The sequence below is a fragment of the Prinia subflava genome, chromosome Z, assembly GCF_021018805.1.
Source record: "Prinia subflava isolate CZ2003 ecotype Zambia chromosome Z, Cam_Psub_1.2, whole genome shotgun sequence".
Classification (NCBI taxonomy): Eukaryota; Metazoa; Chordata; class Aves; order Passeriformes; family Cisticolidae; genus Prinia; species Prinia subflava.
Window position 1 is genome coordinate 11,040,791 of NC_086283.1, and position 1,119,693 is coordinate 12,160,483.

The window sequence follows — 1,119,693 nt, forward strand, 5'->3', positions numbered from 1 at the left end:
TACCTTCTCTTCTGACGATTCATGGATCTATTTTGCTATTCCAAAATTTTCTCTCTCCATCTAAACTAAAATCACAGTCAGTCTCTTTGACATCTCTGGCAGTGGTGCAGCTGTTAACTTAGGCTCAGTATGGTTAAACCAGAAGTCCTGTTTTGCCTTTCAAAATTTATATTTATCCCTTCGATCAGAGTAAAAAACAGTGCAATGCCTTTTACTGTCACACTTGTATGAAATGTCATTTTGGGTTTAGATTTTTTCCTAAATCTGAAAATACAAAGTTTGCACATTCTTGCAGACAATACTGCTATGGTGTGCCTTTCTTACACATGCACACAGAGAAAACTATTTCCTGAGAACTTTTGGGGTTGTGTCTTAGCTATTGCACTATTACTCTTCTCAGCAGAGAAGCCGTCCTCCCTGTCCAATATCTATCTTTGTTGTTACTTTAATCTACTATAATCTAGATAATCCCACTATCTCTCATTCTACATATTTTGCTAGGCTCCAAGACCTTCACTTGCCTATTAACTCGGGGATTATCTCAGCAGCTCACTTACTCAAACTGGTGCCTCTGTGCATTCTTGGTGATACCTCTGCAGTTTGAGAAGCTGCTTGTGAAGGCATTTACTCCCTGAAATACCTAAATAATACTCCTGAATAAAATTCATGACAGTAATCAAGAAGCATGACACAGTATTGAAGCAGTAAGAATATTCACCTTGGGGAGGGACAAACTGTTAGTCTGCTGAGGCTGAGTGCATTTCACAACTCTGTTTGCACAACAGAAAATGCATAAGGTGTTGAGGTGGAATCCAGGGTCATCATCCCATCCACTGGCCCTACTGAAAAGTGCAATGAGTGGGGATGCTGGGATTTTCTCTGGGACTTCTTGCTGTGGAATAGGTTTGCTCTGGACACACATAGCAGATAACAGCACATGTAGCCAGACTTTTCAGGTGTCTTTGCCTTTTGGTGCTGTTTCTTCTCACTCCTGACATGATGCAAAGGAGTATCTAAGAGCTTTAGTTGTTTTGACATGTGTGGAAAGCTCTCTTTAGGCTTCAACATGCTCTGACACTTGCTAGTGAAATCCACATCCCTTTTTGTTTTTGTATCTAGAACTAGCCATTTTTAGGTTATTTTTGACACTCCATCTTCAGAAGAGGTATATACACTTCTGAAAAAAAATAATTACCATGTCCTAGTATCAAAATTTGGGGCCAAGACAGGGTTCTCAGCCCTTGAAATATAAAGCTACATCAGCAGCCAGCAGTTGTTAAACAGTGTCATTTTTCCAGGTACTCGAACACTTTCTTCTGCAAAACATCAGGTATTATCTGTTCAATTGCATGGCCTTTTATTGTGTAATTCCATCACACCTCTCATAAACTCTTGGTACTGATTTCGGTTACACAATGGCTTAAATGAGCATCCTACTATTTTCCTCTGGCTGCTACTCAAAGCTGGGAGGCCTCTACAGATACATTTCTCACAAATCCATGCACTACAGCAGGAAAATATTTGAAATACTTATGAACCCAAGAACGTCCCATGATATTTTTTATTCAGGCCACATGGTCACAACTACTAATGTCATTTAATCTTTCAGATTCAAAACTAAAATTAATTTCCTCCTGAATATGCTTCATGAGTTTAGCAAGATAAATCTTATTTCTACAATTCATTTCAAAGTACAAGAAAAATGGTTGAGATGTAAAAGGGGTTGTAAAAGTAACTAGAAACATTATCCTGACTGAAAGGCAGACTGGAAAAGATTGAACAATTTGACTAACAGCTGTCATGCAGAATATGATGGGCACAGTGTCAGAAATAATTAGGCAACAACATACAGAGAAATGACAACAAATGGATAAGATAGAGAAGCTGACTGCCAGGCAAAACGGTATGAAACTTCCTTCCAACCCCAATTTCTTACTACACTCTGTAAAGTCCCAGGTTTCCTTATCAAACCTACTGCAATAATTTATTATTGTTATACTGACAGATTAAATTCCACCACATGCCAGTCATGCCTGTAAGTTCAATTAAAATGACAAGACTGACATGCATGGGTAACTTTTGTGCAAAAGGGAAAAGAAAGGCAGCTCTTCAATGAAATTAAATTCCAATAGCACTTATGGCAAGGTGTTTCTGCAAAGCACAGAAGAAAAATTGTAGCACTGAGTTTCCATCCCTGGAGACGGTTAGCCAATAAAAACTATATCTGGGTTTGATTAACTCTGCATGTTTTTCTTGACCTCATTAACAGAGTCAGCTGATGGATTTCTAGATCAATTTGCATGCAAATGCAAAAGAAAAGGAGTTGTGCTGTAATACTAAGCTTTCTAAACTCTTCCTTAGCTCATTTCTTCTTTCTGTAGGCAAAACTAAACAATGAATGGGCAGGGGAAGCAATGTGCCCTCGTTTAGCTGTCAATTTGTCAAATTCCCAGAATAGGATTTTGTTCGGGATTTCTTGGTCTCAGACCAGGAACTTTTAGCAAGGTTTTAAAGCCACACTTGTTCAAGACTTTTCACAAATAGCCTTGACTTAGCAGTGTGTAGGCTGTACCCCTTTCCAGAAAACTGACGTACAGGCAAAAGGAAAACTAAAGTAATACAGATAGTGGAATGAGTAAGCAAGTTCTTTTTGATCATACTTTTCGCTTATATAGACAAAAAAAGTTTTAAGGGAATCAACTTGCATGTGCTTCTTTACACTGTAGAGCTTTGGTAGTAGTAAAAATACAGGGTCAAACCTCACTTTACTAATTCACTGACCAGTTGCAACCAATTCTGACATTGAAGAAGAAGCCACTGTCTGCATAATTAATAAAGATTTAAAATTTCATAGCCTGTTACATTTTATAAGGACAACAAAAAATTGTCTCTTTTCTAATATTCTTTTCAGCATTGTTTTTAATAGTATGTAAATAAATAAAATGAATGTACACAGATGTCAGTAAGATCATTGTCATGATTTAACTTCTGCCAGCAACTAAGACCCACACAGGTTTTCACTCAGTCCCCTCACAATGGAATGGGGGAGAGGATCAGAAAAGTAATACTGAAAAAACTTATGGCTTCAGACAGAGAGTTTTACAGGGAAAGCACCATCTGCATGTGCAAGAAAAGCAAAACAGGGAATTCATTCAACACTTTCCATGGGCAGGCAGGTGTTCAGCCACCCTCAAGAAAGCAGCATTCCATCACCCCTAAGGGTGATTTGGGAAGACAAATAACATAACCCTGAACTTTCCTCCCTTCCTTCTTCTTCCCTCATTTTTTATATGCCAAACATGATGGCATATGGTCTGGGATTTCCCTTTGGTCAGCTTGCGCCAGCTGTCCTTGCTGTGTCCCCTCCCAAGTTCTTGTGTACCCCCAGCCTGCTCAGTGGTGGGGTGAGGTGGGCAGAGGAACAAAAAAGGCTTTACTCAGCCTTAACAAAAACACCTCTGTACCCAGCACTGTTTACAGCACAAATCCAAAACATAGCCCATATTAGCTATTATGCAGAAAAGTGAATGTACCCTAGCCAAACCTGCACAATCATTCCGGGTTTAATTCTTGATCAAACATTCACATAATTCTGTGATTCATATGGTTTTTTAAAAACAAAGGACATCAGGATTCATAACTCACTTTTGCTCCTGAGACCTTATATTAATATAGAGATAACAGAAGCAGGCAAGGTAAAGAGATGAGGCAGGTAAAAACTAAGGGGGAAAAATAGGTCTGTAATGTCATATTGATTTGTTTCTAGAAAGTAGGCACTTAGCTACATTAGCAAAGCTTTTACCCACTGAATCAGTCACAAATATCCACTGACTTACAGTAGGCAGTAATACAGTATCTGACTAACACTGGTTAGACATTATTTATCTTCATATACAGCTCCAAACCTCAAGCCAGTTTAGAAGTAATAGGACTACAGAAAACCTTACTGCTAGTAGCTTGTTATCAGCAGATTATATTATATATACTATATATTATAAACTACAATATGTACATATTCAAATTGTTTCAATTAGGCAAAAGAGATGTTGGGGAAGTACTGCCCAAGGCTTATCAAAGGCAGGCAGTTTGGCACAAGGACAAATGAAACTCACCAGTGAGAAAATGAAGGGCAGCACACAATAAGTGATAAAATGCAGACAATATAGGCACATTGATAAGGTAGGGATGATCTACCCTAAATTCATTAATAACAAATGATATGGCAGGGTTCCTCTACCTTTAATATTATGTTTGATAACATTCTCTCTTCAAATAGATGCAATATGCATGGCTAAGAGGACGTGGAATGATCAGATATATAGATTTTATGCAGAGGAAGAAACTCTGGAAATACCTTCTGAAACTTTTTGCAATGATTTGATCATTAGGAATATCTTCTGTCAATAATCCATCAAGAAGAAAGCACAAGAAAAAGAAGTCTTAAAAGTCTCATTTTGAACCCTATCAATATAAAAAGTAATCAGATAAATTAGCAAAAATATTAACCATCTTTCTGGAATGTCAGTAATATTTGAGAGTGGGGTTCCATTTTTATTTTTTATTGTATTTTTCTTATTCCTAACTAAACACACAACTTTTGCCTCTGAAGAGAATGGAATGACCTTTTTTTGACTAGCTAGAATATGCTAGAAGCAATAGTAAGTCTATGGATTCAAATTTCTCACTGGGAAAAGAGTTTGCAGAACTGCTTTTGTCAGATGTACCAAGGCCCGAAAAGTCACCTCGTAAATTGAAAGAAGATGAACATAAACATTCAAACAAGACACCATCAAATGATGGCACTAGAAAAACCTTAATGGAGTAAGATCATTAGCCTGGCCTCTGCGAGTCAACATCACAAGAGAAAGAGGAGGTTTGTCATCCCCAGAGCTGAACCTTGTCAGAATTGATGTGGATTTATGAGCCAGTAAGATAATCCTTCATGATTATCTGTCCTGTTGTTCACCATTATGGTATCCTCAAGGAGGCTGTTTCATTGTATGCTCTTTGTGTCATGCTCAGCTGAAGTATAATTGTCTCAAGGACCACCTACACTTACAGGTTATTCATATACAAATTAATGGATGCTGGTGAAGTTGTGCATCCATTAAGCAGAGCATTAGCTTTCATGGCATTCATTTATCTATCAGATACTTTATTTATCACAGCTTTTCTGAAGGCTTGTTTACTAAGGGATCATGCTGGCAGAATATTGCTGCTCTCAATGAATTTTGTGCCTTATACATAAAATTTGAAAAATGAAAACTCATATCATTTGCCTCTTAGCTGGTAAACAGTGGTCATAAGATAATGACTTTTCTAATCTCTGTTCATGAGAATAACATAGCTCAAAAACTTTGGGTTTATTCCCCTTTCTTTAAAAAAACCCCAGCCAACAAATCTTTGATTAACTAATTATTAACGGTGATCTTGAAACTTTTATCAAATTAAAATACTATGTATTCATTGATCCAGAAAGAAGGAAAGTGTGAACAATTTTATAACTGGATTGTCAAGAAAGACCACTGAGGGGTCCATTTTTCAGCCTTGCTCTGGATGCTTATTTTGTATTCAGACTCACACCTACAGCCAGCTTTCAAATTTGGGTAGAAAGTTTTGAATTGCAGACCATCACACTCTGATATCATTCTAAGCAGTACATTACTTGCTGGCTCATTATCATTATCTTCCCAGGGATTTCACTCGCTCAGAACATCTGACTTCCTCAGGTTTCCCAGAAAAGATTCGCAAAGCAATCTCAGCATTGGAGATCCTGCTAGGGTTATGTCATCAGGTCCAGCACTTAGCAGGCTGGCATTTGCCAGTGCTTATACAGGATGTTTGCCACCTCAGGGACAAGTAATCTTCCTGATGGCTATATAATTTTAGAAATGTAAGTAGTCATTTGGGCTGAAGTCCCTGGGCCAGATCCTTTAAGACAGTTAAGTATGACAAAATGAGTGAGATTCTCTTACTGCGGTATTTCATTTGCACTTAGAATTTTGACACATTTCAATTCACTGACCTGACCTATCATTTGCAGGACACTTCCTTGGCTTTTACAGTTTCAGGACACTTCCTTGGCTTTTACAGTTTCAGCAGTTCTCAGGAATGGGAGCAAATGCTTTGTCCTTTTTAAAAAATATCCCTACGCCTTTTTGCACTGAGGAATCCTAGGTAGTTAACAACTTGATGGAATGATTTTGAAGTACGTGCTTGCAAACTTAATGGTGGCATTTTCTGACGGTGGACAGCTTGGCTTTCTGATTCAAAGATGCTCTTATTCCATCTTTTTGGATGAAAATATTCTTTTTTCCAAGAGGGTATTATGGCTTCTACACAGAACAAAATACTATGATTCCTACTTAGCCATACTAATCTCAGCTCCTAGTTCCTTCCTCTAGCTGGCCAGGAAAAGACAGAAAATGTAATGCATTTCCCTTGTAATATTCTTGCATTCATGTGAAACATTTGAGGAGAAAGTCATTATTATAATATTTAAGAAACATCAACCTGTGTTTCCATTTGTTTGACTGCTGTTACCATTACACCTTCTCCTGCCCTAGGCAAAGATATGGTTACATTGTAAAGTATTTATTTATAAATATATCTAGATGCTAAAAAATTGTAGATCCCCTCAATCACCAATTTATCTTACTTGATTTACTTGCTTCTAAACTAAAATTCTAAACTAAGCAAATCCTGTAAACAAAATAAATTCTACTTCTTTATGAATTGTCTTTTGCTCACAAATCAACATGCATATTTCACTTGCGAAATCCCTGCACTATACAGAGATTCTGTCTAGAAATTAAATTGCTAGAAAGATCAATCTTTAGAAACATCTTCATCCACACTGTCAAATTCTGATCTCTCATACTGACTTGAAATATGTCACAAGCACGAGTTATTTTACTAAATACTTAACATCTTTATTGATAAGTACAAGCTCAATTAATTTAGTCAGGAAAAGTGTGTTTTAGCCAAGCTTATATGGCACTGAGAGTTTACAGCAGATGATTTCAATGGCTCTCATATATTTTATGTCTTACAGTCCCTGTCTCTTATATTCAATAGTATCTTCCTGCCAGTATCTAGAATCAAGAGAGTGGGAGACAGATAAGCCTGATACTGTGGCATGATTAATTAACAAAGCATATCCACATACAACTCAGTACACTTTTAGGTCTTCAGACATGGACAATTCTGCAATACTACGAAACATATATGATGTTTGGACTCATGTTTGTTTCTTAACTGGAGCCATTATAGATTTCCCAGAGACAACTGTAAGATTGTTCCATGTAGATGGTGGCAAAATGTGCTCAACTATATTACATGTTGGTCACCTGCAGAGAAAATACTGAACAGTGAGTGTGTGTTTGGTTTTTATCTAAAGGACAAAGGCAGAGACTCGACAGGCTTTAACTTTTGAACTGTTTTACAAAGAGCGACCACCTCGTGATATTTCCTTGAGTGAATGGTACCTATTTACATCTGCTCTTACTCAGGTCAATGGGAGTTCTACCACTTATTGCAGCATTAGCCCACTGCTGTTGTCTTTTGAAAATGTCATGTGCAATAAATATGCAAATGATGGCAGTAATTTTTAAAGTCCGTATTAAAAACTAAATTCTAAAGGGTATCTGCTCATCCTGTTTATTTTTTCCTTTTAGTTCCTAGAGTTGTGACATGTTTAAACACATGCATTGGCTGTTTTTCCAGGTAGCTCCTCATAAACATTGCAAAATATTAATGAAGTTGTTAAGAAAGCAAAAGGCAAAAAACATCAACAGTCATTGCATATTTAATTCACTGCTTTGTTCATTCTTTCCCCATTGCAAATGTACTAAATGACAATATAATTATAACCTAAAGCTGTTGGTAATTATATGCAAAGTGCTCTAAATAACAATGAAACCCTAATGCTGAGAGAGAGCAAGAAAGAGTCTGAGGGAAGACAGACTCAAAATAACCATTACTCATTGTACTCCTGGGTACCCCCTAAAATTGTTTGATTCTGATGGGTTACCCAACCTGCAAATTACCTGAAAGAAATTCAGGTCGGGTATAGAGAAAACAAATTAATTACCAGGAAATTACTTCCTGGTGTTGAGCCAAGTACTAGCTCAAAGAGTGAAGGAGAACAACACAGACTCGCATCAGGAGCTGGCAGTGGAGAACAGCGAAAGGAAAAGTCTATTAGAAACTTTGTTTCTAATCCTGTCATCTTTTCTCCAACCAAACCTGAACTCCACGTCCAATGCCAGAGTGTAAGCTACCAGCAGATCACTGTTCTCCCCACCCCATTGCCCTGGACAATGCCTGCACCACCTGCAGGAGCCACTCTCTGGCTCTTCATAGGGCCTGGGATGAGCTGTTCTGTTAGGTGCCATCCTTCCTGGTATTTTATGGCTTCTAGAAGAGCTCCTCTATTCCTTTGAAATTTGTAATAATTCCACTAGCAAAGTAGCCAAGACCAACAGTCTCAGAGCTGAGATGTGTAGTAATTTAGATATTCTCTCCTCTTAGCTAAACAGATTTTTTCCTAGATAGAAATGACAGCCATGCTCACACAATTTGTCAAGGGAATGTTTGACTTCTGCTTATTCTGTGTTTGCTGGAATCAGAAGGAAATGCCATATAGCTATGGCTTCATTAGCAGAGCAGTAATATGCAACAGAGCAATGTGCTCTAGAGATGGAACTTAATTGAGATAAAGCACATAAAAACTGTGAATTACATGACAAGCAGAACTGGCAGCTTGTGATGGTGTATAACGTCCCTGCTTATCTTACTGATATGTACAGTATGCTAGAGCTGGAATAGTTAAACTTATACAAATACCATCAGAAGTTACGGCCTCCACTACACTACTTACTCTTGCAGACTTTCTGCCATGTTTGAATTTCTCCTGCTAAAATATGTTTACAAGAAGAAATGAAAAAGCATCCACAGAACAGAGCAAAAAGCAGTACAACTCAAAGATTTTGTTCTGAACTGCCCTTACTGTATTCCTTACTGTATCCATTCTTTTCCAATACTTCTCCCTAGCAGTGAGGGGAAAGTGAGCAAGTAGATGCTGGGTGGCACTCAGTTGCCAGCTGGAGTTAAACACAACAATGACTTAGGAAACAAGTATAATCCTACAATTTAAAACTGTTTCCATTGCAGAGTGCTCCTTTTGTGTTCACCCTTTTCCCAGCAGGCAGCTGACCAATGAGCTACAAACTTCTTGGGCTCTCAGACCTCTGACTGATCTCCAGCAGCCTCCTCTCTCCGTGCTCAGGAGATGTGCCTTGCAGTGAGACCATTCTCTGCCTGTCTTGAGAGCTCACAAAACCCTTCCAGTCTCACCTGCTGAAGGTGTGAATGTAAAAATGCATCAAACCACCTCCTGCCCTGCACCTCATGCTACAGCTGACACAGGTGTAATGGAGCACCATGTGTAAGGCATGTGCAAGGACTTTCACAGGTGGGAACTGGGCTTCTGCAGCAGCAAACAGTGATCAAGAAAAGCTCATTACTCCTTTACTGTACACGAGTTCCCCACTACACAAGGTATTTGAGCAAGGTTGCTTTAAAAAAAACCAAACCAAACAACATAGGCCTGAAATATACAAACAATTTTCAAGTAAAATCACTTCTGCATTTTAATATCCAAATATTGATTTATTTGCCTATATGCTCATTTGGTACAGTGTATGGAGCAGACAAGCACTGACATATGTGACCATGAGTGCAAAGCAGCTGTAAAAAATTACTGAATCTGAAAGGTTGTGACAGATATCTGCACTGTACTGATTATGTCCTGGATAAATTATTATCTGTGATTCACAAACGCTTAAACCAGAAAATAAAATTATAGTTACCAAGTACGACTTCCTGCAGTTTAGGTTCAGATTTTTATCCTGTGTTTTTATCTGAATGAAAAATATATTTTGATAAACAATAAATTGCATAAAGATGCAAATAAATGATGAAATTATTTTAAGTAGTCTGGACACCTACCCAAAAATGAACACACCTCTCCCAAATGAAAGGACTGCTCTTGAATATGTGCTTGAAGAAGAATGACTCTTCTGATACAAGACAAGATTTTATACTGTTTATACCTTTTCGAGGTTTCTGGGAAGTGAGGACATTCATTCCTTCAGTTTGTCTGACAACTGACAGCTTACATGTTAACACGACAGAAAAAGGACAACTCCTACCCTAGCTGTCCTCACAGCACAGGTATAACATGGGAGCACTGCCCTTGGGGTGACACCAGCAACAGAGGCAGGAGACCCACCACAGTTCTCATCTGCTGCTGATTTTGCCAATGAAACCAGCCACAGTTAGTTCTAATTGCAGTAGTGCTGCGTTTGATACCTGTCCAGGAACAGTCCCGTCTCTGAGTTGCTCTAAGCCCATTTTCTGCCTTATGTGGTACTCAGGGATATCAGGCAGTATGTGGCAAAATGTCTAACTCAGCACACTGCTGTCCAACATCTGGCGTAGCTATACTGCCAGAAAAAATTAAACAAGAAATTTGAAGCTACAAAACAAGATTGCCCTTTTATTCCGTGTTTAAACAACAACTTGGAAACACACTGGTACTTGATAGCTCATGATAGCCAGAGCCTTTTTCTCCAGATCTGATTCTAATGCAACAGGAATGATAAGCAAGAATCATTACAGTCTTCTTGTGTCCATGGATGCTCTGTGTCACACAACACCCTTGGCTTATTTCTCTCTAGAGGGCCACCTCTCTTTTGAGAGCTGCTATCAGGAGATGTTCATTGGCAGGATTTGTCACTGATGAGCAACCACCAGCTTGCTGTGGTGAGACAGCCTGATTTGCCTGCTCCATGGAAAACTTCTGCCAGCCTCAGACATGCCAGTGAACTAACAGCAATAAATATGTGTTATGAACAACCACACGCCAGACACTCTACTTAATACCATCACCATGAGTACAGACAGGCCAGATCAGGGCTGGAAGTGATTGAAGGTATCTTGAAGAAAGCATCATCAGGAATCAAAAACATGATAAAAGATTCAGGAGATGAGCTGACGTGATGAGAGGGCAGACTGAATTGGGACAGGAAAGAGAGCAAGCTAAGTCACTGCGGGTGAAAGCAAGTTTAGCAGTGTAGCCTGGTTCTCTGAGGAACTGAGTAGAAATTTCATTGGATAATCAGAGCTGACAACTCCACCAGCATTCACATGGGCAAATAAAGTCATATCTTGTGACAAGGCATCAGATTTCTATGTCTCAATAAGGTAAATGGAGCCATATTCCCTCCATCTTTAGTTTACCTTTTGTTGCTTGGTTTTGGCTGGCTTTTTTTTTAAATCTGCCGGTAAAATTCATGAAGTTTTTGTACAAGCAAAAGAATTTGATGGATATTGTGCAAGTTGGTTTTGCTTAATTCTGTGATTTATGTACATTCAAAAAAGTACAGATATGCTTTGAATGGATGAAAGCTTTTTGGTGTAGTACCAGAAGTATTACCTTTTAAGGTGTTAGAGTGTCAAAGAAAAGAAGTGAAATAAACATGAGCTAAAAAGGCATCAGTAAAACTGATTGAACAGCTTGTATTTCTCTAACTGGAGTTCAGGGTCACTGCCAGTTTTTACAGACTGGTCTGCCACAGGAACACATAATACCTATAACTCCAAAACAAGGTTGATGCACCTTTGTCCTTAAAGTACTTTACCAAAGATTCTCAGTACACCACGTGGAGTGATGTACTGAGCTCTGGGGCTCAGGAGCATAAAAAGGACATGGACTTGTTAGAGTGGGTTCAGAAGAGGATTATGATAATGATCAGAGATGATCAGAGATGATCAGAGACAATGATCAGCAGAACACCTCTCCTATGAAGAGAGCCCATGGCAAGGGGGATGGAACTAGAAGATCTGTAAAAGTCTCTTCCAAGCCAAACAATTCTGTGATTTTACAAAGCTAAATATATCACAGTAAATGTAATTCTAGATCATCAGAATGTAGATGTAGACCCTATTGTGAAAAGTATGCTTAGATATGGGGGTAAAATCGGCAGTTTTTTTTCAAAAGAAAAGGAAAAGAAAAAAAACAGTCCAGGGAACTTCTCTGCCTCAGCTATCTAAAAACTAATTAAAAAGCAAAGGAGAGCTCTTTTGCTTTCTATCCATGCTGCAGACAACACAGTCCAGGAGCAGAAAGTGGAGGAGGTTTCTGAAAACAAACTGTGCACTTCTTTCCCCACTTTGGTCTCGGAACTTAATATCCACCATAAACAGAACAGACAACTGGGGATACAAGTATCATAAAGTCACCCCAGGATAAAGTTTTACTTATGTTCAATCTAAAACATTTTGTTCAACCCAAAATAAAATATCATGTAATATTTTGCAGGTCATTTAACTTCTTTATGTTTGACTTTAAAGCTCCTTCAAATGAAAATAGAAGCATTTTCCCTCCTGGTAATTTAAACAGAGCAGCGACCACCAGGGTCAGTGGATGCAGAAGACCTTCCAGGTTATTTTATGAGCTGGGATAATAGCCAAATTCCCATCCTCTGAAAAATGCATACATTTCTCTGAACACAACCCACCTGGTTATTCAGGGGTTTATGCTTTTCCTGTTGGGGTCACAATATATATGCAAACACAATGAGACCTTAATTACAGAGCCACTTTAATCTGCAGTAAGCCTCCAAATCCAAAACCTGCCCTTCCCCACCACAGTAAAAATCACTTCAGATTCTCTCCCTCCTTCTTAACCTTCCTGTCTTTCTCATTCCATACATTTGTGTGTGAAGAGATGATTGTAAATCATGAGTTTAAGCAGCAGAAGCAGGATTTATACATAAGCTTCCGTGAGAGGTTACCTCTCACTGAGGTTAGCCTGAAACAAATTTTGCAGCAAATCTCCAAACTTATGTTAATGGAAAAGCTAGAAAAATGAAGACAAATTGTTCCAGGCATAGTGGCCCCCTTCACTACTGCCCCAGCCACCTTCAGGCAGTTCTTACAGGAGGTTCTGTACATAGATGGAATAGATTCCCATACCCCTCAGAAGGTTTCTTTCACTTAGAGCTAATGAAAACATTCCCTACGCAGCTCACTGTCCTGAACTGGAAAAAAACAAACAAACAAACAAAACAAACCTGAATTTTTACAGCCTTTCAGATCGGAGCTGCCAATCAGCCAGCCTTGCACTGGATGATCTCATCACTAGGCAACCATCCGTGAAGGCCACTTCTCCTTGAGGATGTTCACTTATTGTTTAAATGTATTTCATTTCCATGGAAGAGTGTTCCACCTGACAACTGTCTTTTGTTAACCTTGTGCTGGTGGCCTTTAGAATTATTTTCTGTTGTGGAAGTAAGGGAAAGACAGAAACTCCACAGAAGAATGAAATTTTCCATTTAAATAAACGTCCTATAATCTGGACAGTGTCCATAGCTGATAATCCTATTGATAACAGTTACTATGTCACATCAAAAGGCATAGTGTGGCCACATTTTCACTGTAAGTGTAGACTAACAACAGAGAAAATATTTCTGTACTATTCTAAGCATTGTAGAAGGTGTCCTCAGAACTGACCTACCTTCCACTATGGAGAATAATTGTATCCCATAGGCAAAAGGCTTCATTTATTGTGTCAATAGAATGAAAAACTCCCACAATGATAGTGAAGTTTATTGAAAAACTGCCTTTCTGCAGGAAGCTACTATCAGGAAGAGGAGATGTGCAGTGTTTGACTCTCCACTTCTATCAAAAGCCAAATAATGCAAGAGCCCTGACTCATCCAGTGGCCCAACCACCTCAACACCCTGTTGCAGCTGTGCCTTGGGCACTCTGCTCTGTGTGCTCTGACCTCAGGGCAAAGCCAGCAGGGTCCCGTGGGAGAGGGGGACAAGAAAGCTGCGCAATTAGTTGATTAACTGCAGCATGGATTGCCCAATTCTGCTTGCTGAGTCTGAGTTTGTAAAGTGATGAGATTTCGCTCTGGCCGCTTATTTGTTGTAACTGTACGTTGTTACTTGTCCTGAAATAACTTGCCTGACAATACTGCTTTGTCTTCAGTTTGCTTCTGGGACAGCAAATGAGTGCATGTCAAATCTAAAAAAATAATAAATGAAGAAAATAAAAGAAAGATGAGGCAATAGCTCTGAAACTCCTTTTCTGACATGAATAGTGCCATAACTTCAAAATGCAGTGCTATTCTACAAACCTGGTCTGTTATAAATAAATCAACAGTACTTTGCAAACAGAAAATAAGCATGTATATACATGGCCGATTCTCTCCTTTTGCAGAGTCATTTCCAACTCCCTAATCAAATTATAATGTGTCCTTTCTTCGGAGGTAGAATAATTAAGACTCAATTACATTTTAAACTGTAACATTGACTACTCTGTAACTATTATGTAATTGAGAAGCGGCTATATTGTCCTCTTATGTAGTTACACTGAATTACACAATCACTTAAATGGAGTTATATTGAAAAATTGCACGTAAAGTTATTCATATTAAGTTCTGAAACTTAGGGACCCAATGTGGAACAATTGCCCACTTGCACAGGCTTTGAATCGAATATGTGCAGCCCTGTGACTTTGAAGGGAAAGAAAAGGTTCCTTAATAAGTCTGAAGTGTTATCATTAGTATCTTTTAATGCAAAGTGGTTACATGCTAGTGAATTATTTCAATTACTCTATTATATGGCTGAGCTAAAGAATAGGAGCAATTGATAAAAATGTGGTGAAAACTTCGTAATATGCAGAAATTAAGAACAGGGCTCAAAAAGCTATTAGAGTGCATTCAGCTGGTACCTTCAAAATTCTAAAGATACTTAACATTAAATGGGAGAACTTCAAATCACTAATTTAGTTCACAGTGTGCTTTGGGGCTTTGAGTAATTCATTTATGTAGAATGTCTGTAATGCAGTGAAGTTAAAGCTGAGCTAGGGTTTTAAATTTTTCTCGTGGCACAGTGAGATATAAAACATTCCTACAGTGAAGCGATAATGTAAAGGTTTCACTTTGGAGTGATCCAATATACGAACCATAGGGCCTGAAAGATCTGAAAATGTGGTACAAAAATAAATGCTTCAAATGAGAACCCCACCTGAACACAGCAGAAAGGTGTGAGAGGAGAAGGGTCAGGCTGGATTCATGAAAAAAGCTGACAGGAACAATTTCTTGCCCTTCAGGGGACTGATAACTGATAAAGTTTAAAAATCTGGGACTGATAAATAGGAACCTAACCTGAGTGAGGTTAGGGTCTAAATTAATTATTTAAAGATTCTAAAATATTCTCCAATCCTCCATTAGTCTAGCTGACAGAGAAGTACAGAAAGAAAGCACAACCATTTTGAGAAGCTCTGTTTTTTCCTCAATGGAAAACTCTCCTTTTCAAGCACAAAGTTTTAAAGAGAGACACAGAACTTAAATATTTTATCAACTTCACTGCATGCACCTATGGCTGAAAGTGGGGTGCTGCCCTCTAAAACAGTGAATGTCACAGGATTTCTCCCATACCAGAGCTGCCAACAAATGGACTATGGCTGCCCTTGGATCCCCAGTGCCACCTCCGACCTGACCCCCAGACACTGTGGGAATGAGTACTGCTTCCTGTGGAAAAGGGCCACTGTTCAGGTCCAGGTGCCTGTGGCCAAAAGGGGCACGCTGGCTCCTAAAATGGTGAACGTTGCAGAATGTGGCCATTTTCCACAGGACACAACTCTCATTTCCCCCACAGAGTCTCGAGATCAGGTCAGAGGTGACGTTTGGGGCTCCAAGGGCAGCCAGAGTCCTAGTTCTGACTAGCATCTGTTCTCAAGTTGGTCCCTTCCAAGGTATTTGTTTGTTTGTTTTGGAGAGGAACCACTACCTTTTGCTCAACTGAGATCATCACTTTGTACCAGAATGTGATAATGCCAGTGCAAGACTTTGGCTTCTTTCTCATCTAGGAGCCGTGCCTTCTGGCCTGCAGGCTACAGTAAACCTGCATTCAGTTTGGCCAAAATAAGAGCAGGCTTTATTGAAAAATTCCTTAATTAGCAAGGAAAGTTGGAAAATAAGGCTTACAAAGAGACTCATTTAGTGGGACATCATGAAAAATTCTGATGGGGAGAACAAAGATTTAATTAGAGTTTGGGAATATTACCTGCAATGCTCAGAACTGATTTTTTCCTCTTCTTTTTAAGTTTGTCTCTAACTACATGTCTCAAGTCCTGCATAATTTGACAAAATTGCCCTGCAACATGCCTCATAAATACAACTCATTTTCCGCTTTGTCTACTGCCTATCCATCTCATGAAAAAGGTGACAGCTGATTCATAATGTTACCTTATCAAAATATTTTGTTTTTATTCATGTGACTGGCCTGTTTCACCCTTGCACAATCTAGATAAACACAAAGTTACTTCCCAAGTAATACTTTACAAAACTGCACCAAAAAATTGTTACTGTCTTCTACTAATTTAACTTCATTATCACCTCACAGGAGGTCTGTCTGAATATACTATTCCAAAGAAAACCTTGGAAGCTGACTGTCTGAGGCCAGTGATATAGGACCTTAATATAAAAGGACATCACAAGTTGTGTGATGAAGGATGTGTTAGCCACATCTGATGAGATACCCATCATAAGTGTCAAGATTTCTGAGAGATTTTTTATTGGGCTCCACCCTTATTTTTAGAAATGATTTTGAAATTCATTAATTATAAGATGGCACCAGTAAACAAGTAGATAAACTCAGGACTAAGTAGCATGATCGGAGCTGGTTTGTGGTTGACTTTGAAAAAGATCCATTTTCTTTCAGGCCTCCTAAGGCAATGCTGGTAACTGCTAATAGAGTCCTTGCAAAGCACCACAACTGGCAGTACTTCTGCAATAATGGAAATCCTTGCCACTTTCAATCCACCAAACTTTACACACGATTATATAAACACTCTAAATCTTCACAATCTTGTATTTTTACCATCCCCCATTATTTCCATTTTATAGGTAGATAAATTGAAGGACAGAAAAGCCATGACTCCTCTAAAAGTGAGTCATATTGGCTTTCATCCCGTGGCTTCACCTGACAAAATGTGCTCGATCCCTTATGTCCCAGAGCAAATCAAAGCAGTTTTTCATTAAGTTTCAGACATGTCTCATCCACACTGTCGTCTGCTGGTCATGGAAAACATAATGAAGTAAGCTAAGTTTGTACATGCACGAAAGTGACCTCAAAATTTCTCTCTTCTTTTTGTACTCATGGAAAGTATATTGTCAAAAAAATTATATCAAATTTTATAAATTACCCAAGAGAGCTTCTTTTACATAAGAGGGCCCTGGAAATTTGCAGTAAAAAAAATTCTAACAAGCTCTTAGCTAAAGGCACTAGCAAAATTCTTTGGTCTGCGCATTCTGACTAATTCATTGGTACATGTTACATTCACTTATGCTGTGTACCCTCAGCTGATCTCATTTGCACTTCAAATTTTGGCTAAAAAGGACAAAAGAGAGCAGTTAGGCATTTCACCCCTGTCCAAACCATATGACGGTGTCAGCTTCCACATTTATCATTGGATTTCTGTTAGACATCTAATGCAGAGTCCAGCTTAAAATTATGTCTAAAATGGAGGAAAAGTAATTAAGATTGACATAAGGGGTGCAAAATCTTCTGCCTTCTTCTGAGGCATTAATTAAATAGAAATTGTTTAGTTTTTGATCTCATTTATTCAAACACTCCAATCCCCATGTCAACAGTATTTTGACTAAATATGCCTGTGCCTGGTAAAATGTGGTTTATACCCTCCATTGTGCTTTGGCTAACTGTTAAGAATTTATTATGCTGGCAATCTGGACCTAAGTCCGTTGAAAATCTATCCACACTTTCTGCTCCACGAAAATATGTTTAAAATTATTCCAGTGATGTTTCCCTTTTGTGATATTAGTTTGGCAAAGCCTCTGTATTAGCTTCCCTGAGTGATGAAAAACGAGGTCTAACCCCTTGGTAACTCACAAATCGCTTCACGTCATTTGTGGCTAAATGAATGCATTAACCAGTGAAGTTATCCCCAGCTGACACGTGGAGATGTCACACAGCAGCAGTGTCAGTGAAAATTTTAGCAGCCTTGTTGTGTCAGTGGGGCATCAGTATTCAAGGTCACCAGCAGCATTACTTAAGTAGTTATGAATTTATCCATCATTGTGAGCAACTTTTGCAAGATTGCAGCTAATTTAAATGGGGCTTATGTATATTTTACCTGAGCTGCAGTGATGACAGCAGTTGCAGCATAGACTGACTCATCATTAATCCTGAAGCTCTAATGTGCAGAGCAGCTTTGACTGCAGTTTTGTACTCTGTACTGCTAATACAGATGTATGAATTTGGATGGCACCTTGGGCCTGCTCCCCTACCTCTTTATTTGTGTTCCTATTCAGTGCCAATAAATCTCAAAAATACAAGCTCCCTAGCCTTAGGCTATGTGAGAAACAGCCCATCTGCAGCAGTAGCAAGGAGTAGAGGTCCAACAGGAGATGTGGAACCTGTAAATCACCCTGCTCTGGCTCCACCCAGGCCCCATCACAGGGGAACACCAGCCCATACAATGAGGTACCTGGCAGGGGGAGAAATCTCAGCAGAGCCAGAGGAATGAGCCCCTGCCCACGAACCCCCAGGGCTGTCCCAGGACAGCCAGCAGTCCCAGCAGTCCAGCTGGGCAGCCCAGCATCACAGGTCTATGGGAGAGGCTGTCTGGAGCACCTCAGGATCTGAGAGGTATGGGGCACATCATGGGATGCAGGCAAGACCGTTTGGGCTTGGCACTTGTTACAGAACAAGTGCAGGAAATGAGGATAAGGGGATAAAAGGGAGCAGTTACTTACAAGCATGTCAGCACGTTTGTTTGGCTCTGCCCTGCACCTGATCTGCACAGTCAGTTCTATCTTCTTAAACTCTATTTTCCTAGACGAGGGAAATACCTAACCTATGTTCATGCATATATGAGGAAGTCTAAGTGCCAGCAGCTGGACTGAGGGGTGCCAGCAACTAAAGGGACAGCTCTTAGTCCTGATCAGCAGAATGGGGATCAGGAGGAGACTGTTGGGACAGCTCATTTCTGTGTAAATACTGCATACTTAGTTCATCTGTGTGGCTTGCTGTGTATATGTGTATTTCACACCTGTCTGCATGTGTACCTGTTGGGATTACATGCTCAGTTTCACTGCCACTGGGACTTGGAGCACTAACCTGTGGCTGCCTTCCATCTATCAATTGCTGGATTTGGTGACTCCCTAAAACTGTATCCTCTTCTGAAATTATACACAATCTATGGCAGCTCTGGAATGTAGTATCTACAAGCAGTGTGCAGGAAGTGACACCCTAGGCCTCCTTTCCCCATGCAGACAGCAGTGCACTGGCATGGAGCTCCCACTAAACTCCTTTTTCCATGACTCTGCAGACACTGCCCAGCAGATCACTGGTACAAGAGCTATTTCCCTCCCTGCTGTTTCTGCAACTATTCCTCCTGTGAAGTACAGTAAACAAAACAAACACAAACCAAAAAAAAGAAAGGGAGAGGCATAGCCCTAAACAAAATTCTTTTGAAGCTGATGGGACCCCAACTCATTACATTTTAAACAAAAGCTTAAGCCTCTCATACAGATGAGCTATTGTTTTTTGGTCTCCTTTTTGATGTTATTTTGAAGTGCCTTGAGGATACTTGATAATAAGGCACTCTGTGAGCTGTATTACCTTGTTCTGTATTGCAATGTTTTATTAACAACAAATGCCAAAGGAATAATGAAAACACAAGCTGGAAAATTACATTTTCTTCTTCCATTGCCTGTTTTAGTCTGATCTAAGCAACTTATTAATTGCCTTCTTTTTGATGGCATGGATTTATGTTTGCTTAATGCAAAAGAATGGAAATAGCATCTATCAATACCAATTACAATACCATCTTTCTTTAAAAGAAGGGTCTGAGGTAGACAGAGTTGCTTGATGGATTTCATAGAAGCTTAAGGATTTTGCACAAAATGTTAAAAACATTTTTCTAAAATAAATAAATAATGAAGAAGAAAAAGCAGCAACCCTCAAACTGTAAATTAGAGTTTTCCATCCTAGTTTTGACTAGGAAAAAAGCACAATTTTCCTACAGATGCAATTTTCTAAAGACACAAGCTTACAAAAGCCATCCATAACATCATTTTATTCTGGAAATACTGTGCCAAGCAGTTACTAAAAAACATACCATTAGAACAGAATTTTGGATGCTTCTTTGGATGTTCCCCAAAGAATATTAAAGTTGGTCTCCAATTTGAAGCTCAAATTCTTTCATGTTTTTCCTTCTCCATCACACAGTGTTATTTAAGACTAATTTATAGCTCCAGGCTTTCACATTTCATAGAAATCGGCTGGGTTATTATTTTGTTATCAAGAACATCAATTCTTTCATTGTAATCAGGATTTCATCCATGATATTTAATCTGTAATATAATTAAAGAGGTAGTTTAGAAAAGCTACAATTATACAGGGAATATATGCAAAAATATTCTTACAAATGCTACCAGTAAAGCTGAAGATGGTGTTGCCACAAACTCACTTGGGAGCTCCAAGTTATGGTATTTTTATTATCCAACTGTGTAACAAGGATAAGTAACACCAGTCCCTGAAAAACAACTATTGCTAACCCAGCATTCTCATGGCCAAACACTACAAAAAGCACTTCAGCAACAAAAAACATCTTGAGCCTGTGTTTGAGTATGGGAAGACAAGATCAAATACTTCCATGTATCCCAGACTTGAAGAGAACCTGTCTGGGATGGATCAGCTATAGGGCAGTTCCTCTTCAAACTAGGCAAATGTAAATAACTATTTATGTACATTAAATAGCAAGACCACTACTTCTATGCTTGGAAAGACATTTACAGAGATGAAAAGGAAAATTCCACTTACATATAACTAAATATTAATTCATCTTCATGGGATTTTTCTATGTCCTCCAAATACACAGCTATCAGACATTATAGATAGGATTCAATCTTCAGGTAAGACACACTGACTGGTGGTGGTTTTTTTACCAGGGTATAAGCATGTGCCAATTTCTGTCTGAGATTCAAGTCAGAACCTTATTTAGCCCATCCTTCCAAGATTTTCTCTGGCTTAAGCACAAGTATCATACAAATACAAGTATCAAACTTAATCAAAATATCAGGTTGTAAGACAATAATTTTCTTTTCATTTTTCATTGTCATTTCCCCCAATATTTGAGACACTCATAACTGTGGAATTAAAGAATTATCTGCTATTCAAACATAAAGCAAATTCACCTCTGAATTTGCTTGAGCCCAAGGGAGCAACTATAAATGACTATTTATTTTTGTCCCCATTAAGAGGGAAATGAGCAGACAACCCAGCTAACTGGCTGAAACATCAAAATGCAATTTTCTTGTGTGATAAAAACACGTTGCCTCCAACCATACAAAGTATAGTTCATAGGAAGAAGAAAAGTATGCCTTCAGATCATTGAAAATTCTCAACAGAGACTGGACACAATCAAAAACATGTGAGCAGCAATACTGGACAGGGAGGCAGGTTCAACTTTCAGAGGGCTTGACAAACATGAAATTGTGACTAATGTTTATACAAAGGGACTTTTGTTCTTCCCCTCTCTCCTGCACGCCTTGTGCATAAACAGCATTTTGATCCTTGAAGCCCTCAACTCAGCTATGGAAAGGAAAACTCCATGGGTGCCCAAATACTAAAGAGTCCTTTCTTTTCCTGCATAGTTCCAAAATACAACTGCTGAATAGAGAAAACAGAGCTTTAAGCTTCAGAGAGCGATCAGGCAACCAAACCAGACCTTCAGATGTCTCCCTAGCTGGGAAAGCTGGCTGTAGTCACACTTGTGTGCCATTTGTCATGGCAGGTCTACTTAGCCAGTGCACAACCTTTGTGAGATCCTGCCCATTTAACCATTTCAATTTAGTTATGGTCACACCTGCAATAGCAAACCAGAGGAATCACCGCCTATTTCGACTGGAACACATTAGGAGGTAAAGTGAAGAAGAAAGGGTAAATCGTCAACTCATTTTCACCACACACCAGTAACACCTCATGAGACCATATTTTGAAAATAGCTGCACTGCTGTAACATGTAATTAGTTAATCTGTGAATTTACAAATACGTTAATGAAATCAGAGGGCTTTTAAAAATTTTAACCCAATACTGTGGCTCAAAACACTGCCAAAAGGATCATATAAACTGTAGAGTAAATACTTCTATTGATTTGCTTAGAACAGTAATGGTGTTTGGAAACTTCTCAATTCATACGCTTCTGATGGAAATAGATGCCATTTTCTGTTGACCAGACATTTAAAAAATATTGTACAGTACTTTAAAACTACTACACAGACATCAATAAAAAATAATAGAGCAGAGAGACAGACATCTAAAGAATATATCTGAAGGATGTTTCACAGCATTCTGTAATTGCAAGAATTTCTCAAAGTCAGAAAGTGGAGTTAGTCGTCCAGTTCCTAGTAAAGGCTCATAGGTGTCAGGCAACTTTTTCTCTTTAAAAGGTTCTCTTTTAAATAATATTGACATCATTATCTCAGTAATGACAGTTTTAAGTGTAGACTGTGTATGAAATCTAGTTCTACACTCTTTCCTCTTTTGCTCAAACTGCTACATATTTTTCTTATAGGATTTTGCTTGAATTCCTTTTAGAGTACAATTAACACATTTTCTCTTAAGTCATTAGTGCTTCTAAAGAAAATGGGTGAAGACAATATGAAACTGGTTTCTTTCATCATGTATCACACTAACTGTTCTAAAATCTTTGGTCTTATGGACTGGGGAAGCATAGAAACAAGTTTTCTTTCTTCTTCCAGAGGTTCCTGGTCCAGGCTGAGACACTTCATAAAATGAAGATGCAAGCATATGTGATAAGATAAAAATCTTATATATGGTTCAAAAAGAAAGCAACTGCCTTCCATATATTCATGAATACATATTCATATGTTCAATGGCATTATTCACGTTTCCAAAGTTCATTATTTGCAGAAGCACCACATTAACTTAGAATCTGTATTTCCATACTACTAAAGGGGGAATGCACATCTTCAGGGCACAATATATAATTGAATGGCCCCAGCAAAAAGTTTAGGAAAAGGACCTTGTACAATCTTCGGATTTTATATTTTACAATAATTGAAGTTTTATTTCCTCCCATTCCATGACAGAATCCATATTCTATGTTCTGTTAAAAAAATCTAGCTGAAATATAAACCTGTTACTTGAAACAGTAAAAAAAAGAAAGTATACTTGACAAATTCATTTGTTGTCTAACTTGGAGATTAAGACAAATTCGCATTAAATTCTGGTTCTAAGGAGGCAGCATGTTTATCTAGAGTCAATAGTACTTTCTTTTATCATTGTTTTACCTTTCATCTCAAAATTCAATGGCATTCTATGCCATTTTCAGAATTAGGTAAGTGTTTTATAACAGATCAAGCCACTATCTTTCACAATATGATGGGGTTTTAGTTTCATGGACTTCTCAAAAGATACTTTTCTCACTTTAAAAGTGGAAATTGACATAAATATCTTTCCAGTTTGGAATTTGATGATGCTGGGTTTTTTTATATATAAAAAACCCAATATCTCAATATAACAAAGACTGATGAAAAAAGATGGGAAAAGTTCTTTGAATTCATCCCTTTCTAATTTATTTATTAAAATTTTAATTAAAAACAACAAAAGAATCAGAAAACTCTACTGCTTTGAAGATCCATTATGCATTTAAATGTCAGCAGTACTAAATAATTCAAATGGGAACTTTGGCAACTAGATATGATGGAAGTTATTTTAATTCCTGCTTTGTCATGGGTTGGATATCACTACCCTTCTCCCAAGCCTCAGTCATGTTAGCAATGCTTTCAGTATGTTCCAAAAGGAATAGCCATTGAACCTGCCTGTGGATTCCTATGCTCTACCTCGTCCAAGAGCCGCAGGGATTCAGTCCAAGATCCATGACACGTCAGGTTTTGCAAACCCACAAGCATGTATGTGCATTTACTTATGTGAGAAAAGACTATGTGTGTGCTCCAGTGCTTGTCACATGAAATATGAGTTTGCATAATTCCCATTATGCAATGCAGCACCTTTACTGATTAAATACATTAGGTGATTACCTCAAAAGGATGATCATTTTAATAATGCAGTGTGATACTACTTAGCTTTTTGAAAATAAGTTCATCACTGGGACATGACCTAAGAGTATGTAGAAAATGAGGAATTCACAACCAAAAGGAAAGAGAATATGAACAGAGAAAAACAGGAGAATGAGTAGTACTGCGCAGACAGATTAATTTCTACATTTACTGAGCAATCCTTTTATAAAAGATTATTACCAACATTATTTTAGTTCTCACAAGGTCAAACTGATTTATGAAATGAGTTCTTGTTAGGCATTCACAAAAGTACCTAGGGTAGTTTTAAATCACACAACCATTTTTTCCCGAATTTTAAAAGTTTTTTAGAATGGGAATTTAATTCATCAATTAATATTCACAAGTTATTTTTAATCCTCTTTCAACATACATTTATCAAGATATATACCAAACCCTAGGAAATTAAAAGCTGATTATTAATTCCTTGAGAAAGAAATGCTAACTTTTTTCAGTTCCTTTTCATATTAAAAAAAGGGTCATCTGTGAATTCATTTGCTTTAATGCACAATGCTGGCACTGAGATGATTTTTGGTTTTAAAAGCTGGCAGCTAAACAGAGGGGGTGAAAATTAGGACGTTGTATGTTGAAAGTCCCAAGGAAATAAATATTTTCAATATCTTTCAAATAGAGCTGTCAGTTTCAGCCTTTTTTTTCTGTTTGTTGGTTTGTTTTTTTTTTTTCATGAGGAACATATATCTTTCCAGACAGTTGTTCTCTATTTCTTATTCTCTCTTTTGAAAACATTTTTGTTTGCTTTCTTTCTCTGCCTTGTTTGTAGCTTTTTTTATTAGGCAAAATGTCAGAAAAGATTGATCCTTATTTATCTTTGTAAGGGAAGATGTCACAGTTTGCTATGTCTTTGACTACTTGTTTATATAAGAGATGAAAGAATATCAAGCAGTAAACCAGAAACCTATTATTATGTTGAGAATCTTAACAGAGATGGACCAAAGTATTTTTATTGACACAGTTGCTTTGTTGATCAGATGAAAAAAATCCTGTACACCTATGCTATGCAGTTACATTCTCATTGAACATTGGAAATTATTCTAGATTTCTGTTACTTCAGCAGTGATTCAAAGTTCAGTTTTGGCTCCTCCCAGCACTAGGCCATTTTATAGTAAATCTATATCCCTAAAAATAAGCAGGTAAATTAATAAATTAGCTCATGCTCTTCCTCTGTTTCCAGGCTTTGCCTTCCTAACTCCCCTTGGTTGCTCCATTAAAGTTCTCTTTACACCTGGAGATATTACATACATCCTTTCTGTATGCACAAGTTGAGGTTAGAGTGTCTTTCCATAACCAGCTTGGTGCACACACAAGGCTGAAATCAGCATTTTTCCCATTTATACTTGAAGTTTACCATGTTAGGGATGCTCTCTTGCATGTTTGTGCAGGGAAAAAGCTCAAGGGAAGGCTACCAAGGAACAATGGATATATAACAATTCTTGCCTGTCTCACATGGACATTATATTGACAGATTTTTATTTCACGTTGTATGGAAATTTTTTGAAGAGCATGTTGGAAACACATATATGATAAGAAAAGATTTATTTTTTGCTATTTCAGTAAATCTTAGCAGTTACCAAATGTGCTTGGGGAGCAAGCATTTGAAACGTGTTTGGTTTTAATTATTTTCAGAAATTGCTTGTACAATCATAAGTTGGTACATAGCACTTTTTAGGTGTAGTTTTAGAATATGTGAACTTAGTGCATTTGAACTGATTTAGTGGAATATGTCAAAGAAAAATAAAGGAATGTGTAACTTGTACAGCCACCGAAGACTAGCCTCAGAGGTGGTTTACTGGTCCATACTGGGTTTGAAACAGACAAGGAGAAGATGCACTATAGGAGGAGACGTTCCTACGGTTAGGAGCTAAGGAAGAGCAATATTCCCTCCCACTACTGATTTTATGACAGATAATTCTTTGTTCAATGACAAGCTGTGAAAAAGAGGCTTCATCTGGTATTCAGGATTAAAACAGAGCATAACCCAAGCTCTTCAGCCCTTCTCAACATCTGTCTACATACATCAGCAACTGTGAATGCAGGTAAGATAAACATTAGACCCCAGAGTTAAGAATCACCGAGAGGAATCTGGGCAGGACACATCTGTCATTCTTTGGCTGAGTCAAAGCTAGCTAAGGGATAAATTTGGACTGGGTGCTTCAATCATGAAAATTGTCTTCAGCCACAAAGAGGATCTTTTCTCATTTTGTTGTAATAAGTGTTTACCACACCAAGGAGTAATTCTGAGGAGTAAACACATAGCTCTTATCAAATCAACAATCCAAAGCACTTACAATTCTCCAAAGTGCTGTTAAGGCACCAAAATCTAGTGTATGAGTGTAGAATGCTAATTTGACAAAGAGGAAAATGATTCCTTAAATACTAGAAGCATTTATTAAACACTCAAATTTCCAAGCCCTGCTGTGACTGAGTTACAGAAGATGCATGATTGAACTCTATATTCAGTCAGTGTCTTGCTAGAATGCTCTTCAGGATTCAAAATTACTCCCCATTCCCTTGTGAGGCTCTGAATTGTAGCTCCAAAATAAAGTCACCCTGTCATGTGGTCAGACTACCCATTCTAAATGGTCCCCCATACAACAAAATGTCTCCTTATCACATTGCTCTCTCACCTGCAAATAACAGAGCAAAGCCAATTGCCATCTTGCCCAAAGGTGAGAAAAGAAAGGAAACACTAGTGATTTTATGAAGTCTGTTAATGTTCTCCAGTAACCTTGGTTAATAACACAGAGCATGCCTTGGTGCTGCAGTGTGAGCCCCAAGTCAGTCAGAGTTTGATCGGAGCTCTGGGAGCTCTGACAGCTAAATACCTTGCATTACAATTAATTCTGGAAATGTTTGGGTTACCATTGCAATATTCAGCTATCCTCAGCAAATTATTTGCCCATCACAAAAGTGTGAAATAGCCGAAGTAGAAACAGAAGAATTAAAAATGACACAGCACAGCACTGTCCATATTCCATTGAACCCAGAGCACTTTTAACACAACAGAGTTGAAAGCAAAGGAACAAAACGCTACAGGCTCTTGATTCTTTGAAAAAAAACAAAACATCAACAACAGCAACCCTAACAGAACTTTACAGTACCGTAATGAGCCAGAAAAATTTTACTAAAAACAAAAGTCATCTGTGGTTGCCTGTGTTACTGACTTCTTCCCAGAAGAAGTGGGAAGTCTGATAATTTCTCTTCAAGACAGAAATAATGCTTAAAATCAATTGTTGACAGAAACACAAGACTCCTCTTAGAAGGAATTATAAACATTGCAGGGGATAAATTGTCTAGCTGCCCAAGTACTTTGATTCACTTGTCTACCTATATTGAATAAAACTCAGAAGAAACATTTTGGGACACCAAGAGCGCTTGTGTATTCAGCTACATGATCCTGCAAGGCCTCAGTTTCCAGAAGCTGTTTTTTCAATGGTAACAAAGATGATGGGTGGATCCCTGGTTTGGGGAGCCAGTCAGCCTGAGGAATTTGCAGAAAGCAAGCCCAGCATAGGAGTTGAAGGAACAGAAGCTCTGCAATGGATTGATCCAGAGTAGAACCCTACAGCTGGTCTCCCCCTGCTCTGGGTACCCCTGTTTAAGTCTGTTGTACCAGCCCACAATAGTAGCACTGACCTAGGAGTGGGAATGCTTGCACAGTGCTCCTCATGGCAGTTGAAAAAGCATCATGTGGCAGTTAAGTTTTGGAAGAGTGACGTTTTACTGGATATATATACCTGCCTCTCACAGACTTCTCACATTTTGCAGCTTCCCAGCATTCTCATGCATCAGCAGTAAAATGCTTACTGAACATTATCAACCTTACATCTTATCTGGTGAATAAATCATTACTTTTACAGTTGCTGAGTGTACCTTGGAATATTAAGACAGTGAGATGTTTAAGTGCAGATCATATGACCTGTAAACACCAACCATTCATGCTATACATATGTGTAAGGTGATTTTCTTTATCTCTGTGGACCATGTGTCCATAGCTAGCCAAATTTTGCTGTAATTATCTTAAAACATTAGGCAAATTATTTTATTATGAAAATCAATAAGCTAATTGGGGTCCAATACTGTACTGGTTGTTTTCTCTTAATGTAGCAAATGAGGGCTTAGTCCTTGTAATTAATATAGTACACTGGCACGGAGTAAACACTGTAAGCAGAAGAAATAGCTATTAATAAGACTACATGAATGGTCTGTTCTTTCATGGCATCACAGTGTAATACAGGACTCTGCTTTGCAAGATCCTGTGCATGTAAATGTGTCTGTATCTGTATTTGCAGTGTGTGTGTATAAATATATAGAAGGATGATTCTTCCTAGAAAACATTAAAGACTTCAGTCCTTCTCCTACTTTTCAAACACCAGTAAAACACTAACACCGTATATATAAATGCCAAATTAATTTCTTTGGCATTAAGATCGATTTCTTTTTGGCTTTCTGAACTATGAGTAAGAAATCCAACAGAAACTGAATCATAAATTCAGCATTTTCCTTTTCAGTCAAGTTACAGGAACAGTAGTGACAGAGACAGTGATACAGCTGTGCTAAGAGCCTGACATCCGTAGCATATGCACTTCCCAGGATTTTACCTCCTAGCAGCTCTAGCCTGGTTCTGTCAACTGAGAAGCCATCAGCAGATGCAGCACCAAATGCAGATCCAGATTTCACCTTCCAGCTCAGCTTCAGCTGAAAGGAAACATTGCAGAGTGAGACTGCTCTGAGACAAAGCACAGCCACAGGGATGCTGCAGAGGCCACTTCAAAAAAAGTGCATTTCTGGTTCCAACTAAAATGTTACAATAGATACACCCACAATTTCCATCTAGGCCAAGCACCTGCTGCTGATTCCAACCCATTTACAAACTATTAGAGCTTCACCTTAACAATATTAATTGTTCTTTATCTTTAGATAGGGAGATAATCTGCAACCCAAATTTTATGATTTTTAGACTTCATATTTTTATTCAATGACAGTAATTTATACACATTTTTCTTATGACATCTTTTTTTCTAACTTTAAACATGTTTTAGTACTTGTTTCTCTAGTACTAATTTACATGAAAAGATTACATTCTTTTTGTTCGCTATTCTGATCTCCTTCTTTAATTAAGATTAAATTTATTTTTTTTTTTCAATATGCAGATGCACAGAACACCAAACAGTGTTCCAGGTGAACCAGTGAGATATTCACTAGCATTGCTAGCTCTCATGGAAACGGCTTGTCTAAAGCATTTTAGAATTGTTTTTGCCTTTTTAATGGTGTAATTTGTGAGCAACTACTAGATGTACATCCTTGTTGTCCTTAATAATTTCTGACCAAGGAGAGCCAATGGTAAAGGATAAATTACTGGCTTTTTAACCTTCACTTTTATGATTATCACTGAGGTCACCTGGTTATTCCTGAAAAACACTCTGTTTCTTCCCTGTACTGAAATCTTTTGGACTGTGCCACCAGCAAACTTCTCACACTACCAGACATTGCAAAGCCCTAACAAATGTACCAAACACCAGCATTAAACAAAACAACTCCATGATACGTCCTTGAGAAATCAGATTAGGTCTCCTGGCAAACTTTGCCTGCCCCTGTTTAGGGCATTTTAACCATTGTCCTTGTGAATGTATTCCATTTAGATTATTAGTACTAATTCATATCTCCTCTGTTTAAAGTAATGTTTTCCAGGTGTTCTGAAATTCAGAAATCAAAATTACTTCTGTTATGAAAATAATGACTGCACACCTGCATTTGTTGAATATGAATTTTCTCAACCTCTTATTTCTCCTTTTTCCAGTAAAATATTTAGCTATTCTATGCCATTAATTCAAATATTTTTGAAACTAAAGAACTAATCTCTTGGTTTTTTATTGACAAAACTTAATCTTCATATTCTTATGCAGTGATGATAAATTTTCCACCTCTCAAACTATTGCAACTTATTCTTCAACAGAAGAATCTTGACTTACTGCCACTAAAAGAATAACTGAAATTATTATAGGAAACAAAGAATTTGTTATGCTTTTACTGAAACCAATGAAATTTGCATTGCATTGTTATGTCAGTGTGACTTCTTAGATTTATTCCTTTATTACTGCCCACTATACATTTCTGCAACACAGCAAGAAATGCCTTTGTTTTCCCTGCCACAGCTGACTAAAGCTATCAAGAGACATAACAATTTTCAGCAGAGCTTTATCTTGTACTCCCATGCTCCTGTGTTGTGACACTTCTGGGAACAACCATGACATTTTGCTCAGATTGAAATCATTTTGCTTCTTTAAAGCACTGTTGAACTGTACAATGATTTTTTCCCTTCTTCATCTCAGTACAGCTATGCCAGACAACATCTTGTACAGAGTAGCATTTCCCTTCTAGGCAACTTCCTGGAGTGATATCAGAACACTTCTTCAAGTTGGCCATGAAAACACTGCATGATATTGAGAACAATTCAGATAATTGCTCAAGGACTTAGGATTTGGAATTGCATTTCAGCTTCTCCTGAGGCTGTGTAAAGAAATGAAGGCCCTTTCACTCCAGGGATGTGAATGAAACTGCTTGTACCTCAACAGACATCACTATTGTCATCAACAGCAGTAACAAAGGACAGAGAGAGTCACACACAGACAAATATTAGGACATGCTCTGTTTTCATCATCTTTGTCTGTGTTTGGCTTTGAGCTCCCCATTTCACTCTGCAGAATTTTATCGCAAACAACCAAGGACAAAACTCCTGCAGACAGAGACACAGCACTTCAGAAGAATCCCTTGCATTTGAGCTTTTCAATGATCCCCATGTTTCTTTTCTGGCAAAACAAATTTCTGGCAGAGATCTGCTGCTGTTCTTTTACTTTACAAACTTAAAATGAAATGAATTTAAATATATTTTTGGTAGATACAAATTATGACTCAGAGCTCTATTTGTGTTCTCAGTCTTTCAAGGTGTCTTTAACAATAATAACAGGATTTTAAAATGCTCTACAGTCCTACTGCTGTAGTCACAATGGTCTAGAGGATATAAACAATAAAAGACATGAGTAGCGTATTTTCTCTCAAGAGCTGCTGAAAGTTCAAAAATTACTGGAGAAGATTTTGGGGCCTTCATAAAGTCTGAAAAATACAGACATAATATAGTGACTAAAAAAAACCCAAACCCTGTAATAAGAGCTGAAGGATAACAGTGGGAAGTAGAAATGCCAGTATGACAAAAAATAAGAGCCCATTAAAATTACTGAAGATATAAACAAAGAAAGAGCAGATATTTTAAAGGCCAGAAGGAAACAAAGATGAGGAAATAGAAGTAACTTTGATGGGTCAGAACGTGACTTAGCATAACACCAATTTGACACCGTAGTACACTATTACAGGATGTGATGAATCATTTCAAATACTATTGCCTAAAGGATTAGATTTTTTCTTTCTTCTCGATGGAAAGCAGCATGTGGACATAACTGGAAGATGTAGAGTGGTGCAGTGAAAAAAGATCAGTGGTTAGAGCAAGTCTGTTTCAGTTAAGGCTGTTAATTCTAATTCTATTCTTTTCACGCTTCAGGGTTTTGTGTTTTGTTTTGGCACTTTTTTTTAAGCCTCTTTTATGTTCATTTGTTTTCATACTTCTTAACTTGCCAGCTATGTAAGAATTTTCTCCTGGGTTTCTAGAGGGATAAATGCAAGTTATTTGCAATATTTGCAAGTACTCAGGTATCCAACAGGTAATTTAGCACACTGCAAGCAGCACCTGCATGTGAATTAGCTCTTTCTCAATTTCCACTCTTCACCTTCCCCCACAACTAAATGTGGCACATAGGATACATGGTGTTAATATTTCCAACAGAATCCAAATTATATGACTCAGATCAGTGCAATAATTTCTTCATAGGCTGCACAACTTGCTTTCTTTTATAAGCAAATAACACAGAGATAAAGGCAGTTTATACAAGCATAAGGAATTCCTTCTTTCTTACTGACATCCCATTTACTTCCACGTGCCCCAGATTCAGGGCTGGATAGTACCAAAGCCGATAAGAGATACCCAAGCTGGGTTCAGAGCTTCTTCTGAAGTTAAACTCATGCAGTGTTATCTGAAATCACACTGGCTTGTTACATGAGATAACATGAAATGGTGTAACACATCAGAGGGAGAAGGGAGAACTTTGAGACTGACTAACTGCTGGCAACGCCAAAGACAACAATCCCATCACAAAACAACATTGCAGATAAAAGTGGAAAGGGCTGCTGTGCACTATACATTGGGTACCGGGTGACCTGTGGGTGATCTATCTGCTCAAAAGTTCTGCAAACCTTCTATGAAAGGCTGAGAAATGGCTCTCCATTTTCTACATTCATAAGCATTTGTTTAATCATTATTGACACAAAATGTATAAAGCTGTAAGTTCAGATAAGGAGTGAAATATCTAATGAGGCTATCTGCCAGGGTGACATAGAGATTCCTGGCACATGAAAGAAATATTGAATATTAATTTAAAGAACTCTCTTCTCTCTGAGAGCTGCTTAAAAGCCATTTTTTTACGGCAGCTCTATTCTCCAACATATTTATTTTTAAAAATATATTTTTATTGCTAGGCTTTACTTTGGTGATAAATAAGACAGCTTAACAGGATCAATAATGAATTGGAAAACAGCTGTCTCACTCTACTTAAACTGAGCTGCTTTATGGCTGTGCTCTTTCTCATTTCTACTTTGGCTCTACAAGGCACTCAGTCTCAATTTAAGCAGTGGCTTGTGCCATTGGCTTAAGGACTCTGATGGTCAGGCATTTGTCCTGCTGCCCAGGTGCTCAGTTAGACCCAACCTTGCACAGTCTAGTGAAAGGAAGCATCCGTGCAGAAGGGAATGCCATGGTGTATCATATCTGGAAGACACAGAGTGCTCTGGATCCAACTTAATTATTTTGATAGTTTTTAAAAGGGTTTATACAGTGTTTAGCTAACAAGCATTTAATCCAGAGGTTAAAAAAGGCAGTAACCCTAGAGACTGGTGTTGTAAAGGACTATAAAGATTTCTGAGGTAGAAAGTCATCTTTAGCCCTAGGGAGTGGACTGTAAAGGCTGAAGGGGATTCTATTAGCATCTTTAATTAAGCATTTATTTGACTCTTTTATTTGGCATTGAATCAATTTGTCATTAGTTGTTTTGTTATTTAATTAGTGGTTTTAATTACTGTAAATACTATTAGGGCTAAATCCTACAAGTTACCAAGAATTCTCACAACTCCTAGAGATGTTAATTAAAACTCACACCATTTCCCAGGTCTAGAAAAGTACAGAGGGTTGCTTTTGAGGTACTGCTCATGACAACCATAATATTACTGTAAAATTTCTTTTGTCCCTGAAGTGACTTGAGAGCAAAGTCCCAGAGGTTGTTGGATGTACCAGGAGCCATTGTGACTACATGAAGTTAATGGAAATTTTCATTTGACTTCATTGGGGTAATTGTTGTCTCCTTGGAAGTGGAATACTTGGAAAAAGAGAACAGAATTTGGCTTTCTTGTTATGGGAGAATATCACAGAAAATTTAGTGAAATTCATTGCTGACATGGGATGCTCCACAGAATGTCACAAGGTGGTGGTCCTGAGTGCAATGGGGTGCAGGCAGCATTATTTGGAGAAGGTAATTACAATTATTTCAGTCTTGCACTGGATTGAAATATCAATGAAATAATAATAAAACAACAACAACAACAGCAACAAAAAAAAATCAATGGTACAACAACTTTTTTTTTTTTTTTCTTTTTTTTTCTTATTCATTTTCACATCTACAAAAGAAATGCACGATTGGGAAGGATCTCAGCAAGAAAGGGGGTAGCTGGTGTTTCTGGAATACAGAGAAAAAACATGCGAAGAAACAGCATCAAATAACTGAATAATTAATTCACGACAAAAAAAAATATTTTGGGGTTATTAACATAATCCCCATGATCTAGGGGAAAAAATGACTTATAGAAAACTGCCTACATTATTTCCTGAAAGGCAAAATATTTCACTATCGTATTTCCAAAAGAGTGAGGCTTAACTTCTGTTTTGACATGATTTTTCATTTCAATTAAAAACTAAAACCCAAGTGAAACAAAACATTTAACTTTCATTCCCATAATATTTAATTCAAAATTATGTTCCTGTCTTATTTGCTGGCTAAGTGAGGGGAAAAAAAACTAGAGAAAATTTTGTTTCAGAGTAATCCAAACCAAGAATTTTTCACAGGTTTTCTTTTGAGCTACTTACCCAAGCAGTATCCATTCCACACAGCTTTCCCCCATCCCTGCTCTGCTAAGGCTCTTGGCAAAGCACAGGAATGAGAGGAGAGATGATGCACAGACAGGATCTGAACTGTTGAGAGGTCAGAGCTGGAATTTGAGTCCAGGCATAGCTGAAGGGAGGGGAGATGGCAGGGAGCATGAGGCAAAGCCAAATAAAGTCAGTGGGAGATTCTCCATTGACTTCAGAGGGTGTTGAATCCAAACCAAACCGACAGAGAAGTGTGAAAAATGAACAATGGGGCATGAGGAAGGAAAGGACAGAGAGTGATGTGAAATGGGGGAAAACACCATCTGCTCTACTTGCTGCAGCCCTAGGAAAGCAGGTATATTTTTTTCTTGGCTGTCAGCACAAGCTCAACATCCCCGTCTAACTTTGTGAATTGTAACACTAAGCACATAGGGGAGATGTAGGATTTTGCAGCGGATGCTACCAGCATGCTTGCTCAAGCTGAGGAAGTTGTTCTTAGATAATACAGTACTAGTTTCCCATGCATCTACTATAAAAATGCAATTTAAAAGCTTTCACTGAGTTAAATAGATGAAGCAGATGGACAGGGAAATTAAAAGAAATTGGCAAGGTAGAAAAGATATATGGTCAACTGAGATTTGAAATGAAGAAGAGAGTCAATGAGGCAGAGAGCCACAGTGAAGCTATTCCAGATGGTAGAGGCTGCAGAGAAAGCAGCTTTCAAAACACTTGAGAAATTTGGACCCAGAGAGGTCCAGTGGCAAGGAGGACATGGAGATGCAGAATTCACCTAAACCTGCGATGATGTTTGGGCCAGAAAAGAGGTCACAGCCCAAGAGGAGGACTTCAGCAACTCAGCAGAGGCCAAGCCGCTTCTCTCAGACTTTAAAATCTCAGCCTGTACATTACCCTGTGCCTACTGTTAAGCTGCTTGCTACAGCACCTTTTCCTCATGGATCAATGGACAGTATGCTCCTATGTGGGAGAATCAGAAAAGGTCAGAAACAGCTGTCCAAATACAAATAACTCTGAAAAATGTGAATGTTTGAAACCCAGACTCTCATCCTGATCCGGCTGTGCAAGTTCTCCTTGCCCAGTCCTGAATTCTTTTTCTTCAGAGTGACTTTTTCTTCTATCCAAACAGTAGAATTTGCTGGACTTGCTGTTTCTTGTGTCCAGTGTGTTATCTAGATTGCTACAAAGAGAAAACTATACCTGGGGATAACAATTGCTAAGTTACAAAAGGTTTATTGAATGTCTATCGGCTTTAACAACTGCAGATTAGTTGTCTAAGCGTGGTCCACAGAACCCATTGGTATGAACATTTCAGGACATTATCCCTGCCCTCTCCTGAGCAAAGGTGGCTGCTAATAGCCTTTGAGTGCCTCAAAGCAGGAATTGTCACCTTAAAACTTCTTCAGTGGCCTGATATATTTTGCAATAAAGTGCAGCACTCTGCTCCCAAGACTTCTTTTCTCAATCCATACTGAAGTAATGTTGCAGAAATGAGAGACTGAGGTCTACTTCTAATTTTTAGTACTATTTTTGGGAGCAACCTTAATAAGGTGAGGGGCTATATTATCAAAGTCTGTCACATCAACTGTACAATTTTACAGCTCCATTTTATGGTAAGATCCACGTAATTGAACCTTCAACATCAATTTACTTGATTATAAGTCTGTGCCATTGAGCAAGTGGCCATCAAAAGCCTCTCCTGGTACTTCTGATTTCCTGAACTTCAAAATGGAATATTAAGTGCCATTTAGCCACTGACAGTTGCAGTACCCCATTTATCAGCCTATTAGGTACAGCAAGTAACACTAATGGGGGTGAATGTAAAATAACAAAAGGCAAGCATCCATGTTGCTTTTCCCCTGCTGAAAGGGATAATTCAGTAATTACTGAGCATGCCTCATTTAGTACCCTGTCCAGAGGATAGAAAATGGGTTATTCTCAAAATTTCAGATAGCTAAATTAAACAGCTGCTATTGTACTTTTAAATTAATTGTATCTTTTTGCATACTCTAATAGCCGAATTTCACTGAAGAAATATTTTTTCATGAACTTCACATGGGAATCACAAGATTTCTCATACACTAAAGTCAGAAGAACACATCTAAGATACAACCTGTCATTCTCCACACTTTAGAGTGGTGTGAAACTTGTTGTTTCCAGTGAGTCTGATGAATTACTACTTTGTTGAAGTGAACAGTGCAATCCATACCAAAATATAACTCTGAATAAGGGATTTCCTTTTATGATTGCTTCCAAAGCAAGAAACCACAATAAACACTATGCACATCACAATATTTTAAAATTAACAAGCAGACTGTCAGTTAATGTAAATAATTCTGCCTATTTGAGTAGGTCTTTGCTAATTGGTACCATAAATATATTTAAATATTTACATATTTATGTGTAATATGGCCTTATGGAAAACTAAATATACTGAGGAGATGGTGCTGAAACACCTTTACATCTGCTGTCCTACCAAAAAGCTTTACACCCCATAACTCCTGTTACCAAACTGTCCCTGCCTCAGTTCATACCACAGGGTGGCCCCAGCACAAACTGGATTTATTCTGCTTCAAACTAAACTGGAATAACTGCCCCAGGGCTTCACATGATATGCTGCAGTCTCTAAAGGGCACTGTGGGTCTGGGGCCTGAAGCAGGGCAAGGTAAATCCCTTGAAGTATGTACACTGTGGACCTTTCTGCTACACGTCTGCTCGTACAGGCTGCAGTATTTGCCAAAATAGAGATGGTCTGTGTGTGCTAAACCCAAATATCAAACAAAGTGATGGCAGTAGTACAGCAACAGAAAGCCAGGACAGCAAGGAGATGTAGCATTTTCCAGAAAAATCTGACTGAAACAAATATGAAGGCTATACGACTGACCGAAAATCTGGGCTTGAGTTAAAGAAAATAAATAAAAATATTTAAGAAGTAAAGGAATTTGCTAGTGTAATCAGTATTATCACAAGACAGAAGATATTGGTCACCAGACTTTGATGCTGCATAATAGGGCATCAGAGCCTGAAGTTTTGAACTACAGCATAGCTGTCATTTCCAGTTCCCCAGATTAATTGTACAGATTTCTAGAATATCAATTTCCTGTAGAGAGAGTTTGCAGATTCAAATCAACAAGGCAATATTTATTTACAAAAATAATTAAATTCCCACTTTTTGGCTGAAAAAGGTAGAAATAAATTACAATTAAAAAAAGAGGCCTGACTGAGCCTTATCTGGCCAGTACTATGGCCAATAAGAAAACTCAGCTGAGCTATGGATAAGGCCTGAATTTTAGACTTTTGACCTCAACATTGCTGGATTTTTTTGAGCAAAAGAAATGTATGTCAGACTAATTTAATTCCCTTCTGTACAAACACACAGATATCAATGTTTTTGTGAGATTTAACAATATTCTTGTACAAAATTACACATTTTCCCCTTTTTTTGTTTGTAGTTCCCCTTTTAACAAATCAAAGAAAATATATAATGTTTTTTCTCTCTTCTCTTTGAAATCTTTTTTTCAGAGTAAGCACACATAGAACATCATGCGTCCCATTTTAAAAAATAAAAGGTAATTGAAGGGTTATCAATGCAACAAAGCAAAACTGTGGCTGTAATATATAACAGTGTTCTGCTAATAAACTTTTAACAAGTATGACTGTTAATTACAGAGATCAGGCAGAGACAAGTAACAAGGAAAAATTCTCAAGAACTGCAAAAGAAATAGTCAGAAGAAAAGAATCAATGGGATTCTGGTTGTCCATCATAAAAATTCACCTTTGAAAGCAGTAAAGCTACAGGAACAATATTTATAGTAAAGAACATTTTCAACAAATAATTGCCATGAGGGTACAATTAGAAAGACAAACCTCAACACTACACTGAAATGCATAAAAGACAAGGAATATTAGACAGACTGACAGACATTAGGAACCCATATATAGCAGCTAATCTGAAGGGATTTTTGTAGCTTTGCTTTGGAATCACACAGCCCTCCATAAGAAACATTAAGTTCTTCTAAGCTTTGCTCTTTCTCATCCTAATTTTGTAATTTTTCAATGCTTTCTCAGTTTTGAAGAGTCTATAATTTTACTTAAGTCCCCTAGAGGAAATTCCTGACGTGTAACCATCAAGGCAGTATTGGGATGTCATCTGGAGGAGTTTACAAAATACAAGAACTCTAGTTTCCCTAATTCCTGGCTTTACTCCTCCCACCCTTAACTCCTCTTTCTAGAAAATGCTGAGAACTCCTGAAAATTTTAATTTGCCCTGAAAGCAACGATGATCCAACTGATTGAAGTACTGATTGAAACACTGACATGGGAATTGTTCATGGTGTTTGCTGTTCCCAGGAGCTGTGTTCGTCAAAAGTCAGCCTGGCTGTGAGGGCTGGATGGCACAGGTGCTGGGATACTAGCACTAAAGGGTGGTAGGGAAAGAGGGGAGCTCCTTGAAATGAATACTTTTCTTTCCCTAGCTCTCCCATCATCATTCTTCTCTCCTTTTTTTTTTCTAGGCCAAGAGGAGAGATAAAATAATTTTTAGAGAGATCGCTCAAGGAAAAGGTGTCTGATGTAGGTTGTACAAGTAGGTTGTAATGTATCAAACTAACCTTCTACAAAATATAAATACATGTGTAAATTGGGGGTTCAGAGAGCAACTCCGTACTTTTCCTCCCAGGCTGGAGAAAAGTCCACATTTATGATAAAAGTAAAATTTGACACAGGATGTCTCAAGTCTTAGTTATCTGCAGAATTGTGGTTGGACTATGTGACCTTGAGGCTTCACAGTCCAGCTAGAAAGAAGACTATCCTTTTCCGAGTCACTCTGTTTGCAAACGTGTTCAGAGACTTTCACTTGTCCTTCATGAAGAAGTGTCCCACAGTTCCATACACTATATAAACACATACACAATGTAGCTATCGTGTATTTATCCCACGTACACACTTTTTATTTTCCCATATTTTCCAGAAGAAATTAGGCAAGAGTCTCTCACTTTTATCTTGCAGGCGCATATTTTAGCTACTGCAGGCACATTCTTGGCTCCAAGGAATAGAATCTAACTAAGCAGAAGACTGCTTCTCTCATAAGGAATCATAAAGGAAATGACAAATTAAACAGAGGTTTGTACATCGAAGTCTCATTTTTAGAAAGAAAAACATGATTTATGAAATGTTTTGTCTTCAGTCAGAAAAGGGGTTGATAATTTTCTCTAGATTCAGTTCTGATGTGTTTACATTTAATGATTACCATTTACAGAAATTCAAAGACCACAGCAATCAATCATTCCATATTTTTGCAGGAGGAGCTATTGTAGCTGATGCTACAGTTCAGATTAAGGTAAATCACATTTTTTCCCCCCTTTCATTTCTTGCTTCTTTATAGCAAGTTACTACTATGTTACATCACAGTCAAGCTTTTATGTTGTTTCTTAACTCAGTGGAACCAAAATTTCAGTCCAGATATCAAGAAGGTCAAGTGAATACAGAGTTAATTTTCACCTCTTTTTCTACAGAAATTAGACTTTTATTTTTTCCACTGCTAATTCAAAAGTAGATATTTAAGGAATATGGCAGTTCACACTTGAACAGCAGTAAGTTGAGTAGCTGTTGACATTTTAATTAGAATTAAATTAGTTCCACTTTTAGTGGAAGAAGTTCCAAGAACAAACTGAAATGAAAAAAATTCCACTTTTAATTAAATAAACCCAAACAAATGAAGCCATATTTCTAATCTGAGAACTGTCATTAGTTTGTTTAGTTGGGGCCTTTATCTCCAGTTCTGAAAAAAAAGGCCAATATAGTTTATTAAATTTGATATTATCATACAATTATAAAAAGGTTCTCATAACATTTAATGAAAATGACTACACAAATACTAATTTATTTGCTCTTCCAGAGCAACTCCCAAGTCCCAGTTTCAAAACAGTTAGCAAATATTACACTATAAACCTCACACCAATACTGTTATCACACTGCATCCTATTAGCTCCTGCCACTGCCAGCAAAAGTGCCTGAGGCAGAGAGATGCAACAACTTAGCGGGGACAGGGCTCATCAGTACTTCTAAAGACTCAGCAGTATCGAATCTTCATTTGAAAAAGTGCACAAAACCAGTTAATAAGTGGACTAAATTTATTTGGTCTCAGATGTCATAAACAGTATTCACAGTAAGGACCTTTGCTGTGAGAGTGCAAGAAGGGGAAGCCTTGCATATCGACACATGAATACATCTCATTCCAGTTCATTCACAACATTATGCCTTATTCTAGGAATTCAAATCCCGTTCCTCTTCCAGCAGCAGGTACAACAACTGAAATGAATGGGATCATTCATCCACATCAGAAAGAGAGCAGAATTTGCCTCCCAATAATGAAAGGAATTCTTTTCTTCCAGCCTATCACCGCATGCTTCACTTGCGGCAAAGGGACAATTTAACGGTACCAGCTCTTCCCACATTCACGGGCAGAAACCCACTCATCTCAGGGGGACTGCGACTTGAAGGACTGACCTCTATTATCTGAAATGTCAAACTGTCATAAATTTGCCTGCTTGATTCCCTCCCTCCATAGCTGTGGCAGCTCCTGACCCAGCAGAGCTCTCGGGCATTTCCACATCATTTCTACAAAACACAGTTCTGAAAAAAGATCAGTCAGAGCTGGGGATAAATGTGTGGAAATGCACACAGTCTGTAAGGTCCGAAAGGAGACTTATTTTCAGATTAAAAAAATGAAAATAACATTTTGTATTTGCCTTTTATCTGTTGAAAAAAAAAATCTGCCTTTTTTTTTTTTTCCCCCTGGTCTACATTTCTTGGGGATAAAACATTGGATTTTAGCCAAAATATGAAGGAAGTATCTTTATCTTTCTCCCTCTCATACCCAGGCATGTGAGCACAGGCTTTTGTACTATTATCTGAGAAGAGGCAGCAGAAGAGCCTGACAGTGTTTTAGCCAAACATACCTCTGTATTTTTTTTAGGTACCACACACCTGGTCATCTCCAGTTACGTGACTTAGTGACAGCTAATGAACTATTATGCAGCTCTCTATGAAAATGACACCCTAAATTGTAAAAACTGCTCTGTAACTTCAAATTCTTCAACCACAAAATGAAAAGGTTTTGACAAACATTTACAAGAATTCACCTGAACACAAGGAAGCTGATAGAGTGCAAATAATGTTTTCTTAAGTAAAAGCGGGAACACATATGGGTTATACACATACAGGAACACATACCCACCTAGCTTACTCCATGACCTCTGCCACCTTATCAGCATGGATAAAGTCAGTACCTCTGTTTTGTAGACCCATATCTTTACAGTCTCAGAGGTAATTTTTGTGTCATATACTCTTTCTTCCACCAGAAATGTCAAATGTTGTCCCATCCCCAGCAACTGAGAAGACTCCCTAAACATAAAGTGCTGCAATATTGTGCTGTGATTTAGGAATGGCAGTCCCCAGTTTAGTGTTCCTGCCAAAAAATTCCAAATCTCATGCCATCCCCTGACTCCCCCACTCCCCTCCTCTGCACAAAAGGTAAAGATCATGGGTTGAGATAAGAACGATTTACTGGAAACAGTAACGGGAACAATAAAATGAACAGTAGCAGCTGCAGGTACCAATAACAAAGAGTGCAAGAGGCAAAAAATTCACACTCGTCCTGGAACTGGCACTACCCTGCTATGTGACTGGAAGGGACTCCTTCCCTTCACTCCCCTTGGCAATGAGAGAGATGGTACAGAATAACCTCTGTGCTAGCCATGCCTCTTCTTGCTACTGAAAAATTAACCCTGTCCTGCCTGGAACCAAGACATTATGACATTTTATATTCCAGTAACAGTAACCAGTACCAGGAAATGCGTGCGAGACATACAGTGCATATGCAGAAAAAATGTATAGTCACTGCTTGAGAGATAGAGAGGGAAGTATTCCAGAGGGTCAGCCCAAACCCAACACACTGCAAATAGGATACACAAGCCCAGAGGCTTGAGCTTGCCTTTTAGAAAAGAATAAATTTCAATCCAAATGAGTGACTCTCATAAAATAGCACTTCTGCCACTGCTGGCCTGCGGGTGGCCATGTTAACTCTGAGAAAGGGAATTCTTTTGGCTAGGAAATGTTTTGCCATGGGTATGACTGTAGCTGTTATGATACACCACAGTGTATCATAACAGCGCTCAAAGAAAGGAAAGAAAAAAAATTTAAGTAAGTTAGGCTTGCGTAGATTGATCAAGTCTGAGAATGAGAAGGGATATATAAAAGCTGCCTAACTCTGAATCTAGGCTGAAATTATAGCTCTGAAGACAAAATGATATTGAAACAAGCATTGTGTTTAAAAGCTTAAAGTCTACGAACTCTACTGTTAGATGATGCTTTGAAATCAGATATTCGTTTCAAGGAAGATTTCAAGAGGTTGGTTATTTCTCATATTGAAAGTTCTGTTGAAGTATAACCCAGGAGATGTTAAACAAAAGGCATTTTACATAACCCACACACTTTGCTCATTTTCAGTTAAAGGTTAGCTGGTGAGAAAACTCCAATGACAGCCCATGTAGCAAAGTACTACATAAACCAAATCCAAAGAGGAAGGATGGAAGAAAGGGAATGGGGGTTTTTTTGTGATTTTTCCTTCTGTTATGGTTCTAGAATGAAGAATGTGTAGGTTTCCCATGAACTGGATGGTGTCAACTTTTACAGTTTTGCTTTTGATTTAGAAGTGCTAATTTCCTAATACATCCCTGCATTCATGTGCTACATTTTCACTAATCATGCTCATGGATTTCGTAGGCAACTGGTTCTCTTCATTTTAGAGTCATATCAAACTTTTACCTCTAGTCATTACCTCCTCTTTTCCACACAGGTGTTTTTCACTGCCTGTTTTCATTTCCTCCACAAGTTAGACCTTGAGCAGATCTCATAAGATGTGTTCTCTTCAAAAAACCATAGATTTATTTTCCATTATATGCTTTTTGTAAGCTTTCTGTTCTCATTTAATATCTCTCTAGGTTGTCACGAAGACTAGAGCCTCTTTGTTTGCGACAGAGTTTACAGGCTCCAGGAAATATCAACTCTTCCTGAAGTCGTGCTAAATTTAGTTGATTTGTCTTTGTCACCTACATCATTTATGTCTCTATAATTGTTAGAGACAAACTTCTGTAATGCTCTCATCTCCTTCTCACTGCAAGTGATTTTGACCCAGATGGGTGGTATTGCTGACAGTCTATTCCTGTATTAACACACACCAGTATCTCTACCTTTATTTTCCTCTTTCCTTTATATAATGCACCCCACAGTACGTGTACTGTGAATTCATATTTCTGCTATCCTGTGACACTTGATTTCACATTTTCCACCAGCAAATTTCTATCTTCCACCTTTTTGCCCATTTGTCTTGCATCATTACAAAAGCATTTCAGTTGGTTTTGAAGCACAGTAAAGAAACAGCTCTTAATTTTCCTTCCCTGTATCTATCACGACACAGAAGAAGTACTGCTTTTTCCCTGATCATCCTTCTACTTTCCAGTATCCTTCATACTTTATGTTTTTTATTTGGCCACCTCTGCTTATTTAAGTATGTTTACCAGCCATGCCTAGGACATCCCCAGAAAGGTACTGGCCCAGCTACTTCAGTGGAGTCCACCAGTCCAGAGGAACTCCTGTTCCATGAATGGTCAGACATCCTCAGACTTTCCTCGCAGCATTTATCCTTGAGCCATCTGTTCATCTTTGCTGCCTTGCCATGCCTTTGCCTTCGCCTTCCTTTTCTGAGGACTGGAAAGCTTCCACTGAATGTTATGCACATGGAAATATCATTGCCACCTGGCAGGAAGAAAATGTCTTCCATGTTGTGGATATTGCACCATTTTAAAACAAAACCATGTTTACAATGAAGACTGTAGGCTTCCTACATCCAAATCTTCATTCCTCCAGTGGCTACTGGAACAGATATGTGGGGCCACTTTCCCAGCTGTTTTTTGCAATCCTATTAGACAGCAAGTCAGAGAAACAAAAATGAAGATGCTGGCAGCAACACTATCAGTGGAGGAAAAGGGCAGATATCCTAGAACAAGATGCAAGTTTTGTGTAATTATTTATGGGCAACATATATTTGTGGTTGGAAAAAGATACTTCTTGCAGCTACTGTGATCCTGTTGGGCATCATAGTGCTGTTCTTTTATAGCAGATATTATAAATGGAAATATGGAAAAAGGTAATGAATATCCTCAGGTAAATCCCAGCCAAAGTCAAGTCAGTAAATACTTTTTCTTTTATTTAAACTTGTGTGAGATTTCACATCCATTATTTAGATGTACTGAATTTACAACAGTAAAGAAAGAAACAGAGGGAGACAAAATCAAGTTCTTCTAATACTTTCCTATCAGACTCAACAGTCATGATTCAGAGGCCCTAATAGTTTTCTGAGTTTAAGGACTTTTCTCTCATTGCATTGAAACCACTTTCACATAGGAAAATGCCCCAGCATTGTGTTGGCACAGCTTTGCTGATGGCAGGTAACATCAGCCTACAGCAACAAAGGGTGCAGGCAGCTGCCAGGGGAGAGCAGCTCTGCCCACATCCCAGTCAGCCAGTACAAGGCAGCCCAAACTCAAGAGCTGTGTGACAATGTTAAGCAGGGTGCTAAGGCTCAACTGATTTATCCTCAGCTAAGCTCAGCTCAGCACTCTGGCTGCTTGGATTCTGCTTACCTTGGACACCAGGCAGAGTACAGACAGTTTAGACCAGAGGTTGCTGCTCTAAACCAATATGGCAGCTTCTTGAACTCTACCATGTCACATACGCTTTTTTATACTTCTATACACAAATGATACCAGTTTAGACTTCTTACACACTACTGTTTTGGACATATTTAAATCTTCAAAATATTTACCACTGTTTTTACAAGGACAGAAATTAATTCTTCATTTTCTCCATGGCTTTTCCCACCCAGCAGCACCATGCAGATGATAGGTTTCTATTTAGCTGAGCCATTTGTTCCTGAAAATGGGGTGCACATAAAAACAGCCCGGTAATTTTCTTATCCCTCTCTATTTCACTACTCAATAAACAGTAACCATTTAACATTAAGTCAGCACTGTGCTTAAGAGCCACACAGCACAACTCAAGTGCAAGAGCCACGTTTGTGATGCACCTGAAGTGCAGCTCCATTACAGCCCTAACGCAAGCTGAGCAGCTCGACAACAGAGAGCCATCACTGAGACGTGGGACAGGGGTTTAAGAGCACACAGCTATTCTCTGACTTAATAAATGAACTGCAGTTTGATGTGCTGCATGGCCAAACTTTTTTCAGTTCTAGGAGATGCAGACAATGTTTAGATCTATGGAATTATATCAGCTTCACTGCATGGATGAATGAGAACCTAAAGAGTTTTGTACTTTCATAAGTTCTTGAAAAGTAGACAGGAAGAAAATATGAGCTACCTCAAACAGTAAAAAATGAAAGACTTTGCTCTAGCTAGTATTTCAAAAGGCAAGCAGCTCTCTTTGTATTTACTTCTATCCCTGCAGCTATAATGAATTATTTAAGCAATATCTGTAGAGTACAGGATTTGTGCTTTTATTTTATTTGTCTGTTTTATCACAGGCTACTTACAAGGGCAAGTGTGCTGAGCCAACACAGGTGTAAACCAGTTCACTTTTCTTTTAATCAGTGGAACTAGGCAAATTGACACCCATCACAAAGCTGACTCAATATATTTAGCGCAAAACAGTTTTATATTGGGTTATTAATAATGGAATTATTACTATTTCTCAAAAAAACAGGCAAGGTATACTTCTTTCCTATCCGCTTCTTTTTTTTACCTTCTCATTTCTTTTTAATACCATAAAAAAAAACCCTGGAAATGGCCAGTGCATCTAACCAATCCCTAGTTTAACTCACAGTACACACCTTCAGAAAGGACTCTCCAAAGAGTAAACCCAGCACTGTGAAATGTGCTGCAACACAGAAATCTTCAATCTACTTCTGAATGACCTGGTAGAGCCTCTTGGCAGAGCACTTCACTACAGATAAGTGTCAGGTTGGTTTCTAAAAGCAGCGAAATTACATCAGTGCTGCCTTCTGCCAGGACTAACTGGGTCAGAAAAGCATCCCCTGAAGGTGGCCATGTGGTTTGTGGTTGTAGAGGTCATCGTTTCAGAGCTAGGTTATACCTCTGCATAGTGCTCACCCTCCCACCTTAAGGTCTAGATCCTCAGAAGATTACTCCGTGCACAGTTGAGAATTAAGTCTCACTCACAAGTTAACTCAATTTACATAAAAAGACCTCCTCACTCTGTAATTTTTATAGGATAATTAGAAGGTTGGATAAGTTAAATGATGTTGAACCCCATGATAAGATTGTGATAACTTTAATTAGCTCCACCAGAGAACAAAAAATACAAGTTGTCTTGGTTTGAAAGACAGATATCTGCTAGGAAGGGGCAGGATCTCCCTAGAGATGGAGAATTCAAATCCCCTCCCTCCAAATTATTCCAATTAAAAGGAAAATTAAAGGAGCTTTCAGGCAGAGGTATGGGGGTAGGAATAACAGTTCTTTACTAGTATATATGACAAAACGACAAACAAACAACAACTACAGCATCAATAATAAACAGAATCAAGAACCTTGAGGGCTTTCTTTCACAAAAGCCCAGAGCAGTTTGATCTTGGCGCCCCTGCAGGACTCCGAGAGGCCGAACTGGAAGGGAGGAAAGTCCCGGGCTGGTGGATGAGATGAGGAGCTCTGCGCTGGCAGCTGGAGCAGCAGGGGTGTCCCGGCAGGGCTGGGCAGTGCAGGGCTACAGAGTAGCAGGAGAGCCTCAAAGGTCCGAAGAAGCAGCGGCGGTGGGGGGAGAGGCTGGAGAAAGCGAGCTCAGGATTCCCGGGTACAGGAGCAGATGACGATAGATTTTCCCAGGACGAGGCAGAGGCAGAGGGCAGCCTGACCGTCCTCCTCGGCGCTGAGAGCAAGAGTGCCTCCCCCTTCCCCAGATCTGTCTTTTTGCCTTTCCCAAAGCTCATCATCTCTCCCGTCTGAGGGACACTCCCAGGGACTCAAAAATAATAGGTGTAGCTTCGTGCTGCCATATCCCTCAAGCACTCTTTTTGTTCTGACTAAGTAGTCATCAAGGCTTTTGGAAACTTATGGGAAAAAATTCTGTGAGAAGAGAAAAAAAAAAAAAAAACAAATCTAACCCCCAACACAAGTCCACACTTCCCACTGGCAAATCTGCCCTGCACAGGAAACGCACCAGGGGAAAGGGTAACAAAATTGTTTAAGTGGCTTGTTCCCAAGGCCTAAGGTAATCTGTGAAAGGCAATTCTGGCTCCTGTCAATACTTTCTTGGCACTAGGAGGCAAAAACTGTAGACAGGAGAGAGGGCATAAGTCCAAAGAGCCACTCTGTTCCAGGTAATGTTGGCATGAAAACCCCTTGAAACCGTAACCAGCTATTATTTTTATAGCAGCACTAAGAATAGAGAAGCCACAGACATACAAATCACAGCTGATAGTCTGGGCCCTTAAATTGTTCTGTGTTGTTTATAGAAATGTATTAAAGACAATTTATACAAGCTACACAGTTATACCAGTGTTTTAAAATTTAAACTGCAATAGCAGTGCTCTGTTAAAACCCATTACCTGAATTAGTAATTGAAGGATCTGACCCTAGATCAGTGTAATATAAAATGCACAGACCTCCAGGTATTGTCACTGAATGAGAGCAGGTTGTGTGACATTGGTTTATTAAATTGCCATAGCCACCCTTCACTCCCTTGCTGTAACACACACAGGGGGTCAATAGCCTTATTTTGGTCATTGCACATGAAATGAATTGTAACTATCTTGCTGATATTTCCAGGTATGTTGAGACATATCTCCTTATGAGTTTCTGGAGGTGGGAACCACACTGTCACTACTGTTGTCTGAGGTCCAAAAAGACCGTGATTGTTGCGTAGGTCCTGCAGAGCGTATCCTAAAATAAATCAGTTCCAGGATCCTTTGAGATATGAACTGTAAGGTATCTGCCTGTCTGTGCACACCTCGCATAACAATGTGACACCCAAAATGATTAATGCAGGACTGCTAACAGATCCAGGATTGGTGGTCAGTAGTATCAGCAACAAGCTTGCAGGAGGTTTTAACTTTGAGACAATGGAGCACGAATTTGGAGGCAGTCAGGGAATCCTGCTCTCATCCAGGTAAATAATTCTGATCTGAACTGGCCTGGCTTAGGTTTTCTGCTAATGTGAAGCGGTAGGATCCATTACATTGCTGCTAATCAAAACAAACAAACAAACAAGCAAGCAAACCCCCAAACAAAAACATGCCCCAAAACCCTACACCAACAAATCCTCAGATTTCAATTTTACATAATCCATGTTTTAAGGAAAGTTCAGGCCAGCTGCCTAGTCATTTAACTGTAACAAGCAAGAGAAAATACAAGTGAAAGGGCAGAAAAGCCAGAGTGCCGATTAATTCCACGCTTTCAATTTCATGACATTTTGTAAAGTGTAGAAAAATGTTTTAATTCTAGTCATTCAGGACTCTGAGATCAGAAGCAGCTTTTGGCACCTGAAGAGCAAGTTCAGGTCATGTGCACTGTAAGGCTCAAAGACAGAAAATCAGAAAGACCAAAACCTTGTTCCAGTCAACATCTTTCCAAACATTTTGAACTCAAATGAAAGTAGAAGGGTTTTAGGCTACTGGTATTAAGCCTATATCATATAGACTCAGAATTTACACATAGGTACACAGGCATCTACCTAGTTGTTTCACAATATTGTTTTGACTGAGTAGTTGAGTGCTTCAAACTAAAATGCAAATTAATTCAAATTCAGTTATTCTGCAGCTCACGCAGCATTCGATTAAAACTAGATTTAGAACAAGATCCCAAAGGCTACAAGAAAAGGAGACTCGTATGCTGCTGCTAAGACTAATACAGTCATAGTTTATTAATGTAGATGGTAATGCATAATGAAATGTCATTAATTCTTGCATGTAATATTGGTTTCTAATTTGAGGAATTGTGTCCATTTATCTGTAGTTTAGTTATTTAGATTTATAATTTGGCAACTCAGAACAGGAAAGTGCTGAATTCTCTGTTACCTGGAAAGTCTGAACCATAAAATATCTCTTCCTTATAAAGACAACCTGTATATTTCTCAAGTCTTTTTGTTCTGGATTTATGATTCAGTTCTTCAAGGAAGTCAATGAAAAGCCCTTTGGTAACATTCACAGCATGCCTCATCCCAGATCTTTTCTCTCTCTATTAAGGCTTTTATCTGTAAAAGGGCATTTTATTTCAGTGCCACTCTTAAGGCTGACTTGTTTTGGTGCTCAAAGGCATCTTCATGAAATATTTGTCAGGCTTTCTATCAGTTATGAAGGTCACCAAGCTGATGTTTAGCATCTCAGGCCATGCCTTTCTATCAGGCAACTAAGGATGTACTAATATCAGCCAAGATAATACTTGTAACAGCAAAGAGTAATTTTTTTTTTAAAGGCCCATTGGCACTTCATTTATTCTGCTCCCTACCAGAATCCAGGGACACTCTGAAGTTCTTTGCTGAAATAGTTCAAGAACTGTATCCTTTAAACAAAAAAAATCTCAGTCATTCTCCATAGAAAGCACTGTGGATCTCAGCTGCAAGGCTTCCTCAGCCTGCCCAGCAGGGAAGCATGAAGATGTCAGGTAAACATAATCATGCTATTTGTGGAAAGTGTGAGACGAGAAGGAGGGAGGGTAATGAAGCATAGACAGAGCAATTCAGTTTCCCAGCCTATTTAGGTAGATTGTCTTTCTCTAATTGTTTTTCTCCCTGGAGGTACAAACACAGCAAATTTCAATACCATAAAGTTAAGCTTTATTATTGCAGCTTTCATTTCTTTCACAAAGAAATATGTACTGTATTATTGCAGCGCCTAGTAGCATACTATAGTTAAGGATGTCAGCACTTGTGCTACAAACCTCTATTTTTCCATGAGAAGTAAAAACTAGTGTTAGGCTAAAACGAGGCATATAAAGTGGGTGTCTAGTTTCATATCAGTTCACAGAAAAAAACAAAAAATCCTAGGCATATTCTCTGGTAATTGTGGATGATAACGGTCTTTCAAAAAAACCCAAACAAATAATTCCCCACCAAAACCCCCCTAAAAACCAACAAACTCTGATCCAATGTAATCTATGTTACAAAAGGTCTGATAGATATAAGATAATGCATCATTTTGCAAATGTTTACGTAATGCCCCCAGTGACTTTAGTCATTATCTTCAAGATGAAAGGAATTTCATCTCAGTGTAGCAAAAGACCTAAACTTTAATGGGTTTTGTCCAGCAGAAACCAATCTAACAAAGCACATATTTATCTCATTAACAGTTAAATACATGACCAGTTCATTTGAAACCATCAGGACAAGATTGTTCATCAGTAACCTTGCAGGGCAAGTTCAGAAGAAAACAAAATGAAGACAATACTTTAAAATTCATGCAGACACTCAATATGATATTTCTGTGCTCAGTTTTATATTGAAAATTAGCAACTTTAGGAACTAAAAGTTTATATAAGTCATTAGACAGACAACAAATACTCGAAGAAAGATTATTCTAAAAAGTAAGGGCAGTAGGCATGTGTTTACAGGTAGACACGGGGCATGTGCTAAGATCCAAAGATTCAGCTACACAAATGCAAGACACCAGAAAAGTAATTAACTTCAGAGTAACAAAGAAGAAAGTGAACCCCAAAGACACGTGCAGTTACTGACAGGAAAGCAAATTTATGATGAATTACAAAAACCTAACTCTTATATTGTCTACTTCTGACTAGATCTTAAGGGAGCTTTCCAAGCAATTTGATAGCATTACGCAGATTTCACAGAGAGGGAAAGCAACATATATGCAGATTTAGAGATTTAGCCAAGATCACCTATCAGGCCCATGACAGGAACAGAGAGCAGAGGCCCATCAGGCCAGTTCAGTTGCAGATCCTGTGATGGTTTTTCCTGCAGCAGAGGAGCAGTGCAGTTCAGATGCCAACTATCCACAGCAGGAGTGGCTGCTTGAGCCACTGCCTGGGGAGGCAGTGCCCTGCCCAGGGCAGTGCTGCCCTGCAGAGCTGCCCTGCCACACCTCAGCTGGCCCCTGTGAGCCCTGATCACTGCCTCTCACCTGTATTTAAAAAGAAACAAATTGGCAATCGCTGGTGCTTAGCACTTACTGCAAAGTGCAGCAACCTGTGGCAAGGGCATGCAGAGCATCTTGCTGCCGCCCAGCATAAACTGTCCTCAGCTGTGTGCTTCCCTCATATGTGCCCAGACTGTGACAGCCCCAATCCAACCAGGACTTGTTGGACACCTGAGTTAGAGGCAGGGCTTGCACACCTGCCTGCAGACACAGGGCAGAAGTGGAGGGGAGGGGAGCCAGGAACCAGCAGTAGGAAGGAAGTGGACATTTGACAGGCAGTTTCCTGGGGTGACAAATGTGAAAAAAAAAAAAAAAAACAAACATAAAAGATTAAAGCACAAGTCTAGGGGCAGCAAAACGAAAGGACAAAAGGTACCATGAGTTGCTGAAGACCTGAGTATGGGCTGTGCTGGTTGACACACAGAGACGGGAGGTGTGATGGCACACAGTTTCATAGTATCTGGAGACGTACAAGGAAACAGCAGTAGGGAGCCTGCAGAGTCAGACCAAATGTTAATAGATACTGTTATTTAGAGGACTGTACTAGAGGATGTAGAAACCTCGGCTCGTTCATATGCAGCAGATGGAGTTCCCTGAGTGAGCTGACCCCTGGATCTCACGGTGAGAGAGTAACAAGACTGTTTCATTAGCAGCAGGTCTTTAATGGTCTACGTATTTGAATTTCATAATTCGGAGAATAATTTTGACTATTCCATCCAAAGCCTTTACCTTAGGAGAGAAAAGTTCTATTTATTTTCTAAAATGTAGTCCAACAGAAAGCTTTGAGTAACAGAAATAAAGGCTACAGTAGAAGAACACAGAAAGGAGAGCAGATCTAAAGAAATCATATCACTTTCTCAGAGACCCTGTCACCAGGATTACACTGTTGCCCAGTTCTGAGGTCCTCACTAGAGCAAAGAGAGCCTGGCATTTTATCCCACTGGTTGAGGGTATGATACATTGGCTTAGCACATTGCCTACAGCACTTTGCCATTGCTGTATTGCTTTTGCAAATTCACCATGTGACATTTTAACACAAGGACCTTTCAGCTCTTTTAGGTGTAAAGCACCTGAAAACATTTGCACAGTCCACAAACAGACTGTAACATAAAAAAAATCCAACTGCCTTTTTTGACCAAGTTTTCTCATTAATTTTCCTGTGACCTGTGAACTACAGCAAAATGTATTTTTTAATAGAATAATTGAATTCAACAGAATTGTTTTCAGGCTGCCAACAACAGAGTCAAAATTTCTGCAGGTCCTGATTTTTTTGCCTTTCACATTCCCTTTTTCTTCCAGAATCTCGTTTGCAATCACAAACAGAAAAGTAATTTAGAACACTCTAAGAAGCACTCACATTGGCAAAAATGCCAGGTTGAAAAGAAACAAAACCATTCAAACTGGAGGTTGGTGGACTAAAATCTGCAGGATGATCTGCTGCAAATAGTATCATCCAAAACCATAAAATGATAAAGTTCTCTGATTCATGTGTGTTTTTTTAAACAGGAAACATTGGACCCTTGCAGTAATGATAGGTATTTCACTTGGTATGCACATGCATATATGTGTAAATATCTGTACACACATCCTATAATAGATCTGAGAAGAATGGAATTGAGTTAAAGAGCTCTAACCCCCTTCACCCCTCCCAGCCATCCAGGAAAAGCAAAAGAGTAGTTCAGCAGGTAGTAGCACATGTATGAGGTAAAAAAAATTCCTGACAGGACACAGTATGTGATTTACTCATAGTGCACAGATGGAACACTCAGTTTATGCAGCCAGTTGTCAATGCTCGTTGGAATATTTTGATGACTTTGTCCCCTACAAGGCAGTGGCACCTTAGTGCAAAGCATTTTGTATGACACTAGAGCACTTCTGTAGTTGCTGTAAACCAACACCATTCTTTAAAGCAACAGAGCCACACCTGTGTAGAGTAACTGAAGACCTCCCATCATGTTACTTTTTTATACTTTACATTATACTATACATTATACTTTCCATAAAAATGTGGCAGGAATTATGTCACAGATAAGAATTGCTTGATAATTTTATAGGAAACCTTACCAGGATACAAATTTTTGAAACAGAGTATTCACAGAACTTTAGTAGAATAATAAATAGTTACCTCAATTTTTTTATTAGTTCTATAAATTTTTGGGGAAAAATATAAGCATCAAACCAGTATATTTTAATTAGTTAAGAGATAAAACCTCAACAAAATGTATTCCCCAGTGATGTCATGAGATACATACACTAAAGAATTAATGAGAATGTCATGAGTTAAAGGCAGTATTTTGAGTTTATCATACTTGTGTGTACACTAACATGCATTTCAGAAAAAGCATATACCTTATTGATAAGACCAAAAAAGTCAGATTAAAGTGGCACTTTGCTTTGACTCCACTGAACCCTAAATCCACGTCAATATAATGGCAAGAAATGAATAGTTTTTGAAAATAACATGCCCGCACATAGAAACAAGATCCTCTTCTTTACCTGACAGACAGTGCTTTTGTAATTATGAAGAACAATTGCAACTTTTCTCTTAAGTGCACAGTCATTTGCAGATGTTAAAATGCAACTCCTGTCAAGCTGCAAAGTGCCCATCACTTGCATACTTTTGGCAGTGAGGCATTTAAACGTGTGATTAACAATGTACAGTTCACTACAGTTGAATCCAGCAGCAATAAGTATTGATTTTGAACTGATGTGATTTCTTTCTGTATTAGAAAAAAACCCCCAAACTATGGCTTTTGTAGCATATGTTTTATTGCTATGTTTGCTAGTTAGCATTCATTTTCCATTCCTATTGACATATACCTCCCCTCACACTGGCTGGAAGTTTTAAATATGTATGCATGTCTTCTCCTACATTTTAGTGATTGTTTCAGTTCAAATTACAGTACTGCTTGTGCTGAGAAGTCAGTTTTATATCATACTGGAAACAACTTTCCTGAACAAAAATTTAAAGTAGGAGCAGGTAGAAACTCCACAGGGATCCTATTTCTTGTGGAGCTTTTTTCAAGCTATTCCTGCTATTTAATTATTGAAGGGGAGGACTTGCATTTGCACAGATTTTCTCTACCACCAGCTTTGCTCCTCTGATAATACAACAGTGTTTCCTTCCAACTTCTATACTTGCTGTTATTAGAAAACACAGACTCCATAAAAAGCCAAGGGTAAGATAGCTACATTTATAAATCTAGAGATGTCAGCAGGGGTCACCTTCAATAATTCAGGACTTTTCATCCTAAATCCATATGTTTAAAAAATGCTGATTTATCCTATTTTCAGGATTTTAAACAAACAACAGAAAAAAGCACAAACTTTTCTCTACACCTTAATTTATTAGAAGAAAACTGTATTTCCTACTTAATATTCACTGATCTTCTTGGAAGAAAAGTACAGTTTCACACAGGATGTGATACAGAGTATTGGAGACAGATTAATTAAAACATTGCAAAGTTGAAAATCAGAAAACATTTAGAAAACTCAGAAGCAAGAAGAAATAATAACAGCTGACCTGACCTCTTATGCAGTATTAATTACTGCGTAGTGTTACTGTTATTGCTGAGGTGCTTACACAATTACTACTCCAGGAAATTACCGAAGGAGGTCTTGATGGAAAATAAAGAATTAATGTATTAAATGCTTTTAAAAATGCATCATTGACTAATAGATACAACAGTAATGCTATAAACGCTATGTGCTGTATCTGAATGCCAGTACACAAAGGCTGATATGTAGCCTAAGACTTATATTTCATTTCACATATGAACAATAAACATTTTAAAAATTAATGTAGTGAAACTGGGTTTATAGTAATTTGTCCTGCAGAGAAGTTCATATTACTATGAACACAGTAGACAGTGCAAAGGGGGAAAAAAGCAGCTTTTTTCCCCCCAAGAGTGGCTCAGAAATAGCACATTCTGTCAGCACCATTATTCAGTACATCACAGGCCTGACTGCATGGATTTTATTCCTACAACTTGAAATTGCTGTTTTGTACTGTGCCATGCTGTCTATTTAATACCCATTAGGAGAAGTCAACCTGTGGACACTGAGAATTTGTTAGAAAGCTGTCAACATTGACAGCAAACAATGTCCAGAGAAATTATGCATGTTTAGCTACTAAAACAAATGAATCAATTTCTGTTTTGCTTTAAACAACAGCTTGTTTTCATATATGATGTAGCATGAAATAGAAACAGGTATTTTGGCTGCAGTTTAACTCACTATTATTCTGCAAGTATTTGCAGAAATCATAAAAGAACATAAATTATGCTGGAACAGCTTAGAAATTCTATATAGGAGAGAAGCATTTCCAGAAGAGAGAAAGTTGTTATAACACTGGACAGTGGTGAATAGCTTTTTATTGACTCAGTAGGGTTTAAGATGTCAAAATGCGTGGTAATTTTACTGAAGAACAAAGTACGTACTATGAAAGACATGAGATACTTCAGCATCCATCTCTGGGTACTTTAGCTGGGCATCTAAAATCACAAACTGAGATTTTGAAGTTTGAAGCAAAGCTATTTAAATTTACTCCACCTGCCCTAGAAGCAGGGCATTTTCCCTCATGCCAGCTTTGATCAAATCGTGGTTCATAATAAACTATATTTTCATATCTTTATCCTCTCTGTGAACAGCAGAGAGGATAGCTTCCAAAGTATTTTAAAAAGTGACAAGCAGAATAAGTGATTCTACCTGACACAGGAGAATGACAAGGCACATTTCTGAGTTGCCAGGTGAGATACTAGGTTTCCTTGTAAGGGTGCCAACTTTTTCCTTTTATCGATTTTCAAAAGTATATGCCAGTAGCTCATTATATGAAAACATCTTTCAAATAGTGCTGAGTGGGTAAAATCTCCTCCATAAAACAACTTTATTAATAATTTTCCCTTAGTTTTAATCTTTAAACCCTCAGGTCAATTTTTATTTATTCACATCCAGTAAACCTTTGTAAAAATATTCCCAGTGACTTCTAGGCAAAAAATACACATGGACCAAAAATCAGACAGCCTCAGAAGAGTGGCACCACTTGAAATTTTATATGAGGCTTAGATCATTTTTCCATCACAGTTGTAGGGCTGTTCTACAATTGCCCATCAGATGTTGAAAGGGAATGAAAACACTACAGTGCAGATGACTGTAGGTCGAGTATAGTGGGGGTCTTACACTAAGGTCAGTGCCAAAATAAAGCAATAGAGTGTTAGCAGTGTTTCTTATTTCGCTTGTGGGTTGTATTTCAAAAGGAGAGTAGCAATCTATACCTGAAATACAGATAAAAATCAGCAATATGCTACCTTTCTTTTTTCTTTTTCTTCCTATGGTGTGCTGCAAATGCATGACCAACAGACGAGATAGTTTAGGATTTCACACCACAACCAAATAAAACACTATTGTGATTTTGTGGTTTCAAGGAAAAAAAAAAAAGAAAAAAACAACCAACACCCAACATGAAATTCAATAACTTTAAAGTTTGGCTTAACCAAGGTATGGAAAACCCCATTAGTTACATAGGTAGAACAGTTCAGCAATAATCAAACTCTGTAATGTGGGTGCTACCTGAACCTGAAAGTCACTATGAACTAGGATCTCAACAGATCCAAGTCCTTTCAGACCAAAGGGCCTTGCAAAAATATTGGTAAAAACTGTTTGTGTGGTAGATGTGTCCAGTTTGGTTGTTCTGTTAATTCACCAAACAATATTTTTCTCTGAGAAGGGCACACTTTTCAACAACATTTTTTTAAAATCAAGAATTTTCATGCCAGCTTATTTTTAAAGTTTTATTACTGAGGACAGTCTTGTGTATTTTTGCTGTTTCATAGCAGCAACTGCAGCACAGCAATAAGGCAACCCACAGACAGAACTATCCTGACCACATCAAGTGACTGACTTGCAGAACTGCATTTGCAAGCCTACAGTTCTATGTCAAACAGAAAAATCTGTTACAAGCAGGTTTTTCCTACTGGTGCAATTTATTGTCCATCCTTATGTAAAGGTAACAAGCAGTTCTTCTGAAGTTACACTCACCTCTAGCAAATCTAGAGTTTCGACTATAGATTTTAGAAGATTATGACTTTTTCTGCAACTGCAAGAACACCTACAGCACAGTGAATACATTTGAGGTTGGTCTCCCTTCCCTTTCAGTGTATTGCATTGCTTCCACTCCCTTCTCTAAGCATGAAGATTCATGACTGTACCAGTATCTCAGTCAACAGCACTCCTACTGTTTCAAATACCACGCTTCCTTTTTTCCTTTCTCTTTACAGCTGAATAGATGGAAGGTGAATATCCATTTATGCTTTAAAGGGATTCAAAACTACAAAGGAATCTTCTAGTCTCTGAAGAGCTGAGAGTCGGTAATGGTGAACTATATGCCTCATAAGTGCTGTTCTTGTTTTCTAGTGGAAACTATGGTAAAAGTTTTTATTGTTTAATTTGTTGTATATATAAATTTGTTACCTTTATAGATGCTGTGAATAAACGTAGCACTGTATTGTAACATAACCAGCTATCAAGCTATCAGCTTTTTGATTTATGTTCTTTGCACCTTTGTTTCAAACTCTGCAAAAAATTGACACTCTTCTGTGTTGTAGTACGAAGGAATAGCCCAAAGTCTGAAGAACTGAAGTCCATGACTTTTATTTTCACTGAGACCAAAGAACTTTATCCACTTTTTGAGTGAAACTATGATTTAACTTTGCTGCACATGATACAAATTGCTGTTTGTCCATATTTTCACTTTTGTATTTACTTGATTGTCTGGTAAAGCACTTTGGTACGCCATGGGTAGGAAAATATATCATACAAGAGTGAAATTAAATTGTCTGTTCTGCTGAAGATGAAACATTCGCTTAAATGTTTATCCTACTACAGACTTAGAGCTGTGTAGAGATAAGGGAGTGTTTTATAATTACTAAGCTTGAAATCTACTGCCAGTTTTATACGTTTAATAATATATCAAAATGCTTAGATCCATGGGGTGCCGTATAAAGACAGATATAAACGCAGACCTCATTAAGTAGCATTTTGTTCTTTACAGGATCTTACTACTACCAAATACTGAAACGTGCCTGAAGAGTTCAAATGGCACTTTGTCAGAGAAATCAGTATCTGAAAAAGTGTCCATTCTGCCTCAAGCTCTGTTTTTGAAAATCCTTATCTGCCTCTATAAACATTATTGGAGATTCAAAAGTGTAGAATAAGTAATGTAATTTCAGCTGCGTACAGAATTTGAGGAAAGCCATTTTTAAGTTAGTGGCTCTTGCAAATGACCTTTTTGTGTCAGCAGCAGGAAAATAATGTACTCTGTTTACCTTAATGGACAGTGGTAGGAATAGCAATTAGAACTTCAGCAACCTCCTTTGCTGTTATTGCCATCTACTAATTTAGGGGCATGGAGGCCATATAAAACTTTCTTCAGACTTGCACAGCCATAATTTAATTCACAGCCTTTCTTTGTTTCTGGCCTGTATCACTAAAAAAGATGGTGAGTACCTGCAGAGGGAAGGCTCATGGCCTGCATTCTCTGCTCTAATAACAGACCAACAGGAATTAACTACAGGAATTGAACTATATGAGTTAGGAATTCAAGAGCAAAAGGACCTCATCTCTCTGGATTTAAGTTTACAGGATCACTCAAAAGATTCACTCAGCATGCCTGAAGCATGCAGACTAATTAAGAGGCAAAGAGAAAAGATAAAAATGGAGAATGCATTATAAGAAGATGACAAGCTAGTTTCTTTCTATAGAAAAAAACCAGCTACAAGTTAAGTAGCTAATGCATTAATGAAAACCGGTGTATTCCAGCTGATGCAGGGCAATACAGCTTGTATGTTTTCTGTGGGCTTTCTCATCACCAAGAGTCCCTACAAATCAGTGAAGAGAATTGACTCCTGCAGATCTGCCACATGAAGTTCCTTACTGGCTCCAGTTTTCCCCACATGCTTTCAGGATACAAAACTGTCCAGTCCAAACCTTTATTTTTCTCAAGGATTCAACCACATTTGAGTTCCATTCTAATAGTTATTCTTCTGTCAGAAAATTGAACAGTCATGCCCTTGAATTGTTCTCACTATGAAGAGCAGAAAATGCCGTGACAAAACCCCAGCATGGGAAAAAAAAAAAGAAAAAAAAAAAAAAAAAGAGAGAGAGAATGCTTCACTGGAGTCAGAATACTGAATAAAAACATGGATAGCTGCAGGACAGTCATTAATTCAAACAATGAGAAGAGGAGAGATGCAATATTTGTCTCCCACTTACTTTCATCCAAAAATCAGATTCTGTGAAACGATTCTAAAACTCAGTGAACATTCAAAATAAAAAGTAATGCACTACAGAAATGCATAACCATGGTGGGGTGCAAGAGGCAGTAAAAGATCCTGGATAAGAAATACTACTAAACAACCTCACATTTTGATTTTGTTATGAGAAAAAAGAGGAATACAACATAAACTAAATAACATTTTCAAAAGTTACAAAGCTATCAGCCATGCAACTCTGATTCTGAATGAAGGTTAGCTCAGAAAACATGGTTATTGACTGAGCTAAGAAAAAGGGAGGCTGTAACTGGCACAGGAAATAAGTATAATACTTCTGCAAAAAAACCACATCAAAAACCCCAACAAAACAACAAACAAAGAAACAAATAAAAAACCCCACAACAACAAGAAATCAAACCAAACAACCTTAAGCAGCAAAGACAATACTCTCTAAAGGCAAGAGTGAAGTGCTGTAAATAATGTCTTTTACAAGCATTGAGTTTGCTGGTAGAAAGGTGCAAGTCACAAGAGAGATTGATTATATTTTTCCCAAATCACAGGTGTTAGAAAAAGCATCCTGGGATCTCACAGCCAAATGAACAAGCTGAATATCTCCGAGCAAAGATGGAGAGCCAACTTCCCAAGCTCTTTATCCAGAAACATTTTCTTAAGTAGCCTTGACATTCATAATACATCTATCAAAAAATAAGTTTCAGGCAGATGAAAACAGAATTTCTGAAGAGCCCAGAATTTCTGATAGCAGTACTAGTGCCAAGTGAGGCAGACCTGAGGTGGCATTTATTGACCCAGGGGAATGAAAACATTGTCTGTTTCACTTCCACAACACCTATGCCAGTAAGAACAAGATTTTTGGTTGATAAGGCAAATCACAGGTAGTAGGAATGTGACCATAAAATAGCCTATTGAGAAAAGCCACAAAAATTAATAAAGCATTTCCTTTTTCTTTTGACTTGTAGACAGTGCACCAGGGAAATCTGGACAGTGTTTTGTAGTTTCAAACCACAAATTGTTCAAGAACAAACATTCAGATATTTTATGGTAGAGAAGTATAGTACAACCAGCTTAGAAGCATTTTTATTTAGTGGCCAAAAAGTGTTACTACTTATTTATTGTTCTCGGAGGAAAAGAGTGCAGTATGGTTTTATCCCTAAGAAACTATTGTAAAAACTGTTCTGCTGTCTGGAAGACTTGAGCTAAAACTTCCACCTTATCCTGCAATTCTATGGCTTCCTTTAAAAAAACCAAACAACTTGTGATCAAGACTTCCATAAGATTGTAAGCACCTATGTTGCTCTGAAATCCTATGCATACAAAAGCTTTGGATTTTGTTTCACAAGAAAATTTCAGTGACCTAGAAAATTGGGCACTGTGCAGATGACAGGGAGATCCTTTTAAAAGCCAAACCAAGACAATTTACCAATATATCAGAGGTGCTCTAAATGGAGCATGACAGAGATTAGTGGAAGATAATTTAAATTAATTAGGAAGAGAAAAAAATCACTATAATCAAGACTGAGAGTACTGTATAAAATGTTACGTCTAAAACCTCTATGAAAGAAAAACTTCCTAAATTTTCAATGGAATGCCTTGCACAGGTAAGCCCTGACTCCCTTCACCATAGTGAAAAAAGCTTCCATTTCCAGAAGACACAAATTTTTCACCTACACAGAGCTGCGCAGCAGAGTTTCATTTAGCTACGTGACTACAAATTCATGTGAATTACATTCAGTTGATGGGATAATATAAGTAAGCCAACTAAAAACCCAGACAGTCTGAGCCTATCTATCCCTCATTAAAGCTGACTTGCTGTCAGCTGGCTGGCAAAACTCTCAAAATCTGTGCCCCAGTTTACCTACCTATAAATTGGGTTTTAATAACACTGTTCTTCTGCACACACTGAGACCTCACAAATTAGCATGTACAATGTGGAAGAAAATAAATGATAAATCATTGCATAAGACTAAGTGCTACTATTCTGAATGTGTACAATGATAATAACTTGCTTTTATAGGCCAGTAAAATCATGAGATCAGAGGAATAAATTTAAATTAACACATGTCAGAGGGTCATAGAAGACTAGATAAGGTGACATTCTGGCTTAATCTCCTAAAAAGCATTTTGCATAGCAAAATCTGTTTTAGGAGGGTTATAAAAAATACAATGTATTTCACTTCTGATTGTAGAAATTCCTAGTATAAACAACTTTTCGTGAGAAATAGTAATAATTTCAAATATCAATTATTCATATTTTTCAATATATCTCAAAAAATTCAATAAACTTTGAAATATAGAACTAAGCATTCACACCAAGTCTATGAAAGGGGAAATGTTATGTTACTTTAAATTATGTAAGGAATTGGTTGAGCTATCTGCCTTTAACTTACTACCAGTTCTTCAGAACATAAACTCAAATATCTTTCCTCATTCATTACTGCACAGAATAGGGGACCACGGCTACATGATCACAAGCAGGATTTTGGTGTGAATTCCTCCAGGCATGATTTGGATAGAAAAGGAATAACCTCATAAGGAGGGAAGACACCTTTCAGCAAGGCAGCATTTTGCCCAGACATTCTTATGCAAAACAGCAGCAGATGTGATGCTAAGCACACATATTGGACTAAGGAAATTACTGGGATTTCTGCAAAGGAACACAGTCCTGTTGATGCCTTAGGGCTGGGTTTTCTGTTTTGTTTGATAGCACTGAGTGGTGCTGGGATCTCTTCACGGGGTGATGGGGGTAGGGCAGTCTTGCCCTGGCGGGGAACTCAAGGACACTGTCCCCAAAGTCCAGGCCCCAGCATAAACAACGTGGAAGGGAAGGGCAAGCAGGGAGGATGGTGTTCTGTGATTTGGGGTTATTGATTGGACAGTGGATTGTTATATGTAAATGAATGGAAACTTGTAAAAGAGGTAAGATCTGGGGACAAGCCCCTTTTGTCTCCATCTTGGAAATGTCTGGGCCGGGCCACTTCTGTTGTTCTGGAGACGCCAGGGCATGGGCTTAAATAAACACTCACTTTGTTCCTTTCACTCTGTCTGGCCTCTGTTTCAGCCTCAAGGCATCACTGCGAAGGTGGCTGTAAGAGTGGTATAACTCTCAGAGAAAATGTTGGTGAAGATGCTCTGCCTCTCAGTTAGAGGGGAAGATGAAGATGCCCTTCCTCCTGCTGACTGGGGAAGTGGACATGGACCAGTGACCAGCTCACTTCATCAAAAGCAAAGTGTGTTTTGCTAAGAAGGGGCCTAGACAGCCCTGTTTGATTCTGAATCTGTCATAGCAATGAAGCACTGCTCCAATAAACTATTTATATGTATTTTTGACATACATAATGTTGTACATATTTATATCCTCACTTACATGCCTGTAAGCCTGTCCACATTTGCAATTGCATTCAAGGCAGATGTTAAAGGGAGTTAAACAATAAACTGAGAACTCTGAATGAAATTTTGGGTTGTTCTAAGATATGGGAAAGTAGCTGTCACTGCCCTCTGTTCTCCCCAGCTCCACACATTTAAGAGACTTGCACATGCAAATATTTTATTTTTGACCAAGTCTATCATGGGAGGTACTGCATTGGCAAAGTAGGATTTTTAGTCATGATCCAGGTGAGCTAAGAAAGTTTCAAACATGAACAAAACCTCTTTTCCCCCAAAGACTAGCAATTTATTTAAATGTAGATTTCTCATTAGATTTGTGCTTGATATTTTGAATTCATTTCCCAATTAAGTAACAAACTTATGCTTGCACCTGTTTAATTAATAATCTTCTTTTAAAACTACTACTTTTATGGAATCAGGTACTGCATACTTTCTCTGATTTCCCCTCATATATCAGGTTTATAAAATACCCAATCAACAAATAAGAAGGAAACTAAGAATGTATTGATGATAGCATTTGCTTTTCTTTTTGCCTTCCCCCTGCAAAAAAACCCCCAACAAACAACAAAAACCAAAAAAACCAAACCAACCAACCAACCAACCAAACAAAAACTACCAGTAAGCATCTAGTAACATTCTCCAAAAGGGAGGAAACAGTATTTTTTTCAGGTCTACAAGATATAGTGAAACATATCTTTATCTACTTTAAACCTTATGATGGATAAGTGATGTTGTGAAGTTTATTTCCATTTTGGCAAGAAGTCTTGCTCTGACTTGAGCCTAGAAGTTCTGTTGCAGCTGGCTTTTTGTGTATATTAGAGAGATTTATTGGGCTAGGGAGAGTAGATTTAATTATAGTTCTTGCCATGGAGTGACTTTGGCCATATCACAGAAGTTACACCATGCTGGAACAATGCAATATAGGTCTTCTTTCTTTCTTTTTATTTTTTTAATACGATAAAAGGTGCCTAGAATGAAGAGGGAATATGCAAGATGAAAAAAATACATTCTGCAGTACAGAATAAATGGAGGCAATATCTCACCGAACAGATAAGAGAGCAAAAGACACACAATTCCAAGCAAATACAAACATACCACATAAAAGCGTTATAAAAGCAAAAAAGTACAAGTAACCAAACAGTGAAAACAACCACACTCTGTTGGAAAAGTCATTGACAAAAAGAAAGCTGGCATGAATTACAGTTCAAACTAATTTTAATAGTTTTTTTCTGCTTTGAAATGAGTGGGTTTGTATTAACAGAAATACAAAATGACAGAAGAAATGTATAAGAACCAAAAATACATTAATTGTGTATTGGTTTGATACAAAAAAAGGTTTTCAGCAAATAAATGGCTTGTCTAAACAGTAGCTTGTTGACAAGTGTATAAATAATGCTTGCCAGATTCTCTAGGGGGCCTTGGGGAAGGTTATCTGAAAATTTTGATATCAATTTTGATAATTTGCCAGCAAGACGAAGAATGATTCAAGCTACAATTGAAACATGCTGATCAGAAACTACTAAAAGAATGAGTCATTATCCTGCATAAAAATCATCAGGGAGAAAACTTCCAACTTTCAGCTTCTTCTCCACATCAGTTCTGGAGAAAGGATAAAGCAAAAGATATGTAAATCTAAATTTATGGACTTTTGATCACTGATATAAGAAATAATTTTGTTTTACCAATCAAATCAAGGAATTCAAAGAACAAAAGCAAAACAAAAAAAAAGGCAAAACAAAAAATCCCACAACCCCTCCCAAATATAAAAAAAACCCCAAAATATAAAAAACCACCAAAAATTCCCCAAACAAACAATAAGAAAAAACCAACAAAAAAAACCCCAAACCCCACAAAAAAATGCAAAAAAATCCCACCAAAACAAAAATCCCATAATATCACACAAAAAAACCAAAACAAAAGAAAACAAATAAAACCCCACAAAAATGCCAGCAAACAAAAAACCCAGAAAAAACCACAAGAAGGAAACCCACAAAAAAAACCCTACAAAAACAACACCAAAACAAACAAAAAACCCACAAAAACACACAAAATACCAAAACAAAAAAAACCAAGAATCCACAAAACCCCACAAAAACAAAGAAAAAACCCCACAAAAACGACAAAAAAACCCAAACAAAATAAATTTTAAAAAAAGGAAACAAATGCAAAAAACCCAAAAGACAACAAAAAAAACCAGAGAAAAACAAAACAAAAACTCTGCAAGAAGCATAAAAACCCCAAACAACCCTTGCAAAAGCACAAAAAACCCCAAACCCCCACAAAATAATCATAAAGCCCCTTCAAAACCAAAAATGCTGAAGGAAAAAAAAAAAACCCTATTAAAAAAAACCAGAAAAAAACCCAAACAAACACAAAAACACAAAAAACCCAAACACGTCAAACAAACAAACAAACAACCCCAAAAGAAGCAAACAAAATATATAAAATCCACCAAACCCCCCCCCCAAAAAAAAAAAAACCAAACAAAAGCACAAAAAACCCCCACAAACCCACAAAAAAAACCCCACACAAACACACCCTAAAACAAAACAAGAAAAAGCACATACAAACCTCCCCAAATACACCCACCAAAAATCCAAGTCAGAAGCCCCAGATATATCCACCAAAAAAGGTGTTTCTCTAGGAGGGGCTCATATGCAGCTAACATTTATAGTTAATAAAACTGTTTTCTATTGCAACCATATTGTAGTTCATAATAAGCACACAACAGCAGTTGTAAAAGAGATTAAAGAGTAGAATCACATCAAAATATGTTCTTGAAAATCATTCTGGACGAACCCCTGATACAGTTACAAATGGACACAGTGGATGTCTCTTGCCATGTCAAAGGCCCCCAAAAGTCCAGATATACAATGTACAACACATGGCCATTAACTTTCATAAATATATTTACCAAGGAATTACTACCCTCCACTTCAACAGATGTGTTCAGAGATAAGAAAACCACTTTTTACATATGTTTAGACAAAATCACATTACAGTATATTTGCTAAAAAAAGAGATGTAATTAAAAAAATAATATTTTTATTTCACTGCCCAAATCACATATTTATAAATTTGCCAGAAGTGCACTGAACATTCCCAGAAACAATAAACAAGAACCCGTATGTACTGGGGTTTTTTGTTAAGGCTTTAAAACACACATCATTACCTACAGGAAGTTGTCTTAGAGTTCCCCATTATCATTCTCATTTGTCTCTCTCTAAATTCTCTCCCACAGATGCTTTGTTTCATAGCTGTTTCTATCCTTCTAGAACTAGCTAGTCTTAAAAAAATAAATTTACATATATATATATATATATATATATATATATATATATATACACACACACTTGCATTTCAAGTGGTGTGCAACACACCATTCCCAGTGCCCTAATGTCACAAGAGCTGCAGGTTTCCAGGTCAACTGAAAGCAGGATGTACCCGTGCAACTAACTAAAGGAGAACAGGTGTCCACAGGCACACCTCAAGGAGTCAGGGACCCCCAAAGAAACAATCACAATAGAGATCCCTGTGAGTCTGAACCAGCAGGAGCCTGCTGAAATGCTTTCAAAAGCACAAATTCTTTGTTCTTTACAAATACAGCTAAAATGAAAGGTTTTCAGTAACAGCCAGCAATGACTAAAATTTAAGGGGAGGACACTCAGTACATAAACTACCTGTTCCACCAAAGTAAATTCGTATTTCTGGTCTACAGAAAAGCTCACAAAAAAATTACAAGGACAAATGTGGGATGTCCATGTACCCATTCATGGAAAGCCAGCAATCAGTGGAAGGAATTCCTGATCCATATATTAACACCTACTGACTATTTTGATCATGAGAAACTGCCATGAACTCCAGAAATGGAGAAGCACTGTACTGAAATTCTTTGCATGCGTGAAACAGATTTGTAGCAATTAAAAGAAAAAACATCTCAGTATGACAACAATGAAAAAAAGGAAGGAGAGAGATCAATATCCTCACCAAAAGGAAAGCTCAATCATTTAAGGATTCAGAGGCTAAATCAAGATTTATTCATCATAAAATGTCAGTACATTAGATGGAACTCATCTCACCAATTCTTTTGTTAAAAGGAGCTGAAAACTGTCACCTATGACCAATGCTTCCAGAACTTGCCAGGAGGGTAGAGGTGAAGAAAAGAAAAGCATAAGCATGCATTTAATCTCCGTCTCCTGCAAGAGAGGGAGATTTACAAATTCCAGCCATCACAGAGATGCAGTGGGAAATATTAGCGTTTTAAAAAGATGCTAAAGGTCAATCCATTCAAGAAATTTATGGAAAATTTGATAATACTGAGCTACCCCAACCAATCCCTCACATTCAGGTCAAATTTCAATTATTGAGAGACCTTTATGTCAGAGGAAAATAATTCCCATCATTGGTAGCATATGCCCTGCCAACATAAATCACAAAAACTGGATATATAAGCATCCATGTGTAGTTCTCAAGTCCTCAGTTAGAAATCTTTGCAAGTACCATATTTTGCTTCCAGATCTTAAGAAATGTCCTTGATTTTCTTGCTTGACTGCATTAGCTTTACTTGCTCTCTGAACATTTGACAAAAGGTTGTATGATTTTGTTACTCTGCAAAATGTCTTTCATCTCTCTAACTGAATTTCTTCAGGTCCACAAGTAAACTACTTTTCAAACCACAGATTTTTAGCCCCCCCTTATAATATAATATGCAAAAAGCTTAACAACAACAAACTTTCTTGCTTTCTCTTCCCATTTGTCCCTAGGTCCTGCGCAGTTTTACTTCATGGAGGAACAGGAGAAGATGGAAATTAATGCAGAGGTTTGATATGTATAGCATTTAAATAACATGTAATAAAATGATAATAAAGTTCTTGAAGTATTTATAGATACAAGCTTTTTCTGATTTATGTTTATTGTTTAATGTGCTTTAAATGAAAGTATTAGAAACACACCCTGGGAAACACAAAGTGTCAGCATGTGACAATACCTTGATTATTATACCTAGCTAAAGAATACATACTGCACCTTGCAGAGATTTTAGAGAGAGGCAGATATATTTTCTGCATGAAGGAAAGCATCCTGGGCGTTTCCTCATATGTCAAAAAAGGCCATTTAAGTCCCATCCTGTCTCTCTTAAAGGGCTTTTTAGCACTAAAGTGGAAGTCTCCTGGCTGCAGCACTGCCTTCTCTGTAATGTCACCTGGTGATGGAGTGTGCAGCAGCCAGGGAGAACAGGAGCTATGGCCTAAATAAGTGACCTTTTGGGGAAGTGTTTGACAAGAGCCCTAGTGTTACTTAAGGGAAATACTGGTGGTGTTCTGTTATGAAAATGTGCAAAGAGCTTCTTCCACAAATGTCAATTTAGAAAGTCACATATGTCACATTTGCATCCATTTTCACTCCTATTTACAGTTAAATTTAACAATTACCATCAAAGAAAGGAAACACACTCATCACAAATTTTCCAGCAGAGAGAGGCTGCATTGAAGAAAAAAAGCACATTCGCACTAGGACAGTAATTACAACAAAGGAAACACTGACGACGTTACCTATCAAAATCTGCACATCTTTGATGCATAGCAAAGAGCACTTGTGCTTCACAACACACTGCTTCTCAGAAATGCTTGGAATTTTTGCCCAATACCCATAAAAACTCCAATAGTGATGCCCTGAAACACGTGATACTCTAAGTTTTCTCTCTAAAACTATTACTTGAAATAACAGATGCAGAAATCCAGCGAAACTTTTCAGAGTGGTACAGTCCAAACTTTAATGCAAAATAAGAGAGACAGTAGAAACATACACAATTACTGCAGATATTGCTTAGCATCCCTTACAAGCCAAGGTGCAAAATTAACACTTAATATTGACTCTTGGGACAGTTCAAAGCTAAAATCCAGTGCAGCTACATTCTACAGCCCAGCTTTAGCTGCATACAACAAAAAGATACTGAACAACGAGTAAGTCAGGCTTAAACACCACAGCGCAGAAACAGTTCCCTAAATGTGTAAAAATGAAGATGCAGCAAACTTTCTTATGTGCCAAGAAACTCAAACATCAGTGTTTGTCAATGAAAGCTTATCTTTGATGGGATTTTCCTACTTCATTAAATAGTCTTAGTTATGTATGTTTTATGAAAACAAGTAAATTCCTTCAAACAAATCTGTCCCTCAGGAACAGAGCTGCAGGTGTCATTCCTGTTCAGCAGTGAGTGTTACAATCTGCAGGAGAGCAGAGCTCCAGGCTAGCTCATGTTTGCCTGCATTTTCTCTCTCAGACTGAAGGCTTCTGAAGTTTATTCTGAAAATCCTAGTTGATAACCAAAGGTGAATGCCAATGTCTGAAACATTACGTTTCCTTACTGTAATAAGAAATAACGTTCTTGATTTTCATTTGTCAAATATATCTTCTAATTGGGAAACACTGGATAATCCAGGCAGTGTTGGTTAAAAGTCTGGTCTTTGGGCTATGAGCCCTGTACTTTTGATATGCATACTGGTTATTCTTTTGTTACTACTCTATGACAAAATACAGAACATGCATAAAAAATTCTTCATCCAGGTGAGCAAAAATAAAATCTATTTCAGCTTGACATGGATAGAGAACTGCAGAGAAACTATTTTTTCCACTGGAATGATCTGCCGTAGGAGTTGGCCACATGCTTTAAATGTGACTGACATGTCTCTGAATTTAATGTGTCATCTGCTAAGTTCAGGATCTGCTATCTCTCAATGTGTAAAAAATTACTTGCTTCAAAATGATTTATTGCCAGCAAAATAGAATGTGAAAACAACAATAGAAACAGTGTAAGGTATCCTACATTTAATAGCACTGTTTGATGAGTAAATTATTTCAGACATATAATCAAACATTCTTATTTTGAAGCTCTCAGACTTGATAAAGCTATTGCACAGTCTGGTATCTGCTTTCTGACTCCTAAAGAGCTAATGACATTAAGAACATGGAGAAATGCAGCATTAAATCCCAGGTTTCCACTGTTGTTTGCAAATCTGTACAGAAAATACAGGGTAGTATTTTCAGTACCAATCTGCTGAATTAATCTCTCTACTTTTCTCTTTTGTCCCTTTTTTCCCTCTCCTGTGAAGTATCTACAGAGGCATCTTTAATAAAGGATTTTCATTTCTATTTTTTTTCTCCAAATGGGTGGCCAGCTTTATAAATCTCATCTGTGTACAAGCTAGCAAAAGCTTCATATATAGAACTGTATCCAAAATATCATGAGTGATCCTTCAAAAATAATGGGTTACTTTTCAAAAATGTTAAAAATTCAATAGATCCATATTAATGTTTAATACTTTTACCTTAGAAAGATTAACATAAATGTTAAAAATCAGTGATGACCAGAGGTAAAAGCTCCAATTATCTGAGAAGTTAAAGCAGAAATATAATTGAACATGAGGACTCTTATGCTTACAAGCAGCTTAAAATGAAATACATCACATAGCATATTGAATCACACTCAGCTTCCAAAAGCACCAATTCAGTAAAGTTCCATAAGGAATATTTTATGTCCTTTAAAAGCACAGTGTAAATGCTTACCTCCTTTTCCAGAATGCATCCATGCCATCCACACCACTGTCACTCACCAGAGCCATTCCTAGGGCACAAACAGAAGATACCCAAAACTACTGGCCTTTTTACTTGTCACGTATGTCACCAAAACTACTATCAGTAAGAAAAAAAAAAAAAGGGCTACACATTATTAGATTATTAGATGTCCTTGGACGTTAACATAATCCAGTTTGGTTTTCTTCTAGTCTGGAGTAAAATAACCCTTGCTCACTAGCGGTTAAATGAGTCAAGCTTGTAGCCAGCATTGCTACTGGACCCTCCACTTTCCCCTTCAGGTGCCTTCTGCCCAATATTTGGGAGTATAAATTCTAAGATTAGTGAAATGTGGTTGCACCAATTAAAAAACCTATGAGATGGACCCAAGCAAGCAAAGAGAAATGAGAATAAAATGTTGCTTGCTTGGGTTTTTCTCTTCTAGTAGTTTTCAGTGCTTACTTTCCATTTCCTCCTACTAAATACGAGTGATGAGGAACACAGGCAGTTCCTGTGTTTAAGGCTCATTTTGCCTGAAATGGTTTGTTGCTGTTTCCTTTTACAAGAAGCTGAAGTAGTGAATACAAATGGCAGTGGTAGCTTGCCAAGTCATGGCAGGTTATTTTAAATATTGACAGCACCCAGCTTCTTGACAGGACTTGAATTTATCCCCTGCCTTTCAAAATATGTTTTTCCCTGTTTTGTGAACATTATCACACTATTCTACCTGCAGAGGAAATCTGACATTTTAATGACTATTAGTCACAAGACTAGAAATGGGGAGGGAGGATCATCTTTCTGAAATATTTCTCTCTTTTTTTAAATGTGTGCAGAAGTACAGAGGGAGCTACCTATTTGTTTCTGATACTCGTGAAACTAAAAATGCCTGGAGATAAATAGATATTTTCTAGGTCCCTGTTATAAGTTAAGGCTTCAAAGGGCAATTGGGGTCACCTGTGATGCATGGCACATAATTATTGTCAAACTTTACTCTAGAAGACCCCAAAGACAGACAGTCTTGGAAAGGAAAATGCAGCAAACACAGAAAAACAGACCAATGGAGGGATTTGCCAAGAGTTATGTATAAATAATTACAGACTTGATCATTCAATGTTGAACTGAAAGTTGGAATGGTTTTACTGGACTACAGGTATATCTGGAGTATTTTGCCCAGTCACAGATTATTTGTAACCAGCAGATGTACTTTCCATAACAAAGTTAATCGAAGGTACAGATGACTTACAACCACATTTCTACATGTGACAGAAAGGAAGTACTCAGCAAAGAAAAGGCCAAATATTGGACTACATGCTTCCAACTTGTATGCGATTCCAAAGTTAATTTTAAGAATAAGCTGCTCGAAACTGTACTGGTGGTGACTTTCCTTTCACTTTTATACCTTGAAGGACAATGACTGTTCCCAGCCTCTCCCTGTTTGAGATTGTGGAGGAATTCCTTATCAGAATGAGAATATAGATTTTGTGATGTTGAATGCATTCTCTTAAGGCACAAAGAAGCTTATTGAAATGTTTAATAAAACATGAAACAAACTCATTTGACTTAAGAATATAAATCTTTTCTTTTTATTATGTACAGGTCACCATGTTGCTCTGAGACTGCAGTGCACAGATCACTGAAATCTGGTTTGAATTTGTGACCTGTTATTGCTCACTCCTTTTCCCCCACCTGTCTCAGAACTACAAGGAACAAAGGCCACAGTTTGGAATCAGAGCTTTCTGTTTCCTGCACACAGTTTCAGCTGCTGGCAGTGTAACCACAATTCTCAGTCTAGCAGCCTAAGCTTAATATTCAGAGATAAATTTTACACATAAAACCCAGGAAAAGTGAAGCTTGGGAGTGAATTTCACCTTCATTCATTAAAAAGGAGACTGGATAAAGCACAGAGGATTTATTTCCAAACACTAATTTATAATAGTATTACACTTCTGTTAAAATGAAACAAAACCCCAAACTGGTTGGATCTCCAGTGAGCACTCCAGCATCGGAGTGCATTGCATGCACACAGCAGGAGTAGTGATCCCATGGATACCACAAGCTCCATCACTGCAGAAGTACAGGAAAATTATTGGCAGTAAGATCTGGGCCACGTGGGCTAGTGGCAGTGTCTGCACACGTCATTGCTAAGCGACATGAAGTGTGCATAGACAGCTGTCTGCAGCACTGCTGTGCAAGAACAACACTTTTATAGCTCAGCTGTTTCCTCAAATACAGGAATCAGATTGAATACAGAATTTGGAAACAAGTATTTACCTTGAAAAGTAATTTTTTCTTTTCTAGCTCCCTTTTTCTTACTCTCCTCTGAGTAAAACTCCAGAGCCCAAGATGATAATTAAGTTCATCACAGTAATTGCAGTTTTGCCATTTCCCTTCTTTGCTGCTTGTATGTGGCTCTGAAGTCAAAACCTTTCATTTTGCTCTATTGTTTTTTAACTACTTCAACAAAAAGCAAATTTAAAAAATTAAAATTATATTCATTGTCCTTGGGGGAGGCTTTGATGGTCTGGACAGATAAGTCTTTTGCTCACCAGCAAGACTGGACAGCGTGCTATATCATGAGTATAAATACACTGAAGTTTGAAGGGTCTGAAATAAATTCAGTGTTCGTATTTAACTTCTGTCACTAACCAGGTTGTATTTTTGCAGCATTTTTAGCTCATGAAAAGCTTGAAAACCAATTGACTGTCACAATAAATTGCCAATAATAGATTTTATGAGTTTCAGTTATTAGCAGTAAAGAGAAGTCCCAAATAAATGTAGTATCGTATGTGTGTTCATCAGCATTAAAGTTATAAAAAATCTTATAATTTCCAAGTCAGATGCAATTTCCTTTCAAGGTCTCTAACATAAAACCGCATTAAACAATAAAGAAGTTGATTCTGTGCAGTTACTTAAGAAGAAGCTCTGTTACATGTAAAATTGCAAAGATACACAGAAATAGGAGGACAGGTAGAAATGCATCTACCTACCCATCTATGAAGATGGATAGGTAAATGTACTCCCAAGTAAAATAATAGACTTTAGAACAGAACAGACAAATTCTGTGATTCCAATTGGATACATGGTAAGGAGCAGAAAATTTTGTCTCATAATACATTAAAAAAAGCTAGAATAATTAGTGTTATGTATTTTCAAGACACAAAAGTAAATAGTGTATTTTCCAGCTTTGCTTTGTGAAAACACTGCCAGCTTAATTATTAATACGTTTTTGACAACAGGAAGATTAGAAGAACGTAAAATTACCTCTTGCATGTCCCTGCCAGCATGTTTAAGCCCAGTGCCTGTCCCCGTTTCCATGTCAGGTGAGGTCACTGCAGTTCAGTGTGTCAGGGAGCAGCCAGGGCAGCAGCACTCCCTGAGCAGGGGGGAGCCTGGAGCAGAGGGAATAACATGCCAGCTTCAGCCAGGGGGAATGTCCTGGGGATGGTGGCCAGGTCCAACCAGGAGTCCAGCTCATAAAGTGGTGAGGTGGGTCTGCAATCAAACAGAAATCCACCCCTCAGCATGAGCCCTGGTTCAAAGCAGCACCAGCAGAGCACAGCCCAGGACAGGGGCACCCACCTCAGGCTGAGCTCCTAGAGCCTCCTAGGAGGTGAACGTGGGGAGGCACAGGTGTGGCTGAGGTCAACTGAGGCTCATTAGCGCACTCGGGGTTTCACTTGGTAGAAAGTTTGTTTGCCTTTAGAGCCCTGCTTTTGCCAAAGTTCCTGTGAGACCAAGTAGGAGACAGTGTGATTTGATATGTTATTTTACTGTGCAGGAGGCCATACATAAATGACAGAATATATTCACTCCTTTTCTAAAAGGGACTTATTTTTCTGCAGAAGGGGGATGAGAAAAACTGCACAGACTTGATTTTTGTCATGGTGGCTGCAGATAACTTGTAGGTAGTGTTTTGGCAAAGGAAAACATGTTTTGTTAGAAACACAAAATATGGCACGCTATCACATCTACTCACCCAACAATGAGGGCTAGAGATGGAAAAATAGATTAACAATATTATTTCACATTTGGATATAAAATCCTGGCAATAGTAAGCTGTAAGTTACCTTGCTAATACATTTCATACAGATCCACAGGGTGATTTTATATACTGTTATATGATATTATTGGAGAAGCCCTAAAATTTGAATAAAAAATATCTTTTTCTTTCACCTTTAGCAATGTTAACCATTCACACTTACCCAGTTATTTTCAACTATTTTTTCAAGAAGGACCAATAAATGCCTGTGTTTCTTTAGAGAAATCTGTTGTCTAAATGTATCTCTTAAATGCTCTCACAAATTAATACGAGATTAAACACATTAAGCCAACAAATGAAAACATTTGTGAGACACTGATCAGTAAATGTGAATAACAGTAATACTTCAAGATGATATGGTTTTATATATAATTTAATACGCATAAGATTTCTAATAAAGGTTACGAAGTTTAATCATTATAACCATGCTAGATGCTGGATTGTACGGGCAAAGGCTGGTTTGAATGTGCGGCCATGTTAGACATACTTGCCAACATTAAACAGACTGTGACTATTATCTGTACATTTGTCTCTCTCTAGGGCATTTTTAAGATTTTTTTAATTAGCTTTTGTTTCCAAGCAGTGCTTTCACTTTTCTTGATAAAGCTTTTGTGTTTCCAGGGTTCTATTGAACTCAGATTAGGTTCTACAGTTTCTACAGTCATTACAATAAAAATAGGAAGCTTTTAATAATATATGAAAACTAGTAATGACAAGTATTTTACTGTGCTTTCAAATCTGGTTAAGAATAAAATAGTTTAATGGTTACTTTCTTTTATTGTTTTAATTTTGGCACTATCTAGTAGAAACAGTGTTTCCCATTAGAAAATGCAAATAATAGGAGTCTATGAAAAATTAATGAGAGGTTGAGCCACCATGACAGAAGTTGTATTCTGTAACATAGGTGCTAATCTTAGCCCAGTTACTCTTCTTTTCATGGTCGAGGAGGAAGATCCTTGTGTTCATTTAACCTTTGCTGTGTTTGTCTCTGTTTGGCAGTAAATATAAATATGCTAACTTAAGAGGAGCCATACTCCATGTGCTAACAAGAAGACACAAATCAAGGTGTGGCCAGAATACAGTTTAGGATGATTTCTATCTTCTCTGCACCTTGAGAGCTTGTTGCGATGCTCTGAGCCTTCTGTGCAAGCTTTGACAGTCTGGACACCTTTGAGACTCAATTTGCCAGTCTGCACCTCTTTCCTTTGTTCTTTATAGTCAATTCCTCCAGCTGACTCCAAATAGGGCCACTAATTTGGTGACAAAATTTTTAACCTGTTGTTTTGTACCAGCAGTCAGGTTTAAGTCAGTGGTTACGAACCAACACGATTCACAACCAATTAAAGTAACCAAGCAAGAGTCATTTACACTTACAGATATTAACAGAGGGTTTACCAAGCCACAATATTCACTATTATCTTATAAAAAATTATGATTTCATCACCTCTCACAGCAGGGTTCCTCATCCTAATTTGCTATAATTATTAGGTCAGGATCATATTTTAAGAAAAATTATTATTATTCACCATAGTACAGCAAAGCTTCACTAGGAAGCAATAAGGAACAAAATATGTTATTTTTTACGTGTTCTTTATATTTCAAAGATCCTTATTTTCCCCCTAAATACTGAATTAAGTTGCAGACTGTGGTATTGTGAGAACTGAGTTATGTCCTAAAGCAATGCTTCTGAAGAAGTGCATCCTGCCTGGAAATTTGGTTCTGATTTGCCTGTGAGTTTTTTAATACAGGCTTCCGATATTCTGCAGCTGTAGCTGCTGGATTTTGCTTTCTGGCATAGGGATTCTTTCTGTTGCCAGAGAGAATGATGAATAGTTGTCTGAGTAGCTCCGAGCACATACTTATTTCCTCTTCAATAAGAACAACAGTCAATATCATTTAGGCACAGGAAAACATCATTACAACACAACAAATCCAAGGAATGCTTTCTTTTTTACTACTGATTCTACCTACTAAATTGTAGCTTTTTCAGAACTTATTCTGTATTGTTGCTGTGCTCCACTGAACAGGTGTGGCTAGAAAAAGTATGGGCCTTCAAATACCCTGACATAATAACCTGCAACAGTTCTAAAGACATAGGATTGTTTCACTGCAATTTGAATCTAATTTTAGTGACAACAACACAGAATTCACACCAACAGAATATGGAGCATGCAAAGAACGTTATGTGTCTGGGTTAAAAACTGTTTAAAAGATTTTTACTCTGAAAAATAGTCAATTTTTTGGAACTGAGAAGTTTTCAGATCTTTTGATAAATTTCTTTACTTTAAATTTCTTTTTGTCTGGGAGAAGAGTTGTAAACAGGTAAATCAGCCTGTTTTTACATTTTCAAGATGAAAACCTGGAAGGATAATTAATTAGACATGAACCTTCATGACAGAGACTGAAATGAGAAGGAAAAAGCTTGAGTTTAAAATTAAATAATTTGCAGTGGCCTAAATGAGACATTTATATTTTCAGCTTACAGAAATCTGTGACACATTTAATGTTTTCTTTTGTTGATATCCCCCAGTGAGCTACAGGAAAAAAAAAAAAAAAACAAACCTTAATATTTCTTGAAATGTCTGTATCACTAAATGGGTATTACTTAGAAATACGTTTACAGACTTACAAAATTCACTATATTTTTAACCACAGTACACTAAATAGAGGTTTCTTGCTAATCACTCATCCCACAGTCCGTGGTTTCTAGGAAAGATCCCATGGCTGAAGGGATTAATGAAGCCCAGAACACATTTTGGAATTTTCTGGAGGCTGAGGTTACTGTGTAGCTTTGTATAATACATTGGTAAGCATGTGTCTGCTCTTAAATTGTCTATTGTGCTAACCAAAAATTCAAAATATTGTCTCAATTATACTCAAGTAAATTTAATTCTGTGAATATAAAGCAATAATAAAGCTCAGCAACCAGCTTCAGGCTCTGTATTTTCCTGCCATTCTGTGGTGAAAGTCACTAGTCAATAGGCCAGAAGATATAAGAGTTCATGATCAGGCATATTTTTGATAAATTGTTAAGAAAAAATACTTTTCATCACTACAACCAGCAAATTGTAGGGTATGACATGTAGTGCAATTGTTTAAGGCTGTTCAGTATCTTCTTACATGGTACGCAAACATTTCATCGCCACTAAAGAGTGGAGATGAGAATCTATTGCTCTCATTCAGTGCAATATTTATATTTCAAAAAACAAAGAATAAGTTTAAACATGATGCTACATCCAGATTCAGGTCAGAGAATGGAATGGTGAGCAGAATGAAATCAGACACAAAACCTCCTGTGTACTGGAGCACCCCTCAGCCTTCACAAGAGTCATACCCACCCTGGTCTCTGCAATCCATGTTCCAGATAGCCTTAGATTTGGTGTTCTCTGCTTACAACCCCCCACCTAGTTTTAGAGCATGGCAGCTCTGCCAGGGCTGGGCTGTGCCTGTGTGGCACGGCAGCATCCTTTCGTGCACTCAGTAAACAGATAAACACGAGAAAATCCAAGATTTACGACGCTGGCAAAACCTGCTCTCAGGGCTCTGCCTCCTGTGCAGAACTGGGTAATAACTAGGGCCAAGTGAATAATGTATACATTTTCTGTTAATTTGAATTTTTAAATGAACCCACTCTGTCTGTTGTTGCACCTGTGCAGCTGCCACTGGAGCCAGTGCACTCTCAAACAAAGGGAAATGAAAAAAGATTAGCTCTCTCTAGACCCTCCTTTTATTCAGATGAGACAGCCTGAAAACTAAGATGTTTTTCACAGCAACACCGTGTGCCTTGTACCCTAAAACTTTCTTATATTGTTTCTGGTCACTGATACTCCATTTTCAGATTGTTGTTACACCACTGCCATTTCCATCTGGCATTTAGCAGTTTCTAACGATATCAGACACGGAGTATCTAATTAGCAGCTAAACGTGCATTCTCACACAGATGCTTTTTAAAACAATAACAAAGGAAAAAAATAAATGGGAAAAAGGACCACATGCCTGCAATACATTTACATTTTTAAAAACTTTTATTGATAAGTTAATTAGCATGAGCTCAAATTTGAGAGTCGGCATTCCTACAATTTGGGATCTAAGGGAAGACGGCACTCCATAGCCATAAGTCATTACAGAGCAGCTGAGAAACAGAGCCCTTCAGCAGGGGTGCGGGAAGTGACTTCTGAGCATCTGGGAGTCTACAGGCTGCACACTGCCAAAACAACACTCCTTTGTCAGGACACATTCATCTTCTCCTTTCCCATTCCCCCGCACAGCCAAGCAGTCTCCTGGATGCTGTACCAAGAGATGCGAGCAGCACAGTTGAAGCACTGTGTCACACATACTCCTGGTTTTCCCTCTCAGAAGGCCACCAGAGCCCTGTGGACACTTGGGAGGCTGATGAAGCCCATCCCCTGCTCTTCAGGCAACAGGCACCACTGCCACTCCCCATGCAAGCCATAGCTGGAAAGTGAGGAAGACCCCCTTTCTTCACAAGTGTGCTGCACTGCTGGCTGAAGGCCAGGCAGATCTCAGCAGGGCAGGTGTTTCTTTTTTAGGTCAAATCTTCTTAGGCTTTTTTTGTTTTCTGTTGGAAAGCTCCCCTGAATGCTTATCTAGTGCAGCATTTCAAAAGGAGTCTGTTAGAAGAAAACATGCTCTTGACATGAAGCAAATTTTACAGTACCCTTTGATATGTCAAAATATATCAGTGAATATCAACAATATTCTCCAAAACAGCATGGTTTTAATACTTGGCAGAAGTGTGCCAAAGTTGCTATGAAAAAAAAAATAAAAAAAATAAAATAATTAAAAGAAGGAGTTCTGCAGATATTTTTCCAGGTCTGTCAAGTTTTCTGGCAAATTATCTGTGTTTATGAATTGTTAGGTTACTGAAAATAAAATGTACTCAGAAAACCTAAATCAGTAACTCATATAAAATACAAAAGATTTATGCCCTTTTAGGACAGAGGGGGAAAAAAAGTCTTATTTAATTTCTTCTTCCAGTGAGACCTGGATTCATTGGGAAGATGAGTTAGTACAGAGATGCTGAATTATCTCACCATTGAGTTCAGGCAGATTGCCATGATTTGATGAGTCTCTCTTAGAGAGCCTGTCTCTAAAAACTGATGTCATGTTATCCACTCTTCAGTGCCAGGATTTGTATTAACATTGATTTATCCTTGATGCTGTACAAAGTCCTCATAGATAGTGAGTTCCTCATGATGACTTTCCTTAGGGTTTATTACTTGTTGCTTGGCTGGTTGCCACCAAAGGATTCCTCATTTGACAATTTTAGTTTTTTATGAAATGGTTGACAAGGCTAACAGCAGAAAAATGTCACCCTTTTAACTTCTTCCACCACAATGGTCAATATGCTGTGTCAAAAGTCAGTGGTAGAACTGACAAGTCAGTTAAACTATTTTAGAAATTTTAGACAACACCTACTTAGTTGAAGATGAAAAAGAGTCTGTGGTCTTCAGATTTCTGATGCTTTTTCCCCCCTACTAATGAATACATTTGCACTGCAAAGATTAATGGGTTATGTGTTGACACATAGTAAAAAGAACTTTCATGGTACCAATCTATAGAGCTCATAAAGAAACAGTACAATTTAATTAGTACCTGAGCTGTCTAAAATGTAAAATTTTAATTTGTATTAAAAAAAAAAAAATCCATAACTCCTCAGCACCTAACAAGCCCTTTTAAAAGTGTATATGATTTAGCTGATTTTCAGTGTAGTGAATTAGAGGGCTGTTTCAAACTCACGTGTTGAACTCGTTCCCACACAATTTCAATAAATATAGACCACCATAAGTTGGAGAAAACAACTCTGCAACAGCGTGTATGGATAGCTGGAATGGGAAACAGCACTGTGAGGATAAACAAAGTCAAAATAGAGTGATACACTGCTACAGCTCCACTGAGAACATAAGGATTGTACTTGTTTACTCCACTTGAGAAATTGATCAACACAATATACTAACTAGGACTCTTTCAAACCTCTGTTGAAAAATTCAAGCACAACTTACTCTTTTTCTCCTGCTCTCTACATGGGAAGTCTTGCCATCCTTTTGTGAACTCAGGGTTGATGGTTTCTTTCTTATTGCTGCTTGTATTTGTTATCTTACTTTCTGATTTATTTCATCAGGAAATGGGAATTCAAAAAGACCTCAAGATAGGCTATTGTATCAATAGTTCTGGCCTAAATAGAATTAGGAAGTGGCAGGATTTTGCCACAAACTCAATTGCAGCTCTCTCCAGTTGCTACCTGAGTACTGGAGACTTCCCAATTTCCTTGTTTTTCTGCCTGCCACAGAGGAAAGAACAGAGGCCCAAGAGAGAATAAATTTCATAAGGGAACACAGTAAATCACATCTGCACACTATGGTGGCTTTCACCAATGGACATCCAAGATCAATGCAGAGGAATCCAAGCCTGAATCTAGCGAGCCAAAGGTTTTCTGGGCTCTCTATATGATTTGTAACTTCAGATTTTGCCTCTGTTTTGCTCCTTTCTTGACCTCTATGCCTGGCAGTTAAAAATATCACTCCCTGTGAAATGGGTTTGGAATTATAATCTTAAAAAGGTACAATATAATAGGGGGAAAAAATGTGAGCTAGAACTAATAATAGCATTTCCACCACTGTAAGTCCTGTTACTCACCCTTACTTATGAGATATGTGTCCAAGGAAAACATTTAAATTTTAAATTTTTATCTTTAAATTTTATAATCAATGCTGAAATCATGCATTATCCTTTCTCACAGCTTTCATGTTTTTATGCTTGGATGTTTCTAATAACTGCACTTCTACAAGTTGCTAATAATGGCACCATATCCCAATTAACAGTCACAGAACAGTGCTTTAGAAAACAGCATACGAAATGTATTTGTGTGTCTGCTGCAGGGACTCACTTGAGCTGGAATACCTCTCTAACAGTGCCTGTTGGAAAGAACATGTTTTGAAGCCATTTCAGCAAGTGTTGTGCTAATGGTTCGACAGGTAGTTAAATTAATGCTTTTGTTCCATCTCTAGCTACATTTGTAAAATGAATGAATTACTATCAGCCTTTCTCTTCTAGGCAGCAGCACCCTTACTCACAGCTCACACACAGGACAAAAGTGAAGACTGATGCTTTCTGTTACTTTTCTGTAATTAGCTTTCTGTACTAATGGTACAGAATAAATACAACAAAGTAATTTCAGATCTTACTGATCTGAAGGAACCTGACATATCTGACTGATATGTCAGGAACACATGCAGAAGCACCGCTCTGGTGTCCTGAGACTTGTTAAACATCTGCATGGCACACAACTTCAATTAAAGAAGTACCTTGCTTAAAGCAACACCTAAAATCTGCCTCTGAACCACTGAGCAGGCTTAGGGCTGCTTTTCATAGGAGGGTTGATTTTTTTATATATATCATGTATACACACAGGGGAGCAACTGCTTATAGAAGTGTTAGCAGGGAACTACGTTGTTTGAATTGACATGCATTAATAGTTCAATTTAACTACAATAAAATACTTTGTGGTCACTATTTAATGCATGGAAAGGTCAGAAATCCTTTCCATGTGAAACCTGTAGTAGCCTACATCATAACTCAGCAAGAAAGATCAAGGGTCTGATAAAAGCCCGAAAAGCTGTTAGCTGAGGCTTTAATACAGAGCTGCCTCCTGATCTTATTGTCCTGTAAATAGTGTTCATCACAGTGTGGCCTTTTACTTGGCAGGATAAGCAATGAGCTTCCACATTACTTGCAAGGGCTTTTTATTTATAGACATCTCTGACTATTAACATCTAAAACCATCATGCGCTTTGTCATAGTCCTCCACATAATGAGTGTATAAAGCAAATAGGCCTCCTGGTTCAGAGAAAAGCCAGTGTGTGGTATCTACACAAGGGTTTCCAAAGATAAGTGGCATTACTAAAATGAATTAAAAATGCAATTAGAGTCTCTAGAGATATATTTGGCAATGTCTGTACACAGGAGAAAAATTGTAACTAGTCACAGAAGTCTTAAGTTAAATACAGAGGAGACAAAATGGGAGACTGGATGCTGTATAATGGACAAAATAACAGCCCAAGGGAGGATTTATTTTAACAGCTGTGTTTTGTAAGTGCTGTGGAGCAAGTTGTACATACTGCAAATAGTCCTGAAGGACCCTAGGCCTTGAGGTCTGTCATTTCTTGTCTGTGTCCTCTCTTCCATTGGAAAGGCTGGGTTTCATTTTAAAAGTCAGACTCAAATAGGTCACTTCTCCCAAATATCAGGTAGAAACTGCACCACTGCATAAAAACAGCAACAAGAGCAGTAACAAACACAGTCAAGAAGCCAGCTGACAACATTACAATGCAAAACCCCCGAACTTCAAATATAAATCTAGTTGGCAAAAAGGTCCGTAGATGTACTGTTTGAATTCTGACTACTTGCTATGAATGAAGTGTGTGTGTCCCAAATTTAAGAATCAGTTTTGTTTATTCAGGTTCATGTATGACAGCCAGGGTAAGAAACATGTGAGTGTTCCACAGACACAGACCAATAGAGCAAACTCAGCAGGTAGTCAGTCAGTTGGTCCAGATGCTTCTCAGCTTCCCCTCTGTACATCCTGAACTGCACTGGCCTATCACCCTCTGCCAGAGAAGTGTAGATGATATTGCCCAAAACAAATTTAGCCAGTTTTAATTAGCAATTTTGGAGAGGTTCTGAGCCCTGACTTGCAGAAGTCTTCTTGGTCCAGGGAGGAAGTTTGCAGAAAGTCATTCTGTATTGCAGGCTAAGATACTTTACTTGGCATGAACTGCTCCCCCTACCCAGTTTCCTTCAATACCTAAAAACATTCTGAAGAATGTTAAGTTTATATTAATGTGCAGCCCCAGGACTTGTTTTGAGGAACTATGAAATCTCCATACAGGCAAACAAGCAGAAAAAAAATGAACCATGAGAAAACCAGACTAATATTTATTTGACTGTAAATGAAGATCACCATGGTGACACCGCAGTAGGATGATGCAGTACATCTGTCATTGTGTCTTCTAAATTCTGGGTACTTTGTATGAACTATACCTTTGCTTCACAGTGAAGCAACAAGGGGAGGGAATACAAGGAGCTTTTTGTGACCCACTGCAAGGTCACAGGGCTGAACAGGGATTCAGTAACCCTCTGAGAAATTAAAAGAGCTCTGGGCTTCCCATCCCTGCTTCAGCACAGGTGTGTAATGCTCCACAGAACATTCCTATTACAACTCACCAGCAGTCATAACATGATGAGATCTGCCAATTGTTTTGATATAAAAGTTTTGTTTCAACATTCTCAAATTTCTTGCATGAAATTTCTGGCCTATATGGGAAACTTCTTGTAGACCAAATATCAGCCATGAAAATCGGGCAGGAACGTAAAAATGAAATCATTACCTATGTAAATCAATAGGTCCATTTGGTAACCCTATTTGTCATCATCCTGTGCCCTTACCTGAAGTGCAGTCCCTTAGAAATCTAACACTTTACACATTATGCATCTTCTCTGTTCTGCACGACAGCCAGGGCATTAAAAGCCTACTGAGGCAATGCTTGACTTCAGCCCAGAACAGGCAAAACATACAGAGCACATGAAGGATGTTCTCATTACTCAAGGGCTATAGGTCATGCCATTGTCCTCACCCCATTTTAGTGCTGCTCATTTAAGCAGAAATTTGCTCACTCGCCTTGCTTCCTTTCATCTCTACTTTCTTTCATAGGACACTGCCTGATGTTGGGTTTTTTTCCCTTTCTGTTAGGATGACTTCAAAATTCCTGCCAAGCAGGTTCCTACACCTCAATTAATTCAAGTTCAGTTGGTAACTGCATTGGAGCTTAACTAGTCTAAAAATACTGCGTAGTCATGCCTACGCCTTGTTTCCGATCTCTGATTGGGATTTAAGTCTTGCTCTTCAGAGCAGTCCATAGACTTAGACCAGTGATTTGAGAAGGTTTGGGTTGGTGCCCAGGCGAATGCAAAGAGTAGTGAACTCCCTAATTAAAGAGAGGCAGTGGAGATTAATTGTAAATAAGTGAATATACTACTCAAGATGGCATATGTGTGTTATTTCTATCACTTTTCCGTGTTTTCCACTCCTTGGATCCCATAGCTCCGCTCACAATTGCTTGCACAGTACTTCCATGCACAGAGTGGGCCGCCAGTTGGATGTCTGCTGCCATGACGATGACACAAAATATAATGCAGTGTGGAAGGCTATAATAAATGCAATAATGAAGAAAAAAGAAAAAGACATTAAATTGTCCCCAAATAAGAAGAGAACTTGTCCCTCCAACTTGTTTTTACCAGGTTGGGAAAAAATTCTGGACAAAAGATTAATCTTAATCTCTGCATGTGTTCTTTCATAGGAATGGAAGCAGCAATGTGTGTTGGTTTAGGTATAAATTAAGTAGAAAGAAACAGTTAAAAGCAGATGAAAAATCACAGAACCACTGATAAATTGTAATGTAACTTCCATCTGTTTACTTACTGAATCTTAGAATTTTGAGTAGAGAGCCACAAGCAGATTTGAAGAAACTTGTAGGAAAAAGCTGTTCACGCTATAACACAGCATTTATTAATCTCTCATCTATGAAATCAATTCCTTTCCCAACAGATAAAGGTTTTGGATAATCTTATTTTGAAGAAAACTGACCTCTATGTGAATGAATCCTTCATTCTTCTTTTATTGATTTCAGTCCCAGCTGTTACCACATCTGACCCTTGGAACTCTTTCTATACCTACAGCAGAACTCCATCTTAAATTGGATAGCAAGCAAATATGGAATTGTAGCTTTTGTGTATCAAATTTGAATTGTTTTATTTTTTCCAGAGCTAAACAGATCTAAGGTAAAAAAAAAAAAAAGCCAAAACCCAAGAATTCACAACATTCAGAAACAACAACCCTGAAAAGAGCAGGAGATATTTGGTTTAAAGAGTGCTACAGCCTCTGTTTCCAGTAACTTTAGCTTTGAGATGACAGCAAGAAATTTTGCATATAGTCAACAGTGATATTATATTACTAAATTCAAAAGAATTTGGCAAGTTTGAGGAAGACCATTCAGGGTAATGCTAACAACTTCTGCCAAAGCTCACAGGCAGCCCAGGAAGAGTCCCTAAGGCTAAAGAAGGTGGAAAAGGCTTTTGATGATTCCCTGTGTCTTTGATGTTAAGCCACACAGAACTAGATGTGTGTGTTCTCTTTAATGTTACCCAGGAGGAGTGGTTTTCCTACTAACTTTCAGGGCAGTTCCTGAGACCGTCTTGTGTGGCACTTTCCCAAATAAAAAATGAAAATTAAAGCAATGTTGTCAGTAATAAGAGAGCACTGAAGACAAAATTCAGAAATCTGTACCCATGCTGGGGAATATGCTGTTCAGAGAGCAATTTCATTGGAAAAAGAAAAGCCTCTGCCAGGTGACGCACAATCACAGTGGGGATCACAGGGGAGATACCACTGTCATAGGTGGTCAGGCCTGCCCAGGAGAGAGAGAGTGAGTAAAAACACAGTAACTTTGTAGTGAGCCAGACTGAAACACATTTAGACTCTCTACTGTCCGACAGCTAAAAAAGATAAGGATTGCAGTTAGCCCAGAACTTTTCAACTCTAATCTTTTCTCTCCCATCTTCCATTAGTTGTTTCCAGCTTCAGCAGGCATGGTCATGTGTGTTGTGTGTCTGTGCATGTCCATGCCTGTCTGCATTCACCTGTATGTGATTGTAACTCACAGGCCAATTTCAGCTTAACCTTTCCAAACACCAAAGAAAAAATGAAGCTGGACAAGTTTTAATATCATAGGCAGCTTTGAGGACATGGATGGTCAATGCCCTGCCAGGGGGAAGAACAACAGTGTGACCTTGAGGTCACTGGCTCTTAAGGATCCCAGAACAGGAGAAAAATTTGGTACATGCTTAAGCACATACACTAAGTTTACTTTTTTATAAACCATACCCACAAAATAAAACCAGGTGGTTTTGTTCCAGTCTCCTCAAAGCACTTTGTTCATGCTGTGTTCTTTTACTCCATGTAGTAATCCCAAAAAAGGCCTATGTGTACAGCTAGTTAGCATGAGGGACAGCATCTGAGGCTCTAAAGTGCAAACCATTAACACAAGTACAAGGTTTTGAGCTCTAGGGAACCATTAAAGTTTGATAAATCTCAGCCAAGGTAAGGAAGGAGCTGAATAATTTAGTCATAATTTAATTTCTTTTGTACCTAGTTGTTGCCTTCAAGTACTTGCTTAGAACAAAACCAATTTGGCTTTCATTAAGGATTGACAAGTCTTAACCCCACTGAAAATTTCTTGTGATTGCAATTTCATCCAATGAATCCTAAGGATAGTAACTATGGGCAAAATTCATGTCCGTTTTCTTAGAGACACAACTGTTCTTGTTTTAAAATTAAATGACAAGGTTATGGGGAAACAAACAAACAAACAAACTCCACTCAAAATAACCAACCAACCAAAAAAGACCCACTATAAAACCTCCCCTCAAAAATCCCCAAACAAACAAACAAAAAAACCACACCCCAAAACCCTACCAAAAAAAAAAAAAAAACCCAACAAAACAAAAAAAAAAAACCCCAACAAAACAAAACAAAAAACAAAAACAAAACAAAACAAAACAAAAAAAAACCCAAAAAACAATAAACAACAAACAACAAAAACCCACCTGATTAAGGTCTTTAATTCTGAACTGTGGATTATTTGCTGCCAAAGACAAATTATGGTTCTTCCGGTTTAGATGTCAACTATAATGCTGCCAGATAATAGTGAATGCCTTTCTGTTTGAACCACATTCAATGTGAAATAAAAGCTAGGTTCAAAACAGTCAATGCAGTAAGGAGATGATCTAGTAAAAAAAACCCCTACCTTGTTTTTCAGATCAGGTTGCTTTCTCTGCTGATGAAAGGTTATTACTTAAAAAGTAAAATCTTGTTTTCAGGGAGATGGAATATTTTCTAGACCTACTTACAGCACCAGGGGTTATGGCTTATGCTTGTCACTTCTCAAAACCCAGCTTTGACAAAAGGAAAAATACAGGCAAGGGGGGAATAAGACTCTGTGCAATCCATGCTTTCAGAGGGGAGAAGGCAAGATTAAATATAGTAGACCATTTCTAGTGCCAGAATCTGTGATGCTACGTCCCTTATTGCACTGTGACAGCTTTCCTTGCTCACCAGTTGCCTAAGTGTTCATGTTCATGGCAGCCAGGGAACTTTCTCCTGGCACCATGCATGATGATGTAACAACTGTCATGTTTAGCTGCATATTAATTTAGGATTAATTAACCTCTTTTCTAGATTACATACAGGTCTGTTGGCCACATTTCAAGGTGATATGCAAAGGTGGTGGTGGGTTTTGGTTAAGCTGTTTTGAATTCTGTATCTCAATTGTTCTTCCCTGTTTCCCCCCGGCTCGATGCATTGGGTGCTGTCCAGGCATGTCCCTCTTTTTGTACCTCTCCTGCCCCTACCCTGTCCCTAGAAGCTTTGGTCAGCTGTCCATCTTTCCTCTGACCCTGCCCTATGTTATGGAAAAACCCCTGTCCATCTGTCCTAGGACCAATCACCTGCTTGTTCCACACCCCCACCCCTTGGGTTTAAAAGCGGGCGCGGGGTTTGTTCTTGGCTCCTTTTCATACCCCCCTCAAGGGGAATAAAGGTCTCTGAGAAATCGTACGAAAAGGAGTCTTCTCTAGTCCTTGCTCCAAAGCGTAGACACCACAACACCTAGAAGAACATAAAAGAACAGTCTTGTTCTGCACCGTTACCAGAACCTGCTGGCAGATCTGGGAACGGCCCTTTGGCACAGCCGGGAGTCAGAGCTAGCTGGGGTTCTACCAGCTTGTGTCAGGTGCAAATGATATGGGAAAAGCAGTTACAGGACTAAATATCCAAATGTGTAAGACTGTGCATCCCCATGACAGATGGAAAAAATAAGAGATCATGTGATAGCTCTCTCGAACTGCACCCTTCTAAAGAACAGTGTTATCCTAAATAAATATATCTAAATTCCAAGACAAGTAGATCAGCAGGGAAAATGTCTAGGATTTTTCAGACCTAACAATAAGTTTGATCACCAAGTATACTCTTACTCCCTCCCTCAGCCCATTGTAGCTATTTCAGTGAACAACACAGGCAGGGTACAATGCTTTTCACTGAATCGCAGCTCTGCTAAAGAAAAGATATTTGATTTCCAAACCCACACATTGTTCTTAATATCAAGCGGATGGAATGACTAGGCCAGGTGCCAGACTGGATCTCTGGAAATTTATGTCACTCTCCCACTCACAGGCAGCAAGAGTTTATGCAGCTGTCCCCTCAAAATGACCCACTCATTTGTCTCCTCTGTTGTGGCCAAGAGGAGGAAGGAACTATTTTCTTCCAAGAGGAAGAAAATAGTTCATACTCAGCTGACAATTGTCAGTGGCCCTCTCAGATGCTCTGATGAACAAGAGCACTTGTAATCACGGCCCTTGATTAAAAGCATTTCAGCCATAAGGACAAAGCTAACAGCACTAATTTGTTTCATACAAGCCAGCCCAAAGCTTATCTTGAGTTCCTGCCACACTGGGCCAGATCTAGACTTGCAAAACTAAATAAACGTCTACACTTTAAAATGCCTTAGCCACCCAACTTTATACTGAGGAACATATTTTCATTTGTCTGTAATTATTTAATTTTTAAAAAGGGAAGCTAGAGTTTCTGAAATGCTTTTCTTCTTCTCCTTGATCTTTTATCTACTTTGTGACAGCACAATATCTCTAAAGCAGCTTAGATAGGAAAATAATAAAGTAGATCGTTTAGGCTGTATTTTTTTTTTTTAATTTTAAGCTTGTCAACATATTAGGATTTCTAATAATCATATACCAGATACAAAATAGTTAGGCCTATTAGGTCTCTACCTGTTTGTAAGCAGGACAATAACTGAGGTAATGACAACCTAACCTGTTCTATTATAAGAAAAAATGGAAATATAAACTCCTGGACAGCTGGATCTATTGCTAGACTCGATGTTATTCTCACATATTCGTATAACCTAAAAAATTCACCTTCAGCCATCAGCACAGGATCTAGATGTTTAGAAGAGCCTTAGTCAGGGAGACTAAAAATTCATGCATGTGTGCTGTGTAAAAGATGCCATAAAGGAACTTGAGAACCTGAGTAAAGCAATTATCAGGCGAAAGGAAAAAAAAGAATCTTTTTTCTACTGTAAAAACCAAAATAACACTTACAAAATCAATTGGTACTAGTGAAATCAGTCAAGATCTCCCATAACATTTGTCTTTATTCTCCAAGTTGCACATGTAGTATCTAAAAACCAGCCTGAAGTTTCAAGAAAATTAACACGTTTTGATCCATTCAAGAAAGCTGTTTTCCCTAAGGCTCTACTGAATCCTTCTCTCTCCCTTCCCTTTGCTGCCTTGTCTAGAGAGTTATCAGTTCCCTGGCTTATCCTCTGCTGTGCACATGAGACCCCCTACTCTTATCCAAAACTAATCACCAGCAGTTCCTTGTAACGATCTCCCTGTCCATTAATGTCACTCCTGATATCATTAAGATAGCGCTTCTTTATTACTGCGCTCAAAGCATCAGTGCTGATAAAGACAGAGACAAGGAAGGCAGAAAGTGATTCCTCCCGTTCATGTCAGCACGGATTGGCAGGGGAACAGAATTAGACAAAGGGCAAAGCTGCCTGGCCTGGAATGGTGCAAATAGGAAAAGAGGCTGTTTCTCCCTCCTAGCTGCAGCATTGCATGAACATCAATGGTGTAACTGATATATATATATATATATATATATATATTAAAAAAAACCTCAGCTCAAAACACAGAAAGAAATCCACCAGCTAGGAATCCTCCTCTTCAAACCAAAGAAAATCAACATGAAGCATTAGTAACTTTATCTGTGCAAAGAAATTAAGTCTGACTACTCAATCAAAAAATAAATCAGATAACACATTCCAGACTGATTCCAGCGAATTAGTACTCAGGATTTTCAGACTAGTTGCTGCCAGCCAGCCAGAAAACATGTCTTCTGTAGTGCTAATTTTTGTTCAAAAGGAAAATTACACTTCCAAGGGAAGCATTTCTGTGTCTTTAGCTCTGTTATGGGAAGTGTCTTATTACACAAGGTTAAATCAACTGGCATTTTGCACTGCAGACACATCAGATGGGTGAGAGGAGTTGTGGGAGAAGAAGGAAGTGAAAAAGCTGTCTCCTATGTCTTGGCATTAAACCATAAAACCCAATAAATCTTTAATTGTCATCTTTCAAAAAAATTAGGTGGGGAGATGGATCTTTAGGAAGTGCAAATGACTTTTTCTCATAATAGAGCATAGATGATCTACAGGGATGGACACAAGAACAATGCAGAACTTTGCCAGATTTTGAAACACATCTATATTTCAGAAACACCGTTATATTTGTCTCTGGCATCATTTTCTCAAGGCAGTAATATTGACACTACTCCCTTGCAGAAGAAATGTAACACAGCCATAGAGGAGATAAATGGTCTGTGGTGTTTGAAAGTATATCCAGAGCTGGAATTAGCCCACAACACAGTTAAGTTGTCAGTGTACAGCCAATTCTGGTGCCTCATAGCTGAGGTTCACTCAACAAATAGTCTGTAAGAACCCTTCCTACGCAGAAGAAAAGGCCTAAACAAAAGCAGAGGTACAAACCAGGGAGGAACAATCTTAATCATTCTGTGATAGCCATGAAAACAGCTACTGAAAACAACAGCCTGACTTTATGGCAACACAGTTTGGAATACTCAGCTACACCTTGTATTGACTGTCCAACTCAGAAAATAATTCCTCTGGAAGAGATAAGCAAAATAATTTCTACTCTTTATTTAATGACAACAATACATTACCATGTTTTGCTGCTTTATACTGTCCATAAAATGACTTGCAGTTATAGCTAATTCAAAAGCTTTTTCGCTGTGGTACAGGAAACTCCTACAACATGACTAGATAATGTTAAAAGAGATCATCTCTTAGCAGTGTTAGCACTTCTATCTCCAAGTAAATAATTGCTGTATAATTAAAATATGCATTCAATCATAATATAAAATATTTATATACCTAGACACAGTATAGAATTCATATATTATATAATAGCTAGCTTTTTGTAATCACTGTGCTTCATCCCAGCCCAGCTTTTTACATAGAATTCCAGGATATTCTGAGCTGGATCATCAAGTCCAGCTCTTAAGTGAATGGTTCATACAGAGATCAAACTCACAAGCCTGGCATTTTTTGCACCATGCTCTGAACAGCTGAGCCAAACATCCCATTGTTCTTAATCCACAAATTAAGAATAGGCAAGTTGCTTCTACCAGACCTGTTCCTAAACTGGCAATCATATTTATTTCATACAAAGAGACATTGATATTTGTGATAAACTCTGTGAACATCAGCAAACCATCCTGCAATGTACATGTGTGCAAACAACATTTTCATCAAATATCTCTTTGTACAAAGGAACCCTGTGGAAAGGTGCATACACAGTGCATTTTCATTTAAGCTCAGATTGTACCTCAGGCTTCAAATACAGACAAATATCTCCAGAGCCAACAAAAGAGTAACACAGTAACTGCAAAATTATTCTGAGACTTGATGGAAAGATTCTATACTTCCCTCTCTAAATTTCCATTTCCATTATTGTCACCCAGAGGAGCCAGCCACAGGTTCAACAAGTGGCCAGGGGTATTAGAATGATCCTGTAGAATTGCCATGGCTGGTTTTCAAGTTAGGAGATAGGTTCTCAAGAAAATGAGAGAGAAAGGGAAAAAAACCCCCACATTATCTGTGGAAGTTTTATTTATAATTCTGAATCACAGTGTCAAACACTGTCAGAAAAAATAATATTTGCTAAAAAGAATCCAGAAACAGGCCATTCCCTCTCTTTTTTTCCCCTCTTCCTCTCTATTTCCCTTAATTATACTTTTTAGGAAGGAGAAAAGCAATTTTAGATTAAAACTGGCATTGGTCTTCCTGATCAAAATGAAGGAAGAAGGATGTAGGGCTCCTGCCTTAGTAATGGATGCTGAACTCCTGACTTCAGTTCTTCCACTCTGGTCAACAACATTTATTTTGGTGTAGTTGCTGTACATTAACTTTGGAGCAAGAAACAAGAAGTATGTGCAAAGGATAAACACAGAGAAAAAGAGCAAGTCTGTTACTCTTTCAGCTTTGTACCTTTACTGCTACTCCAAAGTGAAGTCCCAATCACGTGTGCTACATCCCAGTCTCTGCAGACATCCAACACCACCAGTCCAGATGCAAAATATCTTAATTATTTCTCTTTCTCCTCAAAGAGTCAGTCTTCAACTGAAGTCACTCAATTCTATTCAAAGTAGAGTTACTCCATATTGAACAATAGTGTTTAGATACATCCAGGATCTGTGCACGCCTACACTCATCAGCAAGCAACAAAAGCAGAGAAAAAAAATCCATTGCCAAGGAGTAATTCTTGGAAATAAATTACAATAACTTTAAATTTGGAAAATATAAGCATTTACAAAAAAGTCTGGAAATATTTAAAAATACATTGCCCTGGAAGAATATTTCTTAAGTATTTCAGTGTCTTGCTTTATTCAGGTGGAATATTTGACCCAATTAAAGAAAGGCCTAAAAAATCTCACCTATGTCATACACAATCACTGAATATAAAAAGCTTCAAAGAAAATCTCTTATTATTTATGCATCATTCTCACATGCAGGTCCAGCTGCAGTCACTGCAATACAATACTACAGCTTTTTTTTTGCCATTTTCTGGGGGGATTAATGTTAATGTTGGGAAAGAATACTTGTATTTTAGTTAAGACATTTTAGATTTTAAATAAAGCATTTGATAGGCAGCTTTGAACATAAAATCATTGTAAACTTGCAAGTTGTTACTGGAGAATTAAACACGTGAGAGGTTTCCTTATGCAATTGGACAAGTTTTTCTTAAAAGTTTTGAATGCATTTTCTCCGTTCTCATGTTGCAATCAAGCACACCAGGTTTTACTTTTGTTATCTCTAGGCCTACAGCACTCAAGGCATCATATAACATCCAGTGAATAATTTTAGCTCTGGCCAGACTATTTTGTCTATACCCATTTACAAGACTCTAAAGTGGACCTTATCAGTTAGCAAAGCAAGAGCCCCAGAGGCCTAAAATCATCAGGAATGGCTTTACAAATGTTTAAGGATGCAGGGCTCAAAGAGTGATCCTAATGAATCAAAGACAGATGTTGTCCTGCCTAAAAGCCATCGAGAGACCAAATTGCTGACAGATGATACCCTTGAAAGTCATTGTAAATAAGTGACAACTATTTGCCAGGAGTGCAGCAACCAGAGGAAATGGGTTAACCAGTTTACACATCAGTTGGCCTTGAAAGTACTATCTATTAGTCCTTGTGATTCAATTCAGATACTTCTCAGCGAATATGACACTACCGGACACTTACATTCTGCACTAAAAAAGAACAGTAAAAATCTACTTCAGTGCTTCTGTAAATCTTTGTATTTTGTTTGCAAAGGCCAGTCTGTAACGCAGAGCAGTGAGGCAAATGTGCTGAGGTGTGGGAAAAGCATCTGAACAAGAAGTGCTTCTTCACAAATACAGGTGCTTTGCATAATGCAGTTTCTGAAGAAGAAAATTCAAATGGGACTGCAGTTGAATTTTGCACAAACATAGCACTTCTAGTGTTTTGTTTTGTATAAGAAGTGTCTTCCAGAGAGAAAAAGACAAAAAGGGGTTCTCACTTAGCTACTTATTAGTTGTGAGGAAATCTGAAAATGTCAGAACCTCAGCCACAGTTATTGGCTGTCTGGCTGGGTGTGTTGATGCTGCAGGCTGCATTGTGGTCCCAGTTAAAGATAAAGCCAGTTACTGAGCTAGTTCAGACATCAAAAACAATCCAGCCAGAGCAACAAAGGCCTCAGCATGATCTCATTTACTCAGTCTGCCTTTGTTTCTAAATATGTGTTTGATGTTTTTTACAATATTCAAAGGAACACCACAATAATGAGAAAAAAATAGCCTATAGCCTTTTTTCTCCTCATGTTGACATTTTTAAAGAACATAGTGATAATATGACATTGTAATTACAGAACCATTAGGCCCAGTTCTGAAGTTCTTACTTGGTTTCTGGTTCAGGAAAACAGAGCAATTTCTGAGGTCTGACGAGTAATGAGCTCAATTCAGCACTTTTTCTTTCCTAATAAAATGTGCTGAACAGAAAAACAAGAACAACAAAAGATTGTGTTGTAAAACCCTGGCACAAAACTTGATTCCTCTCCCCAGCAATATACATTAAGACATATGCAAAAGCACGTATCTTTTCTGTTTATTTGACTCATCTGGAAACAATAACATGAGGGGGAAGTAAGTAGAAAACAATGCTTTCTTTCTGTTCATTCTCTCCATATATCCCTTTTGCCAAAAGAACAGGTGCTGCTGCTCTCAGGGGCGCCACTGAAAACCTGGGCTCTGCAGAGATAATGCTTCCCAGAAAGGACCTTCTGAGCAGTTCTTTTACTCGAGTAAAGAAATGGCTGACAGGAAGCCCTGCAAAACCAGGGATAAGAATGTGGACATTTTTAAAGGATAAAAAAGGTAAAAATACATATGCTGGTGTACACCAGATTTACGCACCATAACTTAGTTTAACAATAATGCAGGTAGGTGTGCCTACTAACTAACTGTGCCTACACACACACAAACACACTCTCTCTCTCCTTGGTAGGGCACTAACAATTACTCCTCAGCCTGTTTCGGCCCAGGTAAGATTTGTTATGAATAGAAAAAGGATACCAGCTTGGCTGTCCTGGCCCTACACAGACATCAGCCTCAACTGACTGACAAAAACTCCCTGATGGAGAACTCTATTTGCAGTTCTATGTTATGCTCAGATGCAGTTTTATAGATGCTTGTTATATTTTCACACCATAATGTGTTTCCATAAGGTAAGTCTTGTACATGGCTTGAGGCAGCCAATAGGTCACAAGGAGGCCATGCTGACTGTAGTTAGTTGAATTACAATAATTCTTGGGCCAGCATTTCAGGGAGTCTCAGATGACACAGATGAAGAAGGTGTCACAAAGTATCAGTTATAGAAATCCCCATGACCATCTAGACAGTTAATGGCCAACCTGTTAATGGCATTCCCTATGTGAGAATTAACCTTTGCAGATGATCCCAATAAATCAGTTTCCTTAGCTAACAGTCTGTGCACAAGTATGTGAGCAACATGCCAGGAGAGAAAAGAAACAAGCTTAGCTGGGATATGACCCAGATTGTGTGATATGGAGTAGTAGGAGTTTTCCAGGGAGAAAGAGGAAGGCTGTTCAGCAGGTTCAGCTTTAGCTCAAAGGCTTAGGAGACAGGTTTTATTCCCTGCTCCAGTGATTTCTTTCCTATATTGTTCTTGGAAAATTTCAAAATAATAAAGGTATCTAAGTACCTTTAATACTGCACTCTCAGTTTTCTTGTAATTCAATTCTTCAATTTTACAGTGAGTATTGTAGTAATTCTTCACCTCATGGGGCTGTTTTGAAGTGCAAGTTCACTGAAGGTGGTCAGGCGCTCACATATTGCATTGTTGAAGGCCATGGGAACATGTGGCTCGTAATCTCTTGATGTGATGCCTGGCTGTGTGACTAGAACAAATCCTTCCACCTCTTAGTACCTCATTTCATCTTCAGAACTAGGAGAATATTTTTCTACTCCTTTTCCAAAGTATATTAAAGCAGCACTCGTTAATGCCAAAATGCGATGAGAAAAATAACGATGAGCAGCTTTTGAAAGCTTATAAATAAACAAAACATACTCTTGTAATCAGGATCCGTGATAGCTTTACTATGAAAGGAGACTGTAAACAACCAGAGGAAATGCAGCCTGAACTAAAACCCAAGGGAATGAATGGATTTTTGATTTAGGTTCCTTGATGTGCAGATAAAGAAATAAGACTGCCTAGGAAAAAGGCAAGACTTAACTGCTCAGTATAAGATTGAGATCATCTGTGCATTTGGAACATTAGGAACTTGGGGAAATCCTGGCCCTAACATTTTTGGGGTTTCAGATATCTGAAATATTTTAATCATAAATTTTGGTACCTCTATTCCACTTGGATCAAACTCTATACTCTTCAATACTGTAGATCTTTATGTTTCTTTACACTTTGACTTCTACAGCCCAAGACTTATGAAAATATTTAGATGTTTACAAACTGCAGAGAAAGGATCACAGAATTTTCACATGTTTGTGTCATGAGCCAAAGGATGGTTGTGATGGCTCGTTTTGATTTCAAAATGCAAAAAGAGGCAATGAGAACTTAATTCAAGTAAAATCAATTGTATCTTTATTGATACACACAATTATGCGACAGAAGAGAAGGGAAAGAAAGAGAGAGAGAGAAAAGAGGAAAAGGGGAGTCATAGCTACCGACAAAACAGATGCGAGTCCTCGTGACGCTGGAACCAAGACCACATTTGCAGTCCTCGTGGTGTGCGCCAATAGATCCGTCGTCCGCCGGGGAGATCTCAGAGTCTCTCCTTCTTGGGGTGATTATTATAGTTCTTTTTCGAGGCGAAGGGCAACCTGCCAGGAAGGAGGAGAGATTTCGTGGGCACTGCAGGTGTTCTCTCACGATGGGGGAGTGGTGCAGCCCAAGCCTTACAGCAGGTACGGTCGGTACGAGACAGCAAACACGGCCCAGGAACCGTAACAGCCCCCATTGTTCATGCACGGGTCCCTGAGGGGGCATCTCAGTCCGACAGAGGCAGCTGCAGGGAGAATCTTGGATCCCGCCTCGGTCAGGCCAGAACTCCTGTGCTGCGGCCCAGGGTCCGTGGGGGTCTTGGCTTCTGACAGTAGTGAGGCAGATGAGAAATCTTCAGACCGACTGTTACAGCTTGTAAGAATATAAAGTTCTAAATCCTTCTGGAATCTGAATTTACATTCTAGTCAATGTCTGACTGCATAGCTGTATAGCTCCAACCTCCCAAAATTAGATCCTCTACCATTTAGCTGCATCAGAAAATTTTTCCCAAATCATATTGCTGTGATTTATTTTGTGCCTCTCTTATCAGTAACAGATGAACAACTGCTGAGACAATTTCATACAATATGAGTCATCTGGAAATACTTTGGTAAGGGTTTTACAAAAGCTTAAATAATTGAAGCTTAATACTTGTGACTTACCTTTTATTTGTGTAACAGTGGTAATGCAAGGCTATACATTATCCAAAATGAAATACTTATTTGAAAAGGAAAATGAAAGCTTACAGCTTTTTTATATAAATTTATGTTTATAGAGAAAAAATGTATATTATAGATGCTACATCAAGTAGAACTTCCACCAATCAATCACACCCTTTCTTGAAAATTATCTGACTCATGTGCCAAAATATAAAAGTGCTTTAAAGAAAAAGATGTGAAGTAGTAGCTATTAGTCTTGTTATTTCTGATGCATCACTGTGCCAGCCACTTTCCATTAGTAGATGATCCTAAAGAGACTACATAAAATGTTACGTAGATGAGAAAAGCTTGGTAATGCTGTTCAAAAGAAATTGCTGATTTGGGAACTTAATTCCCTCAACACTGTAAGGACAGTAGAAAGATTATTGATGACACTGAATGAAATTCTATGTTAATGAGCTACATGAGACCAAGGTGAGGGTCAAGCCTACCATTTCTGCAAATTCTAGTTTCCTTCTCACTGATCTGTCTTTACAGAAAGTGAGGCTTCCATTCCATTATTAAGCTGCCCTAAGATGCTTATGATTGGCGTGTTTGGCCAGCAAAATGATTTGTAACAAGAAGAAAGGGACATGAAACTAAAGAGAAAATGCAGAACTGAGAGATTCAATCACTGATTGTTTTTGTGACAACTTTTTTACATTTATTTTACTTAATCAGTATAAATATGAATTACTCAGAATCAACTCTGTTCTGCATGGCTGGGAGAATGACCTATCAAGTCTTTTGTTGAATGACACTCTAGGTCAAAATAAGGAAACCATGAGGTGTCATCATTATAATTGAAATGTTACAGTTCAGAAGTACTTATTGTCAAACTGAGATAAGGAAGCAAAAGTAAAAATTCTTGTTATTTAAATGTGCAAATCTTTCATTTAAGTGCACAGATCATGGCATGGTAAGACACTATTTTTCTGTTTTACAGATAAATATGCAAATGAGTCCCTTTCTTGTGGACAAATCTCTTTACCTTGGAGATAGAGATCATTATCTGTTTTCTCAGTAGTGAGATATAAAAGCCAGTAGCTGAGAAGTATCACATTTTCTATTAGCATGATATAGTTTTCTTCTTCATATAATCCATGAATGGTTTCAAAATTATGTTTTTAACATTATCTCAGAACTGAGAATATGCTTAAACCAATATATTTTTCAGAGTGTTCCCAAATGTGTAGTTATTAATTCCCTTTATATGCAAGTTTGACTTTGTGAAGTGCAAAAACATTTTCCCTAGAATCTATCCAGGATGTTTGCCAAGGACTACATGTACACTGAGGATAGCACATTCACTTTAGAAGATGTGAATTTTTTGGTAGTTAAGAAGACTCAGAAACAATGTTTAGATTCAAAGTGAATTAAAGTTTGTCGTAAGACAAAAATCTGCCACAGATGTACCTGATCAATTACTGACACACAAGTTAAAAAGAGGAAAATGCTGGGTTGTTTTTAATTTATATTTATTTTGATGCAATGTATAGTATTTTCTACTATACAGCAGAGCAACACAAATGTCATAAATCAAGAGAAATAATCAACGATCTCCAAAATGGCTTTGAACTCACCAGAAGGGATAGAGGGCTATTTTCTTGTCTTGGACATTGCTACACATCAGGATTTTCAATTTGGTTAAAAATTGTCATGTAATATTCATGTCCTATTTTATTCTTTCTTTTTTCTTTTTGAAAGAGAAGACAAGTAGAGAAATCCAAGAACATTAAGACAGAAAATTCCTACCAGTTCATACATTCATGCCCATCTCAATCATGTTAGAAGATTGAGTGTTCCTTCATGTACTCATGAAGTGTGGTTTTAAAACTCAAACATGTTTCACAGCTGAAATTGTAAGGTCTGCTCAGATATATCCACTCACTACGTGAAACCTGGGACATTTTCTATACTAATGCAAAATAATCAGTAAGAATAGTACTTTAAACCTTCAAGCTTACAATTGTTGTTTCTAACATAATTTCCAGTAGATAAAAATATTTTGACTCTGTATTGTTCTAATGTTGTAGCCCCATGAATCTTCACCAGTTTTTAATAAAAACCAATTGACTTTGAGCAAAAATCTAGCATAAAATATCTTAAAAGAGCAAGAAAAATTCTCACTGAAAGGGTTCTCACTTAAAGTATTTAATTGTAGAAAGTCCACAGTTTTCCACTCCTTTAGAATTTGCATCACTTCAGCAATTCATTAAATAATTTCAATGGCAAGTTTTATTTTCATTCCTCAGAGCCTCTTAAGGCTGTCCTTCATGTCTCAGGCTGTCATTTGTAAAGGCCAATTTGATAATCAAGAGCCAAATCCTTCAGTGGTTTTCAGCCAACTCTCTATTTGTGCATTGATAACTTCACTGTAAAGACAGCTATTGTGAACAGTTTTTATAAAGTAACTGAACACACTAGCTTGAATGTTTGATTCATGTGTTAGATGTCCATTGATAATAACAAGGTACTGCAGAAATGTTAATACATTTTATTCTGGGGGAAAAAAAAAAAAGAAAAGCTGTGTTTCTGTTATATGAGGACTTTACTTTCCCTCAGTTTTCCTGTTATTTCCCAACAACAAAACCCCAGGGTCAATTTTCAGAAGGTATAAATGCTTGCAAATCCCACCAGTTGTAAATAAAATTCTGTTTTGAGGACTTCTAAAAAACAGGCCTGCAGCACAATGGTTCTTGCTGCTTGTGGAATACACACAGGGTTTTATAATGGTCATACAAAATCTCTGATTTTGTCACCCTAAAGATTCACAGATGAAATGTTTATGATAATATTTCCTGTCTGTGAAAGATGAGAGCATGCTGCCCACATTTGAGTCTATCTTTCCAAGGAGCTTTTGAGTTTCGTGTTGGAGATAGAGTTAATTATGCTAGGTTTAGAGACACATCAGTAAACAGAAAAAATAAATCATAAGCATCTAATAGTGCTGATGCAATTACACACCCAAACACAGACCACCCGGCCCCCCACTCCACCCCCATTCAGCTGAAATAATATAAGCAATCGCACTCAGATTCTGGGATTTGAAAAATGCTATTTTCCTCTTTTGTTCTTTGAAATATGCTCACTCACCCTATAAATTTTCTGCCCAATTTCCAGAAAACAGTTAAATATCAGATTTTACTTTCAATTGCCTCATTGCAATGCATGGTAGCATCTGTAGATGAAGAGGTATCTGAGCTAGAAAGTGATGACACAGATGTCAGGAGGAAAATACAAGAGAAGACAGAGGTGTTCTTTGTAAGTAGTAACTGTAGGTGTCTTACAGAAACAATTAAAACTAAAGAATATAAAGAAAAATATCTCTAGGGAAATACTTGCAAATTATAATATAAATACATTATAATATAAAATATAATATAAAATACTATAAAATACTGGAAAGCGAGCATAAAAGACTGTTTTTACTTCCCCAGCTCATTCCTTCCCCAACCTCAACCTGCCTATTAAACTAATAGAGCAGTAAAATGAAAGGATTGCCTTTGAGAAGGTTGTGAGATTCTAAGGCTGTGGACTGCACCCTACACGCTGCCATCGTGCTGCACCAAAACTGTCACCACATGGAAAAGCTTAGCAGGCTCTCCCTCTTCATGTATCTCCAACATAATGCATCACTCTAGAGAGAGGCTGTGGGAAAGACATAATTATACAAAGAAGAAATTTGATTGGGAAGATTATCACAAAATTATAGCTTTGAAAGGCAAGACAATGAAAAGTGAAGGGAAAAATTATTTGAATCAATATAATGATTCTTTAAAGTTTAACAATCTGGCACCAGTTTGAACAGTTAAGCCATATTTTTTCATTTCTTTTTTTCATTGCATGCACATCCAGCTTACCCAGCAGCCCACACTGTCTTTATTTTTGGCAGCAGTACTAAACCAATCAGGTATTTGTTACTTTAAGAGGCTTACATTTTGTCTCAGCTATGATTACACTCTATCATACTGTATCACATGCGTGTGGTGTTGCTTCCCTCTTGGCAAGCTAAAGATGCTGCCATTTAACTAGTTATAAATAAGTTGTAAATGTCCTAAACCTTTTTATTCCCTGTTTGACAATCTACATGACATTATCATGTAGTAGTTCTGTAATGCAGTTTAAAAACCTATTTTAATGCAAATTAAAGCTATTACCTAATACCCAGACATATACAACTTGACTAGTATTATTCAGACTAGAGATTTGATTGTATTTGCCATCTACCTCTTATTGTTAGGCTTGCACATATTTTCCTTTGACCTTCCCCCCCCGCCCCCCGTAATTAAAAGGAAAATAACACATATAATTTTAGGAAAGGGTTTTATTATTGTCAATAATATCTTTGTGGTGAGTTATTATAAAATATTCACTCAAGAAAATCTTATTCTGGAAGTGGTTCTGCTTTTCTTTAGCACACTAGCAAATTTCATCTTTACTTACTAAAACAAATAGGACATAAAAAGCTAATAACTGCAGCACACTTTTTCTTTTGGACATTTCACTCTGTCAAGTCAGTTACCCATTTTTATGTGTAACTGCATTTTTTTCTTCCCACTCAGAATCACAACACTGCTCTCACTGAAATTTTCAATGACATTTAACAAAAATTACAAGCATAGTTTTCAGTGGAATAACAAACATTCTTGAAAATTTTCCTTCTAATGAAACTGGCATGTAGGTCCTCAGCCTCTTGATAGTGTCTCTTTAACAACTAATATCTTTGATAGAGGGTCTCAAAACTGTGTAATTACTCCAGTTAATGATGGATTGTTCTTATTAGGAATCAGAATTTCTAGAATGAAAGCCAGCTAAACAGTCAGAAAGAACTAAGAAGTTTAAGCTTATTGGCTTTGACACAGAACAATCATTACAATCTCAGTGTATATTCATCAAAACTGCTCTCCCTGCAACTGTCTTGCAGTTGTGATTTCTGGAGACTTGAACCACATATCTCCAGAGCAACAAAAGGGTTGAAACAGTACTGCAGCTATTAGTTGCACATTCAAAAATATTTTTAGGGTCCTATTGCAATTAATCTGAGATGCTGTTACATGAGAAAAAAAGTTCTGTGCAAGGATGATTAATATGTAAAGCCATGTATCAGCACAGGTTTGTTTTATGTGACTTTTATAGTGCAATGTAAGTTGAAATTCAGCCTATGATTTTCATCCACAAACCTCTGCTGTTACAGAATCCTGGTTAACTCCTTGTAAGACCAAGTGGTAAACAATCCCTTTACAATCCCTTTACAATCTCTTCTGGAACACTTCTGTAAAGGACATCTCATTACATTAAGCCAAGTTGGCAGAGTCGTAGATATTGTGGAGCATTTATTAAAGAACCTCCTACATTACTATAGCTGTGCAAAATCTAATTAGAATGGAAGCCAATGTATATAGCCTTATAAATAAAATAAAGCCTACAGTAGAGACCTGCTGTCTTTGCACATAATCAGAGCGATCATCTATACAGCAGATGGCTACTTAGTCAGTTGGCTAAGGGTTACAGCACATTTACATTTGTAAAAATGGATGAGAGTTTGTTAAAATCCTTTCAAATAACTGATTTTCCATGATGTACTTGCCCAATAACATGACTTAAAAGACAGTTTATTGGCTAATTGAAAAGATCAAAAGGGAAATCAAATTGGCTAATTAAGGGGCTGTTGTAATAACACCTTTTTATCTGTTTCCATTTAATATTCCTTGATTTTTACTATCCTGAAAAATAATGTCACTTCATTGAACATAAAGCTTAATCGCACTGCTGTTCTGGATAATCTTCCAGACATTTAACAGCATTTTAGCCATATGGACAATGCATATACAGCTACAAAACAGTTTTCAACTAGATACAAATAAATTTACAGGGGAATAGAAGGGCTATATGTGTCTTTGGAAGTTAGGGGCAAGCATCTGGCAATCCCAGAAAATATGAAAAATGCTTGCTTGTTTACCAGGTATATTTGAAAGTTATTTTCAAAAAACTTCCAGTAAAAAATAACATTATATTATAACAGATTCATGAATCTATAATCTCTTTCTCCTTAAACAGAGTACAGGAAGGTTGTGGATAGCTCTATAACTAACTTGTTTCAGAGCTGCAGTTAAAAGTGTCTCTATATTTTGATATACCTGAAAATTACAATGTATCCTTTCCCAAATTACCATACTGACTCATTAGAAAATGAATATATACAGAAGGAATCCAGAATCTGCTAATTCTTTTAGGAATTACAATTACTTAAAATTTTCTAACTGAAGATACTTAACACTCAATTCCAGACTAATCTTAGTAACATTGAAGCTTCAGGCCTTTGAAAAATAAAAAAAGAGAAAAGTTGTAGGTATGCTGTGTTACAATTTTTCAGTTAAGGTAATTTTTCCTTCCATTCTTTTTATTCATTGTAATGAAAAGTTATTTATTCAGTACATTCTAAATTATAAAGACTCGACTCCAAATCATACTCTGTAGAACAGTCTCTTCTAAAGCAATTATCATCTCTTATTTTTCCCAGTGGGTCTGAAACCAAAGCTGAGCTCCATTTCTGGCAAAGACTGAGTGGCAGCCTCCACACCCTCACAGATCAGGACATCACTGTGCTACCTATGTCTGTCTCAGGTAGGACTGAATTCCCACTGTGCTTGCAGCTCAGCATCACACCGAAGTTAAAACCCAACACTGCACAGAAATAAAATACTTAAAAGGCATAGATCATGTATATCCTGGTTACCCCCACTTGGTGGGCATGCCTACAGGTGCAATACAATACAGGAGGAAGAGAAAATCTAGCCAGGCAAAATACTGGATCATTTGATCCAGTCAAAAGGAGTTAGAACCCTGCTGAAGTAAAAGATGGGATAAATATACATGTCTACAATATGGAGTAAAATACACTAAAGGGGTGTTGCAAGAATTCTTAAAAATGCATTACTACCCCACAAATTAATAACTAAGATTAAGCTTTGCAGCATTCTAAACAGATCAAGTTAGAAATGTACTGAAAAAATTTTGAAGGACTCAGTATTATAATAAATAAATAAATGAGGAAATTAGAGTAATTTGTAAATTCCAAATAAGCACTGAAGAATTCGTGATACCTCACAAATGAATGATGAAATTTTTCAACAATGGAACCATACAGAAGCAGCACTTGCATATTACTTTTTAACTACATCGTCTGTTTATGCAATTTTTTGGCGTTTATACTCTTTTTATTCCAATAGACCTATTTACCTCTCAGTGATCCTACTCTTTCTGGCACTTGAGATAAATTAGAATGGAGAAGAACATCCCACTTGTCTGCAATGAAACAGGGATTTTCATCTCTTCTAAGGCAAATAAAGTTTAAATTAAGTTGAAGTCTTTTTTCTTCACATCCCAGATAATGTTTTTTTAATTGAACTTGATTTGTTCTCCTTTTAGGTTTTAAAACTCTCGAATAACTTCCTCCTTCTGCCCACCAGCCTAAAACAAGCATTTGTTTTAGACTTGAAACTAGGTCAAGAACTGACAAAACACAGTGATAGGCTTACTTTTTTTAACTGTGTCAGCCCAAATACCTTTTAGCTGCTGGGGATCCTTTGCTGAGAGCTACTGCACAGACACCTATATTTTCATCTCCTGTGCAGTGTGGTGCTGGGCATGATGCTGGTGCATGAAACCCTGAAATCCTTGCTCCGTGGAAAAGGAAAACAGAGAAGTTACAGAGAGGATGTTTGATCAGGGTCTGGAGGACATGGAAGAGCTTCCCTGTGGAAGAAAAGCCCCTTCCTTGTAGTATTCCCGGTAGGCAGCAAATGAGGAAAATACTGGTTGTTCCAATAGAATACCTATCAAGCATGTCCACTCCCTTAAATGAATCTTTCTATGAATGTTTACCTCCCCTGCTTCTAAATCACCTATTCCCATTTCCTTCTTCAACTATTTCTAAAAGGATTCCTTGCCTTTGCAAATATTAGTAGAGATCAAACTACAAATCATTGCGACTTCAGCCTTCATTCACCTCAACTCTCTTCAACACTGGGCTACTTCTTAAAGTGAGCCCTTTTAGACATTGCTGGATATTGTTAAAATCTCATTATATACAGTACTGTGTCCATCAAAGTGGACTGTCTGTAATATCTTTCTTTTTTTTTTTTCTTTTTTTTTTTCCTTTTTTTTTTCTTTTTTAAACAGGATTGTTCATTTTAAAGGCTTTTAATATATCAAGTTGCATTTACTCAAAATATTTTTAAATCTAAAAACCTGTCATAATTCTTGAGTGCAGTCAGTGAATTACAGTAATTAATGAGCTGGTCACTTCTCATGTTTCACAGATTAGCAATGAAATGCTTGTAGTGTTCCAGATTTTTTTTAGAGTTATGTCTTCATGAGCAAACACCTGAGGCATTAGTGGCTCCTAATATCTTAAGAAAAATAACTTGCTGTGTGAGAATGACATTTTATCAGCAGTTCATCCATTGAACCAGCTTTCTATCTTGTTAATATCCCAGCCTTTTTTTAAGATCTTGACATCATTATAGTATGCCACTGCAAAAGGAAATCTTTGATGTTTTTAAATACCAAAGGAATAAATAGATCTGTCTGCAGTGATAACTTATGATTCAAAATTTTCTTCTTCTTATAGGACCTTTAGCTCCCCATTAGACATATGCAAAATAAACAGAACTTCACTGAGTGTAACCCAAAAATCCAATAATTAGAATGTTTAATCTCTGGTAAAAATTACTTATTCAATATTTTGAGATATTCTTGTTGTCTAAGACAATACTGTGGTATATGTGATGTACACATACTAATTATTTACCCAAAAAATATGCTGCTTTTGAAGTTCAGCATTTCCCTGAACTTAGTAATTATGTCCAAAAGCACAACCTTCAAGGTTGCCGTAATTTGTAGCATTTAAAATTTAATTTAAACATGTATGTGCATGTATGGTATTTTTTGTTTTTCTTGCTGTTTCTGGCAGAAAGTATGATAATTTTCATAATTTTATTCTAGCATGCAATCACATATATGCCACTTTGAATGTAGTGTCAAATATCTGACAATCTGATCCAATGTATGTTGGAACTAATATGAAGACTCTTACTCATTTCACTGAAGATTAAACATTACCTCATATGTAAAACAGGAGTTAAACCCATTTTTACATCTGCAGAATATGAAAGTTTGAAAGAAATAGTGAATTGTGACTGAAATTATTTGATCTCTTCCTGTTTTTTCAGCATCTCTGCATTATCAACATATAAAAGTCTTAACAGAACAAGGAAGAGGTAGAGGACTACTCTGATGCATCTTAGAAATAAGATGTGCCTTTTCTAGGCTGTTTCATGTGGATGTGTGCAACTCAGATTTTTAATGTGAAGTTCTGCCTGTCTGTCTTGGTATTGTATGCCTGTGACCTCGAGCAATCAAGAGATATCATATAGCTACTGTGCATCAGAAAGATATGAGAAACCATTAGATGGAAACAAAATACAAACTCTTGTGATTGACTGAAATGTAATGCTCTTACTGCATTAAAAATGGAGCAAAAAAATCAAAACCAGATACAGAAATAATCAAAATGCTGTGAGGAAGGGGAAAAATTTACCAGTTACCAATACTGTAGTCTTACAGTATTTTAAAGTCTGTTCCAAGCAATTCACACAAAAACCCACCCATATTTTTGTTAAATAATTGCAAAACTTCAAATTCAGCTTTACTTTTCTGCAGGAACATTGACCCATTATTTTCTGTAGGTTCCTTCTGCAACTACCACTTTGTTTTGTGCACTGGATATTCCAGCTGAGTGACTTGACAACAACTCAAATCCGCAAGAGTGAAATCTTAGTGTACACCCTTGTTTCTGAATAGCTATCCAAGTTAGATTGACTAAGCTAGCACAGGAAAGTTCAAATCAACACATTTTCACACAGCTTTCGCATTTTACAAAGTATAGTTCAAGGAGTGGTAGGGAAGAAGAGAGACAAATCAGGATAATTACCGGGACTTCTATTGGTTTGCAGGGCTATCACTAAAGAATATTAAAGCCAGTACTAACATCTATATTGAATGATTGTATTGCTTATCCACCAAGTCTGGGGAAATTTTTTGACTAAAGGCTGCAAAATTGAAAGTAAAAGACAGGGCAGAGACTTCAAAGAGAGGAGAAACACGGTTAAAGGATTTTAAGCAAACTTAGAACAAAGTTGCATGAGTATCACCAGTCCTGAGATTTTCTTTGAGCCTCTATCAACAGGGCAAAACATCCTCAACCCCGCAGTAAAGAGATTACTGACTTGTTCCCTAAAGATTTTTTTATTCTATCTGGGAATCAAACTGTATTCCCTCTTGCATCATATGTAGAAAATGCTTATTGAGATGAAAAATAGTCTCTTCCAGACAACTGTGGTTTCACTTACTTCAATTAATTTATAACAAAACTGATAACAGATAAATTTGTTCTCAGTTTAGGTAATTAGAATGTGTAATATCATCTTTATCATTTCGTATTTATATGTAAACATACACAGTTTGTGCTTCTTTATCTATTTTTTTCCTTCCTATATAAATAGGTCTGAGTATGAATTGAAACAAGCCATTGAAAAGTGAAACTACAATGGCTTCCTCTGGGTAGATGCCAGTACTGACAGCAATTTCTAGTCCTTGTAGATGTTTTTCAGCTTTTGGTTTCAGATATTCTTCATTCTGCATTTGAGGAAATGGAGATATGGTGATAATATGACATTTAAGAGTTGAACTTCCAGAACTGTAAAGGAATACCTTTTTTGGTGAATTAATCTCCACATAAATGCTTCAATGTTTACACTCCAATTGAGAAATGCACATCTTTGTTGCAAACATAAACATTACTGGTCATCCCAACTGTCTGACCATTTTTCATCAGCACCCTCAGCACACTCCACATGGCTTCTTTATATCCAGGTTTACTACAAAAAATAAGAAGCAACTCTTGGAAGAGAAGACACATAGGAAATTTTATAAATCCTAATCACAGCCTGCATCCTGATCAGCTACCTGAAAGAAGGATCTCTTTAGTCTTGAGTGGATTAAGGAGATGAAAGCTAAACTGTTACTATTCAGAAATGCCAATGCTTTCCACACACCTACTGCAGCAACTATTTTATTGATATTATTGGCTATTCATATCCATATCCATATCCATATCCATATCCATATCCATATCCATATCCATATCCATATCCATATCCATATCCATATCCATATCCATATCCATATCCATATCCATATCCATATCCATATTCCCATCCAGTAGGAAGGAAGCTGGTGGTTTATGTGCTACACAAAGCAAGGTTTATAACTATTTCCACTCCTCAACCATATTTATATTTTGGATAATAAACAATAAAACTTGAAGCTAGTCAGTGTGAACAAAACAGCAAATCAAAACTTATTTTGGAGATCTATGGTTGGACTTCTACTGTAAGAAATTCTTGAAGACTGAAGTTGATCAGAAATTCAAAAATAAACAAAATAAATTAGCAAGCTAACAAATTTAAATCTTCCTCACAGATGTCACCTAGGTAATAAACCTTTTATACCACCTTAAAGAATATTTTTAACATCTTGCCTTAATTTTGTTTTCTGCTTTTCTTTTTTTTCCTGTCTAGGATAGTGTGATTAAATAATGGATCACTTTTAAAGCTTCTTACTAAGTCAGTCACAGTCTTTCCACGCATCTAAATGGATTGCAAGTTGGGCAGCAGCAAGTTAGATCTGAGCTTTTAGCTTTTTCACTTTACTAGGGCTAGTTTTTACTATATATCTAGTACTTCTGGCATTTGCAAAGGAAGCAGAAATACTTCTGAAATCTTTGATTTCAAGTACAGGTGTTTGCTTTTTCTACCTTATTCCATGACTTTCTAGGCTGCTCAGGAGATGAAGACTGATGTAAAGGACTCCTTCTATTTGAAATACAGATTTTCCACTTTTTCCAGGCATAAGAGGATGTGCAGGAACAAAATGTACCTTTTTGAGAGGGCAGAGCAGAGATGGCTTACAGAATATGATTGGTAAGAAAATCAAAGCTACAGTTTTGTGAGGATCTTAGGGTCATCCTTGTAATAAAAGAGAGAATCCCTTGCAGAAGTTTTGGTAAAGAGTTCAATTGAAAGCCATTACCTTTAAAGATCAGATGGTGTGAGGAGACATGAAATTAATCTACAGTGTGCCTCAGAAAACAAGCCTTTAAAAACAAAGACATTAACCCTGACAGACCTAAGTAATCCCACTAACAGATGAACATTTTGTCCAACTGCAGTGCTAAAAGAAATACTGACCCATGCTAAGACAAAGTGGCAAAGATTTTAGAACTGTGACTCAGTTTCACATGCCCTCTAGATCCACAGACTGCATTACATGGTTCAGTGCCAAATGGACAGATCTAGCTGGAAGCTATTGCTTACAGATGATTGCAACAATACATTTCTCAGAGACCTGCTTATCTGCAACAGATAACATAAGAATTGCTCTATTTATCTGAACTGCAGAATGTGAGGTGTTTAATATTGCTTATCTTAACTTCAGACTCATAAATCCACTGTTTTATATGTCAATACTCATATTGCAACTTCCCCATTTAAATGTCTTAATTCACACACTGCAAAACAATCCTCAGGCTTCCAAAGCAGGTATAATGTGAGCAAAGTTAAGCCTTATCTCAACATTTAACATCAGTATTTCCAACTTGATATATCATTGTAAAAGTATTCCAATAATGATATTGCTGTAACATTGTAATTACTGGTTCAATTACAATGGAGTAAGGTAAGCTACATAAATTCATAATTTTTCTTCATTCCAAACTTTCAAGCCACTGTTTATAATTTCATCTTTCATGATGATGTACAAGTCTTTAAGGATGTTTTCACAAAGATACAAATTTGTAGCTAGTAAGGGTGTTTATGACTGTAAGGGTTAATTTTGTCTTATTAACCAAGTGATCTCCAGACATTGCCAGTTTGGCCCAGCTGAAGTGATTGATTACTTTAGAGAAGAGGTTAGTAATTATCCCCCAGGACTTTGTGTACAGTCTCCTTACTTACACCCTTTCAAACATTGCCAGAGAGGGGCTGATTTATCGCACAGCTTCAAAAGGGACATAGCAAACTCTTGATCAAGGGATCTTGTATTAGTACAATAACAATAACACCAGTCTCAGTGTCACCTTTCTCCACCATACTCTTTCTATCCTGCAGTTTTAAATTTTTTAGGAATTTTTATTCATAACTGAATATGGGTATGAAGAAACAAGCCTGAAGAAAAATATTGCCTGTCTGCACCAAAAAAATAAATTACTTTGACTCAGTATTTTTGGATCAACTATTATTTCCCTCTTTAGTTCATTCTTAAAAAATTATTGGATAGAGGTAAACTATGTATTCTTCAAAAAATTCCCCCCCCTACAAAAACCCCTCCCCTCACATACACAAAAAAATGGAAGTAAGATTTTGAAAGTAACAGAAAATATGTCCAGGAAATTCATGGGAGTTCAATAAGATTAGGAGAAGTGGCTTGTCTAGGATTCCTCATCCAACATTAAAGCACAACAAGTTTTTGTTTTATGTACTGTGGATCTGTGTTTCCCCAACACTGTAAGCAGTATTGCAAATGCAAGAGAGAGTTCTTCCTCAGAACAACCTCAAGCTCAGAATAATATGGTCTCTGTTCAGAAATTGCTCCCAAAATGTTCCTAGAATTTTTAATCCCTAATCTAAATATTCACTATCATCCAGAAAATTCTGTGTACCTTACAAAATCTCCACAGTGCAAAAGTAAATTATAAATCTCACCAGAGGTGAGAATCAACATGTTTTGCATGAAATCAGCAGAGCTTTACCTGATTACAGCCTTCAAGGAATGCTTGTTGACATGAGGCAACATACTACTACCTTCAGAACAAGACCCTGGCACTAAATAAAGAGAAGAAAAGGACAACATGATCTAGTATAATCATATTTGGATCTACTAATGAACATTTGTGATCTGATATCACGTACAGAGGACCTACATATTTTCAATCCATATAATATTATTATTTCACATATGTTCATATATTCATAAGCACATATGGATTCAAATTGAGTCACTGTGGTTATTTTCTGCATTGGGTTATGAAAACTTGCTTCTGTTGAATGTCGTGTGATGGAAAGAGAGAGAATCAGTTCAGTTACAAACTGCATTTTAGAAAGCCCTGGATAATTTCAAAACCTAGGACCAGTGCTTCAAGGACATATCACTAACTACTGAAGCAGAATGAAGCATTCTCACCGTGAGAAAGATTTCATGGTAAAAATAGCCTTTGAGTAAGTCACACAACATTAGCAGAATAATTAGTCTTTGACAATTGTCAAGGACAATTAAAAAAAAAAATTTAGAGGCTGGCTTTTTTTCTTAAATCCAGTATGCAGAGGTATAGAATGACCTGTGAGGTACAGCTTTTATTTTCCTTATATTGTAACTGAAATCACTTGTACTCTCAGCTATTAGAAAGCTCAGACAAACAGAGTATGTTACATTTACAATGAGAATCCTGGAGCTCACACACAATCCAAAAGGTTTAACTATGCACTTCTAATCCTGACATATTCTTACATCTCCCCCTTTTCATAGTAACACCTTAGGTATATTGAAAGAAGTTGTAGACTTGCTTACCAAAACTCTCTCAGTATGCTATGTATATTAAATATTTATTGAAGGAGAGTGACACAGAGTGCATAAAATCTGAAGGTTAAACTACAGCTCACTGCTCAACTTCCAGACATTTTAAGCAGAAACATTACTTTGAGTATTAGGTATTATTCCATCTGGGAATACAAAGAAGTAACAGATGCTCTTCAGTACTTTAGAGCAGTATTCTTGTTGAAGTGATTCACTGCAAAATCAGGCATCCTCTTGTGCTGAAAGTCATGGGAAGGTTTTCCCTACCTTCCTGAATCAGGACCTTAATAGTGATGAAAATACACAAACCCCCACAACACAAAGGACTTCAATCTCTCCTGCCAAGGACATACCAGAGTCTAGTCTTGCCTCTCAGGGTTTCTCATGTTTTTCCTTGAAGGAAAACATAATGCACAGGTACAGTACTTCTGTTGGCACCATCAAGAGGGCTGAGTCTGCCAGCCCTTGTGCTTTACTTTGGGACAACTTAAAAACCAATTGATGAGAAATTAGATGGAAAAATGTCCTTGTCTCAAAAAATTACTGGCTTATGAGAAAGAATGTAGCCACTTTTCTCCAACACATTCCTTGTATCCTGGCATTCCACTGGAAAAGGTCAATGCCACATGCTCTTTTTCCTCCCACATTTTCCTAGAGTTTAGAAATTGTACCTTAGAATGTGTCCCCCCCACAGTCTAAAGCCAATGCAGTTACTCTCAGAGGTCACCATTTCACACAGGTAAACTGTTGGGAAAGGGGCCTTGGTCCCTTGCAAAAAGACGTGGCCAGGAATTTCCAATGGTCTGCTGATTGCTAGTTTCTGTACCCCAGTACAAAATACCCTGGTATTTTCCCTGAGGATCTGTCTTAAGCAGACCAGATTCCAGCAGCATAAATCTGTCTTTTCACCCCTATGGCTCTGAAATGTGCTATGTGCAGAGCTAGGAATATCTGGGTCACAGATTTTATACCACAGCATGCCAGGGGGACTTGTTATTTCACTTGTTTGCTCTCCATGGCAGCCTGATGCAACTTGGCATGCAAAAATATGAGCAATGTCACACTGGCCAGGAATGAAACACACATCACCCTTGGGTGAATCTGAAAGCCAAGGTTTTTCTGATTAAGTGCATCAGGCAATGTTTGCCCCTCATTTGCACAAGCTAAACTCCATGCTGTTCACCAGAGCTGAGTTTGGATATTGTGTATGAGAGTGCAAGTAAGAAGACAAACTGAGACTTAGGATAAAATTTATCTGTTTATCAGGATCAAGATTTCCTCAGGAAACTGGGAATTCTTCTCACACATTTAAATTATGATAATCTCCAGGGCTCGTACTTAAAATATTCTTATGCAGTGCAAATTAGCTACAGATTTGGGATATAATGAATCAGTGTTTTGAGCTGTTGCATCTGTGTTTTTCCTGTTGAGTTGATGGGTACTGGTTTTTGCAGCATTATGAACTATTTTTTTGTTACATTAGGCACTATTATGAGTCTGGACAGCAGCTAATTTTTTTTTTTTTTTACAATGCATAAAGCTTTCAAAGCTCTATGGCTACAACTAATGAGCAGTTTCTTAGAATAAAAGACAGTGAAGTTAACATCATGTCCTCTCAGAAATTACGAAGCGTTATACATCTTATTCATCCTAATTCCCTCTAACAAGTAGGGAATTAGGATTAGGGAATCCCTCTCCCCCAAGTTTAACAAATTAGGGGGAACCATTTATACTTGTACAACTCTTTAACTCTTTAATATATCTTTATATCAAATCTTTTAAACTGTTTTGTGATAAAAGTGTATGTTAAAACATAAGAGAAAGAACACTTCTGACAATAAGAAATGGTCATGTTTTGAAGGTGTACTTAATTTAGGTGTATCTTATTGTGGCCAGCATTAAACTGGACTAATCTTTTACTTTCTAATATTATACATTTTATTTTACATTTATACATGTACATCTATATACAATTTTCAGATTCTAAAAAGGTACGCTGGGATATTTATTTTGGCTTTGGAAAGAGCTCCATAAATAAGAATGCAATAAAAGCCTTAACATTAAATTGGATATTTTTCAAGAAAAGCGTTGAGTTTCTTCCTGAGCTCTGTAAAAGCTTCTGCACTAAAACTCAGCTAGGAAAGCTTTCCATTTTTTTTTTGTACACACCACTGTCTTCTGGCTTCTCCAGTCACCAGCAGATATTTGCAACCCAGCATAATGTGCAGCTTTATGCACTGTAGAGAAAAATGCCTCTGCATTTCCACTCTTGCTTCATTTTCTTTTGTGAGCAAAGGGGTTTATTTCAGAATCATGAGCAGAAGAAGTTGCAACATAAGACAGATAAAATAGGCCAGATTATCATCATTCCCAAGCACAGAGCCTCCATCCCATCTGTGGCATTACAGGTAAGATGAGATTCCCAGGTTTAAACCCAAACAGCTGTGACACTGCCTTCTTTCCCAGGTTGTGATGAAAAATTAATAGAAAGACTAAATATTGTCTTCTCACTGCTTTAGCCTTCAAAGTAACTTTCATTTCGTTTCTTTGTATTTGCTTTCTTTTCATGGTTTCCCCTGGTACATAATGCCACTCTGATTAGACTCTCTTCATGTTCTAGCTGCTATCGATTTCATCTCTCCTAAAAAAGCTACAAGGCAATCTATCTTCATAGCTGTGTTCCTGCTTTGTTCAGGAAGCACACAACAGTGAGCTGCTCGTATCACACAGAATGTAGCACAACCTCCACACCACCAGGCGTTCACTGACCAGGCTTCCCCTTGTCCACTGTACATCCAGATGGGACAGCTCAATAGAGAGAGTTGGACTGATGACATTCAATATCAGCAGTTCCTCTATGCAGAGTTGAGCATAAATGCAGCAGTTCACCTGTCTTCTCAAGAAAAAGAGCTTCTGAAAAAAAAAATTGAGTGCATCATCTACTCCACTTAAGGTTCTTGCAGTTTGGAAAGATAACCTGAAGGAAGGACATGTTTCGTGTTCAGTGCCAAAAGTCCAGACTAAGGCTCATGAAGGAAATTTGGGGGTTCTTAATCCTGTACTTCACAGGAAGCACAAACAAATATTTTCCATTCTTTCAGTCAAGAGTTCTTTTTATGATACATGCATATAGTTGTTTCCATTCAGGTATACAAGTATAGCAAGAAATGCATTTTTATATTCATGATTATCAAAAGTAATATGAAGACATAACACAAAAGAGATAAAAAATTTGGACCTACAAAACTCTAAACTTTTTCAAAGAAAACATTTTCCTTGAGAAAAATACAGAGCAGGAATTTAATTTTCCCTAAACCACAAAAACAGGAAGACGACGTTCTCTTCAGGCTTTTGCAATACCAGAAGCACTACAAACAGAACAGTATGACCTGACTTCTGATTCTCTCAATAGCTGGTTAACCTTTCTCTAATATCTAATGCACCTTTCTTATTTTCCTTTTCAAATAAGGAAAGACTTGAGCCGAAACAGTGGCCAGGCATTGGAACAGGCTGCCTGGTAAAACAGATGAGTCACCATCCCTGGAGGTATTTAAAATCCATGCAGATGTGGCACTCAGGGACATGGCTTAGTGGTGGACAAGAATCTTAGAAGACTTTTCCAACTGAAATGATTCTGTGATTCCATGATACTGTCTTATTCAAAAGACAGCTGAATCATCTGCAAATGTTGTTAAATATTTCCCTTCCAGTAACTAGCCGAAATGTTGTGTTACTTACTGCTTTGAGGATTTGGAGGAAGAGAGGACAGAAGAATATTTTTTTCTTGTTTTTAAATGGTATGCTGCCGATGCCAGAGGTAAGAACAGATCACAAGATGTGGGAGATGATAAAATTAGTACTGCTGTCAAACGCTATGCACTACCAACTCTGGGCCCTCAGCACATTGCCCTGAGCGTGAGGCCCCAAATTTCAAGCAAGCCATTAAACATGTGCATGTGGGAAGGCAAAAGTGAAGAATCTAGAGTTAGTCTTTTTCTTTAGTGAGACTTTTAGGAGTCTCTTTCTTCTCCTTTCTTTAGGAGACTAATAAGTAATTAATAAGACTTTATTAAGTACAGAAATGAAAATAACATTTCGGCTGTTTTTCATTTCATATGGTTGTATTTTATTTTAGGTTTCTACTTCCTGTAGTTGTAGATATAAAAACCTCACAAACAACCAAATTACTCAAAGTATAGAACATTTAAAAGAATCCCTTAAAATTGTTTAGACTCAGGTTCTGCTCAGAGATTAAGAAAGCAAATTAAAATCAATACAAAAATATATAGAACAAAACCAAAAATAAAACAAGCTGAATGGCCAAAATGAATGATGCCCTAGAAGTTAGAAGCTTGAAAATGGAATACACAATATTTCTAAATTACTCTAATCTCCTAGATGTGAAAAATTCTCCTGGTATTTTCATTAATGAAGCACTTCAGAGGGTAAGTGTTCAGGTTGCTATGGTTAAAATGCAATTTCAGGTTGATGATTAGGTGTCTTGTTTGTGTATGTGGCAGGGGCACTGGGAGTCATGTTTACATTTGAAGTTACAGCTTTTCTAGAGCACTTTGTTATAAAGTAAACAGCCTTACTGTGATTTGAACAATAAAAATCTGTTTGGTTTGGGCTTTTTTTTAAAGATTATTTTCATACTTTAGCAGCACAAAGAGAAAAAAGGTTCAGTGTATTCAGCTGCAACACACAAGTTATCACACAAATTACTACCTGCCTGAAAGCTCTTCGTAAAATACCTGTGGAATAACTACCAAATTTATTCTCATAAATATAGAGAAGGGTCTTCTCAAAAGAAAGATGGGAACCTGGGGAAAATTTGCAATATCTCAAAAGACAACATGGTAGCACTAACAGTAATGCCACAGTTTTTGGATACTTCACTTGCAAATTTTTTAGGTTTATTTACTTCAAGTTGGAGGATGAACCAGTATTTAGAAACTGTTTATTTATTTCACCACTAAATTGAATCAATGCAACTGGTCAAAAAATTTAAACTGTTAACATAAAAAATGTTTGAAGGAATATGAGGGTCTCAATGAATTTGTTGAGATGACTATGCTACATACAACTTGCAGGACAATGAACACATAATTTTGAGAATGGCATTGTTATCACTAATGTGGCAACAGTCACCTCCAGGTATTGATTACAACATGATGTTTGCTATTTCATATTCCAGCATATTGCCTCCTATCCTTAAAAGCAATCATTTTCCTTACTATATTGAAACACATGACATTAAAATGACATAACTTACTGTTTAAAAACTGAACTTTTTCAAACAAGCAAAATGTTCAGATTTCTTTTTACTTCAATCCAGCGTAGTGCACGGGAACTAGAAATTTCTTTTTTAGATTTTATTAGTTAGCAGCTGATTAAATAAACATTCTTGGTTTTTAAATAAAACATGGACATATAATGCAGCTGGGCATTGAAGTTTTACCTGGACTAGGCTGTTTTAAGCAGCAGCATATTCTTCAAGATGTGTTGAATAAAAAAATTATAGAAGGAGGAAAAGAAATCTAGCTTTCTGGCTTGCATGGTCATTGGATCCAAACTGTGACCAATCCTCATTCTTGGTATTTTAATGTGAAGCCTGGTATAATGTTAGACCTTCATAATACAGAAAAAAGTATGTAAAAAAGCAGAGATTACTTAGAGTACAGTGAAATGCATTTATGTTAGACACTAGACACATATCAAAACTTCTCCCTCTGTTTCCAAGTCCTGTACTTCCTTTACTTGAAACTATCCATTATTTCCCTGTCTGCAGGATTCGTATGTAAATGTTTATAGAGATTAAATTATTTTTCCCATAGTGATAAATCCTCCAGTTTACCTCAAGATGTTGGTTATATATTTGCTACTTACAAACCCTGGCATTTATAAAACATAACATCAGAATATAAATATTTGTTTCAGGGATCATGGCTCATAGTCTGTTCTTTAACATTTTTAAACTTAATGGCTTGGACAAACACAAGAATTACCTTGATCAGGACAGCATACGATGACTTTGCAATACAGTTTATGGGTCTCAACCTGGAGATGTTTATCAACATTAATACCTTCTCTTTTTTAACATTCTAGCAACAGCTTTACAGAATTAGACAAGGTAACAAAGAGTGTCTACCCATATGCTAGCAAAAAAGCCCACTTAAGAAAAACACTTCCCTGTCATTCCACTAAATGGCTCTGTCGTGGTTGGGGGGAGGAGGTGAATTTTTCTAGGGAGATGTAGGCAGGACAATTAGTGATCAAGTTTTGTGCTGAGACTTAGATTGGCCACTCAGAAGTTTGGACACGCCTCTGAGGACACAAAGAGTTAAAAGCAGGACTCCAGGTGGGTTCGGCCTCTTTTCAGTTCCGGTTTCAGCAGTGGAAACATCTCCTCTTCCCTGCTCAGCTTTGGGCTGAGTGGGGGAGGGGAGCCACGTAGCCAAGCTGAGAGAAACCACGCAGCAGAACTAAAGTAAGCTGGGGCCCCGGGGGGAGAAAAGAGTAGAGAGGACTGGAACTGAGCTGCCCCGTCCAGGATGGAAGGGTGGAAAACTGTGGAAGTGCCTTCTGTGTGTGCTCACCCCCCCTCCCCTCTGGGAGAAGGTGCCCAGCCACGTGGGAGTTGCCGAGCCTGGGAGTGCCTGAGCCTGCAGCCCTGCCGAGAGATAGAAACTGTTAACCCTTGCTTGGCAGAAAGAAACTTTTCTTAGACATTGATTCTCATGACTGGTGGTTTCGGAAGAGAGAGGGAAGCGGCCTGAGACCAAGATGATAAAGCACGATTGGAAAGAACCCGATGGGCAGAGAATTGAAGAAAAGTGGCTTCTGAGCTGGACTTTTCTTGCATAATGTCAGCCATAGACTGAACTCAAGCCTCTTTTGAACATAAACTACATTTAAGTAGATACAGCTGCCCCTGCTTTTGCTACAGTGACTGGCACTTGAAGAGTGGAGCAAGCAGAGAAGAGAGGGGGAGGGTGAGGTGGTGCCCTCTGCCCTCAGGGCAGACCTGCTCTCAGAACCTCGGCCCCTGGGTAAAAAGGGGGAGAGCTCGGCATGCAAGTATCCTTAAAAGAGCCCTGTATTCAGATTCAGACTATGGACAGCAGTGAGAGCGCTGGACATAAGAAAAAGAGAGTGTCACCCTGGCAGACTTCTCTGGGCGGTGCCACGGGTGACATGGAAACACATAAGGAGTAGACCTGTGTGTTCTGAGAAACAGTCTGTGGTGCGAGAGAGACTCCTCTCTCCCTTGCTGAATTGAAGATTAGGGGGGTTTTTGAGTAGTGATTGTTTGATTTAAAACCCAAAGGTTTAGTCTATGGAGAGTAATGTGTAAGAGGTAAAAACTAGGAAAAGAGAAAAAATGTTCTGAAAAGTTTTTTCTCTGTGTGTGTTTAAGAATTTTCTGTCTCTGTTCTTATGTAATGTAATAAAGTTTTATTTTTTTTGTTTTCAAGATTTAAGCCTGCTCTGCTCTGTTCCTGATCACATCCCACAGCAGTTGTTAAAGAAAAAACATATATTCATGGGTGCAGTAACATCTAGCCAGTGCTAACCCATGACAGGCTCAAAGACATCATCTATTTTTTACTACAAGCAGAATCCTAACTGATACCTGATGTCAAAAAAATAAGAAAAAAAAAGAGTGATTTTTTTCTTTTTTATAAAAAACATATATGTATGTACATGTGCATGTATAATATAAACTTAATGCATAAAATTGAAAGGCCATGAATAGTTTCTTGCAATAAAACCAGAAGAAATCACCATCTCCCCCTTTATCCAATTGAGAAATATTGACTTTTCTGACAGGATTCCCTCCAGAAAGAAAAATCATGTTTGATTTTTCATGCTCAGGATTTCCAAACTGCAGTTCCTTGCTGAGACAGGTAGACATCCACTACAGTTTGTGGGGAAACTATCAGGAGTGACCATGGAAACAAACTCCAGTGCAATCCCCAAAACCTCTACCACTGTCTGGTCCAGATACAAACAAATCAACTAGCCCAGATAAGAGAGTTTTGCCTAATTCACTGGCAATAACATAACTGTACATTCAACTCCATCACTCAAATATCTTCACCCTTTATCAAGAGCTGTGAGTTACATCTGCACTGTGTGTTTCATGCATCTCAAATGCCACGAGTCTCAGATCAAGCAGGAAGATGAATGGAATGCAGTTTCCATCCAAGCATTAGTTACACACATGCGGTAGTTACTGAACGCAGACATTTCTTTCTCTTTAGTTATGGGTCACCTCAATTCAGTATAGATACAGTTCACAGTTTATTACCTTTATGTAAAGTGCTGCAGATTGAGTTGTCTTAACTTAAAAAAATCCCAGACAGTGCAAACAGAGGAGGGCGATAAATTGAAAGTTAGTGGTTAAATCAATATATTATATTAAAAAGTTAAGAGGTGAATTGCAAATCTTTTTATGTATTCCCCAAACTTCAGCAGCAGATGTTGAGCTGGAAGATAAAGCTGGGCATTCAGCACAAATGAAATGCAAGCCCTACTGGTTTTTAGGTCCCACCACATCCATTCTATTAAACTTTCTGCCACCAGTTCTTCAGTGATGCCCCTCTATACATTAAAGTGTTATTATTAACTCAGTAGCGACACCAATTTGAAGCACAAAAGTGACCTTTAGAAGTAGGGAGGTCATATAAGTGTCACTTTTTAATATTTAATGAAGGCTTAGAATATATTTTTATACACTCATAATACTGAACACATAAAAAGTGATTTTTAAACCGGTCAACTGAAGATAGAAAAAGAAAAGTTTAAATTTGTCCAAAAACTTTACTTACAAGTAGAGATACAGAAGGTTTTCAAAATATATATTTTTACAGTTGACATAATAGAATGTCATTAGAAAAGAAACTGACTATAAACAATTTATTTCACTACTTGAAAGAGTCATGGATATCCTCAAAATACTATAGTAATATTCTTATTATCTATTGCACCTAAAGTAATTATACATGTATACTTACTCTTTATTAAGTTTGTAGCAAAACATAAAATCTTAGATGCATATGTACATTCTCTGATTAAGTTTGAAACATTCATCATGAAAGTTAAAAACTATCCTTAGAATATCATGCACCCCATAATAAGCAGACAGTATAATTACTTGTCTAAGCAGAGTCTGACTAAGTGAGAGGTCCCCAATCATACCCTTCATTTTCCCATTTTGAGTTCATATTCCACCTTTATTCCATGATCTCCTCTAAGAATAAATTTCTTTTAAACTAGGAACTTGGTTGTCCAACCCTCCCCAGAAATCATCTTAGAATTAATCACAGCCAAGAGACACTTCAAAGGAGCTGTAGCTGTGAAATAACAATATTTGGTATTTAATTGACCCATGACAGTAAGACTTTGTTAAAGCTGACTCCATAACAAGCTGGTTTCAAAGAACCATGGAAAGCAGATGGATTCTGGGAAGGAATTAAGTGTCTGCTGGTAGGGGGGTGATGGTTTGCTTCATTAATAAAATGTGAACAGCAGGAGGACACTAATGAATAGGGACCCTAGAACTGGCATACCAAATTTATTTCATCAGGCGTGCACATTCACACACTCTCAAAATGAAAAAGCCCCTCACCTACCCACCAGAGTTTCACTACATTGAAAAGCTGAAGGAGTCTACAAAGGGATTCTTCTAACAGCAATGTAAATGTTGACTGCATGATAACTGTGAAAACACTGGAAAGACCTCTGAATGCTAGGCAGCTTTCCCCAACAGGTGGTCCAGCTTTTATGTTGTGTTTCTTCTCAGGCTTTAGCTTTCCCAAAATTATCTCTCAATACACTGATAGCAGTATAAAAGACTTTTTGCTATTTTCCTATGAGCATTCATGATTTTTGATGGAATGTGACAACAGCACACAAGGAAACTGCAGCAAATTTAGATCCCTATTCCATACAGCAGTTATTTAGGTATCCAGCCTCAAAGACTGTGCTGCTCTCCACCCCTCTTAAGTAGAAAAATTTCTGGTCATGCTTGAAGATCTCTGACTTGATGAAGTACTCAGCCATAATGATGGTTGTATATGGCAGATCTTTACTGTGGATTGTAAAGACCCAGAAAAGTTTTATTTAATAAGCCTGTACAAGGATTAGATGTACCGACCACATCATACACTTCCATAAGGGAGTACAGAAATACCAAATTAGTGTTCAGACATGACAAAATGCCTGAGGAGCCCTTAAAGAGAAAGACAAATTTACATAGGAGGGATTCACTGACCACCAGTGGTGAGGACTGCAGCAAAATGAGTGATACAGTTTGTTTTTAGCAGACATTAAGGAACATATTTAGTATTGGATATTTGTGTAAAAAGTGTCACTTAGATTAACCATTTCTTTTGGTATACAGTTGTTTCTTGAGGGCTTAGCATCTCCTACAGTGATCAAACCCCATCTTCACCCTGAGATCTCAGGAGTTAATAATATAAGTTGGGACATTGTGGTCCAACCTTGTAAATAAATAGTAGGTTTTCTTAGCTACAACAATACACTCCTCTAGAGTCAATTTGGCCCCTCAACAGTTAGCACAATGTTTCTCCCCTAAAAGCTGAACACAGCAGGAAAAGATTGCCCAGTCTCTTGGTGGAATGAAAAGACACTGGAAAAGAAAACCATCTGGGTTCTGCTTCTATACCAGAAGGTTGTAGCCTATTCTTAGAACCTCCTTGCTCTTGGAATTGGCTTTGCCAGACAGATGCTGAATGCATAAACTGGTAATTGGTGCTTTTTGTGCCACTTGTGTTCATAGCTTCCTCACTGCTTCCTCATAAAACTCCCATGGGACAAATTTTAGGGGCATCTGAGTGCTGTGAGAATCACTGAGTAGTTTTGTTCTATGAATGAATGAATGTATTCATAAGAGAGATGCGAAATTAGTCAACAAATCTCTGGGTTTGCTATGAAAAGGAAACAACCTAAAAGAAACTACCTATCTAAACATAGTAACAAAAGATCGTTAATGTTGTGTGAATTGGTTTGTGTTTTCTAATTTTTGGGGTTGGTTTGGTTTGTGGTTTTTTCTGAGCACCTATATGCTTTACTGGTGGCTTTGTTTTTGTTTTTGTTTTTTTTTAATAGACTACTTTGATATTAGTTATATTATATTTTGCTTTCTCTCAGCATTGTTTATGCACTTACAGTATCACAGATGTCATAGTCCAAGGTGCAAAGAAAGCAGAAAGATGTTTATTGTAAGTTTTTTTCAAGCGGTTTCCTTTCAGAAATCTTCCATGTATTTTAAGGAACCAAACAATTCCTCCCTTTCAAAATGCTTGTGGTATAAGGACTCAAATCTGTGAATTTAAAATATTCTGATTTCAGTTTTGAGTTTAGAGCATATATTTTGATAGAGTACTAAGCATATTCCTTCTTCTGCAGAACTCATGGTAATGGTCAGCTACTCCCTGCTAAAAGCCAAAAGAAGGGTGAAGGAGCAGCTAAACCCCTCATTTTACATTTATCAACAGTTTATTGATATATTTTGCAGTTTTCACTGAGCTCTGTTAATAAGACTCTAAAAAATCATTGCTTCGTCCTACAGGAAAAGAGATCTGCTCCTTTCCTTGGAGTTTGGAAGTTGGAACAGTAATAAAATGTGTTTTCTCTAGAAGTAATGCCATTTCTGAAAGAAGGCCTAAGATAGAGAAAAAGCCTGAAAAAAGACTGCTGTAATTTAAAACAAAAAGCCAAAAGGTGCTAGGAGTTAAAGCATCAAAAGGAAATTATTCCTTGAAGTACAAAGAAATGGCATTTTTTTCCCTGTAAATTATTTGAAGCAAAATACCACATCAATCTTCTTATGTGAAATTCAGTGTAAGATTTTAACACCACTTTATTAACTTGGGCACCCTTTGCTCTCCTGCTCATCGGGGAAGATGAATAGTTAGGATGTAGAAAATGAACACGCCCTGTGTATCCCAAGCTTGCTTTCTCCAGTCCTTTTCCTTACTCAGGAAGGATGGATTGTCACCTTTGAGGCCATGGAGAAAGGAGCTAGCCTTGCACACACTCTCTGTTCCCTGTAGTGGTACTTAAGAGTTAGAGGACATCAGGTGCAGTAACTGGCTTGTCGCTCTACTGCTAATACAACCATGGCTATTAATGTCCTTAAAAGTATTTAGTTCAACTAAAAAAAATTACTTGGATCTGTAAATACTTTTTTCCCAACATTAAAAAGGCAGCAGTCTGGAAAGAGCTTTAAAAATTGCTGATCATTACATAACAGCTGTAATCTCAGGTTTTTCTCCTCTCTTCCTCTATCTTTAAAATTCTTGTGCTTGATTTTATACCAAAGATTTCCATTTGCATAAGAAAGGAAAAAATCTGAGTTTTCTTTAGAAACATAATTTTGTATTTTCTTCTTCCCTCATTTGTCACATGAACAAATGCAGATAGATGAGCTTAGAATTGTGTTTGCTAAAAAATTCATCTCTTACATTCTAGAAAAAAAAATTAGAAATGACTTCTTGACAGTGAAAAGGTTTCTCAAGGTTTAGATTAGCAAGCTCTAAATTGAAATATAAGAACACTCAATATACAAAAAGAACACAGTAATTTCTAAGTGCAGAATAATTGTACTTCAGGTATTTAAATAAAATTATACAGTTTAGATGTACATATGTAAAATAATTTTAAAAATCTTTCATTTGGCATATATATTAATGTATGTGATACTAATGCAGTTTCAGCTCTACTTGATAAGAAAGTAGTTTCCTTGGATACATACAGTCCCAAAACCTGTCAAAATAGAACTTTTGGAAGATATTTATAGATGTGAAGTGAATGTGTACATGACTGTTTTAGAGAACTCATAGTAATGATCTGAAATATTGCCCCATGCCTCTAATCCTTCCACTGATTTCCTCTGAGAAAACCCAGGCTCCAGCTCCTCTACATGGCCCCATTAGGCAGCTGTACACAGAAATAAAATTCCTTTTCCTCTTCTCCAAGCTGAAGGACCCCAGCTCACAGCTTCTCCCCCATACACCACATGCTGCAGCCTCCCATTATCCCAGTGGCTCCACACCAGCCTCACTCTGGTATATCTCTATTTTTCTTGTACTGATGAGCCCACACTCCATCCAGTGTTGAACAGAGAAGAAGGATTCTCTCCCTCAGCCCTCCTAATACATCCCAGAATGCCTTTGACCTTCTCTGCTGCAAGGGCATGCTGATGATTCCCCTTCACCTTGCTTTTCACAAGGACAGCCCTGGTGTTTTTTTTCTGCCAAGCTGCTTTCCAGCTGTTTGGCCCTCCACCTGTCTGAAAATGGGGTTCCTCATCCCATCTACAGGACTTGGCACTTGGACCTGTCATACTCCTGTCAGCCCACTTTGTCATCACTGTTCAGCTGCTTTGAGTAGCAGCCCTGCCTTCTATTGTGCAACCATCCCACAATCTGGCATCACCTGAAAATCTTCTGGGATACTTCATCCTGTTTTTCAGGTTGTTAGTAAAGACATGACATACTCCTGGCCCCAGTATGAGATCCTGAGGCATGACACTGATAACTGCCTAACAGTTGAACTTAGCACCACTGACCACTGCCCTTTCAGCCTCATGGTCCAGTCAATTTTTCAGCTATCTTGTTACCCACCTTGATTGCTTCATGTTACCAAAAATATGTTTAAGTTTGTCAATTAGAAAAGATTTTTCCTTTTAAAGTGGTGAAGATTTTTAAATTGATCATTCCTCAAATCCCCCAAAACTCCTTATCCCTGTTCCTGTGATAAAATCCAAACATGATGCACTGAAATCCCTAGGGATTCCTCATGACTGACAGAGAGTCTGAACGTTGATAAGGTTCTTCAGGATCATTTGAAATAGATGCTACTATCTAAATATAAATGTACTATCATTATTTCAATGGGCAATCACTGAAGTAAACAGCAACATTTCTATCAATGTGAAGAGCTCCACTGCAGACAGGTGCACATATATTTGCATGTATCTGGAGCACCAGGCACTGGCACACTGTTTGGATTCAAGGGAAAGGCAGAAATGGAGGATTTTCGGTATGTAGTTTTCAAACACTTCAAACTATGCTATGCCTTGAAGAAACGAAAGGGTACTTTTGTTCTTGCTGCAGGATGAAGAAAGGAGAATAAACTACTTCAGAGTTACTAATTCCACTCATTCAAAGAAACAGTCTAAAATGGTCTTATAACCATAAACATCTTTCTATCTAGATATGGCTATTTTCAAAGCAGAATTAGGTTTATTAACAGCCTTCAGTATATCTGACAGTTAAATGTACCAGTAAACAGGAAGGTTTTCAGCTTTAGGTGTCTACAAGCATGTACTTTGTCTTAAAAGAAATAGACAAGATAAAAGAAACAAATGATATGGGTTGGAAAACCAAGAAAACAGCAGCTTGTTTCAGGTTGACTTCTTCCAGATTATAACTTCCTGGTATAATATTCCAAAAGCCAAACAGATGGGCATGAAGAAAAATGTTCATGGAAATAAAGAAACAGATCAGTAATCTTGTACAGTAGAATTTTAGTGAAGATAGAAAATCATCAAAGATGTCTCCAAAACCTTTCAGCTGTAAGTTCAATAAAACACTCCAAATTCCAAGCACCCACAAGCAATTCTCAGCAGAAGTTGCTGCTGTTTTAAGTTCCTTCACATACACTCTGTTCTCCCCCTTCTCAGAGGGAGAAGGAAGAAGTTTGGAATGGTTCTCAGACTTGACATTCATAAACAGTAAAAATTTCAAATTTCTGGAGCAAACAGGAATTCTGTTTTGCCTGGGTAATTTTTTCCCCTACAACCCCAAAGCAAGCATCAGGGATCTAGTAGAGAATTACTTTTCTTATGGTATTTCTGCTGGTAGGTGAAACTGCACTCTGTCATAAATTGCAAATATGCGACGAAGCTTCTAATTTATTTGCATTTATATTCAGCCCTTAAGGGACCTACTGATACCAAATGCTATAAAACACACCATCATTGTCTGTGAAAAAAATTTCTGCCTTGCCTGCAGTGATAAAAGACAAGACTACCAACCCCTAATTACATAAATTATTTCCCAGGTGGATCGTAGCAGATTCTACCTTCAGAACATAGATCATATTACTTTCATATTAAAGAGCATATAATTTTTAATAAATAAATCCATATGTGCATATTGATCTTTCATTATGAACAGCCATGGGAAAAAGTCATAGAGATGTAGATTCTGAATTTCTACAATGGATTAATACAAAACTTCAACAATATACATTGATTTGTTCTAAAACTTGGATAAAATTAATCGGCACAATGATAAGTAAGAAGCAAGATGCCAATTTGTTCCAAGGAGTAAATATAAACAGTTCCTCTAAAATCAAAAGCTGTCAAAAATTTAGAGGTTAGCTTTCACAGTCTTCCATTAAGGAAGAAATATTTCAATACAAATTATTTTTACATCAAAATCTAATTTAATACAGTTAATATACCTTCTGGTAAGTTTTGGATATGACATATATGTTTTATGCCTCAATGTGATAAAACATTATGGACAAACAAAAATAATTACACTAAAATAATTTGACCATTAAATTAAGAAAAAAAAACCCACCAAACAATATCAGAACTTTTTGCTTTATGAAAAATGGCAACTATCAACTTTCTCTTCCAATTTAGAACATATAAATTAGATGTTAGAATTCCTAATAAAATTCTGTTCTCAATTTATGGTACTGTTACACCCCAGTCACTCAAACCTCAGGCTAAACCAAGGTACTTTTGCTCTGGTTTATCCCAACCAAATATTCTCAAGTGGGAAAATGCACTAAAGTTTACTGTCAAACTACTTAGCCCACTGAACATAGAAAACCCTCAAGCTATTCAATGTTATGTTCTGTGAGAAGGGATTTGAAAGTAGAAAGTAGAGAGAAAAACAGAAAGACAGGAGAGAGATAGAAAGACAAACATAGCTATCTGCTCCTGGGTTGTAGTGATGTAAAGGTCTAAGATGAGGGTAGGGTTAAAGAAGAACAGGCCTGCCTCAAGGTGACCCGTCACTGTTAGCCACACTCAAATGACCACACGCAGACTTGGAAGTTGTGAGAGAAAAAAAAGGCAGAGCCAGTCTGACCTTTGTTTATTACAAATACTATTTAAAAGGTGACCATGGATTGGAGAGTGAAATCCCCACCTCACAACCACATTGGTCAAAAGGACTGTCACACAACCTCGCCTCTCCTTGGAGAAGAATGTGAAAACAATGCTAATATTTATAAAACACGATCCCCTGTTTACATAAGAGCATGAGAAGGTGAAAGACTTCTACTTTAATATGAACACTCAGAAACTAGGAAAATCTCATGGTGACAGTGACTCTTCTTAAACTCTTTAAGTGACTCTTCTTAAAGTCATTCTGAGTCTGAGCCTTCCTTCCATGTGGGACTTTAGTCTCTGGGCCACTCAGGAGTGGGTTAGGTGATACTGGGGGCTGCCTCCAGTGTGCCATGACTGACAGACACCGTGGGGCTGGGGGGGTTGGGGCAGGGCATCACCTCACCAGAGCAAAGCCTTACCCACACCCCGCCACACATGCCAAGCCTCCAAAATGTCTCAAAGCAGATCACCTTTTCCAGTCTCTGACAGGCACTTTAAAAAAAGAGCCAGTACAGCTTACTCAGCACAAACATGTAAACACGTGGCATGGCAGAAATTTTGTTCTTTCTTGTCGCTGATTTCATTGCAAAGCTACGAAATTTTACCTCATCTTGAAAAGATGGCAAGATTGAACCAAAAGGATGCTTTCCTGACAAAACTGCCATAAAATTCTATACAGTTACCAAAGAAATGACTTGCCCACTTGAAACCATCATCAGGAAAAAAAGAAAAAAGGAGGAAAAAAAAAGAAAAAAAAAAGAAAAAAAAAAAAAAAAAGAAAAAAAAAAGAAAAAAAAAGTGTGTTTGAAAAGATGAATTGCATCAAATCTGTGGAAAATGGCCATGTTACACTCTGATCAGAGATTTGCATATATTCTATGCTGTGGTATCTGGCCTGGACGCTTGAGAGGGGAAATCTGTGTGGGGCTGTTATTATGTGCAGTGTGTGTTTTGTTCCGGGACAGCTGCAGGTCCTTTATGTCAGATCTGCTGCACCTCTTGATGAGATTGATGGCTGCCTAAATAGCACACTGAAGAGAAGGACTCATATTTTTTTGTCTTTCATATTCCAGTAAATAAATAAAACCCACCAATCACCACACAAACCCTGAACCTAGCTGAAAGAACATGAATGGAAAAACATTAATTGATTGACTCAATCAAGGAAGGATCAGGTTTGAACTGATCATGAGAGCCAACTGGTGCAGTCCCAGAGAGGATACTAAATAAAACACCTGCATAGAGCTTATTTCAGCATATCTCTGATAGTGAAGATTTAACCTCAGTTTTCATGGTCATTTGGGCTTCAAAAGAAGTCATAAAATTGGATGTCTAGATGCAATCAGGAAAAAATAACAAAACCCACCATACTTAATACTCCTGTTACTCTTTTGATTAGATGTGCCCTAATATTCCTTTTAACACAATTAAATGCTTCACCTCACTATATGTTATAAACACTCCATAGTAGATTAAAATTATTATAGCTATTAAGACTTTTAAAAGCATTATGCAAATTCTCCTTCAACTATAAAACTATTTCATAGAACTAGAAGCCAGAAAAGATGAGATTAGTTTAATGAAAGTATACCATTTTAAAATTATTTTTACATGTGGCATGCAGTACAATATATGTTCTATTCTCAGTTCAGATGTCAATGTTTTAATCAAGGCCAAGACGACTGCAGTAAACAAGCATCAAGCAGTATTTTTTTGAGACAGCCTGAGAAAAACTCACTTCAAAATCCTGACTACTCCTAACTAATCAAGTAAACAATAAATGCAGCTACATGTTGTAAACCATAAAATTTTGCTACTAATTCTCAGTGCACAGCCAGATAAAGTTATTTACTTGTTTCAAACGGCCAGCAAATACAATATTCCTCTTTTTGCAGTGCCGATTATTTTATGCATATGTATCCCACTTATTTAAGGTGCTCAGAACTCTGTTTCAGGAAAGAGTAAGGAAAAAACTGTTTCCAAGGCTCACTAAAAGCTATCCAGTATCTTTTAGGAGTCATGGAGCCCTTAGCAATGGGAGAATCTACGTCAAAACCTGTCCTATGGCCAGAAAATAAACAATCTAACTGTAAGGGGGCTTACACACAGATAAAGGGCACCACTGTTGTCTCATTAACCAGAAATGAGTCACCTGCATTGACCTAATGATTATTTGTCTACATTGGGTGGTTGACTGCAACTTTTTAATGTGAGTTATTGCGCCAGCACAGGAAAAATCCTGAAAATAATACTTGTATTGCCTTAACCATGAAAAAAACATTTTCCTTTCTCACTAGTTTGTTGTTTGGTCAGGTACAGATGTTAGTCTTGCTGTAATAAATGGGCATTGCCACTTCCAAGAGATAGTCACATCCCTTGTGCTGGCTGCTGTCACTTCTGGATTCCACTCTGCAATTTAGCAGGCCAGTTGTCCTCAGTAAATGTGCAAAAAACTAGCCTCACAAAGGAAAGTTTATAATGAGTTTAACTATAATTACATTCAGTTTGATTTTCTTCCCTTTAGTCACTCTTGTCTTTGTGAATCTCATTTTCCAGAAACTTAAACAGTATATTTTGGTTTCGTAATTAATTTTTTTTTCCACTTTGCCACAGTGTTTGGGTTTTTTTTAAGTTCCTGCCTAATGTCTGTATACTTACTCTGTGGAGGCATGACCGTCCTTAAATGAAGACAGTGGAAAATTCCTGCCATGTCCTGGAGATTCACAAGCTCTACTTGGAGCCAGGCAACTGCGTGCCTGCTCAAGGACAGCACTAGTATTAGTCAGGCAAGTAGCCTAGCAACAGGAAAGCAGTAAGATGAGTATCTGCATCTTTAGGGAACCTACCCTCTACCTACAACATGCTTTTTACATTTTGAAACACTTCACAAAGCCAATTTGCCCTGCTGCTGGAGATCATAAAGGGCATTGTAAGTAATTCTGACTGAACAAATGAGGAGAGTTTGGTTCATTTCTAGTACCAAGAGGAATTTTCCTAAACTCAGAGAGAAAATTAGAATTTTCAAATTGTACCTTGATGGACAAGAAAAGTTGGGGTTTTCTTCTGAGAAAAACCCAAAAATCCCAATCTTCTAACTCTTCCCAGTATCAGAAAGGAAATGTCAAATCAAAGCACAGAGAGTATGTATTTTTCACTCAAATGCCAACTGTCTCCATGTCATAAAAGAGAACATAGTGAATGAGAATCCCTTTGACCCACATCCTTGGCTTCTTCCTGACAGGAGGGATGTCACACCAGATGAATTTCTTAAGAAGTCAACTGCTCTCCTATGAAGACAGGATGAAAAATTTGGGGTTGCTCAGCCTGGGGAAGATAAGGCTTCTTAGAGCAGCCTTCCAGTATCTAAGGAGAGTCTACAGGAAAGCTTTGTAGTAAAGGCATGTAATGACAGAATGTGGAGTAAATCGCTTTAAACTGAAAGAGGGTAGGCTTAGATCAAAAATTAGGAAGAAATTCTTTGCTTTGAGGATGGTGAGACACAGGAACAGGTTGCCCAGAGAAGTTGTGGATGCTTCATCTCTGGAAATGTTAACGGCCAGGTTGAATGAATTTCTGAGCAACTTGGAAGTGGAAGATGTACCTCTTCATAGCAGAGGAGTTGGAAAAAGATGATCTTTAAGGTTCATTGCAGTCCAAACCTAGGAATCCATGGTAGGTGAAAGCTGCTTCTCAGTCCTGAGGATCAGTATGTGAACCTCTTGGAGGCAAGGGGCCTCCCTCAGAGGCCCCACCCTCGCTGAGGGGAAAGTCCAGATGTATCACAAGCAGTAAACAAGATTGATGGGTGAGCGGCAGCTAATGCAAGTCTGGCTAACCCCCTCCTTTCAATGCAGAAGGATGGGAATCAGTAGAAACTAGATTCTGCTCTAGAAAAAGCTATTATCTCTTGCACTTTGCAGCAGTAATGCCAGCCACATCTTAGATCACAGCCCAAGATGACAAACCTCAATCCCGTCCAAAAGGGAAAGTAAATTATTGCTTCTATCTTGACAGCATCAATGATATTTTTACCTGATGCTGCCTTTAAGTAGAGGTGCTGTCTTGAACTTGTACAGATAATGGGTTCAGCTTCAGGGCAACAGAATTATTTCTGTTTTGATAAAAGCCTGGTACTTCTACATCTGATGTTTATGAATGCCTGCATGTTTACCTCTGGATGCTTCAGGGATTGTGAAGACAGCAGATTGCATGATTTGCATGAGGGATGTCTCAGTAATGTCATGCTGTTACTACCTGAGGGACACCTTCGTTCTTTGTTTAGCAAAGAGTCTATTCTATAACTCCATTAAAATGCAGGAGGATAAAACTCAGTTTGCCAAGGATTTACTGAAGCTTTGCTGCTTCTCAAACAGACACCTGTAAAGAGCAATGTACTGCTGCTACCACCAGTGCTGCATTTAAGTCTTCTGCTCTTGATCCAGCTCTCACAACTTGCTCATCATTGGTTATCTGGTCCTTGGCTGTCACTCAGGAGCTCTTGCATGCCAGCTTGATGTGCCTGCAGCTCCTCACAAGCAGAAGACTGCCTACTGCATTTCAGTGAAAGAGGTACTACAGCAGGTCTGCTGAGTAGATGCTAAGTCATGTGAAGTTGAGTAGGGAGAAGCTATATAGAACGTAAAGTCTTCCACATAGAAATGCCTCATGTCAACATGTACTGCTTCATACATCAAATAAGTACATGTACAGTTGTGGGCTTTTATGACTCCTTCTTTTGCTTGATCTGAAAAAAGTGAAAAATCTGCAAAGTAGCTGCCTGCTTGCTTCTCTCATGAGTTAACATTGTACAGCGTGTGTTCTCCATGATTGTTTTATAGGGCCCTATGGCACAAAAACTCTGGGATGGTTTTCTGTACTTACACAGATCACAAAATTGTTGCAATGCTTCTAGCTCTGCAGTGGAAAGGATCCAAAATCCAGGAGACTGACTACCTGTCACTACCAAGGAGTGGCCTGGCATGGTGAGAGTTGCTGATGAACTGCATAACGGGTTGGGGCACTGCCTAATCTCTTCCCAGTTTACGTGGTCAAATGAAGTCCAGTAGAGGTGAAGGGACCAAGATTTTTATCTTTGCTTGGCAATAGGGATGAATAATTACACCCCCTCTAGATCTAAAAATAGTCCCTCAGTCCCTTTGTAACTTGTGGATCTGGACAGTAACCTGCAGCTGTAGGGACTCAAGAAAAGCAATTGTACTGTTGTACTGTTGGGTTAAAGGAAGATGCCCTAAACTCTTTTTCCTCCACTAGTATCATTACTTTCTGCACCTGAAATAGGCAACTGAGCCTCATGGTCTTTTTCAGATCAATTATTTGCCTATAGAGAAGCAACATTTTTCTGTTACTAGGGTTCATTTTGCAGAATTCCCACAACAGTTCCTTTATTGAATAATCTTCTGGAAGAAGGCAACCTGCTTCTTTTTCTCTTTCTAGAACAGCCTATACAAAGAACATACTTGTGAGCAACCCTACTGTAATATCCCAGTAGAACTAATTCAATGCTTGCATCTTTTTAAAGTCAAAAATAAAAATAAATGGAGTTTATCAGGCCTGCTCTCTCACAAACTTTGTTCACTGGAAACTACTTCAATACCACTCCTTGTTATTTCAGGTAATCAGTCGGAGCTTTACAGCTTGATCTGTGACCACTGAATTGACCACAAGATGACTTTTCTAGACATGGAATGACCCTTGTATGAGCCTCTGACTTTTTTGTACGTAGCCATGCAAGTGGGAGACTTACAGTCCAGCACATCCCAATGACTTTATATCAGTCTTTTAAAATAATTTTCCCAGTTCACCCTTGTCTGAACTAACTACTGCTATTGATTAACAAAAGTGTTCAATATTCTTTTGAAACTAAAATAAATAAGGCAGTTCAATAAATAAAGCAATTTCATGCCACAGTGACATTGCAAATAAGAAAAAAAATCTAGTTATGTGTGTGATTGTGAGAGAAGGTACGTCAACAGCCTTGACATGCTCGAATATATCATGAAGCAGTCTTAGTCTTAGCTCTAGTCTTAGCTCATCACACAAATGCAGACATGAAGTATGAGACTGTAAATTACTGACTGAAGAACTTCATGACTTGAACTAGGTCTGATCAGGGCTACTAATTCACAAGTTTTCCAGGTTAAACTCTTTTATACTGATCACTGCTTGTCATGTTTATAACAGGGTAATACTGACAATTTGTATTTAATCTATTATCAGGTATAACTACAAGAACATTACTGCAACATTTGTATCTTCTCCATCTCACTCTTGTTCAGCTGGTTATTTCTACCTAAATCCAGTATCATGCACTTACTGAAACAGGATTATTGTGTTTTCAGATCACGTCTTCTATTTGTAAAGGGACTTTTGGAAGTAAACCCTTTAGAAAATTTTGACAGGTTTTCCTAGGATGGTGTCAGCAGCACCTGTTTCACATGCTCTATTTCTTCATATGTGCCATTAAGAAAAGTATTGAATAGCACTAGAATCTGAAGAGTTCCAACTGGGCTTCCACCCATTTTGATGGCAAAATGATAACTCCTCTCTGGGAACAGTTTTCTGGCCAGTTCTACACAGGAACTTTAGAGCAGATTGAAAAAGACTAGGATTATCGAACAATTTATAGTAGAGAGAAATCCCCTAGGGAGTTTTACAGGGTTTTATCTGATGTTTTTGCAAGCCCTGTCAGCATCCCATAACATGACAGAATAATTTGGGTGCTTTTCATTCTTGCAAATATTGGATGTTAATCTTCTCCCTCTTAAATTGCAGGCAACTACAAAGAGCTGTGGAATTTGTCTTTTTCAAAATTCACAAATGCAGGACATACTACAGGATGGAGAAACATTGTTCCTTTTACAGCTGCAGTTATTCTCCCACGCAGATATGACACAGATAAGGGCACAAAAGTATATGTTGGTATTTCATGTTAGTTGTGCAATTTGCATATTCTTCTGATAATGAAGAAACTGTGGCTTGCCTAATTAATGTAAGGGAGACAAATCATTACCGATTCCAAAACAATATCCCCCTCCATGATGAATTTAAGGGATTTTTGTCAATTTGAGTAATTTATTGACTTTGAAAATTGTTAAAAATATTTTATACACTTCAAACATGCAATGTTTATTTTGCACTGAACTCCAGTTTAATTATTGCCCTTTCATTTAATGTTAGGTATTCAGTAGGATTTTAAGTTATATATCTTCTCAGTGTGGAAAATTTTTCTTTTTTTCATAAGGACATTTGAAACACTTGTTTTAAATAAACATGTATTAAAATTTCACCATAAAAACAAAAATGCAAAACATATGTGCTTACTGAGATGCAAGGTCTTCTTAGAACTGTTCTTTCATGCAGGTTATAAGGTGACAGCAGTGTAATAGATTAGTGAAGAAAAAGTCCATTAATAAATTACATAAATATTTGGCTTTAAGCATTCTGATATAATGATATCATCTTGATTATCCATGTCTGATCACCTGAAGGCAACAAGATTACTAATTAATGCAGTCCTCTTCTAAGCTTCTACACTAAGTTTCCAGCCCTGAATATCTGAGTAGGAAGCATACTAGCAGGTCTTCACTCAGTCTTTATTCAATGTTTTTATTCATAATGTCATCCACATTTGGCACAGAAAGCAGATGGATAGATAACAGGAAATTTAGAAACCTGCTATGACTTTCTTTCTTTCACAATGCCAGCTGGGTTTTTTCAAAACAAGCTTTTCTAGAAGCAGGTTAATTTCTTCTTTTTAAAGGTCTGTCATTTCCATCCATTTGTTAAAAAGGCAGAGGGTCCTAAACTAGATCTTTACTATATATAGAACATCAGCTTCCCAAGTTCTCTTGGAAAAGGATAATAAAATATGTTGGAAAGATGATATTTTTTGTCAAGAAGATTGAATAAGTGAATAAGTATCATAAAATTTTGCCAGTTTATTAAAGTGAGGCTCTGAGGCGGGGAAAACAAGACAGGTTTAGAAAGAGTTTCTTTATGTTACAACATCAGGTAGCTGTATTTCTGAGGAAACAAAAGGCAATAAAAAATCAATAATAGAACATATATTGCCTTTCCCTCCCTGTATGGATTCACACCCACATTTTTCTCTATGCATCCATATAATTTTATTTGCATGAAATTTTATTGGTAAAGAGGTGTAAATTTATAATTATAAATTATAATTTACATATAATATAATTAATATAATTAGTTGCTTCCCAAATAATATTATGCTTGTATTTCTTAACAAAATAAGTACAAGGTTAGCAATTTAAAACAATAATAAAGTCAGCAAAGAGAAAAACCAGCACACAAAAGCTTATCAGTTTGATTGGCAAAGAAACCATGAGAGTTATGTAGTGGTGAAAATTCTTCAGGAGAGTCAAACAAGTACAGAAAATGGTGATGCAATGAACCACACTGCTATTTAATGAAATGCATTGACAGCAACCTCCAATGGTGAGAATTTGAACTGAGAAAGTTAATGGTTGTTGGGTTTAATTTTTTTTTTTTTTTTTTTTTTTTTTAGATACAATTACTTCTGTTTCCTTGTCATAGGTAGACCTTTAATATGACCAGGTCATACCTTCTCAAAATAATTTGAAAGTTGTAGGGTTATACTTTCTGTTGTGGGGAACATGTGCAGTCATTGAAACTGTTCCTCTAACAATCCCACAGTACCAGTGGCACCACTCCACACTGCTCCTTCACAGGACATAGAGTTCTTGCAAGTCTTGTGACTGAAGAGGTGAGATCAGCACTGCTTTCTCAAGATTTTATTCCCATCTTCACAGCAGATTTTCTACAACTCTTCAGAAAATTCAGTAATCTTTCTCTACTCCTGCTTTTTCCACAATGAAAAGCAGTGGGTGGGAAGGGAAAACAGTAGCTACTTTTCCTGATAAAATACTTAGAATGTTACACATGAGAAGTATCATATGCAGAGTAACTAACTGCAATAAAAAAAGAATTACTATGAAGTTTTAAGCACTAGAAGTGCTGTGGGAAAATTTTGCACCTGATTTTTAGATGCTATTCATATTTGGATGGTTAGTCTTTGGTTCATCATAAAGAGTTTTCTCGTGTACAAATTTAAAGGACTGTTTTATAGATCATAAAAATATGTACTCAATTACTTCAAATAACACTTGGGGAACTGCATGTAAATGGTGCATAAATTGCCCAATGAATCAAGACAAAGTCTCTTTCAAAATCAGGAGTCGGGGTAACTCGCATCAACACATACACATTGTTGAGAAGGGGAAGCTTATTACTGCAGAGTAGTTTTCATCTTTGCTGTAAATAAAACAGGGGCTTTAAACAAATCCACTTCAAACATGCATCTGCAGCAATTCTATTATTAAAGTTGGTAGTGGCTCAGGGACAATCAATGCACTTTGCTTCAATACTGTTTTGATTTGCAATACAGTACATAGATTGTACAGTGCAGAGATTTATGAAACAGGTTATTCTCCACTATAGTTGTTCCCAACAAGCTTACTTAAGCCCTATATATCATGAGCTCTAAATCAAAGGTTTGATGTCGCAGAGCTCTGGTAAACTGACTCCATGAAGCTGTAATTCTCGTCTTGCCCTCTGCCAAGATGTGTATTATCATCATCAAGGCCTCTGAAATGCTTCTAAAATGCATTTGTAGAATGTGTTATATTTATTACAATGCTTTTAAAAATCCCCTGTCCATCGATTGGGAGCTTATTGGATTTTGTCTTTTTCATTTTTACTTTTTGATCAAAAAAATGTTAGATACACTCCCTGTTGATGCAGAGAGATAGAAGTTAGTGGAGGGGCTGCTGAGAATCCCTGTGATTTGGCCCTCACTTCCTTCACCCACACTTGCTATGGGCACGAGGACATACTATGGGCAAAGGGAGAGTCCCCATCTCAGGCACCATATTACTTCTCTGAAGCTGTGAACTCCACATGATGGGGCCCTGATTGTACATAATATTCTTCCTAGTTTACCTTCATCAAGCACCTGTGGAGAACAAAATACTTTTCAAATACTCAGTAGTATTCCCAGCTCCCCTGAGTGAGATTAGAGCCAGAGGCACAGAAGACTTAAATGGTTGTCCTTAGTCACTAAGATATTTGATGGCTGTGCAAGGGGCACAGATTTTATGACATGCTAATGTACATTAATTTGTTGGTACTTCGGTCTGGAAACCGAAGTACAGGAGGGAAGATCTACACTGTTTTGAGACAGGGGCTATTGATTTTATGTTCACTATTGCATTATGAGACTGCATCAGGAGCAAGGAAATGAGCATCTCAATATGAAGAAGAAATACAGTTCAGTCAGAACTGAAATAAATATCAGTTCTGTCATTCAACATCATTATAAACCATGCCAATCACTCTACATAGAGCAGAGGTTCATAAATACAGTTTTGACTTCTTGATTCTTTAAGATGGATAATTGCTTCTGATGGCAAATGAGTCCACAAATGTGTATTTCATTGTGTACTTTAAATTATCAGTCTCCAGTTTACAAAGGGTATCTGACTGGACCTACGGCTTCTAATAATGCAGTTCAAAATAATTCATATCAAGTTTGGGAAGGAAAAGCATTTTTTTCCCTAAGTAATGCCTCAACCTTTACTTCAATAATACCTTAATACCTTGCACTGGAAAATAAATGGATATGCACTATGTCAATTATGCCAGCAAATAGTGCTTTATATCACATTTTCTTGCCTGCCTCCTCATGCGTGTTTTATACATGGAAGAAGTTCCTTATAAACAAAAGCAAAGACAATTTATTTTCCTCCCTTAAACTGCTACTTTTATCTCTACAAGTGCTTTCCATGAAGTCTATTTAAAACAAGAGTTAGTAAGCAACTTGGATACTGTTCACATCACACTGCCTAGGACTTCCTGAAGATAACTAGTTCTGTCTTTCTCTCAACACCACTTTGTGTTCAGCTGCTGTCCAGCTGTTACACAGATAGAGTTCATTGCTTAGGACAAATACTTATGTAGGTTGTGATGCAAAAAGTTTGATTGTGTTAATAGCATCATAAATACTGATAACAGAGCAGCTATAGAAGTAGCAGAAATAAGAATCATACCAGTTTTATCTGATGTGAACATATTATAATTATAATCCCCCCTTTAAAATAGGACCAGTAAACAATGGGTTTTCTTGGCTGCTTCACATATAACATAGTACAGAGGATTCAAACACACTGGCAACTCTATTACCAGTTAAACAAGGCTGAATTTTGTTCTTGCATTTCTTTCAGTGACATTTTCATTGATTCAAATACACCATGTGTGAAATCTTGCTAATGCAAATCTCATCCACAAAACTTTAGACTTCATAAGGTCTCAGACATGGCTTTTAGGGTCAGGTTTAAGTAGGTGACCTCTGCTGGGGTAATCTTAACCTTGAAAGTAGTCTTTTGTAACAGCTTCAAGGAAGATGGTAATTTTTTAATCATTTGATTCCTATTTATGACACATTAATTTAACCAGTAATGTTTATATAAAACAAAAATTTTTGACTTCCAGGAAAAATATTTTCTGTTACTCCTAATGCCATTGCCTGACTACTGGCCCTATTGGCTTTACAGTCCAGAAACTGCTCTCATTTTCAAGCCTCATATGCATTTTCAAGCCTCAGTAACACTGTGGTGTTACTGTATACCTTCCATGAAGAAAGTCATGCTTTCCTGAGGTTTGGAAGCTTAAATTGCTCCTCTGGTTAAAGCAGACAGCAGTGCTATCTTTATCTAGCTGTTGGATGCTTCATTTGATTGCCTGAGCCATTGGCAAAATAGCTTGAGGCTAGACAGGTATATTACTCTTTAGAAACAGATGGTGTTGCACACAGGAGATTTGAGAAACACATTCTTAACACAGTAACAGATCTCTCTAAAATGTGCTGTCCAATTTATTATGGTTTATATAAAAATTCTGCCATTACCCTCTATTACCACCTCCCATTCCCCATTAAAAGTAGTATTTGGAAAGAGGCATCAAAAGAAAGGAGTTTTATTTTCTGGGAAGTAACACCAACAGAAAAGAACAATATTTTTTGTGTGTGTGTTTGCAGCAAGTATTTTGGTAGAATAAAATTTGGAAAATTATTGTTGAAGAGAAATATTAGATAAAGGATGTTTTTGCCACTAGTGCCCAAACCACATTGTTTTCTGAAGAAAATGCAGTAGTTTGATATTATTTTTTTTATTAACAGCTTGGCGGTGGGGGCCAGAGGGAAGAAGTACAGAAAATCAGTAGTGTTGCAAACATTTCCTGATTATTATCTTGCTGTTTCTTCATCCAGCTATCTATCTGCATTTTTCTCATAGAATAAACGAACAGCCAGATATCTATCTGCACTTTTCTTATGGTTTATTAAAGATGTATAACTATTTCTTTCCAACCCTATCTATTTATAAATAAATAAATGGGCATATGTCATTATTCCCTAGCACAGCATTCAGTATTTCAATCACAACCTTTCTAATGCCAGTTCTGAAGTGTGAAATAAGCATCACATGGTCAAAACTACTCTTTAGTTTTCTAAGAATAATGAACCTTCATCTTTGAAAGAACTTCAGCATCTGGGAAGCACAAGAGAGAGCAAAGAAAATTACTATTTTTATTCACTTGAATTTCAGTTTTCACTTTGGATTTGGACATTCACAATTTACTGGATTTGGAAATTTATATTTGGAAAGAACTTTGGAGAGGAAAAAACATTCTCCTGCTTAGAACAGTTTATGATTTTTCCAGCATTAATTCCAGTTAGGGACTAAGTATTTGTTAGCATTTTTTCTGATGATGTTTATATTTTCCAAGGACTTGTAGTTTATAGCATTGACCATCTTTATAAAGGATGAAAGAGGGAAAGACCAAGTACATAATGGCACACAATGGTTTATTCCTCATTGTAGGTCAAACAGAATTCAAACAAGTAATGGCAATGTATACAATTGCTATGAAAACAGAAAGGATGACAGCATTTAATTACCTAGATAGCCACAGTGGGCGACATACTGCAGTAACTTTTTAGAGATCTAGGGAGAAGAAAACCACAAATGCTGTAAGAGTTTTTATTTTCAACTACGTAAGGATATAGTTTCCTGCTTTTGGCTTTACCAGAACCTAGTGGGTACTATCTGTTCTTCAGGGAAGAAAATATAAACAGCATTAAGAACTGCAGTAAGAAGTCACTGACTCAACTTTTCCTTTACAAAGTGGGGTGACATCACTCCCCCAGCTGCTCAGCCTGGGGGAGGTCAGTTGGTGATAATCCTTGCCAAATGTGTCCAACAAGCACAGATGAGGAGTGGAGCTTTCACATCATAATAATCTTCTTCCCTCTGAGCTTGTGGATTCTCTTTTGGATGAACACAGCATGGTCCAGGGCTCTGCATAATTTCAGGGGATATGTTTAGCCAGGAGGAAGTGGAGCCAGGCAGAAGCCACTCTTGGAGGCATTGTTCCATGGTAAGCTAGTCAATAATCCACCAGAAAATCCGTTGATGTAAATGCTGATTTGAGATGCATTACCTTTAGATTCTTGGCTTTGCTCATATCAATATGTGTGGTCATTGCAGGCAAGCACACTGAGGGAGTAAAAAATTTAAAATGGGCTGCTAAAGCTCACAACTGATTTTTTTCAGCAGGGAAAGATGCCAGATCACAGCATGAACTGTCCAGAACTCTCTGATGTTGTCCTGAAATTTGCAAGGAGGTGATGAAGACTTCTTGCAGATTCTTGAGTCACAAGGCATAAGGACATGTTTTGTGTCTCCTGGCCACATTTAAGAATTTGCAGCAAATTTCTTTCTCCCATGCTGTCAACATGAAAGTGGTTTGACGTGCCTTGATGCACAAAAGGGAGTGGGTATCAATCACGGTACTGTTAGATAATACATACTTGTAATGCTAGCATTTAGAAAACTGAAGACTAATTTTATCAGGAGGTTGCAAGAATGAACAATAACTGCATGGACATAATTTTGGTTTTTTAAGTGCTTGACTAAGTTTCTGGCATGGAAGCACCCTAGATAGGAAAATCATTACAGATACTTGTTCAAATTCCATTTATTTTCAGGAAAGTACTTTCCATTTATTTATTGGTCTTCACATCTACATCTTAAAATTGATTTTTTTTAATGTAGTGGGCCTCATCCACAAGCCACTCATGGCCACTCTCAATAGCCAGATAAGCCTAAGTGATGTTTATTGGGAAATGTCTGTGTTCAAACTAAGGACACAGCTAAGAGTGAAAAAATAGGAAGAAGCAGTCAGAACAAAAAAGGAATAAGCTGTAAGAACACTGTATTTAAAATGTACAGTGTCTGAGGGACACTTGACTGCATTGTTCCCATTCAGCTAGGGGACAATCAAATAGGTACATATTGTCTGCACAGGAAAAATAATTTATAATGAACTAATATTCTGAAGAATTTTAGACTACCTTCATTGTTCAACAATAGTCTGAAAAATAAGCAGAAAATAAAATCCTCTGTGGAAGGCACTAGTCAACTAAGGCAGTCTAGAGAGTGGCAAAATCTATAATAATGTTCTCCAAGGAGTTTTGATTAGTCAAGTGGTATTTCATGCCTTACAGAGGATTTAAAAACCTTTCAGTATAGGAAGTGAACAGTAAACACATACCTATAAATATGTGGGGGGATTTTTTTCTATTTTTTTTTAGAATAGCAAAACCCCACAACGTTTTATCATAGGAAGCTGACATTTTAATGGAGCATCCATAAAAAACAGTGGTACCAATTTACCCAGTCCATCTGAAAATACTGAGGCAGAATAATGCTACTCAGTAAAGCTGTTCTGTTTGCACTGAGCAGCACCTCACTCCACAATTTTTTTCTACTAAAATTAATCTTGTGTCCTGCATATAAGGAACAGATGCTGAAGTGAATCAGTCATCAAATCTTGTAGTCTGCAATGACAAAGGTCTGGGCAATAAATGTTTCATTCAGGAAGAACCACTGCTTTTTATCCTGCTCTATAGAAACTTGTACTTGACACTCCACAGAAAAATTACAGATAAAACACAAATCAAGGCCATAGGCCTCACAAACACTTATGGTTCTTAAATAGCAGAGAATTTGTTATATTAAACTTGAAAATGATCCTAGGACAAGACTGGTACTCATATTACAATCAAAAACTAACAATGACACTAGCTAAATCCCTGCCAAATTCTCTTGACAGAGAAAAATTCAGCTTGACTTCAAATCTAAAGATAAACTTAATCAAAACAAGTAGACAAGACTATGGTATATTTCCATGGGAAAAGCATGGAGAAGAGTCTGATTCCATGTAATGAAAAGAGTTTTAATCTATACAAGCCAAAACCAACGGCACAGGTACACACAAAACAGAACTACAGTCATGCAAATGGATCAATCATTTCAACTAAAACAAGCTGTGCTCACAGTCATGCAAGAAAATGTTGTTCTAATTTAATTGTACCATAAACTGCATAGGGGAAAATCCTCCCATGAGGAGAAACAGGGAAATAAACAGGTGGTGACCACGTAGGCAACATTATAAATAACTTCTTTAACTCCATGCTACGGGACTTCTCTCTCTCCCAGTTTTCTATTTTAATACCTGCTTTTAACTAAATAACTTGCACTAGGTCCATAAATGGGCAGACCCTCTCTGCAGCAGCAATAAAGTAAAAACTTCCCTCTCCCTAGTTTCACAGCAGACATTTTGTAAATATATTCTCTCCTGACTTTCCTCCCACCCTTCTTCAGCTTTGCTCCTGCAGACTGTCAGCTCCACTCAAGGCCGTTCTGGATTTAGGTGTCCCTTTGTTCCTTTGAATGAACTATTTGGAGCAACCTTATGAGTTGACTGACTTAAGAAGACCAAGAGGAAATGGATTTTATTTTTCATGGAGCCAAGTCAAGGTAAGATCACCAAAAGTGAATGGAAGGAAATTGATAATTCTGGAAGAGCCAGAATTCAGGCTCAACTGTTTTCCACATAATAACTATAGCTTGGATTTCAGAACATTTCTAGCATTTTCCTTCTTGTTCTAGAAGGATTAAAATCAATAGTATTAGCTTCTTCCTATCAACCTACAAGCTTCTGAACTGAGTTCAGGAGGCTTATAAGTCTATCGATATGTTAGCGAAACATGAAGAGTGCCAGATTTCTTTCCAGTGTACTTCTTGTTCTACTACTCCCAAGTCCTTCTCCCTGTTGAGTCATACCTCTGATCCAAAGATTTTGTGCAAAAAATATCAGTGTGAGATATGAGTCTTATGCTGTAGAAAGCAAAGATTTTTGTCTAATTCTCACACAGAGATGTGCACTCCATGAATACTTCTCTGCATACAGTCTCCTCTATTATATCCAGAATCATATTGAATTCATCCCTACTTGAGAGAGGGTTACTACTAACAGTGTTTCATAAGAGACACTTTCTCCTGGAAATGTCACAGAACGTTTTTTGTTTATTTTAATCAGCCTTGTACTGGCAAAAAACTGAATGCAGCTTCACTGAAACACCGATACTAAATTTTGCGTATTTAATAAACACATGTTTAAAAACAGCATCCAGTGATACTACTGAAATTCTTATCTATTTCACCGGTCAAAAGTTCTCACCCAGTGTTTGGTGGAATACTTTTTGCTTTGTTCCATCAGGTGGAAGTTATCTCATTAAAAAGAAATTTTCAATTCGAAGAGTCATCCATTTGACTCCTTTCCAAAATTTCTCAGGCTATGTGATAAAACTTCCCCATGCCATACATTGGATCTCTGTGACAGAATGAATTTCTTTGCTTAGGCTGATGCAATCACAGATTTTAAAAACTTTAAGACACTGTTAAATCTTCTTGGAAAACTCTGCCTTATCTCTTTCTTCAAAACTCTGCAGTGTCATTCTTCAAACACTGATAAAAAGGCCTATTCTTTTGTGAAACCATGATATAAAAGTTCAGTATATTCATTGTTCAATAAGGTAAGAGGGAGCGGAGTTCCATTCAATTGCTGTGACCCTTCCTGCAGGTTATATTCTCCCTCTACTGTGACAATCAAATACACAGTTTCATAAATACAAAGTTTCTTTAAGTCCCACTATCTCCAATATTGAAAATATCTTTTCCAGAGTGGACAGATGTTCAGCCTTACCTCTACTTCTTCCGGGAATGTTGTCAATTCTCTCCACGACAGTAATGAAAGATAACCTTCAACAGATTTTCCATTGCTCTCTAGGAATACCCAGGTGGTGACAACATTTCATAGGGCAAGCCATTACATTTCAAGTAATATGCTTCCACAGCTTTAAAGAGGTAAATGCCTTCCTGTCTCCCTCCAGTCTCACATGCCGACAGTTTACAACTTGCTGCACTTAATCTTAACCATCCACTAGGGGTAAGATTAATCATAGGTACCATAGATATTTTTGTCTGATTTAACTAAAGGCAATAAAAGCAAAGCTTATTCAGAAAATTGCATTGGTGATGCAATACCCCCAACCCTTGATTTTTATTTAGGAAGCTGTCGTGGTTGGGGGGAGGTGAATTTTTCCAGGGAGTTGTGGGCAGTCCAATCAGTAATCAGCTTTTCTGCTGGCACCTGGGTTGGTCACTCAGAAGTTTGGACACGCCTCTGAGGACACAAAGAGTTAAAAGCAGGAGCCTGAGGGGGGTCGGCCTCTTTTTGGATCCCGGCTTCAGCAGAGAGAGGTCTCCGGTCTCTTCCCCTGCCTGGCCACGAGGCTAGGTGGGGGAGGGGAAACACGTGGTCGGCTCAGGTAAGCCGGAGCCCCGGCGGGGGGAGAAGAGAAGGGACAGGACTGGAACTGAGCTGCCCCGTCCAGGATGGAGGGGTGGAAAACTGTGGAAGTGCCTTCTGTGTGTGCTCACCCCCCTCCTCCCCCCCAAACTCCGGGAGATGGTGTTCAGCCACGTGGGGTTTGCCGAGCCTGGGACTGCCCCCGCCTGCAGCACCCTGCCGAGAAGAAACTGTTAACCCTTGCTTGGCAGAAAGAAACTTTTCTTAGACATTGATTCTCACGACTGGTGGTTTTCGGAGAGAGGGAAGCAGCCTGGGACCGAGATGATAAAGCATGATTAGAAAGAATTCGATGGAAGAATGAGAGGAGTAGCCTTGGAGCTGGACTTTTCTTGCATAATGTCAGCCATGGACTGAACTTGAGTCTCTTTTGAACATAAACTGCATTTTTGGGTGGATGCAGCTGCCCTTGCTTTTGCTACAGTGACTGGCACTTGGAAGAGTGGAGCGAGCAGAGAAAAGAGGGGGAGGGTGAGGTGGCACCCTCTGCCCTCAGGGCAGACCTGCTCTTGGAACCCCGGCCCCTGGGTGAAAAGGGGAGAGCTCGGCATGCAGCATCCTTAAAAAGCCCTGTATGTAGTTTTGGCCTATGAGACAGCGGTGAGAGCGCTGGACATAGGAAAAAGAGAGTGTCACCTTAGCAGACTTCTCCGGGCGGTGCTATAGGTGACATAGAAACACATAAGGGGTGGACCCCTGTTTTCTGAAGAACAGTTTGTGGTGCGAGAGAGACTCCTCTCTCCCTTGCTGAATTGAAGATTAGTTTGTTTTTGAGTGGTGATTGTTTGATCTAAAACCCAGGGGTTGGTATGTAAAGAGTGATGGGTGGGGAGGTAGAAACTGGGAGAAGAAATGTTCTAAGAAGTTTTTATTTCTGTCTCTGTGTGTGTTTAAGAGTATTTCTGTCCCTGTTCTTATGTAATTAATAAAGTTTTGGTGGGTTTTTTTTGTTTTCAAGATTTAAGCCTGCTCTGCTCTGTTCCTGATCTCATCCCACAGGAGTTGTTAGGGAAAAAACATATATTCATGGGTGCACTAACATCTGGCCAGTGCTAACCCATGACATTCTTGGTTCCCTGACCGGGAAATCGAAATTTTTAAGTGAGTAATAAGAATGATAGAATGAAAACTGTGAGATATGATCAAAGAGGAACAAGAGCAAAGCATGAATTAAGTGATGATGTAAATTTATAGATGTAATGTTAGTTGTTACTTTAAGACAGTGTGTCCTCAGAGGCGAGGGGTGGAGACTGTCGTGGTTGGGGGGAGGTGAATTTTTCCAGGGAGTTGTGGGCAGTCCAATCAGTAATCAGCTTTTCTGCTGGCACCTGGGTTGGTCACTCAGAAGTTTGGACACGCCTCTGAGGACACAAAGAGTTAAAAGCAGGAGCCTGAGGGGGGTCGGCCTCTTTTTGGATCCCGGCTTCAGCAGAGAGAGGTCTCCGGTCTCTTCCCCTGCCTGGCCACGAGGCTAGGTGGGGGAGGGGAAACACGTGGTCGGCTCAGGTAAGCCGGAGCCCCGGCGGGGGGAGAAGAGAAGGGACAGGACTGGAACTGAGCTGCCCCGTCCAGGATGGAGGGGTGGAAAACTGTGGAAGTGCCTTCTGTGTGTGCTCACCCCCCTCCTCCCCCCCAAACTCCGGGAGATGGTGTTCAGCCACGTGGGGTTTGCCGAGCCTGGGACTGCCCCCGCCTGCAGCACCCTGCCGAGAAGAAACTGTTAACCCTTGCTTGGCAGAAAGAAACTTTTCTTAGACATTGATTCTCACGACTGGTGGTTTTCGGAGAGAGGGAAGCAGCCTGGGACCGAGATGATAAAGCATGATTAGAAAGAATTCGATGGAAGAATGAGAGGAGTAGCCTTGGAGCTGGACTTTTCTTGCATAATGTCAGCCATGGACTGAACTTGAGTCTCTTTTGAACATAAACTGCATTTTTGGGTGGATGCAGCTGCCCTTGCTTTTGCTACAGTGACTGGCACTTGGAAGAGTGGAGCGAGCAGAGAAAAGAGGGGGAGGGTGAGGTGGCACCCTCTGCCCTCAGGGCAGACCTGCTCTTGGAACCCCGGCCCCTGGGTGAAAAGGGGAGAGCTCGGCATGCAGCATCCTTAAAAAGCCCTGTATGTAGTTTTGGCCTATGAGACAGCGGTGAGAGCGCTGGACATAGGAAAAAGAGAGTGTCACCTTAGCAGACTTCTCCGGGCGGTGCTATAGGTGACATAGAAACACATAAGGGGTGGACCCCTGTTTTCTGAAGAACAGTTTGTGGTGCGAGAGAGACTCCTCTCTCCCTTGCTGAATTGAAGATTAGTTTGTTTTTGAGTGGTGATTGTTTGATCTAAAACCCAGGGGTTGGTATGTAAAGAGTGATGGGTGGGGAGGTAGAAACTGGGAGAAGAAATGTTCTAAGAAGTTTTTATTTCTGTCTCTGTGTGTGTTTAAGAGTATTTCTGTCCCTGTTCTTATGTAATTAATAAAGTTTTGGTGGGTTTTTTTTGTTTTCAAGATTTAAGCCTGCTCTGCTCTGTTCCTGATCTCATCCCACAGGAGTTGTTAGGGAAAAAACATATATTCATGGGTGCACTAACATCTGGCCAGTGCTAACCCATGACAGAAGCACAGAGAACTACTTCTGCTCTCAGGAGTTTGATTAGACCTCATTCTGGACACAGCAAGTTTACTCAGCTGCCCTTGACTCAGGCTACCTGCAACTTCTCTTGAAGTTTCTTAGTAATTAGAGAGGCTCAAGTATAAGAACCATGTCTAGAGCACAGCAGCTTGTGCAGAATAATAGGAAATATTTATTTCATATATATATGTGTGTATGTGTGTGTGTGTGGACATATACATTGTTTATAAAAGATCTGCTTTATTTTCTCATGGGTTTTTTTTTTTGGTTTTCTAGTGTTTTGGGGACTCACATCCTGGATTTGAGGTGGAATTTGGTAAATGCCCTTGTTTATTCAGGCTGCAGTTATAATTCTGGACAATTTTAAGTTTACAAACAAGCACAAAGTTCCTTTGTTTCAGAAGTACCTTTCCTGAGCTTGATTGCTTTCAGATGGCTTTGTGTTCCCTGTATTGATTCTACATGCAAGTCTTGTAAGTTATTCACTGTTGCTTCCACTTGAGTTGCTAATCCTGTTGCTTTGGGGAAGATTAAGTCCTTTTCTTTCAGCAATAATCTCTAAATATTCTTATCACAACACCAAAAGCAAATCAACCTCCACTTTCAAACATCCAAGCAGGCAAGAAAGTTTTATGCCATTAGTTTGACTGGTCATATCCTCTGTAGCAAAAGAAGCCTGTAATAATCCTGCATTCTATTGTCACCAAACCTCATCGCCTGCATCAGATATTCCTGTGTTTCCATCTTCTCAGTCTTTTTTGTACTTACAGTTTTCCAGTCACCACTATTTTATAAAACATAACATGAAGGAATGGTTCAGTTAGTGTTTTCCTTCCCTTTGACAGCTTTAGGTGGAAATTCCTTTATGTTTGACCCATTTAAGCTGATGTACAGTGAAGAAATGTACTATACAGTTATGACTGTAATGTTTCTGTACCTCACCTTCTACAAAATGCTTTAAAAATTCTTGCATTTAGAACAGTAAGGGTGGCATGCTGTACAAATACATAGAGTGCTTCTTTTTGCAGGCTGCACCTTCTCCCCTCACCTCCTTTTTCAGCTTTAGGTTAAAATAAAACCCTCTAACATTTAAAATACATAGCTCTTTGTGCTCAGCCATCCATTACAGTAATTGCATTCTACTTCCCAAAATTCCCCTTTCAGATGCAAAAAGAATTTCTACCTTTTTCTTTTGTTTGTTGTTCTGAACTTCAGCTCTTTGTAAATCTTATCCCACAACCAGCTGTGTTTAATTCCTAAAATAACTCATAAGCTGGCTAGTAGTTCTTAGGTCTCTGGGGAGGACACTAATAATGCTGCATAAACTATTATCAGATTAGCATTTTCCAGTGACATGACTGCTTTTCCTTCACCCTCCGTGGATGTGCAATTTATGCAGCAGATGACATAATGATCTTTGACATCTCACACAGCGCATGCCGTATGCATATGACAATGGGATGGCACTGGATGGAAGGCTAACACCTCTTACTTCCTTAGCACTGCATCTGCTCACTCTAATCATTATGGACATTTGCATGCTGCTTTATTTTCTTTTAATAAGGGATATAAAGAGAGGGAAATAACTTACTATATGTAGTTTACTTTTTAGCTGAGTGACACCTGTCACTGAATGAGACTTCTATTCAGATATTTACAGATTCAATTTTTCCATTCCTTTTATCTTCACAACTCACATCTTTCATTCTCTGTTGACACTTAGTCATCAATGGTTTTTCAACACTGAAAAAAATAGTACTAAACTATATATGCTTCAAAAATACCTCTCTGTCCTCATAAAAGTGTGCTTCCAAGCTACAAGCAGTGCACAGAACCAGGAGCTGTGCTTCTGATCTGCACAGACAATACCTGACTTCCAAAGCCAAGCCTCAGAAAGACTGTGCAGGGAAGCACAAGGCTATTCTAAAACCCCACCAGAAGAAGCAGGCTGCCTGGAGCAATTTTTCTCCCTTCCAGTTCAAGGGATCCAAAAATATTTGCTAAAGACCTGCACGTGTACCAGTGCTTTAGGGAATGATTGTCTTTGTAATAAAGTCCCTATACATAGAAGGATACTGTTAAATGCCTTCCATGTCAGTTGTCATTGGTGTGCTATTCAGAAACACGCACACAGAGATTTATTCAATAAGCTTCAGTCACCACACAGCTTCAGATATCTCACTTTCATTCTGCTCAGTAATTCATCAATCCTAATATGACTGTAATACCCACAATATTCCAAACTGTAGAGTGCTGCCAATGAATACAGTTTTAAAAATAAAACTTGCCAAAATGTTTCCTCTCCTTATCATAAATGAGGACTTCTCCTATAAAATCACCCTGTCCTGGGACCAAAACTGGGCAGTAATCAGCACTGGAATAGTGACAAGTTTGAATCCCATTATTTCACAAGACAGCCAAGCTAGAAATGAACGGTATCTGCAAGACATAACAATGAATCTCATCTTCCAGCAACACACTGAACTGGTCTTCTTGATCTAAAACAGAAACTGAAAAATCACAAACTAGTTGCTTTCTTGCATATAATAATACATTTTAAAATACTAAGTCCTCTGTACCTTTCTATCTCTCCGCACTGCTTTGAAAGCTCGGCTTTTTGTAATAAGGGCAATATATTTTAACAATAGGTAAGGAAAAGGTGCTTTCGTAAACATCTAGAAAGATTTAACCTACAACCTCTCTTCCACACCTAAAGCAGAATACTTCATTAAAATATCCTCTTGTAGGATACATGGAATTGCATTCTGCGTTTCTCCTAAAGCACTCAAAAGCAAATAATGAAAGCCCAAGTCATACTCATAGATCTTTGACATTACACAAAAAGTCTGTAAGAGCTTGGGGGGCAAAATTACAGTTCTATGAATGGTAGCCTTCAAAAGAAAATATTGGTTTGGTCCTCTATTTTTCAAGCTGGCCTTTGATGGAGAAACAAAGAATTCTTTTGCCTCTCAAAGGTATTATTTCAAACAGATATATATTTCATTCTATGAAGCTGGATGAGATTAAGTATGTTTCAAATACAGAATAAATGAGAGCCTAAATGAGTCAATGGTATTATTGTTTTTGTTACTATCAATTTTTAACAGACACCGGTTTCAATGTAGCAGTGTAAGAATACATTGCTATGAAAAACTCTTCAATATTTCAGAAAGATCCACAAATTAAGCAATCATCTTGAGCAAACAAATAAATGCTGCTCAGAGGTAGAAGATGCAAATCAGATATTTAAGCTTTTAGGCATTCTGTTTACCTGCAAACCAAATCTGAAATTTACCGCAGAAATCTGTAAAAGTAGAAAGCTGTGTTTGCCTTAGGTATTGGGATGTGGCAAGTCCTGCTATTTCTGCAAAAGATGTTATTTTAAAGGACTGTAGGTCATTGTTGCTACAAGAGTAACAGAGAAAATGGAATGAGAACCTTTACACTGCAATCGCTGATGACTAAAAGAATGCTGCACATTGTATGGAATAAACAGGAACAACTTTCTTCTGTATGTTTACTTATTTTTCATTACGTTTGACATTTCTGAGACTTGTTGTAACTTCTGATCTGCCTTCTGCAGTGAGCAGTAGAAAATCAGACTTCACTGTGTTACACTATGGAGCTGCAGAAAAAAAGAAAACATGAGAAACTGGAATAACCTGGCAGAGGTTTGAAGGTTGAGATGCTGTCCTAGATCTTGCTGTCAAACAAAACACAAGCTATGTGTAGCTATGTGTACATACTACAGAAGTCCCACACATAGTGAAAGAAATGCTCTACATCCCTTGTTCTTTCGCTGTGCTGCAACCTATAATATTGAAGTGGAAATAGGGCATGACCTGTATTTGTTGTTCCCAGAAGGTTTAATGGTACAGCCACTCCCGAGAGTCCACATTTGCCTGGGCCTCCAAAGTAGTACACTGCCAAAATAGACAGTTTAGGGTCAGTCCCTCTCCTATTATAGCTTGCTCAGGATGAAAGTAGAAGAAAAAATTGGCTTTTGGTTGACAAGTCACATATTTAGAAGCACCATAGGTGCTACAGGTAAACTAGGCACTGTTTAATCCTCTCGTTTTTAGAGATAGACCTAGCTATAGAGCTTCCTTAATGCCAACACAACAGAGGAAGGTAGGCTGGGTTACTTTTTCATCCATCAACAAAACTGTGGTCATTACAATGCTTAATTCTTATACCCTTCCTGAGTATACATGAAATTTATTCTGAACCTAAGTCCCCCTTGATGTAACTGCTCCATGTTACGGATGCAACGCTTGGTCAGAACACAAGAAAGAGGAGCTTGTTTCAGAATCACAACTGCTCGAAGATTAATTTGTCAGAGACAAATAAACAGTAAGTGTTACAGGTGCAAGTGTAAGCTGTCAATCAGAGCTCTTATCCAGTCTGTTAAACCATATTTAGTGATGCATGGACCTTGCATTTCATTTCAAGCATGCAAGACCACATTTCTAGCAACCTCCGGCTTGAGCTCAGCTTTTCTAAAGAAAGCAAAATTACAAGATTTACCACCTATCTACCCATTATGCTTGGATGAAGATCACATTGAAGCAGATGTGCTTCGAGGGACTGTTCTAAACTGGCCATTTGGGCCAGTTTTCTACTTGCCTGGTGTCACTAGAGCAACTAAAAGGAGTCAGATGCATGACTGGGATTTAAGTCCCCGAATAACAAATCCTCCTAGGTCTGTGACAGCCAATTTTCTTAGACAATTTCCTCAGTATTATTTCTTTCTTGTTTTTCAGTTTGTTTTAAGAGTTCCAAAGCAGTCATCTCAATATATTATAAGCCCTTCAGATAACAGTTTCAGGATTATGAAGAACAGTTAAATTACTTGCAGTAGAGCTAAGTTTGTCTTGTCTGGTTCTACAAGTATTTCAGGAATACCTTTTCTCCCCCTGGTCTTAAATGTTGAAACAATTGAAGGATTTCACATATGGCAGTATTGCCTTAAATCCTCCCTTCTGTTTAGTCAGCTTTCATGTCTGCCTCTGGACTACTGTTTATACACTATTAATCAGAAAGGGAAGAATCTCTTAAAACTTGCTGCTTCCTGGTTCCCTTCATGCTGATTCTAAAGCTTCCTTCTTTCATTGTGGTTGTCATTCTGATAAAAGGGGATCTGGTCTTTACAGCAACATAAATCAGGAATAGGGTCATTGCTTTGAGTGAAGTGATTCCTCACACTTCTCTGTGTGTGTGTGAAAAAAAATAATCTCATGTTCCAGCAGTCATTAAACCATAATTCAATGTCTTTGCAGAGATCAGGAGACACTGGCATTCAGTAAAAAGTTAAACAGGAGAAAAAAAATATCTGAGTGTTCCTCCCTGGTTCTGGAGCATTTTGTTCTGCACTAACTCACTGGTGAAAGGGATGTTGGAAGGGCAAGAATCACAGAATAAAAGACAAATTCTTGAAAGGGTCCATTGTGTACCACAGTATCAAGTAAATTTACTAGAAGAACTATATACAGCAGGAAAAAAAATAGTATTAACCAAGTATGATGGGAAAAAAGAGAAGATGGAACTACCATGCAAACTACATACTGCATACTACATTGCAGCACAGTTGTTCCACATAGGTATAAATGAAGAAATCATGTTCTTGCTACGAAGGGGCAGGTGTACTGATATGAGAACCTGGATGGCTGCATGTAGCAATGTAGCATTGAAAAACCAATGGCTTTCAGCTGGGTTTAAGCTAAGAAAAGAGAGTAGGAATTATTATGATCTTGACATATGTTGAAAAGCAATCTGCCATTTTAATCTTTCCCTTTCTCCTCAGCCCCAGTACCTTTCTTCATGTATTCAACATTTCTTACATACTCGGGGGATTGATGCTGTCCTTTGGTGAGACCTATGTTCAGTTTTGGTCCTGACAGTCTACGTAACTTCTATATGTAACTCTTATTGTGATAAGACTGAGCACCCCTGACACTGCCACATGAATAGGGAAATAAACAGGATGGGAGAGGACATCACATGCTCTCTGCAATTTCTGCAGCTGCATACAAAACTGAGTGCCTCACTTCAAAGGAATCCACAGCTCCAGCTTTGCTTCAGAAGGGTGGATGTACTGATAACAAATTCAAGTAGATTTCCTGTCTCCCTATGTGATGACAGATTTCAAAGGTGATGTGCATTTGACTGAATTCTCAGGTCTCTCAGGTTCTTGCTAAAAATGTCCAAAAATCTGGAAATCCTAGTCTGTGCATTAATGTCTGAATCTGCAAGGCAACTTCATCTTATGGACTCATTAAATCAAGGCTTTTAAGCTTGTGGGACAGCTGTCTATTGGACTGCCTCCATTCTGCAGTCTGGTGAAAGCAGCTAGCAAGTCAGGGAGTTCACAGGTCAGCTGATTCTGGAAGCTGGACATAGGGAAATGTCTCTGTTCTGGATTAAGACATATGGTCGCCATAATCTTTGCGCATCTCTCCCTTCCATTCAGTAGTGAATAACCACAAACTTAACAAAAGTTAGATTGATTTCACTTGATAGCTGCTGGAGTCCCACATAGTACATGCTGTCCATCTGCTGTTCTTTACATCAATCTTTCTTTCCCCCCAGTATGTCTGCTCTGAATGTTTAAAAAGAGATGCTTTATCCTTAGAATCTGGCACCTATTACATGTTGCCACATGTGTTTGTTTGTGTCTTATTTTATTTTTGTTTTCTTAACACTTCATCCAAAGCAAAATGTTGTGCTGTCTTACTAAACAGTTTTCCTCTTACAACAGTGTTCTGGTAATCCATAGAACAGTGAAAGTAACTCCCAAGACACTTTACGGATCAGATCTTCAGCAGACACAATGCAGTGTAGCCCTGTGGGCCTCACTGAAGCCATAACAATTTATATCAGTGGTGGTCTGGCCCTGCTGCAGCTATTCAATCTTTGAGCTATTGCAGCAAAGATCTTAATGCTCACAGCAGAACCAGCAACATGAGGAGGTGGTGAAGGAAAATCCACACAATCAGTCTATGGGAGGTCACAATTGCACTGAAGAATGTCTGAAGGGATCCCCTTATTTCAGGTTTTTCATGCTATATTTAGCAAGAAGGGCTGCAAAAATGAAATTTTCCAGTTATGGTTTTTATGGTTCTTAGTTTTAGAACAAACCCAGCAAGGCTGAGATCAACCACTGATTCTAAAGGTGTTGTTAGTTCAAGATTTAGATGCTGGGTAATGATGATATGTCTTTTACATTGCAAACGTTTACACTGCCACAAGCCTTGCTGACCAGAACAGTGGGAGAGCTGCACAATTTGGATATAAGTGGAAATAATAAAGAATAAGAATTTGTGGCTTTTTAGATTTTCCCTTAAATTCCTGATTTATAACTTTGCTATCTCATGAACTGATGTACGGCCCAGGTGAGCTACTCAGTGAGTGCAAAAGGTGATGATTTTCCATTCAGTATTATAGTTAAAAGACCTATCAGCTCATTGATTCATTAACTTGAAATGAACACATTCTCTCATTTTACTTTTTTTTTTTTCTTTTTAGATGCACATGGTTCATTTCAGACCATATTCCCCCCCACTTTCAGCAACGTAAGCAAATTAACACATTAACACCAGTGAGAGTCAGATTCTATGAAAATTCATTCTCTGAGCATCTGTTAAGTAGATTTTTGTTATGCCTTATAAATGAGGATCAGACCTAGGTCAGGTCAAGTGCTGTGAAGGACATGCTAAACATAATAATTTTTAGCCATCACTATTCTCTGGTTTCTGCATTTTTAAGACACAAAATAATAGCTTATTCATTGAACCAACACGCAGAATTATTGATAGAATTAACATATATAATGGCAAAAGGAGGAAGTCTCCAGATATTTTTTTTAACATTTATATTTCTTTCTCTCAACTGAAAATCTATAGAGATTTTGTTGTTTGCAGGTTCGATGGAAGAGAACAGTGTTAGCAGCACTGGGAGGATACAGCTGGAATAGTCTATGCACAACCATATTAGTCTTTGCACTCCTGCCTCAGCAGGGATGAAGGGGATCAGAATAGATTAGGATGGGTAGATAGGCACAGCCAACTATCTCTGCTCCCCTTCTGTGGCTGTTGCCAGGGGTCTACTTAATGTGCAGTAGTGAAACAACACGCACACTGCATTACTGAGACAACACACAAAACATCAATGGAAAAGGTAAAAATCTTCCCTTCACCAGCACTGTCCCTCTCATATCTTATCCAGACAATGCCTTTTATGAAGCGTTACGTGTACTAGAGAGGCCTTGCATAGGATTTAATGAGTACACCAGTACACCAGATTTCCCCACTTTAAAACGTCTTTCAGTGTAAGAAACTGCATGGTGAAACAGGAAACAAAAGTATGTTGCATTTAAATGAAATCAATGAAGCTGTGGAAAGATATTCTCATTGACATCTTTACTCATGTATAATCCTTAATAACTCAAACTTTGGACCAAACTCAAACCCAAAGATCACAACTGCAACTGAATTTTGTATTGAAATACTGCCTCAAATGCAACTGTTTGCTAAGGGCCTCATCAATGAAAGTATGATTGTTGTAATTAATGATTTATTTTAATTTTGAAAAGAAATTTTATAGATGATATTCAGGCAACAATAATTATTAATACATTTCAATTACATTTTACTTGAATTATAAAACCACAAGGGTCAATTTTTCATTGCAGAGGTGAAGTAAGTTTCTTCTGAATCACCCAATTCAGCATTTTGCAAGGCATTATCCCTGTCAAATAACATACCTAAAATGTTATTTGACAGAGTATTTTTGTAAGGAAACATACATTCAGGTGAAAACTTGACTGGAAAACTAAGATTCCAGTCAAATCAGCAGCACCTTTACAAAAAGATATTACCTATGGTACAGAAAAGAACACATAGATCTGATAGCAATTTCCATAACTAGAAAAAGAAGCTGTCTGAAGGTGCTGTGACTAATAAGTCACCAAATCAGCGCTTCTTTTACGGGAGCTTTGGAGAGAGACTCAAATAAATCAGATTTGTCATAACTCTAAATACCATTTGAAATGTCAGCTGGGAATTCAAACTTGGTGTACCACGACAGTGTGTTTGTAAGCCTTGACTGCACTTCACTAGGAGCCTGTTGTTTTCACAGATCAAGAAGCCATTTTCTGTGGGAGAAATTCTTCCTTTTTTTGACAATCATCTTTTTTCTACCTGTTCACATCAGATAAAGATGCTCATTCTGTTCAATCTGAACGCAGTTTTTCCTAACAAACACAGCTCTGAGTATGTAAAAGCTGTCATCTCAGAAAGTGTTTTAAACAATGCTGGCTTTCTACCCATTTGGTTTCCACAAAACCTGTGACAGCACAGAGCAGTCATATTGCTTGCACTAGCAGGCAATCCAGTTAATTTCTATGTTTTAAAAATGCTTCTTTGCCTTAGAAAAGGTCTCTACTCTTCACAAATCCTCTTCTGAAATGTAAAGAGGTTATTCATTTCAAAGAAAGTAATAAGGGATAGGATGAAATCAATGGAATCTCACAGCAGTTTCTTCATGCATTTTGGTTTTCAGTGATGAAAAATGAGTATGAATCTGAAATACATTAAAGTCTAATAAAGGAGCCATCAACTGAAAGCAAGAGTATAAAATACACTGGACTGGATTGGTTTAGAGCAGGCTGTCTGCACTTTACCTGATTCACCTGTAGCATTACTCTTCTGAACTCATTGGTGACCACCAATACCAAGATGTAAAACACAGAAGGCAGGGAATAATCTAAATTAATAAGCTGTCAGTAGCTAGCAGGGTGAAAACAACATTGGTTTTACATTATTTTCCATCTATTATATGAAGACAGCACAGAGGAATGGTGGAGAAAGATCTGACTTGGTTTCATGGCACGAAGATTTTCCTTAGTGTTAATCTGCCTTTATGCAGCTATGCCAGATCTAGAATTATACCATTCTCTTGGCACAAAGTAACTGCTCAAAGTTTGACCAAGGATCTAAACATGAAGTAATATCTGAGGTGGCACTTTTTGTCTTCTCAGATTGTTGGGATGATTTAGGACATTAGTTATCCTGAACTAAGATTTCTGCCAGTGTAGAAACATGACAAACTCATATTCAGGTACCAGTTTCAGTTAGACTCACTAAAACACAGATTTTTTTTTTCTCTCTCTCTTCTTCCAATTCTCTGTATATGTATTTTGACAGTAAATTCTCCTCTATGCCATTGATAGATTTGTACTGTCTTTGTAAAACTGTATGTTTACAAAACCTTAGGAACAATTTTGTTCATACAAGAGAAGACTATTACATAAAGTATTAAATTCCACCTTTGCAAACCTCCCAAACAGCTCTTGGAGAAACAAAGGCCACCATCACTGAAATGAAAAATTTTCAGTGTCCTTCTCAAACACCAAAAATATTATTTTCCTGAAAAATCTCATAACAGCACAAGGATAAATGGAGCATCCCAATAATTGCCAACTCATGTAATCTTTTCAAGATAATGTCTTCAGATACATTTTTATAATAATATAGGCCTATGAATTAATTTATTCTGACATTCATTTATACTGAAATAAAGTGAGGAAACACTTCTTATCTCATTTTTTCAATCTTGTAATTCTTTTTTATAAAAAGACAATATTAAAAAGGTTTGTTCTCTAATATTCTTTGGAGAAAGGTGTTATTCATTTACCAGTGATATACAGTGACAGAGAAAATGATTCCCTATTCTGGATTAAAAATCCAAAGTGCATGGTGCAAATACTGAGCAAAGAGAATATTCAATCTCTGTCATGGCAGATACAGAGAAGGAAGACAGCTGGGCAGAAATATACTGTCAAAACATTCTGCACTGGCAAGCCAGACCCTATGTAATTACAGGAAGCATCTTCAGGGTAATTCAGGAACATTTAAACCCCTCTGCTTCTCCAGGCATTTAATTGAAAGGGATAAAAACTCCTGCAGAAAGTCAGCATTAGACAATAACAGGAATGGAAAATACTAATATACACAGAAAAGATCTTGCCATAGTGTCCTGTTCCACTTTCCTCTTGTAAATGAATAATTATTTTACTTTTTTTATTAATTCTATCAATTACAGAAATGTACCCATTGCTTTTGGAATGTTGGTACAATGATTCTGTCTATAGTCATGGACCAAAAAGTGCCTCAGCTGTGTTAAGGAGTACAACACATTGCCCATGTACAGGTATATGCCAAGCATAAGGTACACGTGTCCTTGATACCAGCACTACAGCCACTGTGAAAAAGTGGCCAGACCAAACATTACATGGGGAAGCCAGTTCCAAAAATGAAGAATTTATTCAGAAGTTCTGCTTAAATTTCCGGAGGAGAGTTTCCAGGTACATGATAACGGTAGCTAGGGGCAACTGGTCTCACAACTTCCCTACTCATATGGTTGTGAAATGTTTTTTGAAGCCACTGGGAATCCAGGCATCATTTTCAAAACGTGTAATAATCTAAACTAGTGTACTTTTCTCATGTAAGGGTTAGCCCACCAGCTACACTGTCTGCATAGAAAAAGGAGAGTTAGAAAAATTCGGGCAGCAAGGTCCAGCTTCCATTGTAACTAAGCTGATTGTTTGCTTCACACTAGCATAACACCAATGACTTTAGGAAGGTATTTCTGAATCACATTTGAGTAAATACCTGAGTTAAAATCCAGAAAATTACATGGAATCCTAAGAAAATATTTAAAGCACATTATAATACATTGTAAGTGATATCAGAAGAGCAGTCTTTGTTTACAAAAATATATTGATTATTTAACAGTGACTTAGTAGGACAGGAAAAACCCATATTTTTCAGTAAAATTAATACCTTTGTATTAACAATTTAATAGTGTGATATTTTCTTAGAGTATTTCTGTTGAGGTTATAAATTATTTTGCTTCATGAGCATTATGTCAAAGGGTGCTTCTCAACCTTGAATATTAGATTACCCTGTATTTCCATTACGAAGCATTCTTAGTCTATAGAGATTGCATTTCCCTTTTTCTGTAATTTCAGAAAGGATTTCTCAAGAAAGAACAGGACAGAAGTATTTTACACTTCAAACCTTACCCATTTATGCAAACACTCTAAAAGCCCATGTAGGAATTCACTTTTTCAGATGCATTTTGCTTCCTGAAAAAACAATGAAAACCTTTTCTGTAGCCACTAAGCCAGCATTACATAACAATATGATAAAATGGTCTCACTTCCACCTGTTAAAACATAGCAAACTATATTTTTAAGAGTAGACTGCTTTAAAAGCTTACTCAGTGCCCTTTGCTGATGTGTACCATTTTCTTAAAGTATAATTAAGAGTCTAGAAGTGAACTTAGGAAGACGCAACCAGGAGAGAACTTTTGGATGATCAGATTCTATTCCCTGCTAATGCAAGGGCACCATGTCAAACATTATCACTGTAACAAACTTTTATGGTGCTAAAATTCCACTTTTACCCCCATCTTCTGCTGCAGAGCTGATAGAAGCTTGGTCACCCTTCTCTCAATTCAGGGGGCACCCTGTTCATGTCTGGCAGAAGCTGATGGATTTATGAAGTGCCACAATAACTTTTTGTTACATCTCAGCCTCTCTTCCAGGTCCTCTAAAAGGTGCTTCAGTTTCTGAATTTCCTCACCCAGGAGTCAAGTACTCCCATGCAATTTTTCCAGTAATTTCTTTCTGAGGAAACAGAGTGCTCTGACTAAGTCCAGTACATGCAGACTCATTGATTTGAAAGCCTGATTCTTTCTTCTCCTATATGGTATCAATTATTTGTTCCCATCAATCCATCTTCTCACTGACATACCATTCTTTGCAATATTCCTATTTTTTCCAATTTTCCTTCTATAAACTGAAAATACTTCTCTCAACTATCTCTCCCTGCTTCTATATTTCTCACGGTAACAGAGCCATGCATCTTGGTCTACCTCTTACTACAGCTGAAACATATCTGTATATCTGTTCCTTGTCCTTAGATGTTCCTCTAGCTTTGGTTACTTAAAATTTAAGTAAAATTTTTACTTAAATTGTTACACCAAATCCTTGTCGGGGTGCTCACTAAGAGCCGACGGCTCTGTCACAGCTAGCCCAGACACAGCGACAGGCGTCGGCAAGGGTCAGACCGCGAGCAGCGCAGGCAGGGCTGACTCCCGTGGGTTCTTGTCCTAAAGGGGCTCGTGTGAGCGATGGAAATTCGACAGGCAGTGGAACGAAAGGAGGAAACAATTCCAGATGAACAGAGGGTTTATTACAAACACCTCCTCAGCCCGGGACTGTCCGGGGGGAGGAGGGTGCAGTGGGTTTTTGTCAGGGGAGAGTCGGGGGGAGGGGGGCAAAGGGAGTGGTCAGTCACTGCTGGCCAACCAGGGCAAGTTGCTGGGGGACCAAGGGTAGGAGAACATAACTTAGACTAATCAGGAGAGGGTAGGAGGGATTTCACCAAGGCGGGAAAGAATAACAGACAGCTAACCGTGTGCCGCATAACAGGTGCAGGTGCAGACAGAAATCATGTGAGTTAAACAAAGGAACCATCAGGGGGAAGGGTACAGAGAACCAGACGAGTACAAAAATATATAAAGCATAACCGATTAAATTAACACACTGCCACAAATCCCTGCCCAAGGTTGTCATCCTTTTAACTGATTTTGATTTTCTTTAAACTCTTGGTATTAAAAGAGGAAGTAGCTGGTACATACATAACCAAAAGGAGTACAAAGAAGAATGGTGGGACAGAGATGCATACACAGACTTGTTTTCCCAAAAGAGGAAGACAGCCTAGTGAGGCAAGGACAGCGTGCGGGGAGAAGGGAGCCAGACATTAGGCTGGACCATGGAAATGAGGACCTGGTTGAGTCAGGTAGCAGAAATTCTTAAAGTTGCAGCAGCATACACCTTCAGAGCTTCAATTCGATCTTCAGAGTCCTGCTGCTCCAATCTCAGCAGAATGCTATTATGTTCCCTAGAAAGTCTATGGATCCATGAGAGACTAGATTCAAATGGTACTGAACAGATCTTGTCCCATACCTCATCCCTTGACCCTTTGTAGCTGAAGGATACATGAATGGAGCTGCCCTGTACAGCCATACCAAAAGCTGAAAGGGATACAAGCATGGAACTGAAGCAAAGGGAGCAGAAATAGGATTACAGTCAGAGCAGTGACGGAGCTGGAGACTGTGCTGCACATTATTGGATTTGAATCTATATATAACACCAGATTCTAAAAAAAAAAAAAGCAAACAGGAAAACTCCTAGCTATGAGCCTATAATTTAACCTCATCAGGGTTCCAGTGGCATATAAAATACTGTGGTAGTTTTAAGTCAGCTGACCCTGCTGTGAAATCTGTTCCCCAGCCTACTAATCTTACAGTTAGACTGACATTTCAAAGACCCCTAGTACAAGTGTGAGCCAAAACAAGCACAAAACCAAACTCCACAAGGTATTTTAGTAGTTCTCCACTCAGAAAGATGACAGAGGATTTTTTGGGCTGGATTTTGCCTGTAATCCCTTATGGTGAAGGCCAGTGTTTATTCTCTATCTATGAGGATTTGCTCTTCAGGGAGACAGATGTTTGTGGGAAGTCATGTCTTATCTCTCAAGACAAAGCTGCAGCTTCCAATGTTGTGCAGAAACAAACAGCTTATGCATTTTTCAGTATTTTTTAGGGAAAGCTTTTTTTGGTGGAAAGAAGATTAAGTGACAAGAGCCCCCTAAAGGCCAAGGGCAGCTCCAAGAATCTCCTTGCCTAGTGAGGCTCTAATAGTGTTAGAACACGTGTATTTTGTTCTTCTCCTGTACAAGCATTTATTTATGCAAAGCTCAGACTCGTTTATTGTGTATTTTTCCAGCAGTTTTCCCAGAAAACCTTCTTTTGTGAGGAAAGAGAGCCTGAAGTTATGGTTCCATCTACCTCTAGTTTAAAAAAGCTTAGTAAATATGCAAAGTTAGCATGCCTTAATGTGAGTTTTCTGTTATGTAAAAATTGCTTATAAAATAAGGGGCATGACATTGATTCTATTTATGTATTTATTTATCTGTGCAAGAAAATTTCTCTTGTTGTAATTATTTAAATTATCTCTGATCTTTATTTGGGGTAACTTCTACTTTAATCCTCATGTAGTCAAAACTATTGATTTCCCTGGATTCATTGAAGCCCTTTGTGATCTTAATTCTGCAGTAGGACAGATAAGACAATAATCAAAATAATGGCAGTATCTGTTGGACCTCAGAGAAAAAAACACATAAGAAACAAGTTTCTACAGTGAGAAAGCGTGTAGTATATTAGCCAATAAAAATTTTATGCACCTTGTGGGAAAGTATCATTAATAATACACTCAATATATATTTCACACTGCATATATGTTATAAAGTCCTTGATAATTAATTTTTTAATGAGATATGTGAGGTTTTTATCACTATACTGGCTTCCAATCCTTCTGTATGACTACTCTTTTTCTGGGCATAATTAGTTACTATATAATGTAATTAACAGTTTACATCTTTTCCATCAACTAATTCACAAGCTAATTTTTTTTTGCCTTAATGGTTTCTTTTGTGTAATTTATATTCTACAGGTTGTTCCCTTCATGCTTTGTTTTCAGTATTATTATTTTCATATTGTTTCATAATTTTTCAAGTTCATTTCTCTACCCAGCTTGTTCCAGGAGGATCCTGATTCACTGAAATGCACTTAAATATGCATTAAAATTAAGTGTATAGCAGAATACTCTTGAAATCATCTCAGCCTTCTAAATGAAGCAGAAGCTTAAGAACCTTGTTGAATTAGGGTGTATGTGCTTTACAAGATGCTGAGATATCTAGAGTTTCACAAGCAGAAACTTAGTGGTTTGCTTTTTTCTTTTACCATACCTTTTTTAAAGGCTTTTATCTGATTGAGATAAATTTTCTGGAATTAGCAGAAATTGTGACACCCATGGTATTACTTCTGCTCATTTCTCACCTTCATTATGCTCAATTTAAATAAATTTTGCAGCTAATATTGCGTTTCCTTTTATTTGCATGACCTGACTTCTACAGTATTCAGGCTTCTTTTTACCTCTTACCTGCTATCTGCACAGTGGGAACAAAAATGAGGGGAAAAAAGGACTCCAAAGGGAAAATACAGATATTAAACAGTAAAGAAATCAAACTGCCTTCACTTGAAACCAGGGAGGGTCCCAGTGAAAAGTGAGCAATAAGGAGACTGCTGTAGGTATAAGAGCACATGATTTGGGAAGACATTTGGAAGAAAGAATATGCTAAAACCCTTCATCTCTAGACTGCAAGTTGAAAATAAAGAGGAAGTAAAATGCAAATGGAGTGACACTTAAGGAGAACCAGGCAAAGAATCAACACAGAGATAAACACATCTACACAAATGTTAGAAGGCTAAAAATAAACTGGGAATGTCTATCTCTAAATAAATACACTGATTTACTAAACATATCAAAAACCTGGTGACAGGAAAACAATCACTAGCGTACTGTAATGCCATGACAAAATATTCAGTGAAGAATTAGTAAACACTGCTGCTGTCAGAATAGATCAGCACATTTACTACAGTATAGAGGTAAACTTCATCAGTAAGCCATCTCAGGAAAGACCCAAGCATCTGCATGTTTTTAAATTCCAGGCCTAAACAATATGATAATAGCTTTGGGTGACTGACTATCCCTAGGGAAAGGCCAAATGTGCTGACAGAAAATGCAATTGTTTGGGGTTACTTCAGTGATCTTCATGTACTCAAGGGAAATGTCACATAAATACTTTGCATGGGAGTCTAAGAAGAGGTAAATAATTTATATGTCAATGACTGTCCTCCAGTGAAGCATCCATCTCTTCTAGAACCTCCTGAGTAAACCTCAAATGGAGAATCTTTCTCAGAGAACTTACAGGGCCAACTTTTTTGGTACATGAAGGCTGAAAGATGTCAAAGGTATCTCCAGTCTTAAAATAGGGTTTTGGAGTAGTGTGGAGGAGGAACATCATGAGCTACTGTACTCTGTGCCTGGCAAGTGTCTACAGCCAACAAGAGGCTGCTTATAGTATAGAGATTCAGCTACTATATAGCTTTGTTTGAGGGTTTCGTTTCTGTTACAGATCTGACGACATTTGGATAAATACCATAAACTTGGGAAGACCTAATATGGATTTCCTAAACAGAAATCCCACCTTAAAAACCTCGTGAGGGTGCTTTGAACAGATTTATGACCATGTGGACAAGACTGATCCAGGTGATACGCTTTACTCAAGTTTTACAGCCATTGTCAAAATGTAATGAACAGCTTCCATACAAGGCATGAATGATGAACATCCTGTCAGGAAAGGAGATGATGGTTTGGGGATATATAAATCTATAAAATTTTGGATAAAATACAGGCCGTCCAATAAGGCAGGAGGAACAGACTCAAAACAAACAGGAGGAGGTGGTTCCATGCATCAGGCAGTAGATCTCTACAACAGGATAATGCAGGTGCAATTCACAGGGGCCAGGGGAACACAGCAGAAGTAAAAAGAAGATCCAGAGCAGACTACTAATTGAGCAATGAAAAGGCCAGGAAATTCTCAGCTGAACCCAGCTAGAGATTTGGAAAGAATCAGAAAAGTGTACATGACTGTCCTATACTTCTTTATCATGCCTGCTTATGCCTGCTGGAGATAATTTACTGGATTGAACAGACCACAATTCTGAAACAGTGCCCCCTGTTCTTACAAGGGAAAAAGATCAGCACAGCCTGGGCTGCATGGACATGCTAGTGTGTCAGGCAGCCAGCACTGCTGTGGGGAAAGGATGGAAAGGAGAAAGAGTTCTGGGAAAGAGCAGGAGGAAAACGGGTCAGGTTGGCCAAAACAACTGAGTGATGCCACTCACTGAGGGCAGATGGCAAAACCCCTTAGAAAATTTCATGTATGCTTCATGAGGTAAGCAAAAAAAAAATCTTTTTCATTCTAATGAGTGCAAATAGCTTTTCAAAATTACTATTTATTCCACAATAAACTATTAATAATGTTTGTTGATTTGTATATTAGTCACCACTTCTTCAGTGGTCTTCTGGAAGAGATTTTCATTGTTTGACAAGTTTCAGTATTTATGCTCCCTAAAATGAACACAGAAAATGTCAGAAGATTCCTTTACTAATAAAAATGTAGAAAAATACATCAGAAACTAGAAAAAATACACATTTTAAACTGTGAAAAGATAAAATTTTCTCAAAGGTGTTTTAATTAACAAGTGAACTGCAGTAATAACTGAGACCATTGCCTGAAAAAATGAATACCCCAGTAATTTCTTTTCAGTAAGTAAAATTTACTTCAGTTGTAATTTATGGCATATCCTTACAGTTCAGAATCTCTCTACAAATCCTCTTCCACTGCATACTTTTCAGGGGGTTAATTAATTTCATGTCCAAATGAGTGCAAAATATTATCTATTTTCATTATTATCACCCTAATAGGATTAAATTGGTAATCACTTTGATTCTAATGAAAAGTCATAAATATCTCCTTGCCTTCTCTTGTACATTTTATTTTCTATACCATCAGACAAAAGCCGCAACAGCAGACTGAGCTTGCACACTTGGCTGCTTCCCTTCTCCCCAAGCTCAGCAGCAGCTGATTTACTCTGTTGTTAAAATAGACTGGCAGTCTGAGCTACTGCTGGTGTTCAACAGTCAGTCTCACCTGTTCAGCCTATCACTGCCAAATTCAGAAGGTTGTTTTTCCCCCCTCATTTTCTTTTTAAATAACACAATAGTGAAATACTGAATTTGCACATAGTGGCACATTAAGCAACAACACACATACTGGAGGACAGAATTTGCATTGCTGAGAAACTAGATAAATGATTACAGAAAAATCAGAATTCAGTTCAAATAGGACCATTTAATGATACAATACAAAAATTATTAGCTGAGGGTGACAAAGAATGAGGCAGAAGCATAGTTGGGTACAAGGTGAACCTAAATCAACAGTTTCAGACCATGGTATGAGACAAACATCATCACTGGCAGCTGCAAGAAACTTGAAATGCCTTCTTGCATCCTATAGCACAAGCAGAGTGAAATGTAATGCCTAGCTTTGGGCACACACTACAAGAGGGATGCATGTGCACAGGGGGTGGCAAACAAAGTATTGAGAGGAGAATATGAACCCACAAGGAAGAGCTGAAAGAGCTGGCTTTTAGTCCAGAAAAGCAAAGCATGAAAGGAAGACTATTACTAGACTACAAAGGTGTAATGTAAAAAAGAAAAGGGAATGGATCATTCTAGATACTTACGAAGGACAGAACGTTGTGCAAAATAGGCTTGAACTTCAGAAAAGAAGATATAAGGCTATTTCCAGGAAAGCTCTCTATAGGCAAGGACAGTGAACCAATAGAAGAGCTGATGGGAGAAAGATACAGAGCCTCCATTATCATCCATTTCAAATAAAATACAGGACAAGCGTTTGTCAGCGTCTGACGCACTAGTGACCTTATTCTGAGGCAGAAGCAATAAACCAGATGACTTCTCAAGAATCAAGTTCTCTTTCATGTATATAAATGGTTTAACTCACAAGTCACTGCATAACAATCTCTTTATTAACACAGATTGTCTAGTTCAAAAAGAACAGAGAATATTGACTGATCTTGTAAGTTCTTGACCTTGTTACCAGGTGGGAGTCGTGAAACAATCTAAAGTAACACCTGAATTTTTTCTAAGTGTGCTTGCAGCACCCCTCTGAAAGTGTTTCAGCCCCAAGAAATTACATAAGTTCAGCAAATGAAGTTTTAACTTCATGAGCAATAGTCAAATTTCAGCTACACCTACCATGCCACAGGGGTCGTTGCTTGCTTTAACCAGAATGAGTCCTTCAGCCCACTCCAGATAATGGGCCAATTGCTTAGTGATTCCCCTACTAGTTTGTATCTCAACAGCATCTTATCTCCCAAAGTGCTTCATGGTGCTATGAGGACATCTCATTGAAATGGAATTAGCCCTGAGCAGAAAAGGCAAATGCCAAGGAAAATTCTGCGTGCTGCACACCTTATGAAAAGAGCAGAGAAGTAATTCTGGCAATGACAGGAAGAAAAAGCAAAGCTAGATCTTTGTCATACATAGTGCAAGCACCCTCATTTGAAGGATGCCATTCAGAAGAATTACTTTTAAATTGATTCCCCGAATATATTGCTCCCCAAACCATGATTATGCACAGCGCAAATACATCCCATTTGAGTTCTCCTAAAATTCTAATGCATAAGAGTAGGAAAGCAAACTGTGCTTTCTAAATGTCAGAAAAATTTAATAAAGCCTCAAGAAGGATATGAATGTGTCTATCTTTTATTTGGAACTGTAATTTGTAGTTATCAGTGATGATGTTCATTACTGAAACACAGTGCAATGGCTGAAGTACCTAATTCAAACTGTGTGCATTAACTAAAAAATAAATGCAATCATAATTCCATAGTCAGACTCACTATGCCAGACCCTTAATAAATGTAAATTATCAGCTGAGGATCTGGACTGGCTTTGCTATGTCTTCCTCCCAATTTAAAAGAAAATGCCATTAGTTGTACATAAGAGATACTGATGCTTCTGTTTTAATTAAACACAGCAGGACTTTTACATTTTTATGGCACTGCCTAAAAGGAGCTCACAGATCAACCTAGTCAAAGATTCCAGACTGCTCATAGCAGACCCGAAGATGGAAAGAGTCATTATGAGTCCAAGATTAGTATTAACCATGACACCAATGATTGCTGACACAAAAAGAAATGGAACCTATCTGTAGTACACATGAAAAGCAAAAAGAGATGCTTGGCAAATAGAAATGCTAATGAAAAAACTTACATCTAAATAATGCCTGATGAGTTCATGAATTCAAATTATTTCTCAATCTTGTATTAACTATCTTTTAATAGCTTGGTTAACACAAGCTCATTTCAAAGCAATCAGCAACGCTTCTCTCTATTCCAATGTGCAAGGTTAAGTGATGTCCAGCTCCAACAAGTGCCAATCTGATATATTCTGGGCAATCTTGAGGTGAAACAATAGTCTGCTTGCACAAAGTATACTACAAAGTCACATACTTCTCACTTGACTGCCCTGTTTATTTACCCAGACTAAGCTCCTGCGAGCACAACTTGTCAGAAGAGTAACTGGGTTCCCAGAGCCATCAATCAATCAATCCAAATGGACAGTAAAGCTTATTCTGAAGTTCAGCACAGATTTTTGTGAAGAACCTGTAGGCCTCTGAAATACTTAGAGATGTAAATAAATTCACTGTGATGTCTCCTTGTGTTGCTATGAATACATTAAGGGGACACTGTCAAGGTTGTTTGGCTAAGAAATTGTGAGGCACGAAATTTAAAACAAATAAAGCGTACAGAAGACTTACTGTGTAACCCAGAAAAACAAACCTGAACCAGCTATTGTTTGGTTCTTAGTGGTTTTGTTGTGGATATTTTTTGCTGTTGGGGGCTTTTATTTGGTGGGTTGTTTCTAAATTCATGACCTTGAGAGAAGTTGGCTTACCAAATGAATAAACAGGAGTGAGAAAGCTAAGATATATGTGAGGCGTTTTTTTTGGTTAGGACATTTTATTTTTGTGTATCAAACTTAAATAATAGATGTAGGAACCAGATCTAATTTAAGTACATCACTAAAAAAAAAAAATCAGACTTCCCTCAGAAGATGTAAACCCATGTGAGTTGTAATATCTGCTAACCATTCTATCAAAGCTGTTTTATTTCTGTATTAAGTCAAAGAATTAAAATTAATTATGTCCTATTTCAGTGCCTAAAGGCTTTAGAAATTGGAGGACATATTTAATCTCTTTCAGATACCTAAAAGGATATAGAAAACAATATCTCACCAGTTGCTTATTTTTTTTTCTTACAAAAGCCAAATATGTGGCCACTGTGTTTCTAATTGCATATCCAGCAAAAGAAAATACCTTTTAAAGAAAGCATTAGAGTAACATTAAGTAGCAGGAAATAAAATGATATCTCTATATTTACTCTGAAAACCTAAACCAGAACCATTCTCTTTTCTGTCAGAAAAAAATATAATCCATTAAGTACATTCAGATGCCTTCTTTTCCTAGTTTCTTTTAAAGGTATTTTTTCATCTCAAGCAAAACCCAACTTTATGTAAAATCAATTGTTAACATTTTGTAACATATACTCTTCTGGTTTCTGTTTTATTTTGTTTCTCCCAGTGAAGCTTTCAATATGACCTTTATCTTCTATGTTAATCATTTCCAAAATCACTATGAACATTTTTTCCCTTTTTTGTGTATCTAAAAATGTTGCTGTTTTTATTATCCAAAACCTTGCAAAATATTCCAAACAACATAGAGTAAAATAAAAAATGCATATAGACTATGCTTAAAATGCTGTCAATTAAAGAAGGACACTGAGGTGCTGGAGTGTGTCTAGAGATCAGAAGATAGAAGGTGTAGGTTGAACGTCAGGAGGAATTTCTTCACAGAAAGGGTGGTTAGACATTGGAATGGGCTGCCCAGGGTGGTGGAGCCACCATCTCTGGAGGTGTTTAAGAAAGACTGGGTAAGGCACTGAGTGCCATGGTCTAGATGGCACAATGGTGGTTGGTCAAAGGATGGACTCAATGATCTCAGAGGTCCTTTCCAACCTAACTCATTCTGTGATTGTTCTATGATTAATGCACACTTTCTGTTTGTTGTTGTCTGGCCTGGTATTTTTAAATAGCTGGAAAAATACAGTTTAGTGGAAATTCTTCACAGTAGGAGTAGGTTACCTTGTTCAATTAACTGAAATATGCACTACAGAAATCTTTATCTAGGTTGCACATTGACTATTTATAAATGTGTATTGAAAATTAAGAAACTGTAAGAGATGTCCCAGTGAGAGTAGTCAGAGAGAGATGCGGGACTCCAGATAGGTCTGTTCCAAAATGCTGTTTATTGCAGAGATGGTGTTACAGCAGTCCAGGCTGCTGGGTGATACAGAGCCCAGCCTAAAATCTGCCAGCTACAGCTTATAGGCATGCCTGAGAGACCCTTCAGTTCTGGTTACAATACATTATATCTTTTTCCATACTGAATATGCTAATTTACAACATCCAACCAGTACAAGACGCAAATCCTATAGAAACCACATACAGCCTATAAGAAGTACTACATTACTATATCATGTTACATTTTAAACCCTAAAAGCTACTTTCTAGACCCCTTTTCCCTGCTGCGTCGGCGGGGGCTCCCCAGCCTTTGGATTGGCATCCTTTTATATGCTACGGGTATTGTTCAATTAAGAGGGATTCTCCTTCAGCTGGCTAAACTATTGTTTTCTGGTTGTTCAGTAACTAACAGCTTGGCACCTTACATCTCGAAGCTCACCTTCATTTCTATTTCACTTATAGGTTTCATATTCTCAAAATCTTTTGCCAAGCAATCATATTTATAAGGTTCTCTTGTTTCATCTTTCCCAACACGAAACATCCAGATAACTTTGTAGTGCTGTTTTACAACAGGAAGGTCACTGAATTTCTACTCCTCTAGAGGTTAAGAATGGGACAGTTTTTGTTTTGACTAAAATAAATATCGTGCATCATTTAAAACCTGATTCTACAAAAGTTAATGATATATAAGACATGCCTTTCTCAGAGACACCTTAGAAAACTACTTCTGTAAATATTAAAGCAGGTTTTAAGTGAATGCTGATGAAGAGATATTAAGATCAAAGGTCAGAAGAAAAGAGAGAAGGATGGAACATGGCATAAAATCTAATTTCCAAAACTAGTTATGAAAAATTACAGACCAGGTATAGCATTCCAAACAAAATAAATGTATTGCAAGACAAAACAGAGAACATTCAAAGTCTTCCAAAAGAACTATTAAATGAAAACATATAATTATGTGTAATCAGGAGATTCAGATCATGGAAGTCTTGGCTGAAATGTCAGGACGTGTGGAAAGCAAGTGACTTTTAAACCTTACTCACTCTATCCAAAAAGGTTTGTGGAGGCCTCAGAATAATTTTGTCCCTCTTACGAGCACTGGAAGCAGAGTGTATGATGAAGGTGGCTATAGAGCTGCTCTCATGCCTCTCTACTGAGCCTGTGCCTGCAGTCTCAGACAACGAAAGTTCAGACAGAAGCTGCACGTGGTTTATGCATCTTCCTGCAGCAGTCTCAGCACACAGTGTGAGTACCTGTGGGTGGTATGGCAGGAGCTTGGAACACACAGATGGGTCTCATTCCACCTTCCCAGAAGCCCTGTATTGCACCCGTGCAGAGCTCCATCACCCAGCTTGGGGGTGTGGATCCAAGTCACAATGAAACTGGAGAAACTAGACTTCCCATGGATTACATCAAAAATCATTACAGAATGAAAAAGCACAAAGACAGGAAAACAACAAAGCAGGTGCACAACTGCTTATTTCAGCAGCTCAGAACTGCAAGGAGAGAATCTGTTTCTTTCTCGCAGAAGCTGGCAGCTTTGTGGTCATTATCCAGTTTGGCTGTAAACTTCCACATTTGCATGATTCATTATTTGCCGCCTTGCAGAACTGCCATTGTGGAAGGGATACATTTCAAACTGAGATGAAGCACACATCTAACCATATTGCAAGAGAGGAACTAGAAGCCACACAAAGACATTGCTTTAAATTTGTCAGATATGACTTAAGCATTACTTTATTCCAATAGAAAATGGAACAGACTCAACTGAGAACTACTTACAGCCTCCTTGATTTCAGAGGTAGAAGTAACCCCTAGCTATACTCCTTAATCATTTCTTGGTACTGTTATGGTCAGTCAAATCATATGTTAAAGTGTGCAAACTAATTCTTCCATACTTATATCAAATCTGTAGCCTTTATTATCTAGAAAATTCACTGTAAAGCACTCATAGCTAATTGTTTTGACATTTGTAGGAGGGCTGACTCATTCTCCCAGAAATAAAAGGTTTGGGAGACTATAAACTCCTACTCCCTTACTCTATTTGTGGAGCCAAGGGAGCGCTGATTTTCATTTACTGAGAGCTAGTAACTTTACACGAACTCTAGTCCAGAAATTCAGCATATATGCACCCCTTGCTTCCCGACCCCCAAGAACGGGAAAAATCTATGTACATCTGAAAAATTCTAGCTGAATATTTTCCAAAGTACTGTCTGAGTTTTATTTTCCCCCCCAAAAAATCTTTTTTTTTTTTTCAGCAAATCATTTCAAGACAACATTGACTTCTAATTTTCACTTTCCCTATTGAAAATAAGAAAATCTTTTTTAAAAATATGGCAAAGATCTATCTCTGGTCCTTTACCTCAAAAACCTTAGGTAATATGCCCTGATTCACAGCATAAACAATTAATGAGGTTATTTAAGTGTTCAAGTTTATAGCTCTCTGTTCTATTTTCAGTTCCTCTCCTTCACACCAACATGAAACAAGGACAGAACCTTAGACATTTCTTCAACATTTGGCCCTCCTCATACACAACTTTCTGTATTGAAGAAAAGGCAAACGAGCCACCTTTTTAAATTGTATGGTTAGGCAACCTAGATCAAGGTGAACAAGTTTAAGTCTCTATTTATGAACCTGTAGAAACTGATACTTGTTTGATCATATTTAATAGGACTCTTGTCGCTTTGTGTTATAAAATGTTGTGCATCTATAAAGTCTCAGCTAGTTTTTTCTTCTGTCTTCAGAGTCACTCTGGACAGGAACGCACCCCATCCACAATTCACGTGAGTTCAAACCCGGTCTTCCTTCTGGCAAATGGAGTTAGTACAGAGTAAGATATGATTCATGACTTGGATATCATATACTGCTTTCAAAACTGTTAAACACCCACTCAGAGTTTACCCAACCAACCAGGCTTAAGGATTTAGAAGGACATGAGCTCTTTGCTATAATTCAATGACATTGGCTCTGAGCTTGAATATTGCAGAGCATGTAGGACACAACACTAGATACCATGAAAATCAAGAAAATTAAGTGATGCAAGTTAGTAATGTAGGAAGTCAAAACACAGATTTCAGAAGAGGAAGGAATAAGCCATCTCTTCCTGACACCATCAAGTCTGTTCAAAAGCGGGATCATGCTCTATTATCTTTATAGAATCATGAGGGTGGTCCTGTAAAAAGGAATGATCCTGAACTACACTCCCAAACCAGAAAAGTGGGACTGAAATGAAATACACCAAGTTAGACAGCCTGAAAGTTTTTAAATTTTAAGCCTAATTTTAAAAATATAGAAGTAATTTTAAAAAGTTGGTTTTTGTTCTTGTTTGGTGAGATTTTACTTCTCTGTTCTTTAATTGGTGCTAGTATAAAACCTTAACACCAAAATACCTTTTATGCAGTAATTTGCAGATACATCAGTAACCTTGCAACACAGTCTTGTTGAGGTTGAGAGGTAAGGGCTGCTTGCCAAGGGATGTTTGTTTAATTAGCTGTTGTTTTTTTTTTTTTCCAGACAGCTTGGACTATTTCAAATGAGCATTTAAAGTTCTTACTCAGAGTGAACCTGATCATTAAACTGTGTCTCCCACTGTGCTCACATTTAAGCTTGTATATTACTTTACTCACATGTGTAACCCTCTTGACCTCTCTCTGGGATCAGGCATCAGAAGTGTGTTAGGGTCTGCCTATCCCCAGAATAGGGAATAAACACAAATAGTCTAGTTACGAGCCAAAAATATACTCCAGAACTTTTAATAAAGAAACCCCAACTTTTCTATTGAAAATTAATAGAATTCAGTTTTGTCAAGATTTTTTCTGGGTTAACATCAGATCTGAGAGAAGCCTGAAATCCTTCCAAGTGAGAATACTTTTTTGACAGCCCATTAATTTAGCCATGCTCTCTATGTCATTTTGGTTCCCTTTCTGATCACTTCTGAATCACTGTGAAAATGACATTTCAGAATTGTGTGTGAAGGTTTTCAGGGCCACCATACTAAAAGAAAGATTAGAAAAAGGATAAGAGTGGGAGTTGCCATCTGACGTTGCAGGGTTTACAGTCAAGGTAAATTCACTTATCAATTCCCATCCTATCATCTTTCATTAGTTAGTTCAGTGCAGGGTCTGAACACCTCACGGACTACTTGTCACAGGGACCAAAAGAGAGATAAGAAATGATGTAAAACTATTTCCCTTGACAGCAGCAACACAGATGGAGACTTCATTCTGACCATATTGTCTGCTTTACTGCCATCCCTAAAGCCATTAACTATCATAATGATGGTTCTCCAGTTATTTACTTCTTCACAATTTCGTGATGTTTTCTGCAGTATTACATCAGCGTGCTGAGACCTATGACAAGCCTTTGTGTTTGTCCTTGAAGGCAGCTGTCACAGGCAAAATGCTCAATCTAAGGTATTCACTTATCAGCGGAAGTAGAATTGCGAGTTAAAACACCAGTTCTGTATAGTAACTGATCTAACACAAAATGGGAACACTTTATGCTCATTTGCTACATATCTTGTACCATTGCTTGTATTAGGGCTGGAGGGTTTTTTCAAACCTTGTTTGCATTATAATAATGATTAAAACCATCAGATAATAGCTGCTATTACTGATTTTTTATAATCTGTTTCATTTCAAATGCCCTTGTGAAAATTCATACTTCCTAACTTAATAACAATAAAAACTACTGTTCTCAAAATTACACCTTAATAAGAAGTATATAAATATAGTCACATAGATTGATAAAATTAAGAAATATCCCTTCCATATTTTCCCCCTGCATTCTTATTCAGACAATAGAGACCTAATTGTAGACTTGCCATAAGCAGCTCCCTAATTCAAGGTCCAGTAAAGAAATGTATTTAAAAATTGGAGATTACAGCTAATTAAGAAACAAGGTGGTGAGTTGTACAGGAATAGGGCATGAGTAACACTAAGGGCATACAGTCATAGAATGTCACCTGGGAAGGCTGCTCACGAATCATTCGGTCCAACCTTTCTCAGCAAATGCATCTTCTAGACAAGACAGCCCAGTGCCCTGTCCACCTGAATCTTAAAATTGTCCAACATCACAGAAACCATCCCTTCCCATGGAAGATTGTTGTAATAGTTGATTGTTCTCATAGTGATAAGTTTTCTTCTTATCCAATTGGAATGTCTCTGGGAGTAACCTGTACCCATCATCCCTTGCCTTTTCACATGACTCATTGTAAAAAGGGAGCCTCCATTTTCTTTATGGGCACCCTTTAAGTACTTGAACATTGTTAAGACTTCCCCTAAACCTTATTTTCTCAAGGCTGTGCAAACCTGGTTCTCTCAGCCTTTCCTCATACAACTGATTTCCTTACTCTTTAACTGGGTTTGGGTGGAAGATCAGGTGAAGTAGCTAACAATTTTTGTAATCAGCCTGTTCATTTAAAGTAGACATTTGCAGGGGGAAAACAAAGAGAAAAAAAAAAAAAAAAAAAGAAAAAAAAAAAAAAAAGAGGAAAGAGCTACAAAAGGTCAGGCAGAGATTTCTGACTCTCTGGACAACAGCAAACACTGCTACCACTAGACATGCCCTCCTGCTAAGGTAGCACAAACTCAACTTTTTCTCATTTTCTCTTTTTCTCATTTCTCTATTTTACTTCAAAGACATGAACCAGATTTAGCTAACAATTGCCACATACACCTTTACCAAACTTATCTGAAAGTCACTGCACTAATTTACAATATGGGAAAGCGATGTTCAGAATAGCCAAATTAAAAAAAGCTAATGAAACCAAACCACAGTGTAACAAGGCACTCTAAATAGCTCATTTATGAGAACAACATTATTTATCTGCTCTGTGTCAAGGAGACTCCCACTCCAGCAGGTACCCTGACAGTAGGGAAGCAGAAAAAGAAAGATGGAATTATTAGAGAGATGTATTTTGTATTCCTAACACTTTTATCCCAGGTGTAGTTATGTCACTTTTTACATGTCAGGCCAAATTTAGCCCTTGGATGCCACTCTCGCAACCACTGTCATTTCCATTGGAGCTGAGGTGTTTACACACATACAGCAAATTATGAAATAGACGCAGCCTAAAGAGTTGTGAAATCCATCTCACCATTTGTCTGATTTCATTTACTTTGGAAGTAGCTTAAATTACCAGTCCCTTCAGTTAGCCCATGTGTGATCCATGGAGACTCCCTTTCTGCTGTGTTTGGCTTTCCCCAGGAGAGCAGGTATTCACACCTGTGCTATTCATAGTGCTGCTTGTCAATACAGTGCAGTAACCCAATTTCCTCGTAATTGCAATGGTAGCTTTGATGCTCAGAGCTACTGTTCTGCAGAAATTAACAGGGAGATGTTTGGTCCCTCTAATCATGGTGATGTTTATAATTTGCTACAAAGTAATTCAGCTAATAGGATCTTAACTAGAACAAGCTCTGTGGTGAATGCATGCGTGAATATGAGCATGTGTTGGACTCACAGACATTTGCAGGTGATAAATCTACTTGCCAGGTTCAGAGTCATGGAATTTAACATGATAATTTGCCAAAGTGCTGTTAGTAAAAAAAAAAAAAACAAACTGAAACATTTAAATATATCTCTCATTGAAAAGGCCTCATTCAGCTTATTCTTTTAAACCTCAAGCTGTAGAGTAATTGTATGTCTGGACAAATGTGTGTTAGGCCAGCTGTGTCCATACACATATTTATGGACATGTAATCAACACACTGAACCTCTCTAAATCCCCTGTTCAAATAACCCCTTTGGTAGGGACAATGCAGAAATTCAAAATAACTTGAAATGACTGTGTCACTCGCTAGAACTTATTTTGTGGTCCTATATCCCCTAAAAAAGAGATTTTTTTCTTTTTATACTGTTTTAAAAGTATTACAACATGTGAAATTTTATCAATAATCATATCTCATGTACTTCTCAAGAGAAGACTGTGACCCTTTATGTCTATCTTATGCACAATTCTATAATTTTTAAGTCTGACATGCACTAACATTTAAGGGCTAGAAATACTACTGAAAGAAAGACTTCCAGTGAGAAGCTGAGAGAACTTCACTTGCCCTCCAAGGACCACATATGACAATATTAATCACGTGAAAATGCAATGCATGACGTACTTCAAGTCTGCTTCATGCAAATAATAATACAAGGACTACCAAACACCATGGTAACTACATTTTTAAATACGTATTTCTTTAAGAAGAAGGTTCAGCAGATTTAAATTCTGGTGATTTACGGAGTGAAGGTGCATTTCTTACGCCCTGTGGAACATCTGTGTCAATCACAGATTTGTGATTGTCTGTCACATTCTGTGTTCCTCTGTGATCTTCTTCATATGCTTTCATCTAATTCTGGAAGAGTACAAGCCAGTCCCTTCAGAAAGCAACAAACTACAAGGACCATATGTTTCCAGTGTATATAATGTACATAAACAAACATGCTAAGTGTTGGCTGGCCCTGGCTTTGGTGCCTACATTGAATCCCAGCCAAAAGCCTACTGCCAATGAGAGGCATCATTTGCACACTTGCAGAAGTTGCCCCTTTTTACATTCTTTTCTCTTTTATTGAAGCAGAATGAACGACAAGCAGGACTGCCAGAGAACAATAGCTTGTGATTTCTTGTCACACAAAAGTCCTCCAGTGCAGAAGTCTGGCACTGACAGGAACACTGAATGTATTTGAACTCTTTTTTTCTCTGTTCTTAGAATATAAAACAAAATGGAATTTCTTCCCTGATAAGAGGAAAAGTGAGTTGTAGCACACAGGCTCTGGAAGGCTCATATGTTTTCTGTCACTAGTTTCACCTCCCAGCAGTGAAGTATGGAATAGTTTTTTATGAAGATTAGAATGTAAGTGGGCGTACACCTGTATGGCCAGCCTTGTTATTGACAGCTTTCATTTCTGCTCCAGTGGTGCATAAAAATGTGTGGCATCAAAACACTAGTCCAATTTAGTTGACAGGCAACAGCTATATGCCTTTTCAAAGTAGATGTTTAGAAAATAATCTCACCTTAAATGAAAAGCTCCTACCTGCTCAACTTCTGTTCAATTAAATGACTGCTTTAACTGCAAATTTTCCTCCAAAATTCCTATAATTCAGGATTTCTATGCATTTTTCCAGCTCTGTAAGCGTATACATCTTGGTGCTATGTGAAGGATCAAATTCCACTTCACGGCCAGAAAAAAGTCCAGACAGCAAATTCTGAGCCACGTTTCCTTTCCGTTGTTCAGACCACATCTATGATTGCTTCTACCTTTGCCTTCATGGATGTTTCCACTACTGCAGAAGCTAAACCTTTGGCAGGATGCAGTAGGCATCAGTGAGGCCTCATTATATTTTCCTCACTTGGTAGTTTTTTTGCCACTGCCTTCACCACACCAACTGCACACCTTCTGCATAAAAATCAGTATCAAGGTCCTTGACTGACTTTGGAATATTGTCAGCACTTCAGGATAGGGTGTAACTGTTGCTTGCATGTAAATACGTCTGATTTACGTCCTCTACTACATCATTTGCACATCATAATCACCAGTCTCTGTTGAAACATGCCAAGTTTGCATCATGCCAACCATGCCAACACACAAGATCTTCATAGGAACTTGTGCACTGTGTCATAGTCCAGATATCCATGAGCATTTTCCAAAATCAGGCAATCTGGCTTCAGTAACTTTCTAAAAGTGTACAGTTCAAGAATCTGTATGCATACAAGGCAATTTTCATAGTAAGAATTATGTAATAAAAAAGGGGTAAATTTCCAGTCATACTCTGACAACATTGAAAAAAAAATCCAAACATAAACAAATCAAATCTATCAACTTGTAAAATGTTTTTTGGAAGAATTCCTAGTAGTCTTACTTAGGCCTTTAAGTCATAGCAACACTTTTTTTTTTTTGCCAGTCATCTAATGATAAAATTCATTGACAGTTAAAAATTTGAAGATGTATAGGAGTTTTTTTAACTTTAGAACTTTTATGGTCCTTATTTCTCTGTTTTTTAACCGCCAATGTTAAATTAGTTAACTGTACTGATAATGCAAAATGTAGTTCAACAGCAACAACTATTTTAATTATTGCTACTTGAGAGAAGGTAACATGAGGAATGGGAGCCCACCCCTCATGGGAGACAGTCTTGAGAGACAGAGCTCTCCTTTCACCAGAGATAGTCACAAATTCCAGTTGCATCCAGGGATGGGATTTCAGTGTCACTATTTAAAATCCCATTCCAAACCATGACCACCAAAACCATTCCTACCCTTTAGCTACAACTTGTCCAAAGTACAAGAAAACTGAGCTTGATAACTTTGTTTCCTTGTGGTGGGTTGTGCACTTTTTAAAAAGTAGGGAATCCTTCAAACAATTTCAATAATGTCACTCTAAGCTCATAAGGAAAAAAAGCAGAGTTAGCATGAAATGATTCAGGCAGATATGTTCTGAAGGTGATGTCTCCTCCTGGTAGAAGATGTACCACGCACCTGTTTTGGGAATTCATTCAGGAGCACCGTTCCCATGGCAGGATGGCAGATGTCTACATGTAAACACAAAACAAGACATCTGTCCTGACCCATTCACCTCATAAAAGGTGAAAAAGAACATAATTTTATATTGTCTTATTCCACAAATGACAGAGAAAGAATGCTTGTTAATGTTTTGGAAGAAAAGATTATACAAAGAGTGATTCTGGATCCAACAGAAGAAAAAGACTGGCAAAGCTTTCCATTTTCATACAGAGCCTTGGGAGATTTGACCTTCAGTTTCCAAACGGAAGCCTAAATGGTGTTTTTATACTTTTCTTCCATTACTGTCCTTACCTCACTGAAGTAAATAGTGCCAATGAATTAAGTGGCCTCAGTGTGACACAAGGGAATTTCAAAATATGACTGCTGGAATATGTTGGTATTCACTTGTGTTTACATTTTTTTTTTTGAAGAAAGATTTGTGTCTGTGTCTAAAAAAAAAAAAAAGAGAGAGAGAGAGAGAAGGATGATTCCCAGTGGAGTTTTGAAGCGTGCCTATTAAGCTGATTTAGTAGCTAACAACTTTGAAAAAGACTGTCATTTAAATGCTCTAAAATAGTTTCTACTCTCACAGACTATCAGTATCAGGGGAATCCTTGTTATATTTCTGCCTCCAGATGTAGCCCATCCCAGCTGCTGAAAATGAGAATGATTAGATGTGAATAAACCAGTATTTAGACTTACACAAATGATACATGAAATTACTGGGCTGACCCCAATAGCACACACAAGCATGCTTATTTTATTTGTGGGGGTTTTTGTTTGTTTGGGGATTTTTATGACCTATGGGGCTTCAGATCCTCTGCAAATAAAAATGGAAAATGTTAAATGCTGCCAGGTTTCACACAGCATATGTGACCAACAAACTCTCCCTGTTGTTTGATGCCTGACTTCATGCTAACTCTGCTTGCCTTGTACACACACAGACACCACCTGCATGGCTGCACATATGCACCCACACAATCACGGACTGGGAGAGTGGACAATCCCATTTGCTTTGGGGACAGCTTTCCATCAAGTTAGCATATGGTGATAGCATGCTGAGTGACAACGACATGATTGCTTTCTGGGGCAAACTGAAGCCTGCAGCCTTGAGAACAGCAAAGTAAGAGGATTTTAGGAAGGTGATGCCACTGTCTTTGGGAAGACAGCTGCCCAATGCAAGAAGCATCTCGCAGAAGACTGGAATTGGCAGTAGCTGATCGGTCATTCCTGACTGAAGAGAATAGCACACTTCAGAACAGATGACTGAACGGGAAATAAGGAGGGGGGGAATTGAGAGGGGAGGGAAGGAAAAAAAAATCCTTGTATCTTATTTCTATTGGATATGCAAGCAAATCATATAATTGTCATAGAAGCAAATTAGCACCCTTTCCTGCCTCACATTGTTGTCTGGAGTGTTACGCTCTATCACATCTTTCTCTCCTCTTCTAAATAGCATACGCACCAGTTTCCTTTATCTCAGCTTGCTGGAGTGCTGCACAGGTGTGACTTGGAATTGCCTTAGGTCTCTCAGTTTGGGTCACTAAACCTGGGGTAATGATTGAACAGGACAAAATGTGCTAGCTTTTCTCTAAGCAGCTTTTTGGTGCTTGTCCCTCTGTGTCTGACCCTACCGGATTTTGCAGTCAGTTCCACTTACTAACCACATGACAATTTTGATTTAAAAAAGCAGAGATGTGGAAGCACCTTTCCTGTCTCACAAACTTTGCTTCTTTTATGTTCTCTTCCTATCACTTCCCTTACATTTTCTCTGCCACATTTTTCTTGTCTACTGGAACTCCTTTTCTCTTCTTCCACTTTGTGATTCTCCATGAGCCTTTCCAACCCTCAGTCCTCCTGAGGTTTTCCTCCTTCATATAGCAGTTCACTACTTAAACAAAAAAAAAGGTGAAAAGGTGTTAGTGTACATTAAATCTGTCTTCACATTCTGAGGACAAATTGCTTTCTGTTAATGCTTCCAAACTGCATTTTCCTTCTTGCTACAATGCCGTATTTCAATAGTTCTGTTTTGAAAACAATATATCAAAGTGGGCCAGTGACCCAAATCTCTCCAAAAAAAAGCATCTGTGTTGAAAAATAAGAAATAGATGCTTGAATGCAGACTGAACCAACTAATCCCACTTGGTACAACAAATGCCCATAAACATATCTTAAGTGAATTACATAAATGTCCAAGACAGATGGGACATTATATATAAGCAATTGTCTTACATATATTAGAAGACATATATGTAGAAGACATACATATATGTCTTCTACATATAATCCTATTTTAAATAGCTGCATTTTTAAAAGAATGCTAAATACATTATAATAACTAGAGGAAAGAGACAGATGGGAGGACAAGATCTAGATCTGGCCTTCAGACAGATTAAGAGTGTTGATTTCATTTCATAGAGTTAAAAATGTTAATTTATTTTGATTTCTAAAATGTTCCTTCAGTAAGTCTGGAATCATAAAAATCTGATGTCAGTTGCTTATTGAAAGCTCTCTTTCCTCTCAATCACAAAGAACCCCTCCAGCATCCTACTGACATTTCTTCCACCTCCATAAATCCCCTGAATATTTGTATTTAAGGCTATTAGTTTGTCAGTGCAACTTCATACATCAGTAGCAAGTATACACAAGCTCCAGAAAGGCTTCAATGCTCAGTATGAGTCTTCATCATTTTGGTAGCTGACCTTTGTTTGTGATGGAGGAAAAGAAACAGTTCTAAGCACTGCAGACCTGCTTTTGTTTCAGTAATATTTTGAAGAGCACAATGACAAAAATATATATCTATGAAGAGTTTGTCAGTACAAGATTTTTTCTTAGATGCTTTACTTTCTGCCTAAGGTGAAAGAGCTACAGTTACATTATCATTAGTTTAGCTGATGGAGCTAGTATCAGATATATACAGAGCAAATGGTTTAATCATTAGAACAGATGCTTCTGAGCTTACAGCCATGGATTTAAACCCCAACTGGGAATTCACTATTAGCCCTATCATTAGCATAAATTGATTGCTGTGATTGGCTAATCACTTAATTAGGAAAGAGAGCCTTAATACAGAACCACTTTGGAACCGTTTCTATAAATACAGGATTTCCTAGGTACATTCTGTTTAGACTTTATACTCTATATTTTACTTGCTACTTATGCTGTTTCCAAAAATCTTATAATATCCTGAATATACTACAGATCATATTGACTATTTTCCAATTTTAGATGCTTGTAAAATGAGGAAAATAGATAAGCTTTTTCCTCAGCTTTATACAATGACTTCCTCAAACTCTCCAATGTGCTTTCTCAGCACAATGAGGAGCTCATTGCAATGTAAAGTTTCACTGTCAGCTCATTCGCTGCCCTTAAAGTCACCAGCTAACCCTGACCTTGGATCACACAAGAGGAGTTTCTGGGTGCAAAGCAAAAGACCATGTGTTGCATCCTAGAGCAACGAAGCTGTCATCTACATTCTTTACAAGGATTGCTCTAACAGTGATATGAAAGGAGGAGCTCAATTTTTTGGTTAAAGATAATAGATGATACAATATGTTATGCTGAAAAGATATGAATAAGATATAAGGGAATTGTTTTAAAGGCCAGACAAACAATTGTCCCAAAGAATCCCAAGGGTTCTGCTGCTTTCCTTCTCTGATGAGTCAGATTAACCTGACTCAGATTAGCCTCACTCAGTGGCATCACAAAGTAACTAGTTTAAAACAGCACTTCAAGAGCTTTTTAAAAGTAAGAATTAAGTGAGTCTGTCTGGTTTAATTTCATTTAATGTAAGCAAGCCTCTGAACTGCATTCCTTTGCTCTAACACTGAGCTTGAAGCCTTGCTGGCTGATTAATGCCAAGCTTTTTGAAGTATACTCTTTTCTTATCTAGCACTGTGCAGGCCTCACTACAGCCTGGGGAGACCCGCTGCTAAGTCAGAGCTCGGGGAGACTTTTGTCTGCTCTTCACAGAGGGGGATGGAGGCTGGATAAGCCTTACACTATAAAAAAGAAAACAAAATGAAAACCTGTTGCCAATCCTGAAAAACTTGTTCATATGGAAACAAGGGAGAACACACTGCACTGTAACACTGACTCACTCTATCTGCCTGCTCGTGTATGATTTTCACTATGTTCATACACTAATGTCCTCTCAATTAAAAACAATCGGATACTGACACCAAAAACCGTATATTTCTCTGCAGATGTCCTTTCAAATTCTGTTTGGAATTCCGAGAACGTAAATATGTGTAAGTAATAATCATTACAGAAAGACCAGAAAGTATTTGATTAGCCCCCAAAAATGTGGTTAGGAACACCTGCTTCTCATGAACTGTGGGTTAAAACTTTATGCTGTGTTAACAGTGAACTTCACCCTGTCTCTCCAACCTTTTGAAATCTGCAGGTGTTACAGATTCCAAAGAAATAACATTTAAAATATCTTCAGTAATACACACGCGTTTGAACTTTGATGATTATTTCTGTTGCCACCCACTGCTCACTGGAAGCACACCCTGGAGATGTCCCGCATCTTCTTTACTGATAAAAAGTTGCACAAATCTCTGGCTTTGATAGCATTAAATGATACTTCATTCTAATAAGATAGTCAAAGTTATTTAGTGTTGGGGCCAAAGAAATGAAAAAAATTTATCAGCAGATCTTGTCTTAACTTACTATGATGCTTTCAGCAGTCACCAACTGAGAACAACTCCCTCATCAATATCGTCTACAGAGATCAAGATATGAAAACACTAACATTGAAGGCATTTCCCTGTGGCTTTCAGATGCATTTAAAAGAAGGCTGAGAACAGGTAAAAGTAGTTAGAAGCAACACATTCTAACAAGAGTTTGCTGAAGCATATTTGTCTGTAAGTGCTGTGAGGTTCTTTGTAAATATTCTGAAACGTTAAGGTGCATAGAACACACCAGAAAAAAAAAAAAAAAAAGAAAGAAAGAAAAAACCAACAACAAACTATCTGAGCTAGAAACGAAAAAAGGAAAAAAGAAGAGTGATCTCTTTGGAAGAATGCACCATTAAAAACGTTTCAATCTCAGAAATACTTATGACAAGCAAAAGAAAATAACTTCTGCACTTCCTGGCTAGCAAACCTCAATAAAACAGTATGCTGTTTTTCCGAGCAGATGAACATTAGGTGAACTTAATTGTATGAGGGCCAAAATAAACTCTGAGTTCACACGAGAGTTTGTATGGAAAGAGACTCTTTTCTTAGATGGGCTGATAGGGTTAGAAAAGAAGATGGAGTGGGAAGGGGAGAAGTTGCAGACCCAGAAAACAGACAAGATCCAATACACTGAAAAATTTCTGGCAACATATTCTCTAAGCTGCATCCTTTTCCCTCCTCCTTTCTTGCTATCCACTCCAAATATTTTTCCTAGGTTTATACAAAATTGTGTCCCTCATTACAAATTATCTTTAGAAAGTCTTTAATGCAGAGCACAACCTGATCACCACAGGTTAGAGAATTAACTACTTCAAATAAAAAATGTGCTTTAAAGCTCATGTGTATTAAGAGGGTTAAGTCCCTCATGTGAGTATTTTTGTATTTTAAAAAAATGATAGAAAAAGATATAAGATTATCACAATTAATAAGAAAACCATTTTTAGGATCAGTAAAATTCGTCACTCAGCGTAAATTTGAAAGTATATTGAATGAAGACTTATGAAAATTCCTCTTCAAAATCTTTATATGCTTTGCATTTATTTTTGCCTTTTCCCACTGCTTTAGTGTCCATTAAGTAATTTCAAATTTCATTGTAAGACCACCCTCCTGTTCTCCTACTATTCTTTCTTCTTCTCTGTCACCATGAGATTTTACCAGTTGCTGAGCGTTCATACTAAAGTAGATGGTTTGCACCTTCTCACGCTCCTTTCATGTAAACACCAGCTGTGTTCTATAAACATAGCCATTGTTTTTACATTCCATGCTGGGACAAACAAGACTGTGTGACAGTCACCTTGACCAATGTGGTGAGAGGTGGGAATGCCCACTCTCCAGTCCATGGTCACCTTGCTAGAAGTATAAAATAGGAAGTAATAAACAAGGCAGGAATTTTCTCCCCTGCTGCTCTGAGATACCCACACTCTGGCTCCAGTGTATCTTTCTGGTGAGACTCACAGCAACACCTCTCCCTCCCTCCTCAGTCTCAAATTTTTGCTTCATTGCTTACTGTACTTTCAGGGGAATATAAATAAGTGGACTGTCCTCTATTTCTTCTCACTACCAGCCTTCAAAAATGAAATGTCAGCATAAACAGGATTATAATGATAAAAAATACTGAAAAGTGCTTGCAAGGAGAATGGAATAGCATGGATGACATAGAATAGTCTGAGCTGGAAGGAACACACAAGACATCAAAGTTCTATTCTTGGCCTGGTACAGGACAGGCACAAGAAGCTGGGAGGGGATACAGTCAGACCCAACTGACCAGAGGAATGTTCTATAGTGCATGGAATGGCATCATGCTCAGCCTATAAGAGCTGGGTGAAGAAAAGGAAAGAGGAGTGATGACATTTGCCTTCCCAAGTAGCCATTAGCTACTTGATGGAGCCCTGGTTTCCAGGAGATGGCTGAGAACCTGCCTGCTAATGGGTGAATGAATTCTTTGTTTTGCTATGCCTGTTTTCACAGCTTTTGCTTTGCCTATTGAATGATCTTTCAGATATAATTTCAACAGTATAAATCACAATGGCAATCTGCACATGAAAACTAATAGAAATGTTCACTGTCTTTGACTGACCTTTGTCAAAAACTGTAACCTAAATATAAGTTTTCTTTTGGAGTCTCAAAAGAAAATAAATGTCTTTCTACTAATTTTGAGCTCATTAATATTAAATTAACTGTTAAACATCTGTATATTAAAAGCAGTGTCATTAATTTTCAATATTAATTATGCAATGAACATAGTAAATCACACTGTGTGTTTGAAGAACTGCCTTTCAACCTGAGATGCAAACTGTTATTTTTTTAAAGCAGGGCAAAGTTTGAAGAGATTTAGTAGACTGATAGAGCTGGGACCAACTTTTTCTAAATCTTTAATAGCACTGGAAACTAGCAATTAGATTTGTTTTATGCAAAGTCTGTAGCAGATGCTTTTAACACAAGCATCTCTTCCTCACACTGTAGTTTGAATGCTGCATTTGTACTAAAAACTGGCATGCTTTCATGTTCCTACAGATTGTGTCCTGCTTGCTTTTACAGGATGGTGATTAGAGCATTAGGTGCTACCTTTCATATCATACGATTCTAGTAAGAGACACGTCTCTGCTGTAGAACTGGCTTGTTAAAGCAAGAGGCAGTATTGTTCAGATTTTCAAGTTAACAACTGCCAGCTACATGGCTTTGTATAAGTAACAATCTCTGCTTTTCCAGAACCCTAATCTGTACAGGACAAAAAACACCTCCGTAAAGTAAATATAGATTCCTACAAAGATATCCCTTTCCAATTAAAAAATAAAAAAAAAAAAGAAAAAGAAAAATGAAACCAAACTAAAAACAAAAAAACACAAGGACATTTCTAAATTATATAATTGTTAGTGGAGACAATTATTATATAAAACAAATCATACTTTGTAAGCAGAGAGGAAGTGAACACAGAAGCAAAACACAGATTTGAGACTGAGATAGACCTCATGTTGAGATCAAAGTGACAGAAGCAAAGTTCAAAAGCAATGCTTTATCTTTCTGTAACTAAGGAGTTACAGAAAGGAGTTCAGTGGTGCACACTTTCAGAGAAGGTTGCACTTGGTTACCTATACTGAGCATGAAAAACTTCTGAAATTTCTCTGGAAATAAAGGTGGATTGCATTAGGTTGATTTGTCCACTTACTTATGATATCAGAATTCACAGCACAACTTCTGATACTGGTAACAGGGGAAAACAAAAAAACAAATAAACAAATACAAATAGGTTTGAGGCTGTATTCAAAAGAAAATAGGTACTGGCTGCTGGTTACTACATCTTCTGCTCTCAGGCTAGTCCATGTGGTGAAACCTCCATTCCCAGCAAGACACCTGGATTTCATGTATCTGGCCTACACACGCTGAGCAAACATTTGCCTGACCAATAACAAACACTAGGGACTGAGGATTGTGTACTATTTCCTGTCCTTATAATGTTTAAGAATCTTTAAGAATGCTTAAATATCCAGGCTGCAAGGAAACATCTCCTCATCTTCTCCTGTGCCTCCCCAAATGCTTGTACTCCCACATCTCTTGAAAAATCTAAGGCAAGAAAACAACAACATAGAAAGCTTTGGGAACAATCCATCAGCAGCAATGCTGATGCTACTCTGCCTTTTATCTTTTTCCCATCCCACTAGTCCTTAATAATGTTCACATTGAAGTTGCTCCACTCTACAAAAGAACCCCTCTTTTTTGAAGAAATCTCACAGTGTTGAGATTCACTGTGCCAGAAACCAAAGGAAACTTAGCAGGACTGTGAAACACTCTGATCACTCAGTAAGCATGAGGCTGTCTCAATGACCTGCTTCTGTATTTCATCAAATTAACACATATTGAGACTTGCAAGAGATCAGAGATCTGTTCCAGATGAGAGGTTTCAAGTGGTGCTTTCCTGGATGATCCAGGCAGAAGTGGTATGGATGAGTACTGGAATTACAGAGATCCCTGATATCCACTGTCAGAATTCTAAACACAGATCTAATATATTTCTGAGTTCTCAGCAATTTTTTCTAGGAAGGGTATTTCTCAGCTATTTGTACTAAACCTAGGACAGTTTCCACTTCAAAACTGGAACTTGCCCTCATTGGTGATCTGCAGCCCTTTCATGATTTGTTTAGAAAAAAGACACTCCATGATTAAAAACATTGTTATCCATCCAAACTCTGTGATACAAATGGTATACATGAAAATCTCCTGTCCACCAGCTGCACCCTCAGTTTTTTTCTCATTCTCTACAAGACTCCCTGAGTCAGATTAAGGAAAACAAATCAACAGACAGACAAACAAATGGTATGAAAATACCCCAGGTATTTTTCCAAGACAGGACCACTTTGCACTTGTTTATGAAGCCTGTTCAAGTAATTTTCCACTCTTTTCTCTAGATTTGAAGGATAGCTGCTGCGATTGTCTGATCCACACACATAATCTGTTGCCTCTTGCTGTGCATTGGCTGTTAGGAAAAAAGCAAACCTCGAGAACTGAAGAGTCTTAAGTTTATATGAATAGCACCTATCAAAAATGAAAGACTTGCTATTCTAATTTGTAACATACATTGTAACATAAATTTAAAAATATCTATTACTGCTTGCTATTGGCTTGTTGAAAATTTCGAAGGACAGCAAGGTGTGATGCACTTCTTCCACTACAGTCGTGTATTCTTCTTCCATAGGCCAGACATTAGTTCCATTTCACTTCTAGACAGGATGGGGCAATGCAAGATAACCTATGTCATCATGTGATGAGCTTCAAAACGATAGCTCTCATCGATGAGGAGTTGAATAAAATAGCAACCACAGAGAAGATGACCAAAAGTGTAACCACAAATACAGGAGTGAAAGGGAAGGCACCTAATGCCAGTGGATTTCTCAGAATTTTGGCATGGTGCCCACTGATAGCAAAACAGGCACCAACAGGCAAAAGAAACCGTTGACAATGACAGTTAAACCCATCTTAGGCTCCACAGGAATCAGCCACTGAAAGCCATGGTGATTTACAAGAGCCTCTAGTGGGAATTTTTAGACAAAAGACCCAAGCAGATAATGTTTTCATTATCTGCAAAACAAAGTGTGTTAATAAGTATGCCAAAATGCTCCCTGTATCTGAACTGTGTCTACTGCAGACCTTTCTTCTTTTCATCATTGAAAGTTGGGAAAATATTATCTTAAACAGGCAAGAAAGCTGGGCTGGGCACAAGAGGAAGCTTAATATATAGAACACTTCAGCCACATTAATTTTAATTCTCTCTTGTTTTTTTTAAAAAATCCTGTATGTATATTGCCCACAAAAACCAAACCAACAAACAACAAAAAAACACCCAAACAAACAAAAACACAACAACAACAACAAAGCGCTTAAAGGAAGAGATTACTCATTATGAAGAAAACTATGAGTAAGCACAGTATACACCTCAACTACTTTTAGGCTTGATCCAAAGAATATTCATGTCAATGGTAAATCTGGCTAATTTTGAGGAGCCTGAAATGAATAGGTTACATTCAGGGTTATCATTTTAACCTCTCTACTTCTCTTCAAAGCAAGTTGTCCAAACTTAATATATAAAGTTTACTTGTATCTATTATAAGCATTAAAAGTATCATCATTGAAAAGATGTACACTTCCATTATTCCATAATCTCAGTATAAAATGCAGGTTACAAATCTATTTAGTAGTTACCTCAATGTTCTTTAACTAGCTCATATGATGTGATAGATAAACCAGATAAAAACAATGCACTTTTATTTCCAAACATGTGAAAATGACTGGCTGGATATCAGCTCCCCATAAAAACAATGAAAGTTGAAAGGTGTGCCATTTGTCAGTGGAAAGGTCATTTCACTAACATTTGGAACCATGTCTCATGATCTGACATATGACTTAACATCAAAATGACTTGGGCATGTTAGTGTAGCAATTCTTTTCATCTAGACTAGTATAAAGATTAATGAAGCAGGTTCAGCTGTTGCTACCTACTTGTACCCATCAGACAAAGAGACTGGAAAAATAAAAAGGCAAAAGATTTTCTATAAAACCTTCCCTAGTTAGGAAATTTCTAAATTCTAGAAAAGTTTCCTTTTCTTCTATCCCACTTTGTCTCTCCCTCTAAGGAGATAAAAGGCTCAAAGACTGCTGTGGAGCTGAGAATCAAAGGGAATATGACTGTATAATGCCACACAGCTTGCTTTCCATCCTCATAGATCACCAATGACAGCTTCCTGGATTAAAGAGGTAGAGGTTTTACCTGATCTGCAGTGTATCTTACACAGCTCAGAATCAGAGACTTGTTTAGGTTTGAAAAGACATTTAAGATCATCAAGTTCAACTTGATCCAGCACTGCTAAATCCACCACCGTGAACTGTGTCCCCAAGTTCCATATCTACACGTCTTTTAAATATTCAAAGTATGGTAACTCTACCGCTTCCCCTGAGCAGCCTATTTAAATGTTTGACAACTCTTCAAGTGAAGAAATTTCTTCTAATATCCAATCTAAATCCTTTGTGACCCAACTTGTGGCCATTTCCTCCTGTCCCGTTGCTTGTTTCTTGGAAGAAGATGCTGACCTCCACCTCACCAGAGCCTCCTTTCAGGTGGTTTTAGACAATGATAATGTCTCCGCTGAGCCTGCTTTACTCCAGGCTGAACAACCCCAGCTCTCTCAGCCTCCTTACAGGACTTGTGCTCCAGATACTCCACCAGCTCCATTGCCCTTCTTTGGATATTCTCCAGCATCTCAATGTCGTTTTCGTCTTTCCTTTTGTATTAATTTTCCATGATGGCAACTATACCACTGATATCCTGGTGCACTATGGCTTCCACCTCATCTTGTTTGTTGCCCATGCTGCACGTACTGGTGCAGATGTACTTCATCTGGGCTGTGGATTCCACCACCTTTTCTGTGGGAAAAACCCTTAATCCCAATGTGACCATTCTCAGGTGCTTCTGTCATTTCTAACACACCTGGTGTCTTTCCTGCTGCATGCATGTCCATTTCCTATCTTCAGCAACACAGCAGACTGAAGGATCTTGCTGCAACACCATCCCTCAAACTCTTGCATGCAGCCCCCTGTTGCTCTCTAGTGAGCCTGGTTTTATCCCTTTCCCTCTTCAAATCTAGTTTAAAGCTCTCTTGGTAAGTCCTTCTTGTAGAAAGATCCTGCTCCTCACTTTGAGACAGGTATATCCCATCTAAAACCAAAAATTCTGCCAGAGGCTCTGGTCTTGGAGCCAGGCATTCATCTGCTGGCAGCTACCATTTGCTACCAAGGTAGTAACCTTGCAAACATTTAAACCTGTCCCAAAGCACTCTGAACAGAGAGTTTTATGAAAATGCCAATGGATATGTCCCCAGGAAGACATAGTCTTAAAAGCAGAACAGTAAAAATTGAAATAGAAGAGATTAAGAAAGTGCTAAGGCAGAAGGGATATCATGTAGGCTGTATGAAAACAACGAACCTGGTAAAAAAATATATTGAAGGGCCATTAACACAGAATTGGAGTACCTGCACACCAGTCTGACTCCAGGAATGTTATCCTTTATGAAGTCACAGCTACGTTAGTGTACAGCTCAGTCAGCACAACCACAGGGTCTGTTCAGTCCTTTGTGCTGACATTGTTGCCTAGCAAATTCAATGGCTTGGGATTCCCAGAGATTCTATGGATTCATTTTATGTTGGCCATTCCATTTTTTATAAAAATTCCTGATAGCAGAATAGAAAGCCAGTGATACTTGACTCCTGCCTACTTGGGTTAATGACTTTTGGAAGTCTCCTAATGGGATTTAATTGCTGCTACATTTTGACAATAGCTATTCCATATGCATTTACTGATAATTGCCCAAGAGCCAATGAAAGTTAATGAGCAATAATAATGCCAGTTGTTTGCTTTAGTTTTCTTCTGAAACCCTTTCTCTAACGATTAATACTGTTGATTTCTTCTAGACATCATTTATTCAAAGCCAGAAATAACCTGGATATAAGCTAACAGCTTGTCCTTCAGGTAGTGTGGAGGATTTATTCTATGGGCAATGCTTTCTAGAACATTACTTCATTCACCCACCTACATATCTGTTCTGGGCAAGGCAGAAGCACTGTCTCAGGAAAGTGAACTGTGATTATGCCAGTTTGTAAAGACTGTTGGTTTGTGGGTGTTACTTGCATGAAGCGCCTCCCCTGCATGTTGGTAGAAAGTCATTTGGCCAACTTTGCTTAGGTTTTGATTCACTGTAATAAAGATGCATTTTATATTTGACAAGAAGCCACCTTCCATAAACACTTCACCACACTAACACACAGGATAAAACCAAAATAGTTACACTGCAAAAAAGAATAGTCTTACTTGACAGAAGTGAAGGGAAATTCATTCTCAATGAGCTGTTGAACTAAAATTTGGTGTATAAGTCCCATTCCTTACTCCATAATAATCATCAAAACTGCCCTGGGGGCAGCATAAGATCTCTGTGACTTTCAGAGAAGCTTATTCTCTCAAGTCACATGGACAGGCACATTTTATTTAGACAACCGAACATACCTAAGAGCTGGTCTCTGCACTCATAAAGTAACAAAAAATGAATTAAATAAATATGTATGTAAGGAGGAATTTGAACAAGACATCACAGGCTGGCTGATAGTAGCCTCAGTTGAAAGTAAAATGGTTAAAAATTCAAGTTTACAAGGAAATGTGTGCACAATGTATGTACACAAATTATACACATATATTCTTTTATTTTTTAAATTCCTTTTAAATGAATTGTACATATTGAAAATTCATGGAATCCTTCTTATTCATGGCCAAAACCCCTAAAAATTCCAGAAATATAACCAGAGAGGCTGAAAACACCAATGAACTTCTATGAGCTCTACAGTTCCTAGGCATTTCTACTTAAGAAGACAAAATAACCTAGGCTTAGAAGCGTATTCCACAATAGTCAAATTTTCTAGCTGAACAGAGAGATGCAGGCTGATGTCATTGCAAGATCACTCTCAGTAGTCTTTGAAAGATCTTGGCAACAGGGAGAGTTGCTTGAAGACTACAGGATGCCCAGTGATGAAGCCATAGGCAATGGGCACAAGATGAAACACAGAATGTTCCCTATGAACACCAGGGAACACATTTTCACTGTGAGGGTGACCAAGCAGTGGCATAGGTTGCCAGAAAGGTGGTGGGGGTCTCCCTCCATGGAGGTATTACAGAGCAATCTGGTCCTGTGTAACTGGCTCTAAGTAGCCCTGCTTGAGCAGGGTGTTGGACCAGATGACTTTCAGAGGTCCCTTCCAACTTTAACCATGCCCTGCTTCTGTAGCAGGATAACCTCTAATCTCACTTTTTCCCAAATTGGTGAAAATTAGCCAGCTGTACACACGACAAGCACAAACAGTACTGCTTTCTTAACCAGATGAATCCTCTTAGCAGACCATAGCATCCATCATTTCTTTCCTTATTTTTTCTGCTTTTTCTCCTTCCTGTTATTTTTATTCTCCCTTAAAATCATAAGGAAAACATGATTCATGCAACAACAGATGGTGACAGAAACACTCTACCTACACTGAAATGTAGGTGATGTCAGTATTCATTCATCTCAGCATAACAGGCTACATTCAGTGCTTTGGTGGAGTAAGAATAAGGATCCATTACATATAAAATTATTGATTTTATATAAGTCACAGCTGTACACCAAATATATAAACCAAAGATAACTATAGCCCAGGGACAAGATTTTCCAAAATGAGCAGTGATTTTTCATGTTCATCTTGATAAAATTTAAATATGACTGGATATTCACAACATTGGTAAGGGGAGGAGAGGGATGTTTAGTATGTCTTTAAAATGCTCCACATTGGAGAAAAATAAAACATTAGGCATCAAATTTACAATAAGGATTCAAAACACTTAGCCAAATAGGACACAGTGATGTCATTTTACGAATGCACAAAATCCAATTTTTCACATACCAGACACCATTTTACCTTGGATAATCCACTTTCTGCTTTCAGTAGATTTTGTTCCACAGAACATTCTGATTATTTCCACACTTAGTTCTTAATAGTATTTGAATTCAATAGCACCACTGTGACTTAATCAGGGAGTGGGACTTTTCCCAAGAGGGCATTTTGGAAACGCTCATTAATGTGTGTTCCTTGCTCAAAACTCTTCAGTGCAGCTACAGCGTTAGCCACAGCAAGGATCTGATTTCTGTGCAGCATGACTACAAACCATTGGAACTCAGAGTGAGCAACCGAAAGTTGTGGGTCTTTGTTGTAAAGAGCTAGTGTCAAAAATTGATTCACCATTATACAGAGACCCGTGTTTGCTTTGTCCTATTAATGCTGAGCAACATTCTTCCAGAAGCACAGTTAGTGGCAACTTCCTAGCAATCAACTGTGTTTTCTCTTTTAAAGAACTTTCTGTTTGACTTTGAAAGAACCCAGGAAAGTCTAAAACCATCTTTAGTTCTGTACATTCTTATAACATTTTTATTTATTTATTTATTTATTCTTTTAACATTCTTATCTTAGTTTTAATTCTGTACATTCTTATAACATTTAATCTTAGTTTTAACTGTGTCCATAAATACATTAAACAGTATGCAGAGCTAGTACTTGCAAAGTTGTGAATCTGAGATATTACCTTAAAGATATCATGGGAGATTGGTCATTATATGTGACCTGATTGCATTTGCACATATGCTTAATTTTACATACTTTTAAATGTCCTTGTATAGTGCTATCTACCTCAAATACTCACAGAAACATTTCTAAATGTGCTTTGGATTTGAGGTGTGGCCTCCCCGATGCTGAGTACAGGGGACAGTCCCTTCCCTAGTGCTGCTGGCCACATTATTTCGGATTCAGGTCAGGATGTCACTGGCCCTCTTGGCCACCTGGGCACATGCTGCTCGTGTGCTGTCACAGCACCTCCAGGTCCATTTCCAAGCTTTCCAGCCCCTCTGTCCCCAGCCTGTAGTGATGCCTGGCGTTGTTGTGACCTGAGGGCTGAATGCAGCACTGGAAGCTGTTGAACCTCATACCACTGGCCTCAGTCCCTCTTAGAGCCTTCCTGCCCTTCAGAGATCAACACTGTGCCTGCAAACTGACCAAGGGTGCACTTGATCCCTTTGTCCAGAGTATTGATAAAAGTATTAAATAGGACTGGATCCCACCTGGACCCTGTAGACTTCTGCAAGCCTAAGTGGTATAGTCACTTATATTTTCTCCCTGCATGACTTCATGACATTCTTGTAATCCTCTCATGTTGCCTGTCTTTTTCTTTTTTTCCTGCCCAGACAAACCTCCCAGTTCAGCCAGGATGGTCTTTCCAGCCAGCTCATTTTTTGGCTCATGTGGACACCCTGCTCCACAAGATTTTCAGGATTTTCTTCTTAAAGCACATAATGTCTTCCTAGACTCCTTTGTCCCTCAGGACTGCCTCCCAAGGAACTCTTTTAACCAGTCTCCTAAACAGACCAAAGTCTGCCCTCTGGAAGTCCAAGGCAGCAGTTTTGCTGGCTTCCCTCCTTACTTCTCCGAGAACCAAAACCTCAGTAATTTCATGGTCACTGTGCCCAAGATGCCCTCTCACTGCCACATTTCTCACCCATCCTCCCCTGTTCACAAACAGCAGGTCCAGTGGACACCTTCCTAGTGGGCTCCCTCACCAGGTCTGTCAGGAAGCTACTTTCCACAAACACGTATTAAAAAACTCTGCTTGTTCTGAAGATATTACAATCTTATCAGGGAAGGTAAAGAATATGAATGAAACAGAAAGAGAGGTGAATTTGTTTGCTTTCTGTCACATAACTTCCTCTCTGTACAGTGCCCCATTTCCAATAATTGTGCCATAGAAATGGAAAGCCCAGTATTAGGTATTGTAAGATACTTCATAATATATTTTGTCATCTACACTATATTTGACTGCTGATCAGATTCCAAAAAATCAATCCATGAAAGTGCATGGATGAGAGGCCTAGAGCAACCATAATATGATATTTCTGCAATTACACTAAAATGGTAACTAACAGTAGATAATTCATTTTATTGCTAGAATAAGAACTGGTTTTCCCTCTGTGTATATAGAGAGAAAAAAATGGGTTTCTGTATGTTTCATTAATATGTACTATATAAAGTAGCATGGAAATAACCTGTTTGGAGGTTTCAACTAAAATGATTTGTACAAAGAGATATGTAAAGCAAAGTATTTTAAAAATCGTGGCAAATATTTAACTACTTTGTCTTCATCAAAAAATCACAACAGAAGTCAGAAAACCCGACTCAGAGAGTTTCAATAGGAATTGTTAACTAAGCCAAACACTTTCTGCCTGAACATTATATCATGTACAGAAATAGTTCCAGTTCACAGTAACAAATGTTGGAGAAAAATACTGATATTTATTCACTTTTTAAAAGTTTGAATGGAGGTTAACACAGTTGCCGTTGTCCATGCAGTTTATCAAAGGAGCTTTAATTATTCTGCTCAGCAATGGAGTATGAGGGACAGACTTGGGGCAACACTTTTAACCCCTGTCAGAAATTACTACCTACTCTGGAGATTAACCCAGGTGATGAAAGGATAATCTTCTGTCTTCACACATCTGCATATCCATCTGCACAGCCTCTCAAGATTAGACACATTACTGACAAATGCCTTAATAATTCTTTTTCCGCCTTACCCTTTATTGTACTTTCACAGCTGATGAAGTGTCTGTGATTAGCAGGTTATTTCTACTGCAGCAACTAGGCAGAGCTGATGTACTTCATGGGCATTTGTAATTATTCATCAGAACCATCAGAATGACCATAGGTCTTAGCAGCATAAAATCAGCAATTTTTGATTTTACACCACTGGGCCATATAGATTATTAATGTAGTGAACAACTATACGCTATTTTCATCATTAATAAAATCCAAATTAATATGATGCACCAGTGAATTTCTAGCATTATTGTTTGTTCAGCCACCCCAGTAAGCCAGAATTAACATTAAACTGGATAGGAAAAGTGCTACTAAAAAGTGTATTACTAAAATTTTCCAAATATTTTTATGTCTCTTAAAAAATTAAAAATTCAGTCAAAAATTCAAACTTATTATTCTTTAATTTCAGCCACATAGTAAACATTACTAAATATTTTTGGCCTGTTAAAGACCTTTATAGATATTAAACCAATTTGGCATTACTGAATGATTTCTCTAGAGGCTCAATAGTTAGTTGCATATTTTGACCACATGGAAACATTTCTCCTCTCACATATCTTTTACTATTGCTGATATTTTCAGTGCAGCTTGACATGTTGTCATGGGTTAGCACTGGCCAGATGTTAGTGCACCCATGAATATATGTTTTTTCTCTAACAACTCCTGTGGGATGTGATCAGGAACAGAGCAGAGCAGGCTTAAACCTTGAAAACAAAAAAAACCCACCAAAACTTTATTAATTACATAAGAACAGGGACAGAGATACTCTTAAACACACAGAGACAGAAATAAAAACTTCTTAGAAAATTTCTTCTCCCAGTTTCTACCTCCCCACCCATCACTCTTCACAGACCAACCCCTGGGTTTTAGATCAAACAATCACCACTCAAAAACAAACTAATCTTCAATTCAGCAAGGGAGAGAGGAGTCTCTCTCGCACCACAGACTGTTCCTCAGAAAACACGGGTCCACCCCTTATGTGTTTCTATGTCACCCATAGCACCGCCCGGAGAAGTCTGCTAAGGTGACACTCTCTTTTTCCTATGTCCAGCGCTCTCACCGCTGTCTCATAGGCCACAACTACATACAGGGCTTTTTAAGGATACTTGCATGCCGAGCTCTCCCCCTTTTCACCCAGGGGCCAGGGTTCCAGGAGCAGGTCTGCCCTGAGGGCAGAGGGCACCACTTCACCCTCCCCCTCTTTTCTCTGCTCGCTCCAACTCTTCAGGTGCCAGTCACTGTAGCAAAAGCAAGGGCAGCTGCATCCACCCAAAAATGCAGTTTATGTTCAAAAGAGACTCAAGTTCAGTCCATGGCTGACATTATGCAAGAAAAGTCCAGCTCCAAGGCTACTCCTCTCATTCTTCCATCGAGTTCCTTCCAATCATGCTTTATCATCTCGGTCCCAGGCCGCTTCCTTCTCTCCGAAAACCACCAGTCATGAGAATCAATGTCTAAGAAAAGTTTCTTTCTGCCAAGCAAGGGTTAACAGTTTCTTCTTGGCAGGGTGCTGCAGGCGGAGGCATTCCTAGGCTCGGCAACCCCCCACATGGCTGAGCACTTTCTCTCGGAGTTTGGGGGGAGGAGGGGGGTGAGCACACACAGAAGGCACTTCCACAGTTTTCCACCCCTCCATCCTGGACGGGGCAGCTCAGTTCCAGTCCTGTCCCTTCTCTTCTCCCCCCCCCCCCCCGGGGGGGCTCCGGCTTACCTGAGCCGACCACGTGTTTCCCCTCCCCCACCCAGCCTCGTGGCCAGGCGGGGGGGAAGGAGACTGGAGACGTCTCTCTGCTGAAACCGGGATCTGAAAAAGAGGCCGAGCTCCTCAGACTCCTGCTTTTAACTCTTTGTGTCCTCAGAGGCGTGTCCAAACCTCTAAGTGACCAACCCAGGTGCCAGCAGAAAAGCTGATCACTGATTGGACTGCCCACATCCCCCTGGAGGAATTCACCTCCCCCCCCAACCACGACACATGTCTATTGAAATGCAATGGAATCAGGGATTTGAGCTCTGAATCTCATTTGGTAAACCTCTAAAGCACCTGATTTCAGGAAACAAAGTTTGAAGACTCTCATTATACTCTATAAAAAAATTCCACCTGTAGACCTGACTTGTTTGTTTGTTTTGTTTTATCACCAGGAAACAACAGGAGATGTTTTCCAACAGACAGCACAATAAAGGTTTGTAGAAGTTACATAATCGTATGCCACATTTCAATAACTTGTGGGAACACTATCCCTTAAAGAAAGCACGAAGTCTGTTTCCTTTCAGGCTAAGCTAAAGCATTAGGGACAGTACAGTCTATTTTTGCCCTGGACCAAACAGATTTGGTGGTTTCACTGGAAAAAAAGTTCCCAAGCAATGGAAAATCAAAATTTCTACTTGATGATATCAAACTACACTAAATAGATTACTATTTCTTTCCTTAATTCTGTGACGATGAAAAAAGAGTAGATACCAGAAGTCATGCAAATTCAGTAACTGAGTATAACAAAAGGAAAAATGAGAAATTGTGGACAGAATGGCCTATAAGATGTTCAGTGGCAAAGAACGCATTTAAAAATTTTCAGGGTAGTGTTTACCAAAAATAGCTTTACACTCTCTTCCTAATAAAGGCATGAAACTAGTTGAGATACTCAGACAGATACACTTGCAATCTTCCATCTCATGTTTAATTTTTCCTAAATAAAAGATAAACTTCTAATTCTGATTGTCATAAACAAACAAATCAAGCAAAAATAACATGACTGTCTTATTTGCTGCTGGAATGCGATCGCAAAAATTCACTAGGATCCTTTCAGATCCCCCATTTCAAGGGATGCTAGATCAGATGACAGGTATTTTCATCAGAAATAAGAGGAGTGCAAATATCTTCTTTTAAATTCCCAACAGCAGAATTTCTTGAAGTGTAGAGGACTGAGGAGGAAGTAAAATTATGGAATATGCATTTATGGCAGCCTCAAAGTAGCACCTTGTATGAAGTAAAGAGACAGAGTCCCCAGGCAGCACAAAGGAGAGCCCTCTACTGCAAAAAGCAGACCTCTTTCAGCAGTTAGCTGGTGATCAGTTTACACAGTTTTACTGCACGAGAGGCCCAAGTCAACCAACCAGCACACACCGTGATGTGGACATGACGTGGACATGTGGCAGCCACGCAGCTCATCTCTCCCATCTCTCCACCACTATCCCAGCTGAGTCACTCTCCCATAGCTCTTCTGCTTAGCCAAAGCAGCAGGCCTGAGCCATGATTTTACAAGGGTAACAAGGCCCTTATTTTATAAGGCTTTACCTGTATGTAACGGCACCTGAATACCATATGAACTATAACAATCTACTTTTAGAAAACCCCTGTGAGAAAGAAAATTGTAATTTTTCTGATTTTATCATGAATTGAATTTAAATCATCTGAAAGTAAATACAATGCCCATCGCCACCTGCTTATCCTTTGCTTGCTAGATTTAACCTATGTGGCAGAGGAGCAGTGGGAAGTTGCAGTAATACCATTCACATCAAAGAAAGCACAATCTGAAACTACTACTATAAATGCTCTTTTCAATCTCTAGCTTTTTTATCCTTTTAAATGCTGATATTTGTTATCCTGCACTCCTATTCGAATGCACAAGGTGTGCTGGGATCAGTCATAAAAAACTATGAAGAAAAGTCCTGAAATACTGCACAATCTGACTTTGAATCTAGAACTTGCCAGTTTTCCTATTAAAAATATAAAGGAATAGTGCTTTGGTTCTTAGAATAATATGGAACAGAACTCAAATCCCGAGGCAGAATAAATAAAGAGATTCGAAGTATCTAGGGAAGTAAGACTTCCCTAAATGCACCAAAACACCTCATTACACCACTGACAGATTATTCCAAAGCCATTTTGGAATACATAAAATGTATTTTATTTGGATATATATTTTTATACATGCATCCATATGTTGTGCTCTTTTTTTGTTGTTGAATGATGAACATTTTTCAAAGCATTAAGAGTGGATCATCTCACACAATCAAATTAAATCCAAAAAACACCGTTTTAGAGAGGAATGCTTCCTACAATGGGTTAAATCTGTACTATAGCTCTTCTGTCCTGATGCCACCCATTGACCAAGTTCTCCTAACAATCCTATCCAAACTCCATGTGTATAGTGTCAGCAATTACTGAAAATGAGAACAAGCCTTCACAAAGAGCCCTCAGAAGGAGCCCAGATCACATGTGTGTAAATTGCAAGACACACACAAGTTGAGAGAGTCTAGCTTTAATAAGTAACTTTTCATACTGGTATGTCTGGTATAATGACAGCAGCTGAGCTCCAGAATACATTTTTAAGTAACACTGAAAGAAAATGGCTCTTTAGTAACTGTCAAAGCTACTTCCACTATGAATCTATATTATAGCCCTTCAGTTAGACAGTATCCTTCCAAACACAAAAAGTATTAAGTCTGGAATTTCAAAGCTTTTTTTGTTTAGTTGAAGGTCATGAACTTTAGTCTTGGTTTTTGTGAATGCTCAGAACTAGAAAGGGAGCTACAATTTCAATTTCAGTTTTAAATTTATCACAGAGTTCTCTAGAGGTAATATTCGCTCTAAGTATCAAAAATACATATCCCTGCATTCATTGGTTGAAAAAAGTTTGAATAATTCAATATATGGAACAGTTTTCCTAGTTTATCTATTAAGACCTGCATTAAACCGATGATAATGTTATGGCTCAGTTAATACTTAATTTATGTTCATTAATAAAGAAATTTAAAAACTGGTACATGCAGCGCAGAAGACTGATATTCTGCAGCTTATTAGCACCAAAGCTGCAGAGCAAAATATGTTTTTTTTTCTTGTTATCATTCAGACTTAAAAACATTAACAAAACATGGTACTTGGAGTCCTAATTAAGTACAATAAAACATAAGCTGGAGATGTGACATTTAACAAAACTTCATAGCTCTAGGGATCTAGTCTTGAAAAGGAGTTTGAAATATGAATGAATTTGCAATTCCAACAACACTTAAGCTGAGCTCAAGGTTGGAAATATGAGACTGAAAAAATATGAGAAGGTTAAACAAAGCACTAAGAGGCAGAAGCACAACATAAACTTACTTGAAAAGCTGAGTGGCATTTTTATCTATATAGGTCTTATTTATTGTAAAAAGAATGTGCTAACAGAAAAGAATGATAGAATATCAAATACCAGGATAAAAAATAAGCCCAAGATGTATAACGTGACTGATTAAATTAGTGGGGAACAGAAGTAGGAAGAAAGCAGCAAAATTATTCAGAAGTATTCTGAATAATTTAAGACTACAATGACACTAAAAAGAAAACTAAAACTATGGAAACTGGATTTTCAATACCAAGAGGACTTTTTTTCATCTCAGAGGAAACTGAAAAAGGTAGACAAGAAATCCTTACTGCACTCTCAGATAAGCCATATCAAACTTCAAGAATTTTGAGGGAAGGTAGGGGAGGGTGGGGTGTTCCCCCTTCCGATTCTGAAACAGGGAAGAATAACTTTTTTTTGGAAGTATATTTCAGTAATGCCTTAAATTGTTCTAAGAGCATACAGTAAGCTGATTACCTTAAAACTGTCTTTGAATAGAGCAAAAATACTTAAAGACCTGCCACCTCTCACAACATTTTGAAAGCATTCAAACACTTCACCTTTCCTCTATTTTTTTTTTATTTCTACAAAAATGGAGGGGGTTTTGTTCTAATATCTGTTTGATTTTATGAACACCTTTTGCTTTCTAAGTGTCTCAAGGAATCATTGTGGAGGCTAAAATAATCACACCTTCTCTTCAGAAATCTTCAATACATAACTACAGCAGCCTCTACACTTTTATCTTTTCCACAGTTTCCCCTGAATTCCTGTCTCTTCACTTTCAGCAGAGGCTTCATTGCCTGCTGTTATTTTGCTGCCTTTAGTGGGGAAAAATCAAGTCCTTCTCATGATGAAGAAACTTCCTTTACTTTCAGGCCTTCCTTTACCTGTTTTCTCCTCTCTAAGATTTGGTTATTTCCGCCATGTCAGAGCATACAGTCAGGAAAGATTATATTGGTATTTACCCAGATCTGACTGTGGAGAATGAATGTATCTTCTAGATGATAACATATCTGAGGCCTTCAGTTTTTAAATGTATCATATGAAAAAAGGTGTGTATGTGCTTAACGCTGTTGTAGCAGCAGACTAATTCAAGAACTTTTTACATTTGTAATCTCAGAGGTAAATCTGTGTATTTTTCTCATAGAAAAGGTCAAAATCTGTATAAGTCCAAACATTTACAGACACTCATTTGGGTTTTCTTCTGCAAATCACAACATTTGCAAGGCACATGAAATTTTGCAATAAAACAATATTGAAACAGTGTTCAGAATTGTTCACCCTCATTCCCCTCTTGAAGAACCTGTAGAAAAGTTTGTTTATATCTTGAGAACATTAGTCCCTTTTCCCTCTGTGGCATAGAGGCAGCTTCCAACAAACAGATCATGAAGTGTGGTTGGTAAGAGTCAACTAAACCTCATTTTGTTTAACAAAACCTTCAAATCTCATTTCTAGCCATGTGTGAAAAGATCTCCTATGTTAAACAATGGAGAGAATATAAAAAATTAAAATAATGTAAGAATATGATGTCTTGTAATAGAGAGAGGACAACTATCTATGACATAAGCCACCCATTTTTTAATCTTTTCAAGATCAGTGCAAATAACATTAACTAGAAAACTAAAGGCAAGTCACAACGTACAAAAATTTCTCATCTGATTAGAACTCCTCAGAAAACTGTTAGTATTGATTTTCAAAGAAAACCCACAGAAAATAACTGTTATGCTTTTGGGATAGAGATCAATACAGGTATCACAAATCACTTCAATAATCAGAAGTGAGAGATTTTTCTTGGAATGTTGTTTATTCCCATAATGTAACACTTTCTCACAATGCATTTATCGCCCTATAATGCTCAAAGACCAGAGAGATGGTTAAGAGCACTTAATTCTAGCAAAACTTTGCTCATTTTATATTCCATCAGCCCACTATGATTACACTGTTAGACTGTTCCAGTTAGTGACAGCTTAAAAAGCACAGCAGTATTCTGACTAGTAAACACATAAAAAGCAAATTACTTAGCTACTAATGGAGCTGTTCCAAATGGGATACAGAAATAAATGCATTCCATCTGCAATGCGGAGGGCAAAAATTAAAGACATCCAGTGGTTATTATTTGTGTATTTAGAGTTTTCTTGCAACAAAAGGACTTATGCATGTCGTGCAATAAAGCCTCACACAGGGCTGAGCTCGGAAAACCTGAAGAGCTCAGCACCACTCACACCTACTTACTCAAGTCTGAGAACATTACCAGTTGTATTCCCCACAAATCTCCTGCTAGTCCTCAGGTGCCAAGCTCTCCTTCAGAGCCAGTTATGGCTTTCCATGCCATGCAACCCAGCACTTGTAGATTAGCACACCTAATGCAAAAGTTTCTGCTTAGTCAATGAGCTAATGTCTACATTTGAGAAGGCAGGATTAATGTGCCCACTGTCATATACGGAACCTGATTTATGCAAGTCTCAATATTAAACCAAACCTATGCTTTCTTTATAATTCTGTCCAGAACTGAACTGTTTAAAACTATGGTGAAAGCCAAATATGCTATAACATGTGTCTATAAATAAGAACTTAAATCCTTCCTAAAATGAAAGACGGTGGGGGGGAATAAAAATTGTGTCCACTGGCTTGGAACTTTTCTACTTAGGACCAATAGCAAAGTCATCACTTTTCAGCAAAAATATAACCAAATCTCACAGAGCAGTTTCTTTCTTTATCAAGTGGACAGGAGTTTTTATTCTGTGGACAAATGCATCCAGAGAAGCTGAAACAAGCTCTCCCACATTGATTCTACACCGGTGCACAGAAGATTAGCTCATTAGATTTAGACTTTCACTGGCCACCAGAAGAGGGGCATAACACGACAGACTACTCTTCCAATGGACTGAAAATCTAAGATAAACACTTATCTTTAAGAAATAAGAAAATAGTTGAGTTAGGTTTTAGAATGCTTCCATTTGCATTACTTAGTATTTACTTAAAAGATCAATACCACAAACTACTGGGAGCTAATAAAACAGAGTAGTTCAGACATAAACCTCTTAAGACATCAAATTAAATTCTTCAAAATTACAGGCACAATACCTAAACTTTTATGAAGAAAGTAGTGCATGTATTACTGCTACTTCTTTCTATCTGCTTATGTCCCAAAATATCTGACATCAGGACGAGGAATTCTCCATGTTCTTCACCATCAAAGATAATACTGAAATGCCTTCTAAGAGTAAAAATTTCATGAGCTAGTCTTACTAGTAATTTTCAGAAAAAATTAGTTCTAGAGCTTTTAGTCTATGGGAAAATGTTGGCTTGCAGGAACTGTCATAGCACAGTTTATCTAAGCATAGCAAACATTTATTCCCAGGCAAAATGGATTCATGTTCACTCGGACTCTTTTCTGATTCTGAAATTTGGAAATCCAGCATACTTGTCAGACCTTCACACCAAACACACAATTGGAGCATAACCTGGTGGATTTGTATGGCTTTTTATAAATCAGCAAGGGAAATGTATAGCGAAAAATGATTCAAACAAAATGAGATTAGTATTGGTGCAATTTTTTAGTTAGGTAGTGAGACAGTCTATGTCACTTCAGCAAAGCAGAAAGTTCTTAATTTGGATCCTTCTTTTATGTTAGTGCTATGATACAGAATATTTTTCTTTATTTTTATTATGTGTTTCCAGCATGACTACCCCTTTGGTATTTGGTATATTATTGATATTTTTAATTATAAGTTTCTGAGTAGAAGTATTTTCCTTACAGCTGCCTGAACACCCAGGGTAAATCTATCACTAATTATTTCATTATTATTCTCACTACTTGCTAGGAGCTTTATGTAAATCCTGTCTACCTGTTCTTAAAAATAAGAACAAAGGGAACCTATGCTTGTCTCCCTTTCATTTTCCCTTGTAGTTGAAAAAGAACGCTGCTCACTTGGAAGCTTCTCAGTGCCCAATACAATATAAGATTGATTCCCTTAACTCCAAAGTAATTATGATTTAATTCTCTATTTAATTGAGCCAAGCATCTTTCATGAACCATTGAAACCAAACCCTATGAAAAATTACATGTGATTTAGCTCTTAATTTTGAAGGTCAAAACACTGAGGCAGACCTGAAAAATTCTGACATTTCTGAGGTGTGTTCAAGAAACAGTTTATAGGCTGGAAGAAACAACTTGCTAAGATTTGCCATCTTCCCCACATAAGTAACCTTCTGTACAGGGTCTGAGCTCTATGGTAGTCTTTAATTTGAAAAATAGCAGAGTCTATGGTGCCATGATTTGCCCTGGCACCAAAAGGAATGAGAACACATGGATGGGTGGATGGATGGATGGACGGATGGATGGATGGATGAACGACAGACAGGAAGGAATATAAAACAACTTCTTTTTCCACAGACAGGCACTGGAAAAAAGAAAGTTAATTCCTTGGGAGCATTGTTTTTCTCTGCCACACAAAACCAGAGAAGACCTGGTAGCTCTTCTTCACAGAATTCGGAGAACTACTAAACCTTTACTTAGAGGGTATTAATAACCTGTTCTGTCTACCAGATGCAACACCATGTCTTAGTCTCAAAGACACATCAGGTTGTTCAGTGTATCTCTCAACCTTTAAAAAGTAAGACCTCTCTTGGGAATCATTTGGCAGCTAAAAAGAGGGAGACAACACACTTCTCCTTTACTTAAAAAAAAGGACTAAAAATGGAAAGTTTATTGCATTTAAGGAATTCTAGATGTTAAAACAATTCCAGGTCCTTCTGCCAGTCTGCTCAGATTTCAGCCCAGTGAACACAAAGACTGGAAACTGACAGCCAAGTCACCCATTATCTTTCCTCACATGTTCACTAATTAACTGTGACAACAATTGCTGAAACCCCTGTAAAAGGTGTTGGAGGAAAGAAAGGTGCATGGGTTGTATTTCTTACCCATCTTCACTCTCCTCAGGCAAAAACATACCCACAACCACTCACTGAATTTTAGTAATGACAGTTCTCCTTTTGTTTTCCAAGTACAGAGTCCTGCCCCAATTTATTGAAAGGCTGAGACAAACCTATTTCTAAATTGTCAATTGTGTAGACCAAGTGATGCAGAAACTAATTTCCCTCATTCTTTTAGAGCCTATGAGGATCCACAGAACCCAGATAACATTCGGATTTTGTAATATAAAATATAAATCCCAAAGTTTATTATACTCTTCTAGCAGTTACAGTCCTAAGCACAAATAATGTATGAACAAAATATAGGAAGCTAACTCTGAGCCTCACAGAATTACTGTTCTAATTCTCTCTCACTCTCTCTCTTAAGTTCTCCCTCTTACAAACACAGGGGTAGGATAGAAGATTTGCAGGATAAAAAGCTACTGCTGTTAAAACTATTATTAAAACACCACATGGGATGCTCAGCCAATTGTGGCATCTGACAGGAATCTCTCTTTGTTTACACACATGCTAAATTGTTACAAAAAGCATAACATCAGCAAAACCAAGATAGAGATGTCTTAGTTCTTTGTACATTGGAAGATATTAGTCTTATTATTTCAGGAAAAACAAACAAACAAACAAAAAAAGCAGAAAAATCCTTTTAATTCCAAGTCCAGTAACCTTCCGATCTGGAAAAATACAACACACAATTTATCTGTCTTAAGTGATTTTTGTGACATCAGTTGATGTTTAATTAAAAAGCACTACAAGTTATCAGATTATATCTGAAGACATAAAATCAGAAGTATATAAATAGGAAAAATAAGCTATGGTAATTCACAGGTTTCACAGTGGGGTAGGGTGCTGCCTCAATATGAATGTCATTTCTTAATAAAATGGTAACAACACCACACTAAAAAGCACGTATGAGTTAAACAGAACAAATGGAGATCACCCCTGTTATTTTGTTAGGCTCAGGGAAAAAAATTGCTTTTTGCAGGTTCCATGACTGTGTGGGAGCAGATAAGATAGGGCCTGGCGCCGCGGAAGATCTCGGGATTGTAACGGAAAGACAGAAACCTCCCCCTCACCCTCGGAGATGTGTAACTAACCTTGAGAACAATGTAGCCCCTCCAAACCCAGTAGTTTTCCACTAACCTCTAACCTCCCTTCCCCTCTGACGTAGTGAAGACCCCTTAGACTATATAACCCCATGTAAGAACCTAATAAATCGCCATTTGCCGTCCACCATATTGGCGTCAGCGTGTCTGTGGCCCGAGTGGCTTGAGGAGTCAAGCTGCCGTGCTGGCTTTCTGAAACCAGGTCGCCTGCCTTTCCATCGAAAGGCAACACATGACTTCTTCCTATTTTTACTCCCTTAACTTCCTTCTCTACTCCTCTCTTTCTTTTGTTCTTTCCACACAGACTAACACAAGAAAGATGCTGAAAAGAGACTCCAGCACCAGAGAAGAGGTAACACCTAAGCCTTGGAACAGGAGTATCATAGAAAGATCACCAAGCCACTAATTTTTAAGTGGGGGAAGGGAAGGGGAAAACTTTCAGAATATAAAGAACCAGAAGAAAAAAATGTATTTCTGTATTTTATTGTACTAAAGAGTATCCACTGATTGGTTTAATCTTCATTCTTCTGGAACTATTCCACATTGTTAAAAGGATAAATCGCAAAACATTCTTTACCTTCAGCTCCTCCCCTTCCACCAAAAAGACACAGCATTCAAATATGTCTATGAAAGTCTATGAAACCAACCCATCAGCACACATAGATAGAATGAGCCTTCAGGGCTGGGATTTCAACAGCCAGACCAAAGAGAAGGACAAAGCAGCCTGGCAGAGTAGATGGCTGGTGTGACACAACCTTGTAAGACTCAATCTCATACATATTTGTAAAGAAATACAATGTACTTGTCTGTCAGCCTACCTACCATAGAGGTTGTCATCCTACAGGTGCGACAGACATCACTTTGGAAGCCAATAAAGCCTTTTTGACAAGTGTAAAGAAAAGACTGTATTTTCCTGATGCTTTGGTTTTAAATTCCCTAAATTCTAAGAAAATCAGAAGCACAAAACATGTTTTTCAAGAAAGAAAAAATCACCAATCTTATTCACTCTTCAAGTATAGTCTCAAAACCTATATTTAGGATTAACTCCTTTATGATGCATCTTTTTTCCTAAAAATAATTTATCTATTCAACATAAAACAGAAGTGGACAAAACACAATGCAAATACAGATTCTACACTGACTTGATCCCAGTTCTTTCCTAAAAAGGGCACAACTCAGTGTAAGTTTCCAACACCTGCTAATTCTAGGTCTTGTGCCCTATGAGACAAACAAAAGCTCACCTATTTAATTTCATTTATAAAAGGCTGCTACATTATAAATTAGGATGTTAAAAAAAAGACAACAGGAACTTAATTCATTTGAACTAATGCTGCTTAATATTGTCAACAAGGCAGGCATTAGAAAACAATCAAACAAGGCAGGCATTAGAAAACAATCAAACAACATTTTGAAAAGTACCAGGGCCTGCCAGTTAATGACAACATCAAAAATGGAGGGTGGTACTGAAAGAAAAGAATTCTGCTCAAAAGAGAGTGATGGCTGAATAATATGAACTCAATGAAGGCTAAATGACAATTTAAGGGAAGAACCTTGCTAGGCTTAATTTAAACAGATTCTAGAAATACTCATTGCTATCGTGAAATCATTAATAACAAACCCAATGCATCTGTTCTGTCTTTGTGCAGTTACCTAGACTACAATTCTTGACACCACTGTTCTGTAATAACCTCCATCTGCTCTGCTGTCTCTGTCATTTCTTTTGCTGTAACATATTGTGACAGAGGCTTCATTTACCTAAACTTATCTTGGCAACTTGTACTTCATTAAAGACAATCCTGCAAGCATCAGTTAAAGCTTTCTTATCTGGCCATGCATAGCTAAGCTTCATAAATCATTCTTTCACTTTCCATTTTGCAGTTTCTGGAAAGGTAACATTATTGAATTCAGATCACTGGAATAGAGCAGTACTAAAATGTTTATTGACCAGCTTTTAGGCACTGAGCTCTGCTTTGAATGCAAGCAGTAATATTAGCTAAAGCTTTTGAATTTAAAAGAGATGTCACTAATATGTTTTATACACTGCTATAAATACTGTTTGATGGCAGGCCACTTTAGCAAGCTGCTACTAATACAGCAGAAACAAAGTATTATTAACATATATTCCCTCCCTTCTTGTCCTTTTAAGCCTAACATCTGCAAGTATAGTATTATATATTCATAGATCTAAGACCTCAATCACAACTCAGTAGTGCAGAATGTATCTGACAAAGGCAGCAGTAATGTGCAAAGGGACCTTAAACCAACTTTTATATTCCCATCAGATCAGTCTGGCATGGCACCAGGACAGCACTTGGTGCAAGTCACAGCAGCTGGGACAGTGCCAGTGGTTACTCATTTCTAACACAAGAGAATTACTGGATTTCCACCTCCATCCAGACTTCCTCGTAGGAATCATGTGATAACCAGCAGTATGTATACTGCACACAGCATTACTTCATAAGAAGAATCATTCGTTAGTAGAATAAAAATAATGACAAGCCCTTCACAGACAGATAGAGCTATTCACTTTTGCATCAGATTCAGAAGAGAGCCATGCTGTGCTGGCTGATGAGTCAAATCACAAATGCTGAGCAAATAGGGTAGGAGGGAAGAATTAGGGAAGACTGTATTTGCTGGGCAAAACTTAATCAAGAGAGAATGTCATCATTTCAGATAAAATTCAGAAAATATTTTTGAATTAATATTTCCTATATTAAACCGTTAACACATCTGCTCATTTTGGTAACAGTAAAATAAAGTGGTTTAACAGTTAAGATTGAACAGACTTAACAATGAACAGTCTAGAAGCCTCAGAGATAAGTAGGATTCTGGTCACTTGGTTTGAAACCATCCTTTGATCCACAACAACAACCTGAACTGACATGCCATACCTTCTGTGTGAGCACTAGTGGGCTGGAGGGAATTTGGGAATATGATTCTTCTGTTAACACGGTCTACTTTATCTCAAATAAGTATTATGTAACCCAGAGAGACAAGAAAGTACATAAGGGTCAACAAAAGATATCCTTTTAGCAACCTAAATTTAATTATCTTTCATAGTTTATAAAAATGAATTTGTTTAAGAAAGACAAATTATCAGTTCCTTGGAAGTTAGACAACCACTAATGACAAGGAAAGGATCTGTGGGGGCAATGAATTACATTTCAGCGGGGCAATGTTTATAAATCCTGAGCTATTCAAAGACAGTACTGAGAAGCTGCCTTTTGCCCTTAAAATGCCCCAATAATTGAATCAGCTTCTGAATGGATTGAGCTTGAAATGAATAGTTCTAGTTCACCACATTTAAAAATAATTAGTTTTAAATTAATCTGAAGCAACATTGCCATATCTTTTCAGTCACTCATTCTACTTCACCTGCTGAGTAAAAGAAACCTTGATTATTCACAGGGCAATGTTAAATAAGGTTTTATCAGCCCTCAGGACCTGTATGCCAAAAACATGTACCTGCCTCAGACACCATTTCTCCGACTTTTTATTAGGATCAGTATCTAATAGGAACTCTCCTGAAATCTTAAACTATCAAGTTCAGCCTATTTCATCCCCATCCCAGTGTCTACAGTTTTGACAATGGCTCTTTTTGGTGGAGTCACAATGAGAGGGAAGAAGGGAATGCTGCAAGGACAAGATCGCCAGTTTGAAAAAAAACCCTTGGCTTCCATGCAGATGGTCACAAATGCCCTATAGATGATGGATACAGTCAGATCCAGGTGGCTGCTATTCTCTCACTGGATTTTGCATTTAAAATACAAAATATTTCTCTAGCCTGAAAAGAAAGCACCAGCTGTATTGCATCAGTTTATGCATGAAGTTGTTAGCATGTTTTCCTAATCTTGGAAGTCATCTAACAAGTAACGTAAACTTACTTATAGCTGAGAAATCTGTTGCTAGACCAGAGAGCAATTTTGTTAATATGTGATGCTTCATTTTAATAATTTATAGCACAGATAATTTCATTTTAACTAGAGGTTTGTTGGGGTTTTTTTTTTGCTTTTAAAAGGTTTACTCTACATCAGCTACAATTAAGTCAAATCTTCAAGGGAAGGTAAAATGAAACTATTATTTTATGATAGAGAAAAAAAATTTCTGTTGGGAATTTAAAACAATTCTTTGTGGCTGCCTAACTAAGACACAGTGGTAAGGGGTAAAAAACCTCCAAACACAATAACAATTTGTGTCTCATTCAATCCTTCCATGTCATCACAGTGATAGTAGTACTTTATTTGATGTTTCATTAGCAGATCCTAAGTTTTTCAGTAGTAATCTGAAGCAGCATAAAATCCATAAAAATAACTGGGTCTTATCTATAGCTGGTGTCAACAGTCAGACATACTCATAAACCTTTGCCCATGAATAAAAGCATCCTAAGAGTCTCTGAGGAGCTGAAGGGCTGCTAAATTCACAGGCCTTCATTTTCACAGTCTGAGAGCAATGGCCCATCAAAACACATCTTCTCTTACACCTTATGTGCAGAGCTATGGCATAAAACATTTGAAAATGGGAAAAGAAGTGGGAAGTTAAAGAGTAAAGTTAAATGTATTTTGAAGATTTCCTCTTATAGCTCAATATACAATGAATTAGATCTCTAGATGAACCTCGGGGAAACTAGTTAATTTGTATCTGCTGAAAACCAAATAATAAGTCAGTGTATGAGTCTTTGGATATAATGATAACTTGTAAGCTTATGTACCGTTTTTTAAAAACTTTTTGATCCTTAGGTGAAAAAAGCACATAAGGGCAAAAAATGTTATCTCTAATTATGGAAGCGTTCATACTGTATTATTTTTTTAAAAATGTAACCTAGAGCCCTACGCTTTTCTATAATTATGTTAGCCTAAGGATGTATTGTACAAAACTCTTTTCCTAATAAAAAACATTTATACATGCTGAAATTAATACAGATCTCAATTGTTAAGAAATTCAGTGAGCCACATAATCTTTTTTTTTTTTTTTTTTTTTTTTTTTTTCTGTAAAGCAGAGAGTTAAGATTATAACTCCAAAGACAAAGACAGGGCTAGTTATCTTATAATCTTCATATTTATATATTATAAGCAAACTGATGGTTCTTCCTATTATTGAAAGCTATTATTTACTTTTCAGTGCCAATACTTTTAGCAAATTGTGCAAACTACAGTTGTACATGCAAAAATCTCTTTCGAAGTGTATTTTTGTCTCATTTATTTTAAAATTTTCAGACAGAAAAAGGAAAATGTTATGGAAAACCAGTTTCTTTCCCATATTCAACATTTTATTGACCATTCTTCAAAAAAAAAGTTAATACTTTTCTTGATTTTAAAATAGGAATTACAAAACTGACAATCTATTGAATTCTCCCAGGAGTGTACTGCTATGCATCCCTGAGAAATTCTGCTAAATCACATCATGTACTAAGATTTCGGGTTAAAAATCATCATTTGCACATGTCTAGTATACATTTGCTGAATCTTCACTGCAGAAGTCTGAAGAGTCCAGGTGAAGGAAGACTTACCTTTTTGAGTGAAATGTGGGAGGCAGTGAACATTTTTCCTGCCTTGTTCTCAGTTCCCAGCTGGCTGAATTCAGTGAATAATGTGAAAGTTAACTGAGAAAAGGGAAAGTCTACAAAGGAAGAACGAGCATTCGAGTGTGGAGGCAGCTGCTGAGCAAGGATGCCACACTTGGGACTTGGAAAGGTAGAACATTATCCAAAACAAAACCACAAACCACAAAACCTGTTCATAGCATTTTTCTACTGCACTTGTTTTCATTGCACCTCTGAGTGATGAATAACTTCATTTCAGCAACATATAGGCCTGGATGCCCTTACCTGGAGCATGTTGCACAAGCATACAAGTTTTCTTAGGAATTTCTTTATGAGCAAAATAATGGAAAGAGATTCCTCAAAAGGAGTCAAGCACAGAACAGAGTATCTGATAAACTCTCTGACAGCATAGTAAGGATTGTGTTTCAGCAGATATGCCGATACATCTCTCTGATTCCACTGAAGGAAGACCATATTTTAAAAGCCCTGAAAAATTCTTTAGTCAACAATCATCTGCGGGGCTTTTGGATGCACCTTGTTTAAAATGAAGCATACACACATTTATAAATCAGTGGCAGTAGTGCTCTGATTTTGAATCTGAAAACAAAACTCTTTCAAACATATCTATAAATTATCAACTGATGTTGAACAGCATTTAAAATTTTCACCAGCAAGTTAAAAAGTAGCATTCTAGTCATGAGTCACACTGTCTTCATGTAAATGGGCCAAACCTACAAGTAAGTTTATGAGAAGCTAACAAAACATTAAAAATTATGACAACCCCAGAAAGACAACCCCAGAAAAAATATTTTGCTAGTTATATAAAAACGACTAAAAGCATCAAGCTCCTTTACACCAACCGTACAAAATACAGTGAAAAATGGAAAGACAGTACCCTACACAAATAATTGCCTTTAACAGGAATTTTTCCTAGTATTATTAAACATCTACATATCTTAGAATGTTGATTTCATTTTGCATGATAAAAAACCTGTGTCGTTATCTAATCCTTTTTTAGGCCATTATTAAGTTTTCATAAAGAAGCAGATTATCTGTAATGTGGCTTTTCATTCACTTAAGCAGTTATAATCATATTGTTGCTACCTCAAAGAATTTAATCAATTTATCTGATGGTCATGCAGAGTGTGATTACTCTGAAGGAAAAGAAATATAAAAAAAGAGAAGTCTGCTACTTTCCTGTCACATTCACTCCCTGAAAACAAGGTAGGAAAAGGTGCTACCTGCTGAAATTCTGATCAAGAAGCTCCAAATTCTGAGCTACAATTACGTGGGTCACATGTAATTACCCATTACATAGCTAATCACCTGGGTGGAGATAGGTTTGGTTAAAAGAAATACAACTGAGTGGAGTGATAGGCAGTAATATCTTTGAATAAGAATAGTTTTTACAGAATGTGTAACAAGCATCAACTGACTGATGGAGTATGACCCATTCCACATCAGATGCAGGTATTGACGGTTGGTAAAACCACAGCACAAAACTTGCGCTGAATTCTGCTTTCTTTGTTGCTCTTTGACAACAGCAAGTGACTAAACTTGTTCTCCTTGGAAAAAAAACTTTCCCTGCTTTTGAAAAATACCTTCCCCAAAAATGTTCCACAGAAGTAATAAGACCCTAAGCAATCAGGATGAATGGATTCTCTACAAAACCTCATAATACACACATACTTTGAGGAACAAGTATCTCACAGGCCCTCTTCACATATGGAGAACTCAGTGCCTTTTCCACAGCAGTGCCCATTCCCAAGGACTCAAGAAACAAACCTCATGGTTAATCTTGTCTGTAATTAACCACTCCACAGTCATTACTACACTAGAGTTAGTTATACTCCTTGTATATTTAATTTAAACATGGTTGGAGAAGCAGGAGTTAAATTATGTCTAGTAAGTTCTGAAACAGCCCTCACTTCTGGTCATAGAATATATGGATAAATGTCAGTGCTGTATATTAGGACAAACACCATTTGTATACAAGTTCCAAAAGGGATGTTCTTCCACTGCTATTTATTTTTATTGCATGGCCCTGACCCCTTGATGTCTTCTTAACCTTCCTCAAATGCATGCACCTTTCATACCAGCTTCTGTTATTACAGTTTCTACTGACATCTCCAACAGAGAATGCTTCATATCTTAACAAAATTACTCAGTGCAACAAAACAAATTACAAGAAAACTTCTTTTGCTTTTTCAATTTTCTTTATAAAGTATATCACTAAAGCAGTGCAATACTGTAGGGCAAATGGCAACTGCATGAAATTAATACATTCATTGAAGTTGCTCATTTTTGAGAGGTCTCTTCTTTCTATGTAAAATGGTTAAAAGCATTTAATGGTCTGGGTTAATAATAGTCAGGTTACTGAGTCAACTGAGTGATGAATTGGGAAAAATCATTAACTCTGGGTAGAGTGCTTGACCTGCTCTTTCAAAGGCAAAAGCTAAAAATGCAGTCCCTTTAAAAGAGCAAGCAACTGTGAGTGATCTGTGCTTATGCAAATGTTTGATTGACACCTGTCTGGTGGATCAGCATGATGAGTAAGACATTGATTATTCTTAAACTTGTAAAAAATTATGGAAAAGACACAGAATTTTCAGGAAACATCTTTAATTTATTCTCAGGGGAATTTAATAACCTGCCTTCCTATAGGGTTGGGTTTTTTTATATCCCAGATCTACAAGGGTAACTTTTTCATCCATATTTATGTTTCAATACACATCTTTAGCAGCGACAACCACATTACCAAAACTGAAATCACAAAAAGAGTATCAAGGGAACACTTTACTTGCAAACAATTGCAGACAACAATATTTTCTAACTGAAACAGAGGCCCTGCTGTGAGCATGGGGAAAGGGATGAGCAGAGATGAGAAAATGTAAGTGTGACCTATGGCCTGCCACGCAGGAGGTGTACTCTGGTATGCAGAGAGGTTCATCTGGTAGCCATCTCTAGGAAGAGCAGCAGATGTAGAAAAATGCTGCTGCTAGAAATTCAGCATCACTTGTGTTCTTGAAATGGAAGCAATGTTATCTCTTGGATTCACTTACTAAGTACATATAGTTTTTGCCCTTGAGTATTGCTGTTAAAAAAAAAACAACAATGAAACAAATATAAGTGTATCACTCCAAAAATACAATTTTGGCTTCTTATATCTTTATCTACAAAGTTTATACTAAGGAAAGAAAAAAAAAAAAAAAAGGCATCTCATTTAGGTGTTCAAAGCTTCTTCCTATAGTGAAAAGCTGAGATTCTAATGAAGCTTGTGGATTCACAAAGACTGTCACTCCATGCTGAAATATGAAACACACTAAATGATGTCTCTCTGGCTTTAATCTAGGAAAACACTTGAGCACAAGCACAGTGCTAAAGCCAACATCATGAATAGTGACAAAGTCAAAGAGATTGTTCATACATTTAGACATATTTCAGTTTCTTCACAAACTTGGACTCTTGAGTTATATTAAGTACAACTACGTGAAGCTGGACTTTCAGTTCTTACCCTGGATCTGAAACATCCTCACTTAGAGGCTTTGGGCTGCTCATTTCTATGGGCACTTTCATTTCCACTTCAAGGTAAAAAATATTTGGCTGCACATCCAGAAGTGTATATTACCTGAAATTTTTTACATGCTTTGAAGATGAAAGACATATACATTTAGTTAACATTATATGTTATCATTAAAGCTATATCTGACCCATAAAGTTTAATATTCTCAATTTATAAACTACATATATTTAGTCATGACTATCATTTAACTTGCTCTTCTGACTAGGTTTTATATCGTCTATCAGTGGAGTACTGGGCAGTAATAAATACAAACATGTTGCTGCTTCATTCATAACCTCCACTGATGATATAATCTGAGTTTCAACAAAAATGATAAAAAAAGATCCACATGCTTCAAAAAAATCAAATGCTAAAGCATATGTTCTATAATATCATCATTCAAAACTTTAGGGAACATGTGTGTCATCTATTTCCTTTGGGTCCAGAGAAAGATAATTTTTATATTTCTTTTTTCTTAAAATACACTGGTTTTCCTCCATAGATGACAGCTTTTTGATCTTATATTTTTCGCGCATGTGCTGAGCTTTGTGCTATCAAACTGATGAGAACACCTAGTACAGAGCACCAACAAACATCAAGAGTGAGACAGCTATTGGCAGACAGCGTTTCGACATGTAAATAACTATTACAGTCTATCTTTCCCTCGGTCTGTAATTGCAGAGTAGACTGGGGGACAGGCGCATATTTCAAGCTCTGTTGAGCACTGAAGTTTTAAAGTGTCTTCCTGGGTATGGATTTGAATTGATGGCTGATATATCATCAGTTACTTAGAAAACTTGAAAACTTCTGTAAACAGCACAGTCAACATCCCACAAACCTTCTCCCCTGTACGTTTTTCTGTCAGAAGCTAACATGGAGAGTTGTTCCTAATTAAACTGCAGTACAGGGGGAAAAAAGGAAACAGATGCAGCAATGAGCTGTACTATTGGATAAACCAAAATCTTGCAGAAAAAAGGAGCATAGCAGCAACAATGAACAGAAAGGACCAAGAAACACACTGTTGCTAAAGAAAAAAATTATGATATCTCAGACAGTTTTATTTTGCATAAAGTCATCTGTAATTCTAACACTGGCTCAGCAAAAAGGATTTCTTTCACTAAAATACCCTAATTTGGCCAAACAATATGGGATTATTTTAGCTTGAACTTGACAATTTTTGCAGAGAATTCAGGAATAGCTCAGACCACAATTTTAGTATTTTGCAGACTGAAGGGACTTCCTGGCCTGACAGTGTAACATGTTATTCACATGTTGATCTTGAAATCTAGGGCATGAGCTTGCTCATGGACAACTACAGGAAAAAATTATGTTAATACAGAATTTTCACCCTGAATTACTCCAGCAGATTCCACATTAAAAAAAGTGAGAAATTTTTTTCATATGAAGTCATTCTTGGAATAATCCACATCATAAAGGAGGTAAAAGATCACTATATGCTTAATGGAGCATATGGTAAAATAATTAACTTTTTGCTCAAGAAACTTAGTAACCTCAGAACAACAAATGAGCAAGATTTTTCCAGAAACTTCAACAGGATTTCTCAGCTGCTATCAATACCACTCCTCAGCTTCCTGTTCATCACAGTAATACACAAATCACCTGTTTTACAGCTATTATTAACCGCAGTGTATGTGTACAAGGAACATCTAATAAGGGGCACATGAAAGAATGGTAGCAAAAATGTGGATCTGTTTTCAGGCCACAGTGTGCAATGGCTCCTGCTGTCACCCAACTGCAGGCAATTTCACAAATGTGCTTGGAAAAAGAAATGAAAAGAATCTATGAATTCTCTCCTCTATTACCTAATCAAGCTAAGTACCAAGGCAAAGGCAACTTTCAGCTCCAGTAGTCTCCCTGAAACCACCAAAGGCTAAGCTGCAACAGCTTTGCTGAGTCAGACAATGAGGCCTTGGGCAGACACTGAGTATCCCTAATTTCTCCATTTACCAACTGGAGTGGGTTTTGCCCCTACTGGCAGAAATACTTAAGTGATAGCTCTTTAGTTATTTCAGGCCATTCAAACAAACCCATCTGGTCCAGTCTGAAAGAGGTTAAGAAAAGCTAAAATACAGAGAAGAATAAACACAAAAGTGGGGAGCATTTTCCAGCTACCATGGTTACTTGGATCTCAAATAACTATAGAGATTAAATCTGCAGATTGCTGCTTGTCTGCTCTTGTCCACATGAAATTCTATCTATGTTTCAGCAATTAATTACACTTATGCCATGAAGCAAACCTCAAAGTCCCACATTCAATTCATCCAGCTATGGGATAAAGTGACACATGCAGCAAAACAAAAAACTGCTGACTCCACAGAAAAATGCTGCACTTCTGCAAACAGTGACAGCCTCTCAGGCTGTATCCAGAGTGGGACCTGGCAGTTTCTCAAGTGATATTCAAGTGATCAGCATCACTTCCACACCTTCATACTCCCTCAGCAGGAGTCAACAGCAGCCCAAATTATCTGAAAAGCATAATCTCTAGGAAAGGAGAACTGCTGACAAAAAAGATACAAATAATAATACAAATTATGCTCTCAAATACTCAAAGAACTATGGGATTGCACAACAAGCTCACAGAAGGTCAGTGGAACCATATGGTCTGGCTTTTCTGGGAAATGCTTCATCTCTACTGTCCTCAGAAACACCAGGAGTAATTACATGAGTTCTCAAAATACTCACCATGGTTCAGGGAGACATTCTTTCATAGCAACAAGGAACAAATTAGGTGTCCACTTGAATTTTAACCCAAAGCTCAACTGTATGAATTATTCCATGGTTGTAAGGCATTCAGATCAGAACACAAAATCTTGCTTTCTTTTGAATGCCAGTGGAGCACACTACTGAATTTCACTGATGAAAATTATGGGGAAGAAAGCAGAGCAACCTCTGAGTTACAACTTACTCTCAGTCTAGTTCATGACTAAGCTAGAAGTGTTAAGGGAAGATACTTGTATTTGGAAATGAAAGATTTATAATCTGGATGAAGTGTTTGAAGATTTAGACCTTGTAACTGAGAAATGAGAGAAGTATGAACAGAACCTGTGGAGATATAGAAAATAACAATTAAAAATGGTATTATTATAAAATACATATTAGTACTATTTACCACAAAACAAGTGGACAGCTGAACAAAAACAATTTGAAAAGAAGAGGGGAAAATATTTCTACATGGCACATAGTGAAACAGTGGTATTTTTCTGAAGGTATTATAACAAGACCAAGAGATTAGCAAGATTCAAAAAGGACTTAGACATTTATATGCATAATGAGAACAGCGACAGCTATCCCAGATGAGATTTAAAAAGCCAACATGTGAGATATAAACCTTGATGCTTCAGTGAATAAGGCAACTTTTTGCTGGTGGATATTGGGAAGAAAAAAATCTTTCTCAATTGGCAAACTGTTCCAGAACTACTTTTCCTGTATCTTAGCCACCTGCTATGGCACTTGTTTCACTTAGCCTTGAAGCCCTTGGTGCTGAGCACTCAGACAGAATGCAAAATCAGACAGACTTCCTTTTTCCATTTCTACATTTCAAGTGGAAAAAAAAAAAAAAAAAAGGTATTATTATACAATCCAATAAAGTTTGAAAAGTAGAATAGAGCTTCTTATCCCAAAATTTCCTTTAACTGTCATTACAGCTGTAAGATTTAAGAAACTGTTAGAGGAAAGCTTTGGCTTATGGAGAAAGACACAATTTTCTGTAAGACCTATTTGGCATTTTATACTACCTCTTAGCCTCTGGCCCAAACTCCCTGACAACAGCCAGCCCTACTGGAAAACAGAAAGACAATCTCTTCCTGTGCTGTAGCATTCCTGTCAATCAAATAGCAGTATGTCCCTAAATTCTGCTTGCCTGCAGTTTACCACTTCCTGAAATCTGACACCAGTCCTCATGATGCTTCAGGGGACAGACTTGGTAGCCCCTCTCAAATGAATCACACTTTTCCAGAAGGTCGTGTTTTACCAGGTTTCCTAGAAGTCAGCCCTCCTCCTTTCCTTGCAATACACCAATGCCAGTTCCACAACAACATCTTCACAATCCTTGATAAATACAAATATCCAATCTAAACCTCCCCTGATGCAACTTGGGGCCACTTCCTCTTGTCCTATCACACAACAGCTTCCAGTCAGCTGTAGACAGCAATAAGGTCTCTCCTGAGCCACTTTTTCTCTGGGCAAAACACCCCCAGTTCAGCCACTCCTCCTGAGACTTGGTATTTGTTACTCATTTAATGTGATGATGATTAAGCAAGTCTAAAAGAATCACACTGAGAACTTCTAGCCATTCAGGGAGCTTTACAAAAACTACCCTACCTGTTGTGCTAGACGGAGATCTGAGAAACATTTCTGACTTACATGACTAGCTCCCAAATGCATCTTCCAGCCGTAAATAAACTGACATTTAGCTATCAATAACAGAGCAAGGATTGCATGTCTAGAGGTCATGACATACCCCAAGTGAAGAGAAACCATCCTTTGTCTGTTACCTTTGCAGAAAAGTCAATGTTTAAATGTAACTTAATTTGAATGCTGATATAAAACCATATAATATCCACTTGGATCCCGTCTGAACACAGTGTATTTATATTTTCACCATATGTCAAAAACATCTAATTTGAATCAGAAGAGAAAAAAAATAGCTATTTATTTCTTTTATAACAATCTGGCATACATACAAAATTTGAATTGCTTTATTTTTATAGATTATGTTGTAAATTAATGTAAATAATTTAACATGCACATAATTCACTGTGCTGAAAATGACTGGCATTTTTCAAGAATATAAAGACAACTACTTGACTAAGGATATCAGCAAATGGTGAAAAGTCAAAGTCTTAACAACTCCCTGCAAAATGTTTCAGACTCCACAGATTGTTTCACATTAGAAATTGTACAGTATGTCAGAGGCTAACAAACAGTGTGCAGCACATATTTTGAAGATCTGTTGTTTGCACTTCAAGCAAAAAAAGATTGCTTTAATTTTTTTAAGAACCTAAGTGACTGAATGAGTACATGACCATATTGCCATCCACGCCATATTGGATTTCACTTGCACTTGGCTCAAACTATTGTACCATCAAGCATCAGAGGGGATTTTTTCCCTGTAGAAAATCACCAATATAAGAACAAAGAAAATGTCTTCACTGACTGCTCAAAGTCATTCCTAGAGATTGCTCTTGCTAAGTAAGTCAGTGGACATAGCTGGGTGGAAAAACAGTAATCATAAGTGTCAGCTAGATGCAACCAATCACTCAAAGGTGCAAGCCACTAACTCAAAGGATGCCACAGGTTTTAAAGTCCAAAATAAGCTCTCATGTTACTTCTCTGTTTATTAAAGAATCTAATACTTCTTGTATCCTCTTTTATGTCACACATAATGTACCTCAAAAATTCAAATGAAACACAAAAATCCCATTAGATTAACAGCTGATCAGGCAAGAATTATTTTTCTGTTTGGTCAGACTTAGACAACCACACATGCTATGGATTTGTCTATATTTCACTGTAAGCATAAAAGACATTTTCCTATATCAGCAGTCAGGAGGTTCCATTAACCCAAGACAGTAAAATATACATAACGTTTACGGGTACAGGATACAGTCAGATGGGCTACGCTGATGGGCTTCGGTAGCAGATGTCTTTTTTATTTCTCTGGAATAACATAGCTGCTGTTAGAGCTAAAATTTATAATTAAAATGTAGCACACTTCTCAGAAATCTTAACTACCAACCACTCCAGTCCACACAGTCTGGGATGCAGGATGCTCCATGTCCCTTGCTGAATCCAGATTCCACATTTACAGCAAGCTGCTATATTTATAATTGATGACAATTACCAACACACAGACATACATACTATCACTGTCTGCCTTTGAGGTGTTAAATGTGACTATATAGCCACAAGTTGCTGCCTGAGTGTATCCTTAACATATTCCTTTTAATGCAGAGGGCATAAAATTCTCATTAACAGTAATTGGAGTTAGAAGCAGGAATTCCAGGAAGGATGTGTTGTCTCATTAGATATTAACTGGAAATAGTGTAAAATATTCTGTTTATGCATTGTTAGAATTCTGAAGCCCTTTTTTTTTTCTCTTCAAATTAAGACCTCTATGAATAAGTCATTTGAAGCTAAATTAAAGCTCATGCAAAGCTCATGCAATTCTGGAAAACTGCACTTGTGAGCTCCCCCAAGGATACAGACGTTCTACAGAACTGCAGAGGTATATGAAAACAGCTCTACAGCTGCTTGCACAGGTAATAAATCCCCACCACTGTTAATGGATCTAGTAATTTTCTCTGTGTCATGTCCTCTCAAAATTCCTACCATATTTGGACTTATGAAATGTGTGAAGCTCTACTTCATGGTATGCAGGGGTCTGAGTGTCTCAATACTTCCTGATGACACGCGGGACCACATCATTGCCTCTGCATGCAAGAGAACATGGACAAACAGGGGTAGTTTATGTCAGGATTTGTGACAGAGAAATCAAAACCCCTCAAATTTTCTCTCAGGCATCAATCCCTTCCAGGAGTCACCCATAAGTGATTTACAGCTCCATCAGAAAACTGCTTCTGCTCAGAGACTAATCTTTCTAAGTCCCACAAAACACGTTTCATTATACTGGATATATCAGGATAAAATCTTCATTAGCGCATTATGCCTGTCTCCAAAAGTTAATAAAAGAATTTCCAAGGATTCCAAGGAAATAAGGCTATGCTCCTGCCAAGTATGTTTAGAAATTTCAATCCTCACGGTTGCCCAAATACAAATTGTAAGAGGAGGAAGGAGAAGCCATAGAAATTTGATCATGGGTAGTAAGATTCACAACAGGCATCTTAAACTCTTCTACTTTAAAAGTGATTGTCCAATGGTCACAAATAGAAAAGGTGATTCTTCCATCTGTCCCTCCAATCTGTAGAATGTGACATGACCATTTGTTTTAAAAAAAGACAAACAGAACTGCCTTCTTCAATTGTTTGTTGAGAATTAGTTGTTTGACAGAAAATAAAACCCCAAGGGGTGCTTCACAAATTGATTTCCCGGGCAAATCTATACAAGGACACAAAGTTAGTTCAAAATAAACATCATTAAGTGTTAATTCAAAGCACTTGTATCAATTCGCATTGATTGCTAAAACTATAGACATTTCACACAGTAGTTGTTACCTGAGATAAGGAATACCTTGTACAAATTCCAAAGAAACTTTCTTCTGAAGGATGGAAAACATTCTAAAGAAAACATGGTAACTGGAGGAAATGAAATGAACAGTCACTTGCAAAATTTTGTCACAAAGAACTTTAAAAAACCTTAAAATCAAAACCAAACATACTAGAAAGCAGTATCCTCTTATTGCCCTTTCATTGCATGATTGGTCAAAACTGACAGTGCAATTTATCATCCTCACTTCATCTCTTAGGGTTAAACCTTTCCAAAGTGCTGCAGGACTGGAAAGGACACTGATGCCATCCTCCTTCTCCTCCTTCCATTAATTCACTGATAGTTCAATAAAACTGGCCAGGATTTTTCCAAAGCTGCAACTCTACACCACAGCATTACACCCAATATTTGAAAATGTGGCAGAACCAAACATCTATAAAAACACTAAGTTCTTAAAGTAAAATACTGAAGAAAATTAGATAAAAAGAAACTGTATTTATGTGTATGCTAAAAAAATAGAAAATCAAGCAAACAGAACAAAGCCACAAAAGTCAAAGACAGACACAAATACACACAAAAACCCAATGGATGTTATTGCTCTTTGTATGAAAAATAAATACCTCACTAGACCTGACATTACATTTTGGTACCTAGGTTTTATTCCAGCTGAACCATCTTGCTGTATTTAGCATGATATATGTTTGTAGGACACAACTCTTGTCACATCTCCAGAAGTTCAGTTCAACCCTATCAACCACCTATTGATTTAGCAATGCCTATGTGCTCAACAGCAATGCCTCTACATACTTTCAGCCCCTCGTGACTCCAGTGTACATGGCAAGTTCATGGGGCCTACAGCAGCTCAGTTTGCAAGGTAGATCCTTGATCCTTTATGTTCCATAAAAAGAGGTCTTGGCTCTCTTTGCAAAGTTGGCTGCTGTGTTTATTTTGACATGTCCTCTATAGAGAGGACCAACAGCTCACATTCATTGCCATCAAGTCATCAAATGGGGTTACGTGTCTTTCTAGAGTCAATGTGCAATGAATGTTGTGAAACAGAACATTGCATATTTCTGAGCTCAAACGCAACAATAGTTCATGTCAGATGCAGCAAAGGGGAGCTGGACAGCACCTGCAGCGTGCTTACTTTCTCTGTTTCTAAGGGACTTCCTTCTGTCCAGAACTCAAAACAGCATCTCCTCACATGTCCCATCCAATGCTTAGGACTATATCAGATTTTTCCATGGAGAGGAAAAGGAAAATGACACACATTAGCTTTCATCCACCGTGAAAAATACATGTAGAGAATGGTCTTTCGTATACATCTCTGCCACAGTTCTAACAAAAACAGCTTCTCATCCCTATAAGCACTGCAGAGACAACACCTTTGTAATCTCTTCCACAGTTTTATAGCTGACTGCACTTGCACGAAGACAAAAGATCATTTATTTTAGGAGGTCCTAGATTTACCACTCAAATTGGCAGTGCTCTACACTAATATAAAAGTTATATGGTGCCTTTGAAAGAACATTCACATTGTCATCAATAATAATTATAGACACGGGGGTGTAAACAGAATATACAGAAAACAAATGTAGCATATATATTGTAATGTTGCACCCTAGCATCTCCCACAGACAACTGCCTCAGCTGATGAGAGCTCTTTGTAACACTCCATAATCCAAACTGGTAAATCACTCACAGAAGCAAATTACATTCACAAACAGAAATGAACCTGCATATCTATAAATAAATTAATTATATCACTGAAATTGCAGGAAATTATGTAAAAGGTTATGTCATTAATCTCTGTTATTTACATACTGACAGTCCAAAGGTAGCATTTTTTACAGTCTATGTACTTAAATTCACACTCTTAATAATGATATTGTTTTTTGCTATGGCACAATACACAAACTAAAAGAAATTTTACAATGATACACTGAGAGTCTCCAAGAACTATGAGCAACTCTATTTTTTCCTGCATAAAATAGCTACAATAAAATGTGCAGTGATGCACACATACAGTGTCACATTGATGTTCTCAGCACCATTAAGTAGTCAACAAACAGAAGTAGCGTAATTCTGAATCTTAAATTTTGCTAGAAAAGTAATATTAATTTATTTTTAGCAGAGTCCTATGATGGTCTGTACACAGCACCTAATGCCACAGACCTACAATCTGCTGGTAGATTCTAGAAAATAGCCCAGCTATGGCTGGTCTCTGGTACATACCTGCTTATCAAAACTTATACACACATACAAGTAAAAAATTTAAATTTTACTCTTTGTTATCTAGAGTAAACAGTAGATTAACCAAGGCTGACTTACTCTGTGCTATTAGCCTGAGGAAACTCAGAAAAACCTCACATAATCATTATTTAGTATAAATAAGTGATAATATTCAACTTTTTACCATCTCAAACACTCACTTCTATTTATTCACATTTACCATAACTACTTCTAAATTCTCCTGCATCTCTAATGCAGTTATTATCATAATAACTCTCGGGAGTTAGTCCTAAGTATTCTCTCTATGAAGCAACATCAGATACTTAATAGTTTTTCAGGTCTGTATATTTTGCCCTCCTCAGGAGATTTTGCACTTCATTGTCTGTGGTTCTTAATAATATCCATTTACTGGTTGACATTCCTGTGTGTTTCTGATCAAAAGCACAGACTTCCACCCCATGACTGCATGTGGGGTTTTGTACACTCTGCTGATTTAATCCTCAGATTCATAACCTCAATTTTATCAACTAACCTGAAGAACAGTCTATTCCAGATCTAAACTAAGTTTTAGCATTCCCAAGTCTCAGTGACACCAGAAAGCCATAGTATTCCAAGCTGCAAGTGAGGTTAAGAAGTGGGTGGGTGGTCTGGGGACACAGAGGGACACAACAACATATGACACAAACAACCCTCAAACCAACAAACAGTAAAAAAGCATGACATTCTTGTTTAGACCTGACTATTTTTCCCCAAAGCAGCAAGTATTTATTCATCAGAGAGTCTGACTCCACCAGAGTCAAATGGGATTGCTTCTCCACCCTCTTCCCCCCGCAAAAAGGGATTGTTCTGATTCAAAACAAACAGGCTCAAATTTATATTTTCTTAAATACGTTTTTGCAATTGCAGAAATGTGCTAGTATTTTTAAACATTTTTAAACATTCCCTATTAAAACCTACTAAAAATCCTAGTTTTGTATATTCAGTTCTAGAAGGAGGAAACACATGAAAAAGTAATAAAAACAGATACAGGAAGCATTTTAAAATTATAAAACTGAGAGGCTATTTCGTAAAGGCAATTTTTTAAATCTGCAATTGTAGAATTTTAATTCCAATCCCTGAAAAAGTTATGAACGTTACATTTATTTCAGAAGGAAATACTTCCCATTGAGCACCCTGATCTGCTCTTTGGGCAGAGAGGAAGAAACCAAGATTTTCAGAGTGCCAGTTGTTTGCCATCTTTAAACTGTAGATCAGTAAGTCATCTTAAAAGAAGTCATCTCATTGCATGACTCATCCCAGATTCAGCTGAGATTAATCAGCTCCTGTTAGCCAGTGTCTTCTGCCGTCCTAAATAAATGTTGAAAACCCACAATCTTAGAAGAAATCTTTTGGTATTGAAAAGAACCAGGCATATGCCTTTATTAATATTCAGCTCTTTATTAAAGTGCTCAGCTCTTTATTAAAGTCATCAGCAGGATTGAAGGGTCCGACTGGAGTTTTTCACGCTGCTGTGGTAATCTGAAGGAGCAGGTACAGTTGCAGTTCTTCACTCAGCTGCCTGCAGTAGGTGCCGAGTTCTTGTCTCCACAGGAACAGCTAGAAGCTCTCTCTGGTCAGCCATCAGCAGGCAGAGCGGTGGGAGTCTGTCACTGGAGTACAGAGTCAGCTCTTTACCCTCAGGGAAAAGCTTCGAGAATTTCCTGTTGTCTGTCTCAGTCACTTCAGCTGGCCGGCTCCCATTCCATTCAGACTCCTCATAGGTTATGGTGAGTCTTCAAACCGGGCCAGGGGGTGCGTCCACTCCTTCCTCGGCCAGGGCACTATCTAATGTATCTAGCTCTGATGTATCTAGCTTCCCATCTTGGGGTGCAGTTCCTCTCAAAAAGGCCCTCTCAGGATTCACAGGGTCAGTTTTATTAGCATATAAAAATGCATACGCATTTGTCCTGGTCGAAGCAGAGGGTATCCCTGCTGAAAAAGGTAGTTACAGCGAACAATGACAGGGCCATTTAGACAGGAGCCACTCCTTTCCACATTTTAATGAGGTAGGAGAATGCCACAGGGCAGCTTCCCTTCATCCTCAAACTTGCTGGGGTGTGGGACTACATCTAGCCTAGCCGGCTCACCCCAGCTGTCTCATCACCCCAGCTATGGGGTTCTCTGAAAAAAGGAAAACCCCCCATTTTTCTAAAAGGCTGGGTGATGGCACAAACTGGGAGGAGGGGGTTGCATTCTGAGTACACAGAAACTCTTTTAATATGCTAATGGATGCTCCGCATTTTCATCTGCGGGGATGGTGCGGCTGTGTCGCTAGGACAGGGATAGCACACCCCCTCCCTACCGGGAAACTCTGGGGGTTCCAGTGCTCCCCCCCATCCACTCTGCCCAGAGCCCGGCCGTGGCTCCCGCCAGCAGCGGCTGTGCCCGTCAGGGCCGCACGGCGCGGCCGTGGCTGCCCAGCAGCTGGTGCTCCAGAGACACAGCCCTGCCCCCCTCCCAGGGCCACAGCAGCGAACACGGGCAGCTTTTTGAGCCCTCATACCCACTGCAAATCCGTTCATAACAGTATCAACATCATACTTCCACTTAAGAGGAACTAGTTAGTTTACAAAGTTATGCAAAAATCCATTTGCAACAGCCCCTTGGTTTGGGTGTATCTAGAACACTGAATTGAATGTTTGTACAATGCTATGAAAATCTGTTTCCTTCTGAATCCTTCTTCTTATTCAGATGCCACAATGTATTGAGAAGTTTGTTGTTACCATAGGCTTCCTACAGAGCCTAAGTCTTCTTACACCCCTAAGACTTGACAAGAGTTTGCATGTTTTACTGAGGGCTAGGCAATGTCACCAAGACAGAGCCTGGAGCAGCATATTTCTGCACTGGAGCATTCCAAAGGAATGACTGCAAATTAGACAGAAGCTATTCCATCCTGATTCCCTGTTGTTGAAGACATCAAGTAATTAGCTGCTGGCCTATACCAGCAGCAAATCATTAACCCCTCCTGCCCCCAAACATTAGCTCAGCTGTGCTGGCCATTGAATTGCAAAGGATGGAAATACCTCTCTGTCCATCTGCTTCATCTGCTCCAGAGAATCAGCATACATGCTCTGTTCTTGACTCCTAGAAATCCAGTGTGGAAAATCTTGAGAGAGCTGGGCATCATTTGGATTTTCTCAGGCCTGATATTCAAATCAGAATCCGGCATTCAGTGACTGCAATAAAAAAGGGCAAAGCTGCCTGCATGCATGCTGCAGTTCTGGAATGAGTCAGTAGATCCTAAGAAGGGTGCAAAGCCAGCGCAGGATCTAGAGCTGGGTTTTCTAACCATCTTGGCTTATCTTATTGGTTCAGCTAGATCAGCTTTAGTTAAATACTGTTTTGGATTCAATACAATAAAGGCAATGTTTACTGTTTAACCTTGACTCCATGAATCTGTTCCAAAAGCATAACTTTGAGTAGTATTTCATCAAAGTAAGTATTTCTTCAAATGCTCTTATTACATGTACTGGAAACACACATTGTAGGAACAATTTTTCTTCACAGATACCAGCCTAGCAGCAAAGTAGGCCAAACACATCCATCTAATTCAGTGGGCCAGACATAAAAATGTAGGCTTGAAAGAAATTATGTCTTATCATTTGAAAGATGGAGCCATTGCATTGGCATTAAACAGCCCGTGCATTAGATCAGACAGCAAATGAGATATTGATAGAACTATTTTGAACAGTCAATAAGCTTTCTAATGATTGATAGCCTTGAGCTAACTCTGGCAATATCAACGTCTGCACTTGGAAACTGGGGATTGAAACTGTAATGCAATATTCTCTTTGTGGAATTCATAAGCATAAGTCAAGTGTGGGCACTGGCTCCAGCTGAGGGATTAACATGGGTCTTTTTCTTCATAGCATAAGGAAAGAATGACAGGAAATTTTCCTGGTTTTAATATTTCCATCTAAATCCCACCAAAGCAGTATCTCAGAAGATAAAACCAGGGAGAAGAAAGCCATGGGAGAAGCCAAGCTAAATCACTGAGCTTGCTAGTCCCATGGATTTCATGGGAAGTACACACAAAGTTACTGCTCCTACTGTAACAATTTTACAAATAAAGAACACAAGTTTTGGCTTTTTACCTAATATATTCGAAGAGAAACAAAAACAGCCATTGAGGGAAAAAGGAGCAGAGGAGAAAACATACAGCCAAAACCTTTACAAGTGATGTCAAAAAATTATTAATGCACACCTAAAGTAGCTAGAATTTTAAAAATCATGTGCTTTGTGCTCTTACTGTAAAAACTTCTTTCATCTCACAAAGAATCCACTAAAAAGCTACTATTAAAAATATTCCTTGTGAAAAAAAAATCTTTTTGTAAAAGAATGTAAAAGGAATTTTAATTCCCTCATCTCCGCCTATTAATGATTGAAATTAATGATAGCATATTTATTTTAATTTAAATATCCAAGCTCTCAAACTGATGGCAATGCTCTGAGAAGTCTATAATCCTGTTTGAATTACATGTATTCATGTATAGTACTTCCTATTTGATTAGCAACCAAGTTTCCTTTCAATTTCATCTGAAATTGGAGAAGGAAAAAAGGTGGAAGAAGCAGTCTGGTAGTCTTTCCTCATTATTTATAAACAAGTACTTCCTCTTGCAATCTAACTGCTACTCTTCCTGGTGTATTTGCTCACATTTGCAAGAGGTTTGCAATCCTCTATCAGTGAAGTAAAATGCAAATGACATTAAGATTCTCCACAGCAGAGAGAAGGCCCTTAAGGATTACTTGATCAAATTAACAGTTAGCAATTTAAAACCTGAACTGCATCAGATCACAAGTACTCCATTGCTCCAACTGCCCCTAAGAGCAGAGATGATTCAGTACGCTCAGGCACACTCCCCTTCCTCCCTTTCTGCACCTGACGTGGATGCATCCTTGCTCCCCTCTACACAACACAGAGCATAAAGCACCATGCCTAAATAGTTAGGGATTCTCTCAGGAAAACTGACTGTCAGCAGAGGTAGCTCTTCTTTCACTTACTTGGTGTTATGCCAGCATGAGCCTGCAATCCTCTATAATGCTGCTCTTGATTTATGCTGACGTGCCAGACCAGGATCCACACCTAAAAAAAATTTCCCTGTCATAATCCACTTAACCAATGCAAAACACTTCCTTCACCACTAGTATTGTTCCCCAGGGAGGCAGTAACCTTGTCTACTTCAGCACCTGCATGAGGTTTTTACATCGCTCTCACTGCTACCAATGTCTCTCATCTCTTTGCCTTTTCATAAACACTATGCGCGAACTGTGGTGTTTGGGTAATCATCTCTAGTGCAAACTTCATGATATAAAACAAAAAAAAGAGTGCTCATTTTTAATTTATACTCTTTACACACATGCAGAAAGCTGTTTGCATTTTAGTTTGCTAAAACAACACAGTGGCGAGGTGTTCCAAATGCAGAGAGGTGATATGGCAGGGTATACATAGCAGCAAGATTACACATAGATAAAGTAATTGAAGAGAAACAGTGAGGACAACAAAGGTTTTGAAAACTAATGTCTGCTATGCTCTTTGTTTATTTTTATTTTACTGACTCACTCATCTAATATCAACTTACTAAATAAGAAGGCACTGCAGTTTACAAAGGTATAATATCCTAAGCAAGGAAATAAAAATAAATATACTCTTCAAATTTTCTTCAAGCACTTTCTAACACCACAGTAGAAACAACTGGGGACTGTGATGCATTCATGAATAAAGAAGAAGACTGGCACAGTGAAAAGAAAACAGACAGAACATTTCTCAACTGGATGTGTATTGTTTTTTAGATTGAGAGTTGGAATTAATTTTGGTCAAATCTTTGGTTGTTACAACTAATTTAAGTGTTTACAGCCTGTGAGTTTTGCTGACTGATAGTAAAAAGGCTTGTTTAGTTACGTCCATTGACAAGCAGTGTCAGGAGTCTTGAATTGTAACTAAAATAGGTAGCATGGATTAGGAAAGCACAGGTTAAAAAAAAATTTAAAAAAAATAAAATCCATGATTGCTTAAGTTTATAATGGGTTTTTCTCCCCCAAAGGTTACTGGTGTGCATTTACAGTGTATGCCACCTAGTGGGAGCAAAAATTTAATTAAAATTTTAAAATATTTTAAAATGGTAAAATATTTTAAAATGTTAAAATGTTTTAAAATGTTAAAAACTTAGCCTGGCATTGTGCAGTCTTGAGGAAAATTAAAACTTGGATTAGTTATTGAAGTACAGTGTTTACACACCAAGATCTTCAAAGGAAAGGGTTTCTGATTGTCGATTATCTCCTCCTTATTGCAAAACATGAGTAAAAGTTAGTTAACTTATGTATGAAAAGCTGCTGTTTGATATTGATAGTGCATCACTTGCACTATATCTTTACTGGAAACACAGCTGGCTGCACACAGCAAAGCACTTCTATTTCACAGCACCAATATTAGAAAACAGACCTACGAAAATCACTGTGAAAAGGTGTAAGTCAAAGACCAGACGAATCCAAGGATGACAGACAAGAAAGTCAGACTGTTACTAAATACTCAGAGCTACTTCTAGGCTAGCAAGTCTCTTGAAAATATCAACAAGGCTAAGAGCATGTGAAATATCCTTGCACTCATCTTGCTCTTACTGCAAACCAATATTTGGGAAGTAGATATAGTTTTGATATGATTTAGCTTAAAAATTCTTGGTTTATATAGCTTATGCCTTAGTTATTCAAGAGTAATATAGAAATATTAAACTATTGCTCAGTAGAGTTCAAAGGCACAGTGATCTAAAGCACAGAGTAAACACAGGGGAGTAAGATCTAAAATTCATGATACAAGGGAATGCACTGTAATCTAATTACCTATTAATTAATCTATTAATTATCTATTAATTATCTATTAATTTTGAAGATTATCTATTAATCTTCAAAAAACCGAAATTCTGGAAATGGAGGAAGTGTCACTCCATAATCTTAGCTTCAAATCTAATCAACTTGTATCATTAGCTGAGGCACGGCAAGTAGCATTAGACGGGAGGATGAGCACAAGGGCCTGGAGGTCTCGGCCCTCCGCGCTCCCCAGCGCGGCCACACGGAGAGCCGCCACCCGCCTGCCCGCAGCCCCCGCAGGCCGCGCCGCCCAGCGCCGCCCCGGGCCAGGCAACGAGCGGTTTTCAGCTTGGTGCTATTTCCCCAGGGGCCAGCTCACTCGGAGGTACGGCCCGTGGAGAATTCCCCTGTCTATGGGCTTGTCTATGCCCTCTCGGCTAAAGGAGCCGCAGAGCTCTCTGGTGCCGCGGCAGAGGCTGCCGAAGGGGGAAGGGGCGCAGAGAACGCCCGTCCAGCCCACAGGCCCTGCTGCGGCCTGGGCGCAGCACAAGGCAAAGCACAAAGCGCGGGCGCTCGCCCGGCCTCGCCTGCCCCGCTCTGCCCCTGCGCAGCCTCTCGCACCCCTCTGCCTCCAGCCCTGCTCAGCCCCGAATGACTCACAGGCTGGGCTCCGCCGGGAAACTCCAACACAGGAGAACGTGCTCAAACACACCTGGAGCACAGGTAGCAAGGAGACAGGTGAAGATTGTATTTCTTCCTGTCTCTCCTCCCAGGACCACGGGGCCCTTGGTCCACCCAGGGAGCACCGGTTCGCTCTCAGCCCAGGCAATCCAGAAATCTTTTTCCCCGGGCCGTTCCAAGGCGGCTGAGGGCCCTGGAGCGGCCATCCCCAGGCCACAGCCTGGCTGAGGCACAGCCCGCTCTCTCCCATGGAGGAGAGGGAGCATCGCCATCGCCACCGGCAGCGCTCCGAGCCTCGGCAGGTCCCTACCACCAGATACCGCTGGGTTTGTTGTTCCCTTTTGTGCTCTTGTCCGCACCGAGAGCCTTGTTTTTCACATTTCCTCACGGGCATTGTGAGCCCCACTGGTGTTTCTCTGCTTTTTATGTCCTTCGTTTCTCAAGTAGGAGGGTGCTTTACAAGAAATTCTCTCCCTCTTTATTAAATCAGGGCTATTGGTGCTGTGATTTGTCTCGCTCTTGTCTCAAGAGAAAACTTAAAAATTACTTCTGCCAGGGATTTGAGTGCTGAAGAAGAGGGCAAAGTGGAGAGAGAAGGCCTCATGCTACTCAAGAATAACTCTACTTTAATAAAAACTTTCTTCATTCAATCATATCAGAAAAGTCTTTGTCGCTGACATCACACATTTCCCTTCTGTAGCAACTTGAAATATTCTTCATATAAGATCTGAAGTGTTGGCAACAGTAAATGCATTTTTTCAATTTATTCTGATGGGGTTTTTTACATGAACTATCACACAAATACGAAATGCCACAATGCATTTCAGTCCTATCAATTCATTACACTTTCTAAGATTTAGTCACAGTTTTTTCTTCACTTGTATTCTTCTGCCTCAGGGATAAGAGTCAGTGAACCAAAGCAAGACACTGTTTTCATTATTTTGGGGCAGCTAAAGAAAAGTAAATTAACACATTTATTCAGGATCTCTGCATGTAGTAGAAGACATCGTCACCTTTTGCCAACTCCTTTTGGGATGAAAACAGACTTTCACAAGCAAAGCTCAAAGGCAGATAATTACTCTGTGTGTTTAGGGGGTGTAATTCTCAGTACTATTGAAAGTTTGTCAGATTATTTCTTGATAATCAAACTGCTGATCCAAGTAGTAAAATGTGAATTTTGACATCACATTTTATTTAGACCACCACATTCCAAAATATGATGTATAGACTTGGAGAAAAAAAAAAAGGAGCCAAGGAAATAAGAAAAGCAGCTGTAACAGTAGAAGGAAGCATCAAGGCTTTTTATATCAATGTGTTGAATTTACGAAGGTGTTTTAGAGGCACTAACAGTTTCTGCAAATACTGTTACAGAACACATTTCCAAATCATTCTATATTTTACAAAGGAACATTTCTGAAAAGAAATAGGCTTTCTTCAAGTGTGCCTTCAGCTAGTAAGCCAGTCCAGTGAAGAGCTGGGGCCAAATGGGGCTTCTGGTGCCGCTTTCACGTGCATGGGCCCATCTCAATCCTCTGGCCTAGCTTCAGGATTTGGCTGAGCCCCACAATGAGCTGGTTTGAAGAACTCCTGTTCCGTGAGTTTCCAGTGTGATTCCCTGAACTTGTTACTCTTCAGTCAGAGAAGTGTTGAAAGAAAGAAGGATGGAGGTAGCAGAGCTACCCCTTGGTACAACAGGTGACTTGGCTGACACGTTAAAATTGAAACCATCAAACCACAATAGAAACAGTTGTTCAAAGAGATAGAGACTTATCTGGTACAGATTGGTTAAAAAAAGTGGAAAATCTTTTTTTTCCATCTCTCATTTCAATCCATGTGGTTTGAAACCTACCATATTTCAATTCTAGTTTCTCTACTTCCAAAGCAGTACATGGAAAAAAAAACAGGGAAAAGCATCACTAAAAATAATGTACTGAAGAACATGAAGTTGGTTTAGGTCAGCACATCTAAACAAAAAAATGGGTGTGTATGGGTGTGTATGCCAGTGGGCTGGCAACTAACCAAAAATTATGCTGTTGTCTTACATTTTTGGCTGACCTAGCCTCTAAAGCAGAATTAAATTTTCAAAGTGAAACCCTATTACTGTTTGGTAGCTCCTCCAGTTCTTTTCCAGCCTTCAAGGTAACTTGATGTAACTCAGTGTAACTTCAGGCTGACTAAATTTTCAGAACTTGATAACTCTGCTTTACCATATCTTCTTTTTAAGTTTTTGAAATGTATTTGAAATGTATTTGTTTTGTCTAGCCTTCTATGCCCTGTTGCTCATCCACGTCCTTTTGCTCAACACTATTTTCTGCAGAAAAGTAGTACTAATACACCTAGTCATAGTATGCTATAAAGAGTAAACTTCTCTGCAGTGTCTGTTTTGGATTACGGGCGTTTTATGCCAACAAATAAAATGTGTATGAGGGAAGATTGATCTGAGGTCCACTTAAATTTTAATAAAAATAATGACCCATAAAATTTGTAGAAATGAGCAACAAATCTGCTTTCAGACTTCTGATGTCTTAACAATATATTTTTTTCTCTTCATGGGTAAGTGGTTTTCAGATCTAAACTGAAAATGTGAAATTGACACAAAATTTGTGTCTATTAAATTGTCAAAATGTTATTTCAGACACTTAATGCATTACCCTTTTCCTACTGAATACTACAGTAGTGCCACAAAGAGGACAATAGGGTCAAAATGAAATTTAAGAGTAAAAAACCAAGTGGGTTTACAAGAGATAAAGCACTAGAGGTTTTGGGGTGATCTACTTAGTTATTGAAGAGAAAGATGTATTGTGTTATTACCAACAAATTGATTTTACTTTAAGTTTCTGCTCACTTAGCTTTATCCATAAGAAAGACTGATTGTTCTCTTATTTACTTGCCAGTGGCTGCATCAAAAAAAAAAGTGTGATACCTATTTAGAATATTTAATGTTGTTAATGAAATTTCATGAGCAAACTTCTCTCTGTTTTACTGTACCAGATATTTTCAAAGCTTCATGGAGGGAAAATTGTATCAATGATACCAAAAAGGCACTAAATATCCTCAGTTTGATAAACTCAATAAAAACAGTAAGAGCTCCCCAGAGCAGGCAGCAACTTAAAGGCTTGAAGACATAGGCACTTGTTGTCATTTACACCTGGAGAATAATACAGACATACAAGCAACATTGATGTCCTTTTCATCTATTTTAGAGCAGTTCCTGTTCAAATATACATTACTTCTCTCATGCTGTCTCTTTACCAGCAATCGTGAGTGCATAATGATGCCATTCATACAGGCTTGCTCACAGCTAGATCAATGATACTTGTCACATGAGTAGTTTCCTGGGCTGCTTCTCAGAGTTAATTTTGATGGTATTACTTGAAAACACACATTTAGCTTTTGGTTACCTTGTATTGATTTTTGTTTTTCTAAATGTAGTGCTTGTTTCACCCTAATATGTGTTTCTTTAAAGTGGATCTATAATGAAAGAGTTTGGACTGTGTGTCTTACCTCTCTCTGCACTGGACTCCCAAGGGTGCTTTGTGCAGTGAACTAGAATAATGAGGTTGATGGTTCATAAAAGGACTGATGGGAAAAATTACTGACCTGTTTTGGAGATTAAGTAACAGTACCTTCACCAAGGTCTGCATATCAGCTTTTTTTCAGCATAATTCTTGTAAATATGGTGGTTGTGCTGTTGAGTGTTCCATGTGCCAAGTTGACCGAGAAAATATTTGCAAAATAGAACTACTGATGTGATCAACTGCGCTTCTCCCAAGACAAAATGCATCATTCTGTGATTCGAAATGTGCAGTAAGTTAAATTTATACAGCTTCTTGCAAGATCCGAGGTCTTCCTGGGTCTTCCTACAACTGCTTGCTTTACTTGGGAGAGTATTGGAAGGTGCAGGTAATTCACTTCCCCATAATACAAATGCTGCCATTTTGCCCTATAAAAATGCCTGTGATATTTGATTAAGCTTCAGCAGTGTCCACTGCTTCTCTACCTATAATCAGGCCTTCTCACAACCATTCTGATTTATGAGGTACTGTACTTTCTCTCACTAAGTGGGACATTTATTATTTTCTCTGATCTTGCTTTTGGTAGTAATGCAACACACCTATTGATTCAAATTTAAAATCTCAAGCTTTACAGATCACTCATAAAAATGAATTGTTTGTCATCTGTAGGATATATGTTTTTTATATTTGTCCATCAATTGGTTTGTGAAGGTAGCCAATAGAAATTACATCCACAGTGTATTTTATTTCCTCACTATTTTTAATAGCTGGTAATTTTTAAGCCTTCTCATTTATGCCTGCCAGACTTTGGCTGGGTGCATTTTTATGGGTGAAGAATGGCTCTGTGATACACAATGTGTATTTACATGTGTTCCACAATAATATATGGTTTTCTACAGGAAGCATAAAAGCTGTTTTCATACTCTTAGAAGTGTTAGATGATGCTTAATTTGTCATTTTATTTTTGGAACATTCAGCAGATTGAGCTTCATTGTCCTACTGATGTGGCCAACAGAGAGTTTGCGTTGATAGTCTTTCCTCATTAGCATTGACACTGCTGGTTGTGCTAGCTTTCATCTCTCCCCACAGCCATTGCTTTGGGGTTTTTGCTACAAGGACTCTCAAGCATTGAAATGAGCACAACTCACTGTTCTCCCCTCGCTGCAGTGGGATTGTCATTTCTGTCCCTCATGCTGTCTCACATGCGAACAATTCCCGAGGAAAAAATGAATTCTGTGAAGTATCTTGTATAATTATCTGTTCCTCTGTGATGTGTATAATGATGTGTAACATTATTTTGGAAAGTCATGATCAAAAGTTGAATCCTCGCTGTATTCCTGCTTTGTGTTTTATCAACACAGTTGGCAGGCAATAGTCACAGTTCCTTCTACAATGGCATACTCCCCTCTCTGAACAACGGGATGGCTTTTGCTCAGCTTATCTCTGACCAAGTGCCACAAAATAATTGAGGCTTTCTGCAGAGATAGTGATGTTGTGTAGTACAAGAATATCAGCACCACTGAGAAAGTATGACTGCAGAATGCTAGGTAGATACTGGCAGTGGTAGAGCAATGAGAGAGCTTGTACTGAAAATGTCGTATATGATGAAGCCCTTTAATTTCTTCAGTACTTTTCATGTTCTCTGTATGTTTCAAACTTATCCCTACTTAGTGTGGGTTTAAAAAAAATTAAATGGAATGTTAATTATTTTGGGAATATGGGACTCTGCATTTAGTACTCAACAGGCCTTTGTGATGATGAGGGTAAGCTTACTTGTAGTGGAAATCAAGGTAGGTTTCCCAAAGTTGAGCTTCAACATTATGTATTTGTATGAGAATAAATGATTTGTATGTACTCAGGAAAAAAAATTCGTGCTATAAAGAATCAATCTTGAATGCCAGTATTTTAAAGCTTCTGGCTTCTGATTTAGCAGTTGATTCCAATATTGATAGCCATCCTCGAAGTTTGAATAACATTCTTTTTTATTTTTTACTTATATAAGCTCACTACTCATGTTAAGAACAACAAAACTCTTGAAAGTGCATTTTGCCTTCAGATGAATATGATCCACTTGTGAGAAATGCTTATGAGTATAAATCTGTTTATTATTATTTGTTTTTAATAACCAAATAATCAGTATTGATTTTCTAGTTTGAAATTATATTTTAAAATATATTAAAAATGATTAAATGATTAAAAACTCCTTTCAAAATGAGTATTCAAGATTTGAAAGCAGCTGTTACGACAGCCCAAGCCTCCAGATCATTCTGTATTCTTCTTATATCTGTGTCTCTATCGAGACAAACTAGCCCAGCTTGGAGCAGAGCCTTCCCAAAGCTTGTATTAATGAATATTGCAGCATCTGTTGAAGAGATGCGGAGATGAACTTTTTTTTGCAGGGAGGGTCTACATGTCTGGAACACAACAGCATAATCTGTTACAGATGGAGTTAATGGATCTGCATTACAAACAATATACTTACCCTCTTGTGTGGGTAAATCATGGTTAGATCAGCCTAGAAATTTACTGATATGTTGATCAGGAGTGTGTGCACTAATAATGACATAGCTGAGTTAAGGGAGCAGAAAGAAGAGCCTGTCAATCAAAAACTCAAAAATAGAATTATTTTGATTAAACCTTAAATGCTATGTACGTGTTGAGTTCACAAGTGTGGCTCCAATTTCAATAGGGGTAATTATGCCAAGATTGATGAATAGCATTTTGTGAAAATCTGCCAACACCAGAAACACTGGATATCTGTCATTCAGGGACTCTGCTAGTGCCATTAAAAACAGGTATGATATAAGTTAAGTAAAACTTATTTTAGCTTAAGCTTATTTTAGTTAAATAAAATGTCTTCTTATGATGCAAGTGCTAGCAAATGAGGGAACTCTTGTATGGCTTAGGCTTCTATGACTTGTTTGGGCTCTAGTGTGCTAAGAGATTGCTCAATTACTTTATTTTTCAAACAGACTTTGTTTTTAGAGACTCTGAAAGGTCACTCAGAAGCATCACTGTGGGAAGAGCCCTGTCTTGACTTCCTATCCTAATGAATTATGACAAACTTCAAACACAGTATTTCATAAAGTTGAACCATAAAAAACAATTTGGATTGGAAGAGACCTTTAAAGATGCTTTGGTCCGCTCCCTGAAATGAGCAGGGACATCTTCAATAGATTAGACTGATCAGAGCCCAATCCAATCTGACCCCGAGTATTTCCAGCTTGTTTCTTGCAGCTATTAGTAACAACACTATCATCTGATTATCTTGATCATATTCAAGAGCTCTATCAGAACATATTATTGCTGTCATCATGGTAGGAAGATGGGATGCTTTTCCAGTCCTTCAAAATCCTTAATTTCTTCAAGTGGTGTGGTTCCATTTATATAGTGTCTTTTTCCATAACAGTATTCCACATAACACCCTCAAAGAAAAAAAATGAAGAGGGCTCAGGATAATGTATTTAGATACATTTTTATCCTTACAGGATTCAAAAGTTCTCAAAAAATTACCACATTCTCATGCTTATAGTCTACTGATTACTTGAAAAGATGTATAAAGGATAAATTAGAGATCGCACCATTTGAACTAGTTCAGAAAATTGTTTCAAGTTTAGATGACAGGAAAAACTATAGTATGTGCAGCCTGGTCTTGTTTGTCCTGGTTTCAGATGGGAGACAGTTAATTTTCTTCTTAGCAGCTGGTACATAGCTGCGTTTTGGATTCGGTATGCGAATAGGGTTGAGAACACACTAATGTTTTAGTTGTTTCCAGAAGTGTTTACTCTAAATCAATAACATCTCTGTGTCCCGTGCTCTGGCAGTGAACAGGTGCACAGGAAGGGAGCATGGGCAGGACAGAATCACACAAAATCTATTAGCTTGGAAAGGTGAGATTGAGTCCAACCTATGACCACACTGAGTACCACAACCAGTCTTATCTTGAACACCCCCAGGGGTGGTGACTCCACCACCTTGCTGGGGAGCCCATTCCAGTACTTAACAACCCTTTCAGTGAAGAAATTCCTCCTGATGTCCAAACTACACCTCCCCTGGCACAGCTTGAGGCCATTTCCTCACAAGCTGTCACAGCTGCCTGGGAGAAGAGGCTGACCGCCATCTTGCTACAACCTCCTTTTGGGGAGCTGTAGTCTGCAAGTACATTTCTGATCCATATTCTTATAAGTCCTGTACAGTAAGTACAGCAAGTATAGTAACAAAACTATCCAGAGTTACAGAAGGAACTCTTATTTCACTATAATACTGCAGATAAATGATTGTGTATTTTGGAAAATAATTGATTACAGACAGTAGGTGTGTATCTACAAGTTCATAAAGGATTCTTCATCTTATTGCCTGGAAACCAAGTCCTAACTAGGCAAAGATATTCCAAGATTTTTTTCAGAATGCAAGTAATAATGCAGTTCAAATAGGAATTTTATTGAACCGTGTATCACTAATTATTACTGACTTTATTTGTATGGCTGTTTCATATTAACTGTCAGCTACAAGGTGCTTACTATACAACAGAGGAAAAAAGTAGTTGTTTTAGTCCAGTAAGAAGCTAGGAAAAAATCTTGCAATGTTAATGAGTATTTTGGTGAGATTTCTGACATTATTATCAGAAAGAGGGAGACCTTCATGTGTACTTAATAATTTCAGTTCTCTGCAACTTTTCATAGAATTTATGACTTCTAAATGACACCCAAACAATTCTTGGATATTAACACAGAAGGGACTCTCAGACTCAAAGGCTTAAAGCTTCTGCTCACTTTGCCCTCCCTTCACTATTACACCTTCCAAGAAAATGAAATGTCAAAGTGAGAGTTTTCCTTAAGTTGAACTGATGTTCGTGGTATGTGGAGTCCATACCATCCCACAGATAGCTTTTTCACTGACTGTTTCAGGCACTAAACCTAACAATTTTAAGTACAACAAATTAGGACTAGTGCTTTACGCTCACCGATAGTACCGGGAAGCAGCGTTAAGTGATGATGGTACTCCTGGACCTGCTGCAGCTCCGCCAAAGTGGGCGTCAGAGCAGTTGAAAGCCAACTGATGCCTGCTGCACCAAGGTATGGGAGGGCTCGTAAGTGCTGGCAGTGCAGAAAATTTTGTGTTTATCTCCTACAGAAAACAGGCCCTTGTGTCCCTTTGATTTTTAAACCAGCCTGCTCCATCTGGCAGTCTACGCTTCCAAATAAGGTTCATCTCTCTGTTGCCTGCTTGAGAAACAATGGAAAAAGGACCCTTAGAAGGAACTTCAAATTAAGATTCCTGCACAAATGACTAATTTTTCCCTGTTACAATTTTACCTTAAATGTCGTGCCTGCTTTTAGGGGAAAGATGAAAATTCCATCATCCAACCATATCCAGAGTAGTGCAAATATTTGCCAGAACACTTCAGATTGTTCTAGAAAAATGATAATGGTGTCATGGAGAGGAAAAAAAGAAAGATTCTCAACAAGCTGATAACTTAATTGATTTTTATTGGAATGGAATTACCATAACAGATCAAACTCACAGATCTAGATAAGTTAGGAAATTAAACATTGCAGTGGGAGAATGACCTGCATGCAGCAGAAAATCATGTCTTCTAGAAATAAATTTAAATTTGGATTATACTAAAACTCAAATAATTATGTTCTTTGTTTTCCCACTTTAGCGTCCTCATTGTCCCCAGAAACTGAACATTCTTGTTAGTCTTGAAAGATCATCATATTCGTATGAGGTTGTAAAATCTTGCTACCCAAATTTTTTTAATCTGTAAGGTGTTTAAGTGGATTTTGTAATTGCAGAATGATCATGAATAAGAATATGTATGATGGTTCTTATTAGGCATGATATTCATTATTTGTATACTTCTGTCATGTTTTTGCTTAGTTTGTTCCTTGGAGTGATTAGTTCTGTTCAGTACATTCATTTTCTCTTGTTGTTGTCCATTCCCTTACAGACTTCTCTTAACTGTCTAGATTTTTTGTATGCCTGCATTTCCACCTCAAAAGTGATGGGGAGGGAAAATGTTATTTTTGATGAATGCCTATAATTGATTTAATTACGTATTTTCAATTATTTGCTGCCTCAGTCTTTCTGTTTACCTTGTACTTCACTACTGACAAAAATGTAGTAGGTATTGTTAGTGATGTCTCAAATTAATTCAAAATCTTTCTTCCCTCACTTACAGGAGATTTACAATCACTAATTATCTATTCAATATACACAATGCTTTTGTCGTAGAATGACAGCAGTCACTGCGTTTTATCTCTCCTTTTGACATTCTCTCCTTCTTTCTTTTAAGCTTGAGCAACCTAAATATTCTGCTGTCTGCAAATGCTGCCACTTGCATTCTGTTATTAAATGGTGAATGTACAGATTCTGCTGTGACATCTTCAATTGAGGCATCTAGTTTTCAAACCAGACTTTTCTTCCAGTTTATTGTGTTACTATACTTATTTACCCAGGCAAGAAATGGCCCCAACAAATGACAAATGATGTAATTGTAAGTATCTGCTGTCAGTGCTTGAAAACAGTACATGAGTTTTGACAAGCAGAGGGCAAATTAATATTTTTGGAAGTCCTAGTTATACAGCAGTTCTCAGGGGGAAAAAAGGTGGGGCAGGGAAGGGGAGGGAACACTGTCAGTCTTTGGCAGTGAAATAATGTGCCAGAAGTCTTAACAAGAACCTGTTTAGTGACTTTCTGAAACAAGGCACTGTAGGTTGAATAAATTATTTAATAAATGCATGGAAATGATGAAACTGACTTTCAAAAAATTTACAAACCCTATCTTACAACTGATTAAAATACAGCCTTCCTAAACACCTCCTCATTCTGTATCAGCCTTACAAGAATGATCTGGCCTTGTGCCTCAGGATTACAGCTCATAGGAACGGCTTGGAGAGGATACAGAGTAGGGCCACAACAAAGATGATCAAAGGACTGGAAAGCTGCCCTGTGAGGCAAGGCTGGGTTTGGGCAGCTTTGAGAAAAGAAGGTTTAGGGGAGACCTTATCACCATGTCCTAGTAATCAGGGGTGGCTACAGATGAAAACTGCCTTTTTACCAATAGTCATGTGGAAAAAATGGAGGGTAATGGGTTACAAGTTACAAGTTATTCCGTGGGAGATTCTGATTGAGCAGGGGAAAAAATTTGCTCACAATGAGAACAATCAGCCATTGGAATCTTTAACACTGAATATTTTTAATATTCAGATGGACAGGATACTGTCACATCCTGTCTAGACCACGCTTTTACCAAGAAAGGTTGGACCAAATGATCCTTGAGGTCCCTTTCAACCTAGTGTTCTGTCTTAGTCTAATCTGGTCTGGTCTTGTGCTCACTAAACCTTACAAGTTAGGTGTCTTGATTATATTTGTCTTCCAGACTGATATTTCCATTTGAAAAGCAGAAAGTATATGTCTTAGGGAACTTGCCCCCAAAAGTGAGTCTGTGACAATGCAGAAGGCATTTAGCAAATGAAACATACTTGTTTCTGGATGGTTTTGGTTTTGTGACTTTTGGTGATGCTGATATATTTGAGGCACACCCGTCTTGTATGCACAGTCAGCTCTATCTGGAATGTCATATGCTGGATAGATCAGATCCATTATATGCCGTCTTCAGCATTTTCCTATGTGTTTCATATATGTGCTGGTTTTGCCTGGGGTAGAGTTAATTTTCGTCACAGTGGCTGGTATGGAGTTGTGTTTTAAATTTGTGCTGAACACAGGGCTGATAATATAGAGATGTTCATAGAGAGAAGGGCTTACATAGAGCCAAGGCCATTCCTGCTTTTTATATGGCCATGCTGGTAAGGAAATCAGGGGTGTCTGGAAAGCTGGGAGGAGACACAGCCCAGACAGGTGACCCAAACTGACCAAAGGGACGTTCCAGACCATGTGACATCATGCTCAGTATGTAAAGTTGCAGGAAGAAGGAAGAAGCAGGGCATTTGCAGTGATGGTGTTTGTCTTCCAAAGTTGCTGTTATGTGTGACAGGGCTCTGCTGTTCTGGAAAGGGTTGAACATTTGCCTGCCCATGGGAAGCACTGAATTAATTTCTTGTTTTGTTTGGCTTGTACATGCAGTTTTTGCTTTTCCTATTAAACTGTGTGAAGCTCGACCCACAAGTTTTCTAGCTTTTGCCCTGTCAGTTCTCTGCCCAGTCCTACAGGTGGGGAAGTGAGGGAGTGGCTGTGTGAGGCTTGGTTTATGGCTGGGGAAAATCACAGCAGTGCACCAGGGTGCCGAATTGCCCTAATCTATTAGATAATGAAAAAGCTACTAAATATCAAAACTGGAATGCCTATGCCCAGCCTCAGATACTGCATGGAATTTAGGTTCAGATTCAAATCTAAATTGATTCTGAAATCTTTATTATAATTTTAGCAAATGTAAAATGTGTAAAAAACACATGATAAACTCAATCAGCACAGTTATACCTCAGTGAATTTTTTTTTAAGATTGCTCTTTGACTAACATATGTCAACTAGTTAGGGTGGTTTGATAAATACTCCAGCTACACATCCCCCTAGCCAGTAGCAAACAACCTTTTTCCTCCCCCAGTACATTTTCAAAGCAAAGTCATCAGCAAGGTGCTAATAAGCCTCTGATTTAGTCATGCAGCTTGCAGTGAAAGCCTCAAGCTGAAGGCTGTGTGTATATATAATTTCCTGCCTGCTTCTCTGAGCTACAAGCTCTTTCTATCAAGGTAAAATGCACTAAACTAGCTTGTAATTCTTCTGTCTGCTTTGTGTTGCTTGAGAGGCTTTAAGGAGCTATAATCAATTTGCCAAACGAATGAAGAGCAGCCATGACCCTACATCATGCACAATGAAGAATTCACTAGTGGAAATTCTCTGCATATATGTAACTCCTAACCAGTTACACAGCTGCAAAAGCATCAGGGTCCTTGAGATGGTATTGTATGATGAATAAAGGAGAAAGACATAAGATAACAATCAATATTGTACTTTTCTGAAGTGAGATCACGTATCTAATCTTGAATTGGGTATGATAGGAAATGAAACTTGCTGAGAAAATCCATTCTGATTCACAGGTTCTATGTGTTTCTCCCTGCTACTAATTTAAGTTTTAAATTGCAAGGTCATATACTGTGGGGTTCTTTCACATGAAAAAATGCTTTATGCAGAGTGTTTGCAACTGGGGACTAAGGTTGGAAGTGTGTTTAGGTGAGAACAGAGAACTACCAGTCCATGTGTTTGGCCACAATTTCTAAAAATGCATATGTTGAAAAGTCATTGCTGGTAAAAGTAACTTATTGAAATAAGGGCTTATATGGATGTATTTGTTTATAAGATTATGATCAGCCTAACAAAAGTACTGGCAGGGAAGAGTAAGTAATTTTGAGGTTGTGGCTTCTCTGCATGACACACAAAACAAAGGAAAGCCCAAACCAGCTACACAGACCTGTCCTACCTGTATACACATTTGCCCCATTTTAATGATCAGTCTTTGTAATGGTCATTGGAGACTGATTCTGCAGCCAGAAGCTCTTTCTCTACACTTACATAATTTCTAATACTCCATAGTATCATGACCATCAATTAAGTGACAAAACCACCTGTGTCATGATGAAATTCTACTTTAGGGAAACACCATTGTATTGTGCTGTCAGAGAAATAGCTGATAAAGCTATTAATTGTGTAACACAAGATTAATCACCTTTTCTTAGAGTTCTAAGTGTAATAGTATTTTTTGTTTGTTACTACTTTCCCTCTCCTTTGCTTGTCATATTAATCTGATAAAGTGCAGGGAGTTTTACCTGTAAGAGAAATTCCCTAGACACATGATCACTGTATGACCCAAATAGACCTGAATTTTTGCATGGATAAAAGCTCAGAAACTTCAAAAAGGAGATAAAAAGAAAGTAAATTATTGAGATTCCTGCTGCTCTGACACTGATCTTGAAGTTCAGTATCACCTTTTCCTTGCACCCTTTTTCACCTTTCAAATTGCTTATGAAGTAACCACCTGTGTACTTTTACAAATCTCTTCTCTATTTCCTTTCAGATATACTAGTTTAAAAAAACTATTATTTGAGAACATGTCTAATTAACAATTAGATTCATTGGTGGTACTGTCCCCAGGAAAGTGAGTATTTCCCATCCGCATCACAAATCAAAACAGCTGGAGCTGGGCCATTGATCAAATGAATAACTTTTTTTGCAAAGCTCCATGGTCTACATATTAGTTCACAATTAGTTCACAAATTCCTCCAGCCAGAATCTTTCCTTTAAAAGCACTCAGTTCAACTTTATTTACTATATAATTAGCTGTGATTGACAGTTTAAAAAAAGTGTTGAGGGAAACTGCAGTTTTGTGACCTTGCTTTTCAATGGGTAGTAAAGTTTTAAAGCTGTAAGCCCATGACCTGCTAGGGCTCTTCCTTGGGTTTATTCTTTCAAGGCAATTGCATCTGTGAACAGTGTACTTGAGTACCTTTGCTTGCTAACATCATAGTGGCAAGTCAGGGTGTTAGCCCAGAGACTCAGCAAATTTTCAGATCACTGCTTATTTCAGAACCTTTGGAGAACTAATCCTGAAAATTGAGATATTAATGTGAGGGGCTGCAAAGAGACAAAGGATGGTATTCTTGTGATCATTCATAGACCATTAAATAAACTTTTCAATGAATGGTAAGATTTGGTCTCAAAACTTGAAAACTGATTAACCCAGTGGAACTGTAGGCCCTTCCGTTTGTGAGCTTATTTCTCCTATAAAAGCACAAAAGGCCTGTGTGACTGATCCCCTGCATGCTGCTTGCATGCACCCAGGCTCATAAATATGACCCAAAAAACTGCCTTGTTTTCAGAGTTCAAGATGAAACCAAATGTAATCCTTTGAAGGTGGAATCAACTGGCAAGCCAAGAGCCAGCTGTGTGAACTGGAGTAGATGGGAAGAGTGCTGCCCATTCGAAAAAGAGCAACACCAGACTCTGAGTAAGCAGGAAAGGAAGCTTGCCCAGTTTCCAGCATGGGGCACAGTTCAGGTCATGAGAGTGAGGTTTGGGATTAAAAGCTTTCTTCTGACACTGAACAAGATTTTTTCTGTTTTGTGGCAGAAAACAGAAGAACTACCTATTCAGTAGCCCAAATGGAAGGATGAGGAAAAAAACCAACATTCTTGCTTCCATGGCCTGTTTCAAGTCTGGCCAGACACTGATGCTGTATGACTGCTATGTATTTGGTATTTTGAATGTCTGAAAGACAGGTTAGCAACATGCAATGCTTTCTAAAACCTTCAAAATCTACTGAAGTGTTTATCAATAAACAGTGTTAGCTCTGGAATACAGGCAGTTCATAAAAAGCAGAGCTTAGACTAATCAGAAATGTGTTCATTGTAATCTAGAAATTAAAGGGTACACTTGGAACTGAAAAAGTTGTGAAGGATTATTACTGCAAGTTTCTCATTGGTGATCAAGTAGGTAGGATTTCTTTTGTTTTGCTATGTTTGTTTGATTTTTTCCTGCTAAACATTTGTCGCTAAACATTCTTCAGATCTGCTCTCACAATTGGGAACTGTGGGGAAAACAGCTGTGACCTGGCCACAGCAGCTGGCTATTCAGCTTTATAATGAAGTTGTGGGATGAAGCAGAGGTAGGAATTACAGCGGGTGAGTTCTGTGAATCCTGGCTGCCGGCTGCTCTGTGCCTAGGGGAACTTCAGGTGTGAAAAGGGATGTTCATAGCAGTAGTTTTCATGGTGCGTGAAACCGGCTTTGTTATGTGCTCTGCCCAGCAGTTCAGTGCTTGGTCTTGGTTGGTAACAGACTGATGGTGTGGGACACAGGACTAGTCACTGCCCTGTTCTTCACAAATGTGATGTTTTTTCCCTTGGAACTTGTACTTAAACATATGCAAACCTATGAGTGTATATACATGTGTGTGTATATATATGCTTCCATAGCTCTTTCTTCTCCATTGCTGGTAAAGTACAGTCCTAACCCCGTTCTTTCAAAGGATGGCATAAGAGCAGCATTTTATATTGCAATTCATCTTTTCAACACACTTGATTTGAATCCTTCCCCTTCTGACAGTCCTTTGCTAGCCGAGTAATTGAATGACTACCTCAGTGGACTTCCAAGGCATCAGCAGAGCATCTTTAGTGCCATTTCTTAATGATTCTGCAGTGAACTCTACTCATATTCTCTGTATTTTGGAAGACTTTCATAACAGAACAGTGATGGCTACAGTAAATTCAACACACTAAGTCCCTGACCCAAGGACCACAAAAAAAGTAATACGCAGGATAAGTTTGTGTGTAAAGATACTGTGATTTTTGAGGCCACTCAAAGAGTGGTGCTATGAGTTTGCTGATATTTCATTCTGGAGTCTTAACCAACAAACTCCTTTCCCTGCAATTTATTTTAATAAGGTGACATTAATGTTCCCTCTGTATTTTCAGCTAATGAATGTAATCACCTAGAAAGAGTCACAATTATCTGTTTTTCACTAGTACACTCAGTACTTCCCATGCAGAGAGCCAAAATTGCTTCTGGAAGAGCCTGGTTGATGAGCGTGAATTGTTGCTCCTGTGGCAGATGGAATTTCCCAGGAGTCTTTTGAGGAGAACAGTCTGATTGCTGGTGAAATTAAAACTTGTCTAACTGTGAAAGGCTGAGAGGTATAATGGGGATGGTAAAGATTTAAATATTAACATTTGAGAAGAGTGAGAAATAATCTCCAGGTGGATCAGATGGCTCAGATCTGCAGGAAGCTCTCCTCAATTAATACGAGTACAGTAGGTGAGACCTTCAGCCTTTAAACTGTCTAGGTAAAACTACAGGAGGAGAAGTCTCCAGAAAAGATCCGAGTCAGTCCTAATCCCAGGAATGCTACTCTCCCTGTTTTGGTAAAGCCTCATTGCCTATCTAATAAGTTCTTATTGTTTCCTGTATTCAGACTGTGTGGCAGAACAAGGGCATTAAAGCTGTGTTTATTTGCCACTCAGTATTTACTGATATTTCATTAATACAATTTCAAGCAGTAGAAATTTTAGCTGTAACTTTCTGGGATCATGAATAAATAGTAATGTGTTTTCAAAATCAGTTGTTCCCCAAAAAAAGAATAATGCAGCATCTTGAATGAATTCTTATGGAAAAATTAGTTTTAGACCTGCTGTTAACTAACTTGTTAGTCAGTGACACAGTAATAGAAGATTGAGCACTTAATTTCAAATGGTTGTTTGTGATCAGTGTTGTACTAATTTGGTTCCCTGCAGATTATCTCAAACTTCCTGTATTATATCTGTTTAACCATGTTTCATTTTACATGTTTGGATTTAACTGTGATACATCCTGAATTGATCAGTATTTTTTAGGGAGAATTCATTTTCATACAAACTATTTTAGCATCCATTTATTCAATATGAGTCTGTAGCTCAGGTGGAAGAACATTCTCTAGTAATCAACATGTGCAGGAAATTTCAGCGCAGAATTGTCATTTACCCCAGATGCTTAGCAGAAGTATCCAGCAGAGCTCTCCTCACATATTTACTAAAAAGACCATGTTAATCCACTGTTTTAGTATTTGTTTGCATCATTTGTTACAAGTGAGCATCAGTTTCTGCAGCAGAGATTAACTATCTCTTCTGGATTTTCTGCCATTTCATGAATAGTATTTCTTTCAGGGGAGCACGCTTGTTGCAGTCAGGCCTCTTTAATGAAACAGTCATTAATTCTGGGGTTCTGTAGGATCCAATTTTAGATCCCATACTGTTTTGTCATTATATATTTCCCTTGGGCAGTATCAGATTGCTCTCATTGTTTCCAGTATCTCATGCAGATGATCTTCAGATTTGCCTTTTTCTATTCCATCCAAAACTGAATGTTGCAGATACAGAGTAGTTACTAATTGGTCCATCTCTAGGTCTTTGCACTTCTCACTCATTGGCTCTAAAAATAGATGTTCTGTTTTCCCTGTTGCCAAGGCTTGTAGCCTTGGTGATAAAAGAAGAAAAAGGGAAAAATTCAGTCCCTGAAAAACAGGAGAGAACTCTCTCTCCTAGGTGAGGGCAAGCAGTTCTAAAGAACATAAGCTGTTTCACTGGAGTCCTTATAAAGGAACAGATAAAATAACATTAATGCAAAGAGTAGATAACAATGACTAAAAGGAGTAAAAATTGCCGCAAAAAGATGAGCTAACTGCAAATAATAGATATCATCCCAGGAACCTTTGTGGACAACTTTTGCAGATAGAGATGATACTTTTGCAGATAGAGAGTACCAGTGTAAAGAAGCATTTCTTAGGCCATCATGAAGAATCCATGATCTCAAAAGCCTCTATGCAACAAGTGAAAATATAAATGTGCCAGGGGAGGTGGCAGTGCGATCCCACATTGTGCAAGTTGACAGCAGCTTGACCGCAACATGGAGCTTTTGCCAGTGGAACATAAAGAGCTTTGGAATTGATAGTCATTTTTTAGGAAAGATGCAGACCCACTGGAGAGAGTTCAGTGCAGAGGATCAAGATCATAGAAACACAAAGTTAGCAATAGTGCCTGAACAGTCCATTTGATTCAGTATCTTGTCCCCAACACTAAGAGGCAGTGAGCGTTTACAGAAAGAGTGCAAAAACTAGGCATAGAGAAATATACTTCTTGATGTATTCCACAAAAATTTAGTTACCTAAATTTAGGGAATTCATGTGTTCAAAGATCACGCTCTTGTGTCAGTATCATGCTCTTCAGCTGTCATTTTGGTTTAAATGTTGAATGTACTTTAATTACTTTTTAGGCCATTTAGAATATTTTTATCTTTCAGTGAAGAATCCCACCAAAAAGCTTTCTGTCAGAAAGAAGGCAATGGAGCTCTGTAGTGGACTGGAGCTTATGCTGATCTATTAGTGTACGTCCTCAAAGACAGGTTAGAGAAAAACTGTCTGTCTGGCAAAATACAGTGGTAATGTGACGTGGGCAAGTGGGCTGACTGATTTATTTTTTCATGTTGTTTTTGTCCATACTTTCCTACAACTCTGTGAAAGTGATATCATCCCACATGCTCCCTAAATCCTCTCTCACATAACAGCCTTTGAAGTCAATTTATTTGCTGTGTCTTTCCCTGCTCTATCTTTCACTGATGCCACAGCAGATGAGATGACAAGGCACATCCTAAACTTTGTCTAATAGATGTAACACTATGCAGATACAAGACTCTTAAGAGGACATCTTTATTTGATCAGACACTGCCAGAATTGTGTAATTTTGACATTTTGTTCACTACCAGTTAACTGAGATTGTGAAACAGAGAGCAACAGGCCAACAGATTTAACTGCTGTTTTGGGAAACATTTTTAGAATTATTCATGAAGGATGGACTTGTAAGCCTGTTAGATTAAAGTCTCTTATTAAGTAGCCAAGAGCCATGGGTTTAGAGAAGTAGATCTTACCAGAAGCATGTGATAGAATTAATCAAGGAGCAGGTGGGACAAAGAAATTAGAGACTGGGCATGCTATAGATTTATTTGACTTATATCTGAGTACAGCTTTAATAAAGTTTCACACAAGAAGTTGATTTGCAAATTCAAGGATCTTAGGGTCAATGACAGGATGATGAAATGAATGAAAAACTGACTGACTGAAGAATCCTGAATAAATTGGCACAAACTGAGTTAGAGAACAGAAGCCACTAGGAGTGCCAGGATTTGTTCATTTGTCATTTTAGAAGTCCCCCATACTTTATTCAGATGCTTAGTTGCATTTAAAATAGGGCGAGTGTTTAGCTGGTCATATTTTAAAATAGCTGGGAAGATGCAGTAATGGAATATATTTCTATATCTGAGGCAATTTGCTACTTCCCCCTAAGGGAGAGAAAGAAAAGGAACTTACAGAATGCAATTTCTCTTATTCCAAATATTAAACAGACCAATTCATTTTTTAGATGTGGTTTTTTGTGTGTTTCTTTTTCTCTATGATGAATTGTGGGTTACTGGTTCATAGACACAAACATTGTGAGCATCCCAAGTCCATGCAAGATGAAATTACTCTGGTGCTTTCCCCCTCATTTATGCCCATTGTACATTAGCATAATTGTGTTGATTGGCACTCCTACCTCAAGTAGTACCTCCTCCCTTTAGTAAGATTTCTCCCTTACACCACCCCAAAATGCCCACTTTCTCATTCACATGTTCAGTCTTGTCTTGCATTCTTCCTCCAGCTTTTAAAGACTAAAGTTTAAGGACAGTATATGACCTTACAAAGATCCATTTCTCTTACAGAATCTTTTTCTTAGGAAAAAAACTCCTCTCCCTTTATATGACCTAGACCTCAGAATCAAACTATAGAAGCATCATCTGGTACATAAAGATTTGAGTTGGGATTCAGTCCTGGGTCAGCTATAATTTGGCCTCTGAGCAATCCATTTATGTTTTGCCTCAGTGCTTCATTTGTAAAAATGAGAATGATACAGAGTTATTTTGTAGGCATAATCGGGTAATGGGGCATTTAGCTTTCTGCCATGGAGCAGGGATGTGTGTTAACAAACATAATGTTTATCAACTTAGATGTTGTGAGAATCATGCTGTACACTGTCCTGTTGGTTCAGAAAAGGGGTGTATGTGTGTGCTTGTACATATACATATATATGTGCCTAAATGCTTTCAGATTTATATTGCTGAATGCATTCACAATGGTGCACACCTTAACAGAGCCAGTGTATATAAAACCAATTCACATTCATTCATACTGGTGGATTCATGATAGCACGTATTCAGAAACTTTTTATCCAACCTTGTTTTTGTTCACTGGACCCTCTGAACTGGTTAACTGAAAGGTTTTTCTTATGGTGAAGCAGCATTACTCCGCAGTCTGAGAGCAGCAAAACATCATGCTCTCTCAGAAAAGCATGCTAGGGACACTGCATGAGACGTACAGTGATTCCTGTGGACAAGGGACGTAGAGTATCTCCAGCAATGACAGAGAAACATATGTTAAGATGCGTTTGGGGTAATATTTTGCTTAAAGTACCTGTTCTTCAGTATTACTCTGTTACCAACATCAGCTATACAGCACATACTCAGACAGAACATAAACAAGAGTATTGTAAAAGCAGATCTTCCCTGAGGAGATGTGGATTCCTCATTCATGTGAAATTGGAACTGGGGATAATACTAGAGCAACTTTTTGGGAAAACAAGTGCAGGCAGGAGGAAAGGAAGCAGTGTGGCTCTCTCACATCTTGTATTCCCTTAATTCTACGCAAAAAAAAGCCTACAGTTCCCATTCTTAAAGTACCTAAAAATACTCTGTTCCACTGCAATATGCTAATGCAATTATCTTTCTCCTGGTACAGTCACACATATATTTTTTCATTCAGCATAACTATTTTTTTTGCTCCCCCCCCCCCTCCCCTCCCTCCAATATAAGAGAAACACAGTGTCTTTAAACACCTTGGAAGCTTGTAGCAAGCATTCTGAATTCTCTCTCTCAGCTGGGTTAACAGGAGTGTTACAAATAGAGCAGTCCCACATGGCTTATGTCCTGCTGTCTTGAATTGGATAGCTGAGTGACTGAAAATACACTTTTTATGCTCTGAGAGTGTCCTGACACCTGAACTATCTCCTGATCGTTTTCAGTTTAATTTAAGTAAATAGCATGAAAAATAAAAGGTGCAAAAAAAATTACTACATCTTTAATTTTTTGAATGCAAATGGAATGATTTCTTCTAGATGAGTTGATAGTTTGGTTTCGTTAGATGTTGAATTGTTTTTTGTATTTATTGAGCTGCCTGGCTAATATAACAAATGAAATATAGAACTTAGTTCAGGAAACGGTTAATGAGGCGAGAGAAATGGGTTCTTACTCTGCTAGATACTTGTACTTAGGAGACTCCTCCATGCTGAGTCTGTGATAGTTAGGTCAACAGTCTGTTCCGGCAATATGCTAATCAATGCCTTTCCAAACAACAAACTCACAGCTATTTTTCTCCTGTGGGGAAAGTGGAAAATCCTATAAAGCTTTTATTGACTTTAGGCTCTGGATTTGGAAGTAACTTGGTTGGTCCTGAGCAATGTATTGGCTGAGTTCAATAGCAAGGGGCTGGTGAGGGAAGAGTTCTGTCTTTTCTGGTAAATGTCACCACAAGTCAATAAGAGCTACCTCATGGGACTTTGAAGGACACAAAATAGATTTGACAGTCCAAAAAAAAGTTTTTAGGCTGCCTGTTAATAACCTGAGTGATTCCTTATTAAAAACATTACATGCTGTAGCTCTACCTACATATTTCGTACATTCTTCCAAATTGTAATTCATCAGAAATAAAATAAATATCATCTATTTCGAGAAAAAGATGTTCATCTGTCCATTTGAAAACTGTCATGAAGTTTTTTCTCTTACTTTTCTTTACCTTGTGGTTCAAAAAGGAGAAGACAAGGTGTCCAGCATAGGCCAGGATGCCTTCACTCTTAGAGCTTTATTCGATGTACAGCCTCTTTTATTCACATTTATGAGAGTTCAAAACCTTATGGTTTCTAACTCACACTGTGTATGGTCAAAGCACAAAGGAAACAATTCGAGGGCCTAAAGTTGAGCTTTTAGTACTGTTTTTATGTCAGTTGCTGGCTGCTGTTCAAAAAATTTTGATCTTTCAACATACCTACCTGATCATATACCATTTTAAATTGTCTGCATTTATCCCTGGATCAAGCTTCCTAAGTAGGCTACTGGCCTTAATTTAATCATTAAATTAAATGTGTTTATTTTCATTTCATTTTCAAGGGGCTATTTTTATTTAAAATCTTGAAGCTGCCTTGTAAATTAATTGTGCAGTTACCTTGTGAATTTTGCTGTTGGTTCTACAAGGGTCTGAAAAACTCTTTCATCATTTCCATTTTTCTCATGGTTATTTTAAGTTGTTTTGCTCCTGAGGAGTTACCTGGGTTTCTTATGGAAATGTCTGAGGAGTCTGTAATTGTTGTTAAACTGAAATAAACTGAAATAAAAGAACATTTCAAATATCCATGAAGAATAAAAGTTACCTTGCAGAGAAAGAGGTGGAGGGAAAGGATCAAGAGACGTTTCTGTTCCTGGTACATTGTTTCACAAAGTACTATCACAAGCTGTGTCATAGGCAGTTGTCCCCTAATCAATCTGTCATATCACATCGAGCTTTTCATAACAAAGTTCATATGTAAAGGAACTTCTTCAAACAGGATTTTAAAGCTACTGTACCTTGTGAATGAAGGATCTTGATCATTGCTTTCTTATGAATCATTATTATATGGTTAAATCCTAATCACCTGCCTGTAGGGAAATGGGTGTCTTCCTTCTTCTTTGTGAGGCAAAGGAAGTTGTGGAAGATGGTTTAGTTGTTCCATACAGGAGGTGTTTCTACAGGCTAGGAGGCTTTGCAGAGATCCCAAAATTGAGAAAGGATCAATTGATTTGAGTTGATTTTTTAAGACAGCATGTTGTCTTGAAAATAATGACTCTGCAGTTTGTTTCTGTTAGCATTTCCCCAAGACAGTGGTTTGAATGGAAGTCCTTGGTTCTAACACTTTTTCCCTTGACTTTTGCCTATACCAGCATTCCATTTCAGTTCCACATTTTTGCATTACAGGAGTCAAAATAATTGCCAGTGCTCTAAGCTGCTACCTGAAGCATTAGTATTCCTAAAGGATCAGGAAGGAGTGAGGGACTCTAATGAGCAGGGATTTTCTTCTGAGTAAACTACAGAACTGAACAGATGTGGTCAGTGGAGTCTCATGCAGAAATGAAAAACATGCATCGGATTTCAAGTATTTTTACATATTACTTGGGCAAGCTTTTAGCAAATCAAAATCTGTCCTACAAGAGCACGAAAAGGATGTTATCTTGCCTGCGCCACAACCCATGTAGCTAAGTCATTCGGTTGGACAAGATTTAATTAATAACCATCACAACCTGATAAAGGCAAAGATACTGAAGAGCTTTAAAAGCCACTTGATCTATCCCAAGGCAGAAGTACACTTGTAATTTAATATTAGTCATGTATCTAATAGTAATTAATGATTTCACCTTCAAAATGTTGGTATTGTTGTCACTTTGCACATGAGAAAACAGCAGCAAGTTTCAGGGAAGGGAAGTTTCAAAGCAGGGAAAGCTTTTCAAAGTCAGCTAACCCTTTGTGTAACTATCAAAACATTGTCAAAAGTTTTTCTCCCTCAAGCTTACCTGGTTTTGATAACTTCAAATTAAGTTAGCAGTACTAAAGTGTGACTCAAAAGTTGGTAATACTTCATCTTCCCAAAATTCAGAAATTCAGTTCTGAAATCTGTTGTTATCTGAGCTAAAGGCTGTATGTTACATTATTATAGAAAGAGATACGTTTTAATAATGTTGAAAACCTATGCATACCATGGATTTTCTTAATTTCATTGGTCATTTTTTATGACAACATTCTATATGGACTGAAATGACAATGCAACTTTGCATTTTGTTTGCTCTCTCAAGGACCTTCTTGGAAATGGGATGAGCTATCCCAGAATTTCTAGTGGTAACTGAAATGCTAATAAACAGACAAATCTCTAAACCTCCTAAGTTATACATTTGTATTTAGAAAAATTTGGAGACAAACTGGATAGCTTTAGTGAGTTGGCAGTCAATGTCCTCAGCTTTGAGCTGTAGGTCACTTGTATAAAAACTAGTCTGCTCAACAGATGATACATTATACCTGCTTGATGGCTGATAATCATCTCATCTGATATAAACTGGTCACCTTGATCCACCTGATAGACAGGTGTCTACTGCTGTCAGAACAGTTTTAAAAATTTTAAAAATTTTAATAGAAAAGTGATAATTTATGAGTAAGGCTCATATCCCCAGTATGGAAGATTAAAAAAGCATAAAATACAGGATGCTCATATGCTATTTAGCTTGATGGAGCAAAAGGTAGTCCATTTCCATAAGAGCAATATGATTACACTCACACGGCAGATGCTACAGGCTTGAATTATAAGGTTTGGTTTAAGCTGCAGACTTTCATAAGAGATATCACAGAAAAAAGTGTATGTCTGGTACCAGCTTGCTTATATTAACCAGGAAGTCAAGGCATGAAGTGACCCAGAGATTAAAAATGTCTGAATGATTTGTCAGAAAGGGCAGATGAGAAAGCATATAAAAGTTGCTGTTGCATGGAATGTGACACAGTCATACACTTTTTCCTCCAAAGGCATCAAGTTTATATTCCTTCACAATGTTAAACTTCTACAGAAAATCTGTGCTTCTACAGAGTTTTGGCCTTAAGGTCACTCTTTTGGGAGCCATCTTAAATGCTACCTGCTGAAAAACATTCTGCTACATGAGTTATGGATACTGCTTCTGGTGGGTGCACTTAAGAGTCTAAATAATTTTTTGCAAGATTGGAACCTTGGACAAAATTTTCTACTCAAAGGAGTCCTGTGTGGCTCTTTTCTCATTTTATGTCCACATAGTATGATTGTCTGTAATTTAAATGTCATATAAGCTACATCTGAAAAGAAAAAAATCTCAATTTATAATTAAGTAACAGGTCTTATTAATAACTGCTGTGTATTTAATGGAGGCCTATGACTACAGGCTTTTTACATTTAATAATGTAAAAGCAATTGCATATCCTGAAGTTTTATTCCAAAATGTCATAAAAATCTCTTCTGATGTTTGACATTTTTAACTACCCACATATTGAAATGGAAGCAGGAACACAGAAAGCTATGCCAGGGAAGATTTAAGAATTTGACCTACACCAAGGCATGGGGTATAATAACTTTGTGTTGGTGTTGGTGTTTAAAAAATTAAACCTTTTTCAAATTCTCTTGCGATATTATGAGACATTCAAGTGCAGACAATGATTTATAGAATTATTTCTTTATCATTTCAAATAGGATTGTTAATGATAGGAGTGTCTCTTTCCTGTTGCATGAGTTCTTTGGAAACAAGTAGATGTCCTGAACAGCCTCTTCTGAACTCACTGTTCATTAGGTTTTGACACCCAATTACACGTGGCTGGTTTTTTTTTTTTTTTTTTCATTTGGAACTAATACTATAATAAGTGCTACTGGGAAATTGGTTAATGTAAGTGGATGTTGTTTGAGTTTGGGTACTTTAAAAACCGTAAGAATTGTACAGTAGAATTTGGTCTTTAACATAGCAAGAGGCCTCTTTATGGCATCTGATCATTTTTTATCATTTTCCAGAGACTGCAGATTTTTTCTGTGTCTTTCTGGAAGAATCTTTAATGCAGCAGACCATGTACAGCCATCAGCAGTAATTAGGAAAGCAAAGATTGGTTACTACTGATACTAGTTAGTCAAGCTAACTAATGATTAAAGTACACCTGTCACAGTTTAAACTGGCAATTTTATCAGAGATTAGCACCTCAGCTATGTTATCTCTGAAGTTACAACTGTGTGTGACAAGAATTTGTTTAGAAAAAAAAAATTTTGTGGCTATGGAATAACCTGAAACAAATTGTCTTTATGGAGAATATGTTTTTTCCTAGGCATAAAGTATATCTTATTAGAAAAGCAATCCAGGGACATTCTAACTTGAGTGAAAAAGCAGCATTTATGAACTAGTATTCTTGTTATTTCTAGTTATTTACTTACAGTAGATTTTACTTCTTTGTTGGAGCTTGCAAAGTTAGGTTGTTGCAAATAAATCCATTTATAGGCTTGTTTATTGAAAATGCTTGTATTTGAATTCTCATGTTTGACTGGTAAGAAGAGCAGCTCTCTTTCTGAAGTGCCAAATATTTGTGGTTACATTTCCTTGGATCCAAATTGTACCTTATGCCAATCGACATTGATATCTAAGTGTCTCCTGTTTACTTAAAATTGGAGTACAGTGTTTCATCTGCTATCTCCTCTCTCTTTGAACATACTGGGCCAGTATTCAAGATCAGGGTCTATGTAGTGCCATCTGGCCATAAAAACTAGCCAAGCATACTTCGTTTTGTTGAAAGTTGATATCACAAATAACCACAACTTTGTTTCTCAAAGGCAATAGATTTGCAAATGTTTGGAAGTAACACATCTTCTCTCCTTCCCATTTCCCATTCTGGGAGTAGTACTGATCAAACAACACCATTTGAAAAAATAAGCTCTCAATAAAGGGACTGTTATTTTATTAGATATGTACAGATTCTGAGTCCCTCACCTTGAAAGTAAGCATTTTTAGTAAAGGAAATCGAAAAGAAATCAGTTTAACCTTAGTCCATCCATGTTTAGTGCCAAATATCTTGGACACAAATTCAGGATGTTCTGAGGACTGGAGCTCCACTCCTTACAAGCAAGTCCTTATAGCTGGAACTTCTCAACATGGAATTGGAGTTCATACTGCAAGTTACAGGAGTTTACTTTTAACTGGGGAATACAGCTTAAGACTTCAAATAGTTTGAGAATTTGGACTCCACTGTTTTAAGCCACAGATGACCTTTTTTCCCCTCTATTTTTATGCCTTCTTTAACAGGCTACTATATCATGGAATCAAAGAATGATAGCATGGATTGGTTTAAAGGGACCTTAAAGGTTATCTATTTCCAGTTCTCCTGCCATGGGCAGGGAACCTTCCACAAGACCAGGTTGCTCAGGGCCCCATCCAACCTGGACACTTCCAGGGATGAGGAATCCACAGATCCTCCTAGAAACCTGTTCCAGAGCCTCACCATTCTCACAATAAACAATTTCTTCCTAACATCCAATCTAAACCTATTCACAGTTTAAAGGCATTCCCCCTTGTCCTGCCACTATACGGGACTGTAAAAAGTCCCTCTCTAGCTTCCCTGTAGGCGCCCTTTAGTTACTGGAAGGTGCTGTACAGTCCCTGTGAAACCTTCTCTTCTCCAGGCTGAAAAGTCCCGGCTCTCAAAGTCACCCTTTGAGTGTTTTTGCGACTTCCTCTGGACTCACTCAAACAGGTCCATGTGGTTATGTTGGGGGCCTCAGAGCTAGATGCATCTCCTTAGATCTCCCATGACAGATTCTCAGATTCTTGGAAGTTATTTAAAATCTTCTTGTGGTTTGATAGGACTTATTTTATCACATCCTCAACAAATGGACAGTGGTAAAGAAAAAGTGTCCAAACTGAAGCTCGAGGAAAGATTTATTCTATGAGATAACAGAAATAGGAATGCCTTGGAAAATGATGACTGTGTATAGATAGAATGTTACAAGTTATTAAAGTGCATATGGAAGTGAAGGGTAGCTAAGATTACAAAACTAGAATATATATTTATAATCGTAAAAAACCTATCAAGAATAAGCAATGCTGGAAATGTAGAAAGACAAGTATATTATAGGAGCATCAGCTGTTGTCTTAGCTGTGCAGATGGGATATGGATTCACAGAGCTTTTCAAAGAATGACTGGTATTTTTGTAATTAATAAGATTTTAGAGGTATAAATTCAGATTTTTTACATTAAATAAAGAGTTTAATGCAACAACAGAAATATGCTTTTTCTGTCTTATCAAACTCCTAGCAAGCACTCCTGTCTGAGGGGTCTTTCAAGCATAAAAGCCTGCTTGGTTCTCTACCAAATCCTGGGGGGGGGCTGGCTGGAGAGAAGGGGACATTGGGACACTGCTTCGGTTCACTTCCACTGAGAAGCAGATCCTTGGAGAGTGCTGGAACCAAAATAGATTTTGACAGCATCTAAAGACTAGGCCCACATTACTTCCAGTACATAGTGTTTTAAAGCTGCTTTTTCCTCCCACTCTCCAATTCCTGTGATAAGTACAGCTCAGCTGAACAAAGGATTCCACTCAGTGAGCTGGCCAGAAGGAAGGAAAATATGAGGAAGTGTAAATATGCATTTGGAACCCTGGGGTGGTAAAGAGCTGGACTTGATGATGTCCTTTAAGAATCAACTGAATATTTGCATACAATAATAATAGAAATAATAGCAGCTGAATTGTTTTGCAGAGTAAAACTTGGATACAATTTAAACAATTTTTTTCAAAAAAAAACTCTGCAAGTTTTACTGCAGAAATTAAGTAAAATATACTGTGTGCTACATTTTCACACAGTATACTAAAGTATACTGTGTGAAAATATACTTGAGTGCTATTCACATAAAGAAAAAAAGGTAAACAGAAAATTGCACTTTCCAGAGAATAATTCTCAAGAGGCCTTAGAACTGCTACTGGATATTTTAGAAATAGAGAGAGCTAACCCCAAATTTAAATTGCCTAGAGTGGAACCTCAGTGAAGTTTAGGTGCCAAGGTTCAAAGCTATGACATGAAAATTTCAGTTTAAGGGCCCTTTAAACCCAGAGGCACTCAAGTTTCAGGAGCACGCTAGTTCTTGGACAACTTTCCTGCAACTTTGTTCATATGTTCCTAGAAATACAAAAGAATGTCCAGCTGTTTTAAGGCAGGTGTCCAGCTGCTATTATCTCAGTCCTGAGCAGGAGCCAGAAACAGCTTCTTTCCAAACACCCTGAGAAGGTCAATCCAGGGAGCAACCTCAGAATATTTATAATCTGCACCCAGAACGATGTTCCCAAATCCAGTGATGACTGCTCCTACTCTTGGTGTGAGACCCATTTGTTTGATTACCAAGTATTTAGAGAATTTATCTAAGTGAGGGACTTAAAGTTCAGTTCTGTTGTGTGTCTGATCATGTATAAGATTACTTTTTTCCTTCCAAGGTAAAAGACGGATGTTTAGACAGTGTTACCAGACATAGGTAACACTGAACAGGGACATCTCTATTCTTGTTGAAATTCTATCACAGAATAAAAGCATCTCCTATATCAGGGAGAAAGAGTAAACTTGAGGAAGAATCTATAGTCTGGAACACTTGCCTGGAAAGGAGAATGCTAGATATGAGTTGAAAGACTGTTGGCTCAGTTTTGACTTTTAGGGTCTTCCAAGTAAAATAGCCTTGTGGTTAAAGCACTCTTCACTTACAAGTTGCTTGTTTGAATCAACTCCAATAGCAAATTCGAAAACTCTGACCTCCAGTTGATTTTTCGACAAGATGTAGCCCTCTGTCCTCAGCAAACCACAGTCAGCTGTGGAGCCACATACATCTGAGTGAACACAGGCCCAGATTTCTGCATTGTAAACCCAGGGTCGATATTTAAGACACAGATTGCTCCCAGGCAGCATTTCCTGTTGCTGGTCCTCTCAAATGAGCTGTAGGGTACATTTGGCTCTGTGCTTAGCATATTACTTGTCTTGGATCCTGTTCTGAGAGCTCCCGGCTACTGTTCCTTGGCACGTAACCTAGTCCTGGGTTTCGCTACAATTTTTCATGTTGGTTTCATTTTACATGTGATTTATTGTATGTGGGTCTTCAGAACTATTGTTGAAAGCATTTTCAAGTCAGTGATTTCCTTAATCCGATAGAGAGAGACAAGACAGTGAGCCAGCTCAATGATAGGTGAGATAAATCATCTACATCATCATGTAATAAGAGATTGCAGTAACTTTCAAAAGGGGAAGAAGAAAAAAGTCAGTTTAGGCATTTACCAAATCTTACTGATTTCATATGTGAAAATTACTCTCTTCATGACTCATGACCCAATCCTTGAATATGCTGCTGTTTGGAGAGGAAAGTCTATTTGTCAGGCTTGTGTCTTGAGAGTTGAATTAATGCTTCACAAGGAAAGCACTTCAATAATCTGGTTTTGCTGTGGTGTTTGCAATTGCTTCTGCTTTTCTGCCTGCTTCAAGCCTCAAATTACACACTTAAATGCATCTTTCCCACTGTGGTTCTCAAATACTCACTCTCTGTGCTATATAAAATGATATTGAAGAAAAATTAATGTTTCTCTTTAGCAAATAGTGAAGGATGGGTTGCTCTTAAGATAGGAAGAAGAAATAAAAATTTGGCTGAATTAAGGGAAATCTCAGATGTTAAACTTTAATGGAAGAACGTTTCTGCCAAATTTTCTGTTGATGTACATCAACTCTCTTCTGTTGATGTTAATTGACTTTGGCCACTCTTGATCTGATGAATGATAATACTGTCTCAGAAAGAAAGAACTGCAGCAGCAGGAACTGTTAGCAAGATATTGAGAAGCTTGACCCTATCCAGGGTCAAGTGATTGGTCTAGAAATTACAGGAATTTGGACTGGAGGTTCTACAGTGCAACCAGCAGATGAAATTTCAGCAATACTTAACACCTTTATTTTTCATTTTATCAGGAAATTAACTTGATAGGAACAACAGGATTTTTTTTTTTTTTTTTTCACCAAACAGAAAATCCAACCTGTTTGGTTTTTTTTCTTTCTTCATTTTGGTACTCCAAATATTCCTCTCTGCTGTCTAATAAAGAATATCCTTTTGAGACACTGTCTCCAAAGATCAAATAACCCTCTGAGCTGGTAAGACAATTGTTCTAATTCATTTTGCCTCAACTGTCTAGCTTGATCCTCTTGTTTGTTTTGGATTGGGTTAACTTCTTTTTTATACTTTATGCTGCTCATCACTATGGGTTTTTAATTAAATTGATATATTAACTCTTTGGTAATTACAGTTGAAGAAGCTGTTGTAAATGTCATGCTGCTGTACTCTCACCCCAGGTCAGCAGTGAAAATCAGATGTTGTGCTTCAATATATTTAACCAAGGAAATTAAAACATAAGATAATTTATGACTAATCATTATCATTACAAGAATTTATTAAAATTATTTATTATCATACATCATGCAATGTTTCATAAGTGCATAATGTTTTATGCCTAAGTAGAGAATAAAAGAAAATTTAATAGGGAGGTTCGACTTCAGTATCAGTGGCAGCTTTTCTGGGTGGCAACCTACTTAATCTTGCCTTGCTGCTGGAAGTTAGGAGAAAGGACAGCTAACACTAAAAGACAGTAGGAAGTTTTAACTTTAGGCCATGCCTTAGACTATCACTCTTCTAAAGTGGAATTGTTTACATATGTTTGCTTTACAGAGTTATTAAAATGAGTCAAGACAAGCTTTGGATAATTTAACAGTAGCATCATAGAAAAGACTGTTAAGAATCTTGTTCTGTATTCAGCAGAGGACGAAAGTTAGTGTGTTGTTCAAGGTGTACATTAAGTAGTGAAGAGGAAATTCATAACCTGTTAAGCAAGTACTTTCAACTGAATGTTGGAAGGATTCTCTAGAAAATCAGTCAATATATTATTAAAGAAAATATTGCAGTGCAAAATGTACAAGCAGTTCTTATCCCAGTACTTCCTATCTGTTGAAAGCTTTGCTTTGTGGGTTTAACATTTCAGTGTAAAATATATGCACATATTTGACTTACACATTTCACTTAGAAATTACTTCCAAATAGGATTTCTATCTCTATTTCAGAGATTACTAGACATGTCACTACTCTGTGTGATGTGGTTGTGTACAATGTTCTAGTTACTGTCATTTCTGAGCAAGATCCCAGCTGAGAGTGAAACCACATTATGCAAGACACCATTCATACTTATAATTCTGAAGAATTTAAGATATAAAAAATATAAAGTGGTGAAGGGTGAAAAAGCTGACTACTCTAACTGCCCTTTTAAACCTAAGGAATTTAGAGGATGTTATATACAGAATTAATAAACTTGTTCTGCAAATCATGTAGGAAGATACAAACTAACTGAACCCAGCTGCTGAACAAGCTGCTTGACTGTCTCTATGGAATACCCTATGGAGCAGGAAAGGTCCTCATTTCTGGTGAACAGCTTGTCTGTGTCCTGATTTCACACCACAGTTGGGGGGCCGTCAGTGCAGCATTGCCCACATGCCCTGCTGTCCCACAGAGGGCCCTCAGTACACCCGAGGGGTAGCCCCTGTCGAAACAATTCAGGGATAAAGGCAGCAAGATGCAACATAAGCACACCTGCCACAAAAGAGATATACAGCTAGTAGCATCCTCCGTCCTATCTTTTTCTCTTAAATTCTTATTCAGGGTTTAAAGTCTGAGTTCCAAGGTGGTTAGTTCCATTGCTGTATATTGATACAGTTATTTTGATGTTACATTCACTGAGAATGAACTTACATGGGTCAAATAATCAATATAAATAAAAGAGGGGAGCTCTGAAAACAGTAACTAGCACTGCATCAAAATAATTCACTCCATAAATTCCTAAAGGTAGGGACTTGTTTTACAGATCATTGTAGTTTCTTGACACTGCTCTAATGCCAATATAAATAACTCTTATGTTACTGTGTTATAGACAGACCAGTATGTTCAAGTTACTTAAATTTATTAAGCAGGGAAAATGTTTCAAAATATCAATTTTTGGCCAAAACACTGACATTTTATGAAAGCTGCTTTACTTAATAAATATGTGCATATTCTGAATAGACCGTTCTGCCTAGAGTGCACAATAACTGAAGAGGGGACTCTTCATGTAGGAGTCAAAACAATTGAAGGATATATGTGCATCGTTGTGTTTGAAATGAACATCTTAAATTCCCTATTTATGTCATTTATGATCCTATGTTTTTAAGGTTTCGGAAACCCACGAAATGTGTGAGGAACATGCAGATTAAAACCTCACTCTCAATACTGAACAGTTGAAGGTCTTACTGTGATCCTGGCCTCATTCCACCAATTTAATGGCAGATGGATTTCTTGCTTTGTCCGTGAACTGACCTTTGATTCTGATACCTTATGTGTCTTTGGACAAGCCATTTAATTTCACAGTATCTTGATTTCTTCTTCTATCAAAATTAAAGATTTGTACTTAGCTAATTTTCACAAGCATAATGATGCTTTATATTTATATAAATTTATGAGAGCCTGGGAAAACAGATTCTTCAGGAAGATATTAATTTTCTATTTTTAGTAATCAATGGAGCAGTGCACATGACATAACACTGCTAGACAAAGGCAAGACACAAAAACCTGGTTAAGAGAATTTTGGACTCATAAATCATAGAATATTTTGATTTGAAAGGGACCCACAAGGATCATCAAGTCCAACTTTTAAGTGAATGAGCTGTGCAGGGATCAAACCCATCCACGACTTTGGTGTTATTATCACCATGTTCCTATCAACTGAGCTAATGCCTTGACTGCTTTTTCTCACAGTCGAATTTTATCAAAACTGCAAAGAAAATTTATGTTAATTTTCAGCACTGATACATAATCAAAATCAATAAAAGTACTAGGTGCCCAGAAAATTTAGATTGAAGTTTTACTGGGGAGCTATCGTCATGAACACCTTGGTCAAATAATAGTCACAATCTGGAAATGTGTAGCAGAGTTTTACAACTGCAGCCCTATGAAATTAATTAAAGCTTCACAGTGCTGTCATTTTGATTTTAAGAGTTTAAGACAATTGCTTTTGAATTCTGAAGAGTGCATTCATATAATCCCCAAACCTAATATATTACTTTAATCTTTTGTGGATAATAAAATAGAGTGAAATCACAAATGGTGAAATCTGTATTCACTGCTCAGCACTTTTAGGAGTCAAAAACATGAACAGCAAAACCAGTTGTGTGTGAAGATCCACCAAACTGGTAGAGGTAAGTAACACAAGAATCTATTTTCTTCATAACGTTCTGTATTTCTCTCAACATGAAATTTAGCAACAGTTACTCACTAGAGCACATTGGACACTGTATGCAGACACTCTAAAGAGAAGCAAAGTCCTTCCTGGAAACAAGCCACTTTCTCCAGATTTGACATTAATAGCTATTGAAACTGTTAAGTTCTCTGTGATTTTTCTCCTTATAAGTCCTTGTATCAGAACGAGAGATTTCTTAGAAGCAGGTCAGTGCCCTTAATTGTTATATCACTCATCTTGAATAAGGAGTCTTTTTTTTTAAAGTTTGGCCTTCTGAAAAGCAGCAAACTTGAGTATTTTCAGGGTAGCAGAGTTTCTGAGTAGCAGACTCTTCTATCTATATTCCCATGACTGAACAACTTGAACTTTTCATGTGCTTCTCCGCATCAGTAGTTAGAATTGTTCACTCTTCCTTTCTTCAAGCTGGTTGACTTGCACTGGACAGATATGTCAGAGGTCTGTAGCTCATTGTAGTTCAAGCAGATGAGTTCTTCATAGCTGCCTCTCCAGCAGAGCAGGAATGCCATACTTATGGAACAGAATAACACAGATGTTTACTAAAATCTTTTCTTGTTCAAAGTGAATTTGAGTTTTATTATTCTGAGTGCAGTGCTGCTGCATTTTTTCTGGTTTGGAGTGAGTTTTCTTTTTCAACATACATTTTTATTATTTAAATTGAACACCACTGCTTATTTCCTTCACAATGCGATTGCACATTTATGAGCAGTTTAACGAGGAGACTGCTCTAACGAAGTGTTTGGTGAAGGATAGAAATCAATAGGTTGAAGTTTTGAGGCATTAAACAATAAAGCAGGAAAACAGTGCAAATAATATTCATTCCCTTGGTGACATAGCATCCTTTATTAAAAAACAGAGGTACTATTCATTTGAGAGTTACTCTTTATTTCTGTGGCCCCAATGGCATTGCAGAGGCAAGGGAAAGGTTTCTTCATAGATTTTACGTGCACTTGCAGAAAGCTTCTTGTAAGACCAATAAAGAATATAAACTTTGTTAAGCTGAAGAACATAAACAAACCTGATTTAACTCAACTTTTAAAAAGATCTTTTTACGTTAGTCTCATCATGTGATAACTATCACATCAGTTATGCACACACTGATCTCCTGGCAATACTCAGGTGGAGAAGATATTGCTGGACTCAAAGTAAGCAGTAGAAGCCCATTTGTTCTGTCCAGAAAGAAAGAAAGAAGATTTCTGAGAGAAGATTCTCAGAAAGATGTAAAAATGAATAAAATTATGTAGCTCGGAGTCTTTCATGGATAAATGGAAGAAAAGAAAGAAATATAAGTTTTAATTGACGTGGCAAAGTAGCTATAGCACAGTAGAACATTTCTGGTCTCTTTCAAGTACTTCCTTGAGTAAAATCTAAATATTATCCCAGAGCAATCACTGAAAACAGGCACCAAGCCACCACAGGAAAATAGGCTCCTAACTTGTTTCATTAATTCTGTCATTGAGCTCATTGTTTTTAATTCACTGTGAAACTGGGAGAGGAAACTCAGACATGCCTTATGTTAGAAATTTCTAAAGGTTTTCTCCTGTGTGAAACAGAAGTAGAAGACTTGAGGTCCTCATAGAAACTGAAACAGTTTTAAACAGAAAAGTTTATTAAAGGAAGCAGAAATTTTCCAGAAGCACCTGTAAATTGCTGTGCTCATTTGTGCAGATTCCTATGTACTTTGCAGACACTAAATTTTCAGCTGTTATGAATAAATATGTCAGTTGTTTTGATGGACTTATATGTCAAATGAACCTCTTATTTTGTGAAAACTTTTCATGCTTCAGATACAGTTGATTAGTTTTGAGAGTTAAGAATTAAGTCAATTATGCATCATCACGTATGAAAGAAAAAGTTCACACAAGGGAAGATTCATTCACCAGTTGATAACAGTCAACTCCCTGTGAGGTGTTCCCTTAAACATGAAGATATGATCAGCACAATTCTCCTCTTGAAAAGTAAATTAATCATTTCCATCTTGAAGAGTAAGCTCATCCCTGGTTATTTCAGCCAATGTTTTATTTGAAGCCTTTTAGGTTGTGTGGTTATGCCATAAGTGTCCCTGTGGCCATCTAAAACCCTTGGCACATGGTTGTTGCTGCCTCTGAGTCTAGGGAACACCTCTTTCTCATCTCAGTCCTCTGACATAATGAAGTTCTGTGTAGGCGCATCACAGTGTGTATTGTGAGCTGTGCCACTCTCATTTCTCCTTCTGCCAAATGGTCTTTTATTTTGGATGATCCTATATTATTCACTACACATTCTGCTTTCATTCAGGATTCTGTCACTGGTTTCCTTGCAAGTATCACCATATCTTTGGTGCTTGAAAGACAGAAACTAAATACAGTATAATGCTGGCAGAATTCAGTTGAGTATTTTACAATACCAATCAGTCAGAGGAACAGATTTTAACAATGTGTTACATGGTATCTGGAAAATAATTTTCCGCTTTGTAAGGCCGTATGACTGTGGAGAATCAAAATAAGTTTACTTCCTCTACAAACCTTGATAGTTACAAAGAGTATGTTTTGTAAATTAACTCATTCTTGTTTGTTTTGAGGAATGAAATGATGGAGGTCTAAATGACTGGAAAACAGCTGTTAGACTTTCCTTTATGGTTAGCTGCAGTTGCTGTAAATAGTAAAGAAATGGTTAGAAACAGAGGCACATTCTCAGCGGAGAGAGGTTGTACTTCCGGCTGTTGAACCTCACCTGACACTTTCTGTGGCAACACAAGCCCATTTACAGCTGTGAAGGGGCTCAGCCTGACATAGAAAAGCAAAACTGGGGTTCTGCTGGACACAGCCAACCTGCAGGTTGACATCTGTGAATTATGCAAACAGGGGAGCAAAACACAAGCTTCTCCCTAAAAATGGGTTGTATTTTCAGTGGAAGAGGGAACAGACAAACACTCTTGCCTAATAATTATTGAAGTTGGGAGGGTACTTATTCCCATGGTGCTTCTCAGAGAGGAGCAGTTTGTTTTGGCTTGTCTCTTCAAGTGGAAACATAACTGTGAATTAAAAAATGGCATGCTGGGTTTTAGAAGTGGCTTTTTTGCTGCTTGCCATAGAAAAGCGGTGGGTAGAGGGCAAGTTGTCATTGATTTTTGAAGCCTGAGTGCGCTTTTCATACCCTGGTGCTGAATAGTGAGTGGTGCAATGCTCCTCATGATAGAAAGTTTATGAATAATGCTAATAAATGGAGTGTTCACACTGCTGTTTTCCTTCCCCAGTATAACATAGCCACCTGCTCCCTACTTTTGGAAAATGGTGGTAGAAGATAAATTCTGCCTTATTTAGAAATATGAGAAGCTAATTTATTCACAGTAAGAATTCAGTGAGCATTAGGTTTCCTTTCTTTGTTTAAGTTTCTTTCTACTTCTGTTGGATAATTTATAAAATTAATATATTAAGTCATTTATTAAGTTTAATTGTTTCAGTAATATTCTTCTATATGTTATCTTCTGGAGTAATAATAGTATTTTAGCACCAGTGTGAATGTAGATCTGCATGGTGCAATATGGAGTCAAACTACCAATTATTATAGGGTTTTTTTTACTATTGTTTTCTTGGTGAAGAAAAAAATGCTATTAACATCATAAAATATAAAGCAATTTCTATAGACCTTAACCACTATGTTTTTTAATAAATTTCCAGACTAGATAAAAAAGAATATGATTTTAGTAATGTGCAGAACATTTGAGAACCTATAAAGAGTGTAAGAAGCAATATATATATAACAATATTACAGAATTTGAATAGCTTTTACATGCTGCTGCCTGTCAAAGAACAGGGCTCACACCATCCAGCATGATTCCATAAGCATTGCCAAAATTAAATTAAATCACATGCACAATGTAGACATGCACAAGTAGCTCTTTTGGGCAGTATTGTTGTCGTTCTGGAGCCAATACAAACTCATGGTCTAACTGGTCTCACTTTTAATAATAAAAGCAGCTCACTTCTAATCTTGGTCTTTTCTCATCAATAAGAACTTACAAATAAAGAGAATGAAAAAGCAAAGAAGAGTAGAATTCACATCTCCTTATTCCATGGAGATGTTTACTTATATGCTTAGCTATTTCAGCCATAGCTGAATGGTAACTTACAGTAAGAGACATAATTTATTAACTGCATTACTATAATGTAATTTTGCAACAAACCATGAAGGACCCACTGTTATTCCACAGAGAAAGGGTTTGCTTTGTATTCTTTCTTTTGAAACAAACATGGCATTAGGCTTTGTCTGCTGACAACAGAGGGAGTTACTCTGCAGCTGAATTAAATTTTCTAGAGAAATGTCTGAGTAACTGTCATGAATAGAAATTACATATTGTGCACAGAAAAGAGTTTAAATAGGGAACTTTTAGGCAGTACAACACTTCTTACCTTTCTTCTCCAAAAAAAGGTAAAACAGATGACAGGGACCATAATCTGCAAAAAGTCTCCATAAAAATGAAATTCAACATTGTGCAGAGGGTATTCAAGTCCTAAATATTATGTGTATTCTATTTTGAGAGCTAATGAGAACTTAGATATTTCATAGGGGTTTTTTGGATGTGAAATTTTACCTTTATCCTGCCAGAGATCTGCAGAAGTCCATAAATGGATTTAATAAATGTTGCTCAGACTAGGCTGAATCTTAGGCTGTTGTGTTTTCTCATGTTCTTTATTTTAGTTCCATTTTGAACACTGCTTAATAGCTTCTGTCAGATATGAGTTATTGTTCTTGGACTCATAAACATAATATTGAACAATATTTTTTTTTCTGTAAACAGATTTTATTAAATGGCAGCTTTTGTCAAAGGCTGAAAATATTCCTATAGGAAGATATCCTCAGGATCCCATGGAAGTCATCTTTCTCTCATCTTTCATGTCGAAAGTAATATGTTGCTTTCAATGCTGTATAAGATTTGCTCCCCCTCTTTACTGTTTTCAGGAAGGTAAAAAGGAATACAAGAAGTGGTCTATTAATATATACAATTGCTTAATGCCATTGCTTTGGAAAGCAAGTGTCTGCGTGTTGCAAACTGTAGCCCACACAGCAGTTACAGACACCAGGACAAATATGATCCTTTAGCTTCTTTTTTTTTTTTTTTTTCCATTGCACACTTACAACTGCCAATACCCACAGAGAGCAGAAAAATAAAAGTGAGAGTGTACAGTAAGTGAACTGTCTTTGATATCTTTTATGAGGTACAAATGCTCTTGTGAGAGAAAGCAAAAAGAAGATCATATTTCTTACTCATAAAACAACATTGTGCATAATATGAGAGATTAATGATCCTCAAAATCTTAGAACCAAGGAGCTGTTTGGAAAAAGGTATATAGAAGTACACCTAAGTGTAACAGCACAGCAATATATGACTAAAAATCTTGATAAGAAGTTTTCCTATGGAAGAATTTGTAATATTTTTTTTCAAGATTGCAGTTTCTTCAATAAGAACCATAGTATTAACTGATGTTTTAATTAAGAGGAAAATTACATTTCAGAATAGTCATGCTCTGTGTGGTTCTGAGGGGGTGCATTGTTTGTGTATCTGGTTGTCTTCAATTGTCTGTGGAGAAAATTTTGGGAACAAGTGCAATTTTTTGAGGTTATGCTAAAAAATCATAATTAAACTTTTCTTTAAGAAATGTAATTTGGACTTTCACCAGAAAAACTCATTCCTTGAAAGAAGTTAGAGGCTGTTTATTTTGCACCTTCAGTGAAGCACAGGCACAGGTAAGGTCAGTTTTCTGCATCATTGCCAATTAACTTACGGGTAAAATGAGTATTTCTGAGAATAGTCTGGAAGGTCTTTCATTATTCCATGCTCAGTCCTCCATGACTCTCTGTCTTCCATCAGCTCACCACAGTATTTGCTTTTGTGGGAAGTCTTAGTCTCTCCTTGAAAGGTGACACTTTTCTTGTATAAGAATCCTGAAGCAAAGTATGCTTGAAGAGACACAAGAGTAAAGCTACCTACATCTAGAATAATGATTGAAAAGACCCTTCCTCTAGAAAATATACTGCCAGGCCATTTAGATCACGTGATATTCTCTCTCAATTCTTCACACACAGTGATACTGTAGATGAGTAGGATTTAAATGGAAATACAGTGCTGTGGTAAATACTGTCACTCACAAGCATAAATATTGCATACATTTATCAGATATACTGACAAGGACCTCAGAAATATGCCATCTAAGATAGTTTAATTACATGCTAATTATAAAAAACTTTTCTTCACATAGGCTCCCAAATGTTACAGTGCTCAAAGAAAGAGGCAGAATTCCATTCAGCAGGGTTTTGGTGTTGGTTTGCTACCAGTACTGGTATTATAACTTCAGTGGAAATTATTGTGGGCTCTGTTGGAGTTGGCAGCCTGCAAGTCTCTAACAGAAGCAAATGACAGACTTCCTAAAGCGACAGTATCATTTCACTAATGTGCACTAAAAGTATTCAAGTGAAATCTAATAGCTTTTACTCTGCAGAAACATTGTTAAAATAATTGCTCCCTCTTTTTGCAAAGTAATGTTTCATGTAGCAGATTTTCTGGAAAGAAGGTAACCTAAACCATAACAGGAGAATATGTATTGCCCAGACAATATTATAATAATTCTTGAGTGCTGTAACCAGCAGGCTTCAAGATACCAAGACACTATGAACAAAACCAAACCTGCCTGGCAAAAAAATTATCCATTTCTGTCTGTCCAAAAGACCATGGGACTTAGCCCATATTGCTTATTTTATTAAATTATTTGAAATTATTTGATCTGGGTTTTTTTTTACCATTAAGGCATCAATGTGACAGCTTTGTTGTACTCTGATATTGTCTAATTTTATTTCCATTTTAAAATCCTTAACTTTATGTGTGTATGTATTTATACGTGTGAATACTTGGGTAGTGCAGGTATAAATATGTGTGTAGATGTGTTTATGAAGAAAGAGAGGGAGATGGGTAAGATATTAGTGCAGTACAACTAATATATGAATAAAAGCTAAAGTAACATTTAGAAAAAGCTATATATCTGAGCACATTGTCTTTCATGGTGTGAGCTGTGTCTCACAGTGTTGTTTACCACATGAGGTTTTTTTCACTTGAGGAGTGAAGAAGAATCGGAAATATATATGAAACAACACCGTAACATGAACATTTGGTGTTGTACATTCCAGTGTACACTGCTGGCAACTGGTAGTTTTGTGGTTTATTTTTTGAATTTTCCTGACTCAAACTTCCTCTGTTTGGTTTTTTTTTATTATTATTATTAGGAGTAAGATGACAATTCATTACCTTTATGAATTAAGCATAATCTCAAACTGTGTTTTTGATACCTCATTGCCCTCAAGCATGGTAACTGGCACTCTTGATCTCTGGCATTTCTCTTTGCTGCTGCCTCAGGAAAGCGATACAGTCACAGCTCGAGTTTTGCTGCTAGACCTAAATCTATCCCCATTCCCAGTTGAAAAATATTGCTGGGGAGTTCAGGGAAAAATGGAGTAAGTTGCGAGATGTGGGAGGGCAGTTCTCTGCTCACCCCATTGTGCTGTAGCACCACAGTGCTTTCAGCAGCTGTTGCCAACTCCCTGCAGCTGCAGTGCACCAGGCTCTCTTGTGATCTCTCTGCACTGTGCTTTGGGCAGCAGCTGCCAGCTGGAATATGTAGCTCAGTCTGGTTGTACCTCAAAAAGATGTAGACTCTCTGCTGCAGCTGAGCCACTGTTTTTCCCCAGAAGGCAAAAAGCTACCTTTGCAGACTGAACCCTCTGTTGGTTTCCATGTTCTTTGCATTGTCTCCTAGTGACCACTGTGTGGAGAAAAGAAACGCACAAGTGCATCTCACCCCTTAAAGTGAGGGTCAGGGAGGGGGAATAACCTTCAGCCTTTTCAAAGTGAGGGGATCACACACTCCTTTCTGGTCATGTAGTCATGGACCTTAACCATTGCTGTGTGATTACAGCCTTGCATTAAGCTGATGGTGCAGTTCACTGCCTGAACCTTGAAATTTAACACTCTGCAAGTATCTAACCTCCTTGAAATGCTGACAGAAACATTTGGTTTTAAGGTATATAAGGCCAGATTCTTCCCCTCTCAAAATTTCATGGGTTATAGTGAAATTATACCATAGAGAAAATTGTCATGGAAAATCCTAAAATAGTACTTTAATCACTCGTAACCTCTAGACACATAGTGCTGCATGAAATAAATAAATCCCCTTTTCAACCTTCAAAGTGTGTGTCTAATAAGAAAAGTGAGAGCCTATAATATGGTGCCATTATACTCAACTGATCTGCTTCCTTTCTGAAACCAGAATAGCATTAACTGCCTTCAGTGCCTGGACAGGATCCTTCCTGCTTAACAGTGTTAGTAGCCCTGCAAAGCCAGTACCCAAAGAAACAGAGAGTTGCATTCTATCCTAATTAATTTTGCTCAGAAATGGCAGCTCAAATACATATTAGCATAATGCATTTGTGTCTATTTTTTTTTTAATTCTGTAGTTGATTATTATGAAATTCTATAATTAGAATTGCTCTATGATGAAATCTCTATAACATCTGTCTGAATCTCAGCTACTTCTACTCAATCTCATTAAGGGCACTAGAACAACCCAGATGATTCTGATCATATAATTAGAAAGCAGTGGTGCTCATTGTCTGGTCTGTCCAGCAGAGCAATTGCTGGGGAGTGTGCACCAGAAATAATCCCATTTAAAGCGAGGCTCATTACTCCCCTGTGACACCATGGTAGAGAGGGCTTAAACCACTCTGAAGACAACTTGAGTTTAAAGTTACTGCAATGCAAACATTCAGCCCAAGGGTACACATTTACCCCAGGTCACATTTCAGAGCAGAGATGATGTTTAGCACTAATTGGCCCCCATGTGGACATGCTGTAAAGTCCATATACTAAAATTAATGTTTCTCTGGACTTGGTAAGGCATAAACATGCACTTCATTGAGGCATGTGCCTAAAGGGTGAGCTGGGCTTGAGAAACAGATCCAAATTTAAGTGCTGGGCAAACCTAGATACTGAAAAACAATAATAGTCATGTTTTGTGTACTGGCCACACAGAAAATAATTTTTCCAATATTTTTCATTCTACAAACTGGGCTTTTGATCTTTTCTTTCTGAGATCATATACCTACTTGTCAACCAGAAATAATTTAATTGTACACCTTAGATAAGAGAGTTCATCTGTCTTTTAAGTCTGTATGAGCAGAAAAAGTGGAGTCGAGAGTTCGTCCTTTGTACTTCTCATTGGGTTTTTCTTTTAGTTGTTTTCAAAACATGGAGGGCAGAATTCTATTACATCATTTTTTGTCCATTAGTGAACATGACCTATGGGTTGAAACATAGGGTCTGCAATGTCCTGAGTCTGAGTCCCCTGCAGCAGTATCAACAATGAGTTATTTTCTTTAAAAATAACTATTTTTATGTTTGTGTTTGTATTAATTTCTTTCACTCGTTTCTGTGACTTTTTTATATGGGCGGTCATGGGTGTAATGTTTTGAGAAGATAGAAAATGAGAAGTCTGAATCTTTAGAAATAAAACCTTGTTACTGGATTGTTTTCCACATAACCAACACAATTGGGACTTTTGTTTTCACCTCACAGCTGTAATTGTGTCTGAATTTATCCTTTCCATTAAGTTTCAATCTGGTTTGATTTGTTTCTTTTTCTCCTTTTTTGCCTACATGCATACATGCATGCACACACATGCACCTTCTTCGACCTGTACTCGTATGTTTACGTACACACACCTACATACTATTATAGATAATACACAATTTATTTTGCCAGTGCACACAGCATGGCCTAAATCATATACCTGCAACGAATCCCTGGCATGTTGAGGAATGTGCCTGAGGTCTACAGGCAGGGTGATGTTGACTAGCTTCTCCTGCAGTGAATTCACCTGTGGATTTTTTCCCCAGTGGGTAAAACCCACAAAAGCCTGAATCAATATTACCTTTATGTTAAACAGCGCACTGCAGTATGTTCAATTTATTTTATGTACAGGCAGTAACAGGACCCTGGGTAAAAAGAAGAAAAGCAATGGCTTTTTGTTGTATGATTTTCCTTACTCTCCCAATGGTTCCCCTTTACTTTTGAAAAGCAGAAGCAGGTGTTTGTTTTATTTGACACCTCACTGGAAGGGTCCACAGCATGAATTGAGCAAAACATGTTGCTTCAGTACCAAAGGCTTTTTGCATGTGTGTGTGTGTGTATGACATTGGAGGAGACAGCTACAGCTTGTTAGTGATGATACCCTATTTACAAGTGGCTCATCAGGGCAGCAAAAAGGACTTCAGCTCTAGTTTGGGAAGCTAGCACAAGATGCTCCCAGGCTATGCTGTGCTGCCCTGTTGGACAGTGCTGCTGTCATGGCTGTCCTTCCCTCATTCCTGGAGGTACTGGGGATCTCCAGGGAGCACCATCTTTGTGAGAACGAGGACTATGACACTGCAGGATGCAACCTGAGCGTTAATGGGTCAGTGAGTGACAGCTGAGCCTTCTCTCTGAGGTACTGAGCTGGCTATCACTGCCAGGAGCACAAGGTCTAGACAGTGAAGTGTGCCAATTTAATTTTGTCACATGTGGCTGGGTTGTACAGACATGGCTGTTTCTAGGATTCTTTGGCTATACTAAAACTGATTCAGACCACAATGCAACATTTAAGGATGCTAATTAGAAAATAATTGTGCTGGGTTGTACAGATTTTACCATCGTAATCTATCTTAAAGGCCCCTATAGAATGGGAAAGAAGGTATTTTAATGCACTTTGCATGCAAAATGAGGCACTAGATTTTGTGATTTGTTACAAAGCAGAGTACAACCGCCATCATCCAGTAAATCAGGAAGCAAAAATAGTTCTTAAGGAGTTAGTATTCTGCTTTATTTGCTAATTAAAATGGGGTTTGAAACTGCTCTTCAAAATGATTGCTCTAATTAATTCGTTGCTCTTTTGCAGTTCTACCATCTATGCCATCTGAATACAAGGCAATCCCTTGTGCTTCTCAAAAGCATGATGGCCAACAGGGTATCCTTCCCTTTCTCTGAACTGCAGGCTTTATTGCTTGTCAGTGTTTAATAAAATGTCTATTCTATACCAGAGCTAAAAAGTCATTCATATACACACTATCACAAATTTATTTCCAATAAAATGCAAGTATAAATCCACATTTTAATTAACATCAAATATTTGTTTAACTTAGGCAGAATTAAAAGGAAAAAAATGATCACTTTTATAAGGCCAGTGACAGATTTTAGCTTTAATTAGCTTTAAAGCTTAATAAAAGATAGTGAGTATTGTAATTGCTATTCCTGTCACTGTGATATAATCTTTCATTTTGTGGTTAATGGATGACATTTAAGGTAGTTCCTACCGTTTCCTTTAAAATAGTGCCTGCTGTGTTGGCATGACTGTGCAGAGTACCAGATATCATGCATGAAAAGGAGACTAAGGGATGAAGTGTGGAAGAAGATGCGTTCATTTTACATTCCTCAGAGTGCCCAGAAGTTTGAAAATTATTCAGATCAGTTGGGACACAGATCTAAGAAGGTGTAATTGAAATATTGATTATGAATATATTATCTGATAGAGGTAGCCTTGTGTTTTCTCAAACATATCCTGCTATCTGTGCATACATTTATATTATTCACAGGTTTCAGTGAAGAATTTAATACCACAAGGACTGCTTGCAAACTGTTGAAGTTAGTGGCTTGTTCAATACAAGATGTGCTTTTTATTGTTTGTTCTATGTATTGGAAAATCTGAATGAAAGAAAAAATAAAGAATGGATCTATAAATGAAGTTCACTGAAAGCAATCACTAGAAAAATAATTGGAAAAAATCAGTACAGAAAGAGATTCTAGATGATTTCAAATCCTTTTTGATCAAATCTGCAATATTTGCAAGTAGTAGCATGATCCCACAAGTATGACTGGAGTGACCTCAACTATATTTGGAAAAGAGGTGTGAATCCCTCACATCTTATGCTATTTGACTAGTTACAAGTGCTGTAGCCAAAATATTTAGAACTAACCTCTGTTTACTTAAAATGTATCTAAATGGCCATGATTACAGCCTGTTGTATTTTAAATAACTCAGGATATTAAAGATGAATGGTCCTAAATTTAGTTTTGTGAGGTTTTTTGTGTCTTCAAGCTTGAGTTGTGTCAGGGTAGTGGCTTTTGGATTATGTTTTGTGCAATACCTGGATCCAGGGTGTTATGAGCACTATAATAAATATTGGATAACTGTAGCAAAAATCCATTTTTCAGGAAAACATCTCTGCCAACCCAAACCTCCAAGCTGTTTCAAGTTTGTCTCTCCATATCTATTTGACTGGTCATTAAAAAAAAGTAAATATGGAAATGGCCTGGAAATACCAGGGTACTCTATGGTTAATAGATTTCCATCAGAACACTATTTCTTAGTAAACAATAAATCATGGGAAGGAACTGGCACTTTCTTTTCTTGCCCATCTGTCTTTTCAACAGCAATCCAATATCAAACAAATGCTTTTAAAGTTTTCTTCCTTAAAAATGAGCAAGCAGACTTAATGGCACTTCCAGGTCCCATAAAACAAATCTCTGGAAACAGAGGCAGTGCTCAGCCTGTCTCCACTGTAGGACTTGTCTCTAGCAGAGGGCCTCCTCTCTGCCGGCACATCCTGTGAAGGACCTGAAGGTCCTTCTTACTCTTGGGAAATACACTCCATCCATTTTTGTGTGTCATTCACCCTCATCTCCCTCACCTCCACCAGATTGTCTTTTCAGCTCAGTACTAAACTCTCTCTTTCCTGTTCCATTTTTTCCTTCTAATGATTTATTAAAATAATGACCCACATTTTCATAGCTGAGTGTTTGCAGCTTGCAAATGGTTGCAAGTACTTAGCCTTCATTTTCATGCCTTATAACATTGTGATTTACTGCTGTAATAGTTATTTTCCCCACATCTGGAATATAGGCTTGCATACTCAAATCTTCATGATCCTATACATTAACATTTGCAGTTCCTTTGCATTTCACTCCACTACCCAGCAGTTTTGTAGCTATGAATTTGCAAAATATTACTCTGACAACAATAAAATCTTTTTCAGTTAATTCTGTATTTTAAAATAGAAAAAGAAAAATTTCACTTGGTAGCAGTAAGAGGGAAAAAAAAATCCATGTGTGACTTGCTTCCTAATTTCACTGCATTATTGTCATTCCTAACTACCTGTCATCTGTCTGTGCCTGTCAAAATCTGATGATTTTCTCTGTTCTCCATCCTTATTTATTGGAGGTGCTTATTTTAATGGAGCTCTTTGGAGGTGCTTCCTGACACAGAAAGGAACTTATTCAAGTGTTTTTCTCCTGTATAAGCAGCATCTGCTGATACTTCCACCTGGTCAAACAAATATGTTTGTGGAAAAAGGCAAGAGTGTCTAGAAGGTAAAACACAAAGTCTTACCAGTCTGAGTACTGATGAGATATCTTCTGGCAAATGTGTGAGATGGAGAGGAGTGCAGTGGGAGAGCCTGGTGGTATGGAGAGATAGCTGAAACAAGCAGATGGCTTAAAGGAAGCTGAGAAAGGCTGTTAGCACATAAAGCAGCAGACACGAAGATGAATTGCCATTTTGAGTTGCTAGTTTTGTCTTCCTTATTTAGCTAACTGCTGTTCCAATAATGTCTTATATAATAGCTTTTCTGGGAAGACTTTTACATCTCCTTTCATTGGAGGCATCTTTATTATAGAATGAAAGCACAGACTTAAAACATCAGTAAGGTCTAATAAAAGGAAAAGGAAAAACTGGGATGAGAGAAAGGTCATTATGCAACTTCCTTCCTTTTCCTAGTCAAAGAAGTCACTCATTGCCCTATCAATGGAAAAAAAAAAGACCTATGAGTGCAAAGAAGGAAGTCCAATGGCTAGACTGCTCAGGCTATATTATCTGCACCTGTGCCAGAGGCAACATCCCAGTCCAGCTTTTATGTCTTAGACATAAGCTCTATATCACCCCCAAGCTCTTCATATCTTGCTGCTTAAGGTGTATCTTTACAGTAGTAGACCTGTCCTTTACTTCTCATCTGACTTTGGGCAGACCCCTTAATTTACTCTTAGCTTTAGTTTCCCTGCCTGTGAATTCTATCTTACAGCTCTCAACTGACCTCAGAGCAGCAGGCAGAGCTCTCCAGCAGGTCAGACCTGCATGGTCAGCCCATGGCAGGAGGGATGCTCTTTTCAAGTAGTTGTCCCCATCAGACAGTCTGAGCAATATACGGCAGGTGTATGCATGGCAGCCACTGCTTACTTGGACAAGGAAGCACCAAGGCATATTTCAGAAAGTTCTAAAACTTGTGAATTCATGTGAGTTCAAGTTCACGGGCCTGTGCTGAGTCTTTACATAAGTCATGTAAGTTGTTTGGTGTCTCCAACAAAGAGTAAAGTTACTGGTGAAGAGTCTGGAGCACAAGTCCTGTGAGGAGCAGCTGAAGGAGCTGGGGGTGTTTAACCAGGAAAAAAGGAGGCTCAGTGGCACCTTATTATTCTCTACAATTCTGTGTAAGAGCAAGGTGAGGCTCAGTCTCTCCTCCCAGATAAAAATAGGGCAACAGGAAACAAGTTGCACCAGGACAGGTGTAGATTGGATATTAGGAAGAGTTTCTTCACTGAAAGCATAATTAAGCATTGCAACAGACTGCCTAGGAAAGTGGTGGAATCATCATCCCTGGAAGTATTCGAAAAATCATGTGGATGTGGTGCTTAGAGACAGGATTTAGTGACAAACTTGGCAGCGCTGGGTTAATGGTTGGGCTCAATGATCTCAGGGCTCTTTTCCAACTGTAATGATTCTGTTATTCAGTGAAATACATCCTGGATCAGACATGATGAGTGTCCTTCACCACTTAGCAAACAATGGAGTGGTTTTGGTTTCTAAGAGAACAATAAGATACTGGTGTGCTTCAAGGCAAAAACACATGCAGCCCTTGGGAACCTGGCAGTGTATTCTTTGGTTTCCTTTTTGCTAAGTACATTGGTTTAATGTTATTCCATAACATCTATTCATTACTGCTAATGAACATAGAAATGATAATGAAGATGTAGCTCCAATTTCCTACTGTACCTGTAAAATAGTAGTAATTTAAATGAGGCCATGCAAACCATAAAATTACAGCATCACACGCTCTCATTGCAATATGATTGGATTGCTTCTCTAAGTGGTTCATCATCAATCCCAATAAAGGTAAAGTGTGGGTCTAACTGTTGTCTTGAATCCAATAGTTTAATTTTATTGCCTCAGTAGCAGCTGTTTAAGTGCCCCTTACTCTACCGCTCACTGCTGTGATACGCCTTTCCCTTAACAGATTTTCATCAAACCTGCCAGGATTCTGCTGCAGCCCAGTGCAAGGGATACTCTCAGGTTTAGAACTACACAGATTATTCAAAAGGAACATGAATGAGTAAAGGAGATGTGAATATCCCTGTTTTCGCTGACCTTAATAAAAATTCAACAGAAAACAAATTAGAATCATAGAATAACTTGAGTTAGAAGGCACCCACAATGATTATCAATTCCAGCTACTGGGAATATTCACCAATAGTTCTCAAGTTATCCAACTGTCCACAGGCCATTACATTCATGAAGGAAAGACATGCCAGGGTCCGAAAAATCTGGAAACTCAAGACCACTTTGGAAGTCTTCTAAAAATATTTAGGTACTAGTGAACGCTAAGTGAAGAATTTTCTGTTCTAGATAATTGTTAGCTGTGAGGAAATTCCTGGAGTGGACATCATTACAGATAAATCAAGAAAATATTTAAGGAAAAAAAGTCAATGGGACATTTAATTTAGTCAAATTTCAAACTGAGAGAATAAAATGGAATTGTAAATATGTTATGAGGACCCAGAGTTCTATTCAGTTAATATTTTTATCAGGTGAGTTTTACCAGTAGGCAGGAACTGATTCTATCTGATACTCTGGGAATATAAGTGTCATAACTTCTAATTATTGTAATTCTTGTTCCAATTTCAGTACATTATTTGAAGTAAGAAACACTGCCAATGTCTTAAATGGGGAAAAACCCACATAGGGAAATTGAAGCTGATCAAAATGGAGGTAAAAAGTGCAAATTACTTAGCAGTGTTCTAATGCAGTTTTTGAAAGTGCTTATATAACCTATACTCAAGAAAAACTCCTCTTTTCTCACTTTAATTTTTTTTAGTGGAAAATTTACATTTATTTTGATTCAAAATCCACTTCACTGTGGTAGCTGGGGATTTGTAATTGTGCATGCTTACTTATAATAGGGAAATTTTTCTTTGTAATTTCTGGGCCTGAGTGATGCAGAATGAAAAATTGTTTCCTTTCTCTGTCATATCAGTTACAATGAAAAAGGTGCTGCTCACTATGGACACATGACAGGCGCTCTGGAAAGAAGGAAAGTGCAAGGAATATTTCATTGGATGCCTAGGCCTTTTCTGGCCACCTACCTTGGAATGCAACTGTGACCCTATAGTGCAGAATTTCAACTTTTAAATATCTTACTGTTCTACCTAAGAGGAATTTCAGAGGTATTTTGGTGCATGTCAGGAATACTTTGAAGAAGGAAAACCTCATTTAAATGGAAATGGATGGCAGTCCTTTATCCCACTTGACAGAGCAGTTTTAACTGTACACCTTTTGATTGTGTGCAATAATGAAAGATCTTTATAGTTTTATTCTTGTGTATTATTTCCCAGCTCAGCTAATTTATGAGAACATTGATCATTTATTGTTCAAATGCATATGAAATGCCAGTAATACACGGCCAGAATGTTTCCCAGAAAATGTATTTTTGCTTTATTTTCTAAAATTAAAATTATTAATATTCCATGAGACTAAAATATAATGTTATCATTTTGTTTTCAGGAGATTTTCACAAACACTTTATGCCACAAGGAAAATAAATAGAAATATTCCCACTACTGCTACTATGCATATTTTATTATAATCTTCTATTGGTTTTCATTTTTCAGTCTGGTGTTTTGTGACCTGGATGACAGTGGTTATGCTGATGAAGTTGTTCACCTAATTAATATATAATGAAGTAATAGCTAGGTTTATCTCTGTACTTCCATACTAATGCCCTGTAACAAGGGCTGTGTATAAATAAGCATTCATGCTGAAAAAAATAGTTCCATGAACACAAATCATTTCAGGGAGAAAATAAACTAATGCATCAAGGTTGGTGAAAAATAAACCCAGCAAAGATTTTGGTGTGAATATAAACTTTCATCCTGACAGGTTTTGTCATTATCCTTAAGACAAGTGTAAAACAGCACCTCTGGAAAATCCACAAAAACAACTTTATAGAAAATACTATTAACCACTTCCCTCTGTGGCTTCTTCCAGGGGCCAATGAATTTATATCTGTACTTGAGACAAAGTCTCGTAAATTGAATTTTAAGGTCTCTGGTGGTTACCACAGCATTTCACACATCCATCCTGTTTAGTAGGCTTTAAGTGTGTGCTTTAGGACAATGAATAGGAAATATCAATATTGCTGGCATGAAAATAATTGACACTTAAAATAATTTGCTAAATAAGCATGCCACTGAATTGGGTAATTTAGCATATGCTAATATAAATATTTGAGACTTTTCTATGCAAATGTCAAAGCAGAGGACTTTCTCCTTGTAATTAAGTAATTATTTTGCTCTAGTAACTTGTAATTTTCATGGGGGAGGAGCTATTACTTTTTTCATAACCATGGCATGATTTTTGTGAAGTGTGTCCAATACTAATATGCTCTCTAAATAATTCTGAAAATTTAGCAAAATTTAGCAAAGCTATCAGAAGATATTTCACTATAAATGTCAGTATTATTACATTCATGGCTTCTTATTTTCTGGTCTTACTGGGGTCTTTGGTGACATATCACGTTTTTTCCTTTGCCTTATTTATTTGACTCACAAAAAATGCATTTTCTTAGTCTAAGCATTTGGATTTTTAAATTCTTACCCTTCAATTCGGGTTTTTTTTTTTTAATATATATTTTCTGTGCCTGTACTTTCCAGAAATCTAACTTGCAGGGGAAAAAAATCCAATAACAACAACAACAAAAACCACTGTAGAGAGCAAGCAATGCTGTTTGGGGGTTGTTTTATCAAATCTGTAACATATTAATGAATTTATTAAGAAAATATTTTCCCAGATTCTTAATGTACTCACTAAATGGAACTAAAACAATTTCAGGCTTGATTTTCAATGGGGTTTTATTTTGTTCACTCTAATCTTCTCTGATTTTTATTTTACAGTCCAGAAAATCTCTAGTCTCATTTCTATTATTGTACCACACAGGGATAACAACTTCTCTATTTCTACAAATGTACTAATTATTAAGAGCCTCATCTGGTTTCAAAAATGGATTTTAGTTTAAGCTATTGTATGAGAAGATATATGGGTAAATCTATATCATATATATACATCTGTAGTTAAAAAGGGGAATTTTAAACCTGCTGTTTCTATGAATCTTAACATCTACTAAATATGTAAATTTTCCAATTTATGCCTTCTGCCCATGCTTATTTTTTCATGGTTTATTTGGAATAACTTATTCACAGACATATCCTAGATCACAGCAAAAGTAAATCTTTAAGGGACTGTATGAAAATCATTGAAAACCTATCTATATCTGTTTTCCACATTTTTGTCCACTTGGTACAGGAAGTACCTGAAAGCTTTAGCAAGAGAAGAGGCACCTACACATAGTGATCAGAATCACAAGAACTACAGAAATTCCTTGAGTCAGCAGGCTATTTTATTAGAATAATGCAATAAATTCTAGCACTTGTCTTTAATAGAGTTTCTAAATAAGCTTTAATATCATCTTTTATGAAATATAGCTGTACTTGATAGTCAGCGTTGCGACATCACTGAATTAACAACTATCCATTTCCCTGAATTAGGAGCAGTTAGGAAATAAATTATTAACAGACGGTGTAGAGCAGGAAAAATATTTTTGTGTACTTTTAAAAATTTTTATTTATTTCACAATCAATTGTAAATTGTCCCACAAAGCAACTATGTCCTACACACTGTGATTCTTCTTTCTGAATAAAATTTGTAAGTGTGCCAGTAAGGCTCATCCTGGTTTTGTATGAGAAGTAGATGTAAACTATGTTTGGATAGTTTTAAAAACTTCTACGGTATCTAAACAAAACTATTTCATCTTTCTAACAGATTTACCTCTTGTACCATTCTTGTTACATTACAAATAATAGTGAAACCATCTCCATCACCAAATTAATTTTGTCTTTTTCTGAAGGCAGAATTCAGTGCCTCCATGAGATTTTTCAGTTTTATTCGAATGGAAGTGCTTATCATAAAGGTTATGCTGAAAGTTTTCACTCCAAATGCCATTTCACTTTCTTTTCATCTCTTTTGAGTATTCTTTTCGCACCCATAATTTTGTGTTTTCCCACTGGGTCCATTGTTTCCCTCTAGTGTCCATTATTTACGCATTTTTTCAGAGCCCTTGAAACCAGGAATGCACAGGCTGCTGCCGCCTATTTTATTTTTAGGTTTGTTGCCACTTCCATTCCATTGTAGTAAATTTTATCAGAAGAAAAATAAGGGTGATCTTATTAATTAAAATGGAATTTTGAATAATCTTAGGATGATGACAAAGGGATAAGAGCCAGGACATGGAGAGTAAAGACTGGCATTTACTTGGACTTGTCATATTGGACTCAAGCTTGATGATACAATGAGCACATGTAGTAAGATACTGTCTCTCAGTTGTAAGGTCAGAATGTCTTATTTTTATCAGAAAAACTATTGTGTCCTATAATTAAGATTTTTGTAGCCACAGGATTTCCCTGGAAAGGTTATACTTCTTTTCTATATATTGCACCTTTAAATGTAACAGCTCTGTCATCTCTGCTGTTAAGACAGCAGTTGTTCACTCTCTTAATTCCTTTTAAAAAGCCCTTCAAAAACATTAATATGTATAATAGTGCCTTTGCTCAGTGCACAGGGGAACTACTGAAATGTATTCAGTGAGCTGCTGCAGTGAGTAACAGTTCATAGGGAAGAACCTATGTACTTTATGACCAATGTAAAATGTCTGGCTCCAGGAGACTTTCAAAAGAACAAGGAGCAAGTTAATTGCTGATAGGATGCAGAGTGCCACCCGATCACAGTCTTAATTCAGTGCTGCTGGATGCCTTAGTTCTCTCTGCTGTGGTGGAATTGCTCTCCTTTTGCTTTAGAACACCAGAACAACCTTGGGCTGAGGTTTTGGTCAGGAGCTGGTTCACTGATTGCACAGCCCCTAAATGGCGAGTGATGCCTTTCAGCTGGCGCTAGAGCCCTCCATAAACTCCCAGCTCTGGACATCGATGATGCCTGTGCCCAGAGGCTGCAGTGAGAGGGGTATAGCTAGAGGGTATAAATATTTGTATTCTTTATCTGTGTTCTCAATTGGTTTTGGATTTCAAAGCTAAAATTGGAAAAAAATAATATTAACTTCCTCTGAGCTAAAAATCTTAGCTTTCACTGTTATTATATTTAGTCTGTAGAAAGAAGAGCAATGCTGGGCTATGAAAATCTTGATTATTGTTTTTGTGCTTCCTTTTTCTTCAGAATTTTCTGTCTTGGGAGAAGTTAAGAAGTTGCTGTGCCTGTCACCTGAAGTCTCTAAGTAGTCTCAGCTAGGTCCAGATAGCTGATTTTTCACCAAACCCTGAGAAATAGCCAGGCACCTTCTTGGTAAAGCCAAAACCAGGCTACAGTCCCTTGCTGGCCAGTTCCAGTGCTGTGGAGACTGCTAGAGGTCTTTCCACAGAGTGTGTTGAAACTAAAACATCCTGGTCATGATGGCTATCCAGGGCAATTGTGGAAGCCCTCAGAAGTGAGTTTTCAGAATCTGTATCTTCTGTGTGAGGTTTCTAGGGGTTTTCAGCTTTTTATCACCTCTTGAAATGAGAAAAAAAAAGTAAAAGAGGAATTTTTTCTCTAATGTTTTAAAGATTATATTTTACCCTGTGAGAATGATTATGGATAATGGGTATAGCAATACTTACAGCTCATTTGCTTTTTTTTTGGTGAATACCTAAATATAATATTGTAAGAGGTAGAGTGGTTTGTGTCAACAGTAGCCAATAGCACTGTTTTGCATGTACAGTATTACATTTCAGCAAAAAGAAGTGGTAACATGGACAGCACAACGGCATGCATTCCTGACACTGAAATTCCTGACATTCAGCTGCTCATAACTGCCTGGAGGCTCAAATTATTCTTGCAAACTTTGACATGGTAAGGGAATATTTTTATCTTCGTTTCCATCTTTTGATTTCTCTGGAGTGGATTTGTTTGCTGTTTCCTGGTCCTTCATGGACTTTTACATTCTACAACAGTAATAATTTTATTCTTTAGTTACATTATAAAAGTTAGAAAATAATTGGGAGTCTTATTTTATATTAGGAAATTGAATCCATATGTATATTTTTTCCAGCTTTAGACACTGTCATGGGTTTGGACTGGCCAGATGTTAATGCACCCATGAGTATATGTTTTTCTTAGCAACTACTGTGGGATGTGATCAGGAACAGAGCAGAGCAGGCTCGAAACTTGAAAACAGAAGACAAAAACTTTATTACATTACATAGGAACAGAAATAGAAAGGAAAACTCTAAACGCACACACACAAAAAAATCCAGAAATTAAATGAAAACTTCCCAGAACATTTCTTCTCCTCTCCCAATTTCCACACATTACCCTCTATAGACCAAAACTTTGGGTTTTAAATCAAACAATCACCACTCAAAAAACTAATCTTCAATTCAGCAAAAGAGAGAGGAGTCTTTCTCACACCACAGACTGCTCTTCAGAAAAACACAGTTTTACCCTTTATGTGTGTTTGAGTCACTCGTGGCACCACCTGGCTGCTGTGGTGACACTCTCTTCTCCATATCCAGTGCTCTCACCACTGTCCATGGGCCAAAGCTGCATACAGGGCTCTTTTTAAGGATGCTTGTGTGCCGGGCTCTCCCCATTTTTCCCCTGGGGCCGAGGGTTTCTTCTCTGAGGGCAGAGGGCACCACCACACCCTCCTCTTCTCTGTTCACTTCACTGCAGCAAGTCGAGCCAGGCTACATCCACCCCAAAATGCAGTTTATGTTTAAAAGAGTCTCAAGTTCAGTCTATGGCTAACATTATGCAAGAAAAGTTCAGCCCAAAAAGCCACTCTTTTCATTCTTTGCCCATCCAAGATTCTTTTCATCTTCTGACTTTTATCTTCTCGGTCCCAAGCTGTTTCTCTCTCTCTTCTGAAGCTACTAGCCATGAGAGTTAATGTCTAGGAAAAGTTTCTTTCTGCCTCAGAAAGGGTTAAGAGTTTCTAGTTCCCGGCAAGGGCTGCAGGCTCGGGCACTCGCAGGCTCAGCAGCTCCCCCACGCAGTCGGGCCCCTTATCCCGGGGGGGAGGGCGGGGGGGGAGGGGGAAGGCACCTCCACAGTTTTCCACCCCTCCATCCCAGATAGAGCCAGCTCAGTTCCAGTCCTGTCTATTCTCTTCCCCCGCCCCGGGGGCCCAGCTTACTTCAGTCTGGCCGCGCGGTTTCTCTCAGCCCGGCCACGTGGCTCTCCTCCCCCACTCAGCCTAGTAACTGGGCAGGGGAGCACAGACGTTTCCCTGCTGAAACCAGAACCCAAAAAGGGCAGACCATCTGGGAGTCCCTGCTTTTAACTCCTTGCATCCTCGGAGGCGTGTCCAACACCTCAGTGGTCACTGAAAATGCCAATATTCAAACCTGACCATTGATTGGTTTGCCCACAACTCCCTGAAAAATTCACCTCCCCCTCAAACCGAGACAGACATTCAACATTCAAGAATTTAGTGTGATCATTGTTTTTAAAAGAAGATTTTTTTAAAAACTCCATGAATAATAGATTCTTGGAGTGATCATTCATATATCCATCACGTTTCATTACCTTGCAGCAGCTTTTCATAGTTGACAATAGACATAACTGACAATGGAAGAGCTTTCATTTCAGTGATAGTAGTATACAGTTTCAGTATTCCAAGAAATTACATATTAGAAAAATCTACATTTGCAGACTGCACTACAAAAAATTCATAATACCAATAAAAATTAGGAAATTCAAAGCTAAGACCAATCATGGGGATTTCTAAAACAAGCATGACTTCAGGGAAACCACTGCATTTTTTTGTGGTACTTCCAGCTGTTCAAACTCTTTCTTATCATAGACTCTATTTCTAATCTTGTCTGTTTATCTTTACCAGTTGCCCTTTCTCAGAAATAAGTATATCCAAAATTACTCCTGAAAAATATTTTTCACTTCAATCAATGAGCAAATGAGGCCAAATTCACTTTTCCACTCTTCTCATTTAAAGTTTTCCAGGGAAAGTATTGGAAAATTATTCCTTTATAACACAGGATTATCTCTCACTTGAGGAACCCTATGTAGATGTCTAAAATAAGACTTTTTAATAAAATGAAAGTAAAACAAAATAAACAATGCCTTAGAAGTGGTCAACCTAAAATGTCTTCTAAAGATTCTTACCTTAAAAATAAACTTAAAATAGTGGGGTTTTGTTTCTGTTCAGTAACTGGCACTTCTCTAACTGTATAAAACACAGGTATTTTCAGTTACACTGTGAACCTGACTCTGATTCTGTTCTATATTTGAAGCTCACTTTGGAATGAATTGTATATACAAAACACAGAGCACATACAGATCTGAGTCAACAAAAAATTAAAAAAAAAAATAAATCTGGCATTCAATAGTAACAGATAGAAACTTGTTTCACTACCTTTACTATTTTGTGTTCCCTACCTCATTAACTCCATTAACCACTTGTCAGTTACCAATTACACTTCTTATTTCACCAGCAATACTTATTATTTTTGGAAGATTATACTGCAGATATATTTTGCAAAAGTATTGCTTTTGGGGAAGTATTCTTCAACTATTAACCTGAATTTGTGACACTGACTTTAGAAGAAATCTGACGTGAATGAAAGAAAATACTTTCTTATCATAACTGTCACTATTATCCTGTTGTGATACCTCAGCCTCATGAATTTAAATCAGTGAGAAAACAAAACAAAGTAAAATGTAGCTTCATCTCCCTTCCAACTTCAATTTTGCCTTATGAATTGACTGTGTGCCAGCTAAAACACCTTGCATTTATTTAAATGCATTTCAAGTTTTCTCAGCCATAGATTTTACTTTTTTAATACTAGGAGTTGCAAGAAGAGTCACATATCTAACATTTGACCTCTGTTAGCTGCAATAATATATACCACACACTTATCAAAACTGGATTACTGAAGTTCCCTCTTTAACTTGTACAAAGAAGGTCATTCCTATTTTTTAGTGGTAGTTTTGTGTTTGCTTGACTTTTTGTCAGCAACTAAGGGAAGTTTGCTGTTATAGTAATTTGAGAAAAGGAGAAATATCCTGCTTCTTTATCCATATATTCCATTTATATATATATAAACACCGTGCAAAACTTGCAGTTGTTTTTCATATAGTCCAAAAGTAAATACATTTTAATGGGCAAAAGAACAGTAGAGCCTTAGGCAGTGAGGTAAAGTAAACATCAGGTGAAAGACAAAAGCCTGGAAGAATTGATTATGCCACTTGGCTGCTCTCCTGAGGAAGATAAAAGAGGCAAGGACATGCTCTGCTACTCCCTGCATGTAGAAGTCAGGCTTGGAAACAATACTCTGACATCTCTGCCATGCAGATAACTTCAGCAGGCAAGGCTGTTGATTTAACTATTCATATTTTGTATTTTTTTGGCCACTGATTGACAGCTACAGAACATATTCTACCAGCTTGATCTTTGCATACTGGCTTTAATGAAAAATAAAGAATCAAGATAGGAAAGGGATGAAACTGAAAAGATAAAGTGATTAAATAAAAGATTAGGATTCATGAAGGCTCTGTATTCTGCCAAGAAAATGCAAGAAGAACTTGAGCCAAAGTGTTGAGTGGTATGCACACAGCCAAGGACACTGTAGACTGTACAAACTTCTGCTGCTCAAAGCCTGCCGGGAAATGCAATTCCAAAAGAACAGCACTTAACTGATCCTCAGCCTTTGAGCAGCTGAGTTACAAACAGGGTGTAATGTATTGTGTTGTAATGCCTCCAAGCCAGAATATCAGAGGACAGCAGGATATTTGTTTTCCATTCCCTATAAATGTAATGTCAGTTAAAACTCACATCACTGGGTTTTATTCTAGATCAAACTGCAGGTGACATGTCTTGTTTTGCTGATACAAAAAATCTAAATCATAGTCAGTATCTGGGGAACGAAGAACCTGAACACTATGATATGTGAGTTCACCTTCCAATATGTGTAAAAGAAGGAGCTGCATTGTATAAGGACTTCCTGGTCCATAATAATCCAAGAGAGTTGCTAAGTCCCTGAAAGTTATCATTTAAAAATCTAGTTATTAGAACTAAGACTATAAGAAGAGAATAGCATAGGTAGTTTAGCTATTCTTTTATATGTTGGGAAACACAGTTGCTATTGCATCATAATAACCCACAATCCATGCACCAGGCAGATTCTGTCTATGGAAGAGGTCCTCTTACTTTGATCATTTGGGATTCTGTAGAATTTTCTTACAAGAAAACAACTCTGTCCATGCTTTCTACTGCTGAACAGGAGGGAGGTTCACATGAGATCTTATTGCTGCAATTCTAGGTAAAGGCAAGGCCACACTGTGGTGTGATCAATGGTACCAAGTAGGAGCTCCCTGTGGGTTGCTTTGTCACGAGGAGCTGCCTGAGTTTGTCCTGCAGCTGAGGGGTGTGGGCAACACAACACAGGCTGCAGGCCCCACAGGCACAGTCCTGCACCTGCCAGGTAATTGCACCTGGCTGTGAGATGCACACTGGCTCTGACATGAACACTGACTCTGAGGGGTGCAGTGATTGCTGGGTCAGAACCACTGCGGGAGCTGCTTTGGGTTTCTTCTGCTCTGAGCTTCGACACTTCCATAGTTCAGAAAGTAGAGGTTCCTGAAATTAATATGAAGCACCAAGTTGCACTGAGCAAGAAAATACTGGAATATCTGTATATACCAGGGAGACAAAATAAAGTAGAAGGGCAAAGACATTTTAGATACAAAATCTGCCTCAAGTTATGTCCCTGTAGCCTCTCCCTTCCCTGACTGGGAGCCAGGCTCTCCAATGGCAGCATTAGGATTTGTATATGAAGAATCTGGCTGTGATGGCTTCAAAGATAAAAGCCAGAAACAAAATGGAAGAGCTTTGAGATAGATCTCCAGGCCTTGATAGCCCTGTTCTCAGGGAATGATGATCCATCCATTGCTCTTATCCTAGCCTTTTCCAGATAAGTGAGATACAAGCATCCCAACTCGGTACAGATGATACTGTGATTATTTGTAGGCTCTGAAAGCAGATCTGTGGAGTTACATTTACAGAGATCATTCTGCCTATGGTCCTTGGCAATGCTGTTCCTCATGAATTGCGTCACCTACTCTTCCTTACACTAGGTGAGCTCTCCAGATCCTTCTGACTGGAGCAGAAGTCTGTGCATCAATCTGAAGGAAACTTGAAGGACACCCACTTAGTTCTCAGAGAATGAGTTCAAGATTAAGCTGTTCCAAAGTCCTCCAGTTCTTTGCTCTGCCACTTGAGAAAAGGAAAATAACAATATCATTGTATTTCAGTGTATCTCATGTCACCGGTTTGCCAGAAAGAAAGGAGTTTTACAGTTTTGTCACTCTTCTGAATACACTCAAGAGGTATACCCTAAATCTGTAAAAATATCATGTCACATCTACAAAGTATTCAGCCACATGCAGCAAAACAAAAATGTGCATAAACTCCATTTCTTGAATTCAAATTGGAGAGACAAAAAAATCTTATAAAATAGAAGTTATGATCTGTGCACAGGTAAGGAAATTACAAAACATAATGAGTTTAAAACAAACTCATGAAAAATTGCTTTGAGGGAGAAAGACTGTAACAGCTAAGCCACATGTTAAAAATGTAACTGAAAGTAAAAAATGAAAAATATGAAATGGCCATTATATGGAATAATTGCTGGGAGCCAAATGATAGGAAGGAAATAGGAAACTAAGATGAGACTCAAAAAGTAATAGAGAAAGGGGAACAAAAACAAGATTACTGTAATTGTGGGATTAGAAGAAAGAGTACTTTAGTAATAAAAATAGTATCTTTTAATCCAGAGATAATTTACATAGCATGAATTGGAATCTGCAGTTCTGAACTCAACATTGGCAGAAGTAGCTTTGACAGAAGTAGCTTTGCTGTTGCCTTGCACACACTTGTAATGTGAAATCTAACCACCAAAAGACAAAGCACAGTGCCTAGCTGGGAACAGTGACCATGGGCATAGGAGCACACATCTCTGCTTAAGGTCTTTGATATGTATTCCTCCTACAGGGGAGGACTTGAATGTTAAACTTGTCCTCCAAAGAGTTACTACATGTTAGGAAAATATTAAAGATAAAGAATGTTGTAGAAAGGTGACTGGTGACCTTGCATTGAATTTAATCTGTTAGAACAGAATTATTTTAGCTGGCATTCATCTTACTGAGAAAATTATTTCTTGGCGCTCATTACTGTAGCAAAGGAACACATAATGAACATTAATAGAATGTTTTCATCATCATAAGCCTTATGTGAGCTAAGAATGAGCCCCTTTTGCAGGTGGTGAACTAAGCCAAAGCCTTCAACATGATGAATCTGTCCTACATAGTGTTGCATGCCCCTAAATCCCATTGGAATTGCAGAGCAATAAATACCTTAGAGAAAGCTTTCAGACATCCAAGCACTTTGTTTAAGTGATTTGCTAAAAGTTCTACATACATAGCATTCCTTATTCTCAATTACACTAAAACCATGTTACATTAACTGGGCAGGAGGCCAGCAAACATAATCTGAACCCTATAATACCAACCCAGTGTCTTAACCACAGGATCATTCTTTCCCCTTAAAACAGGGGCAAAATAATGCAGAGCTTTTGGAAAAAAAAATGGCACAAGTGGCAATCTGTCAATGAGGGCAAATGGATAAAAGCAGGGAAGTGGTGAGTGGGGTTTGTGTGTGCATAAGGAAGCAATGAAAGAAAAGAGTGGCAAGCTGGAGAGGCTGTGGAGAAGGTCAGTAATAGCAGAAGGTGAGGAGAGACAATATGAGGAGTAGTACTGGTAGTACAAGCAAAGGAGGTCATTACACCAGTGAGAACCAACATAGCAAATAGTAAGACATGAATAAATGTATTGCACATATTTTAAATGAACAAATCTGTAGTACTCAGTATGTCATTTGTATCCAGACACAGCTAAAGCTCTTAAAAAAGAAGTCATACGTATCTTAGAATGCCACCATAGCTATAAATATAATGTGATTTCTACCAAATGGTGGTTTGGGGGTTATATTTACTGTTAATTGTCCTTTATGACTCATGTATTTTCTCCTTATCATGTTACAGTGTTTATCTCGATCACCTAATTATTACTAGTGAAGTTATATTCTATTACATTGATCTACCACTTCAGTAACCATCGTGCCTTTATTTTATTTATGTTATCGCAGAATTATCCTTCAGGTTCTCCTAAGTCCTATGAAAAACTTCTTGAGGGAATACTTGTCAAAAGGATTTCAAAGACTTGAGAATTGACACAGTAAAATCCAAGGTCCTTAGACAGAGGCTTTGATCTTGCAGTTTTGTGTCCTACCATCTTTACCACACTTTTTGATCCCTCCCACTTCTGCTGAAGCTAACCACTGCCCAAAAAACAAAGCACAATTTGTCTAAGAGGGAACACATTTATCCTGCAGTGTCACTTATTATACTAGATGCTGTTTCAGAGAATTCCTTTACCTGCCCTGTCCCACTCTTCAGTGTTGGATATACCTCTGCAGGAAGGGCAGATGAGCTATATACACAAAGGCATAGCCACATACCTAATGATAAAAGAAAGGCAAATTTTCTTCATAAAGGTAATGTCCTTTACCAGAACACCTCATACTGCTACTCTCAGGCCCACAAATTCATCAAGTACATAAAGTTCCTCTGAAGAATTTTTGAAAATTTACTACAATATTGAAAAAACTACTACAGTATTACTAGAAGAGTAGGAGACAGCACAAGAACACATTGACACAATTGCTCCTGCAAAATTTCCCAAGTTAGGTTATCTACTGTGTCTCTGGCTGAAGATAACACTAATGCCTAATACTTTCACCTTGTGTTTCATACACAATGATGAGGGGCTTCTGTGATACAGCAGACTCTTCAAGGACAGCTTCCAAAATGATCCTCAAAGATTTGCTGCATCAGGTTTTATGGCAAAAGGGATTTGTGGTCTGATCAAGGAAATGTCAAAAGCTGTTCCTAACCTTATGCTCATATTTCTCTTTCTAAAGGAAGAAATGGCTAAACCTAAACTCCTCTGGGTCGACCACAAGAGAAGTGATAAAGAGCCAACAGTCTATTATTTGGGGAGAAGGGTGAGCTGATAGACATAGATCACTCAGTGGAAATAGCAGTCAACCTGTCATCCAGTCTGTTAGCACCACAGTCACTTACCATAACTTTTATTCTACATTGACCACAGGCTATGTATTTTCAATGAGAGAAATATACTTATCAAAATACCAGCTTTCGCTGTTAAAAATACCATTCTGGTATCTTGGGTGTCACCTCTGGAGGAACTGGTCACTTGCTGAAAGTGAGTTACAAATGCTTTCCCAAAAAGTGATATGTCTTGTGAAATAGCCAGAACCTGTCTATTATTTTTGTACAGCAGGAAAGCAGTAAAACATCTGCTAAATGAGCCCACTTTAGGTTTAAACTCAGTGTTGCAGAAAGCTGTCATGATTGTGATTTTGGTTTCAGAGTCTGAGGGAAAGGGAAAACTACCTTTATTCCTGTTAAAATAGAAGTGGATCCTTTCTGTGGTTACTGTACAGAGAGCTTTGATGTTTCAGGGTAGAACTGTAGGATGTTACTCACTGTTCACTCTTGAGAAACCATTCACACACAGCATAAATGTAATTTGAGTTTAAAGAAAAACAAACACACACATGCCTACACAAAGATTAACTCATATCCTGTAGAGAATATTGATGTGCAGTAAATTGGTAGAATTTGATCTCTTACGTGTTCATCCTCCCCTGTGCATTTGGTTTTATTTCCCATGTCCTTTGAGCTCTCTGTTTAACATAGTGCTACGTATCAGAATACTATAAAAACATTATCATGCCTCCCACCAAGTAGAGCACAAGAGCACACAAATGATTTATATAAATCTGGACACATTCAAGACTAAGTGCTGAAAGAAGAATAAGGCTTCTGCCAAATGAGTTTGGCTCTCAGAAAATAATTTTTACTGGAAAATATAAGTAGAATGCTTTTTAAGGACTGCATTAGCCAAGATTGCAGTGCAATGACCTGAAGACAAAGCTGTGAAGCAGGCTGTGTGTGACCAGCCATAGGAATTCAAAGTGGGATTGGCAAAGCAATCAGATCATGTCTATGAAAATCTATGAGCATGTTACTGAATACTAGAATGTAAGGAACAAAAAAAATTCAGTTTCTCTAGGAAATTATATCCATTATTTTTAAAATCTGTGCAATGGATCAGCTGCAAAAGCAAGGAATTAAACAATATGAATAGGGCCACCTACAGCCTACAGGCCTGCTTACATCCATATGGAAAAATTTCAGACATAGAATTTATTTGTTATTAAAAGCACGTTGTACTGCTGATCTCATCAGATTATTAAGCTCTTCCCAGCTGAAATTGGTTGAATGAGAAGAAATCCTTAGAAAACTTAATAAAATCCCTAGTTCCTATACATTTCAATTGGATTTGTTTATTAGCGGGCATAAGGTCAAATATTCAAGCCACTCCTCTTACTGTTTTTATCTTTAAAAGCTTATGGACATTAGTAGTCATTACTTAACTGGAATTTGCCTTCAAGTACATTTAAGAAAACATCAAGTATGAAAAACTAACAGCTTTCAAGAAATTTGTGGTATGCTTTGTATTTATCTGTGTATGTTTCCTTAATAATGATTTCTTTTGTTATCATTGGGTCACACTCCCAAGGACAAGAATCTTAATGTTAAAAAGTTCTATTATGTTCCCTCAGTTATTTTAGGAACATGAATCATGAGAAAACCCCAAAATTCCTAAAACATACAATAAGAATAAGCAAAAATTACTAAGTACATTCCATATGTAATATTCCCAGCAGTTCACATAAAAATAGGCTGATTCTCTTGCCATGCTATCAAGGTTGGATCATCTACTCCCATGTGAAACAAGAAGCAGGTAGAACAAATCAAAAGGACACACATTGACAAAAACCACAGGAAAGAACATGAAGTATATTTCTCATCTTCTCCATGTCATAATCCTGACAATGTTGCCTAACAAGTTTATGAACAGATATTGAAATTTTAAATTTCCAATGTCTTTTTCTCAGTGATCAGAGAGAGGTAGCGTTTTTCACTAAAACCACATTATTCTTTCAGTGGCTGAATTAACATTTCTAAATACAAAATGCTGCATATAAGTTGACGTAATATTATTCAGCAGACTAATTATGGAGAAGATAACCAACCAAATAAACTAAATTAATGCCAAGTCTTAAAACTAAAGAGAAATGTTTTGCCTGCATATTTAATTCTATAGTGGGTTTGGCTTTGGATAGTAGAAGAAGCATACCTTCTAGCTGATCAGCTTTACAAGAAAACATCCCATCCTGAGGGGAACACATGGGAAAAATGAAATTACTTGCAAGCTTTGTTGTTGTTATTGATGGACTTTATAAGTTCAGTTAATGAAACAAATTAATTAAGGAAATTACAACACCTGATGAAGAGGTTTGAAGAGTTAAAATAAACATCTTGTGAAAAACTGCTTTACCATACACTACTTTTCCTAACCATAATGTAAGGAAAATATCTCCAAGTGTAGGTTTATTATGAAATCATGTGGTAAAAGAAGTCCTAGAAAGTCAAATATTTATTTCTCTGCCAAGGATAACACCTTCACAGCTGCTGAAGCAGGCTCTGTACTTGTACAAACTCACATTCTTTACCTCTTGATAAATGTGCTACAATGTATTTTTAAAATATGGTGTTTGGAACAGAAGTAATGCGTGAATTCATCCTTTTGTCTCTCTCCAGCAATACTCTTTGTACTAATACAAAGGAGGAGTGTAAATCATGTTTAGTCAGAAACCCTGGCTACAGATATAATTACTCAAGTATAGGCCTTCATGGTTCACAACTATTTTTTGCAGAGATTGATCCCTAGAATGTTTGGGGTTTTTTGTTGTGTAGACTAAATTATCTATGGATAGGTCTCATATTATTATATAAGAAGTATTAGTACCTAAAAATGTATTCCTGAAATAAAAAGAGCCAAATTGTTGCCATCACCAGCCTGCTTAACCATGTATCTTGGCTATTCCATTAGTGCACCCAGCCTGGCTTGGTTTCTTGCATTTGTTCCTCCCTTTTCCCTTCCTTGAAGGTCCTCAGTTCTTTCACTTATGCTGGCAGAACAGCTGCTCCATCACAGATTTTACTTTGTTGTTATTTTTAATGATTTCTTTCATGTGTCTTAAGGGTGGACACAAGAACAGATGAATCATTGAATCAGTAGGACTGAGGGAATGGCAAGAGCAAAAATAAAGAGCACAGAGCATTGCAGGGGCAGAGTTCTCTTAAACTGGTTCCCAGCTGACCACCTCTGGTCCTCAGTTGTCATTTTCTCTTTGGAGAAGCAAGCGTAATTTATGGCAGTAATGCAACTGTTCCTCACCCAAACTCTGTTGCAGGGAGGAATGAACAATAGAATGATGGCTAAGGGTTTAAGGTTCCTGAGGTTACAAATCTCTTGAAAATTAATTAAAAACTGGTATTAAGTAACCATCACTCATCACTTAGACTTGTATCTACGTTAAAGAATACTCTTCAATATTTAGTTATTAACTCATAAGTTTAAAACACATCAGAACTGCAGAATCGATATGGGCAAATGGCAAGGAAGGTAGGGGCACAGCTGAACTGCCAAAAATTTCACCTTTCCCTTCTTGAGGGATGACACAGTCTAGGAATGAAGAGATTTTACTGTCCAACTATGTGCCTGGAAATAATTTTTTCTAATAATATACTTAAGAAGTTGCTGCATTAAATGTGTCCCAAAACCCCATAGTCTGGCTGAAATCTCTCTCCATGTAATGCTGTGGAAGAATATGGGAGAGAAAAGCTCTGGGTTTGCTCTCTTTATTCTGCATTTGTATGGGAATGAAGTAGGCTGCACTGCAGAACAGTAGTTTTGTTGCTGAAGATATCTCAGCTGATAAAAAGAAATAACCTTGTCACCTTCTGTATTCTTTGCTGAAGTTAACATTATATCATTATGCTTCTGGTATTTTACGGTGAGACACTGAATCAAACTAACATTTCTTTTGTCTTTTTATTTTTTGTCCTCATTGTCAGAACCTTGACCTCTAGGCATAATGTGGGCATTGAATTAGACATCTATTCTGTCTGGATTTTAGATATTTGCTCCTTAACTAGAGACTTCAGCTCAGGAGAGTAACCCTGTTCTTGCTAACACTGGTGTAAAGTAGGGATCATCACAATACAGTCAGTGGAATTTTTCTGGTAGAAGATGGGGGTAAATGGGGCTCTGGATTGTCCACAGACTTGCAGAAAATTGGAAAAGATGTTGCAGTATGTCCTCCAATTACTATTAACAAAAGTGCTCTTCCTCACATAGCCATTTTTCTCAAAGTGCCAATTTCTTTCAAGCTCCGCTTCCCATTAAGACTTCCCCTGAAAGAGGGCAAATGAGAGTGACGCTCACTTTCATCAGCCAAGCAGTATTCGAAGACTGGCCTTGCTATTACTATGCACTTACAAGCAGCTCAGAAGCAATTGCAACGCACTTGGTTGTCTAATTTGAAACTCTGAAAAATAAAGAAAAGGGTTTTTAAGGTTCAGTTCAGGAGGAGAATAGCCTGTGCAGCAGCATTTAAAACTTTCAAGTGCTTTTTAGAACAATCTTGGTATGAATTTTTCCCTCTCTTCTCTTTTCCAGAATCTAGGATCTGATGTGCTTCTCCTGTGAGAATTCATGACAAGACATATGTTCTTACCTTAGAGGTAAGGTAAGAACTGTGAGAAAAGGGTTTACCTTTATTGTTAATAACATGCCCAGATTTTACAGCAAAAAGCAGACCTGGTCTTGGTAGGTGGATGAACAGGAGTGTTCAGTTATGTAGAAACTAAATCTCACTGCAAAACAAGCTGTGAGCTTTGAACAGTGACCCCAGATTGGCTGAAAAATTGCATAACAAAATTCTGCACTGTGGTCTCTTGGTGAAATAATGAGTGAAATCCATTGGCTCTTTTCCTTCCTGTCCTTCATGGGCTTGGAAGAAGTCTTGCTCACAGCCCATGAGCCCAGATTTGACTCAGATCTAACACAGTGGTCAGAGTCCTGGTAGTCTGTTTAAACAAAAAGACTTATCTTCTCTGTAATATCAAATTTATATCCATTTACACTCCCTTATATATGCCTAGATTAAGAGTGACAGAATCTAATTTAGGAAATTTTATTAATTACTTCTGAATCAATCTCTGTATCTGTTTTTAAGGGAAATTAAATAAAGAGATGTCCTGTTCATATTCATAAGGTATTTTCCCCTATCTCAGAAGCATAGCTTCTGGTTTATTGTTCCTAAACAGCTTCTCAAAAGAATGCGCCAGAGGAGCTGTTTACACTGAGATATACACTGCTCTCTTTGCTTACATTTATTTTTTGCATCAGTACGTAAGCAGCTGCCAGCTGAGGAATACCCAGTACCAGCATCCTTGGACTGGAGGGTTTGTACTTCACCCAGTAAAGTCATATCCAGTGGGGAGAGAGTATGTATGTAAAAAAAAAAAAAGCCTTAACAGTTTATAGCAAAGTCTGTGCTTTGTCAAATGGAATGCATTTATGGGTACGGTTATGCCTGTACTTTTTCTGCTTATAGGCCAGTTATTGCCCATCCGGTCTTATCAGAATTCATGAACAGTAGAGTTTGGAAAAAACTATGATGGAAAAATACAATTCCAATGCTAATATGAAGATGTGGTACTAAAACAAAACAGTTACAAAAATTTATAGGAAATTTTCAAATCAGAAAAGTCAAAAAAATTGTTACTGAAGCAATCTGGTTTCTAAGTGGCTTTCACTTACTTCAGCAATTGTGCTGAAAACACTGTTATGGGTTAGGTAAATAAATTTTTTCTGTGGAAGAAAATATTTACTATTTGGCATCCTGGTGGTTTAAATCCTTTTTGATAAAAATCTAATGGAAATCTGCAGTAACCTTCAGTGCCTACAGAGATTAAAGCTTTCTCATCAGGAAATCCCAAAATGCTACACAAAACACATAAGTAGTGGTTTTGTTTTTAAAGGAAAAAGTGAGAGAGTTTGCTCAAGCCATACTGCTGCAGAGGCATAGAAGTGAAATCTTCATCAGAAGTTCTTTGTATTTGATGGTCTTTTTTTTTCTGTTATGTAAGTTCAGTATAGATATTGTACATATATATGACATATATTGTGTACATTTAATCAGTATGAGTAGAGTATCTGTATGAATACAAACATGGCCTAGGCTTCATGAAAAAAAACACACTTTAAATCAATCCAAGCCTGGATGGGAAGTCTGTGCATGCTCAGGATGCTGCTGAGAGCCTTTGAGCCCTTGCCCTTCAGAGGTGGCATGTGGATGTAGGACTTTTTTCAAATTAATAGGATCCAAATGGCTGGGCAAAGTAGGGTGAAATTGAAAGTTTCAAAGCTACTTCATGTGAATTCTCTTTTAAATAGATGTAATTTGTGGGAGGAGAGTTTTTCAGGTGTTAATTTTTTAAGTTTGAAGTTAGCAAAAATGCTGAATTACATTGCCTGGTATTTCTGTCTATACAGAAATGGTACTGGTAAACAAACATACCTGACATCTTCAAATTACCACATTGCTAAGTCATTTTATTTAAAGTATTTCTAAATATTATTTTTTGTTGTAATCATGTCTAGTGGCTCAGATGTAGGCTTGCAACAGAACCCTCCATCAGGGAAATTAGCATTTTAGTCTTAAATGTCAAAGGTTTCTCATGTTACAGTTTTAGAGATGGGTTTATCAAACCTGTTCAAAGCAATGTTCCCTGTTTGAAAGACTTCAAGCTAATTCTGTTTACTACTGTTCAAAGTGCAGAAATGCAAAGATACCCTGGGATAAGATAGACACACACAACACTGCTGGAGTGGTTTTGCAGCATTGAGTGGATTTGTCTGTTCTTGGAGACCTTTCTTCATGTCTCCTTAATGTGAATACTGGCAAAAATTTCAGTGTGAGCTGTTCAAGTATGACAAGACTGACTGCAAACAACCTCAGTAGAGCTGAAGAGCACATTTTTGATTCTCTAGTTTATCTACTTGACTCTGTTCCCTCTGTCTCCTTACAACACCTTGCCTAGATAACCTTGAGGAATGTAATTATACACTCACTATTGATTAGAAAGGATCCATATTTAATTATACGCAACGTGTTCCACTTTTAAACTTCTAGTTCTTTGTTCATCAACACTTCATGTCAGACTGCAGCTCACTTTCAGCCACTGCAGTAATGATCTTCATAAGAAAACGAGGTTTCCCCCTTACTGAAATTACTTAAAGAACAGATTTGCTTCTGGCTTCTCTATCTGCATACAAGCTGTCATCCTTCCTTTGGTACAGAAGTGTGACCAGTCATTCCTCCTTGAAGGATCTTATTTGTCATTTTTGCAAGGAAAACAGTTTTGCTGAGGCAAGTACATTGAGATCTTTGCATTGAATCTATACTACAGTCTCAAGGGACCATGTCAGTTAAATTTGGACCTATGGCTATAGCAGTTTTTTCATTTTTACTTTACAAAAACTGTTAAATAATAGTGGTATGAGATCATGTATTCAAGCAAACCTAAAGTCTTCTCTAATCTGTTCCTATTTACTGAAAAAAAACAAAACAAAACAAACAAACAAAAAAAAAAAAAAAAAAAAACAAAAAAAAACTCACACACACACCTACTTTTCCAGTAGAATGAGAACGTATAACTAAAAGCTTCTGAACTTCAGCACACTAAACACTATCTGACTTTGCAAGCAGTCTCCTTAGAAGTAATATGTAGTGATTTGCTGTTAAACTCCTGTTTAATAAGGAGTCCTGCACAAAATAAAGCTTACATTATAGTATTTTTCTCAAGTAGAAGCCTAATTGAATATTTCTTCCAGAGAAAATCTAATCTGAACCTTAGAGATGCAGACTGCAGTTCTTGTTTCTGAATCTGCATCTCCCTGTGGGCAGGGTTTAGGTTTTTGTGGTTAGTTCAGTGAAGAATAAAAACAGAGGACTTTAGTCTTTATATCTGGTTCATATATGCTCTGAATTGGAAGAAATGCCCTGACAGCAATTCATATCATTGTAGTACTGCCAAAAATCCAGACCTACCTGACTACAGCTCTGCACTGGGAATTTCTGCCTAGACCTTCTTCAGTCTCAAACATGGGCTGATTGTTACAGATAATTCAGGGTCAAATTCAGAAGCTTCAAACTTGGTGCTAAGGGAATGAACTTGGGATGAAAGAATATTAAAAATTCTCTCCCCAGTGATCACCTCCATCTTCTTGATGAAATAGCTTATACAGACTTTATATAGGGTGGTGGTATTCATAGGGACATGCTTGAATCCAGCCTGCCTTAGTATGACAACCTCACAGGAATCAGGGCTTTGCATTGCAAAGAAGCTGTGCAGCCATGCCATGCTCCTCATTGTCTCTTGGGAGATTTGGTTGCTACCAAGGCAGTGCATGGGTGAGTAGAAGGAGAATGAATGTGTCCTCAGAAGACACCATTATAAAATACTTCCCTATGCAGAAATTGTGACATGAAAATGCATCAATGAGCTCATTGCCTAGTGGGGCTATTTCTGGAATGTTTACCCTCACCTCTTGCTCAGAGCTGTGCCTACTGTAAGCAACCAGTTTTGAAGGTTTGCCTAAGATAGCAGTGCAATATTAAGCAGCGGAAGCATTTTCCTTTGAATATGGCTATACTCCAAGAGAAAGTAGCTATGAGTAGTTCATTTGTACAATAAAGCCTGTTGTTAATATGCTCTGGGAGCTATTTGGATCCAAAATGTTATAAGTCGAGCAACCTTATAACTGGAAAGTGCTTTTAATAGCAAATAATCTGTATGAAGTAACAAAAAAGAGAGGTTGCAAGGGAAGTATAAAGATCAGATTCAAAAGCATATCAGAATAACTCATAGTGTTACAGCAGAGATTTTTATGGACTAGTTTCATGGGGCTCTGTTTGAGATCATCCCTGGTAAGATATAGGACTACAAGGCATTATTGTGCCATAACTGAACTGAGAATGAGATATATACATCCTGTAGTTGATAAAGAAGGTACAATAGTACCTCATTATAAAAACAACAATTTATAGAAACCATAATAATTTATGACTTTCCTTCAGATTTGACAAGAAGAGAATAACAGGAGAAGTACTAACGCTTGTTAATTCTCTGAGCAAGAATTAGGTCTCCAAATCTTCCAGGCTGTCTTGATCAATGGGGAAAATAAAACAACCCAAAAACAAAGTGCCACTGTGAAAACGTGTTTGAAAAAATCACTTACAAATACAGTAACTGCTACTGGGTTTTGAAAAGATCTGCAAGAATAAGGCAAAATAGATGTCTGACATTTATCTATCAGAATCTGGTTTTTATTTGTTAAATTAAATCTTTTTTATGCTGGGAAGCAGGTACTAGAAAGACATAGTTTTATAGTCAGGATATGTTTTGCTGGTACTGTGTAAGTATATCTCCTGCTAGTCAAAACTTCTGACTGAAATCCACCATTTTTTAGTACTCCTGTTTAGCTCTAGAGCATCCTGCAGAGTGTTACTGCTCTTATTTCAAATCTGATAATGCCACCATGATCAATATGTGTTGTGTACTTCTAAAAATGATAATATCCCTCAAACAAACATGATCATTTGTGGAACTGTAAAAAGGTATACAAGGTAACAGTGGTAAGACTTACAGGAGAGCAATTTTATTCTCAGAAGTTCACTTCTAAAATTTAAAAAACAGCCTGTGTGACCTGAGATAGAAAATAAGGTAAGAATTTACCTGAAAAAGATACCTGTTCTAGACTTCTTGGTTTTTTTCCATCAAAGCTTATTGGCACATCCTTTTAATATATTGCATTTTTGAAGGAGGAAAAAGTGAGCAGGAAATTACCTAACTAATGTACTAACTAATGTACTTCTAGACACCTTATATTCCTTCCAAATGATCCGTCGATATCCCAGTGACCAATGTTTACATCAGATAAAAACTACTACGGTAGTTGATTCAAAAATTGGTTATGGAAACTATGATTTCCAATCTAATTCTTGGACCTGTGAGATTAGAAATTAGATCCCTTCCTTAGGAGCAATGAACAGTAGATACATTTGACATCCTGATCTCAAAGCACAAGTCACACTACACAGAAAATACAGCATCTATCCGTCCATCCACCCATCCATCCATCCATCCACCCATCCATCCATCCATCCATCCATCCATCCATCCATCCATCCATCCATCCATCCATCCATCCATCCATCCATCCATCCATCCATCCATCCATCCATCCATCCCTGCCTTCTCTTTGCTCCTGCAGGACCAGTGTTACAAGGCAGGCAGGCACCCACCCAGGCCTATATAAGTAGGTGGATCTGCTGGACACAAATTGACTGCTGTCATGTGAGTAAGCAAACAGCATGTAAAAGTAATGCCACAGTGCGTTCCACAACTCTTGAGGACAGTGTCACTACTAATGAGCTGCTTGCAGTAAAATTTCTTCAGAGTCACAGAAATACTGAATATGCCAAGTTAGAAGTGACCCATCAGGATCATCGAGTCCAACTCCTGGCCTGGCACACCACGTGCCTGAGAGCACTGTCCAGATATTTCTTGAGCTCTGCCAGTCTTTGTACTGTGACCACTTCTCAGGGGAGCCCATTCCAGAACCCAGACGCTGTCTGGGTGAAGTAAGTTTTTCTAATACTTGACCTAAAACTCCCCTGACACAGCTTCATGCCAAGGCAGGTTTAAGGAAGCTTTACTCTCAACACGTGCAACTGTGTAAGCTAAATTGAATAGCTCTGTATTGCAAACACCAGATTAGATATCAGTCTTTTTCACTTCACCATGAGCTGGGAAGAAGAGAGTCATACACTTAAATTTCTTTTGTTATATATATTATTAATATGTCTCAAAATATCTTGCATCCAAGTTTTAAAGAAAGTCTAACAAACATGGATCTTGCAAGGACCTATTTTAGATTCTTAAATTTCATATGTCCTGCCCCCCAGTAAACAGGGAAAAAACCAAAGACAACAAAAACCTTACAACTGAGACCTGATCTTTTTATTCAAGATATATACATGCATATACAAACAAGTAGTGAGTTAAATTAATATTCCATCTGACTCTATCATCATGTGCGTGTAGTTGCAATTGCCCGTTTACAGGCCATTGTAGCTATTTTGCAGATGATGCTTAGCCACTGCTTTCATGTAAGTGTAGCACATAAAATGACTGTAGAAATCTTACATACTCATCCACGGTGTTGTTTGTATTTTCAACTAGAAAGTAGTAACTGCTGCCTAAATGATAATGTCAACCATTCAGCTGGTGCTTAACTAACTAAATAACTATGCAGTGCTGCTGTTACAATAGGGTTATAGCAGTGTAGTTTAGCAGAAGTAGGTACACTGTAAAGTTATACCTCAGGAGGTATTTGCATTTGGCAAGAAAGCATAGAAAACCACCACCTTCTAAAAAAATTAATTGTTCTTGAATCAACTAATATGCCAAATCTAACAGATGCTTGAAATAAGGAATTTTAAATGACAGTTAGAGGGGTTAAAAAATAGAAAGCAGTGCAGCTGGATTTGGACTCCTGCATAATAACTGGGCTGACAGTCACAAATGTGAGACTGTGGCTGTGCTTTTATAAAACTTGTCTTCCTTGGCCAGTCTGTCAAAACTCTTTGACATAGTTATTCTGAAACAGGGAAAGTAACTTCTGCCAGCAACACATGTGAAAACAAGAATGTCAGATTTCATGGTATTTTAAAATATTCCTGTGACTTTTAAGATACCCACAAAAACTTTAGGTACTAGAGGAAATCATAGTGTGTCTCCTCACTGATGTTTTCTTTGGCTGCTCTGCTCCAGCCTCTGCTCAAATTAATGCACACAAAAGCATTTCTGACAAGGCCCAGCTAAGAGCCCTATTTTTTCACATTAATACAAGGAGGATTTTCAGAATGTGACCATCATCTGCTATGAAATTGCTTGGATAAATATGTTTACTAGATAAGGAAAAGTAGTCAAATTGTTCTATTTTCTAACTGGCTCTGCCATTTAACCAAGGTACAGTTATGCCCTCCCACAACAATTCATGTTGTGTATTATATTCTGTCATTATCAAGGCCTAAGGAAGTCTTTGGACAACTCATGCCTGATACAGTAGAGAATCTGAAAAGATTAAGTTGAGGCACCAGCTCTTCTGCACTCAGACCATTATGGGAAACCTCAGAGCTGAAGAAAACACCTCAAATAGATTGCTGCTGGTTACAGGGAGTAGCAGCTACTCTGAAGGGATCATCACTTGGTCCCTCTTTTCAGCAGCTGTGATGCTTTGGAACCTTGATGGTACTTGACTTGGGAGAGAACTTCTGTGTTTGAAATAGGATTGCCTCATCAAAAATGTCACGAGGAAATAGGGCAGGGATATGGGGAAATAGAAGAGAAAAAACATCAAATGGCACAAAGACAAGAATTTTTTTCAGATGGGTTTAGTCTTGGAAAATGTTGAGAAGAGAATGAGAATGGAATAGGAGAAGGATGTGTAGGACAAGCATGTGTTATTCCATGCACTTGAAGAAAGAAGTGAAGGAATGCTGGTTCCTTTAATAGCTCAGCAAAAGTTGAAGTCCTGGTCTGCATCCCTGAATCATGAATGTTGCTTTTATGAAGGTTGCTGTTTACTTTGATAGGAAATACTTGTATAAAAAATTTGTTTGGACTTGGACTGTGGGAAGAAAATACTGTGCATACCTAGTCAACACATTATGTGAGTATCAGAAGCCCTCACATAAATATAAAGGCAGTAAGAAGACAAAAGGAGGTTCTTGGAATTAAAAGTAGAAAAGACTAATATGATACTGAATTTTTTTAATCTGCTATGCTGAAATAACTGAAGAATATAAGTCTGAAAATTTTGTGGCACAATTGAGTAGAAAAGAATTAGTTTTGCCAAGTATAATATGCCTGTGAACTTAATATTATTCAGATGATGTCAAATGCAGAGCAAACAACATAAATGCTGAGCTGTGAGAAACTCTGTGTGAATAAATATGTGCCTATCACACTTTAGACATAAAATATTCATATATTTCAATGCTAATTCTTCCCTGACTGGACTGACTCCTGAAAAAAAAAATGTTTTCACAGAAAATCACTGGATAGAGTTTATACTTAATATTATTGGTAAAAACAGTGTCTAGAAACACCAAACAGCCATTTTTAAAACTCCATTCTCTTTTAATTGTGAACCTTCACATGACAGGGTGATAATTAGAAGAGCAGACTTAGCATGGAGGTAAACAGCATTTTTTCTGCATCATTGCCTGGTTGTGAGTGGAGCTGGTTGGGATTCAAGTCCAGACCCTGAATTGCTGGTGTCTCAGAAGCAGCTACGGATTAACATTTAATAAAGAGTAGGTCAGCTATGACCAGCTTTAATTGAAAAGGGACAGCCAGGGATAATTTCAAAAGCAGCACCATGGGTTTTTTCCTATTTGAGGGAAAGAGGAGCTCTCACTTCCTAAGTGCCCTTACTGCTGATAGAAAAAGCCCAGCATTTTCAATCCTTCTGATCAGGCCAAGGGGTAATACTAACTAAAAATTATGTGCAAATACTCTTTTTATTGGACATTTTGGTCATTCACAACACTGTAGACTGAGAGAGACAGCTCACCTGTTTGAATGGCAAGTCTGAAGAAAAGCAGCAATTTTAATCAATACACAAGCATTGCTTCTTCCATCACGCTGCAAGTAAGCACATAAGCAATGCAAGGATCTGATTCTGTGCTTCTGTTCCTACATCTGTCCCTTTGGAACACAATATTTAGGGACAAATAACCCTCTTTAAACTTGCAATACTCTGCTGTGATAACAGAGTGATGCTACAAAGATATCTGTAAAAAAGATAGGTGCTCCAAAGCAATCCCTTCCTGGGGAAAACATCATGCACCCTATTGACGCTGCAATTATGGGGCACTGCCCAAGCCTCCCTGCACTTGGTTTTATGTCTGCTGGATTTCTCTGTCATGTTATTCATACAGATCTACCTTGGTTAGTGCACTTCTCTCTTCCATGGCATTCCTAAACTTCAAGCTCCTGGGGATTTACCCACCTTCTCAAAACAACAGCCTTCCCCCTCTTGTGAGCTTCCTATTTTATTTCTCACTTCGAATTAGTATTACTTGAGTGCTACACAAAACTTGCCCTGCAATATTTTATTGGGTGTTTCTTTCTCAGTCATCATCCTTATTTTTTTTCATACTCATCTTACAGCTGAATTTTCTTTCTGTCTCTGTACAACTCACTACTTGTGGTTACTGGTGTTCTTTCTTGGTGCAGCTCCTGACATCTGAAACTGATTCTGTATAGCTCTTTGATTCATAAACTCTCAATTTTTTTCCAAGTCTCAGCTGAAGATGTACCTTTTAGCACTTGCCTGTATCTCCTAATTTTCTGATTGTAGGGTTTTTTTTGTTATAAACCCACCCATTTTGTTTCTAAACTGCATATATCATGTAGGAATACATAGTATATTTTTAAAAAATTTATAGAAAATAAGGCCTAATTGTGTTGGCCAAATTTTTCTTATTAGCATTAGCTGGAAAAATATTCCATAACTTTCCACAGAATGACACAAATACACTCTGGCAACAGTGAAAGGGAATAGAGCACAGGATATTTTACAAGAAGACTTGATAGCAATCCTAGATGCCATGCAATGCACCAGAGGCTGCTCATCTGTGTGGTGGCTGCTTTAGATTGAGCACCAATCGTGGTAGTTCAGGACCAGGAAATTCACATGACAGGGTGAAAAACAAAAAGAGTTACAATAAGAAAAACACCAAGTGAGAGTTTCTGTAGCACAAACCTGAGGCATAAATTCAGCATTTTGATTATTGTCCTCAGTGAACGATCCTCTTTTAGCCCTTGACATTTCATTCTCTGCAGCTTATTGATACAAACACTACAAATCTCATGTGCACAGAAGGATCTGTAGCCTGTGCTTATCTTGCAGCCTTGATCACTTCAAGTACGTACAGAACCTACAAAGCCACAAGCCCAGCAGGCCTGCAGTAAGACTTTAAGACAACTTTAAGTTACCTACGTCAAATGAGTTTTCCATACTCCTGCTCTGAGACTAAGTCAGAAAACAGAGTGTACATGTGCTGCCCCCAGAGGCTGTGTCACTGGCGAAGAAGTCAGGCATTGCTAATTACAGAAGTGCCTTACTGTGTCCTTTGGCTTAAGTAACTCAGGGGCTGATCCAAAGAGACCACAGGAATCAGTGGGAACATTCTTCCATTTACTTCAGTAGGCCTTGGGTCAGGCAGTTTTTATAGGGTAGCAAAACCTGCTTAAATATACCTCAAGTTTCTGCTGGTCTCATAAACTCTATCAATTGTTCCCAGATGCCCTCTGCAAAAAATAATTTTCCTTTTCTGTGAGATTTTAAATACAAACAGCAAGCAGTACTAGAAGGCTGTGGGCAGCTGGCTTGACTTTTGTCCTAGAATTTGCAGACTAGTCATGCATAACCTTTCTTGAATAAAAAAAAAGAGCAAGAATTCAAGTTGACTTGGATATGAGTACAATCAAAAGGACTAAATTGGCTGAAAATGCCCTGGCTTGGAAGGACCTTCAAACACTACTGAGGAGAGAAATAAGAAAAACAGAGAGTAGAACTGTGAGCAGGAAATTACAAAATGAAATTCAAACTTGGAAAGAAGTTAACAAATCTTCATCTGAATTCAATCCTCATTGGCAGTTTATGTATTTCCTTTGTTCCTGATGTCCTCCTCTCTTGAAGGTTTTAAACAGGCCTGATAGGGCCATTGGTTTCAGGAACGGTGTTGCTGTTTTGTCTCAATGCTGTGCAAAGTGCATCAGTATATCAAAGACTGTGAGATGACTGCATGAAGTCTGGAAGGACATGACTGAGTTCCTTACAGTCTTCAGGAAAAATAAATGTGAATGATATTTACATGTCTGCTTCTATATTAGCCTTTTCCTTACGAGACAATTGCTATTATACAATCGAGTGGGGACCTGACGTTTCCTAGCTCAGTGAGAGATGTGTCCTAAAGAACTTCCAAACAGCATCGAAATTCTGATCCTGAGCACTGACAAGAGAGTAGACAAGTTTGTTAGTGTGACACTGGATGGAAAAGAATTTAAATTTAATATTCAGAGAATTCAAACTAAATATCACTTCCTATAAGAAGGGAAGAGTTTCCCTTGAAATGTGCTAGAAGACCTATTTCTTGAGATGCCTGAGAAGGAGTGGAAGTGAAGTGTAAGAGGCAAACTTGCCTTGGTAGAAGGAAGAACCAGCTAACCTTAAATTTGTATGTGTCTAAAATGAATCCTGCAATGAATTTAATGGAACAGGTCTCATAAAATGTTATCAACTGAATTCATCTCTTCACTAGGAGATCAGTGCTTACTTGAAAGTGTTAACACAGTGATATATATTTGGAAATTAACAACAGCCTAGTTTCAGTTGCTTGTCACACATGTAGGATGAGTGCTAGATAAAAGTGGCATGGATTAAAAAGAAAAACGAAAAAAAAAAAGAAGAGGAGAGGAGAGAGGAGAGTTTAAGTATGAACCACAGAGGCACTGTGTTCCACTCTCCCAAGGAAAGGTCCAGGAGCCAGAAGAATTAGTTGAGACTTTGTAAAAGGTACTTTTCCAGGGGTTTAATGAAGCCTGACTACCAAACTGACTTTGAGAAAAGAATGGCAGAAGAAAGAATGGAAGGACAAAAGGAAGGAAAGAAGGAAGGAAAGAAGGAAGGAAAGGAAGGGAGGAAGGAAAGGAAGGGAGGAAGGAGGGAGGAAAGGAAGGAAGGAAAGTCGCCTTCAGTTTGCAGTTATAAGTTTGTGACTGCTGTATCTAGGAATTTGGTTAATCAATTAATGATACAAAATATATCTGCCTCTGTATCTGTAACATTTTAGATAAAACAATGTATAGCCTAAATTGATTTGTAGAACTAAATGAAGTAATTATGATCAGGCCAGAAAATAACTATATGCATGAAAATCCAGCGCATACAAAAGCAATTGACTAAGTCACCAATCCAATAGAGCTAGTCATGCTGTACAGATAAGAGACCTTATTGTTCTGCTGTGCTGGTGCAAAGCAATATGAAAGAGGCTAAATTCTGATCCAGTGGCTTGCTATATGTTTTTTATTCAGGCCAGATTTGCTCTGACTTCGTGCACAGTGATGTACATGTTGTGTCCTGGGGAGCACCAACAATTTACAAATATTTGTTTGCTAGTTTAAACATCTGTTGGTTTGTTAGGGTGGATAGAAAGATAGAGAGAAAGAGGAAGGAAGGTCTGAGAGACTATTTATTTGGGGAAGAAAGTGCAGCCATACAAACTAAAGGAAAAATATGTAAACACTTCATGCAAACTGATTTTCTCATTCATATACCTACCACAATTGTGCCTGGTAAAAATACAATTCTTTTTTTTTTTTTTTTCCCTAGGAATAACCACCTATTTATTCTTGAGGTGCCACTCTGAAATGGCTTTCTTTTCTATTTTTGTTCTTTTTTCCCCTCTGGTGGGTATTTGGGGTTGATAATCTTAGGAGCAGAGTAGCTGTGATGCTGTTCACCATTTCAAAGGCCTGTGTGTCCCATTTTTCCCCTGAAAACAAAAACTCTAGGGGTTTTTTAATGTTTTGAAGGTTAGGAAAATTGTGAAGTAAAGGAAGCAATTACATGGGCCATTTAAAGCATTTGATAGACTCTCACTTGCAAGCCTACCTTGATTGTAGGAAGGATGGAAGAGGCAAGAAGTCTCATCAGACCAATCCCACAGTGGAAATGTACACTAAAGAAAGTGCAGGAGAACAAAAGGGACAGATTGTGCCCAGATAAAATCAGATGCCTCGGTAAAATACAATGGGAAATGTGGGGTTGGTTCAGATATGAATAGCAAATGTTGTTGCTTTTGTTATTTCAGATACTGCTGTTGCATGCTGGGGTTTACATATTCTTCACTCTTTATGCATTTTTTAATGCTTATTTATTTTTCCTGAGAAGAACAGATATATATCACATCCACATCTTGAAATATGCTGTATTCACAAGCCTCTGAATGGCAAAATACATGAAGAAATCTAACACAAAAGATGAATTGTAAAAAAATTGAATGATGCATAAAAGCAGAAAACAGTAGAGTGTGGATTAAAATCCAAGAGGTGTTTATAGAACTGAGTAAACAAATCAGCTTGAGCACACTCATACATTTACTTTAGGCCTATCTATAATTCAGTTTCTAGATTGTTTGCCTGAGTTTGTAGGGACTGATTGCCCTCTTGCTTGTTTGTTTAAATCAGGAACATCTTCTGTGCATTTACTAATATAACAGTGACATCATGGACAGATGAGTCAGTCACAGAAAAAAGTTACATAATGGTATTTTAAAAAGATGCTCCCTAGTTTACTGTGACAAAAAAAAAAAAAAAAAAAAAAAAAAAAAAAAAAAAAAAAAATATATATATATATATATATATATATATATATATATATATATATATATATATATATAATGTGTATATATATATATATATATCCCTAAACAAACAAACAAAACCCCAAAACAAAACAAAACAAAAAATGTGTAAGTTTCAGCAAGAAGAGGAACAACTTGGACTAAGTGGCTCAGCCTTGATCTATGCTGATGAAAGTTCTGCTTAGGCATGTCAGTCACTGAAATGAGCACAAGGCAGCAATCTTTCCTAGTGATGCCATTGACAGGAATTCACAGTGATCCTGTGTATGCCAGCCTGTGGTCATTTACACAGGATATCAGAGCTGAAGCCATTCATTCTCATGTCTGCACTAAGATGCAAGACATCTTATGAACTGCCTTTATGCAGCTTTTACATCCAACACTGCTTTCATATAGTCAAGAAACAGAAGTGAGGCCATGTGATAGATTTGATCTCCCACAATTATTTGCCAATCCTCCTGGAGCCAGGGAGATCAAATAGAGAAAACGGTTCATATTCAGTCCCCATGTTTAAACAAAATTAACTTTGGACAATGAATAAATTTGAGGAAATCGTGACTTGCATGTGGACAGTCCCACAAACAGGAAATGAGACTAAATCAATTTGATAAATTACTTCTTGCAAATTAGTCATTCAGACATACTTTTGCAAGCATTTCATTGGGAGCTATCCAGAGCAGTCAGGGAGGAGAACAGGACTGTTTCCTGGCAGAAGGGTAAACAGAGTGTCCACCCTACCCTGCCTGGAATCCAGCTAATGCCAGTTCCCAGGCAGCTCCCACTTTCTCCCAGCTGCTGAGGCACTGATACCCTGTAGCTGGAAAAAAGGTTTCCACAGTGACCAGGGGATATCACTGTGAGAACTGTAGTTAACACCAGTGCTCAGGACAACTTGCAGAGAGCTGTCAGAAAACAAGGCCCCACTTCTTTCTCTGTGAGCTGTTAGGTCTGTGAATTTTGGACACTGTCAGTGTGGATGTCCTTAGGACTGTGAATGTTGGACACGGTTAGTGTGGCTGTCCTCAGCCTTTAACATACACAGCTCAAAGGACAGAACCATAAACATCAGTGGGAAATTTCAGTCTCATTAGCAGGTATGTTGCAATAAATAAAACTCCTTGTAAACTTGCTAGATCTAATTCTACTCCTAGTGTGGTCCTAGTCTTGTTTTACATTGTGTTTATCTTGCTTTGTGTATTCTATTTGTCAAGATACACCTATGCTGGGTAAAACACAGATTCTGGATATGTGAAAGAAAATTGGCTCTTGTTTTGTAGAATACAACTATTAAATAAGGTGCAGAGGAACAAACTAGATCCCTTAGTGGTGATGTTAGACTTATCCATGTCTCTTCTACCTGCAAAAGAGTCTGATATTTTACAAGAGAGGTGAAGATCATGGAAGCTGATGTAGGTTGTTAAGCTGGCATGCACAACTGTGTGTGCAGTAGTGACTTTCTTGTGGGCAGGTGCTATGAACTCAGCTGTTCTTTTAGGAGTTAGGAGTACATTGACTCAAAGAGAATATGATGCAAAATTATTTTACACCATTTCTTAGCTTCCCACTGAATGAACATGCTAAGGCTGGGGAATGAAACTATTGAGTCATTGGTGCTACTTGATGGAGCAATTCTGGTTTCATTTTTCTATCTCTCTGGGAACCTGATCATCCCTCTTTTCTGTTAGATAAGACTAAAAAGACAAACTCTGTATCCCTGGTTATAAAATTTGTGAGATACTCTGTCTGGAAAATAAAATTTTAAAAACCTCAACTTTTACTGATAAAGGAGGAATAGGAGAAACTTGTGGAGAGGACTTTTACTGGAGTACACTAAGTGTAAGCGCTTTTAGCTCAGTGGAGGCAGGTATTGTGTGTGCATATTTGTGGGTAAGAGACAAATGCTTTCAAAAACACACACTTTTTTCAGTGCAGGTAGAATAACAGTTTTTGGTCCTGAGAATACTCAGGTGACAGACAAAGTACTGCTTAAAGAAACTTTGAGCTGAAGTGTTATTTCTACAGCCATTATCAGCTGCATTCCCATGACTATAATGCGTTCCTCCAGAGAGAGAGGAAAGCTAACACAGCTTCTAGCAATTCACTGGAAATACACTTTCATCTCTTCAGAAAGGAGCAGAGGGAGTAGTAGGTGAAAAAATTAACTTTGTTGAGACCAGAATTTCCGCACAGAAGCAGACATGCAGTGGACAATTATATGAGAAGTTAAAACCCCAGTCACACCATGGGGAATCCTAAGGCCTCTTGTTTCTAATGGTGTGGTGGCATTTGGGACCATATGAGCATTTGCTCTTTCAAACTACAGCACATGCAGAGAGGCAATAAAAGTTCTCAATTTTCAGAGCTGTAAATCACTTTAAAGAATTCTAGATTTTTAATCTTCCGTGCTTAAAATGATACTGCTTCATGTATTATTAATCAAAGACCATGGTCTGTATGAGGACAGCATAGATTTGTGCTAGATGGAGCACACTACATTTACAGCATTTGATAGGTTGACTCACTGAGATAAGAAGTTTCTGCAATCGTTACATGAAACAGCACACAAGGAGGTAGCCCAGAGCTGAAAATCTCTTCAAGAGACCCATTGTGCAGTCTTTCTGGTTTCATTCCTCTCTCCAAAGAGCTGTATCATTTTAAAAATACATTTTACACTTATTTCTGTTTCCTTTTCAGTACTGCATTATAATGTATTATGGAACTCTGTCAGCGCAGATATTTTCCAGTGACATGCCACAGAGAGACTTTTGAAATGTAGGATAAGTAAGGGTTACAAACTGATCAGTGAAATGAGCTAATGCCTCCATATTGCACTTGATAATTCTATGTTGTCCCAAAATATCCAGTGAGAGATGCTTCATGAAACGTTATTTAAAAAATAATGTTTGTCTGGATTAGAAGATTTTTTTTTAATGTATATGTTATGTACAGAAAAATGCTGGCAGCAAAGAAGAGTGAGAGGAAAAAGCCTGCTTGTCAAAGTACAATATTTATTAGGCAGTGTCCTGTGTGATGGGTAACTGAATTCACTGCAATGCTTGTACACTTGGGCTGTAGCCATTAGCCTGGTGTTCTGGAGTGTCAGGACAGAGGGAAACATCAAGTAACTCCTCTGCACTTTGGGAAGCAGGAAGAAAGCCATTAATATCTTTTCAGAAATACAGATGGCTGTGTGAAATATTTCTAGTCACGTCAGTGTTTTAAATACAGAAGTTCCATTTGGGAATGTGGTCTGAGCCCTGTACATGTCTACATCTGCACTGAATACACCATCAGCTGATACGAAACTGAAAATACCAGGGACCATGAGAGACACCGAGAGCCAAAGGAGATGATGGGAAGAAGTAAGATTTTGAAGCTGACTTCAGTGATTTTTCTTGGTATTGAAGGAAAGAGTTAATGTCTGGAATACTTATGTATAGCATATCTAATTCACTGAGATGAGCAAATTATCCAGGGTTGAGCTAAAAAGAACCCTAGTTTTAGACTACAAGAGAAGGACCAATGCTTTGAACTACAAGAAGTCAAAAAAACCTGCTTTGAACTACAAAAAGAGGTACCAGCAAGAAAAACCTTGCTTTAGTTGAGCAGCAAAAAAATTCTTCTTTGAAATACAAGTAGAGGCGGAAATCCTATCATATTCTGAGATGAACTGAAATAAGAAATGCACTTGCGAAACAAAGACAAAACCTGGGTTTGGGCATTTGAGAGGGAACAAGGAGAAACAGAAAATACAGCAGCAGAGTTGTCTTGCCAAATGGTCAACACCTAAGACTGGAAAGAACTTCTGAGTCATGGTCGCTGCTAAAATTTGGCCTGTCCTGAGTGGCATTACTTTCCCAGCTCCTTCACTTGCCTTCTCAGTAAAGCATCCCTAACCCTGCTTACCTACCTCACAGAAGTGGAGATACTTTTCACAGTGCTTTAAACATGTTAAGCCCTATGGACATGATAAGTATTGTTATTATACTTTGCTATAGATGATTGCAACTCAAAGGGGAGAAGAAAAGTCTGCTTTAATATAGAAAAGAACATTCTAGCTGTAAATATGAATAGGTAAGGAAGAAAAAAAATATTTAAAAGATTGAATAAAAGAAATAAAAGAGATGGTGAGGAAAGAAGTAGGCAAAAAACACCCTTCCAAGCACATCCATCTTCCAAGAGATGGAAATGGCTTCAGAAATTACTTGCAACAGAGTGAATTTCCACACAGAAATTACTCGCAGCAAGGAAAGTCCTGTTTTCTCCCCCTCTACCTGATGAAGAAGGCCTCTTGCTGTCGCATTGCCATCTTGTGGGGAAAGGTGACAGGCTTTCACAGCCTGTGCTCTCCCAGGAAGGTTACCCAGGTAGACCTGAGGCAGGAACTACCAGGTAATGACACCAGAAGTGCTGCTGCCTGGCAAGACCATGGATTGATCCCCATGGGTGCTCCACTGTACCAAGAAGACTGACTGTGCTAAGCTGAGAGCAAATGCAATATATGATGGGTAGACAGCAGAAAGCCAATCACACTCAGTGTAAATGCTGAGTAGTTCACAAAATAATATATGATTACAGAGACATATGGAAAAACAAATTCCAAAGACCGGGTCCTTCATTCACTCATCTGTATCCTGTAGCTTATTCTTCTCTTTAATATTTTCAGTAAAAAAAAACCAGAGACGTAATGAAAGCATATGCACTAGTGCCTCAGGATGCGTTAAACAAAGAGCTTGCTGTGGCCTAATAATTATGTCCAGCATGATGAAAATGTGTGAGAAAAACCCAAAATTAACTTTCTCTTGAAAAAAAAAAAAAAAAAAAAAAAAAAAACCAACAAAGAAGGTGAATTCTGGTGTGGGTTTTGTGTTTCTTTTTTTTACTCAAGCACCCATATAGAAGAGGAAAATGACAATGAACCTGGCAGAAACAGAAAAAGTCCATGTTCTGCAGAATGTTTGCCATTTCAGAAGTGGCTACTAATTGTGATAAGTTTTTTTGCATCTCCAAACAAAGTCAGCTAGTTAAGTGAAAATTTTCCAAAGAAAATGTTGATATTTGTGGGCTAAAGGATATTTCCAATATATGGTGAGTTAATTGAAACAGGAGTGCCTTAGGTAAAACTAGATTCCCTGTAGTCACTTTATCTTCATGAATGTAATGATTAAAGTCAGTCTTGTTCAGGAAGGCCAGATTCTGAGTTAGTTTTCACCCGTTTGTCAGATCACCTCTGCCGAGTCCATTCATCACCCCTGCAGCAGGAAGGTTTCTGTGGCATCATTCAAAGGCATCAAAACAGAAAGTCCTTCAAATATTGATTCTGCCACTAAGTATTATGCACACTGCTCTATTTGATTTTTATGGATTGTTACCTTCCTCATGGACCCTTCTATTGCAGGTTCTCCTGAGATCAATGAATGTGCATGCTAAACAGAACCTATCAAATATTATTCCTCACTCATTTTAAACCATACATTTCAACAAGCAGGATGGAATTCAGCATTCCATAAAGAGCTCCTGGGGCACTGAAATACAGCTTCTTGTCAGACCAAAGGAAGGATTTCTGTACTGCCAAAGGACATCCAGCATGAGGAGCAACAGTGCTCTTCAAAGCTGGATGGTTGAATTAAAAGACATTTGTGTATACTTTCTCCAGTTTCATAAACATTTTGGAAAAAAGGAATATGAAATAATTTTCCTGTCACCCTTTGTGATGACTCTTTTCTCAGCATCATGATGCAACCTGGACAGCAATAGCCTAAGCAATCTTTTGGCCAGTGATGAGATGATGTGACATCAAAAACCCCCAACACTGCTGTATGAGCACTAGCTGGTACCATGTTTTATCAGCACCAGATAGAACCCTTGGACTTTCCTCAGTTTACATGAGTAATTTTAGGGTTTTGTCCTCTGGCTTAAGGGAGATTAGCAAAATTGTGCTTTTTTTGCCATACATTTAAACTCTGGGGCACAAAATATGTTGGCTTCCTGAAGCAAAAAACCTGGCAGCATTCTGAAAGACTGTGAAGGCTGGACCCTTATAACCTTAACTAAGGATGGGGAAAATTAGTGGCATGAGGAACTGAGCACAAGAGAAATGGAGATACCATGGTGTGGGAAGCAGCTGAGAGTTTGTACTAGCAAAAGTCCTTCTGCAGGACCTCTAAGGAGAACCTTCCTCTGAGCTGTATAGCTAGGCTGAGCACCAATTGTCTTTAAAGTAGGAAGGACCAGGATCCAGTAAGAAAAGACTTTGTTTAGGTTTTATCAGTGGTGTAATGGTCTCATGGAAAGTGAAGCACAGTTCAGAGCAGTCTTTCTGCCTCTTCTGTTTGGATCAATGTGTACAGGCTGCCCAGGACTATCAGTGTGCAATTTTTCCCTTTTTTGTATCCTGAAGGATCCCTTCACTTCTTGAATTCTGTTGTGGCACAGGTTTAGTGGGATAGTTTAGATGAATATGACTTCTAAAGTTTCTTTAACTCAAAATAACTATATTTTAGCTTAGAAATCTAAAAATTACTTTAGCTAAAATTGTACGTTGAAACATGAAGTGTTGCCAAAATTAGGTGGTTACTGGAACAGAACATAATCTGCTCTAGACCATTATCCTGGAGGTTACTTAAGTATCTGCACATAATAAAAACTTAAATTCCACATTATAAAGCTTTGATAATCCCTTCAGTATGATAAGATACTTCTTTCTTCCTGTCTTCATGACTTTTATTACATAATACTGAATTCTGCTTAAATATGTCTCTCAGTTCTTGTAGGCTGTGTGGAATTTAAATAGTCTTAGAAACAGGTGCCATTCAGCATGGTGTTTTTACAAATATAGGGCTTGATACTCTCTTACAGTATCCACAGGTTGACTAGTTCCACCAGTTCAAGATGAGAGCAAGGTGGGTGGGAAGCCTTATAAAATCTGAATATTAAATACCCACTGAGGCATATGACAGCAGTATAAGAAAAAAACTAATGAAGAACAAACTCTACAGAGTGCATCATAGCCACTCCTTCCCAGGATTGTTATGCAAGATGCAAAGTCATAGATGCAGAGAGAGAAAAATGCAAAATACTTTTCTCAGATCTTCAGCATTTCTGGAACATGGTTGGCTAGGGGGAATAGTGTTATACTCTTTTTCTTGATTTTTATTTGTTAAGTGTCATCCATGTGGGAACTCAAGGTACCGCACAGAAACCATACTGGTATTTGTCTGTGGGCATATTCCACCCCAGCAGGAGTATGACAAGTCAAGGGATGAGCAAACACCCCAAGCCCATGACTTGGCACTACAAGCACTACTGCAGCGTAGCAATGGGAGAGGCTCAAACATAAAATCAGTCAGGCACAGTTTATTTGGGTTTACAGGTTGTGTAGGAAAAAAGCTTTTGTTGATCACGCCAAAATAAATACCACTGTAACAAAACTGGTTAAAGTTATAGCAAGATATATACAGCATTTAATAGCTGAAGTACAAGGCAGAAGGAAAATGATAATGCACTTGTCATTTTCACACTCTTTAGCAATTCCAACTTTTACTTGGAAACTCTATATTTCACTCAATATCTTGCAGGACAGAACTCTTTATATGACTATTTAATTAAAACCAATTTTCACAAAGTGATCCCGTTTTCTGCGTTGCTTTATTCTGAATTTACATCAGCTTGACAATTAAAGCTTCAAACCAGTTGTGAAAGCCTTTTATATCTGGTTTTCATTAGTTCATATTAAACAATTCATGGGCTTGATTTTCACTTCACTAGGCCTTGTCATAAAACGTGCTTAGACATAATGGTGATATCACATAAGAAGTGAAATGAATTAATAGATCAGCAGAAACACTAACTAGCTGACATTTTTTCTCACACAATTTATTATTTTGCAGATATACTTGTCAGTCATGTGCAAGATATACTGAGACCATGAGGGTGGGAAAGCAGCACTAAGTCAAGAGGATGCTTTGACATTGTATTCTGTGTTCATTTGCTAAAGCAGGTGTGTAGTCAGCAAATCTCTGCTGAAGGGAATTATCCTTTAGAGGGTCTCTTTTTAGTATTATAATGGTGCCACTAAAGCTGCAATAATTAAGAATCTCTTAGCATTTCATTACAAAACCATATTTTCAAGTGGATATATAAATCGCATATAGAGAAAATTCGCTTCTCGTTCAAATATCTTCCTAAAATTAGCATTCTGAGTGGGTTCTTAAAAAAATACACATATTAATTTGTTGATAAGAATGACTTAATGAATATTCAGCTCAGAGACCATGGAGGAACAGCTGTAACCCAGTAAGACAAAATGGCTTAGTGCCTTCCAGATCTGTGCAGATATTGTATAAAATGTAATATACAAAATGTACAAAATGCCCCTGTGCACACAAGCAGACGCTGTTCATCAGAAATGTATCCGTTCAGCAGGCAGGGAGCATCTTTGCATTTAGAGTGTTTTGATGTTTGGTGGAAGGCCTGTACAGGTTAACTGAAAACACAAATCTGCAAGATCTCATGTATTATTAACCTTATTAAAAGGTTAGAATAAGAGTTTTACGGTATAGCTTTCCTAAGACGGCAACGAGGAGAAAAGCGCTTCTCTCATTCAGCTCATGTCCATCCCAATAAACTGTTCTGCCTAAATTTTCCTCCATATTCTCTTTATACATTTCAATGGAAGGTATTGAAATCAGCTATAGGAGTGACAGACTGGAAATCTGCAGAGCTTGTGGATGGCGAGTGTGGCTAGTTAAACTGGCATAAGTGAAGGGGAATTTCTCTGCTAGCTGGGATGCTTTAGCCCAGAATTCAGCATGTGGACACCTTGGCAGCATGGCCAGGCAAATGTCAATTGTCCTTGTGGATGCAGTGAAAATCGAGGCTTTTTGCTCTCTTCCCATTCAGGAGCCTCACAGTGCCAAGGTCAGATTTGAATCCTCCTTATAGGATGTGAAATGGTTTATGAAGGGCTCTCCATGGGTAAACACGGCAGTGACAATAATGTTATTCCTTGTCAGGCTCTCTTCTGTTATTTTGGTCTTTCTCTTTTTCCGCAAAGAACGTGTTTGCCATGTAGGAGTTAGGCAGACACGGATCAAATCTGTACTTCTGGCTTGGGACACGAAATGCTTTCCATAGCACCATCACAGAGATTTTTGGAGTCTGAACTCTGTCTTATGCGTGTAGAAGAGCAACAAGTGGAAAGCAAGGACTTAACCAGGAAAATACTTTTCTTTTAAAAGAAGAAAAATTTATGTCTTTGCTGCACTATAAAAGTGTGTGTTTACTTTAAGAATACCTAAAAATTTCTTTTTCAGATTCATTCAGTATTTACCCAAAAGATTGAAACAGCTCTTTTTGGAACATACAGTGATATAGTATTCTAAAAATAACAAAAATTATTAATTAGCTATTTATCCAACAGATGGTCAGTGACTTAAATACTAGAAGTTTTAGAAAACTTCATAATTATGTGGTTTTGCCAGAGAGCTCAGTTAAATCTGTACAGAAACATGGAAAAATATGTAAATCCAAAGGATTCCATTAAAATTCAAATGTAAGTAACCAAAGAACTGAAGTTCTGTTTTAAGTACTTGCACAGTCCAACAGCAAATATCTGGTCCTCCAATCTTATTTTTTGGAAGCTACTTCTCATTCATGGCAGTATAACTATGAGCAGAACCAAAGGTGAACTTTTGTTCTCCATAAATCATGCTATTCTGCTTATTATTATTATTAACGACTTAAATAATTCTAATTTAGTTGTCAGTGTGTCAGATCCTTGACACTAAACTGTACTAACCATAGCTCCTGTTGGAGTTTGCATATCTAATACTTGCATAACTAATCCCTCAAATTACATAAAACAAGGCCTGTATGTGGTGAAATACATCAACCTTTCACATATTTACCAGGAAAAAATACAAAATTGAGTGCACTTTCTACATAAGGATACAAAAAAAATATATGTACTAAATGTTTCAAATCCTTATGCTCTGGTTTATGTTAGTATTAAGCTTAGGTTCTGACAGCCTGATTCATTACAGTTATTTCAACGTAATTTGAATGTTATCTTCTGCATGTCCTCTCCATTATTCTTTCATATTGCAATGCCCCATTTTTAGGCAAGAAATGAATTTGCACTACAATTACAGCCCCTTTAGCTGCCCATCCATGTAATCTGACATCTTGAATAGGTGACATCTGAGCCAGGTGCTGTGGAAAAGCCACTATGTCCCACCTACAGAATGATGGTCATTTCTTGAACAAAATGTTGATTTTTTTTTCATGATAAACAGCCCATAAATATTAAATTAATAGTTCTAATACTGACATTACAATTCCATGAAGTGGGAAAAATACATTTTTTTCATACCTTTTTAATTCACTTTGTAAGCATTCTCATTTCAGCTATGTAGAGCACAAGTACCAGTTCACTGCCTCTAAATCTTCATATTCCTGTCAGGTTGAGTGTTAACAATACCCCTTTTTAAAATTTAATTTTAACAATACTCTTTTTTAAAATTTTATTGTATATTTTACTTAGTGCTTCATGTTCTACATTCATATGAGATCAGAAACCATTTTTTCATCACAAAAGAAAAAAAAAAGGTCTTTATTTCTCATAGCTGCAGAAAAAAAAAAAAAAAAAAAAAAAAGAAAAAGAAAGATTTGAATCTGTTATCTGGACATCTGATAAGACCCTGAAAAGAACAAAATGAACACCAGTTGTGTCACGATTTTAAAATCTCTCTGCTTTTAAATGAAGCACATAATCTGATTTGATTGAAAGCTGGTTTCAGTGTTGGCAGAAGGCTTTTCTGGGTGGGTGTCAGGAAGATCTCCTTTCTGCCACCCGTCCCAAGGCTCAGGACACAAAGGCTGAGCTGCCAGTAGGAAGCGCGACGATCCAGTCTGTCTGCAGTGCCCTCCCACCACCACGACCACTTGCCTCTGAGTAGATGAGAGGAGAGATGGCTGCTAAAAATACACGGCTCTCAATAGCTGAAAAGCCAGCAGGAACAATAGTGTAATGCCCTCTAGAAACTAAGGATGGAAAAAGGGCACAAGGGGGAGGAAGCACAGAGAAAACTGAGAAGAGCTGTACAGAAGAGTCAAAGGGGAAGCAAAGCAGGTGACCTACAAACCAGCCACTACTTTTTAGGAAAGTGCATTTCTCTTGGAAGTCAGAAGACAGAGAATGACCAGTTGTAGATATGGAGTAAATGTGATTCAACCCTGTTGAGCAGAATCTATAAAGCAAGCCATTTTTATTTTAAAAATTGGATTAAAATTCTATTTGTTTGAACTCTTTTTTTTAAAGAACCAGAGTTACGCAGTCATCAAAATTTCTTTTAAATTAATTTCCATTTCTTAAGATTTTAGTATATTTCTGCCTTCTATCAACATTTTTCCCCTTTCAGAAGGAATTAGAAAAAAAAACAAAACAAACCAATAAAACAGGCCACAGGGATGAGAATTAGTAAGATTTGAATCCACCTCTTTTAAGCTTTGAGGAAATTTTGCAAGGCTTTTGAATAAATATATTTTCCCAAGTATAGTTGTAGGTTTTTTCAAAGTCCTGTTGTAATTAGAACAAATTAAGAAACTAAAATGGCCAGTTGTGCCCTGCCTGACTTTCTACCACAACATCTAAAGCAAGGATGCCACAGTAAATACTGGAAAATGGAAAGAAGGATGGACACAGTAGCACTTGGCAACCTTCATTTGATCTTTTGATTTGTCTGCAGAACTATGATAGCTTTCTAATTTAACTGGGGGTTTGAGCCTACAGAAACATAGTTGTGATCTGAAGGGAGGGAATGTGAGCAGCAGCAGGCAGGCAAGAACTGCCTGCAAGTGCCAAATGCAAGGTGAGCTGGGACCACTGCCTCTCTTCACACATGTCAGTGTGCAGATGCCTTCTGATAACAATTTACTTAGCTCTGGAGAAAGAGGAGCTTTCTCATCTTAATTACACAAGCTCCAAAATAGCATGACAGATTTTATTGCAATTATTTCATTATAAAAGGGGCAACTAATGTAAAGGAGAGCATAATCAAGATTCACATTTTATTACTTATCCAGACCCTAAACTGTGGCCTGGGATTCTGGTTTCTGGAAGGGGAGAAGGAAAATTTGGGCTTACAACTGGGACTCCAGGGTAGAAAGAGAGTACAGGACAAAGGGAAGGGAACAGGGACCATTGGGAGCATTAGTGTTCTGCTTTGGGAGGTGGGACAAATTGTGATACACTGCATTAAATCTGAATGATGGTATGGAAGATGGATTAGTATGTGGATCCGTAAATAATTACACTTCTATGCATTACATTTCTCCGTAGAAACCACTGTTTTGTGGCGTAGGAACAGCACTTCACAGCTGGCCAGCAGTGAACGTGAGAGGAAGAGACAAAAGAAATGGGAGTGGCTTCCCATCTCTGCCCCATTTAGGGGAAATGATAGCAGAGATGTAAACTTCTGAAGGGTAAAGGTGAAATCAGCCCAAAGAGCACGAAAACTGACAACACAATGACCCACAATTTACGAAAGTGAAACACAAAGGGCTGGTAAAACAGCCTGAGTTAAATGAAAGCCATCTCCTGTCTTTCAGCTCACACCTTGTAAAACAGCCAAGTCACCCCTATCTGCCATCAGAAGTGGTACATAAAGAAAAAAAAGAGAAACATGGAATATTTGGGAGAATTATTGGATGAGTGATTAGGGATTTTTTTTGATTGCATATAATCATAGGAGATGATGTGGCAGGGAGCTAACGAGATCATCTAATCCTTTTCCACATCCATAGAAACATCTCGGTACCAGAAAACATCCATTGTATTTGATTTCCGGCTTTCTCAGAACCAGTTATATTAAATAACTTCAGGGAATCTTTTCTTTATGAATTTCAAGCTGGGGCACAGAGAGACAGAAAATCAAGCAATTGTATTATCTTTTGGAATAGATATAATTTCTTTCAAATAGGACAGAAATCTGCTCTGGCAGAGCAAGGAATAGTGAGGCACCGGATCCTGTACTGTCTCTTCAGTTTGCCCATTTAATGGATTAATGGCACACAAATGTTCCTGCCTGCCATGTGATTTCTTTCATTACTAGGAACTTCCCTTATCACAAAAATGCTAACATTTCCTTAGCACCATTGATACAATTAGAAAACATTCTCTGTTTACAGCCCAGCGAGGCTGGTTCCATGGCTGTTGTCTCACACAGCCAGAGGAATGACAGCTTCCAGGATAGGGATGAGTGTGCTGTGGGGTAGAAACAGAGGAGAGGTCTTCTATGCCCTGCAGAGAAGCCTAAAGGAAAATGGGATTTGCTTCTTGAAGGCCAAAAAAGGAAAAGAAAAACAAAATCCCAACATGCAAACAAACCTGATTATATGTAGATTCATCATTGTCCAAATAGCTAATAATTTGATAATATGCCTGCATAATTTTTGGCTAAATTAAATACTACTTGGTGTAGTTCCTAGGGGAATTTTATCAGTAAAAACATTCTTTCCTGTGTGAGAATTGAGACATCTCTATGACAGTGAGTGCTGAAGAGAAGAAAAACAATAGAAGCCCACTGATAGCCAAATATAGTTAGTTAATTCATGCCTCCAGAGGGATAACAAAACATATGTTTTGGTAGCATCAAGTGGTGAGCGATGAAAGGAAACCTTTAGATCTCTCTGGATTATCTGAGATATTTTTCCTCTGTTAAAACATAACCTTTATTTTGCCCACTGAGAAATCCTTTTGGCATTTCACAACACCTCTGAGTACCTTGCCTCAAGGCTTTGTAAAGCTCCTCCTCCCAGCTAGCTTTGAAATTGTACAAATTCTGCACAGTGTCTTGGGGAATGGAAATAATTTGTTTGTCCATTTGCAGTTGCTGTAGATCAGAGGAGGCACCCCAACCAGAGGGAGGGGAGAGTTTTCCCCTGCAAATTCCAGTAAAACTGGGCAGAGTTTTCCTCTGCAAATTCCAGTAAAGTGAACATCTTTTGTGCTAAATATTCTGCACAGTACACATATTATTCCCTTGTCAAAAATAGTTTGTGCTGAAGTGCCTGGTTGTTGTAAACAGGGAACAAGGAAAATTACTTCAGGGGAAGGCTCACACAGACACACACACAGGCATGTAGCTTTGCTCAAAGCCGTAGGCAAACCAGAAGTTTAAATCTGTCTCTGGAGACTGTAGGCCAAAGAGTGCTAAACAACATGGAAACTTTAAACATTATCCAGCAGATGTGCTGGTTTCTGCTACATCTGTTGGCAGATATATGGAATATGAGAATAGAGGATGGCTGATAAGAGCCCGGGAGGGGCAAAGCCACCGTCAGTGGAAGCTGAATGTCAGGGACGTGATGCCTGAGGCAGGTGTGTCTGGGTCTAAAGTGAACTCTCTCCATTCAGTTTGCCAGCTCGATAGTATTTGTTTCTGTAGATGGAAAGGTATTTCCTCTAGAGATGCTGCAGTCATCTAGCAGGGTACATTCTGCAGGTACAGTGAGCTGGGGAAAAAATTACTTTAGCAAATTAGCAGAGATTTAAAAAGTAAAACTCAGCATTTTCAGGATTGCACACATATTTAGGAGGGCTCAGCTTCTGCATGCTCAGCCTGAAACAAAATGGCTCAGATGCTAAAGAACTACCTCTGCCCCTTAGAAGTTCCACCTTTTCAGAATTTTCAGATCTCATAAGAACCAGACATTTGCTCTTTTGTGTGTAGTTAATGCCAGACAGATTAAGTGCCACTGTCACTAGCAGTTTCTGGAAAATGTCCCTTCCTGTTTCCACCTTGATTCTTTACATTTAACACCTCCATCCAGCTCTAGCCAGATGGAGTAGTGCAAATAAAAACTGGGCTCTCAAGCACTCTGCTATTCTCATTCAGGTGATGGTTGGGTTTGGCTTTTTTTCAAGTTAATAATAAGCACTTAGATTTATGACTGTATTCAAACAGGATTTTCAGAAAGTGATAGAAGTGGATATTTCATTGTTGAAGTGCCATATGCATGGACATTTTAAATAAGGTCTGAGCATCTCCTGGTTAGTTTGTTGCTAAATTGTTCCTAATTTATTCATAGTTTGTGTGCATAGCCATTTTAAAAAGGAGTTATACAAAGATTTTCCACCTTGCTCTGGCAGTGAGAAGGCAGCTGTGCCTCTCCAGTTTTTTTTCACCATACCTCTTCACAGTGCCTGGCATCTCCTCAGTGAGGTATTTCTTCAAAAGGAGAACGGACCTTTGATATTTCCTGTTGCTTCTGCCATTTACAAATAAGAGGAAAGACTGCAGCTCGTGCTTATTTTGTGCCAGCACCCACCTCATTAAGGCTGTTTAGAAGACACAAGCATGGGCTGGTGGATTTCCAATGGCCCAACCAATACAGCCCCAGAGAGATGTGGCTGTGATGGCACAGGTAACTCAGAAGACTAATATTTGCCATCTCAGCCAGCAAAGGCTCATATTTTTCATATCTTTTACCATGAACTCAACTTTCTTCTTTCCCCACTAAACAACATTTAAGTTAAAACTATGCACAAGTTCATTGTATTAACATGACTATTTTTTATTATTTTTTCCTGGTATTTTATTTAGATACAGCTTGATTATTTTCTACATTATATTGACAAGTATCTACCAGATTTAGTCCTGTCTTTGTACACAAACATGTGACCATCCTTTTACAGAATCACACAATCAATTGGGTTGAAAAAGACCTCTGAGATCATCAAGTCCGACCAATGACCAAACTTCCCCCTGTCAATTAGACCATGGCACTGAGTACAGTCTTCCCCTAAACTCCTCCAAAGATGACGAATCCACCACCTTGCTGGATGGTCCATTCCAATGTCTAATCACCCTTTCTATGAAGAAATGCCTTCTAATGTCCAACCTGAACATCCTGTGGAATCTTTGAAGGCTGTATCTTCTCATTCTATTGCCAGTTACCTTGGACCCCACCTGGCTACACCCTCCTTTCAGGCAATTGTAGAGAGTGATAAGGTCACGCCTGAGCCTCCTCTCCTCAAGAAACAGTGAAATCTTTGTTGTGCAGTTCTCCTTGTTCATGCTGTTCTTTCACAGCTTCCTGTATCTTTAAAATACAAATACTGTTGTGCATAGGCTTTCCCAGTGCCAAAGAACGATGGGGAGTGGAAGAAGATTAATTAACTGGAACGCAGTCAAAAATTAAGACTAAAATTACATTGTCTGAATATTCAGTTTATTTCAGAGGCAGAGCATAGCAACTATCATTGTTGTAAGTCTAGATACATGGAGGGAAACACAGAAAGTATTTGGTCTTTCCCACATAAATGGCTCTTGCTTGTAAGCTATAAAAGTATACACCATATAATCACAGAATTAATTACAAGTTTACTGTCTAAGGGCCACTAAAATGAATCAGAGCATTTTCTTCAATTCCTGACTCTTGAAGTTGACACTGAAACTCTTGTGTTGCAATGTTCATTCAGTCAAATTTCCCAATGAAGTCAGGGTGGGTTTAAAGCTTGAAGAAATACACCACCAGTTCTCCAGGTCACATCCTTTCTGATGTGAACTGAGGAAAAGGCTCATGCTGCAAATGTAAGCATTAACCTTATGCTGTGATACTGACAGGCAGCTGGAGCATTTGGCCACCAGGCAGGGAATGGAGCAGCCACAGCTCTGGGAAGCTGGGGAAGGTAATGAGAGTTGGGGGACGAGTCAACACACTGTGCTCAGGTACTGCTGAGCTCCAGACCATCCTTCACTATGGCCCCTGTGCCAGCCTGACCCCTGCTTGCACCTCACAGGGCATCAGGCAGGTCCTGGTATTTGTGGTCCCAAAGGATACTTATGTGAGAGCTTAAAATGGGACCAGAAAGCAAGTAGTTACCAAAATGAGAAAAATGTGTTCAGGAAACCAAAGCTCTGGTTTTCTGATAGCCAGAAACGTTGGGATTCAGTCCTGTAACCTAAACCAAACCCTTCTGGACAAAATTCAGCTAAGGGCTTTGCAGGGAGCTGGGGTGGAAAGCTCAGGGCTGGTATATGGATATGAGGTGCTTGTGTTCCCCATGGCTCAGAAAATATATATTGTACTCTGCTACAAGCACCAAGGGGTTCCAATGAAATTATGTAAGGAATGAAAGTAAATTTGGAAGGGTCCAGGAATCAGAAATGACACAAAGGAGCAGAAGGATTTGAAAATAGAAATGAAACACAATTGTGTTTGTAGTGGTTGCATTAGAAATATATTCCTTTACACTGGGCTGGTATGAGCTGCTCTCATGTACCCTAAGGCAATTTGAGAGGCCCACTGATGAAGCCAATATATTTACAAAAGTGTAAATCCAGTGAAAGTGAAAAATTAGGAACTATTATTGTGGCATACGTCAGGAAAATACATTTACAGTGAATATAAACAGAGATAACTGTTGAATACAGTTGTTCTTGAAAAGGTTTTGCCTGTGCACTGTTTGCCCCACCAATGTCCTGCTTATCATAGGTGGAGTCCTTATTTAATGAAATCAGTTCCTATTTATTTTCAGCTTCTGATCTATCTGACTTTCTATCTGTATTGCAGTGGTCTGTTTTGGGATTTTTCAGGCTAGTTTGTCCTCTAAGTCTGCTCCTTTATGCCATTTCCACACCTATTCAGTGCTCCCTCCCAGCTCCAACCTGCCAAGGCCTCTTTGTAGGACTCCTTGTACAGCAGGAAAGGTCGTCAGTATTTCTTACTGGAATAATCTTTTCTCCTAAGGTTTTGTCAAGCTAGACACTTTAAAAGCTATGTTAAACTGACAGAGTTCTTTGGCTTTTGCACTTCTTTTAATTTTAATGATTGACTGATTCATTTATCCTGTCTGGTCTGTCAGCTTATTGTTTATTCTTCCCTTACTTGCTCTAGACGTAATGTTTGTTCCCTTGGCATTTGTCAGCTCTCTAACTTGTTGGGGTCTTTTTGTTTTGTTTTTTTGTTTTCTTTTGGTTTTTGTGTTTGGTTGTTTTTTTTTTTTTTTTTGTGAACAGCCATATCATTTACAGCTGGGATGACAGCATCCACCTCTCCTCTCCTCTCCTCTCCTCTCCTCTCCTCTCCTCTCCTCTCCTCTCCTCTCCTCTCCTCTCCTCTCCTCTCCTCTCCTCTCCTCTCCTCTCCTCTCCTCTCCTCTCCTCTCCTCTCCTCTCCTCTCCTCTCCTCTCCTCTCCTCTCCTCTCCTCTCCTCTCCTCTCCTCTCCTCTCCTCGAATCTCCTCTCCTCTCCTCGAATCTCCTCTCCTCTCCTCTCCTCTCCTCTCCTCTCCTCTCCTCTCCTCGAATCTCCTCTCCTCGAATCTCCTCTCCTCTCCTCTCCTCTCCTCTCCTCTCCTCTCCTCTCCTCTCCTCGAATCTCCTCTCCTCTCCTCTCCTCTCCTCTCCTCTCCTCGAATCTCCTCTCCTCTCCTCGAATCTCCTCTCCTCTCCTCTCCTCTCCTCTCCTCTCCTCTCCTCTCCTCTCCTCTCCTCTCCTCTCCTCTCCTCTCCTCTCCTCTCCTCTCCTCTCCTCGAATCTCCTCTCCTCTCCTCTCCTCGAATCTCCTCTCCTCTCCTCTCCTCTCCTCTCCTCTCCTCTCCTCTCCTCTCCTCGAATCTCCTCTCCTCTCCTCGAATCTCCTCTCCTCTCCTCTCCTCTCCTGGAATCTGGGTGAGTTTTCCCCTTTCCAAAGTTTCCAACTAATGTTGCAGTGTCTGTCTTGCAATATGGTGCCTGTCCTTAGTCCCTTTTCTCTCTCCTCTTCACAAACTAGTTTGCTACTGATTTTAACACAGCTCAAGGCAGAACTGGAAGTCCTTTACTATCCCTGTAAAGTGCTGAATAAAACCAAAAAGAAAATCACAATAATGACACAATATGGAAACTGAAAGAGGCTTGCTGTTGGGATTCAAATGGGTGATCTCCAGATACAACTCAGGTCTCATCAGAAATGATGTTGTTGAATAAAAAGTTTTTATTTTTCTCAACTCATCACCTAGCCAATGTTTCACCAGGCTTAGAAGAGATGCTGTACTACAGGCCTTCTTTCACTTTAATAGAAAATCAAATTTATGACTTCTTATGGTCACTAATGTGTCCTGGCATACTTCCAAGTATTGGATCATTAACCTTTCTATCAGAGCTAAAATCCACCTATATAATTATGTTATCTTTATCTCAAATTGCCACTTGCAGTTTCACTTGGGAAAAGAATGCACAAACAAACTCCTTCCTTACTTTCCCTTCAAAAAAGAAAACAGTTGAGTGGAGTTGCTGTCGAACAAAGGTAACTTGGTTCTTCCTCTGTCTTTTCCAGTTGCTTTTTAAACACAATTCTCAAAATTTATCTCCTTGCTTTACTCTCTTTGGTTCTGTATCTAATTGCAGAATTCTTTTTAATACTTTTTTACGTTCTTGTTCTTCACCATGACTATTCCAAAGATGTGTTAAGCCAGAGTGGCAGCTTTCATGATTTTTTGCTCTCCAGACAAAAAAAAAATTCCTGAGAGGGAAACACAGTGGTTTGCTACGAGATGCTCTGGGGTTTACCTTTGAAGACAAGGTTAAAGCACTTTTTAGTCTTTGGAAAGAATAACTGCAGGGTTTGAGGCAGTTCTTATTGTTGGAGAAATTTTGTGTGATATTTTCAGTGACATTTTTCTTCACATTTTTCCTCCTTCTACATAGCACATTCCTCAGTAATTTAGTACTTTCTGTCATCCATATAATCTTCTACTAGGATTTAATGTGATACTCATACCTGGAGAGTGCACCCCACTGGGCAAACGAAAAGCTCTGAAGTGCAGACAGCCAGCAAAAGGCACCTCACCTGCAATCAGCAGTGTGCATGCTTCCAGCTTTAAATTGCAATTACAGTTTGAAACTTGTACCTGTGAAGGCAACATTGTGAGAATTCAGAGTATCTGTTCACAAAGGTCAGAGGCAAAATGTGCTAGCACAGAAATGAGCTAGGGATTTCCCAATGGCCAGTGCTTTCAACTACTGCCAGTGTTAGCACTTAAAAATCCATCTTTATTCTGTCTGGCACAAATAACTTCATGTGGAACAAACATTCAGGCATGGCAAAATCTTTTCTACCTTACTATTTCTTCAACTTCATTGCCATTAAATGCCTCAGATCCCATCAGTTTTCTTTTTCCCCTGGATATCTCTGGAGGGAAGTAAACAGTGGAACTGCACAGAGGCTCTGGAGTCACATCTGGGCTGGCAGCTACAGCTGTATTAACAGGTTTATTGTGAACGAGCACAGAGCCCAGCTTAGACACAACCTGCCAGATCAGCATGACCAGCCAAACTAAGATAGAAGGTAAGACATATTCTTGTCACTAATTCACATCACCTCGTCTCAAAATGCATCCACTCCATTAAAACTTGATGGAGAAATACATTTTGGGTACCTGGTCTGCTACTGGGTAATCAAAGCTGTTTTGAGTGAGGGACTGCTCTCTGGTTAATTTTTTGCCAGAGCAGGCAAAATGCTTTAAACCACTCCTGAAAGTGTTGCTGCCACTCTTTCAGTGTGTTGTGCTTTAAGTACACAGAAGACGTGATGGCCACATGAGTTTGCATGTATTTATGACTCCCTGCTATAAAAGCCCATCCATTTCAGCAGTGCTGAGCACTAAGAACTTATTCTTGGCGAAGACTGTGAGCAAAAAGAATGCAAAGAGAACAAAATTGGTTTTCCCATGAACCTTATCTGAGACTGCTAGGTTTATACACTGTATAGGAAGCAAAAGTCAAAATATGGAGGAGGTACAGTAACCAAAACTTTCATAGATAAAACAAAGGATATTTTAAGTAATACACTGTTGATAAGAAAGTTTTGTTAGTGATAGCATTACCTTGCATTTCTCCTTACAAGCTATTATGGAAACCAGCCTGTATTTAGGACTACAATCTATGTCAATTATATGTAAGAGAGAATACTACATAAAGTAATTCCAGTAATTGGAATATAAATATTTTTTTTAGACATATAGGGAACCAACAGGAAAATATAGATTGCTTCCATGAATTGCTGTATTCTTTTAGCAAGGAGTAACTGGTACCTTGGTGTTAAGCAAAAACATGAAAGATTAGCCATTGTGTGTTATGCTTCACAAACTACCTCAACAGAAATGCAGAGTTCACTTTTTTCTTAGCTCAAGACCTGTTTTGTGTAGAGATCACTATTGATTTGAAATGTAAATCAAGATTTCCGCATGAATCAGAGCATTTCATTAGTCATTCACGGCATTGTTCTTTCCAGTCTGACCTCTGTTTGCAAGATGATGTCTCTCTCCCATTCTCAGACTGAGAGTGGGCAATGAAGGAGAAAGGTTTTGCAGCTTTGAAAAGGGTAACTATTTGTCTGGAGTGCTTATTTCAATATTTTCTGATGCGAAAGGAAAGCCACATCAGAACTAATTTCCTAGCTTTCTGTCAGTCTGCCTCACTTTTCCCACAAGGTGCAAGTTGTGGGAATTCACTGAACAGAAATTATACTGCTCATCCTGTCCTAAATGGAGCTCTTACTTTCATTTTGATGTGCAAGTGTTGCATGGAGTGGAACTTCATTTAACATACACTATATGTATATGCTTAGAATATTCTAGCCCCTGATGCCAGTGGTGCACGGCTGAATACTAAAACCCACAACTCAATGTACTGTAACAGGTTTTTCACAGCACTTCTTCCACAGAGTGAAGTTGATTGATGTCTTTGATTAGCCCAATTTTAGCATAGAGGACGGGGCAGTTTCCTCTCCATCTTGCCTGGAAATAATAAAAAAATGCAAAGTCTGATATTTCTAGTTGACATTTGTTGTCTGTGGGCACTGCTCATTTCCTCAGCACCACTGTGCACTTAAGGATTTCTGTAGTGCAAGGTGAATGTATTCCATAATGTGAGTAAAATCCATTTTCTCTTCTAATGAATATGCACGAGCATATATGTAGATAAGCAAATATTCCCATTTCCATTCTAAGAAATGTATAAATCTAGCAGCAGGTTATAACACTCTAATGACATTTTGGTAAATTTTTACTCTATATATGTATTAAAGAGGCTTTAGTTAAATATTTTTCCTAAATGGACCTTTTAAAGGTTCAAAATTCATATTGTTGAAGTAAAAATAGCAATGAGCAATTTTACACTGAAAATAAAGGCTCAAAAATTTCTTCTTATGAGACAAAACAGTAAAAATTCTTAAAAAATTATCTGCTCAGATAATTTAATTATCTATAGTAACAGAAAGTCTCAGTGGAGATTTCAAGTATCTCTCTAATAAAAAAACCCTAAATATAATAACCTTTCTTTTCTTTTTTCCTTTTCCTTTTTTTTTATCTATGTCGTATAAATAAAAATACAATTTTAAAAATTTTTGAAAAGTGGTTATGGAATCACATTTTATGGCTTATATTTCACTTGCTTTGAAAACAGACACATCAATGAAGCTAGGTTTCTATGAAGTTTTATCATTAACTTTTATGTTCCCATAAAAGTGAATGAGAAGTTACAGTTTTTTGGTCATCCCAGTAGTTAAACTAATAAAAATTCACACTTTTTCAACCATGCATACAATAGTATTCTCAGATGACTACAACAATTCTTGATTTTTTTCCCCGGGCTTTTTTGTTGTTGTTGTTATTTATTATCAAAATATTTCCATTTTAACTATCCCAAATTCACCTGGGCAAATGATAAGACTCAGAAAGGCTTCTCTTTTCAGGGAAGCAAATAAATCATAGTAAGGGCAAAGTAGAATGTATTCAATTTCTTTTGTTCAGAGCCATGTCAGTTTTTAGCTGAAGCAATTCTTTTGGTGAAAAATGTAAATTGCAGGGATGTGTATTCCATTAAGCTTTACTGAATTGTTCCATAAAAAGAACTAAGACAAAAGAAAAAGTGTGAATCTCTTACTTGGAACTTTTAGAAATTTTTTTTAAAGGAAAATGCTTTAAGTCTTCATTCAAAAATATCTATGTTTTTAATTTCTCCACATACATTTTTTAAAGTGGCAGAATCAAAATGGTGTTTTTCCACTGTCCTGTCTAGTTCTTATTGAACTATTTTGTTTGATATTCCATTCTACATGTCACTCTGTAAAAGACCTCAAATCACCAGCAATACATAAAGAAACAAGACTACTTCAGTTTCAATTTGAAAATTTAAAAGAAACTAACCAGAACTGTGCACCTTGCATGCTTTTCCATAAATATCCTGGCAGTGCTTTGTAACAAGAGTGAGAAACAGAAATGATTATGTTAACATAAACACAACCACACATGGTCTTTATTGAGGTGAGGGGGAAAGAAGAAAATTTGGAAACTAGGTCATTCAGTAAATGTTAGCATGGCCTTTTACTGGAGAGAGTAACATTAAATTTTTCACAACAGTTACCCCTTACAGAAGAATAAAAATGACATGTTGGAAGCAAAATATTTCCAATGTTACTGTTTAATTCCACAGAAGATATTTTTTGCACATGGCTATTAAGTCATGATTTTTATTAATATTATGTGTGTGTGAGTACCATGTATATTAATGACCAATATGTTCTATGAAGAAAAATAGCGTCTAATCTACACAGTGTCCATCTTTTTTACAAAAACTAGAAACTCACATAGCAATGCACTGAGCTTGACCGGATGGACAATTTCTAAAATTTGCCTTTTAATAGATGAACATGCAAAAAAATAAAAATGTATTTTAATGTGTGCCAAACACATGAAAAACTTATGCATTCACAGCCTGTGAAATATAACAGTAATTTCACTTTGGAAATTTCAGTGCTTCATGGTTTGGTGTTCTATTAATAAGAAATGAAAAAAAATAACTCCTTGCTAATCTCCTTCTCTGAGTTTCTCTTAGTTACAGGTCTGTTCAATCCCAGTGGAAACAATGTCATAACTTTATTTTAGTTATTAAGTAAAATTTTACAGCTGACTTACCAAAGGAAATATAGTACATTTGAAAAGAGACACAAGAAAAGAAGACTCTGACCTCGGCAGTTCACTGTGGAATTTGCACAGCAGAATTTCCAAATCTTCCATTAGCATTCATGATAAACATTTTTAAATGTGCTGTTTCACACTTTGTAGGGCAGAAAGCAAAATTTTAACAATTTTAGCAATTACAGGGAAGAATATTAAGCTCATGCACTGTGCCATCCAATAAAGTAAAGGATCTATTAGTAGGAAAGGACTATGTCTGGTCCAAATTGCAAACTCTTGTCCCTCCAACTGGACATTCCTGTAAAAATCATGAAGAAGGTGTGATCCTAAGCAGTTACATTAAGGTCATGTTTGAAAGTGGGACTTAAAACCCCAAGTAACTTAAGTCTGTGTAGAGTCAGACCAAAATATCTTCCAGACATCCGTATCTTAATCTTGTTTCTTCCAGATCCTGAAAGCTATTCAGGGTCTTAATTCCTATTGAACGAAACACCTTTGAATCTCTGTGCATTCTGACTCCAGCCAGGTCTGGAAGAAATTGCTGTCACACACCAGTGCTGCCTCATACTCTTCCTTCTGCAAGTTTTCATGAAACTCCATCTGTACCACAGAGATAGTACCACTTCCTGAGCTTTTATAATGCTGTGAATAGAAATGAAAACCTGAGAGAAACTATTAGTATTTTAACAGCAGTTTTGTCACTGCAGTAAGTGGTAGCTGACACTTTTACTGAGGATGGGCTACTGCAGGTGCTCTCTTTGGCTTTTGTGCAGCTTAGGATGATACCAGGTACTATCATCAATCAGTGTTGGAAATGGATGTGCGACCTTAAGTGAAGAGTAATGGGTAAGTACAAGAGATTCTCCAAAGCAGGTCTCTGTTGAAGGACAATTGTAGTTTCTGCCAAAGGAGAAAAGAAAGAAAGAACAAAGGGACAGGGAACTACACAAAATATGAAAAAATAAGAAAATTAAAGATAATTATGCTCCTTGCAATTAAGCAAAAAAAAAAAAAGTTGGATAAACAAGAAAATTAAATAGGGCTTCTTTTCTCTATCAAGATCTGCCCTTCCTTCTGTAAATATATTGTGATAAGTTTATGTACATGCTTGTCATGGCCAATGTCAGTGAAACATTGCCATGGAGTAGCTGTCCCTTTCTTCAGTGATTTTCCTTCAAGGTCTATGAGATCTGTTCCTGCTTGCTTTTGGCTCACACTGCTGCTTGGCTCACAGAAATCATTCATCCCTGATTTAAGGGGACAAAATAAGTGAGATTTGTTCTTTGTGATGATGACAAGAACCTTTAATGATGGGATGCCTTTAGCTACTTTGGGCTCTAGAGTTTCTGGGCCAGAAAGGGTAAATATGATGGCAATGAGCAAGCAGTACTTCAGTCTTGACTTGACCACCTCTTCTAGCAAATACAGCACAGAAAAAATATGTTCTTTACCCTTCTAAACAAAGAGTTATTTATTATTTGCATGAGATTCTGTTTAAAATCACTGTATCTGAAGCAGACAGAGATTTCTTGCTTGTATTTTATTTCATTTTACTTTATTTTATTTTATTTGTGCCTTGGTGGTTTTTTCCCCTCCTTTTCCCAAGGCATTAGGTGGATTTTTTTCATCTTGTGGACCAGCTCATTTGTCTCTGTAGCTCTTCTATTGCAATGCATGCTCCCGCTGCCTGGCACATAGCCCTTCAGCTAGCAGAACCAATTAACCTCCCTTTTACTTTAAAAGTTAAAAAAAAAAACCCTCCTCCCCTCCCTTCTCGGTGCTTACAATAGGGTTAGCCAAAGTACATATTCCCAGCTATAAATATATCTCTTGGAAAAGTGTAAGCATGTGCTGTGAATCAGGTTTATTTTGTCTTGGGAAATCACACTTAATATAAAACAAGTTTCTGACCTTTCCTTTGTTTTTCAACGTCTTACTTATTAGCATAAACTAACATTTATAGTTGTGCTAATATCCAAGGAGGTGTTGACATGCCTGTGGAAACATAAGCTTGCCAGACAAACGGCAAGCCAAAGGGACATGTCTTATCCATGCAGCAGCTGCGGTGCATTGCAGAAAAATGAAATATCCTGCAGGTCAAAGAGGTACTGCAGAATGAACACCACCACCTTGACTGAATACAATTGATCTGCTCGAATGCACCAATAGCAGCTTAGGAAAAGGATTGATAAACATTGTTTGAGCCACCTGGGCTCTTTCCAGTTGCAAAACGTATGGCAGGGGTAGGTGGATATCCTTTAGTAACCACTTCAAAAAAATTATCCCTTGTTTCTGCCTAAACACGAGATGAAGGAATGTGGTTTGTTTTGATCTTTATAAAAGGGAAGGATTGATTAATTTATTCCTCTTTCTCTGGAATGTTTGTCAGCTGTAGATTGGAATCCTTGTTAATAAAATGAGACACTTAGAATCCATTCTAAGGAGTTTTATGAGAAATATTTGTATGTTTTGTCTCCATTATATTATATATCACAATAGTTCAAGTGTTTTCATTTTATTAATTTATGAAATACCTTGAAAGAGGGTGTGATATGTATAAACTAGCATCTGCTACAAACACGGTCAAGGCTCCTGCTATTAGTGCCATTCTTCAATTCACTGAGCTCCTTTTACTGATAACCTGAAAAGAACTGAAGCTTTGTAAGCCGAGCTAGCACCTGAAGCACAGCCGTGATGGAAAAAATCCATTGTGAATGACAGTCAGAGTGGAAATAGGGCTATGGTATTTGCCCAGGTATCTAGTCCTCTATTCTTGAAATACCTATGATCTTTCTTAGCAAGGGAAATGCAGAAATCAGATGAAATAGGAAAATGTGACTAATTTTGGCAGGTACAATCCTTGCTAAACACCTCTTTGTCACTCATAAAGTGAATTTTGTGACTTAACCCCAGCAACGTTCACTTTGTTCTCTGTACAGCAGTCACAAATGTTTGCAGCATCTCTATAAATGTCCCCATTCTGAAAGCCACAAGATAACAGTGCATAACTCCATTGACCCTGTTTGTATAAATGGTTTCACACAAACTCAGTGATCTGTTCAATCTGTGCCTCTGGCTTTGGGAACACTAGGAGCAAGCAGTTTGGATCAGTGAAGAACAAGAGGATTTTTTGACTACGTATGTTATACATGAGTGCACTGTCTAACCCCACATCAGCCCCACCCCATTATGCCCACTCTAGCAGTGTGCTAATGGTCTCCCTCTTCTACAAGGCAGGGCTCCTGCTAGCTGGCAGTTTCCCCAGTGACCACTCTTCCAGGACTTTGCTGAAGAGCACAGGCTGAAGCATTGCAGTTTCCAAGGTAAACATTCCTGAACAGTGTTTTAAGAAGCAGCCAGGCACATTCCAGTTAGAGGTATGGCCCTGCTTACCCTGGTAGTATCATGGGACTGTGGCTGCTGCTTATTTGTAAGGGACTTCTACCCTTCAGCTTTAGCTCCCTGTACTGTTGGAGGGAGAACCAAAGCAGGTGTAGCCCACAAGGCTGTGAGAAGCTGTGCTGTGTTTCCACCCTTGTCTGCACCAAGAAATGCAAGCCAAGAGGGATCATCAGATTTTTTGATCCCAGATCTCACCTCTGCTTACTCTACCTATTCTTTCTCTGACTATGAGAACATTTTTATTCAAAACTTTATCTTCCCTGGAGTATGTTACTTCTCATAGAGCTTCATTTCCAGAGCTCTTGTACAACACGCAGGCTGGCAATTATGGGCCCAACTAACTAACTAACATCTTTAGTAACCAACAGAGCTGTAAGTTAGGTGAGTAGAGTAAGCCACAGTAATCGTATCCTGTGTGTGTTTTGGTACCTGTGGTGAATTTATTGTGAAGGTGGATAATTAAGTACACCCCACTTGTTCATGGGGAAGAGGGGATAGTTCTGCAGGGAGGCATTTCACTCAGCTGTGCCAGTGTACTGGGCAGTCTGCATGTGAGCATGGTGTGGGCAGAACTGAAATACCTTCAGTGTATTTTGTGTTGCCTGAAGAAACAGAGCAGGGACACACTTTTTCAGACCCCAAACGCACGGAATTTAGGAAAAGTGATTAGCATGGCTGCAAAGTTGACTGACTGCTCTTGCTATTCTGAGACCTGTTTTAAAGGTTATTTTCTCTCTGTGAATCTAGTAGAGCTTTTGGAATAGCTGTAAACTAGTAAATTGTGTGGTGAAGAGGCTTTGTTACAGACCCTTTCAAAATGGGTCATTACCCTCTCATAGTGAGGGAAAAGGGTAGAAGAGGAGAGAAATTATTAAACAGCTTCAGGGTTAAAAATGGAATTAGTTACTTTTGATCTGGCATGAAACCAAAGGTAGGTAACAGATTCCTCAAGAAGAGAGGTGGAGAAATCAAGGAGCACTGATTATTTGTAATGCCTACTGAGTCAGAAGCAATTGCAACATAGGAATCAAGCCCTGCTGCGCAGGTGTGAAATTGAGAAGTCACACACATCCAAAAATACATTGAATGCATCAGATGCTGCTGTGATTGACCTTATTTTGTGTACATTAGGCTTGTAACCTTGAACAGTAGGCAACATGTTACAGGCAGTACGTAGTCCTGATATCCACTGTGCAGTCCTTTTATTATTTGCCTCAACAGATTGTTTCAATGGTTTGCCAGCACCTCTGATCCAAAAGTGACTGATCTTTCTGTCCAAGTACCAAAGATCCATGCCTGCTTCTGCTTCTGTGTGCTCCTTGCAATGTTGTTCCAAATCAAAACCTTCCCTCTTCCCAGATAAAGCACAGAGTGACAATTAATTCTGTTATGAAGTCACACAGAGACAAAGGAAGATGCACAGGAAATGTGTTTCCCTTTTCTCCTAGCTTATTTTAAAATAGAAACATCAGACTTTTCCGAACAACTTTGTAAGTAATCAGAAAGGAAAAAACCCAACTATTTGAAATATGGATATTTCCCTCTTATGTTTCTTACCTACCATTTCTTAAATATTGTTATCAACTTTTGCAGTTCAAGAGATGGTCTAGGTGGCCACACAGAGGAATGAATTTTCACCTCTTCATGCTGGTTTGCTTCTGATATCCAGAGGATTATAGCCAGCCTTTCCACCAAGTGACCTTCAAGTAATGTTTCCAGGCATGTTTTGTAGGATCAAGAAATTTTTTAGATTGACTAGAGCTCAGTCCCACTGCTGCCAAGTCTAGAATTCCCACAGTCTTTGATAAAGCCTAAATTTCTTGGTTTGCATAGTGGCAGGTAACCATCACCTCACTGGAGCACATGAACTTCCCTTTATATAGGCTGTTAAAATGATCATGACTTCTGCCACCTACCCTGGGGAAACACACACAAACAATTGAAAATTAATATTAATTGCCTAGATGTTCAGAAAAGAGCAGGAGCATTCCTGTGAGAAGTTCAGGAACAGCAGCAGCAGAATCTCTGCCTTCATGTGGTGTGTTCTACTCTGAATCTCTTCCATTAATTATCCTACTTAATTATCCTACAAGAATTTGTCAGCAAAGAAGTGGAGGTAGAAGCTGTGTTGGCATGAAAATTTAGAATTTATCATAGCTTTTTCTACAGTACACTTACCTACTGCTTGCTCAGTGACTAAAACCTTGTACAAAGGAAACCAAACTAGGTTAGGATTTGCACTTCCTGTTGATATTGTCAGCGAAAGGTGTCCTATTAATTAGCAGGTATGTGTGGAAGCTCTCCTCCTTTTAGAGTAGAAAAAAATCTATTCCAATTTGCTGGTTTGTGTCTACCCACAGCAAAATTTCCATTTTTTCCCTCTGCTGCTATCACCAGTGTCTGCATATTGCAATCCTTTTTCCTCTCATCAAGCTTTCCTCTACCATTAAAGCAAAATTACACGGAAGTGTTTCTTTATAACAACAGAATGCTTCAATCTTTTTTTCTTTCTCTCAGTCCCTTGCACTGGCAGTGCTCCTCCAGATGGGTCAAACACCTTGGTGAACACAGCAGAGCGTGGTGAGGCTCCATCTCCTTTGCAGTGTCTTTCCAGTACACTTCCAGGAAGCAGGAGCAGCATTCTGCCTCTTTCAGGTGCTCTTCTGCAGTTGCTTAGGATAGGTATGAATGGCCACACTGAGCTCAGAGTAGAGGTGGGCCCTGTGTATGTAATTGCTAACTCCTATTGTTACTTTTGAATCAAAAATGTAGAAAGCTTATGAAAAGATCTGAAAAAAAAGATGCCTTTCTAGGCTTACCTCTGCCTGCTTCTCCATACAATTGGCAGGATATTGCTGTGTTTGAATAGAATCTGCTTCATATAAAACATTGAATAAATTATTTTACCATGCATACTTCACAGTTTCTTGTAGTTGAGCATATGTCATCACAGTGCATCACCTGCTTATGAAAGAGCCATTTATCTCAGTTTGGTGACTGAAAGAGGTGGGAAGATGTGTTCCTCAGGTTCATCCTGGGCGAAGAGAAACAAAATAAATTCTCTTCATTTCTACATCTGTGGGAGCAGAAAAGAGAAGTGAGAATCAAATGCAGATAAAGGGTAAAGAATGAAGAACGACTAAAAATCTAGAAGTGGGAATAGATTAAAATAAATAGATTAAGATACCTAAGACCCTATAGGCATGCAAGGAGATGTATAGATTCTTGTAACAAGACAAGCTTCATGGTGTGATTCAGGCTGTTGAAGTAATGCAGTACCACTGAAATGAAGACAAATAGGAAACTTGTTACAAATTCACTCCCAAAACATCACCACAGTACTACTTAACATTGGATTCAAATGTCTAGCAGTTGCCTTCCAACCCAGCAGCTCACAGCAGGCAAGGTTTCATTTGCAAATGTCATCATCACTACTGGCAGCCGTGGTGACCGCAGAGAAGCCAAGGACTTGTTGATGTTGTGTTAATTTAAATGGAATAAATTGGCCTAAAGAGTCAAAGAAATAGCATGACCCTTTGACTTTATGCTTAAATAAGGCTCAGTGGTTTGAGCAAAGGCTTCATCTGTGTATCATGGCAAAAAAACACCATTAAAAGTCTTTTAACTTTCATCAGAAAAATCCAGGCAACTCTTGCATGCTGTCAGCTGCAGGTAGAGATCAATATGGTACCAAAATAAAGTAATCTGTAGCACTGTTTGAACAGGAAGATCATGCTCTGGAGCAAAGGAAGCAAGGCAAAAGACAGAAATAGAAAACAAAACCGTCTTGCACTGGTAAGGGCAGACAGCAAATGTCATAGATCTGTCACCTATCTTTGTAAGCATCCATTTTTCCTAAACCACCTCCAACTGCGCCATTCTTGGCTGCTATGGGGGGAAAGGAAGCAGCTTCTCCAGATCTGTAACAGTTAAAGCCTTTAAAACTCAAGGCTCCTGCTATTCTGAGTTTGTGGGGACAAGACCTATTTTAAATGTAAAGTTTATTCCACATAACTAAATAAGTTAGAGAAGTTTACTGGAACTTAGAAATCGGAAATCTAACCTGACTCTATCTCCACATGCAATCAGTGCTCATTCCGACACAAAGGCAGCAGGAGCTCTCCCGAGTGCATTGATAAGTGTTTCCCTGCAAAGCATTGTTCTGGAAGTGGGGAAGGGAAGGCTGTTCTCCAGGCAGGAATGGTAGAAATGCAGCAATGCAAACAAGCACTGGTAAGCAAACAACATACCTACTTGAGTTCTGTAGTGGATCTAAACGATGAAACTGCAAAGACAACAGTCCGCACGCTCGCTGGGCTTTCACTCACCATCTGGCAATCTGGGGAGAGAGCAGTGAAGCAGCTCCTGGAGCTCTGGGACAGTGCCAGATTTCAGAATGCTGGAGGTAGATCTCTATATCTGCTGTCCTTGTGTCCTTTCAGAGATGGCACTAGGTCGGAAGAGCAGAGCCAGGGTTCAGTTGCTCAGCAGAGCATTGAGAGGAGCCCACATGCCGCAGACACAATGGCAGCAGTTGCTGAATGCTCCCTGAATCCAACTTACATCTGAATCGGAGCAGGCAAACAGAATGAGAGCAGGCACTGCACATCTGAGACAGAAAAATGAGGCCTAATTGTTTGAAGGCCTTTATGACCCAGATGCACTGTTTATTACACAGAGGCATTCTGCCTGTGTAGCTTTTCCTTGATAGATAGTACTTGATAACATTTTAATATTATTATTATTATTCATTCTCTGCTGCTATGTAATACTAGACTGAGCTGTAGTAGACAGGAGACACTTAATTGCCCCTGAGTTGTTACTTTTTCATAGTGGATGAGCTGACTCCCATGTTAGAAAACACCTTTCATCTTCCCAAACTGTTTAGTGTAAACAAGACTTTTCTTGCACGTATGTGATGTTTAATGGAGGTAAATTGCTGTCTAATTGCACAGATCATGCACAAGAAATAAAAGTAGTTATACTATGGGATGGATTTTTTTAAGGGTTGCGTATTGTAGGGTTTTTTTTTTTTTTTTTGCTGTGACAAAACATTTTTGCACTGATGAGTTTTTAATTAGACAGAGTTCCCATTAGCTCAGATTAGGAGCTGGATTACATCTCCTGGATTTTTGAAATGCTATATGATGACTAAATGGATAAGTGAGAAGGAAGAATTAGCACAAAAAAGTTTCATTGCATTTAGAGATATGCTAAACAACATCTGAATGCAGATAACTGCCTTCCCTCCACCCCTGCAGATGTGTCTGGGTTTATCAGCAGGAAATGAGTGTGTTTATGTATTGGGAGATATTTGCTTTAAATATTTATAGAGTGTGAAGTCCTTAGGCATTTACAGGAGGCTTTGCAAATTCATCACAGTTTTTTTTACGCAGACCTATTTTGGTGATTTTTTTGGCATAGTGCTGTGCTCAGCCTTTGCATTAACCTAATGGCATTGCCTGGAATAAGTTGAGTATGGGAGGCAATGACACAGTTAGAAAGAAATAGTCAGTATCTGGAACTCAGGAAAATCTGAATGCGAGGCAACGAGAGTAGAATTACAACACTGGTGTTACTGACATTTCATACTTTGCTTTACCTCACTGATGCTTGCACAAACAAGTATATAGACAAATACGATTGCTCTGACCCTGGGTGTAGCAAAGTAGCTAGTGACTATAAAACTGATGATAGGGCACTGAGAAGAATCCATCTCCTGCAAATAATCATAAAAATATAGGTATTTCTTTGCCTTGCTTCTCCCCTTCTTCTGCCTCAGATATATTTCCCTTATTTATCCTAATAGAGCTGCACAGGGCAAGGAGTTACAGATGCTTAAAGATAAACACAAATCAGCACTTTAGATACAAGGTAGGTGTTCTGGATCATGTCCTTTGTATAAAGGGCAGTCCATTTCTTCATCCTTTGGTAAATTTTTTGAAATGTATGGATGGGAGTCCATGTGGTTTTCTTTTCCATCAATCTAAGCAACTGTATGTGATGAAGAACAACTCATAAATTTTATTTCCCTTTGTGTCTCTAGGGAGAAACAAGCGGGAAAGATAGTGTGTATTCTTTGTTGCCATATGTCATAGTGAGGTATGTGCTCCCACCTCCTCTGCTCACTCTTTACCTCTAAAACAACAGAAGAGCCAAAAAAATGTTTCTCCTTTTGTGGAACACTGTTCTGCAGAAGTATGTGCTGAGGAGCACTTTATTGAGGCACTAATACTCTCTACCGTTTGGCATTTTGACATCCATGATATTTGGATTCAGAGCTCTAAAATGCTCACAGATCTCCTTGTACAACACCTTTGCCATAGGCATTCTAACTCAAGGTGCAAAAATCTGTCTGGACAGGCTATGCTCTGTGCCCACAGTCGATGAACAGACTGGGTGTTTCAGCTGCCAGGCCTGCAGTCCCATCTGTTCAGAAGCTGCTTATGTGGGTTAGATGCTGGTCAGACCCTTGCCCCTACTCCAGAAACACCGCGTACGAAATGCCTGACAGATCAGCTTGATACCAGACTTGCAGTAAACAGCAAGATGTGTACAAGTTGGGATGACTTATAACCAACACAGATTGTAAGACTTCATTAATTAGAAGCTCTATTAATTAGAGAACTTTTTCTAAAGTCACAGTGCACTGTATGCACATTATTTTTAACTTCAATTGTTAAAGGGATAAAAATTTAAGTGAAAAGAAGATCATAATTAGTCATGTTTCTGTACAGCATGCCTTCATACACTCTGTCACACCTGTTGACATTTAAGTTCCAAAACCCCTTTTTTAAACAAGACAATAGCCAAATAGCAGATGACGGGAGGGCATGCAGATCATAAGGCTTGTAGGTGCCAAGAAGACAGATTGTATGCAGCAGGCATCCTGGAAAAAAAATGTTTGGCAAGCCACTTGATCTCTCTAAGTTTGTCACAGTGAAGAACTGCTTACAAGCAGCCCCACTGCATTCACTGATACCTGCAAATAAACTATAAAAGGAGTTAATCATATGAGGCGTAATTCGGACCCTGCCAGTCAAAAAGTAATAATCCTAACTGGCCAGCCTCAGAGTGCCTAATGTCCTTGTAAAAAGACAAAGGATAACAAAATAATCTGACTTCCCTGCTAAGTTTGTTGCAATATCACCTACAGATTCCACCTGAGATCTGGCCTTTGTTCTATTATAGGGTTTACAAACAGCCTCTGCAATCCAAAAAGCAGAGTATCCACAGAAATGAGGTTGGTGGTGTGCAGCCACAGAAGACTGACCTGGGTACGTAATATGTAACCTCTTTCTGTAGAAGAGGGCAGGGAGTAAAGGACTATACCGAGCGCAGGGCTGGCTCCTTGAACCATTGCATCCACCCTCCTCTCTGTCTGCATGGCAGCTTGTCTTTGTGCTGTATGCACTCCTAAGTAAAAGTTTGGGGGTGACCATGCAAATGCCAATGGTGGCTGCAGATCATCTGTCTCACAAGCAGAAGACAGCAGCAGCATGTGTTAAGCAAAGGAGAGAGATATTTTAATGGCTCTGAAAGGAGCTCAGTAATGGTTTATTTTGAGATCTGACTCATTGTGTTTATCTTTGCTATAGCAGTACAATGAGGAAGTGTCATTTATCATAATTACATGTTCAGCCTTGGGAGAGAGACCTGGTGGTAATCCTGAAATCCAGTGTTATCTGCTGGGTTCACAGAAGGTTTGGGATTAAATAGGACAAATTAGGTTTCCTCCTCTTGCTACCAGGCCTTGCTGTTAAAATGTCAATTTCAGCAAAGTTTCCCCATACAAAAATTGCTGAGAGTCACTATGAACTCTCTAATGATAATAGGGTTACAGGTGCCTTTTATTTGACAAAGTAACTGTGTTCCTTTCTGCAACCAGATAATAAAAACATTTTTGGGAAATAAGAACTCTCATCTGTGAGAAAACCCATCTGTCTGAAAAGACATCTGTTGAGAAATTGTTCCAAAACAAACCTCAAAGCAGCATCGAAGCAAAAAAAAGAGAAGAATGTTTGAGGGCTTATGTCACTACTTATTGTTTTTATTTTCTCTCCCCTTCTTCCAGTCTTTTTTTTCTGTAACCAAATATCCTCCACTGTAAAATATGGCCTGTTTTAGTCATGGATGTAAACAGTTTTCCCCTTGAAAAGGAACCCCTTGAGTACAAACAGCATAGAGCATGGAAGCAAACACAGCAACTGGTGGTCTCAGTTCCATGGGGGAACAAAAAAGTAGGTTTTGTCATTTCTGACTTATTAGGCAATTATAAAATTACTTCCAGACATCAGCTGAGATCATCCTCTTCAGCCCACTGTAACTTTGATTCACTTAGGTTGTGAAATAAATAAATAAATAAAAATAAGCAAACAGAAACAGAGTGCACAACCCCATAATCTGTTGCTTCATTAATGCAAAATGTAAATGCTTCTCTTAATCTTTCTGAGCCCTAGAAGTACAGGGTGGTGTATCATGATGACAAGGCAGGGTTACTGAAGGGACACTCTATACACCCTTTTAAACTCAAATGCATTCAGTGCCATTGAACAAAAAGCTTTAATTTATCTCATATGCAAAGCTCTGAATGTATTGCTTGCTTAATCATGTTGATGCAGACAATGCGATTACTCAGAGACGAAAATTCTTTCACCTATGGCTCAACTTCAGGTCACATTAGAAGCAAAAGTCAGAGGCTGGTTCCAAAATGTCGCGTGGTATGAGACTTCTGTTGACAGCTGGGCTGGGCACAGAACCAGGAGACTCAAAGTGCTTTGAGTTCCCATTGATGCTGTTGGGAATACAAGCAGCAAGGAAGTCCTGGCTGTCCCCAAGGCCACCAACTTGAGATCTTTGTTGATGCCATTTGAGAGTGCAGAGAGCAGGCATTCAGCCGCTTCTGCAGTGTGGATCTGCTGACAACATAGGTGCTTCCCAGGTATCTGCTGGCAGAGAGGAGTCAGCTCAGTGTCTTTGGACATTTGGCATTTTAGCTGGGTGGTTGGGAAGGTCGTTACATGTGTGGTTAACAAGTGAAACTGCACCGAATGTTTTGCCTCCGGATTCACGTGTACATTGTCCGGGACTTAATGCAGCTCCATATGCATGCAGCTGAGCAGGATATTTATAATGCCTGTCCCTGTGATCTATAAGCACTTATCTAACTTACTCTAAGTGCTGAGCAAGCCAGCAGAGCCTCCAGGGAAGCAGGATTAGCTGGCATCTTGTTGCTGCACCTTCATACTATGAATTCTTTCTACCAAAGGGAAGGGATGGTTAATGTCTGTGCAGAAGTCATGTCCATATCTGACAGAAGGATATGTATGACAGGATACATTCAGCTAAAATTGTAAATGTTTTGGAACTTGGTTTTATTTTCATTCAGCTCATGGTAGTCTTGTACTTCAGCTGTTGCACTGCCTTGATGATTAAAAAAAAATGTAATTATGCAATACCTAATACACATTGTGACTACATGACCTGTTGCATTCCATATAAAATAACTGTACTAGAATAGTGTTTTGTCCTGCCTCTTCCCCCAGGCAAATTCAGTATATTTCCCAATTGAATAAGTCAATCATTACAACAATAATTTCTAGATCATTGGAGACACTGTTATGTCCATGTCACAGGAAAAAGGAAAATCTTACACGATATTTTTGCAATTGCTACAGAGCTTTTCCCCAGTTTTCTGCATTCTAGGCCCATGAAGAAGTATGTATGTGAGAGGTCCTGAAGCTGAGTTCAGCCCCACTAATCTTAATGTTGCTCTGCATGGATATAGGGCCTACTCACAAATTTCCCCATGTCCATATGTCCTTACAAACTCTGTCTTCACAAGCAGCACAACTACACTGCAAATCTCTGTAGCTCTTCTCATGACACAATTGCCATAAGAGATCTGAGTTGCCAGGCAATAAAGCAAGGGATCCATTTTTGCTTAAAGAAATTCAAGTCCAATTCTTATGCCAATGAATTTCAAACAATTTTACTCTCCTTGTGTTAACCTAGAAAGATCTTAGCCTTACTGAATGTTTTTACAGAGTCAGCACTGTTCTGAAGTTGCTCCAATGTCTGAGACCAAAACTTTAATTTGTATTTTTAAGTTAGACATTTGTACAGACACCTTTCATTAACTGTAGGAGGGAGAGATAAAGTCCTTTCCTTTGAACTATTTAATTTTACATTTTAATTTTATATATGTCACTGCCTTCAAATTAAATTAAGGAATAAAAGCTCAGATGATTATTATTGGCAAAATGTTAATCTTTGAGGCAGGGATGTGAGGCAAGACACTGCAGCCAGTATCTTGGAACTCCTTGCAGAAGTTCTGGAAACAAAGGTAACTTCTCCATGTACTTCCCAAGAGGGCAGCTTGCCTGCATCCTGATTAAACTGCTAGGCTAACTCAGCATGACTTGCAGAGGTGTAGCAGTGACAACAAATGTTTGAATTAACAAGAATTGTCCAATAATGGTGTATCATTTCTAGGCCTCGTGTGTTGAACAGCTGCATTTACAGGAGTGATTTAAAAAAAACTACATTGCAAACAAGTTGAAATGCAGTTCAAATTCCAATTCAAGTCTACCGTGTCTGCAATTCAGCATGCATCACCCTAGTGTATGCTGACCTCATTCTACAGCTTTGGTCCAGTTGTGGCTGAGTTGAATTATATTGTAATAAGCTCCAAAATACTAATTGTAGTGTTTTGGAAGAGAAAGCACATCTTTTTAATGCTATAAGTTCAGTGTATGCAAATTTACTCTTACCATTTTGGAGAAGCAGAATTTAAGTTAGTGCAAACATAAAGATCTCTGCTGAAGCTCTAGACTCAGCCTTTCAATTCTAGTTAGAACTATTCCAGGTGGGACAGAGGAGAGGCCATGAATATGAACAAGGGCTCTAGAATTCAACATATGCAATAAAGAGGAGAGTTTTTTCCCTTTCTTTTTTTACTACTGTGTAGAAGTACAAGGAAGAAGGTATCCAAACATCTTTGGGATAAATTGTCTCCTTTTCCTTCATAATACAGTAAATTGCAGTCAGAAAGTCCTGACATATATTTGTGTGAAAGCCCAGGTCTCTATTATGAGACTTGCATGTAAATAGTAATCAAGCAGAGTTTTAAAGGGCTATTTATAAATGTGTATAGAAGGGGATCAATGAAACTCTCTGGAATTGTATTTAGTCCAGTTTTCAGATTTCTGGTTTTGAAAATGAAGAGAAAAACTTTGTTTTATGCTTAACTAATGAAAGGTAGTGCTTCACATGTTTTACAGTGGTCAAAAGATTCCTTATGGAGCAATGGATTACATGGCCTTTATTTCTAAAATGGGCTTATTGTTACTATTTCCACTAAATTGTTTCCAGGAAAGGATTATACAGGTTTTTCCTCTTTTGTCCATTCTTTCTTCATCTTTGGTTTTTTTTCATTCCTTTGGTTTTGGACTTTGACTTCAGATTCTTTTTATAGAGCAAGTAAAGCTGTGAAGGTCTGGCATTCTATTTCGAGTACCATTAAAATGTGTATAAATGCAGTACTCAACAAAATGTGACAGTAATGGCAGTCTAAATTCACAAGTGTTTCTGTTTTGCACTGCAGTCCCAGCTTCCTTGCAATTAAAACGCACAATATATAACGTTGGGTGACATACTCCAAATATTTCCATGTGTTTCTGTTTCTTAGAATTCTAACATGGTTCCCCTCCCTTATAACAGCTGGGTTAGGGATTATTACAATTATTTATGTAGTTTCTGGTAGCATTATGCTAAAATGTATCACCAATTCAATTCTGTAGGCCTTGATCTCAAAAGGTATTTGAACTTTCAGGATCTTGGACCTAGGCACATTGCAGGATGTACACACATGAACAGCAATAGCATTAGTCACGTTTCTGAAGTGCCTGGTAGAGTTGATACAGGATCAGGAGCTAGTTCTTCTCCAATTAATGAAAGCATTTGTTAGGACTATGGTAGTAAATTAAGAGGACTGAATGAAGACCCCTGTAATTGCCTTATGTGAGACGCAGTTGGCAATAAGAACGGTTAGATAAAAGATAAAATTTACCTTTAATGCTTAGAGTTTCTGGATCCTCACTTTTGGCTCTCAAGATGACCTGTCCCACAGTAACAAGTCTGAGTTGACACCTGGGGGCTTTCAGCCTCTCTGTAATTTTTATTGGATAATTATTAGAGATAGAAAACTGTCAGCCTGAGATTTCTCCTAATTTAACTCCTCAGAGCAGGTAAAGTATAACAGAGCTGCAAACTTTTCTCCTTCTCAGCCCTAATTAACCAGAAATCAGACCAGGCCTAAAGAGGCTGCCCTGGCCTCAGCATCAGCCCTAATGTTTGGTCTGACAATAATTCATTGGGCAGAAGAAATCTTGAGTATGTTTTTGACATATTTACAGTCTAGTCTATTTGCTGCTGCAAAAGTGATTAACTTGCACATTATCTACTAAGTGTCTACTTCTGGAGCTAAAAATCTGCACAACAAATTTGCTTGTTGCTTATTTGGCTTAGCATCCACTGCTGCTAATTAAAATTAGGTTTTAATTGCTATTCCTAACATGTGCTTGAGACATGGGCTAACTTATCACTCCTTCAGGCAGTGAGAGCAACTTCCAACCTTTCTAGGGATAAATGAGTTCAATTTAAATGGCTAGCTAAGACATATCCAGACTAAGCATGACCTGAAGAACCCAGAAGCACAAAACGTTGTGGCTTTAGACCAAAAATGTTAATCCTCGAGTTCCCAAACTATTGACACTGTTATCCTCTTTATGTCATGCCCACTGACGCTTTACAGCAGCCAACAGGTAATTCTGTCCCCTGGCTTTCTCTAGAGGCAACTCACAAAGTTTTGGTTGAAACTGTGGCAAACATTTCTGTGTGAGCTTCTCTCTGATAGGAATTGGACTTTCCCCAGAGATATTTCACATGGGTTCATCAGATCTTACTCTGTAATCAATATGAAAATAAATTTCCACAGTTCTTGGTGTGCACATCTTGTGGGATTTGCACAACTGGGTGGTTTCCTTTGCCATCAGTTGGCACTGGTTTCTGCAGTGAGATTAGGCTACCTGCAATCAGCAATCTGCAATCCTCTAAATCAGTGTTTCTCAGTCTGTGGCAGCTGCCATCTACAAATGGTTACGTACTCACAGTAAACCTGTCTGTCACTAGACTGGATTGCAAACATTCAAGGAAGGTTTCTAGATATTCCACCATCCAGGCTGAACCACACTTTACAAATATTCTTGTATTAGGTTTTGGAGGGCTGTTTTGCTTTGTTTTAGTTTTTTTCCTAATGTCTATATATGGGTAATGGCTCATTTTTCAGTTCCCTGGAGAATTCCTCTTGAATGTATTCTCCATTTACAGAATCCATTAGCCAAGCCAGTCTATGCTCCACAAGGAGCTTCAGAGTGCCCAACTATCAAAATTACCATCAATAAAATTAATACGGAATTCTTTAAGCCTGTGAACACTTGCTTTCCTGCCAGAGTTATATGGTAGTTCATAAAAGGACTTGCAGGAGATTCTGGATATAAAGAACATTTGTGTCAGTAGCAGATGTAATTAAAGGAATCATTTTCTGGTTTAATGTTCACCTTTAGCACTGATTCTACTGGGGTTAAATGTGAAAGGACATAAATATTGTCCGTGATGAAAGCAGCATCGCTATTTACAGACCCACTGAATTGAAAACCACAGGGAGTTAGGTGGTCCAGATGAAACGTGTTATAGTGAGAGGTGAAAACCATACTGAGTATTGTGGCCCTGAGTTTGAAGAAACACACCCACCCACAGTGATTTGCAGCAATGGCTGTGTAGCTGCTTGGCCAATCTGCTAATGAACACACAGTCTTTAGTAGCTATCAAAGGTACTTCAGTAGCTGTGAAAGGAGTCAGCTCACAGAGTGGTGTTTGCTGAAGTTCTCTGGAAAGCAGTAGCAGACAAAGCTAAGAGAAGACTTTTCATTGGTTTTTTTGTGGATTTTAGGTGACTCTAGACAAATATTAGTTCTATTCTTTGTTATTTCCCCTTCCAGTTGCTTTCAGTTTGTTTTTTAATACTAATCAACTTCACCTGATATTAACACTTCATAGGAGACAGGAAATATAGGACAGCTCGGCAGCTAGTTCTGCTGCCAGCTGTGTCTATTTATCAGTGCTTCCAAATGAATCCACCTGATTCAATGATCTAAAAATGTCTTTTTCTTTCTATCATAATCTCCAGACTGACGCGGGTTTCTTAAATATGCCACTCATCAGCAGAGAATAATTGTGACACCAATCCAGTACCCAAGGAAATGCCATTAGCTTTGGCCTTGCAGCTTTCTACAGCACTGCAAAATTTTAGGGATCTTCATGGTTTATAATTTTTTTCCTATAATTTTGGCAAAAAGTGCCACATAAATTATCTCCTGTTCCCAAAAATTTGTATTTGGTTACATATGTAACATATGTATTAAAAAAGCTAGTCTCCAAAATTACTTGTTGAGAGCAGGGCACAGCTGAATGGAAAACTGAAGGAATTCCTATTTCTGGGAGCAGAGAGCTGAAATGCAATGTAATGACCATGTGCAAAACTGGATTGTTAAATCTGGACTTGGTCTGAGCCTGATCCTGATCCAAGGCACTACACATTGTTTAGTACTATTCCACAGCACAGAGTTTTACTGGTTTGGAGAAGAACAGATGATTAAGGCTGCAGCTGTGGTAAGGAATAAACAGATCTTACTCATGCATTATGGAATTGTTGATGTGTGTACTTATTCTGGGAAAACCAGCTGGGAGTATAAACATGGTACTGAGTGTAGACTTGCCTCTTGATCCTAAGACCACTATCACTGGTAATCTTAATTCTCTTGTAAACACTACGGACACATGGCACTCCTAGGGCAGAGGAACGTCCTTAAAAGGGTAACAAAAGGTCTGGATACAAGCCGGAATGGGGTAAGGCTACACAGTGTCTCCTTTGCATGCCCTGAACTCCTTTTTTTTTTTACAGTTCCATCATGCACAGAGATCTGGCTAGCTAGAAAATGTCACAGAATTACCTTCCACCACATATTCAAAGGTAGCCCAGCTTACAGGATGTACTGCTGTGCAAACTAGTGATGTCCTGGCATCACTGTGAAAATTCTTTTCCTTGCAGAGAAAGATCAAAGGCATGTGTGGAATAAAAGTAAATTTATGTGAAAAATAAATTCCTTTTTGGGAGGAAAAAAAACCAAACCAAAACCAAAACCAAGCAAACAAACAAACCAATCTCCTCAAACAAAACAAAAATACAACAAAAACACAAAAAGAGGAGGAAAAATGGCTAAAGTGACTATTTTGTTCTGTGCTCCTGGAGGCATTTTGGGACTTGACAATCTCTGAAATGTTAGAAGTGTGGAGAGAAACAAGAATCACAAAATATTTTCTTGACTTGTAACTGTGAATCTTGTCCTAGTTATGATGATATTGTTTATCTGAGTCTTCTAAGAAACAGGATCTTGCTGCTTATGTATTATGTCCTGTTACTTTTACAGTGTTCCATCCCCTGCAGTCCTCCCACATGCTCATCCTTGTAAACTGTGATCGGTTCTTCATTTTTCTTCTAAAGTAACCCAATCTTCCTTATCTGCTAAAAATTAAAAGGATAAAAAGTCAGCCAGCAGCCTCCATAATGCTACTCTTTTGTAGTTCCAGTTTAGGCCTTCCTCTTCCAGGACACCTTTGAAAACATGTAGAGCACTCAGAAACGCCAGTCATTAATGAACTTGCTGGCACTCACTCTCTACCCACTCTGTCTGGTAATATACTGTCTTGTCTCACTCCTGTATCTCCTCTCTTCCAGCCTATGCCTTCTATCTTGGTCACTTTATCATTAAAACTTGCTTTTCAAAGGGATTGTTAAGTGAGCGGGTATTGTTACTTGGAACAATTTAACTCCAGAGAAATCAATGAGTCCCCAGGCATGTCTGTTGTGGTCTAACATTGTAAAAATCGAGTTCTTCCCTTTTTTGTGGTCTGGAGAGGGAGGAGCTTTTAGGGATGTTAATCTTGCAGATAACATGGTTGCTGGTACTGATTTATTAGGACCAAGAAAACAGATAAGCTGGTTTTCAGTGGTAAATTCTTGTTCCACATTTTAGAACTGGTTTTAATAATCTCAAGACCAAAAAATGGCTAATATGTTAGTTATGAAGGTAAAGTATCACTTCTCATTGTAGAGTTTATGTTACTCAGAGAGGAAGGAAAAGTCTTGGCCATTATCAAGCCAGGATGAAAAAGAGAGAGAGAGAGAGAAAACCCTGCAACATTCTATAAAGAGTAATGCAGAATATTAAGTTTTTTATTAATAGATTACCATCAACTAATTTGTGAATGCACACAGAATAAAATGAACTATGATCTATGTAACTATGAAACTCTGTTCAAGATACTTTAATCATCCTCGAACACAGAACAACTGAGACATCTAATAAAAAAAGCATTGTGTGGGGCCACAGCCACAGGTCCATTTATTTGATATTACTTTTCAAAATGTTACTCATACGAGAAACAATGAATAAAAATGTAGGTCTCGAATTGAAGTGGTAATAAAGCAGACAGCTGCAGATAACCTGCAATGCTCCCTGACCAAAATAAACTCTTGTTATTATCTTTACAGTAGAGTCCTATTGGTGAAAGATCACAAAGTTTTTCACATAGAGGATTAATTCCCAAAGGGCCTGAGCTGGTTTCTGTAAATCTCTGCAGAACTTTATTTGAAATACAAGCAGACCCAGAATAGCTGCTTCTACCTGGGACAAAACTAAAACTTGTCTTTCACTGCATTACAAAAAACCCCACATATTATCCTGGTTAGATTTCAAAAGCAAGGAAGAAGAATTCTCTTTATTTTTCCTGTTTTGCATGGTGCTATCTGTGTTGTCCATGAGCAAATGCACAGCTGAATTCCTAGTAATGTCTTCAAACAAAGAAATCTAAAGGCTGTCAATTTAAACTACTGTAATAATGCAAATCTGAGTTACTTTCTAGCATCAAATTATACATGTTTTAAGGAGCTTAAGGTCATATGTAAAACGGGATCACATGTTGTCATTGTGGGTGATTTTTTTTTTTTGTAAATTTTTCATCCTTACCTGTGAGACTGAATATTTTTGCTATTCCACCATTTTTCAATCTCTGTACAGAGACATGAAGCAGAGTATTTCTATGAAAATAAACTAATTATTGCTAAACGGTCAAAAATGTTGTTAATTATGTGACTTAAACAAATCACGCCATTTGTGAAACATTAAGGTCTTTTATAGGATGATAATGATAATTACAAGTATTAAAATAGCCTTTGGAAAAGAATATTAAAATAAATATTCTGGGAATGATACTGTTTCTCTTCTACAGCTTGACACAGAACTTTTTGAGTCCTTCATCTCTGAATTCATAAGCATTAAATGCATACGCAGCTTAGAGCACTTCAAAAAACAGAATAGATACATCTCCTCATTTGAATCAATAAAGCTACTTCAGTTAACAAAGACTTCATTCTTGTTGAAGCAATCAAAATCTATATAATGTTTGCTCTGATTACTGGACTGGGATAAGTTTTCCCTGTACATTTGAGCTCTAATTGCCCTGCCACTAAAAGGCCGGGTGAAAAAAGACTGAAAACACACAACTGGGCTTCCATTACAGGCAGCTACAACAGATTTCCTTTTACTGTCACACACTGCTCAGAAAATTTAAGGTTTTCCTATGAAAGCTTCTTTCTGTTGGTTAAAAAGAAGATTATTGGGTTACACATTGGCAGGAGTAAATGCATTCATGCATTCTGGGAAGATACAGCAGGGGAGCTTAAGGAGAGATGCATTTCAAACCCACTGTACAACAGAGTAGTTTGTCAACATTCAAAATGAAAAAGGAAAAAAGAAAAAAAAAACAAACACACAAAGTGACGCTCTTTGGGGTTTTTTGTAGCTGATTTTCCTCACTAAGTAGACAGAAATGGGAAGGCTGGGGACACTGCCATGTATTCAAACTCCCATAGTTTGCTGAATGTGATCAGTTTTCACAAAATAGTTCCTGCAAGAAACTGACAACATATTGAACTATACAGAAAAACTGTAACAATTACAATTGTGCCATTTTTTAAAATCTAGAAGACGAATGTTACACAGGTCTGTATGTAAGCTGATATTATTGTAGAGCATCAAAACACTATGTTAACAGCAATTTTCATGGAATTTGGATTTCTTTCTAGAACTTGCATCTTCTTAAACATGATTTGCCAGTGTGTTTCATTACTGTTCTTAAATATTTCTTTCTGCATGCTATCAGTTTCCTCCCCTAAGAAGTGGTTTAATAAATACTGTAATTATAATTCTTTCTAATGTTGCCTTCTGCAAAGTGCATTAGGAAAGAAAATCCATAAAATAACAAATGTGGTAAGAGCAACCCAGAATATACACCTACAGAGAGAATTTGAAACAAAGATCCTAAAAGCAATTATGTTGTTTTTTTTCATGGTACCTAAGGCAGGGAGGGAAAAACCACAAAGGCAGAGGTGGGCAGTGAGATGGTATTGAGACATCAGAGGGAGGGTTCTTGTGACACTTGTAAAAAAAATTTGAGGTATTATACTCTGAATGGGACAATCAGAAATTAGTACTTAGTAAATAAAAGAGAAACTCACATCAGTTGGAATCAGATGATCCTGGGGCATGAGACTGACACCCCTCAGTCACATTAATATTCAACTCAGGGGCAGATATGTAGCTACAATGCTACAAAAATAAATACCAAGTGGAGAGGGAGAGAAGAATATAGCACTGTTGTGCAACAGAGTGAAATATTTCAAGTTATTCATGTCCTTCACCTCAGCCGAAGGGAGAAACCGAGGAAACCTGGGGTGGAATGCTGCACTGAGACGGGCCTAAAAAAGGTTTGTTCTCAGATAAAATGCTTAGATAATGAGAAGCCATGGGACTCTGACATGTTCCTAAAACATTCATGACTCATCGATCTGGCGCAGAGAGCAGCGAGCCGGGCCGGAGCCGGTGTGTCACGTCTCCCTCTGCTGGGAGGCGCCGCACTCGCTCGGCCACCGGAGCCGCCGCGGAGGAGCAGCCGCGCCGGGTCCCGGCAAACACCAACCGGCAGCAGGTCTCACCCTCGCTGTGTTTGCAGCGATTTCTCAGGCATACAGGGACTGCAATGATTAGGCTTTGCTGTTGTTGTTGTTTGTTGTTATTGTTATAGAATATTTCTAGCTGGGAAGCATTTTGATACTGTTATCATGCAATTGGGATGAGGAACATAGTTTGAGCTTCAAATGCTCGTGATGAATTGTTCGTGAGTGAGCTACAGCTCAGGAACTGCGCAGAGAAGATATCCACCAAAAAAAAAAAAAGTGAAGAGAGAATAAATAAATAAGAAAACTGTGATCTGTTTACAGAAAACTCAAATGAAAGAAAAATCCCTTTGACTACATTATTTGGCAGTAGCTGGAGGGCACACATTTCAAAAATGGGCAAGGAGCCTAAGTCCCATTGCCATTTCAAAAATATGATGTCCCTGAACGTGAGACTTGAACACCTTTGAATTTTTTTTTCCTTCATTCCCTGGGCATACAAGTCCCCAGCTCCAGCAGTATCCTCTTGCACAAATGACAACAGGATGTTATGCACAGTAGGATGCCACAGGATGTAGTGCACAGTATCCTGCATTCTGCATAGGGACAGAATTTGGCCCTCCCTTTAGTATAATTAGTTCAAGAAGATCCTCTTCAAATATGAAAAGCCAAGCTGTTCAAAAGAATGGTGAATACAACAAAGTTGTAATTAATTGCCATAAATTTATTAAACAAATGAGAGCTGTGTACCTCAAAATGTATCAGGAGCAGGATATCATATGGTCTCCCAAGTGATTCAGCACAGTTCTGTAGTGATGGTTTGTTATGAAGTGAAACACTGTTTAAACAGTTTAAGTGGGTATTATTGACATATATACTGATCTGTAGACTTTCTAGTAAAATGCCAAGACTGAAAATTCAGCACACTGCTATAGTGCATAAGTAAGTATGAACTTTGGAAAATCTGGTTCCATAAATAAGCAAACAAAGTACTGATTTTGGAAGATGAAACACAATCAGTCGTTTTATTGAATTTCAGTAGGTATGAAAGAAATTTTCCTTGGACCACAATTCCACCGCAAATAGTCATTCCCAGCGTGAAAAAAACCACTCAGAAGTTTTTACTGGAAATGAGGCTGTGCTGCTCTTGAAATGTAAGATATCAGAAGAGTAGTTTCATTTGCTGATCCCCAGTATCACAACAGCAACCACAGAGGAGGTAATTGCCTATCTAAACTGTGAGAGCAAACTGCAGTACTTGATAGCTTGGGGCAGGCACGTCAGTGAAGAGAGAGGCTTGTCACACACCTGCCTTTTGGATTGCGTTGTGCTGGGCTGCGTCATAAAATAAGAGCAGCATGGCAGAGCCTGGGGGAATGGCACAACCAAAAGCAGGTGTGTGTGCCACATGCTCCCCCGATCTACAAACAGCTCATGCAGGAACATGCAAAATACAGCCTTCTATCAAACACGCCGTGCTGTGCTAGGGGTGCCACAGCAGCTGAGAGCATCCTGGCTATCATAATCACCTGGTGGGTAGCCTGAGTCCACATCCCTTACTGACATTTGTGTGAAAAATGAGTTCTCAGGTCAGTTGGCCAGAGTAGATAGTATTTGCCAAGGAACACAATGCTCAGTGAGAGGATTGGTTAGCGAATTCTTATGGGTAATTATCAATGCACAGAAGAGATTCTTATCCTTCTTCAAACCAGCATTGCTGACATCCCACATAATGCAGGGGACCCGAGTATCTCTGCTCCAAAGTCATCAATCAAATTTTGAAACTTTTTACAGTGAGGATTGGGGCACTTCAACCATTGGAAACTGGTTTGAATCAGGTAGAACCAATTTGATCTGGTTTGAACCAGCTGGAACTGGTTTGATCCAGTTAAATCAGGTTTGAAATTATTTGAATCAGTTTAATCTTGTTTGAATTGTTTAAAATCAGTTTGAAGTAGTTGCAACTGGTTTGATCCAGTTGAACCAGCTGGGTCCAGTTTGAACTGGTTTGTACAACTTGGAACCAGGTTTGAGTAGATTGAACATTAGTAGAAATTTCTTAATGGACAAGGTTGTTAAACATTGGAATGGGCTGCCCAGGGAGATGATGAAATCATCATCATCGTCGTTGGAGGTGCTCAAGAAATGACTGAACGTGGTACTTAGTGCCATGGTCTAGGTGACAAGCTGGTGGAAAGTAAAGGTTTAGACTTGATGGCCTGAGGGGTTTTTTACAACCTCATTGGTTGTGTGTTTTTTTTAATGCAACTCCAGATGCTTGGGCAACAAAATACACTAAGGTAAAATTCACCAGTACACAAGTTACACAACAACTTTTTAAATGTTACCCTAGATTTTACAATCACCTATTGGGGTATCTAATTTAGAGTTGAGGTTTCTTGAATTTACCTTAAAAACTAAGACAACTCCAGTTAGACTGCTAAAGCCACCTTCCTGTGCACACTCTTTGGCACTTGATATTTCTGTCCAAGTATGCAAATTGGAGATTGATACTTGCTTCAAATGAGCTTATGAAGTATATGGTTTTAAGGATATTAAAGGTGACAAAGTGATAGACTTACATTACAGGTACTTTTAAGTCACAAACTTTTCAGACAGATGGAAAATGCCTTCCCAGGCAGGTTCTATCAGGGAAACAAAACCCCCCACTTTTAGAATAAACCCAGGCAATTGGCACTTTCTAATCCCAAAGCTCTGAATTGCATCAATCCTTTATCTCCATGTCACATATGAAATATATTAAAATGGGATAATAATTCTGTTTATCTCATAGGGAGAAAAATAAAGAGCCTTTGGACAGACTTACTCCCAGACAGGGAAAATCCAGTGCAGTGGCATTAGGGATGGCCCAGACACAAGTGTCATTTGTCAGAGTATATTGGATTTCTGAGAAAGCTCAATGATGCAGACACATGGGGAATCCATGGATGCCCTTTCTTACTCATAAAGGAGAATGGAAAGATTTGAAAGTATGTTTTCCAGATAAGACCCCTATTAAACTATTAGCTGCTGTTGCTTGAGCCATCTTCTCCAGGCCGAGGTATATCCACTTCCAGTAAAAAAGTGGTTACTGAACACTTCAGGCTGCAGTACCTTTGTTCCTCCATTGTCCACCACACTTTGGGAACTGGCAAGGTGCTGAGAGCTTGTAGTCCTTGCACCATCACTTCTGTCACAGCTGTAAACCAGCAATGCTCCCCCTTGCACCTACTCCAGGGCAGAGAGGCTGACAGGTTGGCAGCCACCAGGGATCCCCAGGCAGGGCTGCAGGGACATCATCTTGAAATTGGGTTGGACTTATTTAATGAGGTCACTGAGCTACTAACTAGAAACTAAGCCTGGAACTATAGGTATTACTCCTGGGAGGCCCCAAAACATCAAAAATAAATTAACTCTGATTAATGGAGAAGCAAGCCCTCCCTCTCCCTTCCCTTGTGGCAAGAGATGTGCTCATCAGCTGGTGCTGTAACAAATGCATCCTCTGCATCTGACATCTTTCAGGGATCTCTCTTCCTGCCTCTGAAGAGTTTTTCCTGGAAGAGGGGAAACAGTAAGTACCCAAAAAGAGAGAGATGCTCCCAATTCACAGATAATGAGCAAAACTGGAGAATAGAGATCATACATGGGGACCCATTCTGTTGACTATCTGAGCTAGGGAGCATGAAGTCAGGGACTGCTGTGGGGAACATTTGCAATCCAAAAAGCTCCTGCTCAGGACTCACAGTCTCCTTTGAATGTTGTTAAAAGTTGAGGTTTTCCTTTTCACCACTTACATAGCCTCAGAAACTTAAATCACAGATTTTGGCAGAGCCTTAATATTTCCTAGCCTGTGCTGTATTGTTTGAAGCAGATGGGACTCTCTCCCCTTAAAAGATGTAGAACAGCTAGGAGGTGGAGAGGTGGAGTGCTCCAGTTGGAGAGAATCACTGAGAGTTATTGGGTAAAAACTGGCTTGTTGGGCTTGAAACACAGTCTACTTCAGGCATCTTCCAGGTGTGTCCAGACAAAATCTGCCCCTTTTCCAGGCTCTTAACCTGTACACAAAACAACCCCCCCCAATCTAGAACAAAACAAACAAACAAAACCCACAAAAACAAACCAACAACAAAAAGACAAAAAAAGCAAGCAAGCAAACAAACAAACAACAACCAAAAAAAAAACCACAAAACCCCCCAGGACTTTGCTTTCCTGTCACACTGCACCTTTGTGTCAGCTGATGTAGAGGAGAAAAAACTGCTGCCTCGCCAGACCTTAGGATGGGAACTGTCTGGGTTATTCCCTGGGAAGGACATTAAAACCAGGGGACAGGTGGGACAGAGCCTCCCTGGAGGCAGACAGATCCAGCGGCCCCAGGGAAACCCTCCTGCAGCGTTAGCCAGGCTGGTAACTTTTCCTGTATGGAAGGGACAGGGCGGGGAAGGCAAAGTCAGAGTGACTGGGAAGATCCCAGCCCCACGTCCCAGGAAAAGACTGCTCCTTGCCTCGCACGCAGCCCGGCTTGGGGGAACTTCTGGGCTGGAGAAGGCAATGCTCTCTAGAGTACCGTGGTGTGGGGAGGGTTCGGGGGCTACAGCCGCTGACATTGGCACATGTGGTGTGTGAGGAGCTGGGTCTGCTCATGACAGCTCGCCTCGGCTGTGCAAAGGGAAGGACAACTTAGAGAAGAAAACCCAAAACCAAACATAACCCTCCCCCAAAACCAAAGACCAACCAACCAACCAAAGGAAAAAAAACCCCAAAAAACCCAAACCAAACCAAACAAACAAAAAACCCCCACCAAACAACAACAACAAGCCACAGAAAGCAGCAGTAAAACCCGACAAAGCCCTGGTTGAGCAGTGAACCTGAGGTGTGGGCACTGCTGTCCTTCTCAGTGAGATTTGGTGGGCTCGTGGTGAGAGAGGGCAGCTTTTCAGGGGTGCAGGAAGGGTGGAAGGGTAAGGACTAAAAGGGAGTGACCCCAGCCTTAGGAGAGAGGCCCTGGTGAGCAAACGAGGAGATGCTCCCCAGGGGTGGTGGGTTCTCCAACAGCTCTCCTGGTGCGATCTTTCCCCCTGCCCTGCTGCTTGTGGGAGCAGACCAGTACCCTCCCGTCCGGCATGGGGCTTCTCGGCCCTACATTTGATGTCTCCCTAAAGATGGTCCTGATGGCCCGGAGTCCTGGAGGAGTGTGTGGGGTGCCAGGCCCACGGGGACAGTCTGGGGACGCGAGAGCCACGGGTGTAGCGGGGTCCGGCCCTCGCAGCCCTGGCTCCCGCGCCTGCTCCCGGCTGTCCTGCCCAGGTGGGCCGGCGGGGGTGTGAGCGTGTGTTGGAGCTTGTGTTGAGCGTGTGCTGGAGCCTGTGCGGGCGCGCACGTGTGCGCACCAACATCTGCGTGCGCCCGTGCCCGCGGGTGTGCGCGCAGGGGGCGCGGGCGGAGGAGGCGAAAGGGGGCCGGTTCTGCGGCGGGTGGCTCCTAGCCTCCCCCGCCCCCTTCCCTCTGGGTCTGCTCCTCGCTCCGGCTCGCATTCTATCGCAGGCGGCCGGCGCAGCCCCCTCTCCCCAGCCCCGGCCCCCGCCCACCCCCGGGGTGGAGGCATCCGCGCCGAGCAGCCCGCGGGAAGAAAGCAGCGCTCCGCCGGCTCCGCGCCCCTCCGCGGGGCCATGCAGCGCCTCTGCCCGCCCGGCCCGAGCGCAGCCCCTCGCCCCGCCGCCCTCCGCGCAGCCTGAGCGCCCGGCGGGGGCTCCGCGCCGCTCCGCGCCCGGAGGTGGGACGGGGCCGGCACAGGCGGCACAGGAAAGCTCCGCGGCTCCGCCAGACTCCCCCGCTGCCCCGGCCATGGGGAAGGGGCTGGAAGGGACAGCGGCCCGCTGCGGGCTGGGACTGGGATACCTGCTGCAGACGGTGGTGCTCCCCGCCCTGGCCGTCCTGGGGGCCAGCCGCCCCGGCTCCGCGGCGCAAGGTAAGGGGATGGATGGATGGATAGATGGATGGATGGATGGAGAGGGATTGGGGCGTCCTCCGTGTGCGAGTTAGAAATGCGAATTTATGTCGTGATTATCTTTTTTACTGTGTTTGTACGTGCAAACAGTGCACTCACCCGCATGCTCGACCCCCGCCGGGGTCCGGGGTCTCTGATCGTACCGGCCGGGTCGGGTCTGTAGGTGTTGAGCCTGGCCGGGACGGGCATTTGCCTACACTCTGTCCTCAAATGGGGCACGGGTAGCGGAGGGGAAGTTCGGGCTGAAGGAGCCCAGCCGGCAGCCCTTTGGGGCGGGAGAGCGGCGCCGGTGCGCCCAGGAGGGCTGGCTAGGTGCGTGGGAAAGGCAGGTGCGGGCGGGTGTCCCTCCGCAGCGACGAAGCCGTCCCTTGGAGCTCTGCAATCGACGGTCAGTCTTGAAACCCCCAAGGCCCCCCACGCCCTCCTTCTTCCTGCCTAAAACATGATACACCCAAAGGGAGTCACCGTTCTTTCTGTGTTTATATTTTGAGATTTTTGTTTCCTCTCCCGTGTCGGGGATTCTGGAGTACATCTGCATCTGCATTCCCTGTAGCCCTTGTATAAATTCCCCTTTCTAAGTGTCAGTGTATTGCTTCTCAGTGCCTGTTTACGGGTGTTTGAGAGCATCACAAAGAGCCCTGGCTCAGTGTAGCACCCACCTGGCTGACAGCCACAGCAGGAAGCTTTTTCTCCTGCGAGCTGATGCTGGACAAACTTTCTCGGTGCTTCTTTCTTTCCAGGAGTTAGACCTAATGTGGAAATGTGTTGCTTTTGTGGAACACAGGAGAGAGAAAGAGAGAGGCATGTGGGCAGAGCTGCATACAGCAAAGATGTGCGGTTAAAGCAGTTGGAAATCCCAGTTATACAATTAAAAAGAGAAAAGGAGTTTTAGAATCTGCTTTGTTTATTTTCCATATGTATGCAACCAAGAAGTGTAACATGCACCAGACTTTTGATCTGAGTTGCTAGTGTTATGCAAGTGTAAGAATGCTTGATTTTTCCCACATCATGTCAGTGGAGAGGCAGTTGTGAGAACTCCACAGATCTGACCCTATGTTCTCGGCCAGCCATTACAAAGTGCACTCCTCTGTGGCCTTTTTGACAGGAGAGTAGTGCTGGTTGTTCTGATTCCCTGTGCCCTGGCAGGCTTTCTGTGGGTTCTCCCCGGCACAGAGCTGTAGGTTTGCTGCTGGTGGGCTGGCTGCACTGAACACTATGTCTATACATGTAACAGTGCTAATCCATTTCCTGCTGATACTTACTCCATCCCCTCAGAGTCACGTTCCCTTGCTCATTTATTTCACGGGAAGATCAGAAATCTGGCCATGAAAAGGGGGTAGCAGAGAACGAGAGTACAAAAATCCCTTATGCGTTGTGGCACATTTAATCTGTGTCTTCCACATCATTTCCTTTCACTGCTTGGTTTCAAGATAAGATAGTTTTGATATTTTGTATTTAGAAGTTTTAATAGTACCATCTGCATGTAGACCTACATGTCGGGGGGTATATATCAGTCTGTGTCGATATAGATATATCCTGTCAGGGGGTGTTGGAGAAGAAAGCTCCCCTCAGACAGTTGAACCTGGAGTGGAAAAGGAGCCTGTCTGCTCTGCTGGCAGGACAGGGGAGTTTTGCATGACAGATGGCCTGAGCAGGGAAGTGAGGACCCCCTGCATTTGGCTGTTCCAGAGCGCTCATCTTGGTGCCACAGGGCTCATACCTCACACTCCCGGATGGTTTCTCTTTTCCACACTTACCCTCTGTGACACAACGCTGTGTGACAGAAGCGCCATGAGGACAGAGGAGCCAGGCCCCCTGTTCATACCCTGCAAAGGGCAATGCAGGTGTGGGACCTGCCACAGAACACAGATGTGCTCACCTACCCAGAAAGGGATGGAGAGCTCTTCAGCAACACTTCCCAATGTGTGATGTGTGATAAAGTTCCACAACAGAGTGAAAAATCCAGGGAATCTGGTTAGGATATAGCTCTTTTTCTTGGACTTTTCTTCCCACATATATACTTTTATTTTTATTGCTAGGACCAGGCAGAGAATTTGGGTGCAGACCTGGTTTTCTTATTTTTCCCAGAGCTGAGGGATTTTCTGATTGGTGTGTGCAGTGGGGATTTTCATGTATGTGTGTTTGTGTACACGGTGCTTCAGTGAGGCAATGAATCAACAGTTTAACTATGCCCTCTTCAGGAAGTTTCCTCATCATATAGCACCGGGCAAAGCTTTGCCTCTATTCTATATATACATTTCAAAAACATGTATGTTTCATCTCAATTCCCCAACTATCTTTAGCTTTTGAAGCAGACTGAGAAAGCCACGAGCATTGCTGGGACTTGTGCTTTCATACCTATTTTTTCCATTGCCTCGTAGAAGATGAATTTATTAACTGATGGGCTGGCGGACCAACCCCCCCTCACTCCCTGGCAGATTCATTATCACTACATCTCGGCATCCTCCTGTGAGCTTCTCAGCAGACTTAAATACACTTTTTGTTTTATGAGTATTTCTTATCTTCTTATCTGAAGCTGTCTAAGTATTTTTCCGCTATTATCAGGAGAGAACAGGAAATGGCTGCAGTGGTAGAGACAGCCCTTAATTCTCAAAGCGGTGTGAATGGGGCCAGAGGGATTATCGAGCCAGAATCAACTGTGATCTGGCATTCACTGCATTCACTATATCTCTATGATAAGCCACATCAGAATGAGAATTTAAATGTCCCAAACTGTGCCTCTGCTGGACATGTCAGTGTCACCTCCGTAAGAGCAACTTTTACTTTGTCTCTTCAGTCAGCAGAGACTGGGCTTCAGCTGCTCTCCTCCCCTAAAGCTCCCACACTTACTGCCTCCCAAACTGTTATCCACTAATCCTGTGGCTCCCACCTTTTTGTTGTGTAGGTGGGACGAAAACGAGGGTCAGGCTGTCTGTCTGTAGTGACAAGCATGGTTCAGACAGGTTTTGGGTTTAATAATGATGGTGTAAAAGATGGTAGAAAAGCTAAATGGACTAAGTATTAATGAGGTTGTGTTTCATTTGTTCCTTTACAATAAAAGAGTGCATTTTTCATGCTTAACCCCTCAAACCTAATTAAATCAAAGTGATAATTTAAAAAGAAAACTGTAAAAGAGCCATATGTGCAGATATTTGTCTTGCCCCAGCGTAGTCTGTATTCGCAGCAGCAGCAGTTTGAAAATGCTTAGTGCGGAAAAAGTGAAATATAACATGTGAATGTACTAACCTTTTGGGGATGCATTTCCTAATTAAATACCTAAACACATCTTGTTGAAAAAAGGAGGGGAAAGGACTTAATTATCTTGATGCATCAGTGGACCTCTTGTACTCGATCATGTGGGTGTAGTATTTGTATTAATAAAGCAAGAGCCAAGTAGTATTTTGTTGTGAATGGATAAGGCCCTTTGGAACATTAATCCGTTTTAAAGCAATGCAGTAGGGTAGATTTCAATGATGCTGACAAGTTTGAGCTGGATGTGGTAGCCTGTGCTAGTTCTGAGTAGCATTTTAGTACTGCAGTACTCTTTGGTGAGAGCAAAGCAGCCACTGTGTTTCCTTTGCTGACAGAGTTAAACTGCTGTGCAGTTTAAGCAGGATTAAAATTAAGTGGATGAATCTGTGCATAGAGGAGAGACTCCTCCCTGGGAACCTGGGAGTCAGAATCTGAGCTCTTCTTCCTCTGGCTCCAGGCTCTAGCAGCTGGTAGCAAGAGTTATGGAAAAAAATATATAGATCACATACAGGTATATAGATCACATACAGGTTTCTCTTGATGGCTCTTCAGCATTACTGTCAGTGTCATTTAGTCCTCTGTACAGCAAGAATACCAGAGTGCATCTAAACAGTTCCACAGTTGTTGTGCATGTTTGCACTTAATCACTTTACATGGATCATTCATCCCACAACTTCATTTGTCTTTGGTAATGGTCTTAAACCTCAGTTAGTCACTATATTTTGGGACTAGCTTTGTGTGTGACATCCAAATCCAGAAACAGGAAACAGCCTTAACCAAATTAAAAAGATTTTCCTAATTTAATTTTTCAAATACAGTATATCTGAAAACAGGAATACGACTCTGTGCCAAGGCCAGGCAAATCAGTTCCATAGCTGGTCTGTGCAGTAGGAAAGGAGAAAATGTGTGTGGAGACAGATTGTAGGGAGACAGACAGAGATAGTGCTGAAGGCAATCTTGCCCCTGATCTATTGCAGCTGTGTTAACTACCAAAGAGTGGGAGCAGCCTTGCCCTCCCAGCTATGGGTGTGATAAAGAGTGAGTTAGGTGGTTGGAGTCAACTGCCTGTGCTGTGAGGAGGAAGGGACAGGAAGGGGTGCAAGGGACAGAAAAGGTAAGATGTCATATGTGGGACAGACAGGGTTAGAGGGCCATGCTGGGGACAGGAAGGAGAGAGCTGGAACTGGAGAAGGAAAGATAGGAAGGAGAAAAATAGCCAGAGCTGTGTGAAGCTGCCCTTGGGAGACTACAGAGAAAAGGCATGAAAGACTTCTAGATAACAAGGTGCTGATGCTTGAAGACTTCTGATGTTTTACTGAAGCACTCTGAGTGTCGTGGCCATTTCAACAATCACAAAAATGTGGGTTATACTTATTAGACATTTCCAGGTAAATATCTTGATTTTTATGCAAATAGAAGAGGGATGTTTTGAGGCATAGTCTACCCCGGTCAGTTGAATAGGATACAAAGGAAATCAGTTCCTATGGAAAGTAAGAGAAGCTCAGGCTAAGAAGAACAACAAGGGACTAGTTTTGTACAGTATATGACTAGAATTTTGTGTTTAAGTAGAATACAAAGGAGAGTTATACTTCGAAAAGCAAAGCTACATTTATGTCATGGTACTAGCAAAACCATCTTGGTTTTAGTAACCTGTTTTATAGTGTATGGCTGTATTTCTTGATTTCTGGTTCTTCCTGGATTTTTCATTATTAGGCTTTCAAGGAATCTGTTCTGGATACTTTTTCTACAAAAAGGCAGGAAAATTACTTTTGCAGCTCATCAGAAAGATATGTTTGAATTGCTGGTGCAAAGGGGAGTTCTTGGGTAAATCTGAATCGCTCTGACTACTGAACAGTTTGCTGTGATTTAGTCAAAGAGGATTTGGCTCAATGTGAGTCTCAGACTGTTGGTTTGTCATCGAAAACATGTTACTGGAGCCTATCTTTGAAATAAAATGTAATCATGGATGTTCTGCCTATGCAATACATTTCACATAACTGTGTATGTGCTCCTTTAGGACAAAAATGGCATTGTTTTTCTTCCCTTTTGGGTGGGGAGAGGGCAGCGCTGGTTTGTGAAGCGCACATCTTGTTAGCCACCCAGTGGAGGTATTCAAGTCTAGCAGGCAGCAATCTTGGCACCGGTGCCAGCGAAGCGGTAATTACAGCGTTTGTCATTTGCATTAGCTCTGCTGCGTGTTCGGCTCGGAGGTACAAAACAGCTTCTCAAGTACAAGTCAACAATCAAAGGAAAGGAGTAAGAGACGAGCTGTGGTTTTCCAGCTGGCCGTAACATCCATCAGCACAGCGTCAGGATAATGTAGTGCAGAGGCACAGTTCAGTGCTGGCTGCTTCCAGGGACTGAAGGAATGGTGGTGTTTTAAGTGAATTATTGTGTGTGCTCAGTAGAATCCAGTCTCAGGAGCAGGCACGCCTGGATCTTTCCATCATAACATTATCCAAGAACGAATCTGAAGGAATTGTTGTTAAGTCTTCTGGGACTAAGCAAACTGTATTCAAAGAAACACTTAATTTGCATCATTTGTAAGCAAGCATTTGAAATTATGCTAAAAAGGGAAATGGTTATAAAGAACTTTACACAGAATAAATAGGAACAACAAAATTCCCCTTGATTCTGAGCATACTTTATTCCCCTGTGTTTGATTTAATGGGGTCATCTGTAGGTACTCCAGCCCCCATCTCTACTGCTGTGGTGGAGAGATGATTTATTGAGTATTGTTGTTGGGTTCGTGATAGGTTTGGTTAAATATTTTGCAGAAGATCCATTGTGGGTATTGTATTTAGATATATTTTTCTGATGCAACATAAAACTGTGTGCACACTAGCTGGAGGAGCTAAAGGAAAGCCCCAAACCGTAGCTGTGTTCCGGTTGTTTTCCTCAAGGCTGGCTCTGCTTGTACAAACAACACGCACAAGTAAGGTGCAGTGGATGGGAGCAGCGGGTGCTGGAGGTTTTCCCAGCTTTCAGTAACCTCAGAGATGCTTGTATATAGCTTTCTCCCTAGGTAGTCATCACTAGAACAACTTCCTGTTTGCTTTTATGACTCCATCCCAAATCACATGGATGTTAAGCAGGAAACATGGGATTTCCTCTCAAGTCATCAAATGCCAGGATTTGGGGAGTCCCTTTATAGCCTGGGACATTACCTCAAAGTTTGGGCTGAGCAGAAAGAACTTCATGCAAAAACAGTCTCACTTAGACATACCTTTTTTATCAAAATGGAAAATCTAGGGGGGAAACAAAAGAGAAAAAAAGATTCCTCCTTGTTTGTTTGCTATGGAGAGGTTGGGGAAAAAAAAATTCTTAATCAAAACCAGAAAAGATTCAGTTATTTTAGAGAAAAGCCCTGAGTATTTACCCTACTGTCCAAACTATTTGTATTTATGCTCTCTGAAAATGTGTTAGGTTTTCAGTGAAAATGAATAAGTTAAAAAGTTGTGAAGTCTTCTGACAACAATGGTTTTCATTTCCATTATACATTTTTCCACGTATTTCAACCAGCCTAGTGAAAAACCTCACTGTTAGATTTCATTTACAGTCCTGGTTAGCACTGGTTAAGGCATATATTTACAGTGCTCTCTAGATCTTGCTGTTTTGCTGTTTTGTGTTTGGTGGTGGGTTTTTTTTGGTTTGTGGGGGTTTTTTGGTTTTTTTGTTTGTTTGTTTGTTTGTTGTTTTTTGGGTTTTTTTTTGGCGGGGGTTGTTGTTTTGGTTTGGTTTTGGGGTTTTTTTTGGTAAATCACACCAATTTTACTGTGATGCAGACTGAGACGGAGACCCAGATTCTCAGTGGTGCCAGACATGCTCTTATTTCTACCAGGGAGTGTCAGGCAATGCTGCATTTAGGTGAGTGCCTTTGCTGCTCCCTAACTACAAGCAGTGCTGCTCCAGCTTGCAGGACAGCCCAACAGTCCGATCAAGGCAGGGATATCTCCCTTGTCCGTATGTGATACTGCAGTACCTCAGCACCTCCTCAGAATTCTCACTTTCCTTTGTTGTGAGTCCTACACAGGCAGGACAGGAGAGACACCCAAAAAGCTGTGCATGCTTGTCTCAGTTGGTGATACCTTCTGTGGAGAATATCCGCAGCTGTGTCTTTAGAAATGTTTTGCTATGTGCTTGCATTGCTGGACACAATGGGAAGTTCTTATTTGTAATATTGCTTTAGTTATTCAATCTCTATTTTGCTGCATTTGGAAGCTTGCTGTATTTATCACCGTTTGGTGGAGAGGTCTAGGGGGCATTGCCTAAGTGTGCAGAGAAATGTGTAAGGGAAACCAAAACTTGAGCTCAAGTTCTCTGAGTAGCCAAGATTCTGGTGCTCCAGTCCATTCTTGTCTGAAGAAAGAGAGGATGCTACAAAGAGAATGCTGTGTTGAGAAGGCTCTCAAATACCTTCTCAATGTTGAATTTCTTGAGTCTCACCTATGGTTTCCTTATATCTGCTGTAATCTAGACATATGTATAAAAGGATGCCATGGGTTAGGAATGGTACTCCTCAGTTTAGTTTCTCCCACTGGGATCCTCCAAAGAGAGTGCGGCTCACTCTCTCCCTCCTCTGTTCTCCCCTACCCTGAGATGGGATGGTGAATTGGAAGCACACAATGCAAAGATCATGGCTTGAGCTAAGAACAATTTACTGGGAACAGCAGTTAGATGAGAAAAGGTGCTGATATACAATACTGATGGCAGAAGGTCGGAGAAAGAGGTGAATGATTCACACGGAAACTCCCTGACCACAACAATACCTGACTGCTCCCTCTGCCACACTACCCAGATGTGGAAAAGAGCCCTTCACCTCATTCCTGGAAAATCAAGTGAGCTGGTATATTCTCTGGGGCCTAGCCATGCTTCCTCTTGGCTACTGCAAAAATTAACCATCTGCTGGCCAGAACCTGAACAAAGAAACAGGCAAAAGGATATGCTGTTGCTCAGGAACAGGGATGCTTCCTAGAAACTCTGATTTTCTGGTGGCAGGCAGTTTGGAAGGATTTGCTTTGTCCAATACAATCCACACTGTTATCTCAAATTTGGAAGGAGGAAGAGCAGATCAAACGCATGACTGAAGCACTGTTGTAAATGGAATAAGGATCACTATCCTGGGCTGTTTTGTTTCATTTGGGTTTAATCTGCGATTCAGAACTATGTTACTCTGTACTTCATTCATCTGATTGAATGACTTATGCTCCAGAGGACCCCGTTGCCTTAAGAGTTATAAAAGCTATGAGGTTGCCTAGGCAATTAAATCAGTATCTTTTTTCTCTTGTTGCAGGAACATTTTCAACAATTATGCTAAGGAGCTCAGATAGATTTCACTGGCCTGGCAAGAGCTGAGCATTTTCTTGTTAGCTCCTGCCAATCTCTTTTTAGTTATTTTCAAGAAGTAAAGTAGCTTTATTTCTGAGTCTTATATTGAGTGAGAGGTTGAAATGTTAATCTCAGTGGATTAGCAGTGTATCCTTTGAGAAAAAGGAAAGCTGGCATTTTTCTTGGTCCCCTGAGTATGGGATGCAATTGTTTGAGAAATCTTGAATTTCATCAGCTAGATACAAAGAAATGTGCAAGTAAGCCTTGAATGATCTGTCAGAAGATGTTGATTTTATTGCAGCCATTTCGGAAATTTGTTTGAACTGATAGTTGTTCTCCAGGTGTTTCTTTGCTTGATTTTAGTGCATTTCACATGAGACAGTGAAAAGGGATCACCACAGGATTATTAGTAATTCAAAACTTTTAGGAGAGCTATTTCCATCCATCAATTTGCTAAAATAATGGCTGGAATATGCACTTTTATGATATGATGTATCCATAGTTTAAATACATTGCTTGTCTTATGCACTCCCAACATATGTGTTTATACTGGAAAGTTTACAAAGTGAGTGAAAATAAAGTACAGTCTTGCTGAATGAGGTTAATTGCAGTTCAGTCATACTGAAATCAAGGAGTAAGAAGTGTGACAGAATAGCAAGCGAGATTAACTCTGTTCTCATGGGCACTGCATTTACCTACTCTGACTGAAGTGTGGGCACTCATCAGGAGTAATTCCAAGTACAGATGTGCACACTGCCTTAGTCTGAATGAATTTTCTCTTTCATTAGTGTATCTCTGTGTTTTGCCAGTTGCTCATGGAGTCAGCACAGATGTGTCCTTCTTACCTTTCCCTTTTCCCACAACTTTGTGTGTCTGTCTGGTTGCTCTGCACATACAAAAGATGTGAGTGGCTGTGACTAACAGTGAATGGCTGAGGCTAACAGGCAAACAGTGAGGTGTTCAGACTGAAATTTCATGTCTGCTGCATGAACCTCTGTTAATAGGATAAAACTCTCTGGTGTTTCACCTAGGAAGAGATAAAGTTTCCTCTGTTAAACTTGGCCACTTGATCTCAAAATCAGGGTTCATTGTGAAAACTAGAATTCAGTCTGGTTAAGGAATGGATCTGTAATTAAATGGGGAAGACTCTGCCCTTCTACAAGTGCTGTTCACAGAAAATCTTGCTGAATTGTCTCATGAAATACTTGTATTCCTTGCTCAGAAGTTTTTGGCCCCAAAGCTGCACTATTTTTTGACAAATCATAGTCCCCATTACAAATTCTTTTCATGTAGACATTTCAAACCTAGCTTGAGGGACTTCCTTTCTATTTTTGAACAGCTTCATCACAAGTTTTTGGAGGTGAGGGTTACTTTTTTGGTGTCTTGCTCAAACAAAATAAAGGAAACTTCTTACGCAGCAAAACACGGCTGGCAAAAATAGGAGTGCAGATTTTTCTTCTCTTTGTCATGCAAAATAGCTGTACTGGAGCAAATAGGAAGTTCCTAATTTTTTACTTAAGTAACTAGAAAGTTTGTAGCTAGAAAATTCAGTACTGGGACCTGCAGTTTCAATATCAGTTCCCTTTTGTTTTGTTACTTTTTAAAATGCCTAATGTTTATATCAAGGATAGACTTATGTGGTACAAGGCCAGGTTATGACCACCACCAAATGCAGCTCCATTAATTTCAGAGCCAGCACATGCCAGAAGCTGATCTGCTTCTGTGTTAAAAAATATGTTGACACAGTAGAGTGAGACTCTAAGATGAACAGACCTTGATCTCATTTTACTTGGTAGCAAGTTTTTTCATGAGGTTGTTTCTTTTTTGCTTTGGTATTTATTTTTGAAGTGGGATAATTTGAATAACTTGCTTTCAATTTCCCTTCCATGTGGCAATGTGACTCTTTTCTGTAGAGAGATTGATATGGTGCCTCACTTGAAAACAAGGTGGCAAGATTCTTTCAGGTAGATTTTTTTTTTTTGCTTGGCTTTTTGTTATGATATTTTAGACACTGACAGCTAAATGTCACCAACTGTAGGCAGATATCCACTTAAATATCTATTACACACAAATGTATGGCAATTTCCTGCCTTAGCAATTGTTTTTGAACTAAAGACCTCTGCCACTAAAAGCATGGGCTTCGAAGTTTTAAGTTAGGAGTTCAGCCTGGTAGCTGGTAACAAAAGCAGTTGTTATCCTCATGCAGGCAGTAGAATGAGAAGTGCCATATGCCTTTAAGGAGCACTGGAAAAGGCAAAACTGCTCAGCTGCTGACTTTTGTCCTTTGCTTGTCCTGAAATATTTCTGTATGAATCTTCTTCTTCCCCCCACCTCCCTCAAAGTTATATATTAATTCCTTGTAGCAAACATGGCTATTAGAGAAAACCTTCCAAATCTTAAAAAAAAATTAAAATGCCTAATTTAATTACTTACTTTATAAATATTTCTATCATTTTGTGGTCTCAAGAATAAAGTTTTGAATTTGTATTTATGAGAAATATTTGCAAAGAAAATTAATTTAATTGGCAAAGTGACTTTGTGTGGACTACTAATCTGCTTTGTTTTACTGATTAGCTATTTTACCAGTAGTTGGTTTCGTTGCCTTTTTGTTTGTTTGTTTGGGTTTTTTTTTGTTTGGGTTTTTTTTGTGTTTTTTTTTTTTTTTTTTTGGTTTTTTTTTTTTTGGTTTTTTTGGTTTTTTTTGTTTTTTTGTTTTTTAGGGAAATCAATAGATAACAGTACTGTGATCAAATTTACTTTGTCTAATTATTTTCACTGGATTACTTGGAATTTACTCACTGCAGCAAGGCAAGGAAAATTTGGACTTTTGTCTTTGAAGTTTTGTATTCACTAGTACCACTGCAGAACATATTTCATTTGTGGAGGCCAGGCTGAGGTTAAGCTGGTTTTAAAGATAACAGTAGATTCCAGTGTCCTTGCATTTGTTTTGTATTTGGTGACAGTCACTAAATCAGGGGAAGGAATGTTCAAACAACACACTTGAGGAAAAGTGATTTTTATAGAAAGGGCCCATTCCTGCTAATAGCCAGTAACTGCACACAACCCCACTGACATTAAAAGTCCATTAGCTAAGCCAAGTTTAAACACCAGCTGATGCTATGTCAGCTAAATGTATATTGGATTTTTTCATGTAACACAGCAATAGCACTTCTGTACTTTTCCTAAAACTATGTACATTAAGAAAAGCAAATGTCATCTGATAGTAGTAAGATGAAGAGTTCACATTAAAGTAGGCAGAATTGTAATCAAACTGAAGTCACCATCTGGTTGCATTAATGAGAAACAAAAAAATGGATACAAGAAAAGCAGGGAGTGTCAGGTTTCTGAATTAAAGTTAGATTAACAAATCTAGTGTACAGGCTTCTGTAATACAGGATAAGCACAGAGCTGCTTATCTGCTTGGTTTTTTATCACTAAATATAATACGACCTTGTTTGAGAGAAGTTTATACTGAAGTCTGTAAGATGCTTTCTCATATGGAGCACTGGGTTGCAATGCAAGGAGGTTGTTTCCTGGCTGTTTAGGAAATGTGTCTCATTGCAGCAGTATGAAAACCTTTAAATGTGTCAAGATAGTGTTGGTATCCTATGGTCTGAAATTCTAGTCAACCAGTGGCACTGCAAATAGCATTCACTCATCTCTATGTATCAAAAAAAAGGGTTGAAAAATGTGGTGATGTTAAAAATGAGACGCTTGACACGGCCAATATATCAAGCAGCAATTTAATAATTAATTAATTAACATGGTAAAGTGTGAGCAAAGAGGCAGCGCTGGGTACAGTGGCAGGGGTTTTCCCTTCCAACTGCACACCCATTGCTGGATTTGATGGCATTTTATACATATTCATAAGCTTTCTCAGCAGTTTCCATTTCTAGTTTTAACGTCACAATTCAATACCTAACAGCCATAAATCTATAGATTGTCCTGTATAATTCTATAGACCATTGTGATCTATTCTGATATTTCAATACTCCAGGATGTACTTCCAGGATATGTTTTTCCAGGTGGTGGGATCTGGCTTCCAGATGTGGGGGTCCCATCTCTATTTTCAAGTCTATCAATCTCTAAATGCTGATGTCCAGTTTCCTTCTCCAGGAGTCATAAATCAGTGATCTGAAGTCATATCTTCATGTCCAGGATGTTTTCCCACCTTGTGTGAGGCCTGAGCACCCTCCTTTTTCCTTCTTTTGTCTAAAAGAAAACCTTTTTGCACTCTAAAACTACAGTTTAAAATTCTTTAATACAAAGCAAGCTTCTAAAGTTATAATTAAAGGACACTAATTGCAGAATAGCTTGAGACTTATAATAGATAATTGCAAGCAAAAGATTTATTCAAAAACTGCCTTCCATGCTTTCCTCAGCTGTTTATTAGAACTCATCTTTATAACTGTCCCATGGCTGTGTTCCATCACTATGATTACACAGATTTTCTTTATTTCCCTGACACGAAACATAACTTTGTATTTCACAGTCCCCACTCTGCTTGTATAAATTTTTATTTATCTTACTTATTCGTGTCTGGGTTTCGAATCTGGCCAAAACTTCAGAAACTTTTCCTTCTTTGTCCTTTTTCTTCAATTTCATTATTTTGGATATTTTAGATGTTTTCTCAAAATGGATAAATTCTCCTGTAGCTAGTTCAGGGTCTACAGGCATCACAGCGACCTGTATACCTTGTATTACAGAGTGGATAAGCTGAACAAAGCATGGAATTAAGCAAGGTAAAAACAACAGTCCAGTCAATGAACACAATATTATAAATACTATTTTCTTCCACCAAGCCCCTCTTCTAAACAACTGCTCTCACCATGGAGCTTGAAGGATAGAATTCTATTGTTGAACAGGCATTTGTTTGTTACTTAAATATCCTTTTGGGTTTTGTGGCTACCACCGATTTTAGAGAAATTTGTGGTATACATTTTCCTGCAAGGGGTTTCCCCTACCTTTGTCCCAAAAGCTTTGCCTTTCTTGGCTATGCATTCCTGGCCTATTACTACATTTGTCAATACTTATCTTTCTGTCTGTTCTTCAGGTTTTGTAATTCTTGTTCGCTTCTACTTTAAAATTTGTGCTACTTCTAACCCTTCTCCTCTCTAAGGCTATTGCCCTGTCATTTGGGTCCCACCACAAATCCAGCACTTGGAAATATTTAATTCTATTACAATTCATTGCATTAAATCCATAAACAAATTCTCCAAAAGTGGAAAGGTCTAACTCTGGCAGCTGTTTCTTTAATTTCTCATACAAATTTGGGGAAGCAACTTTAGATTCAGAGTGGGTTTTCAACCCTTCTACTGCTTTCTGCACTAAATTCTCCCCATATTGAACTCCTCTCCCATCAGTGTATCCCCACATACCTGCTTTGGTAAAGCATATATATTCTTCTCCTCTTGGACATGTCTGGTAATTACAGCCAGCTCCTCCTCTTGCTCTTAAATTCCTTTACATCTAAAACTCCCTTGCTCTTCACAAACACTTAACTGACTTTCATCATAACCACCTTTGTTTATATGGGTGTGACCAGCAAAGGATACCGTTGTGACTCCTCTCCATTTTACTGACTTGTGACATGGGTGACAATTGTCAATTGCCATGGCAATGCTTACACACATGATCAGGTATATAATGAGAGGTCCAGTATGACATGCCTTTCCACCCCTCCAACCTATTGGGTTGCTGCCAACAGTTGGGATTTTCATCTTCTTGGTGGCAAAGGTAGAGGTCAATCTGGTCTTGCCCTCTATTTATTCTTACCTGAGAATTGTTGGCAGGCCCACTGGAGCTCTGTGCCACTCCTTTACTTTACTTCAGTATCTGTCTGGTATCTAATTGTTGTAATCACACTCAATTCTTTCGAATTTTGCTTTTGCTTCTTCCTGTAGATCAATCCCAGCCCGTGTCCTGTGCAACCAGGTCCCCCACCAATCCTTATCACCTACTTTAATGTATCCTTTTTCTACTGCAGCCCTTAGTGTTCTATCTGTCTCTTTCTCTATCTCATCCCTACAACTCTAGCAAAGGGTACTAGGGATCCTTGCCCCCACCAAGTTTGTATACCACAATTTCTGACACTCCGTGCACTTGAAACAACCCCAGGGAAAACATTTACAGTTTAGGTTAGGACATTTCACTTTCCTTGGAAGGTTTTGATTCTGAAACCTCAGGTACAAGAGTTTCTGAAACATGCATCAATCCTTTTTAAGTCTTATTTTCAGTTCTCTAGGAGCAGATGAGATTTTCCACTGAAGCTCGGCCGGTGCCTCTGTTGGTGGTCCCACTGGTCCTTTAATCGTGATGTGTGGGTCCAGCCTTTCTCTGCAGTCCAGATGGTTGTATCAGTGGTTAAGGGGTTAAATATGGGCCTTCCCATTTAGAAGATAAGGTCTCCTCTTTGCAGCTTTTAACTAGCACTCAATCACTTGGTTTTATTTTATGTATGCTAAATCCTAGAGAGGTAGATTGAGCCAATATTCCTTTTTCTCTCAACTCTAATACATGTTGTCTAATTGTTTGGATATATTTTTTAAATAGTCATATCTTTAACTATTACTGATGTTTGGGGTATCTCCTGGGAATATGGCATTCCATAAAGCATTTCGTATGCTGATAGCCCAGTATCTGCATTAGGAAGTGTTCTTATATTAAGCAATGCTAAAGGTAAACATTTTATCCAGGACATTCTGGTTTCAATCATTAATTTGGTTAAATGCTGTTTTATAGTTTGGTCTTTCTTTTCTACTTTCACAGAGCTCTGAGGGTGCCAAGGGGGTATGGTGTTCTCAGGAAATACCCATGGCTTGTGTTACCCCTTTGATGACACTAGAGGTAAAATGGGAGCCTTGATCAGAATCAATGGCTCGAATAACCCCAAATCGGGGAATAATTTGTTCTAGTAGTATTTTAATTACAAATTTGGCCGTGGCCCTTACAGCTGGGTAAGCTTCTACCCAGCGAATTAGTTGATCTACTACTACTAACAGATACTTCCACTTACTGACTTTTGGAAGCTCAGCATAATCCACCTGAACTCTTTCAAGAGGTTCATAGGCTATTTTCTTACCGGCCCCCCCCCCCGCTGAAGTTTGCCTCATTACCTTTTTGTTGACTCTCTGACAAGTAACACGCCTCTGTGTTACTTGCTTTGCTATTTCAAAAAAATCCCAATACACCCATCATATTTTTTTAAAAAATGATCACACAAGGCTCTGGTTCTTCAATGAGTATGCTGATGTAATTGGCTCAAAATCTTTTGTGCATAGGCTTTGGACAAAATTTCCCACCTATCTAAGAGTACTCCTTTTCTTTGTTCTTTCTTAGTGTCTAATTTCTTTATAGCTTCTTGGGAGCTATAAAATTTTTTTGGACTTCTCTTTGAACTTTTGTTATAATATTCAACTGAATTGTTTCTTTCAATTCAAAAGCTGCCTCTTTTTGCAGCTTGGTCAGCTATGTTATTTCCTCTTGCTAAATAGCTTGTGTTTCTTTGGTGACCTTTTACACGTGTAACAGCTATTTTTTCTGGTCTTTTTAATGATACAAGCACTTTAAGTATTAATTCTTGATAGATCAACCATTTTCTTTGGGTATTGATCAAACTTCTCTCTTTCCAAATCTTCCTAAAAGTATGTACAATTCTAAAAGTATACTTTGTATAAACAGTCTCCACTTTGTCTTTTAACAGTTCTAAAGCCTGGTATAACGCATATAACTCCCGGGCTTGTGCGGGCCAGCTGGAACTTAACCTTTTCTTTTCTACTATCAACATGTTTCCTCCCTTTACAATTGCATATCCTGACCTCTGCTTCCTTTCTAATACTTTGCAGGAGCTATTGATGAAATATTTCTCCCCTTCAGATAATTTTATTTTTTTTTTTTTTCAGTTAAATCTGGTCTTACTTTAGTTTGTAATTCAATTAACTCTACAAAATCATGAATCTGTTCTCCAGTTAACTTCTGATATAAAAATTTTGCTTTTTGACTATACTTTTTTATCTACTGCCTACAACACTTTAATAGCCTTACCAGCTGTCTTATCTCTCCCTTTGTTCTGGGAGAAGGTAAGGCAAGTATGCCCGATACTCATTCAGGGTCCAGTTTCTTTGTTCTTTTACTTAACTAATGACCCAAATACTTCATTTCTGCTTCTACAAATTGCAACTTGGACATTGAAGCTTTCAAACCCTTTTTCTCTAAGAAGTTTAATAGCTTAATTGTGGCTTCTTGTGCCCCAGGAACTGATCTAGTTTATCAGACATCCCCATTTCCTTTTTAAGGGCTCTCACATCCCCAGTGTTCAGTGGTACTGATACATATCTAATAGCTGTCCTCCCCTTCCCCCCTTGGTATCTTACTATCAGTACCTTCCTTAATGGATCTAACTGGCCCCTTTTGCTCTCATCATCACTGTCCTTGCGCCTTTCTGCCCGAACTGTCTCCCTGCTTCTATGTGCAGGTGGTGAATCTGGAGGACGAGGCAGAGCCACAGGGGCTTGAGGTGCAAGCGGTGCCATAGGGGCTTGAGGTGCTGGGGGTGCTGGATTAGGCACCTCTGGTGGGGCAGCTGGTTGTGGTAGATAAGGGGGGAGGTTGTGTAAGTGGCCTCATGGATTCTTCTCCTTTTTTGGTTTTTAAAGCATACAGGGGAGAAGGCCAGGACTTCTGCTATAAAGCAGCATAATCGCTCTCTTGGTTAATTGGATCCTTTTTATTTACACAGGCATTCAGGGCCTGACAGATCCACTCCTCAGATGACCTGTACATTGGCCAGTACAAATTATCAGGTCGTGTCATTTCTTTAGTCCATTCCATCATACAGTATTTTATCATTTTCTCTTTACTTTTTCCTTTCCTGGATTTACATTCATCCTAAAATTTTAACATTAACCCCAGGGGACTGTCCTGTGGTAAAAAGCTCCCTCCTTTCCCAGTACCTTTAGTACTGCTATTTTCCTGTTGGTTTATACCAACCCCTGGGTCCTTGCCTTGGCATTGACCCACCCTAAGAAACGGGTATTCCCTCACTTGCCTCGACCACACTCTTTCTGACTTCAGTAATGAAAGGCCTTCCTATTTTCTCACTTGTCTAGGATTTCTTTAATAAAAAGTCCCTTCAACCAATACCGCTTCCCGCCTCTGATTTACTGTAAAGAAATCCCCCCCAGCTATTGCCGCATCCCGCCCCCGACCTTTTTATATGAAAGAATTCCCTTTACCAACACTCGCTTTGTTCCTTCACCTGCCGCTCCCCTCGCGGAGACACGGAACCGAGGTTAGAAGAACTCCACAATCACTTCGTGGTCAGACCACGTCTCACACACACACCACTCACACTCTCACACGTGTGTACCCGTTCTTAGCCCACCTAACCAAGCGATACTTACAGCCTCCTTTTCTCGCCTGGGTCTCTGTGCACGAGTTATTACAGGTGAATTTCACTGCAGCTTTATCCGGGAGCTCAAAATCCTTTGCTCACAATTTACCTCGAGGATCTCCTTCTCCCTGAAAGATTCCCCAGTCACTCAGGGCCACCTGAGGCAAAAGCCTGCAAGGTGGGGCGCCTCCCCGAGATCAGGGGCCTCCCTCAATGGATTGGAGATGCCCGCATTCTCCACCAAATTGTTAAAAATGAGACGCTTGACACGGCCAATATATCAAGCAGCAATTTAATAATTAATTAATTAACATGGTAAAGTGTGAGCAAAGAGGCAGCGCTGGGTACAGTGGCAGGGGTTTTCCCTTCCAACTGCACACCCATTGCTGGATTTGATGGCATTTTATACATATTCATAAGCTTTCTCAGCAGTTTCCATTTCTAGTTTTAACGTCACAATTCAATACCTAACAGCCATAAATCTATAGATTGTCCTGTATAATTCTATAGACCATTGTGATCTATTCTGATATTTCAATACTCCAGGATGTACTTCCAGGATATGTTTTTCCAGGTGGTGGGATCTGGCTTCCAGATGTGGGGGTCCCATCTCTATTTTCAAGTCTATCAATCTCTAAATGCTGATGTCCAGTTTCCTTCTCCAGGAGTCATAAATCAGTGATCTGAAGTCATATCTTCATGTCCAGGATGTTTTCCCACCTTGTGTGAGGCCTGAGCACCCTCCTTTTTCCTTCTTTTGTCTAAAAGAAAACCTTTTTGCACTCTAAAACTACAGTTTAAAATTCTTTAATACAAAGCAAGCTTCTAAAGTTATAATTAAAGGACACTAATTGCAGAATAGCTTGAGACTTATAATAGATAATTGCAAGCAAAAGATTTATTCAAAAACTGCCTTCCATGCTTTCCTCAGCTGTTTATTAGAACTCATCTTTATAACTGTCCCATGGCTGTGTTCCATCACTATGATTACACAGATTTTCTTTATTTCCCTGACACGAAACATAACTTTGTATTTCACAGTGATAAAACAGTGTGTGTGCTTGGTATTGAGAAGTGTTACAGGTGAGGAGCTTACTGTTCATCTTCAGAAGCAACCAGCAGGCTGAGGTCCCGGTACCGTGGTCTTGGCACTCACAGAAGCACAGTTCAGTGCCTGGTTTGGCAGGGGTCTACTTCAGAGGAGTCACTTTGAATTTTGCAGTGAAAATAGACCTTATGCTATAAAGCCATTGTGGAGATAGGCAAGGAGTGGCTTAGTAAGTTAATGTGAGAGCTGGAGCAGAGGGGTAATTAGTCGCTCACTGACACAATCCCAAGTCTGGTGAAGTACTGCTGTAACCTCCTCTACCTCTGCTGTGTCATTATCTGTCCATTAGAAAAGCCTTGTGCAAGTACTGAAGGAGCACAGCTAAAATGCCTGATGTGGGCAGACAAGCCCACTGCAAACATCCCGTGAATGTATCTCGAGGGCTGCCTTTGCACTCTCACCACGCTGTGTTAGGAGTGCAAAACTCTCAAACGTGTCATGGGCCAAGCATGATTGTGTCTTCCTTGCTGAAGGAGCTGACATCAGTAGCGTGCCCAGAGCAGATTGTGTGTTTGCGAACCACAGGGTTTAAGGAGAGTAATTTAATTGCATTTTTCCCCCTTCTGGAACATAACATGTAAACATAGTACTGAACTAAAGCCTGGTTTTAATTACAAGCAGCAACTTTTTCATGTTGACAGATTTTCACATGGAAAGCTTTATTGAAAATGAGAGGAGACCTCTTTGCCATCGTTAGTTCTTGCTGCTTAGTGCTTTTATCAAGTACAGTAAAATACAGTTTATAATTAATTCAAAGCTTATATGGACATGTTTAATATAATTACCAAACAAAATCCTGTTTACTGACATATTGCTTGTGAAACCAGCCTGAATAATCTGGTCTCTGGCACACATAAATCAGGCAGTAATAACAGCTGTAAATATTTCATAATATACTTAGAGTGCTTTGATTTTAATACTGAATCCACTTTTGGGTTTTGAGGATAAAACATAGGTCAAAAATGATTTCTACCATATGTTCCTTCCTAATCTCTTGTACTACTTTGCCTGAAAGTTATTTTAAAAAATAATGTCTGTATTTTATTATAAAATAGTAAATATATACACATTCATGAGCTGGGAAAATTGTGTAATTAAATTATGCTGGAGCTAACAAAATGACGCCACTCACATTGGCAAGGGACAATTGCTTCAATACAACCATGAATATTTTTCATTGGAAAAGGCATTGCAGTGCCAATACTCTTTGTCTTTCTCAAAGTTTTACTATTTTTATCTGTCTGAATGTCTGTGTATTGTAAACTAAGCCCGAAAGACATGCATAAGGCACTAAAAGGCAGCTGGTTATGCTGTTAATTCAGGTGGCCAGAGGGCTAGGAAACCAAAAGTGACCAGGAGCCAGGTTTGTAGTGGACTGCTGGGGGATATGATACTATTATGTACTGGGCCCCCTCTTTCTGGGAAGACTTTGAACCAGTATTTAAATAGAAGGAAGAAAAAGTAACCAATTGTCTGGCTACTGCAGAATATTTGGGGTTTCATGAGGCTACTAAATCATCTTTGAGAACTCAGACTGTGTGCATGGTATGTCCCGTTCAGAAAAGTGTCTTGAAGGTTCAGGAAAAGGCTTATGATTATCCCTCAAGTCATTCTACCCTGCACAAAGCTAAGACCTTAAAAAGTAGTTGTACAGAAGACAACATTTTGCAATTTTTGTTTACTTGGAAATTTTCTTTAACCTCTAAAATAAAATAAGAAATAAAGTAACTAACATTTAGAAAGGCAAATTTGAAAAATATCCACTTTGGGAATTTGTTCTGCAGTTGGATTCCCCTGCTATAGTTGATGTAAATTTTCAAATGTTTTGGCCCTTACAGTCTCTGGAAAAATCATTAGTCTCCAAAACTGTGCCAGGCTCTTCAGAGGTGCTGCCCCCTCTGAGCTATGACCCTCTCAAGTTTAGGATCCCACTCCCCAAAATCCACAGCTAACAATTGTTATGAGTTAGGAAATAACATTGGGATATGTCACAGCAGTTCTTATTTTTTCTCCCTCCGTCCTTGAGAGATACACAAAGCCTGTCTGTGTAAGGGGAGCTCCTTGGCCTTGCTTTTAGATGGTCAGTATTTTAAGATACATCAGCATATTTTGATCTGTGTAAAACTACATGGTGGTGCTTGCAATCAGTATAAGGTGTCCCTGTCATCCTACAGGCACCTAGGGATCCATGGATATGATTTGCAAAGGTGTTGCTGCAAAGTATTTAGCAAGTCACTCTCTTTAGAGAGATGACAGGGGTTCCTCAACGGAGTACTTTAATTTTGGAAAGCTAAGTCCCAATTCATAACTTTCTATGAGAAAAGTTATCTATTATTATTTTTCAAGCATAAGAACTTGCACTGAAGTGTCAGTCATTGCTTGAGAACATTGTAGTGGGTGAACAATATTAAATTGCTTTGCTGTGTGTATGTGCAGGCTGCATCCAGACACTGTCATTGGGAAGTTATTAGTATATATAATTAACTAACCACAAGGAACTTCTGGACTGAAATAGCTTATGTAAGGCTACGTGTTTACTTTCCACAAAAGCAGCTTAAAGCTTCATGCAAGTACCTTGCCATGGAAGTGTCTTCCTGCCCATGAAATATGCAAGGAAGATGCACTTACCTGCAAGAATTCCGCATTTTACCTGGCAGTAGTCCGACCTTCAAAAGTTAGTTCTTCTTACTTGTGCTGTTTATCAAGTGCTGTGTTGTTTCATATTAGATGTGACCTTTAGATTTCAGCTGCTGCCATAATTTAATTGACAGCATGAGCCTTGCTGTAGAAGCCTGTTGTGGTTTAACACAGCAGGTAGCGAGCACCACACAGCCACTGGCTCACTCCATCCCCGTACTGTGGGATGGGGGAAGAGAATGGGGGAGGGGGGGAAGTAAAATTCATAGATCGTGATAAAGAGGGTTTAATAGGACAGAAAAGGAAGAAAAAATAACAGTAATATTAATAACAGCAACAAAATAATTAGAATATACAAAACAAGTGATGCACAGTGCAATTGTTCACCTGCCCAGTGATGCCCAGCCAGCCCCTGTCTTGTTTTCCCCCTCACTTGTATACGGATCATAAGAGGTATGGTATGGAATAAACCTTTTGGGGTCAGCTGGCCTGGTTGTGTCCCCTCCCAACTTCTTATGCACCCCCAGCCTCCTTGCTGGCAGGGTGGAATGAGAAGCTGAAAAGTCCCTGACTCAGTATAAACACTGCTTTGCAACACCTGAAACATCAGTGTGTTGCCACCATTAGTCTCATCCTAAACTCAAAATAAAGTGCCATGCTTGCTGCTAGGAAGAAAACGAATTCTCTCCCACGTGAAACCAGGACAGAGCCAAAATTGTTAATGAAAATTTGTGCAACACCAGGTTTTCACGACTCAGGCCAACAGATATGACTTGTGTGTTTGAAGACCAAGTTGTTGTGGCAGTGTAGGTCTGGAGTCGAGGAAGGCCAAGGGTGTTTTCATTAGTGAGGAAATGGAGACCAGCTGTTTTATTTATGCTTATAAATATATATTATGTTATTTAGGTACATAGGTAAATTGTGTGTGCTGTTTAGCCCCATCTGTTACCAATAAATTTCAGCCTACAGGCTCTAGGTTTTGAAACTTTTGATTATGCTCAGAATCGTGAACTAAGTAGAAGAGCTGGCCTTCACAAAATATGCTTTCAGCTGAACCTCTCATTTTGTGTAAACCAGCACAGCTTCCCTGAGTTGAGTGCTTCAGTTCTGCTCCAGCTGAGGGCTGTTAACAGTCAGGGTTTCTGTAAGACTCTTTCCTGGAGGAGAGATTTCTATCTGGTCTGTTTGGACAGAAAAAATTTCCATGACTCTAAGAATGCTTTTAAAAGAACTGGGGAGAAAAGGGAGCAGATGCTGCAAAGTACATCAGAGAGCAGTCCCAATGTTAACAAAGGGAGAGATTATTTACCACTAAAATGAGGAGGAAAATGTTTGTATCTTTACAAGATCTTGTCCCACTTAAGAGAGCCTAAAGAAAAGATAGGCATCTAGAAGGGCAATTATTGGTTACAGTGCTGGTTTATGACTAAGTTGTTTGAAGCTTTGTATTTAAAACAAAAAAAATCTTCTTTGGAAATTTTTGCAATCACCCACTATCCCACTGATGCAAAGCCTCTTCAAAGACTTAGTCATTAAAATGAAGAGGTGGTATGTTCACATTGCCCCAACTCTGCAGTTTTTTGTTTTCAGAACACCACCTTACTTCTGAACAAAACCTGAGATGGATTTACTGTGTACCATCAAGATCATCTTCCTTGCTATGGCAATGACTGGTCACTTTTGATTATCTTAGAGGGTATTTATAGAAACAGAAACAAAACTTGATTGTCCTTATTGTCTTCTCTCAAAGTAGGCAATAGAAAATTGACATGAAAAAATGAACCTGTTAGAATTAATGATTTTATATATTAGTAACAGTGGAAAAGATACATTTCTGTGTAGAGTTAAGAGTTTTGAATACACTATAGGCTTTATTATTTTCCCGGGTGGTAGGACAAATATTGCATTGTGTAAAGAAGTTCAAGCATCTTCTTCCCTCAAAATACAAGGAATAGACTAAACATGCTTTTCTCTTGCATGAAAACTTGGGATGGGAACAACCTGTAGGATTTGAGGCTGGAGGAAGGCAGAAGCAGAGCAGTATGTATTTACCAGCCACTTCAAAGCCATGAGACAGATAAAACGCATGCAGGCAGCCTGTTTAAAGGTCGGGTATGTTGTGCATAGATGCTTGAGAAGGAGAAGGCAATGATAGAGGAGTTGCTGCTCCATCTTGTTAGGACACCAGCACACACAAAGAGGGCTGGCCTGGTCTAGTGACTGTGAGTGGCTCCACAATCATCCCACATCACTAGCTGTTCACTATCAAGTGGACTGAATGTGACCCTGATATAAGAGTCTTTGGGCTTCCCTGCTTCAGGAAAGACCTCAGGATCCTCAGTTCATTCTGGAAGACTATTCAGGATGACCCAAGGCATGCAGGGAGGAAAAACTTGTTGAAAACCAAAAGAAAAGTCACATAAACTTAAGATTTTGTGGTTTGTTTTTTTTAATAAATGTATCATCATCTATATGAACTATCTATTATATTGTGGCTGGGAGGTACATTAAGCAACAGAGATACTTGAAAAGAAGAAAATTATTTACTATTGCCACCAGGTTATCTCTTGATGTTGTTGTTTGGTTTGGATTGTTTGTTTGTTTTCAATGTGAGACTGTTCCTTATCCACCTGAGAAAACTTGCAGTAATGGGAGGGGGAACTTGGAACAATTTTATGAATTGGTCCGTCTAGCCATTAAAAAGATATCAGTGGGTCATTAATGTATTTGAATGCAAGAGGACACTGTAAAACTTAAAGACAATGTAAAGTGGGATACCACAGCCTGTCTGAGTAAGGAATTTGGAGCAAAATAGATTGAAAGTATCAGTGAAAAGACCATGGATGAGGTCTTTGTTTTTGAATGCTGACACTGGTGCCAGGACAGAGCTATTTTTTACCAACTCTCCTGCTGGGATGTTTCAGGAAAATGTCATTTTGGTGTGGTTGCTGGGTATGCTAAGCTGTAAATTACATGAAAGGAACTGAAAAAGTCAGTTTAAGCATTGTGGACTTTCATGCGCAAGGAAACATGTCAAAGGAAAATTTGAAGCAAGAGTGGGATTAAAGGCATTGTTCTGTATAAATCCTTTCCCTTGTGAGCAGTCCTATTAATCTTTGAATTGTGATGACACTTATACAAGAATCTGTGCTTCAGTGTGTGAGTAATCCCACACTTCTAATATGTAGCCTTGCAAGGTTGTGTGTAGTCTAAAATGAGTAGTCCCAACAAAGTTTCCCAATAGGATCAAAACCAGGTCTTTAGGAAGGAGTTCAGACCAGAAACAAAACTTTTCTGAAGAGCTCTTAATCTAAACTCCCTGTTGCAGGAGCTCTTATCAGAGAAGTTTTGACAACGTATATTGATTAAGATTCTCTCTTTTTTGTATCTTAAAGAGTAAATCGAAAGGTCATTTTTTATATTGACGTGAGAGGAGTTTTATTGATTCTCTTTTATGAGGCATTAATGAAATCTATAGAAGCCTAAGAAGATTGTATAGTTAACCTTGGCAAGACTGCCTGTTCTTTTTACATGTGCAGAAAAGGGAAAGTAGAATGTTCCATTTTGGTGGTTTAAATTATCTGGGAGGGAGCGAATTTTGTGGAATTAAATACCTCTTAGCACGGAAAAGAGAGCATTTTGTATCTGTACTAACCCGTTCTCTCTGAAATGTGCTTAGCAGAGATTTTGGGGGGGGAACACTTTGTTTTCCTGCCTAATGGTACCACATATTTATCACTATGAAAACATGCAGAGAAGTCAATCAGTCACTACGTGTGCCAAAAATGCCTTCCACAGTCAAAATGGTGGTATGTCAAAAGTCTGTCTCACTTTAAGAGAACAGGCAGGATTTATTCTGGAAATGTACCAAAATGGACCAATCTGTCTCAAAAATATGAAGCTGGGATCAATTTTGTACAGCTAAAATAAACAGTAGTCACACTTGACCCAGTGTATTAAGCTAGCAGAGGAAGAAATATAAAGAACTGGGGGTATCTACAGATTTGGCTTGGTAGAACATTAAATATGACACATTGGATTAAAAAATTATCCACTAACTTTAAAACTATGCATAATAAAATTTGGGATGACTTTTCAGTGCCTTGTTCCATTATTTTCTTAAACATATTTTCTTTTTGTGCCACTGAAATTAATGAAGGTCATCTTGGCTATGAAATACAAAGCTCTTGCCCCCTGAGAAAAGGGTGCCTTTGCATAGTGAAAGCTCAGATGCCTTTGAGTGAATGTTGTGCATTTTTATTTGCAGTAGGAAAAACACATTGGAGAGAGGCAAGTATAATTATCTCTATTTTAAATGGAAACCAGAGGAGTGGGAAGCAGGACTGGGGAGTGAGCAGACACAGGAATTCCCCTCTGGTGGGTTCACAGAAAACATGGAAGCAATTTGTGGTATGAAAATGGCTGATGGTGGTGTTTGTTTCCATGAAAAGGCTATGGAGAATGTAGGAACTGGGTGCTAGATTTTTGCACTGATTTGTGTCCAGCTCAAATGCTGCTGGCCCTGCTCAGCTTTGCCACTCATCCTCACCGGCAGTCAGCAAGATACAGATGAAATTAGGAGTGGGGCTCCTAATGCCAATTTGGAGAAGCCTTGTTATGCTGAGCCATTGGTCCAGCTCTGCCAGTGCCTCTGAGGACCAGTCCTGCCTGATTTGCTCCGTGCCATGTGGTTGACTTCAGCCTGCTTGCCCACATCCGTGAGGTTCAGTGACTCTAATGGGGCTCCTACATAACTTTTCTGTTACTCACTCCCTTCATAAAAGCCTCCTTTTCTCCTCACCAGATGCATAAGTCTTCCCACATCATTTCCAACACTCTTTTAGCTGTGAAGGTAAGGAGATTCATTTGTGCCACTGCCCCAGTGCCCCATGGGGGCTGTGCTCAGGGGAAGGCTGTGATAGGCTTCATATGAAGCAGCTGTGGTGCAATACGACAGAGTTAAATCTCCACAGCCAAGAGTTCTTCATGGTCTTGGTGCAGTTGCTCAATAGAAGTGTCATCTCTTCACCCCTGTGTCAGGCAGCAGTTGTATTTGAGAAGGGCAGAATTAGCTGGAGACGATGGGTGCTGTGGAGCTGCTGGAGGGGCGTGAGATAGTACATCAAGGCTTTGCCTGTGCCCAGAGTGTGCATGGCTTTCCTTCCCCATTTGTAACTCCCATCTGCTTCAGAGCACTACGAAATCAGTCCACAAAGAGACACATCCCAAAATACAGAACTGGTCTTTGGCTCAGCCCTTGCACTTTTATTAGATGCCATGAAACTGAGGGCTGGATGTTGCTGCCTTTCTCAGTGCAGGAAACAGGTACAAGGCAGTTCTCCTTTATGTATTTTTTAAGCCATAGTATACGTTCTATTTTCTGATTTATGTTTTGAGAACCATTCAGGCTCTGGTGGTTATGAAACTGTGTCTGCACTGGAGGACCGTGGATACCTGCAGTACATTACAGTCTCTTCATTTTCTCCTTTGGAAGATATACCTACAAATTCCATTGACTGAGCCTCCCTGTATGAAGCACCTCCAGGAAAGAACTGGAGTAACATTTCTGAGATAATAGTAGAAAAACTGCAGGGTTACCTGAAATGTCTAAAATGTATTGCAGGATGTAAGTGAATCCAAAAGAGACATATGAAAATGTTACCTTTTGTTTTCATGGGTAAATAACACAAAGGATAAGGGTTTGGTTATTTTCCTTTTGATGGAACATTTTGGTTAAACTTTGCATTGACATATGTCAATATAGATTTATGTATCTGAAAGTTAAAAACATTTTGTTGTATGATAATACTTCGTTTCTATCCACTTCATATAAACTGCAGAATTATTTTATTTATTGATCAAAAGAAGATTAGGGATAAAGGATGCCAAAAAGTTTTTGGATTGCAGCACTCCAGTCATAATATAAGGAGGAAGCACAATTGTATGCACTATCTTCAACTGGATTTCCAGGCAGTATATACTCAGGAAAACAAACACTCTCAGTTTTGTAACAGAAAACAGTGGAAAAAGAGACAGAGAGACAAAAAAAGACAAATAGATGGATAGAAACATGAAGGGAAAGAGTTGGGATTAAGCAACCCTTTGCAAACGTAGTATGTGCTCCAGAAATGCCTACTTTTTCTTCCTGTGAGTGTGTGATGGCTTTGGTGGCCAGGCTGGGCAGCAGGAGAGGCAGTGCTGAGGTGTCTATAAATGCTGCACAGTCCAGCTGACAAAAAGAATGAGTGCAAACAAAGATTTCAGTGCCTCAGAGCACCAGTCAAAGGCAGGAACTGGCAGTGGTATGATGAGGAGTCCCTTGGCTGCCTGGGCACAGCTAGGATTGCTGTCCTGGTGACTGACTCAGCTTCCTTTGCCCCTGAGCTGCACACGCCAAGATCTGCATGTCTGCAGGTGAGCACATCTGTGCCAAACATCTGTGCCCAGTGCTGCTGATGTGTCTGTCAGAAAAGAAGAGCTGTCATGAGGCCTTTGCCATGTGCTGCTGCCTAGCCCCTCTGTCTGGCCTTTGCAGTTTGCCCAGAAGAGTGAATTATGACATGGGAAAAAGAATAATGTATATCAAAGGGGAAAAATAAGTATTGACGTGAGGGTGCTCCGGTTGAAGAAGTTTGTGTGGGTTCCCTAACATGCATTGTGCTTTAATCCAATGGTAGAGTTGGGCAAAATCATGAACTGTTTCTGAAAGCCTTGGCCCTGCTCTCTGGATGGGTTGCACCTACCCCCTGACTCCACTGACTCCTGCTACTCAGCACTTCCCATCAGTTTGTAAATCCATTAACATTCATAACCTCTCACCTGCAGGAAGTTAAGAAGTGATGACCTTTTTTACAAGCCTGGTGGTTTTTATTGTTCCTTTGGTGCAGGGGGCTTCTCTGGACCCCGGGGTAGAACTGGTGACTTCTCCAGACTGAGATTTCTGCCTGCTATTGAATTTGAGGATATCTTTGTTACTACCTTGTAATATACCTTTGGGTCCACATGACAATGTCCTCCACAAAAACACCACTAGGGTTCAGCAGTTCTGGCACCAAACATGCTTGACGAGGCAAGTCAGATTCCTCCCAAGTTCAGAAGCAAGGGATTAGAGCCTAGATAAGATATGTCCTAAGCACTCACACTCATTTGACTAGTCTGGGAAGAAAAATTAACTCCACACAACTTCAGCCAAGACTGCAACATATTTTAGGCAAATGGACAAAAAAAACCCACTTGCTTTTTAGAAGCGCAGAACAAGAGTTCAATCATGGTTCAGATCACTGTATAGCTACAAATGTCACTTTGTTGCAGTGGCTTTTAAAGTATCCTTGGCTTTTTTTCTGGCTGTGCTCCAGGCTCTGGGCATTTTGGTAGAAAGCATCCCTGCCCATGCATGAATCATTCCCCCTTTTTCCTTTCCCCTACGTGGCAATTTGTAGGCTTCATGTAACAATGTGAGTTATGTACAATACACAAGACACCCTGATGATCAAATCCTGTAGGAACTGCCTCAGGTATTAATTCTGTCAAAACTGTAGAAGGCCTTCTCTCTAATAACCTGCATGATGCTCCTGGGGGAGGCCAGCTGAGCCCTGCACCTTCTACAGAAGGTCACACAAACCAAAAATCCCTGCTTTGCAGAACATGTCCGTTTTCTCTTGGTATGGTTCACGGTTCCCAACTTTGTTTTGCTGTTCAGACATGGAGGGTTGATTCTCAGTGTCACAGTAAAGAGAATTATGTTGCAGTTTTCAATGAAGGGATATCCTGTTCTAGACACTTCTGAAACTGCAGGGTGGAGAAATGGGGCTTGCTTTGGGCCAAGACACAGTTGGGGTTTCAGGTTTTGGTATGTTTATGCTGTCTGTGTGCAAACAACTGGCAGGGGTCTCCAACTGAAGCTCATCCGCTGGTATTCACCGAACACTGAATTCAAAAATTAGTGATGTGAAGTATAAAACAACCGTCGTGTCTTTTCTTTGTGGTTACTTTTTCTGGTATTGGTTTTGCCTGGCACAGGATGATTTTCTTCCAAATCAGAAAGCTATATTACCCTTGGATATTAGATTGTTTCTTCCAAATGCTGTACTAAGTACTGGATAAATGAAAGGAGAAGAATGATAGAGTTGCACCCACCTTAGGCTGTCCACCCTCTGACTGCCCTTCCAGTACCCTTATATGGTACTTCTATATGGAGACACAGTTGATCTGAGTTGATCTGAGTTGATCAGAGGGATGGAGCACCTATCCCATGGGGAAAGGCTGAGAGAATTGGGTTTGTTCAGCCTGGAAAAGGTAAGGCTCAGGGCTGACCTAACTGTGGCCTTTCAGTACCTGAAGAAAACCTACAAGAAAGATGGAGAGGGTATTTTTGCAAGGGCATGTGAAAGGCTTGGACAAGGAATAATGACTTTAAACTGATTTATTTTAGGAAGAAATCTCTTACTGTGAGGGTGTTGAGCCACTGGACCAGGTTGCCCAGAGCAGTTGTAGGTGTTCCATGCCTGGAACTGTTTAAGGCAGGCTGGAGGGGGCTTTGAGAAATCTGGGCTTGTAAAATATATCCCTGCCTATGGCAGGAGGGTTGGAACTAGATGATCTGTAAGGTCCCTTCCAACTAGAGTCATCTTGATATTCTGTGGAAAAAGTTTAAAAATGTCCTTAACAAATGCAGCTTTGTTTCAAGGAAAGGTATGAAAGACACAGCAGAACAGCCAGGATGTTTGATGTGGTGAGCAATGGACCATACTTGGTACTGGTTTGTAACCTGGAATATTAAATGAAAAGTCTTCAGACAACCTGAGTATCCAAAACATACTCCAGAACATATAGAGAGGGTATACCAGGATATACTAGCATGTTTTTCTGCCTAAATCTCTCGCAGCCATTTTGTTAGTTATATTTGCATATGTAGTTTAATTAATATTTGCCAGTTTTCTTGGCATCAGCCCCAATGCAAGATAAAAACCCTGCTGCTTTTTATGAGTTCTGGAAATTCTTTATTAATGTGTGCTGATAGTCAAGGCTTCATTGGCAAGTAAAGAGTGGCATGGAAACCAGATCTGGGAGGCAAAGCTCTCCAGTCATTTTGAGTCTCCCAGCAAAAATAATTTGGCTGTTGGCTTGTTCTCTGACTACAAAAATACATGCAGGCAACTTTAGGGTGTTGTGTAAACTATTTTGTATGTGGGCTTGACCAATGAAAGCATGTAATTGAGAACTGGCATCTTTTCTTCCTTTTTTTAAACACATGCTGCTAGGTTTTGCTCTCTGTTTTGTATTTAGACAGTGTCCCTTAAAGCTGTCTGTTCTCACTCTTTCCCGAGCATAATACAAATGAAAGCAGAAATATGTTAAAGCATGTTAAACTTTCTCTGGCATAATCTCAGGATTTCCTTCTAAATTTTTCTTCCTCCTATGACTATGTGAAATAATTTTCAGCAGTTTTATTTCTGCCTTTTTCTCTATGTCCTTCTGCCCTTCACTTCTTCCCAATATTCTGGGTTTGAATGTGATTGCATTTGGAGTTTCTCAAACCTTCAAATTCCATGCTTTCAAATGCCATATTTTGTTTCTGCATATATCATTTTGAAGGGTTGTCACAGCAGCAGGTTTACCTCTGGCAGTGGCTCTGCATGTGAGGAGACCATCTTAAAAAAACCCATCCCAGAAACCTGTTTTAAAGAGCTTCTCGCTGAATTCTGCAGACTATTTTCAGAAGCTGTCCCAGCAGCTATCCAAATATTTTGTTGCTTCTCTGGATGCTGTTGATAAGGTTGATTCTGTCATTAGTTGTAATGGCTTTTATCTCCCAGAGCAAACAGAGGCATTAATGCGGATTAGCATATTTGTCAGTGTGTCACTAGATTTAATTTCAGTGATTCTTTCAGTCATCCTCATCACTGCTTTTCAGCATCTGCAAAAGGTAGCACTGAAATTATTTGTGACTCTTTAAAGTCCACTGGGTTGTGGTGTGATTGATCATTTGTCTGAAAATTTGTGTTTAAGAGATACTGCAATCTAGGGGTGTCACTAGCATAGTTATGATTTACTATTTTCTAGGGCTAGGAAGCAGGAATGCTCTTAATATTTTGTATGCCTTGCCAGGTGAAATGGTATATTGCCAACACAAAGACTTTGGGAGGAGAGCGTACATAAAAATTTTCCATGAAAATAGTTCCATGAATACTGGCCAAACCAGCAAACATAGATGGATAACACTCAGATTGGGTTGTAAATAAAACTAAGAAAGAAATAAGGCCATATATAACTTGTAAAGAAGAACATGATAATTCATGTATTGTCACTACTTTATCTTCTTGCTGCTGTTTTTTAGCACCAATCAGGATTGCTGTGGTTATTTTGAGGTTCACCTTTGAGTTATTCGGTTTCAGGAAACATAAATCTCAACAGCTTTGTTATCACCTTTGACTTACACTGCCCATAAAAGTCAGGTTTGTCTTGGGAACAAGTCAAAAGGAACATCTGTAGTAGCCTGGGGTGGGTAAAATTGAGAAGTTTTGTGAAGCAGGTCTGGTACCTGAAGCAGGGGGGGATGGTGTGAAGTGGAGGAAGGACACGGTGGGTGTCAAACCCTGTCTGCACAACAGCCTGTGGAAAGACCTCCATTAGCATTGTCAGGGATGGGGCTTCACCTTGGCACTGCCTTTTCAGAGAACACCAAAGGAAAGTGACAAGCGAGCCAGCCCGTACAGGACTTTTCCACAACACACTCCTATTATGAATAGAACCCACAACAAAAACATCTGTTTCAGTGGCAGAGTACTGTTTGCTTTTCGGAACAGGATGGGAAGGGCAGATTTTCAGCTTGTTTGAATCTGTACTGCTGAGTGCCCAGGAGAGTATCACAGGAGAGTAGGGACAAAAGCAACTGAAACGTGTTAGTGTAGTCTCCCAATCTAGTTGTAACACTTTCTGCCACTTCATTCTGCCTCTATCATCTCATTAGGCATTTTACCTGAGTGTAAAGTATTCTTTTATAATTGCAAATATTTGTTTAGACAAAAATATCTGAACATTTAAAATCTCTCTTAGGGAGAAAAAAATGGAAAACAGTAAAATCTGTTAAAAAAAAAAAATCAGACTTAAACAAAGTTTTTCTTTCTGCAAGTGGGGAAGGGTGGGGGTGAAGGAAGAGGATAAGTCAGAAGGAGGGAGTGGTTGCTTCCTGCTCAGAGTATCTGCAGTGGTGATAAGTGATGGAGGCTGTGGAGTGCTTCAGCTCTTGGGCCATGTTTCTGGAATGACTGTCAGTGGTGATGCCCAGACCAGTCAGAGAGGAGCTCAGGCTGGCTGTCTTGCCCTTGGAGAGCCAGCACAGTCACAGCCTACCTCTGGTGTTTTATCAGTGCCTGCATGAAGAGTGCCAGCTTACTCTGAGGTACAACTCATCTGCTATCTTGCTTGGGGTTGTCTTTCCCCTTTAAGTCAAGGAGAATCAGCTCTCAGAGGATAGATAGCATGCTCTCTGATTTTAGCCCATGGAGTCACTAACATCTTCCAGATGTTTTATAGTCCCTTGCATGAGTTTTACAATGGAATTCCTGTCTTTGTTGCCCATAATTTCTCTTATTTTCAGTTAAATCTATGTTCTAATGGATACCTTCTTTATAAAGTGGTGAACCACTTTGTTTTAGCTGTCTGGGACAAACATTTACTGTCTGACAGCTCTGTGTGAAATCTGTGAGATTTTCATGAACTGGCTTCAGTAAAAACAAGATTGGCTGTGTAGGAAACATTTACCTATGGAAGCTTACTGTCAAACAAGAAGTCAGGGAATTAGGTAATTTTTACATGAGATTACACAAACCAGGATATACTACTACATAAAGAATAAGGATAGAATTCTTACAATCCTGCCTGCCTACTGAAGTCTGAGAATGAAAAGGGGCTGGAGATTCAGCTGTGAGTGTATAGTAAATGCCAGAGTCAGTCATTTTCAAGCTCTTCACTAAGCATTAAGTCTCAAAGCTTGGAAGCAGATCTGCATGACTCAGTTGAATAAATGTGTTTGACACGGAAGACAAATATTGTACTCAGTAGAGCAATTTTGAAGTCTAATGCTCTTCTCTCCCAACTAATTCTAAGGCTTAATTACTGAATACCAATATCATATAATTCACAAATAATTCCCTGGCTGCCTTTTGTTCACTTGTGCCTTTAGTACTGTATTATCAAATACCAAAAGATTATCAGATAGCATGACGGGTTTATAGATGCTCTGCAGTGCCAAAAAATATCAAAATGCAATGATCTACCAATTCAAAGTGGTGTTTCACTGGCTCCACAGGAGTATTATTCCACTCTTTGGTTTTCCAAGTCTGGTTTACATGTGGTAGTGAAACCTTCCCTTCATAATACTATTAATCTCCCAAATCTGAGAGGCAGACAGACTGAGTTTCCTTTGTCTTGATTCAAGAAAATATATGTTTTGCCTTTATATCTTACAGCTTAGTAATCTGCTAGCAGATTACTGTAGTGCTGGGAAATGGAAGGAGAGCGAGTCTTTCTGCATGTAAAGGCTTCTGCCCACATATCAACAACTGCAGCTCCTACTGACTTTATACTGCTTGGGTTTTTTTCCAGGAGAGCTCTATTTGGTCCCCTTTAACAGCTTAAGATATATATTTTTTTACATTAGTTTCTTGAAAAGCTGAGCTTTCATATGAGAGCTTTTGAGTGTCAGCTTTCACTTAGTTGAAGTACCGTACACAAAAGGACATAAAAGCAATATATCTAGCACTGGAAATTGCTGGAATTGATTTTTGTACCATGAATTGATCTTATTTTTAGCAATAATCATATTACATTACTGCATCTAGAGATTTGATAGATGTGTGCAGTTTTTTCTCTCTTTAATGAAAAGGTGTCAGTCAGAAACTTTTAGCATTCCTGTGCTCAATATCAAAAACAACACTGTGAGAAGGACTGGGATTTTCATTATGAATAGACACCCATCATTAGATAGAGCAATTCAAATATTTCATCTGACAAAGCAAAAGGCGTGAAAACTGAATTGCTCCAAAGCCCCTGGGAAGCAGCAGAATGGTTCAGGTTTTGATGGGCACTTACAGTCTCACCTGATAATTGCCCACTCTCAGGAAACAAGCTTTCCACCTCTACAGTCCTTGGATCCTGGAGAAGTGCATGAAGGCTTCGTGGAAGGTCCTTGCTCTTGTTAGGTTTTTAACGTATAAATGTGAATTTGGAGTGGAAGCCCAGTTTAGTTATGGCTCTTAAGTTTCTTGGGCCAAGCGGGTGTGTTCAGAATAGCCCTCGTTGTTTTCCAAGTTCCTGGCCTAGATCTGTTCCTAAAGTGGAGTGACTTGAATCCACCTGAAATATCACATATGGCAGCCACAAGAGGACTAATCCAGTAATAAGTGTTGCCAGCCTGCCCAGCAAAAGTGGAACTTTCCCTGTCTAGACTTTTCTCTACTGTTTGTCTTTTGGTGCTGGAGGTGGCAGCAGCTCCAAGTGTCACCCCAAGCATCAGCAAAGAGTGAGAGCAGCAGCTTGAGGCTTTCGGCACGTGAGGTGCCGCCGCAGTCAGTGCTAGCAGGGCTGCGAGTTCTCTGTCACCCAGTGTGCAGCCACACGCCCTTTGGAGCTGGCTCAAGGCTCTTGGGTGCTAGGCATGGCTGTGACTGCAGCACCGTGCCTGGCACAAGGGTGCCGGGGTGATGGGGTTGCAGGGTGGTAGGGCTGCAGATAAAGCTGTCTGAGACAGTTAACAAAATAAATCGCACTGTTTATACTGTGATACTGGGTTGGCTGCCATGGCTTTGCACAAGGGCTCAGCTTCATTTCCCCTAGGACGGGTCTGTAGAGGACACAGGCTGTCACATGAGGATGAGAAGTCTTCCAGTGCCTTCTGCCGTGGGCCCAGGCAGATGGCCATGTTCTTCCACAGCTTTCTGGAAAACTTTGTCAGAAGAGCAGAGCTGATTGCAGCATGAAGAGCAGTGGAACAGGGCTTCAGAAACCCCAGACATGCCCCTGCCCACGTAGAGCAAGGTGAGGAGACACAGGCTCAAGAAGAGCATGTAGGCTCTGGGGCTGTGCTGGGCTAAGCCCAGAGCTCAAACAGGAGAGCAAGAGCTGAGTTAACCCTCTAGAAAGTTAACACTTTAAATGGTGCTGCCACAGTGTAAAGTGCATCATCAGAGAAGCCTTGTATTGCTCCTGACCATGTATGATCTGTCTGGATGAACAAAGGCTGTTGGTTTCTAGGGCTATCTCTCCATTACTTCAGACACACATGCAAGGCTTGGAGGAGAAGGATGTTAGAGCAGCAATTATGTAAGGTATTAAAGAGCCACAGCTGGCCACTTAGCCTGTCATTAACGACCATTGCTATGCTCAAGTCAGGAAACACTAGAAATCTGCTGAGGAGGCCCAAATTAGCAAAATGTGAGGACAGTTTTGAGATCAGATGTTCAAAGTATTAATGAACTTTTGGGAAAAGCACCTGCTGATAGATCCCTACTGAGTCTTTGAGACTTCAGCCTCAGGACTGCCACAGAGCAGGATATGATCCTGGGGCTGTCGTGTGGCAAGAGCCACAGCCATGTAACCTTCCCTCTGCTCCAACAGAGCCTGCTGCAGATGCCAGGCTGCAAAGCCATTGCAGGAAATGCTTGAGGAACACATAGGGCCTGAGCTGGAGTTTGCAGAAATAATGTATACTTTTCAGAAGCCAAGGAGTTTGTATTAATAGAAAAGCTGGAATGGTATTTGAATCATGCTTTTATTTGTGGCTTTGTACTTGTACCTTCTCATGTCTTCATGCCCCCACTTTAATATGAAGATCCTTTTTACCTTGCTATACCTCCAGAAGCTATCATGAAGCTGAGTTCATTAAGCTTTGAAGTTTTCAGTCTCAGCAGAGGCTGAAGAACCACCTGCATATAAAGCACAGTTGAAGGAGCACAGTAGTGTTCTACTAAAGCAACACATCATGCAGGTTGAACTCCTGTAGCACCAGTCCCTCAAAAGAAATAACCAGAGTTAATGATTTTTTTCTTTTCTTTTTTTTCTTTTTTTTTTTCCTTTTGGTGGCTTGGGTGAGCGAGGATGGGGGTTTTGCCCCTTATTTGAGAAAAAGAGAAGCATTTAAGAATGGATACTAAAGAGAGTATTTTGTTACCAGAAAACTTGAAGACTTCAGCCATTTCCCCTCTGATTCAGCATTATTGCAATGTGTGGGACTCTTGTGGCTGTCACTGCCATATAATACAATGAGTGACAAACACTACTTAGCATACTGAATGGGGGCACTGTCCCTAGCTTAATCTACCTAATGCCCCCACTGCAAGATATAAATAGATTAAGAGAGAAAATTCAATAATTTCCCCATTCTCCCACCAGAGCAATACACATTACATGTTCCTTGCCATCTAATTGCATTACATGGCAGGGATGCAATAAACATTTAATGGCAGTCACAGTCATCTGTCACTTCCCCTTAGGTTGGTAATGTTCAGTATGATTTACATGCTTAATGCTGAACATTTTTGGGGGGAGGGAGGAAGGTATGAGTAACCCACATCAAAGAAGTTGTGGTTTTAGCTAAAGTATTTTCTTTCATTAGTTAAGAAAAAAGAAGCAATTGAGTACCAGTGCTCATGAGGTACCTTAATTAATGCCTCATGAAACCAGGATGGGACATTAAAAGTCTTGCTACTGATTTATCCTCAGTGGTACAATAGTTTTGCACAGGTATAATGCCACAGAAATTAAATAGGGGTCACACCAATGAGTTAAATGCAAATAATTGGAAGTTTTTAGGGAAAAATGTTTGACTCTCACTCTAGTTTGTTATTTAGACATCCTCATATACCAGTGCATTTCAGAGGGAGGGGCAGTGGGTATATATGGGTCTGAAAAATGTATGTATTTCAGGACATAGTGAACTGATCTATACAGTGAATTTTCTGTCAACTTCAAGAGGAACAGAGTGGTTTCATCATAATAGTCTGCAAAAACATGGATGCCATGAAATATATTGTTCATGTTGAACACTGTAATGGAAAAGCTACAAATCCCTGTGGACACACTTATATTAAATTATATTCCTCCCTCCCCAGACAAGTTGGGGGCAAGATGCTCAGCGACATTTCTCATAAAACTGCTCTGCTTTGCCTGTGTAGAGTTTTAGCATGTGATGGGTAACATGTTCCACATCAGTGGCAAACCGCAGCTGTTTCTAAACAGGAAGAACAGAAGTGTTCAAATACTTTTTCTTGTAGCAGCATTGAGACTTGTGCCTTTGAATGTGCAGGCCATTGGCTTTTTGAGCAAAGTTAAATGACTGCTTCAAAAGGTGTCCTCTTCACACTGGTGGTTTTTGAATTTACTAGAGAGGCATGAAATGTTAAAAAAAAAATCCTATGCAGGTTAGTAGAAAGCAGAAATCAGACACAAAAGTAAAATTAGTGTGAGTTAGAAGAACAACTAAGAAAGTAGGAAGGCACTGGTTTGTTCTAGGCAGACCGCCAGAAAGTCATCATCTGGTGAAAACTTTCAGCCAGTGTGAATTTGAGCCAAACAGTAGCCTGCAGGTGACAGCCTCTGTAGCCCATTAAGAGTCTCTTGAGGCCTCTAATCTGGCAGCTGAGCCCATTTCTTGCTCTTTCTGAGAGCTTGCTTCACATTTAGATTGGCTTTGCTGTGCTGTGCTTGTGGCTTGCTAGCAAACTAGGGAGCAACTGTGCTCTGCTATGGCACTGTGGCTCCCCAATAGTTAGGCAGTTTCCCTTTTGCTGTGGATCTCTAGAAGGATTGGTCTAATGTTTTGTCACTTAATTTTGCTTTTGTACTGTGTAGAGGAAAAGAAGCGGAGTGGGGTTTAGTTTTCTTGTGTGTTAGAAAAGTAAGAGTTGGGGTTCTTGGGATTTTTCACCACAGGATGGGATTAGCTGAACAGAAATCCAGCTCTGAACTATTCTGTACTAGAAAGAGCTCCCAAAATTGTGCTCAATCAGGATGAAACACTGAGTGTGTGTGCATGTGCAGAGATTCACATATTGATAACCTCAGGTCTGTAGTTTGCCAGTGAGTTACCTGCTGTACAGTGCTCCGGGCTTTTGCTAATTTGACAAGGTCGCTTCACGAGGCAAACAATTACCAAAGGTGGCAAGGCAGCTTTTCTTCTATGAATCACTAAATCATCAACTCCTGTGTCACTGAAAAAGTATCCTAGCTACTGTATGTGTCTTTCTCAATCAATATCCCCAGACAGAGTATCCATGTCCTTTTATCCCCCACAGGAATGACTAAACCTCTCCAGCAGCTCCGAATCTCTCAGCTAATGGGCGGGGGAGCACAGACCTTAATTGTCCCTGACACCAACACAGCCGCTCCTGTGCTTTGCATGTCAGTCCTGTGCATCTCTGCCACCGCAGAGGCCAGCGGAGTGACGGGAGTGCCCGGGCTGCTCTCCGGGCTCACCGAGTCGGTTTCGCGGCGCACGGGCTCGCTTGTGCTGACACAGCCGGGGTGCCCGCCCTGCCGAGAGCAGCCCTCGCCGTCCGGGCGCCGGGCGGGCCGTGCCAAAGGAGGCTCCCGCGGGAATGCTGCCCGCGCCCTCTGGCGGCCGCCCGGGGCTAGCAGCGCGGGCGGGGCTTGCTTCGGGAGCTCCGCGGCGCTGCCGCCAACCTTCCCGGGCAGCTGCACTACTGAGAAACGCCCCAAACCTCTACAGCGTTTTAGTGCTTCCGCTAAATCCCCGTGAAACTGCCCCCGCCGCAGTTAGGAATGAAGGTTACGGCTATTGCTGCCAGCCCCTTGCATTCTGTGCATCAGAGGTTTTCAAAACCTGGAAAAGACAGTGATGACTGAAGTTTTGGTTGTGTTATTTTTACACGTACACTTTTGACATGGGCTAAGAGCACCTGTGAGTGTGGATGTGACTGCTTGACTGATGTACTGAATTTAGGGATGGCAGAGCTACAATGAATTCTACACAATCCCTTGCTGTCCACTTAAACATAAGTACATGCTTTGATTTAATTTTCTGCTAATGAGATGAAATTTTACTTAACTGAAAAGGTTGCAAGAATTACTGTCCATCTGTGCCATTGAGATTTTGTGGTCTGGGATGCTGGAAGATTTGTTTTTACAAGTAGCAGGTCTTTGAGAAATCTTCCCATACAACTAATGTCAGAAAAATATTTTGATGGTGTATCTCTACAGAAAATGTAAAAATTAGTTGTTTTCATCCTGTCTGATAGTTGCCCCAGTGCCAACTTAGTTGCACTCCTACCCCCACTGCAGCCAGTGCTGGACCACAGGAAAACTTCTGCAGTGGGAAGATTCTCCCAAAATACACAGTAGTCTGTGTGGTACCCTGCCCAAATCTGCCCTTTCTCTCTGCCCCTCTGGCTTTGCTTTCCCTGGAGACAACCATGTTCATGAGTGAGTATGGGGGGATTTCTGCTTTTGACATGCTGGCTTGAATATTCAGGCTGGTTTGTTATTGTGCTTCAGGCCTCATTAGAAGTTTGGAGAGAAGTGTGTGCATATAGATATAGTCATGAGAACATTTATTATTTGCAAATTTACACTTAACTTCAGATATTAAATATACAAATGGGAACAGCCTGTACCAGTACTACTAAACTGTCTGAAATATTCATTTCAGTCAGGTCTTGCGGTGATATAAATTGCTGTAACCACATTGAAATCAACGTTGCCATGCAATTTAGAGCAATTTGAAAATCTGTCTGCTGTAGATATTATTTGCTAATAATTTGGAGAGCGAGTTTTATTTAATCTTTTGAGGAAGAACTCTGAGAAGCCTAGATTTAAAAACAAAGTGAAACTATATACCATTAATTTTATGTATAATACTTAGCTTGGGAGCATATACCACAAATCAGTCTAAAAACCCTACACCCTGGAAATATTATTTGAAAAAAAAAACTAACAAACCCAAGCACATTTCCATAGCATACGAAGTGTGACTTCAACAAAGATAATGTTTTCATAGGCTGTTTTCATAGGCATAAAGGACTGCGTTAGGAAAAGTGTTGAGGAGCTTTGGGTAGAGGTCACTCAGCATCCCTGTTAACTGGTTAGCCCAGAAGGAGAGACTCAAAAGCAAAAGAGTTCTTAGCAGAAGAACTGCTGGCTCCTGCTGGAGTTGTTGTAGGAGTGATGTGTCCCTTGTCAGAGAAAGACACTCATTTCTTCTGCCTATTCCAGTGCTCCCGGATATATTATATGTAAGTACATACATATGTTCACAAAGGTTTATATTCATAGACAGTATACAATAAGGAGAAATGCACAAATTTAAAAGTAATTTACGTCCTACTCCAGTGAAAATGGAATTCCTTATTGGCACCAGGTTGATACTATGGTTTGGATGCAATACTGCCAAGTGCTCAGGGCTTTGCACCCTTAAAGGAAGAAGCAGTTGATTCATTCCTGCCCACAAGGCAGAGGAAATGTCACTGCCTGTCCCTCTTTTATGGCAGGGGGCCCCAGCTTGGACTCAGGTGAAATGTCACATGGAGCATTCACAACAGAGCAAGACTCGCTGTTCAGGAGCTTTAGGGACACGTGCAGGAAGGAAACCATAAGCCCATGGTTCAGCAAGGCAAGGATGAAGTGCCTCAGCTTCCAAGGAAGCTGATGCCCAAAATCCAAAAGTTCTTTGTGTGTTTTCTGGCCATGTCATGCAGGGGCAGGATCCTGGGTTTATGAGTTTTACTGTAGTGATTTGGCTGTGGGGAGACTGTTGGCTTTTTGGACCCACTTGGCCTGCACCAAGTGTGCTTTTGCTATGCTGCACTGTCTGTCACTGCCTGTTCAGCAGTAGCCATGGGAGCAGGCTGCTTGGTCCTCTGAGTGTTCTGCTTTCCTTTAATGTATTCCTAAATTGCTTAAAAGTTTATTTGTGGCTGTAATATCCTGGCCTATCCTAATTTCTCTCTGCATGCTTGTAACATCATATGTCAGTAGCCATCAACATTTGAAATCATTGCATCAATTACATCCCTTTGATGCTGTAAAGGCTGTTTAAGAATAAAATAACCACCCTGCACTTACTGCAATAAAAGTTTCTCCAAAACTGGTTTATACCATCATCGCTCATTCAGTGCTCTTGCAAACATTTTGTATAATGCTATTAGAGTGACTTGCCAGTGAACAATACAAGTTAATATTGATTTCACAGATATAAATGATTCCTTAAATCCCTGAATGCTTAATGAATATTTTAGTGTAGTCTTATGAAAGAATTCATGGATGTGAGTTGGATAGCATGCAAAGAATAGTAAAATTTTCCACTCCAAAATACAACCTGATGCGTGGCTTACTTGTTTCTCTTACCTACCCTCCAGGTAAAAAGATTCATGGTTCCATAAATATTTGATATAGTTTCCTTTTTTCCCCCCTTATTTTCTATCTTTCTGCTCTCCCCCTCCCCAAGATTACTGAAGTGTGTTTTTAAGTCTCTCTGTTCACTGGAAACAGTCATAAACAAATTTCCAAGTTGAGCAGTGATAGAAGTCTCAGTACTGACAGTGCTTGTACTCAGACCCATTTTTAACACCACTTCTTAGTAACGAAGTCTATCATCCTTGAATAGCCATGGGGATTTGTCCGTCTATGCTCATCCTCTAATCTTGTTTCAACTGAGCTGTGTTCCCAATGAGCTGAGAGGTGAGGTGTGGAGAAGGGAGAGCTGTGCTTCGCGATGGGAAGTGCTAACAGAGTTGGTTGATTTGTTGGATCTTTTTAAGACTGGAGATCTGAAAGTGTGCTTCCCTTGTAAAAGCAGAAAGCCAAAGAGGTTTGAGTAAATGAAAAAATAAGGGAAGAGTGCTCAGAGGGAGATTGGAAGAAGAAGTATGTGAGGGTCATGCCAGGTGGATGGGGATCCAACCTTCCAGTCCATATGTACACAGATCAGCTGGACCAGCTGGGAAAGGAGACCTTCTTCACTACAGTGACCCTTGCCCTCTTGTCTGCAGATGGAGGTTTTACAGCACCTGTACAAATTAGAGACTTGTACACACAAAGAACTCATATGAGTATGAAAAACTGTTTTATTTGTAAGACACCAAGCAGTAGCAGCACACACTAATACAACGGAGTCCCTGGTAAAGTAGGTGACCTTTGAATTAGTGACCTATGGAGCAAAATTCTGTCCGCAGCTGCTGCTCCCTGGAGGAATGTATTGCCCCTCTCTCTGGGTGGTCATTAAGCAGAAGTTACGTGTTTATCTCGCCAGATTATGCATTAAGTGCTAAGGGAAGGAAGAGTCAGAAAGTCTGCAGGAGAAATACCTTACCCTAACACTGCACAAACTTGTTAGTATTTGTGCAGCTTTATATTTTCTCAGTTTTTGTCTACTTTTTTTTTTTTTTTTTTTTTTTTTTTTTTTTTTTTTTTTTTTTTTTTAAGTAAGAGTTTTCTGTGCAAGAAAGGCTTGGCACTCAGGTTGCACTGGGAAATCATGACCAAAGAGTAGTTCTTGTTTTTCTTTTTCGGTCTGAGAGATTCAAAAGTCTTTCTTCAGACAAGGGCACACTGATGTTTTAACAACTAGTGTCCAGCAAGCATTGCATCTTAGCTTTGGGCAGCAAAGAAAGCATGAGTGAAGGAACCCCTGGTCTCTCTCTGATCTTCTTTTCCAGTACCTTCCATTCTGAAAACTCCATTACTTGGTCCATCACCTCTTCATTTTTGCACTGATTCATGCAGGGAGGGTTGTTTCCTCTGCCCAGAGAAAGGGTGATCGTGGCCCCCGTGGCTTCATCCCATTGAATGCAGTAGTGTAGATGGTTTTGCACCCCCTGCCATGTTTAATTCACCCATTGCCACTGTTTCCTGTCCCCATGATGCCAAGGAGGGTGTCGGCTGAGTCTGTGGCATGGCACACTTCCTCTGTGCGTGACTGGCACAGGCACAGCCAGGGACACGGCAGTGTCACTCCTGCATGTGCCTTAAAGCACAGACTATTCCACTCTGAAAATTGCTTGGAGATTTTAAATTGCTTTTTTCATCCTTTGGGATGAAAAGTTCTATATCAGTGTATTATTATTAATGACAATAAATTATTCTTGAGGCAGTGAGGCTGCTTCACTTCCTATGGAGTGAAATGAACAAGCACTTTCCCAAGAGTACACCCAAAATATGAAATACTGGCAGAAGAGGCTTGCAGCTGGACAGCTTGATGTTTCACTGCCATGCACGTGGTCTGCTTGCTGAAATGGCCACAGAAGAAGGTGCCCTGAGGAGGAGGTGTGCTGTATGCTAGGGGCACGCTCCCAGGTGGCAGGGCTAGTGCCAGCCCTGCGGCTCGCTGATCATCCTTGCTGGGAGCTGGCTGTACCAACTCCCTCTTTGAGAAGCTTGGTGAAGTCCCGGCTTGGTGGTGGAAACATTTCCATCGTTTGTTTTTCTGGGATGCCTTCCAGCTCTGAATTGTCTCTTGTTTGCCCAGCCCCTGGCCTGCGCGTGGTCCTGCAGTGCTCCCCTGGTCTCTGCCGATCACTCACACCGCGTGGTTGGGGGTGGCTTGGGGCCAGCAAATGGTTACGAGTCAAATTTCACTAACTTCATCACTGACTTCTGGCAACAGCTTTGTCTAATGTTACTTCTAAAACACTCAAGTTCATTACTGTAAGTTCGAACAAAAACAAATTAAACCCTGGTGCTTATCACTGGCTATGGAGAAGCTTGTTTTTTCTTACCCTGCCGCTGATAAAGTATACAGGATTTATTGTTTTGAAAGATGCCCTGTGCAAAGGCATTTCAAAAGGCAAAGGGGCTGACAGTGTTTAGTATGTGCTCTGGCATTTTGGGAGCACTGCTAACAAAGTGAGCTTTGCAAAGATGCATTTCAACTAGGAGCAATAGGAATGTGGCCAGGCACAAGTGGGAACTGTTCAGTGCGGGCTTGAGAATGAAGAAGTGGAGGAATGACAAGTTGTGTGATGGCATATTTGTGCAGCAGTTCTTTTCCTTCTGTTTTTACAGTAAGTGAGAGGCTATGGCAAACATTTAGTGCCAGGGAGCCTATTTTCTGAAAGTAATGCAGGCACTGTGGAGAAAAAGACAGTTCTGAACTACCCCCCAGCCACTTCTTACAAAGTTTTCAAGGCTGAACTAAAGCTGGTATTGATGCCAAGGCCACTGTGTTCTGTTTGGCTGAATGGAACCCATTGTTGCTTACTCATGGTTTTTGTGGGTAGTGAAGCACTTCTTGGCCCTGTATGTTTCCCATTTTCACACCTGTGTGCAAGCCTTTCCCAGGAGTGTGGAGAGTGCTATGTTTTATAATGGTAAGCTCACAAGATTGTCCTTCTGGGTATACTGTTCTACCACCCTGAAAAGAAATAAATGCACTCAGTCATCTGAGGAAAATTTTTTTTCTCCTATCTTTCTTTTAAAAAAGGAGAAAAATAACAAAGAGAAATACAGCAACTGTGTGCTTTGATTGTTGAGGGTCTGCTAAGGAAGTCTTGGTAGGAAATTCCTTTGGAGAGTTTGGTGGAGAGTGTCAGAGCTGAAAAGTGTCATTTGTATGAAGAAAGGTAAAAGAATAATAAAAGGAAAATCCCTTTTACTCAAACCATTGAGAAGCAGCACTGATGAGAAGAATGTATAGGCCTTACATGCTTTTATTTTTCTTTTGCATATATGTTTGTATGAATTTTCAGATACATAAACACAGGTTTTTGATCCAGAAAAATGCTGGACTAGTTACTATTCACTCTAGACTTATGTGTTGGGAGGAATTTTTCTTTTCCTTAAAGCATTTTATTTTCCTTAAAGCTGTAAGCCCTTGTCTCAAGAGAGTTCTGTGAGTTCAGCATCTGATGAGTTTTCCCATCTCCTAGGAGTAGGAGCATAGGTGTGAAAACCACAGGAGCAACTATGGGCTCTCCTGGATCTGTTCTGAATTGCACAGATGTCAGACTGTGATCCTGGGCTCACATGTAGCACTGGGGGTGTGTGTTTGGCTAATTTGGAAAGGTGGCATAATTAGTTTTCAGAGATGTTCTTGTTGACATTCTTGTAAATTATGGGGTTAAAGGGTTCACTGTAGCTGTGGTTGTTTGGGTCTACCACTGCAATCAGTACAAATTTTGGTCTTACAGGCCAAATTCTTCATAGAGTTGATCTGTTTTAACCACGGCTTTCATGAAAAAGAGGTAAATGCAAAAGGAATGCCATTTTCTGCAAGATGCAGTATCAGCATGAAAAAGATGGATATAAAAAGAGAGACTAAACCACACTAACTAGACCACATCTTGACTGTGGTGTTCTTCATTCAGAATGAGCCAGAAATTAATGTTTATTGCATCAAAATAGCCTAAAAATCTTAGGCTAGCATACAGGTATTTACTGGCTTCATCATTAAGTTAAAATAATATAGATCCAAGGAACTGCTGGTATTATTGGAGGCTCTAAAGTAGACCTCAGGGACAATAAAAGGGTCATAATTACATGATTTTTTTTTTTTTTTGAGAATGGGCTGCAGTTTTCCTCCACTCAAACATGTAGATTGCCAGAAACCTATTCTCTTTTTTTTTTCCTCTGCTTTTCTCTAACAAGAACATTAACAGAAGGGAGGCTGAAAATGATAATAAAGTAGACCATTAGTAATCTATTCTCTTGGTGTTTTGTGTGTGTGTTGTATTGCTTGTTGGTTTAAGTTTCAGGGTTTTTTTAAAGAGTGAGCTCTGCAGTCAATCTAATTATTAGGAAATTAAGACTCAAAGGAAATTCAGGCAGAACCATTACTCAGAAGGAAGAAAACATATGGAATAAGTTGTCAAGCAAAGCTATTAAAAACAATATGTGAGTTGCAGAGAGACAAAGAGGGTAACTTAGTTATTGTGAACAGAGATTAGGTCCTGAAAACACAGAAACAGATGCAAGTAAGAGGAGAGTGAAATAAATTCAAAGAAGAGAGGGACTGGATGTAGTAGCCTTTTCTTGGGTGATGAGTTTGTACACATCTATAAGGCAGTGGAGAAGACTGTTTTTACATTCAAGTTCCAAGTTAAACTGTGTTTAAAAAATAAAGGAGCAGGGAAGTGGAATTCCTAATTTTTCTTGCAGCTGCTGTTTCAAGGAGTTCCATTTCTCATCCAGTGGACCACTGGACTCTGGTGACACTGGTGTCAGGGTCAGCTGTATTTTATAACAGCAAGCAGGTCTTGTGCAGGTCTGTCCTTCCCTCTGAAGTCAATGAGTGTCCTCCCTGCCCCCAAGAGACTGGCTCTGCCAGCCTCAGTGGCACTGCCCAGGTGGGGAGTGGACAGCCTGCACCTGAAATTAAGCATCCTTGTGACATGGGGAATTCACTGGGAATGGACCCTGCCTTTCCAAGAGCTGGTCAGGATGCTTGATTTTTTTCTTCCCAGTTTTGGGAAAAGTGTGAGGTTTCTTTAAATGGGAACTATAATGATCTAAGCACTGCCAAGGAGTCCAGCTTCCAGTCCTTCCTCTCCCTGCAAACCCGACCTCTTGCAGGAGACTGCTCTGATGGCAAAGATAAGGCTGCTTTGTAAGAAACCATCCCCTGCCCCCTGAGGTCTCCTTTGTGAAGTGTGCAGAAATGAAGAGCAGAAGGAGGATCCTTTGGTCCAAAGTGATGGTGAGAAAGAAAGGAAGCATGACCTGAGTTTCCCTAATTATGGCTCTAAGCACAGAGATCCAAGGCCCAGGGCCTGGTCTTTGCCCCCCAGGCCTTTTCCTTGATGTGAAACAATCGCCTGAGTAGCTGGTCTGTGGGTATCCTAACAATGATGTGTGCAGCCGTCTGCTGCTCTGCATCAGAGCTCTCCTTATTTTGTGATTAAATTTCACACATGATCTTTCCATCCTGTCTTAGGTCTCAGAAATTTCAGGCTTCTTAACCAAAAAATCAAGCTAATGTTTAAGGCCTCTGATCACTTGTTTACTAATATAATTAAAAAGTGAATAATGGATAACATAGTATAGGAAACTATTACTTTTTACCATTTTCTTTTTTAGAGATTGATAGCAAATACCACATTTGAAAAGTTGTAGCAAGCTTTAAGCTGGGAAAAGCCAGCCCTGGCTTTGAGCTGTGCCCAGACACGATAGAATTTAGTATCTCATCTCCTTTAAAAGAATTTGCCTGTTTCCTAGGGAAGAAAGATCATCAATTCTCTGTTTATTCCTGCATCCACTCTAACTAAGATGATGTGCAAGTGATGATTAATTATTTGCATTTGATTCAGTTTTAAGGTTTCTGCAAGTGGCAGTGAGAAGGAGGGAGTATGTGATCTGGTCTTCTGCCATGGGTTGTCATTCATATGGTTGACAACTCCATCTCTCTAGAAGGCCATATAATAATGTATTTCTGAATAAAAAGTCAGTTAAGGGGACATGCATCACTTTGAGAGCTTGTTCAAAGTCAGTGTCAGGCGTGTAATTCAAAAGTGCTTTAAAGTAGGGCTTGTGAGAGAAGAATTAACAGGATTGAAGCACAGAGTACTCCCTGGGTCCTTCCCAACCAACTCTTCCTAATCAGAGGACATGGCTTTTTTCCCTCCATCTGAGGCTCCGGAGTCAGCATTTCTGGGCATGCCTGAGCACCTGTGCCTGTTGGCATTGATGCGGGTTCAGCGGGTTCGTGATGCCCTTCCTTCTGCACCACCATTTGTTGGATAGAAAGGGACAGCACTGATACCACTGATGGTATTTTGAGACTTGAAGTGGCTCTGTTAGCATGACATAAGTGTGAGGAAAGCTGAGTCCAGAGTGTGCCTGCCAACTGGTATCCCACGCCTGTGGAAAGAAAAGGCAGCAGATGTGGTGATGTGGCTCTGTGGTGTGGTAGTGTTGATTTGACAGCAGCAGATCTTGCATCCCTGCATCACTGGTGCACCTCTACTTTAGGGCCTGGTATCATTCTTGATAGTTGCCTCACCCTCTCACTGCCACCTCAACAGCTGCCATTCAAAGATGAAGTTTTAGAACCCTGGTACAAACTGGTGTTTTCCTATAGCTGCAGGACCCCACTCACTAGCCTAGCACCTAGCCATAGTCATGTAAGTGTAGGGATTCTCAAGTCCTTTGGTGAGCTGAGGGCTTTTGATAAAGTCCTGAATAATAAAACTGGCTAAGAGTAGCACAGGTTAGTTAATTGCTCCTAAGGCTGATAGAGGATGGGTTTATCAGTTCTTGTTTCAGTCTTCAAATTAGTCTTGCCTTTTTTCCCATGGCATTGTTTTGGACCAATGTAAAGACATTATTTATCTTACCTTTCTGTTTCTGTGCAACATTCCTGCTATCCTGGGTTTCAATCTGGGTAGACCCTTCCATTGTTCTGTGATTAATCTGTATTCTTCTCTTACCATGATCATATCTAACATCTCCTTTGATGCATAGGAGCCAGTGGGAGTTTTAAACCCAACTTCTCTTGATCACATTTAGAACAGGAATATATCTTAGAGCCATTTGTGCCTTATGTGAATGCTGTTTTCTGAAATTCTTGTCACTTTGGGTCCAGGCTCATACTGTGTGTCAGCTTTTCTAGGGAGAAGACTTTACAGTTGCTGTGTGCTATCCCCAAACCAAAAATGTCTGACAACTGCAGACAAGAGGATCAAAGTGCTGTCAGTGAAACTACAGGTTGTTCACACCTTTAGATAGCTGGTAAATGAAAATTGCTTTCCAATATCTCAGAGAGAAGTGTTAGAAACTATTAGCTAAAAGCCTTCTGCCTGGTAGCATTAATTTCCTATTCATTTCATTAAAGGAAGATTTTTGGAGAAACTTGCAAATTACAACATGCTCCTAGCTGAATAATAGCTTCAGGAAAAACATGTAATAGCTCTCCTTAATCAAAATAAGGGCAAGTTGTTGCTTATCCAGCTGAAGAGTTGGGGATTGCTAAAGCTTAATTTCACATTTCTCATTAAGCAGTCATACATTTTTTTAACTTTAAGACAAACATGGATCTATTTCAGTAAAATATGTGCCTATTTGGTTATCTATTTTTGTCTGAATATGTTTATCCTACTGTTTCTCTTTTTATTCCTAACCAGTCTCCCTGTGTCCATGTTCTTCCTTGACTGTGACATGTCAGCCTAAAAGAAGCAATCCCAAACTGTTGGATAAAACAGAATTCTGTCCCTGTGAGATAATGTAACAGGTATTATCATTAGATAAAAGCTGTTGATTAGATTTCCTGCTGGAGCTGAATTATTCTTCTCTCGTTCACATAATAGATCAGGTGGGGTTCTGCAGGCACTTGCACTGTGATGCTCAAGATCAGCACACAGTGACTCTGAACATGTAAATAATTAACACAAGACGGAAGGAGAACCACAATTAAACCAGTGATTCTAGTGGGGCTTTTCAGAGAGAGGTGGATGCAAGCTGGCTGGAGATAGCCAGGATTGCAATCTTCAAAGATGTTTAGATACCAAGACTAGATCCTCATGGGTGTTTAGAAAACAGAGTCCCTTTAAATCAATATGCTAAAATTGGCTGGTTTTTCATTTTCCTGCTTGTTTGCCCTATGTCTGCTTTTAATTGGATGTTAGACAGTTTGTACTGTGGAGTTGTGAATCCTTTTGCATTATCCTCTTTAACAATTTTATTCTGTGTTCCTCCAGGCTGTAGTCTTAATTAAGCCTCAGAACCTGTTTACCACAGAAAAGGAAAGAGAATTTAAATAATATAGATTTTTTTTTTTAATAGCACAAAAATTTAGTAGCTCGAATCCCTTGCTTTAATGCTTGTGTACTTGTGAGGAATGGCAGCATACTATGGCACACCTTAGTACTTCTCAAAATCCAGGTCCTTGTGCTCTTTCTTAGAAGACCAAGACAGTGAAGCTGGGGACTGATTTGAAAGTTAATGGAGTTCATTTTTCAGGACATGTACTGCTTTGGATTTTCAGAAATGCAGGTGATTGGTAGGTCAGTGGTGTGCTAGTTGGGTGGAGGCAGCTAGAATTCTGTGGCATGGGGCAGGATGCAGTGCTGTGGCTTGTGGACTGTCGTGACTGCTGGCTTTTCCCTTAAAGAATCCTTCATCATTTCCAGCCTGTCTGCATAGACTTCCCTGGAAAAGGACAGACTAACAGACCCCTCTGTTTGGACAAAATGAAAGCGGAGAAGCCTTTTCAGACTGATGTGTACCTTTCAGTTGGCTTCCTTGCCCTGTGCAGGAAAGGTATTTACAGAGTAGAGTGTGGCAGGGAGTTAGAACAGAGAGCTGAGGCTTCTCTGTGCCATGGAGAGGGCACGAAATGTGTGATTAGTGCAGCAAAAAAATTGTACTTTTCAGTGCAAATGGCTGACTCTACTAATAATGGTCATGCACATGGGGAGAAGCAAAACGAAGAAATAATTGAGGGAACCATGAGGAGCAATACTGTTCCCCAGAAATAGCTTGTTTTTTTATTTTTTTCTTAGATAAATGAAATGTGGCATGCAGTGCTCTTGCCTATATTGCATTCTCCATCTGGCTGGTTACTGAAAGCTCAGATTCTCCTGGGTTTTTCTGAGTTATTTACTTTAATATTCTGCCTTTTATAGGAAAGATTATCTTACAAACTTGATTCTCCATACTGGACAGATTTTTATGGTTTAATCCTGTTTTTGATATCTAATTCTATTTTTTCCTTTGTATTTAATATCATTTCCCCTGACACACATACATAAACACACTCAGGATTTCATGTCATATTTTTTTCTGTAGTAGTGTCTCATGCAGAGATTCTTTTCTTACCACACTTGATTGAGAAACAGCTCTTATGGGATTCAGAGAATTGTTCTATACCTCCAGCTTAGGAACCAAGGTAATCCTTGTGTGCCCTGTTCCCTTTAAATGGAGACTACAGCCAAATCCCAATTAATACAGAGGGAATCCTTCCACTGACTTCAGTTCTCTTGGTCAGGCTGTCTGTCTTTTATGCTTCATTATCCTTATCACCGAGCATATCATAATACATACATTTATCCTGTTACATGCCCACAAGAGTTAGTCCTTCCACTTTATTGATGGGGATTTGAAGTACAGGGAGATGAAGTGCTTGATCCAGTAAAAGACTGAATTCAGCTACTGAAGCCCTGGTTTAGATAAATTTCAGTGTATTGTCACTAAAAGACCCTTTCAAGTGGCTGTAGGTGCTGGTGGCACGCACGTATCCTTAATACAGATGATGTGGATCATGTGAAGTATTGTGGAAAGAGTTCTGGGAGCACAGCTTGGGATCCAGGACTAGCCATCCTTCTGCCTCTATGGTGTTAAGGGAGAACAGCAAATCTGCTTTCTCTCTCTCCTGGGTACAAACTCACTCTGTGCTCTGAGGCATCTATGCAGTGAGAATTAAATCTACCCTGCACAGAATATTGTTTGATGGCTGTAGGATTCTACTGACAGGGTATGGACCAGAGTTATCTGGAACTGAGCCTGGACAGTGATTTGTCAGCTACGTAATGCTCTGCATTGTTCCTGTGAGATTTATTGCAAGATGTTGGCTCTTCACAAGAGAGTTCAGGGTTGGAATGCTCTTATCTGGCAATTGTGACATAGGATTGTTTTGGGTTTTTTTTTCTTTTAGCTGGAAGGTAATTAATTGGTCTCCATAAAGGCTGGTGACAGTGTGCCTTGGGTTGCACTGGAGGCTATGCTTAGCATGGGAGGAAGAATATCTTTCTAACCAAAGCCAAAGCAAAACAGCTGGAGTTTTGTTGGCCCTGGGACCATGCCAGGGGGCTCTCCCTGTTATTTCTGTATCCCACCCATTACAGTTACTGGAGCAGCATTATTCAGTGAAATATGGATCTCTTCTGGTTTACTAGTTTGTTTTGGTTTTTTTGTTTTGTTTTGGTGGGGTTTTTTTTTCTTTTTTCTGTGGGTTTTTTGTGGGGTTTTTTTGTTGTTGTTGGGGTTTTCTTTAAATTTTTTTTATTTATTTATTTTTATTTTAATTTTTTTTTCTTCTTACTTCATGACATAACCGTGTAAAGGTCCTGTAGTGCCTTAAGCAAATGGCTGTGAGATTTAAAGCAGAAAGCTTAGGACTGTGTTTAGGCTTCCCATTACACTGAAAGGGGCTTAGATTTCCACTGATTGACCACTGAACTCTCCCTTCCCCCCTCCTCCCTGCACCAACTCCACTTCTCTGGCCCAGATCAATGTCAGTAGTTAAATGGATCGGTTATTTGAAAGCTGTCTGTTGACCTTTCCTTCATGATTGATTGCATGAAAAGTGCAGGAGTGTGGCTTCCAGCTAGGCAAGTAGTCGCTGCTGACGGCTCTCTTTCACCACTCCCCATAGCCCACTAGGATTTCCCACAGAGGAATAAGCTGTCTGTGAAGATGCCAGACCAGAGAGTGCTCTCAAGTAACCATAATGAAGCTGAAAGCAAGCCCTAGTCTTCCTCAATGGCCATGAGGAATTATTTATGAAGAGGAGACCAGGGCTGAGTGGTTTACTGGTCTTCAAAACACTTCCTGACCGGAGGTCTGGAATTGGAGAACCACAAGAGCCCTGGGTGACAGATAGCTGTGGATGTTGGCAGGTGCCCTACCCCAGCTGGGGGAAGAGGACAAAAACAAGGCCATCTGACTTTCTCTGGTGCACACACCAGTGCGTGCTTGTCATCTCACTTGCTCATCATCTCAAACACGTTCTGTCCTAGCCCAGAGAAATAATTCACTTTTCTATCTTTCAATATGTATTTGAAACACAAAAACAGCCTGCAGGAGCAGATGCATTGGATTAGTCTTTGTGCATCTCTTCTTTCTTATGCTTTCCCATTCTAAAACTAATGTTGTCAGAGCTTTAATTTAGTTTAAATCTCCTGTAACCATTTCCATGCTAACAGATTTTGATATCTGGCATATGGAACATTTTAGTTACTCCCAGTTGTTAACATTATGAATAATGAACCCACCTTTTAACTCTTAAAATAAAGTTTGGCAGTGCAGTAAGTGACATTCTGTTTGCACAGAAGCAGAGAATACAAATTACCCTAAATCAGGTAATGGGAAGCTGATGTATGATGATTATGTTGTTTCATCACCTACTTTCTAGTAGGTTGTGCAGGATTGGTAATTCACTGCATGATCTCCCTTTTAAATCACTTCCCTAATAAACTTGTACCAACACTAGCCCGGTGTAGGGCGCAGCGTGACTCTGTGCTAAATCCATATTTTACAAACCAGCAATACACTGCCAGTAATGAGAAGGTTCGCGATGTCAGCGCTTGATTCCGATTACCAGGGAGTCTCTGTCTGTAGAGTGCAGGGCGATGGACAGCTGAGGAGGAGGATGGAGCAGGATGGTAATTGGTGTTTCTGCTGATAAATATCCTGCACTGTTGCCCAGGCGATGTGAAGGCTATTGTAACTTAGGTCAGTGGTGGATGCTGGCCAATTTGGCAACTGGAACCATGGGTGGGGGCTTTCAATGGCAACAATTTGCCATCAGCTACCTTCCCTCTTGCCTGCTCTTTAGTTCTGACACTTCATGGTGGTACTCCTAAAGGGTCAGCCTTAACCCTTCTCAAACACTGAGAAAAGGGTTTGTGGAGAAGCTCTGAAAGGCATGAACTGAGAGTGAGGACTGAGTGAGTCCATTGGAGGCTGAAGGGGGATTGGGAGCCTTTGAGGTTTCTGGGTTTTTTTTGGTGCAAGACAACTTAAAATTATTCCTTGTACCGGAGGGAAGAAGGCCAGAATGAGAAAAGAGACAGAAGAAAAACAAAATAATTAAAAAAAAAAAAAAAAAGGTTGGCAGTCACCTTGCTTCCAAACCCAGTTTGAATCTAGTGCATGCTCAGTCTGCACAGCTGCATGTTTCCTTGCCCTGCTGACTCACCTGTAGTAACTTCATGCACAACATTCATTTTACTTTAGGGTGACTTGGTGGTCTGATAGGGGTATTAGACAAAGCAAATCCATGATATTTAGGAAATACTTTATTTTAAAATTAGCAGAGGAGCTGGTGTGTGTTACAAAGGAGAATGGCATTTACTAGACCATCTTATTCTGATGAAGATGGAGTGATCCAGCAGAAAGCTGTTAGAAAAAGGCCTTGAGGAAGTGGACAACACACTGGATGCCATGAACACTGAGAGGGTGTAACACATGTTGCAGAAAAGGCTCTGGGAGTGAACCTCCCTCTTCACAACATAACCTGCTCTCTTCCTTATATTGTTTTTGAAGGACTTTTCTGGAATTAAAAACGAAACCAACCAGGATGTTCTTTTGTTTTAAAGATGAGATGAGAACTTTTAATAGGGCTAGAAACTACAGACCTATTAAAGATGACATTTACAATTACAAAGCTGTGATTCACGGAAAAAATGAATTGTTCAGGAGTAGCTAACATCCATTGATTTGGGTGCTTGGCCGTAACAGAGCTGAGTCTCCAGTCTGTCAGATTGGTGCTCACTCTTCTTTTCCTCCCTTCTCTGAGGATCTTTTCATTGCAAAAGCTGAGAACAATGATGACTCTTTGCAACAAAGCCTGGTGTCCTTGCATGGTCCTTCAGAGGCAGGACTAAAAGCAGTCCTTGTATCTCCCACTGATCTTGCCAAGGACAGTTTCTGAGTACACATTTCTGGCTCTGGGAAGCAGTTACCAGGGGTCACTGCCATGCTTTGTTGGTCAGGAGTTACCCCTGAGCAGAGAACTCAATGCCTGGGTCTCGCCATGTGTCTGATGTCAGCACCTTTCAATAAAAGCAGGTGTGATGAAGAATTTCATTGATAGCTGAGCAGAAATGAAGGGGATGCAAAATTTTCCGTTCTCATTCCTTCTTTCCATGGAACACAGCTTTTTTTTAGCTCTCCTTCACCCTGGCCCTGGGTGTCTGACTGTTCCCACTGTCATGATTCTTTGCAACCACATTTCCACGAGGGAGTCCATCCATCCTTTTGCTGGCATCCCCACAGAGCTACATGACTTTTGATAGACTGGGAAGTGAAATGCTTTCCCTGACAGTGCAAGGATGACAGCAGATTTTGCAAACAGCCCTTTCATTGCTCATGGAAATCTGGGCTTCAGATTTCAGCGTTTTTATTTCCCAAAAGGGCCTTTCCCTGTAGGTAGGCAGAAAACAGTAAACTGATGGAAGACACACAAGAGATATTTAACTCCCTGCCAGCTTACTATAATGGCCTACACCAATGTGCTATCTTGAGGGGAAAAAAAGGGGGAAATATCAGGCAATCCGGTTTGTTTTCATTTAGTGGGAGAAATGGAGACATTTTGAGAGATTAAGTGATATGCCTAAGGCTGGGCAGGGGGTCTGACTGGAGCTCAGACCTGAATTTACTGTTGCCAGGTCATATAACCTGAGCTTGAGACTTTTTCTAACATTTGAATAAAGGTCTTTAAAGCCAAACAGTAACAGTTTTTTCTGGCATGGCTTCTTTCACATCATTCTAGTAAACCAAAGGATATTAGAAAGTGTAAGAATAAACCTAGGTGCCTTTTCCTTAAGTTACGTAGTGATTTTTGGGAACATAAATTCTATTTTATCATGGTTCAAAAGCAGCACCTGAAGAGGGTTTATTTCTTTGCAAATGCCAAATCTAATGTTTCAAAGAAAGCTGAAGATTAAATGAAAAGGAGAGCAGAAGGGTAGGTAGCTGTCATTAGCCTTAAGATTGTTTATGAAAACCCGAGATGACCTACAGCTTTAAATGACATTGATTGGCGTAGTTTAACTTGGTACTAATGGACTAATGACTTACAAAGCTCTGAATGAGCATTCAAAGGGAAAGAAAAATATCCTGGTATCTGTGAAATATGTTGATTACAATCTGTGGTATTCAGCTGACTTTAATTGTAGTTGCTATTTAAAAGAAAAAAAATAATTCCTCAAATAAGAAAATCTTTTATTTTTAGTGCAAAGAATGCCACACTGAAAGTGAATAGTTTCAACTGCAGCCTCTTAACTAGAGGCAAACCTTGCTGTAATTTAGCAGCAAGCCATGTCTGAGCAATTCCTCAAAATCTTGAGTCTTAAGGGAAGAATACTGAAGCAATTAATCAAAAATAAAAAAATTATATTAAAAAAAATACTAGAAAACCCTTCCTGCTTCTGCTGCAGAAGGCAAGTCAACTAACTTTGATCCTTGTTTTCCCCTCTTAACTCAGTTGGATGCTTGAGATAAAAGGGAGGATAGTATTTGCCTTGAATTTCCAGTGTAGTGGTTATTGTTTCTTCTTCTGCTCCTTTTATTATCCTGAGTAAAATGTGCCACAACAATCCTTTTGAGACATGAAATACTGCTGAAAGGTCACTGTTTAGAGCACAGCCAGTATAGCAGGAGACACTGCTAATCTATCAGTTCTAGGATGAATATGTTGACAAGGAGCTGTATTTTAATAATTAATCATTATAAAACTAAGGCAAGTTAATAATTTAGAGTCTGATAATGGAGAGTGGTGTGACTCCTTGAGTAGGCAGTTTCTGTTAAGTTTCACCTCTGTTAATTTTAACCAAAAGGAGCACTGTCACCTTTAATTATGAACAAGAAGCTCTTGGAGCTGTACAGATATCACAGAGGAGAGGAGGTCAGCTCCAAGAGAAAATTTGGGGAGCACATACAAAGTCAGTCTAAAGCTACTCAATGTAGTTAGATCCTCAAGCCGTATGTTTGCTTTACCATAACAGTGTGTTAATGGAAAGCAAGTAAGCAAAATGTTAAAAAGTGAATAGAGAGAAAGTAGATGTTTGTCATCCCAAATATGCCAATCATGAATGATCAGTGCAAAGCCCTGAGCTTAACTAGTAGTGGTGGCAGAATTGCCATCATCTGTGATGGAAGCCTCTATACCCATCTTTTCACCAAAATAGTCTTGTGACCTCTTCATCATTGCAATTTGCTCCTCTGAAAACGTTTTGTGTTCCCAAAGATGTGAGATTTAGGTACTTATGCTTTTGTTTGCTTCTCCAAAACTTTATAATTTTTTTTATTTAAATAGCCCATGTCAACAGAAAGAGGGTAGGGAACAGCATGAGTTATTTCTCCAAGCTCTGCAAAAATCAGTAGAAGGATTTGAGAGGGCGTAATGATATTCTGGTGGAGGGAAGGATTCATGTGGGATTCATGTGCAAGGTTCATGCACACTGACCTTGCACCCCTACTCTGTGCTGCCCCAACAGCCACAATGGGAAGACTGTGGTGCTGGTAGTGGTGAAAGCCCACTGGAGCCAGGGAAAGAGGGAGATCTAGGGTACATAAGGCAGGAATTCAGGCCAACAGCAGACTTCAGGAATTCTTCCGTTGAGGGAATATCCCAACTCATAAGTACATCTTGCTTTCTTAAGGCTGAATATGTTGGTTTGGGACACTATAGCATGTGCTCCTTGTAAGATTGCCAGCGTGGCATTAGATACTGCAATGCCTGAGCTTTAACTTGTGCTTCCTGCTGCTTATGGTAGGAAATTCTTGGAATAGTGGGGCTACTGAGGTACCTATTCAGTTATCAGAAGCATTTGGCAAGTTTCTAAGGGCAGCCACTGTAGCATAAATGTTATTTTAATAAATTTACAAAGCTCTTTGATAAACAGAGGCTGCTATTTCTAAGGAACCCTGTTCTCTTCACCCTTGTGGCAGTCAGAGTTGACTAGTGGGGAGGAAACACCTCACATAGCATGGCTCAGGTTACACAAATCAGATAATTTAACAGACTTTGCAATGTTCACTGTTTACATAGCTGCTTTTGTTCTAGACTTGGCTGAGTTTTCAGAGGGCTGCCGTTCTCTTAACTGTCTTGTTTACAAAAGTTGGCAGTTCATGTTAAAGACACATTGATATGGTTTTGAAAATGGGAAATACTAAAGCAGGGCACTAAGTAGTTAAAGTATATGGTGTGTAATATTCAGAGTTACTTTACTTGGCCTCAGTGCTGTATCAATGGCAAAAAAATTAACACCAAAAAAATGCATGCAAAGAACGTTTGCCTCTGAGAAGAGCTCCGTGAAGTACCCACTTGCCACTCTTACATCTCTGAGTGTGTGATCTTATCTCTGCTAGTTGTTTGTTTTGGCCTGACTCCAAGGCATTCGTATTACAGGCTGTTTTGTCACTACAGTTGACATAACTCACAGTTTTTCTCTTTGGTTTTTCACCAGAGAGAATCGTATTTGTTGTACTGCACAGAATAACTTCATCTCACTGTGGTTTCGTGGCATGTTGTGTTGATGTGTGATGAAGGCACGTCCTGTCATGATTTTATGTCATTATATGACAAGACACCTTCCCCATAAATTAACACATTTTGGATAAGTTGCAGCATTAGGTCAAGTTAGTCCATTGCAAAGTTTCAGGAGTCCAAGAGACACAAACTAGTTAGGAATGGTTACAGAGCTTTACACTAAGTTTGTGGGATGTGATATATTCCTCATAAAAATCAGGACTGTCTCATGAACTTCCTTGCAGACAATCTTTACATCGTATCTCAGCCTAAAACTGTAATTAAAAATGTTCCTGAATTGTCTAGCAAACACAGGTCATGAAGTGATTTGGGCCTCCATTCCTCTAAAAACAAATTTGGCATATATCTGCACATATATCTGTCTCTTTTCCAGTTGACTTGAATGAAAGGTGTCCCCAAGTGTCTGTACTTCTTACTCCCTAAATCCATTACGTGGCAGTGTGGTGTACCTTAGCAGATGTATGGTTATTTGAAAGAACGGCAGCATCCAGTGCACCATGGGAAACCCTGATCCATAAACTGTTACATTTGTGTGTAGCAACCTTCTGCATAAAGCATGGCACTTAAGGTATGGACAGAGAATGTTACCTGGTAGGAAGAGCAGAGATATGCCTGTTGTATAGTAAATCAGAATTAATCGCCTATGTCCTCAGTAAAATGTGCCAACATCTCTGAACTCGGATGTGAAGTGTTTGCAATTATAGACAAATGTCTACATGAAAGGGCCAGGCCTGCTTCAGAGGCCCTGAGAAGCCCAATTCTTTAAAACCAGACATGAGAGCTATGTCTATATCTCAGGGGTCAGCAAATTTGTCCCCTTATGTTAATGCTATCACTTATTGCCTTGAGGTAATTGCATATGTCATTACTTGATTACTGTAGATTTTTTATTATAATTCACTCATCTCTAAATTCCAGATCAAATTAGACTGCATATCAGATAACCTTTGTATTTGTTATACCTATGGAAAGAAATAGTGGCGTCACATTTTTGTGTGTGGTGATTTGTGTCAGCAGCCATCAGCTTTCCTGCCGTAGGCTGGAGAAAGGATAATATTGCTTTCTCTCTTAAAAACTCATGCTTTTGAGTTAGATTTTAAGTAGGAAGTTTTTGAGACTCTTACTTTTGTAAAATGTTCAGTATTTTTTGTGGATGACAGAAACAAGCTGAAAGTGTAAAATTACCATTTCTCCCTCTCCTCCCCCCACTAAGTTCTCCTTCTTGCCAGTCATTTATCACTTGGCAGCATATAAAACTCTGGGGCTTTATTTTATTTATTTATTTATTTTTAATCTGGCTTTGTTCTTACTATATAACATCAATAGCTACTTATGTCTTCAATGCAGTCTATGGATAAGAAGACACATCCAGTCTATCTGGTTCATGATTTATTGTAAAAGGATTAGCTATTAGGTGTTGTTTTCAGGCAAGCAGAAAGTCCTTTCACCTTAACTCTTTGTATCTAGTAAATATTTTTTCTCAGGTAATTCAGCTAGTAGATGTAAAATGTGAGCACTCTCCTACAAGCTCATGTAATTGTTGAAGGTTAAAATTTCTGCTTGCATTTTGGCTTCCATTATATTTGAAACAATGGGCGTCACATTTATTCCTTCCCTTAACAAATAGTGCAATGAAGTAACCTGTTCCACTTGACTTAAACAAAAGTAATGACAAGGGAGCTTAGCGTTTTGGAGCTGACAAACTTGCGATGGGATTGAGACGAATCACAGCCACTGGGTTTATATGATAATGTTACTTCTCTGCCTGCTGCACTGATCTGCAGCTCAGAGGTGATGCTTGAGGCGACCTCATACCTTTAGGTGTCCTGTGACTTGTTCACATCTTCCTCTATCCAAGGTGGAAACCTTCTGTTATGTGCCTGTGAAGTGAATGCTGAGAGAAAACCAGAAAGGGCCTGATCTCACAAAGTGCTAAGCAGACCCCAAAGCCCTACATTCCCTCAGCTCCCCAGTGATTAAGATGATCAAGTTTGTTCATTCTGCATTAGGCATGACAGAATTGGAGAATGTCAAGTGCTCGTTTCCAGCTTACATTTTTATGTCCACTAGTTCATTCCTCATTTTTCTTTAGTTGCAGCTGCAAGGCTGATGCACTGTATCAGTAAAAAGTAAAACCTGTTATATAAAATCACCTAAAGAAAATATCATTGAATTCCTTATGCGATTTTATCTGTTTTAAATTACTTTCATATGACTAATATTACATGCTGAGCTAAGAAGAAAAGAAAGCAAGTTGACAGAACTTCTGACCATTTAAAGATATCTTACAATCATTGTGAGTCTTCTCCTTGTGCTGATCATAAGACAACCGTGAAATAAGGACCCTGTAACCATCAGTGCAAAGAAGTCAGGGTGTTCTTGTGAGCTCAGAACTGTCATGGTATAAATGCCTTTATCTCACTGTTGGTAACAGGTTACTCCTGAAATAAACCACACTTTGTGTAGGCTAAAGATGTGCTCCCAGCATTTGGGTTTTAAGAGAGATAAATATTCTTGCGCCTTTGTTTGCTTGTATTTTACAAAGATTTTTTAGTTTTAATTTTTAAAGAAAGTGGTGGGGCAAAAACTGTTTCCACGTGCTGCAGCATGGAGTTGAAAAGTAAAACTTGTTACTGGTAAATTATTAGTACTTGCTGTTTATACTAGAGTATTCAACATGCTGTGGGGTCTACTCCAAGATGACAGAAAGGTGTGATTCCTTCACTGCAGAGCCCTCCAGATCAGTATAGGCACAGAGAAGAAGACAGGCTAGAGCAGATAAAGAGTGTGAAAAGGAAAGTCAACTCTACTTGCTGTAATGTGGCGCAATTGTTTCTTAAGGGTATTTCATGGGTAATGAAGCTAAACAGCTTACTTTCATTATCCAAGCTGAGATAAATGCATGGGGAATACATTTCAATACATCATCTAAGTCTCCATGTGATTTAAGTCTCCAGTCAAGTCACGGTCTGTTCAACACACCACCACATTTGTAGGAGTTGGACTTTTAGACACAATTAAAACTTCAGTTCCCTAAGGTATGTGAAATCTAAATTTTTCTAAAGGATTTAGTGATTGCACAAATAAAGATGTTTCCTGACTAATTAGTTTGGGATCACTGTGTGTCCCATCCCACATACTGTACAGGTCTTGGGCAGTCTCAGTATGCTCAGAGCTCTGGAGTTTCCTCTCTTCTGGAGAGGAATAAGCAAACTGGAGTGTTGCTGTAGCTGCTGGCATAGCAGCACTGGGCAGCTGGCTTCTGGGTCTTGATCTTAGTGAAAGGGTAAAACCAAGAATATTTTCTGTCCTCTGAAATGGAGAAAGGCCCTGCCCCTCTGAGAGTGTCCTGAATATGTGTCTTAGGGCATTTTGACTTAACTGTGTATCTTATCCAGCATAAACCAGATTGCTTTAAAATTTCTTTTTAAAGTTACAGTCATCCTAGAACAGTTTTAAAAACAGGTAAGAAGTCTAGGATGACATGAATATGGCAGAGTCCTTGGCTGGAATCTGCCTGCCTCTTCCCAGCAGAGTTCCTGTCAAGGGTTTACGTGTGGTGCTTGTCTTGGTGACTTCCCTTTACATGTCTTATTCTCTTCAACTCAATTACTCACTCCAAAGCATCATTTTTGTCTCCTGTGCAGAGCATGTACTGAGGGAACAGGAAGGGTTCAGTAAATCAAACCAGAAATCACTGAGGAAACACTCACAGATGTACATGACAGCAAGATTCAACTTCACTTGCTTGATAAATTAAGTGATCCAGAAGGTAAAACTTTCTGGTTTGAGTTCTTTGATAACCCCATACTAATTGCTGCTCCTTGCTAAGCACTGTGCTGTTCTTCAAGCAGTGGGTGGAACGCAGACGTGTGTAAGAGGTACAGGAGCCACCAGAAGGCTGGCTCATCTGCCTGGCTCATTTGTTCATGTGCCCTCCTATGATCTCAAAAATCTGCTGCAACTCTGCACTCTGAGGAAAAGCCCTAATATGCAGAACAAACATGATGCTGGAATGGAACATTAAGCAACTGATGATGTTAAGAAATGTACTAATACTTGTATTTGAGGCGGTCTGGTCTGGTTAAACCCTCCTGAGCCTCTTTAATAGATGAATACTGTGCATTACACAATGAAGTGCTTTAGGATAAAAGTCTTCCTCTTATTGTCTCGACATTCATTGAAATTAATATTTTCTGATTTACATTCCCCCTGCCTCTCTTGTCTTCATATGTATGCATTTATGTGCTCCATGTATATAGATTTGAAAGATAATTTTTTATATCTTCTGTCTTGGGAAAATTCTTTTCCCTGAAGATATCTAGCCTTCCCTAATGTGGGCTAGTGGCAGTGACTTAATGAATTTGAGCTTCTTTCCATGAGAACTTCCCCCAGAAATACTTCAGTAATGAGATAGTACTGAATATAAGTGGAATATAAATGTTGCACAGTTGAAATGCCTGCTTTGATGGAAGGGGGCAGAATTACAAATGTCAGATATTCCAAACTGTTTTGAGATTACTGGATTCATTTGAAACAGAACTCCACTGCAGAGAAACAGCCTGGGGGTAGATTGATCTTGTTTACCTACTGCTATGTTTCTTCCATGGTTGTTTGTGCAGAAATTTGCCCATGCAGGACTGTATGCATTGGAAAGGTTGGTTTCTTTTAAACCATTTGACTGATTTTCTTTAGAGTATCTGGTTTGTCAAAAAGCAGAAAGGGGAGGGGAGGGGCAAGGAAATGTTGCACTCTTCCTTAAGCTTTAGAGGGGAAATTCAGGATTCTTTTAAGCCTTAAAATGTTTCAATGCTTCATTCTTCCCGCAGTGTCCCAGTGCAATTTTGTATCACCCAAAAGAAATACTTGGTATTTTTCATTCACAAAAAATTGTAGAGGTATCCAAAGAACCTAGTGTAAGAGGTAACATCCATACTGGCAGGCTGTTGTGCTGTTTCTCTGTCGGGTTTGTTATTTCACACATTCTGCTGAAAGAATGTCAAAATGGTGCTGCCACAGAGGTTCCAGCATCAAAGAGCACTTCCCTTACCCACACACCCTGCTGGGGGCCCTGGGGTAAATGGGAAGAGAATATGAGTTTCCCTCTGACAGCATTATTCATAATGATTTATTCTTTCCATTACTGTGGTTCTTAGAGGCCACATGTAAAGATCAGTGCTTAATTGCACTTGCAGTCATGTGGTAGAAAAAAGTGAGCGCCACCCTGAAGACACTTATAAATAAAACACCCTTGCTGGTCACAAGTCAGACGGGGGTTTGAGGAGGAAACGGGAGAGAAGGTACAAGAAAGGAGAAGCAAGCTTGCTGCATAGTAAAATGCGTACAGAAACTAAAGAAAAGTGTACTTTGCTTGAGTGTCAGGCACTGAAATAAATCTCACCAGCCTCTGAAGAAGTGTCAAGATTGAGGCAGAGTGACTGGACCTAGTGCTTGCTGAGAGAATTAACAAGCCTGGCAATAAACCTCTGGGTAATAATGGGTCTGAAGAGTTACATTTGCTCTGGAATTTACTTTTATAAAAGCACGAAATTTTATGTGTAAACAAGATCTATAACCACCTATAAGAAGCAAAGATTTTCAGTACCTCTGAGAATGAAGGACTGTGTTCTGTATGCCCCAGCAGGACAGAACTTGCATTAGAGCTGTAGGATGAGAGCTCAGTGAGTAATTCAATATTAGTTATTTCATAAGCTTTGTCTTTGGTGAGCATAAAATATGATTTTCTTGAATCAATTTATTATATGACCTTTTTTTTCTTTTTTTTCTTCCTTCTAATATGCTTCTGCCAGACTTACTCTTAGCATTTCCTGGGTCACCTAGATGCCAAACTAGAGGATGTAGCTGGGATGTGGGAGCATTCCTAGCCTGGGTCAGGGAGAGACCCAAGTATTGTCTCAGGAGAGCTTGCCCTCACCAGCTTGCTATGCCCTTCTCCTGTGTGAGGACCCACAGAGTGGAGTCCCTCCTCTTCAGCTGGCAACATTGCAGCAGCCTACAGAGTCTCTGCAGCTGGCCACTGGGCTCCAATTGCAGCAGGAGCTGGCAGATACAGGGACACAAAAGGAAGGGTGAATTAGGAAAGGGCAAAAGATTTTTTTTTTTCTGAAGTCCTTCCTCTGTTTTTCTTCTGGGAACACTGGGGTCTGAGATATGTTCAAGAATAGCACAGATAAAGCTGTTGCCTTCAGCAAGAACACACTGAAAAGCAAACTTGCTGGAATTACACTTTTGGTTATTGCTCCCATGAAGCAAGAGCCTTGTGAACCAGGTGATAAATCAGGGCCCAAAGCCCACAGCGATTATGAGGTGAAGTACAGAAAAAAAACTGCAAAGGAAAAAGGCAAGACAATGAAGGAGGCATTGATTTGATTTTGATAGCTGCTAAGCCAAGTGAGCTGACAAAAAACATTAATGCCCCTTTCAGACGCCTCTGTGGGAGGTCAGCTGCCAAACAAGAGAGGAAATGGTGTGGGTGAGTTATGTGTTTGCTATAGAGTGATGACTTCTTACGCTTGATGGAGCCAGATTTGCTTGATCGGGGATCTCTCTGGCATATCAGAGAGAAAGCTGGACTCTTGCTTTCTGATGAGGAATCTTGAAGGAGAGACAATAGAAGCATGTTGTTTGAACTGGGCTGGCAGCAGTTGGCTGTGGGGTGTGCTGGGGTCACCTCCAGTTGGGTTGTTCTTGTACAAGGCACAGGAATCCTTCTCAGGGCGTAGTGCTTGCAGCAGGTTTACTTCTTAATTGTCTTCATATTGGTTTTACTTCACTCCTCCAGGATCAAAATATTCCTTTGGGGAACATTTTCAAACTTGTTTAAGACCATAACTAAGCTCATTCCTTCTCAAAATAGTTTCCACCTTGTCCATGATTTGAGATGCCATTTGTGTCACGGTTAGTCTGTCCAAATTTTTGCCAAATAAATAAGATACTGTTTGGAGACAGTGGGACCTTGCTGCACAAACTCAAGTTGTTTCATAAGAGAGAAGGAAGGAGGAGCTGAAAATCAAACATTTTATTATTGATAATGGCTAGTGAAGATGGCTAAAACAGGATGCTGGCTACAGCACTGATTCTTTCTTCCGTTTTAACATCTCTCTGACTGGCAACTTGAAAAACTCAACTAAATTCTGCTGTAATCAACAGACACAAAGTTTAATTACAATTCAATAAAGATAGCTGTTTTTCAAGTGGTGCTTAGCTGATTGGATAAAGGAAGCCCGAAAGAATATTTTTCCCATTCATTTTCTTCACATTCTTTCACTTTATGTTTTCACATTATGCACCATAGAAAATTGTTTGCATTCTGTCTTGTGTGAGTGACATAGTATTTTAAAACACTGGATTTTGATAGCAAGTCATTGGGTTGTTTACTCAAGTGTTGCCTTGTGGGCCAGAGACCCACATTGCACAGATCCAGTACCCCTAATGGGAACTTTGTCTCTAAAACACCCATTTTGCTTCTATTTCATATAAAAAAGATAACCTACAAAAGGTTACTTGAAAAATTTTTTCTTTGGCTGCAGATACCTGATATAGAAATCTAAAAATTACTAATAGAGGCAACTTAAGTGAGATTGCTGAGTGTTTTTCTGGATATGTTACCAAATTAAGTAACAAATTACTTCCATCTGACCAGTGAGCCCTTCCTTGGCAGAAAAGTTGACTTACAGGATTTCTCTGTGATCCCCATCTTCCCTTTGCTCCCTATTACCCATTTCACCAGATTTTTCCATCTTGCCTGTGCCCACATTAGTGTTTCAGGGTAGTGCTGTAACGTTCCTGACATGATCTGAGTTAAAAAGCTTTAGAAGACATAGAGTTGATTTTTTTTACCCATAGCACTTTCCCAATGCAGTTTGTAATAAAACATCAAAAATTATCAGTGTAACCAGGCAAACAGTGATTTGTTTACACCATCCCCAGGTAATGGAGGAATGGACTCTTAAACTCTGAGTGCCACTGGTGCCTACTGTAATATCCCTCCTTTTGACAGCTATTTTTATCCTTAACCCAGCTATCACTTGCTGAGTTATTCTGTTTTCAGTTTTCATTGCCTTCCTTAAGCATCTGATAAGCAAGCAGCTTCTGCAAGTGTACACAGTCCTGGCTTCCAGGACTTTTATTCCATTGCTTGGATCAGGACAATGCTAATGAAGTATAAAATCATGCTGACCAGGAGATGATTCCTAAGCAAATCCTGCTCCAAAATAAGCAGGCATCTGTGCCTGATGGAGCAGTGGAAGTTGCATGGCACAAGGAAAGCCTCAGAGAGCCATATGTTTGAAGGCTGGTGGTGACATTTTTGCTTTTCTTCCTTATATGGTTCATTACTACAGTTTGTTTGCTTTCTTAATTGCTCTCTCTGTTGCTGAGTCTCTGTGGACTGTAATGTATGTAAAACAATGTGCATGATTCCAGGAAAATCAAGGGTTTGACTGTCTTGTTGTAGATACCAGTATGTGAAATACCATGAACTACAAATTAAAGGAACTCACTGTATGTTGAGCTAAATCCTAAGCCAGTAGTAACTTAAATCCTTTGTTCATACTATAATTTAATATTTAATAGCAGCAGATTTGCTCTATAGCAGTGTAGTGCCTAAGGCACTCACACAAGAGTGCATGCACCATAGCGGTTCCAGCAGAAAGGAACTTGCTTTGTCTGAGCAGGCAAAAAGTCTGGGGAAAAGAGAGTATTTTTAATTCTTTTTCCACAGAAGAAGCAGACTGGAAAATTAAGACTTGCCTATAATCTCCCAGGGTCTTCACAAATGTGGTGATGATTTAATCCCGCAATTCTGATTTTCATCACAAATTCTGAACTAATCGATAAGATGTTTATTTGGCATCCCATAATTGCAGCAGTATTTTGTTGTTAAATACCCTGCAGTGCTATTAAAAACTAGGTTATTTAAGAATTGTAACTAACGTGGGCACTTGAGGCAGTTCTAAAGGAAATAGTGTGTGAGCTGTTTGATATAAGTAACACTAAATAAAAGTACTTAATTATCCAGCAATACAAACCTGAAATCCTGCCTGAAGTATTTAGGAGAAAGCCTGACAGTGTCATACCACCATGGCACGTCCTGTTCACTTCTCTACAGAACACTGTCAAGTGGATGCAAAATGAAACAAAAGATTAAAAAGGAAAAATAGACCAGGGCTACCTTAATCTGAAGCCAAGAGCGAGAACATGCCCCTGTGTCCTCTGACGCCCTGAAATGGAGGCACAGCACAGAAGGGGAAACTCACAATGGCAGATTGCAGCTTTGAAACTCCAAATTCAGCATTAAAGAAAATTGAAACGTGGCTGACTAGGCTGGTGGCCCACTGGAGTAATCACCTGCAGCCGTGTTTTCAAACAAAAGCTCATATGAAAGCTCAGGGTGACCAACAAAGGGACAGAAATATAATTTTCCACCTGCCTTTTGTTACAAATAGTGATAAACTGTGACTCCTGGTCCTAGAGGCAGAACACTATGAAGAAGTGGATTCTATGGCTAGAAATGATGAGTTATGACACTTCAGGCAAAACGAAAATCATTGTTGTGCCCCCCAAGCTCTTCCTCTCACCAGTCAGATTAAACCACTGTTGCTGCATCAAGATGCAAAGAACTGGAGTTAACCAGCTAGGCAAAGTTTAGCCAACACAGAAAATGTTTATAGATAGTTTTCCAAATCCCAGCTGTCAAAAAAAATTACAAACTAAGCTGACATATGGATATTGTAGCATTATTTCTGCTTTCTGCATAGGAATGGGGCTTTTAATTGGGTTTTCAGTACGTGTGCTTGTTGTTAGAATTGTGTTTGGATGAACCTGCTGGGAAGTTTGTTTTTAATGTATTGTTTTAGCAATGTTCTTGTTTTCTAACATTCTGGTAAGATCGATATTTAATGGCTTTGAAAGCACTCAAGTAATTTTATTTACAACTGTGAATGAACATTTTGGGGAACTGTTCTTTTTTAGCTGCCCTTTTTCCCATTTGGTTATCAATATGATGGAGATAAGAAGACAAAACCTGTTCATTTCCTATTGATTTCGGACTAAGTGAGCAATCAGCCCCTGTAACTCTACTCCTCCACATGATCAAATAACATCTGTAAAAGCAGAGATGTAGTAACAGATGTGAAGGCCAGATACGAATACATCACTTTTGCAAGGGAAGCATTTAATAGAAAAGGGGGAAATGAAGTGAGTAGAGAGAGTAGTTTGGGAAGGCTAACTGAACTATTTGTACCCTTGAAAATGATAGTAACTGAAAACATAATTCTTTTCTTAACCAGTTTGGGAATTCCTCTCTGTTGAAAACTTAACTGGGGTATATGAAGCAATTAGTGCAAATATTCTACAACATTAGGGAGCACAAGCTTTTTTTTTTTTTTCTTTTTCATTTTACAACAATGAAGAAGCCAAATACCCTTATATATTACATTAATGAGATAGATTGCTAGTTTTAATGGAGCCTCTGTGCTCTGCACTGCACTGTATGCAGATTTGCTAGTTAATAAGCCCAAACAGTGCTTCTGTTCATGGAAAATGAATCCGAAACATTTGTCAGATTATCTGTTTGGCATGCCTGACTGGTGTCTGGAGTGGCACTTTGCTAATGTGCTATTACTCAGTGTCATTAACCCGCAGAAGTGATTGAAAGGTGAATTTATATTTGCATCATGCTGCTCAAAACAGGCGGCTCTATGGATTAATCTGGTGTCCTGTGAAATGGTGCTGCACAGGATAAAACGAACCAAGCATCTCACTAAGTACATATTTCTAACTCTTGGTGGCTTTTTTCACTAAAGGAGTGTCCTGTTGTGATTATGGTAAAATGTAGGCACAAAGTTGCCTCTGGGAACATTTGTTAGCTGTCTGTTCAACATCGTTAGAAATCTGAAGTTTTTATAATTCCTTTGAAAAGCTTGTGATTACTTTATCCATCAGCATTAAAACCACATAAAATATTTTGGCAGCTGCATTATATATAAATAGCTTTGAAATATTGCATTAAAAAAGAGACGATTGGTCTGTGAAATGCAGAGCTGATTGTTTTATTGATTAGGAAAGTGGATCTGTTTGCATGCAAGTAGAGAATTTTCATCCTACAAATTATTTCTTTCTCCACCAAAGAAAAGGAATTTCATCTTTTCCTATTTTCTTTCTGTAAGCAAAACCATCATTGTTAGTTTGTTTTGGGTTAAATAACTGTCTTTTTTTTTTTTTTTTTTTTTTTTTTTTTTTTTTTTTCTTTTTTTTTTTTTGCATGCTGTGATGTTTTTACAAACAATATTCATTGCAAACAATTTTTAATGAAGTATGCAAGTAAAGCCACAGTCTTCATTTGTGTGGATTTTGGAGCTGAAATGGTGTTTGCTATGACCTGTTCAGGAGTGCAAGGAGATCTAGACCTATAAAACAGAATGAGTTCTTGCTTACTGAAAATATGGAAATATGAAGGAAGAGAAGGCAACTGTGATTGTTCTGTATCGCTCTCATTTTGACTTCTTTTTGTTTGGTTTTGCATCAAAGTTTGAGACTTGAAATAATTTGTTTTCTGATTTTTTTCTTTTAATTTTATTTTTTATGTCCTAAAACATTGATATATTTTTGTATGTAAAACGGCAAAAAAAATCTTAGCATCTTTGCACCATGCTCCACAAAAGACATTGGAGTGTGACACACTGTGCTAATCAGCTTTTGACACATCACAGAGTTGGAAATGGTTTCAAAACCCCACTGAATGGGGGTTTTATTTCCTGTTTTGACATCTCAGGTCTCCCACTCAGTCCGCAGACGAAAAAGTCCACTGCTCCAGCAAGTTTTAGCCGTGTAACTGTGTGCTGAGAGCCTGCACCCAAACAGAACTGGGAAAGAAAATAGAGAGAGGTGTAAGTGAAGACTGTGACATTAATGACTCGCTGTGACAGTGAGCACAGAGCTGATACTACATGAGGGGTGTCAGGGTAATAAATGACTTTGGAAAGCCGTGGTGACAGGCACGTGTCCCGGATCGGGATGTGGAGGCACACAGCAGTGCAATGCCGTGCACGTGCTGGGACGCGGCTTGTCCCACATCTCTTTAGGAAGATGCACACTTACTCATTCCTCTTGTAGTAAGGATTAGTGCTGTCTCCATTTGTGAAGTTTAGCCCTTTTCCATGGACTTGAAACATAATAGACTCGCTGTTCTTTGCAATTAGTCCTTTGTTTTCTTTAATCAGATAGAGACCCATTTTCTGTCATCGTTCCTTAATAATAAAAATGCACTGATGAGCCTAATTGTTACAGCAATTTGACCTCAAACCCAGGAGCAGTCACCCCTGAATTTTATTGTTCAAAAAATGATAAATGCAGTGCAACCTTGAATGTCTTTCCAGTCGTTGATTAGCTATGTAGCCTAAGTACTGGGATTCTTCTGTGTGTTATTTTTGCTGTTATTGGATAGTAAAACAAAGAAAAGAAATCCCGAGGAGTTCATCTACATTGACACGTTAGATTACAAGAGCTTCTCCAGGGCATTTGTTCATCATGTATAGATAAATTCAATCTCTCTCCCCTTTTCCTGTAATGGAACGATTGCTGCAATGTGGGAGTTAATTAGCAGAGCTGTTTATGAAAAGGAAGCGGGGGGGGGGGAGTTAGGCATGGGTAGATGGAGGGATGGGATGATGGATGAATAGATAGATGCTGAAATGATTTTAATTTGTTAAAAAACCCAAGTGTACAGGAAAATGCAAAATTTGGAGTTTGACCATATTTATAAAAACAAAATATTATTTGCTGCCAGCCCTGGAGAAGCACTGTACAATGGATATTTTAAATGTTTCTCTGTGTGCACGTGTTTTTGTTAGCCGAAAACACTCTCTGGACATTGTGTAATTCTATTCACTAATGAGCAATTCCCTTCATGTCACCCAATCGAAGCAGGATGGGCAGCACAGAAAAATGAAGGAAAAATATAAAGCTATGAAGTTAGAGTAACAGCTAAGTAGAACCTGAACTGCTGGTGCAGTCTGTTAGTTGAATTGTTATTTGGATGAAGAAAATACGTGCTGTAATGTTTCATAAAGAGATGGCAATGCTACTAATTTTGCTTTTTTTTAAAGGCAAACCTGGGTCATATTTCAGCCCTATTTATTATTTTGTATATTACTCAATTTGGAAAAAGTTACAAACTTCAACAAATACATTTAGTTTTCTGCATTTCACTCAAATGGCTATAAGGCAGGGACTTACTCCTATTTCTACTTTAATTACTAATTCTGATATAAATGATTCAGACTTTTCTGTTTCTGATGGGTCTCCATTCCTGGTTTGTATCCACAAAGGAAACATCTATGTGGACCAGCACAGTACTTTGCTATTTAGGTTTCCAGTCCTCTGCTCTGATGGTTATTTTGTTTTATCTGCTTTTTATAGAACACAATTGCTACAAATATAAGCATAAAAATATTCAGTAGCTCCTGAGGTTAAGCAGTGATCTCATGAAATAATTTATTCCATTGTAACTTCATTTATGTAAATGTATATTTTTAAGAGTTGGTTGAAGTCTTTTCGTTAGACAACATACATATATACAGGCTTACCTTAATCATGACTCAATCACTTTTCATTACAAAGGTAAATGTTTAAAAAATACACAGAAGGCTTAGGAGCAGTACAATTATTTGTAAAACTCATTAGCAGGATCCATACAGGTAACATTCCTGCGAGCTTTAAGAGGGAAAGTGCAAGATTCACAATCTAAATGCAGCAAAATCTGTTGCCGACGAGGCTGTGTGGAGTGATACATGTAAACATGTCAGAATACATTTTGAGGTTGCATAGAAATACTTTGAAACTTGCTGTGAGATGAAATATATTTCATAGTTGCCTTATTTTGTGTACATCTGGAAGAGCTGCTAAATATGAAACCAGCATGTCCCCAGCCCCACAATTATTTCATTCAGTGGTATAATGGAGAAAAGAATATGGCTGTGCTCACGAGAAAGTTGAAGTACAGCTTAGGGAGGGTGTTCAACAGGAAAGAAGATATTTTGCCAGAATCTGAATCCACTTGTGCTGTTTTCTCTTCCGTTGCCCTAACTGAGGTCTTGGACTTTTACAGTTCCTCATGCCTTAGGCTGAGCCACACCTCACCTAGATGCACCATCTCCCCCCACAAGCAGGTCTTCTTTCGAAACAAACATCTCCCTGTGGCTTGTCAACACATTCCCTGGTCTTGCTGCTCACAGCAAAACCTTTCTTTAGGAAGGCTGTAAGATGTCCAGCTGCCCACAGCCTTCTCACAAAAATGTCTCTCCCATCCATTTCCTAAAGCTGCCTGCAAGATCACTATTTGCTCACAAACATACAGCATGGCTATACATTGACCATCATCAACAAATTGTGTCAAGTTCTCCCCATGCTTTCTATCTAGAAATAGTAGCCAGGAAAGTGAGAGTCCTTCTACTGGGATCTTGCCTCTGATAGATTATAGTCAGGTTCACAGTGACCATTTATACGTAGGCCACATTTTCAAACATTATCTGTTGATGTCCTTGTCACTAACAAAGGGAAGATCTTGAACCCGTTTTCAAGGAAATAAGCTGGTGAAACCCACTTAGGGCAAGCATCTCAGTATTGCTTCGAAAACTGAAACCAAGGTGGTGACTCATTTCTTTGTCCACATGAGAAACCACCCATTGCTCCTTCTTGAGTGCTTGTTAGATTTTAAATTTTTAATTGTTTTGTTAGCTTAACCTGCAGCTGACCCATACAGATTTCATTCAGAGTGGTGCCACTTAGTAGTAATGCGTTTTCTGACACCCTGCAGAAATTATGCTGCCGGCGTCGCAGTCTGGCCCATCAGCCCAGGCAGAGCTTCTGGCGGGCTCATCCCCTGCCAGGGAGCCTTGTACAAGGCTGCTCTTTTATTATTTAGCACCTTGTTTATGGCATCGCACTTGAACCCTGGAACTTTTCAAGTCCACATCCCAGGGGTTCAAGGGCAATTATTAACCCCTGCAATGCCAGTAGTCTCCAAGAAGCCAAAACTCTGTGGCTGCATGTGTGCACCTGGCTGATGTGCACGAGGCATTTGCTTACTGTTTGACAACTTTAAATTAATTTAGCCCCCATTTTCTGCAACTCCCTCAGACCCATCTGTGGGACCCTCACTGGGGGCCAGACAAATCCCTTTGAATGCTCTTAGGTGTGGGCATAGCCTCCTGAAGGCAATGCTTCCTTTAGCCTTGGCTCTGTCAGGATTTCGCTCTTGATGTTCTAATGCAATCATGTCTTTAGATTCATTGCCAGCAGAAAGAGGTATTTAGTCCCATTATTTCCAGCACTTGCCAACATTTGGTACAGGTTTCTTCACATGGAGCTTTTAAAAACATGTAATTAAAATACACTTCTTGTAATGTACAGAAGGGGAACCAAACAGAGGCATTACCACACTGGTTGCTGCTGATATTCACTGCTCTATGCCGTTATGCAAACATGATCCTTTGGGAAATCAATTTTAATTAAAGAACCCCAAAAAATGACGAGTTACAATTAAAGGCCTCGGCCTTTTGAACAACCAAAAGAAGGCAGAATTCAGGTTTTCTTTTAGAATGTCTGAGAAATTAGAATATTTTACATCGTGAAGTAGAAAAACTGAGATAGGGTAATTAAAGTTTTATTTTGAATCTGAAGTTGCAGCTCAGGAAAGCATCAGGCAAGAAAATAACAATACCAAGAGAGGCTTGTTGATGAACAAGCAGAGTTCTTGTCGTGGCACATCCTTCCCTGTGACTGTCTGCAGGGGTGTGGGGAAGGGCAAGCCAGTGCACGAGCACTTGTATTACTTGGGTTTCAGAAGGATGTCACCTTCATGAGGGCCCCGCTCAGGCCCAAAGGCTCTCCTTATAGGTTACTCCTGAAAGAAAAAGGCTTTAAAATGAAGCTGAGTGACTCAAAAACAAATTTGTGTGAAAATGCTTGAATAAATAGCCAGTTGCACCTGTTTCCCTTGTATCTTTTGGCCCCATCTGTGCAACAGAGAAGAGTTTCTTTGTACTCAAATGAGCTGGATGCAGATGGCAGCTACCTATAGTCCTGATGCAGCTGTACTTTGAGATCTTTGCATTTTGCTCATTTTTCACACAATGGCTTAAACTTCCTCCTAGGGCAGAAGGGCTAAAACTCTCTCCTAAGTGCTACCTGCCAGGTGACTGCAGCAAAACACTTTTCCAAGCACATGGGGCTGATCCAGACTTCATCTCTGCAGCTGCTCAGTCTGCCCTTCCCAGCTCAATGGGAAGCTAAAAATGTAAATGCTATGGCACTGGCATGAATTTTGTCCTAAACAAAGCTGTACGTCCCTTAGCTTTGAAACCGTGGACTGTGCGTCAAAATAAAATGTGGCAAATGGTTATGCAAATAGGGAAGGGAAAATGTGTTATTTCTTAAGTGCGAGATCTTGCAAATGGATGTCTGCAGGCTGACAGAGCCCTGCCCTCACACTGAGCTCTGAAAAGCTCTGCAAAAAAAGGACAGGGCATCTCCGTTTACCGGCTTGCAAGATTAGGACTGGTTTAATAAGGGGAGGAAAAAAATGTGGAGCAGTAATTTGTTTTACAGAAAGTTCGTTTGGGAAAGTTCTTCTGTAGACAGATTATCATAGCTTCAGAACTAAGTACCCACAGGAAGACACAAAATGATTGCAGTTCCATTTTTAAAGGGATATTAGATGTGAATTTAATCTAACCAATCTCTTTGCATTAGACAAATCATGAATTATCACTGATGATTACTGGAATTCTGCATAAGCATTTGAAGTACAGATGGGATACTATGACAGTAAAATTGAGTAGGAAATGACCACAGACAAGTGGAAAGCTGCCTATCCTGCCTTCATCAAGAAGGAAAACAAAGCCCAACACGTTTTAAGCCTTTAAAACAAGTTAGATGGTCAGAAAATCCTTCTGGTGTTGATAATCTTCATATGCTTTGCTGTTTATATGAACTCTTATATCAAGCGTTTTTAACGTCATGACTGTATTCCTCATTAATTTGATAGCCAGTTTATGTCTCAGCTATGTAGTATATATCATAAAATTCATTAAGTAATTGATGGGGAATCAGCTGAGAAAATATAAATGAATGAATCTCCCATCAGGCAGCTGTTCTCCCCATCATGACAGAACAACAAGAGGGGAGAGAGAATCAGGAGTTACCCTCCTCTGAGTAATTTGTTGGTGGTGGTTTACAAGGTAGCATTTGTTCTTAGGTGGCTAAAATCTCTTCTGATCAGATTTGCTGTGGCATTTCACAGGGTCAGCTGGCACAAAAGCTGTGCATTTGTGATTCATGCTATATGTGACTTGCACGGCAGTTTTGTTAATACTGGAGACCCAGGTAAGGCCAAGTTTCAAATAAAGAGGGATCTCGTAGGAGAGAAACACTTTTGGGATTGATTGTTAGATCTTTATTGTGTTTTGGGATTGATCATTAGATCCTTTTTGCTTGTGTGTTTTACCCTGCAAAAAAGGGTTATTTTCACTTTTCAAAATGTGAGAATAAGGCTGCACTGTCTGTTTCAGTGCCCTAACATTGGATGGAGAGATGCATGTCTTCAGTTCTATCTCACTCATGGTTTGCCATGAAAAGCGAGCCCCTCCTAATCAACTAGAATTTTAGTGTTTATTCTTTGCATGGAATATTTAAATTTTAATTTTTTAGCTCACAGGACTATTTTAGGAATATAATTATTAATATTTATTAATTTAATTTTCTTTCATTAAAACTAACAGCCAATGTTTTAATTTTTAATACTACTTCTGGTATACCTAATACTAGAGGGAACATAAGGGAGCTCCTGGGAATCTTGTTAAATTTATAGCTGACCTATCCACTATGACTCATCTGTCTTCAGAGAAATTAGAGGGCCATTTTGGCACTCCTTTGTCTGGGATTTTTATCTGCAGGAGGGAGGAAGAAAGGGAGGGAGGTATTTAAACACATAACAGCTCAGTAACTTCTACAGACCATAAGTGAAAAGCTAATTTCTAAGTGATTGTCAGGAAGTGGTGAATTTCCCATATGCTGAAGGAAAGAAAGGGATAGAGTATAGTCAGGTCTGTTGAGTTGCTTGTAAGTCACTGCTGAAAAAACAACATATGGGTGAAAAGCATCAGCACGTGTTTTTTGCTTCAGACTGCCTTTTTGAGGATGAGCTCACTAAAAACAAAACAAAACCATCAAAATGACTGAATTTATATTAAAAACCAAAGTCTTCTTCAGGCACCCAAGTTCCTTAGGCACTTATTTGTCTGAACCCCTTTTGCTGAGGTTTCTTGTGACTTGTTGACATCTCCAGAAGTTCCCCAGAATTCTTAATGATCAGAGAAGTTTGTGCCATTGGGAATAATGTGGGACCCAGAGACCAGATGCAGCAATGACTCCATCCTCCTGCAGCTAGGCACTGTGGCTTGAGGTATCTCACAATGGCCAATCTGCAAGGACAGGTGTTCAAAAAGGGCCATGCCTTTTCAAAAAGCATTTACAACTTTCACAAGCTGTTCATCCCTTTGAAACTATGAGTCTTGCACACAACTGAAGGTAGGATGGCATTTTTCTGTGGAGTATTTCCTGGCTGAAGGCAAGGAGGCACTTTAACCCACATAGTCCATAAGAGAAGCTATATGGCCAGTGAATCTTTGGCATGTCTGTGCCAGTTTGGATGGGGGGAGTTAATTTTCTTCATAGTAGCTAGTAACCGATGGGAAGTGGTGAATTATTTCCTTGTTCTGCTTTGCTTGCACATGTGACTTTCACCTTGTCTCTTAAACTGTCTTTATCTCAGCTAAGGAGTTTTCTCACCTTTACCCTTCCAGTTCCCTCTCTCATCCAGGGGAAGGGAGAGGGAAGAGCTGATTGAGCATCTCTGTGAAGGTTTATTGCCATCTGGGGTTAAACCACAACACTGAAAATCATGTTGCTGGGCTTGGTTTTCTTTATTGATTGTGTCTTCACAATGTGTCCAAGGTGTTGGGAATCTGAGAGGCTGCTTTTAGGGTTTTTTTTTCTTAACTTCCAGTTTTTAAGAGAAAAAAAAAAAGGTGGTGCTTTTTGTTTGTGGGGAGTTTTTTCTCCACCTAGATAAACAGCATTAACATTAACAAAAAAGGATAAAGTTTCACAGGTGAATGACTTCTATGTGAAATCTCTAAGGAAGTCTGAGGATTTAAAACTTCTCTCTCTAAAAGAAAGGGAATGTGAATCTACAGTTTGTGTATATATGTATAATGACCAGTTTCTACATAGGGCATATATGCCCTAGTTGTATGAATGAGCATGTGTGGATACAACTCACGTGTTTGTGACAGCTTTCTGCAGAGTGTCTGCTGGCATTCAGCAAAGGTGAACAGAAACAGGCACTGAGTTGTTTTTTCACCTTGGAATTTCTTGCATGAATAAGGGCTCCAGTCCTGCACTGGTCAGGGATAGCTTGCAGGGTACAGTGACATGTGATGTGTTATCTGAATGAAAGTTGATCTTTATCCAGGTTTCAGGATCAGGCCCATATTCCAACTGTTCCTACAACGTTCTCCATACAGCATTTTCATGTTTTCAGATATTCCCAGAGATGGTCTACAGATGCTCTTCTGGTTTAGATTCTGCTCTTTGTGTTGTTCCTATATTACACGGTCCCTGCACCTCAGGAAATGTCCAGAATCTCCCATCTCCAGTGCTTCTCAGGATCAGTACCACACCAAAAGTGTGGCCTTGCTGGTGTCCAGCCTACAGCAAGACTGCAGAGGATGGGGAGGTTCCTCCTAAGCAATGGGTTTATGCACAGGGTACAGAGCAGTTTGTGTGCTCCCTCCCTGTGCTGCCGTGGATTTTGCTGGGGGAGAGAATCCAGTGTTGCTGGTGGACCCTTCGTATTCCGTGTTACCTTAAGTCTTAGACAGCAAGGCCAAGTTCTGTGCAAAGCTGTATTTAAATTACAGGTTGTGGAAATGTGAATCCTGACCTTTTTGTAAACCTTTTTGCTACTTGCTTTTATTGTTTTTATTCTTCATTCGCCAGTGTTCAAAAGGAAAAAAAAAGCCATCAGAAGCTCTGAGACTGACATTTCCGAGTGAAACAGAGAGTGCAAAATTTCAGTTTGACCCTGGCACTGCAGCTGCTGAAATATTAATGGCATTAAATGCAGGTGAATCGGAAATGTGTGCGCAGGCCAAAGATTCCTCCAGGCGGTTTTCCTGGAGCTCTCCCGGTGCCCGAGTCGCCGCTGCCGGCGGGGCGTCTCCTCTGCTCAGCCGAATGAGGAGTGACAGGGGCGATGAGGACCGCACTTACCGCAGCAGCCTTCCCTTGATAGGGAAAGCTCTCCGGCTGATCAGATTTAACAGGCAGCGCGGGCTGTTCACTACTGCTGGAAAACACATGAGCCAGCTGGGGAAACAACTCGCATTCTTGCACAGCGCCAGCTGCCACTGCCCAGGCTGACCACGGAGGCGTGGGGACACAGGTGACTTTGTTGAGGTGAATCAGGACCTCGGGCTGCGCTGAATTATCTCCCCAAGGTACCAAGCTTCACCTGCAGTGTTCCTACATTCATTTTGTACACGTATGTTGTAGTGTGGGTCACCCCTGCACACACTGCAGCAACGAGGTAGGGGATCTACCCACTCTTCCTGGGAATTGCTTGCTTTCCTAAACAATTGCAGCTTGAAGTCTGGAAAATGAAATAGTTGATGAATATTAAAAAAAACCTCTCTGAGCTGTCTGTCCCAAACAGTTTAGAGGGTGGCAGTGCTACATAGCTGTCAGGCACTAGGCTCCTGTAAGATTTTGGTGATGTTAGGAGGTGAAATATTTGGAAGCGGGCACTCTCGTGGCTGCCAGAACCATTTGAATTGTTAATTTCCATCAGTGTCATGCCAGCTTTTTCACAGAACTGGTTAATGAGGTAAAGCAGCTATTTTGATATTGTCACATTAAGGTTAGTGGAAAATCTGCTGTGACACAAATGGACTTTTAAAAAAGCCAAAATAATATGAAATGTTTAATGACTCCCCACTCTCCTTTTTATTCAAACAAAGTAAAATACTAAGAAGGAGATTTAAATGTTTGCATATGTGCCCAAAGCACAGGTTTCACTCCTTTCTCCTTTTAGGACCAGAATAAACCCCATGGATTTTTTTTCAAAGTTAGTTCCCTGTCAAGTTTGTTGCCTCATTTTTCTTTAACTTTCTTTCTGCTCTTTTCATCATTCTTTCCTCCCCCAACCGCCACCACACACCATCCTTGCTCACTTTCTTGCAAAGCTGCCAAGAAACTGTGTGCAAATTTAATGTATGAATAACTGCTCGGTCTCTCAGTGACCTTGAAAAAATTGCTTTGCATCATTAAAAATTCATAGAAATGAAATTTTTGTGAGGAGACTGGCACATGCAAAATTAGTACTTGTTGAAATGCAGCTGGAGTAATCCAACCTCATGAACTTTCAAAATTGTAATTCTTATGAGAGCTAATTGTGGCCAGCTTACAACTTGGATCAAATGTTGCTGTTTGACTTCCTAAAATAATATAATGCTATGCTTGATATACCTATTAGCACGTGCAGTACAAGCGCAGTGTCGATACACAGCTTAGCAGACACAAAAAAGTTTAGATATTTTTAAGTGCTGATATGCTGATAAGTGTGTAGAAGGATGCAATGCCTGAGTCAGATAGTTTAGAAGCAAATAATATATAATTCTTTGCTGCTGTTAATGGGCTGTGTAGAGCTCTGGTTTGGGCTGCATATCCACTAAGTGACATTAGCGAGCTGTGGTGCTGTGTCATTCAAGTCCATATAATGGACTTCAGCTTCTTGAACTCTTAGAATTTAGCAGTCCACGTTTTTTTCCGCTTGCGTTGGTCATCTTAACTGTAGAGCTTGGTTTTGCATCTGAGGGAGTGGGGAACCAAATAACATGTTTGTGTGCAAGCTGTGTTCCAGGTGTCCTTGTTTCCCTGTTATACATGAACAATGCTTTGCTGGGGGAAAAACATAATTAAATACTAACTACTGAAGTACAGTATGTAGTAGCAAAGTGCACTTTGCCTTCTTCAGCTGTGTGGCAGGATGGAAGCTTTAACAGATGTCACAGTTCAGGGAAATAAAATGTGATGCTCGTGGCACCTGAGAAGGACGGATGCTGTCCCCACGACCTGAGTGGGGTCAGGTTGTTCAGCCCTGAGGGAGGTAACCACTCAGGGTTTCCCAGTACTGACCAACATCCTTGCAGTCTGGCTTGCAATGTTTGCCCTTTATTCCTTGAAGGCTGCTTGTTAAAACCAGAGAGCCCTGCAGTGTTTTGGGTGTGATCCCAATTTTGTTAATACCAACTGGACACTTTCCATCTGTTTGCTGGATTTCAGATTTGGGTTAGTTCCATCCATGGAAAAGAAACTGATACCTTTTATGCTTATGATCCATGGAGGCTCTTTTACACTGTCATTATTTTAAAAAATCACATTTTTGGGTGATTTCCCATGCAATTTAGTATGTGTCACCAGAAGTGTGATGTCCCAGGATCTGAAGCAGAGCTGGGAGCATACAAAGGCTGCAGCTGGCAGCAGCAGTATTTTGTTGTAAGTTGCTTTTGTTTGCCTGGCTCTGAGACATGCCTGTGAGCTCAGTGGATGTGCTGAATACCAGTTGCAACTCTGTCATCAGCCATGCCACGGTCCATATTGCTGTCACAATGTAATTAAAAAATCATTGCTCTCAGTACTCTTTGGCACTGTGGCTGAACCACAGCAGCGAGCAGCTCAGACAGGATGTGTCTGAATGAAAAGAAGTTTGACTGCCAGTGTATTTGCAGTCAAAATCTGTGAGGATAGCAATAAAAGCATAACTTTGGGGATCAAGCTCTCTCCTTTTTGATTTTCCTTTGTTCCTGGGCATCTGTTTTCCTGCCTTTGTTATAGAGTACCTTGTTTTGCTGAACACATCCTGTTGTCTTCCCCAGTGCCTTGCTGCTAGATGCCATTAGCATATATCTGGGCCACCCCTTGTGCAGACTTGTCCCCAGGTGAAAGCCCTTGTGGTCTGGGATGGAAAGAGGCTGCAATTTACTGAGTCCATTATCACCTCTGGACGTGTAGAATGATAATGGAAGTGACAGAGGTGCAGCTGAAAATTGGTTCTTAATATTTTATGTGTTAAAGCTGAGGATTGGAAATCTCACACTGCTCTTCAGGGAAAATGAAGTGTGTGTGTGTCTCCCCTTCCCATCTCCCCCTGCCTTCCCATCCCATTCAGCCATTGGGCAAATCAGCTTTCTTTTTACACCTCCTCATGATAGAAACACTGCTCCAGCAGCGATGTTTTAAAAGACAATGGCATAAAATAGTCTGGAGAAAGATGAGCTGTCCTGATTGGTAGTATGGCCCCACCAGGACCACTGCTGCAATGAAACTTGGTCCATGCAAGGCTATTTGTTCCTTCCCCTCTTCGAGTATAGGGATGAAACAAAATGACTGCCGTGAAGCAGCATCTTCAAATTGCTTTCCTTCACATCTTGTAAGTCTGTAACCTGGGCAGTTTCATCCCCCTGCTCTAATGCTTGCAAATTACGCTCTTCTATCAAGGCAGCGTCTTTCCCTTGTCTCTGCACATACACACTGAACTATTATTCATTACTCTTCATCTATTCATGTGTAACATGTCATAGATACATAATTTTAAGTAGTTTCTTCTTCTAAACGACTTATGCAAATGACAAATTAACCTCCTGGCTTTTCACCAAACTCTGGCTGCCGACTTTCTGCATCTTCTTGGTACTGATTAAAAGCAATATTAGATGAAATTGGTTCTTGCGGTTTGGCTTTATTAATTTCTCATGTTCTTACATCAGTTAAAACACTTAGAACTGGGTGCTGCTGTGATTCTCATTGACCCAGGAATTTCTTGAGTGGTTTGGAGGACTCCTTTCTTTGTCCTTAGCCTCTTCCGTGCAAATGCTAAGGCTGGGAGTAAGAGTGCACTGCTGAAAGATATTTCCACGCATGCAAAAAGGATTCTGGCTTTCCTTGTGCGCTCTGCATGTTTGAGTGAAATAATCAGCAAGGTATTGCATCTCTTCCTGCACAGGTGAGTCTTGCAGCAAGCAGACTCAAAGATCCTGTGTAGTAAGGCACTGGTGCAGTTTTAATGCCTCCAGTTGGCCTGAATTGTAGCAGCCCCTAAGTGCAGTCACAGTCAACTTCATATCATGGATGCCTTACTCTGTACTGTGTGCATTGTTTCTGCTGTCCTACTCACAACCAGAAATGCTGAAATATTAATACAAACCACCATTTTGTCATTGTTGTTACTGTAATGGTTTGTGAGTTTTGTGGATAATAGGTTGACCTTGGACTTAGGGCACCTAGGTGCTAGCCATGGATCTATTTCTGTTGGTGCAGTTTTGCGATTTATCCATGTCTTGGTTCTTCATTTTTTAATGAAAAGTAAACACACTTTCTCAGTAGAGTAGTTATGACATAACTGTTACTAATTTGGAGACTACTCAGCTATGATGCAATTATGAAAATGGAAATGCTTAGGAAAATTCAATATTACTCACCACTTTATAAATGGGTAAAATAAAGCCTTGAAAGAACTTGTTTGTAAACAAGGCTGAGGCATCCTAGCTTATTATGTCTATAGTGTGCTGAACTAATTTAACACAATGGAAAAGTGCTGCCCATCCCCACGCTGGTCCTGTTCCTCTTCTCCACAGAGATGCGCTGGGATGCACGGAACACCATTAGGAGTAGCTGACTGAAAATGGGATGCAGGAAATAGTTGTGCCACTTTGAGGAGTGGGGAAATTTCTATAATAATAAACAACTTTCCTTCAGTAGCTCCCATTTGACTGTTGTCAAAGTTATTGAGGTTTTTTAATTAAAAATCTGTATTATTGAAATCAGCAGCCCTGCATGCCATATGGTTGCACATAAAGTCCAGCCTCTTCACACTATGTGTATTCCAACTTTTTGCTTGCTTGGTTTTAAATAAAGAACAAGGGAATCACCCTATTAAGATTTAATTGACTTAATACACAGAAGAAGTCCTAACTGAGAACTAAGGAGAAAATGTTTCCTCTAATCGCAACAACATTTTATCTGAAAGAGAAGAAAAATGGATATAGTCAGATTTTTTATTTAATCGTCATGTTTGCTCCCAGTTTCATGCCAAGCCTATTGCAAATAGGCCATGGGGAAGGAGGTAACTTTCTTTTTAAGCTTACTTATGTTTTTCAACCCCAATGTTATGGGATTTTGAAAATTTAAAGAGTAATTTCTTGACTACCATGTTAAACATTTTTCACTTCGGGGTAAAAAAATTTGAATTACAAAGTTTGCTCATGAACAACTGTGAAAAGTTAAGTTTGGATGCAATCTAGTGCACATGGATTCAACTAGCTCAAGGTACAAATGGTTGAAATAGTGAGGAGCAATATTCAACCATTTCAGCACCGATTTTTTGGGGATGCTGTGAGGTTGCTCATATGTGAGGAGCTTGGCATACAGTCACATTCAGTTCTGGCATCCCTTTCAATACTGGGTCGTGTCTGGAAGCTGAAGCCCAATGCTGTATGAACAGGCAGGCTGTTATGGCGTGGCCAGGTCTCCCTCTTGCTTCAGAAAGGTGGAAATGAGTTAGACACAGCTCTTAGTATTTAAGATGTCCTGCTGGCTGATGTTGTTCTTGATGAACATGTGCCTGTACCATGGCTTTCCTTGTCACCCACGTGCAGTGACCAAGGCAGGGAGAACAGAAGCAGTCAGTTTAATGGCAACCAGGACGCTGCAGCAGGAGGAAATAAACTCCAGGTCTTTGATTCAATAAAACTCTGCCTCCTCTTGCAAACCACAGGGCCGCTGAGACATCTTATTTCAATTCCTTGTACTTACTACTCACATGAAGTATAAATCGGGCTATTCATGCTTCGCTATCTGATTGGTATTCCCCCCTTTTTCCAGTTGCTTTCAGAACAACAAATTAAAAGGCCTTATTTTAGTTAGGTCTTCATAACAGCTGCACAAAGTCTGGAAGGACCGACCTGGGCAACCACAAGTTAGAAGGATCTGATTGATCATAAAGACATTTAATTTATTTATTTCCTTTTTAATTTTGCTATTTGATGTTGGGTTAATTGCCTAATGTTTGAGAGAGAGGGAGAGAGAGAGGAGCAAAACAAAGGCATTGATCAAGGTGGTGAGTGGCACTGCGAGACCCAACATCAAAATCCCAAAGTTATTAAGGAATGACCTCAGGGGACCCATGGGTTTCCAAAGTACCTACAGCTTATGAATTTTAACACTAATGGTGTGTTGTTTCCTACCTGCTACATGTTATTCCTTAATTTCTATTGTTCATTTTTTTATAAAAGTACCTCAGTCAGTGAATTTGAAAGGAAAAACTCAATCCTTTATGATTTAAATAACTGGTTCTTCCAAGTTATTTTGCAAAAAAATTTCAAGTAGCATACATCCCCAAAATTCAAGGTCAAGATGCAGACTCTTTTCATTTGATAAAGGCAAGAAAGCATTGTTACATATGAAATCCATTTACATAACAAATTGTTTTGATGTGATTTTGCACAAACTAGTTATGTGTTTTTAAAAGTGAATACTCCTTTAATAAATATTAGTCTGTTTTTATAATTTGAAGGAAGATATACCATTGCCTAGTGAGAGGAGAACTCCTGTTCTCCTTCCTGTCCACTGAGGGAAGAGATCCTTAGGATTTACAAGTGCAGAAAAAGTAAAATACTCAACATAAATACTTTGTGTAAAGAGACCTATTGATTTAAGGAGAAAATGAGAGAGAGAGATGTAATTCCATTGTAGCAGTTGGCTTTTCATACACTTGTAGAGCAGATGGTCTAATGGTCTAAGCATCTGGTTTGAAATATCTGCCTTCCCTAGGGCCATCAACTCAAATTTAGACAAGCTGCATTTATACCTTTATTTGCAAGACAGATCAATTGGGCTGACTCTCTGGTTGGTTCCAGGAGGGCTTTTCTCAGGTAATGCCTCTGATACTGGCATGAAGGGTTTCATGCCATTCATAGGGTTGATTTTTCAGGCTTGACCTTAAAAGCAGAAGTTCAGTTGGCCATGTGTCATTCTTTAAGAGGATCCTTGTGCCACAGAGCAGTTTGTCCCTTTGGATGTCACTGTTCAGAATTTCCCTTGTGTCCATACTGCTGTGTAACATTTCTGGGATTTATGATGCATCATTCTTGTGTCTTTTCTGTGCTTTGAGTATTAAGGCAAAAATCTTAGAATTTACATCTGAATTGGGACAGGAAGCTTTTGAATAAGAGCAGGTAACTGTGTTTAGAGTGAATAAAAAAATTCACTCTTATATAGTGAATAAGGCAAGAGTAAGGCATCCTCAGTACTCATTGCATGGGATTTTACAAGATAAGACCGTGCTTTGAGTCACCCTTATGCCTTGCTTTGCTCTCTGCTGTCTGTCACAGCAGTCTCTCAGATGCTGTCTAATAAAACCAGGAGGCATATTTTCTTGTAATAAAGAGGCAAGTCTGAAACAACAGAAGAAGAATAGGAGGGCAATGGAAGGGCAAGTTCATTTTGTGATCATTGTGTGGAATTGTTTATACTATCGTGTATTCCTCATTGCTGAAATTGTCTAACAGCGTGTCTGCAGATTCTGTATTATGCTGCACTACAGCTGGTGACCTATATGCTGTCATCTGCATGGGTCTTGTATTCTAAGAATTTGAGTATGATTTAGGGTTTTTTCTCTATTATTTATTGATAGCATGTTTTTAGAAAAGTAAGGGGGGGAAAAAAAGGAGGACAGGGAGATTTATAAGTAGAATGATGAGAACAGAATTTAGCCTGCTGTATAGTAATTGAGTGGCAAAACCAATTCTCCCTGTTGAAAAGAGATTAATCAAAAGATTAACCAAACCCACTTGCTAACGGCAGTTCTTAGGACAGTCCAGAATATGTAGTAGGCGGAATTAATCCTTCCAAATTGCTAAGAAACTCAGGGACTTTGAGATTTAAGCCAGAGAATGCTGCAGTTAGTGTGCAGTTAGTAAACCCTTTCCAACCAGTGTGTCAGGTTTTGGTTGTTGTTGTTGTTGTGGTGGTTTTTTGTTTGGTTTTTTTTTTTTTTGGGGGGGGGGGGGGGGGGGGGGGTTTTTTTTTTTTTTTTTTAGTTTGGGTTTTTTTGCATTGGAAATATAAAATCTCACCCAGGTTCATGCTGGGGGTCAAACCTGGACTGTGGCCTCTTTTATCCCTCAGTTCCTGTGTAGGTCTGTCCCTGCCAGGGCTCTGGAGACTGCTCCACATTGTATTAGCACTCTGTTCACAAGGAAATTAGGTGGTCACTGTTGATTCAAGGAGAAATCCTGTACCTTCTGTCCCACTGGCATCTTTGCTCATCTCTAGAAGGGATCCCAGAGCAGCTGATGTAAGCCCTAGGCTGATGGCTTTTAGCAACTTCAGGGTCTGGCTACATAAGCAAAGGGATCCTTCATTAGTCAGCTGTATTGATTTTATGTTGGCTTTGTACAATTGCAGTCCTACTGCAAAAAAAAAGGTCTTACTCCACACTATTGGATGTCACAGGGCTTTGATGGTGCATTCTGTATCTCTAGGGATGATAATGAAGAGCATGCCTTATTAAGGAATGTCTGTGTGGGTTAACTTAATAGGTGACCGTTCTACAGAAATATTTAGTACAAATAATTTCTGCTGTGATTAGAATTTAAAATAATCTCCTTCTGAGATCTGGTTCCCAATGGGTTCATTGTGATTAAGGGAAAATTAAGAAAGAAATGAGAATTAAACAATATTGAAAAGATAAATGGGAATCATGCACAATTCATTTAGTAAACACTTTTTTCCCCCTTTAAATTCCTTTCATGAGGCAAGGGAGAAAGCTGCAGTAGGACAAAAGACTTCTGGAAATTTCACTACAATGCTCTGTTTTCTACAGGCTCTTTCTTCTGCCAAAGCATGAAAAAATCCCAGCAAATTGGGAATGAGACAGAAACTTTGTCTTTTTTTGTTTGGATTCTTTGTCTTCATGAAGTGACAGACTTGGTGCTTCACTTTCCAAACTGTCACCTTCCCTCCACAAACTGCTTTCAAATTCCATGGAACTCCTGCAAGGGAGAAAACTGTCAGAAGTGCCCATCAGCTTCTGACACCTCAGTGTACTCGGGTACCTGAAGGAGAAGTTAATCCCTTCCTGCTCTGACCCCACTTTTCTTTCTCTCAAATTTTCTCAGTCCAAATTTTACAGGAAATTGTGGTTTTTTAAGTAGGCAGGCACGTTAATGGAGAGAGTGCTCTGCTCAACATTGGCTGGAGACCACAGCAGCCAGAGGGGCCAAAGAGAGTCTTGGGAACGTGTCCTGATCCAGAGCAAGCAAGGCTAAGAGATAATGTGACACAGGGGACTACAAATAAGATTTCCTTTGCTATGGGAACTGGTACATTCCTTATGCATCTAGTGCTATGGTCCAGAAAGGTGTGGTTTTCTCTAGAGCTGTGAAATGCAATATAACATTTTTTTTCTTGCCTTTATGAAGTTCTCTGGAGGGTTAGGCAAGCTGGCAGGTATCCTCAGTTTACCGTTCTCTTCCCTCTAGCTGAATTTTTTTGTTCCACACTATCAAATTTCTCTAAGCACATAGAAAATCAGTGTAAAAGGATGAGGCAATTAAAACCAGGTAGCAGAACAGTAGGCTCCTGTAGATATTCTGAAGAATTTGATGATAAGCATTTTGCTGTTGGTCACCCTTTTTGCCATTTTAGAGACCTTTAAAATGTACTTCTTTCCTGTAAAAATAGATATATTCTTGTTGATTAGCTACTTTTCTTTTTAGGTGATAGCCAAATGTAAAATACTTAAACAAAGCTCTGGTGGGTGATCACAGCTACCACTGTTGATTCTTCATCAGATAATCTATGGCTTGTTATCATACAATCTGTGTGGGGTTAACATGTTATTATGTTATGTACTTTTGCTACAGAAAATGATCAACCCTTTTTTCAGTGCTGGTCCCTTCAGCTGGTCCCTCTGAAGGAGACAGAAGAAGGAAAACCAAACCAGTATCTCTTCAGTAGTTAAAGACTGGTTCCACTGCACTGCCTGGCAGGGCACTGGAATGCTGCTGGAGTTTTGAGGTTGGTACTGTTGTAATTTCTGTGTGGTTTGCTTTCCACATATTGCAGTTTTGAGCTCCTGAGGTCCCCTGAGGCTTTATGTGGATTGAGAGAGCCTTAGTTAAGCTTGATTTGATGCAGCACTCCTGGTGCTGCTTCAAGACTAAGACAAAGCAATGCTTTTGTATTTCTTAAAGAGTACATTATCCTCAGAGCACTTAATTTGTACCCTCTGCTTCTGCTAGTAAAAGGGCATTGCTGCTCTGCCCTCCATGGTGTAGTAGCAGGGGTTTATTCCCTTCTGCCTCGCATGCACATCTGCTTTAACCATAATTATTTACCTGTATTTACCTGCAGATCATAACAAGGAATCATGTATAAATAAGGTGATGAAAAGGAGACAAGAGGATATTTTGCTCTGACCCTGATGCACATCTATCTGGAAGCTTTTTTTGTCCTCTTTGTGCCTGTTCAAAAAGCTGTCTCAGAAAGCAAGGGAAGAAAATCTGTGTGAGTGAATAATAACATTTCACAAATAAAACAAGTGGGAGAAGAGCAAGAAAAACATCACTTACCAATACAGGATACAGGTAGAAACTCTTGCAGCTGAGCTGCCAATATACAGAAAACATAATCCCCCGGATATTCTCCCAGGACTAATCTGATGACTTCTTTTCACTGCTGAGTGTTGTAGCATTTATCCTCACCCTTGGCCACAACTCATGCAGCAGATACAAGTATAGGATGGCATAATATTCCTGTGGTTCCTGCATTGTCCCTTGCTACATCTCTGTGCAATTCCCCGAGTGAGGGGAGCTCCATTATGACTGTCTTATCTAGGCTCTGAGTAATGCAAGATACCAGTATGAAAAATTGAAAACTGTTCTGGGGTCTTTTTATGTAATCTATGTCAGTGTATCTATGTACGCATACTTGCTATGCTTGTTACTCTCTCATACTTTCTGTGCAGCATTTCTGTAACTTTACATATCCAAGATACTCCTTTTTTAAAAAACGAGAGGGAAAAGTCGCATTGAATAGCAAGATAAATCTGATTTACATGCAGTGCTAACAAAAATGTTGAAGAGATGTTCTCTGGGAAGAAGAGGGCAAATATATTAAATGCATTTTCCATAAAGAAGAGTTCCTTTATTGTTTTGTTGGTTTTTTTTTTGTAATTTGGTTTGTTTTGGTTTCAGGGAATGAAAAAGATCTGCACACATTATTAATAGTCAGGAGCAGGAGTGAGCTGGATTTACCCACAGCCTTGCTGTTATCTCTAATGCACAAATAAACTACAGCTAAATTGAAGAATTAATCACATTAAATTTTTGGTCCCTGATAAGGAAAATGCCAGTCTGTTTTCATTTATTATGAGCCTGGAAAACAATTTAGCTGAGTTCCTCTGGATGTGCAGTTTGCCTCTGATTCAGCGTCCTACGGCATTACATTAGATCTCATCACTGCTACTGCATTAGTGTGTCTAAGGAGTGTTCCAGTGATTATATCCACCTTCTTTAACTCCACTGCTAAATGAACTGGGACAGAAAAGCTAATTACACCTTTGCTGTGGGGGAAGGCTGCCTATTATCAAGTCTTTATCCATTGAAAAAAAATGCACTCTGAGACCTACAAGCCTTGTAGGTTTGTTTTTCCCTGTTGAGTTTGGGAGATCTGTGAAATGTAGGTTTTGGCAGGGTTTGGCATTCAGACATCTCTGGGATCTGGACCTGTGGACAGAGACAGCAGCAGCTGTTTTCTAAAAATGCTGATTCCTTTTATTATATAACATGCCAATAACTGGGGAGAGCCTAGGCTCCAGATCTGCTTTCTACGATGGTTTAGTCTGCAGACTGCCTTACACAGGCCTGCAAGGATTGTAAAACCATGGGGCATCAATACCTGCACTTCAGAAAAGACTGGAGGTGGTGGGGACAGAGGAAACTCACTGCTTTTAGTGGACGGAGGTAAAGGAAACTGTGCTGGATCTGGAACAAGAAAATTTTGGAGCCAGAAAGGAATGCAGCCTGACAAATCATGAAAGTAGGGCAGGCTCCAAACTTGAACCCATACCCTTTATGGGGCATTAGTAGGTTTGTTGTATGTGCAGCTCCACTTGGCACTATAAACTTTATAAAACAGTCATAAAAAATAACAAGTATGTCTGAGAAATCCATGACCTGATTATAAAAAAAAGCATTCTAGTTTCACTGAACGAACTATTTCCTGAAAGTGATTAACTCAGATGGGGTAATAAATGAAGTAATAAATCTCTGCATTTGATCCTCTGGGCTTAATCCATGAGACAAGATTTATGACTGGAGCCATTAACTCTTGTATTGGGGAAAATGCTCTTCCTATCTCCATCTGCATGATATTAATTTGGAAGGTTTCTATTCAGACAGGTGCATCTTAGCTCTCAGTTGAAATACTGAAAACTTTGAGAATATTTCACAGTAAAATTATGCAAGATAAAGTCCCAAAGCAATGCTCTTCTGATGTATGCAGCACTTTGCTGGTTATTTTGAAGTTAAGCTATGGTCTGACTGAAACCTAAAGAGCTGAGGAAATCAATTTAAAGCTTCAGTCAGATCTGAATTCATGCTGCTATTGCCAAATATAATCATAGAATTATAAACTATCCTGAGTTGAAAAGGACCCACAAGGTTCATCGAGTCCAACTCCTGGGCCTGCTCAAGACAATCTTAAGAATGCCACCATGTGCCTGTCAGTGTTGTCCAAATGCTTCTTGAACTCTGTCAGGCTGTTGCTGTGCCTACCCTGGGGAGCCTGTGATAGTGCCCAAACACCCTATGGCAAAGAACTCTTTCATAATATCTAACCTTATATGTAACCAAATCCTTTCCTGGCACAGCTTTGTACTGTGAGCTTCATTTCTTGAGTTTATTACAGAGAAGAGATGAGTGTCTGCCCCTCTACTTCCTCTCATGAGGGAGATGCAGACCATGGTGAGGTCCCTTCAGCTGCCTCTGCTCCAAGCTGAACAAGTCAAGTGACCTCAACAGGTCCTCATAAGGCTCCCCCTCAAGGCCCTTCACCATCTTCATAGACCTTCTTTGGATGCTGTCTGTGTATCATATAATTCAGGGGTCAAAGGAAAGGGCAGGGTTCTCTGTGTGTATGTATGCACACACACACACACATGTATACGCAGTAAAAGAAAAACATTAAAAGCCCCCTCTGCTTCACGTGAGTGTAAATGCCTGTATTCAGATGGCTACTTCTGACACTAATGGGAAATAAGTTCCTTTACAATGTGCTTTCAGGCACTAATATAATGTGTTTCTATCCCAGGTCTCCTAACATCAGTGAGAGCTTAATTATAAAATATGACCACTTAACAGGGACATGCAATGTTTTTTTGGTGTAAACACTAAGGCTGCTCCAGTTACAGGCTTCCCTGTAGCTGCTTTGGAAAGCACATACATCTCTTCTTTCAACAAGGAGGCACAGGAGTAATCCAAGTTATGGTCTGATCCTGCACATGCTCTGCTTTACTGGCTGAATAGTCCATTGACGTTAAAGAAAATCTTTGGAAGATAAGATCTTGGCTTCTTATGGCCAGCTAGGACTTCTCCTAGGCTGCATAAATTAAAGCAGGTATGCAATTTTTTTGCAGATTTTGGACCTTAAGACTGAACATTGCCCAGAGGTATGGCCCTTTTAAATTCATTGAGACAGCAAAACTGAGCTGTGCCACTAAACATCTCAAGAAAGAATACTTCTTTTCTTTAAAGTTGGTGAGGTGGCAAACTGTGAAGAATTAGTTTAGGATGAGTATCTGTAAGGTGATTTTAATTAGTAAAGCTGCACAGAAATTTCCACATTTCTTCCTTGATAATTTCTGTTGTTCAGTTTTAAGCTGAAATGCTCAAAGGGAGTGTGCAGCCAGGCACTCTCTAGGTTAGCACCCACATCCTTGTGGCTGGTGTGCAGTAGTGCTGCCTGCAACATGGGAGCTCCTAAATTGCAGCCATCTGTAGATGGTGGAAGTAACTGGGAGGAGTGGCCTACTGTTCTAAGGAATGCTTTTGGTAATGAAACTTCTGCTGTGGTGCTTGGAATATACTTGTTTCTGATGCACTTTTAATGCTGCTCTGTTTTGCAATGCTGTCCTCTGCCTCCGTGTGTGGGTGAGCTGCCCTTGCACTTTGCATGTAGAGCCCTCTCTGATGTGAGGGATGTGTCACCCAGGAGGCCTGGAGGGACCATGGTTCCTGTTTTGTGCCCAGATGATCTCATGGGTGCCTTGGCATGCTCTGCCTTTGCTCTGGGTCAGCTGTCAATTTTATACAGTAGTAAAACCATCCAAGCGCTCCTTCATATCTAGTAGATCTGGAAGCAGTAAATTATCTGAGTACCACCAAATCCAAAGAGAAAGATACATCCCTCTCCTCTTTGGAGGTACTTCTGGAGAGCCAGATGTCTGTCATCTGCTGCAGTACTCAAATGTCTGTCTTCAAAACCTGGAGTACTGGACAAACTTGGAGTGGGTGGTGGCCGTGCAGACACAGGCCAAGTGAGATGTCTGAGCTCTGCCAAAAGTCACAGAGGCAGAAAATGCAGAATGCCTTGTTCTTTTTTGCAGAACTGAAGCCCTGGCCCTGCTTGTGGGAGCTCCTCTGATCCTCCTGCTCCCTTCCCTGTCCAGGAGCGGAGCAATGTGACCACACACACTTATGGACTGGGAAAGACACACAGAAGTCTCTAGCTTTAAGGTCCCTTGGCTGTGCACTTAAGCAACCCCTTCCTTCCCCTTTAGTTTGTTTTTCCAAGTCCCTGCACAGGAGAATATTCTGTTTCCATTTTATCTTTCCAGCTCAAGTCATGACTGTCCATATCAGCTGTGTTTACAAGATCAAGCTCCCTGGTTTGTAAAGCAATAGGTAGCTCATCTCTGTTGGGAAACTTCTTTTCTTACTTGCGAATCTGCCCAAAAGAAAATTTTCAGAAAATGTAGTACGGGCTGGGAGACTCACTGATCTACCATTTAATGATGACTGAAAGGTTTCTTTATTTTTATGTAGAGTGCAGACAGATAAATCTTTAATAAAGATCCATTTTTTTAGACCATGCATGTTTTGAGCAAAGGATTGCTGAATTACCTATGAAGATGAGTTTCAGTACAGAAAAATAAAAAGCTCACGTATAAAATTTTAGCCCTAGGAATTTTATGTTTTCATCAGTTTGCTTAGTAAAATACAAAGCATTCAGCCAAAGTTGTGTTAACTCCCAGGATGACTTTCTTGTTCTGGTGCTTCACTAGTTTAAGTTTATAATGACAGCAACTGCAGATCTGATGTCTTTGTACTGAATTTTTAAATAATCCTTAGAAGAAAGCAAAATCCAATTAAGACTAGGGATTTGGATTCAGAGTTACAGACACTTCAAAGGAAGCTAAGTTTGCCCAAAAAGACATTTTCCCATGTCACTTCTGGTTCAGATGTGAACTGTGAGACATATTTGGGGGGAAAAGTGTCTCTTTTTTTCATATTTAAGAGACATCTAAACGAGCCTGTGGCTGTAACAATGACCGTCATGTTTAAAAAGCAATTGTATATATTATAACATAAGATGATAAATAATACATGTCTGTCTGTATCTATCTAGCCACCCATCCATCCATCTAGCCATCCATCCATGTAAATCCATTCCTCTTAACTGTGAAACTATGAACAGCAAAAATTTCTCCCTGATATGGTCTCTTTTTTTTTCCTTAAAAAGATTCTGAACCTAAGCCTCAGATATAAGGAACTCCTATTTCAATCATGCTTGCTTACAAATCTGAATTTTTTGTGTGACACAGTACATCCAAAATGTCCCCTTGCATTCAGCAGTGACATATTTTGTCATGGCCTTTATTTTCAGGAGGAAAGGCCTGGTGGTGAACCATTATTGGCATTTACAATTCGTTACATTTTGCTTGCCTGCACACTGCATCCCATGATGATGGAGCACATCAGGCTTCTCTAGTGGTCAGCCAGTATTTGGGGTTATTTAGCAGGGGTCAGGACTGGCCTCTTGAGCAGAAACCTCATACAGAGACACAGCCCTGCTCAAGTGCTTGATCTCTGTGAATCCAAGGACTGGGACCTCTTCAATCCAAATCTCCTCAGTGTCTCCTTGGGCTACAGTCAGCTAAATGGTATTTTCTGTTATCTGCCAGTGGCAGATGAAGTCCCTGCTGCTGGGGGAGGGTCAGTGAGCAGTTTGGGGTTGGAGGGGAGGCCAGGGAGCACGCCACCCTCACAGGGAGCATTGATGCTTTGCACTGAGGTTGCTGCTACCTGCCACAGGCTCCAGGTATGCCAGGTTTGATAGCTGAAAACTTTGCTTCCTTACACAATTCACAGCTTTATATCCTTCCTTCTGTGAAAACGCATGGATTCGTTTAGCTGCTGGTAAAACGCCTGTGTCTGTGGGCAGGTACCAGGGACAGCCTGGTGCTGGCAGCCCCCAGGCCCTGGGAATGGGCACCTCAACAAAGCCCCAGTGCCAGGATTTTATGCTGCAGGCTTTTCTCATCCATGCAGGATGCAGATGAGTAAATACAGCTTCAAAGTTTCATTTTCACTATGGGACACCCCTGAGGGACAGCTGTGAGGATGCAGGGGAGCCACTCTCAGTATGTCTGCATTCCCCCACATGGGGCTGGAAACTGTGGTATCTGGCAGGAGTGCTTCCCGTGGAGAAAGGCATGGACAAGGCAGGGGCATTGTGGAGACAATGAGAGGAATACTGGATGTGGTAGGATGCCAGTGAGACCAGGTCTGCAGAGCAGTGGTGTTCACACAAAGAACCATAACTCTTTTTGGCTGCCTTTTCATCCTCATTCTGAATTATATTAATCTCTTCTGTGCATTTATTAAGTGCATCTTATCCTGGTGGTTTAGTGCTTATTTACCAAGTTAAATCAAGCAGTAAATTACCTATGCTTGCCTGGCTGCAATGGACAAAATGACAGAACTGCTGTTGCTGTGTTATGAAATTAAAGTCAGGACAAAGAATAAAGAAAATAGAAAGAGTTTTACTGTATTTCCTCCCTTTGCCTTCTGCTACATTTCTCTGGAGAGAGAAAGCCTTATGGGAAGTCCTTCTGGAGATGACCTCTGCTTATCCCCAGGGATAAGCACTGATTTTCTTCCTGGTGGAGCCTATGCACACAGTCACTTTTTACCACATCTCCCATTATTTCCATCAAAATGCACCTTCTCTCCAGCAAAGGCTGATCCAGCCTGAGGACTTGCACCATCCATTTATTCTGACTCAAATTTTCCTTCTGAGGCAGTTACATTTTCCCAGTGATTTGCAGATAGGTCAGGTATTAACTGGGCATGCTGGAGTTTGGTGTCTGGTTCCACAGTTGGCCCTTCTCCATGAACCCCATTAAAGCTTTTACACTACAATTTAGGCTAAGAAATTCTATTTTATCAATTTTATAGTCCTCAAGGTATCACAGTGAATGGCAGATTGGATTATACAAAATGAAGACAGTTTTACTGAGAGCCTGTTAAAGGCTCAATGCTAATTTTATAACTGAGTTTATAAAGTGCTTCTGCTAACATCAGATTGATTGTGAGCAGAGCCAGAGGCTGTTTGGTCTTTTGAAGCATTACTTCTCAGTAGAACCAACACAGTTGTGGTGTTCAGTTGAGAATAGCAGGTAATTGTAGTGGGTTCCCAGCATTTGGTCACTTACAATCCTCATACATTTTCTGTGCAAACATTTTCACTTTTCTGATGTTTGTTTTTCCTCACCCTCTCTATTCAGGAGACAGGGTTTCCTTATTAATCTGTAAATCAGAGACATTTAGTTGGCTTCTGCAATTTCAGTATGGGCTTGGTCATGTTCCAGTGGAAAAAAATGTTGCTTTGACCAACTACTGTGGTGTTTGTTTTTCCAAGCAGGAGACAGAAGAGAGAGTAGAGATAAGATACAGTCAAACAGAGAATGCCTTTTCTAATTACAAACGGCCCGTTCTGTTCCCCTGCGGGCAAAATGCCAAATGTAATATATTACATACTGAAACAACATAACTGTATATACGTGTGCTTAATATGGCAGGGAAAAAAACATGTGAACTGAGAGTTCTGCAACAGAAGAAATGTGCATGTTTCTTTGGGATAAAACAGCAGTTTGTAAAAGGGAGAATTTTCTTTTATCTTTCTGACTAGCTGTGGACTGGGGATGCAGTTACAATGCTGTTTACACTCACAGTCATACTCCGATCAATTCATAAGGGAGGCAGATGAAGGCAGGCTCCTCTAATGACTGGAAAGAGTCCAGATTATGTTAGGAATTTCTGAAACTCTTTTTAGGGTGCACTGCAGCTAATTAAATCCAAGACCCGGGTGGGGGGGAATAAAAAATAGTAGAGGAAGTGCAAGTACAGATTGTAAAACTAACCTCAAGGGTCTTTGTCATTTCTAAGATGTCTTCATTTGAATCTAATTTTGGGGGAATAACTGCATTTATTTACATTCCCTAAGGATCCCTCATGATACCAGTAGGATGGACACTGCCTTCCTCCATTCTCTCCCTCTCTCTCTCTCTCAGCTTTGTGTACCCCATTGGTATCTGAAAACATTTCTTTTCCCTTCCACACACAGGTGCATCTCTGTTTGTGTCTTATTTGCTCCCCTTCATTTGAAGATGTCTGGGTGTCTGGTAACAAAGGACAACTGGAGATGTGCTTTTAGGCTAAGCTTAAGACATGGAAAGATCTAATCTCTTCCTGAGGTTGGCAGCCTATGCTGGAAATCATCAGGCTCTTGGCAGACTCAAATAAAATGCAAAGAACAGCTCAGGGGGAGTCGAGCATCAGTGTTCAGGAATGCAGGGCAAGATAAGGCTGGGGTACTCCACGGGGAGAGTGCTGTCCCTGGGGCACCTTGGAAGCAAGGCTGGGGGAGCAGACAGGGTGCACCTCTCCATGAATCAGAGAATCCAGGCAGTTACTCAGACTGCAGTGAGAGTCTCCATCACCTGGAAGCTTGCTCATCCCCACAGCCACTTCAGTTGTGCTGCTTTAAATAAACAGAGCAAAGGAGATCAGAGTTTTTAGCTGTTTTTTTCAGAAGCTGTTATGAGGAACTGATAGGGTGGCTGGTGAAAGAGAGAGCTGGTTTGGAGCTAAAGATCTCTGTGCAGCCTGAATCCTGGCTACCTAGGAGATGGCTTTGTGGGAGAGGAATACTGTAGTAGATTTGTCATAGGGGGAAGAATTGCTGGGCTTTCCCACTTGATCTCTGGTGGGAATATATGAGCTTCAGGGGCTCTCAAAGAGCTTTGCAGAGAAGCTGTCTGCTCTCCTGGTGCTCACAGGTCTATGCTGAGGCTCAGAGGCCAGTGGCTGCTCTCTCCTCTGGGCCTCTCTGTTTATTTGCCTTCAGAGAGTCTTTGAAATCCTGCTAAATGAAGTCTTGTGTAAATGTATTTTTTTAAACCCCTACAGTTTAATGTGAACAGAAAGAAAGCTCTGTGTTCCTGCAATTGCCGAGCTTGTTTCCCACTGAGGAATATGAAGTTGTTTCAAGTAATTGATAAAGTGGCTTTAGGAATACAGATGTAGACCTGGAATCTGTAAATCTTTAGATGTGATCCTCTGGGCTGGCTACAGGAATCTGTTTTGGAGTATTTGGGTTAACATACAGGCTACGGGCAGGCACAGGCTCTATTGTGCTTGATAATGCCAAAGATTTCCTATATGAACAGATAAATGCAGATAACAAATACAGTGGCAGTAACAAAACTCCAGGAACCCCAGTGCAAAGCTGCAGATTCACATGTATGCTGATGAGAGGCTGTGTTCTGAGATCAGGCTTTGGTTCTGCATCTGCCACTCTGTGTAGCTGAAAACCTAAGAGCAATTAGAGCCATGGGGTGACATGACAGAGTGGTTGACTTCATTTCGTGTTCTCAGTGGTCTTTTTCTCAAGCTACTAATATTTTGGTTTTTTCTTTTCTGCAAGTCGGTTACTATTAAGTTTCCAAATATTGTCTGCCCTTGCATGTGTCTATATGTCTGTATGTTTATGTAGGCTAGCAATTAAGTAAACTTAATAAATTATGTTTCTCTTTGAAGAAAGTTTGGGTTTATCTAGGAGGGGAGCATTTTGAGTTTATTTCTTGGTGAAAACATAGATGCTGGGAAGATGCCAGGTTGTCATGTCTCACTAATAACTAGAGCAGCTGCCCTCTAAAACTTTGCTTTCATGCTGACAAGTAAGTTTCTGTTTTTCCTTTGCTGGGGAAAATGTTGAAAAGCTCACAGATGTAGGGCACATTTGAATGATAACAATTATGTTATCACTATGCTTTTATGCCCCTATTTCCTAAATGTCTTGTAAATGGAGGGACTTTTCATGCTTCTGCCACTGGGACAAGAGCATCCCTGAGCTATCTGAGGTAGTCAGGCAGCCCTTGCCTGCAATTAATTTGCTCTTGATAGCCATGGGTGGGGAGGACAGTTTCCATGGGAAAGGAATGGGATTTGTGGGGTAAAGGGGAGCCTGGAACATGGCTGCCTTTCCCAGGGAGCTTGCAGTTGTGGCAGCAATTTGGGGTCCTCTTAGACCCACAGCTGCTGGACTGTAGTTGGTATTTGTGATTTCTAACCTGCAGTGCTCTAGGCAGCATCCTGAAACTGTGACTTAGGCATGTCAGGACCATCTCATAAAAATACAGAGGACCTTGAACAGAATTCCTTTTTTGATTTCCCACTTCTTTTTCCATCTTTCACTCTCCTAAGTGACCAAAGTGAGAAATTCAGCTGGCTTGTTTCTCTTGGCAGCGCTGTGTCTGGTAAAGGCGGAATGAAAAGGTAGTTAAGCAGTAAGTCAGGAGAGGGGGAGTGTACTCTATATCCCCCAGGGCTGTCATCCTCCCTTGGGATGCTTGCCAGGAAGGAGGTAAGATGACCATTTAAAGCAAAAGCACTTCAGAGCATCCTTCAGGGAGACTGAGCTTTTTGGAGCTTCTTTTTGACATTTTCCTGTCCCATCCTGCTCCCACACATGTGCTTGTTGACTTCATGAGCCTCTCACACAGCAAGAGTGATGTACCTTTAGCTGTTGAATCCTGCTAATACGTGAGGGATTTTCCATAAGTGCCTTCACTGGAAGGTGTCAAGCAAACCATATTTCTTCCAGTGCTCCCTGTCTTTTAATGAAAACAAGGCCATTCCTCTAACATTATGTGATGCTTTGTTTTATGCAGATTACACTGAAGTTCTTGGTTACAAGGTTATTACAGTTTATAATCCCCTGGAATTCCATTAAGAATCCTCTTGTAGTAACAAGTACCTGGCTGTCACGTATGCAAATGCCTTATCTGGTGAGAGCAGCCAGGCACAGAGGGTGCCCTTTGCTGAACACTTCAAGGTATGTGCTGAGACTGCTTGTTTTGGGTTTTTTTTGTGTGTGTGAGTTTATCCCAAAAGGAACCTGCCTTCCAAGAAATCAATAATGCTTCCATATTTAGATATAGATATAGACATAGTATTTCTTATTGGATTTCTTGGCTGTGCCAACACAAATTCCAACCAGAGAAGTTATTGAAGCAGGAAGATAAATTTTGACTAAGTGCTACCAGAAATATCTAGTTACTTGAAATCTGTAGGACACCATGCTGTACATGTGATCTGCCTCATATGTGATGCTCAGCAGCAGCTGCTTTTGCCTCTTAAAAACAAAAAAATCACAGTTCTTTGTAGTTTCCTGCAGTACTTTTAGGTCTTGGAAACGTGCAGTGAGCAGATAGGGCTTTACTTTGCTACCTTCCCAGCTGAGGGGATCAGCTCCTTTTGCCAGCAGTAACTTAAAGAGCTGAATTTCTTAAAAACTGTCCAGCCTAATCATGGGACTTTAGTCACCTGGATCATCATTCTGCCTACACCTGTCTTCATGATAGGGGTTTTTCCTCTTTCTGCAGCACTGGGGAAAAACTGCAAACTCGGAAAACTGCCACTTGTCCTTGCTAAATAAGTAATTAAAGAACTTGCTGTATTAACATGCAGAAAGGGAAGCAGACTTCATTCTCTGCTGAGACCCTGGGGGACAGAGAGATATTCAGGCTTTATCATAGGAACACGGGGCCTTCATGTGGGCTAATTGAAATGTCATAAGCTGTGCATCAGCTAACACGTTCAGATACATCTCCATTGTGAAATCCACAACTGATGAGGTGGCTTTCTTCGGACAAAATCCTGGCCTTGCTGCAAGGCCTTTCATTTTGGAAGTGAGGGTGAGTGGGAGAGAATGTTAAAAAAGGGAGAAAGCAGGGGGAGAAAAAAGAAAGGTGAGGGTCTAACCGAAGTTAGAAGTGATTTTATTTTACAGAATGTTTTTTTAACTGTATGCTACATCCCTTCCCTTCAGTATTTTGGATTGAATTACTCTTGGTAGAGATAAGCTCCATTAGAGCTGTCATTTCCAAAGGAGGCTTTTTCCTGTCTTATGTTATGCTCCGTTCCTCCCCCAAACCTTAGGAACAGTGATACAAACATCTACAGGGCCAGAGCAGACCATGAGGATGAATTTTTATTACCCTGCTAGTGAGGGCAATGTAGAAAATTAGTATTTCATGTGTGCCTCTCTTCACAAGGCATGTTTCGATTACAGGCTCATGATGCCTCAGCTCGGCGCCTGGCTGCGAGCACTGTTGTCTTAATCAGGGTCATGAACTTATTTTTGTTTCTTGCTGGCTTTATCTGGGGCCTTGGCCATGTTGTGTTGGGCAGGCTGCCCCAGGGCCTGTCTTGGCACTGCCATGAGAGGAGCTGAGCATGTGGCTGTGCACAGCACTGACTGTGGCTTCCCAAGCCCATAAAGCTGTGTTACACATCCTTACCAGGAAGTCGGCTTGTGAAGCAACAAATACAGAAGTGGTTGAAATAGTTTTCTCTGTGCTTCCCTAGCAGGTAGGTAGGCAGTGCTCAAACAGATGTACAGCCAAGATGTGAGTAGGACAAGCTGTTGTTTGTGATAACCCTATTGTGTGTTTGCACAGCACTGCCTGACACCGGCAGGGACGTGGTGCTGGGATGCTCCTGGGAGTGGTTTGAGCAAAGAGCATATCTGCTTAGCACAGGTGAAGATAAAGATTTCCTCAGACTGCCCCAAGGGCATTGGAAATCTTTGGATGTGCCTTTGAGAGAAACAGCACGTGGTTCCCAGCACCTGCCAATGGGCAAAACTGCATCTGCAGCACGGTGTGCTGTGGTCCCTTAGGCTGAGCCTGGCCTAGTGCCGTGCATGCTGCCCAAAAAGCCTCATGTGCTTGGAAATACCAGTTCCTGTCTGGCTCTTGTGCCTCTTCTCTCTTCCTCAGCCACTTTGCCAGGAGCAGCTGCAGTTTCACCTTCCCTCAGCCTCGCAGCATGCCTGCAAGGTGGATAAGTGCTGCTGTACTGCGTTGCTCAGCAGGCAGTTCGGGAGTGGCTCAGCCTAAGTGACAGAGGACTTGTGATGAACCTTAAGATAGGTCTCAGGAGCAAGTGCTCACTTGTTCTTTTTCTTATTGTGATTTTAATGACTGCTTATCACAATATATATGCAAAACAAAAAGTGTGAGTCAATATACCGCAACCTGAGACCATGCAGGCAGCTTTCTGCCTCAGATGCACTCATCCAGGAATAAAAGCCTCTTAATGTCGTCAGAGTATTAATATGCTTAAAGTGGATTTAAAGGAAAGGTAAGAGAGTTGTGAATTAAATATTGATCCAGTATTTAATTGTCGAATTGCAGGCATTCAATTGCCTGTGGATTATTCTGCCATCAAATCATAGCAGCTAGAGATGGAAAAGCTGTACAGTTATCCCATTCATGTCCTTGGCAATGGAAGAGTGTTCTCCACAGTACATTTTTGTAGTGGCTGAAGTTGAGTACTTAATTCCAATTACTGACAGTCTACTAATTACTTAGGCTGTATTCCAATTTTTGTCACCCCTCCCATTATGTTAACTTTTTGTAAAGATGTCTGCCCTGCCTTCTGGATGGGGATCATATGAGTAGCTTCGAATAGGAACTCGTAAAATATTTTTTTTTCTTTTCGGTTTCATTTCTGACTACATGTGGTTTTGATCCACCTGCACTTTATAAAATAAACAAGCAAACTAAAATGCCTCCAAGTGAGTAATTTAGGGAGAGCAGAAATGTCAGTATTCCTCAGCCATAATTGTTTTCCTTTCAATGTGTCCACGTCATTAATCTCCAGTGAATGGCTTTCTGATTTCTTTATACTTCTAAATAAATTAAGGCAAAATATCTCTGCCAAAGTCTCTAGCATTCACATAATTTCTATCCCTGAGAATTATTTTTCAGCAACCCTTAGTTACAGAAATTAGTCCTAATGAAAAGGAATAATTAACTTTCCATGCTATTGGTAAACTCTAACCTTGGCCTTTCGGAATCTTCTCTGTTTTTAAAACTGCCTTGTTTTACCCCAGGCCATTTTACTGTACTGAAAAGTTAAGTCCTTGCTGGCAAACATCAAAGGGCAAGGCACAGTTTTCTGACTACCCAAATTTCTTGAAATCATTTATTTATTCACTCCTTCATTTTTTGGCCAGTGAATGTGTATAAACAAGGGTTTCTTGATGGGACTGGACAGCCAGAAAAGTACCAGATGGAAAGGTTGGCTGAAACAGGGGTCATGGGAGAGCAAGGATGAGTCTGTGAAGTTTATTTTATAAAGAAAGTGCTGGTGATTGAGCTGAGGGGTAAAGGCTGGCATAGGTCCGGGGAGAAAATGAAATGCTTGAAGGTGGATAAAAGGACTTTTCTTCTTTGTGTATGTGCACTGCAGAAGCAAGTAGCAGCAGACTGGAATATGCTCAGCATCCCTGAGTGCTGCTAGGCTGTGTCCAGCACCATTAGGGGACAGCAGGTACCAAGGGGCAGGTAGCCTGCCACAGATCTCAGCAGTCCCTGGAGGTGATGAGAGTGAAAGTACAGCCTTGTGGCTCAGAGCAGCATCAGAAAGTTTCCAAAGGGACCACAGTACAGAGGCTTCGTTTTGACAGGTGGAGGCACAGAACTCCCAGATGAAGTGACATCAGGTAAATGATTGTCATTTTTCAACATCTCCAACAAACAGTTTTGTGTGGGAAGATTTCCAGGCAAAAAAAGAGGACTTTGACTGTTGATGGGGATTGAAGACAGAAAGAAGTCAGTAAAAGAAAGTCCAGTTTTAGAAGAATTTTGCAGAAGACAGACAACCACGTGACATCAAGTCTATTAGACCTTCAGGCACATGAAATTAGGGAATTCTGCTCAGTCACGAGATGACATAGACATATGTTAAGCTTTTGGCCTGAGAGCTTATAAAATGGCTTAGAGTCCTGGCTTTGCTTTTACTTTGAACATCCCAATTGAGAGCTGAGTGAAAGAATAGCTAGAGAACAAGCAGGCTGAAAATGAGCCTGTGCAACAGAACTGCTTCTTTGAAGGTGTATGGCCTTTCACTGCCACACAGCTTCAGCATCTGAGGCTCATCAAGTTTTTAACCTGACAAAATGAACTAGGAAAAGGAAAATGCACAAAGGGAAATTGTTACATCTGTCTGCAGTTTAAGCTGTGTCTCGAGTTCAGGTTACAGAGTAAAGTAAGGTTCACAGAAGGTATTTTAATATTTCAGGAACTGCTGCCAAGACCATGGTTGTGCTTATGACTGGCTGTGTAAAATAATCTGCAGGAAATATTATTTTCACTGGAGAATACACAGGCTGAGACAGGGATGCTGTATGTAAGCTCGGAGTATAATATTAAAAGGAGCTACTATCTCCCATGATAGTTGTTCATGAAACAAATGTATTGCCAGTTATTGTAACTATGCTATGTAACCTCCAAAACAATTGCCACCATCACCTCCAAACAATAGTTTGTGGATTTTTAATCTTCTATTTGATGGTTCACATGGCCATTGTCTCAAAATGTGAATTGTGTCTGTATTACAGATAGCTGTCTAAAGCAAGAAATCATCCTGCTTTTTTCTGCTTGCCTCACATTGGTGTATTGCTTATGGCACTTGCACTTGACTGTTCTTAAACCTCAGCATATCCTGTACATTCCTGTCCCTTGCAATGTGAGTCTGAAATGAAAAGATGATAAAATAGTGGGGGTGGTAGGGGTCTCATGGGTCTCATTCCTTAGGCAGTTGCCTTTGGACATAAAGTTTTTGCTTGAATAGCATATAATTTTATACTTACAACGATGTCATTTTATCGTTAGGAACTGCTTATATGTAGCAGATTTTAAAAATTCAACTACTTTCATTAATTTGCATTCCAATGATGATGTAAGATACTTGTTTTTGAACAGATGAAAAAAATTAATACAAAGAAGGTATCAAAGATCTTTCTGTGTTCTCACAAGACAAGGCTGAGTGGGCTGAGATTAAAGGAAAGGAGATTCAGGTAGATCTCCTTAAAATCTTTCAAATGAGATAAATAATTAAGCACAGGGTAAGTTGGTTATAGAAGTGGTCAGATCTGCACTAATAAGCTTTAAAAACTCATTGGGTACATATTATAAGAGTGATTTATGTTGAGTGGAACCTGCCTGCAGACTGAAGGACTATGACTGTCTTCAGTGATTCCCAAGATTCAGCCAAGAAGGAGTACAGGTCTTGCGATGGTTCCTAGTGTTCTGCCTGGATTTATCTCTCCTTGTGCAGGGTGGGTTGTAGCATCAAAGGTCTGTAAGCACCCCAAAGTTTGCTGTATTTATGGCACTGCAGTATTTTGAAAATGCAACAGAATCGCAAAGAAAGGTCAATGACCTTATTGTGAGTTCAGTGGGAAGATCTATGGTCTAAAAGGAGGTAAAAGGGGGTATTTGGCAAACAAAAGTAGTCAGCTTTAGCAAAGCAGAAGAGAGTAAATCAGTGGGCAAATGCCCTCCTGTTATTGTTTAAATTGTGATGCTCTTCCCTTTCAAGGTTGCTCTCCAGTTGAACCTTAAGCAGTTGCAAACAGAAACTCTAGGACTTCCTTCCCAAATAAATAACAGCTCTGGAAAGCACCTGCAGATTTACAGGGTGGTGATGAGTGACTGCAGGGATGTTGGCACTCCATTTTCACTGGGGGCAGGGAGGTTGCTACAAGATCACAAAGTGTGGTTCACAACTCTTCCATCCACTTGGCATGAAGTTTCTTTAGAAAGCAATAAACTTCCGTCGTGGATGGCATGTTTGGATGACAGGTGGAGCGGATTACAGAAGTTCTGTAAGCACTTCTCCCAGTAGATGTTGCCATCAAGGCAGAAAGAGACAGAGGTAATCTCTAGTTCCTTTGACTTGCTGAGATTATCTGTTTCACTGAGAAATACTGAAGATGTGGTTCTGGTGCCTTTTCCTTGGGACAAATGCTGATAATCACTGATGTACCATCTGGTTGGTATGTTAGCAGTACCATCCTGCAAGCCTAGACACTGAACTGCTTTGAGCAATTACTTGCTTCCAGTTGGGCTATGGAACTGCTTGCTAATCCACATTGCATAGATAATGAATATGCATGGCAAAGAATGGGGAACCAACCAAGAAAAAATATGCTTTCAAATGCTTTATGGTTTTTCCATCTATCTTTTCATTCAAAGGAAAGCTTTCTGGAGAGTCAGTGTTATACTATCAGTTGAGGAAACTGAGGCAGCATGCCCATATGTGTCCTTATTTTAAAAACAGCCATCCTCTTTCCCAGGCGAAAGAAGAGATGTGTTCCCTTCCCTGCTGCTCTGGCTCTCTGACACAGCTCTGACTGATTGATGATGCATGCTCAGGAAGAAAATAAATGCTTGTCCAAAAATTATTTCCCATATCTTTGAGAGGAACAAGCTGTGTTATTTTGTCTCTTGATTCCTAGAGTTGAAAGCTCTGCTTTTAGCCTTTAATGGCAAGAGATGGCTGTGTTTGAGGAAGGTTTTTTGAACTGCCTAAATGGTCAGGTGTCAGAGATCTATAGGCAACTGGTGTTTGTTTAGTAAATGATGTCCCTGTTATTGAGGTAAAAGACAGGCCTCAGTGGGCTGTAAGTACACTCTGTTCCCTTGCATGATGCCTTTGTCCAAATGTACATCTCAGACCTTTGGTTGTTTGCTCTCAAATTTCTTTGTTCTTCATTATGTTTCTCCATCCTTCTCTCCCACCAGGTTATCACAGTGAAATAAGGCCAATCCAAGTAATTCACATATTACCCTTTCAGAAGGAAGCAGAATTTTCTCTATACAACAGTTGTAATTACAGTCTTATTTGTTGTTGTTTGCCAACTATCGATGCTCCCCTGTAGCATGAATAACATGACAAAGACAACAATTAACATGCCTTTAGTGTATACCACTGCAAAATACTGCAAAATGCTCCTATCTACCCCTATTTTGAAATCATGAATTGGAATGAATAATCTACTTTTTGAAGTTGATGGCGTTGTCTGCACTGTGGAGGGTTAGAAAGGGAACTCTCTTGGTTGGAGAGTACTTGGGATTTTGTTATCAGATGAGTGGCCAGATGAGAACTTTAACAGCTGACTCTTTCTTGTCTATCTCTCCTCATTTTACTCCTGTGATGTTGTTCTTGTAGATGTAGAGAGATTTTAGGTAATTTACAGGTTCAGTAGAATGTCACTAAGATCCCAAAGCTCACCAGACATTCATTTGAATAGGAAAAAATGGCTTTGGGGAACCAACTTTAGTTTAACTGTATCTCTTATATAAGAGTTCACCTTGTTCCATGTTTACATACACTGATGTAATTATAAAAATAGCTTGTCCTGTGGTGTTTTGACCATTTTGTTTCTGGTTCTGTTTCAGACTCTAGTAGGTAGAGGTAGGGATTTGGTGCAAGGCCTGGAAGATACACCAGTTCTGCAGGACCTAACCTTTTCTTGTTTGGGATATTGCATGGTCATTATTATCTCATGTCAGCTGGGTTGTTTCCTCTCTTTTCCTTCACCCATAACCCAAAGCTGCCAGTCTGCTCATCTGGAAGTGCTAGTGTGGTGTGGCCAATAATAGAGTGCTTTGTACACACCTGACATACAGGTGCCACTGGGTTGTACCTTGGAGTCAAGTCCATCCTGAGTCTGAAAACATCTGAATCCAGGAGGACTGTGTATTTGAAAGGGGAAAGGAAATTGTGAGTTCTTTGAACCTTGGAGAGATCAATCGGTTCATCAAACTCTGAGTCCAAGCTTTCCAAATAATAGCACTCTGCCCTTAACTCTTTATGCAGTAAATCTGAACATCTGATATTTCGCTTCTGATGAACCATTGGCAGAAAGCCCAGGAATGCAGAGCTTCAAACTGTCCTACAATTAACATTTCAAAGTCTCCAGATCTGTGAGCGGGAATTAAGTGTCCCATAGGATCTGGGCACACCCTGTGGCCAGGTTTGCATCTGACTGTGATTTAACAGATGCACTTAAGATTTTAAAAAATTAAGGATTAAAAGTTGGATCGAGTTGCTGGAGGAAATCCTTCCCTTGTAGACAGATAGTTAAATTTATATTCCTTACCAAAAGATCACAAGGACAAAGAAGGGTGACATTGCAGGTTTTCTCATATTCTTCCGAAAAAAACACAGTCATTTGTTCAGTGTGGAGGAGAAGCACGACCTCCTTTCAATATTATTTTTTCTTTTCAAGCATATCTGGCAGAATTAGAACTGCAATAAATCTGTCCTGATAATCATGCTAATGTGTGAAATTGCAGATCTCTTTCAACAACCTTTTGCTCTTAGCTTGTTTCTTTTTGGTTGTCAATCTGCTGATTTCAGGTAACACCTTTACCTGAAACAACACTTTATTGGGGAAAAAACTCCCCAGTAAAGTGAAATAGTTTCTTTCTTCCTGGCTTCACTTTTCATTCCCCTCATTGGTACTCCAAAGATGAATCTCTGAGTGAGCCGAATAATTGGAATCTTCAGGGTACGAATTGTTCATTTTCCGCTAAATATGAAACCCATCATGCTGAACTGTGAATAAAGCAGGATACACTTAGCAGGTGTATGAAAATGAAAATAAAAGGATACTGATTGAAAGGAGAGGGAAAAAAGAATCATGAAAGTGACATTTCTTTAACTCATCCAAAATATACAGAACTATTTTAACTGCTTTCATAACAGATACCGTGCAAAGAGACCCAATTAATTTTATCTTCATGCTGCTATACAATCTGTATAATTCTTTTGGTCACCCAAATGTCTGAGGTGCATTATATTATTCATTCAGACTTTACTCCTTGGTAAAAGAAATCACATTTAATCTCTTTTCTTTTTATCTATGGATTGATCTGTCTGTGAACAGTTCCAAATCTTAGCAGGGAAAAAAGTATAAGTAATATCAACCCAGTAAGTTCTGGAAGAAACCTTAAAGAGAGAGCATATTTGCATCAAACAGAGATTTGTATCTAAATAGAGGAGTACATACTGTGTGAATGTAATATGTGATTGTATGTAAATGTATTATGTCTTCTAACTAGGTATATTGAAGCAAAGAAGTGCAAGAAATCCATGTCCTTACAGTCTTCATGAGGCAAATGGAAGGACTGCTGACTATATCAAATGAAACCCTAATTCCAAGCATGGTTACAGGAAACCAAATCAGTTTCTGCAATTCCTTAAGTCAGACTCTTGGTTCCTGCTACTGGAAACAGCAACACGGGGTTTGTCCAAGACCCTTAAATGAAAGTGCTGGTTTAGTTGAGCAATGGGCAATGGCAGAAGTTTTCTGAAACTTCTCTGCAGAAATCCAGGATGAGAAGGTCAAGTGGCCTTCCAGTTTTAGGAACAGGTACTTTGGTTCCTTTGCATAATTAGAGACAGTAAGTCTTTGCATTTTCATCACAGCCTTCACTTAAGCCTGTAGTACATGTACAGGCTGCTCAGTATACTTGAGCTGAATGGTTTGATCTTCAAAGATGGTGGAGAGGGAAAAAAACCACCATTGACTGGATTTTGCTTATGGCAGCAGAGTATAATTGACAAGATAGCAAGTGGATGCTCTGAGATTTGTTCTTCAGAAACTATGAAGAGGGAGGATGAAACTATGAAGAGGGTAAATTGATTTCATAAGTAAATGTGAAACTGCCTCTTTTTATGTTTTATTGTCAACTCAGAAGCAAGCACTAGTTTGAGGAATAGTTTTCTCTGAATTACAAGGCTTTCAGAAAGCTTTGGTACAGTTTTTGCTAATCTTGTGCCGATTCAGCTCTATACAGGGCTGGGTAAATCTGGATTAGTGTATTTCATGCATATAATACAGAGAAGTCAGGAAATTGCTTACAGTTCTTTTCTGCCTGTAGGCTGATGCAGAGAGGAGCCACAGCCATATACAGCCAAATTTTCAGGGAACTCCAAATGCTGATTTTGGTATATGGGCCTGCATTATTTTTTCAATCCCCAAAGAACCCAGCATTATTATTTCATCTGGATATAAGTCACAGTGTAAAACTTGTTTATCTCCTGCAAAGTAAAAGCATGAAAATTGGTCTTGCAATATTCACTGAACTGAGTTTCTGAATCCAGGGACCATGCTGGATCACCTCTGGGAAAAAGTCCATAGTGTGACCATTTGACTGACATTCAGTAAGTGGGAGAACCATCTGCATTTGAATGTGGAAAAAGTAAATGGCCATAGGAAAGGGGGAAATGCCCCAACTTTCATTGACTGCAGATTTCAATAGCACCTTTACACTCAGATGAGAACCAAGAAGAAGCTGAGACCTCATCTGGAGGATCATTTGTTCTCCAGCTTGCAGCCCACATAGCCCCACTTCTCCTTGCCCCTTTCTCCCAGCAGATCACTGAAGTACAGGCAAGTCTGCCTCAAGGGCTTGTTTTTGAAGATTGCAGTATCTCCAGTCTGGCCTGATAATGACACAGTGAGTGTGTATTTGTTACAACGTGGGTGGGAAGCCTCTTGGAATATAGGACAGAGAGCCTGCCCTGTGTTACGGGTTTTTTTTTTCATTTAACAAATGCTCATTTATCAAGCTGCTGAGGGGAGAGAAACCCAGCTATTTCTGCCTGTGTGCCAGCAAGGATATAAAAAACCACCCTTAAATGTATAAACAGACTTGAAACCCCATAGGATTTAAAGGTACATGTGAGGCATGTGCAAGCTTTTAGAAAGATAAGTAGTTTGCTTCATCTTATTGTGTTTTTACTGATTCTATAAAACATCGTAAAGTAGGGATTTAAAAACACTTCCTTCTATAAAATTATTCCTCTCCCTGCATTCATCTTTGCATGGTCTGCACATTTCAGGGGAGTTTATTATGGAATACTGAATTTGGATAGTGCTTTTCCTTTTCATTATTTTAAGTAATTTCTTTGGCAGCGATTATACTTAACATTAAGTATAAACTTAACTGCCCAAACTAATAGGCAGAGTGAATGTCATTGACCCTTATTCCCTTCTCTTTACTAGTCCAAGGGTAACTATGAAGTTAAAGTAGTTATGCTGGTCTGAAGTTGGCATCAGAGGCTTATTCCTGTTGAAAATAATCCTTTGTGTGTTTCTGTTAATACAGACAGTGATTTTCGGCTTTTGCCTACAATACACATACACACAACTACTTGAAGCTTCATACCTACTTGTTGTGTCCTCTAGTGACTTTATTTATCATATGACTATAAAAAAACCCCTAGGCTAGTTCCTCTTTGAGGCTGTGACTTTGATCTTAGGATATTGCATTGAACTTTACTTTACTTTAGAAGCTCTAACAGGAACAAAAGTCAAGAAAATTTAGAACAGCAGGGAAGGCCTTTCTGTTCAGAAGCAGATTATCTTTAATCCTCTTCCCTTCCTTTTGCCTGATGTGATATGCATATACAGGGATCCATGTGTACACAACTACTTGTACAGTTTAAGTTTTTCTTGCCCTTCCTCAGAGCCAGAAGCATAAATCTTGTTTCTCTAATAAAGGCATTTAAAGCACAAAGTTATAAAAATATTCTCTATGCTTCTGTGTGGGGTATGCCACTGGCAGTAGGAAGCATTTATCTTCCCTGTCACTTAGTTTCCTTGCTGAAGTCTCTAGGGACAGCAACATTTGGTTTTCTTGAAATTTTCAATAAAGGACAGGCAAATAATGTCTTTCACTAGTAGGCTTTCCCCAGCTTAGCTCTGCTGAGGGTGTCTTGCAGGGACAATTACCCTGCACCACTGCTGGAGTTTCAGTGGTCATTGTTATTGTAGCGTTTGTCCCTTTCCTGACAAATCACATTATTCCCCTGGCTGAGGACCATTAGTGGACCCAGGGGAGCCAGGAGGGGATGGCAGCTGGCAGCTCGCCCCTGGGCAGAGACAGTGTGAGAGGGAGTGAGCAGAAGAAGGTCAGAAGGAGCTCTTTTGGGTGCTCTCCTGTCCCTCTGAGCTGCCAGCTATGCAGTGCTCCCTGTGCTTGATACCACTGCCCTGCCTGGGGCTTGCTTCTGTCTTAGCTCTGCAGTGTTGCACCCACTGCCCTCCCTATGCTTTCTCCCATAAGGAAGGGGGCCTTTCCATGAGCTTCTCTCTCTGCTGAAGCATTTGTCAGCGTGCAGTCACCTAAACATGAGCAATGCCTGGAAATCACACCATTTTAATAAAATACCATCTCTTTGTTGTTGGTTTTTTTGGGGTTTTTTTCTACTTGCTACTGGATTCAGTTTAAGGTTTTGGCTTCCCTGGCGACACAGCCAGGAAGGATAGCTGATGTCATGGTGTAGCTGGAATTTTGAGGTCTGCACAGTGAAAGACAACCAGAGCTTTTCTACCTCGTTTCAGGCACTGCAAAAGCAGCAGCTGGGCATTGTCAGTGTGGGACATCCATGAGGCTGAGAGAGCAAATCCATCCTTGCTGCTGCTCATTACATTAAATGGCTCTATGCTCAGTGGTAGTTCTCACTTTGAGAAACTAACAGGAGGGAGACAGGAAACGATCAAGACATCAATAACTAAAGACTTATCTTGACTTGAAATTCTTCCCCTCTTCTGTTCCTGATCCCAAACATTGAGCAGCAAAATCCCCAAAGAAGCTGGTTTGTAATTCTCACCCATCTTTATGCAACAAGCTGTGTTTCCTGCATCCCAGGGGTAATGTGGGTCTCCAGGTGTCCTGCTAAAGCCTTATTAATTCATGTATTTCTTTTCTAATATGGATGTTCTCAATTCACTTTTTGACATATAATGCATCTTCATTTCTCTCTTTTTATTTCCTACTATATGGATATTTCTGTTAACCTTAATAGCCTGCTTGGGAGAGATGGAAGGAGATGGCGGTGTTTTGAGAGGTAAACACAAAGGAAAAAACACAAAGACCAGACAGTCTTTGTTCAGATTACAAATACTGGAGAAAGCTGGTATTTTATCACTTGTCAAGTCCTTCCTGTTTGCTTTCTTTCCCCAGAAACCTTCACCCCAGAAAAAGCACGTACATGGTACTCTTTTCTAGTATGTCACCTTCATATGGCACTTCACTTTGGTGACAGGCTGATTTAACTTGCTCCCCAATTCAGTTTAGCATCTCAACTTCTAGGCACAGCTCTATTGGTAATTGTTACTGTTTAAAAATGATTTGCTCTCCCAGTAAGGCAGGCAGTTCACTTGATGCTCTTGCATTCTAGGAATTTCTAGATTTTGTTGGCGTTTGTTTGTAGTATTTCTGTTTGTTGTGGACAAAAATGGATATGTTAGTGCACCATCTTGTGCAAATTTCCTCTATTAGAATTTATGTAGAGTCTAGGTGGAAGCCAATGAATCAAAGTGGTTGAAGGGTTTATGTGTAGCAAGATTCTTTCAATTCTCCTTCTGCATTTGCTGCAGATAATATGCTGCTTTATAGAGGTGCTTTGCTGGCAATCTCAGTACCTTGCAAACTGATCACTGCAGATAATCAGCCTCTGTCTACACCAGAAGAATTACTGCAGCTGGATACCGTGGTTTATCTCCACTGAGAGCCCAGATGAGGCATGTTAGCAGAACTGCACAGTCAACACGGCGGTGTAAGCACCATCCTGAACTGTGGCATCAGGGATGCTGGCAACCAGGGCAGTGGTTGCCAGCCATCTGCAGAGTCCCCACTGCTGTTGGCAGCGCAGGAAATGAATTCCCAAAATATTCCTTCCAGGGACCATAGCCATGGCTAGCACTGCTGCATTCTGGTTGTATTTACCTGTGGAGATCTCCTGCTCACAGGAGGAATGCTGCCTTTGGTGGCAGTACCCAGATCGCCTGTATTGATTTACTGAACAGAGCAGGCACCTTTGTTTTAGCATGCTTAAAAATAAATACTGTCTTCTTAACACTGGGGTTTAAAGCTAAATTGTTGAGGAAGTGCACAATTTAAAGTTACTGCTCTTACAAAGAAGCCACATTACACTCTAAACGATGCAAGCTTTGAATCTGCTTTGCTGGTTTCTGGATAGATGCAGCATTTGTCACTTTCCTTTTAATCAGATGCAGCTAAGCTTTAGAATTACTGATCAGTTCTGAGATTTGGGAGGACACCTTGACGGCATCCTCAAACTTCCTTAGCATAAAACCAGAGTTCATGGGTCACAGCAAGAGCTGTAAGTCAGCAGCGAATACTAGGTCCTCATGGAAGCTCCTGTACAGGCAAAGATAAAGCAACTCTGAGCTGCCAGTTCACCAGAGCCCCATGACAGGAGAGGATAAAAGGGACTTTTTGAGTAAACACTAAGACTTACACTTCTGAGAGCTGGTTTAACAGTGCTTTAATCTTACATAGATGTTCATACAGCACCTAATGGAAATTATAGATTGAATATAGTGTTACTTACTGGTTACTGGTTTTGGGGAATAAAACAAAATGATAGAAATAGCAACTATGATGGAGAGTGAACTTTTAAATTTTTTTTTCATATATAATGTTGGTTAATTTGTGTATCCAGTTGGTCTCATGAACCTCAATGGGACAATTTGTGGGAATAAATAAGCTATTTTTTAATCAGGTTTTTCAGGTTTTCCTAATAGCATCATTATGTCATTTAAAGCATGAGCAGCATTTATCTTTATGACCTCTTGTTACTTGAGATCAAAGTCAGATAAGAGTTGAAAATTAATTCAGCCCAGCAATCTCATTTAAAAACTGTCTACAATATGACTTTCAGATCAGAGTCATTCTGAAGGTTTAACTTTGGTGCTTTGCTGCAGTCTTTCCTTCCATAAATCCTTTTCTTGGCTTGGGGCACTAATTATGACTTTTATCAAGAATCCTGTCCTCAACATGTCTGTGCACATGTCTGTGTTTTGTGGCATCATCAGAGTCACCAAATGGGAAATGAATCAAATGACAAAGACCTAAAGATCTAGAGAACTCTAGCCTTGAGTAAGATAAAATACCTACCTACATCAAGGTGAGTTGTGAGGGTTTGATAGCTACATGAAAAATCCCTATTAGTGCTAAACTATTACTGGAATTAGGTCATGCTCCAGTGTCATTTTCCTAAAGATAGGAATGTGATATTTATATCAGAAAGATGTGTGAATCTGTGTGTGATGAAAGTGTACTGATTTCAGAGTTGCTTTAAAAATATTTTTCTTACCTCCTGCTTTTTTGAAGGGTCTCATGAGTCTGTCTAGAGCTGGTACCTCAGAGAAGGTCTCATTTCACTGTCTAGTTCAGATATACGAAAACATGTGGCAGTGATGGTGGTGAGAATCACATTTTGTGGAATCAATTCCAGAGACAGAAAAAAAATCAACTTTTTTTGAGGTTAAAGGTTTCGTCCAATGGGTACCTTTTATTGCATGGATTGGTAACAGAGGAAAGAAAACCAGAAAAAACTAAGATGCTGCTTTGGTCTGTTGAATACATCCAGAAAATTTCTGTACTAAATGTCTCCCTCTAAATGGCTAAATCTTACTGCTTAAAAAAAGGTATTCAAAATATTATGTAGAACAAACCCATAGTATTTTCTCCTTAAGTTGTTAACTGTTGCCAACCCAGTGCAGGCATGAGTTGCAAGAGAGAGCATCTCAAATTACATGAGATATCTACATTTAGCCAAGTGATTTAAGCCCTTTGTATGGTGATGGCACTATAATTAATTCATACTGTGTAATAAAATATGCATAAGTAATTAATACTGTAATGAAAGTGACTTTCTTGTGTAGTCTTAGTAGAAAGACGTGGTACTGAAAAAGACTGCAAGATTTCCTACTATATGTTCACACACATGCAGGATATCTAAAAATATTTTAAACTTCTTTTTGCATTGGGCATATCATCTAAAGCAAAAGAAGAAAAGTTGCATTACATATATAATTGACCTCAGCCCTGAAAGCTGTGTTAAAGATGGAAATTCATCTTAAGATCAATTTGTAAGCTTGTGGTATGCTCATCAGCACCCATTTAATGAGAATTGGGAAGGTCCATGTAGGCAAAGGGAAATAACTGGAACCTGAACGGCATCAGAAATATGGACAGAATTCTGCAGGTTCCTCAAGATGTTAGGCACCTAATCATAAAAAAGAATGTTGCGTATTCTTTTCAAAATTTTCTCTTCCTTGGTCTTTGCTACTGTGTATAATGGATAAATTTGGAACAGAGGAATTCCACAGAGTAAAGGTGCAGTGCTCCGTTTGACAGAAAAAAAAATATCTATATATATCCATATATATGTATTCATGTGTGTGAAATGGAAAAACTCAGGAAATTAAATGTCAATAAATCTTTGGGACCAGATGGCATTCATCTGAGGTTTAAAAAAAACATAGAGCAGAATTACTATAAAAATATATATAGATTGTCACTGAAAACAACCTCATCTATCAAATGAGAATAGTTGCCAATTGAAAAGATTTTTTAAAAGACAAGAGTAGCAGCAAGAATTGTATTGTGACCAGCAAATTTAATCTTCCATAGTAATGAAATAAATGTATTCTGTTCTAATAAATTAACATACTATTTCATTTTATATCCTGCCATCTTTGACAGGTTTAACAAAAATATTTAAAACAATACTGAAAAAAACCATATGGGGTTAGGACATAGATATAATATTTTTTTTAAAATGTCTTGTTGTTGATCTTTCTACACAATCTGATAATGAAATTTGTTAACAAGAGGGTGAGAGTGAAGTTAGATCTGTTCAGAGATTAGGAGAAGAAATTAGATTACCTAGATTACAGATAGGAAAAAAGAGACCTCAGCACAGGAGGAGGTTGTTATTATGATGTAGCCACAGGATTCAGACCTGGAGGGAGTGTCGTTGAACATATTGAGACTGTGAGGAGAGAGGTGACTGCCAGCACAACAGGAACTTGTTTGTGCTGCCATGCAACACATTAAAAATTCCTAAGAAAGCTAGAAACCTCAGCAATGTATTTCAGGATAGGCAGGCGCAATGGAATTCATGCAAAGATCAACTTGATAAGCTCTAATTTTGGACTAAATTGAGACACTCCTAGAGGAGACAGAGATGGGAGGTGACCTGTCCCTTCTACACGAGAGCACATCAAAGGTCTTCTAGAATAAACTCAGATCCATGACTGAAAGGGAGGTGAACATCAAGTGTCCTGTGGATGTCTGAGGTGAGAGCTGCTCACAGCAGCATCAGACAAGCACTGTCTGACTTTTCACTGCCTGTGCAGTAATGGTAGCTGTGATTGTGTCTCCTGGTGTTTTTATGGAGTACGTCACTTACCGTAGTTCAGACATCCAGGTAGCTGCCTTTTCCCATCCCAGACAAAATATATAGTGAGCACAATTAACGCTACAGAGCCAAGCAGTATTTAAGATAGGAATGGCTAAAGATGTCTGTGTGACAGAGAAAGGTGGTGAGTGGATTAACAAAATGTTGCGCTTTGTTAGGGAGGAGATAATGTCTATTATGCCTCTTCACCTTCATTAAAGGATTTACTTCTGTTCATTTTATTCTGAAACAAAAAGGGAAAAGATAGCAAAGATGAGAGGAATAGTAGAAGTGTGGAAAGAGCCTCAGCAATGAAGACTTGAAGCAATGCTAGGAAATTGATTTGTCTCCCTTCCTATGCACAGGCTGCATCTAATGACTTGGAGAATGTTTCTGAAGGAGGTGCTTCCCATAAACCCCAAACTAATTGATCCATTTCACTTCAAAGTATGTGACAAGGGAAAAGTCTACTTTATCTTCTTTACTCAGGTTAGCAAGAAAGTCCTACCCGTACTCCTTTCAGTTCCAGCAATGAGTGTGTGTCACTGACATTCTCAAGCCCACCTTTGCAAAGAAAACGTCTAGAGACTGTGTCTTAAAAACAGGCTGAGATCTTGTTTTCGCCACAGGAATCAAAAAGAAAGGTTGGATTTTTTGTGAAAAGACTTATGGGTATCTCTTCCAAATTCCCAGCATTCAGCTGAATAGAGAGTCTGCCTGTTTTAAAAGTTGGATTGATAATTCAGTGCAGTGGGGATAAAGCTTCTAATGTTTGCCAAGAATTTCATATCAAGCCATCCTGGAGGAGCAGGAAGGAGGGCTTTGTGCCTGACATGGCAGAGCTCATCTTTAAATACAAATATCTCACAGTCTGGAGTTTCAAAAGAGGATGTGTTTTAATACACAGTGTTTGGAGAATTTGAGAGGTCAGCAGAACAGGACTTTGTTCCACTGTGATTTTTCTTCTAATGAGACAAAAGTCAACTTTTCCTCAGAAGGAAAGCCTCCTTCCCCAGCTCCCTCATTTCCTCATGGAATGTGCTGCTGGCAGGACAAGGACTTACTTCTGAAATCATTGCTACCAATTATAAAGATAATTCCACTGAGAAAGTGTAGACTAAACATTTTCTCATTAAGACAAGTCCAGATGCTCCATTTCTGGGTGTTTTAAAATCAGTGCAGTGAAGTCTTTGAGATACATGTAACTGGCAAGAGAAAGCAGAGGACAAAAGGGTAATGGTTTCACTCTTTTATTTTAAATTAACAACTGTGGTATGTTGTCTTGTTTCCCAGTAGAGATCTGAACAAGGAGGACATGGATTGTATGGCATACCAAAATGAGTTTGTGGGTTTAAGTTGCAGGAACAAAAGGAAAGAACTCTCTGATAAGAGATGCTACAAAAACTCTTTAGGAGAATAATGTAGGAAAGAAGTCAACATACCAGAAGGGAGGGAAATGATGTTGAATTTTCATATTCATCGTTATTTTCAGGGTTGGAAGGGAGATAAATGTTCCTTTGGGCCTTTGGAAGGGGAGTGTTTCTGTCCATGGGAAGAGATGGGAAAGACTCTTCCCATATTTGCTAGGTTGTCTGAGAGCCTGTATGGGAGAGGTTGATGGTGGGCCTGGGCAACTTTGCCTCAATTTACAGATACTCTGCATTACAAATTCCTCTTCTGCCTCCTGGGAGCTTGATCACAGGTATTAGAGAGCAGCATTTTACACAGAAAAAAGAAAAAAACCCCTGCATTTGGACAATTCTTGTTGGAAAATTGTAGCCCAAGGCTGTAATAAAGATGCCAGTTTTATGAAACTGAAACAGGCTTGGACATCCTGAATTATAGACTAAGGGCAGCACAGACAATTAATAGTAAAATTGCTCTTAAATATAAATGAGAGTTTAGGATAATGTTTTTGATGATAATCTTTTTGTAATAGCAGAATAAAGGGATCCGCATTCCCTGCCTTTCACAGATGAACTCATTTAAATACGTCCTCTATTCCCTCAAGATCAGGCTTGGATATTCAACGTACACCGTAATGTCAGTCATTATTTTCCAAGCACATGGGCAAAGTTTGACTCCATTTTTCCTAAGAGCTGGATTTCGCTGGGGGCTCTGCAGGCTCTGTGTAGCACCGTAATGACTGCAGCTGTAACACACAAGGATGTGCGAGATGGAAACTGTGTGGCCGCTGTGGTCCAGCCTCCCCTGGCAGGAGAGCACAGAGGAGTGCCGTGCTTTGCACAGTGGGCCTTGGCTCACCCTCTTGGCAGGAACAGGAGGGGAAAGCTGGTTGTGAGGAGTCTGTTCCTAAGGCAAACACTGGCAGACTTCTTTCAGCCTTGTGTTTTGAGCAGTGCAGTAAGGTTTTCAAATGGCTCTCTTGGAAGCTGTGCCCTGGAAGATTGCACGGAGCCACAACACAGGAGATGGCGTGGAATTGCTCCCTTATCTGTTGATGTTGGCTTCACAAAAGAGTACGACAGAAACGATGGCCCCAGTGTGTCTCCTAGTGGAGGACAGCTAGCAACCCAATCTCATGTCTGCGCTGCTTTATAGGGCATTGATTTTCTCTCAGGAGCAGGTAATGCTCTGACTAAAACCAAGGACAAAATCCTTATTGATACCAGTGGAAGTAGAATCCAGCTTTTGTGATTTAAGTGGGCTGTGTAAGGAGGGATCTCTGTCCCAAAGAGGAAAGTGTCCAACTTTTTTGGGCTTGGTTGCATTTATCTTACAGGTGACCTGAAACAGGTATTATAAGCATCCCAGTTCCCTTAAGTGCTTTCTGGGGCAAGTGCCAAGTGCACCAAAGCTTTGTGTTATTTCTCCTGCCTCTTGACTAAAAGGATTGACTGATATTTGCAGAGATAGCAGAGCAGGAGCTCACTTTCATTCCTGGGGGGAGCCTGGTGGTTGCCCAAACTGCTTCAATTCCTTTCTGCCTGGGGCTGTGCCCTCCTCAGGCTGGGAATCCAGGCACAGCTCCTGATCTGCCTGTGCCATCACTAGCAGTAAAGGAAAAGTGATGTAACTTCGTTATACCATCAGGAATCTATGCTATCTGCTGTCTTCTAGGGATAGGGTTAATTGGCTTTTTAGGACGGTGGGAGGGAAAAGAGGAAAAGTGTGACAGCTGTTTCATTAGATGGGATGTTGAATAAAACAGTTGAGAGGCTGCACCCCCCCAGAGTTAACCTTTCTCGCCTACATTTCAAAGCTCAGTCATGAGGTTAGGTTTGAAAAGGCTGAGGGGGTGGAGAAGGGGAGGTTAATATATTTTATTAACATCAACTAAGGAGAAAAAAAAGCTTTTCTTTCATCATGACCTGAATCATTCTTTCCTACTGTAAATGAAATGACAGCTCACCTGGGAGAAGAGAGAGGGGATTTAAAGCCAAATAATGATTCATAAAAATCCATTGCTGCAAGATAAGTAAGTTCTGAGGAACATGTAGTGCCAGACCAGCTTTTCTGTATGCAAAACCCCTATAGCTGAAAGCCATTAAGTCAATTAATACTGTACAATATATCAGAGCTTGTTTGTGCTGACAGAAGGTCGGCTCAAGAGAACAATGCCCTGACCCAGCTGATGTGCTCTCCTAAGACACCACAGCACAGGGCAATGTCCTGGCAGCACAGGGCAGGATGTGCATCCTGGATGGACAGCCCAAGTTTTTGTGTTTTGCAGTTGGCTAATGCATAGACTTCTTCATCTGACTCCTGTCTCCAGGGTGTTTACTTTCTGCACATTTTTCTGGCTTCTTGGCCAGTATGAATGTCTCTTTGGCAAAAATTTCCATAGGGAAGGTATCTTAGGACAGGTCTTCTGAGCTGGGGAGCCACGCTTCTGTATTTTATGTTCCTACATAACACCAGGCTCTGCTGTGTTCTGTTTCACACTGGTGTAAGAGTGGAGGAAATCTGTGGCCTATCAGTTTGCACTGAGGAGAGAAAGAGACCCGCTGCAGCGAGTGCATTGTATGAAATGAAGTAATAAGTCAGTTTGGGTCTCCACTTGGCCTTGTCAAAGGGCGGGCAGAAAGACATGCTGCAGGGAGGTGGGGTGAGGTGGGGGGGTGGCAGGCTCAGTTTGAATGTTTGCCCTTTGAATTAATTCTGGTTGACCTACTTCAGCAATGATTGAAGAATTTTTTATTCCGTTTGCCCTGATCTATCCCCTGGTGAGCTTGTGCTTGTTATTTTTTAATGAAACCATTTTCACAGCCTGTTGTTTTAGGTGTTGCGAATGGAGGAGAGTGAGGTTATTCTTTGGTTCGTATTCTATTTTTTGTTTCTTCAGGGTTCCCAGCGCCATGCGGTTGCTTTTAACTGCATGCGCACAGTGCACTCCTGGTTCCTCACTCTCAGCTCAGCAGGTTTATTTTCACAGCAGATAAAAATAGTGTGAAGATACAATCATTGATTGAAAAAAAGATCTCTCTTACAGGAGCCATAAACTGAGTATTTTTGTCTTTCCTTGTGAATCATGTGCAAGTAGACTTGAGGAGGGTCTTGCTCTGTCTTTAAACTTCTCTGGAGCATTGATATTTGAGCCTTTAGATACAGAATGTAGGTAGGATGGGATACACTGAAGTAACTGTGAAAAATAGCTATTAATTTACACTCTTTGCTTAGGTCAGACACAAAGGAATTGCCATCCTGGATGAGATCACTGTTCCGTCTTGTTCTCTGTCTGAGGAAAGTGCAGCATCTCTCCCATCACACCATTTGACACTCTCTCACCAAGACTGTTTCACTGCAGATGCAGTTCCAAATGGTGAGATCCTGAGGTCTCTGCATATTTGGGAGCTTAACTTCACAAGCGTTGCACTTATTCTCCACCACTCTGAAGCTTTTGTTGTATAATGAAAGAGGCTCCAGGGATGACTAATGACTGTCCACAGATCCAGGGTAGATTGCCTTTTGAAGGTGTTGCTTTGTCTCTGAAGTGGCAGGTAAACTGTGAGTTTGGAGATTATTTAGCAATTAATAGCCACCACATTTTTTTCAAATTAAAAGACACCGGGTTTGGTTTTGCTATACAAAGTGATACGAAGGAGGTATTCTTGTGGCAATCTGACAGACACTTTTGTGTTGTGCCATTCCCTACTGCTGACAATGTCAGCTTTTGTTTTGTGGGGCACAGATAAAGGGCAGAATGCATGGAGGTTAAAAGAAATATTTTTTTGAAATGGTTGTTTTTGAGATTTTTATTTTTTTCCCTGTCTTTAAGAAAGTCATTTTCTGGCTATGAAAGAAACATGAAAAATGCTTGTTCTAAACAACTGAATGTTAAATAAAAAGGCATTTGGTTTGTTAAGCGAATGCTTCTTGGGCAACTCACATTGATCACAGTTTCAAATATCGATTTCTGACTTAAGAAAAAAAAAATTAACCAAATGCCAGTAACTATTTTTCAACAAAGAAATAAATAATGCTTCTAGAAAGGAATAACATATTGTTATTTATTTTATCATATCACTGTGATTAGCTAAGTGACATAAGTTGAAAGGGAAAAAAACCCCAAAGATACCTTTATCTTGAACAAAGACATACAGCTTTAGTCCTTCTTCTAAGTATAACTTGCCAGGAACAGGTTTCATAATGGGACGCTATTATCTTAGCTTTAGTCTTGTTTAAATTCAAAAGTCTTCCTGCAAGCCTCAAGGCCTAGAGGAAAGACCTTTACCAAATTATCTTAAGAAAGCAGATTGCCTGTGAATCACTTCTTATAGTCCATAAAATCCTTTGTAATTTACAGAACAGCTGTCCATAATAAAACATCAGAAAAGCGCTATTTTGAGTCCTGAAACTGAAATAAATATGACATAGAAAAATACAATTATGTGTAACACATTTAGAAAGGGACATGTGCCAGCTATAAGATTTTCACCTATTTATTGCTAAAATGTCTTAAGGTAATGGGTTAGAAAAGGTTGTCAGATGAAATAATAACCAATAAACATATATGGAGAAGCCTCAAAATATTAAAAGATCATCCACCGGAGCTTCTAGGAAAAAAGTGACCTCTGATGAATTTGAGAGGAGAAAAATGTTTCTAAATACAGGTTTTGTTCAAACATTGACCTTCAAATTTTTAAGCTATTCTTCTTTTTGCAGTTCTTATAAACCAGTTCTAGGATCTTTTCAAGGTTAAGAGAGGAGCTACTGTAACATTTCAGTGTAATAGGTGTTCACTTAGCATATGTTGGCCATGAAGAGGACAAATGGAGCCTTTTCATTCCATAGCTGTTTAGAAAAATAGCATTTATGATACTGATCCCACGTAAATGTCTTCATAAGTTACAGATATGCTTTTTTGAAATGAAATTTCCCATAAAGTCATGTGCCAGTTAAAACAATATTGATGTCTGTTACTCTAGCACCTTTGTTCCTTCAAGACCTTAAACTTTCTTTGATATCACAGACCCATCCATAATTTACTGACAGAGTCTAGGACATGGCAGGATGGGAAATAAAATAATAATGGATCTGAAGACAGATTTTTTTTTTTTTAGAGAAAGACGTTTACCTCCACTGGGAACAAAGTTATTCCTTCTTATGCTCTTTCTGTGGTTCTCCAGAGTGGACTTCTGTTTTCAAGAATTTTCCTAAGTTCTCTAATGAAACCAGCTCATATTTATTGTGGCTTAAAAAAAAAAGATTAGAAATCACTTCAACTGGAATAGTAACTGTGGCAAAAAAATCCCTTTTTGAAAAGCCAATGGGCAGTTAGCATTTAAACACAACAATGTGGACTCAGCAGAAGCCCTTCCCCATAGTACTAGGAGAGGAAAAATTAGTCAACTAGATTTTGATGGCAGATCATTTCCAGCCCGCTTCATTTTTATACCTCCTGAAGGCTTGTACTTTTTTTCTGACATTAGTGACTGACTGCTGACTTCACAGCAAGTATAACACACATTGCAATAGGTTTGGACACCTGATGATGTGACATATATAATTTCCAACATGTGATGGCCTATATGTAAAACACTGGGTTACCTAAACTATCTTGTCCTGCTTCTGTCTCATCAAATGACAGTGATGAGAGGAAATAGCTTTGTCCTTATATAAGGGACAGAGACATAGGACTATTTCTTCCTTCTAGTATCAGTAAACAGATGAGACAGGAAAACAGTAGAATTTTTAGGGAGCTCTTAGTTTCCTCAGCACTTGTTGAGGATTGTTGCCATAAAAATCATGACTTTCTGCAAGGCAGGAAGTCTGTGTGCTTAACTAGTTGAAAAAATCTGTTTAATTAATCTGCAAACTACAATGAGTGTCTAATTTGTAAAGCAATGAGATGATTTATTGAGGACAGTTTTCAAACTGATTTTTACAGATTTTCTGTTCACAATCCTGTAGCACTGTTATCAAACAACGGTACTGAGAATGCATTTGTGTTCTGACCAGAGGAGCTATAGTAAGAGCAAAGACTGAATTCAGCAAATGGACTGTAGAGCAGAAGCTTTTCATTCTAATTTAAGGAGAAAAAAAAAAAAAGATTTTTTTTTTTTAAAGGGAAAAAAGAAGCTCAACACATAATTTACACCAGCTTTCTTCAATGACTTTCTTAATCCAAGGCTCTGGTATGTGTCCCACACCAGTGAGTGAAATGGAAGTACAAGAGACAGGATTGAAAAGGAACAAGTGAAAAATGGGAGTGCAAAAGGAATGAATGTCACAAGCCACAACAGTAAAGATAAAACAAAGAGAGAGGATGTGATCAAAACATATTTCATGCAACAAACACTTCATGTGTTTACCCTCTAGCAACTAAATAACTTCAACAAGTAATATTTCCAATTGCTTTCCCTTTCTTTTAGTATTTCCCATTATTGTTTTCTCAGTATTATCTGACCTTAAATTCTCACCTTTGTAATAATGACAACTTAAGTTCTTATGTCCTTAAAAGAGTAATAAATTCTTGGCTGGGGGAAGGAAACTAACAGGAAAAAATAATGTTTGATGGGGGGAAAAAGCAGAGGTTGGGAAAGGGTACATAGAGTCTGTCCAGCACTACGGACACATTTTGTATCCTTATATGTGAAAAGATATCCCTAAATATGGTTCTGACAGGAAAGATTAAGTCATGCTTGGGAAGAGGGGCTCAGCAGTGGGTTGGCTATTGAATAAGTGCAGCAATTCTCCTTGAATTTCAGGACATTTTCAGCTGTCCACTCCTGTTAAGCAGAGGCAGAAAGAGAAGGTTGAAAAGGATACAGCTTCCAGTTGCAACTAGTCCGTCATACTGATAAAGGGATTCAGAACTGCCCGTCTGAGGTTTTAAGGATTTCATTGCTGTTTTATAAATAGCATCGTAATTGCTGAATTTCTGCTCTTTCAAACGGGGCAGATTTCGGAGAATGCTACCTCTGTGCCGGCTCTCCAGCATTATCCTGATGCTGAGTTGATGCTGTGCTCATGGTTACAACTCTCCCTGTGGAATGTAAGGGGTGGTGCTAAGTGGCTGCTTTTTCTAGACCAGTAATATTCACAGTATCTTGTTTTTATTTTGTGGAATTCAAGCAATCAGTATATCCATCTGCCATTTTTGTGTCCTTCGAATTAGATATTTGAGATCTGTACCTTTTTGTCCTTTTAGCAGCTGTACCAAGTAAGCTGAGACTCACAAAAGCTCCACTTAGTTAATAATATCAGTGACAGAAGTCACTGTAAGCCTCAATACAGAGGCCTTCAGAGCAAAGTGTCTTTCAGGGAAAATGGCTTGTGCAAAGTCTGTGCAGTTCAAGGTTGGTCAGGGCCTGTTGTCTTGGTGGCATGCTGGAGTGACACAAGGTGGAGAACTTGAGATGGCCTCAGCAGACCAGCCATGAACACCTATGGCTAGGTAAGGCCAAAGTGAAGGAGATGAGAGATGGGAATGTTGATTCTCGCCCACACTGCTCTGGTTCCTATGTTGTGCAACACAGGAGATGGCCCAACTTGTTGGGGTGGGATTTACACTCCCCCGGCCCAGTGAGAGCTGACAGTGTCAAAATATCACATCGTTTTTGCTCTTACACACCCTAAAACTCAGCTGCCGGTTTGTCTTCGCTCAAGGGAAAAACAGCAACCTTCCTCCCTTATCAGGCTATGCAACATCTGTTTCAGTTTATTTCCTGCAATATTGGAAGACTTTGGTCTGCTGGAAATGAAGTTTCTGTTATCAACAGCTGCCAGTGGAATGTACTTTTGTGGAGCATCCTGTGCCTTTGCACAGGACTTGCTCAGCTTTGTAATTAAACCTCTCTGGTATGGAGAGTGCATAGAAAGGGTGGAATGGGAACAGAGCTCATGCCAAAATGTCATTTGCAATTGTTTCATATCTAAACTCTGATTTTTGCTTTGTAGGAGTGGTGACATATTGTTTTTCTTCTTTTGCTGACTCCTGACACCAACTCAAACACATAGTGTGGTTTTGTTCATCTTGGAATCCTGCTTTTCCAGTGCCACTGTTTTAGCAGGCCAAGCATTTGCTAGTAGGGTTTTACTAGTAGCTGATCCAGCACCTGTGGGGGAGAAATGCTTTCTTGGAGTGTTTTTTTTTTTTCATGTGTCTTGGTGGGATTCGTCATGTACAACTAAAAAGAATTGAAGCCACTGTGTTGCCCACAAAATGAGTTGGAACTACCAGCTCTGGCAAAAACAAAATCTCTTAGGGTAGTACCATATCTGCTTTGTATTTCTATTTGTATATATTTCAGTGTGAAAAAGTGTCCTCCAACTCAGCAGCTTGAACAGCACAGCATTAAATTTCTCTGTTGCTGTTATTTTAAAATTCATCAACTCCTGCGTTGATGTATCCTAAAAGGGCCTGTTCTCGTGTCCTCTTTCCCCAGATGCAAATATCACTCTCTTTTTTGAACTCCATTAAGTACATGTACTGAGTAAAATACTGTGCTCTCCTCACCCTCCCATCTGCAGATTGCTCCCCATATGTTGCATTGTAAGATGTAATTTAATAACCAAAGGGAATTAATACATTAAAAAAATTTGGCATGAATTTTAAGTGCTTGCAGAAGCTTCCAGATGGACAAGCAGAGGAGAGGGAAGACCCTTCTTTGTCACCAGGGTCCTAAACCAGAGTAACCAGCAGCACAAAGCTCCTTACATAGCCCGTTACTGTTCTTTACCCTTCTTCTTTACCAATCACTGAGCTTTTTCTTGGGATTCACTCCAGTCCTAGGCCAGATTGAGTTTTTTTGTCCATTCTGCTGTCTGTCTGTCCAACACCATGCCCCAGTCGAAAAGATCAGCTCAACACTGGGAGGAGAGGAAAACAGTACATCTGAGCAGGTGACGTATGCACTACTCTTAGGCTGGGACATGTTTACCTACATGCTGGAAAGGATGGAGCTGGAAGCCAGGAATTGCCAAAGCCCATCTTGAGTGGCTGGTGCTTCTAGTGAGAACACAAAGGCAGCTGCAGGTAAACAGAGCTACCACTTTACACGCATCCAGGCTGCACTGATACAGTCTGTGGTTTGCTGAGATTGCCAAAATATTACACAGCAGAAGTCTGTTTGAAACCTGGGTTTATATAACTAATCCACTAAAATACTATAATGAATACTGCATTGAGCTTTTAATCAAGAAGTGGGTTTTATAGCTACCAAATCAGTGCACAATAGTATTATGTAACACAATTGCACATTTAAAAAAACCCAAACCCAAGGGTTCAGAACTGATGGCTTTTGCTATCTTATTATTTTACTCCTTTTAAATCTGCTGTTTACTCCTGTAAATCTGCTTGCTTCTCAGAGCATGCTTTTAGGTAACATCATGGGTAAGGCTGCCACGTTTATTTTAAAATAGGTTGCCCAACAGTTTGTAGGCTTCTTTGAAAAGTATTCACATCTGCTTACTGAGTATTGAGTATTGGCACTGTTTTTCACTGTAGAGTGAAGCTGTGCTCTTGTGAGTTTTGTTCACCTGTTGAAATACCTCACAATTTTTGGCAGGCTTTATATTTATTTGATAGAAGTCAACCATTGATCTTAGAAAGTCTGAAGATTTTAGCTAATCTGTTAAAATACTGAAAACACAAATGAACAAAATGCAGTAGAAAAAAAGGTGGTTTGAGGGCATACTAGAAAAGCCAACCTCTTTATCACCCTGGTGCCACTGTCACTCACTCTGAGCCACCGCCAGACAGGGGCTGTGGCTTCATGAACAGGGTAAGGATTGGAGCTAGGTCAGCTAGAGATGAAGCCATTATGTCACTGGCACACACAGAGTTCTTATTTTTAAGTCTTCTTTGATGGGGCTTTTTACACATACATGACATGCTGAAAATTTTTGTAGTTGTCCGCCCAAGCTGTGCAAAGGTAACTGAGCAAAAAGAGGCAAAACAGTTTGCAATTGGAAAGAGATTTTTTTTCCTGTTTCAATTTAATATTCATTGTGATTAAAAGTAATCAAAATTCAAGTTGGTAACAAAGAGCTTATCATAGCATTTTATGTAAATACTTTAAGCTAATAAATAAACAGAATAGTTAATGGAAGTTAATGGAATAATTTCAAATGGATGTAACAAACCTAGCGGTATAGCTAATAACTTACCACATTTTTTCTATATAGGAAAAGATGTCTTCTGCCTATCAACTTCCTATTGGCTCTCAGGATCTTCTACAAGTACCCAGAATGAGGGGTAGAGAGGTGGGGGTCGGTCTTTTCTCCAAGATGACAAGCAATAGGGCAAGAGGACACAGCCTTGAGTTACACCAGGTGAGGTTTAAACTGGATATGAGGAAAAAATTCTCCTCTGAAAGGGTGGTCAAGCATTGTAACATGATGCCGAGAGAAAAGCGGAGTCGTCCTCCTTGGAAGATGTGTAGATGTGGTGCCTGGGGATGTAGTTTAGTGGTGGCTTTGACAGTGTCAGGTTAACAGTTGGATTTGATGATCTTAGGTGTCTTTTCCAACCTAAAACATTCTGATTTTCTGATTCTAAGGCAGTCACTGAACGTTGGCCAAGACTGGAGGTGCCTTGTATACCCCCTTGTATTGCCCCTACACATGGAGTCTGTGGCCTGCAACCCAGCACACATTTTTGGCCAATCTGTACCCTGCTTTCATTGCTGCTTGTGATAAGTATGTCTGGCAATTGAAAGGTGCTTCTTTTCTAAATCATGGTGTTGCATCTGTACCTTTTATCTCCAAAGGAAGAACCAGACAAGGTAGAAGGTTTTTACATTAGGTTTCTTTTGTTGTCTAATTATCAAACTAACTGCAGCTGAGGTTGGATACTGTCCTCTGTTCTTTCATGCACATTACACTCAGTGTTTATATCCCATTATCATACCCTGCTGGCAAGAGAGTGAACAGAAATTTTGGAGAATATTTGACAAGCAATTCAAGGCAACATTTGGACAGGTCTAGTATGACACAGTGGGACACGAAAGAACAACACGACTCACAGATGTCCCAGCAGGAAAGAAGGGGCAGAACTTTCTTTCATGTTTATACATTTTTGGCACCAGTTGTGGATTGGAGGATAGGATCACGACCCTTCGAACCACACTGGTAAAACAGACAGTCAATCAGTTATTTTCCTCCTCCAAAAAGGAATGTAAACAAAAATCTACCGTTAAGTAAACAGAGCAATTTTTACATTAAGAGACTCTTAGAAGTGTGAGAATCTTGACTCCAATAAAGTAAACAATCAGAAGGCTAAAAAATTTCCAAAAGAATTGGGGCGACACTAGTAAGTTAATAGCTTTTGATATATGCAAACTAACTGTATTTGAGTCTGGAAGACACCACGTGACATGACACTAAATGGTTTCCTCTTTGTGGAAAGTGTGTGGTGGCAGCATCATTTGGACAAGGGAGCATTTGACAGCTCACCTGTCACATGCAGCACACCCTGCAGGAGTTGCTCACCCTTGGTTTGGCACCAGCCAAGCGCTGCTGAAGCAGGGGCTAAGCAGGAGAATCATTTCCCAATCAAACAGCAGCCTGGCTGCTCACCCCATTGCTGAAAGGATCTGTCAAACACGGCTGCCAGCAGGACAGTCACTTGGCATGTTTATTCAAGTAAACCTGTGCTTGGCTGGTTTTTCTTTATGCATCCAGTGTTGTAGGTTTTTTTAAACAAATGAGGAGAAGCTGAGGAGATAAGGAAGCAAGTAAAATACTTTGCTGATTTGTGGTCTCAACATATTCATTAATGCAAAGTGTCAGGATGACAGATATTGGGAGAACTCTGCCGAGTCTGTGCAGCCATGCAAAGGGGAGCTTGCCAAGATTTAGTAAAAGAAAGAGTGATGAGACAGAATGTATGTACATGGCCTGACCTGGTTAATCGGTGTTTGGCTTGTCCAGATGTTGGAATATTCGAGTAGCTTAAAGAGTGACCTGTAAGCAGAGTAAACAGTGTTATGCATGTGCTGTTGAGGCATTAATCTGAACTTCCGGAGGGATTTAAATACAAAGTAGAACTATGATTTTACAAGGGATAGGGATTGGGATTATCCAGGTCTTAATATAGCTATTTCTTTTTTATAAAGCACATGATCTCTACTCAGTACAGAAGCACTTATCTCCTAAAACTACTGGGAAAATCCTACAAGCAAAGACAAACTCAAACATTAGTATCTGAAATGGGGGGAGGTGAGGGGGAAAATGCAGTTTTCATACAATAACATTCCCTGAATTATTTCAGATGTCTTTGTATGGATTACATAGCCTTTCCCCATACTTTAAATTTAGTGCTCTACCACTGCAATTGTGTTTGTTTTAGCTGCTGAGGTTTTTTTAAAAGATATTTCTTCAAGTTTAAAGATAATAAGCTATTTGAAAAGTGGCAGTTTAGGAGCTTACAGAGGTTGGAAATGAATTCATCTTTCCATACTTTTCATCAGCAACTTTTTCAGACATTTGAAGTTTTTCTCTAAGTCCCAAAGTTCTAAAGACATACTTTCTTGCCTATTCCTGTATTTTCTTTACCAAGCACAAATCTTTTGTGATTCTGATTAATTGTGTTAAAAAACCCCCAAAACTTTACTTTGCATTGATAATTATCTTTTCTACAGAAGTCAATAGGTCTGGTTTAGATTTATACCTGGGCAAATTGAAACCAGAATTTGTCTTGTTATGCCTGTATATATGCACACACTAATTTTAAAAGTCTCTCATTATGAAGTTATGTGTTGCTAGATATTACATTTCTGAGACAGTGAGCTCAGACATCCTGACCACTCTAGTCTGCTGATCCAGTGTCTTTTGGGAATATTCTAACTCCTTTGGTCATCTAACTTTTCTCCTGGATGTTGACTTTGTATGGTTTAATGCAGCTTCTGTTCACTCATGTCCATTTTGGATCACTGCAGCCAGGGCTGTAACTTCTAGGAAGGTGTCCAGGTTTAAGTATGCAAAGTACTTTTAATTTAATTCTTAACCCAAATGTGGGGGTTATTGTCCATGTGGAGAATCAGTGCATATCTTAAAATTCCATCTTACTTTCTGCCCATTTCCCCTTGGATGTGTATATCAGTGTATCAGAAGTTCAAAAAAAGTTTACAAGAGGTCTTTCCATGTAAAATTTGGAAATCTATGTCAATTTCATTGAGTAATTTCTTGAATCAACGTATGCATCTCAGATGCTGGATATTTTGACATCAGCATGCTTAATTCAATATTACAGGGAGCTCATATTTTACTAAAATAACTATAGATTATCAAAGATCATATGTAATCACATTATGTACAGCATATGTCTGTCAGACCTCAAGGCATTCTGTAAGATCCTGAATTTGATGCTTAAAATTTCAGTTCAGAGTATGTAAAGACACTGAAAATAACCCTTCCCTCTAAACTTAGGTTGAAAAATGTAAACCGTAAGTCCTGTCTTCCCACACAGCCCCAAAAATATTCCTATATGTTAACAGGCACCTGCTTCCTTTGCAGAGATGACCCATTTCTGAGGTTATAAATAAGTGTATGTTCCACTCAGTTTGGTTCTGTGTTCTCTACAAGTGAGACCTAAAGATTTTGTTTGGTTTATGTTACAGACCTGACACCATGGATCAGGTGTGGGCTCTAAAGGGCTAAATAAAAACCTAGCTTTTCCTAGTCCGGTGTGGGTTTCATCTCTTGGGTTTGAATGCCTGTTTGCAAGTCAGTAAATCTGGGCAATGGATGGCTCATAGGATCTGGATGTGAAGGTTGCTCCTCGATGGCTTTGCACTGTTAAGTGTCTGTCCCCTCAATACCACTTTGTTTCAAGGCCAGAAGCAAGGAACACACAGGGACAGGAGTAAAAAGCTGGGAGAGACAGATGTCCAGGTCCCAACCACCATGGGTGGAAGAGAAGAGGGAAGAAAGGTCGGGGGAAATGTCAAACAGGAATACGCAAACTGGTTGTGATTTTAGTAGCAGGTTTGCCAAAAAAAGACCAGGCCATGTTCTGTCTGCTGTCCAATTGTCCTCTCACTTAGCACCCCCCTGCACAGGTGACACAGAATACATTCAAAACTCACAACCAAAACATTTGATCCTAAGATCTTCCTAATGCTTCCCGACATTGCTTAAATTTACATCCCAGTTTTCTTCAATTTGCTTTGTACCAGCGGATAGGAGACTGTCTAGTAATTAAACAGCATCCACCTTCCTCAGCAGGGCTGGGTAAACCATGGTTGTGTAACATAGCAGAGATTCATACTACCTGGGCCTTTCAGGAACTGCCTGTGTTAGTGACAAGCACTAGGGAGCCAAATAAAAAGGGCCAGGGAGAATTCCATTCTAGTAATACTTCTCTGCTGGAGAGAGGTTATGTAGCATAATGGTATGTTACCCTATTACACATAGTTCCTTACAGAATGGAAAAAAACCACCCTAAACTACATCAAAATACATTGTTGTGCACTTTTCTAGCACATTTACAGGGCAAAAGTTTATGGACCAGCAGTTCTAAGTGGACGTGGTAGGAGTTACATCTCACTGTATTTGACTCTGCACCTCAAATCAAAACAGGGCTTGTTTAAACTGGAGTTTTCTGTCAGATACCTTTGGAAGTTTTCAGAATGAGTTCCAAGTTTGCAGCTGGAAATCTTTAGGGAAGCATCTTCCCTGTTCTACTCCCTTATTACAGTGCCTATGGCAATTCTTGGTTATGCTGAAGGAGCTCACAGAGACCAGAATAAAGGAATTGAGTAGGAATGAGCAACATGTCCACTTCCCATGTTTACCATTTTCACCAAGGGCTCTTCAGGACTTTTTTGGGAGGTAATTATGGAAAATGAAATGAAATTGAGGTCTCTTTGAGCTGCTTTGAGTTCATTATTCCATTGTTTGAGAAACTACGTATTATTTTCCATAATAGCAAAAGCCTAAATGATATAAACATGTTACTTTAAAACTAATAGTGCACTGATGACTCATAGAATTGCTGAGCGGGGAACATAACAGGATTGTCTTGAATTAGGCAGCACAAAACTTTTGTTTTGTACAAAACAATATGGTGATTTTAAAGTGTGGAGATTCATGGTGATTTTTACAAACAATTGAAATACGTATTTTCTGACAACAGTGACTCATGCAGGTTGTTTAGCAACCTCTAAATGAAATACCAATGTTTGGCAGAGTCTACACCTGCTTCTAGAATAATTTAATTTTTCAGATAAAGTGGCACATGGGGGGATATTTTTGAGAGAGAGGGTGTAATTTTTTTAAAGACACAAAGTTTTATCTAAACCAAGGCTGCATGCTGTGTGTCATAACCTTATCTTAGCAGATTTTCCAATGCTGCACGGTGTGCATCTGTGACTGAGACAAAATCAATGCTTATAGATTTAGCTGTGTAATCCTATCACTTGTCCTCCTAGATATGATTTGAAAAGTTCGTTAATGCTTAAATGAACTTGAAGGCCCAGGGTCTCTAGAGGAGTTTTTGGTTTCTTGGAGAGTAATCCATTTCTTACCTTTTTTTCCTGCTTGTCACTGTCTGTCTTTTTGTCTCCCTAATCATTTAAGACTCTGGAACACTTAATAATGTCTAAAGTATGTATGGCTAGAAAAAAGCAGGAATGTTGCTAATCATGTTACCAAAAGCTGCTTAAGCATGGTGAATGCTTGAATTCCTCTATAGGAATCAGGGTTTGGAAAAGTGAAACAGAAAGTGAGTAATTGGCTGTAGCCACTTTTATCATTAGAACAGTTAAAATTCATTTTCCCTGCACTATAGACAACTGCTCTTAGCTTTCAAATGAAACTGGTGTACTTTCCTAGAATATTCTATTTTATCTGTTTTGGCAATCAATATTTTTATGAAGATGTAGAAAAAACGGTTGATTCTATTTTTCTTGTTCTGAGCTTTAATGGATCATACATACAAATGTCAGGGGAAAAAACCAGAACAAAACAAAAAAATATTAGAGGCTACTTTGAGAGAAAAATTCCTGTACGGATTTGTAGAAGTGTGAGGCAAAATAAATTTGTAATTTGTTGTCAATTTTGCTGATCTTGCATTTAGCCATCTGTTACTTATTTGGATTGCACTGACGAGGAGCCAGGCATGTTCACGTAGGTACAGAAGTAGTTTTTAGTAAGCTCACTTGGCATGAGTGCTTGAATGCTTAAAGCAGCGATTAACTACTTTCAGTCTCTTAAAGCCCAGTCTGAGTGAGACAAAATGATGTTTCATTGGGCTAATGTTCTGCATTTAATCGATTAAACTGCTGTACTGAGCCCCACTTCCTAAGGTTTTTCCTTCCGTTCAGTGTCTTTGTATACTTTCTGCATCTGAGCCCGATTTTTATGAGAGTTGGTCAGAAGTTTGGAAATGGGGTTCACGTAGGAGAGCTGCATTCAGTGTAGACTGCCAAGCCAAGCTGCCTCAAACACATGAAACCCAGCACAGGGTTTGTGTTCTTCATGTTTATGGCCTTCAGCAGCTCCACAGGAGAACTTGGCTCTGGATTTACCTTATTCCCAACCCAGCTCTCCTTCCTTCATTTCCCACCAATGAATTTCCCTCTGTTGCAGCACCTCTGAAAGTGCCTGGGGCATGTTTGGAGGAATGCCTGCCTTTCTGCTTGCCTGCTCACACACATCCCACGTGGGACCAAAACTGCAGTGAGGTTACAAAAAATTGGGGTTTGTCTTTCAGAAAGCTTACACTGATAACAGAAGGATCTTGCTTTGAAAATCATTATCTATGTGGGCTGATGCCTGCTTACATCTTCACAGCCTGTGGGCTCACCTTTGATGTGAGGTTTTACACTTGGGCACAAATACTGCCCCAGGCTGGACCTTTAAGCCCTGCTTAGGCAGCTGGAGCTCAGGGCCAGTGGGCTCTCTGCTCCCAAAGAGCAGGGGCTTGTCCTCCCCCAGGACAGACAGAGGGGCTGCCGCTGTGGGAGGGAAATGCAGGAAGATGTGCTGGTGGCTGCAGCATAATTAATGAGTGTAAAATCAAATTGATGGTGACCACTGGTGAAGCTCAGGGGCGTGCCGTTCTCATCTGTCAGGCAGGTTCTCTGTGGTTTGCAGTGTGCACCCACTGAGAGGCCCTGGGTTTGGAGTTGAAGTGCGTGGTTCCTTGGTGACAAAGTCCAAGGAGCTGAAACAGTACAAGAGAGGTGCATTAGTGGAAACCAGGGTCTATTGCTTGAGAGAGTATAAATTGGACCAGAGACTCTCTTATATTAAGCAAGTGTCTGTATGGGGTGCTGTTATGACTGTGAAACTAATCTACGTTAATAATTGATTGTTCAATTAGTAGAACAAATGTGACAAAGCTAGGCAGCTTTGTGTGCCAGTGATGACAGGAATATATTTGACTGCAGCCCATTATCAGTCTAAGGCTGAGAAACATTATTCCAAGAAAATCCTGTTTGTTATTCCTCTTGCTTACTCCTTTCTTCCACGACCACTTATAATGGCATAATACAGGCAGACACAAAGTACATGCAGTGAATAACATTAGATGAAGATGTAGCTGTGCTTATTGTACTGCTGATAATAATACCAGACAGCATTGAAAAGCCCAGAGCTGTTCAGGCAAGGTGACATCAGAGCCCCAACTTTTTCTGCGGATTTTGAGGAGGAAAAGCAAGCTGGCAGGAATTCTTGCAGAGGGGCACAGAAACAACATCTGCTGCTGTTCTGTCTTGTTTGCCCTTGTGGTGTCGTTATGTCCAGAGTGACGGTGCGTTTTGCAGAAAATGCAAAAACTTTGGTGTAAGCAAATGTAACTTTTTGACAAGCCTTGGAAATGCATAAATTTAGTGTGTGAGGCTTTTTAAAAACATGCCTGAAAAAGTGAAAACAAATCCATTTTCTTGGTTTCTTATCTTACAAAGCAGTGAATGTGGAGTACACTGTGAAGGTTTTCTCAATCAGTTTCCAAGAGCTTGCAAATCCCTTATCAGAAGTTACACAAGAACTGGACCTCTTCTGCTTTAGGCAGTTTAAATCTATATGGGTTTTTACAAATCAGTATTGCAAGTCACATGCCAGTAATCATTCTTTTGATTGCCACCAGTAGCTTTCCTAGAACGGTCTCAAACAAACACATAACCATTAACTGCTTAATCCTCACTGCTCTCCTGCCAGCACAATCTGGTGAGTGTAAAAATGTATTATGGCCATTTTTCAAGGAAAGGTTGTAAGGAGAAGGAGGCAGATTAATAAATGGATGGAACCAGCTTAATAAATGGCCGTGCCCTGTATTCATCTCTCTTCTTTCAGAAAGCTTGAGCCAGTCCCACAGCCCCTCTAGCTCAGTCAGCACTTTTCAGGCTGCTGCCTGGCCATTTGGTAATTTGAACTTCACATGGTTTTGTCTCTTCGAGTTTTCGGAAAGCAATTAGTAAGTTATTGCTTACTTCTGCATTGCCCAAGCCATGTAGAGCTGAGGGATTCACACCTCCACTTGACCTGTAGTGTGAGCGGGGTGTTGGCACGGCAGGCTCTAGCTGGGGATGTCTGGGGGCAGGTCCAAATTTGCTGCCCTGGGAGTGAGGAGGCAGAGCTACAGGCCTTTATATAATGAATATTGGGAAGAGAGGTGTGATTAATAAAGATTGTAATGCGGGTAAACTGGTACAGAGATCACCAACACTCATTTTCACTGCCCCAGAAGGCTTTGTGCTGTTTAATAACAGTAGTGATGAGAAAGAGTCAAGAATAATTATGCCATAGTGAATGACAGTGGTTTATTTTATTGTAAGAAATGTTGTATTTAAACTTTCAAAGATTTCATGCCAAAGGAAATGGCAGAACATTTTGGAAAGGAGAAGCGACAGCAATCACTGTTGTTTTGTTCTGTCATTCTCCCATCTTCCTTTGTGTTTTTCTAGACCCTGTGCTTGCCAGTGCAGGGAGATTTAATAGGTGCTTGTACAGCATGTTTGGACTTTGTTCTAATTGTAGTATTTGAACACTATCAGAACAGTACTAATAAACAATAATTATATCAATAATAAAACCACAGACACATGTATAGAAGTTTGAAATACTGAAATAAATCTCAATGAGATTAATCTGTGGATAAGGTATATAACCAGACTTCTGGTAAATATCTCTGATTTTCTGATATGAGCTTCTGGTGATCATCAAAATTTCTGTTGTACATAATTTTTTGGCACATAAAATAGCTTTGCTGTATATATTTTTCTATATCAATGCCTATATCAGTGCAGTGTGAAAATGGACTGGTTTGTGCTACAGATTGCTGTAACTTCGAGAAAAGAACTTCACGATTCCAAGTGAATTAATAAAAACCTGACTTGATTATTTGTAGCTCTTGGGATGTTTGTAATATTAGAATTCTTAAGGGGATGGATGTAGTAGGAGACAGATTGGAAAGAAGTTTGTGAAAGGTATGATAAATTCTCCTACACCTCTCAGGTTTTATGGCATGGCTTTCTACTCCACACATAGTGTTCTACTGCTCTTCATTTCTACATTTGTTTACAAAAGGGATAAATTAACTTATCAGAGCTGATGGAAGTGGCTCAGCATCTTAGGTTGCCCTTAGTGGGCATTCTTGGGTTGCGCCCCGGCTTGTGTTCAGGGAGATAGAGCAGTGAGCAGAAAGCAGCTAAATGGTCAAAATTATGATAAATAAATCTTTGACACAGTTCTGGAAGTTAAATTTGGGTTTGGTTGTGAAGATTTAGCAGATGTCATGTGCCATTGGCATTTCTTAGTGAATTTGATGTTGTAGCCCTTCATTACTGGCTTGAGGGCCTCCCTTGGCTTGAAGGGATTTTACAGAGGTTATCGATGGTAGGGATGCAAATGAACCTGGTGGTTTCTATGATAATATTGCTGTGTCCTGAAGTTGTACTCTGTATTTGCCAAAATTAAGCCTGAAATATCATATACAGTCCAGAATTGTTACTTTCCATTGGTGCCCTTCAGGCGTTGGAGTTGTCTCCCAGCCACATTTTTGTCCCATAAAATAAAAGGCCTGGGCAGGACTTTTCCTTATGTGCTTTCCACATAGAACATGTTCCTAGTTACTCTGTGCACAAGTAGGACAATGTTGTGCACAGAGGAAGCTGGCTGGATTGCCTTACTGTGGCCAAATGGTTCTGAAATGGCAAAATCTATTTGTCTTGGAAGCAAGAGTACGTGAACTGATGTTGGCTCCAGCTTCCAAATCTTTAAGGTGCACTGGATCTCCGTACTCTGGTGGTTTTCTATATTATTGCTGGCAAATGGCAAATGTGAGTGTAGCTAAGTCATTACACTTTTCTTTGCTGTGGAGTTCATAAGTATGTAAAATATATATTGTTAATGCTATTACTAAAACAAAATTAAACTCAAAAGACTGTTTTGTGCTGCTTTAAAGGAATGCATTGAAAATCACTGCTTTGCTGAATATAAATTCTGCCTCTTAAGTGTAGGTATAACACAGTTCATCTCCTGGAAGTCTACAGTGTTCTATTGTTTAGCTTAATTTAGGCTTTGAAAACATGGCAGCCAAATACTTAGAAAGCAGCTGTTCAACTTAATGTATTAAGCAATTTACTTTAGGTAATGTAGCCTATAAAATTTTAATTTTGGATTAAATAAACCGTATCCTTCAGCATGACTCTCCTACCTTGGTGTTCAGGGAATGAAATATGGGCACATTTAGTGAATTTCTTCTCCAGGATGTGTCAGTGGATAAGGGTCAATAGTTTCCTAATGAAAGCAGTCAATAGCAATTTCTCTTAGTAAGCACAAAGAAATTAGCACTAAACAACAGGCACGAAGTGACGAAAGTTTTATGTGATTATTTGGTTGGACTACTGCAGGATTTAAGATATAGCTGTAGCAGGTAACATTCAATAGATAGCAGAGGTTGGCAGAAAATAGATCAATTAAAAAAGCATCTAAGCAAGTTGGCAACAAAAGTACAAAATTTATGTCTGTGTGTGCAAAGGTAGGCATGTTTTCTACAGCATTTGTTTTATGCATTTTATATCTTAACATGTGGAACTAAGCAGATGTTTTGCCACAGAACAAAGGTGGAAATGATTTCTTGTCATAGTTCCTTCACAAAGGTTCTCACCCTAAAAACGTGATTTCTTGCCTCATTACTGTGGCAAGATTGCATGGGTTTTACCCTTATTCCTCTTGGGACAAGATCTTCAGCTGGTATTGAAAAGTTCTGCTCCTCTGATTGTGACTGAAGTGTCCCTTGAAACAACTGAAGACTTGTCCCTTTCCTTAGTCTTGGACTAGCATGGAAATGATGGAACTTACAGCATTAACTGAGGCTGTTTTCCTGTATGAAATCAATAGTGTTCTGCAAGTTTCAGACCAAAATCCTGCAGATGTGTCTCTCTGTCGATTGGAGTTCCTGGGATCCAACCATGAGAGGATTCAGGGAGGGGTGTTTGTGCAGGTACAAGTGATGACAGAGGCTCTGATGGGAAATTGATGATTATCTCAAACACATCCTATTTTTAATCTGAAAAAATCTCAGCCAAAGAGTGTCTAGCAATTTTCTGAGTAGAAAAAGGCTGACTTACATCTAACACGTTTCGTAAAAATGTGTAAAAATAACTAGACCTGAGAATCAGTGAACACCTCTAGCCTGTGCTTACTCCTGCTTATTCTTGATATTGAATTATCTTTTGACTTACGACTCAGTCACATGTAGGTTCTGAGATGTAAGAGATGGGAACTCATCAGATTTTATTAAAATATGTAGGGAATGTTTGTAGCCTGAGAGGCCTGGTTCATTGTGTGTTTGTTTTTAACTCGTCTTTTTTTTATGTGTTCTTAAAGCTCTTTCTTAAGCTCTGCACAATTTTTCACAGTACAATAGAAGTCTCACATGGTCGATAGCTAAGTTTGTACAATCTGTATCGTAGTATTGATTTGGGACAGGTGAGGAACTCAACTATTGGCAGACTGAGGAATGAAGGAGCATTTTTAATATGGCTCAGACAAGGTTCTGACAAGGGCCCTTTATTCATCCTGATTCCAAAGCAATATCTCATTGCATCTAAATAACCGCATGAGAGACAGAGAGACTGAGTAAAACAGGGAAGAATAGCAGAATCTTAGAAACAAGTCTCTCCTAAATGTTGTCCAATGCTGTAGACTATGAAGGACTGTGAGGGTAAAGACTATTTAATGTGTTGCATTGAAAAACTAGTGTTTCATCTCTTAACATTTTGATAAAATCTAACTCTTAGAATAAAACTAATATAATGAGTTAAAATACTTTTTGAGTGGCAGGAGAAAAATTCAAGTATTTTTGTGTGGAGGCACAGCAGGTAGTCACTTTTTCTTAGTTTCAAAGACTCATGCTTTCATGTACTTGTTTCTTTGATGAGAAAAGTAGCTTAATGCTCCTATTATATACTTTCGGAAGTATTGTTTGATTGAGAAACTTCAGGCATGGATAGTTTACTGAAGTTTTGATGTTATTCTTGATGGACTACCAGTTTGTCCAGCAAAGAAAATGGCTAGGATAATTTTTTCTTCTGCCAGCTTCATTCTGCAGTTCCCTTTCCAAAAACCCTAACTTTATTGCATATTCAATCTCATTCTCTGCTATTACTCAAAGACTATGCTGTAGTCTTTGAGTATACACTGCCCATCAGAAAGAGCTTTGATCAGCCATGACTTCATGGATAACCAGGCGGAGACTGGCTCTTCTTGTTTATCCAGACTGAATTGCAATGGCAGAACTAAAATGGTGCTTGTGCTGCAGGAGTAGGACGAAAAGTGGTGTTTTAACTTTCCAGGCTTTCGTGCTTCCATGCAACCCATGGTCAACATCTATCACTAGCAGTCTCCAGCTGCTCTTTAGTCTAGAGCACAGAGACACCAGGAGCAAGGAGAAAACTGACGTTTGTGTACTCTTGAGCCCAGAGTGCTTCAACAACAGGATTTGCAAACCCACTATTTTTTATTATTATTGAAATGTCTGTTTTACTGGAAATCCTAACTTGTTGTTCTAGGTCTGCATAATACTGCACAGGCAACGGGCATGAAAGTTTGCCTTCTGCTGGGAAGATTAATTGTGTGCCTGGGTACATAAGCACAGAACACTCTCATGTGCGTATATGGTCAGGGCGTTGGCCCAAATCCCTCAGCCCCGGCAGACTGAAGGACAGAATATTCTGGAATAATACACTGGAATAGCTCATCAGTTTGTACAAGGCAGCGGTTTCAGGAGCCAAGAGTTGGGTTGTTGGCCTTTTTCTGCTGGAGCAGTAGGAGATAAGCCCTTTGAGAACACCAGAGCAAGTCAGTAAGGGTGCTCCATATTGTGTAACAATATTTTGGAAGAGGACTTGTATTGTTTTTCATGAAATACCACTTCCAGGAGGAAAGGGCTGTTTTAAAATTGCACAATGGCAATGGCACATGTAGATGTCTCTCATTTGGAGTGAAAATCAGTACAATTATCCCTAATCAAGGTTTATAAATGCAGAGTATGTAGATTTCAGTTCAGACATCCATGCTTGTCAAGGCAGGGAAGTGCTCACTATCCAAATAAGCTTAACACTCACCAATTCTGGTTAACAACACTATCATTACAAGTGAAACATTTAACCTTCCTGGTTCTGGATTAAATTAAGCTGATCTTGAAGGGCAGTTCTAGGTTTTTCTCTTCTGTGGCTGTGTGATTTTGATGCATTCCCATGCCTCTAGACTTACCCTGGAAACACACAGGTTCCAAGGTGCACATTCACTCCCTCTCTCTGTGGTATCCCTTTCTTCTGCCAGGTCTCCCTCCTTACAACTGTAAATGCCTGCTATTTTTTCCAGACTTCTGACATCCTCCCTTGGTATAAAGAGAGCAGTGACAGAGCTATTCTTCTTCCTCTACGTGACCATTTCCTTCATTTTTTTTCCAAAAAATGAATTTGTCTTTTTCAGAAACTAGCTGTAGTCTTATTTCTGTTGTAAATAATGGGAGACAAATACTCTGAAAATCACCACCTAACAGTGAGTAATTACTAGTTTTGTTCATTTCAGGGCAATTATGGGCATTTGGTAATATAGCAGTTCTACATTGAATTCTCTATGGTACGATCATGGGCTTATACTGAAAAAAAAAAAATAGAAGCTCAAAGTTGAAAGGAATCACTGTAAAAATGCTAAAAGGTTTCCTCCTTTCCCTTGTGCCCAGATTCTGTGTGCTATTTCAGTGAGTCTCTGGCTATTTCTGGCTAGTATCTAGACACACTACAGCTTGTATTTATCTTGGGTACCACTGGTAAAAATATTTTTGAAGATCCAGTAATGCAGATTGCAATGGAAGCTAAATATTCAGGATCCCAGGTGGACTGGCACCAAATTTAGTGAAGGGAAACCTATCACTTTTTTATCACTTTTATTATCAAAGCCATGAAGATTAAAGTGGCTCAGTGCCTGCAAATACAATTCAAGTTATGTCGTAGGCTCAAATTAAACTCAAAGGGAGGCATAATGCATCCATTATATTCAATAATGACAAAAAAATGGTCTGACACCCAGAGGCCAAGTTTCTTGAAGGGTTCATTTTAAAATAAACCCATATATTTATCAGTTTATTTGCATTGTCTCAGAGAAAAATGGTTCTTTGATCAAAGGCGTAATCAGTGGAAAGTCAGAAGTGTAAATGCTTCATTGCATCTGTGTCTAAATATGGTTTTGGGAAGACTCTTGTAGATGTGTAGCCATGGCTTTAAGGATAAGGTGGATCTGTTCTAGATGCAGCATCAATCCAGTGAAAAGTCATCTCTGTCTTTTCAGGACTTGAAAATATTAAAGGGTAAAATAAGGGTGGAAAGAATAAAGATTATTCCTGTGATCATGTGAACTGAATGGTTTGCCCATGCTTATTCAAGTTGTTTGTAGAACAGCTGGGATTGACCTTTTAAGTCCTGTGTACACATCTGTCACACACCCTTTCCCTCAGGACTTTGCCACTGGGATTATGTCATACTGGGCTGGGCTTATTTCCCATGTGAGATGTAAATCTTCCTTTCCACACCTGGGAGGAGCACGTCTTGTGTTGTCCTAGCCTAGGATGTTCAGAGCACAGGGAAAGCCAATAGAGTGCAAAGTCTTGCTCCCACATGACTATCTCGTCTTGCACAAAGAATTGAGTTCTCACCGCAGCATGGGACACATCTGTTGGTAGCTGTAATACAGCATGCCTGCAAATTTCCTGACAAAATTGGTACAGTCAGCACACAGTGTGCTTCACAGCAATGATAATCAAATGTTCCATAGTGATGTATGATTGAAAAAATAGTGCTGGCACTCCTGGCCCCACTCTCACAAGGTTCTTCATATTAATAGACAGCTTCACCAATTTTTCCTGTTCACCGGGGGGAAATCTATCCAGGCAACTGGGCTGCATTTAGTTCTGCAAACCTCAGGGCATACTCAGCTTGCTCTGGAGCAACAGGACCAGCAGTGCCATACATTTGTGAGAATTTGCCTGAATCATTTCTGAAGCACACCATGTACTGGCCAGGCTTTAACGGGGCGTGCTGAGAGCTCAGCACCACTCACAGTGGGCACCTGCCTGTGAGGGAGTGTGAAATAGCAGCATCTATGGCTGGCACGTGATTCAGGGAGCTCATGAAGACCACCCTCACTGTTTGCTGCTTCTGTCAAAATTCTGCAGGAACTGTTCTCAACACAGCCACTGGAAAGAAAAATAATAGGCAGCTCGCGGGCTGTGTTGTTATTATTCAGCTGGTATTGACTGGCAGTACCAGGACACTGCAGAACTGCCTTTCTCTAGTTGTCAGCCGATCAGCTGTGACAGCCCTAATAATGGTTATGTCAGGAGGCAAGTAAAGAGATGCCACAAATGGATTGCACGTGTATAATTGCTTCAAAAACAAATCTGTTAATAAAAGAAGATGAGAAAATTGACAGAAAGAAATGGCTTATTGCATGCTAATTTTCTCCAGCTTTCATATTCCCTCTCTCTCTTTTTTTTTTTTAATTCAATTGGGTCAGTTCTTCTGTGGAGAATCGTGGTCAGAAAATTGAATGTGGGGAGGAATTCTATACAGTAATAATTACAATGATGTGTTATTCCAAACAAGGATCAAGTTCAGGCAGATGGATTTGGCAGGAGAGCTGTTAGCTATCTGATGGCTTCTTCAGTTTATATTTACCCTGTTGTGGTACTTAGAGTTTTTATACAAAGGATTATGTGAATGGAGCGGCCTAAAAAGTATAAAATCGCTTGGTCTCTGCCTTCAAAGGTCCCAAGATACAGTTGTATCTACATCATCCCCCTAGAGGAAACAGAAGATGCTGCAAATGCTGTTCATAGAAATGGCAAAACCCACAACAGATGACAAGGGTTTTATTTACTCTGTCCACAACATAGCAAGATCCGTATGGGTGTTCCTGAATTAAAATGCTTTGCCTTCTGCACTGCTTCAGTAAGATTGCTAGTCTGCCTAAACCGGGGTATTTGCATAGCGTAGAAGAGTTACTGTTACATATATCTGAGCAGTTGAAACCTGAGTTGTCCCAGAAATAAGATAAGGGAGCCCTGTAGCAGAGAAATGAGTGAATGTAGCTGATGAGACAATAAGGCTAGAAGTAAGTAATTTGAGAAAATTGGACCAAATAATGGGATCAATGCTGAGCTTGATGAAGGCAATAGTTTTCACATGACATTAGTGGAAGCAGCTGCAAGACTTATAAATACAAGCTCAAGAATGCCCATTTTAGTGCAAGTTTTTATTTTTTTTGAAGGAAACCTTTAGTAACTTTTCTTAAGAAAAGTGTCTCTTTATCTATATGTGGGTGAATATATCTATACTGCCCATATACCTGTAGACCTCCCCCCAAAATCTCTTAAGCTCTCAGCTGTAATGTGAGTTGTTCTGGCTACAGGAACAGCTGGAAGCCCAACTGAGCTGGGTACTGCAATGATGTGCAAATCAAAATTTTGTGTATCCTGCAGTACTTCATAGGTAAAGGAAGTCACTGTATATGCACTGGGATCTAGATGTTCAGATAGTTTATGAACTTAGTTGCCAGACGTTTATTAAGTTTAGAGTTACAGTCTGAGGTGTATTCTGACTTGAAGAATGTAGGTGAAAGCAATCAACTGGAAAAGACCTGTTTGGAAGAGGAACAGACAGTCATTTTCTCAGGGTTGCTGTTTCTTTGAGATTCTCCTTGGGGTTGGTGTTCCCCAAGGTAATAAGGTTTTCCCCCAGGGTTGCTGTTCCCTGAGGGTTTCCTCTGGGTTGCTGTTCCCAGGGGTAATAAGGTTTTCAGTCTTCTCTTTGCCCTAAGTGTTTCACACCAGAGGTAGAGACGACAAGCTGAGTCCGCCGGTGCACATTTCCAAGGTTGTTTATTCTTCATTATCTCAGTCCTTTCTCAGCTCTGCCAGGCCTCCCTGGCAGGGTACCTTATCTTAGTTCTTTCTCAGCTCTGTGAGGCATCCCCAGCAGAGCAGGACACGCGGCAGACTGGGCGGATCAGAGAGCCCCGCACCTTATGTACAGTACCCTTGACCCAACCACTGTCCAAGATGTATTTTTTATTTATAAAATTGTACCAATACCTACTACCTATACTAACATGTCAGTTCTACTCTAAGCCAATCTCTAAAACCCAACTCAGCACAAGATGGGGGACAAGAGCAAGAACAAGGAGGACAGGGGCCACTCCCCAATTCCTCCATCTTGTCTCTTCAGCCTCATATACTAAAAATCCTAATTTCTATATTTATATTCTATAATAAACCATCCACTACTTATTTTAAATTCTTAGGATTTGTGATTCTTCCTGCATGTGAGTGTTCACTCCCATGGACAGGAATCAGAGTCAGTGTCCTCCTGGGATCTGTGTGGGTCTAACTGATCCCCTTGTACAGATCCCCAAGCCCCCTGTCTGGTCTCCAAACCCTCCAGGGTGGCCAGAGGGATGTTCTAGACTCCAACACTATTTGGCTTATTTTTTTGGTTTATTTCTTGTCTGACATTGCTTATTGTCAAATTGAATGATACCTGAGAGTTTTGACCTTAATTTGTGCTCATGCTGGCTTTCTAATGAACTGTTTTCTGTTGCATGAGTCTCAGCATCTAGATTGGTCTCCATTTGTGGTCTCAGCCAAGAGCTCAGGAGTTAGCTTGCTTCAGACATAAAGTTTGGTCTTTCAAAGCAGTCTAGTAATGCTAAACAAACTGCTTTCAAGGAATAATTGACTCTGAATTTCCTAGGCTCTGAGAAAAATCTCAGCTCAACATGACAACCCTATTCCCAAAAAAGTTTGTCTAAGTGATGACTAGGGCTAATTTAGAAGAGTCAAGACTAGACTGAGATTTCTGAAAGGTGGTCTTGACTCCTGATTTAATCAGTTTCTCAGTCTGACAGGGTCTCCATGCTGTTAAAAAAAAAAAAAAAGTCTTCAAGATGCATGAGACCACTGCTGACAAAGAAGTAGATAAGTTTTCTGCCAGGTGAGCAGGTTTACTGTGCACTGCAGAGCTCCTCAACTGTGTTCATTTTGGGGTGTTGAAGCAACCAGTCTAGCAATTTCTCTAGCATTTACTTCAGGCTACAAATAAAAAAATTTTTAAAAAGTACCTGGGAAACAGTTATTTTCAGGCTTGCAGGAGATATTAAAAATGGCAAATGATAAGAGCAGTAATACAGCCAGGGAAAGTGGGACAAATATGAAGAAAGATTTGAACAATATTCTTTGATATTGTTCATTTAAGAAAGAGAAGACCTATTTCACAGGTGACTCCTGTGATCCGTGCTATGATTGTTCATGGCATCATCAGTTTTCACACTTTTCCTCCAATTGCTCAAGAATGAAGCATTTACAGTACATTAAATACAATGCATGCTTCTTATTTATGCTTCCCTTAATTAAACATTCTCTGCTGTGGTTTGGGGTTCAGGAGAGCAGTCACTGCATGAACTCTCTCTGCTTGAGCAGTGAAGAGCGAGTTGCTGTACATGACAGCATTTCATCTCTGTATGGCTGGGGACAGTAATGCACGAGCAGCAGGAGAAGCCATTAATCTCCCCAGCTATCCAGAATTGAACTGTCATGTACAGCAACTTGTTCCCTGCTCTTGCTGCTACCCAGTCCCCTCTCCTTCTGAACCCTTTGCATACATTAAGCAAGTTCTTGGGGTACTGGCAGTTTTCCTCCCGGGAGTAGCAGGCTTGGGCAGTATGAAGCCAGGAGGTGCTGCAGTCCACAGGGCCTGGCAGTGGAGATAGTTGTAGCAAGTAGAGGTGTTTGGGATAGCACAGGGAATCTACTTTCCAAGCCAGCAGGTCATAGATTTGAGGGATGCTGTGCTGGAGATCCTCAGAACTTGAAAGAAGCTGATGTGTATGGGGTGATGGAAAAACAGGCTGGGAATCTGCTGTCTCTGAAGCATTAGAGTGTATCCCCAGTACCCTGGCCCATATGCTCCCTGGCTTTTGTGTAAAAGAGTAATTTCCTAGTTAACTTCCAATCTGCTTGAGTTTCTGCTCACCTGGACAGGACATAAGCTGTCCTGTATCAGAAGGAGGATCCTGGAAGAGAACGAGTAACTTAAAAAGCAGGGCCTGCTGTGAGTAAATTGTACAGAGTGCTACGGTTTCAGCATATTGGCATAGATTAATGTAACAGTTTGGCATTTTTTAAAGGGAGGAGGCAAATTCAGATTAATTTACAGTGGTGGGAAGTGCTGTGCTCTATTTAGTGTCAGTAGAGTGACAGTTTACCACGTTTCCCAGGAGTGGTTACAGCAGAAGTAGGCTTGGGAGAGAAGCAACTCAGCGTATAGATATTTCTATCATTAACAGAAAGCTACAGTCCAGCTTCCTGAGGCAAAATGCTGACAGTCTTGCTGAGACAATACCTGTTTCCAGCTCTGTGTGTGTGAGCATGTGAGTGTGAGCAAAATGCTGACAGTCTTGCTCACACAATACATGTTTTCAGCTGTACTATAATGTGTTTTGGCATCACTACTGAGTACAGTGGGAAGCCAACCAAAACACACCCCTCGCTTTAAGTATTACTAACGAGCTTCTGAGGTTTCTTCCATGCAATTGCTACCCAAATGCACAGCTGCTGTTTTATTTTAGATATTAATTTGCTTATGTGCTGTGATTTTGCCACTTAAAAGGAAATGTGGCTTGGAGAATAAAATGGAACCACTGCAAATTACCTTTTTGGTAAATACCTCCACTTACTATGGCTAATAATTAATTTTATGTGTTTTCTATCCCTTCTGCCTCAAGCCTAGTGCAATCACAGAATATGACCTTCTTCTATATATTTAAATATGTTTGATTTAATACTACTTCAGTTTCCTGGTGACAAATTAGTAACCTGCTGGATGAGGCTACCTCACTACAAAATGAACTTGTGCTGTTCAAGACAGTTTTGCCAAATGAAGAGCAGGAAAAGCTGTTCAAACTAACTGGAGAACCACTTTAAACTGTTGTCTCTGGTTAGACACCAAAATAAAGCAGGATCACCTCTTCCTTTATGGTAGAATGTTATTACTGTTGCACAGATGACAAGATTTTTCTTGAATATGGATAAATTATATCTATTGTTAATTACTCTGAGAGCTTAAAAGTAGGAACAGCTATTTAGTTTTGATGTTGGTTTTTGTGAGGCCTCTGTCCCCAGTCATTCTGTCTTACACTTACACTCCCATTAATCTTTATCCATTTGTAACAACATAAGGAGATTCCTGACCAGTCACATTTGCTGTACTTGAAAAAAACCAAAAAGGAATGGGAAGGATGTGAATTTAAAAACAAACAAACAAACAAACAAAAAAACCCCATAAAAAACCTAGAGGCAAGAAAGAAGATAAAAAGGGGGGAGGTGGAGAAGAGACATGACAGAAACCCTAAGAAAAGAGATGAAGAAAGAAATGAGAAAGCTAAAGTGGAATTGAAATACGTATGTCTTGTTCTCAGATCAGTCAGATAGCTTAGGTCTGTGTTTCTGTAGTGATGGTGTTTATGATTAGAACTCGACAGATTCAGCTGGGGTTGGATATCAGTTTCCTCACAAAGGCTGGGGATGATGGGAAGGAGATTAGAGCACTGATTCATTGCTCCCTAGCTTTGAGCTGACTTGCTCAGGAGTGCTGAATAAATAAATATGATATGGCAACAAAAAACATGCCCAGCAAAGCCTCCAACTTAATTGCATTTCTGTTATTCCTCTCCAGTGTTTCTCTATGTTTTAGATTCATTCATTAACACTGCCACTCTATCTTTTTGAGTGCAGATCTGTATTTTAAAAATCAAAGCCAAAAGAATGTATTGGCTTCTTGTTAGGGCCAAGGCTCTAGTACCAATAGCACACTTGTGCTGAGGGAGTTGAGACCTGAGATTTACAGTCTTTGGACTAGACTGAGATACAGAAAAATGCAATTTCTTGGAATAATCTGCACCATTACTGAATGATACCGCTCTCCTTAGACACAAGGGAGTCAACAACAGGTATAAATAGCCCTATGTCCCAATCCAAGCAATGCAGATCTGAGGGCCAGTTTGGCTCAATGCTCTTGTCCTGCATGCTGTGCAGTGTTATCTCCTGTGGCATCTGCAGGACAGAGGCAGATATCTCTGTGTTTCTTATCCCTGCTGCTAGAGGCCATCGAGCCAGAAACATTCCAAGCCAACTGTTCCCTGTTTCTGCTGTGTACTTTCAACTGCTAAAACACAACACTGTTGTAATCTGACCAGTGGTGTGAGTTGCAGAGTGCTTCTGATTTTGCCCAAACCAATTCGCAGCACTGTTGAGAAATGCAATATAACTTGGTAGCAAGGCTTTTGTGTTACAGGATCTGAAACCCTACTTCCAGTGGCATTTTCTGTTGACATCATGTTATCAGAAAATAACAGTTCCTGTAGGAATCTTGCATTAAAAATTGATTTAGCAGACAAGGAACTAAACAGATAAGGGAGGGAAGCAAGTCAGTGTATGATCCATAGATTCAGGGGTTAAACTTCAGCTGCTGGTCTCTGAACATTCACTCTGTCTTTCCATAAAACTTCAGTGCTGGATCTGTTCTCAGAACTTTCTCTACTTCAGCTATTATTTCTAGTAGTAACTTTGGTTACTGAATATTCAGAAGACTTCCTTTCCTTCTTTTCCCCCTCATTTTTCTTGTTAATATCCATGGAGTGAGCTTGAAAAGATTTGGCGGCAAAGGGTAGAATGGTGGCTGGGAAGGGTGACCATGCACTTTGCAGGTACTGGAGTTCTACCTGCTGGGATTCAAAAGTCTGATGGCACATGTCAGGGCTTCTCACTGCACATTTGCTCTCTGGTCACTACTTCTGTTTGAGCTGTTCTGGGTGCTCCTGATGTTGGAAAGGGTGATAGTTCACAGACACTTGAGCGAAAGGTTGAGTTGGAGGCAAACCAAAGTCAGACTGCTGTCTCAGGCTTTGCTTTGGATGTTAAGATTTTTATTTTTTTTTTTATTGTTAGAGAGCTTGTGAGTAAGAAATCAGCAGGACTTAAGAATGAGTGTGAATTAAATTAGTCACTGTAGGGCATGATTTCCTGTCTGTAACCAATTTCTGAAAGATCTGTGTGGATGCAGACTGCCTCTGTAACGCATATGAGAGGGACTGTGGTACAGTTTCCCTCCGTGGGCCTTGTCCATCATAGTCTTTAGCTGCAGAAAAGGATAGGGTGGGTCCTATAAACTTGCAGCATTCACCTTCCATCTTCCATCATCCTTCCTCTGGTCTGTCTACTGATGGTGAGGGTAGAGTGGAAAGTGGAAATTTATGTTCACCTGCAAATAAACATGTGCTCAATGAGATACACTGTCCATGTGTCTCCCCAAATAAGCAGGCTCTGAATGCAGGATGATAGTTGATTAAATCATCCTGTATGTTTCCAAAGCAAATAAACCTTTTTTGCTTTCATTTTCTCTCAGAGGAAGGAATGCCTTTGATTATTTTGTGTTAAGATTTAGCTGAACAACTCATTATTAGCTTTATTAGTATATATAGTACACACAATCTGTCAGTATTTTCATGATGAGAACTATAATATTCAAGTGGAACAGAGTTTTTTGCATGCTTACAAAATCTCATGTATTTACAAAACCAATTGCTAGTCTAAATAAATAAATAAATGTCCAAGCCATATTTCTGATCCTAGGAAATAATCTGTGTTTTTTCATCTGACTCTATAACTATCTGGGCATTTAATTCAGTAAGAAGATATCTATATTTTCTATTATTTTTCTACATCTTTTAAGGATTTTTCTCCTTTTCCATATCAGATCCCAAGTTCCCCCCACTTCCTTTCCCCTTCTCCCCAGAAGCTCCTGCTTAGAATTCAGCTAATGGATTTCTAATTCAATTTGGACTTCTGCTGGGATAAATCAGACTCATACAAAATAATTTATGGTTCTTGAAAAATTTGCTGTGGATGAAATTAGGTAACCAGCGCCCGGCAAATAACAATTTCAGTAAGAACTATGAAAAGAGGTAGTGAGTATGTAGATATTCATGAGAATTAATGTTAGTCTCAGAACAGCAGGATTCCCCTAGCCCATGGAGAGAGCCCTTCAGAGCACCCAAAGCCAGGCTGCTCCATTGATGAAAAGGGAGACCAGTAGCAAACTTCACATCAGCTCCAGCACAGACAGACTTTGTTCCCTGGTCCTTTTGTAAACACACATGTGTTTGTGATCCTTTCTGCAACTGATACTGACATGCATTTGGGAGAAGTTTTGAAGGAAGCATCTGAGTACAGAGCTATTTGCTCAGTTTAAAGGTAGTGAACAAAGAGTGCTACCTATTAAGCTCCTACATCCACTTTGTAGATGGGACCCTGAACCTGCCAGACTAGATTTCCCCAAAGTTATGGAAGAATACCTGTCCCCTGGCTCTCAGCTCAATGCCTTAACCAGGTGGCCATGTGACTGAGCTATTATTTTAGGTATAGTTAAGTGTCTTGTGTTTTTCTGAGATAAAGTCACACTGCTATCTAGAGTAACTGTACACCTCAGATATCTCATGAAATTAGGATCCATTAAATCCCACTAGATTTCAGTTTTATTAATCACTGGATGTTTGATCATCACCTTTTGATGAGACAAAAATGCTTTTGTTGAAAATGTTACAAAACTGGGAGCAAGGCTCTGGGAGCAAGCAGTTTCAGTAATTATAAAAGTAAGGGTAAAAATTATCATTCTTGCTAGGAACAAAAGGTTGACGTTTTAACCCTGACATACTTATGCAAGAAGCAAGCTTAATTATTAATATAAACAACATGAAAAACAAAGAAAGTATTTATAAAATGCCACGTTCAGTTAGAGAACCTCACTCAAGGTAGCAGTATGGAGCTCCTTTCGTTGTGCCACAACCATAAACAATGCATTGCACACAGATTTCTCTCTCTTAAACAAACTTGTGCCATGTAATATGAATTACCACTGGCCCTAAAAATCCATTGCCTGCTGTTGATGACTCTGGCCTGAGCTCTCTTTGTTTCCAGTACATAATAGAGCCTTAAGAGTGTGAGAAAAGGTGGGATCAATTTTTCATTTGGTTATCATGTTTGGGACACCATGTTTAGATAGTTGACATAGCAGTTAGATAAAGGACCTGAGCCTGAACTTCTAGTTCTAAAAATGTGTGCAGAGTTAATTATCCTTGGATCTTTCCTGAATTGAATGCTTTGGACTATACCCAGGAAACTTACTGTTTCCAGTATGTATTGAGAATATATTTTATGTGCTGTAAAATGCATTCTACCATCTAACCACAAAGGTTGTCAGGTCTGGTAAAAGGAGACTTTTTTGTGTTATTGTAACAGGCACCTTCTTTCATGTTCATGTAAATATGACAGGCTCTGTCTGTGTGACAAAGAGTGCCTGAAGGGGACTTGAGAATGAATAGCTTTAACAAAAAGTATTTTAGCCTAAGCCTTGTCCATCTTTAATTAGTTATCAGGGTTAAAGAAGGGGTCAAGAGCCTGGAGCTGCTTCAGGACTAATGTGTCAAAGGGAAGTGAAGCCTAACATTGAAGAGGAAATGATGCTCCTCAGAGGTTTTGTAATTTTTGACCTTGTGTCAACCATTATGACCACTAATGGCAGCTGGGGCAGAAATGTTTCAAATTAGACTTTGCTTTTCAGGTGGTTAGGAGAGGATCCCATGCCATCACACAGACCCATCACAATCTAGAATCCAAAATGAAAAATACTTAAGAGGGAGGACACAAAACTTTGTGGGCTGACATTGAAGTTTCTCAGCTATTCATATGTTGCATCTGTATCAGAGAAGACACAACTAGCACTAATAGGCTTGAACTCTACCAGCACAGCCATATCTAGCAGGAGCTGTGTTAACTTTCCAACTGTGAGCCTGTAGCTCACAATTACAGTACGGTGTGAGTGCTTGGCAAAGTAGCACTTGCATGTTAGTCTGTGAATTTGTTATATGACAGAGTAAGGAGATAAAGTTTTGGAGATAGTCTGTGATTATCTGTGTGTGTGTGTGTGTCCAAGCATGAATATTTTATTAGTTTTAAACAAATCATATATTCACGGAATAGTTTAGATCAGAAAGACCTCTAAAATCAGACAGTCCAGCTGTTAGCCCAGCTCTGCCAAATCCACCACTAAGCCATGTCACTGAGTGCCACATCTATACGTCTTTTAAATATCTCCAGGGATGGTTACTCAACCACTTCCCTGAGCAACCTGTTCCAATGCTTGACAACCCTGGAAGTGGAAAGAGGGTGGAAACTTCAACAGGGTAATCACCACAAAATGTCACTGATGTCATCTGCTGTTTGTCAAGCATTTTATTTTCAAGTGCTGTACTTTTGAGAGCCATGGCACAGTAACTGAGCCAACCTTATCCTGTAGCTCTGTACAAGCAAAACAGGTTTCCATCAGAAATAATTAATATTTTACAAAGAGAGATGTGACTGCTGGTACTCAGGGCAAGGCAGCAAAGAAACAGGGGCTTTGCCTCTTCTCTTTACATTTCATGCTCTCAATGCTCATAAGTCAGCCTCACCCCCTGATGATTTGCCTCCAGTCTTTTTATCTATTTACATGGTTAGGCAGACTCATAGAAAGTAGTGCTTGCAGATTACTTCATTAAGTTTCCTATAGAGACAAGTCTCATAAACCTTGTTGCTCAAAGAACAGCCTGGTGCTCTTCATATGCCACAGAAAGTATTGCTTTGCATGAAATCATACCATCTTCCGGCATTTTCCTACACTGAGTCCAATGCTAATGAGTACTGCCACTATCTCTTGCATGTTTAGGCAGCAGCTGGTTGTCTGACAGAGTTTGTCTCAGGGCAATGGTAATGTTCTGGATACAGAACCTAAAATGTCATGTCTACATATATACCTGTAGGTTTTCTCTTGAGTTAGCAGTGGGATGTATAAAAAAATTCCCTCTGTTACAGAGCACTGAGAGCTTTGTTTTCAATTTTACTCTCATCTGGTTGATGTCAAAATTTCAAGAGAAGCAGAAACTTTAATTATTATTATTAATTAAAGAAACCCATCCTCATCTAAATGAGAGTCTCCTTTTCCTTGCTGTGTTGCAAATCACATTTGACTCCACTGGAATTAGCTGTTGATTAACAGCAGTGCAGTTTACCAGGGTAAGCCAGGCAAGATGTACTCTAAGCACTGGCCTCAGAGAAGGAGATGGCACTCCCAGAGCAGGGGAGAAGGAGAACACACTAATTGCTGTTGGCAACGTGGTTGCACAGTGGCTGTGGGTGAGTGATAACCATTTGTTCTTTCATCTTCCTCTGCCCTTGGCTTTATATCTGGGCATGCAGCATTCATACAGAGAAAGAAGTGCACAAGAGGAGAGGGCTCCACTCCACATAGGGCTGCTGGGGGGAGCACCAGCAGCCACTCAGTTGGCTGATTTCTCCGACTGTGAAGCCTCCCTTCTTTTGAGCTGTAGCTCCCACTCTTGACAGTCCCCCAAGTGTAATGGCAGACTGTGCACTGCTGTTAAAAGAGAAATCATGGTGTTTCCTTCTCCCCTTCAGCTAATCACAGCTTTCTGAGAAAGGCTTGTCAGAGTGTGGTGGGTAAAACAAGCATGATTACTGTATTAGGTATGGCTTATTTATTTAGGATGGTCTGTATAGTATAGACTACATATACAGACCATCCTAAATAAATAAGCCATGCCTAATACAACAATCATGCTTGTTAAACACAAACAATAGAAACCTTCTTCCTGGACTCTTTAGCTGAGCCGATAATCCAGTATTTCAGGTGTCTGAGATGTCCATTGTCTGGGTTCTTGAAAGGGCTTCAGGTTGATGCCTGTGGCTGACCATGGATCAAGTATTGATTCCTGTGCTGCTGTGAAAGTTCCTTTTTTTTTTCTAGGGGTACAGAAGGACAGGAAAAGATGTCTTTGGCTTTTCATTGATGTTCCTGTGTTTGAGAGGGAGACTTTTGCCCAGCAGCCTTCTGACGCATGTGTAGCCACTTGATGCATATGTTCTCTGTTAAGTGCAAGCAATTCTTGGGTTTGACCTCCTGTGGATTTCTTCAGCTGAAATGTGCTGGGAGAGTCCTCACTGAGCTGATACAGGTGCAGGAAAAGTTCATTCCTCTTTGTGGTATTTATTTATTCTGTTTCTGGACTGAAGTCACCCAAAAAAGATGAATATCGCATACCCTATCGATTTCTCTGTCACTTTTCCCAGACTGTGTCTGCACTCTGCCTTCCCTGATGAAAAGAGCATTTAATTTTGTGGGTGCTCAGTAAATCTGAGTCAGAAATTCCCTTGACCTTGCTCCCAGGAGGGTCCAGCAAAGTTCAGCAAGGATTTGGCTTGTGGGTTGCCACGAAACCAAGCCTCATCTTTAGGCACATAAAGGCCTGCCAGTGAATTCAGCTACAAGCAGATGCCAGCCTTCAAGGTTGGCCAAATATATTTTGTTATTGCAAAATTGCATTCTTCCTTGGCTGTTTGGGGATACCTTCCCCTTTTGAGGTGCTGAAGAATAAGGAGTGATTGCCCTATGGCATGCTCACCTTGCAGTCAGCAGAAGGAAGGGCTGACAGAGGGTAAAGGGCTGAGAAAGCCACTCTCCTTCTCCCCAGGCCAAGGCAGGAAAATGTGCTTTCTCTTTCAGGGCACAGGCTGCACTTTGCTGTGCTCATTCCCTGCCCCTGTGTGGTCTCCAAAGCTGAGGCACGGTTGAGAGGGCCTTTTGGTATGGAAACTGTTCAAAAATGATTTTTAGAAAAAGTCTTATTTTCTCCCATTTTTTATTCAACTTGTACTAATGTTGGATTTGTAGCTCCCTGGTGTTATGGGCCTCTAAGGTGGAGGCAGGCTCCATGGCTTACAGCATTTTTTGCTTCCCATTTGGTGGCACTGCATGCCCTTCCTAGGAGGATGGAAAACCCTGTGACTAAAGGACTTCCAGCCGAGCAATTTTCTGTTCCTGAAAGAGTGTGCACTGTAATCCAAACTCTTGCCTCCATCCTGATAAGCTGTCTGGCTGAGCTAGCACCTGCTGTTAATTTCACAGTAAACAGTACTTGTTGCTCTAGAAAGCTTTTTAATCATAACATTAAAACCTGAACAGAAATCCCATCCATACAGTGAACCCCAGCTGCCTTTCTTGCAACACTCAGGGAATGATCATGGCGAGTGATGGGCATCCAAATGCAAATAGAATTAACTTCGCAGCCATTCATTTTAAATTGCTCTTGAATCATTCTGAAGTAAATTCCATTTGAGAAGAATTTGCTTCAGGTCTCACATGAAGAGATAATGGTCCAATATATTATCATCTAAGCAATAATAGTTCAAGTCTTGCAGTTCAGATATATACTGAGTTATATGCTGGGCTGATGAGAATTAAAGCTTGGTATATAGTAATAAAACTAGTGATCTAGAGATGAATAGATTGGTGTACGGAGCACAATATTTTCCTGCCACAGATTGGAGCAGGGCTAGTAATCCATAAAAGGGGAAATATACCATTTAATCTCTCTTTTCACGTGGTATGCATGGAGAGCCATAATATGTACAGTTTTACAGGCAAATGCATGAAAAGAATAAAGAGCTTTCCTAATATCAAAAGGTTCCTGACTTAGGCAAAGATTTATTTTGCCTTAAAAGAAAACTGAAATAAAATTAAGTTAAAATTCCTATGTGTGACAGCCCATGCCAATGTGGATTTCAGTGGCATTTCTCCTGTTCTTATAGATTTGCATTTGACTTTGCTTTTGAAAAACATAGTTGTCAGATACTACAGAAGGCAAATAAAAAAGTGTATCTGTATTTGGGCCAGCAACTAAAAATAAAAATTCCAAATGAAGTTCATAGATTAAAGGGGCTTTTAAAAATTTATTTTCTTAATATGAATGAATTGCATGACCGGAACCAGTTTAGCAGTACCATTAATCAGGTCTTTTGTCTTGCTAATATAAATCAGTCAATAACAACAGATGGGCTGTACACTTTATTATGTGAAAATAAAGATGAATGTGACATACTGCAGAAGTAAACTTGCAGCTCAAAGTTACTGAGCACAGAAGGGGATTTGTTACAACAGGAGAGAGCAATGTGTGACTTGTGTTTGTGTTTGATCACGGTTGTGAGGGAAACTTGCTGCACATGACATTGGCATAATGATTGGAAATCAAGTATGTGAATTTTTAGTGTTTGTTTGTATCTATGCCTCCAGATCACTCACTCCCAAATGGTTTAGTTAGCTTTTTTCCTCCAGACAAAAGAAAAAAAAGAGCCTAACTACTTAAGAGAGTTAAATAAGACAGTTATAAAGTTTGTTGCTTTGTTGCACCACTGGGAGATGAGCATTTTAAATGACTGGCAATAACTGTCTGGAAGATGCAGATCTAAGTCTCAGGCAAGATTTATCCCCTCATACAGTAATGGAACACACCATGAGAGGCAACCCCCATCCAAATTGCAGAAACTGGCTCAACAGGCAGCACGGTGATAGCAAAATCATCCCTGAAAAGTCTAAGTCAGGGTTTGATTTTTGTATGGAGAGAGGAATGACCTATGTCTAAGTAGATCTGGTCAAGAGAAACTGATGGAAGTGTTGATTTTGTTGTTGGGAATTGCGTCCTCATGAAAACATCGATTCATTAAATTGCTTAGGTGTTACCAGGTCTTGTTCTCTAGAGACGTGCAAAAAATCCCAGCACAATCAAATGTCCTATATTGATGTTTTCTGTGTCGGATTTTTAGGAATATTTTGCTATATAATTGCATTAAGTTTATAATTTATGCTTGCATGTTGCTGCGAGTGTTACAATGAAAGCATGACAGCATGTTGCTGTAATTCAGAAAATGAAATGTGAGACTGTGAGGCTCCAAGATGTGTGTTAAGGCTGATGGTTCCAAACCCTGTCCCAGATCAGCAGCTGGATTGGCTGACTATCCTAAGCCGTGATGCAGCTGTGCCTCATGTGAGCCATCATGAGGGGATTTAAGGTTTTTCCTCCTCAAAAGGTTCTCATCCTGAGAAGCAAGTGTCAGCATGGCACAGGGGAACCAGGGCTGCACAGCTTCTCTACCTGTAAACCACCCTCCTACCATTTCAGCTGGTGTGCCTGGGTGAGAGGGGAGGGGTGCTTTGCCTCTCTGCAGTACCAGACCCCCATCTCTTTGGGGGATGCAGGAAACACCAAGCAACTTCCCACTGTGGCTGGCACAGGTTGATTAAGCCACCTGTTACCTTTCAGCAGTGAAAAGCAGGAGCAAGGGTCCCTCAGTGCTAATGGAGGTAGACTAGCTTTGCAGTGGGATTGCTTTTTTCTGCCAAACCCAGTCAGGGTGATATTCTATATGTTCCTCTTGAGAAACTGCTCTATAAAAAACCACCATTGTTGCTATTAACAGCAGCAATATGAGGGCAGGGATTGAATGAGCATTCTCAGGTTTAAAAAGCAAAAAAAAAAACTTTCTCTGCTACTATCTTAAATTTTTTCTAAAAGTGACAGTTTTAAATGCCAGTTTCCAGCCTTTGAGCACTATTTGTGTGACAGTTTGTGAATGGTTTCCATCTATATCCCTAACATTTAAGAGTGGTTCAGATGCCTCTCGATAGAAACGAGAAAGAGTGTGGGAAAATAAAGCTGAGCTTTATTATTGCTCAAGAAGCTTTAGGAGGCATCACAGCAAGAAGGCAGTAAGAAAACAGGTTTGTACCTGACTGTGGGATGCCAGGTTGGTGGAGAGAAGTAGCTATCACCAGAATCAAAATGTGAGACTGGATCGTAATGTACTGGGCACTACTTTGAATACATACAAATAATATCGAAACTTCGTAAGCAGTTACCTCCAGGAGGAAAAGCCAAAACCCACACCGGATTTCAAGGCTGATTAAAGAAATAATTTTGAAAACCTTTTTTCTTTTTTGCTGCTTGCTGATCTCTCCTTTTAGACTTTCTAGTTATCTTTGATAAGGTGCAGTTAATTGGTAGGGCATTGTAATTATTGCCTTTGATAATGTGCAGAAATTTAGTGGTGAAAATAAATACATTTGTTCTTCCAGTCATCAGAAATTAGTGAAGCAATACTTGTTTAATTATAAAACATATGTGTGCTTTGTTAGTTTCCATCTGTCTGCTTGCTGATTTGCAATTAAATGACCAGAAGAAAAAGATACGTCCTGTGGCAATTCAGGGGAAATGATTCATCTCTAATGTTTCTGTGGCATGGATGTCTATGCAGCAGCATGTGGGAGAGGGGAGGAGGAGAGGTGCATGGAAGAGGATGAGGAATGCCAAAAATCCTCTTGATTCGGTTCAGATATGTTTCATTGTCATGAAACCAAATGAGGACTCCCATTAACTTACTGTAACTCGTCATTCTTTTTGGAAAAAAATGGGGAGTAACATGGAGCAAGGAAGAAATACCTAACGAGGAGAGGAAATAGGATTGCAGAGGAAGGAGGCTGTGTGGTCAGAGTGAAAAGGAAACTGCAGAAGTAAATGGAAGCATGGGAAAGTGATAAAAAATTAAATTTAATTTGAGTATCTGGAAATGATTAATTGGAGATGGAAATGAAAGTGTTATAGTGTGTCACAGATTTTTCCTTTTCTAGAAGAATGTCAGGCCTTATTTATTGGCTTTTTTTTCTATCTTTGAACCAGTTCACTTCTATTAAATCTCAGGGAGTGATGCAGTAGTGAGTCAGGGCTAATACTCCTTATAAAATGAGACATCAAGAAGGACAGGAGTATTTTTAAATTAATATGAAGGGGGGGGGAAGAAAAAAGGAAAAAAATTGTGAACATTATGTTCTTTTCATAAACAGTTTAGGAGGTTCACACAATGGTTTGCTCTTTAAGGTACTTGCATCACTGATAAAGACATACAACTTACCTTCATGCAGCTGCATGGATGGGTACTATATTACCTTTTTCCCCTCTCTCCTTCATCTGTCCCTGTTCCTTCTTGTCTTTCTGAAAAGCAGTATCTGGAAGGAGAGTCATACCCCTTGTAATTCTGGACACGGCCTGCACAGGGAAGTCTCAGATTCGGGGAGGCAGCTGTCTGACATTTCATCTTCATGTAGACTGGCAGAGAGGAGATAGACAGCCACTATTTGTAGTTGGATGTTCCGTGGCATTGTATTGATCAGCATCAGCATCTGTCAGTAGGTGTAATGATAACTGTGTCAGAGGCAGAAAGGGGAGATTGAATGAGGCCTTCAGAATTGCCAGCTCACCACTGCTGGGTCTGTCAGGAGTTGGTGCCCCCCACCACTTTGCTGCTCAGAGCCTCTTGGATGTTCCTGTGCTCTGATGGCAGGTGGGGAAGGAGATGGGGAGAAGGTGAATTTGGTGCTTTGTGATGTGGAAGACTTCCTCTGCACAAAGGAGCAGAGGGATTGTAAAAGAGGATTTGTGAAGAGGGAAAGAGAAAGGAAAATATGCACATTTGGTGTATTCAGTCTTGCCTCCCACATAATGGATTCTTTTCCTCCTTCTCCAGACTTCTCTCATTGGCTTAATTCTTTACCAGCAGCACCAGAGAGGCACTGAGGCTCCATGTGTCAATAGCATGTGTCCATGTTTGCCCAAAATGTCACCGTTTCACAGCTGCCCTGCCCCATGTCCCCTCCCATGTCCTCTCCCTAGCAAGGACTGCACAGACCAGTGTACTACTGACAGAGTAAATAAAGCATAGTTTGGCACCTTCATTAGCAATCTTAGCAGGAGAGTCAGAGTACGAACAAAGAGGTGCAGACTGGACCTGCATTTAGTCTTTTGCCCTCAGCAGATTTCAAACTGCTTATCTGAAACAAAAGGTACTGTTTCCTGTTTGGACCAGCCTCAGCTGGCAGTAGCTATTGCACGCACCTGATTACGCACTGTGATAAGTCACTATTGAAAATGTGACCTTGAAGCCTCTGAAAGTTTCTATTATTTCTCTTTATGGCTTTGCAGGCGACTCTACCAAGCACTAACACAGAGTTTTATTGCTGGTATTGCCAATGATGGTAACAAAGGCTGATCCCAGACTGTGAATGTGCACATCCCTGTCACATCACAGAGAGGAAAGAATGCTCAGCATGTAAAGTTTCTTCCAGTCTGGAAACGGCAATGCATCTAAACCTCAGTTTAGGAATGTTCCTAATACTTTATTCCAAAAGTATGCACGTTTTTTAATTTTCATGAAGTTTTTGCAAGTGTCTGCCAGCTGAATTTTGGTTCTTTCATTTTTCCTTTACAGATGATGACTTTTTTCATGAACTTCCAGAAACTTTTCCATCTGATCCTCCAGAGCCATTGCCCCACTTCCTCATTGAACCCGAAGAGGCTTACATAGTGAAGAACAAGCCCGTGAATCTGTACTGCAAAGCAAGCCCAGCCACACAGATCTATTTCAAGTGCAACAGCGAGTGGGTTCATCAGAAGGACCATGTGGTGGATGAGAGAGTAGATGAAACCTCTGGTGAGTTTGTGTTATGTTGTGAAGGGATGAGAATGAACACCAATAATATCAAGCCCAGTGTTATAATCTAGCAGCTGTTTCATATGGCAGCTGCTTTTCTTTACTCCTCTTTACTTCAGCTGTGAATTCTATACCTGGTATTACAAACATTACTGTCACAGCACAGGAGTGATGCCTGCATCCAGTTCAGCTAGTGAAACAGGAGTGTAAAGCACCCTGACCAAATCTGAAACCAGAAAACCAGGAGAACCACGCACAAACGAAATGAAATTGCCTTCTTCAGACTCTACTCCCAGTGTCACAAATTCACAGAGGTTGCACTGTGTTGTTGTCACAGACCGAGAAACACATTCTCCCTGAAGTGTCAAGGAGCAATTGGGTTGTTACTAGAATGATGTTTTCTTGGGGAGATATGAGAAAAAAATGAGACATTTAATCAGTTTTCAGCAAGAAAGAAGGAGAAAGCACACCTGGGCACACGTTAGAGCACTATTGATCCAGAGCAGGCACCTGGCTGTTATTCATTGCACTTCTCTGCCTGCAGGGAGGAGAGCCTGTAAGGAGAACTACAGTGTCTTAGCATCCTTCCTCAGTCAACACCAGAAATCCCACTGACATTCATGGAAGTAAAACAGATCCTCATAGCACAAAAGAAAGAAAAAAAAAAAAAAAAGGGAAGCAGGGGTGGTGGTTTTAAAAACTTGAGTAATACAGCAGCGTTTGGGAAGACTGGTAATCTATAGAGTCTGAGACACATGCAAGGAGAGAAGCAGGACTTACGGCTGGTTTTTGATGGTTCTGAGAAATAACTGGATACCAAGCGAGAAGGTACTTTCCATTTGGGAATTACACCACCACTTGATCTAATTACTTAGAAAAATAACTTTACCAGATGTCTTGGAAGTCTCTTGTGAACCAGGTTTTATTTGTTTCAGCTCATTTATTTGCTCAGAGATCAAAAGCATAAGCTTTTCTTGGTACTCTCACTTGAAAAAGAGAAGGTTTGTCTAGGAGGAAAGGCTGTAGAAACAAAGTCTCTGTTAGACTTGGGCCCTGTGTATTCACTTGTAAAAATCGGCTTTTCCACATGTTGACTTCAGGAGAAACATTTTTTTAAAAATCCATATTGCTTAATATATCTTCAGGGGTTTTTGTTCCATGGGAGCCCAAGGGTATGAAGATGAGCAAAGAGAAGGACAGTTATGACTGGTTAATTTTTTAAGTTTTCATGAATATCACCATTTATTGAAAGTTTTTCACTACAGGTGAAATATTCATTCTTTTTTTACAAAAATCTCATAGTGGGAAAACTTGGTGATGCTATAAAGGAAACTCAATTCTACAAGTGTGAAAGGCAAATCTTTAAAAGAGAAGCATCAAAATATTTCAGAGGAAAAACATTTTGCATAATAAACAACAGCAATTATATGCAAATGAGAACCATTATCAATTAAAGATTAATATCATCTACTGGATTTCACTGGGGGAAAGAAGGTGTCAAAAGCTGTGCATGTCAGATTATTAGCACAAGAGCCACAAAATTAGTTGCACTAATAGCTTGTTAAAATGAAACTGTCATCAAAATCCTAATTTGTTAGTCAGCCTGATTGTTGCCAGAATATCGGTTAATGCATGTCACAGCTGCAGTGTTTGTGCACCTTCCTCTAGGCAGATTTGGAATCTAGGGCTCATAGCACATAAGTGGTATAGAAATGGGTAAAGAATTTAATTATGGTTGTGATAAAATAGTATTTTCTTTAAAGCAATGGAAGCGCTGGAAAATATATTCACTGGAGATTAAGCTGCAGAAAAAAATTGCAGGAGACAGTGACTGTGAGAGTTCATTCTGGCACCTGAATAAGGAGATATCTTGGCAGCTTGCACCAGTCAGGCTGGCAAAGCCCTTGGACACTATCAGTTTTGAGATTATTTTGGTTTCTTTTGCTATTTTTGCCTAGCCAGTGCAGTTGTAGCCTAGGGCACAGAAGTAATGACTGAACTGCTCAGAGGATGATGTAAGGATCCCTCTAGGTCCAAACCTACGGTGCTGCTGCTGCTTCCTGACTTGTGGTTAGGGAGGAAAGAGAAACTGCCCACAAACCAGATTAAGTCTAGACTTCCCATGGGTGACCTGGGGCTCAAAGGGATCTCACACAGTGTTTCTGCAGGGGCTGTCCTGTAATCTCAGCAACTGAAAACTGTGTGCTTTCTTCTTTCCTGGTATTTCACTCTTCCTGAGGTCTGTTCTGCCTGTTTATGAAAAGAAGACCGTGCTGAGGAAATATTCTGCTGCTGGATTTGAACCAGGCTTTCAATTCTTTACAGAGACGAGCAAAGCAAGGAGAAACAAGGCAAACAGACAATAAAATATGAGAGGAAAAGAGTAAAGGTCACTTGTGCTTTCCTTTCTAAAGGATGAGTAATCAGGTAGAAAGTGAACTAAAATACAGGTGTGATGCTAGCAGTACATCATCTTGGGATTGTAAATGATCCATGAAAGTGAGAAATAGGTTTTGATTTGCAAAAGATTATGTGTTCATGGACTTTGAGCCTGTGCCCAGGAATGAAATCTATGTAGAGATGATTAACTCTTCTTGTAAGGCAAATTTGTTTCTGTCATTGAGAAGACCAAAGAAAACAGCACAGCAATAGCAATGGCATGCACACAAGATGGAATGAGAGTGCAGCCAATCTCTCATTGAAGAGAGCTGTTAGATTGAAATGTTGAATGCATTAAGAAGGCTAATTTTTAAAAGAGAAAAACAAACAATCACGTATTTTTTCTCTGTACGTTTTTCTTTGTGAAAGAGAGAAGGTACAGAATTAAAGTAATAGTTATATATACTTTGCACTGCGGGGTATTTTTAAACAGTGGGTAAAGCATTGCTGTGAAGAACATGCACAGGGACTCTGTAGGAGTTGTTGCCTTCTGGTTGGAGAGGATGAGAACTGTAATAGTGACAGGGTGTTCTAGTACCACTTTGTTTAATTAAATTAGCCTGAAGAGAGAGCCTTTTGAAATATTTTACACTGATCAAGTCTGAGAAACCTGCGGCTTTACACAGAAGATCATTACATTCTGTTATTAAATCCTCAGACTCACTGGAATTTTTCTTCTTTATGCAAAAAGCTAAGCATTTTCATAAAGAAGTCAAATGGATGCTTTGGAAATGTCTAGTGCACATCTTTGACTCTTTCATTTCCTATGTATGTGAAATACAAGCAGGGCATTGTCTTTTTTATGCCTTTATGTCTCTGGAATATTTTCCCATTAATGTAAAAAAGAATAAGAACACTGGTTTTAAAAAACAAAGATGAGAGTTCTTTTGAGGGAACACATTTGATTTTATGGCTGACTGTCATAAAAGATAACAGCAACAAAAATAAAAGGAGCCCTGCAGAACTGATGCTTTTGGGGGCAAGAAAATTCCATTGTTACAGGGCAGGAAGTTCAATAGCATCAATAATTGTTAGAGCAATTCGTGCACATTTTCCAAATTACTGTACCTCTGAAACTGACAGTGTCAAAAGATATTGTTTTTTTCTTTTTTACAATGAGAATGGCAAAACACTGAACCAGGTTGTTCAGAGAGGTGACGGATGGAAGTTTCCATCCCTGGAAACTTTCATGGGTGGGCTGCATGGGGCTCCGAGGAACCTGATCTGGTTGAAGATGTCCCTGCTTATTGCAGGGCATTTGGACTAGATGACCTTAAAGTTCCCTTCATACTCACCCTATTCTGTGAATCTGTGATTTTATTTTGCGTGTGTGCTTTTACGGAGAACTAATTTCCAAGACCCACACACCATTTCTGCAGGGGTGGGAGAATTGTGAATGTATGGAAAATCACTGTCTTGCACCCCATTCATTTGCCCAGAGGGATTAAATGCTGCTGTATCAAACCTCACATCCCAGTGATGTACAAGAGAAAAGCAGAAAAAAAAATCTGGAGTTTTTTTTTGTCTTTCCAGTTTGGATATGCATCGTAATATTTTCTCCTTGACTACTGAGGTGAAACAGTCCATAAACTCCCTCATGCCCTCTATAATGCCAGGGCCATGTTCTTCTCTCTCCTTCAAGCAAAGAGAAAACATTTGTGATTCTTTAAGTGCTAATTAAATAGACATATTGGGCAATTCACCCAGCATTATTGTTTGTCTACACTGTCCGTTTTCTTTTGTTGGGATGCATAGGGAAAGGAGATCTTGGGGAGTTACTTGGTGACCCCCTCCTTTTGTCTGATTAAGAGAGTGTATCAAACTGCACTTGAAGTGGACAAATATGCACTTCTTTTCAGAGAGAATCCTGACTTCTTTTTTTTCAGTTTCTTTACATAGCCACCACTGAGATTCCAATGCTTACCTCCCACCATTACCTTTCCCAATTAAAGTATTTTTGGGGTGACTTGCAGATTCAACGAAAAGAAACTGAGCTTTTGACGTAGGGTCAACATTGATCTGGCAAATAGGAGTTTGTTACCTTAAGCAATGGGTTTGGCAGCCTGTTGAGGGAGTAGATACCCAGCTAGCTAAGTCTTTAATAGATGACCCTCTCAACGGAAAGATCAAGGATTGACATCTGCCCTTTTGCCTTTAAAACAGCTCTTACAAGATGCTGCAGCCAAGACAGCAGTGGGGAAACCTTCACAGTCACTGTGCTCTTCTGGCACCCTGTAGAGAGGCAGGAAAATCACTTCCAGCACAAAATGCTCTGTTGCTTCATCTTCCTCTCTGTATGCACATCTCATGAAAGCCATTTGTTTTGGTGTTTGTCACACCACATATTAGAAGGCTGCATTGCACTAATGGCAAAAGTCATTGTTTAGGTTGGGACTTCTGACTATACAGCAAAGGTCATCACACAGCCTCTCGTTTTGGGAAGTTGCATTCATTTGTCATAGAATTTTTTATTTTTAAAAAGCCATTATTTCTTAGTATTGCATGTCTTTGAATAACAGTGTTGAAGAATTTAATTTGGCACCCCAAATACAAAATTCTGGTGCCCCCAATCCCCAAGTAAGCAGAGCTCAGGGAGAGATGTGGAGGGATAATGTTTCACTCATTTCTTTTACCCCTAGATCTTCCTTTCCTTACAGCTATATTCTTTCTCTGCACATCTTTTTTACTTAATCTCTTTTTGTATCTTGACATGCTGTAGCATCCTAATTCTCTGTATTATTTTTGAAGAATCCAAAGGATAAGGAAAAAGCTATTTTTCTGAGCAAATGTGGCCAGTGTCCCCATTGACTTTACTAAGCATATAGCAAGTGAATGTGAATGCTGCATTTGGACACTTAGCCTGCAATATTTTGATGCTCTGGGGTAGAATACCTTGGGATTATGTTAGCAAGGGTAGGCACACATCATAAATAAGGATTGCTTTCATTCCGCCATTGTCAGAAGTCATTTTATTTTCCGTTTATCATTTGATCAAATCCATTATAAACATCAAACACCCATATGAAAAATAATTATTTCTCAGCAACACATTGCCAATTTTCAGCTCTGCTCCTTCAGTACTCTGCCCTAATCCAGCTCATTTCAAGGAAATTTGAAAATGTGTCTTGAGTATCTCTTCCCAAATGCTCCTATTAATAGTTTTGAGATGTGGGTCAGAACTGATTCTACCATCTTCTGTATTCTTCCATAATTTGAAGTCTATTCTCTCTCTGGAAGGTTGCTGCAAGTGAAACATGTATGGTCTGAAAGGCTGCAGATGGTGCAGAAGGAAGCACATAACTCTGTTTCTCCAAAGAACTGTAACTCTCTGGGGAGATACAGGTTACTTACATAAAACATATGAAGAAACTCATGGGCTTTTTTCCTACTTGAAATTTAGGTTGCAGACATTTTTTGCTGTCACTTGGGCCATCTTCTTTCTGCCTGTCACTCCCTGTGGCCTGACAGAAAGCTCTCCTGGGGAAGATGAGCCCAGTGCCCATCACTGCTGCCAGAGAAGTTCTCTCTTCTTGCAGGTTGCATCTTCAAAATCAGCTGCTGGAAATGTGGTTTCCCCTCAGCCACATCAAGGGAATACCCAACAATGAAGCTGCTGCAGACAGTGTTTTCAAGCAAAGTTTGCACTTTCATCTTGAGTAATGAATATGTTTGGGTAGAAAACATAGCCATTTTGGAAGCTTCAGAAGAAACATACAGACAGAGAATTACCATTTTCTAGGACATGCATTTAAAATAGTGGGGGTTTTTGCTGAAGTCAGTGGAGAAATTGTTAAGGTCAGGACATACCTGAAGAAGGGAAATAAACTTTTGTTAACAGATTAAGACCACTGGACCAGGTATTTGCTTCTGGAAGCAAATTTTATAGGCAATACTAAGACTCCCGCTAAACCCAGGGAGATTCTCTTTTTGTTTAGAAGCCTGCAAAGGCTTGTGAATTTTTGAGTTAACTGAGTGCAGGATTCATTTACAATATGTGCATTAACAAATCAATAATTTCTTATTTAATCAAACTGTTATATGTGGGGGTTTTGTCCCTCTAAGCCTTTGTGGAAGGCTGCTCCAGCTCTTAGACCAAGACATCTTTCTTGTGTTCATAGCCATTGAGACCTGCCTGTCATTCTCCTACTGCTGTCCTTTCCAGCAGCTTTTTCCCTGTAGGAGTCTGTGCCCAGCCACCTTTGCAGGCAGCAGCAGTGGACATCATGAACTTTCTGCCCTCCTGTTGCTAAGCTGACTCTGGAGGAGGTTCTCCCAGACTTGCTCAGTCCTTCAGGGTACTCAGGCATGCTAACAGGGGGCCCAGAGGGAGTTACTCTTCCTGCAGGTTAATCCCTCTCATGCTCCTCCGTTGAGTAATGATGGGCCCATGGGAAGGGTCATTTGCCCATTCCAGATTTTCTGTATATTCACCATGTATCTATGCAAATCACTCAGTGTCTCTGTGATCTACCTCTGCAAAGTGCCTTGGGACCAAAAGATAAAAGCTTTAGGATATTTATTCATTTCTTATTGCAGTATTAACTTCCTATCTGCAGCTGTTTGCCTAATTGTCTTGGAGGTTTCCTGTGGGCTTCTGGAAAAATAAATCTGAGATAGGAAATAAAGTTATGTGAAATAATTAGAAGAGGAATATGGATGCCTAATACATTCATCTGAAGCATTTGAGGACACCCCCCTCTGAATATTTCCGGCCTTCATCTTTTCTCCTCCAAGTTTTTCCTTCATTAAACCCTTTGTTACACACTCGTAATCCCATTAATTCCCCAAAAGACGTCTTCTGACATCAGTCCACCCACCACAGCTTCAGACTAGCCACAGCTTTGCACAGCAATGCTTCCTATTGCATTCCTATTGCTCCACCCATGTCCCCCAGATCCTTTTGAGCCATTTGTGTGGGATCTGGAGCCCCTGTGGTGAGGGTGGTCTTATGCATGAAAGGCTCATAAATGTGGTCTTGCTTTGGCAGTGAGTCCCAAAGCTCAGTCTCCATCCTGCACCCACGGGCCTAAATGGAAAACAGCTGTTTCTTGAGTACAGTAAATGCAGACAAGAAGAGCATGGTGGAAAAGAGGAGCAGAGCCAAAGTCTTATGTGCTGTCAAACAAAGTGCTGCAGTCAGTAGCACCGTGACAGGAACACTTGAATCCTCTAAGTGAAGCTTTTTCAGTTAATTAAACATGAGAATGACTAGGACTAGTAGAGCTGCAGTTTCTTTACAAAAATACCTGGAAATACTCAGGGAAATGGAAGGTCAAAATTATACCCTACTTTTTCTTCTATGCAAACAAGTTATAGTCTGATGCAGCCAGATGATCTGGCTGTAGTCTAACACTCTTTAGAGATATTGAGGTCTTAATGACTCTGCTAAACATTTAAGTGTTTCCCAGACTCCCTTGGTGTCTATCTAAGTTTGTGTCTCAGTTACCTGAGTGGTATTAGCTCATTAAGGCAGAGAAATCATTGCCTGAAGAATTCCTATTTCTTGAAACTACATTGGAGAAATCCTTTCCTTTGTAATATTTTTTTAATTCCTTTTTTTTTTTTTTAAACAAAAGAAAAGCATTTGTATGGAGCAAAGTTTTGCACATTGATAAGTTTTAGCAAGGCTTTTTTTGCTGTGCAGGTAGGGTGCCAAATCATTGCTAATGTTGAAGGGAAAGAGAGGTGCCTGTCACGCAGCTCTGACCCATACAGGATCTAATTTTGTGCTGCCTTTACAGGTTCACAGCCTGTATTCATTTTGTCATTCCCAAGCATTCCCAATTTGTACAGGAATGAGCAGCATGGTGTGGTAAGTACCAGCAGAGCTGCCATTCACCTGCAAGGTTACGTACAGCTCTTTTTCTCCGCAGGTTTTGTTGGAACACCTTTCACAATTCCTCATAACTTCTCAACCTTGTCATACTTTGATTGTAAGAGTAGAAAGTGAGTCTTTTGTCAGACTCTTCTGTGTCTTCTATTCCCTGAATACAAATCTTTAGGCCCTTGCAGCCTCTTCTATTATTTGCTCCCAGGTTTTGATTTAGAGAAGATCTTGGTTGGTTGATTGCAGTTTTTGGGTTCCCAGTGACTTTTATGCCTATGTTTTTTAATGAGGGCTGCTGCTGTACCTGGTTGGTTGCTGCACCCTCCTCTGAAGAGGAGTAAGGACTGCTAGCCCTGAGAAACAGCAATGCCTAGAAGTAGATTTGATTTGGGGGTTTTGTTTAGTGCTTTTTTTTGCAACTAAGGTGGAAACCAGTACTGGAATTCAGTGGTGGGTACCTAGAAGAAAAGGAATAAAAGGAGACATCTGGACTTACAGGGATATTTTGATGGCATTCATTTGCATAATTTAAAAGATCTTTTTTGTGTGTTGAAGTCACACAGATCTGCAGAGGAACTTGCTTGCTCTGGTGCCTGGGGCTCCCTGATGCCCCCCTCTAGCTGACTATCATGAACTATATGTTCTATCATGAACTGCACAGTACCCAGAAACATGTACACACCAAAGGACTTCTGTGACCACCAGGCTGCCTTTTTGCACGCCTTCCTGCCATGATTCCTTTGTTCACTACAAACTAAGAAAAACCTCCTGGTGTTCAGGAGCTGGTGTTTTGACTGCTGCCCTGGCACAACCCTGAAAACGTGCTGGGTGGGGGAGCAGACAGTAAATTCCCAGAGCTTCATCTCTTTCTGAAGAAAGTCACTTCACTTGACAGCACAGTGGACAAAGCTGCTTTGAAAGCAGCTGCTAGCCTTTTTCTTCTTTTACTTTTAGTGTTCTTTTCTTTTTTTCAAGATACCTGGGTCAGCTGTGAAATGCCATCCCCAGCATGCAGAACAATGGCAAAAAATGATGGGGGTCTTAAACTTCTCCCCCAGCCTGCTGTTCCTGCACATTGCAGACTAAAAAATAGAAAAACAACTGCTGAGGAGGCTCCCGAGTGACCCCTTGTGTCACATTAAGACTGTCCTTGTTCGCACAATAGCTGCACCAGCCACTGAACTGTGTCATCGCATCAAGTTCACAGAAATAAGGCATTTTCTTGTTGTCTCTGCTTTTTAAAACCATGCAGAGTGGATGTGGTACACATGTACATGTGCATCTGCATACCTATTTTGTATCTGTAATGTGTATGAATTGGTAAGTCAGTAAAATAAACAACTTGATGTATATTTTTTACATGTAAATTTACACACAAATGCATTTATTGTTCATTTCTCTGCCCACCCTCCACCATGCAAAGGGAATGTAAACATGCTGTTCAAAATTCAGATGCTCTTGGTTGGCTTCCCAGATGTTTGATGTTGAATAGATTTCTTTTTTGTTGTTTGTTTTTTCATCATTTCCTCCTCTTCTTCTTGTGAAGTGCTAAACAACTATTATTTCTTTTTGCCTGCACATTGAGATTCATCTGTAGGCTCTAAACTGCCTCAAAAGTGCTTCAATTTTGCATGAACACTAAGCTGGGGACTGCGAAGCATTACCCACTGCTGAAGGCCCAGATCATTAAAAAGAGCATGTAAATCCTCTGAACCAGAAATAAAAAGTGCACAGATCTTCTTTGTGAAGTCTCAACTGCTGCTTTAAGTAAAACATGAATCGTTGGCATGTTTTCTTCCTGGCCCTTGAAAAAAACTAAACCAACATCTTTTCTCAGCTGCATGTTGCTCAATTAAAAGGGAAGACTGGGCTATGACCCAAGAGCTGGAGCTGCTAAGAGCTCATACTCCTGCTTTTCTCTGTGGAGAACCTGTCTTCTTTCCACTCCCTGTAAGTAGCACCAGCCAGGCGAGGAATTGTTTGGGGATTGCCACCCAGGGTTTCTTAGTGTCAGGACAGCCCTTGGGTTAAGATGCTTCAAGTCACCTTTGTTTCTGCTCTTAAACTTCATCCTCTGTGAGTTCAGAAATTATGATGCCCATTGTTAAATGTAAATGTATTTATAGGGAGGTTTTCTTTGGAGTCCTGCTATACTGGACCTTATTGCTCTTGTTCCAGGAAAAAGGAAAAAAGAATGTTGCAACTGTAGGCACATATTGTTGTATATGGAAGAGAGCAATGCATTTTGGAGCAATTTGTACATATTTGCAAAAACTGCTGTCAACCAGAAAATAGCCTTCATTAAGAAACAAAGGGGGAGGTGTTTTTCTTTTATCTCTGACTGGTTTATAGCCTGAGAACAAGCAATCCGATGCTGTTCTAAGGTATTAAACGGCAGTAGTTCAAGGGTGATGTAAAGCAATCAGCTGCTGAGACTGGCCAGGGGAGGCAATAGCAGAGGGGCTATTTTACCTTCTTCAAGAGGACAAACCCACCAGGGACCAGGGCACACGGTTTGTTTTCCACCAGCATCCAAGAATTCTGCCTTGAAATCTCCCCTGCATCTTATGCAACTTGGTCCTTCTGTTGTTAATGGGAAAAGAATAAAACTGCCTTGTTTTCACTGAAAGAAAACAAAACCCAGACATAATGGATGTTCTAATTCCAGTTCAAAGTAAAATCCCTCTGAAGACAGTCCTTTGTAATTTTTGTGTAAGTCAGTCAGTTAAAAAATACTAGAGGAGCTGAGATTTTAGCTTAACTTAATACCATTACATGGTAATTAGATAACGTAGGTAGGTGATGCAAATCAGTGCAGACTTGACATGGGTTTTAAAGCAATCTTGACTTTATTAAGCTGTTGCCTTTACCTGTGTTAATTTGAGTTCAGAATGTATCTGTTTCCTAAAGAGGAAGTTATAAAGAGACCAAAAATAGCTGGAAGCCTTTAATTTAAATATTTAAGCTAATATTTGTGGAAGATAGTTTGTGATCTTCACACAGTTATTTCATATTGCCAGCCAGCCTCAATTTACATAAAAGCAGTATATTGAGACAAAACCTGGTGTAGGCAGTCACAGTGTGAAAGATTACTGGGTGTAAAAGCTGTTTACTCTTTTAAACTATCTCTGGATATCTATCTGTCTATCTGTCTTTTGTTCAGATTACAGGTACTCTATATAGAGAATAAGCTATAGGCAAGGTGTGCCATTCAGCAATCATCTCAGTCCCATTATGGTGCACAGAATACATTTTTCTCAGCAAGAACTTTAATATTTGAAGCCGTTCTTCTTGTGCATAGCCTATTTATTCATTTTAAACATCAAATTCTATAGCTTAAGTACTCTGATATATTCGAGTGGAATAACTCTCTGACTGTGAGGAATCCATCTCTGCAAGAGGGTAAATAAATTTAAATTCCTGCATAGCACTGATGGGTTTTTTTTACCTTTGTAAAAAATTTACTTCACCAATGAAGCAAACAGACACAGGTTGTTTATAGCACCTGTGATGAGCAATTAAATAAATTGGATGGGTCATTACAGGCTATCCATAAGTAAAAGGATCATAATTCTTGGCTTTGGTAGCTTATATTTTGCCATTGAAGGTAAAAGGACAAAGGACTGCATAAAAAGAAACAAATCTGTTTCCCTTTTATAAAATGTGTTTACAATCATGCCACTTTGACTTATGGTCTTGGCCACTTTCATGAGGCAAAAACTATGCTACTGTTTTAAGTGGTTTTTTGGTGAGGCTTTTTTTGAAATCTTAATCCTCTTAAATGAGGAATATGAGGAATATAACTTCATCCTATAGCAGCATATGCTCCATGGGTGTGCAGAGAAAACCCTCTACCCCAGAGCTGTTTTGCTGCTGGCTCCCCAAAGCCTCTTCTACATCAATCAGAAACACTGTCCCTGCCCTCTGTGTCCCCACCAAGCAGTGGGAAGGGAGATTTGAGGTCTCATTCACTCGAGGGAACCTGTGTAAGCAGGGAGAGAACCAACAGCAGAAAATATCAGGTTTGTGAGAATGGTCTGAGAACTGACTTTCTGAAATTGAATGTGTGTAAAGGGTTGCAAGTCACCTTTGTGAAAATGGGCTGTATTTCCATACTTATTGGCAGTGATATACCTGCCATCTATATGCAGGTATTACTGCAATGTCTTTTTCCAGACCAGTAGGTCATAAAGTTCCATCTCCTTGAGAAATGTGTTCTTTGGCGTATGTGATTACTAATTAATGAAATACCTCGGGCAAATGAAAGCACAAAAGCACAGAAACTGTTTGAACTACTTACAGAGAAAATAAACAAAGTATCCATGCAGTTTCTTAGAGGTTGTAAGTGCAGTTTAGTCTTGTGACTAAACAGTTTCTGTTTACTGTTCTGCCAGAGGGTTCAAACACATACCAATGTAGCACTTTCATGAAAATTGCTCTATCAAAGTACTGAGGGGTATTTTCACAGGTCTTGGATATTAATATCAAATGCCAAACAGTTATGATAGCCAAAGTATATCAAAACAATTTCTTGGCAGGGTGATGCCCAGTGAGACGTAGGTATTAACTCTGTGACCTAGACTGACTCCAGGTTGAATAATTGCATTTGATTAATTGATAAAATTTTCTGTTTTGTGATGTTTGTGCTGATCATTTACTGTCTTGTGCTATCTTACATGGTCATAGAACATTGGGACATTTTTTTTTCCCTAGAAAGAAATGAGTCTGATCAGCAAATCTGTTTCTTTTAAAATCATTGAGAAATTTGCCAATTACTTCAGTGGATGCAATATGGAACCCAAGAGTTATAATTGCAGTTATCAGTAATCTGCCATAATATCTACAATTGCATCACATTTGCATGAATTTAAAACCCTAACATTTGTGCCTCTGAAGACCAGATAATCTACCTCAGAGTTTGTATAGCCAGCTCAGTTAAGCACTTGGGAACCATGTGTATGAAGTGTGTTTGATTGTGTTTCTAGAATACAGTTACAGTAAAAGACTATGCATATAAGGCATAAATCCCTCTTCATATTTTCTTTTCGCTATGGGGGGTAGTAACTTGCATTTTGATATACACCATGAGCTAGTGCTTCTACCTATGCTTTTTAGCAGTAGGCAGACTGAGAAAGGTTCCTTCCACCCTCTGCCTTTCTCTGCCCATTAATCCCTCATAATGTGCGAATAAAGAAATAAGTAAAGTTCTGGTTCCCCCCTACCCCTTTTCAGAGCCCAAGTTGTTGTATAAGTCCCAGAAATATATTTATTTTATTGAAATTAGTGATTGAAGCTGTGATAGTAAGTAGACAAAAATTGTGACTTACGGACAGCTTCTTAATTTACTGGACTGGGACATAACTGCAGACTAGCTATGAGAAGTGTCATGAGTGTTCTTTGTTGCTATCCTCCATCCTGAACTGGACAGAAAACTACTAGGGCAAAAGAATGTCTTAGACTGGTTGTCATGCTTTAGGTCCAGCTGCTGACTCAGCCGTACACAGCCACTCACTCATGCCCCTGGTGGGATGGGGCTGAGAATCCAGCAGGTAAAAGTGAGGGAACTCATGGGTTGAGATAAAGGCAGTTTAATAGGAAAACCAGAAACTGCACAAGCAAAGCAAAAAAAGAATTTATTCAATGCTTGGTAGGCAGACGGGTGTTCCCAGGAAAGCATGGCTCCATCACAGGTGATTGGCAGGAGAAATACCACCACTCTGAACATCTTCCTTATTCTTCTCTCAGCTTTATATGCTGAGCATGTCATTGTATGGTCAGGAGTATCCGTGTGGTCAGCTCTTTGTGGATTTATAGAAGGAACCTGTCAAGCATTCTAGTTGCCAATATTGTAGTTATTTCCCTTCGGCTCTGTTTGTTATTGCATTGCTTGAAATAGGAGGATCTTGACTTCTTGTGGGTTGTTCTACGATCTAAGTGATTATTATGTAATTCTGGAAATGTGCAGCTTACTCAAGTGTTCAAAAAAACCCACATTAATGCTGTGTATCTTCACCTATATGGCTTAGCTGTGTAAAGAACTAGACTGGAAAATTCAATATATTTCTAAAGCAGAAGGTAAGGTAGAGGATTTACTCTCAGTGAGATGACATTTTGTTACTTAGCACAGTGACAAAGTAGAATTGGCCAGTACCAGGTAGGTTATATGATGCATAAAGTATTACTAATCTTTAGTTTGTCTTGTCCTAAGTATATCTGGGCAAAATACAGGGACTCATTTTATAAACTTCTAGTTTTGCTCTCAGAGATTGTGCACTCACCCATAATCTAGCAATTTGATAAACAGTTGCCTGAATAAGAGGTACAGCACATCACATGGTCTGGAAATTTTGATGTGCTGAGACATGGGTTTTTCAGCTTTTTTTTCTCCTGTTTTTTTTGTTTGTTTGTGGGGTTTTTTTGTGGTTTTTGTTGTTGTTGTTGTTGTTGTTGTTGTTTTTGTTTGTTTGTTTTTGTTTTTTGTTTTTGTTTTTTTGTTTGTTTGTGGGTTTTTTGTGGGTTTTTTTGTGTGTGTGTTTTGTTTTGTTTTTTGGGGTTTTTTTGTTTGTTTGTTTGTTTTTTGTTTTGTTTTGTTTTTTCTTTCCAATTCTAGCTAATGTTCTTTGGTGTAGAGGCAGAAGCAGGTCCAACAGAGATAAGATGATATTCTCCGTTTGAAGTCATCATGCAAGGGTTTTGGTGCCCACATGAGACAGATAAGCAATACACTCTTGAGTGAAAGCAGACAGAGCGTGCCAGCTCCTCTATGAAATCTGATTTACAGCAGTGTGTCAGCTGGTAACAAGGCAGTTGCTATCTGAGATATCTCAGCAAAATGCAGTTTTTGCAATATAGCCTCTGTTTGGGGTGATGTTGGAGTGTGCTAGCAGAAGGAATAAGATTGCAAGTTGGTACAATAAGGGAAATGTGTCTCCTTGTGCTTGTCCCAGGGCCAGAGGGTGAGTGCATTTCAGCTGGTGAGGGTTTTCTCCTGAATCAGTGTGGCTGTTTGTGCAATATGGTACCACAGTGGGTTGTGCTGGGAAGCAGTGGTGGAATCAAATCTCCAAGTTCTGGCCATGGATCCTTATATCGCATATGATCTTGTGGCACTACCAACTAGTTTGATATGTTTTGAACTCTAGGAAAAGTAGTTTACCTTAGAGATCAAGACACAGTGGTGTTTTTTGCTTGTAAACAGAATGAGCTAGTATTTATTTGCTATGGAAGGAAGAAGTACGTCTCGTTGGTCATGGCACAGCTGTTGTTATTACTTAAAGACCAAATTACTTTGAATAACCTGAAACCTGTCAGTACTTCACAGCTGTCCCAGAAGGGACTTAACCAGGAGTAGCTTGTTATTTTGAATTAGAAAACATCTCAGGAGGTCAGAGATGAAAAGCTCTGCTGGTGCATTTAAAGGGAGCAGCTACTTGTCATATAGTTTTGTATCATCCACAGACAATCAGAAAACAGCATTTGTGTCCTGAATGTTAAGGCTATTTCATAATCATTATTAACCAGTATGATCATTATGAGTATGCTTGTTTTGGCCCTTGGGTAACAAAGTTCACTGCTCCATCAAACTCTGTCACGATCAGCCTTATTAAAAAAACATAATATTGTAACCTTCAAAAGCTCCCTGGGCTAGTGCAATAAAAACTGTGGGAATGAACTGAAGTAATCTTTAGGCTAACAGCAGTTGCACTGGGAAAATATAACAATTTTTATGGATGTAATGTACATGCTCCCTCCCCACCTTCTTCATGCTCTTCTCACCAGGACGAAAGCTATCCCTCAGACCCCTTTTGGAGCCAAATTAGCTCATCAAAGCAGAATAAGTTTATAACACAGTCTTCACTGCATATCAAATGCCCATGCACTGCTTTGATTTCCATTCTTTAGAGTGCTGTTGCTATATTTTATTTCAAGGAGAAAGCTATTAAGTATTTCCCCACAAAGAAGCTGATTATTCAATGGCTAAAGATGTCAAGGATAATGAAATGGAAAGGGAGCTGGGCTGTGATAGTCTCTAGCAGGAACATGCATCTCATTAGAAGGCATTCCCACCAGAGAAGTCTGTGGTGTTACATGCCTTGATTCCTTTCTGCTGCTAGGTTGTTGCCCAAGTTTGGAATACGGACAGCAGGCAGCCGCAGTGACAGTGCACAACTGTGTGCAAACAGTAATTAATCGTTGGCTTCCTGAATGGAGCCTCTGTGAGGCTGGAGGCAAATCAAAGGGCTGGCCTGGTTTCCAGCGCTTGAGGAACATGCCATGCTGTACAATTGGGAACATTCACGTTATGAATATCCCCTTGTAAGCCGTGTGGCAGGAGGCTGAGGGTTAGCTGGCCTTCACAGGCTCAAGTCTGTGCTCAGCAGAGGGACCTGCCCTTTGGTGTTTGGTGATGGGGACAAACTGTGCAAGGTCTGATCCAAGGATAATTCAGTTGGGTTTCTTAGCAATTTTGGAAAGAAAAAGAAAACCAATCTTACTACACAAAAGATTTGTACGTGAATTTATATATTCAAGGCTGTTTGCAAGCGTGAATTTTTGAAATGGCAGTGGTGTTCTCTACAGGCAGACATGCATTAGAAATTTGTTGATATTTGGGCATCATCAGCAAAGATTAAATATACTGAGAAAAGATGTAAACACTTTCACCCACCCTCCACCCAGTAATTACGAACCTTTTGACTAGGGAGTGCATTTGAAGCAGCGAAGGGGGTTGTGTCAGTGTGAAGCACAGTGGTTGTCATTGGAGGCTCAACACATTTTGCCAGCAATCCTCACGGTAGTGTCTGAGACACCGCAAAATTTCCCTGCACTTAAAAGAAGCAAAACAGCTTCCCCAGAGAGAGCAGTGTGTGGGAAGTGTGGGCCAATCTCAGTCTGCTTGGACGGATGGCAAGTGGGTCACTGTCCTCGTGGGTGCAACTGTGGGTTTGGGGGAGGGTTGTGCTGAGATAGGTTATAGGGGGCAGGGCCAGAGAGACTGTCAGGCACTGAATTGTGCTTCATTGTGTTATGAAATCCCTTAAAAAATATCCCAATATCTGCAGCATATATGACAGTAGAGGTGCCCATCTTGCCTCTTGTAATAACCATACTGCAGCACATGTGCTCTTCATTACAAAGTATCAGGACATTTTCTGCCATCCTAAAATCCATTTTCCTGGGCAGCTCAGTGTCACAGTGAACAGGACTTCTCCCTGTGCTGTGTCTATCTAGCAAAAAGAGATTAAGTACAAAAGGGCTCAGGAAGTCGTATAAATTGAATGATTATGTGGTTTTATGATATGTCAAAATAAAACTGGTCTGCAGTGTTCCTTGATGGAAATTTTCCTGGAGATGTGGCACAATCTATACTAGCTGAGGTACTGTTCCTCCAATTTGCCTAAGATACATGATGTATGTAATAAAAGTCAAAATCTCAGCAATTAGTTTTTCAGTCACCCACATCTCTCATTATGCAGATAAAGTGGGAGTTTCTTTCCCTTCCCACCCTTATGACAGTCTGTGATGTGGAGCAGATATTTGTAGAGAGCTGTAAGGTCTCCCAGCAAACTGGCAAGCAGATTTCTGCAACTGTGCTCACCTTGTGTCCATCAGCACGCCCAGCGCTGACCAGTGTTCCTTGCACCCCGCAGGTCTGATTGTCCGGGAGGTCAGCATCGAGATCTCCCGCCAGCAGGTGGAGGAGCTCTTCGGGCCGGAGGATTACTGGTGCCAGTGCGTGGCCTGGAGCTCCGCGGGCACCACCAAGAGCCGGAAAGCCTACGTCCGCATCGCATGTGAGTGCTTGGGTCTGCAGCTCGGGGGGATGGTGTTTAGGTGGGGGAACTGCCATCTCTGCCCCTTCAGGGAGAGGTGCAGTTTCCAACCACTTACGCTCTATATTTTGTTGCAGTTACCGATGCATATAGAAACTGAGGCCTTCAGTTTCTGTTTATTCTCTTCTTAAGAGTTCACTCACCTGTGTGTCACATCAAAACCAGCAGTTATTGAGTACACCAGTTTTATGTCCCAATGAAAGTGCCTGAAGCTAACAAGTAGGAACCTTAACAAAGCAAGCTATGGAAAGAAGCGATAGCTGTTCTTTTCACAGAGTGGCTGAGTGTGGGAAGCAACTTGAGAGGTCATCTGATCCAACTCTTGGCTCAAGCTGGGCCACATAGAGACAATTACCCATGACCATCTCCAAATTCCTTTTGAGTATCTCCAAGAAAGGAGACCCCACCACCTCTCTAGGCAACCTATGCCACTACTCTCACAAAGAGAAAGTGTTGCCTGACGTTCAGGGTGTACTTTGTGTTTCAGCTTCTTTCCGTTGCCACTCAAAAGAGCCTGGCTATGTCTTTGTAGCACTCTCCCATCTGGTGTTTATATACATGGATGGGATCCCTCTGAGCCTTCTCCCTTCCAGGATGAACAGTCCCGGCTCTCTTGGCCTTTCTTGGTAGAAGAGATGTTGCTGCCATCTTTGTGGCTCTTTGCTGGACTGCCTCCAGTATGTTCATGTGTCTCTTGTACTGAGCCCAGAACTGGTCCCAACATTCCAGGTGTGACCTCACAAGGGCTGAATTGAGGGACAGGATCAGCTCCTTCATCTGTTGTCAATAATTTTTTTTTCTCTTACACAGCCCAGGACATCTTAGCCTTATTTGCTAACACTTGCTAAATGTCTGACTTACTGTCAGCTTGATGTCCACCAGAACACCCAGGCTCTTTTCTGTAAAGCTGAAAATATATATCACCACAGTCAGATAATAGAGCTGCTGTTCCTTAGCAAAGAAAAAAGTGTGTTTTTAGCATATCATATGATCAGACTGGTAATATGATATGAGTTTGAAAATGGTCATGTTAACCCTAGTATTTCATCATTGTTATTCATGGCTACTAGCCTCAGTATTTATTTGGAACCATTCCCAGCTTAGACCCCAAGAACACAGGGCAACCAGTTCCCTGAAAACAGATCTTCATTTGACTGTACAAATATTTAATGTTCATTAATTTTCAAAGAGGTGCTTTTCTTTGTAATAGAGTAGTCACACTAGGGACTCCTATTTCTCTTTCACATGATGAAATACTGTTCTGTATAATAGGAACAAAATATATCATCTAGAATTGCCTTTCTTCCACTGCTTTCACCTCAGCAAAAACACATTTTGTGAGAAAAGGTCATTGGAAGCTGGATTTGCAGCATACTTATATTTCCTGCACTGTGCCTAAGAATTTATAATGGGATAAGAGAATTCTTCCAGCAAAATAAACCTTTTCATAGACACATTAGAGGAAGGACTCTCTGTCATTATAACTCTTCATTAAGGGCTTAATTCTCCTTCTGTTCCTGAGGAACTACTACTTGGTTAAATCCTCAAAGTGGAGGATTTCTTCTGTATAAACATCCAGATACAAATCTCAGAGGTGCTATCCAAACACCCATTTTTGAATGCTTTTATTCCAAGTAAAAAAGGAAATAGGGACCTGTACTTCTAAGTATAGGCCTGTCCCCAGAGAGTAATTTCCTCAGGGCTAAGGGGAATTCAAATTATTGTACAAGAGAGTCTTCCTGCAAAAGCAGAAGTGTGCATATTGCTTTCCCGTGGCAGGAAGCTTTTCAAAACTTTGAGGATTTTCCTATTTTGTACTGAAACAAAAGAGAATGATTTCGATTCTTTTCTTCAAAGCAGTCAGCACTTCAGAGAGGCTTAGCAATGTTTGAACAGGTTTCTTAGATTATGACTCTGCAGTTAACTCATTCCATAGGTTCTCATGTCCTGCCAGGTAGTCCTTGACAGATGACCATTAAATTAACACAACTTGGAAGTATTTTATATATACTTAATAATTGTATTTCACTTGATATGTAAGTAACTTTTGTGTCCTGGCATAACTGTGCATCTAATTTCTAAATAACACAATCATTATGTGTCAATACAAGTTATTTTATATCAAGTGACATTTCTTCCAGGTGTCCACATTTCTACTGAAGGTGCTCATAATACAGAGTTTGCTTATTTTTTCTTACTATATTTTGAAAAGAGGGGAACAATCAGTTCAGTGATTTTTCCAGAGTCTCAGTGGCTTTTTTTTTTCCAGAAAAGTCTAATTAAATAAACACCAGGGAGATTTGGATGCCTGTAACTCAAATGTGGCTTTGTATTTTACTGAAGTTTTTTTAACCTCTTGTCCCTGAATTTGGAGTTCCTGGACAACTGTGACACAGGCAAGTCATTCAGACTCCTTGGGATTAAGAGTTGAAGTATGAGTCCAATCTTCAGATTTTAAACCAGCAGCAAAAACACATTCTCTGCGAAATTGTCCATGCACAGATTTCTATAAATTTGTCAGGTAACTCCGACCTACTTTTTTGGAAACTCAGGAAGATGATATGGGGAATATGCCTTACTTTCTAATGTCATTTGGTCTGTGACACCACTGTTTTAAAGTCAGCGTTTTAAACTCAGTTACACCAACGCTCATCTGTATTCACAACTTTGACCTCTTTAAAACTGGTGAATCTGCACTGGCAATATAATAGTTGTGTCATAATAAACTTTCAACACACCTGGTTAAGTATTCTGATGGTTACACAATGTGCCATGAGGCTGGGATACAATGTAGGTTCTATGCAGTATTTATTAATCCAAGAAATCAAGGATGTCCAAATTTATGGGACAGAAGAGTCCATCTTTCCACATCAGTCTGTAGTTATATTTGTCACCACTGCAGGCTTCACTTTTAATTGGCACAAGAGTGAGCACTGACACCTTTAGGAAAGGTGAGGGGCAATGGAGCATGTAAACTGCCTAAGTGGAATTATTTATCTTAATACCCGAACCTGGTGATTTTATCTTGACAGATACAACTGTAGCATAGTTAGCCATATCTAGCACATTAGGAAAAGCTTTTCTTCTCTCTCTCTCTCCCTCCATCTCTCTCTCCTCCTCTCTTTCTCCCTCTTTCTCCCTCTCCCTGTTCATTTCCTTCTCCTTTTCTCCTTATCTGCTTTCTGTCTTTTCTCCCTTATGCCCTTACGTCTTATTCTGGAATTATTGTGTCCTCTCAAGGGCTGGAGCTGCACTCCATTAAAACAAACAAACAGAAAAATAGCACCCAGCATCACTGTTCACTGAGCGTGTAATAGAATTAACTGAAAAGTAATTTGAAAGTGTGAAAAATGTGCATCCTGGAAAAGCAGCTTATGTTTGTTTAATACAGGGTCAGGCATGTGTCAGAAAGTACATAACAACCTGGTCAATGAAAGTTCTCTGTGAAAATCAATTGCAACATTGCTTTGACCAAGAGCTTAACTTATTCAGGAAAGGATTGATCTATAAATATGGACTAAAGATGCTGCTGGTTTTCAAAGGATGCCCATGCTGGCAATATAGACAGGAAAAGAGTCTGAGTTTAAAGACAACATTCCAGCTTCCCGAAGTGTTCAGGGCATTTAACAACAAATCACTGTTGCACTCCTGGATCATGAGTATGCTGGGAAATGACTCCCTTCTGTGCTAGCTGTTTCTGCAAAGACATGTTTTTCCTGTTTCATGGAATTCATCGTCTTGAGGCATTGGTCTCCCCATGAGAGTGGAGCTGAGCATTTCATCCTCTTAAACCAGATTTGTTGAGATTAATTTTCATGTTGCCATTTTAGATATATCAGAAACCAACAAAGTAGTAACACCTAATGTATGTATCTTGGTGGAGCTAGAAAGATAGAATAAATTTTCTAAGATATTTGCCTAGGAAAGTGCTAAAGCACATTTCCTATTTATTTGCACATTTCTCATGTATTCTAGGCAAATCCTATGAGGAGCCTTAGAAGTCACTAGTATGTTTTGATACAGCTTTCCTGCCCAATTAAAAAATTTTGCTGTTGTGGAGGAAGGGAGAAAAAAGGAGGATTGGGCAGAATTACCTCTGGCTGTGAAAAAGGCAACCGAATATAAAGTTTTAAATTTAATTTTCTGTAACAGAGCTGATATCATTGAGCAGATAAAACCTAACAGGGCAAAATTCCTGTTAAAACAATGAATGAGATCAGAGCCTTTGTAACCAAAAGTAGAGTTAAACCCACTGGAACATACATCTGATAAAGACTAAACAATAGCTGCAGGATTTGACCTAATTTTCAGATCAGATAATAAAGGGGTGGCTAAGACAAATTGCTTTGAGCCCCTGTGCATAGAGCAACCTCACTTTTCATTTGCACCACTTCAGTGTTGCTGCAGCTTCACTGACTTCATGATGTTAACCCATGCTCTCCTTGAGAAAATATAATAAAAAATCAAGCCCTAAATCTGCTCCCAGGCTTTGGATTTGTTGAACATCTATGAGAAAATAGAAGCTATTTCTCTAATTTCTATTACCTGATTTTTTGGTGTAATGGATGTGAATAGTTGTTTCTTTTCCTTTATTCATTATCTTAAAATCAGAGTTTAATAAAACAAGAAACAGGATTTTTAAAAACCCTGATGTAGTAAGAAACTGTGCTTGTTAATCTTTTTTATAATTTTGTACTAGTTTCCCACTTACTTATCTGAAAGCCTTTATTCTCCCAGACATTTTCTTCAAAGGCATACAGTTAATATATGCATGTCAGATTCTGTACACTGATAAGGTAAATGCAGCACAGAAAAATAGATTGGTTCATCTGGTGGTTTATCTCCGCTTACAAGCGGTTTGCAGTTCTGCAAAGAAGCAGATATGAAGAACAATCACATACTCTTTACTGATACTTGTTTATCTCATATTTTAGTGCTGGGGCCCATGCTGCATGGCACATGGCTGCAGTACCTTTCTGCCCTCTCCTCACATACCTGATCCAAGCAGAGCTCTGAGGACATGCTCTGCAGCCACTAAAGCATTAGAGCCCTTTGCAATAGGAACAAAGTTGGGTGGATGTTAAGATAAGCACAGGGAGCTAGGAAGGACAACAACTGAAAATTTTAATGGGAAGGTGCATCCAAGATATCCAGTATTAAAAATTACAATAAAAATGTGGTTTGTGTACTTTGGCAAGTGCATATCAGAGTTAGCAGAGATAGGATCTTAATTCCTTCCTTCCTTGTGTAGCATTTAAATTGCTACTAATCAATATCTGCTGCTTGGAGTTAAAGGGATGATGGGGGCACGTGGTCTTGAGCTGAGATTACTGAAGAACAGCAGATTACAGAAAGGGCAGCAGAGAGGTTAACTGTGCATTTAGCATATTCGGCCCTACCTGCCTCTCTGTGCTCCTGAAAAGCACGCTTCTGTAGCACTTCCCAAGTTAACAGGTGAGACCTCTCCCAAATTTAAGAATGCAGTTGCAACAGTAATAAATAGAAATTACATTGCATTGTATTGAGGAGCCAAGACTCTATAAATTGGAGTGGACTTAATGTTAGCACTGCTTAAGAAACAAAAGGAAATGCCTTTACTGAATTTACATTAATTTAATCCCTCTGTAGGAGCTTTGAAAACATCCTATCTACACTGCCATGCCTAATAAATTATCATCTTTCATTGTAGTCTGATTAGGGCCTTAGTGCTGATAGATCCAGCCAGGAAGTTAACAAACTTTTGCTTTTATTTTAGTAATGACCAGACTGCTATGTAAGTTAGGTTAGTGTATCAGAAGAACAGCAACAAAACACCACTTTATATAAAGAGTTTTCAGTTTTAGTGTTTCAGTATCTTGTAAATTGAATTCTACATATGAATTGTAATATACACCTGATATTTCTAATGTCTTTCTTTAGTACCTTTAGCATATCTGTAATGTAAAAAGTCACCTGCTGAGGTTAGGTCATTTGAACATTACATTTAGATTTATTTGAAAAACAAGAACTTAGGAGTCCATCTTTAATCACCAAATAAAATAATGAATAGAATTAAGTTTATAAATTGATTTTCAGGTTAAACTTGAACAAAATATTGAGCTATCAAGCAAAAATAAAACAGGAGAACAGTGTGATCAATGTACACCTGGGAACCCATCTGCTCAGTGTATTCTTGACTAAGTTTGTTTACTTGTATTTTTTACAGTTGTTTCAATATCAAATGTGTTGAGTGGGTCATTCTCCATTATAAGCACAGCCCACAAAGAAGCTGTGTTGCAAAAGACTGCTTAATCTTACAAGCATCTGGCTGAATTAGTTTGGAGCTAAAGAGAGGAGGGGAAAAATGTTTTTTCTTGCAGATGTGTAAGCAGTGAGTCTTTAGAGTCATCAGGGTATAATGTTATCCCCAGCTGGTAGAAGATGCCATTGACAGAATGAGGGCTGGCCAGTCTACACCTCCCCTTTGTTCAGGATGAAAATACAAAGGAAATAAAAGAAGAGAGAAGGTCCTGAGCTCATGCAGAGTGTCTTGCAGATCATAACCTCGAAATGAAGGGTGTTCCTCATCTCATTCTGTAGCTCAGGTCAGTGAATAGGGGCCTGCATCCCCTAAACAAGGCGTGCACTCCCAAGAAGCTGCTGCAGTCCCCCTCCACCGTTTAGTCATGGAAACTCATGCTGTTTCCTAAATATGTGGGGTGTCAGCCTTACTGCCTGAGTTACCAGAGGGCTACAGACAAGCTCAGCTCTAGCCATGAGCTGCCAAGCATCATAGGAAAGGTGGAAGTTCCACAACCCATCATGTTCCTCTCCAGACAGAGAAGGTGGCTGTGTCAACCTTGTGGTACTGCAAGATTTGTCTGCAGGACTGGCCAGAAGTGAAACAGCCTCCCCAGTAAAGAACAGAGTAGCACGGATTTGTGTATTGAGCACTGATACCGAGTTTTGAGGTGTTGACTTAGTTCCTCAGTCTTCAGCTCCAGCTGCAGAAGCGTGGGCCAGCTGAGAGCACGGCCCTGTCCAGCTGCAATCCCATTCCATGAGCAGCAGTGATCAGGAGGCTTTGATCAACGCCCAGTGTGCAGCTGATACAGCAGGGGACTCTGCAGGGCAAGACACCACACTTAAAAAAACCATTGACAGAGGTTGCAGAGGGATCCCCTGGGTGACAGATGATGACACTCCTGTGGCCATCTCACTGGAAATCGTGTTTGATCTAATTAATAACACAGAACAGGAACTACACAAGAACAAAATGGGGAAAAAAGAGGTTTTTGTACCTAACCTTTCCATTGCTTGCCCACCAGCACGATTGATCCCTGTGCAAAGGTCATAGACTCAGCTGTGAACAGAAAAGCAAGGCCAAAGTATGCCTGACAGGGCAGGGTTTCTTACATTTAGATTTGCAATTCAGTCTTTGAAGCCTTTTTTTGAAGCAAAAAGGTGTCTCAACTCTATCCACTCTGTGGAAATTGATGAAGGAGGAAGAGATCAGTTTTACAATATTAGTCATGTTTCTCAAACTAAGAATCAGTCATCCAAGTATGGGAGTAAATTCACTGAGATGTGTTTTCACAAGCATATGGCTTCTCTTTTGCTTTGTAGAACATCAGTGGTGTTTTACCAGTCTTTTCCTGCAATTAATTTTCTGTTTGGGTGTTATTATTAGACCAGGTAGAGTTAAAACAGAATTGAACCTTGCCTCTTGAGAACACTGTCAAGGGAAGGAGGCAAACTTGAAATCTTCTAATCCTCTAATAATAGCTAAAATTATACCAAGCCATATTCACTTTTTCTCTAGTGTTTTAATTGTGGGGTTTTTGTTCTTATGACATGCTTGGTTTTAGAGAGATGGCTATATGTACTTACCTGTGTAAAGCATCCTGTACTTACCTGTGTAAAGCAAAATACATGCTTTTTTGTGGAGATCTTATCACATTCTTAAACACTTATTTCTCTGAAAGCACACACTGAACATATTTCTCTCAATGGCCATAGTTAATGTGACAGTTGTATAGAAAAAAAAGTGTTGGGGTTTTTTTGTGCTCTTAAAGCTTTCTCATATTTTAGGTTGTTTGTTATAGGAGGAAAGTTGATGCTGGAGTTACTAGAAGGAGAAGAGAGTCTTAAAGGTCTACCAAGGGCAGAAATCCATCTTTCCCTGACAGTAATGCTGCCTTGTTCTGTTCATCTGGTTTGCATCTAATTCCTGGCTGACAAGTGTCCGTTTTTCATGCTCATTCATTAGTCACCCTTGCATTAGCACCACATTGAAGCGCCTGGTCTGCCTCTTATCACATTTCTCAGAAATGATAAAAGATATCCTTATAGTTTTACCCACCCACACATCACAGTGAAACCCTGAACAACAAAGAGATAAAATATATTTGATTAAAAAGAAATAATAGGGTAGTTCTTCGCTCTTTCTTAGAAGCTGACAGGTATAAAAGGAAGTGGGGAATTGACTTCCTGTATAATCTATTACCTTTGGCAGGCAAAAATTCAACTTCTGAGTGTTTTGTAAGATAAAAATGCATTGAACATATAAGGAAGTAATTTAGCAGTGCATTAAAAATTAGACCTAATGCACCTTTGTCCAAAAAGCATAGCAATTCAAAAGTAAAATTAACAACATTGTGCACACTGGGAGACTGATTTCCCATTACTTTATTTCAGTTTTATGCTTATGAAAATTCTCCTATTTCCATGCAGCTCTTATGTAGCCATATGTCCTTACCAGAGACGGTTGTGCAGGAGTATTTCAGGAGTCTGGGAGGGAAGCCTCACCATAAGTATGCTGTAAACATGCTGCGATATTTGCCACAAGAGCCCCCTCTTAATTTACTAGGACTATGCTTTAGTGAGGAAAATGGTCTGGCTCAAGGTGGTGGGCCAGAAATGCTGCCTTTGGTTTCTTTCATGAAGACAGCCTTGAAGGGGAGGTAGAAGTGGGATAAAGCTCCTTGTGGGGATACAGGCTGTTACCTGAGCCTGGCAGAGACATCCCTACCTGCAGCTGGATGACCTCTTTCAGAGAGATGGTGAAAGATAAGGTATGCCCTTCAGCACCACTGTTCACCCTAGCTCTCCACTTGGGAGTATTACCTGCATAAGGGGAGGAACAGTACTGCTAACACTGGCAATATAGGATTATTCTACATTACCAAACAAATAATGGAAAGAAAGTACAGCTGCCTTTCTCTCTTGTCCCCGCTATGGAAGGTGAGGGTTGGGAAGATGCTCTCTCAGCATCTCAGTAACAGGGCTGCTGCCCACCCGAGGCTTTAATAATGCATACTGCCTCTTCACAGACACAGAGGTCCTGATCCAGAATGGATCAAATAATTTATTGATTTGCTTTTCCAGGAATATTTCCTGAAGATTGTTAAAGCTTCTTCTCTTTCTCTTTTTTTTTAACTGGGATGTATTTTATTAGTCTCCTATGATTCTCTGGGAAAGTGAATCCCTTCTGTCCTCACTCACAAGCAATTGTAACTCAAATGACACTTTCAGAAATTGAAGAGTGCTATTGAAAATACTTTCCTTGGGAAAGATCCAAAGTGCCTCAGTATATTAGCAAGCTCACCTACTCCCAGCTGACAGTGTGAGGTTTCCATGATGATAATAATTGTTAAATGGTAAAGGAAGCTGAAGATTGAAGAATTAGAAGGATGTCATTGTTATCCACAAAAATCACAGCAAGGGCCATGGAGAACAAGCAGTCATTTCAAAACCTACTGCTGTCCAAGCAGGGTGTTTCATGATAGTTACAGCAAGTGATGAAGGTGTTTGTCTAGTCCCTCTGCTTCTTCATCGCTTAAAAATCTGCCTTGTGGATTTAAACAGCCAACCTTATGCTTGGTTAGGTCAACTAACCATAAGTGCCTTGCACTCTTGTTCTCTGGAGCCATTTGTAGGTGACATGGCTGCTGTGGAAGGTGGTGGGATAAAGCTGTGAACACGTGGGAGGGAGCCAACAGGATATAAGAGCTCCCAGTCTTGTAAATACACAATTATATACCTTCACCCCTGCCAGATTAGTATAATTTACTCAATAGTATCTAATGGCTCCTTTGAGAACATTACTGCCTATTATGTCAAAGGACCTACTTAGTATATTTTTAGTTTGTGGATCATTGAAATGCTTGAACCCATTGGTGCCATTAGAGCATCCTCCCACAGCAAGGCCCTGTGTGTGGGGGCAGCCAGGAGAGCCAGGGTCTCACAGAGTTCATCTCACCTGCAGCAGCACCACTGCAACTGTTCCCAGGGAAAAGGGGCTGTTTGTACCCAGCAATTTCAGCTTTTGGTGACAAAGGGGCTAAAGGGGGACTTTTTTACTATTATTACACATTTCTAGATTAACGTATTTACTTTTGTATGCACTAAAACGTGGAGATTTTTCTAAAGGCAATTGCTCTCTGGGAGAGGTGATTATTGTGCATGTGAGGCAATGTAGAATCGGAGCTCTGTTTAAATATTTCAGGAAGGTAGGCAGGACAGTAAATCAACATGTCAAAAAAAAATTCAGATTATTATCTAATCTTCCTTTACTGTCTTCAGCCTGAACACCTGAAAGCTATTATTAATATGCTATTTAATACTGTGCTTATATGCTTCTATTACTGTTACAGTATCTTTCTCATGTTCCCTCAACTGTGATATTAGAGCACAATAATTGTCTGCATTGTGCACGTGTGTGTACCTAAATGCATGAAGGTGTATCTGAGGTAGAGGTAATCCTTTTCTTCTGAAGATACTTGTGAAACTAGTAATAGTATGATCTTATGGGTACTGCTAGCAATGTAACCCCAGCTGTTTGCTAATTTAAAGCAAACTGCATTATCCTCACATTATGTGTGCCCAGGATACCTATCAAGCCCACAGGATGGGTGAGGAGCCTGGGCCCAAAGAGGAATGTAACTTCCCAAGAAACGTACCAGGTCTTGAAAGAGCTGCTCATTTCCGTGTTTAATGTGCAGAACTGCAGCAAGCCAAAACTCAGCGTTCTGCCCTTGGAATGACTCCCACCCATGGGCACCTGGAGGGTTTAAGGTTTACTCAAAGGGAGCCGCAGAACCCAAATGTCTGCTGGGTGGCCTGTCAGAGAGGGTGGGAGGAAGCTGCTGGTGCTGGCAATGTGTTGGGTGCTCTATACAGACATCAGAGACTTGCTGTGGTTGCTGTCTTGTGAACGAGCCTCACTGTCTTAGAATAACTCCAGTGTGACAGGGATGCTGACAGGCACAGCCTGGCAAAACTTGGCATGTCATCCTAAGAAACATTCATGTCCAGATTTTTGCTCCTCCTCTTTGCCCTAAGTTATTTGGTGTTGTAGGGTAAAGCCCCCTTCAGCAACAGCTGAGATTGGAACAGTGAGGTTTGTACTGAGGTAGTTGTGACACTGGCATGCACTTCCTTTTGACAGGAGGTAATTCCAACCAAGCAGAGAGCTGGGGATAGCAATTTCTTACATTGCTGCTGTGGGAGGTACCAAAGCTTAACTTCAGTACCTTAAACGGTGGCCATAAATCTCATCCCATCAGAGAGGCTTTCAGTATCCTTGCCCTGTATGCTAGAGGGAGCAAGAATGCTGCTGGTGGGAAAGCAGTGAGGTGGAGCTGCTTCTCTCATGCATATGGTGCAGAGGAAGTATTGAGATGCCTCAGTTTCACTGGGGAGATGCTTGGATGTCAGAAGTTTGCCACTATTTTAAGTTAAAATGAGCATTCCAGCTATGGCAGAGCTTTTCCATTGTGTCATTGAACTGATACTTAATTCCAGGTGGTTGAACAATCATATTTTCCCAATATAGGGTAAGAAATAGAGGTCTTATGCTATTCAAAGTTTCAGGGTATCAGAGGAGCTGATTTTGATGGCGGCCACCCCATCTCCTTTTCCATCTCTGCATTTGCCTGCCCTGGATTTTGCCTTTTGCTACCAGCACTGATGCAGTTCCTTGTGGGTCAGCTCTTCATCAGGTCTTTGAGGTAATCTGAAAGAGAAATACCTCATTGTGTGGTTTATTTGTAAACCAGTTCAATTCAGTGATGTGTTTTCCAGCCAAGTCATAGGTTATGGGTTCAAAATACGAAATATCTGGCCTTTAAATTGTTCCCATATGACTGTGTCTTGTTGCCAATATGACACAAGTATTTGTGCAACCTCATCGTAAGCTGATGTACGGAAACGTTTGACTTCAGAACAGGAAGTAAAACAAAAATTACTGGGTTGTAAAGTTTTTGAAGTCAGGCCAGCTCTTTGATGTAACTTTGAGAATGGTTTCACATCCATTTGCAGGAAGGAACCAGCAGTAGGGAGAAATATCCCCAGTAACTACAGGGGCTGAATGCTTAGTTCTCCAATCCACATCCTCCCTGGCACAGTGGAAAGGGTGCCAGTCCACGGCAGAAACACGGACATAGTGATTACAAAGGAACTTCTCAAGTCCATTTTCCATCAGTGCAAACACGTTACAGAAGAGTACAAAAAAGCCAGACTTTTCAGCTGTCCAGTACAATGAACAGGTCTGATCTTTGCAGGTGCATTTGATGCCCTGTCAGTCTGCCACATTTCTGTGGTGCTGTGAAGGGATCCAAAGATAATTCAACTCCTTAAAGTGACTTTTTAATATTATCATTATTATTACTACAATAATAATAATAATAATAATAATAATAATAATAATGATAATGATAATAATAACAATAACTTAGTCCTATAGGGATAATGATACAGTATAGACAAATTAGCTAAAGCTGTAAAGTTAATGCTTATCAGCTAAAAGTACATTAAATCACAGCATGAGCACTTTCACTTATGAGTTTAAGGCAACTCAGTTTATGTGCTGTAGTTTTACAGATTTATTTAATTTTCCTTGATTTTCCTTAGTACTTCACTGGTACAGTTTACCAAACATAAATTATCTGAAGAAGGGACTTATTTCACTTTTTGTCCAGTTCTGAAGGTCTGGACATGACCTTCTACAGGAAGCCTTGGTTGCTTACTGGATTCACAGGCTGTACCACAATGTGAGTAATAAATCCACTATGAAATCTTTGTTTAATTTTGAATGTTTGAATGAAGGGAAAGTACGACGCAGACTTTTTTAATGCTTTATTTTACAGGGAGCAGAACTGCTGTTTTCTTTGTTTCTTGCATTTATCCAGTGTGGCAATCAAATGTAATTTAAACGACCAGCTGATGATAATGTTAATGATTTTATTTTCTTCTTCCTTCTCAGATCTCCGGAAAACTTTCGAGCAGGAGCCCTTAGGGAAAGAAGTGTCCCTGGAGCAAGAGGTCCTGCTACAATGCCGTCCCCCTGAAGGCATCCCAGTAGCTGAGGTGAGCAACAGCAGCAGTGTCTGGCGCTGGGACATCCTGAATAAGGCCTGATGGGTGGCTAATGGTGCAGTGACTTACAGCAGGGCATGATGAACGGGTGCTCATGGAGAGCAGAATGACTGCTGCTCATAGACAAGATTGTTTGGGACCTGATTAATGGCTTTGGGTTGTGGTGCCTTGCTGGGCAGAACTGCAGGCAGTATGGTTTCAGTTTTTTTCTTCCCTTTGAAAAATCACAACTATATCTGGCATCCAGAGGATATGTAGCTGGGGAAACATATTAATACCAGCCTGCCATCTTTCCTTTTGTTTTTAAAGAAAAAAAAAATCACTTATTCTGAGGGGCACCTTTGAAACATGTTTTAATTTTAAGTTTGCCAGACTAAATTTCACTCACATGTGTATGTACTATCCTGCCAACTTGGCATGAGAGGATGTACCCTGGTAGAATACAGGCTCCCAGGTAAAGCAGCATGAGGTTTGGGGAAGAAGAGGATGTATCTGCCTAATAAGCCATCTTCAGGGCCTTAGCTGTTTTTCCTACCTGCTTTTAAGCAAACCCAGAGTGGGTAGCCTGTCGTCCCCCTGCAGGAGCCAGCCTGCCCTTCAACAGAATCTGTGCCTGACAACAGCAGTGAGCAGCAGCTTCCCTAAGTGCAGCAGTGCCTCCAGCTTCAGACTCCAGCTCAGGGAAGGGGGTTCCCTGAGTCACAGGGGGCCTCTGAAATCCTAAATCCATTGCGGCTGTTAAGAGAAAAATTGATTGCTAATGACGGTAATTCCCCTATCTGAATTCTCCTCGGTTTTCCTCTGCCACGCACAGAAGAAACTGTTGCCAATTTGCATTAGGATAAGTCAGACTGTCATGGCTAAGTAGCAAAGTGGTTGTCACTCAGCGCTGATGGCTGATTTCTCAGGAGATGAAGCTTAAAGTGCTATCTCCCCATCTAACCAAAGTTTAGCTTTAATCAGAATTGCAGAAACGTGTCCACAAACATCAGAAAGAATAATTAGCACAGAAGATTTTTCCCATTTTCTTTTTCTGCAGGCTGTTTTCTTTCCCCATTAAGATCTCCGAAACTGCAAAGAGTGTTTATGTCTGCCAAGCCAGCTTGCTGACAACTGTAATAGTAATCAGTTGGGTTTCTTCAGGAACTTAGCAGCGGTTTTTATTTTCCTTTCTGATGTTTCTTTGCATCAAATCAACTTCTTATTGTACCATGACAGGAGTTTTTGCGCAGGGATATGTTGTTCAGGCAGTGCAGGGTAGTACTGGGGAGCTTCAATACCTTTGCTAGAAACAAAGATTAACGCTGACGGGTAGTTCGTTTTTATGCAGTGTTACAAGCACCACTGGAATTTCAGCAGCCAGGCCGATTGTTCCCTCAGAAAGGTCTGTTGTACCCCATCGCGTGGCTGAGACATAAACTGCCTAATTTAATGTGATTTGTGGAAAGTGATCTCTGAAAAAATCCTCTGTGAGCTGCTGCCATAACAGTTGTGCTTTTTCCTGCCTTCCAGTATCCTGCTCACTCTGTCAATAGCTCTTCATGATGGTGCATTGACTGACTCTGAATCTTATTTGTACCGTGGTCAGGGCAGACACCAATTAACACTTGGCAGGCTCAGAAATCTTATACTCCCTATCTGACATTCAAAAGAACCATTCTCAATGTGGGTTTTTTCCTCTTCTGACTTTTGAAGTCAGAAAGAGATCAAACACCCAGATTGGACAGCCGCCTAATACAGCCTCTTTGTAGATTCTTTCCAACACTATTAAAAGAACAAAGACCTGAACACTAATGAATATGAATACCTTAATATGACACTTTATTACAGCCACTTGCTGAAGCTAGTAAGATAAATATAAGAAAAAAAAAGGAAAGATGAAAGATAACTTGGTGGGTTTAAGGATTACATGATTATTTTAATCCAAAGATGAATGAGTCCTTTGTTTAAGACTTCATTTATTTGTTTGGGGAAGTTTCTGATATGATGGTTATAGGTAACTATAAGAAGGGCTTGGGAGAAGGCAGGCAGCAGACTGAGGCTCTTTTCCATCTTGTTGAAACACTGCTTTGATTCCAAGTAGAGTAGGGTAATGCATACACTGCAGCTGTGCGCAGCATTCCAGATGCTTTGGTAAGAATGTACTTTAGATTCTTCCTACTCTGGAAACTGTGTTTTGTTTAGTTTTTGTTTGGTTGGTTGGTTGGTTGGTTGGTTGGTTTTTGTTTTTTTTTACTTACTGGCTTCTGAAGGAGCCCTTGGATTTAACACAAAAACAGATGAAGTAAAGCTTACACTGTGAGACTGCACAAAATGCACTTTCAGTGTAATGTGGTGCAGTGCTGGAGTCCAGAGTCCCAACGTCTTTCACTTGCTTTTTGTCTTTGATTCCATTCTCTCCTTCATTCTCTGTTTAGTTTGTTTTTCTTTTTTTCCTGGTATTTCAAAGTGGTGGGAACAAGCATGCTCAGGGATAAATTCTGTCTTCTTTTCAGTAGCTGGGGAATTCAGTCTTATCAGTCCCAGCATATTTAATTGCAATTAACTGTGTCAAGCTCTTATGGATCAATGCTAGAGCAGATCTTAGGGCTACTGAAAAGCTGAACCGCCTAGCAACATACGGTTTCTCCAGAGGGCAAAAGGACAAAGACAGAGATGGGCAGGCAAAGCTTTTAAAGCAACACTTACCAGTCTCTCATATCCACTAGTACATGACAAGCATTAAAGCAGGCTCAGGTCATGGGAACTACAAAAAAAGAAATAAAAAAGCCAAAATCCAAATAAAAACAGATGTGTTAAAATACACCAGCCTTAGAGCCTGAGGTCAAATCAAAGGATATCTCCTTGTTCACTTGGGACAACATAAGGAACCAAGGGTTTCCATGTTCTCTGTAAAAACCAGATCAGCTTCTCTGCCATCATACAGCCCTGCTCACCAGCCCTGACCAGCACGGGTGTCAGCCGCACCATGGCATCCCTCCCCACTCCCAGGTTTATAGCCAGTATCAAGCTGAACAAACCTACAGGTCCTGAACCAACCAGGTAAACGTTTGGGCTGATTCCAATACATCGCCCAGGCAAGCAGCAGAAGAACCAGCACAGGTGCTGTTACACTGTGGTTTTCCACATGTAGCTGAGCAGGGAAGGGGAAAACTCACTTATTCCTGCTGTGACAAAAAGAGAAGAAAATGAGTGGACATAGACAAACCTGGGCACCCTCCCCTAGCTCTATGCTTCTCTGCCTTCTGCTTTTCTGCAATGGGGAGAAGTAGGATAAGGTGGTGAGATCGGCAGTCTGACCTGCCAGCCTCACGCTCAGTGGAAATCAGACAGTTGCAGCTCCCCAGCACAAAGAGAAACATCCATTCCAATTCCACTCTGCTCTCTGTGTGTGATTTTCTAAACCTAACCTGAGAAGGCAGGAAGGATCCCATTCTGTGATGCTCCAACAGTAATGGCTGAGCTGTTAGCAATTAACCCCTTAGCTCATTTAACTTGTTCATTGCAAGACACTGGCATTGCATTGCACATGATAAAATATAGTTAGAGACACTGAGTCACATCAAATTAGCTCATTTGGGTAGGTTATAGATCAAAACACAAATGAGATGTAAGATTGGTTAATATGCCATAAGCTGCCAGATGAACTTTTGAGTTGATATGTGTGATTGGTGGTGCCTTTAACAGGGGCGTAATTGCTTCTTTAATTTCAATTGAGGTGTTTCACAGAGTAATTTAATTGCAGAACAGGGTGTAGTGTACCGATTGGTGACCCAGTTGGGTTTAAAACTGGATGTGATATTTATCCACATTCATGGATTTAATTAGGAACTAGAGCAAGGGGAAAAGGATCACTGAGTCAAGAGGCAGAAGAGGATGTTTTGCCGAGTTAAGATGACTGTTCCAAAAATTTTATTCAGCTGTTCTTGCCCAGGCAAAGGCTGGCGGAAGCTAGGGACTTCTCCAAATAGAAAGCTCCATCTAATTGATTATTAATATGACTGATGTTTGTGTTGTTTCCCGAGAGCCTCTTACGTTTTGCAGTCGTTATCCCTTAATTGGGAGTTCATGTGTGTGCATTTCCATGCAGGTATGTGTCACTGAGACAGTGTTTCATATTCACAGCAGGAAAACTAGCTCCAAGAGAGACAAGTCTGTGGCCACAAATGCTAATTGCTGAAAAGTGGCACTGTCCTTTGTAGTGCCTTGTGACCTACAGCAGAACTCCTTCTGGGTGTCAGTGAGAGGAAGAGTGGGGAGGGGGGAAGCAGGTTTGTTTAAAGGAGCACAGCCCAAAATGAATGAGGGCTGCTCATCCTTTGCTTTGGAGAGCCATTGGGTAAGGTCTGGCCATGCAGGCCTGTCCTCCAAAAGTACAGGATAAAGCACCCTGCAGTTGTCAGCACCTGGTCCCCTACATTTCTGTCCCTTTTAACACACATTTTACCCCCCAGCCTACTGGTGGGTGGTCAAGTCCCTCTTGTAAAGCAGGAGACAAAGGCTACAACCTCCAGATCTTCTTGTAGAACTGGGGTTTTTTGTGACCTGACTTTTCTATGGGACCTATCCCTGTACTTTTCCTTTCTAGTCCAGTTCCACTGATGTGGTATGTAGGTGAGGGCAGAGCATGCTCCAAAGTGAATCCAGCTGCTGTATGATTCAGTTCACGCAAGGATGATCTTTGGGACTGGGGAACAGTCAGACTTCTAGTTCCTTTATGAAATATTACAATGGGAGATTTTCTACAAAAGCACTGACATGAACCCTGACAGCTTATTCTCTTCTCTACAGCTGGCTTTCTGTGGCAGACATCTCTGGGATCCTGGTGTAGCTAACACAGCCTGGCTGTCCACATGCCCACATGGTGCCCAAAAGTGTCAGTCAATATGTGAGCTGTGGGCCTCCAGTTCAGGTTCCTCTTTTTGGTGGGAAAAGAAGCCCAGTAGCTTCTGATGGCCACATAGCAGATGCTGTGCCTTTCATTTAACAATGCCACGGTCTGTGTTTGAATTTGAGACTCTGTGAAATAAAGTTCTCCATCTGCTGCTACCAGTACACCTCAGAAGTTTATTCTGAGGCTTAACTTCCCCATTCTGAATAAAGAAAAGCTATAATGGGGCTGGAGGCATCCAGCATCTGTACATACACCCTGCAAGCACAAAGCTGCAAATATGTGTAATTAAGGAAGTGCTTCCACAGCAGGAACAACAATTCTCCTTCCTGGCAGCAGAAGCACAATAAGAACAACTGAACATGGTGGTTTGTGTTTGCTGTCTCATTCTCATTATGTTTTGTAGTCTCTCATAGCTGTACTTTCAGCCGCTTTGGAGATCACTTATTTTTCCTTTTATTTTCCATCTTAAATGTGTATGAAATATCTTTCCAGTAAATAGTACATAGAGGACAACATCCTCTTCAGCAGACAGTTGCTTGGAGGAAACCAGATCCAAAATCAAGTGATATTCTTCAAAGAGGCATTCAAGTCCCAAGGTACCTTAAATTGTTGCTGACCCATATGAAAAGAGCTAAGAGTTTTCTCAGTCTCACTTGGGCATCTCGTACTGTGTTCAAATCAGTAGTTAGTTAGTTTCACAAATGCTTTATTACTGGAATGTGTGTGTGTATGTGTTATAATCCAGGTGAAGCCCGGGAGCTGAGATTTCCCTGTGGCTGCTGGAGGTGGTGCCAGCTCAGCAGGGACTGCTGCAAGGCGAGCCGTGCCACTGGGAGCAGTTGGCACAGCTGCAGAGAACACCAGACACAATCCAGCGTGGATGGGGAACCAGATGGAAAGCAACCAGGCTTGGGGAAGGCACGGGTGCAATGTTCTTACCTTCAAAAATTACAAACTGCCTTTCATCAAGGCAAGTCTCTCGCTGCTCCCAGATGTTTGCATCTTGTTTCTTGTGGATAATTGCACTGGTGGGCTTTTCCTGTGTCTAGAGGGTAGAAGACTTACTGTTTTCAGCAGGTGCTCCTGGCTCTGAAGATGACTCTAGGGCAGGTTGGTGCAGACAAGGCAATGAGCATCTGGGATCCAGAGCTCAGACCTTGTCGACTTAGCTCTTGAGATTGCCAGACGTGTAGGGAACAACTCTTATGATCAAGAGGGCATCATCTAGATGAGATCATATTCTTTTTCCATCCTTGTGTTTCTTTCAGAGCAGATCTGTTTCTGCTCTACCAGTTTCTAAAACAGTCACGCATATGCAAGTGTGCCAAGAGATTTAAGTGCCCAGGAATGCTGGTAACTTGGTATGGCTAAATTTGTATCAGCAATTAGCTTCCGTAATAGGTTTTCCTGTGTGTGTAATCGCTTGTGTGATTTATGTTCCCTATGTTCATTTAGTCTGCACAGAAGTCTGGCCTGGCTTTGCAAATCTCAGTGTCTGTGTGTACTGCTGCTGCTGGAAACACTCTGTGGCAGCACAGGTCTGGCTGCAGCTCCCAGGTGGAGCTGAGGTGGTTATTGCAGTTCTCTGTTCTTGCTGATGGTCTTGTTTTTTTTTTTTTTTTTTTTTTTTTTTTTTTTTTTTTTTGGTTGGTTGGCATGTGGCAGGTTCCTTTTGTTAATTAGAACAAATGTGCCAATTATGTTAATGTATCTCCCGATACCAATCAGTGAATGATTAGAGACAACACATCTGTCTCTCACCAGGGAGCAGGATGACAGAAAAGACACTACAAGGTATGTTGTTCTAAATTACAGACACCTTGGATCATGCCTTCCCCCGCTGGCTGCAGGGACAGCTCAGTCTCCTGCTCAGGCTCGCTTGCCAGCCCATTAGCAGCCCTGGACGTGCAGCTCCAGTGCAGCTGGCAGGATCCATGTGCCTCATGGAACTGCAAGTTGCATCCAGGGTGCTAAGGAGCTCTGACCAAAAGGCAGCTGGCTCCAGGTGTGCTCCAGCTTCTCAGCATCTGCAGATTCTGTGGGTCAGGTTTTCATTCACCACTCTCACACCTCAACTGAGTGGCCTTCTCTTGCTAGTCAGCAAGAGAACAAACAAAACAAAAATACCTTCTTGTGTAGAAAACTAGCAAGAAGAAAAGGGATTTTGTGTATGCTTTGTTCCAGGGGCTTTGTATATAAGAAAAAACATGTATATGGTGTTGTAATTTTAATTTTCCATAGCTGTCATCCCCTAGAGGATACATTTACCCCATCCTTCATGGCATAATTTTTGCCAATTAAATGATTGCTGTCATGATAAGGAAAAAACTGATCCCATGCTTTTTCTATATGTAGGTATGACCATCAGTACATTTATCAATAACAGCTGGAGGGATGTGCCTGATTTAATTGAACACATAGAGCTACGTACATATTCAAGAATTGTTTTGATTTTAACCAGTAAATATACATTTTTAATATTTGGGCAAAAGTAAACATCCACTCTAGAACATCTCCAGAGAGATGGAAAATGGAGGCATGAGGATGTGATTTGGTATGACCTTGAAGTCAGGCTTTTTTGCACTTAGAAGTGCCTATTTATATCCTGCTGCTCCTCTGTCCACTTGTCTGCAGGTGTACAAACCTCTGGCACAGAAGTGTCCAGTGCCTTAGCTGCCAGTAACCACTATTCAGGCTGCAGAATTAAATTCAGTTAAATTCAGAATTAAATAAATTTCTGCACTGACGGGATTAACAGCCTACTTAGGCAAGGGGGCTGCACCTTGGGGAATGACGTGGCATCAAAAGAGATTGTGGCTTTTAACTTCTGTGATAACAGTTTGCATAGTTGTCACTCATAAATCACACTGGCTCATTCTGCTTGCTTCTCTTCTGTATTTGACACCTGATCTCTTCATACTTATGTGACAGAACAACCCTACTCCCACCTACTCTGGTTACCTCAAAAAAACCCACCAAAACCTGAAATTTGGAGGCGCTGAGCACTGCAGTCCTCAGTCGCCTGCACCATAAAAAATGGGCCCAACAGTAAAGGACAATAAGTACCAACAACAGTCTCACATATTGTAGTGTGTTTAATTAGCCCCCTTTTCTACAAGGACTGAGGGAGAAAACACAGCCACTAGAGGGATGTTCTCTTTTCTGTGTTACTCTACTGATGGCTAAAATACGTGTGAAAGGAGACTCCCACTGCTTGTCAAATCATCCATCAGTTCCTTCCTTCAGATTTGACATTAGAGTTTGCAACATTAACAGACACCATAAAAACCTGTATGCCAGAAGACTGAATTAGATATATTAAAGAGATACCTTGTAAAAGAGATGGCATTGAGACATGCACACACAGTACTGATGTACTGGCAGAAAAAAAAAAAAGATTATCCTGTTGTTCTTCAAACTTTTACTGTTAGCAAATTCTGTGAGACATTAGGTAAAAAGGATCTTTTTCCTAAGAGATTTGGTGTAGAGCCAAAGGCAATATACTGAACTATAGAGAACTGTTTTGTTTGGGGATATTTTTTTTTGTATTGGCAGCTTCTCTTCTCATATTATCTTTGGTGGTTTTGCAGGGATGATAGGGAATTCAATGCTTACAGTTTTAATTTTGTCTACTCATTTGAGACCCAGATTGAATATGTATGTGCATTTTTGCAGAGAGAGAAAATGTTGCAGAGTAGTAGAAAAAAGAATCATGTGCTTGGGCATGGAGCCTTGGGTGTGCCAAAGGCTGCTAGACTATATTGTTGGGTGGACATACCAGAAATATTTTAAAGTGCGCCTTAGACCATGTAGACTGCAGTCCTGTCCTTACTGATGTCCCGGTGTCCTCAATGTGCAAAGCAGAGGAGGAGTACAGACAGATCCAAAAGAGGGAGGTACTCAGCTCTGGCAGTGTGTGTAGCATCCTTTACAGCCCTGGCATAACCATCCCAGAAAAAAACTGACATTAAAACCAAAGAAATACATTGTTTTTGTGTGAGAGGCAGCAGTTAAATGGCAGCATACCACTGATGGAGATAAGCTTATGGCTTGTTTTTCAGTCTAGAATTCATGCAGACTCGGCCTGCAGATGAGGAAGGATATAAATATTGCCATTTACTGAACAGGAATCTGTCAGTCTTGATTATACCTATATTAGGATTCAAGAAAGGGGGAAAAACAAGTTTAGTCATTCTGTCAAGGAATAACAGATTATTGACTAAGAGCTTGTATCTTTCATGCTGAAACATGATTGTGATGGTGACAGAAAAAACCTCTACAGTTTTTGGTTTTTTTCTTCCTCCAGTGTTCCTTGCAGACACACGAATCCATTTCCAGAGCCCTTCTTACACCACTGTCTTTAAGCTCAGCAGTATCGACAGCTGTGGGGCTGCCACATCCCACAGTGATCAGCAGGAGAAATCATTGTTTTTTCTCACCATGGTTTGGGGCAGTCTGTACAGCTGTCTCAGGTGGCATTTGGGGTATGTCAATGCTTGGGGAGTTCCCCAAATGTCTTTAGAAAAGTGGGGTCTGTGAGAGAAGGACTTGGCGTCTAGCACCTCACAAGTCTGGTGGGTTGATTGCAGTTATGTTTTTCTTCCTTTAATTAAATCCTAGGCACAAGCTGAAGTGATCCAGTGACGTGAAGGCCCAGCTTTGATCCATCCAGGGCCTCATTCCTGTCCTTCAGCGTACTCAGTTCAAATGAAAATGAGCTACTAGATTTGCAGCCAAATTATATTAGAGTGGCTCACAGCAGTCAGCTGGGATATAACAGGGTGTTTTCTTAGGAAGGCAATAAAGAGAATATTGTCTAGATTAAAAATCTCATATGAAAATATTTTTCTGTGCAACCAAGGAAATCATGCTTTATTAAAGTAAAATATAGCTTACACAAATAAGGAGGAAAAATAAGCACTGATGTCCTTGTGATTTCCTTTTTCCTTGGTAACTGACTCTATTTTGTTTCATTCTCATTCACTGAAGCCAGAAAATGTGCATGTGAGTGCAAGTGTACTTAAAAATATTGGGGTTTGTGATTTGTTAGTGCCACCCACTCTGGTATAAAGCCTCATGGTTTTAGACCCAGACCGGTACCTACAAGGTTACGGCATTATTAACTGCCTAGTTAGGCAAGATATGGAAAACAGTGGGTGAGATCTGTGCTGATTTAGGCTTTCTGATGTTGTAGGAGAATTTTCTGTTTGCAGATATGGTCCTAAGGTATCACCCTTTCCTTTTGCCTTGCTTCCGACTCTGAAAGCACAGATCGCCTTTTCCTTGTACAGTACCTGGCAGCCTTTGAAAATGCATTGATGTTTTCAAGGCAAGGCAAGACAGCTGTTGTCTGGATGGGTGGGACAAAAGGGGACTTGAAGGAAAGGGTAGGCATGAGGAGTGTTCTCCTGTTTTTCTGCCCTGGTGTTTTGTTTCAGTCGGAGATTCATCAGGTGAGTCCTTCGTCACATGCCTTGGCTAGTAGTGTTTTCGGGGATGAGCAACATAATCACAGATACTGTGTCTGTCCATATTGGTATGACTTGGTGCTGACTCACTACCTCCCCTTTGAAACCCCAAGGTGGAGTGGCTGAAGAATGAAGAGGTGATTGATCCCGTGGAGGACCGGAACTTTTACATCACCATTGATCACAACCTGATCATCAAGCAAGCCCGGCTTTCTGACACCGCCAATTACACCTGTGTTGCGAAAAACATTGTGGCCAAAAGGAAAAGCACCACAGCGACTGTGATAGTCTATGGTAGGTGGTGCCTTGTACTTTTGCACATGGATGGACACTCACTCAGAGCAGGAGGTGGGGCAGAAAGGAGATGCACAATACTGCTGGGCAACTCTGGCTGCAGTCAGTGCCCAGACTGGGCTCCCTGTGCTGCCTGATGACTGCAGCCACACACAGGGACTGCAGTCAGGGGCACTGCTGAAATCCCTCAGAAGTCTGATGGCTTGTCTTATTGGTGACAGGCAATGGTGTTAAAGGAGGAACAGCCCCCTACACAAACTGCTTTATTGGAGAGAAGGCAGCTGTTCCCCTTGCTGTAACACACACTGGCTGCATACAGCAAGGAGCCACCAGGGCACATCCTGCAGCAGGAGTGTCCAAGGCATGGCTTACAACCAACACAGTTCATGTTCTTAGTGACTCTTTTCAGAAATAAGAGTGAAACTGATGGAGAGTTTGTGCTTCCAGTGACTGGTAAGAGTGTCAGAGCTTAACAGGATCCACCATCTTGTTATGTCTCTTTAAGTAAGCTTACTTTTGGTGCCTACTTCCAAAGCGTACCCTGACATTAAGAGCAAAGAAGCAAAACATTCTGGGACTGCAATTCGTAGGCATACAGCCTAGCTTGAAACTAAACATCAGGGGAATATAAAGCATGGGATAGCATTATTCTGTGTCAGTATCCACAGTCCTGATATGACTGAGGCTGGCTTTCTTTGGTTGGAAAAGGATGGGATTCCCTCCTAGGGTCTCTTCCAGCCTGTGTTGTGCTACAGCTCTGCCTCACCAGCCCAAGCCTTTGCCCCTGCAGAGTTACTTCCCCAAATGCTTTCCAGGTGGGGGTATCCAGCAGAACAAAACCTGCTCTGATTATGTGCCAGCTGACTGAACTGGTGTTTCTTACAATCAGCTTAATTATAGGATAGACAAGTAGGAAAAAATCCCTATGATTATCCCTAATATTCATTTCATATTCAGGGTAGCAGTTAGATTTAATTGTGAGCAGTTGCTTCTCCAAAGTTACAATGAGGGCTTTTTACTTCAGTTTTTATAGAAAACTGACTGAATTGAGTTGATTAGCAGTGCTTTTGATATTGAGGGATGGACCATGTAAGAGCACCATGTTTTGTAACTGAGATGAATGCAGAAACATAAAGATGTAGGCGTACTACAACCCTTCCCCATATAGATACAGAATTTTCTTCAAAAGTGTATTCAAGAGACATGTGTAGGGAGCAGACATTTTTATAGGTTTTGCTGCCAGAGCTGCTTAAGGGTTTAATCATATCACAAACATTTGGGTTTAGGGTTTAGGGAATCTGAGCAGTTAATATGTCATTACCCATACCTGACAATGATATTATTATGTAGAGCAGCACAACTCCTTTTTCATCCCTCCATCTATCCCACAAACTGTGGTGGGTGAAAAGGAGAGTCAGTATAAATACCTTCCCAGAGATAAATATCTTCCCAAAGTCCAAGAAATGCATTTAGTGTTAGCTCATTCTGAACAGCTTAAGGAAGTCCTGGGACATTTGTATATGCACCAGCTATGTCCACAGAGAGGTGAGGGAAGTTGTCCTGAAATCCTGAAGTCACCCTCTTGAAAGAAAGCAAAAGAGTCTCAATATCTAATGAAAGCATGGGACTCTCTCAGCATGCATAGGTGGTGGGTCCATCTGAGCATGAGTGGGAGTGCAGGTGATCTCCCTCTGCAAAACGGTGCAGCTTTCAGTGCACAGGCTTCTGGCTGCCAGAGCATTCTGAACCTGCAGGGGTTTTGGTCATACACACTTCAGGTGCTTAAGGCTGGGACAGGTGGGTTTTCAGGACAAGGCAGGTCACCTGCCAACCCTAACAGTCATCACGTGGTGTTTTTCATTCAGCATCAGCATTTCTTCAGCTTGTACAAAGACTTCTGGCATACACTTGGTGCGTTGGAGATGGGGGTTTGTCCCTGTTCAATGTTGTTTCTTGTGCCATCTCTTGTGGCCGCTGTTGGAGGCCACACGACGCAGAGCCAGGAGCGCCTTGGGGCTGCCCAGGCGGGGCTGCGTGTGTGACCATGCGCTTTTCCTCTCGCTCTGCAGTGAACGGAGGCTGGTCCACCTGGACAGAGTGGTCCGTGTGTAACAGCCGCTGCGGGAGGGGCTTCCAGAAGCGCACGAGGACCTGCACCAACCCTGCCCCGCTCAACGGCGGCGCCTTCTGCGAGGGCCAGAGCGTCCAGAAAATAGCTTGCACCACTCTGTGTCCAGGTTCAGTATGCACAGCACACATAAATACTCTGTCTGTCATCAGTCGTTTCGGGAGAACACTGTTAGCTGCAAAAGCTTTCGTCTCATTATTAATAAATCCAACATTTTGGGGAATTAATACTCAATTGTAGTGCATAAGTAGATAAAATAGTGAGCACATCATATCAAGCAGTGCGGGTTCTAGCCCTTCTTTCTCACTCTGCTTGCACTGTGGTCTCAGGTCTTACAATTCAGGGGATTTGGGGAACAGTAGGAGCCTCAAAATGTAGAAGATAAAGGTTGAAAACTCTGGAAAAGAATTAGGATTTGAAGATCGAAAGCAACTGTGGTGTAAATATATTTGCAATGTCTGTTCAGTCCAGCTGTCTCAGCAAGTAAAGCATCTGGGCTGTGGATATTAAATTTGAGGCAGATGTTTACCTGACATATACAACTGTCAAATACAAAGGCATTTTTTATTGGAAAGAGATGTGTATCCATACTTATGGAAGCTATTTAAATGTAAACTTCTGAAAAGTACAAAATTGTTTCAGGATGTGCAATGTAGTTGGTGACTTCCCTGTGATAAAATTCTGCCATTTGGCCCACTGTCCAGTGCTCTCCTACCACTGACCTACTCAAATCGATGGCAGCAAGGCCATCTTCAGAATGTGAAGTTTGGTAATCCAGCTCTGTCCCTGGAACAATTTCATGTATTGTTCTTCAGCTATTCATTTTAGTGCTTTTGAAAATAATTTGCAGGATTTTGAAAGGTGCTAAACACATTCCGTGTTCTGTTCATCTGAAATAAATTGATGGCTCTAAAGATTTCTTTTAATAGAGAACATTTAACATTAAATATCTCCTTATTAAAGAAGAATTTGTGGACAGGTCTAATGTCTGTGTTAAAAAATGCCACTCCCCCCGCCACAAAATTAAATCACAGATCCTGACTTGTTGCTTGTACACTTTGAGCACAGATAAACTGGTTAGAAGTTTATAGAAAGGGGAGGAAAGACCAGAAATGGAGCAAGGGCAGGGAGAAAGGAGATGTGGGGTTGAATGTGCATTTGCAGGCCAGAAGTAGAAGAGCAGGCTGATGATCCATCAGCCTTGCCAGGAAGGGCTGGGAGTTGCAGGCTGGCTTGTGCTGATGCATTGCCTTGGTCTCGCTTTTGTGTGCCCCTAACAAGTTGTGTCCTCTCCTTGTCTCAGTGGATGGCAAGTGGACATCCTGGAGCAAGTGGTCCACCTGTGGCACGGAGTGCACCCACTGGCGCCGGAGAGAGTGCACAGCCCCAGCTCCCAAGAACGGGGGGAAGGACTGCGAGGGGCTGGTGCTGCAGTCCAAGAACTGCACGGATGGGCTCTGCATGCAGGGTAAGTGCTTTCTCCAGGACCTGGGATCTGTGTGGCAAACCCTGAAATAACTGCAGATCAGCATCAATGGCCTAAATTCACAGAAACATTTGTAGGAGAAATGAGTTAGGGACCGGTTCTCAACCAGTCTGGACACTCCACTCCTCTTGCCTGAGGAATATGAAACAGTGAAGAATTAGAAAGAGTCATAACAGAGCCTTCTACTGCCTGCCCTCCCCACCAAACAGCCCTCCTCTCTGCATTGGTTCAGCATCTGTCCAGTGAACCTTGGCAGTGGCTCTTACAGCACTGCAAATGGAAAAATAGAACATTTAGAGCAAAGCCAGCATTTTCAAGAGCAAATTTGGCCAAGAAGATCGGCTTCTGGCTTCTCACTGTCAGGAATGGTGAGTGCACGTGTTTCTATTTATAATAGTTATTCTCCTTTCTGAATTTCGGGTGACTTGTGGTAGAAAGAGGTACACTGCATTGATGCAGTGCTGATGCAAACTTCCTATCTGGCTGCCAGCATGCTGCAGCCTCATGGAGATAAGCTGTAGCTCTGAAGTCTCTTCCCCCTGTGCCTATTCACGCAGTGCTCCTGCCTTTCTGACTAATAGAGAGATAACCAAAGAAAAGCAGGTTTTAAGTGTAATTCTGATATACACTGATGAACTCAGCTCTACACTCCATCCCTTCTCAGAAATGAGGTCTTCTCTGGTCTTCTGGTGCATCAAAACTCCCTTTCACATTTCATTAGTACAATAATCCGAGCCAGAATCCTTGCATACAGTTCTTTCCTATTCCTTCATCCTGTCTCTCTGCAGTAGTTCTTTGTCAAGCATCAGCTCTCTGTTGTCCAAGAGTTGTGGCCCTCCAGTACCTCTGTGTCTAGATCATAAAATGCTTTGAGTTCTATCATAAAAAAAGGAGTAAAGAATTGTTATTCTCTGAGGCAGGTTGGTTTTGACTGAAATATTCATGACGACAGAAAATGACACTACCAGCATATATATTTGTCTGGTCTTTGATTAAGTGCTATATAGGATAGCTACTGTGTTTATAGCGATCTCTGACCTACCCTATGGCACAGCATGACCATTTACTTTGAGGTTTCACAGATTTACAAATATCTTCCTTGATATGGCTCACACAAGCATTTCCATCATGTTAAGAGCTATTAGTCCATGTCAACGGTCTAGAAAGCTGTAATCCCTCAAAATACTTGTTTTTAAGGTGAAATTGGAAAAGTAACATTCAGAACTCCTCTCTTTTTCATTTCTAAGAATAGGGAAAAAATCAGCTATGTCTTACTATGTAACACCTTGGTGACTTTTATTGTAGGGAAGCTAATGCACTCCTAGTTCCAGCAGTGTTAATAAGTCATTATGGCAAATTAGGAGGAAAAGATGCATTTCCCCACGCAGAAGAGCTCTTCACCATCAGATTATATTTAGACAGCTGTATGTCATCTTTGTGTATGTGCATAAAGAGAGCCATTTAAGCAGAAATCTTGTGGAAAAGTAGATATAATAGCACAGCAGAATAAAAGCCCTGTAGGGATCTCATTTATCTGTTGATGGTATATTGCATTTTATTTGTGAAAGTGGATGCCGAGTATAAAGCAGAGGTCTTCAGCAGGAGAAAAGGTGAAACTGTTGTGAATCCTATTCTACTTCATATACATGTATATAAAAAATGGTAATGAAAAATATGGAGTCACATAATGACCTGCTTAGCTCCAGGGGCCATGATAATCCTTCAGTGTTGGAATTTAATGGCAGTGTTTTAATGGTGTCTTTATACTCTCAGGGTTTCATATACCTGTAAAACTTCCAGTCCTGCTCCCTGATCCGTCACTGCTGAGAAGATTGATTTGCTGTACTTTGTGGCAGTGTGCCTGCTGCGCTCTCTCTCTCTCCTTCCCTCTCTTTTTCTTTATTTATCTTTCTCAGTTTATGCAAAATCAATCTGAACACTTACATTTTTGCCCATGTGGATTTAGATTCATAGAAAATCTGCCTGCTGAGCCAGGAAGACACACAGCACTCCTTTCATTCCTAAAACAGTGTGCTTCTTTCCATATTATTTGAGGCTCTGAGGGTCTGGCCTGGAACTCATGATTCTCCTAGCCTGGGCACCTGTAGATTCCCAACAGTCTTCTCCTGTGGCTTCATGCCACTGGGTCTGGCATGGCACATGTGGCATGGAGGAAGCTTCACCCACATTTTCTCTGTGGCCACAGCCCTCTGGGAGATCTGTTGGCCAGCTTCTTACCTGCACCATAGTCAAATCCTGTTCCTAGGTGCCCTGGTGCTTCCTCCTTGCTGTCAGTCTTTAGTGAGAGCTTGAAGTTTGACACCATGGTGTAGTTGAAGTCAAAGAATTAGTAGGCAGACCCACTTCTCAGGAGTCACTAGCCTATTGCTCTGAAAAAAACTCACTTAATAAATATAAATAAAGTATAAATATAAGTAAATATATAACTCTGTATAGCTGCATGTAAAAGACATCTTGGAAAATGCTGGATTGGATGAGTCTAATTTATAAGCCCTTTCTCTTCCAGTCTATTATTCACTTCAGTAGCATCAGCTGGATAAATCAATAAGCTCTTTCATCAGGCGGCCCCTGCTCCAGCAAAGAGCACAAGTCTGCACCACTATCGATTTCTGTGGGGATAAAAACAGTGGAGCTTTCTCCATCCCTTGTAATTACAGTATTTTACACCCAAAGCTGTAGTTTGTGCTTACCACTAACTGTGGCATTTCTCATGCAACTCTGCTGTTGCATTTATTCAGACTAATCATCTTGCTGGTACACACATACTCTCCCGTATCCAGTAGTTAGTGTTTTTCTGTTAACATGAAGGGATGAACAGTCATTAAACTAGAGAGCCCACAGAGAGCCAGCAGGCTGAATTGAAGAGGAAAAACAGATGTAGTGAAAATTTAGGGCAGTCATTGCTATTTTAAGTTTGCAAGTACACAATATTGTTTAGCAGTTCCCATTATAACAATTTCATAATTCCCATAATAGCATTAATACAATCTTCTGGAACAAAATCTGCTGTAGGTGTAAGAAGAATTGTCTGGTTACCACCCACGCTAGTTGCATTATTGCCTCCATAGATGCATTATTTCCCATTTAATGTATGAGTACTGTGGTAAATACTTCAGTGCAAGGAACAACACTTTTAAAGGCACGCACTGCATCTCACAGGGGATTGCTCTAAACTGAAGCTCTGCAATTAGCCCTTCACTCGTATCACCTAATGACTTTGGTGGGTGTTCTATGCAGGGAATTAGAAAGCAAAGCACTCTCCTGCTGCCTCAAACTTCAGTACAAGTAGTTCCCTTCACTAGGTCGCAAACATTTTTAAAGCAACCTACCAGGGGAAGTATTTTGCTGGACTCAGTCTGGAATGAGTGCGAGATCGCTTGTGTGGTACAAAATAAATGCTTCTGCATTGCATTATGCGTAAAATCCTGCTGATAGTCAAGAAGAGGTGGACAACCAATGAGGAGAGTTAGCTGTGCTGCTTGGTTATGTTGATGGCTTATTACCTGAGTTGTGACACGCAGCTGTCATGCTCACAGCATGTCACGTACATCCTTTCTGTGGAAGGATCTGAAGTGACAGTGCTCAGATCTGTATTGTCTCACATCATAAAACACACTGCAACAGTCCCTGTCCTGAATGAATAAGTACAGCAAGTCCATGGGTATGAGCTTGGTGCCTGCTGGTCTTTTAGGCTTTTCTGAAATCGTGCCTGGGATGTGCAGGGTTGGCACTAGCTCAGTCAGAGGAAGACAACCAGTGCCCCTTTTTTCTGTTCACTTTTGGCTTTAAGTCAACCATTGTGGCTTTTCATAAAAGGCTGGCTAAGATGTGCTTTAATTTTTCTTTTTCAAAACACAAAGCTAACAAGCAAGATAATACAGAAGCACAAGTTGTTGCTTGAGAACTATCGGCTATATAGTTACACAAATAGTACTGTTGCTCTGTGAAGTAAAATTGCTTACTTTATACAGTCGCACAATATGGAATAAAAATCTGTCATTGAATAGGAACAAAAAGAAAACTGCCACCTGTGAATCATTGCCAAGGGTCATCAGATCCAGTATGAACTTTACCGTTGTTTCTTGAGCATGAAAAGACTGAGATGTACTACTGTTATTTAAAAAAATGGAAAAAAAGATTCAAAATACCTTCACCTGTTGCTACAGACAATACTCTGGACTAACTCTCAGGTCACTCTGGTCTTCTCCCTGCATGCAGCTTAACTACTTGGAAATGCAAATAGCAGATGCACTGCTGGAAGAAAAGGAACCATACTGCGGTGAAGATGTTATTACCAGACCAGTAATACCATTCCTTCTTAGAAAAGACTGCCTTCTAGTCAAGAGTGGATTGATGTGATATGGGGACAGCAAACCTGTATTTGCTGAGTACTCTGAAATCCTAGTCTGAAAGGCAGTATGAAGTTCATAAGGTTCCCTCCTGCAATGATAATGCCTAAGCAAGTGAAAAAGATGCAGTTTATCCTGCATGAAATGGCAAAATGGTGCCCTTTTTCAATCTTGTCTCTGTTTATACACAGGTCCTGAGTAGAAAGCAAGGTCACCACGATACTAGCATCTCTTTCTTCCCAAAACATACACATTCTGCACATTTCCTGGCTGGTTAATGTAACATGTCAGAAACTCTGATGGAATAAGTATTTGTTTCCCTTTTTGGCTTGATTTGAAAGCAGGCATTCAGGGAAGAATTACAGGGCAGAGCAGGTTGATGAGGACCACAGGTCCACCAGAGCAGATCAGTGTGCAAAGAGCAGGGGAATGTTTTCCAGGCTCCAGAAGGTAAGCAGAACTCTCTCAAGGGAGACTGCAACAGAAGCCCGTGTGTGCAGAGGAATGAAATAAAATCTTTCATTAAGAGCATGTGGGTCGAGAACTTCTAATACATTCAGTCTGTCAGCATGATGATACAGCCACCTGGCCTGTTTTGGCCTAGCAGGGGGAGTTCATTCATTTGAAGAAAGCATCTCATCTATTCCTAGAGGAAGTTTTCCATAATATTGTTTTGATATGAGTAAAGGGATGTGTTATTCCATTTTCTACCCAGCTACTATGCAATGGTATGGCAGCCAAGGGAGTTTATGCACACATCTCAGAGTTATGACTCATCTCTATTTTATTGTAGGGACATGAAAAATCCCCAGCTGAGAAGCATCCACGCTCTGATGGGCCCTGAGTAACTGAGAGCTCTTGCCTAGAAAACCAACTGCTTGAAGCAGATAAAAGTGTCAGGGGAAAGCAGAAGTGCAGAGCCACACCCTGGGCACTGAAATCCCTGTCTTAACCCCAGTCAGTTCAGAAAGAGCCACCTCCACATTATTTTTAAAGAAAGCAAGTGCTGTAAGATCTCCAGGCTGTTTTCAAAAATCTGCACTAATTAAAAAAATATTATAGCCATGCAGAGAGGAGAAAAAAGACAACCCTGTCCATCTATACTTTTCATTCTTCTTTTAGGTTTTCTTTTATTCTTTCCTCTTCCTCTAGACATTAAAAAAACTCAAAAGTTACTAAGATAGATGAAAGAAGAATTCAAATCTTAAGAAGTCCAACTGATATATCGATTTAATTGTAGAAGAAAACCACCCCATACAGAGACAATAATGTACATTTATATTATCCTTATCATATACAAAGGCAGATATATTTCATGATTTTTGCTTTCCTGTCAGGGTGTCAGGCAGGGCAAAGTTACATGAGCACCTGAAGGCTCAGCGAGGAGTAAGTGAAACAATCAGAAGTAAAACTCAGTGCTCTCTTTCTCTAAATCTGGACTAACAAAATTATTTGCAGTATGCTTAGATGAAAACTCATGTTGGGGAAGGAAGTTTCTAGAATTTGGGAAACAGACATTCAGCCGATCAGCTGATTCTGTAGTCTCTTGGATTTTTGAGGTTATAAACTGGGCAATACAAGTTAGCATTTGGCTCCCTGGCAAGGCTCCTTCCTCAGGCTGCAGGAGGTGGAGGTTGGATCGATAGATCGGATTGATCAATCAATCCCTCCAATCCCTCCAATCCGCTGATCAACTGACACAGAGGCTTTTTATCCCAAATTGCAAAATGCATATTCATATTTTTTATCTACACACTAACCAATCTAAGTACAATTTTAAAGTTCGTAAAAACTACGAAAAACATTATCAAAACCTACGCACATAACATATCTATTAACGTAAAACTCTATCTTACTAGCATAAGGTTCTACCTTGTTGTACATAAAATTCATACTAAAAATTATAAACAGTACCCTACTCTATTTTTGTTATGTCTATACTCTATCACTAAGCCTGAAGCTGTGTCCTTCTACACTGAACTAGGACTTAGGGCATGTAAAGCTTAAGGCTCAGGGTTAGATTTCTACTTTTATGTATCTAAAGCTTTTATATATTCTAATTTTTCTAAATGTTTTAATTCTATCTCTGTACTTTTCACTCTCTGTGGAGGATCCATGGAAACATGGACTCCGACACCTCTCCTAGATTCTCTTCTAATTGTCCCTTCCTTCATCTAGCTGTCTGCCATGTATCCTCTCTCCAGTGGTGTCCTTTGTCCTAATTTCAGCACTCTTGTCCCACTTGTCCCACAGCAAAGTGAACCCCAGGAAGTCTATCTAGCTTTCAGTCATTGCAAGAGTAGAATTTGCAAATACACATCTAGCAAATTGCAATGCAAGGCATGTGTTTACATTTGCTGTCAAACAAGCATAATGAACACAGTGCTGAGGTCCTACTAAAGACATGAGATTTAACCAAAAGGTCAAAGTCCTTAACTGTAGAAGTCTGCATAAAGTCAAACCTGGGTGTTCTAATCCACATCAAATTTTAAGTTATCCTTCTCTTCCATCTTCCCTTATTCCCATATAGATGTCATGCATGTTTAAACTCAGGCAAGACCTTTCTATCAATGTTAACAAAATGTCAGGATCTAATTTAAAATGAAAACATAATTGCAGTCTTAATTATAGAATATCATGAATTCCTGTTCAAGGAGAGAACAAGAGAGTGTCCCCATTTAACTCACCCACTCAGGAAAGATCTGAGATAATACCCATGTAAATAATCAGTCACAAAACCTCAAGCTCCCTGTTTATTAGCCCACCCTGAATATGCCAATAATTAGTCCTTCAGAAGGAAAATAAATTGCTGTGCATTATCTCTGGGATGCCTGATATCATATCTGACCTTCAGCATCATTACTACAGACATGAAGGTCTTTCTTTAGAATAGAAAATGTAGGAAGAGCTGCGCACATTCTGTCTGAAAGATTTGTGCTTTGCCAGGGACATTGTTGCTGGTTGGTTGGTTGGTTTGCCTGTTTGTTTGTTTAAATTTTTAACCATGTCTTCTTGGTTTTGTGATACATTTCCTGCCAATTAACAAGGGAGAGAAACAATTAACAGCAAGTAGAGTTCAAATTTTACTGTTAATACTCTTCCAATCTCATTAGCAACATGTTAACTGGGCATGAAGCCTTGACACTAAACAGTCAGAATATGGGGTTTACTCTAAGATTACTCTTGTACCATTAACTCTGCCCCTTGTAGAAAAGAAAATACTGGAAACATGCAGCCTCTGTACAGTAGAACTTGCACAAAGCAGTTTAAAACTCCTGAATGTCAAATTAAATATGCAAAAATCTTTACTGTAAACTGGGAGTACATGACTGTTGAGCCATCATAGATGGAAACCTAGATGGATGTAGATGAAAGCCAAAAGCTTTGCAATGTACCTGAATTAATATCAGGTACATTGCAAATATTAATTAAAGCCCTTGAAAGTCTTTTTTGAAAGCTTTGAGCCTTTGTACACTGTACTGATCATCTAGAATTTCCTTTAAAATAGTGAAGAAACTCAAGCAAGCTGGTGATAGCTGTAGGAATGATGGTGAATGAGGTAAGATAAAAGGAAACAGGACTGGTAATGCAAGGTCACAGCCACAGCACTGCAAACACTGCAGGGACATATAACTTTTTTTCCTTCTTTGTCTCAAAACCCTCTCTGTATAATGGAATTCAGAATATTGATTAATATCTCTTCCCATGAGTGCAAAAAAACCTGAAATTGGGCTGACATGGAATTGAGAATGGCATTTTACAGGGAAAGGGAGATAGGCTGAATTTCTAGAACTTGGAATTTGGAAACAATCATATATAGTTGGGGGGTTGAGGATTTTTTTACTCATTGAGACCCTTTGAACTAGAAATTAACAACAAGAAAAAAGTTACTACGGTTCTTAAACCAATTTTATTCAAACTTTCCAGGATATTTTCTGAGACTGAGACTCATTATAGAAAATTCTAGCAAAACCCAAAGATTTTAAATTAAATTCCAAGCTACTGGAGCTGGCCCAATGAGGAGGGTAATATGACTTAATACTGAAAGAAGACCTCATCTTGGGAATTAAGAACAGAAGCAATTGGGTGCATATTGTTTGAGTCTGGTATGAAAAATAATTACCAGCTTGCTGGCTTTGAGTTACCAGACACTGGAATTCATCTGATGTGTATATATCACAGCAAAAAAAAAAAAAGTTTACCGAGTTTTTTTCAGTAAACCCATGCCACATTTTATATACCACACACCTACTTTAAATCATCCATGAACTGCTTCCTTCAAATGTTAAGCATCTGCATGTAGGAATCAGTCTCTGTTTATCTGTTTCCTGAGAAAGGAAGGCAGCAGTTGAAAGCATGCAGTCTTGTTTTCTCAGAGGTGATTTGAGGTCACTGATTTTGGAGCCAAAGGGGGCAAAAGTGCTATTATAATATGTTATGCTCAACCTGTTGAGTTCTTTGCAACAGGATGTTCTTGAGGCATGTCATGTGGCTAGGCTTTCAGAAAGGCCATGGAATTACTTGACCTCAGCTCTTTTTGCTGCTACAGAGCGAGTAAAGACAGCTTATAGATTAGAAGTAAGTGGTGCCAGATTAAAGTATGATTCATTGAAGAAACTAGCAGTTATGGTGTGTTTTATGCAATCCTCACTTTATTAAATGAAAGTGCAGCTCTCCAGTTCTCACTGATCTTGATAGAGTCTCAAATTATATATCATTAACTGTGACCTCAGCTGCTAATGTGATAAATCTATTTCTTTGCAGTTTAATTGTAAATATTTTTGTAAATGCGAACCAAACTGTATAAGCCCTAGTAAATAAGTGGCCAGAAAGATCATCTTCAGCTACTTCATCTGTCTCAGCTATGTAGTTGCTAGAAAGAGGGAAAATAGGCAAGAAAAACACAAACTGGAACCTGGGTATTTTTCTTTCTCTCTTATGTAGATATTTTCATTTCTACAAGCAGCAGAGTAAAATATTTTCATAATCTGATCAATTCACTCTAAAATTGATATTCATTAATACAAATCCAGCATGACTAGAATGCTAGCAAAACCAATTATGGACCAAAAAGTGGGGAGCCAGTTACAAAGCTCCCTCTGCATGAAACTGTGACCTAGAGTTTTATAACACAGGGATAAAAATTCTCTTTAAAATATGCCAGTTCATAGGCCAAGGCAGTATATTGCCATGGCTTTATAGGTAAAATCAAACACAGGATTTCAGAATGCCCATGGTCATGACCCTGAGTTCCCAGGCTGAGCACCGTGTGTGTTTAAATGCCCATGATTATGCTGAGGAGTAAATTCTTTCCCGGTGGAAGAAGAGGAGCTTAGAACAGTCATTTTGGTGACTCTTTGGTGACAGTCACTTGGAGATATGCTGAGGGCCCTTCAGCGATGCAGAGCAGCTGCTCTGTCTCCTGGGGCCTCTGGCACAAACGTGTTCCCAGAAGGCCAAAACAAGGCATGTGGGACCAGAATGCTCAGGCTAGACTTCCAATGTTTGAGGATCATCTGCCTTCACAAACTGCACCAAACTAGTTAAATGAGCTTCACAATCTATTCAGTTAAATGGTCGCGGTTTCCCAAATCAGTGCCAAGCGTGACTGATGCTTAAATTGAGTTAAAGTAAATTGATAAAAAGCCTGCTGTAGTCTTTTCTATATGTTAACATTGGATTGGTTAATTTTTCAAGTACAATTGACATATTCACCCTTCTTCACTTTTCTCAGTGTGTTGCATCATTATAAAGGTGATTAAATAGCTCTTCTCATGCTTTCTAGAAACAAAATAGGCAATGTCAACTTAAAGCACCTTTTAAATGATACATCTGCATTTGTACAAAGGATTTGTGCCAGTGTAATTAATTTCGTTAAAAAACCCCCCACTTTTGACACTTGATAGAAACGCTTCCATAGGGACAAAAAACATATTTACAAAGCTAGATTGGACTCTAAAGTAGAATACATGGAGAAACATTAACTTAACTAAAGGCTTTTTATTGAATGCCTTTACCATGCAATTACAGTGGTTCAATTTCTGTGCATTAACCTGAGCCTCCCACTGATTTTCCAGGTTTGACATAGGGTGAGGTACTTGTACAATGAGGGAAACAAACACCCATTTTGATAAGCCTTTGGGAACCTCAAACAGCAGGCACTATGCAAGCATAAAGTGTGATTATTCTACTTTATTCATTCAACAGTAAGTTATACAACAAAATAGCAGAAGCGATCTTGAAAATATGTATTTCCCAACTGTAGGAAGAAGCTTAAATTACTTTTCTCAAAGTAGCTCACTGTGAAACCAGCTGTTCTGAGTCAGCAGCCTTCCTAGAGTCAAACCCTCCAGCACCTTTCTAAATTCACACTCATTAAAAATGTTCATCACCCTGGTAGAAGTCCCTTAGGTATTTGCCAAGCAGTGCTGTTCATACAAGGAAGAAGAAGAAAAAAGACACACAAAAGATCTCTCTTCACTGCAGTTACTTTGAAGAGAAGAAGGAAGACATTCTTCATTATTTCAGTTACTAATCCCGGCAGGTTTGTGTCATTATCTGATGAAAATGTCCTTTTTTCATTGTTTGAAGGCATAGTCAGAAGGACCAGTGTGACAGCCAGCTTCCTACAGAAAACCCCATTCTCTTGTGCTGGGATTGTGGCAGTAAGCATGCCTCTTACCCATCACCAGTGCATGGCTGCAGGCCTTCTCCTTGCCCCTTCAATGCCCACTCCCCTTTGGAGGAGTGACAAAGGCATGGTCAAAACTAATTTTGCTGTAAAATGTCCTGCCCAAATGGCAGAAGCATCCTGTAGTATCCTTGCCTCTTCCTCCTGTTTCAATAGATGTATCTTTGAATGGGTGCCCAAAACATTTCTGTGGAGGAAATTGGCATCACTCTTATGTGGCTCCAGGAGTGCTGTCCATAGTTAGCAGTAAGAGAACCTGTAGAAACTGGTAAGCCACAGATATGTATTTGTGACTAACGGTCTGTGGAGAGGCTGCAGTGAGGTATGTTTCTTTTAGAATATTTGAGGATCATACTTGTTTACTTTGCTGAAAAAGCTTGAATCTGGATTTCCATTTTCCTGTGAGGAAAGAATGCTTTCAGTAACATGACAGCTAATCCAGGTGGTGCCATCTTTTGTGCCTGTTGAGTTCCTGGATCCCTTCAGACATGGCAGGAGTGATGCACAACCTTGAACACAAAACTGACCACCTCAGATGCAATGTGAGGAGAGAGGAATAGCCTCTTCAGCTCTGCACAGGTGAGCTCAAGCTCCATGGGTGATGCAGAGCCAGGGGACGTGGGCTGCTCCATCCCACCTCCCTTGAGAACCTGGTGGGGCACATGAAGTGCAAGGAGACATCCTCAGCTTTCCCAGTGGATTTTAGTACAAGGCAAAAAAATCATTCAGAGATGCATCCAGCCTAAACTCCACTTTATCCCTGGGCCTTTAAGTTCCTTCTGCCTGCCTCTTGGTCTCTCCAGAGACATCTTGCCAAAGGAAATACTGGGCTTAAGGCTTTAGCTGAAATTTACGTTTACCAAATTATGAGCCTCAGCACTTATCTGGGGAGTAATTGGGTACTGGAAAATTTACAGTACAAAGGTACTGTAAATTCATGCCCAGACTTGCTGAGCATTCACTCAAGCCCTCAGAAGTTTCTCACCAGACTTTTCATGGCCAATACCTCAGGTACACCAGCAGAAAGAGAAGGCAGTTATTAACAAAAGATTGAGTAGGCATGTTGAGAGTACATAGAGTTGAACTTGCCTCAAAGAGCCAGGGAAATTAATATGAGAACATAATACTTCTTGAAACACTGGTATGGCTGGAATCCTTGCTGTGAAGTAAAGCTTTGAACAAAGATTAGAGGCAGTATAGTTTGTGCCATGATGTCCCAGAAGAAAAAAAATCATCAAAAACCAGCTGATTTTGCTCTGGTATTTCAGGTAAGGTAGAATTTATGCAATGGTTAATGTCTGGAAATTTTGGAAGGAGGTATGTCTATGCCTGTGATTGGGATAGACTGTGTCTTCATTAACAAAAAATCCAGCCAAGCAGCAAGATATTTGTAGAGCACAACAGATGCTGAGCACCCAAGCTCAGTGATTCTGGGAGCTGGGGATTATTACTCTGGTCTGCCTGTAATGTGGTCCTGTGCATTACACACACACCAGGAGGGCATTTTCCAGTTCTGTCTCACCTGCAGGGAGTCCCCACCTGTGTGAGCTCCTTGCAGTGTGATCAAAGGGGAGGGGGTGAAATTCCCTTCAAGAGGACTTAAGGGAAGGTGGTGGAGGAGAGATACCTTCTTTCTTACACTGACTCTATTCCCACCCCAGACAGCGACACCCCTGCTTAGCCGGGATTTGTCATTTACCTTTCCAGCAGGACGGGACTACTTGGAGCACTTCACTCATTTGCCACATGGGAGATGCTTAGGGAGTTCACAGGATTCATGTGTGAACTAAGCAGCTCCAGTGTGCTGTTCTGTGGGGACTGCAGCAGGAAAAGACAAAAGAGATGGCATCTCTTCTTTCTCCATCCCAAAATAAAGCTATAATTTATGTTATGATTTTGTCGATATATGGTGCTTGCAAAGATTTCAAATAAATAATGTTCTGACCCCAGGGGCCTTATTGATTTTGTAATGATTTCAAAGAGAAACCACTCAGTTTACTGTTTGCTGACAAATTCTTTACTCCCTAAGGAATTCCTATTGAACATGTATTAAGGACAGGATAAAATAATTCCAAGGAAATACAGAGAGAGGGCTTTGTGCATAGATGGCTCCACGAATCAGTATTTAACCTCTGACCAGTGACAACAAGTCTCCTTTAACTCTATTAGATCAACAGCAAGCTATTATAATTAAATATAAAAACTGTTTAGAGCCTCACCAAACATGTCCTGGGAATTAAAGCATATGGCAGGGATAAGGATAAAAAGACTTTCCATATGCTAATGACCCTAGATGTCTGAAATAAATTAGATCCATTACAGTTTATGCTCAATAAAAGAAAGACTTTAAGCACTCCAAAGTTAGTGACTCGAGACCGATTTTGGCTTAGAAATTCAATCTGCCTGCTTATTAATTCTTAGTAAGGCTCTGGAGGAGACAAGGGATGCAAAATCATAATTCTGTGCTGTATCAGAATTTTAAAGTGCCATCAGTTTCTTTTCCTTCTTTTCCTTTTTTTTAATTAAACTATTTTTCATGCTTCATTTTTTTTTTATTCTCCTCATTTGATTTTGTTCCCATTTTTGTTTAATTTCTTTCTTTTTAAGGTTTCATTTATCCTATTTCAACTGAACAGAGAACCCAGAATGAATATGGATTTTCTTGTAAGTTTAATGTTTGATTTTATGTTCCTGGATGCTAATTTGATGCTGTTCCTTGGGTCAGGCTTTCCTGTTAGGCAAGCTCAGTGTGACTAGGCAAAATAGGGACCTATTCAGCAGGGTAAGTGACATTCTGCTTGCTTGACAACAGATACAGTGCTTTGCAGCAGACACAGGATTTGAAGAGCCCTTCTGCAGGAGGGAAATGGGAGAAGATGCTGCCTTGGAGACAGAAACTGGATAGAATGAGCCATCTTCTCATTAAAATTCCCTTAGCAACTGGACAGAGAGTGGTGGAAGGGTAACTTATCTTTGAGCCAGAACTCAACTCTTCTGCTTCCTGAACTGCTGGGTTAAAAATGGGATGTTTGGTAAATTGGAGGTCTGGTAGCCTGGAGCTGTCAGAGATTGATCAGTCCCTTTCTGCATCTGCCAGCTCTCACCTCTGCAGCTGCAGGGCAGCTCAGCCCAAATGGCTAAAACAGATAAAATAAAAGTGATTTCACATGTTTCAAACCAACAAAAATAGGGTACTAAAAGAGTCTGATTTGTTTTTGCACTTCCTTTTTTCATTAGGCTATTTCTAAAAATGGGATTCTTCACTGTACAGAAATACATCAATTTTTGAGCACATATTCAGACCTTTTGGGAAAAAAATGTCTGGTGGATAATGATGCTAGAGATTAGCTTGGAGTTGGTGCTGAAGATATGGTATAAACAGCTAGTAGAAATATCATAGCCATTTCCTCACAAGACAGCTCTAATAAATTTTGGTTTCTTTTGGTAAATTACCACATTTTTTCTTGTGCTCACTTCAGCTTTTATCTTAATATGTATGTGTTAAGTCCACTGATGAGAATTCAATGCTTGATTCTCTGCTGTACTAATTTAGTAGTTTATATTTTGGAAGGCAAACAGACAGTAGGGAGTAATGACAGATTACATTTCAAAAAACCCCAAACCAACCAAAGGTATGTCCTGATATTCCAGGTATTCCATAGAAAATGGAATTTGGGGGCTCTTTTACTTCTTTAAAGTAAAGATAAGGCTTCTGAAGTTTAAAACCCCACATGTTTTTTGTATCAGCTGAACTTCTAAATACCAATATCATGACATTATGTCACTAAGACATACCATCTCATTTCATAGGGTGAATTTGGTTCATAAGACTAAGTCTGTAACAAGTTTTGCTTAGTAGTTCACAGCCTGAGTATTAGATAAATGAACAAGTGGATAGAGGAAGAGTTAGAAGACAAGTTAGAGAGAAATCAAGGATTGTTTTCCATCAAAAGGGCATAGATAGACCTGCTGTATGGTGTTGGAAATGGACTTTAAATTAGCCTATAAAAAAGGCAGTAAATATCTGCAGGAAACGAGAACAATAAGAAAGTATTTTCTTGAAAGTCCCTGTAAGGAGGACATTTCTTGAAGGTTCCTGGCCTCTCTCCCTGCAGCTGCTCCTGACTCGGACGACGTTGCTCTCTACGTGGGGATTGTCATCGCCGTGATCGTGTGCCTGGCCATTTCCGTGGTTGTGGCCCTGTTTGTCTATCGCAAGAACCACCGCGACTTTGAGTCAGATATTATTGACTCCTCGGCACTAAATGGGGGATTTCAGCCTGTCAACATCAAGGCTGCAAGGCAAGGTTAGTTGGCATTTCACTCCATTTTGACCAACTAAGGGAGATTCTATCAGGTTATGGTCTCTTGGGCTGCATCAATGATATCACTGGATGCCCGTTGACACTTGATAAAGAGCAGAAAGATCATGTTCATTTGTTTCTGACTGTCAAGTGCTCAAAACCCATGGTGGCCTTTGTCAGCTGTGCTCAAGAGTACAAAGCAGGCGAATTTAACTTCTGAAGAGAGAGCACAAATGTGAGAGTGAAACTCAGACACTTTTGTGGAAGTACAGGTCCAGCTCAAGTTGAAGTCAAAGGCAAAGCTCTGACAGCAACAATGGAGGCAGGATGCATCACAGGAGTGATACTACAGCAACTCTATCACATCTCCCTCCAGCTCATTTCCCTAATAGCTTTTTGTCCTATGCCCTGTCTCCACTGGTATAAATAGTAGTTTGAGAAGTACTGTGCCTTTAACAGAAAATGCAGAAGTCGTAGTAGAACATCATTTAATAATGTATATTTTTATTACAGATGCATAACAGCTTGAACTTCTTCCTCACTTCATTGGCCAGGAAAAAACACTCTAAAGGCAGTGCTGCCCTTATCAAGACACTTAGTTAGGCTGAACAGTTCCTCTTTTTCCCAATATCTACACCAGAAGAATATCTACACTATAAGAGTTAAGATGACAAGAGAGTTGTCACATGTAAGATTAGCAGAAGTGTTTTCTTTGCTGAAGAAACTTTTAAAAAAAATGTTAGAAAAGTGTGATGCAAATACTAATGCCCCACTGCAAGGAGTCATGGGCACGATGACTTCATAGGCTTGTTGTGTCTTTTATTTCAGGAATTGCTGTCATTAGGCTAGTTAGATAAATTGGTAAATGATTGTCACATAGCATTTAGGGAGGGGTTCTTAGTTAAAACTAGATCTACTGAGTGATGAAAAAATCTTGTCCTGAAGCTAAGCATATCATATTTGAAATCTGAGTGCAGGCTGGAAAAATACTCCCAGTATTTCTCTGAAGAGAAATTTCTTCAGAGCAGAAATGTGCTGTAATTTTGTACAGCAATCAGATTCCAAAGCAGCTGGGAGATTCCCAGCCCTGGGAGTTTGCTGGAGAGATTCGTGGAAATCGAGATAAAGGTTCAGGGACTTAGCATATCTGAACATTTGGAATGAAAGACAAAACACAAATACAAACCCAAATTGTTGCTCAGAATAAACTCATCAGAACAGAGAAATAATACAGTTCTTCCTTCTCATCTCCACTGCAGACCTCCTAGCAGTGCCACCAGACCTCACTTCTGCTGCAGCCATGTACAGGGGTCCTGTGTATGCCTTGCATGATGTCTCGGATAAAATCCCAATGACCAACTCTCCAATCCTGGACCCACTCCCCAACTTGAAGATCAAGGTTTATAACACCTCTGGTGCAGTCACTCCCCAGGATGACCTCTCTGACTTCTCCTCCAAGCTGTCCCCACAGATTACACAGTCTCTGCTGGAGAATGAGACCCTGAACGCGAAGAACCAGAGCCTTGCTCGGCAAACTGACCCGTCATGCACCGTATTTGGAACCTTCAACTCCTTAGGAGGCCACCTAGTAATTCCCAATTCAGGTAAGTGCTAGCTTAAAGGTACAATTGTTTTGTGGGTTTAAGGGGTGTTAGTTTGTTTTCATATGGCAAAAGAAAGTCTCTATTCATGGGACTCTTCCTTTTCTTTGATCAAATCAAATAGGTGGGTTTTTACCTCTACTTCATTTGCGTCCACCAAAGTACTTAGAATATTTTCTAGCCAATGTCCTGGCCACCTTTTAAACACCACAGGCTTGAGGAAGACTTGGGCCCCTCTACAAGAGCACTGGTCTTAGGAGTAGCAGCTGAGGGAGATGGGGTTGTGTAGCCTGGAAAAAAGGAGGCTTAGAGGGGACCTTACCCCTTTCTACAACTGCCTGAAGGAGGCTGCAACAAGGAGTTGGTCTCTTCTCCCAAGTAATACATAGGAATGTGATCTAGTGGTGAACACTGTGATCCGTTAATGATTGGATTCAATGATCTTAGAGGTCTCTTCCAATCTAAATGATTCTCTGATTCTAAACAGAATATTGCAGGGCTCTTAGCCAGCTTCTGAGACATGCAAGGCTTCAGAGCTCTCCTGTGTGAAGTGCAATTCAGCATCACCTTTTTCTTTAATTCAGTTCTAGAAAAGGGACTTCAGTACAGTAAGGCTCTATTTTGTCATTATGCTAAAAATGAACAAATTAATTTAAAAACAAATTGGTTGCTCCATTTCCAATTCGTTGCATACTATGTGCAATTTGAGTAGGACTACAGAACACTATTTTTAGAGGAGGCTTTTTACCTGTATTTATTGTTGACTTGCTTTACAACTAGGAAAGGGAGGCACTGAGCATTGAGGGCCTGTTGATATAATGCAACATGCTGCTCAATCTTTCTCATACAGCACAAAGTCAAGTTTTCAGGCCCCTTCGGGCCACCCTTACACCAGCAGACAATTTCAGAGCATCCAAGGAGTTCTTGGGCAGCCCTGGGAGAGCTCAGGTCTTTTAGACAGATTTTTTAGCATAGCCATGCCGCTGCTGGGTTCCTACAGGAAGTGTTGATGTTCTTTCCATGGAAATTCAGCGCTTAGATGTTCCTATGGGTTTAGCACAGTACTGCAGAGCAGCATTAATAGCTAAAGTGAGGATGGGTCAAATACGTAATGCATTTGATGTGAGGAATATGGGGGATATACAGTGGTCAGGAACACACCTGCCCAGTTTCACTGGGACTCTGAATTCAGGTAGGACCACAGTACCTATGAGACCGAAATTCACAGCTTGGCCATTTTACAGCAAATGCCCTCACCAAGGAGACAGTGCCTACCCTTGCCCCCTGCACCTTTGCTGGATCATTTATTTTTTGTTGATGTTATGGAGGAAGCAAAATGCCCAGGTGGCCTGGGACCTGAATGGTTTGGTCCTTCCAGGATGCAGACCCACACTGCCCATGAAGCAGCCAAAAGTGCTTGGACCCATAGCCCTGCTCTCTGAGCTCCTGTCCAATGGGAAGCAAAAATATCTATTAAATTTATGTGAAAGCTGAACTACTTCAATAAATCTGGTGCTGACTAATGAGCAATGTTGAAAATTTGTGCTATACAGTCTTGGATTTCACATTTTTCTAAGTAGCAGCTGAAAATAGATGTTTATACTCAGTTTTCATATGCCACAGTGGTGCACATTATCAGCAAAGTCTATTAGTCACTGTTAATTCACGTGTATTAATATCAATTTGTAAAGAAAAAACATTTGATGCTGTAATCCCTTCAAAATGATTGAAGTAATGATTCTGTAAAACAAAATAATCTGTCTGCTGCTACCTCTGTATGCCTCTGTGCTGCTTCTAGAGGTATGTCCTCCTCAAGATATGATCAAAGCCCTTCATTTGTAGTACACCTGCTGTGTTACATCTGCAGACATGCACAGGTTGGGTTGTGACAGCCTGTAAAGACACAAGTGCCAGAAGGCAGTAGTGGAAAATGCTTTCCTAGCTAACCCTCTCCTTCAAAGGTAAGTGTGGGACTGAGGCCCTGCACACCAACACACAGGAGGTGTCCAGGGTAACCAAAACCTGTGTGCTAAAGAAAAGAGGCAGAGCCAAGCAAGGTGTCTACAGAATGTCTCTAGTGTAAACACATATATGTTACAGTGGACACATATACATAAATAATCTTCCTCTAGTTTTGTTTTCAGCTATGTGGTAACAAATGTATGCAAATCCTTGCCACTGATTTCCAGCTAATCTGCATCTACAAAGAGAGGTGGCTGAGATGTATCCAGCAGAGTGAAATAGCCAGTTTGTGGGCCGTGTTTGTTGTACAGAGACAAGGCATCTCTTAAATGGAAGTAATGTAAAACCAGTGTTTTTTAATCAAGTGTGCTGCAAATCATTACTGAAAAGAACACCGAGCATGTTTGCCCACTTGTTTCAAGGTTGGATAGCCCAGTTTTCAGCCACTATGCAGGACTAGGTACATTCAAAAACCAAGACCTGTTTTCTCTCCCTAGCAATCTAGCAACTAAGTGCATGAAAAGACAGGATGCCAGATACAGAAGCCATCTTTCAGGGAACAACTAGTTCTTGCTGCTTCCTGGGACAGTGCTTCCCTGCTTTTCTTTCCTGATCTTAATTAAGTAAGAATTGCCTAGGGAGAAATGTCCCATTACAGCTGTTGGAAATTTTAGTCAGAGTTGTTTGTTTTTCCATCATTTTACAAGGTACGCAACAACATAACCATCTGTCTGCTCTTTAAATAAAATGAAAGGGAAGAAAATCCTTTTCTGCACTCCAGTTTTCCAGTGCAGAGGAAAAAGAACAGGCAACTGGACACTGAAGACACCAAGGTTACAGTAAATGCTTTTTCTCCCATCTTGCTGAGGTCATTTACAGTCTGCTGGTGAAAGTGGCTGAAAATCTGACATTGCAGGCTTCTGCCTCTCCTGTCACTCCTCTTCACAGGCCCACTTTATTCTTTTTTCTCCATCTTATCTTTTGTGTCTCTTCTGTTCTGCAGGAGTAAGTTTGTTGATCCCAGCGGGAGCTGTTCCACAAGGGAGAGTCTATGAGATGTATCTGACAGTTCACAGGAAGGAGAACATGAGGTAAAGAACTGTCTTTATTTCCTTGTGCATTAATAGAGGGGGCAAATGTAGTAACTGAAGACCTGTAACTGTAGTAACTGAAGAATAACACTTATGCAAAGCCTACTGCACTGAAGCTATTTGCTGACATGGAGGTAAACACAAGCAAAGCCAAGGATAAACTTTGCCCCAAAACCAGCACAGACACTGGGTTTCCTAACCAAGTGTTGCACTCTGCAGCAAGTCCTCAGGCCAAGGGGATGCTGAATTGTAGAGGAACAAGGAAAATATGCCATCATGAGTTTGTGAAGCAGAGAAGGTGTGAAGTAACCTCTTGATAAAGACCTGTGCTGCAAAGGAGAAGGGAGCAGAGGAGAAGGGTGATAAATCACTTCAGTGAAGGGACAGGTGCCTGAGCACCTGACCTGGAAAATCTCCTCTCCTGCTAGAGTGAAGGTGAATTTTTATTTTACCCTTCATGAGCTTGGCTAGTTCATGCAGAGGATGGAGCCAAAGCTCTTGGTGTCCTCTACCTCCTTTCTGCTTAGCCCCAGACACCGTGTGCCGAGGGCACCCAGAGCTGATACTGGGATCCAGACCACTGCTGTCTCCTGTTACCTGTGTGGGAAATTCATATTCTAGATCTTAATGTCTACTGGCATGTGATCTGGCAGCCTTGAAATTAAAATAAAATTGTATACAAAAAGGCCAAGATACCATTTGGAACCATTTAGAAAACCCTAATGAAGCGAAAGGTGAGATCTTGGGCTGCAGAATGGACTTGTGCACAAAGGCAGAATGGCAAATGTGAAGCTGAAGCAGTCATTACACGGTACTTTGCCTCTTTCTCCTCTTCATAGCTGGATATGTTTTTTGGCTCAGCCTCTTAATAGCTTTTATTATGTGCTAAGCCACAGCTGTTTATACACTGTGTGATATTGAACACTATTCTTTAGCTTGGTAGTCTTTCACCCAAGCTAAAATAATCTGCTTAAAGAAAAATTAAATAATCCTTCCACCCACCCTTTTGCATACCCACCCACCCTTTTGCATACATTATTCATCAGCCACTCTTTGAAAATAGCTAATTGCAGTACAGAAAAAATGTCTCTGTTCATAGCTAGTATTGATTGTGTTCCTATTACTTTTGGCTGTGAAAGAGGTTTACAAACAGTATTGAACAAAGACTCTTTCCTGAAGAAGGAAAAAAAATCAGATGGCATCCCCTGTTATTCAACGTGCTTCTAAATCTCCCTTTCCAAAATACCTAATTCTTAAAAAAATATTTAATTCCTAGAAGGTGCTGTATCTGCAATTATTTTCTTTCCAGTCAGTTATGGAGGGAATCCCTGTTAGTTTATTCATGCAGCTGTGGACAACTAATGTCACATACTTGTTTAATTTATTTTCTTCAAGAATCATAAAGCCGCCTCTGCATGCTTTGTGATAGCTGTAACTCAGCAAGTCACACAGAGGATAGAAGGATAGGTTAACCTGTGCTGGGAAATGTGCTGCTTGCCAAACTCAGCAAGCATGCTAAAGGACACCTGCAGAAGTAAACAGAGTGGTGTGAATCCTCTCTTACACTGAAGATTTTAGAAGTGATTTCTTTCCCTGGGAGAGCAGAGCAGTCTGCCTTGGGGCAGCAGGGCTCACTGTATTGTGGTGGCCCAGTGACTTTCTGGGTGGACAGACTCTAGTTGCTTATTTGGTTTGTGGCAGTTTTTCAGAAAGCACACCAGGCTCTTCATGCTCCTGGAAAGCAGCTTCTGGGACATTCAAGATGGACATCATTGGGCATTGTCTAGATCACTCAGAACTGAACATTCACCTGCCTCCTTTCCCCAGGTGCCAAGGAGCAGAAGGGGGTGGGTGGCACCCAGCTGTAATGTTCTCCTGTTGCAGGACTGGGTACCAGACCCTTCACTTCTGCAGCAGAGCTACATCTATGTCAAAGCTTCTTTTTCTGACTGCATGGGCCACAGATGTTGCTTCATATAATTGGAGTCGTATGGGTACCACAAGTTGCTGTGTGGCGTAATTATTTTTTAAATCAGCTGCCGCATTCTTGCAGCACACTAGCAGTAAGGACTAGCTGCAGATATTTGCTTTCATGGCCAGGCAGTAACTAACTCCAGTGTGTTCAACAAACCCTGTGAGACCCTATATTTATTTTCATGAGCACTGTGCAAATGTGTATGTGTTGAAAAGTCCTGTTATGTGTTGATGTTGTTTGGCAGGAGACACACCGGAAATTATAAAGTCAGAAATGAAGGCAGAGTCTTGTGCTTGATATTACAACTAGCACCGAGGCAAGAATGTGGTCTCCACAGTGCTACCCTAGTAATACCAGAGCAGCAACAAAGACAGTCAGCACCCTTAGCTCACCTATCTCCAGCAACTTAAGATCTAGCTTACATTTTGTTAGTAGAACTGTGAAACTACTTCTGAATAGTCAAGCTGAAACAGAAAATGTTCTCTCTCAAACACCTGCAAATTCCCCTTTTCCTTCCTTTGTTTTCATAGTAAGCCTCCCCAGTTAATATCTGAAAGCTGTAGTACAGCAATTTGAGAGACTTCACAACCCAGTAATATCACTCTTTGTGTCGCCTCAGATTGGTTAGAAGAGCTTTCTGAGACAATCTGTTTATTCCATTTCATATCCATCAAAGTACGTGAGAGCAGTAAGGTCACCCTAAACGCATTATCCTTTAGCAGTCAGTTGGGGTTCTGATAGCTTGCAGTAAACACCACTTGGAGGCAGTTGTTTCCTCCAACAACAGTCTTAGTGTACTCGTGTCACTCTGGTGTTTCTCTTTTCCTGGACCAATGCTCCAGGAGAGTGTTATCCCTGCTCCTTTCCAGCAAACTCACCCTCATTCTTCCTGTCACTTGAGGCAGGATGGATGGCAGGCAGCTCCCACGCTCTGATCCCTGGCTGGTAGGACCTCATGAAAAGATCCATGTCCTTTATGAAGCAGCTACACTGGGGAAAATTATATATGCATATATACATATATATGTGTAACTGATAAAATGACAACCCTCTGAGAATATTTCACAGCTATCAGACAAGTTTCTGTCTCAAAGCTCAACGTGTTTGTCAGTGTTTCAGAGCGGATGTTCTCTCCCTTAATCTGAGGAAGCATCACCAACTTAGAGATTTGCAAGGAGTCCCTTCTTGAGTAGTGGTTTCATCTGTAAAATCAGCATATTATGTTGGCCAGTACCTGGCAAGAGCCTTTTTCCATGAGCATCTATGAGAGTCTGGCTCTTACAGATTTAGTACTTTATTTAATTAATCTGTAATTTAATCCTAAGGATTAAATATCATGAGTATAAACCTCCAGCCTCCAGGATTTGTTTGACTGCCTCAGGTTAAAAAACAGATCCTGCTGTGAGTTAAATTAGCAGAGCTGTGTTTCCTTCAGAAACATCTGGCAGTGGTCAGTGCTAGATGGGGTCTGGGTCTTGATGGACCACTGGTTTTATCTTGTGTGGCAGTTCCTGTGTTCCTGTGTGAACCCCTGCTGAGCTTGCACAGCATTAGGTGGAGCTACTCTTGCATGCTCTAATCAGAGGCAGGAACTGCACAAAACAGATACAGCTCTGTGAAGGACACTCCTGTCTGTATAATCCATCACACAGGAGGTGTTCCAAATAAGAGCGGAGGTCGCTGAGCCCACAAAATCTGACAACCCTGAAGAACAGAGCAAGCAACACTACTGAAGGTCTTGATGGAAGACACACATAAATGTGCAAATTTCAAATTAGCTACCTTAAAAGAGAAAAGGGTAAGGTGAGCCTTGCCATGATTTGTATCAATGGCTTCATAATATATGCACAGAGTTTAATATAAAGTCAAGCATCTGATTAATGATTGTGATCCAAGGAGCAATGTGAGCAATGTTGCTTTCTCACCAGTAAACTTTAAGCTTAGTGATGTGAAATAAAAGGAATTGAAGTCTTCCACATTTCATTTCTCCACCTTCCTTATCTCAGTTGCATAAACAAAATTACTTTTCAAGTCCAAAAGACAATTTCTTGAAGTGTCAGTCACTATAATTGAAAAATTCAACATGAAAAAGACCAGAGCATGAGCAAAAGGGGAGGGCAAACTTCTCAGAGTATTTTTCTTCTGAAGATAGACTGTCAGAAGAACCAGAGTCTCTCGAGAATATTAAGTTTGAAACTTAAGAAAGAACACATACTAAAAAATAAAGCCCCAGCAATGAAAGAAGAAATAAAATATCTTCCCTCTAACTTTTGACTAAGCTGTTTAGAAGGGTTGCCCTCTGTTGCTATGTGATAGCCATTCCTCTCTCCCTGCTCCATCCTGTGCTTCCTGAGCTGCCTGGAGCACCGTGGCAGGAAGCACAATGTAGTCCCACTGAAGAGCAGAGATTTATCTAGTTGTGCTCACATCTGCTGTCTGACAGCTACCTTAATGAATATGGTCTGGCTTATTACAGGGAGATGGTTTCAAATGAGTAATCCCATTAAAAACACAAATTTGATTGTGAAGGGACCAGATATGGTGAATAAAAGTTTGTTTGCTTTTAAATATAAGTTGACTGGTCTTGATAACCTCTGAGGGAAAACACCTAAAAATATCTGAAGACCTTTTATTTACTGTTAGTGCCTTTTAATAGAAATGCTAAGCAAAGAGTTGAATTTTAGTCTCAGATCTTTGTAAAACAAAAGCATCTCTTTGTTTTTGGAGTTATAGAGCTGAGTGCCCAGTCTCCTCTAATGAGTTGTCCAGAGACTGCTGCAAGCCTAAAGTGAAAGGGGGCTGGGTTTGGGGCTCTTTTTTGGAAAACAGCCTAAAATGGCCCACAGTTTTGATCATTTCTGCTCATAGGTTTAACTCCCTTGCTGTATAAGCTCCCTGTGTCTCTGTGCTGGGTCTCACAATCTATAACACATAAATCTCAGTGCTGGTCACAACACGTTCATCTCTAGGCCGGGATCCTGGCTTTGCTGCTGCTGCATCACCCGTTTCAGGAGAAAGAATAAAATTGCCTGTAATGAGTGACTACACAATAACTTTTCTTCAGGGGAATTTGTTGTTTACTAATTCCATGAATTACTGTTGGTTTATGCTTTGAAGAAGAACGATTAATATCCCTTGTATAATGTATCTTGTCTACGGCATCTGTTTCTGTTCTCATTAGCTGTAGTCAGGCATAATCCCTTTGTTTTAAAATGGAAATTGAAAACAGTGAGAAGCAAGAAAAGATTTTTCAGGAGATTTTTATTCCTTTTGCCTGTCACTTGTCATAGGGCATCTCTCTTTTGTCTGTGCCATTGTGTTCTTTAGCCTCATTCCTGTGAGTTTCAGGTGTTTATTTCTGAGATCTCATGGTGGTCCCTAAACACACTGCTGCTACCTGCAGTCATGTTAGAGCCGGAGAGGAAAGGGAATATCACTGTGATGTGCTCTGACATGCCTTGTCCCACATTACATGTTGATGCCTGCTGTGTTGCAGCAAGCTCACCTGAAGTGTTGTTCACTTTTATTGCTTTCTTTGTTACTAAGTAAGTTTTTGGAACTTGTTTTGCTCCAGCCTCAGCCACAGTACAATAATATTAATAAGATTTTATTTCCTACTCATATTTTTACCCTCTCTAGAATTTTGTGATTGTCTTCTGGCTTTCACTGTTACTTGCAGTGATTCCTTATTAATTGTTACCTGTAAATGTAATTACTCATTACTCAAATGTGTTTTCCACATTGTGAGTAGAAATCCTGGCCTCACAGTAGTCAGAGAGAGGTTAAACATAGACTTTAACAGAGTTGGGATTTCACCTCAACAGTGACAGTGACCCACTTCACACCACTAGAGAACTTCTCTCCAAATCATTATATCTCCACTTTTAAAGGTATATCTGCATGAAGTGGATGTTGGAAAGTCACTAGGACCAGCAGGTGTTCAGTAATTTTGTCGTGCCAGTCTCTGATGTGTGCCTGGTTGGGAATTTGGGACTGTAAAGTCAAGCAGCCCCACAACTGGCCCAGTTTTCTGCTGTTCACTAATCAGACTGTCACCTATAATAAATACCCAGGTCAGGACCATCCATATCTTATCTGCTTGGCAATAAATCTTCTAAGTCTGGTGACAAAGATGCTGTTTATGAACATGGGGAAAATATTATGCCTTGATATTTTTAACATGTCCTTTGTATGCTTGCATCCACCACCCATCTCAGTTCCTCACTCTGCAGTCTGCAACACATCCTGACTTCGTGTTCTGCATGATTTTTTTTTTTACTTGTTCTAATCAGCTATAAAATGTTGCAGCACAGAATCATGCCCTTCATCAGAGTCCTAAAATCTGACAGCTAAAAAATTTTGGCACAAAGCAGTGACTAAACTTAACTTGGAGACAACTTCAGACTGTATGATTTATAAGTACCATATTATTTTAATGACCTTTTGGGTTTTTTTGACTGCAGGCATCAGTGCTTGTCGATTTTAACTCATTTTTCACCTAAAAGGCACTGTATTAATTTTTTTTTAAGGCAATCATGATATATTCACTCCTGCATTCTTTTTGACTGCTTGTTTTGTAACTCAGTCCAAGAAGCAATGATAGTTTATATTTTCTTTCTTTTCTTTTTCAGTACTTTTAGATGAAGTTAGGTTAACTAGATGATTAGATCCATAACTGGTCATATCTGCTTTTCATATAGATATTATAATTTTGAGAGATCTTTCTCATAAGATACTGTATTTCTTGAAATTTCTTGAATTAGACCACAGGAGAGTGTTCAAATATCCACAGACCATTAAAAACCACTGACACACTCTGAGTGGTTTTAAGCTTCTTATAGCTTCTTATGAAAAAATAACAATTTAAATCAGTGAGAAAAAGAAGGAATGTTTTAGCGAAAAACTGTCCAATGATTTATTCAGTCTGGCCTTGCAAAACAGTGATACCTCATTTTCTTAATCTGAATCCAATGATTCTCTGAAGTATGCAAGAGGAGCTGGACTAGCTACTCTATCTGCTACTGTTTCATTTATTTTGTGCATTGTTTGTTAGGCTAAAATAGTTGGCAAATACATGATAGCTGTCCAGATTGTTATACTTTACATCTTTTTTGAAAGACATCTATATCGCAGCTGTTTGTTTCCAGTCCATGGATTTTCAGAAACAATTGTTAAGTCATTTAGTAAACTCATCAGTTAATTTCCACAGATGCGTATCATCTGGATTTACTGATTTGCATAGATTTAAATTTTTCAATGCCAGACCCTTTTTTTTTTCAAATGTTACAAAACCTCCACAACATTTGTGACTACCAAGGGTAATTTTCAAAAATGCCTTCATTCCATTTTGAAAAAGGATTTCTCCTTCTCAGGAGTGAAAGAATGAAGTCTTTCATTCTGTGAGATTAATGGGATAGGCAGGGAGAATTAGGGTGGACTAAATTAGATTAGTCCTATGGACAATATATTTGCAATAGCCAGAAGAGGTGTGATAAATTTGATATCAAAATAGCTTCTGTCCTGATTGGGCCTCCTTGAAAATGTTATCTAAGATTACCTGCTCTGCTCTGCATTGGTGTGGCCTGACCTGGAATATTATGAGCAGTTTTGGCTACCACAATATAAGAAACACATTAAACTATTAGAGAGCATCCAAAGGCGAGCAATGAAGATGGTGAATGATCTTGAAGGGAAGCCATTAGGATTGGCTGAGGTCACTGCATCTGTTCAGCCTGGAGAAGAGGAGACTGAGGGGAGACCTCACTGCAGTTACAGCTTCCTCTTGAGAGGAAGAGCAGGGGCAGACACTGATCTGTTCTCTGTGGTGACCAGTGACACAACCCGAGGGAATGGCCTGAAGTTGTGTCAGGGGAGGTTTAGATTGGATATCAGGAAAAGGTTCATCACCCACAGGGTAGTTGGGTGCTGAAATGGGATCCCGGGGCAGTGGTCACAGCACCAGCCTGGCAGAGCTCAAGAAGTGTTTGGACAATACTCTCATACACACGGTGTGACTCTTAGGGATAATCCTGCACAGGGCCAGGAGCTGGACTCGATGATCCTTGTGGGTCCTTTTCAGGACATTCTAGGATTTGTGATTACAGCTACTGGGGTTTTTTTTCTCTTGGTAAAGATAAAGACTGGCAGGAAAAAAAAAAAAACAGCAATGTTGTCTCAACTAATTTTTCTAAGACTGATGCAGATGAACTTGTATTTGTAAATGCAGTATGGGACTGAAGCCTCAGACAGAGCAGAGCACATGTAGTCCCGTGGGCAGATCAGGATTTTAAGTGCAGATCACATTGAACACTTAATCTCCCACTTGCTGGTTTCTGGATCATGAATTTGTCCTCTATTATTTAGGGAGGCAGTTGATGAGGTACATTCAGCTGCATTTGTCATACACCAGATGTCGGGATAGTTAAAGTCACTCATGCTTCCTCTTGTTTTAAGCTCCTCAGCAGTTGGTCTGGGATGGTTTGCACTTGCACACATGTGCAAACACACACATGAATACACACTATCACTTTCAAACAAGAATGTATGTTGTGTATCCTAAATATTCATATGATTTCCCATAAAACCAATTCCTAGTGAGTGGCAGCAAGCACACTGGGTAATACCTGTGTTTTTAGCTGAACAGCTTGAGGTAATCACTAGAAATCTTGCGCTTTGCAAGTGTGTTTTACCCTCGCACTATTCCTTACCATCCCTTCATCCTTTCTTCCTCACCAGCAGTGACACTTGCCCCCTGCAGGCGTATTTCCAATAGCCATTCTAGTAGATCTGAATGCCTTTTAAGTAAAATGGAGTATCAGTGGTTTGGTGATGACTCAGAACTCAAATTGCACATCTCTGATGTGCTGTGTACCATTTCCAGTCATGCTTGCATGCTCATTAATTCAATGTCTTCCTCTCATCTTCAGTTTTCTCTGTCCTGACAGTAAATAATTCTCACTAGTGGTGCCTACAAGAGCCACCATTCATTTTTGTGTGTTACTGAACAACTGCCAAATGCAGCAGTGACCACATTTTGGCAGAGGGGGAAATGAAGCCTCTGCACACCATCTGCAAGGATCCTTCAGAGTGGAGTGTACTCAGCAAATAGGGCCTATAATTTGCTGACACCTAAACCTGCATTTTGACACATGAGTGATATTTGGCACAAAAACAAACAAAAAATAGGAAATAAATATGAATTTGGGAAAAAAAAACCCCAGCTATTTTGCTTGCACAGTCATTTTAAGAGAAGGATTTTTTATTATTACACATCCATATGAACCTTTTTGTCTTTTTCAACTCACTTAATATCCATCTTTCTGTCTCCTTGGCAGACCACCTGTAGAAGACAGCCAAACCCTGCTGACACCAGTGGTGAGCTGTGGCCCACCTGGAGCCCTGCTAACCCGGCCCATCATTTTAACCATGCACCACTGCGCAGAGCCAAACACCGAGGACTGGCAGATCCAGCTGAAGCACCAGGCTGCCCAGGGACCATGGGAGGTGAGGTCCAGAGCTCCAGCCTGTGTGCTGGCTGCAGGCAGGGCTCTCTGCTGGGCCTTTACTTGCCTTCCTGAACTCGGATACCTGTAGTTTGGAGTGAGAAACATGTAGTTTCCATGTGAGACACATGGCTGCTACAGGCAGGGAGGAGTGCCCTTTCCTGTGAGATGTCTAAGATGCCATAATCTCTGCCCAGGCAGAGATCTGTCTTGGGGCACTTTGGCACCTCCTAGTACTAGCAGTTTTCCATGGTGGGAGCCTGAAGTGGTTCATTGCCAGCAGTATAGCAGGAGAATGTCCCAAGGCAGTGTGGCAAAAGGATCTTCCCACTATAACTGGAGTATAAAGTGATGCTTTCAGCAGGGCTGGGCCATCCTAACAGAGCCCTCCTCTCCAGCTCTGTGCCCCTATGCCCCTGCTGCCACCAGTTGGTCTCATAATTAATTTGGCAAGGGCACTTTATCCTACTGATAACCTTAATAAGGTCAGAGTGGCTTCTGAAGGCAGTTGGGCTGACAGCAGCAGAAGTGCCATGTCCAGCATTGTCTTCAAAAGCCTCTTGTGTTTGTCTTCCTGCCTGCGGCACCAGCTCCTCCTCCTGCTGGGAGGGAGCGTACAGCAAACTCAGCTCAGTCTCGCTAGCTAATCTGCACCCCACAGCCCAACTCATGGCACCACACATGTGTTCCTGATTTGTGTCTGTGTGGTTCTGGCACCCCATCGTGTCCCCCCATCCTCCTCCTGCCCTAGGCAGGGGTTGCTCTGCCAGCCCTGCACACACCCTGGTGTGTGTGTGGTGTCTGTGGGGCCCCTGGCCATCACACAGCGACCTTCTTCCTCCTGTCATTTCTGGAGCAGCTCCTCCAGGCTGAGCCTCACACACACGTGTGCACACACATTCATGCCCACCCCTGCAAGCATCACTCGGGGCAGTGCCTCCTTGCCAGAGCCAGGTGCTGACGTGGCCACGGAGCAGCACCCTGCCCTCCAAAAAGATTGTGCCACTGCTGCAAACGTGGCAGGTTTGCCTCTCCAGAGACTAAGGGAGCCAAGCTTAATGCCTAATGCCAGCTGAGCCCACCCCTCTCAGCTGGCAGGTGTGCACGTTGTGCTGCAGAGCTGCAGGCAGCAGGGGTGAAGCGGACGAGTTGTGCTGAGCATCATGAGGCACGCAGTGGCTTTGCAAGAGGCGGCTGTCACCCGCTGCTGGCGTTTCGCTTCTGCTGCCTCTCAAAGCCATTCAAAGCGCCTTGTGTTGTGTGCAGGATACTACACGCAGGGTTGAACGGAGAAATTAGCAGGGGAGCTGTTTTCCTGTATGCCCAGGGTGGGGAGGTCATCTGCATTCAGGCAGTATTTTTTTTCCTCATCCTGCAGTCTCGTCACAGAGGATTATTCTGAGGAAGCAGCAGGTGATATTTCACATAGAGGTGATATTTGGCCATTGCAGAGATTACTTCCCTTCCTTGAAATTTTAAAACTCCTTATTGTTGTGCTTAGGAGGTGAAGGGCAGTTATTTATTCAGCATGCCTGAGACTATTGATGCTAAATCATGGTCACCAAATGATTATTTCTGCAATAATTTCAATGAAGCCTTGGTGATATTTTCATGATTTGCCTAACTCCACCCAGAGTTTTAAAAGCAGGAGTGAGGACAAGGGTAGTTTTCAACCTCCAACATCATCACCAGCACCCAAGAGAAATCTGCTCCCTGTCCCTACACAGGAGAAAAGCTAGAAGCAGGGCTTTTAGCTTGATTAATCCAAGGGGCAAACAGCAAGGACTTTTTGCATCATCTAGGCTTGAAAGGGGCATTGCTGCCTGAAAGGAGAGCAGCTCTGAGGGGTCACATGCTGTAACTTGGCCTCTTTCTCTCTTAGGATGTGGTGGTAGTCGGAGAGGAAAACTTCACCACCCCGTGCTATATCCAGCTGGACCCAGAGGCCTGCCATATCCTGACAGAAACCCTCAGCACCTATGCCTTGGTGGGACAGTCAATCACCAAGGCAGCAGCCAAACGTCTCAAACTGGCCATCTTTGGACCACTGTCCTGCTCTTCCCTGGAGTACAGCATCCGGGTCTACTGCCTCGATGACACGCAGGATGCTCTTAAGGTGGTTCTTGATCTCTTGCTTGCTCTCCTTCTCCCTCCCCAGTTGTCACAGGACTGCAGTCATAGCAGAGACTGGACCCTCTGCTCCATGTATTCATGGTCCCTGGGTTATTTTTCTGCTTAGAAGAGCTTGCCAGCAAGCTGCTGGTTTACAGTTTAACCCTCACACGCTATAAATTGTCCTTTGCGTAGGGATCTCACACTATTTCTGCCCACCAGTCTTTTTTCCTTTGTTTACCTGTATCATATCCTGAATCCTAAGGTTTTTGCATTATTAAAAGGCCATAAGGTACACAGGCTTCGTTCGTTATTCATGTATTTTTAATGCTAAGTGCCAGATCCCCAGGGATGGGGAAACATATAAATGCTTCTTTGTACATAGTTGATAATGATGAAAGAAGATTCTGGCCTGTTAATCACTGCCTGCTTTCATACTGCTTTATTACACCTCTTTGCGTGCAGCTTTCTGTGTTGGGAATTTGCGACTGGAATAAACCAAAGCTGCTGCTATCCCTAACTGCATAACCTTACCCTCCCAGTGTAATTCTGGCATTCACACTAACACACACTCACTACTTGCAGATAAGCAGAGAGGTAACCATACTTGCTATTTCTCTTTATAAATACCTGTACTTATACAAAAGGTATCTATAATAGATGCACTCATGAAATATGTAGCTCCAACTGCACAAGTGAATTTATGAAAAGGTGGGGATTTTCCTTTAGTTGTACGTAGTGCGACTTCACTTCTTTGCAGCAAAGTGATTTCAAAGCCTGACTAAGCAGAGTCATCCTGCTGCTGTACCTGCTTTTGCTTCTCCAGGTCTAGGTGGGAATTATTGAGTTTAAACCCAAATACACGGGCTGGGAGATGTTTGTGTTTTTCAGAACAGCGGCTTCCATCACTGAGAGCATCATGCTTGGTTGTCCTCTCTGATATTCTCTGATATTGCCTGCCTAGGCTTTGCTGAGCAGGTGCTCTTACATATGTAAGAAAGGCAACAAAGTATAAGGGTTGAAGCAGGCACATGGTGACTACAGCACGGTTTTGTCCCCTGGGAGCTTGGTCTCTGTCACTGCATTGGTGTTACCAGCCTTTTAGAAACAACTATTTTCCCTGGTCTGATTCCCCTTTTGCTTTTCCTATTAAAAACAAAACTGTTGGAGTCCCTGTTTCCATGGATCCTCCGCAGAGAGTGAAAAGTACAGAGATAGAAATAAAACCCTTAGAAAAATTAGAATATATAAAAGCTTTAAATGCATAAAGTAGAAATCTAACCCTTGGCTTTAAGTTTTACATGCCCTAAGTCCTAGTTGTTAGCGTAGAAGGACACAGCTTCAGGCCTAGTGATAGAGTATAGACACAACAAAAATAGAGTACTGTTTATAATTTTTAGTATGAATTTTATGTACAACAAGGTAGAACCTTATGCTAGTAAGATAGAGTTTTACGTTAATAGATATGTGCGTAGGTTTTGATAATGTTTTTCGTAGTTTTTACGAACTTTAAAATTGTACTTAGATTGGTTAGTGTGTAGATAAAAAATATGAATATGCATTTTGCAATTTGGGATAAAAAACCTCTGGGTTGGAGGTGGAGGTATCGGTTGATTGATCAATCCGATCTATCGATCCAACCTCCACCTCCTGCAGCCTGAGGAAGGAGTCCTGGCAGGGAGCCGAAAGGGATTCTAAAGGTACCATCTATTGTAGCCTGGCATCTGGGCCCTGGGGTCCTGTCCCTTCCTCCTGCGAGGGTTCGGGACCCCGGGACCCCTACTTGCCCCTGCGATCCCGTCCCTTCCCTTTCCCCCTGCGGCGTTTGCCCCGGAACTCTGTTCGGGGCTGCTGGGGAGTCTGTGAGGGTTCCTGTCTCTGCAACCGGGAACTGCAAGGGTTTGGGACCCCCGGGACCCCTCCTTGTCCCTGCGGCCCTGCTTTCGGGAACCCTGCCGAGTTCGGGACCCCTATTGCCACTGTGATCCCCGTGGCCGGGACCCCTGTCTGGGATCTGTGATCTTGTGCTCCCTTTCTGTTATTGTGACCCCACGGCTGGAAAATCCTGCTTGGGGTCAGATGGGAGGCTGATTTACCTAGAGGCTGTAATGTCAGATTTATGCTCGCTTATAGTCTTACTAGAGTCTTGCTTGTTAGGAATTCTATGCTTTGTTTGCTGTTTCATTAGAGCTTTGTGTGTTAAGATTTCTATGCTTTGGATATTGTTTTATTTAGACTTTGTTTGTTTATGTTTATAATTAGTTGTATTGTAAAGCCGCTCTTAGGACTCTTGCACCTTCAGATACATGCTTTGTAAATAAACCACTCTGCTTAGATACTAAAATGATATAAGACCTTATAGAGACTCTATACCCATAAAACGACCTCGGCACAAAACAAAACAAAAGATCAAACAAACAAACACAAAAAAACCACCCAAAACAACTGAACAGTGAAAAGGATCTTTCACAGCAATCAAGCTTCAAAGGTCCTGATGGTTTTATGCCTGTGCTGCATAATACAATTTTCCATGGGTTTGACAAGGCCTGAGGTAATAATAACTGAGTTGGAGGGGCCTTGGCCAGCCAGCTAATGCAGTCAGAGCTGAGGAATCTAATTAGAAATTACTGAGGAGCTGTTGGTCTGTTTCTAATAGACTGTAGAGAGAGTTGTGTGGTAAAGTTAATCCAATTCAGTGCAACAGCAGAAGGCATCAGGAAAAGCACACAGGGGGAACCATCCTTCACCTGAGAAGCTGCAGCCAAAATCTGGGACGGCAACAGGTCAGTCCTTGGGATCCTGATGCAGTTAGTCTCGCCAAAGCGAGACTACAGTTTAGTGAGGAAAGGTGAGCAAAGTCAGGAGGCCATCATCCCACTCAGTACCTAGTGCTTTTTAACGTCAAGTTTGTGCATTTTAATTTCGTTTTCTCTTTGGCATGTCCACTCCAAGACTGAGGGGACACCCATGGGTTTCAAGACTCAGCCAGCTAGTGGTTCGCAGGAGGACAAGTACATCTGCTTGCTGGCCACAGACTCTTATGAATGCATGAGTTGCACTTCTTTGGAAGTGTAAGGTCTGGGGAAGGAGAAAATTGAGGAAAAAGGAGTCTAATAGACCAGCTGTAGATGAGTAAAATGGGTGTAGATGGAAGGACTGGCTATGGACTAGTGTGTATAAGCAGTAATGTACAAACTAGTACATACAAACCAGTGTGTGCTAAACATCCCTGTGTGAAAGTGTTGGGCAGACTCAATCTATGACTATTTAGATGGGAAAAAAAAAAGTTTGGGGTATTTGGCACGTGCTTTCACAGCAGCTGGTACTGCAACAGCCCCTGCCGTGCTGGGAGGACATCCTTGGCACTGCTGTATTGCCAAAGGAAAGGCATTCACAGGGCAATTACCACTGAGTGTGGGGACAAGGCAAGCAGACAGGGCTGGGCCAGCAGATCCTGAGGTTAGAAGTATTTTGGAGAGGAAAGAAAAGTTGTGAGCAGCAGGTGAAGCACCAGCTGCAGCATCTCCGAGTCTTGAGGCTGGCTGCTCTAGGCAAAGCACAGCAAGGGTAGGGAAGAGAAATATTCCCATATTGCATTGCCTGAGCTCTGGAGGAGCCTTTGTAGGAGATTGTGTGTGTGTTTTTAATAGACAACCAAGTGCATTCTGTTCTTATTTACAACTAGGAATGAGTGTGCCATATGCTGAATATGTTTTAACAGCCACCAAAGGAAGACAAGTAGTTGCAGTGTAAAGCACAGTGCAGTATTTATCCAGCAGACTTTTCCCTCTCATCATGCAGAGTAAGCACTCACAGCTGAGCAGCCAGCACCCGCAGTACAGCAGGGCAGTGTAATGATTTGCCATCAATAAGGGCTCAGTTATTGTGGGAACAGCTTAGTGAGGTTCCTGGCAGCCATGGGGTAGTGTGGGCTCGGTGCTGATCACACATGCAGCATCCTCTGCCCCACAGGGTCCTGAGCCACCTGGATGGGATGCTCACAAAAATGCTTTTTGGGCAAGGATGAAGGGAGTTGTGACCGTGAGTGCTAGCCTCTTTTTTTAAGGCTAATTTTTGCACTTTGAAGTGCAAAAAGTGATGCCCAAGGTTAAAAAAAAAGAAAGAAAAAGAAAAAAAGTTTGATATGACACTTTATATGTATATGATAACTATAAAGAAATACATCTGCTTTGCCCTCTTTATTGATATGGGCTTTGAGATTGAGGTATGTGACCTGTGTGTGGCAGCGTGGCAGGGGCTGAGCAGTCAGTTACATGGAAACAGCTGCCTCCCTCACTGGCGGCATGAGAAGGACTTCTGGCTGTAGCAGGGTGACATTCCCCAGCCTGTCTTCTGCTGCACAGTAGCTGTCTTCAAAAAAACAAGCACCCAAAGGCCTGTGATCTTCTCGCTGTTATTTAATGTGTATTTTTCTTTTCACTGAAGAAAGGAACAGCTTGGACTGAACACTGTTGTTTCCTTGTGCCCCTCTAATGAGTCCCAGGTTGTGGCTGTTCTGGTGTCACAGGTGATGGAGTGATGCCTTACACAGCTCCCTCTCCTAAGAAATAACTCCTGCCTTGCAGAGCAGCGAGAGATGGTGGGCAGGGTGACCACAGCCACCTCAGCATGGTGCAAACAATATGCAGCCCAGGTTTCGGCTCAGGAGGATGCAGAGGTGCCAGCCAGTGGAATAAGCAATGCTCTAAAAAAAGGCCGTATGGCAGGAACCCACCTGCGTGTTTGAAGGGCTGTGCAAGACATGGCTCCAAATTAATTCTGAATGAATTGGCTAAATGGCATGGGAGAAGCACGGGCTGCTTGGCATCCTCCTTTTAGAAAATGTGGAAGGGCTACAGTCGTCCAGGGTGGTTACCAGAAGTGGGATGTTGAAACTAGACACACAGATCTGTTGGGTGGGATGATGCAGCATCATGTTGCAGTTTCCCCCACAGCAGTGCATCTCCCAGAGCTGGTGCAGCACAGGCAGGAGCAGTTTCTCAGCACCTCTGCCCCACTTGCCTGAGAGGTGCCATCTGCAATTAGCTCACACAGTTCCACAAGTCATCTTCTGGACCTTCCAGGTAATTGGAACATAATGAAGATCTATAGTAATCAGATAATTACTATCGATTGCTCTTTAGACATCTTGATGAAATAATTAGGTGGCACTGGAGGGAAGCTGGAACTGATTCATTGGCATAACCTTAATCTGAAAGGTTTCCTGATTTTGTTTATTTTCCTCTAATGGCCAACAAAAGAACATCATTTTAGCTTCAGGATCTGCCATATGTTTTTCTTATATGCTTATTACCTCCCTTAATGTGGTCAGGAGCAGCTTAGCTAAACCGGGGGCTCCTTTATCTGCCCTGGGGCAGAATTTCGGTTTTGTGTGCCCCTGTATTCCTTGAGCATCTCCACTGCATGTGATTGTCTTTGGCCACATGAGACTGGTTGGCTGGTTGACTCTTAATTAAATGTGACTGAGATTGGCTCTGCTGGTTTCTAATGGGGCTTATGAAGGTGCCTTTATACTTGCTTCTTCCACGTGGTCCACAATTAGGCTGTTTGTAGGCAACATTCCACTATGGTCTTATTAATTACAAGCTTGTATTTAGCTTCATAAAATGACCAGACTCTTGGCATGCTAGCTTTTAATCACATGACCAGTATTTCAGTCACCCTGAACCTGTGTATTCGTATGAACAAAATGTTCCACCACAGTGTCTTGTGCTGTTTCCAAGCCATCCTGCTGGACAGTGTCAGGGTAGGAATCTGTTATCTCTGTCACAGCGCACTTCGTCAGGAGGCCGTGAGCTGACAGACCAGTGGTATGCACAGGTCTCACATCAGCAGGACCTACACAAACAAGAGTTTCCAAAAACAAGATAGCAAAGCTACCATAGATGTCCAGTTTGATGAGCAACAGAGATTGATCTATTTCTGTACTGAAACAGTGACTGCATGCAAAGTCTTTGCATTCCATTTAATAGCATAGAATTGAGCTTCTGCTTATAGGACATGTGAGAGTACACTGTATCTCCCAGGGGAGAGGTGCCTGCATCCCTGCTGGGCTGCTGCTGGATGAAATAGGTGAGAGGGTTATAATCAGATTGACTAATGCAGTTCCAATTCACAGGGACACACAGTTCAGTGTGATGCCTCTGTATTTTTTTAAGCTGTATTACACAAGTTACAGACCTACTGTAACTGGATGCTGAGGACTTGACAATCTTGAGGACAATCTTGAGGACTCAGAAGACCAATGTGCTGTCTTGGTGAAACCTGACCACTTTCTTCTTTTTATACTGATACTGCAGGAGGTTCTCCAACTTGAGCAGCAGATGGGCGGGCAGCTTTTGGAAGAGCCTAAAGCTCTGCATTTCAAGGGAAGCACCCACAACCTCCGTCTGTCCATTCACGACATTGCCCATTCTCTCTGGAAGAGCAAGCTGCTGGCTAAATACCAGGTGAGTATTACAAAACATTCCCATTGGATGCTAGCAGTGAGGCTTAAAGAAATACTGTCACACAGAGGTCTGTTTAAAAAGCACCAGGAGTCAGGCTGTGGTTCCATGGACACTTTTTTTTCCCCTGGACCATTTGCAGTCACATTAGCATGCAGCCTGCAGTCTCTGGTCACATAGCATCCATGCCTTGGTCCCACATCCCTCCCTGACTATATTTTTTTGCTTTCCTCCTGCAGGAAATTCCCTTTTATCATATCTGGAGTGGATGTCAGAGGAACCTGCACTGCACCTTCACGCTGGAAAGGTTCAGTCTGAATACCCAGGAGCTGGTGTGCAAACTGTGTGTGCGGCAGGTCGAAGGAGAAGGACAGATCTTCCAGCTCAACTGCTCTGTGTCAGAGGTAAATGATGTTTGTGTACCTTTCTATCGAACCACAGGAACACGGGGATGGCTAAGAAGGTAAACCCTTTCCCATTGGTACCTCTTTAGTACTTCCCATTTTGCTCCTGTCTGCTGGTATGGACATCAAGAGTAGATTAAGTCGTTGCTTTGTCTCTCCTGTTGCATTTTTCCTTTGTTTCTCTCATCTGGAAGGAAGCATCCCTCCTTCAAGGGTGGGAGGATAGCAGCTTTGGTCTCTCTACTAGTGCTGCCTTTCTATGTCTATGTGGAGGAGCTCTTTGCCTACAACTCCCTAAAACATCTCATGAAGCTCTTATGGTCCTGTTTCCTTGGCAGTCCATGAGACCCATCGTGCCTGGCAGTTCCCTGGAGAGAGAGAAAGAGAATAGGAAAATGTCAGCGCTGTATGTTCCTTGAGCCACTCCCCTCTGATCCCACTTAATAGCTGCTGTGCAATAGGAAATATCAGATAGTCTGGTTGCAGTAAATGTTTCTCCTCATATTTTTCTACTACTACAATCCTGACTTTTGCCTTTGGCAATTTTTCTTTTGATGGCTGGCATTTTCCAGAAGAAATACTATCATGAGTTTGGAGACATCTTTGCCAATGCTGTGTAGCACCTGGAGAATTTTTGCTCCATGGGGCAGTCAAGCCTGGGGCTGAGATGGAGCAACAAATTCAGGTGTGAAGTGGCATTGATTTCAGTGAATGTGCTGGTGGGTTTTATCCCTGGTACCCTTGGCAGCTGCAAGGAGCAAACTCTCAGGCAGCAATTACTGCTGGCTGGCTTGGGGAAGGGCTGCGAGAGCAGAGACAAAAATTACTTGTGCTGTAGGGCTCTGACAGTGAGCAGCATTACCCGTAACATCTGCTTGGTTAGTGGGTGTAAAGTTACAGATTCATCTGGGGACTACACAGCATTAAGGACAGATGGTAAAACAAGCATCATAAACAATTATTGTAATAAGTGCCGCATTGAGGTAATCACTAATTTAACCTCACAGAGAAAAGAAAGAACTGAAAGTAACTTTAATGAAATGCAAGTGTAAGCTATAATCATCTTCAGCTGGTTGTGTGTAATAGGGCCTGGTAATAGATTCAGAGGGAACAGGATAATATTCTTGTCTTGTGCTGTGATCCTATCCATCAAGGATGAATAGAGTGAATAATACCACTGCGATCAAGGCTGCCTCCTGCAAAATTGCCCCTTGTTGTTGACACTTTGTGATATTCCCAAACTCCAGCAAGGAACAGGAGGACTTTGGTCTGCTAAGAGCTGGAATATAGGGTCAACTAGGGAAAAATCCTATAACTCAGAGATTTGACTAAACGGTAATCTCCTGAAAGGGTAATAACTGCAACTTGGAAACCAATGTATGCCTCTAGAAATGTGACAAAGGCATCAGACTAGGCATCATGAAACCATAGATCTGGTTTCTCACATCTTCTGAGGTTAGGCTAGTGGTATCCAGCTAGTGGTTAGGCATTGCAGAACTGTGCTGGCGTCTTTCTTTATTGCTTAGTCTGTCTCTCTGCCCCTGTCACCGTGCAATAAAAATTTAGTAACATAGTTTCCTGCATCCTCCCTTGATAGGCTTTCATTTTAGTCCCCTGCAAAGGCTGTAAAACTTCTGCAGATTAAACTGTCTTATACTGGCTTTATACAGTGTCTACCACTGGGACTTCAAAAATACAAATGCAGTGAGTGCCAAAACACGCACATTTCCAAAGCAGGAGGAAAATTGTGATAAAGGTCTCCCATGATTCATTTTTGAAGCCCTGTTTTTATCTTGTGCTGTTGATACTCACACAAAAGAGCCACAGAGCAATGCTACAGCTACCTGGGCCCCTTCTGCAGCAATCCTGAACCCCCTGGGGCAGCAGGCCATATTGAAAGCCAGGGCAGCACTTGTGTCCTTTGGCCCAGAATATAAAGAAAAGGTTATCTGTCTTGAATGCCACTGCCACCACCCTACTGCCACTTCCAACCTCCCAGTCCAGGTGAGCCTGCAAGCAGCACCAGCGTCAGGCATGTCATTTTTCTGGCTCCTAGGCAGTGCCTGCTGCCAGGTTGTTGGACACTGAGGTTTGGACACAGTCTGTGATCCAGGGCCTTGGCACCCAAGTACAAGATGCCACATTCAACATGTTAGGACATTACAGGGTAGTGTAAACCTTCCCTGGTTAGAAATTTCACTGATTGCCTAAAATGCCATGTCTTCAACAAAAACAAAACCCAAAAAAAACCCCCCACCACAAACCCTCCCCCCAAACCCAAAAACAAATAAACAAAAGCCCCCTTCATATTTATACAGTGGAAGATAATTAATTGATGTAGATAAAGGAGTGGAGCCAAAAGGTCTAATTCTGTCCATTTCTTATGGACACTGGCTCTCTCCTTTCTGTCTCTGAATACTTTATTGGGTGGTATATCAGAGATTGCACAGGACTGTGAGCATCTCCAGCAAAATCCTTGGGAGGTTTGTGATTGCAGCTTCAGCCAGGGGCTGTCTGGCTTTAAGACTGTTTCAGCTCCTTCCAAACAGCCAGTTTGACATGAGGCAACAAGACAGTTCACAGAGGAGAAAACAAATTGACATTTAATGACGAGTCTTTAGCACAAGTGTTTCTGGCTGCCTGGGTTGTGATCTGGAAGAGGGAGTGGAGAAGTCTCAGGGTTGCTCTTCCCTGAGATTCTCCTTGGGGTTGCTGTTCCCTGAGGTATGTAGGGTTTTCCAGCTTTTCTTGCTCAAAAGGTCCAGAGCCAGAGAAGATCAACAGAGTCTGCCAGTCTGTGCCTCCAAGGTTGTTTATTCTTTCATTATCTCTCTGTTCTTTCTCAGCTCTGCAAGGCATCCCCATCAGAGCAGGACACACGGCAGACTGGGGCAGATCAGAGGCAGATCAGACTTTATGAACCATCTCCCTGACCCAACCACCGTCCACAATGTACTTTTTATTTACAAAATCTTACCATTACTTACTACGTATGTTAACATGTCATTTCTACTCTAAACCAATCCTTGTGATACAGCTCAGCAGAAAATGGGGGGTGAGAACAAGGACAAGGAGGACAGGACCACTCTCCAATTCCTCCATCTTGCCTCTTCAAACCCATATACTAAAAATCCTAGATTCTACATTCACACTCTGTGATTAACTAACTACTGCTTCTTTTGAATTCTCTCAGCTTGTGATTCTTCATACAATGTGGACATTCTCTTCCGTGGACAGGGATCAGAGGCAGTGTCCTCCTGGGCTCTGTGTGAGGCTGGTTGACCCCCTTGTACAGATCCCAGACTCCCTTGTCTGGTCTCCAAACCCTCCAGGGTGGCCAGGGGGATGTCCTGGACTCTGACAGAGAAGCAGCTCCCTCATTTCTGCTAGAAAAGAATACTAGATTGTGAAATAGACTGAGCACCATTAGGGCAGAACCAGCCATGTTTGCTGCTTTTTCCATCGAGGTCCCTGCAGGACCTCGCTGTTCCTAAACAAAGCCAACCATCCAAATTGACTGGCTATCATTGTCCCACCAGCTACCAAGTCTGTGGGCACTAAATCTATGCAGGCCAAGGAGAAGGCAAAGTCCTTGTGCAGAAGAGCCAACTGTGTTATTCTCAGTGGTGTTAGCAGATGAGTCATAGGGAACCCTATAGCTGGGAGGACCACCTCAAAGAGCATCAAGCACCACATCTGCAGGGGACAAGCTGGCCTTGGAGATGACTTTTCACTTGAAACACTTGCTGCCACACTGCCCTGGAGCACAGCATGTGTCCTGGGGAGAGAGAGGCCCGCCACCCACCTACCCCACCCCCTGTCTGAGCACATGCTCTCCATCTATTTCCAGAGTCAAAGCTGCATGAAGATTTGGGCTCAGCTTGTGCCTGGGGTGGTATTTACTGTCTCTCTGTGGTCTGCACAGCATCAGAAGTTTCAGAGAGCTTGGGTACTGCCAGAGGGATGTCAGGGGTGTGAGCCTGGTGCTGGCGCAATAGGACACTGGGGGCTTGGGAAGGGGGCTTTGTCAGCCATGCCAGGAAATCCCAGTTCTGCTCTAATAGTAGCAACTTGCTCTGAAATGTTTCTAAGTGATTGATACTTTATTATTTCCAGTAAGTGATTAATTAAGGTAGCAAATTTATCCAGCTAGAGTACAATTCACCCTCAAAAAAGAGGAGCAAAAAAACCTTTTGTCTACCCAAAGCTGATTATAAATATTTCTGTTTTCCAGTGGACTAACATGTTTATGTTAGTGTTTAGTAGATTAGCAGAGGGCTGCAAGCAAAAAGCCCTGAGTCTCAGAGGATGTAGTTCTACAATTGTCTCTTCACTCAGTAACAAAACTGATGGGTTGTTTGGTTGCGGTTTTTTTCTGTCTTTCCAATCTCAGGAGCCTACCAGCATTGATTATCCTCCCATGGACTCGGCAGGCACCATCACCACCATCGTGGGGCCCAGCGCTTTCAGCATCCCCCACCCAATAAGGCAGAAGCTGTGCAGCAGCCTGGATGCTCCCCAGACCAGAGGCCACGACTGGCGCATGCTGGCCCACAAGCTGAAACTGGACAGGTGAGCAGGGCTGCCCATATGTGGTCAGGCAGGGAAGCTCCTAGGGATGGGCATATGTGCAAAAATGTCCTGGTGAAAGTACCTCTGAAAGCACATGTACAGGCTGGTCAGGCTGGCTGAACAGGGGATGAGCACAGCACCAACAACAGGGACGTGTTGAAATCGTATTAACTCAGGTATGTCCCATGCAGCTCAAAAAAACTGAGTGTCCTTTTGGCTCATTGCAGGTACTTAAATTATTTTGCTACAAAATCAAGTCCCACTGGGGTGATCCTGGATCTCTGGGAAGCCCAGAATTTCCCTGATGGCAACCTGAGCATGCTGGCAGCAGTTCTTGAAGAAATGGGAAGACACGAAACAGTTGTTTCTTTGGCAGCAGAAGGAAATTACTAATGCAGCCTCGGTATGACCAGGAAGGACAGACGCAGGGAGTGGTAATGCCCTGCTATGGCAAAAGAGAATTGAAATGAAAACTCAGACCAATAAGTTACTCAAGAGACGTTTCAGAGAAGAAAGCAAGCAAACAAACAAAAAAAAAGCCCTGACCTTCACACATGCTCTCCTTGTACATTATCACAGGATCAGAAAGAGATCATGCAAAGTTGTACCTTGAAAATATAAATCAACATAATGTTCCTCTCAGCTTGGCTGTACACTGCTTGGTACAGGTTTTTACAGTTTCCTAGGAAACGCTTTTTATTGCTATCCAGATATATGGATAAACTTTCTTAACAATCCCAGTTTCTATGGATGATGTTTACATCAAATTCTGGACAGGGGTAAGGAAACTGTCCATGGCTCTTTATATTTTTTGTTTAAAGCCATTGTAGACAAGGCTATGGACAGTTGGTTATGGCTATTTCAGCTTATTGGTTTCTGGTGAATTCAGATTTTGGCTACAATTCTGCACATTGGTTGTCTCACAATGATCCTCCTGTCATTGTTCTGTTTCCTAGACCTACTTGTAAAAAAAAAAAAAAAAAACGAACCAAGAATATCAGGGTGTGCATCTGGAAAGCAGGTACTCCAGCTGATAAACAGGAACACACAAAATGTTCCCTTTCTTCCCCAAGGCAGTCCCACTGAGCCTGTGTGGAGAACAGCTCTTAAGACAGTGGGGAATGAAGGATCTGAGTTAATTTTCAATTCAATTCACAGCCTTTCTACCCCTTTGCTATATGAGGGGCCAGATATGCAATTCAGAGTGGTTCAAGGGGATAGAAAAAAAAATAGAAGTTGCTATGATAGTTATTTACTGATTAGTATCTAGTGCAAGGATTGTAATGACTATTATTATTACCATTATTACTTTATTTCTCATATTGTAAGCAGCAGAATGAATAATTTCTGGTTTTATAGAACCTGTTATCCTCTCCCTGAAGGTCTTTTAAGACGTGATCCTCTCTATGCTGTCTGTCCTTCCCTTTATCATTGTACTCCTCCTCCAAAGTCCTCTGCCAGCCCACAGAGGCTGCTCACCTCATGCTAGCATTGCTGAGCTCCATGCCCAGTGCCAAGGCAGCATGAACTGGTGACACTCCACTGATCTTCACCCACTCAGTGTCTGACCCTTGCATGTTTTGCACCATCCTGGTGCCTCCAAGTTGCTCCAGAAAGCAGTCCTCTCCTGAGGTGGCTATGAACCAGAGATGGCCTCCCAGTCCACACAGACCATTGGTTCCTGACCACAAGTGCAAACATGTGGAGGCACTGACATTCACCACCTGATTTGTGCATCAAGTGGGCATCCATAGTTTTTGCATTGTTTTGTAGCATTCTAAGAGCCAGCAGCTCCTGTTAGCTCTCCACAGAGCTGCAGGTCTCACTGAAACCCACCACCTCCAGTAATGCTTACTGCACCAGGGCTGCTGACAGCCCAGCCCTCTGTTGGGTCATTTCTGCGTGAGAGGCACTTGGTGGATCTCCATGGATATTCCCAGGCATTGCTGCAGCCAGGGAAGCCTGTGTTCCAGGGGCCAGTGCAGGAGAGTGGAGTGGGAAAGCTGAAATCCCGTGTGCTGCAGTTTGCTGCCTTTTCCGGTCCTGCCACCACCACTGCCTGGGCAGAGTGGTGTAGTCCTCGATGGCTGGTCAGGGAACACTTGTCCCTCTACAGCCCTCACAAAAACAGGTGAGGTGGGAACTTTGCAAAAGGAGCAAACCAAAAATGGTTGTCACTGCAAAAGTATTTTGTTCTGTTCAGTGAAAATTCTGACTTTGTTACATGATAGCACATTAGATTGTAGCAGTTTTACTGCCTGACTGGCTGTCGTTTATGTCTGGCACAGAAAGGCTTTCTGCCCTAACACATCCACTCCAGATTTCCAGCCAGGCCCTGGTTATTGCTGTTGTGCACACATGCATGCCCCTGCCTACATATGCATTACTCTTCCATACACTTCCCAAGACTTCTTAGCTTGTTCTCTTTTGTGATTTTTGGGTTTGCTTTCCCCAAGGCTTTCCAGATTGCACCTTTGAAGGTAACTGAAAATGCCATTGGTCAAAATGAAAAGAAAATTTTATCTGACCTCTTTTTCCATTTGACATTTCCATAGCCTTGTCACTTTTTGCTTACAATTGCTCAGCTCCCTGACCAGAGAGTTAGAATTTGATTGACTACCAGGCAGTGAACACAAAAAGTTCACCTCCTTGTAAGAGGTAACCAGGCAGTTTGCAACCAGCATTTCAGTCAAAACTGGAGACCAGAGGACATGCATTGTAACTTTCAACACCTGTGTGCATTTTGCTAGTGTAAGCCCCACCTTCTCTTAATGTGGAGATGCCATGGGCATCCTCCTAATGAACAACCATCTTTTTTCACCTTGGGCATCTGGTGAAATGCATTAGCCCACTGCAATGCTGATGGAAATTTTGCTTTCTACTTCTGGAGGGTTGGACTAGAGCTTCCAGCTCTGCCCTTTCTCCACACCTTTTACTTACCTTAGAGAGCTAAAATGGCTCTTAAAGGTAGGTCTCAGCTTTTCTCCCTCCCACGCCATTTTTAAGGGTAACCAGTTGTGTTTAGTTTGTGCTTCTTCATCTTTCCTTCCTTGACTCCTCTTCCAAGGCAGGTGCAGGAGTTGAACTGTCCTTCGACCTTTTGGCCTTTTCAGCTCAGCCTGTGTTGGTTGAGCCGCAGGCTCGCTGGTGCTCGTCAGCTCTCAACTTTTTCTAGGTGGGGAGCATGTGCACCCTTCTCACAAGGATCAGGGGCACAAAGTGTCTCATATTGATGTGTACTGCTGTGATTTAATGCTCCTTTGGCCAGCCCTCTGACCTGTGTTCTGATGCCTTCTGCAAGAGAAACATCTTGCAGATGAACAACTTTCTCACAGAGTTCTGGGGCACTTTCCTTTCACAGCATCACAGAAAAGGGGATTTATTGCAGGGAAAAGTGCACACTCTGATTAAGAGGAGCATCCACAGAGGTGGCTGGAGGTCAAGAACATAACCCTTCGTCACTGAACATGACTTGGGCAGCACCATGACTGTCACTGGGTGGTGAAGCTGCTGTTCTTCTACCCCAGCTGCTCAGAAACCACCTGCAAGCCAAATTACAGGCTCTCTTCTCTGTAGGCCTCTGTAAGCTCCCAGCACAGCCCCTTGGGCTGATTTTACCCTGATACGGCAGGGAGAAGCAGGGGAAGGTTTCTCCACAGAGCCACAGCTCATCCCAGCAGCTCTGCACCCATTCTTTGCCACTGCTGCTAACAGCAGCTTCCACCTCACCTCACACTTCCCTGCATTAATTTTGCTCAGTTTTTTCTTTTTTTCTGGAGGGAGTGTCAGTGGCAAGGCGTGCACTGTGGGAGAGGGCTCTGGCTTGGTAGTATTCACAGCAGCATCCCCATCCTGCTGCCCCAATGAGGGCGGGCGGGAAGCAAGGGCAGCTAGATCGGCTCAGGATATTATTTTTGGTGGGAGGAAAACCAGCAGCAGTGGCTCTGCCTGGGTTGCATGGATACAGTGCCATCTCGTGGGGTTGAGCCCCAGCTCCACCATGTCGCTGCCGCCACAACAACGTTGAACAGGGAAAAGGCTTCCTGTGGGGTGGCTCTGACAAAGGCGTTTAGCAGGCAAAGCCAACTCTTGGAAGTTGTTGTAAGATTTTATGTCAGGTAAGCACATCTGCTTTAAGAGAAAACAAACAACAACAACAAAAAAGGCTGCAGGCTTCTTATCCTCCATTTACTACTATTTTTTAAAACACTTTTCCTTTTAGTTGTTCACATTTGGTTCTGTACTGGAGCAGTTTTGCTGTTCTTCACACCATCTCTTCATTACATGTTGATTACTAGTGCTATAAATAGTATATATATATTATATAAATATATATAAAATATCTACTGACTTCAAGGAAAACCTTTACTTTCCGAGTAAGAAACATTTATTGGAGGCAGTCCTTTTCACCTTATTTTTTTCTTCAGTTCTTCTTGTGTTGTGTTCTTGTAAAGGTGACTGTCAGTGTATAGGGTAAGTTTGGGGTTTGGTTGGGTTGGGGTTTTTTTTTCAAAATTTATGATCACAACTGATCCACTGTGTCTTGCTAAACAGTGCAAGACCTAAGTGCTGTTTCAGTGGATCTGGAAAATTTTGCAGCAGTGAAGGTGTCTCCAGGCAAGATTTGCTTTATTGGGAGACCAAAACTTTTTTTCTGTCTCGCTGGCAGAAATGCAGACACTCATGAGGTATGTTGGAGTCTGCAATACCCACAGTGCAAAACACGTTGGTTCCTTGGGTTTCCTGCTATTTTGGTTGCTTACATATGGAATAAATGTATTTACATGCTGTAAGCCTGTCATTGTGGACAGTGTCCTAATGTCTTGTATTGCTACCTACAATAGTTTCTTCTTGGTTCTCAGTTCTTCTTTTGGGGGCAGGGGGCATGGGGAAGGGAGGGGTGGGTGGGCCCTTAGACCCTTGTATGCTCTACCAAGTAGTTACCACAGCTCTGAGGTTAATTTTAAACACAATAATTTTCTTGAGGTTGGCTTGGTTTTTTTGTTTAAATCTTGTTTCCAGGGCACTTTCTAAACAATCTTACTGAGTGTTCAGAAGTCTTTTCAGGTATTACTCTGACTCTCACCTGGCCATGAAGTAACTCACTGTTTTGCAGGCTGGCTTGGTCAGTATCAGGTGGTACAGAGACACGAGTGGTTTGTGAGTGGAAACCAAACCTTTGGCCCTGTCCCGCAAGGACTCCAATGAGTTACTGGCTTTGGGGTCACTACTGCAATCCATTCTTTGAGTCTGTAAAACAAGCTGCAATGCAGACTTTTAAATGCTGAAGTCTGTATCTCAGACATCCTTTAAAGTGGGAGAAAAAGGCAAAGTAGGTGTGTGTGTACATACAAACAAAGAAGTGAAAACAAAGGACACTCCCTGCTGGAGGCTTTTAGCTCTCATGTTAGGTATGGGCATCCTCTTACTGTACCAACTTTTGCATGGGAAGGTAAGGTAAAAATTCAGTGCTGTATCATCACTGCAAGATCAAATAGGCAGTATGTCAAAAGCCAACAGAGTAAAAACTGGCAAGTAACTGGAACTGGACTTAAACTAAAATGAAATGAAGCCTCAAGTTTGGTAGGTCAGGCTCCTTGCTTGAATCGGAGCATTTAGTTTATTTACTTATTTGTCCTTTAAACTTAATCCCTGCTCCCTGAAATCTGAAAATCCCTTATCTGAAAGTCGTTTGATAAACTGTCTGTACAAAAAAAAGAAACGATAATCCAGAGTTCCCACAAACCTCTATCCCAAATAGGTATTTCGCGTTTTCTGTGGTGCTGGTTAAATGTATTTATTAGTGGTTCAGTCTCCTCAACTGCTGACAAAGATTAATTGCTACGTGTGCTGCACCCTGGGCCTGTCCTCTGCTCCCAAAGCATCCCACGTCATGGCTTCAGGATGCCTGTGAGAAAGCAGGATGAAACTGGGATGATCTTCCCACAGCAGTGATGCGACCAGAGCCCTGAGATGAGAAAAGCTTGCATGGGCCCCAGAACTTCTTGGGCTGCTGCCCAAGAATGGCTCTGGCTACTGTTTGCAAGTAAATGCTACTGGGAGCTGTAGCATTTGTAAATACAAATAAAAGGCAAAATCGGTATGGAAAGTATACAAAATTAGGAAGGAGAAGCAAAACACTCTTCTCCATGCATATTTTTCAAGGTACCTTGCAAAAACACCCAAGCCGAGAGCCAATAACCCAGGGTGTGTGACACAGCTGAGACAGAGAAGTTGTGGCATTACTGTTTCCACACATCTCTGTGGTAGACTCTTTTTGCTAACATATGTTCTGTTACTGTTGAAGACAAAAAAAAAAAAAAAAAAAAAAAAAAAAAAAAAAAAAAAAAAAAAAAAAAAAAAAAAGGAAAAAATGGGGATATCTTCAGTACCTTTCCAAAGCAAAGGAGGGCCCGTAGGAAAAGAAACATCTGTGTGACCCAGGTGTATCACATTTCCCCTCCTCCTCCCATGCCACAGCACTGCTGGGGTTTGTGGGATTTGTTTTCTTTGCTATTCAGATCTGGAGAACTCTTTTGGTTTTGATTTCCCTATTGTTGTATCTTCTATGCAATTCCTTTTCTAAAGACTGACTTACTACAGGAGAAGTGCTAGCCATTGCATTATTTGTATTGCTGTATACAGTGGAGGTGTGGTTTACTAGTTCTGAGTGTGCCTCTTACCCCCCTCCCTTTTTCTCCCTCCCTCTGTTTGTAAATGCCTGCATTTATTGTCAGCCTGACATGTACAAAGTGTAAGAAAGAATTTTTAAACAGGTAATAAATTATATTTATAAGCAACTGGAAAAAAAAATACACCACTATCTTGTGTTCAATTGTTCAGTTCCTGGAAGCTAAGAAGTGGAGTGTTTTATTTGGCTTATTAAAAAAAAAAAAAAAGAAAAAAAGAAAAAAAAATCTCCTCAAAAGAGATGTTTCTGCACATAAGAACTGTGGGATTCAGTGGCATGCCAGGGGTAATGTGCAGCAAGCACAGGGTTTTGTCATGTCGATGTGGCCAGGTCGAGGGGCTGTAGAAATGCTGCTGGAGAATAACTGCAATGCCACTGAACACAGACGGCCTGGGGCAACGCAGGAGAGCTGCAGGGGCTGCGGAGCTCAAGGGAAAATCGCTATTATTGACACACTTTCCTGAAAATAACCAGCAAGGCAATTAAAAATTAGGAAAGACCGAGCTGCATCTGCAACACAGCACTGCAGAATGAGAATAATGAGCTTTAAGTAGAAATTCACAGAGATACCTCAGTAAATACAGAGGTACATCCCCCATGTCTCAGCGTTAAGCAATGACATTTTCAGCTGATGCTGGGTATGTAGGCTGAAACTTTTTCACCTAATGCATGGGGCTGGGAATTCTAGGTTTAGACTTTGCAGAGATCACTCCTGTTCCTCTTGTGCTATTCAAAATAGTAGTCAAAAATATTCATAAAGATGTGGCAGAATGAAGGGGGGGTTCTAAAAAATACTATGCTAATGCGAAGTTCCTACAGATTTACATAATCAGCCACAAAACATGAGCAACTGCTCTATTAGTGATAACACTATTTTAATTACTATTTTTCTCTTCACTGACTTGTGAAAAGAATGATGCTTTTTTATGCCAGTGGAAACATATGCAACATTTTGCTGTTTACTTGTTTGCTCAGAGGAAAAAATCTTGTAAAAACAAAATAAACAAAATGAGGCACAGTCAAAATAATCTAACCAGGGAAATTAAACAAAAAGATGGTGCTTTTCAAGCACATGAAAAGGAAATAGCAGTCTCTGTCATGGGGAGATGGAAACAATTTTTATTGGGGGGGTGGGGTGGTGAATGTTAGAACAACCATATATAATTTGAACAAATACAACATAATGCAGTTTGTTCCCCAGGTTTTCTAATTACAGTATTTACGGATTTAATAAGGCACTGGTTCTCAAAAAAGAACACAAATTTGTTTCTTAGTATCGTAGTAAGTTAGCCAAGACCCACTGTTTTTATACAGGAAAAGCCAATTCTTTTTCTCACAACTCATTTTATACACTTTTTACAGACCTTGTGTGTAACTTTAATTGCTTAATAGCATTCTTGCCAATTACTCTATTGCTCAGTAAAAAGTGTTCTACTTGTCTATCCAATCTCTGTGCTCTTGGATTGTTTACATATTTTTTTTACTGATTCTCATGAAACAAATCCTTTGTTATTGCAAGTGCATTTGTTTTTCAACCCAGGAATAGGCTGTTATGCTAACGAGTTCTCATACCTACATAGTTTTTGCATAGGAACTTGCAAATTACTTAGAAGTCACAGGCTAACTTTTGCAATTTAGCAGAGTAGGCCTGATTTTATGAGGCTTTATTTTATAATTCTTTTACCTGTCATGACATCTTAGTCTCTACATTGACAACCTTTTCTTTAATAGAGATAACTTTGTGCTAGGAAAAGGATAGCAAACGGCTTTTTGTTTGTTTGTTTGTTTGTTTGTTTTTTGTTTTTGTTTTTAGTAACTTGTTTCTGGTGAACAGCTCAGTAGCTTATCGCGATTGTATTTTGTGCAATTTCATCTGGCAAATTTGTTATCATTCTTGTTAAAGATATCAGACTGTGTTGAAATCTTTGATAAGTAATGAGACACCGAATTTACGGCTCTGTATCTCTCCAGCAACCATAAAACTGTAAATAATTAGAATTCAGTCAGAAAACAAAATAAACTTTAAAAACCCCTATATCAACAGGTTTTCAAGGCACACAAACACAACGCGTAAAGTTTCATTAAACAGCGGCAGTCAGAACCCGCTCCGCGCTGCAGCGGGGGCTGTGCTGCCCGCAGGAAAAAGGAGATGAGGGAGGGGAAAGAGAAGGAGAACTCCGGCGCTGCCACCTCGCAGCTGCTGCGGGGCAAGGAAGCAGCAAAGGCCGCCGTGCTGAGCTCCAGCCGCAGAGACTGATCTGAGCTCGGCACTGCCCGGGCAGCGGGGGCGGCGGGAGCGCAGAGCCCTCACAGCCCCGGGGCTGCCGCATCCCCCGGCCCAGACACCGCGGGAGGAAAGCGACACAAAAACCTCTAAAGGCCGCGTGTAGCAACGGGGGAAACACCGAAACAAATACAGAAAAGGTTCAAAAGGCACACAGCGCTTGTGGCTCCCGGCTCCCGGCCCGGCAGAGCCGCGGGGCTTTGGAAATCCCGCGCAGAGCCCGGGAGGGAATGAGGGAACGGCATTGGAGCCCTCAGCTCTGGGGAGGAGCTGTGAGCAGGAAATGTGCTCCGGTTCCTGCCTTCTGCAGAGCTGGCGCGTTCCCTGTGGGGCTGCGAACCGAGCGGTGCCTCGGGGGCTCCTGGAGGATAAAACCTCCCCGAGCGGAGCCGCCGCGGCCCCGGGGAGCGGGAGCGGCCCCCCCGCGCCGGCGGGGCAGAGCCGCGTCCCGCCGGAACCGCGGGGCGAGGGGCGCGCACGGTTCCGCTTCCGGGCGCCTGCACACGGCCGGGCTGGGGAGCGCCTTCCAAGTGGCTGTAGCACTTTTTAATAGTCTTTTCAACATAAAAACAGAATTAAAAGGTAGCTTTTCCATCGTTCGTGGGTAGAGGGAACAGAAACGGACCTGGAGACACAGGCGGCACTGACCGAGAGGTCTGTGGAGCCCGCGGGGGGCGAATGCCGCAGCAGCTGCGGTCCCTTCAGCAGATTGTAGTTTTTTAAAAGAATTTCTAATAAAATGCCACGTAGGTAACGATTTTGTGGCTACTACGGCTTCCCTATGGCCGCTGTCCACAAAAGCTGCCCCAACTCGTCCCAGCTTTCGATAGAAAAGGCATTTTGTCCATCTGCTCTCACGTTGTTTCCTACGCCGTAGAAATAAAGTTCACATTTGCTTTTATCCTGTTTTATCCCGTTTTGGCCCAATTTTGCAATATAAGTGCCCACACACGTATGATCGCTTTTTCGTCAGCTGAAATTCGTGATCTACAATCCCCCGTATTTTACGCCGTTTTCTAAACTCGCAGTCTGGACATCACCCCACGGCCTACGTGCGCACTTTTCGGCGCGGATCTCCCACAGCGCATTTTCCACGGCTCTTTCTGGCCGCTGTCTCCCCCGTCTCAGTGGCCGCAATGCATTTTCCGGTCCATGTTCAACCCCCCTCCCGGGCGGCGCTTTCCCGGGAGCTGTGTCTGTTTCTGTGCTTGTTTCTCTGTTTGTGTCTCGTTTTGTTTGTCTTTGTTTCTGTGCTCGTGTCTCTGTGTCTGTGCGTTCCGCGGCGCCGTGCGCTCCCGCCCGGTCCCGCTCCCCCGCCCGCCTCTTGTCTCTGTGCACTTTGGGCCGTCCCGCAGCCGCCTGCAGCCGCGGCCTTTCGCTGCTTTGTGCTTTCGCCTCTCGAACTTCGTTTCCCCGCGGGCTGCTCGTTCGCGGCTCTGTGTATTCCTGCTCTCGAGTCCCGGCCCGGCTCAGCCGGCGCATCCCGCGATCGCATCGGGTCATCAGATACTGTAGTAAGTTAGTCCACACTCCATTATTTTTATGCAGGAAAAGCCAATTCTTTATTCTCATAACTCATTTTACACAGTTTTCACAGACCTCAGTGTGAAAGTGTGCAGCTTTAATTGGTTAATAGCTTTCTTGCCAATTACACTATTGCTTAGTAAAAAAACTGCTCTCCTTGTCTATCCAGTATTCTTGGATTGTTACAGATTTCCTTTACTGATTTTCATGGGACAAACCCTTTTTTGTTGCAGTTGCATTTGTTTTTCAATCCAGGAACAGGCTGTTACGCTAACGAGTTCTCATACATAGTTTTCACATGGGAACTTTTAAATTAGAAGTCACAGGCTAACTATGGCAGTTTATCAAAGCAGGCCTGATTTTATGAGGGCTTTTTTTTTACATTTCTTTTACCTTTATGACATCTTAATCTCTACACTGACAACCTTTTCTTTAATAGAAATAACTTCGTGCTAGAGAAAGGATAGCAGTTGCTAGATGATATCTTTTTTTTTCTCCCACTTACCTATGCCAGTAAGAAACTAAACTACACTTCCTTGAACGATTTCTGCTTGAGAAGTGGATTTCTAGATCCATGGGCACCAAAGCCACAATAATCTTTACCACTGACTTCCAAGCCCTCGTCAATGTGCCCTCTGAAACTACCAAAAATATGGAAGTGACATTAAAAGGCCAGACCTGGCAAAATAAACATACTAACCTGTCATCACTGCAGGTGCTGAAACCTTAATAATGACATGCTGAGTGTTACAGAAATTCACCCATACAGGCACTAACTGAAATGTCACAGTGCTGGAACAACAGCTCTCCACACCCGCCTTAGGCTCTTGTTTGGCCTTAGGAATAGCCCTTCATGATAGATTACAGTGGATGGGAGATTTGAGGGCAAAATCTGGTCTTGAGAGAAAACAGGCACTAGTTACACATTCACAGACTGTTTGCTTTCTCAGTGCGTGTCTCCTCATATATATACAGGCAGATAGATATCTATTTTCCTATACAGCACCATTGTAGTGATTTGTCATTTATGCATTTTTACAAATAAATATTATGTTTTATTTGGTGCTTTTTCATCCACAATACCTTACTCTTAATCCACATACTGGAGCTATTCCAGACTCACAACTGAATATATATATATATACACACACACACATATATATATACACACACATATATATATGTATATATAACCACATAAACTTGAACATTTAACATACACACTTCATGTGATCTATCAACCAGTATCTCAGACTCTTTTCTTCTGGACTGAAAAAAAGGTAAGATGGAAGGAATCCAGTGACTGGCCCTTTCTCTTCCAACACGCTGATGGCAGGTGCCAGGGGCATTCATTGCCAGCCAGCAAAGCACTCTCCAAAACACTCCTGGGGAGAGAGCCCTAATTAAAAAAACCCAAGAAACCAAAAAACCCAGCTATTTGAAGAGGGTAGAGGTGAAACTCACCTAAACAGACAGGAAAGAAGCATTCCTGCTGTGCAACTTGGGACATGGAAGTCTCAGCTGCTTCTTTGGAGCCAAGAAATCTCAGTTCCACAGGGTGTGCTGGTTTTTATGGGAAGAAATGAGACTAGAAACCCATGGCTCCATTCACTAAGACAAAAAAAGTGAAGACACTGAGCTGTCCCCATTTTGGTCCCAAATCTCAAAGCCAGGGTGGCCAAGGAGAGGAGCAAACTCCGCTCTCAGCCTCACAAACATTTAAGGATGGGGAAACCATTGTCACCCCTCCTGGGGTCAGGATCTGGTGTATTAATAACTCTTGGAGATTTTCTTTTTGTATTGCTTGATGAATTTGGGTACAGGCAGGGCAACTGCACTGTAGAAAAAGCACTCGTACAAAAAACTTCTGATTAAGCTTTTTAACACCTGTCATCATGAAGTTCTTGCTGGTTCTCGTGAAATGCACATTTTTCTCTGTTAGCTTGAAAGTATAGCATGGTAATTTTTCCAGCTAGAAATACCTTCTGGGAGCTGTTTAAGCTAAACCCCAATTATACACCTACCTACCACAAATCTGTTTTGTCCAAAAAGAGGAAAAAAAATTACAGAAGTGCTGAGGCTAAATCCTGCATGGCAATTATTTCAGTTCTGAAATAGGCTTAGCATAATCAAAGCAGCATTTGTAAGGACTTATTTCAAAATTAAGCTGAACACCAGCTAGTAAAATATAGGCAGGCAGAAAAAATTTAAAAAACGAGTAAAAAAGCGTAAACTAGTAACTCCCATGCAGCTCAGCTTTGGTAATCTGACGAAGAACAGAACCTGTCCAAAGAAAACACTTCCCAAAGTATATTTCACCTCTCATTTCCCCTTCTGTAGCATTAGCATTGCTACAACTGCTGCAGCCTCAGGAAGGAAGAACTGAGAAAGACACAAAATACATTTCTCATTGCTTTCCTCACCTGACAGCTCCTCTTGCTGGGAACCACAATGCTACACAGCCCCAGCCCGGCAGCTGAGCCTGGCACTGCTGTGCAGTGGCTGCCAGAGGTGTGGAGGCTGCGGGAAGGCCACCCAAAATAGTAATGCAGATAAAGCTTGAGCCAGTTGTTTGGTTTGTGGTGTCTCTCACTACAGCAGAAGTGCTGGAGGCAGGTACCCACTGCTGCCCATGGCTCCCAGCTCTCATCACCTACCTCATGTGTCCCACTCTCCCTCCCTGTCACTTCTTACTACGGCCTCAAGGCACCCGGTCTTCTCACACTCAAGGAAATATGATTGCCACCCTAGAAATGGGCACTTTTGAGGTTTTTCACTTTCCCTTAAAAAAAGTGAACTTTTTTTTTTTTTTCTTTTTTCCTCAGCTGTGGTTGTAGATGGACCCCTCACCTTTACACAAAGGAAGAAGTGAGTTAGTAATTCCCACGCACAAGGAATTTCCTCTTAAACAGTGGTTGTTTATGGGTGCTAGCAGTTCCAAATTACCCAACAGATTCAAACATGTACTTCATTTCCACTTGCACACAAAATACTTTATTTTGCAGTGGGGGAAAAGGAAGGGAAAAAAAGCCAAGAACAAGGGCACTTGTTTATGATTGCGGTAATATCCCCATCAGGTTTCCTGGAAACATGAAAATGTTTTTTAAACAAGTCACACCAAACCATATTCATACAGCTCCCAACTACATTAAACAAAGCATGACCTTCCCTGGGATGGGCTACCCACAGGAATCAGGCCACCCACACCAACAGGGATGGCAGGGATGTAATCGGCTCCATCTCTGTACTGTGAGAATCACTTGCACATGCAGTGTTTGGAACATTATCCCCACAAATAGGTGGCTTTTAAGACAGGCTGCATTACAGCTCCTCTGAGCTACACAGACCCACTCACCTTTTTGTTTTTAAATGCTGGAGTGCAATAGTCTTTTTGGAAACAAAAAAGTTGGTTTGCTTTCATTTTCAGCAGTTTCCTCCATTTTTTAAATGTAACAAATGTAACAATATACGTATTTTTTACTTCTAACCCAAAAGTCTTATTTTCATAAAATTTAAAGCAGTGTCTTTTTAAACAATCAAAATAATAATAATAACAATAATAATAATAAAATAATAAGTGGCTTTCATGGAAAGCAACATGCATAATCTTAAACCAGTTACTAAAACTGTATTTCCCCATGTAAACAAGGGCAGAAAAGCCTCTTCAATCTTGCATGTCAAAGTTTGGGTGATTTTTGCAATGGATTAGTCTCCTCAAAAACTCACAGCTGCTCTTAAGCATGAGTCCTCCATTCAAGGTACTAAGCAAAGACTTGTGATACATCTTCAGGACTTCTGCTTGCACAACAAAGTCCACTTTCAGGGGCCTTCGCTCTGGCAGAGTCAGAGTTTAATGTCCTGGGACTCTGACATTTTGGCAAGTGTTTTCTTGACACGCAGAGCTGTGAGCCGGGAGCTAGGGCTGTGAGCCCAGCACTCCATCATCAGCTTCCCCATCTGCCGTAGGCACTGCGGAGAGAAGGGGAAGAGAAGTCACACCGGGGTCAGTGGAAGAGGAGACTGCAGTTGTTGGCAATGCGGAAAAACTGATGGGAAGAGGTCTTTTCTAAGGGCAGTGCAGACCCTGAAAGGCATTACACATAAACACCACCAGCACTGCCCAGACCAGCCAAACATGTTTCATGTAGATTAACGTAGGTTTTTATAAATGCATTTTGGTAATACACAAGCACTATGTAGTAGCAAATTGACCTTTTATTGCTGGAATGCCTGGGGTGGGATTACCAAGGATGCTAACCAATTAATCAAGAGCAGCTATTGCAATAAGCCTCCCCAGTCCTTGACACGTGTGGTAGCAGACCAAACACTGAGTGCCACCACACAAAAGCCCTTTTGGGAACTGATACTCCTTCCTCCAGTGTTTCCAGCCCAAGTCTGAAGGCTCAGAGGGATTTGGCTAGGGAGAGCATGAGGCAGGTGAGTTTTGATTAGATCTTCTCACACTGGCTGTTGCACAGAACCTCGAACAGCCCAGAGAGGTTGTTTTTTCCCCTCACATTCACAAAGCTCCTGCCACCTAAACCTTTCATCTCCCCGCAGAATATTTATCTGCATGCTGCTATTCTCAAGCAGCAGCATCAATGGTAAATATCCTCCTCCCTCGAAATGATGCAGAATTGGGTCAATCTCACTAACTCCGATTAAAAACACAGACTGCATGTTAAGAGGGATGATAGGTACCTCATCACTGCTCCATCTGTTGGGAAATGAGGGGCGTAGTCTCTTGATGCACACGATCTCCCTCATGTCCTCATAGGAGGGGTCGCTGGGCACGAGGTCATGGTATGGAAGCTGGTATTCCTCAACTATTCCTGAAAGAAGCAATTAGTCAGTTAGTTGCCTGTCACTTGCAGAAAAAAACTTCCACTCCCCTCTTCCCCTCTCATTTTATAACAGATTTGCCATACTGTCTAAGGGTTGGGTATACTTCCCCTAAAAAGGACTTGCCTGCACAAATTTATTACACAGTCAAGTTTCAGTGTAACCGTTGCTGTGTAAACACTGGCCAGGTTTCTTAATCCAGAAGTATAGTAACTTGCCAGGCCAGACAGTTTCTACCACTGCTGTCCAGTCCAGCAATCTCCAGTAAGTTGTCACAGAAAGAGCTATTAGCATAGGGTTTGTATCAAGAGTAATTTGAGAGAGAATTAACGTTGAGTTAGGTCTCCTTCTTATCGGTGGACCTGGAAAATACTAGAGGGTATTTCTGTGCCTTTTCAGAACATGGCAAGGTACCATTCTTTGTGCATAGCAACAATGACAAAAAATATTACAGATTTCACCTCACAACATTGCAATACATGTCACCAGCTTTTAAACACGGGGATCTTGGTGCTCATTGGCAACATTCAGCTCCTCCAGGGTTAGCATTCAGCACAATACTGCAGGATTTAAAGACCCATAAGGCATGCTGAAGGTAGCAGAGCCCCAAGAGAGACATGCTCTACTCTTACCACCAAACTGGCACAGAACTGCTCCCAAGTCATTTCTGTGCCTTTAACCTTCTTAGTGGCAAAAGAGACATAACAACACCCATCACTTCTGCACTACACTGAGCTCTACATGCAGAAAGAGGGAAATGAAGCACATCACTGGTATGACAGTGCCACTTCCCTCTGTTGTTCTGCTACTTGTCTTGTAAACAGATTATTTATTTCAAAGAGTAGCACAGCAAATCCCAAATTGTTTGTCCTACTCTTTTCATTTAATTCTTAACTGAACTAAGAAGTCACTATTTTCTTTCAGCTAAACTAGCTTAACACCCCCAGTTCAGCAGAAACGTGATGCATTTAGAAAAGGTCCCCAAATTAATTCCACACTTCCTCAGTGCAGGCATCCACTGCCTTCAAATGTGCCATTAAAATACAGTCAAAAATCTCTCCTGTTGAAACAGCACTGACTGATGCTTTAAAATAAATTTCAACAAGAGAACACATATTAAGAGAGTTACCTGTATGGTTTACCCACACTTGTTTATTACTCTAAAAACAGTTACTCAGAGAAAAACGTGTAATGGAAGGTTCGAGGTTCACTGACACAATTAGAAGTGATCTCCCAACTCTTTACCTCCTGAAACACATCTCCTTGCTATCTCCCAAAGGATGAGTCCGAAACTGTACATATCAGCCATGATGTAGGACTGAAAGTGCTTTCTATTCAAGCTTTCATCCAGCACCTCAGGAGGCATATAACGTTTTGTTCCTACACGGGTATTTGGAGGGATGTCTACCTCATTTGTATCACTAAAGAAAAAGAAGGAGAAAAGAAGGGCATCAAACATGCAGTAAAGTGGCTTGAAAACAAAGCAATTTAGATGGAGGAAGCAGTAAATCCACACCACATCCACTCTCAAACAAGGTCAAAAGTAATGAATAATCTTAATGGAACAATTCTTGCAAGAAAAGCCTCTTAGTGTGAAGGCAACCCTCCTTAAAAGGATGACCCGCCTGAGGCTATGTTAAGCATTCAAATGCAGAACCACAATGGAGATAAGACTCAACAGGGATGCTGCAACATTTGTGAGATTTCATTAGCATTAGCCCGAGCTCTAATGTTAGTGATAACAATCAAATCTTCATTAAACGACGTTTTCTTAACATACTCCACCGCCTAATGCTTCAGTCTCAGCAATTAATGGGGGATACTAAGTAGCTGAGGCAGTATCTCTTAGCTGTAGCAAATCAGATCTGCAAGGAAGATGAATCTAACTATTATTTTTTGCGTGCATTATGTTTGATCCCTCCCAACCTTTACACATAAGATATGCAGACACAGAGACATAAATGCATAAAAACGTCTAAGCAAATGTATCACACCTCACAGATTGACCAGAAGTGACAACATACGGGGAAAAAATTCCCATTAATTATGTAAATGGATTCTTGTTTTTCTAACTAACTCAAATTCAGCTACATGAGTTTCAGTATATTTAAAAGTATAATATATGGCATATATTCTGGTTTGCTTAAAAAGGTCTGTTTTCCCTTCCTCACCTTCAAAATGTATGTATTTTAAATATGATGGATACAACAGGAGCTCACAGAATAATTATATTTCTGTAGTTTTCTTCCTGTACAGCAGTATTTTTTTTCACCAACTGATATGAACAAAAGCTGAGTCTGTGGTACAACCAGTCACCTACACAGTCATTAAATCATACGTACACTGGTGGCACTAGTGTACACCTCCAAAAACGTAACATAAATCCAGTGACCTGCACTATCTTGTAATATTTCAAATGAAATGGAAACACAAAGAATTTTACTAGAATCATTAGTTAGCTTCAGCAGAGCACACCCCTTCCAACTATCTTCCATTTCCTGTTGTTGCATGAGAATGCTGTCTGAGAAAGGATTCAGTATGAAAATCCACCAAGTGCATAACGTAAATTCCATCTGGAGTGTGAAAAATCCGTATTTCACCTTCTTTTGTAACAGCACTTGGTAATTTCTAGCTCTTCTTCATTCCCAGCTAAGCAGTGTGCTGCTCTGTATCTGCCAGGCAAAGTACACCTGCAAAGGGTGAATTTCTTCCCCAAAACTTTTTAATAGTGTATTTTCAAGTTGTTGTTTTCTAGGTCTCTGTTACTCAAGTAAAAATATTCCTTTCTTGTCTCCTAAAGAAAGGTCAGGCTCATAAACGAAATGCCTCACCAAGGAAACTGGTAGGTAAGTGAACAGTAAGAGCACATAAAAACTGCCTTTCCTTTCACTCTGAATAATTTCAGTTCAAGATCTGTACAGAACTCCTAATTTTTTTTTAATACTCCAGGGAGTGCACAGTTTCAAAGCTGACCTCTGAAATGGAAACTTTCAGTCTATGTATTCTGGACACATTTCTGTGTACAGAAAAATGAGAAACTTTGGAACACGTGTCTCCGCCACCAGGACCACTGCTGAGAGCTCAAGCTCCTTTTGAACAGAGCTGTCAGAGAGCAGTGTCTCCTTGTGAATCCCAGGAGTGAGTAAGTTCTACTCGTCTGCTCTTTCTAAGTTTTTTAAACGCACAGCAATTTTTAAAAATCAAATTTAAAAGCCATTTCAAAAATCAAATCTGTACTTCGGCAATTTGATTTGTAGGAAATGAAACAAAAGGCAGCCCAAATGGGGTCCTTTCCAATAAATCCTAGTTAGTAACTCGTGCAAATTATTAGGATTTTTCTCTCTTAAAGCAGAGAGTGAATTTTCATGGGATCAGACAAGCTGAATGCTTCAGTGACAAGCTCAGTGATGTGACTTCCACCTGTCAGCGTTATGTCCTTTCATTGTGTGCCAGCAATACCGGGGTAGCTATGGAGGACAGAGCGATGAAAACTGAACCTTTATGCAAATGCAGCTAACGTGCTCAAATAATCAAAAAGTGACTATTTACACACTTGCACGAGGTGTTGACATGACATTCTCTCCCACACAGGTAACCGCACACACAGATGAGCAGAGCCCTGAAGGTGTGCACACACACTGCAGGTGCACATTCAGTCAACAACGAAGGAAACTTTTGCACCTGATTTATTGACTTCTTCTCAGTCCCTTCACTTCCACTCACCTGATAAATTTAACAGCCAAGCCCAAATCTGCTATACAGCAGGTGCCGTTCTTTTTCACCAGGATATTCTTACTCTTTAGGTCACGGTGGGCAATAGCAGGTTTGCCCTGAGTACTGAAGATTTCAGTGTGCAGGTGGCACAAGCCACTGACAGAGGAGTAAGCCAGTTTCAGCATGGCTTTTGTGTCCAAGGTAGTAGATTTTAGATAATCATAAAGTGAGCCATTCTCATGGTAGTCAGTGATAAGATACAGCTGGGTCCAAGATCCTGTACCTTTAATATCTGCAGCAATGAATCCTTCAAAAAGAAAAAAAAAAGTGTAATTTCAAATTAATACTTCTCATGGGGTTTTTTTGACTGCTCAGAACTCTGGACTGTCATCCATTTCAGTAGTTTTGTTTTAGTAACGTATTTAATTCCTTTCATCTTACTTCCATGCAACTGTGCCTCACCTCTAGCCTTTAATATACTTTCAGCTGCCCAGATATGGATATACCAGTGGCTGAAACAGACATGTTTCATGTTTGGAATAACAACCCTCAAACCCCATTATTTTTCAACTTTTATTTATGTTTCAGTAATCCTTCAAACAACTTTCATTTGAAAAGCACTAGGTGGCTAATTGCAGAGCACAGAAGGAAACAAAGCACATCAGAAAGGACATCAGATAACAGCAAATACAAAATTGCTAATCATAAAAACCTGTTCATTATCAAATAATTCCCTTTCACTTCACTCACCAAGAATATTTTCATGTCTCATCAGGACAGTCTGGTAGATTTCTGTTTCTCTGAACCAGCTGGCCTCCTCTGTAGTAAAAAACACTTTCACTGCTACCTTTTCGCCACGCCACTTTCCCATCCAGACTTCTCCATAGCGACCTTTTCCAATCTGCTTCACCATTTGAATCTGTTTTGCGATGGTCCTCTGAACCTGTGAAATGCCAAGGCAGATCTTACACCCCGCTCAGTGGATGCATTCACCTCCCTCCTCCTGTGTCTGCTTCCCACACAGCCAGCCCAGAAGAGAGTGAAACAGCTTTCCAGTGTCTTTGTCGGTGGCTGTACCATGAGCTAAGGCTTTAAACATGGGTATCGCAAGTTCAATGTCCATGGCAGCATTGCAGATACCCTTCACAAGGATGACAGACTACCTCTAGACTTAACAGGCTTTTACAGCCACAAAAGATCTTGGACAAACGGAGACTAATAATCTCATCAGATTCGAGCATGTCTGCAGATTACGTCTTTCTAGAAGCTCACAAATAAAAATGCGAGTGGATGCTGCAACACAACATCACTGGTGTTGGTGGTTGACTCTGCCTCACATTAAAATGTCACCCTCTTGTGCTGCAGTGTTGCCAGTTTAATCCACAGCTAATGAGTATCTGTCTGGTAGGATCTGGTAAGGTTTTGAAAGAATATTGCCACCAATGGGAGGAGATTTTCATCTCCTAAGCAATTGGCAAAATCTGGACAAGCATGGCCTCGTGCTCCATTCTGCCACCATCCAGATACAAACCTCCAAATAAACCTGCTGTTTATTGCAGCAAGTGAATCTAACTGCTCTAACCGAACCCCCATGAAATCATATTCATTTCATGAAATCCAAAATATTTTTGCAATCTTGGCTGACAGAAATGAGCAAAAATTGATTTTTTAAATCATTTGCTTCCTCTGTTATGCTTGGGAGGTCCAGTGGAAACCATCAGTTTGGTAATGCCAGGCAGGAGTGGCACAACCCCACTGCACTATGAATGTGCATGCAAAGACAGAACCTACCAGGTCAGGTCTATCATCATTCATTTTTTAAGTAAACCACTGGTTTTCACATTGGACAATTTTAAGGAGCAAAACATACAGTGGTATTTATGCAAAGCTATTTCAAATATCCGAGTTTGCTTCTTCTGTCCTTTAAACAGAATTCCATTTATCCAGCCCTGCACTGTGTTATTAGACATTCAAGATGGTAGCTTCAGTGCCATTCTTTTTGATTAACATCAATGAAACCCAACAATAGAGATTAGCCTTAATTTTTAAAATTGATTTATCTTTTATATGCTCATATAGTGATTGAACAATAGTTATATTACATTGGAATTTTGCTGTAACATTTTGTAATGTCATTTTAGCATTGTTGCTTTCTATTTTGCCCATTTTAAAAATGCATCCTGAGCAATAATGCAGTTATATCAAATAACTTAATTTGTGTAAATATATATAATGGCATCATAAAGTACATGCAATTACAATACTTAATGATGAAAAGTTCCTTATTAAATTACATTAAGAAGATGAAAAACACATTTCTGGTATGGGTTTTCAGGCGGCAGAATACTATGTGAAAGGCTTTAACCTGGTTTTGTCTTGCTAGAACTGGTCAAATGATTTCCTATGAACAATGTATTTTATTTTAAGGAATTCAGCTCCTTCTTAATTATAAACTAATTATGATTTCTAAAACAAATAGGTTAATCAAAATTGTTGGCTGAACTGATTTCGTACGCATGCTGAATGATGTGCTCCTGTGAGTTATTTACACTCAGTGGGGCTGTGGATTTCTTATTTATTTTTAAATCTGTGTGTTTTGCTGCTCGAGTTCTGTAAGCAGCCAGGTAAGGTTACATGACCTTTTCTTTCATCTCCCGGAGTGGAAACAATCCAATTACCAACTATTTCTACTTTCCTGGCATTCAGCTAAACGTGTTCAGCTACTGCAAATGAAAATTTAGACAGACTAACCTTTTGTAAATTTAGTGTTTTGAACAGAGAATTCATACCTATGGTTTGGATGCAGTCCCTTGAAAAGCAAAGTTCATTGGAAGGCAAATTATGAAAAAAATGTGTGAGAAGGTAGAGACCAAATTATAGTTCAGCAATCTCTTCAGACAGAACATTTGGCAGCATTTGACCTGCAGCAAACTCTTCTGTCAGAGGTACAGACAGGTCAGGAGAAAGAACGCTTGCTGAATGCCATCATACTGATAAATTATTGGCTAATACTTGTTTGGGGTATAATATTTGTAGCCATTAGAATAAATGTCCTATACAGAAGAAAAACATTACTGGTTAGTGTAAGGTGACATTTTGCATTAATCTGCATCTCACTTTCCTGAAATTGTAACCCTGGATGTTTCAGTCTTTGTGTAAGAAGCAAGGTTAAAAATAAGCCCTTGCACAATGATGACCAGAGCATTATTTCCAAGCACCTTCTATACACTTGTTTCAGGCATGGGCCCAGAGGTATCACTCTGTGCATTTATGATGAACTCACAGTGGTTATAGCTGTCTGGGAAATGTGGCAAACATTTATTGCCAAGTGTAAGATCCGTTTTCTTCTCCTCCACCCAACAGCACTACTTATGAAAAAAATTGGATGCATTTTTTGTAAGCAAGGGAAGATGGGGGGGAAGAGTTCCTGGAGAAAAAACACTTGGTCCTGTTGCTGCAAAGTCTCCAAGCTTGAAAGAAGTGGACTGACAGAAGACTGGATGGTTTCTGCCTCTTGGAGCAGTGGCATAGCTCTGAGAGCAGCTGAGCAATGCCCCAGCTGGGATGTCACCTTTGCCCTTACAGCAGCTAAGCAGCAGGAGTTGGTTTTCCCATCCACTACAAGAGCAGACCTGGGGACACCACTGAGACCACAGATCTCTCCGTCAAACTGCTCACTGGGACAGAGGAAGGCATAAGGAACATGCAGTCATGACCAGCATTCCTCCAGCTTTTTTGGGATCCTGGGATGAAGGACTGAGCCATGCACTGGTGTGAGGTGCCCCAGGGCACCTGCTACCCACATGGGCTGGAAACACATCCTCTCAGAAAAGTATGACCAAGTTCCTTGTATTTGCTCTAAATGATTACATTTTTTCTGTCATTGGAACAAGTGAAGACCTTGATGTGGCAGGTGTTATGCAAAAAAAAACCAAACCAAACCAAACCAAACCAAAACAAAACCAAAAAACAAACAACAACAACAAACCAGAAAACCCCCCAAAACCGCCCCCCCAAAAAAACCCCAAAAAAACCCAAAACAAAACAAAACCCCAAAAAAAACCCCACACCAAACTCAATGCAAAAAAAATGGAAGAATGCCTCACAATTAAATCAACTGGAAACTCATTAGGAACAGTCCTAAACGGCACACAAGACCTCTCCCTTTCCATGAGTGCTAGAAGGACATTGGTATGGGAAAGGACAGAGCTTTCTTAAAGCCAAGAACAAACTCAGCCTGTTGCTTCATTTTTAATGAAATATAAAACTTCCCATTTAATGTCTTCTTTACAGTGTTTAAAAAAATATGTGTGGGCAAAAACCAGACAGATAATACATGGTACTTGGAAACTGGATAACACCTATAGTAGTAGCATCACTACAAACTAATGCGTTTAAAATCAGGAGGGACATTTCCGCTCCAAAAAAAGAAAATGAAATCTATTCCAATTTTTCAGAGCCACATATTTTAAATAAGTAACCTAGTTTTTGACCAATTCCTTTCTACCAGTGATTATTACTCAGAACAAAACCCCCTGGTGAACAGAACTGTATTGCCACAGAATGTGCTGCCTTTTCAGCAGGCTTAGTATTCTTGGAGTCTGTTCAGAAATAATCACAAACTCCATCCCTGTGCCTTTAACCTTTGAGATTGCCATACTACAAGAATAAAAATATCCCCCTTGAGTTCTGAATGCAAAGTGAAGTCTACAAATAAAAAGGTTCCAAGTTTGACAAGTTAGAGTTCCCTTTCGAAAAAGGTGATGTGTCAGTGTTTGAAACTCTACTGTGTCTTGCACATATAAAGGAAGAAAACAAGATCAGTGGGCCAGGTGCTGTACTGTACGCTGGAGTAAATCCTGATGTACTTCCATGAGCTCTCTTAGCCTGTACTTACCCTATGGTATTTCAAATAAGAAATTAACTGAGGCAGAAAAATAACCCTAACCTTTTTTGGCTTAGCTCACATGAAAAAGTCCCCTGCTTCTAAAGCAGCTGTTCTCTAATTTAAATCCTTGTCATTTCTGGTAGATAGAAAAAACAAGAAAAAAAAAAGCCCAACAAACCTAAAACAACAACTGAGGACATGTAAATGTATTTTCTGTGCCTCTGAAATGAGCATAAAAATAGTATTCCTTCCTTACCAGGAGAGGGAGCCCAGAACCGCTCCCTGAGCTCTGGGACTGCTCGATCAAATCCTTCAGGGTCTCTCCAGCGGGAATGTAGGTCTCATCCTGCTCCAGCCCGATGCTGTAGTGGGGCCTCGTGTCTTGGCGTTTGTATCTGATGTTTTACATGAAAATGAAATGCGTCTTGAATACAATGAACACATGTGCAATGAATAATGCACAAGTCTTTCACATTTCCTTCATTTGTAGACTAACAGCTTTCTCTGCTTCCCTGAGGAATACAGTCGACTTGCTGGCCAAAATATTTTATTTTTAGCAACTGTTTTCAGCATCAAAATTCTGCACATAACACTCAAAGGCCATGCAGTCTGGGGTAAATTTGCAAAGCAACCAAATGTTTTCCTTTTAGAAACTTAAATATGTCTAAAACTCCAAACAGGTAAGTAACTTTATTTTACTGTCTGCAGTGCATTTCTAGGAGCCAGAGGAGGTAAGGTCATGGAATGGGGATGTTTAAATTATTCAAATATAATGTATGTAGATTATGATAACATTCTAGACACATTTGTTGGCATTCCTGTACTGTCTTCTTTTTTTATGATCAGCACTTCATCACATAAACAAACTTAGAAGTCTTAGATATAGTTCCCTTATAAAGATTTCCCTATAAAATTTGTCCTTTGGCCTTCTCAATAAAGAACAATCCATGCTTCAACCTGAATGGCTTTTTAGGATGTTGAGTGGAAGATTCTGTATGAAATGCATCACACAGGTATACCTGTAAATAGCGTGAATAAAATACACATTTTTTTCTTATGATAAAATTACAGTTTCTTACTTCTTTCCTTTAAGGTCCACTTCCATTTTTTCAAATTCCTAAATTTATTAGAAGATAAATGTTGGGAGGAACATTAAGAAGCTGGTAAAATATTCCTTATTTACCTGAAGTAGCAGAATATGATGATAAGCACCAGAAGGATGCTGCAAACAGTCACTGAGATCAGCAGGGCCTTGTGGTGAATGTTTCCTTCAGCAAAGTCTGCAGTTAAAAAATGAGAAAGGAAAATTTAGGAAGGGAGATGGTATGAAGTCAATGTCAGAAGTGCATTGAGCACAAGGTAATTTCCATTCTTTTTTTGTAATTGCTGTACAGGATACCCCCGTATTCCCCAGGCATTTTGTGGGCTTCCTCTTTGACCCTCACTGATCAGGACAGAACTGACACTTCCAAAGGCCTATTTGTTTTCTCAGTCCTTACTCAGGCAAAACATCACCTTGATTTGCAATTCCCTGTTTGTCTCTGAATGAAAAATCAATCAAGACCTGTAGCTCTGGGTCTTAACCTGAGTGATCAGCCAGGACATGCAAAAATTACTGCCTCTTTTAAACACTCACATTAAGTAGCATCCTATTAAGTAGTTAATATTAAAAAAAAACAAACAACAAAATCACCAAACTGCATTTATCCTAGAAGGGAAGACACAAAAGACACAAGAGGGCAGGCCACAAGAGGCCTTGAAAGCATCTTTCTGTCATTACAGAACAATTTGTCTCTTAGATCCTGTATTAAACACCTGAGCAGGAATTTTCTTCTCCATTTGCTCTATAGCAGCCCAGTGTGCCAGCAAGGGCTTCCTATGCTGGTGGGCAAAACTATCCTTCCAGCAGTTTTTCTGCAAAACACTTTGAAAATAAAACGTGTCAAGTAGAAAAGTTTCTGCTGTTGCAGAAAAACTATTAAAATGTTTCAGACAACCTTTGTATGGGAGACTCATATTCTACCTTATGTGTAACATTAATTTCCAGATTTTTATTCTCAGCTCAGGCAAACACATCTAACCTTCATGCACACTTCTTTGCTGAAAAACAAAGACATCCAGCTTTATTCTTTTTTAACCTCCCCTTGCCACCCAAATTCTCAAAATTATAGTATTTTGGCATATACATACACAAACCACCCTTACAGTAACGGGATAATGCAAATGAGAGCCATGTTTTCTGAAACTCTTCCAGCCTTGCTGTCTTGCATCCTTCACTCCAATGCCTGATACATCGGAGAACAAAAGAAATCTATCCTCATTGACTGGTCCTGGAACGACGTTATTATGTTTCAGATTTACAAGGGTAATGAGACCAGGAGATTCCTAAGGGACTCTTAGTTTACCCTCAGACTCTTTTATTTTAAAGATCCAGTTTCTCTCTTTCTTTTTTTTTCTCCCAAACAGTTTCTTTCCTTCCCCTTTCCACTACAAGCAGAGATTACCTACCAACACACCTCCTGATCACACTGGTCACGTTTTAACCTGCCCTGGGAGCACTAATAATGTAAACACTCAGGACATGGCTGATGCCTTTGAAAGGGGACACTGACACTGATGTCTATCAGGAAAACACTCAAGCCCATCCTTTTACCTGCCACAGCAGATTTATCCCTGGCTTGCCACTCCAAGTGGGCTGTGGGTTGAAACCAAGAGCCCACCGGGGAATCCAGAGCTCTCGTGGAGGCAGGTCGGCAGGGCTGAGGGCCCTGGTTTGTGCTTTGTAAGCAGCCTGTGTCAGCCACCACCTCCCTCTAAATTGTGTGGGTTGTAACAGTTTCAGATGTCACAGCCCATCAGATGAATAAGCAGAGCACAGAGACCATAAAGCGGCGTTCTGCACCTGAGAGAAACCCGGATGACCATTCACAGCAAGGGTTCTCCCACTTCACAGAGCTGACATGATGGAAGCTGGGCTTCTGTGCTTAGCAGTAATGAAAGCCGTTGTCAGATGCAGAGCGAACAATTCACATCTTCCACTTGTGTCTGCTAGATGTTAAAAGCCATGGAAATCTGTGCATCTTTGCAGACACAGTATTGCCCATGAAGTTGTTCACGCTGTCTGCGCGTGAACAAGTATGTGCATTTGGATAGGGATGATAAACATGCTGAAATCTTGGATCAAATTCTCATAATTTTTAGGGTTTAAGTGATCCAAACGTTATGCTCAACGTTCCTAATGGGCTTCTGCCATTCAGAAAAGTAAATAAATGCAGTTTGATTTTCCCAGAGGCCAAAAGGCGTTTTAGAAGTGGTGTGTAGCTCTCAGATGAACTTTTGCCTCCAACACTGCAAAATTCTTTGGGTACCCAAATGATGTGAAGCAAGCTTAAGGAAAGCATGAAAGACATAAAGGAATGCGTCCTGATCTTCTTACTGGGAGCAGCTGACAAGACTTAGACTAGATGCAGAGCTGACCCTCTTGTGGTTGGTGGTGAACCCCATGCCAACAGTGGGACAGCTTCAGAAGTGGTTCACTGTGCACAGCACAGGTGGGCAACTGGCTCTCACAGGAGGGGAGAGTAACTTCCGTATGCCTTTCTATTTATTTGGCTATTTGAGAGGCAATACTGATGGTAAATGAGCTACTGTCCCACCTTTCAAACACTTCCTGTGTTTTTAAAGGATTTTGGCAGGATTTCACTTGCTTGCTGATTTGAGGACTTCATAAACCTCCTGGTGTGTGTGTGGACAACAGAAGATCAAATGCAAGCCCCCATCCTTAGACCAGCAATGTCTGTTTGTTCTCCTGCACTTAGCCATGCTGAATTTCTTCTCCTGCTCCTCCAGCCCAAGCTGTTCCACACACAGCCACAGGACAAACCTCCCTTCCCTGCACTATTTGTCCAGGAGGAGGGACGGGGCAGCTCAGCTGTGAGTCTGCCTAGGGACTTGTGGTGAACACTGTGGTGGGTCCCGGTCAGTGCCAGTGTACGTGATGGAAGTACTCTGTCCTCTAAGAAGTCCAGTGCTGTGCTTTTTACTGCTGTGTTACTTGGACCTACAAGGTGCCAAGCAGCAGGGTTATGAGAATAAGCAGCAGTTTCCACAGAGGCAGCGGTGAGCGATTACCAGGAGCACGGCTTGGGAAGTGCAAAACAAACACACGGTAGGTTTGGGAAGCTTCTTCACATACCTTGGCTGGCTGGTAACAGTGAAGCCCAGCAAACAGCACATTAACAATTCCATGTTGTAGGAAAACAGTGGCGCAGGCTGGTGACAGCAGGGAGCTCGGTGAAACCAAGCTGCCTCTCTGTTATTCTCCTGCAATTTCCCCCTCCTCCACCACTCCTTTCACTCACTGTCATCAGTGGGACCACGCTGAGGAGTGCATTGAAAATGCCACCCAGAAGGTTCAGAAGTCAGCATATCAAAGGGAGAGGAGGTTCTCCTCCCACCCCAGGTCCCTCCAGCTCAGAATGTTACAGTTATCCAAGTAAAAACGGCAGTGAAATCTGAGGCGTGGAGACTGTGCGCACACATCAAACCCCATCATTCCTCCAATCATTCCCTTGCCCATTCATCACTAGCCATACAGGCAGGGAGCCAGACACGGTGGCACCACCACTTCTGCTTATATGGGCTCTAAATCAGTAAAGACATATTTCTCCTTTTGACTGGTCTCAGCCTGTGCTTTTGCTGGGATTTCCAGGAATATCTTTATTGTTTAAAGCAGAGGTGTTATATCAGACCCAATTATGATTTTCATTTCCTTAATAAGACAGATGTCTAGCTGGCGCAAGGATTTAATGGTTTCCCTGGGATATTTTATCCTGGTAGTTCTGTACCAAGACGAGCTCAAAACTTAGGCTTAGCTGTTGTTTCTTTCATCTTACTTAACAAGTCTTGCTTTGACCAGTGTTAATTTTTCTAGCTCTCACTTTCATGTACGTGGTCCTCCTATCCAGGGGGAGAGAGGAGAAGGTTAGGGTGTGGAATAAATCTTGCCTTGCAGCTCATGCCAGGCCTGGAAAAGCACTTAAGAGAAGACAAGTCACTTGCCTTTGTAGCTATTACCTTGGTGCATAGGTCAACTTTTAGCTCAACAGCCTCTGACCTGTAGCTGCATGCTCTCCCTAGACTTTGTTTCCCATGAGGTATCACCTCAGGTGTGAGTTCATCAGAAGCCAAATATCTGTTTGTTTTTTAGATGCTGAGGAGCATACATATTTTTCATGGAACCCTGAAGGCTGGAAGGTTATTACAAGAAGTTCACCTCTCTTTTTCGTACTTACAGGTTCTGTTAAATTTCATATACAATTCAACAACTCAGACAATAACAGTCGAATCTAAATGCTTCCAGTAGAAACAATGATCACAGCCACAGTACTGGGCACTGGCAGTAGCGTGTATTTGTACACAGTATTTGTACCTGTTTGCAGTGAGGGTCTGTGGTTCAAGCTATGGCTTTTTTTTCAAAGGTTTCATACTAGGAAATATCAGCGACAAATTAAAACAGGCCCAGCACCAAGAATGACATATTAACTTAAGGCTTTAGTAAAGGTGATGACTTCAGTTCTGTTCAGCCACATTTATTGAAGCAATTCCTGAAACGCACTTCTACAAAACACTGTCAGGATGCTGGCAGTGTGAGAGCTTATTTAAAAAAAAAATCTTCTGAGTATGTTGAGTGACATCACCTGTTGTCTGTCATGCTAAAATAGTCAACTTTGCAACACAGAGCAGCTAGAACCCTCCTCCAACTCTCTGAAATTTTTCTTTTAAAAAATATTCTCTCTGGTGTTCCAAGGGTCTGCCACCATGGTTCCCAAGCAATACTATATTTACACACAGAACAAACCCAACATCGATCCAAAAGCTTGTTTCATTGCTTTCTGTATAAGTAGCACATAGCACTGCCAAGTTACTAAAATCTTAGTAAGATGGATTAGACGTCTAGTGTTAGGCACTGATTCAGTATTTTTAAGTACTCCTAATGTAGAACAAACTCAGCCAGTAGCAAGAAGAAATCATGGCAGCGTTTTCCAAACTGATATTTAATGAAAGACTAAGTAAGTGTGAACAAATATTGACTGCTTTTTGGAGCTTCTCTCTCAGTCCAAAGAACTTTTTAAAATTAAATAAACCAACAAAGTAGTACATAACTCTTCTGTTGGAAGTCAGAATTTTATGAGTTTTCACTGCCTTAATGCCTTGCTAGTAAACAGTGAAGTATTTACACATTACTCTCCAAAGGCCTGACTCTGCAGACCATCTGTGCAGAATTTCACAGACCTGAAGGGAACAGCTTACATGAGTGAAGGCTTTCTCTGAGCATGCATAAGTATCTGCTGTTGGTGAAATTAAAAGTGCATCTGTGCACTGATCTGCATCTTCAACACAGAATGCCACGATTATAAATTCTTCTGCAACTCTGAACTGACTTGATGCTGACCACCACAATTCCTGCCAATGCCAAGAGTTTATTATGGATGAATTTACACTTACTAGGAATACATGTCTAGAAAATGTATTCTGAACACCCAGACAAAAACAGTTTTACTAGCTCTCAGAAAGTGATGTTTAAACAAACAAATACCGAGGCTGAAACCTTGCCTCAGCATCTACTAAGTTACTACATGTCCATTTGCTCTCAAATATTTTTTTTGAAGTGTGTGAATTCTTACCCTAGATTCTATTTTCAGCTACATTTTTCACATAAAAAATACACTTTAGGGAGTCATTATTGTTCTAGTGCTGGATGATCATGTCTTGCAAATACAAACTTACAGACTTATGACAACGTGAACTGACCAATTTGTGTATGGAGTTATGAATGACAGTAATGCAGTTAGAGGGACTGGAGAGAGAATTCCACTTTATTATCAGGCTAAAAAATATACAGCAAGAGTCATCCTCTGCCATGACCAGCCTAGGTCTTTGAGATGATCTCTGATAGCTCAGCAGATCTGCACTAGGACAGCATCATGCAGTTCTAATGCATCTTGTGTTCGCTGCATGTATGCAACAAATAACAGCAAGCATCTGCACCGCTCCACACACAACCTACAGGAATGGAGAAACACTGTTTAATGCCATTTATCTCTCTGATCACACACTTTTGCATAAGAGGTGCTTCAGTCTGTGCTCCATTTTCCCCTAAGGCACAAGGACTAACAGCAGGAAAAGATCAGCTTAGGACCGTATTTTCTTCCTCCTACCTCGATTCTTCACTGGTGGCAGCGTAGGGTGAAGGTGTCTGTTGCAGTAATCTTGGCCTGTGCAACATTCAATAGATCTTCTTTGGTGTGGAATAGGAGTGTCCTGCAACGAGCAATTTAGATAGAAAACAAGTTATTACCCCTGTTGTAAATATACATGGTCATTCTGGCACTCAAAAGACGTACTTGATAGCTGGATTGCAATCCCCTATGGATTTCTAGGATGTGTGGAGTAAGTATTTCTGCCAACCTGCTTATCCAGAAATATTTCATCCAGGTAATTAAGACATTAATTCATTCCTAACTTACTCCTGTTGTTGCCTTAATGCTGCAGAAGGGACTGACTTTCTCTAACGGTGCAATACAGAAGTGTGAAAGTCACATACATCCAGCAGTTAGACCGAAAATTAGTTAATATGAGTATCCAAAATAGGTTAGCCAGGATAATACAGGAATTGCTGCATGGACTAACTCAGCTGCAGCTTCTGGTCTCCTGGGAAGCTGAATAAAATACCTTCCATTAATCACGATTAGACCATTTCTGTACTCATCTAAAACCATTTAAGGTTAACATGAGAAAGGCAACCACCTTAGAACCACCTTGCTGCAATTTCCACACCCCTTCCATTCCTGCACTGATGCTTGTTTTCCAGCAGGTGATCACTGCACTTGAAGGGAGTATCTGATACCAAAAATCCCAAACCAAAATGCAACTGCATGTAAGATATAGATGTTGCTGCAATCCATTAAATAGTATCCTAACTAACTTTAGCTAGCATAGATATTTGAGGAGTTAAGACTGCAGTTCTCTAAATCCAAACTTCCTCTGAGTGGGCATGTTACTAGTAGCAGCAGTGCCAAAACCGAAAACATGAGTTGTTACTATTAGGAAGAACTATAGTATCATCTTTTGGGGATGCAAATGCACTTCCCTCAGTAATCAATGCAGATCAAGTATCTGCCAAGTGAACAGAAGTGACAAACATGGACACAGCAATGTCTGCTGGCTGCACTTTAATTGAAAACTGCACTTAAATTGAAAATTGAAATTGAATCAAAAATGCAAGTGGCAGAAAATGCTTCCTTACCCGACACTGGAAGTCTGAGCCCTCTAATCCAAGACATCCTTTGGTGACTAAATGTCCACCGGACTCATCTTCTTCAATTATGGTGAAGCAGTAGCCATCGGTGCTGCGGATTGGAAAGAATGAATCAGGAAAAGGCACCAAAGTGAAAAATGTGCTGTTGAATATTGTCTTAAACTTTGCTCCCTACCAGGCAAATCTGCCCTTCACAAATGGACACACTGGGGCTGCTGCAGACCAGCTCCTACACACACAAAGGAGGCTCTGCCTCAGACCTGTGCACGTACCTTTGCAACATTTCACAGCCTAAACCCCACTGGCAAACACCCCAGTTCTCTGCCCGTGGTCATTAGTGTGATAAGACTTTGGAAACCCATACAGTGCAAGCTTCAGTGCTACACAAGGTCTGCCTTGAGTGCGGGAACAAGGCACTGATATTTGCACCACCGTAGAGACCTGAAGGAAGAAACACTTTTGAGATACCAAACATAAAGTATTATCAAGAGTGATTTGTGATTCCTGTTTTAACGGTATTATAAACTGCAACACTTCTGTGTATGAGTCCTTGAATTATCTCCAACACCCTTCATAGATGTTTACTTGGGTTATAAGCCTGAAGTGATCCATAATGCTTCCGTTTACAGGAACGTGCACCAGGGAGGGCAAGTATACTAACAGATGGCTAGATGGTGCTGGTGATAAATGTCCTTCTTTGATGAAGGTCAAATGCCTGAATGCTATGGAAGGAAGGATTGGAGGGCATGGAAAGGGTGGCTGCATTTTATTGAGACTGCTGTGCATTAAGTTCTCAGCACTCTGAGGGGGGTTTGTAATGTGTAAGGAACAGAATCAGTCTTCCTGACTGATTTGCAGGAAGAAGATCCAAAAATAAAGAAAAACGTTTTTAATATAAGGCATTTAAGTCACAGAAAAATAAAATATTCTGTTATTTGCTCAGGAAAACAACACTGGCTATTATGTGCAATGAGTATTTTTCAGAAGAGAAGAAGTAAACTCAGTTAAAACAAGGAAATAAAAAGAAAAAAAGATTAGAAAATTTAAATACAGCAAAATTTCAGGTGATTTGCTCCTTACTTGAATGAAACAAGAATCTAAAGAGCACCAGCAGCAAAGGCAATGAAGATGTAGGAAACAAGAGCCACAGTTACACATTTAAGAGAGAAACACAATTTGTAAGTATTAGCTACACGACCGAGAGATGCTGCATAGGATCATGTCAAACATTGTCTGTGGCATATTTTTATATTACTGGGGCAGGGTCTAGCCACAGTAAGCTTATTACTTCAAATAATAATCTATCATGGGTTACGGACTTCTGGATCTGAAAAGTAACCAAATGCACGTTACAAATTACTTTCTCCGAGAAGCCAGCGATGACTTCTACCCTTCTCTGACATTGCACATAGGAGTGAGGCAAAGGAGACAAACCCTCCTGGGCATCAGCCACCTTGATGTCATTGCCTGAGCTGAAAAGATGGGAACAATAGGATTGCCAAGAGAGACAGTAAGAAATCCATTAGAGTAGAATATTAGATTAGATTAGATTTTGTTTGCATGGTGCCTTTGAGTCAAAGTAATGAGTAAGTTTAACCCAGCAGACAGAGCAATAAAACAATAAATTGCTATCAAGTGGAACACAAAAATGGACTCCAAGCTAACAAGCCCCTACAAAAAACCCAGAACTCTTGGTTCATCAAAGAAAGTCAGTGGAAGGAAAAGTCAAATTGTTTGCAAAAGGGAATAAAAGAAACTCAGCAGTTTTAAGTCTATTTCTCTGACTTGGGGGAATCATGTGGCACTCTGATTCTTAGCTCACTTCTGAAAATTAAATTCAGGCTCCTCATGCACTTTAGTCCCTCTAAAACTTTTACACTAAATTTAAAAAGAAAAAGTGAGTTTCAGTAGAGCAAAATAAGTTACAGAGCTCCAAAAATAAGAATAAATTGTGCTTTTTACAGATTTTAGAATAATGAAGGAAAAGTGAGAGGAAAAAAATAGCATTGCTGAGCAGAATAAACACTGGTACTGCTTGTCTCTAGCTCTAAGAAAAATCCTAACACAAAAAATTTTCATACAATGTAAGAACTCATTATCTTTTTGAGAATTTCTGAGGTGCTTGAGTGAGAGGCAGAAGGGACTCTTCTGAAAAGAAAGAAGGATCTCCTACCTGCCTCCCCCTCTCGCCCCTGACCTGTTCTCCTGATTTCACAGGATGTCAGATGGACCACACACTGCAAGAAAAGGGCAAGGCATACCCCTGCTGTTTTATTGATTACTCCACCTCACACCTGACTAAGATAGAAATAAAACTGTTCTTATTAATATAGCCACTAAGAAACACGTCAAAGATGTGTTCACAGTCTCAAATTTTATGTTTATTTGATGTACAGAAACATCTGTACATCACTGATACTTGCAAAGCAATATGAAAAACCTATCCTCCATTTCCTATAAAAAAAATGTAGTATAGAACTGCCCTTTTCTTAAAATCTGCAATATGAATTCTAATTGTGTGTAACTTGATTCTGCGAACTGTGTAAAAAAGGAATTCAATGTGCTGTTACTGGATACATCTAGGTACACATCCAGTAACCTCCTCTACTGAAGCACCATCTTATTAGAGTATGGTGCAAGGGAGTGATTAAATTCACTTTGGATGCGATCACTAATAAGCACAGATTTCTTATGTCACATATTTGCCAACAGTGAATTCTTACAGCCAAGTCAAATGCCAGGAAAACAAAGGGAGTTAACAGTGAAACACTGACAGACACTGATATAGAAGGTGCTGCTACAATTACAGATTACCACAACGAAAGCAGGAATCTTAAATCAGACCTTTCCAAAATGTCACAAGAGGAACCAAGGCCAACAGCTTTGCATCTGCTCACACAGATGTCCTCACTGGCCAGCAGCCATTTCTCACAGAAGATGTGATTCCTCAGCTACCAAAACCTGCCTGCTAGAGATTTCCCATCCGGCTCTGTGTGTGACACAGCCAGGGGTGGCAATACATAATTTTGAAAAGCAACATCTTTCCCTCATTCAACACCTATTACCAAGAGACAGATAACTTTCACAACTTGATGAAAAGACTCCTTATCTTTAATTTGATTTCAAATGAGTCCACACAAATATTATAACTTTTTTCCACTTCTCCTCTTTATGTTCCTCATTTTGACATGAGAAAGAGCAAGAGCATCTTTTCACTTCCATCCAAAGCAACATGGCAAGTCTCTGCACTCTTTTCTAAATGATCAAAAAATTTCTTGTATAGAGGAAGAAATTTTAAAATAAACATGAAAAAAATTGAAAGGCTAACATTTAAGATCTCACTGTAGCTTCTTTATCAGAAAACATTCTGCTTTTCCCTAAAACTTAAAATTGTTTAAAACAAAAGTTGTCTGAACTCAGTTCTTTGGCACTGTCAAAATCTTTTTTCTTCCACATACCAAATTACAATGAAAATTCAAGCATATCATCTGGAGATCAGCAGAATGAAAACATCACTCAAGTGAGTTATCACCTTTGGTAACACTGAAAAAGGATCTTAATTATTTTATTGCTCCTGATAACCAAAGACACAGTTGGGCAGAAATACAATCTAGTAGGCAACACATAGGAACTTAAACTTTATCAGCCCAATCTTTAAAACTGTCAGCATTTATTTGTGCATGAAAATAGAGTGCGACAAGGCACCTAATTAGCCTCTGCCTTTACTGCAATCCCATTATAGTCAAAGCCAATTAGACGTAATGCTGTGCTTAAAAATATGCAATTAATTATGATTAGACACAACTGTCCGTGCATTCACTTTGAACAGAGAAAACTTGAAATGGAACAGTAAAACAAGGTCCTGGTTGTGTTCAAAGCAGCTTTGACCTTCTTTACTGAAAGCCTTTTATGAATGGCACAGATGTTCAGGAAGAAGAATAAAGTTTCAAGATGCAGCAGTTTAACACACCCTTTACAAGCAGAGGATTGTGAGCCTTCTCCAAAGGTTTTAACTTTTGAGTGCACAAGTATTTTTCAACTGCCCAGAGTGGCCCCACTTGTGACCCTTCTTTCCCCCTATACAGATCCCCTGAGCAGTGGTACAGGAATGCCTGTCCCCCGGCCATGGGAAGAGCTATTGAAGCAGCTGTCTCTTCCCATTGTGCTCACATATCCGTGGGGAAATGAGGTCCTGGTGAGTGAGGATATCAGCCTCAGCTCCTGGCTTGGCCCCCTTTTGCTACACCTTGGCATTAACCCTCCCTTGATGAGCTCACCCTGTATGGGTCTTCCAAAACTTCACGCTGCTCACGAACTGCCCCATTTTTCAAAGCACACTCTAACTAGAGCTATGGCTTTTCTGCTTAGATAGAAAAGCCTTCTGCCTTTTAAGCTGCGGTGTTATCCTTAGCTCTCTAAAGTATTGTTGGACTTAATCTGTAGAAGTATAAAGAAAGGGAAATTCTGTATAGGAACACAGCAGGCTGTTGGAGGATTTGATATAGATGTGGTTAAAGTATACTGGCTTTTAAATTTCTACAAATACAGTTATGGAGAAGATTTTAAATGGCCACCAGATGTCCTCCTATTTATATTTTCATACTCAGACCCCAGGTACTATGGGCTGGATATATACTTTGAAGCTGAATACCTGTGGTAGCAGATAAAAATCCTCATGTGAGATGACAGACTGATTTTTATGAGGAAATTTTAATGGTGATTGCAGTAGGACTAGCTGTTCTATTCTGAGGGAATAGAATAAACAGCTGGAAATGCTTTTGCATTAAACTTTCTGAGGTTCCTGCTCCTGGGCTGATAAAATGCTTCACTGCTTCAGTAAGAACCTGGTAAGGAGAGTGGCTGATGCTTTCCAGAGCCCAAGACCTGGCTGTGGATGTACTCAGTGAATTTCCTAGTGTCAGAGCTTTGCTAGGCCCTTGGGTGCGCCAGAACACACTGGTTCATTCCTGTTGGGCTGGCAGGTCCAAACTCTGAAGGTACAAGCACAGCTCAAAGCTTAACAGATTGATAGAGCTGACAAGAGGTTTGATTTTTAATTTTTTCTTAAAAATATAAAATGCAAAAGGCTTTTAGAGGCAAACAGATAATTAATGCAGTAACTTTTACTCTGAAGCAGTCCATTTGTTCTTCAGACAAACACTGCAATCAATACTTATTGAACTTCAAAATGTGGAAACTTCCTTTATAGTGGTGCTTAGTGATTCCCCAAGTACTTTAAAATTGTGCCAACAGTCATTCACACAGAATAAAATACAAAAGTTACTGCCTTGTTACTAGTAGGATGATCCCAAAACTCAGGGGAAACTAATAATCCCTGCTAACCTGGTTGGTTGTGCTCAAGTCTTTTGAAACTTGGTCTCTATCCAGTCAACTAACCAGATACATAATAACTAGCTAACCAGACACCTAAAAAACATGATTTCCCAACCTCAGGCTCAGGATCTTCTTTCCTCTGTAATCCATAATTCCAGCTATGTAGTAGGGAATTTAAAAAAGGAATTACTACACTAACAGTTAAAGAGATGCAGGGAAAACAAGGGATGTTGAATCCTTCACACCAAGGCAGTGGAAGCCATAGCAATGAACATGAACAGAATTACTGCTGACAAGCCATGAAGGCAGTCCATTTAAATTAATTTAATTTGTTATATATTACTCCAAACTCCTCAGCCATTTTTCACTTATGCTGTTGTTCACTAGGTATGCAACAAGGTAGGTACTGCTCAGATGACAGCACAGGGCAGAAGAGAGTTGATCTAATGTAAATCTGTTCCAGGAAACTCCTGACTGGACAGAAGAGTGATTAATATTTGATAGATTCCAGCTTCCATTATTATTTTGATGTCTAAATTGGAAAAAATAATTCTGGCAGCACAGCAGAACATTCAAGCCTGCAGTCTTCAAGGATTATGGAGACAGAAGGGGTTACAATTTTGTGTTTTATTACCACTTAACTGCCTATCCTTGGGCATTAACGCCTAAAAAAAAAGTTTGACATTTGACACCGTAAAGGAGACACTGAAGAGAGTTTCTTTAATGGACTGCAGTGAGAGAAAATGCACAAATCCCTTCTAACAGAGCATTTGCTCATAGTTCCATGAAGAATACTTCATGTCAATGATGCCTACAAAGCAAAGTGCAACAGCAGGCTTACCCAGCTGGGGATAAACCTTGTTCAGTCGTTTCGTTAACACTGATCCCTTTGTGCTTCCTAATTCATGGATTTAAAAGTCATCTGCAAATGCCCCGTTGCTGAGCGTGTGAGACAGCACATATGAAGGCTGTGGCTTGCTGGGCAGGAACAGGAAACAGCTGATTCACGCTGCAGGGGATCTGCAAAATGGTATCAGAATGGGGTTTTATAGCTTATTAAAATGACTGTCATGTGAGAGCAGCTAGGTCTAACTCCTGGCTGGAGCGTGGGCTTGTAGGAAGAGGTTAGAAAGACGAAATAGTATTTACAGCTGTCACCAAAACTTTGATACATTTTAGTAGGAAACTGCAGGCTGAGAAAGATTACGTCAGGCTGCAGAACCACACTCAAAAATCCAACAAAGCAACCGGTATCTTTAGCAGCCTTAGGCTTTCCCCGTTTATCTTTTAAATACGCTGCCTTGAAGAGCTGACACAGTATTAAATAATCTCACCTCAAACAGCACTGCATCTCCAGCTGGGCTCACATCTGTGCCCTGCTTCGATGCTTCTCTGACCCCCACAGCTCCACCAGGCCATTGGCTGATAGTGGTATCTCCAGTATCACACCTGCTCCAGCCAAGCACACTTTAAATTCCTCACATGGAACATGAAGAGCTCAGCCCAACTTTGCTGCAACTAAAGCAAAATGCACCTGCACCTCAAGCCGAGACAAAGGTTCACTCAACCTCCATTCAACAGCAATTGTATGTGTCCAGCAAGAGCTACTTTTGTGTAGGGGAACAGCCGCGTGGTCCGCCCTCAGTCACCTCTTCTTGCTTCAGCCAGTGCCTGTGCAACACAGACCAATGCTGAGCCTTCAAGGAGCTTGTGCACATCTGGACCTGCCCCTTCCCCAGGGAGCCAGAGGGTCATGAGGAAGCAAACCCAAATGAGAAATCTCTAGTACTCTAAGCCCGAAGTTAAACAGAAGGCTACAGCTACTAGACCAAAATACTCAACACTTCACCTCAAGATAGTTTTCCTTTTGTCATGGAAACAAAACAAAACAAAACAAACAAACAAACAAACAAGCAAAAAACCCCAAACAAACAAACAAAAAAAAAAAAAAACAAAAAACCAGAAAAACCACACACACAAAAAAAACCAAAACCAAACCAAACCAAAAAAAAAAAAAAAAAAAAAAAAAAAAAAAAACAAAAAAACAAACCACCACAAAAAAACAACCAACAACAACAACCAAAAACCAAACCCTAAGCCCTGACCTACAGATACACCTGCTGCAGACTCAAAGACCAGGGTTCTACTAAATAGTACTCCATTGAGAGTGATTATAAATTTATAAGCACTTATTGACATTTCAATATAACTCCATAAGGTCTCCTCGCATTAACTGCATGCGCCTTTAAAAACAAAGTTCAACCTTCAGAATATTTCATATGCAATGCATTAAAACAAGTATTATCTAAAATGATAAATATGTGTATGCCTTAGCAAAAGAAAACACAACACAACAAAACACAACCATGCAGCTGATCCAGATAAAAATTACTTATTTTTAGACACGGTGAAAAACAACTCATTTACATATGACTGCTTAAACAAAAACTGCGACACCCAAATTGGGATTGCTGAGCTACCACAAGTATGTTTTCCCATGCATCTTCACCAGATATCTATCCCACAAACCTGCAGGTGCTGTTGACCGAGTCCTCAGGGCAGTGGTGGTGGCACTGGCAGAACAGCTTCTTCTGGGGAGGAGCAGAGGCTGTACTCTCACCATCTTTTCTGGTCTCCATGCTCAGCTTGGCAGAACTTCGCAAGGGCATGTTGTCTAGAAAACTGGCTGCAGGACAAGAAGAAAAGACAAGTTCTAGGCTGTATATGAGGACTTGAAATGAAAGCTTTAAACTACCTCTACCAACCAAAATTTAAGAAAGTTATTTGAGATGAGCATTCACCACAGAGTGTGCTTCTGTAGCTTGAAATGGTCACCATGGCTGAGGCTCACTGACCTCGGTGATGTTAGATCAAAGGTACTGATGTTCAAGTTCTGCCACTGCCATGAGATATATTGTGCTTTTACTGTTATATATTGCACAGCACAGCTTTTCTTCTATTGCATTACACAGGTCAAATCCTTGGTTATACCTTTGAGCTTTCTTCACCTCTACAGCACTCAGCACATATCTGCATTCACTGAACCCCATAAAAATCAGTGGGATTTATGGTACTCCAGGCAGAACAGAAAATGGGCATACAATTTAACAAAGACTTAACAGAAATTGATATTCTTTCAAATTCAACAGCATGTTCTGTCACTGAATTGCAAAAGCACTGCTCGGAAAACAAGGGCAAGAGCTCATTTCTGTAAAAGAAAAGTCTATAAACAAAGAGAAGAATGTGGTTTCAGATGAACAATGCTAAAATATATGGAGGTGATTATTTCTAAAAATATCAGAGTACGGAATCTCCACGGAACTGGTGGAGTACAGCTGGAGATGTCGGTGATAGGCTAGGAGCTGTATAAGCAACCTCCTTTCCCCAGCTCTACTCATAAATATCAGCTTTCAGTCCTTATGAAAGTTTTAAGCCTTAAAGACAAAAATGAGATTAGCAGGAAAAGCTTCAACAGGCAGTTCCTCACTCTCCTTTTGGTTCCCTGTAAGAAATTTTACCAAAGTGTCATTTACAAGCAGCTGTCTCCAACAGAGTAGCTGAAGAGCAGGTTTGAAGTTCTTTATTTACTGTTAAGTCTTTATAAATAATTGGTATTAGAATTATTTTGATTGCCCTTTACTCTAAAATTTTCCCAGATCTCCATCATGATAACTGATATATTGTGAAGCTGACAAAAAAAATTTCTTTTTTAGCTCCCTATGGAGAGATAGGGTGGGCAAACAGGCAGAAGGGATAGGGACAAGCAGCTACACTTCAAGGCTTGGATTGCAATCAACAACTGAGATGAGAGTGAGGCTGAACGACTCTGAAGCAGTGAAAGGCTGGAGGAAGCACTGGGCTCTTCTACCAGTCCCTGCCCTTAGGAGAACTGAAAAAGTCCAGTCTGGGGTCCTGGAAGCATGGGACCAGCTAGGGCACATCATGCCTCCAGGCTGCATATCCCTCCTCTCCTGTGCCAGCTCTGGTAGCACAGGACAGGCACGGATAGGCACTGGGAACAACAACTGGCAGACAGGCTTTGATTTTCTGCAGAGTAACATGAGACGATGCAATCTTATCCCCAGTAAAGTCAGAAAAAGCTGTAACTTGTTAGCTCTGGGACAAGTGGAGCTTTGCATGTAAGAACATTGCATTTAGACAAGTGCTAGCCTTTTTAACATCATAGCCCTTCCACTCCTTGCACATTCCTTGCACAAGAGGTTTATTAATAATATTAGGGTGATACACATGAAAGAGAATCATTCACCGTGCCAGAAGATGACTCCTATGAAACAAAAAACTCACACAGCTTGGCCTTTGCTTAGTACCTCTGTATCCCACTGAAACCAAGTGGCTTCTTGATTAGCTCACCTCTTTCTAAAGCCAAACCAGACAACCAGTTACAAAACATATACAAACCATGGGCTTGTAACCCTTGTGCCCAGCATTAAGATACAAACTGGATTCATGACACAACTGGCTGTCAGTCCCATACTGTTTTCACCAACATTTGGCAAAATCAGAACTAAATGCATGAGTTCACTGAAGATGCATTGTGTGTATGTACTGTTATGTACTTGCAGCTGTACCTTAAGATGAAGTAGATGCTTAAAATAAGGGAAAAACAATGCACTGTTGTTTGCTTTTCTTAATAAGATTTGGCAGCCTGTGTATAACAAATTAATATCAACAGACGTTTGCTCCGTGGGTCACAGGATTAGGGATTACCTAAATTCTCTTTCAATCACCAATTTTTGTCAGTATTACTTTGTTACCATTGAATGAGGAATGTTCAACTACTCATATTCCTGTCAAGGATTTTCAGACTTCAAGCTCATGAGGCAACCAAGTGAACTTCTAGCTCACGAGTGTAATAATTTGCTCTGTACATCAGTTCCCCAGCTCTTTCTACAAGCTACCTGCAGTTTTAGCAGGGACCCTTCCCCAACAAGGAGTGTAAAGACAAAAGCTTCTTACACCTAGCACAAAAAAAGGCTTAATTACACATTTGATGGTGCCTGAATATGTTAAGTTTAGGCAGCTAACTACCATCCTCATAATATATACAACCACAGATCATATGTTTTTCCAACAAGCACATAAGGCAGTGGTACACCAACACAATCTGTGGCCATCACTCATCAGCGATGGGATCATGAACAGCTTCTGTAAAACCTGCCATAAACAACAGCTTACACCCCTAGACCTGGTTGTACTCTCAGATATAATAAGACAGGCAGAAGTTGCTGAAGCGGAATCAAAAATCTGAAGTACCGTTGAAGCATTGCAGGTGGCTAATTATACATGTAGTTGGTTTTGGGAAAATTCAGGACAGACAGGCTGGCGTTCAAATTTACACATTCCAAGAGCTGGAATTAGGATTGCAGCCTAGTATTTTGCTTCTCATGCCCAGGGTCAAAACTAGTGCAAAATCATTGCAGTTCAGTGTCAAATATATTAAATCACATAAAAGTAAAATAGGAAGGAATAAGACACTTTCAATCAAGATCTTTTCCCTCTTCTAAAATGTAAAACTCTTCTCACTCTACTCTCTTGCTCCTTTCATGCCTTCATTTCCTGGCTGCTAGCTAAACTGATGGGCAGATCTTTTGCCTCTGAAGTTCAGGTGTCTCACCCAGCAGGTAACTGTGGAGCATGTAAGAACTCTTCTCCTCCCACTCAGAGCTGAGTTTCAACAACGTCTCTTAACTTCTATGTCTGCTTGACTTCAGTGCAGAAAGGTGTTCCAGCAGTCCCTTCCACAAAAGGAAATATGTAGGAAGGAACTCACAAGAGCAGTGGGGAGAACTTTCAAGCTTGGCAACAAGTTCCTCCTGATTCCAGGTGTGAAAAGCACACTTTTGAATGGTGAACAGCTTGTTCATCTTGCATTTGCTGCTGTTCTGTAACAAGCACATATTGGTCATGCAGACCTGGCTCTGTCTAGGATTTAGAAGCCCTTCAGGTTTTGAAAGCTCTCCTAGAGCCCTGAAAGCAGGAGATTTGGAGCTATTTAAGCTTGGCTGCTTCTTTGCTGTAGCCTATTCTGTTGCAGTCTGCTCATGGTCAGCCTCCTATCCCTGATGCACTGAGCACAGCTTGGGAGAACTGCAGAAAAACACTGGTATCAAAAATAAGGTTATTTTAGTCTGCTGAGAAACCTGACTGTATCAGGGAATTCATCAAAGCAGCTCAGCACCTGAAGTCCTTCATCAGACTGGTACAGACTCATCAAGTTCATCTGAGTTTCTCAGCTTCACTCTCTTTTTCCACTAAAATTCACCAGCATCTACAAAGCATCATCCACCACAAAGACTGGCAGTCAGCCACCAGGGCTTTGATGTCTCTTTGGAGTGTTACTCCTGGGAAATACCTTCCTCTCTTGGACTGGGACCACTGAAAACGGTGATGTGATGGCCTCTGTTAGGAATCTCTACCTGAGAATGGGGACTGTGTGCAGCATGCTACTGCTTTATTTTTCCCACGTGTTAGCGCGCATCTCCCCCCATGCTTTGTGGTCCTTTACAGAAAGGAAGATCTACAAAGATCCTGAATCCAGGAGAAGGAAAACAATGAAAATAAAGTGCTGTAAAATGAAAGTCATTCTCATGATAATACAGGATAATGCTAATGTCTAATTTAAACTCCTACCAACCTCCACTGTCAGCAAATATTCCTTCTTGGATACAGTCTTCCATCTAGCATCACTAAGATTTGCAACAAAATACTTTGTCATGTGGCAAACCCTTTCATGGCATTTCAGGGAGTTCTGCTGTAATTTTTTAGATGTGTGAGAAGCAATCATAGATCCCCACTCCACAGTGACAATGAAGTAACTATGAGGATGAATTCTAACTTGGTTTCAAGCAATGTTGTTGTTAGTTGGTTGGACAGGTCTGCAGGCAGTGGTACCTGACACACAAAAGTAAAATCACCTATTTAAGCTTTACATTGGCTCATGTAGGTGCAGAAAAAAAAAAAATCTGATCTAGAGAGCCAGTCTCTCAGTGAACATTCAGTCCTCAAACTCTCTGCCATAGCTGCCAATAAGTACTTCAGCCCCTGCCAACTGTAGCCATAGTTATGTGATTTGGACAGAAATTTCTCCACTAGAATCTGGATAAAGCCCAGTAACTCATTTCACACTGGCCCATAGCCATTGAATGGTAATGACTTTTGGGCATTGCTCCGATTCAACAAGTCTGGTAATGTAGGAGGTGAAAAGCTCTTTATTCTGTTTCTCTGTATTCTGTGGTTTGAATTTTAAGCCATCCTGTTCTCAGAGGATGAAGAATTAGCAATAGTTATCTTAACAGATTGATTTCTGTGCCACAGCTGTGAGATTTATGTGCTGTCTATGCAGTGAAAAAGGCAAATCTCTCATAACCTTGCAGGGGTTTGTGAGGAGTAGAAGTCAGACTCCCCAAATGGATGCTAAGGACAAAAAAAAAGTATCAGAGTTTTGTGCCTCTTTCTACAGGGTATTTAAAGCCTCATAATGGTTCAATACCATCCATTCACATTTTACCAGTCTAATAACAACATCTGGCCACAGTACCCTCTGACAGGGAGCAAAGCTTACTGCTTCAGAGAAGGCACACACCTAAGAAGCTCTACACGTCATGGAATAACTGTTTCAACTGCTCCTTTGGACTGGAAATTAAGGATATTCATTACAAAAATGTCTGAGCAGTAATTGAAAACAAACTAAAACCATGCAAACCTGAAAAGAAAGTCAGTCAACTTGATAAAATAGTTAAGATGGAAATTTTAAATCACAAGATGACTTTATCTATGCCCTGCACTAATCTACATAGTGTGCTTCTCCTCAACTCAGACTTTTATTAAAATACAAAACTATCTTGCAACACCCTACTAGTTTCCTATGCCATATCATAAACCACAGCCTGATGACTTCCCACCAAGCCAGGGTTATAGCATCATACAACATGATTGTTCTAGGAGAAAGGGAAGTAAGTAACTGCTAACTTGCTGCACTTTACAGTTACCAGATAAAAGAATTTCCATGGGATATTTTTTGGCAAATAGTCAGCAATGAAAACACAGTACAGTTAAAAGACTTGAAATAAATTACACCTCTTAACTCAACCTGGTCTACTGTGTAAAATAGTCAAGAGGTAACAGTAAAACACTTTTTTATTGGTGATAATTATGTAAGAGAAAAGGAAAACTGGATCATGACAGTTTCCCTTTGCTGGATATTCAAGGCTACCATAAAACTCAAGGAAACCTCAGATGCTGAGACCCTCATATTTTTGATCCAAAACCACAGTAAACAACATTGGGCATTAATACACCAGAAAAAATGAAAACCAGCGTGCTTTGCTTTTCAGTGCGTGACTATATAGCACTAGTGAGCCCAAACTGAGATTGGTATCAACCTGTGTTTGAAAATAGTTGCACCTTGATATACATCCAGTGTAATAAACTGACAGTACAAAAAAATGGAACTCTGTAGGGCTTAGGTATGATTTGCCCTACATTTCCCACCCATGCTGGATTTCCTGTACAACAAAACACAGAGAACCTACAAGCTGCTCCTTCTCATCTGTCTGTTTCAAAATCTGGGGTGGTTTTGTTTCTATTCATAATGCAAATAAGGTTTAAAATAAAATGTATTTCTAAACCACCTGTCAAGGCAGTTTTCTTAAAAATTGTTCCTGTCCATATCCATAGACTTGCCACTGAGTGCCAATATAGCTACAAGTATCAAGCACCACTTTAAACAATGTCCTTCTTCTTCAGAATTATTAGCTAAAAAGTTTAGCATGTAGTGTAACAAACTGTGACAAAGCCACTGAGAACAGACCCTCCACACTAATACCAATTCCATATTGCTCACAACTTACAAACACAATGGCTTCTTTGGTAACACAGCCCATGGAAAATGCACATGAAATTTGCCATTTTCCTCTCATTTCCGATGCCCACAGTTAATGTTTGACATATTTTTCATATGGAAGAAAACGGGAACTGGTTGGCAAAGAAAGACAACTTCAAAATTTCCAAAGGTAAGTGCACACAAAGTGTTTTATCCCGTCAGCTTGGACTCAGTAAAGTCTATTCCGATCTGCTGTAATTCCCCATTAATAAATACTCCCAAGCTGCGTCAAACACCTTGCCTAATTCTACAGTCCTTTAGTTCAATGTGTAAATGCTCCATGACAAAATTAAAGCTTTTAAAATGTAAGCTAGTCTTTAATATTTGCAAAGACGAACAAGCAGGTGGTTCACATAATTCTCATTAAGATACCACCACAATTTTTAATCCCTTTTCAAGAGCTCTATTTTATACAGCAAAGGTAAATGTGTTGGAGCTATCAATCTCGAACAATTAAATGCAAATACTTCATAATTACTAAGGTGAGATCCAAAGTCCAATGTGAGAATGACTGATTCTTCTGGACACAGAGAAAACAGAGATATTGAAGGCCGCCTTTGCATCTGTCTTCAATGTCAACACCATCCCCCAGGAATCTCTGACCCAGAAAGAATGCTTTAAGGAGGACATTCCCCTTGTCAAGGAGGGTTGGATTAGAGAACACTTAGACAAATTTGATATCCCCAAGTCCACAGGCCCCAACCAGATGCACCTATGAGTGGTGAGAGAACTGGCACACACCAGAATGGGTTTATCCATGATCATCTTTGAAAGGTTGTGGCAATCCACAGAGGTGCATGAGAACTGGAAGAAAGCAGACATCACCCCAGTTCTCAAAGAGGGTGGGTGGGAGCCAGGGACCTACTGGCTGATCAGCCTGACTTTAACGCCTGAGATCACCTCACTTGAGCTTGGCCCTGTGTGGGCCATTCACTCAAGAGTTGGGCTTGTTGATCCTTGAGGATCCCTTCCAAGTCACAATATTCTGTGAAAGGAGAATGATGGAGCACCTCATTCTGGAGGCCACCTCTGTCAAAATGAATGGCAAAAAAGTGATCAGGAGTAGTCGACACAGAATCACGAAGGTTAAATTATGCTCAAAACAGAGGATAGAAATTAGGGCACAAATATGTTAGAAAAGGCAATTTGGATACTAACAAACAGCAGTCTGTGTCACACTCTACATTTAAAAAAAATTTTAAAAATATAGGAAGATCATTGTTAACATCCTACAGTAGCTATTTCTGTTTCTAAGCTGAAAATCACCACATATACTTGCAGTTCCAAGCAGCAAACACCAAATGTGATCATTAGATTATGCAAATATCACAAGTGATCTTGAAAACTCTACTGAACAGCAGCAACAGGGGAAAGAATACCCAGATGGGAAGCAATGCAATGTGATACCATTGCTACTAATCCGTGCTTTGCTATCTGATCTTCAGGAAAGCAGCAAAGATTGCACAGGGCAAGCTTCAGATTTTTACCTATCATCATTTCAGATGAGATTGAGATTGAGGCATTCAGACAATGGAATTTAAAAGAAACAGCAAAAGGCAGGTTTGACCTCATGGCTCTCTTAGATACGTTTAATAAATCACTGTCACTTCTGTCGCCTTTCCAAAAGAGAAGAAACACAAGAGCACCATGTGACAAAAATAGTGCCTGGAAGATAAAAATACCAGATAGCCATTCTCACCTCAGGATCAAAGACTGCACCTGGATACTAAAATATAATTAGCATGTGCACATGCCATGCTTGCAGAAACCAGTGCCAATACTATTCAGAGGTGCCAGTGCCCTTCTGACTGACTGGGCTTGCCTGTTTAGGAGTAAATGTGACATAACCCCAGCTCAGCCTAAAGAGCAACCTTCATAAGTTAGCAACTCAGTTTTCTAATTTCTGCTGCATTGGTGTCATTCTCTTTTTACCTTCCTGTAAGAATGAATTAGACACTGTAGATATTAATAAAGCCAAAACTGTAATATAGCTGTTATGGTATAAGCATGGTATATTTTTAATGGTTTTTGTTGGGGTTTTTTTGTTTTGTTTTTTTTTTTCCAAATTCTGTGGCCATATATATATGGCTTCCTTTAAACTCGGTTTATTGATTAACTTATCATGCTTCCCAAATCATGGGGATGATGATGCTTCCTACCAATTCCCCTTCCAACTTTTCCTCAAGTGCCTGTTTATCTTCCAGAAGGACAGATTCTTTGGTGTCTAAAAAAATAACCAGTATTTTGATAATTTTTCATGGATTAATGCCATTTGCTTCCCAAAATCCTACTTGTTTATGACACTCTCAGCAACTAACTGTTGCTGAATGAAGTGCTCAAGAACCTCCAAGAACTTTTCTGCCTGGAGGCCAATGCCACCCTGACAGGTCACCAGGCCAAGCAGAGTTTTAAGCAACTGAACAAGTGACAATACAAATTTCTGCCCTGCCAAGCTGCCAAGGCAGGGACTGCATTGAACTGACAGTGCTGCTACTGTTGGCCTTGCCCCACACACTGCGCAGGCATTTGAACTGCATGTGTGGAAACCACAGTGATGAAGAAGATCTTTGTGTTCATGAATGAGGGCTGAGGCACAAACCTTATCTTCTGCAAACACCTTCGAATGCAACAGAAAGTGTCATTGACTTACTCCCTTTGACAGAAAACAAACAAATCCATTTAGAGGGGGAGGAAAGCACCTCTGCTGCAAACCAAAATTAATTGCATGTGTGGAACAACAATAATGAATTTTGACCGTAGACATAAGCGCTGCGGTTTTCCAGAAGTGTTTGAGCAGCCTATAAGCATTTCCCTCTCTGAATGCTCCAGAGCTCATGTCTGGGCAGGAAGGGGGGTGTGTGCCACCCATGCCAGTAACACTGCCACCAACCCATCAACCAGTGCCCACCAACAGGCTTCCATGCTCATCCACCCACTCGGGCCTCTGCAAGAGGAGGAACCAGCCCTCAGCCCCACTGTGTTTGCTTGGTTTGTTTTTCTCACAATGTCATACAGATGTATCTTCACAACTACACTTCATACACAAACTCAGAACCAAAGAAATGTGCACCCTTGGAGAGCTTTTCCCATGTGCTTTTCTCCTTGATCAGAAGTTTTCAAGAGGTGCATGACCACCTTTTGTTTCATCCTCTACAATCCTCATCAAATGTAGAGTTTTTTTCAGTATTCAGCCAGATATGAACAGCAATGAGCACGAGAAAAAGCATATTTGCTTTTATTGTTTGGCTGTTTTTCCAATTAACTAGTATTTCAAATGTATAGAACAGATGCATCATTTTAATAAGCATTACTGACATACACAAGCACTATGCATCAGAAAAGTTAGATAGAAGCGTAACTATCATTAAGGTTAAAACCAGTCCTAACACTGAAATTCATGCCCACAATGCAAACCTGGGACCAAAATTACCCTATTACTGCCAAAATATCTATTTTTACATTAATTTTAAATCCAAAGGTTAATATAAAGGAGAAAAAGTGAAATATCATTTTAAGATCAGGCTGATTTCCAAGTACTAGTTCTCCTGAAAATCTCTTCCTCAATCCTCACCAAAAAGTAAAACCGGAAATCTTTTGTTTTATCTGCAGTATTTTCTCTGTAAATCTACACCTTTCTCCTTAAATCTAAACCCAAATGCACCTCAAAGCTTGCATTGGCCTCCCAACACTGTACAAACTGAGCCCCAGTCCAAGTGAATGAATAGGAAATCTGCAGAGTGAGAGTGTGTGTGTCCCTGCAGGACCCAAAGCTGCAAACACAAGACCCTGTGCACCACAAGCAGCTGGCTCCCCGCTGCCTCACATCTTGCCAGCACATCAGCAACACCACTTTTTCTTCAGCCTCTCTAAGAACCCACTGAACTTCACCTGTTTACTTTTTTTTGCCCCCAGTCTCTTAAGTGTTCTGCTCAAACCAGGCTTAAGGAAAAAAAAAAAATTAAAAGAAAATAAAAGAAAGAAAAAATAAGAAAAAGGGAAAGATGGGGGTGGGGGGGAGCACAAATGCTTTGTGAGCTGAAAAGCCAAAGCCTTCCACTTACACGGAGTTTCCGTGCTCACTACATGGCTGCCAGATTCCCCGAGGATGAGAGTCATGTGAGGAAGCAGAGGGTGGCTCTGCTAAGCAAACACAGCACCGTAGGCCAGGCTAATCCTGCACCTGTGGCATGTTATTCAGCAGTAAAGAAATGTAGTCCAGACTGCCTCTGCTTAATACGGCTCAGCTGTTTCCCTCTGTGCTCGCTTTGATTGTAAGCTGGCAAACAATTATTATTTCAGCCAGGCGCAAAGGAGCATGCAGGCTACACGGGATGTGACAGTAAAAAGGTGAAAGAAAAAGAAAATCCTGGAATTACAAATAAAACAAAGATCCTGAGCAATGCAGAATTTCTAACTCTTTCCAGATGGTTGGCAACGCCTTCCAAGGTCAGTATATAAAATGCACACTGAAGTTGGAGCCTTCTGCTCCTCACCTCTCTTTAAAGTGTGACTACTTGTGATACAGGATACAATACAATGGCCTGGCCCTCATTTACCCAATTCAATAAGTGTTTGCCGATGAGAGCAATCACAAGAAGGTTTCAATGGGGTTTTAGGCTTCTTATGGTACAGAAAAATGCCATCTGAGAATAGACTATTAAAAGAAATGGCATGCAACCAGCAATTTGGGATTTTTTTTTTTCTGAGAAAGAGCCAGCAAAGAGGTTGTGAAGTTGCTACTAGGATACATAGGCTTTATCACAGCACACCACAAAGAAACACAGGAAACCCCACAAAAGCAAAACCACAAAAAAAAAAACTAAACCAAAAAACCCCCAAAACTACACCCAAACAAACAAAAATAAACAGAAAAAAAACCAAACCCAAAACCAACCAACCAAACAAAAAAGGACAGGAAACTTGATAAACTGCATCAAACAGCATCAAAATTTGCTCCCATAATGGAAAAGCAGCAAGAATTTCATTTCAAGATAGAGTACATAACCATTGAGAGCATTTTATGAACCTGATATTTACTCTGCAAGTTGACTGACCACTGTTAAAAATTCCCTGTAATTGTGATCCACATGTATTTATATAAAACAAACCAATATAATTTCCAAACAAAACCACGCAGATTAGATTATTATTTCAGATATTTGAAATAATTTAGTTACCTTAATCTGGTAATCAGGATTTATTCCAGATAATATGGTTGTAATATACCACACCTCCTTCATATAACATCTATCATTTCTGTGGTAGGATGTGGTAGGATGTAACTGTGTAACAGAGGATATATGTATGTAACATGTATATATGTAAGAGAGCATTACTGGTGACCAACAGGTGCTGTTACTAATGTTTCTCTCTGATTTTAAGCTATAAGCATCAGACATTGCAGTCACAACACACAGCATTTACACTGAAATGCTCTTCTCTACAGAATGATACTTCAGTTTCTGCTCCATCATTCCCTAATCAAACTGCACGTTTGGAAACTGGTGATGAAACAAAGAGATATCTGCATACTCAGAACTACATATCAGATTTCTTGGTGGAAGGTTTATTGCAGCTGCTGTTTATCAATGGGATTATTTCCAAAGAAATAGGAGCTTTATTCCTATGAGAAAATGCTCATAACTGATCTGGAAACTATATGAACTTTCAACTGGTTTCTTACAGAAGAGCTAACTCTTCAAGATGCTGACTGAAACAAGTAGGATATCTAGATATTTGATTAGATCACAGACCAAAAAGTAAGAAACAAGACTTTATACAACATAACATCAAAATAAAAAAGCTGCCTCCAATTTCCTTTTTCAAAAAATCTGCTTTTTTTTTTTTTTTTTAAATATTTAATTCCTTTATCAGAGCCTTACATTCTTTTTCAAAGTTACTTGATACTAGCAGAGGCAATGGCTAAATTTTTCCTTCTCCATACTCTGGTCTGTTCCTGATTCATCTCTAGTTTAGAGAACTTCCTGTAACTCTATCAAGACCACATGTACCAAGTGAAAGATGGATGGTGCCTAAATTTCTGCCAACACAATGCTGAATCATGGTCCTGCTAGAAACTGCCTGGTCCTCCTGGCAGCAATCATATTCTTCTCTTTAACCCTCTGAGGGCATCCTACTCATTCTGCCTTGTGTCTCCTGGAGCTCATTCATGGCAATGTCCAACAAAATCATCTTCAGATGTGTAAGCAGTGTTTTGAATTTGCTTTCTTTGTACATTGTGGCCTTTGCAGTGCATGTGGTGTTACCCAGACTGTGCTCTGTACCAGCCTGCTGTTCTGCCAACCCAAAGCTCAAAACTTACTTCTAAGGTAATGTGAAAACTCAGAGAAACAATGAAAAGCATGGAACCTGGAGCATAAACAAGACTGATATAAGTGTCTTTAAGTACGAACAGCTTTCATATACAGTTCTTTTTACAACCAGTCACACACCTAAATGTTTACATTTAATTAACTCTCCAAACAGTGGCCTAGATGGCTGTGGAGACATAGGAATTAGGGACATAGACTGTTTTGTATATCGCTGGCTGAACTTCACCTAAACCCAGCAAAAGCTTCCTGCTAGATTGCCTGTTTGAAATGATAACACTGTGGTGGCTGAAATACTTCAAGGGTGATATCCACCTCACAACACTTATATCTGCCATTTCCAACAAGTACTCTTCTTCCAAGTTAAAAAACTCAGAAAAGAGCCATATTGAGAAGCTGACGGAAGGAAGAGGAATACTAACCCTAAGCACTGTGAGACATTGCTACTCCCCATATTATTTAAATGTGATGGATCAGCAAGGAACTTTTGTTCCAAAGGTAATATTAACAGAACATTACTGATGAGTGGTAAATCTCCTTCGTATTTCTTTCTTTTCTCTCTTCCCAGAGCATGCACTTACCCCTACTGCAGAGGAATGCCTACCACTCTCCATTCACAACTAAGCCAAAGGTCAGGAAAATAGAAAAAAATCATCTTTCTTTCATTAACTAATTTAAATGTCATATTAAAAGGCCTAGAACAAAATACAGTAATTGCCAGCTGCCTAATTATTTTCTCATCCTCTTCCAGGCCCCAACACAATGCCTTTGTTAGGCTGCCTGCCAGTGACGTTTGGAACATCAAAATGTACCAAATTATTGCAAAGACTTGGTGTTGTAAAATGTGCTCTGATGGGCAAAACTGAAGCAAATATAAGTGCAATCTCATATTATTCACCTTAAATGACAAGAGAGGTGAGAATACTGTTTGCTGTCAACACCCCCTCAGGTTTGTATCCATATTCCTAGAACAGTTCAGTAATAGGACGTTGGAGGTTAGAGGTGGCCAAGGACAAATTTTGGTCCCAATTAACACTACTGAGGCATGAAAGCCTTGTCTAGCAGGCGCCATCACATACAAACTATCCTCCCACTGCACAGGGCCCTTGCTCTCTGCAGGGTTCAGTGTCTCCTGGCTTGCTCAACAGTGTAAGCATAGAGATCATTAGTTATGACTAGTAGAGTCTAGGAGATAATGTTGACTCTCATTTCAGGAACTATTAAGCTATAAACACTGCGCTGAAAGCCATTTATCTGCATTTTAAGATAAACAGAGAAGCTATTCAATTAAGTAGACTTCAAGAAATAAGCTACAGATGCCAAATCGAACAACTTTTAAACTCCCAAAGACAAAATCCGTGCATTTAATAAGCACAACTTTACACCACAAAATTACTCACACGGAAGTTCATAAGCAGCATAGCTTAACCACCCCACCATGTCTGATAAAAAAAATACAAATCAAAGTGTAACTACAAAACAGTTTAACCCAAGCAATGTAAATTACACACTTACAATTTGCAAGTTGCTACCGCAGCTACCAGTCATGATGTACAAGGTTATGAAGTGGCAATTTTCATACAGCAGTATTTATATTTTATCTCCACATCGCTACAATTTGAAAATGAAATGCTATTCCAGACCTCCACAAATGAGATAAATGCCTAAGCTGTCATGTTCGAATCTGCACTTGCTAAAGGAGAACATTCTTCCTGAGATAAGCAAAAGAGTATGAAATTAATTTCTCAAGTCTTGCCAACTAACCAGATTTTTAAACTGAATATTATTCATCTATTTGGACATATCACTATGAGATCTTTAAGACACTAGCTTAAGAAAAACCCAACAAAACCAACCTCAAACCACTAAAAAGCATCCCTACAAAATAGTTTACAGGATCCTTTAAAAAGATGTAAAATAAAAGGCATTCTAAGATTTAAAAAAAAAAAAAAAAAAAGGATTTTTTTTATTTCCCCCACACACAAAAATTAAAAACCTGATCTTTCCTTGCAATTCCAGATGCCAGAGATTTTCGAGCCAGCTCTGAGGTCAGACAGGGGAACATGCAGGTGCACCAAGCATCGGCAGCTGAAAGCTTGCAAGGTTGTGCCGGAATCTGATCCACCACCCCCCTTCCCACATTCCTGCTGGCATTATAAACGCTCCCTGAAGGAATAATACCCTAATACGGACTAATTTTCCGCATACAGCCCCAGCCTCATTAAGCCTCTTCTTTATCAGCATTGTTCAAGGCAGTTTTTCTGGTAATATTGGGCTCTCCTACACCCACGTAAAGAGAAAAGAAACTCCCTTTATGTTCTCTCCAGTATCATTTCTCCTACTCAGGTCCACTGGCACTACACAATACATTCAATAAAAATATTCAGTTTCATCATATGGTAGTAATGTACTAAAGACTGTGACATGGATTAAGAGAGAGAGAGGAAGAGAGAGTGTGTCTGTTCCAATAAAAGAGGAGATCACTGTCCCAACAGGATTTGATAGATTTCTATGAGTGACTCCTCCTAGCAATCAGGCAAGCCCAAGTGAATGAAGAGGACTATTCCTAAAGCAGGTGTTTTCCAGAACCTGCAATTCTTCATACTTCTTAAATGGCCTTTTACCTTTCCCTACAAAAATCCTTTCGCTTTCAGTGACATCACACAGATGCTGTTAACATGAACAGCCTTTGCAACTACAATAACTAAAAAATTTGAATGTGTCACAAATCACCTAGCTTTATTGAGGAACCAAAAATAGCTAGTCTGCATTCAAGCACCCTAAGAGTGAAGTTATGACATGCTGAAACCAAAAGTGAGTCCTCTTCCCAAAGTGATGACCTGCAGCACCTTATCCCAGATACTCCACAATGCACCTTGCCCATCTGCAAGTCACTGATGTGAATAACTATGGTCTTTTAAAACCATTTCTGTTTTGCAGATGAGCACTTTTATTACCAGACTGACAGAAGGATGCCATCTGCATACATTCCTTCTTCCCTAGCTCCATCCAAATCATCCTGAATGGCCTGAGACTTGAAATACAGCAGAGGATAACACAATACAGAACAAAAATGCAGCCAGAGGATTTCTGCCTATCCTAACCACACAATCTAATAACAATCCCAAAATGATAAAAGCAGTTGTACTGTAAATTGCTAGTTCAGAGGAAAACAGCAGACCAAACAGTGCTGTATTTTCCAGTGATTCTTTTGCCTGCTGTTGAAAGCACAAACAGAAATATGGACAACCAGGAAAAGAAAACGCAGGTAAAAGCACTGGGGGAAGGCAAGCCATGCATCCATGGTCTTTCTACCAGTTTAATTCCATCTAGCTCGGATATTTCAAAAGAAATATAAACAAGCAAACATATTGTTTATATGTTACATATATAAGATACATATTTTCTCTAAATGCAACATGTCTCAATAAATAATTGACCTGTTAGGGCTCTAAACAGAGGAAACAAAGACTTAGTTCCACTGAACAAATCGCTGTGGAAATGAAATAATCAGAAAATTGAAAATAGTGCTACTATTCAGTATGATAATGTCAATACGAGCAATGTAAGTATGAAAGCTGTAAGATTATGAAGCCTCATATCATTTTTCTCACGTGCATAATAAACACAAGGCCATGGTGTAACGTTTTGTTCACACATATTTGATTATAAAATAAGGCACATAATAATTAATTATTATTATTATTAATAAATTATAACAACTAATTATTAATAAAACAGTATTTCCCATATTCTGTTCTTCAAATCACTCTTCTGTCTCATTTTTCCTCAACTTAATTCCTCCACAGTGTTTTAAAGATTTTTTTTTTCTCCTTTTTAATAAATACATTATTTCTTTTTTCAGTTAGCTCATTAAAATTCAGTTAGAACCCCTGACTTTAAAACAATCAAAAAGAAGTTTTGGCCAATGCCAACAAAATACAACAGTGTGTGTCTTGTAGAGACTTCACTTAAAAGAAGGTGGCTGTGCTCACCAATATGAATTTAAAATACTGAAATTAATTTTTTCTTTCCCTTTGCTTCTTTTAATCTATTTTAAAGATATGAAAATTATCATCCAGCTAAGTTTCATTTCTTTCAGTTCATTTCAATCTCTAAAAATACTCCAAGGCATAAGAACAAGGGGCCTACAGCAAGTATGTGTTTCAAGCTGAGATGCTGTGTAGTTTCAGAGAGAAAGAAAAATATTTTCCCAAGCTTTCAACTTTTCATTTGCACAAAATAGTATATTTTACAGTTAGGTAAAGATGTAAAATGAAACTTCTTCATTAGCGTAATGCAGTGTAACTCACTACAAATACTGTTAACATACCTAAATGCATGAATTGTGCTACATTTTCCATCAGAATATGAAAGGAAATGGATGCCAAATATAGAGTAAAAGAATCTAAAAAGTCAGCTTTCTTCCATAAAATAGCAGAATTCTTAAAGAATGTGTTGGTGGTCAAGTCTGACAAGTAAGAGGTTGTTTCCATGCTACACATCCTGAATATTGGTTTGATCAACCTTTAACTAAGAAATAAGGAAAAGTATTTGAACATTCTGTAAATAAGCACAGGGATTATTATTTACCCATAAAGTCATCTGAAATTATTGCTTCTCATCCTGTATTTCTTATTGCTGTTCTTTTAATGCACCACTGCTAAATCAATTCCCTACACAACTTTTCAATAGAGGAATGATTTGCTGAAGTCCTTTCCTGGGTGGGGACCATGCCAGATAAAACAACGATCATCGCTGAGTTCCCATCAGATGAAGAAGGAAAAGGGTAAAAACCATTTTTAAAGATGGACGTGATTATTACAGACATTCACACTTTCCTACATGTAATATTTTGTATTTCTACACTGCTTTCCTTTTCAATGTAACTTCCCCTTGGACTGAAGCTGGTGGACAGAAGTTCAGTCTCTGCGAGTTAAAGAACCAGATTTATGTGTATCTCCAGACAGCAGAAAAAACTCTTCCAAAAAGGGCAATATATTTACTCCAACACAGAATTCACATTTTTCTCCCTAAGTTACCACCATGCTCAAGAAAACTCATTTCAAAAGTTTAGTAATACATTCAGCAGAAAATCAATGTAAACACTTAAATATGTGTGACATCAGAAAATATATCAGATTTAGTAATTTTCTTCAATAAAACACACCATAGTTAACTAAACTTATCCAGAAAACATTTCTTGAGAACACTGCAGGCTCCCACACTGGCAACGCCTACTTTGTCCAGCAACAGAAGTGACATGGAACACACATGGCACAAACCCAGGAACACCAATGGGAAATTCAGCTGCAACTATGACTAATGTTTGCCAAATTGATAGCGAGACACGGCTGCAGGAGCCTCTTCAGGAGCAGAGCCACAAGGCACGCATTCCAGCAGCTGGGCTGTACCAAGAGAAGTCAGAGGGAGTATTACTGGGGAGAAAATGTCATGGGTACTCACTGTTATCTTTGTCTTGGAATTCAGCTTAGGACTGGAGTTTAAAACCTTGACTGCATACATGAGAAAAGCATGAAGCTCACATCAAGCCTAAAAATGGAGGAAGTGTTGGTAGGCTAAACACAACTTCTTCACTAAATGTTAGTCACCTAACCTGAAAACAAGCAAGAACGAACCTTTTAATAGCTACATGAAAGAAAAAAGTTCATAAATTTACGTTCAGAAAAGTCTAAAATACTCTGAAAGAAAAAAAAACCCACATTTTCTTGTACTACGTATTTTTCTTACTCAGCTATACAATTCCTTATATGAAAATCATTGTAATAAATCAACAAACCTAAAGCTACATTTAAGGAAAGGAGAAAAAGAGGAAGAGTTAAATACAAAACAAACAGAATTAGAACTTTGTAATTTATTCTAGATCCTGCTGATTGCACTTTCAGCAGGTGATACACTCCGGATAGAAACAATCCCACTATTCCATCTTATTCTCAATAGCACCATCGATGAGAGTCATCAAATTGAGCAGACTCAAATCCAAATCCAAAGCTGTATGTGTTTCAGGAAGGAATCAGTGGTTTCTGCAAACTCTTTGTACAGCTTTAGTACGGGGCACAATCTAAAATTTTCACTCCTTTAAAAATCCTGAAATTATAGAATGAAATCCCATGCTTTACTGCAAGCATTTTTAGTTTTGCCATCACCTGCAATGGGTTTAGCATTTCAAGGCAAGATGTCACCTGCAGAGCATTCCTCTTCCTTTCTCTGTCAGTTAGAGAAATTCAATTAAAAAATTTATGTAGTGAAGTAATTCCCCTGTTTCTTGCCTAGATCTTATTTCCCACTGAAAATAAATAGAATTGTGATGCTAAAAATTAAGGTGAGATAAAGACCAGCATGCACTGTAATAGATTTACAGTGTCCCTTTTGGATTTCACATTCATTGTTCTGTAACCCATGAAATACTAGGGAACCTTGGGAAGGAGTCGAAACCTTGACTTAAAAACCTCACATCCATGCAGAAAGAGATGATTAGGAACAACAGTATTCTAGCATCATATTTCTGGTTCCCTTCACTAGTCTATAAATGGTTTCAGATTCAGAAATAATATTAATCGAGTGTTTTAAGACCACTTCTTCCCGTCCCTGCAAAGTTTCTCCTTAAGGCACTCTCAGGAGTATTTGCTTTTGCCAAAGGTAAATTCAGTTTCTGCCCATAACAATCATGGCAAAATGAGGTTCAGTATACCTCTAGCGAGGAACAGATGTACTTTATATAGATCATTGTATTAGAATAGTTTCAAATACTGCCAAATTAAAGGTGAAAAAAACCCATGCTTTTCAAACATGCTTACAAGAAACCAGCACAAACATGTTACTCCATCTGTATGTTGTCTTACTTACAGAAGTTCAAAAAAGTTCAGTAAAACAGACTAATTTTTTGTGCACTTCTTTTAGAGAGCTTTCAAACTAAAATATGTGAACAAGGGAGGGGGGAAAAGCACCCTATTGAAAAATAGTCAAAACGCACACAACTTAGAGATGGGGGGGAATAGGGAAGAAGAATCTGCTAAAGAATAGAGGGACTATGAAATTTCCCTTAGAAATATCTTCTCCCCATCCCTGAAGAATTTCGAAGTTTTCCTGTAAGTCAATATTTGTTGTTTTACTTGCCCTACAGCAGGCACAGATCATCCCACCAGTGTCCCCTTTCTGTCGCTTCCACCCTTCTCTAGGAGGAGGCCAGCTCAATACTCCTTCCCACTTTCCTCAGCAGAGGATCACCAAAATCCTCCAGATGATATCACAGGGCTGTCTGACAGGTGGGACCCAACCTTTCCTCAATAAAGCCAGTCATAAGATTTTAACAGGCTGACACTCAGCTTCATCTCAACAAAAGCTGTCCGGGGGTTCATCCAAGGAGAAGAGATGGAGAACAATGTGCTCAAGCTATTAGCCCTGCTTATGAACTTCTCAACCCACCCTGCAGCAATTAGGGGATCAGCAAAGGACTCCACTTCCACAGGAACACCAGTTAGGGAGCAGTTCTTGCCAAAAGAAACACCCTTGTCAAAACTCCTCTGCCAGCAGGGACATGCAGGTGTTTCCCGACTCCTAGTTTTGTAGCCCATTGGTTGAGGGACTTCTTCATCTTCTAGTCCCAAACCACATGTCCTGAGAGTTCCCTAAGGTGTAGAGATTATTGTTAAGGAAAAACAAGTGATGGAACTTGAAACCTAAATAATCAGATTTATATCCCATTTAGGCTGTAAAGAAAGAAAAACTGGCAGCTGGTGGAATTTGGGCAGGTGACCTCTCCTCCCATTTAAGCCATCAAAGCCCAGTCACTAGCGTTCCCTCCCACATAACACAGACACAATGATAAAGAATCATGTTCTGGACCAATCCTTCCAAAATACCTACACATTTCTAAAGCATCTTTCTCTCCTCTTTGCCTATGGGCAGACAGCTTACATTTAGGCAGTAAAGGAGAGGTTACACACCGTACTCCCATGGTTTGTGTACATTTCATTTTTTGCACTTTGTGTTCATTAAAGATAAGAATTAGAGGCAAATATTTTCCTTCATGTGCCTTGCAAAGAAAAAATAGGACACAATGTCTGAAACACTTCAACTCTGTGTACTGTTTTGATGCCTCTTGCCAAAACCAGACACAGTGAGGCTCTTTTGCCGGCTGTGGTCCGCAGGACGCCAGTTCAAATCTTTTTTCTCCACAAAAAGCTATCTAAAGCACAACTTCTCTATCCTCCCATTCCAAAGACCTGTGTTTCAGGCTGCAGCAGATTTTCTCCTTTCAGCCAGCAGCTCTGTGACACAACCCAGAGGCTGAATGAGATGTAAACTATTTACCCTGCCTCGGCGTACGTTATTTTTGCAAGCCGGCAGGCCAGCCTCCTTGGGCCATGTTTGTTTATAAGGCAAGTGCTCCCGTTCCTGCAGGGCGCTCCTGGAAGGAGACGCCTGGGAGTTTCTGTCTGAGGAAAGCCACTGGGTGATCTGCGTTTATGGCAGGGGAGATGCTTTGTTTAACTTGAAAGCAGCTTCGAAAAGCAGCACAGCAAGGCCAGTATCCCTGCAGAACCCAGTGCCACCAATAACGCTGTGCTGCAAGTGAGAGGAGAAGACACTCCTATGGAGAAGTTCCAATGGAAGTATCAGGCAACCTCGAAATCATCTCCCAGTCAAAATGTGGGTGATCTGCGTTCACATGGCAGCTGTCTACTTTCTCTCCCTCTCTTTTTCACTCTGACCTCTGTAATAATTTCCCCGGATGGTCTCTCTGTCAGCCATTGTGTATTTTTGGCAGGTTTTTTCCGTTTATTTGTGGTTTTTTTCCAAGAAAACAGGGGTGCCAAACTTTCAGAATTATTGTGCAAGGAATCTTCACGTTTGGAGACTACTAAAAATAAAAATTGGAAATAAGCCTAAGTAAGTTATTGAAGCTTCCTCCACTTCCAGCCAACCTGTAAATGTAATTTTGAATGCATATTATTCAGACCACATGATTTAGTTTATTTTTTAGATTATTTACTCCTTCTTGAAATCATTGTATTTTGGGGTTTGTTCCTTGGAGCTAGGTCAGTGTTTACATGGAAATGTTATTTTGAAAGAAAAGTATTTACATTTTACTGAGAACAAGTTGTACTCATACAATTTCAAAACCCCTTCACTTAGTTGAAACTATTAGTCAAGCATAACTCAAATTTGTGAGTACCTTGGGCCCAAACCCAAACATTTTTCTGCCAGACTTTATTTTCTTATGCTTTTTAATTTTCTTAACTTTTCAATTAGCTCTATCCATCATATCACTTCACAGTTTTCTAGGAGAGAAATTAAGAATAATGATGAAAAAGAATATTGGGAATTTCCTATTTTATCTATACACACTAATAGGATGCTAAGGCCACACATTAGACTAAAAAGAAACACAAAACAAAGCCAAGAAAAGTGTATTTTCTCCCAAAAGTGGAAATGCCGAAGAGTTAGTGCTTAGAAAATTTACAGGAAGTCATGTGACATAAAGAGACAGTCAGCTATCTACAATTACGATAAAAATTCACAGAAGCCCCATGTAGATGCGAAAATAAAGTGATCTGCTGGGTCCTAGCTAAAACAAGTCAGCATTCCACCATCCTTTTGGAATTCAAGACTTTGTTGCAGTAGGCAGCAGAAATTCACGAGATACCCGTTCCACAAATTTACCTCAGAGGTTTGGTCTCACAAAGATATCAATGATTCATTTAGAAGTAATTCTGGGTTTTAATAAGGCTTAATGCAAACCACACTCTTCTATTTTTTTTTATGTTAGTTTTTTTTAAATGCAAGGAGGCTGCAGTTTCACACTGATGATTAAATCCCAGAGGTGAAATAAGGGTTTCAGCCACAGCTGGGGCCAGCCCTGCCGGATAAAAAGTATCATGTAGGACAGACCACATATTTCCCACAGAATCCCAGGAAAGTGGCATTTTGAGAGGAAGGGAATTGTCTAGTAGCTCTCCTTCAGTAGCAAACCTCAGAGCAAACAATTCAAGTCTTTTAAAAAATTCTGCTGTGTGCAGGCTTGATTGTGCTTCGTTCTATTTATTTATTAAGCGATAGCAAGGAAGAGAGAAGGAAATAACTAACATAACATATAAGTAGGATGTAGAAACAAGGCTGGCTAAGGATCACGTCTCCTCTCCCACTGCTGTGTTGCAGTATGCACTGTTTCACACACCTTCTTAGGGCAGCTTATTTTCATTTCCACCAGAGCTTCACTTCTATTAGCACAGGGCTGCTTGAGTTTAGCATTGAAGGAGAAGGTTTAAAGATGGCTTTCAAACCCTGCATGGCTCTCTGTACAACACGGCTACAAGCTAACACAATCTCCATTTGCTAGTAAAACAATTGTAAGCTTCAGCATCAAATATTAGACAAATTTAGCACTGATTAAGTGGCAGTCCTGATGTGTAAGTCTCTACTAAGCTACAGGGCAGCCTTAAGAAAAGCTTTCCAGTTCTGGAAAGTCCCCAGTTTGGACTTTTAAGGGTAACTTCAGCATGCTTCACATAGCACACTACTGTTAACAACCACTCGTCACTCCTTTTCTGTCTCCTCTGCTTTCAGCCCACCTGCCAAGGTCATTACTTAAACCAACAGAAATACATTTTTCACAACCACTTTCAGGGTATTAAACACCTTTTCAAGATCAGAGTGTATCAGATGCCCAGCTTTTTTTTTTTCCCAGTCTTTCAACAGTTAGTGTTCAGAATGTCAATCATGAGCAATATTCTGCAGGATATTTTGCTGTTAGTACAGTACAAATATTTTGGTAGAGAACATGTAAAATCTATGGGGCAAATCTTAAGTAATTGCTACCAACTGCAGTGAGTAGTGCTGCAAAGGGAATCTACAGGTTCACTTTGAATGGTGTAATATATTATTTTTCATAAATATTTGTCCCTGAAAATGGGACCAACTCATGCAGCAGTTTTCATTCTCCACAGATATCTGTACTTGTCATTAGTATATCCTGCTAGGGTAAGACTGCATGAATGTTGTTCCCCACAGAATAATACAAGAAGGCTAAAGAAAATCTCACTAGAATGAGAGTTAAGCTTTGCCAAAAACCACCTACAAAGAAAAATCCCTCTTTATTCACCAGCTCAGGTATTAAACTTCATTTATTTAACTTTAAATGGAAGTTACAGCCTGAAAACTGGTGTTTGTTAGTAAAATGCCCATTGTAATAGCATTAAACAGCATTATAGCATTATAAATGCACTATAAATGAAACTTGCTCACACTGGATGTGTGTCTATACTTCAACCATCTTGTTGCCACCTGTGTGAAAAACAGCAGTGAAGGTGCAGAAAAAAAAAGATTCAATATTTTTTTTATGTTGGGGGTTAGTTTTAAGTGTTTGGCAGCAGGGTTTACTTCCATGCTCTACAGATCAGAGGCAAAACAGCTTTTTGAATTCTTTCTCCATTATCACCTTTCTGTCTCCCAGAAATTCACCTTTATTCAAGAGAACAAAGAGAGAGGTGAAATCCTCTCAGTCAAAACACTGCCTGTTGCTTCTCACAACACACTGGGATTACTTTTGTATGATGACAGAATGATGCCCTTTTCTGGGATTTTGTACAATAAATACCATCTATTATTCCATGATTTTAAAAATGTTTGAACCAATGACAATTTGGGGTGAGAAATTTCTGAGTCTAACCACTTGGGCATTAAACTACCATGCATATCTCCACTGTATCTTCTCAAGTGAGACTCCAGTTCTCATCTCAGTGTTTTAAGTGCTGACAGAAGATCAGCCTTCAAGTCCAGTGCTGGTTCTCATACATTGAATAGATGCTGATGGACCTATGTGGAGGCAGACACATTCAGTGTATGGCAAACAGTGACAAACACTGTGTGCGGTGCTGAAAATGAAACTCCAAGCTTTGGCCTTTGCTCCATAAGGTATAAAACAACACAGTGATCTAAGGAAGCATTACTGTGATGAAAGAACCCAATAGTGCAGCTGTGTGAAAATAAATAATGCTTGTTCAGTTAAAATGAGACACATTCCTCAGGCCCTTTTACATTGTTTTGTAGAGAACACCATTCTCCTGCTCCTGAATAGAATGAAGAAATGTTAATATTTAATTTTATAAGAGTCTTCAGATTATTTAATATATCATCAATATATCAGAATGTTTTTTCCAACCATCCAATGCAATTAATGTGCATCTATTGAGACCCAGATACTCCAGAGGAGCATGAATGTCGTTGCATGGGCAAAGATGCGAGATTACAGCTCATCTCTTCTGCATGCTGCCTAAATGTGCACACTGCAGACTGGAATAAAAGACAAGTTTCTGCATTGCTGGAAAAGCAGATGGATTTAATTGTGTGTAAATTTACCCTGCAGTGTTTTGTCCTATCTATCAAACAGTAAACTGTCACCTCAGTCATCCTCTTAGGCAAAATAACAAAGGAGCTAATCCTGATTAGGTCCAACATTGTCTGAATCACATTTATGTTCACACTGAAAAAACAGGTCACACAAGCTAATCCAGCCTGCAAAAACATCTAGAACCAGAAAACCCATCAAGCATAGACCAAGTCATATGCCCAGTCATCTGACGAGCCGTACACCTCATCTCAGCAAGAATTAACCCATCGCAAAAATTTAACCATTGGCAACCTCTTTAACTTTCCCTTGATCTCCTCCTTCCTTTCCTTTCTTCTCTTTCCAACATCTCCCAGCAACAAAAATAGAGCTAGCAATACATAAAAGGAAGGTGAATTGCATCTTTGTATACAAATTCTTTAAAAATTTGGGATTTGCTGAAGATTCTTAATCGAAAGGCCTGAGAGAGGTAAGGCTCTGTGGGGAGAAGCTTGTGTTAACATAACCTTTCTGAGGAAGGTGAACAGCAAAAATGAATCAGAAAAACTCCTCCAGGAGAGCTGTTAATAGAAGACGTTCTCTGTAACAGCAATCAGGGACAGCCTAAAGTTTACCCAAGGGAGGCTATGTTTTATTCCCCCTCAGGCCTGACCAGACACTGTACTCTGCTGCTCACAGAGAAAACATGTGCTGACAGGTTGGATATCACCAAAATGAAGGTGTCAGCCTCACTCTGAAATCACTGAACTGAACAACTGTCTCAGCTCATCCAGAAGCATTTCACTGCTAATGACCAGAAAGCCAAGTTGCTGGTTTGCTCATTTCCTTCTATGAATATGTGCCAGCACACCTGAATCTTACAGCAGAATAAAGGAAAATCCAGAAAGCTTCTTCTAAACTTACTGCTCATAATGAAATCACGGCAAGATCTTTCTATGCAGACCTTTTTTGGGCCATTTTCCAGGATGAAGCAACAGCTGTCTTTGCCAATCTCCTCGCAGGCAATGAAAATTTTCAAGATTAATTGCCCTGATAGAAAACAGGACGAGTTTTTTCCCTATGCTTTGTTAGCATTGCTGCTCTTACAGTCAAGTTTCTCTCCTGGAGGCTCTTCCAACTGTGAATTAATTACAGGTTTGATAAGCTGCATACCTGTTATTCACAGAGATCAGGAGTGGTAAACTTAAAATCTCCTTTTATTTCCTAGAAGACTTTATTTCCTGGAAGACTGTAAAATTAATTTCCCACTTCTCCAAGGAGGCTAACGGGAGGCAATTCCTGATGTTCTCCTACGGTTTGAAGTGTAGCAAAAGAAAACCTCTGCTGAAAATCAGGCTTTAGCAGAAGACAAGGAATGGCCTTGCCCTTCCCCTGAAGAGCTTCCAACTAACCCATCAATGAAAGCAGCAGAGCCCATAATCATTGGTGCGTGCCCTTGATGAAACCCATGCTACACAGGATGTCGTCCTTTTTAATTAGGACATTTAACAGATGGATATGGCCAAGACCCAGAATTGCCTGTTCTTGTTTAAGAATAAGCTCTCCACCCAAACAAAGTATTAATGTGTCACTCTGTATAATAAATACATGACTTGCTATACAAAGAATAGAGTTGAATGGCTTTGGCCTTGTCTCGAAGTAATTTATCTTAAGTCTATATATAACAAGTTCCTCTGACAATGAATTGTGTAACGTCTACAAGACAAAAACCGGCACACTTGGTTAGCTGCAGAAAGACAGGTGGACTGACAGAAACTTCCACTTAGTGCTTTACTGGCTGCCTGCCATAGTTTGAATGGGGGCAATTATGAAAAAATTGAACACATGACTTTAATAAGCTTCAATATAGATCGCTGTCTGGTGGAAACAGAACTTTGCAGTAAGTTACTCTGGGTCTAGTCTTTGCAGCTAAGAGCAAATGTGTTGTTTCAGATGTCAATCATATACTCTTGGTATTATTTGAAAGGGTTAGCGAGAAAACTGACATGTGGTATTGTGGATGACAAGAAGCAGCCACGGCACCCATCTCCCTCCGCATCCTGTGAGACAGCCAGGCTCCCTCCCTGCCAGTGGGGCAGCACCTCCCTGAGCACAACAGGGATGTGGGCAGCAGCACCTGACTCCAGGAATGCACAAAGAGCAGCTGCCGCTGTTGCAGGGGTTCGACGGCAGCCTCTCCAAGTGCAGTTGTTCTCTGCCCTCAGCTCAGCACTGGGTACTCCACAGATAAATGAGAAATAATCTTATCAAATATTTAGAATGGACATGTCTTGATGCAAAGGTGTCCCTCAGGTATTTTACAGTTCAAGCTCCCACCTTCAGCAATTGAACTAGTTGAGAATAAGACAGCAAATAATGCACCACTTCCCACTCACCATGAGGTCGAGGAGGCATTTGAGCATCTTAAATGAAAGCTGAGGTTTGGATGAACCACCAAGTCTACTTGGCCAACCAATGCTCTTCCTTCCTCGGACAAGCACAACCTGCCTTTTTCAAAAAAACCTCTGGTTACTGCTCTTTCAGCAATAAATGTCTGCAGGGAACTTCTTCAGGACTGAAGCAGTCCATTGATGGGGGAAGCAGCCACTGGCCCTCTTGCATGAAAGCCTGTCTATATGAGCCATAGAAACTCAGGCTTGCTGGAACTGCTTACATGGGAATGGGGGCAGCGACACCAACCAGAGCAAGAGCAGCAGTGGTCCCAGCCTCCCACACAATTTTCTCCTAATTCCCTAGCAGAAAAGGCAGCAAGACAGTTCCTCCTCATCACTACTACCACCTGCCAACTCCAGCTCCCTCCCCTGGCAGCACTGAGGATGTATTTTCATGTGCTGCTGCTGGTATTATTATTATATTTTGTCATTTCGACCTGCTCACAAACCATCTGTAAAAAATAGCAGCAATTATTAACAACAGGAACAATACGCGCTGATGACAAATCCATATGAGGCATTTCTGATACGCCACTAATTCAGTAAGGACAAGAGCAAATAATGAATTGTCATAATCTGGCGCACAAACGCAACACGGAGAACGACCGGCTAGTCAATAATCTGCAGCACTAGACAGGAGGTCACTGACTTAATGTGAGTCATCAGTGTAATAATTTATGAGAAAGCAGTTACAACATCAGGAGATATCAACAGACTGTTCTGTGTAAGAAAGGATAAACAAGCCTCCTGCCCAGGGCAGGAAATTCACTTTAAGAGGAGTGTTGTGCTTTGGGCAGCATCGCTCCCAAAAGTGATGAGAAAAACTTGAGAAAAACTTGTGAAAAACAAATCCAGAACATCACAAAAAGTACCTTCACCAGTTTGAACACAATTAATTATGAGGACAGATTACAATCGTGAGATTTGTTCAGTCTAGATACAAGGGCCACGTGGTAACAGCTCTGAAATAAGTAAAAAGCCTCTGCAAGGACAGATGAAATGCACTTGCACAAGCTAGGAAACAAAGGCTGAAATTTGAACACTGAGATCTCAGACATCCAGAAGATCAAGTTTTCTTTGAAACCCTGACATAGAATGGAAACGGATTGTTTACAGAAGTGCAAGAATAAACATTTCGTCCCAAAGGTTTAAAAAAACCATTAGACAAATGAGTGTCAGAAATGGTCTAGTGCCTTCAGGTGGAGGGACAGCCAAGACAATTCAAAGTTCTTTGCAGACTTACTGTCTGTCACTCTTCACAAATTTACCCCAAAATGCAAATTCAACTCATTCAAAACCTAAATCTATGTATATTAAATTTTAGCATATAAAAATTCTTCTAAAGTAATTCCACTTTTTAATTCTAGCTTGGCCTAATGAGCAATAAAGAAAATAACCTAAACCCAAAATGTTTCAATGTTCATAAATGTTCATAAAACACGTATTACGGTATTACTGAGACTCCGTATTACTGTTAATTGCTCACCAAGCCAAAAGACCTGTCCTCCACAGAGTTCTTATCAAGATAATACCATCACTGGAATTCCAAGATTCCAACAATACTGTTCCCATTATCATATTCACATTAGAATATGAATAGAGGTTAGATCAGTTGTAGCATCAGTCTTGGTGACAGTCTGAAATCCTAGAACTGTAAAATGGTTTGAATTGTAGGGGACCTTAAAGATCTGAAAGTTCCAATCCCCCTGTCCCAGACTGTTCTCTCCAAAGAGAAGTTAAAAAAAAAAAAAAAAAAAAAAAAGGAAAACAACAATTGCTAATTGAAGGGACACTGAATCTTTGGAAACAAGGAAACGACAGTATTTTGTTTTTTCTTCACTCTGGAGACTCAGAAGTTGCAGCAAACCTTAAGTTAAATTAAAACATATTTTTATAACACTTTAAACATTGCAGCACATTTCTTTGATAATAATAGCTTAATCTAGGAAGAACAAAGAAGTATTAAAATTCACTCTCTGACTTTACCCATGTTTCCTAATCTCCTCTGAGATTATTTTTAATGCAGACAAAGAAAACATCTCTTTCGAATAAGAAAATCCATACCACATTTGTCTCCAGGCCTTTAATTGTTTAATGCTATTTCCCTAGGAAGATGTTCAGTTTCATTTACACAAGCCTCTTTTTTTCTTTCTTTTTCAAAAAGGCTAATCAATATTTTGAAATATAAAGCTACTTTATAAATTGCCTTGATTTTTCAAATGAGTCAAACTGAAGCTGTAACAACACAATTTACCATGTCTTCCCCTATTCAGTGTGTGAGATCTCTTGCAAATAGCAGCCTCTGCAAGTTGGGGTTTTGGTTGTCAGAGCCGTAAAATTTTCCTTTCCAAAGCTTTATGTTCTTTGTGCACAGCTGGAGAACTTTGTATTTGGCAAAGAATTACCATATATATGCAACTGAATTGTTTATTTTTAGGGAAAGGTGAAAAATAGTATTTGCACTGCAGTGTAAAAGAAGGTTAATACATAGTCAAGACAACAAGGGCCATGCACAAGAGAGGAAATGAAGAGCCACCAGTCAACTCAGCTGGATTCAAGGTCCCAGGCTTTTATAATACCAGTTCTTTATTAACATGAATAACATTTTCCTTACAGCCTAGATCCCTAACAGGCAAAATAATGTTTAAAAACAGGGAGGAAAAATGCTATTGCAGAGTTCCTTCATACGTCTTCTCAAGGAAACAGATACCAAGTGCTAACAGTGTTGCAGAAATGTCTTGTATTTCCTTATGGTCTGTGCCCAGTGAATTTCAGGGGAAATTTCCAAAGAGGATGCACTGTCAGAGCACAATACACTTCAAGGATACCGTGTTCAGCTCCATCCAGCAGGTGTTTCGAAGGAATGCTCTGCCTGAAACCTGCCTTTTGATTACTATGGCTTTGGAGACCTTCTGAAAAGAGAGACCTGACAAGGGCACTGAGCTTTGTTTAGAGAACTTAATCCTTATTCTCCCAGCTGCCAACAGGGAAAGGCTATGTTTTGCCTAAGTAAAAAATTCCTTTCTTAGAGTCGAGAGATGAAAGTGGCAGAGAACAGCAAACACCCTCCCTGAACAGCCAAGTTAACATCCCCAACAGTTGATGATTAACAGCAGCAGAAACATCCTTTTTCACTTTGACAAAATACATCAAAGTAAAAAATCTCTGCCAGGCAGCATTAGACATTACAGGAATACAAAAATCATCCAAAGAACAACCTGATCCTGTGAGACTCCGAGTTCCTCCCTCCTGTGGAAATGAATGTTGCAGAGGGTGCTACCTATGTAACCCGAGCGATGAATCACACGCCAAAGGCTACAAAGCATAAGCCATTCCAGTGCTATACTGAGTACTATTGGAAATATTTCCAAAAAATGAGAAAGAACTTTGATTTAAACTGAAATTCCAGTCTTGGATGCACACACTGCCATATGATTCCATTACTCCTAAAATACTGATAATGTGAGTCTAAAGAAAGATTTGTTCAAAGTGTTCACAGACTGATTTTATTTTTTCTCCTAAGACGTTTACTTTTATCAGTGGCACACAAACCTAGAGACTTTCAAAAGTATTGGGAAGCAACATGGGTGGTGAGGCACTGGAAACAGATTGTCAGAGCAGCTGTGGATGTCCTGTGCCTGGAAGTGTTCAAGGCCAGGTTGGATGAGGTTTGAACCACCTGGTCAAACAAAAGGTGTCCCTGCCCACAGTAGAGGCAGCAGTTGGAACTAGATGATCTTTAAGGTCCCTTCCAAACCATTCCGTGATGTTTAAATACGGCAGGCTTGTAGTAAATCTAATTTGAAGCATTACAGTACATTCCATGAAGCTTTCCTTAAACAAAATCGTTACTCATGAGCAGAAGAGTTTGAATAAAGAGGGCATTTGTTGCAGTTCCTTCAAAGATCTGATCTAGCCTGGTCCAATAAATCAGTAAGACCCCCAGCCATACTAATTCAGATCCCAGGGATCTGAGGAGTTCCTGACAATGTCACCTCCAAAGGAATATGCCAGCTCAGCAGGACTTTTCCAGCAGCCTTGCTTCCTGCCTGTGAGAGGCTATGGCAGGCTGTGCAACAGCACAGTGGATGGTGTTGCTCACCCCAGTACCTGGCAACTATGAGGAAACCAAATGGGTTGAGAGACAGACCAAGCTGGACTGAAAAGCTGAGAAAAAGCATCAGAAACGAAAGTGTTAAGCAGCAGAAGTGAGTTGAGAAATCTGGGAACTACATACACTCACATAAGGAGGAAAATGTGCTGCGGAAAATTGAGCCAGGTGAAAACAAGATGTGCTGGATGTTTCTCTACAGCATAGAACTGCACTTTGATTTGCTGAATCCTCTGTGGAAAAACCTTTCTGCAAGGCCCTAGCAAAACATCCAGTCCCTTCCAAGTGTTGGACACATGGAGATTTGCAACCTATTATTTGTGCCACTTTGTTCACTCAAGGGAAAAGTTTTGTGACATGGATATGCATGGTCACTGCTGCATCATGCTTTGGCACAATGGGGGGTGTGCTACATGAGAGGACTTTTGTTTTCCACTTGATTTTTTCAAAGTCTAAACAATAACCACTAAAACCACAATAGGTTAGAAGCACACTAAAAAAATTCAACTCACCTACCCACCTGCCTTCGAAGGAGATGGCTGAACTAGTGTTACTTCTGCAAGTTTAATAAAGGATATTTATCACTGTGTGTAGAATTCTTTTTAAATTATTGCCAGAAACTTAAAAAGGTGAGGTAATAACCACGAGTAGAAAAAAAAACTACTAAAAAAGGAGAAAGAGAAGGAATGATCTGCAAGCAATGCCACTCGATGCTTTCCTGTGACCTGTTCCCCCAGCAGCACCTGGGGGTGAAGCCAGAACAAACATCTAAGCCACTCTTTTCTCAAGTGGTCCCCAGTTCTTTGCTTGACTCCTCTGTGTGTTCAACCTGAAAACCTCAGCTCTGATCACCCAGATCACAGTCAGCACTCACAGGTACCACCACTGATGCCAGAAAGGTGCTTCACAGCTCAAGAAAGTGCATGCCAAAGGATGCAGCCCAGAGTGCCTCAAAACCAAGCATGTATCAAAACAATGATGTCACAAGCAGATTCAGCCATGTCAGAACACATTTCCTTTGAAAGAGACAGTCCAACCAAAATTTCCTTCTGTTTTGGTGGCGTTATTTTGCAGTCACATCAGTGATCTGCTCCACTGTGCAGCTGCCTAAGTTCCAGGGACAAGCAGAGAGAGGAATCAACAGCAAGGAGTTGTACACTGCTGCTCACACACTAAATTAGGCTGGTTTTACCCAAATTTGAAACCACAGCCTGGGTGTCTTCTTCTAGCCTGAACCGTCCTCTGCCTCGATGCTCCACCTGCTAAATGGAGGGACAGACAGCTCTTTGTCTAACCCTCGTGATTTGTAAAACTAAACTGAAGTTACAGTAATGATACTATAATGATGGGTGTCTCAGGGAAAAAAAAACGTGAGGAAATGAATAATCACAGCCTCAGCAGGTTTTGAATAGCATGTGTGACCATCAGGTGAGGGTCACACAAAACAAAATAATGGATAGGGACTCATTAGGTGAGCATTGCTCATCCTTTATATTGAAGAAAGCAGGGGTCCTGTGGAAAAGCTAGTCTGTTAACCTGCAACCGAAGACTGCACAGCAATGTGCACGCACAGGAGTCAGAGGCTGCATGTACAACACAAACACAGACACTCTGACTGCAGCTCTGGTAAGGGTGTTTTCATCTGTTTTGGGTGTTTTGGGCTTGTGTAGCACGACTTACTTGGTATATGAAACTCAACAGCTGACATCATTTAAGATCTATACATTTTCTTTCTAAATGCCACTTTTCTCTCCTTAAAATGTATTACTCTGAGTGCATTAGAGACTTGGTTGAATTATTTGGTCAAGCAGCAGCCCAGATTAACAGATTCACTTTTGGAGTGCTGAGGTGGGAACACACAATCTTCCTCTGCCACATCCCTCCTGCTATGTTTCCTGCAAGGAGGCCAAAACACAGATGCCTTCACAACTGAAGAGCCTGTCTGAGAGTCAGGCAAATGGTGACAAACTCTCTGCCACTCTGCAAGGGAATTTTATTCTCCATTATTTTAGATTAAGCTGCCCCGAAAAAACTATGAGAATGTAACATGGCAGCACCTCACACCCAAAGTCGGCTGCCACTCAGATTTTGAAAGCCGTTTGGTCCAGCACATGAAACAGCAGCAGTCTGTTACTGTTTATAATGTATCTACAAATATTTCTATGGCCTTTGTCACCAGCGGAGACAGCTACTCCCAATAAATGTCTCTCATAAACCGCTCTGTGGAGTCAGACTGCATTATTATTTCCATTTTGCAGGAGAGAAGGTAAAACAAAAGCACAGACCAGATGCACAATGGTATCTTTGTGACTCACTCACACTAAAATGAGCCCAACTTGGTTCAACTGCTTGGCTCAGACTTGGAACTTCTGTGGATCTGAATCCACAAATCAAACGAGCATCTAGGTGGGATTATTCTACAAAGCTTTGTATCTTTGAAAGGTCATTAGTGAACTAAACACAATTTTTTCAAAAAATTGAGCTGTATTGTTTTCTTCACTAAAGGGCTGGTTACTACCACTAAAACATTAAACAGATAAGAAAAACTGGAGCAGGAGGAGTGATAGGATTATACCAAATGCTTACAGTGATGAGTTTAATAGCTCTTTTTCACACCACTCATAACTGAATTTTCCCCTAATACTGTCTATTTATTGTATAAATAGAAAAAATAGTATGCCAATAAACATTGAAAATATAAAAATCATTAATGCTGTCACACAGTAAGAAAAATCTTGTCATTCTAGCCAACAGTTTAAGAAGCACAGATTTCTATACATCTTTTAGATTTATATAAAAATGTAACAAAGATTTACCTCACCTTTACATAGCTCTGAAAAATCCTTCTGGTGCAGACATAAGTGTTAAACCCAACCTAGTATAAGCGTAAACCTTACCACAGGACCACAGCACTCCTCTAGCTCTTCAATCAAAGTGAAGAAGGTGTTTGACCACTAGTACAAACAATTTGTTTGGAGAGAAGCAGGAGCAGTGCACCATTTGTGACAATTTTTTTAGCAATTCTCATCTTTGCTCTTTGTCCTCCCCTTCCCAGCATGTCCATAGCAGGGCTGCAGCCTTTCTCCAGTGTAACACTCATCTAAGAACTGCGCTATGAGAACAGGAAGGTGCTTCTCAGAACCAACAATGTCATCTTAGTGCCAGGACATGAAAGCAGACAGGTGACAGAGTTTGTTGTCAGTAGGTGCTGTCACCCAAGGCTGTATAGCTCCAGACTGAATTCCCTCCTCACTCTCCAAACCACAGAGGACTCTGCCAACACATCACTTACAAAAGTGGCAGAAAAACAAGAGCTTTTTCACCTATTAAAACCATTGTATTTTAGAGACAGAATTTAATTGCCCTTATTTTTACATCAGCTAGGCCTTATTTCTCTCTCCAAAGTAACCTTCAGATATTTGTTACAAAAGGAAGGCTGCACAAATATTTTCCAAGGGAAAGAAGCTTGGTTAAAAAGGTTAGATTTTCAGACAGTTGTTAGGAGATTTAGTCTGCCTTTCTTTGATGTTATTATTTTCTTATTGCACGAAACATGTACATGACTGAAGCATATGACCACAGATGTGTAAAGTGTCTCAGACATTTTTTCGGTCCAAAAAAGAAGATTTCCTAAGGGATTTATGTCAAATCTATAATAGAGTGCTTAACACAAAAAATTAACAAAGTACAATGACAGTAGATAATCCAGACTGAATCCTTCTCATGTTGTAGAAAGCACAGCATCTCCCTCTGCCACAGGGAACAGTCAGCCTAAGACAAGCATTAAAACCCTTCAAAAAACAAAGCACTGCAGAGTGCTGTTAATAACCATCTGCAGTGCTAGTGTCAGCTATCACTGGCTGCTACTAAAGATACTGGATCAATCACAAACATTTTGGAGAGCCCTGTTTTAAAGAGAACTGACCAGGAAACATGCCATAACATCACTACACTGCAGTATCTGGGTTTGCATGGGAACTGTAATATAAGAAAATAGTGAATTTCTGTACATATAATACAGCCACTACCAAGGAGAAACCACTACACATACCAGCATCCCTATTTCATACAGTGTAGCCATTCCATGCCCAAATTTTCCCACACGAACAAGACCCTCCCTAGATAGTTTAATCCTCACTGTCCAGCTAAAATGCCTACTGCAGCTGGGCTATCCCTATTTGCAGCTAAGAACTTCTCAAATTTTCTTCTTTACAGCTACAGCTGGAATTTTTATCTTCCCTTCTTTTTTAAACATGTTAATAACAAATGATCTGGACAGAATCAGATACAAAATTTTACAAATGCTACAATAACTTCAGACACTCTTCTACCTTCCCTCTTGTTACTGATGACCTCTGATATATATTTACTTATTTGCCAATTTATAGGGCAATAAAAATAATAAATGAAGTACATCTTAAGGCAGCTACTAACAACTGAACTGCTAAGAGAACATACAGAAAACTACATTTAAAAATAATTTAAGTTTATGAGATGTTCTAGCTCTTTGAAAACTGATCTGAAAAAATGCTCCCAAAGTCTAAATTGATTTGCAAAACTGAAGTCCGTAATGACAGATTCAGAAAGTGAAAATCTTTCTTCATCTGTAGCTGTATTTTCAGCTGGTGACTTCCCACAGGCAGCCGTCATTCATTCAACAAAATCTATTTGGTGGCCTTTAATCAAACAGAATACATCTACCAATTCAAACAAAAGACTGAGTTTTCATTTGTTACTTAGTCACAATAGAAGAGAGGTTAGTGTAATGTCACATTGGCCTAATTAACATGCATTCAGATTTTAGAAGAGGTATTCAATTAATAATTAATTTATTTAATATATATGTTGCCTAATCTAAACATATGTCAATATAGATTGTCAGTTTCACATATTTCAGACTAGAATTTCTATGCTTTTTATTACTAAAGGAAAATGTAGCTGTCTGTTGTAAAGGTTCACTCTGTATACAAGGTGCCACGGTTAGAAAAAAAAAGCTCTTTTATTGCTTAGGCTGACCAGATAGAAAACAAAGCCTCCCATGAAGAGCCTTAGATTGTACCTAACCCAGGTAAAGGAAGAAACTAAGCCTATCTGTTTCTGAAGCTATGTCACTCATGTTGATTTTCCCAGTACTCTGCACAGTCACCAAAATATTCAGTGTCTGGGAAGAAACAGAAATTTGCTGGAAACGTCCTGCAAATGAAACCCAGCTGCTTAAGCACAATCCCAGATGTCTCCTGCACCGTGTGGCTTTGATAGATTAAACTGAGCATAAGAAAGAGATGAAATATTTATGAAAATTAAATTTGCAGTATGCATGTCTGTAAGCCTGAAAAACATTTCTTCTCAAGCAAAGACAGGAAACCACATTTTTCACCCAATCAGCTTAGGTTAGGTTACAGTCGTGGTATTCACGGAGCTCCTTGAGTTGCTTATGTTTCATGCAGACTGCTTAGCTTTTATTCACACCACTTATTTGAGAAACAGGGATGACAGATACTGCCTCTGACACCAGCGGATCAAACATTTATAAACAAGACGCTCAAACGAATTATTCCGTTTTACTCCTTTATCCCCCAAAGTTCAGCATTTCGAAGGCTGGGAAAAAGCTCAAATCCCTCTGAGCACTCTGGGCAACAATACTGTGTGTACTGGACACCAGATACTGCTGGGACAAACAAACATGCCCCCTTTCAGACTCAAGGGAATGCTGTCAGACACTTAAGCAAATTCCTACATCCTGACACATCACCAGGCTATTTGTTCCCCCAAAAGTCACACTTGTATTGGCTTCCTCGAAAGAGAAGTGGAGGGAAAAAATGACTGTGGTAAAAGAGAATAGAAAGAACAAATTAAGGTAACATTTACAATTAAGTGAAGCCACGGAAACATTAAATAACTCCATTTTTACAATGTCAAATGTTTTGCATAAAATCTCCGAAGACACCTAACATCTCTGGCTCCCCACAGTCCTTGTCTTGCCCATCTCACTATAATACCATTTATTACAGCACATGACCAGGTTTTCCCCTTCCTAGCCATTCCTAAAGTTCATCCATAGGCAAAAATATGTCTTGGAAAGGGTAGCATTCCCTTTCAAGATGCTCTTTTCTCCCCCTCGGGGAATTGAGAAACACAGAAAAAAAATTTTAAAAGTTAATCTTTGTGATCATTTGGCACTCTGTCACCTCAAAATCCTGGTTTATACAAATATACTTTTGAATACAGAACTATGACTTAATACACACAGATGTGATCTTCTTAACAAAGCAAAATTAGTACAAAAGGCTAATATTTATACTGTGGATTAGTAATAAAGGGGCTGCACCTCTCTGTGCAGTTCACTGAATGTTTTTAAAACAGAAACCAGAAGGTCATTAACTTCAGCAAAGCAGGAACAGAGACAAATCTAACACTTCCCATCACCTCTGTGCTCCTTAAACACCTCCTGAGCACATTACAGGGCCACCGGATGAGCTGGGACAGCAGAGCTGTCCCAAAGGAGATCAGGAGTTTATTTGCAGAAGCCCAGCAAGCAGCATTTCCCAAACTCTCTTTCAAAAGAGGAGCAATGAATATCCTATTTCCTTTTCAAGGAATGTTTATGTGCTATGGATCCTTATGTACCTTTTGCACTGCCAAGCCAATGCAAAGCCGTATTTCAACCCAGGAAGAACAATACAATTGCTTAGTGTGCATGTTTTGACTTCTTACAAGAATACACTGTGCCTGAAGCAACAGCCCAAAACCTGCTGATAGATGACCAGTACCATTGCAACATCAGAGTAACTCCACAGACAAACATCACAAACATTAGCATTAGAAAATATGTTCTGTTATTAGCATCTGAAAATATGTTTCCAGTGTCAAGTGCTAAAAAATAGAAGAGCTGCAAACAGAGGTTAGTAAAAGCACTGTCCTTAGTCTGGATAACTAAACTAATACACTAGCTCTGTTCATTTTTTAAAGGTATTAGGTCCCCACTTCTGCAAATTACTCAAGGAAGAGAGCAGTCCTGTGAGTCCCAAAAAGTCCATCTAGGCTTATAATCACACAGGTCTTTTAAACACTTCACAGTTATTTGGGTGAACACATGGCACATCCAGTTTCAGTCCACTTAATTATTCTGCTTTCTAGTGATGAATCTGAACAACAGGCATTGAAAAATCACACAAGTGAAGTGTTTGTCACACTGCAGAACACGTCCGGCCTTCAAACCCCGTATCTCTGTCAAGGCCAGGCAGGTGAGGATCGGTGATAAACTCCAGTTCAGAACAAGTAGTGCAAAGGATGTTTCTTATGTCCTGAGTTGAACCGTATCTCCTGGCAAAACAAGGAGGGGGGGAATGAAAGAAGGAAAGACCAGGTATTTGTATCCTGCCTCCAGGTATGATACTGAAGAGATGATATTCAGACACCTGTAATGCTCACCATAAGCTTCTTTTGCTGCTGATTAATAGTGAGAGATTAATATCCAGGGATCCCATGTAACAGCTGCAGTCTGAACCACATGAACACAGACATGGTTATACATTTAACAGCTGGGTTCAAACTTTAAGTGGCTTTTCCCATATGGCAACTACGATCAGTTTAGAGTTGAAAAATTATCACTTTTAATGCATGCTGTACTACTACTATACCGGACCAGCTACCTCTGAAGTAACACAGCCCAAAGGTTACCTATCCTCATGCTTCCCGAATCATCCTTCAACTTCCAACAAGCCAAAATATGTCAGGCCCTATCTCCTAATTCCCGCAGTTTTTTCCTTTAAGCCTCCAAGCGTTAAAATGCATTAAGCAGCAACAGAGGCCAGAGGTGAATGTGGAGGCCTGGTGCGTCTCCAGACAACAACCAGACCAGCAGGTGGACATGAATTCTTTTGCACTACACCAAAGTACAGAACTGCCTGTTAAATCCCTTCAGCAGTGAACTGTCTGACAAATAATTATACCAAAAATTTCGATGCATCAGCTTTATATATTTACCAGATTTCAAAAACAATTGAAAATTACCTCTGCTCAGAGTCTCTGTGGCTTTGGATCCATTAATCATAAAGGCTGATATGTCACTCCACAATGTGAGGCTGGGGTACACCAAGAGGCACAGACTTCTCCTCTAAGATATAACTGGGTCCTGCTCCGTTTTCCCATACTTCTCCCCTCCATTTTTCGCAAGTGCTACAGTCTTTGATTCACAAAGACTTCTCTATAATTTCCATACATCATTTTAGGACAAGGCTGAAACACAGTCAACTTCCTGACTATTCAAAAGATGCTCATTTGTACCACCACTCGTGATGCCACCAGTGGCAGAATGGGAAGATGGAAAAATCTGCCAAACCCATGTCCTGCCTCCACCTCAGATGGGTAAGACGGGTAGAAAAATCTCAGCATTTTTGTAAAGCTCCATTTTTACAGCAACTTATAGCTTACACTTCATTCCATGTACAGGACTGATACAGTTATGCAGTGACAGACGAAAAGGATTTAGGCCAAAACTTTAATTTTGCCCCAAAGCTCAGCCTCTTATGAATTTTTTTTTTTTTTTTTTTTTTTTTTTTTTTTTTTTTTTTTTTAAGATGACCTTTGCTCAGGTTATGGGATAAAAGAGAGTTTTTAAAACAAAGAGGCAGGTTTGGTAAGAAGAGATTTTGTCACCAGTTTCCTTGACAATACAACCCTCTAGGTGGCATGATCAAGCTCAAATAAGCTTTTTTTTCTAACCATTCAGTTAAATTAGCTTTTAGCCTACATTATTCATGATTCAATTTTCAAAGCAACATTACTTTTTCTGATCTAATTTTTGAACATTTCCTTCAAAAAGGACCTCCTTAAGCCTGAATTCCAGTCTGAAAAAGTACCCTCAGTAAGTCTGCAGTGCAGGATAGAAGCACAAAACAGTCCTCAGCCCAAAAGCCTGAACACAAGAGCTGCAGTTCAGTCTGAGTAAACTGCTCTGCTTTTCTTCCTCACATTTTGATCTCAAGTTTAGAGAAGATTAAATTCAGCCAAAAATACTCCAACAGACAGACACGTGCAACAGCCAGTGCTGGTCACAAACAAACCATGTCAAAAACATTTCAATTCCCTCTATGATAAAATATAGGCCTGTAGACATATGACAAGTAAGATCACACTGGATCTGGTGAACTGGAGGATGAGGCTAGCATTCAGAAATGTTCTTAAGAAGTTGGAGAAATGTTCAGGAGAAGCTGGGGTGCTATTAAGACAGTATAACACAATATTCAGCCACTGTAAAAATGCACATACAAAAGCAGTTGCATAAATGAAGAGATACTCAGGTCTGAGTTCTGCATTTTGAGGAACATAGAGAGAGACTGAAAAATGCACGGCAAAGTTCAGCAAAAGTAACTCAACAAATACTCAACACCAGACAAATAGAATTGGGCTTGAATTAGCACAAAGACAACCAGGGTACCCTTAGGAGTTTTTTTTCTAGAAGTGAAAATAAGGAGACACTGGAAATGATTTCCTGGAATCCTGTGATCTCACCACTGAAAGGAAGCAAAATGTTGGTAAAAGTGTATGTGTATCAGAGGGATTAACTAAACTCTTGGCATCTAGTGCAAGTCAGGATTTACAGTAATTATCTAACTATATATCTGATTTTAGTAACCATGTGGAACCATCAGGATCTCCCCTGGTATATGTACAGGCAAAGCGCAAACTCCACAGGTGAGTAATTCATGTCCTCACTAGGATCATCCTGCAAAAAAGTAGAAGCTTCTAGGGGGATAAAGAATAGATGTATCTATTAAGCAAATTAAGGCTAGAATTAATAAAGCTTTAGAAAATTTTGTTCTCAGCCTGAGGCATGGCCTGAATTACTTAAAATACCTCTTAACTTCATTTTCAACTTTCTTTTCATAATAGTTTCTGGCCTTGAAACTGATCCAAACCCATAACCAAAATGTTAAGAGGTAGCAAAGTATTACTGTGAATTTTTTCTTTTTTTTTAATTAAAAATAAATAAATAAAATTATACAATGCATAGCTTACCAAGAGTTTGTTGTTGTTGTGGGGGTTTTTTCCCCCTCCCACAGATTTGGCTTCTAAAATTATCCTCAAGAACTCAGCTTCAACTGCTATCAGTTTGTCTTTCTTTATTTGCTCTAAGATTTTGGGTTGGAGCTGCTGAAAACACCTGTAGAAACCACTGGGCACTCCCTGACAAAGATTCCCCAGCACAAACCTCTTACCCTCTGAGCAGCACTGGCAAACAAGAAATACACAGTCCTTGGGAGGGAAAAAACCCTGTGCTGAACAAGACACTAGCTGCATTTCCTAAAGAAGTTCGCGCAAGTGCTCAAAAACCAAGAAAAGATTTGACTCCCAATAGCCAGGAACTTGGGAATGTATTTCAAATGCAAACAGGGAACTCATAAGCAGCTAGGTTTCAAATTACTGGGAATTTTCTACTGACACTTGTAATTACACTGTTGATAAGACACTGTATCTGAGGATCTTCTCTTTTGACATAATTTTTGCATGCTCATATTTATGCCTGAAATTCTCTAGAGAGGGAAAAATTTTGGTCTTCTCTGGACAACCTAAGTTTTCTGTGCACATCTTTTTGCAGCCTACTGCATTTCTTTCACAGATCTGCCTAATCCCCTTGCAGATGTCTAAAGTCAAAATACATACTACTTCCTTGAATGCACTGCACCGAGACTCTCAATACCTTTAGGAGAACATTATTTTGGTATGGATAACTTTGAGGATACACTAGGACACCCCCCCTTGATTTGAAGGGATCATGCACAAAGAAAAGTGTCAAAGCATCCACCCATAAAAATTTTCAAAGGGAAGAGAGAGCGTAGTAAGTCTCAGGTGCATTTCTGACTCCTGGTTTCAAGGAAGTTTATGCAGCCCCAGCTGCACTCTCCGCTTCGGCAGCAGAGGGTGCTGCCAGAATACTGAGGGCTCCTGCAAAGATATCCAGGACTGGTCAGTCAGGTGTGACTGCAGTGTGTCCAGAGCCTCCATGTCACACAAGGATCACTGAGGAAGAACAGGACCAGTTAATGGTTTCAAGCTCGTTTTTCAGTATCACCCAAAGTCCACAAAATTTGTTCATCCCATACCAAACTGTGTGGCATTCCCACTCCTAAGCCTCATACACAGCTTCTGCAGTGATGCCTGAAAACGAAGTCAAACATTAGATAAAAAACAACAGTTCAGGAGTTTTGTGATTCAAAGAGAAAATGACTGACCGAGGACTGCAAGCTTGAATCTGAACTGCTCACACTGTCACACTTGGTTAGGACTCCTGCAGACCAGCTGCTGCTCGGAATCCCGCTCTGCCATCTACCACGCTCTCCCCAAGCCCAGCTGTTCCCATGGACACTGCACCCACTTCCCACCACATGAAAGCTTCCAGGACATTCCACCGCATGCACGAGTGTCACTGCTGTTTCTTTGGCTCCTTAGCTTTAGTGTATCTTACTAAGGAAGCCAGAGAAAAACGTTCCCAGGCATCAGGAAAACTCATGGTTGATGCTGAAGGGCTGTAGGTGAAATCAGAGGGTTCACCTGGTTAACAGAACTGACTAGTTTATGGGGGAAAAGAAAAAATTTCCTTGCTATGTATATATTTTTTTTCCTTTCAGATGTGATTATCAGCTTGTTAGCTAACTGCTTCATAATGAAGACATCCAAGCCAAAACATCCAGGACTGTTTCATTAAATTATTTACCACTTTTCAAGAGATATAAAGCTTAACAGAAAAATGAGCCTTCAATGACAGTAATTTCATAGTTCTTCCAAAGAACATCAGTACGTGAATGAAGCGTTACTGTGAACACATTTATGAACTCCCAAAAAACCCTCCAAAAACCATGTCAGCTCCTTTACTGCACCCAGAACTTGTTTCCAAATGCAGGTTTGTAAGTATGTTTCAAATCCTCTAATACACACCTTATTTTCATCTTTATAATGAATAAAGCTGCTATGATTCTGTTGTCAATCAAAGTTCTGTCTTACTGCAATCTCTGTTTGCTGCTAATTAGTGCCTCCTTTTCTTATTAGCCATGTCAAATTTTTGCGTCTTGGTGGGTAAATACGGCATTTTCACTTACAATTAGCATGATGCTTTCCTGCTAAGACTTCAACCCGAACAAATTCAGTCTTCCTACGAAACCAGCACGACGTTTCTTAAGTCTACAGCTACTAACAAGAAAAGCCCTCGCTGTTAAAAGAGGTAACCAGAAAAAAGTTACAAAAAGCATAAGCCTGAAACGCTCAAGATTTCTAAGGGGGCAGATTTAATACAACACAGCTTCTTTAAAACTTCTTCATTTGAGCGGTGCAAGCAGCCCCAAGCTGCGCTCTCGGAAGGGGAACAGCAGCAGCGAGAGCAGCACCTCCCGCCGCCCCATCGCGCCGGCTGTCCACGCACGCCGTGCGCCTCCGGAGCATCACCCCAGGGCCCGGACGGCGCCCCGGAGCTAAAATCCTTCCCCCCTCGCCCCGTCCGCCGCACCTTCCCGCCGCCCGCTGCCCCTCGGCCCGCGCTCCCTCCCCGCTCACCTCGGGCGTGCAGCCAGCGCCGGCTTCCAGCGAGAGCCGCGGCTCCCGGCCCGCTCCGCCCGCCGGCCCGGCCGCCTCCGGCCGCGCCCCCGCCCCCGCCGGCTCCTGCCCCCGCCGGCTCCTGCAGGCAGGGCAGGGCTGGGCTGGGCTGGGCTGGGCTGGGCTGCGGGCGGGCCCGGGGGAGCGCGGCAGCCCCACCGGGCGGGCTGCAGCCCCGCGGCCGGACACAGAGGGGCGGCCGGGGCGGCGGTGAGAGGCACCCCTTGGCTCGTCCTGCCCCGGCACAGCTCCAGCCCCGCAAGGAAGCCGGAGCCGTCCCGCCAAACGCCTTCGGGCTTTCGCACGGCAAACGCCTCCTGTGCCCGGGGAGAGGCGGCGGCCGCCGAGCGCCCCGGACCGCGGCCCTGCCCCGCGCAGAACGCGCCCGCCGGCAGCAGCCGATGGCAGCCGGAGAGAGCAGGGACCGCGACCTCCGCTCCTGCCCGGAGCGCTCTCAGAGCGGGCACCCACCTGCAGCTTGTCGCGGGACAGCTGCTACGGACACCTTTGGGCTGGCGTCGCTATTCAAGGACTAGATGAGCCTCTTCAGTATTTGCGAAGTGCAGGATTTCCCTGTTAAACCTGTTAGTGAATAAACTAACAGAGGGATTTAACCTCACGCCTCATGGTCACACATTCACAGCAGTTGAGTCGCTCTTCTGCCGGGAGCACTAAAACAAAGCCACCTTACCTATGGCTAGGGCTTATAGACCTCTGCATCGGCAGGTCATCAATGAATGCAAACCACAGAATCAATTTAAGTTTGCAGAGATCTCTGAGATAATCAAGTGCAACAGTTAACCTAGCACCACCACGTTCACCACTAAATCACATTCCGTAGTGTCACATCCACACAGCTTTTGAACCATCTACACATCTGCCCCTTATGACAGGAACAAGTGTCCCAAGCAACTCTGATGCCATCGAGCAGCAGTAGTATTTGGTCTATGTTCTTGAGCAAAACACAGGTGAGATCCTTAAAACACAGCAATATAATGGGAAAAATTATAAACTGATGTGCCAGAACAAGAAAAGGCTAAAAAAAAAAGGGAAAAAAAGGTAAGCTAGGTATACACAATTAAACTCTATATTGATCTATAGTAATAATTAATGACAGCGGTATTATTTTTATCTATAAGAATGGGAAAAGTAGCGTTTGTGATTTGATCAGCTCACTTGTGACAATGCTTGTTCGGTTTGGTAGCGATACTGGACTGCTGTAGCTTATAGAAGCCTGGCATCTCAGAGGGTAAATTCCACTACTGCGCTTCAAATGGTAGCTTGCTTCAAACAAGTAATCCCCCTGAAACTTTCTGGGAAAGATCAACATTTCTGATGATGCTTAGCAAAATGGAAATATTTGAAGTGGCCACCTAGCAGCTGTCAAACAACAATTAGTAATAACAGAATAAAATTCACTTTTATGTTACTGAGAGTAATTTGGCCACGGCATTCATAAAATAGACCCTGACAAGGTATCACAAATGTGACAAGCATTGCTCTTATCTTTCTAGTGATTAGTGGAATTTATTTTTTTCCTCATCCTTTTGTTTAAGACTCTTATAACCTGTATGCTTACTACACCAACTAACAATAGTTAGCAACTATGCTATATAATAGCTAATAGTTATGCAACTATTTTGCAACTGCAACACATACATTAGTTTCTATACACATGAATGGAATGCATAGTTCGTGTGAATATAATCGTTCTGTCAATATAAATTTTCAGTCTTTCTCACATTCTCATGGTAATTTCTGCTCCACGCAGATCAGTTTTCACAGGAAAAATTACCTTAGTTTTAAAATTCGTATTTAATCTACACGTGGTCTTCAAAAAGCATGCTAGGCATTTCCATCCCAAAGTCCCATACAAAAACGTGTTAATGTTTTGTCATCTGTTGTCACCACTTAAAATATTTGTTAGTAAAATTAAAAATCCCAAATTGCAACATATCACACATTGAACACTACAGAGCAGACCATTCTTCCTATGTCAAACACAGGATGTCACTCCTATGACCTTTTGGACTGCAAGATGGAAGATTATCCCTGTTTTGGACACGGGACAGGCACCACAAGCCTCAGTTTTGTGACCTTGAAGGACTTAGATGAATTCAGAGCTGCAAGTGTCTGAATCTGAAAGACTGCCACTGAAAGTATGGGGAATCCAACCGAGATGCTTTTAGGATGTCAGCAGAATCAGTGCATCAAGGAAATCAATGAACTAGGAAAAACTTGTGCAGACTAAAGCAAGTGTTTAAGATCAGTGCCCAACAGGTTAGGGTGTGGGTGGCAGCAGGAGACTTTTAGACTAAAAGCCAATAATGTATTTCTATAAATTAGGTGGTTCTTTGCACATCTATACTGGCTATATGGATATCAATGGGACAGTGGCCAAAAAGAAAGCATAAATTACTTTAAGACACACCTTGATCACTTTTTCAAGGGAAGTGAAAGGTGAGGAAACATAATATGGTAGCTCAGGACACCATTGTCATAAAGTTGATGAGGTTTCATCTCCTGTCTTGTATTCCAGAGCTTCACACCTTACCATTAAAAACACTGTCCCATTCAGCAGAGAAAAGAGGTGACAGCACAGTGAAGGAAAGAGAGAGGCCTTCCTGCTCAGAGTTCAAGGTGTGAACTTTTTTTAAGGGATCTTTTTTAATGTCTTTTCAAAGAGGAGCTGGCCACTCCTATTATTGTTAAAGCACAAAGCAAAATAAATAAATGAAGCAAGCAATTATGTGCTGTAATTACAAGGTAGGCAGGCTGTCAGCATTCATGGATCTTCCACTCACTCCCAGGGAATACACCGGTATTACACATTTCTATATAAAGATTGCATAAGCAAGCAAAAGTATTGCAAATTATTGTCCTGATAGGGACATTATATTTCTAAAAATGAAAATTTTCAAGTCATTGTAAGTGTGGGAGTAAAATTTCCCATCTTAGAGGATGACATCATTGTTTCCATAGTTGTTAATGTTGTCATTGATGTAACGGTATCTTTTATTTCTTCCTGCTAATTATGCTATTTCCCTATATATTTTGTGTTCTGTAAAAGCTCTTCACCCATTAGAATCCTTCTCTAAGCAGAAGCACAAATCAAAAAAGTCTAAATTAACAACACTGCATTGCTGCTGTCGTTGTTTTCCTAGATAAAAAGCAATCCAGTACTTAAACTACAGTAATATTCACAAACGGGAGGCTCTTTCTTCAGATGAAACCCACTTACATCTGCTTTCTCCAGGGAAGCTGTCAGAAAAGAATTCTTGAAGGCATTATTCTCTAACATTTTTTTCACTTTGTGGTGAAGCACAGCATCCCCCTCCATGGAGCACAAACTCAAAAAGAATAAAAAAGATGCTTTCAGTCCACTTTGAAAAATTGAGGCATTCAAACCCAGGACAGGCAGACAACAAAAGCTGTGACGTGCTTAGAAATCTCTGAAAAGACTCTTAAAAGGTACTGGAGATGTGAATTGGACCTTTTTTGCCCAATTTTCTTCCCTCTTGCCCGCTCTACCAGTGGGGATGCTCCCCCAGAAGCATCAGAGGAGCTGCACACCCCAGCCCGTCTGCAGGGACAGCCACCGCCTTGCACAGCCCCCTTGCCCCTGTGGCCCAGCTGAGGGGACCATCTAGTATTCCAGGCACATAGTCCTCTGAGTTTTCTCTCTCTCTTTTTTTTTTTTTTTTTTTTTTCCCCTCAGAGATCTGCCAAAGTTTCCCCTCCCCTCTGACATACACACACCTCATTTGGAAAGGGCAAAATGGGAGCAAGGGAGAAAATCCCGTAACTTGTCCAAAGCACACAAGGATGATTTGTGTTCTCACTTATGGGGTATGACTGTCACTGTTGATCTGCTTTCAGGCCTAGATTACATCTGATAAGGGCTGACCTTATTTGAGTATTCACACATTATGCACTCATGGAGAGCATGTGGACACAAAAGTCCCTCAGATGTTCTGCACATCAATCATGCTCCCAGCGTGGAGGCTGCCAAACTTTTCTTCTCTTAACTCAGGAGAAGAGAGGCTAGTTCAAGACAGACTTAATAAAGTTTAAAGCTGTGCCACAGTATATTTGGGGCCCATTGTCTTCTAAAAGTGTTCTTTTCAACAAATTCTCTGCAGTTACCATGGGCAACAATTCGTCTTTAACAAATTGGGGCGGACTGTGAGTAGACTGTCGGGAGGAGGGGAAGTAAACAAAAGGCTTGCCAGGCCCATTAAATAAAAGCCAAACAACTAAAACTCTTAGTCTCTCAGTTGCCCCATATTTACAGAACCAAAGTGGGTTCGTAAAATCATTCCCAAAACCAGAGTATGTTTAAAACATACCTTAAATCAAATCACTTCTGTAAGAACTCATGCATCTATTGTTCACCACACACAAATACTCATTACCACAAATTAACATGCTTTTGTACATAATATACTATAACCATCACTGATGACTAAAACATTTCATCTGTTGTAATGACTGACACTTCTGTAATGACTGTCACATCTTCCCAATTTTCCAAGAACTACAACTGGTTTTATAAACCTTCTGCTTTTATCTGCATGTTCATTTGAAATTGTGAGAGTTGGGAGGAAGCACACAGCAGGTGATGCATATGCTTCTCTAGAATGTATTTACTAGTGGGGCCTTTCTTAATTTGTAAAGTCTAAATTCTCATGCAGTATCATCCTTACAGATAAAACTGACTCCACAGTCTGCAGACTTCCGTGGAAACAAACAGCCCAAATAAGCTATCAAACCTAGCTCTCAAACACTTTTTATTCCCCATATATGTAGATTACATGAAATTACTACTCAAATCAAATTAATACTCAAAACAAAGTATGATTTGCTTTGCTCAATAATGCTTTTTAACTCCAAAACTTATTTAGGCCATGTAAACTTTCTTCTACAGCTGGCTAGTCCGGCAGAAACGGCAAGCTAAGGCATTCTTCTCATGTGACTCAAAGCAGGTAAAAAATGCACATACTCATGAACCCAAGCCTTAGACAAGATGCCCTGAAGAGTTCAGTGTGTTTTTCTTTTCAGTTTTAGATGCATTTAATGATGGAGAATTTGTTGCTGCAGTTTAGATCAGTTCACAATATGATGCATCTTATCATGGGGAGATTCTGCTGCTTTTCCAGAGATGGTTGGTTGAGGTTTTTTCCTCCCAATTTAGGGCCATTTATTTCTTAGTTATATATCAAAAGTGGCTGACCCTTTAGCAAAAGGAGCACCTCTCTTGCCAAAAGAGGTGAAAATACCTTTGGATGACACCACAGGAAAAGTAAATTAAGAAGGATGTGGTTTTCAGGCACGATACCCAAGATGACAGCACAGAGAAATCCACTACCTGGATTTATTTCACTGGAATTATATTGAAGCCTTTCACAGCAGGAGCATAGACACTCACTCACCTTTGGGAGGTACATTTCCTAGTGAGGACCTTCTGTGGCTGTGCATCATGGGTTGCACCAGATTTTTTTTAAAGCACAAGCAGTAAACCATCCATCTCATCACATGTGGGGATCAGGAAACAGCTGAGGCTTAGGTCCCAGTGTCCAGTCTATACAGCTGTGTTCAGTCTTAACTGAAGTGTTCCTTTGAACGATTTTGGCTGTGTAGCATTCGGATCACGTAATCTCAAAAAAAATTTCATCCTAGTAAGAAGGCCTTCCCAGACTATTATGATTGAGTCCATGGCCTTTTTCCCCCCACCTTGGTTAAAAACTAGCCTTTAAAACTTGTAATGTTTTGATGAAAATAGATCTTTTTCTAGTAGTACAAGCATAAACACATACACATAGATGTTCATTTGTTGGGTTCAAATGTCATTACCTATAGTATAGGTTACTCTATGACATGAATAAAAGCCCATTTCTCTGACAAGCTGGATCAAAATCTAAATGTGTGAGGGAAGATTGTACCTTTAGCTTTACTAAAGTTCCTTGCTAGCGTGACGATATTTGGGTAAGGAACCAACACCTTAAAAGTAAAATTAGTGGAGCTTGGATGTGTTTGACTTAATAAACCAGAAACCAATATTTAAAGGGTTTTGTCATATGCTGCCTGATCTTGCAATGAGAACCTGCACACGATTCTCCAACTGGAAGTTGTCCTCACAAAGTGGGAGCCACACAGCCACCTCACAGCAATGTATTCATCACAGCTACCACTGCCACAGCATCTGCACCCACTGAACTGCTGAGCCAGGGCTGGCTTCTGGCCAGATGTCTCAGACTGTGGCAAAACAGAACTGTACCTGGCTACAGAAGATAAAGACTTCCTCAAAAGGTCACATAATTTAGCTATCTCTGCTCTGACACATCAGATCAGAGCAATAGCTCAGTTTGACCATATTCCTGTCTTCAGTAAAAGGTATTTGCTTTTTATTAATTTTTAAACGCATTGCAGTTTAATTTCATTGGGATGTCTCCTGTCTTTTATTATGTAAAAGGTTAAATGGAAGAATTCAATTTGCTTCTTCTTTTTATATGTATTATTTTATTTTCCATTCTCTGTCTCCTCTTGTTGAAGTCCTCTCTAACCATCCCCCAAATTTTAAGTTGCTTGTTCTTCAAGAAGGTGGTTCGTCTCATATTTTATCACCCACCTATTCATGCGGCACCTTTTTATCAGCTGATGCAGTGTTCTTGGAGGGATGTGACACTCAATGACAGTCACTTTCAGAAATCAGCTCTATGTCTTGCTTGGAGTCAAATGACTTATACACTTTTCTCACTGCAGAAAGAGGATTACTTTGACTTGTTCAAGACAAAAAGAAGGATACCTTTTGGACTCAGATTTATTTAAACATTCTGGAAATATACCAAGATTTTGTATTTGACAATGTGCACTTGCCAAAAATACTTAATTTAACCTGCACACTTGTACCAAGTTTAGTAAATCTTTCACAGTTTAGCTCAATTCTCTCTGCTTTAAACTAATTTAAACAATTACTTTTACTTTCCCTAGGTCACTCTTTCCTCTAAAGGCTGACATACCCGAAATCACTTTCAGAAGTTACTGCCTTCCTGGAGGCTGGAGCAGTGTGCCTGTCAAATCTCCATTTCTTTTTTCCCTCAATATGCCAAAGAATGATGCTGCAAGAGGACAGAAGAGGAAGCCCAACAGAGATGGCATGGTTTGGTAGGATGATTAGGTACAGAGAGCAAGAGTGCATAAAGACAGCTGTAATTACCTCAAGAAATTATTTTAATCATTTCACACTATTTTTTATGGACTTTTATAATTGAGAAAAGTTAATGAGTGCATAAAAAATAATAATACTTTTATACCATGAAGTGTTCTCAGCAATTAAGTTATGCTAGAGTCTCTTGGTACAGTATTTTATCAGTACACAGTTTCATATTTCAGAAGTTCCTTTCAGCACAGTTTGGATTTCAACCTCCAAGCTATTCTCCCAAGCAATAAATGGACAAAGACATAGATTTGTCTATGTCTACTCTCAGCCCAAAAGCACATCTGATGGATTTGGACAGTATCCTATACATTCCAGACAGGCATCTGCCAAAATAAATCCTACCCTAATGCTTGTTTAAGGTATTTTTTCCCCCATACCTCTTTATTCGTTACCGATGTCCGATTGAAATAACTTTTCTTTCTGAGCAAAACTTGTTCCCGTGTTTACAATCGCATTGCTCTGTAAGTTTGACTGCAAAGCAGGTCACCCTGAGGAACCACAGTGGCACGCTGGTTTTAGGTACCCAGCTCTCCAGGGAGGTGACCTCCATAATACACAGCCACTACTCATAATTTTCCTATCATTACAGGTACACAAAGACCACAGAAGCTAACCAAACACATGGAAAGTAAATGCATTTTGTAACTCCAATGTCATCAAGAGCCCAGCAAGCAGCACTTGGCAGCAACACAAGTCTTAGCTGTATTTACAGATTCATCACAAGTGCTTGATAAGAAAAGAAATCACCCAAAACAAAATAAAACAAATAAAAAATACCCCAAACCAACCAAATTTCACTCCATTGCTACTAAATTCTATGTATTACAACACAAGTCAAACCTCAAAGCAGTCCCTAATGTGATGGGGATACAACATGCCCTGAGGCACTTCTGACTGGTATGATGAGCTTGAAGGCAAGTAGGAGCTTGTATAGTCCACTGGGCAACTGAATTTTCAAGTAGTAATTTCAATATCACTTACTTCTGCAATATTATCAAAGAATAAATGTAAATTTAAAGAAACTAGACTTCTACAATTTATCTTCTTTTGGAGGAGCATACTGTTTCCATTTTTGTTCTTTTTTTTTTTTTTTTCCTCACTAAAATATATATTAAAACATTATAAAACCCTTTGGCTCTGCCTCTTTAAATAAGTAGACAGCTTCTTTAGCCCTTCCCATTCCTTCACCTGTCCCCAGTTACAGAACACAGTTGCTTGCAGGTTTAAGATTTTTTTTTGTGAAGTAACAGTTCATGATAATCTCATTAAATCCTTTTTAACACTTTGCAGTTCATACAGGATTTCCATCACCAGGGCAAGTGGAACAAGGCTGGTTAAGTAATCTCTGTGCAAAAAAAAAAAAAAGAGTCACCCAAAGCGCTCCTCACAGGGGAGGGTGCAGGGGAACCAAAGCTTGGCCCCAACCAAGGGGCTGGAACAAATCCAGAGATGCAGCAGCTCTTTGCTGTTTCTCTCTGCAGCCGAGAAACCACATTAGAAGTGTAATCCCCACTATCTTCTGCACGTAAAACAAATAACGTGCCAAGCAAGCTCCTCTACCTGTAAATCATTCTGTTTAAGTGTCCAAAGTTCCTCTCTCTGCTAGCCTAGGAAGTACTCATTGGAAAGGAGGCTGTGTTCTCAGGGAGAGGCTCCATGACCACGTTGGCTGCTCAGGTATCAGTGCCATTCCCAAGAATGGGAGACAAATCTCCCCAGGGAGAATGGAGAGTGTGAAACAAAGGTGAGACAAAAAGTGGCCTATTTTATAGATATGCCTTCTATCAGATCCTACAAAGCTGTGCTGTGGGTGTTCTGAAGGCATTTCCAAGGAAAGAAGAGAAGCCTTGGGTGTAAGCAGATGTAAGTGAAGCACTGGAGCAAGAAAAGCTGGGACTTCCTAAACTACTAAGAGGAGATAGGAACAATTTTTAGGCTGCATTAGAGAAACCTCTGTTGCATCAACTACTTGTATCATAATGGTAGGTTTTCATTTCATTGCACAAAGTCTCAGCAACAGCAGTTTAATAGGATTTTTTCCCTATTTACATGCACTTAAATGGCAAATGCAAATTTCCTGCTCCAGCTGCCAAAAACCACTTTTTCGACCTACCTGACTAAAACCACCCAAAACGAGCAACGCAAAAAGTGCAAGACAGTTTATGTTCTGCAGAAAGGGCTGGCCAGCTCAGGTATCTGGGTAACAAATATTTTTATAGGCCTTTCAGTGGCTCAAATCCAGGACAGCTCTGCAGTGATTTATTTCTCCAACAGCTTCTAGGGTGGCCTATGTAAAATTAGCTGGTAATCACAAACCAGGCCTCTAGTGGGCACATTCCACACCCAAAGCAGCAGCGACTGGTGCTCCCTTGCTGAGGGTCACAGGAGAAAGAGCAAGGACTGAGTGGGGAATGCTGGATATCTCGTGCTGTCAGGAAGAATGAAGCTGAGCATCAGAGCATTATGCTAGAACTTTTCAGGATCAAAGCACAGTTCATCTTATTTAAGCCATAAATGTGTCACTTTTTATGATTGCCCTGCTAGTACTCTGAATAAGCATTAAGTACCGTTTTTAAGGGTTATAAAGATTTTGTCTTGCAAAAACCTATTCCCTTAAGAGTGCACAGCATAAGCTGTGTGCAGTCCGACTTGTGACTGCAATTCACAGCTTTTTAGCTGAAAATTGTCTCAACATCTCAGTGCCTAAGGGAGCAATTATTAACAGCACAACCTGTGTATTGACCCTTGAGGAAACTTCTGATGTCTGAGACTTCACTGATTAAGTCACCTTATTTATGATAGAGTTGGTTGCAAATCCTCATGCACTGAAAGTCGGCAAATCTTGCCACCACCTTCTCTGCTGCAGGGCCCCATCCGGGCACTGCCCTGGCCTGCAGCCTCCAGCTCCATCCATAGAACAAACACTCAAACACATTGCATATTCTTTTTTCCTGCCTCCAGTGCAACTCCAACCACCTCCACCAAAACATCCAAACAAGACAGAGGCTGAAGTGTAGTGCTGGTAATTTTTCCTTGGCTGAGATGATTCATCAACATGGTCAGCTCATGTGCTGATGCAACTCTGGTATCATCACTGTCTGTCAATGACCTAAAACCATCACCAGACTGTGGGAATTCTCATACTCTGATGAAAGCTAGAAATTGATGGGAGACTCCTAAATTCTTACACAACAGCAGCTGTTTTTCTTCAACAATTCCCCACTATCTTTAAGAGAAGTGATTCAGACAGATGTTACAGCCTTATGCTCTCAATTCCTATTATATTCACTCTGGTCTAACAGTTCTCATTTTGGCTAATCTACTTTTGGTATATTCTCTGGATGCACCTCCTTAAAATTTGCTACTTTAGTTCCCTGGCTGTATATAACACGTTCATCGTAGCACTTGCAAATATTCAGATGGAAAATAAAAACTAGACACTAGAAGTCACATGCTTATTTCAAACATGTAGCTGGACAGTATCAATATGACACAAGGATAGCAGATGAAAATAAACCTGCAATTCCATAATAACATCAAATAAATCAACCTACTAATGCAAGGAAACACATTTCTATAAGAATTCAAGTGGTATCCAAGTAACAATTCCATGATACATTTTCAATTAAAGAATTACAATAGACTATACTTGTTTTTTCTCCCTAATCTTAGGTTGTAATTCATTATTGTACAGGCAGCTGAATATTAACCTACAGCTTCTGTCTTGTAGTTACTGGGAAATGTTTTCAAGGTCAAATACTTTAATTGAAAAAGATACCTAGACACCAAATTTTAGAAGTTCTCTTCCTTCTTGTTATCTGGTTGCTTGTTCTTACTTATTTTAGCAAGTTAGAGAAATATTAACTAAATCTATGAGAAACTCTGCCAGACTGATGAGTGCAGAGGAGTGTACCCACTCATAACAACAGCAAAAGTAAGTCTATTTATTGCTATTCTGTACCCAAAAAAGGCCACAAGATATGAAAAAAACAAACTCATATAAGAACACAGAGCCTTTTAGTAAGTCAGTGTTTGCAGGGGGCAGTCAATTTATTAACCGCCCATTTACGGTGACAAGCTCCTAAGTGCAAGAGCATGAAAATTAAATTCAACATGATCTTTAATTATCTGATGTGGTCACTTCATATTATATTCTGTCACAACATATCACTTGCTGATGTTGCTATACGGCACTACAAAATGTTCACATTTAATCAAATTGCGAGCAAAATGCATGAAATTCTAAAGATTATTTTCCATATGCAGCTACATATCTGTCAGTAACTACATTCCTGAGTTTTGGTCAGATGGCACTGATTCCTCAGGGGACAGGAACAGTACACTGTATGGTTAAATTCCCCACTAAGGCTTAGCTTCAGTAATTCAGCTTTCATCACAAATGCTAAAATTCAGTAGTAATTGAATTTAAAACTTAAAAAAAACACCTCTACCCTTAGAATATGTAAAAAAATGTTTTTCCTTGAGCTTGACAGGAAAATTTAAATAAGAGAGGCACGGAGGAGAAAAAAAAGATATTGTTCCTGTTACACAGTATCTGTGGAAGGATTATTTCAAGTTAAAAAGCTACCAAGAAATGGGCAAAAAAAATTTTTTTACATGTTGAACAGTGGTTCATGCTTCCCATGAAAGCCATCTGTTCTGTGTACGTACATGGTTTGAAAGACATTCCCAGGATTGTGTCAAGCCAAAGGAATCCCCACTAGAGTTACAGAAATATAAACTCCCTTCACACTGGCAGGAGAGCTAAAATGCAGCTCTGAGGACATGTATAGCTCCACCCGTCTCAGGACCATAACAGTCCTGCTGACATTCCAGGCGTTATGCGGGATTTTCCCATCTCATATTGGGTTATGAGAACTGAAACTTTAGCAGGGATAACATTGCCATACTTTGAGTTAGAAATTCTTCAGATGAGCCTAAGGCGAGAGCTCCACTCTTCTCTATTGCAAAATGGCATCATCACCCTTTCTCCCATTTGCAGCTGACATGAAAAATGCCTGGAAAATATTTTTGGAATAGGATTAATTCCATAACGCAATTTTTGCCATTACTGATTTTAATGGGAGTGGGACATGGCACAGGTTGAATAATATACTCGTTCCACATTCATTTCCAAACTCTGGAAATGGGAGTTGAAAACAGAAGTCTAATAATGAATGATTGTATAAGAAGGACAGTCCTTCCTGTGGGCCTGGCATTTTTGCAATCCCTTGTCTACCACACAACTGAGTTCAAATTGCAATTATTTTTCCTAGGGAGCAATTAAATACTGCTACCAATGTTAAGCATAAACACAACTCTAACTACAAGCCACGCTCAGATGACTTGCTCAGGTTCAAGGGTTCACTGCACATGAATATCCATAAATACCACTGACAGCCTTAGCAGTATAATGAACTTTGCAGCAACTCATGCAGGCAGTCTACACAATACCAGAACATAACGCCCCTAACCTTAAAGCAAGAGACCTGCAGAAGCAATTCTGAGCTGCTTTCAGAGCTGAAACAGTGTGTTCAAGGACTATTTAAGAAATAGTCCAATCTTCTTGTAAAATGTTCATGTATTTATTGTTTTTTAAGTCATTGGGTAGAATCAAACAGTAGAACTGAAGGAAACATGAACTTTATGTAAAGATGGTCAGTTCCACTGATTTATCACTCCAGTTAGCAACGTTTTCTTATCTCCATTAACTTAAACATGCAACATTAGAAGTTAAACACCCTGGGCTTTTTAAGACATCACATAATATTTTATCTTTAAAGTGCTTACATTTTTTTCTCACAAACACTGGCCACAGTATCACACAGCATCCTATAAGCAGATATTTCTGGCATCTCTTGAGATACATGCCCTGCTCCCAAGTCAGAGATCAGATCTGTGTTAAAGAAACACTCTCTGTTTGAAATCTAGGGAATACATTTAAATAGCTTGTTTTGTTTAATTTCACTATTTTCTTAGTTGCCAAGATGCTGCTTCTCTACTTCTATGGAGCTGAAGCACAAATAATGGAGGAAGCTGCCATACAGATCTGCATACTTGGTAAATGCTGCTAGCAAAAGCGAGCGCATTGAAAATACAGCATATTTTCAACCAGCTCCAGGCTTTAGGAACTCCAAGAATTGATAAAAATTATTTTAAAAAAAGAGTTATGAACTGGGAAGACATACTGGGTTTAAGTCAATGGTGGTTTTCCATGTACAAACATTAAGAGCTATGTCCCTTCCTATCTTCTTGATCTCAGCCTGGTGGGAAACTTGTTCAAGGTGCATTTTGCTACTTTTCAAGTCACACAGAAAGCTATCACATCCATTCCTCTCTTCTGAAATTTTATCACTCCTTACAAAACTCCTTACAAAACTAAAGTGAACTGCCTGAGACCCCCATCTATTTCACAGACAAGTCAGCTGGGCTTAGTTTAAACAGCCTTCAACAGCAGCTTAAGCAAGATATCTGAGCTTACACCAAAGCAGATGAGGAGCACTCAGCAGTCTTCCCACCTCTCTTCAGCCAGTAATCATCAGCAGATAAGCAGTAATGGATTAAGACCAGCACATCTGTTCCAGCAACAAGCATCTGTCTGCATGCTACTTTATCCATCTATGGATCTGCAGTTCATCACTGTAAGGGAACTCAGTGTTATTATCTATAACGTCTGTCAGGCAAACTAATAATTTGCAGTGCTGCAAACCCCAAATACAAGCTAGAATACCAATAATAACAATTTTGTTACTAATTTTCTTTCTATACTTAACATTAGATGAGCAGCCTGCTAAAGTTAACAGACTCTTCTGATCTTGACTCAGTTTACATATTGATTGGTGATCATACATCAAATCTCCACAAGCATTTGCTATGGTCTGACCAGCTTTACTAACCTCTACTCCAGGAGCTCACACATAAATACCATGGCATGTAATAAAAAACTTACTTATTTCCCGTTTGTAATCCTGGCATGGGGAAGTGTTTGCCAGACTGATCATGAGGAAAGACAGCTTTTTTCAATGTCAGGGTTTTTTTGTTTGTTTGTTTTGTTTTGTTTGTTTGTTTGGTTGGTTGGTTTTTTTGTTTTGTTTTGTTTTGTTTTGTTTTGTTTTGTTTTGTTTTGTTTTGTTTTGTTTTGTTTTGTTTTGTTTTGTTTTCTCTCTGTTGATCAGTTAGGAGGTGCTTCTGTGCAGATTTGGAAAGCTGCTTCAGCCGCCAACCAACCTGAACCAGAGATGCTAATGCTTGTTTTTGGCCACAACAATCCTCACCTTCCTGCATAAACACCCAAAAGGCATGTTATTTTTGCAACTGATTCCTCTCTGCCATGATGGGGAGAAATTCTGTTTTTAGCAAGCAGATGAATGCACACCTCTCTGAGAGCCCACCAGAAGAGAATGTGGCAGGGAACTGCCCACAGTTCACCAGCACATCAGGCCTACCCATGAGCACACAAACTTTTAGGAAAGAGAAAACTGGCGTCTAGATAATGAACTGAGTGACTCAGCCCCTGCTGATCACTAATTTTAAGTGAATAAGGAGTTTGTAATTCCAGGAAAAACAAATCAATACCATGGCTGTGCCATCTGCATTTTCTGTCTTTGGTGATTGCCTCTTTAGTGCTTCAAGTTTCTATGGGTGGTTTTGGTAGTCCTTTTAACATATCACCTTACAGCTGATCATGGTCTCTTTAAATCCTCTGTGAGGGGTTTTCCTCAGATAGATGGAACAGTTACCACCAGCCTCTTCAGCGACTGAAGTAACATGAACAGCTCAGTCTCATCTTTTCCTTCTCATTCTCCAGAGATATTCAGCCGTACTCACAAATTCCTTTGTAAAGGAGGATCTGAGCGAGGTGTTTATCATTGGTGTAGGGTTGCAAAGCCCTCTCACCCTGCTAGGACACTAGTTATCATAGAAAAAGTGGTGCTACCTGCTCCCTTCACACCTCTGTGTTTGGACAAGTTTATAACATAAGGCTGAAAACTGATGAAATGAAATGTACCTATTTGAATATCCCATGTCCTCCTCCAGTAACTACAAGGTCCTGAAACGAGTGATAGTATGTTGCTTCAGGGCTGATATGTGACAATTAATTAAACAATAGATTGAGATGGTGCTTTATGCATGGACGCAAGGAATTTATTGACCAGGATGCAAATATGGTCTCAAAACTAGGGGCAAACAGAGAGCTATCTCAAAGAAACAGAAAGAGCTGGCTAGAGAAAGGTGAAATAAGAGGCCCTGCAGTGGTGTCCCAGTATGAAAGACAAGCCATCCACTGGCCAAATGTGGTCACTCTCAGTGGCCAGAATGCTTGTGACCTCAAATCCCAGCCAAATATCAGAGGATAATCCTACCATAACACAAATACATAATAGAGATCCCAGAAGTAACTAATCCTGCTTTTAAACAACTAACTAAATGAATGAATAAAAAACATAAATATTCAACTTGTTAAAGTCAGGCATAATGAAAAAGTGCTGTTTCTCAGAACTGTTACCAAATCAAGATGCTATTTCCATGTTTCCTTAGAGATTGTTGTTTACTTTTTAAAAAGCAGTATTTAAAAACTGGAGTCAAAGTATTAAAGCATAGTCACCATAATGTTTAAAAAATTTACTGCAACAAAGGATATTTAATTTCCAGGTTACATCCTGGTGCTGACATTCTGCCTATAGCAGAAAAGGAAAAAAAAAATATAACTCCTAGGATGAAAACTATATGCACTGAGAATTTGGATTCAAAACCTTGGCAGTTTCAAATACTCATTCCTCTGTGAGCCAAACAACTCCAAAATGTGTAGCTCTTGTTCAAAATCTCCTGTGTTGTGTACTTGAGCACCTTGATTTATTAGCTTGGTAGTCTTGATCTTAATTCTTGATAAATGATCCCATAAAGGCCTTGACAACTCTGAGGGGTTTTTTTGGTATTTCTTCTCCAAAAACATTACTGTAGCAGGTAATGATAAATTTAAGGAAACCACCTAACAATACCTTTTACAGTTTAAATCTCCTGTAAGATTTTAGGACAGTCAGACCTTAAAAAAGGTCCTAAACCTTAACAAAGGCAACAGATAAATAAAAGTCAATAGCTAGCAGTATTAGAGATTCAACTCAGTATCTTCACAGATATTCACAAAGGCATGAGCTTTCACATCTAAGACCTATCAACTCCAAGCAAAAGTCAACATGAAATATTTGCCTTGCCTGAAAATATAAGTCACAGAAGTTGGCACTGGACACCATGTAGGAATGTTAACATTCAAATGGGCAGAGACAATCTTGCAAGAAAGAGTGAAGTTTCTACAGTAGAAGTCTCTGCAACAATTGCCGAAACTGTTCACCCCAGTATCACTTCAGATTGTTTCTTGTCAATAGTACAGTATCTACAGTGCCACTGCATTTGCCAGCTCCAATAACCATTATTTGGCTGGGGAGTGGAAAAGCAATCATCTAAATTAATAATGTACAATGTGATTTGTCACATCTACTGGCTACCTAATGTCCATCAGTTGGGGTCAGTATCTGTGACAAATAACTTTGTCAGTAAATGGAGAATTTATCAGTTTTTATTGTTCTAAAGTGATTTGTAGAATTTTTCATGCAACTTCTTAATTCCCTATACAATTGTATGACTCTTTCCTACTGCTCAGTTTTTTTCACCCTACCACTTAGTTGTTCAACTACCAATCTCCGACATGATATCCAGCTGATACATTTTTTCTTCTGAACTGCTGAATGTATGAGGCAGGAGAACACAGAATTTCTTTAATACCCACATTCTAGATGGCAAGAGGAAAAATTCCTTCCTGAAAAAGTTCTGGATGATTCACAGCATCCCTCTGTACATTACAAACCTCAATTTAAAATTTATTAATGACAATCTACATGTGAGACATAAGTAGTGCAATAAAATGGGACCATTTGACAGCATTAGTTCCTTGCTTTCACAGCAAAGGTGGACTCTCTGCAGCAAACACCTATTAACCAAAGAAATGGACTTACCATTTCAAGGCATCTGAGCAAGAACAGAACTATGTTTCAGATGTGGAATTCCACATTCTCAGAAGGCATTTAATCCTCTGTGGCATGAGTGATTTTTGTTCAGTTTCTAGCATGGATGCAATACTTTCAAAGATTCCAAAACAGTCTTTGCAAGTGAATTGCTATTCTGCTATTGCTGACACTCAGCAGAGGGAGAAGGATCACTTAGGGAGACACTCAGGTCTTGCCACAATAAAAGGTGGACAGAAATTCCTATATAAAATGATTCACATTCCGAGTTGGATTTTCACAGATTAAATGCTGCATTTCAGGAGTTTTAACCTCTAGTCTATGGAGTAATATGGAGCAAATGTGTTCATACTTTCCTGTGGCAATTCAGCAGTAACTAGATCGGGAACCAAAAGGACCCAAACTAAATCCTGCGACTCAGAGGAACAGAGGTACTGCCAGAGCCACATCAGTTATTATATTTTGTGTATATTACAGACATCTCTCTAAAACTTCGTACCATAGCTTGAATTGTGAGTCTGTTAGCTACCACCACATATCCATTATAGTCACAATCAGGAGACATTTGTACAGAAGCCATGGAATTGCCTGGGAATCTTTCACCTAAAGCCAGGCAGGAGAGAAATCCAATTAACTCCCCTAATAAGAAAGTTCTTCACACCTCTCAGAAGTTGTTTCAACTCTCCCATTGTTTTCATTTGGACTCACAAACAAACAGAGCTCAGCAAAACCTTGAAGCTATCACTATTCCAGGAAATGTGCTAATAAGCCAGATGAGTGGGGGGCCCAGACACAACTTTGAAGTCACTCCTTTACACAACAGTATCTTAATTACCAGGAAAAGGAAATGCACTGCAGTCACAACTTGCAATAGACACCGTCTGTAAGGGCTAGATGCTGCTGAGCTGATCCCTAGTTGTTATGTTAAGGAACAAGTTAGAGGAAAGATTCCTTTGGACCTCTTGAGCTTTTCAGGATTTCAGCTTTTTTTTCCCCCTGCTTCTGTACATGGAGATATTTTTCTGCTTTAAACATCTGCAGTCTTGTACCTTAAAGTTACAATTTATAACAGAAAATTCTAAGAATGTTTGTGATGCAGGCAAATCCTTGGATGCATTTCCAGTTTCTGAAAAGTTTAGGGATTGCTTTCCACTGTGTTACAGAAGTTCTTTCTAGTGTGATGCTCATCCCATGCCTGGAAAGAGAACTGAAATTTCCTCTCCCTTGGCACACAGGCACTGCAGAGCACCCATATGGCAAAGGTGCAAACAGCAGCAAGACAGCTTATGACAATGTTCATTTTATGTTTTCATTTCATTTCATGTTTTAATAATAAAAGCCATAGCTTTAGATAATCTCTTAAAAACACAGATGATTTGAACAGAAGAATTTCTTGATTTCTTTTTTTCCTGCCAGTCTTTGAGTTTTCAAACTTCTCCCTAATTTGATGAGAATTAGAAACTTCATTTTGTTTTACTGTATTAAAGTAGTTTCCTGTGACCATTTGAGTGTGGATAGTAGGAATATTTGACAAAGAGCAATGACTGGGAGGCTAATGATGAGGTTACAAATGCTGGCAGCTCTGGGCATCCATTCAGAGCACTGCAGGGGAATGCTGACAAGTTTGCCAGCTTATCCTTCAGCCTCCCATCAAAAATACTAATTCACTGACATCTATTTAAAAAAAAAAAAAATCTTTCAAATGGAACTTTCTAAAACATTCTTCACTGTAATTTCAGGACCTCATCTCCTGCATGTGAGCTGACTTCTTGGCTGGGAGGATCCCAAATGGATGACTTGAGTGTTGTGTGACATTAACTACCCACACTGAACCACCAGCAGCTTTATCAGTAGGGGGAAAGGGAGGACCTCAGGGACACTAGGAGTGAGTAGGAAAGGATGAAGTACATCCTACATTGCTGGCATCTCACAGTTTCCAAGTTCTCTGGATGTACAGCAGGAATACTCACACCTATCTGTGGCACTAGTAAACACACCACAGGAAAACGAGCTGGATGTGTGGCTTCAGCACACAGTGCAAGTAAACACATCAATACAGCAGGGAAAAAATATCTGCAACAGGAGTCTCGGGGATCTGTGGAAATGCTGAGACAGATGCCACTGAAGAAGTGATCTTCTGTGCCAGCCTTCTCAAATAAACATAAAGGAGTGCCAGTGTCAGTTCCTGAGAAACCTCATCTGAGCACAGGGGAGATAATAATATAATTAAACTACTATAAACCATTTTTTTCTCTTTTAGGGAATTGTGTGCATTCATATTACTACAGAAGCTTGACAGACTCCTTCAGTGACCTATGAGCAGTTAAATTTCTGTCAGAATTTGGATTCTGATTTCTGCTAGTCTCTAGCATGCCTCCTGTATAGGCACAAGAAAGGAAAAACAAAAAAAAAGACAAGATGAGCACTTGATGTGAAATGTCCTCCATGGCACAAGAAGCCTTTGTCACCTATCCTTCACCTTCTTATCCCTTTAAAATGTTTGTAAAACAAAACCTGTGTTTTGTTCTGGCTCCTGCGACTTTCTGTCTTCTGCTCTGGAATGTGAAGACAAGCTAGACAAAACATCAGGGAGACATTTGTAGAAGCAGGGGACCTTCAATGCCATGCAACTCCCTCAAGGATGAGGCTTGCAATCCACTTCTTTATTCGTAGTTTGCATGAAAAAATTCCAATAATCCTAATAAAGCACACATTGAAACACACATTGAAACACACATTTTCTGTGTCTTAGCAGAAATTTAAACTTCCAGCTCTCCATTCTGAAATCTGTCCTGGGTCAGAGAGCATTAAAAAGTTGACCTTTGCTGAACTGACTTATGATAAACAATGCTTTTGGCACTGGATTTTGTTTGCTTGTTTGAAATTTTTGTCAGGGCCATGGAGATAAACAAGCAATGAACTGATAAAGCATTACAGTAATGGATTTCAATGGTTAAATATTTTGGTTTTAACTAAAATTATTTTAAATCTCAGGGCACCATCTGAACTGTTTTTAACTCAAAGTAGGAAAAAGTTTTGAAATCTCTTTACAGATATGTTCTTTGTTTTAAAGGGAAAACGAAAGAAGACATTTCAAAATAAATGGCTTATGTCTTGGGGAGTGTTAATGAGGTAAGACATCTCCAAAGAGACTGCAGAGTGACAATAGCACATGGACTGTGGTGGTTCCACCAGTGCAGAACTGCCCCCCCAGCAGTGAACGCCCACTGAAGTGAAGCAAACCACAGCCAGGAGGGAGGGAGGCAGGGATGGGGGAGAAAGAGGGAGGGGAGAGAGAGAGAAAGGAAGAGAAGGGGAAAAAAACCCAAACTGTTGCAAGTTCATGCACCCCTATTACAAATTCGTTTTAATTAAACAAAGAGATTATACAGACATTGCTGACAGGGATTATCAAAATAGAATGGCGCCACCTGCCCCTTGCAGCCCAATTAATTAGCAGAGAATCTGAGGTGCCAATTATCACAAAGGAATAAGAAAGGATCAGTAAACACAGCTCATGATGAACTTGAAAATTAACTCTTTCAGCTCACAGCTGAAGTACCATAGCCTCACAGACAGCCCTGATGCTGCTACAGGCCTCCAAAAGCCCTGAAAAGACACAAGAGGCTTCTCCAGATCCCTCTTTCCCACGGTTTTGTGAAGTATGACCACTCCTGTCTTCATTAAGTTCCTAGGGCACTTTCAAAAATTATGTCACTAAATTTAAATAGCACAAAAAGTAATTTAAGATTGAAAACATTCCTCAAAACAAAAGACAGACTTCTTACTGTGTTTTGAGGTATGTCAAGAAAATGTAGATTGCTTCTCATGCCATACCAGAGAAGTCTTAGGGAACAAACCCCTGAGTAGAATTCCAATTACACCAATGCCACCTTTAACTCTCCTTCCTCAGAAGAGTGATGTGATCTGTGGCCTTTCAGGGCATGCAGTACTGGCATGTCTTATGCAAACTTGTAATCACAGCTTCACCTTACTACATGGTTTCCTGCAGGACATAAAAACAAATGAACAATGAGATGCAAAGCTATGGAAGCAAAAAAGGGCAACTTATCCCTTTTTAATTTTTTTTTTTCTAAGAAATGTAATTTCTTTTAGGGAATGTTTACCCTTCCACAATGCATATGTTCCTTTTACAGTTATATTGACAGATACTACAAGTATTATACAGAATGACAAACTTAGCTTGTAGAGCTAAGTAACTCAGTACAAAAAAGACTGGATGAGTCCTCAGTTATCCCAGCGTAAATTCTGTGGTTTTCTGGTTTTTTTGCTGGATTTGAGTGTCACAGCTGCAATTAAACCCCACTCCTGTCTCTGTGCTATTTCTTCTCTATTGCAATTTGAAATAGGGAAAAAAAAAAAGATGGTTTACATGACAGCATGTCATTAAATATCCATTAGACAAAAACTGTATTGACACAAATGGGGAAAAAATGAATCCCAGAAGTTTGGGGTTTACAGTCAACATTTTTCAATATTCCTGTAAATAAATATGAGAGAACAGGGTGCTACAAGCATAGCGTGAAGCACCTGTAGTGCAACTGGATTTAAATTAATCACACTACTGATGTTGCATGATATATAATTGCACTCCCATATCTATCTTGAGAACTGCAAAACAAAGTCCAAATACTTCAACAATGCAAACTGTGAAATACAAGTTTTATAAGCAAATCTGCTTGCAGCGCCAAGCTCCCTTTCTAAATGCCTGCTGGATCGTTACTCAATGCCTTTATTGTTTTGGGATCAGAAAGCGAGGACTTCAGCTCTACAATGCACAGTTTGTCACCCTTTGGATAAAGGAGCTGTGAACCAAAGCAGCAGGACATTCTTGCATTTAACAGTGTGCTCTGAAGAGTGGAGCACATGCTGGCAAGACTTGAAAGCCCTGAAATGCCAGCCAGTTCCTCCAGTTAAATTGGTGAGACCTCCACATACCTGTGGGGTGTGAAAAGGCCCCGGTGCTCATCACTCTGCATTAGGATTGAGTTCATCTTATCAAATGGGCCTTTGAGCATATTGTGGAGCAATTTACCAACCGAAAAAATCATAACGATTTTCCACTTCATTTACCTCAACAGTAGCTACGTAATGTCAATAGTTTTAAACATTTAATTAGACATACCACGTGTTTTATGCTCTACTAATTACACAAAATTGTGCTCAGTAATTCTCTTCCCATTGAAACGAACCTTAAGCAGCTGTTAAAACACTAATTAGGTGAATGCTTCCACGCTGTGCATTTGACTCGGTGCCAAGCGCATTCCTCCCAGCGGTGAGCGGGGTTTTTCCAGTGTCCGTGATGCCACCACCAACGCACGCCAATCTCTGCTGCACCACTGAACCAGCTGAGAGTGAACTCCAAACATTTATGTTGGCCCTCACCTGAGAAAACTAACATTGTATGTATATATATATATATATATGTAAAATGCAATGGTTCGGAAAGCTGTTCAGTTATATGCAGGGCTCTCAGTTTTCTGTGATTCCATTTTTATTTCCAAAGAGCAGCTAAATTTGGCACGGAGCTTGTCCTTTGCAATCTCCTATGAAATCAGCACTTTTTATTACACTGGAGCTGCCTTACAGACGTTATCTCACAATGCAGTCAAATGAAAATGCATTGCTGAGCCTGGTACAAACGAAGACTTTAGTACTTAGATATTTTAGGGTTATTTTGTTCCTAAAATGTTTTTAAAAAGTTATGTGAACCACAGTTATCCATGCTTATGGTGGCAGGCGATGGGAAAACCTTTTTGTATTTTTCAGTTTTACACAAGAAGATAATTCGGAGAGGGTTTATTTACTTTAAATATTCTTAGGAAAGGGCATTCATGTCTTACCATTGACAAGTTTGGTGATCCTAATGGCATGCAGAACTCAGTACCTCTGAATGTCTCAACTGGCTTCACTCAGAGCTTTAACCCTGGATGAAACTCCAGTAAAATCAGTTTCTCTTAATTAGTGACTAAGTCTGTACAGCTGCAGGGCTAATCCTGGCATTTCTACAAGGACAGAGGCCTGGCAGAGGGAACCAGATTGCCAGTGACAGGAACTGTCTTACAGTTCCTACCTCAGCAGTCCCCCAAACCTGCCCAAGCCTCTGTGAACTGGGACTTTGCTCTTGACCACATCCTGATGATTCCAGACTCAGGATCTGTATGAATGCCTATAAGAAGAAATTGCCCATAGTAGCCACCCTCAGAAACACACATGTATACTTTTCTCTACATAATTTTTTTTAATTGGACCCTAGTAAATATACATAAATCAAAAATTCAAAAGAAAACAGGGTTTTTGTCTTTGACAAATTTTAAATTTGAGGCTTGCTGCCTCTACAGCCACAGACGTATGCAATAATTGTTATATTACAAAAAAAATAGATGGTTTATATTCTTAGGTAATATCAGGTCTTCCCAAATTATGTTAACGATAGTTCTTTTTTAATTTTTTCCAGTGATTGGTGATCTAGATGACAAGGGGTCTTCTAAAATACATTGTGCCTGTAGACTTCCTTCTTTTATGGAAAATTAAAAGAGGGACATATTCTGGCTTCCTTTTCTAGTGTCATTAAGAGCTGCATCAGGTGTACTGTTACATTTTTTTATTTTAAACTGGAATGTTCTGAAGTCAGGAACATCACTGAAAAAGGACACAATTCTAATCTACATACCGCATCACTGAAAACTGTAAGAACAGATCTGCTTAACAGACCCAAAACATAAAAGATGTTGTATTCCCATAGTTCACATTGACCTCATGTACTTGTACAAATAGAAGACATATTTTCTTAAAAAAAAAAAAAGTGAGGAGAAGGAAAAAGAATTTGACATACTTAGTGTCTGTAAGAAAGATTTTTTTTTCCTGTCCTGTTATATTTTATTGATAAACCCTGTGCAACAAGACCACACACAACCAAGAAGCATTTCCTGGGTAAAAAAGAGCATTTTTCTGTTTTCTGGAGGTTCCCAGCTCAGCTTGTTTCTTAATCCTTTTTCAGGTAGTAATACACCTGTACAAAGTGGGTAAAGGAAGGTATAGCTGAGGCAAAGTTAATATGAGCCAAATGATTTTCCTTTTTTCAAACAGTCCTTTCACATAAGAGACAGTGTAAATCTTCATCAATTAATTATACTGAGATATAAGACAGGAATAAAGGGAAGCTGTAACGTATCTGTGGATATAATTTCAAGTGTTTTTTCCACACAAGACCAATAAACTTCTTCTGGTAACTAAGATGTCATTGATCCTCACCCTCCAATAAACTCTTGAGTCCCAGTACAGAGTTCCCTTCCTGAACTATTCCTTTTACAGATCAAAACAGCAAATCTAGTGTTTGTTTTCCCTCTTTGCAAGATGAAACATCTCCTCCACCAACTAATCCCAGCAGGCTGATCTAGGAACATATCATCTGAACAAGCTGATTGGTGTCCGAGCATTAATACTTCAGGACAAACAAATAAACAAACCAACCATAGACTTTTCTTGTGCTGTTAGAGATGAAAATTTAAGTCCTTTTCTAAAATAAGTTGGGTGGTCTTGTATCTGTGAAAGGGAGGAAATAATCTAAGATGTGTTTCTGATAAATACTTAAATATGATAAGCATGGGCACTCACCACATATTTGGAAAATTGATTTAGTACATGATAGCCACATACTGTAAGGACAAGGATATTTTGTATTTTTGCATGCATAAAAAAACTGTGAAGATTCACTCACTTTAGTCTTCTTCCAGAAAATGACAGTGGAAATTACACTAGAGAGGAAGAATTACACTGTACACGTGTTGCTCTCTTCTGTAACCAGTCATTAAGTTTGGAAAGGATCATTGTGTCCAGCCATTAATCCAGCACTGCCAAGATCACTACTGAACTATGTCCCTAAGCAACACACCTACACACTGTTGAACACTTACAGGGATGTACAGTCCACATTCCCTGGGCAGCCCCTTCCAGTGCTTGACCACCTTTTCAGTGAGAATTTTTTCTCCATATCCAGTCTATACCTCTCCTGGCACAGCTTGAAGCCGTGTCCTCTTGTCCTATCACTTGTTACCTGGGAGAAGAGCCCGACCCCCACCTGGCTACAGCCTCCTTTCAGGCAGTTGTGGACAGCAATAAGGGTCTCCCCTTCTCCTTCTCCAAGCCAAACACCTGCAGCTCCCTCATCTGCTCCATATAAGACTTGTGCCCCAGACCCTTCACCAGCTCTGCTGCCCTTCTCTAGACATGCTCCAGCCCCTCAATGTCTTTCTTGTCGTGAGGGGCCCAAACTGAACACAGGATTTGAGGTGCAGCCTCAGCAGTGGCAAGTCCTTTCTCAAGATGAAGAACTGTTCATGCATAGCAAGACCCTAGGACATCTTTCCAACATTCTCATCTCATACCCTTTGAAGAAGGGATTGGAATCAGATGACTTTTTATGGTCCCTTCCAACCTGGACATTCTACAATGCCCAAAGAGCACTGACTATCACATCAGGTGACCATAATCTCAGTGTCTTTAACAGAAAGCTCATTTCCTATTTCTTTCTCTTTACTGCAGGAGTCTGCTGCACTCACCTGCCTCAGCCCCCGTAATTCAGTTATTTTCTTTCTACACATAATGTGCAGCACAGTACAGGGGCTACAGGGCAATTTTCCCCTTCCAGCTTTACTTCACGGAAACTTCCTTTATCAACCACATTTGTGTTCTTAGAAATGTGTTCATTTCAATAAAAATGACTTACTGTTTTATGGAAGTTGAAGGCCAATGACTCAAATCCTATAAATCATTAAAAATACTTTTTTTTCTCACAGAACCCTAAGTTGCTTTTTTCTCAGTAGCAGAGAAAGCATTTTACTATAAAAAGTTACATTTTCGCCCACACTAAAAATTCTGCATTAAAAATACACTAAATGAGGGACAGATGTTTAAAACAGCAGACCTACAATGAAGTATTAAATATTGCTGGCACAGTGTGCCCTTTGGTACAGTTCAGTCTCTTTTTGCAATAGGCATGTTTTCACAGCTGTAAAAGCACCAGAAATTACTGTCTTTGCTCCAATATTAATATAGAAATCTATTAAAAAATACACCAGACTGCTGAACAGATTTAACTATTGTTCATACATTCTACCATTAAAATAATTTGCTTTTACAAATTAATATAAAAGTCAAATGTTTTAAAGTTGTTTAAGAGGAATATTGTCACCTTGAAGAATGTATGGATTATCTATACAAAACCAAACAATTCCACTTTTGTCAAAAGAAAAATGCAAGAAATGCAAGAAATCTCCTTAAGAAATCAAACCTGGTAGTTGATGTTTTGCTCAGTGACAAACAGCAGTACAGAGGAGGTGGACAAGCTTGCGTGATATCACTCCAAACCTGCGCTGAGAGTGCAGTGTAGGGTTAAAGCCCTTTTCCACAGGTGCAGGCGCTGTCTTAGAGCTATGGGAGAAAGTGAGACAAGTCATGGAAGGGCAGATTCTGTGCTCTAAGGGATTTTTGTGTTAAAATATGATGAACATAAACAAAATGGACAAAGACATAACACATAGAACAGAATGATAATACCAAAATCTTCAGACCCAGTAACTGTGAGGATGAATTTGGTAAATCAATAAACCACAGTAGGACATGCTCACCACTATACATAGGTTCTGCTATATTCTGTATCCCAGGCTGGTGGCTCAGAGCTCTGAATCAAACATCACAAGTTCACACTCTTTGCTGAATGTTGTCTCAGTCTGTGCTTCATTTACTTGAGCACTTAGCAACCTGAGATCATCGCAGTCCTGATGAAGTGATGCCTAAGTAAGTTTGCAACCTGTCTGGAATAAGAATAATTCTGAGATGTCCATAACTCAATTCATTTTAGTCACTGCTGCTTCAAGTATCAATTAGGAACATTAGTCCTTATGACATGAAACTCTTTTACTACTCAAAGCAATGAGATGAAATGTTACACTAATCTGCATATAATGTTAAATGGAAGGTGGAGGATTTGGCTTGGGTCCTTGAGGGAACCAGGAAAAAATAATTCTATTGAATGTGCATGCATCTAATAGTCCTTGTCTGAACTCCTGACAAAGAAGGAATGGGTTGCTGAGGAGAGACAAAGCTTGACTAAAAGCTAAAAACTCCAGAAACCCTGTTGAAAAAGCTAGGAAAAAAACTAGAAGAAAGGGCAGAACAAGACAGGATAAGGACACAGCATGTTCGCCAGCCTAATCAACCAGCAGGATGCAAGCACATACAGTAACAGAAACAAAACCACACAAGGCTTTGGGAGCACAACTCCTGCTCAATAAACAAATTCCTTGGACTAGAGACATTTTCTTGGAAGGAATTTTTACAGTACAAACATTTCTACTCTCTTCTGGAAGCCCTGGAAAACCAAACCCAAAGCTCCCCCGCACTGCACAGACACAGACACAGACACAGACACACACACACACAAAAAAAATGAAGATGTCAACAGCTCAAATGAAACGTGATTGTCACCCTCTAGAAAGCCCCCTGTTATCCATCTTGAGTAGGTCTTTGCTGAGGAGGTTCTACCCATCTGTGAAGTGCAAAGCCCACAACATAACTAATTCCTGCCCTGAAGGAAAGCCCACATCTCTGGAAGCCTTGTTGTCCTGATGGGCATGTCCCACACAGAGCCGCACCAGACTTCCCCCGAGTATGGAGTTCCAGCCCTGCACATCCGGGGATGCAGAGGTGTGAAACGGCAGCACTGCCACAGTGGCCAGCACAGCCCAGCACATAAGGAAACAGAGAGAGCCCTCACCCCTCTGGTTAAAAAAAAAAACTCCAGGGGCTATAAAAATGTAAGGAGGGAAGGGAGAGGGGGAGTAAAAGCAATCTCTGAGCAGGAAAACAGGATAAATTCATTGAATAAATTATTTACTGGAATTATTCACTTAGCTTCAATTACAATGTATCCATTCTATCCACCATCTACATCAAATTATAATAAATTATTCTATTATAACTTGGCTTCATGCCTGCTGATTTGCAATAGCTTATTTTTTCAGAAAATAATGGTCTGATGCTGTTCAAACTTCCACAGCATTTACAGGCGCACACCTGGACACACCCAAAAGACAATTTCTTTTTGAGAATCTCACTCCTTCTGTAAATTAAAGAAAGGGGACTGAACATATTATATTTAGATTGCCAGCAGATATTTTGACAACATTAAAAAGACCCAAAATATTAAAACAATATAAAACAAAAATATCCTGTGCTTTCTTGACGAGTTTGGCATATGTCCTGTACTGGATACTTTAATGCAATTCTGAGAATATATAAGCACTCTCCATCCTTCTGCCATCAGGTCTCTTTACACAGCAGATGTTTTAGGACTCTTCTGAATCTAAAATATCTTGTTCTGCCTTATCAGGCCACCTCTGAAATTCAAAAGGAGTTGTACTTTAAAATTACAATAGGATGCAGAAAAGGGGAAAAAAACAGATGAAGGTTGCTTTTTTTTTGTGTAACATATTAAAATAAGTTTGGTTTCCACAGGCACAGAGAATAACTATTTTTTTGGGATCCAAACCTGTACTGGGATAAAATAAGCACAGGTCAAGCTAAAAAGTCTAGTCATACTGAAAGAACAGCAGGAGAAATGTGCAGTTAAATCAAGGGTTTGCAAACATGAGAATACTGCTCACCCTCCCATACTATAGAGTCTCTGTGCATATAAGCTGATCAGACAGACACTGACATTTTAATTCTATATACACTGTAATTTTTACAACATCCTTGATTGCATCACAGGCTATTTCATCATATTATTGATGAAAGCAGAAATAAATAAAGAAAAAGATGAGCAAACCCCTGAACTTTTACAAATTTTTCCAGTAGTTCATGAAACAATACTACAAAGCAAGAGATAACCAAGGCCTTATAGGTCTCTCGTACCAGGGGCAGCTGCTGGAGTAGCAAGATGAAGCTAGATTCTACCCATCTGAGCAATCTGAAGGCAAAGTTAAACCAGGGGGGTGAAAGGGTGGTCATGCTCTGAATGGGATAGATTGGTTCTGTCCCTAGCAAAAAACATGAAGGAAAATGTAAAAGATAGCAGCACAGAGGAATTCCACCACAAATTCATATGCACATCTCAAGAACCTGAAATTACCTGGGATGTAGCTGCCTCAGGTTTCACCTTTTCAAATATGCATCTCAGAAAAAACGCCTGACATCACACCAGTAAGATGAAAGCAACAATTACTTTCTCTGTCACTCCTTATAGGAAAAGTGTGGTGTTTTATTTTGCTAGTATCAACTTGTTCTACTATGCTAGTTCTTTTGTAATACTAAAAACACACTAAGCTCTTCACTACAATGAAAACTACCGTTTCATTGCTGTGTCTACTACCATTAAAGGGTAAGTATATGCTTCAAGACAATAATTCATTTAGCTAGTTGCCAGAGCAGGCATTATGTGAATAAGCTTGATAGATCTCTGTTCCTAACCTATCAGAAAACAGTTTATGGAATCTAATAAATTAAAAATGAATTGTCTCCAGCAACCATATATTTCACAATAAATGTAGGCTCTTTGATCTCAACTGACTGTGCTATGTTCTAATTAATTTTTATACAGAAGTTTGCTATTGCGCCTTAAATGGATTTTATACACAAGACTAATCAGCTAGCATTTTCAGCTGTGCCTTTGTCTTTTTACCTTCCAACCAAGTTAAAAATTCACAGAATTCTAGAATTTATGGCATAGCTTTCTACATTGAAAAGCTTATGCCTTTTCAATTTAAGGAAGGAAAGACCTATATTTTTTCTCTGCTTTCTTGACCCCAACAGGCACATAATAGAAAGAAATACATGCCAACAGCTTAAGGACTTGCCTCTAGACAGTGTGACTGTAGAAATGAACCCCTTTCTAGCTCTAAGCTGCTTTCTTACCCAGCAGCGAGTACTGGAGTTACTCAGTCACTGTGTATCCCCTCCACAATCTTCTGAGATAGGTATAGTGCCATTTGGTATTGCTGTATGGAATAGCAGAACAGCTGGCATGGAGTAGGGTTTTAGTTCTGTTCCTGCTGGGGTGCTGTAAGTGCCCATTCATGAGAGGATTTTCCTGCATCAATGACAAAGAACCTGGAAAAGGCATCCACAACTGCAATACAAAATCCCCAATTTGGGCTGGATGGTCTGTGCACAGATTATTTAATGCATCTGATGTGTAGGTTCTGGCATCAGGGAAAGAAAACAGCAGAGAGGCTGGGGCAGAAGGCAATAGCCTGAGGAGTAAAGTAAAGGAGAAACAAGGAGCTTGGCCACTCATACCATTCTGTTCACCTGCAGGACTAAAATGCAACAAAAAAATTCTAATTCCTCAGAAAAGACCTTTACTCCCTCGCCAAAAGTCTCTTCTGTCTTTATGAATTCATGTAGAAAGGTCCAAGGCTTTTTATGTGTTTTTGCACAGCACCATCATTGTCCTTGCTTACAAGTGTGCCTGTCTACCTGCCATTAATCTCTGAAGGGCAGTATGATGCAAACATTTAAGCTATGAAAGATGTTCTAATACATTTTATATCCATATATATACATGCATAAACATATATGTGTGCTTTGAAAATTAAAATAAAAGCTTAAGGAAATGAAAAAAGCATCCCATAAGTTCCAAAGAATTCCCAGTGAGAAGGAGAATAGCAAATTCAGCCTCAGCATGAGGCATCACTACACAACAAAAACTTCTTGTTGCATAGCATGTGATCGAGAGACACCAGTAAAGTTGACAGAATATCCCCTTAAAAAAAGGCCAGAAAACTGTCTCTCTAGAGTGGCTTAAATCTGTAAGGATCCTGCCTTGGGATACAGCCAGATGACCCTGAGAGACCTCTTCCAGCATTTTTCTATGACTTCGTAAAAATAGTTATGGGGATTTTAGGAATTGGCATTTTTAAAACATTCTTTACCCTGTGGAGAAACTCTGTCAAAGGGCATTCTTACACTTTGATACTGTCTTCCTACAGACTGATATTACAATGAGTAAGTAAGAATATGCAGAAATTAAATTATACTTTTAGACCATGAGGTTTTTTTCTTCATGTACAGACCGTACAAGACCATTTATAGAGACTGTTCAGAAATTAAAATAAATTCCATAATACAAACAAGAAGTCAATGCAATGGTAACCAAATGGGAGTAATGCGTCCCAGGTGGTTGGAATGGGTACAAAAACCCACATAGATGGCCATGTATGGCACAAATTGGAACCTGGAGAGGATTATAACTGGACCCTTCCAAAAGAAGGAATGGCTGTAAACTGTAAATTGTATCAATGCAAGCATCTTGGTGACTTACCATGGAGGAACGAATGATGAGGGAGAAGTGTATCATTTACGGCTTTAATTGTAGCTGATACAATTAAATAGTGAAGATACTGAAACTCTGCCATACAAAGGAATATACCAGTATAGGGCATTGTGTGCAGAGAATTTTAACTCTTGATTAGGATGAGACCTGAGCATAATAGAAGTGGCAAGGTGGGATTTACTTTCAACTTGAGTCAAGAAACAAACAGCCACACAACTTCAAAAGTCATAGGGCAATTAAAGATAATAAAGAGAATAGGAGAAGCCTGTTATCCAGTATGAAAGCTGGTAGAGCATATACATTTCAGATTTAGTTGTATAGTTTGGGCCACTGAAATACCTTCATTTACTTATCCATCTCTCTCCTTATTCCAAGACAGAAGACTAACATCCTGCGCAAAAAAAAAAAAAAAAAAAAAAAAAAAAAAAAAAATCCGTAGAAAGCACATCTAACTCACAAACAAAGCTCTCCTGGATGAAAAACAAACACCTTCAAGAGGTTTTTCATTAAGAGAAAGAATATCTACAATATGACATAAAATGGTAACAACTAGCCTAGGTGAAAGAGGCAAGAAGCATTTCTGGCATTGGGTAGTAAGGTTAATGTTTTGAAAGTATGTAGAGAGCCTTTGTCAATCCTGTTGACAGCAGAAGATACAGGGAATTTATAAGAGCCCACATCCAGGACTTTTTAGATTTGCCTTTTATAAAGGTGTCCAGCAAATTCTGTGACTGAAGGGCAGTGCACTGATTTTAGTACTCTTTCTTCGCTGCAGAAAGACCGAGAAAATGCACACCATTTTATTTGCTGCACTTCATAAAGCCATGTGGCTTGCTTGGCCCCTCGGGGATTCTGTGATAGCTGAAATCTGCTTGTTAGCACTTTTTTTAGGAGGGTGTAATTTTTTGTCAAAGGAGGAAAAGAGAGGGAAGACATTACTGCTGTATACCACAGTCCAGCTTGAAACCTTTAGAAACACTTTGAATGTATATGTCCATGTTGTACACTGATGAAATATCAATTTGTTAACAACACACCCATGTAGCTACTCTACCAAGAACAATGAACCAAAAAGTTCAACTCATAAAGTCCTATGTAAAGTGAATTTTTAAAATTATCTAGATCTATTGTCTCAAAAGAATCTGATATTATTTGCTCCTAATTAGATGACACATCACCCCGAGAAAGATTTAAAGTACCTATTATTATCAATGTTTATTTACGGGGCGGTGGGGTGTGGTTACTGTTTTTCATTGTACTACCATTCATCTGGGTATATTTCATTTTTTGTTAATTTTTTTTGGTTGTGTTTTGCTTTTCAATGGGAACCAAAGCCTTTGTAGCATATAGTATAAATTAAATTTTAGAAGAACAACCCTGAAAGGAACAGTGAGGAAGCAATCAGAAATTTGTAAAATTATACAGACTGTAAGAAAATAATAGGTAGTAAATCTAGGTAGTAAAAGCTAGTGGAAGCAAAAGTGACTATTTCAAGATGGTAATAGAGTGAGACCAAAACCAGCCAATATCCTCAGATTTACCAACAATCTAAAGGCAGACAATGTAGAGGAGTTTTTTGATTAAATTAGAAAATATGAAATGTGAAACTTCTGAAAAACAGAAGAAGAGGGGAGAAGAAGTGAATACATAAACCACAAAATATGTCAACATTGCAGCTAAGTAAAATCCATATAAGTTTGGTGCCAGTAACCCAGTCAATACCAGTTTCTGATTGTAAACAGCCCGAAAGAGGTGGCTGGCCTTTACTGGAGGAAGAGAATATATCTAAGTAAATCCCATGTGAAAAAAAAATTAAAAACATCTGCTTAAGACACAAATGGTTTGTTGGCTGACGTCAACAACAGGAAAGCTTCCAGTATATCAGGTCTGAGCTTGCCAGCAGGTGTTGCTGAAATTATTCAGAACAATTAGAGGTGATATTTCCAAAAGCACAGAGATGACAGGACCAATAAATAAGGTAAGCATGATACTGTCAACAACTGAAATGTAAGTATTTCTCATAAATCCTTTGAGGACCTGTGCAACGCAGTATTTTAAAGCTAGCCACCAGGGCCTCAAATTTTATCAGTCATGCTAAACAGGAGTAATATCCTCCTCCATGACCAATGCCAATGCCACCGAAATCCCCAGACAACCTGGTTTCTATAATACCTCCTTTCCTGTGGAGTAGACTCTCCCCTTGACAAAGAGAAATATAAATGTGAGTGAATACACCATACAATATTTTCACATAGAATGTATTTATTCATTTTTATTAAGCATCAACTTTCACTGATGTTGACATTCATTATTATTTAGATAAACTAACTTGATTAGTCTCATTACAATTTTTTTCTTTTCCTTTGTGGAAGATCTCCAGTATTTGTGGTTTATTTCACTGTGGCTATACTTCAGCTAGGAAGAAGGCGTAAAACAGCTCCATGTTTAGATGTTGAGCTTTTTCAATATACTATGACTATGCATACAGTATTCTCTAGCTGGGCATACAGGTTAACAGTAATTTGTAGATAAACACCAAACACGGTTTAACAAATTCAACTAATGCTAAAATCTCCCCTTTTTTGCCATTAATGAACTGCATTATGGATACCCATGATAACCAGGATTATTTAAAGAAGGTTCTCAAAATTATGTCCACATCATGATTTGCTGTCAAGCCTGATTTAAACTAAATTCTCAATTCTTCATCATTTTAAAAGAAAACAGAAATACAGCTTTTTTTTTTTTATTTTTTTTTTTTTAAATTTTTTTTATTTTAGCCATTTACCTAACTGCTTTGGATAAGAAAAAGTCTGTTAAACAAACCAAAGACATGATATGTCTTGCATCATTTTGGACCATTAAATTACTCCTCGTGGAAATCAACCAAGGGTTTCAGTGGCTTCTTCACACTGAGCTGCATCATGACCACTCACCCCTGATTTGCTGTCGTGCTGTTAGTTTTACAGCTGGCTTCACTGGACTCTCTGCTAAAGGCAAACCTCTCTGTCATTTACATCATGCCCCACATTTCATGGGAAACCTGCACTGAAAAGAGATATTTTTACTTCACTCAAGGAAGAGAGCCAGGCAGATGGTTCACGGTGAATACTTATTTCAATGCTTATTTCAGTGTTATATTGTTGAGACATCTCCTAGATGTGTAGCCCAGCCTCAAGACCAAGAATCAGTCCCTCCTCCCCACCATGTTTCATAAAGTACTGACTCAGTGCAGGTGGAGTAATGACACTACAGTTCATGTTTCTTTTTTATAATTAATTACCAATCATTCATATCCTTCTAGCTGAAAGTTAATTACATGCTCACGTCACTTACTCTGAGATTAAATGGTACCAATTCCTTGCATGCTTAGAATAAGTTACTTAGCACACTCTCAGCTTTCATCTTAAAAACATGCACGTTGCTGTTTGCCTCGGGAAAGATGCATTAATAGAGACTTTCAAAATCTTCTCAAGATGCAAATTGCTATTTAAGTTTCAGATATGACTTTACTCTAAAGGGCTCTGAAAGTAGAAAAAGTAAGGATTCTGATAATTGCGAGAAATATTAAAAAATCTCCATGAGAGAAATAAGACCTGGTAGTGCAACTGTAGGATGAGAAGTGGTTTGACTGAAGGGATGCAATGAAAAATTACTATTTGTCTTACAAAGTACATTTTCTTAATCTACAAGTTTAAACCAAACAAAACAACAAAAAGTTGTTCTTCCAACACCCTGCTTTACAAACCACATCTGAAGTCATACTGCATGCTCTCTGGCTCATGTTAGAAAGCAATTACCAATTTTGTTGACAATCAACAAACCAGAGTAAAATCCAGCTCATTTTCTCATACCACTGTAGAGCCTTTAAAAAGCCATTACCGTTTATTTTTGCTCTATGGAAAGCAGAAGTATTTTGGAAGACAGATTTTGGTTCTCTGAAGGATGACAGATTTGAACAGAGTCATTTTCTAACCATATATTCACTTTACAGACAACTCCCCTATTGCCCACCATCCTAGATAGACTTGTTGAAAATTGGGGAAATGACTATTTGAAACAGAATCATTTTCCATTCACATCAAACAGGTATGAGATTTTTTCCCTTAAAATGTTGAAGAGGGCTGCAGAAAACCTCTTTGCCTTGTGAAAGATGCACAGCTGCTCCCAGTGGCTTCAGAAATGGAATCAGCACCTGCCATTTAATACCTGTGCTACTGTAAGGAAATAAGAAACATCTTTTTTTTCTAATTGGTTTAAAATAAAGCAAAATCCCTATACCATACATGCAAGAATAACCCTTTCAAATTCCTTCTGTTATGCTGTGAAAACATGATGTAAAAGCCACTCTCAAACCCACGGTGACCTTGTGCACATTGTGTGGAGGAGACAAGCAGCGTGAAGGAATAGAGACCAACTTCAGCTGGAATTTAAGCTGGCCTCACTCTTACTGGCACAAGAGTAACAAGATCACAAGATAGCTGAAGGCCACGGGTCTTCTAAAGCAACCAGAACTACAACACTACACATGCATCAGACTTACAAGACCTGCACTTTTCAGCACAAGGAGGAAGGAGTTATTCTAAGTGAAAAATCATCCCAAGTGAAGGGCACAGGTTAGAATTTCACCTCGCACACTCACCACTGCAGGCACCAGGATCCTGAGACAGCTGAGAGGGTTGAAACCAGCTGCCCACCAACTGCACCCACCATGGACCACTCCCACGATTGCTGGCCACAAGCAGGTGCTGGCAGAATTGGCTTCCTCCAAGCCCAGGCGGTAGCACGGCTCCAGGCACAAGCTGGGCAACCCAGCTCTGGGACAACCCAGAGCAGGCTCAGTGGCTTCCCCCAGCTACAGGCTCTCACAGCACCAAGAGAAAGAGTATTTTAGCACACACAAAAAATTAATTAGCAAGAGAAAGGGTTACAAGCTCCATAATTCACGGGTCCCACATTAATGATTAGCTAAGTGAAGGAGCTGCCCAGTTGGTAATTTGATTCGTTGGAAAGGGAAAGGCACTCTACGGACCTTGAAAGGTTTTAGCAGAACTGCGTGTCCCAGGTCACCCTGCTTCCCCCTGCCTTCACCAGCTCACTGTCAAGCTCAATTTGCCAGCAAGATCCTGACAATAAACACAAAGATACATTTCAAGGTTAGTAGGCAAAACTCTTAGTGGATGTCATCATGAGCCATTGTAGTGATGAAATGAAGGAGATGCGGGGTTGGAAAGGGTTGGGGGTTTTGTTTTGGTTTGCAAATAGCACAGTTTTATTCAATTATCACTCTTCATTTATTTTACCTTCATCATTAATACTTCATATGTGTCTATGCCATTAAAAATAAGCAGAAAAACATTCCTGGGAAGTTGAGGGATATTATTTATTACTTGGAGGGAGAAATGAATGGTCTGCTAATCTCTCTAGATACTGATATGTAATTTTCCAAGTCAAAACACTGGGACAATGGGCTTGTTAATTAAAAATCACACCTTATAGTTATGCTTTCTGAGGTGGGATGGAATAGAGTAAATAACTACGACTCACTGGCTTACTTTAATTTGTATAGAAACCATGGTTCTACTTCAGTGCCCTGGCACATAGTGCAAAGTGTAAGTAAGGGGTATTCTGACCTGAAGTGAGAGATTTCAAACATATAGCCTGTGGGCCAAGTAACAATGTAAGCCACAAGAAAAATTAGAGTATTTTGTTCTCTGCTGCAAGAAATGCATTCTTGAGTACCAGTATGACACAGGAACTACAGGCTGAAGATTTTCAGTCTGCACTTTAGAACACAGTAGTCACCTGGTCCTTTCTCTTCATGATCACTGTCTGAAGCACTGCTATTTTGTTGAGGTCATCCATGTTAAAAGTCTGCCTTCTGTTTTCTATTTAAGATGAAAGACATCATTTTAACAAAAAAAGCACATTAAAAGCTCCTGCTCTTTTCCCAAATCCTTCTTTCTGTATAGTCAAGGAGGTTCTGTGCATTTGTAACTCCTAAAATAAGAGAATTCCAACATAGATCGGATTTCAAAACCAGTGTGGGACCACTACTATTCAGCAGTTTTAATTATGAATCACAGAGAAGTGTTAGCAATGCCGTTATATTATTTTCACACAAATATTAAAAACTTCAAAGAAATTGGAAGCAGCAGCAGTACACACACACAAAAAAAATTAATGGCATGAAAGCTTGAGTTTTCTTATGCTCTAAGTACTCTTATGTCAAAGACTAAGATAAACTTGAAAGGACCGTTCACACTGCAAAGGCTATTTCTAAACCAGTATTAGCAAGCAACCACACATAATTCTTTGCATTCCTGGTTCGCCTAAATGAGCACCGGTTAAGCAACTAAGTCTTGCTCAAATAAAAGTGGACTTCCTCTGTGCAGGGAAAAAGATAAAGGTCAGCGATCAAGGGACCTGGTGCCCACAAATACAGTGTTCTGGAAATGTACGTGCTATTGAATGTGCACCTGCCCTCAGGCTTAGTAGTGTTCCCCTCGGTTGTTAAATATTCTCATGGTATCCATACATAACTTTGTCAATGTAACCACTTGAACCAAGGTTCTTCTCAGTGATGGGTGAAATCCAATACAAAGCAGCACTTGGTGGTGATTTGCAAACACAGATCAAACTGAAAAATCCAATACTTATTAGCTATCCAAGGACTAAGTTCTGATGCCAGTTCAGTTTTTAAAAATTCATGGCAGCATGCCGGTAACATTACTGTACAGGGCACCTGCAGGCAGGGTTCAAAAGTCCTGATTAGGAAGGTTTTTCAGCTTAGGAAAATAATATGGCTACTCATAAATTTAAAGGTGGTAAGGAGTAGAGAATGCAATATCACTTGTGTGAGACATGGGAGCCAAAGAAGAGCTCTCTTAAAGAGGGAAAGAGCACTGACTCCCAAAACATAAATGGTTTCCATGGTTGCATAAACACAGTTTTGCTTTTTTTTAATTTGCTCTCAAGTTTATTAAAAAACATGAAGAGCTCCCAAAGTCATCATCAGCAAGCTACGGTACTGAAAAAATGGAAGTTGCCACTCTTGTGACACTAAAAAATATTGCAACTGAGGAAACATTGGCATAAAAAGTCAATTTATGCCGATTTTTGCATTTCTGCATGGGAACACAGATAATATCAAAAAGGACGAAACAGTGCAGAGGTTACCTAACTTGAAGATGGAAACAAATACTTTCATGTGTATTTCTAGGAAAGAGTTTTCTCCACATGATGTCTGAATTGAAAGGAATATTAAAAAACAAAGAAAAACCACCAACCAAGCAAACCAAAGGGAAACAAACAAACAAACAAACAAACAAACAAAACCACCCAAACCCAAAAATAGGTTTTACTCTTCAGTCTCTTGAAACCAAAATATTTCAAAAGGATTTTCTCAAAAATCACAGAGGGAAAAAAAGAATACCCAATACTGAACAGTAGTTCAGTATATAAATACCCAACTCTCTGAACTGTAGAATTTTCACATGGAAATTAGTATTTCTTAAGACAGATCACAAAACACAGAATGAGTTAATAGTCCAGACATTAGAAGTGCCACTTCCAATATGGGAGATCCAGGTTGGAGTCCCCAGTTCAATAAACATCTCAGCATACATACAAAGAGACATAGACACAGGTGGAGAGGCTTGAAGTGCTCAGGGAACACAGCATGGAAATGAAGCCCCACATCCCTGACCCGAATCAGACAAACTCATGAGATTTGACCTGAACACTTGATAACCCACACATGTGCTCTCTGTATCAGGTATTGATTGGCTTGTTGATGTAATGGCCTTTGTGATTCTGATCCAGACTGTAACAGCATTCCCAGATCCAAGACAGCTTTCCAAAATACATTTTCTTCGAAACAGATATGTTACAAGCTAAGTTCCTATACTGGCACACAATCATTAGGAATAATGTCAGAAATCATGCTCAGCCCTCTTCTCCACACTGATAAATCACCAAGGACTACCTATGTCATGTATAAGGACTCCAAAGGACTACCTTCAACCAAGGCATGCACCTATTTTTATGAAGTTACCTATACATGTACATATGCATGCCTTTTTTTTTTTTTTTTTTTTTACTATGTCATAATCTCATTCTCCCTATTAAGGCAGAGCTTTTGTGTCAACCTGGTTACTGACTTCTGATGGGACTCCCCAAACAGAACAGGAGAGACAGGAGAGCAAGATAAATAACAAGGCAGCACAACATGAAAGAAAGCATCCTGCCTTATACCATCCCTGGAAATGCATTTCCTAAAGCTGAAATTGTGCAATGAGTTTCAAGATCCAGAACGACTTAGAAAGGGGCAGGCTGACTTTTGACATTCAAAAAACCAAAGATAAGCCGCATCCAACCCCAAACACAACATGGCTGTGAAGAAACAAAGCCATGGCCACAAACATATTTTTATGTCTATGCTCCTGCTCCAATTACTGATGGGGGAAGGGGCACAGAAAAAAGTGTTCAGCCTACTGCCCTTTGCCATGAATCCTTCCTAGACACCTGTCTTTTAAAATCTCTGGAAGACGACTGCAGTGTCACTCACCCTGGGAGTTCCTCTCATCCTGGCAGGTAACCACTGACAGCCCTCCCAGACATGTCCACAACAGTCAAAAAGCCCCAACATCACCCCTGCAACACCCAACGCTGTTACAACTCCTGCAGACACAATGCTGAAGAGGCAGCGTGTGATTTTTCTCACCCCGGTCCCAGCAGTTAATTGGACTTTCCATGGATAATCCCAGCAATCAGAGAGAAAATCTCTGCCTCCAGCGTGACCCATTAGCACAGAGTTCACTGATCAGTAGGTTAACATGCCATTAAAGCATCTCTCTGTGGGGCTTAGGAAGGGTCAAGAAAACTCCATCACAAAGAACAAAAAATACCTACAGAGCTCATACGCGATTATATTAAGATCCTCGTGAATTTAGCTCAGAGGCTATTCCCTTCCCTGGAGCAGCAATATCTATGGTCCTGACATTTTTTCCACATCTTCCCTTGATTATCCCTTAGATTTGCAAAACACAAAATGATATGGGCAAGCAAACAACCTGTCTCACTGTAAGGTCAGATGTACACCATGCTGCATTTGCCACTCTGCAGTACTGTTCACGCTTGCAGTTTATGGTCCCTGGTTTTAAATGAGAGACTTTTTTTACCTGTTGCCAACAGGTAAGACACATTTACCCAGGATGTGCACACACAGTACCTCAGCTACTTGGGAACAGTTTGTGCCCTGTAAGGACCATGCAGGTTTAGCAATGGGGCATCGATTCTATGCCTATAGTGGCAAAAGTCATAGCAGTAGCAAAATGCAGTGACAGTAAAACCTGTCCAGGCTGTGATCATCTAGGGATGTACAGTCACAACACTGAAACTCTGAAGATGTGGACTGAGGCCTTATAATCTGCTGTGTCCAAATACACTATTCTAAGTCACTTTTCAATAACTCTACTTTCTCTTATTCCTCATTAGTTGCGTTTTTGCCAAGGTACTAGACAAAGAACATCAAGGGACAACCTTATATGACCTTCAAACACAAGCACAGATAAATTTGGGTAAGGAAGAGGAAAAAAATAGGAGGTTTCATCTTGCATTTATCATTTACTTATAAACCTCGAAGAGATGTGACAGTGCTGTCCTCTATGAAATTCACTATATATAAGTTATAAGGCAGTTGATTCTTTGTATTTTTTACTTTTTTCAATGTCCATGTCTAGGAATAGCTCTGTAATGAGAGGATTTCTTAGCAGATTAGTTTTATTAGTGTTAATTGTCCATTTAATGTACATTTCTGTCTCCCCTGTTGCATTTCCCAATGTATTTTTTTAATGTCTCTAGTGATAACAGTGTCTAACCAAAATGTGAACTAAGTGATAAGCACAGGAAATAAAAGTCATCATGATCTTTAAATACAGACATGGTTTTCTAGAAGTTCTTGTATAGACTGCTTTACTTATCTGGAAAACACCACTGTTCTTGTCATTTACTTGCTAAATCTTATATGGGTGGATAGCTGCTTATGTTATTCACCCCATGCGTGCAAAACACTGGTATTAACAAGTACAGCTAAGGATCTAACGTGAGCTCTTTTTTGCATTTCCTTTTATTTGTTAGTCTGAGCCTCAAGCTTAAAAGTTATTTCAACAGACTTTTGTTTTCAACACGTATTCAGTATGTGTCTAACACCCTCTGAAGTTGCAAGCCACCCTCCCACTCACCCCCAAAAATCTTCAACCACTGCCAAAGTCTATATTTTCTTAACTTAAAGAAGTAATTCCAGGGCTGTCAACTGATAAATTTCATTCAGGGAAATGCTGTGTTCTTTAAGCAACACATTAATCTTCTCTGAACTAACCACAGTAAACATCAATGTTGAATTGTACAGATTTCACATGCTGCTGCCAGGAGAGAGTTTTAGAAGAATTATCCCCTTTTTAGGTAACCTGGCTTTTAAAATTACACCCTAGAATTGCAAACAAAGAAGACTAATGAACTCAGCAGCCTGTATGTATCAAGGAGGCTGTTGAAAAAGATACTGTGAGTAATGGAAAAAGGTTCATTTTTCAAAAGTTGCAGGGAGCTGCCTGTGTGAAGGTAGGAGAGGAGGAACCTCTTTCGCTTTGGTTATACCAGTTTGCTGTAAACAATCATTTCCCCTCTGTTATCAGGGAATATCCTGCAGGGGTGTGTTCTATGTCACCTTGACCAATTCACCAAGGAAGGGGAATTCTTCTCTCCTAATAACCCACTCAGCTCCCCACCTTTTAAAAAATTATCCATTTTTTAAACTGAAGCATGTAAGAACATCCATTAAGTACCGTCCTGCTCCACAGAGAAAGACTGTGTATTGACTCTGATTGCTAATACAACAGAAGACAGAAGATTGAGCCAAACTTTTTTGTTTTCTGCTGCTAAGAGCAGTGCACATAGGGCAGGAGTCTTGGCATGCAAGTACAACCAGCTATAAACCAATAAATAGAAGCTTTAAGCCACAACCTAGACATTACTATGGGACAGTAGTAATGACCCACACTATTCTCAGTAGTGGAAGAAGAGTGTGTGTATTTCTTTTCTGATGCTGACTGGCCTTTTCAAGCATGTTGCTAAATGAAGAAACTACACATCACTTCTCTGTAACTGTATACAAACTCCCCACATGCAGAACATCTTTACATAAAGGCAGCACCACGCTTCAGTCACAACACCAAGCTCCTCGAGCTGGCTGGGACGCTGGAGGTAAAAGTGACACTAAATCCATTACTTACCCTCAAATGTCTTGTTTTAAATCTGTAGCATCCACCTGGTCATAATGGGAAGCGGGACTGCTACGATTCAGTGAGGAGATGGAGGCACGGGGGTTTAATTTAATGTTGCTTAAATAACAGAAACCTGAAATAAAAGTGCCCTCCGTTCAGCCAAGATTTTTCTCGCACTCCCTCTCTGTCTCTCTGCCCCGGAGTGCTGCGTAGCTGTCTATAAATACCGGCCCCAACACTTGCTCAGGGCTTTCCTTGCCGATGGCACAGGTCGGCGTTAATGTACACCGCGGCACGGCTCAGATGAAGTTCCCAGCTGCCCAGACAAAGCCATGCACGGGCTCCCCACCCCTCCTGCCTGGAAATACCATCCTGCTGCCAGCTTTACAGATGCTGTGGGCTTTTCCTGCAGACTCAGATCAGGCACAGAAGGGTAACTATGAGGCTCATATAAAAAAAAAAAAAAAAAAGAAAAAGAAAAAGAAAAAGAAAAAGAAAAAGAAAAAGAAAAAGAAAAAGAAAAAGAAAAAGAAAAAGAAAAAGAAAAAGAAAAAGAAAAAGAAAAAGAAAAAGAAAAAGAAAAAGAAAAAGAAAAAGAAAAAGAAAAAGAAAAAGAAAAAGAAAAAGAAAAAGAAAAAAAAAAGGAAAGAATGACAGCTTTTTGCAAACAGGTGGAAAAATGGGGGAGCAAAGAAGGAGGAGGGAAGGAGGAAGCACTTTTGTTTCAGTTCCCTTTACAGTGCACATCCAGCTACGATTACAGAATTTCATTCCCAGGAAATGTGGATGTCAAAAAATTCTGCAAAAATGTTTTCTATAGAACAAGTTCTTCAGATTGAATAAAGTGTGAGTCTGTCACAGAATTCACACAAGAGCATTAAGATTGTATAGGTGCTCACAGAGGGATGAAGAGCAAGTATTAACACTGTGTCTCAAAATTTCTGTCAGTGGTCAGAATTAGGTACCCCAATTCACTTTTAATAATTATGCACAGCATGACAATAAGCATGAGACATCACTTGTGGCAGGAACCCACAATCCTGCCCTACAATAAATAAAAGTTTCAAAGTTTTAAAATCAAAATAACATAAAACAGAATTTCACCTCTGTAAACCCACTGAGAAACTGGACTGGTATGATGTGGGTAGCTTGAAACAGAAAAATTAGGGAGATTGAAAAGAAGATAGTAAGATCAGCACAAATGAATATGTATTTGCTGCATGCCCTCAGTGTATACTGTGAGCAGGCACCACAAAGGCAGATAAATGTCCTGCCTTTCATCAATACATTGGATGGCATAACAGGGAGGTTTGCCCAAGGAACATGTAAACCATATCATAACTGCATTAACCCTAAGAGCTACAGGAGTTTATCTTAAAAATAGACTCTTTTTAGGAAAACTTCAGACCATGAAATACTCCTTGTCAGGAAAATATTTATACATAAATCCCAGTCTGTCCTAGGCTTACAGGACCATCAAGCCTGTGTGATTAGAAAATGCGCAGCCTGGCATAATCCCGTGGCCAGCATCCCTGCACACCTTTGGGGTTACCACTGAGGTTGTGGCCGGGCTTATTGATCCTTTTGCAGCTCTGCCAAGTTGAAGAAGTTTAAACAGTAACTTTGGAACAAAAGAGAAACTTCATCTCCTGCATCTATATTGAAAAGTATGTTAAGTTTTACTGCTTTCCTTCCACTATTTTCATCAACAACAGCTCCCGGAAGTGCTTTTAGTACCTTGTGCCCATCGCTGAGGCTCTCCTTTCATACGATTTATTTGTCTTTACTGTGCAGCTTGAAAAACTAAGATGATCATTAGTAACACACCACTACTGAAGCCGACTTTCTTTAAAAGGACACTGTTTATAAAACCTTGGTTTAGAAGCCTGTCACTGATGCCACAGAAAACCTTTTGTATTTAAACGAAAATACATTTGGATGACATGGGAAATTGCTAAGCCTTGGTGAAGTGCCAGATGCAAAGTGTAACTAATTTGCTCATTACAAGTTTCTCAGTCATAAAGCTCCTACACACAGCTCTCATCCTCAATCATGTACATGACAGTTTCATAATATCATTCCATCAAACTTTTAAGCTGCCACAAATAAATCCCTGCAGAAAACAGAAACCAGAGTGGTTTCATAAAACTGAGCAAGAAATTGAAGTATTTATCATGGCTTTATGTGTAGTATAATGTCAAAAACTTATTTCTTGGACATCTACATCTTTAAAACAGGGAATTATCTTTGACTTTTAAATTTTTTTAGGAGAAGCCCATAATTTTAATGAAACATGCGCATTCCTTTGTACTTCTGTAAATAAATCTACAGCATCACTTTACCATACCCCATTATTACCATGCCACACAAAAAGAAGCAAAAGAAGACAGGTAAACAAGAGCGAGAGGAGGATACCACGACCACGGCTGTTAGTGAAGGCTGGGTTTGTAACCTTGGCTTTGTTTGGCTTTGCACATGCAGAGGCCTTGCTGCACAGGTGACAGCACAGAAGACCAGCATCACGACATGAAATGATACAAGGACAGTGTGTTGACAAAAACCATGAACTTAGTGTGCTGGGTAAGTCTGACAGCACTCAGAGGATGACTTCTGGAGGAGGGCAAAGGAGAAAGAGCAGTGCTAGTCAAGAAAAATTCAAGAAAAAGAGCCTAGTTTTTTAACAAAATGTCAATAGAACCTCTTAAAATTCACAGGCAGCATCCCAGTGTTACAAGCAGTAATTTACATTAAAACCTCACAGCTGATGTGTGCATAATATAGAAGAATTAGACACTAATTTAGGTCACCTTAACGTTTTCTAAGTTTCTGAAATCCTCCAACAAAATTTTCAGGAACAGGAGAGTTTTGAAGTAAATGCCAACTGTGCATTTTTAGGTCCTTTCGTACTAGGAAACTAGTAGGGCCTTTCCTTCTTTGATCACTACAGTCAATGGCACCAACCATGACATCCAAAATTAAACATGAGCAAGGTTTAGCTAAATCAGAGTCTGCAGTTTGTAAAAGAATAGCACAAGAAAAATGTGAATTTACTACTGCATTATTACTGCTGCTTTTTTTGCTTGCATTTTGCATAGCCAGCAATTGCAATTTGGTAATGAGACACTTGTTACTACATCACTTAAGGTCAGACTCTTAAAATGCAGTCTGGCTAGCCTTAAATCTAGAACTAACACTAATATTAATCAGAGGTAACAGGCTTTCTTAAAATATGCCAACACTATCATCAATTTTTTTGAGGCTGTTGTAGCTATATAAGATAATCCCCATGGGACATGGAATGGTAATTGAACAGTATGGACCAATACAATTCCAAAAAGACCTTTCAGCAAGATGAATAGTAGCGAAGTTTCATAATCACCTAGTCTAACTTAAAGAAATTAAAAACCTGCTGGATTAGTAACTTGAAAAAAGAAAGCCAGTAGTGTGAAAGATTCAAGTTATTTGGAAAGAAAGAAAGGAATGCATCCAGCAGTAAGGAAAAATTATTTCCAGTAATGCTATAAAACTGAAAGATTGTAGCAGACACTAAAATCCAAATTGTGCCCAGAAGCCTGGATTTCTGCAACTATAAACCGGTTTAAATACTGAAAAATATTCCACATATTCTGTCTATTTTTAAAAGCATCTTATTCTGTTTTCTTTCATTACATCAGTTATGATACAGTGAATCAAGCCAAAAGTTTTAAAACCACAAAATAGCTTTAGTGGTCCGCAAGATTATTTTTAAATCTTTTGAAAACTACCTTAACATATTGTGCCTCAACAAACACTCAAACACCTTATATAAAATTTCATTACTTTATGAAAATCTCCATCTGTGTCTTCATGCACACTGTGTTTTTATTCCATATAATGAATAAGTGAATTTTATCGTCAATTAAATGAAGACTTCTTCCCTGGCTATTCCTGCCAAATAGGGAAAAAAGTCGATGCTAAAAGCCAAATGGAGATTATGAGTTCAACCCACAGGACCAAGAAACCTGTGGGGCTTGGAGACCCAAAGCTGTCCAAAGTCCTACTAAGAGCAGACTTGTTTTTCTACCTCTCTACTGACCATTTTCACATAAGATACCTCCAGTATTAGTCACAAGGAGCTTAAATCATTTGACTTCAATGTTGTTTAAGAAAGATTTGTTTCAGAATTTAGTCTCTCTGACAAGGAAGTGTAAAGTACAAGACTAATATGGTACACCATGACCATAATTTTCTTCCAATTTTTCAGTGGTCAATACCCATCTGAAGGCTCCTGTTGCATTACAGAAACATACTGACAGCATCCAACACCCCAGTACTGTATGTAAATTAATCATTAAAAGATAGATAATTTGAATTATTTTGAGTCTATTTCTACTTCCTGACTCTGATTTATTTTTTCTCGTAAACTCTGAAGTTCACCCAAAATTAGAAGTATAAGGCATCCTATAAAAACATCACAGAGCTAAGTTTTATCTGTATAGGCAGTAATTACATTTCCTAGTTTAAAGAAGGAAGTTAACTGAAGATGTATATATTGGAATCTGTTCAGATAATATATTCCAATCTGTTCACACTGTTGTGTGTCACACTCTGTAAAAGATGGCTTACACTCCCCTTTAAGGTGAGACAGAAATCCTTCAGAAATTTTTCTTGTCTTCTCTTCTTAATAAATGAAACTTTGAGTGAGCTGAGCAGATGACCGGAGCTGCAAATTCTATAACATTCTGTAGTATTACCTTTCCTCCAGCCAAGAAAAATAAGAAAATAAGCGCCCCTGAGGGTTTCCATAATGTAGCTAAAGCTTAGACAAACCTATGTTAACCACACAAGAACAGCAACATCTGTCATCTAGGCCGGCACATTTTAAAATGCAATCTATGTGAAATTGTGGTCATTCTGAACTTGAATCTTCAGTCTTCATCACAGCCTACTCTGCACAGCAGGGAAGTTTGTCAGCTGTGCAGACACTGATGAAGATGGCTTCAGTGTGCTTTTAGGAAATCCAAAGAATTTAACGATATTGAGCTATTCTTACAATTTAAAGACACAGAATTATTCTTACAGGCATGTAAATGCTGTGATGGCTTGGGTGCATGTTGGTCTTCACTAATGAATAAGGAAAGCAGGGTTAAGACAACACTTGAGTCACCAATAACAACTTGCAAAATCTTGGAAAGCTGAAGTCAGACGAGGAGGATTCTCAGTAAAGGAGATAGGAGGTCTGTAGGTCTAGTCAAAAACCTTTTTAGTGAACTGTGGGAAAAGATGCCAGTGCACACCTGAGTTTTTATGGCCTGAAGTCAAGCATAAGGAATAGTTTTTAGCACACTTTACAGCACGGTAACTCATTACACTTTACAAAAACTCCTTCCTCATCTCTTAAAAGTGATGAACTGTAGGCCAATGCCCTAGTGATTGTTTAGTATAATAATGTTTCTCATTTCCTCACTCAGCTGACACTTATTTAAGATACCAATCTTTGAAAACAAAGTTAGTCAAAATATGCAGTACTCATTTTTAAAATCTAACTAATTTAGTTGTTTAATCAGAGAGTAAATCAAGAGTAATCTTTCAGCTATATCACTGTGCTTCCCTATTCAGAAATGCCATAAGCAATAGAAGACACAGCTATAGCACAAGGCAGCTAACACAAAGGAGACACACCTATAAATGACTTGCTCAGAATGCCTTTGTGTTGACTATAAAAGGTCAGTACACAACTTGAACCACATAATCTAAGCATCAGTGTGACATTTATTATAGAGTCAAAAAAACCTGTTACTGGTACCTTGCCCCTTTGATACCTTTCTGTATCACATCATCTTTGATTGTCTGATAAAATTAGGAGATACGTTATCACAAAGAACTGGTTTCACAATAAGGCAGAGAATACTGAGTTCTTTCAGTGAAAATAAACTGAGTGGCATTTCTTTTTCACTGAAAAAATCTAGTCCATAATGCCACTATTTATAGGATTAAATGATGGACCAGTAAAAGCAAACTGATCCTGTTAATGATTTCAGTTTTATTTTTCATAGATGTCACTGTTTCCTAATGTTTCATGCAGGTTTAAAAACTGTCCATATGAACAAACACCTGGAAAAATGCTGAAAGTGGAGGAGAAAAGGCTGAAGGGCAGAATGAGTTGCAGACCTTCAATGGGAGAGCAAATGTGTGAAGTCATTAATTAGCAGAGACACTTTTCAACACTCTAAATTTAGATGACATGTTCCTTCATGTGTTCCTCTAGGAATACATGTATTCCTTTGTATGTATTCCTTTAGGAATGTATGCTAACAGAAGAAAAGGAGTTTGCTGCCATGGAAGGGCGCTCTGGAGCAGTTCCTTAGTTTTTTGCACATCTTCCCCTAAAACAGCAAAAGAAAGCAGACAAACGCCCTTGTAAGTGTTTAGATACACACATGTGGAAACATCCATGGACCTAATACAATCCTTGTAAGAAATTTGGTTAGAATATGGATAGAAATCTATAAAGGCAAATTACTTTCTAGAAATTCAGTGTAGCCTATATTCAAAAGTTCTAATTCTACCTGCATTACAAACTGTAATGAAAGTGTTATCTTTCTTTAAAAAATGTTTCCTTAAATTTTCCTCCCAAGCTCAAGATTATAAGTTTAGTCATAACTACAATATCACCAGTTACTTTCAAAGTTTAAAGCATTATAACAAGGACTGATTAAACACAGAACGAACAGAATGACTATCACTGAAGAAAACTGGCTTGTGAAGAGGAAGTGAAGAGGAAATACTGAAACTACAAAAGGTCCCTTCATTTATAAAGACCACAGGATTCTCCACATTCCTTCAAGAAAGTTTTATGATTTCAGCAAAATAACTTTGAGGAAAACAGACTACAGACAGTGAATCACACACGGCTGCACACATTGTTCTGTTTCTGGAAAATGAAAACCTAAGTCAAGTTTTGTGAAATCTGAACTTCAGGTTCCTGTGGCTCTTTCTGGGTTTCCTGGGTTCTGGCTTCTCCTCCCCCATAACCTAAGTGATTAGTCTGTTCTTGATTATACACTCTGATCTCCTTAGGTAACATGCTATCACCTCCTTGTCAGCTTTGACAAGTACAAGCTACATTTTTAACAGCAGCATCGATTTCACTTTTATTTAGGTGTGCAAGGCAGATAATTTCCCAGTGCTGTCAATGGTGACTGTCAAATTGTTTTAATCAACATACCTGAAAAAAATTAGTATTTCAAATGCCAGAAGGAATACATTTTAAAAAACCACAAAACAAGAATTTTTCTTTCCCCTCCTTCACAATTCCTATTTGAAACTCTGCACAAGTGCCAAAAATCACTATGAAATTCTATCATATTTCAGTCATCCTTGCATTATGAGACATTCTAATACTCTTCACTCATCAAAGTGAATACTGTTCAGCTTTAAAGAATTTATCTGTAGGCAAGTCAAAGTAAAACAAAATTTGAATTTTTCAAGTTGGCTGGAGTTTCGTGAATCCTGCACTGTAACAATTCTTAGCTTTTGCCCTGTCCCAGTTTTGGCCAGGACAGGGTTAAATTTTTCCAGTAGCCAGGAGGGGAGCATGGCTAAGGCTGGGATGTTATTTGATACCACCTCACTTCATTGTCGGGGGCAAGAGTAAGGGACTCTCACTTCCCGGGAGAAGGGTGTTCTCTCCATGAAGAAAAAGCATGATGGGGAAAATGGTCCATTTTTGGTTTATTTTACATGTAAATCAGTTCCTTTTATCATACCTTTGTTATTAATATTGTTACTCTTCATTTTCATATCTCATTGCTGTTTCCAGTAAACGGTTCTTACCTCAAACCATGATATTTGCCTTTTGTGCTTTCAGTTGGAGGAGGAGGAGGAGGAGCAGGGAGCAGCAGCATAATTTCAGCAGGACTACCAAATTTGAGAACACTACTCCTGAACTATGACATGCTCATGAAGTTGATGGAAAGCAGACCAATTTTGTCTTATATATGACCATCCCAGATGTCTCTCACATCTGAAGAATTACAGCATGAAAAAGGCCACTCTCTCAACGCCTACTGCTCTACTACATGGATGGGCCACGCTGTCATACGGGCTTTACATGTTCAAGAACAGCGTTCACCCAGGCACCATTTAAGGGTCCAACTTCACAGAACATTGACTCTACCCAGAGCAATTAACAATAACTTGAACTGCAGAACCAAATGCTATTTATGTGGTGGGGGAAAAAACTATGTAAGAACATTGCACTCCCTGCTCATTAATGAATGCATGTAAAATGTATGATTATGCATGAACTCACTGTTTATGAACATAGCCAGAGGGAACTGCCTCTTAGCTTAAAAGAAGGGATGGGGTGGGAAGAGAAGACTGAATGTACAGTGGGCCCTTCCAGAGGCCCATTATTAACTCTCCACCATATTCATGTTTACAGGCATGCTCTTACTCTTTCAGCATGCCATTGCTTACCTTTGACTCTAAGGGTCTTTGTTTCCAAGCAATAAATATTTTGGACTCCAGGGAGCAGACAGGAAGATCATACATGACTCCAAAAAATCCTTTACTGTTGATAGATTATTGTAAGCACTTATTCATTATTAGCTGAAATGCTGCTGACTGCACACTTAATAAATAGCCTATTTGTTCTTTCCAACTGAAGCAATACTGTAAAAGGAGACTTTTGAAGGGAAGACCAATAAAAACATAAAGACATCACACAGCAGGTAATTTGCAGAATGTGGTTTCAGTTTTCTGTTCATTGCAACACAATCAACAAATACGGCATCAAAATTTCTGCTGCTTCCATAAAATCTTTGTGTAGGACCAAGTATTCATACCCCTTAAAAATGAAGTTTTCATGGAATAGGGCATTGAAGTGAACTATAAGTACACATGTGTAGCTTTATAAAAACTGAGTCCAATACTTCTTGTCTTCTTTGGGCAAAAACAGCAGCCTTGGCTCTCCCAGGGAATAAATGCTGCCCTGAAGCTCAAGACAACAAACAAGGTGAAGAGCCTACTTTGCTGCAAAACATCAGCAAGTTGTAAGCACAAAAGGCATACAACTAAGCATTCCCCCCCTTTCCCCCTTTTTGTTCTTAAAATGAGCTTAATCTCATTTAGAACAAGAAAATATTCACATCAAAAGTTCTTCTGACTTAAGTCAGTCTGTATAAATATTTTCAGTTACACCCTCAATCAGTCTTAATTAATCACTCCTTTTAGGACCACACTTAATAAACTATGTGCAAGATAACTGTCTCTTAATGGCTACAAGAAGGAAAACAATCAGAATTTAAATTGCTTAAAAGGATTCCACACAATTAAGAAGTGGATTAGAAACATATTGTACAGGAGGAAGAGATTAACAGGGAAGGAAGAGACAGAAATATTCAAAACATATGATTGGAGAGTTAAATTTAAAAAAGCATCAGCCATACTCATGAGTTAACAATAGTTAATTTGCAAACCTGACATATATCAGAGCTAATAATATTATCAGAGCTAATAGTTAAGTGACACATTCCTGTAATAAAAGCAACTATGCCACATATATGTAATCTTCTATTTCAGTATTTAAAAGTCCTGAAACAACAGGATATCCAAGAGTTTCTAAAATGCTTCTGAAAAGAATCATGTCCAGAGCTTGTACTCAAGCACAGTAAAATAGTACCTGAGGAATAATGAAGGGAAAACATCTCTAATAGTGCCAGTTTCTTTATGGCATTGCATGGCAGTGTCACTGTAGCACAAGTGACAAATGAGCACAAATGAAACTGAACATTAGCAACACCAAGTTTACTTAGGTTCCGCAGTCCATCATGCCTTCACTTTATCACTTTGGCTAAAAAACAAACAACAAACAGCCAACAGGTCAAGAAGCTGCATCCACTTCAGCCTGCATTACTTAACATGTGCAGCTATTTCTGAACTTCACCACTGGGCAGCTCACTAACTCAAAGGTGCTGATGGTTTCTTTTCATTTACTGTGAGAATAAATTATGCCACTTACCTACAAAAGCATCTCTCATAGGTGCCTCATTTTATGTCTGACATTGGACTTTGCTGAACAGCTGCATGCCTCCCCTCACAGCTGGATGCAAGCTGCTGGACAGCTACACTACTCATAGCAGAAGGAAAACAGAGGTAATGATATGCAGTGAATTGGGCTTGTTTGAATCAGACTAAATATTTGGACTAGAGTCAAATTCTTTCTATAATACATATTGCAGGCATATGTGTGACAGAAAATGAGTTCATTGGAGGAGAAATGTAACATAAAAGAGTAAGAATTACTCCAAATGCATGGGAAAGGCAAACTAACTACCTAAGTGTTTCTCAGACAAATCCAATTGATTCTTTTCTTGCAGTCCTAATAGAATTAATTTTCTAGTAGAGTTAGTAACTGCAGTCTGGCATGGCTCAAGTATTGTGAAGGCTTTGATTTGATCATCGTGACTTGATGTCCTCATTTCCCCAGCTATGTTCATGCACCTTCCTTCACACAATGAATGTAGTAACATAAACATCACTGCAAGGCATTCAAATGTATCAGAGTCCCCTGACTTAGGATTTAGTGCTGCTGGGACAGATGTTATTCTTGTTTATGTTATCCAGAAAAAAAATCCCACACTGATTCTGCTGTTGATGACAGCTATAGAACCACACAGAGTTTACACTCATCTAACAGCAACTTTTTCTATAACCTTGTGATAAATCATGTCAACAGCACCAAGACCTCAAGTTTTGATCCTTCCATGCTGTCAAGATTCCTTCTAAAAAGCCAAGATTCCACACACTGGCACACTGGATCCATCCTCAACAGGACCTCTGAATGAGGTCCGAGATGTGCAGTCCCACCTGAGACTGTTTGACCCACTCCAAGTTAGTTACTGATCCACATACAGAGATCACATGGAAACCAGAGATTAAGTAACACCACCATTTTGAAATATGTTTGAATCAGCTTGATATTACACTACTGCTCTTTGTTTTACATTCTCAGACCCTCCCATGAGAAGAATGACTTCTAACTTCTAAAAGGTGACTGCCATTTATATAAACGCAAAGTAATCCAAAACACTACACAACATGAGAAATCAACTGATGAAACATTCCAAAAGTTACATTGGCAATGACAGAAACAATTTTAGTGTCATCCCCATTACTCAATTACTAAGTAGTCACATTATCTAGGAATGCACAGAGTGTTAATTAATGAAAGGCTGCTCTTACCTTTTTTAAACTAAGTTTCCATGCTGTCATCATTGTGATTCAAGTCTGAAAATGGTAATACATTTTTTATTGTGGAAAAGGATAAGTACTTATAGTGTTTTCAGATCAGCCAATAAATCAATAAATCAGCTAATCAATAAATTGGTCACTTATAATGAGAAATAAGATACCTGTCTTAAAGACAAAACTCCAAATTGTGTTTATTATTTCATATAACCACACAACAGTTGAGGTTTTAAGGCATCTTGGAGAGAATCTAATGCAGCCATCCTGCAGGGCCAACTGGAACAGGCTTCTGAGGGGTTTGGGCAGAGCTTTAACATTTATAGAGATGGAAACTCCACACCCTCTCTGGGCAACTTTTACCAGAGTTTAAGCACCCTCACAGGAAAAACTTCCCCCTCTCCCTCATGTTTAAACAGCATTTAGTCAATTTCAGCTTGAGCCCATTGTCTCTCCTCCCAGCACTGCACAGCACTGAAAAGAGCCTGGGTACTTCCTCCTTGCACCCTCGTTTCAGATATTTGTACACATCAGTTCCCCCTGAGCCTCCTCTTCTCCAAGCTGAACAGTCCCAGGTCTCACTCCTTCCCATAGGACAGATGCTCCAGTCCCCTAAACACCTTCATGGTGCCTTCCCTGGACTGGTTTCACTATGTCCATGAGTTTCTTGTGTGAGGGAGCCCAGCACTGGCCCAAGAGCTCCAGATGTGGCTCAGCAGTGCTGAACAGAATCCTCTCCTCAGCCTGCTGGCAGCACAGTGCCCAGTACAGCCCAGGAAGCTGTTGGCTCTCCTTGCCACCAGGGCTCATGGATGGCTCACATTTATGTTGCTTCCTCAAACTTTTCTATTCTCTGAGTTCCTGTTTGGTGAATGTTGCTTATTCTTCAGTGCTGATTATATGAATTTTGTTGTTTTGAGACTTATCTCATACCAGTGAAAATTCCTCTCATTAGTCAAACATTACCAGAATAATTTAGTTCACCAATCCAAAGAATCTCTTAATCCTAAATTTAGTGTTTCTTAAAAAAAGAAAAAAGCTATGGCAAAGGGCAGGTGGATTGACAACAAAAGAATCGTCCAAAATACACTATATAAAGAATATATATTGAAAATATATCTGATCTAAATGATAGCTTTGACAAACAGGCAGAAAAAAAAACCATCTTAGGAAATGAATGGAAAAATTTTCACTGTGTAGCACAATTTTTTGGTTGACCACGGATCATAATTTATTCAGTCAGGTATGGATATTTCCACAGTTATTCACAGTCTTGGCTCATTCTCCATCACTCTTCCCAACGTGTTTTTTGCAAAGGCATAAAATGTAATGAACACAAATCCATGTATTCTGTTAAATTATTAAAAATGAGACACCAAGAAGTCATTGACTATTTCCTTTAAAAACAAATTTTTGTTTACAAAAATAGTGTGCCGTCTTTTAAGAGAAAAAAAAAATGGAGGAATAAAAATAAAATATTTCAAGAGTATGAAATATTTTGTCTTTTTACTCTTTATTCTAAGAATAAACACTTTGCTTAGCAGTCATGAGTGTTTGAAAAGCATTAAGACAGTTAAGCAAGCCTGACACTCAGCTGGTATTTTAGCCACCACAAAACACAAGAATAGAGAATGAAAAAGCCAGCATCTGGCTGGCTTTTTAACTTCTGAGTGACCATGACAAATTGTTAGTTTATTTGCTGACTATAAACTTTCATCATTAAACTGAAAATAAAGCAATTGAAAGATTAGCTACAAACAAGCAAAATTCTGAATGAAAACATACTGGTAACGATCTGTAGTTTAACTACTTTGTCTGGCAACGTTTTGGGGTTTTTTTCCTAAGGAATAAATGCAGCATGCAAGGACTTGTGTGTTTTTAAAATAAGATAGCATTTCTTAAGTTTATAATTACAGTTTTCTGCAACCAGAAGTTGAAATAGAGGAAAATAATTTTAGTCATAATATCTTGTGATAGAAAGGTGTTTGGGGTTATTATGTTCCCTTCCAATGAAGAAAAGATATGGAGCCCAAAGGAAAAATGTCAGACACTTCACATAGCTGGAGCCAGGAGGTTTCAAATCTCCCAAAAATGGCACTGATTAGATAACATGTGCCTAACTGGACTGACATTGGACAAAAGCACTTCTGTCTCCTCTAAAATAAACAAAGAGATGATGAGGAGGCAGCTCCTGGATTATCACTGGAAAAAGAGAAAGATTTGGTCATCCTGATGGAGGAGAAGCAAACTGCCCAGAAGAAGAAGCTCTAAGATTCTTCAGAGGCAGCTGAAGAATTTGGTATTAATGGATTTATTAAGAGAAAAAGATTAACACCAATCAACCTAGCCAGAATTAACATGGGAGAAGAGAGATTTAAAGCATTTATTTCACAGCCAAAAGAAGACAAGCATACATAAAGAATGGGTCAGTTTTTCAAAGCACAAGGTGTGTACGGCTGTGGGAAAGAGTGAGGCTTCTCTGAATATAGTACAAAGTAATGTGAGGATACATGATGAAGAATCCTCAAGAAGAAGAAGAAGAAAAATTTCAAGTTGCCTGGAGAAAAAAAAATCATTGAAGAGTTTGCAAAAGGCAAATACTACAAAATAGGATTACTGTACATATGCAAAAATTCATGTTATACAGCAGCTAAAAGCAAGTCTTATCTACTAACTTACAGAAGGAAAAAGAAAGGAATTTTGCTGAAGTAAAGAAATGACGCTAATAGCTAAACCTAGAAATGAAACATTTGTCAAGAGGCTAGAGATAAGGGCAAGAAATAAATGTTGCAAGACTCTTCTTGGAAAAAGTTGAAATAATATCAATTATATTTACCTTTCATTTATCAAAGAGAAAAAATCCAGTGGATTTTATTTCAATCTTCAGAATCTTCAAGTAGTTCCATGAAAACTCATGTGTACTTACAAACCAAGCAGATTCCATGTCAATCTCACCGGTCCCTTAATTTTTGATACTGCTGTTTTACCATCAAAAAGCTATTCAGATTCAACAGATTGGATTCCAAGCCAGTTAAATCACCAAAAATATTAAATATTGTTTATTATTATTAGCCCAGATTTGGCAAAAGTCAACAAGACTACACTACAAGTTACATATATTAGAATTTATATCTTTGAATTGTTACCACATGTGCCTCAAATTATGTCAGGGAGGCACCAGCTCCAGCATTCAGAGTCCCTGTACGAGATACACTGCAGTGTAATTTACAGCAGACCTTGCACATTAAGCTTTCATGGTGGTAGCTGTGTGTTTCATTACTTTTTAAAGAGAGATTTGGACAACACTGATTTGTCCCACATACACAGAGCTTACACACAACTGCCTGTGTTAGTGTCTCTCTGATGATTCAGGTCAAGTTTTCTGTTTCTCTCCTTGACTTTCCTGGCCAAAGGTGCCGTTCATTTGCTTATATCAGACTTTCACCTGGTAATTTGGCATGGTCAGTATTTCAGCTCCTCAGCAATACTTCATACTATAATCAAATTGGTTTGCTTCTCCACCCTTGTGCACCAACACATTGTGCTTTAATCAGGGACTGAAAACAACCTATCCGCCCACTCAGCTAGCCAAATGCCAAAGTGTCTCCAGATTTTTTAGCTTTCTTTTGGCTGTAAAATGACCTTTAAAAATGGGCAATAAACATCATAGCTGGCTTCTCATGTTTGCAAGCAAGTAAACAATTTTTTTGGACACCTCTTCAGCTGCACAGATGTGTGCCAAGCTGCAGCAGCTCATGGCTGTTCATAAGAACCACGCAAGAGACATCGAGAGCATCAAGAAACAGCTGCCTGCAAGGATGAAGCAGCAATGAAAAGACCGCTGAATTCAAAGCAGAAGGATGTCTGCCTCCTCTTTGCTGCAGAACACTAGGGTTTAGCCTCTTTTCAGGCCAACTTGTCACATCCCACCAGAATGCTGACACCAGGATCATCCCACCCTGGCACTCACTGTAGTCCTGTGGCAGCACAACCAGAAAAACCCTAGTGCTTGCTGGTGGGAAGGGAGAAATCCAGCACACAAACTTGAGGACTCTGAAAAATCAGTCTCTTGAAGGGACAGAAGGTGAAAGGTGTTGATGTTAAAGGCTTGAAGTTACTTAGTGATCTACAAGAAGTGGACTAGCTCATACCAAGCGAGACCACAGAAGACTTTCTTCTGGAGGCAGAAGAGTAAGGGACACAACGCATGGCATGAAGGCAGCATGTGAGAAAACACACTTCTCCCTCACACCTTTCTCTCCTCACTCATTTCTGGTCTATATGTAGATTTAACACAGAGGTATCTCTTCTTTTCATGTCCAAATCCAAACCCTCATCACTGCCTCCAAACACAACAGGAAGAATGCCAGCCCAACTATTTTTCATTCTGGCGCTTAGGCACAGGCTACATTTTTCAAGCCCTGGCTTCAGCCTCACTCTCTGGTCCAGTTCCTTGAGACACAACAGCTCACTCACACCTCATTCTGCAATGTGCAGAGAGAACTATTTGTTCTCTTGCTGCAGGGGTGTAAAAGCCAAACTGTCTTGGGACTCCAGGGCAGCCCGAGGCTCACCCTGCAGCTACAGCCTTCAGCAACAGCTGGCATTGCTACAGCACAATTAAAGCAGCAAAGACGCCTAAGACAATTAAACTAATTGATGGTCTTGCTAGTGAACTTTGGTTCTTCAATAATATTTATTGATTGAGAAGAGATAAATCCTTCCAGGGTGGGTAAAAGGCACTACAGTTATCACACATGGTTCAGTGCAGAGACAAGAGACTGCTCTGCACATGTTACTGCCCACCACACCGAGGAGACACTGAGCAAAACACAACTAAGAGAATGTCAGCTAAAAACCAGCCCAAGTAAACAAGTTTTATATGCGGCATCTTGGGAGTGGAGGAGTGGAAAGGCAACAGCTCCACTGTTTTCACAGTGTCCCTGGGGAAGGACTTGGGAGCACTTTGAGCCTGATAATCTGCGTGCCCAAGGGCACCCACACACAGCCTCCTGGCATTGCAACCCAACGCCCCTCAAAACATGTAGGACCCTCAGTGAGTCTGAAAGCAGTATTTGCCCTTGTATGTTGCAGAAGAAAGCTGAGTACTCCTTACAGATTCCCTGCTCTCACCCCACAGCCGAGAGGGGTTTTCTTTGACCACCATTCAACAGTCCATTGGTACTGAATCTAGGCCACAATATCATTCAAAAAGGTGCTTTCCTTCAATCTGTGCTAATAAAACTATACGACACTATAAACATTTTCCACAGTGGACTCCAAGATGTTTGGTGCTCTAGCTGGAAACACTGCTCCTTTTGTTTTTACAGCAAATCCTTTTAGACACACTTCCTGTTAAGCCACTGAATATTTTTGTCTTCTATTTTCTGCAAGGAGAGCCCCAGAGCCCTTTTGAAATCCAAGCAAGAGACTTATGACCAGCTATCGGGCAAGCATTATCACTACAGATCTAAGCACATTACAAAATCAGACTCATCAGAAAAGCAGAGCAATGGCCAGGGAACAATTTCCCCTTCTGTAACTGTTCTAATACACAGGCGGATCACACCAGGAAATCAGCATTAACAGGATCTACAGGACCCACACCTCTCAAGTGGGGAGAAAGAAACAGACTCCCTAGAGGGCAAAATTTCCTTTCCATTAAAAATTTAATCTAAAGCTTTGAGGAAAGGAATAAACCAACTACTTTGATAAACTTTGTCAGTCCGCGTCTATTAATCTTATTAATTCAACATATTCTCCCTTTCTGACCTAGTGTAGGGCAGTCTGAGAAGTGCAGGGCAGGTAAAGCAGGAGTAGAAGTATGACATGAAATCCAGCAAAGCACCATGCCCATGCTGCTACAGGCTTTTCTGTTAAAGGGCTGACAAAAATGCTCATGTTTCAGTTGAGCAAAGTTTACAGGGAGAGGCAATATCTTTTATTAGACCAACTGATACAGTTGGAAAAAACAGACAAGCTTCTGGGCATAGAAAGCCTTTCCTGCACCATCCTGAAGGAGGATTTTCTTGTCTGAAGCATCTGTTTTTTCCAACTATACTGGTTCATCTAATAAAAGATATTACCTCTCTGTGCAAAACCTGCCCCCCTTACCAGTCTTTGAATATCGTGGCTGTAGCAGCAATAATATTGCAGTTACTCTAGTACTGATCATTTGCAGTACAGACTTCTGCATTTGTTCTAACAGGCATCAACTCATGTCACAGAGAAAAGGCTACCATTTTTAAAGGCAATAGCTTATCATAGATTATACTCATAGCCAACATGGGCCAGTGTAAAGCTGATGATGAAGAAGGCCAAAATATATCCCCAACCCAAAAATCATTCCAAGTCCTGTTATTACCAATAGTCTTGGGAACTGACACTTTCACATGTGAGCTACACCCTACAGGGTTTATCATGAGGATACACATTTACATATGAGAGAAAAACACAGAAAACAGTAAAAGCTTCCGAGCACTGTGGGCCTTAAGGAGGGTCTTTGTGTCATCTCAAACTTTGATGTTTTGAGTACTTCTGGTGGAAGAGATGAAGCATCTGCCTGACCTGCTGCATGGCCAGGCACTGCTGCTAGGAGATGCACAGATACCTGAAAGATCATGTTCAGCTTGTGAAGATATACTTTTTGTTCCACTGTCTGCCACTGAGTTGAGCACAAATCTAATGGAAAAGCATTCGTACTGCAAATGAGAATAACCAGTTCTTGCTCTCAATTTAAAATACCCTGTTATTTATTATAAAACAGGCCATATTCAACTACTCTTCACTGCTCTCTCTGCTCTCTGACAGGTGAGCAGATTCACTGTAAGAAGGGTGTCAGTAAGAAAGCCGTGGTTAAATAATTTTTCAGTGAATTACATTTTGTGGGCATATACTATTACTAAGACATATTCTGAGCTTTATTTCAGATGACTATGAAGCAAAATGCAAAACATTTTCCATGACACGTCTGAAGAATGGTAGAAATTTGTATTACAGATTTATCTGCATTCAAATTACAAATGAATGATCCCTGGTACTGTCTGACTCAGTGGTGTAACTATAGATTAAACACATTAATTTCAGTGGAATTTCTACACAGTTTTGCTTTGTCACACAATTCAGAATGGATGTGGTAATTATCATAAAATTACTTGATATTTTATATATTGTAGTTCATATGTATCCATGACTGCAGAATTGGATTTCACCAAGAAGTGTTTCATCTCTACAGGATGGTTGATGTTTTGCATTTTTAAAATAAATACAACAGCCACAAAATAAATTTATTTTGTAAGCAGAATTTTTATAAGCTGATCTGGCAAATATTTATCTCTGACATATATTTAAAACTTGTTAATACATATTTATGCAAATATCAGTTACACTCTTGAACCCTCTTTTGGGGCTAGGAAGTGGAAAAATTATTTTTTAAAAAGTTTATTTACACAAATTAACTAATAAAACAATCCACAGCCTGATTGCACACCTGAAATAAGCCAGATTGACCAGAAATGCAATAACAGAGGACTGTAATTTTGAAAACTATATCACGGCTGAGAGAAGGGGAAGGAATAAATTAATTTCTGAATGCTTCAAAAAAGAAAAAACAGTACGCTAAAATCAGTAGGATTAAGTCCCTACAGTTTTCCCCATACTGGGAAATTTTAGGATAATGAGAAAGACTTTTTCCTCAAAGCAGAAGTGGTATGATAAGAACTAGAGTCTCAAAATACTTATACATAACATGCTGTTTCTTCACTTTGCTTTATAATTACCTGCAAAAACTAAGTGAAAAAGAGGCATAATTTTTTTCCACTGACTATCAGACTTTTTCACTCATGTCAATGTAATCAAGAAGGAGATGACCAAAAATATAAGCTTCAGAAATTGTCTAACATTGGAATAAAACTGCATTTTTGTTAACCATCATTTTTGTCACCCACCTGGTGTGAGGTGACCTTCAAAAGGGCTTGTGTGGTTTGAAGCTTTCTTCCTATCCAGGGTGTGGTGCAGCCCAGAAGCCACAGATATCAACCATTAGTTCCTCGGTACTTTGGTGCATCAAATATTCGAAGGAATGACCTCAGATTTTTTCTCTGGGCATCACTCACTATACACTCAGTTTATTGATCTTCTGTGGTTATGGAACAGAAGGTAATTTTCATGTGTTCTCACATCTGGGCTAACAATAATTTGCATTAATATTATTTATGTATCATGTGCTTTCAAGACTGCTTTAGGACAGTAATGGAGAACAGGTCAAGCAGTCTCTCATGGAGTCCTTAACAGATGAAGAAGGGCTTGTAACTGATTAATTGCCAAAAGGTATTAGTTATTTTGTTCATGAAATTATTTCTCTATGTGCTCCGCAGAACAGGCACCATTTGATGAACACCACAGACAGGAGAAATGCAGCCATTCCTCATCTAACTTCTCATTGCAAGGTTAGTATTGATTTTCTTTGAGCACTTTTCAATCAGCTCACAGCCACACACCTGGTGCACAGACCATCTCCCTGCTTCATCAAGAACAGTACTTAGTTGCTATTTTTTCCCCCTAGACACAGGAGAAAATACACAGGTGACTTGTTTGAAAATGGAGGAAGAAGGAACTCTAAAAGACACAGGACTGAGATAACAGCATTAATGGATGATGAGTTGTCTCATGGCCACATTACACTCCAAGACTTGTCTGGTCTCTAAGTCAGCCAGACAGTGTTGTGTGTTTCTATTCAGAGCCACGGAAAGGACAGGTTTTCTTTATACCTGCTGCTTTTGTTGTGTCAAATGCAGATATTGAGTCATGAAACATACCAGACTTTATGGTTGGTTTGCACAAGTTGTCTGAACGATACTAAAACTCCAACCGAGGTATTTCAGATGGCATAGAATATAATGATCCAAAGGTCCACATCCCTCTTTGACACTATTCAGCAATTCACAGTACTTACAGATGGAACAAGATAGAAAATTACATATAACAATGAGATTGATGAATTCCTAGCTCTATTTAATACTCCAGGCTCCATGTTAAGTGGCCTCTAAGCCACCCTTGAATGCAAAAATGCACAGAGAAACAAGACAGAAATCTGCTTGACCTGAACTGGAAAGAACTTCAAAACATCTATGCAAAGTCTGCATAAGAATATTAGGAAAAAAAAAATAGAGTAAAATTCTTCATGCAAATTGCCATCTGGGCCAGGAAGCTGAGCACAATACTGTTTTCATCATCTTTAATGATGCACAGTTTAGTTCAGGAGGAGATGGGAAGGAAATGGGACCAACCTTTGACCAGTATGACAGCAGCATAAGCAACCCCTTATTGCATTATGAAATGATTCATACATGGGGACCTGTTACATTACTGGCCCGTTAACAGTATCTCAGCTCCTTACTTGGACTTTTCTTCATTTTGTTTTACATCAGACAAGCCTATTGCTGTCATTTGTAAAGAGCAGAATAGCTACTACAGTTTTAATATCAAACACAGGGAAAAAATACACAGCAGCTGTTCATATTTTCTAGGAAGTCTGTTATAATAATGATGTCATGGAAAAAGGCTGGAATCTATTAAAATGGATCAGACAGGCCAGCCATTCAAAGCCTTCAAACAATATGCATATACAAGCTCCACTATGTACCTTACTTTAAATTAAAAATATGCAAATAGTGGAGTTCCTTAAAAATATTATTGAGATCAGGCAATTAAGGTAATTTCATGGATTTACTTCAATAAATTCAGTTTACTACTAGAACTACCCAATAAAGCAAAATACAAAAGCTACAACCAACTTACTGTCAGTTAAGCTCACTTTCACCTATAAAAGCATTTATATCTATTTTTAAATCACTGGCTCAATCCACATAGGAACAAAGAAGCTCTCCCAGCAAAAGAGCAGCAGTGAATAGTTTGGAAACTAATAAACCAATTTACCTTGTGTTTTTCCAGACTCTACCAAGCCAACTATGTATGACATCAAATTTTGAAGATTTTGGGTTACACTGATGAGTTCACATGTAAAGGGCACATCTGAGATCAAATTAAAAAGACATTCTTAAATTTCTTCCTTTTCAGACCATCAAATAGGTTTTGTACCTGCTAATTATAAAATACCAGGTACAAAAACCCTGAATCAATGAAAATACACCAAGACTCAAAAAATTAATGAAACTACGAACTGATTTAAAGTGGTAATTCCATCAGGTCATCTGAAGAGACCGATGACAGCCCTGGTCAGTTTTGCCTAAGTAAGCTCTACTACACTGACTATATTCCATACTTAGCTACATTCAACATTACAACTACAGCTATGTATTAAAAAAACAAACAAACAAACAAACAAAAAAACAAACCCCACACTTGCTCTCCAAACTCCATTCAAAGTTCAAACTGCTAAGCAGAATTAAAACCCAGAAAACAATGATCTGAACTTCATAGACACTTCCATGCTGACGCCTTCTCATTAAACACCTTCTCCTGCAAATGAGTATGTATGAACAAATTTGAGTTTACACAAATCTGGCTGCCAAATCTTATCCCCACTATCCTGCTCACATTTCCAGTCCCAGTAAAAGGAGGTGGTTACGCATGCACTAAAAGCAACAGGCTAGGCATGCAAGGGGCTCTGTGCACTTCTCTAAAGACTCAAAAGATTTGAGCCAGGGTACAATTAAATGAGTCTGACTGCCTTATCTTAGGCACCTCACAGTGTTCATAAATTTTTACTTGAAGCTGTTATTGCATATAATAAAATAGCGTTAACATTTCAGATGAACATTCAGGGCAGCTTATAAAATATTCAGTGATTAATGTCCTTGTCTCATATTTTCAGTTTTCATTGCTAGTGGAGGTCATATGTTATGATGTCAGCTTGAATCTAGATTTCCATTTTGAGCAAATTTAATTTAAATTATGATCCTAAGGCATATGGTAAAAATCACTTAAAAGTTCCATACTGGGAAAATTTGTTCACTCTGCAAATAGGATAGATTTCACATTCTGGTGTCACTCATCAAACAAACACAGTTTGGGTGGATGGTCCCGGATAGTAAAGATGCCATAGTGAATGTGCAGGAGCAGAACTCATCTATATCAAGATTTAACAGAACACTTGCCAACCTTGAGTGCAGGGATTTGCAAGACTCGGCCAATAATAGGAAATTAATCAAATCCCCAGAGCATGACGTAAATTCAATCTGCCAAAAGGATTCAGAAGGAGGAAGAACAGAAGTCTTAAAAGAGATCTGAGCTGGAGGAAGGCTCAGGGCATATTTTCCTTAGGAGCTAGTAGGATGGATGTGTTTCCTGGGGTCTCGCACTAGTAAGACACTCGTCCCTTTATTCTGCCATGCTCATCAGACTGGAGAATTCCTCCCCAAATTGCAAAGAGACACGTTATGAGACAGCTGAGATCACAGGACAGTAGGTTGCCAGTGAAAGGACCACTCCTCTTCTCTGTCCACCCCACCTGTGTCCTCATTCTAGTTCCCTTGGACTATCACTGCCTTTTTCATGACCCTGTTTGTGACACCAGCTTACACAACTAAACCATTTGAGAGCTACCTCTGTCTTCTTTCTCCCTGGTCCCTGCTCCCCAAAAGAAATAGTTCTCACGTGGTTGTGCTCCCTAAAACAACTCACTGTGGGCCCAAGTAACAGTCAGCTCGATAATCTGATTCGTTTCAAGTCCAGGGTATATAGCCACAATTTTCTGTATATTGCCATGACCTTTTCTCAGGTGAATTGGTTCCATGTGAAACATTACCAAAAAATTATTTCAGATTAAATTATTAGGTTTGATGTTGTGGATTATTATTATTGTTGTTATTGTTATTGTTATTTCTTCTTTCCACAGACGAAATATTCATGGAATAACAATAACTAACTTAAAGTCCTTCTCAAAATAAAACCAAGCTCAAATGGGTTTTTCAGCTATGCAATGCATGAAGCACTAAAATTATTACTGCTTTTTTCTATCATTTATTATTGATTTTTTTCCCCAGTAATAAATGGTAGCACAGGTATACAAATTAAATATTTCTATACAGCCTTTGAATTACAATTATTTCTTACATTGGTAAAGCAGTTGCAGAAAAAAACCAGTACAACCCACTGGAACTACTTCAACCATCAGATAAGGAAGGGCATTCAGAATTTACATAATCACTAAAATTTCAAAGCTTGTTGTGAATTGGTCAAGCGTTAAAAAATTACTTTTAAAAGAGTGGAAAATCTTCTGTAGCATTTTACAGCCAGATGCCTATAATGCAGCGTATGCCAGCTCAAATGTTTTGTATCACATAAGTATAATTTGCAAACAAGGACTAGTACAGGGAGAAAGTTACATGGAGAAAGGATGGACCTACTCATGGGGTTTTTCAGTGTTTCTTTTTTTTTTCCTTCAAAAATGATTGAACTGACTAGGAACATCTTAGAAGATGTCCAAGGTATTGCCTGCCTCCAGGGAGGCATTTTAAGCACAAAGTAATAAAAACCCTTCAAAAGGTCTTTAGTGTGAAACTATAAAGCAATTTACATTTATGCAGTTGTACAGCCAAAAGCCATGTGTACATCCACACAATTACATTGGTTCTATTATTATCTTTGTACTCATTTCAGATTCAGGCAGATAAACAAATACCTAGGATATTGCAGAAGCAGTAGCAGCATTTGCTATCATGTAGTTAAATATGGTAAATAATTACTTAAATAGATTACCTTAAAATAGATAGATTATTTAATAGATCACTTTAAAATGTCTCAAAAGTATTTAAAAAAAGGTCTTTGTTACAGGAAATATTTCAAAACTCATCTTAAAACATGCTTGAACAGCTAATAATAAAAAAAATTCCTTTTCTGCAAGAATGGAAAGACAAAGATTTGGGACAGAACACAGAAAATTAAGAGCATTTTAACAGTGTTAAAAATTCTTATATACCATGTTCCTATATAAATAAAGATTAAGATAGAAAAGTTTATACTTAATTCATTTGTTTAGTTTATAATGTTTGGAAGACAACATAGCTTTTTAATTTTTTTAATACCTCTATGCAACTTACTGGGATTTCAAGGTTAGCCCATCCATTTTTATAAGAAAAGGCTACAACTTTATTTTAAACTTATCAGGCATTCATTCTTTTTCCTTTCAAAATCTAGGTATAAGTAACAAAGCACCAGAGTCTTAAAAATTTTCTAACACCAAATGCAAATTAAGTCGTGAAATTGTTCTAGGAAAAGTTCCAAGAATGTAAACCCAAAGGAACTTCAACACAATTTCTCAGCTTCAGGCTCTTTATGATACTGAGGCAAGGTAACAGAATCTGGTGCAGTCAGGAAGCGCTGTTTGCGTATGGAAAAATGTTTAGTTCTCCAATTTCAACAACTTCCTTTATTGTGTTTATAAGCTGTAAGATGAAATAGATGTATACAAAAAGGAAGAAACTGAAAGGATGGCAAGGGCTCTGTAGATTAAAGAGCTCACGAAGTTTTCAGTGGCCTGGTAAAGTGGAGTTTGAGTTCATAACATAAAGGACATCATAGGTTTTGTAAGTATCTATCAAATTTCTGTGTTACTCCGTCCTTTACTTGAAGTCCAGTCAACTGCTTACCTGCATTGTCTCAGGCTGCATTAGAAGTAAAAAAACACAACTGCCCCATTATGTGATAAGGTATAACTGCTCATATTTTGTTTTCATGTCAGCTCTGACTATAAGGTTTTACAACACCATCTACAGCAAAGTGGGATTTTTCCCATTATGAACAGAGTAATTATTTAATCTTTCAACAATACTCCTGAAAAGACTCAAATCCTTTTTTCTTAAGCACTAGGCAGGAGTTTTAGCAGATTGTTTAAACAAAGAGCTGATGACTTTTTGCTCTGCGGATCACCTCTTGTTTACCCCAGGGGAGACATCAGTCAAAGAACAACAACTTAACTTGCTAGGTATGCTATTATTTAGCAACAACCCCAAGGGGACTAGGGGCATTTCTTGAACATGAAGTTTAGGTCTCCCTATGGGGATCTGAAAATGTAAGACGGACAGTGACAAGTAGCCAGCACAGGAGTCATGCTACCAACACCTGGTGTCTGTGTGACCATTACCTCCAGCCACTTTTTCAACTGGCTCCCACTTTTCTGTCAGATGACAATCCTTTACAAATCCCTTCTTGACATCTGTCTTTCTCAAATATCCTGCTTGTATCACTGTGAGCATCTCACGTGATTTTTCTTCAGCTTTTTATGGTGTAATATGTGAAGAGTGAACACTTCTGTGTTTACTTTATGATTAACAGCAATGGTCTTTATAAAAAGAAAATTAGTTAACTCAACTCTTACCTGTAGAATTCTTAACTTTCAAGAAGTATTCGTGTCTCACAGTTTAAGTAAGATGATATAATCTACAACAAAGCAGAAAAATATATCAATTACATATGATATTTAACACTAGTATTAGAGCTCAGTCACACTTGAGCAAACTGACAGATAAAATTATAACTATTTTCATGGTGTGGCACATATTTGATGCATCACATATCAAGCAGCAATTGTACAATATTGTATATACTTACTAATAAAAACTACCTCTTTCCTTTCCCAATGTTCCTGCTGAGACATGGAGATGTAAGAGTTTTATCTACCTCCATTGTGTTACTCCTAACACTCATGCTGTGGTTAGATAGATTAAATAATTAAGGTCCTGCTGACATGGTATTTCTTGTCAATAAACATCCCAATCAATTGAATTAGGTGCTTTAGGAAGAGGTGCATGACTGGGCCGAGATGCACTCAACTCCCCTCAAATTCTAATGAGTTCTTCAGTAAAAACACGCAAAAAAAACCCCATACTCCCTAAAAGTAAGGATCTGATTACATCCCACTGCAGCCTAATTATAAATTAACACCCTGAACTGCAGCTAAACAAAATACTGTGAGCTGGAGTTTCTCCTGACCAAAAAGGCTCCCTATCCAAGAAGCAGCAGCCACACTGCAAAAACATTCCAGTCAAAACAGCCTACATTAGTATGCACCATCCCACTGAGGGCAGAACCTATGGGCTCTAACCCTTCAAACAAGTTGCTGAAAATGCCATAGGTATCACAGCCAGTTACATCTACTGCTCTTTAATCTGCATCTACTGCCAGACTTGGGCCAAGTTTTTCATTTATTGTTCACTAAGGGCTCTTTGCTGACTTGATTTTACAGAGGCTGACAGATTCAGACCAAGAAGTTTTGTTGTAAGAAATGGTCTATGTGAACATCTGCAGAACTCAAATAAGTTTTTCTTTCCTGGTTTGAGGTTTTGTTTTGTTGTGTTTTGTTCTTCTTTGTCAACTAACCTACCTAGGGCCAGAGTAAGCTGCCTCTGTTCTAGGAGAATTTGCTGATATAACCATCACAAAAAATTTATGCCTAGGCTACCTAAACAGCCCTGAGAAGCCAGAAGAAGAGAACAGCAGCAACACTATTTCACTGCTCAAATATCTGAAGACCAGTGTTGAGCCTTTGTTCTCTGTGCTGGTTCTCCAAAGCTGGACAGGCAACCACAAGCCTCAAATTACACTTCATTGATCCAGGGAAGCTGAGGAGGTGTTCAGTTTCAGTTCTGCAACCTGCAGGTTGACCTGCCTGTTTGTTGGCCTAAACAATGAGATTTCAGGAAACGAGGCATTTGCACTTTGTCCAAGCCATGTTTTCATAGAGGGGGATCTCTGCCTCAGAGGTATGGTTGGTATGGGAGGAAAGCGTAACATCTGGACCCAGGCTCTTGCACTGCACTCCTCTTCACTGAGAGGGCTTCTGCTTCAAATTCAATATGACCAAAATCAAACACAAACCTGGAAATGGGAGGTGGTCTCAACTAGCTCAGATTCTTTGAGCATAATGTTTTTGTTGCCGCTGGTAAATTGGAGGATATATTTATAAAGAAACAGGGAGATTGCAATAGTTTGTTCAGTAATACTTTACAAACATATATTCCCACATTTGGAAGATTTCATACAGTCCATCAATACAAAACCAAATCCTAATAATTTGCAATATAAAATATATAGTTTATGTGGAAATTTGAAAAATTCACATAACACAACATTAGTAAGATCCACAGCAATAGAGTGCCAGCAGTTAAATGTAGAAATAACCTATATGATAAAAAAATTCTTCCATTTCTCTATAAAATACCTAAAATTTTCCACACAAACTTTCCATTCTAAATGACAGATTAAAATTGCTCAAATGTGCAATGCAAGAATTCTAAATTCAGACTCCGGCAAAGACCTTTGTTTCTATCGTGCCATGAAAACAGTTCCAAAAAGATGCTCATAAACGACCTAGCTTAACCCCCCCACCCACCACCCAAAAAACCTCATACAACAGGAATAAATGACACACAAGACATTTCTGAGAAACAATGTTCACTTCTCTCCTGAAAGTAAGAAACACTATCCCATTGTGTTCATATATAGAAATAGAAGCCTAGAGTTTCATTTATTTGCTTGCAACCATAAAAGAATTATAATCCTATGTCTAACTCAATCTGCTGCAGTACTTTTGTATCAGCTTATCTTCCTTTTAAAGTCTGCATAACTTTAAAGTACTGTTGGACTGAAGCCTTGCCTTATGCCTCCAAGCAACATTTTATTATTTATTCTGACTAATAGATTTGTCCGATTCCTTGTCCACGTTCAGAAGGCACCTTCTGTTTGGAAAGAAAATCTAGTACTTCTGGACTTCAGGTGGAAAATACCACTAGAGCCAAGCAAAGACTTTTTTTTTAAACAGCCTAACACACCTTTTTTTGTGTGGTTTTGTTTGTTTTAACAAGGCCTCTTAATTTTGCTTTCATTTAAATGAAAATATCTATGAAATTCATTTTCATAACCCAGCAGGCACCTCTTGGCAATAGGCAATTCAGCAACATATGAAAAAATGCCTTTGTGGCACAAGTTTATGCAAGTGCTCCATTGCAATAAACCAGGATCCTCAAAAGAACAAAGAGGACAGCATTTCATCACATTAGTTTACTTACTGTCTATTGCAAACACAGAGGACAGCTCTCCACAATATAAAACCACTGGTGCGAGCTCAGTTCAGAAATTTTTCGTACTCAGAGAGTACCTGAGATGTGCTGCAGTAATTTGTTGCTGAGATCCAGCTGTATGTCCCACTAATAATAGATGGACCATACAAAGTTTCCTATTCTTAGGTACCAGATAGCCTTTTACTGTACAATAATGTCTTGGCTTAGTTTTCCCTTGTACTTCACAGCACAAGAAAAAGAGACAGTAGAAAACAGAACAACTAGAAACCCAGCTGAGACAGTTCCTTCAAAACTAGCAACACAAAATATTAGGTTTCACCTTCTTATCTAGAATATGTAAATGTTTCAGATTCTGATCTCAGGCTGACTTCCACGAGAAGAGCCCTGTGCTGCCTGGGGAGCTGCCGCTGTCCATCTGCTTTACACTGACACAAGACTGCAATCAGATCTGGGTCATCTCACCTTTGAGTCTGCCACACATAAATTAACGGATCACACACCAAAGTGGTTGTGCTACTGCAATATAATTTACAGGCAAAAAATATTTTTAGCCTTTTCCTTTCCACCCACTAATGTGAAAACACTGATTTATCTACATAAATGAAAGAGGAATTTCTTTACATTTGCTCTTTCCAGGGGAACACCCATGCAGTATGTTTACCCACATGTCTACGGAAAATAGAAAAAATATACCCATAGTATATAAAACATACTACATAAAATACCAGAGAATTTTAATAGCTAATAAGCTGTTAAAATGCAGAGAATATATTTTTTACTATTCAAATATTACAAATATGTGCACCCAACACTGTAGAATCATAGAACATTTTGAGTACAAAGGTATCTTTTAAAGGTTATTTAGTCCAACCTCCCTGTATTAAAGGCTTTATTGCAGTCACATGAATATGCACTGCCTAATAATCACTTTGGTGGGTTTATACGTGTTACTATTTGTGAAATGCCTGTGTACATCCTCCCAGATGACAGAAGGATTTAAAAAAGCAGCCACCAGAAAATGCATGAACAGTGTGATGTGCCAAGCTTGCTAGTAGCCCCTGCACTATTCCCTCATGCTTGTAACCACAAGTGACTGGTATACTGGGTACGCTGGCAGGGAGCTGTGCTCTCTTCACTCAAATCAAGCAAGTCCCAGTGGAAAGAACAATACTGTATTCCACCAACTCAACACGGAGTTTGGGGCTGACTTTGAATAAACTTCAACAAGGTGTTCATGGCTGAGAAATAACAGCAGGGGATCCCTGAAAGTTTCAGACTAATTGGCAGCTGCCTTTCTATGTCAGAAAAAAAAAATTAAAATGCAAAACCTGACCCTTGTTGTTCTGACTACAAAACAAGTCACATTCCAGAACTCCAAAGCTGCACCTCAACCAAAACATGATATCCTAAACATAGCTGCAAGACAAAAAGCATGAAAAAAAGACAGAAATGCTGGACTCAAGCTTGAACGACACATTCCATCTTATGTTCACAACTCCAAGTCACTGCAAACATCAGCTCATCCACATGTACACAACTCAGGTACATTTCTTATGTCCTCTACCATTGTTTTCTTAGTCACAAGAAGCACAAAAGAAATAAAGTACCGCATATGGAACCAATCTTTCTGTTCAGTTTACAGAATCAGTATTCTTTCTCATCTCTCCTTCTGTAAGTTAGATTTACAACACAGAATGTGGCAAAAGACAGGACATGACAAGTTGGTGGAAGCAAGAGACACCTCCCATGTGGGTCCCTGTTTTAAAGGACTTATACCGGAGGGACTCAGGTCTGTAGCATAGATTTACTGTATTCCATGACTGCAGCTGTGTAGTTCTTAACTAGGCAAGTGTCAAGCAACTGGACCAGCAGGATGTCCTTATTTTCAGTGTCTTAGAGAAGGTTGGCTACAAGCAAACATCATTGTAATGCCACCAAACTAAATGGAGGATGCTTAGAATGGTCTTTATTAAATGTCAGCTGAGACAATGAATCCCACCACTCAAAGATCATCATGAACATCGGTTATGCTTCTGCTGTGTCTGACAGATGTGCTCCGCAAAATTCTGCAGTTCTGGGCCACTTGGTGCCATCTGGTTACATCAATAGCAGGAACTATCAGGGTTTTGGGCAAATCACTCATGGGGACAAAAATCCAATAGCCCTCCACGCACAGGCAGAATTCCCTAATTTGGGAAGTCTTTTTTTGACTTGCAAAGAGTACTTTGCATGCTCTGAGCACAGCCATGGTGTAAGCTTCCTAGGAGGGGCAGGAGGTTTTCAGGCTCTTCTAGTTGTGTTGATGTACCCCAGGTGACAAAGAACAAACTTGGTTCCATGTGTATTTCCTGCATTAAACTTGCACAGAGGAGCAAGCCCAACAGGGAAACCAGGGGAAACGGGGCAGCAGTGAAAGCAACAGTTTACTTGCTCCCGTCAAAAGAGAGGCAGATTTTCGGACAGAGCACTGGCTGCAAAGCCAAGCTTCGTATTACAAGTGAGGGAACTGCTTCCTGTTGTTTGATCTGCCCACTTTAGTAAAAGAGCACTTGCTAAATGCGGCATCAAAGGCATTCTAATTGTCATCATTACTTCCACCTGTCCCCTGAAACACAACTCCAAATACCATCTAAAACCTCAGCCTCAGAGTGGCAATGGTATGTGCTTCTGGTCTAATGCTACAACATGAGCAGTCTCGGTCACATCTTGAGGATTATTCTGCATGAGACACTGTTCTGACGTAGAACTAAAAGGTTGGCACCCCGTCCCCTACTTAATACATTTGCTCTCTATGACCTATCAAGATCAGCTGTTCAAACTTCCTATTCAAAGAAGAATTTTAACCAGACTGTTTTTGAGGAGTTAGGTTTTGTTTTGAACAGAGTAACATAAGCTCTTCATAGGAAATGAATGTCTATAATCATTGCTGCTCCTACTGAATAAATTCAGAAAAGTAAGTGAACATCCAAGCAAACAAAACAATGCAGTGAAAGTGAAATTGCCTGGAAAATCGTAATACAGCCATATAATCGTAAAACTTTTACCAACTGTTCCAATAACTTCTGAATTACTCTAAAAGTTAAATAGAAATACACTAATGTATCTAACTGCATAAATTTTTGCTTCCATAAATCTCCATCTCTAGTAAAGCCCATAAATTACCTGCATCATTAAACCTCAGCAAGCCTGGCAGTGAACATAAAATTTGACTGCCTACACATCAAAAATCATGACAAAAAACCCCCTGTAACAGTCTGAAGCAATCTAGATAAACTGTTTCAAATAAACTTCCAAATCTGAAAACCGGCAGGATCACACTTACTTGAAAATGCCTGGATCTTTATATTCTGGCTTAATCCAGAAGAACACAGTCCAGTTTTTCAAGCCTGGCAAACAAGAGCTCCCCAGGGCAGCCTGGGAAAACTTGTGGAGCTGCTCTGCTTGCAGGGATTTTGCAGGGGAACAAACTGTGTGTGGACTGCCAGCTAAACTCTGAGTGGGCAGCACATCATGCAGGACAGGGAAGGTGACTAACTGGCAGAGGACACGAGAGCTTTCAAGAGGAGGGAAAATTCACGGCAGATGAACATCTGTTCTGCTCCCTTATTTCGCTCTGCTCTTGCCCATTAGTGGAAAATATCAAACTAACAAGGCAGTGCAATCTATCACCAGGAAATTGTAACATGCTTTTCCCTGTCAAAATAAGGCCACATTTTATTTCTGTGATACACCACAGCAACAACACATTAGTCAACGTGCAAAATCCTAACAATACTAATTCAAAAATAACACAAGCCACGTGTTGGCTGGTGTTCCCTGTAGTCTTTGTGTAAAAAAGAAGTTGGAAAACATGTAGACATGACAAAGCTGCAAGATTTCAGGCTCCAGCCATATTCATACACAGACTTCACGAGAAGCTGGAGCCAATGGTTTTGCAATCCAACCATGGAGCAGCCTTTTACACCTTCCTCTCTGGGCTCTTGCCTAAATATAACAATCTTGAAAAACTGACACCTTGCTTTATGACTCTCTGAAGTGTTTAGAGTTTGGGAAGTTACATCTGGAAGTACACTATGACATGCTCTTCTGGATCTAGAGAAAAAGCAGTAACCAAAAGCAGAGACCATTATGGACCAGTTTGGGATGGGCAAGGTACTCAAAATACAGCATTGGGTCTAAATCCAACCACTGAGTCCTGCCTGGCTTTTTCCACTTTTTTCCATTTGAAAGGATTCACATGAATTGAAGCCCTATTCTTAAGTTCACCCCTTCCCATTCAATGCAAACATTTATTTTCTGTGTTTTCCTCTCTACAAGTGTTAACCACAGCAATGTGAAATAGAAATTTCTTATGAAATTGAAGTGCAACACTGCAGACTGTGAGCATCAAAAACTGAACACTTCCTTCCTTCTTTAATAATTACACTGAAAAGAACTTACCTTGGCAGAGTCTTCAAAACTCTACTATTAATTTTCAAATATTTTTTAGTGATGAAGCCTGTTTCAATCTAGAATTGTTTCTATTCAACTTCTTCCATCTTCCTGAGACTTTTCATCCTCAGACCTAACTTAATAAGAACCCCAAACTCCTCCATTAGGAAGTTTCTTTCATATGTTTCTTACTGGCATACAATCAGTAAGGTGTCTTTTTTCTTTAAAAAAAAGCCAGAGGATGATGTTGTTATGTTACAAGCTTATCTGGTCTTTGTTTCTTCAGTGCTCTAATCTTTAAGTGTGGTTTACTAAGGAGATGAATTTTTACTCTGTGTTTCTTGAGGGGAAAAAATAATTTGCTCTTATATATCCTTCAGTTTTATTTCCCTGTTTCAACATTTAGCATCTTGAACAAGAATACATATTATTCAGTCCTCATCACTGCTAAAAAACCCAAGATATGCTGTGCCTGTTGTTATGCATCCTTCTACCACTTTTAAAATTACTATGCAATAACATGCTGAGGTTTTACACTTGCACTGAAATAACTTATACAGAAAAACAGGCCAAGCTACATTATGTGTCATTATGTGCTTCTTAGAAGGTTTTTTCTAAGTGGCAACGTTTGAGCAGGACACCCTTGCCCTTATAGCCACATTAAAATGAGCTGGATTTGTCCTGAGGCTACCAGAGGTCACTTTGCACTTCAACAGCAACCTGCAAGTGCCTGGGACAGCACCTGGGATATAAATTGTCTCTGCAGTCAGGCACAGTGGAATTAAGGCTGCTGCCTTCGAGCACCCTGCCTCTGAGCTGCCATCACCTGCTACAGGCTGCAGCAGCTACCTGGGTCTTTAATGTAATGGCAAAAAGGTCCTGAACACGTTATTCTAGATCTAATGATCCAGAATCACTAGTGAGTTTAAGAGATCCCTTCAGCAGTGCTCATATACAAGCTGACATGTAGACAATGAGTGTCAAATTTCCCCACAAAAATATTTAAATCACGGCTAAAATATTTTTTTAAAAATCATGGCTTTTTTAGCAACTTTACACAACTGAAAGCAAGAAAAAATAATTTTATGCCACAATTCCTGAAAGGAAACAGAAACTACCTTGATGATGAAACTTTTGTTTTAATTAATTTATTTTAATTATTAGGGCCCACATGGAAGCCCTTTACACAGGCACTGAGTAGGTACAGAGGGGGATTAGACACTGGCATTAGATTAGAACTCGTTTTTCCTTCGAAGGAGGCACTTCTGGAACAAGAGCTTGTAGCATTTTGCAGAGCTCCCTGCTGTATTCAGGAAGGAAGTAATATCTAATTAAACTAGACAGAACAGATGCTTCATCATTTTAGCTGGAAAAGCCAGCAAGGGAGCTAGCACAGGGACAGCCAACTGCAGCTTCCCAGCTCGCCAGCAGCCTGTAAAGCTGCTACTGGGGGGCCTTGGCATTGTATTCAAAGCCATTTTTAAGAGCCAATATCGTAAGCTGTGCAAGATATGATGTACAGGGAGCCCCATAAAATCCTTTAATAGAAACAGCAGGCTTGTGTTGGAAAAGGTTTCAAGGAGCTGTGCAGTATAAAGATTTCAGCCCCATAAGACACCAGGGCCTGAGTGCACAGGCTCCCATAGCCCCAGACCTCACAAACTTTTGGGATGTTGTTTTCTGTAAAAAGGTTTGCATCATCCTCATAGAGCAAACATTGATCTGATGACGACAGAACACTTTTTTCCCTGCTGCTCTGCTGCGTTAAACCATCAGAGACAAGGTGAGATGGCTATCCAGCTAAAAGCCCAGCAGGAAGACAGGCCTGACGAGCAAGCTGAATGTGCTGCGTGGGCAACATGAATCTTACAGGGACTGCTGCTGGGACAGTACCATTTACTGTCCCTGTGATGAGTTATCCTTAGATAAAGCACTATCAGTTTCAACTCCCTGTAGGTGGAAGGCAGTCCAAGGCTGTCTCAAGGAGGAGCATAACACTGAGGGTCTTTCTACCTCTTCTTTCCTTCATTATGAACAAATGTAATGACCCTTCTCTTCAAGCAAATCCTTGCAGATTTCTGCCAGCATCACCTGCAATGCCAAGTATTTGCCATTGCCAAAGTGAGGGGGAGGCAGGATCTTCATTCTGAGGAGCATTTCAGAAGTATGAATGGGGATGAATCCAGCAGCTCTGCCTGTGGTTATCAAGCACCTCTGACTCTCACTTTGCTCCTGTGCCCTTGAGCCCCAGTGATGTGGGATGCAGCTGCTCTGCCGTACAGGGATGTGCTGGTCAGCTACACTGCATAATCAGTATACCAGCCTGGAAAATTGGCTGCAGGACCACAAGGAACACCAAGGAACTTCTGTTTCAAGGAGCCTCATTAGAAAACAGAGATTCCATGGATATGTAGGACTCTTATGATGCTTTACCTACCATGTCACCCAAAACTCCCTTATAAAACTCATCAGCACAGCATCACTGGCAGAATGGGACTACAACCAAAATACATTTTTTACCTGTTTACTGAAGTTCTTCCTGGTTTCTCCAAGTGTCATGGGTTGACATTAGACAAAATGCCAATGCACCCATGAGGGTATATTTTACCCAATGAACTACTGTGAGATGTGGTCAAGAACAGAGCAGAGCAGGCCTAATACTTGAAACAGACAGACAATTTATTATACTACATAACAATGGACAATAGAAAAGGAAAGAAAAACCCAGCCACCCAAAAGCAGAAGAGAAAACCTCCCAAAACACTGCTTCTCCTCCCCCCAATTTCCATTCCATACATGCTCACTCAGTTGACTCCAGCACATTACCTTCATCTACTTGCTTAATCCCTCAACAACCCTGGGTTCCTAATCCAAATCATCATCCTTTAAAATTCAGACAATCCACATTCCATCCAGGACGAGAGGAGTCTCTCTCGCACCACAGACCCCCCCCCCCCCACAGGAAACACAGGTCCACCATCCCGTGTTCCCACGTCACCCATGGCACTGCCTGGAAGGGTCTGCCAGGGTGACACCCTCCTTTCCATGTCCAGCACTCTCACTGCCGTCCATGGACCTGCACTGCAACAGGGCTCTTTTTAAGGATGTTTTGGCCAAGTACCAAAAACCAGCCATCTTCTCATTTTGGGACTCAGGTCCCCCCCATTTACCCCTGGGGCCGGGGGCTCCAAGAAGCAGGCCAGAATGTCTCTGGGTTTGAGCCAAAAACATCCACCCAAACACAGTCTTATTTATAGTCAGGAGGGTCCAGGGTCCGTCTATGGCTATCATTATGCGGGAAAAGTCCGGCCTAATAGGCCACTCCTCTTCATTCTGGCAATCGAAGGGGCTTCTTTCCATCTCACATTACCCTCTCGGTCCCAGGCTGTCCTCTCTCTCTCTTCTAAAACCACCAACTATGAGAATTCAGCGTCCAGGGATAACTCTCTTCTGCCTTAGAAAGAGTTAAAAGCTTTATCTCCCACCACCAAGGTCAGGCACAGGCGATCGCAGACACTGCAGTTCTCACAAGCAGCTCCAGCTCGGCACCTTCTCTCTGTGGGGGGAGGAGAGAGACGGGACCGGGGGGGGGGGGGGGGAAGGGGGGGGAACGGGATGGGACAGGGAGGGGGACGGAAGGCACCTCCAAAGTTCTCCCTCCACCCCTCCATTCTAGATGGAAGCTGGACCAGCTCCACTCCAGCTCCCTCTGTTCCCCACCCCGAGGCCCACCTTGCTCAGCCAGGCCCACCTTGCTCCCCTCCCCCACCCGGCCTAGCCAGGCCCAGGCAGGGGAGAGGAGAAGACGCTCCCTCTCCGAAAGCAGGGCAGGGAAAGAGAGAGTCCTGCTGGGAAATCCGGCTTTTAACCCCTCGTGTCCTCAGAGGCGTGTCCAACCTCTTAGTGGCCAACAAAGGTGCCAATACTCAGACCTAAGGACTGATTGGTTTGACCACTACTTCCAAAAAAACTCACTTCCCTTCAAACCACGACACCAAGCTACTCAGTCACCACAACCACCAGAGGGGAACACAGCAGTGGCTCTAAGTGGGTCAAGAGAAGAACACCACCAAAAATAAGTCCTCACACACTGGATCTCGAAAACCCCTGATCTTTCACATCTAAATAGGAACATCAATTAACATCATTCAAAGGGATGACCTTAAAAATTGCAAGCATCAAAAATCAGAATATGGACCACCCTCAGTTGTACATTGTATCTTTGTTTCTAAAAATTGTGGGAAATCTGGACCATCAAAAACACTGCTTCAACTGAAGTATTTTTGATATTCATGTACAGTAATTGTACTTTCACTCATGTTTTGAAGGATTAAAAGCATTAACGTTGTCATTAGGGGGATCTCATCTGTTTAAAGCCAGAAATAATCAGAATCCAGGGAGGAAGTGAAGGAGGGTGTGGAGGGAAAAATACTAATTCAGTCACCTTTTCTTGATGCTTGTTTTGTGCATAATGACTAACACGTTTTCCATCCAAAATACAATTTCACATTGGAAAAAGAAAGGATGTCTTCAGAAAACAGTGTATGACTTTTTCATGATCGAGTATCTGGTTTATATTTGGAAAATACAGGAAATACATTCTCCTAATCAGCCCTTTTACCTACTGCCAAAAAAATGAGAGTGCAGCTTTATAGCCAAAGAAAGCTGTTATCTGCTACTTTTATAATTCATTCCAAACCCCTACATTAATGCAATATTGCAAACGAGCACTTAAATGCAGAAAAACCAAAAAAACACAAATAGTCCCTCTGGCCTGTGCATACATCCTACAGACTTCCTATTGTGGACTGTTTTTACATTGATTGTTCCCAGTGCTATTTAATCTTACTAAAGCTCAAAAGTAAATCTTATATAAAACCACACATACAATATGTAGGAAATATCATCTCTCCCTAGCAAATTCTCTAAGAAAATATACATTTAAAATTTCTGCTGGCATACAGTATCATTCCATTCACACCCTTTCTGCTTACAAAATTCAATGTTATCATATATTCCAGCTACTTAAAGTGCATTCTCATTTTCCAACCCCCTTTTTTCCCTACCAACATAAAATATCCATTTGTCCTGGAGAACAGGTCATGCACCTTACTTAATGCACAATCACTACACAGGTGGCTTACGTCTGTGTAATTAATAATAAAAAAACCCTACATATCAAATCTATTTCATATACACCAAACAAGTTCACAGTTCATCAACACAAGGTAAATTCACAATATTTAGAGTGCTTCAGATTCACTACCCATATGGCCAGCCCTACAAAACATGACTCGTTAGACACCAGCTACCAAACATAGATGCTTGCCATGCAACTGGAACAAACATTTTATCAGAACTGGTAAGAGATAAAGCCCATAGAATCTTTAACACTGTTAAGTGACAGATGATTGATCCAGTTCCATGTTCTCTGGCAGGCAGGGAGGAATCCCCCAAGGGAGAGAGACATTCATAAAGATGCAAGGAACATTTTCATTCAGACTTAAAGCAGGCAAGATCAAAAGAACATTCAAAATTTATAATTTGGAGGAACAGAAATTAGAAATAACCCCAGGTTTGAAAAATATGACGTGTTGTAATGAAAATATGGCACAAAAGTCAATGTATTGAGACAAGGCAGAAAACGCTCACTTCCTAAGACAGGGCACCTGAACAAGCATTTATTATCCTGACCCAAGAACAACCAAAGAGTTCCAAAATTTATATGCTAATGTACCTCACTTCAAAGATTTCCTTAAGCTGCATCAGAAAGCAAAATTTCCATGCCTAGAAATTTAGTACTGAAGAAAAAGGGCCTAACAAACTGTCATGCTGTCAAAAGGAAAACACATTGTGAAGTGTTCAAATATGCAAACTTAATTTTTCTTGAAATAGACTATTGTCATTTTCTGTAATTGCAAAGCCTGTACCCACCTGAACTTTGTTCCCACACAACATGGTAAAAATTTCTGTTTCCCAAGATACTCCTTGACAGCCACTACTACCTCTTCTAAATTACTCTGTGTTACCGGGTGCTTGCAAATCAGGAATTTGATCTTCTGGCACCTGGCAAAAGAGAGACACAGCTGAAGCCTTACAGGTCCTGTGGCAATATGGGTTACTGGCAGAAGGCTTGGGTCAGCTGCTAGGGCTGTTCAGAAGGTCAAATGAAAGAGGATTTTAAAAGTGAATAGAATAAAATGAGAGAATCAACTTCACTGACTACACCAACTTCTGTAGGATTGCTACAGCTGTGGAAAATTAGAATGTTTAGGGGGAAAGAAGCATGTAAATTGGAGAGAAGTTTAATTGGCTGTGGAAAGGAGGAAGGGTGTTTCATGTTACAGTTACAGCTTCTTCCGTCCCCCAGCTGATCAAGATGCAGATGACGAGGAGGACACACGGGCCAGGATGTAGGGGCCTGATTTCATTTCTGTGCAGGAAACACAGGAATGAGTGTTAGACATCCAGGGCAGGGACAACAAACACTCTTGATTCTCTCGACTTCAGTGTGGGGCTTAGACGAGTTATGGTAAGTCTAATAATAGTGAAGCTAAAGATAAGAAAAAGATCATGCTTAGTAATGCTACAGTCTTTTTCAAGGGTATTGGGCACAGAGGTTATCAACATTACAAGATGGATATGATCTAACAATAACATTAAGGCATTAAGTTTCTAACTCACAGTTACATAAAGACAGAAGTGGCCATTCTCATCACACAGTGATAGTTTTTGATTGTACACTGTCCCAGAAAATCAAGAGAATGCATTGCTACCACAGGATAATGAAGCACCACTTGTTCACCTCTCGCTGGGAATAACCAGGTGCAGACAGAACGTGGCATAATTCTGATTCAAGCAAGGAAAGGAAATATTTTCAGGGGATTCAACTGATACAGAAACAATGAAGAGTTATTACATTAATGCCAGACATCATGGATTTATGTAAAAGAGATCTAGGGAAACAAAGTTGGTTTCATCCTCTGATGAGCATAGCAAATCTGTTAGATTAAGTAAGGGTTTAAAAAATGGGAACATCAATATTTCTGTGCCATTTCTGTGCCATTTCACTTTTTACTATACAAAATTCTGATCAAAGAGGTTGATGCTAAAAAACCTAATAAGCACTTATTCAAAAGGCCGGCTGATCTGAGATTCATCACCAGTATGGATCCAGGCTCTACCAGTAACATCTGTATCAAGCGACACACTGCACAGCATTGCCGACACGAAAATCAGCTTAGAAATTTGTGTTCCACCTTTAAATGACACCTTAAAGTTAGAGAGAACACAACAGGAGCCTATATTAAGCAAATAAAATTTCAATTTATTTAACTTTGAGAAGTTCTAGAAGCAGACTTTATTTCCATTCCCCAAGTGCTTCTCTCAGAAGAAAATGCAGTCTTATTTCAGCTGATAAAGGCATAAAAACAGCCCCTCAGCTATGGACAAATGTTCCAGAAAGGATGATTACTCAGTGTTCTGAATTACCAAGGCCAGGAATGCTGAATTCTGCACTTCATGATATCAAGAGCTAAAGTATCAACAAACTTTCTGGTAGTAGTAGTGGTGGTAGTAGTAGTAGTAGTAGTAGTAGTATCAACTACTTTTCTGCAAACAAAATTTGCAGTAATCACATATAATTTATTGTCTTAATACAGGGTAAGTGGAAGAAGTATGATGGTCTGTGACATACAGAAGGATCAGACAACTTTTCCAACAAACTTCAGTCTTACTTGCTTTGACTGTACAAATGAAACAAAAAAACAAGAAGAAAAAAACCCCAGTGGTCTTGAAGTTAAAAGGTAAGAACTTTAGGCAACAGCTGTATTTTCAATCTCTACAAAAGAAAGCTGACATGAATGTTGCCTCAACAGTGAAAAGGTTTTACTCATACGAATAAATGAGAAAAAGGCATACCATTGTTCTCTTTCATGTACAGCAATGTCTCAAATACTTACCAGCTGTTTGACTCACTGGTGCTGATAGGAGGAGAATGAAGTAGAATGTGCCCAGTACAGTACAACATGAAACTGATAACATTATCCCACTTGAATGTCAAGTTTGCTTTGGTAGCATATGAGTGATAGGAAGCCAGGGGAAGAGGGAAAAAAAGTCAGCAACAACAAAAATCCCCAAGACACTTAGGAGAAAAAAAAAACACCAAAAAACAAAAAAAAACAACCCAGCTAAAATGAGCAATTGATCTCAGGGAAGATATCCAAGTCAAATTTAATCATATGCTCGGCAAAAGCAAGCAAGTCTCAGGCAAATTGGATTACAAAGTGGATTCTCATTTCAGTGCTTGCTCTTTGCAAATGAGCAAGCATTGAAATGAGAATTTACTCCATTCCTTTACATAGTCACAGACTGGAAATACAGCTTGGAAGGGAGCAGTATTGATAAGAAAAAAATCCCAGCAGGGGAATACCTCAAAACCAGACAAGGAGAGAGGTGGCAGTGTAAACTGGCAGAAAGGTCAGTACTGGACAGAAAAAGATCACAAATAAAATATTGCATGGCTTGAGAAATTAAGCTGTAGGAACAAATTGTTCAACCAGATTAAGTAGGAAGGTCGGACCAAAATTACTGGGGCGCTTCACTGCCTTCCCTTCGATCAAAACTATCCAGGGCTTGTCCAAGGTTGTACAATGCCTGCTGGGTCACATACAGGACAAACAGCTTGCCAGGCAAGTGTCTCAGTAAAACAAATCTTGCTGTGCTTCTGTTTGTTCAGCAGCACTGACTGCCTTGGGTGCTGGAAATGCTCTCAAAAATCCCATCAAAATTTAATCTTCTAGGACAAGAGTAACATCTTCATCACTAACCACTGAAACAAATACCTACTGCCAAAACATACAGAAAAGCTGCAGTGTCAGTGAAGTGGCACTTAAATGTGGGATCTTTGCCCTGCACAAAGGAAAATGCCAAATTCCTTCCAGCTGGTGTGATACAGACATAAGCTACTGCTAACTCTGATACAGCTAGTAATGAAGAGACTCTAGAAGGAATAAATACATAAAGAATGAGAAAATTATTTATGAAAACCTGATAAACTGATGAGCTGAAGTATCACTTGGTATCCCAGTGCTGGAGGAAAATGTTGCCTGTGCAGGTATCTTGAAAAATGGTTTTGATTTTGAATAACTTGGGTGGCCTGAGACTACATCACTTCAGTCCTTCCTGTCATAATAGCATAACCTTTACTGAGCAAGCAATATATAGCCATTTCTTCATGGTCCACTTTTACCTCTGTATATGACAGTTCACTACACATGAGAAGCTTGTAATTATTACCAGCATCTGACCTGATTCACTGAAGAGGAGAACTTTACTGCTTTTGTGAAAATACCATCTTTATATCTATACATATAATGCCCCTTTTAGCAGATGGAATATTTCTTTTCAATTCCTGAATTCAGTAATAACCTGGCTTTTTTTCCCCCTACATTGTAGTCCTAAAGCTTTACACAAAACCCAGACAGTATGTTTCTTTATAAATATCCTCAAGGTTTTCTGCATGAACTTGCTCAACAGTCTACATAAAGTATCATATAGTAACAGTACTTTGGCCAGGACTGGCAGAAGGATGATGTGATGCTGGAAGAGAATCAACCCAAGGAAAAGCAGAGGAAAAAAAAGCAAGGTGTACATTGATGGTAAATTCCAAACATACACAAAATTGGCACTGAAGATCTCAAGCAAAAGTTGTGTTTTATGGTTACGCTGCTTCAAATAACATCTCAGTTACCTCTAGGATGGTCCAAGGATTACATACCTGAAAGGCAGCTGTCCTTGTCCTGTATCATCTCAGAAAACAAGGCTCCAACCTAGAAACTCGTTCACTGGTTGTCTCAGTGTGCTCTGTATCCAGCTGAGGTTTGCTCACTCACTGTTCCTGCAGCTCACACAAGCTGAGCCTTACAAAAACCACCTTGTCCAAGCTGTCAGTGTTTCTCCATCAGATGAGCAACACAAGGGAACTGACTTTCACCTTATCTGCACTACAGGATTTCCCTGGTCTGAAACTTCAAGTAGAGCTCTCACACTTTGGCATAAGTCATAAGAAACAATACACATCCAAATCCGAAATCTCGTGTCAGGAAACACTAAAGATGAAGAGGATACTGTACAAATGCTTTACAAAAACCCTATTATTGAATGCATAGTACTGGCAAAACTCTGGAAAATTTCACTCTTGACAGTGCTCTCAAGTTGCAGCAATGCACAAAGAATTCATTTTCACCTTCTAATCTTGTGGATTAAATATGTTTGAGAAAAAAAAAAAAGGAGCAGAAAAGAGACCTCCCAGTTTATAATTCACATATTAAAGAGGACCTCATGCTATGAGCAACTGTTTCTTAAATATTGTTTTAGCAAAATTCATTATTTTAAATGCTTAGGTTATGATGTTGGCATCAAAATAAATGGTTCCCAGTGTAAAGCTGCCATACTTATGAAATATGGGGACAGATTTTTTTATAGGAAAATATTATGGAACTCTGAAAACAATGAAAAGATTACAGCTACCACAAGTAAAAACCAAGAAATTTGCAAAGTTGTTTCTGTGGACAATTTATTACTAATTCTCTTTATTACTACTTTTTTTGCATCTTAATTCTGTAAAGACCAAATGATCTAGAAAAACATGAATAAAGTGCTATTCATTCTTAATTTCTGAGAGAAAAAGAGAAAGTCAAGATTTCTTTTTTCCTATTTTTAAAATTAGCTACAAGTGGAAAGCCCTATAAAAAAAGGAGCCAGTTTTTTTGCTTATCTGCAAGTAGTTAAATAGCCATACACTTTCTACATATATTACAAATGTATTCTGGCATGGTGTTCAGCAAAACCAATTTAATTGTTCTAGATGTCAAGAGATTTGAAGGCCCAAAGTTCCTCACAAAATGTGCTCAACATTTGGCAGAACTGTACTCTACTAATGCCTTTGAATTTATTTGTCTATTGAATCCTTCAGAAGGCAGCAAAAATGATCCAATTTCAGGAAACACAATCCATTTGATTTAGGTTCAAAAGGCCAAAACTGGGCTTTAAGACAAGGCCAGGTGAAAGCCATGCTGCAATAATTATCTTCCCTTAAGCAAATATAGTGAATGAATACCAGTGAAGTCCAGGGAAATTAAAGCATGGGGAAGAAATAACACAAAAGTGGCAAAACAGTTCTTGTAACAAGAGAAATACCAGTACGAGTTGACCTTGCTAATAATACACAGAACACAACTGGCTGTCCTTTTATATTTAATTTTACTGCAGTCCAAGTGTTTGGTATCCAGTATCAGTGTCCAAAGTCAACCAATTGCTTACAAAAAAAATGAAGAAAAAAGATTTAGATGCTTTGCTGCTCACAAGCCATTTTTAACTTAACATGCTTACCAAGACACATGAATGAAAGACAAATTCTAACAACAAACCAATTTATTTTAACAAGTTCTCCAAGCAGAAATATTGTCTGACCTTATTCTTAAGTTTAGCTTCTTAATTAATACTACCTCTAGGGAGACAATAATAGTCTCAAGTTCTGCAACATTAATTGTGATGTGCTAAGCATGTACAGATTATCTTCTTGAATTGTAAACCATCTGCCCATTGATGTAGCTATCCATGAAATTATTCCTTCATTAAATGCGTACCCTTCTCAAACACGACAGCCCAAGATGCTCAAGACGTCTTGCTCTTATTACAACATCTGTTAAAAAAATTCTCCTCCTTGAAAATCTTTGGAACAGAGGTGTCTCAGAGCCACTGCATTTTGCATCTGTCACCTCACATGGAGCAATCCTAGAAGCACCACACTTCCTAATGAAATAATTGTTTAAAAAGAAAGATTCCAAGCAAATTTTTGCCTGTACATAACCAGTTAAATCATTCTAAAAGAGGTCAGACAGAGGTTAAATTCTAACATAAATTCCTTTTTTAATCAAAATTTGGGAGGGGAGGAGAGTAGATGTAGTTGGTAAAAATGCTTGAACCATATCTTAATTGTCCTAAGTTAAAAACAGGTCTCTCCTACCCAAAACCCAGTTAATGAAAGCTGGTACAGCGCCAGGTGTTAACTACATCACTTGCAAATATCATCCCTACAGGCCTTGGTCACAGACCTTTCCAGATGAGAAGTCTCATATGGAGTCTCATCTGGACCTTTTCAGATGAGAAGTCTCATGCCTGATTTGTATCCATATGATCAGGTAACTTACCAAGGCAGGAAGAAAGGTGCCTGAAGTGTTTGAAGTTGTGTATCTGCTGCAACACAAGTCACTAACTAAAAGCACTGGAAAACAAGATATTTTTGTTTGCCATTCTCTGGTGCTGGCAAATTTCTGACAGAACCTTACCTCAGATGCAAAATGCTGCATTTTTCAATTCATAAGAATTGCTACCTTTTAAACTAAAAGTGCAGTAAAAGACTTTCATGTACATCTGTGAGTACTCCCTACGGACAACATTTCAGACACTTCCCAGGTTTGAAGCGAGAAAACGGAACTGAGGAGCATCCTGCCCCATCCCACCTCTTGCCCATCATCCAGCCCTCAGCCCCATGCCACCAGCAAAGCTGCCTCCCTTACTGGAGAGCTTAGTAGTAAGAATGAGCACCCACAGTTGGAGTAAATGAGGCAGAAACCAAACTTTGCCACCAAAAAGTGGCTGTGGACCAGTACCCAGCAGTGTTATCCCCACTATCTAAACTGCTGGTGTGCATGGAACCCTGTTCTAATGGTCTAAAGCTATTTTTTGTGCTGCTACAAGTTGTTATCAAGAAGCAAATGGGATTCTCAACAGAGTACAGTGGGATTCATACTAAGAATGAAGATTAAAAAGAATTACGTATTTCTAAAACAGAAAAGGAAAAAGCAAACAGATTCTTCTAATTGGAGACATGCTAATTTCCAATCCTATTCAACTTTTTTCAGTTGGTCACAGTTCTATGATAAGTTTCTATTCAGTATGTCCAGGATGCCAGAATCAGAGTCCTCTCAGTGAGGATAATAAAAAGCAGAAAAATGAACCTCAATGCAGCTTATATGATGATCTTCTACCTGATTTCATTTTCAAGTTTTTATGCACTAGAAGATAGTGTATTGTAGAAAAATAAACTAACACTTCAGGCTGATTAAAGAACAAAATCACACCTCAAAAAAAATCCATCGTGGCATTGACAAGAGAAGACAACACAGATAAACAGGAAGTTGTAAATCTTTAGAGGCACAGGAATCTCTCCGCTAAGGAACAACTGAAATGAGCCATTAAAAAACCTGCCTCTGTGTGTTTATGTATTTCCTAGTCCTTGGACAGCAGCAGTATGTTAAGATACATGTTTTTCTCAGCACATTCAGCATCTCAAAACACTTGATATCAGATACATATTGTGTGCACCGCCTCAACAACAGTCAAGAGACAGAAGGATGGGGAACTAGGAACATCTGTTTAAAATCTATGGCAAACTGATAGCTTTTAAATTAATATGTCTCAGATTCTCGTCCCTGAGATTCAGTGGTAAAGTGTCTTTTGCCCTCTTAAACATCTCGTGCCAGAAGAGATCTCGAAGCAGAAGAGTCAGGAGTCGCCATCTCAGGTTTTTCCAAGGTTGTTTATTCCTTCTTATCTCACAGTTCTTTCTCTGCTCTGCCAAGGCTCCTGCTGGGGCAGGGAACTCGTGGCGACTCTCCCCTGGTCGGGCGGTCTCAACCCTTTTGTACCATTCCTCTGACCTAACCACTGTCCACAATGTATTCTGTATTTACAACTAATTGCCAATACCTATCCCCTCCTATGCTAACCACGTCACCTCTACTCTAAACCAATCCCTCGTGACCCAGCGCTGCAGAAGATGGAGGGCAAGAACAAGAAGGAAGAAGAACAGGTCCACACCCTGATTCCTCCATCTTGGCTCTGCAGCCTCCATTCTAAGAAACCCCAAATTCCACTTTTTCACCCTGTGATAAACTACTACTCATTTCACACTCTTGAGACTTGTAATTCCTCCTGGACTCTGTGCCAAGGTTTCCAACCCCCCTGTACAGACTTCAAACCCCCCTGTACAGGTTCCAAACCTCCTGCTCAGGTCCCAGACCCCTCTGCCGGAGTCCCAGACCCTCCAGGGCGACCAGAGAGAAGCCCTGGACTCCGACAACTACGCTGCTACTTTTACCAAAAATAACCAAAAATTGTATTAAAGCTGCAGCAGAAGTGTGTTGAAATACAGGTAAAGCCACTGACTGCCTGTGTATCCAAGCCTGGATGTCTCTGGATCTGGGGTTGACTTCTGGTCCAGCCTATCATGACCTCAGGCCTAGGAATGGTTTGTGTAGTTTTCAAAGCATAAACCAACAATATCAATATTAAATTGCACACACATAGCTCATTACAAAGCCACTCCCAGGTACCACACCATTAACCTTCAGCTCAGTGAGAGCCCAAATAAGTCCAAATTTTGATAATGCACCATCTCGAGACACACTTGCTGAGGCTTCCCTTATTTTCTGCTCATGTAGCTATTACTGTGATATTCTTTGTGCTCTAAGTTTTATGCTCTATACCGGAGAACAAAAAAAAAAAAAAACAAAAAAAAAAAAAACAAAAAAAAAAAAAAAAAAAAACAACACAAAAAAAAAAAAAAAAACCTTTGGGTGGTAAATATGAATCACACTTACACTGGGACCAAGTGTTCTTCCTGGATGGATGGAAGGAGAGAAGAGCAGAAGCCTGGAGCTCTCCTGTCCTATACAGCAAACAAAAATATTTGCTAACCCAGGAGCAGGTTCCACAAGTGCTACACATGCACAGGCTTACTGGAGAGGGCAAGGGCAGCTCTACAGGGGCATGCATCTGAAGCAGAAAATACCTGAGCACATCTGATACTGAACAAGCTCAGCTTGAGCAAGCCTTCAAATGCTATTGAGAGCAGGAGGTATTTTTAGCTTTCTTTATAAACTGAAAAGAGTAGTTCCCAAAGCTTGGAAATGGATTATTTAATTTTGTTTTATTTTTCCTAGCATTTTATTGCAAACACTCTTAAAGCTGTTTTCAGGTTAAGAAAAACAAGCGAAGGGAAAATGCTCAGGTTAGAGTTCACTCTTCTTGAAATCTAGCCCAGAATTTCTAAGTGTTAATCTCTGGAGGAAAAGCAAACTAATTCTGTAAGAGTGGCTCTGATTTTCGGCCATACGACCTGTTTCTCACATGTCTCACAGATTTCATATAGTTCTCAACAATCTACTGTTTGCACAAAATCCCAGGAAGACTTTGTTCATTAAATGTAATAATTGCATCAAGCTCTCTTCTCTCTTAATAAGCTTTCAAGAGCACATGCCAATAGCAGCAGTTCTGAGAAACTGGCTACTGATCTAATGTGGTTAAGGCAGCTGAAATTTTGTTTCCTTCAAACATGATCAAAAACAATATAATAACTGCTAAGAAAAGACAGTAACCAAAAATGGTGGTTTTAAACTTCTTCAACGGGCAGTCTTTCTTAATCCTCAGTAAAGCTGTTCAAGTGTAGAGCAGTGTCACCAGTGGCATTTTGTGAACCCAGTACAGGCTGTATATCACACCTCATTTCCCAAGTAATTTCTGTACATGCTTAGTACATCACAATTCTGTGTGACACTCTCCATTTAGTATTTAAACCCTAAATGGAATAAAGTCTGTTTCTAATTGGCATTGATCATTATAATTTGCTTAGATTCACTGATGAGGAAAAAAAAGAAGATATATTTTGTTCTTTTTTCACTAACCTGTTTAATGTTCTGTAAAATATACTAATGCTTATTGTATTTGTTGCAACATTAGAACAGGTATTAGAGCAGATGCTTCAGGAAGCTACACTAATAATTCAGGTGCGCACACAGGCAAAAACACAAGGTTCTTTGCTCCCTTTGGATAGCTCTGGCTCCACAGTTCAGGCTCTTTATTAAGGTATCCCTTTTAGCTTCTCCTGTATGGACCATGACTGTGGTCCTCACAATCTACCCTCACCCTAGGAAAAAACAGTGCTCAAACTAAAGGCCTCTCACCCTTTTGAGTTTTGTTCTTCCCTTCAAAAGGCTGCTTCAGGTCCCAGCTCTGCAGTGGGGAGAAGCCCTTCAGTGTCTGCTGGCTGAGCAGCAGGTGTAACATGCCATGTGTCCCTCAGGTTATAATGCTGATGAGGGAACTGGCCAAAGCCCAGTGTGTTTGAACCTCTTTGGACTTCCTCTTTGTGAGGCAACAAGAGTGGCATCCATCCCCTGCCCCACTATCTCTAAAAGGACTCAGATTCTCAGGCTGCTGAAACCTCTGTTCTTTCTTCTACCTACCTGCATCCTCCACAAAAAAAAAAAAGAAAAAAAAAAAAAAAAAAAAAAAGAAAAAAAAAAAAAAGGAAAAAAAAAAATAGGGAGAAAACCCACATGAAGACAAAGACAATGAAATGGGGGCTGATCTCTAAGTCGATACATGTGTGTAGACCTCTAAGTTGCACTGAGTCTTCCCAGGTCAGTGGAGCGCTTGTTTAAGGAGTCATATCCATCTGAAACAATGGTAGGATCAGTGCAAGATGCAAGGACATGAATATCTTACAAAGCTGTGTACCAGGGCCACCAGCAAACTCACCCAAGCCAAAACGGAACATGTGAGAAAGAGAGACAATCTCTGGCCAGGACTGCCATGGCCTAAAACAACGTGGCACAACAAGTGGTAAAAGGACTGGACAGCCTGACCCTGCACTGTGCTGGGACTTGACGTCTTGTACAGTTAATTGCAGGAGTTTCTGCCTTTCTGGGCAGGGTTTCCTGGTAACAAGTGCATGCTGGCACCAGACAGCACTACTGCAAGAAGTGTCCTACTTGTGCCGCACATTAATGAAGGTGCTGGCCCATGAAGATGAGATGAACATCCTCAAGCAAAAAAAATCTATAAATACATTTATATTTCATGCAAGAACTGCGTAAGTCAAAGAACTAAATTTCTTAAAATGACACGCTGCTAATACAGTTTTCCATACAAGACACACAAGCATGCAAACTCCTGCTCAATATGGAGATGAGTAAATGTCTTGGGTTGTGTAGCCAAAAAATGTGTATTCTATTTCATTTCTTGAAACCAGTTGAGGTGATTTTTTTTTCCTTTATCTCTTGTAACTCTAGAGGAGAGGAGGGTGGATGTCTTCTGATAATAGGCCAGCTGCTCAAACCAGGTGGGGCATTGTTTCTTACCTCTTCCACCACTGTCCACCCTCGGGGGGAATATCTTCTGTTAATGGGCCATTAAGGCTCACCAGTGACATGACACATTACACCATCCCATTGTGAGATGAACCACCCAGTGCGAGGGGAACCAGCTGTTCCTACCAAGATAAAAACTGAGCTGTAGGAACACCAAGCATCCATTTTCCCACTGGATTCTCAGGGGAAGACCAGACTCATCTCACCGCCACTACAGGATCATCTCTACTCCAACAGAACCACATCTGCCATCATGTCTACTCCAACAGAAGCACATCTGTCACTCCAGAAGGACTTATTTGGACTGCTTCCAACACCCAGTCCGACAGGGTGTCAGGTCATCCTGACTCTGTCAGGATTTTCTAGGACTTTTGTTTGTTTGCTTGCTTGTGGGTTTTTTTTTGGTTTTTTGGTTTTTTTTTTTGGGGGGGGGGGTGTTTTTGTTTTTGTTTTGTTTTGTTGGGGTTTTTTGTTTGTTTGTTTTGTTTTGTTTTTTGGGGTTTTTTTTATTATTATTATTACTGCATTTGCAATTTTTTAATATTCCTAGTAAAGAACTGTTATTTCTATTCCCATATTTTTTACCTGAAAGCTCCTAATTGCAAAATTATAATAACCTGGAGGGAAGGATTTTTACATTCTCCATTCCAAGGGAAACTCCAGTTTTTCCCTGACAGATACCTGTCTTTTCAAACCAAGACAGTAAATATGACTCTTGCTAAAACAAAAGCAAGCTAATATTATTGTTTTGAATTTCTTTTTAGATTAAGAAGAAAGGATGGTTCTATTTAAGAGTTTTTTTAAAAAAAATCAAAAAGCACTGAAGACCTTAAGTATACTTATTATTACTTTCTAGTACACCTAAGGCCCTATCATTTTAATTAAAAATAAATACTGTCACTCTAGTTCACTGCTATCACACCAGGTATTTCCCTCCTTGATGATCACTGTCTTTTTTTTTTTTTTTTTTTTTTTTTTTCTCATCCTTTATAGCCACACAGCAAAAATACAACTGATGTAGAGAGTGGCCGCCGTGCACAAAGACAGCACTGAATCAGCCTTGGGGACCCAATCTCCTGCACTGTGGCTCCTTTCTGAAAGGGAGCATGCAGCTCAGCCTGCAATGTTGTGCTTGGATGCCATACAGGTCTCCAAAGGAAAAAAAAAAAACAACCCACCTTGTTTTCATTCCAGCCGTGTTTACATAAAGGCTCTAATGATCCCCACCAGCAGGTTATTTCTAACCCCTGGCCTCCTTCCCACCCCTGTGTGTCCCTCTCTAGCCAGCCCCCATGGTAACAACCTGCCATTCTCCTCAGCAGCAGTGGTTAAACATCTGGCTGTAAATTGCCATTGCCACATGCCTCAGGCCCTAACTATTTATCCTAGCTGAAGAAGGAAGGCAGAAATGGTTAATTGCATCTGAATTCAACTCTACTGCCATGGCAGTTTTTGCAACAGCATCATCACTTGGCATCTATGCAAAACCAGCCAACGACCCCCATTTTTAGCTAGAGTTGTGTTTGTAGTAAATTAGCCAGTATTTATCTTACTGATTCTAACATAGGTCACTGAACTTCACCCAGGTTTTCCTCACAAAGCATAGAGAAGTACAACCTGGCAGTCTAAGGTTACTTGCGTACTTGCACATCACTCACAACCCTACAGAGAGAGCAAAGAGGTGTGATTCCTAGGACCCCTTCAGGGCAGGGCCCATGGATTCACTTTGTATTGTACAGAATCCCAAACAGCACAGCAAGGAGGTCCCTGGACAGCTGCTCTAGGCAGTGCAAAAGTGATCAACAAGAAAAAGCAAAGGAATCCCTGTTTTCACATACCCTGTCACAACTCTGCTTAAGCCACGAGAGCTAGGAGTGCAGATTTAATCAACACAAAAAGATCTCAGCAAGCTGACAAGAACTGCTGTGGCTTCTGCTCATCATTCAGCACGTGCCACACAGAGCAAGGAATCTGCTTCAAGTGCCACTTACAGCAATGTACTTCAAATTTCTAAGTACACATGACAACATGCTGAATAATAAGCCACATGATTCAGATGTTTTAAGCACTGTTTGTGTCCCTTGAAGCCCAAGGGAATTTCACCATGTGTCTTAAGGCCCCTGCATGTGGCCCTTGACCCCTGAGGTGACAACTGCACAGCACCTCCACGTCTGGAAGAAGCAAAGGACAACATCATGTTCCATGTGCCTTGACTTTTGTAGCTTGGTTTTGTCTATTTTATGCATTAATAAAGCGGCAGAAATCATTAGGATAATGCACCTGAAAGAAACTTCAACTAACAAAAATAAACACCTGATTTTCTAACTCAAACTTCAGAAAACAAATGCACTTCTTTCATGTCCTAGAATAGCAATCATGTGGGGTTTGGCATTGTGTTTTTTGGTTTATTCACTTATTGTTTAGAACTATTTACCCCATGTACGGATTTGAATGAGATGAAATCCAGAAGGTTATTTTATTAAACTTTCTCCAGCACCACTTACAAAGGTGGCTGCCTCTTCTCCCCGAGCAGCTCATGTCAAACTCACTGGAAGCCTGGGATCCAGATGCACATGTAGAAAATTTCTCATGAGCATCACATTTTACAGGTAGATGCTACAGACATCAGCAATTCCTGCCAACTATCCAAGCTCAGGCTATGGGCCCACTCTAGCCATGGTCCCACATGTAAGTCTATTACTGAATATATCAAATATTCACACAGAAGATGATGGTAATTTGCTTTTAGATTAAAACATTGTTTTAGAAGATATTTGCAAGATACATCACTTTTCCAGGGCTTTTAATTCACAGAAGGTTTATTTTTGTGCTTCTAGTCCATTAGCACAGTGCCAAGGAGCAATCTTGTGTTGCTTAATTTAAAAGCTATTAACTGTTCATCTGAAATTAATGTTTAAGGTTATTAAGCTATGAAGTAATAATAGGTGTATTTGCAAAATTCCAGAATTCTTGCATAGGAAAACGCCTGCTAAGTCCCCCACACTTTCCTCCTAATCTGTCCTTGGTAAAAATCTTGGGCCACAGACATCTTACCTAGTTTTGGTGCAAACAGTTACATACATATTTGGTATTGCCCATGAACCTGCAACAGTATCATCCCAGAAAGGGATGTTCCAGCCTTATTGAGGGAACAGAGCTAATGCTATGTCATAAAACATCCCCTCATTTTGCCTCATGCAGAAACCCAAGAGCCATCTTCTCCACACACCTATTTTACCTTTACTACAGTCTTTATGTTCACCTTCACATGTTCCTGATGGGCACTAATTTGTCAAATGACATTGTTGGAAGGTTGTTGGATGAACTGTAAAAAGAATCTTGCACATTTTATGCTGCTTCTAAGTGATAAACTTACTAACTACTCTTCTGATATAATTCATCTATGACAACACACTTGCTTACTATTATTTTTGGCTTGGATCACACCATTACTGGTATCTGTTTCTTTTTTTTTTTTTTGTGCTTATTAGGTTCCAGAACTGAGGAGGAAATCATTTCCTCAGCAGAAGCCCCCAGAATTAGATAATGTCCTCAGAGTAAAAACCTACAGCTTTTATGAGTCCTTCTTAAGTGTCTTATGCTAAGGCAACGAAAAGAGAGGGGTGAATTGGCTACCACTTAGTTAAAAAGTTGATTCCAAAAATCAATTCATATCCCACTGGATATTCCATTTCCACCATTGTTCTAGGTAAAGCAGGTGAGGGATGGACAGACTTAGAATCCCCTCATGTCTGTTCTGAACAACTGCTAGAAAGGCAGCAAGAAGGAACACTTCAGAGATCAGAAGAACTTACGGTGCAACCATTATGCCCTGTGCAAATGAAGATGATTATCATTGCATTTGTTTTTCTTCCTTCTTCACCATCCCTCACTTACAGCACACTTCAGCTCTGCTGGAATCCAGCACAAATTCCTGCTAGGCTTCAACAGGAGCATGATCAGGCTATTAACAGGCAGAAGGTGCAATGGGTACAAAAGCTACTGTAACCTGCACAGATGAAGTATGATAGTAGTCATCAACAACTTCTACTCTGGAAGATGAAGCCTTCTAGAAATATTTAGAGATCATCTGACTCTGTGATCCTTTCCCTTCCTTTTGTTTTACTCAATATCTTTCAAATACAGCTTTTATGTCTTCAAATCTAACTGGCAGAATCTTCACAAACTTATACCAACATTTTTATGTCAAGACTACTTCTAGCTTTCTATAAAAATGTTGGATATTTATCATGGAAAATGACGGTAAAATATAACATGCATATATTCTAAGCCAAAGAAAATAAGTCTTATTTGAGATTCACAGACTTAGGAAATGGTTCAAGAGCTGAGTGAAAATGGCATTCCTGTGATGCTGCTAAAGCCAGCAAGAAAAGTTCTTGAGAGGAATAAATCTAACAAAGTTACAGGGTACTTACTACATGTTTTAAATAGTAAAAGATTTGGTAGGTCTTATAACCCTCCTGTACTCAAAAAAGTCTTTCCACTGGGACAGTTTTACAACATTTAATTCTGCACACCCTATCTGGCCTGTATTAGTATTTGCACAGTAAGTTACTATGGGCTAACATGATCACTGAACCAAGTGTCTGCACACTCCACCTAAAAGCTTTGGTTGGAAGAAGAGAGAATGTGTGCAGAGTGCTTACTTTCTGTTTGATTGAGATTTCTTTTGCTTCATTTGAAAATCTCTTCTTTCCTGTCCATCAACATAATAGGAAAGTGAGATGAAGGCTGTACAAGCCTTCAAGAAGCTATCCAAGGGATCTTGTACTTTGCATGTCTGTCTCTCCCTAATACCTCACTGTACAGCAAATCTGGCATCACCAGGGAGCAATTTAAGTGAGATAGTATGCTTTTTTCAGACCCTAAAATTATATGAGGAAGTTTTAAAAATGGTGAGAAGCAGATGTTCTGCGAAGAAAAGCAACAGAATGGATTGATACTTGGTTTTGATTAAAACATCTAAAACATCAACCCAAAAGCTGTTCTCCTTGAAAAAAAAAAAAAAAACAAAAAAAAAAAAAAAACACCAAACCAACAACAACAAATTTTACTATTTCATAAAAGAGAATATCAGCATAAAATCTCACAGCATTTTTTCTATTTCTTGCATGTTTACCTACTGATTAGCTTCTATGTTACTTAACATCTAGTCAATCAAGTTCTGAATCCATCCCACAGGGGTTTTGTTTGTGGTTTTCTTGACTGCTTGTGGGGGTTTTCCTCAGTTTTTCTTTTCCTGCCCTTCCTTGAAGTACCTATGATTTTTAATTATACTCACTTGGACAGATTGATGGCTTTCAACGACAGAAGCAGTAGTCTCCATCTCAGCATGGCACAGAAAAAGGTGAACAACATCTGATGCTAAAGACCAATACAAGATTTCAAAATGCAGCCATGGATACACATGAAGAACAGGAACAAGCACTGAAAGGAAGCAAGAATCTTTCCACTGGATTAAATGTCACTGTGGTGCAGGTCTCTGCTGTATAATATAATGATGAACATTACACATACAGATTCAGCAGGTCTAAGAAACTTTCAAAATTGAAGAAACTCCAGTCTTGCTGTACAGATTTTTTACTCAGCCACTGAGAATACTGAACAGAGCATTCTCTTCAAGGCCTACAGTTTAATTTTTGCTGTCTCCTGAAACTTTGATATGCACTTTCAAACTCTCAGCTCCACTATTTTGTTAGTATCCAAGCTCATACCTTTCCACTCTATTCTTTCCATGTGTGCATCTGATATTTTGTAGGCAGCACCCAGACACTTCCTTTGAAAACTTCAGCTATTACAGCCATATAGCAATTACTCTTTCTTTGTTGGCTGTGAAAGAAATAACCAAAACAAGAAATCTACATCTACGTTAAGCAAACCAATAACATGAAAATGTACAGCTATGTTTGGGAGCTCATTAGCAAAAAACACAGACATACAGACATTCTCCTGCACAAAACCTCTTTCAGCAGTGTCAGATACAGAATACTTTCTGCATTTGTCACCTTTCAGGTCTGGGTTTCCAGCACGCTTCTTGTTATATGCAATTAGCCCCATGCCAAGGTTTGGTACATTTCATAATAAATCCCTGACCACATTTGCTTCGGGCTTGGCAGCTCTGGAAAGGCTCTATTCATCAGGGCAGCAGTAAGCCACAGGACTCACCACACAACTCACTCGCAGAATTCCAGCACGCTACACTTTTCAACAAGCCATCCCCTCCCTCCTTCTCTCAAACAGCCTGACATATGACTGTGATTAAGTAGGATATGAAAAAGCTCCAATACATTTTTCTCTTTTTCATCTCTCTTTTCACCTCTTTTCCCTTCAGACAGCACAGACACACATTTTCCCCCCTCAGGAAAACCCTGCCTTCTCTCCCAGTGCTCCAGAGTAGATAGGAATCTTTTTTCTTCTTCTTCTTCTTCTTTTTTTTCTTTTTTTTTTTTTTTCTTTTTTTTTTCTTTTTTTTTTTCTTCCCTCTGCTTTTATTTAAAACAGTAACCATCTATTACTAGCAGGAAGGCTGTGTCTCCTTCTCAGGTTTCCCCAGCTTTGGAGCACTACCCTCACAGCAGCACATGAGGCTGGCTCTCGGCTGGGAAGACTCTCTGAGAAGCACCTGAGAAGGACAGAACAGCAGCAAGAGCAGCCACTGGCAGCTGGGCCACCTGTTCATGAACAGTGCAAACTCTCACATTTCCAACATTCAGCCAGCTACAACGACAAAGAGGGAGCTAGGAGAGACACCATGGGAGCATGCATGCCACAGAGAGTAAGAGTGGGGAAACAGCTACCTCCATCATACACAGATTACATGCCTCTCTGCACTGCCCTCCAGAACAACCTTGCTGGCAACACTGGGATAACCCATTTACCCAAAAACCCACTCAGAAGAAAACAGAGCCCTGGATAAAGAAGCTCCATCATGCCTAGAAGTAGTGTTAAAACTAGGCCTGAAATTAGCTTTTCTTTTAGCTAAGTGTCTTGGTTTGGAATGACAGGTATCTGTCAGGGAAAACTGGAGTTTCCCTTGGAATGGAGAATGTAAAAACCCCCTCCCCCAAAATTATTACAATTTTTGCAATTAGGAGCTTTCAGGCAATTATCTTTCATGGAAGGGCACCCAAATTGTTACACTAGTACATGGTTTGACTCGGGTAACCCATACAACAACTTCCAGCAGTGCCAAAGCACTCCTGCCTGTGTTTCCACCCTCTTTTCATCTCCAGGGACACATTCTCAAACCTTCATTTTTTTCTCAGCAACTCTTGTCCATTCTTAAGGAACTGCCACAGGAATAAGTGGGGCACTGCTAAGCTGCAAAATCTCCATTGTACTCTTCTGACAGGCAAAATATGGACAAAATGACATTTAAAGGGCATAAAGTAAGTTCCAAAAAAAGCTGCATCTCAAGGGTTACAGTCAGGAATCAAGACACAGCATGGAAAAGGTCATTTTGTAGTAACAGGCCAGGTTTTCCACAGGTCTGATTTCTCCTGAGGTCCCCTCCTTTCAGGATCCATCCTCTCCAGAGAACTCTCCCTCTGCCAGAAGTCTGTTCACTCCAAAGCTTGAATACAAATTACAACATGCCCTTTTAACACAAAGCATAAAGTCATGCCACAGCTAACTATACCCAATGGCAAAACCTAATGAGAAAGTAAAAGAGAAATTATACCAGGAGTTTATCTAATCCTATCTTTTCCTTGTTAACCTACCATTTACCTTGCCAAAACACTAAACTAAACATGCATCCTAATTTTATGTCATTCCCTTGCTTGCCTGGAGCTGCTGAATACCAGAATTCACAGTGAGATATCCTCACAATGCTTTTTCTTCCTAATTCATTTTTTACTGAATCCAATACTCTGAAAATAGTACAGTAACTGCCTATGGCATAATGAAGTCAGAAAATACTCATCATCAAACTGCATCAGCTACAGAATGCATTTAATTCATCTAAAGACAAGTCAAGTTTGCCTGGGACTTTCACAGTTATGTATCCTGTGCTTAATGTCATTTGAAAGATCTGAGCCCACCTTCTGCTCAGGAAGTGCCTGTGTGTGCATCCCAGCTCCACTCCCTCCAACGAGGGCACAGTTTCATTCACAGATTTTGAAGAAGCTGATTATGCAGCATCACGCTGTGTTTCCAAGGTTCCTATTTACCTCAACAAATAGCACTGCTGTAGCAAGATCAAAAGCTGGAATAGCTGAAACGTTATTTAATGAAGCAACAATGCTAAATTTACACTTTACCTCCAAAGATCCTTCAGGAATTCTTATAAAGCTCTCTCACGACCATTTCCTGACTGTGTACACACAGGCCTGAGATGGAGGAGCACTTAAGCATCCATAAAAGCTCTTTGCAAGTACAGAGGTGGGTATATGAAGTTCTACCAAGTCACTGAAGTTATCCAGCATATGTGGGCTGTTCCTTTGTTAATAGAAGTGAGAAAAAAATGGAATCAGAGTTTCTATAAAATGGTCTTCTCACCAACCATTAGTCTTGCTTCTAAATTTACCCAACCTCTCACAGACAGCAGAGAAGTTTAGATGTTTAATGTGAATACAAATGGTACCAGCCCTACTCAGAGGCAAAAGAAAGTCCAATCCATCTGTTTTTACAAATACATACACTTAACTTTAATCTAAGCAGTATTTACAAAAATGCATGAAGACATAAAAGAGCATAATAAATGAATAGCCCCCAAGAGGCAACTATGACTAATGACAGATCTTACTCTCCTTTCCAAAGCCCTGGCCCAAGGGAACACAGCAGATAAAATTACCTAAGTTGACTTTCTGTGTTTCTGTTAAGCTAAAACTTTGGTGTATCCTGGGCTGTCTGTGTGATGTTTCCCAGCTGGGAGACATAAGCTTTCCTAAACAATTCAAGGCTTTAACATGACCTTAACACCATCATCTTCTTTTGTACAGCCCAGGGGTATGCTTGTTAGTTTATATGAGGTTTATCTTATTCATCAGATTCTCCTGCCTGAGCTCTGATATTTCCTACTTGGGGCTGTACTGTCAACAGACCCTGCAAGAACCTCTCCAGTAATCCCACTCCTGCCCACAGACAGCACAGTCAGTAAAACTGTAAGAAAGCAATTGTGCAAAACCCTTCTTGGGCAATAACTGCATGATTGAAATGGTCCCACCAACACAAATCTGCTCTATAAATCCTTTTAAATCTGCACATTTGCCCTGTATTTCTTTGATGAAAATTGTCGCCAGTGGCTGTTGGGTGCTGCCAAATAAGCAATGCATTATCTCAGTCAGAGCTGCAAGTTGAGAAGGAAAAGAAGATGGTGCTCTGAAATTCCAGACACTTCTGCAGTTGCATGCAAATGTCAGCTCCTGACAGATTGTTTTCAGTATATTTATTGACATAAACAGTGTAGATAATGTGTTATAAAATCGGGAAGAGAAAATGTAATTTCTTCTTTAACCCAGAACAACCTTACTGGCATTCACCAGAGTTCTTCATATCCCATATCTCGTGTTGCAGGGATCACTTACAGAAATCTGCATAGGCTTTTCTATTCCCTTTATCCTGGACTGTAATGTGATTATACATGGAAGAGCAGCAGGTGTGCACGTGCACTTGCAATTGAGACAACGTCCTCTCACCATTTTCTTCCCCAACGCCCCAAATTACCTTTTCCAACACATTACCCAGGTGATCATCCCATTTCTTAGAACTGAACTGTGCATTTTTATTATCCTGCATTCCTCTTCAACAAACTTTTAGCAATTCCTTGTCTACCAGAAGCCCACGTATTGACCAAACTTTGGGAATATTAACAAATATCTAAAAGGACACAATTCTTCACCCTTTGTTGATAAGATTTCCCCATGTGAAATTCTAATGAACTATCATCTGCCGTGATCGTGCAGTTCCACAAGCATTTACTCCAATAAGGCCATGACTCCCTGTCCAACAGCAAGTTTTATTGCATATTTGTCATTCACCTTGCTCACATTCCCAAGTCAGATTTGCCATGGCACCACTTGTGCTGACAAAGCAGAGAAGCATGATGCCTGAATAAATGCCTCTTACGTAATTCTGTCTTAATAGTGTGAATCCTGTTTATGAAAAATGTTTATGTCATGGCAAGGAAAACCACAAGTTTTGTGTGGGAGGGAAAAAGGGAGCGAGAAGGGAGAGGAGAAAACATCCTGTCATGGAATATTCTCTCTCAGCAAAAAGGGGAAAAAAAACCCTCCACAAATTATATCCTGGCAAATACTAGCTTCCAGAAAATAGCTCAATTTACTTCAGTACAGTTCAAATATTTAATATTAAGTAATTTGTAATATGCAGTATTAATAATTGTAATATGTGGTTCAATAAGATGGTACCTGCAGCTTCTGGATGCTCAGTACCTAAGAAATAAGTGAAAACACATGACAAAAAAAAGCAAACCATGAACAGGTATCAAACCATTCTGCTGACATAAATAAATTTTAATTTTTTTAAAGTCATTTTATCTTGGTAGATTTTATGCCAGATCAGGTGTCATCCTTCCTCCTGCAACTGGTACAAGGCATCTATAAATACATCATTGTGTGCTCTGCCAGGCTGACAAATACATGAGCAAGTTCTCACATCTGATCTGGTTCAAATCCACAGGCCTTGGCTGGACTGCAGGGCGCAGATGTAGTGACAAGTATTGATGAGCACGGCCTCACAAGGTAAAAGGCACTTTTGGACTCTCCAAAACACCCAGGGCTGAGGCACCAATATCTGGGATCAACCCAGTGACTTCCACAACAGGGTTTTTTTTCTCATTTAAACCTACGTAAATGAACAATGCTTCTATTACTGAAATTAAAAATAACTAACTAACTACATAAATAAATTTAAAAAAAAAACTTACTACGCACAATCAAAATCTTTTGGCAAATTTTAAAGTCTTAGATCTGTTGGGAAGCTTTCAATTCACTTCAGTGGGGTATGGATTGGGCCTTTTATCTCTTACCTGATGCTGATTCAGCTCTAGCTTAGGCTTGACAAAATCCTGCCAACTTTACCATGTCACTTCATAATAAACTGGGTTTTTTAACTGAACCTAACTGAAAGACTGAGCTTGTGATGACTGCTTGCAATTACATTTTCATTTCCCGTCATTGACTATGCAGATAAGTGCTGTAAATCTCTATCATTTTAAATTAGGTCTTCAAGGGTAATTTTGGCAGCCAAAGAGAAGCAGGCATCATGTCTAAAGTATTGTAGGATCCTTTTTCCTTTTTTTTTTTTTTAATCTTTTGGACTCAGTTCAATCTCAAACAAATTCATTGCTCACCTATCTCAGATGACATTTTAATTGTAGCTTTTAACTACACGTACCCTAATGGAGGAAAACTGGGTATAAAGTTCTTAGAGTGCACATTCAGATGGAGGGCCTTTATAGTGAATTTGGTTTGCACCACTGAACTTACAGTACCGTGATACTGATAAATATATTTAAATGCAGCTAGGAAAAAAAAAGTGCCTCTGAATCAAACTTTCTGGATGTCAGAGGATTTTTTTTAAACTTAATTTGCAGAATATTAGCATTTAGAACTAAAATGTAATTTAGTAATTTGTGGAGTAATGCAAAAAAATTTCTAAATCTCTACACTTGCCACTGCTTTTTTTTTTTAGGATTTTTTTTGCATTCTTTCAAAAATTCACAATGTGTGTGCATTTATATTTATATGCCCAGAGCTAGAAAACATCAAATGTTTACCTGGTGTTTCTATTTACTCATTTTGCTTTCAGGCATCAAAATAATTCTTTTTTTCACGTCAATACTGTGACCCTCATAAAAGGAGTTCTCTAAGTGGTCTTTATATGCAAAGCCTCACTGACAATATTTTCATCTATGAAAACATTTTAAAAGAACAGAAGGATGCAAAAAGGCATGCAAAGAAGGAAAGTGGAATTCTCACAATTCACATCTATATGAAACAAAAGAAAACAAATGTCTACTTACTGCCCTGAGTTCTTTCCACACAGAACCACATTTGCTAAGGTCCCTTCTTTACTTTTGTAGCACCAGCATTCAGTGCAATTCTTCACATGTGTATAAATGCCAGAGATGTATGTGGAATAACAGTATTCAAAGGTTTCATGTGTTTGTTGGTGTTTTAGATATGTATACTTCAAAATCAAAAATAACATTGCTGTGGAAACCTGGAGACTGAAATCGGTTTCTTTCAACTTTTTTTCTCAAGGTGACACTTTGTGTTGTTGCAGCTTTGCAATATTAATTGCTCAGCTTTTTTCTTCTGGTGAATGATATTTATTACAAACATAACTAGCTCAATGCAGCTGAAAGCCATTAAAGTAAAAAAAGTAGGAATCACCCATTCCATCTGCTTCCTATAACAAAGGGATACAAAGACCATATTGAACATTCATTCCCATTTCTCTAAACTGATATTCCCAAAAGAAAAGCCCAACGTCCAGCCTCAAAAGGTGCAACATGTCTTAGAGGCATAACAAAAGGAAATCAAAAATAAATAGGAAAACACATGCTGCAAATAATGTACAGAAAAATACGTATGTAAATAAAATATTAGAGCATTAAAAATTACAGAAAGCAAACATATTTACTCAACTTTAGTAACTACTTGAAATAAAATACCAATTTGAAGATGAGGCCATTTGAGAATTTTGATGACTGAGTATCAAGAAATATCTTAGATGGAAGTGTCACAACAGTGCATCCACGTTAAAAGTTTCACAGGAGAGCATTGTGTCATATGTATTGCTGTAAAAACTGAAAGGCAAAACTTTTTAATGACTAAAAGTACAAAAACATGTTTCTAGCATACAACTATGCAAACTAAAAGAAAAACCATACAGTAACATATTAGGGGAGACTGCAACCACTGCCATCAGTAGGTGCCTTTTCTGCTGGCCTTGGCTGGACATAAATGAAGATGTAGCACACGTCACCCCTTGCTGCACGGAGTTTTTCAGCTTTGGAGGCAAAACTTGAAACCTTCACTCAGCAATTGAAAACACACATTTTCTGATGGGAAATGTAAAGATGAAGACATACGTATTAGAGCTGAAAGCAGTGAGTGCAATGTCTTATACACTGACCACAGAGAAAGGCTTGGAATTACAGTTTTAGACTGTACTGGAGGCTTGATGACCAGTATTAAAACACCGTGGAAGACATGCACAGAGTGAGTTCATGCAGAAATCTCACAAAACTAACTCATAATAATTCCTTTCCTCATGCCACTAATATCTCATCAAGGCAATATTTCTTCAATCAAGTTAAAAGTCTGAGTTTTCACTGAAGCTATGAGTCTGGTATATTTAACAAAATCAATAACATTAAAAAGTTATCTAGAACTCAGCTACAAGCTCTAACTGCATTTTAAGATATTCTATAAAGCCTAAAAACTCCTTAAATCTCTGTGACTTTTCTAGACTGAAGGACTAAAATAAATATTCTAGCTATTTATTCCTTAACAAAATACTCACATCTACTTTATAGTAGAAATTTTATGGAAATTGCCAGAAAGGTCTGGCATCTAAATGAACAATTTACTACTTTTTCTTTTTTTTCTTTTTTTTCTTTTTTTTTTTTTTTTTTTTTTTTTTTTTTTTTTTTTTTTTTTTTTTTTTTTTTTTCAATTTAAACCACTTTGACTTCCAAAGCATATCATCCCACTTTGCACAGGGCTTGAAATTTTCAAAGCTTATAATAAGTTATAGTCCTATTATCTTTACTGAAAAATTAGTGCTTGAATTTTGAAGACTTTTGTAAATCCAGAAATAGAGACTTACATATTAACACCAGCAGCATTATGCTTCAGGTGCAGCTAAACAACTTGCAGAAGCAAGACAACCTGAACCTAAACCATGATACACTGCCTGATAAAGGATTCATTTTGTGATCCTAACAGTTTAGGAAAGGAAATGTAAAAAGTCTGGTTGCTACCTAGCTGTATATAAAAATCTTACAAAAAGTTTAGAAAAAGCTTTTAACCTGCTCGATATAAAATAAATGTCTCCCTTTCCCACCCCCCCCAAAGATTGATACTTGTGTCAAAAACAGAACATGAAGTACCGCTTAGAAGGAGGCAAACACAGATTTATTTAAACAACACCTTAAAGAAGCAAAGCAGGCTACAACTCACCTTTGATGGCACATTACAGCCATTCTAAAGGTGCTTGTCTAATCTTTCTAGTTAAAGAAGCAAAAGGACTAACTAGTCTTTGTGAGCTTAGTGCAATAAAATTAAGGGTTTCTGAGAGCAGTTTTCCACTGCTAAATTGTATTGTTATTATTCACACTATTTTACAAAAAATTATAACATTGTATCATGCACTGTGTAAGGCCCAAAGACTGGGGGGCACTTCTCTCATTGTCAAATATTTTTTTCCTCCTGGGTTGCACCAAAAAAAAAAATAGCAGAGACCTGGTGAGACTCCTGAGATATGTGAACTTGCTCATTAACTGCTGAGAACTTCATCATTTCTAGCCACCTTTTTAAGGACTTTTATTCAAGCAAATGTTACAATCTAGATTTTAACATATTTGTACAGGGTTCCCTTTCCCCACTGCATATTTATTCCCTGTGTGCAGTCACTTCCTCAAGCTACTGAAGGGGTATCCCTGTCTCTTCAAAATGAACAATCAATCAAGTTTTAGGATAAAAAAAAACCCCAAACTTTTAAATCCCCTTCTCTATTCAGGGTCAGGACCAGTATTTACTCTAGCAGCATATGAAACAAGCATGATTTTGTTCTTCATTTCTCAAGGCTGAACAACTGAGGTTTTTCCTGTAATTTAAACTAAATTAATGACTGATACCACCATAAACAAAACAACTCTTCCACCCGCCCAGTTCTTCAGTATTACTCTTAAAGGACAGTCATAAAGCTGCAAAGAAAGAGACAGAACACTCAATGGCTTTTAAACAAATGCTACCGCATTTTAAACATGTGTGTGTTTGCCAAAGCTCTAAGCCTCTATTGCTCAAACCACTTGTGGTTTCTCAGCACTTCTTTTTTGAATGATTGTGTCTTTATAAAATAAACATGTTTGAGACTAAATTACTTGTGTGTCTGTTGGGAATAATTATAAAATTAGCTCATTCTAATTTACACTTGCGGGTTTTAAAAACATAGCCAAATAGCATAGTGAGTCTCCTGGTGAAACCAAAGCCTGGCATGTCAAACATGGTTTAAATCACACACATGGACTTTGATTTTCTCAGTGCAGCAGTCTGATCTCTACAGCAGGCTTAGTCCTTTAGTTTTGCCTTCTAATTCTCCCCATAAGTATTCCTTTTGTAGGTCTCCAGAGACATTAATTCAGCATGCCAACAGGTTGTGCAATATATAACACAAGTAATTCAACTCCAGGCACAGAGCTGTGATTTTCAAAATGTCTGTCTATCTAAATACTATCTCCACGTATAGTTTCAGTAGTTTACAATATGTTGCTCATCCATAACTCATAGAAGAGCTTTGGTTGCTGACTCTCTCAGTACCCCAAATATGATGGACAGATGTGCTACAATTCCAATCACATTACCTAGGAACGTATTTAAGGTCCAATTAACACTATTCAGGGGAGAAGCATTAGTTATATTTTAGCTATGTCCCTAAGTTCCACTGATTTCAGTGATCTAAATTATGTTTTCCAGGAAGAGAAATTACCACATTATCACAACACTTCTATTGTGCTACCTGGCACAACACATTACACTTTTGTGTGTTAGGTAGTCACAGGAGCAGATAATAACTTCCAGGGAACTGCAACAATCAACTTATTTCCGAAGTGTTTTCTGCTATTCTACTAGATAACACTGGTTGATATATCAGTATTTTCATACTAATATGCCAGGATTCACTTAAAATAGTCTCAGTCAGCAACTGGCAACTCTGGAAAACTGAAATCTTATTCAGTTTCTCCTCTTTTACTCTGGACTTGCCACACAACAGCTTTTCAAAGGTGGATTTACAGCTCCATGAATCCACAAGATATACATTTGTGGTGAAAATTATTCATTTCATTTAATGCCATAGTTTTTTTTTTTTCACTATCCTCTATTTGGAATCCCACAGTTTGCCTTTTTATCCAAGGCCAGAGGAGACGCCAACTGTACTTTCTGTACCAAGATAAGGTGGGTTTAGTTTCTGTGTTTACATCCTGCTTTTTATCCCTGGAGGCTGCAAAGGTTACATTACCCTGGCCTTGCCACCACTGTTTAACCTTATTTTCATCTTTTCATAAATACCTGAACAAGTCTGGTTTTTTAATCACATGGTAACTAATACTTTAACCAGCAGGTTTTCCATGAACAGTCTGTGGTCTCACACTTGCTCCACATTTCCCAAGCACTGTAAATTCTCCTTCCTCTATGTTGGAGACTTGAATAGTTTTTTTCTACCTCTTCTCTCTCTGCAATATAAATATGTGTCTCAACAGAATCTCACTCCCAGTCTGACCCAAATTTCAATCCAGTTAGGTATAGTAGTAAATCATAAAAAACCCCTTCACTCCCTTTTCCTCCCCTAAAAAAAACCCCAAAAAACCCAAAAAAACCCACAACAAAACAAAAAACCAACAGTAGCACTTCCTGCATATCTTCCTGCCCCCTCCACAACACTTGCTGCTTTCCCAGTTTGAGAATACTTGTACTTGTCTTTATTATACACACATGCATTAACACATCTGCATATACACATATATGCCAGTATATGAATACATGTATATTTAGCCACAGACTATTTATATATGTGTATGTGCCTGTTGAACATATCCATATATTCTCTGTGTAGAACAGACACACCACACACATTTAGGTGGCTGTGGCAGGGTGCAAAGCACTACACCCTACACTGCCACATTTTAACATTCTCCATGGCACATTTTCCCCAGCGCTTTCTCAGGGGTCGATTCTTTCTCTAACCCAATAAAAACATCAATAGTAAACATTGTATTTAACAGCCTGAACTATACATGGGGTATTTTACTAGCGTGGATTTTTGAGTGCACTTGAGTTTACCTTCTGGCTATTCTGAAGAATGAGTAACTCGTTCTGCTCCATTCAGCAACATCCACTCCTCCCCCACTATGAGCCACTATGTGAGAAAGAGGTGCATTCACCAGCATTCAGGTTTTAGAATAGTCACCTTCCCAAGCTGAAGATGTCTTACCAGTAACCAAGAACAGACTATCTTGTTAGAATATGGAACAGGAAAGGCAACAAAATGTCCCCTTCCATAATCTTCTGCACAAATGTCCTGGGTTGAGAAATGTAACTAAAAATGTGTATTCTATTTTCATCTGTTGAAGTCGGTTGGGAGATATTGTTCTTTATCTCTTGTAACTCTAGGGGTGGAAGGAGGGAGATGCCCTCTGTTAATGGGATACCTGATAACACCAGATAAGGCAGTGCCTACTTATCTCCTCCTCCACCCATCCTCCTCCGAGGGACATCACCTGTGAATGGGCCATTTAAGGCCTCTCACATGACTGACAACATCACCTCATTCCATTGTGAGATGCTCCACCCAGCGGAAGGAGCCAAAGCCTTTCCACCATCATAAAACTTGCAATCCCAAACACCAAGGGAGCCTGTTTCCACTGGATTCCCAGAGGAAGACTGGACTTCTTGAGGATCATCTCTACTTCAATGCAGCCACAACTGCCACTCTGGGAGGACTTATTTCGGGCTGCTTCCCACACCCAGACCAAAAAGGGTGTCAGGTTTGCATTATGACTCTGTCAGTGGTCCTTTGTATTATTGCATTTGTCTTATTTTATTTTAATTTTATTTTTATCTTTCTTGTTGTTTGTTCTCTCTCTATTAAATTGTATTTCTGATTTGGAGTCTCACTGGTTTTGCTTTCAAACCAGTACAACAAATCAGCCTTGCCCTGCTTACTGATATAACATGTACCTATAAACTGAATCACAAGAACAGTTATTGAAAGATGGTTCCCAGACACAAAACTTCACACATTTCACTGGCTCTGCAACTCCACTTGTAGCTTTATACGCTACAAAAACATAAATACCACTCAATTCTGCTCCTTCAATGGAAGAATAACAATAAATCTTTCCAACTGTACTTACTGGCTGTTTCAGCACATGGATAATTAGATTACAATCAATTAGTGGAAATATCCAAAATAAACAAGTCAGACAACATCCAGCTTCCTGGAAAGTTAAGCTCCCCTAGCAAACCAAACATTTCAGCAGTATTAAAACTGTTCTTATTTTAGGAAAACAGCAACACCGTTTTCCTCACTCTTTTACCATATAACACTTATTCCTGCACTTTGTTTCCAAAAACATCACAAAGTAGGTCAAGCTCCTTTGAGGCAAATATTATTTCTGGGGACAGCATTCGCTTTTCTCAGCTCTCTGTTCAGGGAGAGGACTGACCAGTACATGCACTTGCTTTATCATAAACCAGACAAATATGAAGAGTGCTGCTGTCCCAACAGGTTCTTGATTTAAGGGTCAAGGAAAAAAGAATTAAAAAATAAATACGGAGGACTGTTGGCTTGAACTTTAACTATGTTCTGGTGAAAAAGATTACACTGCTCATCATAACTGGGAGAGAAGATGTAGGAAAAGCTGAAGGGCAGTTTCTGGTCTTCCACTCCCAAGGACCTGAGTTTTCCGAGCCTGAGCTGGCAGCCTGCTGGCACATTTTTAAGCAGGTTTTCAAAGCATTCATTCTACTCTCACACTCAATTTACAGATCTGAACTTTCTACATATAATACAGAAGCGTATCATGTTGAAAATAAAGCTAAATTAATACTCCAGGGCATTGCTTTTGGAGCAGACTGCAGGCAGGAGCAGTGAACACCTAACATTATTTTTCTTTATGAAGCCTGCAGCCACTGCAGTAGTATTTAGGCTGAAGTAGTAATTATGATATGGGGAAACACCACAGATTAACAACTACAACTAACTTCCCATGGCACAGTTAGCTCATCCTGTCTGTATAGCTCAAGTTCCTCCCACAGCTACACACAATCACCAATTCACACCACCAGAAACTGAATCTGCCACTGATTATGTTTAGGAATTTCTGTCATTAAATCTAAGCCTTAAATCCTGCTGGATACTGGTAAATTTAAGTGTGAACTCCAAGCTCTTCCACTCCCACAAAGCAACAAAAGCAAGCAAAGTGTTGCTGCTTTGTTTGCGCAGCCATGGGAAGAACACACCACAGATACTCCAGATGTGCTGGTCTTTCTCTAAACAGAGAAAGAAAAGCAGCAAGTCAAAATCAGCCTGTATCTACCTATCTACCTGAGCAAGGCTTAATGGATGTACAAGAAGCATGGAGCAATCTCTAAGAAGCAATAACTTTTGCTCAAGGTTCAGAAAATACAAGAGTACACTGTTTCACCAAAGAACTGTGCTTTATACAGGCAACTGATGTTCACCACGATGGGAAGAAAAGTATTTGACTGTCAACAGCAAGTTAACACTGTAGGAACTGCTAAGTATTTAAGTTTATGCTCTTTTATAGATTTATTTCTTACTTTACGTGAGATCCCCAGCATGGGAAAGAAAGAACTAAAAAGAAAAAAAAAAAAAAAAAGAAGAAAGAAATCATACTCAATTAGATCCTAACACAGTAAATTCTCATTTCCTTCAACATGGGTTTTGCCACAATGAGATTAAGCTCAGGCCATATTAATTTATCAGTAAATTATTATTAATACTTTTTCATGTATGTTAGCATAGCAATTTTTCACACCCTGCATCTTTAGCAATTTAATGTATTCCTTCACTAGGAGTCTGAGTCCTTCAATAAATGTATCACTTTAGCCGGAATTTTTTTTCCCTTTTCACAATTGATTGAGAATTCTTCCAACAACAGTTTAACCTCTGAGATTATACATGGTGAGTAAATTTAAAAATCACAAAACATGAACATTTTAAATGATGGGCAATGGCTTCACAAGTCACAAGGGGGAAGAAGGACAGGAGCACCAGGATTAGAAGGATTCTACGGAACTCAAAGGTATTTTCTTTTATTTATCAGTGGATAAGAGATTAAAGCTAAAGTCTAAATTCTGAAAGTAAAGATTCTGGAAGAATATTTCTGTACCAAAAATATTTTAATTGTGTGTTCCTAAGCAAGAAGGTAACGTAACTCCTAATGTCTACATACCCATACTATCATAAAGATATGAAGATGATTGTAGCTTTCCCATCCCCTGAAGCAGTAGACTATATGAAGTTGAGTAAGCATTTGTAAATTCATAAAAAATTTATACATATGTAGTGGCATGATAGCACTGCTTTAAGCTACTGATCAATAAAGCTGTATAATGCTAACAGAGAAAACCTCAAGATCAGCTACATCAGCACAAACACACAAAACTGATTTTTGGTCAATCTTCTGATTTCTCTTCACCTTTGCTGGAGTTCTCTTTTCCACTTTTCCAAACTATTCAACTTTCAAGAAGTAGAGTTATGCTGCGCTGTGCCTGATAGCCTAAACATCAACATACAACTGGAGCCTTCATTCTACCATCCTGTTAAATGCATTGCTGAAGAAGTCAAAAATGGATCTGCACATGCAGTCACCAAATAGGCAGTGATTGGCTTGGTTACAGCACATTACCACCCTCAATGGAGACTGCAGCCTCTGCCACAGGACAAATCAGAAATGACCACGTATGAATTCCAGCTCCTTGGAACAGAAACTGAACCACACTGATGCTCTCTACCTGCCCTGCATGAAGGTCACATGCATAGTCAATCTGCTGCACATGTGGTCACTGCTAAACCAGACCAACCCCACAAGTAGCAGTTGTCACATCAAACCCAACCCCACTTTTCAAAATTTGCCAAATGAAAATAGAGAAAGACGGTCCTACACAGATTTCTGCATCAAAAACTGTAATTAAGAGTTCAACACTAAGCTGCATGTTCCAGTTTTAAATGTTTCTTGCAGGCTTTAATTCAACACAAAAATCTATAAAAAGTCAGACCTTTTAGCACAACATGGAAGAAGAGTCTTTGAGGGTGGCATGTCCCTAAGAAGATTTCTAGAGTTTCACCCCCTTCTCTGTCTCATTTTTCTGACAAGCACAGTAATTATTTGCTGCTTAATTTTGAAGGTGCTATCTGTTAAAAACGATCTCAAGGTCCTTCTCTCCTCACATCAACCTCTGCATTCTCACATGACAATACAGACTAGTGAAGCTAGCAGCAGGCAAGGCTGTACGTTTCTTTGACAATTGCCATGGAGAAAACTCTGCTGGTTTTAAAAGCCCTTGCTGAGTTTGTGGAAGCACGATGGAGTGAACATAGGCAGGCCAGTTCTGTGGCACATGGAAAATATCACAAGTACAAGCAGTAGAACAAATTGCTATCCACTTTGTCATGCTGATCTACAGGTACCTGCTTATCTTCAGAGCCTTTGCTGATACCTGCAGGAGAGTTACACATTCCATTCCCAATACAAGCTACATTATCATACATTGCACTTACTACAAAGCACAAAAGTTGAGAAAAATAGCCCAAAATAAACAAACCCTCCATTGACAAACTTTCTTTGAGCTCAGAATAATGAACAGTGTCTTATCCTTATCAACAGATGCTGTCTTACCTTTATCAAGAAAAGCTGAAATGTCCCTTTCTCCTATTCAGCTCTCAGGAACAAAAGAAATGAACTCCACCCTGCGGGGAAAGAACATTTTTTTACTGATTAGTGATATTCTGGAAAAAAGGTTTAAATCATTACAAAATAATGCAGAGCTTCCAATTCTTGTACGCTACTCAGGCAAAAATAGGATGCTATCTGGAAAAACGCCCACTGATGGAACATAAGTAGTTACATATTTACTACTTTGTTTTAAGAAGCAATATGCAAATGCTCTTATGAACTGCAGCCCACTGATGGCAAAATATTCAACAATACTGGTTAACAAGGAAAATTACCCTTTTATGTATTAGGTCTACTTCCAAGATTAAATGGGAATATTGCAACCCACTACACAATCTTTGACTACACTTTTCCTTTTCATCTTAACAGAGGCCCCAGAAGAATGATATTACACAATACATATGCCTAAAAATAACTCTGGATCCCCTAATAATTTACATATCTTCTAAAATAAGGATCATCACTCCTCCTTGTTGTAACAAATGCACAAACTCAAACCCTTCCATGGAAGCAGGATGGGATTTTTATGGCAATAGAAGCTAGAAGTCTCAGGGTAAGAGCAAGAATCTCATAAGCAGTGGAGAAACTGAGATTAATTTATTCTGCAGTATAACCACAAAGCATTACTGAAGTCCTCAGCAAGTGCAGCTTCAGTCAGCTGTAGAGGACTGAAGACAAGGCTGGAAAATTAATCACAGAGGCTAGAAGCAAAAGAGAAAAAGAAGATAGAACAGCTGCAGAAGGATGATGATTAAGGCTACTGGAGAACAAGCATATTAAAGCTTGTGTTGCAAGGAAAAGAAATTTCATGTGTTGAACAAAAGGCACAAGAGCACAAAGGGAAGGAAAAAAGGAGGACCAGAGCCTGATTGTATTTGCTCTTTAATTAACTACTCCGTTATTACACTAGATTGTGGAACAGAAATTATTCTTTTAGACAGCTTCCCAAAATCTTTACAATCACAGAATCATTTAGGTTGGTAAAAGACCTTTAAGATCATCAAGTCCAACCATAAATGTCACTGCTTATCTTATCTGAAGTAGTTTTACATGTATCAACACCAATTCAAGAGTTACATAATGGTTCAAGCTCATTCCTCTCCCAAAGAGTGGCCAAATACTTATCATTTCCTTCACCGTGCAAGAATACCTAGAAATTTTACAAGGGCAGAAATACAACTGACTTGCTGATAATGGGCTGATTCAAGTAGCTGTCCTTGTTCCTACAGCAGGTTTCTCATTCTACAGTTTTAATAACCTGATGTTTGAAAGGAAAAATTCATGTTGTTTGTTATTAAAGAAAATACCCAGATAATTAAGGGGCACTAATCAGATGTTATATTTTAAATATGCAACTAGCTCGTAATGACGTCGTTATTTCACAGTATACTTTACCGTTTCCTTTTTTCGGGGATAAAAGAAAATCTCCATTAATTTTGTTTTTATTCTGTGAACAGTCATGTATTAAAAAGCTATAAAGTGAGTTGTGTTCATTTGGTTTTGCTTCTAATTAACAGAGTCCAGCTGCTAAGGGTGAGTCTGTGACCCCAACAATACCTCTAATCTTGAAATCTTGGAAGCTCACATGCATCTGTAACATACAATGTATATTCAAACTCAAATTACTGCCTTTACTCAGTCAGATTCACTGAAGGGATTTGGAAAGATTCTTTTGCATTACTGAAGGTTTTCAAAGGGTACAAATATTAAGGATTCTGCTTTGTCACATGCATTAGTTTGTGCAGATAAGGTTATATCTGTTCTCAAACACACTGTTAAATTGCCTATACACATCCTAGAGGCTTGTCTGGTGTTTACACACAGTTACAGGTAGAAAAGGCTTGGTTTAAAAATTTCTTTTCAATCTACTCTGTGTCAGTATATCATCACCAAATAATTTTAATAGCACATAATTTACAGACCAACTTTGACCAGCATCAAAAACTTTCCCAAGTTAGTAAACCTCCCTGAGCAAACTCTCCTGGCCTCTTCTGAGCGTTCACACAGCTCTGGAGCTGCCACAGCATTCTCCTTGAATCCAGCTTGTGCCAGCCACTGACAACCCTGAGTGAAGAGCCTTTCCTCATGTCCAATCTGAAGTCATCCATGTCTGCTTGACTGTGTTCTCCTTAAAGTTAAAAGAGGGATGAGGACCTTATTGGGAGCTTACAGTTTCTGCGAGCAGTTACACTTCCACAACATTTTTCTGAAGGAGTTTAAACAGGGTGGTTGGCAGTAAGGAATGATAGCTTCTTCCCTTCAGCTCCAACAAAGGGACAATAATATCCTCCTCAATTTTGCCATGCTCAGCAACAGGGAAAAATATCCTAGGGATATTTTCACATGATTTTCCTGTTTTATAAAAATCTCTGGGAAACCATTTTCCTAGACCTTTTTGCTCTTTTTCTCTACTCCATCCTGCAGACACCAGAGACTGGTTTCAAGTAGGTAAACTCCACAGGTAAATGTCTCCAATAATCACAGCACAGCCTCTCCTGCTTGAAACAACTTCCATTTATACCCCCTTCAAGCATATGATTCTGTCTTATTTTTAAAGAAGTCCTTAAAAGAAAAATTTTCCCATGCTAAGCTAATGGTAAATACACAAATGGTGATGTGTTTCACTACAGACTGACGGAACTGGTCTCTCATCCTGCTTTATCCATAATACTGCATGTAAGTTCCCAGCTTCCAAAAAAGAATTTTTTGTCCGATTTGAGAATGCTTCTCACTCTTCTGCTTAACTGACTTAATTTTCTGTAATTGTGATCTAGAGGAGTTGCCTAGCAAACAAATGGTTCAGCTGGCATTTGACTAAATGTTACCTCTATGGGCTATGGGTTAAAAACAGAAAGACCTTAATTCATTTTATTCTCAGAAAGACAGAAAACACCAGAATGAGTGAAGAAAAAAACCAAACCAACAAAACCACAACAAAAAAACCCAACAACAACTAAAAATTAACCTGTACAGTTCACGCTGTCCTTTACCACACCAATACAGCTGCCATCTGATGTCCAACTGCCTGACCACAGAACTGGAGTATAACCAATACAAGAGCCAAGGATGACAATGCCCATAAAAATGTGAAGAGGATTCAGTTAGCATTTACTCTAAACTGCACAGAAAACAGCTGTATAATTTTGAGCTAATTTATCTTTCCTCTTGACTCTGCAAGAATAGTCACAGAATGGTGAACTTCGCTCTGATCGACACAATCCAACATAAACTGATACATATTCCCACATAAGCTGATGTTATTACTATGAAAAGATGGGAAACACTAAAGGAACCATAAAAACGCCTTGTTTCATAAGATAAGGAAGCTTTTTGCTACAACTAATATTTGTTTTGACTTCTTAAATGAAGCTAAATAGTATTTTCATTGTTCTTTCACAGCTCTTTCAGAAGGAGCAACTGCTCTGACAACCCAAGGACCAAAGGCTCCACAACCACTGACAGGAAAGTGCCCTTGCCCCCTCCTGCCATTTGTCAGCCTTACAGGCAAAAGCTGAGAGAGAAGCACAGATTGGAATGATTACACAGAAAGTTTGGGGCTAATTAAATACATTACTCAGCATCGACAGTATTTAAAATCTACTGAGAAAATTAATAGGTGCCATTAGAAAGTTTCTAAGGGAGATTACAGAAAAGTGTTACAGCATGAGGAATACAAGGTTTCACTTGAAGCAGCCTCCACAGGATTAAAAAAAAAAACCAAAACCCACACCCCAACAAAAACCATGCACAGAAAACTTAATGAGTATCTTTTTGTAACATGTGTGAATATAACATATAGAAATATACGGTTTGATTGCAGAAACCCAGATAATTCCTCTGGGTATCAGCTGGCATTGCTTCTCAAATTACCCAACATTATGACAGAAAGAAATCAGTTCAAGGCATTTGCACTTGTCTCTACCTACGAGTTTTGTAAGGGAAAAATAGAATTGCAGTACAGACAAGGTGGTGAGTAGGCACACCAATCTAATTACAAGTAGATTAAAAAAATGATCTGAATATAAATCAATTCCTCCACTCCTAATAGACTACATTACTTCATGTGAAAGGTTCACATAAGATACCACTTCTATTAAGACTGGAGCAATTTGAAGTTTACAGATTTCTAGTGGCATATCAGTGAGACAAGCAGAGACTCTAACAACAAAAAAACAAAACAAAACAAAACAAAAAACCCAAAGACAAACAAAAAAAACCAACCCCAAAACAAACAAACAAAACCAGCAAAACACCCGCAGAAGATTCAGCAAAACATTGAATTGATATGAATCTTCATCTGTGAAGAGCTAAATCTTGGAAGAACATGATTCTAGCAGGAAGGTGTAATCAGTGACCATTATAATCAGTGGCAGTTGTGAAATCTTTTATTTCACTCCCCACACAGTGGAACACTAAAGGAAACTGCAGCACATAGCAATAAGATGCTGACCATCTGCCACCTTAACCATAATTCAAAGATATGGATAAACTCTTCTCCATAGGTTTTCGAGCTTTCCTGTGGCTGCCAGTATTTAAGTTGTCAGGAAAAACACAAGGCCCCTTCTTACAACATTGTTACAGAATACAGTTTTTCTATCCACTGAATGCTTGCCTGTTTCGATGCGTTTTTATTACTTCCCATTTTCTGTACTTACTGTGCTGAAAATTAGTGCCATCTGAGAGATTCTCCAAGATGCAGGCACTAAAAACACCACAGGTGATCCATGCAATGAAGCCCTGGTCTTGCTCGTGCTTTCCCACATACCTCCATAACATCCTCTCCCTCTCTGTGGCTCTGTGCCATTCAGGCATTCACACACTGAGCCTCCTTTGCTCATTGTTAGAATGACAAGCACCTATCTAAACAGAGAGTATGAAACACGATCCACATGTTTTCAACTGAAATCCAACAAAAAAGACACTTCAGGCTGACTTTTTAAATAATATGTTCAAGCATTTTCTTTGTACAAAAAGAGAAAGCTCTGCTCCTCCAGTCAGAAAAGTCCCTGCAAAGGCACTGCAAAGATAAGGAACATGAGGAATTTGGCTTCTGTATTTGCTGTCACCGTTTCCATGGCACACAAGTACCACAAATCAGATGCTCAAGGAGTAAAGTTTAATTCATAATTCATGCAACTAGGTCAGAGTTAGCTCAGGAATAATGAGCTACAGCATGATCATAAACAACCAAGACAAGGACCAACATTGCTTGATACTGTAATAGAGTCTGTGTTTGGGGTTTTTGAGGTTTTGGGCAGAGTTGTTGGCTTATTCAGGGGTTTTGCTTTTCTTTGTTTTTCAAATGCAAAAATCTTTGATATTTAAAAGTCTGAGAAGTAGCTTCAATATATAATTAATAATCGACTTCAGAGGATCTTAATGCCTCTGTGTCAGCAGAAATGAGTAACCAGTGGAAAAGGAACATAGCAATTAAACATATGTAATTGCTTAAATCAAAGTCAACTTTTAAAGATTTTGAACAAAGTCTAAGTACAAACAAAATGTGACAGCATAAATATCCCTTAAGGTTACATGGCTCTATTGAGATTTATTGGACTTGCCAACATTCTAATACTGTATTCTAGTCAGTCATGAAATTAATACTTGAGACATTCTAGTGCTGTTTTTAACTCCAAAGTAGAGGAGAAAAGGCACTACAAAATCATGTGTGTTGACATTATGAGTCATCTATGTATGTGCATTAAAGGAACTACCAGTATTATTTTGAGGCACATAAGTTTAAAGGGAGAGTCAGAAAACACATTTCAAAGAACTAAGATTAAGAATATAACTGTGGCTTCCACCTACACTTAGCAACTAGAAATTCATTTCCAGCCTCAAGCCTAGACTGGGTCCAAATACCTATTTTGTTCTCTACGCACAAACTGGCTGGCACTATTGGTAAAATGCTGGGCCTGTGTAGCTACATTTTCCACATGGAGCTGATGGGGGCTATCATCAGAGATGAAAGGAGCCCTGGGCTACAGGCTGTGAAGGAGAGCGGGATGTGCTCCCTGGTATTTGTACTGACACCCACCTGAAGCATGCTGGGGAAGACAGAACACAAAAGCACAGGATGCTGATGACAAAAGCACATCTGTGTATTTGAAGGGCGTTTGACATACTCGATGCCAACTCAATAATGTCCCCAGAGGGGACTGACAAAGCCCAAGTACACAAAGTCAGGTCTGAGGAAGGACACACTGAGGAACAGCAGGTGCCCATTAGTCAGCTGCACTCCTCTGCAGTGAGTGCTTATGCAAGAGTGGTTGCTCAATACAAGCACCTGGCTGAGGACAAGCAGCTTGCAGGTGATCGTCCCAGCGACACGAGGGCCACGCGTTCCCCACCTCCCACAGCTGTGCAAGCAGGATCTCTGCCACAGGGGTCCAAAGAGGAACTGTAAACCCAATCCCCTTCTCCTTACTGAACACACACACTGCATCATAATGTGTCATCCACAGAGAGAAACAGAGAGATGGTGTCCTAATGAACCCATCTTCTCAGATTAATCTCTAAATCAGTGTTGATACAGTAGGCCACAACCATGGAATGCCTATTAAAACAGAAAAATATTTATCCAATTCAGCCTTCAATTCTGGGTGTGTTCTCTGTAAATTTGAAACCTTCCATTGAAGCAATAGGATTATGAAAAGAGTGAAATATATTAAAATTATCCATGCATATAATCATGCCAATGCAAAAAACACCCAAACTATAATGTAACTAAAAAGAGTTACAAAACTTCAGTGTTTCTTCTTCCTTTTTAAACAAGGTTAACAATGTAAACAGATAGTAAGAAACACCCAGAGAAGTGAGAATTACAGTCCATTATAGGCTGAGGCAGTGAAAAACAAGAAAGCCAAAGTATCAGCATAAAAATCAGAGTAGATTTTAAATCCTTATTTACAACATGATGCGCTATAAGTTTTAAACAGGGAACATGAACCTTTCTCTCCTATTTTCAGATTTCATACAAATCTCTGCATTTTCCATTAAAAAGACTGCCACACACAGTAAATAAAACACAGGGAAGGGGGGGTGGGGGGAGGTGGAGGGAATGGGACATGACAGAGACCCCCTTTCTGAAAGGGCACAAACACATTGCTACATAAGCTACAAAAGAAATGACAGCCAGATCTTCTCCATTTCTGAACAAAATTCATTGCCTTGAAGGAAGGAGAGAAAAAGGGGGGGGTGGTTTTCCATTGCAACTTGGGCATATAATGGAATTTCAGACTAGATGGCCAAAACCAAACAAACACACACGTGAAAACAAACACTGCTTGTTTGGTGAAATCTCACAACAGCAGTAAAAGACTGCAGTACAAAGTCATTTGTGAACCAAATGGTTCAAGCAGAAAAATGCACCTCACTACAGCACAAAGCAAGTTACTCATTCACTGCAGTAGAAAAGCAATTTAAAACTTGGAGCATGTTTTCTTTTGCTTTTGTTTACTTTGGAGTTGAATGATTTTAAACTACATAGGCAGGATACTAAATAACAATCACAAGGTTTCTGTGTGTATATACTGCATGTTTGTAAATATGCATTTGAAAATTATATGAAGATTGGGAATGATTAGAAGGCTTATGCCACAGAAATGCTGCACAGGCATGAAGAATGTATAACATTACTCTTGAATTATTAAGGGTCAGAAGGTCAGCCCACGAATGCAGACCTTTCCTCTAAACAAGGTTACCACAGTGACCTCCTCAGAACTGCCTGTATCCTGGTGTATGTATTTTTGCCCATCTCTGCTCCAGGTTTTCACGTAGTTGGAATTCCACAGATGGTCCCCATTGCCCTGGAAGAAATGCTCTTTCCAGATGAATTCCCCAGAACAGAACTTCATTTCTTTGACAGGAGAGGGATATTTTCCAGAAATTCATGATTCCCAAAAGCACAACAAGTGGCTAATATTCCATCATCTTAAAAAATATGGGAGAAGTACAAAAACATTTCAGAAGGCACTGATATTCCAATAAATGCTGGAAGCTCTCTGACCAGCATTTGATAACTGTACATTCAAGAACTTGTGAGTCCCTTCTCCTCATTTCAATATAAATAGTGTACTGGCAGTAAAGTCTATGCTAATATCATGCTTCTGAAGTTTTAGGTAACTATTTTAAACATGGTATTCTATCCTTTGTTAAATACACAGAACAGTCAATAGTTCAATACTCCAGTCTCTTCCTTCTCTTACTATTTCATTTGTTGATGTTAATGATTTGCTAAGTTGATTTCCCATCAACCACAGCCTCTGTGCTTCTCAAAGTTCCTTAAAGATTACTTCAGTAACAAAAGGCATTATGACACAAAGATAAAAGCGAAGATATCCTAGTCTATAATTTTCCAGCTGAAGGGCCACGCCTCAACACACACAGCTGTGCCCATAAACTCTCTTCATGCCATCACAGTGTTTCTTGATGCATGCACATGCACCCTTCAGCAAAATAACCCACACTTATCAGAGAACATTTGCATTCAGATTCCATGTTTAGCAACCCTTTTCCAGGATTTCTGCTTGCATCTCTGGTGAAATACTGTAATTCCTGCACTATATATCCAGTCTACCTACACATTGAACAAAATACAGATTTCTTCCTTAAAAGAAATTTGGTAAAATTAATAACAGAATCATTATTATAAAGAAATAACTTGTCTGTATGCAGAGAGGATGCTCATCTTTCATACATGCTAAGTGGACTTACTGAATTATGTTTTTCAGGAAAGAGACGAGAAATCCTGTAACCCAAGATGATACAGAAATGTATGTAAGGAAAACCTTGAATTTCTTACATTATCATAATACTTTAAAGGAAAGTCATCAAAGAAACCTAAGCATAAATAGAATGTGAATAAAGGAAATCTTGATTTAATAGTTGATTTTTAATCTCCTTTGCATTTATACTTCACTGGCCTTATAAAAAATCAATCTCATTTTCACTGCCTGATGTAACCACTGCAACAAACATTAACTCTAAACCAAGTTAAAACAGGATTTAAAAGCAGTGAAATAGTTTGCTAAAGATACGTTAGGTGAGTGGTAAAATTGGTTCACCCAAATGCGCTTTGATTCAAAATGAAGTTGCTGACTAAAAACTTTCCATCAGCAAGGTTTCCTCCACTTGTGGCTCAGATTTTTAAAGGTTTCAAATATTCAAGATTTCAAGTTAATTGCCCTTAACCTTTCCCAGGAGTTTCATAGATGAGCATAATTATCTGCCTTAAAATGGGGAGATAATTGTTCTCTTTCTTCTGTTGAAGAAGAAAGATGAAAAACCAATAATTAATATATTAAGCTGGCACCTGCTGAGATTTTTAAATGAGCCATGGCCAGCTCCTGCTCCTTGGTAGCACCTTTGCAAATTGCTCCTCACCTGGGTGGAAACACCAGATGCTCGAACTGGTAGAGGCTGCAGGATGGGGGGCTGCAAAGCATTAACCTTTTGTTTAAACTTTTTTGAAAGTAGCCCAGAAAAACACCTTCAGCACCAGTGAAGGCTTCTGTAAACCTGTCTGGTAACTCCAACAGTATTAACTAATAAGATAAGATAAGATAAGCTGACTTCAGGTTTTCTCTAACTCTAAATTTAAGTTTTCTGTTAAATACTTAGCTGGTTAAAACTGAGATGGTAACTGTTCAACACTCTCCTCAAAGATTGAAAGTCAAGCTGCCTCAAAGCCAATGCATCACTCTCTTTTTAAAGAAACATACCAGATCAAATTTTAAAAGGCAAAACTGAATGTTTTACTTGAAAATATATTAGAATTACCACCAATCTTGAATCTTTAAATAAGATTAAATGCTCTACTTTTGCTATACCACTCCTCATGTTTGCAGACTTTATTTTCACCTTTTCCTGCAATTTTGGCAATGCAGACAGACAAATGATTTTTCTTATTTTTCCCTGCTTCCATTGTAGCTGACTCAGGCTTGGTTTCAAAAGTCTGCAAAATATATTTGATGTCTGGACTACTAATCCATAGAGGTTTCTTTTTCAACTTGTTTCCTTGGAAGGTGATGGAATCAATTCTATTACTGTTATTTTCAGGGAAAAAAAAAGATAGAAGTTCAAACACTACTGTTTTGTTTTAAATAGAGCCAACCTTTGAAATTCAACTACCTGCCAGTGGTCTAAAACGCCTTTTTAAGCAGTTCACATAACATAGCAAGTAATAAACATAAGGCAAAACTTTAGCAAGTATAAAAAGATAGGAAAACACCCACATGCCATTACAGGCTGTTTCGACCTACACATACAATATAAATCAAGCATAAGGTAACAGTAGCTTAACTAATTCTATTAATCTCTATGAGTAAGCGTTTCATTTGGCCATTTTCACATCCTGTAATTATTCCAGAGGAAACACAGGTTAAAGGTTCAACTAGCACTTAAAATGTCTCCTAAAACATAATTATATATACAAGACTTAGCCTGTGGGTGAAACTGGGAAACCTACAACACAAAGCATTTGTTTTTCCCAAATAAACTGCTGAGTCCAATTATAACAATAACTTTTTTTATCATTATTAATACTCAGTTCTATGTGAAGTGTATCTCAAAAGGAAAAACTCTCTACAAGCTGCACAAATTGGGCCACAAAGTCTTAGTATTCAGCCATAATAAATGGCTAAAACTGATTTATGGGCCCCCTCTTCCAGTTCACTCAAAGGAAGAATCACAAAAGCACAGTCACAGTAGTCAATTGCTCCGTGTTCTGTAGGGGATCACTGCAATAGCACAGGCTTCAAGGGCAGCCCTGTTTGTTACAAACACAAAACTCCTATTTGCTTTTTTGATTTTGGAACAGAAACTGATCTCCAAAGATGGAAAGGGAGCCCACAAACTGTGCATGCCATGATCTACCTGTTTATCCAAACTGCTCTCAGGGAAAAAAAACAAAACAAATCAATCAAACAAACAAAAAAACTGCAGCAACAACAAAAAAGACCCCAACAAAATAATAAAAATTTGAAAAAATAAAAATAAGAATAAAAATAAATAAATAAATAAAATAAAAATATGAAAAACCACACAACAAGAACAACAACAACCAGCAGAACAAACCAAACAACTCCACAAATTTAAATTTCCAGGCATGCAGTGGGAAAAGGCTGAGAAGAGGTGAGCATTCAAAACAGGCAGGAATTCAAGACAAATAGATAAAATACGTCAAGAGAATCTTGCAACTTTTATCAACAGAGCCCATTAATCTCCTTCTTCTTATTAAATATGCATGCTAAGTGCTATATGCAGTATATATTAACTTGAAACAAAGACAGTCAATTGTATTAATTTGCTATTGGCAATTTATAAAGCACATAAATAAAAGGCTATTTGTCATAATAAAGAAGGCTCTGATTCTGCTCAGCTATGGTCTCTTGATTTTTGGATGTGAAAGCATCAGCGTGAGGTGTTCATAATTCAGAGTCTGTGTTCTGGAAAACATCATCTCCTCTACTTATTTCAAGAGGTGCAATTAATGGAACTTGGCAAGCAAGTTCCAAGGCTTGGGTTTAAAATTACAAAAAATTCAACCTGAAAAGCTCATGAAAGGAATATTAGTGTTAAAAATGCTCAAAGTTCTCAAATTAGTAAATACTAGAATTAAGGCTGTTCATGAAGCATGAATTTAGAATTCATATATATTAATTGCAATGGCTTTGCCCAATATTAAACAAATCATCTATGCAACCAAGAGAAAAAAAAAAGAGACAAATCAAAATACCCCAAGTTAAACAGCAGTGCTCCTGTGACCATCCTGTCTCAGATGATGCAAAAATCTATGAAATCGCTGCAGCACTTCATATAAAAAGATTCTATAAAATCATGAAAAGGGGAGTTGCAAAAGATAAAAAATAGCTACTATAATGTCAAGCTGGAACTTAAATACAAAGCAAAATGACCATATTATATACTGAGAAAGAATTTTGGTTTACATATTTTTCCATTGTTTATTTTTAAAAACATTCCACAGTTTTACTATAACCACTCTAACTGGTTTTGACATATTTTTAGAGTTCCTCCATCCTTTCCTTGGCAATTTTTCTTCAGACTTGTATTAACATCTCACTCACCAACACAGACAGCTAATGGATTAGTACAGGTATCTGCCAAAGGTGGCAAGTGCCAAAGTACAGGCAGCAGAACAAAGCACAGTATATGTTTTATGTTTTGGACACACTTCCTAAATGTTTTAACCTTCCAACATCCAGACATACGGCAAGATCAGAGAGCACCATGAAAGGACTCCCCAAGTATCTTCTACAAAGTGAAGCATAAAATTGTGTACTCAGTAAGGTACTTCTTTGCCACTCAACCTAATTTTCTGATTGTTCCTCACTTAATTCAGTTTGTATTGATGACATCTAGGGGATGAAGAGGGAATGGAAATGTCAAAATGTGTCTCCAGTTCCCGTGTGAGGAAACAGCGGGTAACTCCAAGGTCTCCCTGACCTTCCAGCACACTATGGGGCAATCTTTACACCAGGTCTAAGTGTTCTCACACAGCTCCTGCTCTGTACAAGGTACTGATCTTTTTTTAACACTTGGCATTCAGGTCTTCTTGTCCTACTTCTCTTTTGCCAAAAAAACTATTGACGTACAATGTAATCTCAACATAGCATAGGATCCTGTTCCAAATGTTTTCTCAGTCCACTTCCCTTCCTCCTTCCTTGCTCAATATCAATCACTGGAACAGGCTGCCCAGAGAAGCTGTGGATACCTCACCCATGGAAGTGTTCAAGACCAGGCTGGATGGGGCTCTGAGCAACCAGGTCTAGTGGAAGGTGTCCCTGTCTGTGGCAGGGGGTTGGAACTCAATGGTCTTTAATGTTCCTTCCAACCCAAAATACTCTACGATTCAATGATCTTAGTGACCCTCCAGACTGGAAATGGGAATCAACTCTCTGTATTAATAATACTTTCATTTTGATGGCAAAATTAGCGAAAGAGGAGGGCTTCAACATTTTGCTTGCTGGCAAGAGTCAGGTTCCACTGGTTTACAGTAGGAACACCCAAAGCAGCTTAGCTTAAAACATCATATTTGCCCATGGTAGGCTCATGATTTCCCTTCCTCTTTCTATCCCAGTACCAGTGAGTTGCACCATTTACACAGAACCACATTACTGCTACTGAACACTGGTGAGTCCACTGCAAGCATTCACTGCTTGTTTTTTCTTCTTTGTCAGTGCAAGAGGAACTCCTGAGTCATACTGAAAGTTTGCAGGGCAAGAGCTGAAGTCAGTGCTGATGATGGGAATTATTCAAGCATTCCAAACACCTCTCTTCTCAAACATCAGTCACTTGATGACTTATCACTTATCAAAATCATTTATCAAAGATAAGATATATATTTTTAAGAGAAAGGCCCATGACAAAAAAAAAATGAAGACGTTTATATGGAACCAGAGTGGATTCAGACATTTCTAGTAATAGGCCTTATTCAGCATGCAAAGGTTTTATAAACTGAATGCTACTTTTTCTTAAAGCATAAGACATCTACAAAATTTGCATAAGAAAAGTAGCATTCAACTGATTTATACAAATATCAGAAGTATGCTGGTACTTAAAACTAGGAAAATGTCAGTCAATTAGAAAGAAATATTAATCAAAACACAAACAGTATGCGAATGTATTCACTGTCAAATGTAAATTTTTCTTTCTGTTGAAGGAAAGCATGACAGCATGCACCTGTTGTTTACAACCTTACAACATTGCTAATGAAAAGGTGCCAATGCAAACCAACCAATGAACTCTCCACACTGCTGAGTAGAAAGAAACCAAGGCCCTAAGTCAGCAAGCACCTACTTTTGCTGGAACAGGTTACCCACCTTGAAAGTTCAAAGGAATGTCTCGCCCAAAATGAGCTGTCAGCCTACAATAACATTTCAACACTTGGGGCTAAAACAGGAACCTAGGAAAGTCATGCCAACACTGTATACTCTGTGAAGAAGTGTGATGTATACTTTCAGTTGGGGAATAAAGTTCCCTGTTATTTTTGTCTCACATGGTCTGTCACGGCTCAGTCACTGCCCACTAGAGCAGCTATGGGCCATGGGGTTGCTGCAGCTGCAGTTGAAGGGCAGAGTTAAAACTGATGGCTGTTCATTTCTGCAGGATGCTCGGTGCTGCTGACGGTGAGGCACGGTATGCTCTGTAAGCCACAAGGTACTTCAGCTGTTCTGTACAGGGGGCCTACCTAGCAGGACAAGTGTTTATCCGCTCCAGTTTATAATCCCTTATCCAATATGTCCCATAATTATCTTCCTCAAGAACACCACCGTCACAGACTAGTGCTCAACCTATTTGTGCAAGACGAAACACAGGAAGTAACCACCTGGGAATTATACATTAGCTTTCAGTTCCCATTATTGACAGGAAAGAAAGAACGGGATGAGTAAGTTAAACATTTGCAGTAATTGTAAGTGCTTTGCAATATTTTTCTCCTAGAAGATCAAAACTTCAAACCCTAATCAATGGTCTTCATCAAAACACAATTCCAAGAAAGCAAAAGAGTCTCCTGCTCTTGTCACCACAATCCCATTTGACCTTGGAGTGGGTGCAAAACAGCTCTGGGCCTTCTGTAACCACCCTCCACACATGTCAGGGTTCTGTCCCCAACTCCTGCAGCCACAGCATCACATTTCCCTGCAGCACCCCAAGCTACTGTAGCCACTCCTGATGCAAAGTCTGGTCTCTAGAGCTTATTTAAGTATTAATGTTTTCAGAAACACATCCGGTTGAGAAATGAAACAGAAACTTGCTAGATCTGCTCACCTCTGCTCATCTTAAATGCCCTGTTCACTAGGAAGATATTTAGAATCTTAAAACATAGGGGTGTTTTCCGGATGTCTTCTGTACAACCTGCAATTATAAAACCAGATTTCATAAGACGATTTTATGGATTCAATAAGAGCAAGCATCTGTCGTCTTCTTAGATTTCATTTTTCAGAAGAGACCTGCTCACCTCTAAGAGTACTTCCCATAATTATGTCCTTTGCAAAATACTTATATATGTATGGTTTGATTTACTGAGCACTTTCCAGTTACACTGTTACCTCACTGTACAGATCTACAAACCCCATCCATCTAAGCCTGCACTCTTTTATTACACTTGTGAAACTCTACTATGAAAAAATCAGGGCAATAGTTACATGGACAGGCAGCAGAGCTACAGCAGGCACACCACGCTGACAGCATGCTTTTTTAAGAAACAGAACTGAACAAATGATGATGGCACTCACAATTAATAGATATTAAGCAGTAAACCTAGGACCGAAGAAGGCGGTTTACAACAGGCAAAAACATATGACCATCAGGCTGAAGTGTTCGGTGGCTGAGAACAATTTGTTTGGGTTTGGCCACTTCTCAACATGCACATACAGAAAATTTCAGTCCCATGAATCATTGTATTCCATTTCTGATGATTCCTCACGCCTCACAAATTAGTTTTTGTTTCCTTCCATTGTGCAAATGCACAGAGAAACTGCCTCACATGCATGTAAATAAACACAAATATGTACTTAATTTTTTAAAACCTTGATTTTGCCGTGCCTTCATTTGTTAATGCCACAAATTGAGATTTGAGTACTTCAACTAAAATAATCATAATGCACTCAAGAACATATCAAGGCATTAAGCACACTAGGTATCAAGCCTAAATAAATTAATCAAAGGTTTTCTTTTTTTTTTTAAACTATATCAATTAGTATTTCTGGATAAGAAAGCATCTTCTATTGTAGGTGGAAGGGTAATTCAGCTGTTGCTATTAGCTCACCTTCTGGCTGTAACTTCCAGATACCACATCACATGATTTAAAACGGTCCTCAACAAGTTGTTATTAATTTGACATTTACAGTGGTGCTATTAATTTTCAGTTCTCATTCTGAAGAACAAGGATTTTAATCTAATAATTGCATGACTAAATAGGATACTAATACTAATTATCAAAGCAACTATTATTTTAAAGTTATTTTAAGAGTAATTATTTCTACAACTGGGCCTTGCAAATCAAGAGGATAGAGCTGATTTTGAGTTACGTAAATGGTATGTTTTCTGTGTATTTTTCATCTTTATGAGAATTAGTTTTCTCAGGTTCAATAGCTGAATTTGAAAAATTTGGCTTCACTCTTCTTGCTCACCTGGGTGAATAAATCCTGGTCCCACAGAGAACACAATATTTTTATTTCCTTATTATCAACTTCCTCTGAGGTACAGAAAGTCCTCTTTAAAATACTGCCAGGTACTAAAAACAGATTTAGCATTTTCTTAAAACAGGAAGATTTGTAGTAGGAGATGAGCTCCCCATTATCCATCTGTTTCCAGTTGGTTTTATTCATATTACCAAACTTTCCAGATGTCGTGCTCTTCATCCTTTGTCCCTCTGGAACAATAAACTATGTTCCTCTTACAACTTCTTTATATCTAGCCTTATATGCAAACATTATAAATAATTTTGAAATGAGACGCGTTAAATTCCTATTTTCTGTAGAGATTTCCAAGACCAATTCCCTCTCATGGACTACCTACCAGAAAGAAAGAAAAAAAAGGATGGAGTGTGCTTCGTGGTGCAGGGATTTGGGCACTGGGGAGCAGCAGCATGGGGTTAAGTCAGCTGAAAATAAAACTAGAGTTAGTTCTGCCTCCAGTGAGCCATTTATACATATTGAAAGGAGGAGAAGCAAAGAAGAAAACAAATGCCAGACCTGCAGGTGTGCTAACAAATTAAAACTGGAGCAGAAAAAGAAAAAAATCTGCTATAGCCTTTCAGCCCCTTGCCTCACCTCAGCACTCTCTGTGATGTAACCTTTCTTCTAAGGGGAACTGCACACAGTCAGTCTTACCCACAGTCAGGCAGTGAATATCAGTACAGGCTGGCTGATTCTGCTGCTGCCCCTAACTAGTGTCAGTTGTCACCTGGAAAAAGGGTCCCCCAGGCTATTAATGGATGGAGAAAAGAAAAGAGCTGGCTTCTCCCTTGAGCACAAACAGTAACTCAGAAACAATCACCTGCAACTACGAAGTGTGTTAGAGCTAAAAAGTTTTCAACCCTACATGGTACTGTCTTCTGGTTTCTCAGGAAAGCACTAAAGAGAAGGTTATTCAAATAAGTAATTTGTGCTTCTCTACTTGCATGACTTCTCTCAGTTTGAGTTACCATAATGCACTGGAAAAGAGAGTACTTGCGAGGTTGTTGTGTGCTTCGCGTCAGAAAAGTCAGAACCATAAAAAGTCGTCTCAAATCTCCAAATGGTATTTTGCCTCTGTACGTGTTCCACTTGGAATTTTCCATATCTAGTAAAAATGCTGTTCTTTCCTTTAAGAATAACAAGAATTCTTATGTTATGTTACCACGTTCCTTCAAACTAAGAAGAGGAAGAAACTGAGCCATGTAGCTGAGGCGCCAGTATTTTAATACACTGGATAGAGCTTTCCGCAGAAACCGCACATACACTTTTAAATCATTTGTTTTTTAATACAGAGAAAACATGAGCCATGATGTTGCTATGAAAAGGTTCATGTTGTAAGCATGCTTTCCGAAATTAAAAATCACTATAAAAGAAGCAAGCTTCTGTGCTTTGTATCCACAAAATGGAACAGTGTGCTTTTATGACTGCAATGAAATTGTTTTCCTGAGAAAAAGACCGAATGGAATGGAATGACTGTCACATCCAAGACTTGTGCTCATCATGAATATATACTCTGAATTAGAGCAGAGCAATCTCACAGACAGCAAGAAGTCAGGTAGCACTCATATTCGGATCAGGGAAGTAAGAAGGGTCTTGAGACACAATTTAAGCATGGAAAGAAAATACATCACTCAAACACATAATCTCAAAAACTCAGGAAGGTCCTGTGAAACAGAGGACTCCACAGAAGTACCCTGGGAGATCCTGTCTTTGGTTTGGAGTTTACTTTGGCTTACAGACACTTACAAGCCTAAAGATACCTCTAGAAAAAAACTGAGGTCAAGAATACTCTGTGCACAGATGTTACTGTCCTAATGTTTCTTCTTTATGATCCCATCTCCAGCCTTTTAGGAAGAATTTAACCCTCTTGCTTTACTAGAAGAAAGCTGCTAGTTCTTCTTTTAAAAATTTGCTTAGTAACTGAAGTCCTCCTGAGCAAGCACCTGGCCTAAGGCAGAGATCTAAAACCTGTTATGGCAAACCAATACTGGCAATCCTCAGCAGGCTTGGGATTTGAGAACCTGGGCCACAACTCCTACATAGCTTCAAAGGGCAGTTTGCATGTTGGTACTATCAGCTCTCAATATGAGGAGAAACATACCTGATCAGAATGACTTCTTCTGCCATCCCACACAGATTTTGCCTCCCTGTGCAATTCCAGTTCCTTCTGAAAGTTCCCCAACAACCACCTACACTGCTAGGGGAGAGGGGTGGGGATGGGGAAATATAGACTTTTATAACCCAATCAGAACTCACAGTTTTGGCAGCTCCAGAGCTTTTGTCATGTGGACAAAACCCACACAGCTGACTCTGCAAGGGCTCAAGCCAGGTTTCTTCCAGTTTGGGAGCTGTCCTGCAACAACTCTGCGCTGGAGTGGGTTATCTTGAACTGGTTTTCCTTCTTGCACATTTTTCCACAGCACTTCCTTATTAAACAAAATGTCTAGCACACACGTACACTGTCACTCCCTTGCAGCATGCTGGGTACACTTACAGTATACATTTGTGTAAAGCATACATACAGTAACTATGCTATTTGCAAGCAGGCTGCCTGAGTGCATCTGGAAGAGTTTGGCCCCATCCCAGTAACTTCTGTCCAGTTTGTTGCATCAATACCAGGTCAGATGATGAAGTCCCCATTTACACGAGGCAAAGACCCAGCTCTCAGTCTTTCTCACAACTCACAGAGTTTCTCCCCATCAGCAACAAGAGCTCTCTAAACCAGTGCATGCTTGCTTTGGGGTGGGGGGGAAAAGGGGCGATGATGAGAAGACCAGAAAACATCTGTTAACACAAAGGACAGCCCTGAAGTCAGTGCAGAGCATTGTAACTCCATTCTACACCTGCTAAACCTTCTCCTGAACCTCACTAGAAACAGCGCTGGCCCAGCAGAGGAGGGAACTAGAGGGTCTCTGACACCACGGGGAGCTGTGCTGGAGCAGCCCTGTGCTGGAGTGTTTTCCAGAGCCTCTCCTTTAAGGCCACTCACTTTACGGTCGGCGCTCTGGCAAGCCCTCTCCTCACAGGAGGCTCACAGCTTCCACAGTGGCAGGGTGAAGGAGCCACAGCTGTACCAGCTGCACGTTTAGCGCCGAGCACAGGCTCCCAGCAGCTTAAATAATACGAGTTCAGTGCAGCAGGCAAGATTACACATTAACAACCACGAGCAAAACAGGAGCAATTAGAGAACAGCTAGGGAGTGCTCAAATGTGTAACCAGATACTCTCGCAGCCAATACATATCAATACAGCATATAAAAACATGCTCAAGGACCACGGCTCTATCCCTCCGAGTGTTGCAGCTGGGTGGTCTTGCAATGAAAAGGACGTGTTAAATCACATTGTGTCCACCCATAAAAGAGAGCCAGCCATAAACTGGCTGCTGACACTTAGAAAGTGCTCCAATCAATGCTGCCAGTAATTTGAATAACCCTGAGGAGGACATTTCTGTACAAGGCACTGGCTGACCGTGGCTTTTCACAGGAAAGCAGCACTGGCAGGGCCCTCCTGAATGATAGGTCTAATCCACAATTTCCTCCTTTTTACACCAAAAGCTCTCTCCATACAAAACAGTGGAACACTCTATACCTACATATCAGTAGCTTGACAGCTGCTTTGCCAATAACATGCCACATTTTCTGCTGCTTCCGTAACATGACACACTGCTAGAAATGGAACAGGGGCTCCAAAACACCAATCCATGAAAACAAGAAACTGCACCAATTCACAGGTCCTAAAGGAAAAGATGAGAATAAATGTATTCATGCATAGGCACACAGTTCCTGTGTGATAAAGAACAAACCCTGTTTAATAGAATGAGTAGATGCATGTAGAAGGGCTTGGGTTTTTTTAATTACGTCCACCAGATTACTCATGGGAAAGACTGATTTTCAGGAAAAAAATTAAAACCACAGATATAAAGCAGCCACTTCTAAAATACTGAGGAATAGCACAAAAAAGGCAGCTTGGGAAGCCGGACAAGGACTGGAACACTGTGAAGGAAGCTGGAAAGACTATAAAGGAGATGACAGCAAAACACAGATAGAAGCGCAGAGATGCAATATGTGAGGGGTAGAAAGGAAACTGGAAAGGACAGTAACATTTCTGATGGGCTGGAACATCAGGCACATGAGAGGAAAAATTCCACATGCAAGGTTTCAAGACATCCATTTGCTCCCTCCTACACTAAAGGAACATCAAAAAGCGACAGATTAAACAAAAGTCAAAAGTTAGTTGAAAGCCATGAAGGAAAATGGCCATTCTTGTGCCAAATGACTCTTCACCCCACAATTTTGAATTTCTGGGAAATGTACATTACTTTGACTGTCAATTGGCTTGTGCTTTTTATGGCTTCTGGGATAAAATTAAAAGGCCAGTGAATTCTACAACCAGTTTTAAAGAATGTTTACCAGGCTGCTTTCAAGATTTCTGGAGAATGTGAATTACCAAATATGTGGTTTTAACTTAGAAACTTATAAAGCAAAAAAATTACATTTTCTTCTCCAAGATTAGTTAATAGACATGTAAATAAACACAGCCAACGTGACAGCAAATTTCAATAGAATTTAATATATTTAAGTTAGGACTAGATAATTTACATTCCAGAGCCCTGGAAACACCAGCCCATGAAGCAGGAGGCGTGAACGGAAATATTTTAATAGGTCTCTGATGCCGAGGGTGTTGTCATCAGATTAGAAAACAGAAAATATAATACCCATAATATGAGAAAGAAAAAATGCAGTCTGGGCAAAGAAAGTCCAGTTATTCTGATCCCAGAAGAACGCATGGCTTTAGCACAATTACTCAGAGGGGAAAAAAAAATATTGAAGAAATTGAAGTAAACACGAATAAAAGTATCTGCATGAAAAAAAAAGAGAGAGAGAGAAGAATGTGTGACTAACTCTTTTCTTTTCTAAAATGTGAGCATCTCTTATAGGCATCATTTATCTAGCCTTCAACAAAGCCTATGCTAGCATGACATAAGGAATTCTTTAGTGAACTCAGAGCGGAGACTTGAAGTACGTATCAGCAGTATGAACAGACTGAGTAGCTTATACAGCTTTAAAAAGGGAAAACACCCACCATGTGGAGATTATTAGTGTACCTCCAGAAACATTGGTTCAGAAAGTCATTTTATTTAATACTTTTACCAGTGAAGTTAGCAAGGAAACAAAAAGGAAAAAACCAAAACAAGCAGTATCTTATTAAAAACAGCTTCTAAAGCAAAGTCAGGAGACACAATCAACTGACAGAAGGACCATTTAGAATATCACACAGAATTTAATGGATAACTTTGAAATATGTAAGCATGAAGCCCTGTAGCATAAAATGGAAGGCTAGTGCATGGAAGCACCAGGAAATGAAGCCATTTATCAACTAGAAAAGATCAAGGGGGAAAATACCTTGTTGACCATACTCATTGCTAACCGATTAACTGTGGCCTGCCAACATAATGCAGAAATCTCAAAGGCAAATATGAGTTGAAAAAGTATCAAGAGTTATTAGGAGTTATCTCAGCAGAGATGGGAAAGCAGAAATGTCATTGTACTTCAGGAACAGCACATCAAAGTCTGGCCATTCCCACTCCAGAAAACTGACTACAGACCAGTGGCACAAAAGGATTTCCAGGATGCTACACAAGTGGAGAGCCTCTGTCAACAAGGAAGACAAAAAGCTGCCTCCAAAACAACCAACCAACAACAACAAACTATTGAGCAAAACTAGCCCAGCAAAACAAATAGTGGGAGAATGACCCCTCTACAAGTGTCAAATACAAAAGACACCAGAAAAAAATCAGCTTGCTGTACTTGAACTTCCACAGCTGGTTGCTCACACTAGGAACCTGACAGTTGATACAAGTTTCCCACTTGCTGAATTTGGGATTTCAATGATACCATTTCTCCCTGATTACATGCAAATCTGCAAAGAGCTCACATTCCTCCTTACAGGGAATTTGAACCCCACTGAAACTAACAGGATACGAAGGCTAAAATCTAAATACCAGACACCCAAATATTAAAAATTCCAAAGGAATTCAGACAAGCAATTCTTAAGAGTCTTTTGACTGGAATCCAGTGCTGAGTTCTCTTAGGTCCCAATGAACAACCAAGCTGAAGGAAACAAACAGGAATAAAAGTCTCCCCACCCCTATAAAAGAGGACTCAGATTTCTCTGCCTGTGGTGCAAGCTGCTTTGTCAAGCAAGGAAGACAGCAGTAGACTATTTGGCCACAAGAAACCCTTGAACTAAAAGGAAAACCAAACTAAACTGAGCTACCTTCCCCACACCCCCGCCCCCCCAAAGAAAAAAAAATCAAACAACTATAACAAAATTTATAAACCCAAGCTGGATTGTTCAAACTGGGCCCCTGAAGTGAAATTTGGGTACTTTTAGAGATGGTCTCCATCTAAAGATGGCACTTCAGGCTGGTCTCCACAGGTGCTGACCAATCCTTCTGCAGCCAGCTTTGACTCATGTCAGCATGGGGCTGATGCTGTCTCCACCAGCACTCCCCACCTGGCCCAGTTGGCTGGGTTTGGACAGCTCTGGTCCATAAGCCAGGGCCAGGGTGCATTTAGAATTTATGAACAGGTTCCCTAACACCTGCCACAAGGACCACAAGGCCAGGAGCACATCCCTTGAATAAGCAGAAAGTGAAAAACCTTCTTTCCAGCCTCTGTGTACTCAATATCCTAGTTTGATACATCTCAACCTGTTTTAATCAAGACAGTTCTGCCTGTTTTTCCTCTGCTGTTCATTTTTGGAAGTTACTCAAATATTTCTTACTGTTCATGGCAGCTGATACTAACCTTGGTGTCCTTGGTTTCTTTTCCTAAGCACACCCCATTTGCAGTCCTCAAAACTACTGGCATAACTGTAAGTGAAGCATTGAGTTGCTCTAGAGACGCTTTTGATATAACTGATGTTTTAAACAGTCCTTGACATAGATAAGCAAGATGTAAATAATTTTTTATATTTGCATAGAAAATATTCCTGTCATTAGAAAATTTATTTGGCTCCTATTTGGACTAAACAGAACTGAAAGCAGACCTGGCAAAGCAGAAAACTGCTCTTGATAGCAGATGGAAAGTAAGAAAATACTTGCAATTCTTTTACTTCCTTCCAGCTCTTGTTCCAAACCAGCTTATTAAGTACTTCTGCAGTTGCCCCAAAGGAAAATTTAAACAACAGATTTTTAAAGGCATCTTTAAATATATACTTCTCATAAATATTGTATCTCTGAGATGGTTTACTGGACTTCTTTTTTTAAACTCTCTCATGTCTACAGTTAAAAAAACAAACAAAAACTTCTGAAATTACAGATCAATACTCAAAGTGGGAGAAAGTGCTTCCATACCTGAAGTTTCTAATAGCTTTATATCCATCCAACAAACATCAGGAGTGAAATGACATAAGCATTAGGAATAATCTACTTTAGGAGGGACACATGGTCCGTAGACAAACAAGATAAAAGCAAAATAAAATACAGAACATGAGGGTCAAAACAAATAATTAAGTGGGGAAAAAAAAACCCGCTAAGGTTTAATTTTCAAAAAAAGGAGTTTAAGAAACTGTTTAAAAAAGTGAAGAGAATAAAGCCAACAGAAAACTTCAAAGATTGTCAAGTTCTGTCCTGCCAAGGATGTATGAAAGATTCCTCTTACACTCAGTTAACTGACTTAAACTGAGAAGTCCTTAGGCATTATACTTCAGGCACAACCTGTCTGACAAGTGCCAGTGGTTCCGTGGAGCAGTGTTACAGGACAGCTAAACTGGCAGATTTACTGTCCAGGTAAACTAGTGCCTGATGCTTAACACTAACATGAACACAACAACTTGTCTGGACAGACTTGGGCTGGATTATGGCATGCAGCTAAATACTGTACATTGAAGGAAAAATACATGTACAGGAATGGAAAGTTGAAGGCTAACCCTTAACTATGGCCTGCTCTTCCCTGAACACGAAACATGAAGGAAATCAACGTGAAAGAAAGCAAAAGAATTATTAATTCTTCCCTTCCTCTTTGGAAGAATAAGGCCTTCAAATGGTTTCTTGTTAACTTTCCCAGTGCATGTTTTCTTTTTCCGAGAAGAAGGAAAAACGAAAGTAGGTGGTGGTAACCAACCGGTAAATGTATGTATTACTTGAGGGGAATTCCATCCACTCACATAACCTGGTTATTCCCACAAGTCCCAAACAGACCAGTTTGAACACTCTGATTTCATGACTCCATATTACTCCTCTGGGATGCTGGTCCTTTTTTCAGCAGATCTGTTGCCAGTACCTCCACCACCTTACCACTGTTGGAAGTGAGGTCCCACACAGTGAGTCAAGCACACTGTGAATGCAGCGAAAGGTTCACGAGAAACATCATCTCCCCTGCTACAAGTCTACCAAAAGGAGGGGCTTATGCTCCTCTGCTTGCTCAAAGTTTCTTTCAGTGCAACACTATGCAGATGATGCCCAAAGAATCCTGGTTTACAGCTTCCTTCACAAGAAGTGTATGCCTTCCTCTTTTTCCTCTCCTAAGCACACCTTTAAGGCAATTCCCAAAATATTTCATTTATTATATTCAAAGAGTGACCCTACCTATGTAGTAACACAGCCAATGTGGATGATTTTTTGAAGCTCTTAACAATGATCCAAAAGTTTTATCAGAACTGGGTTTACAGACATAGTTATTCTACAGAAGGTGATGCCGTGCAGGAGGGAGGAAACTGTCCATATCCCCATGCAAACCTCTAAGCACACTAAGTTTTACAGGATGTGCAACTGACAGGGCTTGGCAGAGGCGTGAATGAAGCAAGAGAATCAAGAGAACAACATGACTTGAGAAAAAAATTTAATAGATTAACAATTTGCAGCAAGGCAGCTGAATGTGACCAGACAATAATTAAGACAGGAGGCTTTTTTTTTTTCCCAAATGGGACATGTAAATCCCATGCAGAAAAATAAAAAGCTGACAAAATATTTCTCCCAATAACACAGTATCATTTATGAACAGATCTTTCAAGCGACAAAGTTGTAACAGGTAGGGTTGATTAAAAGAGGAATTATTAAGACATTCTTTAGTGAAGTCCATGCCACTTTACCTTCATTCCAAAGATTCACAGAAGTTTCTATTTAGAAACAGATAGAGGGCTAAAAATGATGTTGCTCTCAGCCTTGGTGAGTTTCCACTTGCTGTGGCATAACATTAAAATATAGATTCATAAAAATTAATACTTAAGTCTAACAAAAAATGTTGTTTAAATTACTTACACTCCAATAATGGCTTTCAAGATTTTTTATACTTTAAGGTATATAAAAGCATATTGTTTAATTGACAGTAAAAGAAACTATAGTTTATAATCTCAAAGAAATAAGTTACTATAAAGGCTTTGTAAAATTAAAAGGGGCATATTTTCCAGAACACTGTGAAATTCAATTCATCTTCAGAAAGAAATATCAACATTTATGTACAAAAAGGCACATACATAAATTAGCATCTGCTTGATCAGTTGCAGATTTCCAACCTCCATATACCAGTTACACTCAGGGATATTTTTTAATATCAGTAAATCTCTTAGTCACCTACTGATTACTTTTTATCAGAGCAATCTAAAACTTTTTCTGTAGCTGAATTCCTCCAGATAAATGCAAAATACATCCAGGATACAACTCGATTGTACCAGTCTGTGGCTGCAGGGCTAACTTAAAATTTGCTAGCCCTCAAATTCTCACTTAAAACTAAGCTAATAATTGCAATAAATTGTACTTTACACCTGGATAACTAAAATGTGTTATGTCCTTTTTCTAAGATAGTACCATCCTTAATTTTAAGAAATGGAAACCTGAAAAGTATCTGCAACTGTTCATACATGAAGAAATATTTCAAGAATCCAACGCTGTCTTAGCTGTCCAGATGATTTAAATATGTGCCTACCTGCATTTCGTAAAATGTTGCATCACAACTAGTATGTGGCACTTGGGGCTTTTTTGGGGTTACCTTCAAGGTAGGGGCCATGCTTTGTATATATGATGTAGAGCATTTAGCTCCTTCTGGGAGTTACTAGAAGCAAAGAGGAACAAGTCTATGATGGGTTATTCCCAGGGAATGAGCACTGGTTCAGCTTTCCTACACACACTGCTTTTGGAACAAAAGTAGCTCGAGATTAAGCACTTTTCAACCCAAAGACATGACAAGTAAAGGACAGGACCTAACCACACTCCACAGCAGCTGCCTGAAGTATCTACAAGGTAAAAAAGGGCTCTCCAGCCTGGGTAAGCACCTGCAGAAGCCACTGAACACCAAGAAGTGTCAGGCTGAGTAGAACACCAAGAGCAGCACATCATTTCCAGCCACAGAGGAACATGGATTTGCACTGCTTGAAGAGCACAGGTAATCAGCAAAAGCAAAGGTTCAGTTTAAAAGCATTTACATGTCACAATAAACTGTTGGGTCATTTCAATGCTCACAGAGATTTCTGTGCATCAAAATCAGTCAAAACAATTCTGGCCTTTGTACAAGCTCTTAGGAAGAACCGTAAATCTGGATTAGATTTAAATCACATTTACCACTCTTGCTTTAGCAAACCATCAACAGCAACTCTCCATTCAGTATAGGAACTGCATGGGCAAAAAACAACCCATGACACTTGAAAGTATTTTACTCCATCTGAAATTGATGTGCTTAACACACAACCTAAAGCTAAGTTTCTCAAACAATCCTTTGTAACACTTGCTAAAACAAACAAAATAACTGGCAATCAACAAAATGTTTGGGGTTTGGGCCTTTCTTCACAACTTACAGTGCAGAAGAAACACAAAATACATCAGGTTTTCTTAAATACTATTTAAGAATCTTCATGAACAAAGCACCTATAGCATGTTCATCACACTCGCAAAAACACAATCAAAAAAAGATAAACAAGAAAGCCTCTTCACCAGCGGGAGAGGAGTTACACCACTCTGTGGGGGAAAGTGTTATTGTACAGTAGCTCATATTCATGTAATAATTTTTAAATGTGCTGACACACCGTTTGCTACGCCAGGAAAATGCCTCTTGCACTGAATCTTGGATTTGCTGAATGTGAAAAGCACATATCAGTGGTTCCATACCATGAGATCGCAGAAGGTTGATGCAGGGAGTCCCAGTTGACTGGATTAATTTTGTCCACGGCCAAGCATAACACTGGTTTAGAGCCTCACACTCTATCAAGGGAGAAATTCTAATTGGATCTAACAAAGAGCTCACTGCTTAGGCACACGTGTCAGAAAATAGTTTCCACATCACATAAACTGTACTGCTAAGGAGAATTATAAAAGGACATTTTCAGAGCTCTGGAATAATGACACATTATATTACACACATTGCTTTCAAGTATATAGCCTTCAGGAAAGTCTCATGTAAATTATGAATAATGCATTTACTTGGGTAACAGCAGGTATGGTGAATCAAGGCTGGGTTCAGACACAGTTACTGTCATTCATTTCAGCTTTTACTTCACTACAGGATAATTTGTGCTACAGTTCACTACAGGAAAATATGATAGAAGATGCTTCACAAGAATCTTATTATTTAATCTTCAAAATTATGTACTAGAAGAGACTAAAAAATGATGGTGAAAAAGCAATGTAATGCCATATGAGGGTGGAAAAAACACTTAAATTGTGGGAAAACAAAAACTACATCTCCACTTCCCACTGAAATCCCTCTCCACCTGACACTTCTCTGTAAGAGGCAATACAGTTTTCATAACTAAATGTGCACAACACCAGAATTACGAGTGGAGAGTACCACACTACTACAAACCCCACAATACTATTCCCAGCAACCTTTCCTCACATACTGGGTTCGGCTGTGACAGAGTTAGTAGTTCCTCATGTGATGCTGTGAGCTGGATTTGTGGTGAAAAAAGTGTTGATAACACAGAGATGATTTCACCATTGCTGAGCAGAGCTTACTGGTGTCAAGGCCTCTTCTGCTCCTCACACTGCCTTGCCAGTGAGCAGGAAGGTGCTACAGAAGAGGTTGGGAAGGGACACAGCTGGGATAGTCAACCCCAATGGACCCAAGGGATATTCCATACCATACTGCATTATGGTCAGCAGTACAAGGTGGGGGAAGAAGAAGAAAAAGGGGATGTTTGGAGTGATGGCATTTGTTCTTCCTGTAACATGTGATGAAGCCCTGAATTCCTGGAGATGGCAGAACAGCCACCTGCCCACAGGACACAGGGCATGAATTCCTTGTTTAGCAGTGCAGCTTTTCCTTTTTCTGGTAAACTGCCTCTACTGCAACCCACATTTCCTCACTTTTGTCCTTCCACTTTCTCCCACTCTGGTGAGTGAGTGGCTGTGTGAGGCTGAGCTGCCAGCTGGGGTTTGCCCACAACTCAGTGTCACTACAAATCTCCCCACTCGGTGCCTCGCTGCAGCTACATCTTCCAGAAAGCAAAGACACCGGCCTTGCCTGCCCTGGATGACATACCTCAGCAAAGAAAGCCCAAGAGGGCATTTGGTTGTTGTCCACCAGCGTGTCACAGTGGAGGCAGGAAGGCACAAATAGCAGAGAGGGAAAAGCAGTATATCTGCTAAGAACAGCATCAAGCCCTGTGTGTGAAACAGTTGCGATGATGGTCCAGGTTGGAACTGAAAGCAAATGTCCTGACAACTCCACAAAAACCGTCAGAAAACACCCTCCATACAGGAGAAACAGAAAGCAGACACAGCCTTCAGAAGAAGAAACTTGCTACCTCTACAAAAGGAATTGTGTAAGAGACAAAAAGGCAGAGAACTGGAAAGTGACTCAGGAAGCCTCACTGATCTGCTGCCAGGACAGGCTCAGACAGCAGCCCAGAGCATAGGCAGCTCCCTCTCCCAGGCAGCTTTTGCTGGAGCAAAAAGCTTCTAAGAAGGAAGAGAAGACGAAAATTATCTCAAAAGCTTATTTTGATGTTAGGGTCCATAAACCTTAAAAAGGGTGTATTTGCACCTCAAACCATACCTAAATAATAATAATTATTATAATTGTCACAATGTAATAAAGAGGAATGGTGCTGTTAAAGAGATCAAATAAGTATTTCCTTTAAAAAATGTAATTTATGTCCTATATGTGTTCATCTACAACCCCCAGTATTATTTTGATACCTCAAAGAAAAGGACCCTGGGCTTCCAAGTATTTATTGCTCTGTCTTAAAACACCTCCATGTTAGGATAGGACAAACAGAAGTGTATTCAGGAGGGTCCATTTCCCAGCAATGAAGTGAGAAGGGAGAAGTGATCTGGGGATCATAAACCAGTGCATGACATAGAAAGAAGAAAATCAAGTGGACAGACCCAGACACAGTTTTCCCTGTCAGAATGGGCTATTAGAAAACCTAGTAAGAAAGATAATGTAAAAGGATTTCACTGGCAGTTAAGGTGTGAAAGTCTTAGCTCTTAGCTAAACTGTTATAATTAGTTACCCATTTTCAAGTGAATTACAACTCACTTAATTTCTTCAGGCTTCAGAGGAGTGCTAATTCCCAAATTCATGGGTGAACCACATTAACTAATAGCTCATAAATCATCATAATTATTTCCAAAGTTCCCCTCCTCTGTAGCCCTTAAACCAGAAGATGTCGTTTTTATTTTAGCCAAAGATTCTTCACCAGTGTTCTCAAACCACCCAAGAGTGGAGCTGTGACTCACCCATAGTGCTGAGCCTGTGGCTGCTTTCACCTGGCTGCTCTGGTCTTGTGGGGGGCTTGCAATACTGAAGGAGCCAAGGACTCACCAAGAACATTACACACACAGTGCTCAGCCATTCCGAACAACTTTGCAAGTGGGAGTTGAATTATTTTGTCTACGGGTTTCTTGTTTTCCTTTGAAACATAATGTTCAGACAAAGACTTTCCTGGGCTTTGCAAACAGAGAGAAAGGTACAAGGGTGGCAAGATGAAGTTCCAGCTTGCAAATGAAATTATGGTCCTATTAAAAAACAAGCAAGTTTGACTAATGAGAACACAATGACATCATAAAAACATCTTAGTCTCCTTTAGTAGATTAAAGGCAGTTAATAAATGAACTCTGAAAAACAGTGAAATTAGAGAAAGGTAATGTAAATATCAGGGCATTTTCTAAAGAAATAAGTGAGCTGTGTTCAAGGCAACACGGAAGCACTCAGAACAGCACCAACATTTATTGAGTACTCTGCTTATTTCTCCCTTTGATACTCAGGCGTTTTTTTTCCTGTAAGCTGATGTAAACTTTGAAGTTTTGCACAGGATCTTGAAAGAAATACAGAGTGTAACCAGCTGCTACATGTGATTCTCTAGCTAGTGGCTGCCGTGTATACTACATTTAGAAAGCACAAAAGAGAATAAGTTGCCAGCAAGGAAGGTCTTTGAAAACTTATACAAGATAAAAGCATCTGTAGTCTCAACACTAAGACTCTGTAGTCCAGCACAATGATAAAAAACAGCAGCCACTGGAACAGCTGGAGTCCACTTAAAGGGAGCAAAGCCAGCATTTGAATACAATTAGCTGACTATGCTCAAGTTGTCTGAGATACTATTTCACATCCTCAATAACCCTCTTGCTAGTCCACTGGAGGAACACCTTTTTTAGAAGGGTTAGAATCTCCGAGGCAAGAGAACTCACACAAAGGGTGTTACTGAGTAGAAAGTAACCCTGCAAGGCCATTTCTGAAATTACACAACAACAAAACTGCTTTGCCTATATGGGCCCCACTTGCCATACAGCTCTGAGTAAAGGTTGTCTCTCTGTCTCCTGCTGCAGGCGCTCCCAGGGAATTCCTAAGTGCACTAGTAGTGCTGCTGGCTTGGCCAGTACCCACGGGCAGCCTGGGCACTCACACCACCACCCAGGCTCAGCAAGCATCCCTGTCTGCACCCACCCCAAACCACAGGAAGTGGCCAAAATGCTCTTGCATTCCAGAAAACATCAGTGACATGGATACAGCTAAACTAAATGCAACTCCTGTCCTGTGCAGTGGAGTAAAATTGTGTCATCCGTGTCGAACTCGATGTATTTAGCAGGGGTTAAACTATACACACATAAAGGGACCATCTGAATCTGCTCCTTGCAAAAACACCTTGCCCATGGAAAATTGCGGAGATGTGAGACAGCAGATGAGGCCCTCCATGCATGGTGGGGTGACATTAACTGAAAGTGACCAGTCACAACTGCAACAAGCAAATACAGAGGGAGTGGTATATAACACACCACAACATAACAAAAAATCCTTGAATAGGTTACTGTATTCCAGGTAAGTGTTTGGTGAATGCAATGGAAAAGCAGTTTATCAAAATGTAATAAAAATTGCTGGGGGAATTGCTCTGATTTACATACCTTCTTTCCTTGCTTTCAGAATGTTTTTAAACACTCATCCTGATCCATCTCATAGAGTAGAAAAGGGAGGAACTCTGTCAATATTGTACTTAAAATCAAGCACAAAAATTAATCGCATTATGATTTAAAGTAAAGGTCATTTTTACACCTAACTTACAGAACCACAGCAGAACCAGTGAAAATGAAAATTATTTTATAACTGATGAGTGGCAATTGTACTTCAACTAACTGTAGTCCACAAATTGTGGGGTTTTGCAGCTAAAAATCAGAAGACTTCAGTGTAGCCAAACTGAATTCTGTGGAGAGGACAAAAACATCTTCCTATGTGAGCTCTACTTGTACACAGGCTACACTGTTAAATACTAGAACATAGTCAGAGAGCCTGACAACCACTGAGCAGCACCAGCCTAGCACCTGACACTATGGAAACACAAACAATTGGAGAATTTGGAGTGTAAGAACAAAAAGATTCCTAAGGGCTAAAGAATGGGATCCATAATGGGAGATCAATAGTTGACTACACACCAGATTAAATAAAACAAGACATTAATGTTTCAAAATAATGTCCTAAAGTAATCAAAACACCTCATAAAAATAATTTGTGCATGCAAAACCAGTAACTGCTACAAGGAATGGCAAATGGGTCTGAAGTCAATGGATGTTCTTTAAAAACACAAGCTTGTCGCCCACATTTGTTCTTCGTATCCTCTGTGAGGGAAGAAGAAGATGGAGCTTCATATATCCCAGGATATAAGAGGAAAAAGCAGAAAAGTGAGCCAATTTTCTGAGAACAAAATTGTGCATCTGTGGAATAATAAAATAATGACTTTTTAATCCAAAATTTTTCTATCCAAAATCTCCTATCCACCTGTGGGACAGGGTTAGAAGGCAAGAGGATGCACCCCAAGAATTTCTGGGTCATAATCAGGAAGTGTGACTAGAATTATTCACACTCTAAATTTTGTTTTGTTTTAAAATGGGAAACTACCCACAGTTACAATAATTTGTATATCCTAAAAAAAACCCCACCCGATTTTTCTTACACTGTTGATTCTATTCCAATTCCTCTCCACAGCTGATGGTATAGGAACTATAGCTGGGAAAAGCTGATTATTAAAAAAAAACAAGGCAAATGACACTACACATTTTCAAGGTCAGTAAAATAGCCAAGTCAGCTTTTGTAATTTCTGTATTTCCAGACTTTTTGGTCAAGAATAGGACACTGGAAAATATTACCTGACTGTAACAGTGAGTTATTTGAGGTATTAATAACCATTAAGATAAAGCCACATCTCCTTCCTGTCAGCAGTTTTGAAGATTTCTGAATAGCTAAGGATGCTTGCTTCCCATTAATTTAAAGTGGTTTATGCATCATCATTCAAGTTTCTGAGTGTATTTTTTTGATAAAAATGTATTTTAAAAGTCTATAAAGAAACAATGACCTTCCAGTTTGTGATTTCATTTGCCTCTTTTGGCAGGGTCATTTTGAACTGAACAAAATCAGCTGTTGCTTACTTTTCAGACCTTTCCTATCATCTATTGTAATTCCTTCCATATAACTCATGAGCGTAATGTCTGCAACTCCATCTCATCAAGTACCCTTCTGCCTGCTCCCAAGCGCAAGGACAGCTTTCTGGTTACTGCAGGGTCATATTTAAGGGCTGGCTCTTAAATCTGAATAAACAAGTTTTGCTGAAGATCAATCAAACAGAGGGTTCTGTTAACTATTCATTGTGAAAAGCTTCAATTTATCTGTTTCTCCCAGCACCCGTCCCCTCCAGGTCCACCTTCTCTGAGGGATGGTAAGAAGTCAGCATCTCATAGGTTTTGTAAGAACACCCAAATTAAAAATTAATTTCTGATGAGACATTCCTGTATTTAACAATACATTTGGTAAGTAAGGTAAAAAGTATGGTCTGAAGTTACCCAGGCTGCACAAAGGCCAAGCAACAACAAACTTCATTTGAAAAAAAAAAAGATCTGAGTGAAAAAAAAAATACATACATTCAATAAATAATAAACATACCAATTTTGTTAGTCAGTTAGTCAGCTGGCCCCAGCATATGTTGACGACCACCTACAGAAAATACACAATAGTTTCAAGAAATGCTATTTTGAGAGCAAACCTTATTCAAGAAAATGTCATGACCAGATGCTTAAAAAAATTTTTTAATCCTTTTACTCATGAAGAAAATGTAAGGAGTTGGAAAAATAAAAAATAACAACAACAACAAAAAAAAAATCACAATACTCAAGACAGACAGGATTTTGAGAAACTCTCAAAGCAAAGAGCTCAACTTGATTTGTATTCGCACTATTGTGAGGCCCTGTTTCCTGGACAATTACAGCATCAGATGGACCTCAAAGAAGAAAAAACCAATGCAGCTTTTAAGATGAGGGAGAGAATAACACCCACGGAAACCACTTCCAGAATGGTTCATATCTATGATAACACTACTTAAGAAGTGTTATGGCTCGAAGAACGAAGGAAGTTTTCATGGCTGCAGTTCACAGGCTTTGCAAATGCCAGCTGAACAGCAAAATACAGTGGTCACAGAATCTGCACCCAATCGGAAAAACTCTGTAAAAAGCATTCAGAGATGCAACTGGGGATCCAGCCCAAGCCCTACTTTCAAAAGCAGATCCAAAGGAAGTGCAGGTGCCTCAAAATCTTGATTAGAAAAGGAAAATGACTGAGATAAAGCCCACATGACTGTTGTCTTTGACACGGGGGGTTACCATTTCCAAGAAGACTGCTACAACTAAATGAGGCTTCTCTACAGTCCTCAGAGAGAGGCAGAACATATTATTTTTACCTATCATTTCTTTGGCCTCAACAACAGGCACAAGTGGATGCCATTGTGAGTTCTACCATGCTAACAGAGGGAAAAGAGATTCTGGCTAACGTCTCCTGCACAAGGGCTGGTTTTGAGCAAGCCCTGTATCAGCAGGAATTAGGAGGCATTCCCCACAATGATAATCTAATTCACTCAGGAGCAGGAAGGACAGAAGGAGGCAAGCCAAAACACTGCAAAAACAAAGAGTGTGCAAGACAATTTCAACAAGATTGTCTAGAAGAATATTCTATTGTTTGACATACACTCCTAGTGTTTTTATGCACTCTAAAGCATATCTGTCATGCATTCACTGATGAAGAGGATTGTATTCTTTGTATATGGTACATTCAAGCAAAAATCAAAGTTACATTTATCATTCTGTTGATAACTTTTCTTGCTTAATGAATGTGGAAAGGAGCTGCTATAAACAGGCATTTATCATCAGATGGGAAATTATTATCATTAAGTGCCATGAATGCTGCTAAACTATCACTCAACGAAAGTCTTCGAAGTACACAAAGGAGTATCTTCTGAAAATGAGTGCAGCTGAAAATTTTGAGACTGCTTTATTTGACAAAAGCACAGAAATTGGCTGCTTTTGTTCAGGAAGCAATATCATCGAGAGGAGAGAAGGAACTGGGGAAATGTATGAAAGAGGTTAGAGGCTGGAAGAGAACTGGAATGGCACAGGAAGAAGGGGAGACAAAGTCACTTCAATGGAAATAACATTTCCATTTGTTACAGAAATAGTGTAACAACTCCATCAATTAATTATTTCATTCATTAAATAGGCAGCCCATTTATTTTACTTCTTACTAGTCAATTAAAGAGTTATAAACTTTAGTTATAACACCTTTAACAAGGCAGTCTCATACTTAAATGAAATAATTTTAAAATGTATTTTTCAAGACTTATTGGGTTTTTTTATTATTTCTGTCAATTTAAATAATTTCTCTCTTGGAGTATTTATGCAACAAATCACAGTAATATATTCAAATTAGCTATGCAAATGTTTTTTTAAAATTTAACTTGAAAATGTAATTTCTCTAGGAGTTTTACTGAAGAAACATCACAAAAAAATTACTGTATTAGACTGATGTTCACCTTAGACACCTTAGGGAAAATATGGAACGGATGATGAGATTCAGAAAAAGCTGTTCTGGGTAAAATCTTTCTCCACTCCTGACATGTATTTATTATTCACTCCCCACCACCTCTCCCTATCTGATGACACAGCTTACAGACTGCATGCAGTTTAAGATGTAGTTTGAAGTTGCTGGCAACTCTTCTGTGATAATTTCCAGTCCCCACAAAAAGAAAAGCCGCAGCTTAGTCCATTCTTACATCTACAGAGAACAGGTAACTGGACTGGCATCTGCTAGAAAGCAAAAGCTCAACACCAGAGCTGGTGTCACCAGGAATGAACACAGGAATTGCTGTGCACATCCTTCAAGGATTTTATTATAATCATTTCCAGTGCTCACTATTATCTCTAACCATTACTAGAACACACAGTCAGCTGCAGCCTGAAGTAGCCTGTGCCTTCTGTCCTCGGCTAATGTGAGACGCGGAAGCAGGAGGAGTCCTGACCTTTTCTGAGATTTTTCTTCCCAGGGTTTCACTAACAGCACTCACCTTTGGCTGTACTTTCAGACAACATTAAGGACTTGTTTCAGGGTACTGAAGTTCACATGTGTTCAGTCCACTGGGATCTCAGCACCTAGCACCAGTAACACACACCTGTTGAGCTCTTAATGTTATACCACTGTTGTCAGCCTACTGAGGTAACTCTGCAGGACCTGTGTTGGTATGGCTGTGTTTGCATATTCTCTATTCCACTTCCTAGGTACTGCCTTCTGCTATTTTCAAATTAAAAAAATATATATATTCCTTAGGCTATTAGTTGCACACACATACACAAAAAAAAAAAAAAAAAAAAAAAAAAAAAAAAAAAAAAAAAAAAAAAAAAAAATCTAAAACTCTCCATCTCTAGCCTTGGACATCCCTTAGGCATCATTTGCATGTGCAGCTTTTTCTGGAGTCACAGAGAAAAGGAATTAATTTCTGAGGCAGATAGCATCTTCAACTGTTCACTGCTGTGCTAGCCAGCTAGGCTAATCCACGCTTCATCCAAGGATTGCCTCACGTTGCTTGAGGGCAGGGAGTGAGGTTATGTCACCTCACAGCTGAAGCAAGAGACAAAACAAGGCAGGTGGCTCTGCACTGATGCAGACCAGGCACATTCCCACCTGCTGAGAGTGCGAAGGACCCTACTTTTCAGCAAGACGAATAAAAAGAGGAACTAGGCCCAGCAGCTCCTCAAATACTCCAACTATTACCAGAGCAACTGCCCGTTTGCATCCTTAATTTTATGGCAAAACACTTCTAAAAGCTTAGTTCAGCTTTCATGGCATTAGTTTATCCTTCACGGTAGTGCTTTTGGCCCATCAGAGTATTTACAGTTTACTTTTCATCTCAAGCCAAGTCCAGCATTTAAGGATGACTGGCATAAAAAAATCCAAACCAAACATTTCAAAAGGCATTTGAATACAGGTAAGACAACTCCTGCCTGCATGAAATGCCCCCACCAACTTCTAAAAAGATTTAGCATCAATGATTAAACCTCTGAGAATATATCCATCTATGCAAGAAGAGTCACAGTGTTTTAGTTTTTATGAAATCTGCAGTAAGAGAGAAGAAATGCCAAGGATGGTTCACTGAAACAGCTGAAATGCTGCTAAGGAGAGAAATTACATTAGAATTAATCATTTCAAATATATGTGCAGCATTTGAGAGCAGAAGGACAGTATAAAAATAGATCAAACCCTTTTGACAGGCTCTCATTTGTTCACACCATTCTAAGTCACGTTGTCTGAACTGGTAAGGTGAATCAGAAAAACTGAGTTATGTACAAACTGTGCAGAAATCTACTCTTTTACCGAAAGCTAGAAAAATGTTTATGCACAAATTAAGCACCAAGTTCAGTAAAAACGATGACACTTTGTGCACAAAATCCAACAGCTCACGATTCTAGCTTTAAAACTAAGTATAAAGTTCACAGTCCAGAGGACTAGAAACTATTCTTTGTGTTGCTTTGGTTTGGAGGTTATGTTAGTCTTCAATTAAACTAATTTTCAAATAAAATTTTTTTCTGCAAAACCTGAAAAACAGCAAGTCATAAGAAAATCCCACACATTCAAAACATAGGCATGTGTATCATTAAGATCACATTGGTTCTTGTCAGGAGAGAAAATTTTTTTCAAAAGCAGTCTTAAAAGATTACATAATTCAGTTATATAGAAGTTTGATAATTCCCTGGCATTGGATTTCTGAGTTAAAAAGTTATAAAAGTTATCTTCTTTTTTTTTAATGTTTAATTGGAGTAAACTACTGATTTCTGCATGTCCTCAACCAGCAGCATCCCTACTACATTGAACAGCCCAACAATACTGCATAACCCCCGTTGCAAACAATTATCTAGAGGTGTATTTTCTATGGCTCTGACTTGGTTGTGGAATACAAGGAACACAGACAAGCCTAAACAGTTGTCATACATGGTTATCAGGGAAAAGTTAATTAGCTTCAGGTTTAAAATGTGCCCCTCCTCCTCTTCGAAGGCATAAATGTGAACCTACCTGCTGCTGTGATGGCTGTCAGGAAAAGCACAAACCTGTCCCTTCCATAAAATACAAATGTGTATCTCTGTGATGCCATTGCTACTCATGAGCTGTTGGCATGCAGAACTCACATACCCTATAGGAATATTTAACCCTGAGATAGACTTGCAAGGTTTACCATCCACTTCCAGTTAATACCAGAATTCTGGAGGAAAATGCTTCTGCTTTTTCACTCTAATAAAGCGATTATGTCTGCAGCAAGACAAACTCAAAAAAGAAGATTAATACCTGAGGAAAGAAAGCCTAAGTGACCCTACTGGGATAAGGGAAGAGACTCAGTTGTCCAACCAGTTTTCTACCTAGCGAGGAATGCACACACCCAAGCAATGAGCTGCCTCCAGGAGAACACTGTGAAATGGTGGTGATGGCAATTAAATCCAGCTGGAGGCCAGTGACTAGTGATGACCAGGACAAAGGGATCAAGTGCACTCTAAGAAGTTCATACACAGCACCAAGCTGGGTGGGAGTGTTGACCTACTGGAGGGTAAGGATGCTCTGCAGAGGGATCTGGACAGGCTGGAACAATGGGGTGAGGCCAACTGTACCAGATTCAACAAAGCCAAGTACCAAGTCCTGCCTTTGGGTTACAACCAACCCATGAAGTGCTACAGGCTGGGGCAGAGTGGCTGGAAAGCTGCCCGGCAGAAAAGGACCTGGGTGTTGGTCAATGACAGCTGAACATGAGCCAGCTGTGCATCCTGGCCTGTATCAGCCACAGTGTGGCCAGCAGGACCAGGGCAGGGATTGACCCCCTGCACTGGGCATTGGTGAGGTTGCACTTCAAGTAGTGTGTCCAGTTCTGGGCCCCTCACTATGAGAAGGACTGGAGGGGCTGGAGCGTGTCCAGAGAAGGGAACAGAGCTGGGGAAAGGTCTGGAGCTCAGCTCTGGTGAGAAGCAGCTGAGGGAGCTGGGCATGTTTAGCCTGGAGAAGAGGAGGCTCAGGGGGCACCTTATTGCTCTTCAACTCCCTGAGAGGAGGTGTAGCCAGGTGGGGGTCAGCCTCTTCTTATCACGGAAAGTGACAGGATGAGAGTAAATGGTCTCAAGTTGCACCAGGACTGGTTTAGATCAGATATCAGAATTTTTTTTTTTTTTTTTTTTTTTTTTTCATGGAAAGGGTTGTCAAGCATTGGAACAGATTACCCAGGGAGGTGGTAGAATCACCATCCCTGGAAGTGTTCAAAAAATGGGGATATGGCACCTGAGGACATGGTTGAGTGGTGAACATGGTGGTGCTGCTACGTTGACTGTTGGATTTGATGATCTTCGTGGTCTTTTCCAGCCTTAATGACTCCATGTTTCTATGAATGTTTCCTCTCATAAGAAATTCACTTCATGTGAGAATGATGGATATCCTGTGAAAACCACCAAGCTTGACAGACTGCAGTATGCAGGCAGAAGTCACAAAGGCAATCTTAAGACAAAGCCCTTCTTACCATCATTCAGAAAGAAAGCATACTAATATCATATATCCTAAGCACAACACAGATTCAAAGTTTTAATTTCATAGTAGTTGCAAGGCAGTGAATGCAGAAGCCCTGCATGTCTACCCAGGCATGCTTGTGAATAAAGAAAAAAGACAATTTGCATTATTTTTAATGATGAAAGGCAAAACAACCTCCTGAGTAACTTTAGTTTTATCCTGTCCATCAACAGCAGCAGCTTGGACTTGACCACACTCTTGACCCAGAGTCTCAAAACACTTTAAAAAGAGTACCTGTGACTGCACCTCATTGGACAGAAGCAGAGATACAGGAATGACAAGGAACCATCCTATGGGATGTCCTTGAAGCAGCACAATCCTCCCTAGCTTGAAGGGTTTCTCTGCTTCGATTTTCTGGTAAGACAAGACCCTACAAGACTTGCCTACAAATAAAAGAAGTCTATGATGCCTGCACCCAGTTAATTGTATTTCTGCAGGCTATAAAAGTCTTGCTCTACTCATTTAACAAACTACCAGATAGTTATGCCTGAAGAGAAATTCCCTGTTAGGGAAAAAACCCTATTCATCCAACTTCAGTAGCAAATGCAAATAGCTAATTAACCTTATCTCCATTACACTGTCCTGACTTTGTAATACATCTGGCATGGAAGCAAGTTTGTTTTTTTTTTGCGTTGTCCAAGTCTCCTCACATACATACAGAGCCTAAACTCAACGGCCTCTGAAGCAAATCTGACCAGCAAAGATTCAGCACATACGTACGGGTAATACCCTCTGAATGCCCACACTCTAAATGCACACCTCTGCATGCCATTCCATCATCACATTATTGGGGAAGAGACAAATTGGCAGACACATGAAGGAAACTGTATGTAACTATCTAGTTACAAATAAAGCTGTATTTGTGTACTTAGGAGAGATAAATAAACAAAGTAGCCAGATCCAGCTCATGCACACATTATCCATCCAAGGCAAATAAATATACTCTTTCACCCACCAGTTTTTTTCCCTTATATATGGCTTATATGTGTCCAAAGCATGAGATTCAGCATTTCAACTTTTCATAGTCTGTTTAAAATATAACACTTTTTCCTCAGCCAAAATTGGCAAGGATAAGGGAAAGCAAATTGGACAAAAGGTCAGATTACAGTGAAATTGAAATATTTATCAGAACAGCTATTTCTGCCAAGGAAGATAATCACAAAGGTAATATCTCCTTTGATCCTTAATTGACCTGTGTGTTTTTAATTAGGAAGCAGGGGAATTAACCTCGAGCTAATTACAGTCTTCATTTTACAAACCTGTAAGTGCGTAATTTTATTCACATAAGTATTCCTTAGTGAAGTTATGCATGAACAAATACGTTTGTAGCTTCAGGGAACAGGTTTTGAATAACTTAACCTTTTAAAAACTTTTAAGTGGCTACTTTACAAATATGTCTTATATGCAACCTATTTTGTATTTTATGCTCTAGAGGTGAATTTTTTCTGAACACGAAAGAATATTTCTTTTTGTGTCAGCAAAACAGCAAGTTATTTCTGTGTTGAGGAAATAAGTGGTAGCTTTGAAGAACGAACATTTTTAATTATGTGCCTTTATTCATCCTGGTCTGTGAAACAGCAGTCTTTTGCTTAATGGCGTCACACAGTAGAGGTTTGTAGCAATGCATTTTGACTTCAGCACTGAATTAATTTTAATGTGTAACACAGTCAGTTTCAGGGGAAGAAACTTCCTGAGCCCTGTGTCATTCAGGTCCCTGCATACTACAATTCATTCACTATTGGAAAAGCTTTCTGGAACACGTGAAGCGTGAATCTACACTCCCTGTTGCTCTCCCCACGCTCACATTGCTGCTCCAGTCTGTTCGCTACATTCAGAGTTTGCAAACTCTGTGGACATGTATCTGCAGCCCTGCAAGCTGCCACAGATGACTCCAAAATACCAATTATGTAAGGCTTGGAACTGTGACCGTGACTTCCATGCAAATGCCCTCCCTGCTGGCCATTGTACCACCAGACGAGGACTTGCTCTGCACCCCACTCCAACAGAAAACAACTCCTCCAGCCTGCTTTCCCAAGGCAATGTTTAGACTTGCTTATCTGTGGATAAACACGTCTGCCAGACCCTCTCCAGTAAGTTATGAGTCTATTGGCCAATTATAACCAAATCTGACACAGGCTTGAAGACCTAAGAGATACTCACTGTGACAAGCAGCAGAAAGGCAGGCAGCTGGGCTGAGCACACGAGCTCCCATGAGTGATCCCGTGAGAGAAAGGCTGGAGCAGCGACAAACTGGGGACCCCAGCCTCGAGACGCAACGCCAAAGGAAAGAGGTTCCTTGGGGTTCAGCTGCTTATCACAGTCCTGCGACACAGTCTGTGCACGACAGCAGCTAAAACATACTGCCTGTATTACCAGAGACACAGACACACGCTCCTCTCTGTGCACGCTGTGTAAGCACTCACACCTGGGTGAGCATGCACACTCTGGCATGGGCTGATCATAAAGAGTAATTGATCACATAGGAATTTTTTTTTTTTACGGCTTGATGAGGTGTTGACGTTTTAAGCAGAGAAAAGTAAACTCGGTAATGCGACACATGAAAAAAAGGGTATAATGTAATCAAACACTAAGTTATTTTAGTTACCTCAAAATCATTTCCTTATTACAAAAGAGTCCAACACTCACAGATGTTGTAATAGATAAATCTTTTCTCCTTTAAGGCACTCAAAACTACAAGGTTGTTGATATATAGCACAATGCAATTCATAGATATCATGATGAATGCTACAATTTCAAGACTTTTCAAAACTTATCCTATAACCCTCATTACATTTTTGCTACCTAAACCAAATACAAAACAGCAAGAGAAAAGAGCTCACCAGAACCAAGACCAATCTGAAACATGCACTAGGGAAAGAAACAGCTTGACATGTGGAACCTTAGACTAAACTGAAGTGTTTTCAAATCAGTTTCCTCCAAATTTTGCCTATCAGCAGAAAGATTCTGAGTTTGTTTGAGAGAATTTAAAAATAGCTCTTATCTTCTGAAAAGTAAGAAAAATCTGAATGGCAAGAAGTCTAAGACATATTTTATAGTTTGCTTTTGGAGGTACCACCAATAGATCTTACTGATTTTTTTCTGTTCTATATTTGCCATATTTACAGCACAAAGATCAGCACATTTTGGAACTTAGGAGTCACATACTCTTATACCTCTAAATCCTCACCAACTTCGTAAGTTAGACTTATGACAACAAGATAACCATGTTGGTTTATATACTATCCTATCCTTGCAGTTACCCTAAGATCGGTAGCAAATACATGCTACAAGTTTTTAGAGACTTTTCTGGCTTGGCCCATGTTCTGTTTGAGGGCTATAAACTACTTAGAATGGCTGTTGTTAGCAGCAGCACAGGCTGCACCCGGAGGCAGCCCTTCACTCTCCTCAGCACACTGCATCAAGTATCACATTTGTAAGACAAAGCAAAGCAGCCCCTTCCCCACAGGATTTACAGTCTGGACAAGTGCTTTGTAGCCAGCATCCAGCAATCAGCGGTTAAGACAAGAGCAGCTCTTAAACCTTCTTCTAAAAAAAAAGTTCATCTTAATTCTTGGGAGTAGTAACACACCATTTCCCACCTGGGCATCAGACGTCCTCTCGATGTTTCCTTACACCTGGCAACAGATATTGTGTCTTACTTATTGAAGGTCTTGTTTTATAGGAAACAATGCACAGGGAAGACTGACAGAAACAGGCAAGAAAGACCAGACGCTGGGAACAGCCTTTGTGAATCTGTCAGTTTACATCATCACCTATCAAAGCTCTTCCAAAGGGAGTTTCAAAACTTGAGGCCTTGATTCTGTCAAGAGCTGAATGCTCCAGTCTCACTGCAGCAAAGGCCCCAGCACATGCATCACTTTAATTACACAAGTGCACCAATTAAAATGGACCCCCCTCATATCCTTAAAATTAAGCATGTATTTGAGTGCCAACTCGAAGCCAGAGCATCCAGTATACTGACCCATAGAAGGATTGCTATTAGTCAGGACTACACACACAGATAAGTACAGATACAGCTATCCCAAAGGCCTGAGGGTCTTTTTTCCCTGATTGCATAAGTGTCAATCAAGAGCAGCTTAGCTGAAGCCAAGCAGGGCAGTAGGTTGTGGGAAGAGAGTCAAGGTCCTTAGGTTGTATTTACTGTGATGGATTCCTTATTTTGAAATAACTGCAAAACTGTTTCCTAACAATGCAAAATTTCAACACAAGAACCAGAAAATCTTCTTTACACCACATTATGAATCCATTGTATCACTCTAATAATAAAATGCTGGTTGGGTTTTTGCTTGCTTTCGAAAACCTGCTCTGAAACAAACTCACTCCCTGCACATGCAGCCTCTGCCAGTAAAAGAAAGGAGGACTAGCTGGTGCTGTAAAGCCATGCTGGCATCAGACAGAGGAGATTTTGTCCTCTGCAGGCAATCACACGGTAGCCATCCCGTCACTCTAATGTACACTGCTTCCAGGAGTTACTCCCAGAGACTGCAGCTTTTAACATCCTAACTTTAACATGCCTGTCATTCAGAATGGTCCATTCTTAGAATATGTCTCTGCTCATTTCCCTCCTCTTAAGCTACACTTTAAGTAAATTAGAAGAGAGCATTTTGGCCTGAAAAGGAAACATCAGAGAACACACTGGAAGTTTATAAAAATGAGTGGGACAGAGAGGAACAGAGATCAATTCTGCACTAACTCTGTGTCAAGACACAGGTACTATCAAAGGTGCAGAATAAAATGTTATGGGGTTTGACACAGTGCAAAGTTAAAGCTGTGAAATTCCCTCTCACAGCACATTGTTAAAAGTTTACACAGGGTCAAGGGGCACTCAGAGCAGTTCATGGAAAGGAAAAATCAGTGAGCACCATAAAGACACCAGCTCTCCCTTAGAAAGCATCCAAGCTTCAAATTATTGCATGCTGAGAGAGCCTTCTGGAGAATTATCCTTACACGCCTATCTTATTTTTACTCCCCCTCAGGCACTGCTTTTTGCACGGTCAGACCCAGGACGCTTAGACAGACCTCGGTTCTATCTACAAGAGACTCCTCAGCAGTGACCCTTTCTGTAATTTACATTCAGCAGGTCCTTAAATCGAGTGGTTTAAAGCCATGCTTCTGAACAACATCACCGAAGGCATAGACTGCTATAATCTGGCCAGTAAATCAGAGTTCACGTCAGTCCATCACAAGCGACAAAGTCTGTGAGTTAACAATACCGTACTGCTGCGCGAGAGATTTCCTCTTCCCAAAGATTCACAGGGCCCTCCATCGTCCTCTGCTACAAAACAAGATGTACCTTGACAAGCCGGCGTTAGGCTTTAAAAGTTCACTTCGGCAGAGCCGCAGATGGCCCGCTTCTGACGTGCGAGCGTGACGAGATGGTATCGAGCCGGGCACAGCGTGTGCCCGAGGGCAGCGGGTCCGGCAGCCCGGCCCCGGCAGGCTCCCGGCTGCGGCCACTCACGCTTCACCGCAGCTGCTCACCCGGGGCAACCTCGGGCAGCCCGAGGCGAGCGCTCCGAGCCTCCCGCGGCACGGAATGGCACGGCACGGAATGGCACGGCACGGGGGCCGGGCGGCCGCGGCTCCCCGAGCACCCGGCGGGGCTGGAAGGCTCCGGGCGCGTTCGGGGCGCTGCCCTCGCAGCACTCGGGGCTCGCAGGCCCGGCACCCCCGGCACTCCGGGCCGCCCCGGCCGCGCAGGTGCCCTCCCGCCCACCCCGCCCAGCGCAGCACCCGCTCCCCGCCCGGCTCCGGCTCCTCACCATCCTCACCGTCCGCGAAGGCTCCGCGGGGCTGCTCCTCTTCTGCCGGGGCTGCCGCCGCTCCCGGCGCTCCGCCGCGCTCGCCCCCCGCCTGCCTCCCGCGCACAGCCCCTTCCCGCCCGGCTCGCAGCCGCTCTGCTCGGGCTCGGGGTGGTTTGGGGCTTTCTCCCCTCTCTCGCCCTCTCCAGCTCCCACTAGTGCTCGCACACCCGGCCAGCCGGACGAGGATTCGCCGCCGCCGCCGCCGCCGCCTCCTCCCGCCCCCCGCGGCCGCCGCTCCCCCGGTCACTCCCGCGGGGCTGGGAGCCCCAGGGCCGGGGCTGCCCGGGCGGGTCAGGGCTGTGCATTCGTCAGCCGCCCCGTCCCCCCGCACAGCCGCCCCAGGGCCCCCGCGCTTGGCTGGCGGGACGGGGAGATTTAAGAGAAGCGAAGCAATTTACTGCCGGGACTGAATTAACAATCGAGATAAAACGGACAGCGTGGGAACAGGAGACTGAAAGATGAATCGCCGATACATTGCATAGTGTTTAGAGTGTCAGCAGTAATTTATTGCTAAGCGTAGGCAGCCCCAAAGGCCCGATGTGGATACTCCTGCTGCAAGTTGTACTACATCCCACAGGCAGGCGAGGACCATCCCGTGCTGCCTTACAGCCCAGGCTTTTTAACCTCTGTATTTATTATCGTATGACTGCTTCCCTGTATTCTATGCTTGATGAAAGGAAATAACAGATCAGCAGTTTAAGTTATCATATTAGAATTTTATGACCACAGTTTAGTCCATTATAACATGTTCTGATGGAGAAAATGCAGATTTAAAATGGGAATGTTCAAGGGATGACTAGCGATTTAGTGTGCATCAGGAGTGCCCTTTGAAACAGAGGTGGCGCAACCCAACCTCAGTGCACAGGCTGCAAGCAGTAAGTCAAAAAAAGCATTCTGGGAGTGCACCTAATGCACTGTGGGGCCAGCAGGCATCCCAAGCACAAGATGAGGTCACAGGCAGTGCAAACGCCTTGGCCTGAGCACCAGCGGTTTCACGTGGCAAATCTACTGGGCCACACTCACTAGTCATGCAGACATCAGCATAACCTCATTTTATTTCAGTTTCTCACACTCAACATACTCTCTCACTGCTCAAGTAGGTTGGTGTATTAATGCTACATTCACATACACAGGAGTTAGTCTATCCCCTTTTAACTCAGAATGTTTAATTTGCAGAATATTGCTCCAGTATTTTGGGCCAGAGACACAGAGGAGAGGGCAAACTATCTTCAGCTGCATGTCTCTCTTCTTAGGCCCAAAACTATCCTCTCCCTGTTACTGTAGGCATGGGGTCTTTTTCCCACTTTACAACAACCTCAGTTAATAGTAGAGACTGACGTGGTGGAAGCCTTATTACTAGCCAAGGCAAATTTGGAAACACTGAAAAACTAGCAGAAAACTCATTACAGCAAGATTTCTGCACTGCTGTTTAGTGAAGTCGGTGTATTCAAATTGGCCTTATGCACTTCAAGTTCCACACTTTTTTGGGTTGCATCCTAGCCACACCTCATTATAACAGGTATATTGTCTATTGTGAACCCTAGGTTTCCCTCTCAGCAGAGATACTTCACTTTTCAATTGGTTTCCCTCTTCTATTTATCTGCTACAGACAAAAAAGAGAAGACCAGGGCAAATAGAAGTAGTGGCTCTTCTAGAAAACAACTGAATATCTACTTCTGCTGCACTGACAAGAAAAACCTAAAAAACAGAGAACTCAAAGAGAAAAGAAAAACACACTCTCAGGAAGTAATAAAGAGAGGGATGAAAAGGAAAAGAAGATATAAAAACAAATAGGAAAGGAACAAAAAGAAGGTTTAACAGAATTAAAAGTGGCATTAAGTGAAACAGTTGGCAATGGGAAAGACGCCTTATGGAAACCTTTGGTTCACACCAACAAACTGAAAAATGTGGTTTCCTTTGAGGCACCAAACTAATTAACTCTTTACTGAGTATGTGAGAATCAAGGATTTTGCTACACCACTCCAATGCCAGGGTTCAGGAAAAAGGAGAAAGTTTTTTACTAATTTCCTTGAAAACATACAGCAAACCTTCAAAAATGAATGCCCTTCTTGGCTATGATGAACCAGCAGCAACAGAAAATATGCAGACCCAGGCTGAGCACTAATGAAGGCATCACAATTTCTCTCTTCTTCCCACAAGCTCCAGTTAATCTCTTCTAACTGGATCATTTCAGCCACCATTCTTTAACTCCTAATTATATCAGACCTGATTATAACAACACTTAAATGAAAATGCTCAAAATATCAGGCTCCCAGTGACATTACTGAAGAGGAGATGTAGTGTTGTCCAACAAGACACTGTCGAGACTGCTGGGTAATTGTCTAAATCTTCTATCATTGCTAAGGTAAACACATGAAACCACAAAAATGTTTGAGCCTCCTAGCAAAGCTTTTGGTGTACTTTCACCTTCCTGACCTCTAAGTGTTGAGCACTCCTCTGCAATTTCTTCTCATGCTACGTGTTGCCAGTGGAGGAGAATCCGCTCCACCAACCCTAACACATTCAAATAAACCATCCAGTGGAAAAACAAATATTGTGTGATCTCTTCACCTTTTGTCTATGTTTAGGAAAGACAACATAATCATATAATCCTTTCTATTTTAGAAGCAAATTCTCTCGCGCGCTTTCCAAGACAGTAGTATTCTCTCTGTTTTGTGAAGAGCCTGGTGGCTTTGGGCTTTATTTGTTCTTTCCTCCTTGATAAACAACTTCACGGAGTCTGTTTGTCATTCATTAGCCCTATGTATTTCACAAGGGAAAAGGGAAAAAACACACACATGCAACCCATCTATTCCCATTTTCCTAACTGTTGATCAGACATTATTTTCCTACTGCACCAAAGCTGGAAGTTTCAGTTATAGAGGGAGAAAAAAAAAAATTATCATGCCAGATTGAATAGAGCTTGTTCTTTACTGTACAGGCAGGGTAAGATTGTTTCACAGCATTCTTACACTTCCATAACACAATTACATCTCATTTCCAAAACTCTATACCAAACTTCAGTTGTCTTTGTTTGCTCACAGGTTACAGCTGATGGCTCTCTACCATCTGTTTGCCAGAGTACAGTGTCTGTAGTGCCGTGCTGTGATTTTCAATTCAGCCCTTTAACTGTGATAAACAAACAAATATCAAAAACCTTCATCAGCCAGCTAAAAAATTACTTAGGAAGGAGATAATTATCACTTACACTATGTCAAAAAGGCTTTTCCCTATCAGTTAATATAAAGTACTAATCATCTATACAATGTAAAACACTTGTAAAAAAAGACCCTAATGTGTAAAACACATTTTAATTGCCGAAATGTGATTCAAACATTATAAATAAGCATAGCTTGAGTCTGCGGATATGCAGCACAGTCTTGTTTCATATTTGCTGTTCAAACCCTAAAAGCTTAGGATCAAGTTCACTTCTTGTTACCTCACTCTGCCATAGGATACACGCTTGCATATATGTGTTTAAGTATGTAACACACTGGGAGTAAAACACTGACAGCCCATCTCAATAAAAGGAGAGGAATGAGAAGAAAGGGTGCATGCTTCCCATGTGAAATGGTAATTGCGAGAGGGACAGAGAATTGGAAAGAACATAAAAGGCACTATATTTGAACAAAATTATTTAAGACAGCCGTTCCCAAACTGAGATCCAGGGACTAACTCCCTCCTGGGGAGAGCAGCTGGCTGGCTGCCTGCCTCAGCATCTTTCACCAGCAAGAGGAGCCAGCAGTCAGCCATAACATCCTCCACAAGTTTTTAGTGTGCTGAAGTCCTCTTATGAATTTCTGGCATTCACAATCCCTATTGATTTAAATGGGGCTTGAAAGCCATCAGAACTGAACATTGGACATCTTTACTAAGTAAAAAGTTTACAGTTCAAAAAATCTTCAGAGTAAGTCTGAAGAAAAAACCAGAAGACTGTCTCTAGGACAACAGCAGTGGGGAAGAATACCCTCCAATTGAAAATAAATCTGTTTCCAGTGATGTTTTTAACTGCAGTTAAACTACTCTGTCTTAAACTGCAGACAAAACATCCTGGATTTTGGGTACATCCCAAAGCACCCATGTACACCTTGCTGAGAGCAGTACTGCTCCCAAGTCCAGTAAATGGACTTGCACAAAGAGCTCTTTGCACGCCTAAGGTTTCCAAGGACTTGGACCACAGACTGCACTTTCTTGTGGATTTTGTTATTGTTTCTCCAAAGTTCAGCAGTATTTTATAGCTTCTGCCCTCTGAACCACTAACTATTTTTACAATATGGATTAATTCCTTTTTCGGTTTAAAGAAACAGCTGAGATAGCAAACTTTAACAATTTCATATTCTAAACTCTAATTCATTTAATGTAATATTATTTGTTCAGGAGTGTTGCTACTTTAGTCAAGTTTCAGTATAATCCCAACATAATCCCCAATGTTTTTTTCCCTTTTATATCTCATACTTCTCTGAAAAATTTTAAATGTTTTGATCTACTAAACACTTACTGTGTGCCTTGTTTTTTGCTTGGTATTTCCTTTGATCACTTCTTTGAAACTTAATCCAACAGGTGTTATTTTAATTAAAAGCAAGTCTGCCATAGTTCTTTTGTAATAATTTCATTTCATTATTATGGAGTGTATCTTATGCTTTTTCTTCCTCTTAAAATTCCTTAGTTTCAGACTCACATAATAGGTATGGTTTTTATGTTTACTGTTTGTCGTGTCTATATAGGCTGTGCATATTTACTTATTCTTCCTATACTGTAATGTTATTTGATCTTAGTGGGATTTCCTCTTGGATTTAAACCCTTAAAAAGAGATGGACATTCTGGAGAGCATAAAATGACCAATTTAATGCAATAACAACAGCGGTTTTCCTTGAATGCAGCTGTGTTGTCACAGGGCATAAAATTTGACCTTTCGCACAATGACAGCAAAAGTTCTCGGTATTCCCTAAGAAATCAAAATGAGGATCAGGGCTCGGTCTTGAAGCAGCCATAAAAAGTTCTTGGAACAAAAGTGCTTAAGCTATTTTACTTTTATCCAGCAGGCCATATGACTGCCTGGTGAAAGCCTGATGAAATCTGCAGAGTTTGCAGAGAAAAACGCACATCTCTTTGTTGGGATCTTCCTTTGGTCATGTTTTGCCTTTTCTAAGTATGTCAGGCTTGATTGAAAAAATGGGAGTAAGAAAACTGGATTTCTACATCAAGGACCCACCCAAGGCAAAGTTCCGTACTGAGAGTCAGTTTCATTCTTGCAGTGGGAAGGAACAGGGTCTCAGTTTATTTTAAATTAGGTGCCCTTTTATTTGAAGGTGCTCATGTTGCCAGGCCCAGGCTCAGCCACACAATGCATTTCTCCAATACCCAAAATGGAATATATAAAACCACAAAAGACATTCATTAACTCATAAAAGGATCCTTTTCATTTGCTCGCTGTTCTATGGTGTGGAAAGCAAGGAGAAACAAGCCATGGAAAACAAAAGAAAGCTGACAAGTAGAACATTGCATGTCAGGGATAAAAAGCCAGTAAGAGCCAGGGAATTGTCATCACACTGGAGTTACATCAGACTATAACCATCTCCAGCACTATTTTACTAGCTCTACCCATATACACATCACTGTTGCATAGTGATCTGTCAGTCAAATAATTCTAAAAATAACAGCCAAATGCCCTTGAAGTTATGGAACTCCTTCCTTCCTTCCTTGATGGGCTGTGCTTCCAAGACCTGCCATGTTACACAATCCGTTGGACTGCTGCTCTTTTGCACTGCAGAGATGATTTCCAGAGGTTTAGTCCACTGGCTTTCTCCTGATGAGGCTCCAAAGAGTGAGTCCTTTGATGAGTTAATGACAGAGCACTACATCAGGTGAAAGCCAATGAATTCAATGTCCAGAAAACAGGAAAGTTTGTCTTCAGTTCATTATTTAAAAAAATGAAATTTGCAAGAAAATGTTTAAAACAGTTTATACATCCAGGAATCAGTCACCACATCTCATTCATATCCTTGGCTTTACCATGCCTTCACACTACTCAGATTTAAAATATTCATCATTGCATATTCTCCTCTACACAGCCTGACTACATACTGAAACTTTGAGAAGCCAGTCATTTGGCCAAATGATACTATTACAGTTTCTCTTCAAAAATAAAGAAAAATATCATAATAAAAGCACTTAAATTTTTGTAATGCTATCAGGAGGAAAGAGAAAACTTTAAAACCAATTTTCAGTCATAAAAAATGGTAACTGAACAACCCAGAGGTAAATACTATCAAAGAAGAAAACAAAAAATAATCACCACTTAATGTAATTGTATATTGAAAATTATAGGAGATTTAAGAGATACAAATAAACAAAAACATCATTTCAGAAAGGACCCTTTGCACTCTGTCTGAAGCTCTCAGCTGGAAGCTGGAGACACTAACTTTTTCTGGTCCAGTCAATCCAGTTATTCCATAAATTTCAAGAGGAACCAGGGAAACATTTTTTGTCCTACCCTGACTTCTCATGAGAGAGATCCTGAGTTTCCCCACCAGCACGTCTCATCCCAGCCAGTCTCCTGGACTGTATTGCAGCTCAGGTGCACAGATCCCTGAGTCATTATGCCATTTATAAAGGCTGCTGGGCACACACATCCAACCATATTGTCAGGGCATTGCTTGAGTTTAGGGTGCTTCATTGAAAGGCCAAACTGAGTAAATTCAAATAGCTTGCTTTAACCAAAAGCCATGCAAAGAAATGTTTTCAAATTCAGGACCATAGAGTAGTTGGATGCCAGATGTTGTGGTTCTTGGCATAGATAAGAAATGGGAGAACCACAAGTGAAATTACCCCAACTCTCTAAGAAGCAAGAAGAAACTACATGGAAAGTGGATTACAGTTATTTTTCTGCTGTGTTCTGAGACCCGGGCCAAAAAAATAGTAGGATATTTGTCTGGTGGAAAAAAAGTGGATTTTTTTTTTAATTCCCAGTGTAGTACTTAGCTAAAAAGTCACCTGTAATGGCGAGGTCTTATTTCATAATAAGTATGTGATGAAAACAAAAATGGTCTCCTCATGCTGCTGAGGTGGCAGTAGCAAAAGTCCCTCAGAGCCCTAAATATGTCTCAGCAGATAAAAGTTGCAAATAGGCATAAATGTTGGCAGTCACTACTAATGAATGCTTGCTAAACTAATATGTTTTTCAGCAGTTCAGGCAGGACACAGACCTCTCCAAACCCAAGCCTGGAGACCATAGTTAGTTATATCATTGCATGTCCTGATGCTGTACTAGAAGCAGAACAGAGCAAGAGAGGAGGAGCTGCCACTCTGGGAACTACTTTCCCATCAACAAATAACTTCCTTGCATGCTGGTCAGCCTATTTGTCTCCACCCCCTACTCCCCTTCATTCTTACCAAGCTATTTCCCCTTGAGCAGCTTTGTCCAGGCCCTGAGCACCACATACTCTTGCACAGTAAATACTGATTTAGTAGCTTCCATGTGACTTTTGGGTAAAATGAGACATATCACAAAAACATGTTTCTTCTCTCTTCTCCTGCTACCAGTATGTGGTATCAGCTAAATCTGATGTTTATTCCCTTTTGTTTAGGCAGATAAAAAGTTTGTAAACACTTGGTGTCGAAACTGATAAACACACCCAGGCTACCTGCAAACATTCAGGCAGTATCATGCATGCACAGGGGCATAATGCAGAGGAGGAACTGCTTCCAGTGAAATAAAACCTTTCTTGCATCAAAGTAACAGAAATCCCCTTTAAACCTTTTCATAATTGCTATTATTGTGAAAATAACAATATGTATTTATTATTATTTATTTAACAATTATTTATTCTAATAACAATAAAAAGCAGCAACACATGAGGGACAGTCCCTTTCATCACCATCCATCACAAATGAAGAACATATATGAGACCTCTGTATTTTACCTCCAGTTTTCAAAGTGAAAGAGAAATTATCCTGTAGAGGATCAGCTCCTGCCAGTTCTGGAAAGTGTTTTACAACTCATGGAAATGCAGCCTACTTCCTAAATCCCTTCCTACTCAGTCTTTTTCAACCCAAGAGCTCTCGTGCTGGAGTGGTCCTAGTAAGGTTTAAGTAATGGATGGGAGGTTAGGGACAGTGTCTGAGCCCCACCAAGGCCCCATGTAGGGACTGAAATGGAAGGGAAGCAGCACAAAGGGTTCCATGAGTATTCCTCAGCAGACACATGTATACTGAGCATAGAAAGCACTGACCACCAGAGGTAAAGCTCAGAGGATGCAAAATACTGAAAACAAGAAAACATGTCCTGTTGGCTGAGTTGTGTTCTTCGTTGCCTCCCACAGACTTTAATTTTACTGCTGAAAACAGATACTCCTGTGGGATAAAAGTAAATTTTAGGAAGACACACTACACTGGAGGAAAAGAGGTTTTTTATTCTACTTTGCAACCAGAGGATCTGGTTTTCTTTTGTACAAAACCACAAAACTCATACCTTTTTTCATAAATCTGTCTAGGAAAAATTTATCTGTCTTCAGCATTAACCTTTTGAAGTTTTAGAGATGGCAGAAATGCATGGTAAATACAGATCATAGTTTGGATTCATTTTACATTTTGAACAAGGGAGAGAAAACTCAAACTATTCCTGGAAAGGAAAAAAGCCCCCATCCCACAGCTGCAAGTTGAAGACTTGTATGATTAAAGCATTACCATTTCTCCTGCATCTGTAAGTCTCACAACCTAGAAACATTGCTACTTGTGTGAGGTTTCAAGAAAGTGACACATTACAGAGAAAGCATTTAAAAATATGCATATTTGGTTTTGGCTTTTTACTTTCCAGTCTGGGGAAAGCTACGTGGATTTTTGCAGTTGGAGATTGTTTCTGTGAACAGTGTTAAAGAAAGAAAAAATTAATTAATCCATTAATATCTTGGCAGTAAAATTTCAAGTGGTTACTATTGCCTCTTGACCTCCCCCTGAATGCAATGCTGGTAAATGCTGGACCCCTGGTTACAGCCCCTTACATTTTTCTGGTTAAGGTGCTATAACATAGGAGGAGCTGGGTTTTTCCCTCTCTCTTTGCAATGCTTAGTTTCTGAAAAAGAAAGATTTTCATTGAACCTTTTATGTTACACGTATTATTTAACAAAGAGTTTATCAAACACCTGGAAAACCACTCTCCTTTAAAAATTTTATGATGGAAAAACAATTACCCTTTAAGACATGTTTCAAAGTCACTTCACAAGAATCTTTTGGAAGTTTGCTTCAGCTTTCTCTCCTCCTTAACACCCAATGTCACCCAACAAGCATGTAAACTACTGCTGATTTTATTATTTTAAGATCTAGTAATAAAATATAAATAATGATTTTATTTTTTATTTGAAACCTTTAAATAAATCAGGATTGACTTGGTTTCAAATATTTCTCTTCCTTACCAGGGTTTGAATTTGTACAGCTGTTAAAGCCAAGTAGGTTTAAGCTTTTTCCGTACATCAAAACAAATGAATCAAAGGCCTTGCGATTCCAGATGAAAGAAAATGTAAATTTAAAAGTCTGTGTGTAGGGAAGAGAAAAAATAAAATAAAAGGCTTTATGGCCTTAAAGGAAATAATAAAAATATGGGGGAAAAAAAAGTGCAAGGAAGAACCAAGCCAACAATACACATCTAACAGTCTGTACTCATATGAAAACATAAAGAGCAACCACCAGAGCTTGCCAGATGCATTAGGTGGTAAGCAAAGATGCAAAACTTGAATGGAAGATCCTACAAGTGGGAACTCTGGGAAGATAATTTCTTTTACTCAGGGGGGAGACACACAAAGACTGTGTCTATAATGCAAAACACTGCCTTTGGGATACTTGAAGTAGGAATCAAAGTTCTGTTTGACCAAAAATACAAGGACAGTCAAATCCCTTTCCAGATTCTTACAAAACTTCCCAGTTCAGGGAACTGGCTGATGCTGTTGACAGGCCACCATTTTATTGGAAGAATCATGGCAGTCAGGCAAGATCTTGACTGAATAAAGAAAACCACACTTCTGTTTTTAAAAAGGGAGGAAAGGAAGACCTGGGGACCTACAGACAAGTGAGCCTGGCCTCTATGTCTGGGAAGATCACAGAGCAGATCTTCATGGAATCTGTGCTAAGGCACATATGGGACAAGGAGGTGGCCAGAGACAGCCAGTACAGCTTTAACAAGCAAGGGCAAATCATGCCTGAACAATCTGGCAGCCCCCTACAGTGGAGTGACAGCAACAGTCAACAAGGGAAGACCAAGTTGTGTCATCTACCTAGATTCCTGTGGCGCCTCTAACACAGTCCTACATGACAGCCTTATCTTCAGACTGGAGGGACAGGTGTTTGGTGGATGGACTGTTCAGTGGAGAAGGTATTTGCTGGATGGTCAATGGCTATATATCCAGGTGGATATATGGCCAAATAGTGTCCCTCAGGGCTCTGTCTTGGGTCTGACAGTCATTAATATCTTTATCAACAACACAGACAGCAACTTAGCAGATGACACTAAGCTGAGCAGGGTGTCTGACACAACGGAAGGAAAAAATACGGCCCAGGTATGGCCCCAAATTGCTTTTTTGTTACTGTTCAATTATGCTTTCTCTCCCCCTTGCCCCAGCTGAGTGAAGGATGCCGAGCTGCAAGGCTGCAGGGAGAGGGAACAGCAGGAGGGGCTGCCCAGCTCAGGGGGAGCTGATTGCCCCCCCAGCACCAGTCATACACTTGCTAATCAGGACCCTGACCCCCACGGTACCTGAACAGTGGGTAGAGCTGGTCCTTGGATGGCCCTCGACATGGCAAGGTGTGAGCCACACCTGGGGTTCCAAGCAGGAGCAGCAGGAGACAAGGCTGGAGAAAGTTGTGCTCTGAGAGAAGAAGGAGTTATTCAGTTCTGACCTTCACTGGAGACCCTGGTTACCCGGGTAGGATGTGTGGGTGGAAGTCCCATGTGGGCTTTTCTGGGAAATTAGGCTCGTTAACATAGGTGGGGAGGTTGAACGATTACTCAAGGCTGGAGCTTGTTCTCCAGTTTATGATTTTGCACAGAAAAAAATGCAAACATCAAAAGCTGAGACTCTCTCAAGGTCCTAGGGAGAAGCAATCTCCCTTAACTTGCCCTTTCTAAGAAAAGCTGAGGACACACACCACAGGAGGGTTCTCCAACTATAACTGGAGCACAAACAATTTAATACAAGACACTATTGACTTACTCTCTTCTTTCTTTTCAAGAAAATGTATTCTCTTGAGGAGTTCTGAAAGTCACTGAATTTAGGAACAACAGACACTTTATACTGGAACAGTGAAGGGAACAGGCTGTACTGGGTAAACTGGCATAATTATGCTTAGGTATCTCACAAAGGCACAACAGAAATTCCAAATAGTACCAAACAGTAAGTTATAGCAAAACTCAGGTCCAGTTTATCTGGTTTATCAAGTCTCTGCAAGGAACGAAAAATAAAATTAAACTGAAAGCTATGATTTGGTCAAGGTCAAATACTTTTGAATGCATTTTACCTCTGTTTAGGATTCTAATTCCATGTTAAATCATGAGAAAACAATGAGATCACCCTCAGTATCAGTCCACTAAGTAAAAGACTGTCATACTGTCAATTTGCGTATATATAAATGCACCTAATAATGAAATATTACTGTTCATAATCTTCAAATACCCCAATGAAATTCTCTTTTTGCAGACATGAGCCTCATCAGAGTTACACTGATCCCATCAAAAACGGAGCTATTCCATAAATATACACTCCTTTTACCAACACTGCAACATTTACCAGAAAAGAAGTACTGCTGAGGACTACTAAAGTGGGCTTCTGTTTCACAGTTCCCAGTAGTGATAATATAATATTTGAGACTTGTCTTTTGGAGCAGATGCTCTCCATTTTTGTTTCTATTGTTTCCTGGATTAAAACAATCCCTTTTGTAATGTAATTTTGTAATGTAAAAATTGTAATGGTGCTGGTTCTGCATCCTGTGTAAGCTACCTTGGAGCATTTCCCAAATCCAAAGTGAGACAACATCAGCTTGGGATGGGCACATAAACTGGAGCTCAGTGAAGTTTTAAAATCTGGCAAAAACAGGGTAACACTGTTGTCAGCCATAGCTTAGATAATAAATTATTGTTTTAAATGTACTTTATAAGCCAGCTCTATACATCTATTTTTGCTCTCATATATGCACTGTCTTGTTCTGTATACACAGCACAATGACAGCATATTGATAAGCTTTGTTCCTGGAGTCTTTCACGTTGTATTATCTTGATTCAATAGGACTTGTGCATTCCAGAAATTGACTTATCCCCTCATCAATGGACTCTGCCATGCTGTATTGTGCTTATGGGTCTTGGAAACTTTAACTCTTCTGAGTGAAACTTTGCTTGTACCAAAGGATCAGCAACTTTGATTTCATACGATTATTGTCACAGCCCTTAAGAACAAGTTTCTACTGAAGCCTCAAAACAAAGGTACTTGAGTAGTCCTGAAAATCATTCAAGTATGAATCCATACAAAATACCTCCCCATCATAATCACTTTTCAGCCAGGGGCCACGTATGTGCTCACCCATGCCCCAGGCAGCTGACAGGGCGGCTCGCCTGTTTCCCCCAGCCCAGGAAGCACTTTCCACCACACCCGGGGTTTCTTACAGGTCAGAGCTTTTTATTTCAATTATGAGCCTTGGGCAGAATGTCAAACAAAACAGTTATTTGCTTAGTTTGAGATACCACCCTGCCTCTGAAACTCCTTTCTTTCAGTTCCTCTGCTTTGGGGACTATTGTAGGACATTGCCTGAAACTTCATTAGGGAGCATCTGGACATGTTTCAGACAGGTTTTGCAGCTGTACAGGGCTGACTGGCCAGGGGTCTCTCCAGCCTGTTCAAAGAGCTGTCTTTCATGGTGAGAAAACTCTGTTTGGTACAGAACACACTTTTTCCTACAGACTTGAGTCTTGTGGCTTTCAGAGCTTTGTTTTGATTGCAGATCTGAGGAAGAAATACTCTTCTCCACACATGTATGCCTCTCCAGATGTGTATCCTGGTGCTCCTCAAACCCTCACACCTCTCCCAGGGACATCAACCCTCACACAACCAGGACTAATAGCAGAGCCGAAAGCTGTTCCTACATGCCTGTCTGAAGGAGCTTTTATGGCAGATTTTTTGACAAATTTGGGAGCAAGAAGAGTGTGGATCACCTTCCCCAGCTACCTGTACTTTCCTTCCCTGACATTTTGTAGTCTATCACTGATTGTGAAATATTGCCATTTTGTTCTCTTGTAGTGAGCAGTGAGCACCAATAATTCCAGCATGCCAAAGTGCTTCATTTGGCTTACAGGGCTCTTCTTAGGGATCAATGGCTAAAAAAATCCCATTGATAAGTAATACATAAAAGACCAGACTGTGTAGTTCTTTTTTAATAAATAAAAAGTTTAATTTTGCCATAAAATTAAACAGCTTAGATTAAAAAAAAAAAAATCTAGCACTGCTAGTATTTTATTTTGTCCTTTTCTGGAAAAAAAAAAGGATACATCTTAATGTTTGGTCCCCCTGGAGCCCTTTGGCTTTTTCCCACATCTTCCGTATAAGGAAATCAACCTAAATAAATATTTGGCTTGAGTTAAAGGTGATGTCTTCAGGGAAGGTCAGCAGCTTTGCTTTTCCAGGGAAGCTAATGGGATGCAGTAGCCAGCTCTAGCTGTGGCTGCTTGGCCCAAGCTCCTCCGTTACTGTGCCTCCATTCCCCTCCCACCCATATAAATTCCTTGAGTTAGGGACCCTCTGCATCTGTGACCCCAGGACTCGAGCAAAAAAGGAGCTCTTGCCTTTCACAGAGAAAGATGCTAACAGCTAAAAATATTCAGCAGGAATCTTCCTTCTAATTCATTATCATTTGGAAGTTGGTCTTTCCATAACGTCAGCATCAGATGCATTGCTCTTATTTTCTGTGAGCCTGTTTAAGAGGAACACTAAACCATCAAGGGACAGATTGCTGTACTAACTCCGTAATATACCAAGGCACCACAAACACAACTCCTGAAAAAAAGAAAAAAAAAAAAAAGAAAAAGAAGAAAAAAAAAAGCAAGCAGCAATATTTTAGATACGTGAAATAATTTTTCGTAATCTAAAAGTTGATTTTTCTTGGACTGTGAGATGGGATAATACCAGGGTTGTCAGCATTTGGCTCACAAATGACAAATGCACAGTGTCTGAATGGATTTTTCTGGGGGGAGCTGAGGGGTGTAAACTAACATTCTGAATTAGATTTTTATGAACCATGAATATGCGCATTGACAAAAAGAACCTTTTGAGCTCTGTGCTTTCCATGACTTTGCTCTTTATTTCCAAAACTGCTTGTGACAGCTTATTCATTCTCTGAGATTGTTTATTCCTGGTAAAAAGAGCACACCCAACCCAGTGCAGATATACATGTAGATAAGCAGTTTTCAACCCAGAAGGGTGGAGAGTTACTTTTAGAGGACCACAAAAGGACAACAGAAAAAACAATTTCATATGCACTAATCTGAAACATGCATAATTTCTGGAAAGAGCCTCCCTATGACTGAAAAAAACCTAACAATATTAAAAATATTGAAAAATTCTGATGTAGATAAAGTAAAATGTTGTTATGGTTTTTGGAAGGCATAGAAATTATGACATGTCTCTCAATATGATGATGAAAATGAGAGCAATCTTTATTCTTCTACCTTGTCTTTTATAGAGTACTTTGGCACAATTCACATGATTGGTCTTTAGAGCCTACACCCTTTTTGTAAAGACCTTTTCCAGTAAACGTATTGGAAAAACACCACCTGCTGATGGTTTTCACTTCACAAAAATTATTTTGTTCTTCTTTGAAATTTTCCCAGGCCACTTTCTTGGGCTTGTGGGAAGGTATTATGTGAATAATTTCACGCAGACACTGCTGCTGCCTGATGCCTAAATTCAGACCAATTGTCAGCATCCATAGTAGTAATTTTCCAGATCTGGAAATCCAGTGGAGATTGTGCCAAGAGACCTCAGTACCTGCCGCTGAGGTCTTGTGCTGCTACCCAGCCTTTAGGAGTAAAATCTCTTGTTTTGGCTTCCACAGTGGGATAACATAAAGGAAATGAGAGACAAAGAGAGAGATGGTGTTCATACAGTCCGTGTGAAAATGTCTTCACCTTGAGTGTGCAAACTTACTCTGTGCCAAAAATTAGCCTCAGTGTAGGCCAAAGCTGGTGACCTTCTTGCAGTTGTATCTGGTATACTCATGTATGGCAGAGAACACAAACCAGGCTATGGAAGTCTTGTGTCATGTTGCTTTTTCTGTGCCACTTATGACTCAGCACCTCTTACCTGGAGATGAGATTGAGATAAATTCAGTTATTAATGACAAATATTAGCATATGGCCTTGAAAAAAATTCAAAATGCCCTTTACAGCATGCCCTCTGTCTCAAGGCAAGAAGTGACCCACTACTAGCACAGAATTCAACATCTGCTTGTCTCTTCCTGCTTTTCCATTTGTGAAGACATTGCTGGCTGCAATTTGGATAATTTACAATATTCATTCCCCAAGTCATCCCTCCTGTCTCATAAGCCAGGTTTGTTCAACTTGCTCTTGACAGTCTTAATAATTGCAGTTACCTGAAACAAAAACTCTGAGCTGCCCTAATAAGCAGAGTGGGAATCACCAGCAAGGACTTATGAAACCCTGATAGCTGCTGGGTAAATATCCAACACTATAATGCAGTATGTACCAGTATGGCATTTGGATCCCTAAATACTGGTTTTCCATCAGAAAAATAATGACCAACACATATTTTATATAATGACCACCATTACTAAATTTCATTAGTTAATCTTAAAAGGCAAAGAAGTTTTATTTTCTAAGCGGTTGTCTCGTGGTCATCAAGTTATTAACCTCTTTAGCTGTGAATGAAATTCAAAGGCACTGTTCACATCTGAAGGATCTCATTTCACATCTGTGGAATGCAGGGAATTTCTGGAAGGCAGAAAAGTATGAAGCACAGATGTGAATCCATTCATTACCCTCAAGACAATGCATACAATATATTAGTCAGTTTTGGAAAACCTCTTGCCAACTGTTGATCTACAAGAGAAACCTGCGAATAATTTAGTGAGGATTGGTCTGTCTATAGTTGATCTGTGACACACTAACATCTGCTTGAGGAACTGTGGATGAACATTTTTAATTTATGCCTGTCTTAGCAAAATGCAGGACTGGACTTGGGAGAAAAACCTTTTCTTCTCACCACAGTTACATCCATAGGGCATAGGGATATCTGTCCCAGGATATGATCCAGGGACAGACCTCTCTGAGGTGAGCTAGATAGCTGGGGACACAGTGAAGAGCTTTGATCTGTGAAGCCCCACAGCCCTTATCAAGAATGCTCACAGCAGTATCTCACCTCAGAGCGGAAGGCTTTGGGCTGTCAGGGGTTGGGGCTGCAGTGAAGGTACCTGGGACCAGACAGAAAGAAGAAACTCAGGATGGTCTCATCCCACTCATAATTCTTTACTTAAAAGGTGGTCGCCTTAGGTAGGACTCCTCTATTCCATAAATGAAGATGGATTAGAGAGGACAGGAAGAAGTTCTAGGCCTACCTATGCATTGAAGGACTCACCTATGCACCTGGTTGCTGTAACTACACAAGGGATCTGGAAGAACAAGATGAAAATCCAGGATTTTTCACACATCTCATCTGGGCCAATTAATACAGAATTATTACTGTTATTTTTATTTTCCTCAGAGAAAAATTAAACAAACAAAACAGAGATCTAAGCATGAGTTCTAGGATGCATCTCAGAAATGGAACATGCTGATCTTGTATTCCCTTCAGTATCAGAAGAAATATACTCTCACTTGGTTAATAATCTGATTAGGATGCTTTATGAAAATGAAGGCCTTTTTTCTCTTCTTCCAGCTATGCTTTAAGAGGCAGAGGCAGCTGCAACTTCATATATTGTAAGGAACATAAAAATTCCAGCATGTAGCAGGCATTTTCTGAGAATGCCTACAACTAGACAAAACCAGTAGTTGTGCCTTTTAATGCTTTGTGTTTTGGGTTTGGGTTTTTTCCCCCCCTTTTCAGAGGGAATCACTATTTATGGGAGTAGGTGCCACACTGTTAGCAAAACCTGCCTGGTCCATTCGGACTTAAATATGCCTTTGAATGGCGACAATTGTTATACTTCATTTTGGGGACACCAAGATCAACTGCAGCTAAGGACTTCAGGGGAAAATAGCACTGTTTAAAGACCTTGATGTGTTTCACTTCCATGCTAACAGCTGGGTTGCTTAGTCCTGTGAAGATGAGGGTAAAATGTTCAAAGGTACCACCTGAGGTGCCTGGAGAACCTAACACCAAGCAGGAAAGGTCCTGGAGGCATCAGGTACCTCCAGAGTCAAGTTGCAGCTTAGCCAGCTGCGTTTTTTCAGAGCAGTTTTGAATGGAGGTTCCTAAGATGTTTAATGGCCTTTTCCATGGCATTTGTTGCTCGTAGCAGTAGCTGGCAGATGGTTTTTGATTATTTAAAAGAGGGGAGGGGAAGATGCGGGAAGGGAAGGTGCGGGGAGAGGGAAAGGGAGAGGGAGAGGGAGAGGGAGAGAGAGAGAGAGAGGGAGAGGGAGAGGGAGAGGGAGAGGGAGAGGGAGAGGGAGAGGGAGAGGGAGAGGGAGAGGGAGAGGGAGAGGGAGAGGGAGAGGGAGAGGGAGAGGGAGAGGGAGAGATGGAAAATGCCAGTTGTGCCAGTTTTCTCACAAGCTCTTTCCAAGCTTCTGAAGTGTACAGCGGTTGGCAACCTCATGGGCATTACTACCTGCAATTTCTTTTTCACTATGCCAGCAGTGGGATTGAAAACCCAGACTAGGGCCTCAAGCCCCTCATCAAATGAAGGGACCTCATCCATTAGCTTGGATCCGTGTCATCCTTGGTAGATTAAAGAGGAGCTGCAGAGTCTGCCCACAGTACAACAGTGTGTAAATGGAGAAACCAGAGTAATGCTGACAATAGCCACGACTCTCCTCAGAGAGGGTAGTCCTGAGTTGCTCCTAGGCAGGAAAGGATTACCGTGACAGTGTGGTTGTGCCAGGACAAATGTTTTCCCCATTATTTTTATGGTGGGCAGGCCAGCTCTGTATCACACCCTCTTCAGCACTCATTGCATATGGTTTTGGTTTCATAAAATTCTTGATGCTTTTGTTGCTACAAATCCAGTCATGTAGTGGTAGCTATCAAGCCACCAATGCATGGCTGTAGCAAGGAATTCTGTATTCCAGGGATGCATCTGCCCCTCATTCCTAAGCAGTCATCTGATGCTGCTAGATTATATAATAAATTTGAATCTGGCAAGAATGAACACGAATCCTGTAACAAAAGTAGAAACCTGTTTCACATACTAGATCAAAACAGGCAGGAATGATGGAAAGAAACTGTTTCGAAACTGAACTTCACACATTCCAGTTGCAAAGCTTGGCAGACTGTCAAGAGACTGAGTGGAGACTCTGGTCTGGGAAAAGGGAGTATCCTGTCACAGCAAACTCCACAACATCACAGCTGATAGCCAATGGCACAGACCCCTAATTGAAATAAGGCTCTCAGTTATGCATTAAAAAATGACAGTTTCTGAGGCAGCAGATTCTGAATGTCAGCAGGAACCTGCTCCTTTCCCCTGTCCGAGCTGAGGCTGGCTCTTCATCTGCAGCATGTCACTTTTGGGACTGGCTCTTGAACACCCACACACAGCAGATACACTGTGATTTATGAACCATTATATTCCTCACTGCGATCCTGAGCATGCAAGGATGGGCCAGGATTATAGATATTCCCAAGCCAGGGAAACCAGTGACAACCAGGAGGAGCATCTGACATGCTTCTTGCATGCTCCTCAGCTTAATGGAAAAGCTGGTTCTTTGGAAAATCCCCTCCAGAGAGGTGGTGTGACCAAAGATACAAAAGGGAAATCCTGAGCAATGATAAAAGCAGCTGATGCTGCACTTGTTCATCTCCCATCAGTTTAGGATATCATATAATATGGATAACTGACTGCAACCTCCTCATTTTCCATCAGTTTCTTCCAGGACAGGTGCACAGATGATGCTTCACTCTGCAAACTGAACAAGAAAGTGGCCTCCTGCACATTTTACCTTCACTGCTAACTTCTCAGATATGTATGTGTGTATGTATCTGTATATATTTATTTATCCATTATGTATTTATGCCTATACCCATGTTCTTAAATTTCACATATTCTGCATCTATATTCACAATGTGCACTCACAATTCTGGAATTATATTTTTTGAGCAACAGAAGGTGTCTAAAATGTAATGGCTAAACCTTCACCACTTTGTTCCAAACGAGAGGAACCATAGTCAATAAGACCAGGACAGTAAGGAATACTTCTTTGATGCTGCTATTTTTCCAAGCCCTGGTCTTTTTTAGACCAAGTGGGGAATAGAACTAAACTTGAAATTACTGAGCTCTCTAATAAAGTTGCTGTGTTTATTACTCTGATGTAGCATTGGACTCAAGCTCTGATCTAGCATCTGTTTGAACCTCTGGGTTCTGTATATGGTGTGAGAGGGGGTGAAAGAGTCAGAGTCAAACCACAGATCTGCTGGTTTGCACCATCTGCAGAGCTCCAGCTTTTCAGTACCATTTGGGAGGGGGACTTGTAGCCTACAGGGTCACTTTCTTGTTGGCCTCTTACCATGTCTTCTTTGCCAAAAAAGAAAAAAAAAATCCTTACAAAATACCCATAGTGATGAGGGATTCCAAATACTGAGGAGCCTGTTGCTGTAGCTGCCCCTTTGCCTATTGAAAGGCAAAGCTCAGCAGAGCTCAGAAATGAAATCTGACCCTGAGCTGTTATAACCATGAACCATTTCTTTCTATGGGAGCTGTGCAACAGACTGGAACTCAAGCAGTAAAAAGTGCTTGTGTTGCCACCCACCAGTTGTCTAGAAGGTGGTCTGCTACGCTCACGTTCACTGAATTAATAAGGCCACTATACCTAGAAAACCCAGATAGTGATGCCTGACTTCTGCATACAAGAAACCAACACTTCAGTGCAACTGCCTCACATGGATTTTATAACCAAATCCTAATTCTTGATCAGTCCTTGTCAAAAGTCTGCACTGAATCAAATACACATCAGAATATTTAATTGGCAGAGTTAAAAAACATCAAATCCAATAATCAGCATTGCAAGTAGAAAGACAAAACAATGTATGACTTTAGTGACTTATATGTTGCTGTTATTGTCACTCAAAATATGTACTATTTTCCCTGTGTGTAGCATATGAGAAAATCCAGATTACATGCACTTCAATTTTCATCTGTTTTCTATCATAAAGTCCACTTGCATTTCTCTCATAATGGTAAAAGCAAGGCTAAGGTATTCAGCAACTGGCACTTCCTGAGCCTGAGCTTTAGTCTCATCTCAGACTATGTCCTGTTACAACCAAGAGAATGTCTGGAAGTGACGGATCAATCCCTTTCCTGTTCAGAGAAAAATGATGTGTTTTTTTGTTGCATTTGAGAAAAAAATATGAAAAACAGATTCTGAGCTATTTAAAAGTGACAGTTTCTTTAAAACTTGATTTAAGAATATCATGATTGGCATCTTACTGGGACATTTTTATCAAGACACCCATTGGGAATTCCATGTCCAGAATGTAAGCTCCTAAATATATTGGGCACATAATGGCCCATAATGGAAAAATTGATACTTCTTTAATGATGACACTGCCAAGACAATAAAACCTTACACCACCAATGTTGCCTCTTTATACCAAAAATACACAGAAATAAACAAATAGAACTTGTTGAGAAATTATACAGAAACTCTGTTAAACATTTTAAAGGGTAATAAAAATGCCTTTGACCCATTAAATGCACTCTACTGACTTCATGAGACACTGCCAAAAAGTATCAAAGCTTTCACAAAGAAAAAGAAATAAAAGAAAAAGGTCCAAGAACTTGGTAGTGTATGTTCTCGCTGAATAATTAAATGAATGTGCTGGGCATAACCCAGGAAAAAGCATACGGACCATTTCATCTTACAGAAACCCAAGTGCACACACACATATACATGTATACATTATGTAAACATAAATATATTTTTACCCACAAGCACACTTGATATAGGCATGAGAGCCCATGGGATAGTTTGCTAGGAATATGATTCAATCAATTATCATTCTGCCCTTATCTATTCAACAGTGTAATTCTTTTGACTTTCTCTAAAATGTAAAACTCCAGAGTACATTCTAATGTTACTTTAAGAAACCTGAATCACCTATAAAAAGAAAATCTTTTTCCCTTTTCTCCATTATTTTTACTTCTAGCAGTTGAGAAAATTTCTGCCCAGATGCAAAGAAGTGTCTCACAGTCCCAAGCGCCAATTTCTTCTGAGCACTGAAATGTCCTAGGACATCATTTTTTTCCAGTTCTGCAAATGACAGATCTAACTTAGAAATAAGTATTTCTTATTTTATTTCAGAACTGATTTATGACAAAAAATATTACAGGTAATAATGTCTGTCTCAATGTGTATTTCTCTATCTCTTGTGCAGCAAATTCATGAGGCAAGATCCTAACCCTAGAACCCACCATTAAAATGACACGTATTGTAAATTCTTCTTAAAAGTAAACTTTTTATCTAGACCTAACAACAATTCCAGATGCTGTTCTATTTCTAAACCTGTGGGTGTCTCTCTATAGTGCAGTGCTTTAGGGTTTTATACAGTATATATGTCTAGTTGCAGTAATGAACACCTTAAACCTTGTGGTTGTATTTACTCTGGTATCTCTTTATGTGGCCAAAAGAGACAGGACAGGCCCTGTGCATTCAATAATTATTAGAAAACAATATAAATCCAAATTATATTTTCCTTCAAGCTTCTGAGATCATTTCTGTGCTTTACATCTTTCTTGTAAATATTATCTTTTATCAGAATTTCACAAGCTCTACTAAAAGAAAATAACTCACAATGACCTGAACTCTCTGCCACATATAAATTGTAATCTATTAGATATAACCCCTTGAAAGACGACAAGGGACCCTTTTGTCATGTTATTCTCAAGTCAGCTGTCTTTTTGAGGATCCAAAATACATAAAGCATCTCCTGGAGTCACACTCAGTTCAGATCCTTTTAGCAACTGTTTTATAAAATAAATCGCTACCTTGAAATAAAAGGATTTGGGTAACAGTGCGGGTGAAGAGGAAATTGATGACTTGCTTGGAAAAATCCAAAGACAAAGGAAACACAGATGAAAATTTTCACTTTGCTATTTGAAACAACCACAAAAGGTTGGAAAGTCAGACTGGGATTACTCCAGTGACTGTGTACCCTCCTCTCTTTGTACAGGAATGGTAATTTAATCTATTTACAGTGACTTGTACCGTGACCTCTGGAAGGCGTCACAATAAACTCAGAAAGGATCTATGAAAAACATGTTTGAAAAATTCATATCTAACCACACGACAAAAAGTTTGGCTTCCTATTTGAAACAGATGGAAGAGATTTCACATAAAGCCCATATAGTTTCATTTTCTTGTGTTCAAACCCAAAACAGCTGAGGTCTAAGTGATTTTAAATCATGGAATAGTCATTTTTTCCCTTTACCTAATTTAATTTTTCTCTTGCTGTTGAATGTATGCATCCTTCAGCTGCTAAGCTAACATATGGCATGTGACCTTTGTGGAGTTTTCCATGAACATTGCTATGTAGGGCTGGAATCAGGTTAAAACAAGATGTACACACACATGGAGGCAAGAGTAAGCAGCTCCCCTATACTCATTCTAACAGCTTGGGCCAATATTTTGAAACAATATTTTCCTGAAGAGTTTGAAATACTATGAATGGCACAAGCATAAGATTTCAGATGGGGTCTCTTATACATCCATTTTTCTCCAGGCATGTTGTTGGAATCATGTAAGTAATAACAACACAAAATAATTGACAGGGGAAGAAAAGAGTATAATAAGGATTAGCAGCACAGATAGTTTCTTACCAGCCAAACCAGGAATAAGAATGTAGACATGAGTAAGAATTTCATAGGTAACATTTGGCAGCTGGGGTAAATCATGGGTAGGATGAATGAGGTGAACCTGGAATTATTGCAGATTGGCTGTTCTGCCATAGCAATAACTGAAGAGCTCATAATGCTGATCCTGCATGGAGTATTATCGTTAATACACACAGCTCAGCCTGCTAAGCTAATACAGCTCACACTGTCCTGTTAATTCATTTGCCAAGCTACTCAGTCATTAGCCACTCTTGTGTTTCGTCATTTATTTAATTTCCACATTTTGTAATATTTTCATTCTCACCTAAAATCATAGAAGACTATTACTGAAATAGAAGGTGGTTTGATACAGTATTTTCAGCAACATTTTCTGGAAAGTGTGCAAAATTATATATTAATCCAGTTGAGTCCTCCCTTTCCATCAAGGAGAGCATTTCTTGCAAACAAACACACAAGATTTTGCTTGAAAGTGTGAAATTAAAATTATAATTCTTTGTCTTCTTGATAGGATCACAGCATAATTCAGTTTCAAAGGCACTTGCTGAAGTGTCTGGCCTAGCCTCCTGCTAGAACTGAGGGCACACCAAGTGGCTCAGGGATTCAGAGATTCAATTGAGACTCAAAAACTTCAAGGAATGGAGACTACACAACCTCTCTGAGCAACACAATATCTCAATAAGATAATACAGTGCTATTAATCTCAAGGGCTAATCCATAAGTCACACTCTTTTCAAGATGTGCAATCATTTACTATATAACCTCAAAAGCAAGAGAACGAAAAAGAACTGAAAAACATCCCCATCCAATTATATTTTCATTTTTCACACATTTGGTTTTTCATTAGGTGAACTTTATAAAAATTATCAGTGTGAGGCTTTTGTATTTGTGATCCACAATACATATATTTGTAAATGAATAGAGTGTTTTTACAAAACCAAGATATTTCTCTCAACAGTTGCATCTTAACCTACCTGAGACGCCTGGGACTGCATACCCTGGTTCCAGATGTACCTTTATTTGCCCACAGAGTGTGTAATAGCAATAATAACAGCACCAGCCTGGTGTGAGACCCCAGCCTGCTGCTCTCCCTGTGGCCTGCTGTGAACAAACACAATTGCTCAGCTGACATTTCCACTATTCTAAAAAGCAAAGCTCAGCTAGACCATTTAGTCAACGATGACTGTTCTGATTTTACAAAAAAATCACATATTAACTTCAACTCTTTCTGCTATAAGAACTTCATCATCTATAGCAGTTTTATATAGCACTTTTAATTTTCTTTCCTGTGTACTTGTGATGGTGTTTTGTTTCTCCCCAGTGATAGCAGAAAAGGACCTGATGAGGGTCATGAAACTTCTGCTGTGTTGCAGAGGAGGTTTTAGGAAAGGTCCTGCTAGTTGGCTATTTTTATTTTCTGGCATCATTAGATGTCTGGAAAAATGCCCTGAAAAATTGAGTCCAGGCACATTGACTTCAGAAATTGTTATATATTAACCAGAAATTTCCTCTTTCCCCACCTACTTTTAAAATTTTTAACAGTGGAATATGTTGAAACATGCAGAGAACTGTAAGAGGGCCAAGAGGACTTACATAAAACTCACTTAAATGATCCACTTCTGCAGCGGAATACATCAGAGGAAATATCAGCTAGGAAAGAGGGTATCTAAAGAAAGTGACTGCAAACTGCTAGTTAAAAAAAAAAAAAAAAGCGTGATATCCCTCTCAATTCCCCCTTTTCTACTCAAAGAGCCACAGTTAATTGGATTGCTTTCAGATAGGCTCCCATCAAATCCATTTGGTTCTATAGAAACAAACAAAGAAGTCACCATTCTCTTGGACCAGCACAGGATGTTTGCAGGCTGAGTACTTGAAGGGGCAGATTTGTCCTTTGGTGTTGCATTCAAATGCAGTCACTCCATGCTGGGTAACAAGCATCTCCTGGGAGATGTGACAAGTGTTGAAATGTGTATGACAAACCTCATTCATCTGCCAGATCACTGCTCCCTGCATTTCACAGCCCAGCATCTTTTGTCTGTGGGAACGAAGGGAGTGGAGTGCCTCCAAGATGAGGGCAAGGTTGGAAAGTGTGATCAGAGCCTGAATACACTGGCATCTGTTACGAGCACAGGGAATTGAAATGATATTTCTAAGAACTGCCATGACCATTTATAACCACATATTCCAAGAAAACTCCCAATACAGTCGCCGTCATAAACAGAGATTGCAGGCTATAAGCAACAGCTGAGCTAACCTTCCTGCCTTTTGGGGCATATTTCCTTTGCCCTGGAGCAGGGATAGCCACCCTGGTGCAAGGTGGGGAGGCACTGGTGGGGAAGGGGACGAGTGTGTTGCTCCTGCCCTGCTTTTGAGGCCAGGGCACAGGCGAGAGCACAGGACTGAAGTGTTCACTGCTGTAATGGCAATCGTAGCCAGGCTGCTCCCACCCGCCCTGCTCCCTTGGCTCCTAAAGCTGACCAAAGCTGTGGACACTACAGAAATATCTCTCCTGAGGCCTTGGCTTCAGCCACAGCTGCTCTGTGGCAGAGTGGATGTGCTCCTTTTTGGCTCATACTCTGCCCAAGGACATGCAGAGAGGGAACCCCAGGAGATGCCACACACATCCCAACCGCCTCTCTCATTCCAGCTTCTCAGTGTTAGTGTTTTGAAAGAAAAAGCCCCATACTTGGCTGACAAACCTGGCACCCAGCAAGCAGGCAGCCCAACCATCACTTTAACTACTTTCCTTGAAGTACCCTCAGAGCCTGAGTTTTGGCTCCAGTGGCATTTGACTAACCGTATCAAAGTCCTTACCTACACTTTGTTTCTCTTTTTATTTCCCCCGTAATACTAGCTTCAGACGTCACCATTTTGCATACTTTTTAATTAAAGACTTTGACATTTTTAAGCCACTTTATATTTCCTATCTTGGCAATATTCAAAGAAGAACTACACAGATGGGCAAATAATCATATCAAGATCTGAGGCAGCACTTCCCTTCATCTTGGTCCACTTGGGTAAACTCATGCCACATGCCAGTGTGAACTATTCTTGTAAAGAAGACAAGGGCTGTAAATTCCTGCTGAAACTTATTTAGCAAGGGTAATTTTGGCTATGTGTAAGTGCCATATATTAAATACAGTACAGGTGAAATATGCTGGGAAGGGCTCTGACATTTGTAAGTTAGACAGATGGTACCTATTAGAGAGGTTCCAAATTCTAGCAAATGTAAGATAATATAATTTTACATATAATTTATACAGCAATTTTTCATGTAGTCTCTTCAGAAAGAAACACCAAACCTTTTTCAATTCCACAGTCTCTGGCCTTCACAATTAAATAAATTCCCTTCAGTTATTCTGTGTGCAAAGGCACTGTAATATTATCTCATTTCTGAAGAGGTGTTCTTGGAGAGTATCTTTAGGTGAGCTATGCAAAGATGAAAACATTTCCTCTCTCCTTTCTCCTTTACAAAGCACCTGCATCTGTCTTCCTCATGCTTTCCCCAGGGAGAAGAGAAGGTGGGACACCACAAAACAGCACTGGCAGCCTGAACTACCCTTGAAATGCAAGCATGATAAAGGTGATGGGGCTGGTCTGACCTTAGGTGGTCATGAACTAGGAACCACAGCTACAGAACCTAGTTTTGTTGAAGACATCCATGTCCTTCCTTGCCTTATTGCAAAGATTTTATGCCACAGTTGGCAAGTTATCCCAGCAAAAACTGGGATATCAGTTTTGTTAGAATAATTTGCCACTGAATTAAGTTTCTCTGTAAACCTTTTATTTCTTACTGTGCTCTAGAGGATTGGGGGGCACCTGAGACTCACTTATAAAACTGCAGGTGTCAGGTTTCTAGCACACAGTGCAATTCTCACACGGAGCTTTAGAAGTTAAAGCCAACTCTCCTGCATGAAGCTGGTCTAATTCCTGACAGGTAAGTGGCTGCTTGGCCACTTGGTCCTGTTGTACTCCTTTCCATGGCACTGCCTTTGGCCTGTCCATGGCACTGCAGAAGGAAAACCACGTCTGCCAGTTGAACAAAGCCAAGGATATCATGCATGGAAAAACCTCTTCAGCTCAAGTGGGGAAACTCTGACAAAACACCAGGGGTTTTAAGATAACCCCTAGAAAAACAGCAGCTGCTTTCTTATAAAAGATGCAATGATTACCAGCAGTTGCAGCCATCTAGGCCAAGCCCTGTGGCAATTGAACAGTTCCTGTCTCTGCTGCTGTGTCTGCAACAGAAGCAAACATAAAAAGCTTCAGATGGCCTATTTTCTCTTCACATCATCTATAAATATCTATTTCTTCCTCTAATTCCAGCATAAAACTCCCTTAGCTTGAATCTGCCCAGGTGTGGGTCAGTGACATGGTTTAGATTTGACCTTCATGCCACAAGAACTGAGAGGTCACTGCTCCTGATTTGGGGGTAGCTCTGTTACTCCTCAGGGTGCATGGCACATGGACACTGACCTGGGAAGCAGCAGCACAACACAGTCCCAATGAGGGCAGCTCTTCTGAGCTGTATCATTTCAAATACTAAATATGTCAGGGGTCCAGAAGCAAAAATTGCCATTTGCTGGCTCTCAGGCAGCCATGACTTTTAGAAGATTTACACTAGAACTAGAATCACATAAGCAATTGTACTGATTCACAATCACTTATATTTGTTACCATCCTCAAATTCAGCCATGCAGTGTAATATTGTTATGAATCATTTTGATAAAACCCACCTTCTACATGTAATGACAAATGTGAGTAGCTTAGAAAATGTGCAGATTGCCTGGATCTGCACGCAAGAGAAGCCTGCTCAATTTCAAAACAATAATAATTAAAAAAAATTGGTTAGGAATATAAACATTGATAAACTTGCCTTACAAATATTATTTTAAACACGCCTGTGACAACTGCTTGAAGTCAAAGCCTAATACAGCAGTTATCTTCAAAGGGACTTCTTTACATGTTTAAGAGGAAGCACATGCTTCAGGGCTTTGCTGGGTTCCAGGCACACTGTCCTTATAACAAGCACAGTGCTACCTGCAGTCTCTGCCTTATTCCGGCAGGCATTTCCCTGTCCAAATCCCAGGCCACAAATCCCAGAGTGCTGTAATGGAGTTACTCTGTCTGAAACCAGTGACCAGGAATGAGAGAAGGGCTGCAGGCTGTGCTTTGTGTTTTACCTCTTTGAGGCAGAACATAAGGCTTTCTATTCAGTGCATACATATGCAGAGTGTTATCCATATGACAACCATAACAAAAGAAAGAAAATTAAAACCAGACTTACTGGAATTAATACAAAATAAACATTTTGCTTAATATCTCTGGCTAATTTATCTTACGACAAAAGTGAAGCAAAGGCTTCTGTCTAAGCTTGGGGGAGGTGGTTATTAGGAAAAAAAGCAAAATATTTAGCTTACCTCACCTGAAAGCAATCTCCTCTCTGATCTGTTTTGCTTGAATTGTCAGCACCACTTCTTCTCCAGGATCATCAATTCCTTCTCCATCTCTATTTGCTCTTTTTCATGGAGCTGCATGCTACTTAGTTGCTGGCTGGGGTAAAACCATGACAGGCCTTCATTTCTGTAGCTGCACAGACACAAGCCCTGTAGATTTTACACTACTCAGGTCATATCACTGACTGCTGTGCTTGGCCTTCACTGCTAACAAATATTCTCTTGGATTTACTTTTACATCTCAAACCTCTAAAAGTTTGAGATTTGAATCAGACCAAGTGCATTGATATAAACAAAACAGCATTTGTCTTTGCTATATGGATTATATTGACAAAGTAAGACCCTTGTAGGTAGAAGATGGTGCCAATTCAGTCCTTTTTGCATACGGCCTCTGGTTATTGCATGCTCCAGTTTTCCACAGCATTTCTCACTGCCTGCATGGCATGTTTTGACTGAGATGTAGATCCTAATTTTTAAGCATCCTGGAACTCAGATGAACAAGCACCCAAAAAACTGATGGATCAAAACTAAAGTAAATATACACTATTTTTGTTATTTATGAACATCAAACTATGTATAATTAGAGAAAATAGCTTTAATATGCAGCATATTGGGCTCACATAAGACGATCACATGACTAAGTTCTTTGGTGAGGAACAGGGAGCACACTAATGGATAAGTATTTGTTTGTGTGGTTCTTGTCCCATTTTCTCTATGATTAAATGCACTTCTTTGAGCTAAACCGTGTCCTTCACTCCCAAACACTGAAAATGCTGGGTGCATTAAAACGTTCTCCAGGTTCATCCCATATGCCTTTCAGGGCCCCATCTCTATGCTGCTTCATGAGAGCCTGCTGGGGCGGGACAGGCTCCAGGTGAAGGAAACTTGGACAAGGAGGGAAAAGCAGAAGCTCCTGCATGCTTCCTCTGTCCATGGTCCAAGACACCAGCCTGGCCAGAGTTGCCTGAGACTGCACAAGGTGAGGTTTCACTCCTCCAGCATCCCCATCAACCAGCTGTGGTACCCAGCAGTGAAGAGCCATTTCAAAACACAGCTGGAGCACATGGCCAGGGAAGGAGCAGGGTGTCCTTCCAGATGGACAGGAATTCCAAACAAGGCAGCACTGACAAAATGACAAAGGGGAGATCAGATCCTCATGCAGTTAATATTATAGAGGAGGATATGAAATCTATGCAAATCTACATTGTAGTCGTGCATTTCTGTACCCGAGCAGGTGTTTCCATATAAGGAAGTGAAGCTAGAATTTTCTATAGCCTGCTCGCTGTAATTAGCTCAGTCCCAGCACAGACACAGTGATAGGGCTTTGGAAGTGCACCTCAAAGTCTAGTGTCCATCTCATTGGGCCAAGAGCCAAATAAGCCCACCTAGACCATCGAGTACTAAAGGGCCTGCATAAGGGTACACGAGGCTTTTTGGGAGTGCCTTAGCCTGTGTAGCTGTGCTTGGTACACTGTGCTCAGCTTATCTCTTTTCATTTTGTAATGTTTATTATTTTTGCTGTTATTAAAACTTTTATTTTACAAAGCATATCCTGGGAAGCCGTCTCGCTATTTTATTAAGCCATGACTCCGCTAGCTAGACCCTCGGAGTTATCGGGACAAATCCCGATAAATGGCGCCCGAACAGGGACCCTACATTAGGGTAACTGAATCGAAGTTTGCTGACAGAGCCCTCATGTTCAGCTAGGCCATTTTGCTCTTAGTTTTCGTTTTTTTAAAAGCGAGCTCGTGGTGGTTTTTTTGGTCGTGAAAATAAAACCACATCTTTGGGTCAAAAAGGCTGAGAGAGAGCCTTTTGACTGAACCCCTATACCGGTGAGAGGGGGTCTTTGCCGGACACCGATTCTGGTACAAGGTGGATTACTCTTTAGAAGAGAGAAGCTGCAGTCTAGCAGAGCTGGAGACAGAACAGCTAATCACCGAGTGACCTGATAGAGTCGGAGACAAACCAAGAGCTGCCGGGGGATCACAAGAGCCATTCTGGTGAGTGATAATGGGGACCCGGCAATCCGTAGAACAGCGAGACACCTTTTGTTATTTTAATTATAAACTGACTATTCAAGACTATAAGTTTGAGAGGAAAGAACTTAAAAAACTTGTGAAATGGGTCTATAAAAAGTTTCCGGACACTAATACAGCTGAAACAGTAACAGTGGAATTTTGGGACAAAATAAGATTGAAGTTGTATAATTCAAAGAAAAAATCTGTGTTAAAATTAAGACCCATCTTTAAAACTGTGTTAGACTTTGTAACAGAAGAAGGTGAAAGGCTCAGCAGTGAAAAAACACTTGAAACTGCAGAAAGAGAAACTTTGGTAAAAGCCTCTAAAAGCAACGATAAAAAAGGAGCCCAGAAAGTAAAATGCAAAAAGGCTCCTGCTCACCTTAGACGTGAAAATAAAAATCCAAGTTCTGATCCCCCAAGTCCCAGAAAAAACCGGTTTGATTTACTCCCGAGAAGCAGGCAGGGAAGGACTCAAAGCCCTTCCCCGAGCCGTCCTCAGTCCCCCGGAGTGGGACCTGTACCAGCCGTGGCCAAGCAGGCAAAGGTTCCATTCCAACCGCCCTCCCCACTCCCTCAGTCACCCAGTACGAGATTCAGGCGATCCCGGACCGTTAATTTTGAGCGCGCGAGTTTTGAACAAAGCCCTGAAAGCGCGAGCTCACAGAACAATTTAAAACGTGGAATTCTCCCCATCTCTGAGGCAGAAACTGTAGCTCCACGTGGGCGGGCTCAGTACAGCCCGACCCTGCGGCACGCCCCATCCGATGTGTCGCTCAGCTCCTCCCACTCCAGCACGGGAGGCTCCCCCTCCATGGGCGGTCCCAAGCCTCGGGCACCGCCCCGGGTTGGCACCCACAGCCTGGACAGACACGCCCTGGCTGTGACGAGCGTGGGAACCGGATGTGACATCCCGGAACTCGCCACCCCCAAGATGGCGGCGCCCATGCCGGAGAAATGTAAACAAACTCCGATGAAAAATCAGAAGGTTTCCCACACGCCCTGCAGTTTCTCTGATGATTCAGAGGATTCATCAGCCAGCATAGATCCCTGGCACAAGATAAAGAAAGAAACCAGCACCCCAGAGCCAGCCCGGCTCTGGCGACAGGAGACCAAAACAAAACAAAAACAAGGACAGAGCAAGACTGAAGCAGTGAAAGTTTATCATCGTCTAAAACCCTCCAAGAAAACAGAACAGAGACAACTAACAGTTCAATTCCAGCAGCCAAGATACAAAGTAGACTTCGTCCAAAAGAAGACTGTCATGAAAACCACCACAAGAATCCACCAAAGCAGCAAGCTCAAAATACCTTAAAACCCTGACCTATTCTTTTATTTTGCAGTTTTAACAAGAAACCCAGAACTTTATAAGTTAATTTTTTCATTAAGATCTGAAAAAGACTACCAAGTAATTCCAAAACAAAAGGTTTTTCTTTTCTGTTTTGTCATTTAAGCAAGAAGATTGTAATAACTTGCCCAAAAATTTATATTCCAAACTAATTATAAAAGCTAATTCCTAAATAATTTTTCCTTTACAGGAAAAGATTCTGCAAAAATATTTTGCTTGCTCGTATCTTTAATTGAAATAGTTAATTCAAAATTCAAAAGTTTTTTAAAATGGCCCGTATAAATATTACAAAAAAAAATCTCTAATTATTAAATTCATCTCTATAATTAAATTGAAAACCTTTCAAAATTCATACACCTCTAAAAACAATTCGTTTTATAAATAAGTCAAGAAAATCTAAAATCTCATAACCATGTAGTAAAATCCTAACACCAAAAAATAAAAATCAAATTTTAAGAAAGTCTAAAAACTATATCTCAAAACCAAAAAAGAACAACTGTCTACATGTTTTTCAAAGTTCATATTTTATATTTACAAATTTATGTTACAAGTTTAATAGAAGAAGCAAAGACCTCTCAAGAAAAAGTTCTAATCAGTTGTAAAATTCACATTAAAATACTAATCTTTTTCCTTTTTTCTCAACAGCAACTGTATTGTGTCACATGTTAAAGCAAACACTAAACTCCTAAGTTTTATAAAAAATAGCAATGTAACAGCAAACTTTTAACCATACATCAAAATACATCAGCTCTTGTAAAAAGTGTCGCATATATCTCAAAATCAAATTAAGACAATTGTGCAACCATGCCCAAACTACCAAACACTAACTACGCCATCAATAGCAACAAAAGTTAACCCTCAAAATTAAAAACAAGTATCATGCAATATCAACCATTTAAACAATTCAAACAAATTCACTTGTCTAACCACACACTTTTTAAAGTATGTTCTACCTCAACACATAAAAGAGAAAAAGACCAAAGAAGACAATTAAAACATCTCTTGTAAACATTTCTCATTCCTAAATGTACAGTTCTTAAAATTATAGAAGTTTTTCAACATATCAAATCTACCACATATTATAACTACTTCATTCAAAAGCCAATCTATTGTTAAAAAGCACCCAAATAGCTAAAAATGCTCTTTAAAAGATAAAAATGGGAGAGGGTGTAGTGCTTTCTATTATAGAAAGGTTGAACAAAGTTATATATATGTTTTTTAATCTCTCATATTCATAAAAATTCTGAAAACAAGACAAATTTTAGAGCCTGTCCTTTATGGCAGGGAGAGAGGTTTTGTTTGTCTCCACAGGTACAGAGTCTAAGAAAGATCCCTGCAAAGAATGTGAAGCCGCAATTGCAGCAGATAAAAGAGCAGCAGAGCACACCTGAAGAAGAACACACCAAAGATGCTAGATGACCGCAGATGGTAGCTTCAAGAGGACTTCTGCATTCTGACACAACCCAGCACTATAGACACTGAAATACATTTGAAGCAGAGACTTAAGTTTTATAAAAGTTGCACTGTTAAAATTTTTGAAGTTATTATTGTCATGTCAAAATTTTTCGTTGTTGTATGTTAAAAGTTATTATCAAATCTTTATGCAGAAGAAAAAGAAAATATAGTTCACTTGAAAAAATCTCCCCAAACAAAAAGTAAAATAAGATTCATATGTAATTTGAGACTAAATATTAATTTTAAAAGATTGGCTAATAAAAAGAAAGTACCAAATTTAAAATTTTATAATCCATAAAACTACAGCTTAACTATAAACCAAATTGTTAAATAACAATAAGTTATTGACACAATCACAATTATGAACAAAAGTGAGAATTTTTTCAAAGTAACTATTTCTCTTTTTTTTTCTTTTTTTAATATGATTTTACAGGGTGAGATGTAGTCGTGCATTTCTGTACCCGAGCAGGTGTTTCCATATAAGGAAGTGAAGCTAGAATTTTCTATAGCCTGCTCGCTGTAATTAGCTCAGTCCCAGCACAGACACAGTGATAGGGCTTTGGAAGTGCACCTCAAAGTCTAGTGTCCATCTCATTGGGCCAAGAGCCAAAAAAGCCCACCTAGACCATCGAGTACTAAAGGGCCTGCATAAGGGTACACGAGGCTTTTTGGGAGTGCCTTAGCCTGTGTAGCTGTGCTTGGTACACTGTGCTCAGCTTATCTCTTTTCATTTTGTAACATTTATTATTTTTGCTGTTATTAAAACTTTTATTTTACAAAGCATATCCTGGGAAGCCGTCTCGCTATTTTATTAAGCCATGACTCCGCTAGCTAGACCCTCGGAGTTATCGGGAGAAATCCCGATACTACATAATCCACTGGCCCAAAGAAGCAATGGATTTGTTTATCCATGAACCACACCAAAAAGCTTCCAGAAATGTGTCAGCTTCCTAAGCAGCTGGAGGCCCCCTTGCACAGAGACATGGTTTAGCTTTGGCACTTAGTGCCTCACTAAACAGCATTTTAAACTGCATTTGGAGAGTAGAGGCTCTTACTTCACATATAGCGATACACAAAAAACTTAATGTTATGACTAGGTGAGGTTTTGCAATCCATTTCATCCCTCCCTCAAGTTATGGTACTGCACAAGGGCTGCAGCAGCTCAAGGTGCATTCTGCTCTCACAGCCCCAAAGAGCTGCTGTGCAAAATCTCCAAGTGGACTTTAGCAGAGGTGGCCATGACAAGAGCTGGAAGAAGTTCAGAGATGCAAAGCCCTGGGGGAATTTGAGATAGGGCTGCTACCTACAGACAGCACAGAATGGGATGGTGTAATTTGAAGCAACAGCCAGCACTGCAAAGTAAAACAAATCTCACTTCAGCCTCTGGGCAGCCTCCGATCAGCTGATGACAAAAAAGGATTTACTTCTGCTCGTGTACATCATGAAGAGAAAAAAAGCTATTTGACCTCAGAGAAAAAAACTGGCAGAAAAAAAATGTGCACATTTGGTGATGAATATAAATGTAGGATAGCGAGGGAAAAGTGCCTTCCCATGAGGCTGCAGGGTCTGTGTGCCCCTTAGGTTCCCCTTTGGAGAATCCTCAGCTCCTGCCTACTGTTTTACTTTGCCAGGACCTGTCCAAGGAAGAAGCTGAGCTCTGGATGCAGACGGCAATCCACAGCTCCCACATACTGATTTTCATTTAGCTGCTTGCACCCTTTGTATAGCAGAGCAAAGATCACCACATTATTCCCATCACATTCCAAATTATAACTCCCAGTTTCATGGTAATACACCATGTTGTATAAATAGTGATGCAGTGCTCCCACAAGACACCACAATCCTTGAATGCTAATTACCACAGAAATTAGAGCCGAAAAATACAAGATTCTCCTACTTACAGCCATGCAACTGCCTTTAAGATGAATATGGTGTTAGGAAACTTAAGTCAAAGCTCTACAGCTTTGTAAAAGCCTTTTTTTGGGTATAGACTATCATAGGCTTCATCAGAGCACACTCAGAAACTGCCACCACAGACACCTACTTGGAAAAAAGGAAAAAGCAGCATCAAAAAATAACATGCAAGATTTAGACAAATTTTCAGCCTTATTGTAGCACCAATTAACTTCCGCTTATAGACACTGATTTATTTCAAAGAAAATCCAGCCTATTTTCTTCTCCAGGTAACATTTGTCTGAATTTCCCAGTAATCCTCTGCTGATTGTCCATGGGTAGCAAGTGTGATAAAAAAGTTACACAGCAGATTAACTTCACTGTGGTTGTTCAAAGCCAAGTGTAAATCCACGACTGGATTGTAGGTAAAAGGAACTCCTGATAAAATCAAGGAACAAATCCTTAATTCTGAACTTGCTCATTGGACAAATATAGGCATAAAATCAAAGTTCCTTTGATACCAGTAATTTTTAACTTGGAGGGGAGTTAAGTTGAAATCCATGAGGTTGCACTGTTTGGGTTATCCATGATTTTGGCCCTTTACTTGTTTTCATGTGTTTCCCTTTTGCATGATGGATTTCAAGGGACTTTATGTGGGATATAATTACCATTTTGGTCTAGTATCTAGAGTTATTTTTCCAGCAGAAACTTCTGGGTGGGAAAACTGGACCCTTCAAAAAGCACGCCAAAATTTAGAGCAAGTTTACATTTACCAAAGGAATATTTGACATTTCATTGATACATCACAAAGAGAAATAAGGGACACACCTGACAGGATTATCTTGTAATGAAGTATTTTAAAACAAACAACGGCACTGCCCAGCAGTAAGAAAAAGCAAAGCAAAGGCAGGAGAACAGGAAACAACTGTGATCTATGGAAAGGGTGAATATTACTCAGAGCACAATGACACAATCCTTAGTCTCACAGTACAGGATAAAGCTTGTAAAGCACATTCAAAATGCTGGATATTTTTCAATAGTTCAAAGTATTTCCAGTGCAAATACAAAAGTGCTTTATTACAACTGCACAACCTATCATCTTAAGTATTCTTTAAAAAATCAGCTATGCATAAATTTTTGTGTGGTGATTTTAAATTTCTTTAGAGATGTTTTTGCTTTCACTTCATCTTATTATAACACGCCTTTCTCACACAACTTTCATGAGATCTCTAACGACACATTCGTTTTCTATCCCCAAACTGCCACGTATAAAATAGATTGGGGCTTATCAGAGATTTGTGCTATTTTTCAGTTTCCTCTCTAAGCCAACCTCAACTCTCCTGGCAAATGATAATGAAAAAGACCATTAAGCAAAGCAATAAAGAGTAATATAAAAGCTCATTATAAGCCCAATTCATAAAATTACAAGCTGTAGTGTGCAGTATGCACAAGTAAAACTGAAAACTGAGTTCAAGCATACCAAACGAGATTATAAACTAGCTGTTGTTTTTCTGTCTGAGAAAAGCCATTCTTTAATGAGCTTGGAAACACAGCTAAATATTTTCTGTCATAAATTCAAGAAAAAGCCATACCACTTTTGAGACTTCTGCTGGGCAACTTTTTCTCATCTCTCTTTTCCCCTTTTAAATTTTAAACACTGCATAGGAACCATTTGCTCTGTGAGGTTCCCATAGTTAGGACCAAACCCTTCTCAGAGGAATTTTGGCACCTTATTAATTAGCTGGTTATGAGAAGGAGCTGCACTCTTTCAGTGACTCCTATTTCACCATCAGTAAAGTGTGATACCATAATAAATTTCCATCAAGCAAACTATATCTGGTAATTCCCCCTAATTAACACCAGACTGCTAATAATAAATTAGGCCCTATGTGTTTCTGATATAACCAAGATCTTGTCTGAGCTCAAGATATTAACCAATGTCCCAAGAAAGTAAAACCTGAACCTAAATTAGGCCTTTCCTGGTAAAAGGATTTATATGCAATTTTGTGAGAAACTCTTTGAAGATTTCATATAGGGCATTTTGAACAGCAAATATTTTGAGTGACAGAGAGGTTTGTTCTGTGCTGAGCAGTGAAAGTGGATTTATTGTGAAAACACACCATTGAGTTTTAAGCCTATAAATCTTACACTGGATTACAGCATCTTAATGAATGAATGACAGATCTCTTTTTTTTTCCTTGGGCGGTGCATTTTAATGTTACATGACGTTGTGATTGATAGAAACCAAACCTTTGCCATTAAAACGTCAAATGCATACTTCATGCCTTTAAAAATTTGGCTTCTGGAGCTTAATGTACTGTTTGCAAATAGACTTGCGTTTGTCTCTCTCATAGCCTAAACACTGAAGGGGAGGCAAGTTTTCTGTAAAGTTGCCTCTAAATTTTATGGAGCTGTGTGCAGTGTTTTCCTTTGCCTGTGTAAATAAAGGTAAAAAACAACAGACCATTTGCCTGTTTAAGAGATGCTCAGCTATGGGGATTCTTACCAGACTGGTATTATCATGAAGGAATTGGCCATGTTAGACCAGACAGTTAAGTACCTCACTGTGAAAACAGAGACTGCTGCATGTCAAGGCTAAGCCCAGTAACAGACAATGCCTGCCATTTCCTTGGACAGTGTCAACTTAGGAAAAATATCAAAGCCTTCCAGAGAAGCAGTGCAAAGTATTCTAGAGAGGCAGTACAATGGAGAAAGGATAGCAAATAAATAGTAATTGGCCAATGTAAGTTTTACATTGTTACATATTCTACAGTTCAACACAGAATGTATACCTTTCCAGCCATCTTGAGAAAAGATGAAGAATCAGAGACTCTCCCAGGCTGGAAGGGACCTTGACTAGTCCAAGGTCTGGATCCAGTCAGGTTTTGAGTATCTCCAACTAGAGAGACTCCACAATCTCTCTGGGCAACCCATGCCAATGTTTACCACATTGTCCTCAGTTGTACTCCACATTGTCACAGTTGTCCTCTGACTATATACCAAGCCTGGCTCTGTTTCCTTGACTCCCCTATCCACGTATTTATACACTTTGATGAGCTCTCCCCTGGATTCCCTCTTCTCCAGGCTGAGCAGTCCTAGCTCTCTCAGCCTCTCCTTTTATGACAAATGCTCCATGCCCCCATCATCTTCCTTGCTTTTTACTCCAGTACAGCTGAGTCTCACCAAGGCTGAGCAAAGAAGGATAACTTCTCCCATCTGCTGAAAATGCTCTGCCTAATGGACCCCAAGATACTGGTGGTCTTTCTTGTCTCAGAGTAGTTATCACTGGATTATGATCACCTTGGTGTCACCAGGGCCCCCTGGTCCTTCCCTGTAAAACAAAGCTAAAAAAAATCACAAAACCTGAAGAATGAGCAGGTCAAATGCCATCTATTCATGTGTACAATCGTGGCTTACCTTTACTGGCTATGATTCAGGAAAAGAAAATATTCAGCCACCATAAAATAACTGAAGACAGAGCATTTTACATTTTGAGTAATGTTTATTTGCTTGTTATGTTTTTCAATTACAATTAAATTTGCAAATGTGAAAAGCCAAAATTTAATGCCAAAGATTATTAAACACAAGCAAAGAAATCACCAGGATTTAACAGTTGGTAGTTTAGCATAAAACAATGTTTGCAAAGCGGCTGACATGGCTAGATGATGCAAGTAGCTCTGTGAAGAAATAGGTACACAATTAATAGACCACAACACCCACTGAACCACAACTCAACTCCTGCTTTTAAGTTATATTGTTATATTAAGCATTTGTATTTATATGCAATCCTGAATTATTTCATTACAACATAATGAAGCTGTCATCATGGATCAATTATTCACTTATAAAGACATTCTACCTTCGAACAGAGTTAAGCCAAATTCTCTCACAGACAGTTTTAGAAGAAAAAAGGACTGACTGAAAATGCATGCAAAGATCTACAGTAGTTAGGTTACTAATATATCTGTCCAAACTCTCTAACTCTCCCTCATAACATGAATGCTGTACATGTGTTGTGTGAGAAACAGTCGGGAATCTCACAAAATCCCCAAATGATTTTTTGTTATGTCAAGTCTGCATTCAAATACACATATATACTTATGTCTCTCAATGTGTGCATGTAGAAAGAAGAATATTCAAACACATAACACTCAGACCCCAAAAGATTCTAGATGTAAAGGTAGGCTTACAAATAAAACAAAATAATACCAGGATGAAATAGTTCTTAACAACAACAATAAAAATGTAATAAATATTCAGTGAGATATATGGCATTATTATAAAGTGCTCTACTAAAATCTCACTTATTAAAATAATGATAAAAATTATGTTCCTTTTAATTGATTTATATAATTTGGTAAAGCCATTAAATATTCATCATCTATCAGTGACTCTATGCTTCCTTTAAAATTTTAAACAAATAGATAAAAGCAGAAATTAGAGGCAAAGCAGTTACATGAAGCAATTCTCTTGGAGCCCTTCAGGCTTTTGTCCTCAAATTCATTAGCAACTTCAAAATTTCGAACCCTAGAGCACATAGATTAAAAAAATTAAATTCCAATTAAAATTATGAGGATAAACAAAATTTAATTGGATTTTAAGGACAATGACAAACTGAGAAGTTTTTATCCTACGTTCAAATTGCAAGGTTTGAATTGCAGAAATTGCGGAATGCCTTTTCCTGTGCATTTCCCCCTTTCCTCACACATGTGCAATAAAACTCCACTGAAACCTAGGCCATAGGTTTCATTTCTCCACATTCCACTTAATTTTAAAAGCAACCTGGCTTGTCCAGTATCTTGTCCAGTCTGCTTCCACCCTTCTGTTTTTCAGCCAAACTCACAAAAGGGTACATCTACAAGAGTGTAAACATTTTAAACAGCTTTATACCGTACCACCACATTTCTTCTTATTTACCAACATTCACCAAATTTACCAAATTTCTTCTGTACCACTGGAAGTTAAAAAAGAAATGTGGTAATATTGAATAAAAACAACTTCAGGAAATAAAGTGAAACAGCCCCACAACGTAAGCCTGTCTCACTGAATTAATAAGAAGCCAAATATTTTTTCAGATTTCAGTACAGCAATTTTGGTTTTCTTTCCTCCTCTTTTGTTGATGTTCCTCATTACAATTGATTTATTCAACCATGGCAAATTTTGGTGACTGCTTTATCCACGGTTTTATGGATAAAACTATCCATCAAATCAGTAAAAAAATCCCCTTCCCCACAACAATGAAACCAGTAAATGGTTATTTTCAATGTCTACTAAAAAGAGCACTAAAGACTAACAATTCAGCTCTGACACCCCAGTTGACTCAAACAGCAAGTAAATTCAGTTTTCTTCAGGAGTCTCCTCTGGTCCTGAGAGAGCCCAATTCTCTATTGTGCAGTTCTGCTGAAGCAAATTCACCCTGTGCAGAGAAGCACCACCTCCTCCCTGGCTGCCTGCAGTTGCTCCAATTAAAGCAGTTAAGCGCTAATTTGAGGCTAAGGGCAACTGAGCTGGTGCACTGGTCTTGCACTGCCTTTCTGTACGGATGCAAAACTCGTATCAAGCCACAGACTTGGCTGATCTGGAGCACGGCAAATGCATAATGACAGCATTGTCTCTCTGCTCCCTTGCAAGATCTGAGAGGTACTGAGCTGCTTAAACCAATGGAATATCATTTAACAATACATTCCCTACATTGGGAAGAGAAAAATAAAATCTAAACTAATACAAACCATAACAGCTGAGCAAGAAAGTTAAGTTTTCAGTACGCTACCTGGCACACCACCAATATACATACTCATGAGCTACGTGGTAAAGAATGTGCTAAGAAAAAACCAATGTCCTCAGTTGCACTTCAGCAGTTTCCCTTATTCAACACCAGAATCTCACATTCTGGATACAAAACCCCGTTACCTGCAGATTAAGCACTATTTCCCCTTTCCAAGGCACTTAAAGCTACCCAAAACCTGACTGCAAACTGAAGAGTCAAAATCCCCATTCCTTTAAGATTTGATCTGACATTTTTATTCTATCAAACACGCCTGCAGCAGCAGGGGGTTTTACCTAGTGTTCTAGTAGTACATGAGTAACAGAAAAGTATCTCACTTATGTTTTCTTTGAAGTGGCATCTTCTAATTATTCTTTTTCACCAGCATAGTCAATTAAATGCTTTGAGAAATCCTCTGACCCTTGCAAACCCATCAGAAATTTAAATGCAAAGGCACAGGTACATATAATTGTGTAGGAGGCTTTCTGTATATGAATATCAGATTTAAAAAAATAAGTTTTGGAACCATATATTTTGTATAATCTTATCTTTGAGTTCCTTTGAATGGAGTTTAGTGGCAATACTTCTGGACACACTTTAAAAACATCACTAAAATAAAGTGATCGGGATTGCTGAATCCAATCTTTTTTTATTTGTTGAATAGCAGCAAGACTGAGACTTCTAATATCAGGTGTTTACTTTTATAAATACTTCATTTCTCATAATGAAATAGAGATAAATGTGGTAATAAAATCATGAAATACAGTAATGTGCGAAGAGTAGAGATAAAGAGACTAATTGTTTGGCTTGGGTGTAATTCCTGATACCTTTCTTTTTATGAAGCAAAATCGTAAAAGATAAACACTCTGAAAAATTAGGGTATAATCCCTGCTGCAAATTTCCACATCTCTCTTCCATTTTAGAAAAATTGCATACACATAATTTTAACGAATTATTGAACATGGGCATTTTAACCTTTCTGCTCAGTACATTTGTTACACAAGATGAGATCCAAGTATCAGATGTTGATAGAGTGGGCATGTTTCTTGCACAGTGGCTTGTCCTTCTTGGAGAAGAAAGTCTGGCCCTCCAAACTGTCACTACATACCTGAAATGGGATAAAAAAAGAAAAGAACACCCAACTCAGATGGATAAATTGTGCCATAACTATTCAGAATGCCAGATAATGGTACTGTTCTATGTATAAATATATTCAGAGTAAGAATTACCTTTCCTTTTAGGGATACTCTTTCTATGTAATACCAGGGGTTGGTGTAAGCATAACCTTTCCTAAGACAACAGGTGTTTAACTGGGAGCAGAGTTAGAAAATTTAAGAAAAAAAAACCCCACTCATTGAGACTGGGGTTTCTCTTCTTGGTTTTGTTTGGTCATACATTATTACCAAGCAACACTTTGGCTACAGTGTCCCTGTGTCAAAAGTACTCTTGCTACTTTGGAAACACGGCACATTCCCTTGTGACCTTCAATTTATTCCAAGGAAGTGAATGTTGAGGGTTAAGTGCTGGGCATGGGGCTTCAATCCAGGACACCTTCGCTCACACCCACGCCAAAGGCTTACAATAGCAACACACCTTCCAAATAACTGAGAAAGCACTTTTTGTTTGGGCTCAGGAGATTGAGAGAGGTTAGAGCTGCTTACTTCCATATGGGTCAGGTTAGCACTGCTGCCAGGGTTTGTTTAAAGGCACACCAGCTTTACTTACGGAGCATACAAAGCAAGTGTCATGCCAAGTGTGGCCCAGGGCTTCAAGAAACCGGTCTCCAGCTTCAATGGGGAATTCACAGCCATGGCACATCGTACCAAAGAGGGCGTAGTAATCTGCAAAGAGATACAAACAGCTTTTAAAGCACATGCAGAAAAGCAGGACTGACCCTTTGAGAGCTCTGCTCTTTCATTGGCAATAGGTTTGGACTTGCTGAGGTTTATTTGACTAAGTATACTGAATAAAGAGCTTCTATATTGAAAGCCTGGGATGTTGACTTCCTGCTAATTCAGTTCTTTTCCTCACCCTTTCAAGTGGGCAATGCTTCCATCCCATTTCACCATCTCATTTCCACCATTTCATTTCCTTGAAATCAACAGTATGCTGGAAAAGGGGAAATGCACTCCTTGAAAGCTCCCATGTGAACTCTACACATTCCTTAAGTTCTCTCCAACTCTGCTTTGAAAGCACACCCCAGCTCTTCACACTACAGACCTTCTCAGAGAGTAATGAACTCTGAACTACATTCTGGCAATTTTTTTGCCCCAGAATGCACTACTCATAACCATGTAATCATTAGACTTCTGTCCTAATTAGAGTCTAGAAATTTGGATCAAGTTAGAATACCTTTCTAATCACTAAAGTTCATTACATGGCTTTAAAACAAAACAAAACCCCAAAACAAAACAACAAACCCTTCCCTTTCATTACTATGAAGAACAAGAAGCTTCTCCAGCAATCTCAGGGAGCAGGGACTAAAACAAATGGCATTGAACCATGCATATTCCCCAGCCCAAATTGTCTGGTCTTTTTCATTTATTTCATCTCTCAAACACCCCATTCTAGGAAGCAAATGTTTTCTTCCTGCAGAGGCAAGAGTGGCATTAGTGCTGTAACATGAGAGAATTTGGGAACAGCACACTATCATGGCAACCATGAAGATAAAATGTTGCATGACATAAGATGAACTACAGTCTAAGTGACAGCCACAATGAAGCTTTGGACTCCATCTACCAGTGACAGAGTGTTACTACCATAGTAACACTGCCTTTGACAGGGAAATTAGATGCCAGAGGTTGTTTTCAAAGGACAATTATAAGGGATGGGAAGCAGGATAAAAGTGGATCACCTACCCTGTACAGATCTGGTGAAGCTCTAATGCTTACTGCAGCAGAGCTCACAGAGGATCATCAAATGTGTCAAGTCCAAGAGATAAGTCCTGGTTTTGTTTACTAAGACAGTGTTTTGTGTGATGACCTCCCCGAAAATGAATCATCACAGGAGACACCTCAACACGATGGAGAACACAAGTGCTCTGAAGTAGCAAGGCCCTTGATGGTTGCCAGTGGCAAGAAACTGCTTCACTGATCACCTCCAGTAATTTAATGGAATGAATTTTTAAGTGTTTAAGAAGAAAGACAATAAAAATATCAAATGGTAGAACAGACCTGTGCAAAATCCCTGAAGGACACAGGTCTCATGACATTCTCTTTCAAATCATTGCATTTCTGGTCATACAGAATCTTACTGATACTTCCCTGGTGCCAGCAGTTAAACCCTTTTGTAAGTTGGCCTGTGGTTGTGTTGATAAGTTTATTGGCTTTTCTTCTGAAGAAAAGGCAGTAGATAAGGGCATCAGCTTTCTTTTGCGTGCTTGAATTGCGATACCACAGAAGCCTTCTAAGGCACACTTCCTAAATAGTCACATATCAGTGCTTGCTGCACACAGCATTTTCTAAACTAGGCTACTAACTCTGCACTTTAAAAAGTTCAAAGTTGTAGATATCCAGACTTTTATTTTAATTTTAGCCTCAACATCTAAACCCAGAACATTCTGCAGAATAATCTCCCTTTAATACTAATTACTTATGCTGTTATAATTTCAAATACAGATTTTAAAATTAGAACTCTCCTTTGCACTAGAAAGAAGGAAAGTTGGCAATGACATTTACTCCTTATTTCTTTAAAATTAGTCTTAGACTTGTAACTCCAGCTGGACTGAAAGTCCTTGAAGAATTAATATAACTCGAATTAACATCCAGTTAGGGAGCCAGAGCCATTACCAAGTATCACTGCCAATAATACCTCACAGCTTCTGTCTGCATTAACTTGAGCTTGCAACTTTCTATCTCAGAAATAAACTCTGCAAGAAGTGTAGTACACTTGACATCTCGTCACAGTTCCCCCCCTCCCCCGCCAAATACAGAAAAAGGCACATTTTACACAGAAGTTGTAACAGTAGCATAAATCAATGCACTGCACGACATGTGGGTCATTTGGTGGCAGGAACAAGAATTGAACCTTAACATAACAAACCCTGTCACGAGCTTTCCACCCAAAGGGGAGTTATTGATTGCTCCAGTACTATTTTTGAATCATCAAATGGTTCCAGGATTAGGACCTTCACGTTGCTTCAGGATGAAATTTCACCGTGCTGTCACATTGGAGGATGCTGCTCATATACCCATTTCCTCTGCTGCTCCACAAATTCAATAGGAGCAACACCCTATGCTACATTTGTCACCAAGTTAGCAATACCCTACTGTGCCCTTTTGTATCTGCCAACATCTCATTAAAGCAGCTCTGACAAAGAGAAATTTTGGATGAATTGGCCCACTTCCCTCATGCTTACAGTACCTAGCACTCTCCATGGAACCCACTGTGAACAACTCTTGGATCAGCTTAGAAGGAAATCTTAGCTTCAAAGAGGTCATTAGAACGTCATGCTAAATCTTTTCTGGTCAATTCATTTCTACATCTAGTGAAACTGCAATGTTCCCAAGAGTAGAAGGAAAATCATAAAAAGGTTATGGTTGGAACTGACAGTTCCAACACAGCATGAACTGTGAAAACAGATAGTTTTGATACAGTTTTGTCTCTTTTCCATTTTGCAGAAATTGTTTTACAAATTGTTTACTTCTCTCCTAGCTCAGAGGGGTACATGGAAAATTTTAAGCAAACTATAAAACCAACTTAAATAAAAACTGTTGATATTAATAGTAACAGGTTGATGAGAGGCCCAGCCTGGCCGGCCAATGTGCACTCACAGCCCAGAAAGCCAGCTGTATCCTGGGCTACACCACAAGCAGCGTGGCCAGCAGGCAAGGGAGGGATTCTGAACCATCTACTCTGCTCTCCTGAGACCCCACTGGAAGTCTTGCATTCAGCTATGGAGCTCCCAAGATGGGTTGGATGTGAACCTGCTGGATGGAGCAAGTCCAGAGAAGGTCACAGAGATGCTCAGAGGGATGGAGCACCTCTCCTTTGAGGAAAGGCTGAGAGAATTGTAGCTGTTCAGCATGGAGAAGAGAAGGTTCCAGGCAGACCTTACAGCACCTTCCAGCACCTGAAGGGAGCCTAGAGGAAAGCTGGAGAGGGACTTTTTACAAGGGCAGGTAGTGACAGTACAAGGGGGAATACTTTAAGCTCAAAGAGTAGATTTATATTGGATAATAGGAAGACTCTTTTTTTTTACTGTGAGGGTGGTGAGGCACTAGAACAGGTTGCCCACAGCAGTTGTGGATTACCCATTCCTGGAAATGTTCAAGGCCAACTGGATGGGGCTTTGAGCAACACAGTCTACTGGTAGGCATCCCTGCCCATGACAGGGGGGTTAGAACCAGATGATCTTCAAGGTCCTTTCTAACCCAAACCATTTTATGATTTTATAAAAAAATGTTCTGATTAGCTGGAAGTGCTAAAATCCAAACAGAAATGCTCTGAACTACTAGACCACATTGTTCATGTAATATTGCTTATCAGGCTTTCAAGTGCTGTAATTGTACCACTGTATTTCTCTGCCAGTTTTTTTATCCTTGATCCCACAAAAAACTACCTGGACAGACTGCCTGCTCTTGGAAGCCCCTGAGGCTGTAAACAGGACTATTCAGAGAAAAAACACATTACTCCACTGGCATTTGCTTGTGTTTGGTAAATAAGTAGATTTACATAAACTTCAGATTATTTTAAACCCAACCAGGAAGTCACCCTAAAAGTAACACTTTGATGTATCATTGATACTCCAAGGACTTAAGAGGAATAGGTAAAATCAGTGACAAGAAGCTGCTGCTGCTGGAGCTGATGAAGAAACCCTCACCAACTCCTCCTGGTGCAAACTTCGTGTCTACAGCAGCATGTGCTGCTTTGAACTGACATCTCAAAGTTACACGAAATTGCTGGGGCACTTCTAACGTGCAGCTTGAGAAAAGGGAATTATTCATTTTCCCGCAATGTTACTGAGCTCTGCTTTCCTGCACAGCTTCAGTAAACTTTGGTTGCATTGCTTCTTACCCGTCTCACAGTAGGGATCACCATCTTCTAAGTGAAAGACATTATTGCGGATGGGGTTATGACAGGCCACACACACAAAGCAGGAAACGTGCCAAGTTTGTTTCAAAGCATTTATTACTTCCTGTGGGGATTAGAAAAAGTGTTACGAACACATTAGTTCGATGTGATGAGTAGATGGTGGTAGTCATGCCTCCACACTTGATTCATTTCAAAAATACTTAGTTTCCTGCTGCTACTCTGAAAATGGGTTGTGTATACAAGTTCTGCAGTGTTAAACTTTATGAGGTGCTTTATTTATGGTACATCTCCTTATTTTTCATGAGCAATCCTTTGGGATTTTTGGAAGGTTTGGCACAGAGTTGGACAAATTTTAACAACTCATTTGTTCAAATTCCTAATTTTAATCAGGGTCTCACCCGTAATGGTCCCCTGAAACAAGAAAAGCAGCATCTCTGCCTTCTTTTGAAGTCCATGAAGGGTTAATCAGAAGACATCATTCAGAAAATTATGACCGCTCTGTGTTGTTTTGGAAGACACTATAGTGCCAAATACGACTTGAGAATTGTGCTGCCAGAGCCCTGCATGACCCCAGCCACACAAGAATGCAGACACATTGCTGTCTGCAGAGAAACAGCAGCCCATCAGCTGGCAGGCTCAGATGAGCAATATCAGTGCTCAGTAGGATGACACGTCTTCCCATCTACATTAACACTGCAAATATTTCAGATCTTCTCATCTAGCAAGTAGTGTGTTCGTCAGTGCTCAGCTCACCTAAGGACGATTCTTTCTTTTTACTCCCTTCTTCCACTTTCCCCTTCCCATTCTGTAAAAAGATGCCAATTAAAAGCATTTTGCTCAGGAAAAGTTGGTAATCCCAACAGCTAGAGAACAGCTTCACAAAAACAGGAGTTGAGCTTAGAAGACCCAAGGAGATTACAGCACCTTTTCCACCATTAGAAGATCCAAAGGTGTATTTTGTATGTGATGAGAGCAGAAAAGGTATGTCAAGAGTATATTTGAAAGAATGCAGACTGAGCCAGATAAAATGGAATTTCACTGCAGAGAAACACTGAAAACTGTGATTATTGTTCCCGCCAAAAAACAGGCCACTTGCTGGTCACCTACCCCAAGGATCTTCCTCTGGCACTTTGAACACTCAGGGGCAAAGAACTTCTCATAGCAGACCTCACAATACAGCATCCCTTTCTCTTCCACAAATCCAATGTATGCCATGGAGGTCTTGCAGTGGGCACAGTTAAACTCCTCTGGATGCCATGACTTTCCCAAAGCCACCAAGAAGGGTCCTCTGATTAGAAAGAAGAGATATTGTTAGCAAATGCACCTGGGCTGGCACCTGCAAAAGCTGTCAATAGATTTATCTGCCATACCTGTCTGTTATTACTACACTGTTCACACATATACACTATTCCATCCCTCTTTCCTCCTATAGGCTCTAAGAAAGCCCCAAGTGTTGACTGTATCCATCTCCATTGAACTCTCTCTTAGAAATGTACACCCACAATAAACACTAATTCTTTTCACTTCATTCCCAATTCCGTCTCTTGCAAAGAGATATTTGACTCAGTGATATGATCAGCTGTCCTATAATCTGCATTAATATTGAGACTACAAATATAAGTAGACTTGACCCCACTAGGAGCATATAAAATCAGTTTCTTCTGAGACAAAAATTCAATCACTGTCCCTATCCAAAAGTTTCTTACAGGATAATCCATCCTAGTTATAGGAGGTTTTTCTGTATTAAAATAGGTCCATTTTTTCCCACACAGCTTCTTCTATCATTTGCAAATGCAAAACAACGACACTTTTTATAGCACTTGTCTGGTTAATGCAATACAGTTAATAGGAAAAAATTATCCATTTTTCAGTTAACAAAAAATTCTCAGTTTGTAACTCATGGGTCCAAGGTATGTATCATTGTCTCTATATTCATTTGAAAATATATCCAGCATATTAATCTCCTTAGTGAACATATTTACTTTAAAGAGGTGCCTCCAAAGTCTCACCAACACTCAGCCTGCCAGAATTTAGGTTTCAGATGAACTTTGTGGTTCAAGTTCATCTCCTTCACTAGATTTCTTGTTTTTCCAACACTAATAAAGATGTAATTCTTTCAAGTAGTGCTTCAATTTTTTTTTCTGTTCTAATACTGCACTGAAAAAACCCAGAAAGGTACTAAAACGACCACCTGCTGCTAAACATTTTTTTGGAAATCAAGTAATCAACAAGAACATTTTTGTGTAAGATTTTCATATGAACAAAGCAACAGCAATAAAGAAAAAAATCTAAACAAACAAGAAAAAACCCAAAGAACCACCCACCCCCAAACCAACCAAATCCACCTTGAAATTTGCTTATGTTGACTGAAAACGTAAATATAAGTGGGCTGAGGATAAAGGAAAACTTCATGAAGGATAGAGTGTAAAGACTGTAACTTCTCTTCTACATTTTCTCTGGTGATGTTATATATTTTCCGCAGGATGAGAAGTCAAAGACAAAGGACTCAAACAGATTTAGGATAGACTCAAACAGATTTAGAATAACCCAAAGACCTTATAAAATGATGAACATATCTAATCTGGGCCAGTTTCTTCTATGAACCCCTGTTTATTGGAGGAAAGGCAGTGAGAAAGGGCTCCTGAAGAGAAGCCTGCAGTTGTTTAAGGAGGGAGCTGGGGCTGAGTGCAGCTCTCCGGCCCCGCTCCCAGTGCATGCCTGAGCAGTGCAAACACTGACCTAACCCAATACCCTCCCACTGCTCTACAAGCACCTTTTTACATCAGTGCCCTCTCGGTTATGTACTGATCAAACAATACAAGCCCTTATGTACAACAAAGTGCCCTCAGAGCACCGTGTCAGCACAGGCTAATTTAACAGATTCATTAACACGGGGCTGACACTAAAGACGCTTTCCCAGCTCCAGGTAGGATTGAGTTTCTGGCCATCTGCACTGAAATGACAGGCTCAGCTCTGTATGGGAAGCAGGCATGCTAGCAACAGAAGGAGAAGGAATTTTTACATCTGCTGCATTTAGCTGTCCAGAGCTTACAGCCCTGACATGTTGAGGTCAGCCATTCGGGACAGTGTGCAGGAACGCAGACAGACAGGGAACAGCCTGAGAGCGCACCTACAGAGTTCCTCTCCCAAAGCCCCCAGACAGCTGGGGCAGTGCCCTGCACAATGTCTACGAGGTGTTCCATTAGTGCACTGGCTCCCTGTGCACACATGTCCAGAAGAACACTTTCTAAAGACAATTTTACTTTCTATCGGGCTGCAGTTTAAACATGTCAAGCTGATATAGCGGCTTAACGATACCTGCAACTTAAAAGCTGCCCCTAAGCACATGGAAGAGAAAAAAAAAAAGGAAAAAAAATATCTGCCATGTAAAATACACTAGAACATGATATTCAGAACTTGGAGGTGTTCCCAGTCTCCGCATAATTTTGCCATTAAAATGATAGCTTCCAGTAATGGAAGGTATTTATTTCCTCTATTAACTTGAAAAGGACTTTAAAGTCCCAATTTGAGTAAGGGGGCAGGATGCCCACACTCATGCAATGTGACAGAAATAGCTAGGGGGATGCAATGCTAGGAAGATGGGCTGTAGATGGCTTCATCCTCCATTTCTTCCCTATTTAAAAACAAAACCAATAAAAATCCCACATGCCTCTGTCAACTAGAACATATTTGTAAAATAGAGCTAAACCCCCATATTCCTACTATCTAAATGGTATATGGGATGACCCAGCTGATAACAGTTGGGTATGAATGTGCCTGTACCCCAGGCTACTTTGACATGCTGAGCATTTCTGAACAAATTTCTGGCATCACCAACTAGACCATATGAATGGAACTCAGAGATGAAAACAAACTAGTCATTTATTGATTATATTTCTGGAAAGAGATTCTGATTGATTTACAAGTTTGTTTGCAGAATCTAATGCTCCAAAGGATCACCAGGTACCATGACTTTAGTATTACCTCAAACATCTGGGTTCTGCATGTAACAATGACATTGGGGTGAACTGAAAGGAGAAGTGAGCAACATACAGGAAATATAAGTGCAATTTCAATGACTTAACACTCGTAACTGAATATAACTTCATCAGTATGATTGTGATGTATTATATTGGTATGCCAGTAATTAAGTTTCTCATGTGGTTTGTATTATGATAGTAAACCAGAACTGAAATTTGGTGTTAGAGAGATCAAAAAGGATTTCCACATCTGTTAGGAAGGCAAATCACTTCACAGTTAACCATGCAGCAGTTTTACATTCTTGGAAGTTTCTTCTTCTCCTCCCCTGAAAATGCCACTGTATACAATTTGTGTATAGGAGGTGCTGAAGGGAAGCACCATTTGAATTTTTTCCCTTTTGCCTTTAAAAACAATTAAGCTTTATAAAAAGGTGACAAAGCCAAATCATCATTCACAGTAGATATGCCAAAGAACTATGCTCTTCATGGCAATCCAGAGAAAACACATTTGGACTTCAAAGGAAGAGCCAACTCTGCAGTGCAGAACTTGGTAAGGCTGTCTGGGAACCAGAAGCCTTCATCAGGAAATGCCAGAAGTCTGCCAGACCGTCACAGCAAGTCAAAAGAGAAATTTAGTTTGCCTCCAGCTTAGCTTCTTTTACACATGGAAAGAAAAGCTTACTTAATGAAGCTTTGAAAAAAATGGAACCTTCAGACAATCACTGTGTGAATAATTGAAGATATATTAAAAAGTTATAAGGTGTCTCTAAGAAAGGTTTTGGCTCATCCAACCATGGTTATTCTATGCCTCAGTGTAAAGTAACCAACTCCAAAACTCATTTTGGCTTCAAAACAGATGTACAATGCAATGCCATTTGATCCTCCTCCTACCCTTTCATGTGTAAAGCTACCACTGAGGGCATGCGTAATTATGCTAAAACTTGAACTCAAAATGCCATTGCAATCTTCCACATCCACTGTATGCTGTGAACATGAAGCATATTTGGCATTGATTAAGGCACATCAACTCATCTCAGAACACTTGCTTTTAATAATTGAGCAGGCATTTAACATATGAAGAAATATAAGGATTTAAACAACACCAGCAAATTACAAAGAAGTCAGATGTGGGTACCAATTATTATTCATGAAAAGGTGTCACTTACAAGAGGTGACAATGGCTTAAGTACAGTCAAGTGGGGCCTCTGCAGTCTGTCATCACATATCCACTAAGGAGTAAATGTTGCTCCACAGACCAAGACTCTGCCCTACTTAGAGGGCAGCAACCTCATCTCTTTTTTTAATTGTGATCAAAATGGGGGAGTGGAAAGTAGCAGAAAGTGATTTAAGGGCCAAGAGGAGAGGGGAATGGCTGAAAACTGAGGTCCCACAGCCAGAGCACCAGCACAACCTGATAAACCACAACTGCTATAAAAGGCAATGAAGTATCTTGTATGAAAGATGCAGTATATAATGCACTTTGTGTTTGGTTTAAAACTAAAACAACAGTACAAAAAATAAAGCGAATGGTTTCCTGCACGTTATTTACTCGACACAAATCCAAATCCCAGAGAACAAAAAGGATAGAATACTAAAGACAGACAGAATTATTTTATAGGTGAAACTGTTCAAGGAATCAGATGAATCTCATCCCAAAATGCCTTTCCTGATATTAATCTCTGATTTTACAATGAAGCAAAAAAACCCGGATTAAGATGCATAGGTGCACCTTTGTTGGGAATGTGTGTAAGCATTTTCTATTGCTTCAAGAGGGTTAGGTTCATATATTTTTATTTCCTTGACGTATCCAGTGGAAGTAGGAATAACTTTTCCAAAACATCACAGATCCTTTAGTAAAGAGTCTTCTAAAATTAGCCCAGTGCTAACTGAACTGGTAATGAATTACCACAACAGAAATCTCATGGAAGCAAACAAGCTAGACTCAGTTCACCCCTAAACATCAAGTGATTTGCATTGGCTAGTTCTGATGTAGAAACCAAACCAGGGCTCAAGAGGCTACAAAAACCCATGGTGGAAAAGCTGATTTTCTGTTATAATGAATGGAAATTATATAGCTTATAGAGTTCCTAGTTTTTCAGAACTTTCTAATCAAAAAGGTCTCTTTCTTTAATTATGGTGAAAAATAATGCAGGCTTTCCTATTTTGTCCACTGAAAATGTAGGATATAGATAAATAAATAAAAAATACTATTAAAAAACCATTACTTTCTCCTTGTAGTTCAACAATACAAATGACTGAATAAGCAAGAAGAAAACATTTTTGAAGAATACATTTCTTTCAATAATGCTAAGGGATTTCTATTTTAGGGAAGAAATAAAACGCAAGGTGGATGAAAAGAAATAAAACGCAAGATAGAAAATGAGGATGATTTGCACACTGGCAATAAAAGCAATTACAATTCCCTGAATAAGACAATTATGACTAATTGTCAGAAATCACTGACTGAACAATGCAACCCAGAGTCAATTCTTCCCCATACAAAATTCTGGGTAATGGTAGGATACCTTATGGGATCAGCAGAGCTTATTTAACTTAATCTCTATTGGTAAACTTGTGTTTGTATTGATTGTTTAATGTTTTCTACTCATGTCAAAGACAACAGCTACCATAATGTCCAAAGGCCAGAGAGCCCATCAAAGAGCTTGAAATCCAGCAATGCAGGAAATTATTATCAATCCAGTCCTAGTAATTGTTAAAACATCACTTTTTCTTCCATGAATGTTATTTTTCTTATTCTCAGCTAGCAATTACACTTTAGAAATCAACATTAGTCTTTCTAAGGCTACACTCTCTCTCATTGATTCCCAACCCACTAATAGTCCCAGTTCTATTGGGATGGTTGCATACATGAAAATTAACTTGCTTACTTTTCTTTGGTCTTACATTTACTCCATTCCATCCAGCTTTCTGGTCCTCTGTAAAATGGACTGTAAGACTGTGATTGTTAGCAGTTCACAATATTTTGCGCCCAAAGCAGTTTCATTCTTGGTTTTGGTAGATAAACTACACATGAAAACAGTGTTTTGCATTTCCAAAATGACGACTTAAACCACTTGTGACTAAAGAATCAAAACTCATGAAAGCTAAACAAAGCTCTGCTATGAGAGAGGCTGCAAGATGAACAGAATCACAGAATCATTGAGGTTGGAAAAGACCTATGAGATCATGAAGTCCAACTGTTCACTCAGCACTGCCAAGTCCACCACTAAGCCATGTTCGTAAGTGTCACAACTAAATGTCTTTTAAACACCTCCAAGATGGCAACTCCAAGACCTCCTTGGACAGCCTGTCCAAGTGCTGGACCGCCCTACTGGTGAAAATATTTTTCCTAATATACAATCAAAACCTCCCCATCACATCTTGTGGTTATGCTCTATCATTTCAGGAACATTATTTCCATAATACTAAACAAATGATAAAAGTACTATTGACTGCTGACGTGACTCTAAACCTTCTGACTCCTTTGAACCAACCTCCACGTCACCGCAATCTCATTTCAGGCAGCTGCAGAGAGGGTTAAGGTCCTTTCTGAGCCTCCTCTTCTCCAGGCTGAACACCACCAGCCTGTCTTTCTTGTAGTGAGTGGCCCAGGACTGGACACAGCTCTCGAGATGCTGAGCACAGGGGGACAATCCCTGCCCTGCTCCTGCTGGCCACACTGTGGCTGATACAGGCCAGGATACCAGTGACCTTCTTGGCCCCCTGGGAATACTGATGGCTCAAGTTAGCTGCTGTTGACCAGCATCCCCAGGTCCTTTTCTGCCAGGCAGCTTTCCAGCCACTCTGCCCCAACCTGTAGTGATACCTGGCATTGTTGTGACCCTAGTGAAAGACATAGGACTTTGCCTTATTGAACCTCATAAAACTGACCTCAGGCCACAGATCCAGCCTGTCCAGATCCCTCTGCAGTGCCTTGCCACACTCCAACAGACCAGTACTCCTGCCCAACTTAGTTACCTGCAAGTGTGACTAAGTGTGCCCTTGATCCCAGTCTAGATCATTGATAAAGATATTAAGTAGGACATGCTCCAGTACTGAGCCTGCAGAGCAACCCTGGTGATCAGTCGCCAAATGGATTTCGCTCCATTGATCCCCACTCTCTGGGCCTGGCCACACAGCCAATGCTGCACACCCTGAAGAGTGTCCCCAGCAAGCAGATACACACCTAATGACCTGGTTACAGTGTGCACACATGGGAGTGCGCTTCCCAGCTGGAATGTGCTCCGCTCGCTGAACCAACGTGTCTTGCTCATTTAGCTGAGGTGTTGTTGCAGCTTTTTCACTCGGGGCAGTTGTTCCAGGTGATTTAATACTGTTTGATGTCCATCCACTGACAGGAGCTGGGGAAAGAACGTGAAAAGCATTTAGAGGACCATCTTTCAGTACCCAGTAAATTAACTTGAAAAACAAGCAACCAACAACATTTGTCTAACATCATTGTCCAGTGTATACCTATATACCTACCCCCTTAAAGGAACACATTAAAAAGCACTCATTTTCCCCTCCTCCCCCAACAAGTCACAAAGAAAGTCCTACCTACTTTATGAAATGTCTGTGATATAACACAGAATGGTTTTGGCTAACTTGGAGAGGTAGTGGACAAACTTTAACATGTTGAAGAAGTTAGGTAAAGGAATATACAACCTGCGAAGGCATTATTTTGTTTTAGATACTAAAGCTGAAGCCAAGAACATCAGTGTATGAATAGGGGCAGGAGAAAATGACATACCTACTCAAAAAATTTCACAGTGAGTGCAATAGATCATACATCATTACTAACGTGTTAAACAAGAACATACATTCAATACAACATGTGTAGGAATTTAAACTAGAGTACTGTATAAGCAAAATTTGTTTCTACATTGAAATTAAACACTGGTCTAGAGCAGTGGATTCTGCCAATCTGAAGCACTCCAAAGGTCATGTTCACATCCTCCTTATAAAAGTATGACACAAATAAAACCCTGACATTTTCAGAAATGTATATGCTACACAGTTCTATGTGTACTCAGAGTTTTAGAATTGGAAAACAGACATAAGCTTTTATGGAGTTTGACAAACGCATTTACAAAAATGAAAGGCACAAATGATACTGTTGTAAGGGTAGTGAAGAAACAAACAGTCCTCTGTTTTCCTTTTCCCTCTATTGATACCTATGTACCTTGGTAACGTACAAGCTTCAGCAACATGGGTTTATGGGAGCAGATATTCCTGTCAAGAGGAGGTATCTTTCTTTTTCAAGTATATTATAAAAAAGCCTGCATTTCCATAGCCTCTTGTTTGCAACCACAGGCAAAAGAAACCTGGAGTGTTTACTTGGTGCCCTTGCTTTAGTGCAGCCTTGCTAAACCTTGTAAATCAAAGAGTGAAATTAAGACCTGAGTGGAAACTCAGAGGCAAACGACCAAGCAATGACCGAGACATTGGACAGTGTAGGATGATGCTCCTGCTGCAAAGATGCAGCTCTCCAACATCAGGGTCAAGTCTGGTATATAGTTTGTGGAGCTGTTAATCTTTGTGCTATTCATCCTCTCTTGTTTTTTATATCTTCCAGGGAAAAGATGAAAAATTGTTTCTCTTCATCTCCATTAACATAATGTTGATCACCCTCTGTCCTACAGAAAAGTTGCAAGTACTTTTCAGGCAAAGCATTGCATTCTCTGCTGAAAGAGAAGTGACATACTAATTCACAGAGAAGACAGACTTCAGCAACACTGAATCCACAGAAAATCCAACATAAACGCCAATACTGTGCTATTTATGAAATATAACCATGCATTACAAGTTTAATCAAAACATTACCGTGAACTTTAGCAACTCCCTCCTCTACTCACATGTAGGCTAAGACAATATATCTGGAAGAGAAATTCTGTTTAACACCAATGCTTTTGTACTATAATCAGACTTGGTATGAACTTGCTGATATGGGCTTAATACCTTTTTTTGCTTACTCTTTCTGTGTATGAAGAAGAAATATACTCATATATCTTTTTTGTAGTTGTTATTTAAGAGGTTGGTTTACCAAGATTTCTTGCATCAGGTCATTTCAAGACTGACATTTTTGGATCCTTTTCAGAACATGATGTAGCAAAAAATAGAACAACTTATAAGGGTTGCTTTTTTCTAGTTTTATTTATTTTTTCTTTTTTAAAACAAGTCTGTATTTCATGTATAATTAATGACTTTGCAATATCTTGAAAAGAATAACATCATTAGTCTTGAAACATTGAACATTCCTGAATGGAAAGAATTTAGGAATAGAAGCACTTGATCTTGAAAAAGTCACTGCTACTGTAGCTCACTTAAAATTATAAATGTCTGCTAAGATGAAAACCTAGGAAGAGATAAAAATTAAAAAGGTGGCAGAACAGCTTTGAAGATATGAACAAAAGTCGTGTTGATTAATAGCACTTTCCTCCTCTGGCATCACACATGGTTTTTCAATTTTCAGATCCTATTTCATGAGAATACAGAAACACACATTAAACTCAAATCTGTTTGAAGACTGCTTTTGCCATAAATCAAGTTGCAACACCGCTTCTAGAGTATTGCTAATTTCTGTTTGGGTTATCTATTGAATCCCAAAGCCCATTCAGACATATCAGCTGTCTCGTTTACACTGTGTAGTTAAAAAAAGTCTTTCTGCTTGCTTAAGGGGAGAGGAAAAAAGCACAAACATCACAATTGCTCCCTTTTCTTTGGTCTCATTACAGCTTTCATTACTGCTGTTTTTATGAATGATGCTTTACTGAACACTACTTAACTTCAAAGTCACTACTGGCTAGGAGGAGAATTTGTCTATATAAACCTTCTCTACAAAGATGTTAAATCAGTCATTTCCAAGTTATTCAAAGCACTAAAAAGTGAGAGAAGGAGATAGTCCATCATGTTATAACAAAAACTCTCTTTGAAGCAAAATATAATAGAAGCCACACAAATTAATACTGTGTCAAGCAAGAGCTGTGACCTGAGCAAAAGTTTTGCTGGGCATATAGTGTTAAGGAAGCTCCCTGCCCATGCTCCCAATTTGTGTCCACAGCATTCTCAGAAGGATTCTCTTTCTCTTTGCTGGTAATTACGATTAAGACCTTGATGGTCTTGCACAGTCTCATTCTCCTCTTCTCCTGTTCTGAAATGACTCAAGCTTCTTTCAGTTCAGATTTTTCTTCCTAAAGAAGAGGAGTCAGTCTGCTTCCTTTGCCTTCAGGTCCATACTCTTATTAAAGAACATACACCAGTAAAGTACTGTAACATCTATATCTATATCAAATACCTTATTTGATATACTGGCTTCTTTGTAAACCTTGTACAGTTTTCTAGATTTTTTTTTTTCACCATAGATCATTCTCCCTTCCTCACTTCTTGATTTGCCTAAGCCTTTTATCTTCCTCATTTCCTTCTGAAGACCAGCAGGAGGATAGCTTTTATTGGCCACTTCTGTCTTTCCACAGGCCACAAACATACTTTTAACACTTCAGTAACTTCACCAAAGATTCATTACTTCCACTGCAACCCACAGACCATTTTTTTTGTTGGTGGTGACATTTTCATTTCATTGATTTGCTTTTGATTAAAAAAAAAAAATACTTCACTATTAATTCCCCACTTAAATCTGTATGAATTCTCTGTACTTTTCCCAACAATATTCCTTCTCTTGTAGGTAGAGAGTTTCAAATATTAAGTCTGTTTTCTTGTTTAGACAGAACACTGATATTTCCCATATATTCCTTCTACTTCAACCGTAAGTTTAACACTCCAGTGGACATTATGTTTTTACTGCAGAGGAAGGGGATACTCTGAGTCCATGTATTCTCATCCCCCTCCTTTCATTTCTCTATACCATTGGAAATCTTTCACACTGAAACACAACAACTTGATTTAAAAACATCAGGCCCAGAAAACTGACGCAGGTAGTTTATTTCTCGCAATGTGAAGATTTTACCAGAGCACATGAGGTAGGTACAAGTCTTTACACCCAATCTAAGTAAAAATCTCACAACTCTTGGCAACCAGTGTGAGCTCTCAAGTAGTTTGTGCTTTATACTTTGCTTTTTGTATTTGATCCATATGATCTGCAGCTTTGTTCTCAAGATAGATTAATAAATAAAAGAAAAAAATTATCAGAATCATACACTTCAGCATGAGCTATTCTGATCTAAGTACCAGAGAGGTTTGGGTTCTGTGCAACTCATGAGAAGATGACTGTGGCCAAATTTTGGAGTTTTGTAGGCTTCGTTTCACTCCTTTTAATTAAACTCTAAAGCACTGTTGATTTACACTGATGTACTGTCACTGCTTGTTTTTTTTTCTAAAACCAAAACCACTCTGTACTTGACTATTAACTTTCTACTTTATTAGGTTTAAGTTTAGCACAGTGTTTGCTTTCACTAAACTCCTTGGTATGGCTAGTTTAATATTTAACAATCTTTCAGGCAGGGTAAAGAACTGCCTTTTTTTTTTCTTTTTTAAAAATCCCAGTGTGACTTTGCCCTTGTTAGTCTAACAATAGGTTGTTCCATCGCTGAGCACATGGATAACTGCAAACACTGCTGAAAGGTTTGGAAGACAAAGGGAGAAAGGCGGTGCCAAAGTCACTTTGACAGAGGTTCTCTGGTGCGTAGCAACAATACAACAGCCTGAACTGTTTAACGCTCACTTAAACATAACATCAGCCTTCATGTAATATCTATAAATAACAATGCTACTTGAAGCAGTGGGAGTGCCAGAACTTCATTTTAAAGTGTTCTAACTCAGTGATTTATACACTGCAATCAAACTACTGTATTATAAATGGAAAATATAAAGCTTCATACATCCAATTTTCTGACTTTTCTTAACGTATCTGTTGTGTAAGAAATCTTCCTGTTCCTTCCCTCAAAACCAAACAGATGGCTGGATGAAGCAACGTCTCTGAAAAGCTGTGCTGTCAGTTCACTGCACTGGCTGAATGTAACACCCCATCCACTCCCAGGCCCGCACAAAATCACAAAAGTTCAGTGCAGAATGCTACAGGACAAGTACAAGGTGAGAAAAAAACAAACCCAAACCAAAATCTCAAAAAAATTCCCCCCAAAAACCGCAAAGTTCAACCTCTGTATTCCACAGTTGTTGCTTTTGTTTCTTAAGAAGTCTTGGAAACACAGTCAGAGCTACACTCCTTTTGCTGATTAAAGGCAGAACAGGACAGATTAAACCATTATCATGTCTTTAAATGCAGGGTGAAAGCTGGTATGCACCCGTGGAAAATCAAAACAGGTGTCACCTCGGCCCCATTTCAACAGCCCCTGCAACTAGAAGGAATAGTTCCTGCGTTAGTAACCAGCCTTTCAACTGGAAAGGCTCCGGGTAAATTAGCTGTAAAGCATCTTAATTAAAATGAGCATGGTGGTTTTGGCTTGCTCAGCCTGTCTCCTTCTGATTTGTTACAACACATACCATCACAAATTTGGCACAACTGGTGTTGCTTTTATCAGAAAAGCGACTCAAGAAGAGAAAACTAAGTCCTCTACTACAGTGTTGCATTTCTCTGCAGTGGCAGTACACAAACCCATTTGGTAGCTTTCTGCAGATAAGATTTTGCCTCCCTTATTTTAGTTCATATTCTGAACTCGACAGCTCGGCTGTGCCTGCAGAGAGCATGTCTGTCTAGTCTCATGTAGATTATTTACTAGTTTCATGAAACTGATGTTTAACACTAAAGTCCAAGAAGAATACATTTACTAGAAAATGGCTTTTCATTTGCAAAAAATATTTGGCATGATTCTTGGATGTCCTACACCTGTGCATCTGAACAGGACACATCACTGCTCTGAGCTGGTGCTAGTTAATGGAGAGGAACTCATCTGGCGAGTCAGTCTGTAACAAGAAGTTACTTTTTAACAAATCAAAGACAATAAACACAGAATTTAGGAAGTCAGTGAATGTTCCCACTTGATGTGTGTGACATAACCATAGAGTCAAAAAATCTCTGCATCTCTGTTTAAGGGAATACGGAAAGAAACACACATCTGTCCAACTAATGCAAACAATTTGTTTAAGTGCACAACTTGGTGCAATAGCATGTGAATTTGGCAAAATCAAAACACAGGAAAATTGTCTAAGGTCATGTTTGTAACAGAAAAGCTGAATTTATATTCAGCAGATCTTGTACTGAGGTACACGTGGCCATTCTATCTCTAAAAAGCAGGAGGTACATTTCTGCATCATTACTATGATCTGCCTCTTCTTAATGATGAACATTCAAGTTTTAGAAACACCCTCATTTTTTCACCAACTCTACAGGACTTACAATTTCACACTGCCATCAAGTTAAGGTTAACATTTATAAATTACTCTGGTTTCACAATGGGTATTGCTTGGCTAAACGACTTCACGTTAATTAACTTGTAAGAACAAACTCTTGTGGTTTGCTGTCATATGATGATATAATAATTTCGATTAGATGAAGAATTAATTACAGTCCATAGACCAGAATCAGAAAGGTTTTGTATTTTGACCTGTCAATCATAACACTTTTATGGAGAAGGCATTCTGCTTTCATGAATGGTGACTACATCATGGAGCTTTAACAATCTTTTTCAGTGAAAAACAGTGGAACTGTTTATATTTTGCGATCTATTTTTAACAGAGGCCTTACCAACAATGTAAGAATTTATCTGAATGACTAGCAGTGCTAACCCAGTTTCTTCCCATTATTCAGACCATGATCCTCAATGGGCAAGTAGCTCCTTGAATTCCTATAATTAGCCCTGCCTTTAAATTCCTGTTCTACAAAGGAAACAAGTTAGTATGAGATAGTCCTAAAACCAAAATTGCAGAACCTCATGAACATGGTGATGGTGAACAATAGTTTGGTTGCGTTTTCCATGCAGAAGTATTCCCAAAGCTATCAACTTAACTTACGCTGTATAGCCTGTAAGATTAACAGAATTGATACAGGGGCTGGAGCAATTACAAATGGAACACAGGAAAACAAAAGTGACGAGGATGAGAAGTGCTGCAGTCTATCCATTTGTGGTACTTAATCCCTTGAGGATTTACTGGCAGTACAAGCATTTTGTGATAGCACAATGTATTTCAATGCCTTCCTCTCCACAGCTCCATACTGTTTGCCCTGACGGCCAAACTCCACAGTTTGATATAGTCTGCATTTTTATCCCATTTTCTCTACATAAATAACTAGCAGAATAAGTAGAAAGGAAGGAAACAAAGACTCAAACTGCCAGTAGAGCACCATGTCAAGTCACACCTAGAAACAGGTTTGTATTTTCTTTCGCTTTTAAAATTTTAGTATTACTGCAGCAATGGGATATAAAAAATAAAATGCAGCAAGAAAGCTATGGATAACTCCAGAGGAGGTAAATGCAAGGCTACCAAGTACACAAAAACAACTTCAAGCAAACAGCAGAATTTTTAAAACAAGGTTGTCTAGGGAGTACTTTTTATGCGCTTGCAGCCAGTTTCTAAGTGTGTTTCCTCTGCTGAAGTGATCATGTGCTTAACACATGTGCTTGCTCAGGATTAGGCAACTGACAGTTGTGCACATTGCAAAATATGCTGACATTCCCTAGGAGCTCTGCTGGAAGGGGATTATATATCCCAGTGATACCAGACTGAGAAATACCTTGGGAATAAGGAAACTGGCACAACTGAGTACAGGGTCACTTAAAACACCAGCTCTGAGCTTCTACCACAGACCTTCCCCATCCCATTCTTCTAACTCAGCTGCAAAGCCTAGGAGGAACAAAGGGCAATGAAACTCTCCAAGAAGCAAACCTGGCTTTCTGGCCACCAGCTGTAACAGCTCTCCACAAGCCCCCTGCCATCCCACAGGACCCCAGCAAGCAAATGGGATGCTGCCTGCCCAGCTCCTGTTCTGGAAGGCAGAGTGTGGGACTGGCAGTGCTGGGCCTGGCACACAGCCCCTATGGTCCCCATGCATCAGCAGCTCACCTCCCAGGAACAGTTTGAAAGATGTCAGGAAAGAGAAGGCAATTTCATGTAATGTAACATTGGAAGTCTTGACCATTTCTGACCATCAGATACCCTGCTACACTCTCCACGAGAACAGTTTGTCACCTGGACTGACTCCAGTTGGTGGAGCTGTGCCTACTGGGCAATTATACCATCTGAAATAGTCCCGGCAGTTCCAATTTGCCACGGTGCTCTTCGCTTCCTTTCAAGTTGCTGTGGAATGTTACAGCATGCTGACAAGCAGCTGTCATCTCTCACCCATGAGGTAGCTGCACGGCAGTGCCGAGTGAAAGCCATTCCTGGGCGTGCACTGTGCCCTTGCCCAGGACTAGAAAATACTTTGGGGTTCCTTGGGGGTGAGCAATGCTACCTAAGTGTACAGTCATAGTTAGTTATCTAATAGTAGAATAGCTCACTGCAATGTAGCCAGGATGCTCCAGGTTACTTCATTCTTTGAATTTAATATAATCTTGTAAAAATCTTCTGCCTCTGGTAGGTGAATTCACTCACCTACCTCTGGTAGGTGAGTTTTGTTGAGCTTCATAGCTCAACAAAAATGAAGTGAGGAGTATTATAAATTCCAGTCTGTACACATGACACAGTAACAGTGTGGTTTTACTTGTTTCAACAATAGAAAAAAAAATTAAGGTTATTGAGCTTCTTACCCATGTCTTAAAAGAAAGCATGAGGCAGCCATCCCTCATTTCCTCTAGCAAACCACTGAGGAATCCTATAATATTAGGATTTTGTTCCAAAGAGGACTAAAATCTCTGTTACCAGCGTAGTGGGCAACAAGCGTAGTAGCATTCATGAGTACTCCATGAATGGCCCCCACAGCCAATGAGGATAATTCAGGCCCAAAGGGGTTATCATTGTGAGATCCACTCAGATCATGACTGACTTCTGTAGAGAGAAATCCAATCCCTGAAGCATCTCCAGGTTCACTATCTCACCCATTCAACTTCAGAGCATTTTGTTGCCAGGTCATGAAATAGTTCATATGACACTTACAACAAAATCACCCCAAACCCCTACACTGAAACCAAAAAAAAGCCGTAATACTTTTATAAAAAAAAAAACAAACAAAAAACCAAACACCAAAAACAAAACAAAAAACAAAACAAAACAAAACCCCAAAAAACCCCCCCCAAAAACAAAAACACCACAAAAAACAAAAAACAAAAACCACACCAAAACAGTGTTCTCTGCATGGCCTAAAAGAGATTCCAGCTAATAACTGAAAAGATGCTGTCTACCCAAATGACATACCTCTTGTAGTCAACTTGATAAAATCACTGGTAATCTTCATGCCACACCATCAAACAGCATCTTTGATGCAAAAAGCATCAAACTTTCCCCAGGCACAAACAAAATCCTATGACATGCCTGTTTTGCTTTGGAAAAACTCGGGCATTATTCAGGTGAAGGGTGAGTGGTATCAGAGCTACAAAACTGTACTCCAAATACATTTCTGCTATTACTAGCATACTGCTATATGCATTTACATAAGATTGTTTCTTCTTTCTAATTATTTCTTAAGGTAGACTTCAGCTATGATATCAAAGGGGTTTTTTGTCTAAAACTTTGTCAGGCCAATGGCCTACAAAGCCAAATTTTGTTTGGCCTGTGGAGCACTGGCAATTTTAAATTAAGGAAAACTTTATGCTCACAGACTGCAAACAAAGAGCAGAACTGAAGTCCAAGCATTCTCTGAAACACTTACAGTCCTTCTTTTTCTTCGACATCTGACTAATTTTATCAAAACATTTGCCAGGGAAGAACAGCAATGACAGTGCATTGCCATCTTGAGGCTTCCTACAGAACTGCACAACCCAACCAAAATACATCAACTTGTTACCTGCCACAGCAGTCATTCAATCGGAAGTGCCAAAGCTGTTATAAAACACACAGCATTAATACCATATTGTTTTTCTTCATTTTTATGCCAGGGCCTCTATAGTTCCATTTTGGGATTGGATATACTTCTAAAGATGGAAAACCCTTATAAAGAACAAAACCAAACAGAGGGATTTACCATGATTGATCCTGTCAGAAAGAGAATCCAGACAATTTGTCTCATATTAGCAAGAAGAGTCTGAAGTTAAAGCTTAATTAATAATACAGATTTCCCAGATCCTTTGAAGTTACTACATGAGTTTAATTCAGTACCAAATACTGATTCAGCTTAAAAAATTATCCCAAGTAACTGTTGCATGTAATATTATGAAAACACAAGTACTTATAAACATATCTCTATTACCTAGTAACATAGGAGTGCTCCTAAAGAAAACAGAATGCTTTCCAGATAGAAGACATTCTGGTGTGCGTTCAAAGGTTCAGGAACCACCAAAATTAATTCTAAGGTAGCATCTATGTGAATTGTCCTAGCAAGAACTTATACACAAATCTCTGTAACACAAACCTGCATAATAATCTGGTACCCTGCTCAAATAAAACCTACAGATGTCAAATACATAAACACTCTAATGCTTCAGCCTTTTTTCTTTTTTTAAAATTTATTAGTACTTCTGAAAAGATCACTTGAAAAACACCTGTATATGGATAATATCAACATATGTCAATATTCCTACTTGAAATAGCATGGAATATGTTTGAATCTACAGCCACATGGGACGCACCAAGATGAAACTGTGGAGTGTATATTCATATAATTGATTGGTATAAATGCTTTTAAAGGAGGTGTGAGGCAACTGATTTTGCTTCTTTGTGAAACCAATTTTGTCTATGAGGCTATTACAAAGGGCTTCCGGTTTACTAAAATGGCTAAATTGGTTTTTCTTCTCCTCTTTTCCAAGCACTCTGGCCTGTACTCAAAACCCACAAACAGCCATTTGAAGCCTGTTGTTTTCACACCCAAGGTGAAGTTTGTTTTCCTGAGCCATCCAAAGGTCTTTAGGCGAACAAGAAAAAACCTCTCTGGAAGTTACCTGCTTGGTTTGGAGGCTGCCAGCCCTTGGCAGAACCCAGGGGTGCCGTTGGCTTGAGGACTGTGGTAGGTGCGGTGTTGGCAGGAGCAGGTCTCACATCCATGTTGTCCTGGCAGGCAGGGACACTCCTCACTGGGGCAGACTGGGCAGCTTCCAGGGAATCACTGTTCAGAAATGAGGGAAGAGTAAATAAATGCCTCTTGCTAAAACAGGAGAACTTGTGAAATGGAGATGTGGAGTGACATTCCCTCACCCTGGTGCAACAGTGCAGCACCCACTGGTCTGTCATCACCAACCATGCTGCGGCAGTTGCACACCGCAGCTGCTTTCTAAAAACTGGACATTGGAGTAAGGTCTGCCAAAAGTCAATATAATCAGCTAAACCCCTTCACAATTTTCATTTTAAAAGAGTTGTAAGTTTCTTAGTCATTAAACAACATGCACAATTTTTATATTGCCTCTTTAAAGCACTTTACAGCTGTTTTTATATTTTAAGGGTTGGCAGGACTCTTTTAGCTCTTTAAAAACATACATGATGAAAATTGAACTTAATCACAATTCACCTGGAGTGCAAGTAGCCACTAATTACACTGCTAGCAAGAAAATTTTTCATTTCTCAATTGCTTTTGGGAAACTGAAAATAAATATTTTTATTTAAAATATTCAGAGTAGAGGAGTAATTACTAATGGAGGTTATTTGCAAAACAAAAGTACACCAAAACCAGGAAATTAACAACATTGTGAAATACAGCCAAATACATACGTGAAAAACCATTCCAAAAACATATCTTGCACAATTTGGAAACCCGTCGATAACACACTAGAAGCCTTGTATTCATTCTTCTATTGAAGAAAAACAAATTTACAGCACATGTGGACCATGTGTATTTTCACCAGGGTCATTCCCAGAATTACAGGTTGTGCCAAGTTCGTAAAGTAAAAATCCATGAGCTATTTTTACTTTACAAGTGTTGCACATGCACAGTATTGCCTTGCCCATATGACATGCAACAACTTGAACACACCATGAGGCTAAAACACAGCTTCATAACCTTGATTTCTCTTTTTCATCTCTAGATTTGCAGGGTAAATTCATGTATTCAGAATCTTCTTCTGGGTAAGGGATAAAAAAGTTATTCACAGTTTGGAGAATGAATCTGAATGCTCAATTTAATGAGTAACAGCTCTGGCAATTGCAGGCTCTTGGTAACAGCAGTAGCTGTGCTGTACCAGCACTGGTGGATTTGCTATATGCAGTGTGCACAAGCCCAGTGAAGCACAAAGTGAGACCTTGCATTCCATCATCTTCAAATGTTGAAAAGATATTAAAGACATTTGCATAGCTCAAATGGAGGCATTGAAGGTACAAGTTTGATTCTTTGAGACTCATGTTCCAAGCCGTTATTACAGGCAGATTTTGAGGCAGTGGAGATAAAGGGCATAAAAGTGCTAATGCAGACTGAAAGAAAAACAATAGGTAAGTACCCTCTGATGCAAAGTAGCAGCAGTGGTTGAAAATGACAAGGTAGTTTAGGATTGGCTTCCACAGTGTCTGCAACTTCATTTTTACAGAAACAACCTGGTGTACTGTTGAATATATTTGACATGTAACCCATCAAACACACTGCAGGCCAGAGCCTCACCACCATTTAAGAATTCCTTGTTAACTTTGTCCAAGAGGCTCATTACTGCTTGTCAAATAATTTTTCAAGTCTACCATCTCTTTGCTGCCTTTGTCTGGAAATATAAGTCATAAATAATACAAATCATCAGTCAAAAATAAGAAAATCCTGCTGACTCAGCAGCTATCTTTTACAGCAAAGGCTACTCAACAAGCAAAAATGGATTTCAGACAAGCAGAAAAGGTACCCTCCAGGGAGAAGATGGCAAGGAAGAAGACTCTGATGGAGGCCCACAAGGCTCACTGCAATGCCAGTTGGAAACTCTACCATTGCCATTTTTGTGGTTGAATTGTAAGGCTTGTGAATGACACAGCATGCCAGTTCCAGAAGCAACAGAACATTAAAGACACTCAGGCTTTCGTTTAGAAATTAGGTGAAATCCTAATTATCTTAAACTCAAAGACAATTACAAACCCAGGTATAAGGTACCTCTAATTTTTTTTATCACCTCTACAAGTTATTTGCCAGGAACCTCAACTGTCCTTAAAAGAGCCCTATATGCAGCTTTAGCCCATAGAAAGTAGTGAGAGCACTGGACATGGAAAAGAGAGTGTCACCCTGGCAGACTTCTCCAGGTAGTGCCATGGGTGACATGGAAACACATAAGAAGTAGACCTGTGTTTTCTGAGGAGCAGTCTGTAGTGTGAGAGAGACTCCTCTCTCCCTTGCTGAATTGAAGATTATTTTTTTTGAGTAGTGATTGTTTGATTTAAAACCCAAAGCTTTAGTCTATGGAGGGTAACATGTAAAGGGTAGAAATTGGGAGAGGAGAAGAAATGTTCTAGGAGGTTTACATTTCCGTTTGGGGTTTTTTTTGTGTGTGTTTAGAGGGTTTTTTTCTCTTTTCTATTTTTGTTCTTATGTAATGTAATAAAGTTTTGTTTTCTGTTTTCAAGTTTTAAGCCTTCTCTGCTCTGTTCTTGATCACATCCCACAGTAGTTGTTAGGAAAAACATATATTCATAAATGCATTAACATCTGGCCAGTGCCAACCCATGACAATCACCTCTAGAAATTATGTGCCAGGAACCTCAAGCAAGAAGCTTCCTAAGGGAAAAGCCTGAAGCCATCACTCTGACAGAGAGGATGTTGCCAGCCCCAGAGCAAAACTTCTGATAGGTCTTGGACACCCTTTTATTGCATGTCTGATTCCTTAAAGCGGATATTGAATAAACCCAAGCCACCACTACAGCCTCTTAATTTAATAGGCTGGCTGCTATTGCAGCTTGGCAATTATCTACTGAGCAATATTGCCCACCTATGGCAGGCTGCATGAACAATGCACATTTTTCTGGAATTACAGCCTCCCATCAGCTGGCTGCAAGTGCATATGCAGTGTTCTCTGCAGAAAGACAGAACCATCTTTGTCTCACTTTCAAAGATGCATTGCATCTTAGCAGTGTGTCCCTCATAAGAGGTTTAACCTTTTGAATGCTGAACTTCAAATCCACGCTGCAAAGTTAACTCCTCAGCATTTTACTTTGTACTTTTCTACACTGAGAAACACTCAGACTCCACTTATTGTTATCCAGCTTTACAAATATAGTGACGGATCTTTCCAGAAGTGCAGTTATCTTCTACAAGTGGCTGTACAATTCCCACAATTAGCCCCACCAGTATTTTGCCACTCACTAGGATATTGTACAATGATGACCCAAGTTTCAGCATTTGGAAAACATAGGATTTAAAATGACAAAAATATGCTGAAATTTAAGAAAATAAATATATTATGGAAGAGGGCTCCCATCTGCTTTTCAGTGTTGTCACTGGGAAGCTGAGGGAGGAATAATAAACCTCATGTATTTACCAAGTTCTGTGTGAGTACTTTCTCAGATTTCCCAGCTGACACTCATAGGTCAGCTTCAGGTCAGGAACATTTTAATGTCAGAACACTTGCACTATTATTAATTACACACCTACCTTCTGCCTCTAGCATTAACATTTTAACACCACTGTTCCATAACTCAAACTACTCCTTCTCCACCTGATGAATACTTAGAGCAATAATCAAAGTTTTCCATGATGAAAACTAATGCAACCAAGAGGCTCATCCCTGCAAGCCAACATTCCCTGCAAGCTGTGAATGCTCTGCTGTCAACCTTTGGGCATGGGGTTTTAATGCTGCAAGAACGAAGAAACGGTGAAACATGAGTTTGTCAGACTCAGTCTTGTGTCCTGAACACCTATGAGAAGTTTGCTTAATAAGCTATGGGAAGATCAATCAAAATAATTCTGGAAGTGTGTTGCAAGGGAAACAGATTGCAAAAACAGCCCAAGAAAAATGTTAAGCAAAGAAGAAAGCCAAAGACACCTCTGTATTTTTTACATATGCTAGCTTATATTTAACAGACATGACTGAAATTCCATGGAGAACAGCTCCTACCACACAGTGCAGCCTTATTTTATCTAAGTAAGTGTGCATGTAGAAAACAAACAAATTTACAGGAGGCAATTCGGATACTTGAAGGGGCTCCAGCGCCAGTGCAAACTTTATTCAGAGCTCACAAAAGGCTCCTCAGACTTACCCTGTCTCCTGGTGAACAAAAACACTGTGGAAACTGGGAAAAAAAAACTAGAAAAAGTAAGCAGCAATTCCTCCTCCTGTGAGGGAGGAAGTGGGTCCAAATCACACATGATATAAGCACCAGTTTTTCAGTGATCAGGCTGAACACATTTCAGCGGCATTTAAAGACAATTGTGCTAGAAAGTCCTTCTGAATGTATTTAGAGGTTTTGATGCTTCTCTCTCTCTCAAAAAACCCAAAATCCACAATAAACCCCTTATAAAACCACACACAAAAAAAAGAACATAAAAAACCAAAACCAACAAACAACACCTCCAAAAAAACAAACCAAAAAAAAAACCCACAAAAAACACAACCAACCAAAAGAACCCCAAAAAACCAACTAATCAAAAAAAACCCAAACCACCAAAAACAAAACAAAAAACCAAAAACAAACCCCAAACAACAATAACAACAACAAAAAACCCAAACAAAACACCAAACCAAAACAAACAAAAAACCCACAAAACAAAACAAAAAAACCCACAAAAACAAAAAACAACAAAACACCAGAGAAGAAAAACACATTGTCTGGAGCTATAGATGCCTAAACCTCTCTCCATCCTTCCATGGTAACTCCTGTACAGTGCTGCCCAAAATTTCTTCGCACAAACTTTGGGGAAGCTAATAATGGAGATGTGGTTAACAGCCAAAGGAGAACTTACTAAATAACTGAAAAAGAATTGAGCTTGCTGTCATGTAACTTCTAAGAGCACTAAAGTGATAACAAGGGTCAAGTCACTTGGACTTTCCCAAGCAGGTTCAAGGGATTTGGCTGGACTTTCTCCTCATGCAAGCCCAAGATACTGGCTACCCATCTGTAAAAATTATCAGTTGAACCCTGAGCTCAGTCTGGTGCATCAGGATTTTACTAATAGTTCCGTGGCTATAAATGACAGTTTAAGTAGCTTGTTAAACTAACTTGTTCTGTTGTCCAGAACAACTGTGCAAGTAAGGAACAAGTCCCCTGTGGTGTGAGAAAATCTGCTGACAGGACAACTCACTTGGATCTAAGGGAGAGTTTGTAATTGCTTTCTCTAGATAGCCAGGAATTCTGTGACTTGGATCTCAGGTCTCAATTGTTTGTCATACAAATCACATGCTATATTTTGTCCAGTATCAAAATACACAAGAGCTGAAAAAAAAAAATATATATATATAGGAAACCAGAAAATGGTAGGTATGAGAATGATGACAAAACTCCCTGAACAAGGGAAATACATATGGCCTTTTGCAAGGGTTTTCTGGTGTAACAATAGAGAAACAGAAGACAAGAAGCATTGAGTGCTGACCTTGTTCCCACCCCTACTACAAGCCCATGGTGTCAGACAGTGTTTACATTTTGTCTTACCCTAACAGTGCTCCAGTACCTTGCAAGAAAGAAGAAAAGCAAAACAAAGTAATAGAACGAAAGAGCAGAGAAAGTAATCTGGGTGGAGGTATTTCTGTATCAAATTACAGAGAGGGAGGATGTAATCCCTCTGTAAGCAGCACTCTATACACAGAAGTAACTCAAAGCACTTTTCAAAGTAGTCTCTGAGAGTTAACAACAGTGCTCATCTCACAAGGCCAGACGATTTTTAAAGGAACTGAATGTAGCATAGTATCAGGAAGTTAAACCAAAAGCCATGCCAAAACCAAAAGGGCTGTCAACCCCCATTCTTGCGAGTGTTTCCCAAAATTTCACAGTGTTTCTACCTTGAGATTTAATTTTAAGGCACAGCTCCAATTCTTGGTCATGCAAGATATTAAATACATCATCTCCTGTGCTGCATATGTGTCGTTTGTTAAAAAACATGCAAGCCCCATAAACTCAAGGCTATCCCTGTTGCCATTAGGACAAAACATTTAGCTTAGTGAAAGATTGCATAGCTGTTATACATCCCCAAAAAAGCCCATTACAGAGGAGTCTGGTGGGGAAGAAAACATGTGGATGTTCACCACCACTTCAGGCCAGTTACTAAGTCAGAAAAAGGTGAAGTACTCTGGCAGCTACCCAGTATAGAGCAGTTTAAGACAGCCAGCTTTTTCGAGCAGAGACAGCGAAGTGAGAGGGATAAAAGCAAAATACTTCTGGAGGAACCTTACTACAGAACAGAATCAACACCCTGCTTTTGTTATAGCTACAATCTTCCTGAGTTTGTCCCAAGAGATAATGCAAAGAAGCCTAAGCTACCTTGGTAAAATAGATTCTTTACCTTTTCATGAAAGTTATGAAAGATATTAGGAGCCAGAAAACTCCAAAGTAGTTTATTTACTTGGCTTTCTTGGCTGAGCCAAATGTTCTTCTGAATTAGCTAGTCTGCTGCATTCTGTTGTATACTTGTCCCTTTAGTTATGGGATATGAGATTTCAGCTCTCCTTTCTTATCAACTATTTTATTGTGAGATGAAGTGAAGTGCCATTCAAAAAAACTTTTTGGCATTATATTCATTTACATATCAGAGTATGTCACTAGATGGATTGTAATGCAAAGACGTTTATGCCTAGTTTTACACTCAATGGGTACATTTCTCTCAAATCTATTAGTATTCTTCTTCTGACTTAGTTGATTAGTTTTGCTTGATCTTTGTTGAAATTCGGTAACACTATGTAGTTACTGATATGCATTTATCTTCTTTTATCTCCTTTTCCTACATGTTTCTCAAGCCACATCGCAAAGGCAGTGGTCCTTTATTCAACACGACAAGACAGCACAAAGATTCCTTTCTTCAGCTCTATCTATTGGCAACCTCTCTTTCCTGACCAGCACCAGCACAGAAACCAGGAATTATTGCCCTCATTTGTTGTATGCTATCTTCAGGGCAACACTGGTTGTTCCTAGAAAAATCCTTTTTAAAATGCAGTTTTATGCAGTGCATTCTCAGACTAACTGCACTGCTACATCACATTCCCAGATTTTAGGTAATTTCCTGTTTGATATGTCCCTAACAGCCTGAGAATCATATGCTTCCTTTATCACACAGCCTTGTGGCAGCAACCTGAATAACCAGGATAACCTGGCTATTGCAGCAACTTAAGAGAAAATTCATTTTTCACAGGTTTAAAGGTTACCTTTAAAACCCCCTAAAAATCCATGGATATTTATTTCAAGCCATTCAACCTGAATCTTGATCTAATCAATACTGACATGGTCTTTTGGGCAGGTTGTACTGTATATATACAGTCTCCGTACTCCCGGTGTACCTTCTGGCTCCCTGGCACATCTCTCTCCAGCTCTCTCAGTTGGAAGACAAAAAGAGATTAAGCCCCTCCAAAACTGGACTTCAACTGTGGAAGAATAAAACCACTGCTCCATTGTTTCCTGCCTTTTGCAACACACAGCCCCATGTAACCTGTAAGGGACAGCAACTGAATGGAGATACTTTGGGAATCCCAACACTGAGTGCATCTGCAAAAATAAATCTTCCACACAAGGAGAGTTTCCCCCTATTTGGTGAGCAAAAAATGGACAAACAGAAAGCCACTTACAGGTTCAGGAAGGAGAAAGTTTCCATTAATGTAATTATCTACCTTCAATTGCCATAAACAATGTACATTAGTGAGTGAAGGAAAAAAAGTGAAGTCAAGAGAATTTGTTTTCACTCTACTGAAGTATCACCAAAAAAACACCACAGGTAAAGAACAAAGTCTTGCGAACGGCAGGGCCTGGGCTGGGCACCTGTAGTGCACAGAAAGGTATCAGAACTCCTTAAGAGGTTTTCTCTTTCAATGCATACATAAAACGTTTTCTAGTAAGATCATTCAGTGGCAAAAATAAAGTCCGTATTTTAAGTTGTATTATATCACCAAAATTCTGTTAATGATGCTTTTTCTCTTTTTAAAGTGGATATGCTACAAATTAGAAATTTTGATACAAATAAAGGTGGTTTGTGTCTTATTTCCCCTCTCCCTTATTCCCCTTACTATTTCCGGTCTCTGAGGTTAGGGCTACTTTAGGCTTCACTAGAGACTGAGGTCACCCTGGAAGCCATGAAACAGAAGAAAAAGAACTAATACTTCTACTCAACAGAAGTTTCCACATCAAGTGGATCTCAGCTCTACATATAAATTGGGCCTTATCTCTAGAAGGGTCTAACTCTTGTGAAAATGTAAGTAGGTACAAGAAAACCCACAGATTGTTTCTTCCTTAGCACAATTTAATACACACTGCCCTGTAAAATAAGCAAGCAGACTCCTGCCTGTGCAGCTGAAGACATAAAAGCAGCTTTCCACTGAAGCAAGCGTTAACATCGCTGCGGTCAGGAAAGGAGAACAAACAGTCCTGTGCACTGAATAGAATCAGTGCTGGAACAAAAGGCCTAGACAGCAAATAATTTTTAAAACAGTCATTTGCTGGCTTGCATGCCAGTTACTTGATTTTATACATTCAAAGTCAGCTTCAAAAAAAATAGCCTAACGTGATGCTTAGTTGCTCAAGGAACTGTGGCAAATAATTCACTACACAGAAGCTTCAAGCCAGAATCTCTTGTTTCTTCCCCAACTGCCTCTGTAGAGTGACACTGCCTCCCTCAGAGGCTCACAACACAACACAACCACCACCATGCATATTAGAGGGCCCTTGAAGCCAGTGAGGAGAGGAATCCTCTGCTTTAGTATAGTGGGCTTGCACAAACACCATCGGCAGGTCCAGGGTGCACATTATTTATGCAAAGAGATGAAACCAGCAGTGTTTGGAGCGGGTGACTTCATGTCAAAGACTGGGACAGCCACAAGCATGCAGACGACAGAAACGTGCTTTGAAGGAGTAATCAGCTCCCTGTGATTCCTAAGTGCCAAGCGCACACCACACCTGGACAATACCTCTTGCTCTTTGGCAACTCCAGAGCACTTGTGGACTTCCTGGAGGGTGCACTGGCCTGCAGAGGAGGCTTAGCGACAGGCGTGATGAGCAGGGCATCCAGCAGCGAGCGGTAGGCACTAGGCTCGTGGAGTCTAGCAAGTGTGTAGAAAGACCCCGTAAGCAAACGAGGTGACCACACAAAGCTCAGGGTGGCTGCGACCACTGACAACCCAAAATCCCTTATGAAAAGTCTGTTTGGAGAAACTGAACCCAGGACAACTGATGCAGGGATTACGTCTAAACAGGCAGCCCACGGAGCGGAGGCTGCACAATTCAGGGGAGGCACAAGACAACCTACTAAGGTGAGAAAAGCATGTTTTTCATATGCTTTTACTATTAATTAAGTGAAACTAAAAAGTAATGAGAAAACCTTTTCATCCTTTTTAGTTTTTTGATTTCGTGTATGCTTTCTAATATACATAATTTACTAGTACCTTAGGACATCTATGTAATTTAGAAATACAAAAATATGGGTATTATTGCCTATTAAAAATATTTTACTGATATGAATGGATGATTGAAAAACTTGTCAAAATGTTTGCTCTAAGCAAGCCTTTATAAAAAGCAACACTGTAAAGATTTAGATGGAACTCAGCAAGCTATTGTTTTCAAGCATCAAAAAGTTCCTCAAAGTCACAGATTACTCTTCGACACTCACATAACACAAATGTTATTTACAGTTAATTTACTAACTGAACTGTAAAACAGGTATCATGAGGAACAGAATGGTAGAATTACTCATCAAGGTTCAGAGCAGCTAAACCATAAATAGGGCATGGGAGCTTTGGGCGCATTCTAATAACTTGCCCACTATTGTGAAAGAGCCGATTGATTTCACAACCCTGCCAGGGACCAATTATTCTTGTGTGAACTGGAACCTCCTTAAACCTATAAAACATTCCTTTTGAAGTTGATGTCTACCTGGCCCGGACAGCAATAGCAGCAGACACTGCGGCAGCAGCTATGCTCTTTATTTTTGATCTCTGCTCGAAAGGAGAAATAACTGGAGGAGGAGAGGGTCCAAGGATCGGTAGATTTCCCGAAGAATCTTCCAGCATCACTTTTGCAGCACAGAAGCTTCGAGCCAACACAGGAGAAAGCAGAGAAAGTAGGAAAGATTGACAGAGATACAGTACAACACTAGACCACATTAACCACTGGAAAGTTATGGAAGTTTCCAGCTCACAGAGACATTAGGCAACATGTGAGTGACTTGAATACTAATATAGAGAACAGCAATTTTGATTTCACCCACAAATAAGACCTTCCCCTCATTAAGTGTGCATTTAGCATCTGTCAGTTTTCAAATTCCTCATCACAGACTCTGCCTCACACACCTGGGTCATTCCCACTAAACCAGGGCCCAGAACTCTCCACATGGATCTATTTAAGTCTCCACGGTGTGGACAGCATTAGCCCTGAAGATAATTTACCTTGTCCTCTTTTTCATACTTAATAGTAAACACAGAAAACTCAAATATTTGGTGATATAACTTCTGCAGGTCCACCTTTAGCAATCAAATTCAGTATGTAAACCCCTTTTAATTTTCTCTACTTATTTTACAGGTGGATATGAATTTGAACAGACAAAAAAAGAAAAAAAAAGTGAAAAAAACCAGACTGCCTCCAAAATAACTCCTACAATTTCTAACCTCTATTTTGTGTTCTTATTTTCAAAATTCAAGATTATCCACCAAATTGCTGTATTTTTAAAAATAACTACAAAGGTGGACAAAACACTCCAAATACTTATACAACTATATGCCACTTCCCGGATTTAAATGCAAAAACACTGTCTGAATACTCTGCTTACACATAGCAGCCTGCTGTAGATACACCTTAAAAGATTTACCTTGTATGACTTACAGATGATTTAGACTGAAAGCTTGAGATTTTATTGAAAGAATTTGTTTCACAAGTAGGCAGAGACGCTTCATACCTGCCCAAAAGCAGCAAGAGAAGTCATTAATCAAACACTTATTATACCTCTGGCAACTAAATAGCAATTAAAGTTCAGGAGTTAATCTTTTTTTCTAAAGCCATCCTTACCCATAAACAAACAAACAAAACAGGTAAGGGTTTTTTTCCCTTATCCTGTAGTGTTACTGAGGAAACTGAGGAAATTACTGAGGAAAGCACTTTCTCTCCCTATTGGTAAAGACTTACATTCTGGATGTCCCATCACTACACAAGTTAAAGCTTGTATTCTCCTCCAAAAGCTTTGGGCTACTGGACAATTTTAAACACTTTTTGTAGCGAGGGTGACTATATTCTCCTCATGTCACCAACTTCTGCCAACAAAACCTAACTGAATCTCCTACCCATGCTTTCCTCCTCCATCAAAAGGCTGCTTTAATTTTTAAATTATTTTTAGAACTTTTGCCTAAAAGCTACTTGAATTTCAAATTACTATATAAATTGTCAGAGCACTATGAGAGTCAGGAAACTTTTAAGCTGCTGCATCTTGGCAGCATCATCATCAAAAAAAGAATCAGGTGAAACTGTATGGCTTTAAACTAAAAGAGGAGAGATTCAGATTAGGTATTAGGAAGGAATTCTTTACTACAAGGATGGTGAGGCACTGGAAAATGTCGCCCAGAGAAGCTGTGGGCACTCCACCTCTGGAAATATTCACCTCCAGGTTGGATGAGGTCCTGAGCAATCTGGTCTAGTGAGAGACATCCCTGCCTATGGCAGGAGCATTTAAAGAAAATGATCCTTAAGGTCCCTTCCAAACCAAACCACTCTGTGAATCAATGTGTGTAAAATTACAGTTTCTGACTGCACCTTTCTAAAAAAGCTGGCTCGGATGTACCTGGCAAGGGCAGGAGGAAGCCCGAGGGCAGTTCCCACATGCAGGGCTGAAGAAGGCAGCTCCCCAGCGGGGTCAGCAGGCAGGGGGAACTCAGTGGTCTGTGTGGCCACAGCACATGTCTTGGGGACAGGAGGTGTTTCATCCGCCAGCAAAGAGCTCGCTGCATCTGGAGCAGGCACGGTTATCTTCCTAATTGATGTTAATTTCATGAGTAATTATAATAACGCAATATACGGAGAAGAAATTTCTCATTTGACTAAAAATACAACATAGCAATGGACAACTCTTTCTAGCTGGTATTCTTGCATCTTTTGCAAGAAGAGTGAGTAGCAGATGAGACTTTTTTACCTCCTTCTGTGGGAACCAAATACTCATGCCCTAGGAATCAGATCATGCTGAAAACAAATTTTTGGGACATTTTTACAGCTAAAGCTTGAGTGCTTGTTTAACCACAAAACCAAACTATTTAGGTAGTTACTTAAAAGATAACAAACTTGAACAAGAGAACGATCAGTATACAAGAAACTACCCAGTGTCAGATGACACTTCAACTTGGCTGCTGGTATTTAAAACCTGAATGATTGTAGGGAAGATGAGGTGTCTTGCCTAAGACTTCCAAAAGGTTCTCAAACCAAAGTTCTATACAATAAAAGAAAGCAGAAGGACAAGTTGCATTCACCACAAGAGAGCAATATTCCTCCCCCATATTTTACTTCCTCTTGCTTGTCATCATACCAAAACCACCATAAAAACTGACAGTTTTAGTACAGTCAGCCTGAGACCTCCTCTTCTCCCAGACTACAATTTCTGCAAAGAATCTTCTTGGCTGTCCACTTACCAGAAATGTGCACAACAAAAATCAGGACAGATACCTATTATTACGTATTACTAAGTCTTTCTATTTATTTCACGAATAATCCCATTAAAAGAAAATACAAAAAGTAGTTCTGCATAACTGAAAAAGCATGTATATAAAATAAAATCTAAAGACCTGCTGGCATCGCATCTGTTTTATATTAGTTATGCACTTTCTCTGGAAGCACCAGATTCTGTGGTTTACATGGTCTAACACTGCCAGGATTACTTTTTAAGATGACTTTTTGCAACTTTCTGGAAAGGCTGTAATTGCTCTTAAATATTTTACCATTAAACTTACAGGAGGACATCACATACATGAAATAGAGTAATAATACACTGTAACTTAGAGTAGTTTGTTATATAGACATACAATTATTTAAGGCTTTCAGTAAAGACTAAAACTACAATAAAAAAGCATTATGAAGTCTACCTTATAAGCAGCTCACGTAACTTTAATCTAGAAAAACAAATCCAGATCCTCCATACCTTTCACAGCAAGCTTTCTCCTTCTTGGTGGTTAAGTAGCTGGTAATACAATTTACAGAGCTTCAGAAAAGAAAAGATGGAGCACATTTGGAAAATAAGGACCTATGACAGTCCTTGACAACAAATGCAAGGCATCAGTAGCAAGAGCAAGTCTACTCACCCTAGGATGGCCCAATTTTGCTTTACTAAAAGTATGACATAGCACTCATGAATTGCTCCATGCAGTTTTCCAATAGGTGCCATTTTACAAAAAAAGGGGGTTTGAAGATCAGATTTGTCCTATTTCCCACTCAAAAAGCATTATAAAACCAGCAGCATCTGCTCACTAACAAAATATCAACACTAACATCTGGTACACTGATGACCTCTCAGTTCAGTGGGGAATCCAGACTACACAGCTGTATCAAATAATTTGTTCTCCTTCCCACAGCCAATGCAAAACCTTTCCTCTACAGCTCTGCAGAAACTGCTCCAATTTCTGCCCTTCTTGAGCAGAAAATTCTTACAATTTACTTCTGTATTTGTAAAAATATTTTGGCTTGCATCCTGAACCACCATGAACACAGCTGCATGACAGATTTCACATTTTAAAGCTGCTTTCTTGCTAAGATAATTTTGCCTAATAAAAAAAATTTAGAGCCACAGGTCTTCAGTGAGATTAGATTTAAATTTCCTTTGCCTTGACTCAGATGCAGAGCTAGGATTTAGAGAAGACTCCTTGGTACTCAGAACATAGTAGCTGCAGTGGTACCTGCAAGGCATCTACAGCTCAGCAGAACCATAAAATGGTCTGGGAATTGGAAGGGACCTCAAAGGTCATCTACTTCCAACCCTCCTGGCTGTGGGCAGGGACAGCTTTCACTAGACTTTGCTCAGAACTCCATCCAACCTGGCCTTGAACACATTCATGGATGGGGCAAGTAGGTGTAATCATGCTGGAGTTTCACTGGGAGACATGAAAATCAATAACTAAAGAAGTGCTTTTTTCACTGCATTATTCATCCCAGGTTTTCTGCTTAAAAAAAAAATCACTAGGACTATTGTCATGCATCTTCTGTTTGTATTTTTCATCTTTGTTGATTTAAAAGAATTTGCGGCTGAAAACATCACAACCAAAACTCCTTCACTGTATTGGCTCAAACCAAATGTCACCATGAAGGTACCCACCAGCCCATCATCCTCCATTCCTTCCTCATGTTAGCTCATGAACGTACCTGCATCTCCCAGACAACAAAAAATGTTCTCAAAAGATACCAAAATAGACTTTTAATTTGATATCAGACTTCTCCTCATCTCTCAGCTAGTTGAGATTACTGTTTTAAAGGTTTAAAACTGGTCAATTCTAAATCTTAGTAGTAGTTTTCCTACTACAGAAAACCCACACAGGTGTAGGCAACTATATTCTTTTATGCTTTATTCAAGTATGAATATCTGTCTAGGGCCTGGCAGGACTAGGCACTGTTAATTTAATTCTCATTTTTACAGGAACAGCTTTGTTTCATGTTATGACTTTGTGCTTGTGCATGCTACCTCAAACTCAAAAACTCCTGCACAATGTAAGATAAACCATCAGAAAATGTTACTGACCTTCAGTAACAGTAACAATCAATCACCCTCCAAACTACTTTCACTGTCTTCTGTCTAAAATTACTGTTGCTGTCAAGTACACACAGATGACCTCCAAAGCACCAGCTATTTGCCATGGTAAGTGCCAGTAAAACTAGCCAAGGCCAGTGACAGGAAATTTGCCAGATAATCTCCTAGTTTTCTGTGACTGTATCACAGCACAACACTGTGTTACAAATGAAATAACAGACATTTTAGAAAATTACTTTTATATTTCTAAATCTATATTCACTTTTGACTTGCTCACACCACTGAAAAGCTACTCCATCCAAGTAATAGGGTAGACACCCACTGACAGCATACATACACTAAATACTGGATCTTATTTTAACCAGCATTCACAAGACTGTTCATGAATTTCCTTGTTCTTACCTAATTTTTCTCCTTCCCCCTCCTACCATTTCCAGGAAAATCCCTAGTCACAGCAGCTTAATGAAGTTTATTTTAAGTGAATGATGAACAACCCTTTCTCCTCCAAGAGAGAAAAATCCAGGCTAGAACCTGGATATTTTAATTCAGTTAACAATCAAGGATAGATTGTTAACTGAATGAAAAACCCTGTGAATGATTTACCTCACAGGAGCTGGTGCAGCAATATGTTCAGAAAGTCTGGGAGAGGAGACACTGCCGGGGCAGGAATCTGCTGTCGGCAAAAGAGCAGCTGCAGGTTCTGGTCTAGCATTGTTTTCACTCCATTCACAGTAATAAAACCAAGTGAAGACACACAGAAAAAGAGATTTTTAATCTACATTCAAGTAGAACAGAAAACACTGTGCATGAAAGTTAGTAAACTGAGAAGAAAAAAAAGAACTCAAACCCCAAAAACCTCCAAGACCGTGAAATTTACAGTAAAATACAATTAAGATGATAAAATGATGCAAAACACACTTAAGTTGTATCACACTTTCAGTGTGAAGGTTGAGAGTGCTCTGCTGCTTTAAAACACAGAAAGCCAAATAGTATTGGACATTTACAATGATGGAACACATATATTTGGGATTATATTACATGATGGAAAACAACTTTAGAAAAGTTGTTTAGAAAGGTTTAGAAAAGAAAAGAAAATACTGCAAGTGACACAAGTGCTAGTGGGATTCACTCCAAAGCTTTATATGCTTTTTGCTACAACTTTTTGGTTTGTGTTAGTTTTGTGAACATTACACTATATATTTCTCTATATTTTTTCATATCCTTTCTGTGACTCAATTGTTATAGGGAAAAAAAAAATCTAGAAAATGTTGTCTTAAAGTGCTCTACTTGAAGAAAAGCACCTGCCAGACATTTCACTGTAATACACCAAAAAACCCCAAAACTACAAGGTAGAGAGCAACCACAACATTAAGTTTTGACACCTTAAATTAGCCACAGGGGCAGGCACTTTTGCCTTTTTTTTCTTATGTTACTATGCAGAATTAAGTAGCTTATTAAAGTAGGGAGTCTTAAGTGTTAAAATTATTGAATAGATTTAAGAATGACCAGGGAGCAGACCTCAAAGGTGGTAAAGGTGTGGATGGAAATTCTGCTGCAGGTGGCATCTCCAAAGTCAGGGTAGCTATGGAGTTTTTATTTACATTAATACAAGTATCCTGGATTCCTGCTCCATCAGGTAGGTCTGCAGGTATACTTTACATATATTTATGACATATGGGAGAGAAAAAAATACATGACTTTATGACAGATTGACTCAAGATCGACCAAGAGTAGGACAAATATTTTCCAGTTGCTCTGGATCAACTAAACTACAAATCTGGAAAATCCTCACTCAGGACAATGAATTGACTCTACAATTTAAGGCAAAACCAAAACCGGACCTGGCTGCTTAAAAAGAGAGGGTTAAAAGTGAACATAAAATAAACAACTCAAAACCTTGGGAAAAAGGTATTGAAGAAATAGAAATAATCTAAAACACATAAACTTTATACAAAGGCTAGACACTGCCTTTTTAAGTTTTAAGTAAAACTGGTTTAAAAGCTGCAATCTACATCTTTTAATAAGGCTTTCGCTTTCTATTTCTATTTCCTGTCCTTCCAGCTGCTGAAGAGAAGAATCTATTTTATCTAAACAAAAATCCCTAGTGGGTTACAGTTAGAAATAAGCAATAGAAACCACACAGAACATCTGTCTTGGCCAATGCCTGCCTGAAAAGCTGAATATTATTAAATTGAGATATTTTACTAAAGGTCACTGATGAAAGAGAAGTTTTTATTTCATTGTCACACTGATATTTCTAGGAGATCTCTAAAATTTAGGATTATTTGTTTATATAAAAAGACCCACTTATGTTTTCAAAGATCAGATGTATGCTGGGAATCAGACATGAGATAGGGCATGTTTGTCAGATATAAATGAAAAAGGGGTCAATTTTTGGGAGGAGTAACAAAAAGCCCAAAATTTAATGCTAGTAAGTTCTGTGCAATGGGTATATTGGGTAAAGGGATGACATCTTTCAAGCAGTAAATGAAATTCATTTCATACATTCATAAAACACTTTTGGAACTAGTGGTGTTTTTACAATGAATTTATAGAAAACAATAATCTCTCAAAGTACTCTCACATCCTTAAAAGATAGACTCTATGACTGTTTAATTTTACTCAAAACAGAGGCTTCTACTCTTTTGATTATTTAGAAAGGGTTTATTCTTCTATTTCTCACTACAGCAACTCACCCTTCAAAAGGATAAGAGCTGATAAGATAGATAACCATAATGGTAAATTTAATAACAACATGAAAATATTCTCATTACCTAGGGACATCTTCAGAACATAAAAATACCTGATGGTCAAACTATTTTGCCCTTAAAAAGGAACATTTACAGAGAATCTAAGTGATAACCTTTCTAACCTTTCACAGTTTTCATTGCATTGATGGTCTCTGAAAAGCCCACATTTCGTTCTGATCATAAAGAAATTGTATAAACCCAGCAGAACAACTTAAATACACTACTTCACATTCCCAATTTATTACACAGTACTCTATAAAATTATTATATTGTGGTGTATGTGCATTCAGTAACACACTTTGGTTTAGTAACACAGTACTCACTGCCAAGTGATGTGATGGGGGGTCATGAAAATTAAACTGATTGGCACTTCTCACAAAAACACTCTTCAGTGAAATTATTGAAGTGAATGTTTTCCCCTACTGGCCCAAAGTTGTGAACCCAAAAAGTGTGCAAAATGTGATACCCCTCTAGCCATCATTACCAGGGCAAATCTGTGCAGTGTTAGGCATCCACATTGGTGACTGTTAGTGTTAGATAACGTATCTATTACCTGAAGTCTCCATTTTCTGTTTGTCTTTTCCTAAAGATAAAATCACAAATACCATAAGCTACTGCTATACTGTATAGCAGAATAAGCCATCTGAAAAGGAAACTCAAACTTAAAATGGTTCCAAAGGTCCTCTCAAGTTCTGACATTGTACAAGGAAAAAAAACCCAACTCCACCAAGTCTTCTGCAGAAGCATCTGTTCACAGGACTAATTCCATCAGAGGAGTGTGTAGGTCAGCTGCATAACCCCAAACCAGTTGCACTGTTTCTCACTGAGCAGTTGTGAGAAATCAGGCTTTTACATGTGCTTCACAATCACCTTTGTTTGAGGTCACAAACTTTATGTGGTTCAACAAGCGCTGCAGAAGCCGAAAGTGAGCTTTACCTCATATAGTTCTTACTCCCGTAAGGGTCAGTCGTTTTTTGATTCCTGCAAATCTCGTGTCAATTTCAGTAACACAAACACATACCCCATTTTTATTATCAGGAATTAAAATACTGGGACAGTTTTAAACAATGCAGCGTGTTTCTACTATGCAGCTGGGATTTAATTGTTTCTCTTCCTATAGGCTGTGAAGGTGCAATGAAATGTCAGCCCATGCATGAGAAGATTATTCAAGGAGTCCAAGAGACTCAAAAGAAAAACAGACAGAGCTAAGATAAAAGCAACTTTTATTAAAATACTCTTCAAGCTTCAAAATGCATAAATTAATGGATGTGTAGCTACTATAATACATTACTTTACAGAACCATAGGGCTGTGAAGCTTTCATAAACACAAGAAAGCCTGCAAGCTTCACTCTGTAATAAATAAATACTACTGTCTAATCTTGTCCCTTCTAGATGTGTTGAAGCTCTTACACAGCAACATTTTGTTCAATTATTCTTTTTTAAGTTTTCCAAAACATGAACATATTACTAATCTAAGTAGCAAAATCTTTATATTGAGCTTTCACTTCAATTCAAAACATTAGAACATTATTTTTTAAATTTCTCTTTTCTTTGCTTAAAAGCAGTCTGTCTTCTTGATGTACTTTGTAAAACATTTACAACTACTCTAAAATTGACCGACTGAAAATCTAGTGAAATCCAAGACAATTTTCCTAGTAGGTACTACAATTCGGAATAAGTGCATAGAATAATCCCCTTTCATCTTCTTCCCCTAGCCCCAGAATCAAGGTAACACAATTTCTTATTAATTAGTTCAAAATTTCTGCTTTCTAACAGCCTACAGGAACTCAAACTCAGCAATGCAAATTACTTCTTTCAGGCAGTTAAAGAACTGAAACAGCCATCTCCTCCCTCACATTGGGAGATTCAGCCACCCAAGTTGTTAAGTTTTAAATAAGTATTTTTGTCAACTAATGATTAGCACAAAAAGATTTTCATCCCCTTTTTTACACATCAGTAGGAAAGTGTTAGAAAAGTATAGAAAAGGCTAGAATTTCTCTCGCAGAAAGGCTACTGAAATACATTTTCTTTTTTCATTTTTTCCTTTTTTTTTTTTTTCAAAGCAGATGGAAAAGAAAGGAAGGAAGTGTTTGTATTTGCTTTTGCAACTTGGCTAAAATCACTGGACATTAAGAACACGTGCTGAGACTTCATGGTGCCAGTCACGTAATTTTGTATATTTGGGGCTAAGGACGTGGATGGGAACCTTTTCCCTGTGGAAAGAAGTGATAGAAGAAAAATAAGAAAGAAAGAAGGAAAGAAAGGAAGTTTGTCTTATGCAGTTTCACAAGTGAGCATGCAAACTCCATGCACTACCCCAACTGCATTGTCTTCCACTCTGTCAAAACATTGGATCCAGTGTTAGTCACAGTCAGTACAGAAAGTCTCACTGACTTCAAGAACCATTAGATTTAGCCATTGGTTTAGCTAATGCTTATCCCAAAGCAAGGAGGCAGCTGACCCTCACTTGCAGCCAGAACAGCATTACTTCCCACCTATGTCTTGCAATCAGATCCACACTCACAAATCAAAAATGCCTGATTAGACTTGGAAAAGGAAAACACAAGCTGACCTCATACAGGCAACCAAATCGATCCAAGTTTACAGAAAACCTTTACATAAACTCCTGCACAAACATTACTACTGGACTGCACCAGCAGCTTTTAAAAAGGTTTTATCTATGGAGAAAAAGATCCTGATTTTTACATGCTGAAGTAAAAAGCAAAAAGGAAGGAACATTTTAAAAACACCCAGATGTCACACAAGTGCACCAAACACTACAAGTTAAGAATTAAAACATGCAAAGTATTAAAGTAATAAAAATCAACTCACTTAGTCTTCTTCCCAGCTTCATTTTCTGGTTCTTTCACTGAAGGAAGACAGAAAATTTTTATTATCTAGGGCACCAAAGACACTGTACCACAACACTGAGATTCTCTGCTGTGCCAATGCATTCACTACAGCAGAAAATTACAACATTACATCCTCGTTAGGATTCTTTGATTCTAAATATGCCCCAATGGATGTGAGTTATGTCTGTGAACTTCAACAGCCCCTTTTCAGCTAGTAGGACTGCTGCAAAGTGGCTCTGCTGGTCTCTGCCCTTCCCCTTGGCCCACTCTCCATGCTGGCATTGACAAAGGTGATTTGAGAAGGTGAAGATGAATGGAAGTTAAGAGATATTTCTTTTGGATGAACATCCAGTGGGTTTATATCAGGTGATAATCCAAGCATCTGTTTGCAGCCAGGCTACTTCCCACCAAGGTTCTAGAGGTCTACGTAAGGGATAATATTAATTCCCAGTCCTGATTTTCAGGCTGGCAAATCTAGTTTCAGTAATTTTGTTACAGCAACATGATAAATTTATCTTTACTGGATAACATGTTATTTGATGTTCAGGTCCCATGCTCTGCCATTACAAGGACTGATGAAGGGAATTGAACACAGGACCACAAAACAATCAGGTCCAAAGTCAGAATATTTATCACACATGGACAATAACCCTTATTTTGGGAGATGTTATCACTGGCATCTAAAAATGGCTAATTTTATCAAGTTTCCCCCTGGAAAGCAGGTCCAGTTGCCTCACTGCCTTCTTTGCTGCAGCTCTAGCTGAGGAAAGCTGAAGAATGAGAGCTCAAAGCCCCTGATAGCACTTCTGCTAGCCATCACACAAAATCACAAATCTCAGCCAATGACTCATGGCTGACAGCATAACATGAAATTCAAGTTTTAGCACAAAATCATATGGCTGGGAATGATCTTCACCACATCACCTGTTCCATTCCACCAATATACGTAACCACACGTATATCATATCATAAGCAGCAAGTGGAAACATAACCTGGGAATAAACTGGGGAACTGTGGACTTATGTCTCTGATTGGTTACATCATTGCAGATCACATACTTTTGTATGACTGACAAAGACCTTCTACATGCCAGAAAACATCTAATTTTTCTGACACATTACATTTGATCAGGAATGTCGCCATTTTGGTGATGTGGGGGGAAAAAGAAACAACAAATATGTACCTTTCAATATGTCTGGGAGTAGAAATGGAAATTTTAGGATTTATTTGTAATGTTTTAATTCAGCTCCATCAGCAGTAATGTCCAGCAATGTATGTATCCTGAACTACTAAGTAACGGCAGGGTTTTACAGTAGTATTTCCCTTTATCTGTGCTGAGGCCCAGCTTTACAAACACCAGTCTGTGCAGGGGCATTGGCCACCAGTGCCCTTGGGCCGAGGTACTCACTGTGATCCGTGCCGGTGATCTGCGCCAGGATGCGGAAGGAGCGGGACTGGGTGGTCCCTGTGCGGGGGTGCCAGTCCTCGGTGTCCTCAATCAGCCGCTTCTTGCTGGCGTCGCTGTGGGTGGGCGTGTGGTAGAACTCCGTGTAGGTATCCACGATGTGCTTCCGCGGGGGGCTGGCCAGGGACAGACACGGCAGTGAGTGCAAGGCTTCACACAACACCTCACACTGGCCAGCTACAAAGGCACGGGTGCAACTGGGGCTTTTCACAGCATTTAAAGGCAGCTTCTGCATTGGGATGCAGAAAGGCAGCAGCTGAGGCCCAGCTAAACACAAATGCAGTTTTCTCAACCAAACACACCTTTTACAATTACTCTAACCCCACTGAAATATTTCTCCTGGTTTCACTGATGGAACGCTTGAAACAGTAAAACACAGTATTATCAAGATATCTACATGTTTAAACTTTTACCGTTTGGGTGGGTTTTTCCTTGGAGGCGACAGAGTAAGACAGCAAGAGGAAGTTTTCCCAGCATAAACAGGAAAAGGAGAAAAAGAAAAGAAGAAATAAAGTCAGAAAGCTGAAATGAAACAGAAATGTAGCTAATTATTCTACAGAATTAGTTCTGTGAGAAAGGCACTAAAATCCAATTAATAGCCATGTTTTCATTCTACCACTAAAACCACTGCACAGAACTTACACACTTTAATTAAACTCATGGTGGTTTCCCTATAGGAATGAGAGGGGAATTTGTTTTGGTAGAGCAGGATAGTGTACCTAGCTCAGATCAGGTGCTCCTTGACAAGCTCTCCCTTTAGCTCCCTAGGGGCACAGCACAGATGTGTGCACATGCAAGGACCACCCAGTACACACCAAGTCTTTTGCACTTGGCAAAGCCTAGATCAGAACCAGGCCACCTGAAAGCATAGACGGCCATGTTCCGAGGTATAATGAAGTATTCTCTTTGAAAGAAAAACAGTGGGGGGATTGTTCCATCTGGAAACTTTCCCTACAGTAACCTACAGACTATTATCAATCCTTGCACTAACAAGACTTTCAAGAGCACAGGATCTAAAAGCTTTGATTCCAGTAAGTGATGTAAAGAATGTGGCAATTTGGGAAATCTGGCAAAAGGGAACAGAAGACTCAAACTATATAAATTAATCCTAAATTCTGCATTTGTTATTCCAAAGCATTAACTTGTAAGACCCTCTAAGTGCACGTTTATTTTTGCTTAATTTACAGGAGGAAAACTCTGAAACTTAGCTCCTAGGACATAAAACTTCTATTAAGTATTAAAAATCAAAATCTAACAAAGCTTATTTTTGACACTACCTCCTCACTGTACTTCAAAGTATTTCTGGGGAAGAAAGGTGGAAAATGAGCGAGGAATGATGTTAACTGTTAAGTAAGAATTAGGCCCATTAAATGGAAAGCAGTAGTAAAAACTGAAGCTTAAAAAATTCTTAGTACTTGAAATAATGTGAAAGGTATGGTACAAAATTGTATCAAAAGATTTAATTTATTGACACACAGTATTAGTGAGGAGCACGTATCACATATCAAAGTTAATAACAGAGAAAGAGGTACAAAGGTAGTGGCAATTCCAGAATGGCGAACAACAGAAAAAATGGAGTAAAGCATCTTAAACAGTTAATAGCAAAAATGGAATCTGAAAGGTAAAACAGTAATTAAAGGTGTGGAAATACATGAAAACATAGTTATTTATGTGCAGTTTACTGCATTCCAGCAACTACCCCAGTGAACTAAGTCTTTCACGTTTGTTGAAAGTGGTATAATGAAAAAAAATCCCGCTGCCTTCTCTCGTTCTACTGGTCTCGTTTTTAAGGCTTAAGAGTCGACTAGTAATGACTCACTGAGGCAACAAGGTGGTGCCAGAGACAAAGGAAAACCCAGTGAGACAGGCTCTCCTAATAGGCTTCAGACAAAAGGGAGAAGAGAGAAGCCAATGAAACCTCAAACATTTATCATCCTAATATGCACAGATCAGAGTATATAGGCATTAGTTTTCTTTTCCTGTATAAATTCAAAATCCAGCCCTTCATTCCACAGTTCTCAAAGCAATTTTATTTTTATACTGTATTTCACCACTTACTAGTTGTATTACCAACACCACTGAACCACACTCACACCAAGAATTTATCAATAAACACAAACACCACACGAATGTTTTGTTGAATAAAAATGAGCTGAAAAATGTAGCACAGTGAAAAGCAAAGTCACATCATGTCCGATGCAGATAAAATAATGTATTACGCTAAGAAAAGCTGAAGCTGTTTTGCAAAATGTAAACACATAACTCTGTAAGAGCTGTAATTTTGCAAAACCAGAATACATGCTGGTTATTCTAATAGGAAAAATAACCATAATTCAAGTCCACTGCTGTTGATACTAACTTTGTCGCTGCTGCTATCTGCAAGGGAAAAAATAAGAGAATTTGATGTGTTAATTAACTCTTTGCTTCTTAAAAGAGTACAGGAGTTTCCAAATCCAAGCTCTGGTAAAGCCATATATCATGTAAGTCAAACTTACAAACATCGAGAGAACCTACAAGAGAACACTTTAGCCCAGCTGAACTTAAACTGAGTGAAGTCTATGGACATCTTACCTGTTTTAAGCAGCAGGCACATCTTCATGCAAGAGCAGGCAAAAAGATCTTGATAAAAGTGCAACTGCACACAGGCTAGTGAACACAAATTGCTTGCTTTCTAAGGCAGAACTAAACAAGGGAAATTAAACTTCCTTTCCCATCCTGAAGTCAAATAGTTTATATCCTGAATGTTTTTTGAGGGAAGCCAAGAGGAAGGGAGGAAATTTTGAGTAAAACAAGGCACATGACTTAAGAACTGCATTTGTTAAGCAGTGCCATCTATGAAGAAGGTACAAATTAATTTTTTGCATGTTTTGAGAAAATGAATCATACAAACCAGAGAAGCAAAATGGAATTCATTTCAGACGATCAGTTATTCCAAACTTCAATATTTGTGCTATGTTATAGATGCCATCGATACCATTTTAAATGGTGAGACATTTAAGCATCACTGTCGAAACTTAACTTTTCTAGGTAAAATTAAGCAGTGTTGCAGCAGACCAATATAAACACCCAAGTAGGTTTTGTCTGCTTGTTTTTGATTTGTGCTTTAGGACTTCAGGACACTTAGGCAGTCCGAACATAATACTGTAAGAAAGACTGCAAAATAAAGTAGGTTTTTATAACCATGTAATAAATGTTTTCAAACTTTTCCAAATTAGATCTGCAAGGCTGATAGTGAGACAGGGATTTCTTCACCTCTTAGCTGTAATTATTCATCCTCTTTGACGGTATTATTCATCTTCTAAGTAAGGTAGGGCACATAGCAGTGCTCACCCAGTCATCCTATCTTGATTGTAAAGTGCTTACTCTGTGCCTGCAGCACTTCCTTCCAGAAGACTTAATTTTGTTGCTATTGTTCCTCTTTTTCAGTACTAATTGCTGCTTTTGAATAATCCTTACACAGTTATTTGTTAAAACAGTATTCCTGGAAAGATAAGAGAGGGCTTGCCAAAGTGTATTCAACAACTGCACCAGCAGTGAGCAGTCGTTAAGATCTCTCAATTTCAATCCACTTTTTGCAGAGTGGATTCCTGCCATCCGTTTAAGAAAGGTCTGGAAGTTACCATGGTTACAGTGCAATATAAAATGTATACAGACTGCATTATGAGTCCACACATGGAAAATATTTGTACAACAATATAAAGTGAATAAGTACCTAAAGAAGTATTTTTTTTACTCCAGAAGAAACTGAACTGAAACTGCAATTTATTCAGTATTTTAGCCGGCATGGAGAAACCTTTCCACAGGGTTTTTCATATACTTTTTGCACTGAACAAATACCAGAGAAAAGCGGCACAAGGCCTATTCTTCCAGTCCCTTTCTTTTGTGGGATGGGAAATAGCAACCACAGCTTTTACATTTTAAGCCCAGGTTTCATTCTTAGAACTGAAGAAACTTACAGTTCCTCTCCTGCCCTTTTTATTACTCAATTCAACTGCTGGTCACAGAGGCCAACTGGCTCGTGCCCAGCCTCCTCCTCTCCCCCCAGCACAGAAGGCACTGGGAACTGGTCCCTAAGGTGCTACAGCTCCCAAACTCTGTCCAGGAATTTCTAGGAGAGCTCAAGGCATCCCCAGCCAAAATCTTGCTGCAGATCTGAGTTCCCAGGACTGCTGCTGGGCGCAATTTAGTTTACTAATCTATTGTTTACTAGTCTAGATGCTACACCAGATAAAGCCTTTTATGTCTGCTTACAGTCCCTTAAATGTTCAGTCTCTGATGCCCACTTCAATGTAAATAATTATTTGAATAAGGAAATTAGTCACTTTTTAAATCTGCATTGCTTGTTTAGCGTGAAGGTAAAATTTAAAGCTGAGGTATTTATATTAAAGCACTGCAAAAAAATCCGCTTAATCCCATCAGCTTCCTAGAAAACATTTTAAAGCTTCTGTACTGTGCAGCGAATTAATGATGTATCTGTCCATCTGCCTCCTTCCTGGGACTTTTTTCCACTGGTTCTGCCAGGGTCACGGCTGGTCTTCCAGAGCGTCCCATTCCCAGCCACTGCAGCACCCACTGACTCTTCTTGACAGACTGCTCTGCATTTTCGAGTGCCTGCTGCTTTCACTCGCTGTATTAGGTATCAAAATACACAGTGAGATCGGACATCGCAATTAACACCAGGCTTGTTGTAAGGTCCAGAACAAGTGGTGATAGAACACATCACGTAAAGCATTCCATGGTCCTTGTTCAATTTAGCAGTGACACTCTATAAACTGATATGTCACTCGTGAGAAAAAGCATCACCAAAAGTCTAGCTGGGCCCTTTGAAGCGTCACTTTTTAAATAATTTCTGAGAGATCGACTTCTGAGGAGTAAACAACTCCTCCAATCTGTGTTTCCCTTAGCCCTCAAACAAGCCCGGCTTTTTTCCTGTGAGGAAAGACCCTCACAGCAAAAAAAAAATCCCACCTACCCATTTTGCTGTTTACTCTCCCCCTGGTTCTCTCTGCCTCCTCGTCGCGGCCCCTCGGCTGCGTCCGGGGCGCCGTCGGCGGCCGAGGCGGCACCGTGCTGCCGTGGGACAGGAACTGCAGGTTTAGGAGCGCCCAGCACAGGAGGCCACGGCTCAGCGTTAGGCTTGGCGTTAGCATGCACTCCGGGCACGGCACACGGGGACCCGGCCGACGCCTGCGCCGGCGTGAAGGCGGAGGACGGTGATGGGATGGAGGTGACCTTGGAGGAGGTTACAGCTCCAAACGGCCTCGGTGTCTTATTGAAAGCCACGCTCGCCGTGGCAGTGACTTTGGGTGCAACAGCAGAGGCAATGGGCACAGGCTTAACTACTTCGGTAGGTTCTGCCTATGTGGGATGAAAAACAGAACAGAAACACACAAAACCACGCCAAACGCATGCACATTCCTCAGCAGGGATTTTAGCTGTTCTCGGGGTAGGTGACCCACCTAGCGAGAAGCACAGAAGCAAGCTTTACCAAGGCTGCAGCCATGAAACGTATGGGAAAACAACCCGAGCCATGCATTTTAGGAGAGGGAATGATCCCAACATGCACAATCAATATGAAATTCCACAATGCTAGCTCCTCTCAGCATATCCAAAACAGACACTCCACAAATCAAACTCACAAGAAACTGAAAAACTGCTCTGTTGGGAAACCCACTGGGTAACTCACGTGGAAAAAACTGGAGCTTTTTTAGAAAAACCCACATTCCGTGTCTCAAACCCAATTTGAGATATGCACGTTCCCATATACAAATGGAATGTGCGAGTGTTCACACACTGGCCTGTTGCTAAGACCTTTAAGAGCAGAATGAGAGCACATTGATGCTCCCCAGGGTCTCCACATACCCATGACAGATAATACTCTCAAGAAATCAGATTATTTTTTTTTTAGCTGGGTTTTTGTGCTGGGAACTACATTTAACATTGTGGTTCCCAAACTATGGCCTTTTAAAGGTCATGGTCAGTAGAACAGTAATATACTACACATTAATTATGTCCACTGGAGAGACTTTTCAAGTACAGGCTATTTATAAATATTTTCAAGTTTGCAAACAGCGTTTTTATCAGACAGGGGGTTTTGAAACTGTTGCATACAATAAAACATTAGAAGAACTCAAGAACAAATAATTCTCCAGGGCTTTAAGGAAAGTCAGGGGACTTGTTGTCTGAAATTGTGATATTTGGATAAGCTTCTCTCAAGTACTAGGAAATATTTCAGTCTCCATTAAAATAAACAAATCCCCACAGAAAAGTTTTAAAAATCACTACCAAAAAAATTCTACTTGCTTCTGTTTCTCTCTTAGGTACAGAGAGAAAACACCAGTAATAGCATTTAAAAAAGTTCCAAGATTTGGAGAATAACATTTATTCACCATTTCTTTTTCCTCTTTTTGATAATAATTTCCAGGTCTCTCCATTCTTTTTTTAAGAGGGGGGAAAAAGTAATCAAAGATCCAAATGCTGCAATACCCTTAACGTAACACATGGAAAACAAGCATGTTATACTGAAAGTTTGAATGCCAGTGCTTATCAACAACAGGGTTTGACAGATGGGTATCAGTTAGTATCACATGCTACATTTCTTGGTTCTGATGATGAACATACCTTTGTCACATGAAAATGATCAGGTTTTTGTATAGAAGACACTCTGGAAGAGAAAAACATAAACATAATTGTAAAAAACTAATTCTTTAATGTTTAAGCATTTCCCTGTTCTTCTCACCACATCCGCCCATAGGTACATAAAATATTTAATTTTCTTTCCTCTACAGGAAACAAGAAGTATCCAAGTTAAATCTACAACACTTTTTTTCAGTATCTACTTTACAAAAAAGGAAAAAATATATAATCCAGATGCCATGCTGGCACAAAAAAAAAAAGAATGAAAAAATAAAGGAAAAATTGTACAGCATGAGAAGATGATGTTCTGCACTTGGCCTTCCCTACTCGTGCATGGCTGCTGACACATATTATGTCCACATCAACAGCAATTCTCAACAGAGAGAGGGTTTTGTCTGCTCTGGGGAACGGGTCCCTTCTCCCCTTTCCCACAGAGTGTGCAGCCTATGAAAGCCTGACCTCTGGCCCTCCACAGCACTGGGGTGCATCGTTAATCACTCCTAATTGCAGAGTTGTCAATTGGCAGCCACAAAAGCAACAAGAAGGGAGAAAAAAGTGCCGATACATATGGAAACTTTTCTTTCTTTTTTAAGACCGTTTCTAACTTAGGTATACTTGTTCATTTTTAATACAGTAACTCGAAATGTTTTACACATCTATTAAGCCAATCCATCAGGAAGAATCAGGAAGACGTTAATTATTCAAACCAACTACCATATTTCATGCTTGAGAATAAAAAACTTTGCTAATGCTGGACTTTTGTTTAAGTCTCATAAAAGGAACATATTTATTTTTCTTTGTTTTTTAAAAAACAAGAAAACTTGAGTTTGCAATGGATGACATTGCCTCTATACTCATCAATACAGCACTGAGCAAAAATTATTTCATGCCACTATTACCAGACCACCAGAAGACATACTTTTCAAAATTGATCTTTAAAAATATCATACAAAAAGAAAAAAAAAGGGAGGGGGAAAAAGAGTTTGATAACCAAAATGTTCATGATGTTCCTTTTAAACAGACAGACAACGTAACATTTTCCCCACAAACATACTTGAACCAAGGACATAAATTTGTGTGCTCCAGACATACTTAAAACAGTTTAACTTGGCCTTGTTGACTTCAGACCATAATCAGACTAAAATCTGTGATTTATCCCATATCGTAGAAGGAAAATGCTCACCCAGCAAACTGAGCCACCATGATCATAATGTGAAAAACGCATGGTGGTTAGACAAGACAGTACAAAAGGAAATGTACACTTCAAGCCGGAAAGCAAAACACATCCAACACACACATTTAAGAAAATTCTTCCTTTGGGGCCATTTCCCACAGTATTTTCGTAGAGACCATTGAACTGCACAGCTAAAAAGTAATTAAACCACAGAATCATGCATATTCCTTAGCTTTTAGCACTTAACTTACCACCTAGCAATTAAACATATTAAAATTTCATGCAGGTCTGGTCACATTGAAGGTATGAATAAGTGATGATAAAGGTTTTCAGACTGAGATGACACACTTATCCTATTACTACTTACTAGAAAAAGCAGGATGGCTTGAAGCATGGTATTTTCTGAATGATTTAAAACTAACAGTTCAGCATATTAGTTTATGCAATACTTTCAATATCATACAAACAAAGCAGACATAAGAGCTCAGTATTTAGCCTTATTATAAACAACTCACACAAAAGACCTTGGCAAATGGTTACTGTATCAAAGTTCTTAAGAATTACTATAAACAACAGAAACAGAAGCTGCAGTCATTGCTTACTCACAAAGTATTACTGAAAATAAAAGTGCACAATTTTTTTGCACAGCTTCTATATCAAAGTCATTTGCTTTTTATTGGAGGGAAAAAAACCCCAGCTATATATTTAGCTTGTGTAAACAGCTCATTTTGACCAAACATGATCAAATTTGCTGTCTAAACACACCAAAGACAATCTTCTCTCATGAATACTTTCAAGGCACATAATGCAATTCAAAACATTCCAACTTCCAGGGCAGCCTTATTAGGAAAATGAATTAGTCCACTCTTCACTGTAAGCAGTAGGTCCAGCAAAAACTATTCATTCTTTAAATTCCCTTATTATTCATACACTTTCCAAGTATTTCACCCAGTTAAAAAAAAAAAAAAAAAAAAAAAAAAAAAAAAAAAAAAAGAGAGAGAGAGAAGCAATTTGACAGAATCCTTCTATAGCTACCAGTAAGTAGAAAAACAGATTATTAAAGCTAAAACTGCAGTTCTTCATGCTTCTGCAGCGAGTACAATTTAATACACCACCTCCAAGGACCAATCCTCAATGGCAACACACTTATCTCAATAATCAACATTATGGAAGCAAACTAAAGCCCTCACCCACTAAACCTCCAAATCTTCATTGAACCTAGAATCTAAAGGACATGTCAGAACTGTCTCCTCTGAACTCCATTTAAAGCCCCATCATCCCTCATCCATTTAAACGACCATAAATTAAAAAGCAGATGAAAAAATCAATGGGGAAGTCACAGAAACATAACCGTTTCTATATAAGCCTTTCTATAAACAAGGGGAACAACAAACAGCAGGTATTAACATAGCTGCTATGTTTCCCATTTTCATATTTCTATAACCAGAAGGATTGTTCAAACTCTTGTGAGAAATACAAAAGAAGGTGCAACACCTTCACTGAGTAATAGAATTATCTAGGTTGAAAAAAATCTTTAAGATTGAACCCGACCATAAACCTGACACTGCCACATCCACCAAATGAAGTCAATGATGTAAAACTTCCTCTAAACTTTAACTTTATTTGTTGCTCTGAACTGAATCTTTCTAATAGAAGGATGGAAAAGAGGAGGGATTCCCTTCCTGTCTCACATCCTGCCCTTCCGATTTTCAAAATAACTCCTTTTTCCTAGTTGGTGAATCATCAGGAGATAAGTTTTGACTGCAGATGCTACATCCCTGAAAAGCCACTGGTCAGATCTTCCTTCCAAAAACCTGAATTTTTTCATGGTCTTGCCATCATAGTCTGCAGTTCTGTTGGTTAGCTTAATTCTGCTTCTAGAAAGCAGACAATTGACAGGGGAGAAAGCTAAATAAATTTGCTTTCTGTAAATTAGCCAATTCATGGAACAAAGATGACAAGCAGAAAGCATTTAACATATGTAACAAACCATGACTTTCACTAGGGGTTATCTGAATAAAAACAAATGTAGACATAATTTAAAGCACAGAAAAAAGAACAATCCAAACATATTTCTTTTCTTCCTTAAACACAAGCCCCTTCTCCATCACAGACATAATTCATTTCCTACTAATTTTGCTCTAGCTCACAACAATAGACGAACAGGAACATTGTTAAGCTTGTTTCTTATACACCTTCAGAAACTGTTTCCTTGCATACATTAGTACAAAAATACACAACTGTGTTCCTCACAGTTTTGCAGAAACACACATTGCCCCAGGCAACATCACTTGGTACATCAGCACTTCAGCAGTCTTGCCAGGGCAAGCATCTGAGGCCTCTAAATTGCAAACCTGTCCACAGCCCAACACACAGAAAAGCAGAGGTAGCAAAATCATCATTAAGTACAACTCAATGAAAATTGGAATCTGCTGCAGTCACTGAAAAAAAAAATAAAAATAATAATAATAAAAAAAAAAAAAAAAAAAAAAAAAATTTAAAAAAATATTTTTTTTTCCCCCTCAAGAAAGAGCAATGTTTTCAAATCTGTACTCTAGTCATTGTGGTTGCTAAGAGATGGCTGTCAAGGTTTTATTTCATCAGTCATTCCCTTTGTTTATAATGCTAGCTTACATTTAGTTGAACATACCAAATTATGACAAATAGTGTTAATGACAATCAAACAACGGAAATGTCAGTGCTGCACCCAGAGGGTGGTTGGGTACTAGAACAGAGCTAGTTTGTGAGTCACTCTCAACAGATGCTACACTTTCACTAAGTTTAAGAGGGTGTAAATTAATAAAATGTGTCTGTCATCCTTTTACATTTGGTATACACTATAAAATACTTTCACATCCTCATAGTGTGCCTCCCCCAGCACACCAAGGTACAATGAAGCACTAGGTCAGGTAAAAGAAAGAAAAATTATGTTCTTGCTTTACTGGCTGCTTGACACTTGGCCAAATCAAATTTAGGCCTCTCCTCTTAAATTTAAATAAAGTTTGTAATTTCATCAGGATGTGTTAAAACAAACAGTGTTGATATTTTAAGAAAGAAATAAGCTGCCCTCTGCTTTGGTATTCCTACCCACAAAGGTTTAGTTGTTTCAAGACCTCCCAAAGACAACTACTCCTCATAGTCTCATTCCTGTGGTCTGTGGCAACCCTACCAATACATTTGTAAAGAGAATTTAAGGGCAGGCAGATAATATTTTATTCTATTACAGCAAAACCAAAAACCAAACAAAAAGCTAAGGAAAAAATACCACAGAATTTATCTCACCTTCTGTCTGTAAGAGGCTGTCAGAGGCTTTTAAAAACATGTTTTTTGCTTCCATGAAGGCAGAAACTTTAGCAACCTGGAGTTCCCATGTTATGGTTAGGCCTGGACTAGGAGGGCATGTCTGTACACACCTGCCCATGACTCCCCTGATTAAAGCTCAAACAGGTAAAGCATCCCCAGTACCACCCTGTATGGTAGATTGCTGCCAGTTGTCCTAGAAAAGTCATAAAGCAGCCTAGATACAAGTGGTAGCTCAGTATGTCTAAATAATCAGTTATAATCAGTTTTATCAGTTATGCCTTTATATAACTACATTTTTTTCTTTTCTTTAAGCCTTCCTCAAGCTGTCTTGCTAAGTAACAGTATCACAACAGCTAAGTGCAAGTGACAAGATAAAACAACTACAGCTGGTCTTCTAATAAACTGTAGTTTATACATTTGATTTTCTTTATCAGTGCTTATTAGATAGCAAGCTACCTTTTAAAAACAGACATCTTAAAGAAAAGCATAGATCTAAATAACTCACATATCTAGTCAGTCCTCCAAAACCCTTAAAAAAAAAGAGCTGAGCTTCACATTGACTTTAGTCATCAAATCTAAGTAATAATTTAAAAGATTCAAGACTAAGCACTGAATTATTTTTTCCAGTGCTTTCCACAATATGGTGACTAATGTTTAAATTACCTCCTTTGTTTAAAACATAGCCCAAATAAACTCAAAAGTGTAGTCATATCTATTTTAACTGGAAATTCACCACAAACAGCTCCCCAGTCCCCAACATGTCCTTATTTGGTTGGTTTTTGGTTTTTTTTTTTTCCTTTAAGCATGTGTGTAGGAATGAGCATTTTTTCTCAAATGAGGAATCTGGCAATTTTGAGAGCTGTTAGATTCTATTTTACTTCTTCTGGGAGCTAAGCACACCTCTCCTCCACAAAGCAGCTCACCCATTCATCACTTTCAGGAAGTCTGAGAAGGACACTGGAAGTGTAGTTAACTAAATGGGATGAAAACTGTTTCTGAGGAGTCAGGCAGCAACAGCAGAGAAGAGCCCTGTCCTTCACTAGGTCAGCAGCATGGGAAGCGGTGTCACTCACCCAGACTCCAAAAGTGTTGTCTCAAAATCTAGCAAAATCCCAGCTGTCCTACCACCTCCTGCTTCTTCCACAGCTCAGGTGATACAAGGAACAATGTATGAGTAACCTAATAATTCAGCTTCTGAATTTCCATCTGTGGTGTTTCAAGCTGTGCATCATCTGAACTACAATATGCAGACATGTGCTGAGCCTATCACAACTGCATGGCTGTCAGGAAAATTACTGAGCCTGGGACTGCTCCAGAAAAGCCAGGGACATGGCAGTAGTCACCAATAAAGAAACATGACGATAAATCTATTTAAAAGGATAAACTCGTGTTAATTTTAATAGGACACGCTATGGGTTCAATTATTTCCCATTAAGGCCAGGAATATCATTAAGCTTTTTCTGACTTCTCAGCAGGACCCACCAGCAAACCAGCCAATTTTCATTCCCACCCATCCTCTCAGACACCTCTCTCCTTCCTCCCATGTCACCCCAGCAGCAAGGGATAAATACTTATCCTCGAGGTGCATGAGCAAAGGACTTGACTGGCAAAGTGCCACAAAGGCTGTCAGGGGCCTTTTTGCCACAGGGACACTGCAGCCATCACATACCTGAACCAGCTCTCATTGCAGCAGCTGTTTTTGGGGGGCTCCCACAGGCTGTCCCCCAGAGGGAAAAAACACCACAGGTGGCATTGGCTGTGGATAGCAGAGCTGAAGCACTATAAACCACAAGAATAATTACTGTATCAATTTAATGAGCATGCACTTGCCAGAAGCTGTTAACTTTTCCACTCAGACCTTTGCTTTTCTTGCACTTTATAATTTCCATGTATTGTTTATGTATTTAAGGTCACTGGCTTAGCAGCATGTATTACAGGTCTAACATGCCGAGAAAAGCTATGTATGTCTCAACATGGCTGTCTGTTATAGTTTTAGATACCTAACAACTTCAGTTTGGGGGTTTCCTTGTTTTCCTTTCCTTTCAACTGCTTGCAGTTAAGACCTCAAGTTAACCTGGCCAAGAGTTCTCACCTCGCCTTCAAGGGAAAGAGAAGTCAAAGATGAACTGATAATCAGTATGAGCTGCAGCTGGAAATTATTTTGTTTTCTGCACAAGCTAAGCAAGAAAGATTGCAAAGGAGCAGAGCCCCCTAACAGTTCATTCTGGTAGTCAATAAATTGGCCAAGGAACCAATTATTAGGCAAAGGTGCATAAAGCAAAGTCCTGTAATTCTTCTGCTGTTTACGACAACCATGCAAAAAAATAAAAATTAATAAGCCTATCAGACTCCAACTGATCCAGCTAACTATGAAGTTTTCCTTTCCCACCATCTAGTTTTTGAAAAAAATACATTTCCTTCTTCTCAGCTCAAAATACTTAGGGGGTAACAGTCACAGCACACTTACAGCTTATAAAGAAATTAAGTTGCTTTTGTGGGCAACTAATCACTGATGGAAAACATCTGATGGTCACAAAGCCTGTTGAGATCTGTCACACTGCTGCAAACATTACTTTCGTCTTGCCTCATAGCCAAAGTAAGTGAGTAATATTTGACAGGCACAGTATGTGTTTTTATTACCTCATAAGGTTTTGTGCCACAGACATGACTTTCTACTGACAATATCCTGGATTTTTTCAAAGGCAGTAATTATTCAAAAACATTGTGTGGAAAAAAGCCCTTAACACCATGCAGCTGTAAAATTCAGCTCTTATGTGGACACTCAACTCTGCAGCTACTACTTACTTTTCTATGAGGTGATATAGCAGATACATATCTAGTTTAACTCACAGTGGTGTTACTCAACTTGTATTTAGCAGTTTTCCAGACCTCTAGAAAGTAATTTGTACCTGAAAACCCGCCTGCTTTTCCCAGCATTACCAAACATCCCATTGTTTTTATGCTGTTATGCTTTCATGAAAAATAGTTATTGCTATCTTTCAGGAAGACATTTATTTTCCAAACAGCCAATCATTAATTTATTCTCATTTTACTGTTTACTAGAGGAAGGTGGCAAGAGTTGGATGAGTCAGGACACTAAAATTTTGATTCTCAACAGCTGAGAACTTGCATGGCAGGGGACAGGTTTTATTTAAGCAGCGTCTCATTTTTTCCTGTGGGCTGAAGTTTGGGAACAGTTTATCTAACAACACTTCTCAGTTCCCTTACTTGCCTGAGGGTTTTTTTTCCTATTCTTTACATTACACATAAAGAGGTGCAGAATTAACTACCTGAGCTTCAGAAAATAACCAGTTACCTGCATAGCTACTAAATACACTGTGTATCCAGTTCAAGCTAACTTGAACTATTTTCAGCATATGAAGGGCATAGCTCGTGTTTAAACCATATAAGCTTCTTTTAATCCATTAGAGACAACTGTCCCTTGACAGATCACCACATATCCTTTTATAATTAAAGAATGCCTGCAAGTTAGCATCATAAACCATGCATGTTGGAGAGATGTGTTTTTCAAAGGAAAGCAACAGGTGTGGGGCATAGTCTGCATTTGGAAAACAAAAGTGTAAATAGAGACAAGTAACATCATTCATGGCACCCAAATAATGAGATGAGTGTTTATGAAGGAAAAAAGGACACAGATTACACAGCTGACTGAGATAAAATGGACTTGGGCCTCTTCGGGTCAGGTAAACTACCCATACTTTATCAGATTTGACCCACAAAGAACCCATAGTAGAGAAATCGGAGAAAATAATTCTTTTCCTATTCTTAATTTTGTTCTGTTAACCCAGTGTTACGTCAGTTTTCAGATTGAAGATTTTAAGATTTGAAGATTTTAAATAAATGCTATCAAGCATGTCCCACAGTCCAGATGACACCAAATAAACCCCCCACCTCCCCATCCCATTTTCTGAAAAAGGGGACAAAAGTGTCTCTCTCAAATATATTCACATGCTATTCAAATTTAAAGGTAAGGAGAGTAATATTTTAAGAAATGTTAAACTTTCCAAAATGCAAGCTTTTCCATTTATCTGGACTTGGTCAGGAGTGCAGGAAGCACCACTGCTGACGCATTACTGGGGAGCAACTGCCAAATCCCATGGCTACTTCAGGTTCTAGCAAATAAACCAATAGGACTTCAAAAACTTTTTGATCAGAATAACTTTGGACATGGGTCAAATTTCTTCAAGTTCACTGTCTTTCTGGCAGTCTCACTAAACTGTTGAATTCAATGGACATTTGACTTAATCCTAGCACTAGACACTTAAGCAGCAGCAAGAAAGCTTTGCCTAATGTGTGCAGAGTCATTGTTTTATTGAGCTTCTGAGATCTTTCTAAAAACCCCTATCCTTACATAACTAGTATAAAGAAGAAACAAAAATAAAAGGTCAGTTTCCCTGAGCACTACAAACAGTACAGTTATGCAGTTCTCAGGAAGCTTTTAATCGGGTCTTTGTAAATTAGTAGCACAGTCAAAACCAGATCTATGTTATTGCATTCCTCAGGAAATTACAGTGCATGCAAAGCACAACAGACTCCCAAAGCGAATCTCCCCACACCAACACAGGCTTCCCCAGTATTTCCTAGTTTGAGACCTTGACAGCTTTGCTCTTTGTCTCCGTCAGTAGGATGTAACTTTCTGCAGCTGAATCAGAGGCTGCTGAAAACTTCCTCTTATAAAAACTCCAAGGGAAAAACAAGACGCAAGGCAGCATGATGACAACAATGATGACAAGACTGGTTTCCATCACAGCGAAAGAATTTCTTCAACTTCATGTTCCAGTCCTCAAACACTCACTGGCACACAACATGTCTCAGCAACAGGCACAGAACAACATTAGCTATTACTACAAATTGTTTTATAGCTGCACATTGGGATGAAAACAGAGGCTAGAGCACTCCCAACATTCTTGTCTCTATTTTGTAACTGGTTTGCTACCATGTCAGGCTGGACCAGACCCAGCAATGTGTGCCTGCAGCCCAGAAGGCCAAACGTGCCCTGCGCTGCATCCAAAGCAGTGTGGTCAGCAGGGTGAGGGAGGGGATTCTGCCCCTCTACTCTGCTCTGGTGAGAGCCCACCTGCAGGGCTGCATCAGCTCTGGGGGCCCAGCACAGCACAGACACGGCCCCATGGATCGGGTCCAGAGGAGGGTCACTGAGACGGTCAGAGGGATGGAGCACCCCTCCTATGAGGAAGGCTGAGAGAGCTGGGTTATTCAACCTGGAGAAGAGAAGGCTCCACAGTGATCTTACTACAGCCTTTCAGTATCTGAAGGAAGCCTACTAGAAGAATGCTGAGGAACTGTTTACAGAGGTAATGGCCTTAAACTGAAAAAGACTAGTTTTAGACTGGATATGAGGAAAAATACTTCACTGTGAGGGTAAAGCACTGGAACAGGTTGCCCAGAGAAGCTGTGGATGCCCCACCCCTGGAAGTCTTCAAGTCCAGGCTGGATAGGGCTACAATGAACCTGGTCCAGGTGAGAAGTGTTCATGCTTAGGGGAGGGGGCTTGGAGCCAGATGTTTAAGACCCTTTCCAAGCCCAGAATTCTATGATAAGGTATTTCTGTAGCAGCACTGTGCATTTTGCAGATCCAGCTAAAGCCTGAAAGGAGGCAGCAGCACTGCAGCGTATTAGACACATAAACACCATTCAACTCAGTTACAGTGGTGTTTGCTTGCTGTGCAAGAATGGTGTTAGATTATTTTCATACATGTCTATGAGCCTCCTGATATCATGCACTCTCTTAACAAAATATAATCAAGGACTGATTTCTGCAAATGAATGCATCCCAAATGATTCTCTGTATTCCCCCAAAAGCATACAGATATACCCATGAGTAATTTGGACCAAGTACATGTAATCTGGGGCATGAAGGAGTTTTAACAGCTGCATTGTTCTGATGCATCTGTTCACAATTACTAACATGTTGCAAGGCACTTCTGATTCCTGTGTGTTTAATCTATATATAAATGCATTATTTTGTAACTCAAAACCTTGGCATTTAGATGGTATCTGAAAGGCTTCAAAACTGATGTCTGCCTGTGATGTCCCAGCTGGCTATTTCAAAGTGTGCCAATAGAATTAAAATGTCACCAAAGATCATGCCACTGAGGTATCTGTGTTACTTTAAGAAGTGAAGATAAACTGTGGCCAAGTTCAGATTGTTTCTTTAAGTCTTTCACTAAATATCTACTGTCAGAGCTTAAAATAAATACGCAGGGTCAATGGCATCACACCTAATATGCTAGCTAACAAGGCCCTGAACTTTCAGGAAGGTATTGTATGGGTTGCACAGGTTAAACCAGAAATGGGTAGAAGGGTTTTTCTTGAGAGCATGAAGGGCAAATGGCCACTAGTCACATGGAAAACCTACACACTGTTTCAACGTTAACAAAAAAAAATTGCTATTTGAGAGCAGTTATGGGGAGCACATTTTAATTATTTACCTGAAATATATGAGCTTTGAAAGCATTGGTTCATTGACTTCAGAAAATATTAGTTAAAAACAGTTGGAGGCTAAATTGATCATGCAAATTATTTTTATATGGATGCTGCTTTACTAAAAGATATTGCCATGGGCAGAAGTGCAACTTCACATTCTACTGCTGAAGGCATTTTTTCATGGGGAAAAAAAAGTCATGGGTCTCAGCTGCATTGTACAAGAATTTTTAGGCACTTCTTGAGCGATCTCTTTGGACAAAGATGAAAAGCTCAACTGTACAGACATCTCTTAATAACACACTTACGTTAAGCAGAGCAGTGACCAATACAATTTTTCTTGGCCCAACTGCTATCTTCAAGAGGAAACATCCATGAACAAGGAGAAAAATAAATCACTGACTTTTGAAAGACTTAAGGTTTCAGCAGTCTTATCCAAAAACAGGGAAACATTTCTACACAGTCTTGAAAAATATTCTGTGTGTTTACACAAAGCTTGGGTTACTATGGTTTGGAAACCAATGAAATAGTGCCAGCCACCTTCTAGTCTCCATAGGTGATATCCCTTAGCCATCTTCACTCCAGCAGTCACATGCACAAAGCCTGATTTTTGGAGAGCTCTCATCAGGGTTGGTCCTCATCCAACCAAACCTTTCCTACAGGCCCGAACAGTCCAAGAAGCACAGAGAGTTTGAAATGACTGACTACAAGAGCTCTCTAATCCCATATTGAAAGACTTCCATATCTACCATCATAGAAATCTGATCAGCTGGGTCTTGCCCATTTTTGCCAGTTTCTACTAGTTTTTCCTTTTGCCTTCCTGCCTGACCATTAGCAATCTACAGTTACCTGAGGCAGGGAATAGCATTAGAGCGTTAATGCCATGCTCTGTATCTGTTACTTCTTTTTTTACTTACCTACACCTGTAGCAGCTATGTCTGACAGATCCTCTTTAGGAAGAGCAACTTAAAGCAAACAAACAAAAGAATCACAAACAAACCCCACTCACACTGATAGACAGGCAGAGAAAAAAATGTGGAAAATGTCAAGAGGGAATTTAATTCAGTGACTAATCATGAGACAAGTTTTCCATGGAGTTTAAAAAATACAAAATAAACAGCAGAAACACAGTTCATCACTAGAAGAATCAGATGAATTCTTCACATTTTTCATGAATAAAATCATTAGGGAGAATTATACAATGAAGAGGGTAGTCAAGAGTAAATATCTAATGTTTGCAATACTCCAGCTCACCCTTATACTTCCTTTTGGTCTCACCCTCAGTGTGCAGCTATTATTAACAGAGTCACTCTCTAGTGCTAATGTATGGGAGGCAAAAAAGAAACACACCTCAGCCAAGGAAATTAAAATGATGAAAATAATGATCAAAATGAAAGATGTAATTTTAAAATAAGAATTTTACTTAAGAGTACATCCTCAGAAAAAGCTACAAACAATTTAACCTTTTTCATCTCTCTTCTGCAAAGAAAGAAAAAGCAAGCAGAAGGAACAGTTTCACAGTGTCCTTTAGTCAGATCTTGATCAACAATGTGTTCTGTCTGCTAATTACTTGATAGGAGAAGCAGTTCAGGTCCAGCCCTGCAAGGTATTATGTTTCTCCAGGAAGGCTGGTAAATGCCTCAAGCTCCATTATCTTTTATAGCAGATTAAGTCCTTCTCTTTAAACAAAGAACCCTCTTTCCCTCCACATCACGAGGAATTCAAAACTTTTTAACCATATTTTACCCCAAAATACATTTGTCCTTTCTAGTTTAAAAAGAAACAGACATGTAAGTTATGAATCCATCCTTCCTACCAAGATAAATCTACCAGATTAAACCACTAAAACAGTTAATGATTTTCCTGACCTTCCCTCCACACCACTCACCAGATTTAAAATTATCAACAATAATATTGAACTGATATAGTATTAATTTCAGCACTAGCATGCTACCTCAACTCACCTCTACATGTTGCATTGGATTTGTAAGCAACAACTACACAGTGTATCTCAAAAATAGCTAACTGTAGCGGCTAATGTAAGTAAGGATCATTTCTTTCTGACTACAGTAAAAAGACTCAGACTTTATTAATTGACATAAGATATTCTGAAATTCATCCGGATCTTAAATAAAACCCAACAGCTTTTCACAAAAGTGGCTGGGAGAGACGTCACGTGAGATATTTAATTTTCTTCTCCCTAGCTCATTTTCCTGCCAAAATACCCTCAATATAGTAACTGAGATTTAATATTGATTTTTCTCTTTTCCTTTGTTGTTGATGGTTTTTAATGACACTGTTGTTGACTTGAGTTGTGCTGAAACTTGATTTGTCCCAAGTTCAATGTAAGCCCCTGTTAACAGTACTGTGCCACCTGAGTCTAGCAGCCCTGCCACAAGAGAAAACTTCAATCTACCCTTGTCCAACCTGCTCAAATTGCACTAGGAGCTTTCTTCTCCAGGACAGCTCCCTTCAGCCAAGTGCAAAAGATACAAAAATCCCATAACCATACTCTCTACATAATTAAGTTATTCAACATTGCTCCTTTATAGGCAACTCCAAGAGATGCAACACAAAAATATTAGTCTAGCATTCACTTAATTATCTGGTTAATGGAGCAGTCATTTATGAGTCAAGAAGATTTTGTGGAAAATGACTGACTTGTCCAGTCATCACCTTCCTTCCAAGACTTAGAAAGGAGATAAATGGGAACTCTTTTAGTCAATCATCTCCAAGATCTGTATTGACAGCAGGCACACTTAAAAAATTCAGTACTTGAGAGGTTTTGAACGGAAAACATTACACTTTTTTGTAAAACCTGTTATACATTATATTTAGCCCAGTAGGTGTATTTTAGTGACTCCATGTGTCACTGAGACTTACAGTCTGCTCATGTGGAAGGGCTTTGTATGTAAAGGAAAAAATAATCTGTTAGCAATCAAGCAGCATTAGTTACCTCTGAAGTCACTGTCTTCATTAAAACTTTGGCTTCCTAAACTCTGTAACACATTTTAAGAATGTATACTACATTCCATTTTTTGCATAGAAGGTTAGGAGCTAAAAGAGATATCACACAGTCAGTAAGACTGACTATCTTAGGTTTGGTCATTTTCCCTCCAAAAGACATTGAGTGTTAAAAGTCCTTCCCTTCTACAATGAAACTCGCATTACTTCTACAGTCCATTCCCTTTTGCCAAGATGGTTTCTCTTACAGAACAGCAATCAGTCACAGGTTAAACAGAAATAACAGACTACACCAAAGAAACAACCCCCCCAAAATAACTGGCACTCAGAAAACCCCTTTAACTGTTTGATGAAGACTTTATTCCAAACAGAAAGCAACATCAAACATTTCAAACCAGTCTTAGCTGCTGACATAAATTCTCTATAAAGTTTCTGTCTCTCAGACAATGGCTTACAATCTCTCACACTGCACATTTGTTTTATTTTGGAAGATTTTGTCTTCAGCCACACTCATATAAAAATGACACCAAATTTTCATGGGGTTTTGTTGTTTGTTTTGTCAGGGTTTTCCAAGTTATATTCAAATTGCATCTCAGCAAGAGTTAGAAATGTGAAAAAAATTGAGGCTTGCCAAAACTATGGGAGAAAATACTCAGCAGACATCATAAACTTAGAAGTTTAAGGCATTAACAAGAATATAAGAGATTCCACAATATGAAAGCATATAAATCTGACGTAAATTCAAATGTAAGAGAGATTGAAATGATTTGCAGATTTCATGTTAATGGACAAACTGCTCAGCTAAAACAGCCACAGGAATGCTGGAAAAAGCTAAAGCTTAGCATCCACCAATGCTTTACAAAGGAGGGACCAAACACTGTTAGCATCAAGTGCAATTAAGTCTAAATTGAGAAAACATACAAGAACAAGAATAATTTACTCTATTTATAAGATAAGTAGGTGTCACTAAGTAAAAACAAACCAATCAATCCAGGTTCAGTTCTGGTTCAAGTGGTCAGAAGTCCCTCACTGCATCTCTGAGTTCCATTTTGAGAACTCAGCAAGTGAGGAAAATGGCTCAGATTTTTAAGTGGACAAATTATTACCTAAACTGTTCCTGAGATATTTCGATAACTTCTTTTTTTTCATTTAATCTCTATAAATTTATTGCTACTTGTTTTATTGCTAAATTCCTATGGACCACAAGCAAAGGCAAGTTTTTGTCATCTCTAATCCTTGCAGAAGAGATCACATTCAGCACAATGATCCAACCCTAACATCTCTGTGCTGCAGATGTGACACTTCTGCTAGAAGTTACACTGTCGTTACTTGAAAGATTCTTACTGACAATTGCTTCCCTGCCTAACATCCTAATTCCCAGTTCTCAGAGCTCCATGAAATTGGCAGGAACACTTCCTTGTATTGACTAGTTGCCTTGAGGAGAGAAAGGGAGAGGAAGTAGCCCATGGTGTCAGGGTCACGTGCAAGACAGAGGAGGATTGTGGCACCAAACAAACTTGTCAGGTTAAAAGGGCAGTTCACAATTTTTATGAAGTTGAGACAGAGTCTCTCAAACCTCCTTAGTCATCACAGGAAGGAAGAGAAACTTACCTTTCTGAGCACTTTTTGGGCAGATGCTCCAACACAGGACTCTACCAGAAGCACCATGAGGTCAGGAGGAAAGTATGTCCTCTGGGCTCCTGCCCCAGCAGGGAGCCAAAGTCCTTTCAAGGCCCAAAATTGCTGCATCTCCATGAATGAAAGAATGTGCACATGATCAACTGAAGAGACAAAGGGCTTTTTTATCTTTCCCTGGCGGAAATAAGGATTCATCTGTGACTAAACTGAAGTGTCAGATGAATCCTGAGGCCTTCCTGTCTCAAGTCTCAAACTGCAAAGATGACAAAGGCTCAGATCTGGTGCAGACCCCGCCAAAAGCAGAGAGGTTGCACAGAAATAATCAAAGAAAACTGTCTTACTTTCTGCCTGAACAACTCACTGTGAATTAGGTAAAAGTGGGGATACAACATGCACTAAAATTGGAAGAAAGTACAATTAGGAAAAAAAACAAACAGTGTGAGAAAATGTTTTTCATCTACAAAAACACCTTGATGTTGTTAGCCTGTCTGGGATGAGAGTTATGTTGATAGATACATGAAACAACGCCTATAAGACCCCAGTTTAATTATTAGTTACAAGTGTTTATGATAATCAAACCCACATATCTTGTGTAAGCACTCAGGTTCTCACCATGCAGGCGATACAAGGCACGGTTTAGTTCTCACTTCCCCCTCCTGCTGAATCATCGGAAAGCAGCCACAGCGGGTCTGGATACCAGACTAACAGGTTCACTGATACAATACACAGACAAAGCAATTCCTATGGTTTTTAATTCTCTTGTTATGTTTCAGGCTGAGTGTTCAGTCCAGAACATGTCCACTGAAACACATCCTTTTCACTGTCAGGCCAAAACACACCCTGTTGGAAAATGTGAGGCAGTGAGGATATAAAAAACCCACACCAATCTATACACAGCTCTTTGTTATTCAATCACCAGGCAAAGCTGGATTTCACTTCTGATACTGAACTAACAGCAGTATTAGAAGATGAAAAGCTCTGGTCTAGTTTACTGGGCCGTGGAACTCTACAGTGTATCATCAGAACACTGAGGTGCACTAGTTTTATTTCATCGTAGGAAACTTCACTTTGGGAAATTAAACCTATGTGCACTCCAAAACCAAAACATTATTTAGCAGTTGAAAGCAGATCTACACCATTAACAAAATCTAAAAAGAACTACAACAAGCACTGTTTGCCTACAGGGCTCTTAACAACAAGCGAATACTTGAGGGGAGAACACAAACTTTATTTCACACGGAACTAAGCAAAAATGACTGGTAATAGTCATCCCTGATTTATCATCATGATACTTTGTTTTTCTTAGTAACTTCTACTGAAGCCCTCAGAGCCTCAATGGCTATCAAGTAAGCTCAGATCTGATATATGAAAAGCAGATAAAGGTTATTTGCTTAAGAGGAAATGTCTAATTTCAGGAAACCAAATGTTAAAGCCCAGCCAAGTCTGCTACAAAAACAGAAATTGAACTAAAAATTTAAAACCTATGCTTAAGCAGTACATCAGTTCTGACAAATAAAAACCCACCTGATACAGTAAAATCTTTAATGGAAAACATTTTGCAAGTAATATAGCATTTCAAAATAGCTGTGATCAGCTGCTGCCTACAGCAGGTAATATTACTAGAGGAACACTAAAACTGTTTTTCTACATTATGCAGCAGTGCTTATGGGATATTGGTGACTGTCACCATGAATGCCACGGAAGACCATTAGAAAATAAGGAAATGAAAGTCAGACTTGCATCAAAGGCCTCCTGAAGAATAGTACTTCATTAAAGTCACTTGAAATTAAACAAAATACACCAAAACCTAAGAATATCTCTTTTCTGATGGTTTTCTGTAACTCATTAAAGAAAAAAAAAAACAACCAAAACCAAACCTACACTCCTCTCTGGGGATTATTTATAAAAGGGAGGAAAGCAGTAAGCAAAAGAGCTTCCTGAAACACAGCTATGAACCTTTTCCTCAGAAAAACTAAAAAGCAGGACTTAGCCAGGAAATCACACTAAGAGCAAACAACATTGCTTTCCTACCAGTCTTTCAAATCTGAACTATTCCGTAGCTCCATTTCCGCCCTTTTCCAAAAAACCCCCAAACTGAACCCCAAACCAATGCCCCTTCCTCCCCACTCCCCGAAATCAACACGCCTTTCAGGATCTCCTGTGTGAAGAGATAATGAAGAGTAGAAAATGCCTGGATCGTACCACAACAGCTCTTGACAATGGTGGGGTAGTCCAATGCACCTGCCATATAATTACCACAGAAAGGTTGACTTAATATTGCACTGTCAGTGGAGACTCCTTTCCCCTCACGTAGGAAGTTGCACTTGTACCTTTTAAGCAGAAGCTTTATTGTACATCACAGAAATATTGTTAGTCAGCCAAATTAACTCCTGTGGATTTCAAGAGATGTTTTTAGATTTTCATAATGAAGGTTAGCTTAGTTGTGTTCCTACATTCCTAAAATACATAAATTTAATGTTTGGGAAATATACTCCATCTTCTCCTCAGAAGCATCTAAGTTACTAGTGTTTGCGGGGGTGTTTGAGCACATATCTCACGTTCTGCTTCCACCCTTCAATAGCAATAAGAAGGCTTTGCAACATGCAGAATATAAAGCAACTTAAAGCAAAACTTACTTAGAGGAGTTTGCAAGCTGGAAAATGCTGTTAAGTAACAGTCAGACTCATAGTAACACTAGCCACGACCTCACTCAGCCTAGATGTTTTCTGTATTAAATTTCAGCTTGCAAATCTTGCTTACAGCAAGAGCACATGAATTGAACAATGTGGAGTTCATTAAGCAATTCCCTGCTGTCCACAAAGACGCTGCTCAACTTATTTTTTTTAATTCTCTAAGACAGGAGAAAGCTATTAGTATTTCAGAAAGTTATTCTAAATCACAAGCAGTCATTTATCATTATCAAATGTTTCATCCATTAGGCAGAGCTCTGCAAGCCCATTCTCACCTTGCATACAGAGGCACACTGTTCATGCAGCAGATGCCAAGATTATCTAATTTCCAGATACTTCCTACTAAATTATGCCATTTCAGGAAAAATATATATTAATAAACCTTCACTATTCCTGTCTTCACAGACAGAAATCAATTGTGTCAGATCTAAACCAGAATACAGATTTGTTTTACTTTAGTTTTATAATAGAGTGAAAATAGGCTTCTAAACTACTGTACACCTAAACATCAAGCCAAAGCTATTACCTTCCTAATCATCTGCTTGTATAAAGCCACTTTAAAAACTCGTGGGTTCTGCATTTTGCACTGCATTTTTTTGCTTTAACAATTTAATCTTTGTTTTCTAAAAGCATTATTATACACCCGAGTGGTTTAATCCCTATAGCAGAACCATAATGGAAGGCAAATATATTCATATTGATCTTAAATACAGGAATTAAAGAATGCTGTCTATAGAATAAAAACATGTGATAAGCATTTATTTTTAGGCTAATCCCAACATATCTGAAAGACATGCATGGTTTCGGGCTTTAAAACAAACATCTATAGGGTCAGCAAAATTACTCAAAAAAACACCCCCAAAACCCAAAAAAAACACTACAACTTTACATCCCTGTCTGAAAACAAGCAGCATTTTTAAGAAACAAACTAAGAGTCAAATTCAGAATTACTTTTTGCTTTATTTGTCACATGTCTGTGCTATGCAACAGCTCCTATAAAGCAATGGCACAGATGTTTCTCATTGGTTAAGGCAAAAAAAAAAAAAAAGGCACTTTATTAAATTAAGGCACTTTATTTACCCCTTGATCCACTGCAAATAGATAGGAATCTCTAGGACACAAAACTTTCCTCCCTCCATTTTCATGAGGGACTCTGAGGTGCAAACTTCCACTGCAATCACTCACTACCCTTCAAAGAGTGATGGGAATTTATCTCCTCCCCAGCCCTTTATCAGGTTCTGCTGATTGTAACATCTGAGCTACTCTCCTAAGCAACCTTAACAACCTTTATTCCATCATGAACTTGGACTATGAGGGTAGGAATTTGAAAATTTATCCCAAATTGAACTTACAGGCTCTCAGCTTGTGAGAGACAGTTTCTTGATGATGACCTCCTTGTTTTCACACTCAGAGGTGATATTTTGCATTTCCCTGGTGGCAAACAAACTAAAAATAAAATGAAAACAAAAAAAAAACCCCAAAACCCAACACATTAAATGTTACTTCTTTAACCACCCTTTGCTTGATTTTCAGCTTCTTGAGGTGGTATTAACCATACTGGGGCCAGAGGGGAATGTACCTGAAATTAAAAGTGAAAAAACATCTTTAAACTTAAATTTGAGGAAATATTTTGGTGTTCAGTAAATAGCAATCTGCCTTTGGCACTTGCTATTGTCCACTATCTGTATTTACTACTGAATTTATGTTCCCATGCTACTTACTGCAGCATCCTCAAGAAACTGCACAGCCTTTACAAATCTTTTGCAGCTCTGAAGATTCCCAGCAAAACTCTAAGGTACACAATGTGAGAAAGACTGCTATGACTATTGCTTAACTCATCCTCAGTCCCACCTATTTTCCTGGCAGATGGGTAGGTATCATCCTGTACAAGTCACTGAACTCTGTTTTTCACCCTGCAATCTTCTATTTTCATCCCAAAAACTCTCCTTTGAACTTCCAAGCAAGCCTTTGGTCTGCTAGATTCACTTAGCTGCAGCATGTTCTGTGGTTCCTCTAATTGCTACCTGAGGAGCAGCAAACTGCTACATACAAGGAGACTGAATTTCAGCTGGGAGCAAGAGCTGTACCCTTCCATTAATTTAGTGTGTGGGCAGGCTTTCCAAAGGCATGGCTTAGCTAGCTAAATCCGTTCAGCTCCTAAATTAGGAGCAAAAGGTTCCTACCTTGCACTTTCCTACAAGTGCATAGATTTATACAACAACCTTTGGATGAAAAAAAGCCCCAACATCATTCATTAGCTTTGAGTTCTTTGGACAATGTTTTAACCCAATATCACTTAATTTCAGAGCAAGATAATATAGGAAGACTTAAGATGACTCAGCTGACTGCATTGCAATGCACAGCACAAAAAGGCTGTGGACAATAACAAAGTTCTTCAGGATTGTTTAAAGTCCCACCAGGCTCCACTGAGTGAGCTACCTGGAACAGCTGCCAGCTCAAAGCTTGGTGACATGACTAAAATAAGCAAAGGCAATGTCTATTTGGAAGGCACAGTTTTTCACCTAGTTTATTTTCAGGCATAATTACTGAAAACTAGTATAAATCATTGAAAATAACAAGCTAACCTTGGAGAATAAGGTGCTGAAGTTTTTGAATAGCATCTGAACTACCAATATATAGTTTGTTTACATATTCCAAGCCACATTACCTCAACTGAGTTCTGTAAATTTTTTGTGTCTCAACTCTCTCACTTAAAAAGACATTATTTCCTTAATCATCCAGCATTTAGTTTTGACATCCCTGAAACAAGCTATATAAGAATTAGTATTACAAAAAGAATGACACAAAAAAAATAGTTTTCAGATTTTGAAAAACTTACTCAGAAGCTGTAGTGTCTTTCAACTAATTATTTTTGTCTCTGTTCAACTGGCCTAGGACAATGAAGCTTCTATTTTTCTAAAAAAGCAAATCACTGAAATACCAAACTAAAGTCAAAATACCTATGTAAGGGCAATGATGATGACTGAAGCTGGGAGAAAAATAAGACTTCAGAATGCATTCTTATCATAGTTTTCTTCAAGCTCATCCATATATGGTTTAGGGAAACAAAATACCCACCCCAAGGAACCTATGACTCATAGAACTAAAACATGAGTTTCAACCATCATCTAAAGTGAAGTCTATAAATTAAACAAAAAATAGTAAGAAAAAAGCATACTAAGCTAGTCTTACTGCTGAAAACCCTTTCCAAATTGGTTAACTTGAAAAACTACCTTAGAAAATAGAATTCAAATAATCCATAACATTTTTTTCTTGTTACCCTATCTTAAGTCATGATAATTTCAGCTGCCCTTAAGCTAAAGGCCTAGACTTCATGTTTCCTGAAAGAAAAATCAAAAACATACAGGAGGATGGTATGACAAAGATTCATACTCAGGTAGGCAGTTAAAACAGATGTCATGGCTTTTGAGTTTACCAACTGCATAACTAAAGCCCTATGGCTCATCTAAATTTTGTCTCTGAGTCCTGCAGGACATCTAAAACACCCAGGAGGCCCCAGCCTCATCTATGACACTTGGGCAACCCTATGCTTTAAAAAGGTTTAGGAAAAAGAACCAACAAAGCCATGGCCATCTCTGAAATTCATCTATTGCTTTGTAGCAGCTGTGTTCTGCCACTGAAGATCTGGAACCAGAACCACAGTAACTGCTCACTGCCACCTTACTGAACCCAGAAAAATTTTTCACCCAAAAAAGGCAGGACTACAATACAGCAGTAGAGGAGTAAACAACCTGGAGAATACTCCTTTGCTTCCCAAGCCAAGTATCTTCAATGCCTTTTGTCCTAAATTAGTAAATTCATAGATGGAGTGAAAGAAATTCCTTTACAAATCAAACTATACACCTGTGCAGATCTGTTTTATTAAACAGAGAGGTATGTTAGCTATCGTTATAGGAAAAACAAAGCCTAAGACTTTCCATCTTTTCTGTTTTACTTTTATCCCTGTATTGCTGACACTTTTCCCAGAAGTTTCACAGGTATCATGATCTCATTCATCTGTAGAAATCCACAATTCTTTATCCTTCTAACTCTCAAAGAATCATTAAGGCAAATGTCTGGAGAAACAGTCCCCAAAAATAATATTTTAAAAATAGGTGGTGGCTTTTAGCTGTTCAGCAACGTAGAGATTTATTTATAAAAGTCCATGCTAAGTTACTGAACTTGAAAATATATCCAAGAAGCAAGCATCTGGTTTCCATCTGTCCTCATGGGAAACTGGAATGGCTTTAGATGAAAATAAAATATTGAGGTGCAAAAGAGCAAGATCTCAGAAAGGAAGGCATGAATAGAAACAAGAACTGGAGGGGGCAGGAGATCTATCACGAAGCTAAAATCGCAAGTTACAAAATAAAAAGAACAGAAGAAAAACACACTCTATATCTTTGAGTCATATGAGCAATGCACATATAACATGCACACATTCAAATTCCATTTCAGAACTGAAAAAATATATAACTTTTATACTAAACAATGAGGCTTGTTTACAGAACTTACTGATTCTAAAGAGATGCACCTGAAAATACTTGCCAACCCATGCAAATGTTCAGCACCTACTCCTGCACACAGGGCTGGCAAAACACAATTTTGTCCATTTGTATCTGAGCAACCTCTAAGCAAAGTGGACTTGCAATTGTGTCAGCTGTACCTCCAGTTCCTTCCCAGGGCATACAACAATTCCATGTTTAAAAACCAAGCTACGATACTGCCTTACAAAGAACAAAGGGAAGCTTTTATTTGCCCTTCAAATACTTTGCCAACATTCAATTACAAGTTACCAAACACCTAAATTGGTTTTTCACAAGGGGTATATGCCTAGATAACTATACTGCTTCAAGTCTGTAAGTAAAGGTTTTGAAGGCAGTACTTTAAATACCCTTTCCAAACTCCCAGGCAAGCTACTTCTTGCCCCTTGTTTAGTTTCTCTTAATTTTTTCTGCTTTGTATATGAAGAAGAGAGGAAGCCAAGTGAAAACCTAAATAGGTTAACTATCAAGTTAAAATAATTATAATAAGGACTCTGATAAAGAATTTCCTCTCTTGCCTTTGCTTAGACTAAAGAAGTTTCCTTTGCAGCTTTTAAAAGGTGAAGTGCTGCCATGCCCTGACCACTGTGCAAACAGGGGTGCTGGAGTACATTCTCAAAGTAATACTACCAACCATCTAACCATTGTGTTCTTTTAAAGCAGCAGCAAAACAGGGCAGTATCTCAGAATTGATGGACTCTTTCAAAACTAACCTCAACATCCTTTCATTGTAGTTCAAACTATCAGCAGACTGTGTGAAAGTAGATAAAATCTCAGAAGTGTAAAAGCAAAAGATAAATAAAAGCAGTAATAGCAAAATATGTCTTAGGTTTTCCTATTCTATGGCACCAACCCGTATTTTGAAGGCCAGTTTTACCTCACATTGACAGTATCTCCTTAATCGTGCATGTGAACAGTAACAGCTTAAAATATTTCATTTATTTCTATTTCATTTTGGGAGAAGAGGCAGGAACAAAAGAATATAATTAAGGAAAACACTCAATATTAAAATGGCTTATCCTGCCATCCTATTTATACTCTCAAGCTCCCTTCCCATGGGCAGCCAGCATCTCCACTTAGCTTGAGTCAGTCTGACTCCAAGATGCATCTTCTTCCAGGCTATAAAGAACAAATAAACAACAAAGCAGATCTGTTAAACAGCAGGGCAATGAAATTTTCACAGGTAGAGGAACCAGGAGAGCACTGTCTACACCTTTGGTTTCTTGGGACACAGGCAGAATTGAGAACAGCTGAGACCATGAGACTACAAAGCAACAGAGCCACAGGACAGCTGTTGCACCCCCAGATGCCAGGACCATGGCTGTTCCTTTGATCTCTGTTACTCTGATCCTGACTTAGTCTTCAGCTCCCAGGTAGCCAACAGTGGTGAGTCAGATGCTACACTAGGTAGGAAGGGTGAGAACAGCAGGGGATCAGGCTAACTCATGACTAATTTGATGTTCAAACCACTCTTCTCTGTACCCAACCAGAAGCAGCCTCTGACAAGTTATTACCTGACTGGGACACACCTGCCATTACTTTCCTATATCTGATATCAACCCTGCCCATTCAATTACAGTGACAGGAGAAAGTGGGCCAACCCACCCCCTGCTGCAGTGACTCAGTGAGTCCTGGAAGGTGCATTTCTAAGCGACCTGATGGTTTCCTTGGAAGTCAGAAAAGCAAATGACGCACTAGATACAACACGTTGCTCTTCTAACGAGCTGGTATAATGCCTGTCTCTCATCAAGAAACTTTTAATGCCACCTTTACAAGTTTCACTCAGGGAGATGCCCTAGGCATGAACCACACCACAAGACACTCCTTTCCTTAGATTGAGCAAAGGGAATCCCTTAGTCAGGGTAGCTAAGGACCCAAAGCACAGGACAACAGGAAAACAAGAAACAACAAGCAGGTTCTTAGAGAAGAAAGCACTCACACAACCACTCAAATAAACATCAGTGGGGGCTGGGAACAAGCACTGCCACCCTGGAGATGGATGTTTGTCAGATCTGCAACCACATCATCTCCTTTTATTCTAATACTGGTTAACTCAGAAACATGTAGTCCTTTCATTGGGAGAAGGATAATTTGCCATGAAGAACAGTCAGTAACTGGTGAAGAGATATGTTATGGACCTCAACCAACGCTCATCAATGAACATTGCATTGCTGAAGGTTACAAAACTGCAATGATGGTGTACAACTACTGCTGTTCTCCTTGACAACAAGAAGAGATGCTTTTCCCTATGTGACGGATTCAGAGGCAAACATCCTACAGTATGTTCATTCATATCATTGAATCAAAACAGCAGTCTTCTAGCAAAAGCCAGTATTTAGCCCTGGGAGGCTTTTGAGAATTGAAGGAATTTATTGCTTGTGCTGCTGCTCATTCCGCTTCAGGTTCAATAACTCATGTGAGCATCCTGCTCCCTTCCTGCAACAACTCCCAAAATACAGCCCCAGGCTATATCAGAGATATGCTGGGATTAAATAAACTCTATGATTTAGCAATGACACTGGGCCAAGCTGTGACTTCTATAGAAGGCACTTCAATTAGCAAAGCGAGACTGCTACTTAGTGACATAGTGGTATCACCACTGTGGAAATCATGTGGTGGAAACATCTTGCAAATTCTGAAAAGTGTTTTCATCCATTTAACTCAAGGGTTAACTATTTAAATCCATCATTCTGTTAGCCAATAAGAATGGTGCTGTAGAACTTGACCCAAAAAATGTTCCTTCTCAGCTGAGGGGGGGGGGGGGAAAGCATTAATAAGACCTGCTTTTAAACAGCTTAATCACACATAACTGAAACTCAAAAGGAAGAGGAAAGAGAATAGGTGACATAAGGCTGGAAAAAGTCTTTGTCAAGCCACATCATTAACATCTAATAAGTTTTCTAAAATGCTGTAAATCAAGACAGACTGCAGGCTATGGCAACATATCTTTCAATCACTGCCATTTAACTCCATGGACTTTGCCAAACCACTTACACGTTTTTATCCTCCAAACTACTGTTAGGATGATGATCAATTCTCTTTAAGTAAAGAAAAGAATAAATAAAGAATCTTACCTTTGCAGTGTCATGTTCAAATTGCCTGTACATGCCTTGATCTTGTTTTGTGCTTCCAGATGAGTCATCCCATCCGTGCTTATCCCATCAATGGTGAGAACCACATCACCAATTCCAACTTGTGCTTGGGCTGCCTTGCCACCGTCATTAAGCTGAAATGTGCCAAGAATGGTAAATGAGAAACTTGGACAGGTTATGTTTATACTGAACACAAAATCACAATATTTTATTCACAGTGCTGTTTCATGGAAAGAAAAAAAAAAGATACCTTTTCTCATTTGCAAGTCCTGTGAAAATCCCTGCAATACCTGTAGGTATTGATTCTTATTTCACTTTAATGACAGGAAAGTATTGCACAGTATAGCCTGTTCTTCAAAATCAGACTCCACTTCTACTTTACTGGCTGGAAGCTAGGGACATTCAGGAAGAGACACAAGCAGGGTCAGGCACTCACAGTTTCCTGAACTCCAAGTTCCAGCCACCTTTCTCTTCATACATGAAATTTTTCTCACAAGAGGAGAGAGAAAGAATGTAAACCAGCTTTTTCCATTTTAGATTTTCCATTTAAAATTCTCTTCAAAGTTCATTTATTTGTCAAGGACTGGTCATGTGCAGGGAAGACTCTGTTAATAGTGACGCTGACTTTTTCCCAGCTGCAACTACTATGAAGTCAAAAGTTCAACATCATACACAAGCTGGTTGCAGGGCATTGTTTTCCCTTTCTCTCAGTAGGTTTAAAGGCCCCAGTGACCTGCAGTATACTCAGATCAGGATAAGAAAAGCCTCTTAAGAAGTCTGACTCTGATCAAGGTCACTGCCCAAGTTCAGTTCAACTGCCTTTGGTCTACTTGAATGAAACCATATTGCAACAGAAGCCTCTGTAAACTTCACATTATTGTTCCCAACTGAACAATAAATTAAACTTCTCGTCTGGTGCAACTGAATTTCAACTATCTTCATTCCCAAGAACAGAAACAGAAATTAAAGCAACATATCGTGATATCTATGCACTGATTTATATCCCCAGTCCTCAATCTGCTAATCATTTTACAGTGGTGTAAATTCCTTCTATGTTTCCAGAGGTATTTCTTATCTTATAGCAGAGATGTTACAGCTGCTGGTGCTGTGCAACAACAACCTCACAACTCTGTCCTCTGCCTGCAAGCATGAGTCTGCTCCTTGAGGAAATCACTGCTTTTAGGGAAGTGCTGCAAACAGTAAAATTACTTTCTCTTCATTCCCAAAAGTGGAATTCACCTTGAATACATATGAAAACTGTCTGTAGGTAAAGAGGTAATCATGCATGAAATATGAGGAGTCCAGTTTCTGCATTTGTGCAGGGTAAACCTGCGGAAGGCGTCCCATCAGTCTACATGATATGGTTAAGGCTTTCCTAAAATCCAAGTGATTAGAAATACATGACAGCTGTGACATGTACAGGACAGCATCTGAAGACAAATACTTTAACTGAGAAAAAATACTGTGTAATGTTGCAAGACATATGCAAAACTCCAAAAATATTACCACTTGACAACATATAGACTAAACCAAAGAAATTTCACATTCAGTGTATCACTGCTGCCATTTTTCAACATCAACTCCATACTTGATGATTGCAGTAGCAATTTTTAGCAGTTAAACATAACAGAAAATTTTCAACAAAATCAGAAAAATTCTCCCATTTGGTGTTAACCTGGTGAAAAGAGGCCTGAGATCAAGGAAGACTTGTCATATCTTCAGATTCAAAACAGCCAGGCCTGCAGCATTATGAATCAACACATCTATTTTAGCCAGAGTTGAAACCAGAGGGTGCTAACAAGGAAAAGTTAGCAGAGCACGCAAATAAAGTATGAGCAAAGGAAAAAGGAAAGGAAAAGGAAAACCTTGATTTCAAGAAAAACTACTTGACTTGCTGAAGTCACAAGAATTGCAAGTTGTATTTTGAATCCTTTTACAAAATGTTTCAACAAAAAAGGCAAAAGTCCTCCAAAATGTGGTGTTCATACCCAAATTGTGAGCTAAGAGGCCTGATTACTATAAAACACCAATCAGGGAAGCCCACAACCATATAGAAAGCTATGACCAACATAGCTATTTATAGGAAAGCTCCTCAAACCTTTGGGTGAGGGGTGGGACCTGCCATAAACAGATCCCTAAACCGATATGTTATAGCATGCTGACATTTGCCAGCAAGGTCTGGAAAAGGGAAAGGAACGTAAGGGTGCTAAAAGCTAAAGGTCAAATGGATCACTGTGCTTTGTGATTGGACTCCCCAAGTGAATAAAATTTAGCTTTCTCAGAATGTGCGCAAATGCACAAGATGCTGACATGTTGTAATTTGTGATGAAAAAATGGAAAAAAGCAACCTACACACAGATCAGGACTAACACTTCAAAAGCCAGCTTCAGGGTAACAGCTTTCATGGAAGGGTGGGAAGCCTTACCATCCCCAGGAGTGTAAATGAAAATAAATTTATTAAATAAAAAAAAAAAAAGCCAAATATTTCTGTTTCATTATAGTGGCCAACACACAACAACCCACAATCAACCATTTGACTTTCAAGAGGTCATTCTTAAACTGTTGCCTCCGGGGGATGAAACTCTTCGCAAGCGCATGTGTGATACTGCTCTAAAATCATTTCAGCAAAACTCCAGGATGAAATTTCCTGAAATTAGGTCCTGAGTAGTGTGATGAATCCCTAGCTATGTCCATGGGTCCTGTTGTACAGACAGAGAATTGAATATGCCTTATAGGTGAGGCTGTCAGAGACACATCCAAGCAAACTACTGGACAAAAGTGTGAAGAACTGCACACACAGAGGGATGCCAGAGTAGTAATCTCCTTATCTAGACACAGTGGATAAGACTTCTAAGTAACACCTACTGATTCTGAATAAGAGACCTGACTCACTAAGCAGGAGAGGTGAGGTTGATACTTCTAGGAAATCTCAGCCAGAGTGTTAGTATTCCCTGATTGCACTGGTCAGCAACCCTGACTTCTGAAGCACCTATCCTGAAGTGGCACTGAAGCTACAAGGGCAGTTTTGCCACCAGTGCAAGAGGAGTATTATCACAAGTATATAAAAATAAACATCTACACTGAACACAGCAGGAGGAATTAAAACATTTGAAATAATTAAGGATCTTTTTCAAACTGCAGACCCTGGGACCCTCACTTCTGACACTTCTTAGATGCAGAACTGTGCATTACCATTACAAATAATAAATTTGTATACATAATGAAGATTACATATGCCAAACTGTGTACACATTAGAACCAAAATTGCAGAGGTATTCAAAACAAAACCAAGATAAAGGAGGCCCATATTTCTTGTCACAATGGAAATGAACTCAAAAAATTTCAAGATATATAGAATACGTATTTATATGTATTAGAAATGTATATATTATCACCTACGTATTTATCTCATTGCTACTTTTGAACCCTTTGTGGGTTTTTTTTGGTCCTGTACAAATGATTTTGTTCTTACAGTACAAATTTAACCTTAGGAATATTATCCTGCATCAGTCACCCATAAAGTACAGAATTACTTTGAAAAAAAGGTGATCCTTAGAACATACCTTTATTAAATGTGCCTGTGTCACCATATGGAATCAATGCAACAGGATGTATATGGAAAAGAGTATAGCAATAAAACTACAAAATGGGCTATCTAATAATCCAACTAACCTCTAAGCACCACAAATATTGTTCAAATCCTTGATGATTCTGTTTTAATTCTGTATTTATAGTATGAGGAAGGTTTTTAAAATCAATCATGAATTAGAGAAAAAAAAAAAAAAAAGACTTTTTTTCTTGATGCTACACCACAGACTAGAAAGCTACAAAATTGCCAAGCCAGGAATCTTTCCTCCCACTTAATTCCCCGTCTCTGTAGTCTGGAAAGCTCATTCCGAGACTGAAGGGGAGGCAAGCAGGAGAGACATTTCATGAGCAGGCACCTGCTGAGGCCACTCACCCCCGCAGCCCCCGGCAGGAAACCTCTGCCCCTCCACAGCAACAGCTACAAAAACTAGCCTGTGCCATCCAGGGATGCTCAGGATGCTTTCTAAAAAACACAAGTGAAATCGCCCATCTAATGTTATATTTCAGTTTCGTTTGGCAAGCAAATTTTGAAAAAATTAAAAGAAAATTGTTGCTCTTATGGTTTTCAACATCAGAATTTCAAAATCAAAAATATTGTTCAAAACCACATTCCAATTGGAGACAGAACAAAAGTAAAGAAGTTTTTTATCTAGGGTGGACTTCAAAATCAAGGTATAAAAAGTCATCTCAGCGTAGTTCTACTGCTCAGGTTTTGAAATGCAAACAGGCCAAAATACCCTGGAACACAACAGTTTTACTGAGCTAAATTTTATCCAGCACACTGTTTTCTTTTGCAATAACCAACAGCTTTTTTACATTTACTCTTAAGCTTTAATTAGATATTTTGAAAGAGTCCTTCCAGGGCAATTGCATGTGTGCACACACATGTCCATCTATCTCTGAATCAATGTAATTTGCAGCCTAATTAACTTCTGTTTAACATATAACCACCTATTTTTTCCTCATATAACTAAGAATAAAACTTGACAAGCAACTCTTCTTTGAGCTGTGATTATTTTGCTTTTATGCAGTAATAAATGAATTACTTAAATTGCAGTTACTCATAGGACAAAGGTCTATTTGACTAGAGATGGAGGCTGCCTTTTATGTTTTCCAAACTGTTTGCCTTGAATCTATCTTAGCTGCAACCATGTTGTATGATGGTACACGATAATGACTTTCCCTAAGAAACTGTTTTGTATTCTGACAGTAAATGTTCTGCCATTGCACAAACATGCTTCCATGTTATCTGCAACTTGCTCTGAGAATGTAACTGATTGGTCCCAATTTAAAACTCCCTAAGCTAGCTGATAGCCCTCCGGCTTGATTTTTACCTCTTGAGCACTTGATACACAGTGGGCTGTAGAAATTCAGTTTAAAGTCATGTATAATCAAAGCAGAAAGCAACCAGATAATGATCTTTGTGTCACTACCACTCCTGCTTCTATTTTAGTCTACATTTTTCCCCTTAATAAGCATTTTAAGTAAGTAAAAAGCCAAAATACAACATACTCATCTAGAGAAAGAACATTGCATAAGCAAAGGGGCAAAGCCTTTTATCAAAAAACATCCTGCCTTTTCAAACCACAGGGCTTTATCAGTTTGCTACAGTACACTTTATGCTTATATTTACACTCATTACCTGTTACTACTTTGCTTATACCTAGCTTCATTTCACCTGACCAAAGTATCACCTTGCACTGATAATCAGTATTTTAACAGCAACCTCACAAACATACGTAGAGCACACAGTAAGCTACAAAGTGTCCCTTTGGTGAATTAATGAGAGAAACAGAAGTTCACTCCAAAATACAAGGGGGAACACACTAATGCTATGTAACAGCACCAACTCAACCACAGAAATTGCACATCTGACCCAACTCCTGCTCCTCCAGGACCTCACAAACCCACAGAGACTGAGCATGGAACTCTCAGGGCCAACACTGACCACCACAAGCACAAACAGGGTAATGCTGTGCTCCAGCATGATAGACCTAATGGGATGGCTCACCAAAGCCCTTCCTCACCTGCTTCCCTGATGGGAAGGAAGCAAAAACCTACACTACAGACTCCTGACATGTTTGGGACACTTGAGGTCCAGCTTAAAACTTCTGCATGAGAAGGGAAAAAAAAGCATTAGAACACCTGCTCTTTGTGGCAAATAAGCTTCCTTTGCACTCAGTGGAAACTGAGAGCTATATCGTGTTCCTTAAGCCTTTACTACAGCAATATTACTCACATAGCCAACAGATTAGCCAGCCAGCTTTGATAGCTGCTTCCAAATCAAGAACATACATGCCAGTTTTAAAGTCCAGATCAAATTTATACAGCCATGTTATAAGAACTCTAATGTAGGGTTTGCTGTGGAAAGCGCTGACACAAGCAGCTATAAAAAGGGGCTATGAGGCAGTCCTTCAAGTAAGCCAAAGCTTTTCCCCAAACAAAGCAAGGATCAAAGTTAGCTTAGGTCAGAAAACCCGTCTGATTACCAGAGTACTTTGCTATGTATCACCACTAGGAACCCTTGCCTTCACCTTGCTCCATGTGGCTCTACTCCCACTTGCTTTATTTCCATTTCTCTCCTTTTTCTCCCTGTAACTTAGAAGGTGTTTTCAGACTGATTTATAAAGCTGTAACCTAAGGCATGCACAGCAGAACCATTAAATAACCATTAAAAATAATGTATAAGGGAAAAAAGTGTAAGACACAGCACAAACCATTCTTCTTGACCTGGCTGTGGACCACAACAGCAGGTCCCATCCCAGTCCTGGTGAGAGGGCTGGCCTTGCCTCCTGGCCTGTCCTCCCAGGCCTGCTTCATCCCTTTTGCTCCGTATGCAGCTCCATTGCTGTGATGCAGCAGTCAGTCAGTTGAAGCAGACCCAAACCAGCCCTTTGGCTATTACAGCCCATGGGAAAATGGGGAGAGCCCACAGGCATCCATGTATTTTGCCAGCAAAGAACCACAAAACCATCTCTCACATTTCATTCTCAGTTCTGACAGCAGTAACCCTGACAACAACATACATTTTAACATGATTGAGTTGTGTATCCCTATAGTCCCACATTCAGAAATTATGTCAAAGAAAAACTAAAACAGTTTGAGTTTTCCCTCTAAGCAAACATGGCTGAGCATGCATGTGGGTTTACATTCTAGGAAAAAGCCAAATGGTTTCAACCCTTTCTTTTTTCCTTAAAACTTTTCTCTTACCTTCAATATATACCTACTGTCTCCCACAACAACAAATAAACAATAAAACCCACACCAAATAAAACCAAACTAACTGTGTTTTGGCACTTTCAATGATGTGTTGCATACACCAATCACTCATTCTATCCATCCTTGCATGCACTAAATGTGGAACTACACATCTACAGAGGAGCATGAGAGAATGTCGACTACTTAAAACAGGAGAGGCCACCACATAGCTTAAATCACTCTTACACACAACTGGGTTGATGCAAACAAGGATCCAAAAACATACATTAGGTTTACAAAACAGACTAACCGCACCATGTAAAGGCCTTTTGAATATGTGCTCTTTAATTTTACAGTCACCTAACACCAAACAAATGAACCTGAATGCCATCAGCAGCTCCCAGCTTCTCTCTCTTGCCCCAGAACAGGTTGCTAATAAGCAGGAACAGTTTCCACGTGCCAATGCCAGAAGGATTATTAACTGGTACCATCTCTCACTTGTCATGACTTGACTGATCATGGTTTCCTTGCAGCTCAGCTCTTCTGTGAGCAAGAACCTTTGCTACCTTCCCTTACAGCAATCCAACTGTTGCAGAATGTAAGGAAGGAGAAACAGTTTCAGAAAAGGGGCCTTCAACTTTAGTTTTTGACAGAATGCCACTACCTTATGATTACTGCAAGTCCGGTAGCAGTAATTAGAAAGTACAGTCCCTCCTTTTGACCTTGCTGGTGTGAAAAGGAAGTAGCTAATTATATATACAGCAATAACTTCTGGTACAATTCATCTATTTATGTAGCTTAAACATTTTATCCAGGTACTAACATCCGAGTTAATGTGGAAACGCCAACTGAAATTCAAAGGATTATTAAAATGAGTGAAAAGTCACACTTACATCAAAGATGAATAAAGAAACTATTCTATTCAAGTGGAGCTCTATTGGTATGTAACAAGACTAAGCATTTGATCTTGCTTCTACAAGCCTCTAGAAGCATTCAGGAGAACAAAGACACAAAAAAAAAGATAGGATGGGCAATAACTTCTTGAATAACAAGATACAACTAATGGTCTGATTTGGAGAAGAAATAACGTCACAATGCCAAAAAATAAGTTGTCAAAAGGACTAAGGCAAAATAATTCAGATTATTGTGACTAGAATCATATTTGCAGAAAGCACATGGGTAATTGTTGTAGTTTAAATTTTGGGGGGTCCCTGGGGAGGGTCCCCCGGGAGACCCCCAGGTCCTATGGTCGCAGGTGTTCCCGTGCTGGCAGGCAAAGAGACTCAGACGCCGGTGGGGTGCTGATGAGGTGAGGGTTTATTCACTGAGGGAGAGGGGAAGGGAAGGGGAGAAGGGGAAGGGGGAGAGGGAAAGGGAGCATCCAGAGACCTCCAGGAGGAAGAAGGGCAAAAAGAGGCAGAGCCTTCTGCCTTTGCATTCTTAACACCAAGGTTCAAAGGGGTGCGGTGACATTCTCCAGCCAATGAGGTTACAGATACAGGATACTGCAGGGAGGGTACAGACTTTGGATAAACCATACATTTTCCAGGGGTGAACCAGAGCAAACCATTTCCATAAAATGCAATTCCACAGGTAATTCAAAAAAAAAATTTCAAAAAATACTTTTGAAACACTTGAGTGATGGAAAACAATTTACAGTCATGTGCCCGAACGTCTGAAGATATTTAAGGGCCTAACATCCTTGAGAGAATGCTTAGCTTTCCCTAAGCATTCTCTCAAGGAGCTCAGTTGTGTTCTCATGCTGCCAGCATGCCTTAAGAGCCCTATTTATTTTAACTGGCTGTCTTCTCTCTGACAATTATTCTTCTGTTCAGAGAGTTTACAGAACTGATCCAGGTTCCTCCCTAGGAAAATATATGCCAGTGGGTAAAAAATACTGCCTACTGAATTCCTCAGAGAGACAGAAAGAAAAAATGAAATGAAAATATAACTAGAAATACACACAAAATTTGTAAGGCTGCTTTAGCTTTTGGGACCTGCACGTCTTTCCTGCAGTAGCGGTTAGTTTTTTGGGGTTTGGGATTTTTTTGGACAGCCAACACAAATTAACTCCACAAGTAAAGCACATAATTTCTTGAGACTGTCAAAGAGGCAACACCTTAGGAGCTACCTGATTTGTATCAGAACAGAAGCTTCAAGTCTCATCTGGAGTAAACAGTTTGGAAACTTGCTAAATTATATTGCTGAGGCCAATATCCCAAACAAACACAATGGAAATCAGAGTTAGCTTTCTCTAATAAAGGTTAAGTGTGAAGTGACAAAAGAGACTGAGCTCAGCTACTGCCGAAGAAATTAATTTCCATCCTGCAAAGGCCATACATATGACAATGTCTGCAGAGCATAAAATGGTGTATGTTCTCCCTTCCCAGTGTTATGTTTATTCTTTTACAGATGATAAAATTAGTTCAACTAACTGAACACCCATCTCCTTAGTAATCTTAGTAGCCAAATATGTGTCATCTTGTTTTCATAAGGTTTTCATAGTTTTGATTTAGCTCCTCTTAATGGGATATACCTTTTCTGCATCAACCATGATGCAATCACTCCATGCTTGCCAGAACATCCAATTTAGAAGTACAAATCACACAATTCATTATACTGTGTAATTTAAAGATACATTTATTTTTTTCTTTTCAGTATCTCTCCCAGGACAAAGAGCCTTGTACATGGCAGCAGTGAAAAGGAAACGCAACTAATGAAGCAATTCTACAGATGAAAGCAAAGCAGAGAATGAAGTAGGGAGTGTGAACCAAAAACTGATCTGACAAAAAATAACAGCCAGTGGCAAGAAAATGCTACTACAAATTGAATTCCTCATGATACATCAGCCATTGCTTCACTTTCCCCTATCCAGAATCCAGGCATGCATAAAAAAGCAGAAGACAACTTGCTTGCTTCAAAGAACTGAGATAATGTCAAGCTGCACCATATAAGTAAGGAGAAAATGGAGAGAAGTTCAGACACTGCAAGAATTGGTTACTGGCACAAATAATCTGTCCAGAGAGGACAACTCACCTGAATGCTATCCCAAAGCGTCACTCTGCAAAAACTGTACAAGTCCATTTCAAGGTGAAACCCAAGCCTAGCCACCACACCCACAGAACTAGCAGAAAAGGCTGGAGTCTGAACTGCACTTGTGCCAACTCTGTTGAGCATGCAGCTCAGCAGCCATGGAGGAAATGCAGAAGAAACGTATTGGAGTGCAGAAACTTCTCCATGCTACATCAACAGGGGCTTCATATTTTAAGTATAAAGGCACTAAGGCTTATGGCAGCTCCCTTTGGTAACATGGAAGTAAAAGGCAATCTTAAACATGTAAAAGATGATGACTCATTTCAGACACAATCATGCTTTTAAGTGCATGGAAAGTAACAAATAAATCAATCATGGCTAATATTCTGACAGTGCCACAACCTTCACAAAAGCACAGTTCTATATGTATGTGTCCTCCATGCAATGGAAAGAGAACTCCTTAGGATTAGTCAAATGCAAACTTCTAGCACAAAGAAAAAAAAAAAACAAAACAGGAGACATTAGTAAGTCCTTGTGGGTATCCTGCCTTTTATACATCAAGGGACTATTATAGCAGTAATTTGTTTTAAGCCAGTCAAATACTGGCTAAAACCCCAAGTATGAAATATTGCAGAAAAAGAGTCCAATAAAAAGCCCACAGAAAACAAGAAACACATTTTAAAGCAGTTGCATATTATTTAATAAATTCATACAGCTGTTTTTAGCTAAGACACACAAATCTTTATCATAAGCTAATAAAGCTCATGAGAACATACAACAATTTCAAATTTAATTTTCCATTTTGAAATTACTTACATATATATGTACACACGCATGCAATACACTGTTTTAGCTTGCTTGACCTTAAACTTTTATGTGACTTTTTTTTTATACAGTTCCAAGTGTGGGAGTTTTGTGTATACATTTTTTAATAGATGCAAAACACTGTTACTATAGACAGTGGTACACTATTATTATATATTCTTTAAGATCATATTTGTGTATAAATATTTATTTTTACACACACCTCTTTATAAATAAAAATGCATTTGTCCTCTATGCTAGAGGCCCGTGTGAGAAGACCACATGAAAACTATCAGCTTTTTTTTAGGCAGTGTACAACAAAAAGCAGTTGTCCAGAGCAAACAGGGAGCTATTCAGGACAAATTTTTTGACTGCAAAATGAAGACCCTCACGTTAAGTAAATTTGCCTTACCATTCGATTGCCAGATGCATTACAGACATCCAAGACCAAACATACACCCATGCAAAACCTTCTTAACTAAAGCTCCAGAGAGGAAAATGCTTGTGTACTTGTTGCAGCTGAGAACTTTGACAAAATTTCTTGCTATATTTTAGCCATCTTCTGAGTTTCGCTGCTGAGTTGCACTGTAACTAATTATAGTAACCTAAAGTCTGAGTTATACTGCAACATTTTTTTTCTTCCTTGGACATCTGGAGATCTCAAAGTTACACACACAGCTAAACAATGAATAAAGCTGGTTATTAAATAGCTCTGAAAAAACAGTGAAGAAAACTCAACCCTTCGAACTTACTTCCTGGAACAGTCTACTACTTGCTCTCAGCTTGACACTATGCAGTGGAATGTGTCTGGCCATTCAAAGTCTAGGCTTGCAGAGGAATCCTGGAAGCTTAAGCCTGTTAGCCACAACAGCTCTCTAGTGTATTTTTATTATTATTATTTTCACTTTCTTTTTTTCCCCTCCTCCCCTGTTAGTATGTATGTAGCCCTACACTACTAAACTAAAATCAGGACATTTCAAAGCTAAGACACAGAAAAATAAACCCTCCCTAGCTGAAGCAGAGTTTACAATGAATACTGTCACATCTAAGGAAACAAACATTTAAATCACTTAGAGTCTTAAATTTTGGGACTAAAAACAAGACAGCTCTAGTGTTCTGAAAAAAAATCCTATATACACTGGTGGTTACAGGCAAAGCTAGGAAACAATTCCAAGTAAAACAACAAAACACAATATGCATTCATTTTTCCAACTTGATCCAAGACAGATGGTATCGAAAGCCTGCAGGTTTGGGGGCTTTCTGCTATTTTCATTTGGTGGGTTGGGGTTTATTTTTTTGATTTGTTGGTTCTTCTGTGGATTTTTTTTGGTGTGGCTTTCTTTGTTTGGGGGAATATTTTATGTTATTATCATTGTTGACAATTGTACAAAATATTGATTCTCCACACAAGTGTCACAGGTTTCCATGTAATTTAAACTATTCTCAGCCACTGAGATCTAGACATAGCCTCTTGAATGCCTTCAAAGCTAAAGAGTTAAAGCCTGACCAACACATAAGGAGAAGGCTTTTGGAAAACGTGATCATACAGCTGACACATTAGGTCCAAGAAATTTTTCAGGCATATAATTTCAGATTTTTCACTAACTATTCCACAGCAACAACAACTTTTACTTTAGGAAGACTCCTGCTAGATTTCACATAATTTCCAGAAGTAAACATTACATAATGAATTGCTGCAAATAAAAGTTTGGAAAAGTCTTATAGAAAAATATCAGTGGGTACCTGGTTTTTTGTGGTTGTTTTTGGTTTTGGTTTTTTTTGTGTGTGTGGTTTTGTTGTTGTTGTTGTTTTTATCTTGCTTTTCTTGAATTCAGCATCAACTATATCAAATGAAGAGCAAAGTTTCTGGTCCTTACTCTTTTTGACCAATATTTTGGTTAGAGCCATGATGATTTGGTTTTTTGTGTCTTGCCCTACTACCCAGATTGTCACTCAGTTTTGTATACTTCAAGTCTGTGTAGGCCACTCACGATACAGCTCTGGTGACAGCTGGTAGTGTGATAATTTATCCTTTGGCAGAAGAAAGACAATTTCAAAATGAAAAGATATTCAGAATATATCATATCGGATGTTCACTGCTGAAAGTTTATCCTCAAAAGAGATTCTCCACATCAGTCCAAATCCAAGAAAAAATATGCCTTTCTAAAGCAATGAAAATCTCTTCACCTACTGACCAAAACCAGCAAGAGCAAATATCCACGAAAGTTGAAAAGCAGGGCAGGAGAACTGTCCTGGCAGGGCTGCTCTGCCTTCATGCAGCTTCCTGCTTGGAGGTTCACTCCAGCTGGGTCTGCTGCTGTCCCCCTTCCCCACAGCAGGACACATCCATCACCTGTGACAAACTTTCAAACACACACCACCATACAACTCACTTCAGTGAGACAAAACTTGAGCAGCAGTGCAATAATGTTCGCAAAACAGCTCCTTGAGACAAAAGAAATCAACTTTCAGCTGCAAAATGTGGGCTGGGGGGAAAAGAACCCAATCAAGCAAAACCACCCCCATATATTGAGGTGACACAGAGAATGCAGACAGTTTCCAAAATCACCAAGGCTCCACCTTTAGTTTACGGGAACATTAAAAAAAAGGCAGAAATATCACAGTCTTGCCTGTTCCCTGTCTCCTTCATTAGGCAGGTTAAGATGGGTTATGCTGAGGCCATCATAGACTCAGGATGACCACCAGAACCAGAAGGGTCCAGGGGCTTCCCACCCAAGACCATGATTAAAGGCACGCTTTATCAATCACCAAACACCAATAGCATCTCTAGTCCTGCTTCTGCAGGTGGAAAGCAGGAGTAACAACACACATGGAAGCAGAAAGTGAGACTTAACGTGCAGCCAGTGACCTTTGGTGAGCAATGTTCTCATGTCATATGAGCTGGTGACATCAAGGATTCATATCAGCCTGATCTGAAAAGGCACTGCTTGCATATTTCCTGCCTATTTAACAAACCAATGCTAGGCGAAAGCTTTCTGCTCACAAATACATCATTTTTTATTCAACCCTTTTCTAAAAGGCAATGTTCAGTGAAACAATGAAAATGCCACAGAAGGATCTGAGTTCTTCACACAGCCATCCATCATGTCTTTCTTGAAACCAACAGCTTCAGACATTCTTCTCCGGCCACCTATTAGAAGGCATCAGATATCCTAAAATTATGCAACTTACCAGAGGGAGGTCCTAGATTCACACCACACGTCCCTGAGTGGCTCTTCTAGACACTGAATGGTCTGGAAGCATTTCATGCCTCTCGCTAGTGTTCAGTTACAGCCTGTACCGCTAATCCACAAAAAGTTTTGATTTTTTCAGGGAGCACAGGGTGTTTTCCCTGTCTTCTAAACTGCTAGATTTAAGTGGCAACTTAGCACAATTATAGCAAAGAAAATATGTTTAGGCATGTTGAGACTAAAGGATTTTCATACCTTAAATAAAAACAAGAACACACTGTGAATAGAATTTTGAATAATTAGCACAAACATGGCTACAAAAACTGTAAGACCTATCCCTACTTGAATTTGATACTGAAATTATTTTAATATGCTTAAATTATCACTTTAAAATTTTGTTGCATTCACATTAAACAATTCAAGCTGACCTGCAACAATCACATGCAAGCTAAACTTGCATTACTTTCAGCAGGAGTCTTGCACTTTGTTACAGTAAGAAACAAATTCTGTAAAAGAAAGATTTGCAACATAGTTGGGGACGTGCTTTTTCCTTTTCCCTCCAGATTTCCAAAAAGGTTGTCCTCTAACCTCTCGAGATTAACTGGAGAGAATTACAATAACTTTTTGCACCCCACAGTATTCTGATCTCCATATACTCTGCTACAGGTCACCAGCTCAACAGCCATGCACAGATAAGAAATGAAGCATGAGATAAACATCTTGCACAACCTTTTCTTGACCCAAAATGGATAACACACTAACAAAGTTACTATTTAGAAGTTCAACAGGACCAATACTTCACCTTTGATACAATACAGCCCCTCCAAGGTGAGGTTTTGCGGTGCTTTTCGAGTATAGAGATGAAGAACAAAAGCCAAACCACGCTAGCAAGAGGGAACAATAAGCATGACAAAAGTAGAAACATGAATAAAGTTGAAGACCTTAGAAGTAAAACATCTCAGAAAAATGCCGACTTATAAAAGGCAGTATATATACATACACATTATGTATATATGCCTACTTAAAATGGCAACAATATGCCAGGTTAGGGGAACAGCAGGTTAGTGTAGCTTTGTAGGTTTTCTTCTCCATACAGATATGGACATCTGTGACCTGACAGGGCAATTAGGTCAAATGGAGACACTCAAGTTCCTTCTTACAATATATATCTAATTCAAGAGCATGAACTGACAGAGCATTAGTGGTTGAAATGAAGTGTTCATTCCCTTACCACAAGAAAAATTCAAGCAACTTGCCATCTGTTCCAAGGAAACAATCTGAGGGAGTAAGTCATTACAGAAATACAGAGGGTGTGAGCCGGGGCACCCTGGATGAGACCGTGGTGCCAAACTTCAGATTTTTGCAAAGAGCTCTAGCTGATGCAAGGTTTGAGCCAGATAATAGCAATGGTAACAACATTCCCTTACAAACCTGATACTAACCAATTCATCTTATGCTTAACCCTGCTCCCAATGCAAGACCTCCCCAAAACCCTTTTACCTCACACCATTACCGTGGCACAGGGACGGCTTTAAAAACTGCACTCCTAAGAAGCTCAATACAAAAGGCTCTGTGTTCCCACCAACAAAGGAGAAGTCAACATGCCCTCTTCCACGGCCACACACTGAGTGCAGCATGTTGTCACACACGCTTCCAAAGCCTGGGAAATAGTAGCATCCAAATCAGGACTTGTGGGTAGGGGGGAAATCAGTGTCTTGAAAGTGTTTCCAAATGAATGAATTAACATAGAATGATGGATATGGATATGGGCACTTCAGCACTCCTACTGGGATGCTAATTGACTGCAGCAGCAGTAATGGGGTCAGTCCCACTCTCTCATCTGTGTGTTCCACTATTACTGCTAACACAAGGAGTCACTTATGGAGCAATAAAAGGATAATTGTTAGCCTGACAGAGTTACCAGCCAACTGCACCTTGAGTCAGTCACATAAACAATTCCCATCTCACACTAGGACCTGTTGACTTCAAGGGCTCTGTCCCAGGTGACCACCCTGCTAGCTCCCAGACATGGTCTCCCAGGAGAGCATCAATCCCAAGGAAGCCAAGAGCCCAGCCACTCTCAGTGTCTCTAGATATTTTGCCAACCCAGAGAACCCAGACGACCTGCCTCCTTATTATGGGAGCTTCTTACTGACATGAATTTCACTAAGTGTTTGATTGCTTCTGAAGTGCTTATCTCATTAACTAAACTAAATGTGCCAATGGAAGGACGAGCACTGGCAGCACTATATTTTGTAGCCAAGACTCATATTGAAGAGCATGATTAAGACTAAATCAACTGCTGAAGAAATTAAATTCCAAGCCCTTCAGATGCCCAAGCAAAAGCAGTTCATTCCTTCAACCCACTGCACTTAACTGGAAGGAGGAAGCTCAAGCCTTTGAGAATCAAAAGCATATAAAACTCAAATAAAAATGACAGCAGACAGGATGTGTATCAGGCCAGAGGCACAGTTTCTTCCACATTCCTATTAAATTGAGGAGGGAAAAAAAAACCAATACGACTTCTCTGCATAAACAAAACTTAACACAAAACATTATCTTTCTTTCTTCTTCCAGGCTAGTGCAAGCTACTAATACAAACAAAAAATAAAAGAAATACCAACCAGACATATAAAACTCCTGGTGCAGCTTAAAGTTTGCATTCAAATGTCAATGTGTAGAGTGATTAACCTGCCTGAGGTTACACCAGACCTCCCTGCTTGTCTGTTACTGTCACATGCACTTCCTAAACACTAACCACAGCGCTCACTGAACATAAAATATCTGTCATTCCTCCCTCTTTTGCAGAGAAGACACAAGCAGGCTGGTTTTTATCATCCTAAGAAGTACAAGGCAGATGTAGCAACTTAGCAGCAGAAGAGACAGGTTGGAACAACAGTGATCAAGCACAATCCGATGAAGAACAAAATCACGTTAAAACAATCTGTCATGTTCAAACACATCAAAGTGTGCTCATTACAGCCCGGAGGAGAGACAGCAAAACAGAGCCCTGCATACAAAAAGGTGCGCAAAAGATACAGAAAATGAAAGCATCCAAAGTAAATAATTTGTGTAGTGAAGCATTACTATCAGATATGCATTTGCTGTGTAGCAGTTCCCTTCATAACACTGAATCTAACCCAGGTCAGCAACAAGTGATGGGTAATTTTTCAGCACAGGCAGGGAAACTCATGTCCCTGGGGCGGGATTACACAAACTCCCCAAAACAAAAGAGGAATGTGTTCTAACTTCCAATTTATATCATTAAACATGTCACTTCAATAATATAATGCCCTGGAGTTACAAGTAGTTCTCCTGAAAACCAAATTCTAAGGAGCACGTATCCTTAACTGAAAAGCTGCTGCTATTACCCACTAAAAGTGAAAACAAAGTAAATTTCTGTGCTCCTTTAGCATACCACGTGAATGGATGAGCAGTGGTGGTAGCACAGGCAGGGGCTGGGGGTGGTACATGGGGTCAGGGGAACAGCAGGATTGAAGCAATACAGACTTATGCCAGTGCTTCAGGCTGTGCCTTCCTGCTCAAGGCTACTGGAGATGGAGCTGAGGAGCTCTCAAACCATAAAGCCCAAACTTGTAATGCCGGAGAAAACACCCCAAGACTGGAAAAGAATTTTTAGTGATGGTGTAAACCACATAAATACACAGCACTGCAAAGGCAATTCCAGGCAAGCTCCTCGAGGTTTCTGGGATACACCACATGAAGAAATTAGTACTAGCCACAGACCTCACCAGCCCTGTCCCTCAAAAAACCCCATTTCTATTTCTTTTTCCAACAAATATGATCTTTTTCATCCATTGATGGAATGACAGATGATTTAGTTCTGAATAATTAAATATTTCTAAACAGTATTTACAAATTTTAAATAGGGTCCAGTTGACACATTTTAGCACAGTTGCCCAAAAATCTAATCTTGGTCAAATGCTGTTTCCCTCATACGTACCATCTAGAAGTAAAAATGAAACCACTTTATCCTAGTTTAGTGCTACTAAAGGCACGAGGGTGGTAAGGAACAGGAATTAAATGGCTCACAGGCATTTATCTCCAGACAGACATGGTTTAGGAAGTTAGAGCTCTGTCCTCAGAGCTGTGAGTTTAATTTGGTTTAAAAATAAAAAGGCAACAACAACAACAACAACAACAACAAAAAAATCTAAAACAATCTAGCCCCTAAAAAAAAACCCAACAAAACAAAAACCCAAACAAAATACCAACCCCCAAGTCCAATTAAAAAAGAAATGGAAGAGCAAACGATAGAGAAAAGTCTCCAAAACAGACACTGGTGCCCCAGAGCCTACGTGTGGAACAGTGTACTCCGAGTGCGGTGTGGGCTGCCCAGCAAGGGTCTAAACTTTCATCTGGTACTCGGGGGACGTGAATGCAAGTTATTTAAAACCACGGCACATCCAGCCGGCACGTCACTTTAATATTCTGCTATAGATTGTGTTACAGCTATGCTTTATAATGAACCTTTGGCTTCATCTCCAGTTCTCTGGTGAAGCACAGCAGTGCCACAGCTTTAGGGTTTTAAGAACTACAGGAGACAGTTAATGCTACTGCCAAATCCATATGTGCGGCAGTATCCCAAAAGGCAGTGAAAAAATGCCATAGGTTCTTGGAAAAGTGTCTCACATTGAACAGAGACAAGCTGAGTTTGCTACTGAGTTTAACTATGATCTATGGTCTCCTGATTTGATTTACAGCTCCAGTCTTCACTGCTTAAGTGTGAACAAAGGCCCCGTTTTAATGCAGGAATAAGAAAAGCATTCAGAAGTATCCACCTGAAATACACTTAGCAAAAAAAGAAGGGCCTGTGTGGTTTCCCAGGGCAAGGCTCAGCCAGCAGCACAAGAAAAGTGCAAGAGGTCAGCAGAGGCGGGTCAGGGAGGGCTGGGACGCGGCCGCAGTGTCACACACGTGGTGTGCGAGGCACCAGGACACGGGCCAGGCGGGACAGGGACAGGCTGTGCCATAGCTGCGGCATTACCTGCACACATACTCCCCGCTAAAGGGCAAGGCAAAAACGGAACAAAGCACTGAAACATTTCAGACCTCCGCTCTTCACAGGGCGGGTAACAAACACTGTGCTTCCAGCAGGTATGCGAAACGCAACTGACAAGAGGAAAGAATTTGAGACCTTTGCCACAGGTCTGTCTTGACAGCAAAATTCATCCCTTCTTGTCTGAGACCCCAACGAGGGACGGGCCTTGAAAACAGACAAATCAGGTTGGTTTTCACTGCAAATTCAAGCACAATTTAGCAATCACCTTTTTTGTTTGTTTGTTGGCAGCGCTGCCAAGTAGGAGAATGGTCAGGCCATAGCAAACTATTGCATGTATGAAACTGCCCTACGGGACACAGCCCATGCCACACCTTCCCCAGAAGGTGCCAGTGCAGAAACTGCTCTTCATGGGAGCCAGTTTCTAATCCTGGGTGGAGGTTGTAGAGGGTGCCTGAGACACTGAATCTACCCCAAACTGAACTGCAACACTCAGCTATAATGTATAAATACATACTGATCCTGAAGATTTTGGTAACAGGGCTGTGTTGAAAAATGTTTAAAAGGCATGACCCCTGCAGGTACTTGTTACCACCTCTGTGTCAGGGCTGGTACTCATCAAAAAAAAAAAAAACAAACTGGGCCTGGCATGAGAGCTTTCCAGTGGCCTGCTGGCAGCAGATCAGATTGTACTTTGAATGAAAAACTTAGTGTTGCAACATCTCCCTCCTCACCATTCTGCAGCACTAAAATAAAGCAGGCAGAGAGACATATGTGCACATTTTTTGTCTACACTAAAAACTAATAAACATGAAAGCCTATTAAACAATATGAGTCTGTTTAATCCTTGCAACAGTTTACAAAATTGGCTTTTTAAGAGCTTTGAGACATTCCTCACTAAAGAAAATAACACATTAAATCAAGTTTCAAAGTTCATTAATAACTCAAAATATTTTCTAAGGAGCAACAAAGTAAATTTTCCAGTGACTGTTGATGAAGAAGAGCTTGTTGAGAGATGCCATCTCATCTTCCCCTAAAGTGCATGACTATTTGTGGGTTTTTTGTGGTTTGATTCCTGCCTTTTTTTTTTTTTTGTACCCTGCCTCAAATAATCTAAGTTTTTCTTTTTTTTTCCCCCAATGCAAAAATACTTGAGTTCTCAGGAGAGCCACAAGTCTTAGAACAATTGGAAAAGAGAAACAAATTACGGTTTCAGCAGCATTCAAGGCCAGCAGTGAAACGGAAAAGCAAGGCATATTTGCAAGGAAAATACCACCTTCTCATTTCACTTTGCTATAAAGGAAAAAAAAAAAAAAAAAGAAGAAGAAAAAAGGTGGAGAGGAAAAGTCATAGAAGGTAAGATCATTATGGAGAGTGCTGGCACGGGGTGACCACTCCAGACCAATTATATGAATCCCAATACCCACATGTTCGAATGTCCAAATTTTAGCATCTGCTTATATACTAAGCAGTATATATCTTATATATCTGCTTTATATACTAAAGCACAGTGGGCAGAGTTGAATGGAATTTGCTCACAAACAACACAAAATTTCTCATGCACCCTGAAGAAATGTAAAATATTCAATCAACAGTCAAAGTAGTTCTATGCTATAGCCTTCATTGGTTTGTAAGTTTCCAAAGCCAAAACACATTAATAGAAGCAAGGAAAACTCCCTTGAAAACCAAGGTTCTGTTTATCCCTTATGAGAATACTAATTTACTAGTACTAGTTAAAATACATTTTAACACGTAGAAGAAATAGGACTGTCTAAGCTTTTCTTTTCTAAGCAGTAACTCTTTGTAGGCAGATTTCTGTTTGATAGATAATTTATGAAACTCTGCTAAGATATATAGGAAATATCAATGGTATTTCAACAAACACACAAAGTGAAGCAATTAAAATTGAAGAGAGTATACTCAGATTAGATACCAGGAAGAAATTCTTCACTGTGATGGTGGCATGACACTGGAACAAGTTGTCCAGAGAAGTTAGCAGTGCCCCATCCTTGGCCAGGCTGGATGGAGCTCTGAGCAGCCTGGTCTAGCAAAAGGTATCACTGCCCACGGCAGGGGCATTGGAACTAAATAATCTTTAAGGTCCCTTCCAACCCAACCCATTCTATGAATCTGATTTTTTTGTTCAAGTTTCATTTCAGACTAGGACAAATTCCCTTCCAGAAGTTCGCACATTGCACATCTGCTGCAGTATGCAAGCCTGGACTGTCCTAGGAAGTATCCCAAGAAGCCTGGGAATGAGGCACCAAGCTGGTAGAGATCTGTAATGCAGCAGAGGTGGAAAGCATGAGCTCTATACCCAGAGACAACATACAGGAAATGCTCAAGTAAATTACTGTCTGGGTGAGCCAAAGGAGCAAAGTTCAGGAGGTATTAACATTTTTCTATCTGATGAAAAACAGACTACAAAAGGTATGAGAAACAGATTGGTCACTATACAGCTTTCTCCACATATCCAGCTGCCAGAAATGCTAAATGGCACAATTGAAAAAGGAGGCATCATGCCAGCTGTCATATTCCTCTACATCAAGAGTGAAGGAAACAAAGAAAGGAAAAAATATTAAGGCTTGAGTTTCTCCTAAGTGGATTTCATTAATTCAATTTTTTCCCATGATGCGTTAGTTAAAAATCCAAGAGCTAGTCTAACTTACAATACAGAGCCCTGTCTTGCACTGAAATCCAGCTTCAAAGTAAATGCATTGAAATTATGTCCTGCAATAACTGTGTAGAGTACTTAGCTTATTATACATTTGTTACATTCTGCTCCGGTTACTTATTTTAAACAATAGCATATGGTGACATAAGGCACATATTGTAAGCAACATTCTTTCTTCTCTGCAAATGGAGAAGTCATGAGAGTTTACATACATTACAATCCTCACAGCTTACAATGACTGGGCTCAGCCCAGATGCATATGTAACATCATCTACGCCTTTTCCATACCTACTTCCAACATCTTTATGCTGTCATGCTTTTGAAAAGTATCACGAATTTATAAATCAAGAAGTATATTTCTTACACACCTTCAAGAAAGATTCAGGTTACTATTATCCACTACCTACTTATTCCAACATTTCCTCACAATCTTGCCTGCCATGTCCCATCTTCTACTTACAAGGACTTCCCCCACATGACACATATTTGTTAGAAGAGCAGCAAACACAACAATCAAAGAAGTTTTGTGGAGTAACACAGAATTTTCACCAGCTAAAGTCTCATCTCCCCCAGATCAGAAGAGACCAGTGAAGTTACCCCCGGAGAGGGGACCTCATCAATGTATATGAGCATCTAAAAGGGGAGTGCTAAGAGGATAGAGCCAGGCTCTTCCCAGTGGTGCCAACCTCTAGGACAAGAAGCAACAGGCAGATACTGATGCACAGGAGGTTCCAGCTCCTGAATATGAGTAAAAACTTTTTACTGTGCAGGTGACTGAGTACCAGAGATTGCCCAGAGAGGGTGTGGAGTCTCTCTCACTGCAGATATTCAGGAACAGGATGCCATCCTGTGCCATGTGCTCTAGAACTGCTTGAGCAGGGAGGTTGAACCAGATGACCCACTGTGGTCCCTTCCAACCTGACCCAATCTGCAACTCTGAATCCTTGAAAGACAAAGGAAGTTCAGAAGTTTCTTTATTAAAGGGCCTATCCACATAGAATGGAAGTTTGGACTCAACGTGCTTCTGACACACAAATTACAGAAATAAGTGTATGTATTCATCTATCTTTTTCATCTGGAATACTGCAAGCAGAAGAGATCCTCCACACACTGCTCTCCATACATAGCTCTCAACCTCATTATTTCAGTGCAGCTTGTTCTTATTTGCACATTCAGTACTTGGAGAAAAGCAATTTCCAGCTCAGTTCTCATTCTAAAGCTTGGAGAGACCTTGTTCAGTGTGCGTGGAAGGTCACGCCCAAGAAACTCATGAGGCCAATGCTTGCACTGCCCACTCCTCCCCACACTGCCAGAAGTGGCTCCATGGCATGGTGGGGGACATGCTGCCTCTCTGCCTGCAGCACCCCACACCCCGATGTTTTAACCAAGTCCTGAACAAGAAATTCCCACGCATGTCCACTGAAAGCCTTCTCCATCTTTAACATTCCAGACCTGCTGCAACTTGCACTGCCTTGTGAAAACTAATAGAAATACACTTCCCCCAGAGCACAACCCGTCAGAAGATAATTAATTTAGGACTTCAATGAAAGAGTTTTGGGACACCACGGGCTTCCTGGAAGGCAGGAAGACTTATTCAATTATTCCATACACAACCACTACCACCGCTTTTGCTTTGCATATGCTGACACCAGAAGCTGGAGCCACCATTAATAATCAGCCAATTTGCCAATTTATTTTCAGGGTAAAATTCTACCATACAGGCCATGTACTGTTTAGTTCTGAAGATCTCTGGCAAGCCAGCTGTTCCATAATTTATTTCCTCTACCACATATATATGAAACTGCATAAATAATAAAATTGCTGTTTTATTATGTCCCAATAAAACAGCTTGTAGACAGTCAACAACATTTTGGTCACTATGTAATTGATTTAAATACTTGAATTTGATGCACCATTTTCAGAAGTTTGGAGATTTGACATGTTGTCTGTTTAACTATGCACACAGCTCAGATTATAAAAGATCTGCAAAAATTTGCTTCGGGAATTAGGAAAAAAAACCAAACATGAGAAAAATATTTGGCACAGGTCTGTGCCCAAAAGTCCTGAAATATTTATAATGCTACTTGACCAGCCAGCACTGCCACCCTCACACATTCAAACACCATGAGTCAGGCCCTAGAAATAAGTAGTGTTTTTTAATCTCACAATTTTATTGCCAAGATACACTCTGAGGTTTTGCTGCGTTTTCCAACTTACTTTTCTTAAATCTGCAATGCAAGACCAAAGGATTATTTTGATGATTTAAAACTGAAGTCAGATTTTGATACAAGCATATCAATACAAAGGACTGGAAAATTAAAAGCAACCCCCTACAATGCTCTCCTCCCAAAAATTCACAGTTAATTTGACACTGAAGAACAACAGCAGCAAAAGTAACTGGTTTCCTCTATAACCTTGACTGCAGCAATTTTGGAAGGGCTGCTTTACGAATATCTCTTCAACACGCAGGAGGACAGCAAGAGGTTGAAGACAGCTATGCGTGGTCCTGATTAACATCCAGATGAGGTTACTGGTGCATATCACTTCCTCCTCCTTATGGGATGACTGACAAAACAAACTCAGATCTCTTGCGCTGCAGTGAGGCCCCCCTGATGACAGAGATTTTGGCTCCATTTTATTCAAGGCTTTCAACAACAACTTTTACTCTTCTTCCCAGTGTGAAGAAAAGGGATGGGGGATGGTCAAAGTGGTATCTTCTGCATGCTTTCTAAGCAACACTTGGCTTGTAGACTTCATTTACTGACAAAGAGAGATCAAGCCAATGAAGCTGCTACCTTCTTTATGACATTTAACCCTATCACCTTGTAACAGCTTCATGGGCAAATGACACCTAAACCCCCTGTGCTTTTCTGAATCAGAATGGCCTGAGGTGGCTGAGGGAAGGAAGCCACTAGCATTGCCATGATGTTGGGATCACAGAACGGATCTTCTGGCAGGCTCCAAAAGACAGCCCTGCACACTGGGCAGCAAGAAACTGGAATACATAGTTGAGTCATGCCCAGGAAGGTCAAAAATCTATCAGGAAACTAGAAGCCAGAAGATATCTCTAGACCCATTTCTCCACCTCACATGTAACACCAGCTACAGAATTTTCCCTAGAAGCCAGCACTGCTTTTTGGGCTGGAAACCCAAAGCATGCACATGCTGCTGACAATGTTCATTCAGGAATCCAGGGGTACCCAAGTGCGCATAAAAGACCAGCTTGTTTCTTGATGTTGAAGCATTTCCTGTAACTACACCAACAAAGCAAAAGCTGCCTATTTAACAGAAACCCAGTGCTGGGCACAGTAAACCCAGGACATATTACACTCTGGCACGGACTGGCACAGTACAGAAAAAACGGAAAGGAAAAGGATGGTTACAGACTTGCAATGCAGTACTAATGCCATTCAAACCAGAGACAAGCTATCCCTACAGCTACTTATACCACCTGCTTTACAGAGTCCAAAGCTCTTATGATTTGTCACTTTCTGACAAACATACTATATATTCACTAGTTTTGAAAGTTTTTTAGCTTGTGATTTTTTGGTACCTGGTTCTTATTCCCTTTACTCTTACCCCTTCATTTGCTTTATGAATCCTAAACACTGTTAGTGCCACAGGCAATAATGGTTTCTGAACCACATTTCTCTTAAATTATAACTAAGAGCAAAAACTCCTGGTAAACTTACTTCAGCAGTAAGACTCAGATCCCCAGGAAGGACAAAACCTAAATACGATACAAATTGTTTTCTTGCAAAACTACCTTCCTTTTTCTGATAAAACAGGCAACAAACTAAAGGACTCAAACCTATTTAGCAGAAACTGAAAAAAAAAATGGCACTAGAAAACCAACTCTGATTCAGTTTGAGTGATTAGCTATCTTAAACACTGAAGTGAGGTTATTTCCTAATTCACAATGCCCATTGTTATGCACAATGTTTCCCAGAATTTACACTAATATTAATTAAATGTCATTGCATTTAAGTCTAAACTATTTGCATGCTACCCCTCTCAAGCATATGCTTCTCCAGAAGCACAGCAGGTATATAGTGCACTACACTCATCTTCATCCCCTTTCCCTGGGTAATATTCCTCATGAGGAATTCCCTCTTGTGAGGTGAGGCCTTATCTCCCATATCCAGTCCCCTTCCATGTCATACAGAAATTTCTCTCAAGGGACTGAGTCCCTGCTGCAGGATAGAGGCTGATTAGGTAATCATCACCAGGGCAAAGTGGGACAGGAAAATCTCTACAAAACCTCATTTTGTGCCCTGGGAATATGTTCTCTGCTAAATAAATGGAATTCTGAAATGGCATTCCATTCCATTTCAGAAAGCAGGAATGGGAAAATTAGGACATGCAATTAAGAAGGAAAAAAAAGCCAAGAGTGAATGAGTGACAGGGGAGTTATTCAGAGTTAGCAGAAGCACTGGAGGCATGCCATCCTGTTGATGAGGTCAGGAATCAGTTGACGTCAATGCCTATGGCATCCAGAATCCTGTTCTTGCACCCATCTGCCTCCATCCCAATGCCAAAAGTATGCCTTACATTCTGCAAGGAGGAAGCAGTGCCAGCACACCCCAGTCTGGCCTTCCACAGCAGTAGGAGGGTACAAAGTAAAGTATCAACACCAACCGGTTTACCCTAAATCCTTCCTTTGACTGCTTTAATCAGAGTTTCCTATGAGCAATTTCCAGTTGTTTCATCCCACACCATCCAGGACAGAGGTATAAACTGATCTAAGCTGTCAACTGCAACAGCAGCTTGAGTTTTCATCAGCTCAGGTATCAAAAGAAATGAATGTAATTTTAAGTTTCAATGATCATCAGTTTCTACATTTTAAAAGTGAAGTGGAGATGTGTCAATGGAAGAAAATACAACAGAGGAGCTACTCCATTGGCCAGTGAGTATCACATTCCCTCTGACTTAAGAGGGATGGTGATACTTTTATCCAGAGAGATAGTGCAAAAACTCAACCCTCCAAGCTTTAAGTGCACACCACATGGAAACCATCTTTAGGTTTACACATTGATAGTGGATTGCATTTCTAGACATTTACACAAAAATTATTCTTTCAGTCAAAAAACCCTACTCACCTGTGTTTTGCTCATAAGCTCAACTATTTAACCAGAAATTCAGAAGTTTTGTAAAACTACCCAAAAAAGGACATGCTCTGAAGGTAGTAATCTCTAGCTTATAAATTATAACTTATGCAATAATTGCAGACTGCAAAGAGAGAAGGGGATGGAGCATCTCTACATTTCCAGGGCAAGAGTTAGCACTCCTAAAGCACTTGATTTACTGATGGAGTTTGACTGTCTGGTCAAAGGCCTGTTTCTATTTGAGCTCTCCAGATGCCATACAAACATCTCTGCTAGTCAGTTCTCTTAGGCTAACTATCATTGGCTCATGCATCTCTGAGACAAAGTAGAAAGGTCTTGTCTTGGAAAGGTCAGTTGTCTCCTCCAAGCAGGTCTGTGCTTTTTTTTTCTTGGTAACAGCAGGCTGAAGAATCAAAACTGCAGGGTGCTGAGCCATGATGCACACCGATACAGGCTGAGCCTTATGCAAGAGCCATCTTATGGAAGCAACTCACATGCACACAAATGCACTTTTCTTTGAGTGTTTTTCCGCTGCCAAGGCCTGGGTTCTTAGCATTTCCAGGATTACAATCGATCTGCACAATACCAAACTAATTCAATTCACACATTATGCTCTCAAAGGAGACTCATGTAAGTCCCAGCTACAACAACTTTTGATTCTAGCCAGCTGCCAATATATGACAGCTGGAAAGTGGAGAGAAGAGAATGTATTCATGGCTGACAGAAGTTGTTATTTAATAAGCATCCAGTGGCAGTTTTCACAGCTTAGTACACTGACAGACACGTCCTAGCAAGTCTGGCTTCCGCACTTCTAGCCTGTACAGTCCTCAGGTATCTGCCACCACTGTGCCAGCAGACCAGCTCCCATCGCCAAGCCTGTCGGGCTGAGAGAATCTCTGTAGCACCAGTCCCACCTACCAGCCCTGCTTAGGGCAATGATGGAGGAAGAGTTTCATCTGTGGAGTTGGCTTTAAGCTCTGTCATGAAAATGCAAACACAGGTTTTCTTCTGCCAACCTTCTTCAGCCAGTGAGCAGCACTGACAGGGGTGGGGGCCAATTCACATCCAAGAGGACTATTTGGTACTACATGAGCTTATTCCCACTTTTGAGAGTGCCAGTGTTTGGGGAGGGCGGCCTTCTTCACATCTCTTGGCATTAAGAAAGATTTAAAGACAGGAACTCAGGCAGCCAGATAGGATGCAAGGCTCTCCAACCATTACTGCTTCTTCTGCAAGGCTGATTGTGGCCCGCAATGACTATTTACATTACACTTGATCAAGTCACAACTCCAACTCCCTCACAAAGAACTAGTGCACCATACCCCAAGGGTTAAATATATCCTGAATATATATTTTGGGAGTTGCCTTTTCATTTCTAAACAATTGCTAGCATACTACCTTAGACACTGGGGAAAGAACACTTATTTGGTCTAGATTCAAAACACTGTGATTTGATGAGCAGCTGCAAAAAAACCAACAGAAGAACTGTCTGAAATTCAACAAAGGCAAATTCAGGGTCCTGCATCTGGGGAAGAACAACCCCATGAACCAGCACAGGCTGGGGGTTGATCTGCTGGAGAGCAGTTCTGTGGAGAAGGACCTGGGGGTTGTGCTGGACACCAAGTTACCCATGAGCCAGTAGTGTGTCCTGGGAACCAAGAGGTCAAGAGAACCCTGAATTGCATCAGGAAGAGCATGGACAACAAGTTGAGGGGAGTGATCCTGTCCCTCTACTCAGCCCTAGTGAGGCACATCTGGAGTGCTGTGTCCGATTCTGGGCTCCTCAGGACAAGAGAGACATGGAGCTCCTGCAGCAGGTCCAGTGGAGGGTGACAAAGATGATTAAGGGGCTGGAGCATCTCTCAAACAGGAAAGGCTGAGGGAGCTGGGCCTGTTCAGCCACAAGTAAGGATGACCAAGAAGCGACCTCACCAATGTCAGAAACTGATGCACGGGAAGTTCCACATGAATGTGAGGAAGAACTTCTCTGCTGTGTGGGTGATGAAGCACTGCAGAGTGCTTCAGAACAGATTCCCCAGAGTGGCTGTGGAGTGTCCCTCACTGGAGATATTCAAGAGCCCTCTGGACACAATCCTTTGCCATGTGCTCTGGGATGACCCTTCTTGAGCAGGGACATTGGACCAGCTGACACACTGTGGTCCCTTCTAACCTGACCCATTCTGTGATTTTATGACTTTATCAAGATGTCTTTGATGTTTAAAGCTTTACAAGCCTTCCACTTCCCTATAAGTCTAACAAAAACAAGCCCAACCCTACTTCCACAAGTTCTGTGGTTTGTAAATTTCCCCTTATTTTTTTGTTTGCTTTTCGTTGATCTTATCCCTCCTTTTAAGGGCATTAGGTAAAGAAAACTAGAACAGCACAGAAGGTATTGCTCAGATACACACACAAATTGAAGACAAACAATCGCATCAATCTGCCACTCCATGTCTTTAACAACGTAATGCAATGTCAAGAATCACAAAGAGAAGAGGTAGAAAACACTGGACTCGAAATTACACCTGGCTTGTTAGGTATAAGATGCACATTAAAAAGAAAAATCTTTAATAGCAGATGCACTATAAACTTTGAGATTGAGCTGCTCTGCCTGGCAGAGGGAACTTTTGCAAAACAAAGCTGCTTGTCTCTTCCAAGGGCTCTAAACAAAATGTCCTATAGCTAGGGTTTGCACCAAACTAGTATAATCTTTTTAATAACAAAAATACACCTTTATTTATGTCTGCATTTTTTATATTTACAGCATTTTGCCTTGGCTCTACAGAAATCCTTTTTAAAAATGTCAAATGAAATTGCTACCAATATAGCATCACACTTAGAAAAACTTTGATCATTTTCTCCAAAGCTTGAATAAATGTTGGGTGCAAGAGTAACTAAATAATCCAATTACAAACAAACAGGGAATCTCACTCTCCTGAAATTCATGCACTCTATATTAATCCATGCTTAGCATCTAAATCACTAGTCAGGTCCTCAAAAGAACTATGAAATAATTTAGCACAAAATAGAAGTTTACATTGCCTTCCCAGGGTAAGTACTTCACATTGTTCTATTACTTATCAAGGAAAAAACTAGATACTGTGTTAGATGATTGCTTAATATAGCTCAGGATAAGTCAAACTTCTTTCATATCCAGGTAACATGCATACCATTTGACCTTTCCAACAGGACTACTAGAGACCTGGCAAGATCCACTTTCTAGCCTATGGGACTTCACAGAAGGCATTACATTTTACTTTAGAGCTTTGTTACAGGCACAGCTGACAGCAGTTGCAAGAGTTCATTCGTTCAAATACTTTCAGCTATCTCCTGTGTTTACCTCTACTAAGCTTAACTGTTTAAGCTGAATTTTCCAACAAAAGAGTAACCTAAAATGAGAAGAAAACTGTATAATACTAATCTATAGTGGTAAAACATTATGGACTATTCCACTTGAAATTTTCTGGACTATAAGTCTCTGTGCTCTGTGGCTACTTACTCAGTAGTTTTGGTGTAAAGTACAGTTTTTGGTGCAGTCCTTATTAATCTGCTTTAAGGGTATGATTATCAACTTACAGCATGCTATTTTGTCCCCACACTACCCTTCTACTTGGGATAGCATACCCAAGCGACTACACAAAACCCCACAGGTGTCTTGAAGTGGCAAAAGATGAAAAGCAACTACGTGAGGGGCACCACCCGAGTAACTGACAGTGCTGAAAGGTGATTAATGGAAGAAGCAAATAAATGGGAAGAGGCAGGGAACCCATGTCAACTCTTCTAATAAAAGATAATACAAAATTATTAGGTAATTAGATATTACCTTGCAAAATCTCTCTGCAAGTTCAGCTTGAGGACCTCATATAGCAAGGGAACATAAAGAGGTACTTCTGTCATATTTTCACCACTGCCCTGAAGACTTGAATCATTCAAACTCCTGTAACACTGGCCTTAGCAGTGGCCTCCATCCCTCCTGTCTCTATTCTTGTAATAGCCACCTGTAGAAGCAAACAAACTTGACAAACAACAGGCTGAGGCCAACTCATGAGGTTCAACAAGGAGAAGTTCCTGCGCTTGGGTCACAACAAGGCCATGAAGTGCACCAGGCTTGGGGCAGAGTGGCTGGAAAATGGCCCAGTGGAAAAGGACCTAAACATGAGCCAGTGTGTGCCCACATGGCCAAGAAGACCAATGGCATCCTGGCTTCTGTCAAAAACCATGTGGCCACCAAGGAAGGGATTGTACCCCTGTACTCAGGACTGGTGGGGCAACACCTTGAATCCTGTGTTCAGTTTCGGGCCCTTCATTACACAGAAGACATTGAGGTGCTGGAGAGTTCACAGAAAATGTCAAGGGACCTGATGAAGGGTGTGGAGCACAAGTCTCACGGGGAGCAGCAGGAGGAGCTGGGGGTGTTTAACCTGGATGAAAGGAAAGGAAGGTATTGCTCTCTACAGCTACGTGAAAGGAGGTTGTAGTAAGGTGAGGGTCAGCTTCTCCCAACAAACAAGCAGGACAAGAGGAAATGGCCTCAAGTTGTGCAAAGGGAGGTTTACATCAGATATGAGGAAAATTCTTCATCAGAGGGGTTATTAAGAATTGGAATGGGCTGCCCAAGAAAGAGGTTGAGTCACTGTCCCTGGAAACATTTGAAAGATGCATAGATGTGGCACTTCAGGACGTGGTTTAATGGTGGACTTGGCAGTGCTGAGCTAGTGGTTGGACTCAACAATCTTATAGGACTTTTCCAACCTAAATGATTCAATGATTCTATTCCTCATATTTGTTCAAACTAACCTCAGCCTCAATTTTCATTTTTTACGACCACTGGCAGGAAGAATATCACCTTTCCCATATTTCCACTGCTTTAGGCATATGAGAAACAGTTTTCTCTCACACTTTCCCTTATATTGCTAACACATGAAATCTATTCTTAAAAAGTCAAAACAAATAATAATTTTTTAAAAAGAGGGGGGGAAAAAGCCAACAATGTTATCTTCTGGCTCCATACCAAAGCCAAACAAACAAACCTTTCAACACCATGTCTCTTCTCACAATGCCTTTTGATAGCCATCGGCCAATGAATAATGAGAAAAACAGTTACACTAAAAATAGCATCTCCAAATGGTGAGGAAGTCGACAGAAGCTGTCAGGCCTCCAGGGCAAGATACCTGCAAAAAAACCACGCCTAATATTTTGCAATTATTATTCAATAAATGCCCCTGCCTTTTGGCCTCTGGAAGGACTGCCAATTTTGCATCTACTCTGAACATCTAAGCAGAGTTTATTTTTTCACTACATCTGTCTTTGAGAAGTAGACACTGCAAAGAAATACTTCAGTTTTTCCATCATGAAATATTTAGCTTATATTCCTCATACTGTAACTAAACTGTCACTTATAAGGGAAAAAAGAACCAGCATTTTAATGTAAAAAGAATGTGCTCACACATCACACCAGACATCCCTCAGCTATAAACTCTTCGGTTCCTTTTTCTCCCAGTACAGCCAGCTTCACCTCTGGTAGAATGACATCAGCAGAGGAACTGTTTTTAAAAAAATCAGCTTCCTAGTCAGTCTGAAGAGGCTGTCTAACAAATAAGGTCACAAACAGAATGAGATGCAGACACTCTTCTTATGCTTCTCCCCCACACCCTCCTTTCCTACCAAGCCCACACACCAGTGCTGGTCTGTTGTTCTTTAAGCTGCACAGCAGAATAGACAAGGTAAAGAAAACAAATGGTCAGAGGAAACAGCCCTTTTCCCAATTTTCAGCACAAAGATGTTAAATCATAGTGAGAAAAGAGGCAGTTGGGAAATTACAGGCGTACCAACAGATCTCTTTCCATCTTCAGGTTAAACTGAGGAGCTATCTAAAGACTGTTGCTTGCAACCTCACGAACTCTGAAGCACTAACCAGCACTCTTAGGACTTTCTGAACACTTGCTCATATTAAACCACTCGTGCAGCTGGGAACTTTGTAATTATCCAAAGGAAAACCTCTGCTCCTTTAGGACTTGGTGCACAGAGGATGTAGACTTTGGCACTGATAGCTCATTTGTCATTCTCAGTATATTTTTCAGTAAACCACATCTTATAAACAACATTAAACAGAACAGAATAACACTTCTTGCTTGGTATCTTGGCAAATCCTATTCATTTCATAACCACTGATAGCTCCTGTAAAAAACAGCATTTGCTGCCCCAGGAGCAGCATCAGCAGGTACATGCTGTGATGTCTGACAGCATCTCTGACCTGTGCCAGGAAGTTACAGAATTACAGAAAGGTTAGGATTAGCAGGGATATCTGGACAGCATCTGGTTCAACCAGCTAAAGCAGGCTACCATATGACAGCTAGCACAGATTGTGTCCAGGTGGGTTTTTTTAGTATTTCCAGAGGAGATTCCACAGCTTGTCTTATTAGCCTGTTGCAGTGCTCTGCCACCCCTGAAATAAAGAAGGTTTTCCTCATATTCAGATGGAGCTTTCTGTGTTTCAGTTTGTGTCTGTTATCCCTTGTCCTGGGCACAGGCTATATCTTCTCCAGGTTCAACTCTCTTGGACTTTTCTCAAAAAAGATGCTCTGGTCCCCTACTCATCTTCACAGCTCTTTGTTGGACCATCCCAACATTTTCTTGTCTTGTACTGAGGAGTCCAGAACTAGAGACAGCACTCCAGATGCAGCCTCACCAGGTCTCAGTAGAGGAGGAGAATCCCATTCCTCTTCCTAACGCACCCCAGGATACCGCAGGTCTTCCTGACCACCAAGACATGCTGCTGGCTCATGGAGTTTGTTGTCCTCCAGGTCCTTCTCGGCAGAGCTGCTCTCCAGCAGATCAGTCCCCAGCCTGTGCTGGTCTTGTCCAGGTGCAGGACCCTGTATTTGTGTTCTGTTGAACACAAATGTTCCTCTGTGCCCAGTGCTCCAGCCCAACCAGATCTGACTGAATGGCAGCACAGCCTACTGGTGTGTCAGCTCTCTTCCCAGTTTTCTATCATCAGCAAACTTGATGAGGGGACATTCTATCCCTTCATCCAGGTCACTGATGAATCAGTTTAACAGGACTGGACCCAGGATTGACTCTTGGGGAACACCGCTGGCTGCAGGTCTCTAATTAGAATCTGTACCATTGATCACAATCCTGAGCTCTGCCATTTGGTCAGCTCCCAATCCACCTCAGCTGCAGTAGTGGAAGGCATCTTCAGCTGCATTTTGTACAAACCATCACAGCTCAGTAACAAATCAAACCAGCAGAGCAATGCCAGCAGCTGACAGTTGGGGTTTAGTTAGGAGGTCTCAGTAGCTTCCAGGATGAAGAATAAAGTTACTGACATAATTATCACTGTCCAGGCCAGCAGTTCTAATGTTTCTCTCCGATTCATATACCTGCTTGAAAGACAATTTCCCCAGCCCTCCATTAAAATAACTTACTTCATACTTACACAAAATTTGGTTTTACTGGAAATAACACATACAGCTTAATAAAGTAATTCACACAAATACAAGGGCAAGAGGCTCATCCAGACTCTAGTCAATCAAAGCTGACATGCTCCAGGTCCACCCACTCAAAACATCCTTTTCCTTTATTGTCTTCTCCCTATGTTCACACATATTAATGACCTCCCAATACCAGCATAAAGAATGTCAGGGTGCTCATGTGAGACAAATACTGAGCAGCTGATGTGCTGTACTTGCATTCTCTACTTCATCCCAAGGCAGGCTGCTCTTTCATCTACTCCCTGAGTGTACTTCTTACCAGCACACTTATTGTCATGAGTCTTCCGTCAACTATAAGCTTGCAACTTCAACACAGGAAAATATCCTTGAAAAACTGAAAAAACTGCAAAACCAAGCGGCTCTTTCTGGGGCGGGAGTAGTGTTTGTTTGTTTTGGGTATCTTCAAGAAGAAAAGTGATCAGTGAAGCAGAAAGAAGCTGGCAGTGTGGGAAACACACTGAAAGAAGCTGCAGTAGAAAAACAGAGCTGTCAGTCAGCTCAAGCATTTCAACATGACTGTATTCCATTTAATTCCTACAGCAAAAGAAAAACAAATAGTGAAACATCTTCTGAAAGACAATAGCTGAACTTGTCACCAGGATTCAACAAAAAAAGTAACTTTTAAATACACGGAAACATCTGATGCATTTGCATTAGGTGGGAGGGTATAGACTGCATTACTCTTCAAACTACAGCTTTGCTTGAGTATTTCCTTGTTTCTAGTAGAAATATTGCCATAAAACAGAAAAGCACTCTTTAGAGACCACATCACAAAAATTTTAATCAGCTACTAACATGTCAATTTAAGCAATGTCAAGCACATATTTGGAACAAGTATCCAAACCTCTCACAAGTCACCCCAACATAATGAATAATGAATACATCATCAATACCAAACACTGTTTATTTCAATCTGCAGAGCACCACAGTTTTGCCAGTTCTAATGTTAGTCATGCTTACTGAGATTATTATGGTTTTGTTAATGAAGCATGGGGAACTAACCAACACCCCAAAAAGTAAAGCAAATATAATGTTAATTCAATGTGTAAAGAAGTATGGACAGTTTTAAAAGCTACTGTGTTGCACCTAAATAACATAGATGGTATGATAGATAAGATTGACACCAAATTTTGTTAACACAGAACTTAGCATACTCAAGAGCCACTCCATGAATCCTACCTAGCAATATATTGGAGTACTTCATTTCCAAAACTGCATTTGTTCCTTCTACTGAATGAGAATAAATTCTTACACAAACAAATCTTGTTCTCATCTTTTCCAGCTTTCCCTTTTCTTTTTTTTTCTTATTTCTGCATCATAGTATAGGTCTTGAAGGAACAAGGACAACAGTTGCTTCTTTAGTTAACATAAACCACCACGTGGAAGCAATAAGAATAGCAATTCAGAATACTCTAAGTTTGCACACGTGGGCTTTAGTAATGTCTTTATTCTTCACTGCAGGCTAAACAGCTCACAGTTTGCAATCCCCTGATACACAAATATCACCTCAGAATTAACTACCTGGAAGCCCTACAGTACACTTAGATGTGGCAGCCTGAGCCACTTTAACACTTGGCTGTTAATAAACCTCAACCCACCCTTTATCCCTTATTACTTTCAGGGCAACTTCCTTCCCACGGGCCCTTGCTTCATGGGAACCATACCGCCCATCACACTCCCACCACCACTCCCGCCCCACATCAGCTTCCCGGTGCTAAATTCCTGACCTGTGCATTGGCACTCTGCAGGGCTCAGACAAGTGCCCTCACAAGGGAGAGGGGAGGACTAGGAAAAGCCATCCTGTTAAAGTCCAGCCAGATACAAGTTCACATTAAAAGTTCCGCATGTGTTTGTGTTGTACGGACATTGTATACATACATGACAGATATAGCATATAACTATGTGCATATATGTTATATACTTACACTGATATATGTAATAACCTCCACAGCAACCCCAACATCACGCTTATTACTTCCCATAAAAGGTGTACAGCTGTATAATTAAACACAGGAACTCGACAGGACTCAGCTATATAAAGCGATTGACATAACCGTGCAGTAACTGTTGCTATTGGTTAAGAAGGTCTGACTAGTCTGCAACATACTAATTTATGAAAAATCAAATGCTACCCCTGCACTAATGTTAACCTTTGCTGAACATAAGAATTTCAACTGAAGGACACAAAACAGGCTGATTTTACTCTACAGAGGCAACAAGGAATACACTCATTTAAACTGTATCCTGCACAAACTCAAGTGACTTACTAAAAACATTCTTCAAGGAACTGTAAGATCTTAATTTGTTCAAATCCTTACTGAGGAGATTAACTTTTCAGATAAACAGTTTAAGAAACCAGTGTATTCTCCTTGTTTCATAAACTACACTTTATTTAAACTTAATTTCAAGGAGTTTAAACTAAAGCAGGAAATTAGTGCTCAGCCAGCCCAGCATTCCTCTTCAGCATCTAGAGGACAAATTAAAAACACAACTAAGGAGTCCTCCTTGCCAAAGAATGTAATTATGCTGTCTCATTACTGTTTTGCTAAAATAATTTAATTATCAGCCTTCAGTTACAGGAAGGAATTTATGCTACATCAGGAAATGAAGGGCTTGGGGGGTGAACGGTACACGCTGTTCTAGCATACCAGGAACATGGGTGTTGAATTCTTCCAGTAAAAACTATCAGGCCAAAGCTGGATTGGCATACCAGAACTAAGCTTTTTTTTTTTTTAATCTAAAGGAGGGGGAAAAATAATAAAAAAAGAAGGCACCAGGCATACTAATGCTTGCATACTCTTAACTGCAAGTCAGAAGACACAGTGCAGCTGAGGTGTGGTTCTGAGGTGGAAATTGTTCTTCCCTGCCCATGCACAAATTAAAGCTCCAAAACCACACCAGCCCCTGTCTTTCATTATGTTCTGCTGTTGTGGGCAATGACATTTGTCATTAGGGAATCCCATAACTGAGGTTTTTATAGGTAGCTCTTTAGGCCAATTCCTCCAGGCTACTCTGTGCGACAGCACGTTTGATTCCTGCAATAAAGCTGTAGTCTAGGCTAATTTCAACATATGTTTCCTCTTTTTGATGGGAAGCCTGCTTACAGCAGGACTGCACTCTAGATCTCCAGGATAACAGAGACCTCTACAAAAAAAGTATTACCCTTTCCTAAAGCTGGCTGTTTCGCATGACTTACTGCCTAGAGTGCTTAACTGCTCATCAGTATCATGCACAAAGATCCTGTGCAGGCAAGCTCCTGTACCTTTGTAAATCCTTGTCATGAAAGCCCTTGTACCATCAAATCCGTAGAGTTCCATCCACATCCCAGTTCAAATTTCTCATTAGTGTACAAGTAACCAGCTACTGAACAAGAAACTGAATTACTGTTCAGCTTTAAAGTCCCTGAAATCCAGGAATAAACTGCTTTTCAACCCCTTCTTGTCTCAAGTATTAACTGTCCTAATCAGTACACAGGCATTTCTACGGCTCTCTAGTCTATTTTAGCTATATAAAAAGAATTTTTCAGAGCCAAACTGTACTTTAATTTCACCAGCATAATCCACCAGTGGATAAGCCAAGACTAAACGAACTGGAAGGGTTTGAAACCCTAGTTAAGATTAGCTAAAAATATCACTATGATGCATAAACCCAAATAGAAACTTGCTCCATCTCCCATAGCAGTATCAATTCTGCCATCCCAACAGGTGTAAAAAATAATTCATCTTTGTCACTAAACTCCAAGAAAATGCAGGAGGGAGAGGAGAGTTGCTGCCATAGGAGGGGACATTTGTATATAAATGATTCCACATGGCTACTCAGATTTAAAGGTGTCAGGGTATAGAGCCATCAAAAACCAGCCCCCTCATCCAGAGATTTCCAGTGATCCTAGAAATTCAATACTGCAAAGTTTGTCCCTATATTTTATGTGCAAAGTGCTTCAGCCATCTGAAAAAGGCTTTGAAACTCAGCCCACACTGAAAGACAAGCTGTCCCTGAAAACACAGTTTTAAAGTAGGAAACTAGTTAGACTGTGCTGGGTACAAAGATCATATTTGTTTTGACTTAGTTCCTCAAATCCTTTGAATACCAGTTCAGAGCACATACTCTATAAAACACTCATGAGAAACCAGCCCGTTCATTCAGGCACATATTGATGAACTGCTATTTACAACTACTGTTATTTAAGTACCTTTTTATTAAAAATGGTAGGATTTGCAATAGCAGACACCACAAGATCCTCAAGCAGCTAAGAGTTGCTGAATAAACAAGGGTAACACGAGTGATTTTCCCCTACTGCTTCCCATTTGAAATGCACAGGCTCGGCCCAGCAAAGTAAATTGCTTGTTTCCTGTCAGCCTCCAACCTCTGCATCTCTATTTTCTGGATGGGAGCAGGGAAGGGAATTCGAGAGTAATTTATTTTGTTATTTGAATAAACAAACGCTGACAAAACAACCATTTCAAATGAACAAGTCTTTCCTAAGCTAATTTCCTTGGAGCCTTCATGCAATAAAGATTTATTTTCCCCTCTCTATCCCTCCCTCCCTGACCCCCAATAGTCCTCCATGCCACAGGGCAAGCTGAGCCCCAGTGTCTGTAATTAATGGCTTTGTCTGAAGGTTGTGGGTTGGCCACAGCATAACAGATACCCACATGCAGGAAAAGAAGAAAACGCACTTACTCGAGAGATAGACAGAGGCACATTGAAATCCTTGCCCCCTTGAAGCCTGAAACCCCAGGGAGCCGGCCCGACCAAAGACACGCTGTAGTTGCTCATGATGTTTAGTATTCAAGGACCAAATCCAAAGAACTGATGCCTGCAGAATAGGATTAGAGTTTAAAATTAAAGATACAAAAAACAAAAGGCACTGTCTGCAATTTTGAAAGCCTTCTTTCTTTGGCTGTATTGCCCTCCCCCCAAAACAGCCAAAAAACCTCACATCTAGTCTGTCATGACTTGTGCTTTTATTCCTCATATGTTGTTTCCCTCCACAGCTTAGGAAGAAACAGCACTTGGAGAACTGCTGCTGCCAAAATGTTTGACAACTACTTTTTACAAACAAAACACTGCGGGGAGGCGGGGGGAGGTTTAAAATCATCTAGCACTAAAGCTCAGCTCAAAAAAAATCAATATTGAGACAAGCATGAATTGATAGCATCCCTTAAAGCAAAGTATGGAAGACATTAGCACAACTGTCACATAAACTTCTAACAAAATTAATATCATATGCTGCCATGTCATCAGCTCAAAGCTTATTTCTAAACACAATAATGTCAAAGCATCACAACTTTGCAGTTAATCAAAATAAAATCTCTGTGACTTTTTTTTTATTTTTATACATAGCTCCATAGTGGCAGAACAATGTCACAAACAAGACAGGAATTAAAACCAAGCCCCAAAATTAAACCTGTGAACTAAAGCAAAATATTCACAGTCACAATTAAATGCTGAGGAAGCAAAACCCAAGCATGTCCCTCTCCACAAATGTGACCAACAAATTACCTTTAAAAGGCAACTGAGATATTTAAGTGCTGTTCAGTGTCAAAGATAACGGCTTCAGCTCCACCTCAGATAAGCAATTTTACAATGACATCTTAGGTAGTGGATGCCGTCTATTTTTGTAAAGTTGAAGCCCGGCAGGAGCACATCAGGGCGGGCTGGTGTAAGACTACACCGGGGCACAGCCAAATTCCATACTCATATAGGGACATTTAAGGTGGACCTTCAGCCAAGCAGCAGCAGGCGGCTGCAAAACCCCACCAAACTCCGAAAAGCCCAGTTTTAGCTGTTCGTACACTGCAGGGGGGCCGCGTTAGTTTCTCAGAGGCGGCGGATTTTTCCAAATGCAGCCCACCCACAAGGAGCATGAGAGCAGGGCTGTCACACAGCCCCCATGGATGCAAGGATGTCACTCCCCAAGAGAGCCATCCACAACGCACATTTTCGGGTTCACCTCCCAAAGCAGAAGCGATCCACTGCTCAGACTTTTTTCTAAATCAGTGAACTTTACTCACACCGACGGCTACTCACGTAACCAAAGCAGGGCGGGCTATCAGCATCAGGCAGTACAAGATGTATATTAGGAAGCAGAATTTGGAGCTTGTACCAGAGATGCCTGGGTAACTGTGCTGTTCCCAACCCACCACTGCCTACTGTCACCCAGCAAAGGAGCAGCTCTGACCTCAGGCGCCGACTCAAACCAACCTTAAAAACCTCGACAAGCACCAATGTACAGAACGGGAAACACAAAAAGATTGAGCTCTTCTGTGGCTAAGGAGGAAGAAAAGTCCCCGCCAAGTTTGAGCTAGGATTCTTAGGAGGCTTGCTCACCGCTAAAACGAGAACCAAGCTGTTTAATTGCCCTGTGCACAGAATTATTTTAGAAAGAGGATCTGAATTAGTCACAGACTTCTTTCTGCATAAAAATACACATTCTTTTAACTCCCGCTAAATGAAATCCACTGCGGTGACACGGTGACAGGTCCCTGTAAATTATGAGACTGCAGAGAAGCAACCAGTCTAGTCTAGTGACCAGCACACAGCGCAGTTGTTTCACACACGTGAGAAGGCTTTACCTGGCAATTCACTCTGAAGTAACAGTAACTGTATAGCTGCCCTTTTTTTTTTTTTTTTTCCTTTTTTTTCTTTTTTTTTTTTTTCCTGAGCATCAGCTAGTTACAATTACAGACCCAGGAAAAAGAATGAATTCTCTTAGGAATTGATACCATCCCTTTTCATTCGTAGCAACTAGAAATAGGAGAGAAGAAAGTGCACGCTGAAATACCGTGAATCCCACTTAACACCATTCATCTTTTAATTCTGGTATATCTTCTTCTCTAGCCTGACAGATACACAAGGAAAGAACGGCAAACAAGACCCATTCCAAGTTTTATTTAACAAATTTCTTAAAATGTGCCAGGGCAACAGCTAAAGGAAAACACGGCAAACCACCAATCCCGCTTCAGCGGGGAGCATTGTGCAAACAAAGCAGCTAAGAGTAAAAATGTGCAACTTTCCTTAGACGATCAGACGCTTGGTGGACCTGCGTCTGGAAGGGGGAATTTCAAATCCCCGTCAGGAACGCCGGCCCGCACGGCTCCGGCCGGGGCACAGCGCCGCCGGCCCGCAGCACCCAGCGGGGCCTGCCCGCCCCGGGGCGGCCGTGCCGGAGGGAGCGGTGCGGGCAGCGCCAGCACAAGCGCCCGTACACCCGGCACCCCCCTCTGCTCACCTTCCCGAGACGAGGAGCCCCACGGGCACCGCAGGCTGGGCACCAGACCCCACCCCCAGGAGCGCTCGGTGTCGCACAGCCCCAGGCGCTCCAGGGGCACCGGGCGTGCAGCCCCGCGGTGCCCCAAAGCCCGGGGAGCGGGGCACACCGGGGAGGGGGCACACCGGAGCCGTGCCCGAGCAGCCCTACGCGCACGGCAGCGCTCGGCTGAGGGCGAGGAGCCCCGCAGGTGTCCCGCAGCCCGGGCTCCCCGAGGCGCTGCCCCGGGGCCGGGCCGCGCCCCCGCCGCACCCCGGCACCCCGGCCGGGCGCTCCGCCACCACGACGAGCTGCGCGCCCCGCTTACAGCAGTTAAACGAAAAGAAAACAAGCACCGAGGAGCTTTACAAACCGCGCCCAGCCTACTGACTTTGTGCCTAATTCCCCCTGGTTTTTTTCTGTTCGCTTTCTGCCGCCCCGGCACTCACCCGGCGGCGCGGCACAGCGCGGAGAGGCGAGGACAGCGCGGCGCGTCTGCGAGGCGGCAGCTCCGGCCCCCCGCTCTTGTTTTCACTTCCGTCTCCCGCCGCTCCTCCCCTGGCCCGGCCCGGCCCGGCCCGGCCCAGCCCTGCCCGGCCGCCGCGGGGAGCGGGGCAGGGGAGCCCGCGCGGTGCCCAGGTTTGCTGTGCTGTTTTGTTTTGTTTTGAACAGGGGAACGCTGACTTTCACCCCGCTTTGATTTACGCACTCGCAGCTGCGGGCGCACCTGTGAAGCGCAAGGGCGAGCGGGAAGGGCCCGCTCCCCGTGTGCCCGCCTGAGGGAAGGGGCTGCGGGGCCCGGCCGGCTGTGTCACCTGCACAGCCCGGCAGGGATGGGGGGAAGCTGCGGGGCAGCCTGAGGCGGAGCAGGAGACCCTACGGAAAGAGGGAGTTTGGTTGAGTTAATGTGGAATAGCGTGAGGAATGACAGGGATGTACTTGCCCCCTGAGGACATCAAAGTGCGGGAACGGCGGCGAGGCAGAAGAGCTGTTGGAGCTAAGAGGGAAGGCTGGCACAAGAACAAACAGGTGTAGAGTACCCATGCATAAGTTCAGCTACGAAATTGGAAGGGATCCACCAGAAATTAAGGTCTCTGGCACAGCCTCGCTGTAGGAGTGGGTGCATGAAATGAACCAGGTTCTAAGGTGATGCTTGATCAGATTGTTATAGGACTAATTCTTTAACGTGGAGACTGTCCATCTGGGAATGCAGCTGGGAATCTGTGGAGCGGGGCAGGCTGGCTGGGAGAGCCCTGCTGGGCCTGCAGCCTGCCTTGGGAACGGCAGGAACAGGGCGAAGATGGAGTGGCAGCGCTTCGGGGTCGCATTCGGCTCCACTGCAGTTTGGTGAGGCTTGAGGCTCCTGCCAAACTTCACGTGCAGCAAGAAGTCATTAAAGTCATTACAAGTAAAAACGGCTGTGAAAGAAATGTGCATCTAGTTAATAGTACCATTATCTGCGTGATTCAAAGGATTTCACAGTACCCTCCTCAACCATGGATTTGCTGTGGAGAAAGAGTGCAGAAGAAAGCTTTAAATTCTTATTTATCACCATCCAACACAACACACAGTCCTCATAATGGACAGCCCTCACCCCTCTGGCCCCAGAGCACTGCCCCTTGCATTTATTGTCACCTGCACAGCCTTGAGCCTGATTTTGGCCCTGCTGTGCCCATTGCCCTCACAGGCTAGCCTAAATGGAAGCCCTCAGGCTGGAGCTGATGCTGGGTTAGAAGACCCGTGCCCTTGGTGCCTGGGTGTGCATGAAATCAGGGCCTGTCCAGTCCTCTGAGCCCTGGCTCAATGAACTTTAACAAGGGTATTTTATCAGAGAGCATTGAGCTGTGTGTCTTCTCACTTGCTATAACTGGGATAAGTGCACCTCAAATGGCATCTCAAAAAGAAAAGCATCTAAACCCCCTACTACCGTAGCCAAACCACTGTTTCAGAAATCCTCTTTCCTTAGTCTGCTCTTTTCCTATTGAGTCTCTCCAATCAGGCAAAACTAAAAAATCCCTGTTACGCAAACAGGCTTCACATGATTTTAATTCATGGAGGTAAAAATTACCCAACACAGGGATTTTTCATTGTGTCACAAGGGCTGTAGGTCACTCTCAAGCTGTTTTATTTATTAGAGTAGAAAAAGCTCCAGGAGCCCACTCCCTGGTGTGACTCACGTGGTATCTCCAGTGTCAGCATGTCCCTGTGCTAACTGCTTGGGCAGCAATCTGCTCTCAGCTCACCAGAGCACGCAGCCTGTGGCCCTGCTTGATTTTGCACATTGCCATCTTAGTGAAAAACATCCTTTTCCACTTCAGTTCCCCCAAAGCTTTCAGCTTTCCTGTTGGAGACGTAGCTTGCACATGCAGCATCTCAAGATGGTATTACATTAATTCATCATGACTGAAGAGGAACGTGCAGAGAAACTTTTGCAGGTTGGTGTTGCTGCAGGTTTCAGCCCCGGCAAGCCTGCATGCAATCTGCACCATACCCACCCATTGCAGCAAGGCCAGTGCCACTCCCAGCTCAAAGCTGACAGTCTCATCTTCAAGTCCGTCATCACTTCGCTGTGGTGTGATCAGTTTGTAACAAATGAATCTGTTTTCCTTTGCCTCCAGAGACAGGGCATAGAAATAGATGCAACTCATTAGCCTGAGATCACTCCATTCTTGGTCACCTTTCAAATAGTCTCCTCTTTGAGAAAAAGCTTTGCATTAAGGATGAATAGCAAAATTAGAGACAGTAAATTCAGAAAGAAACCTCGCCAGCAACTAGAACTGTGGCCTGCCTGTTCTTCCTACCACTACTGTATTTTAGACAGAGCTTGCATTTTTCCTTCTGAACAAGGAAGGAAGGAGTCTGGAAATAAATTAAATGCAGTAGTCAGCTAGCCAGGCAGATACAGCCTATCTCAGAATTACTCAGGCAGTTAGGTCTCCTTTAAATGCTAATGAAATGTCTTAGGTGCCAGGTAATGGGCACTGCAGAACTGACAGAGAATATCACCTGTGGTGGTGGCATGGCAAAGCACAAAAAGGTATTTGTACATTGAAAAAGTAGCCCATAAATTATGAACAGATTAAAAATGCACAGTCGAATTATCCTTAATTAAGCAGCACTTAATGTAAAATTACCCTTCTGTGTGCTAAGGCATTGAACTACCAGCTGTACTTTTACTGCACTGCTACTTTCACTTTTGCTTTTCTTCCAAAGGTAAAGCTAGTGTAAATATTTACACTCAGCGTATAACTGGTGTTCAGCACAAAGTAACCCTCTCTCTGAAGAGGTTAATGTGACTATCATCTAGAGCATAACAGCTTATTTCCAGTTCCAAGATAGCTCTGTGGCCAAAAAATACAGTAAATTAGATAATTTCAGTGTGTTTCTGAGAAGCAGGGCCTGCAGTCAGCTTTTGACAGGGCAAGCTGTTAAACTTTGGTCACAGTGAAGCCTGAGCCACCTAGAACCGGTATCACAGAAGATCTTTTATTTTTCTGTTTGTTTGGTATTTTGTGGGTTTGTTTTTTGTTTGTTTTGTTCTGTTTTTCTTTTTCCTGTCCCTGTTTTGGAAAGATAGCCAGTGCTGAATTGCATCCTCTCTCATGCATCCTGTCCACCACAATAAGTCCAGTTAGCCCAAAGACTTCTTCGCATGGGAGGAGCCATGTGTTTGGGCGGAGTGCCTGGCAGGAGGTTCAGGGTCCAGCCAGCTGGGCAGCTGCACCCACCCAATTCACTTTGGAACAGCTTTGTCAGCCAAAAAAAAACCACCCTCGTGGTCAAGCTTTCTCTTACTTGTCACTTTCTCTTCTCTTAGAGCCCTGTTTTCCCCCCAGCCGTGCTAACCACCTTCACTTGTCATCAGCCCATTTTCCCACTGAACATGTTTTCTTGTGTTCCTCCTTCTGTGTCCTCTCTGACAGCAGTTTGCTCCCCATCTTGGTGATCAAGACAGCTTTTAATCCCTCAGTTTGCATCAGATTGAAAAGTTAACAGTGTTGGTGTTCCCACTCTAGCCAGTGAAGCTTTTAATGTTATAAATGGATTTATTAGTCTTGTTTATACCAATTTCTTCATTTTAGCTAATCAAGCCTTCTTTAGTTTTTCTTTGCTGGTGCTTTTCTTTGTAAAGAGAAAGTAATATTTACTAATAAAGTACTCCTTCTTTAACATGTGTCTAGAATCCTGGTAAATTGTGTAAACAGAGGAAATGTGTGTTATTAGAGGACTCCTTTGTAGTGACTGAGCAGGCACGTTGGAGCCTGGTCATTCCTAGTTCTAAGCTAGGAATATCTGTTTTGTTCCTTCCTCCGCAGGTAAGAGAAGGACCACCTCTGTGGATGCCACAGCCCATGTTACAAGGTAGAAATGTTAAACATTTCTACCTTGTAAGTCCAAGCCAATGAAGCAGCAACTAAACCTCTTCATTCCAGGAAACACAATTAACCTTTTCAGAAGCTTAAGGTTATCTTCTTATCACATTAAACATGGCCCATTTTAGAGACTGAAATCAATCTGAAGCTTCTCAGAACGTCACAGCCTGAACAGCTTCGTCCTTAGCCCTGCTGTGAGGCATTAGCCTCATTTTACAGATGGTGACCAGAGGCAATAAACATTTATATACGCAAGGAATCTACAGTCAAAGAATTGAAACCAGTTCTTCCAAATTCCTTCACAGCTACTAACAACTAACTACTGGATTACTCTATCCCAGGCTGACATAGCTCTTTCTGCTTCTTTAAATGGAGCAATACATGGAAAGAAAAAGGGAGGGGGAAAAATTCATATTTACCATTTTTTACAGTCATGCAAGTTATGTGAGTAATGCCTTTAGTTATCTCTGCTCTTACCTCTTGTAGCAAGCTGCGTGCCTTTATTTCCTTTTCCTTAATGGCAAGGAATGGTTAATGCAGAAACCTGTGGCTTGGTGTGGTTTAATTACAGTCCATCAGCTGTGCAGGAAGAGCTTGCTGAGTGATGTCTTTGTTTGATGAGCTATGTTTGAGATCCACCATGAATACCAATTAATTTGGCAGGTAAACAGCCAAACTTTTTGAGTGATCCTTACAGTTATTTATATTAATTAATGCCATGGGAGAGGAGGTGCAGCTTTGCCTGTAGACTTGTGCATGATAGATTGCCTTGGCAAGGGAGGGAGCGGGTGCAAGCTGCAGCATGAAGAGCTTGGGAGCAGCCCAGCACAGGGGTTTGGACAGAGGGCAGGCAGCTCCCCAGCTTTATTGCTACCAGCACTGCTCACTCACAAGAGCACAGGCTTTTTGTAGGGTCTGTTCTGCTGTTCAGCCTGTCACTCAGCAGATGCCATTTGGGGCTCCACCACCACAACCCCACATCATCCTCAAGTCAAAGCCCTTCAGCCCGTTCACACAACTGAACTGGTACAAAAATGAACATAGTCCTAGCTAGTGACATCCCACTGTATCAACAGGTCTAACAATACCAGTGTTTAGAAATAAACTAAGGGGATAAAAGAAACCAATTTATCTTTCCTGTTGTGTTGACTTATCTGCCTTGGATTTTATGACTGCTTGGGTAAACCCATACAAAAAGCTGTGCATACGGAGAAACCTCCCTAGGCCTTTGTAGTTGTTGGGTTTTTTTTTTTTCCCAGAGAAACACAAAACAGGCATGAGAGCAATAAGATCAAAGAACATGTCCAGGATATCTTATTTTAACAGCTGCCCACATAAATATTATATCAACTAATAGCTATTCCAATAGTAAATAAAATACAGGTAAACAGCAAGAAAAAAAAAAAAAGAAACAGCCACCAGAGAAGCTTGTATTTATACGTTTTAAGAATTTGAACCAAACTTGTACACACCAGTGTTGTATTTATGTGTGAATTGTTTTGTGTGGATTTATTTGTGAAAACACCAGTTCCTTGTTGACTTTGCAAGGTTGGCTGCCACATAGTTCTGGGTGTCACACCCCAAAGACTGAAACCTGCATTGTGCTGATATTTTTGGTCAAAATTCTGTGCATAAATCAAGATGAGCAAGAGGGACCGAAGGAACCACAGGTACATAGACGCATCCCTCACTGTCAGAAACAGTTGTTCCCTCCCTGGGTGGATCCAGGAGCCATCAAGCCTGATGGCTTTTCCTTCTAAAATGCTGCAGCGTTTCTTCCCAACTGAATTTATGTCTTAGAAGTGCTCGTGCTTTTCTGGTCCCAGCTGTTCCCATCGGAAGGCTGTTCTTGCCCCTGTTTGTTTTAATGGCCAGCAACCTGTGTCTTATTTCCAGGCTAAGTTTAGTCACATATCGGTTTAAATAGTTCTCCTTCACTGCTGTTTGACTCCTGGGTATTTTTAGAGGGAAACCATATCCCCTGTCAACCTTCATTTTCCTGGTCTGAACCAGCCGAGGTTGCCTTGGCCTCCATTTGTAAGGAAAGATCGTGGTACTTCTTGTGATCTCAGTAGCCTTTCCTTACACCTGTTCAGATGTGTATTTTCCATGGGCATGAGACATCAAAATCATATGTAGTGTCCTAAGGACACCTTACTGATGTCATCTTCTGCCATGGATTTTGTGTTTCCACTGGAAACATCTTGATTGACATGTCCCAGAATGACATTCCCCTCTCCAAAGAAAATCGTAATGGTGCTCCAAAGGGACTGGAGAATTGCCCAGTTGATTATTTTTTTTCCTATTTTTCTTCCATTTTCAGTTTACTAATAAATTATATCCACATATGTGCTTTTGTTATCTATGATTCTGAATTCAACTCCATTACATTGTTGTTCTTCCCGTAGCATTTTTCAGATCTTCCTCCCTCCTCCTCATAGGGCCTCCCAACTTTTGTCATCCACAAATGTCATTACCAAACTTTCAGTCTTTGTGCCTAGTTTACTGTGAAAACATTAAGCAGAAAATCTTTCAAGACCTTTTAATTTTATAACCTTACGTTTATATAATTATATACAAATATGCAAACAAATTCCATTAACTACCTTTCTGCCTCAGAGTTCTTGTTGCAGTCTTCCCTGACACAGTCTTCCTGCTCATCTGGCAGAAAAATGATGGCTTTGGCAGTGTCAGGATTGAAGCAGGACATCAGATGCTGTCCTGAAACCCAGATGAATGTAATCTGACATATTGTCTTTGTTTATAACCTCAGTGACAGGATAGCTGTGAGGTTAGTCTGACACAGACTGCCCTTGGCAAGAGCAAGAAGTCGTGCTGGGAGGAAAGTGCAGAAGTGCTGCAAGCTCTGTCTGGGGGGATGTTCACACCAGAGCCACAGGAGTCAAAGGCTGCTAAGAGGTCTGAGTGGAGATGGAAACAGAGAGAGCCAGTATTAAATTATATTTCACGATGTCTTAGACACAAAACTTTATCATGCCGATGTTTGCAAGGCAGCAGAAACAGAGCACTTAGTGTCATAGAGTCATAGACTAGTTTTTGTTGGAAGAGATCTTAAAAGGTCATCTAGTCCAGCTCCCCTGCAATGAACAGGGACATCTTCAACTAAATATAGTTGCTCAGAACCCTGTTTGTTTCAAATCAAGATAGTGAACAAAAGAAAGATGGAGAAAACAGTATTTTAGAGTTTAAAGCTGTTAAAGCAAGAGTAAAATACTCTCTTAAAGAATTTAAGGAAAGGGAAAAAGAAAGAAAAAGCTGTTGTTGAATTATTTCTCATCTGTGCTTCCTATGAGCCAGGTGGTCACCTCACCTGGATAAAGCAAAACTATGGATATCTCAGTTGGTCTCTGAGATTCTTTACTATACCCACATATGGAAAAACATACCAGTCATTTCCTGTAGCGGTCAGGCTATATATAAATGACTGCGAGTGAAGCAGGACCTGATGCAATTGGCTCTACCAGCTGCCTGTCCACAGCATCTGTGCAGCTGCAGGTGGGACACGGAGTCACATCAATCAATCTAGAGTTAAACAGGAGCTGACAGTACTTTGGAGGAACATGAAGTGCCTGCAACCTGTTAGCTGGACACAGGCCTGTACTTTCCCTCTCTTTGCGTGAGAACCACCCTCCAAAGCACAGTGATACCATCCTCTCACTCTCTAAGCTTTCATTCTAAAGAACATATGAGAGTGGCAGAACAGTGACATCAATCATTTTAGACACAGTGTACATGTAGAAATGCATGACACAGGTTGCACAGCAGCACCTGCAGTGTCTGTGCTAAGTGACAGAAAAATGTATTAGAGACTAGTCAAAGAAACAGCTTGAAAACAGCTTGAAGGAGAAAACAGTGAAAATGAGAGGGAGAAGAGTGAAAAGTTCTAGCTACCACCTATTGTGTCTAAACTCATGTTGTTTCCAAAAATACAAAAGCAGAAAGCTGGTAGGAAATGTTGATGCCAGAAAGCTTTCAGCAAGTAAAGGGCCATGCTGGTGCCCAGTATAAAACTGAGCCTCCAGGATTGAATCTGACAGCCATGTCCTAATGCCACTGCTCAGCTCCACCTCAGCTTGACCAGAACTTCAAAGCCTATTAAAATCAAGTAGAAACTTTCTGTGTCTCTGGCTCCTAGGTTTAAAATTGGCACTGGACTTTGTCTCACATTTCGCCTCTTCCCCAGCCCTGTAGCTCGATACCCCTCGTTAGCCTACTCAGGATGGTTTCTGTCCATCTCTCTGGAGAACATTTGTCACCCGGGACTGCTCCAGCCCCTGCTTATTTCGGCGAGAAGGAATTTTGGCAGCAATTAGCTGAAGTGAGTTTCGGGACCTTCAGCCTGTTTGTTTGACCTCTGGAAGTAGGTGGCTAATTCAAGGACAATGGGAGCTGTCGTGTTACCTGTTTCCAACATGAAATCAATCAGGGCAGAGCGGGAGTGAAGTCAGCCTTTCTGTTTTGATAAGAGGGTGTCCAAAGATCCCTGGAATGAGTGGAACTCCAGTAGCCACTTGGGAGCAGGGCTGCCTGGCCTGCTATTTATACACCCAGGGGCAGGGCTAGGGAACAAAGTGGTTCTTCTGCTCCTGTTTTATTTTTATTTGCGTGAAACTGAAGGAGAAGAGCACAGCTCACAGCTTTTATCATCCAGAAGTATGCATGGGCAATTTTAATTTTTTTTCCCTTTACAGTGCAAAAGAAGGTGTTACCAGTATAGCCTTTTGTCATATATCTCATATATGTATTTACATAATATTCTACATAATACATACATATATTATCATTAGATGTCTAACTATTGTTTAAACTTTCAAAAACAGTATCTCTCTAAAGGCAACCTTTAAGAAAACGAAAAATGAACCCAGTATCCCATGTGTAATGATGATGTACCTGGTCTGTGCTCCAGATGTCAGCAAACAGAAGACAGCCTCACACAGAAAGTGGTTGCCTTAATGACACAGAGGGACAGGGGTATCAAATTAGGAGAACTGAGAGAGACATGAGGCAGGCACCAGTTCATATTTTATGGCAAAAGTCAAAGTAATGGTGTTTTGTGGAGTTTAATTCACATGCAGAACTATGTTTGAAATTCAGTTATACACATATTTGTGCTAAGCCCCTTTGGAAGCAAACCCAAGTAATCCCAGTGTTTGGAATTTTTTTAACTGGTTGGAGACATAACTTAGTCATTGCAGTGGATTTTGCATTGGAGGAAGGGAGCAGTAGCACTTAATTTCATCTAGAAGTGCCCTTTTCCTGTTGACAGAGATAAGCCCCAAGAGAGCCTCATCCAATTCTCCTGTGCTAAATATGACAGAAAAGGGTCTTTGGGAAAAGAAGTCCAGCACAAAACCCTGGGGAACATTATTTGCAAGCTTATTTTAAGCATCTTGCGTGTTCTGAATGGTTTACAAGGCTGTTCCAGTTGCTGAGAAGTCAGAAGTCTTGGTAATAAAGACCCTTGGGAAACTGATCCATCAGTTTTACAAGTTTACAGTGCTGCTGGAAAAAGGCCAGTGAGCTGGTCCCTGGAAATGAATGAAATATTTCTCTATTACCTCATATAGCTTGCAACACCGTAGTAGCTGAGTAACTTGCAAGTGTTACTGTATTCATCCTTGCAGTATCTGAATAATCCGGGGAAATGCAAGTACAAGCAGCTATAAAAATATTCCCACCTCTCTTTTGTGGGCAGGGTTTCCTCCACTCCTAGCCCAGCAGGGGAAAATCTTAAAAAGCTCCCTCCGTGGGGCACAACCACATCCTAAGCATGGACCCTGTTCCTCCCCCCACCCCAGACTGCTCCCAGGCCTCTGCTGGCAGCAATGCTCACCTAACCTGAGTTTTTTTTGTCACTGGACTAGTCAGAGGATTATAACAATTTTCTTTGGAGACAGAGGCACAGAGAAGAATTACTAGATTAGCCTCTGTGGGCTAGCTTCCCTCATCCCACAAACCTTTGGGACTGAGATATGAATCCAACACGTGGCAAGTGACGCTCGGGAGCCATAGGTGCTTTTCATTAATAGCTACATGACCTATAACTTAGACCTCCTCATAGATTATTGCCATTAGGCTATTTTTAACATTAGCAGTCACGGGGTATATATCTATGTTTTCAAACAAAAGCCCAGAGACTCTTTGCAAAACAATTTGCTGCTCCTTCCCCCTCCACCTCCTCTTTTCCTTCCCTCTCCACCCATAAAATTCACGTCCAAATTCAGTTATCTCTCTTTATCTGACAGGAAAGAAATAATTGATGATAGATTTAAGAAAATAATACACAATATGCAGTACATACACACCATACAACGTTTTAAAATGCCCTAATCCAAAATATGTGCTAGGAGTAGGCTAATCAGACTTGTTTCAAAATATCTGTTTAGAAGGCAAAAATATGAGAAGGATTGATTGTAAACAGAGAGAAGAGAGCACATTTTCCATGTCTCACCAAAACCTTTGCAAAAAGAATTTGCTTTTAACATCCCTGTTTACAAGACGGGAAAAGAGCATGAGAAATTACTTTTTTCCTTCTTCCTCAAATCAGGACTTGACTTGAGAAACAATACACCCTGTCCTGCAGCATTAACCTTACAGCCTCGGGCACTCGGCTTCAAATGCCTCACAAAGCAAACAAAGCCTTCTGGAGAGAACCACCTCCTTATCTATTCGCAGAGAAAGGAAGAGGGAAAGGACGAGTGACGGCAGGAAGCTCACATTTCATTGCAGTGACGAATTTTGACCAGCTTTTCATTCCTTGCACTGGAGATGCAAGTACTTAAGAGGACCACAAAGACAGGGATGAGTGTGCACAGCTCCTTTTAAGGAGAGGGGAAGCTCGTTTTGGCAAATAAAAGCGTTACCACTGTTGCTCAGTCATCAGGATCACCAGACAGAGGGCGTGGGCTGATGTTTTTCCTTTTTTTGGGTCTGTCTAGCCAGAGTTTTGCATAACTTCCTCCACCCTTTTTCACTGATCTTTCTGCAAGGATTTGAGCCATTCATCTGCGTAGTGTTCTGTCTGACCTGCCCAGTGATTTCCTAGGAAGTCAGGAATGCGCTGATCCCTGGGTAGGTGCACAACGAATCCAGGGGCTGGGTCATGTCCCTGTGTTGCCAGGGTCAGCTCTCGTCATAAGTGCCAGCTAGCGGGGCTGAAGCAAGGTGGGCACACCAAACTGTGGCTGCCCAAACTGGGGGCATCTCTAGCAGCCAGGGACTGTAGTCAGTCGCTTGAGATCCTATTAGTAAGGTCTGACTTAAGAGCAAATGTGTGGGGAAAATGGTGAGCTCAACAGCCATATATAGTTATTTCAAGCTCTGAAATATGCAGGACTGTAAATAAGCTTTTCATGTGGTGGAGGTGGATACAGATGTGAATGAGAACTAGGACAAAATGAAGCATATTGTGCTGTGAGACTCCACAGCTCTCCTGGATACAAGAGTCCCTTTACTAGACTGCAGAAATGAAGTATATTTTATCTCCCTAAATTTCAGGAAAGCATCAGATCTAGGACTGCCTGGTAAGACAAACTGCAAGAACAGGGGATGTCTGAAAAAATATGGTAAAATCTTCCAAAAAACTAGGAATTTCAAAGAAATGCACATCTGTAAAAAAGTTAAGGTATGTATGGGATTGTAGGAGAGCTTCTTGCAGAGTTAGACTAAATTTTGAAACAGTAAGTATGTCCCATTGGCTGTGCTAATGCCAAAAATCTGTTTTCTTCTTTTTGATGATAAATAACCTTACAGGGGTTTTCCTATCCCAGGGAGAGGGTGGAATAAATTAAGGGTGGATGTTGGCAGCCTTGCAAGACTGAAATTTTGGAGCAAACTCCAGAGCAGCTGGGACAAGGCAACCTCTCTGGTGCTTCTGGATGGTGTTTAGTCTTTTTACAAAGGACTGAGTGATATGAGTGCAATAAGAAAGTAGCAAGCAAGGCTGTGCAACACAAGTCACCTTGCTGTAGAAGCAATCAAATATAAAGGATATGCATGAATAATTTTATATTATCACTTTGTCTTAAAAATGTGTGATATTGAACATAATCTTTAATCCTTGAAATATTAGAAATATCAGGAATAAATTACTAGTTTATGGCCTTTTGCCCTTCCCCATGTCTTTGGAAAGTATCAATTTCTCTAGTTAAGGACAAGGTACTGGACACAGGATACAAGATACTGGATCACTACTCCAGTAGCGATCGTTCTTCACATTCAGCTTAATTCCAGTGGCTACACACCTCTCTTGGCCCTACCTAAACTAAAAGAAAGAACTAAAACAAGAAGGAGGTTTAATAAAAGTAACATTGCATCAGGTGCACAAACTTCCTGGAACAGCTAAAATTTACAGACAGAGTCATGGATTTTGGCAGAGCACTGGCATGTTTTGATGAGATCACCAAAGGCGTAAAGTGACTGCAAGACATGTATTTGATTATCTCTTAGATTTATTGAGGATTTGCTTGCTTGGAAAGAATTTTTAGAATGATTGGCATACACAATTTGTGTAAGCTAATGGTGTTGGGATTTTATATACAATTCTATTTATATACAAACTGGGGGGAGTTTCATCTGCTCCTTGATCTAAGCTCCCACGTAGGCAGGGGGTGAGAGTCTCCATTTGCTGCCTGCACGTTCTTTTGGACAGAACTCCACAGCAAGTGCCGAAAGATCCCACATCAGAAGGGCAGCATTTTACTCCCACTGTAGACTCTCAGAGACCCAGCCAACAACCAGCATGGCAGTAATCAAACTGCTCTACTGAGGAATGGCACAGGCCAGCACGGAACTGAACAAGATTTACTGCAGCCTTTATGTAATGAGTGCAGTAAACTTTATGTACTCTTGTTCTAATAATAGCCCCCCATAAGTGATGAAGGGGATTTAATGGAAAGATAGCTGTAGACCCTTCATGCTTTAAAAAACATCTTGCAGTCTCTGAGTGTCTATTTATGTGCTTGTCCTCATCTTTCACTTCCAGTCAAAACTATGTTTTGGCCACATACGTGTGCACCCACAAATTCCCTGAGGCTGGGACTGAAAGCAAGGAAAGGTATTCTCTTTCCCATGTAAAGGGGACAGGAAGGAGTTATTCTGCTGACATTATGAATGTCTCCTCTAGAGAACAATGTTCTTTTCCCAAGGTCTCCAAGCAGCCACAGAGGTGAAAAAAAGCTCATCTGGTGATAAAAAGGACGGAAAAAATCATCCCTTTCCCCACAGCTGTTCCTAAAAAATGGATCTTGAGCACCTTTAAATGGAGCTGACTACTTTCTTCACTCTGCAGATGAGTAAGGGCGTTCCAAAGGGAACAACTCCAGAATATCTCAGCAGGAGCAGAGGAACTTTTCAGCAGGAGCAAAGGACTTTCCACTTTAGAAGCAGGGGTTGCTTACTAGAAAAATGGTAAGAAAGAAGGACCATACCATAGGGTTTTGGGGCGCTTTTATTTTGTTTTTAGATGCTAAAGCAAACAGTTTCACGAGGATGGAAACAACACATGGAGGAAAAGGGAAGATGGGGAAGCAGATGAGGATCAGAAAAATGAAGCTTCTTGCTTATGTGCCAGATGTGGGTGTGGAGAAGACATCATGGGGTTTGTAGATGAATTTGTTGTTTTCACTCCACTGTCTGTTGTTCTCCAGTTGTGGCAGCTAAGTGAGAGGCAGCCCTGTCATCCCTATACATAGAGAGCTCAGAACAATGGAGATAAATAAGTTTGGAATAAGTACTACTTCAATTGAATTTAAAGGAGAAAAGTGCAGCTGAGAAAAGGCTGAGCTAATGCATCCTATAGGTCCACAATATTTTTTGGGCATCTCTTCGTTTAAGAGAGATGTGCAAACCCATTTTTATTTAAGGACTATTTTGGGAGCTGGATCACAGGCAGAGATGCACAAAGAACTGAAAAAAACGACCAGCTCTGACAGAGGACAAAACATGAAGTGTGATTTTTTTTTTCCAATGCCTCCTCCAGAAGCACTGACCTTCTTCCTAGGTTTACTTGGTGTTATTTGCAGTCATTTTCGGGACCGCATTGCCCACCTTCCCTCCGGCTTCGTGAGGCACAGCCAGCGCTCAGTAGTGTGTGGCTGAGAGTTACCACCTACAGCCCTTCCAGTTGGGAAGGTGAAGCAGACTGGAGAAAAGGCTATTTCTTCCTCAGATTGGGAGGTATTAGATAAAACCCTCTCACTGTTGGGCTGGGCATTGGAATAGGCTGCCTTGCCCAGGGAGGTGGTAGAGTCACCATCCCTGGAGGTGTTTGAGAGGAACCTGGTGCTGAGTGATGGTTTGCTGGTCATGGGGTTACAGTGGCAGTGCTGCGTGGATGGTTGGGCTTGGTGGCCTAAAGGTGTCTCCCAGCCTTGATGATTCTGTGATTTAATGAAAACTGCTGTTCAGAAATCATTTTAGTTAGGAAGTAGCCACAGAAACTGGATGCTAACTGCAGAGCATGACACAGGATCATGTCAGCTAGCAGTTTTTACGTGATGGTTCTTTTCCTGCTGGGGCTGACTCAAAAACTGTTTCTCCACTTAATGGTAATAGAAAGCTATTTAATAATTTCCAACTCTTTAAGCCATATTTTGCTATTTATGGCAGAATCCTCTCCTACAGATGCTGTCATCTTCTGTGCTTACAGCTAACTCCTTAAGCATCACAATTTCCTGAAATTTTTTTAGGTTTTGTTTTGTTTCTTTGATGGTGGGGGGCATGGGTGTGGGGGTTTTTTGTTTGTTTTTTGGGGTTTTTTTCCCTTTCCAAAGGATAAGTGTGTTCTTGCTGTCTAATCCAGGATTCGCACCAGTCAGCCAAGGGGATCTGGACTTAGCCATGCATGTACTTTTTAGACTCTGAAGAGAGTCTCTTTAATTTCATAGATGCTAAATTAAATTTTATCTTAAATGCAGGTCTTAGCGTTATAGCTACTACCACTTGAGCGACACTTCTTTTATAGCAGGGGTCTGAGGTATTGTCAAAACTGGCAAAGAAGGCAAAAGCATTTTCTTTTAGCCCAGAATGCACACTTGTTTGTGAAATGTGATGTTATAGAGGTTTATGAGCCGAAATGATGGCTAGACTGTGTGGGTGCCAGGATTTGCAAGTCTCTAGTGCCATTACAGCTGTCACCTGCAAGAACTGAATGGAAGATTTGGAGCATCTGTGGCAACTTTATTCCCTAAACACAAACAGATGAAACTCCCTCAGTCCTAGCATCTCCAAGAGTAGATCTCAAAGAAGAATATAAAAGTTCTAGCAACCTAAAATGTGTTGGAAAAGACTCTTCTTTTTAGTATTAATAATTCACATATGTCTAGGAAAAGAAGTGGAAAGTAGATAAAATAGATTCTCTATTTTTGGAGTTTGCCTCTTTCTGGCTGCCGCCTCCATCCTTGGAACCTTGGCACTGAAAATGAGTGGGAGGGAGAGAAAAGGAGATAGCTACTTTTTTAATTCTAGACAATGATTCTGTCTCCTTTTGGTCAAAACAAGACCCTTCCATTCTCCAAGGCTTGGAGGACTCAGTAGAGGACAGAGAAGTCATAGCAGAGGAAAAAGCAGATTTTTTTTCCGGCGTGAGGAGTTTAAACCTCTTTGAAAGTTGTTGGAGCAGCTTCAGACTCTTACATTTTTCTCAGTTCACCTTCTAAATTTGATGTTTGGGGGACTTCTTTGTTTAGTTTTAAAATAATTATTTTAGTGTCTTCCTTGCCCTCTTTGGGTAAAGTTTCTCTTGGACCCTGTGCACCTGGTACACTGCAGTTCACATCTCAACAGCAGAAAACAGCCTCCTTGAGCAAGAAAGTGATTCCCATTTATTTTACAGACACTGTAGGGAGAGAGTTGTGCAAAGAGGAAAAGAAACAGCAACAGTGAAGAGAAAAAAAAAAACAAACCTCACTAATATCTAACTGACAACTACAAGACAAATAAAAGAAAAAATCTATTTCATTTGGTATTTTAATAATGTTTTCATTCTTCATAAAAGTGGGCTTTAAAAAATAGCCTTAAAAATCAAGCCTAATCTTGACATGATTTTTACTGGACAACCTGAAGCCTTGCTCAGACTTGTCTGAGACAGGGATTTCAGAGACTCTTCCTGGCTTTCCTATAAAAATGCATCAGGATCCTGGGAAGATAGATCCTGGGAAGCTAGTCTATGGACAGCCTTGGAAGTAGGTTCTCAAATGCGTGTGTTACTGCCGGGAAAGGAAACCTCACTGATGACACCTAGTGTTTTCCCATATCCCAGGAGAGAAGGTTCCTCTGAGGGATACCCAGGGGGCCTCTCCTCCCGTCGGCTCTGCTAATAAAAACCACTGCAACTGCAAGAAGTGGTTTGTACTTATCTTCAGTAGAAGAAATGGGCTTCTGGCTGTGGGTGTATAATGATCCTAAGAACAGAAACTTCTCTTTTTACCAGTTTGAAAAAGCAGCTCTAATGAATTTAACAGTGACTGCTTTTAGCAGCAGATAGACAACTGTGTTTCCTGACACAGCTACTCCTATTTAGCATCTCTACAATGGCACAGCGGGAAAAAGAAATTAGTGTCAGACTTTTCAGCTGATATAAATGACTCAACATCAATGTATGCAATATGAAGTCCAAAATCACAGCTAGGAAAAATATGGACTGGGGGCAAGTCTGTCATACAGGAATCCTGCTGTTTCCTGCCAAGTGACAAATGGAAGGTTTTCCTGGCTGTGAGGAGCATGGTGTAAACTCACACATCTTTGTTTCCATTTCCCCATTTTGGGTAGGCAGAAAACCAGCCAAGGCATCTGAGAGGATCATGAAAGAATGAAAGAGTGAATGAGTTTTCCCAAATCTCTTAATCCTCAAATACCAACCCAAACAATCAGGACCAGTCACATGTATTGCAAAGGGCCAGTATCCAGACTAATTCCTGCAGAGTTACAGACAGTGGATAAAGTTATAAAACCTTCTTATTATTTTCTTTAAGAAAAAAAAAAAAAACAACATGTTTTTAAAGCATAAGAAAAGAGCACTAAACACTGAGACTAACTGAAAAGGGAAGAGGACAAAGTTTCATTTGCCATGCCCTGTTGCACACAGAATCCTGTAAAATTCTGCTTCAGCCTACAGATCCTGAAGCCAAATGGAGAAATGTACAGAATTCACACATGGGAATGCAGATACTGGGAATAAATCAGCAGAGACATTTCAATAGAGGTACAAGGCTGGCAGAGTAATGCATTGGCACAGCCTCTATTCAGCAAATGAATCCTCGGGGCAGCATATTTCTGGGAAAGCTTGTGGTCATTCCTTTCTCACCACTCTCTTGCACCCCAAATGAAGCGATGACTGAGTATTTACAGCCTGACTGTGTCAGAGGGTTGACAGTCCTGCTGATTTAAAGCACAGTTCTACTAGGAAAAGTGGCTCTGTGAATGATAACCTCATGGCTTTCTATTTATTGCATCTCACTGATTTCCAGTGCAAGTGAACTGGAAAAAAGAATACAAATAGCTCAGCTGGGTTAGGTTCTTTTTGGTTTATCTGTCAATGGCAATTAACAACACATGAGTCAAGCTCTGTCTTGCCATAGCTGAGCAAACAAAAGCTGAAAGATTCAGGGTAGCTTTTCTACTTTTTTTCACTTAAATAATGAAATGCCTTTCTTCAGAGCTCCCTTCCTTGCAATATACAGCTCCCCTTTGGCAGCCAGATGCCCTGAAGCCTTACTACTAAAAGACTCCAGGGTCTCCCCTCCCAGATAGCAGAGGAAGAAGAAGGGTCTACTGTACTGCTTATTTTTTGCTTATTGTAGAGAAAAGTAAGCTTCAGGCACAATTTTAGTGACTCTTTCCCTCTGCTCTTTTTCCTTAGCTCACCTCCCTGTCCAAAACTGTCACAAACTTAAAATGCACATTTTTCATTCACTTTAGCCCTACTTAAGGCATCATTCTACTAACTATATATATTTCATGGCAACATAAATCATTAATAATTCCATCAAAGTGGGTGAAAGCAAGCCAGTAGGAAAAAAAGAAGAAAAGTCCAGTTTTTTCCCTATTAATGTGGTCCATGTGTTATCCATTTTCCTTTCCATTAGGCAAATAGCCATTGAGTATTCAATGCTGTATATAAAATATTACAAAAACATAACCAAGCAGCTCAGTTCAGCTGCTCAAATCATGCAAGGGTATCAGAATTTTAAGACTGTCTCTCCATTTGCTCTTGATCAAACCGTGAGGGAGGCTAAGATTTCATGGACCAGGACCAGAGCTGGATACAGATGGGCCACAGAATTAATTTATTTTTTCTTTTATTCATTTTTTTCACAAGACACCTAAATGCAGAAAACTGTTCTGAATAGATTTTCCAATTTTGGTGGTTTTTCACATCAGGATTTACTGCTGTACGCTTTCCTTCTGTTTTTCCCCTTCGCTCTGCTCACCCAAAGGTCCTTTTCCATCAGTTTGCTTTGTTATGTTGCAGCTTTTCAAAATTTGACAATGTTTAGGAAAACACTGAAAAATAGCAAAAGGAAAAATGAAAAAAGAACTGCCAAGCTGTAGATGCAGTTAACTGTTACCTTCAGTGAGAAAGCATGGAAAACAAGAAATAATTAATTTAAAGATGTAAATACTCCCTTTACAAGTGTTTCATGACAACTGGGAGAAAGGCAATCCATTTAAAGCAAAGCTTTAACATGTTTAAGGAACCTCAGCTCTGCTTTCTCACAGGAAGCCGAACTCAAACTTTGACCTCCAGTTCCTCCATCTCTCAGCTTTAGGTAACAGATGGGATTTGGTGGGAGGGAGGTCTTGGAGCAATGTTTACCAGTTAAAAATGGAAAATAAAGGGTTTCTGGTAATCCCCAAGGAAGCATTGTTTATCTTTGGGCAAAATGCTTTCATAGATAGAGATTTTTTTTTATTTTTTTTTTTTTTTATTTTTTTTTTTAATGAGATACATTTTGAAAGAGGCCAGCGCCAAACCAGCAATTTGATTTTCACTTTTCCTTGCTTGTGCTCACTTTGCATTTCTCCTGCAGGTCAGAGCATGTGAAACTATGAACAGAGACAAACACCACTTCAGAAATGCCTGGTTTTAGAAGCCCAATTGCTCTTCAATTAGCACATAGCTCTTCTCTTAATAAACTCTCATGTATCTCTGAGCACAACCAATGGCGAGTTGCATTCTCTCCCACAAAAGACACTGAAAGCAATTAGTGGAAAAATGAGTCACTATTATTACTAGTTACATTTTCTGCCTGGGCTGCCAGGGCCAGTGAGGCTGTAAAAGCCACCAGCTCACAGTAAAATGACCTACAACAAGCTGCTCAGCCAGACAGAGCACCAGGGAGCAATCAGTCCCTCAAACAGATTCTTCTTCAATGCATCCATCAAGCATATAGATATCAACGTGCAGCATTTAAAGGCCACATTAGCAGGCACATCCTTAGACTGCTGCAGAGATGCAGGCTGCAATCCCATTGTCTGCTCCCTCAAATTTACCTGTTCTTTTGAATTCATCTGTGCAGTGCATTTGAAGGATTTCTTGCTTGACCCATCTTATTTTGTTCACCCCGAAGCAAGCATTCCATTGTTTATTTCTTTTAATATCTTAGAGAGAAAAAAAAAAAAAAAACAACCAAAAACCATTACCAGACTTAGAGCTCTATCTTTACAGGAGTCTCCTCATAGCCCCAGTTTATAAGGGGAAGCAAAAGCATTCAGGTGTTGCCTGATGTTAGCTTGAGACACCTGACGTGGCAGCAAAGCTGAGCAGAAGAGTGTCTGAAAGATTGAATGAAACTGTGTATTGTTTTCCAAGTTACCCTGTCGTGTCACTTTAAGGCATTTTTCATCCTGCTTCCTGTCAATCGGCACTTGCTTCTTCCCTACTGTGTTCCTCCTTGCTTCTCTGTTCTGGACAAATCTTCCAACATTCAGCCGCCACACTAAAATGTTCTCTCTCACTTCTTGGTCCATACATTTCCTGCTTTGAAATGCCAGCACCTCTGTCTGTTCCCACAAAACAGTGTGCTTCTACTATACAATAGCTTTTAGCTGTACCATAGCTTTCAGTTCCACTGCATATTCATCGTGAAAATTAAATTTTAGAAGGCAATGATCCCTGCTACTTTTCCCCTGGACCAGGCTTTGCCAGACATTTTCTCATTATGTCACTTGGATTCAATTACACTTTCCTTTGGACTAAATATTGCCACAGATACCCAATACTTTCACTCCGTTATATAAAAATAGAGAGACCTTTCATCAGTTTTTTTTTTTTTTTCAAATTCTAGCACTTTTCATGTGTAATATGACAGAAACCTTTTCTGCCAGCATTTATGGTTTCTTCTCAAACTTTCAACCAATTGGTTGCATTTAGACAGCTGGAATCTAGCCCTGTGTTAATAATGTGAGGAGAAGCGTTTCCATTCACCCTGGTGCCCAGGAGCTGGATATAGCCTCTGCACACCTGAAATCCAAGAACACCCCTGTGGCATATGGCACAGGACATTCCAGGAGCTGCAGGGCACAGCCTCCTTTTTAATGGGCTTGTTTCCTCCCAGTGCTTTGGAGCAGCAAGAAAATAAAAGGTTATACTTGTAAAAAATATCATTGCTTCAAAATGCAGTAAGGTATGTTGTTTTTCCTGATACATTGCCACTAAAGGGTTTTACAGCTTCCCTTGCCCGCTACCTATAAACCAGCCTTCTTGCTTCCACTGCCTCCCTCTTTGGCTTGTAGTGGAACTGGGAAAAACTGGTTTTACTGGCAAAAAAACCATGAAACAGGCATGGAGACACCTGTGATGAACATTGTGCAGAGAGGGGCTCAGTGGGACACAGCTATTCAGACATGTCACGAAAATCTCTAAATTACTCACGAGAAATTGAAGTCATACCTGAAGGACCCTCGATGTGGAAAAGGAGGGACTAAAGTCAGGGCTCTCCCTGCCTGCCTTTGCAGACAGCCACCTGATGCATAGATGGGTGCATTTTGGGCCATAGCAGCAGGACTGCACGCAGGATGCATCCAGCTACAGAAGCTGAAATTAGTGACTGAAAGGTTTTTATAGGTGCATTTTCTGTGTAAAACGCTTCTCCTCAATAGGGGTGGCAGCAGCAGGGTGGAGGGAATAACCACAATGTTTGAAATAATGTGAGGCCATTATTATTATTATTATTATTATTATTATTATTATTATTATTAATAATAATAATAATAATAATAAGTATTATTAAAGTCTGTTCAAACACAACTCCTCCTCCCCAGTAAGGGTAGATTACTCTCTTTTACTCACCTCACAGATTTCTGGTGGGGCTACAGGAGATGCTGTGATACTGATATAGCCATGGCAGCAGCGCCTAGCTGTAATCATTAGCCAAAAAGAACAGCCTACGGAAAGGAGATGCTGTAAAATAGCCCATTACTTCATGTCATGGATTCCAGGAAAACACGTTATATTTTGATTACGGATATTCAGAGTGGGAACTGCTAGTACGGCACTTGAGATAAGGAAGAGGCCAGAGAGACCTAAATAGCAAAGGTTGGTGTGACTTCTTATGTAATTATCAGCTCCCCATCACCATGAGGTCTGCATGTCTCTGGCAGCTAAAAATAGAGCAGTTTCCCCCTGCCTTTCCCTCCTTCCAGCCTGTGTGAGGAAAGACCTGACTCACTCACTTCTTTGGGAGAGCCCTCTGAGCCTCCATGGGGTTTCCCTTCAAAGACAGTATAAGAATAATATTGATCTTCTAACAGTATTTTTATAATAGGTTTTTTTTTCTATGTGGCACACTCACAAGATGCTGGGACTTTCACTGTCATTTGCCAGTGTTTGAAAATACTGAGACGAGACATTTCAGTTACTAAAACATCCTGTAGGCTGGAACAGAATCATGGGCAACACTTCTTCCAAACTGCTTATTAAAAAAATTATATTCTTTGAGAGACAAGACTTGGAAACCCTACCCTTAGAAATACAATGTTTATAATAATTTCTGGTTACTTCCATAAGGCATGCCAGGTTAAGGTGTGAGGATTATATTAATTCAGTGCCTGCTTTTTATTAATGATTCCTGGAGAAGGTCCCAGGCATATGCTTTGGTGACAATTACAGCTGTGCATTTGAATCTGTCATTGAGATTCACTATATTATACAGATAGAAATATTAAGTGGCAAAACTTGGACCCCAGTTGGGATCCAAAATTTCAGTTATTGCACTGCTTGGATCTAGGGGATTGTTTTGTATCTCTGATGTAATACATACCCTTGAAACAGAGATATTTCAGTGATTTTTACCACATCCTGCATTCGGGGAGTGTGAAGTGTCTGGGTTTGGGCTGGAGAGAGGAGGAGACTGCCACAACACTGCTACTGTCTGCTCACACTTCATCCCAGCCTCTGCCTATGTAAAAAGAGGACAATTAACATTTTCTTTCCTCTCAGAAGATCTGGGAGATAGCCTCTTGATAGGTTACTCCTCACAGTGCTTGCCAACTGCTTAAATATAGTCTGTAAGTATTTTGTGAATACTCTGCAACTGTAAACACATCACGTCTCTGCTCCGAGTCTTTCAGACTTTTGCACAGCTTCAAAGGAATGCTGTCATAAGGGCAGGGATACTCTAGGGTTGGAGAGGAAGAGGCAAAGGTCCAGACCAGGGTGTCTAGGGCAAGGGCAAATGACAGGATGTCCTCCTGGGATGAGCAGCCGGAGCAGCTTTGCAGTTCACCTGAGGTATTCAGTGGTTTCACTGTGTTTCTGTGCCAAGGGGCTGGAGCTCCTGGATTCAGACGGACAGTGGGACACTCAGCTGTGAGAGAAGATGATGAGTGGAGATAGTGCAGACCCAGGGGGGCTCCAAGGAAGTTGCTCATGAAGCAATGATCATTCATTCTCCCCCACCCCACAACAACTGAAGGGCACTTGAATGAAATTGCAAGCAAAGTAAAGCTCTGTTTTTTGCAACTTACAATTAACTGCAGAGCCTGTGGGATGTTTTCATAGCTAGGCTTTCACATAAGTCCCAGGAGAGATTTCATAAATCTATGGAAGGAAAGAGGTCTGTGAAATCTTATTAAATACCATTTCTGGCATAGAATCACCAGAAGTTCTGGGAGAGCAGAGCAGGAAAGTATTGGTACCTTTTTTGTTTCTCTGTGTGGATATTTATTGCTGGCCACTGTTGGAGGCAAGATACTGACTCAACTGGACCGTTGGTTTTGGTGTGTGTGTTTGGGTTGTTTTGGTTTTTTGTTTTTGTTTTTGTTTGTGGTTTTGTTTTGGGGTTTTTTTGATTTTATGGGGTTTTTGTTTTTGTTTTTGGTTTGGTTTGGTTTTGGGGTTTTTTTGTTTGTTGGTTTGGTTTTTTGGTTGTTTTTCATTTTTCTGTGCAACAAAATCTTATTTCTACCTATTAAGGCTGGAGAGACAAGCTTGAAAAAAAAGGTCAGCTCATGAAAATTCCCTGTGGTAGTCCTGTGCATTTTTACCCAGTTTGATGAAAATGTTAAGAGTCTAGCTTGAATGTTTGTGGTGGTTTTTCCTAAGCCTTACTGTGTCCATTGGAGTCCAGGAATAGATTTTTGGAGCACAATGGAGGGGATTTCCTTATCACCTGCCTGTTACCTTGATATCCATTGATTCCCACTTGCAGGCTGATTTTCTCCCTTTTTTTAGCTTGGGTATTGAAACTGCTGATTTTTCTGTGGTATGGGAGTTGTCAGTATTTTAACAGCAGTGATGTTCTGGAAGTGCACAACAGCCTCTTCTGAAGCAGAGGCATGTGAAGAAAAGAGATGCAAACCATCAGACTTTGCAGGGTGGTTAAAACCTACCTACAAGTTTAGAAACAGCATGTCAGTCAAAACAGAAACATGCCATGGGAGTTTCTCCTCTGGAAATTTTAGTTGTTAATTTTTGCTGGAGAGGAAGAGCTTCACCCAGAAGCAAATGTGCTGGTGTATCAGCAGCACCAGAGTATGGCAGGACAACCCAGTCATGAAGGACCATCTGCCACCACTGCTCAGAAGCTGCTCCAGGAAAAATCATCTCATAGAGAAAATAAATCAGACCAGCACAAAACCAAAGACTTTCTGAGTAAGCATCCTGTGCCAGTAGGGATGCATGCCAAAGCATCAATGAGGAGGGAAAAAAAAGGGAGGAAAAACCCCCAACAACTCCAGTCACTCCCAAAATAGGCAAGATAGTAAAATCCTGAAAAAGTACAGAAGTCTTTTTTCCACTTGCCCATTTCTCTTGGCCTCGTAGACTAGCACATCTGGCAGACTGAAGTCTGGGGGGACAAGGTATGTAGGAGAGAGCCCCAGGTGTTTCTCAAGGAGTTCAACACTTGCTGCTGGGCTCTGATGCAGCAAAATAAGGTTTTACACTATACTGTGATGGAAAGATAATTTGGTGCCAGGAGGAAAAGGCCACACCAGCTCAATTCTCAGCCCCAGAAAAGTATGTGACTTTTGGGTAGCATGACAACAAAGAGGGAAATACAGCACAACACAGGCTCAGCCCTGCCAGGCAGCTGAAGTTCAAGTTATTTCCACATTACAAAATACCTTAGGGGACATGCAATTTTCCCACTAAAGTTTACAGAAAGGATAACAGAAATCCTACTGGTCTCTTGGCAATTTTCCTCCTCACCAATCAGAAGCAGTTCCTTGTTCAATGGCTGTGCATTGTCAGGAAATTTACTGTGTTTCTTCAGCAGGACTCCTACTTTGTGCGCTCTCCTGACAGTCACACATAGTCATACACGTGCACTGAGACTCAAAACAATGTCAGCCTGTTTAAAACCATGAGCAAATAATCTCAAGACATTTTTAACAACAGGGTTTGTTTCTGTGGGTATTTGTGCTTTTAAGGAATTTATTATTGTTCTACTGGAGCAATCAGTGTCTGAGACTAGACTCTGATGGCTGTCACTGACACTTCACTTGAATATCTTATTTTTCATCCCCCATGAGTAAATGGAGTAGTCACATCCCCCTCAGTCTTCTTCTGCTGTATTTAACAAGGTGAATGAAGTTTGGTCCTGTAAGAGAAACTTTTCATTCCCATTTTCTCCACATACCAGTGTGCAGACAGTCACAGCGACTCAAGCATGAAAAAGTTGCTGGTGACTCTGAGCTCACTTCTGTTGGATTGTCCATAGATGGGGTTAGGCAAAAAGACTGGTTGTATTAATTGCTTGGATACAGCTTTTTTATATCTTTTATGAAGATAGAATTGGCCCTTTGTTGCTTCTGGTGGATCAACAGTTTCCACTCTAAGCTGCTGTTTTCATTTGTTTTGCATTTACTCTAGCGTGTTCAGTTTCACATTTTCCACACTTGTAGTCTGCTCTGGGCTGGAATTTTTTTTTCTCCATCTCAGGAAATAGGGATCATTTGTTTCCAAGAACACGCCTGGAAAAATTAGTCGTTAATGTTAAATACATCCATCTGTTCCTTTGAAGAGATTTGCCACCTGCTTGCAGAGGAAAGGAATAAGAAATTTGGCAAGGAGAAAGTCTAGGGAGACATCTTCTGCTGTCCCCAGGAAAATCTACTCACACTGAGTTCGCTATAGACGTCTGGAAAATACCAATTTCATATGGCACCCACTAGCACATGTCTGGCTGTTCCAGGAGAACAGATCTGCTCCTCAGCATGGAGGGAAAAGGCTGGGATGCATCCCCCCAAGAACCATGCACCACTGATAACAGCAGCAGGCCATCTCCTCACCTCTTATTGCCTATGTCTGTCTGATTCAGTCCCAAGCAAGGTCCTGAAGATAACAACGGTCTTCTGGAGCTTTGCTTTAAGGTGAAGAATGCACCTGACCTTTTCAATTAAAATGCCTACATGATACATAACTACAAATACAGAGCAAAAATGTTTCAGAGTAAAAAAGTCACTATACTGAATAACACACTAATCCCTACAGAAATTTTCTCTCAGGGATCTTACCACGAAATATTGGCACCAGGATTTCTGGCACACAGTCATCTCCTCGTGCTGGCACAGGGGAAAATAAGTAACAGTGGATTTACACCTGACTTTGCATTTTGCAGTTCTACATGTCCAGCTACAACTGCGGCACCAATAAGTACAACCAGAGTGCAATACAGACTCACCACAAAGCCAGTAAAATATATGAGCAGACATTTGAACTCTTAGTAAACCATAGTGTATGTTAATATGTGGGTAAAAGTGACATGTACAACAAAGGCATCTCAGCAGCAAACTTTTCACCTAAATACTTGTCCATTCTAGGTGCAGACGGAACAGTGATTATAGACTGAGGCTGTGGATGAGGTGCAGAGCAAGAACTGATCATCAGCTTGTGTTGAGATGAACCAGGGGATGCATCTTTACTGCTTTCACCTTGCCAGGCTTCATCCTGCAGTCACCTGGTCCATGCACTTGCTGAACCTAAGCACTGTATGCAGTTTTGATTACTCCTATGTGAAAAAGGAATCCACTGCATAATAGCTACTCAAGTTTCATCTCCCCACTAACTTGCTTTGCTTTCATGTATTTGTAAAAGAACCAGACAAAAAATATCAAGGATAACCTGCACAGAGAAACAGTAAAGAGCAGATGTAAAAACAAACCAAAACAAATCCCCCAAAAAACCAAGGACTGGGGGTAAAGTAAGGAAATTCAAAATGAGAGTATTTACCGTGCAGTATTTTCCCATTTTTGCACATCACATCACCGACCTGACCCCCAACCTTTGCCCTCTGAGCCCTGACATTTTATGCCCAACCCTAGATCCTTACCCTTTACCCCTTTATCTTTGACCCCTGGCTTTTGACCCCTGGCTCTGGAGCCTGGACCCTGCCCCTGGACCCTAATCTGGTCCCTAACTACTCTGCCCTGTCTGTACCCAGACCTACTGCTGTGTCCTGTAACCCCAAACTCCTGCTGTGTAACCCTCAGCCCCCATCCCCTGGGGCTGCATCCATCTGCAGCCTGTACATGTCATCCCTACCTTTTGGCTGTGGTCTTGTCCTCCTGTGAGCTCTCTGGTGTTGTCCTGGTGTTAGGATTGCTGCTGCTGCTGCCACGAGGGCTAAAATGCCATCCCTAGGGGTGGTGCAACTTTCTACTGCTGTTTTTTTATTTTAAGCTAGAGAGAAAAATTATGATCTGGTTTAAACACAGACGAGCAGAGGAAATTAAGTCTCTGCGAATAAAGCGGATCAAACCCAGAAAGATTTGAAATACACCCAAAAAACGTGATTAAAACCAAATAAGGTCAGGGGGTGTCAACAGGTTCTTCTTCAAGTGTGTCCCTTGAAAGGAGTGAAATGGGTGGATGTCTGGGAACTGAGTGAGCTTTCTGGAAGAACTTTGTATTAGGGCATGTTTCATACCAGCTCAAAGCTGCAAGATTCATTAAGATTCAAGTATGTACATTTTCTTATTTGGAAACTTTATCTACCCTTTGATTTAACTATTAAAAATACCATTGTCTATGATAAAAGAAAATGTTTACACTTGTGGTCTGGATTTTCTGTTACTTAAGAACACTGGAACACATCCTATAATTGTGCTATATAGAGTTTTAGGAGCAACAAACAATTACTCATTAACTTTCATACAAATTTAGGACAAAGATCAAAGTCTGCTATTGGAGTTTTGATGTATTGACTTTTGCTAATTTTTTTCAGATATGTTCACCTGATAGCTGGCATCCCAGTTGAATTCATTGTATTTCAAAATTAGCTGCGCAACTTCAGGCTTTACCAAGCCAGTGAAATCTAAATTTACATGTTATGCACTCAAGCAGGTGAGTGCTTGCACGTGAGCAGTCTAAATTACTTGGAAATAAAGTCATATATATATATATATATATATATGTATATATATGTATATATATATGTATCTGTATCTTCCTGTTAACTGGATCAGAATACAGGTTTCAAAAGCTTTGACTCAGCTTTCGTATTTCTCCTCCTGGCTCCAAAAATAATGATTAAATAAGAAAAACAAACAATGGATAGTTCAGTTTAACTCCTAAGAAATTTTTATTCCATTTGAGTGAACCAATACATTCCTTTGTGAAATGAGAAGCAACATTAATCAGTGTACATTTTATGTGCCATCTATTCTAATGTGGCAACAGAGAGGCTTACAAAATTCTCCTGCATTGTGGTATTCAATTAGAGACTAATTTGCTCTGTGATGGATGTTTCTACAAAAGTCTCACAGTGACTGCAGTAAGTCTATCTGATATTTCATACAACTTTATGTTTTATCTCTCTACTGTTATACTATTTGGCATTTTAGCCTGCATCACTTTAAATAAGCAATAATCTTGACAGTAGCTTCCAAAGCAATGGTACTAACAGTGTATGACACTAACAGCATAAAAGTGAAACATTGTTTGCACATACCTCAAGCCTGCTAATTTGCTGAGACACGCTCACAGTACCAGCACAGTAAGAGTACCAAACACACACAAGAGATCACTAGAGAGCCTTCTTGTAGGCTAACAGGTAGAATGCAAAACTTCACATACGGAGGAATTTGTTGACTATGACTTCGGGTCTTCCTTTCTTCATCCTTCCCAAACCTACAGCAATACCTTGTCTACAGTCTTCCTAGTATAATAACCCTAGTATAATCCTGTCATAATCTGAGTGCAATATCTACTCCATGTTTTTATAACATGGAACACCAAATGCATTTTCTAGTATTATTTGGAGTAATTACAGTAGTAAAAGTCAAGTCTAAGTCTTGGAAGCCTTGAAAGAATATCTGGCTTCCTAACATCTGGCTCAAGAAGAAAAAAAATACAGCAGCTGAGAATATTAAATGCAAGAAGAAGTAAGGTCACTGACTGCACAGTTAGTGTAGAAAAAAAGATCTGAGAGAGCAGGTTCAGCAAAAAAAAAGGACAAGAATCCGAGATGGCAGGGCAGTATGTTTAGCCTAGGATTAAGCCTGTCCCATTTCCCATGAATATAATACATAATTAACATTTGATTACATTGTGGCCAAAACTATGCAATGGATGAAAACCTGGCACTGTGGAACTGCAAGTGAGCACGTCCCTGTCCCAGTCCCCGGCAGCTGCCCTGTGCTGTCTGCTCACTGTGCCAGTCCTCAAATGGAGGAATTGCCCTTGGAATTGCTGAGTTCGTTGTAGATGACCTTGGCATGATTCCTGGCTCCATCAGAAAACTCGGCACTCAGTGGGCACAGGCTTTGGCAGCCTGGCTGCAGAAACCGCAGCCTGGTGCTGCCCCAGCTGAGCCTTGGTCCCCCAGCACCACACTCCAGAGCTACACACAGGCACCCATAAGCATGATGGGGCTCCACCCCTGATTTCCTCCCTGCACCATAGGAAATATGAGGGTCTCTAGACAAAAGAGCACCTCAAATAATAGCAGCATTAAGAGTGTCAGCACTGCCTTAGGCAACCTGCCACAGCAATTTCCTCTGTGTCCCACCAGTGCCTTTTTTTTTCTTCATGTGAAAATTGTATAGCCTACATCAAAAGCAAGTGTCTCAGTCCTCTCAAAGGTCTAGCACCTTGCAGAGCCTCAAGTGTTCAAGTCTGGAGGCATTCTTCTCTCTCCTGTGCTGCTCTGGGTTTTCATTTGTTCTTTTGTGGTGTTCCTGTGTAGCTTGTTGCAAACAAGATTTTTGTTGCCTTTTGTTTTGTAATGAAACAAGTAATTAAAAACACTTCTACACTTCCCATCTGGTTTTTGCATCAGGAAAACAGGCAAAGTGAAATTACTTTCCAAGATCAGCCAGTGTAATACACAAAACCTGGAAATTCTCTCAGCGGTCTCTGCACAATCTAGGATACAGCCAAGAAAATAAACTGAGATTATGAACATAAACTTTCACTCTCTTGTTGAATGTCTGAATGTGGTTAGTCTCCCTGGACCAAATATTTGCACTATTATATCCAGAGAAGCACCTGATTTCTACTAATATATACTGATTTATGTGAAGAACAATGTAGCTCAACTTGTTACCCGTGTTTGAAAGGGAAGATAAAAAGCAATGGGAAAATGAGTAAAAACAGCAAGAGTGCAGTTAGGAATAAAATGCTAAGAGAATCCTGTGAACCTGAGCCATAATGTGGAGCACAGATAAAATGAGCACAAGTAGTAATCACAGATAATGATGTAAGTGCAGATCCTGTAGCAAACACCACAGTAATGTGGTTCTATCCCCAAGGTGATGTTTTACCCTCTTTGAAGGCCTCTGGTAAGTGACCTGTAAAAGTCATCTGCTGGTTCGTTTTAGAGGAGATGAGAGGAACCTCCTCTGAACATACAAATGATATACAGCAGCCAAGGCTTTATTGTTGTCAATGACGTGTCAAACCAGCTGTGAGCATTCACCCTTTCAATCACAGACTCATTAGGATACATACATATTTAATCAGGACTGTAATTCTGAAGGTACTCTGAATGCTTCTACAGTAGTGTACGTTTTAGCATATAGCACCTTGCATCTTGACATTTAGGTGACCGTGCTAATGCTGAGGTAAAATCCAGATTTATACTATTAAACCTTAGAGGACTGGAAGCTGGGGAGCAGTCACTTAAGCCACCAGTTTCTTTCTTTATGTTTAGCAAGCTGCCTATTTAAAATATAAAAACACAGCAAAAACAATGCTGAGAATAATTTGATTAAACTCTAGTTGAGGTCATGTAGCCATCTGCCTTACTTCTGGAGCTGGTGGAAGCTGTGGTCTTACTATGCTTCCCATCACTGTCCAGAGCAGAGCTGCCAAAACAGGAATGCTGTTCCATGCGCAGATAGCAGAAGCATTCAGCAGCTGACCCTGCTCTCAGTCAGTCGTTTTCCCTTCTGCTGGCACCCCCATCAGTGGCAACAATTCAGGCAGCTTCCTTGACCAATGCCACTCGATCATGCTGCCAGATCTTCCACTGCTCATTTCCTGCAGCACAGTCTGAAAGAAAGCCTGTTTCCATGCCTGAGCTGGTTTGGACAAAGATAAATCTGAAGGCTGCCTAGTGACTACCATATAAACATACAAAAAAAAAGCTGATGATCTAACCTACAAGGCTTCAGTTATTTGGTATAATTAAGTGAGGAAGATGCCAAGAAAATAATTACCGGAAAGTTTTCTTTTGACAAACTCATGATAGAAATTTCTCAACAGCTTCAAGGAACTCCATGGATGAGCTAAGCCCTTCCAAGTCCAGCAGATTGCTCTTTTTGTCATGAAAGTGGAATAATTCAGTCTCTTCCTCTTCGAGTTCTTCCTGAAACAGATTGGTCTCTGAGGTAGGAATGATGATGATGCGAGGGACTGCATTGCTAATGACAGAATCCACAACTCCATTCACTTGACTTCCTTGAGCTGACATAAGAGAAGTACTTGAGTCTCCTCTGGTGACACTGCTGCTATTCAATCTGACAGGCAGGGAAGTTGCTCTCAGGGAGCTGCTCACAAGTGCTGCAGAGGGACTGGGTAGGACAGGCTGCCCAAGCACCTTCTCCAAACAGCTCGAGGAGAGTGAAACCTGGAGAGGAGACATGAGATTTAGCATTGTCAGACACCATGTGGCTTCAGAAAACAGTATTTGAAATATTCATTGACACTAGTGAATATCTGAGCCACCAGGCCAATTTTCTAAACACTTGAATCATTAACTTGAGGGAAAATCATGATGTGCTAACATGTACTGCTTGGAAAGCAGAATGTTAAATGGAACAAAAGAAGATGTACTCAAATGTCATCAGAGACCGAAAAGAAAAAAAAAGAGAAAAAAAGAAAAAAAACCCAAAAAACCAACAAAACAAAACAAAACAAAACAAAACAAAACAAAACAAAACAAAACAAAACAAAACAAAACAAAACAAAACCACCAAAAAAACCCAACAAACAAACAAAAAAACCCCCCAAACAAACAAACAAAAACAAACAACAACAACAAAACCCCACAAAGGCTTATTCCTGTATCTGACTTATTTTATCATTAAATAATGGTATTACTTCATTTTTAACACATCTCAGGGTATCAGGATACTAGATTTTTGCACTTCTCTCTCGTCTTATGAAAGAACTCACAGATAAGATTCAAGTACATTCATTCTTTATTTTCCTAGTTTTGTCAACCTTGTGACAATCTCTGCCACTCCCCAGATGGCTGCTGATACTACCTCAGGGAAGTTGATGGCCTTGCATTTACACATTGGAAAGTGCTTTCTCCAAGAAAGATGCAATAAATACTCACTTTGCAAACAATTTCTTATCTGCCTATCTTGAGAGCATTCTGATTTCTATCTTGGTTCTGATGGCAAGGCCTCTGTGTTCTTTTCATAAGCTTTGTGCACAGTATGCAAAATCAGAGCCAACTAAGTAAGCTTTGAAAGCATCTGTTAATATTCAAATACACAGGCAAGGGAAGGCATAAGTAATCAGTTTTGGCTTCCTTAAAAAAAATAGTGATAAGATCACTGTGTCAGATATAGAGGTAAGCTGTAAGTCCTTTCTAGGACTTACACCAAAATTTAAAGTAAAGGTCAGGTTTTACTTCATTACTATGTAATTCCCATAGTTTTGTGTCATTCTGCTCCACAAACAGGAATCATTCACAAATCCCTCTTGATAATGATTTCTCCAGTTGCTCTACCTACCAAGAGGAGGGAAGCACACTGTCCTAAAAAACAGGTTTAAGCAGTGTGACAGCGAAGAAAAGTGCATTCTTCCATATCAAAGATAATAATAGAATGAAAAAATCCAACTCCAAAACCACACCTCCCTGTTTCAAGTGCTGTTTTCACTGCAACAGAAGGACAGGTTTCTTTCGGATGTAGCTTGGTGGGCACAACACCCACTTCCCTGTTTTATTTAATAGTTTTCACATTGGTAATTCCCTTGAAACAAAACCTGGATGCAGAGAAGACATTTGACCACTCTCCTTTGAAATCAAGTATCCAAATCCACATTTTAATACTTTCAGAAAAACCTCTTCACTGCCATGTTAAATTTCCAGGTGTCAGCCTACATCAAGTTTATTACTATCATAACTGAAGCAAGTCATGGGGCTGAATCATATCTTTGTGGCAGCAAAGAAAACAGTCACATGCATTTTTGTGCTTTGGAATGCACCAAGCATTGGGACACTAACTGGCTTGTCCACAATGGAGTGGTTTTGTAAGTATTAAAACCTTAAAATAAATATCAAAAAATGCCTTGGTTCTTCTTTAGGGTTTGTTGCGATTTGGTTTTTTGTTGGTTTATTTTTTTGAGGATAAATGGGTGGTCTCATTGTGAAATACTAACTGAGCTTGACAAATAAATATTTATTCTGACAGTAATAATAGTGATGAATTGCATTTCATTGCAATGAACAAAGGACCTTCACAACACACAGGAATCTCTGCTGAAAACAGTAAGAAAAGAAAATGAAGCCTTGAACATTCAATGTAAATAAACTCTTCATAGCTCAGTGAATGCCACTGAAAGTCTAAAGGGTTATTTACCAAAGTAATTCAAGAGATGCCTTTCGAAGGCAATGTAAAGCACATGAACCTTCTTGTAGGCTACACAGTTGCTAAATTCCTTGATACAGATAAATTTATTTTATTACTGAACTGTTTATGCAGAACACCTGAGATTTACTTCCCTTCTGCTTCCTTGTGAAACCAAAAGCCAGTGCTTCTCCAGAACCTGGAGACAATACCCTTTGCCATTTGCTTACAACCTGCCTTTGCCACTTGCCTATAACCTAGGACACACTTGGCTGCTGACAGAAGGCAGCAGAACTAAGAAGTAGATTTGAGCCCATGTTGCCTGACACTACATTTGAAGCCATTGTTTTTCCACCAATACTGTTCACAACAGTTACAGGAAAAGAACAAGGTTTATCAGGACTTGGTCTTAATGACACACATGAAAGAAGACAGGACAGCATGCAGGGACTGGGTCATCAGTTGGCTGGAAATTTTCAGAGCAGTTCTTGCTCTAAACTATGCTGTCTCTAGAGAATTACCATCAGATCTTGAAGGGAGTACAGGGGACAGAAGTAGATGCTCTAGCTGCTCAAGGTGTTTGGTCTACATGCACTTGAGTAACTCCAAGAAAAGATGCCTTCATCAAAAAAGGGGGGTGCTACTCAGTCCAGCCACAGACAGGGGATTGTAAGCCACATCTCTCTTTCCCTGAAAAGGCAGCACTGGTGTATGCCTGACACTGTGCCACCCATACAAGTACTCACTTGGGAACTGGTGTTACAATCTGGCAGAATCTGACTCGTGGGTGACCTACTGCTCCCATCAGGGAATGGGGTGCTCCTCCATAGCAGGACACCAAACCTCAGTGGTTTGGCCAATGAGGGGGATGCATCCGCAGAGGATGCGCTGAGTACTCACCATCTCCTCTTTCAGTGAGGGAAGGGTGGCAGCTGCCAGACTCTCCCACCCTTAGGGAGAAATGGGAGTTTCTTTCTTGTCTTCCCCCTCAACAAAAATAAAACATTTCAATGTATACTGAAAATAAGGAAAATCGTGGCTTCTATCATGTCAAACTCTGTTTTGCAGACTTGACTTTACTCTAAAAGGACACTGCCACAGTATGGACACAAGGACCGTGATGGAAGGAACTAAAGCTGGGGTAGATAAACAGGCTAAGAGGCAAAGAACTCATCCTTTTACATCTGATGCTATTGACTATGCCTTAATGCAGCTTCAGAGCTATAAGCAGAGCTGGCTTTCCAAAAACAGGTAAACATCAGTGAAAAAAGTTAATTAGGAATTACTGACACTCTGATTTGTCACATACACAGAAGGGAGGGAAGGCAGAGAGGGAGACAGGCAGGAAGGGAGACAGGGAGAAAGGGAGGCAGGGAGGGAGACAGGGAGAGAGACAGACAGGGAGACAGGGAGACAGGGAGACAGGGAGACAGGAAGGAAGGTGCGGAAGGAAGGTGCGGAAGGTGTGGAAGGTGAGGAAGGTGCGGAAGGTGCGGAAGAGGCGGAAGGTGCGGAAGGTGTGGAAGGTGTGGAAGGTGCGGAAGGAAGGTGCGGAAGGAAGGAAGGTGAGGAAGGTGCGGAAGGTGCGGAAGGTGCGGAAGGTGCAGAAGGTGCAGAAGGTGCAGAAGGTGCGGAAGGTGCGGAAGGTGCAGAAGGAAGGTGCAGAAGGAAGGTGCAGAAGGAAGGTGCGGAAGGAAGGTGCGGAAGGAAGGTGCGGAAGGAAGGTGCGGAAGGTGCGGAAGGTGCGGAAGGTGCGGAAGGTGCGGAAGGTGCGGAAGGTGCGGAAGGTGCGGAAGGTGCGGAAGGTGCGGAAGGAAGGAAGGAAGGAAGGAAGGAAGGAAGGAAGGAAGGAAGGAAGGAAGGAAGGAAGGAAGGAAGGAAGGAAGGAAGGAAGGAAGGAAGGGAGGAAGGAAGGAAGGAAGGAAGGAAGGAAAAGAAAGAACCGCAAGGAGAAAGAGGATGTTGGAATCAGTCTAAATAAAACCTACAGATGGGCATAAAGGCTGAATTATCATTCCAGAGACGACGTACTCCAGCAAGATTAGCACTAAAAGGTAGAGTCCTCAGCTGAGACTTTTTCTGTACCTTTTCAGCAGTGGCTGTATCGCAGCTGCAGGTCTCTGGGAGAAGGTCTCTCTTCTCTTGTCTCAGACTTGTGGAGAAAGAATGACTTCGGCGAGGCTTCAGTTTCTCTTGAGCTGGTTCTACAGGGTCGAGCTCTACATTGCTCCAGGTCTAATCAAAAATTGAGGAAGAACATCAGACAGTTTCATCCTTTCTAAAATTCTTGTGAGTTCTCAAATTCTAACAAAACCCATGCACATTCACAGAAAACTAAAGCTATTCTAACATAGGTCTCACACTCAAAACTCCTGGGGAGAGGCTTTATTTTCAGTCTTGTCACTTACTCTGGACTATTTTGCTTGCTGACCCAAAATAAAACCAACTTGGAAATAATGAAAATTTATTTAAAGTCTTTTCACCAGGATGTTTTCCACCCTTTTTTTATCTCAGTGCTTATGCTATACTTATACCTGCAGAGCATCTGAATTCTAAAGATGGGAGCCAATACAATCAATCTGTTTGATATGTCTTGTTGAATTCTGTGTGACCACCAGCTGATAGAAAACCATGGGCATGGACAGATCAAAAACCATGTTTGCATACATCCCAGGAGAATATCCAGAACACCAAGGGCTTCTCAATCTGCCTGAGCTTACTGATTCTACAAACTACCATTAGTACCTGGGAGACAGTGAATGGGCTTTGCTCTAATTTTCTAAGAGCATTTCAGTAATGAAGCACAAATGAGACATTGCCATCCATATTCAGGCTTGGGGTGAGGCTGTCTGTCATCCCTTACTTTGGGGTGACTTTTTGATTGAGTATCAATGATGAGATCATTCCACTCCAACACAAGCTTTTAGATATGGATAGACAGAGGCCAGACAGGCAGACAGACAGATAGGGCTTCACACAAGTGGAAAGATAGTGCATAACTCTTCTGCATCACCTTGCTCATATATCTATGTGTGGGCCACCTGTTTATTTCCCTTCACTTGTATAATAAAACTCCTTGAATGAAATGTTCCTTGGCATGACTCAAAAATATGTTTTTTCCCTTCCTTAACATGTACGCAACACACAGAGCAAAATGTTGGTGGCAACAGCTGCATCTTTTACAGTGTTCCTGGTGTCATTTCTTGCCCATCAATGTTTTATTGGAGCATTCCAAAATTTCAGTCAGTCTTGCTGTCATGCCAAAGTCATCGAGCTTAGTTTTTATTTCAGCAGCTGCTGTTTCAGCTAAAACCTCTACAGCTGCACTGAGCTGTCAGTTGCCCCAGGGACAATTGCCTTTGGCTGCATCAGCTCAGCACAGCACAGCACAGTACTATGCACTGCTAACAGCAGGGCTTTTAACTGAGACTTCTAAGAAGCCTCTTACCCTCATTATCCTGTCTATTTAAGCAGCACCCACATTGAAATACATGCAATTTATACATGCAAATAAATACACGCAAACCTGCCAACATTGAACAAATCAAAACCAAGTAGTTACCAACAGTGAAGAACAGAAAGGTTCTTGGATTAGGATGATGCAGCTGAAATTACTTCATGTGGCATCAAAGGAGTAATGGGAGAAAATTTAGTTTTTTATACCTAAAGGTATATATACAATTTATAATTTTGTGCGATGTCACTGGCAGCAGCTGTGAAACCTCTGGGAGGTGTCTGATGCCCAAACCAGGGGGGAGCAGCACAGGTCCCCAGGAGAGCCAGCCCCAGCCCAGACTTTGCCATGGCTGCCACCCCCCCAGGAGCCACCTTCCCAGCACCTCTGCAGGGAAGGCCAGCCTCTTGTGACTGAGAGAGGCTCTGAAGACTCTCAAGGTATTCTTTTGTTTCTATCTCACACAGTCTCCAGCCTTACTGATGCTTGGAGTATGTTCTTACAAAACACCCCTCCATGCTCTAGGGGCAGGAGCCTTTCACTCCTCATGGTTAAAATCCAGGTGAAGAAATAAAAAATTTTGAATCCTAAAGAAAATGAACATCTTTTAAAATAATAAGACAGGTTTGGGATAAGTCATAAAGATTTGGATGGAAGATTGTTTTCTTGTCCTCCAGACCAGTGAGATACCTAATACAGCCAGTAGTTGGTAACACAGTGAGTGTCTGACAATGGCTCTTTTTCGTTCACATTAAAGACTTAATCTGAACATCCTTGGTCCCAGCAGGCCACACAGATATGCTGGTCTGAATGCTTTTTCTGATTGTAAATCATCATACAGGAGCTTCCAGCTTTGCAGAAATGACCTTACATGACCAAAAAATTTAGTTACACTCTCCTTCCATTTTCTCTTCTCTAATTTTGAATATGTATTTATAGAGTTGCTTGTTTAGAGTCTGAGAAATGTTAAACTCACTTTCTTTCATGGAAACAACAAATGACTTACAGCTTCTCCAGTAGAAACAGAGGAAACACAAGTGCTCTTGGTCCTTCCAGCAAGAGAGTGGTGGCTGCAGAGAGATGTTCTGAATGATGACTCGTTTATGGATCCCCTCAGGAGGTCATTCTTCGATATTCGTATCAGAAACCTCAAGCAGGGAACAGCTTTGTGGATGGTTTTTCTGAGGAAAAATGTGAGAAGAAAAAAATGCCAAACCTGACAAACTGAAGACACAGCTCTGAAATTCATGTGGTGAAAATGCCGTCTCTTTCCATCACCTCAACACAGCTTCTGTTTTGATTAAGGGGGTCTTAAAAATTACATGCAAACAGCATGGTAGCTGGTGCAAACAACTGAACAGGCTGAAAAGAAAATAACAGGTCCTTCTGGGCCTTGTGTCAAAACACAGAAGAGCTGCATAGGTAAGTGGTAAGAATTGAAAATAGCTTGAAGAGCATGATTGCACATGGTTCATTTAAAATGTTAATCCAGAAACCTTCAGGCTAGTTGGTACAAAGGTCTCCACTATGCAAAGGCACAGAATGAGTGGAAACAAGGAAATAGGAAGAGGGCCAGAAGAATCAGTTGTTGTTACTTACTTGTATCATGGCAGCTACTGTAAACTCCTACTGAAGATTAACACTGTACAAGCATAGAGGAGAAGGACAGTCTAGACCCCAAATCTGCCTTATGCATTAAATAATAATCTCAGTCATGGTTGTGTGAGTCTATTTCTCCTGATTCTAACAATTCCCTGCAAGGAACAGAAGTATCCAAGAGCCTCTCCAGAGCAATGCCAGCTGGCCTTTCTCCTCAAAGGGCAATGCTGATCAGAACACTTCATTTGGTGTAACACCTTCCCAGTGCATTATTTCAGCCCAACAGGTGAAGCTAATAGGGACAAAAACTAAATAAACAAGTCAAGAAGTAGACAGCAACAAGGCATATGGCAAGGACCTGATGCAGGGGACCACAGATTGCTGGAGGATGCCAGTACACTGACATTACACTGAGATGCAAGTCAAGTAGATGTATATTGTAAAATCTTCTGCTTCTATAGCTACCGTGTTTGTTGAATAACCAGTACACTTTAAATCGTCATTTCTATTCTCACAAAAGATCACTCATGTTAAAATTTCAGAAACCTGATTCTGGCATCATGAAATGACGTCACTCACTTGTAATCGAAAAAAGGAACCTATCACAACCAAACCTCAACATCTGGCATCATCATCACTCTGAATAGTTCTGTATCTCTTTCCTCTGTAATTTCAAAGGCAAGTGAACAGCAGCTCTGTGTCTACTCTGGAGATGAGGACTGAGAAAAGCCTCCTGCACCATCATTCCTGATCCTGCCAAGATGCCTGTTGGTGATCAGGTAGGGCTCACTGAGCTGCTTGAGGCAGAAGGCTCCTTACAGGGTGCTGGGTAAAAAAAGATGGTTAATGTTGTGCACAAAATAAAAAGTCCTGAGGAAGGGTTTGCAGGACACAAGAAAATGTCAAGCCCCCCATAAATTTCCTTTCAGGCTGAAGACCTCAGTCTGGTGCTGAAAAGCAGTTGCCAGCTTTTATCCCCAGCTAAGAAGCTGCACTACTTCCCTCTGACAAATTCAAGTTAATGTAAAACACACAATCCCATTTATTAAATGGGATTTGGTGCAGAGGTCTCCTAATGATGGAGATTCAGGAAATAAATGTCTGGAGGTGAATTTTCAAGGAAAACACATGAACATTTCTGAATGTCTTGAGGGACTAGAATTTCTATTTCACTAATATTTGGGAGGACTATTGAGAGACATTTTGCTGATTGGGAAGAAAGATTTTGAAGGGAATTTTAATATTGTATACACAAAATAAAAGGCATAAACTGAAATACTTATTTAATGATATTTCTATAATCTGAAATAAAAGTCATCTAAAGTGAAATATATAGTAATTGCAAGCAACTTTTTCAAAAATATTGCAACTCAAATTTATTTGTGACTATTCATTATTTATGATGTAGGAATTTTGAACCAATATTTTTTGTGTAATTCTGCTGTGCTCGGGAGCCAGTTGGAAACATGGAGTTGCAGAATTTCCTGTTTGCTATGAAGGAATGGTTCCAAAACCAAAAACTTCCAAAATATAAAGGAGTTTCGGCAATAACTCTAACACAGCAATGTGTTATTGTGGAACATAGAGATAACACACAAGTTATTAAAGACATGAAAGCTTTCTTCCCCACAAAAGAGCATTTCACCAATTAAAACTTTGAGTACGTTCCTCACTTACATTTGTTACTTCCTCTGAGTCCTATTAGGGAGAGGTGTTTTTCTCCTTTCTGCTGGTAGGGAATGGGTGAGCAGGGGGATGGGTAGATGAGGAGGAATATAACCAACTCTAAAACCGGTTCTTAGAAGCCAAGTGCTAGCACAGAGGTCACTGCTACATTTTCAGTTACATTCATTATCGTGTACCTTTTTCCCTCCGTTGTTTAATGGTAACGAAACCCCACGAAAAGGCTTGGTTTTGTTGGGATGTTAAGATGCAGTGTCAGGAATTCTCTGTGCAATAAAGCATCTTGTTTTGCTAGTGGATTGAGCCTGATCTGAACACTTTTGATCCTGATTTCTGGATGCCTCTTTCTAGAAACTAGAAAATACTTATTTTCTGGAAAATAACTAAGATGTAATTTGGTTCAGTAGTTCCAATATAAAATGACAAATTAGCCCCTGCTTAAACCCTTAACCCTTCGGCCTAAACAGACTGGCCCATTTATCTGTGCTTGAATAAATTACTTTCAAGGCATAATGTGAATAATTAGAAGATTTGGAAATTATCCAGAAACAATAATCTTAACATATATATTCATTATTCACTGTTTAAGCAAAATTGGTCCTGCCAACATATTTTTATCAACTGACTTATTGGTGTACTGCAGGGTTTTTTCAGTTTTGAAACTGCATTCTTGATTGATCACAAGGGACCCAACATTACTTCTTTTCCTGACTGGATTGCTCCCATGTGTTTGAAGTGTCTTCACAACAAGTCCATAAAATTTTTTCTTGTTGATATATCTAAAAACAGAGATTAGAAAGCAGGGGGGAAATAATAAAACAAGATAAAACAAGATACTTATTAAGAAAATGTTTGAAACATTTGTTGCCTTTTTCTTAACAGTCGTAGGAAACCTATATTGATAGGAAAAAGACTGACTGAAGCAGTTCACTGTCACAGAGCCATAGGATGGTGTGGGTTGGAAGGGGTCTTGATGGAACGTTAAAGACCATCTAGCTCCAAGCCTGATGCTGTGGGCAAGGACACCTTCCACTAGAACAGATTTCTCAAAGCCCTATCCAATCTGACCTTGAACACTTCCCAGGAAGCATCCACAGCTTCTCTGGGCAACCTGTTCCTTGCAAAAATAATAAACTGAACAAAATAACTTTGGTTCAGAAACAAATAATGGGTCCTAAACACATCAGCCAGCCAAGCAAAACTTCCCACTGAACTGCTGCAACCCATCAGAAACAAAGCATTTTCCTACTCTAAACTAAAATGCTCTGCAGATTTCAAAAATCTCAGATGGTTTCTGGAGGATAAAGAAAGGTGTTAGTTATGATAACAGACATTTTCAAACAAAATACATCTCAAAAATAGAGAAATGGGGATTTGACAGATGGACCCCTCAGAGGATAAGGAATCAGCTGGGTGGTCACACTCAAAGAGTTGTGGTCAGTGGCTCAGTGTCTGGGTGGGGCTCAGTGACCAGTGGTGACCTCAGGGTGGGTGTTGGCACCAGCCCTGTTCAGCATCGCTGTAGGGGACACGGACAGTGGGATCAGGTGCACCCTCAGCAAGTCTGGTGATGACACCAAGCTGTGTGGTGTGGCTGGAGGGAGGGATGGCTTCCAGAGGGACCTGGACAGGCTGGAGGGGGAGCCCTCGGGAACCTCAGGAAATTCAACAAGGCCAAGTGCAAGGTGCTGCATGTGGGTCAGGACAATCCCAAGCACAAACACAGGCTGGGCAGAGAATGGATTGAGAGCAGCCCTGCCCAGAAGGACTTGGGGGTGCTGGTGGATGAGAGGCTGGATACGACCCAGCGTGTGCACTCGCAGCCCAGAAAGCCAGTCGTGTCCTGGATCATGTCCTGCATCCAAAACAGCGTGGCCAGCAGGGAGAGGGAGAGGATTCTGCCCCTCTGCTCTGTGCTGCATCAGCTCTGGGGTCCCAGCACAGGGAGAATGTGGACCTGTAGCAGTAAGTCCAGAGGAGGCTGTAAAGATAAAGGACTGGAGCACCACTCCTCTGCAGACGGGCTGAGGGAGTTGGGCTGTTCAGCAAGGAGAAGGCTCTGGGCAGGCCTCGTAGCACATTCCAGTACCTGAATGAGAGCTACAGGAAAGCTGAAGAAGTACTTCTCACAAGGGCATGCCTGTAGGGATAGAACAAGAAGGGAATGACTTTAAACTGAAAGAGGAAAGGTTTAGATTGGATATTAGGAAGAAATTTATTGTGATGCTGGTGAAACACAGGAACAGGCTTCCCAAAGAAGCTGTGGATATTCCATCCCTGAAAGTGCTCAAGGCCAGGCTGGATGCGGTTTTCCACAACCTGGTCTTGTGGAAGGTGTCCCTGCCCATGGCAGGGAGTGAGAATTTAATGATACTTAAGGTCCCTTCCAACCTAAGCCATTCTATAATTCTATAGAATCATAGGGTGAAAGGTGTTCACTCTTTTTGGGCGTGTTTCAACCAGCCTTCTGAGAAACCTTCACTTTTCTAACAACCACACTGTCATGCATCTGACATCCTACACGATGAACTCAACGTCTAGGTCCCAAGTCCTAGTTGTCAGGCAATGGAATTTAGCAGCTTTTCCACTGCTTGGGTGAAATGAAAGCCTCATACCGATGACTAACCCTGCCATCTAGTGGTATTTATACATTTATCATATTTACCACAATGGCGTCCCTGTGTTTTCTCAGAACTTTTGACACAGGATCATGTTGTGGTAGCTATGTTTTGAAAGACTTGGAAAAAATTCTACAGGTATGCTGGATAGTAGCTCAGTTACAAGTATATAAAATAAAGGTTTTTTTGCTGCCAGTGTTTCAAATTTCTTTGAAAAATGCTTCAGAAAACCAAACCTTGAACATATGCATATATAGCTGCTTAAATTAGTAAGGATGTGATTTTTTTTTGAGCCTTGCTGGTTGGGACCTTTTACCTAGAGAGTGCTCTATAGTGGCTGTCTCCAATATGATGAAAGGTGACCTGAGCAGCATCTCCTCTCAGTCACAGTTTTGTGCAATTCCACAGAGCAGAGCAGGGCTCCAAGGGAGAGGAAAGGTGAAGGGAGGGACAGTTCTCTTTTGGCCACTCCCAAGGCCGTATCCGGAGCTGCCATGTACCATCTGGGTCTGACCACCCAGAGCCCATCATGGCCTGGTCAGCACAGGAACACGCACTGAACAGGGTGAGGCTGAGGGAATGAGGGTAGTTTGTTCTGTGTAAAAGATCCACATTTGCATGTACAGTTATACACATACCTATATAACTACTATACCTGTATCTTGGGTGAATTATTGCATATATGATGGGGTTGTAGATTGCAGAGGCTTTGGCAATAACTGCTGGCACAGATTTGGAATATGGTGTTAGGCTGTTGCCTCGACTAAAACAAAAGAAAAACATTACACACAGCTATGCCATGGATTACATGGATACTACATTACTAAAACATATTACTCTTTTAAATTGGTTTTGTGCTGTTATATTTTTATAAGAGATACACCTGTAAAGTTGATTCATTCAAGTAATTTCTTTACTCAGATGAAAGGTTTGAATTTGACAGCACGTACTTGGTTTCATTCATTTAGAGAAAATCAAAGACATGCAGCAAATAATTTACGATGACTAGGAACACAAAGAATCGTCTTCCCTGATTCTGCAATAGACAAATAAAAGCCCAAAACCCCAACAAAAGAACTCCCATTGTGGCCATCTGGGAAAAGTGAACGGTGATAGAAAAGAAAAAAGAATCAAAGCTAAAAAAAATCTTTCAGCAGCAGCATGTGTGCTGCATAGTAATGTGTGTCAGTGACTCAGTTCCAAACACTGCAGAAGGAGGAGAGGACTGGAAGGGGTTTGAAACAAATTATTTCCCATTAGACTTCAAGTTCCCACAGTCAGCCAGGTGTGACCAATGTCAGTGCAGCATAAGCACAATTAATACCACAGTATCATAGAATGGTTTGGGTTGGAAGACACCTTTAAAGATTATCTAGCCCAAACTCTGCCGTGGGCAAGGACATCTCTCACTAGATGAGCTTGCTCAAAGCCCCATCCAACCTAGCCTTGAAGAGTAGAACATGCACTGACACAACACCAGGTCCCTTTGGAGTGGAGAATGGGTGGAAGAACAGCAGTGTATCAAAGGAAGGAGGGTATTATGAGATAAAGAGGTAACTCCTCCAGTTTGTACAAAGAAAGCATCATGTGGGAGAGAAAACATTGTGTACCAAATAGTAACATTAAAAAGTCATAATAGTTTCAAAATGAATAGATAAATAATCCCTTTTCTGGCTTTATTCACAAGGATATAGTGAAGAATGAAATATCACCTCTAATGTAGCACTTATTTTAGACCCATTCGAAAGGAGATTTGCCTCACATGGATGGTAGTACTAATCATATTTGCATATGATTGTGGAAACTGTCCCTGCTGTTTGGATTCCTCTTCCACTTACCCTGCCCAGGCAATCAAGGTGACACAAGCATATGGAGACCAGGACAAGACAAACACAATGATGACCACAAAAGCAATTTTTGCCAGCTTCCACTCATTCTTCATGGACTGAGAGAGGTAGGATTTCCGGCTGCAGGACCCCAGCTTTTGAACATCTCTGTGAGGGGGGAAAAATGCAGATATTTCAGCAGGATGATGAAAAAGCAACATCTCTACTATGGTCTCAGAATTATGCAAAATGAAGTAAATTTCATATTTCACAACTCTAACTCCTCTTCTCTGATATTTAAAACATAGAAGTTAATTAATGTGGTTGCAAGTGTTACATTTGCCTGTGAGACTGAGCCAGAACCCCTGGGACTACAGGACAGGACTGCTGTGTCCTTATCCCTAACACAAGGGGGGGCTTCAGTTTGCAAAGATACAGAAATTAGTATCTCTTGCCCTTTGTTGCTTTTAGAGGTGGAGCAAGAAAAGGAACAGCTGGATGGGAAAATCAAGTCTTATGTCTTCTCCTTTTTGAGGGAGGAACATCTTGCAGAAATTCCAATTCATGAGGTAACACATGCTGGAATATCCTGACAGTTTTGAGAAACCTGTCCCAAACACTTGCAAGGACTGCAGATTTATTTATTTAAGAGTATTTTCAATGGGAGGTACAACAGACAGTCCTAATATTTTTGTCGTGAAAAATCAAATTCTATTCTCACACCAAATACCCAACATTTTATTTTAAAGTGTTTTATACAGTTAGACATTCTATATACTTTAGCATAGAAACAACAAATTAGCGTTGTTAAATAGAGATACATTTCAGGCTGAAGACATTAATTACCAGCCAGCAGGTTGGTAATTAATGTAACAAAGTCCCTGCTGGTGCACTGTAAATGTAGAGTAGAATCATAGAAACATAGACTGGTCTGGATTGGAAGGGAGTTTAAAGATCATCTATAGTTCCAACATCCCTCCATGACCAGAGATACTGTCAACTAGACCAGAGTGCTCAAAGCTCCATCCAGCCTGTCCTTGGAAAAGGCATAGAAAAAGCTTATGTCCCCTGTGCTCCACAGGTGTACAAAACACCATTGTTTTCAGGATGCATTCCTTCACTTGATATCAAGTACACTTACACAGAACACAATAAAAACCAAGACACAGGCCAAAAAATAGAGTTCAGAAAGAACTCAATTTTATACATATATAAATGTACATATAAAAGCGGAATTTAGTCTTACAAAGCCAAATTATTTCAACTAGTGCCTGCACACAGGACCAGAGAAAAGCCATCAGAACTGATGACACAGTGGAGCAGCAGGAAGGACTCACAGCACCAGGTGGTGTTGGATCAGACCAAAGATAAGCCATGCGCTCATTAGCAAAAAGATAACTGATAGAATGATGTTAGTTTAGAGATCTAACACCCTGCTGATTTTTCATTTCAAATATAGACCAAAACTTTTTTGGGGAAAATCATCTGAGCAAACATAGCCAGATATAGTGCATGTAGTTGTGAAGCTTGAGTGAAGCATGATGGTTTTTGGGATTCCTGCCTTAAATAAAACTGTCAAAAAAAAAAATGAGGACTGTTATGTTTACAGAGCTGCTCAAAGGCAGATGATTTCCCCATCATTTTTTATTATCCCTTGAGGCTGAAAACTATTGGAATTCACAAGGACTTTGTTTCCTGTAGTGCAAACCTGAAATACACAAATAACTCAATACAATTATCTGATGTACTATTAATTACTACTAATTACTAGTGGAATAAGATTAGAAACACCAGAGCCTTCTTCTTCTACTCTGAAATTCATACATCCATTCCAGTTTTAAATCGGCAAAAAATATTTCTCCTGTTATAGCTTTCAATTTCAGTTCAGACTAATTTTTGATTCAGGCTTTTCTGCAGCTAAAGAAACTGAGAAAATCTTCTATTACACAAAAGGGATATGTACTTCTTTTAGCTAGATTTCTTACCTGCCAGTACGCCTTATGGCCAGGAACATCGATAAATAGCAGTGGAATATTATTACCAGGGGGATAAAAAAGACACAGCAGCATAAAATCATGGTGTAGCTTCTGTTTGCAGGGGAGTAGGTTACATAGTCCCATGTACAGGATATCATCAAACCCTCAGGCACATAGGAACCTATGGAATACATGAAACACATTATTCACACATGCACCCAAAGTTAGTGAGGGTGCTGATCCCATCACTAAGCGCTTAAAATAACCCCTGTCCTGTATCCATGGTCTTCAAGAGCTGTCCCAGCCTAACTACACATCATATATGTGGTCTGAGAAGTGAGTGCCCATATGGAGAGGAGGTCCTGACTACAGAACTCTCAGGTACATACCTGATACTCCATCTGCAGGTTGTTCTGCTTGAATACATCCTGGGTGTAGGGGGGCAGGGCGTTTGTGCAGTGCAGTAGGTGCAGATGCATGCTACAACAACAAACCATCAGGTGGTGGCAGGGCATCCTTGTGAGGACTGATAAGAAAACTCCTTTTTTACACCCCAAGCAAGACTTAAAAGAACACACAGGGAATGCTAGGAGAGAGAGAGCAGACAACATACTCCATCCCAGGAGCGGAGCCACGCTCCATCCCAGTGAGTAGAGCCACACTATGGCGATGATCTGCGCAGTGCGTCTCTTGGAAGTCCACTGGATGGATTGCAGGGGCTTTGTGATCACCAGGTAGCGGTCAACAGAGATAGCCAACAGAGTCATCATTGAGGTTATCCCAAAAAGAGCTCCGCAGAAAGCATACAAGTTACAGCCTGAAGAAGGAAATGGCAATGTCAGGGGTTTTCTTGAAAAGAGACATGCTTTCTCCCAGAGCCCATCGTAATGAATCTCCTCTTTTTTTTTTCCTTGCTCAGGACTTTTCTCTCAATAGAAGCATTTTTTCAACTTCACATTTTCATAGCTATTGAATGCTTATTAGAAAAACACAAATAAAAATAAAATATAAATATATGTATTTAAACAAGTCCTACTTCACTGCAGGCTGCAACTGGGAACGTTTTGTCAATGGAAAACTGCCTCAAAAAAAATCCAATCTAATTAAAGTTATATTTTCCTGGACTGTTGCCCAATATATTGATCTTAACATGCTGCAGCAGACATCTGTCTGTTAATGATGGATGGGTGGTTCAAGAAATGATTTTGGTTTATGTGGCTTAAAAATATAAAAGTGGTTTAAATTTGGTGACTAAGAGACCAGCTGTAAAACATAGCTCCAACTCCTATATTTAATGGCAGTACATTTTAAAAGAACTGACTTTTTTTACATGAAACAGACGTCTTGACCCCCTCTTGCATTCAGGCACTGCACTACCAGATGGAAAAAGTTACGCAGAATTTAATGGAGCAACCTGTGTGGAAAGATCATCCATTCTTTGAAATCCTGCATTGCCCCATGTGGTTATAGACAGGAGCCCACCAGGAATGACAGGCAGCAAAACCACCAGATCCAACCCTAAAGCAGAACTCTAAAGTCTATACAAGTAACTTGCAACTAAGGACCAAATTCCATTCAACCCAGATCAAATTCTTCATTTGTGACAGCATGATAATTTGCACTGATTTTATCTAAGGGGATGAGCAAGACCAAAAATGTCTTCAAACTAAAGGGGAGTCTCTTCTGTGCTGCTGAACAGTACATGGTCTCTGGGCTTGTTCCACCACTGGCTACAACCACCAGTGGGTGCAAGTTTTCACCCACAATATGAGGGGGAGGACCAAACAACATTGAACCTTCTGAGGTTCTTGCTATACCCACATTTCAGCTATAATTTCAGCATGGATCACCTTTTCCTTCTTGCAGTTGGAAAAAAAGGAGCTTGAATTCACCAAGTCCTCAAATGACCACTGTTATTTACACCTCTTAATTAAATGTGAGATTCCTAGAAGCATGCCAGTGGATATACATTTCTAAATAAAAGTAGTAACTACCGCTCAAAATGATACAGAAAAACTATTTACAACTTACTAAAACTTGTCTACCTATTTTCAGCCATGACACCTCCCTTATAAGCTAAAGGGTAACATGATTACATGTGGATGTTGACTCCTTCCTTTCCAAAATATGTGAGATAAAAGAATCACAGCTGTAATACAAAATGTGTGACATCATGCTGATGACATCTGACGCTGTGACTCAAGAGATTTGTGCTGCTCTATCCGTGGCAAAAGCCAAGGCTGTTGTGGCTGAAACAGGCTGCAGGCAGCGTAAAGCTGGCAAGGTGTGAATTATTGTTGAAAAGTACCTATGTCTCCAAGTATCCATTCTCTGTGCAAGCTGTTGACAAAGCACATGGGTGCCTGAGAAGCCGACATCAGGAAGTCACTCACAGCTAAATTCATTATAAAGTAGTTTTGGGGAGTCCTCAGCTTCTTGTTGCTTAAAAACATGAGAAATACATAGTTTTAAAAAGACAAAGTGGAAAGTTAACTTTAGACTTTGCTTACTAGCATCAACAAATACTGTCCAGGTTGGAACCGATGGTTACTCGCTATGAATCAATTGCTAATCATCAGTCAATTACTGCACCTACAGCTGTAGTCATTTCAAAATGATTGAAAAGAGCAGGAGCCATAAAATGGATTGTTTCGTCTTGAAGCTCGGGAGAGTTTCAGCTGTCTTGATAAATATGGATTTGTTCAGAAGAGCAGTTCCCTAGGAGTGCTGTAATATTGATTGTACCTTGCACTGCACATGAGGAAGGTCTGACGAAAGTTGCAGAGCTACAAGATCTGCTTCTGGTGATACTTTAAAAACTGCTGACCTGAGGTGTTGTGTTGACACAGTTGGGCTCAAGTGATTGACACACCACTAACTAAATGACCCTTTGCAAAGTGCTAGAGCAGAGCACACACAGATTTGGAGAAAGTGCTTTTGCTTATATACATTTCATAAGAGAGAATGAAAACTCTCAGTTGTAGATGAACAGGCAACATTAAACACCACAACAAGGAGTGTGAAAGCAGAAGTCTGCAAGCAAAGCTCACCCAAGGAAAACAACTGAGACCTTTTTGATGTGCTTTGCAGTATCAATATTTGCAGCTAACATGAATTTCTTTCCTCATGCTGATACAAAAATACTGAAAAAGAAAGTGAGAAAGCCATCTCAGTGCTGCTGCAATTCTAATAAATTCTTGGGTCTCATAATAGCCTGCAAAAACAGGATAAGCGAGTGCAGAGTTCATACATTCAAGGTGCTAATCTGCCCATGCAGATTTTCCTACTTTGACAATTTAATGTTTTTATTACACTAGCTAAACCACACACATTTCAAGACAAATACAGAGCTTGTGATGCATTGAAAAACCCATGAAGGTATCTAGAGTTGTGAGGAATTCAATTTCTTTAACTCATATTAGAAGCCAGTAATTCAAAATAACTAATTTATTTGTCTTAAACATTTAAGAACAGGAAACTAATGTTTGGTTCATAACTCCACTGGTGTCTTTAGCATTGTAAGGCCCCTCCACATCACTGTGCATAATGACAGCAAGTAGTGAATGCGAAGGATTTTGAAATCCATCATCACAGTGTAGGACAGAGGGCAGATGTTTCTTTTTTCCATGAGATTTTTTAATTCTCTAGCTGCAGTAGCTTTGGCTGCTTACTACTCTGCCAGGAGAGCACACAAACTGACAGAAATCCTATGATCTGCCTGCAGCAGGAAACACACTGGTGGCATGAGCTCATTTCATGTAGCAGATTGTCTTCTTAGTCCTTTCAGGACCACTGGGCTCCCAGGAAAAGTGTCACTCTTTGTCAAGTGTTTCTGCAAATACTACAGGGTAAATGAAGAAGTCACATAGCAGCCGTGAGACTGTGGTTTCTATTATTAGAAGCATTAAACCATTCTTTAAACTTTCAAATTGGAAATTGCTTATAGAGCAAGGTATTGTTTTCTCATTTTATTTGAGTCTTTAGAACATCAGGAATTTACGCTGAGGTTGTCAATGATGCACGTGGATGTGTTTTCATATGTGTAGGGTTACCTTCTCCTTTCTTTCCTCCCACATTTGTTCCCATTAAATTTAATCCATGTGGAAAGCAATGCAGAAATCTGCTCATGGGCACAGCTGAAACTCAAGGCCACTCAGATCAACCACAAAAGGAATTTTTGTACCTGTAAAATGCGTAGAGGACTAGGAGGTTTCCGATGATGCCAATGGAGCCAATAATGAGCACACATGCTCCGACAGTGTAAAGAACATGGCCAGGGATCTCTACCTTGGTCACAGTGTGTGGCTGGGTACTCATGTTCAAACCCTGAATGGAAAACAGGGGAAAAGGAAAACTTAGAACACTTGGGACCTTTAGTCACTGGAACACAGGCTCAGGCTGTTGGCATTCTCTTCCACAACTCGTGCAAATCAAATACACACTTCTGAGTTTTTTTCACATTCCCTGTAATGAAGTTTCCCTCAGGTAACTTTCATAATTTTGACAGTAGACTTTATCTTAAGAAAAGAGCAACAGAGAAAGCAGACTGGAAAAGACAACTAAAGAAGTTATGATGATGATGTGAAAAATGCAAAGAAGCATAAGGATAAAACTTGCTCTGAGTAACTGCTGCATTTTGGGGCACAGAGCTGGCAGACAACAAACTGATAGCAAGAAATAACCTGTCACAGTTTGGTTTTATTAGGAGCAAGGATATCAAATCTTACACTTACAAACATTAAACCCACCAAGTCTCCCCAGGTTCACTATCCACTAACTCAGTGCTACAAAATCTGGGAATTCCCCATGCAAAAGAGAGGACATGAGAGGTATAACAGCACTACTAACACTGCCTGTGTAAGAAAATGTGCATTAAATAGTCTTGCACCTCTTTCATTGCCCTGTGTCTTCACTACATGAATAGGCTCCCTCTGTATTTTTTCTTTTAATCAAACTCAGATTTGTCACTGGCTACATTCAGCAGCAAGGCAGCCTACAGCTAATCCTCTCAGCTCACATTAGCATTAGCAACAAGAAGAGTCCAAATCGCTTTGTGGAGATTCTTATTTACCAAGTCACAAGCAGCTAAGTCTCACACTCGCAATCAGACCTGGAGAGCTGAGTCAAAGGTGTGGCACCTTGCCGTAGCTGGGCACCTGCTTCACTTCATCCCCTTTCTCCACTGCACAGCTCAGCAATGTGTGGAGTGTGTGATAAGGCTGATTTTGGCCTGTGAGAGAGGTGCTGGGTGACAGAATGGGTTAATACGATAACTGTGTGATGATAACCACTTGCAGTATTTAACCAGCCATTTTTAAAATGATGAGTACATCCTTAATTTCCTGTTGCTACCTCCTAATCTCCTGTACTGCTGCTTCTCCCTTTTGCCTTATATTCCTCACTCATTTGTGAAGTCCACATAGTACAGCTCCCTCCCTGGAAAACAGTCCTAGATGTGGGCATTATCCCCCCAACTCCGCAAACCTCCTGGGGCATGCCCTGGGGAGGTTGCATTTAGCAATAGGGAGGGCATGCTGAAGTGCATTGCACACCCTGACCATCCACACAGCAGCAGGTCTGGGGCAGAAGGGCTGACAGCAAAGCTCCCTGGACTGAAGTGATGCAGTAAAGAGTACAAAAGCAGGAAGGTGCTTTCAAGCCTTCTCAGTCATCTGACAGACTGTACCCTTGACAGGATGGCCGACATGTCACTTCACCACATAGAGATCACGTCACTGTAACAGTAGGGAGAAATGGAAGAGAGCTTTTGCTGGAGCAGGTTGCATCAGGGGGCTGTGACCTATTTCCAGTGCTTAGGCAGCAATAAAGAATGTCACCATGTGTAGCATTTACCTTTGAGAAAGGTCTGAGAGGTTGTGTAAGAGCAGTCAGAGCACAGTGAGGTGGCCCAGCAAAGAAAGCAGTCATGGCTGTTTGGTGGCACCAGGCAGAGCCAGCACCATGCTCTCAGAGCAGGGCTGCCTAGGCATGCAAATTAAGCATGGTAATTCCTCTCCTCCTCTTTCAAACTCAATAATCTTAGCAGTGTGTGTGCACTGAATTATAACCCTGCCACATTTCTGGCAATGCATACTAAAGAAATTAAACTGCGGAGAAAGGAAAAGACTTCATTTTTTTCTTCCTTCCCAGCTTATCTGTTAGGCATGCCAAGGGTTTGCCTCTACCTAGAGTTTTATTATATAGAGGGCTATTATATAAATGTAATTCAGGGCAAGTAGTACTTGCCTATGATTTATGCTTTACTTCAACATATGGGAATTCACTGTTGCAGAAATTAATTTGAGAAACGGACCACAAATTTCACACCCAGAAGTGTCTCACCTTATCTGTCTGCTGAAGAGAAGCTGACTTGGACATTTTGGCCTTGTTTACTCATTTGTGGCTGGTGAGCTGTGTCAAAAGCTGAAAAATATCTCTCATGACACCTTTGTAAACTCAGCTTACATTTTGCTGGCAATAATGGATGAAATATAAACTATTGATGCTTACAGAGAGGAATCTGGAAGGCAATAAATACCAGGGATTACACAGAGCCTTCAATCTCAGTATGAAGCTAAAGTGAGGGATGTTTAGATTACACAGACTTTGGATCTTGCCTCCAGGGGAGTCCATGAAATACCATGGCCACTTCTGCTCCAATGCTAATAACAGTCAGATAAGTTTCAGATCTGAATGGAAAGACAGCTACTCATTCCCTCTGCTGGTGTTACCCTAAGAGAGCAGGATGTGGCAAGAATCCAAGTGTATGAAATGTGGCAAGCTGACAAAGACCAAAAGCCATTTATAACACGGTCATTTGAATCTGAGAAGAAAAATGTGCTTATCTATGTGTGTGTGAGTAGATATATTTCAATAAAAAACCTCAACTTGAATAAAAAATAATTTCATTAAACTGATGGAAAATTTCTAAATGAAACAGGCTAAACCAGTACAATAACTGTAGGCTAATCAAGGAAAATATTTATCTCATTTTACTCAGATAATGTATTTCACCAATTTGTCATATTTTCACAATAGAAAATTTTAATTTTAAAGATTCAATCACTCTTAAGGTTGAGAATTTAAAATCTTCTCTGGTGAACAAATGCTGCTCTTTTAATGCAGATCCATCCTCCATACAGCATAATGTCCAGCTGGAGACAAGCAGCACTATCATCAAGGTTTTAGGATATTCATTGAATTTAGGCTTTTTCTCTTTTTCCAGTGTCAACTCTGAGAAGCTAGCCTTTTAGCGGTTTTAATTAACAAGCTAAATACTTGCCAATGTAAATATTTTACTGTATAAAAATGAGGACTAGAAATATGAAAAAGAAATTACAAGCCTAGTGATGACCTTTATGGAGAGCTAGTTTTTGCAGGTCTTTTCACAAGCTGTTACAACTCCATGCATTTCCTTTTTCTACTTTTAGTTTCCCACAACTAGTAAGAATAAAATTAAACTACAGGAGAATGTTCCAGGTTACTGTGAGTGTGTTTAATCCAAGAAAAATCAAATAGCTATTAAAAATCTTTCCCAATAACTTGTTAAGCAGGCCAGCAGCTATGTACAACAGGTTGCATTCACTATAGACACTGATGAATCTTACTGTGTCTATAATAGGCTTTCTTAGCACCAAAATTATGTATCAAATGGTCAATGACAGCTGCCATGAATCAGCAAAATGTTAGTTGGTACTGTGGGGAAGGTCCTGCCTTTTAGATTTAGTAAAGCACAGATTTTGATCTATCTTGTGTCACCAAGATATACTGTGCAATACTTTGACTTTAGCCTGATCTAAAGCCTTTAGCCTTTAGACCTTTTATTTTATTAACTGCAAACTTAGGTCTCTTGAGAATGCAACTGAGAAAACTTTAAAACATTAAAAGACACAATAGGAGTGGTTCTCCTTCAGCTGTTCCCCAATGCTATGGTGACGTACAGCTGACCTGGATTCAACACACCTGTCTCAACTGTATTTATGGGTGCTCAGTATCATCACAGTCATGCAGTGTACAGTGAAAAGCCTGTTCTGTATAAGCCTCAGTCTTGCTCCTACTCTTTAAGGATGTGATTTAACATGATAATGAAGGAAGGCATTATATTTTATTTTATTAATATATTGAATATTTAATGGGTGAACCAGGTCTTCGAGTGCTTATTTGAAATTAGTTCACTGGTCCATTTTTCCCTCAAACTCACTTTGCTTCTCTCCATATTTTGGTCCTGTGACGGGATCCTGAGCACTCTGCTGAAGATTCATCCATCTCCTGAGTGAACACTTCAAAGGCACTATCCAGAATGACCTGATTGTTTCGGTCAAAAATCTAAATGTAAACAAGCAAGCCATGAAGATGCAGTAATTGCACCAGGGCCAGCTTCTGGCATACTTGTCGACCCCGTGCTCGCTCTGTTTGACTCCTTCTGAATTAATGCTACAGTCATTTTGCATTTTGACTCTATGAGCTGTTGGAGGACCTGACAACTCACATAGATTATGATGTGGCCTTACCCTGATATATAAAGTGACTACAACATCAAAACACTGTCACCTCTGTGTCTGCTTGGAGGGCTTTCCTGGCAGGGAGCTAACAGATCTGCAGGAAAATGGAGAATAAACAATTAACAGTTGTCCCTCAACTATCTGGCAAAGCAAGCAGGCACCAGATATAAAAATAAACTTTCTCCCATATTTCTCCCAAAATAAAGAATGAAAACATGAAGCAGATGAGGAAAATCTTTCTAGGAAAGCTTTTGTAATTTGATTTTTAAAGATAAAATGATGGCTAAATAATTAGAGCCATCTGTTTCTGCTTTACAGATGCTAAGACTAATTAAGAAGATAAAATTAATTAATTAATGCAGAAGAAAAAAAAGTTGTTAAAAAAACAAGGCAAGGGCAGATCCCCTTCAGTGAGCAGGAGTAGAAAATAATGGACTGAAATGATTGTATGATTGGCATTAGGTGGATGTAAGATTATCAAAAGCTTTATTTACCCTCTGGTTTTGCTCATGGGTGCAAGCTCATCTTGTGGAAATGATTTCCACTGAAATGAGCTTAAGGAAGCTTTTCCTTACATGGGGGATTAATGTGCAAGGGAATAAATTAACAACATAGCAGCCTCACTGTGTTGAACTGCTCCATGGATTCACAGCATAGAAGTTTGATTTGCTGTTCAAAATCTTGTCTATACTTTTGCACCTGAAAATTTTAAAGAAAAATACTAAACAATTCTTCGGTATGTTTGCTGAGATGGGAGAAATCTGAGTGTGCCAGCAAGCAGATACTACTTGCCAGATTCCTTATAATTTCACTGATAGTCCATATAATCCAGGTAATTTCAGTATGAAGCACCATCTGGTTTGAAATTACAACAAAATGCGGGGCTTAATGAAATATCTTGTACGTAGGAACTCTTGAAGCAGCAAACAGAAGGTCACTGCTGTGTAGAGACTACAGCAGAACTAGTGATCCTCAGATAGTCTACAAAAGATGACTTATTTAAAATGAAGATTTTTGGAAAATATTGCTAAATGCCTTGGGCTTTAAAAAAAGCCCCAAATAAAATCAAGACAACAACTTTGCTTGTTCTGGCTGACAGTACTGTGTTCAAACACCACACAGTAAGGTCAGATTAATTCTGTTCCCAGAAAGACAAGTCAAACCGTGATCATCCACATGTGGAGAAGTTGTTTTCCTTATCAGCCTCTGGGTGACAGCCCTCATCCACACTTGTTCCAGTCAGTTCACATGCCAAAGCCAGGAGCACTCAGACGCACATTTGCAGCATGTATTTAATCAAAATGAAAATTGCTTTAGCAAATGGACTTCAATGCATGTGACTTCCATGCAGTCCATCCAAAAGTGACAAAGAAGAGCAGGATTGCCTTTGTATAACAGGACAAGTAGCAAAGTCAGGCATCTGCCCCAGACCAAGGCAAGTGTTCACCCAGACTGCCATCATAAATTTGGGGGAAAATCTTGAGAATTTTTTCCTACCATAAAGTACCTATCTAGTTGATTCCATTCCAGCAATTTGCCTCTGGGCTTCTGGCCAGTTGAAAAAAAAGCAGTGGATTTCAGGACTCATCTGAGTCCTTAAGATCTCATGTTTAGCACAGTATCTGCTTTGATGAGATGCTTTCTTTCAGGCCCTTAATATCTGTGCTTAAACTTCTTGGAGGCAATCTAATGTGGCATGGCTGGGGATGGCAAAGAAAAACCTCAGATCCCCTCCAAAAAACTCCAAAGAGAAAATCATCAAAATCTCATCAAGTTCTCAATACAAGAATAAATCAGATAGATATTTAAAGCAGTCATACTCAGATTTTTAAATATCCAGCCTAATGAGTCAGTATAAGCAATAGATATTAATACTTGAGATGTTTTCTAAATTAATGATATATTAAAATGATACTTCTGAAAACATATCAATCAGCAATGAAAGCAAGCAATGAAATGGAAAAGAATTGAAGTTTTAATATCTGTCTGCTAGTTACAAAGCTCTTGAAGGGCATATTTTCATCTCTCTGGAAACTGACTAAAAGAACTTTAAAATGTAAAGCCTTTTCTGGAAAGCACTGAAACATTGCTTTCTATGTACATCTTGAGCTACATTGCTGAAATCAGTGATAAAAGACAAATTTGTTTGTCAGAGCACAAAAGAAAAAACAAACAAACAACCCCAAATCTCAGCCCAGCTGAAAAACAAACTTTGTTCCAGCTTGAGCACTCTCTGCATGGTTTGGGCAGGGATTATCCAGTGTTCTACAAGTATTTTATGGAAGGTGCCTGCACAGCCCAGCCTTGCTTTGTGGGGAAGACCTGGCAAATAACTAGCATTTGGTTTCCTTTCCTGAATCCATGCCACTGGAATCACACCTTGAGGCAATGGACTTCAATTTCAAGACCTGAAAATTTTAAATCAAGGCACCAAAGACATTTTTCCTGAGAACATTTCTGTTCTAGTATTAGTGTGTTTGTATAATCCAGACAGGTAACATCAACAAGGTCTTCACAACATTTTCCTCTACAGAAATTTATGATGTATTTAAATGTATCCAGTTCTAGTCTGAAACATAAAGAACCAAATTGTACCATGACGTCTGAATTTTTGAAAAACAAGCAAATTTCTCTCCACTATCAAAAGCTGTTAACACTCATTTGAGTTGGGGGCTCAGTCCATCTTTCCCATATCATCTCTCAGAGGATTGCACGCCATCTCAGACAATTCCTTAATGTGACCCCTGGGACACTCACCATGTTGTCCCCTTGGCCATAAATGACGTCAAAATTATCTAATGTTGTGTCCAAATGCACCTCAAATCACAACCCAAGCTGTACACGCTCGGGCAGGCAGCACACTGAACAAATCTAATCAATGCTGACACTGCATCAAAATTAGCTGGACTATCACAGTTCAGTGCATATTTGTTTGGCCATGAGGGAACAGATGACTGCTAACAAAGTGCAACAACAAAGGAGTAGGCAGAAATCTCAGGATATATATATTTTAGAGCCTTGGAGCATGTTTAGTTAAAAACATCAGTGGTCAGAACCTGATACGCTGGTTAAGTCCTTCAATATAATTAATCTAGCAGTCATTAGGGGGAAGTCACAGCAAATATTTTTAAAAAATCTTGTTATACAGCATACTTTAACATGTTCTTTTTCTCCTTCTGAGCATCCTGCTCTAACTGGATTTCTTTAATAATCACAAAAAGTTCACCTAAAAAAGAAATCTCTGTTTCTGTTGCCACCCAGGCAAAATTTCTGTTTGCCACCCAGCAAGGAGAGTGTTTTGAACTCTTTTGGCTCTGTAACCTTTGGTAATAACTTGGGCTTTTCCCCTGAGCTGCTCTCCCTCCTGTGTCTCCTTTGAACTCCTATAGCTCATCCTGCTCTGTGTTTCACTCATCCCAGACTACCAGGCGATGGCTGTTCCAACTTCATCAGCCACAGATGCCTCATACCAGGATGTTCCTGCTCCAGCCTGCCCACCATGTGTCAAAATTCATTTCATCTGCTGCCACTGCTGGCTGCTGACAAGGCAATGCCACAGCACCCGTGGTCTGCCCTCTGCCACTCCATCAGCCCCAGCAGCATGAGCTCAGCTCCCAAGTGAGGCTCACTTTACTGGATTTAACAGAAGTACATGGAGAAATGTCTGCCTGCCACAGCTGTTGGCAACACACTGAAATTCTGACCTCTGCCAGTGGTTTCAGAGCTCTTCTCTGAGGTTTTAACATATACTCTGCCTTCTGGACAGCTAAAATTTTATGTTAATTTAAAAAAATCTTCCTGACTCTTGATAGCTGAAAACATCCTTCACCAGCCACCTCTGGCCTTATGCACCTTGTCTAGATGTTAGTAGTCTTTTCATTCCACTGTTCAGATTCCTGGGGAGACCCACTCAACTGCTACTGCAAGATCTGTGCATGGAAACTGCTCTGAGCAAAGTACCCTTCAGTTTAAATAGATCCCATGAAATATTGTGCTTATTTTTAAGGACCGTGGGAAAAAAAATCCCATCAGCTGACACTGGGTTTTCAAAGGCTGATTACAACATGAAAGCACATCCCAATAAATCAGCTAAGACAAGATGTTAATAACTTCTACTAATCCTGTGGCTGTTTCTAATACTACTTTTAAAAATACCAACAGCTCATAATTTTCACCAATGTGGTCATTTGGTTCCTGCTGGACTCTGCTCTAGACTTCTTCTGTCACCTATGAAGAACTGTGGTGAATGATGAAGAAAATACAAATAATACTAACAGCAGAATTACACTTCTTTAGCTACATTACAATGAAACGTTTTTACAATTCTCACTAGCTAGGCATAAGGAACTGAAGATTTCCCTCTCTACTTTCCACTATTTGTAAAAAACCACCACTTTTTCTTCTACAGGAAATATTCTTAGCTGAAGGCTAAGAGACATTCTTCATCAACTAGGTAATTTCAATATTTCAAAAAGAAGTTTTGGTCATGGGTTACATCAGTGAGGGTGGAGGGCAACCCAACTTCTTGATGTCATTTGCATCATTCTGTCATGTACATTTGGGAACATGAAAACCGCTAAAGTAGTCAGATCAGAGCCTCACCATTTCCTGTGTCTCACACCTGGCAGAATCTGGCAACAGCTGCTTTCAGGAGGAAGAATATGGGAAATAGAGCAAAAGAGCACTCTCAATCTGCTGACTTCAAACACATTTGTGATATTAGTATAAACATTTCAGTTTCGATCAAAGAATTATCCAGTCACTCTAAGCTGAGGATTATTCCATATCATATCTGCTTCTGTTTAATATTCCTCTATGCATGGAAGGTGGGGTGTGCAGAAGGCAGAGCCAGACACTTCCCAGAGGTGCACAGGGAATGAACATAAAAAATGTCAAAACGTTGAAGTGAGCCCTGCTTGGAGCAGGTGGTAGGACTTGACAACCATGCTTCCAACATAAAATATTCCATAATGTCAGCAATAAAACCTCCAAAATACACAGTTAATAAATAAGGGTTAAAGCCATAAATGAAATGAAATATGATTTCAATTACTTGAGGACATGTATTCTGCCTCAGCAAACAGAAAATCTTCCTACCTACCTTCTGTTACTTCCACAGGAAACTGAGGACATAAAGAGCCAAGTGAACCTAAATGCTGTTTTACACCCAGAGACTTTAGATACTTTCAACTGCTAATCTCTGCAGAGACCGTATTTCTTGCATGGGAAGGCTGCAGTTAAGCGCTCCACTTAATTTGCGAGTCTTCTTCCTACATGCTTTAAATCCCACATTAAAAGAACGACTTCCAGAAGTCTTAGGCACTTCACACCTATTGATTGCACTGCTGGCAAAGTACCTGCTGTTTTCCTGTGGTGCTGAAAATACTCCCTGGTGTTTATCTGCACTTTTAGGTGCCTAAGCATCACGAAAATCTGCCTTTGAAGTCTTTTATTATTAATTTTATAGAATCTAACTGGACCACTGATACAATGTTAAGTCAAATGGCCTAATGCACTTTAGTCTGACAGATTCCCGATAGACACTCAGCATAAAGCACCTAGCCACCACAGGTAATGGATATAATCAAGATGACTGGGAAGAGAAAGAAGTTACTGGGTGAAATATGTTCAAGGAGAGCTATCTCTGCAGCGAAATGCAAGCCTTTATTGCCAAATGAAACCTTTTGGCAGGAGCACAACTAACTTTAAGTCTCTAAAACAAGAGTAAAACTCTCATCCATGAAGGTCATTGCTTTTCTAGTCCCAAGGAGGTTGAAGAACTTACACCTTTCTTGTGGATTTAGCATTGCTAAAGGAAGAGAGACTAATGTCTCCAAATGAACAAGTGAAACTGGCTGCTCCATTTACAATTAGAAATTTACTGCAGCACTAGAGACATTTAAAAGATTGAAACAACACTTGCAAACTAATAAAAAAATACAATATGAGCATAATTAGAGTGAAATTAAAGCAATCAAAAGACCTTTCAATTTCTAAAGCGCTAAACAAACAAAGCATAAATTGACACATTTGGTGAAAATAGGTGAGTATAGTATAACTAATGTCTGTATCTCTCAGAAAATTATCTCCTGGCAGTGCTTATCCTGGGATAAGAAACAGTATCTTACATGAAAGTAAGTGCCTTTATTTTGGAGAACCATCAAGACAATTTTGATACAGCAGTGAAGGAAGTTTCATCCTTTCCCTCTCCACTGCACTGCGTAACCCACTGAAAATAGGGATGATGCAGTTACTTTAGTGTAGTCCCTTGTTTTAATTCTACATGCCACTTTTCAAGACTCTACAAAAACTAACAAAAATTTTAGCAATCTATGTTAGGAAATGTCATCTTCCTCTCACCCTTATGATAATCTCTGGATATTGGGTAGATTTGAAGTGTCTCCTACACTGCCTCTGCAAAATCAGCTTGGAATCAGGATGAACTACCAGAACAGGAAATTTCAGCACAAGGCAGCACCCTTTTCTGGGTTAGGAAGTGCCACTTACAGAAAATAACCTTTATGTTAAAAAGCATATAAAAAGTCAGCAATGTAATATGCACCAGAGGATCTCAAAAAACAAACAGAAATCTAATGAAGCACTGTGTCTGCCTCAAGTCATGTCCACATTTGATTTGAGTTCACACTGGATCTTCCTCTGTCCACCCAGCTCTGGAAAAGCATCGTATTAAAGAGCAGCTCCCAATGGAAAAATGGCTGAAGCAACAGTTTGCTCACAACAGCTGTGGGGGTAAGAGAGGTATTCTAGTTTTCTCCATGAAAAATCTATTTTTCTCACATGGTTACTATTAGTTGCAAAATTGCATTGAACTTTAGCAAAAGTTTATTGCTATTAGTTTTGTTTTATCAAACACTGAGCAAAAGACAGAATGCAAAGCAATTTGAAAGACATTGATTCTAAATGCAAAATAATTCTGTTACAAATGGGTTATTTGAGTTTTTTTAAGCATTACCCAGGACACCATCAGACTGCTACCTCCTGTGTTGTGGAGGAGGGATGGCAAACACTGCAGATCTTGCAGCCCTCCAGCATTTGAGCCATGCTGCCTTCCCTCAGCAGCTGCCTGAGGAGTAACCGACTGGCACTTACCTACAGAAGTGCCACTGGAGTTTTCTGAAGTGCCAACATTGATCCACTAAGAGTCTCCCTGGTGCTCCTGAAGTCACCTTTATTTGCTCAGCCGTGGTGCAATGGTCTCTGCAGCACCATGGAGGGAGGGACCTCTTATGACAGAGATTGCATGGTGACAACAACACTGCATGTTTCTAACCCATGCTGACCCTTTCTCTATCAGAGTAAAGTCAATGACATCATTTGAGTACTTGCATGAGTTTCAGTACAGAAATTGTAGCAAAAGATAGCAGATATACAAGAAACCATGGATATTTTTCTTTTTCAACAAAAGGCAAATAATTTATTGAGTACTACATTATTGGCTGCAGAAAGTTTGATAAAAGTACTTTGTCCTTTTTTTAATTCAAACCCAAACAAATTTTCTTTTCACTTGAGACCAAGTCCTTTTTTAGGCATTGCTAACTTCACAAAGCACAAAGTGAGCCCTTCCCTGTTGCTTTTGTAGGTCTAGATTACCTGGAGCTTAAATGTTGCCCATTTCATCAGGCAGCCAGCAAGGTCTTGGTTTCACCTAGTCAGTCATTTCACAGCACAGCTGTTCTGATGGCAGTCAGTCCAGAGGGATCAGCAAGAATCAGAACAGTCCACCTCCCTATTTCTTAGGATTTCTGCTTAGGGTATGTTTAAACTTCGCAAACGCTGTCAAATGAAGCTGCTGATAACCACTCCCTGGGCTGTTCTCAGCAGGATCAGCTGATATCTTCCAGCTCAGACCTCACTGCAACAGGCTAACCCAGGCACAAGAAGTGATGCAGCTGCACAGCAGCCCCAGTCTGCATCCTTGAACCATGCCCTGCATTCTGCATGTGCCGTATCACACATTCAGCTACTGACTACCATCTGTACCAGGCATTTCTGACTGCTGACTTATTTACCTGCTAGGCATGCTTTCAAGTTCTAGCGCGTACCAAAGCTGCATGTGAAGTCTGAACAATATCTTCTTATTTAAACCTTTCCTAGGCTGGCTGTCATCATCACAGAATTTATAAAGAGTGTCCAGCAGCATGCAATCAATTTGTGCAAGTCACCCTGGTGCTTCCTCTCAGCTGCATTATGAGTAGCTACTTAAATTCCCTTGCACCTATACACGAAGATTTCCTGCTTTTCAGGACTGAGAGTGTTTGACGTGTATCGCAGCTGCAAAGTCTTGCAACTCCATGCTTCTATTAAGTTTGCATAACTTTGAAAAACTCTTGGGTACATTGACACCAAAGGCTGAATCATCTCATGCAGTATCACTGCTTTGTCATGCCCTGGGAGTTTAGGAGTGTGACCAGCCTCGCTTAACCACCTGCAACAATATGCAGATGCATGTCTCTACTCTGGGTCCTGTTTGTGCACTGAATTCTGCTTCCCAATTGCTCAGCCAGGGACTGCTGGACTAAGCAGATCATCTTCAGCAGCCACCCTCTCTCTCCCGGCTGGCACCTCAGGGCATTGGAAACACAGGACATTCTAGGGGAGGATAATTTGCAGCTTCCGAAGGCAGCCAAACGAAGTCAACCAAATTTCAACTTTAGATCCCTCGATTAACTTAGTTGCATATACATATGATTTTGCAGAGCTAATTTGTGGCAAAAAAAAAAGCAACACAGGATGTGAACTGGTTGAAAATTTGGTGCGTATATAATGACAAGGAACAAAACTTGGATTTCCTCAGAAACTTCTGAGAAAATTTAACAGCAATAAGGGTCACTGTGGTAAAAATCGGATTAAAAAGATAAACTGAAAATTAAGACCTTTATCAGTGCCAGAACACAATAGTGGTAAATAATTTGGGGTTATGAGTTACATGCTCAAATTCGTTTTCATTTGTCATTTATTCATTACTTAAAAGGGTTCTATAAAAGGTTGCCCCAGCTTTTTGTCTCACTTATTCCAGGATCTGTTGAAGTGAAACAAAATCCACAGTTTCCCTCCCAGGCTGGAGTTTCTCCCACAACATTCTCATAACCTTTTCTCTTCCAATGTTCAGGCTAGAAACAAATATTCTTGGTAGACTTCTTTGAATGCCAGGGCTGGGCTGGCTAATAAAACTAAGTCCACACAAGTTATCAAAGATTTAGCAGTAAATCTTCTGTCCTAAAATCTCTACAAAAGATTGTAATGGTATAAGATCAGGGTATACAGGGATGGGGCTGTGTGAGGACAGAAGTACACAAATTCTTTATATTTAGCTTGCTGACCTATCTCAGTCTTCTCCCTCAAATCATCATAACTAATTTGTAATGCACAAGAAAATCTTCTTTTCATTATGAATGTGTTCAAATAATCCTAGCTTAATGTATAAACTATTGACAAGCCTTTCTACAGTACTTCATTTAGGTCACTTTACATTCTATTAATCAGCTCCACAAAAGGCTAATAGCTCTGAAATCTGCTTTAGGACTTCACTGATATTTCTTTTCTCATAAAAATGTTCCTGTTATTATGGATCAGATCACAATAAGGTTTAATCAATCAGCTCTTGATGATGCAACAAATACCATCTTGTCCAACGTCCTGCTATATCAACCCTTTGCACAACCAGTTCTCCCATCAGCCAAAACCCCAAATCAATCCTAAAAATCTAAACAAAATAGCACAAAGAAAATAGATGTCCCTCTGGGGAGAGTTGGATCAGATACACACACACACACAGATAATAAATATCAAAATTCACATTAAAACAACTTCAGTGAGATTTTCCTTCTAGAGGGAAGCAATTAATTTAAATTATTCATTACAAAACAAAGCAGAAGAGAAATGCTCCCTTCCCTCCTCCCTGCCCAGCTCCCACTTCCTGAAGCCTTCCTCCTGGCACGTACTTTTTGGGTTCAGCCGAAAGCATTTCCCTCCCCTCCGCACATCTGCTCTGCGCAGAGCTGCCGAGCTGCGACTCATCCTGAGGAGCGCTGGAAATCCCAGGCTTTAAAAAGCCGCTCGCAAGCCCCTCCTGGGCTGCCAGGCTGACAGCTCCGGCAGCGATCGAAGCACAGCATGGCCCCAGCAAGCCACACGACCCGTCAGTCACCCTCACTGGCCACACCACCGCTGTGCCAAGTGCAAAAAGATGACTTGAAACAAACAAACAAACAGACACTATCCACACCCAAATACCTCGCAATTTAAAAAATAATACACACAGAGAGACATATGTGTGTGTATATATATATACACATACACACACACACATATATTTCTAAAAAGGATGGACACCCAGAGGAGCTCACTTTCCAGGGCAGCCCAGGTGGCTGTCTCTGCCCAGCCCATCCTGGCAGCACCCCGAGCCCCTGAGGGTGCCACCACAAAGGCTGGGCACCCTTCGAGGGTCAGTACCTGAGGCTGTGTCTGTTGTTCTGCAGTCCTGAGCACCCTGGGATGGAGGGTGCTGCTTGGGATTTCTCTTGTGGCAATTCGTGCCCCTGTCCTCTTGCACTTATGCTGGAAAGAGCATGGCTCTGCCCTCCCTGGTACCCTGCTTTGGGTGGCTGGAAAGAGCAGCTGGGCACCCCCTGCCACCCTCCTTCCCTCAGCTTCTACTGGCTGGCCCAGCCTGGCTCCAGCTCTCCCTTTGCACACCCTGTGCTCCAGCTCCACAGCCCATGAGCCCCCTTGGCCAGATTAGGATGGCTCTGCCCTCCTGCACGAGTGAGCAGCAACGTGGCTAAGCCATAGCTGGGTTTCTTGCAGGACTGTTAAGAAATGGGGTATGAAACAGAACCACTTCCCAGCAAGTCAGCCTGAAGTTACCAAAACTTCATTTGCAGAATATGCCTTAACATTCAAACATTTCCTGTCACAGAGGTGCCTGAACAGTCACAGAAAGTTTAGTGAGCAGCACTGAATGGGTAACAGGAATTTCTTACCTCACAGCAACTTGTTGGTGTCATGGTTGTAAAGCTGAGGATTTCAGAGGCACCAGAACATGATAAAATGAGCAGGGATCTGATGACAGACATGCTCTTTGAGAGCCTCTGTCTTGCACTCTGGCCAGAAAGACATCAGAAAGGTAGTTGGATTTCTATCCCTACATCATTTTTATTTTCAACGTATTAATACTTTCCATATACTTGGTTTCAGTGTTCCTCTGTTAAAATGTGGGAATGGAATGGACGTGTGAGAATGAGTTTTGTCTGGAGAAGAAAAGGTTCAAATTAGTAGAGAAAGGAGGTAGGAACTACAATTTAAACAAAGTTCAAGGAGCTTACATGCCCCCTCCACCTAGGGCATGACAGTGGTCACAGCTCCTCAGGAGAATCTTAAAACTATTCCTGCCCACAGCTTAACCCTTTTAACTGATGGTTTTAAAGATAGTAGAAATTGAACTACAGATATCAAACTTACAAGAATGGTGAACATACACCACAGGGATATTCTGGAAATGCTGGAGAATACTGCTGAAATTCCTAGACTGGAGGCCTAGGTTTGAAAACAAAGTTTACTTTGGCATTTTGTAGCCCAAAGACACAATGAATATGTTAGAATATAATAAACAGTCAGCCAGGACAGAAAAAAATACCCTATTCGGTGAAAATACAATAGGGTGTTATGCATTGTATTATAAAAGTGAAATTATGGTATCATTGTCATACGTAATTTAGACACCAGTACTGTTTCTTCATCATTAGTACTTCATCCATGGGTTTCACTCCCTACTGAACCACCTTATTCAATCATTTGACAGGTTCTGCTTCCCTGCTCTGAAGATGCCCAGTTGTCAGCTGCTGTCTTTCAGTCAGTTGTATGTTGGCATATTGATGCTTTACCTTTTAGGTACCTGTTGATCTCTGTGATCTGCTGGCTGTAGATCTGTTTGGGAACGAACTTCAGTTCTTTCCATTACTTTATATGGTCCAAGTTTAAATCCACCAAATGACACATACGTTAGATATTGTCACAGTTAAATTTTTTGGTTACCTTACAATTTTTCCATAAATATTGCCTTCAGAGGAAAATCCATGCACAATATTGAAGCTACTGTATAAATTAGTGAGAGTTTTAGAACCTGTTGATTTATAATTTGTTGGCTAATAATGTTTCTTATCTCAGTATGGTTTAAATTAAGGCAACAGAGATCACACATGAAATTATCAACCCTCTAACATGCACAGGAGGGTTCCCTTTTTTTTCCTTACAGAAGTAAGTAAAATACTGGAAATTCTGCTCTGTGAAACCTGAGGCCTGAAAAACTGCTCAGATGTCTTTTCTGAGGAACTGCTTTCTTTGTTCATGTTGTTCACTCCCATGTCTGCAAGCTAGAGCTGAAACATCTCTGAGGACAAGCCACTACATACAATACCTAACATAGCTGGATCAAACGGAACCCTATTTTCTGTGAGATATTGTGATTAACACTAAGAATTGGATGCCAAGGGAAAAGTTAAATGCCAACTAAAGTAAACTTCTTCGTGCTTCAGACTTGTTTAGTCTGACAGGTTCTTGACTGACAATTTAAGTTGACTCCATGAATGACAGTGTTTAGGTACAACTAAACCTCCAGCTAGAGGATTACTGAACTCCTGTCCCATACATCTCTTTCCTGCTCTCACATCAAGATTAGTTCTTCATTTGGCCTTTCTATTTCAGCTATTTGTAATTAATCCTGGGACATGGGAAAACACAGTAAACCAATCAAGTGAATACAACCAAACAAAGTTTTCACTGAGTTTTATGAATTCCACTTGCATGCTTAAACTCACAGTGTGTTTAAATAAAAGCACTGAAAATCAGTGTCTTAAATTTAGTCACAGAAAACAGATTGCTCAAGTAACTGGTGAAACAGGTAAGGGAAATAACTGCCTAAGAAAAGGTCAGATAAAATGCCTGAGACTCAGACAGGATCCAGGCACTAAGTAGCAGTTCTGTGTGCAGATTTAAGGGAACTAACCAAACATTGAACAAAATGCAGGAAAGAAGTATACACATTTTTTAAGGAAAATTTAACAAATTGAAGGAGACTGTCCAACATACTGGAATCATTTTGCCTGTCACTAAAGGGATCATGCTGGAGCAAAAAGCAGTATCTGTTTAACAGGTTAGATCTATTGTGGCAAACACCACATCTCAGCAAAGCCAAAGGGAGAGGATAACTGTCAACAGCTGGGACTAGTGCTGAATCCTGGATTAATCAGTTGTTAGAAGAAGTCTGCTAGTATTTCTCCAGTTACGACTGGTGATGATGACTTTATCACAGATTTTGCAGAGCTGCCATGCCCAGGGCAGGCTTTCTCATGACCTAGCTACTCTGGGCACCTGCTTAGCATGAAGTGCCTTTACATGCCACAGTCTCCCTCCTTTCAACACTTGAGTGCTATATTCACCAGACAGAGCGAGAGCAGAGATTGACTGTAAACATCCAGGCACAAAAACAGACCCACTGGTCAATCAAGAGATGCTGCACAATGAGAAATGTAGAATCATAGAATAGTTTAGGTTTGAAGGGACCTTTAGAGATCATTTAGTCCAACCCCTGTGCAATTAGCAGTGACATCTTCAACTAGATCAGAGCCCCTTGAATGTTTCCAGGTGATTCATCACCTCTCTGGGAAACTTGTTCCAGTGCTTTACTTGCAAAAGACTTCTTTCTTATACGTGATCTAAACCAATCACCTTTTAATTGATTTAAACAGTCAGCTTTGATCTAAGCCTTCACCATGGTCATCTTTCTTTCATTGCAGCTGTATTTCTGGCAACACAGAAAGTGTCAAAGGTGTTTCACACACATCAGACTGTTCACATATGCTGCTTCCTAAGGCACATGGGTCTGACAATAGCCTGACCAGCTCCTTGGAAGTCTCTGGACACCGAGGTTAGCAAAGCAGGCTAAACTCAGTTACAGACTACTATCTAAATGGCAAAGGGAGCAGAATTGCACTGAAAGCTCCTCCAGGCTTCCGATTCAGTGGGATGAAAGTGAGTTTCACACTCCCCTTATCACACAGTCACATCAGGGATCTCAATCCTCTTTCTGTCCAGAAATGGCTACTGATGCTATGATCACTGAAGAGTAAAAAACAAGGTGAGTACAGCACGATTATTAAAAAAACATAAACAAAACCCCAAAAACTGGAAGAAGAAAATTCAATGAAAGCTAAACACATGGCTACTTAACAGGTATATTCTAACTTTTAAAAGAAAATATTTCCAGACGTGCTATTGGACCAAAAGACTGTCAAAATCTGATGGGTAATCTACAATCACATGTTCATTTTGGGATGGAAAAGAGGCATGTTTGGAATAGTGTTTTGAGCAATAAAAAAACCAACAGTGAAATAAAAAGTGGGAAAAGAATCATATGCCAATGAGCAAAATGGACTGCTTTATTCAGCAGTCCATATTTTTCACTGGTTTAAAAATAGCCACAAGGTTGATCCAGCAATTATTCTTGTTTGCTGTGCAAACACTCAATGTCATCCTGCTGAGCTTCTGACAAGTCTAAAAAGCCTCTTATGTTTCACATGGTAGCTGAAATATTTTAATTGGAAAGGAAAACAAAATGTTAGCATGAGTCAGGCCAGCTGAGTGTGAATGAAACCATAGAAACTTCAGGGCTAGGAAAAACTCTCAAGAAGATCCTTAGTCAAGTACTTCTCAGGTAAAGTCAGTCATCATGGACAAGCCACAGTTTTTCAAATACTAAACTTCTACAGTATAAACTATGGTTTAGGATATGAATACAGTCAGTTAACATGAAGGTACAGGTTAGACTTGGTCACAGGATTTCTCTGTTAGTTTGCTCGTGAGGGACAAAGAAGACCCAGGAATGGTTATCTAGGGTCTTATGCACATCTTATGCACAGGTCGCTCACTAGCAAAAATGTAAATCTGTACAAGCTTGACTCCTCCTCCCTCACCAAGAGAGCATATGCCAATAGCAATGATTAATTGAGCGTTTGTCTTTTCTTTCTCCTTCACCTCTGCCAAGTCTAGAGAAGTTTTGCTTGCTTTCATTCTTGAAAGTGAGAAGCTGAAGGTACCTGAGGTGGTAGCCCCTGCATGAACAGGAGCTTCAGCATAATTCCTATCCCCTTCTCCAAGCCCCTTCCCTCATAGAGGCTGATATCCTTCCTATTCCCCCATTTCACCAGCAGCAATGAGTTACCAGGACTCAGACACAACTTTGCACCCCAAGATCATCCTTACCCAGAGTCCTTCCCATGGAAAGAACAGTCCAGTTGAGATCCACACCCAATCTCATTCCTCAGCTGATGATATTCATTTTCTCAGGTACAACAAAGGATTTTAACCATATCCCATAATCTTCATGGCCTTTGAAGCTCCTGCCTCCCAAAGAGAGGGTCCTTGACATCAAGCCACAGGCAAAGAATGTTATCTTTGCTGGAGACACAAAATGGCAGGGGAAGAAATGCAACTGTAAAATGACCTGGGGGAGGAATTAGACTTCATAATGCTCTGGGGAAACACTCCCCCTGGGAACAGGAATCTGGGCTCTTAGTTACCACTCCTAGCACTGCTGTATACCCTCTGGAAAGGCTGTTTGAATCAGAATGGAAATGGATCTGTCCTGGAACAGGGATCTCAGATCAACATTTTACTACACCACCAATACAGTAAACTTACTCAAAATACAATCTCTTTTACTTTCAGTGCTCCATTTGAAAACACTTTTCACGATATCAATGCTTTCCACAGGAAAGACATTCTGATTTTTTACTAATTCACAAGTTTTTCCCTAACCTCATTCAATCACAGAGTTTTCTCCAACAGCTTAGGGAAAAACCCTAAAAGTCACAACTTTTGCTGTCAAAGTCATGGCAGTGACAGTCACACAGATTTTATTGTTGTGGTTTTGTTATCTTCTATATCGAAATTTTCCATTTCTGGTCAAAGGTGACTTATTTCTATAAACAGAAACATTTTCACACTTTAAATGCTTAAAGCAAAATCCTTTTGTGTAAAAAGCCAGCCTGGAGAATTTCATAGTGGCAGCTGAATGAATCAGAGTCCTATCAATGTTCAGACAGGTAATGAGGTTAAAAAGAAGAACCCCAAATTTGGTATTGGTTCCCTATTTCAGGCACTCTTTTAAAAAGAGACATCAAAACAAGGAAGCCCTTATAGGTCTTCGGTTCCTATATGACAAAGGATGGAAGAATATACTTGAATGTAAAGCAGCTATGACCCACATGTCCTTGAAGAGCCAGAGGGACAACTGTTAAAATCCAGAAGGAATACACATTAGGCAATAGACGTGCTAGTGCCCTGAACACTTAGCAGAAAGTGCTGTGCCCTGTTAAGTGCTGGCTCTAGGGGCTCCAGCACAGCCCCTAACACGGCTCTGATGGTCCCTGCTGACATGGTGACAGGGACTCTGTGTGTGCTGCAGGTGATGCTCTGCCCTGTTCCAACCATGGCACTTTGCAGAGCAGGGAGAGGAAAGCACGTGTGGTGTGACCTTTCTAAGCTCAGCCCTGCCCTCACCCTTTCAGTGATCAGACACCAGTTCCAGCTCTGGAGGAACCTTCAGTGTGAACCATTCCCATCAGCCACCTCCTAAACCAGGGGAATTAAAATCCAGGTTCCACTGAAATGATGGGCACAAGATGGAAATGTGTTTCAGAAGATCTCAGGAGGTACTGTGATGCAAAAAAAAAGCCCCACACAATTTCCTCAGCCATTTCAGGACAAATAATCCTATGGTTTGAATTGCTCTTTAGATAACATTGCCCTAAACCACAGGCTGAACCAGAAGAAAAAAAGAAATATAAACTACAAACTTGTTTAAAAATTTGGCTTGAGTCTTGACTTTAATATCCTCAAGACTCAGTGACAAATACCAAAACCATGGTTGATTCTTACCTCAGAAAACAGAAGCAATAGTGTTCCAGTATCTGAATGAGCTGCATAGTAGTACATGTATTCTGACATGAGAAAAAACTTGAATTTCATCTCTGCTAGAAAAAGAAGCCATCACTAATACCTTCTGAATAACAATCTGGCATGTGAATCTGAGATTCATTTTCAAATATAGGTGCTAAAAGTAAAGGCAAATAAACCCAAATTGTCTAACCTTTCTTTCAAATGGGATCTTCTCTGACTTTTTATCCTCAAAAATTTCAATTCTGTTCCAGTAAAAAGAAGAAAACACTGGAAGCAGTACCTCAGAGAAAGATTTCATACTCAGATTCACTGAGTTTTTCTCCAGAAGAAAGAACAAAAAAACATATTAGTAAAAACCCTGTTCTTCTCTTCACCCAACATTCTCTGGTCTAAAATTCCCTCTCAGACAGATAATTTCTCAGCTTGCTTGGTCTAATGCCACATGAGTTCCTATAATCCCTCTTCCATCTGGTACGGAAGTCATCAGAATGCACTTACATTCCTCAGCAAAACAAATACTATTAAAAAAATCCAGCACTTCACTAAAATGAATAATTTCAGGCAAAGCCCCTTTGCCTGAGAGCAGGACATACAAATGAGGAGACTTAATGAGCACCACAAAAGAAGCTGGAATGGGACTCAGGAGCCTGGGCTTCTTCGACCACCTGGTGTCCTCCTTCCCTTTGCAACAGATATTCCCACAAATAGCTTCTTTCCCACGTTTCTCACAGAAGCCATAACACAAATGTACACATTTCCTGAAAAGGAGACAAAGTTTTGCTTGGCCTAGAAATCACTTACAAAGAAAGATTTGAAATGAGTTTTCACCCCCGCAACCATATAGTGAGTAAGGGACAGCCAGAATGTGAAAACAGCTATTTGCTCTAGGGACTTTCAGGAATGGATGCTTTCCCCAAAGCTCAAAACTGCAGGGCAGAGAGAGAATCAGACAGATTAAGATATTAAAAAAGCACAGTGAAATGAAATTTTTGTCAGGAGAAGTGGTGAACTACATAGGACAACTTAAGGGATCATTTCATGTATGACTGAAAGAGGTTTTGTATTTCTTCAAATCATTTTAAATAGAGTGTAGTTTTTTTTTTTTTTTAATCACTTTTTTATTTATAAATACTACAGAAAATTTTGCCTTAGAGTTATAGACAAGTCAGATCACACACTCTCAATTTCTGGGAGTGCCTGCATGCAGCATATGCACACATACACACTCTGATAAAAATTAATTTAAATTACAAAATATTTCCTAATATAGGGAACAGTCTTCATTGCTGAAGTTAACTGTACCATTACTGATAATTTATTCTGGCAGTTGCAATTTTGAATTCTCCATCCAACTGCTCAGCTCAGGAGAAGGCTGGCCTACAGAAAAAAAGCACTTTTTTGTTCTTTCAGAAGTATAAAGGGGTGTTAGATTGTAAAGTAAGCTTTGTTACAGTTAAACAAATAAAATATAGCTGCATATTACAACAGATGAACAGTATTAAATAAACTCTTGAACTTCCTTATACTTGTTAATATTTTTCCTATAGTCCCAAGTATTGTCCCCACCTTTTTCCCAAATGACACAAATAATAGGAATTAATGTTTCTTTGTCAGAGCTACACTCTGGCAAGAAGGCACACAACTTTAAAGTTTAAACACTTTAGCAACAGCTATGCTTCTGTCCAAATTAATTTAGAGATGAAAACAAAGGAGTAGAACAGTGAGAAACTAAAAATTCATACATGGAAAAAAAAAATCTAGTTAGGTGATCTATTCTCTCTTGCCAGCTCCATGAGTCAGAATGGCATATTGCCATTCAAGGAATGGCAGGAACCATTCATTTTTATAACTGGAATACAAGAAGTAATCCAATTTTCTTCAGAAGAATCAAGGCAGCCTATAGCAGATCCTGTCTGGCAGAGAGCATAGGTTTGTGAGCTTTCAGGTATGTTTAGAATTGCAATACTTGTCCAGCTACACCATTAGGTTCAGTGTTGCAGCTTTGACAGGAATCAGCAGCTAATGCTGAGGAAACAGATGAGACATCTCATTCTGCATCACAGCCACAGCGTAGCTTTAGAAGTCAAGAAGGGAAAAAATTCTGTGCTCAAACATCAAGATTTACCACAGGTGTTTTGTTATTATTAAATTAAAATTTTAAATCCAAAAGTCACTTCATCCATCTCAGACTTGCAGACTTGAATAATAGCATTTAATTTGGATTTGGTGTAATACACAGGAGAAATATTAAGTTGCTTTTCAGCAAAAGTTGTTGATACAAATACAGTTTTATTATTCTTCCTGTCAGTTTCTCTTTCAGCCTTTGGTCCTGAGTAACAAATCATTTAAGTCAGGGAAGCAACTTCTGCTATATCACAAGCTTCCATTTGGCTTATCTATTTGTGTTAGGATAGTGAGAACGGAAGTTGGTTTACAACACTGATCTTCACACATGCATTAAAAAAACACCTCTACTGTATTTTCTAAGGAGAATTATTTCTGGGCACAAATCACCAGGATTTGGCCTTTACTTTGAGAGAATTTGCCTTTCCTGTTCTATATCCTTCATTCTGCTCAATTTTTAAATGTCTGCCCAACACAGAGCTGTTCTGTGAGTCACAGAATCAAATAGATTGGAAAAAAACCTTTGAGATTATCAAGTCTAACAAGCACCACCTTGTCAATTAGACCACGGCATTAAGTGTCACATCCAGCCATTCCTTAAACACCTCCAGGGATGGTGAGTCCCCCATCTCCCTTGGGTAGCCCATTCCAAAGTCTATTCACCCTTTCTGTTAAGAATTTCTTCCTTATATCTAACCTAAACATCCCCTGGCACAGCTTGAGGCCATGTTCTCTATCCTGTCACTGTTTTCTGTGAGAAGAGACCAGTCGCCGCCTGACTACACCTCCTTTCATGGAGCTGTAGAGGTCACCTTTGAGCCTTCTCTTCTCCAGGCTAAACACCCCCAGCTTCTCCAGCCACTCCTGAGAGGACTTGTGCTCCAGACCTTTTGCCAGCTTTGTTGCCCTTCCTGAGAGATGCTCTAACACCTCAATGTCCTTCCTGAACTGAGGTGTCCTGAACTGGACACAGGACTTGAGACCTCATCAGTGCTGACAACAGGAGAGGAATCACTTCCCTGATCCTGCTGGCCACACAGTTCCTTATACAGACCAGGATGCCATCAACTTTCTTGGGCACATGAATCATTATCCTGAATAGGCCAAAGTCTGCCCTGTGCAGCTGAGGCTATATCTTCTCCCTTTTCTTGTTTCTTTCAGTGCCTCCTGCTTCAGACCTCCCTGACCCCGATTTGGTATAATGGGAACATGGCACGATGCACAGCGTGGCGCCGGGCAAAGGCGTGCAGCCTCAGTTTTAACCATGCACTGACTTGTTTTTATTTCACTTAAGAGGCCTCACTGAAGGCATGACATGTTCATTACCATTGTAGCATTTTATAAACAAAACATCAACCAAAGGATTAACTGCATGAACATCTTGTTAAATTTGCTGTCACTGTTTCCTTTTGATCTGATGATAACTGTGTGACTTATTGCTAATACTAATTATTAGTCTTAACAGATCTGGCATGTATAATGATTTCTACATCCACTTCCCAGCATTTCTGTTTCCCTGCTTCCTGATCCCTACTGACACTATGTTACCTAGAAAGCCTCCTGCTTTCTCCAGAGAATTTTGACTTCTTATCTTATCCCAAAGCTTCTCTACATCCACCTAATTTAAGTGGTCACCTCTGGACAGGAAACATAAGGGTTGAATTGATACCACTGCCATACATCTCATCATGCAGGGAAGATGCATCTCAGGCAGAATGGAAAAGAAGAATTAAAGTTAAAGAAGAGGAGTTGAAGGCATCTTTTTTTTCTTTCCTTTGTGGTGCAACAATTACAGCCACTGATCTGGTTTTATAGTTGCCTTATTAAAAGATTTACTACAGGCAAAACTCTGAATACATAGGAGCACTCTTTGATTTAGAATATGTAATGATTCATAATTATTTTTGTTTAAAAGAGATAACTCAGCACCCTTAACAACCAAGGTATCATCAAATTCCTAATTTTATTTTTAAAAATGTTGTTCCAAAAACATATTTAAAAATACTTTTGGCTCAAAGTTATGAGAAATATGGACATAGGAAACTTAGCCTGAGATTTAAATTTAGTTTCCAAAACTATGGGGTTTTGGATGCTTTTACTGAGAGATAAATTTCTTGATTAAGTTTGACAGAAGTTTAAAAAGACTCTACTAAACCTTCACTGGTCTAGAGAAAAGGATCTTTTGCAGATTTCAGAGAGAAGTATAAAAGCAGAATTTCTGAGAGTGAGCATGCTAGCTAGTGCATGTCCTTCATATTTTATAGGAAGCAAAGTATTCCCAAAAAGAGACCAATACTTCCACAAGTTTATGGAATCTCTAAATTCACCGTGTAGATTTATTTTGTACCTTTTGCAGAATGAAAGCAAGTTTGATTAAACCAAAGACGTAGCCATACATAAAATTTTAATGTTAACTAAACCAAAAAAGAGCTTAAACTTTAGGATATTACTACTGTAGTAAAAGCCAGATTTCTCAAAAATTGATAGCCTGTGTTAGCTAAGAGATTTACATGATGCTTCAAAACCTCAGGCTTCTTGCTTAGTATAAATAACAAGGAAAGTCTGCTAACAAGGCTAGTGCTTTTTGTTTGTAAGGTATAGCATGAAATAGTTTTATATTCATAATATGGTGTTATGCTCACCTACTGGTTTGCACTAATCCATAGCTCAAAACAGGAACACAGAGCAGCAAGACTCATCTGAATAAACTGTATCTGAGATGATTTCACTGGGCTATGGAGAACTGCTAAAATTTGATGAACCTGTGAAAAGTGAAGAGACAATAAGTTATGGAGCACTGGCTTATCCCATAGTAAAGTGTCTGCCACATTTTGATCTTAAAACAGTGCCATTGTTTCAGAGGGACATTTCACAACAGAACTGATACCTTACTCGCCCTATGGTCCACCCTTCAGAAATTATACTTAGCTAGCTAACAGATATCCCCCCTTAGCAGAGGGGCTCCTGCAGTAGTTCACATCCCAGTGTCAATGCCCCATTCTTGTCTCCCAGTGCCAAAATGCCATCCAGCCTCACATTAAAACACTGCTGGTAAATCAAGGATACAATCACTATAAGTTTAATGAATCTACACATGTATTAGCATGCTAGAAATAATTTTAATGGATTAATTTTTGCATCCATATATGCTTGTGTGAAACTATTTCACTTTGACTTGCCCACTTAAGAACTCTCTCAAGAGGTATTCCAAAATGAACTGACAGATATTTCCTTGACTTAACCTGTTGCTCATTTTCACATTTCTTATCCCAGCTAAAAATTTAAGACATTTTATTCTACTTCTTAGTTATACTTTAGTTAGCAATCCAATGAAAAAAAAAAAAAAAAATCAGTGTGAGGTTGCAGAGATGTATTAATATAACAAGCATGCAAAGTTTTGCTAAAATCAAGAACTCAGCAAAGGACTGAATACATTTCAATGTATCACACAGAACTAACCAAGAGCTCTTATTTTCCAGGGAAGCACAGATTTTATGGGAAATTTACTGTATTAGACTAGAATATTTTTTAAAAATCAAACCTCCTATTTTATTTTAGGTTGGCTTGTACAGAAATTAGTGTAATTCATTTTCCTGAGCTCTCTGAAATGCCTTAATTTCTGGCAGTTAACAAACTGGAAAACTACCTTTCCCTCTGACCCAGAGGGAATATACTGACTCCCATTCTCATCCGGGGATGACACCCAGAAGTATCTCTCTGCCTGAAATGCTTGATGTGTGGGAGCCATGGAAAAGAAGGTCATTCATCAGAAATGTATTTGGTAAGGGAAGAACAGCTATAAGATTTTTTTTCTGAAAGAATGCTTTTCCCTTGGCTGTCTCTCCAAGACACTGAAAATGGGAAAACCTGGGTGAGTAGAGAAGTTAAAAAGTGCCTTTCAGTTATTCAAGTCATGTGTATTTTACAAACTTTGAAGTATGAAAATATCATGTTGACATTGAAAATACTTCTACATCGGTAAATTCTTGATTTTTAAGAACCTTGGTCCCCAGGAAAATTTGTCCCTTGAAACATAAGAATTGTATATCAGCAAAGCTCTGCACGCAAATATCAGACTTCCTTGTAGAGGGGTAAATTCTAAATCCTGCTTAGCTCTCATAATAGCCCCCTTTCAATCAGAGAGATTTCTGTAGCATGCACCAGGTGAGTGTAATTATTATTCTCCTAGAAATTCTTCTATTAACATTTTCTGCTTATACTTTAAGGTAAAGAACATTTCCTTACCCAGACCACTACTGAATGATACAGCTGCAGTTTTCTGGAGCTGAGATGTCCTTATTCGTCTACAAATCAAATGAGTCTTCTAAAGATATTTATCAGCTACATCCTGATTGTGCAAACATAAGTCCATGGGAACCAGGTGGATGCCAAACATCCCCCTGGCAGAGTAGTCTTGCCCTCTTAAATTCATCTTTTGCGTGTTGACTATTGCATGGAAAGCACCACGGAGAAAACAAAACCAAGCCACACCACAGAGCAAAAGCAGCTGACTATCTTGAATTTCTTTGGACCTACTGTTCACAGTAATGATTTAAACCCAAAAAATTTGTGATTCTACTGATGTCTAACATTTCTGCAAAGTGTACTCATTGGTTTAAACACAAAGGGACAATGAATTCCCCATTCCAGCTCAGCAAAAACTTATGTGATAAAAAGGTGCAGAACCCATCCAATTATTTGTGGTCCCATTTTCCTCCCCATGATATAAATCTGGCCACATCAAAACAACTACATCCCTGTTGCACTGATGACCCTCCTAAGACTGAGCTGTCGCTCGTATACCACTAACTCAAACCTGTCAAACTGTTCTATGACCGCTAAGCTAAGACCAAATGACTGCAGCAGTGGCCCCTGGGCTCTAACAAGCGGAAAATAACATTGATCTTAATCAGATCAGACACCAGCTTCTCTCAACTCTATCTCGAAGTCTATTTGATTTCATGCTTCATTATAAAATCAATTAATTGTTTCATTGCCTAGTCATTTTATGTGCTTCTTATGGAAAATATTGTGTTGATATTTAAAAGATAGCAGGCACTCAGGATATTTTGTATTAGCCACACATAGCAAAAAACAGAAAACAGCATTATTTTTAAGAGACAAAACACATGTAAACCAATGCCATGAATGAGTTCACCAGACAATCCAAAGCAGTGTGATCAATTGTACTGGCCAGGGGGCCTTTCCTGAGTGCCTAAAAGCCCTGCTTTCACAGGGCCTTCACAACCTGTGACAAGGAGACAAGTGCCATCCACAAGCCCATCCTCAGCATCACCTTTTGCTAGTGCACAAGCACTTCCCAGCACAAGAGCTGAGTCTCCTCAGAGTTGAAAGCAGAAGCATCTTCAATGCAGTGAGGTATTATAGAAATTGAAACTAAGCATGAAACACCAAATTAACTAGTACAGACATTACAACATGCTAGACATGTGGAAAAGTTAGGCCAAAATGAGGCTCTTTTGTGGCTGTGCTACAACGACTTAATTTTCCACGCAACTCATAAATGTGAGTGGATGTTTATGGAAAATGGAATCATTCACTCACGCATGAGTTTCCTAATGAAGATGATTTTTAAGGAAGTTATTTATAGTTTAGTCTGTAAAGCACTTAACCACCATGCATTTAAGTTCGAGATGTAGCTCCATGAATATATAATTAGAAACATTCATTTCAGACAAATCGGATTCTAACATTAGCAATGAGGGAAAGAAGTTGTTAAGATCCAACCTTACAAAAATACGCATCCATCTTTCCCCTGCAGACAATATTTGCGAGAGATGTGGGCTGGAAATCTCCTTTTCTGTTTTTATATTAACTTATGTCCCAGTTGCCATGGACATGTTCCAAAGAGTAGTTTGCCTTAGCCTTCCTGATTAAGTGCTCCTATAACAAATATTTGATTTTTTGTCTTAGATTTAATTATGTATAGTTTTATCCAACATTCGTTATGCTTATTCCTTGATAATCTGTCATGTTCTCTTCTTCTGTGATTTACAAATATTCTTTGGAAGTGGCACAACGACAATAGCCTTGCCCTACTTTTGAGATGTCAATAATTGACAGAAGCCTGTGTTTCAGTTCTTTGAAACCATTCTTATTCATTTCCAAGCTGTAGAAGTTGCAGTCAGAGCTGAGCTTCACCCAGAACACAGTATCTTGCTTTTGACATTGACTGCCATTAATTCTTTCAAAGACTATTCAACAGGACTTAAAAGAGGTAGATATGGAATAGCTTGCTGCCTACAGAATGACTTTTCCCCCCTTTTAATTCAGAGTAGATTTAGGTCTCCTCTCAAATTATTATCTTATTTACTTGATATGATGGCAGCTTTTGATGGTGGAATAATTTCTAAATGCATAAACTGTCTTTTGGAGTCCTAAAGCCTTGTCTGTGTACAGGCACACGCAACCACACTTGGGCACTCACAATGGCATCCCACTGCCAGTCAATCTGACCAGCCCCACGGACCTGGCTCCAGTCTGGCAAGTACCCTCCTGCCAATCAGGGAAAAGGCTGGAACTACAAGTGACTGACTGGCTTTCAACAAGCCAAGTAATATTCACCCAGAATACAAGTATGTAAGGTGGAAATATTAGTCTCAAATTAGCTTACAGTATCTTATATTTTAGGTGTTCCTCTGTCTTTTACACAGAAGCAGCTGAAGTCCACACTGTTTCCCATCCTCCTTGATAAGTCTGTGTCTGTTGGTCAGGGTCTCATTTCTATGCATTTCTGACATAAAATGAAAGTGATCCTGACATAAATCTTACATTTCTTGTAGCTTCTTCACTACTACTCTGTTCTCCAGTGCCAGTACAAGGCCCCAGAAGCTGCATTTACCTGCATTGCTTACCTGATGGAATTGCCTTAATCCAACCTGTCAGACCACTGAAAACCTCAAGTGTGTAAGCTGAGGTCACATGGAGGAAAACCTCTTGCAGCAGATACATCCGTGTCAATGTCAGGAGCACACTGCAGCGCCTGAGTACTGCCAGCCTGCCTTCAAGGGACACCAGCTCACATCCAGCCTCTGCTCTGACTCTCCAAGGGGCCTGGTACGTTTGGCACATAGACTAGAGCCCTACCTACCATGGAGGAGTGGTATGTCAGCAGTGGGAGGCAGGAACAGTGTAGTAAATGCCAGCTAGGAACCACTGAAAACACAGTCTGAAAGAACTGTCTTACTCTGAACGCCCAAGGCTTGATAAGCCAATTTGGCAAGTCCTTGGCTTCTTCAAGATGAAAAACTATTCTTCTGGAATGAGGATAAGTAAAAGCACTTGGACTCACCAAATTACTGCTACTTTCCATTGAGTTAGGAGGGATTTGCTAAGTTTCTCTTTTTTTTTTTTTTTTTAATCTAGATGCTACTAGAAGAATTTTTTTTTAAATATCAATTTCCAATATTTATCTGAGGCATAGAAGTCTAACATAGCTGGATTACTTATTCAGCACTCTTTCATCTCTTAGTTTGATCAATACTTATCTCTAGAAATAAGTTAAAATATTTCTTCTGGTAAATCTGCTTACAACACCACTTCCAAGAACAGTCATCAGGCTGAATATATACAGCATTGAGAAGCCGAGAAGCACATTTCCTCATGTGTATCATCCATAATAATGGGAAACTTTGTTTCCAGGCTCCCACCCTTGCTATTTTGGAATCAAAGAGTGATTCAGGATTTACTAAATAACTCTCCCATCCTGTGACTGGGAAGAGAGTCACCAATTTCAAACCGAGAAAAACTTTCATTACTGTGCCCCAATAGGGAAGAGGAGAAAAAAAAGCTATGAGTCATAATGTCAGTGATCTTAACATCGATGAACTGTCTTCTCTACTCAATTTATGAAAAATTAACATCACCATTTGGCACTGCAAGGATGTAATGTAGGAATAAGTGGGTTTAAATCTAACTTAATCGTGACGAGGCCATGTTGTTTCCTCATTTCTGTTGTGTAGTATTTCACAGTCTTATGCTGAGTGCTGAGAGCTCATATCAAGCACTTCAGAAAAGGAGATTGTGCAACACATTTCTGGAATAAGTCCTATATTTGCATAATTTACTTAGGTATTCCAATTTTGCTCAGAGAGCAGCACAAGTCCACAAACAGTTTAAGATACTTGCTTCCAGTGAGTGTGAGTGTACCTTCACCAGCTCCAGTCACAATTCTGGAGCAACCCAGTATAAGAAAGATGTGCATTTACTGGAATGGGACTGGTCCAAGGTCACAAAGACATCTAAGGGACTGGAACCTCTGTCATATGTGGAGAGGATGAAAGAGCTGGGACTGTTCAGCCTGAAGAAGAAACAGTGGGTATACAGCAAGGCACATGGAATTCCATCTTCCATATTCCATCAAGGATACACCATTTAAACTGTGAAAGTGGTAAAATACAGAAACAGGTTGTGGAGCTATTGAAAATCCAACTGGACACAGCCCTGAGATGCCCTGTTAAGCAGAGTGGCTTGACTAGCAGATATCAAGAGATCCTTTCCAACCTAAACTACTCTACTCTCAACACCATTATCTGCAGCAGCAACACTATCAAGTCATTTTATTACTGCTGTATTCCTGTACAAGTAACATCATTTTTGAGTGGTCTGTAGTTTTATTGGGCTAGAAGTAACTCCAAATAGTTCCAATTGATTACCCTCAAACTGAGGATAACATGAGAAAATGAGGTCAAAGATGGCTTCAGCAATGGAACAAATATGTCGTCTGCTTTAACAGTCAGCTGAAGTATTTGCAACCAAAGCCATACAAAGGGCAAATCCTCTTTCCAGTAAGTAGCTGTGCCAGAAGATACAATCCTTGCATTGCCTGTGATTGCTTTCAGTTCAGTTCTCTGCTTAGGCGTAGAAGGATCTATGCAAAATCAATCTTGTGAAAAAGTATAAACTGTGCTACACTTTGAGAATGCGTACTAAAATTTGTTACTTTTATTTTTCCCCCTAAAGATGCAAACAAATGCATTCCTGAGCCACTGAATACTAAACCGACAAATGAATTTCTGAGGGTGACAAAGTTTTACCTTGTTTTCAAACAGTAACGCACACAACAGCTACTTCCACGTAAACTCTTACTGTACTTTTACTCCAGAGCACTGTGTTGTGTCTGAAGTAGCATCCTTGAAGTCCTTTCTATCAGAAGGTAACTGGATCCATCTAAGGCTGGAAAGAGAAATGTCACTTTTCAGCTTCTACTGGGGATAGAAACGTCCACAGAGAACTCAGAAAACTTGAGCTGGATTTCATAATCTGTGGACTCTTCTAATCTCCTTTGTCATCAGAATAATGCTTGATTATGGTAAGAGGTCAGCAGTACAAGGTGTAGGCAGACAACAGAGTTCCTCCTGCTTTTATAGCAACTTTCTGAAATGAATATATATCTTTAATTTCAGCTACTTCCTCTACTTCAGCTACTAACTCATCACCTTTCAAAAATTTGCAAAGTATGATATATCAAGAACACAAAGCTACTTTCATTTCTTTAATATTCTGGTTAAAAAAAGCCAGAACTCTCCAGTGATTTTGCTATTTCTTTAGAGGAAAACTGGCAGTGCATTACTGGAAGCCTGTACACAAGCACTCAGCACTGCTGGATGAATAAAGTCAGTTACCTGGCAGCATCTGTCAAAAGTTGGAAGCTCTCTATTAATTTTAGCTCCTGAAAGTCTGCAAAAAAGGACAAGAATGAATAATTGAAGGAACAGTGGCTGTTTAAAAGTCTTAATATCTCTTAGAGACTGTTATGCCATCTGTATGTCCCGTAAGGAACATTAGAAAGAGAAGGGCTGGTAGAAATAAACATTTTCACAATATCAAGATTGACAGAGTACCAAAAGCTCAAAACCAGAAACCTCCTAGGACTGACTCACCAGACAGGAATCTTGATCATTTTGGTAGTCTCTTGATGAGGCAATAAAAGTACTGATATTGACCTTGAAAATTCCATCTCTGGAAAGCTTGAGGCATTTCATATTATTTTCTCATGCTGAGAAGAAAAGAAGGCAAATCCAGGAATCCTGGCAGATCAAGATATAGTCTTCATATGAATTAAATCTCAAATCAACAAAGTTCATGAATAATTTTGCACTGGTAGAAAACAGAAATTCAGCTGGTTTTATATTAGTTCATTTCACCCTAAGGAGACTTGCTCCAGCCATGACACTTTGCTCAGTGCCCATCTCTACCACTTTGGAAATTGTACCATTATGAGCAAATATTTCTGGTTGCTTGCTGCTGATTGACACATGTATCAGGCACTTAACACCTCCAAATATCTCCCCAAAGCTAAAATGAGCATGTTACCAGAAAAGACAGTATTTTTTTCCATTTTGTGTCTATGGAAGCAATGTGAAGAGACAATGCCATTTTGCTCTGCTCCGTCATGTTGACCACCATGTCTGGTTATCAGAGTTGGAACATGGAGCATAACTGCTGCTGGGAACTGTATTTTGATCCAGATAACTCTTCCAGAACATGCTGCCATGGCTATTTAAGGTTCTCTGGCATCTGAGAAAAAGGAAAAGGGCAAACAGCCCTCCGTTCTCTGGTGCTGCAAGAGTCTGATGCAAAAGGCAATGGCTATTGCTCTGCCTGAAGAATTTCTCCCAACTGATTCTCATTTTAATTGTTCCCGATGGTTGTTAATTTTTAATTAATTTCATAGTATACATCTGTCTAACATCAACCAAATGCTAGGTCCCTTCCCATTCCTCTGAACTTTAAACCACTAAACGAAAGACACTGCTTTGTTCTCTGGGCCTGCATCTACTGTAAAGAAGCAGAAGACAGAGATAAAGAAGTAAAATATTTATAACTAGCTTTAGAAATGGCCTCCAGGTCTCTACCCCTAGCTCTATACTTCTTTGCTTTCTATGGGCAAACTAGGAGTGCAGCTGCCTACCACACACAATTACCTGGGGGTTGCACCCTGAGCTTCAAGCCACTGGAAGCGAGCACCCTTTAAGACATGCCTGCAGGTCTGAACACAGCATCCCCCCAGAAAAGGATGTGAAGGAAGGGCTGAGGCCAAGGATTGTGATGTCAGTTCAAGGATTGCACCATGGGTCAGGGCAGCACACGTCAGCTGAAGTCCCTGAGAGCCCCAGCTAGACAGAATTGTCACCTGCTCATGCACAGCACAGTCACATCATCTGGCAGCACAGGAGTGGAGCTACACTTTGTGTAAGAGTTTCAGAAACCACCAGAGAGATGAAAGAAGCAAAGAACAGAGGAGACTAAACCTCTCTTACCTACCTATTTTACTTCTTCCATAGCCAGTATAAATTCAGACAAAGAACACCTGAGTAATTGCCACTTAAGCACCTTAGACTATTGCTTAATTCAGGGAGAAGGAAGAACATCTAGCAATCCAAATGTGATATTATTTTTATTTTGAGAAACAGAACATGCAGAGTCCCTATCTCCTTAAGCACAAAAGAACAATTAAACCTTTTTGTTGCTCATAAATTCAAGGCAATTTTCTATTCTATTAATCTTGTAATGACTTCCACACTGCAGCTTTCCTGGGTTTTGAGTACAAATTTGTTTCTGGTGCACCAAGATTTACCCCTTCTTCCTCTTGTCTCTGTACTAAATTCCAAGAGCTGCCTCAGTCCATTGATGTTAATTCTTCTTGAATATTTCTCCTTAATCAAAAGAACACAGTGTTTTGGCTAGACAAGTTAATATGTCACCCGGTATTTTCAATAGGTTGGGGTTTTTTTGTAATATATATATATATATATATATCATACTTCCCCTAACTTTTTTCATCATACCAAGAGGTGGGCTGGCTGTGTAATTGGCTAAGTTCTGTCATCTGGATAAAAATACAAGCATTCCTTTAGTGAATTTATGTTGGATTTACCAATAGTGGTTTCCATTGTGATTTGAGCAGTTGGTGCTGGAAAGCCACTGCTGGAACTATGGGGCAACAACATTAAGGCTTAGACATAGATCCTTTTATCCCACTCACTTTGACAGATCAGCCTCACATACTTCTGGGAACAGAAGACTTCTCCTATAATTCAGTAATAATTCAGAAAAGAAAAAACAACAACAGCTCAACAAAACCTCCCAAAAATTTCCCCCTAAAGAACTAAAAGAAAAAATATCACAAACCAAACCAATTCAACAAACCAAAACCACTCAAATCCAACCAAGTTTTTAAACCATGTTCTTTTTAATCCACTTTAGTTTCCTTAAAAACAAATATGATATCTAATGATTCGTTTTATGGAATCAAAGGATGGCACAAAAAGATTGGTTTCTTTTTAAGAAGTCTCAAATTTAAAAATGTTGAAATGAATGATTTCTCCTCCTTCATCCCTGCAAGTTCATATCTGTAAACAGGTCCTATGCCTGCTCAGGGCTCCCTGGGGGCTTTCTAGTGGGACTTGCACTAGTAGTACTTGCACATGAGATGAAGGGGCTTTATGCTTTTGAGAAGGTTTCCCTTTAAAAGCTTTTATTTGCTTGTAGCACAAGCTGAATAAAAGCTGCTGAAACTGATGTGGATGGAATCAGGCAGACAGCACATGTTACATTACATTATGAGTCTTAACATTTCACTAATTGCATTGACCTACTTCTGTGAATCACAGATTATTCTCTTGCTCATAAAGCACATCTGATTCCTTTACGTAGTTGTTCATGCAACGTGATACCATTGCAAGGGACCACGAAAGGGTGAGACCTCATGATTTATCTATCCAGTGTAAGCAGACAGCATCTCCAGCTTTCATCAATACTCTGACCACGTGAACAAAATGAGGAACAAAGCTCTCTTATCTTCTGCAACTTGTACAGTTATTTATTTCTTAACTTTTCCTTCCTTTTTAAATAGAGAAAACAAGACATTAATTGAAATAGAAAAGCAGCTGATCTGCTCTGACTTGGCCATGTGGTTTTTCATTTCCATGACAAGCTTCTGCAGGATCTAATGGGAAACAAATCTTCAGTATAGAGATGTCAAACAGGTGACATGACCTCATCAGCTGACATACCAAGGACCTCCATTAAGTGTCTGTGCTGAACTGCATCTTCTGAATAGATGAGTCCTCTGGCTACTCATCAAGAATTTTTACTTAATTGTCACGGATGCATGTAACTCCCTAAGAGCTGGGAAGAGTGTCATTGCTTCTCTGCTAAGGCAGCAAAGCTACTAGGATAAATGCATTCTATAGAGTAACTGGGTTTTTAAACCTTGGCCAGTTTCACATAAACAGAAGTGCTAAGATAAAGCAAACAATCGCTATCTAGCTCAGGACTGAGCATTACTTACATGAAATACTGAGGCAAACACTAGAAAAGGTAATTCTAATTCCAACTCCAACTAAATGAGCCATTATGAGCCTGCCCAAATTCCCAGTGGCAAAACCAGCACCTGAGATGAGAGCCCACAAGTCCTTACACCAGCTTCATTGGACTTTGGCGCAGGGTCTTCCATATGAAAAAACTGTGAACCTTCCTACTTACGAACAAAGCCAAGAGACCACTTCTGAACATGAAGAACTGTGTCTAACAGACTGCTCCTTATGGCTCTCCACATAGTAACTTGAAGATGAATCTTCCAGCTGATGCTTTTCCCTGTACACACAAAACCTCCCTGCTGCCAGGAGCAGAGAGAAAAAAAGTTATCAGCTAAACTTAAAACCCCAAAATTGCAGGCTTGTCTGTAGCTGATTGCTTCTCTAAGCTGCTCTACTTCAAAAGCAAATCTCACTATTGCTCATATAATGATCTCATTGATCATTAAGCACAGCCTTTTACTAGAGCTACAGTAACACTGGAAGGATATTTGACTAAGAATGGGTAATTTATTTTAAATGCATTTGTGACTCTTCTGTATATTTTTAAAAAAATGTAATAAAAATGTAATGGAATATGCATGAGTGAAGCAAGCTACATGTGTATAAACATGTTTATATTGACACAGATGGTGTTTTCAAATACACTAGCATTTTTGTTATATTTCAAATTAGAAAAAGGCAACAGAAACATTAATTTCCAATAAACTTTAGATGTGTCAACTTTTCGAAAAAAGAAATACCTGGTATTTTCAATATTCCCCACACCATTTCTTTGGTCAAAAGTGTTTGTAAACTTAAGCTGCAAAAGCCCAACATTAGGTCTTTCTGAAGGTGTACTTTTCTGGTTGAATTTACTGCTTGCTAAAAGAGAAGGCAAATTGCTGAGCTCTATTACATACCAACATAAAAGACCAAGTGCCTTTGCTGCATTTGCAGGTGTAGCATTTTACAGGCCTAATATCCCTCCTTACGTGGCTTAAAAATGATGAAACTTGTAATTTCTCTTCCTGGATCTTATACTAAATGTTAGTTTGCTCAAGTCTCTAATGGCAGTGTAGTACTGTAATTAAAAAGACAAACAAAAAAGGCAGAGGAAGGTGAGGAAATTACTAAGGAAGTGAACATGATGACTATATCTAAGTTTACAGTGAAACTTCTGACTTTAGTGGATTTATTGTCTTGAACACACAAGTAGGTTCACGTACTGCAGGTTACTAGTCTTGATAAGATGACCACATTTTATGAAGTGCAAAAGTCAACTCACCATAAAAAATAGTTGGAATTTCCTTCCTAGCAGAGAAGAAGCTGCACTGTGGTGATGTGCTTAGTCCCATTTCAGCTCTGGGGAGCTGGACTCTTACTGTTCCTGAAGCGAGATGTTAGAATCTGTGGCTGTTTCTCCTGGTACATGCAGTAAGCAAGTTATCTCACCACAGAGACCTGCAACAGAACATGAGCAACTTCATGAGATGCTACATTTTGTTTCAAACCTTCTGCTTAGCTATCAGTTCCCCGGCACAAGATGGAGCAGCAGCTGGGACAGAAGAGGTGGGCAAGGTCCGGTCACAAGTCGATTGGCAGAGTGATCCCTCAACACTTAGGAGTCACAGGGCACAGAGATCTGCCTGGAGTGTACTGATCCCCTAATAGCCTGTGAATGCCCTGAAAGGGATATCTGCTGAACTAAATCTTGGATTTAAATTTAATCCATGTGAGTTCCTCTGCATTTATCTAGGGCTTTCAAACCATGAGGAGAGCTCCCATGCTGACCAAGAAAGGTAATGTGTCATTAAGTTTATGTTCCCACTTCCCTGTATAAAACACACAGAAAACATCCTTTCCCTAACTTGGTGACTCCTCACAACTGCCAGCTATACACCCACAGAGCTGTTCATGGGGCTCAGCTGATCATGAGAAACCTGGATGTTGCTCCATGACCAAAATGCAAATGGGCAAGAGGTCAACTGCTGAGTCCTGAGACACCTGACTGCAGCTCCTGCCATTAAAGTGCCCCTGCTGCCATTCCCAGGAGAGGTGTTGGACATGAATGGATGTCTCCATACCCAGGTTTTATACATGCTTCATTTAATACCTCATGATCTTGACTGGTTTGCTCTCCCATATCTGAAGTTTCCAGAAGCTGGACAGAGGTGAAAAATGCTCTAGGCCAAAAGCCTCATGAAACAAATGGATACACAGTCCCAACCAGACTGCTTCATTGAGCAGTTCAGCCAATTTTTCAGGCCATCATCAGCAGTTACAGGCCAAAAGGGCAACAGAAAGGGAGAGCTTAATCTGTAAGAAATCATCAGCAAATGAAACCAAGGTTAGATCAGGTCAGTGCATTACTAACTTCATTATTTTGAAATTGTATGCACAAATCACTTCCCATTTTAGAAAGCAGAGTAATTTCTTTGATAATTCCCATGCACTGAGCCAAATCTGGCAGAAAGGAAGAATTACCTTTTCTTCAGGAGAGCCTACTTCCTGATTATGTAAAGAGCCATATTCAGCTTAGAGTATAGCTTGGAGCTCAGAGTAATAGGTGCTTCTGAGCACAGCCCCTGTAAATCCCACTGTTTGCATACCCATGTTCCTGCCAGACCCTAAGGTGCTCAGAGGAGCAGTGAGGGGAGGGAATAATGCCTGCCCCTGGTGCATGGCCAGAGTGCAACTTGCACTGGACAAGGACTGAGTTACCCGTTCAAAACAGGAAGTGAAAAATTGGGTCAAAGAACACTCCTGCCACTGGTTGGAAATCTTTTTTTCCTGATCAACATTAAAGATTTCCTACAGCAAAGGGAAAAAGGGGGTTTTGGTACCTTGTCAGTCACTGAAGGTATAATTGTAGCATAAAGGAGTTGTGTTTCATTTCAGTGAAGGAACTCTTGGGGCAAAGGTGCAGTTTCAACTCATTAATGGGCTCACAGGCAAAGCAAAG

At 39.7% G+C, this 1,119,693-nt stretch overlaps 4 protein-coding genes and 1 long non-coding RNA gene across 25 annotated transcripts; 1 reads left to right on the forward strand and 4 right to left on the reverse strand.

Moving 5' to 3' along the window:
• Positions 1–341,117: 341,117 nt before the first annotated feature.
• On the reverse strand, positions 341,118–351,589 carry LOC134564625 (uncharacterized). Its single transcript, XR_010083586.1, has 3 exons — positions 350,092–351,589; positions 349,029–349,122; positions 341,118–348,917 (listed from the first exon to the last, which is right to left on the reverse strand). It is a non-coding gene; the product is annotated as an uncharacterized LOC134564625 (long non-coding RNA).
• Positions 351,590–370,507: 18,918 nt separating this feature from the next.
• Positions 370,508–627,804, forward strand: UNC5C (unc-5 netrin receptor C). 3 transcript variants are annotated; one of them, XM_063422936.1, is made up of 17 exons: positions 370,511–370,941; positions 533,932–534,153; positions 552,070–552,213; positions 565,496–565,599; positions 576,084–576,264; positions 578,334–578,501; positions 579,696–579,860; positions 593,547–593,603; positions 595,055–595,246; positions 596,503–596,847; positions 599,810–599,897; positions 609,207–609,375; positions 611,257–611,490; positions 617,807–617,956; positions 618,193–618,357; positions 622,751–622,929; positions 623,157–627,804. In XM_063422936.1, exons 1-17 carry the CDS (start codon positions 370,818–370,820, stop codon positions 623,320–623,322), a joined length of 2,853 nt encoding a protein of 950 aa, XP_063279006.1. In that variant the 5' UTR covers positions 370,511–370,817; the 3' UTR covers positions 623,323–627,804. The 3 variants fall into 3 exon arrangements, with proteins under 3 accessions (XP_063279008.1, XP_063279006.1, XP_063279009.1); XM_063422939.1 differs by lacking the exon at positions 370,511–370,941 and adding an exon at positions 533,645–533,850; XM_063422938.1 differs by lacking the exon at positions 593,547–593,603 and having other exon boundaries at positions 370,508–370,941.
• Positions 627,805–629,238: 1,434 nt separating this feature from the next.
• Positions 629,239–867,307, reverse strand: BMPR1B (bone morphogenetic protein receptor type 1B). Of its 13 annotated transcripts, none has more exons than XM_063423770.1 (15): positions 867,070–867,306; positions 821,687–821,757; positions 775,702–775,763; positions 761,361–761,405; positions 733,810–733,949; positions 663,056–663,212; positions 655,181–655,283; positions 654,093–654,195; positions 648,056–648,152; positions 647,129–647,267; positions 642,735–642,927; positions 641,994–642,291; positions 639,516–639,691; positions 638,130–638,260; positions 629,239–637,397 (listed from the first exon to the last, which is right to left on the reverse strand). In XM_063423770.1, the coding sequence occupies exons 6-15, from the start codon at positions 663,193–663,195 to the stop codon at positions 637,272–637,274; spliced, it is 1,506 nt and encodes a 501-aa protein (XP_063279840.1). In that variant the 5' UTR covers positions 663,196–663,212; positions 733,810–733,949; positions 761,361–761,405; positions 775,702–775,763; positions 821,687–821,757; positions 867,070–867,306; the 3' UTR covers positions 629,239–637,271. The 13 variants fall into 13 exon arrangements, with proteins under 13 accessions (XP_063279840.1, XP_063279836.1, XP_063279838.1 ...); XM_063423766.1 differs by lacking the exon at positions 761,361–761,405 and adding an exon at positions 855,305–855,355; XM_063423768.1 differs by lacking the exon at positions 761,361–761,405 and adding an exon at positions 855,305–855,355 and having other exon boundaries at positions 867,061–867,306.
• Positions 867,308–905,785: 38,478 nt separating this feature from the next.
• Positions 905,786–1,029,433, reverse strand: PDLIM5 (PDZ and LIM domain 5). Of its 7 annotated transcripts, none has more exons than XM_063421489.1 (17): positions 1,029,241–1,029,408; positions 1,026,223–1,026,358; positions 987,419–987,570; positions 961,555–961,597; positions 959,906–960,003; positions 954,877–955,049; positions 953,449–953,485; positions 951,169–951,198; positions 948,469–948,585; positions 944,926–945,114; positions 943,963–944,049; positions 933,023–933,186; positions 922,267–922,441; positions 915,208–915,388; positions 914,083–914,203; positions 909,793–909,908; positions 905,786–909,175 (listed from the first exon to the last, which is right to left on the reverse strand). In XM_063421489.1, the coding sequence occupies exons 2-17, from the start codon at positions 1,026,316–1,026,318 to the stop codon at positions 909,086–909,088; spliced, it is 1,869 nt and encodes a 622-aa protein (XP_063277559.1). In that variant the 5' UTR covers positions 1,026,319–1,026,358; positions 1,029,241–1,029,408; the 3' UTR covers positions 905,786–909,085. The 7 variants fall into 7 exon arrangements, with proteins under 7 accessions (XP_063277559.1, XP_063277557.1, XP_063277558.1 ...); XM_063421487.1 differs by having other exon boundaries at positions 959,906–960,291; positions 1,029,241–1,029,402; XM_063421488.1 differs by lacking the exon at positions 944,926–945,114 and having other exon boundaries at positions 959,906–960,291; positions 1,029,241–1,029,394.
• A 27,771-nt stretch (positions 1,029,434–1,057,204) lies between these two features.
• On the reverse strand, positions 1,057,205–1,099,803 carry LOC134564463 (melanopsin-like). The gene is made up of 10 exons (XM_063423321.1): positions 1,099,588–1,099,803; positions 1,079,991–1,080,133; positions 1,078,116–1,078,249; positions 1,076,421–1,076,624; positions 1,075,817–1,075,988; positions 1,073,844–1,073,999; positions 1,072,661–1,072,768; positions 1,067,112–1,067,286; positions 1,064,737–1,064,886; positions 1,057,205–1,060,697 (listed from the first exon to the last, which is right to left on the reverse strand). Exons 2-10 carry the CDS (start codon positions 1,080,122–1,080,124, stop codon positions 1,060,311–1,060,313), a joined length of 1,620 nt encoding a protein of 539 aa, XP_063279391.1. The 5' UTR covers positions 1,080,125–1,080,133; positions 1,099,588–1,099,803; the 3' UTR covers positions 1,057,205–1,060,310.
• Positions 1,099,804–1,119,693: the final 19,890 nt, after the last annotated feature.

Coding starts and splice junctions, on each gene's coding strand:
- BMPR1B (XM_063423761.1), bottom strand. CDS start 673,544: ATGACTCTCATCCTCGGGGAATCTGGCAGCCATGTAGTGAGCACGGAA. Junction 663,213..673,489: donor AGTGAGCACGGAAACTCCGT/GTAAGTGGAAGG, acceptor CTTGTCCTGCAG/CCAGTTTTCTAGACAACATG. Junction 638,261..639,515: donor AAGGAGATGTGTTTCAGGAG/GTAAAGAGTTGG, acceptor TGCTTCTTTCAG/GAATAGTTGAGGAATACCAG.
- LOC134564463 (XM_063423321.1), bottom strand. CDS start 1,080,124: ATGAGTACCCAGCCACACACTGTGACCAAGGTAGAGATCCCTGGCCAT. Junction 1,076,625..1,078,115: donor ATGGATACTTGGAGACATAG/GTACTTTTCAAC, acceptor TTCCTTCTTCAG/GCTGTAACTTGTATGCTTTC. Junction 1,060,698..1,064,736: donor ATACAGCCACTGCTGAAAAG/GTACAGAAAAAG, acceptor TCTCCTCTCCAG/GTTTCACTCTCCTCGAGCTG.
- UNC5C (XM_063422936.1), top strand. CDS start 370,818: ATGGGGAAGGGGCTGGAAGGGACAGCGGCCCGCTGCGGGCTGGGACTG. Junction 565,600..576,083: donor AAGGCATCCCAGTAGCTGAG/GTGAGCAACAGC, acceptor TGAAACCCCAAG/GTGGAGTGGCTGAAGAATGA. Junction 611,491..617,806: donor ACACGCAGGATGCTCTTAAG/GTGGTTCTTGAT, acceptor CTGATACTGCAG/GAGGTTCTCCAACTTGAGCA.
- PDLIM5 (XM_063421487.1), bottom strand. CDS start 1,026,318: ATGAGCAACTACAGCGTGTCTTTGGTCGGGCCGGCTCCCTGGGGTTTC. Junction 961,598..987,418: donor TTGAACATGACACTGCAAAG/GTAAGATTCTTT, acceptor TTTCTCTTCCAG/AGTGTCTTCTATACAAAAAC. Junction 948,586..951,168: donor ACAGAAAATGGAGACTTCAG/GTAATAGATACG, acceptor CTGTGAATGGAG/TGAAAACAATGCTAGACCAG.